At 51.0% G+C, this 1,147,872-nt stretch overlaps 7 protein-coding genes, 1 long non-coding RNA gene and 5 pseudogenes across 8 annotated transcripts; 7 read left to right on the top strand and 6 right to left on the bottom strand.

The window, feature by feature from the left end:
• The first annotated feature begins 72,763 nt into the window (after positions 1-72,763).
• On the top strand, positions 72,764-73,839 carry LOC131095002 (zinc finger protein 436-like). The gene is made up of 2 exons (XM_058042592.1): positions 72,764-72,826; positions 73,240-73,839. Exons 1-2 carry the CDS (start codon positions 72,764-72,766, stop codon positions 73,837-73,839), a joined length of 663 nt encoding a protein of 220 aa, XP_057898575.1.
• Positions 73,840-103,680: 29,841 nt separating this feature from the next.
• On the bottom strand, positions 103,681-104,613 carry LOC131094964 (olfactory receptor 14C36-like). The gene has a single exon (XM_058042566.1). The coding sequence runs from the start codon at positions 104,611-104,613 to the stop codon at positions 103,681-103,683; it is 933 nt and encodes a 310-aa protein (XP_057898549.1).
• A 184,782-nt stretch (positions 104,614-289,395) lies between these two features.
• On the top strand, positions 289,396-294,090 carry LOC131095001 (olfactory receptor 14C36-like). Its single transcript, XM_058042591.1, has 2 exons — positions 289,396-290,310; positions 294,061-294,090. The coding sequence occupies exons 1-2, from the start codon at positions 289,396-289,398 to the stop codon at positions 294,088-294,090; spliced, it is 945 nt and encodes a 314-aa protein (XP_057898574.1).
• Positions 294,091-299,835: 5,745 nt separating this feature from the next.
• Positions 299,836-329,033, top strand: LOC131095000 (synaptonemal complex protein 1-like; annotated as a pseudogene).
• A 6,763-nt stretch (positions 329,034-335,796) lies between these two features.
• Positions 335,797-926,119, bottom strand: LOC131094972 (zinc finger protein 850-like; annotated as a pseudogene).
• Positions 463,866-1,030,173, top strand: LOC131094962 (zinc finger protein 850-like; annotated as a pseudogene).
• Positions 483,134-483,448, top strand: LOC131094974 (uncharacterized). The gene is made up of 3 exons (XR_009115824.1): positions 483,134-483,181; positions 483,222-483,298; positions 483,379-483,448. It is a non-coding gene; the product is annotated as an uncharacterized LOC131094974 (long non-coding RNA).
• Positions 955,099-957,775, bottom strand: LOC131095020 (histone H3-like centromeric protein A). Its single transcript, XM_058042611.1, has 4 exons — positions 957,700-957,775; positions 957,116-957,207; positions 955,856-955,933; positions 955,099-955,236 (listed from the first exon to the last, which is right to left on the bottom strand). Exons 1-4 carry the CDS (start codon positions 957,773-957,775, stop codon positions 955,099-955,101), a joined length of 384 nt encoding a protein of 127 aa, XP_057898594.1.
• LOC131094963 (zinc finger protein 436-like) lies at positions 966,110-974,433 on the bottom strand (annotated as a pseudogene).
• On the top strand, positions 974,682-984,256 carry SNRPA (small nuclear ribonucleoprotein polypeptide A). The gene is made up of 7 exons (XM_058042569.1): positions 974,682-974,760; positions 975,611-975,691; positions 975,851-976,023; positions 978,100-978,282; positions 980,825-980,995; positions 981,728-981,816; positions 983,854-984,256. The coding sequence occupies exons 2-7, from the start codon at positions 975,619-975,621 to the stop codon at positions 984,011-984,013; spliced, it is 849 nt and encodes a 282-aa protein (XP_057898552.1). The 5' UTR covers positions 974,682-974,760; positions 975,611-975,618; the 3' UTR covers positions 984,014-984,256.
• Positions 1,030,174-1,043,334: 13,161 nt separating the features above from the next.
• LOC131094998 (zinc finger protein 239-like) lies at positions 1,043,335-1,044,448 on the top strand (annotated as a pseudogene).
• Positions 1,044,449-1,058,258: 13,810 nt separating this feature from the next.
• On the bottom strand, positions 1,058,259-1,085,241 carry LOC131094997 (A.superbus venom factor 1-like). Its single transcript, XM_058042590.1, has 40 exons — positions 1,084,808-1,085,241; positions 1,083,964-1,084,156; positions 1,082,887-1,083,046; positions 1,081,873-1,081,943; positions 1,081,696-1,081,790; positions 1,081,530-1,081,612; positions 1,081,329-1,081,419; positions 1,080,936-1,081,038; positions 1,080,452-1,080,572; positions 1,079,977-1,080,092; positions 1,079,373-1,079,519; positions 1,077,424-1,077,636; positions 1,076,895-1,077,089; positions 1,075,703-1,075,861; positions 1,075,101-1,075,230; positions 1,074,669-1,074,740; positions 1,073,906-1,074,106; positions 1,073,000-1,073,165; positions 1,072,318-1,072,403; positions 1,071,757-1,071,896; positions 1,071,463-1,071,675; positions 1,070,707-1,070,773; positions 1,070,204-1,070,290; positions 1,069,916-1,070,119; positions 1,068,769-1,068,844; positions 1,068,530-1,068,689; positions 1,067,708-1,067,803; positions 1,067,469-1,067,619; positions 1,066,165-1,066,328; positions 1,065,606-1,065,764; positions 1,064,716-1,064,866; positions 1,064,549-1,064,600; positions 1,063,456-1,063,543; positions 1,063,000-1,063,086; positions 1,062,074-1,062,179; positions 1,061,254-1,061,343; positions 1,060,346-1,060,432; positions 1,059,822-1,059,905; positions 1,059,426-1,059,561; positions 1,058,259-1,058,556 (listed from the first exon to the last, which is right to left on the bottom strand). The coding sequence occupies exons 1-40, from the start codon at positions 1,085,239-1,085,241 to the stop codon at positions 1,058,415-1,058,417; spliced, it is 5,376 nt and encodes a 1,791-aa protein (XP_057898573.1). The 3' UTR covers positions 1,058,259-1,058,414.
• Positions 1,085,242-1,087,744: 2,503 nt separating this feature from the next.
• LOC131094996 (zinc finger protein 774-like) lies at positions 1,087,745-1,088,805 on the bottom strand. The gene is made up of 4 exons (XM_058042589.1): positions 1,088,587-1,088,805; positions 1,088,400-1,088,536; positions 1,088,139-1,088,351; positions 1,087,745-1,087,967 (listed from the first exon to the last, which is right to left on the bottom strand). Exons 1-4 carry the CDS (start codon positions 1,088,803-1,088,805, stop codon positions 1,087,745-1,087,747), a joined length of 792 nt encoding a protein of 263 aa, XP_057898572.1.
• Positions 1,088,806-1,147,872: the final 59,067 nt, after the last annotated feature.

Raw genomic sequence — 1,147,872 nt, 5'->3', positions numbered from 1 at the left:
ACCGCAGTTGCTGCCTTTGGCCCAGCAGCGCGGATCAGACTGGCCCAGGCACAATCTAACTGGTAATATTGGGAGCCTTTTTTCCAATACAAGTCCATCACGAGAAGTCATCTGGTGTCCATAAAAACCTCAACAAATCAAGAGTGAATCAAAAAAAGCCACCAGGAGTGTCCCATTTCCAGTCTCCGGGGTTTTGGTGGTCCCCCATCTCAGGGCTGCTGGGGATCCCATGGGCACTCGGGATTCCCCCTCTCCAGGGTCCTGCTTAGGGATGCTGGGGAGTTTTGGGGTCCCCCTCTTCAGCCTCACCCCAGTCCAGTCACTTGGAGCTCTCCCCTATTCCCACCACCCTGTCCTGGTTTAGGGCAAATTTGGGAGAAAATCTCCAAAAGACTTTCCTCTAGAAAGCAGATTCATGCGGCCCCTCCCCCAACCGGATTGAGAAAATATTTCCATGGAGAAAAGTGGAAAAAAATGTTTATTTTACAGGCAAAGCATTCACCAGCACAAAAATTGAACAATATTAAAAAATAAAACCTCTTGCCGCTACAAAAGAGATGACAATCTCAGAAAGTCCCTCTGTGGGCTGTAGCTCCACTCACTCAGTCTGTTATCAGTCTCTTATCAGTCTGTTATCAGTCCCTCCAGCACTGGAACTGCCTCATCCCAGGCACAGCCAGGTGGGCCACAGGTGGGAGCTGCCAGTGGTGTTCTGGATGTTCAGTCCAGAGCAGGTTTAAACAGCTCCAAAGAAAAAGAAAAACCACAGTTGGGGGAACTTCTCTGCCTCAGTGATCTAAAACTAACTAAAAGCAAAGGAGAGCTCTGTCCTGCTGTCTGTCTGTCTGCAGACAACTGATACATTAGGTTTTAAATTTTTCTGTTCTGTTTTGGTGTGCAGCTTTTAGCTTTATATTAAGTGTTACTGGGATCTTTTGACAAGGTGATGAAGACAAAACATTCCTGTTCTAGCTGGAGACTCAAGGACAATCTCTTCAAACTTCAGGCCCAAAGCATAAGCAACGTGAAAAGAAGATAGCAGACAAGCAAGGAAGGAAGATGTAACCTCATCATTTGAAACTATTAATTGAGCAGTTAACTTCTATATACAAATGGACTAAAACTTGTTTAAATGTGAGATCTCATGACCAAGCCCTCTTCTGCTCCCATCTTGGAGCCATCCAGGCAGAGCCACAGCTGTGGCTCCTGTGATGCCAGGGTGTGAAGGCATTTCAATAAAAATCAACTTTATTCCTCTTAACTCCATGTGGTCTCTGTTCCATCTCCTTAAGGCACCACAACAGTCCGGAAGCCAGAATGTGGAGGAGTGAGTGCAGTGTATGAAAACAAACTGCTGGTTCTTCCTCCTCCCCTTCGCTCTCAGAACCAGCCTTAAAGGTGCAGAACTCATTTCTGGGCTAAACGGACCATTGGGGGTACGAGCATCATGAAGTCACTCCAGGATATGCCCCTGTCAGGGTCAGGAGGTCCCGTCCCCGCCTCATCTCCGGGCTGCCCAGGGTCCCCCAGCTCCGGTATCGCACCTTCCCCTCTCCCCGCCCCGGGGGTCCCCTGTTCCACAGCCCCGGCTCTCACGAGGATCTCCAAAACCAATGTCCCGCCCCGTTGGTACCGGGCCATCCCCACGTGGCCCCCCCGGGACCCCCCGAGGGGCGATCGCGGCTCCTCTTCCCCCGAAAAAGCTCCTCTTAGGGAGCCTGGAGATATCTGGGGCTCGAGTCCGGGATCTGCCGGCTCCGAACACTCTCCAAAAAATCCTCCCAGAGACCCCTGGCTGGAGCCGGGGCGAGCTCGGCCTCCGCCCTCACCTGCGGCTCGGGGCTGGGGGTGATGCTCCCAGGGCAGGGGGTGCTGCAGTGTCATGGTTTGGGCCTGGCACAGAGCCAGTGCCCCCATGAGAATACCTCCTCCCTGGTGTCTGCTGTGAGATGTGACCAGGAATAAGCAAAGCAGGCTCCAGCTTAAACATAAAGAAAACTTTATTACCTAAACTACAAGAAAAGAAGAAAAAACCTATAAGAGAAAAAAAATGGAAAACCTTACAAAAAAGCACTTTCCTCCTCCCCACCACCAAGATTTCCCAATCCAATACATTCCCCCAAAATCACCAACTGCCCAGTCTGGCACCACCCTTTTGGATATTCAAACTTCAGTCCATGAAGAGGAGAGGAGTCTTTCTTGCACCATAGGCTTCCCCTGGAAACACGCTGAAACTCATGTGCTTCCCTGTCACTCAACATCGCCCGGAACGTCCTTTTGCTGCTTGTGACATCTTCCTTCCATGCTCAGTGCTCTCACCACTGGCATGGACCAGAGCTGTTTTTAGCGTTGTCTTTTAAGGATGCCTTGTCTCACTCCAAAAAGGCACAGTCTCTGCTTTGGGACATCTCTCCCCCCCATTTTTATCCAACCCCCTGGGGCCGAGGTGTCCCTCCTGGCTCTGAGGCACTGCCTCCCCATAAGTGCAGCCTCTGTGTCGCAGGAATAAAACTGGTTCAGTCTATGGCTACACAAGAAAAGTCCAGCCAAAAGGCCACTCCAATCATCTCTCCCCACTCAGCCAAGCTTCTTCACATCCTTCGGGCCAGGTCCTTGTCTCATCTCATCTCTTATCTCCCTTCTTATTCAGCTCTGAGGAGGATCAGCATTTTTGCAGGGTCCCAATCATGAAAGAAAGGGGTTAAAAATTTCAGTCTCTGTCTGTCCCAGAGCTCCGGCACTCCCACACTTGCTGCTGCTCCGGCTGGCTGGGCACCTCCTCCCTCACTGCATTCCCCCCCTTTCTCCTCCTGGGCCAGCTGCTCTCACATTCGTTGTCGCCGGCTCTCCCTCTCTCTCTCCGGGGGGGGATGGCTGCCTGATGTCTCTTGGGGCTCCTCCACCCTTCCATCCTCTAGGGCCTCCTCACTCCCATCTCTGTCCAGGCCCAGGCCTACCACATGGCTGCCCCTCCCCCACCCAGCAGCAGCGGCTGGACGGGGGAAGGGAGATCCGACCTCCGTCCCTCGAAGTCCCAAGAGAGCCTCCCAGGGCCGAAGCTCTGCTTTTAACCCCTGTGCGTTCTCGGAGGTGTGTCCAGATTCCACTGGCCACATCAGGTGCCAATATCAAAGTCCGAGCACCCATTGGTTTGACCACAGCATCCCAGAATTCCCACTTATTCTTGGTCAAACCACCACATGCAGGCTCAGCGTGCGGGCGCTGTGAGCGCTGCGATTCTCCCGCTCCTGCTCCTCTTCTCTCTCCTCTTCCTCCCGCATATCCTCCACTCCCAGCCCGGACCCCCCTTTCCCACCGCTCTGCCCCGCGGCCCCGCAGCACCGGCTGCTGGGTGGGGGAGTCCCCGATTGGCCCCAGGGCTGGGCAGGGGGCTCAGGGACACCCCCGGGCCAGATCCGTCCCCCCGGCCCGAGCCCCAAATTCCGCTCCGGCGCCGGGCTCTGCGGGCCCCTCTGGCAACCGGTGAGTCATCGTTGGGAAAAGCTCTGGTTGGCTGGAAACTGGTTAGCGAGTCCTCTGATTGGCTGGAATTGTGAAAGGCGCTGCGCCCTGCGGGTGACCCTGGAAGCTGCAGAGTCCCGGCCAGAGCCTTTTCCTATTTCTTTCTCTCTGAGAACATTTCTGATTTCTTTCTCTCCCTCACTCCTTTCCATTTCTTGTTTAGTACAATCCAAGTTCGAGCAGATCCCATGAGCACTGGACAAAATAAACTTGGCTGAAATAAAACCTAACTCTGCATAAATCACTTTTAAGAATATTTGGACTTCCCACAAGGAACTTCTTATGAAAGTGCAAACAAATCCCAAACATGAATAAAGTAACAATCCAAGCAATTCTGTGGCTATTCCAAGTTTCATTGGTTCCTGCACAACTCCAGCTCAGCTGCTGGCAGGTTCTGATTAAAGAAAAGTGGAAATTTAGCCCAATACAGATTATTAAAAGGAAGGGAAAGCTCTGTGCAGCTGTCACAAAGGTGACAGGGATGAAGAGAAAAATGATTCTCACATTTGGCAAAGAACCAAAGCCTGGGAATTCAGAAGTTACATAGGAATTTTGCTACTTCAGCTGGGCTTCCTGTGGGACTTTCAGCATTCTTGTGTTCCTCATTGTGGGGAGAATGAACCTTGTCAGTCTTGCTGGTAACATTTGCTCCCTTTCCTCCAGTGATTTTAACAAACTTTTCAAGGAAGGAAAATAAAATATTTTCTTTTTCACTGGCCACCCACAACAGCCATTTTCTTCATCTGTTCTCCCATAAGTTGCTCAGAGGAAGCTGCATCCAAGTTTCCAAGTGTTCCTCCAGAGAGAACCACAACCTCCTCCTTGGAGGGAACCATGCTGTTGTCAAAGGCACTTGGGGTCAGACAACAGTGCCCTGAACTCACTGTGCCAAAATAATGTTGCAATCTGGTTAAGAAAATCGTAAGAGAGATTCCTATGCCCCAATTAAGGTGCTAACAAGACCAAATCCAAAGTGGATTTTATTGAATAGTAAATGTGAGGTAGAGAGAGAGAAGAAAAGAAAGAGAAAAGGGGGAGAGCAAGCAAGTGACAGGGACAGAGACCTCCCCTGAAGCAGGCCAAGTCTGACGTCCCCTGTGTGTGTGGCCTTTCCAGGGTAGGGGTTTTACACCTGAGCCAGTTTGGGTAAGGGGGGTGGTTTTCACCCCCTGAGCAGGGATTACCGCACTGTTTCAGGTTGCCATGCAAGATGTAACCAAATGCATGTTTCAATCCCCATCTTCATCAACTGCTATAAACAGGGGAGACAGTGTTCTTTATCTCTTCCATGACTCAGCCCTGATAATGCCCTCCAGGGGAGATATCTTCTGTGAATGAGCCATTGAGTGTCACTGCAGGACTGATAAAATTCCATCATCCCATTGTGGGATGCTGCGCCCAGGGGGAGGATCCAAGCATTCCTACCTGGATATAAGCTGAGCCTTGCTACACCAGAAACACCTTGCCTACTGGATTCCCACAGGACAAGAGCTCCATAACCACCACTGGACCTCCAGAGGAAGACCAGACCCTTCTGCAGGATCACTGCTTTGACAGAATCACGTTCATCACTTCAACAGGACTGCAGCCACCATTTATTGGGCTGCTGCCACCACCCTGACCAACAGGGTTTCAAGTTGTATCCTGACTCTGTCAGTTTAAGGTAGTGTTTCTGTATTATTGACTTGACCTTAATTTTCCTCTTAAAATGTAATTCTTTTTTAGACCCTTCCCCAGGTTTGCCTTCAAACCAGTATAAAACTCAGTGTGCTCATCCCTTGTTTTTCTCCCAAAACAGGATTTCCTATTCCCAAACCTTGATCAGATGCAAGAGGAGGCTGCGAGGAAAAGGAACATGCCCTGGGACACCCAGGCAGGTGAGAAGGAAGTCAGTGCCCCTTTCCCCCTCTCTCCTGCTCCATCTCCCAGCCCAACATGGCCCCTGGCTGCAGGACAGCCCTGCTGTCAACCCCATCCTGGCAGGGATGCTCTGAGGAAATCTCCTTCCCCTTCCCTGTGGCACAGAGGCAAATCCCATCCTCTCCTTGTCCTTTCTTCCCCAGGGAAGGAGCTGAGGATGGAGACCAGGGAGGAAAAACCTCCATGGAAGAACCTCGTGGAAGAGGCTCTTTTGAGTGACTCCACTGTGTAGAATTCCACTGGGGGGGAAAATCCCCAGAGATCCTGCAGGAGCAGGGGCTGCAAACCCAGCCCAGGGTCCTCTGAGGAGGAAAGACCCACCCAGAGCCAGGAAGGTGGACAGAGCTTCAGCCACAGCTCAGAGCTGGTGGTCCATGAGCAGCTTCATCATGGGGAGAAACCCCAGAAGTGCTTGGAGTGTGGGAAGAGCTTCAGGCAGAGCAGCACCCTGATCAGCCACCAGATGATCCACACCGGGGAATGGGCCTATGAGTATGGGGAATGTGGGAAGGGCTTCAGCTGCAGATCTGCCCTCATCAGGCACCAACGCATCCACACTGGGGAGAGGCCCTACGAGTGTCCCCAGTGTGGGAAGAGCTTCACCCAGAGCTCTCACTTGACCAAACACCAATGGAGGCACCAGTAAGGGAAGCCCTGCAAATGCTCCGACTGCAGGAGGAGCTCCGACTGCTCCAACTCCATGCCCCACAGAATGATCCATGTTGGTCAGATCCCTAGTGACCCACATTCCCTGTGATCCATGTGGGGAGGACACCTGGCTGGTTATCCTTTTGGTTTGGCCCTAATTTTCTTCTGATTTGTCTTTATTGCTTAAAAAGACCTGAAATAGGATTAAAGGAAAGTTATTTATTACAGATGTTTCAAGTCCCACCTTATAACATGTATTTCAGATGGAATTTATGGTTTAAAGACATTTTCTGGGGGATTAGTGGGTTGTTGGAGGATTTCAGGAAGTGTTCTCCATCTCTTTGTACTCCAAAAGTCTTAATGGATTGATCTGTCACCTCCAAATGTCTCAATCCCACTGAAAACAACTCAATCTTACCTCAAAAGGGCTCAATCCCACCTCAAATTGGCTTGTTCCCACCTTATAAAAAACTCAGTCCAATGCCAAATTTACTCAGTTCCACAGCCTCCAGGGTGAGATGGGATTGGAAGGGGATTGGGAGAAGTGGGATCCAAATTTGAGGCTTGGGGATTGGGGATTGTCTGGCGCTGGGTGGGTGGATGTATTTTGATAGTAAATAAAACTTTCAGAATATTGATTTCTGTCCCATTCATTTTCTGTCAGTTGCAGTTTGTTTTTCAGAGTGCCACCTTCGCAGCTGATTGTGTTTGTGTCCTCCTTTCTCTCCTGCCTCTCTTTCCCTGTGCTGTTTCTCTCTCAGTGTTTCCCATTACCAGGGCAGCTCCCACCAAAGATCCTACCCTGATTTAATTCCCCATCCATGAGCTACAACAAACGTGGGTGAAGTTATGAAGTCTGGAAGTGAAATGTCACTGTAGGATCTTGCTCCACTTGGCTTTTGGCTCCTTCTTAAAAGCTTTGCCTCCCAGCGCAGGAACATCTTTTCCTGGCTGGGAACTGGAATTCCAGCCCCTGGGAGTGTGTGCCATGGATCCCAGAGGGGCACTCCTGAGGCTCCCAGAGTGCTGCTCCTGCTGTGCCTCCCAAGGAGCTGTGCAGGGCCAGGGGACAAGGTCCAGCAGCTCTGTTGGTTCTGCAGTTCCACAAGGGCCCCTGGGTCCATGAGTTTCCATACTGCCAACAGTGGTTCCTTGGTTCCCATGATGCCCTGCTGTGTCACCATGGATATTTGGTGCCATGAAGTTCTTCAGTGTCACAATGGCCTCCCTCACTTCATGAGCTTCCACAGTGTCAAAATGGACTCCTTGGATGGGCAGTGTCACCATGGACCATTGGCTCCATGCAGCCCCGCTGTGTCACCATGGACTCCTTGGTTCCAGGAGGTTCAGGAGGTGTCTCCATGGTCTCCTTGGATCCACACTGTCACAATGGACCACAGTATCCATGTGGCCCTGCTGTGTCACCATGGCCCCTTGGTTCCATAGGACCCCAGGGTCACAACTGAATCCTTGCTTCCACGTCACCCCCTCAGTGCCAAAATGGCCCCTTCATTCCATGAGGAACAACAAAAGTTTTGTAGGAACATTGAGCAAATCCTGCTTAACACATGTGGGAACATCTGTGCATTCAAGAGAGAAGTTTAAGGTGAGGACGGCACCAGCAGCTTCCATCTGCAACAGAGATTCAGGGAAAGGACAGGGACAGAGAATTCAGCTGCAAGACTCAGAGAATTCTGCTTCCAGAGATCATTTCTGCTCACACTGTCCCTTGGAGAAATGTGACACCATTCCAGGCAGCCTGGACTGAGCAGGTGGCTCCTGAGTGGGGTTTGTTGTTCAGGAAATCTGCTCAGGCTTTTCCATTTTTTCTGGTTTGAAAGCAAAACCAGTGAGCGACTCCAAGTCAGAATTACAATTTATTAGGAAAAGAAAAAAAACCCAAAATGCATTCAATAATACAAAAGAAAAAACATTGACAAAGTCAGAATACAACTTGACACCCTGTTGGTCAGGGTGTTGTTAGCAGTCCAGTTGGAATGGTGGCTGCAGTCCTCCTGGAGTGGCAGATGTGGTTCTCTTGGAACAGTGATCCTGTAGAAGGGTGTAGTCTTCCTCTGAAAATCCAGTGGAAAAGGCAGCTGTTGCTCTGGGAAATCCAGTGGAAAGGCAGCTTGTTTTGTCCCAAGCCCCAGATAATATCCAGGTGGGGATGCTTGTCTCCTTCCCCCTGGGCATAGCATCTCACAATGGGCTGATAGCATTCTATGAGTCATAAGGTGGGTCCATTGAACAGAAATGGCTCCAGGAGGGAGTTATCTCTTAGTCATGGGGAAAGGCATTGATGGGCCTATTAACAGGAGATAAGGAATAAAACAATGCCCCTCCTGCTTTCAACAGCTCTTGAGGATGGAAATAGAATATATCTTTATATTGTAACCTAGGACCTCTATCACTGATAGAAGAGTGGGATGAAATAACTTCATATTTGGTGTCATTTTGTGCTCTGCTGGGAGTTTCCCAAGGGCTGGTAGTGCTGTTGGCTTCAGGAACAGTTTGGGCAATGACTGTGGGACTGAGGGCTGGGTGAAAAATGAGAACGGCTGTTATTCTCCATGAACAGGTCCCCATGCCCTGCCACAGCAAATGTCCAACAGCAGCTCCATCAGCTACTTCCTCCTGCTGGCTGTCTTTTGCTACATGTCCAGTTTTCCCACAGTTATAACAGTTTCCACTGCTTTTATTACATTTTCTATTGTGGAGAAGCACATTTGCTGCAACCAGCGCTTCCATTGCACCCTGGCCGGTGGCCTTGGCTAGGCTGGAGTCATGATCTGAGACCGCTTGGTGGGTGCAAACATCAACCATCTGAGCGATGGTCAACTCAGGGTCAAGGGGGAGGCTGTGCAGAACCTTTCTGCAGTCAATACTGGCATTATAGAAAGCTAATTTGCTAATAAGGTAATCCTGGACCTTTTGATTGTCGACCTGTTTTTCCAGCACTTTCATAAGGTGATCGACAAACTTGATATAGCTCTTGTCCAGGCATTGGCGAATGTCAGTGAAGTCAGTGTGGGGTGTAGAAACATCAGGTGTTTGGAGGAGGGTGGACCATGCAGCACCTTTGAGATCTTCCAGTATTGACCGGGGGAGGACTTCAGCCTGATACTGCAGTCTAGTATACTCTCCTTTCCTGGTAATGCGGTCCATTGTGAGGTGTTGTCGCCCTTCTTCCTCAACATAATCTTTTGGCAACTCATTAACTTTATTTATACAAACTCCTTTCCACAAAATAAATTTGTCAGGTGACAATATAATTTTCATACACTGTTTTAAATTTTATGGTACCATCGTGTGGGCAGTTAATGGCATGTCCAGCAAATGGTTAAAATAGGGAGAATCCCTCCCATAATCCTTTGCAGTCTTTACTAAATCCTTCATTTCCCTATGGGAATACATTCCCATTGAGGTTTTGGCCCATGTTTATACTGCACAGGTGCCACCTGAATCTTGGATACCACCTCCCAGTCCCCCTCCTTTGCAACTTTTCTTCGCATCCTCTGCCAAGAATCCTTGGGCTCATCCTCACTCTTGGATAAGCTATCGCTCTCTTCCTCTGTAGAGGAAGCAGATCTGCTGGCAGAGGCGTAGGGCTTTTGGCCAACTGGCAACACCTTGTGTTGAAGGCCTTTGGTAGCCGAAATGGCTTCCTTCCAGTTGGCCCCATGTCCAGTTCTGGGGGCGGAATTTGACGTCAAGGTGGGACCCATCACAGGGGAGGTACTCAGAGAAAAGGCAGGAAAGGGGGATGAGGGCAGGAGGGAATCTGAAATGGACATCTCCCTAACAGGAGTATTGCCATCTTGTGATTTATTGGAAGAGGGATTAGGTCTAGGGGATGAAGGAATGTTGTCAAGGGTGTATCTCAGGGCAGCACGGCCACTACCACCCTGAGGAGAGGACAGAAAAGGAGGGAAGATGGCAGGCGGCAGATGGCTTGTGTGCGCCAAAGGGCAGGCTCCATCTCCCATCCTGTTCTCAGGGAACGTGGGTTCAGAAATATGGGGGGTGGGTTGAATAAACCAGGATAATGGGTTTGAACCATGAACTCCTTAAATGATCCTATAAATTGAATGAAACAACAGATAAAATTTCCCATCTTTTAACATCGCTTGTGTTTGTAAAATATAAACTTTTCCCCAACAACATCCCAAAATGATAACTGAAAGATAGGATCAACAGAGATATCAGGAAACTCCTTAAACAACCAGTGAACAAAACATTTTAAACTCTCCTCAGAAAATGAACTCCCCTCTAAGTTTAAAACTCTCCAAAATTTAACAAAAACATCCTTTTCGGCTTGGGACTGATTGTTTCTCATAGCTGCCCCCAATGGAAGAGGGATTTCCCACTCACAGGAGCAGAAAATCAAAAGCCTGAACCCCTGGGAGCTCTCTGCCCCTCAATCACTCACTCAGTCTCACAGGCAGAATCTTCAGCCAAAGTGGGGCTTGTGGGGCTGTCAGTCAAGTTGGTCACACAGATGTTGAAGGGATTGTTAACTTCTTCTTCAATGAGATTTGATAAAACTGAAGTCTCACTTCAGTGTTGTGGCTGACCTGTAGGGGAACAGCTTCCAGTGACGTCTGGCTGGCAGGATCACCGCTGGAGACGCTCACAGGGAACTCAACAAAGCAGGTCCCTATTCGGGTGCCATGTGTAGCACCATGGCTCTACTGAGGCCCTTGGAGGTCCAGCACTCATGAGCCCAAAACTCACTGCTACCTTAGAAAGCCGACAGAATAGTCAGGATGGATCTTTGTATTTTCTCCAGAAAACTGGGTTTATTGGTACAGGAACAGGCTACACAGCTGAACAGGCTCCAGGGATGAAGACAGGGTGTAGGCTGAGGGAACAGGGCCTTATATGGGGTAGTGAGGGTGGAGCTGAGGGTCAGGGTCCAATGGATATGGGGGAAAATGGTGCAGAGGATGGGTCACAGGTCAGATCAGCCAACAGGGAAACAAGGGTCAAGGAATGTCGCAAACTAGGGCAAATGGAGGGACAGAGAGAGAAGAACATTCTAGGACTAAACAAACGTGAGCAATAGGAGCTGAACTAGGGTAATTAGGCCAATGGGCCAATGGGGTAACATAACGTGACATAAATCAGCATGTGCCTGAAAAGATCAAGAAGAAAGCATCTCACCCTAACCTGAAAGCATAGTCCTCTTACCTGGAACCAGTCCTCCATGTCTGGGGGATTGAGACTCTTATGGTAGGCCTCTGGGCCTCCACACACCCTCACAGCTGGCCCAGGGCAGGTCTGGAGTGATCTTGGTGGCACGTGGGCTTGGCACACATGTGAGGAGGGTGTCTGTATTCAATGGAGAACTCAGGAGTTTTAGATTACAAAAATAAAAAAAGAAAACCCCTCTTTGCCTGAGTGCAGCCAGTTCTCCAAGCTAAGCCGGCCTCAAGTGACAAAGGAGGGACAGGATGGGGTTGGCGAATGTGGAGTAAGGTGGTCCACACAGGGTCAGACCTCAAGGCACAGCTTCTCTGATCAGGCCAGACTGCTTGAGGAGAGTCCCTGAGTCACTATCAGTCACTGAATGCTGTGATCACCTCTGCTCTAAAGAGAACAACATATCTATAAAAGAAGAATGTGGATTTATTCGAAGCTCTTTTAAATATTTCTCCATAACTATACAAGAAGAAATTCCTAGTGATTTACACAACAGAAGGTGGAAATCAAGGCAGAGCCATGGTTTATCAGGACTTGCTTGATCATAATGAGCCTCGTGGTGAATTTGGAGCTGAACCCTGGAACCTCAGAGCCTGAGAGGAGAATGCACAAACCTTTCCAGGAGTCAAAGTCAGAGGAAAAACTCAAAGTGTCTCAAAGCATGAATGGGTCCCACTGAGGTACATCCCAACACAGGCTCTTCATGGACTCCTTGGAGAATTGGAGGCCAGGATGGCACAAAAACTTCTCAGAGACTCAGTGTGGAAAGGAAAATCCAAAGTACCTTAAAAACCTTGAGTATCTCAAGGTATTAATGAGCTCCACTGAATGTCAGTACAAAGCTTTCAAGGGTCGTTAAAGCAGATAATTTGAGCCATGATTGCACAAACCTCTCACTGAGTCTGTATCAAAAGGGAAATGCCAAGTACCTTAAAATACCTGAAGTACCCTGAAGCATTAATGAGCCCCACTGAGTGTTGTTACTGACAAAGCCTCTCCAGGGACTAATTACAGCAGATAATTGGAGGCCATGATTGCACAAACCTCTCAGAGACTCCAAGGCAAAAGCCAAACCCAAAGTCCTTTGAAAAACCTGCAGTACCTGCAGGGAGCATTAAGGAGCTCCCAGGGGCATTCCTGAGCAAGGCTCCCCAGGGACTCCTTCCAGCAGATCCTTGAGGCCACTGGGATGTGGGCTAGGGGGGGATGCTGAGGGCAGGACAAGGGGCTGACAGTGCCCAGCCTGGCTGGGGCTGTGCCAGGGGGGCTCCGTGCCTCAGGACAAGATGTCTCCTCACAGCCCTTGGTGGCACGGACTCTGCTGTGGCCCAGGGCACCAAGACTTTGCTTCTCTTTGTCCCCATGTGTCATCACTGCCTCCAGTTCTCTGCTCTGCCTGGGGCCTGGGGACACTTTCTCAGTTGTGTCCGTCAGTGGGACCCATTAAAAGTCCAAGAAACTTTGGATTCTGACTTGGAGTTCTGGAGAGGTTTCCTCAGCTCCCTCTCAGGGACTGATATTCAGGGCCTCAGCAAAAAGCCCCAGAGGCTCATTAATGTCCTTGTGCTGTGTCTGTGCTGCTGGGCTGGGCTGGGCTCCTGGCACAGAAACAGCTCCTGGTAACCAAGAAGAGCTTCAAAAGCACATTTCTCTTGATGAGCAACTCTTCTTCCAGCCCAGCAGGTCTGGGGCACTGCCTGCAGCCACTCCAGGCACAGCACAGAGGAACAGAGAGCTTCAGTCAGTCAGGGCTGGGAAGGGGCTGAGAAGTGCCTGGGGCAGAATCACTGCCAGCTCTTGGCACAGGAACCTCTGGTTGCAGGACAATGCAGCTGCAGGTCCTGGAGCCATCTCCTAATGTTGGAACATCCCAATGCCTACAGACTCTGTGAGTACAACTCTGGGTGTTTCTGGTGCAGGGGAGGTGAAATGCTCATGAAGCTCTGACATGCTTAGGGGTTCTAATAAGTCATAGAATATTTCCAAGACAAGCTTTTTAATAAAAGTGAGGAAATTTACAAAGAGTTCAAGTATTCAGTTTCCTACTATTGGAGAATGTCAGGGAGGGAGGGTTAAATATTAAAGATAGTATGAATTGCTAATCATTATGTTCTTCAAGTCCCTGAGATATCCGAACTGTTGGTTTTAGCGATCAATAGATTCACAGGAGATCCATAAAGTGCTTTCAGCCACTCTGCCCAGGGAGAGCACCAGCATCACCTTTGCTGGACCCATCAGGCTCAGTCTGAGCTCTCCTTTCTCCAAGCTGCAAACAGAACCTGCCCCCAGCCAGTGCCCTGCAAGCAGGCAGGGTTCTGTCAGGCCAAGGAGAGTGCACAGAGATTTGGGGTCTGTGAGTGCTGGCAGGGAGAGATCAGGCACAGGGAAACACCTGCAGGAGGGAAATCTGCAGGAAGCAGAGAGAAGATCAGGCAAGGAGAGAAAATAAAACCCAGCAATGCTGTGGCAGGGAGAGTTTAGAGATGTGCACAGGATCCCCTCCAGTGCAGCCCATCCCTCTGAACAAGTCCCCTCCCTCCTGTGCCCCCAGCCAAGCCTCTGCTCTCAGGGCCAGGGCTCCAAGGCGTGCAGCCCCTCCTGTGCAGGCAGAGCTGCAGCAGAGCCGTGGGGCAGCTCTGCAGCCCCGGGCCCAGTTCCCTCTGCAGAGCACAGGGCTGGGAGCAGCTGCCCGGCACTGGGGGCTCTGGCAGGGGGCACAGCTGGCTCAGGGTGATGCTGTCCCCAGTGCCCAGCTCTGGGAAATGCTGTCAGTGCAGCCAGGGAAGGAGCTGCATCTCCCTTCGTCCAATGCCATCATAAGGACACTTGGTGGTCTCCCTAAGATTTCAGTCCAAGCTGGAGCTCCAATCCAGGGTGCAAACCTGTCCCAGAGCATCTCTGAGTTGTATAATTGATGGGGAAATCAGAGGTGTTCTGACAATGAAAATGCTGCTATTGGGTTGGTGAAATGAGCAATGTGAGTCCTTGGCTACAAATGTGGAGCTGGGCTGTGGTGGATCCATCTGCTCTCAGCAGTACCCAGGGGTTTTTAAGAGAAATGTGGGAGTGTGAAAACCCTACATTTGAGAAAACTGAAAGTTCACAGAAACTCCAAACCAAATGAAGGGACAGACCATCTCCCCTAACTCTCCACTCATCATCTTGCCTTATGGAACTCACTCTCATCTACTGGAGGGCAGAAATAATGCTGACGGTTTCAGATATCCAAGAATACGAGGAGAGACATGGGGGGAGCTTATAAAGAAAACTTCATAACTCTTTAACACAAAACCATGTCCATGTATGTTACAGAGGATGGTATATGGGAAATGGCTTTGATTTTGGATACAAATATTTCCTCTAACATTTCACTTTCCTTTTCTCCATGAACAGGTCCCCACGTGCAGCCCCAGCAAATGTCCAACAGCAGCTCCATCAGCCACTTCCTCCTGCTGGCATTGGCAGACACGTGGCAGCTGCAGCTCCTGCACTTCTGCCTCTTGCTGGGCATCTCCCTGGCTGCCCTCCTGGGCAACGGCCTCATCATCAGCGCCGTAGCCTGCAGCCACCACCTGCACATGCCCATGTTCTTCTTCCTGCTCAACCTGGCCCTCAGCGACCTGGGCTCCATCTGCACCACTGTCCCCAAAGCCATGCACAACTCCCTCTGGGACACCATGACCATCTCCTACACAGGATGTGCTGCTCAGCTCTTTCTTTTTGTTTTCTTCATCTCAGCAGAATTTTTCCTGCTGACCATCATGTGCTACGACCGCTATGCGTCAATCTGCAAACCCCTGCACTAAGGAACCCTCCTGGGCAGCAGAGCTTGCGCCCACATGGCAGCATCTGCCTGGGCCAGTGGCTTTCTCTATTCACTGCTACACACATCCAGTACCTTTTCATTGCCCCTGTGCCATGGCAATGCCCTAGGCCAGTTCTGTGAAATCCCCCAGATCCTCAAGCTCTCACACTCCAAATCCTACCACAGGGAACTTGAGCTCATTGCAGTTAGTGTCTGTTTGGTGTTTGGTTCTTTTGTGTTCATTGTTTTCTCCTATGTGCAGATCTTCAGGGTTGTGCTGAGGGTCCCCTCTGAGCAGGGACGGCACAAAGCCTTTTCCACATGCCTCCCTCACCTGGCTGTGGTCTCCCCGTTCATCAGCACTGCAGTGTTTGCCAACCTGAATCCTCCTTCCATGTCCTCCCCATCCCTGGATCTGGCAGTGTCAGTGCTGTACTCGGTGATTACTCCAGCCCTGAACCCCCTCATCTACAGCCTGAAGAACAAGGAGCTCAAGGCTGCAGTGAGGAGACTGATGACTGGATGCTTTCAGGAACATTAAACTACTGCGCAATTTCTGCAAAACCCTTGTAATAAAACTAGTTTTTGATACTTCTTGTTGGTTTCATTTTGGAGATTATTTTCCTTTGTTTTAGTTTTTTCATATTGTCCAAAAAGAAATGTCATTCCTTTTGCCATTTCTCATTTTGTTTCTCTCCACTTCCCTGTGGCCACAGACTGTGTCAAAGGGGGGCTGCACACTTGGTGGCTTTAAAGGAACTAAAGGATCTCCCAGCAGAGTTTTCTGCAGAGATGCCCTTTTGTTGCCTTCTCTGGAGCTGCAGCAGCAATGTCTGTGTACAGAGCTGGGGGCAGATCAGTGGTGGCACAGCAGCTCTGCTCCTGCTGGCCACACCATTCCTGAGCCAGGCCAGGAGCCATTGGCCTTCTTGTCCACCTGGGCACACTGCTGGCTCATGTCCAGCCTGCTGTCCATCAGTCCCTGCAGGTCCCTTTCTGCCTGGCTGCTGTCCAGCCACTCTGTCCCCAGTCTGTAGTGCTGCAGGGGTTGCTGTGGCCAAAGTGCAGGACCCAGCACTTGGATTTGTTAAACCTCACCTTGTTGGATTTGGGCCCTGAATGCAGCCTGTCCAGGGCCCTGTGCAGGGCCCCCCTACCCTCCAGCAGATCCACACTCACATCCAGCTTGGTGTCATCTGCCAAGATGTCCTTGGTTCCATGGAGTCCCTCAGTGTCACAATGGCCTCTTGGTTACACCAGGCCCTGCACTCCCACACTGGTCTCCTTTGTTCCATGGGTCCCCCAAATGTGACAATGGTCTCCTTGGTTCCATGGGGCTTCACAGTGTCACAGTGTCCTTGTTGGTGCTGCTTTTTCACAGTGGCCTCTTGGTTCCATGGGGCCCCAGACTGTCACAATGGCCCCATGGTCACATGAGGTCCTACACTGTCACCATGGCCTCTGTGGTTCCACAAGTCCGCTCAGTATCACAATGGACTCCTTGTTTCCACAAGGCCACACAGTGTCACAACATTCTTCCAGATCCCTTGAGGCCTCATAATGTCACAGTGGTCCTTTGGTTACACAGGATCCTGCAGTGTCACAATGTCCCCTTGGTTCCATGACATCCCGCAGTGTCAGAACGGCCCCTCGGTTCCACTGGGCCCCGGAGTCTCCCAGTTGTCTCTTTGGTTTTGCAGTGTCAAAATGATGAAACCCCTTGGTTACACAAGGCCCTGCAGTGTCACAATGGCCTCTGTAGGACCACAAGGACCCAGAGTGTCACGGTGCACTCCCTGGGTCCATTTGGCCCCAGAGCACCACAGTGGACCCCTGGTTCTGTGGGGCTGCATGGTGTCACCATGGTCCTCTTAGTTCCATGCGGCCCTGCAGTGTCACAATGGCCCCAGAGTGTCCCAATCATCACAGAATGACAGAATCAAATAGGCTGGAAAAGACCTTTGGGATCATCGAGTCTAACCAATGCCCTAATACTGCCTTGTAACACAGACCATGCCACTAAGTGACACTGGAGAGGGACAGTGACTCTGCCACCTCCCCCCAGTCCAGCCCATTCCAATGCCCACTCACCCTTTCTCTGAAGAACTTCTTCCTATTGTCCAGCCTAAACCTCCCCTGGTGCCACTTAAAGCTGTGTCTTCTTGTCCTGCCCTCCAGCAGATCCACACTCACACCCAGATTGGTGCCATCTGCAATTTGTGCATGGTGGACTCAATCCCCTCACCCAGATGATCAGTGAAGATATTAAACAGGACTGGGCCCAACACAGATCCCTGGGGGACACCACCAGTGCCTGGACACCAGGTGGGTGCAGCACCATCCCCACCGCACTCTGGGCCCAGCCTCCAGCCAGCTCTTAAATCTCCCAGTGAGGAGGGCACCTGCCCAAGCCATGGGCTGCAGCTTTTCCAGGCAAAGCTGTCAGAGAGTGTCAAAGGCTTTGCTGAATTCCAGGCACACAACATCCACAGCCTTTCCTGCATCCACAGGTGGGTCACCTGGTCATAAAGGGAGACCAGGTTGGTCAGGCAGGACCTGCCACCCCTAAATCTACGCTAGCTGGCTCTGATCCCTCGGCCATCCTGTGGGTGCCCTGTGATGGTACTCAGGGTGATCTGTTCCATAACCTTGCTGGGCACCCAGGTCAGGCTGACAGGCCTGGAGTTCCCCAGATCCTCCTTCCAGCCCTTCTTGGGGATGGGCTCACACTGGCACCTCCAGTCTTCTGGGACCTCCTTGCTGAGCCAGGACTGATGGTAAATGATGGAGCGCAGCCTGGGGAGCTCATCCACCAGCTCCCTCATCTCCCTGGGATGGATCCCATCCGTTCCCATATACCTGTGAGCATCTGAGTGGCTAAGCAGGTCACCAACTGATTCCTCCTGAATTACAGAGGGGGCTGTTTGCGCCCTGTGCCCATCTACCAGCTCAGGAGAATACTTGTCCTAAGGACAACCTGTCTTAATATTGAAAATTGAGACAAACTAGGTGTTAAGCAGTTCAGCCATTTCCTTATCTTTACTTACTATCTTCTCCACTGCATCCAATAAAGAGTAGAGGTTCTCCTTCACCCTCCTTTTGCTAAAAAAAAATTATACAAACTTTTTTTTTCTTTAAAGGATGGGTCAGGTTAAGTTTTGATTGAGCTTTCACCACTCTAATTTTCTTACTGATAACCTAAAGACATCCTTGAACACTTCCTGCCGTGCCAGTCCTTTTTGCCCCTGAGTTCCCACAAAAGCTCCATGGGCAGCCAGGCCAGTAATTTTCTTCACTAGCTCATCTTTTGCCATACTGGGACAGGCTGCTCCTTCCCGCTTAAGATTACTTTCTAGAAATGTGTCCATCCTTCCTGGATCCCTTTGTTTTTAAGGGCTGTTTCACTTTAAAAAATCAGGACCTGATTTGGTATTCCCCAAATCAGCATCCTAAATAGGCTGAAGTCTGCCCTTCCTAATTCCAGTGCAGAAGTTTTGTTGCTGCCCCTCCTTCTTTCACAGAACATTGAAAACTTGATTATTTCATGGTCACTGTGCCCCAGGCAGCCTCCGAGCCCCACATTGCCACCAGCCCTTCTCTGTTTGTGAACAGCAGCAGACAGAGCTTTCCTTGGCAGTGGGAGTGTTACCAAAAATTCATTAAAATAGAAAACTCCTTAACACCAATGCAGCATTAAAAAGCAGCATTCTTTATTCAGCTGGATGCATGGGGGATAGCTTCTTCCAAAGCTGTATGTACTGAGTACAGGAAAGTTTCTGTTTATATTCTGTATTTTGCACACATATTCATTGATTGTCCTGGACTAAACACACATATGATAATCATTTCCCCAAAATCATCCTCTCCCCTTTACCCATGCATTCTTCTGTCCTGGGGGTTTCTCTGGTGGTCCCTGGTGCTCATTGACCCCAATGTTCCAGTGGGCCTGGCTGAGCTGGCAGGACACTCAGGATGGTGAACTTCCAGTTCCCTTCCCACACAATGGGCATTGTGTGGTTTCCACAGGCCTGGGGTTGTGGAGAACAAGCTACAGGTGTCAGCTCACCTGGTGGAGACAATTTCTCATCTGCTAACATGAGGTCAAAGAATGGGCTGTGACATCACAGAGTGGGTTATGTGAGGTCATCAAAAAGCCATTATAGACTGCCTCTGTGACATCACAGGGCAGGTATCTGACATTCCAGAGCAGACTGACATAACAGAGTTGGTTGTGACATCCCAGAGGGGCTGTGTGACGTCCCAGCAGAGCTGTGTCAGGTCACTGGGTTGGTCACTCTGCCCCAGCTCCCCCTCAGAGTTTCTCCCAACAAGTCCAGTGCTGTTCATGCCCACTGGCGTCCCTGTCCCCCGGGATCTCCCCAGCCCACCTGAAGCCACAGCCTCCACCAAAGGATGTTCAACAGGATGCACCCCAGAGCCTGACATGGGGACAAGGGGCCAGGGCTGTGTGACCAGGACATCAAGGACAGGGATTATCCAGGTCACTGTGGCCTGGTTTGGGTTCCCCAGGGCAGGAAAGATGTCTGGCAGATGGAGCAGGGTCTGGGAAGGGCCTCCAAGGTGGGGCTGGAGCCCATGGGCTGTGAGCAGAGGCTGAAGGAGCTGGGCTTGTCCAGCCTGGAGCAGGGAAGGCTGAGGGGCTCCTCATGCCAGCGTGGCAGTGCCAGCCAGGAGGGGATGGAGAACACAGAGCCAGGCTCTTCACAGGGGGGCTGGGGGGAGACAAGAGCCAATGGGTGGAAGGGGAAAGAGGGGAGATCAGCCGGGACAGGAGGAGATGAAATGAGTCAGGCTGATTTCAGCATTTCCTCACCACCAAGAGCAGCCTGACCTCCCTTCTCCATCCATCACTGACAGATTTGCAAATCAGGAATTGTTGTGAGCACTTTTGCTGCCACACCAGGACAAGTATGATGATACAAGAACTTAATTGTGTTTATATCTATCACAGAACCATGTTTCTCTGAAATTAATTTTAGTATGGAAATCACTTGTGGATGTCCGACTCATTAGATGCCGCTGGGACTTTGCACATAGCTCAGGGAAGAGTGTGATTGTTAATAAATTGTGTCCTGTTCAACTATGGTCTGTGGGCCATGAAGAGAAACTTCCTGTGCCTCTGAGTCTCACCAGTTTCTGACCCCCAAAGGACACAAAACTGATGAGTTGCTCCTCCCTCCATGGCCAGAGCAGACCTCCCGTGTCCCAGAGAGTCCCTGGAAATGCAGGGATGAAGGAAACAGGACAGGCTGTGGGGATCAGGGGCAGGGCACAGCCAGGGATTTGGGATGGTTGTGAGCCCAGGGTAGGACCATGCCCTTGGCCTTGGTGAACCTCATCCATTGTCCTGGATCCATGGCTCCAGCCCATCCAGATCCCTCTGCAGAGCTTCCTGCCCTCCAGCACAGCCACACTGCCACCCAGCTTGGGCTTACCTGGGAACTGACTGAGAGTGCCCTTGGTGGCCTCGTCCAGATCAGCAATAAAGAGATTGAACTGACCTGGCCCCAGTCCTGAGCCCTGGGGACACCTCTGGATGTGACTCCATTTATCAGCTGCTCTGAGTGCCAGGGGATGGATGAGGGAACTGGTGGGGAGAGGGTAGGAACAAAGTCTGATTGATTGTCAGCCAAGAAAGGTCTTGATTTTCATATTTATTCAGGCTGCAGTAGAAGGTTCAGAGGATCAACATCAATTTTACATTGCTTGCATCAATCTATAAACCAAAAAAGCAAACAGGACAAACCAATTGTTTATTCATTTTTTAATGTAGTATATTCACTTTCATTAAACATCAGAAATCTGTCTAATTAACCACAGAAGAATTTAAAACTTAGAATTATTCCCAGGGGCTTTTCTTGTTTGGGTATTTTTGCACTAATGTTTATGAGCTTTTCTCACTGAATTCCTGAATTGAATGAAGAGATCCAGAAAGAAGAAACCTCTGGAGTAAGTAAATTCATCAGCAACCTCCAAGTGGTGGAGGATCCATCCCCATCAGAGCAGCAATGAACAGAAATGGGCACAGCTTGGTGGCAGCTTTGGCATAGGCCCTGGGCCTGGAGCAGGAGCAGCTCTTGAGGGCCCCAAGGCTGAGGCTCTTGTGCTGCCCTGGGCAGATGGGATGGCAGCAGGGGCTGCAGAGCTTTCAGCACCTCAGCCCAAGGGGAGCAGGGAAGCCAGGGAGTCTCCTTTGGCCTTGGCCAAGCACCTTCTCCCATGGCTGGGGCTGAGTCCTGTGGCAGCTGCAGCTGCTGCTGTGCCCTTGCAAGGGGCTGAGGCCATGGGGTCAGAGCCCAGAGCAGCCTGGCCTGAGCAGAGCTGTGGGGCTAGAGCCAGCTGGGCTGGGGAGAGGTCCTTGGTGCTGCCCAGAGCTCAGGGCAACTGGCAGAGCTTGCAGAGAGCTGGGCTGGACTCAGAGAGCCTGGCCCAGAAACCATCAGTGTCCATCTCAGCCTGGCTGAGCATGCAGGGGCAGGACTCAGGCCAGGCCTTTTGGGGCAGGGCCAGCGCCTGTGCAAGGCATTGCAAAGAGGCAAGCGGCCCAGAGAGGAGGCCTCTCTGTGCCCTGTGTGGCATGGACAGAGCAGGGAGGGGGTCCACACATTTGTCAGAACCAGTCCCTGTCCCCAGCCCTTGGCAGCCCTGGCTGCTGAGCCCAGCTTTGTCCTGGGCTGAGTCTGGCTGTGGCCCAGCTTCATCCTCCTGCGGGACTCAGGGCCTGTTCCCGGCAATGGCCAGCCTTGGTCGGCCTCTTTGCTCACCCAGAGGCTGCCAGAGCCCGGGGCAGGGCTGTCTGTGCAGCCCCACAGGTGCCACTTGCTCTGCAGGAGCTGGCAGAGGCTGCCCAGCAGGGAGGCCATGGGGCACAGAGCCCCAAGGCTGCTGTGGGCACCACGGCACAGGGGCCGTTCCCAGCTGCAATGCTTCTGGCCTGGGCTGGGCCTGCACAGGGGCTGGGCCACCATGGCTGGGCCAGCACAGGGCCACAAAGGGGCCACGCAGCCGCTTCCAGGGCTGACAGCAAGGCCAGGCACACACAAGACATTGCTGAGCATGGCTTGCGCTGGCCAGACCTGACTGTGCTGAAGGCAGAGCTCTGCTGCCCTTGGGGGCTGCAGCAACAGTCCAGAGCCCAAAGAGACTCCATGGCTGTGCTGGAGAACAAGGCTGCAGGAGGGAAATGCCGGGATGCTGTGGGATGAGGAGGGCATTGAATTCCAGCACACAGCTCAGCTCTCTGATGATCCTGGCACCATGCTGGGCCCTGTTTCAGACTGGAGCTGGGCCGATGTTGATGGGACAGAAGCCCTGCGGGGCTGTCAGGGACCTGCAGCTCTCAAGGTGCTCTGGTCTCCCTCAGGTGCTCTCGGAGGGATCCAATCCCAGCTGAGCACCTCAGGGCACAAGTGGTACTGCCAATTCATGGGCACACAGCTGATATCTGCCTGGAAAGAGGCACAGGTTTCAATACCTGTTAGATTCATACTATACAAGAAAATCTTTATTTTCTGTGTCATTTGAGTACTCTTAAGGAATGGCAACATTTTCCCACCAGAAACGGGGATTTTCTGGAAGCGTACTGATGGCAGGAGAAGAAGATCTTCCCATCTACTTGTGTCACCAATAATCAGTCTATTATTTAATCTCTCTCTTTTCCATCAAGTGCTTCCATCTCTCCTGATGAAATGGCCATGTCTAAGGACATCACTTCACTAGACCAGCTGGATATTTGTTCTTCCCTTTGGTCCCAGATTTCCTCCACCAGATGCTCTCTGGTCATTCAAGTGCCTCTCAACTGACTGCTTTCATGCTTTGAGCTTCAGGGAGTTGCGCAATCTTTCTGAAGTTTAAATAAATATCACATAAGGCGACATCTTGATCGTCTTAATATCTACCACAGAATTACCTTTTTTTATATGTATGTCTAAAACTGTTCCTGCATAGGAATCCTTTGGGGATGGTGGACATGTCAGATGCCACTGGGACATCACAGAGAGCTGAGGAAAGAGCTGTGATGGTTATTAAACTGCTCAAATGTTCAACTTGTGTTTGTTGACAAGAAACCTTTCTGTGCCTCATATTGTCACCAGGCCCTGAGCCCAAAGGACACAAACCTGATGAGTTGTGGTTCCCACTGCAGGGGCATTTGGACCTTGGCTCTGCACAGGAGAGCTCTTCATCCTCTTTCTGTCTTTTCCTCCCTCTGGGCATGGAGGGAGCTCCTGACTTCAGCATGTGACTCGTGTGTGCAAAGAGCAAATCTGGGCAGAATTGGGGCAGGGAGGGTTCGGGCAGAACTTGGGATCTGTGCTGGGCACAGAATGTGTTTTCCATTGCTCTGAGATTGTCTTCTGTGGAAAGTGGATTTAATACCCAGCAGATGAATTACTTTTGCATTTGATGGAGCTCTGCCTTCCCTTGGCTTTGTTGGCTGACAAGAAATGAACATCCCTCTGTGTCTCGGGCAGCTCCTTCTCCAAGGAAAGCAGGTGGGAGTTGGAGCCAAGGAGCTGAAAGCTGCAGGTGCAGCCTGGGCTGGAGGGAGCTCAGATTTGCACAAGGCTGCTCTGAGTGCCAGGGCTTGGATGGGGGAAATGGTGGGGTGAGGGTAGGGACAGAGTCTGATTGATTGTCAGCCATGAAGGGTCTTGATTTTCATATTTATTCAAACTGCATGAGGAAATACTTGGATTCAGTGTCAATTGGAGACTACACATATTTTTTTATGAACAGGAAAAAAACCTAAGCAGGACTTTAAAAAAGTTTCCTCATTATCTTTGTAAATAGAATATATTCCGTTTGAACACACTACTGAAATGGGTCATATTACCACAGATGATTTGAAAACTGAAATCAAATTATTCCCAGAGGCTTGACTTGTTCAGGTGTTCTGAATGTTAATGAGCCCTGGGACACTGAATTCCTGCACTGAAGAGCTGAAGGCTGAACAAGCCTCTGGAGCAGGAAAATTCAGCAGCAGCCTCCAAGTTGCTGAGAATGTCAGCAGCCTCCACTGAGGCCATCCATGCCCAGAGACCGTGGGGGAATGGGCAGACAAGGAGAGCGTATCTGGGGCTGGGGCAGCACAACCCAGAGGCACCAGCGGCTAACAGTGGAATGTGGCTGGGAAAGCCCAGCCTGGGCTGTGCCAAGCAGGACACAAAAGCCCCGACTCTCATTCCCCAAAGAACTCTCTCAGTGAGACATTTGAAAGGAATTGCAATTGTTTGTGTCCTCTGAGTTGGATGTACTGGAGAAAAACTGACAAGAGATGCTCAGGAGCTCAAAACAACCAAACAGTCTTTACTGAGAACTTTAGAAAATCAGAGAATCTTTGGCAAATGGTTTAAAATGACAGTCAGTCAACAAAACACACTTCTCAAAGCATTAACTTGGCCCATTCAACTTCACAAACTTTATGCCAATTCTATTTTATGTTAATCAAAATTTGCAAGGAGAAAGAAATAGAAGAAGTAGACAGAGAAAAAGACAAATAAGATACAGAGAAGCACCCACACCTGCATTCCAGTGCTGTTCAGATGGAAATTCCAGGAGGAGGAAGGGTCGAGATGTGTGCTTGCCTTGTGGTCAGCCTTTAATACCCCTTGGTCTCTCTGGGCCCTTCCCCCAGCTGGGACTTGGGCTCATTTGGTCCCTCAGGAGCTGGGCTGGGGGCTGCAGAGGTGGCTGTGGAGCATTGCCTGTGCTGTGCCAGGGACTGGCAGAAACTGCTGGGCTGGGATAGAGGCTCTGGGGGGATTGGGGTTCCAGGGCAGGGCAGGGCTGGACCTGCCCCTTCTTCCCCCACACAAAATATTTTGAGCCAACAATCTCCTCCAGTTTTTCACAATAAGGCAATGTTGGAGGTGGAACCCAAATTTGGCCATGGGCACCTGGCTGAGAAGGACAGTTCTTTTCCATAGGAAGGAAACCACAAAGCCTTTGCCAGGGTTGTGGGGACAGGTGAGACGTGACCCTTGTGAAACCACTGCCAGCCAGACTTGTCTTGGCAATATTCCTATGGGAACAATCCCTGGATGCAAGGGAATTTGGTGGTGAAATCACAATTCTGGCCATGGGCACCTGGAGGAGAAGGACAGTTCTTTTCCATAGGAAGGAAAGCACAGAGCCCCAGTGTTTCATTAGCAGATGAGAAGCGACCCTCAACATGCCAAGGTCAGTTGGACCAGTCAGGAAGTCTGAGGAAAGTGAAGGGAGACTTACACGTCTGATCAATGATCATCGGTCTCAGATTTATTGATCCAGCTTACATACTTTTATAGTAGTGTTAACTAAGCTCATATTGCAAAAACCGAGCTCATCATTGGTTACAGATTACATGCCAACCCCTCCTTTGTTGCCAATACCTGTGGTTTCTTGTTGAGGGTAATACTTGTTTTCCTCATCCTGCTGTTGACTTGTTATTGACCATCCTCAAGGACTCCATGTTTTCCACCATGTTTTTCTCATCACTTAACCAAGGACACAGTGTTTATTGTTTTTCTCATAAGGAAAAAGGCTGAGAACTTACTACTTACAGCTGCTTTTTACTGCGTAACCAGCTGTATATTATCATGGCCTTTTTCTATAAGCCATGTCTGAACAAAACTCTCCAAGCAGTCCATGAGAGACCAAATCAGTCAGACATGCTCTGTGTCCCCTTGGTTTTAAGAGGCCCCATAATGTCACAATGGTGCCTTGATTCCATGGGGTCCAGCAGTGTCATAATGGACCCTTGGTTCAGTGGAGTCGCACAATGTCAAAGTGGCCCCCAGGTTCTAAAAGGCTCCAAGTGTCACAATGGTCCCAATGATTCCATGAGGTCCTGCAGTGTCACAACGGTCTCCGTGCTTCCCCAAGCTCCACAATGTCACCTGACTCCTCTGTTCCATGAGCCCTGCAATGTCACAATGGACCTTTGGACCCTGGGGGTTTGTGGTGTCACAATGGTCTCCTTTGACTCCACAGTGTTAAAATGGACCACTGATGACAGGAGGTCCCACACTCAACCCTTTGCCTGCTGGGGAGATGCCAAAGGATCCATGGGGAGCATTTCCTGCCCTCAGGGGAATTTCTCACAGGTGCCTTGCAGTGACTCTTTGTGTCTGTGTGCACACAGGAGTGCCTGTGCTGGGGAGATGTGGTAGAAATGCTGCTCTCTCAGGGGCTGGAGTGCCTTGGATAGCTGAATCAGTCAGGCCTGTAAGTGAAGTTAAATCACAAAGTCTAAGTTAAATGTTTCTAAGAGTTGTTCTTTTGTGGAGTTGTTACTTTTAATATAAGCTATTAAGTAAGTTAAATACTGTTAGGTGTTATTCTTCTGTCAGATTAGTAAGTCATGGGTTATAGGTTAACCAAATACTGTTAAGTGCTGTTCTTTTAAGGTGTCTGTTAAGGTTAAGGTATTACGTTCAGTCCTGTAAAGTTTGAGCTCTGTTAAGCTTTTAGGCCGTATTCCTTTTACCCTTGCCCTCACTGTCCTTGTGTCACATACACACACAGGGACAGTTCTCAGTTCATTTCTGGTATGATTGCCTGGATTTTGTTTGGTTTTGTTGTTGCTTTGTTTCCTTGGTGTGCCTGAAGTGTCCAGTCAGGAGCAGAGTGACTCTTGCCAAGGAACTTTGTGCTGCTGTCCCTTAATATTAAATCTGGTTTTTGCTGATCCCTTGCTGGGCATTTTTTCAGCGCTCTCAAGGCCTCGTTTATAACAGGGTGAAGGAGCCCTGGCCCAGGCTCTGGCCCTGGGGGACACGGGGACGCTGCCAGGGGATCCCTGTCCCCCTGTGCCACCCCCAGGGCCCCGGCCCCCCATCCCCGTGTCAGGCTCTGGGGTCGATCTCGTGGAACATCCTCTGGGGGAGACTGCGGGGCCGGGGGCACGGGGGACCTGGGGGGACAGGGGACCCTGCTGGGCACGAGCAGGGTTGGACTGCTCTGGGGGGAGCTGTGAGGGGGGCTGGGGCAGAGTGACCTCCCCAGTGACCTCACACAGCCCCTGTGATGTCACACAGCCCCTGTGATGTCACACAGACCCCTGTGGTATTACACAGCTGCTCTGTGATGTCACAGAAGACTCTGATATCAAAGTGTCACACTGCGATGTCACAGCTTGTTCTGTGATGTCACAGGTTGCTCTATGATGTTACACAGCCACGTGGTGATGTCACAATGTGCTGGTTTGACCAGGAAGAAGTGGGAGAGTTATTCCTAGCTCGATGGGCCCATGATGCTTCAGGCCATCAGGGCATGGATGCCACCTATAAGTGGGCACTCTGGAGCTGCTTCCCTTTTGGAACTTCCTCTCTGAGTCCACTCCCTCATGTCAAAGAGCACCTCTCTATGATGGCAAGATCTGCTCAATCGGCTCATACTATGATGTCACAGAAAGCTGTGTGATGTCACAGTCCCCTCTGTGATGTCACAAAACCCTCTATGTGATGTCATACTGACACTCTGCAATGTCACAGAACACATTTTGACCTCATATCCTGCTCTATGATGTCACACAGTCATGCCATGATCTCACAGCCTGTTCTGTGATGTCACAGAATCCCCTCTATGATCCAGTAGCTGCTCAGTGACCTTACACAACAAACTCTGTGATGTCACAGCCCAATCTGTGACCTCACACAGCCCACTCTGTGCTGTCAACAGCCCCTTGCTGACATCCCAGCTGCTCTGTGCCTCTATGACACAGCCACAGAGGTGCTGCTGTGACACAGCCCCCTCGGGGCCATCCCACAGCCCCTGCCAGTGCTGAGCCCCTGTGAGCTCGTTCTGTGCCCTGCTGGTGTCCCTGAGGGGCCCTGGCAGTGCCCCAGCCCTGCTGGGCTGTGCACAGGAGCTGCTCCTGGCCAGAGCTGTCTCTCTGCAGCGCTGCCCTTGCCAGGAGCTGCCTCTGGGCCAGGAGCCTGGCCCAGCTCAGCAGCACAGACACAGCACAGGGACTTTAATGACCCTCTGTGGCTTTGGTGCTCTTTGTGTCTGCCATGGCAAAGTGCTGCCCATGTTGGCTCTGGCAGGGCTGTCTTGCAGCTGCTGCCCATCCCTGTGTCCTGTGCAGCCCAGGCTGTCCCACAGTGTCCCTGCCCTGCGCCTCTGTCCCTGCAGGCTGTCGGCATCGCCCGGCTGCCCCACCTGGCTGGGCCCTTCCTTTGCTGACAGCTCTGCCTCCTGCCTGCCTCTCCCTGCCCACACAAAGCCTGGGGCTGATACCAAAAGGGTTCATTCCATTTTTACCCTGCCTGTGAACTTTCAGCACAGGAACAAGGCATGCAGGGGCTGCTTTCCCAGCAAATCTGGTTGAAAGAGAAGAAGAATACATCTGGCTCAAGGGTGCAGGGATAGAGAAAAGAAGGAGTGAATCTGGGAACTTGGGATGGGTTTTATGGAAATGGGTAAATTTTAATATACACATAGTGACTGTATATAAGTGATACACTGGTAGAATCACATTTCCATGCAAGGAGTTATCACCCACTGGACCTCAGGCGTGAATAAATGCTGCTCTCTTGAACACCAAATTAGTGTTAAGGAGTCATATTCTGATATTGTGGACATTTGGTGAGAGCAGAGGCTCACAGAACCAAGGATCCAGTTGTGACACTTGGAACCTCATGGAACAAAAGGTCCATTGTGATGCAGTGGAAACCCATGGAACCAAAAGTCCATTGTATCAGAGCAAGGCCTCATGGAACCCAGGAGACCATTGCTGACAGTAGGGAAGTTCATGGAGCCATGTCATTGTGAGAGTTTGGGGCTGCATGGAACCAATGGTCCATTGTGCCACTGCAGAACCTTCTGGAATCAGAGTGGTCATGTTATGCCATAGACCCTCATGAAACAAAGGATGCATGATGACACTGCAGTGCTCAGAGCATAGTTTACAGTGTGAAAGCTAATGGAACCAAGGGTCCATTGTGGCTCTGTAGGGTTTCACAGAACCAAGGAGACCATTTTGACACTGCAGGTCCTCATGGAACCCCCTGACACTGACACAGCAGGGCCACATGTAGCCAAGGGGCCATTGAGACACTGAGAAACCTCATTGAACCAAAGTTTATTGTGATGCAGTGGAATCTCATGGAACCAGTGGGACTATGGTGACACTGTGGTGCTCCATGGAACCAAGAGGCCATTCTGATTCTGCTTTGCCTCATGGAACCAAGGGGTCACTATGACACTGCAGAGCCTCATTGAACTTAGGCAGCCTTGTGACACTGTGGCCCCCCTTGGAACCAAGGGTCCGTTGAGATATTGCAATGCCTCATGGAAACACAGAGACCATTATGAGCCTTTGGAACCCATTGTAGGCAAGGGACCATTGTAGCATTGCAGGGCCTCATGGAATCAAGGGGACCACAGTGACACTATGGGGATCCATGGAACAAAGGGGCCATCCTGACACCATGGAACAAGAAGACCATTGGTGTGCTACGGGGCATCATGGAACTATTGTGAGGATGCCATTGTGACACATGGGGCCTCGTGGAACCAAGGGACCATTGGGGCAATGCAGGGCCTCATGGAACCAAGGGCACAATAGTGACAGTGTGAGGCTCCAAGGGACCAAGGGGGCATTCTTAAAGTGCAGAACCAAGGAGGCCGTTGTGACACTCTGGGGCATCATGGAGTTGAGGGTCCATTATGACACAGAACTGCCTTGTGAAACCATGGAGGCCATTTTCACACTCTGAGGTCTTGTGAAGCCAAAGGGCCTTTGTGGCACTTTGCATCCCCAGGGAATCAAGGAGTCCATTGTGACACTATGAGGCCCTGTTGGGCCAAAGGGCAATTGTGGCACAGTGTGGCACCATGGAACCAAGGAGACAATTGTGACACTACAGGGCCCCATGGAACCAAGGATTCATGGAACAATGTGAGACTCATGGAACCAAAGTTTCATTGTAACATTGCAGGGCCTTATGGAATACTGGAGACCATTGTGACACTTGAAGGCCTCATTGAACTAAGGGGCTCTGCAGGACTTTTTGGAACAAAGGAGACCGTTTTGACGCTGCAGAGCCTCATTGAACCAAGGTTCCATTGTGATACTGCAGTAGCAAGGAGACCACTGTGGCACAGTGAGGCCTTATGGAAGCAAGGGGGGAACAATTTTTATGTTATGAGACCCAATGGAAGCAAGGTGAAAGTGTGTGACACAGCTGGGCCTCCTGCAGCCAAGGGGCCATTGGGATCCTGAGGACCCCAAAAGAACCAAGGGGCCTATGTGACACTCTGCAGTACCAAGGAGCACTGCGACACTGCAAGGCCTCATGGAAGCAAGGGGCCATTGTGACACTGTGGAGCCCCATGGAAACAAGGGGCCAGTGTGACACTGCAGAGCCTCAGGGATCTAAGGGAACAGGTAACAGCTCTCATTGGCTTGGCGTGACTGGCTCAACTGGCCTCAGCGTGTTGAGGGTCTCTGTTCTCATGTGCCCCTGAAACACTGGGGCTCTGGGCTTTCCCTTCTGTGGAAAAGAACCATCTCTCCTGCCCAGGCACCCATAGCCAAAATTGGTACTTCTCCAAAATTCCCTATATGCAAGGGTGTCCTAGGTTGACTATATGATGCTTTTAACCCCAATCGTCTTGTTCTGTTTATGCTGAAAAATAAGTTTTGCACCTTTAAGACTTGTTCCAGAGAGTGAAGGGGGGAGAGAAGAAGCGTGCAGTTTGTTATCAGATACTGCACTCCTCCTCCACATTCCTGCTCCTGGACTGTGTTGTCTGTGGATGGACAGAGAGCAGGACAGAGCTCTCCTTTGCTTTTATTTAGTTTTAGCTAGCTGAGGCAAAGAGGTTCCCTGGACTGTGGTTTTTTTTCCTTTTCCTTTGGACCTGTTTAAACCTGCTCTGAACTGAACACCCAGAAAAGCCCCGACAGCTCCCACCTGTGGCCCACTGGACTGGGCCTGGGCCGCAGCATCTTCACCACCAGAGGGACTGATAAGAGACTGAGTGAGCTGAACTGCAACCCGGAGAGAGGACTTTCTCAGTTTTACATCTCTTTTTGCAGCAGCAAGGGGTTTTATTGTTTAATATTGTTTAGGTTTTATTGTTTAATAAACAGGTTTTTTCCGCTTTTCTCCAAGGAGATATTTTCTCCTGGACCAGTTGGGAGGAGGGGCCGATTGAATCTGCCTTCCTAGAGGAGCCCCTTTGGGGGTTCTGTCCCAAATTTTCCCTGAACCAGGACAAATACATCTATTGGTGCCCAATGTGGGGCCCGAGAAAGTGGAATAAAAGCTTTGTTGATTGCATGTTGGTTGTGCTTGCTCTGTAATGATTTAAAGCAGTCAGTACCCATGTTACTTGAATTCGTAATGTCTCTTGGGGTGGAGGCCTTCATGTGGTTCTGGTCTCTAGACTTTTTGAGGTTTCAATACCTTTTGGGTCACTAGGATTATTGTACCTAACACGTAATTTCTACACTAGAGGGGCACAGATTGGAATAGCTGTGTGCTGGCTTTGGTGGTAATGATTTATAGGGCGTTTACAAAGATACTGGAGTCCGTTTACGATATGTATGGTTTATTATTTCTTTGTCCTACCCTGCATCCCAGTTCCAGTAGTATGTTTTGGGAATTTATTAGCAATTGCACCCAATTTGTTAGAGGAGGAGCAGGGAATGAGACTTTCCAGCCTTTCCCTTCCTTCTTCTCCTTTGAATCCATTATGTCACTTTGAGAATGTTCAGTTTCCCCTGAATGTTAAAGAGATGATCTTTCTGATATTTAATTGGGTAAGCTTCCTCTATATGGTCTGCACCTTCTCTAGAATGAGGGCTGAGATGTCCAGAGGAGATGGTGAGACCCCTGACCCAGAAGCAGATGCAGGCATGGAAAATCCTAAAAATCCTGAGTGGTGTGGAGAATGGCAAAATATAGGCCAAACCCTGAAGGAATTTTCTGATTCTGTAGACTGGGATTTCCATGTGAACAAATTCAGAACCCAGCTGAGGTGGGGAAATACCTTGGAAAGAAATGCCGTGATGACTCTAAAGAGAAAAGGCTCGTTGCAATGAGCTGGGCCCTGGCGTATGTTTATCACACTATGTTGGATACTGTCGGGCAGCAGACAGAGGCAGGGGGGCAGGGAGATAAATCAGCTATCCCAGTCACTCAAGCGGCAGCCAACACCCCAGGCTCGAAGCCAGCAGCCAAACCAGATAGTGAGCCTAAGCCACTGGCAGTTGCTGCAGGAAAGAAGCACATGAGCAAAACCAATCGGCCAGTGACTGGAAATGATGATTTGGAAGAAAGACCCTCAACACCAACTACTGAGACAAAAGCCAAAGTTAACAGAGCTGACACAGCATCAGAAGCCACTATTGAGTCCTTTTCCCTGAAGGACCTTTGTGGCCTAAGGAAGGATTACATTAATGAATCCATAATTAGTTGGCTGGTCCGTCTCTGGGATGCTGCAGGCGAGGCTACAGTTCTGGATGGCACTGAAGCCAGGCAGTTGGGATCCCTGTCACAGGATCCTGTCATCGACCAAGAAATGATGAGCGGGGCTAACCCTCACAGCTTCTGGGCACGGGTCCTGGAAAGTGTAGCACAAAGATATCTGTGTGCAGATGATCTCTATATACAGCAAACACAGTGGAAGACCATAGAGCAAGGAATCCAACACCTGAGAGAAATGGCAGTGGCAGAGATTGTCTTCTCAGATGAAGTAACTAGGAACCCAGACTTGGTACCATGCACGCCTGTGATGTGGCAAAAACTTGTACGACTTGAGCCACAAGAATTTGCTTCTGCCTTAACCCTAATGAAGCGGGATGAGAGGAATGAGACCGTGCTGGATATGGCAAGGAAGCTCTGAGCATATGCAGATGCTGTGCATGGCCCAGCACATGCCAGAATTGCAGCGGTAGAAACATGTCTGCAGAAATTAGAAGACAAGATAGAGGAGAATCATAAGAAGCTTAGAGAGGAGATTAAAGAAGACCTTCTCCAAGTCTCAGCAGTACAGATCAGAGGTTCTGGTATCCAAGGCAGATGTTTCCCAGATGGAGAGAGAAGGTACGCCCCACGAGCTGAGCTGTGGTTCTACCTGCAATATTGTGGAGAAAACATGAGGAGGTGGGATGGAAAACCTACTGCTGCTCTGGCACGATGGGTATGTGAATTGAAGGAAGAGAGGGCTGAGACAGGGAATTCCACCAAAAGGAAAGCAGCTCCAGTTGCCCATAGCCGAACTGCCAGGTATGATGATGATGATGATGACATGTCCGACCCCCTTGAAGGAATATCTAAGACATATGCCCAGGGAAAGAAGGATAACCAGGCTTAGAGGGGCCCTGCCTCAAGCCAGGTAGAGGCTAGGGAAAATCGTGTTTTCTGGTCTGTGTGGATTTGTTGGCCTGGCACATTGGAACCACAAGAGTACAAAGCTTTGGTTGATACTGGTGCAAAATATACATTTATCCCATTGAGGTATGTGGGGACAGAGTCTGTTTCTATTGCTGGTGTGACAGGAGATCACAGGATTTCACTTTGCTGGAAGCTGATGTGAGTCTGACTGGACATGAGTGGAAGAAGCATCCTATCGTGACTGGCCCAGAGGCCCCATGTATTTTGGGCATAGACTACCTTTGAAGTGGCTATTTCAAAGACCCAAAGGACTCAGGTGGGCATTTGGGATAGCAGCTGTAGTGACAGAGGGCATCCAGCAGTTGAACACCTTGCCTGGGCTGTCTGAGAATCCACCTGCAGTAGGATGCCTGACAGGAGAAGAGCAACGAGTGCCAATACCCACTTCCATAGTGCATTGATGACAGTAGAGAACCACTCGAGATGCTGTGATCCCCATCCATAGGATGATCCGAGAGCTTGAGAGCCAAGGGGTGGACAGCAAGACCCACTCACCCTTCAACAGCCCCATCTGGCCTGTGTGAAAATCTGAAGGAGAATGGAGATTGACTGTGGAGTATCATGCATTGAATGAAGTGACTCCACCACTGAGCGCCACCATGTCAAACATATTAGAGCTCCAGTACAAGCTTGAGTCCAAGGCAGCAAAGTGGTATGCCATTATAGACATTGTCAATGCATTTTTCTCTATTCCTCTGGCAGCAGAGTGCAGGCCTCAGTTTGCTTTCACCTGGAGAGGGTGCAGTACACCTGGAACCGACTGCCCCAGGGGTGGAAGCACAGGCCCACCATTTGCCATGGACTGATCCAGACTGCACTGGAAAAAGGTGAGGCTCCAGAACATCTGCAGTATATTGATGACGTCATGTTGTGGGGGAACACAGCTGCGGAAGTGTTTGAGAAAGGAAAGAAAATCATCCAAATCCTTCTGGGAGCTGGTTTCGCCAATAAAAAGAGCAAAATAAAGGGACCAGCTCGTGAGATTTATTTCCTAGGAGTGGAGTGGCAAGATGGATGGTGTCAGAATCCTACAGATGTCATCAACAAGATCACAGCAATGTCTCCACCCACCAATAAGAGACACAAGCTTTCCTAGGTGCCATAGGTTTTTGGAGGATGCATATTCCTGAGTACAGTCAGATCATGAGCCCTCTTTACCTGGTCACCTGCAAAAAGAACAACTTCCAGTGGGGCCCTGAGCAGCAACAAGCCTTTGCACAGATCAAGCAGATGATTGCCCATGCAGTAGCCCTTGGCCAGGTCAGGATGGGACCAGATGCTCTACTCTGCAGCTGGGAACCATGGCTTGTCCTGGAGCCTTTGGCAGAAGGTGCCTGAGGAGACTCGAGGCCAACCACTGGGATTTTGGAGTCGAAGCTACAGAGGGTCCGAAGCCAACTACACTCCAACAGAGAAGGAAATCTTGGCTGCCTATGAAGGAGTCCAGGCTGCCTCGGAGGTAATAGGCACTGAAGCACAACTACTCCTGGCACCCTGACTACCAGTGCTGGGGTTGATGTTCAAAGGCAAGGCTCCTTCCACCCACCATGCCACCAGTGCTACATGGAGCAAATGCATTACTCTTATCACTCAGCACGCCCGTATAGGTAAACTGCATTGTCCTGGGATTTTGGAGGTAATTACAAATTGGCCTGAAGGTGAGAATTCTGGTGTCACAGATGAAGAGGAACAAGAACCAGTGACACGTGCTGAAGAGGCTCCTCCCTATAACCAACTGCCACCAGAGGAAACACGCTACGCTCTTTTCACTGATGGTTCCTGTCGCATCGTAAGGATGAACCGGAAGTGGAAAGCAGCCGTATGGAGCCCCACATGACAGGTTGCACAAGTTACCAAAGGGGAAGGTGGATCAAGTCAACTTGCTGAACTCAAAGCCATTCAACTGGCCCTGGACATTGCAGAAAGAGCAAAGTGGCCAAAGCTCTACCTTTAAACTGATTCATGGATGGTAGCCAGTGCTCTGTGGGGATGGCTGGAGAGGTGGAAAGTTAGCCAACTGGCAGCATAGAGGAAAAGAAATCTGGGCTGCTGATGAGTGGAAAGACATTGCTACCAGGGTAGGGAGGCTTCCTGTGAAAGTCCACCATGTAGATGCCCATGTCCCCAAGAGTAGAGCTAATGAGGAGCACCAAAACAATGAGAAGGTAGACCAGGCTGCAAAGATAGGGGTGTCCAAGATAGACCTAGATTGGGAACATAAGGGAGAGCTATTCCTAGCTCGATGGGCTCATGATGGCCTCAGGCCATCAGGGCAGAGATGCCACCTATAAGTGGGCACAAGATCGAGGGGTGGATTTAACCATGGACAGTATTTCTCAGGTTATCCATGACTGTGAGACGTGTGCTGCCATCAAGCAGGCCAAGTGAGTGAACCCTATTGTATGGTGGACAGTGGTCCAAGTACAAGTATGGGAGGGGAGGCCTGGAAGATTGACTCCGTCACACTGCCCCAGACACGCCAGGGCAAGCGCTACGTGCTGACCATGGTGGAAGCCACCACTGGGTGGTTGGAAACCTACCCTGTGTCTCATGCTACAGCCCAGAACACCATCCTGGGCATTTGGAGGTCCTTTGGAGGTCCTTTGGAGGTCCTTTGGAGGTCCTTTCTAGGCATGGTACCCCTGAGAGGATTGAGTCAGACAATGGGACTCATTTCAAGAAGAGCCTTATCAGCACGTGGGCTAGGGAACATGGCATTGAATGGGTGTACCATATCCCCGACCATGCACCAGATGCAGGAAAAGTGGAGAGGTATAATGGACTACTAAAAACCCAGTGGAAAGCTTCGGTGGGGGATCTTTCAAAATTTGGGAGCAGCATTTAGCAAAGGCCACCTGGTTAGTTAACACCCGAGGTTCCACCAACTGAGCAGGTCTTGCCAAGTCTGAGTCCCTGAATGTAATAGATGGAGATAAAGTCCCAGTGGTACATATCAGAGGCTTGTTAGGGAAGACTGTGTGGATCAATTCTGCCTCGAGTACAGACAAACCCATTCGTGGCGTTGTCTTTGTTCAGGGACCAGGTTGCATGTGGTGGATAATGCAAAGAGATGGAACAACAGGATGTGTACCTCAGGGAGATCTGATTGTGGGGTAAGAATGATATGCAATATCACTGTTCATTGGATGGTACTGCCATTGTCTGTACATTAAACCATACAGACATGAGATAGAAGGAAATGTGCAGGTGTCGAAAGTATGAGCAAGTGAAAGATGGTGTTTTGAGTGAGTAAAGTGAAAGGGGAGAATCCTGCAGCTCTATAGTATGGGGCCTGGATTCAGTGGTCTGGTGTGGGGATGCGATGAGGGCATGACGGGTATTGCTTGTCATTTTTGGGGGGAACAGATGGAAGTTTTTACGTGAATAAAAGGCATGATGTGCAGTAGTATGTTGACGATATGGGGATATGGGGTGGAATGTCCTAGGGTGACATTATGATACTTTTATCCCCATTTCTGTGTTTTGTTTATGCTGGATATTATGTTCTGTGCCTTTATGACTGGCTCTGAAGAGTGAAAGTTTTGTTTTGCTATCAGCCTGCTCCCCCACAGCTGGTGGGAGACAGAGACAGGGCAGTACATAGTGCTGCTTTTGCTTTTTGCTTGACTTTTTGCTTTGCTCTTGCTCATGCTCCTGCTTTGCTCTTGGTTTTTGCTTCTACTCATTAGTTAGTCTAGCTAAACAGTCTGAATTTTTCTCTAGACCGTTTTTCCTTTCCCTTTTTTGGAACTAGTCAAACCTGCTCCAGACTGGGACCTGGGAAACAGCAGGAGTTTGCGCCTTGTAGCCTGCAGCAGCTGCCCCAGTGCCGGAGGGACGGATAACAGAGCGACCACCCCCAAGACAGACTTTCTGAATTTGTCATCTTTTTCAGAGTGATGTCATCTGCTATTGTTCATTTTGTGTGCTGGGGGATGCTATGCCTGTTAAATAAACAGGTTCTTTCCACTTCCCTCCGAGGAACCCTTCCCGAACCGGTTGCGGGGAGGGCCCATGTGGGTTTGCTTTCCGGAGGGGCCCTACTTTGAGATTCTCTACCAAATTTGCCCTAAACCAGGACAGGCCTGCATTCTACTGCCAAAGGAAAGGACAAAAATGCATTGGCAATGTCTATAATGGCATACCACTTTGCTGCCTTGGACTCAAGCTTGTACTGGAGCTCTAATATGTTTGACATGGTGGCGCTCAGTGGTGGAGTCACTTCATTCAATGCATGATACTCCACAGTCAATCTCCATTCTCCTTCAGATTTTCACACAGGCCAGATGGGGCTGTTGAAGGGTGAGTGGGTCTTGCTGTCCACCCCTTGGCTCTCAAGCTCTCGGATCATCCTATGGATGGGGATCACAGCATCTCGAGTGGTTCTCTACTGTCATCAATGCACTATGGAAGTGGGTATTGGCACTCGTTGCTCTTCTCCTGTCAGGCATCCTACTGCAGGTGGATTCTCAGACAGCCCAGGCAAGGTGTTCAACTGCTGGATGCCCTCTGTCACTACAGCTGCTATCCCAAATGCCCACCTGAGTCCTTTGGGTCTTTGAAATAGCCACTTCAAAGGTAGTCTATGCCCAAAATACATGGGGCCTCTGGGCCAGTCACGATAGGATGCTTCTTCCACTCATGTCCAGTCAGACTCACATCAGCTTCCAGCAAAGTGAAATCCTGTGATCTCCTGTCACACCAGCAATAGAAACAGACTCTGTCCCCACATACCTCAATGGGATAAATGTATATTTTGCACCAGTATCAACCAAAGCTTTGTACTCTTGTGGTTCCAATGTGCCAGGCCAACAAATCCACACAGACCAGAAAACACGATTTTCCCTAGCCTCTACCTGGCTTGAGGCAGGGCCCCTCTAAGCCTGGTTATCCTTCTTTCCCTGGGCATATGTCTTAGATATTCCTTCAAGGGGGTCAGACATGTCATCATCATCATCATCATACCTGGCAGTTCGGCTATGGGCAACTGGAGCTGCTTTCCTTTTGGTGGAATTCCCTGTCTCAGCCCTCTCTTCCTTCAATTCACACACCCATCGTGCCAGAGCAGCAGTAGGTTTTCCATCCCACCTCCTCATGTTTTCTCCACAATATTGCAGGTAGAACCACAGCTCAGCTCGTGGGGTGTACCTTCTCTCTCCATCTGGGAAACATCTGCCTTGGATACCAGAACCTCTGATCTGTACTGCTGAGATTTGGAGAAGGTCTTCTTTAATCTCATCTCTGAGCTTCTTATGATTCTCCTCTATCATGTCCTCTAATTTCTGCAGACGTGTTTCTACTGCTGCGATCCTGGCATGTGTTGGGCCATGCACAGCATCTGCATATGCTCAGAGCTTCCTTGCCATGTCAAGCACAGTCTCATCCCTCTCATCCCGCTTCATTATGGCTTAGGAAGATGCATATTCGTGTGGTCCAAATCACACAAGTTTTCGCCATATCACAGGCGTGCATGGTACTAAGTCTGGGTTCCTAGTTGTTACTTCATCTGAGAAGACAATCTCTGCCACTGCCATTTCTCTCAGGTGTTGGATTCCTTGCTCTGTGGTCTTCCACTGTGTTTGCTGCATATAAAGATCATCTGCACACAGGTATCTTTGTGCTACACTTTCCAGGACCCGTGCCCAGAGGCTATGAGGGTTAGCCTCCCTCATAATTTCTTGGTCGATGACAGGATCATGTGACAGAGATGCCAAATGCCTTGCTTCAGTGCCATACAGAATTGTAGCCTCTCCTTACAGCATCCCAAAGACAGACTAACCAACTAATCATGGATTCATCAAGTCGTTGAGTGTAATCCTTCCTTAGGCCACAAAGGTCCTTCAAGGAAAAGGACTCAACAGTGGCTTCTGACCTTGCACCTCTTGCTTTTGATTTTATGTCAGGATTTTATATCTGATTTTATGTCAGGAAGCATTTAGGGTCCTTCACCTGCATCATCATCATTCATTTTCAATTGGTCTTGTCTGTGCACTTTCTGCTTCTCGTGCTGGTAGCAACAGCCATTGGTTGATGCTTATTGTCTGGTTTAGCTGCTGGCTTAGGCTCACTATAGGGTTTAGATGCTGGCTTAGGCTCACTATCTTGTTTGGCTGCTGGTTTCAAGCCTGGGCTGTTGGCTGCAGCCTGAGTGACTGGGATAGCTGCTGATTTATCTCCCTGCCCCCCTGCCTCTGTCTGCTGCCCTACAGTACCTAGCAGTGTGCGATAAGCATACGCCAGGGTCTAGCTCACTGCAATGATCTTTTTCTCCTTAGGGTCATCATGGTACTTCTCTTTCAGGTATTTCCCCACCTCAGCTAGGTTCTGAATTTGTTCATGGGGAAAGTCCCAGACTATAGGGTCAGAAAATTCCTTCAGGATTTGGCCCATATTTTCCCATTTCCCACACCACTCAGGATTTTCCATGCCTGGGTCTACTTCTGGGTCAGGGGTCTCATCAGCCCATCTAGAAATCTCAGCCCTCATTCTAGTGAAGCAGCAGACTGTATAGAGGAATGTTACCAGACTGAATACCAGAAAGATGGTCTCTTTAATATTCCGGGGAAACGGAACATTCTCCAACAGGGAGGTAACAGATTCAGAGGAGAAGAAGGAAAGCAAAGGCTGAAAAGTCTCATCCCCTGCTCCTCCTCTAACAAACTGCATGCCTAACCATAGCCATGAACCATTCATACCTGGAACAGACCCCAGCATGTTTATAACTTCTTACAATTTATTATCACCAAGCCCAGCAGGATGGCTATTCTGGTCACGGCCCCTCTGCTGTACAAACTACATATTAGGGACAGTACTAGAGCTATTTCTGGATAAGAAAATGAACCTAGGGACCATAGAGGTAATAATATCTCAAAGAAACCTAGGGACCAGAAATGCATGCAAGCCTTCACCGCAAGAGACATTATGAGTTCAAAAGCCATGGTTATCAACTGTTTTATAACAATACAGAGTAATGGAAACCAAAATGCCTTCAAAGCAGTGCTTTTTCCACTCTCTACTTGGGCCCCACATTGGGCACCAAATTTTGTCCTGGTTTAGGGCAAATTTGGGAGAAAATCTCCAAACGGGGGCCTCTCCAGAAAGCAAACTCACATGGACACTCCCCCCAGCCAGTTTGGGAAAGATTCCTTAGAGAGAAGTGGAAAGAACCTGTTTATTTAACAGGCACAGCATCCCTCAGCACACAAAATGAACAATAACGGAAGACACCACTCTTTCACCACTCTGAAAAAGATGACAAATTCAGAAAGTCTCTCTTGGGGGTGGTCGCTCTGTTATCAGTCCCTCCGGCACTGGGAGTCCAGAGCAGGTTCGGGATGGTCGAAAAAAGGAAAGCAGGAACAGTCCAGGAAGAAATTTGGACTGTTTAGCTAAACTAGCTAATGAGCAGAAGCAAAAGCAAGCAGAAGCAAAGCAGAAGCAAGAGAGGGAGAGAGCAAAGTGAAAAGCAAAAGCAGTAAAAGCAAATGCCGCAGTCTCTGTCCTGCCAGGCTGATAAGAAAACCCAAACAAAACTTTCACTCTTCAGAGCCAGTCTTAAAGGCACAGAACATAATATCTAGCATTAACAGAACACGTGAATGAGGATACAAGCATCATAATGTCACCCTAGGACAAGGCCTCAGTTTGCTTTCACATGGAGGGGAGTGCAGTACCCCTGGATCCAACTGCCCCGGGGGTAGAAGCACAGTCCTGCCATCTGCCACGGACTGATCCAGACTACACTAGAAAAGAGTGAGGCTCCAGAACACCTGCAGTACATCGATGACATCATTGTGTGAGGGAACACAGTTGCGGAAGTGTTTGAGAAAGGAGAGAAAATCATCCAAATCCTCCTGGGAGATGGTTTCGCCATTAAAAAGAGCAAAATAAAGGGACCAGCTCATGGGATTCAGTTCCTAGGAGTGAAGTGGCAAGATGGATGGCATCAGATTCCTAGAGATGTGAACTCTGCAACCTTTTAAAAAAATGGGCAACTTTTCTACTCATAAGAGTATAACATCACAGAGAGTGTTTTGTGACATCACTGAGAGAGTTGTGCTATCACACAGCTTCTGTGACATCACAGAGTAAAGTGTGAGGCCACAGAGGAGATCCTGCCATTAGGAGGGTGGCTCTGTGACATCAGAGACTGGGTTGTGACATCACTGGCTGGCTGTGTGACATCATAGAGCAGATTCTGACATCACATAGTGGACTTCTGATATCACAGAGTCTTTTGTGACATCACAGTGCAACTGCATGTCATTCCAGGCTGACATCCCAGAGTTGGCTCTGTGACATCACAAGGGTGCTGTGTGACATTGCAAAAAAGCTGTGTGGCATCACTGGGGCCTCTGTGAAATCACAGGATGCTGTGTGAGATCACGGGGGCTGTGTGAGGTCACTGGAGAGGTCACTCTGCCTCGGCCCCCCTCACAGCTCCCCCCAGAGCAGTGCAACCCTGTTCATGCACAGCATCCCCTGTCCCCCCGGGGTCCCCCTGCCCCCGGCCCCGCAGCCTCCCCCAGAGGATGTTTCACGAGATTGACCCCAGAGCCTGACACGGGGATGGGGGGCCGGGGCCCTGGGGGTGGCACAGGGGGACAGGGACCCCCCGGCAGCGTCCCTGTGTCCACCAGGGCCAGAGCCTGGGCCAGGGCTCCTTCACCCTGTTATGAACAAGGCCTTGAGAGCGCTGAAAAAATGCCCAGCAAGGGATCAGCAAAAACCAGATTTAATATTAAGGGACAGCAGCACAAAGTTCCTTGGCAAGAGTCACTCTGCTCCCGGCTGGACACTTCAGGCACACCAAGGAAACAAAGCAACAACAAAACCAAACAAAATCCAGGCAATCAAATCAGAAATTAACCCAGAACTGTCCCTGTGTGTGTGTGTGTGTGTGACACAAGGACAGTGAGAGCAAGGATAAAAGGAATACAGCCTAATAGGTTAACAGAGCTCAACCTTACCAGGACTTAACCTTAACAGATACCTTTATTTTCACAATTTAGCCAAATACAACAGCTAACAGTATTTAACCTAACTTATAACCTATGACTTTGCAATTCAACAGAGAATTAACATTTAAGAGTATTTAACTCAGCTTAAAACTTATATTAAATACAACAACTTAGCAAAAGAACAACTCTTAGAAGCATCTAACTTCACTTAGACTTTGTGAGTTAACCTTACCAACAGGCAATGTTTCATCCTGCCCACACTTGGCATCACCAGCTTTCTTTGGTAGTGTGAGAACAGGGATGTTGTGCCACAGAGGGAACAAAAACAGTTCCCAGGGCTGCTCCTACAGAAAGCAGGTGCTGGTTGGGCAGCAGCAGTGCCTGGGCAGACAGTGTTTGTGATGAGCTGCAGAGGAGCTGAGCCCAGGGGCTGTTGGCCAAGGGCAAGCCCCAAGGACCATTTCTCAGCTGGCAGGGCGGCCTGAGAAAGGGAGGGGGGAATGCAGCAGCACAGGGCCATGGAACCAGGGGACCATTGTGACACTGAGGGGCCTCACGGAATCATGGAGAGCACTGTGACATTGCTGGGCCTCATGGAACCAATGGGACCGTACTGACACTGTGTGGCTCCATGGAATGCAGGGATCATTGTGACACTGAGAGACCCCATCAAGCCAAGGGTCCATTGTGACACTGTGGGGCCTCCTGAAACCGTGGAGACCATTGGTCTCACAACGGTAAAAAAGGTCCCTTGTGATGTTGCAAGGCCTCATGGAACAATGAGGAGACCATTAGGACACTTCACAGCCTCGTGGAACCAAGCAGACCATTGTGGCAATATAGGGCACCATTGAATCAAGAACACCGTTGTGACACTGTGGGGCACAATGGAACCAAGGGGCCATTGTGACACTGCAGGGACTCATGGAATAATGGAGACCATTGTGACACTATGATTGGCCATGGAATAAGCAAAGCATTGTGACACTGTGAAGCCGCATGGAACCAGTGAGACTACTGTGACCTTGGGGTTCCCCCCAGAACCAAGAGGACCATTGTGATACTGTGGGGCCTCATGAAACCAAGAGGCCTTTGTGACACTGCAGGGCTGCATGGAACCAAAGGTCCATTGCGACATTGCAGGGCCTTGTGTCATCAGAGGTCCATTGTGACACTGGGCAAACAAAGAAGACCATTGTGACACTGCAGGGATGCATGGAACTAAAGGTGTAGGGTGACACAGAGGGGTCTTCTGTCATCAGTGGTAAATTGTGGCACTGTGGATCCAAAGGAGACCATTGTGATACTGCAAGGCCTCATGGAATAAGTGGGACCACTGTGAAACTGCAGAGCCTTCTGGAACCTAGGGGCCAATTTGACACTCTGGGACCCCATCAAACCAAGGGTCCATTGTGACACTGCTGGACCCCCTGGAAACAACTCACTACCAATGTGGCACTGTGGGGCCTCGTGGATCCCAGGGGCCATTGTGACACTGTGGGGCCCCGCAAAATCAAGGGAACACAGAACAGATCTGGCTGGTTTGGCCTCCCAGGGGCCCCTACACTGGTCCAGCTGACATTGGCATGTTGAAGGTCTCTTCCTTTCTTCTGCTGAAACACTGGGGCTCCCTGTTTTCTGTCCTACGGAAAAGAACTCACCTTCTCCAGATACCCATGGCCAGAATTGGAATTTCACCTCCAAATTTCCTTATATCCAGGGATTGTTCCCATAGGAATATTGCCAGGACAAGTCTGGCTGGCAGTGGTTTACCAAGGGTCACTTCTCCTCTGTACCCAAAACATTGGAGAAGGCTCCGTACATTCTTTCCTATGGCAAAGAACTGTCCTGCTTCTACAGGTGCCCATGGCTGAGATTGAGATTCCACCTCCAAAATTCCCTAAATCCAAAGAATGCTCCCAGACAAAATCTGCAATTCCTGACAAGTCTAGATGGCCTTGGCCTACTGAGGCTGTCACCTGCCTTCCAAACAGTGGGAATCTGTGCTTTCCTTCCTATGGAAAAGTACTGTCCTTCTCAGCCTGGTGCCCATGGCCACAATTGGGATTTCACCTCTGACATTGCCTGTTGTGACTGATTGGAGGAGATTATTGCTTCAAAACATTTCATGTGTGGGGGAGGAAGGGGCAGGTCCAGCCTTGCCCTGCCCTGGAAACCCAGCCCTGCCCTGCCCTGGAACCCCAATCCCCCCAGACCTCTATCCCAGCCCAGCAGTGTCTGCCAGTCTCTGGCACAGCACAGGCAATGCTCCACAGCCACCTCTGCAGCCCCAGCCCAGCTCCTGAGGGACCAAATGAGCCCAAGTCCCAGCTGGGGGAAGGGCCCAGGGAGACCAAGGGGAATTGAAGGCTGATCACAAGGCAAGCACACATCTTGACCCTACCTCCTCTTGGAATTTCCTTCTGAGCAGCACTGGAATCCAGGAGTTGGTAGTTGTGAACAGGCTTGAAGTTTATGAAGTTGAATTTGCCATGTTAATGCTTTCAGAACTGCTTTGTGTTGATTGAATGTCATATTAAACCTTTTGCCAAAGTATTTCTGATTTTCTAAACTTTCCAGTAAAGGCTCTTTTGTTGTTTTGAGCTCCTGAGAATCTCTTATTGCTGTTTCTCCAGGGAGTCCAACTCAGAGTACACAAACAATTGTAATTCCTTTTAAATGTCTCCTTAAGAGAATTGTTTGGAGGATGGCAGTCAGGGCTTGTCTGTCCTGCTTGGCACAGCCCAGGCAGGGCTTTCCCAGCCACATTCCACACTCCATTTCCCAGCTGGAGCTGCTGGTGCCTCAAAGTTGTGCTGCCCCAGCCTCAGGGACGCTCTCCTTGTCTGCCCATTCCCCCACGGTCGCTGGGCAGGTATGGCCTCAGTGGGGGCTGCTGACATCCTCAGCACCTTGGAGACTGCTGCTGATTTTTCCTGCTCCAGAGGCTTGTTCAGCCTTCAGCTCTTCAGTGCAGGAATTCAGTGTCCCAGGGCTCATTAACATTCAGAACACCTTAACAAGCTAAGCTTCTGGGAATAATTTGATTTCAGTTTCCAAATCTTTTGTGGTTAAGTAGATCTCAGTAGTGTATTCAAAGTGAATGCATGATATTTAAAAAGACAGTGAGAATAGATATTTTAGGTCTTGTTTAGTTTTGTTTTCCTGCTCATAAATTGATATGTGCAGTCTCCAATTGACGCTGAATCCAAGTACCTCCTCATGCAGTTTGAATAAATATGAAAAATCAAAACCCTTCATGGCTGACAATCACTCAGACTCTGTCCCTACCCCCACCCCACCATTTGCCCCATCCAAGCCCTGGCACTCAGAACAACCTCCTGCAAATCTGAGCTCCCTCCAGCCCAGGCTGCACCTGCAGCTTTCAGCTCCGTGGCTCCAACTCCCACCTGCTTTCCTTGGAGAATGAGCTGCCTGAGACACAGAGGGGTGTTCATTTATTGTCAGCCAGCAAAGCCAGGGGAAGGCAGAGCTCCATGAAATGCAAAAGTCATTCCTCTGCTGGATATTAAATCCACTTTCCACAGCAGACAGTCTCAGAATAATGGAAAACACTTTCTGTGCCCAGCACAGATCCCAAGGTCTCCCCAAACCCTCCCTGCCCCAGTTCTGTCCAGATTTGCTTTTTGCACACACAAGTCACACACTGAAGTCAGGAGCTCCCTCCATGGGCAGAGGGAGGAAAAGAGAGAAAGGGGATGAAGAGCTCTCCTGTGCAGAGCCAAGGTCCAAGTGCAGCCCCTGCAGTGGGAACCACAATTCATCAGGTTTGTGTCCCTTGGGCTCAGGGCCTGGTGACAATATGAGGCACAGAAAGGTTTCTTGCCAAAAAACAGAAGTTGAACATGATACAGTTTAATAACCATCACAGCTTTTCCCTCAGCTCTCTGGGATGTCCCAACAGCATCTGACATGTCCCCGATCCCCCAGAGAATTTCTGTACAGGAACAGTTTTAGACAACGACATGGGTATGGGTAATTCTGTGATAGATATAAACAGAAGTAAGATGTTTTCTAATGTGATATTTATTTTGACTTCAGAAAGATTGGGCAACTCCCTCAAGCTCAAAGCATGAAATCAGTTGGTTGAGAGGCACTTGAATGACCAGAGAGTATCTGGCGAAGGAACTCTGGGAGGAGAAGGACATAGATAGGATCCAGCTGGTATAGTGAAGAGATGCCCTTAGACATGGGCATTTAACGAGAAGAATTGAAAACACCTGAAGGAAGAGGGATAGGAAATAATTAACAGAATATTGGTGACACCAGTCAAAGGCAAGATCACTATTTTTTCTCCTCCTATCAGGGCACCTCCAGGAAATTCCCGTTCCTAGTAGGAAAACTTGCCATTTCTTAAAAGTACTCAAATGACTTAGATAATAAAGATTTGCTTGTACGTTATGAAACTAACATGTATTAAAACCTGTGCCCTTTCTAGGCAGTGATCAGCTGTGTTCCCGTGAAAAGGCAGTGCCACTTGTGCCCTGAGGTGCCCAGCTGGGATTGGATCTCTCCCAGAGCACCCGAGGGAGAACAGAGCACATTGCAAGCCCCACAGGGCTCCTGTCCCATCAACATCTGCTCTGCTCCATTCTCAAACAGGGCCCAGCATGGTGGTGGGATCATCAGAGAGCTGAGCTGTGTGCTGAAATTCAATGCCCTCCCCATCCCGCAGCAGCCCTGCATTTCCCTGCTGCAGCCTTTGTCTCCAGCACAGCCATGGAGGCTCTTTGGGCTCTGGACTGTTCCGGAAGCCTCCAAGGGCAGCTGAGCTCTGCCTTTGGCACAGTCAGGCCTGGCCAGAGCAGGCCATGCTCAGCAATTACTTGTGTGTGCCTGGCCTTGCTGTCAGCCCCGGCAGCGGCTGCGTGGCCCCTTTGTGACCCTGTGCTGGCCCAGCCATGGTGGCCCAGCCCCTGTGCAAGACCAGCCCAGGCCAGGAGCATTGCGGCTGGGAACGGCCCCTGTGCCGTGGTGCCCACAGCAGCCTTGGGGCTCTGTGCCCCATGGCCTCCCTGCTGGGCAGCCTCTGCCAGCTCCTGCAGAGCCCCTGGCACCTGTGGGGCTGCACAGACAGCCCTGCCCCGGGCTCTGCAGGCCCCTGGGCCAGCAGAGAGGCCAGCCAGCGCTGGCCATGGCCGGGATCAGGGCCTGAGCCCCGCAGGAGGATGGAGCTGGGTCACAGCCAAACTCAGCCCAGGCCAAAACTGGGCTCAGCAGCCAGGGCTGCCAAGGGCTGGGCACAGAGGCTGGCGCAGACAAATGTCCTGGGCCCCCTCCCTGCTCTGTCGGTACCACCAAGGGCACAGAGCAGCCTCCTCTCTGGGCCACTTGCCTGTTTGCAATGCCTTGCACAGGCGCTGGCCCTGCCCCACAAGGCCTGGCCTGAGTCCTGCCCCTGCACGCTCAGCCAGGCTGAGATGGACACTGATGGTTTCTAGGCCAGGTTCTCTGAGCCCAGCCCAGCTCCCTGCAAGCTCTGCCAGCTGCCCTGAGCTCTGGGCAGCACCAAAGGCCTCTCCCCAGCCCAGCCCAGCCCAGCTCTGGCCCCACAGTTCTGCTCAGGCCAGGCTGCTCTGGGCACTGGTCCCACAGCCTCAGCCCCTGGCAAGGGCACAGCAGCAGCTGCAGCTGCCACAGGACTCAGCCCCAGCCATGGGGGAAGGTGCTTGGCTAAGGCCAAAGGAGGCTCCCTGGCTGCCCTGCTCCCCTCGGGCTGAGGTGCTGAGAGCTCTGCAGCCCCTGCTGCCATCCCATCTGCCCAGGGCAGCACAAGAGCCCCGGCCTTGGGGCCCTCAAGAGCTGCTCCCGTTCCAGGCCCAAGGCCCATGCCAAAGCTGGGGCAGCCACAAAGCTGTTCCCATTTCTGTTCATTGCTGCTCTGATGGAGATGGATCCTCAGCCACTTGGGGATTGCTGGTGAATTTTCCTACTCCAGAGACCTCTCCTTTCTAGAGCTCCTCAGTTCAGGAATTTAGTGAGAAAAGCTCAAAAATATTTGTTCAAAGCACTCAAACATGAAAAGCCCCTGGGAATAATTGCAGTTTTAAATTCTTCTATGGTTAATGAGATGATTTCAATAAGTGTATTCAAAGTGAATATAGTGTATTGAAAACAATGCAGAAAGACCGGTTTTGTCCTGGTTTCTTTTCCTGTTTGTAGATTGGTATCAGCAATGTCCCATTGATATTGACCCCCAGCACCTTCTAATGCAGTCTGAAGAGATATGAAGATGAACAACCTTCAATGGCTCACAATCAATCTGACTTTTTCCCCACTCCCTCCTCACCATTTCCCTCATCCAACCCCTGGCATTCCTATGGATCAGGAATGGTGGGGCCAGCAGGAGCAGGGCAGTGATTCTTCCCCTGTTCTGGGCACTGGTTGGGCAGCACCTTGAGTGCTGCATCCAGTTCCGTGCCCCGCAATTCAGGAAGGACACGGAGGGGTGGGAGCATGTCTCTTTTCTCAGGGTGCAGTTACAGGATTAGAGGATAAAGCCTTATGATGCACCAGGGAACCTTTAGATTGGACATTTGAAATATTCTTCACAGAAAGGGTAATTGGGCATTGGAATGGGCTGCCCAGAAAGGTGAGTCACCATCCCTGGAAGTGTGTAAGGGAAGACTGGATGTGGCACTGAGTGTAGGAATGTGCCCCTTGTTGACAAAGCGACCACATTATCCTTTGTCTCCTTAAAAAGGAAAAAAGCCCAGAAGTTTCTCTCCTCAATTTGGTAAAAAGACACCTCATAGGAGCTTCAGGGCTTCACCTTAAAACTCAAGCCACCCAATTAGAGAGAAGCCAAAAGATTCCACCAAAGTAATTCACTAGAAAAAGAGAACAAAACAAATCCCCACTTTTGTTGGGTGGTTTTAGGAGAAGCAAGAACCTCTTGCACCTAGCTCAGGTTTTCTCTGCAATAGCTTTGTAATTTTGCCTTTTATTAAAACATTTCTATTTCCAACACTACGTCAGAAGCCATCCGACTAATTTATTGACATTTGAGGTAGCTGGGCTATCTCAAGTGTGATAGGTTCTCTGAGAACTCATACAACCTAGCTCAAAAAGAAACCATATAAACTGAATGCCATGGTCTGTGTGACAAGGTGGTGTTGGGTCCCAGGTTGGACTTGATGCTCTTCAAGGTCCTTTCCAGCCTGGTTGATTCTTTGATGATTTTGACACTGCAGGGCCTTGGGGGACAGAGGGCCATTGTGACACTGCGGGGCCCGAGGGGCTTTGTGACACCAAGGGGTCCCATGGAACCAAAGGGGCTTTGTGACACCAAGGGGTCCCATGGAACCAAAGGGACATTGTGACACTGAGAGACCTCATAGACTCATGGAGAGCATTGGGACACTCGGGGCATCATGGAACAGTGCGACACCAAGTTGGCTGGGAAGGTGGATCTGCAGGAGGGTAGGAGGGCTCTGCACAGGGCCCTGGAAAGGATGGATGCAGGGTCCAAATCCAACAAGGTGAGGTTTAAAAAGTCCCAGTGCTGGGTCCTGCACTTTGGCCACAACAACCCCTGCAGCATTACAGGCTGGGGACAGAGTGGCTGGAGAGCAGCAAGGCAGAAAGGGACCTGCAAGGACTGATGGACAGCAGGCTGGGCATGAGGCAGCAGCGTGCCCAGGTGGCCAGGGAGGCCAATGGCTCCTGCCCTGGCTCAGGAATGGTGTGGCCAGCAGGAGCAGGACAGGGATTGTTCCCCTATGCTGGGATCTGGTTCGGCAGCACCTCAAGTGCTGTGTCCAGTTCTGGGCCCCCCAATTTAGGAAGGACATGGAGGGGCTGGACCATGTCCCAAGAAAAGCAACAAGGACAGGGAGCGGTCAGGAACACAAGTCCTGTGAGTAGTGGCTGAGGGAGCTGGGGCTGTTTATCCTGGAGAAGAGGACCTTAGGGCAGACCAGGCAGTGTCAGGTCAGAGGTTGGACTTGGTGATCTACAGGTTCTTTTGCAACCCTGCTGATTCTGGGATTCTCTTAAACCACCCTTGGAGCAGTTGCAGGAGGAGACCTGGGCCTCCTCTTCAGCAGCTCCAGCAGCCCAGGTCCCTCAACTTCTCCTCACAGCCCCAAAGCCCATCCTGTCAGTCCTGCAGAGCCTCTGCAGCTCCTCCTCACTGCCCAGAACAGGGAGCCCCAGAGCCAGACACAGTAGCCCAGATGTGCCCCTGGCCTAGGGTGCCTGTGGCAAGGGAGCAGCACGAGGCACTGCAGGAGCCTGCAGACAATTCCTTCAGCACTTGTAGGAATTGTCCTGCTCCCCATGGGATGTTCCCATGGTGCCAAGTCAGGAACTGCAATGGGGAGTGGGGCCAGAGAGGAAAGGGCAAACAGGGATGGGCTGTTTGCAGGGGAGGGAACAGGGGTGGGCAATGGGAAGACATTTGTATCAGGAAGAGGAAAGAAAGCAAAGGTGAAGCCAAGGAAATGCTCAGGGCAGTTTTGGGGTGGCTGCCAGGCAGCCCTGGCTCTGACCAACAGTGTCTGCAGTGAGACAGGAAACTCGCAGCTGATGGGAACAAACTTTCTGGCTGACTGCAGAGGCCAGGACAAAGCTGAGTGGTTTCCCTGCTGTCCCCCAGCCCTTGCTGGCCCCAGGGGCTGATGGCATTTGTGCTCCCTCAGGTTCATGTCCCCACAGCAACAGCATGGGGGTGCTCCCCCTGCTGTGTGCAATGCAAACTGGGGCTGCGGAGCCAGTGCTGCCGTGTCTGTGCCTGCAAGGATGGGGCACCTGTATGAGCTGGGGGAGAGGCCAGGGCTGCAGAGGGGGGATGTTGTTGGCAGCTCCATCAGGACGCTCTGGGACACTGCCCTGGGCTGTGCAGCACACTGGGGATGGATCAGCCCCTGCTCTGCTGCTCCTTCCTGTCTGCCCCAGGGCCCTTGCAGAGCCCCAGCCATGCTGCCCACAGCCAGCCTGGGGCTGCTCATGGGGGTTTACTGTGCTGAGCATTGGCCTGGGTGTGTTCTTGAGAGAACCTGGACAGGGAGCCTGCAGCCCCCAGGCCCTGGCCTGAGGCGTCAGCACTGCCCCAGCAGTGCCCATGGGCTGTCCCTGCTGCCGCCCCGGCACTGCCACCCCCAGGACTGTGCCCGGCCCCGAGAGCACTCAGGTCCTACAGCAACACCAGGGCCAGCAGGGCAGCGGGGCAGGGCCATGGCAGCAGCACTGGCAACACCAAATGCTGCTGCTGCTGGGCACAGCTGCTGGGGCAGACCTGATCTGCCCCCAGCTCTGCACACAGACGTTGCTGCTGCAGCTCCAGAGAAGGCAACAAAACGGCATCTCTGCAGAAAACTTTGCTGGGACATCCTTTGCTTCCTTTAAAGCCACAGAGAGTGCAGCCCCTCACTGACAAAGTCTGTGGCCACAGGGAACGTGGAGAGATTCAAAATCAGAAGTGGCACAAACAATGACATTTATATGAGGACAAGATTAAAAAAATAAAACTAAGGAAAAAAACTAACCAAACCAACAAGAAATTTTAAATATTAATTTTATTACAAGTGATTTGTCGAAATTGGCCAGCAGTTAAATATTCCTGAAACCATCCAGTCATGAGTGTCCTCACTGCAGCCTTGAGTTCCTGGTTCCTCAGGCTGTAGATGAGGGGGTTCAGGGCAGGAGGCACCACTGAGTACAGAACTGACAGGGCCAGATCCAGGAATGGGGAGGACATGGAGGAGGGCTTAAGGTGGGAAAATGTGCCAGTGCTGAGGAACAGGGAGATAATGCCCAGGTGAGGGAGGCAGGTGGAAAAGGCTTTGTGCCGTCCCTGCTCAGAGGGGACCCTCAGCACAGCCCTGAAGATCTGTACATAGGAGAAAACAATGAACACAAAACAACCAAATGATAAAGAGGAGCTAACAGCAATGAGCCCCAGTACCCTGAGGTTGGAGTGTGAGCAGGCAAGCCTGAGGATGTGAGGGATTTCACAGAAGAACTGGCCCAGTGCATTGCCATGGCACAGGGGCAGGGAAAATGTATTGGCCGTGAGCATGACAGCATTGAGAAAGGCACTGGCCCAGGCAGCTGCTGCCATGTGGGCACAAGCTCTGCTACCCAGGAGGGTCCCGTAGTGCAGGGGTTTGCAGATGGACACGTAGCGGTCGTAGCACATGACAGTCAGGAGATAAAATTCTGCTGAGATGAAGAACAGAAAGAAAAAGAGCTGAGCAGCACATCCTGTGTAGGAGATGGTCGTGGTGTCCCAGAGGGAGTTGTGCATGGCTTTGGGGACAGTGGTGCAGATCATGCCCAGGTCGCTGAGGGCCAGGTTGAGCAGGAAGAAGAACATGGGCGTGTGCAGGTGGTGGCTGCAGGCTACGGCGCTGATGATGAGGCCGTTGCCCAGGAGGGCAGCCAGGGAGATGCCCAGCAAGAGGCAGAAGTGCAGGAGCTGCAGCTGCCGCGTGTCTGCCAATGCCAGCAGGAGGAAGTGGCTGATGGAGCAGCTATTGGACATTTGCTGTGTCTTGGCATGGGGATCTGTAAACAATGAAATCATGGAATAGCTGGGTTTGGAGACGACTTTAAATATCCCAGAACAGCTTGGGGGCACCTTCCCCCCACTGCCTCCCCAGGGCTCTGCTGCCTGGAGCAGTCCCTGCCAGCAGCTTTTTCCCTGTGCCCAGGGCTGGGCCCTGCCAGTGCTGCCAGAGCCCAGCCCAGCCCTGGGGGCTCAGCTCTGCCCTGCAAATCCCTCCCAGCTCAGGCACTGCCTAGGGGATGCTCTGGCTCTGCAGGCTCTGATGGAAACTTCAGAGCAACCCTGAAAAGGCTGGAAAAGTGACACAGATGCTGCCTGTAAAGGGCCCTGTGCTGATTGCTGTCACTGCCTGCTTTATTCAAATCTGTGAGAAATTTTTTGTTTTTTAGTTTTTCAACCTGAACGGCAAGATGAATATCTATGTGCAATTTCCCATCCAGGCAACTCAGAGCATTAAAAAACAAAGGCAAGATTTTCCCTTTAATGCAGTCCCTGCCTTGCTGTGCTCCCTGTATAATCTACTTGGAAATGTTCAGCAGTTAAATGCCATCCGAGAAGCAGTCCTGAGCAATGCAGCATCCTCACCACACAAGGAGAACACTTCCAAGCCTTACCAGCTGTCTCCTCCCATCCAGATCTTGTCCCCCAGCACTGGGAGCAGCTGCCAGGGCTGGCTGAGAGCTGTCCCTGGCAGGCAGCAGAGTCCCTGCCCCAGAACAGCTGCAGGACCCTGCTCTGCAGGACAGCCCTGGGCACCCCTGGCTGCTCTGCACAAGAGACAAACAGAGAAAGTACTCACAGGGTCTGTAGGCAATGGGATGTTCCAGCTTTAGGAGATGGCTCCAGGAGCTGCAGCTGCATTGTCCTGCAGCCAGAGGTTCCTGTGCCAAGGGCTGTCAGTGATTCTGCCCCAGGCACTTCTCAGCACCTTCCCAGCCCTGACTGATTGAAACTATCTGTGCCTCTGTGCCACTGTGCTGTGCCCAGGGCGGCTGCAGGCAGTGCCCCAGCCCTGCTGGGCTGGCAGAAGTGCTGCTCATCAAGAGAAATGTGCTTTTGAAGGTCTTCTTGGTTACCAGGAGCTGCCTTGGTGCCAGGAGCCCAGCCCAGCTCAGCAGCACAGACACAGCACAAGGATTTTAATGAGCCTCTGGGGCTTTTTGCTGAGGCCCTGAATATCAGTCCCTGAGAGGGAGCTGAGGAAACGTCACCAGAACTCCAAGTCAGAATCCAACTCCAAAGTTTCTTGGACTTTTAATGGGTCCCAGTGAGGGACACAACTGAGAAAGTGTCCCCAGGCCCCAGATAGAGCAGAGAACTGGAGGCAGTGATGACACGTGGAGACAAAGAGAAGCCAAGTCTTGGTGCCCTGGGCCACAGCAATAGGGTCTGTGCCACCAAGGGCTGGGAGGAGACACCTTGTCCTGAGGCACGGAGGCCTCCTGGCACAGCCCCAGCCAGGCTGGGCACTGTCAGCCCCTTGTCCTGCCCTCAGCATCCCCCCCTAGCCCACATCCCAGTGGCCTCAAGGATCTGCTGGAAGAAGTCCCTGGGGAGCCTTGCTCAGGAATGCCCCTGGGGCCTCCTTAATGCTCACAGAGTTTTTCAAAGGACTTTGGGTTTTGCTTTTTCCTTGGAGTCTCTAGGAGGTTTATTGCAATCATGGCCTCCAGTTATCTGCTGTAATTAGTCCCTGGAGAGTCTTTGTCAGTAACAATAGTCAGTGCGCTCATTAATGCTTTAAGGTACTTCAGTTATTTTAAAGTATTTGGTGTTTCACTTTTCATACAAACTCTATGACAAGTTTGTGCAATCATGGCCCAAATTTTCAGCTTTAATGAGTCCCTTGAGAGCTCTGAACTGACACTCAGTTGGGCTCATCAATGATTTGAGATACCCAAGGTTTTTAAGGTACTTTGGAATTGCCTTTCCACATTGAGTCTCTGAGAGCATTTAGTGCCATCCTCTGCCTTGATTTCCCTCTGCTCTCATGCAGTTCATCAGGAAGTTCTCTGCAGTGGTTTTGGATCACCAATGTGAGATTTCTTAGCCAATGCATTAGTGTGGTGGGGTAAGTGTGGGCTAATTACCTGTGCACTCACTAGAATATTCTTACTGATTTTCTGAGATCAAATTAGGAGAAAGGCAAAGTGGGCTCAAAACTTTAAAATGGTATAAAGAAAAGATTATTAATAGTATCTCAATGAAAGAGAAATAAGAATCAGAACAAAACTCTTAGAATACTTCTCCTCTCCCTTCAAACTTTTCTTTGTTGCTGACAATGTAATTAGACAAAACCTAAAAGTTTAAGTCAGTTTACCACTTCTGTAAGAGCCTTTCTTCAGTTCTCCTTGGGAGAGGAGTCTCTCTTTCATTCTATGGAGACTTCTTCATAAGAAAATAATTCTCTCATTGCTCTCAGATTCAGTGAATAGCAGCTGCCCAGCAAATCTGCAGTTGTGAAGTCCCTCTCATTTTTTCCACAACTTTTCCCACAGCTGTGTTCATGGGCCATGTCTGCTTATGGGGTATTATTTTAAAGATGAGCTGTTTAAGAGCAAAGGTCCTCTTCACCTATTTCTGAAATCATCTTCATCTCTGAATACAGAGAACTTCTTCTCTTCATGAGGGCACAGGGTCTCAACACTCTTCTCTCTTTCTCTGTTCAAACTTCTCATACGATCACAGCTACTTCAACATGTGCTTACTTTAGCGTGGAGGCCTGTCACGTTAAGGGCTCCCAGCTGGGTAATAATAGACATTGACTCAATGATTCACAGAAGGCTGATCTATAATCTTTATTAAGAAACCCATACTTTTATACCCTAGTTTGCTACAAGTTGACCTAATTGATCCTCCAATCCAAATACCATCAAAATTGGCTAATTAAGAACCCACCCTTTGGTAAACAAATCTCTGCAACACATTGAACTTGTTTAAATACCAGGTGCAGCAAGTCAAGCTGAGAATCTTTTCTTTTTTCTGATCTTCTCCAAAGGCTTTTCCAAAACAATGCCTGGGAAAGTTTTGTTTCTCTCTGTGGCCAGAGAGCTGCTGCCATAGAAGCTGAACAAGTCATTTCCTCATATATTTCAATGCCTTATAGAGAAAAATAGAGTCTGATGTATCAATTACATCCTTCTCCATAGCTTTACAAGAGGATTTCAGCCCCAAGATCAGGACATCTCCTCATCCCTCCCATCAGGGACTCGACTTCCTCTTCACTGACCTTGGTGTGTTCATGTTGCTCCTCTATGTGTCTGCACTTTGTCCTTTTCTCTCACTCGAGGGAGGATGGAAGCACTGAAAGAGTTCGTATCTCACCCGGGGCCTGCAGATGGTTCCGTGACCCCGGCTGGGCTCGGTGCTTGTGGCCGGAGCTGTTTTACAATGGAGGTCTCTGCAGTGGCTGCGCTGGGGCTGTGTCAGGATGGGCCGCGCTGGGGGGAGGGCCAGGATCTCAGCAGCAAGGCCAGAACACAGCAGCAGCAGCACGGCCGGGGCCGATGGCTTCTCTTCCCCCTGCCAGGGGCTTGCAGGCAAGCCCCTGCGGTTTTTTCATCTTCAAAATGTGTTTCCCCAGAGGCATGTAAATTTTCCTTAGTGGTTTAGCAGACTGTCAATTCTGCAAGCTATTACTGATTGGTTTTTTGTCAGTCACGGAGGACATTCCTAGCATCTTCTCTTAGAACATCACTTCTGTGATGCAAAACCGCCACAAGAGCACAGAGCTCCTTTGTCCATATGTAGTGGTCATGTGCCCGAGGCCTCCAAATCCCTCCTTAGGAGGTCTCTGGGCCCTCTCCAAGGTGTTTTCAAATGAAAACATTCAGCTTTTACTCTAAGAAAATCACCGGAGGACAGGGCCAGCCCGACCTCTCTGTCCTGGCTACTTTTGTCTGGGAGCAATCCTTGGAAATACAGAATTTGGAGGCCAAATTCTAATTTTGGACATGGTCCCTGGACAAGAATGCCAGTTCTTTTCCATAGGAATGAAGGAAGAGAGCCCCAGTGTTTCAGGGACAGATGAGAGGTGACCACCAGAGGCCAAGGCCAGCCAGAGCTGGCAGATTTTGTTCTGAGAGATACCCTTGCATATAGGAAATTTTTAGGGAGAGTACAAATTTTGGCAATGCATATCTGAAAAGAGGAATGGTTCTTTTCCATAGCAAGGAAAGCACAGAGCCCCAGTGTTCCAGGAGCTGATGAGAGGCAGCCTTTGACATCCCAACATCAGTTTGACCTGTCAGGCGGCCCCTGGGAGGCCAAACCAGCCAGACCTGTTCCTTGTTCCCTGGGTTCCATGGGGCCCCACAGTGTCCCAATGGTCCCTTGCTTCCACAAGGCCCTGAGGTGTCATAATGCCTCCTTGGTGACACCAGGCCCTGAAGGGTCACAATGGTCTCCATGGTTCCATCAGGCCCCACAGAGTCATAATGGTCTCTGGGTTCCATGAAGCCCCACTGTGTCATCATGGCCTCTTGGTTCCATGGGCTCCAGTGGTGCCACAATGATCCCCTTGGTTCCAACAGGTCCCCACAGTGTCCCGATGATCTCCATGGGAAGGAAAGAACCCAGCCCCAGTGTTGTAGGGGCAGCCACCAGAGGCCAAGGCCAGTCAGACTTGATTGTACTGGCAGATTTTGCCTGGGAGCAACCCTTGGAATTTTAGAGGTCCAGTTTCAGACATGGACACCTAGAGAAGAAGGATCGTTCTTTTGATAGGAAGGAAAGCACAGAACACCAGTGTTTGAGGGGCAGATGAAAGGCGGCCATCAGAGGCCTAGGCCAACCAGAGCTCTCTGTCCTGGTAGCTTTTGTCTGAAAGCAACCCTTGGATATAGGGAGTTTGGGAGGTGGAATCCCATTTTTGGTCATTTCTGCAGAGATAAGAACGACTGTTCATGGCCATAGGAAGGAAAACACTATGCCCCAGTGTTTGGAAAGCAGGTGAGAGGCAGCTCCCGAGAGACCAGGGGCAGCCAGACCTGTCTGTCCTGGCAGTTTTAACTTGGGAGCAATTCTTGGATGTACAGAGTTTTGGAGGTAGAATGGCAGATTTGGCCATGGGCACCTGGTCAAGATGGATGGCTTTTTCCTATAGGAAAGAAAAGTGAAAAGTCCAAGTGTTTTGGAAGAAGATGAGGGGTGGCCAACCTTAGGCCAAGGGCAGCCAGACCTGTCTCTCTTGGCACCTTTCATCTAGGGGCTCTCCTTGGACATTGGGCATTTTGGAGGTGGAACATAAATTTTGGCCATGAGCACCTGAACAGGAAAAAGAGTTCTTTATATTGGGAAGGATAGCACAGAGCCCCAGTGTTTCAGAGGCAGATGAGTGCCAGCCCTCAGGAAGCCAAGGCCAGCCAGACTTGTCAGTACTGGCAGCTTTTGTCGGGAAGCTGTCCTTGGATATAGGGAATTCCAGAGGCAGATTCCCAATTTTGGCCATGGGCACCTGGTCGAGATGGATGTTTTTTTCCCCTAAGCAAGAAAAGCACATGGTCCCTGGATTTCAAAGGCAGATGAGAGGTGGCCCCTGGGTGGCCAAGGCAGCCAGACCTGTCTCTTCTGGCAGATTTTATCTGAGAACAATCTGTGCATATAATGAAATTTAGAGGAGGAATACCAATTTTGGCCATGGTCCCCTGGAGGAGAAGGACAGTTCTCTCCCATAGGAAGGAAAGCCAAGAGCCCCAGTGCTTCAGGGGCTGATGAGAAGCAGCCCTCTACATGCCAAGGTCAGCCAGACCTATCAAGTGATCGCCAGGAGGCCCAGCCAGCCAGACCTGTTCCATGTTCCCTTGGTTCCATAGGACTCCTCAGTGTCACAAAGGTCTTCTGGGTTCCATGAGGCCCTGGAGTGTCACAAAGTTCCCTTGCTTCTGCAGTGTCACAATGGCCCTGTGCCACCATGAGGCCTTGCAATGTCACAATGGCTTTGTGGTTCCACAAAGCCCTGATGTGTCACCATGGCCCCTTGGCTCCATGCGCCCTCGCTGTGTCACAGTGGCTCCTCCGTGACACTCCAGGCTGCACAAGGTCACCATGGACCCTTGGTTCCTTGGGGCCCCCTCCTTGGTTCCACGAGGCACCACAGTGTAACCATGGCCCCTTGGTTCCAAGAGGTTCCATAGTGTCACCACGGAGGAGACAAGGACAAGGACAACGAGGAGGAGGACGAGGAGGAGGGGGAAGAGGAGGTGGATGAGGACGAGGAGAAGGAAGATGAAGAGAGGGAGGAGGAGGAAGAGGAGGAGGAGGAGGAGAAAGAGGAGGAGAAAGAGGATGAGGAGGACGGTGAGGACGAGGATGATGAGGACAAGGTGGAGGACAAGTAGGACGAGGAGGATGAGGAGGAGGAGGAGGAGCAGCAGCACGAGGAGGAGGACAAGAGGGAGGACAACGAGGAGGAGGACGAGGAGTAGAAGGAGGATGAGGATGAGGAGGAAGAGGCAGATGAGGACGAGTACGAGGATGAGGAGAAGGAAGAGGAGGATGAGGAGGAAGAGGACGAGGACGACAAGGACGAGGAGGAGGAGGTGGAGGTGGAGGTCGAGGATGAGGATGAGGACGAGGACGAGGAAGACAAGGAGGATGAGGAGGATGTTGGAATCCATAAAGTTAGAGAGTTTTTAGGAAATCGTTAAAAAAGTATAGGCCTCTGACTGAAGTTTTGTTAGCATTGCAAATGCAGCAGAAAAGTTTCCCAAGCAGTAGAGCATACGTGACAAATAACAATAAGCCTCTGTAGAATCAGCTTAAAGATAGCAACAAAGTTATTTAATGTATATCTTTAGAAGGTTAGCATGAATAGAGCTCTGTTCTTTGTCTCTTATGAACCAGTCTTTGTTTTAACTACCATTATGTATGTTTTATAAGATTAGATAGAATGCTTATCAATATGTGTTGTTTTATGTATGATTAGCTAAAATCTAAACTGAGACAGTTTATGTCATTCTGTAATACCCCACCTTCCCAAACATTCCCTGTAGATCAGCGAGCTGTTAACATCCTGTCTCCATTGTCTAACAATGTCTTGAAACTGATGTGCTGAAAATAAAAAAAAAGCTCTTCACTAGTCTAGTTTGTCCAGTGTTGTCCATATCTGGACATTCTGCCGCGACAAGTGAGTTCCTTTTTTAAAACATAAGTTCCTGACACAATTGGACATATATTTTCCCATATATTCCTAACCCCCACATTATTGGTGCCCCATGTGAGGAGCCCCGTTCGAGGACGTAGATTAGAAGAAAAAAGAAAAATCGTGGATATACCGGCCGCTGGAGACCCAAGTGTTAATCAGGAGGACGGTATCATCTCTCCCGCTGAAGCCAAGGAATTTGTGACTTTTCTCGGGAGAGGCTTGGGTAACGAGAAAACGAAAATGGGAACAAATTTATCAAAAGTTGGATGTTACAAGAGAATGTATCAAAAGACAATGTTACAAGAGAAAGATCGTTCTGAAATCTTCAAAACTGAACTTAAAAACATACTTATCTGGGTTAAAGCGAATACTCAAGATTTAAATTTACAGTCTGCTTTTACTTTTCATTTTTGGCATCAGATAAACTGGAGAATCTATAATTTAATCTCTCTCAAAAAAAGATGAAAGCTTAAGAGCACTTATACCGACTTCTAGAGCTCTGATGGAGTGTTTTGAACAGATACCAATAAGGTCAACTCTGACTCACAAAGCAAAGTTTCTAGCTCTGACTCTTTAAATCCAAGTAAAATAGAGTCTGCGTTGGAGAATGTAACAAATGTGGCTTCAGACTCTAGAAACAGTGCTTTGACTTCTGCTGAAAAAAATCTTTCTCCTCTCCCTCCGAGAAAAAATGAAACTTTTTCAGACATTTTGCATTGTTCTGGAAGTGTAAAAATATGTGAATCTTGTAAGGGGGAAGGGACAAAATGTGTAGAAAAGGGAAATGAAAAAGAGACTGTGCTTCCTAAAATTGTTTGTGCAGAGACACTGAAAACTGAATTAGATTCTACTATGCCTGAGGTGGGGGCTGAAAGAGTCGCTTCCACTCCGGAAATTTTGGTTCCGGGTTCAATTCAAACGTGTTGAATGCATGGAGATTCTGTGTTGAATGCATGGAGATTCTGGGAATTCCTTTTTAGTAAAGCAAAACCCTGGTTTTTTTGGTGTTTCCATAGATTCAGAGAAAGAAAAATTAGCTTTAATCCAAAGGGTAGAGTCCTTTGAAAGGATAGATAACTCTCAAAAATCCTCTGGAAAAACACAAGTTGAGTTTTTAAAATTTCATGACTCTATTCCTTGCATTTTAAAACAAAACCATGTAAGCTTAAATTCTGAGTTTGAAGATAGCAGCTCTCCAGCTGAGTTTTTCTTGGCAGGGAGACAATGTGAAACTTGTGGTAATCTTTCTAAAGTAACAAAATCAAGGTTAAAGGCCAATGTTAGCATTGTTCCTAAATCAGGAGAACACGCCTCTGTCCCACCCCTTTAGACAAGACTCCGGAGGAGGCGTGTTGTTTGTTAGAGCCCACCCCTGCCTTTCATGGCAAAGTTCCAAGGGGGGTGCATAGTTTAGAAGTCTCTGGCAAAAAACTAGACATTAGAAAAGTTCCCAGACGTGGCCAAAGTCCCAGACCTAGCCAAAGTCCCGGGCCTGGCAACATTCCCAGACAAGAGTACAGTGTCCCTGCCAAGAATTTAGATTTGGGCAGAGTGCCTGAAAGGTTTAGATTTAGTGATTTTTCAGAATCAGAAAAAGTGTTAGTTGGAAGTAACATACAAACTATCATTGATCAAAGTGACAATTTTGATTTTCCATTAAAGTTACCAGATTAGTCATACATTAATCAGAAACTAGAAAAATATTCGAATTTAAAGAAACAATATCTTGCTTTACCAGTAAATTATAGAAGAAATGATAGAAATCCCAAATATGAAAGACTCTCTCATCATGATATAAAAGAATTAGGACCAGCTTTGAAAGAAAGTGGATTTTCTTCTCCCTATTTTAATAGTGTGTTGAAAAATACTTTTAACTCTTATGATTTAGTTCCTGCTGATTGCAAGAATGTGGCCTCTCTGATCTTAACCAATTCACAGTACCTACTATGAGAATTGCAATAGAAAAAACTATTTAACAAGTTAGTTGAAGGATATGCAAATACTGATTATGCCAATCTAGATTTTACTCAATTAGCTGGTGATTCACCTTACAATAAGCCTAAAAATCAAACAGCGGAACTGCCTCAGCCTGTTTTAGCGGACATTAAAGATGCTGCTAAAAAAGCCTTGCTTTCACTTGAGCCTGCTGGCTCACATTTAAGTTCTTATCCACTGATCAAACAAGGTGAAACTGAATCTTATGGTTCTTTTTTAGATAGATTAACTCAAGCAGTCGAAAGACAATGCCCAGATGAACAAGCCCGCTCTTATATCATTCAAAATCTTGCTTATGTAAATGCTAATGATGAATGTAGAAAAATTATTTTAGCTTTGCCTGATCAGCCTCCAACAATTACACAGATGCTAACAGCTTGCAGTAGACTTATGAGTTCACAAAATGCTGCAAATTCACAAGTCAATGCTTTAGAAAAAACACTAGAACACAATTTGACACAACGAATAGATAAAATTGAAAAACTTTTAAAAAAACAAGAGAAACATTGAGAAAACTCTATTAATGCTGTACAATTAGACCCTAATAAAAAGCCTGTCTGCTTTGCTTGTAGTAAACTAGAGCACCTTAAAAAGGATTGTCTTAAAACAGCAAATCAAATTTCTATTTACCCTCGATGCCGAAAAAGAAAGCATCTTGCTAAATACTGTCACTCACTATTTGACATCAATAGCAACCCTCTGTCATTAAACTTCAAAAATAGCGCGTTCCACCGCGCTCAGACACAAATTGTGGTACCCACTAGCAATCAAGTCTCAGACCAAATAATGATTACACGTCAGCCATTTGTCTCTCAACCAACCCACCCTCAAATGATCCCAACTCAACAATTCCAAACACAAGAGTTAAATTGAGTTCCTCAAAACTAATTCATCTTTTAAATAATTTATGCTAGGTGAATATTCCCACTGAGCTAGTCATGTCACAAAAAGATTGTCATATGTAAGGATTCCAATCAAAGTGACTTTTTACCTGTCATAAGATGTGATTGTCATGATGTATGTGATCTGCTAATGTCTTGTTGTACAAGTTTTGTCCTCAGTTCACAGAATTTTCCAAGATTCAAAATTCTACTACTACATAGATGATTTGCTCATCTCAACTTCAACTCAGACAGAAATGCAGCAAACCTGTGCTAGTGTTGAGACTGAAATCCAAAAGGCTAGACTTAACATTTCTACAACTAAACTTCAAAGATGCAACAAAAATTCAAGGCTGAGACATCAACTCTTCAAAGAAGACCATCAACTCTTCAAAGAAGACAACCTCATCACTAGACTCTGACCATAGTTCGAGATTTTCAGCTTTTCCCTCAAACTTTTAATTTAATTTAATGAATAGAAAGTTCAATTTTAAAAGATTTTAGCAATGAAACTTTACATCGTTAGCTTTCATGTCTTTTTACAACTTTGCAATATATAACTAATCCATATTTTGTTTCTCACATTAAAGTATTCATGTTTCCGTAGACACGTTCTCTAGTGCAGTTTTTGCTTACCTTCACACAGGTAAAACCAGCAGTCATACCTGTCATCATTTCCTGCAAGCTTTTGCTTCATTGAGTGTACCCCAAAAAGTAAAAACTGACAACGGTCCCACATACATATCTCAAAAATTGACCACATTTTTAAATGAATAGAGTGTTCAGCACATTTTTAGTATTCCCCACTCTCCCACAAGCCAAACAATCATTGAAAAGACATATCAAACCCTAAAACGCATATTAGATCAACAGAGAGGGGCGAATGGAGATCACCCCACAGATGAGACTGAACAAGGCTCTGTATGTTTTTAATTTTCTAAACAGTTCAAGTACAGAACCTGATCCACCAATTTTTAGGCACTTTTCAAATAACACACAGGCAAAACTGAAAGAACATCCTCCTGTTCTAATTAGAAACCCTGACTCTGGACAGATAGAAGGTCCGTTTCAATTAATAACGTGGGGCAAAGAGTATGTTTCTGTCTCCACAGGTGCTAAAATTATGTGAGTTCCTGCCAAAAACGTCAAACCATATCGCATCTCAGAACCTATTGACAAGCCCAGAACTGAGGAAGCAAGTACGCAGACGTGAGCCGAATCGAAGGATCCCGGGTCTCGCCTGACGCTCCTTGTGCGTGACGTTCTTTGTGCATCGGTGGAACATATGAACTCTGATTTTGTGTCAATGTTATTTATGAGTATGCTAATTGAATGCTGAATGTTTGTTTAACAGAGTTAATTTTCAGCAAAAGTTTAAGTTGTTGCTTTTGTGTAGAAAGAATTCTGCCAAAACTTAGTTCATGAAAGACATGGGGCAAGTTCAAATGGTACACTTGTTTTGCTTGATTTTAGTTGTTTTTTGTCGTGCAGATTTGCCTGTAGAACAACCGAAAACGAATCTGGCCAAAGCTGCCAGATCAGATACTATATGTTTGTCTAATTCAGAACCAGAAAAGCCTTTCTCAACCTGTTCAGTTAGAGTACCAGTGAGAGAGTTGCCTTTGGTCAAAAAACAATCCAATAGTAAGCCAAGCAGAATTGACACTAGAAACAATCCCTCATTGAATTAGAATGTTTAGTCCAAGAAACTTCTCAGAGCAGCATCTGAACCTCAAGAATTGGAAATTCTTGGTTCTTTGACCATAGATTTTTGTTTTACTTTCATGACTCGTGCCTGGCGAAAAAGTGATCCCCCAAAGTTCAGTGCTACTCCTCATTATTTTGCATATAAAAATTTGAGTTTTTAGTGTAATGTTTCAAATAGTTGAGATGTGTTTCCTGAGACAGATCAATATCCACAGCAATTGCCGAAAGGGTATTAGTTCATTTGCAGAGACAGAGCTTGGCAAGGCATTCCAGCTCACCTTGAAAGTAGCCCTTTTAGCATTAGTATGCTCACCATAATTGCCCCCACTGCCAAAGCAGTGATGAAAAAAAACCAAAAGAGAATGAGAACTGTCCCTCATTATGAAGAGAACTGTCAGAGTGATTTTATGCCTTAGAATGCCACCAGAAGAGTTTCAGCAGGTATAGTTTTACCCCAATTAGCTTCAGCAGTAGCATTGAGACAATTAAATCGAGTTAGATGCTAGATGAGCAAACAAGCTAATGTCACATCCTCTGCAATCAGTGATATGTTGACCGAGGCTGATAATACTAGACATGCTACTCTTCAAAATAGAGCAGCCATTAATTTTCTTTTACTAGCACAAAGGCATAGTTGTGAAAAATTTGAAAGATTGTATTGTATGAATTTGTCTAATCATTCTGAATCCATTCACAAAAGCATTCAAAAATTGAAAGATCTGACAGCCCAAATTAAAGAAGATAGAAATTCCTAGCTAGATTATTTGTTTCAAAAATAGAGCTTTGCACCTTAGCTAAAGCAACTTTGCAAGATATGTCTTTATGTATTAAGTGTTCTAATACTGATATTGATAGTGATATCTTGTATACTTTGTTGTGTTCAGCGAATGATGAACAAAACAGTCCGAGAAGTTTTTGTCATATAAGTAAGAGAGTTAAGAAATAGAAGTACTGAGAGTGTTCGAAGTCTCACGAAAGCACTAGATGAAGGTATAGACATGAATGAAAGTTTTGAATTAAGAACTTAGAATCGACCAGAGTTTTTCGAACAATGACTTGTGACTATTGCCAAATGTGATTCATATCTCTTTCAAAGATTGAGCCTTCACAGCATTAAGTTGCTGTGCTGTAATATAGCAATGCCTCAATTTAGTGCAGGTAAGTCTCCAACAGATAATAAGCAGAAATTTTACAATAGAGCTATGAAACACAAGTAGTAAGCAACAAGAAAATGAAAGCTTCTGAGTCAAACAGAGAGGGGGAATTGTTGGAATCCATAAAGTTAGAGAGTTTTTAGGAAATCGTTAAAAAAGTATAGGCTTCTGACTGAAGTTTTGTTAGCATTGCAAATACAGCAGAAAAGTTTCCCAAGCAGTAGAGCATACATAACAAATAACAATAAGCCTCTGTAGAATTAGCTTAAAGATAGCAACAAAGTTATTTAATTTATATCTTTAGAAGGTTAGCATGAATAGAGTTCTTTGTCTCTTATGAACCAGTCTTTGTTTTAACTACCATTACGTATGTTTTATAAGATTAGATAGAATGCTTATCAATATGTGTTGTTTTATGTATGATTAGCTAAAATCTAAACTGAGACAGTTTATGTCATTCTGTAATACCCCACCTTCCCAAACATTCCCTGTAGATCAGCGAGCTGTTAACATCCTGTCTCCATTGTCTAACAATGTCTTGAAACTGATGTGCTGAAAATAAAAAAAAAAAGCTCTTCACTAGTCTAGTTTGTCCAGTGTTGTCCATATCTGGACATTCTGCCGCGACAAGTGAGTTCCTTTTTTAAAACATAAGTTCCTGACACAATTGGACATATATTTTCCCATATATTCCTAACCCCCGCAGAAGAGGAAGAAGACGAGGAGGAGGAGCAGGAGGAGGAGGACGAGGAGTAGCAGGAGGAGGATGAGGAAGAGGACAAGGAGGAGGACACAAAGGTGGACAAAGAGGAGAGAAGGAAAAGGAGGATGAAGAGGAGGAAAAGGATGAGGACGAGGATGAGGAGAAGGAGGAGGAGGACAAGGAGCAGGACAAGGAAAATGAAGAGGAAGAGTAGGAGGAAAAGCAGGAGGAGGAGGAGGAGCACGAGTAGGACAAGGAGGTGAAGAACAAGGAAGAGGAGGATGAGGAGGAGGAGGACCAGAAGGAGGAGAAAGAGGTGGAGGATGAGGAGGATGAGGACAGGGATTAAAAGGAGGATGAGGAGGAGGAGGATGAGGGGGAGGAGGTGGAGAAGGAGAAGGAGGAGGATGAGGACAAGTAGGAGGACAAGGAGGAGGATGAGGAGGAGGAGGACAAGGATGCGGAGGAGGAGGAAAAGAAAGGAAGATGCGGAGGAGGAGGAGGATGAGGAGGAGGAGAAAGAGATGGAGGATGAGGATGAAAAGGAGGATGAGGAGAAGGAGGACGAGGTGGAGGAGGTGGAGAAGGAGGAGGAGGAGGAGGATGAGGACGAGTAGGAGGACAAGGAGGAGGACAAGGATGAGGACGAGGAGGAGAAGAAAGAGGTGGAGGTCAAGGAGGATGAGGACAAGGATGAAAAGGAGGAGGACGAGGACAAGGAGGAGGAGGATGAGGTCATGGACGAGGAGGATGAGGAGAAGGACGAGAAGGAGGAGGAGCAGGAGGAGGCAGATGAGGAGGAGGACCATGAGGACAAGTATGAGGACTAGGATGAGGAGAAGGAAAAGGATGAGGAGGAGGAGGAAAAGTATGAGGAGGAGGAGGAGGAAGAGTAGGAGAATGAGGATGAGGATGAGGAGGAGGATTATGAGGATGACGAGGATGAGGAGGAGGAGGGAAGAGGAGGACGAGGACAAGGAAGGGGAGGAGTAGGAGAGGAGGAGGAAGAACAAGAGGAGAAAGAAATGGAGGAGAAGGAGGACGAGGAGGAGGAGGATAAGGAGGACTAGGAGGAGGAGGAGCAGAAAGACGAGGAAGAGGAAGAGGACAAGGAGGAGGAGGAGGAAGAGGAGGACAATGATGATGTGGAGGAGGACAAGGAGAAGGAGGAGAAAGATGTGGAGGAGGAGGTAGAGGAGGATAAGGCAGACTAGGAAGAGATCAAGGACGAGGAGGAGGAAGAGGAGAGGAGGAGGAGAGGGACGAAGATGAGGAGCTAGAGGAGGACACGGACGAGGAGGAGGAGGAGGTGGACGTGGGGAGGAGGTTAAGGACGAGGAGAAGGAAGAGGAGCTAGAGGAGAAGGAGGAGGACAAGGATATTGACGTGGAGGAGGAGGATGATGACGAGGAAGGGGACAAAAAGGAGGAGGAGCAAGAGGAGGAAGAGAGGAAAGAGGACGAGGATGATGTCGAGCAGGAGGACGAGGAAGAGGAGGAGGAGGACATGTAGGAGGAAGATAAGGAGAACGAGGAGGGGAAGAATGATGGGGAGGAGGAGGAGGATGCAAGGAGGAGGAGGTCAAGGATGCAGATGAGGAGGAGGCAGTGGACGAGGAGGAGGATGAGGATGTGAACTAGCAGGAGGAGAACGAGGACAATGGTTAGGACAAGGATTAGGAGAAGGACCAGGAGTAGGAGAAAGTAGATGAGTAGTGGGACAACGAAGAGGAGCAGGAAGATTTGGCGATGAGGACGAGCATGAGGAGGATGAGGACAATGAGAAGGAGGAGGACAACAAGGAGGAGGTGAAGGATGAGGAGGAGGATGGGGAAGAAGAGGAGAAGGACAAGGAGGAGGACGAGGATGAGGAAGACGACGAGGACCATGAGGAGCACAAGGTTGACAAGGAGCAGGATGATGAAGAGGAGCAGGAGGATGAGGAGGAGGAGGACGATGATGGGGAGGATGAGGAGGAGGAGCAGGAGCAGGAGCAGGAGTGGGACAATTCCAGTGCTCGCAGCGCCCGCACGCCGAGCCTGCAGCACCCCCTGCCCCGGGAGCATCGCCCCCAGCCCCGAGCCGCAGGTGAGGGCGGAGGCCGAGCTCGCCCCGGCTCCAGCCAGGGGTCTCCGGGAGAATTTTTGGAGAGTGTTCGGAGCCGGCAGATCCCGGACTCAACCCCCGGATATCTCCGGGCTCCCTAAGAGGAGCTTGTTCGGGGGAGAGGAGCCGCGATCGCATCTCAGGAGGGTCCCGGGGGGTCCACGTGGGGATGGCCCGGTACCGACGGGGCGCGACATTGGTTTTGGGGATCCCCATGAGAGCCGGGGCTGTGGAACGGGGGACCCCCGGGGCGGGGAGAGGGGAAGGGGCGATACCGGAGCTGGGGGACCCCCGGCAGCCCGGAGATGAGGCGGGGACGGGACCCCCTGACCCTGACAGGGGTGTCCTGGGGTGACTTCATGATGCTCGTACCCCATCGGTCTGTTTAGCCCAGAAATGAGTTCTGCACCTTTAAGGCTGGTTCTGAGAGCGAAGGGGAGGAGGAAGAAACAGCAGTTTGTTTTCAGATACTGCATTCACTCCTCCACATTATGGCTCCTCGACTGTTGTGATGCCTTAAGGAGCTGAACAGAGGCCAGACAGAGCTAAGAGGAATAAAGTGAATTTTTACTAAAATGCCTTTATAGGCCCCACTCTGTCATTACCAGAGCCACAGCTGAATAGCTCCAAGATGGGAGCAAAAGAAGGCTTGGTCATGAGATCTCACATTTTTATAAGTTTTAGCCTATTTACATATAGAAGTTAACTGCCCAATTAATAGCTCCAAATTATGAAGTTTAATCCTCCTTTCTTGCTTGGCCACCCTCCTCTTTTCACGTTGTTTATGCTTTGAGCCTGAAGTTTGAAGAGATTGTCTTTGAGTCTCCAGCTAGAACAGGATTGTTTTGTCTTCAACACTCTGTGAAAAGATCCCAGTAACACTTAATATAAAGGTAAAAGCTGCACACCTAAACAAAACAGAAAACCTTAAATCCTAAGGTATCAGTTGTCTGCGGATGGACAGACAGCAGGGCAGAGCTCTCCTTTGCTTTCAGTTAGTTTTTAGATCTCTGAGGCAGAGAAGTTCCCTGGACTGTGATTTTTCTTTTTTCTTTGGAGCTGTTTAAACCTGCTCTGGACTGAACACCCAGAACACCACCGGCACCTCGCACCTGTGGCCCACCAGGCTGAGCCTGGGTCAGGCATTTCTAGTGCCAGAGGGACTGATAAGAGACTGATAAGAGACTGAGTGAGCCGAGCTACAGCCCAAAGAGGGACTTTCTGAGTTAATAATTTCTTTTGGAGTGGCAAGAGGTTTTATTGTTTAATATTGTCCATTTTTTTTTTGTGCTGGTGAATGCTTTACCTGTTAAATAAACAAGTTTTTTCCACTTTTCTCTAAGGAAATATTTTCCTCAACCAGCTAGGGAATCTGCTTTGAATCTTCTTTCTAGAGGAAACCCCTTTGGAGGTTTTTTCCAAAATTTGCCCTTACATAGGACAGGGTAGTGGAGAGAAGAAGGAACCCCAAGCGGCTGGACTGGGAGGAGGCTGGAGAGCGGGACTGTGGGACCCCAAAACCCCCCAGAATCTCTAAGTAGGACCCTCGAGTGGGGAGATGCCCAGGACCAATGGGATCCCCAGTGACCCTGAGATGGGGGACCACCAGCACCCCAGAGGGATGAGACTGGAAAGAGGGAACTCCTGGTGGCTTTGTTTTGTTTACTCTTGATTTTTGGAGGTTTTTATGGACATCAGGTGACTTCTGGAGATGGACTTGGGTGGGAGAAATCCCCAACCAAAGGCATTCAAAGCTTGTTTTTCCCCAAACCAGGATTTTCCCCAAACCATCACACAGTGACATCCCCCCTGTTCCACTCTGGGTGAGCTCAGTCCCAAACCTGACCTAATCCTGATCTCAATCTCGCTCCACGTTTAGACACACACAGTTCTGTATTTAATCCCATCCCATTCCCAGACTCATCTAGCCCCAGACCCAATCCCAACCGAAGCCCTAAAGCCAATCTCATATCTACCCTTAACCCCAATCCCAGCTCTAATCCAAGTCTCAGCCCCAACTCCAACCCAGCCCCAATTCCAGTCCCTTCCTAAATCCTCAGCCCTAAACCAAATCCCAGGTTCAGCCCTTCTGGGGCTTTGGGGGTGTCTCTGTCCCTCTGACCCTGAAGATGTTTGGGTGGGGTCACACCAGGGCTGAGAGGGATGGGGAGACCCCCCGAGAATCCCCCAGGGGAAGGGACAGAGAGCCCCAAGCATTCCCTGGGCTGAGAGGGACAGAGACTGCCCCGAGCAACCCCTGGCACAGGGGTGAGAGGATAGAGACCCCCCCAGGCATTCTCTGGGGTGAGAATGATGGAAACCCCCTGGGGAATGGCCTGGGGTGACAGGGACAGGGACAACCCCCCCAAGCCCCTCCCAAGCATCCCCCAGAGTCAGAGGCACAGAGACCCCTAAAGCACCTCCTGGGCACTGGAAAAAAAACAAACTTGGCAGAAATCAAACTTAACTGTGCATAAATCATTTTGATGAAGATTTGAATTTTCCACAAGTCACATGTGATGAAAACGCAAACAAATCCCAAATAATAATAAACCAACCACAGAAGTAATTTTGTGGCAATTCAAAGTTTCATTGGTTTCCGCACAGCTCCAGCTCAACTGCTGGCAGTTTCTAGTAAAAGAAAAGTGGAAATTCAGCCTAATACAGATTTTTAAAAGGAAGGAAAAGCTCTCTGTAGCTGTCACAAAGGTGACAGGGATGAAGAGAAAAATTATGCTCACATTTGACAAAAAACCCAAGCCTGGGAATTCAGGAGTTATTTGGGAATTTAGCTACTTCAGCTGGGCTTCCTGTGGGACTTTTAACAGACTTGTGTTACTCACCTTGGGATAAATCAACCTTGTCAGTCTCGCTGGTATTTTTCTTCCCTTTCCTCCAGTGATTTTGCCAAACTTTTCAAGCAAGGACACTAAAATATTTTCTTTACACTGGCCACCCACAACAGCCATTTTCCTCATCACTGCTCCCATAAGTTCCCCAGGAGGAAGGAGGGACTGTGTCCAAGTTTCCAAGAGTTCTTCCAGAAAGAACCACAACCTCCTCAGAGAAGGGAACCATGCTGTTGTCAAAGGCACTTGGAGTCAGAGAACAGTGCCCTGAACTCACTGTGCAAAAATAATGCTGCAATCTGGTTAAGAAAATTGTTAGAGAGATGCCTCTGCCTCAATTAATGTGCTAATGAAACCAAATCCAAAGTGGATTTTATTGAACACTAAATGTGAGGTAGAGAGAGAGATGGAAAGAAAGGGAAAAGGGGGGAGAGCAAGGGAGTGTCAGGGACAGAGACCTCCCCTGGGGCAGGGCCAAGTGTGACATTGTCCCCTGTGTGTGTGGCCTTTCCAGGGTGGGGGTTTTACACCTTAGCCAGTTTGGGTAAGGGGGGTGGTGTTCACCCCCTGAGCAGGGATTACCCCACTGTTTCAGGTTGCAATGCAAGATGTAACCAAATGCATGTTTTCAATCCCCATGTTCATCAACTGCTATAAGCAGGTGGGGCAGTGTTATTTATATCTTCCATGACTCAGCCCTTTTAACACCCTCCAGGTGAGATATCTTCTGCTAATTGGCCATTGAGTGTCCCTGCAGGACTGATAAAATCCCATTATCCCATTGTGGGATGCTCCGCCCAGGGGGAGGATCCAAGCATTCCTACCTGGATATAAGCTGATCCTTGCAACACCAGGAGCAGCTTGCCTACTGGATTCCCAGAGGACAAGAGCTCCATAACCACAACTGGACCTTCAGAGGAAGACCAGACCCTTCTACAGGATCACTTCTTGGACAGAATCACCTTCATCACTCTAACAGGACTGCAGCCACCATTTAATGGGGCTGCTGCCACCACCCTGACACACAGGGTTTCAGGTTATATCCTGACTCTGTCAGTTTAAGGCAGTGTTTCTGTATCATTGCCTTGATCTTCATTTGGTTATTTAATTGCAATTCTGGTTTAGATGTTCCCCAGGTTTGCCATCAAACCAGTACAAAACTCAGTGTGCTCATCCCTTGTTATTCTCCCAAAACAGGATTTCCTATCCCCAAACCATTGCCAGATGGAAAAGGAGGCTGTGAGGAGCAAGAAGGATCCCCAGGACACCCGGGCAGGTGAGAAGGAAGTCAGTGCCCCTTTTCCCTCTCTCCTGCTCCATCTCCCAGCCCAACATGGCCCTCAGCTGCAGGACAACCCTGCTGCCAACCCCATCCTGCTGGGGATGCACTGGAACTATCTCCTTCCCCTTCCCTCTGGCACGGAGGCAAATCCCATCCTCTCCTTGTCTTTCCTCCTCCAGACAAGAAGCTGAGGATTGGGACCAGAGAGGACAAATCCCCACAGCAGAACCTCGTGAAAGAGGCTGTTATGAGTGACTCCAGGGCACAGGAATCCAACGGGGAGGAAACTCCCCAGAGATTGCACAGGAAGAGGGGCTCCAAACCCAGCCCAGGGTGCTCTGAGGAGGAAAGACTCAGCCTGAGCCAGGAAGGTGGACAGAGCTTCAGCCAGAGCTCAGAGCTGGTGGTCCATGAGCAGCTTCATGATGGGGAGAAGCGCTACAAGCGCTTGGAGTGTGGGAAGAGCTTCAAGCAGAGCAACCACCTGATCTGCCACCAGATGATCCACACCAGGGAATGGCATTACATGTGTGAGGAATGTGGGAAAGGGTTCAGCTGCAGCTCCCACCTCATCACCCACCAATGCATCACCACTGGGGAGAGGCCCCACGAGTGTCCCCAGTGTCAGAAGAGGTTTTGGACCAGCTCCAGTCTCCTCCAGAACCAGCAGATTCACAGAGAGGAGAGGCCTTTCCACTGCCCTGAGTGTGGGAAGGACTTCAAGAACAACTCCCACCTCATCAGGCACCGGCGCACCCACACTGAGGAGAGGCCCTACAAGTGCCCAACCTGTGGGAAGAGGTTTCAGAGCAGCTCCAGTCTCCTCCAGCACCAGCGGATTCACAGAGAGAAGAGGCCCTTCCGCTGCCCTGAGTGTGGGAAGGGCTTCAAGCAAAACTCCCACCTCATCACCCACCAACGCATCCACACTGGGGAGGGGCCCTACAAGTGTCCTCAGTGTGGGAAGAGCTTCACCCAGAGCTCAAACATGACAAAACACCAACGGAGGCACCACTAAGGGAAGCCCTGCAAGTGCCCCAGCTGCAGGACGAGCTTTGTGAACTGCTCCAGCTTCATCCCCAATGGAGGTCTAACGTTGGGAAGAGCGGTGGTGATCCATGTTTGCTATGATCCATGCTGGGAAGACAACTGCCCCAATACCTTCCCCTGTCAATGACATGTTGTAGAACTGACGAACATGAGGGTCTGGCCATGGCCCTGTCATTGCATTCACTCTCACCTCAGGTCATTGCCAGGGGCAGGAAAGGGACTCTCTCTCTCCCTGAGAAGAAGGGTGTCCTTTCTAGGCAGGGGAAATATGTTGCTGGGAAGAGCCAGGCAGTTGTGTTTTAGTTTTCCCTGTAAACAGTTTTATTTATACACTCTGTTATCAATATTGTTTCTGTTCCATTTGTTCCTTATCTCGTTGCTGGTCCCAATAAATTGTTCTTATCCCAGCCTGGGATCTTTGCCTTTTGTGCTTTCCAGAGGAGGCGGGAGGGCAGCGAGGGCAGCACAGTTTTAGCGAGAGCAGGAAATGGGGAATCCCATTCCTGAATGCTGGCCCATGGAAACCGAGCATCCCAGCTGGTGCCAGCCCTGGTGGCCATGGCAACAGCCTTGGGAGCGGGTCCCTGGCTGGGGCTGTGGGAACCTCTTCCCCCTGGTGCCCAGGGACAGGAGTGGAGGGAACGGCTGCAGCTGAGTTGGGGCAGGCTCAGGTTGGATGTCAGGAAAAGGTTTTTGCCCAGAGGCTGGTGGGGCCCTGCCCAGGCTCCCCAGGGAAGGGTCCCAGCTCCAGGGCTCTCAGAGCTGCAGCAGCGTTTGGACAGCGCTGCCAGGCCCAGGCTGGCATTGTTGGGGTGTCCTGGGCAGGGCCAGCAGTTGGACTGGAGGATCCTGATGGGTCCCTCCCAGCTCAGCCAATTCTGTGGTTCTGGGATCCCATGAGCCTGGGGATGGGGCTGCCAATGGTTGCCATGGCAACGGGCTGTGGCTGCAGGCCTGAGCTGGTGTCCATGGCAACCACCCGTGGCATGGGGTATCCATGGAGCTTCCATGGAAACTGACCATAGCAACAGGGGGTTTGTGATGGTTGCCATGGAAACTGACCATAGCAACAGGGGCCTGGTGATGGTTGCCTGCTAAGGATCAGATTTTTCACAGGCCCTCAGAGGGATTCCATGGGGACTTTCCAGGAGTCTCCAGGCTGTTCCAGAGCTGGAATGTCACAGGCACGGACAGGGGCTCCATGGAGACCTCCCTGGGCTTTCTGAGGATGGTAAAGAGCCCTGTGGTCAGAGGCAGTCTCAGTCATTCCATGGTGACATCCCAGAGGACCTTGTGCTGCAAAGGCACCGATCTGTCACAGGAATTCATGGGGGCTCATCGGTGACATCCCAGGAGTCCCCAGGCTGCCAAAGAGCCAGGATGTCCCAGACACTCACAGGGGTTCCTGTCATGGGCACAGTGGGAGCTTCAGGCAAAAGCTTTATTTCTTTATTGGAGAAACTCCTCCTGATACATGAGGTGCAGATATTACACGAAACAGCCACCATGGATCCTCAAACTTGTGCAGGGCCCCTAGACTTCTAAAATTCCTTCTAAGAGAGGAGACTGGGAGTTGCTGGATCCAATCCCAGCCCCAGTCTTTGTCAAAGGTTTAAATGATTGGACATTGGAATTGAAAATAAACGCTATTTGTCCCACAGGATTAATCACAGAATACCCGACAAATTTCTATAAATACAGCTCTGATTTTTTCTGATCATGATTAGACAGAATGGTTCATTTACACCACAGAGTAAATGAAAAAATGAGTTATTGCTGCAGTCTTAGGTGGTCTGGATACAATCTTCCCCGAGAGTGTCTTGTGCCAATGGGTAGGAACCATGAGAGTACCAGCACACAGACACAAACACAGACACACACACAGACACAAACACAGACACACACACAGACACACAGATACATAGACACACACACACACACACACACACACGCACATACACACACACAGAAACACTGAAAGTGTCCAGAGGCCAAAGAGAAAGGATTCTCCAGGGTATAAATGGAGGGAAAGAGGGTGCAATGGAGAGCACCAGGGATCCAATGGTCTGAGGGCTCAGGGGTGGTACACTGGTAAGGGACCAGTAGGGAATGCCAGGGTAGATGGACAGGGTTACACACCAATGGGAAGGGAGAACTCACCAGAACATGAACATATAAGTGTAAAAGGGGTAGAGAAGGCCAATGGAGAGGACAGAACTGGGACAAATTACATAGTGCTGCAGAACACCATGGGGAAGTCTCTTTTCTCACCCTAAGCTGTGAGGAATGCCCAGAGCCTGTGGTGTGTCTTTCCAGGGCATTGCTACTGCTTTTTCCCTGGTAGGCTCAGAGGTTTGCACAGTTGTGCAGTGTCATAATGATCTCCTTGGTTCTGCAGCCCTGCTGTGGCTGCTGTGTAACAATGGACCTCTGATACCATGAGGCTCCATAGTGTCACCAGGGTCCCTTTGGTTCCACAAGGCCCTGCTGGGACATGATGGACCCTTGGTTCCATGAGATGCCTGGCTTCCCAAAGCCCCTCACAGACCCCTATGGCCTCTCAGAGTTCCCCATGGCCCACCATGGCCTCTCAAGGCCCTTCATGGTGCTTCATGACTGATGGCCCCTCAAAGCCCCTCATGGCCCCTCACAGCCCCTCTCAGCCTCAGGCCAGGGGCTCCACCCAAGGCAGTAGAACAGGTTGGGCCCTACTTGTTCTGCTTTCATTTCAGTCCCTTCACAGCCACGAGTGCAGAAAGGCTGAAATGGAGCCTTTCCCCAGCGTTTCCCTCGGGGTTAAGTGTGGACTGAAGCTCTGTGCTGGCTCTGGCCCCAGCGCCACCATCCCTGCAGCCGCCAGGCCTTTGCTGTCCCCCCATGTCCGTTCCCTGTCCCCGAGTCCCGCCCGGCTCTGGCAGCAGCAGCAGCCGCAGCGCAGGGGGCGCCGGCCCGGCCCAGCCGGGGCTCCCGGCCAGGAGCAGCAGCAGCGCCGGCCCCTTCCCGCCTGCTCCTGCCTCGGCTCCCAAGGGCTTTTTCCAGCTCAGTTCTGGAGCAGAGCAACCAGCACCCACACACAGCCCTGACTGCTCAGGGCCCGCCTGTGCTGCCCTGAGCCAGCCCTCAGAAGAAGAAAGCATCGAGTTCCAGAGCTGTTTACAGCACAGTTTTACTCACCCTGAAGTGACAGGAGGAGGCTGCTGGTGCCTTTGCCTTGGGAATTGCAGATCATGGCTGCTCTTGGCCCTCTTCTGCTTGCCACCTGAATTTTATCCGTAAAAATGCAAGTGCCTCTTTCAGTTGGTGCTACCCACGGTGCTTTTGTGATAGTGAAGTCAGTATTTTTGTCACAGGCATAAAGATCAGCAGATACTGGAATGCTCACCAGCCCCTGAACACTAAGATGAGAGGAATTATAGCCACGCAGGCCACATTTGCAGTGCTCAAACACAGCCCTGTTGCTGGCGTTGTTGAAATAGAATAAGCTGACCGAGGCTGTCACAGAATTTGCCTCCGCAATGTGGAATTAAATAAAAAAATCCACCAGAAGAAACAGAAACCAGAACTTCTCAACTCGCTTCATTGCTCCTTCCCAGCAGCAGGAAACGCAGATGCCCAGAGGTGTTTTGCACTGCTGCTGCCCCCAGTTTGAGCCCAGGCTCTGCCCAGTCCCAGCAGGAACCTGAGCCCAGGCCAGGCAGCTCAGCGCACACGGGGCCAGGCCCAGAGCCCCGGGCACGGCCGCCCATTGCGGGGCAGCGGTGCAGACGGAATGTCCTGCAGCCCAAACCTCCTGCTCCTGCCACACAGCGCCAGCCTTCTCCCCCTCCTCCTCCTCTCCCAGCACGGCACAAATTCTAGCTCGGAGGCGGCTTCCCCAGAGAGGGCTCTGCCTCCTGTTCCAGCCTGAGTGTCCCTGCAGAGGAACAGGGCATCTTTCAGGCACTTCCACAAGCTCAGGCTTTTCACTTCATAGGGAATCTGGAATGCAAATGGCCTTGCTAAGAAAGCCAAAAGATGAGGGAATGGATTAGTAATTATTAGAAAAATTCACCCTTCTTCTAGGCAAGGTTCACCAAGTCATTCCCTGCATTTCTCCTTTTCAGATTCTTTCAGTCAGCTACTCTAGGAGGTCCAGCTTGTTCTGGTGCTTATCATGAACTGATTGTGCTCTTGATTTGTGCACCAAGCACGAGATGTGGAATCATCCACACTGAATTCAGAAACAAACTTCCTCTCTCAGAGCATTTTCACATTCTAGATAATTTTCAAGATGTCCAGTGACAGGTTGGAATGATTATCACACAACCCTCCACTTGTGGCTGCAGGCTCTGGAGATTCTTTCACTGCCTTCAGCCAGGCTTGTATTCCCTAACAAGTCCTGGTACCACCTCCTGATTTCTTAGCCTGGAACAGTCACAATGAAAACCTCACCAATGGCACAACTCCCCAGTCCACCAGGAAAGAAAGGACAAGCTGTCAAATTCTCCAAACCTTTGTCCTGCTTTGCTGCAAGAGTCCTGCTGCATGCAAATTGTGGAAAGCCAAGAGAAGCTGCAGTTGGTGGCACAACTTGTGACAGGAGCTCGACCTCATTCTCCAGGAAATGTTTTTGAAAAGAGCAGACAGGATTACAGAGAAGATTTCTGGAAAACTGAACTAGCTTTCCAGAAGTAAAATGAAAATGGAAAGAAATCATCTGAAATGTTTTCCTCAGTTTATTTCTACGCTCCCCTTTTCCATCTTGCATAACTTCTCCATGCCATGAGTTCTAAATGGATCTCACCTGTAAGATCAATGACTTAGCGAGTTTTAGACATACTAAAATACCATGACCTGCACAGTTTGCCTTCCCCTGTTTTGGTTGGAAAGCAACGCTGGAGCCATCAGTGCAGTGCTTGGGTCGGGCACGAATCCTGCAGGCAGGGAATGTGACCCGGCAGTGTGTGACCCTCAGCAGGGACAATGCTCAGCAACCCTGCAGGCAGGGAATGTGCCCCGGCAGTGTGTGACCCTCAGCAGGGACAATGCTCAGCAACCCTGCAGGCAGGGAATGTGCCCCGGCAGTGTGTGACCCTCAGCAGGGACAATGCTCAGCAATCCTGCAGGCAGGGAATGTGCCCCGGCAGTGTGTGACCCTCAGCAGGGACAATGCTCAGCAATCCTGCAGGCAGGGAATGTGCCCCAGCAGTGTGTGACCCTCAGCAGGGACAATGCTCAGCAGCGTTGCTGTGCTCGGTCTCCATGGAACCATGCCAGGAGCAGCTGCTGAGCTGAGAAGCCATTGCAGCCCCTACCCTGCTTCAGAGCCCCTTGGCAGGGTGGGTTCCTGCCCTGGCTCTGTGTGCCAGGAGCCGGCAGTGCTGGGTGAGGGGAGCCCAGGGAGGGCACAGAAACGCTGGGTGAGAAATGCTGGGGCACAGCGAGATGGGCGAGTGCAGCTGGCCAGGGCAGAGGAGCAGCACGCACAGGGGGCACAGCCTACAGGACAGATGGCCAAGGGGAGAAAACAACAAACTTCTCAGGAGGGTGGAGAACAAACTTTTAGTTGCAAACTTCAGAGAATGACGTACTTGGGAAATCTGAAACAACGTGTAATTAAAGTATATCACTTCATTCAGCTAAGAAAATTGAGCAAACTCTAACCTGTCCAACTTCAAGTTATCCAGATTTTGAGCAGAGGAAGTCAGGAGAAGAGAGAGAGGGAGAGAGAGATCCACAGTCAGTCTTGGATCTCCGCTGCTGTGAGCTCCGGGGCCATGGGATGTGTCAGTGTCACACCGATGTCACAGCCTGACCTGCTCTGGTCCCTCTCTCAAGTGGGGTTTTCAGGGTGCCAGGGGCTTGGCAGCCACTTTGGGGCTGCACCAGAGGCTGCAGTGGCTGGGGTGGGGCAGTGACCACCCCACCTATGCAGAACTCTCCCTGCCCCCAAACACACACTGGAGATGTCTGGGGTCATTCAGCATTTCTCTGCTTTCCAGCACTGAGGCAATGGACTCTGGCTACAGCTCTGAGCTCGTGCCCAAGGCAACCACCCCTGGCAATGGGGCTCCATGGAGCTGCTCTCAGGAAACCCCCAAGAGCTGGGGAGTACCCCAAAACTGCCTCAGAAATGTGAGATACCTCCAAAACTCTTCAGTAACGTGGAGCATTCAAAAACTCACTCAGTAAAGGGCTTCCCCTCCCTTCATTGTCCCCAAACTTTGGCTGCCTCATTCCAGACCCCAACCCACCTCCCCAGTCCGAACCACAACACATTCCACCACTCCTGGACATCAAGACCCCCTTCCCAAGCTATATTTTGCTCATTTCACACCTCCCTAACCACATCCCACCTATCCTGCATCACCCAGTGCCCATCTCACCCCTCCTGATTTGAAGCCCACTTTGCTCAATCCCCTTCCAACCCATTGCACACCAAGGGTCTGTGGAATCAAGGAATTTTGGGGTGGGATTGAGTAGTTTTCAGTGGCATTGAGCAGTTTTGAGCTGACAGATCAATCCCTCTCATCTTTTGGAGTGCCAAGAAATAAAGACAACTAAACCAAATACCCACAAAACTCCCCCATATCCTCCCAGATATCTCCCAGAATCCAAGATTCCCCTAAAACTCAAGTAAAATGTGAGGCTTTAGATGCCTTTGATGAATTTGTTGATTTTTACCCCGATTTTCTGTGTTTTGAAGGGAGAGAGATAAATCAACAGATGATGAGAGGCAAAAAAAAAGGAACACAAACCACTTCCGACTGTGTATCAAAGGGAATGTGAGTCACCAGGGCTCCGACCAATGTTGCTCCTCTGATGGGGATGGTGAGACAGAGTAAAGATCCATTCTGAATTAGGTGAAGTGTCTAAGAAAGGTGAAAAGTCTGTGAGGCCAAAGCTGAAGGAAAAACTCGCATGCCGAGACAGCAAGGAGACAGAGAAAGAAAAACAGAAAAGACCACAAGGTCGATTTGCCCCCGACTTAGAAATTCCTTTGATAAAGAAGAACTGGTGCTAAATGTCACGCGGAATGAATATGTATGAACTTATTGTGAAACTGTATGCATATGCATTTGGAAGGGGGATAAAAGAAGACCTGAGGTCTTCAGAGGCACGCATGCCTTGTTGGGGGACTTGCGTCCGGCGCGCGTCGTAAATAAACATACCAGGCTTTACAACTTTTATAAAGTTGTGAGGTTTCTTCTTTTCTCTGCAAAACATTATGGCGAGCCAGCCAGGGACTTCTCTGTCTCCGCAGGGGCAGGGGGGATAGACGGACCTCCAAGGCGCGCTCTAGGATTTTTTCCTGGTGGGGCTCCGCTCGTCTCAACTTGCCACCTGCGAGGACAGACAAGGACCTGCTGGCCTGCGGAGGAAGATACGGTATGTACGGAGGGGCCCCCGGGGGAGGGAAAGGAGAGGAAGGGAGTAAACCACCCAGAGACGTCTGGGTTCAGCTGATAGAGCAGCTGTATTAGAGATGGGGTTCATCGTTCTGATAGAGCAGACCGCTAGTGGCTCTGGGGGTGAGCCGGGTGAACCCATGTATGTGTGTTGGGAGTTCATAGTTCTGATAGAGCAGAACCGCTAGAGGCTCTAGGGGTGAGCCGGGTGAACCCGTGTATGTGTGTTGGGGGTTCATAGATCTGATAGAGCAGAACTGTTGAGCCCGTGTGTGCTTTGTTTGTGTGTATGTGATGTCCGGACACTGTGTTGCTGTATGGTTAATGTGTGCATTGTGTGGTCGGTGCACTGTGTTTCTAATCGTGCAAGTGTATAAGTGTATGGTGTATAAAAGAGAATACATCTACAGTGCGGGGGAGTCAGTACTACCCGTGTTTGAAGCAGCCGAGTGAGGCCTGAGGCACCGGCTGCAGCAGGCTGCGGGGGCAAAGACAAAAGTGCCCCGCAGAGAAGCGAGTAGAAGAATGTCAGTGATGGTATTTATCGTGTTTAAATGTAGTGATTTGTGTAGATCTAGTACCCGTGAGTATGAGTATGAGCTCAGAGAGTTCCTTTGCCTTAGATGTTTAATTTTGATTGTTTCCAAGAAAATTGATGTGAGTAAATGCTGAATTATAGTATGATATGTTGTGTTGAGAAAAGCGAGCACTTTGAGAGATATGCCCTTTCCCAGTAGTTTTGTGTAGTGATTTTCTTCCGCTGCATTGTAGTAATTTGATTCTCAGATTGTATAGTAGTGTTTGTAGAGATTTTAAGATTTTGTTGCAACAAGAGTAGCATTTTACATAGGAGAACTATAGTACGGTAATTTATGCTTAATTACAATAGAGTTAAAAGAATTCCAAGAATTCCCCCCCTCACAGCAATTCAAGCCTTGGCTCTAGTGAATTTGAGATAAAGGGGGGGTGCGGGTGCAAGTGTTTGTGTCTGTGGGCATATCAGAGTTTCAGCTGTGACTAGCACAGCCTTTTTGCAAAGCAGTAAAACAAGTGTAAGTAGACACAGTGCTTAATTAGATTGTGCAAGAAGAGAACTAGAAAAGACTAATATTTTGTTTGATCAGAATATAGTGTCTATATCACGTTTTTGATTAGCATGCTGTGTGAGGTGACAGTGGCTATCCCCTGAGCACAGAGACAGCTCTGGCTGCCCCGTCTCCCCAGGGAACGCGGGAATGGCCGGTGAGCAAAAGCTGGATGTGCAGTTATTATTGCAGTGCAGTGTTTATGAGAAACACTAGTTTTGCTGTTCTAATAGGTGTTAATGCACATGTAAATTAGAAGTTTCTAGTCAAGCAGATTCAGAACCTAAAGTCTTAGAACTTGTGTGTAGGAACCACATCTGATACCTGCCACCTGGAGCTGTGTGTATAAGAAGAAAGTTGAGAAACTACTGTAAAAGTCTGTAAAAAAGTTTGAGTAGAAGCGAGATAGAGCAAAGAGAAATAAATAATGAGAACTGACCAGAGCAAAGAAGTTCCTAAATTAGCCCCTTTTAAGAAGGGCTCACTGAGAGAAGGCTGCCAGTAAGAGCAGCTCAGAAAATAAAAAGATTTATAATACTTCATTGCTGTTAGTACTGTTTTAAAATAAGAAAATAAATGAGATAGAGTTTTGTATGCTGAAATGTCTTTGTGTTTTAAGAAATCACCCAGATTTCTTGAAAAAAGAAAATAAGGCAAAGAGAAAGCAAATCAAACATGTTGTTCAGCATGTAGCATAAGATAGCAACGTATGAAATCAGGCAAAGATTATCATGCTGAAATGCAAAGCAATCACAGTTCACAAAATGAGTACATATGATTTGCTAAAGGCTCCTCCCAAAGTAAAAGAAGAGTAAAGATGACTTCCCCAAAAGAGAAGAATTTTTGTTGACACAAAGGCCATATATTCAGTTTAAAAAAAAACTTTAGTACCTGTGGAGAATGTTTACGTTGCAGTGTGAAGAACAACTGAACAACTGGCCAGTCTGAGAAGGCATCCTTGTACAAACCTTTAAAGTAATATGTGTACTATGTGTACCTAAAAGCTTTTGTACAATTCGCTCAATTTGCTAAACATTCTCAAATGAGAAGGGTTACTCTGGAGGCAAATGATATAAAGATGGTAGGCTTAACATTAACAGACACTGAAATTAAGAAAGACATTAGTAAAGAGATATTTGAATAAGTAAACAAGTGTTTTCAAGAGTATGGGCCTCTGCTGTACCAAAGAGAGTGAAAGATGCTCCCCCATGAGCATCAAGTTTAAAGAAAGAACACAACTAGTGAGAACTGAGTAGTACTCCCAAAAAAAAAAAAAAACAAAAAAAAGAAGGAATCAGCCCAATAACTGATAGTACTAGATTAAAAGCTGTCAATAAGATAACACAGAATTTATACCCTGTAGAAGCAAATCCATATACCTTACTGACTTGTTTAACACCTGAGCTAACCTGGTTCACTGTTTTAGGCCTAAGAGATGCCTTCTTTTGCCTCCCTATCCACGAAGCCAGCCAAGAAATTTTTGCATTCAAACTCAAGCTCACATAGTCCATGTGCCTGAAAGCTTCAAGATTCCCCACTCCGATTAGAGAACAGCTTGCAAAGACCCAGAGTCCCAAGAAGAAAAGAAGCTGTTGCAGTACGTAGATGATCTTCTAGTAGCCACTCAAATGAAAGAAGCGAGAGAAACCTGAGCAGTTCAGCTACCTGAAAAAGCATATTAAAGCACACTAGAGAGTGAGCTTAAAATTAGAAGAAAGAAATGAGCTAGCAGATAGAGAAGCAAAGAAAGCAGCAAAGAGTGAAGTACAGATTTTCCTCGAAGGTAAGCCATAATACAATAATACTAACCAAAACAGACGTACAACTGCAAGGGGTGGGCTACCATTGAAAGAGAGCTAGTAATCCCTTCCCATTTTCGTGGTTACTAGTGAAGGAAGGGCACTAGAAAACACACTAGGGCCTAACTACTTAAAAGTCTTCTATAGAGTGTGGCTCCTTTCTCAAAATGACCAAAGCTGCGAGTGATACAGAGTGCATTACACAAATCTGATTGAAACAATCGTTGTGTCATTGTCAAGAATTTATATGCCACTATCACTCAGGTAAGCCGACAATGTGATCCTTGCCTCCAGACTAACCCCAAAATACGCCCCCGGCCAAAACTCAGTCAGACTGGGAGAAGCCATGAGCCTGTACAGCAGTGGCAAATTAACTTTTCAGAACTCCCAAAGAAAGGAGAGTATCAGTATTTACTAGTATTGATAGATACATTTTCAGGGTGGCCAGAAACGTTCCCCACCAGAACTGTCAAAGCTCAAGAAGTGACCAGATTATTTTTATAAGGAATAATACCACGCTTCAAAGTTCCAGCCATGATATCCTCAGATAAAGAATCACATTTCATTTCCAAAATAGTGCAACAGATTAGTAGCCATCTAGGCACAGATTAAAAACTTCACACCCCATACCACCCCCAATCAAGCAACCAGATGGAGAGAATGAATCATTTGATTAAGCAGCAAATCATAAAACTGAAGCAAGAAGTTAATCTACCCTAGCCCAAGCTCTTCCACTAGCACTATTGCCAATTCAAACTAAACCTTGAGCTAAAGGAATGCTGAGTCCTTTTGGAATGCCTTATAGAAGACCATATAAAATACAAAGAGAATGTCCAGAATGTCCACCTACATGGTGGCATTAAGCAAACAGCTCAGAGTAATTGAGAAACATGTGTCTAGAACTCAGAGCAAGGAGTTAGATAGCCTAGAGATGATGTATATGTTAAGTCTCTTACAGAGAAAACTTCGGAACCACAGTGAGACAGACCACTGCGAGTACTTCTCACCACCTTCACTGCAATCAAAATCAAGGAGCAGAATGCCTGGATCCATCACACTCAAGTGAAGAAGGCCCAGAAACCCCTTAAAGAGTGACACCAAGAAACAATGAACTGAGATTAAAACTTACTCAGACAAAATGAGTATATTGCAGTCGAGAGTAGCTCATATTTTAGTTTGTAGAATTGTATTGTGTGTAATCATAACTGAAGTTTCAGAACTTAAGAGTACCTCTGTTCAAAGTAATGCTAAATGGCCTTAGTCCCTGGCATTTAATCAGTATACTAGATCCATAAGAAAACCTTCTAAGATAAAAGATTTAAACATATCTACTGTAGTAATCCATGAGAATCAAGTATGTGAAGAGCAAGAATAGCAAGAACAAGAACTGTAGACTGTTCAAAGAATCAGAAGAGAAAAAATCAAAGTAAAGTGCCAGGTCATCAATAAAGTAGCTTATGAGAGACCAGATGTAATTAGTGTCTGAACCTCCCTTGGTGTATATGAACACCAAGAAGTCTGTGATAACCTAAGTGAATCAGACTGTTAGTGTAATTTCACCTTGATACAGCCTGTAGAAGTGACCTGCCTTTGAGCTCGTGTTGCTATCAGACTTTCATTTGAATTCAAAGTGGACACTGCACTTTTTACTGCAGCAGGGCCTTATACACCCCATATTAGTTCAGACTCTACCCAAAGTTGAACCTAACATAGTAAAGAATGTGACTGAAGAACAACTATTATTCAATCCAGAATGGTCTCTCAAATGTGTGGAGTTGATAATGCAAATTAACATCTCAAAAATCCAACCAGCCTGCTCCTCCTTCCTAAAAATATCCGTCGAGAGCTGGACAACATGGTTACAAAAACAGGCATATCTCAGGAGCAGAACAAGAAAGTAAGGAGCCAGCTTTCCTGGTGCCTAAAGCCAGGAACACCAAGAAATCAGTTGCCTTATGTCATTTTCCAAGCTGGTTGGCTGAACACCCAGGCAATGGCTGGTAAAGGGTGCTGAACTGCAGGTGGTGAATTAACCCAGGCAAGGAAGGTGATTTTCTTTATTTATAGCCATCCCTTTTCCTACTGAGATTTGGACCAGTGATTGTCCCAGTCTGAGGCAGTTGGATTCTGCTTAAAAGAGGTAGAGAGAGACCCCCACTCAGAGCTCAGCAGCAGGCTGTAGGATTTTGAGCATCACTTTTGTGCTTAGTGTTTCAAGTAGCAGAAACCTGATCCCAGTTTCTTCTGAGGCACTGCAATGAATTTAGGCTCTTCTCTCAGATTTCCCCTTCATTATTTACTTGAGGCTTGGACCTGCCCTGAACACAGTCCACAGCTTGATCTTAGCTAGGGGCAAGGTGGGTGAAGTTTTGTAGACCAGGAGAGACATTCCTGCTTGCCACACATCTGGGAAATCAGGTGCTTTGGAGGGGGAAGGAGATTCCCTGAGGTCTCTACATTTCAGAACAAACATCTGCCTCAAATATGACCTAAACCTCTGTCAGATACACTTGTGAAGTGTGTCTGAATTTGCAGTGTGAGCCCCTCTGGCAGGGAGGGATGGTCATGGACAGAAAGCAGTTCCTGTTCCCCATAACAAACATCTAACTGGCATATTAGGGACAAGATTAGGAGTTTTAAATGGAATTGATTCAGAAATACTGGTGAATAAACTGGCCACTGCAGCAGGTAGCCTAACAAAATTGAAGCAGCCTTTATAGTAATCTCTATTGGCATTAGGAACTAGCCAGTGACAGATTTCAAAAGTACTGCCAAAGTAAGGAAGTATGAAAAGGCCGGGGACCAAGACCACAAGTTGATAGTAGAAGAATTTAGTATAGTTCAAGATAATGTGTCTTTAGCTTTCAGTTGTATACAAGCACAGTATGGATACAAGCAACAGCATCTCTGATCATATGGGAAAGGGGTGAAGGTAATTTTCCAGCTGAATTTCAAGAAATTGTGGGGGATAATGCAATTGATATTGAAAGGAAGTTTCAAACCTGGCGGACTATGGTGAATTTCACCTATGATCCTGTTTCTAATGTGGCAACTGCCTTTGTGCTTACCATACATAATGCCACTGTTTATGTTATCCGTTCCATCATTGCCCAAGGATTAAACCATGAAAAAACAATACTCTATCCTTCAGAACATAGAGTGTGGGCACGAAAGATGAATGGGAAGCGGCAGACAGTAAACTTAGAATCCTGCATTACTAGAGAACAGATGGGATTCATTTGTGAAAGCAATACTATTAATGCTCAGGATGTGTGTTTGGACACTGAACAGAGTATTTGTCACTTTGAAATTCATCCAGTCTCTGACCAGAAAACTGTGCTCGTATATACTGGAAAAGGGTGTATGCTTGAGAACTGCTTGTGCTGCTGTACAAATTGATAGCAATGATGTTATTCTGTCTAGTAGAAACCATTCTAATTTCTGTATTTGTAATTTTGTTAAGATTATTGGGTGTGATTTTTCGTATTTGTACCAGTAACATCCCACCAGCTGATTTAAGCCAATTATACAATGTATCACAGACTACCACCTACCCCTAGTGGGATGAACCTTACATTGGTAAAACAATTAATTAAACACCAAGACCTATTGGAAGACTTGAAAGGAATTCAAGGAAGTGGAAAGAAAACCTTAATTACTGTCCAACATGATACAAAGGAGATAACCAGAGTTCTACAAAGAATAAAACAAAATATGGATCATCACTGGTGGGATGTGATCTTTGGGTGGTCACCAACTGCGAATGGAATCTTTAATAAGTTGTGCCACCCCATTGTAGTTTTACTAATATTATTTGGGATAAGTTTAGGATTATCTATTACATTGTTAATTTGGAACTGTAGAATGCTACAACGAATAGCTGTACTAACCTCTTTGTCAAATGTACATGGTGAAGCGTTAAAAGACACTTATTCTCGTGGAGGTTTTCCTTAAGTAAAAGAATTTACTTATTTCCTAGGAAAGGGGGGAATGAGACAGAGTAAAGATCCATTCTGAATTAGGTGAAGTGTCTAAGTAAGGTGAAAAGTCTGTGAGGTCAAAGCTGAAGGAGAAACTCACATGCCGAGACAGCAAGGAGACAGAGAAAGAAAAACAGAAAAGACCACAAGGTCGATTTGCCCCCGACTTAGAAATTCCTTTGATAAAGAAGATCTGATGCTAAATGTCACGCAGAATGAATATGTATGAACTTATTGTGCAACTGTGTGCATATGCATTTGGAAGGGGGATAAAAGAAGACCCGAAGTCTTCAGAGGTGCGCATGCCTTGTTGGGGGCTTGCGTCCAGCGCACGTCGTAATAAAGGCATACCGGGCTTTACAACTTTTACAAAGTTGTGAGGTTTCTTCTTTTCTCTGCAAAACAGGACCCATACCAGAGAACGGCCATACGAGTGTGGCGAATGTGGGAAGAGCTTCAGCCACCGTTACAGTATGATCTGCCACCAAAAGATCCATACAGGTGAGAGGCCCTAGAGTGTGATCAATGCAGGAAGAAGTTTCTGACCAGCTCACATCTCCGGCACTATCAGAGACACACAGAGGAGTGGCCCTTCCAGTGCCCCGACTGCGGGAAGGGATTCAAGTACAACTCCCACCTCATCACCCACTGGCACATCCATACTGGGGAGAGGCCCTACGAGTGTTCCCCGTGTGGGAAGAGCTTCTTCAGGAGCTCTAAATTGACCCAACACCAACGGAGGCACCAATATGGGAAGACCTGCGAGTGTCTCGAGTGTGGGAAGAGCTTTGTGTGCTGCTCCAGCTCCATCCCACACTGGAGGAGGCACTTTGGGCACAGACATGGTCACTCACGTTCCTTGTGATCCAAGTTGAGATCACATCTGGCGGCTTCTACTTTTGGTTTGGCCTGATTTTTTTTCACTTCTCCATGTTTTTCCACTCTAGAAGCCAAGAGGGATCAATCTGTCGCTTCCAAACCTCTCAAATCTGACTGAAAATAACTGAATTTTAACCCAAAAGGCTTTTGGGTTAAATTTTTGCTTGTTCCCTCCTCAAATTGCTTGTTCCCTCCTCAAAAAAACTCAGTCCCAGTCCAAACTCACTCCATTCCACAGCCAGCACAGTGAGTTGGGGTTGGAAGATGATTGGTAGAAGTGGGATCCCAATTTGGAGCAATGGGATGGGGATGGTGTGGGGCTGGCTGGGTGGGATGGATTTGATAGCAAATAAAACTTTCAGAGGTACTGATTTCTGTCCCATTCAGTTTTGGTGAGTTCTGTTTGCAGAGTGCTGCCTTCTCAACGGGTTGAATTCCTAGAAAAGTCCCATTTTTTAAATCATCTAGCCTCTAACAATTCAAAAACCAATATCCAAATAAAACCATGCACACCCAATAAATCTTTTAAAAATAATTTTAATTGTTTTAGAGTGCTTAAGGATGTTATTAAAGTTTAGTTTTTTTGGTTCAAATGTCTGAGAAATTATAGTGGTGTTTGGTTTTGTGTTTAGTATATTTGTAATATGAATTGTTTTACTAAGGTGTGTTAGATTGCCTGTTAGTTTTTTTAGATATTTTTTATCTCAAGTATATTAGTCATCAAGTTAAAACTTTGGAAAGTTATTTGTTGGTCTAAAATTTATTTATATTTATTGGTAATGTTATAGTAATAGCTATTGTTTTTATGGCTTGAATTATTATGGGAGTATTGTAAGTAAGAGTTGAAACTGCTGTATTTCATTTTCATTATAATTATTTCATTTTGATTATTATTTATTTATTTATAATTTCATTCTAATTTTTTAAGATGTGAGGAAGGAAATTCAAGGGCTAGAACATTTTTTTCTGGTTGAGGACTGGAATTCCAGACCCTGGGAGTGTGTGCAGGACCACACAGACTGGGATCCACTGGACTAGGATCAAATATGGGCTCGGATCACTTCGACTGGGATCACATGGATGGGGGTCACGTGGACTGGGATCCTCTGGATGAGAACCCTCCAGACCAGAATAGCCTGCAATGGCATCAAATACGGACTGGGACTGTATGGACTGGGACCACATAGACTGGGATCACCTGGACTGAGATTAGATGGACTGGGATCCTAGGGAGTGGGACCATATGGACTGGGACCACACAGACTGGGATCACCTAAACTGGGATCCTATGGACTGGGTCCATTTGTTCAAGTAACTTTGTTCTATAGTTTTTATTTCTGTTGTTAATTAAGCTTAGTGGAATAGCTGCTTGTGTTAAACTGCCTCCTTAGATGGGATAACATCCAATGCACACAGGATGTGGACGCCTGTACAGATCTGCCAACTCTCAGCACTCCCTGTCTGAAGGCAGAATGGACCAAGGCCCAAAAACTGGAGGTGATAAAGAGAAGGAGCCAAAACCACAGCCAAGAAACACACACGCTCTGAAAAGGCAGACCCAAGGAGGGGCATGTAAAATCGTTCCTGGAATATGTAAAATAGTTTATGGATATGCATGAGGGTCTATGAATATGCAACAGGCTGATGTAAGGGGAAGGGTATTTCAGGGGTATCCCCGAAAGTAACAGGGTGCTCCTGGCTGAGTGCCAAGATGCACCCGGCCGTAATAACCTTTGCTCCATGGTCCTGGTCTCCCATTGTCCTTTATTAAACTTTGTACATTTTCACAGGAGAGTGAATGTGTTTTTCACCAATGGAATCTCAAGGAAGCAAAGGTGAGTTGTTAGGCCAAGGCTCTGCTTTGACCAGGTGGGGCCTCATGGGACACAAGTGCCACTGGGGCATTGCCAGGTCTGGTAGGAACAAGGCTCCATTATTGCACAGTGAGGACTCGGGGCGCCCAGGAGAACGGCATGACAATGAAATCTTGGGGAACCAAGTGTCACCTGCAAACACAACGGGGTCTCATGGAAGCCAGGGACCACTTGGATATTGCCAGGGCAATATCCAAGTCCATTGTGACACAGCACAGCCTCATGGAACTCCTGTAATCTCATGGAGCCAAGGCTCTGCTGTGGCAAAGTCAGGCCCACAGGACACAAGTGCCACTGGGACACAGGACATTGCCAGCTCTTGTGGAACCCAGCGTCTGCTGTGACACAGCAGAACCTCATAGAAACATGGGAACCACTGTGACATAATGGAATCTCATGGAAGTAAGTGTCAGTTGGGAACGCAGCATGGCCTCACAGAACCCAGGGGCAACAGGGACCATGCTGTGGCTCGTGGGAGCAAGGGGTCATTGTGACACAGCGGGGCCTCCTGGAACCCAGGAGAACATTGTGGGCCTATGGGTCCTCATAGAGGCACGGCCACATTGTGACAAAGGGCAGTGTCACAATGGTCTCCTGGGTTCCACGAGTCCTCGCTGTGTTTGGAATGGACACTTGGTTCCACATGATTCCATGGCCTCCCTCTGCTCTCCTGTGATTTGAGGCTGTGCTGTGTCACAATGGACACTTACTTCCGCCAAGGCTGGAGATGTCCCAGTGGCACTGGTCTTCCATGAGGCCACGCTTTGTCACAATGGGGCCTTGGTTCCATGGATTCCATTGTCCCACAATGATCACCTCAATGCCATGAGGCCTGCCTTTGTCACAGTGGAACCTTGCTTGCACAAGCCTTGGCAATGTCCCAGTGGCACACAGGGGTTCCATGAGACCCTGCTGTGTCACAATAGGCCCTTGGTTCCATCAGGTTCCATTGTGTCACAGTGCTCTCCTAGGTCCCATGTGACCTTGGTCTGCCACAGTGATGTCTTGTTCCTACCAGGCCTGACAATGTCCCAGTGGCACCTGTGTCCCATGAGGCCTCACTTGATAAAAGCAAAGCCTTGCTCCCATGAGATTCCACTGTGTCACAATGTTCTGCTTAGTTTCATGAGAACCTGATGTGTTGACAATTGATCCTTGGATCCCAGAGATTCCATTTCATCATGGCGGTGTCCTTGGTTCCATGAGGCCCAGCTTTGTCACAGCTGGTTCCATGGGATTCCATTGTATCACAGCGGCGTCCTTGGTTCCATGAGGCCCTGCTGGGTCACAGTGGAGCCTTTGTGCCATTCATTTCCATGGTGCCACAATGGTCTCCAGCATTCCATGAGGTCACACTGTAAAACACTGGACCCTTGGATCCATGAGTTTCCATTCCATCACAATGGTGTCCTGCATTCAATAAGGCCTTGCTGTGTCACTAAGGAGCCATTGTTCCCTGTGTTCCCATTGGGACACAATGGTCTCCAGTGCTCCATGAGGCCGAGCCGTAAAACTCTGGGCACTTTGTTCCATGAGATTCCACCACAGTGTCACCATGGTCTCCTGGGTCCTGTAACAATTCACGCTTGGTTCCACGAGATTCCATGCTGTCACCCTGTCGAGGTCCACCCGAGTGAACGGGTGATGAGGTGATTTTTTTGGTGCAAAAATAACCAACAAGGTAGAGGGGGTTTGCAGTAACAAATCAACAAAATACAATTTTATTGAAATAACCACAGCTGATATGCGTTGGTGAGGGAATCTGGGGAAGAAAAGGATAAGAAAAGGGAAGAGAGAGGAAAGTAGGACAGGGTGGAGTATAGCTACCAAAAGGTGACACCATCCTTTGGGGTCCAGCCGTCGAAGCTCACTGGTACACGTCTGGGGAGATCTCAAAAGCACGGTCGGAACTGCGCCCCAAAATATACTGTTTTTTGTTGAGGGAAGGATGGCCAAAATAAGGTCTCCAAGGAGGGAAAAGAATAGGGAAGGAAGGGAGGGAATGTACACTGTATTGTTTTCATGGCCCAGTGCTCGCAGGTGCGTTTATTCTGGGCAGTTTTTCCCCCTTCGTGCACACCTTCCCCGAGCTGGGGCGGGTGTTCAGTCCCAGTCTCTGGAAGGAGATGCCAGGAAATGCCAGGGGGGTTTAATGCACAAGGATTTCTTGTCTTGGTTCCTTGATGAAAAGGCTCACATCTCTGTTTGTCTGTCATGGTGGTGGAAGGCAGGCAAGAGGGGTCTTCTCTTGGAGGGGGGAACCACCCCAGAGCTCAGACCAGCCAGGTCAGGAGGTAGGGAGAAAGTCCAGATCCATTGTTCAGAAAGGGCAGCATGCCCCCTTCGAGTTCAGCATGGCATGTTCTGGAAACAACACCTGTGAACGCACTGAATAAGCATAAGACTTTCCCTCCCAACTGGCTCAACAGTTTTTAACATTTCGGTGGTCTTTCTCTTCATGACAATTGTGAGGCAAAAATGAAAGATTTTCAGACAGACTCTCACACACCCACACAATCTCCTTTAGCCTTCAGTTATATTTTAAAAGTCACAATTACAACACTTTATTAGCATGCTCACATTTGCATAAAGCTGTGTCACAGTTTTACAACCCTGTGTGGCTTCACTGCCTGCATCAGTTCCTCCTGTGGTGATCGTCAGTCTTCTGGTGGCCTGCCCCGCAGAGCCCTGGCGGCACCTCAGCTGGCCAGCCAGGAGCGCAGGCCCACAGGCAGCAGCGCTGCCCCGAGCAAACGGCCCGGGTGCCTCAAGCAGGCGCTGCGGGCACTGAGGACATTGCTCTGCTGTCCCTGCCTGGCGCAGCAGCTGCAGGAGCAGTGCCCATGGCCCTGCCCAGCCCGGGCCAGCCGATGATGGCTGCTCCCTGTGCGGGGCCCCAGGGAGCCACACGGGTGGCCTCGGTCTGGACATGGCCCCGCAGCCTCAGCTGCCCCGGCCAGCCTGGAGCATCTCCCCAGCACCCACAGTCACTTCTGGGCCAGCCCTAAACAGCACGCGTGGGACACGATTGCTGCCAGAGTGCTCCGCAGGGAATCCCAGAGTCATCGAGGTGACACTCTGACACTCACCCAGTGCCACCGGCACCCTGGCAGCACCATCATCACTGCAAAACCACATCCCCAAGGGCCACATCCACACAACTCCTCAATGCCTCAGAGACGGTGAGAAGTTGCCTCCCTGGGCAACTTCTTCCCATGCCTCATTCCTCTGCCAGAGAAAAATTCCTTCTGATAGTGAATCTTAACCTCCCCTGGTGTCATCAATAGCCATTTCCTCTCATCTTGAAAGGAAAGGACTCCGTGCTGGTTCTTTGGGATTATATCCCTGAAGAATGGGCACAGGTGGAAGCTGTTGCTACATGGATGTGACTGCAGGACTTTGACTCATACCATTCCTCCAAAACAAATTAAAGTTGAGTTTAAGAAATAGTAGTAGTAAAAAAAAAATTAAAAACTTACACAAAAGGTATTTAAAAAAATAATTTAAAAAAGAATAGGAATAAGAAGATGAAGAAGAAGAAATAGTAGTAGTAAATTGAGTAAGAATAATAAGAATGAGAATAGGAGGAAGAAGATGAAGAGGAAGATGAAAAACTAGTCATTGATATAAGAAAATTTAAAAAATAACAATGACATGGTATGTAATCATAATGAGTGAATAAGAGTAATTAGAAGGAGAATAAGAAGATTATTTTAAAAGAGGAAAGAATAGTAGTAGCAATTAAGAAGCGAAAGGGGAAGAAGAAGAAGAGAAAGAGGAAGAGAAAGAAGAAGAAATAATAAGAAGAATATTAAAGCTAAATGCACATCTACACATCTTATAGAGTCCCAGAATGCAGGAAAGGACCTTAAAATGTATCTACTTCCAACTGATCATCTTCTGAGCTCTCTCTCTCCAAGACCTCTTTCCTACTTCAATCTCCCTAGCTCCCATTTCTTGTTCAGTATAATCCATGAACAAAACAATCTGGTTTTGTTCTCCTATGGTCTCATTTGTGCCTTTACTGGGGCAGAGGCACCTCTCCCTTATTACCGCGCCTGAGTGGGTCGCAGCTGGTGATAGACGGTGAATCTTGTATCTTGATCAGAAGGCTTGATTTATTAAGATATATATAATACATTATGATTATACTAATAGAATATAGAGGGAGGTTTGCAGAGCTGCTAGCTAAGCTAAGAATAGAAAGAAAGAATCTAAAACAAAGTTGTAGCCAAGGACTCAGTCCCCTGGCTTGCACTGGTGATTGGCCCTTAATTATAAACATAGGAAATGAACCAATCAAGGTGTCCCTGTTGCATTCCACGGCAGCTGATAATAATTGTTTACCTTCTCTTTGGAGGCCTCTGGCCTCCCGAAGACGCAGAAATCCGAAAGAAAGGATTTCTGTGGAGAAATGTCTGCGACACTCCCTCATGGCAACTTAAGCCTGGATGGAACCATGGGCAGGTTCCTTCCAGCCACAAGCATTCCAGCATTCTGTCAGGGACTCCCTGCCCTTCTTCCCTCTGCTTCCAGCTGCAGAATGTGCAGCAAAGCCACCTTTGCTGTCTGCTCGGGGAGCCCAGCCAGCTGCTGCAGCCTGACCCTGCCCTGCACAGCTCCCCTGGCAGGCACGGCAGGAGCAGTGCCCTGGCAGCCTCAGCAATCGCCCTCTGACATCTCTGGCACACACTGCCATTTCCTTGCTGGCTGCAATTCCAGCTGCCAGCAAGGAAAAGATGCTCCTGCCCTTCAAGGCCAAATTCTGAAGGGGCCAAGACACAAGCGGAGCAAGATCTTACAAAGACATTTCACTACCAGCCTCCATAACTTCATCCAGGGCTGTCTGAGCACCTGGATGGGGAAGGAAAAAAAAAATAAAATCAGGGGAGGGTCTTGGGCTGGGAGCTGCCACAGGTAAAGAGAGACCCTGGAAGGGAAAAGGAGCAGACAAAGGAAGGCAGGAGAGAAACAGGACACAAATGGCAACCAGCTGAGAAGGTGGCACTCTGAAAACCAAACCTGATCTTATGAAATAGGAATGGGACAGAAAGGAAGAATTCTGAAACTTTATTTACTCAGCTTCTCTGAGCAACCTGTGAAGCCAGGACTTCACCACCCTGACAGGGCAGAAGCATTTTCTAGATCAAACCTGAATTTGATCCCTTTTACTCTGAGCCCAGTGAATCACAATGAATTCATTTGTGGTCATTATCATCAAGGGCCCAAGCTCTTTGTTCTAGCACATCCAGCAAGCACCTGGCAGGACAGCATGGGAACCCAACTCACAGCTGAGGGACTCAGAACATCTAAACACTAGCAGGGCACATTGCTCATTTTTGCTACAATAGACAGTACAGAAAAGGATAGATAATGACAGCCTCCTCATCGCCCCAATCCCTTCTCCCTTTTAAACTTTCTCTGAAATAACCAAAACAGCTCTTAAAATTCCTTTATCTTTGTCAATCCCAGATCTTTTGGGAGCAGACTCAGGAAGAGAGCACAACATTAATCTCTTGTTATTCAGACATGGCTTGTTGTTCTTCTTTCCCTACTAAATGACAGCAGTAGATCTTGAAAATAACCAGGTATCCTGAGGAATCTTTCCTGCAGCAAGTTATTTTCCTATCATGGTGCATCTGTAATTGTATTACTTATTAAAAGACCACTATAAATACAGTACAGCACCTTGCAATTACTCCCCCTTCTATTTGTAAACCTCAAAGTCTTCCAGGTCTTAACAACAGGAAAAACTCTGTGTCACCCTTTGGGGATATGAACATCTTTAGGGTTTGGACACATGCCAGGATAGCCACTGTAAGAGCTGGATGGACTGGAAAACCAACTGATGTAACAGTATTTTATGGTGAGAAGTAAATCCTGCTGCTGCTGCTGCATCCTCAGGAATTTCTTCTCATTTGAGAAACATCAAGAAAGGCCAAGAGTGTTGAAACACACAGAGCCAGGGTGAGGCATCAGGGTATTTCTTGTAGCAGCTTCTCCCTGTCAAGAACCCCCTGCCCGGCTCAACTTGAGAGAAATTTTCCGACAGTATCCAACCATCAGCTTCTTTTTGGGTGGGATAAGGAACAGCCATCAGCCCACGCCAGCACTGGAAATATTTCAATGCACCGGAGCAGCAGTGCCTGCAGGGGAGAGACTATTTGGCTCTGGGCACTCTGTGGGACTTTCTGCTGCAAGGCCATTCCCCTCTGGATGTCCCAAGGTGGAGTTTGGAGGCCTTGGGCACATGAGCACTGTACACGGACAAAGGAGCTCTGTGCTCAGTGGTGTGGAGACTGAGGACAGTGGAGCAGAGCCATGAGAGTGTTTAAAGGGAGATTTCAGGGATGGTGGATCCTTTTGACATAGTGGAAAACAGCCAGAGAGAGAAAGACTTAATGCCAAGGGCAGCTGGGAAGGCCCAGACTGGCACCAGGAGAAAGGAATTTCCCTGGCAGGGCAGGGCTGTGGTGCAGCATGTCCCCAGCAGGAGCCTGGAGCAGCCCAAGGCTTTGTGTGGGCAGGCAGAGGCAGGCAGGAGGCAGAGCTGTCAGCAAAGGAAGGGCCCAGCCAGGTGGGGCAGCCGGGGGATGCCGACAGCCTGCAGGGACAGAGGCGCAGGGCAGGGACACCGGGGCACAGCCTGGGCTGCACAGGGAACAGGGATGGGCAGCAGCTGCCAGACAGCCCTGCCAGAGCCAACATGGGCAGCACTTTGGCCATGACTGCTGGGCCTGGGCCTGAGGCCACGAGGGGACAAGTGACCCTTGCAGGGCTGGGGCCTCATTGCCTCCTTGTCCCTGCTCAGCAGCCTGGCAGGGGCCACCCCATGCTCCTGCCCTTGGCATTGCCCATGCCCACATGCCAGTGCCCATCCCGGGAAGAGCCCTGAGCAAGGAGGGAGGGACAGGATATGCCTGGCCAGGGGCTGGGGCTCAGGCCTTGTCCCTTTGCATTCCTGAAACACATCCAGCTTTGCTCAGCATCAGAGACACCTTGGCCTTGTTTGTCCCCAGCTGCCATCACTGCTTCCAGTGTTCTGCTCGGATTGGAACGTGGGGACATTTTGTTAGTTGTGTCCCTGAAAGGGATCTCTTCAAAGTAGAAGAAACTTCAGTGTTTCAATGTACCTGAGTTCTTGAGGGGTTTGTGAGATCACAGAGCTTGCTGTGATGTCACAGAGTAGGGTGTGAGGCCATAGAGCAGACTCTGCCAGCATAGACTGTGGCTCTGTGGCATCAGAGAGTGGGTTGTGACATCACAAGGTGGCTGTGTAACATCATAGAGCAGGCTGTGACATCACAGAATAGAGAGTGACATCACATGGTGACTTTGTGACATCACAGTCTTCTGTGACATTGCAGCACTGCTGTATGACATCACCGGGTGACATCATAGAGTTGGCTCTGTGACATCACAGGGGCTTTGTGTCATCTCTGGAGGCTTTGTGACATTACGGGGGCTGTGTGAGGTCACTGAGCTGGCAGTGTGACATCACAGGGGCATTGTCACATCACAGGGGCTGTGTGAGGTCACTGGGGAGGTCACTCTGCCCCGGCCCCCCAGAGCAGTCCAACCCTGCTCGTGCCCAGCAGGGTCCCCTGTCCCCCCAGGTCCCCCCGCCCCCGGCCCCGCAGCCTCCCCCAGAGGATGTTCCACGAGATCGACCTCAGAGCCTGACACGGGGACAGGGGCCGGGGCCCTGGGGGTGGCACAGGGGGACAGGGACCTCCTGGCAGTGTCCCCGTGTCCCCCAGGGCCAGAGCCTGGGCCAGGGCTCCTTCACCCTGTTATGAACGAGGCCTTGAAGGCACTGAAAAAAAACCTCCAGCAAGGGATCAGCAAAAACCAGATTTAATATTAAGGGACAGCAGCACAAAGTTCCTTGGCAAGAATCACTCTGCTCCTGATTGGACACTTCAGGCACACCAAGGAAACAAAGCAACAACAAAACCAAACCAAATCCAGGCAATCAAATCAGAAATGAGACAGGAACTGGGGCTTTCCTTCCTCTGTAAAAAAACTACCCTTCTCCTCCAGGTGCCCATAACACCAAAATTGGGATCTCACCTCCAAAGTGCCTATTGTGACTGGAGGAGGTTGTTGGCTGGAAATATTTCATGTGAGGGGGAAGGAAGGGGCAGGTCTAGCCTTACCCTGTCCTGGAACCCCAGCCCTGCCCTGCCCTGGAACCCCAATCCCTCCAGAGACTCTATCCCAGCCCAGCAGTGGCTGCCAGTCCCTGGCACAGCACAGGCAATGCTCCACAGCCACCTCTGCAGCCCCCAGCCCAGCTTCTGAGGGACCAAATGAGCCCAAGTCCCATGTGGGGGAAGAGCTCAGGAAGACCAAGGGGCATTTAAGACAGACTGGAGGGCAAGTACACATCTTGACCCGACATCACCTTGGAATTTCCATCTCAGCACTGCTCGAATCCAGGAGCTGGTAGTTCTGTGTGTTTGTTTGTGTGTGTGCTTCTCTGTATCTTTTTTCTCTGTCTCTCTTTCTGTGTCTACTTCTTCTATATATGTTCTCTTGCAAATTTTGAGTAACTTAAAATTGAACAGGCATAGAGTTTCTGAAGTTGAATGGGCCAAGTTAAAGCTTTGCTAAGTGTTTTTTGTTGATTGAATGTCATAGAAAACTTTTTTTCAAAGTTTCTCTGCTTTTCTAAAGTTGACAGTAAAGGTTGTTTTGCACTTTTGAACTTTTTAGAGTCTCTTGTTGGTATTTCTCCAGCACATAAAACTGAGAGTACAGAAACAATTGAGTTTCCTTTTAAATATCTCATTGAGAGAGTTGTTTTTTAGTGAATGGGAGTAGGGCTTGTCTGTCCTGCTTGGCACAGGCCAAGCAAGGCTTTCCCATTCCACATTCCATTTCCCAGCTGGAGCCCCTGGTGCCTCTGCGTTGTGCTGCCCCAGCCCCAGGGACGCTCTCCTTGTCTGCCCATTCCCCCACGGTCTCTGGGCAGGGATGGCCTCAGTGGAGGCTGCTGACATCCTCAGCACCTTGGAGGCTGCTGCTGAATTTTCCTGCTCCAGAGGCTTGTTCAGCCTTCAGCTCTTCAGTGCAGGAATTTAGTGTCCCAGGGCTCACTGACATTCAGAACACCTGAACAAGCCAAGCCTCTGGGGATAATTTGATTTCAGTTTCCAAATAATTTGTAGTTAAGTAGATCTCAGTAGTGTATTCCAACTGAATACATGATATTTAAAAACACAGTGAGAAAAGATTTTTAGGTCCTGTTTAGTTTTGTTTTCCTGTTAATTCATTGATATGTGCCATCTCCAGTTGACACGGAATCCAAGTACCTCCTCATGCAGTTTGAATAGATATAAAAATCAAGACCCTTCATGGCTGACAATCAATCAGACTCTGTCCCTACACCCACCCCACCATTTCACCTATCCAAGCCCTGGCACTCAGAGCAGCCTTGTGCAAATCTGAGCTCCCTCCAGCCCAGGCTGCACCTGCAGCTTTCAGCTCCTTGGCTCCAACTCCCACCTGCTTTCCTTGGAGAAGGAGCTGCCCAAGAAACATAGGGATGTCCATTTATTGTCAGCCAGAAAAGCCAGGGAAGACACAGCTCCATCAAAGGCCAAAGTCGTTGCTCTGCTGGACATTAAATCCACTTTCCACAGCAGGCAGCCTCAGAGCAATGGAAAACACCTTCTGTGCCCAGCACAGATCCCAAGGTCCCCCCAAACCCTCCCTGCCCCAATTCTGCCCAGATTTTCTCTTTGCACACACGTGTCACAGGCTGAAGTCAGGAGCTCCCTCCATGGCCAGAGGGAAGAAAAGAGAGAAAGGGGATGAAGAGCTCTCCCGAGCAGAGCCAAGGTCCAAGTGCCCCTGCAGTGGGAACCAAACTCATCAGGTTTGTGTCCTTTGGGCTCAGGGCCTGGTGACACTCAGAGGCACAGAAAGGTTTCTTGCCAACAAACACAAGTTGAACATTTGAACAGTATAATAACCATCACAGCTCTTCCCTCGGCTCTCCGTGATGTCCCAGCCACATCAGACATGTCCACTATCCCCAGGGATTTCTGTAGCGGAACAGTTTTAGACAGAGACATAAGGATGTGATAGATATAAACACAATTAAGAAGATATTTATTATATAATTATTTGAACTTCAGAAATATTGGGCAGCTGCCTGCAGCTCAAAGCATGAAACCAGTCAGTTTGAGAGGCACTTGAAAGACCACAAAGCATCTGGCGAAGGAAGTCTGGGAGGAATGGGAAGAACATAGATTCAGATGCTCTAAATGAAGAGATGTCCTTAGACATGGCCATTTAACCAGGAGGGCTGGAAACATGTGATGGAAAAAATGTGATTAAATATTAGACTGAATATTGGTGACACAAGTAGATGGGAAGATCAGTATTACTTCTCCTGCCATTAGTAGAACAAACCAGAATATCCAGAGAATTCTTGTTCCTGATGGGATAACTTTGCCATTTCTTGAAAGTACTCAAATGACCCCGATAATAAAGATTTGCTGGTATATAATGAAATTAACAGGTGTTAAAACCTGTGCCCCTTTCCAGGCAGGCATCAGCTGTGTGCCCATGAATAGGCAGTGCCACTTGTGCCCTGAGGGGCCCAGCTGGGATTGGATCTCTCAGAAAGCACCTGGAGCAGAGCAGAGCACCTTGCAAGCTGCAGGTCCCTGACAGCCCCACAGGGCTCCTGTCCCATCAACATCTGCTCTGCTCCAGTCTGAAACAGGGCCCAGCATGGTGACGGGATCATCAGAGAGCTGAGGTGTGTGCTGGAATTCAATGCCCTCCCCATCCCACAGCAGCCCTGCATTTCCCTCCTGCAGCCTTGGTCTCCAGCACAGCCATGGAGGCTCTTTGGGATCTGGACTGTTCCTGCAGCCCCCAAGGGCAGCTGAGCTCTGCCTTTGGCACAGTCAGGCCTGGCCAGCGCAAGCCATGCTCAGCAATTGCTTGTGTGTGCCTGGCCTTGCTGTCAGCCCCGGCAGTGGCTGCGTGGCCCCTTTGTGGCCCTGTGCTGACCCAGCCATGGTGGCCCAGCCCCTGTGCAGGCCCAGCCCAGGCCAGGAGCATTGCGGCTGGGAACGGCCCCTGTGCCGTGGTGCCCACAGCAGCCTTGGGGCTCTGTGCCCCATGGCCTCCCTGCTGGGCAGCCTCTGCCAGCTCCTGCAGAGCCCGTGGCACCTGTGGGGCTGCACAGACAGCCCTGCCCCGGGCTCTGCCAGCCTCTGGGCCAGCAGAGAGGCAGCCAGGGCTGGCCATGGCCGGGAACAAGCCCTGAGCCCCACAGGAGGATGGAGCTGTGCCACAGCCAAACTCAGTCCAGGCCAAAGCTGGGCTCAGCAGCCAGGGCTGCCGAGGGCTGGGCACAGAGGCTTGTAGGATGATCCTGCTGCCCAAGGGACATTCCCATGGTGCCAAGTCAGGAACTGTAATGGGGAGTGGGTCCAGAGAGGAAAGTGCAAACAGGGATGGGCTGTTTGCAGGGCAGAGAACAAGGCTGCGTAATAGGAAGAAATTTGTAGCAGGAAGAGTAAACAAAGCAAAGGTGAAGCAAAGGAAATGCTCAGGGCAGTTTGGGGGTGGCTGCCAGGCAGCTCTTTCTCTGAGCAACACCGTCTGCAGTGGGACAGGAAACTCTCATCTGATGGGAACAAACTTTCTGGCTGACTGCAGAGGCCAGGACAAAGCTGAGTGGTTTCCCTGGTGTCCCCCAGCCCTTGCTGGCCCCAGGGGCTGATGGCATTTGTGCTCCCTCATATTCATGTCCCCATAGCAACAGCCTGGGGCTGCTCACAGGGCTTTTCCATGTTGAGCATTGGCCTGAGCGTGTTCTTGAGAGAGTCTGGGCAAGGAGCCTGGAGCCCCCAAATCCCTGGCCTGAGCCGTCAGCACTGCCCCAGCAGTGCCCATGGCCTGTCCCTGCTGCAGCCCCGGCACTGCCACCCCCAGGACTGTGCCCGGCCCCGAGAGCACTCAGGCCCTGCAGCAACACCAGGGCCACCAGGGTAGTGGGGCAGGGCCACGGCAGCAGCACTGGCAACACCAAATGCTGCTGCTGCTTCTTGGCACAGCTACTGGGCCAGCACTGATCTGCCCCCAGCTCTGCACACAGACATTGCTGCTGCAGCTCCAGAGACGGCAACAAAAGGGCTTCTCTGCACAAAACTCTGCTGGGAGATCCTTTAGTTCCTTTAAAGCCATCAAGAGTGCAGCCCCTCATTGAAATAGTTTGTGGCTGCAGGGTAGGTGGAGAGAAGCAAAATGAGAAATTGTACAAACAATGACATTTCTTTGTGGACAAAACAGAGGGGCTTTACAGCTAGCTTGCAAGCAAAGCTGAGTTAATAGAAGAAATAACAGTTAGTGATTTTAGAGTGTATTCATAGCAAGGAAGAAAACAAGGCAGTCACCATGGGAACAGATTAGTAAAGATTTATGAAAATTTTTGTAAGCTAGACTATGTGCATAAGTAGATGTTTATATGTACCCTATTAAATTTCTGTGAAATTTTGCCAATTGTATTGAAAGTAATAGCTTTGCATCAATGATTAAAAAAAGTTATTGTGATGTAATTCATGACTTAAGATCACTCTTTTTAAAAAATATATTAACTACAGAACATGCAAAATAAAAACCTTTTCTTCTTTGACCCTAATCACGTGTGTGTAGGTCACGTCCAACCAAAGAGTATCAGACAATATTATTAAATTAAATCAAAGAACTTTCAAAATGTAATAAGAAGTATCAAAGATGATGTTTATTACAAGTGATTTGCAGAAACTGGCCAGCAGTTTAATGTTCCTGAAAGCATCCAGTCATCAGTCTCCATACTGCAGCCTTGAGCTCCTGGTTCCTCAGGCTGTAGATGAGGGGGTTCAGGGCTGGAGGCACCACCGAGTACAGAACTGACACGGCCAGATCCAGGGATGGGGAGGACATGGAGGGGGGCTTCAGGTGAGCAAAGAGAATAGTGCTGAGGAACATGGAGATCACAGCCAGGTGAGGGAGGCAGGTGGAAAAGGCTTTGTGCCGTCCCTGCTCAGAGGGGATCCTCAGCACGGCCCTGAAGATCTGCACATAAGAGAAAACAATGAATATGAAACAACCCAAACCTAAACAGGAACTACCAACAATGACCCCCAGTTTCCTGAGTTTGGACTGTGAGCAGGAGAGCTTGAGGATCTGTGGGATTTCACAGAAGAACTGGCCCAGGGCATTACCATGGCACAGGGGCAGGGAAAATGTATTGGCTGTGTGCAGCAGAGCATTGAGAAAGGCACTGGCCCAGGCAGCTGCTGCCATGTGGGCACAAGCTCTGCTGCCCAGGAGGGCCCCGTAGTGCAGGGGTTTGCAGATGGACATGTAGCGGTCGTAGCACATGATGGTCAGGAGAGCAAGCTCTGTTCCAAGGAAGAAGGTAATCAGAAAAACCTGTGCAGCACATCCTTTGTAGGAGACGTTCCTGGTGTCCCAGAGGGAATTGTGCATGGCTTTGGGGACAGTGGTGCAGATGGAGCCCAGGTCGCTGAGGGCCAGGTTGAGCAGGAAGAAGAACATGGGCGTGTGCAGGTGGTGGCTGCAGGCCACGGCACTGATGATGAGGCCATTGCCCAGGAGGGCAGCCAGGGAGATGCCCAGCAAGAGGCAGAAGTGCAGGAGCTGCAGCTGCCGCGTGTCTGCCAATGCCAGCAGGAGGAAATGCCTGATGGAGCTGCTGTTGGACATTTGCTGTTGCTGAACATGGGATCCTGTTCATGGAGAAAAGGACAGTGAAGTGTGAGAGGACATACCTGTAACCAAAATCAAAGCCATTTCTCATACACCCTTCCCTGGAACACACACACAGCTTTTGGTATTCAGGTGTTCTGTGGCTTTCTTTTAAAGCTCCCCCGGTGTCTTTCCTGCTATTCTTAAGTATCAGAAAACCTCAGCTTTTCTCCAGCCCTCTGGAAGAGCAGAGTGAGTTCCGTGAGGCAAGATTAAGAGTAGAGACTGAGGAGAAATGGTCTCTCATTTCATTTTGTTTGGAGTTTCTCTGGCTTTCTGTTTTCTCACATGGAGGATTTGAACACTCCCTTGTTGCTCTAAAAAACCCCCAGATGCTGGTGAGAGCAGATGGATCCACCGCAGTCCAGCTCCACACTTGTAGCCAAGGGCTCACGTTGCTCATTTCACCAACACAGCAGCATTTTCAGTGTCAGAACACTTCTGCCTTTCCCCATCAATCTTACAACTCAGAGATGCTCTAGGGCAGGTTTTCCCCCTGGATTGAATCTCCCAGCTTGGACTGAAATCTCAGGGAGACTCCCAAGTGTCCTTATGATAGCATTGGATGGAGGGAGATGCAGCTCCTTCCCTGGCTGCACTGACAGCATTGCCCAGAGCTGGGCACTGGGGACAGCGTCACCCTGAGCCAGCTGTGCCCCCTGCCAGAGCCCCCAGTGCCGGGCAGCTGCTCCCAGCTCTGTGCTCTGCAGAGGGAACTGGGCCCAGGGTTGCAGAGCTGCCCCACGGCTCTGCTGCAGCTCTGCCTGCACAGGAGGGGCTGCACGCCTCGGAGCCCATGCCCTGAGGGCAGAGGCTTGGCTGGGGGCACGGGAGGAAGAGGGCTTGTTCAGAGGGAGGGGCTGCACTGGAGAGGATCTTGTGGATATCTCTCAACTCTCCCGGCCACAGCATTTCTGGGTTTTCTATTCTCTCATTGCCCGATCTTCTCTCTGCTTCCTGCAGATTTTCCTCTTGCAGGTGTTTCCCTCTGCCTGATCTCTCCCTGCCAGCACTCACAGAGCCCAAATCTCTGTGCACTCTCCTTGGCCTGACAGAACCCTGCCTGTCTGCAGGGCACTGGCTGGGGGCAGGTTCTGTTTGCAGCTTGGAGAAAGGAGAGCTCAGACTGAGCCTGATGGGCCCAGCAAAGGTGATGCTGGTGCTGTCCATGGGCAGAGGGGCTGGAAGGAAATTAGAGATCTCCTACTGATCACTAAAAGGTACAGTTTACATTGTCTCAGGCACTTGTCAAAATTAATAATAAATAATTCATAATCAAACTTCAATATTTACCTCCCCCTCCCTGCCATGGTCCAGTAGTAGGAAACTGAATACAAAGTCTTAGGAATTTACCTCATTTTTTACAAAGTCCTTGTCCTGGAAATATTCTATGACTGATCAGAAACCCTCAGCATATCAGAGCTTCAAGAGCATTTCACCTACCCCACACCAGAAACATTCAGTTGTACTCACAGAGTCTGTAGGCATTGGGATGTCCCAGCTTTAGGAGATGGCTCCAGGAGCTGCAGCTGCATTGTCCTGCAGCCAGAAGTTCCTGTGCCAAGGGCTGGCAGTGATTCTGCCCCAGGCACTTCTCAGCACCTTCCCAGCCCTGACTGACTGAAGCTCTCTGTGCCTCTGTGCTGTGCCCAGGGTGGCTGCAGGCAGTGCCCCAGCCCTGCTGGGCTGGCAAAAGAGCTGCTCATCAAGAGAAATGTGCTTTTGAAGCTCTTCTTGGTTATCAGGAGCTGCCTCTGTGCCACCCTGAGCTCAGCAGCACAGACACAGCACAAGGACGTTAACGAGCCTCTGGGGCTTTGTGCTCAGGCCCTGAACATCAGTCCCTGAGAGGGAGCTGAAGAAACCTCTCCAGAACTCCAAGTCAGAATCCAACTCCAAAGTTTCTTGGACTTTTAATGGGTCCCACTGAGGAACACGACTGAGAAAATGTCCCCAGGCCCCAGGCAGAGCAGAGAACTGGAGGCAGTGATGGCAGGTGGCGACAAAGAGAAGCCAAGTCTTGGTGCCCTGGGGCACAGCAGCAGGGTCTGTGCCACCACGGGCTGGGAGGAGACACCTTGTCCTGAGGCCCTGGGGCCTCCTGGCACAGCCCCAGCCAGGCTGGGCACTGTCAGCCCCTTGTCCTGCCCTCAGCATCCTCCCCTAGCCCACATGCCAGTGGCCTCAAGGATGTGCTGGAAGAAGTCCCTGGGGAGCCTTGCTCAGGAATGGCCCTGAGGGCTCCCTAATGTTCCCAGGGACTGCAGGTTTTTCAAAGGACTTTGGGTTTGGCTTTTTTCTTAGAGTCTGTGAGAGGTTTGTGCAATCATGGTCTCCAATTATCTGCTTTAATTAGTCCCTGGAGAGCCTTTGTCAGTAATAAACTCAGTGGGGCTCATTACTACTTCAAGGTACTTCAGTTATTTGAATGTACTTGGTGTTTCCCTTTTGATACACACTCTGTGAGAAGTTTGTGCAACCATGGCCCCAATTCTCTGCTTTAATGAGTCCCTTGAGAGCTTTGTACTGACACTCAGTGGGGCTCATTAATGCTTTGAGATACTCAAGGTTTTTAAGGTACTTTATGGGTTTAAGAATACTTTTACGTACTTTTAAGGATTTTCCTTCCCACACTGAGTCTCTGAGAGGATTTTGTGCCATCCTGGCCTCCAGTTCTCTCGTCCAAGGAGTCCATGAAAAGCCTGTGTTGGGTATCTTCCCCCTTTCTGTTTTACAACAAAGATGGAACTGAAAGAATTTTTTAAGACTTTCTAAAACCATTCAAACAAACATGGGACAATTAACAATACAATAGCAACAACCACTAAGAGAATTAATAGTCTTTTTGTCGTCATCCCAACTGTTTTAGTAAACATCCTCCAACCCTTTAGTCCTCAGGATTGGAAGAGTTTATTGAACCAGTCTTTGTTTTCCACTTGAAGCTTCTTGAACTGTTCCTTCAGAATTTGAATGCTCTTGTGGATTGACTCGCTGTGGCTGGAGAGGTTCATACAACACATGCCCTCAGAATCTACACGGCCATGCCCATGTGCCCAGAATAAAAATTTTATTGCTGTTCTGCAAGGTGGTCTGTCTGGTGGTCTCTATGTCTGAGAGCAGGCCACTCAATGTGAGGGAGTAGCATTGGTTTGCATACTTAACAGGCACCCAGGATGGTCAATTTGTCCTAAAGCTTTAGATGCAGCCACCCAAGGTAGCTCAAATTGGGGTTGCTACCATCCGATACCTGGATTAAAGCTTTCAAAGCCATCTCTTTGATATCATCCCATACTTCTCTGAGGGTACCTGCTGCTTGATCATCTGGTGGGCTGTGTTGTCCTTCTCCAGCTAGATGGTTGATTGTCAATTCCACCCTTGCCTCATTATTAGCATAGTTTGCTATTAATTGATTTAGTAAACACTTCCATCCCCCTTCCCACAGGGTGTATTCTGTAGGTGACAACAACATGGTCATAATATATTTTAAATCATAGGGGGTTAAGACATGTGCTGTAAACATGGCCCTCATTAGGCCATTAAAACAAGGTAAATCCCTCCTATGGTCTTTATCCGCCCTACACAGATCCTTGATTTCCTCATAAACCAATGGCTGATACCTGGGATTCTGCCCCCTTCTTTCATAACATACAGGGGCAATGAGGAGTGTTCAGACTATTTGCCAGTCTCCTTCCTTAACTGCTTCCTTCTGGATCCTTTCCTAGGGATCTTCTGGGGTTGAGGGGCAAGGTGGCTCTGGGGAATCCAAACTGTCTTCTGGGGACGAAGAATAACTTGGAGCAGAAACATTTGGATTAGAAATACTGTGACAGCAGGGCAGAGTATGTTGTATCATGGGGTTATATCATTGCCAGAGGGGGAGGCAAAGGGCACTGCCATTTTGTCAGGTGCTGGGAGGAAGGGCCTTGATTTAGGATGGCAGACTTCCAGGGTGGAGATCTGGAGGCATGGCCCAGGGTGAAGGTGGAATGACTGACAGTGAGGCATGACCCGCAGTTTTGGAGGGGGAGTCTGGAGGTTCATTAGGGGCAGAAGAGAAGGTTTTGGTAGCAGGAAGTGGAGGAGCCAAGATGGAGGGAGGATGGTCAGGCTCAGGAGCCTTTGGAGAAATTTTAATGATCCGCCTCAGGATTGATTTTAACTTGTTCTTTGAAGATATTTGGTCATGATCAGTGAGAATTAACCTAAAGTATCGATATACACACCTTTCTACTTTGGACATCTGGCTGCCCATTTTTCTCTTTCTTTGCTTTAGGTAGAACAGCCACTGGAACACCCCAAATCAATTATGGGACATCAGTGCATATTGTAAAAAGGCAGTGACAAAATGGGCAATAATTTTCCTGCGTTTCCCTAAACCCACCTGCAATCCTATGCAGGTGAAATTGTTGTTGTGTCTTGTGGATCCTGGCCGAGGTCCCTCGAAGCAATAATGAATCTGCCAGCCTGGCACAATCCAAAACCCCGGGGAGCACTGGCCTATCCATCAGCCAACCCCAGCTGATGTGACTGAATGTCAAGGTCCCTGTCTGGGCGCCAAAAGTCACAATGAGGCTGGTGGTGACAAACCTTTCTGGTTCCCCAGCTTCAGGGCAAGGGTGGTGAAAATGAAAAGGAGCAGATGCTGGGGAAGATGAAACAAGAAAGCCTTAAAGATATGATTGCCTGGCAAAAGATTTTGAAAATAAGGAAACTATAAGTCAGACTGAAATGAAAGCAAGCTTTGCGATACCAAGCCTTAGCTACTGAACAACTGGAAAACAAGGGTATGGCTGAAGGTAATACTCTTTTGATGAAACAATTCCCTCTGCTTGCAGATAGGTCCAAGAGTCAGAGCCGACCCTACTAGCTTGACAAAGGAGGTCAAAAGAAGGGGTCCAAAGAGTAGTTTTTAGGGTTTAAAATGTAACACAGTATGGTAATGTAATGATTCTTATAGGCTGTATATAAATGCTATAAGATTTGTATCTTGTATTATATTGGTTAGAGAAAATTAGAATATGCAGCACAGAAAAAGATTTATTGTATTGTAACAGGAACTCCCCTCCTCTTTCGCACATCCATTTTGGGTTCCTCTTTTGAGCTCCTCTTTTGGGCCTCCTCCAAGCTGTGGCTGGCAGCTCCAAACAAGGTCCCTGCACCTAAAACCCTTTGCAATAAACCACAAGTTCCAAGACCTGGCTTCAGAGATCTCTCATCTCCGTCTGTCCCAACTTTCCTACTGCCCAATGCTACAACAAGCAGGATCAATGGAGTTGCCCAAAAAGAACTTTAGTAAATGGCGGGAAAAACAATTAACATGGAGAAGTTGAGCACAGTACAAGGGGTGGGATTCAAAGACCTGAGATAAAGGCAAAGCAACAATATATACATTTGAGGGTAGAACACTCTAGAACAATAACCATACAGGACAAACAAGTAACCAATAGGGGAGGAGAACTTGGACAACTTAGCATAACAACACTAAAGGCTTATGGGGGAACTCTCAAGCTCACCCTAAGTTAAACAAATGATTCCTAGGGCTTGAAACTCACATCCAGTTTATCCGGGGTAAAATCTGGTTGACTCTGAGGTACAGCTGGGCCAACTCCCACACTGCTGCTTTGCTCTAGTCCCTTGGGACCATGTGGCCCAACAGGGCCACAATGATGTCCTTGGTTCAAGGAGGCTCTACAGTGTCACAATGATCCCTTGGATCCATGGTGCTCTGCAGTGTCACAATGGCCCCTTCATTTCATAAGGCTCCCAAGTGTTAATCGGTCTCCATAGGAAGGAAACCATAGAGACCCATGTACAGGAGCTGATGAACAGCAAACACCAGAGGCCAAGGCAAGCCTGACCTGTCTGTCCTGGCAGGTTTGCTTGGCGCAACCCTTGGATATTTGAAATTATGAATGCAGAGTCCCAATTTAAAACATTTGTGCCTGGAAAAGAGGGATGGGTTGGTTTTTTTTCGTAAAAAAGCACAGAGACCTTTCCAGTGTTTGGAAAATAGGTGAGTGCTGTCCCTCAGGAGTCAAAGACCAGCCAGACTTCTCTGTCCTGGAACTTTTGTCTGGGAGTAATCCTTTCACTGACTAAACTTTTGAGGTGGAATAGTAATTTTGGCCATGGATGCCTGGAAAAAAATGGACAGTTCTTTTCCATAAACAGAAGAGCCCAGAGCCCCAGTGTTTCAGGGGCAGATGGGAGTGGCGTTCCACATTCCAAGGTCAGCCATACCTGTCAGGTGACCCCTGGGAGGCCAAGGCAGCCACACCTATTTAATGTTCCCTTGGTTCCACAGGGTTCTGCAGTGTCAAATTGGCTCCTTGCTTCCATGAGGCCTTGCAGTGCCACAGTGGTTCTATTGCTTCCATGATGCCCTCAGGTGTCATAATGGCCCCTTGTTTCTATTGGGGCCCAATAGTGCAATAATGATTCCCTTGGTTCCACAAGTACCCATAGTGTCTCAGTGGCCCCTTCCTTCCATGAGGACCTGCAGGGTAGCAATGGTCTCCATGATTCCACTGGGCCTTGCAATGCCACAATGCTCTCCATGAAACCATGGTGCCCTGCAGGATCACAACAGCCCTTTGGCTCCACGAGGCCCTGAAATGCAGCAAGGGCCTCTTGGTTCCATGAAGCCCCACAGCTTCACACTGGCCCCTTGGGACCATGCGGCCCCACAGAGCCACAAAGATGTCCTTGGTTCCATGAGGCCCCACAGTGTCACAGTGGCCCCTTGAAACCATGGTACTCTGCAGGGTAACAATGTTCCCCTTGGTTCCACAAGTTCCTACAGAGTAACAGGCTCCTCAAGGGTCTGCAGTGTCACCATGGCCCCTTGTTTCCACAATGCTCCACAGTGTCATAATGGTCTCCATATGAAGGAAACAAGTGAGCCCCAGTGGTGCAGGGGCAGTCACCAGAGAGGCAGTCACTAGAGTCCAAGTCTGGCCAGACTTGACTGTATGGGCAGCTTTCATCCGGGAGTAACCCTTGGATATAGGAATTTTTAGACACGGAATCCCAATTTTGGCCAAGGATGCCTAGATAAGAAAGACAGTTCTTTCCCATAGGAATAAAAGCACAGAGCCCCAGTGCTTCACGGTCAGATGGGAAATGGCCCTTGGCATGTCAAATTCAGTGGCACCTGTCAGACAATCCCCAGGAGGCCAAACCAGGCAGACCTGTTCCATGTTCCCTTGATTTCATGGAACCCCACATTGTCACAATGGTCTCGATTCCATGAGGTCTGGCAATGTCACAATGGCTTCTTGGTTTCATGAGTCCCAACAGAGTCATAGGAGTCCCTTGTCTCCATTCTGCCCCATTGTGTCACAAGGGCTCCTTTTTTATATGGACACAACAGTTCTATCGCTGACCCTTGAATCCATAGGGCCCCTGAGTTGCACAATGGTCTCCTTGATTCCATGATTCCTGGATTCCATTGTCTCACCATCGTTTCCTTGGATCTCCATTGTCTCAACTGACCCGTGGTTCCATGAGGTTCCAAAGTGTCACCGTGGTTGCTGTCAGAGGCTGGATGAGATTGATGTCCTGATGCTCGGAATGCCCGTGTGGGGCCAGAGCTGGGTCACACCTTGGTTTGTGGTGGAACAGAGCCCCGCCCCCAGCCCTGGCCTGGCAGAGCTGTCAATCACACAGCAGAGGATGGTGTTTACCCAGCTCTGACTGGCTGAGCTGTTAATCAATCAATCAATCAATCACACTTAGGCAGCTGATGCCTACCCTGACTCTGATTGGACAAGCAGCTAGCAGTCCCACCCCAGGGGTGGGCCCATGAAGGCCCAGGGGGTTAAAAGCCGGAGCATGAGCCCAGCCCAGGGTCTGGATCCTGCCTTCTCCTGGGATTCCTCTGTTGGTGATGGTGGAACCCAAGCAGTTCGCACCTATGTGCGTCTCTTTCTATGGATCTTCTGTCTTTCTGTTGTTCTCTTCCTTCTCCCTCTAATCCTACTTACCTGGAACATTTTTGGGTAACTTCACATGTTAAGGGTTAAAGGATTTTATATTAAATGTGTGGGAATCTGAGGCACAGAACCTAAGCCTTGGAATTCAGTAGTTTTCAGGAATTTAGCTACTTGAGCTGGGCTTCTTGTGGGACTTTTAGCAGCCTTGTGTTCCTCACTGTTGGGTGAATAAACCTTGTCAGTCTTGCTGGTATCATTTGCTCCCTTTCCTCCAATGATTTTAACAAACTTTTCAAGGAATAACAACAAAATATTTTCTTTACACTGGCCACCCACAACAGCCATTTTCCTCATCAGTTCTCCCATAAGTTGCTCAGAGGAAGCTGTGTCCAAGTTTCCAAGAATTCTTCCAGAGAGAACCACAATCTGCTCAGAGGAGGAAACCATTCTGTTGTCAAAGGCACTTGGGGTCAGAGAACAGTTTAAGGCAGGGTTTCTGTATCATTGCCTTGATCTAAATTTTCTTATTAAATTGTAATTCTAGCTTAGACTCTCCCACAGATTTGCCTCGAAACCAGTACAAAACTCAATGTACTCATCCCTTGTTTTCCTCCCAAAACAGGATTTCCCATCCCTAAACTTTCGCCAGATGGAGGAGGAGGCTGCGAGGAAGAGGAAGGAGCCCTGGGTTACCAGGCAAGTGAGGAGGAATTCAGTGCCCCTTTCCCCCTCTCTCCTGCTCCATCTCCCAACCCAGCACAGCCCCAGGCTGCAGGACAACCCCCTGCCAACGCCATCCTGCTGGGGATGCACTGGGGGGAATCTCCTTCCCCTTCCCCCTGGCATAGAGGCAAATCCCATCCTTTTCTTGTCCTTCCTGCCCCAGACAAGGAGTTGAAGATGGAGACCAGGAAGGACAAATCTCCTCAGCAGAATCTCGTGGAAGAGGCTGTTTTGACTGGCTCCACAGCACAGGAATCCAATGGGGAGGAAAATCCCGAGATCCCAAAGGAAGAGGGGCTGCAAACCCAGCCCAGTGTGCTCTGAGGAGGAAATACCCACCCTGTGCCAGGAAGGTGGACAGAGCTTCAGCCACAGCTCAGAGCTGGTGGTCCATGGGCAGCTTCATGATTGGGAGAAGGCCCGCAGGTGCTTGGAGTGTTAGAAGAGCTTCATGCAGAGCAACACCCTGAATCAGCACCAGATGATCTGTGCTAGGAAATGGACCTATGAGTGTGGGGAGTGTGGGAAGGGCTTCAGCTGCAACTCTGCCCATGTCATCCACCAATGCATCCACTGGGGAGAGGCCCTAGCAGTGTCCCCAGTGTAGGAAGAGGTTTCAGAGCAGCTCCAATCTCCTCCAGCATCAGCAGATTCACACTGAGGAAAGGCCCTTTCGCTGCCCTGATTGCAGGAAGGGCTTCAAGCACAACTCCAACCTCATCACACACCAGCGCATCCACACTGGGGAGAGGCCCTACGAGTGTCCCCAGTGTGGGAAGAGCTTCACCCAGAGCTCTCACTGGACCAAACACCAATGAAGGCAATGATAAGGGAAGCCCTGCAAATGCCATGCTTCATGCACCACTCCAGCTTCATCCTTCTTGGAAGGATCCACATTGGTCAGAGCCCTGGTGACCCATATTCCCAGTGATCTGCGCTGAGAGGACACCTGGCTGGTTTTCCTTTTGGTTTGGTCCCAAGTTCCCCTTGATTCATTTTTATCACTTAAAAACACATGAAATAAGACTAAAAAGAAAGTAATTGATCAAGGATTTCACAGCTATTTCAGGTGGAATTTATGGTTTGGGGACATGTTCTGTAGGATTTGTGGGTTCTTGGGGGATTTCAGGAAGTGTTCTCCATATCTTTGCGCTCTAAAAGTCAAGATGGATTGATTTGTCACCTCAAACTGACTCAGTCCCACCAAAAACAATTCAATCTTACCCCAAAAGAGCTCAACTCCACCTCAAATTGTCTTATTCTCACCTAAAAAAACCTCAGTCCCATGTCAAAATTATTAAATTCCACAGCCTCCAGGGTGTGATGGGGTTGGAAGGAGACTGGGAGAAGTGGGATCCAAATTCTTGGGTGTTGGACCAGGATTATGTAGGGCTGGGTGTGTGGGATCTATTTTGATAGTAAATAAAATTTCCAGAATTATTTATTTCTGCCTCAATCATTTTCCATCACTTCCAGTTTATTTTTCAGCCTGCCACCTTCTCAAATTATTGTGTTTGTGTCCTCCTTTCTTTGCTGCCTTTCTTTGCCTACTCTGTTTTTCTCTGAGTGTCACTGTAAGATCTTGCTCCACTTGACTTTTGGCTCCTTCTTGAGAGTTTTGCCTTCAAGGGCAGGAACATCTTTTCCTGGCTGGGAACTGGAATTCCAGCCCCTGGGAGTGTGTGCCATGGATCCCAGAGGGGCATTCCTGAGGCTCCCAGGGCGCTGCTCCTGCTGTGCCTACCAAGGAGCTGTGCAGGGCCAGGGGACAAGGTCCAGCAGTTTTGTTGCTTCTGCAATGCCACAACAGCCCCTGGTTCCATGAGTTTCCCTGCTGCCAGCAGCGGTTCCTTGGTTCCCATGATGCCCTGCTGTGTCACCATGGATATTTGGTGCCATGAAGTTCTTCAGTGTCACAATGGCCTCCCTTACTCCATGAGCTTCCACAGTATCAGAATGGCCTCCTTGGAAGGGCAGTGTCACCATGGACCATTGGCTCCATGCAGCCCTGCTGGGTCACCATGGACGCCTTGGTTCCATGAGGTCCTGAGGGTGTCTCCATGGTCTCCTTGGATCCACAGTGTCACAATGGACCACTGGATCCACCTGGCCCTGCTGTGTCACCATGGCCCCTTGGTTCCATGGGACCCCAGGGTCAAAATTGACTCCTTGCTTCCACGACATCCCCTCAGGGCCAAAATGGCCCCTTCATTCCATGAGGAACACAAAAGTTTTGTAGAAACATTGAGAAAATCCTGCTCAACACAGCTGGGAACATCTGTTTGCATTCAAGAGAGAGGTTAAAGGTGAGGATGGCACCAGCAGCTTCCATCTGCAACAGAGATCCAGGGAAAGGACAGGGACAGAGAATTCAGCTGGGAGACTCAGAGAATTCTGCTTCCAGAGATCATTTCTGCTCACACTGTCCCTTGTAGAAAGGTGACACCATTCCACACAGCCTGGATTGAGCAGGTGGTTCCTGAGTGGGGTTTGCTGTTCAGGAAACCTGCTCAGGCTTTTCCATTCTTTCCTTCCCAACAGGAAAACTTCTCCTGGGCCTGTGTGCAGGCAGAGCCCTGAGGAGAGCAGGTGGGACATGGTCCAGTGGGCTGGACATGGAGCTGCAGAGCTCAGGGGACGAGGTTCTGCTGCAGGGCACAGGGATGTCAGTGCCAGGTGGGCCATGTCAGACATGGTGAGGCTGGGGGTGAGGAGCAGCTTGTCCAAACAGGGTCAGCCCTCAAGGGGCTCATTCTTCTCTGTGCCCAGACCTCCTAGGGAGACATTCAGCATTAGGATCACCTGGGGAATGCTTCTATCAGCTCTTCTCTGAACTGAAAAAGTAAAAATATACTCTATTAAAGAAGAAAAGTCATGAGATGCACTTAAAATCCTTCTCTTGAAAAGAATTCCAAACTGACTCCAGGGAGCTGTACAAGCCCCGAAGACCTGAAAACCATTGAACCCAGAGAAAGAGCCCTGAAGTGCTTTCTGTATTTTAATCAAACCTGAGGAAGGTGAAGGGAGACGAGCACATCCTATTGATGATCTTTGTCTCAAATTTATTGATGCAGCTTACATACTTTTATAGTATTGTTAATTAAGCTCATACATATTGCAAAAGCTGAGCTCATCATTGGTTACAGATTACATGTCATCCCCTCCTTTGTTACTAATACCTGTGGCTTTCTTGTTGAGACTAATACTTGTTTTTATCCTGCTGCTGACTACATTCAAGGACTCAATGTTTTTCACCACGTTTTTCCTAATCATTTGATCAAGGACACAGTGTTTTTGTTTTTCTCGTAATCAGAAGGCTGAGAACTTACTGCTTACAGCTGCTTTTTACTGCTTAACCAGCTGTATATGATCATGGCCTTTTTCTATAAGCCATGTCTGAACAAAACTCTCCAACAAAACCCATGGTGGATTTGGGGCTGAGTCCAGGACCCTCAGGCACTGAGAGAAGGCTGAAGAAGCTTCTCAAGAAGTGAGAAGCAAAACTCCAAGTCCCTTGGAGCATCACTGGGCCCCACTGAGGGCAGGGAGTGCCAAAGACTCCCCAGGGACTGCTGAGAGCAGATCCTTGAGGCCAGGATTGCAGGGGAGCCAAAGGCTCTGAGCAGGGAACTGCAATGCTGAGCAAGGCCTGGGCTGGTTGGGGGAAGCAGAAAGGCCAAGCCCTGAGCCCAGCCTGGGACAGCAGGGCCTGTCCCTCACGAGTGGCTCGGGGCTGTTTGTGGGGCACTGGGATGTGAGGGGCAGCAAGGACAAATGTCATAAACTTGTGTGACACTCCAGATCCTTATGGAACCAAGGGGCCAGTGGGACACTGTGGGGCCTCATGGAAACAAGAGGCCATTGTTAGCCTGCAGGACTGTAACACCCAAGAACATTGAAATGCTGGGGGTAACCAAAGCTTCCTTGACTTGAATTTGGTGCACAGGAGAAACACCAACCAGACATTCTCCACATTGACAGATGCAAAGAATATTCTTGCTAAGAAGGGACTTAAAATGATCATCAAGTCCAGCTCTTAAGTGAATGGCCCACACAGCGATTGAACTCAAAGCCCTGGTGATATCAGCACCATGCTCTAACCAACTGTGCTAAGACATCAAAATTACACCAAATTTTACTGGCAAAATGCAGACAGTCAAGGAACTTTTGCAAAGGGTTTAATACAAATACAAAGGGTTTAATAAAAATAACATCCACTTCAACATGAAACTCTTATTGTACCATTAACTTAGCCATTTAACCAAAAAACCTTCAACCTTTAAGAGGTTACCCAAAAATGTTCCAGGTAAGTCGGATTAGAAGGAGAAGAAATAGAGAATAACAGAAAGACAGTGTTGTCACATTATGTCACAATACAAGCTGGTTTGTACTGCACAATTAATTCATCTATAAATAAGAAACCCAGCCAGCTCCATTAAACCAACCCCTGCGTTGACTGACGGGTCAGTCAACCTCAACTAATTACAGAACCTCAACTAATTACATTGCATCCTAAGCTGCAGACGTGTCACTGGTCCAGGAGCTGGGCAGTGTAAAAGATCAGACCAATGGGATATCCAGACTGGGTTTTCCATACCTCTCTTTATAAAGAGGAGGTGGAGGAATAAATGCTCTCTGTTCCACATGGACATTGAGTGAGTGGTTGTCTTTGTTGCCAACCCACTCTGCTCCACAATCACAAGACAGTCTATAGAAAGACATGCACATACATACCAACTTCTCATGGCACCATGGGTCAGCTGTGAGAATGCAGGTCCAAGGACACCATGGTGACACTATGGAACTTCAAGGAACCATGGCTCAATTGTGACAATGCAGGTCTAGGAACACCACGGTGACACTTACAGAAACTCATGGAGCCAACGGGGCCATGGTGACACTGTGGAGCCCCATGGGACTGAGGAATCCATTGTGACTGATAGGCAAGATGTCTTTACAGACAATTTGATGGGTGAATGTAGGGGTGTTAACATCCTTGAATTGGGTCTTAATGTTTCTACTAACTTCAAGCAACAGGTTTATTACAGAGCCCAGATGGCCTGGCTTCTGAAACAGGCGAGTGGGTCTGCATGAGCTTGAGTTAATGAACTTTGGGTTAAAATGATGGATTCAAGAGGGGAATATGGGGTTGGGGATTCAGGAGGGCTGTACCTTCTTTGTACCTCAACCAATAGGGAATACAAGAGGGCAACATGCAGCCAGGAGCTTAGGATAAAAAGAGGCTACACCTTCTGAAATCTCGAAAGAGAAAACCCCGTGGGCATGTGCCCTGGTGAATTCTCTCCCTTTATTCCATTAAAGTTGAAGGACTCCTCCCTCTCCTTTATGGACACTGGCTTTTCATAGTGTGATTTTCCGTACATGACACTCTGGAACATCACAGAACCAAGGAGCCATTGTGACACATCAAGGCCCTGTTGGAACAGAAAAAGCATTGCTGACAGTACAGAACTCATGGAATCAAGGGGCCATTGGAACAATGCAGATCCAAGGACACCATGGTGACACTATGGAACCTTATGGAATCAGAGAGACCATTGTGACACTCTGGTACCTCACAGAATAAGGGGGACCATTACGAAATTCAGGACCCCTGTGGAACCAAGGGCCAAGGATGAAGCTGTGGGGCCCATGGAACCAAGGAGTCATTGTGACACAGCGGGGCCGCATGGAGCCGAGGGGCCATGGTGACATTGGAAGGCCTCAGGGAAGCATGGGGCTATTGTGACACTACAGAAGAAAGGAGAACACTGTGACACTCCAGGGCCTCATGGAACCAAGGAGACCATTGTGGCACTGTGGGGCCCCATGGAACCAAGGCAACAGGGAACAGGTGTGGCTGGTTTGGTCACCCAGAGGCTGCTGGACAGGTCTGGCTGACTTTGGCATGTCAAGGCTGCTTCTCATCTGCCCCTGAAGCACTGAGGCTCTGGGCTTTCCTTCCTGTGGGAGAGAACTATCCTTCCTCTCCAGGAGCTCATAGCCAGAACTGGGATTCCTTCCCCAAATTTTCTTATATGCAAAGATTGTTCCCAGATGAAATCTGCCAGGAGAGACACATCTGGCTGCCTTGGCCAACCAGGGGCCACTTCTCATCTGCCTTTGAAACACTGGGATCATGTGGTTTTTTTTTCTTATGGGACAAAACCATCCATCTCGACCAGGTGCCCATGGCCAAAATTGAGAATCTGCCTCCAGAATTCCCTATATCCAAGGATAGCTCCAAGACAAAAGCTGCCAGGACTGACAAATCTGGCTGGACTTGGCTTCCTGAGGGCTGGCAATCAACTGCCTCTGAAACACTGGGGCTCTGTGCTTTCCTTCCTAATGAAAAGAACTCTTCTTCCTGTCCAGGCACCCACAGCCAAATATGAGATTCCACCTCCAAAACGCCCTATGTCCAAGGAGAGTCCCTAGATGAAAGGTGCCAGGACAGACAGGTCTGGCTGTGTTGGCCTAAGGGTGGCCACCTCTCATCTTCTTCAAAAACACTTAGACTTGGCATTTTTCTTTCCTATTGGTAAAAACCATCCATCCTGACCCGGTGCCCACAGCCAAACCTGGAATTCTACCTCCAAAACTCCGTACATCCAAGGATTGCTCCCAAATGAAAGCCAGACAGGTCTAGCTGCCCTTGCCACTTGGGAACTGTCACTCACCTGCCTCGAAACACTGTGGTTCAATGCTTTCCTTCCTATGGAAAAGAACCATCCTTCTTCTCAAGGAGTCCAAGGTCAAAACTGAGATTTCTCCTCTGAAATTCCAAATATCCAAGGACTCCTCCATGACAAAAGCTGCCATGACAATCAGATCTGGCTGGCTTGGAAGCCAGGACAGGAGCCACCTGTCTCCTCTTCTGCCTTTGAAACACTTGGGTTCCATGCTTTTCTTCCTATGAAAAAGAACTGTCATTCTTATCTACAAAGAAATGGCCAAAATTGGGATTCCACCTCCCAAATTCCCTATATCCAAGGGTTGCTTTCACACAAAAGCAACTAGAACAGAGAGGTCTGGCTGACCTAGGCCTCTGATGGCCACCTTTCGTCTGCCCCTCAAATACTGGTGTTCCCTGCTTTCCTTCCTATGTAAAAGAACCGTCCTTCTCCTCCAGGTGTCCATGTCTGAAATAGGGATTCCACCTCCAAAATTCTGTACATCCAAGGGTTGCTCCCAGGTAAATCGGTCCGTACCATCAAGTCTGGCTGCTCTTGGCCTGTGGTGACTGCCCCTGCAACACTGGAGTGGGTTCTTTCCTTCCCATTGTCCTGGGGTGAGGTTATGATGCTTGTATCCCCATTCAGATGTTCTGTGCCTTTAAGACTGTCTCTGAAGAATGAAAGTTTTGTTTGGGTTTCTCTTGTCAGGGACACAGAGACGGCCAGTACATAGGGCTGTTTTCGCCTTTTGCTTTTGGCTTTCTGCTTTGCTCTCTCTCTCTCTCTGCTCTTACTTCTGCTTGCTTTTGCTTCTGCTTATTAGCTAGTTCTAGCTTAACAGTCCAAATTCCTTCCTGGACTGTTTCTCCTCTCCTTTTTCTTCGACCATCTTGAACCTGCTCTGGACTGGGACCTGGGAACACCGAGGGTTTGCACCGTTTGGCCTGCAGCAGCTGCCCCAGCACCAGAGGGCCTAGCAGAGCAACCACCCCCGAAAGACACTTTCTGATTTTGTCACCTTTTTCAGAGCGGTGTCATCCGGTATTGTTCATTTTGTGTGCTGGGGGTGCTGTGCCTGTTAAATAAACAGGTTCTTTCCACTTCTCTCTGAGGAATTCTTCCCGAACCAGTTGGGGGGAGGGGCCGTGTGGGTTTGCTTTCTGGAGGGGCCCTCCTTTGGAGATTCTCTATCAAATTTGCCCTAAACCAGGACACTGGGTTTATCATAGGGGAAGCTGAAGAGGTAGAAGGAGGAATTTGAGCAGGTGGTAATGAGATGGCAGCCAGGGGAAGAACTGGACCTTCCATTTGAGGTACTTGAGGAAGAGGATTATAAGGTGGAGGGGCAGAAGGAGGCCAATAATCCACGGGGTCCCATCTTTTATTAATTCCATCATCCCCTCCTTCCTTCCCCTTTTTCTTCTTCTGTACCTTACAAATTCACACCCCTTCATCCCCAAAAGCGCTCTTTAACCAGCAAGCTACGTACAATAATTGCTCAGGATCGGTATCTTCTCAAGCTGTCAGATAATGACTCAGTTGTTGACACATCCACTTGTCCCTTGTCCCACACCAAGGCCATCCTCCTTGCACCTCAAATTCTGGCCAGACTTCTACACTGTAGTGGATCATCTTCACTTTACCTAATTCCTCTGTGGCCTCTATAGAATCCCATTTCTCTAACAGTTCTCCTAAGGGACTATTGGGAGGTATATTCCTCAGTCTCTTGCCGGTCTTTTTACTATTACACCCTCCCATTTTTCAGGTCTGAACAGTAAAAAAAATCCCAAAGGTGCCTCTGCTGACAGGTAATCTGAAGAAAAATTTATTTGCCTGATGCTCAGGACCTTTATACTGAAACAACTGCCCGATCTCTTCATTGCCTAACTTTCCTAAGGTCAGGTCTTCTATTTACCAGGACTTGAAAACACGAAACCCCAGCATAAGAAGCCGGTTCGTTCCTGTGTCAGGAAAAACAACTGCCTGATTTTAAGTTTGCCTAACCTGCCAATTTTTAGGCTTCACCGTATCAGGACTTAAAAACAAACCGCAGCCTCCTTTGCTAGGATTTGTGCCTGACCCCTTTGTCAGGATTTACTTTGCCTGCAGGGCTTGTGAGCTTGCCCGAATCCTTCTCAGGACTTGCAATCTGCCTGACTTCCCTCTGTCAGGACTTTTGGGGTGCATGCCACTCATACAACTATTCCCTCCGCACACCTGGGGGAGGGGGCCCTCTTTCCCCCTTAGGAGACGACTGATGCACACTAATTCCACACGCTTCCCCCTGTTCCTGGCCAGCTTCCTCATGGAAGTCAGGAAACGCGGTACTGAGGGGCCACTCTCGCTCCAAAGGTCTGGCTGCTGGCCTTTGTCTCACTCACACACACACTCGCTCATGTCTCACTCCCGCCACCAGATTTCTCACCAGTCCTGTGCTCCGGTGCTCCTCTGCGTCGCTGGTCCTGATCCGATCTCTCTGGTCCTGATAACCAGCTGTTCTGAAGGTCCAAGATGGCCAGTCCTGGTGTCCTCTTCTGGCATGGCTATCCCGAACGAGCGCCCCAGCTGAAACAAACAGGGCAGGAGACTTTTTCTCCTTTTAATGCCTTTATTAAAAGTGATCAGCTCAGGATTGGGCAGCTCGCCGGGTCTGCAGTCTCTGTTGTCTCTCCCAGGGCGAGGAGGAGGAGGAGGAGGAGGATATGCGCAGCTTTGTACACTAGGGCCAGAGCTGGGGATCCAATCCTCATGGGAACCTTTAGGGCATGGTGACCCCTGGTCTTCAACTCCGCAGCCTCACCCCCCTTCCCGGTCCTGGTGTCAGGACGACTCCAGCGCTCTGGATGAGAGGGACTATGAAGGTGTTCAGCATCTCTGCAGGCTCAGCACTCTGTTCCTCACGTTTAGACATCACTCCAATTTCTCAACTCTATACTGGCTCGTTGTTTTGGGGTTGTTTTCAGTGATTTTGGAATAGTAGCTTCCCATGGCATGCTGATCCCAAAGTTAGTTTGCATGCACCCCCTCCCATGACTCAGTCCCTTCTGTTCACCATCTGGGGAAGAGAGCCATTAAGTTGGCCCCAGCCACGGCTTTTACTGATACAAAAACAACTATTAACCACAATGACCCGTAATTACCATAACAAACAAGCAGCACCCCAGCAGCAACAGTGGTCTGATTAGTTTTTGTAGCCTTTTTTCTCACAAAACAAATTGGAAGATTTTTGTTTCTAACAAATGAATTAATGTTGGGAATTGTGTTACTTAGAAACAATGACTAATAAATTTTTTGCTTGCTAAAAAGGTATGGATTTTAAATACAAATATTAAAATTTCATAATACAAATATAGAATAATACTATTATAAATAAGAAAAACAATTATAATTTTCTTATTTCCGTAAATTTTCTTTTTAAGGGGAAATGCATAATTATTTTTAGGTTTTGGGATGTCAGTCTGTAAGAGATGGTCCAAAGATCCCTCATCTGCCTCACAGCTGCCGTCAAGGACGGAGATTGAAGCCCTCCCCAAGGACTGAGAATGAGACCCTTCAAATTCTAACCCGGGGTGCTGGCCTGACTGGAGCGGAATGTTTGCCATGGGAAGCGGGATGTTTCCCATAGGAACCAGTCCTTAAACAACGGGCCCCACTCACTGCTGGCACCAATTTGTGCTGTTCAGAACTGGACTGTCAGTACCTGTTCCAAATGGATTTATTCTCCACTGTTCCCTCCATGTGCCGTCCTGCTCCCCTCCTGGCGGTAGATTATAAAAGAGCCCTGAGTTAACCAAAGACTTTGAGACTCTCCCCGACGTGACCAGACAGATCTATTGGCCGGACCACGAGGATTTCATCTCTCTGTTGGCAGCTATTCCCCCCCTCCTTTTCTCTGTCTCTCTATCCTTTATCTCCTTTCTAATCCTTGTGTTGCATCTGCTGTGGGCACTCAATAAAAGGTGCATTTGTTTTGGTTAATACTGAAAGTCCCCTGCGGTGTGTCTTTGCAGCCTGAGATCAGTGAAATGAACCATCGTGACGCTCCTTGTCCCAGGGGATGGTGGCATGGTCTGATGGGGTTGCTGCCCACAGCGTGTGAACGTGATCTTCTTGGTGGCAATTGCACTGCTTCATCTGCTCTTGCTTTCTGGTCTCCCTATCCCAGAATTACCTATGGCACCTGCTTTTCTTATATTGTGGTTCTCTGTAGTTCCTTCTATAGTCAGCCCTTGTTAAGTTCACTCTTGGAATAGGGGATTATCACCTCCCCATCATATTGAGTGCATTTGAATGCACTTGAATGCGTTTTGCCTGCATTCAAAATATTGTCCTTGTTTTTGATTTACTGTGGAATCTCTGTTTGTATTTTCTACCTCTGTCGAGGCTGGGATTGAAGGTACTTGAGATGATATTTGGTGTTCAGATTCAGGTGGTTTTTTTTCTTCTTATCAGTGACACAGCCTCACAACCCTGAGTTCTGCAGCCTTTCATCTATAGCACAAAATGGCTCACTGTCTCTTGTTACAAGGCCTGGATGGTACCAAGGAGACCATGGTGATACTGGGGATGCAAGGAGACCGTGGTGATACTGGGGATCCAAGGAGACCATGGTGACACCATGGACACTCATGGAGCCATTGGCGTTGTGGCACAGCAGGGCTTCATGGAACCACGGAGTCAACTGTGACTCTACCAAACCTTATGGAACCAAGGGCCCATTGTGACACTGAAGAACTTCAGGGAACCAAGAGTCTCTTGTGACACAGGGGAAGGTGCTCATGAAACCATGGAGACCATTTTGAAACTTCAAGGCCTGATGGAACCAAAGGGTCATTCTGGCACTTCTGAGCCTTAAAACCAAAGAGACCACAGTGACACAGTGGGACTCTGTGGAACCAGGGGGCCATGGTGACATTGTGGAGTGTCATTGAACCAACTGTCCATGGTGACACTGCAGGGCCTGATGGAATCATGGACACCATTATGACACTACAGGGCGTCATGGAAGCAAGGGGCCAATGTCACACTCTGGGGCCTCTTGGGATCCAAGAGCAGTTGTGACACCATGGAAATTATGGCAACTGTGGCACCATGAAACCAAGGATGTGATCCTGCAGGATCCCATGGAACTAAGGATTCATGGAACAGTGCAGGACACATGGAACCGAGGGGCCATTGTGAAGCTGTAGAACCAAAAGAGCCCATTGTGACACTGTGGGCCCCCATGGATCTAAAGGTCCATTTTGACATTGCAGGCCCTCATGGAATCCTGGAGACCACGGTGAAACTTTGGGGCCTTGTTGAATTAAGTGGCCCTGCAGGGCCAGATGGAACCATAGAGCCAAGGGTCCATTGTGACCCTGTGGTACCAAGGTGTTGTGGGTTGACCCAGGCCAAATGCCAGGCATCCATGTGGGCTGCTCACTCACTCCCCTCTGCAGCTGGACAAAGAGAATTTAATAAAGGGTTCATGGGTTGAGATAAGGACTGGGCGAGATCACTCATCAAATACTGTCCTGGGAGAAACAGGCTTAGCTTAGAGATGTGAAATTCATTTATTACTAACAAAGTCAGAGCAGGAAAAGGGGAAATAAAATAAGCTCCTCACCTCCCTCCTTCCAGCTCTACCTCCTACCCCAGCAGTGCAGGGAGACAAGGAATGGGGGTTATGGTCAGTTCATCACCCATGGCTTCTGGCCCTGCTCAGGGAGAGGAGCGGTTCCCCTGCTGCACCGTGGGTCCCTCCCAAGGGAGACAGTTCTGCAGGAGCTTCTCCAAGGTGAGTCCATTTCAGGGGCAACAGCCCTCTGCCAACTGCTGCAGTGCGAGTCCATGCCAGGGACAACAGTCCTTCCCAAACTGCTGCAGCATGGGTCACTCTTCCAGGGGGTGCATTCCTCCAGGGACAGGCTGCTCCAGCCTGGGAGCAGGGCCCCTCTCTCCATGGCTCTCCTGCAGGGTGCCTGGGTCTCCAGGGCCTGGAGCACCTCCTGCCCCTCCTTCTGCACCGACCTGGATGTCTGCAGAGTTGTTCTTCTCACATGTTCTCCCTCTGCTCTCCTCTGGCTGGAGTTAAAACTGCGCCACAATCTCCATTTTGATTTCTTTTTCAATCTGTTATCACAGAGGCATTGCCACCATTTGTAACTGGCCCAGCCTTTGCCAGCAGCAGGTCCATCTTTGAAGCCACCAGGAATTGGCTGTGCCAGACACGGTGGAAGCTTCCAGCAGCTTCTCACAGGAGCCGTCCCTGTGCCCCCTGTGAAATACAAAGCTGTGTTTCATGTCAGGTACATACTGGCAACATGGTATTTGTGATTGTAATATGGGTGGAAACCGACCATGGGGTGAAATAAACATGGCCAGGAGACTTCTTCTCCTGTGTAATGCCTTTATTAAAAAGTGATCAGCTCAGGATTGGGCGGCTCGACGGTCTGCAGCGTCCGTCGTCTCTCCCAAGGCGACTCAGAGGAGGAGGATATGCGCAGCTTTGTCCACCAGGGGCAGAGCTGGGGATCAGATCCTCTTGGGAGCCTTCAGGGCTTGATCCCGTAAGATGTTGCCTCGGTCCGGGTCTCCAGACCCCCCAGTCCTGGCTCGGGGGATCTCGAGGACAGGGTGAGGAACGATGAAGATTTCCCGCATCTCTGCAGGCTCAGCACTTGGTTCCTCACGTCCAAACATCACTCCAGTCTCTCAACTCTTAGGTGGCTCGTTGTTTTTGGGGTTTCTCCATGAGTTTGGAGATGGGGGTCCCACAAAGCATTCTGGTCTTGCGAGTCACTTTGCATCACCCCCCCCCCACCTTCTCAGGTGTCTTCCCTATTCTGAGAAAGGTAAAACTTAGCTTCGGGCAAGGTCCCCACCCAGGAGAAGGGCCATTACCTCGCCCCAGCCAGGGCTTTTACTAATACAAAAACAACCATTAACGACAACGACCCGTGATTACAATAACAAAACACACAGAACTTGGGCAGGGCCAGTGGTCTGGCTGCCTTTTTGAAACTTTTTGTCATAAAAAAATATTAACCGAGTTTTTGTTCATAACAGTGAGCACTTGTGGCCAGCTGCTGTCCCCCTGGCGGGGGCTTGGGCTGCCTCCTGCCCTGGCACCTTGCGGGCTGCAGCCTCCTCCAGCCTGTGCCACTGGGATGCTCCTGTGCCCTGGACTGTGGGGCCATCTATGCATCTCTGCTGCTCTCCAGGCCTCCCGGGAAACGCTGCATTCCTCAGCCATATTCCTGAAGAGGAGGCATATCGAACAAATGCTACACGAGGATCAGAGCTTTGGCGAGTGCCTGGTAAGAGCAGCCGAGAACCCCCAGCCTCAGCATGGCCAAGGTCCCTGAGGGCGGTGCTCAGCGTGCGGGGCTTGCAGCTGTGCCTGCTGCTGCAGCCAGAGGCCGGGCGGGCTCTTCTCCAGGCTCCTGTGGGCCAGAGCCAGGTGCCCATGGAACCCCGGCACGGCCTGGCTGCGGGGCGGCACCGCGGCTCCCTGGGCAGCAGCCGGCCCTCTGGCCCCTGCCCCCGGGAGCCCTTGGCCAGCGGCTGCTGGCCGCGCCTCAGGGCTGTGCAGGCAGGGGAGGCCGGGGCTGGGCGCAGGCAGCGCCCGGCCCAGGGGCTGAGTCCGCGCCAACCCTTCCCTCCTGCCGCTCTCTGCAGCTGGCAGAGGACAGGAGCCGAGCGGCCGAGCACCTGCGCCAAGCCCTGCCCTACCTGCAGAGCCCACAGGAGCCCCTGCGAGAGGCGGCCGTCAGGTTCATGGGTGAGTCCCGAGCACGGGCTCCCTCCCCGACCCGCCGCAGCTCGGCCCGGGCCCTGCCTGCTGTCCCGGCAGCACCAGCCGGACCCGGCGCCGTGGAGCCCCGCCCAGCCTGGGCATCGCTGCTTCCGCCCTCTGGCAGCCATGCCCTGGGCCGGCAGCGTGCGGCAAGGGCCGGGCTGAGCCCTGCCGGGCCAGCAGCCCGTGTGGCCACAGCGCCAGCAGCGCCGGTGGCAGGGAGCTGTGCCGCTGGCGCCATGACAGGCTCTGTGTTCACAGGCATGGCGGGGCGGCACCTGAGGGGGCAGCAGCAAGAGCTCCAGCTGATCTGCAGTGGTGAGTGAGTGAGGGCAGCGGGCTGACCGCGGGGGCTGGCGGGGGCAGCTGCAAGCCCTGCCCCGGCTGCGGAGGGCTCTGCTCCCGTGAGATTTCAGAGCCACATGTGCCATTCGTGGCCAGCACCTTCAGACTGATCCCCTTGCTCCCTGCTCCCTGCGGGCCATGGCAAGAGATGGCCGGGATGGCCCTGGCAGGGGGCTCTCCTCGTCTTTCTGCACATGTGGGATCTGACCTTGCCTCTGTTCCTCTCTCTTGCAGCCCTTGAAGAAATGGCATATGACAGCAGTCCTGCCATCAGAGATGCTGCAGTTGAATTTTGTTTAGTTCTCCGGGCTGTACAGAGAGCTCCCTACTCCCCATGGCGCAGGCTGCGAGATCGATTCCGCAGTGCATGGAGGAAATGGCCTCGTCTGTGCGGCACTGCCTTGCTGTTCTGCTGGAGCTCCCCAGAGAGGTGATCTGCAAGACTGTCTGCTGGGGCCATTTGAGCCAGCAGAAATTTTCTTTTTCTTCTTCAAGATTTTTGTATTTTTATTTTTGTTGGTTTTGACTATGTCAATATAGAATATCTTTCAATACACAGAGTCCCAGGATCTTTCTTTTCCTGCACCGGGTCTAGAAGGCATAGGGGAAGAGGGGGAAAAGGGTGCTTGTGCACAGCCAGCGGCCCAGGCGTGCAGTGTCGCAGGGAAAATGGCCAGACGCCCCTTGGCCTTTGGTGGTTCTGCTGAAGCCTTTGTGCTGCCCACAGAGCAGCTGGGCAGGGGCCAGAGCTGCAGGGATCCCTGCCAGAGCGGTGCCTGGAGATGGCCACAAGCCCTGTGCCAGGCGGGAAGGGCCATTGTGTCCTCCTGCCCGGGTGCTGCTGGCTGCTTTGCTGAGAGCTCCCAGGTGCCTCTGGATGGGGCTCCTCTGGAGCTGCTGTGGGGCTGCGGCGCTGCTGCCTGCAAGCTTGGCCAGGCTGGGGGAGACCCTGAGGGGCTGAGGCACTGCTAAGCCTTGAGCAATTGGCTGTCAGAGGCCATAGGCAGCCCCCTGGAATCAGGCGTGGAACCCTGGTCCTGGCCTTTCAGGGCTGTGAGGCCAGCTGTTGTGGGGCTGGGCGTGTGCCTTCCCTGTGCTCCAGACTGCAGCCTCCCACCCCTCAGCCTTAGGCATTGAGCTCCACTGCCTGATTGCCAAGTCTTGTTCCTGATGCTGTGGGGGAGGCTGAGCTCTGTGGCTTTAGGCCCCATTGAGCCAGAAGAGCAGCAGCTTTGAGCCCACAGGGGCCACAGAAAGGCCCTCTTGGACCACGAGCGTTCCTGTCCTTGCCAGGCCAGGGACACGTGAGAGTGCAGCGGGCACCTTCAGAGTGCCACGCTGGCTTTGCACTGGGCCACCTCCCTGTGCTGTGCACGGCTGGCTCTTTGCTTTGCCGCTCTCGGCCTTGTGTCGTCGTACTCCTCTGGCTGCCTGCAGCCAGGGGCAGCCCTATCAGGAGGCTGAAAGGCCCCGTCTCCAACATCTCAAGGGGGAAATGGAGCTCTCCCGGCCCTCAGCCCACGCTGTAAGCAGAGCAGAGTCTTTTCCCCAGCCCCGATGGCTTTCTGCCTGCTTCTGGCCCCTGGCCACCATGACCCACTGCACTCGCTCTGAGTCACCTACAGCATGCCTGGTGCCTCTTGATTTGCTGACCCTGGGATGTGAGGCTCACTGAGGGAAAGGTGGCTGTCCCAATGCTGAGGGCACACGTGGCTCACTGAGCAGACTTGAGGCTTCCCCAGCAGCTTGCAGGTGCCTTAGGTGTCATGTTACAGTGCTTGTGCTCCTGCCTCCTCCCGTCCCTCTTCTCACCCTCACCCAACCTGCACCCTCTGACCTACCTTCAATAAATCCTGTTGCATCAGACACGGTGTCAAGAGCCCTCCTTCGGCTGCTGGTCGAGCGCACATTACAACCTCTGGGCATGAGAGCAAGGTGGGCTGGGGGAGCTGCTCTCTCAGACCAAGAGGGAACGGCTCTCCACAGCACCTGCCCATGGACCTTCCCCTCACCAAATAAAATCATCTCCAAGTTTAGCTAGTGAGCTAGTAAGGTAGAACTCATTCATTGCCTGGAAATCTGGCACTAGTCTCTAAGTTCCATTAGGTTTCTTTTTTGCTAACCTGTTGACGGAAGGGAACCAGGACATCAATTTGATCATCACAGGCTCGATTTTATTGATCAGTTTGGCGGGTTAAATACAGTTCATAATGAGCTTCATACATATTGCAAAAGTTGAGCTCAGGATTCGTCAGTTACATATCAGCACCTACGCCTACTTCTACATTCCTATGGTTCTACTTTTGATACTTTCTACATATTCTTAGGATATATTCAGGACTAATCTCTACTCCCTATCCTCATGTTGCAGCAAGGTCACTGCTGTCTCTTCCTTTCAGCTTGCTGACTGCTGACTTTTCTCCTTCAGCTTAACCAGTGGCATTATGTCAGTATGGCCTTTCTCAGCTAACCAATTATTAATAATGCTCTCCACATTTCCCCCGTTTTCTTCTTGTGCAAGGAGATTAGTTTGCCATGTTTTTGCTGTTGTACGGCTGACCATGTTTTGAATACAGTTAAAGATACAAGGCAAAATAAGCAAAAACAGTAAAATTACACCCAGCAGTCCTATAGCATAGATCACAAGGTTCCTCAGCCACGGTCCAAGTCCTAAGCCTTTAAGCCATTCGTCAATTCCTAAACCGTCTTCTTCTTTAAGTTTGTGAAGTCCCTGTTGTAATTCTTTTATCTTAGTGTGAATGGACACCGAATGATCAGACAGATTCATGCAACACATTCTCTCAAACTCTTCACATCCATGCCCTTGTGCTAAGAGCAAAAAATCTATAGCAGCTCTATTCTGCAAAACAGCATGGTTAACACTTTGCACATCTGCAGTTAGCATGTCTAGAATTTGTGATGTCTTGTTCAGCTCATCCCTTGCCCAGCATCCTAATTGTTTTGCTAAATTCATGGCTTTATTGGCAGATCCTCCTGGCAACATAGTTGAAACCACCACCTGTTTGAATGTGCCCCAAAACTGTGGATCTCCTATCTTGCTGCAGTCTAAGTCATGTATGCTACGTTTTCTCCTGTTTGAATTTTGACTCAGCTGCATTAGCAAGGACACATTAGGATGAAACAATGACAATTTTCCCAAAAAACAGGGTCCACCCTGTGGTTTAGCTGGTATACCATTCCATGCCCTGTCTCCACAAATCAAGAATATTCCTGTGGGTAATTTCATTGGTGCTGTGATATTTGTGCTGTTACATTGACTGTAATGCTGTGGAGAGAATTCACTCACATTCAGGGATGAATCTAGGGTGGCCCATGTTTCTTTAGGTTGGTTCAAATTCTGAGCACCCGAAAGTTTGAAGCTAAACCATCCACCAGCTGTAGTGTTAGATATGCTGGCATTTGTACTTCCAAAAAGATCCAGTTCCTCAGGAGGAGAATGCAAAGAGGTGTTAAGTGATTGGATTAGTAAACATTGACGATAGCCATCACTCTGACCTGCAGTATACCCTTGTTGCACCGGCAATGTGATGTTTGACATGTTAGACATACATAAGGTTTGATTGTTTATCAAACTGCAAAATTCTCCAGGAGACCACACCGGAAGTCCCACCAGGCATGTTCGAAATGGGTTAGTGACTCCTCCAAGACTAAGACAAAGTGATGATTGGTTAGTTTGATTAGCAAGTGTCACCCATAAATTTTCCCTTGGTTGACTAAAGTGTGTTACTCCTACTGCTTCACTTGCTACAGCATTGAGTAGTATAACAAAAACAAACCTCATTTTTCTTTCTGCTTGCTTTGCTTCTCCTTTTCTTCCTTCTGCTTGCCTTGTTTTTCTTTTCTTCGCTGTCTTTTCCCTGGTTTGCTAGATTGTCTATTGTAAGGCTGAGTCAATTTTTGAATATACTGATCTAGTTCTAAATCAGCATCTTTACTCACAGGTATAGCATGAGGTAAGTTTGAAGGCAAATCAGCTTTACAGCGAGCTGCTATGATGCGTGAGGCTTTAGTAATTTCAAATATTCTAAGGTTTTCCTGCAACTTCCACCTAAGATATGCTATAACCACTTGTTCAGCACTCTCAAAAAGCTGTAATCCTGTCCGTCCTGGCAGGCCAGTACTTTGTTCAAGAGCTCTAACCCAGATATGATTTTGAATCCACTTTCCAAAACAAGATGTACACCATAAATATCCCAATGACCTCTGTGAATACCAATAAACCTGATTACAATCTGCACAATGCAAAGCTACCCATGCATAGCATTTATCTTTATCCTTTTTGCAAACATAACAAGGAAGCGAATGTAAGTAAGGACCAGTATAAAATTCTGGTTCTTCAATCCAAAGCAACCAATTCAATGGTGGTGATCGCAAAGCCTCTTCAGCTTTTTTACTATATGAGGCTAACAGCTCAAGGTCTTTCTTTAACACAAGGCGTATCTTATTTCGTAATCGTAGTTCTTGTTCGTTATTCTACTCAACAACTATATCCTCCTGAGGGTCCCACAACTGTAAAAGTGTTCTAATCATAGAAAATTAATTAGCAATCACTGATATCCCTATTCAAATGAGACCGTTCCCTTTTTTGCTTTCTTTTTCTTGTCTGTCTTCAATCTTGCTGCTCCTAATTTTACTGGTCCTGCCACTTGCAAACTCAATTTTTGCAACTTGTCAATGCAGCAATCTAATGCTCTATCAGGATCCCCTTGGAAGGGTCCTACAACTGAATGCTGTGTTAAAGGTACTAATTTCCTACACCTTATAGAAACTATACGTGATTTACTTTGAACCTTAATTCTATTTACAATACATTGTATTTCCCATCGATAATAAGCAAGAACCTTCTGTTCAGGAGACTCATAAAGATTTAAAGCTATATATGCGTTTTGCCCCGTTTGTCTCCTTAATTCATCTTGCCAGCTTTTACCCCACGTGTGCTCGTGTTCACAAGTATGACACCACAAATCCCGTAATAATGATTGTTCTATCCAAAAAGTTCTTTTACAACCTCCACAACGTAGAGCTATCCAGGCAGCACAATGTGAATTGTGACAGTCAAGGCAATGTAGTTTCGCTGGATCTGTTAAATGAAAAGTTGATAATGAGTCAATGAAACCAATCAACTCCTGGGTAGTGACGTGTCAGTGCTCTGTCCACCGCTTCCGAGTACCCCTTCAATTGAAACAGTAGTGGTTGTAGGACTAGAAGCAGTTTCTTCCCCAGTTGCTCCTTGTCCTCCTCCGTAAGGCGATCCACCAGAGGCTGCATCAATAACAGGTTTAGTCCACTTAGCAGGCACCCACAAAGGCCCTGTAGGTGAGGAAACACAAAGATACCCCCGACCCCAATATAATACTTTTGCAGGTTTTTCCCATAATCCTGTACTTGGGTTCTTATACTTAACCCAGACCTCTGTTTCCTTAGTATTTTCCTGACCTGACCTCGGATGATGTTTCATTGCAGGGGGGGTATCATCTTCCCCAAAAATGCATAAATGATTAATCACATACAAAACCTTAGCCAAACATGCTTGTGGATCTGTCAAATCTTGATGTTTTTCAATATACTGCTTAAGGGTACCGTTTGCTCTTTCCCGTGAAGCTTTCCTTAACTGTATCAGTAACTCATACAATCGTTTATTATTCACTTCCTTAATTGCTGCTTCCTCTATTCGTTTGACTACTCCTGCAACATACATAGAGTCTGTGACCACATTTAAAGGCTCCTGTAAGTTGGACACCGCTCATACTACTGCTAACAATTCCAAAGTTTGTAAGCTATCTGCAGGGTCTGCTGTGAGGAGTTGATGCTTCCATTGTCCTTTTTCTTGCCAGGTAACAGCAGCACGCCTTGATTTCTTTCCTGCATCTGTAAAAACTGTAATAGCTCCTTCTATGGGGTTTTCTTCTCTTAAAGGTCGAGTAATCCAGTTCCATTCTGTCATCCATTGCAAAACTCTAGGCACTAATTTACTAGTCTCTACTTTAGCAGGTGACATCAATAATGCTTCTTGTAAATTCTTTGAATTTATCAAGTACCAGTCCAAGGTTTCTTTTTCCATAGGCAATCTAATAGTAGCAGGTTCTCTACCATCCACTTCAAGAATTCTGAGACGCCCCTTTTTGATTAATGCAGCCAATTGTTCAATTTTTGAAGATATTGTTTTCTTATGCTGTAGTGGTGGTGATAACTATTCCAACACCCGTATCTCCCCCGTTTTCTTTTGCAACTGAGAGAGAGCACCAAGCAAGTGGCAAGGGCTATTCCAAATAGTAAGGTCAATGGGGTGGTCGAGTTGTCGACGAGACACATACCCTTGCTGTACACAGTTACTAATTTGCTGCAAGGCAAGATGATGCTCCTTTGTCAGGTGTACAGGAGTAGTAGGGTCCACACCTTTTAACAAAGGCCGTAGGGCTTCTAATAAGTGATTTGGTATTCCCACAATAGGCTTCAGCCACTGTAAGTCTCCCAGCAACTTCTGTGCATCATGTAGTGTTTTAATGTCCAATTGTAATTCCAATTTTTGTGGTATCACTATTTGATCCATCAAAGTCCATCCCAAATATTTCCAGGGCTTTGTAGTCTGAATTTTCTCTGCAGCAATAACAAGTGAATATGCAGCAAGAGTATTTTTAATGGTGTTAATCTGTAAAGAGGAGAATGGCTGTTGCTGTGCAAACAAAATATCGTCCATGTAATGATATATTATAGTTGCTGGCCATTTACGACGTAGTGGCTGTAATGCTGCATCAACATAAAGCTGACATAAAGTGGGAGAGTTGCGCATGCCCTGCGGAAGAGATGTCCATTCAAATCTTTTATCTGGTTCCTCACGATTTATTGCTGGTAAAGTAAAAGCAAATCTCTTCATGTCATCAGGATGCAGGCCAATAGTGAAAAAACAATCCTTTAGGTCAATAATTAAAAGTGGCCAGTGTTCTGGAATCATAGCTGGATTTGGAAGACCAGGCTGTAAGGCCCCCATAGGTTCCATTTGGTCATTTACAGCCCTCAAATCATGTATCAAACGATATTTCCCTGATTTCTTTTTGATTACAAAAATAGGTGTATTCCAAGGGCTTGTGGACAGTCGTAGGTGCCCTTTTGTATATTGTTCCTGTACCAATTCATGGGCATGCATAAGACTCTCCCCTTTTAATGGCCATTGCTTAACCATCACCGGTCCAAGCAATGGCAATTACCGCAAAGGGTGCTGATTAGTTAACACCACTCCCAATTGTGTTAAAATGTCCCTTCCAATTAAACAGGAAACTGTAGGAGGCAGTTGAACAATTGAAAACACAGCAGATATTTGTTGATTCTCAATGCACACAGACAAAGACGGCGACCTGCTTGCCAATGTAAATCCTCCCACTCCTGTGAGCATGTTTGATGAAGGAAATAGAGGCCAATGTTGTGGCCAGCCTTCTGGAGAAATGATGCTAGTATCTGCTCCTGTATCCAATAATCCATAAAGGGTTATGCTTTGATGCCCATAGGTAATTTCAACCTTTTGTTTTGGTCTATTTTGTAAATCCACAGTTAAAAGTGTAACACCAGTAGAGCCAAAACCTTTTTCATCCCGTGCTTGCCCAGTAAATGATTGTATTCCTGATGTCATTTGTGACAGTGGTACCAATTGTGCAATGCGTTGTCCTTTTGTAATTTTAATCGGAGGATAAAGGGTGTAAGCCATAATTTGTATTTCCCCTGTAAATTCCGCATCGATAACACCAGGCAAAACAAATAATCCCAACATAGTTATAGAGGAACGTCCCAGCAATAATGCTCCACATGTTTGTCCATTCAGTATAAGAGGACCCTTTATTCCAGTGGGTATCCTCTCAGGCCGGTTCGTCATTAGTGTGACGTCTACTGCTGCTGATAAGTCCAAACCGAGGCTCCCTGCTGTTGCGGGTTGCAGACAGGAGGTAGCAGCGATGTCACGGCAGCAGCTGGTGTCTCCGATGTCACGGCAGTAACTCGTGTCTGTCCCTCATTGCCGCATCGGTAACACTTGATGAATGGTCTCGAGCCTCTTTACGTGACTGCCAGTGAGCCGCTTTGGAGAGGAGCAAGAGCAGCTAACACCTGATTTTGAGTAGACTATGCTTTTGCAACCCTAATCCTAATTCCTTTAAGGCTTCTGCTATAAATGTCTGTGAAGCTGTTGGCATTAATGCCATTCACTCTAATCCTTCCTCAAAAGTCCAGTTTGCCCCTAAAGTAGCTAACACTCTTTGGGTTGCTGGATTGCTATTTTGCAAAGCACACCTGCTTCAATAGCGCCCTGCAACACCAGCTCGATCTATAGCAGTAGCTGTTCTATCGATAAAATTTCCAAATGATTCTTCCCTTCCTTGCTTAATACCCATATAAGCCGGTAACCCTCCTGGCTCTTTAACCATGTCTATTGCAGCACGCACTAACCACATAGACTCTGTAAGTTTATCTTCTCCCGATATCATCTGTGCCTCTGTACGTAAAAATGCCTCTAAGCCCATCAGCTCCTTTACTGTTACTCCATGTAATGGGTCATGTGCATTAAACAATAACTGCTGATGATGAGTAAATATCAACCGAACTATTCCTCTTAAATCATTAGGACATAAAACCTGAGTATTAAAAAGATAATCTAACATTTGCTTAACAGGTTCACTTTTTACTCCAAACTGACTAACTGTAGAACGTAGCTGAGTTAACAGCTTCCAATCTAAGGGAGTATATTCTGCTATATTATGCGTAAGGTTCCCCTGTGCATCATACTGTGGTGTGTATGTAACTGGACATGCAAGACTAGAAGCTATTTCCACCGCCTCGCCATCCCCCATTTGCATTACTTCTTTCGCCAAAGCAGCCCAAGCTTCCCTCCTCTGTTTAGCCATCTCCCCCCATGGATCACGGTGTGCCCCTGGGATGGGATCTGGCTCTTTAAGGGTGCTATGCTGCTGGCGCTTCGGTGCAGACACCGAGTTTTCGCGCGGGGGGGGCAGTGAAGCAGAGGCTGGCTCGTGCGGGGGAAGCGGGAGCCCCCCCTCCCCCGCTGGACCTGACAGTGAAACCGGAGCCGGCTCGAGCGGAGCCAGCCTGCGGGGGGCAATCAGCCCCCCCGCTGGAGCCGGCTCGGGCGGGGGAGGTGACCCCCCCACCGAAGCTGTAACCGGAGCCGGCTCACTCGGGGGAAGCGGCGGAGGCAAGGCTGGCGGCGGAGGCGAAGCTGGCTTGCTCCCACCCCCACCATCCGACCCGCCTGAAGCTGGTGGCGGAGGCAAAGCTGGCTTGCTCCTACCCCCCCCATCCGACTCGCCCTCCCCCTCTGACAGGAAAGGTGCAGACGGTTCTACTGCGCCTATAAAGAAATCCTCCACACCACTTTGCTGGGGACTCTTAGGCATAAGTACCTTAGTTACAGAAGGTGCCAGGGGATCATCTTCACGACCATACCCTATATTCCTCTTATGAGCTTCTGTTGCCCTTTCTGCTGCCTTTCTCTCAGAGACCTGCTGAAGTAACGTGTTATACACCACCCGCCATAACTTCCCGAATTTCTTTGCTGACTTATCATCGTCTAGTACTGTATCCCACAATATTTCCCCAAACTTTCTCCACTCTGGTAACTCATGAACTGTATGAGGATTAGAAAAGATACCCTTAGCATGGCCATAAGCTAATAACCCTGGTAACTCCTTTTTTAAATCTATCCCTTTTATCCCACGCCGCTCTAAATAGGCGGTAAATAAATCATATGCCGCTTGCCTATCCATACCTATTAATCAGCGCGCGCTGTTGCAGCTCTCCAGGCTCCGGCGGACACGTATTGGCTTAAGTCACAGTTGTGAACCTTAAGGGTGCTTCAAATTCCGGCACCGTCCCGGCTGCTGGGACCCAAACCCAACTTCCGGACCGTGGCGTAATCCCTTTTTCTTTTAATCCGAGAAAAAGGGCAGAGATTCGGTTATGCCCGCATTCTCCAACATTTGTCGACGGAAGGGAACCAGGACATCATTTTGATCATCACAGGCTCAATTTTATTGATCAGTACGGCGGGTTAAATACAGTTCATAATGAGCTTCATACATATTGCAAAAGTTGAGCTCAGGATTGGTCAGCTTGCATATCAGCACCTACGCCTACTTCTACATTCCTATGGTTCTACTTTTGATACTTTCTACATATTCTCAGGATATATTCAGGACTAATCTCAACTCCCTATCCTCATGTTGCAGCAAGGTCGCTGCTGACTCTTCCTTTTAGCTTGCTGACTGCTGACTTTCCTCCTTCAGCTTAACCAGTGGCATTATATCAGTGTGGCCTTTCTCAGCTAACCAATTATTAATAATGCTCTCCACACTGAAGTCTGCAAGGCGCCCGGGCAGGAGGCAGCCCAGACCCCTCCCAGGGGGACTGCAGCTGGCCACAAGTCCTCACCTCAGCAACAATCTGATTCTCATCATGGCAGTGGAAGTAGAATGGGACCAGGCTCTGGCACACCTGGGACTTGAGGGCCTTTCTTCCATCTTTGGTTAACAAGTCCATCATCTCTTGGAAGACACACATGCAGCTCAGCTGCACCTGGATATCATCCTGTATGAAAGGAAAGGCAAAAGACCTGAGCATCAGCTGCTTCAGGCCCCCCAGGGCACAGGCGTGCATCTGCACAGGGCACCAAGTGTCAGGGCAGCAGCCAGTGGCCGTGGCTGTGGGCACAGAGCCTTACATGGTCAAAGAGTGGCAGGAGCGTCTCAGCCAGCTGCAGAGCGATGGGGGTGGCTATGGGGCCACCATTATCCAGGAACAAATATCTGAGTAGAAGGATGGTCATCCTGATCGCATTGCTTTCATTTTCCTGCAGGAGCTCCACAAGACTTTCAGTCAGGCTCCACATTTTTTCAGCCTGTGTGGAACACAAGTTTGTGAAAGGCCACCCTGCTGCCGCAGGGCCCAGAGGCCAAAGGCCTGTCCCGAAGCACTGGGGCAGCTGAAGCGGGAGGCAGGAGAGCTGGGAGCAGCTGCCCCAGCGGCCGAAGCCCAGGCAAGGCCAGGCGACTGCGTTGCCCAGCCCCATGCTGCCTGTGCAGCTTCAGCCACTGCCCCCTTCTCACCATGGAGGGATTCTTGCCCAGCACTACGAGGCCTCTGAGTGCCAAGTGATGCCTCTCCCTGTCCTTGCTCTGTAGGTTCTGTGCCATGATCTCCAGAATGCTGTCACTGCATTCCCTCAAGTCCAGGCACTCGAAGACCTGAAAGGCACAGGGCAGTGACAGGGGAGCCGGCCAGCAGGAGCCCGGAGCCGCACGGGGCCGGGCCCAGGCAGTAGCACAGGGCACGGGCACTGTCCTGGCAGCTGTGGCTGCGAGAGGCCAGAGAGCTGGGAGGCAGCTCAGCCAGGCAGCGCTGGCCTTGAGGCTCACCTCCACAAGGAATGCCAGGGCAGGGAAATCCCAGTACGGCATCTCTTCACCGAGCATAGCAAGCAGGTAGAATGCAATCCCGGAACAAAAGTGTATGGATGAATGGCAAATTAATCTGACAAAAGGAAAAAGGCAACAAGACCCGAGCCAGTTGGGCAAATCTCTGCCAGGATTGACTCACAGAGTTCTCATCTTTCCCCACCACCCTTCCAGCAAGGGGACCTGGGCCATTTGGGAGTTGGTTGCTCATGGGCAGCCTCTTCTCCCAGCCTTTTCCAGTCTGCTTGGCTGTCCCTCAGTGACAAGGCCCTCTGCCCTATGACCACGGGGACTGTGTGGGTCACACTGGGCACAGAGCACAAATGTCTGAGGCAGTGGGTATAAGGGGGTCACACCTGGCCAGCAGAGCCACAGCATAGTGGCGGGTGTCAACAGAGAGCAGCATGTCCCAGCCACACCTGCGTTCCATTGTCACCACCACATCGTTGTACTGCTTTTGGCAAAGCAGGGACTTCAGGGTGCGCACTGTAAACCTGTGAGCACAGTAAAGCCTAGGTCACACTGGCAGCACTGGCTCCTTCGCAGGCCACGTGGCAGCAACAGGAGGAGTGGGATGGAGCACCTCTTGGGGCTGGTGGCAAGGCCGGGCTCTTCCTGGCATCCATTCCAGAAGGTATCGACCTCCTCTGTCATCTCTTCTGTGATTAGGAACACTTGGAAGAGGAGATGCAGAAATAGGCGGGGGAAATACACCTTCAATATACATGGGACAGGGGGCTCCTGGAGGATCTTCCACATCACCATGGTTGCCTGCAAAGGACAAAGCCCCCGAGACAGCGCTCAGTGCCACGGTGTCCGTGTGGCAGGGCCCAAGCGTGGCAGGGAGAGGCCCGGAGAGAACATGGCAGGGAGAGCAAGGGGCCTGGTGGGCCTGAAGCTGCCCCTGGGCCAGGTTTCAGGCCAGCGCCTGAGGCAGGGAGGTGCAGTGGGGGAAGGAGGATGGAGAGCTGCTGGAGAGGGAGCCTTGGGGCCAGCAAAGGCCAGTTGCAGAAACTCACAGCCGGGGCAAAGACACCCGTTTCGTCCCCATTGGAGGTGCAGGTGCTGTGCTCTGGCCAGCTCCCCAGCACATCCAGGAGGATCAGCTGTGCCAGCTCTGCAGTCCTGGCTGAGCCCATGATGGTCTTCCACATGGCCATGGCAGCTCTGCAGGGTCAGAGCTCTGTCTCAGGGGCGTCTCAGACACAGCCCCAGAGGGAGCTGAGCTGGCTGCCACTTCTGCCTCTGCCCACTGGTCCTGGCCAGCAGCACCCAGGCAGCCCAGCCCTGTGGGGACAGAGCCCTGAGGGGCAGGGAGGGAGCATGGCAGCAGGCTCAGGGGCTGACATGCCAGGGCCTGTCCCTCACGGCTGCCTCGGGGCTGTTTGTGGGGCAGTGGGATGTGAGGGGCAGCGAGGACAAATGTCATAAACCTGTGTGACACTGCAGATCCTCATGGAACCAAGGGGCCAGTGTGGCGCAGCAAGGGTGCATGGAGCCCAGGGAACCAAGGGGCCATGGTGACACATCAGGGCTTTGTGGAACCATGAAGCCATTGTGACATTGCAAGGCGCCATGGAAGCACGGGGCCATTGTGACACTGCAGAAGCAAGGGGAACATTGTGACACTGCAGGGCCTAATGGAACCAAGGAGACCATTGTGACACTGTGGGGTCCCATGAAACCAAGGGAACATGGAACAGGTCTGGCTGGCTGGGCCTCCTGGCGATCACCTGATAGGTCTGGCTGACCTTGGCATGTCGAGGGCTGCTTCTCATCAGCCCCTGAAGCACTTGGGCTCTTGGCTTTCCTTCCTATGAGAGAGGACTGTCCTTCTCCAGGGGACCATGGCCAAAATTGGTATTCCTCCTCTCAATTTCCTTATATGCACAGATTGTTCTTAGATGAAATCTGCCACAAGAGACAGATCTGCCTGCCTTGGCCACCCAGGGGCCACCTCTCATCTGCCTTTGAAACCCAGCAACCATGTGCTTTTCTTGCTTAGGGGAAAAAACATCCATCTCGACCAGGCGCCCATGGCCAAAATTGGGAAACTGCCTCTGGAATTCCCTACATACAAGGATAGCTCCCAGACAAAAGCTGCCAGGACTGACAAGTCTGGCTGGCCTTGGCTTCCTGAGGGCTGGCCCTCATCTGCTTCTGAAACACTGGGGCTCTGTGCTTTCCTTCCCAATAAAAAGAACTCTTCTTCCTGTCCAGGTGCTCATGGCCAAAATTTATGTTGCACCTCCAAAATGCCCAATGTCCAAGGATAGCCCCTAGATGAAAGGTGCCAAGAGAGACAGGTCTGGCTGCCCTTGGCCTGAGGTTGGCCACCTCTCATCTTCTTCCAAAACACTTGGACTTTTCACTTTTCTTTCCTATAGGAAAAAAACATCCATCTTGACCAGGTGCCTATGGCCAAATCTGCCATTCTACCTCCAAAACCCTGTACATCCAAGAATTGCTCCCAAGTTAAAAAGGTCTGGCTGCCCCTGGCCTCTTGGGAGCTGCCTCTCACCTGCTTTCCAAACACTGGGGCATAGTGTTTTCCTTCCTATGGCAATGAACAGTCCTTCTTATCTGTGCAGAAATTACCAAAACTGGGATTCCACCTCCCAAACTCCCTATATCCAAGGGTTGCTTTCAGACAACAGCTACCAGGACAGAGAGCTCTGGCTGGCCTAGGCCTCTGATGGCCAGCTTTCATCTGCCCCTCAAACACTGGTGTTCTGTGCTTTCCTTCCTGTCAAAAGAACGATCTTCTTCTATAGGTGTCCATGTCTGAAACTGGACCTCTAAAATTCTGTATATCCAAGGGTTGCTCCCAGGCAAAATCTGCCAGTACTGTCAAGTCTGGCTGGCCTTGGCCTCTGGTGGCTGCCCCTGCAACACTGGGACTGGGTTCTTTCCTTCCCATGGAGATCCCTGGGACACTGTGGGGACCTCATAGAACCAAGGGGATCATTGTGGCACCACTGGAGCCCATGGAACCAAGGGGATCATTGTGGCACCACTGGAGCCCATGGAACCAAGGGGCCATGGTGACACAGAGGGGCTTCATGGAACCCAGAGACCATTATGACTCTGTGGGGCCTGATGGAACCATAGAGACCATTGTGACCCTTCAGGGCCTGGCGTCATTAAGGAGGCATTATGACACCTCAGGGCCTCCTGGAAGCAAGGGACCATTGGAACACTGTGGGGCCCCATGGAACCGAGGGAACACGGACTAGGTCTGGCGGACTTGGCCTCCCAGGGGCCGCCTGACAGGTCTGGCTGATGTTGGGATGTCAAGGGCTGCCTCTCATCAGCTCCTGGAACACTGGGGCTCCGTGCTTTCCTTGCTATGGAAAAGAACCATTCCTCTTTTCAGATATGCATTGCCAAAATTGGTACTCTCCCTAAAAATTTCCAATATGCAAGGGTATCTCTCAGAACAAAATCTGCCAGCTCTGGCTGGCCTTGGCCTCTGGTGGTCACCTCTCATTTGCCCCTGAAACACTGGGGCTCTGTTCCTTCGTTCCTATGGAAAAGAACCGACCTTCTTGTCCAGGGACCACAGTCAAAATTAGAATTTGGCCTCCCAAATTCTGTATATCCAAGGATTGCTCCCAGACAAAAGTAGCCAGGACAGAGAGGTCGGGCTGGCCCTGTCCTCTGGTGATTTTCTTTATTAAAAGCTGAATGTTTTCATTTAAAAACACCTTGGAGAGGGCCCAGAGACCTCCTAAGGAGGGGTTTGGAGGCCTCAGGCACAGAAGCACTACATATGGACAAAGGAGCTCTGTGCTCTTGTGGTAGTTTTGCATCACAGAAGTGATGTTCTAAGAGAAGATGCTAGGAATGTCCTCCGTGTCTGACAAAAAAACCAATCAGTAATTAGCTTGGAGAATTGACAATCTGCTAAACTAATAAAGAAACTGTACATGCCTCTGTGGAAACACATGTTAAAGATGAAAAAACCGCTGGGGTTCAGCCACAAGCCCTGGGCAGGGGGAGGAGAAGCCATCGGCCCCGGCCGTGCTGTTGCTGTGTTCTGGCCTGGCCACTGAGATCCTGACCCTCCCCCCAGCGCAGCCCATCCTGACACAGCCCCAGCGCAGCCGCTGCAGAAATCCCCATCGTAAAACAGCTCCGGCCGCAAGCACCAAGCCGGGGTCACGGAATCATCTGCAGGCCCCGGGTGAGATATGAACTCTTTCAGTGCTTTCATCCTCCCTCCAGTGAGAGAAAAGGACAAAGTGCCGACACATAGAGGAGCAAAATGAAGACACCAAGGTCAGTGAAGAGGAAGTCGAGTCCCTGATGGGAGGGATAAGGAGATGTCCTGATCTTGGCGCTGAAATCCTCTTGTAAAACTATGGAGAAGTAAGTAATTGATACATCAGACTCTCTTTTTCCCTATAAGGCATTGAAAAGTATGAGGAAATTACTTGTTCAGCAAAGACTTCTATTGCAGCAGCTCTCTGGCCACAGAGAGAAACACAACTTTCCCAGGCATTGTTTTGGAAAAGCCTTTGGAGAAGATCAGACAAAAGAAAAAATTCTTAGCTTGACTTGCTGCACCTGATATTTTAAACAAGTTGAATGTGTTACGGAGATTTGTTTACCAAAGGGTGGGTTCTTAATTAGCCAATGGTGTCGGTGTTTGGATTGGAGGATCAATTAGGTCAACTTGTAGCGAACTAGGGTATAAAAGTATGGGTTTGTTAATAAAGATTATTTATCAGCCTTCTGTGAATCATTGAGTCAATGTCTATTATTACCCAGCTGGGAGCCCTTAACGTGATACGGGCCTCCATGATAAAGTCAGCAAATGTTGAAATAGCTGTGATCGCATGAGAAGTCTGAACAGAGAAAGAGAGAAGAGTGTTGAGACCCTGTGCCCTCATGAAGAGAAGAAGTTCTCTGTATTCAGAGATGAAGATGATTTCAGAAATAGGTGAAGAGGACCTTTGCTCTTAAACAGCTCATCTTTAAAATAATACCCCATAAGCAGACATGGCCCATGAACACAGCTGTGGGAAAAGTTGTGGAAAAAATGAGAGGAACTTCACAATTGCAGATTTGATTGGCAGCTGCTATTCACTGAAATTGAGAGCAATGAGAGAATTATTTTCTTATGAAGAAATCTCCACAGAATGAAAGAGAGACTCCTCTCCCCAAGAGAACTGAAGAAAGGCTCTTATACAAGTGGTAAACTGACTTAAACTTTTAGGATTTGTCTCATTACATTGTCAGTAACAAAGAAAAGGTTGTAGGGAGAGGAGAAGTATTCTAAGAGTTTGGTTCTGATTCTTATTTCTCTTTCTTTGAGATACTATTAATAATCTTTTCTTTATACCCTTTAAAAGTTTTGAGCCCACTTTGCCTTCCTCCTAATTTGATTTCACAGCAGAAAATCAGTAAGAATATTCTAGTGAGTGCACAGGTAATTAGCCAACACTTAACCCACCACACTAATTGATGCATTGGCTAAGAAATCTCATATTGGTGATCCAAAACCACTACAGAGAACTTCCTGATGAACTGCATGAGAACAGAGGGAAATCAAGGCAGAGCCATGGTTTTTCAGGACTTGCTTGATCCTAATGAGCCCTGTGGTGCATTTGGAGCTGAGCCCTGGAAGTTCAGGGCCTGAGAAGAGATTGCACAAACCTTTCCAGGAGTCAAAGTCAGAGGAAACATCCAAAGTGTCTCAAAGCATGAATGTGTCCCACTGAGGTCCATCCCCAACACAGGCTCCTCATGGGCTCCTTGGAGAAAAGAATTGGAGGCCAGGATGGCATTAAATGCTCTCAGAGACTCAGTGTGGAAAGGAAATTCCAAAGTACCTTAAAAACCTTGAGTATCTCAAATCATTGATGAGCCCCACTGAGTGTCAGTACACAGCTCTCAAGGGACTCATTAAAGCAGAAAATTGGGGCCATGATTGCACAAAATTTTCAGAGTTTGTATGAAAATTGAAACACCAAATACTTTAAAATAACTGAAATACCTTGAAGCATTAATGCGTCCCACTGAGTGTTGTTATTGACAAAGCCTTTCCAGGGACTAATTACAGCAGATAACTGGAGGCTATGTTTGCAATAAACGTCCCAGAGACTCCAAGACAAAAGCAAAACCCAAAGTCCTTTGAAAAACCTGCAGTCTCTGGAAGCATTAAGGGGCCCCCAGGGCCATTGCTGAGCAAGGCTCCCCAGGGACTCCTTCCAGCAGATCCTTGAGGCCACTGGGATGTGGGCTAGGGGGGGATGCGGAGGGCAGGACAAGGGGCTGACAGTGCCCAGCCTGGCTGGGGCTGTGCCAGGAGGCCCCAGGGCCTCAGGACAAGGTGTCTCCTCACAGCCCTTGGTGGCACAGACCCTGCTGTGGCCCAGGGCACCAAGACTTGGCTTCTCTTTGTCCCCACCTGTCATCACTGCCTGCAGTTCTGTGCTCTGCCTGGGGCCTGGGGACATTTTCTCAGTCGTATCCCTCAATGGGACCCATTAAAAGTCCAAGAAACTTTGCAGTTGGATTCTGACTTGGAGTTCTGGAGAGGTTTCTTCAGCTCCCTCTCAGGGACTGATGTTCAGAGCCTCAGCACAAAGCCCCAGAGGCTCATTAAAGTCCTGGTGCTGTGTTTGTGCTGCTGAGCTGGCCTGGGCTTCTGGCACAGAGGCAGCTCCTGGTAAGCAAGAAGAGCTTCAAAAGCACATTTCTCTTCATGAGCAGCTCTTCTGCCAGCCCAGCAGGGCTGGGGCACTGCCTGCAGCCACCCTGGGCACAGAGGCACAGAGGCACAGAGAGCTTCAATCAGTCAGGGCTGGGAAGGGGCTGAGAAGTGCCTGGGGCAGAATCACTGCCAGCCCTTGGCACAGGAACCTCTGACTGCAGGACAATGCAGCTGCAGCTCCTGGAGCCATCTCCTAAAGCTGGAACATCCCAATGCCTACAGACCCTGTGAGTACATTCTCTGATTGTTTCTTGTGCAGAGCAGCCAGGGGTGCCCAGGGCTGTCATGCAGAGCAGGGTCCTGCAGCCCAGGGCGCTGTGCTGGGGCAGGGACTCTACTGCCTGCAAGGGACAGCTCTCAGCCAGCCCAGGCAGCTGCTCCCAGCACTGGGGGACAAGATCTGTGGGGGAAGAGGCAGCTGGTAAGGCTTGGAAGTGTTCTCATGGTGTGGGGCGAATGCTGCATTGTTCAGGACTGCTTCTCAGATGTCATTTAACTGCAGAACATTGCCAAGTAGATTATACAGGGAGCACAGCAAAGCAGGGACTGCATTAAAGGGAATATCTTGCCTTTGTTATTTAATGCTCGGGGTTGCCTGGATGGAAAATTGCACATAGATATTCATCTTGCCGTTCAGGTTGAAAAACTAAAAAAAAAAAAAAATTCTCACAGATTTGAATAAAGCAGACAGTGACAGAAATCAGCACAGAGTCCTTTACAGGCAGTATCAGTGTCACTTCTCCAGCCTTCTTAGGGTTGCTCTGAAGTTTCCATCAGAGCCTGCAGAGCCAGAGCTGCCCCTGGGCAGTGCCAGAGCTGGGAGTGTCTGCGGGGCAGAGCTGAGCCCCCAGGGCTGGGCTGGGCTCTGGCAGCACTGGCAGGGACCAGCCCTGGGCACAGGGAAGCAGCTGCTGGCATGGACAGCTCCAGACAGCCGAGCCCTGGGCAGGCAGTAGGGGGAAAGTGCCCCCAGGCTATGCTGGGATATTTAAAGTCGTCCCCAAACCCAGCTATTCCATGATTACTTTTTTTACAGAAGCCCATGCTAAGGCAGAAGAAATGTCCAACAGCAGCTCCATCAGTCACTTCCTCCTGCGGGCATTGGCAGACACACGGCAGCTGCAGCTCCTGCACTTCTGCCTCTTGCTGGGCATCTCCCTGGCTGCCCTCCTGGGCAACGGCCTCATCATCAGCGCCGTAGCCTGCGGCCACCACCTGCACACGCCCATGTTCTTCTTCCTGCTCAACCTGGCCCTCAGCGACGTGGGCTCTATCTGCACCACTGTCCCCAAAGCCATGCACAATTCCCTCTGGGATACCAGGAACATCTCCTACACTGGATGTGCTGCTCAGCTTTTTTTCTTTCTCTTTTTCATCTCAGCAGAATTTTATCTGCTGACAGTCATGTGCTACGACCGCTACGTGTCCATCTGCAAACCCCTGCACTACGGGACCCTCCTGGGCAGCAGAGCTTGTGCCCACATGGCAGCAGCTGCCTGGGCCAGTACCTTTCTCAATGCTCTCATGCTCACGGCCAATACATTTTCCCTGCCCTTGTGCCATGGCAATGCCCTGGGCCAGTTCTTCTGTGAAATTCCTCAGATCCTCAAGCTCTCCTGCTCACACTCCAAACTCAGGGTACTGGGGCACATGACTGTCAGTTCCCTTTTAGCATTAGCCTGTTTTGTGTTCATTGTTTTCTCCTATGTACAGATCTTCAGGGCTGTACTCAGGATCCCCTCTGAGCAGGGACAGCACAAAGCCTTTTCCACCTGCCTCCCTCACCTCGCCGTGGTCTCACTGTTCCTCAGCACTGGCACATTTTCTCACCTTAAGCCCCCTTCCTTCTCCTCCCCATCCCTGGATATGGCCCTGTCAGTTCTGTACTCAGTGGTGCCTCCAGCCCTGAATCCCCTCATCTACAGCCTGAGGAACCAGGAGCTCAAGGCTGCAGTGAGGACACTGATGACTGGATGGCTTCATAAATATTAAACTGCTAGCCAATTTCGGCAAATTACTTGTAATAAAATTAATATTTAAAACTTCTTGTGGGTTTGGTTAGTTTTTTTCCTTTGTTTTGTTTTTTTTTTATCTTGTCCACATAGAAATGTTAATGTTTGTCCCGTTTTTCACTTTGCTTCTCTCCATCTTCCCTGTGACTGTGTCAATGAGGGGCTGCACTCTTGGTGCCTTTAAAGGAACCAAATGATGTCCCAGCAGAGTTTTCTGCAGAGATGCCCTTTTGTTGCCTTCTCTGGAGCTGCAGCAGCAATGTCTGTGTGCAGAGCTGGGGGCAGATCAGTGCTGGCCCAGCAGCAGCAGCACTTGGTGTTGCCAGTGCTGCTGCCATGGCCCTGCCCCGCTGCCCTGGTGGCCCTGGTGTTGCTGCAGGGCCTGAGTGCTCTTGGGGCCGGGTACAGCCCTGGGGGTGGCGGTGCCGGGGCTGCAGCAGGGACAGGCCATGGGCACTGCTGGGGCAGCACTGACGCCTCAGGCCAGAGCCTGGGGGCTCCAGGCTCCTTGCCCAGGCTCTCTCAAGAACACGCCCAGGCCAATGCTCAGCACAGAAAAGCCCCATGAGCAGCCCCAGGCTGGCCATGGGCAGGCTGGGGGCAAACAGCATGGCTGGGGCTCTGCAAGGGCCCTGGGGGAGATGGGAAGGAGCAGCAGAGCAGGGGCTGATCCATCCCCAGTGCGCTGCACAGCCCAGGGCAGCGTCCCAGAGCATCCTCATGGAGCTGCCAACAACATCCCCCCTCTGCAGCCCTGGCCTCTCCCCCAGCTCACACAGGTGCCCCATCCTTGCAGGCAAAGACACGGCAGCACTGGCTCAGCAGCCCCTGTTTGCATTGCACACAGCAGGGGGAGCACCCCCATGCTGTTGGTGTGGGGACATGAACCTGAGGGAGCACAAATGCCATCAGCCCCAGGGGCCAGCAAGGGCTGGGGGACACCAGGGAAACCACTCAGCTTTGTCCTGGCCTCTGCAGTCAGCCTGAAAGTTTGTTCCCTTGAGCTGGGAGTTTCCTGTCCCACTGCAGACGCTGTTGGTCAGAGCCAGGGCTGCCTGGCAGCCACCCCCAAACTGCCCTGAGCATTTCCTTGGCTCCACCTTTGCTTTCTTTACTCTTCCTTATACAAATTTCTTCCTGTTTCCCACCCCTGTTCCCACCCCTGCAAACAGCCCATCCCTGTTTACTCTTTCCTCTGTGGCCCCACTCCCCATTGCAGTTCCTGACTTGGCCCCATGGGAACATCCCTTGGGGAGCAGGATCATCCTACAGGTGCTGCAGGAATTGTCTGCAGGCTCCTGCAGTGCCTGGTGCTGCTCCCTTGCCAGAGACACCCCAGGCCAGGGGGGCACATCTGGGCTGCTGTGTCTGGCTCTGGGGCTCCCTGTTCTGGGCAGTGAGGAGGAGCTGCAGAGGCTCTGCAGGACTGACAGGATGGGCTTTGGGGCTGGCAGGAGAAGCTGAGGGACCTGGGCTGCTGGAGCTTCTGAAGCAGAGTTCCAGGGCTCATCCTGCAACTGCTCCAAGTGTGGTTTCAGAGAATCACAGAATCAACAGGGTTGGAAAACACCTTGGAAATCACCGAGTCCAACCTGTACCCTGACACTGCCTGGTCTGCCCTGAGCCTCCTCTTCTCCAGGAGAAACAACCCCAGCTCCCTCAGCTGCTCCTCACAGCTCTTGTGTTCCTCACCCCTCCCCATCCTTGTTGCCCTTCTTTGGACATGCTCCAGCCCCTCCATGCACTTCCTAAATTGGTGGGCCCAGAACTGGACACAGCACTCGAGGTCATGCCGAACCAGGGCCCACCACAGGGGAAGAATCCCTGCCCTGCTCCTGCTGGCCACACCATTCCTGATGCAGGCCAGGAGCCATTGGCCTTCTTGGCCACCTGGGCACGCTGCTGGCTCCTGTCCAGCCTGCTGTCTATCATTCACTGCAGGTCCCTTTCTGCCTGGCTGCTGTCCAGCAACTCTTTCCCCACCGTGTAGTGCCGCAGGGGTTGTTGTGGGCAAAGTGCAGGACCAAGCACTTGTTCTTGTTCAACCTCACCTTGTTGGATTTGGGCCCTGGATCCAGCTTGTCCAGGGCCCTGTGCAGAGCCCTCCTACCATCTAGCAGATCAACACTCTCAGACAACTTGGTGTCACCAAGCTTCCATAAGGCCCCAGAGTGTCACAATGGTCTCCATGATTCCATGAGGCCTCCCAGTTTCACATTGTCCCTTTGGTGCCATGGGACCCTTTGGTATCACAAAGTCCCTTGGATCCTTGGGCCCTGCAGGGTCACAATGGATCCTTGGTTCCATGAGGTCTGGTAGAGCAGCAATGCTCTCCTTGGTTCCACCATGTCACAATGGCTTCTTGGTCCCAAGGGCCACCACGGTGTCCAACATGTTTCCTTCATTCCGGGAGCCCCTGAGGAGCAGCACTAGCCCCTTGGTTCCATGGGGCCCTGCCGTGTCACGATGGCCCCATCATGACACCAGACCCTGCTCTGTCACAATACTGTGCATGGTTCCACAAGGCTCTGCAGTGTCACAGTGGCCTCTGTGGTTGCACCAGGACCCAGACTGTCACCATGGAGCTCTTTGCTTCCATTCAGCCCCACAGTGTCACAATGGCCCCGTGGCTCTGTGTTGCCGTGTCCTACACACTGTCATCATGGTCCTCTTAGTGCCACCAGGTCCCTCTGTGTCACAATGGCCCCTGGCTTCCCCAGGCCCTGCACTGTCACAATCATCAGAGAATCCACCAGGTTGGCAAAGGCCTTGGAGAGCATCAAGTCCAACCTGGGATCCAACACCACCTTGTCACCCAGACCATGGCACTCAGTGCCGCATCCAGTCTTTCCTTAAACACTTCCAGGGACGGTGACTCACCCACCGCCCTGGGCAGCCCATTCCAATGCCCCATCATCCTTTCTGTCAAGAGTATTTCCTAATGTCCAGCCTAAACATCCTGAAGTGCAGCATAAGGCTGTGTCCTCTTGTCCTGTCACTGTTCTCTGGGAAAAGAGCCTGACCCCCACCTGGCTGCACCCTCCTGTCAGGGTGTTGTAGAGAGTGATGAGGTCTCCCCTGAGCCTCCTCTTCTCCAGGATAAACAACCCCAGCTCCCTCAGCAGCTCTTCCGGGACTCATGCTCCAGACCCCTCATCAGCCTTGTTGCCCTTCTTTGGACACGCCCCAGCCCCTCCATGTCCTTCCGAAATTGAGGGGCCCAGAACTGTAAACAGCACTTGAGCTGCTGCCCAACCAGTCCTGAGCACAGGGGAAAAATCACTGCCCTGCTCCTGCTGGCCACACCATTCCTGATCCATAGGAGTGCCAGGGGTTGGGTGAGGGAAAGGGGGGGAGGGGATGGGGAAAAAGTGTTCTTGATTGTCAGCCATGGAGGGTTTTGATTTTCATATCTGTTCAGACTGCATCAGAAGATGCTGGAGGTAAATAGAGATTGGACATTCATGATATCAGTCTATAAAAAGGAAAAGACAACAAGACAAAACTGTTCCCTCTGCATTTTTTTTTTCCATTGCAATATATTCACTTTGAATACATTTCCTGAATGTGTCTGAATAATCACAGAAGAATTGAAAATTTAAATTATTCTCAGGGGCTTCTCTTGTTCAAGTGTTTTGAACAAATGTTTATGAGCTTTTCTCACTGAATTCCTGAACTGAAGACCTCAAGAAAGATGTGGCCTCTGGAGTAGGAAAATTGATCAGCAACATCCAAGTGGCTGAGGATCCATCCCCATTAGAGCAGCAATGAACAGAAATGGGCACAGCTTTGTGGCTGCCCCAGCTTTGGGATGGGCCCTGGGCCTGGAGCAGGAGCAGCTCTTGAGGGCCCCAAGGCCGGGGCTCTTGTGCTGCCCTGGGCAGATGGGATGGCAGCAGGGGCTGCAGAGCTCTCAGCACCTCAGCCCGAGGGGAGCAGGGCAGCCAGGGAGCCTCCTTTGGCCTTGACCAAGCACCTTCCCCCATGGCTGGGGCTGAGTCCTGTGGCAGCTGCAGCTGCTGCTGTGCCCTTGCCAGGGGCTGAGGTCGTGGGGCAGTGCCCAGAGCAGCCTGGCCTGAGCAGAGCTGTGGGGCCAGAGACGGCTGGGCTGGGCTGGGCTGGGCTGGGCTGGGCTGGGCTGGGGAGAGGCCCTTGGTGCTGCCCAGAGCTCAGGGCAGCTGGCAGAGCTTGCAGGGAGCTGGGCTGCGCTCAGAGAGCCTGGCCCAGCAACCATCAGTGTCCATCTCAGCCTGGCTGAGCGTGCAGAGACCAAGAAGAGCAGCCCAGAGTCCACAAGTTCTCTGTGTGGGAGCTGAGCTTGTGGACCCCTGAGCCCTGCCAAGTGCTGGGGCTGCATCTCCATCTCCAGAGATGTGATAGATGGGAGCAGGGACAAATAATTCCTGCTGGATTTTTTCTTGTGTTTGCTTATACAGGTTCCCTGGAGTCATATGTAGATGAGCTGTTTTGTTTCAGGTAACTCGGGTAAAATGATAAGAATAATATTTTAACCTGAAAACAATACTTCACACATAATACACAATAAGAAAGAAAAGCCTCATAATCAGAAGAGCATCTGAGTTTTTAAGAGCGTGAGACTCATTGATGTCCCAGCAGTCAAACCTGTTCATATACTTTCCTCAGGGTTTCCTTGAGATGAGACGTAACCACCAGAGGCCAAGGCCAGCCAGTGCTCTCTGTCCTGGCAGCTTTTGTCTGGGAGAACCCTTGCATACAGGGAATTTTCGAGAGGAGTATCAATTTTGACTGTGGGCACCTGGAAGGACAAATCGTTATTTTCCATAGGAAGGAAAGCACTGGGCTCCAGTTCTCCAGGGGCTGATGAGAGGCAGCCCTCAACATTCCAAGATCAGCTGGACCTCTCAAGTGAGCCCTGGGTAGCCAAGCCAGCCAGAACTGTTCCATGTTCCCTTGGTTTCATTGTGCTCTGCTGTATCACAATGTTCTCCTTGTTTCTGCAGTGTCACAATGGCCCCGTGCTTCCATGAGGCCCTGCAGGGTCACAGAAGCCCTTTGGTTTTGTGTGACCCCACAGTGTCACCACACTCTCCATGATTCCATGGGGCCTTGCAATGCCACAATGCTCTCCATGGATCCACGGTGCCCTGCAGGATCACAGCGGCCCTTTGGCACCACGGGGCCCTGAAATGCAGCAATGGCCTGTTGGCTCCACAGATCCCTGCTGCTTCACACTGGCCCCTTGGGACCATGCAGCCCAACAGAACCACAGTGATGTCCTTGGTTCCACGAGGCCCCACAGTGTCACAATGGTCCCTTGGATCCATGAGGCCCTGAAGTGTCATCATGGTTCCACAGGAAGGAAAGCAGGAAGGAAAGTATGGAGCCCCAGTCTTCCAGGAACTGATAAACAGCAGCCAGTAGAGGCTGAGACCAGCCAGATCTCTCTGTCCTGGCAGGTTTCATCTGGGAGCAACAGAATAAATATCTTGTATCTCATATATAAATATTTTGTATCCCAGATATACGGGATTTTGGGGGAAGAATCCCAATTTCAGCCCATGAGCACCTGGATGAGAAGGCCAGTTCTTTCCCTCAGGAAGGAAAGGACAGAGCCCCAGTGTTTCCAGGGCAGACTGGAGGTGACCACCAGAGGCTAAATTGAGCCAGGCCTGTCTGTCCTTGCAGCTTTTGTCTGGGACAAACCCTTGCATGTAGGGAATTTGGGAGAAATACCAATAAGTACCAATTTTGACCAGAGCTGTGAACAGAGGCTGAGGGAGCTGGGCTGGTCCAGCCTGGAGCAAGGAAGGCTGAGGGGCTCCCCATCCCAGCCTGGCAGTGCCAGCCAGGAAGGGATGGAGAACACAGAGCCAGGCTCTTCACTGGGGGGCTTGGTGGGAGACAAAAGCCAATGGATGGAAGAGGAAAGAGGGGAGATCAGCCAGGACAGGAGGAGATGAAATAAGTCAGGCTGATTTCAGCATTTCCTCAACACCAAAAGCAGCCTCACCTCCCTTCTCCATCCACCACTGACAGCTTTGCAAATCAGGAATTGTTCAAGCTGTTCTGTCCTCACTCCAGGACAAGAATCCTGATACAAGAACGTAATTGTGTTTATATCTATCACAGAACCACGTTTGTGTGAAATAAATTTTAGTATGGAAATCATTTGTGGAGGGTGGACTCATTAGACACTGCTGGGACATTGCACATGGCTCAGGGAAGAGTTTGTAATTGTGTGATTGTTATTTTAATTGTGTGATTGTTATTAAATTATATCCTGTTCAACTTTGGTCTGTTGGCTAGGTCCAGTGTGGGCTGGAGGCAACTCAGATTTGCACAAGGCTGCTCTGAGTGCCAGGGCTTGGATGGGAGAAATGGTGGGGTGGGGGTAGGGACAGAGTCTGAATGATTGTCAGCCATGAAGGGTCTTGATTTTCATATCCATTCAAAGGGCATGAGGAGGACCTTGGATTCAGTGTCAAATGGAAATTGCACATATCAATGAATTACTGGTGGAAAAAAAATTACAGGACCTAAAAAATATTTTCTCGCTGTCTTTTTAATCTCAGGGTATTCACATTGAATAGGCTTCTGAAATCTGACTAATCAACCACAAAAGATTTGAGCACTTAAATGAAATTATTCCCAGGAGCTTGGCTTGTTAAGGTGTTCTGAATGTCAATGAGCCCTGGGACACTGAATTCCTGCACTGAAGAGCTGAAGGCTGAACAAGCCTCTGGAGCAGGAAAAATCAGCAGCAGTCTCCAAGGTGCTGAGGATGTCAGCAGCCCCCACTGAGGCCATCCCTGCCCAGAGACCATGGGGGAATGGGCAGACAAGGAGAGCGTCCCTGGGGCTGGGGCAGCACAACTCAGAGGCACCAGCGGCTCCAGCTGGGAAATTGAGTGTGGAATGTGGCTGGGAAAGCCCTGCCTGGGCTGTGCCAAGCAGGACACACAAGCCCTGACTGCCATTCCCCAAAAAACTCCCTCAATTAGACATTTAAAAGGGATTACAATTATTGTGTACTCTGAGTTGGATGTACCGGAGAAATACCAACAAGAGATTCTTAGGAGGTCAAAACAACTAAACAGTCTTTATTGCAAACTTTAGAAAAGCAGAAAAACTTTGGTAAAAGGTTTAATACAGCATTCAATCAACAGAAAACCCTTCTCAAAGCATTACCTTGGCCCATTCAGCTTCACAAACTACAAGCCTGTTCAGCGTAATGTTAATCAAAATTTGCAAGAACAGGGAATTAGAAAGAGACAAAGACATAAAAGGTACAGAGGAGCACACAGAGAGCTACCAACTCCTGGATTCCAGCACTGTTGAAATGGAAATTCCAAGAGGAGGTAGGGTCAGCATGTGTGCTTGCCTTGTGGTCAGCCTTCAATACCCCTTGGTCTTCCTGGGCCCTTCCCCAAGGTGGGCCTTGGGCTCATTTGGTCCCTCAGGAGCTGGGCTGGGGCTGCAGAGGTGGCTGTGGAGCATTGCCTGTGCTGTGCCAGGGACTGGCAGACACTGCTGGGCTGGGAGGGAGGCTCTGGGCACATTGGGGTTCCAGGGCAGGGCAGGGCTGGGGTTCTAGGGCAGGGCAAAGCTGGACCTGCCCCTTCCTCCCCCACACATGAAATGTTTTGACCCAACAATTTCCTGCAGTTTTTCACAATAGGCAGTGTTGGAGTTGGAACCCAAATTTGGCCATGGGCACCTGGCCGAGAAGGACAGTTCCTTTCCACAGGAAGGAAAGCACAGAGCCTTCCCCAGGGTTTTGGGGACAGGTGAGAGGTGACCCTTGTGAAACCACTGCCAGACAGATTTGTCCTGGCAATATTGCTGTGGGAAAAATCCCTGGATATAAGGAAATTTGGTGGTGAAATCCCAGTTCTGGCCATGGGTGCCTGGAGGAAAAGGAGAATTCTTTCCCATAGGAAGGAAAGCACAGAGCCCCGGTGTTTCTATAGCAGATGCGAAGAGACCCTCAACATGCCAAGGTCAGCTGCACCAGTCAGGTGGCCCACGGGAGGCCAAATCAGCCAGAGCTGTTCTGTGTTCCTTTGGTTTTAAGGGGCCCGGAGGTGTCACAAGAGTGCCTTGGTTCCGTGGGGTCCCACAGTGTCACAATGGCCCCAGTTTCCTGAAGGTCCCACAGGGTCACAATGGTCCCAACTATTCCATGAGGCCTTGCAGTGTCACAATGGTCTTTGTGGTTCCACAGGCCCCATAATGTCACGTCACTCCTCTGTTCCGTGAGCCCTGCAATGTCAAAATGGACCTTTGGGCCCTGGGGGTTTGTGGTGTCACAATGGTCTCCTTTGGCTCCACAGTGCCACAACGGACCATTGATGACAGAAGACCTCACAATTTCACAATGGCTCTGACACTGGCCGGGGCTCTATGTACAAATCACAAACAGGATGGGGCTCCTGTGGACCATGCCTTGAGCTGTTTTATTTTTCAGCATCAGTCTCATTACACGATTGTGACAATGGGAAAATGCCAGCAGCTCACATCCCAGGCAGGAGACCAAGACATTAATGTTGCAACTTACTTTATAAGTTATTTGACCCATCACACAAAGCAAAATCATATTGACAGTAGTTCTATCCAATCACTATAAGCACACGTACCTTTGGTTAAAACAATACTTGCTTGTTTTGAATACAATACCTACGTGTAAGCCTTAAAACACAACGTACAGAGCTCTATTATTAAGCTTCAACCTTCCTAGATAAACTTTTCTGCAGCTTAGAGAGTTATTCTAGACAAGCGTTAATACACAGATCATTGTTCTATTTGTCCTTGCTTTTCTACAGTTTAAATAATTTTTCTGCTGACCTATCTCATGGCTGCTGCTTAGCTCTAATCACAGTTCTACTGTATAGGAGCCCTGCCTTTTGCAGCTTTCCCAAAAGCCTCTAATTTTGTGGATTCCCACATGGCCCCTTGGTTCCATGCAGCCCAGCAGTGTCACAAAGGCCTCTTGGTTTCTTGAGGCCCCACAGTGTCACAATGGTCTCCATAGTTCTATGGCATCCCACAGTGTCACAATGCTTTGCTTATTCCATGGAGCCTCGTAGTGTCACAATGGTCTCCACTGTTCCATGAGGCCCCACAGTGTCACACTGGTCCCTTGGTGTCACAGGGCCCCATAGAGTCACAATGGTGCCTTGGTCTCACAAGACCCCACAGTGTCACAATGGTCCCTTGGTCTCACAGAGCTCCACCGTGTCACAATGGTCCCTTGGTCTCACAGAGCCCCATAGTGTCACAATGGTCCCTTGGTTCCATGAGCCCTGTGCTGCTGCCTTCCCCCCTCCCCTTCTCAGGCCACCCTGCCAGCTGAGAAATGCTCCCTGGGCCTCGGCCTTGGCCAATAGCCCTTGGGCTCAGCTCCTCTGCAGCTCATCACAAACACTGTCTGCTCCAGGCACTGCTGCTACCCAACCAGCTCCTGGTTCCTTTAGGAGCAGCCCTGGGAACTGTTTTTGTTCCCTCAGTGGCACAACATCCCTGTTCTCACACTGCCAAAGAAAGCTGTTGGTGCCAAGTGCGGCCAGGATGAACCATTGCTGGGACTGAAGCCCCTCTCTTGGGGCCCTGCAAACAGCGCTCCAAAAGGAGCCCTTGGAGCTCTCCTGGGCCAGCGACTCCCTCTGAGTGGGGCCTCTCCCAGCCGGGAACTCTCCCGTTTGCTGCACTCGGGGATCCTGAACAACGACGGAGCCTGGGCTGATCCCCCCACTCCTCCAGGCTCAACCCTTTGCCCTTTGCTGGGGAGATGCCAAAGGATCCACAGTGAACATTCCCTGCCCTCAGGGGAATTTTTCACAGGTGCCTTGCACTGACTCTTTGTGTCTGTGTGCACACAGGAGTGCCTGTGCTGGGGAAATGTGGCAGAAATGCTGCTCTCTGAGGGGCTGGAGTGCCCTGGATAGCAGAGTCAGTCAGATATCCAGGTATCAGTAAGTGAAATTAAGTCATGAGGTCTAAGCAAAGTTAAATGCTGCTAAGAGTTGTTCTTTTGCTAAGTTTTTAAGTTTAATTTATTAGCTAAGTTTTGTTAAGTGTTATTCCTCTGTTAAATTTCTAAGTCATAGGTTTTAAGTTAGGTTAAATACTGTTAAGTGCTGTTATTTTGCTAAATTGTGACATTTAAGGTACACATATGGTCTAAGTTAAGTCTTTTTATGTTTGACCTCTGCTAACCTTTTGGGTTGTATTCCTTTTATCCTTGCCCTTACTGGCCTTTTGGCACACACACACACACACACACACACACACACACACACACGGACAGTTTTCGGTACATTTCTGGTTTGATTGCCTGGATTTTGTTTGATTTTGTTGTTGCTTTGTTTCCTTCGTGTGCCTGAAGTGTCCAGTCAGGAGCAGAGGGACTCTTGCCAAGGAACTTAGTGCTACTGTCCCTTAATATTAAATCTGGTCTTTGCAGATCCCTTGCCGGGGATCTTTTCAGTGCTCTCAAGTCCTCGTTCATAACAGGGTGAAGGAGCCCTGGCCCAGGCTCTGGCCCTGGGGGACACAGGGACACTGCTGGGGGGTCCCTGTCCCCCTGCCCTGGCCCCCCGTCCCCATGTCAGGCTCTGGGGTCGATCTCATGGAACATCCTCTGGGGGAGGCTGCAGCGCTGGGGGCAGGGCAACCCTGGGGGACAGGGGACCCCGCTGTGCATGAGCAGGGTTGGACTGCTCTGGGGGGAACTGTGAGGGGGGGTGGGGCAGAGTGACCTCCCCAGTGACCTCACACAGCCCCTGTGATGTCATACAGCTCCTGAGATGTCACACAGCCCCTGAGATGTCACACAGCCACCTGTGATGTCACACAGCCACCTTTAATGTCATATAGCCACTTCTGATGTCACACAGCTCCTGTGATGTCACACTGCCCCTGTGATGCCACACAGCCCCTGTGATGTCACAGGCTACCTGTGATGTCACAATGCCTCCTATGATGTCACACAACAACTCTGTTATGTCACACAGCCTCCATATGATGTCATTCAGCTGCTGTGTGATGTCACAGAGCAGCTTTGTGATGTCAGTCACCTTGTGATGCCACAGTCATGTCTGTGATGTGACAGCCTTCTGTGACATCACACAGCTGTTCTGTGATATCATACTCTATGTCACAATCCACATTGTGATGTCACAGAGCCGCCTTCTATGATGTCACAGCTAGCTCTGTGATGTCACACCTCCCTCAGTGCTGTCACACAGCCTCTTTCTGACATCCCAGCTGCTCTCTAGCTCTACGACACAGCCACAGAGGTGCTGCTGTGACACAATCCCCTCGGGGCCATCCCACAGCCCCTGCCAGTGCTGAGCCCCTGTGAGCTCTGTCTGTGCCCTGCTGGTGTCCCTGAGGGGCCCTGGCAGTGCCCCAGCCCTGCTGGGCTGTGCACAGGAGCTGCTCCTGGCCAGAGCTGTCTCTCTGCAGCGCTGCCCTTGCCAGGAGCTGCCTCTGGATTAGGAGCCCGTCCCAGCTGAGCAGCACAGACACAGCACAGGGACTTAATGACCCTCTGGGGCTTTGGTGCTCTTTTGGTCTTTGACAGAGACAGTCCCTCACAGTGTGCTCAAAAAACTTCTCAAGAGCTCAAAGTCAGATTGAAATACTGAAGTTTCTTGTACTGAAGTTTCTGGTACTTTAAAGAGATCCCTGTGAGGGACAGGACTGAGAAAGTGTCCCCAGGTTCCAGGGAGATCAGAACACTGCAGGCAGTGATGGCAGCTGGGGACAAACAAGGCAAAGGTGTCTATGGTGCTGAGCACACCTGGATGTGTTTCAGGAATGCAAAGGGCCAAGGCCTGAGCCCCAGACCCTGGCCAGGCAGATCCTGTCCCTCCCTCCTTGCTCAGGGCTCTTCCCGGGATGGGCACTGGCATGTGGGGATGTGCAATGCCAAGGGCAGGAGCATGGGGCAGCCCCTGCCAGGCTGCTGAGCAGGGACAAGGAGGCAATGAGGCCCCAGGCCTGCAAGGGTCACTTGTCCCCTCATGGCCTCAGGCCCAGGGCCAGCAGCCATGGCCAAAGTGCTGCCCAAGGTGGCTCTGGCAGGGCTGTCTTGCAGCTGCTGCCCATCCCTGTGCCCTGTGCAGCCCAGATTGTCCCACGGTGTCCCTGCCCTGCACCTCTGTCCCTGCAGGCTGTCGGCATCCCCCGGCTGCTCCACCTGGCTGGGCCCTTCCTTTGCTGACAGCTCTGCCTCCTGCCTGCCTCTGCCTGCCCACACAAAGCCTTGGGCTGCTCCAGGCTCCTGCTGGGGACGTGCTGCACCTCTGTCCCTGCCCTAGCAGAGGAATTCCTTTCTCTTTGGGTCCTGTCTGGAGCTCCCTATCTGCCCTTTGCATTAATTCTTTCTTTCTCTGACTGTTCTCTATTATGCCAAAAGGATCCACCATCTCTAAAACCACCCTTCAATCCTTCCCAGGTCTCCTTCGCTGTCCTCAATCTCCACTCCACTCAGCACAGTGGTCTTGTATTCCTGTATTGTGCTTACGTGCTTGAGGCCTCCAAACCCCACCTTGGGAGATCTCTGGGCCCTCTCCAAGGTGTTGGCAAATGAAAACATTCTGCTCATAGTCTGAGAAAAGCACCTCAGGATAAGATCAGTCAGACCTGTGTGTCCTGGCTGCTTTTGCAGTGGAGCAATCCTTGGATAGATAGAATTTTTTAGGCTGAATTCCAATTTTACCCATGTATTACAGCGCCTGAGTGGGTCGCTGGTGGTGAGAGAGAGACGGTGAATCTTGTTTCTAGATCAGAAGGCTGGATTTATTGATATATAATATATAATACTTTATGACTATACTAATAGAATAAAGAGAGAGGTTGCAGAGCTGCTAGCTAGAGCTAAGAATAGATAGAAAGAATCTATAACAAAGTTGTGGCCAAGGACTCAGTCCCTAGCTTGCACTTTGTGATTAGCCCTTAATTATAAACAAGAAGCATGAGCCAATCAAGGTGCCCCTGTTACATTCCACAGCAGCTGATAATAATTGTTTACCTTCTCTTCTGAGGCCTCTGCACTCCAGAAGACGCAGAAATCTGAAAGAAAGGATTTCTGTGAAGAACTGTCTGCGACACCCATGGGCACTTTGATGTGAACAACGATTCTCTTCCGTTGGAAAGAAAGAAGAGGCCCAATGTTTCAGATGAGCAGCAGCCACCAAGTGCCAAGGCAAGCCAGACCTTTTTGGAATTGCAGCTTGTGCCTGAGAGAAAGCCTTGGATACACAGTATTTGGGAGATAGAATACCAATTTTGGCCTCTGGTCCCTTGATCAAAAAGGCCATTTCTTTTCCATCTGAAGGAAAGCAGAGAGCCCCAGGATTTGATCATAGATGAGAAGCAGCCCCTGGGAGGCCAAGCCAGCCAGACTCGTCTCTCCTGGCAGCTTTTGGCTGGGAGTTATCCGTGGATAAAAGAAATTTAGAGGCCAAATCTCAAATTTGGCCAAGGCCCCTGTACGAGAAGACTGTTCTATTTCCATCACAAGGAAGGCAGAGAGCCCCAGTGTTTCAGGGGTAGATGACAGGTGGCCATCAGAGTCCACAACACCAGCCAGAGCTGGCAGCTTTAGTCTGGGAGAAACCCTGCATATAGTGAGCATTTTAGGAGGAGTAGCAATTTTGGCCATGGAGGAAGAAGAAAATTCTTTTCCTCTTTTCCATAGGAAGGAAAGCACAGAGCCCCAGTGTTTGAAGGCAAGTGAGACCCAGCTCTCAGGAAGACAAGACCATCCAGACTCGTTGGCAATGGCAGCTTTTGTCTGGCAGCAATCCCTGGATATTGGGAATTTTGGAGAGGGAATCCCATTTTGGCCATGGATGCTTGAATGAGACGGGCCGTTCTTTTCCATTTGAAGGAAAGCCCAGAGGCCCAGTATTTCAGGGGTATAGGAGAAGAGACCCTCAACAAGCCAAGAGCAGTAGGACCAGTCAGGCCAGGCCAACCAGAGCTATTACCTGTTCCCTTGGATCCATGGGGCCCCACAGTTTCACATTGGCCCCTTGTTTCCATGGGGCCCTGCAGGGTCACAATGCTGGTATCATATTGGATCCTTGGTTCCATGAGGCCCAGGTGTGTCACTCTGGCCTCTTGTTTCCAAGGGGCCCACAGTGTCACAATGGTCCCTTGCTTCCATGAGGCCTTGCAGTGTCACAGGGGTCTCCTTGGTACCACAGTGTCACAACAGACCCTTGATTCCATGGGGACTCACAATGTCAGAAGGGTCTCCTTGGTTCCATGAGGCCCTGCAGAGCCCCTTGATTCAACAAGGCCTCAAAGTGTCATAATGTCCTCCAGGATTCCATGAGGCTTTGCAATGTCACCATGAACCTTTGGTTCCATGGGGTCCCACCCCATGAATTTTTAGTTCCATGGGGCCCTGAACTGTCACAATGGACTCCTTGGTTCCATGGTGCCACACAGAGTAACAACTGCCTCTTGGCCTGCCAAGACTCCAGAGTGTCCCAACAGTTCCTTGTTTCCATGAGACCTTCTAGTGTCACAGTGGCCCCTTGGTTCAGTGAGGCCTTTGGAGTCACTATTGTCTCCATTATTCCATAATGCTTTGCAGTGTCACAAAAGGCCATTGGTTTCACTGAGCCCCACAGTGTCACAAGGGTCCCCTTGGCTCCACAAGGCTCCCAAGTGCCACAATGGCCCTTTGGTTTCACAAGGCCTCAAAGTGTAAAAATGGCCTCTATGGTTCCATGAGACCCTGCTGTGTCACAATGGACCTTTGGTTCCATGAGGCCCCAGAGTGTCACAATGGTACCCTTGGTTCCACTGGGCCCTCCATCCCATGGAGACCCACAGTGTCCACTGTAGTCCCCCTGCTTCCATGAGGCCCTGCCATGCTGTAATGGCTCCTTGGTTCCAGTGGGTCCCAAAGTGTCAGAACTGTCTCCATTGTTCCATGAGGTCCCACAAAGTCACTGTGCTCCCCTTGGTTGCACAGGACCCCAGAGTGTGAAAATGGATTTGTGGTTGCATGGGATTCCTCAGTCCCAATGGTCTCCTTGGATCCACAGTGTCACAGTGACCCCTTAGCTCCATGCGGCCTTGCTGTGTCACAATGGCTCATGGTTCCATGAGGCCACACAGTTTAACAACGGACCCTTGGTTCCATGAGGCCTTGCTGTGTCACAATGAACTCCTGGATCCATGAATGTTCATAATGCCAACAGTCTCCTTGGTTCTGCAGTGTCACCATGGACCCTTTGTTCCATGAGTTTCCGCAGTAGAGCATGGTCACCTTGGCTTCATGAGGTTCTGCAGTGTCACAATGGACCCATGGTTCCACCAGGCCTTGCTGTGTCACAATGGCCCCTTGGTTCCAAGAGGTTTCTCAGGGTCACAATGATCTCCTTGGATCCACAGTATCACAATGGGCCATTGGTTCAATGTAGCCCCAATGTGTCAAAATGGATTTTGGTTCCAGGGAGTTCCACTCTGTCACAATGGACCCTTTGCTCCATGAGTTTGCACAGTGTCACAGCTGGCTGCTTGGTTCTGTGAGGCCCCACCATCACCAAATCTCCAAAATATCAGCATCATTCTCCTTAACACTAATTTGCTATTTAAGAGGGTATCATTTATTCAGGCCTGAGTTCTAGGGAGGGATAACTCCTAACCTTATGTGGACACGTAATTCTACCAGCGTCACTAAATGTGTATTACAATTCACCGATTACCCTGAAACCCACCCCAAGTTTCCAGTTTCAGACCTTCTGTTTTCTATGACTGCATTCTTGAGCCAGATGTCTTCTTCTCCTCCAACCATCCTTGCTGAGAAAGCAGGCCCTGCATGCCTTGTTTCTGTGCTGAAAGTTCATAGGCACAGTAAAAATTGGATTAACCCTTTTGAATTAAGCTTTTGGTATTGAATTGAATTAAACGTTTTGGTATCAAGGCCAAGGTTTTGTGTGGACAGGCAGAGGCAGGCAGGAGGCAGAGCTGTCAGCAAAGGAAGAGCCCAGCCAAGTGGGGCAGCCGGGGGATGCCAACAGCCTGCAGGGACAGAGGTGCAGGGCAGGGACACCGTGGGACAGTCTGGGCTGCACAGGGAACAGGGATGGGCAGCAGCTGCAAGACAGCCCTGCCAGAGCCACCTTGGGCAGCACTTTGACCATGGTTGCTGGCCCTTGGCCTGAGGCCACGAGGGGACAAGTGACCCTTGCAGGGCTGGGGCCTCATTGCCTCCTTGTCCCTGCTCAGCAGCCTGGCAGGGGCTGCCCCATGCTCCTGCCCTTGGCATTGCACATCCCCACATGCCAGTGCCCATCCCGGGAAGAGCCCTGAGCAAGGAGGGAGGGACAGGATCTGCCTGGCCAGGGTCTGGGGCTCAGGCCTTGGCCCTTTGCATTCCTGAAACACATCCAGGTGTGCTCAGCACCAGAGACACCTTTGCCTTGTTTGTCCCCAGCTGCCATCACTGCCTGCAGTGTTCTGCTCTCCCTGGAACCTGGGGACACTTTCTGAGTTGTGTTCCTCAGTGAGACCCATTAAAACTTCAAGAAACGTCAGTTTCAATTTAATTTTGAGTTCTTGTGTAGTTTTTTGAACACCCTCTTAGGAACTGAGTCTGAGGTAAACAGTACCAAAGTCCCAAGAGGCTCATTAAAGTCCTTGTGCTGAGTCTGTGCTGCTGAGCTTTAAAGGAACAGCACTTCCCAGGACCAGCTCCTTTCCCAGCCCAGCAGGGCTGAGGGCTCTGCCTGCAGGCACTGAGGGGACAGGAGCCAGGCAGAGACAGGCTGAAGGCAATCAGGATTGGGAAGACATTGAGCTGAGAGACTTCACTTGGGGAAAGATCTTCACAGCCCTGTACATGGTGAGTGTGTGGGTGCAGGGCAATGTCCCTTGTGCTCCTGGAGGGATCTCCTGAAGCCAGCACACCCCACAGCCTGGGGGATGTGTCAGGAGGACTCTCCCAGTTTCTCTGTGGCACAGGAGCAGGAGGAGGAGGAGGAGGAGGAGGACGAGGAGGAGGAGGACGAGGACGAGGACGAGGACGAAGACGAGGACGAGGAGAGGGAGGAGGAGGATGTGCTGCAGAGTGGGGCTGCCCTGGGCACCGTCAGAGGGACAGGGCAGGATGGCTCCTGCTGCCAGGGACGGCTGCAGGGGGTGAAGCTGGGGCTGCAGCCAGGGCTGCCCAGGGTTGTCCTGCAGAGCAGCTCCTGCAGCCCTCAGGGCTCCAAGCCCAGGGCATGTGCCACCTGCCAGGGGCAGCTCTCAGCCTGCCTGGCAGCTCCCCATAGACGCTGCAGGGGAGAAGTTGGAGGTGGAAGGAGCCACCCCCATCAGGGCAGATTCCTCCTGCTCTGGAGATGGTGCTGCATGTCCAGGGCTGCTCTCAGCTTTCTCCTGAAATGAAGGGAAAGGGGCTGTCAGCTTTGTCTGTGTCACAGACTCCTCCACTGTCACCCTGGGCATCAGCAGATGTGCCTCAGATCTCCCTCAGAAAGTGCTTCCTCACTCTCCTCTCCCTACAAACAGCAGCAGCAGCACCTTGGTTGCAGCATCTCTGTTTGTCTTCCCTGCCCTTAAGGCCCTGCTGCCAGGGAGATGCCCCTGGGCAGTGCCCTGTGCTGGAAGGGGTCTGTAGGGCAGAGCTGAGCCCCCAGGGCTGGGCTGGGCTCTGGCAGCACTGGCAGGGACAAGGCTTGGATAGAGAGAAACAGCTCCCAGTAGGCACAACTCCAGGCAGCAGAGAGCCAGACCAACCCTTGGTTTCCCATCCTGTTAAGCTGCATAGGGAAAGAGAGAAGGGTTTGGATAAAATAATTTTTAAACTGGAGAATTCCAAAAGTCCACTGTATTTTTCAAGAAAGATTTAAGTGTGATCGTGCTGAAATAGAGAGAGGTAAAATGAACAAAGGGCACCTGTGTGGGACCAGCAGGTCTGACTGCACTGGGGCACAGGGAGCCTGTTTTCCCTCTGGGCTCCCCAGTGTTCAGCCTGAGAGCAATGCTGAAGATAAAGCAGTAACTCAGAAGGAGCAGAAATCCAAAATCAAAAATAAAGAAATTAAGCAAATTTCCTTCAAAGCAAGATAAATATTTTGAGGGGATTCCTAATAAAAGAGCATAGGATGGACTCAAGGGAATCTGTCCAAGGTTGTCAATGTCTTCTTTCGACAGTTCACTATGCCCAGAGTGAAGAAATGTCCAACAGCAGCTCCATCAGTCACTTCCTCCTGCTGGCATTGGCAGACGCGCGGCAGCTGCAGCTCCTGCACTTCTGCCTCTTGCTGGGCATCTCCCTGGCTGCCCTCCTGGGCAACGGCCTCATCATCAGCGCTGTAGCCTGCAGCCACCAGCTGTACACGCCCATGTTCCTCTTCCTGCTCAACCTGGCCCTCAGCGACGTGGGCTCCATCTGCACCACTGTCCCCAAAGCCATGCACAATTCCCTCTGGGATACCAGGAACATCTCCTACACAGGATGTGCTGCTCAGCTCTTTTTCTTTCTCTTCTTCATCTCAGCAGAATTTTATCTGCTGACAGTCATGTGCTACGACCGCTATGTGTCCATCTGCAAACCCCTGCACTACGGGACCCTCCTGGGCAGCAGAGCTTGTGCCCACATGGCAGCAGCTGCCTGGGCCAGTACCTTTCTCAATGCTCTCATGCTCACGGCCAATACATTTTCCCTGCCCCTGTGCCATGGCAATGCCCTGGGCCAGTTCTTCTGTGAAATTCCTCAGATCCTCAAGCTCTCCTGCACACACTCCAAACTCAAGGTACTGGGGCACATGACTGTCAGTTCCCTTTTAGCATTAGCCTGTTTTGTGTTCATTGTTTTCTCCTATGTACAGATCTTCAGGGCTGTACTCAGGATCCCCTCTGAGCAGGGACGGCACAAAGCCTTTTCCACCTGCCTCCCTCACCTCGCCGTGGTCTCACTGTTCCTCAGCACTGGCACATTTCTCACCTTAAGCCCTCCTCCATCTCCTCCCCATCCCTGGATATGGCCCTGTCAGTTCTGTACTCAGTGGTGCCTCCAGCCCTGAATCCCCTCATCTACAGACTGCGGAACCAGGAGCTCAAGGCTGCAGTGAGGACACTGATGACTGGATGCTTTCAGGAACATTAAACTGCTGATTAATTTCTGCAAATAACTTTTAATAAAAGTCATCTTTAAAAGTTCTTTTGAGTTTGGTTGTGTTTGTTTATTTTTACTTTTTTTATACCAACCACAAAAAATTTTATTTCTTCTGACATATCTCATTTTGTTTCTCTCCACCTTCTCTGTGACCACAGACTGTGTCAATGAGAGGCTGTGCTCTCAGTGGATTTAAATGAACTAAAGGAACTCCCAGCAGAATTTTCTGCAGAGATGCCCTTTTGTTGCCTTCTCTGGACCTCCAGCAGCAATGTCTGTGTGCAGAGCTGGGGGCAGATCAGTGCTGGCCCAGCAGCAGCAGCACTTGGTGTTGCCAGTGCTGCTGCCGTGGCCCTGCCCCACTGCCCTGGTGGTCCTGGTGTTGCTGCAGGGCCTGAGTGCTCTCGGGGCCGGGCACAGCCCTGGGGGTGGCAGTGCTGGGGCTGCAGCAGGGACAGGCCATGGGCACTGCTGGGGCAGTCAGACGCCTCAGGCCAGGGCCTGGGGGCTCCAGGCTCCTTGCCCAGGCTCTCTCAAGAACACGCCCAGGCCAATGCTCAGCACAGAAAAGCCCTGTGAGCAGCCCCAGGCTGGCTGTGGGCAGGCTGGGGGCAAACAGCATGGCTGGGGCTCTGCAAGGGCCCTGGGGGAGATGGGAAGGAGCAGCAGAGCAGGGGCTGATCCATCCCCAGTGTGCTGCACAGCCCAGGGCAGCGTCCCAGAGCATCCTCATGGAGCTGCCAACAACATCCCCCCTCTGCATCTCTGGCCTCTCCCCCAGCTCACACAGGTGCCCCATCCTTGCAGGCACAGACACGGCAGCACTGGCTCAGGAGCCCCTGTTGGCATTGCACACAGCAGGCGGGAGCACCCCCATGCTGCTGCTGTGGGGACATGAACCTGAGGGAGCACAAATGCCATCAGCCCCAGGGGCCAGTAAGGGCTGGGGTATGCCAAGGAAACCAGTCAGCTTTGTCCTGGCCTCTGCAGTCAGCCTGAAAGTTGGTTCCCTTGAGCTGGGATTTTCCTGTCCCACTGCAGATGCCGTTGCTCAGAGCCAGGGCTGCGTGGCAGCCACCTCCAAACTGCCCTCAGCATTTCCTTGGCTCCACCTTTGCTTTCTTTACTCTTCCTGATACAAATTCCTTCCCATTGCCCATCCCTGTTCCCTCCCCTGCAAACAGCCCATCCCTGTTTACCCTTTCCTCTCTGGCCCCACACCCCATTGCAGTTCCTGACTTGGCACCATGGGAACGTCCCTTAGGCAGCAGGATCATCCTACTGATGAGGTGCTGCAGGAATTGTCTGCAGGCTACTGCAGTGCCTGGTGCTGCTCCCTTGCCAGAGGCACCCCAGGCCAGGGGGCACATCTGAGCTGCTGTGTCTGGCTCTGGGACTCCCTGTTCTGGGCAGTGAGGAGGAGCTGCAGAGGCTCTGCAGGACTGACAGGACGGGCTTTGGGGCTGGCAGGAGAAGCTGAGGGACCTGGGCTGCTGGAGCTTCTGAAGAGGAGGCCCAGGGCTCATCCTGCAACTGCTCCAAGTGTGGTTTCAGAGAATCAGCAGGGTTGGAAAAGACCTTGGAGATCATCAAGTCCAACCTGTGCCCTGACACTGCCTGGTCTGCCCTGAGCCTCCTCTTCTCCAGGAGAAACAACCCCAGCTCCCTCAGCCGCTCCTCACAGGACTTGTGCTCCAGACACCTCACCAGCCTTGTTGCCCTTCTCGGGACATGCTCCAGCCCCTCCATGTCCTTCCTAAATTGGGGCGCCCAGAACTGGACACAGCACTCGAGGTGCTCCCCAAGCAGTGCTGAGTACAGGGGAAGAATCACTGCCCTGCTCCTGCTGGCCACACCATTCCTGATCCATAGGAGTGCCAGTGGTTTTATGTGGGAAATGGTGGGGAGAGGGTGATGACAATGTATTATTGATTGTCAGCCATGAAGGGTCTTGGTTTTCACATCTGCTCAGAATGCATTAGAAGGTGTTGGGGGCTAATATCAAGTGCCATTGCTGATATCAATCTATAAAGAGGAATAGAAAACAGGAAAAGGCAGTTCACTTTGCATTGTTTTCAATACACTATATTCGCTTTGAATGAACTTTTCAAGTCTGTTGAATTAACGACAGAAAAATTGAAAATTTAAATTATTCCCAGGGGCTTGTCTTGTTCAGATGTTTAGAAAAAATATTTTATGCTTTTCTCACTGAATTCCTGAACTGAAGAGCTCAAGAAAGAAGAGGCCCCTTGAATAGGAAAATTCATCAGCAACATCCAAGTGGCTGAGGATCCATCCCCATCAGAGCAGCAATGAGCAGAAATGGGCACAGCTTTGTGGCTGCCCCAGCTTTGGGATGGGCCCTGGGCCTGGAGCAGGAGCAGCTCTTGAGGGCCCCAAGGCCGCGGCTCTTGTGCTGCCCTGGGCAGATGGGATGGCAGCAGGGGCTGCAGAGCTCTCAACATCTCAGCCCAAGGGGAGCAGGGCAGTCAGGGAGTCTCCTTTGGCCTTGACCAAGCAGCTTCCCCCATGGCTGGGGCTAAGTCCTGTGGCAGCTGCAGCTGCTGCTGTGCCCTTGCCAGGGGCTGGGGCCGTGGGGCAGTGCCCAGAGCAGCCTGGTCAGAGCAGAGCTGTGGGGTCAGAGGCGGCTGGGCTGGTCTGGGGAGAGGCCCTTGGTGCTGCCCAGAGCTCAGGGCAGCTGGCAGAGCTTGCAGGGAGCTGGGCTGGGCTCAGAGAGCCCGGCCCAGCAACCATCAGTGTCCATCTCAGCCTGGCTGAGCGTGCAGGGGCAGGACTCAGGCCAGGTCTTGTGGGGCAGGGCCAGTGCCTGTGGAAGGCACTGAAAACAGGCAAGTGCCCCAGAGAGGAGGCTGCTCTGTGACCTTGGTGGCATGGACAGAGCAGGGAGGACATTTGTCAGTGCCAGCCTCTGTGCCCAGCCCTTGGCAGCCCTGGCAGCTGAGCTCAGCTTTGGCCTGGGCTGAGTTTGGCTGTGGCCCAGCTCCATCCTCCTGCGGGGCTCAGGGCCTGTTCCTGGCCATGGCCAGCCCTGGCTGCCTCTCTGCTGGCCCAGAGGCTGGCATAGCCCGGGGCAGGACTGTCTGTGCAGCCCCACAGGTGCCAGGGGCTCTGCAGGAGCTGGCAGAGGCTGCCCAGCAGGGAGGCCATGGGGCACAGAGCCCCAAGACTGCTGTGGGCACCACGGCACAGGCGCCGTTCCCAGCCGCAATGCTCCTGGCCTGGGCTGGGCCTGCACAGGGCCTGGGCCACCATGGCTGGGCCAGCACAGGGCCACAAAGGGGCCACGCAGCCACTGCCGGGGCTGACAGCAAGGCCAGGCTCACACAAGCAATTGCTGAGCATGGCCTGCGCTGGCCAGGCCTGACTGTGCCAAAGGCACAGCTCAGCTGCCCTTGGGGGCTGCAGCAACAGTCCAGAGCCCAAAGAGCCTCCATGGCTGTGCTGGAGACCAAGGCTGCAGGAGGGAAATGCAGGGCTGCTGCGGGATGGGGAGGGCATTGAATTCCAGCACACACCTCAGGTCTCTGATGATCCCAGCACCATGCTGGGCCCTGTTTCAGACTGGAGCAGAGCAGATGTTGATGGGACAGGAGCCCTGCGGGGCTCTCAGGGCCTTGAAGCTTCAAGGTGCTCTGCTCTCCCTCAAGTGCTCTCTGAGAGTTCCAATCCCAGATGGGCACATTAGGGCACAAGTGGCACTGCCTGTTCATGGGCACACAACTGATGCCTGCCTGAAAAGGGACACAGGTGTTAATCCCTATTTATTTTATAATATGGAAGCACATTTTTATTATCTGGGTCATTTGAGTACTTTTAAGACATGACAAAATTTTTCCACCAGGAACAGCAACTTCCTCGATGTTTACTGATGGCAGGAAAAGAAATGTTGATCTTCCCTTCTACTTGCATCACCAATATTCTGTTTATCATCTCCCTTTGCCTTCAGATGTTTTCAGCTCTCCTGTTTAAATGGACATATCTGAGTATATATCTTCACTAGACCAGCTGGATCTTTGTCTTTCCCACTGCTCCCAGGTTTCTTCCTCCAGGTGCTCTCTGGTCATTCAAGTGCCTTTCAACTGAGAGGAACTTGGCTCTGTACAGGAGAGCTCTTCATCCCCTTTCTCTCTTTTCCTCCATCTGGGAATGTAGAGGGCCCCTGACTTCAGCCTATGACTCGTGTGTGCAAAGAGCAAATTTGGACAGAATCGGGGCAGGGAGGGTTTGGGAGGGACCTTTGGATCTGTGCTGGGCACAGAAGGTGTTTTCCATTGCTCTGAGACTGTCTGCTGTGGAAAGTGGATTTCATATCCAGCAGAGGAATGACTTTGGCATTTGATGGAGCTGTGCCTTCCCTTGGCTTTGTTGGCTGCCAAGAAATTAACAGCCCTCTGTGTCTCAGGCAGCTTCTTCTCCAAGGAAAGCAGGTGGGAGTTGGAGCCAAGGAGCTGAAAGCTGCAGGTGCAGCCTGGGCTGGAGGGAGCTCAGATTTGCACAAGGCTGCTCTGAGTGCCAGGGCTTGGATGAGGGAAATGGTGGGGTGGGGTAGGGACAGATTCTGATTGATTGTCATCCATGAAGGGTCTTGATTTTCAACTCTATTCAAACTGCATGAGGAGGTACTTGGATTCAGTGTCAACTGGAAATTGCACATATTAATTTATGAACAGGGGAAAAATTAAAATAGACTTAAAATATCTTTTCTCACTGTCTTTTTAAATAGAATCTAATCAGTTGGAATACACTTTTGAAATCTGCCTGAGTAACCACAAATTATTTGAACACCTAAATTATCCCCAGAGGCTTGGCTTGTTAAGGTGTTCTGAATGTCAATGGGCCCTGGGACACTGAATTCCTGCACTGAAGAGCTGAAGGCTAAATAAGCCTCTGGAGCAGGAAAATTCAGCAGCAGCCTCCAAGGTGCTGAGGATGTCAGCAGCCCCCACTGAGGCCATCCCTGCCCAGAGACCGTGGGGGAATGGGCAGACAAGGAGAACGTCCCTGGGGCTGGGGCAGCACAACTCAGAGGCACCAGCAGCTCCAGCTGGGAAATGGAGTGTGGAATGTGGCTGGGAAAGCCCTGCCTGGGCTGTGCCAAGCAGGACACACAAGCCCTGACTGATATCCTCCAAAAAACTCTCTCAAGGAGACATTTAAAAGGAATTACAATTATTTGTGTACTCTGAGTTGGATGTACTGGAGAAATACCACCAAGAGATTCTCAGGAGCTCAAAACAATCAAACAGTCATTTTTGGCATCTTTAGAAAGTCAGAGAAACTTCGGCAAAATGTTTAATATGACATTGTAGGGGTTTTGTTTTTTTAATTTAGGATTTTTCTAATTTTGACATTTTTTAATTAATATATTTATGAGTGTGGATTTTAGTGTCAGTTAATAATTTATGAATTTATTTTGTTGAGAGATAGGATTAGGAGAACAGTAAAGTAGGTCTAAAATTTTAAAAGGGTATAAAGAAAATTTTATTAAAAGTAATTAAAAGAAAAAAAGTGGTAAGTATTAAACATTTTAGAGTCCTTTTTTTTCTTTACAATTTTTCTTTTTACTGACAATGTAAAGAAACAAAACTTAAAATTTCTAGTTAGTTTGCTATTTCTAGAATAGTCTTTTTTCAGCTTGTTAAGGTTATGGAGATTTTTTTACAAGAGGAAAAAATAGATTTTTTTTGTTGTTCTAATTTTTGTCATGGATAACAGCTGTCTGGGTAACTTTGTTATTGTGTAGTTGTTTTTATTGCTACAAGCTTTTTTACAGCTTGTTGATCGGCCATGTAAACTTATGGGGTATTGTTTAGAGATGAGTTCTTCAAAGGTAGAAGTTTTTATTATTTCCTTATTAAATTATTTTTATCTCTGGGAATAGCGATCTTCTCTTGGGGGTACTGGATTACTTTTTTTTTCTGCCGGAACTTTTTATGAAATCACAGTTATTTTATCATTTGTTCATTTTAATATGAATGTTTTTGTTTGATAGTATTTGGAATAATTTTTTTAAGTTTTATGTGTTACAAAGAAAAGGAGTTTTTTTTATTATAGTCTATAAGAGGATTTTAGTTTTAAGATTAAGGTATTTTTTCTTCTTTTTTATTGGGTATTTAATTTGTTCTTTGCTGACTTTGATGGTTTTATGGTTTCTTTTAAATGTCTGTATTTTGTTTTTTTCTTTTACTTGAGAGAGGATTGAAGTTTTGAAAGGGTTTACACCTGATCTGCTGGTAACTTGCAGTGGAAGTTGTGGTTGGATTGTATTAGGACTGGTTTTCTGGCTGCTTTTTGTGGTTTTTTATCTTTAAGTTTTTAGTTGTAGGGTTATTTTGTATGGGTTGTATGTTGTAGGGGTTTTGGTGTTAGTTGTGTTGGGGGGAGGGGACTTGATGGTAAGATTTTAATGTTGTGTGACTGGCTTTGTTCTGGTTGGGGTTTTGTAGTCTCTTTTCTTTCCTGTTTCATAGTTGTTGGGGTTTGGTTTGCTTAGAATGGGGCCGATGGGTGAGGGGGGCAGCCTGGGGAGAGGGGAAGGGGCTGAGCCCACAGCAGGGTTGCTTGGTTTGGTCTGGTTTGATTTGGTTTGGTTTGGTTGAGATGGGGGCCAGGGCCAGAGCCTGCTACTTCTTTGTTGACTGGAAAAGAAAGAGGAAGTTCCTGGGTTTTTTAGTCTTTAACATTCGTGTTTCACAGAGGGGTGTTCAGTATCTCAGTTGTTTAACAGATTGTCAGTTACACAAAAAAGTTTTGTATTACTTTTTAAAATTCTTCTCATGTCAAACTATGACAGACATTCAATAAACAACAAACACTTCTCAGAGCATTGACTTGGCCCATTCGACTTGACAAACTCTAAGCCTGTTAAATGTAATGTTAAACAAAATTTGCAGGAGCACAGAAACAGAAGACGAATACACAGAAAGAGACAAAAACATAAAAGATACAGAGAAGCACACACACAGCTTCCAACTCCGGGATTCTGGCAGTGTTCAGACAGAAATTCCAAGAGAAGGTAGGTTCAAGATGTGCGCTTGCCTTGTGGTCAGCCTTCAATACCTGGGTCTTCCTGGGCCCTTCCCCCAGGTGGGCCTTGGGCTCATTTGGTCCCTCAGGAGCTGGGCTGGGGGCTGCAGAGGTGACTGTGGAGCATTGCCTGTGCTGTGCCAGGGACTGGCAGACACTGTTGGGCTGGGATAGAGGCTCTGGGGGGATTGGGGTTCCAGGGCAGGGCAGGGCTGGGGTTCCAGGGCAGGGCAAGGCTGGACCTGCCCCTTCCTCCCCCCACACATGAAATGTTTCAAGCCAACAATCTCCTCCAGTCTATCACAACAGGCAGTGTTGGAGGTGGAAATCCCAATTCTGGCCATGGGCACCTGGATGAGAAGGAAAATTCTTTTCCATAGGAAGGAAAGCACAGAGCCCCGGTGTTTGGAGAGCCTCACTGGGCCAAGGCCAGCCAGACTTGTCAGTAATGGTAGATTTTTTCTGGGAGCAGTCTTTGAATATAGGGAATTTTGGAGGTGAAAACCCAGTCTCAGCCATGGGCACCTGAAAAAGCAGGACAGTTCTTTCCCATGGGAAGGAAAGTACAAAGCCTTCCCTAGTGTTTTAGGGATGGATGGGAGGTGAACTGCATGAAGACATTGCCATCCAGACTTGTCCTGGTAATATTCCTATGGGAACAATCCCTGGATATAAGGAAATTTGGAGGTGAAATCCCAGTTCCTGCCATGGGTGCCTGAAGGAAAAGGAGAGTTCTTTTCCATTGGGAAGGAAAGGACAGAGCCCCATCGTTTGAATAGCACATTAGAGGAGACCCTCAATATGCCAAGGTCAGCTGTCAGGCAGCCCCTGGGAGGCCAAACTAGCCAGACTTGTTTCATGTTCCCTTCATTTTGTAGGGCCCCATAGTGTCACAATGGTGCCTTGGATCCATGAGGCCTCACAGTGCCATAATGGTCATTTGTTTCCATGGGGTCCCACAATGTCACAATGGCCCCCAGGTTCCAGAAGGCCCCAAGTGTCACAATGGTCCCAATGATTCCATGAAGCCTTGCAGTGTCACAATGGTCTCCGTGGTTCCCCAGGCCCCACAATGTCACATAACTCCTTTGTTCTCTGAGGCCCGCAATGTCACAATGGACCTTTGAACCCTGGGGGTTTGCAGTATCCCAATGGTCTCCTTTGGCTCCACAGTATCACAATGAACCATTGATGACTGGAGGCCCCTCTGTGTCACCCTGGAGCTTTGGTTCCATGCAGCCCTGCAGTGTCACAAAGGCCTCTTCGTTTCATGAGGCCCCACAGTATCACAATGGTCCATTTGGTTCTGTGGGGCCTCACAGTGTCACAATGGCCTCCGTGATTCCATGGGTCCCCTCATTATCACAATGGCCCTTTGGTTCCATGAGTCTGTGAAGTCTTAATGGTGTTTCCATGGTTCCATGAGACCTTGCGATGTCACAAGGGATCTTTGGCTCCATGGGGTCTCGCAGTGTCACAATGGCCGCTTGGTTCCATGACACCCCAAAGTATCATAATGGTCTCCACAGTTCCAGGAGGCCCCACAGTGTCTCACATTGACCCTTGGTTTCATGGGGCCTCTCATTGCCACAATGGTCACTACATTCCATAGAGTCACACAGCGTCAGTACACCCCCCTTGAGGCCCTGCAATGTCACAGTGCTCTCCATGATTCCATGAGGCCCCACATTGTCACAATGGTTCCTTGGTCTCACAGGGCCCCAAAGTGTCACAATGGTCCCTTGGTTCCATGAGCCCTGTGCTGCTGCATTCTCCCCTCCCCAGGCCGCCCTGCCAGCTGAGAAATGCTCCTTGGGCCTCGGCCTTGGCCAACAGCCCTTGGGCTCAGCTCCTCTGCAGCTCATCACAAACACTGTCTGTTCCAGGCACTGCTGCTATCCAACCAGCTCCTGGTTCCTGTAGGAGCAGCCCTGGGGACTGTTTTTATTCCCTCAGTGGCACAACATCCCTGTTCTCACACTGCCAAAGAAAGCTGCTGATGCCAAGTGCGGCCAGGATGAACCATTGCTGGGACTGAAGCCCCTCTCTTGGGGCCCTGCAAACAGCGCTCCAAAAGGAGCCCTTGGAGCTCTCCTGGGCCAGCTACTCCCTCTGAGTGGGGCCTCTCCCAGCTGGGAACTCTCCCGTTTGCTGCACTCAGGATCCTGAACAACGACGGAGCCTGGGCCGATCCCCCCACTCCTCCAGGCTCAACCCTTTGCCTGCTGGGGAGATGCCAAAGGATCCACAGGGATCATTGCCTGCCCTCAGGGGAATTTTTCACAGGTGCCTTGCACCGACACTTTGTGTCTGTGTGCACACAGGAGTGCCTGTGCTGGGGAAATGTGGCAGAAATGCTGCTTTCTGAGGGGTTTGAGTGCCTTGGATAGCTGAGTTAGATATCCACATATCAGTAAGTAAGGTTAAGTCACGAGGTCTAAGCAAAGTTAAATGCTGCTAAGAGTTGTTCTTTTGCTAAGTTGTTATGTTTAATATAAGTTATAAGCTAAGTTGAATATTGCTAAGTATTATTCTTCTGTTAAATTGGTAAAGTCATAGGTTTTAAATTAGGTTAAAACCTGTTTAGTGCTGGTTTTTTGCTGAATTGTGAAGTTTACAGTATCAGTTAAGGTTAAGGTGTAAGTTATTTCCTCTTAAGTTTGAGCTCTATTAAGCTTTAGGCCATATTCCTTTTATCCTTGCCCTCACTATCCTTGTGTCATACACACACACACAGGGAAAGTTCTCTGTTCACTTCTGGTTTGATTGCCTGGATTTGGTTTTGTTTTGTTGTTGCTTTGTTTCCTTTGTGTGCCTGAAGAGTCCAGTCAGGAGCAGAGTGATTCTTGCCAAGGAACTTTGTGCTGCTGTCCCTTAATATTAAATCTGGTTTTTGCTGATCCCTTGCTGGGGATTTTTTCAGCGCTCTCAAGGCCTTGTTGGTACCAGGGTGAAGGAGCCCTGGCCCAGGCTCTGGCCCTGGGGGACCCGGGGACGCTGCCGGGGGTTCCCTGTCCCCCTGTGCCACCCCCAGGGCCCCGGCTCCCCATCCCCATGTCAGGCTCTGGGGTCGATCTCGTGGAACATCCTCTGGGGGAGGCTGCGGGGCCAGGGGAGGGGGGACCCGGGAGGACAGGGGACCCTGCTGTGCACGAGCAGCGTTGGACTGCTCTGGGGGGAGCTGTGAGGGGGGCTGGGGCAGAGTGACCTCCCCAGTGCCCTCACACAGCCCCCGTGATGTCACACAGCCTTTGTGATGGCACACAGCCACCTGTTATGTCATACAGCCATATCTGTGAACTCAACCCCTGGGATGTCACAGCCCCCTGTGTTGTCATACAGGGGGCATACATACACACATTCTCCGTGATGTCACACAGCCTTCCTGTGATGTCACACAGCCTCCCGTGATGTCATACAATCTCCTGTGATGTCACACAGCCCCCCTGAGATGTCACCCAATGATGTGATACAGCTGCTCTGTGATGCCACAGAGGACACTGTGATGTCACAAAGTCACCATGTTATGTCACTGTCTTTCTGTGATGTCACAGTCTTTTCTGTGATTTCATGGCCTGCTCTATGATGTTACACAGCCACCCAGTGATGTCACAACCCACTATCTGATGCCACAAAGCTACCCTCCATGATGGCAGAGTCTGCTCTATGGCCTTACATCGTACTCTGTGACATTACATTCAGCTCTGTGATGTCACAACCCTGTCAGTGATTTCACAGTATTGGAGAGTTTTGTTCAGACATGGCTTGAAGGAAAAAAGGCCATGATCATATGCAGCTGGTTAAGCAGTAAAAAGCAGCTGTAAGCAGTAAGTTCGCAGCCTTCTGATTACCAGAAAAACAAAAACACTGCATCCTTGATCAAATGGTGAGAAAAACATTGTGAAAAACACAGAGTCCTTGAATGTAGTCAGCAGCACGATAAAAAACAAGTATTAGTCTCAACAAGAAAGCCACAGGTATTAGCAACAAAGGAGGGGTTGACATGTAATCTGTAACCAATGATGAGCTCGGTTTTTGCAATATGTGTGAGCTTAATTAACACTACTATAAAAGTATGTAAACTGGATCAATAAATCGGAGATCGATCATCATCGCTAGGATGTGCAACTCTCCCTTCACTTTCCTCAAATGGTGACTTCGATTGTGATACGGCGACAGACCATGGAGGAGTGAAGAACCGGGTCGGGTTCTGAAGCAGCCGGAACGGCAGATAAGCGTGGAGAAAAAAGGAGAAAAAAGAAGCTGAGACGCACCGTGCCTTGGGTGGTCGTACAGGCGAGCCTGGCCAATATGTGCTGCCGTGACCTTGATGAGCTGCAACAGCGCTGACGATTTAGGTATGGAGAGGCAAGCAGCATATGATTTATTTACTGCCTTTTTACAAAAACGGCAGGTTAGGGGAATCGATTTGCAAAAGGATTTACCAGGGCTTTTGGCTTATGGCTATGCTAAGGGAGTTTTTATTAACCCCCATACTGTTCACGAGTTAACGGAGTGGCGTAAATTCGGTGATTTATTGTGGGAGGCTACTTTAGAAGACAATAAAACTGCCAAGAAGTTAGGTAAATTATGGAGGGTGGTTCACAATGAGGTGTTAAAGCATCAGGCTAAGAAAAAAGCAGCCGAGCAAGCAACAGCTGCACATGGCTGTAAGAAAAATTATGATCAGGAAACGGGTATTCCCTGCGCCCCTGTAGTAAGGATGGTTTTCTTGCCTGCTTCGCCATTCTCTGTCTCGTTCTCAGCTGTTTTTGATGGCCTGGAAAGGCTCGGGATGGCCGTGGGACAGCCCGCGCCCAAAGGACGAAAGGAGTCTTCAGGTTTTTTCACAGTCTTCGGTGTTTATTAATTTTTATCTACAATATTTTCTCTTGGCCTGACAGAGGTCCACACAGCAGGTCAGCCATGAGCACACTGAGTGCCCTCGGGGCAGTCACTTATCTTTATACCCAAGACTACGTATAAGATATTTACCTATTTTCCCCAATACCTTTCACCCTTATGGACAAGTGCACTTTTAGTAAGAGCCAATCCCAAAGTGCCACCACCACCACAGAAGATGGACGACTAGAAGAAGAAGAAGGACAGGACACGCCCTAATTCCTCCATCTTGTCCCTCTAGACCCGCCCTGTACTGAAATTCTGAAACCTGTGTTTCACACTATAATTAACCTATCCCTTCACCATTTATCCCCGTGTGATCCTCCCATCCTCATACAGGTGTCGTCTCATGTGCAGGATCAAAGTCCAGCCACCAGACACTTCTGGCAAGATTCCAGGACCTCCGAGCCCCCCAAGGGTTGTCTCAGTGACTCTGCACATCAGGACTGCTGTGTTGAGATCCCACAGTCCTCCTCTGCTTCAGCAGGACTGGATATAGAGCGCGCCTCTGAGGCTTCCACACCCCCTGAAGAACAGGAGCAGTGGCCAAGACCACCCGATAATCTCCCGAAAATCAATGAGCCGATCCCGGGGGCAGAAAATGACCTAGTGGAGGCTATTGCGATGGAGAAACGGGAGGCGTGGGCTGCGCTTGCAAGAGAAGCCATGGAAAAGGGGGATGAGGAAGTTATCAGCGCTGCTTCCCAGCTGGCTTGTCCTGTTGTATTCAATCTGCAGCAGGGAGGGGGCATGCAGGCTACCATTACAGCCCTTGATTGGAAATTGCTGTCTCAGCTGAGGTCTACTGTTAATCAATTTGGAGTGAAAAGTGAGCCAGCCAAACAAATGTTAGACTATATTTTTGATACCAGTCTTCTCTTGGTAAATGATTGTCGGGGAATAGCTAAATTGATATTTACTCAACATCAGCAGTTGTTATTCAATGCTCATTGGCAAGAGCTTGTAAATGAATGCATAGCGGTACAGCGACAGCAGGGAGATCCTCTCCATGGTACAACTGTGAACGAGCTTATGGGCTTGGGACCATTTCTTCGTACCGAAGCACAAGCTTTGCTGGGCAAGATAAGTGCCGGGAAGCGATGAGATTGGTCAGGCTTGCTATAGAGAGGGTAAAAGAGCCAGGAGGGGTACCTGTGTATATGGGAATTAGGCAAGGGCCAGGAGAATCATTCGGGTCATTTATTGATAAGGCTTCTGCCTCAATCGAAAGGGCTGGAGTACCAGAATATCTTAGGGGGGCATTACTCAAGGAGTGCGCTCTCTAAAACTGTAATTCCACTACTAGAAGCGTGCTTAATACTCTGGGTGCCAATTGGACTATAGAGGAGGCATTAGAGAGAATGGCTTTAATGCCAACAGGAGCACAAGCCTTTGTGGTAGATGCACTCAAACAATTAGGGCTAGGCTTACAAGAACAAGCAAAGACCTCTCAAAATCAGGCGTTAGCTGCTCTTGCACCACTTCAAGCATCGACAGCACTACCTCCAAAGGCTAGTTGGTGCCAAAAATGCCGATTGGACATCCACAATACGGGCGCTTGCAGGCGGGGACCGGGAGGCACGAAACGCATTGACCGCGCACCGACACAAGTCGTCGCTGCAGCATCAGCACCCTCTCCTGTCTCCAACCCACCACCACAGAGAGCCTTGGCTTGGAACCAGCAGCCGCCGTAGGAGTTACGCTGATGACCCCACACCCATGGAAAATTCCGACAGGGATTCACGGACCTATTGTTATACAGGGTCACACTGGGTGCTCTGCTGTTCGGAAGATCATTTGCATTGGGACTATTTGTTTTGCCTGGCGTCTTTGATGTGGACTATATGGTTATGGTGCATACCCCTTTCCCACCACTCCAAATTAACAAAGGACTGAGAATTTCTCAGCTGGTGCCACTTGAGCCAAATGACTAAGGGATTACAGTCTATAAAAGGACAAGAGAGGGGAGAAAATAGTTTTGAATCCACCGGAGGACTTACCTTACTGACTTTGAACCTTTCTGAGAGACCCAGGAAAAAGGTGGAAGTGGAATTTCAAGGACAGAAAGGATCATTTTCAGGCTTGTTGGACACTGGAGCAGATTCCAGCATTATTAGCCCTAGCTGTTCGTCTCCTCTCCGGGTTCGCATGAATGGAAAACAGCTAACAGCTTTCTTTTTCAGTAGTCCAATTACCACCTACCTTGCAATGCCTTATAGGGCAGGACATTATGGCTCAGTTGGGGGTGGTTTTAACCCTTTGGGGTAAAAGCCATTGCTTGGACCGTGGCTGGGGAACCTTGTGACATTTGCTATAGGGATACTAGTTATGCTTTTAATGCTTTTGCTTATTTTGCCTTGTATTTTTAATTGTATTCAAGATATGGTCAGTAGAATGATAGAATAAACCTGGCAGACTAACCTCCTTGCGCATAAAGAAAAACGGGGAATATGTTGGAGAGTTTTGTTCAGACATGGCTTATAGAAAGGCCATGAGCACATACAGCTGGTTAAAAAGTAAAAGGCAGCTGTAAGCAGCAAGTTCTCAGGCTTTTTCCTTAACAACAATAAACACTGTGTCCTTGGCTAAGTGATGAGATAAACATGGTGGAAAACATGGAGGCCTTGAGAATGGTCAATAACAAGTCAACAGCAGGATGAGAAAAACAAGTATTAGCCTCAACAAGGAACCGCAGGTATTGACAACAAAGGAGGGGTTGGTGTGTAATCTGTAACCAATGATGAGCTCGGGTTATGCAATATGTATGAGCTTAATTAACACTACTATAAAAGTGTGTAAGCTGGATCAATAAATCGGAGTTCAATGCTCATCAATCGGATGTGTGCTCGTCTCCCTTCACTTTCCTCAGCTCTGTACTGGGAGGGACTGGGACAGAGCGGCTTTGTACTGGGATATACTGGGAGGGACTGGGGGGAGTCACTGGGATGTACTGGGATTAACTGGGACAAACTGGGACCGACTGGGATGTACTGGGAGCACTGGGATCAACTGGGAGCACTGGCATGAACTGGGATGCACTGGAATGGACAGGGTTTGAACTGGGAGCACTGGGATTGAACTGGGATGCACTGGGATGGACAGGGATTGAACTGGGAGCACTGGGATTGAACTGGGATGCTCTGGTTTGTGCTGGGATGCACTGGTTTGAACTGGGATGCACTGGGATGGACAGGGATTGAACTGGGAGCACTGGGATGCACTGGTTTGTACTGGGATGCACTGGTTTGAACTGGGATGCACTGGGAGCACTGGGGCGCCCCCTGCTGGTGTCCCCTGACGTTGATGGGGCGGGGCCACCCTGGAGACACCTCAGGGACACCTTGGGGCACTTTGGGGACACCTTGGGGACACTTTGGGGTGACCCTGGGGCCACCCTGGGGACACCTCAGGAACTCCTGGGGTCATTTCAGGGACACCTCGGGGACACCCTGAGAGCACCCTGGTGACATCTGGGAGTGACCCTGGGGACACCTTGGGGACATCATGGCGGCCATCGTGGGATCACTTTGGTACCCCCCTGGGAACACTTTGAGGACATCCTGGGGACACCCTGAGAGCAGCTTGGGGACACTCTGGGCATATCTTGGGGACATTTTGGGGACACTCTTGGGACACCTTGGGGACATCCTGGGGTGACCCTGGGGACATCCCTGAGACACCTCGGGGACACTTTGGGGACATCCTGGGGACACTTTGGGGACATTCTGGGGTCACTTTGGGGAGACTTGAGGGACACCTTGGGGACATTTTGAGGACACCCTGAGAGCACTTTGGGGACATTTTAGGAACCCCCAGCTCAGGAACACCTTGGGGACACCCTGGGGTCATTTCAGGGACACTTTAGGGACATCCTGGGGACACCCAGAGAGCACTTTGGGGACACTTTGGAGCCACTTCAGGGACACTTTGGGGTGACCCTGGGGACATGCCTGAGACACCTTGGGGACACGTCAGGAACTCCCTGGGGTCATTTCAGGGACACTTTGGGGACATTGTGGGGACATTCTGGGAAACCCAGACCCTGGGGTCACTTTGGGAGCTGTCGTGGGGACACCAAGGGGACACATCAGGAGGCCCCTGGGGACACTTTGGGGACACCCTAAGGCCACCTTGGGGACACTTTTGGGGACACTTCAGAGCCACCAGTCTGGGGACACTTTGGGGACACCTCAGGATGCCCCGTGGGGACCCCTGGGGGACACCTTGGGGACACTTCAGGGTCACCATCATGGGGACACCCTGAGAGCACTTTGGGGACACACTGGGGACACCTTGGGGACACTTGGGGGACATTTGAGGGAGATATGGGAGTGATGCTGGGGACACTTTGGGGGGACATCTCGAAGCCACCCCGGGGACACCTTGGGACATCTCAGGGTCACTTCAGGGACACTTTGAGGACACCTGAAGAACTCTTGGGGACACTTTGGGGACATCGCAGTGGCCATCGCAGGGACACCTTGGGGACACCTGAAAGACACTGTGGGAACACCCTGAGAGCACTTTGGGGACATCTTGGGGACATTTTGGGGACCTCAATGGAGCATCATGGAGACACCTTGGGGATACCTCAGGACCTCCCTGGGGACCCTTTGTGGCCATTTGTGGCCATTTGGGGCCATTTTGGGGCGATTTTTGGGCCATTTGGGACATTCTGGGGCCATTTGGGGATATTTTGGGTCCCCCCAATGACCACAGACACAGGCCACGCCCCTTTCCCCACACCATTTTATTCCCAACCAATCAGAATCTCCAGAGTGCTTCAGATGGGCGCAGCCTCCTCTGCTCACTCCTCCCCCTTCCCAATGGTGGGCGGGGCCTCCTCGGGGGTGGGCGTGGCCTTCATGGCATGGGCGGAGGCTCTCCAGCGCTGCAGCCAATGGGAGAAGGGGGCGCAGCCAGGGGGCGTGGCCAGGACCCACTGAGCAGGTTCGGCCCACCTGGGGGGAGGGGCAGGGTTAGGAAAAGGGGGTGAGGCTTAGGGTGGGAGGAGCCACGCCTCCATTCCAGACCTCTCTCCCTCCAGGCCCCGCCCCCTCCCTCACCATTGGCTGACGAGCTCCTTGAGACGGGGCCAGTCCCTGATTCACTGCACACAGCCTTCTCTGACCAATCGCAGCTGAGGCAGCAGCTCCGCCACGTCCACGGTGAGGGGGGGTGGGGCCAGCGGCTCTGGCTCTGCCCCCAGGGCAGGTCCCGCCCCCCGGCACAGGCGCAGCGCCCCCTGGCGGAGCTGCTGACGCAAGATGGCCGCCAGGGACAGCAGTGAGCCCTGACGGACACAAGGGGGCGGGGGCAGGCTTAGCCACGCCCCCCAAACCCCGCAGGACATGCCCACAATTGGCAGCACTTCCCCCACTTTTTCAGCCCCATTAAAGCCCCACCCCAAATCCCTCCCACTCTCTCCACGCCCCTCCCCCACTCTTTAAGCTCCTCCCCTTTCCCTCCATCCCCTCCCCCACATTTCAAGCTCCTCCCCCAATCCTGCTCCCAAGCCCCTCCCCCTAAATTTAAGTCTTTCCCCCATATTTTGGCTCCTCCCCCATTCCCCTCCCCCAACCCTTGGCTCTCTAAACCCCTCCCTCCTCGAGGCCCCTCCCCCACTCAAGCCCCTCCCCCTACCCTTTCAGCCTCTCTCCATCTTTAAGCCCCTCCCCCTTTGTAGATGCTATCTGGCCCTCCCTCTTTGAGCCCCTCCCCATTCTTAAATCTCCTCCCTCCCCCTCAAGCCCCTCCCCCTCTTTAAGTCCCACCCCTCAAGCCTTTGCCCCACCCTTTAGGCCCCTCCCACTTTAAGACCCTCCCCCACTTTATCCAATCCCCTGGTTTAAGCCCCTCCCCCATTTTAGCCCTCTGGGTTAGGCCCCTCCTCCTGGTATAGGCCTCTCCCCCATTTTAGCCCCTCCCATCCCTCTTTAAGCCCTGCCCCACCCCCTTAGCCCCTCCCCCACCTGTGCCACGCCCATCTCCCGTGCCAGCCCCCGCAGAGGGGGCGTGGCCTGTGCTGGGGGGCGGGGCTCCTCTCCCAGTGCTCCCAGTGCCAGCTGCCGGTGCCGCAGCCACGCCCCCTCCAGAGGGGGAGGGGCCGAGCCCGGCCCCGCCTGCACCACGCCCACAACCTGCGGCCAATCAGAGACATTGGGAACTGGGATGGACTGGTAGGGACTGGGGGAACTGGGTTATACTGGGAGGGCACTGCAGGGAATTGGGAGATACTGGTTTATACTGGGAGGGACTGGGAGGGAAGTGGGTTATACTGGGAGGGCACTGGGATCAAACTGGGAGTTACTGGGATCTCAGCTGGAGTCAAACTGGGAGCACTGGGAGGAAGTGGGAGTTACTGGGAGCACTGGGATCAGAGCTGGAGTCAAACTGGGATGAACTGGGAGCGACTGGGAGGGGAATGGTTTGTACTGGGAGGCACTGGGGGATACTGGGTTATACTGGGAGGGGACTGGGATGGAACTGGGGGGAACTGGGAAGGACTGGGAGGGAACTGGGAGGGAAGTGCAGGATACTGGGATGGACTGGGTTATACTGGGATATACTGGGATGGAAGTGGGAGGGTGCTGGGAGGGACTGGGTTATACTGGGAGGGACTGGGATCAAACTGGGAGTTACTAGGAGCACAGTTGGAGACAAACTGGGAGCACTGGGAGGAACTGGGGCATACTGGGACAGACTGGGAGGGAACTGGGATATACTGGGATCTCAACTGGATTCACACTGGGAGTATTGGGATGAACTGGGATTGAACTGGGATGGACTGGGAGGGAACTGGGAGTTACTGGGAGTTACTGCGAGGGACTGGGAGGGAAATGAAGGATACTGGGATATACTGGGAGGGAACTGGGATCGTACTGGGAGTTACTGGGAACACTGGGATCAGAGCTGGACTCAAACTGGGAGCACTGGGATGGACCGGGATGGAACTGGGGGACACTGGTTTATACTGGGAGGGACTGGGATGGACTGGGAGGAAACTGGGACATACTGGGATGGACTGGGGAGGAACTGGGGGATACTGGGATGGACTGGGGTTACTGTGAACACTGGGAGGGGACTGGGATCAAACTGGGAGTTACTGGGATCTCAGCTGGAGTCAAACTGGGATGGACTGGGAGGAACTGGGAGGGACTGGGAGCACTGGGATCAGAGCTGGAGTCAAACTGGGATGAACTGGGACAGACTGGGAGGGGACTGGGTTATACTGGGAGGGACTGGGAGCATTGAGATCACAGCTAGTGTCAAACTGGGATGAACTGGGAGGGACAGGGAAGGAACTGGGATAAACTGGGATGGACTGGAGGATACTGGGATATACTGGGAGGGGACTGGGGGGCTTAGTGGTCTATACTGGTTTATACTGGTTTATACTGGTCCATACTGGTTTATACTGGTGCGGGGCCCACCTGTTCCTGCAGGGGCACTGAGGGGTCACTGGGGGGGTCCCTGGCGGGGTTTAACCAGTTTATACTGGTCCATACTGGTCCATACTGGTTTGCTCCCCACCTGCTCCCGCAGCGCTCCCAGCGCCGCTCGGCGCCCCCTGGTGGCGGCGCTCAGGAACCGCAGGCGCTGCTGCAAACGGAGCTGGGGAGGGAAACGGCAAAAATCAACAGAATTCACCCCAAATTCACCCAAAATAACCCAAAAATCAACAAAATTAACCCAAAATTCCCCCGAAACCATCCAAGTGTACCCAAAAATCAACAGAATTCACCCAAAAATTCACCCAAAACTCACCCAAAATGAACCTAAAATACACCAAAATGAAACCAAAATGAACCCAAAATTAATCCAAAATCACCTAAATTACCCAAAAATCATCAGAATTCACCCAAAATTCATCCAAAATTCCCTGAAACCATCCAAATTAACACAAAAATCAACAAAATTCACCCAAAATTAACAGAAAATGCACAAAAATTCACCCCAAAATCCCCCTGAAATCATCCAAATTAAAAAAAAATCTCCCTGAAATCACCAAAATTAACCCAAAAATCACCAAAATTCACCCCAAATTCACCAAAATTAACCCTGAAATCCCCCCAAATTAACCCCAAATTAACCCAAAAATCACCAAAATTTACCCAAAATACCCCCGAAATCATCCAGATTAACACAAAATCACCAAACATCACCCCAAAATCAGCCAAATTAACCCCAAAATCCACCCAAAATTACTGAATTAACCCAAAAATCACCGAGATTAACACAAAAATTCCCCAAAATCACCGAAATTAACCCAGAATCACCCAAATATCCCCCTGAAATCACCTAAATTTACCTCAAAATCACCAAAATTCATCCAAAAATCCCCCCAAAACCACCCAAATTAACCTAAAATCAACCAGTTTACCCAAAAATCTCCGCAGATCACCCAAATTAACTCCAGAATAACCAATATTAACTCAAAAAATCCCAAGATCACCCAAATTAACCCAAAATTAACCCAAAATACACTAAAATTAACCCAAAAATCCCACAAATCACCCCACAATCACCCAAATTAACCCCAAATCACCAAAATTTACCTAAAAGTACCCAAAATTAACCCACAATTAGCTCACAATTTACCCCAAGTCACGAAAATTAACCCAAAAATCTCCCTGAAATCACCCAAATTGACCCCAAGTCAGCCAAAATTAACTCTGAAATCCCCCCAAATTCACCCAAAAATCACCAAAATACAGCAAAATTAACCCTGAAATCCCCCCTAATTAACTCAAAATTAAACCAAAAAGCACCAAAATTAACCCAAAAATCACCCAAATTAACCCCAAATACACCAAAGTTCATCCCAAAATCCCCCCAAATCCCCCCACAATCACGCAAATTAACCTCAAATCACCAAAATTTCCCTAAAAATCCCCAAAATTAACCCAAAATTAACCCAAGAATCCACCAAAATTAACCCAAACTCACCAAAATTAACCCAAAAAACGTGGTCAACCAAAATACCCCAAAAATCTCTCCCTAATCACCCAAAATACCCCAAAATCACCAAAATTACCCAAAGTTCCCCATTTCCCCCAAAATTCCCCTTTTCCCCCTAAATTACAAAAAAAAAAAAGCCCCAAACCCCAAATCCCCAATCCCAAACCCGAATTCCCAAAATCCCAAATCCCCCAAAACCCCCAAAATCCCCAAATTTCCCCCAATTCCCAAAGCCCCAAAATCCCCCAACCCCCCAAAACCCCAAAAACCCCCAAATCCACCAAATCCCCCAAAATGCCCAAACCCCAAAAACCCCAAATCCCAAAAATCCCAAAAACCCCCAAACTCCCCCAAAATCCCCAAGCCCCAAACATTCCAAAATCCCCAAAACCCCAAAATCCCTCAAAGCCCCCCAAAATCTCCAAAATTTCCCATTTTACCCCCTCAAAAACCCCAAATCCCAAAACCCCAAAAAACTTCAAAACTTCAAAAACCTCAAAATTCCCCAAATCCCCCAAAGTGCTCCAAACTCCCAAATCTCCCACTCCCAAAAAAAACCCAAATCCCCAATACCCCAATTTCAGCCCAAAATTCCCCATTTTACCCCCAAAAATCCCAAAGTCCCCAAAACCCCAAAATGTCCCCAAATCCCCCCAAAACCCCAAATCCTCCAAGTCCCCCGAAATCCCCAAATCCCCCCAAAAACCTCCAAATCCCCCAAAATTCTCCCCCCAAATCTCCCAAAAACCCCAAACCTCCAAAATCCCCAAATCCACAAAACCCCAAAACCCCCAAAATTCCCCCAGATCCCTCCCAAAATCACAAACCCCAAAATCTCCAAAACCCCCAAATCTTAAATCCCCAAAAACCCCAAAATCCCCAAAACTCCCCCAAAACCCCAAAATGTCCCAAACCCCCCCAAAATTCCAAATCCCAAATCCCCAAAATCCCAAACCCTCAAATCCCCAAACCTCCCAAATCCCAAAATCCCCTCAAATACTTCCCCAAAACTCCCAATTTCCCCATTTTATGCCCCAAAAACCCCAAATCGCAATCATCCCAAAATCTAAAATCCCAAAATCCCCAAAAAACCCCCCAAAATCCCAAACCCCAAAATCCCCAAACCCCAAATCCTAAATCCCCAAAACCTCAAACTCCCCCAAATCCCAAATCCCCCGAACTCTAAACCCCCAAAACCCCCAAATCCAAAACCCCAAAAAACCCCAACCCCCAAAATCCCCAAAAATGCTCCCAAAACCCCAAAATCCCCAAATTTCCCATTTTATCCCCCCAAAACCCCAAATCCCCAAACCCCTCCCCCAAAAAAACCCCAAAATCCCGAATCCAAAATGTCCAAAATCTCGAATCCTCAAAATCCCAAATCCCAAAACCCCAAAATCCCCCAAACCCCAAAACTCCCCAAAAAACTCCAAGGCCCGGAACCGCCAAAAAACCCCCCAAAACCTCAAACCCCAAATCTCCCAAAATCCCAAATCCCCCCAATCCCCCCACTCCAAATCTCCAACCCCCAAAATCCCAAACACCCAAAATTGCCCCAATCCCCCAAAATTTCCCATTTTATCCCCCCAAAACCCCAAATCCCAAAAAAACAACAAAAAAACCCCTCCAAAACACCCCAAAAATCTCCAATCCTAAACTCCAAAATTGCCCATTTTACCCCCAAAAATCCCATAAACCCCCAAAACCCCAAAAACTCCAAAGCCGAAATCCAAAAAAAACCCAAAAATCCCCACATTCTCAAATCCCAAACCCCCAAAATTTCCCCATTTTACCCTCCAAAAGCCCATAAACCCCCTCAAAATCCCCAAAAACCTCAAATCCCAAACCCCCGAACTCCCCATTTTATCCCCCCAAAAACCCCAAAATTCCCCCCAAAATTCCCGCACTCACCACTCGGCCCCTCCCCCTCCACAGCTGCTGCTGGAGCTGCTCCAGGGCCGAGTTTGGGCTCAAATCCGGGGATTTTGGGGCCAGATTTGGGCATTTAGGATCCAAATTTTGGGGTTTTGGGGACAGATCAAAATTTTGGGGTTTTAGAGCCGATTTTGGAGCTGATTTTGAGGCCAAATCTGAAGATTTCGGGTCCAAATTTTGGGATTTTGGGGCTGAATTTTGTGGATTTTGAGGTTTTGGGGCCGAATTTTGGGGTTCCTGGGGTGGATTTTGGAGCTCCTGCTGCAGCTGGGTCAGCGCCTGGCCCAGGGAGGCCCGGTAGGCCAAGAGCCCCTCCCGGAGCAGGAACTGCCTGGGGAGGAAATTGGGGTGAGAAATGGGGAAATTGGGAAAATGGGGAGAAATAGGGGGGGGGGAAATGGGGATTTTGGGGAAAATAGGGGAGGGGAAATGGGGGGAAAATGGGAATAAAAATTGGGATTTTGGGGTCAAATTTGGTGATTTTGGAGCCAATTTTGGAGCCAATTTGGGGGATTTCAGAACAGGTTTTGAGGCTGAATTTGGGAGTTTTGGGGCAGAATTTGGAGATTTAGAGCCAAATTTTGGAGTTTTGGGGATGAACTTTGTGATTTTGGGACCCAATTTGAGGCCGATTTGGGAAATTTTGGGGCTGATTTGGGGCTGAATTTTAGGATTTTAGAGCTGAGTTTGGGGCCAAATGTTGGGGATTTTTGAGGCCAAATTTGGGGATTTTGGGGCCGATTTTGGGGAATTTAGGGCTGAATTTGAGGATTTTGGGGCTGAGTTTGGGCATTTTAGAGCAAATTTTCAGGATTTTATGGACAATTATGGGGCCAAATTTGGGAATTTTGGGGCGAAATTGGAGTGGAATTTTGGTGGTTTCAGGCAAAATTTTGGGGTTTTTTTCTGGGGGTTTGGAGCCAAACTTGGGGATTTGGGGGCTAAATTTAGAGACATATTTTGGGATTTTAGAACAGATTTTGGGGATTTTGGGACCGATTGTGGGGATTTTAGAGCTAATTTTGGGGCTAGATTTTGGGATTTTGGGCTGGAACATTGGAGATTTTGGGGTGGAATATTGTGAGTTTTACCGATTTTGGGGCTGATTTTAGGGCAAACCTGGAGAATTTGGGGCCAAATTTTGGCGATTTTGGGACCGGATTTTGGGGCCAAATTTGGGGATTTGAAAGCCAATTTTGGGGTGAAATTTGGGGCCAAACTTGGGGATTTTGGGGCTGAATTCAGGGACTTTAGAGCCGATTCTGGGACTGATTTTGGGGCCAAACTTTGGGGATTTTGGGACCGAATTTTGGGGTGATTTTGGGCGATTTTGGGGCCCAGGGAGCCCCAGAAGGCCGAGAGCCCCACCCAGAGCAGAAACAGCCTTGGGGGGGGGGGGCGCAGGGAAATTTGGGATGAGAAATGGGGAAAATGAGAAAATGGGGAGAAAATGGGGAAAAATGGGGGGGGGGAATGGGGATTTTGGGAGGAAAATAGGTAGAAAAATGGGAATAAAAATGGGAATTTGGAGGAAAAAATGGGAATAGAAATGGGGATTTTGGGGGATAAAATTCGGGAAACAGGAGAAGAAAAATGGAGATTTTGAGGTGAAAAATGGGGATTTTGGGGAAAAGGCAATAAAAATTGGGAATTTTGGGTACATTAGAACAAATTTTGGATAATTTTGGGTATTTTAGGACCAATTTCAGGGAGTTTGGGGTGGATTTGGGATTTTTTTTGGTACATTTTGGGCTGGATTTCAGACATTTGGGGATAATTTGAAGTATTTTAGGATGGGTTTGGGATATTTTAGGATATTTTAGGGATATTTCAGGGGATTTTGATCTCACCTGGTGATTCCATCGTTGCCCATCCCCCGCTCCAGGTGTGTCCCAGGGGATTTTTGGGAGCATTTGGGATTTTTGGGGTATTTTGGGCCAGATTTCAGGGATTTGGGGATATTTGAGGGTAATTTAGAATATTTTAGGATAATTGAGGATATTTTAGGGATAATTCAGGACATTTTGGTGTTACCTGATGACTTCATTGTTGCCCATCCCCTGCTCCAGGTGCATCCCCAGCTGCCCCCTCAGGTGGGACAGGAGTGACAGGAGGGGGGGCAGCGCCTCCCACACCTCCCCCACGGCCCCCCAGAGCTCCTGGGGACCCCAAAAGCACATCAGGGACCCCAAAATGGCCTGGGGACCCCAAAATCCCAAAAATCCACCCCAAAAATGAGGTCAAAAACCCCAAGTCCACCCCAAAAACGAACCTGGGATCCTGAAAATGGACTCGGAAACCCCAAAACGCCAAAACCCCCCCAAAACACCAAACTACCCCAAAACCAGCTAAGGAACCCCAAAAATGGACTCGGGGAGCCCAAAAATCCCAAAATCTGCCACAAAACCCCCCAATACCCCAAAATTCACCCCAAAAATCCCAAATCCACCCCAAAAACACCTCAGGGACACAAAAAAAGGATTCAGGGACCCCAAAATCCCCAAATCCTGACCCCAAAATTGCCAAAATCCCCCCAAAAATCCCAAATCCCAAGCCTAAAAATTCCCAAAATCCCTCAAGTCCCCAAAAAATTCCCCAAAATGCAAATTTCTGACCCAAGAAATCCCCAAAGCCCCCAAATCTCCCACCCCAAATCCCCCAAATTCAAAATCTTGACCCCAAAAGGCCCAAATCCCCCAAATCTGAAATTTTGACCCCAAGAAGCCCCAAAATACCCAATTTTGACCCCAACCCTGTTCCCCTCCCCCCTCACCTGCAGGAGGCTCTTCAGGGTGGGCAGGGCCTCGGCTGAGGGGGCGGGGCCAGCCAGGAGATCTCTGTGATTGACAGGTGTGAGGCCACGTCCCCAACGGCACCAGAAATCCCCTCAGGGACCCCAAAACATCCTAAAAACCCCCCAAATTCCCTCCCACCCCATTAGGCCCCACCCACCCACTTAGGCCACACCCATTCATTTTGGCTACACCCACTCCTTTAAGCACCACCCATTCCTTTGGCCACACCCACCCCATTAAGCCCCACCCACGCCTTTAAGCCCCACCCATTGCTTTTAGCCACACCCACCCATTTAGGCCAAACTGATCCCTTTAATCCCCACCCATTTTAGCCCCACCCAATCCCTTTCAGCCCAACACACCCCTTTAGGCCACACCCACCCCCTTAAGGCCTGCCCATCCCTTTAAGCCACACCCACTGTTTAAGCCCCACCCACTGTTTAAGCCCCACCCATCCCTTTAAGCCCCATCCACATCTTTAAGCCACACCCACCCCATTAAGCCCCTCCCACCTTTTAAAGCCCCCATCCACCTCTTTAGGACCCACCCATTCCTTAAAGCCCGACCCACCACCCTAAGCTCCACCCATTCTTTTATGCCTCACCTACTCCTTAAAGCCACACCTATTCCCTTTAAGCCCCACCCACCTCTTTAAGCCCCACCCACCCTTCAGGCCCCACCCACCCATCCCTTTAAGCCCCACCCACCTTTAAGCTCCACCCACTTATGCCACACCCCCCCGTTTTAAGCCCACTCCATCCATTTAAGCTCCACTCACAATTTAAGCCCCACCCACTCAGTGGAGCCCCACCCACACCGTTAAGCCCCGCACACTAAATCCACATAATCCCTTTGAGCCCCATCTGCCCCTTTAAGCCCCACCCACCTTTTGAGCCCCCCTCACATATTAAAGCCCCACCCATCTCTTTAAGCCACACCCACCCCTTTAAGCCCCTCCCATTCTTTTGGCCACTTGCTGCCCTTTAAGCCGCACCCACTCCTTCAGGCCTCACCCACCTTGTGCTCTGATTGGCCAGGACCTCCAGCGCCCAAAGCACCGCCTCTGGGCTGTGGCCAATCAGTACAGCCTGTAGGGGGCGCCATGTGTCAGAGCAGAGGGCGTGGCCTGAGCAGAGCCACGCCCCCTCCCCCAGCCAGCCACGCCCTCCTCAGCCTGTTCCGACCAATCCGGAGCCTCCTGAGCCTTCCCGGGGTGATTGGCGGCTCTGGGATTCATTAATTAATTGATTAATTGAGGGGTTAATCAGGGGTTAAGGATGAAGGGGTGTGGCTTACCTATGTTGGCGTGGCCTATGGAGCTCCGCCTCCCTGGTCTTGCACAGGGCCTTGATTGACACCTGCAGAGGGGGAGGGGTTGGGGGAATTTGGGGAGTTTTGGGGGGTCCTGGGCTGATTTTGGGGTCCTTGAATGGTCTCCAGGCCCCGCCCACCATGTCAGGCCCCGCCCACTCACCAGCACTTCCGGTTCCGCCCCCGCGGCCAAGATGGCCGACAGCTTCGCCCGGGATTGGCCCGGCCTGAGGAGACCCAAAATTCTTTTAAAATACCCAAAATCTCCAAAAACTGCCCGAAAATCCCCCAAATTTACCCATAATCCACTCAGGGACCCCAAAAATGCCATCAAGAACCCCAAAGTCTCCTCAAAATCAACCAAAATCCCTCCAAATCCCCTTAGGTACACAAAATCCCCCCAAAATCCCTCAAGTCCCCCCAAAATCCCTCAGGGACCCCAAAATCTCCCCAAATTCCAAAAAAATCCCCTCAGAAACCCCAAAATCCACTCAGGAACCCCAAAAATCCCCCCAGAAAGCAAAAATTTCCTCACAATCCCCCAAAATCCCCTCAGAGACCCAAAAATCTCATCAAAATTTCCTCATAATCATCCAAAATCTGAAAATTCCCACCGGGGACCCCAAAATCCCCTCAGGAACCCCAAAATTCCCCAATAACCCCTTAGGGACCCCAAAATTCCCTTAAAATGCCCCAAAAATCCATCAGGGACCCCAAAATCTCCTCAAGTTCCCTCAAAAATCCCATCAGGAACCCAAAATCGCCCAAAAATCCCCACAAAAATCCCCCCAAGTTCCCCAAAAATCCCCTCAGAAACAATAAAATTCCCTTAAAATGCTCCCAAATGCCCCCAAGAACTCCAAAATCCCCTCAAAATCTCCCAAAATCTCCTCAAATTCCCCCCAAATTCCCCGCAGGAACCCCAAAATTAACTCAGAGACCTCAAAATTCACTTAGGCATCACAAAATCTCCTCAAAATCCCCTCAAATTCCCCAAAATCCCCCAAACTCCTCTCAAATTCCCAAATTTTCACCAAAGTCCCCTCAGAAACCCAAAATCACCTAAAATTCCCCCAAAATCCTCCATGGACCCCAAAATTCCCTTAAAATCCCCCAAAATCCACTCAAGGACCCCAGTATTTCCCTTATAATCCCCAAAATCCCTCAGGAACTCCAAAATCTCATTAAATTCTCCCAAAATCCCCGAAAAATCCCCTCAGAAACCCCAAAATTCCCTTAAAATGCCCCAAATTCCCTCAGGGATCCCAGAATCTCCTCAAAATTCCCTTAAAATGCCCCAAACCCTGAAAATTCCCACCAGAGTCCCCAAAATTTCCTCGAGTTCCATTAAAATCTCCTCAGATTCCCTCAAAATCTGATCAAAGTGTCCCAAATCCCCTCCAAATCCCCCCAAAATCCCCTCAGGAACCCAAATTTTCTCAAAATTTTCTCTAAATCCCTGAAGGAACCCCAAAATGTCCTCAAAATCTCCCCAAAATCCCTCAAAATTCCCCAAAATCCCCTCAAATTCCCCAAAATACCAAAAATCCCTTTAATTTCCCCTCAGAGACCCAAAATTTCCTCAAATTCCCCCAAAATACCCTCAAAATCCCCAATAATCTCATCAAATTGCCCCAAAATCCCTTCACAGACCACAAGATTCCCCCAAAAATCCCCTCAGAGACCCAAAATCTCCTCAATTTCCCCCCAAGAACCCAAAATTCCCTTAAAATGCCCCAAATTCCCTCATGGACCCCAAAATCTCTTCAAAATTCCCTGAAAATGCCCCAAAATCTGAAAATTTCCACCAGAGACCCCAAAATTTCTTCGAGTTCCATTGAAATCCTCTTAAAATCCCCCCAAATTTATCAAATTTGCCCCCAAATCTCCTCAAAATGGCCCAAGTCCCCTGAAAATTCTCTCAGGAACCCAAAATCTCCCCAAAACCTCCCCAAAATATCCTCAAATACCCCCAAAATCTCCTCAAAATTCCCTCAGCGACCCCAAAGTTCCCTTAAAATGCCCCAAAAATCCCCTCAGGAACTCCAAAATTCTCTCAAAATCTCCCAAAATCTCCTCAAATTCCCCCCAAAAGTCCCCTCAGGCACCACAAAACCTCCTCAGAATTCCCTTAAAATCCCCCAAAATCTCAAAATTCCCCTCAGGGACCCCAAAATTTACTCAGAGGCCTCAAAATCCCTCAGGGATGCCAAAATCTCCTCAAAATCCCCCAAAACCTTCTCAAAACCCCCCAAATTCACTCAAAATCCCATCAAATTCCCCAAAATCCCCCCAAAATCCCCTCAGGAACCCAAAATCTCCTTAAATTCCCCAAAACCCCCTCAGAAAGCCCCAAATCCCTCAGGAACCCCAAAATCTTCTCAAAACCCATCAAAATCCCCTCAGAAACCCCCAAATCCGCTCAAAATCCCCCAAAATTCCCTCAGAAACCTCAAAATCCCTCAGGGACCTCAAAGATCCCTCAAAATCACCACAAAATGCCCCAAAATCTCCTCTGAATTCCATCAGAAATCCCAAAAATTCTTTGAAATCTGCCAAAATCCCTCAGGGACACAAAAATCTCCTCTAAACACTTAAAAATCACCTCAAACTCCTTCCAAATCCCCTCAAGGACCCCAAAATATTTCCAAAACCACTTTAAAATCCCCAAAAACCTCCTCAGAGACCTCATAACTCCCTTAAAACGCCCCAAAAATCCCTCAGGGAACATAAAATCTCCCCAAGATCCCAAAATCCCCTCAGAAATCCCCCAAAATCCCTCAGGGACCCCACAAATCCATCAAAATCCCCACAAAATACACCAAAGACTCCTCTAAATTACATTAGGGACCCCAAAAATCCCTTAAAAACTGCTAAAATCCCTCAGGGACCCCAAATTCCCTTAAAATGCCCCCAAATCCCTCAAGACCCCCAAAATATCTTAAAATCCCCCCAAATCCTTCAAAATCCCCCAAAACACCTCAAAATCTCAAAAAATCCCCTCAGGAACCCAAACTCACCTCAAAATCCCCCCAAATCCCCTCAGGAACCTAAAATTCTTCAAAAATACTCTCATGGACCCCAAAACCTCCTCAAAACCCCTCAAAATTTCCCCAAATTCCATTAGGAACACAAAATCCCCTCAAAATCACCTCAGGAACCCCCCAAATCCCCTCAAAATCTCCAAAAATCTCAAGTTCCCCCAAAATCTCCTCAGATTCCCCAGAATTCCCCAAAAATGCCCTCATGAATCCAAAATCTCCTCAGAACCTCATTAAATTCTCCCAAAATCCCCACAAATTCCCTCAAATCCCCAAAAAATCCCCTCAGGAACCAAAAATCTCCTGAAATTCCCCCAAAATCTTCTCAAAATCCCCTCAGGGACCCTGAATTTCCCTTAAAATGCCCCAGATTCTCTCAGGGATACCAAAATCCCATCAAAATCCCCCAAAAATTCCCCCACAGACCCCAAAATCACCTCAGACTTCCCACAAACTCCTTTGAACTCCCCCAAAATCCCCTCAGAAATCCCAAAATCACCTCAAAATCCACTCAGGGACCCTGAAATCTCCCCATAATCCTTCAAAATTCCCTTCAAATCAGGCAAAACCCTGAAATTCCCTTCAGGGCGCCTAAAATCAACCCAGGAACACCAAAAATCACTCAGAGACCACAAAATCTCCTCAGAATCCCTCAAAATCACCTCAAAACCCTCTCAGGGACCCCAAAATGTCCTCAAGATCTTAAAATTAACTCAAAATCCCCTCAGGGCCCCAAAATCCATCAAAATCCTCCAAATTACCTCAAAATCCACCCAAAATCTTCTCAAAATCCCATGAAATTTCATCAAAATCTCATCAGGGCCCCAAAAATCCCCTCAAAATCCTTCAAATTGTCTCAAAATCCCCTCAGGAACCACAAATCCTCAAAAAACGCTTCAGGGACCCCAAATTCTCCTCAAAATGCCCCAAAATCTCCTCACAACCCCCGAGAGACACAAAAAAATCTCTTGAAAACCCTTCAAAATCCTCCCACATCCCAGAGAATCCTCCCAAATCCCCTCAAAAATCACCCAAAATTCCCTGAAGGGCCCCAAAATTCAGTCAGGGACCAAAAAATCTAAAAATCCCCGAAATTCTCCCAGTGCCCATATAAGGAAACACTGCAAGGCCCTGCCCCTTCCACCCTGCCCCCTTCAGGCCCCACCCCTTTTACCTTTTATGGATTGCCCTCAGAGCCCCCTCGTGGCCGTCCCACAGCCCAGCCGGGCCCGGCACCGCCCCCAGCAGCCGAAGCTCCGCCCCTCGCAGAAGCTCTGCCCACCACCGGCTCTGCCTCCTCCAGCGAGGCCTCTGGGGGGGGAAATGGGGACCCCAAAAGTTTGGGGTGAGAACCCCCGAATTTGGGGTTTGGGGGGTCTGGGACCCCAAAATTGAGGGTGGAGACCCCGAAATTGGGGTAAGAATCCCAAATCTGGGGTTTAGGAGGGTCCTGGGACCCAAAAAATTGGTGAATAGGACCCCAAAATTGGGGTTTGGGGGGTTCAGGGACACCAAACTTGGGGTTTAGGGGGGGTCTGGAACCCTAAAAATGGGGAAAGGACCCCAAAATTTGGGGATAGGGACCCCAAAATTGGAGTTTGGGGGGGTCTGGTCTGGGACCCTAAAATTGGGGAAGGGGACCCCAAAATTGGGATTTAGGGGGATCAGGGACCCCAAAATTGATGAAGGGGACCCCAAAATTGGGGTCTAGGAGGACATGGAACCCCAAAATTGGGATTTGAGTTCATCAGGTGTCGACGGAAGGAGACCAGGACATCAATTAGATCATCACAGGTCTGATTTTATTGATCGATACAGCAGGTTAAATACAGTTCATAATGAGCTTCATACATATTGCAAAAGTTGAGCTCAGGATTGGGTAGTTACATATCAGCAACTACGCCTACTTCTATATTCTTACGGTTCTACTTTTGATACTTTCTACATATTCTCAGGGAGAATCTCTCTTCCCTATCCTCATGTTGCGGCAAGGGCATTCTGTCCTTGCCTGTCATTGGTCACCGACTGCTGACTTCTCTTTTCAGCTTACTGACTGCAGACTTCCCTCTATCAGCTTGACCAGCGGCATTATGTCAGTATGGCCTTTCTCAGCTAACCAATTATTACTAAAACTCTCCACATTTCCCCCGTTTTCTTCTTGAGCAAGAAGACTACATTTCCCCTGTTTTCTTCTTGAGCAAGAAGACTAGTCTGCCAGGTTTTTGCTATTGTACGGCTGACCATGTTTTGAATACAATTAAAGACACAAGGCAAAATAAGCAAAAACATTAAAATTACACCCAGTAGCCCTATAGCATATGTCACAAGGTTTCTCAGCCATGGTCCAAGTCCTAAGCCTTTAAGCCATTCGTCAATTCCTAAACCTTCTTCTTCATTGAGATGGTGAAGTCCCTGTTGCAGTTCTTTTATCTTAGTGTGCATGGACACCGAATGATCAGACAGATTCATGCAACACATTCCCTCAAACTCTTCACATCCATGCCCTTGTGCTAAGAGCAAAAAATCTACAGCAGCTCTATTCTGCAAAACAGCATGGTTAACACTGCACATCTGCGGTTAGCGTGTCTAGAATTTGTGATGTCTTGTTCAGCTCATCCCTTGCCCAGCATCCTAATTGTTTTGCTAAATTCATGTCTTTATTGGCAGATCCTCCTGGCAAGATAGTTGAAACCACCACTTGTTTGAATGTGCCCCAAAACCGTGGATCTCCTATCTGGCTGCAGTCTAAGTCATGTATGCGACGTTTTTTCCTGTTTGAATTTTGACTCAGCTGCAGTAGCAAGGACCCATTAGGGTGAAACAGTGACAATTTTCCCAAAAAACAGGGTCCACCCTGTGGTTTAGCTGGTATACCATTCCACGCCCTGTCTCCACAAATCAAAAATATTCCTGTGGGTAATTTCATTGGTGCTGTGATATTTGTGCCGTTACATTGACTGTAATGCTGTGGAGAGAATTCACTCACATTCAGGGATGAATCTAGGGTGGCCCATGTTTCTTTAGTTGGTTTAAATTCTGAGCACCCGAAAGTTTGAAGCTAAACCATCCGCCAGCTATAGTATTAGATATACTGGCATTTGTACTTCCAAAAAGATCCAATTCTTCAGGAGGAGAATGCAAAGAGGTGTTAAGTGATTGGATTAGTAAGCATTGACGATAGCCATCACTCTGACCTGCAGTATACCCTTGTTGCACCGGCAATGTGATGTTTGACATGTTAGACATACATAAGGTTTGATTGTTTATCAAACTACAAAATTCTCCAGGAGACCACACCGGAAGTCCCACCAGGCATGTTCGAAATGGGTTAGTGACTCCTCCAAGACTAAGACAAAGTGATGATTGGTTAGTTTGATTAGCAAGTGTCACCCATAAATTTTCCCTTGGTTGACTAAAGTGTGTTATTCCTACTGCTTCACTTGCTACAGCATTGAGCAGTATAACAAGAACAAAACTCATTTTTCTTTCTGCTTGCTTTGCTTCTCTTTTGCTTCCTTCTGCTTGCTTTGTTTTTCCTTTCTTCGCTGTCTTTTCCCTGGTTTGCTAGATTGTCTATTGTAAGGCTGAGTCAATTTTTGATAATTCTAAATCAGCATCCTTACTCACAGGTATAGCATGAGATAAGTTTGAAGGCAAATCAGCTTTACAGCGAGCTGCTATGATGCGTGAGGCTTTATTAATTTCAAATATTCTAAGGTTTTCCTGCAACTTCCACCTAAGATATGCTATAACCACTTGTACTGCACTCTCAAAAAGCTGTAATCCTGTCCGTCCTGGCAGGCCAGTACTTTGTTCAAGAGCTCTAACCCAGAAAAAATTTCGAATCCACCTTCCAGAACAAGATGTACACCATAAATATCCCAATGACCTCTGTGAATACCAATAAACCTGATTGCAATCTGCACAATGCAAAGCTACCCATGCATAGCACTTATCTTTATCCTTTTTGCAAACATAACAAGGAAGCGAATGTAAGTAAGGACCAGTATAAAAGTCTGGTTCTTCAATCCAAAGCAACCAATTCAATGGTGGTGATCGCAAAGCCTCTTCAGCTTTTTTACTATATGAGGCTAACAGCTCAAGGTCTTTCTTTAACACAAGGTGTATCTTATTTCGTAATCCTAGTTCTTGTTCATTATCCTCCTCAACAACTATATCCTCCTGAGGGTCCCACAACTGTAAAATTGTTCTAATCATAGAAAATTAATTAGCAATCACTGATATCCTTATTCAAATGAGACCGTTCCCTTTTTGCCTTCCTTTTCTTATCTGTCTTCAACCTTGCTGCTCCTAATTTTACTGGTCCTGCCACTTGCAAACTCAATTTTTGCAACTTGTCAATGCAGCAATCTAATGCTCTATCAGGATCCCCTTCGAAGGGTCCTACAATTGAATGCTGTGTTAAAGGCACTAATTTCCTACACCTTATAGAAACTATACATGATTTACTTTGAACCTTAATTCTATTCACATTGTACTTCCCATCGATAATAAGCAAGAATTTTCTGTTCAGGAGACTCATAAAGACTTAAAGCTATATATGCGTTTTGCCCCGTTTGTCTCCTTAATTCATCTTGCCAGCTTTTGCCCCACATGTGCTCATGTTCACAAGTGTGCCACCACAAGTCCCACAATAATGATTGTTCTATCCAAAAAGTTCTTTCACAACCCCCACAACATAGAGCTATCCAGGCAGCACAATGTGGATTGTGACAGTCAAGGCAATGTAGTTTTGCTGGATTTGTTAAGTGAAAAGTTGATAATGAGTCAATGAAACCAATCAACTCCTGGGCCGTCCGATAGTGACGTGTCAGTGCTCTGTCCACCGCTTCCGAGTACCCCTTCAATTGTAACAGTAGTGGTTGTAGGACTAGAAGCAGTTTCTTCCCCAGTCGCTCCCTGTCCTCCTCCGTAAGGCAATCCACCAGAGACTGCATCAAAAACAGGTTTAGTCCACTTAGCAGGCATCTACAAAGGCCCTGTAGGTGAGGAAACACAAAGATACCCCCGACCCCAATATAATACTTTTGCAGGTTTTTCCCATAATCCTGTACTTGGGTTCTTATACTTAACCCAGACCTCTGTTTCCTTAGTATTTTCCTGACCTGACCTCGGATGATGTTTAATTGCAGGAGGGGTATCGTCTTCCCCAAAAATGCATAAATGGTTAATCACATAAAAAACCTTAGCCAAACATGCTTGTGGATCTCTCAAATCTTGATGTTTTTTCAATATACTGCTTATGGATACCGTTTGCTCTTTCCCGTAAAGCTTTCCTTAACTGTATCAATAACTCATACAATCGTTTATTATTCACTTCCTTAATTGCTGCTTCCTTTATTCGTCTGACTACTCCTGCAACATACATAGAGTCTGTGACTACATTTAAAGGTTCATGTAAGTTGGACACTGCCCATATTTCTGCTAACAATTCCAGGGTTTATAAGCTATCCCTGTGTGTATTGTTCCTTTACCAATTCATGGGCATGCATAAGACTCTCCCCTTTTAATGGCCATTGCTTAACCACCACCGGTGTATCCGTTTTCCAGGTGAGTGGAATGGGGAAAGTCCAAGCAATGGCAATTACCCCAAAGGATGCTGATTAGTTAACACCACTCCCAATTATGTTAAAATGTCCCTTCCAATTAAGCAGGAAACTGTAGGAGGCAGTTGAACAACTGAAAACACAGCAGGTATTTGTTGATTCTCAATGCACACAGACAAAGACGGCGACCTGCTTGCCAATGTAAATCCTCCCACTCCTGTCAGCATGTTTGATGATGGAAATAGAGGCCAATGTTGTGGCCACGCTTCTGGAGAAATGATGCTGGTATCTGCTCCTGTATCCAATAATCCATAAAGGGTTATGCTTTGATGCCCATAAGTAATTTCAACTTTTTGCTTTGGTCTATTTTGTAAATCCACAGTCAAAAGTGTAACACCAGTAGAACCAAAACCTTTTTCATTCCATGTTTGCCCAGTAAATGATTGTATTCCCGATGTCATTTGTGATAGTGGTACCAATTGTGCAATGCGTTGTCCTTTTGTAATTTTAATCGGAGGATAAAGGGTGTAAATCATTATTTGTATTTCCCCTGTATAATCCGCATCAATAACACCAGTCAAAACAAATAATCCCAACATAGTTGTAGAAGAACGTCCCAGCAATAATGCTCCACATGCTTGTCCATTTAATATAAGAGGACCCTTTACTCCAGTTGGTATCCTCTCAGGCCGATTCATCATTAGTGTGACGTCTACTGCTGCTGATAAGTCCAAGCCGAAGCTCCGTGTTGTTGCGGGTTGCAGACAGGAGGTAGTAACGATGTTACGGCAGCAGCTGGTGTCTCCGATGTCACGGCGGCAACTTGTGTCTGTCCCTCATTGCCGCATCGTTAACACTTGATGAATGGCATCGAAACTCCTTGCGTGACTGCCAGTGAGCCGCTTCGGAGAGGAGCAAGAGCAGCTAACACCTGATTCTGAGTAGACTCTGCTTGCTTTTGTAACCCTAATCCTAACTCCTTTAAGGCTTCTGCTATAAATGCCTGTTAAGCTGTTGGCATTAATGCCATTCGCTCTAATGCTTCCTCAATAGTCCAATTTGCCCCTAAAGTAGCTAACACTCTTTGGGTTGCTGGATTGCTATTTTGCAAGGCACACTGCTTCAATAGCACTCCCTTCATGTAGTCTGCAACACCAGCCCGATCTATGGCAGTAGCTGCTCTATCAATAAAATTTCCAAATGATTCTTCCCTTCCTTGCTTAATACCCATATAAGCTGGTAACCCTCCTGGCTCTTTAACCATGTCTATTGCAGCACGCACTAACCACATAGACTCTCTAAGTTTATCTGCTCCCGATATCATCTGTGCCTCTGTACGTAAAAATGCCCCTAAGCCCGTCAGCTCCTCTACTATTACTCCATGTAATTGGTCATGTGCATTAAACAATAACTGCTGATGCTGAGTAAATATCAACCGAACTATTCCTCTTAAATCATTAGGACATAAAACCTGAGTATTAAAAAGATAATCTAGCATTTGCCTAACAGGTTCACTTTTTACTCTAAACTGACTAACCGTAGAACGTAGCTGAGTTAACAGCTTCCAATCTAAGGGAGTATATTCTGCTATATTATGCGTAAGGTTCCCCTGTCCATCATACTGTGGTGTGTATGTGACTGGACATGCAAGACTAGAAGCTATTTCCACCGCCTCACCATCCCCCATTTGCATTACTTCTTTCGCCAAAGCAGCCCAAGCTTCCCTCCTCTGTTTAGCCATCTCCCCCCATGGATCACGGTGTGCCCCTGGGATGGGATCTGACTCTTTAAGGGTGCTATGCTGCTGGCGCTTCGGTGCAGACACCGAGTTTTCGTGCGAGGGGGCAGTGAAGCAGGGGCTGGCTCGCGCGGAGGAAGTGGCCCCCCCGCTGGAGCTGACAGTGAAACCGGAGCCGGCTCGAGCAGAGCCGGCTCGCGCGGGGGAAGCCGCTCCCCCGCTGAAGCCGTAACTGGAGCCGGCTCACTCAGGGGAAGCGGCGGAGGCAAAGCTGGCGGCGGAGACGAAGCTGGCTTGCTCCCACCCCCACCATCCGACACGCCTGAAGCTGATGGCGGAGGCAAAGCTGGTTTACTCTTATCCCCACCATCCGACTCGCCCTCCCCCTCTGACAGGACAGGTGCAGACGGTTCCACTGTGCCTATAGGAAAATCCTTCACACCACTTTGCTGGGGACCCTTAGGCATAAGTACCTTAGTTACAGAAGGTGCCAGGGGATCATCATCACGACCATAGCCTATATTCCTCTTATGAGCTTCTGTCGCCCTTTCTGCTGCCTTTCTCTAAGAGACCTGCTGAAGTAATGTGTTATACACCACCCACCATAACTTTCCTAATTTCTTTGCTGACTTATCATCGTCTAACACTGTATCCCACAGTATTTCCCCAAACTTCTTCCACTCTGCAAGCTCATGAACTGTATGAGGGTTAGAAAAGATACCCTTAGCATGGCCATGGGCTAATAACCCTGGTAACTCCTTTTTTAAATCTATCCCTTTTATCCCTCGCCGCTCTAAATACGTAGCGAATTAATCATATGCCGCTTGCCTATCCATACCTATTAATCAGCGCGCGCTGTTGCAGCTCTCCATGCTCCGGCGGACACGTATTGGCTTGAGTCACCGTTGTGATCCTCAAGGGTGCTTCAAATTCCAGCACCGTCCTGGCTGCAAGGACCCAAACCCAACTTCCTCGACCGTGGCATAATCCCCTTTTTCTTTTAATCCGGGAAAAAAGGGCAGAGATTCGGTTTTGCCCGCATTCTCCACCACTTGTCGACGGAAGGGAACCAGGACATCAATTTGATCATCACAGGCTCAATTTTATTGATCACTAAGGCGGGTTAAATACAGTTCATAATGAGCTTCATACATATTGCAAAAGTTGAGCTCAGGATTGGTCAGTTACATATCAGCACCTACGCCTACTTCTACATTCCTATGGTTCTACTTTTGATACTTTCTACATATTCTCAGGATATATTCAGGACTAATCTCTACTGCCTATCCTCATGTTGCAGCAAGGTCACTGCTGAACTTTCCTTTCAGCTTGCTGACTGCTGACTTTCTTCCTTCAGCTTAACCAGCGGCATTATGTCAGTATGGCCTTTCTCAGCTAACCAATTATGAATAAATCTCTCCACAAATTGCTTTTTAAAATTCCTCTCATGTCAAACTACAACAGACATTCAATCAACAAAAAACACTTCTCAAAGCATTCACTTGGCCCATTCGACTTGACAAACTCTAAGCCTGTTCAATTTAATGTTAAAAAAAATTTGCAGGAGCACAGAAACAGAAGACACAGAAAGACAGAAAGACAAAAAATATAGAGAGGCACACAGAGAGCTACCAGCTCCAAGATTTAAGTGGTGTTCAGATGGAAATTCCAAGAAGTCGTAGGGTCAAGGTGTGAGCTTGCCTTGTGGTCAGCCTTCAATACCCCTTGGTCTTCCTGAGCCCTTCCTCCAGGTGTGACTTGGTTTCATTTGGTCCCTTAGGACCTGGGATGGGGGCTGCAGAGGTTGCTGTGGAGCATTGCCTGTGCTGTGCCAGGGACGACAGCCTGCAGGGACAGAGGTGCAGGGCAGGGACACCATAAGACAGCCTGGGCTGCACAGGGCACAGGGATGGGCAGCAGCTGCAAGACAGCCCTGCCAGAGCCAACTTGGGCACTACTTTGGCCATGGCTGCTGGACCTGGGCCTGAGGCCACAAGGGGACAAGTGACCCTTGCAGGGCTGGGGCCTCATTGCCTCCTTTTCCCTGCTCAGCAGCCTGGCAGGGGCCGCCCCATGCTCCTGCCCTTGCCATTGCACATCCCCACATGCCAGTGCCCATCCTGGCAAGAGCCCTGAGCAAGGAGTAGGGGACAGGATCTGCCTGGCCAGGGGCTGGGGCTCAGGCCTTGGCCTTTTTGCATACCTGAAACACATCCATGTTTGCTCAGCACCAGAGACACCTTTGCCTTGTTTGTCCCCAGCTGTCATCACTGCCTCCAGTGTTCTGCTCTAACTGGACCCTGGGGACAAGTTATCCGTGGTGTCCCTGACAGGAATCTCTTCAAAGTGCAAGAAACTTCAGCATTTCAATGTAACTGAGTTCTTGAGTGTTTTGTGACATCACTGAGTGAGTTGAGACATCAGAGAGCTGGCTGTGACATCACAGAGTAGGATATGTGGCAATAGAGCCGACTCTGTCATCAGAAAGTGTGAATCTGTGGCATCAAAGATTGGTTTGTGACATCACTGGGTGGCTGTGTAACATCATAGAGCAGACTGTGATGTCACAGAACAGACTGTGACATCACAGAAAAGACAGTGACATGTCGCAGACATTTTTTCACAGAAATCCTTTCTTTCAGATTTCTGCGTCTTCTGGAAAGCAGAGGCCTCAGAAGATAATGTAAACAATTGTTATCAGCTGCTGTGGAATTCAATAGGATGCACCTGATTGGCTCCTGCTCCTATGTTTATAATTAAAGGCCAATCACAAAGTGCAAGCTAGGGACAGAGTCCCTGGACACAACTTTGTTATGAGATTCTTTCTTTCTATTCTTAGCCTAGCTAGCAGCATCTGCAACTTCTCTCTTTATTCTATGTAGTATAGTCATAATGTATTATATATGATATATCAATAAATCCAGCCTTCTGATCAAGAAACAAGATTCACCGTCTCTCTCTCACCCTCAGCGACCCACTAAGGACGCTGTAATAGTGACATCACATGGTGACTTTGTGACATCACAGTGTCTTGTGTGACATCACAGAGATGGCTGTATCACATCACAGGGTGATGTATCAGATGACTGTGTGACATCACAGGAAGGCTGTGTGACATCACAGGATGTTGTATGACATGACAGAGGGTGTGTGACATCAGAGATGGCTGTGTGACATCACAGGGGCTGTGTGAGGTCACTGGGGAGGTCATTCTGCCCTGGCCCCCTCACAGCTCCCCCAGAGCAGTCCAACCCTGCTCATGCACAGTGGGGTCCCCTTTCCCCCGGGTCCCCCCGCCCCCGGCCCCGCAGCCTCCCCCAGAGGATGTTCCATGAGATCGACCCCAGAGCCTGACACAGAGACTGGGGGCTGGAGCCCTAGGGGTGGCACAGGGGAACAGGAACCCCCCGGCAGCGTCCCCATGTCCCCCAGGGCCAGAGCCTGGGCCAGGGCTCCTTCACCCTGTTACAAACGAGGGCTTGAGAGTGCTGAAAAAATCCCCGGCAAGGGATCAGCAAAAACCTGATTTAATATTAAGGGACAGCAGCACAAAATTCCTTGGCAAGAATCATCTGCTCCTGACTGGACACTTCAGGCACACCAAGGAAACGAGGGAACAAGAAAACCAAACCAAATCCAGGCAATCAAACCAGAAATGAACTGAGAACTGTCCCTGTGTGTGTGTGACACAAGGACAGTGAGGGCAAGGATAAAAGAAATAAAGAGATAAAAGCTGAACAGAGCTCAAACTTAACAGGACTTAACTGATACCTTAAATTCACAATTTAGTCAAAACCAGCAGCTAACAGTATGTAATCTAACTTATAACCTATGACTTAGCAATTTAACAGAGGAATAACCCTTAACAGTATTTAACTTAGCCTAATAACTTACATTAAAATAACAACTTAGCAAAATAACAACTCTCAAAAGCATTTAACTTAGCTCATACCTCATTACTGAACATTTCTCACAGGCCTGACTGACTCAGCTATCCAAGGCACTCAAGCCCTCAGAGAGCAGCATTTCTGACACTTTTCCACAGCACAGGCACTCCTCTGTGCACACAGACACAAAGAGGCAGTGCAAGGCACCTGGGAGTAATTCCCCTGAGGGCAGGAAATGCTCACTGTGGATCCTTTGGCATTCCTCCAACAGGTGAAGGGTTGAGCCTGGAGGAGTGGGGGGATCGGCCCAGGCTCTGTCGTTGTTCGGGATCCCTGAGTGCAGCAAACGGGAGAGTGCCCGGCTGGGAGAGGCCCCACTCAGAGGGAGTCGCTGGCCCAGGAGAGCTCCAAGGGCTCCTTTTGGAGCGCTGTTTGCAGGGCCCCAAGAGAGAGGCTTCAGTCCCAGCAATGGTTCATCCTGGCCGCACTTGTCATCAACAGCTTTCTTTGGCAGTGTGAGAACAGGGATGTTGTGCCACTGAGGGAACAAAAACAGTTCCCAGGGCTGTTCCTACAGGAACCAGGAGCTGGTTGGGCAGCAGCAGTGGCTGGAGCAGACAGTGTTTTTGATGAGCTGCAGAGGAGCTGAGCCCAGGGGCTGTTGGCCAAGGCCAAGGACCAAGGAGCATTTCTCATCTGGCAGGGCAGCCTGAGAAGGGGAGGGGGGAATGCAGCAGCACAGGGCCCATGGAACCAAGGGACCATTGTGACACTGTGGGGCCCTGTGAGACCAAGGGACCATTGTGACACTGTGGGGCCTCATGGAATCATGGAGAGCACTGTGACATTGCTAGGACTCATGGAACCAAGGGGACCGTATTGACACTGTGTGGCTTTATGGAATGTAGGGATCATTGTGTCACCGAGAGGCCCTATCAAACCAAGGATCCATTGTGACACTGCAAGCCTCATGGAACAGTGGGAGCCATTGTGACACTGTGGGGCACCATGGCACCGATGAGTCCATTGTGATACTGAGGGGACTCATGGGATCATGGAGACCATTGTGACGCTATGAGGTACCAAGGAATAAGCAAAGCATTGTGACTCTGTGAGGCCTTATGGAACCAGAGAGACCATTGTGACCATGGGGATACTTACAGAACCAAGAGGACCATTGTGATACTCTGGGGCCTCATGAAAATAAGAGGCCTTTGTGACGTAGCAGGGCTGCATGGAACCAAAGGTCCATTGTAACATTGCAGGGCTCGTGGAACAGAGGAATTACTTGACATTGTGGGACTAGGGAGCCGTGGAGACTATTGTGACACTTCAGGGCCTTATGAAATGTAGGGGCCACTGTGACACTGCTGGACCCCATACAACCAAGGGGTTTTTAATCAAGGTACCATTGTGACACTGTTGGACCCCATGGAATCAAGGCACCGTTGTTAGGCCCCATAAAAGCAAGGGAACATAGATCAGGTCTGGCTGGTTTGGCCTCCTATTGACTGCCTGACTGGTCCAATTCACCTTGGCATCTTCGGAGTCTCTTCTTATCAGCTGCTGAAACACTGGGGCTCCATGCTTTCCTTGCTATGGAAAAGAACTGTCCTTCTTAGCCAGGTACCCATGGCCAGAATTGGGATTTCCACCTCCAACACTGCCTGTTGTGAAACTCTGAAGAAGATCGTTGGCTTGAAACATTTTGTGTGTGGGGAAGGTAGGGTCAGGTCCAACTTTGCCCTGCCCTGGAACCCCAGCACTGCCCTGCCCTGGAACCCCAATTCCCCCAGAGCCTCTATCCCAGCCCAGCAGTGGCTGCCAGTCCCTGGCACAGCACAGGCAATGCTCCTCAGCCACCTCTGCAGCCCCCAGCCCAGCTCCTGAGGGACCAAATGAGCCCAAGTCTCACCTGGGGGAAGGGCCCAGGAAGACCAAGGGGTACTTAAGGCTGACCAGAGGGCAAGTACACATCCTGAGCCTACCTGCCCTTGGAATTTCCATCTGAGCACTGCTGGAATCCAGGAGTTGGTAGTTATGTGTGTTTGTTTGTGTGTGTGCTTCTCTGTATCTTTTTTGTCTGTCTTTCTGTGTCTACTTCTATATATGTCCTCTTGCAAATTTTGAGTAACTTAAAACTGAACAGGCTTAGAGCTTGTGAAGTTGAATAGCACAAGGTAATGCTTTGAGCTGTGTTTTTTGTTGATTGAATGTCATATTAAACCTTTTGCCAAAGTTTCTCTGATTTTCTAAATTTGACAGTAAAGGTTGTTTTGCTCTTTTGAACTTTTTAGAGTCTCTTGTTCTAATTTCTCCAGCACACAAAACTGAGAGGATGCAAACAATTGAGTTTCCTTTAAAATGTCTCCTTGAGAGAGTTGTTTGGGGGATGGCAATCAGGGCTTGTCTGTCCTGCTTGGCACAGCCCAGGCACGGCTTTCCCAGCCACATTCCACACTCCATTTCCCAGCTGGAGCCGCTGCTGCCTCTTGAGTTATGCTGCCCCAGCCCCAGGGACGCTCTCCTTGTCTGCCCATTCCCCCATGGTCTCTGGGCAGGGATGGCCTCAGTGGGGGCTGCTGACATCCTCAGCACCTTGGAGGCTGCTGCTGAATTTTCCTGCTCCAGAGGCTTATTCAGCCTTCAGCTCTTCAGTGCAGAAATTCAGTGTCCCAGGGTTCATTAACATTCAGAACACCTTAACAAGCCAAGACTCTGGGGATAATTTGATTTTAATTTTCAAATCATTTGAGGTTAGGTAGATCTCAGTAGTGTATTCAAAGTGAGTACATGACATTTAAAAAGACAGCGAGAAGAGATGTTTTAGATCCTATTTAGTTTTTTTTCCTGTTAATTTATGGATATGTGCAGTCTCCAATTGACACTGAATCCAAGTACCTCCTCATGCAGTTTGAATAGATCTGAGAATTGAGACCCTCCATGGCTGACAATCATTCAGACTCTGCCCTTACCCCCACCCCACCATTTCCCCCATCCAAGGCCTGGCGCTCAGAACAGCCTTGTGCAAATCTGAGCTCCCTCCAGCCCAGACTGCACCTGCAGCTTTCAGCTCCTTGGCTCCAACTCCCACCTGCTTTCCTTGGGGAAGGAGCTGCCCGAGACATAGAGGGATGTTCATTTCTTGTCAGCCAACAATGCCAAGGGAAGGCACTGCTCCATCAAATGCAAAAGTCATTCCTCTGCTGGATATTAAATCCATTTTCCACAGCAGACAGCCTCAGAGCATTGGAAAACACCTTTTATGCCCAGCACAGATCCCAAGGTCCCCCCAAACCCTCCCTGCCCAGATTTGCTCTTTGCACACACAAGTCACACACTGAAGTCCGGAGCTCCCTCCATGCCCAGAGGGAGGAAAAGCGAGAAAGGGGATGAAGAGCTCTCCTGTGCAGAGCCAAGGTCCAAGTGCAGCCCCTGCAGTGGGAACAACAACTCATCAGGTTTGTGTCCTTTAGGCTCAGGGCCTGGTGACACTCAGAGGTACAGAAAGGTTTCTTGCCAACAAACACAAGTTGAACATTTGAGCAGTTTAAGAACCATCAAAGCTCCTCTCTCAGCTCTCTGGAATATCCCAGCAGCATCTGACATGTCCACCATCCCCAAAGGATTCCTGTAGAGGAACAGTTTTAGACATTGATATAAGAAAAGGTAATTTGGTGATAGATATAAAGACAATTAAGATTTCACTGTATGTGATATTTATTTAAACTTCAGAAAGTTTGGGCGACTCCCTGAAGCTCAAAGCATGAAACAAGTAAGTTGAGAGGCGCTTGAATGACTGGAAAGCATCTGGTGGAGAAAATCTGGGACCAATGGAAAAACAAATATCCAGATGATCTAGTGAAGAGATGTCTTTAGACATGGCAATTTAACCAGGAGAGATGGAAGTACTTGATGGAAAAGAGAGAGATTAAATAATAGACTGATTATTGGTGACACAAGTAGATGGGAAGATCAGTATTTCTTCTCCTGCCATCAGTACACTTCCAGGAAATCCCCATTTCTGGTGGGAAAACATTGCCATTCCTTAAGAGTACTCAAATGACCGAGATAATAAAAATTTGCTTGTATAGTATGAAACTAACAGGTATTAAAACCTGTGCCCCTTTCCTGGCAGATATCAGCTGTGTGCCCATGAACAGGCAGTGCCACTTGTGCCCGGAGGTGCCCAGCTGGGATTGGATCTCTCTGAGAGCACCTGAGGGAGAGCAGGGCACCTTGCAAGCTGCAGGTCCCTGAAAACCCCGCAGGGCTCCTGTCCCATAAACATCTGCTCTGCTCCAGTCTGAAACACGGCCAAGCATGGTGCTGGGATCATCAGGGAGCTGAGGTGTGTGCTGGAATTCAATGCCCTCCCCATCCCACAGCAGCCATGCATTTCCCTCCCGCAGCCTTGGTCTCCAGCACAGCCATGGAAGCTCTTTGGGCTCTGGACTGTTCCTGCAGCCCCCAAGGGCAGCTGAGCTGTGCCTTTGGCACAGTCAGGCCTGGCCAGCGCAGGCCATGCTCAGCAATTGCTTGTGTGTGCCTGGCTTTGCTGTCAGCCCCGGCAGCAGCTGCATGGCCCCTTTGTGGCCCTGTGCAGGTCCAGCCCAGGCCAGGAGCATTGCGGCTGGGAACGGCCCCCGTGCTGCGGTGCCCACGGCAGTCTTGGGGCTCTGTGCCCCATGGCCTCCCTGCTGGGCAGCCTCTGTCAACTCCTGCAGAGCCTGTGGCACCTGTGGGGCTGTACAGACAGCCCTGCGCCGGCCTCTGAGCCAGCAGAGAGGCCAGCCAGGGCTGGCCATGGCTGGGAACAGGCCCTGAGCTCCGCAGGAGGATGGAGCTGGGCCACAGCCAAACTCAGCCCAGGCCAAAGTTGGGCTCAACCGCCAGGGCTGCCATTGCATGGGGACAGAGGCTGGTGCTGACAAACGTCCTGGGCCCCCTCCCTGCTCTGTCCGTGCCATGCAGGGCACAGAGTAGCCTCCTCTCTGGGCCACTTGCCTGTTTGCAATGCCTTGCACAGGTGCTGGCCCTGCCCCACAAGGCCTGGCCTGAGTCGTGCCCCTGCACGCCTAGCCAGGCTGAGATGGAAACTGATGGTTTCTGGGCCAGGCTCTCTGAGCCCAACCCAGCTCCCTGCAAGCTCTGCCAGCTGCCCTGAGCTCTGGGCAGCACCAAGGGCCTCTCCCCAGCCCAGCCCAGCCGCCTCTGGCCCCACAGCTCTGCTCAGGCCAGGCTGCTCTGGGCACTGGTCCCAAAGCCTCAGCCCCTGGCAAGGGCACAGCAGCAGCTGCAGCTGCCACAGGACTTAGCCCCTGCCATGGGGGAAGGTGCTTGGCCAAGGCCAAAGGAGGCTCCCTGGCTGCCCTGCTCCCCTCGGGCTGAGGTGCTGAGAGCTCTGCAGCCCCTGCTGCCATCCCACCTGCCCAGGGCAGCACAAGAGCCGCGGCCTTGGGGCCCTCAAGAGCTGCTCCTGCTCCAGGCCCAGGGCCCATCCCAGAGCTGGGGCAGCCACCAAGCTGTGCCCATTTCTGTTCATTGCTGCTCTGATGGGGATGGATCCTCAGCCAATTGGAGGTTGCTGATGAATTTTACTATTCCAGAGCCCTCTTCTTTCTTGAACTCTTCAGTTCAGGAATTCAGTGAGAAAAGCTCATAAACATATGCTCAAAACACTGGAACAGGGAAAAATCTAAGTTTTCAATATTTCTGTTGTTAATTCACAAGCGTATTAAAAGTGAAATTGCAATATTGAAAAAAAAAGCAGAGAGAACTGTTTTGTCCTGTTTTCTTTTAATATTTATGGATTGATATCAGCAATGTCCAGTTGATATTAACCCTCAGAACCTTCTAATGCATCCTGAACATTTATGAAAATCAAGACCCTTCATGGCTGATGATCAGACTTTTTCCCCACCTCCTCCCCACCATTTCTCTCATCCCACCCCCGGAACTCCTATGGATCAGGAATGGTGTTGCCAGCAGGAGAAGGGCAGTGATTCTTCCCCTGTGCTCAGCACTGGTTGGGCAGCATCTCAAGTGTTGTGTCCAGTTCTGGACCTCTCAATTTAGGAAGGACCTGGAGGGGCTACAGCGTGTCCAGAGAAGGGCAGCAAGGCTGGGCAGGGGTCTGTGTCACAGACATGTTTTATGAAAAATCCTTTCCTTAGGATTTTTTCCTTCTGAGAAGCTGAGAGGCCTCAGGATCAAAATGTAAACAATGATTATCTGCTGCTTTGGAATGCAACAGGTGGATCTGTATGGGTCTCATGTGGTTGTTTCTAATTAATGGCCAATCACAGGCCAGCTGTCTCAGACTCTCAGTCTGAGACACAAGCTTTTGTTATTCATCCTTCTTGCTTGCTAGCCTTCCGATGAAATTCTTTCTTCTATTGTTTTAGTATAGTTTTAATATATAATTTACTTTTGGTATAATATATATCATAAAATAATAAATCAAGCCTTCTGAAACATGGAGTCAGATCCTCATCTCCTCCCTCTTCCTGGGACCCCTGTGAACACCACCACAGGTCTGGAGCACAAGTCCTGTGAGGAGCGGCTGAGGGAGCTGGGGTTGTTTATCCTGGAGAAGAGGAAGCTCAGGGGTAACCTCATCACTCTCTACAACTCCCTGACAGGAGGCTGCAGCCAGGTGGGGGTCAGGCTCATTTCCCAGGGAACAGTGACAGGATATGAGGACACAACTTGCAGCTGCACTAGGGGACATTTAGGCAGGACATTAGGGAATATTCCTCACACAAAGGGTGATTGAGAAATGGAATGGGCTGCCCAGGGAGGTGCGTGAGTCACCATCCCTGGAAGTGTTAAAGGAAAGACTGGATGTGGCACTGAGTGCCATTGTCTGGGTGACAAGGTGGTGTTGAGTCCCAGGTTGGACCTGATGCTCTACAAGGTCTTTTCCAGCCTGGTTGATTCTCTGATGATTGCAACACTGCAAGGCCCTGGGGAAGCAAGGGGCCATTGTGACACTGCAGGCCCTGGTGGCACTAAGAGGACCATGGTGACACTGTGTACGACATGGCAGAAAATAGCCAAGGGGCCATTGTGACACTGTGGGGCTGAATGGAAGCAAAGAGCTCCATGGTGACAGTCTGGGTCCTAGTGCAACCACAGAGGCCACTGTGACACTGCAGGGCCTTGTGGAACCAAGGAGACCCTCGGGGGAGCCTGGGGACAATGAAATCAAGGGGCCATTGCTGCATTGCAAGGACTCTGGGAACTGAGGGAACAATTGTGACACTGGGGTGCCCCATGGAACCAAGAGTCCCTGATGACACTGCAGGATCTTGTGTCCCTAGGGCTCCATTGTGACACTGCAACACCAAGGAATTCATTGTGGCACTCTGAGGCCTCACGGAGCCACAGAGGCCACTGTGACCCTGCTGGGCTTTGTGGAACCACGCAGAGCATTGTGACAGAGAAGGACCTGGTATCATGATGGAACCATTGTGACACTGCAGGGCCCCATGGAATCAAGGGGCCAGTGCTGCTCCTCAGGGACTCCTGGAATGAAGGACAAATGATTGAGACCTTGGTGGCCCTTGTAAACAAGAGGCCATTGTGACCCTGTGGAACTAAGGAGAGCATTGCTGCACTGCCAGACCTCAGGGAACCAAGGATGCATTGTGACACTGCAGGGCCTTGGGGGACCAAGGGCCACTGTGACACTGCAGGGCCCTAGGATCCCAGGGATTCTGTGACACCCAGGGGTCCCATTGAATAAAAGGGACATTGTGACTCTGGGAGGCCTCATGGACTCATGGAGACCATTGGGACACTCTGGAGCCTCATGGAACCATGGTGACACTGAGTTGGCTGGGAATGTGGATCTGCTGGATGGTAGGAGGACTCTGCACAGGGTCCTGAACAGGTTGGATCCAGGCACCAAATCCAACAAGGTGAGGTTGCAAAACTCCAAGTGTCGGGTCCTGCATTTCGGCAAGAACAACCCCTGCAGCTCTAAAGGTTGGGCACAGACTGGCTGGAAAGCAGTCAGACAGAAAGGGACCTGCAGGGTCTGATGGACAGCAGGCTGGACATGAGCCAGCAGTGTGCCCAGGTGGCCAAGAAGGCCAATGGCTCCTGGCTTGGATCAGGAATGGTGTGGCCAGCAGGAGCAGGGCAGGAATTCTTCCCCAGTGCTCAGCACTGGTTGAGCAGCACCTCGAGTGTTGTGTCCAGTTCTGGGGCCCCAATTTAGGAAGGATATTGAGGGGCTGGATCATGTCCAGAGAAGGGCAACAAGCCTGAGGAAGGGTCTGGAACACAAGTCCTTTAAGGAGCGACTCAGGGAGCTGGGGTTGTTTACCCTGAAGAAGAGGAGGATCAGGGGACACAAGGCAGTGTGAGGGCACAGGTTGGACTTGATGATCTCCAATGTCTTTTCCAACCTTGCTGATTCTGGGATTCTCTGAAACCACCCTTGGAGCATTTGCATGATGAGCCCTGGGCCTCCTCTTCAGAAGCTCCAGCAGCCCAGGTCCCTCACCTTCTCTTGCCAGCCCCAAAGCCCATCCGGTCAGTCCTGCAGCTCCTCCTCATTGCCCAGAACAGGGAGCCCCAGAGCCAGACACAGCAGCCCAGATGTGCCCCCGTGGCCTGGGGTGACTCTGGCAAGGGAGCAGCACCAGGCACTGTAGGAGCCTGCAGAAAATTCCTGCAGCACTTGTAGGATGATCCTGCTCCCTAAGGGACGTTCCCGTGGGGACAAGTCAGGAACTGCAATGGGGAGTGGGGCCAGAGAGGAAAGGGCAAACAGGGATGGGCTGTTTGCAGGGGAGGGAACAGGGGTGGGCAAGAAGAAAGAAATTTGAAGCAGGAAGAGTAAAGAAAGCAAAGGTAAAGCCAAGGAAATGCTCAGGGCAGATTGGGGTTGGCTGCCAGGCAGCCCTGGCTCTGAGCAACAGCATCTGCAGTGGGACAGGAAACTCCCAGCTGAAGGGAACAAACTTTCTGCCTGGATGCAAAGGCCAGGCCGTAGCTGAGTGGTTTCCCGGGTGTCCCCCAGCCCTTGCTGGCCCCAGGGGCTGATGGCATTTGTGCTCCCTCAGGTTCATGTCCCCACAGCAACAGCATGGGCGTGCTCCCCCTGCTCTGTGCAATGCCAACAGGGGCTGCTGAGCCAGTGCTGCCGTGTCTATGCCTGCAAGGATGGGGCACCTGTGTGAGCTGGGGGAGAGGCCAGGGCTGCAGAGCGGGGATGTTGTTGGCAGCTCCATCAGGACGCTCTGGGACGCTGTCCTGGCCTGTGCAGCGCACTGGGGATGGATCAGTCCCTGCTCTGCTGCTCCTTCCCATCTGCCCCAGGGCCCTTGCAGAGCCCCAGCCATGCTGTTTGCCTCCAGACTGCCCACAGCCAGCCTGGGGCTGCTCACAGGGCTTTTCTGTGCTGAGCATTGGCCTGGCCGTGTTCTTGAGAGAGCCTTTGCAAGGAGCCTGGAGCCCCCAGGCCCTGGTTTGAGGCATCAGTGCTGCCCCAGCAGTGCCCATGGCCTGTCGCTGCTGCAGCCCCGGCACTGCCACCCCCAGGGCTGTGCCCTGCCCCGAGAGCACTCAGGCCCTACAGCAACACCAGGGCCACCAGGGCAGTGGGGCAGGGCCATGGCAGCAGCACTGGCAACACCAAGTGCTGCTGCTGCTGGGCACAGCTGCTGGGCCAGCACTGATCTGCCACCAGCTCTGCACACAGACATTGCTGCTGCAGCTCCAGAGAAGGCAACAAAAGGGGGATCCCTGGTGAAAACTCTTCTGGGAGATCTTTTACTTCAATTGAAGCCACTGAGAGTACAGCTCCTTGTTGACACAGTCTGGGGCCACAGGGAATGTGGTAAGAAACAAAATGAGAAATGGCAAAACCAGTAGCATTTCTTTTGGACAGTATTTAAAAAAAACTAAAAATGAATGAGAAGGTTAAACTAACCACTGTACACCAAAAGAAAAATCAAAGATGACTTTTATTACAAGTGATTTGCAGAAATTGGCCAGCAGTTTAATTTTTCTGATACCGTCCAGTCACCAATCTCCACACTGCAGCCTTGAGCTCCTGGTTCCTCAGGCTGTAGATGAGGGGGTTCAGGGCTGGAGGCACCACTGAGTACAGAACGGACACTGCCAGATCCAGGAATGGGGAGGAGATGGAGGGGGGCTTAAGATAGGAAAATATTCCAGTGCTGAGGAACAGAGAGACCACAGCCAGGTGAGGGAGGCAGGTGGAAAAGGCTTTGTGCCGTCCCTGCTCAGAGGGGATCCTCAGCACAGCCCTGAAGATCTGCACATAGGAGAAAACAATGAACAGAAAAAAACTAAAATTTAAACACGCACTAATAGCAATTAGGCCTAGTTCCCTGAGGTAGGATTTGGAGCAGGAGAGCTTGAGGATCTGGGGGATTTCACAGAAGAACTGGCCCAGGGCATTGCCATGGCACAGGGGCAGGGAAAATGTATTGGCCGTGTGAATCAGTGAAAAGAGAAAGGCAGTGGCCCAGGCAGCTGCTGCCATGTGGGCACAAGCTCTGCTGCCCAGGAGGGTCCCGTAGTGCAGGGGTTTGCAGATGGACACGAAGCGGTCGTAGCACATGATGATCAGGAGAAAATACTCTGCTGAGATGAAGAACAGAGAGAAAAAGAGCTGTGCAGCACATCCTGAGCAGGAGATGTTCCTGGTGTCCCGGAGGGAATTGTGCATGGCTTTGGGAACAGTGGTGCAGATGGAGCCCAGGTCGCTGAGGGCCAGGTTGAGCAGGAAGAAGAACATGGGCGTGTGCAGGTGGTGGCCGCAGGCTACGGTGCTGATGATGAGGCCGTTGCCCAGGAGGGCAGCCAGGGAGATGCCCAGCAAGAGGCAGAAGTGCAGGAGCTGCAGCTGCCGTGTGTCTGCCAGTGCCAGCAGGAGGAAGTGCCTGACGGAGCTGCTGTTGGACATTTGCTGGGGTTGGCAATGGCGAACTCTAAGAAAAGCAAACATGGAATAGTTGGGTTTGGAGAGGACTTTAAGTATCCCAGCACAGCCTGGGGGCACTTTCTCCCCACTGCCTGCCGGGGCTCCGCTGCCTGGAGCTGTCCCTGCCAGCAGCTGCTTCCCTGTACCCAGGGCTGGGCCCTGCCAGTGCTGCCAGAGCCTGGCCCAGCCCTGGGGGCTCAGCTCTGCCCTGCAGAGCCCTCCCAGCTCAGACACTGCCCAGGGGCAGTTCTGGGTCTGCAGGCTTTGATGGCAGAGTCAGAGCAACCCTGAGGAGGTTGGAAAAGCAACACTGATGCTGCCTCCAGGGGGCACCGTGCTAATTTCTCTAACTGCCTGGTTTCGTAAGATTTCAGAAAAAAAATAATTCTCACTCTGAACTGAGAGATAATTATTGATGTGCAATTTCCATCCTGACAACTCAGAGCAGTAGACTACAAAAGCAGCATTTCCCCTTTTATGCAGCCCCTGCCTTGCTGTGCTCCCTGTATAATCTACCCGGAAATGTTCTGGAGTTAAATGCCATGCTGGGAGCAGTCCTGAACAATGCAGCATCTTCACCACATAAGGAGAACACTTCCAAGCCTTAAAAGCTGTCCCCTCCCACCCAGACTTTGTCCCCCAGTGCTGGGAGCAGCTGCCAGGGCTGGCTGAGAGCTGTCCCTGACAGGCAGCAGAGTCCCTGCCCCAGCGCAGCGCCCTGAGCTGCAGAATCCTGCTCTGCACGATAGCCCTGGGCTCCCCTTGCTGCTCTGCACAAGAGACAATCACAGAATGTACTCACAGGGTCTGTAGGCATTGGGATGTTCCAGCTTTAGGAAATCACTGCAGGAGCTGCAGCTGCATTGTCCTGCAGCCAGAGGTTCCTGTGCCAAGGGCTGGCAGTGATTCTGCCCCAGGCACTTCTCAGCACCTTCCCAGCCCTGACTGACTGAAGCTCTCTGTGCCTCTGTGCTGCGCCTGAGGTGGCTGCAGGCAGGTCCCCAGCCCTGCTGGGCTGGCAGAAGAGCTGCTCATCAAGAGAAATGTGCTTTTGAAGCTCTTCTTGGTTACCAGGAGCTGCCTCTGTGCCAGGTGCCCAGCCCAACTCAGCAGCACAGACACAACACAAGGACTTTAATGAGCCTCTGGGGCTTTCTGCTCAGGCCCTGAACATCAGTCCCTGAGAGGGAGCTGAAGAAACCTCTCCAGAACTCCAAGCCAAAATAACACTCCAAAGTTTCTTGGACTTTTAAGGGGTCCCAGAGAGGGACATGACTTAGTAAGTGTCCCCAGGCCCCAGACAGAGCAGAGAACTGGAGACAGTGCTTGACAGGTGGGGGCAAAGAGAAGCCAAGTCTTGGTGCCCTGGGCCACAGCAGGGTCTGTGCCACCAAGGGCTGGGAGGAGACACCTTGTCCTGGGGCCCTGGGGCCTCCTGGCACAGCCCCAGCCAGGCTGGGCACTGTCAAGCCCTTGTCCTGCCCTCAGCATCCCCCCTTAGCCCACCTCCCAGTGGCCTCAAGGATTTGCTGGAAGGAGTCCCTGGGGAGCCTTGCGCAGCAATGGCCCTGGGGGTCTATAACGCTCCCTGCAGGGACTGTAGGTTTTTCAAAGGACTTCGGGTTTGGCTTTTGCCTTGGAGTCTCTGGGACGTTTTGTGCAATCATGACCTCCAATTATCTGCTGTAATTAGTCCCTGGAGAGGCTTTGTCAGTAACAACACTCAGTGTGGCTCATTAATGCTTCAAGGTACTTCAGTTATTTTAAGGTACTTGGTGTTTCCTTTTTGATACAGACTCTGTGAGAGGTTTGTGCAATCATGGCCCCAATTATCTGCTTCAATGAGTCCCTTGAGAACTTTGTACTGGCACTCAGTGGGGCTCATTAATGTTTTGAGATACTCAAGGTTTTTAAGATACTTTTTGGATTTAAGAATACTTTAAGGTACTTTTAAGGATTTTCCCTCCTACACTGAGTCTCTGAGAGGTTTTTGTGCCACCCTGGCCTCCAATTTTCTCCTCCAAGGAGTCCATGAGGATCCTGTGTTTGGTATCTTTCTCTGTTCTGCTTTACAACAAAGATGGAACTGAAAGAATTTTGTAAGGCTTTCTAAAAGCATCCAAACAAACATGGGAGAAATAACAATACAACAATCACTAAGAGAACAAATAGTCCTATTTTAGCTCGACATCATCCATCCCTTCAATTCCTTGGATTGGAAGAGTTTATTGAACCACTCTTTGTTTTCCACTTGAAGCTTCTTGAACCCTTCCTTCAGTACCTGAATGCTCCTGTGGATTGACTCGCTGTGGCTGGAGAAGTTCATGTAACACATCCTGCAGAGTCTACACAGCCTTGCCTATGTGCCCAGAGTAAAAACTCCATCACTCTTCTGCAATGTGACATGTCTGATGGTCTCTATGTCTAAGAGGAGGTCACTCAATGTGAGGGAGGTAGCATTGGTTTGCTTACTTAACAGGCACCCAGGATGGTCTAATTGTCCTAAAGCTTTAGCTGCAGCCACCCAAGGTAGTCCAAACTGGGGATGCTACCATCCGGCACCTGGATTAAAGCTTTCAAAGCCATCTCTTTGATATCATCCAATATTTCTCTGCGGATACCTGCTGCTTGATCATCTGGTAGGCTGTGTTGTCCTTCTCCAGCTAGATGGTTGATTGTGGATTCTGCCTGTGCCTCATTATTAGCATAGTCTGCTATTAGTTGATTTAGTAAACACTTCTAATCCCCTTCCACAGAGTGTGTTCTGTAAGTGACAGAAACTTGGTTGTAATATATTTTAAATCATATGAGGTTAAGACATGTGCTGTAAACATGGCCCTCATTAGGCCATTAAAACAAGTTAAGTCCTTCCTATGGTCTTTAGCTGCCCTACACAGATCCTTGATTTCCTTGTAAACCAATGGCTGATACCTGGGATTCTGCCCCCTTCTTTCATAACATATGGGCACAATAACGAGTTTTGTGACTATTTGCCAGTCTCCTTCCTTAACTGCTTCTTTCCAGATCCCTTCCTAGGGATCTTCTGGGGTTGAGGGGAGAGGTGGCTCTGGGGAATCCAAACTGTCTTCTGGGGAGGAAAAATAACTTGGAACAGAAACAGTTCGATTAGAAATAGTGTGACAGTTGGGCTTAGTATCTTTGATCATGGGGTTATATTGTTGCTGGAGGGTGAGGTGCCATTTTTTCAGGTGTTGGGGAGGAAGGCCTTGATTTAGGATGGTGGTCTTCCAGAGTGGAGTTCTGGAGGTATGACCCAGGATGGAGGTGAAATGATTGACAATGGGGCCTGACCCACAGTCATAGGGGTGGAGTCTGGAGGTTTGTTCAGGGCGGAAGAGAAGGTTGTGGTTGCAGGAAGTGGAGGAGCCAAGATGGAGGGAGGATAGTTGGGCTCCTGAGCCACATTCGGGCTCCTTCCATCTTGAGTGTCCCGGGTGTGATGCTCCAAGGGCACACAGCCATTGCCATCTTGGACCATGGTGGAAGGTCTGAGAAAGGCAGGTTTGAGGGGAGGTCCTGAGTTAGGAGTGACCAATGGATTGAGTTTTCAACACACTGTTTGCTGGCGAAGGGTCTCAAGGATGGTGTGGAAGATGGGTAGGATGCTGGGTGAAGTGGGGCCCCTTTTGATCATAAGGTTGTACAATTTAACTCCCACTGAGTCCCAAAATTCAGTGGTATGGATTTCAGCAGCAGAGGCGTCTGGAAAATTTTTAATGATCCACCTCATGATTGATTTTAATTCGTTCTTTGAAAATATTATGTCATGATCAGTGAGAATTAAAGCATCCATATATGCTCCTTTCTACTTTGGACATCTGGCTGCCTATTTTTCTCCTTCTCTACCTTATGGGGAAGAGTCACCAGCACACCCCAAATCAATTATGGGACATGGGTGCATATTGTAAGAACACAGTGGCAAAATGGGCACTAAATGTCTTGCATTTCCCCAAACCCACCTGCAATCCCATGCCGGTGAAACCATCATTGTCCCTGCCGATCCTGGGGAAGGTCCCTTGAAACAACGATGAATCCACCGGGCTCAGCACATTCCAAAATCCCATGGAGCACTGGCCTATCCATCAGCTAACCCCAGCTGATGTGACTGACACAGGGAGCCCTGAATGTCATGGTCCCTGTTCGGGCGCCAAAGGTCACAATGCAGGTGGCTGCAATAAACCTCTCTGGTTCCCTGACTTCAGGGTGAGGGTGGCAAAAATGAAAAGGAGCAGGATCAATGGAGATTTTAAAAGGGACTGTAATAACAGGGTGAAAAACAATAAACATGGAGAAGTCGAGAACAGTATGAGGGGCAGGATCCAAAGACCCGAGACATAGGGGAAGCAACATGTACACTTGGGGGTAGAACACTCTAGAACAATAGCCATAGAGGGGAAACAAGTAACCAATAGAGGAAGAGAACTTGGACAACTTAGCATAACAACATTAAAGGCTTATGGGGGAATTCTCAAGCTTACCCTAACTTAAACAAATTATTTCAAGGGCTTGAAACTCATGCCCAAATCTTTTGGGGTAAAATCTGGCTGACTCTGAGTTACAGCCAGGCTAACTCCCACACCGCTGCTTTGCACTGGCCCCTTGGGAATCATGTGGCCCAACAGAGCCAGAATGATGTCCTTGGTTCCACGAGGCTCTACAGTGTCACAATGGTCCCTTGGATCCATGGTGCTCTGCAATGTCACAATTGCCCCTTCATTTCACAAGGCTCCCAATCTCACTTTGGTATCCATAGTAAGGAAACCACGGAGCCCCCATGTTTCAGAGGCTGATGAACGGCAGCCACCAGAGGCCAAGGCAAGCCTGACATATCTGTCCTGGCAGGTTTACTTGGAGCAACCCTTGGATATTTGAAATTATGAATGCAGAGTCCTAACTTCAGACATCTGTGTCTGGAGAAGGATGATTTCTTCCATACAAAGAACAGCACAGAGCCTTTTCCAGTGTTTGGAAAACAGGTGAGTCCTGGAACTCATGAGTCAAAGACCAGCCAGACCTGTCTGCCCTGGCAGCTTTTGTCTGGCAGCAATTCTTGGATACACAGAAATTTGGAAGTGGAATCCTAATTTTGGCCATTGATACCTGGAAAAGATGGACAGTTCTTTTCCACACAAGGGAAAACCCAGAGCCCCAATGTTTCAGGGGCAGGTGGGAGTGGTCTTCCATCTTCCACATTCCAAAGTCAGCCAGACCTGTCAGGTGATCCCTGGGAGGCCAAGGCAGCCACACCTATTTCATGTTCCCTTGGTTCCACAGGGAACACATAGCTGCTTTCAGTGTCACAGTAGCTCCTTGCTCCCATGAGGCCTTGCAATTTCACTATGGTTGTCTTGCTTCCATGATGTCCCGTGGTGTCATAATGGCCCCTTGATTACACAAGTTCTTAAGGATCTTAATGGTCTCCATGGTTCCACAAGGCCCCACAGTGTCCTAACAATCTCTTGGTTCCATGAAGTCTCACTGTGTCCCTTGGTTCTATTGGGGCCCAGTAGTGCAACAATGATTCCCTTGGTTCCACAAGTTCCCATAGTGTCACAATGGCCCCGTCCTTCCATGAGCCCCTGCAGGGTCACAATGGTCTCCATGATTCCACGGGGCCTTGCAATGTCACAATGTTCTCCATGGATCCACAGTGCCTTGCAGGATCACAATGGCCCTTTGGCTCCACAAGGCCCTGAAATGCAGCAATGGCCTCTTGGTTCCACAAAGCCCCGCTACTTCATACTGGCCCCTTAGGACCATGCAGCCCAACAGAGCCACAAAGATGTTCTTGGTTCCACAAGAACAGAAAGATGTTCTTTGTTCCACGAGGCCGCACAGTGTCACAGTTGCTCCTTGGATCCATGGTACCTGCAGTGTCACAATGTTCTCCTTGGTTCCACAAGTTCCTACAGTGTAACAGGTTCCACAAGGGCCTGCAGTGTCACCATGGCCCATTGGTTCCACAATCCTGCACAGTGTCAAAATGGTCTCCGTAGGAAGGAAACAAGTGAGCCCCAGTGGTGCAGGGGCAGATGAAAGGCAGTCACCAGAGGCCAAGTCCAGCCAGACTTGACGGTATGGGCAGATTTTGTCTGGGACTAACCCTTGTGTAATGGGTTAATGTCTCAAGTTTGTTCATCAAGTTGCTAAAGTCTATGAAGAGAAGGAAGCCAAGAATAGAAAACCCACAAAATAAATATAATGGGTTAAGATGTTGCAAAATGAATGTCATAAGGCTTAAACCACAATATGTCACAAGCTAATATGTTGAAAGGCTGGATATGCAATATGTAACTATAAGCAGCTACATGGCTATATATGGTAAAGGCTATTGCAGAGTCCTCAAAACCTTGAAGAAGAGGCCGGAACCTTCCTCCAAACGACCACCAGAAGGCAGAAAAAGACCCCCTAGCAACTATTGGCGCAGATGCAGAGTACACCGGAAGAATTGCATCTCCAGGAAAAAGACATATAAAAAGCCTGTGAACTGTCGGGCGGGGTCTGGGCCGTTGGCGGAGTGGTGACTCCCTGGCCACACCCAGTGCTCCTGGGTGGGTGCAAGTCCTTGGCTTCACCCAGCACTGTAATTTGCCTATTATCAGCTTACTCTGCTAATTCAATAAATTCTCTACTGATTGAACTTAACGAGTGGTGGCTCATTTCCACTACCAACTTATAACAGAGACTTTCACATAATCTTGAGTACTTACCTGCAAGAAATGTATCATTCTAAGAAATTTTCCCAACTGACATGAATAGAGTTTTGTAGGATATTTTAGGGGAAGCCCTCCAAGCCAGGGACTGGGTACTGGCCAAGCCCTGGGCCCTCCTGCTCAGGAAACATTCCATGAGTTCTGCGAGTTTATGTGCTAAAAATATCATCAAGTCACTTTGGCTTACCCATTTGGGTCGATGAAAGCTGGACCCACTTTTGTAGCAAATTCAAAGACCTCACCTATGGGTGGATGCACCACGTAGGATTTTCCCAAGTGCTTCGAAGAATTCTCCAGGTCCTCACTGTGAAATTGAGCTCTCCAGCAACTGCGGACTCTGGATGATGGTAAAGTATTTAGGCAATTCGGGATGTGTCTTTCTCAATCCCTATCCTTTCTCTCCTGTAATAATGATTAGGTGCATTACCTTGCTTCTTTTTGCTTGTTGCTAAAGCCAAGCACGTAGTTGTACTGAATGTATAATTTTACTTTTGTGTTGCCTTAACACTCACAGTAAAATAAGACCATTCTTCCCATTGGTTTCTGTGCTCTTTAAATCACCCCCGCCAGCTGGCAGAACAGGTATCAGAACTTGATAAAAGCCAGGCTCTGCTGTGATCTAGCTGGGCGCATGGAATGGAGAGGGCCACTGTCAGTCCATGGAACCCATGGGAGCAAGGCTCAGATGTGGAAAAGATGTGCCCCATGGAACCCCAGAGACCTCGATGGAGCCAGGGCTGCAGTGTGTCACAGAGGGAGGGACCTCATGGCAGCAGGAGAGCATTGTGAGGCTGTGGAACAATGTGGCACCAAGGTTCCACTGGGACTTGACAGAACCCCATGGATGTGAACGGCCCCAAACAGGGCCAGGAGACACTTTCTAGACAAAGCCCAGGGAGGGGGATTTGCCATTGTGACCCTGTGTGGCACCATGGAACCAAACAGAGCACTGTGACACTGCAGGGCTCTGTGGAACTGAGAACTTGTGTGACAGCGAGGAGCCCAATGGAACCAAGGGGCCATTCCATCCTTCAGGGCTTCACAGAACCAAGTTGCCATTGTGATACTGCAGAACCAAAAGAGACCACTGTGACACTGAGGGGCTTCATGGAACCAATGAGACTATTCTGACACTCCAAGTCCCCATGGAACCAAGGGGCCATTGTGACACCACAGGGCCTCATAGAACCAAGGCAACCACTGTGACACTGCAAGGCCTCATGGAAGCAAGGGGCCATTGTGTCACTGTGGGTCCCCAAGAAAGCAAGGGGCCAGTGTGACACATCCAGGCCTGGTGGAACCAAGGGGCCATTGTGATCCTGGGGAACCCAATAGAACCAAGGTGATGAGAGCACAGACACTAATAGCGCAGAAAGCATACAGGCCTGGCTGATAGAAAAAGGGCACGGTTATCTGCAACGCATAAGTGCATAACCAGGCCTGAAGCCAGCAGACAGTCCATGAAATGCCCTTGGCCTGGTGATAAAGAGAAGTTGGTCAATTACACAATGCCTCCAGGCCTGCTAGCAGACTATCAGTAAACCGCAACGCAGAACTATTGCAGAAGTAAGCAGAAGCATGAACAGCTGGCGTGCACCAATCATAGCATTAGTAAAACCGTATGAACAGATATTTGTAACCAATAAAATGTAAGCTAAAGCCACATGGACAACTAACAATAGTATAAAAGAATGTATAAAGCAGTAATAAATCGAACAAGATGCATACCACATATTGAGTCGCTTCTTGATTCCAGACTCCTGCTAACCCCTTATCTCTACACCCTGCTCCATCCCACAGGAGGCTGCTGGTCTGTGCCAGTGTCCCCTGTGTGCTGCAGAGCTCTGGGGACCATCAGAGCAGCAGCTCCACGATACAGAACATCAAGGCTTCCCCACATACAAGTGCACAGCTGCAGCGTCTCCTGGTACATCACAACAAGGTAGGTGTGATGATGGTGGGGACTTAAAATGGTGATGGCATTGCTGACTATCCAGGGGGAATCTGTGCCTTCAGTCCCCAGGGAGACCTGGGTTGGGAGGATTATTGGGGGGTGCTGGATTGGGCACTGTATTGCAGCCAGTTGCCCTCTCCTCCTCAGCCCAGTGTGACCCTGCTGCACAGTGATGGACACATCTCCAGGGGCCTTAATGACCAGCATCGCACGGTGATCAGGACACAGGATGCGTCAGGTATGGCCCTGTCAGGGCAAGGGAGTCAGTGAGGACAGGGGGCTGATTATCTGCAGGGTGCTAGCTGGGGGATGACTAGGGCTTTGTGTACAGAGATGGGTAATGTGGCATGGGTATTTTGCGTATGGGGTAAGAAGGAAGGGGCAGAATGGAGCAGGAGGACTGGCACATGGGGCAACTGAGCTTGGAGCTGGAGTAACGTGGGAGAATGGCCATGCCCAGTGTGGGACAAGACCTGGTGCCATGCCCAGTGTGGGACAAGAGTCCTGGTGCGCTGGGGCCAGCATCTGTGGCAGCTCACCCTTGTCCTTCCCCGCCCAGGCCCTGCCGCCTTAGGACAGCACTGGCCAGGCACAGCTCCTCGACAGGTCTCATGGGCCCCAGGGCTCGAGCAGTCTCTCCAGCCCTGCCAGACATCAACAGCCCCCAGCCAGCTGGAAAGGACTCAGCGCCCAATGCTCGACCTGGGACATCATGTCCGAAGCGAGAAACATCTGTGACAACTGTCATCAGGAGCTTGACTATTTACTTGTATATAGTTGTTAAGTTAGTTGTATATAGTTATTAGGTTAATAAAAACTGTTAAAATTATAGGCAGAGCCTTGTCTCACAGCCTGTCTCTCCCCGGGCTCCCTGGTGCTCCTTCAGCTCCTTCCTCCCTGCTGTGGCTCTGCCCCCGGGCTGAGCAGATCGAGCCCTGGGCCAGGCCCTGAGGCCACTGCTGCTCCCGCGGCACCTGCGGGGCAGCCCTGAGGCTCCGGGCCGGCTGTGGGAGCAGGAGCCGCACTGCAGAACCCACGGCCCTCACGGGCTGCGAAGGCACGGGCGAATGGCCATGGGGCCTGGCTGGCAATGCAGCGCTGTTGCTCTCAGCTGCCGCCTCCAATCCTTACAGGCAGCCCTGACGCCGGCTCAGGAGCCGCTCGGAGCCGTGTCAGAGGGCTGGCCCCGACCCGCGGCCCCCAAGGGCACTTGTCCCTTCATCTCTGCACTGCCACATTCCGAGCTCATTTGTCAGCTCCCTCGTTCCCTTCCTTTCTGTGGGGCAGCGTTAGGGGCCGGCCCAGCGGCTTTTCTCCCACACAGCCAGCAGCCCTTTGCCCACAGCTCCCCTGGCGGGAGCCAGAGCTGCTTTCCAGCCGGACAGCCCCGCTGTGTCCCGCAGCCCGGGCCGGCTCCTGCCTGCTGCTGGCGAGGCCTGGCGGCTGGGCCCGGCCATCCCGGGCCAGAGCAACTCCCTGGCCGGGGGAACACAGTCGGACATTGGGGGACACACAGCAACAGAAAGGGGACACATGGTGGGCACCGTTTCCCTGTGTCCCCATTGCCGCAGAGCAGTGCCGTGTGCGGTGCTGGCACAGATCCGGGAACAAAGGAATGTGTGCTGTCACCGGAGAAAGGACACTGCAGGGATGCTGCTCACCACTGAGGGTGCTCGGGGGTGGGGGGGCTCTCTGACCTTCTCAAACCTGGGGAGGCTGGGGGCGTCTCTGTCCCTCTCAGCTCTGATGTGACCCCACCCAAACATCATCGGGCTCAGAGGGACAGAGACACCCGCGAACCCCCAGAAGGGCTGAACTCGGGATTTGATTTGGGGCTGAGGATTTAGGAAGGGGCTGGAATTGGGGCTGAGGTTGGAGTTGGGCCTGAGATTTGGATTAGAGCTGGAATTGGAGTTAAGGCTAGACATGGGATTGGCTTTAGGGCTGGAGTTGGGATTGTGTCTGGGTATAGACAAGTCTGGGACTTGGATGTGATTAAATACAGAACTGTGAGTATGTCTAAACATGGAGTGAGATTGAGACCAGGATCAGGGTCAGGTTTGGGACTGAGCTCACCCAGAGCAGGCCGGGGGGTTGTCACTGCAGGATGTCCCTGGCATCATCCCAGCCCTCCTCAGGCACCTCCAAACATGAGGGGCAGCTTGGTGCTCCATGATCCAGGTGCTCCCACGCTGCCCCTCAATACCAGGCAAGCATTCCCTGAGAGCAGCCCTGACTGTGACCCTTGGGGCTCTGGGATCAGCCCTCATATCCACGTGGGAGAAGCTGCAGACAGGATGAGAGATTCCCTCCCCCATTTTTCCTGTGGAAGGGTGAAGCCCAGCTGCCCTTTTCTTCTGGTGCCTCCTCCTCTCCTCAGCTGAGGATGTCAAACTTCCCAGGAGCAGGAAAATCCCCATTCCCTGTTTGCTTGTGGCTGCAGCCTGGAACATCCACCCAGAATGAAGAACTTTCTGACAGCCTGTGGAGCGTTTTGTCAAAGAGTGGCTTGAGGAGAGAGGACACAGCCGAATTAATTTGGTAAAGATGTCCTAACTAGGGCAGAGGCCTTTTTGCAGGCAGGGTGTCTGTTGAGAAAGTAGCAGACTAAAGAATGGAAAAGTACAAGACCGTGGCTAATTCCAAATCTTGCACCTGCAAAGATAACGTGTCCTTGGGCCTAGCGGAGTATGATAAAGAAATAGACAGCGAGACGTGAGAAGTAGAGAACGTAGGCCCAAAGGAATGAGGATGAGTTAATGGTATAGTTTAACCAATAGATTGCTTGGCTTACAGAATATTCATAAGCTTATTATTTGCTGTATAAGTGTTTGAAGCTTTCTTCAATAATCTGGTCCTGTGATGAACCATCTGGTGTCCTGGTCTCCTTCCCACGACACATGGTGACCTCGAACACTGACCCCTCGTCTCGCACTAAAAGAAAAAGGGGAAGGACGTGCCACAGTCGAGGAAGTTGGAGCTGAGTCCTGTTTGCAGCCGGGACGGTGCCGGAATTTTGAAGCACCCTTGGGGTTCACATCGGTGACTCAAGCCATTTACGTGCTGCCGGAGCCTGGAAAGCTGCAAGAGCGCTCATGAATAGGTATGGATAGGCAAGCAGCATATGAATTATTTGCCGCGTATTTAGAAAGGTGAGGGGTAAAGGGGATAGATTTAAAAAAGGAGCTGCCAGGGTTGCTAGCCTACGGTTATGCTAGGGGGGTTTTCCTTAATCCACATACAGTTCATGAACTTGCTGAATGGAGAAAGTTTGGGGATATACTGTGGGAGGAGGTGTTAGAAGATGATAACACAGCACAGAAATTGGGCAAGCTATGGCAGGTGGTACACAACGCACTGCTTCAACATGTTTCTGAGCGTAAGGCGGCAGAAAGGGCGACAGAGACTCATAAGAAGAATATAGGGTATGTTTGTGAGGACGATCCTCTCGCGCCTTCGGTAAACAAGGTGTTCATACCGATGGGTTCACAACAGTCTGGGATGGAGGATCCTGCACAGGCACGGGGGGGTCATCTGCACCTCCTCTGTCGGAGGAGGATGAGCTGGATGATGGAGGAGAGCGCGGACAAAGCCCGCCACCCCTCCGCAGAGAGAGTGACCTAAGCCCGCTGCCCCCCCACAGGGAACGCGGGCTAAGCCTGCCGCCCCCCTGGAGGAAATGCAAGCTGAGCCTGCCACCTCCCCACAGAGAGTGCGAGCCGAGCCTGCCACCTCCCCCACCCAATCGGCCTGCACAGAGGCGCCAACAGCGCAATACTCTCAGAGAGTCAGTTCCTATCCCAGGGGCACTCAGTGACCTATGGGGGGAGATGGCTAAACAAAGGAGAGAGGCTTGGGCTGCTCTGGCAAAAGAGGCAATGCAAATGGGAGATGATGAGGCAATGGAGGCCGCTTCTGCTCTTGCCTGTCCAGTTACATACACGCCATAGTATGATGCTCAGGGGAACCACACACAGAATCTGGCGGAGTACACTCCTTTTAGACTGGAAGTTGTTATCTCAATTGTGGTCCACGGTTAGTTAGTTCGGGGTGAAAAGCGAACCTGTTAGGCAGATGCTGGATTATCTCTTTAATATGCAAATTTTGTGCCCAAATGATTTGAGGGGAATAGTGCGGCTAATATTTACTCAGCATCAGCAATTGTTGTTTAATGCACATTGACAAGCTTTGGTTAATGAGTCGGTTGCGACACAGCGAGCTCAAGGGGACCCGTTGCATGGAGTGACGGTGGATGAGCTCATGGGCTTAGGGGCATACTTGCGCACGGAGGCACAGTTGATATCAGGAGCAGATAAGTTTAGAGAAGCCATGCGGTTGGTACGTGAGGCCATAGAAAGGGTTAAAGAGCCAGGAAGGCTGCCGGCGTACATGGGCATAAAACAAGGTAGAGAGGAATCATTTGGGAGTTCTATTGACAAAGCAGCTGCAGCTATAGACCGGGTTGGATTTGCAGAGTACATGAAGGAGGCGCTATTGAAGCAGTGTGCCTTATAGAATAGCAATCCGGCCACGCAAAGGGTGCTAGCCACTCTGGGAGAAAATTGGACCATTGAGGAAGCGCTCGAGCGAATGGCATTACAGCCAGCAGCCTCACAAGCATTCTTAGTGGATGCAATAAAGGAGTAGGGCTGCAAAAACAAGCCCACTCAAAATCAGGTGTTAGCCACTCTTGCTCCTCTCTGAAACGGCTCAATGGCAGACACGCAGGGAGGCTCGAGAACATACCCCAAATGTTACCGATGCAGCAATGGGGGACACACGCGCCCAGAATGTAGAGCAGCCGGCGTGTGGTGCCAAAGCTGCCAATCCAACTCCCACAACACTACGGCTTGCCGGCGCTGATCGGGAAACGGTCGGCGAACCACGTTCAGTGGCAGCGCCCAGACACAAGTTGCCGCTGTGACATCAGCGCCACCTCCTGTCTGCAGCCAGCAACAGCGGGGAGCCTCGGCTTGGACATAGCAGCCGCAGTAGACGTCACTTTAATGACGAACTGGCCTGAAAGGATACCAACTGGAGTAAACGGTCCTCTCATGCTACAAGGACAAAAATGTGGAGCATTATTATTAGGACGTTCCTCGACATCCATGCTGGGACTATTTGTATTGCCTGGGGTCATAGATGCGGACTATACCGGAGAAATACAAATCATTACACACCTTATCCCCCAGTTAAAATAACAAAAGGTCAACGCGTTGCACAATTGGTACTGCTACCGCAGATGACATCGGGTATTCCATCCCTTACTGGACAGAAGCATGATGGAAAGGGTTTTGGCTCTACCGGTGTTACACTCCTGACTGTAGATCTACAAGAGAGGCAAAAACAAAGAGTTGAGATTACCCATGGATATCAGAGCATAACCCTTTATGGATTATTGGATACGGGAGCAGACAACAGCATTATATCGCCAGAAGCATGGCCACAGCATTGGCCCCTGCTCCCATCAATTAATATGCTCACAGGAGTAGGAGGACTTACTTTGGCAAGCAAAACACCGCCTCTGTCGGTGCACATTGATGGGCAACAAGTGTCCATTGTGTTCTCAGTCATTCAGTTGCCCCCTACAGTCTCTTGCCTGATAGGCAGGGATGTTTTAACACAGTTGGGGGTGGTGTTGACCAATCACCACCCTTTGGGGTAATTGCCATTGCTGGGACTTTCCCCATTCCACTCACCTGGAAAACAGATACACCGGTGATGGTTAAGCAATGGCCCTTGAAAGGGAAGTCTTATGCATGCCCATGAATTGGTGAAGGAACAATACGAGCAAGGACATTTACGACTCTCAACGAGTCCGTGGAACACGCCCATTTTTGTGATCAAGAAGAAGTCAGGGAAATACCGCCTGGTACACGATCTGCGAGCTGTGAATGACCAGATGGAACTGATGGGGGCCTTGCAGCCTGGTCTTCCGAATCCAGCCATGATCCCACAAGATTGGCCACTTCTAATCATTGATTTAAAGGATTGTTTTTTCACTATTGGGCTGCATCCCAATGATACGAAGAGGTTTGCCTTTACCCTACCAGCAATAAATCGTGGGGAACCAGACAAAAGGTTTGAATGGACGACATTGCCGCAGGGGATGTGGAACTCCCCCACATTGTGCCAGCTTTATGTTGACGCTGCATTACAGCCATTACGTCAGCAGTGGCCAGCTACCATAATATATCATTACATGGATGACATCTTGTTTGTGCAGCAACAGCCATTTTCCCCTTTACAGGTTGACAGCATCAGAGACACTCTTGCAGCATCTTCACTTGTTATTGCCACAGAGAAAATTCAGACCACGAAACCATGTAAGTATTTGGGATGGATTCTAATGGACCAAACAGTGGTACACCAAAAATTAGAACTGCGCTTGGACATTAAGACTTTACATGATGCTCAAAAGTTGCTAGGAGACTTACAGTGGCTTAAACCCATTGTGGGAATACCAAATCGCTTGTTGGAAACCCTGCGACCCTTGTTAAAGGGCACTGACCCCACTACCCCTGTGTGCCTCATGAAGGAACACCATCTTGCCTTGTAGCAAATCAGTAATTGTGTACAACAAGGATATGTGTCTCGTCGACAACTAGATTGCCCTATTGACCTCACCGTTTGGAATAGCCCTTGTCACCTGCTTGGCCCTGTCTCCCAATACGAGAACAAAACGGGGGAGATACGGATATTGGAATGGCTGTCACCACCATTACAACATAAAAGAACAATATTTTCAAAAATTGAAAAATTGGCTGCGTTGATTAAAAAAGGCCATCTCAGAATTAGAAGTGGACGGTTGAGAACCTGCCACCATTAGGTTATCCATGGAAAAAGAGATGCTGGACTGGTACCTGGTTAATTCAATGGACTTACAGGAAGCATTATCGACATCATCTGCAAAGGTAGAGATGAGCAAGTTAGTGCCCAGGGTCCTGCAATGGATGGCAGAATGGGACTGGATCACTCGGCTGCTGAGAAGAGAGCGCCCCATAGAAGGAGCCACCACAGACTTCACAGACGCAGGGAAGAAATTGAGACGTGCTGCTGTCACTTGGCAAGAACAAGGACAATGGAAGCATCAACTTCTTACAGCAGACCCTGCAGACAGCCTACAAACCTTAGGATTGTTAGCAGTAGTATGGGCAATGTCTAACCTGCATGAGCCCTTGAATGTGGTCACAGACTCCATGTATGTCGCTGGAGTAGCCAGATGTATAGAAGGAGCAGCAATTAAGGAAGTGAATAACAAACAGCTGTATGAGTTACTGGTTCAATTAAGGAAAGCTCTCCAGGATAGAAGTGCAGTGTATTCTGTAATCCATATGAGGAGTCATAAGTGGTCTGAAGGTCTGGGGGAAGGGAATGAGCATGCAGAGAAGTTGGTTACCTTACCCATTGATAACTCTTGTCCTGTTGATAAGCATACATTGGCAAGAGAAGCCCATAGTAGATATCATCAAAATGCAAAAGGGTTGGCGAGGAACTTTGATTTGGACTTATCAGAAGCTAAAGCCATTGTCTGGGCATGTCCAATATGCAGTTATCATAATGGGGGAATAGGTCTGGGCTGCGGAGTTAATCCTCGAGGTTTAGAAATGAATGAGAAATGGTAAATGGATGTCACGCATGTAGCTAGGTTTGGCAGGCTTAAGTATGTGCATGTTACGATAGATACATATAGCCATTATATATGGGCTACAGCTCAGGGAGGAGAGAAAGCGATACATGTGATCAGGCATTTATTGAGTTGCTTTGCTGTTATGGGAGTCCCACGAGGTATCAAAACGGATAATGGTCTGGCTTACACAAGTGCTAGAGTCCGAAAGTTTTTGGACCAATGGTCTGTCAAGCATGTGACAGGTATTCCGCATTCCCCCACAGGACAGGCGATAGTAGAAAGAGCAAATGGTACCCTCAAACAATATATTGACAAACACCAGGATTTAAAGGATCCACAAGCATGCCTGGCTAAGGTTTTGTATGTGATCAATCATTTATGTATTTTTGGGGAGGACGATGCCCCCCCTGCAGTTAAACATCACCCGAGATCAGGTCAGGAAACTATTAAGGAAACAGAGGTCTGGGTGTAGAACCCAAGCACAGGGATATGGGAAAAACTCTCAAAAGTGCTATATTGGGGTCGGGGATATCTTTGTGTTTCCTCACCAACAGGGCCTTTGTGGGTGTCTGCCAAGTGTACTAAACCTGTCTTTAATGCAGCATCTGGTGAACAACCTTAAGGAGGGGGGCAAGGAGTGCCTGAAGAAGAAGCTGCTGCTGATTTTACAACCCTTATTGCTGCAGCTGAAGGGACACTCGAAAGCAGTGGACAGAGCAGTGACACGCTGCTACAGGACGGCCAGGGAGCTGATTGACAACGTTGAAGCACTATCGACCTTCCACATAAAAGGACCAGCAAGGGAGCGCTGCCTTGAGTGTCACAGCCCCTGTTGTGCTGCGTGGGTAGCTCTGTATTGTGGGGGTTGTGGTAAAACCTTTTGTTAGAACAGTCCAGGATCTGGGGTTTATGGTGTAACACCTGCAAGCATGACTACGCATGGGGGGAAGACTGGCAAAGGGAACTAAGGAGACAGATGGGACTAGGTACGGCTCTAGCTTTAAATCTTTATGAGTCTCCCGAGCAGAAAATCTTGGCCTATTACCAGTGGGAGGTACAGTGTATTGTGAAAAGAGTTAAAGCTCAAAGTAAGTCATACATAGCTTCTGCTAGGTGTAGAAAATTGGTGCCTTTAACACAGCATTCGGTTGTAGGACCCATCAGAGGAGATCCCGATCAGGCATTGGACTCCTGCATCGAGGCCCTACAGAGATGGAGATTGCAAGAGTTAGGATCGATGAGGTTAAAGACAGATAAGAAAAGGAAAGCAAGAAAGAAAACAGAAAAATGAGGCTTATTTTTGTTATACTGCTCAGTCCTGTGACGGATGGGGCAGTAGGAGTAACACGCTTTAATCAGCCAAGAGATAACATATGGATAACGCTTGCTAATCAAACTAACCAATCATCACTTTGTCTTAGCCTTGGAGGAGTTACTAACCCATTTTGAACATGCTTGGTGGGGCTTCCAGTGTGGTCTCCTTGGGAATTTTGTAGTCTGATTGATAACCAAACTCTATGCATGCAGAATATGACAAACATTAGGTTACCCACACAACAAGGGTACACTACAAGTCAAAGTGACGGTTACTGCCAGTGCTTAATAATCTTATCACTTAATACTACTTTGTACTCTCCTCCAGAGGAGTTGGATATCTTCGGAAGTGCAAACGCCAGTATGACTAACACCTCAAACGGTGGATGGTTCAGTTTCGATCCCTTAGATCCCCAGAATTTAAATCAGCATAGAGGAGCATGGGCTACCCTAGATTCATCCCTGAATTTGGGTACAGTGTCTCAGCAGCTTTATAGCCAATGTAACGGCACTAACATCACGGCACTGATGAAATTACCCACAGGGTTATTTTGAATTTGTGGAGACAGAGCTTGGAATGGTATATCAGCCAGGCCACAGGGTGGACCTTGCTATTTGGGAAAATTGTCATTGTTTCACCCCAATGTGTCTTTATTAATGCAATTGAGTCAAAATTCAAGCAGGAAGAGACGCAGCCTGCATGACTTAGACTGCAGCCAGATAGGAGACCCACAGTTTTGGAGTGAGTTAAAGCAAGAGATAGTTTCAACTATCTTGCCAGGAGGAGCTGCAAATAAAGCTATGAACTTAGCAAAGCAATTGGGATGCTGGGCCAAGGATGAGCTAAACAAGACGTCACAAATTTTAGATATGCTAACCGCAGATGTGCAAAGTGTTAATCATGCTGTTTTGCAAAATAGAGCCACTATAGATTTTTTGCTTTTAGCACAAGGTCATGGATCTGAAGAGTTTGAGGGAATGTGTTGCATGAATTTGTCCAATCACTCTGTATCTATTCATGCAAAGATAAAAGAATTATAGCAGGGACTTCACAATCTTAAAGAAGAAGAGGGTTTAGGAATTGACAAATGGCTTAAAAACTTAGGACTTGGACTGTGGCTGAGAAACTTTGTGACATATGCTATAGAGATACTGGGTGTGATTTTGATGCTTTTGCTTATTTTGCCTTGTATCTTAAATTGTATTCAAAACATGGTCAGCCAAATGATAGAAAGAACCTGGCAGACTAGCCTCCTTGTCCAAGAACAAAACGGGGGAAGTGTGGAGAGTTTTGTCAAAGAGTGGTTTGAGGAGAGGCGACACAGCCGAATCAATTTGGTAAAGATGTCCTAACTAGGGCAGAGGCCCTTTTTGCAGGCAGGGTGTCTGTTGGGAATTTAGCCGACTAGAGAATGGAAAAGTACAAGGCCGTGGCTAATTCCAAGTCCTGCACCTGCAAGATAGCGTGTCCTTGGGCCTAGCTGAGTATGATAACGAGTGGACAGAGAGATGTAAGAAATAGACAACGTAGGCCCAAAGGAATGAGGAAGAGTTGATGGTATAGTTTACCCAATAGATCGCTTGGCTTACAGAATATTCATAAGCTTATTACTTGCTGTATAAGTGTCTGATGCTTTCTTCAATAAAGGGGACCTGTTGATGACCATCTGGTGTCCTGGTCTCCCTCCTTCGACATCTTGCCAAGTGTTTTGGGAACAGATGAGAGGTGACCCTCATGAAACCACTGCCATCCAGACTTGTCCTGCCAATATTCCTATGGGAACAATCCCTGGATATAAGGAAATTTGGAGGTGAAACTCCAATTCTGGCCATACGTGCCTGGAGCAGAATGTCAGATCTTTTCCATAGGAAGAAAAGCATGAAGCACCACTGTTTCAATAGTGGATGAGACCCTCAACATGCCAAGGTCAGCCTGACCTCTTGGGAGGTCAAACCAGCCAGACCTGTACTGTATTCCTTTGTTTTTATGGGGCCCTGAAGTGTCACAATGGTGCCTTGGTTCTGCGGGGCTCCACACTGCCACAATGGCTCCTTGATTACAAGAAGACCTGAAATGTCACAATGGACCCCTTGTTCGATGGGATCCCACAGTGTCACAGTGGCTCCCAGGTTTCACAATGGTGCCACTGATTCCATGAGGCCTTGCAGTGTCACAATGGTCTCCATGGTTCCCCAGGCTCCACAATGTCACAGGACTCCTCTGTTCCATGAGCCCTGCAATGTCACAATGGACCTTTAGACCCTGGAGGTTTGCAGTGTCACAATGGTCTCATTTTGGCTCCACAGTCTCACGATGGTCCGTTGATAACAGGAGGACCTGCAATGTCACAATAGACGTTTGGCTCCATGCAGCCGTGTAGTGTCACAAAGGCCTCTTGGTTTCACCAGGCCCCATAGTATGAAAATAGTCCTCTTGGTTCTGTGGTGACCCCCAGGGTCACAATGGTCTCACTGGTTCCATGAGGCCTCACAGTGTCACAATGCTTTGCTTATTCCATGGATCCTTATAGTGTCACAATGATCTCCATGATTCCATGAGTCCCCTCAGTGTAACAATGATCTTCTTGGCTCCATGGTGCCCCACAGTGTCACGAGGGCCCCTTGGTTCCATGAGGCTGTGAAGTGTCACAATGGCCTCTCCATGATTACATAAGGACTTGCAATGTCACAATGGACCTTTGGCTCCATGGGGTCTTGCTGTATCACAACGATCCCTACATTCCATGGAGCCACACAGAGTCAGCACGATCCCCTTGGTTCCATGAAGCCCAGCAATGTCACAATGCTCTCCATGATTCCATGAGGCCCCACAGTGTCACAATGGTCCCTTGGTGTCACAGGGCTCCACAGTGTCAAGGTAGTCCCATGGTCTCACAGGGCCCCACAGTATAACAATGGTCCCTTGGTGTCACAGGGCCCCACAGTGTCACAATGGTCTCTTGGTTCCATGACCCTGTGCTGCTGAATTCCCCCCTCCCCTTCTCAGGCTGCCCTGCCAGCTGAGAAATGCTCCTTGGGCCTCGGCCTTGGCCAACAGCCCCTGGGCTCAGCTCCTCTGCAGCTCATCACAAACACTGTCTGTTCCAGGCACTGCTGCTGCGCACCCAGCTCCTGGTTTCTGTAGGAGCAGCCCTGGGAACTGTTTTTGTTCCCTCAGTGGCACAACATCCCTGTTCTCACACTGGCAAAGAAAGCTGTTGATGCCAAGTGCAGCCAGGATGAACCATTGCTGGGACTGAAGCCTCTCTCTTGGGGCCCTGCACACAGCGCTCCAAAAGGAGCCCTTGGAGCTCTCCTGGGCCAGCGACTCCCTCTGAGTGGGGCCTCTCCCAGCCGGGCACTCTCCCGTTTGCTGCACTTGGGGATCCCAAACAATGATGGAGCCTGGGCTGATTCCCCCATTCCTCCAGGCTCCTCCAGGCTCAACCCTTTGGCCTTTGCTGGGGAGATGCCAAAGGATCCACAGTGAGCATTGCCTGCCCTCAGGAGGATTTCTTACAGGTGTCTAGCACTGATTTTTGTATCTGTGTGTACATGGGAGTGCCTGTACTAGGGAAATGTGGCAGAAATGCTGCTCTCTGAGGGCTTGTAGTGCCTTGGATAGATGAGTCAGTCAGGCCTGTAAGTAAGGTTACATCATGACAAATAAGTTATGAGGTTTTTTTTTTTTGCAAAGTTTACTATGTTGTAAGCTAAGTTGAATATTGTTTAATGTTATTCCACTAATAAATCTCTAAGTCATTGGTTGTAAGTGAGGTTAAATTCTGTTAAGTGCTGTTCTTTTCCTAAATTGTGAAGTTGAAGATATCAGTTAAGGTTAAGGTATCAGTGAAGTCCTGTTAAGTTTGACCTTTGTCAAGCTTTTATTTCTTTATTCATTTTATCCTTGCCCTCACTGTCCTTGTGTCTCACACACACTGGTACAGTTCTTGGTTCATTTCTGGTTTGATTGCCTGGATTTTGTTTGGTTTTGTCATTGCTTTGTTTCCTTGGTGTGCCTGAAGTGTCCAGTGAGGAGAAGAGTGACTCTTGCCAAGGAACTTTGTGCTGCTGTCCCTTAATATTCAGTCTGGTTTTTGCTGCTCCCTTGCTGGTGATTTCTTCAGGGCTCTCAAGGCCTCATTCATAACAGGGTGAAGGAGCCCTGGCCCAAGCTCTGGCCCTGGGGGACACGGGGACGCTGCCGGAGGGTCCCTGTCCCCCCTGCACCACCCCCAGGGCCCCGAACCCCGTCCCCGTGTCAGGCTCTGGGGTCAATCTCGTGGAACATCCTCTGGGGGAGGCTGCGGGGCTGGGGGAGGGGGGACCCGGGGGGACAGGGGAACCCGCTGTGCACGAGCAGGGTTGGACTGCTCTGGGGGGAGCTGTGAGGGGACCGGGGCAGAGTGACCTCCCCAGGGACCTCACACAGTGCCCCTGTGATGTCACACAGCCCCTGTGATGTCACACAGCCCCTGTGATGTCACAGCCCCTATGATGCCACACAGCTCTTTTGCAATGTCACACAGCCACCAGTGATGTCACAGCCCACTCCGGGTTGTCACACAGCCCCTGTGATCTCACACAGCTAACTATGAGATGCCACCCTATGATGTGCTACATCTGCTTTGTGATGTCACAGAAGTCTCTGTGATGTCACAACCTGCTCTATGATGTTACACAGCCACCCAGTGATGTCACAACCCACTCTCTGATGTCACAGAGCCACCCTCGATGATGGCAGAGACTGCTCTATTGCCTCACACTATGATGTCACAGACAGCTTTGTGATGTCACAAACCCCTCAGTGATGCCACGAGACCTTTTCTGTGCTGTCATACTGGCACTCTTTAATGTCACAGCACATACTTTGAACCTCACGGTCAGCTCTATGATGTCATCCAGCCATGCCATGGTGCCACAGCCTGCTCTGTGATGTCACAAAATCTCCTCTATGATGCTGTAGCTGCTCAGTGACTTCCACAACAAACTCTCAGATGTCATAGACCAATCTGTTGACTTCAAAATTGCTTCCTAGAGCACTATATTCTAATACTTGATAAAGATCCTGAACTGTGGAGTAAATAGCTCAGGTTAAAATCTTTCTGTCCGATCATGATCAGAATCAATCAGAGCTGTATTTATACAAATATATCTGGTATTCCATCATTAATCCTGTGGGACAAATTGGGGTAAAGTTCAATTCCACCTCTCCAATCCTTTACACATTAACCTTTGACAAATTCTTGGGCTGGGATTGGATCCAGCTGTTCCCAGTCTCCTCTCTTAGAAGGAATTTTAGTAGTCTAGGAGCCCTGCAAGGGTTTGAGGATCCATGGTGGCTGTTGGGTGTACTTTCTGCACCTCATGTATCAGGAGGAGTTTCTCCAAAAAAGAAATAAAGCTTTTTGCTGAAGCTCCCACTGTGCCCATGACAGGAACCCCTGTGAGTGTCTGGGACATCCCGGCTCTTTGGCAGCCTGGGGACTCCTGGGATGTCACCGTGGAGCCACTGTGAGTGCCTGTGACAGATCGGTGCCTTTGCCGCCTAAGGTGACCTGGGATGTCACCATGGAATGGCTGTGACTGCATCTGACCACAGGGCTCTTTACCATCCTCAGAAGGCCCTGGAAGGTGTCCATGGAGCCCCTGTCTCTGCCTGTGACATTCCAGCTCTGGAACAGCCTGGAGACTCTTGGAATGTCCCCACGGAACCCCTCTGAGGGCCTGTGACAAATCTGATCCTTAGCAGGTAACCATCACCAGGTCCCTGTTGCTATGGTCAGTTTCCATGGCAACCATCACAAACCCCCTGATGCTATGGTCAGTTTCCATGGTAACCATCACCAGCCCCCTGTTACTATGCTCAGTCCCTTGGCAGCTCCATGGAGACCCCATGCCGGAGTGGTTGCCATGGACACCAGCTCAGGCCACAGCCAGAGCCCGTTGCCATGGCAACCATTGGCAGCCCCCATCCCCAGGCTCATGGGATCCCAGAACCACAGAATTGGCTGAGCTGGGAGGGACCCATCAGGATCCTCCAGTCCTACTGCTGGCCCTGCACAGGACACCCCAAAAATGCCAGCCTGGGCCTGGCAGCGCTGTCCAAACGCTGCTGCAGCTCAGAGAGCCCTGGACCTGAGACCCTTCCCTGGGGAGCCTGGGTAGGGCCCCAGCAGCCTCTGGGCAAAAACCTTTTCCTGACATCCAACCTGAGCCTGCCCTGACTCAGCTGCAGCCGTTCCCTCCACTGCTGTCCCTGGGCACCAGAGGGAAGAGGTTCCCACAGCCCCAGCCAGGGACCCGCTCCCAAGGCTGTTGCCATGGCCACCAGGGCTGGGACCAGCTGGGATTCTCGGTTTCCACGGGCGGGGGTTCAGGAATGGGATTCCTCAATTTCCTGCCCCTGCTAAAACCGTGCTGCCTTCGCTGCCCTCCCGCCTCCCGTGGAAAGCACAAAAGGCAAAGATCCTGGGCTGGGATAAGAACAATTTATTGGGAACAACAATGAGATAAGGAACAAACAGAAAAAGAAATTATATTGATAACAGAAGGGATAAATGAAACAGTTTACTGGGAAAACTAATACATCAACAACAGGCTCTTCCTGGCCACAATTTCCCCTGTCTGGAAAGGACACCCTTCTCCTCAGGGAGAGAGAGGGAGTCCCTTTCCTGCCCCTGGCCATGTTCTCAGGTGCGAGTGAATGTAATGACATGGCCATGGCCAGACCCTCATGTTCTTCCGTCCCACATCATGTCTTTGGCAAGGGCAGGAAAAGGGACAGGTGTTTTTCCAGCATAGACCACAGGGAAACTGGATCACCAGGGTTCTTCCCAATGTGGGCCCTCTAATGGGGGATGAAGCTGGAGTGGTGCATGAAGCTGTTCCTGCATTTTTGGCATTTGCAGGGATTCGCTTACTGGTGGGTCCGTTGGTGTCTGGTCAAATGGGAGCTACTGGTGAAGCTTTTCTCACACTGGGGACACTTGTAGGGCCTCTCCCCTGTGTGGATGCGTCGGTGGGTAATGAGGGTGGAGTTGTGCTTGAAACCCTTCCCACAGTCGGGGCAGTGGAAGGGCCTCTCCTCAGTGTGAATCCGCTGGTGCTGGAGGAGATTGGAGCTGCTCGGAAACCTCTTCTGACACTGGGGACACTCGTAGGGCCTCTCTCCAGTGTGGTTGGTGGGTCACAAGGTTGGATCTGTAGCTGAAGCCCTTCCCACACTCCCCACACTCGTAAGGCCACTCCCCAGTGTGGATCATCTGGTGGCTGATCAGGTTGGAGCTCCTAAAGAACCTAAAGTTCTTCCCACACTGTAAGCACTTGTGGGGCTTCTCCCCATCATGAAGCTTTTTATGGACCACCAGCTCTGAACTCTGGCTGAAGCTCTGTCCACCTTCCTGGCTCAGGGTGGCTCTTTCTTCTTCAGAGCACCCTGGGCTGGGTTTGGAGCCCCTCCTCATGGGGGATGTCTGAGGTTTTTCTTCCCTGTTGGATTCCTGTGTGCTAGAATCACTCAAAACAGTCTCTTTCACGAGGTTCTGCCATGCAGATTTTTCTTCCCTGGTCTCCATCCTCAGTTTCTTCCCTGGGGAAGGAAGGACAAGGAGAGGATGGGATTTGCCTCCATGCCAGAGGGAAGGGGAAGGAGATCCCTCCAGTACATCCCTGGCAGGACAGGGCTGACAGCAGATTTGTCCTGCAGCCGGGGCCTGTGCTGGGCTGGGAGATGGAGCAGGAGAGAGGGGGAAATAGGAACTGACTTCCTCCTCACCTATCTGGGTGTCCCGGGGCTCCTTCGTCTTCCTCACAGCCTCCTTCTCCATCCAATCAAGGTTTGGGAATGGGAAATCCTGTTCTGGGAAGAAAACAAAGGGTGCGCACATTTTCTTTTGTACTGGTTTGAAGGCAAACCTTTGGAGCGTCTTAAGGAGAATTACAATTTAAAAGAAAACTAAGATCAAGGCAATGATACAGAAACACTGCCTTAAACTGACAGAGTCAGGATATAACCTGACACCCTGTTGGTCAGAGTGGTGGCAGCTGTCCCAGTAAATGGTGACTGCAGTCCTGTTGGAGAGATGAAGGTGATTCTGTTGAAGCAGTCATCGTGCAGAAGGGTCTGGTCTTCCTTTGGAGGTCCAGTGGTGGTTATGGAGCTCTTGTCCTCTGGCAATCCAGTAGGCAAGCTGCTCCTGGTGTGGCAAGTCTCAGCTTATATCCAGGTAGGAATGCTTGGATCCTCCCCCTGGGCGGAGCATCCCACAATGGGAGGATGGAATTTTATCAGTCCTGCAGTGACACTCAATGACCCATTCACAGAAGATATCTCCCCTGAAGGGTGTTATCAGGGCTGAGTCATGGAAGAGATAAAGAACACTGCCCCACCTGTTTATAGCAGTTGCTGAAGGTGGGGATTGAAAACATGCATTTGGTTACATCTTGCATGGCAACCTGAAACAGTGGGGTAATCCCTGCTCAGGGGGTGAACACCACCCCCCTTACCCAAACTGGCTCAGCTGTAAAACCCCCACCCTGGGAAGGGCACACACAGAGGACAATGTCACACTTACCCTGCCCCAGGGGAGCCCTCTTTTTCCTGTCATTCCCTTCCTGTCCCCCTTTTTCTATCCCATTTACTGTTCAATAAAATTCATTTTGGGTTTGGTCTCATTATCACCTTAATTGGGGCAGAGGAATCTAACACTTTTCTTAACCAGACTCACCAGACCGTGAAATTATTTTGGCACAGTGAGTTTAGGCACTGTTCTCTGACCCCAAGTGCCTTTGACAACACCATGGTTCCCTCCTCTGAGGAGGTTGTGGTTCTCTCTGGAGGAACTCTTTGAAACTGGGCTGCAGCTTCCTCTGAGTGACTTATGGGAGAACTGATGAGGTAAATCGCCTTTGTGGGCCTGGAGTGTAAAGAAAATATTTTGTTGTCCTTCTATTACAGCGACCTGATGAAGGTCTTCAGGGTGAGAGAAGTGGACCAGAGTCTTGGTTCATGATCAGAAGGCTGGATTTATTGATATATGATATATAATACATTATAACTATACTAAAAGGAATTAAGAGAAAAGTTGCAGAGGCTTGCTAAGCTAAGAATAGAAAGAAGAGAATGAATAACAAAGTTCTGTGTCCAGCAGAAAGCAAGGACCAACTCTCCCGTGAGTGGTCAGCAAATCCAAACACTCACAGAAGACCAATCACAGATGCTCCTCTTACATTCCACATCAGCAGATAATTATTGTTTGCATTTTTCTTCTGGGGCCTCAGCTTCCCAGAAAGGACAAATCCTAAAAGAGAGGATTTTATGAAAAAATGTCTGCGACATCCTTCCTTGAAATGTTTTTTCAAATCACTGGAGGAAAGGTAGCAAATGATACCAGCGAGACTGACAAGGTTCATTCACCCCATGGTGAGGAACACAAGGCTGCTAAAAGTCCTACAAGAAGCTCAGCTCAAGTAGCTAAATTCCCAAATAAGTCCTGAATTCCCAGGCTTGAGTGCTTTGCGAAATGTGAGAATCATTTTTCTCTTCATCCCTGTCACCTTTGTGACAGCTACAAAGAGTTTCCTTTCCTTTTAATGATATCTGTCTTGGGCTGAATTCACACTTTTATCAGAATATGCTCGCAGCTGAGATGGAGCTGTGCAGGAACCAGTGGAACTTGGAATTGCCACAAAATTGCTTGTACTGTCAGTTTATTAATGTTTGGGATTCGTTTGCATTTTCATCACATCTGACTTGTGGGAAAATCAAATATTCATCAAAGTGATTTATGCAGAGTCAAGTTTGATTTCTGCGAAATTATTTTGTCCAGCGCCCAGGGGATGCTCGAGGGGTCTCTGTGCCTCTCGCCCTGAGGGATGCTTGGCAGGGGTTTGGGGGGCTTGTCCCTGTCCCTGTCACCCCAGGGCATTCCCCCAGGAGTGTCCCTGTCCCTGTCACTTCAGGCCATTCCCCAGGGGGTCTCCGTTGTTCTCACCCAGGGAATGCCTGGGGGGTCTCCCTCCCTCTCACCCCTGTGCCAGGGGGTACTCAGGGCAGTCTCTGTCCCTCTCAGCCCAGGGGATGCTCGGGGGTCTCTGTCCCCTCACTCTGGGGGGTGCTCGGGGGTCTCCATCCCTCTGGCCTCAGGCAATGCCTGTGCAGGGCTGGAGACCAGGGGCTCTGTGTCCCTCTCACCGCTGAGGGTGCTCGGGCCTGGGGGGGCTCTCCGACCTTCTCACACCTGGGGAGGCCGGGGGGGTCTCTGTCCCTCTCAGCCCTGCTGTGACCCCCACCCAAACATCATCGGGGTCAGAGGGACAGAGACACCTCAAAGCCCCAGAAGGGCTGAACCTGGGATTTGGTTTAGGGCTGAGGATTTAGGAAGGGGCTGGAATTGGGGCTGGGATTGGAGTTGGGACTGAGATTTGGATTAGAGCTGGGATTGGGGTTAAGGCTAGATATGGAATTGGATTTAGGGCTGGGGTTGGGATTGGGTCTGGGGCTAGAGAGACTGGCACTGGGATGAAATTAAATACAGAACTATGAGTGTGTCTAAACAGGGAGTGAGACTGAGACCAGGGTCAGGGTCAGGTTTGGGACTGAGCTCACCCAGAGTGGAACAGGGAGAATGTTACGGTGGGAAGGTTTAGGGAAAATCCTGGTTTGGGGAAAAACAAGCTGTGAATGCCTTGCGTTGGGGATTCCTCCCACCCATGTCCTTTTCTAGAAGTCACCTGATGTCCAAAAATCAAGAGTGAATCACAAAACCTACCAGGAGTTTCCCATTTCCAGTCTCATCCCTCTTGGGTTATGGTTGGTCCCCCATCTCAGGGCTGGTGGGGATTCCATCGGTGCTTGGGATCCCCCCTCTCCAGGGTCCTGCTTTTGGATTTTGGGAGGTTCTGGGGTCCCAAGGTCCCCCTCTCCAGCCTCCTCTCAATCCAGCCACTTGGGGTTCCCCTTTCTTTCCACCACCCTGTCCTTGTTTAGGGCAAAATCGGTTGAAACCCTCCAAAAGGAGTTTCCTCTAGAATGCCGATTCAGCAGCCCCACCCTCAGCCAGTCCGGGAAAATATTTCCGGGGAGAAAAGTGGAAAAAAACTTTATTCTACAGGCAAAGCATTCACCAGCACAAAAATTGAACAATATTAAGCAATAAAACCTCCTGCTGCTCCAAAATAGATGACAAACTCCGAAAGTCCCTCCTTGGGTTGTAGCTCCGTGCACTCAGTGTCTTATCAGTCTCTTATCAGTCTCTTTTCAGTCCCTCCAGCACTGGAAATGCTGGCCCAGGCTCAGCCAGGTGGGCCACAGGTGCGAGCTGCTGGTGGTGTTCTGGCTGGAACAGATTTAAACAGCTCCAAAGAAAAAGAAAAACCACAGTCCAGGGAACTTCTCTGCCTCAGCGAGCTAAAAACTAACTAAAAGCAAAGGAGAGCTCTGTCCTGCTCTCTGTCCATCCAGCAGCTGGAATGTGGAGGAGTGAGTGCAGTGTATGAAAACAAACTGCAGCTTCTTCCTCCTCCCCTTAGCTCTCAGAACCAGCCTTAAAGGTGCAGAACTCATTTCTGGGCTAAACAGACCAATGGGGTACGAGCATCATGACGTCACCCCAGGACACCCCTGTCAGGGTCAGGGGGTCCCGTCCCCGCCTCATCTCCGGGCTGCCGGGGGTCCCCCAGCTCCGGTATCGCCCCTTCCCCTCTCCCCGCCCCGGGGGTCCCCCGTTCCACAGCCCCGGCTCTCACGGGGATCCCCAAAACCAATGTCCCGCCCCGTCGGCACCGGGCCATCCCCACGTGGACCCCCCCGGGACCCTCCCGAGGGGCGATCGCGGCTCCTCTCCCCCCGAAAAAGCTCCTCTTAGGGAGCCCGGAGATGTCCGGGGCTCGAGTCCGGGATCTGCCGGCTCCGAACACTCTCCAAAAAATCCTCCCGGAGACCCCTGGCTGGAGCCGGGGCGAGCTCGGCCTCCGCCCTCCCCTGCGGCTCGGGGCTGGGGGCGATGCTCCCGGGGCAGGGGGTGCTGCAGGCTCGGCGTGCGGGCGCTGCGAGCGCCGCGATTCTCCCACTCCTGCTCCTCCTCTCCCTCCTCTTCCTCCCGCATTTCCTCCGCTCCCAGCCCGGACCCCCCTTTCCCACCGCTCTGCCCCGCGGCCCCGCAGCACCGGCTGCTGGGTGGGGGAGCCCCCGATCGGCCCCAGGGCTGGGCAGGGGCTCGGGGACCCCCCCGGGGCGGATCCGTCCCCCGGCCCGAGCCCCAAATTCCGCTCCAGGGCCGCGGGGTTCTGTGGGCCCGCCTGGCAACCGGTGAGTCATCGGAGAGAAAAGCTCTGGTTATCTGGAAATTGTTTACTGCGTCCTCTGATTGGCTGGAATTGTAAAAGGCCCTACGCCCTGCGGGTGTTGCTGGGAGCTGCGGAGTCCGGGCGGGAGCCTTTTCCTGTTTCTTTCTGTTCTCTGAGACCTCTTTCCTTTTTCTTTCTCTCTTTGAGACCTCTTCCCGCTTTCTTTCTCTCCCTTTCTCCTCCCCATTTCTTGTTCCGTTCAGTCCACGCTCAATAATAGTCGGTTGCTTTCCCACGCTCTCATTCGCTCCTTCACTGCGGCAGAGGCGTCTCTCCCTCGCGGGGTCGTAATCCATGGACAGGGTCCCTTCCCACCCCAGTCCCTGGAAAATGTCCATCAAAGCCACCTTTGCTATGTGCTCTGGGAGCCCACAGAGCTGCTGGAGCTTCTCCCCTAGGGAGGCACGGCAGGAGCAGCACCCTGGGAGCCTCGGGAATGCCCCTCTGGGATCCTCGGCACACGCTGCCAGGGTCTGGAATTCCAGTGCTCAGCTATGAAAAGATGTTCCTGCCCTTGAGGGCAAAGCTGTCAAGAAGGAGCCAAAAGCCAAGTGGAACAAGATCTTACAGTGGCATTTCACTGCGAGCCTTCATAACTTCCCCCATGGTTGTTGTAGCTCCTGAATTGGGAATTAAATCTGGGCACGGTCATTGGTGTGAGCTGCCCTGGGTCAAGGGAGACACTGAGAGAGAAACAGAGCAGGGAAAGAGAGGCAGGAGAGAAAAGAGGGCACAAACACAGTCAGCTGAGAAGGTGGCACTCTGAAAACAGACCAGAACTGACTGAAAAGGAATATAACAGAAAGGAATAATTTTGCGCCTTTTTTTTACTATCAAAATACAATTTCTTCCCCTTCTCACAAACCTCTTGCCAGTGTCATTCACCAGGGCTGTCAGAAAGTCCTTCATTCTGGGTGGATGTTCCAGGCTGCAGCCACAAGGAAAGAGGGAATGGGAATTTTCCTGCTCCTGGGGAGTTTGACATCCTCAGCTGAGGAGAGGAGGAGACACCAGAAGAAAAGGGCAGCTGGACTTCACCCTTCCACAGGAAAAACGGGGCGGGAAAATCTCCCATCTTGTCTGCTGCTGCTCCACAGAGATGTGAGGACTGATCCCAGAGCCCCAGTGGTCACAGTCAGGGCTGCCCTCAGGGAATGCTTGCCTGGTATTGAGGGGCAGCATGGGAGCACCTGGATCTTGGGGCACCCAGCTGGCCCCCATGTTTGGAGGTGCCTGAGGAGGGCTGGGTTGATGCCAGGGACATCCTACAGTGACATCCCCCCGTCCTGCCCTGGGGTAGCTCAGTCCCAAACCTGACCCTAATCCTGGTCTCAATCTCACTCCATGTTTAGACACACTCACAGTTCTGTATTTAATCTCATCCCAGTGCCAGACTTGTCTAGCCCTAGACCCAATCCCAACCCCAGCCCTAAAGCCAATCCCATGTCCAGCCTTAACCCCAATCCCAGCTCTAATCCGAATCTCAGCCCCAACTCCAAGCCCAGCCCCAATTCCAGCCCCTTCCTAAATCCTCAGCCCCAAATCAAATCCCGGGTTCAGCCCTTCTGGGGCTTTGGGGGTGTCTCTGTCCTTCTGACCCCGATGATGTTTGGGTGGGGTCACAGCAGGGCTGAGAGGGACAGAGACCCCCCGGCCTCCCCAGGTGTGAGAAGGTCGGAGAGCCCCCCCAGGCCCGAGCACCCTCAGCGGTGAGAGGGACACAGAGCCCCTGGTCTCCAGCCCTGCACAGGCATTGCCTGAGGCCAGAGGGATGGAGACCCCCCAGGCATCCCACAGAGGGAGGGGACAGAGACCCCCGAGCATCCCCTGGGCTGAGAGGGACAGAGACTGCCCCAGACATCCCCTGGCACAGGGTATGAGAGGGAGGGAGAACCCCCAAGCATTCCCTGGGTGAAAATGATGGAGACCCCCTGGGGAATGCCCTGGGGTGACAGGGACAGGAAAAACACCCCCAAACCCCTCCCAAGCATCCCCCAGTGTGAGAGGCACAGAGACCCCTTGAGCATCCCCTGGGCACTGGACAAAATAAACTTGGCAGAAATCAAACTTGACTCTGCATAAATCACTTTGATGAATATATCCTCTTCCCACAAGTAACTTGTGATGAAAGCGCAAACAAATCCCAAACATGAATAAACTGACAATCCAAGCAGTGATGTGGCAATTCCAATATTCATTGCTTCCTGCACAGCTCCAGCTCAGCTGCTGTCAGGTTCCGATAAAAGGAAAGTGGAAATTTGGCCCAAAACAGGTTATTAAAAGGAATGGAAAGCTCTGTGTAGCAGTCACAAAGGTGACAGGGATCAAGAGAAAAATAATTTTCACATTTGGTAAAGCCCCCAAGCCTGGGAATTCAGGACTTATTTGGAAATTTAGCTCCTTGAGCTGGGCTTCTTGTGGGACTTTCAGCTGCCTTGCGTTCCTCACCATGGGGTGAATGAACCTTGTCAGTCTCGCTGGTAACATATGGTCCATTTCCTCCAGTGATTTTAACAACTTTATAAGGAAAGACAGCAAATTATTTTCTTTACACTGGCCACCCATAAAAGCCATTTCCCTCATCATTTCTCCCATAAAGAAATAAAACTTTTATAAGTTCCATAAGGTCCCCAGGATGAAGGAGGCACTGTGTCCAAGTTTCCAAGAGTTCTTCCAGAAAGAACCACAACCTCCTCAATGGAGGGAACCATGCTGTTGTCAAAGGCACTTGGGGTCAGAGAACAGTGCCCTGAACTCACTGTGTCAAAATAATATGGCAATACGGTTAAGAAAATTGTTAGAGATATGCCTCTGCCCCAATTAAGGTGCTAACAAGACCAAATCCAAAATGGATTTTACTGAAGAGTAAATGTGAGGTAGAGAGAGAGTTGGAAAGAAAGAGAAAAGAGGAGAGGGCAATGGAATGACAAGGGACAGAGACCTCCCCTGGAGCAGGGCAAGTACGACATTATCCCCTGTGTGTGTGGCCCTCCAAGGGTGGGGGTTTTACACCTGAGCCAGGTTGGGTAAGGGGGGTGGTGTTCACCCCCTGAGCAGGGATTACCCCACTGTTTCAGGTTGCCATGCAAGGTGTAACCAAATGCATGTTTTCAATCACCATCTTCATCAACTGCTATAAACAGGCGGTTAGTGTTCTTTATCTCTTCCATGACTCAGCCCTGATAATGCCCTCCAGGGCATTATCATTAGCATCTTCTGCTAATGGGCCATTGAGTGTCACTGCAGGACTGATAAAATTCCATCATCCCATTGTGGGATGCTCCACCTGTTGCCATCTGATGCAAGGCAAGGCAACCTGGTTCTGAGGAAACGGCACTGCTACCCAAACTCTCCAGGGTTGATCGGGCCAAGAACACGCAGACACCAACGAGGTGGACGGTGAAAAAGGCCTTTATTGCCCCGTCTCGTGGGATTTTGTAATCTGGGAGGTTTTTCTCTACATCAGGGGGTCTTACCTTACTGTAATTGGTTAATAAGGAGTGGAAAGTTACTAGTGTTAGGGGGGTCTATATTCTTGGGTGATCCCTTATCACTATGCGTTAGGGGGAGAGGAATCCTGCTGCTTTCCGTGACATCGCGAGATTTTCCGAACGCCTGTCCCTATCTACCACATCTCCCCCCCCCCCTTTTTCACAAATGAACGAGGTAGTCATATACATAGGTACTGAGATGAGGCATGAGGTTGTTGGCAAAGAAAGGGGTTTGGTAAACCTGGGTAAGATTTTTGCCAGGCAAGCTTAGAAAATCTTGTGACTGGCAGTGTTCCCAGGTCGAATTCACAGCAGTTGTTCCCGGCCTATGAACAGGATGTTGGCCCGTTCTAGGCAGGTCTGAATGAATGAGACTAGCTTGTTCAGCAGGCAAGATCCAAAGGTGACAGCTAAAAGTAGCATTGCCAATGGACCTATTAGGGTAGAAATAAGGGTGGTTAGCCATGGTGATCAATTGAACCAGGACTCGAAGCAACCCTGTTGGACATTCCTTTCTTTCTGTCTCTGAGCCAGTCTGTTTCGGAGTTCTGCCATGGAGTCTCTCACGACTCCCATGTGGTCTGCATAGAAGCAGCACTCCTCCTTCAAGGTGGCACACAGGCCCCCTTGCTGCATGAACAGGAGGTCTAGTCCTCGCCTGTTCTGCAAGACCACTTCTGAGAGTGAGGAGACTGACTTCTCTAGAAAGGAGATGGATTTCTCGATCCTCTGCAGGTCCTCGTCAATCGTTGCCTGCAGCTGTGACAGTCCTTGGTGCTGTGTCGCTAAGGCTGAGACTCCTGTGGCCGTTCCGGCTGCTCCTAGGTCCAGCAGCATTGCGATAGTCATACCTGTTGCTATTTCTCTTTTGTGGAGCCGGCTGTGTTCCTCAAAAAGGTGATACACTTCTTCATCTCCGTGGTACAGGACCCTAGGAACAATCAGAACTTGGACACAAAAGTCGTTAGAGTCATCGAATTTGGCAAGGAACACACACGGACTCACTCCAGATTGCTGGCAAACCCACATCCCAGATGCCGATGGGACTACCCACTTATTGTTTTTCCTGTTGGGTTTGACCACTTTGGTGCAGACGTTGCCTTTCCGCCTAGCTAGGGTTGCATTGCCAAAGCATCTTCCCTGGCCTGTGATTCCTTTGCGGGGGGTGTCCCATCTACATTGGTTGGGTGAATCTGCTGTGGAGTAACTGAAGGGAGTGTTTAAAGCGACTCCTTCGTAAAAGGGAGGTTCGACATCATAACAAAGCCAGCAGGATTCGGTTAGGTTAGGGTTAGATTCGTTCAGGGATTGGAAGGATTGGGTCTGACTCGGCTGAGCGGCCTATCTGAAAGGCTTCCGCATGGCCGGTTGGGATATCAGCGACCCTTGCGGGCAAGGCTTTGGGGTGGGTCGCGTTTCTCCCTTTTGGCACGCTTTTAATCACTTTGTTGGGTCCGACCACTCGGGGTGCCGACGGTTGGAGCCTAATAATTTGCACATTCACCCTCTCTTTTGACCCTTGAAGGACTACTGTCCACGTTCTGCCTATTGCCCAACTGGGGTGATGCGGCTGCAAAACTGTCATGTTGTAGTTAGTGCATGTCCGAATTTTTGGGACTTTATGGCAATTTTGATGGAAGGTTCCATGAAAGAAGAGTGGTGTTTTTCAACCGATGGGTGCCCAGTTGAACTGTAAGAATTTGTCAGGCTCTTGTGGCTCCCACCCAGGCCCTGACAGTCTGGCATCTGTGACGATGGTTTCGCAGCCCCAGTGCCCACAATGTCCCCACCTGGGTGACTGCAGTAGCTTTTCTCAGGGTTTGAAGCTGGGCACCAGTAGGATAGGTACATGTGTGTGGCATGTGGGGAATGGGGGTCTACCTTTGGTTGTCCTGGAAACAGGTCAGTGATGCAGAGCACGAAGGATGGGGCGTTTGGTGTGGTGATTTCTTTGAGCACTTTGTCACTACTAAGGTGTTGCATGACCCACCTGAATGGCTGATGGGGGTAGTGATCTGGGCTGGCCTGCCCTCTGGCAACAAGCCCCAACAGCAAAATCACACAGAAACACTGTTGATGCTTGGGTCCCACCCGTGCGGGTCTCTCAGGCGCTGCCTGGCGGCTTGGTGGTCTGTCGTTTTCCTCTGGAATGGGGATGTACGTGTCACGAGGACGTCCCACGAGGATGTCCTGTAAACAGAAACTCGCAACTCTCATCGATCTCATTCTGCTCATTGTGAAGGTCAGGCTTGATTGACTTAAGTGGACACCACCTGATTTTGCTGTCCTTTTTGACAGCTGCGTACCCCCTCCCCGTGAGCATCAGCCTCCAGCCCCATTCCCATTCGCCTAGCTCGTTTCTAATTACAACCTGCGGGCTCTCTTCTAGTGCTCGGGTGGCCCAGTGTTTTTGAACGGGACTGTTTGTTTCATCTCCCCTAGGGAATTGATTCAATGCCAGCAGAGCAGTTGCCAGTATACGTGCCTGATCTCCTGGGGGAATGGCATTGGCAAAGCCCTCTGCTTTCACCAACACTTCTATCTTGGTTTTCAGGGTCTGATTTGCTCTCTCGACTATGGCCTGCCCGGTACTGTTATACGGGATACCTTGCACTAATGTGATGCCTCATTTTGAAGCGAACTCTTGCACTGGTTTAGAAGTGAAATTGGAACCGTTGTCAGTTTTGATCTGTTTGGGGATACCAAGCCAGGCCATGGCTGTCAGCCAGTGCTGAATTGTGGCCTTGGAGTTTGTTCTGGGGTGCTGTGTGGCTATGATCGTTCCGCTATAAGTGTCTCTTGTCACTGTAAGCCATGCTCGGGGCTTCAGCAGTTGACACCAAGTGAAGTCCGACTGCCAGATTTCTGAGGGCTTGAGACCTCTCGGGTTGACCCCACAGGTCCATAGGGGTGACTTCTGGCAATGGGGGCAGGTGGCTACCAAGTTTCGCGTCCGCTGTCGGGATTCCACATCTCTTTGCCAGTGCTTTGGCTCCGATGTGGAGCGACTCATGCAGTTGATGGGCTTCCTCTGACGTCCATACTGCGTCCATACTTCCTCTGACGTCCATACATGCTGCGGCGTCCGCTTTGTCGTTGCCGATCTGGAAGTAACCTTTGACTGGGTTGTGGCTGTTGATGTGAATGACCGACACGGTGCCCCGTCGCGAGGAGAGTGCTTCTTCCAGCATTAGGGCTGCTGCTGATGTTGACACTCCTGGTCCTGCCATGGCTAGGCAAAGCCTTGCCACAAATATAGAGTCCGTTACTATGTTGAGGTGTTCTTCTTGGAAGAGTCCGCATGCCAAGACAACTGCTGTTGCCTCCAGCTGTTGCACTGACAGTGTGGGGTCACATGCTTTGACGCAATACCATTGCTCTCCTGCCTGCCACACTGCTGCTGCGGTTGAAGTCGTGGAGGAAGTGTCTGTGAAGACTGTTGGTCCTGGCTGCGGTCAATCCATGACCTTTGGCAGTATGTCCATGTCGACTACGGTCAGCAACTGAGTCCAGGGTGGTCTGGAGGAGTAGGAGATTTCTCCTCCGAAGCCGGTGAGAGCAAGGGCCAGGTATTCTGATATTGTGGCTGACTCCGAGGTCAGTTGCTTGCGGAAAGGGAGGTGGATGCTTGTCGGCTCTGTTCCTAGGTGTCTCAAGGCGAGTTTCCTGCCTTTCATGATGAGGTTAGCAATGCATTCGATTCCCGGGGAAAACGCACGAGCAGGTCTTCCAAGCACCACCCATTGAATCGGTCGGGCCTTTTCAGAAAGTCCTTGGGCCAGTGCTCCCACTCCCCCCTTCAGTGTAAAGTGGACGTATAGGTCCAGTGGCATGGCTGGGTTCCACCTGGCAAGTATGCCAGGGGACATCTGGCTTTCGATGAAGTCGAGGGAGCTCGTTGCCTGTGGTGTCAGCTCCTTGGGTTCCCAGGGGTGCTTTCCTTTCAGGAGGTCATATAAAGGGTCCATGACCTCGGGAGGAACTAGGATGATGTTGTGAAGCCACTGTAGTGATCCCACCAGGCGTTGCACGTCGTGGAGTGTTTTGATGTCTCGACAGACCTTCGCCTTGGGGGGTGTCACGTAGGAGCTTGTGATCTCTACTCCCAGGAAGGTCACGCAGGGTCCTCTCTTGATCTTTGCGCTCGCGATCTCGAAGCCGTTGGCCTGGAGGGTGTCCGTGATTGTGGACACCAGGTGATCTACTTGGCTTGTCGATGGTGCAGCGACTAAGATGTCGTCCATGTATTGAATGATGGTCGCGGGGGGATAGGAGTGTTGGACTGGCATCAGTGCTTTGTCCATGGTGATTTGGCATATGACAGGGCTGTCAACAAGACCTTGTGGAAGTACCCTCCATTGGAAGTGGAGGTTGGGCCGCTCACCGTTTCGAAACGCCATGGAAAAGGCAAACCGTTCTCTGTCCTCAGGGTGCAGGGGTATCGAAAAGAAACAGTCCTTGATGTCCAGCACTGTGATCGGCTGCCCTTTGGGGATGGCTGAGTTCGCGGGAAGCAGTGTCTGGACTGGAGCCATGGGTCGGATCGTCTTGTTCACTTCTCTCAGGTAGTGGATGAGGTGATAGCCTTCTCCAGACCTTTTGGGGATCACAAATACAGGGGTGTTCCACAGGCTGACGGAAGGTTCTAGGTGACCCTTTTGCAGTTCACTGTCAACCAGTTCCAGCAAGGCTGCCATTCGAGGCTCTGTCAGGGGCCACTGCTTGACCCATACGGGGTCTGGTGATTTCCAAGTCAATTTGATTGGCAGCGGCAGGTGTACGGCAGTGGCCCTCAGGATAAATTTGTAATCCGGAATCCTAGCAAGGAAAGAACATCCCTTCCCAACAAGGGTGGAGAATTTTGCAAAATGTAGGGGTAGATTGCTACTGTCTGTTCTGGTCCCTTTTTTGTGTGAAGTGTTAAAGCCACCAACTGGGTGCTTTTCCATACCCGGGACTGCCCTCCCACTCCGTTCACTGGAGGGACTTCTTTGAATTGCCAATGCCCGGGCCAATGCGCTTGGGGAATAATCATGCAGTCTGATCCCGTGTCTGCCCAGAACTGAAACCCTATGACGCGGGGATGCTGACTGCCGTAAAGGCGGCATGTCCCCCACACCATCAGGGGCTCCTTCCCTATTCTCATGGCCAGGGCCACCCACGGATCCCGCACTGGGGCGTCCCCTGCTGGTCCTGTGACACCAGCGTGGCTTGTGGCGGTGGGGGGTGCGAAAGCATTACTGGTGGTGTTGTGCAATTCTGCCATTGCGTTGTAGGTGGGGATGTAAAATTGACTGCTCCCTGTGGGGGCATGGGGTACGAGGGTCCCCTGCCCCACTGGGGGTTGCTTGTAGCTGGGCCACTGCACATGCCAGGTGGGAGGGGGCTGAACACGGCCCGGCTGCCCCCTCCCTTTTCCATTTCCCTGAAGCCTGGATCTGCATTCCTTAGCTAAATGTCCCTTCTTCCCACATGCCCAGCACGGTCCCCTAAATCCCCCTTGGCGTGGTGGAGCAGCTGCTGATAGGCGCCTTGGCTGGGGGCAGTTTACTGCCAAGTGGCCTGCCTGGCCACACTTAAGGCACACCATCACACTGGTTATTGCAGTGTGAACTGCTGCTTGGATGGGAGCAAGCTGTTCCTCCTTTGCAACATGTCTGATCATGTCAGCTATGCTAGCCCCAGGTGGCAGTGATCTTAGAATGTCCTTGGTGGCTGAGTTGCATTGCTGGCATAGGCAGTCTGCCAGCACGGGATTCTTAGCCTCTGAGGGTAATGAGGAGGAATCTAATGCTGCCTGAAGCCTGTCCACAAACTGAGTGAAGCTCTCACTTTCACTCTGTCTTATGGTGGACCACGGGGCAGGTTTAGCCACTACTTTGGAAGCAGAACGAATGGCCTCTCGGGCAGCCCGGGTGGTTGTCATAACTTCATGGGCCCTTAATCCCTCAGCCTGGGCCTGGGGGGTGATCATAGTGGGGTCTTTACCCATCAATCTCTGTATACTGGAGCCGTGCAGTGGATGGTCAGGTCTCATTATCTGGGCTAGCTCCTTTGTGCATTGATCCTCCCACTCGTGTTTAAAAACAATCCTTCCTGCCCCATCAAAAATCATTCTGCACGTCTGCTTGATATCAAAGGGAAGCATGTCATCCCCCCCAAAAACGCCATCAGTAAGTGTGGTAACCGTTAATTCCCTTGTCTGCAATTGCTTTAATAATTGTCTGTACCTCTTTTGGATTCACTGGAGAATAGGTCCTTCTTTGGTTTTCGCCTGCCCCCCCCCCCCCCCCCCACGGACTGGGAACACTAGATTGGCTGAAGGGGTGTACTCGGCGCAGGCTATCTTTATTTTTCGCCAGTCTGTAAGTGGGGTTGGGTCTTTCTCTGATGACCCCTTCACCCACGCGGGAGTGCTGTGATTAATAACCTTACGCGCCGTTGCTCTCTCCCTGTTAAAGCTAGAATCCGAATTGGAGCTCCCCGATTCCCTCTTGGACTCAGAGGTTGAATCCGAGTCCGAGCCGGAAGTCGACTGGTCGAGCATTTCCGGGTTGCTCTGCCTTTTTCTCGGGCTCTGACCCCGCCCCCTCCTGCGGGGGGCGGACCGTTCCCTCCCCCTGGGGTCTCCCCGCCCCCTGCTGGGGGAGGTCCTTGCCTTACACGGGCTTAATTTGAATAGAGGGCTCTGATTGGTCTTACACTCCACCGCGGGTACCGCCCCCCCCCCACCCCGCTCACCCGCGCATGCAATGTTAAGCAGGCTGACTGTATTTCCGCTCTTTTCCCCCTCTTCTCTTCCACTCTGACTACGCGGTTCGTCGCCATTTTCGAACCCATAGGGTGGCGGAGAGATTTTATCGATCCGGGCGGTTTCTGACCATCCCGCTGCTTCCCGCGCCTCGTCTGCCAGCCCCCCCCAAAAACACTGCGCCAGTTGCTCTGCCTCCTGCGTCGGGTCGGCAGTCGGCGGGGGGGGAAAGGTTAGAGGAGCCGCAGTTTTGTCAAGAGGCTCCGAAGGGGAGCTGGGATCTGGCGGGCTCCGCAGGGGGGTTGGGGGGTCTCCCGGGGGTTCTGGGGGTTTTGGGCTCGGGCTCGGGAGGAGGTGGGACGCACCTAACCCCCGCATATTCCCGTCTTCAATCTGATCACTTTCTGGGGTGGTCTGTGTCGCTGCTCCCACCCCCAACTGCGGAATGGCTATTAAACAACTTCTCGCAGCTTTCCAGGTTTCTTGCTCTTGTTGAGCTTTTTGCAGAGCCTGGATGACTCTGCCCCATGATTTTAGGGCTTTCCCCGAGCCTGAGGACATGGTATCCTCGGCCAGAGTTTTCGTACAATTATCCCACACCCCCGGATGTAGGATATCTACAGGGCTTTCTATAGCCCCAAGCTTAATCAATCTCGGCAATGCGAGGGTTAAATCTCTAACTTTCCATTGTATACCCCAGTGTATATTCATTTCTGTTACAACCTTCACAAGCGATTCCATGATCCAAGCTGGTCCGGAGGCGTCCCTCCCGCTGTGGTCAGACCTGCAGCCACAGCCGCCGACCTCTCTCCAGGCGAATACCCGTTCCCCGGGTGCTGATCGGCTCCCGGAGTTTCAGCACCAGTTGTTGCCTTCTGATGCAAGGCAAGGCGACCTGGTTCTGAGGAAACAGCACGGCGACCCAAACTCTCCAGGGTCGCTCGGGCCAAGAACACACGCAGACACCAACGTGGTGGATGGTCCAAAGGCCTTTATTGCCCCGTCTCGCGGGGTTTTATAATCTGGGAGGTTTTTCTCTATGTCAGGGGGTCTTACCTTACTGTAATTGGTTAATAAGGAGTGGAAAGTTACTAGTGTTAGGGGGGTCTACATTCTTGGGTGATCCCTTATCACTATGCGTTAGGGGGAGAGGAATCCTGCTGCTTTCCGTGACATCGCAAGATTTTCCGAACGCCTCTCCCTATCTACCACATCCACCCAGGGGGAAGATCCAAGCATTCCTACCTGGATATAACCTGATTCTTGCAACACCAGGAGCAGCTTGCCTACTGGATTCCCAGAGGACAAGAGCTCCATAACCACCACTGGACCTTCAGAGGAAGACCAGACCCTTCTACAGCATCACTGCTCTCACAGATTCACGCTTATCTCTCCAACAGGACTGCAACCACCATTTAAAAGGACTGCAGCCAGCACCCTGACCAACATAGTGTCAGGTTATATACTGACTCAGTCAGTTTAAGGCAGTCTTTCTGTATCATTGCCATTATCTTCATTTTCCTCCTAAATTGTTATTCTGGCTTAGACTCTCCGCCAGGTTTGCCTTCAAACCAGTACAAAAAAAAAGTGCTCATCTGTTGTTTTCCACCAAAAACAGGATTTCCCATTCCCAAAACCTTGCCAGATGGAAGTGGAGGCTGCAAGGAAAAGGAACATTTCCCGGGACACCCAGGCAGGTAAGGAGGAAGTCAGTGCCCCTTTCCCCCTCTCTCCTGCTCCATCTCCCAGCTCAGCACTGCCCCTGGTTTCAGGACAAACCCAGTGCCAACTCTGTCCTGCTGGGGATGCACTGGGGGGATCTCCTTCCCCTTCCCTATGGCATGGAGGCAAATCCCATCCTCTCCTTGTCCTTCCTCCCGCAGACAAGGAGCTGGAGATGGAGACCAGGGAGGAAAAATCCCCACGGCGGAACCTCATAGAAGAGGCTGTTTTGAGCAGCTCCATGGCACAGGAATCTAACAGGAAGGAAAAGCCCACAGGAGGAGAGGCTGCAAACCCAGCCCAGGGTGCTCTGAGGAGAAAAGACCACCCTGAGTGAGGAAGGTGGACAGAGCTTGAGCCAGAGCTTCGAGCTGGTGGCCCATGAGCAGCTTCATGATGGGGAGAAGCCCCACAAATGCTTGGAGTGTGGGAAGATCTTCAGGCAGGGCAATACCCTGATCAGCCACAAGATGATCCACACTGGGAAAATGGGCTTGTGAGTGTGGAGAGTGTGAGAAGGGCTTCAGCTGCAGCTCTGCCTTTGTCAACCACCAGCGGATTCACACCAAAGAGTAGCCCTTCTGCTGACCTGACTGTGGGAAGGGCTTCAACTGCAACTCCAAGCTCATCATTCACCAGCGCATCCACACTTGGGAGAGACCCTACCAGTGTCCCACGTGTCAGAAGAGGTTTCACACCAGCTCCAATCTCCTCCTGCATGAGCGGATTCACACAGATGAGAGACCCTTCTGCTGCCCTGATTGTGGGAAGGACTTCAACCACAAATCCACCCTTGTCATCCACCGGCGCATCCACACTGGGGAGAGGCCCTACGAGTGTCCCTGGTGTGGGAAGAGCTTCTCAGACCGCTCATTCTTTAACCGACACCAACGGAGGCACTGGTAAGGGAAGCCTTACGAGAGCCCTGACTGCAGGTGGAGCTTCATGAACTGCTCCATCTCCATCCCCATTGGAGGACGCACAATGGTCAGTGCCCTGGTGACCCACATTCCTTGTGATACACAGTGGGAAGTGATTTGTTTTCCTTTTTCTTTGCCTCTTATTTTCTTTTGATTTATCTCCCTCCCTTCAAAACAAAAATAATGAGGATAAAAATTGACCCAATTTATCAAAAGCATCTAAAGCCTCACATTTTACTTGTGTTTTGAGGGAAACTTGGATTATTGGAGATATCTGGGAGGATATGGGGGGTTTTGGGGGTATTTGGTTTGGTTTTCTTTATTCTTGGCACTCCGAAAGATGAGAGGGATTGTTCTGTCAGCTCAAAACCACTCAATGCTACTGAAAACTACTCAATCCCACCACAAAATTCCTCAATTCAACAGCCCCTTGGGGTGAAATGGGGTTGGAAGGGGATTGGGTGAAGTGTAATGCAAATCAGGAGGGGTGAGATGGGCATTGGGTGGGGCAGGATGGGTGGGATGGGGTTTGGGAGGGGTGAAATGGGGAAATACAGCTTGGGAAGCAGTCTTGATGTCCAGGAGTGGTGGGATGTGTTGGGGTTTTGACTGGGGAGGTGGGTTGGGGTCTGCAATGAGGCAGCCAAAGTTTCGGGAAAATGAAGGGAAGGGAAGCCCATTACTGAGTGACTTTTTGGATATTCCATGTTTATGAAGAGTTGCTGGGGTATCTCATATTTCTGAGGTAGTGTTGGGGCACTCCCCAGCTCTTGGGGGTTTCCTGAGAGCAGCTCAATGGAGCCCCATTTCCAGGGGTGGTTGCCATGGGCACGAGCTCAGGGATGTAGCCAGAGTCCGTAGCCTCAGTGCTGAAGAGCAGAGAAATGATGAATGGCCCCAGACATCTCCAGTGTGTGTTTGCAGACCTGTGAGCTTACTGAGGAGAGGTCAACAGCAATCCCCTGGAGAGATGCACCTTAGTCTCCGGGTGTTCCTCAGAGCTCAGGGTGAGGAAAGAAGCTTCACCCATGGTGCCTTGCAGCACTATATTAATTTGTCTCAATTCTTTCCTCCCTATTGAAGCGTTGGCCTTTCCCACCCCTTTTACCCTTATATGTTCATGTTCTGATGAGTTCTCCCTTCCCTGTAATTCCATTGGTTTATGTCTCTGGCTATCCACCCTGGCATTTCCTATTGGTCCCTTCCCTGTGTACCACCCATGAGCCCTCAGACCATTGGATCCCTGATGCTCTTCTGCACTCTCTTTTTTCCTCATTTATAACCTAGACCCTCCTTTGGCTTTGTCTTTGGTCCTGGACTTCTTCAGCGTTGCCTGAAATAAAGCACATTGGAACTCCATTCCTGGAACCTCCCGTGTCTTCACTGCCGACCTGCTCCATGTGTGTGTCTGTGCGTGTGTGCGTGCGTGCGTGTGTGTGTGTGCGTACTGGGGCTCTCGTGTCTTCTGCCTGTTGGTGCAAGATGCTCTCAGGGAAGTTGCATATACCACCACCGTAGACCCCAACAGTGGCACCTGAACAGGGACCTTCGTCTGGTACCCCTGGAGAGCATCTTCAGCATAGCTACAATCTAAGTCGCCTTTGGGTCAGCCACTAGCCTAAGACAACCTCTGAATTTTATCTGGGCATGCTGAGGGGAGAGACCTGGAACCCTCCCAAAGTCGTGGGCTGGAGGATTGCTTTCCTTGACACACCCCCACGAGATCCTTTGTTGATGCACTGCTGGGTGAGTATGTTTCAGTCAGAGTCACCCTTTTTTTTTTGTTTTCTCATTTTAACTTGTGGGTGGAAAGACTGCAGAATGGGCACAAAACTCGTTCCACAACGGGAGATTTATATCCAAGTTACATTAGCCCTAGTTGCTCAGGAAATTCATTTTTCAAATGAGAATTTGAAAGCTTTTGTTCATTTTCTTTTCAAATATTTTATGTTACAAGGGAATCAGTTTAATCACTTGAGATTTGGGGTACGGTTGGGATCAAGTTATTTGTTTTATAACTGGAGGGAAATTTTAAAGTAGAGAAGTTTTATTGTCTTTTTAATTCCGTTTATGGCAAAAAGTTTTATCTTCTTTTTTGTTCTATTTATGATTCAGTTTACAAATCAGGGGAAAATTTGGGAAAAGTTTTGGGTCCCCACTTCAAAACCCCTTCCCTTCATCCTCTCCCCAAGCCCCTAAACCCTCTTCCCTGCCTGAGAAGCAATCAGCAGGTGGATGTCGCTATTCAGCACAGGCTTGCTGCTGTCTCCCTGAAACCTCCCAATCTCCTCTCTCCCCTTACCACGACAGCACTGGCCATGCTGCTCTGGATCTTCCCCTCAACCTTCTTCCTATGCCCACATACCCTCTTTCATCTCCCCCAGTGGCCATTACCCCACAAAATGGCACTGGCAATGTGGCAGCCCTGCCATTTTGTCCCCTCCTGATCCAAGTTTTCCCACCCTCACACCCCAAAATGGCCACTTGCCTGCCTCTCCTCTGCCCTTTCCTGCTCCTCCATCATTGTGCTCCTCTCCTGTGACACATTCCCCTCCACCCATCACATCAATTGTCGCTCCTGCATCAGGAGCCCCCCTTTCCATCAGTAACACCCTTCCCAACGCGAGCTCTGCCTTTCCCCTCGTGGTCTCCACCTCCTCCACCCCAGGCTCCACCCCTGGCAGCCATGACACTTCTGGCTCCCACATGACCGGATGTGGAAGTGGACATGATAGTGACTGGAAGGCAGCCATCTTGGCTCCCAGCAGCCCACGACCCAGGGCCGCACTGGTTATCCAGAAGCACCACTCCTCTACCAGCAGGCCCTCTTCCTCAGTGGAAGACAGTGATCCCTCAAACTCTAGCACCGAGCCTGAGGATCACTGGGCAGGGGTGTGGGAACAAGCTGCTAGGGAAGGTGATTGGTAGGTGACAGGGAGATTGCAGACCCTTGAGGCCCCTGTCCAATCCAAAAGAGGAAGGAACCCAAAGCAGGAATCCATGCCTGATACAAAGTGTTGCAAGGCATGCAGGGACTGAGAGAGGGGGTCCCTGTCCTAAAAGAATAACGAGTCGTGCCAAAAGCTGTGATGACAAGCACAAATGGCATGAAAAAAAAGAACAAAAGACACAGTGGATAGACACAAACCAATAACCTGAAAAAGAAAACAGCTCTACACTGCCTGAACAATACAACTTCCTATTGGTCTTGCATTCCACAAAAAAGACGTTGTTTAATTATTCCTACCCATTCAATTATTTCGTTGTATCCTAATCTTATGTACTATTTCCTTTTTGAGTTATTACTCTAGTACTATTATGACTTATAGCTATTGCTATGTTAGTTATGTTCCCTTATTTTGTAAGGTGTTTGCAGAAATCCATAGGGAAAGCCTTTTAACTTAGAAAAAAATGGAGGGTTGTGGAAGCCTGTGAGCCTAATGGGGAGAGGGCAACACCAATGCCCTGAAGAGATGCACCTTAGGCTCTGGGCATTCCCCACAGCTCAGAGTGAGAAAAGAAACTTCCCCCATGGTGCTCTGCAGCACTGTGGTAATTTGTTCCAGTTCTGTCCTCCCCATTGGCCCGTTGGCCTTTCCTGCCTCTATTACCCTCATATGTTCATGTTCTAGAGAGTTCTCCCTTCCCTGTCTTCCCTTTAGTTTATGTCCCTGCCCATCCACCCTGGCATTTCCCTCTAAGTCCCTTTCCCTGTATAGCACCCCTAAACCCTTAGATCCCTGATGGTCTCCTCCACCCCCTCTTTTCCTGTATTTATACCCTAAAACCTCTTTTGTCTTTGTCTTTAACCCCAAGACCCCTGGAGTGTTAGACCTTAAAAAACCCTCCTTAGAACTCCATGCCTGCACCTTCCCATGTCTTCACTGGTGAGTTGCTGCGCGTGTGTGTGTCGGAGTGTGTGTGTGTGTGTGTGTGTATGTGGGTGGGTGTGTATGTGTATGTGTGTGCGGGTGCTCTTGCACCTCCGACCCATTAGCACAAAACACTCTCAGGGAAAGTTACTTCCATCATCACAGACCACAGCTGTGCCCCTTGGGACCGAGAGGCCATTGTGACGCTGTGGAACCAAGGAGAGCATTGCTGCACTGCCAGACCTCATGGAACAAAGGATCCATTGTGACACTGCAGGGCCAAAGGATCCAAGGGACATTGTGAAACCAAGGAGGTCCCATGGAACCAAAGGGACATTGTGACACTGGGAAGCCTCATGGTTTCACGGAGACCATTGGGACACTCTGGGGCCTCATGGACCTGTGGTGACACCAAGTTGTCTGGGAGTGTTGATCTGCTGGAGGGTAGGAGGGCTCTGCACAGGGCCCTGGACAGGCTGGATCCAGGACCCAAATCCAACAAGGAGAGGTTTAAAAAGTCCAAGAGGGCTCTGCACAGGGCACTGGACAGGCTAGATCCAGGGCCCAAATCCAACAAGGTGAGGTTTAACAAGTCCAAATCTGTGTCCTGCACTTTGGCCACAACAACCCCTGGAGCCCTACAGGCTGGGGACAGAGTGTCTGGACAGCAGCCAGGCAGAAAGGGACCTGGGGCACTGATGGACAGCAGGCTGGACATGAGGCAGCAGTGTTCCCAGGTGGGCAAGAAGGCAAATGGCTCCAGGCCTGGATCAGGAATGGTGTGGCCAGCAGGAGCAGGGCAGGCATTCTTCCCCTGTGCTCAGCACTGGTTGGGCAGCACCCCAGGTGTTGTGTCCAGTCCTGGGCCCCTAATTTAGGAAAGACGTGGAGGGGCTGGAGCGTGTCCAGAGAAGGGCAACAAGGCCAATGAAGGGGTCTGGAACACAAGTCCTGCAAGGAGTGGCTGCGGTTGTTTATCCTGGAGAAGAGGGGGCTCAGGGGAGACAAGGTGGTGTCAGGGCACACCTTGGAATTGATGATCTCCAAGGTCTTTTCCAACCTTGCTGATTCTTGGATTCTTTGGAACCCTTGGAGCAATTGCAGGATGAGCCCTGGGCCTCCTCCTCAGAAGCTCCAGCAGCCCAGGTCCCTCAGCTTCTCCTGCCAGCCCCAAAGCCCATCCTGTCAGTCCTGCAGAGCCTCTGCAGCTCCTCCTCACTGCCCAGAACAGGGAGCCCCAGAGCCAGACACAGCAGCCCAGATGTGCCCCCCTGGCCTGGGGTGCCTCTGGCAAGGGAGCAGCACCAGGCACTGCAGGAGCCTGCAGACAATTCCTGCAGCACTTACAGGATGATCCTGCTGCCCAAGGGACGTTCCCATGGTGCCAAGCCGGGAACTGCAATGGAGAGTGTGGCCAGAGAGGAAAGGGCAAACAGGGATGGGCTGTTTGCAGGGGAGGGGACAGGGCTGGGCAGTAGGAAGAAATTTGTAGCAGGAAGAGTAAAGAAAGCAAAGTTGAAGGAAAGGAAATGCTCAGGGCAGTCTGGGGGTGGCTGCCAGGCAGCCCAGGCCCTGAGCAACAGCATCTGCAATGGGACAGGAATCTCCCATCTGATGGGAACAAACTTTCTGGCTGACTGCAGAGGCCAGGACAAAGCTGAGTGGTTTCCCTGGTGTGCCTCAGCCCTTGCTGGCCCCAGGGGCTGATGGCATTTGTGCTCCCTAAGGTTCATGTCCCCACACCAACAGCATGGGGGTGCTCCCCTGCTCTGTGCAATGCAAACAGGGGCTGCTGAGCCAGTGCTGCCGTGTCTGTGCCTGCAAGGATGGGGCACCTGTGTGAGCTGGGGGAGAGGCCAGGGCTGCAGAAGGGGGATGTTGTTGGCATCTCCATGAGGATGCTCTGGGACACTGCCCTGGGCTGTCCAGAGCACTGGGGATGGATCAGCCCCTGCTCTGCTGCTCCTTCCCATCTGCCCCAGGGCCCTTGCAGAGCCCCAGCCATGCTGTTTGCCCCCAGCCTGCCCACAGCCAGCCTGGATCTGCTCACGGGGTTTTTCTGTGCTGAGCATTGGCCTGGGCATGTTCTTGAGAGAGCCTGGGCAAGGAGCCTGGAGCCCCCAGGCCCTGGCCTGAGGCGTCAGCGCTGCCCCTGCAGTGCCCATAGCCTGTCCCTGCTGCAGCCCCAGCACTGCCACCCCCAGGGCTGTGCCCGGCCCCAAGAGCACTCAGGCCCTACAGCAACACCAGGGCCACCAGGGCAGCAGGGCAGGGCCATGGCAGCAGCACTGGCAACACCAAGTGCTGCTGCTGCTGGGCACAGCTGCTGAGCCAGCACTGATCTGCCCTAGCTCTGCACACAGACATTGCTGCTGCAGCTCCAGAGAAGACAAGAAAAGGGGGCTCTCTGCAGAGAACTTTACTGGGACATCCTTTAGTTCCTTTAAAGCCATCAAGATTGCAGCCACTCTTTGACACAATCTGTGGCCAAACAGAAGATGGAGATAAACAAAATAAGAAATGGCACAAACAATGACATTTCTTTGTGGACAACATGAAATAACTAAAGCAAAGAAAAAGAACTTCCAAAATGAAACCAAAGAGAAATGTCAAAGATTACTTTTATTACAAATGATTGATTTTAACTGGCCAGCTGTTTAATGTTTCTGATACCATCCAATCATCAGTCTCCTCACTGCAGCCTTGAGCTTCTGGTTCCCCAGGTTGTAGATGAGGGTATTCAGGGCTGGAGGCACCACCGAGTACAGAACTGACAGGGCCAGATCCAGGGATGGGGACAAGATGGAGGGGGGCTTCAGGTAGGCAAGCGAAGTGGTGCTTACAAAGAGGGAGACGACAGCCAGGTGAGGGAGGCAAGTGGAAAAGGCTTTGTGCCGTCCCTGCTGAGAGGGGATCCTCAGCACAGCCCTGAAGATCTGAACATAGGAGAAACCAATGAACACAGAACAACCAAACACCACAAAGCAGTAACACCAAGAAGCCCCAGTTCCCTGAGGTGGGATGTGGAGCAGGAGAGCTTGAGGATCTGTGGGATTTCACAGAAGAACTGGCCCAGGGCATTGCCATGGCACATAGGCAGGGAAAATGTATTGGCTGTTTACAGCACTGAATAGAGAAGATCACTGGCCCAGGCAGCTGCTGCCATGTGGGCACAAGCTCTGCTGCCCAGCAGGGTCCCGTAGTGCAGGGGTTTGCAGATGGACATGTAGCGGTCGTAGCACATGATGGTCAGGAGGGAAAGTTCTGCTCCCATGAAGAAGATAAGCAGAAATACTTGGGCAGCACATCCTGTGTAGGAGATGGTCCTAGTGTCCAGAGGGAATTGTGCATGGCTTTGGGGACAGTGGTGCAGATGTATCCCAGGTAAGAGAGGGCCAGGTTGAGCAGGAAGAAGAACATGGGCATGTGCAGGTGGTGGCCGCAGGCTACGGCGCTGATGATGAGGCCATTGCCCAGGAGGGCAGCCACGGAGATGCCCAGCAAGAGGCAGAAGTGTAGGAGGTGCAGCTGCCACGTGTCTGCCAATGCCAGCAGGAGGAAGTGCCTGATGGAGCTGCTGTTGGACATTTGTGCTGCCTTGGCATGGGGATCTGTAAAAAAATCAATCATAGAATAGTTGGGTTTGGAGAGGACTTTAAATATCCCAGCACAGCCTGGGGGCACTTTCCCCTCACTGCCTTCCCAGTTCTCTGCTGCCTGGAGCTGTCCCTGCCAGCAGCTGCTTCCCTGTGCCCAGGTCTGGGCCCTGCCAGTGCTGCCAGAGCCCAGCCCAGCCCTGGGGGTTTAGCTCTGCCCTGCAGAGCCCTCCCAGCTCAGGCACTGCCCAGGGACAGCTCTGGCTCTGCAGGCTCTGATGGCAAAGTGAGAGCAACCCGGAGGAGGCGGAAAAAGCGACACTGATGCTGCCTCTAAGGGACCTTGTTCTGATATCTGTCTTTGCTGGCTTTATTCATATCTGAGAGAATTTTTTTTTCCACCTGAACTGAGAGATTAATATCTGTGTGCAGTTTCCAATTCAGGCAAGCCAGAGCTGTAGGTGAAAAAAGTAGAAATTTCCCTTGTCTCCAGCCCCTGACTCGCTGTGCTCCCTGTATAATCTACTTGGAAATGTTCTGCAGTTAAATGCCATGCTGGGAGCAGTCCTGAACAATGCGGTATTCTCCCCACACCATGAGAACACTTCCAATCCTTACCAGCTGTCTCCTCCCACCCAAACCTTGTCCCCCAGTGCTGGGAGCAGCTGCCAGGGCTGGCTGACAGCTGTCCCTGGCAGGCAGCAGAGTCCCTGCCCCAGCACAGCGCCCTGGGCTGCAGGACCCTGCTCTGCAGGGCAGCCCTGGGCTCCCCTGGCTCTCGGTTTCCCGGCTGTTTAGGTGACCTGGAAAGGCCCGGGGTGGCCTTGGACAGCCCGCGCTTCAAAGGAGGAGAAGAGGCTTCAGATCTTTTCTCGGTCTCGGTGTTTATTAATTGTTTATCTAAAAGATTTTCTCTCGGCCTGATAGAGGTCTGCACAGCAGCCAGCCATGAGCACACTGAGAGCCCCCAGGGTAGTCACTTATCTTTATACTCGAAATTACGTATACAATATTTATCATTTTTCCCCAATACCTTTTACCCTTATTAACCAGTTCACTTTTAGTAATAACCAATCCCAAAGTGCCAACATCACCACAGAAGATGGAGGCCAAGAAGAAGAAGAAGAAGAAGAACAGGACACGCCCCAATTCCTCCATCTTACTTCTTTAGACCCCCCTGTACAGAAATCTTAAACCCTGTGTTTCACACTCTAATTAACTTATCCCTTCACCATTTACCCCAGTGAAATCCTCCCATCCTCATACAGGTGTCGTCTCCTGTGTAGGATCAAAGTCCAGCTACCAGACACTTCTGGCAACATTCCAGGACTCCTGAGCCCCCCAAGGGTGGTCTCGGTCACTCTGCACATCAGTCCTGAGGTGCTGAGATCCTACACCTGGCTGCTGTGTACAAGAGACAATCGGAGAATGTACTCACAGGGTTTGTAGGCATTGGGATTTTCCAGGTTTAGGAGATCGCTCCGGGAGCTGCAGTTGCACTGTCCTACAGCCAGAGGTTCCTGTGCCAAGGGCTGGCAGTAATACTGCCCCAGGCACTTCTCAGCACCTTCCCAGCCCTGACTGATTGAAGCTCTCTGTGCCTCTGTGCTGTGCCCAGGGTGGCTGCAGGCAGTGCCCCAGCCCTGCTGGGCTGGCAGAAGAGCTGCTCATCAAGAGAAACGTGCTTTTGAAGCTCTGCTTGGTTACCAGGAGCTGCCTCTGTGCCAGGAGCCCAGCCCAGCCCAGAAGGACAGACACAGCACAAGGACTTTAATTGAGCCTCTGGGGCTTTGTGCTCAGGCCCTGAACATCAGTCCCTGAGAGGGAGCTGAAGAAACCTCTCCAGAACTCCAAGTCAGAATCCAACTCCAAAGTTTCTTGGACTTTTAATGCGTCCCAGATAGGGACACAACTGAGAAAGTGTCCCCAGGCCCCAGGCAGAGCAGAGAACTGAAGGCAGTGATGACAGGTGAGGACAAAGAGAAGTCAAGTCTTGGTGCCCTGGGCCACAGCAGGGTCTGTGCCACCAAGGGCTGTCAGGAGGCACCTTGTCCTGAGGCCCTGGGGCCTCCTGGCACAGCCCCAGCCAGGACGGGCGCCGTCAGCCCCTTGTCCTGCCCTCAGCATCCCCCCGTAGCCCACATCCCAGTGGCCTCAAGGATCTGCTGGAAGGAGTCCCTGGGGAGCCTTGCTCAGGCATGGGGCTCCTTAATGCTCCCTGCAGGGACTGCAGGTTTTTCAAAGGACTTTGGGTTTGGCTTTTGCCTTGGAGTCTCTGAGAGGTTTTCTGCAATTATGGCATCCAATTATCTGCTGTAATTAGTCCCTGGAGAGACTTTGTCAGCAACAACACTCAGTGGGGTCATTAATACTTCAGGGTACTTCAGTTATTTCAGGGTTATTTGTTGTTTCCCTTTTGATACAGACTCTCTGAGAGGTTTATGCAATCATGGTTCCAATTATCTGCTTTAACGAGTCCCTTGAGAGCTTTGTACTGACCCTCAGTGGTGCCCATTAATGCCTTGAGATACTCAAGGTTTTTAAGGTACTTTATGGATTTAAGAATACTTTTAAGGATTTTCCTTCCCATACTGAGTCTCTGAGAGGTTTTTTTGCTATACAGGCCTCCAATTCTCTCATCCAAGGAGTCTGTGAGGATCCTGTGTTGGGTATGTTCCCCGTTTCTGTTTTAAAACAAAAATGGAACTGAAAGAATTTTGTAAGATTTTCTAGAAGGATCCAAACAAACATGGGACAAGTTACAATATAATAACAACTAAGATGATTAATAGCCCTCTTTTAGCTGGATATCATCCAGCCCTTTAGTCCCTTGGATTGGAAGTCTTTGTTTTCCACTTGAAGATTCTTGAACCTTTCATTCACTACCTGAATACTCTTTTGGATTGTCTCGCTGTGGCTGGAGAGGTTCATGCAATACATGACCTCAGAATCTACACAGCCATGCCCATGTGGCCATAGTAAAATCTCTATCGCTGTTCTGCAAGGTGGTCTGTCTGGTGGTCTCTATGTCTGAGAGTAGGCCACTCAATGCGAGGAAAGTAGCATTGGTTTACTTACTTAAGAGACACCCAAGATGGTCTAATTGTCCTAAAGCTTTAGCTGCAGCTACCCAAGGTAGTCCAAAGTGGGGGTGCTACCATCCGATACCTGGATTAAAGCTTCCAAAGCCATCTCTTTGATATCATCCCATACTTCTCAGGGATACCTGCTGCTTGATCATCTGGTAGGCTCTGTTGTCCTTCTCCAGCTAGATGGTTGATTGTCAATTTCGCCCTTACCTCATTATTAGCATAGTCTGCTATTAATTGATATTGTAAACACTTCCATCCCCCTTCGCACCTAAAGAGGGTGTATTCTCTAGGTGACAACAATATGGTCATAATATATTTTAAATCATAGGGAGTTAAGATGTGCTGTAAACATGACCCTCATTAGGCCATTAAAACAAGGTAAGTCCTTCCTGTGGTCTTTAGCTGCTCTACATAAATCCTTAATTTCCCTGTGAACCAATGGCTGATACCTGTGATTTTTCCCCCTTCTTTCATAACATACCAGGGTAATGAGGGGTTTTGAAAGTATTTGCCAGTCTCCTTCCTTATGTGGAGGCATGGCCCAAAGTGGAGAGGATGATTGACAGTTGGGGCATGACCCACAGTTTTTGGGGTCGAGTCTGGAGGTTTGTTCAGTTCAGGAGAGAAGGTTGTGGTAGCAGGAAGTGGAGGAGCCAAGACCGAAGGAGGATGCTCAGGCTCCTAAGCCACGTTCAGGCTCCTTCTATCTTGACTCTCCAGGGCATGATGCTCTACGACAGCCTGGCCATCGCCATCTTGGACCATCGTGGAAGGTCTGAGAAAGGGAGGTTTGAAGGGGGGTCCCCAGTTAGAAGTGACCAACAGATAGAGTTTTCAACACACTGCTTGCTGGTGAAGGGTCTCAAGAATGGTATGGAAAATGGGAAGCATGTGGGGTGCAGTGGGGTCCCTTTTGATCAAATGGCTGTACAGTTTAACTCCCACTGAGTCTCAAAATTCAGTGGTATGGATTTCGTCAGCAGAGGCATCTGGAAAATTTTTAATGATACACCTCATGATTGATTTTAATTCATTCTTTGAAAATAATATGTCATGATCAGTGAGAATGAAAGCATCCATATACACTCCTTTCTACATTAGACATCCGGCTGCCCATTTTTCTCTGTCTCTGCCTTATGGGGAAGAGCCACTGGAACATCCCAAATTAATAATGGGACTTTGGTCCATAATGTAAAAACATAGTGGCAAAATGGGCAATAAATGTCTTGCATTTCCCCAAACCCACCTGCAATCCTATGCAGGTGAAACCGTCGTTGTTGGTGCAGATCCTGGGCAAGGTCCCTTGAAGCAACGATGAATCCACCGGGCCCTGCACAATCCAAAATCCTAGGGAGCGCTGGCCTATCCATCAGCTAACCCCAGTTGATGTGACTGACACAGGGAGCCCTGAATGTCAGGGTTACTTTTCGGGTGCCAAATGTCACAATGAGGGTGGGTGCCTCTCTGGTTCCCTGACTTCAGGGTGAGGGTGGTAAAAATGAAAAGGAGTGGTTTCGATAGAGTTGCCCAAAAAGAACTTTAATAACAGGGTGAAAAACAATAAACATGGAGAAGTCGAGCACAGTACGAGGGGCAGGATCTTAATACCTGAGACAATGGGGAAGCAACAACATAGACATTGGGACTAGAAAACTAGAACAAAAACCATATAGAAGAAACAAGTAACCAATAAACAAATAGGGGAATAGAACTTGGACAACTTAGCATAACAACACTAAAGACTTATGGGGGAACACTCAAGCTCACCCTAAATTAAACTAATGATTCTTAGATAGAACATCACTCCCAGTTCTTCTGGGGTAAAATATGACTCACTCTGCGTTACAGCCAGGCTAACTCATACATTGCTGATTTGCACTGGCCCCTTGGGACCATGCGGCACAGCAGAGACACAATGATGTCCTTGGTTCCATGAAGCTCTACAGTGTCACAATTGTCCCTTGGATCCATGGTGCTCTGCAGTGTCACAATGGCCCCTCCATTTCACAAGGCTCCCAGATGTCACATTGGTCTCCATAGGAAGGGAACCATGGAGCCGCCATGTTTCAGGAGCTGATGAATGGTGGCCACCTATAGGTGGCCATTGAATCTTAGTATGTATTGTATAGGTGGCTTTTGAGCCATAGTAAAATATATGTATTGCATAAGTGGCCTTGCCCCGATCCTAGTTGTTCTAAATGGGCTTCAGCTGTGATGTCCTTAATTGGGTGGCAGCTGTGGCTAATGAAGATAACTGGGATAAAAGGGGGTGGGTTGGACAGTCAGGGAGAGCTTTGGGGGAGCTCTGATGAAGAAGCTGGAACAACACTGCTGTGAAGAGCTTCTTGTGAGAAAACCACCCAGAAGGTGTGGGACTCTAGAAACATGATAATAATGCCACCAGAGGTCAAGCCAAGCCTGACCTGTCTGTCCTGGCAGGTTTGCCAGGAGTAACCCTTGGATATCCAAATTTATGAATGTGGAATCCTAATTTCAGACATAGTGCCTGGAGAAGTGTCGGTTTCTCGGCTGTTTTAATGACCTGGAAAGGCCCGGGGTGGCCTTGGGCAGCCCGCGCTCCAAAGGACGAGAAGAGGCTTCAGGTTTTTTCTCGGTCTTCAGTGTTTATTAGTTGTTTATCTAAAAGATTTTCTCTCGGCCCGACAGAGGTCTGCACAGCAAGCCAGCCATGAGCACACTGAGCGCCCCCGGGACGGTCACTTATCTTTATACTCAAAACTACGTATACAATATTTACCTATTTCCCCCAATACCTTTCACCCTTATTGACCAGTACACCTTTAGTAATAACCAATCCCAAAGTGCCAACATCACCACAGAAGATGGAGGCCAAGAAGAAGAAGAAGAAGAAGGACAGGACATGCCCCAATTCCTCCATCTTACTTCTTTAGACCCCCCTGTACAGAAATCTTAAACCCTGTGTTTCACACTCTAATTAACTTATCCCTTCACCATTTACCCCAGTGAAATCCTCCCATCCTCATACAGGTGTCGTCTCCTGTGTAGGATCAAAGTCCAGCCACCAGACACTTCTGGCAACATTCCAGGACCTCCGAGCCCCCCAAGGGTGGTCTCGGTCACTCTGCACATCAGTCCTGAGGTGCTGAGATCCCACAGAGAAGGATTTTTTTTTTCCATAGAAAGAAAAGCACACAGCCCTTCCCAGTGTTTGGAAAACAGGTGAGTTCTGGCACTCAAGATTTAAAGACCAGCCAGACCTGTCTGTCCTGGCAGCTTTTGTATGGTAGCAATCCCTGGATACACAGAAATTTGGAGGTGGAATCCAAATTTTGGCCATGGATGCCTATAAAAAATGGACAGTTATTTTCTATGCAAAGGAAAGCCCAGAGTACCAGTGTTTCAGGGACAGATGCGAGTGGCCTTCCACATTCCAAAGTCAGCCAGACCTGTTAGGTGACCCCTGGGAGACCAAGGCAGCGACATCTATTTCATGTTCCCTTGGTTCCACAGGGCCCTGCAGTGTCACAATGGCTCCTTGCTTCCATGAAGCCTTTCAGTGCCACAATGATTCCCTTGCTTCCATGATGCCCTCAGGTGTCATAATGGCCCCATGATAACACAAGTTCTTAAGGATCTTAATGGTCTCCAGGGTTCCACAAGGCCCCACAATGTCATAATGGTCTGTTGGTTCCATAAAGTCCCGCTGTGTCATCATGGTCCCTTGGTTCCATTGGGGCCAGTAGTTCAACAGTTCCCTTGGTTCGACAAGTTCCCATAGTGTCACAATGGCCCCTTCCTTCCACAAGGCCCTGCAGGGCCACAATGTTCCTTTGGTTCCATGGGGCCCCACAGTGTCACAGTGGTCTCCAGGATTCCATGAGGCCTTGCAATGCCACAATGCTCTCCATGGATCCACGGTGCCCTGCAGGATCACAACAGCCCTTTGGCACCATGAGGCTCTGAAATGCAGCAATGGTCTCTTGGTTTCACGAAGTCCTGCTGCTTCACACTGACCTCTTGGGACAGTGCGGCTCAACTGGGCCACATGGTCTTGGTTCCAAGAGAACAGAAAGATGTCCTTGGATCCATGAGGCCCCGAAGTGTCACAGTGGCCCCTTGGATCCATGATACCCTGCAGAGTCACAATGTTCCCCTTGGTCCACAAGTTCCTACAGTGTAACAGGTTCCACAAGGGCCTGCAGTGCTACCATGGTGATTGGTTCCACAATGCCCCGCAGTGTCACAATGGTCTCCATAGGAAGGAAACAAGTGAAACAAGTGAGCCGCAGTGGTGCAGGGGCAGATGAGAGGCAGTCACCAGAGGCCAAGTCTAGCCAGACTTGACTATATGGGCAGATTTTGTCTGGGAGTAACCCTTGGATATAGAGAATTTTAGATGCAGAATCCAAATTTTGGCCATGGGTGCCTTGCCAAGAAAGACAGTTCTTTCCCATAGGAAGGAAGGAAAGCCCGGAGCCCCAGTGCTTTACAACCAGATGGGAAGTGGCCCTTGACATGTCAGATTCAGTGGGACCTGACAGCCCCCAGGAGTCCAAACTAGGCAGACCTGTTCCATGTTCCATTGATTTCATGGGTCCCCACATTGACACAGTGTTCCCTGATTCCATGAGATCTTGCAATGTCACAATGGCTTCTTGGTTTCATGAGCCCCAACAGAGTCACAAGGGTCCTTTGTCTTCATGCGGCCCCTCCATGTCACAATGGCTCCTTTTTTATATGGGCCCCACTGTTTAATCATTGACCCTTGCTTCTATAGGGCCCCTGAGTTGCACAATGGTCTCCTTGATTCCATATGAGCTTCCATACTCACACCCTAGTCTCCTTGGACCTCCATTGTCATGACTGACACTTGATTCCATCAGTTTCTGTAGTGTCACCGTGGTCCCTGTCAGAGGCTGGATGAGATCAATGTCCCGAGACACCTTGGGATGCTCGGAATGCCCTTGTGGGGCCGGGGCCAGGTCCAGGTCAGGCCTTGGTTTGTGGTGGAACAGAGCCCCTGGCCTGGCAGAGCTGTGAATCACACAGCAGGGGCTATCCTGTCCCACCTCTGATTGGCCCAGCTCTCAATCAATCACACACTAGCAGCTGGTGCCTACCCTGGCTCTCATTGGACAAGGAACTGGCAGTTCCACCCCAGGGGTGGGCCCATGAAAGCCCAGGGTGTTAAAAGCCGGAGCACGAGGCCAGCCCAGGGTCTGGGTCCTGCCTTCCCCTGGGGTTCCTTTGTTATTGAGGCTGGAACCTGTGCAGTTGTTACCTATGTGCGTGTCTTTCTATAGATCTTCTGGCTTTCTGTTGTTCTCTATTTCTTCTCCTTCTAATCCTATTTACCTGGAACATTTTTGGGTAACTTAACATCTTAAGGGTAAAGGTTTTTAGATTAATGGTCTAAGTTAATGAAGTTAATGCTTTGATAAGAGTTTTTTGTTGAAGTGGATGTTGTATTAAATGCTTTGCCCAAGTTCCCTGATTGTCTATCTTTTGCAAGTAAAATTTGGTGTAATTTTGACCTCTTAGCTCAGGTGGTCAGAGCATGGTGCTGGTATCACTCAGGCTGTGGGTTCAATCCCTGTGCGGGCCATTCACTTAAGAGATGGACTTGATGATGCTTGTGGGTCCCTTGCTACCAAGAATATTCTTTAACATCTGTCTGTGTTGAGAATATCTGGTTGATGTTTCTCCAGTGCACCAAACTCAAGGAAAGGAAGCTTTGGTTACCCCCAGCATTTCAGTGTTCTGGGGTGTTCCAGTCCTGCAGGCTCACAATTGCCTCTTGTTTTCATGAGGCCCCACAGTATCCCACTGGCTCCTTGGTTTCATGAGGATCTGCAGTGTCACACAGGTTTATGGCATTTGTCCTTGCTGCTTCACATCCCACTGCCCCACAAACAGCCCCAAGCCACCCGTGAGGGACAGGCCCTGCTGTCCCAGTCTGGGCTCAGGGCTTGGCCTTTCTGCTTCCCCCAACCAGCCCAGGCCTTGCTCAGCATTGCAGTTCCCTGCTCAGAGCCTTTGCCTGCCTGCAATCCTGCTCTTAAGGATCTGCTCTCAGCAGTCCCTGGGGAGCCTTTGTCACTCCCTGCCCTCAGTGGGGCCCAGTGATGCTCCAAGGGACTTGGAGATTTGCTTCTGACTCCTTAAGCCACTTCTTCAGCCTTCTCTCAATGCCTGAGGGTGCTGGACTCAGCCCCAAATCCGCTGTGGGAATCAATAAAATAGAGAAAGCCCTCGGGGGCTCTTTCCCTTCCTTCAGTGGTTTTCAAGTCTCCAGGGCTTGTGCAGCTGATTGGAGTCAGTTTGTTGTTCTGTTAAGGAGGAAGATTTCAAAATACACCTCATGACATTTTTTTTTTTTAACAAGTGAGTATTTTTTTTATTTTCCAGATCAAAGAAGAGCTCATAAAAGCATTTCCCATGTGATCTTGATGCTGAATATCTCCTTAGGAGGTCTGTGCACAGAGAAGAATGAGCCCCTTGAGGGCTAACCCTGTTTGGACAAACTGCTCCTCACCCCAAACCTCACCATGTCTGACATGGCCCACCTGGCACGGACATCCCTGTGCCCTGCAGCAGAACCTTGTCCCCTGAGCTCTGCAGCTCCATGTCCCAGCCCCTTGTACCATGTCCCACCTGCTCTCCTCAGGGCTCTGCCTGCACACAGGCCCAGGAGAAGTTTTCCTGTTGGGAAGGAAAGAATAGAAAAGCCTGTGCAGGTTTCTTGAATGAACCCAACTCAAAAACCACCTGCTCAGCCCAAGCTGCCCTGAATGGGAAAGCCTTTCTCCAAGGAATAGCAGAAATGATCTCTGGAATCTCTGTGAGCAGAAATGATCTCTGGAAGCAGAATTCTCTGAGTCTTGCAGCTGTATTCTCTGTCCTTGCCCTTTCCCTGGATCTCTTTTGCAGATGGAAACTGCTGGTGCCATCCTCACCTTTAACCTCTCTCTTGAATGCAAACAGATCTTCCCAGGTGTGTTCAGCAGGATTTACTCAATGTTTGTACAAAACTTTTGTGTTCCTCATGAACAAAGGGGCCATTTTTGCACTAAGGGGGTGATGTGGAAACAAGGAGCCAATTGTGACCCTGGGGTGACATGGAACCAAGGGGCCATGGTGACACAGCAGGGCCACGTGGATCCAGTGACACTGTGGATCCAAGGAGTCCATGGAGACACCTCCAGAACCTCATGGAACCAAGGAGTCCATGGTGACCCAGTGGGGCTGCATGGAGCCAATGGTCCATGGTGACACTGCCCATCGAAGGAGTTCATTGTGACATTGCAGAAGCTCATGGAGCAAGGGAGGCCATTGTGACACTGAAGAACTTCATGGCACCAAATATCCATGGTGACACAGCAGGGCATCATGGGAACCAAGGAACTGCTGTTGGCAGTAGGGAAACTCATGGACCCAGGGGCTGTTGTGGCACTGCAGAGCCAGCAGAGCTGCTGGACCTTGTCCCCTGGCCCTGCACAGGTCCTTGGGAGGCACGGCAGGAGCAGCACTCTGGAAGCCTCAGGAATGCCCTTCTGGGATCCATGGCACACACTCCCAGCGGCTGGGATTCCAGTTCCCAGACAGGAAAAGATGTTCCTGTCTCTGAAGGCAAAGCTCCTAAGAAGGAGCCAAAAGCCAAGTGGAGCAAGATCTTAGAGTGACATTTCACTGCCAGCCTTCATAACTTCACCCATGGTTGTTGTAGCTCCTGGATTGGGAATTAAATCAGGGCAAGGTCTTTGGTGGGAGCTGCCCTGGGTCAAGGGACACACTGAGAGAGAAGCAGATCAGGCAAAGAAAGGCAGGAGAGAAGAAAGGAGGACACAAACCCAATCAGCTTAGAAGGTGGCACTCTGAAAAACAGAACTGGAACTGATGGAAAATGAATGGGACAGAAACCAATAGTTCTGAAAGTTTTAGTTACTATCAAAATACATCCCACACACGCAGCCCCCCACAATCCCAATCCCACACCATCAAATTTGGATCCCACTTCTCCCAGTCTGTATCCAATCCCATCTCACCCTGGAGGCTGTGAAATTGAGTAATTTGAGCATGGAACTGAGTTTTTTTGAGGTCAGAACAAGGCAATTTGTAATGGGATTGAGCCCCTTGGGGGTAAGATTGAGGTGTTTTCAGTGGGACTGAGTCATTTTGAGGTGACAGATCAATCCATCTGTAGTTATGTAGTGCAAAGATATGGAGAACACTTCCTGAAGTCCCCCAAGACCCCACAAATCTTCCAGAATATGTCTCAAAAACCATAAATTCCTGCTCAAGTAACTGTGAACTGATGGAACTTTCAAGATCTTTGATATATCTCTTTGTTTTTAGTCCTTTTTTTAGGTGTTTTTAAGTGATAAGGAAAAATCAAGAGGAAACTGGGGCAAAACCTAAAGGATAACCAGCCTTGTGTCCTCCCAGCAGAGATCACTGAATGTAGGTCACCAGGGCTCTGCCCAACGTGGATCCTCCTATGGGGGATGGAGCTGGAGCAGGGCACAGAGCTCTTCCTGCAATTGGGGCCTTTGCAGGGCTTCCCTTACTGGTGATTCCATTGGTGTCTGGTCAAGTGAGAGCTCATGGACAAACTCTTTCCACACTGGGGACACTCGTAGGGCCTCTCCCAAGTGTGGATGTGCCGGTGGATGGTGAGGTGAGACTTGTGCTAGAAGCCCTTCCCACAGCTGGGGCATTGAAAGGGCCTCTCATCGGTGTGAATCTGCTGGTAGAGGAGGAGATTGGAGCTGGTCTGAAACCTCTTCTGACACTTGGGGTGCTCATAGGGCCTCTCCCCAGTGTGGATGTGTTGGTGGGTCACAAGGTTGGATCTGCAGCTGAAGCCCTTCCCACATTCCCCACACTTGTAGGGCCATTCACCAGTGTGGATCATCTGGTGGCTGATCAGGTATAAGCTCTTCCTGAAGCTCTTCCCACACTCCAAGCACTTGTAGGGCTTCTCTTCCACAAGGTTCTGCCATGGAGATTTGTCCTCCCTGGTTTCCAACCTCAGGTCCTTGTCTGGGGGAGGAAGGACAAGGAGAGGATGGGATTTCCCTCCATGCCAGAGGGAAGGGGAAGAAGATCCCCCCAGTGCATCCCCAGAAGGACGGGGTTGGCAGCAGTGTTGTCCTACAGCCAGAGGCCATGCTGGGCTGGGAGATGGAGAGGAGAGAGGGGGAAAGGGGCACTGACTTCCTCCTCACCTACCTGAGTTTCCCAGGGCATTGTGTCAGTTTGAAAAGACAGGCGTCCACTAAAGAAGGCACGAGCCTCCCTTGAAATGGAAACTGGAAAAACCTTCTCCTCCAAATTATTATAATTTTGAAATTAAGGTGCTCTCAGGAAAAGATATGAGAATTGGAATAACAGTTCTTAACTACGAAAATTAAAAATAAAAAATTAAAAGTGCAATAGTACAAAAAAACCCGCTGGCAGGGTCAAAATATTACCTGACACCCTGTGGGTCAGGGTGTTGGTAGAAGTACCATAAAGTGTGGCTGCAGTACTCCTTGATTGAAAGATGTGCTTTTGTTTGAGCAATGATTTTCTGGAAGGGTGTAGTCTTCCTCTGAAGGTCCAGTGGTGGTGTAGATGGGCCTGATCTTCCTCTGGGAATCCAGCGGAGAAGAAAGCTGCTCCTCTGGGAATCCAGTAGGAAAAGAGTCACTGTGGTGTTCGAAATCTCAGATTATATCCAGGAGGAATGCTTGGCTCCTCACTGTAGGTGGAGCTTCTCGCAGTGGGATAATGTAATTTTATCAGTCATGCAATGAGACTCAATGGCCCATTAACAGAAGATATTGCCCTGGTGGGAGGATTAGTTGTTGAAGAGACAATGTAAACTGCCCAATTAACAGATGACAACTGCTCCACAGATAGGAATAGAATACACACACCCAATTCCAACCTAAGGCAGTGGCTCAAGGGTTGGTGTCATGGACAGAATTTTGCATTCTTTGATCACGAGGCAACTTTTATAGCGCCTGGCCTGCTGGAACCAGATGGGCTCCATCTCTCAGTTAAGGATGGAAGCTTTTTAGCTCATGAACTGGCAGAACTTGAGAGAACTTTAAACTAGGTTTGAAGGGGGAAGGGGATGCAGCTGGGCTGTCTGGAAGCAGGCCCAATAGTGGTAAGCCTGAGTTAGGAGTGAAATCAGCCCAGCTGGGGTGGATGTATACCAGTGTATGCAGCATGGGTAACAAACAAGAAGAGCTGGGAAGCCATGGTCCAACAGCAGAGCTGTGATGTAATTGCCATCAGGGAAATGTGGTGGGATGACTCACATGGATGGAGCACTGCACTGGATGGCTACAAGCTCTTCAGGAGAGACAGGAAAGGGAGAAGAGGTGGAAGGGTGGCCCTTTATATCAGAGAGGCTTTGGACACCACAGGTATTGAAACTAACGATGATGAAGCTGAATACCTATGGGTGACAATTAGAGGGAAGGCCAACAAGGCTGACATCCTACTGGGAGTCTGTTATTGTCCACCCAATCAGGAAGAAGAGCTGGACAACTCATTCTATAAACAGCTAGAGAATGTTTCTGGATCATCAGCCCTTGTTCTTGTAGGCAATTTCAACCTGCTAGACATCTGCTGGGAGCTCAATACAGCTGAAAAAAGGCAGTCCAGGAAATTTTTAGAGGGTTTGGAGAACAAGGTTTTTGTCACAGCTGATGGGTAAGCCCAGCAGGGGAGGGACTGTGTTAGATCTGTTGTTTGCAAGCAGAGATGGTCTGGAGGGAGATGTGATGGTTGGAGGTCGCTTGGGGAACAGTGATAATGAAATTATAGAGTTCCCAAAATTTGTTAAAATCAGGATGAACATCAATAAGACTTTTACATTGGACTTCCATAGGGCAGACTTTGGTCTATTCAGGACACTTATTCAGAGAGTTCCTTGGGAAGCGGCCCTTAAAAACAAAGGAGTTCAGGAAGGGTGGGCATGCTTCAAAACAGAGAGCTTGAGGGCACAGGAACAGACTCTCCCTGTGTGCCAAAAGACGAGTCGATGAGGTAAATGCCCAGCCTGGATGGGTAAGAAGATTTTGGAGGAACTTAAGAATAAAAAGAGGAGGTATCCTCTTTGGAAGGAGGGTCAGGTCCCGCAGGTAGTGTTTAAGGGGGCCACTAGAGCATGTAGAAAAAAAACAAAACTAGAGAGCTCAGTACTTGAAATTGCTACTTTTATAAATGTTTTAAGTTGAAAGATGTAGCTGGTGTAGCATTGTGTGTTTTATATGGGTTTATTGTAAAGTTGGTTATTTTTATAAGTTTAAATTTTGGTTTGACCCTTGGTTCCCCCCACGTTCTCCCTCCTCATGGTTTGTTCCTTCCACCAGTTACCTGTCAATCATTATACCAACCCCCTTTCCTTTCTAGAAATTTCTATGTCAATCTTCCTGTACCTAATGTATGATTTGTCCGCTGAGCCTTTTCCCTCCCTTGGGCCCTTCCTACTGGTTCTGTGTGTCCCTTGTTCCATCCCTGGGCTTTGTTCATTGGTCCCTCGTGTCCCCGTCTGTTACACCTTTGCCCTTTATAAGTGCCTCCCTAATGGTTTTTACTTGACACCATCACTGGCCCCGCCTGGGTCAAAGAAAGCACCTTGGCTTCCACACACATGTCCACTCCTTCCTTCCTTTGCCTCAGCACTTCGCAAGTCCTGCTCTCGTCTGCATCACCACACAGCAGATGGAGCCACTACTCAGGGGTTCTCGCCGAGAACCTGGGAGTGGCAGAATTCGCAGTCTCCACCGGTTACTCCAGGAGTGGCTAGCCGGACCTGTCAGCTCCAGTGGCCGAGGAAGTGAGACTGCAGCTGGGGTTGTATTCTATTCCTATCTCTTAGAGGTGGGGCAGTTATGTTGTCTTAATTGGGCAGTTTTCTTTATCTCTTCTACAAACCAATCCTCCCTCTGGGGAGGTATCTTCTGTTAATGGGCCATGAGTGTCACTGCATGACTGATCAAAATTTACATCATCCCATTGTGAGATGCTCCACCCAGAGGGAGGAGCCAAGCATTCCTACCTGAATATAATCTGAGATTTTGGGACACCAGTACAATCTTTCCAATGGATTCCCAGAGAAACTGCGTTTTCCGCAGCAGATTCCCAGAGAAGCAGTTTTCTTCTCCACTGGATTCCCAGAGAAAAATCAGGCCCATCTACACCAACACTGGACCTTCAGAGGAAAACTACACCCTTTTACAGGATCCCTGCTCCAACAGAACCACATCTGTCAGTGCAGGAGCAGTGCAGCCACCATTCAATGGGACCGCTACCAACACCCTGACCAGCAGGAATTCTGACTCTGTCAGTAGGTTGGGGTTTTTTTGTTTGTTTGTACTATTACATTTGTATTTTTAGTTTTCCTAGTAAAGAACTGTTATTCCTATTACAATTTTTTTGACTAAGAGCCTCTTAATTTAAAAATTATTGTAATTATGAGGTGGGCGGGTTTACATTTTCCATTTCAAGGGAGGCTCCTGACTTCCGTAGTGAACACCTGTCTTTTCAAACCAAGATATTAACCTTTAGGGTTATGGAAAAAACTGAAAATATATACCCCACACTCAGTTAGAAGTATCCTAAGCCAAAAGGCTGAAAATAGCTCACTGATTTCTGTATGTTAAATTATGAAGTGATCCTAACACATAATGATTTAGAGCTAATAGTGAGTAACAAACTCAACTCTGCCCAGTTTTTGTATGGAGAACCAAGTGAGGAACTAATACATAATTGCCTAGAGGTTATAAACTATCAAACTAGAGTAAGAGAGGACCTAACAGATCAACCACTCCAAGGAGGGAAATGATTGTGCATCAATGGATCTGCACCGGTAATAAAGGGGCACAGGGTATCAGGGTACACTATAGTGCATGAAGGGTTGGTAGCCATTTAAAAGAGAAAGTTACCTTCCAACTGGTGAGCCCAAGCGTGTGAGCTATATGCCCTAAAGGGAACTCTGGAAATATTAGCACAGAAAAGATACAGACTGAAAATACGCTTTTGGCATTGTGCATATCTTTGGAAAATTTTGGGAAGAGAGGGGGCTATTAAATTCAAAGGGAAAGGGACTGATTAAAGTGTTAGAAACCTGACAATTACCAGGGAAGTAGCAGTGGTATATGTTAAAGGACATAAAAAGAGGGCAACTCAGGACACGTGAGGGAACAATTTAGCTGATTTAGAAGCTTAAAATGCAACTGAATCAGACATAGAAAAACTAATATTAGTATTAACCCCCATGAGAAAAATGCAAAAAATCCCTATATTCAGTGGGACAAAAAAGGAAGAACTCCTTAAAATAGGAGCCAAGAAAGATAACAAAGGGAAGTGGAGATGAGCAGATGGGAGGCAAAAGTTGAATAAACCCCCTTGCCAAGAAAATGCTAGAAGGCATACATGGAACAGCACACTGGGGTACACAAGTGCTAAGTGATCAATTTCTAAGGGATTGGAGTTGCATAGAAATTCTCAGAATAGCTAAGCAGATAACTGAATGGTGTGTGATATGTCAACAAGTGAATAAGAAAATCATGAGGAAAACACCCAGGGGAGGGTGAGAACTAGCCTTAAGGCCCTTCCAAAACATCCAAGTAGACTTTACTGAGCTTCCCCAGGTACAACAGTGGAAGTTTTTTCCAGTGATAGTAGATCACGTGACTCATTGGGTAAAGGTGGTACCCAGTGTGAAAGCCAATGCCAATGTTGTGAGTAAAACACTTCTGGAATCAATTATTGCCCAATATGGGTCGGTAAACAGGATTGATTCAGACCAGGGAACTCAATTCACATCAAAGATATGAAAATCAAGACCCTTAAGTTGTATTTTGATAAGGTCTTAAAAAGCCATTTAAATTTTTGAAAGTGAAAATGATTTCTCACATGGGGTTAGGGAATGTGAGGAAAGGTTGTCCACACTGGGTCAGCTCCAGAGTACAACTTCTCTGACCTGGCCAGACCTCCTTAGGAGTGGCCCTACATCAATATCAAGCACAGAATGCTGCAATCACCTCTTATCTACAGAGAACAGTAATAAAATACACTCTTTGAAATAGGATTATATATTTCTTAGAAGTTCATTGAAATATTTCTCCATAACTGTAAAAGGAAAACTTCCTGATGAAGAGGACAAGACCAGAGGGAAATCAAGGCAGAGCCGTGGTTTGTCAGGACTTGCTTGATCCTAATGAGCCCCATGGTGCATTTGGAGCTGAGCCCTGGAACCTCCAGGCCTGAGAGGAGATTGCACAAATCTTTCCAGGAGTCAAAGTCAGAAGAAAACCTCAAAGTGTCTCAAAGCATGAATGGGTCTCACTGAGGTCCATCCCAGCACAGAATCCTCATGGACTCTGAGGAAGGGAGAATTGGAGGCGAGGATAGCAGAAAAATACTTCTCAGAGATTCAGTGTAGAAAGGAAAATTCAAAGTACCTTAAAAACCTTGAGTATCTCAAAGCATTAATGAGCCCCACTGACTGTCAGTACAAAGCTCTCAAGAGGCTCGTTAAAGCAGATGATTGGGGCCATTATTGCACAAACCTCTCACAAAGTCTGAATCAAAAGAGAAACACCAAGTACCCTAAAATAACTGAAGTACCTTGAAGTATTAATGAGTCCCAATGAATGCTGCAACAGAAGGAGAATCTCCAGAGACTAATTAAAGTAGATAATTGGAAGCCATGATTGTAAAAACCCCTCAGAGGCTCTAAGGCAAAAGCCAAACCCGAAGTCCTTTGAAAAACCTGCAGTCCCTGCAGGGAGCATTCAGGAGCCCCAGGGCCATTGCTGAGCAAGGCTCCCCAGGGACTCCTTCCAGCAGATCCTTGAGGCCACTGGGATGTGGGCTAGGGGGGGATGCTGAGGGCAGGACAAGGGGCTGACAGTGCCAAGCCTGGCTGGGGCTGTGCCAGGAGGCCCCAGGGCCTCAGGACAAGGTGTCTCCTGACAGCCCTTGGTGGCACAGACCCTGCTGTGGCCCAGGGCACCAAGACTTGACTTCTCTTTTGTCCCCACCTGTCATCACTGCCTTCAGTTCTCTGCTCTGCCTGGGGTCTGGGGACACTTTCTAAGTCATGTCCCTCAGTGGGATCCATTAAAAGTTCAAGAAACTTTGGAGTTGGATTCTGACTTGGAGTTCTGGAGAGGTTTTTTCATCTCCCTCTCAGGGACTGATGTTCAGGGCCTGAGCACAAAGCCCCAGAGGCTCAATTAAAGTCCTTGTGCTGTGTCTGTCCTTCTGGGCTGGGCTGGGCTCCTGGCACAGAGGCAGCTCCTGGTAACCAAGCAGAGCTTCAAAAGCACGTTTCTCTTGATGAGCAGCTCCTCTGCCAGCCCAGCAGGGCTGGGGCACTGCCTGCAGCCACCCTGGGCACAGCACAGAGGCACAGAGAGCTTCAATCAGTCAGGGCTGGGAAGGTGCTGAGAAGTGCCTGGGGCACAATCACTACCACCCCTTGGCACAGGAACCTCTGGATGTAGGACAGTGCAGCTGCAGCTCCTGCAGTGATCTCCGCAAGCTGGAACATCCCAATGCCTACAGACCCTGTGAGTACTTTCTCTGATTGTCTCTTATGCAGAGCAGCCAGGGGTGCCCAGGGCTGTCCTGCAGAGCAGGGTCCTGCAGCCCAAGGCGCTGTGCTGGGGCAGGGACTCTGCTGCCTGCCAGGGACAGCTCTCAGCCAGCCCTGGCTGCTGCTCCCAGCACAGGGGAACAAGGTTTGGGTGGGAGGAGACAGCTGGTAAGGATTGGAAGTGTTCTCCTTGTGTGGTGAGGATGCTGCATTGTTCAGGACTGCTTCCAGCATGACATTTAACTGCAGAACATTTCCAAGTACATTATACAGGGAGCACAGCGAGTCAAGGGCTGCATACAAGGGAAAATCCTACTTTTTTTAATGTACTACCCAGGCTTGCCTGGATGGGCAATTTTCTATAGATATTCGTCTCTGGTTCAGGTTTAGAAAAATAAATAAATGCCCTCTCAGATCTTAACAAACCAGGCAGTGACAGAAATCAGCACAGGGTCTCTACGAGGCAGCCTCAGTGTTGTTTTCCCAGCCTCCTCAGGGTTGCTCTGACGTTGCCATCTGATCTCGCAGAGCCAGAGCTGCCCCTGGGCAGTGCCTGAGCTGGGAGGGCTCTGCAGGGCAGAGCTGAGCCCCCAGGGCTGGGCTGGGCTCTGGCAGCACTGGCAGGGCCCAGACCTGGGCACAGGGAAGCAGCTGCTGGCAGGGACAGCTCCAGGCAGCAGAGCACTGGGAAGGCAGTGGGGGGAAAGTGCCCCCAGGCTGTGCTGGGATATTTCAAGACCTCTCCAAACCCAGCTATTCCATGATTACTTTTTTTACAGATCCCCATGCCAAGGCACCACAGCAAATGTTCCAACAGCAGTTCCATCAGCCACTTCCTCCTGCTGCCGTTGGCAGACACACGGCAGCTGCAGCTCCTGCACTTCTGCCTCTTGCTGGGCATCTCCCTGGCTGCCCTCCTGGGCAACGGCCTCATCATCAGCGCCGTAGCCTGCGGCCACCACCTGCACACGCCCATGTTCTTCTTCCTGCTCAACCTGGCCCTCACTGACCTGGGCTCCATCTGCACCACTGTCCCCAAAGCCATGCACAATTCCCTCTGGGACACCAGGAACATCTCCTACACAGGATGTGCTACTCAGGTATTCTTCTTTCTCTTCTTTATGTCAGCAGAATATTCTCTCCTGACCCTCATGTGCTACGACCGCTACGTGTCCATCTGCAAACCCCTGCACTACGGGACCCTGCTGGGCAGCAGAGCTTGTGCCCACATGGCAGCAGCTGCCTGGACCAGTGCCTTTCTAAATGCTCTGCTGCACACAGCCAACACATTTTCCCTGCCCCTGTGCCAGGGCAATGCCCTGGGCCAGTTCTTCTGTGAAATTCCCCCGATTCTCAAACTCTCCTGTTTAAATTCCCACCGCAGGGAACTTGGAATTCTTGCTGTCAGTATGTGTTTAGTATTTGGTTGTTTTGTATTCATTGTTTTCTCCTATGTGCAGATCTTCAGGGCTGTGCTGGGGATCCACTCTGAGCAGGGACGGCACAAAGCCTTTTCCACCTGCCTCCCTCACCTGGCCGTACTCTCACTGTTGGTCATTACTGGCATATTTTCCTACTTGAAGCCCCCCTCCATGTCCTCCCCATCCTTGGATCTGGCCCTTTCACTTCTGTACTCAGTGGTGCCTCCAACCCTGAACCCCCTTATCTACAGCCTGAGGAACCAGGAGCTTAAGGTTGCAGTGAGGACACTGATGACTGGATGGTTTCGGAAACATTAAACTGCTGGCCAATTTCTGCAAATCATTTATAATAAAAGTCATATTTGATACTTCCTGTTTCTTTGTTTGTGGATTTTTTTTCTTTTGTTTTACTTCTTTCATATTGTCCACAGATAAATGTCATTGTTTGTGCCATTTCTCATTTTGTTTCTCTCCATCTTCCCTGTGGCCACAGACTGTGTCAATGAGGGGCTGTGCTCTCGGTGGCTTTTAAAGGAACTAAACGATCTCCCAGCAAGGTTTTCTGCAGAGATGCCCTTTTGCTGCCTTCTCTGGAGCTGCAGCAGCAATGTCTGTGTGTAGAGCTGGGGGCAGATCAGTGCTGGCCAAGCAGCTGTGCCCAGCAGCAGCAGCACTTGGTGTTGCCAGTGCTGCTGCCGTGGCCCTGCCCAGCTGCCCTGGTGGCCCTGGTGTTGCTGTAGGGCCTGAGTGCTCTCGGGGCCGGGCACAGCCCTGGGGGTGGCAGTGCCGGGGCTGCAGCAGGGACAGGCCAAGAAATATAAATAATTTGTAATATAAGTAATCTGTAATATAAATAATCTTTGATAGCTCTTTTGGATTTGTTCTTTTTTTCCCTGGGTTTTAGTTTTTATTATTGTCCACAAAGTAAAAGCATTGTTTGTGCCATTTCTCATTTTGTTTCTCTACATCTTCCCTGTGCCCACAGACTGTGTCAATGAGGGGCTGTGCTCTTGGTGTCTTTAAAGGAGCTAAAGGATCTCCCAGCAAAGTTTTCTGCAGTGATCCTCTTTTGTGTTCTTTTCTGGAGCTGAAGTAGCAATGTCTGTGTGCAGATCAGTGCTGAGTACATCAGCTTTGGTCCTGCTGGCCACACCATTCCTGATCCAGGCCAAGAGCCATTGGCCTTCTTGGCCACCTGGGCACACTGCTGCCTCATGTCCAGGCTGCTGTCCATCAGTCCCTTCAGGTCCCTTTCTGCCTGGCTGCTGTCCAGACACTCTGTCCCCAGCCAGAAGCACTGCAGGGGTTGTTGTGGCCAAAGTGCAGGACCCAGCACTTGGACTTGTCAAACCTCACCTCCTTGGATTCATCCCCAGGATTCAGGTTGTCCACGGCCCTCTGCAGAGCCCTCCTACCCTCCAGCAGATCAACACTCACACCCATTGTGGTGTCATCTGCAAAGATATCCTTGGTTCCAAGGGGGCCCTCAGTGTCACAATGGCCTCTTGGTTACACCAGGCCCTGCACTGTCACACTGGTCTCCTTCATTCCATCGGCCCCAAAATGTGACAATGGACTCCTTGGTTCCATGGGGCTTCACAGTGTCACAATGTTCTCGTGGGTGCTGCAGTTTCAAAGTGGCCCCTTGGTTCCATGAGGCCCCAGAGTGTCACAATGGCCCCATGGTCAAACGAGGTCCCACACTGTCACAATGGTCCCTGTGTTTCCACAAGTCCCCTCAGTTTCACACTGGACTCCTTGTTTCCCCAAGGCCACACAGTGTCACAACATTGTTTCAGATTCCTTGAGGCCCCATGGTGTCACAGTGGCCTCTTGGTTCCACAGGATCCTGCAGTGTCACAATGTTCCCTTGGTTCCGCGAGGCCTCACAGTGTCAGAACGCCCCCTTGGATCCACTGGGCCCTGGAGTCTCGCAATGGTCTCCTTGGTTTTGCAGTGGCAAAATGGTGAAACCCCTTGGTTACACAAGGTCCTGCAGTGTCAAATGTCCCCTTGGTTCCATGAGGCCCTGCAGTGTCACAATGGCCCCAGAGTGTCCCAATCATCAGAGAATGACAGAATCAAATAGGTTGGAAAAGACCTTTGGGATCATCAAGCCCAACCAATGCCCTAATACTGCCTCGTCACACAGACCATGCCACTAAGTGCCACTGGAGAGGGACAGTGACTCTGCCACCTCCCCCCTGGCCAGCCCATTCCAGTTCCCACTCACACTTTCTGTGAAGAACTTCCTCCCATTGTCCAGCCTGAACCTCCCCTGATGCAGCTTAAGGCTGTGTCTTCTTGACCTGCAGATCAGATCCACACTCACACCCAGCTTGGTGCCATCTGCAATTTGTGAATGCTGGACTTGATCCCCTCAGCCAGATCATCAGAGAAGATATTAAACAGGACTGGGCCCAACACAGATCCCTGGGGGACAGCACCAGTGGCTGGACACCAGCTGGGTGCAGCACCATCCCCACCCTCTCTGGGCCCAGCCTCCAGCCAGCTCTTAAATCTCCCAGCGAGGAGGGAACCTGCCCAAGCTGTGGGTTGCAGCTTTTCTAGGGAATGCTGTCAGAGACAGAGTCAAAGGCTTTGCTGAATTCCAGGTACACAACGTCCACAGCATTTCCTGCATCCACAGGTGGGTCATCTGGTCATAAAAGGAGACCAGGTTGGTCAGGCAGGACCTGCCACCCCTATATCCACACTGGCTGGCTCTGACCCCTCGGCCATCCTGTGGGTGCCCTGGGATTGCACTCAGGGTTATCTGTTCCATAACCTTTCCTGGCACCCAGGTCAGGCTGGCAGGCCTGGAGTTCCCCAGTGCCTCCCTCCAGCCCTTCTTGGGGATGGGCTCACACTGGCACCTCCAGTCCTCTGGGACCTCCCTGCAGAGCCAGCACTGATGGTAAATGATGGAGAGCAGCCTGGGGAACATCCACAGCTCCCTCATCCCCCTAGGATGGATCCCATCTGATCCTATACAACTGTGAGTATCTGAGTGGCTCAGCAGGTCACCAACTGCTTCCCCCTGGATTACAGGGGCTGTTCTGCTCCCTGTGCCCATCTACCAGCTCAGGAGAACACTTGTCCTGAGGTAAACCTATCCTAATATTGAAAATTGAGACAAACAAGGTGTTAAGTAGCTCAGCCTTCTCCTTATCTTCAGTTACTATATTCTCCACTGCATCCAATAAAGAGTAGAGGTTCTTCTTCTCCATTCTTTTGCTATAATTTTTAAATAAAAACTCTTTTTTTTTCTTCACAGAAGCCACTAGATTGAATTCTAATGGAGCTTTAACCTCTAATTGAATTCTAATGGAGCTTTAACCTCTCTAATCTTCTTTCTGTATAACCTAACAACATCCTGAAACACTTCTGAGCTGCTGGTCCTTTTTCTCCCTGAGTTCCCACAAAGGCTCCATGCCCTGCCAGGCCAGTAATTTTCCTCACCTGCTCATCTTTTGCCATACTGGGACAGGCTGCTCCTTCCCTCTTAAGGTTACTTTCTTGAAATGTGTCCATCCTTCCTGGATCCCTTTGTTTTTAGGGATGTTTCCCTTAAAAAAATCAGTACCTGATTTAGTACTGCCCAAATCTGCCTCCTAAACAGGCCAAAGTCTGCCCTTCCTAATTCCAGTGTAGAAGTTTTGTTGCTGCCCCTCCTTCTTTCACAGAACATTGAAAATTAATTATTTCATGGACACTGTGCCCCAGGCAGCCTCTGAGCCCCACACCTGCCACCAGTCCTTCTCTCTCCCTCATCTTAAAAAGAAGTGTTTCTTCCTGGTTCTTCACAAAGAGGAACAAAACACTTTGTTGCAGCAGACTGAAGGGAGGAAGAGGTTTCTTTCCCCCTGAGCTGCACAATAGGAGACAATTTTGTTGCCAAGAGGCAACAAAGCCCAGCCAATTTCCAGTTCTTTTAATGTAAGGGAAAAGCTCTGAGGATCACAGCTGTGGGAGATACAAAGTGGCAGGAGAAGGAGATCTGCTGGGGGGTTTTGGGGTGGGGGACAGATTAAAGAAATACTCAAGCAAAACCTGTGAGAGGTCAAGACTCCATCCCTCAGAGGAGAAACTCGATTTGACCCAAATGCCATTCAAATCCAACCAACATTGAGGCATTTCCCCAAGCTCTGCTGAGCCATCAGGTACAACCCAAATCACTCTGTGGGACCAGGGCAGCAGATCCCAGGCATGGGACAGGGATGCTCCCCTGGGAAGTCACCTCCATTGCCCATGGGACTCACAAAATGTGCTTCTAAAGACCCCAACATCCAAAAAACTCCACATTAAAAGCCTTTAATTTGGGGTTTCACTTCTCCGCCTGTCTGCTGTCACTAGGCAGCTGCTCCACTTCAACACCCTTCTGATGAGTATAAATTTTCTCCTGATTCCCAGCCTAAACAGGAAGTTATTTCCATTTATTCTTCGGCAAGTACTGGGAGCTTGTACCTACTTTGCTCTTTCTCTCCTGGTGTGCACATAAAATGCCAAAGCCAAGAGCATTTCCTTGTTTAAATCATGTAATTTGTCCTTATTATTTCTTTCCCATAAAATTGCATGGATTTGGTGCTGGCTCAACACTCAGAATATTGACAGCACAAAGTCCAGTTCTTACACTGACCTCTCCAAGTTTTGGACCAAGCCTGCAAAGAAAGAAATTCAGCAAAGAAATTCCAAACAGAGGCCCTAATAGAGATAATAAAATGCCACCTGTGTTTGCTGCAGGGAAGAATAGTGCTGCTTATTAAATCATTACAAACAATTAAAGCAGCAGAGGGGAGGAAGACAGTGCTATCGTTTCCATCTCCCCAGCCCTCTGCCACTGGCAGGAATGTCATAAAGCACAAATCTCCCAGCAGAAATTCCTCAGCAACTGATCTGCTGCTCGTGGAACACAGCAGGCACACACCCTGGTTTTCCTGACCAGAAAAGGAGAATTTGCCTCGATGTTTTTCCCTCGATGTTTTGTGATGTCAAATCCCCCTCCCTGCCCTGAAGTGACATGTGTCTGTAGGGTGACAGCCCTCTGGAGAGGCACAGAAAGCTTTGTGTCAGTGTAAGGGATCCCCACAAGGACAGATCCCTAATTCAGGCTCCATCTCTGTTTACATGTAGTTCCTAGCAGAAAATTCATTGCATTTCCCCAGAACAGGTAATTTCAAGCACAGAGCTGTTCTGCCTGTTCAAAGCAGCGTGCCAGGGATTGCTTTGGAGACCAGCATCAGGAAACACAGCAACACCTAACAGCCAAGACCATCCAAACCCACTTGTCAGCTCACCCCTGCATATCCTGGACTCACTTGAATGCCCAGGAGAGTCTGAAGAGCCAACTGTTTTCTAAGAAATGGTTGTGCAATCAAAAGGTAAATGACAGGGACAACCAGCCCCACACAGGTGCCCCAGGCAGGAGAAAGAGCAGGAGGGATCCATCCCTTACTGACAGAGGTGCAGCTCAAGTGATGCTCTCTCACTGTTTGGGTTGTTTTTGTTACTTTTACATTAAAAACACATCCTCTCAGGAGACAGTCTCATTTAAATCTTCTACCTCTTTAGCTTTGTACAATCAGCTCATTACATTGAAAGATTTTACCTAATTTCTTCTCCAGGAAAGAAGTAATTGATCTTTTATTTGTGGCCCTTTACATTGGCATGTTGACAACAAAAATCCACTGCTCATCACATCAAAAGTTGATCCAATAGTGCCAATTACTCCAGTAATAGAGATCTTTAGAGGGATGGGTGGAAAGGAACAGGATCAAAATGGATGGGTCTTCTCAGAGGAAGAAGCAGAATCTGGGAAGACAGCACAGCTTTAAATTAGGATATCTGCTGTGCATGGCAAGACAAAAGACAGCCCATTCCTCAACCTGGCTCTGGATGTGATTCAACCCACTCGTCCCCAGCTCTGGAGGTGTGGTGGAGTCTGATCCTCACTCCCCTGGCAAATGACAGAGCTGAGCTGATCTCAGCCTGGAATCCCTGAGGGTTGACAGCAAGGACTCCTACCAGATGTAACTCGTGTTTGCAACAAGCACAGCATCCACTGGCAGGGAAAGATTTGCTCTTCATCCTTCCCACTCTCCAGGTATTTCTCTAGGAAAATCCACTCTCTAGTGGGGACAAACCAGTAGATATGGAAGGTTCTGTGTGCCCCAAAAAGCCACCAGCCTGTTCACCCCACAGCTCTGCCACTCACAGCCACCAGCTCTGCACAGAGCAGGCAGCAAACTGGTGACTACTGGCACTGCCTGTGGTCTGAACTGGGAAATGTGGATCACCATCAAGCTGCAAGTGTTTTCTAGTGGGAAGTATTTTACCCAGTTCCATACAGATTCTGGTTCTGGGTCAGTCCCACAGCAACTTTGGGGAGTGTTTAGGTCAACAGGATCTCCCCAGGCTGCAGCTGGAGCTTGGGGCCTCCTTCCAAATTACAGCACAGTAAAAAAGATATACTAAGGTCACAATGAAAAATCCTCTGCTGAGCCTCCTTTAATGTCTCTCAACTCCTAATTCTGATTGTAAAATGCTATTTAGGAAGATCAGACTGATCAAAATCAGGACACCTTTGTGGATTTTTGTAAAAATGTGTTTTGAAGCTTTAAGATGAAGGATTTTCACTGAAGTCATTATTCCTCTTACAAGTTTTTCAGCGTCCTGTTGTTTTGACTTTCCACTCTTATCTCCTGCCAACTTTTACCTGCCCAGAGCCAATTGTTTTGCTGACAGCTGCCATGCCCATGTGCCATTTTCTGAGCATCACCTGCATGAAGCCTCAGGAGCTCACTAAGGAAAACTCACTCCTTCATATTCTTCGCAGAGCCAGGAAAGATCTTGCTTGGAAGATCTCTTGCCCAATAGAAAAAAAGAGTTTTTTATTCAAACCTACTCTATGTGCCATCACTGATGTATTTTTGACTCAAAGAAATCTGTTTATTTTCTGTTCTTAAATCAGGAGTGAGCAGCTCCATGAGCAGCACCACAGCAGAGGAAACACAAACAGGCTGTTACTCAAACACCATCTCTGAAGGGATTGTGCTCTGCTTTTCAGATGAGATTAAGAGCTCAATTATAGTAGAGAAAAAGGCTATCATTAAATCACACATAGAACATCATAAGGACAAATTACAAAGCTCTTCAGAAGCAAATCTGTGTCAGACTGCTGGGTAAGGAGGCCCTTTAGGTGAGGCCTTCAGAGGTTTCTCCTGCCCTTCTGAAGAAATGAGTCCTGCACACCTCATCTCACCATGTTTTTGAGGAAAGCTCACAACCAGATTCCTATGGGGCATCCAGTGTGCAAATCTCATGGACAGAAATATCCACTGGCCTCTGGATTTGCAGATGTGAACCTGGAGGTGAGGGACTGGATGCTTTTCCCTCCCCAGAAACCCAAGGCACTGCATGGCAGAGCTCGAAGTGGCCAGCAAAGGGTTACCCAGAATCCTGCACCTGGGAAAGGGGAAGTTCAGGTTCAGTCACAGAGTCATCATCACTTGATTTTGTTCCCTTGTTATTTTGCTCTCCTGGAATGTATTATGGTTAATTAAAGGCAGTTAGCTAATTGGATGGTAAGCAGGTGCTGGTTAAAAAAAACCAAACCACTGTTCCCCTTTGAAATGCCAGACAGGAGATTAATTGAAATTCCCTTTGAAAAGATATCCCCAAACCTCCAAATCTGTTGATGAAAACAGTCAAGGAAAAGTCAAGGAGAAAAGAACAAACAATGTTTTTCAGTAGGTTTCACAACTCAGGCAACTGCAACCCCCATCAAGCATTAGGATCGAGGATTGTCATTGCCACACCAGGGAACCCTTTCAAAGTCTCAAATTCTTCCACTGAACAGCAGTGCCAGAATGCCCCAAAGCTGAATAACAATCCCATGTAGGCATAATATTTCCACCAAGACCAGGATGAGATGAGTAGGAGAGGATGACTGGGGCTCTTAAAAAGCCAGACCTCAGAGCTGAGACAGGATTTAATCCTGATATCTCTCTGTTTATCCAGAAAAGGATCAAGACATGTGAGGGAGCTCAGAAAGCCAGAGTGCTCAAAAAAGCAGCATGTACACAGAAGGAAGAAGAGAAATGATACAGCTGGATACTTCCTAATGCTCTTCTTTGGACCGACCTGGTGCAGTGAGTCACAGAAAACTTGCTCTAAACATGGGTGGCAGAACTGAAAATGCTCACTGGTAAGTGTGGAGAAATGGCTACATGACAGAGGTCACGTAGACATTCGCTCGTTAGCTGACCAGGAGCTGGGAAAGTACCGAACACAGCTAGTTTGAGTTTTTGCACCTGCAAGATAGCGTGTCCTTGGGCCTAGCTGGGTATGATAACAAGTGGACAGAGAGATGTGGGAAATAGAGAATTTAGGCCCAAAGGAATGAGGAAGAGTTGATAGTATAGTTTAACCAATAGATCACTTGGCTTACAGAATATTCATAAGCTTATTATTTGCTGTATAAGTGTTTGATGCTCTTTTCAATAAACGGAACTTGCTTATCACTCATATTGAGTGTCCAAGTCTCCCCTCACCAACAAATGGCTCATCCCCGACAAAGGCCTCATTCTGCAACAAATGGTGCCCAAAGAGCGACCCTATGGACCCTACAGACTCTACAGACCCTACAGATCCTACGGACTTTACAGAAGATTTGGGCCTGCGAGCCACGGTCAGTGCAGTATTTGGGAGTCAGTCCCGATGCAGCCCAGGAGGCACAAAAAGCAGGCCCTGCCTTAGGCGACCCTACGAGGAGTCTTGGAAAAAGGCGAAAGGGTGGGCTTCGGTGCCCTGGCGACCTCACAGGAGAGTCCAGCTGACTGAATGCCTGGCAACCTCACAGGAGAGTCCAGCTGATTGAATGCCATCGACGTTTTGCAAAGGGCTGCAGCAGTGCTGACTATCAGGTTAGAAGGTAATGGAAAGGCAAGAGGCTAATCACCTTTTTAGATGCTTTCTAGAGAAACGAGGATTACAGGGTATAGATTTGCTTTTTAGAAAAGCGGGGACTATAGACTGTCGACTTGGGAAGAGAATTCCCAAGAGATTGTTGCATATAGACTTGCAAAAACGTGCGTTGTGGTGCTGGCGCTGCAAGTATATGCACAGTGGGTCAGCGACCCTGCTGTGATGGCAGCAGCAGCCACGGCTCGGGGCGCCTGCGGGGCTGCGCCACTCCGAACTCGGCATGGGCTCTGCACCATGGGGAGCAGCCGCGGCTGGCGGCTCGCCTGAGATGCTGCGCTGCAGCGGCGGTAGCGGCGGCTGCCACGGAGGGAGCGGAGCCGCCGTGGGGGGAGCGACCCATGCAGCCACGGGTGCAGCACTGGGTGCAGCGCACACAGTGATTCAGGCTGTCGGCGAGTCTCGCAAAACAAGAAGCCCAGCGTGGGGGGTTCACCCGCTCCGACACAAGCGGCGCAGGACCAGAGCACTTTTCCAGTGCGAGCGCTTCTCCCTCTGCCCCGCAGCCGGCGGGAGCCTTAGTTTCGACTTGGCAACCTAAACAAACTGTACCTTAACAGACTCCAAGTATAGCTGCGCGGCTCAGCCGGTGCTGCCATGGACAGTGTCTCCAGCACGCAAAACTCGGTGCGGCCGGCCGGCACTCGGCGAGCAACAATACAAACAGCCACGGGGCCCGAGCAAGGCAGGCGGTGCTGTGCCCGCGGTGCGGTGCGCACCGGCCAGGCTGGGTGCGCGGAACTCAACGGCGGGCGGGCAGCCCATGGCAGGGCCTGCCGTGCCCTGCTGGCAGCCTGAAGCAGCGGCGGCGACGGCGCAAAGATGGCGCAGCACGGTGGGGGGGCCCCGCCACGGGGCCGCAACTCGCGCCGCCGAAATGCTGCGCTGCGTCCAGCAGCAGCTCCGTTAACCCACCGCACCACAGCGACATGAGCAGCAGCGGCTCGATCCCAGGGCCTTCCAAGCACGACTACTTTCCCACCTCCGCCCCGCGGCCGGCAAAAGCTTCAGTTTTAGACCTAATAGCTGAAATAAATGTGACTCATGTCAACAAAAGAAAAGATCCCTACTGCAATTAAGAGACCAGTGATGATAAACAAGCAACATCAAGGAGCATTGCTATCAAGACGTTCCTCACCTGAGTTAAAAAGACTTTTTGTTCTTCCTGGCAGAGACTGTGAAAGAGAAATCAGCGTGGTGAATGCATTGAGCCAAATTTTGGCCGATTTGGGATAGCATCCATTATGCTGCCTTAAAATCACCTGTATTAACATAGACTTTAAACATCAGAAGCCCAGGTAACTCAGTCGGTGGAACATCAAATTCTGAAATTTTATTTTGAAAGATTTAAAAATGTTGAAGATGTGTTAAAACGATTGTATAAGTAAGATGCAATAAGTGTGCTTTTTGTGTTCTTTAAGCCTTGCTTGGATATGGTAGATGTAAAAGCAAGCACTGAATTCAAAAGAATTTTTCCACAGGTATACCTTGAACAAACTCCTTATGTTTAGGCGCATTCAAGTGTAAAAATGCTGAAGCGAACACACGAAGAAAGTTGTTTTAGCTTAGTATTTTAAAGTTAGGCCTGTAAGTAAGTTATAGTGAATTCTATATTCTATTCTGTTTCTATAGTAAATTCTATCTGTTGCTAACTAGTTTAAGTTAAATTATCTAGTAAGTGTCATTAAATGTTAAATACTGTTAAGGTTAAATGTTTTTAAGTTTCATTTCTGTTAAGTTTAAGTGTTATTAAGTTTAAGTGAATTTAGATTCTGTTACATTTAAATTATATTGGGTTTAAGTTATGTAGAATTTAAAGTTGGTTGAGTTCTGTTAAGGTTAAGTTCTGTTAAATTTAAGTGATTTTACATGTAAGTTCTGTTGATTTGAAAATCTGTTAAGTTCTGTTAAGGTTTAAGTTTTGTTAAGGTTAAGGTCTGTTAAACTTAAGTTCTGCTAAGTTAAAGTTCTGTTGAGTTTAATTTCTGTTAAGTTTAAGTAAAGATAAGTTTAAGTGATGTTAAGTTCTGTTAAGTTTAAATATTTTAAGTATTTTAAGTCTAAGTTCTATTAAGTTTAAGTGATGTTAGATAGATTTATGCCAGGCATTTTTTTTATGACTTGTGTGTAAGGTGTTGTCGTGAACATCAAATAAAATCTAGTTAAAAGGTACAATCAGAAGCATTTGTGAGTAAAGCCATTCCTGTTGTAAGTATATCTGCTGTTTGAGAATGGAAAGCAAACTTACCAGACAATCAACGCAGATGAAACCTGCGCACATGTTGCTCCTTTAGCTTATTTTGTAAGTTGCATTATCACACCTGAGTTTTGTTTGAGCTTTGTGGCAGCATAGAATGCTTTTTGCATCTGTTGTATAGCATATACTATAAATAGTGATAGCCTTTTCAGTTTGTCTCCCTGGCTTAGATCCCTTGTAAAAAAGAAACCTTGCTAGTTGAGTATACTGATTGTAATGTAATAGTTGTTGGAATTGCCTATTCTTGTGTTGCAGAGTGTGAAGCAGTTAGCCCATAGAACTTTGCTTGTTCCAAAAGAAAATGGGGGAAATGTTGGGAATTTAGTTGACTAGAGACTGGTAAAGTACAAGGCTGTGGCTAATTCCAAGTCCTGCACCTGCAAGATAGCCTGTCCTTGGGCCTAGCTGAGTATGCTAACAAGTGGACAGAGAGATGTGGGAAATAGAGAATGTAGGCCCAAAGGAATGAGGAAGAGTTGATGGTATAGTTTAACCAATAGATCGCTTGGCTTACAGAATATTCATAAGCTTATTGCTTGCTTTATAAGTGTCTGATGCTCTCTTCAATAAATGGAACTTGCTGATGACTCATATTGAGTGTCAGATTTTTCCCTTACTGACAAATGGCTCATCCCCGACAAAGGCCTCATTCTGCAACACCCATGTCCCCCAGGGCCAGAGCCTGGGCCAGGGCTCCTTCACCCTGCTACCAACAAGGCCTTGAGAGTGCTGAAAAAATCCCCGGCAAAGGATCAGCCAAAACCAGATTTAATATTAAGGGACAGCAGCACAAAATTCCTTGGCAAGAGTTACTCTGCTCCTGAGTGGGCACTTCAGGCACACCAGGGAAATAAAGCAACAACAAAACCACACCAAATCCAGGTAATCAAACCAGAAATTAACTGAGGACTGCTCCTGGGCTTGTGTGTGACACAAGGACAATGAGGACAAGGATAAAAGAATAAAGAGATAAAAGCTTAACAGAGCTCAAATCTAACAGGATTGAATTTATACCTTAACCTTAACTGATACCTTCAACTTCACAATTTAGCGAAACAACAGCTCTTAACCATATTTAATCTAACTTAAAACCTGTCGTGGGTTGACAGCCTTTATCCCAATACCGTGTGTTGTGTCTGGCAGCTGTGCCTTTTCTCTCTTCCCCCCTCCCCCAGCCGTCTTGCTGCGGCGGGGCGGGGAAGAGAGGGGGGGAATGTTTGACCAGGGCTTTTTTGCTTTTGGCTTTTTGCTGCTTGGCTTGGCTAGCCGCTTTGCTTGCTTGCTTTCTGCTTTTTGCGCTGTTTTTTTTTCTTTTCTTTTGTTCCCTCTTTCTTACCCTCCCCTGAAGATACTGGACCGACTCCGGACCTGACCTGAGACGTCCAGGACACCTGGAGCTTGCAAGAGAAGCCTGGCGCCCTCACCACACAGTCTGTTTCTTTCCTTTTCTTGTGTTGGGGAGTGTTCTTTTGTTACTTGTAAATAAATAGGTTTTGTTTTCCACTTTGCTCCTCCAAGAAATTCCTTCCCGAACCCGGTGTTGCGGGAGGGGTGGTTGGAGGCTTGTTTTGTTTGGGGGGCTCCCTTTTGGAGATTTCCCCTAATTTGTCCTAAACCAGGACAAAACCTATGACTTTGCAATTTAACAGAGGAGTAACACTCAACAATGTTCAATTTAACTTGTACCTTATAATAAATGTAACAACTTAGCAAAAGAACAACTCTTAGCAGAATTTAACTTAGCTTAGACCTTGGTATTTAACCTTACCTAAAGGCCTGACTGACTCAGCTATCCAAGGCACTCAAGCCCCTCAGACAGCAGCATTTCTGCCACATTTCCCCAGCACAGGCACTCCTGTGTGCACACAGACACAAAGAGTCAGTGCAAGGCACCTGTGAGCAATTTCCCTGAGGGCAGGAAATGCTCCCTGTGGATGCTCTGGCATCTCTGCAGTGGGTGAAGGGCTGAGCCTGGAGGAGTGGGGGGATTGGCCCAGGCTCTGTGGTTGTTGAGGATCCCCGAATGCAGCAAACGGGAGAGTTCCCAGCTGGGAGAGGCCCCACTCAGAGGGAGTCGCTGGCCCAGGAGAGCTCCAAGGGCTCCTTTTGGAGCGCTGTTTGCAGGGCCCCAAGAGAGGGGCTTCAGTCCCAGCAATGGTTCATCCTGGCTGCACTTGGCATCAACAGCTTTCTTTGGCAGTGTGAGAACAGGGATGTTGTGCTACTCAGGGAACAGAAACAGTTCCCAGGGCTGCTCCTAAAGGAACCAGGAGCTGGTTGGGCAGCAGCAGTGCCTGGAGCAGACAGTGTTTGTGATGAGCTGCAGAGGAGCTGAGCCCAGGGGCTGTTGGCCAAGGCTGAGGCCCAAGGAGCATTTCTCAGCTGGCAGGGCGGCCTGAGAACAGCAGGGGGGAATGCAGCAGCACAGGGCCCATGGAACCAAGGGACCATTGTGACACTGTGGAGCCCTGTGAGACCAAGGGACCATTGTGACACTGTGGGGCCCTGTGAGACCAAGGGACCATTGTGACACTGTGGGGCCGTGTGAGACCAAGGGACCAGTGTGACACTGTGGGGCCTCATGGAATCATGGAGAGCACTGTGACATTGCTGGGCCTCATGGAGCCAAGGGGAGTGTACTGATGCTGTGTGGCTCCATGGAATGCAGGGATCATTGTGACACTGTGAGGCCCCATCAAACTAAGGGTCCATTGTGACATTACAAGGCCTCATGGAACCATGGAGACCGTTATGACCCTTTGGGATGTCATGGAACCAAGGGGTAATTGTGACACTGCGAGACTCCATGGAGCCAAAGGTTCATTGTGATACTGCAAGGCCTCATGGAACCATGCAAAGACAATTAAGACACTTTACAGCCTTATGGAACCAAAGGGCCATTGTGACACTGAGGGACACCATGGAATCAAAGAGACCCTTGTGTCACTCAGGGGACTCATGGAAACATACAGACCATTGTGACACTATGAGGCCCCATGGAATATGCAAAGCATTGTGACACTGTGAAGCCTCATGGAACCAGTGAGACCATTGTGACCATTGTGGGGCCTTGTGAAACCAAGAGGCCTTTGTGAGACTGCAGGGCTGCGTGGAACCAAAGGTCCATTGTGACACTGCAGGGCCTTATGTCATCAGTGGTCCATTGTGACACTGGGCAACCAAAGGAGACCATTGTGACGCTGGAGGGCTCCATGGAACCAAACCTCCAGGGTGACACAGAGTGGCCTCCTGTCATCAAAGGTCCATTGTTACACTGTGGAGCCAGAGGAGACCATTGTGACACTGCAGACACACAGGGTCCAAGGGTCCATTGTGACATTGCAGACCTCATGGAACAGAGGAGCCAGGTGACATTGTGGGGCCTGGGGAGCCACTGAGGCCATTGTGACCCTGCAAGGGCTCATGGAATCCTTGGCACCATTTTGACACTGTGGGGCCTTATGACCTAGGGGCCACTGTGACATTGTGGGACCCCATCAAACCTAGGGGCCAGTGTGACACTGCACGTCTTCTTGTAATCAAGGGGCCATTGTGACATTGCTGGAACCCATGGAATCAAGTCACCATTACAACACTGAGGGGCCCCATGGATCCAAGGCACCATTGTGACACTAGGGAGCCCCATGAAACCAAGGGCACACAGAACAGGTCTGGCTGGTTTGGCCTCCCATGGACTGCCTGACTGGTCCAAGTGACCTTTGCATGTTGAGGGTCACTTCTTATGTGCTGCTGAAACACTGGGGCTCTGTGCTTTCCTTCCCAATGGAAAAGAACTGTCCTTCTGCTCCAGGCACCCATGGCCAGAATTGGGATTTCACCTCCAAATTTCCTCATATCCAGGGATTCTTCCCATGGGAATATTGCCAGGAGAAATCTGGCTGGCAATGGTTTCAGGAGAGTCACCTCCCATCTGTTCCCAAAACAGTGGGGAAGGCTCCATGCTTTCCTCCCTATGAGAAAGAATTGTCCTACTTCTCCAGGCATGCATGGCTCAGATTGGACTTCCACCTCCAGAATTCCCTATATCCAAAGACTGCTCCCAGAAAAAATCTGCCATTCCTGAAAAGTCTGGCTGGCCTTGCCTAGTGAGACTCTCACCTGCCTTCCAAACACTGAGGCTCTGTGCTTTCCTTGCTATGGAAAAGAACTGTCCTTCTCAGCCAGGCGCCATGGCCACAATTGGGATTTCACTTCCAGCATTCCCTGTTGCGACAGACTGGAGGAGATTGTTGCCTCAAAATATTTTGTGTGTTGCGGAGGAAGGGGCAGGTCCAGCCTTGTCCTGCCCTGTGACCTACACCCTGCCCTGCCCTGTGACCCCAATCCCCCCTGAGCCTCTATCCCAGCCCAGCAGTGTCTGCCAGTCCCTGGCACAGAACAGGCAATGCTCCACCGCCACCTCTGCAGCCCCAGCCCAGCTCCTGAGGGACCAAATGAGCCCAAGTCCCAACTGGGGGAAGGGCCCAGGGAGACCAAGGGGTATTGAAGGCTGACCACAAGGCAAGCACACATCTTGACCCTACCTCCTCTTGGAATTTCTATCTGAACACTGCTGGAATCCAGGAGTTGGTAGCTCTGTGTGTGCTTCTCTATATCTTTTCAGCCAAAAAAGCCAAGGGAAGGCACAGCTCCATCAAATGCAAAAGTCATTCCTCTGCTGGATATTAAATCTACTTTCCACAGCAGACAGCCTCAGAGCAATGGAAAACACCTTCTGTGCCCAGCACAGATCCCAATGTCCCCCCAAACCTCCCTGCCCCAATTCTGCCCAGATTTGCTCTTTGCACACACGAGTCACACGCTGAAGTCAGGAGTTCCCTCCATGCCCAGAGGGAGGAAAAGAGAGAAAGGAGATGAAGAGCTCTCCTGTGCAGAGCCCAGGTCCAAGTGCTCTGGGATGTCCCAGCAGCATCTGACATGTCCACCATCCCCCACAGATTTCCGTACAGTAACAGTTTCAGACAAAGACAAAAGAAAAGATAATTCTGTGAGATATAAACACAATTAAGATGTTGACTAATATGATATTTATTTGAGCTTCAGAAAGATTGGGCAATTCTCTGAAGCTCAAAGCATGAAACCAGTCAGCTGAAGGGCACTTGAATGACCAGAAATCATTGGGAGGAGTGTTGAGGGTTTTTTGCAGGACAATGGACATATGCAATATATGCACAATCCAGCCTTCATAGAAACTGAGTAAGGTCACCATGCCCTTGAAGGACACAAAAGAAGAAGAACACGCTCAGCAGCAGATGGTTCAGGATGCAAAGGCAGACAAGAAAATCGCAGCGAGATGCATGAAGAAGAAAGACTAACTAAAATGAACTGAAATATCAAAATGCATGCGTAGAAAGGCTTTAACCAATCTTGTATTAGCTTGAGGTGTGAACAGTAGAGAACAGTATAAATATGGCTTGCTTTTTGTAATAAATTGGCTTCACTTGATCATATTTATCATTGTGTGATGTCCCGTTAATGATAATCCGCAACTAGGGACCAGAAATGCATGCAAGCCTCCACCCCAAGAGACATTATGAATTCAGAAAACATGGCCATTAACTGCTTGATACCAACACAGAGTAATGGCAACCAAAATGCTGTCAGACCAGGGTTTTTTCCACTCTCTCTCAAGCCCCATGCGTTGGGCACCAAATTTTGTCCTGGTTTAAGGCAAATTTGGGAGAAAATCTCCAAAGGGGCCCCTCCAGAAAGCAAACCCACACGGCCTCTCCCCCCAGCCAGTTCGGGAAGGATTCCTCGGAGAGAAGTGGAAAGAACATGTTTATTTAAGAAGTAAAACACCCCCCAGCACACAAAATGATCAATACCAGGTGACAACACTCTTTCACCACTCTGAAAAAGATGACAAGTTCAGAAAGTCTCTCTTGGGAATGGTCACTCTGTTATCAGTCCCTCCGGTGCTGGGGCAGCTGCTGCAGCCACAAGGTGCAAACTCTCGGTGTTCCCAGGGCCCAGTCTGGAGCAGTTTGAGTGGTTCCAAAAAAGGGGAAGGAAAAACATTCCAGGAAAAAGTCGGACTGCTTAGCTAAACTAACTAATGAACAGAAGCAAAAGCAAGAGCAAAGCTGGAGCAAAGCAGAAGCAAGAGCAAAAACAAAGCAAAAGTCAAGCAAAAAGCAAAAGCAGCACCGTGTACTGCCCTGTCTCTGTGTCCTGCCAGCCCTGGGGGAGTGGCTGATAACAAAACCAAAACAAAACTTCGCTCTTCAGAGCCAGTCTTGAAGGCACAGAACATAATATCCAGCATAAAGAGAACACATGAATGGGGATACAAGCATCATAACGTCACCCTAGGACAGCACAGTTATTCCAAACTGCCCCCCAGCAGCCCCTCCTCACCAATGCCGTCTGCTGGGGCTGTGCCAGCTTCAGGAGATGCCTCCAGGGCCTGCATGACCTTTGTGAAAAATGCATATTGTATGACTGGCTTTTCACAAATATTAAAATGAATATTATATGTGCTGTGTTAGAAAGTTGTGTTGTACCAATTTTCTTAAGTAGTGTGTTAAATCTAGTTTTAGGTTATACCATAATGTTAAAATAGAAACTATGCTATGTAAGATACTTTTATAATTAGAGTATTAATAATTTGGACAATATGGATTGGGACAATAGGAGATAATAGAAACAAAGAGTTACAGACGTCTGGGTAACTTCTTCTGGGCAGCATAAGCCTGAAAAAGGACACACTTTACAGAGGATTAACCCTTAAAAACAATAGCCTGTTTTAGATGTCCTGTGGCGGCAATCTCGCTGCAAGTCCTTTCTTTAAAAAAAGTATCTCTAGTTTCGATGTTAACATTATGTTAGACCCTAAAACTAGATTTAACACACTACTTAAGAAAATTATTACAGCACAACTTTCTGACACAACACATATAATATTCATTTTAATATTTGCGAAAAGCCAATCATAAAACACGCATTTTTCCCACAGCAGGAGCGGGCTCCCCCAATTATTCCCTGTGCAGGCGGGACCCCCCCTTCCCCTCAGAGCTCTCCCGCGCTGAGGGGCCGCTGCCGCTTCCCGCCCTTCACGCCCGCCCTCAGCGGCCGCCGGGCGCTGGGGCCGCCCCGCCCGCTCTTTTATCGGAGCCACGGAGAAGGAAAACCACTTTCAATTGTTCATGCCGCCGCGCCTGAGTGCTGGGCAGGTGTCTGCGGGCAGATCCCAGGTGAGCGCTCGGCCGCGGGGCCGCTGAGGGCGGCCCATACCACACCCTTCCCCCCGGCCGCCCCCTCGGGCTGTGCTGCTCTGGAGGCCGCGGCTGAGGAGGGGACGGGGGGAAAGCGCAGGGGCCCTTCCCCGGGGACACGGGGACAGTGCTGGGCCCGGGGAGTGCCCCGGCAGAGCCCCGGGCTGGAGCACACACACACCTGCCCCTTGTCCCGAGCTGGAACACACACACACCTGCCCCTTGCCCCGGCACAGCCCCGGGCTGGAGCACACACACACCTGCCCCTTGCATGGGCACAGCCCCGAGCTGGAGCACACACACACCTGTCCCCTTGTCCCGAGCTGGAGCAGACACACACCTGCCCCTGCATGGGTTGGGACGGCTCCTGCACTGGACTAATTTCTCTGCGTGTGCCTAGAGTGGCACAGACATCTTCGGTTTGAATTTTAAAGACTTTTGTTGTTGTTTTCCATCAAAACTGAAGGGAATAATCTTCTGGAGCATCCGCTCTGTGCTGTAAGTCCACATTTGCTGTGGGTAATTCAGCCCAGAGAGCGAGCAGGGCTCTATCGCTGGCCGGGGTCTCTTATCAAATCACCAACGGGACGGGACTGCTGAGGAACTGCCTTGAGCTGTTTTATTTTCCAGCATCAGTCTTATTACATGGTTGTGACAATGGGAAGATGCCAGCAGCTCACATCCCAGGCAGCCGACCAAGAACTTAATGGTACAACTTACTTGAAAAGTTTTTTGACCAATCACACAAAGCAAAAGCACACTGACAGTAGTTCTATCCAACCACTATAAGCACACGTACCTTTGGTTAAAATAATGCTTGCTTATTTTGAATACAATACCTGCTTGTAAGCCTTAAAACACAATGCACAGAGCTCCATTATTAAGCTTAAAACTTCCTAATACCTTGCTAGATGAACTTTTCCGTAACTTAGGGAGTTGTTCTAGCCAAGCATTAATACACAGACCATTGTTCTATTTGTCATTACTTTTCTACTTTTTACATAATTTTTCTGCTGACCTGTCTCATGGCTGCTGCTTGGCTCTAATCACAGTTCTGCTCTCTCTGAGGCCTGCCTTTTGCAGCTTTCCCAAACCCTCTGATTTTATGGATTCCCACAGGCCCCACTCAGATGCTCACACTGGCGTTGGTGTCTTGGTCTCACCGGATCAGGTGTGCAGTGAAAATGTTCTGTCCCCACGCTGAGTTATGGGAATTCAACAAGTTATTTTTTCATGTCAAAGCTCCTAATGAAATATTTTGAGATGAGGGATGAGATATTCTGACAGCAGATGAGTTAGCTGTTTACACGATGAACTTCTGTGACTTAAAAACCTTGTAAAAGGGTATTTTCATGCTGAAACATAATCAGATATGGTTTAGAAGTGCCCTTGGAAGTAAAGCAAAGAAATATCAACTACTGGTCTCCAAAAAAGTAATTTGTCTCCTTGAGTCCTTTGCCATGCAGCAGTGCCCAAACAGGCAGGAGCTGCTGAGTTCCCTGCATTGAAAGCTCCCCTTTGGCCACAGTCTGTAAATCAAACTGCAGGACACCAACAGTTTGATCAACCATAGGGAAGTAAGAAGTGAGTTCCAAAGCCATTACCAATCCCTTGGGCTTTGAAAATTGTAGGCAGCTGTTTTATTAATGACAAATTCTATTTTCACATCATCTGTAGGGATTTTTTTCCCCAGGATTTTATAATTCCTCTTTACAAATCTACCCATAAGAAACTAAGAAACTAAAAATTCTTAAATTTGTGCAGGGTTTTAACAGGCGCTCAGATGATGACTTTAAGTTGCCATTCAATGTGTCGAGCCATGGCGAAATCACTGATTCAGGTACGATTGGAATATTTGCCATGCACCTTCTTTAATTGTCAAGTTTTAATTTTCATGGGTAGTCCCACAGTTTCATATCTGTAACTGTTAAATACAGTTTCACTGTTACTTTTTTTAGAAATACAGTGATCAAAATCTCTTCATGTTTCAGATACAATTTCACAGGAAGTGAAATTTTGCTCTGAAGTAGATGAAGAGATCAGCTAAGTATCAGCTCTGCACATCTAATTCCTTGGGGTCTTTTGAATTTGTTCCCAAACAGCGCCTAAAGCATTATTCAGTAGATATTTGAGGGCTAAAGGAAGTAGTCAGAAGGGAATAATGTTTTCTGTCTCCTGTTTAAAGCTGAATCACCTAGAGGAGATACTTGTGATTTAGTGAACATGCCTGGAAATTAATCTTTAAAAATTAAGGTGATTGCAATATTGTTGTTGTTTTTTTCTTTGTTTGAAGTGTCTGCAAAGTCTATGAGCTTTAATTAGAGTAAGATTTAAACACTTAAGTATCCTTGTGGAACTGGTTCTGAACATTCTGTTGAAGGGCAGAAGGGTTGAAGTCAGAGTATTCTTTGGAAAACTGAAGTGGATTATCACAATTGCCTTTATTCTGGCTTTATTTTATCTGTAGAACAATGAATTCAGTGGTTTCCTCAAACACTGGATTCTTTTCACAGTGTATTTACCAGCAGATCTCTGCTGTAGCACAACTCAGTACAGCTCATTTTTTTTGCAATAGCTTCTGTACTTTGCAGCTACAAAACACTGTTTGCTACCACAAAATAAAACACATTTCTTGTGCTCTCTGTGCTGTTTTTCATATCCCTGACAACTTTTTAGACTTTTTTAATCCTAAGATATTAAAGTACCATCAGGACTGTAACAAAACTGTGATGCAGCCAGAACAAGGATGGTGTTTGGGGCTGTTGTAAGTGAACCAGAGGGCCCTTGGGGCTCGTGTGTTGCTCTCCCTGCTTCAACCACTGGCCCAGCCCTGCTTGTAGGGAACTTTCAAGGTGTTCTAAGGGCACAGGGGTGGTGGTTTTCCTTCCTGCTCCGTGTGTGAGCAGAGAACTGCTGGGACACTTGGATATTTATAAATCCCTGGGTCCAGATGGGATCCATGCCAGGGTGATGAGGGAGCTGGCAGATGAGCTTGCCAAGCCTCTCTCCATCATTTATCAGGAGTTGTGGCTCACTGTGAGATTCCAAATGATTGGACACTGGCTAGTGTGACACCCATGTACAGAAAAGGTAGGAAGGAGGATCCTGGTAATTCCAGGCCAATCAGCCTGGCCTCAGTAGCAGGTGAGATAATGGAGCAGTTCATACTGAGTGCTATCACACAGCACTCCCAGCATGGCCAGGCTATCAGACCCAGCCAGGGCTTTACCAAGGGTGGGTCATGTCTGACCAACCTGGGCTCCTTCTGTGAACAGATGACTGCCTGGTGCATGCAGGAAAGGCTGTGGGTCTTGTGTATCTGGGCTCCAGCAAGGCCTTTGGCACTGTCTCCCACAGCACACTCCTGGAGAAGCTGCAGCCATGGCTGGGACAGGAGCACTCTGTGCTGGGCTCAGAACTGGCTGGATGGGCCCAGAGAGTGGTGGTGAATGGTGCTGCATCCAGCTGGCAGCCAGGCACCAGTGCTGTCCCTCAGGGCTGTACTGGGATCAGTTCTGTTTAATATTTTTATAGATGACATGGATGAGGGCATTGAGTCCTTCATCAGTAAATTTGCAGAGGACACTAAGAAGGGAGCTTGTGTTGATCTCTTGGAAGGAAGGAGGGCTCTGCAGAGAGACTTAGAGACTTAGTTGGATGGATGGGCAGAGTCCAGCAGCATGAAGTTTAATCAGTCCAAGTGCTGAGTTCCACATTTTGGCCACAGAAGTCTCCTACAACATTCCAAGCTGGGAACAGTGTTTCTGGATAGTGCTCAGGCAGAAAGGGCCCTGGGGGTGCTGGGGACAGCCGGTTGAACATGAGCCAGCAGTGTGCCCTGCTCCTGGCCAATGGCTCCTGGCCTGGATCAGGAATGGTGTGGCCAGCAGGAGCAGGGAGCTCATTCTGCCCCTGTATGGGCACTGCTGAGGCTGCACCTTGAGTGCTGTGTCCAGCTCTGGGCCCTCAGCTTAGGAAGGACATTGAGATGCTGGAGCACATCCAGAGGAGGGCAACAAGGCTGGGGAGGGGTTTGGAACACAAGCCCTGTGAGGAACGTTTGAAGGAGCTGGGGCTGTTTAGCCTGGAGGAGAGGAGGCTCAGGGGTGACCTTATTGCTCTCTCAGCTTCCTGCAGGGAGGTTGGAGCCAGGTGGGGTTGGTCTCTTCCACCGGGCAGCACTGACAGAACCAGAGGACACAGTCTCAAGAGACAGCAGGGAAGGGATAGGTTATTAGGGAATTAGGATAGGATATTAGGGAAAAAATTTTCACCAAAGGAATAATGAAGCACTGGAATGCTCTTCCTAGGGAGGTGGTAGAATCACCATCTCTGGATGTGTTTAAAAAAGCCTGGACATGGCACTTGGTGCTGTAGTTGAGGTGTCATGGCATAGGTTGGACTCGATGATCTGAGAGGTCTCTTCCAACCTCATTATTCTGTGATTCTGTGTGTGTTCATGGCAATATCACAGGTACTCCTGGGCAAAGTCTCTGAAGCTGCTTTTACTTAACTCAGCAGTGTCTGTCAGAAGGAGAGGACAGAAATGTGTGAAGAACCTGCTAGAAGGAATTTTGGCTTCACTGATAATTCTGGCAAAACTTTTATTGATTTTGGTGGACTGCAGTTATCCGTGTCTTTAAGCCCATCTATTTGGTGATGTCTGAAGGGGGTTTGGGATATTTCATTGTATTTGTTTCTCCTGTGTGCTCTGTAATGCCTTTTGATACATACACAGAGGATGCACAAAGATTTAAACTTGGGCTCCTGATCATATCTAAGCTTATATCACCATCTGTAGAAAAATATTACTCTTGTGATGTTTCTAAGAGATAAATACATTATCTACAACAGTTTTAATTACATATTATATCCTATTAATTAGGTAGTATTTGAGATTAAATTGTGGAACTTGTTTTAATAGAATCCAGAAACAATGAATGAATTGTTCTCAAAACTCTACAAAGAGGCTGAGAAGATCAAGCAGTGGAAACTGACTGTGGAAAGTGAACTAAACCAGAAAGAAAGAAAACTCCAAGAGAATAGAAAGATTATTGAAGCACAGAATAAAGCCATTCAAGTACTGCAGGCCAGTATTGTATAGTGTACATTGAATAGATGAAGTTCAGTGCTTCCTGATTCAGTATGACACTATTATTGATACAATTAAATATTAAAGACTGTTGCAGTTTGGTTTGTGCCTTGAGAAAATGATTATTTTGAGAAGTTGCAAGCACCTGTCCTGTGTGAGGGTGTGTATGAAGAATATACCTGTAAGTGTCTCCGTTGCTGGTAAATTATTGTTCATTAATTATTACATCTTTCATGCAAAAGATGACTCAGCATGTAATACCAGATAAAACAGATTTCTGTCTACTGATGCCCCAAATTACTTTTTCATGAGGGATTTGAGAAGTCAAAGTGCATTTCTAATATATTTTTCAATAACAATGTCTTTTTGTTCCCTATGAAATCAGTTTGAAAATGAAAAACTCCATTTGAAACTGGAAGATGAGATATGTGAAAATAAAGATCTCTTGAAAGAGTAAGTAATAGAACCAAGGATATATTTTTTGTGGTGGAAATAATCAGTTTCCATGTGGACAGTTTTTATGTAGCTGTTAAATTTTGAAGGTCATTTCCATTGTTACTCCTTAGGTACACAAAGCACTGTGCACTCCTGTGCAAACATGATATTTTTCCCTCCCTTAGAGCTGCTGCTTCAAGGCATCTGTGTAATCTGCTCAAGGAAACCTGTACTCACTTCACAGAGAAGACCAGCAAATGTAAATGCTTTTTTAGTTTTTATTTATCAGAGTAAATGTGCTTCTAGCTTGCTCTAAATTCACAAACAGAAGCAAGAAGAAGAAATTTCTTGTGCTATTCAGAAAAGTTCTCCAGTTGAGATCGACTGGATGTGGCTCTCAGAATGAGAAGTGAATTTTAAGTGGCTCACAAAATTGGAAGTGAAGCCCCAGGTCTAACAGACTTCTGGTTTGTAATGCTGAATGCAGAGGGCTTTTGAAGGCAGTGAAATTGCTTGCTGCAAGGTTGCCAGCCTGGGAGCTCTTTGGGTGCCCAAACAGTGCTCCAGGTTTGAGGCAGTGCCCACAGCCCCAACTGGCACTGGAGCCACTGCAGGGCAGGGCAGGGCTCCCCAAGGCTGCCCAGCCCATTGAAGCTTTGCAGTCCCAGCCACACTCTGGGAATATATTCAGTCATGAGAAGTGACACTTCATGCCTGTTTTAGGCAGTAGAATCTACTCTGAATTCCCAGCACTCTGGAACAAATTTTCAAAGCTGACATTTCCTGTTTTCAGCCATCACACATTTATGGGGAAAAAAGGTCTGAACCCCAAGGTGTAATGAGTAACTGGAATTCTTCTCATGAAACTGAACAAGCCAAGATAGTTGGATAACTTATTGAAGTTTAAATTCTTGAGGTTTTAAAATATGTTCTTGATTGGAAATCCTACTTTATATGCAACTTAGAATTGGTATTATAATCATTAGAATTTTACTAACTTGATCGTGGATACCTAAGAAGTGTCTATTTCTTTTTAGCCTTAATTCTAGAAACACTTGTATATAGATTTACTGTTCTTTTTGATAGCTGTGTCTTTTACTGTTCTCTTTTTAATTGTTTTCTTAGGAAAAAATAGTATCAATTACAAAAGTGAAAGGAAAGAAGGAAAATATGGATGTGGAGTGTTGCAATTTTATAATGACAGCTCTGTGGTTATAGGTATCTGCTGATAGGAAGAAATTCAGTGCTAAACCCTAGATTACAGTTTATAAAGACTAACAGTTTTGATACATTATTATTAAATGGCATTAATACTATAATAATTAATATGGTCACATAAACTGATCCAGAATTACACTTTTCACAGAAAAAATATCTTAGGAAGGAAATTTAAAAGTTGAGCTTGCTTAATGTTTCATTGAAATACACATTTTCCCTAGATTCTGTAACTTTTGGCAGCATGTTTCATAATGACTTATTTAATAAGAATGGAGTTGATAATTCCTTTTTAAATTTATTATGCTGATTAAGTATAATGACCTGGACAGCTGGCATTCTTGTTCAAAAGAAAAACTTTCTCATATGTTCTTGCTTTGATAGATGAACAGGAAAAGGAAGCACCAATATGATTGTATGAGGAACTTCACAGCAACGTAGAAGTAAGTGAGCAAGCTTGATGAAAGGAGTTATGTGAGCTGAGCTGAGTTCCATGTTTATGTTGGGATACTGTTTGTATCCATCATGTGTGGGTATCATGTCATGTGTGATGCAGGAAGTTGGGTTTTCAATCCCTTTTCAAGAATTATTTTTGTGTTATATCAAACACATTCAATGGAGAAGGTGCAGCAGTGTGTGGGATGTAGATCCTGTGATCTGGGTGATGTGTGCTTAGTGCTGGGTCACTGCCACAGCTTCTGGCTTCTTTCTGGGCTCTGTTTCACCTCCCTGCTGGTTCCTCAGAATGGCTGAGGTGGGCAGCAGCCCCTGGAGAAGTTCCAGGGTTTCCAGTATTGAACTTCAAATATTAAATTTTGTTTTTAGAGAATGACAGTGGCATTTGAAGAGCTTCGTGTGCAAGCAGAGGACGAGAGATTGGAAATGAGTTTCAAATGTGAGAATTCTGTTTATTGCGTTTATGCAGCTGGCTCAGTTTTGTACTTCATAGCTTGTGTTACACATGCAGTGTCAGGGCAGAGAAATGTGAAGTGCTGGAATGGTGAAGCAAGATGTGAAGTGCTGGAATGGTGAGCAGCTCACACTGAGACACTGGGACCCTTCTTTTATTCATGCTGCCTTTGGTCACTGCCTGGCCCCTTCTGTTGCTGTTCCACTGGGCCAAAGTTGGAACTTTATTTCTCAAACAGTCACCCAAAATTGAAGTTTTGTCTGTGAAGTACAGTCTAGAGATCAATACTTACTTCCCATAGTTTGTTTATTTAAATGATAATGCACTAGTGTGTAGCTACAGAAACTTTAGCTAAATGCTCTCTCTCTCTATGTATAGCCTGGTATGTTCCTGTTTCATTCTCACATGCTCTTTTCTGTTTGTATTTTGATTATAAAATCAAACATTGCCTCAGCAATTACTCTTGGGAAACAAATGGTACAGCTGTACAATTCCAGGCAATCTTAAACTGGAAGTTGTATTGAACTTGGAGTATATTTCAGCTAGAATGTTAACTATGGATGTTACTGTATCTCAAAAGTAAAAGAAGAAGCAGAAAAAGTTGACAAGTTTGAAAAAGAATGCAAACTGGAAGTCAGTCAAAAGGAAAAGCAGGTTTGCTCATTTTACCATCTAATATGTAGAGCTTTATTTGTGACTAAAGGGACAATGCAAGAGCCAAGAAGTGTTTCTGGGTATTAGAAAATAAGACGAAATAACATCTGGAGCTGCATTTAACTCAAATTCTGCTAAGTTTAGTGATGTTTAGTCTACTGGAATTGATGGTTTGATTTTGAATTGGAGAACTTTTTTGTTTAGAGTAATGTGACTTGATCAATATTTGGCTAAGATTATATCTAGACAAATATTATCTATCTGTCTGTATGTCTGTCTGTCTTTCTGTCTATCTATCTATCTATCTATCTATCTATCTATCTATCTATCTATCTATCTATCTCTCTAATCTAACTTGAATGACAGCAAAATGTCTGCTTATCATACCTGGGTACAAATGAAAATCAATATCTGTCCCTTTTCCAGACATCATGATGATATTTCTTTCATTTTTCTTGATTTCAGCTCTTACCATACAGAGAGATGAAAAAGATGATGTCATAAAAGACATCAAGGCTCAGCTGCAGACGTCACAAAATAAGATTGCTGACTTAATGGAAGCAAAATGTAAGAGTTCTGCCTGCTGTGTTTAAATGTAATTGTTTCTAGAATTTAAATGTCACTGTTTATGATTGTTTATTTATTAGATGTAATTGTTTATAGAAGCATAGGAAACAGGGCCAGGATAGTCTTATTCTGTTGCTGGTTGGCAGCAGAGTTTTGGGGCCTTGAAGGCCTTATTTTTGTTTGGAGCAGGAGCTGCTTATGTGGGAGCAGGACTGGCAGGGCAGTTTTTAGGGGGAGTCAAGCAGTGAGAGCTTTTGAAAATTGCAATATGTTGCTTCAGTTTTGCAAATTTAGAGTCAGGCAGATGTCACTGGGGAAACTTACTTTTCAGAACTTGATTTTCAATATTTTTAAGCAATCTATATTCAAATTTTATATATTATTTTGTAGTATATGATGTCAGTACCACTGTGCTTTGTTAAATTCTTTAAATGTATGTAATTTTCCATTTTTGGCAGCATTTTTTAGTAAATATCCTATTTTTAAAAATATAAACATCTTTTTTTGTTTAGTACGCAATGAAGAAATGTTAAAGGAGTCCCAGGTCAGTAAAGAACATTTGAGGGCAGAGCTGGAAGAGGCTAAAATTTCATTGCAAAAGGCAGAGGTCCCCCTTGCTTATAGTTTTACAGTAGGAATAGACTGGATGAGTATTTGCATAAATAATTATGGATACTTTAGACATGAAACAGCTGTAGCTGTTTGTTGCAAAACATGTTTAGAAATGATATCATGTCTTGAAGGTTACTCAAAAGAACTTGGAAACTGAATTCCAGACTACAGTGAAAACATTAATTCAGGTCACTGGAGAAAAGGAAGAGCAGGAGGAAGAATGTGAAAAAATGAAGGCTTTGCTTGCAGCCCTGACAGAGGAGTTTGAGACTTCTGTTGCCAGTTTGAAAAGCTTGCTGAAAGAAGAGCAAAATAGGTAAATTAATGAGTTTAAATTCCAAGAGTGATCTTACAGGTTGCAGTCTATGACAAAATCAAGAACAACTGGAAATGAAGCTGAAATTTGGAGGTTTTTCTCACACAGTGGTCTAAATGCAGATAATTTAATGTAATTTTTTTTTGTTTGTGATAGTTGATACTGTCTATAAAGTAAATTTTTGCCCCCTCCAACTTTCATAATTCTCTCTTTAGGAGATACAGATTTCTGTAGGTATATATTTGTTTACTTTTATTTCTGCTGTTCTGAGGTTGTAAAAGTAAAATTTGATATGTGTTGCAGGCGCAGGCAGATATATCATCTGCCTGGTGAAAGGTAGATGTTCTTAAAGTGCTTATGCTAAGACTTTGTCTTCTTGTCCTGTAAGTTTCAAATGCAGTGCTTTGTACCCTACATTTGGGGTTTTTAATTTACCATTTCCTTAGATTAAAGAAATCTGAAGATGATTCAAAGCTGCTTACCTTGGAACTCCAGAATAAATCTGCTGAACTGGGTAAGGCTTGTAGAAAGCCAGAAAATGAGCTGGGCGGTAATAAAAATGTTTTCTGCTGTTGTCTGGAAATGGACTGTCTCTGATAGTTGGGAAATGATTTTACAGTGCCTGTACCTGTCAGGAATGCCTGGATTTATTTTTACTCAGCTGATCACTTTTCTTTGGGGGTCGTTGGTGCTGGCAGCAGCCACAGGGCAGTGCTGTGCACAGCTCCAATAGTCAGACCATTCATGCATGAATTCCTCTGGAGGTAATTCTGGTTTGCAGCTCAGAGCAGCAGCACTGCAGGTGCCATGAGTGACTTCTGCAGCAGAGATAAAACCCTCCCATGGAGGTTTCTGTGACCCTCCCCATGCTGGAAGTGGAATGATGCTGGCAGGGGTTGTCCTTAAATATCATCAATTTGATATCCTGTGGTTTCTAGGGACGTGCTCCTTAGTCCCCAGAGTAAGCGCTCTGCCTTGCTGTTGAGAACTTGTAAAAAATCCCAGAATTGTGACTGTGCACATAGAAACCATGTGGAAGTTAGTAACAACTGGTTTCCTTTCTCAGCATACCCATTTGATACCTTCAGCAGTTCAGATTTTTTTTCTGGAACAATGCAGGTGCATCAATACTTGGAGAATACTCTAGTCTTACAGTCCATGGTTTATTTGAAGCTATAATTGTGGACAACATAATAGGCTCTAAATTTTATTTAAGATAAATATTTAGTTTCTCTTCAGATATAGATTTGCTAATGTCTGAATCATTTTTTCAAGTCTACATTTAGATTAAGTCAAAAATTAGCTTTTCAGTTTCTTAACCTTATCCAGCAAGTTCTGAGAACTGAGTGTTGCAAAAGGGGAAATGTTTTATACTCCCTGCTAAATAGGAAAAATAATTTCTATTCCATTAATTTCCAAAAATTCCATGTGCTGTAGAAGAGATGACTAAAGTAAAATGTGATAAAGAAGCGCAACTTGAAGTGCTGTCAGAAACTCTGGTAAATGTTCATTTTATTAATCTCATGGCATTTGCTCTTCATATGAAATTCCTCTTGCTTTGTAAGTATCTTAAATGTCATAAGTAAACTCCATCTAGTCAACCTTAACATTTCTACTAAACTTTCTTACACACAATTTCAGTGTTTTCTTTGAAGAACTTCAATGCCATAAATAAACTCCATCTAGTCAACCTTAACATTTCTACTAAACTTTCTCACACACAATTTCAGTGCTTTCTTTGAAGAACTTCTTCATTGCCTCTGTTTTTCTTGTCTCCTGTGCTTTTGGTTTTTCTTGTCTTCCATGTTTTGGTTTTCCTTCTCAAGGTTTTTCGTTATTTCCTTCTTTGTTCATGCCCATTCAAAGGCCACTCCCTCTGGATATAAAGTTTTCCCATTTTTTCTTCCTTCCAGGAAGGTGATTAGCTCTGGCCTCTGTGAACCCTGCTGTGCTGTGACACAGGCCCATTTTCTGTCACAGAAGTCTGAGCTATATGAAATACACTCTTAACAAAGGTTTATTTTCATTATGATTTTATATTTACAAGCCTAACAAGAATCCATATCAACTAAAGTTAAGATAGTCTGAAATCAGGTGTGCATTTTACTGTGTCTACTTGTTGTTATAATCTGTGCATTGAGTGTTCTGAACTGAGTTTCACTCATTTTCTAAAATGGGCAGATTGGAGGACTTTTATTGAAGAAGGATCTTGAGGCTACTGTAAAAAATTTGCAGAGAGAGAAAAATGTGGAGAGAAAAATGAAAATGCTCTCCAAATGAGAGAAGTCTGAAGCAGGGGAACAGTAACATGTTTTTAGAAATAGTGAAGTTACACATCATGACTTGGATACAAGTTTATACATAAGAAACAGCACCCAGAGCAGGGTCCCACCCTAATTTTGCAGCCCAGGTAATGAAACTCACAGCAGGGGACAGACATGAACAGCACCGGTGTCACAGTTCACTGTCTCACACCACTTCCAGATCCCAGCAGAGATTGGAAAGATCCAATCTGGATAATCCATGGCATGGATGTTGTTGGGTTCTTCTGAAAGCCTTGTGCTCTGAGTTCATGTCTGATAACTTCCAGCAGTTGGGAGTTTGCACATGGATACTCAAAACTCTTCCTTTGCATTTTGCAGAAAGAATTCCATGAACTGAAAGCACAGCTGACAAGTACAGCTGAGAAGGAACAAGATTATTTAAAGCAGCTTGTGACTCTGAAAACAGATCTTGAACAAGAGGGATATGACCATTTTGAAAATAGAATATTTCATTAGTTTTGGTGTAATATAGAAGTTGCTTTAATCCACAGTGAAATGAACTATGATTGTTTTCTAATGGAAGTTTTGAACCACATATATGCCATTAATTATATACTTACATTTCTAAATTCCACTTTCTCTATTTGTATGTATTCTATGGCATATGTAGTTGTTCCATATCTCTCTGACTTCTTTAACGAGAAAGTTTCTGAATTCATTGTTAATCTTGCTTTGAACTACATCACCTTCACTAGACATTATATTTATATAAAAGTTGACTCTGATTTCCTTTCCTTCTTCTGTCACCTTTTTACATCTCTCTGACTCTGCTGCAAAGCTTATATTTGTAGATAAAGACCTGGACTTCTTTCAGCATGGAATAACACTTGATAATGGGTATATTTAATTTAAAAGGAGATTTCAAAATGCACCTTCTTATTCCTCTTGGCCATTTGTTTTAAATTAGGTTAAAGAATGAACAGCTAACAGTGTATCTCAGTAAGCTTTCACTAGAGAAAGAACAAACAGCACAAGAGAAAAATGCTGTCCTGCAGAACTCCAGAAACTGCAAGAACAACAAGAGACCAGTTGTAAACTTCCAGCTTTCTTGAAAGGACAATACTCAATTTGACGAATTACTCAGTTTTACAAATTAGATGATGAGCTGCAACATGACTTGGGTCTGTAGAGTACCTGAGCTATTTTTTGTGTTTGAATTGGAAAGGAAGTGTATTTACACTTGTGAACAAGGCAGGTCAGTGTGCTTTGGATGTCTTTGAGGTTTTTAAGAAGTCACTTTGAATTTTATTTCTTTGCTGACACATGGGTCTTTATTTAGGATAGTAAGAAAAAAGAAGAAAATACAAAGCAGTTAGTTGAAAACCTAGAAGAGGCAAATAGCCAGCTAAGGCAAGTAAAAACAAATATTAATAATATTTGATATTGTTTAAGGAAGTAGACTCAAATAATTGGTTGTGTTCATATGCTGCTTTCTGGGATATTTTGATTAATGTTTTTCTAGATTACATAGCTAAACAGAAACTATTGAGAATTGCTGTCGGCCAAGTAGAAATTTTCTCAGATTAGAAATACCAATTGCTACAGGAACAATGTTTGCCATCATTTTGTATTACACGGTAGGAGCTGTCTTGTTTTGCATTAGACATCTCAGGTGGGAAGGAAATTCAAATAGAAGCTGAAGGTTATGGATTAAATGTGACAAGGCAAAACTGGATCAGAGTTACTCTCTGTATCCTCCCCAGTTCAACAGACAGGCAGCTCCCATGTTCCACAGCTGCATTGCAATAGTCCAGGTCAGGATGTATCTTCCTTGGGTTCCTGGAACATCTTTTCCTACTTAAAAGAAGTATGGACAGTTCACATATTGACTTACTGGGCATGTTGCTGCATTTAAGGAACATTTTCATTGAGCAGCTTATTAAGTTCCCATCAACATTAGCAGCTCTTTTTAGAAAATAAAATACGGGTTTATTAGTAGTACTGAAAATAAGTTAAAGACAATAAATAAATATTTACTAATGCTTGTTAATTTGGCATTTAGAAATGAACTGGAGTCTTTGAAGGAGAAAATGGCAAAGACAGGTGAAGAGATGAAAAGTACACTGGATGAAAGAGAAGAAAATGTATGTCCTGTGTCATGAAAATATCTTACAGAACCTGGAGGACAGCATTCAATGTAAGATCTTTGTTGGGGTTTTTCCTGCAAAGCTCTGCCTGGGGGATGTGATCTCTGCCAGAGGTTTCTTCTTTCCCAGCTGCTGCCAGCTGTGCCCTTGTGTGTCCACATGCGAGCCCTGGTATTTCAAAAGACAAGCACAGTCACTGGGATGTTCACTCTGTGCTGGAAGTTTAATATTAAAGATTCATTTGTTTGTTTTCAGGCAAACAGAGAACCTGCTTTTCTGTTTTTCATATACCCACTCAGTGATGGATGGGCTCTGGATTAGCTTTTTATATGTAGTGTGAGTTTGAGCTTAAATAGATTCAAACATTTTTACTTTTCTTTCTATTGGTTCAAAGCAACCTGGGTTTTTTAGCAAATTTCAAAATTTCATTGTAAAAGTCAAAGATTTACAATTATCATTTCAGGTTAAGAGTATTGAAAATGAAAGTTCAAGAGAGGAAAAGCCATTGAAGATTCTAGAGAATAATTGGGAAAATTCATTTTTTCATGGATGTTGGGAACTTCATACAAGTGCATTTAATAAATTGTGAAGATACTGGGTGTTATGGTTTTGGCCTGGCAAAGCCAGAGCCCCCATGAGTACACCTTCTCCCCGGTGTCTGCTGTGAGATGTGACCAGGAATAAGCAAAGCAGGCTCCAGCTTAAAACATAAAGAAAAGTTTATTAACTAAACTACACACAAAAGAGGAAAAAAAAAAAAAAAAAAGAAAACACGAGGAAAATGAAAACCTCACAAAAACACTCTCCCCCTCCTCCCCCCTAAATTCCCAATACAATACATCCTCCAAAATCACCAATTCTAGGTCCAACACCACCCTTTAGATTACTCAAACTTCCAGCTCCTCAAGAGGAGAGGGAGTCCTTCCATGTGTCGTGGTGGCCTTTTCCATCCTTGTTCCGGTGCTCTCACCACCAAACAGGGATCAGGACTGCTTCCAGGGTTGTCTTTTTAAGGATGCTTTGTCCAGTTCCAGAAAAGCTCAGTATCCCACCTTTGGGACATCTATCCCCCCCATATTTTATATACCCCCTGGGGCCGAGGGGTCCCCACATTGAATCTTCTTTGGCACTGGGACATTTCTCCCCCTGGACTCAGTCTCTGTATCACACGGAAACGTGGCTCTGTCCATGGCTACACGAAAGAGTCCAGCATAAAATGCCACTCCATCTTCTCCATTCTTTCAACATCTCTCACTCTCTCTCTCTCTGGTCCAGACCTCCATCACTCGCTCATTTCCTTCGTCCTCCTCCACTCTTATCTCTCGTCTAGGAAGGGTTAATGTTCTGTAAGGTTTTCATTGTCCAAAAAGGGTTAAAAACTCCTCCAGGCGGCTGGACTCCTGGCTGCACCCCCCCTCCCATCTCCTCAGCCGGGCTGCCTGCTGCCAGCACATATTTACTGAGTTTCAAGATAACGACACAGGCTGCACTCTCTCTCTCTCTCGCTGTCTGTCTCCAAAGGAGGCAGGGGGGATGGCTGCCCGATGTCTCTTGGGGCTCCTCCACCCTTTCATCCTCCAAGGCCTCCTCACCCCCATCTCTGTCCAGGCCCAGGCCTACCGCATGGCTGCCCCTCCCCCGCCCAGCAGCAGTGGCTGGACAGGGGAGAGCTCCGACCTCCGTCCCTCGAAGTCCCAAGAGAGCCTCCCACGGCCAAAGCTCTGCTTTTAACCCCTGTGTGTTCTCAGAGGTGTGTCCAAAACCCCACCGGCTACACCAGGTGCCAATATCAAAATCCAAGCACCCATTGGTTTGACCACAACATCCCAGAATTCCCACTTCTTCCTGGTCAAACCATCACACTGGGTTTTTTTACTTCTTCTTTCTTAACTCCATAACCACTAAGGAACTGGTTCACTGCTATTAATTAACATCTTGTGGTACTTTATGGCTAAAACTCTGATTATTCTAACATGTCAGCTGGTGTTTCAGTCCCATTGGAACAAACTAGACTGGTGCAAGGGCAGGTTTGAGAACATCTACAGGAATTGCTCACATAGGGAGTCATTTGTAGAACTTACTAATTCATGTCTGAAATATCTCTTTCAGATGAATAATTTAAAGAAACAGATGGAAAATAAAACCAAATGCATTGAAGAGTTGCAGCAGGAGGTGTGTAGAGATTTTAAATGTCACAAATACATAAACACATTATAGTTTGGGTTGCTTTTCAGCAGGTTTGTGTCTGCTGTGATGTCTTTAGATACACCTATGTAATTTAAAAATTCTCCTTTCTTATCCTACCCCGGGCAAACTAGGGAGTCATCTTAGGGATCACTTGATTTGTTAAATGAACCTTAATTTCAAAAAAGCAATTACAAAAATAATATCTTTAATAAACTTCTACTCTTTTTCATTTAGTGCATAGTGTTATTTATGTACTTGTAATGAATATCTCAGTTACCACTAGTAGAAAAGAATTCTGCACTGGCACAAACTGTAGTAACTTCACTGTAAAAATAAATAACTTGTGGTTTTGGTCATGAGCATCTTCACACCTTCTGTCAGCAGCATCTTAGTTTTAATTCCCATTCTGCACCTCATTTGTTATTCCCTGCTGCTGCTGCTCAGGAGGAGCCTTTCTTAAGGCCATGAAGAAATAGTAATTATCACAGAAATTAGCTGAACATTCATTTGTTTGAAGAATTGTTCTGGAACCTGAGCTGCACAACAGCTGAGAGGTATTTGCCCGATGAAAGCTGGAATTTCTTGATGCAGTTAAACCATGACATAATTCTATTAATTTATTAAGGTACTGTGCTTGTTTTGTTTAATTTCAACAGAATAAGGTGCTGAAAAAGAAAATTACTGCAGAAAGCAAGAAAAGCAATACTTATGAAGGGAAGGTAGGTTTAAATAACATCATGTAGAAGATGAGGTGAGTGTTTTTAACTCCCAGTGTAAGTAATGATAATACTTGTTAAATACATTCTGAGCTGGTTTATGGATCTGGGATACAGACTTTGCAGGAATGAGCTCATAGTTTTTAGAAGATGATTCCATTTTTAATCATTGGGCACTGACTATTGGACATTTAAGGGATGGATTCACATTGCAATTAATGATGTTTCCAATCTGTTCCTTTTTTTTTTCTTTTGTTGATAGTGGACTGAACAGGGTTCAGCAACCTCATTGTAACGGAAAAGCATTTAAAAGAAATATATATATAAATATATTGTTCTTTTTAGGCTGTTCTTTAAATGTGTTCTGCAGTGGCAATCCCTCTGATGGGAATATTGTGTCCAGCTTTGGGTATTGCACTTGAAGAAAAGTGGACTTTTTTGAGGATATTCATATGATAAACTTAAAAGGAAAAACTGTAATCAAAATGCACTGCTGGGAGGAAAATGTACCATAAAACCTGTGAAAATCTGATACAGATTTACAAGAGAGGGAATAAAATCTCCATCTGTATTTGGTTTTTTCCAAGGCATTCACAGCATTTAGGGTGACTGCTTAGGGCAGTCTTCCCCACTGTGCTGTTGCCGTTGTTCCTTTGAGTATTTTCTAACTCACTTCAGGCCAAAGTTCAACTCTTTATTAAAAAAAAGCTGAACTTTTAAATAGGAAACACTTTAACCATATACCTGAAAAGTAACAGTGTTTGTGCTCAAAAATAAGAGGTAAGAAAAAATCATCAACATGGTAATTCCTAAACAAATAACAATTCTGCTTTCTCCAAAGGTGAAAAAATTACAGTTAGAGATGGAAAATATGAACAAGCAACATAAGGAAGAAGTTGACATCTATCAAAAAGACATAGAAACAAGAAAAGTAAATGAAAATAAACTTCATGAAGAGGTGACAGGTGTTAATTTTTACTGTAATTTAATTTTTTTTAATTTAAAATGTTTTTATGAAGCTTTATTGGCCAGAGTCCTTGCTCATATTTCAGTCTTATTAACATAAATGGAACTTGTTGTGAATCCCTGTGAGCAAAGCTTTAGTACATTAGGTGCTTAGGTTGAAGTATTTGAATATGTCTTTGAAAATGAGAACTCCATTAAAAATTCTTTCTTTCAAGATATAGTTCAAAGAAATTCCACCCTTGGTATAAGGTCAGCCCAGTTAAATTAGATTATAACTTCTCCCATATTAGTATTTTTCTGCCCACACATTTTTTGATGGCAATGCTAAGAAATGTTAGGTCAGAGTGCTTGAAATGGCCTTTTGGTTTGCAGTGAGCTTGCCTGCCATGGATGTACCTTTGATCTTGCCCATTTTAACAATCTGCAGAAAAGATGAGGGATTGCAAAGGGATCTTGAAAGCAAATAAAGCCCAAGTGGGACTGCAAACTTTGTACCCACAGGGGGAAGAAGAAATTAAGATTTAAAGATTTAAAAGAAATATATTGTTATGTTGATTAATGAAATGCAATTTATTACTGGCAGGTAGAAAAGATGAGGTTGCTTTGTAAGGAAACTGCAATGATACAGAGAGAAACTGATGCCAGATGTCAGCACAAGATAACTGAGATGGTGGCACTGATGGAAAAGCACAAGGTCAGAGATTTTCCTGCTTTCTGTGGTTTGCAATGGGTGATACCATGTCAATACCATGTTTATAACTTGTGACACCACGTTAATGACCTTTCAAAAGCAGAAACAGGCCTGAGTCTGGGAAAAGGAAGATGAACACATGCTGGACTTTGCATCACCTAAAATCAAATTCATTTGAAGATTTTGAAAAGATTCCTATGGGCAGATAAATTCCAGTTGTCTAAACTTCTGGGATTTTTAGATTTTTTTCAATTCCGCTTCCTTTGATACCATCTGAATGCAATATTTTTCAGTATCAGTTTGGCTCTTTCTCAAAGGTTACCTAGTGACTGTCAGCAGCTTAGCCTGACACTTTTTAGTTTACCTTTCTATTCCTCATTTTGCAATATCTTTAGCAGATACATTAATAAAGATGACACAGCTGGTTCTTAGTGCTGAGCACATATTGCTGCACAGAAATAAAACTGTGCCAGTCCACAAAATAATAGTTGAATTGAGCATTTCCTGTTTTACAGTTTCTGCAGACGCATCAATGAATCTTTTCTTTCTGAATCTTAAGGGCCTGGTTTGAAAAAATGATGTTTTAAGACTGGATAACTCTATAATTGTAACATTTACTCACATGTTTTGAGCTTGTTGTTGGTTTGGTTTTTTAAACACAGAATGAATATGATAAAATGGTTGAAGAAAAAGATGCAGAGTTAAAAGTATATAAAATGAAACAGCAAAAGCAGTTCTCATCAGAAAGAGCACTGGTAAGGAGCACTTTGCAATGGTCAATAATTCAGTGAAGGGGCTGATGTCCCTGTGTAGGGGTTTTATACTGGCTAAGTGCCAGGCACACACACAAAAAAACATTCAGTCATTTTTCTCTGCTGTAGTTGAGCAGAGGAGGGGAAAGAAAAATTCAAGGACTGAGTTGAGATAAAGATTAGGAGAAAAACACTTTGAGGGTAAAGCTGGTTCAAACTTTAATAGTATTAAAAAAACATTATTAATAGAATTAAAAGTGAGTGATGAGAATTAAAATAAACCTTTAAAACACCTTTTTTCCCAATCCCTCCCTCTTGCCCATCCACAGCACAGAGAGACAAAAGATGTGATCTTCAGTCAGTTTGTGACTTCTAAAATCTTTTTTCAGTTTGCTTAGAGAGTTTCTTTTCCTGCTGCGCTCTGGGGTCTTTCCCACCAGAGACATTCTCTGGGAACTTTTCCAGTGTGGTTTGAATTTTTACCAGTAGGGGTGCCACCCAACCTGCTGCAACAGATCTTATTCTGGGCACTAAAAACTCCAAATGTTTCTAAAAATAAATTGGGGTAGCAGTGTGTTTGTGTCTGCTCCTCCAGATAGTGTGTCATGTTCTGACTCCCCACTTTGGATAGGAAACTTTTGTTTTAAATATTTAGATTGTGCCCTCTCACCCCTGCTCTCCCAAGGGTTTTACCTTGAACACTTCTGATCAAATACCTGTTTCTGACAGTGCTTCAGTCTTTGTTAAACAAGCTGAAGCAAAGCTTCAAGTATAGGGCTGAAAAGCACATAGAATTATCTTGTGTATCTAATGAGTGTCCCTGTTAATTACTGTCTCACCTGGGACTGTTCTCCTTTTTCTGGGCTGTGCATAGTTAACCCTGTCCTTTATTTAATGGTTTGTAGGAAAATGAGCTGTCATGTTTGAAAAAGGAACTGTCCTCCCTTAAGGAGCAACTGAAAGCAGAAGTGGAAGAAAAGGTGGAGTTTTTTATTCCCTGATCAGTGGGGGTGAGAGGTGTGGCCTGGGCTTGTGCTGTGGGAGGAGTTGGATCAGAAATGAAACTGAACAGAAAAACAGTGACTTTGGAATGCTGGGGTTGTGCTAAATCTGGTCATAGATTTGCGTGAACTTTGTAACAGTCTGTGATTATAGATTATATATAAATTAAAAAACAACAAAACAAAGCTCTCCTTTATTTTTGGTAATTTTAACTAGCTAAAGCAAAAAAGTTCCCTAAACTGTAGGGGTTTTTAGTGACTTTTGAATGCTGAGGTTGTACCAAACCTGTTCATATTTTTATATGAACTTTGTAACAGTCTGTGATTATAGACTGTGCTCTGTAATTGCAGCAAGAAGGTTTTTAACAACTGAATTCAAATAAATATTTTCTTGCTGTCGCATAACTCTTTTGTAAGAGAATCTTGTAAAAGAGCACTCTGGCACTATGATTGCTGAAAGTGAAAAGAAGCACAAGGTAACTTTAACTTTTTAATTGCTTTTAGAATTTTGTAGTATTTATATGTGTACAATCAATTGAAGTGCCATGATAATTTATTTGCATTCAGCAAAAGACATTGGAATGCTTTTGACTTCAAACTTTTTAAATTATAGAAAACACAAACTTATGTTCCTGACTTCTAAACCTTGTTTAGATCTATACAGTGAATCTATTCATGTAAAACATGTAAAAAATAGAAACTCTCCAAATTATATTCCTGAAATAAAAAAGATAAAAATAAAAAATATGTTCTTCCAAACAGGAAGCCCCTTGGGCAGTACAACATTGATATTTTATAACTCCTAACAGTGAATTTTTCTTGTTGCATTTTTCTGCCTGTATTTCTTACTTCTCTGTAGATGATTTTTTTCCCCCCTGGGATAAGAAGGGATTTTAAAGGGTCACACCATTCCATGGAGATATTAGACAGCTGATATTATGGAGATATTAGAAGGGCTCCCAGTGTGTAATTTTTCTTGCTCAGTTGTTGATTTTTTAATGTCTCTAGAATTGTTTTACTTAGTCTTAAAAGTGTCCATTTGTAAAGACACTTTTCCTCTATGGAAGAGAAAAAAGCTGATATAGCTGTAAAAATGGTCAAAGTAGTCCTGACTGCAGAACTCACCCTTCTTCCCTGTCAGGAGTTCACTTGTGGTTTTCACATTGGAACAATGGAATCCAGCACCATTTTGATGTTATCTGTCTAAAAAAGGGCTGCACTGGACCATTCAATGCTTCTCTGTTTACCTTCTAATGAAAAAACTATTTTAAGTAACACCAATCTTGATGTAGCTATCAATCTTTCTCTGGAAGCCTTTTCCTGCAGTTTTGTTTGTTCCTATTTTCTTTGATGTTTGATAGAGTCCAATGGAGTGGCTACAGTTCAGAATAACCTGAATTTCTGCAGATAAGCACAGAGAACTTAAATACAGTGTGCCATGAAACTCAGCTCTTCCATAGCTACCCCGTCATTCTCCTCATATGGCAACAAAAATAGTATAAAAAATGATATTTCCACCCCTCCCCACTTTGTTTGGGTCTTTGCTCCATGTTTGGATGGAAAGATCAGAGTTCCACCATTTCTCTCAGGTGAATTCTTGGACACTCAGTCTGTAAACTGAGTCCTGAGTTTGGCTTTAGATTCCATATTTACCCCATAAAATATAATCTAAAAAGAGAAACATTTTCTTTTCCAGACATGTGTTATAAAGACTCCTCCAGTGGATAAAATGCAGAGTGGAAGAAGCACAAACCTGCCTGCAGGGCAGAGCAGCAGGAAAAAGCAGAAAGTGCTTGTGCAGCTGGACACTGAGTCAGACAGCTCTGAGCACACTGACCTCCTGGTAAGAGCCAGAGAACAAATCATGTGCTGAGCAGCTCTTTGTGCTCACTGCTGGGACTGAGAATGAAATAAAGAGTTTGGCTTCCACATTCCAGCCAATATTTATGTGTATATTTTTAATTTATTGGTTCTTTCTGGAATCGTAGTTGTATGTACATAATTAACATTCTTTTTATTCAACTGTTTTGCATCATAATGACATCTTTTCTTTTTCAAAATTTAATATCCTTAGGCGGAAAGAAAAAGTACTTTTAATATAGTGTGACTAAGTAACTTTTAATTTAACTTTCAACTTTTAATTAATTAGAGCATAGTCTCGGAAGAAGAAATGTTTAAAAATTTGTACAAAGATTATCCACAAGCTTCACAATTACATTCCACAGCACCAAAAAAGGTATGTTAGCCTTTCCTAAGATTAAACCAAGCAGTTAATCAGATTGTTTACAGAAACTAAAGGATGGCTTTATTTTCCTTCCTAGAGCCCAGCTCCATGCAGTGTGAAATCTCCAGGCTCTGCTCTGAAACTCAAAACCATGAGGAGGATGCGCGAGGCGGGCTGGACTGCGCTCTCCAAAACGGACAGGAAGAGGAAAATTAAAGATGCTGTAAAGCTCTTTGCTTAAAATGCAGAAATGCCCAGTGCCCTGGTACTGCTTGCAGGGTTGTTTTTCTCTCAGAGTTGGTGCTTTGTTGTGTTTTTTTGTCATACTCAGTGTTAATACTATGTTCCTTCCTTTACACATATAAACTTTATAGATCCATAACTGCAACCCCTGCAGAGCATCTTCCACCTTTCCTCCCTTGTGCTGCAAAATGTTGGGACACAAATTAGCCAATTTTAAATCTGGAAATAAATAGAACTACATAGAAAGTTGTTTCAAAGCTGTTTCTGGCATTAGAAATTCTGCTTTTAAAGAACTTCTGTTCTTTTAAATTTACTCTGTTTTTCTTAACACATAAATACTTAGTGGCAGAAATGTAGCTGTTAAATGTATGTACTTTTACCTGAAGTCTTTTTGCTTTTTCCTGCACCTGTCTTTTTAGACTGTTTGCTTTTCAGTATGTTAAAATGGTTTTGAAACTTCTAAAATTTCAGTAGAATTACTTGTATTTAAAAAGATTTCAGCTTCACAAGGAGTAAAATATACATGTTATAAGATTGTGCAAACAATGTTAAGATGCCAATAAATTGTTTATCTGAAATATAAAGTGTGGGACTATTTGTTGTTGCTTTAAATTTGTTGTTGCTTTTTTTTTGAACACAGACAGAAATCACCCACCAGCCTTCCTAGAGACCAGCAGAAGTGCAAGGATAGATTAGAACATCTATTTCTGTATTAATCCTTGATTAATCTTGGTTTCACAACAATGAAAAACCCTACTTCAGAGCCTAGACATAACAGGAAAACTACAAGTACATCTTAATATACTGAAAGATCAAAAATCCCAAATGCAGCTGAAGTGGGAAGCAAAACATATTTGCTTTATTCTGTTTGTGTAGTCTTAGGGATAGGCCAGTAGTTTGGGTTCCCTATGTTGAGCTGTTGAGCAGTGATGTAAATGAAATTTGTTAATATATGTAGCTAACAAATATTGTGCAAAGACGTGGAAGAATATGCTGTGCTTTCCCCATGAGCACCTGAAAGTGAAAAATTGAAGTTTGTACTGACCACTTCTAGACTCAAACAGTAACTAATCAATTAGAGCCTTGGTAATTTCAGGGACATGAATCCATGGTATATCACATAATTCTCGTGATCCTGTGAGTGTGTCCTGTGAGGTGCTGTGTCAATCACCTGAAAAAGGACAAAAATATTGCCAGCAACACTGCAGAAAGCCTGCAGGAAATGCAAACAGCAGGGGAGGGTGTAAAATCACATCTGCCCCTTTCTGTGCCTGTTTTCATTAATGGATGAGGGTGCCCTGCTTGTGGCCATGGCAGCAGTGCACGGCTCCATCTCTCCTGTCTCTCTCTCTGGCCTCAGGCCCAGTTCCCTGGAGCACCCATGGGGGAGAATCCAGGGAGTGAGAGAGACAAAGGGCCCAAACTCCTGGGCTCAGGCACAGACAGGTCCATGGGGGAAGGAAAAGCTATGCAAGGAAGCAAAGCCAGGAATTCATTCCCTGCTTCCCACAGGCATGTGGGTGTTCATCCGTGCCCAGGTGAGCAGGGCTCCAGCCCAGGCAATGGTGACCTGGGGACACAAATGCCATAACTGCCAGCATCCCCCCCTTTCTGCTCCTTCCTCCTCTTTCCAGACTGATCCTTCTTCCACACACTCTGGGAATGCCCTGGGCTCGAGTCAGAGTCCCTGTCTCAGCTGTGTCTCTGCCCCTTTCGGCTGCTCCCCCAGCCCCTCGCTGCCAGGGCAGGATGAGGAACAGGAAAGGCCTCGGCTCTGGGCAGGAACATAAACCTCCTGGAACCTTCCCTCTGTTTCCAGGCCAAACACAAGCCCTGCCCCAGAGAAGCCCCTGGGAAGGAAGTTCAGCCTCCCCAGCCCAAAGCAGCACTCAGAGCCCATCCCAGCCCCAGGCACTGCCTTCCCCAGAGCGTCTCCTTTAGGGCAGGGATGGCCCAGCAAGTGCCAGGCCGGTGGTGATTGCAGATCCGGGGAAAACAGGCGGGAGGGGATCCATGCTGGAGTTCCAGTGGTGCTTTATGGGCCAGCACATCCAAGGGCTCCAGACACAGAGAACCACGAACAAAGCAGGGTCCAGGGTTTTATATGGGACAAGGGAGGTGGAGCTTTGGTGCTGCCATGGTATTTTCTGAAAAATCCCTTTGCCAGGAGTTCTCTCCTGAGAAGCTGAGAAGCTTCGGAGGAAAAGAAAAACAATAATTATCTGCTGCTGTGGAATGCAACAGGTGCATCTTTGATTGGTCCATGTTGGTTGTTTCTAATTAATGGCCAATCACAGTCAGCTGGCTCGGACTCTCTGAGAGTCACAAGCTTTTGTTATTCTTTTCTATTCCTTGCTGGCCTTCTGATGAAATCCTCTCTTCTATTCTTTGAGTATAGTTTTAATATATCATTTTCTTTTAATATATTATAAAGCAATAAATCAGCCTTCTGAAACATGGAGTCAAGATTCTCATCTTCTCCCTTGTCCGGGGGCCCCTGCAAACACCACCACACTTTGGCTCTGAGGCCAATGGGCAGAGGGAATAAGGGCGGTGCAAAGGCGGCACAAAAGGGCAACAACCAACTGGGATTCAGGGGAGGAGCTGCAGGGAACGGGAACCAATGGGAAAGAGGGAGTGGGGAACATTCTGGAACTGGGGAGGAGAACAAGGATGATGTAACTTGGGTCACCAACATATAATGGACATGATGCCAGCAGGACGCACCAGGGGACAATGTCACCACACCTGTGGGGATGCTGCCACCAGGACACCAGCATGGCCCCTGTGGATGAAACTGACCCTTGCCCTGTCCCCAGAGGCAGTTGGGGTCCCCTGAGCGCGGTGGCCCTGGGACACCCTGGTGGCTGTCACTCACTCCTGGGCCACTTGTCACCAGCTGAACAAGCTCCCATCCTGCCCTGCTGGGGGGTGACATTCGGCTGGGACACCACAATGGTAGCAGGGGGGACGTGGTGGCAGGAACTGCATCAGGCAGCGCCATGGCTGAGATGAAGGTGCTGGTGGCACTGTGGTGGCACTGTGGTGGCACTGATGCTGTCCCAGTTCATGTCCCCATCCATGTTCATGTCCTCCCATCCATGGCTGTGTTCCCCCATGTCCCTGTCCATGGCCATTCCCAACTCAGGTCCCCACCCAGGGCTGTGTCCCCACACGTGCCCATCCAAGCCTTAGTTCAATGTCTTGATTTTTACCCCTATTTCAGGGCTTTCAAAGGGATGAACAGAAACCTTTGTGTTTGAAGGCCAAAACAAAAGGATTTCTGTGCCCCTGCCAGAAGAGCATCCATATGCTTGGGTGGGTGGGAAGAACCTTTTTTGGAGGGGTTTCTACCCCACTGTCTCCAAAATCATGGGTTTTGCCCAAATCCGACCTGATTTGGTTGTGGAAGATGCCTGTGGGTGAGGAAGGGGCTAGCAGCGGGCCTGTTAGCTAAAAGAGCGAGAGGTAAGAAGAAGAAGAAGCTGATAAGGAGCTTTCTCCAAGGCCGTAACCAAGGAGATCGAGAGAAGGAAGATAAGAGCATTCTGCAGCTGGATGAAGCATTTTTAGAAAGTTAGGTGGAGTCAGAGTAACTTTTCACCAATGGGATGGTATTGAATTATTGTGGTAGAATAGCTAAGATAGAAGAAGGGTAAACAACTGGAAAGTGTATAAAAGATCAGCCATTTTCACCAATAAACTGTTGCCAAGTGTTGCCAACTGAGACTGCTTGTGGTCTCTGCTTTATGTCGTGACCGCCTCGACTGCGACAAGTGGGGCAGAGAGAATTAAAATGATGGATTTATGTTGGAGAAGACCTGCAAGGCCATCCAGTGTTACTTGATGCCACCAAAACACGCAAAAAGTGAGATTTTTCTGGGGTCAGAAGTCAACAAATCTGCTCGATGTCACTATAGGACACAACACAAGCGCACATACCACTGTTGTCAAGGTGAAAAAAGGAAAGTTTTTATTTTCTGACTCCAACATTTATAGTTTTCCAAAAGTGACAGCGGATCAGAGGGTGAAATTCCCACCTCTCCAATGACTCTGGACAAACCAACAGTCCATCAAATTTCTCCTCCTCCAGAAAAGAATGCAAAACAATAAGTTGTTTACAGGAAGTGTGTGAGAAAGTTTGCTACAAGAATGTAAACATCAGAAGGCTTAGAAAATCTTAAAAAATCAGGGCGACAGCTCTCCACAATGGATTTCTGATGCTGGTCTGTGGATGTGCCCAGGTGCTCATGGGGAGCCAGGAGCCAGCCAGGTCTCTTCCTAACACAGATCACTGGCACCAGAGGTCACCAGGGCTCTGCCCACTGGGGTCACTGGGGATCATCCAGTGCTGATCCTCCAATGAGGGATGGAGCTGCGGAGCTGGAGCAGCACATAAAGCTCTTCCTGCCCTGGGGGCACTCCCACAGCTTCCCTCAGTGCTGGCTGCGTTGGTGCTGCGTCAAGGCTGACCTCTAGGAGAAGCTCTTCCCACACTGGGGACACTCGTAGGGCCTCTCCCCGCTGTGGATGTGCTGGTGGGCAGTCAGGTGGGAGCTCGTCCTGAAGCTCTTCCCACACTCCCCACACCTGTAGGGCCGTTCCCCCATGTGGCTCCGCTGGTGGGCAGTCACTTCATAGCTGGTCTTGAAGCTCTTCCCACACTGGGGACACTCATAGGGCCTCTCGTCAGTGTGGATCAGTCTGTGTCTGATGAGGGTGGAGTTCGCCCTGAAGCCCTTCCTACAGTTGGGGCAGCGGAAGGGCCTCTCATCGGTGTGAATCCGCTGGTGCTGGAGGAGATTGGAGGTGGTCTTAAACCTCTTCCTGCATTTATCACACTCGTACGGCCTCTCCCCTGTGTGAATCTTCTGGTGGAGGATCAGGCTGGAGTTGTAGGCAAAGCTCTTCCCACACTCCCCACGCTCATAGGGTCGTTCCTTCGTGTGGCTGCTCTGGTGGATAATCAGGCTGGACCTCAAACTGAAGCTCTTCCCACACCTGGGACACTCGTAGGGCCTCTCCCTGGAGTGGATGAGCTGGTGCCTGAGGAGGCTGTGCTTGTGCCTGAATCCCGTCCCGCAGTGGGGGCAGTGGAAGGGCCTCTCCTCGGTGTGAGTGCACTGGTGCAGGAGGAGGCTGGAGCTGCTCTGAAAGCTCTTGCTGCATTTGTCACACTCATAGGGCTTTTCCCCTGTGGAAAATCAGGCTGGATCTGGCTCTGAAGCTCTTCCCACACTCAGGACATCCGTAGGGCCGCTCCCCCGGGTGGACATGCTGGTGGCGGATCAGGCTGGAGTTGTGACTGAAGCTCTTCCCACACTGCTCACACTCATAGGGCCGTTCCCCAGTGTGGATTCTATAATGGTAGGTCAGGTGGCATCTCTTGCTGAAGCTCTTCCCACATTCTGAGCACTTGTGGGGCTTCTCCCTATCCTGAAGCTGCTCAGGGACCCCCAGCTTCAAGCTCCAGCCGCCTCCCTGGCACAGGGTGGGTCTTTCCTCCTTGGATCCCCGTGATCCACGTTTGCAGCCCCTCCTTGTGTGGGATTTCCAGGACTTTTCCTCCCCATTGGATTCCTGTCCTGTGGAGCCGCTCAAAACGGCCTCTGCCAAGAGGCTCTGCCGTGGGGATTTGTCCGCCCTGCTCTCCATCCTCAGCTCCTTCCCTGGGGGAGGAAGACAAGGAGAGGATGGGATTTGCCTCCATGCCAGAGGGAAGGGGAGGAGATCCCCCCAGTGCATCCCTGGCTGGACAGCATCAGCAGTGGGGCTGTGCTGCAGCCGGGGGTCATGCTGGGCTGGGAGATGGAGCAGGAGAGAGGGGAAAAGGGGCACTGACTTCCTCCTCACCTGCCGGGGGGTCCTGGGGCATCTTTCTCATCCTCGCAGCCTCCTCCTCCACCTGGCGAAGGTTTGGGAATAGGAAGTCCTGGTTTGGGGAGCAAAACAAGTGCTGAGCGTGTTGGGTTTGATGGTCCCGGTGCCCAAGGGCAGCTGGAGAAGCCAGCGCCCCTTTCAGCCTCGGGGGGCCCAGACCCCGCTCATCTCCAGCCTCCCGCACTCCTCCCGGCTGCCGGGGGTCCCTCTGCACCGGGATCGCCCCCTCTCCGGGGCTCTCCCCGCTCCGGGGCTCCCGCGTTCCCCCCGGCTCTCCCGGGGATCCCCAGAGCCGGGATCGCCCCCTCCCTGCCGGTACCGGGCCAGCGCCCCGCGGGACCCCCCGAGATCCCTGCAGGGCCATTTCCGGCTCGGCTTTGGGCTCCTGCACGATCCAAACATCCCCGCCCCGCCAAAAAACCCTCCCGGAGACCCCCCCGCCATGGGCTTGGGGCGACCCCCCCCCCGCTCACCTGCGGGCTCTGGAGTGCGGAACCGGGGCAGCCGCGGCCCGAGCGGGGGAACCGCGTGGGGTTGGTGCTGCGGCTGCTCCTCCGCTGCTCCTCTTCCTCTGCTTCCCGCTCCTCTCTTTCCCTTTCCCTTTCCTTTTCCTTTCCCTTTCCTTTTCCTCCTCCTCTGTCCCTCCTCTCCCTCCCGCTCCTGCTGCTGCTCCGCTCCCAGCCCGGCCTGGGCAGTGCCGGCACCCAAAAGCAGCCGCTCTCTGCCCTGGGGGGTTCCACAGCGGCCCCGACCCGCGGGGCTCGGAGCGATACTGGGAGCACTGGGAGCGATGGTGAGAGCAGCGGGCAGGAACTGGGAGCGCTCTCCCTGCCAGTCTCGCTCTTACTGGGAGCACTGGGAGCTATGGTGAGAGCAGCGGGCAGGAACTGGGAGCGCTCTCCCTGCCGGTGCCGCTCTTACTGGGAGCACTGGGAGGGAACTGGGAGCAAAAAGCGCCCGGAGGCGGCTCCAGCCGGCGGTGGGCTGGGGCGGGGTAAGGGGCGTGGTTATGCTAATCTGGGAGCGATCGCGAGCTGGGATTGGTGGGCGAGAGAAGCGCGGGGTTTGCACGGTCACGTGAGGGCCGGTGGGGGGGCCTGAGCGATGGTGGCGGCGTCCGGTGAGAGGGGACAGGGAGCGAGAATGGGAATGGGGAATGGGGAATGGGGAATGGGGAATGGGGACAGGGAATGGGAATGGGAATGGGAATGGAGAATGGGGACAGGGAATGGGAACGGGGACAGCGAATGGGAATGGGGACCGGGAATGGGAATGGGGAATGGGGACAGTGACCGGGAACAGGGAGAGGGAATGGGTTCAGGGACCGAGAACGGGACTGGGAATGGGGACACGGCCGGGGACCTGGAATGCACTGGAAATACGGTACGGGGACCAGGAATACAGGACAGGGAGAGGAATGGGGTCCAGACTGGGATGAGACCAGGACGTGAACGAGATAGGGGGGACATGGGAACGGGCCGGGTGAATGGGAGTGACAGCAGGAATGGGGCAGCCGCTCCAGGGGACACCAGGAAGCGGGACAGGGGCACACGGGGGCGGTTCCAGGGCAGGGGGGTCCTTGATCAGCTGCCCCAGAACCTCCACCGGGGTCTCCCAGTGCAGCCGGAGCTGCTCAGCCTGGGGTGCTCAAAGCCCTGAGCAACCCCCAAGCCCTTCCCAGGTGTCGCCCTGGTTTTCTAGGATTTTCTAAGCCTTCTGATGTTGACATTCTTGTAGTGAACTTTCCCACACACTTTCTGTAAACAACTCATTGTTTTTCATTCCTTTATGGAGGAGGAGAGATTTGATGGACTGTTAGTTTGACCTGTGGCATTGCAGATGTGTCACTGTCACCTTCCAATCCACTGTCACCCTTGTGAAACTATAAATAGTGGAGTCAGAGAATAAAACTTCCCTTTTCTCCTTTCACCTGAAAACGGTGGTGTGCTTGTGTCCTTTCGTGTCGGTCGGCGACATCTGGTGACCACTGACGTGTATTGCAGCCTAGGCTGAGACACGAACAGCGTGTTGCGGTGAGACTTTCCCCCTCCTCCTTTTGGTGCTTTGCCTGCTGTTCTTGGGGCAGTGGAAACCTCTGTGGTTTTCCAGGATGATTCCCTCATTTTGGATCTCTGGAGGGAGGTCCTGCAGTTGAAACAGGTGTCTGTTTCCTGGGATGGTTTTGAGCGATTGATTCTGTGGGCCTAAGAGCGAGGGCCTAAGAGGGCGGGCAGCCGCAGCAGGGGAATGTGCAGACTAGCAGGAAGCGGGAGAAGAAGGTGCAGAAGGTTAAATTCCCCATGTTCTTGTGCGGTCAGTGTGGTAGGCCGAATCACATGTCTAACGTTTGTAAGGCGACTGTTCATGCTAATGGCCAGGCATTACCGGGTTCAGGAAATGTGAGGCGGAGCACGCAGCAGGGACGTGCCCAGACACAAGCTTCTCTCCAGACACCGGAGCCGATGGAGGTCTCCTTTGCCGGCTTGCAGCCAGCATCCGCGGATCAGCAGGCGTGGATGTCTGCACCGCAGCAAGAGTTGTCTTAGACTCCTCTGAGATACGCAAGGTTCCCCTGGATGCCTTTGGTCCCTTGGGTGGGGGCATGAGTGCTCTCCTTATGGGGAGGTCCAGTGCCACCCTCTAGGGCATCATTGTGCACCTGCGGCTCATTGATGCAGATTTTACAGGGCAGATTTGTGCCATGGTTTCCACACCCACTCCCCCTGTCACAATTCCAAAAGGGACACGGCTTGCTCAACTTGTGCCTTTTAAGTCTTCTGTTTGCAGGACAGCTGACCAGTCAGGTGGAGCTGGTGGTTTTGAATCCACTGGGCCGCCTCAGGTTCACTGGACTGCTGTCCTGACCAAGGACCGTCCCGAGATGCTGTGTACCCTGTCTGTTCCTGGTGCAACACCATCGGAAATCCACCTCCACGGGCTTCTCGACAGCGGTGCTGACATCACTGTCCTCTCCCTTGCCTCCTGGCCCTCGGAGTAGCCCCTGGATCCAGTGGGGACGTCTGTCACGGGCCTGGGAGGGACGGCGCAATGTTACGTGGCCCACCAGTCTGTGCTGGTCATGAACCCAGAGGGACAGATGGCCTGGGTTAGGCCTCATGTTACTTCTACTCCTGCCAACCTCTGGGAGAGGGATGTTCTGTCTGCCTGGGGGGTGCGTATTGGGACGGATTTTTGATGGGGGCCACTGCAGTGAAGGGCGCAGAGTGTCCTACGCCTCCTATATGGTGGCTGGTGGACAAAACTGTTTGGGAGAAGCAGTGGCCTCTCCCTGATGATAAATTAGTCGCCCTTCGGAATTTGGTGCAGGAACAGTTGGACCAGGGTCATCTGGAGCCTTCCAACAGTCCTTGGAACACTCCTGTCTTCTGTATCAAAAAGAAATCTGGGAAATGGAGGTTGTTGCAAGACCTTCTAAAGGTCAATGCTGTGATGGAAAGCATGGGACCATTGCAGGCGGGCATGCCATCGCCTACCATGCTTCCTGCAGGCTGGCCGGTCCTCATTGTGGATCTGAAGGATTGGTTTTTTTCGATTCCTTTGCATCCCGATGACAGACCGAAATTTGCCTTCTCGCTGCCAGCGATTAACGAGGCTGAGCCCGCACAGAGATATCAATGGAGGACATTGCCTTAGGGCATGTGTAATTCTCCTGCCATATGCCAGTGGTATGTGGCCCGTGCCTTGTCTGGAGTTCGCAAGCAGTTTCCTGATGCGCGTCTGTATCATTATGTGGACGACATTTTGGTGGCCGCATCCACCCAGGATGAGCTGCTGAGGATTCAGCCTCGGTTGCTCGATGCTTTGCATGCTCATGGACTGCAGGTGGCTCCAGAAAACGTTCAACAAAAACCACCTTGGAAGTACTTGGGGGTCAAAATTCTGGAACGGACAATCTGTCACCAGGAGGTGCAATTTGTGCATTCTGTGAAGACACTGAATGATGCTCAAAAATTGATAGGTGTCATCACTTGGTTACGTCCGTATTTGGGATTAACCAACGCACAGCTGTCTCCTCTGTATGATTTGTTGAAAGGAGACTCTGATCTAAAGTCGCCTCGCACACTGACCCCTGAGGTGTGTAAGGCGTTGGAGGTGGTTCAGCAAGCTGTTTCGGCTTGTCAGGTTTATCGCATTGATCCCTCCGTTGATGTCACTGTGTTCATCATCACTCCAGATTCGCATCCCACAGGTATCATTGGTCAATGGAGTGACAAATGGTCTGATTCCTTGCACGTTCTGGAATGGGTCTTCCTGCCCCATCAGCCGCAGAAGACGGCAACTACATTGTTTGAGCTAATTACTCGCTTGATAATCAAATGCCGACAACGGTGTTTGGAATTGATGGGTGCGGATCCTGCAAAGATCATACTCCCCGTGCAATGGGAGGATTTTGACTGGAGCTTTGCAAACAGTGTCCCTGCAGAGTGCTCTGGAAAATTTTTCAGGGCAGATCACTTATCATCTGCCCAGCCATAGGCTGTTGCATATGGCGAAATCCACACAAATTTCTTTGCGGCCCAAGAATAGTCAGGAACCCGTGCAAGGACCCACCATCTTCACTGACGGTTCAGGGAGAACAGGAAAGGCCATTGTTACCTGGAGGGATGGATCTGAGTGGCAGGTTCTGGAAGGCCATGAGAATGGGTCAGCCCAATTGGTTGAACTGAACGCTGCTGTCATGGCATTTGAAAAATTTTCCCAGGAACCTTTAAATCTGGTCACGGATTCCGCCTATGTGGCTGATATCGCACAGCGGTTGGGTCATTCGGTTTTGAAGGAGGTCAGTAATCCTGCCTTGTTTCATTTACTGAAGACCTTGTGGTGTGCCATTCAGGCCCGAGTTCATCCATTCTATGTTCTGCATGTGAGGAGTCACACCGATTTGCCAGGTTTTATAGTGGAAGGTAACGCGAGGGCTGACAAGTTGGCTAACACAGCGTGGGTAGCGCCTCGGCCTGATACACTCGCACAGGCCAAGGCATCGCATAGGTTTTTCCACCAAAATGCACATACCCTGCAGAAGCAGTTTCAGCTGACGCCAGCTGAGGCTCGTGACATTGTTGAGTCATGTGATGACTGCCATGCACTTGCTCCGCCTCTACTAGCAGGGGTAAACCCAAGAGGCCTTAGGGCCTTGGAGCTTTGGCAGACCGATGTCACCCAGGTTGCCAAGTTTGGCCGGCTCAAGTATGTGCATGTCACTGTTGACACGTTCTCCTCTGCGATGTGGGCTTCTGCTCACATTGGGAAGAAGGCCCATGATGTCCTTGCCCAGTGGAGGCAGGCCTTTTCCGTTCTGGGCATACCTTCTGCTGTGAAAACCGACACTGGTCCTGCTTATGCATCGCAAAAGGTGCAGCAGTTCCTGCAGTTGTGGGTGTCTCACACAAGTTTGGTATCCTTCTTTCTCCGACTGGTCAAGCTATTGTTGAACGTGCTCACGGTACTTTGAAGCGGGTTCTTCAAAAACAAAAAAGGGGAATGCAGGGTGAAACCCTGCACAGTCAGTTGGCAAAAGCTTTGTGCACAATCATCTCACTGTGCCGCAGAACTCAAATAACCCTGTCATTTTGAATCACCATCTCTCGTTGCAGGCTGCGGACGAGGCACATCAGCCTCAAGCAAAGGTTTGGGTGCAGAATTTAGTCATCAAACAGGGAGAAGATCCCTATGACCTTATTGCTTCGGGGCACAGGTATGCTTGTGTATCCACAGATACTGGGGTACGCTGGGTAGCTTTGAAGTGTCTTTGTCCTGACCTGCAACAGCAGACAAAGAATCCAGCCAATGGGCAAAATGGAAACCATGACCAACATGAAAGGCATCAAGTGGGTGAATCATTGAGTGATGACTCAGATGCAGGTGATGAGAGTGAATACTCTGATGATTCCTCTGCAAATGGACACAGAACATTGTTCATGCCTTCTCTTTTACATTGTTCATTTTCTTTTCTCTTTTTCTTTTTTTTTTTTAATGGAAATGGGTGAGATGTCGTCCTGATTTTTTAAGATTTTCTAAGCCTTCTGATGTTCACATTCTTGTAATGAACTTTCTCACACACTTTCTGTAAATAACTCATGGTTTTGCATTCTTTTATGGAGGAGAAATTTGATGGACTGTTGGTTTGTCCAGTGTCATTGGAGAGGTGGCACTGTCACCCTCCAATCCACTGTCACTTTTGCAAAACTATAAATGTTGGAGTCAGAAATTAAACTTCCCTTTTTTCTTCACTTTGTGTGCAGCGGTGTCCTGTAGTGATAGGAGACAGGTGACTAGACACTCCATGTTCATGCAGCAACAGCCAGCTTGAGATCCTACTTTCTTATATAAATAAAAAGGCCCATGAGGTTAATCCTCATTGGCAAAGCCAGTTACTACTCAGCTAACCAGCCAATAGCAGCCTGAGTCCCCAATGGCCTGGGCCTGCTCCTAATGGTCAAATTACATAAGTAAGGTAATTATATAATAAATCACTTATTTCAGTTATAAAGTTGGAATTATTTATACTGTGAGGCCTATAGACCATCTGTAGACCACCACAGAAGAATAGCTCATGAATATGTGATCAATGTGTGTGATAAAACCTCTGCTCACCTGACGCTTGGGGCACTCGAATGGAGGAAGGATCCTCCAAGTGATCAATGCTACTATAAAGAATGGCTGCTTTCTAATACTCAAATTGTGTAGAAAGTTGCTATTTGGGTGATTTCAGTATCAGTTCCTCAAGGCCCCACAGTTTCACAGTGGCCCTTTGATTCTCAAGTGTCACAATTGCCTCAGTCCCACAAGACCCCAAAATGTCCAAACAGTCTCCTTAATTCCATGGGGCCCTGAAGTGCTACAATGGCCCCTCGGCTCCATGAGGCCCTGCAATGTCACCCTGGGGCAGGAGGCCAGGAGGGATTCGTTCCCCAAATGCTGCAGCTCCCTGGGCCAGCTGGCACCAACACCTTCTCCCAGGCCAGAACTGCTGGGCACTGCCAGGGCCAGGCCACACTGCAGCTCCCTGCAAACCATGGCAGGGGCTTCCAGGCCAAAACCTGAGTCACAGACAGTTTGTCACTCTTCCTGTCTGTATATGTCCCATTGTGGGGTCCCCTTTCCTGCAATCACTGCAGCACTGGGACCATCCTGGAGCTCTAAACGAGAGAAATGGCCAGTGCTGCACCTCTGCACTGACTCGGGGATGGTGGGAAATGCTCTGTGGGGTGGCTGGAAGGATGGAAAAAGGACAATTGGCTGTGCAGAGGGAAACCTAGCTGGGCTGCTGGAGTGGGGCAAGACATTGCTGTCTGGAGGAGAAGTTGGCTGTGAAAGTCCCTCCTGTGGATGCTCATGTGCCCAAGAGTCGGGCACTGAAGAGCATCACAACAATGGACAGGAGAACGGGACTGCCAGGATTTAAGTGTCTGAGGGTCTGGACTGGCCACACAAGGGTGAGTTATTTCTGGACACCTCAGATCATCAGGGAAGAGATGCAACCTCCAGATGGGCTCATGAGCGAGGGGTGGATTTAACCCTGGACACCATCTCCAGGTTATCCCTGACTGTGAAATGTGGGCTGAGATCAAGCACGACCAGGCAGGTAAAGCCCCTGTGGTATGGGGGACAATGGTGGGAATATGAATGTGGGGAGGCACATGGTCTTGCTAGTGGGAGTAGGAAATGGGAGAGCACCATTCCTAAACCACAACAGCCCTGTCAGAACCGGCCCTGTCCCTGCACTACCCCAGCTGTGCCGCCCCACAGCTGCTGGATCAGGAAGGGCAGAGCCATGGGGGAGGGAAATGCACAGGGACTCCTCCTGGGAGCAACCTTCCATCCTGCTACTCAGACCCCAAAGCAGAAATGCCCATCCAAAGCATGGAGGTCACCATTAGAGTCTCTGCCATTGTCCCACTTTGTGAATCTTTCACACTGAGATGTTGGTCCTTCCTTTCAGTTTCTTTACTTTTTAGCCTTTTAATGGTTCCTCCATAAAAAAGGCAATTCTTGTCCATGATATGGACAAGAGAATGAGAATTTGGCCAGATTAAAATGCTGGCACGGTGTGCATAGGTACTTGCAGCCCTGTGCAGAAGCAGATGGGATATAAGAATCAAAGAATTGTAAAATGCTTTGAGTTAGAAGAGACCTAAAAAGCCTCTGGTAAAACTCCCCTTCCATGACCCAGGAACACCTTCACTCATTCAGGTTGTACAAAGCCCCTGACCTAAACATTTCCAGGGGTGGGATTTCTATTTAAAGGGCAACCAGTGCCAGTGTTCTGCCACCATCATCATAAAATATTTTATCCCTACAGAAAATCTAAATGTGCCCTCAGTTAGTTTAAAGGTACAGTATATTAATCTGTATTATATTCCCCAAAAAGACTTTTAGGCAAAAAGGTACACAGCCATTCTTGGATGTAAATCACATCTCCAAGGTCGAGCATATTTGAGAGGGCCCAGAGATCTCCCAGGATGTGCTTTGGAGGCCCCAAACATGATCACTTTATGGCAGCTGGAAATTGTGGGTTCAACTGTGTGGAGATTGAGGAAAGATTGAAAACAGCCAGTGATGACTACAAAGGTAGATTCAAATATATTGGACCTCTTCTTCATAGTGGAAATGAGCCTGAGATAAAAATAATGTCAACAAATGCAGCTGTGAAGACCCAGAATGGAAACCAAGAGAGATGAATTTCCCTCCCAGGGCAGGGCTGTGGCACAACACATCTGCCAGAACGATTTTGGGTCAGCCCAAGGCTCTGTGTGGGCAGGCAGAGGCAGGCAGGAGGCAGAGCTGTCAGCAAAGGAAGGGCCCAGCCAGGTGGGGCAGCCGGGGGATGCCGACAGCCTGCAGGGACGGAGGCGCAGGGCAGGGACACCGTGGGACAGCCTGGGCTGCACAGGGCACAGGGATGGGCAGCAGCTGCAAGACAGCCCTGCCAGAGCCAACTTGGGCAGCACTTTGGCCATGGCTGCTGGGCCTGGGCCTGAGGCCACGAGGGGACAAGTGACCCTTGCAGGGCTGGGGCCTCATTGCCTCCTTGTCCCTGCTCAGCAGCCTGGCAGGGGCCGCCCCATGCTCCTGCCCTTGGCAATGCACATCCCCACATGCCAGTGCCCATCCTGGCAAAGAGCCCTGAGCAAGGAGGGAGGGACAGGATCTGCCTGGCCAGGGGCTGGGGCTCAGGCCTTGGCCCTTGGCATTCATTAAACACATCTAGGTGGGCTCAGCACCAGAGACACCTTTGCCTTGTTTGTCCCCAGCTGTCCTCACTGCCTCCAGTGTTCTGCTCTAACTGGAACCTGGAGACACTTTCCCAGTCGTGTCTCTCAGTGGGACGCATTAAAACTTCAAGAAACTTTGGAATTTCACTTGAATTTTTAGTTGTTGAGAAGTTTTTTGAACACTCTCTCAGGGACTGAGTCTGATGTAAAGAACACCAAAGCCCCAAGAGGCTCATTAAAATCCTTGTGCTGTGCCTGTGCTGCTGAGCTTTAAAGGAACAGCTCTTCCCAGGACCAGCTTCTCTCCCAGCCCAGCAGGGCTGAGGGCTCTGCCTGCAGGCACTGAGGGGACAGGAGCCAGGCAGAGTCAGGCTGAAGGCAATCAGGATTGGGAAGACATTGAGCTGAGACTTTACTTGGAGGAAGATCTCCACAGCCCTGTGCATGGTGAGTGTGTGGGTGCAGGGCAATGTCCCCTGTGCTCCTGGAGGGATCTCCTGAAGGCAGCACACCCCACAGCCTGGGGGATGTGTCAGGAGGACTCTCCCAGTTTCTCTGTGGCACAGGAGCAGGAGGAGGATATGCTGCAGAGCGGGGCTGCCCTGGGCACCACCAGAGGGACAGGGCAGGATGGCTCCTGCTGCCAGGGATGGCTGCAGGGGGTGAAGCTGGGGCTGCAGCCAGGGCTGCCCAGGGCTGTCCTGCAGAGCAGCTCCTGCAGCCCTCAGGGCTCTTGGCTAGCCCAGGACATGTGCCACCTGCCAGGGGCAGCTCTCAGCCTGCCTGGCAGCTCCCCATGGACACTGCAGGGGAGAAGTTGGAGGTGGAAGGAGCCACCCCCATCAGGGCAGATTCCTCCTGCTGTGGTGATGGTGCTGCATGGCCAGGGCTGCTCTCAGCTTTCTCCTAAAGGGAAGGTAAAGGGGCTGTCAGCTTTGGCTGTGTTACTGAGACTCCTGCACTGTCACCCTGGGCATCAGCAGATGTGCCTCAGATCTCCCTCAGAAAGTGCCTTCTCAGCCTCCTCTCCCTACAGACAGCAGCAGCAGCCCCTTGGCTTGCAGCATCTCTGTCTGTCTGGCCTGCCCTTAAGGCCCTGCTGCCAGGGAGATGCCCCTGGGCAGTCCCTGTGCTGGGAGGGGTCTGCAGGGTCGAGCTGAGCCCCCAGGGCTGGGCTGGACTCTGGCATCACTGGCAGGGATAAGGCTTGGATATGGAGAAACTGCTCCCAGTAGGCACAACTTCAGGAAGCAGAGAGCCAGACCAGCCCTTGGTATCCCTTCCATTGAGATGGACAAGGAAAGAGAGAAGGATTTGGAGAAAATTATTTTTAAACTGGAGAATTCAAAAGTTAAACTTTTTGTTCAATCAAGTTATAAGTGCAATCACCGTGAAATAGTGTGAGGTAAAATGAGCAAAGCGCACCTGTGTGGGACGAGTGGGTCTGATTGTGCTGGGGCACAGGGAGCCCTGTTTTCCCTCTGGGCTCCCCGGTGCTCTGGCACAGAGCGATGCGCAAGACAAGGCAGCAGCACAAACCTGGGCTCAGAGATAAAAAGTTTCAGCAAATTCCCCAAAAAAGGAAGTATATTTGAGGGAATTTGTAATAAAAAAGGATAAGTATAAACAATTAATTCTTTCCCAGCTTATCAGTGTCTTCTTTCAACAGCCCACGATGCCAAAATGAACAAATGTCCAACAGCAGCTCCATCAGGCACTTCCTCCTGCTGGCATTGGCAGACACACGGCAGCTGCAGCTCCTGCACTTCTGCCTCTTGCTGGGCATCTCCCTGGCTGCCCTCCTGGGCAACAGCCTCATCATCAGCGCCATAGCCTGCGGCCACCACCTGCACACGCCCATGTTCTTCTTCCTGCTTAACCTGGCCTTCAGCGACCTGGGCTCCATCTGCACCACTGTCCCCAAAGCCATGCACAATTCCCTCTGGGACACCCGAAACATCTCCTACACAGGATGTGCTGCACAGCTCTTTCTGTTTGTATTTTTCATTTCTGCAGAATTTTCCCTCCGGACCATCATGTGCTATGACTGCTATGTATCCATCTGCAAACCCCTGCACTATGGGACCCTCCTGGGCAGCAGAGCTTGTGCCCACATGGCAGCAGCTTCCTGGGCCAGTGCCTTTCTCCATGCTCTCAAGCACACAGCCAATACATTTTCCGTGCCCCTGTGCCATGGCAATGCCCTGGGCCAGTTCTTCTGTGAAACCCCCCAGATCCTCAAGCTCTCCTGCTCCAAATCCTACCTCAGGGAACTTGGGCTCATTGTAGTTAGTGCTTTTCTGTTATTTGGTTGTTTTGTGTTCATGGTTTTCTCCTATGTGCAGATCTTCAGGGCTGTGCTGAGGATCCCCTCTGAGCAGGGAAAGCCTTTTCCACCTGCCTCCCTCACCTGGCTGTGGTCTCTCTGTTCCTCAGCACTGATATATTTGCACACTTGAAGCCCCCCTCCATCTCCTCCCCATCCCTGTATCTGGCCGTGTCCGTTCTGTACTCAGTGGTGCCTCCAGCCCTGAACCCCCTCATCTACAGCCTGAGGAACCAGGAGCTCAAGCATGGCATAAGAAAAATGATGACTGGATGCTTTTCAGAAGGAATAAAGTACCCCTTTTGTATAGCATAAGATTTAGAGTGTAACTCATTACAGACTCAGTCTACCTTTTCATGTATTGGTAGTGTGGTGGGTAAATAGTTTTGTTTTTCTTGTGATTATCTTGATCACAACATAATCTTATTGTTCATTCCTCTTCTATTTAAGTGTTTTCCTCTTGAATTTGACTCAGAGATTTTTTAAAATTGGGAATTGTGCTTTGGTTTTTTTAACAAAATAAAGGACCCTGCTTCAAATGCTTTCTCTACTACCCTTCCACTGAGACTTTTGTAAAAGCTGTGATGCTTTGCAGCACACCAGCACAGACAGGGAGATCACACCAGCATGTGATCTTTTCAGAGCTCCTCTCAACTCCTCCACACTCCCCTTTGGAGCCCTTGTTGTGCTCTGAGGTCTGAGAGCTCTGGAAGCAGGGACCGCAATGACAGCTTTTTTGAGAGAGCTGACCTCCATTCCAGCACTGCCATCAGCAAATGGATCTCCTCAGCCCAGTGCCTGAGGGCTTCTGCCACAGTCTGTCTCAAGAACATGCCAAGGGATGGATTCTAAAGAGGCTCATTGTTCTCCCAGGGCTCAGTGGGATCAGATCAGGGTCCCTGTTTCACTTACAAGGGACTCAGGTCTGGGTCAGGTTTTCCTTGTGGGTGGCCAGTGCCCATCAGATGGTGAATGGTCTGTGCTGAACCTTCCTGGGGCTCTGCAGCTTGTGCCAGGGCCGATGGCTGGGGAAGGTTTTCTCTACCTCCTCCTTTTACTTTGCAGTGCCTCAGTTTTCTGGGGCATCCTCATGATTTTCAGTGTCACCAGTGCCCAGATCAGTTGTGTCTCCTGAGATATTCTGACAGAGCATTTTTAAAACACAGTCCTCCCTCCTGCTGAATCCTCTCATCTACAGTCTGTGGAGCAGAAAGGATGGGCTTAGAGAGGCACTGAGAAAAGTGCTCAGGGCAGCTCTGAGTGGGGGAATAACACACCAGAGTCACCCATAAAAACTGACCCTCATGACAGGGACAGCAGGACAGGGCTGTGTCCTGGGCACTCCACTGGAACAGCTTTTTGGTATCAGGGCTGTTGAGACGGCTGGGCAGTGTCACTGTGGGACCTCTCTCAAACCCCTTGGAAAGGCCAGAGCCATCCCAGAGAGTCCTGGGCACTTGGGAAGGACAGACGTGAAACCAGTCTGCAAACAGGGCAGGGAGGGGGACAGGGAGAGTCACAGCTCAGCAGGGAAGGGGATGTGGCAAATCCTCCTTCAGCCATACCAGGCACTGGCAGGACAAGGCAGGGACTGCAGAACCCACGTGGGAGGGAAAAGAAGGGGATGTTGTGTGCCCAGACTTCAGCCAGGCCTGGGACAGGATCTGATGTGGTCTCCTCAGAGCCAGACTGGAGAGAGCTGGGCTGAAGGAGTGGAACATGGGCTGGGTGGGAATTTGGCTGAACATTGAGGGTCAAATGTCATCTATGGTACAGAGTCCTCTTGGTAGCCACACGCTGGTGACATCCCTCAGTGACCAGCCCTTGGCCACCACTGTGGAATATTTCTATTGTCTCTAAAATGGCATGAAATGTACTTTCAATTCCTTTGTGGATGCTGCCAAATTGCAGGGAGTCTGTGACTGAACTCATCGAGTTAATGGTGACTGCAAAATGTAATTGGGCAAGATGATTGAGTTGGGTAAATTTGTCTTGCCATCAGGTGGCAAGCAAGCTACAAGAAAGAGAAGAAAAAACTTATACAACAGAAGAAAGGCAGTTCAATAGGGAAAAACCCAAACCCAACCAAAAAATACAAACCCCAAACCCAAAGCATGATCCACCCACAACAACACAAAAACAACACAAACAAACTAACCACAAAAAGAAAAGGTCAAAAAAAGAAGAAAAGCAAATTCACAAGAAATCTCCTATCAGCAGAAGATATTTAACCACCTTGTGGCAGGAGGGGATCCTGTATGTGTAGGTGCTGTTTTGAAAGAAAAATATCTTAAATAAGAAATTAATCCCATACCCTACTTGCCCCTCTCCTTCTCTCAGTTGATTGCTGATCATGGTGTGACATGGAATGGAACATCCCTTGGGTCAGTCCAGCCCAGCTGTCCCATCCCTGTTCCCCAGGAACACTTGCCCACCCCAGGTCCATAGGTTGGGGGGTTGCAGATGCCTCATGCGGGGTGAGCACTGAGACAAGGACAGGAGAACAGAACAACATTTACTCTTCTCAAGGACAGTAGAACAGAACAGTACAGCCTTGGAGAAAGTGATTGAGGATGTACCTCTGGCAAACAGAAGTCACACAAAATGCAAGCAGGATGCCAGCTCAGCTCTGCAAGGCTGACAAAGCAGAAGTTATGCAAAACAATAATATTGCCATACTCAAAAGTGTGGGGGTCAAGGAACAGCCACCTAAAAGGACACTGGATGTTGAAGAAAAAACCCAAAGATAAGGGGTGAAGCTATGTCAAATAAACTCAAAGGAAGTGGGGACAGCTAATGGATACATAATCAACGTGTGTGATAAAAACTCTGTTCATTTGATGCTCAGTGCACTCCAATGGAGGAAGGATGGCCCAAGTGACGACCATGCTATAATAAAGAATACCTGCTTTCAAATACTCAAAAGTGTTCAGAAGTTTCTGTCCAGTGGGTTTCAGTATCAGTGGTGTCCTTGACTCCCTTATGCCCCACAGTTTCACAATGGCCCCTTGGTTCCATGAGGCCCTGCTCTATAACAATGGACCCTTGGTTCCATTGGGTTCTGTACTGTCAAAATGGCCTCCTTGGTTCTGCACTGCCACAATGTTCTTCTTGGTTCCACGAGGTCTTGGTGTGTCACAACAGCCCCTTGGTTCCATCAACTGCCAGAGTGTCACCCTGGTCTCTTGGATCTGCAGTGTCACAATAGACAATTGGTCACAAGCAGCCCTGCTGTGACACCATGATAATTTGGTTCCATGGGGACCTAGAGTGTCACAGTGGTTTCTTGGATCCACGAGGTTCCACAGCATCACCATGGTCTACTTGGATCCGTAGTATCTCCATGGACCATTGGTTCCATGTGACCCTGATGTGTCATAGTGGCTCCTTGATTCCATGAAGCCCCACTGCATAACAATGGAGTATTGGTCCCGTGAGGTTCTGTACTGTCAGCAATGGTCTCCTTGGTTCTGGACTGTAACAATGGACCCTTGGTTCCATGAGGTTCCATGATGTCACAATGGTCTCCTTGGTTCTGTGCTGTGAAAACGGCTGCTTGGTTCCATAAGGCTCCTCAGTGTCCCAGTAGTCTCCTTGGTTCCATGAGGCTCTGCAGTGTCACAATGTTCCATTGTTTCCAGGAGCTTCTGTCCAATCAACCATGTCCTTTGTTCCTATGAGGCCACACAGTGCCACACTGTCCCCTTCATTCCATGAAGTTCCACAGTCTAACATGTTTGCCTTGATTCCAAGAGGTTCCCCAGTGTCACAACGGCCCCTTGGTTCCATGAGGTTCCACAGCATCACCATGGTCTCCTTGGATCCACAGTATCTCCATGGACCATTGGTTCCATGTGGCCCTGCTGTGTCGCACTGGTTCCCTGGTTCCATGAAGCCCCACTGCATAACAATGGAATCTTGTTCCTGTGAGGTTCTCTACTGTCACCATGGTCTCCTTGGTTCTGGACTGTAACAATGGACCCTTGGTTCCACAAGGTTCCATGATGTCACAATGGTCTCCTTGGTTCCATGAGGCCTTGTTTTGTCACAATGGACCCGTGGCTCCATGAGCTTCCATGGTGTCACCATGGTCTCCTCAGATCCTCATTGTCACAATGGACAATGGGCTCCATGTCCCTGCTGTGTCACAATAAACCCTCAGTGCCATGAGGTTCTGTGGTGTCACAATGGTCTGCCTGGTTCAACGAGACCCTGGAGTGTCACAATGGCTGCTTGGTTCCAAGACCTTCCACAGCATCAACAATGGTCTCCTTGTTTCTGCAGTGTCATAATGGACCTTGGTTCCATGAACTCCCTAAATGTCACTGGTCTCCTGGGTTCCATGTGGCCCTGCTGTGTCAAGACAGCCCCTTGGTTCCATGAGTTTCTGTACTGTCAGCAATGGTTCCTTTGTTCCAATGAGGCCCTGCAATGTCACAATGGACCTTTGGTTCAACAAGTCCCACATTGTTCCAAGAATCCTTAGTTCCATGGGGCCCGGTAGTGTCACAATGGTCCCTTGGTTCCATGGTGCCACACAGTGCCACAATTGCCCTTTGGCCCAACAGGGCCTCGTAGTGTCACAACGGACTCCTTGGTTCCATGGGGACACAAAGTGCCACAATGGCCCTATGGTTTCTCAAGGCCTCAAAGTGTAGAAATGGCCTCCATGGTTCCATGAGGCCCTTCTGTGTCAAAATGGACTTTGGTTCTATGATGCCCCAGAGTGTCATAGTGGTCTCCTTTGTTCTGCACTTTAAGAATCCTCCTTTTGGTCTCCTGGAGCTCCACAGTGTCACTACTGTGCCCTTGGTTCAATGAGGCTTTGCTGTGTCACAATGGCCTCCATGGTTCTATGGTGTCCTGCAGCAGAGCAATGGTCTCCTTTGTTCCATAGTGTCAGAATGGCCCCTTTGTACCATGGAGCCCCACAGTGTCACTGTGGTCCCCTTGATTCCATGAGGCCCTGCAGTGTCACAATGGCCCCTTGGTTCCAATGGGTTACAAAGGGCCATAATGTTCTCCATGGTTCCATGAGGCCCTGCAATCTTCCAATGGACCTGCAGTGTCACAAGGCTGCCTTAGTTCCACCAGGCCCTGCAGTGTCATGGTGTCCCCTTGGCTCCATGAGGCAAAGCAGAATCAGAATGGCCCCTTGGTTCCATGGAGCACCACAGTGTCACCACGATCCTGTTGGTTCCACAGGGCCCCTCAGTGTAACAATGGACCTTTGGTTCCATGAGGTTCCTCAGTGTCTCAGTGGCCCCTTGGCTCCATGTGGCCCTGCTGTGTAACAGTGTCAGGTGGTTCCATGAGGCCCCACAGTGTCCAAATGGTCTCCTTGGCTCTTGGAAGCCCCACAGAGCCACAATGAACCCTTGGTTCCAGGAGGCCTTGCTGTGTCACAATGGACTTCTGGTTCCAGGAGCTTTCACACTGTCAACAATTGTCTGAGCACTGCAGTGTCACCATGGATCCTTTGTTCCATGAGGTTCCATAGCATAACATGATCCCCTTGATTCCAGAATGTTCTGCAGTGTCACATGGACCATTGGTTCCATGCAGCCCCACACTGTCACAATGACCCCATGGGTCCAGGAGCTTGCACAGTGTCAGCAATAGTCTCCTTAGTTCCAGGAGGCCTTGCTCTGATACAATGGACTTTTGGTTTCATGGAGTTCCACTGCACCACAATGGACCCTTTGTTCTATGGGGTTCCACAGTGTCACAGCCGAGTCCTTGGTTCTGTGAGCCTCTGCTGTCACCAAATGTCCAAAATATCAGAATAAGGCTCCTTAACAATAATTTGTCTTTTCAGAGGGTATCAATTATTGAGGCCTAAGGTCCAACATGGGATGACTCCTAAGGTTATGAGGACATGTAATTCTACCAGTGTGTTGCTCATATACAGTCACTAAATGTGAATTACAATTTACCCATTTTCATAAAACCCACCACAAGTTCGTTCCCAGATTCAGTCCTTGTTTTCTTTATCCCTGCACCCCTGAGCCAGATGTCTTCTTCTTCTCTTCCAACCATCCTTGCTGGGAAAGCAGCCCCTGCATGCCTTGCTCCTGTGCTGAAAGTTCATAGGCAGGGTAAACATGGAATGAACCCTTTTGGTATCAGCCCCAGGCTCTGTGTGGGCAGGCAGAGGCAGGCAGGAGGCAGAGCTGTCAGCAAAGGAAGGGCCCAGCCAGGTGGGGCAGCCGGGGGATGCCGACAGCCTGCAGGGACAGAGGCGCAGGGCAGGGACACCGTGGGACAGCCTGGGCTGCACAGGGCACAGGGATGGGCAGCAGCTGCAAGACAGCCCTGCCAGAGCCAACTTGGGCAGCACTTTGGCCATGGCTGCTGGCCCTGGGCCTGAGGCAGGAGCAGGAGGCAAGTGACCCTTGCAGGCCTGGGGCCTCATTGCCTCCTTGTCCCTGCTCAGCAGCCTGGCAGAGGCTGCCCCATGCTCCTGCCCTTGCCATTGCACATCCCCACATGCCAGTGCCCATTCCGGGAAGAGCCCTGAGCAAGGAGGGAGGGACAGGATCTGCCTGGCCAGGGGCTGGGGCTCAAGTTTCTGGTTAACTCAGAGGTCTTTTATAATCTACCGCCGGGAGGGGAGCAGGATGGCACAGAGGGCACAGTGGAGAATAAATCCATTGAGAACAGGTACAGACAGTCCAGTTCTGAACAGCACAAACCGGTGCCAGAAGTGAGTAGGGCCTGCTGTTTCAGGACTGGTTCCTATAGGAAACCTCCTGCTTCCTATGGCAGACATCCCGCTCCAGTCAGGCCAGCACCCCTGGGTTAGAATTTTAAAGGGTGTCATCTCAGTCCTTGGGGAGGGCTTCAATCTCTGTCCTTGACAGCAGTTAAGATGCAGATGAGGGATCTTTGGACCGTCTTTTACAGAATGACAATCCAAAGCATAAAATCTTCATGCATTTTCCTGTAAAAAAAAGTAATGAAATAATAAATTATAATTACTTTTTAATTTATTTATTATAGTGTTATTCTATATTTGTATTACTGAATTTTATATTTATCTTTGAAAATCCGTACATTTTTAGCAAGCAAAAGATTTATTGGTCATTGGTTCTACGTAACGCAATTCCCTTCATTAATTCATTGACCAGTGTTGGCTATTGATTTCTCCTTCTTTATGCTAATTAGTCCTATTTAAAATCCTTTTGTCATCTTTTTAATAATTTTCACAGACAGGGTAAAAGGAGACACTTAGGGATCCCTGGATACATTTCTGGGGCACATTCAGGGCAGTTTTGTGCCTGGGGAGGGAATTCAGACAGAACTTGAGGGTCTGGAGGACACTTGGGGGAGCCGGGTGGGCACTTGCAGGGGCACTCAGGGATTCTGGGAGACAGTTCGGGGTCCGGGGCAGCACTTGCAGATCTGGGGGGGCCCTTGGAGGTCAGGGAGGGGAATTTGGGGCCCTTCGGGGTGCGGTCAGGTCCTTGGGGGACTTGAACGGGGCTCTCTGGGCACGGGGGGTGATGGGAGTTGTAAGCGCGGGTATCATATGGTTTAAGAGAGCCGCGGAGCATCACGGGAGTTCAAGGCGCAGCTGCAATGGGTCTCAGTGGGGCGCGGGGCATGACGGGAGATGAAGTCCAGGCTGGAATAGTGCTGGACGTGCACTGCGGAGCATGATTGGAGTTGTAGCTCTGGAAGTGGCTCGAACATGATGTTTAGGGGTCCGGGAAGGCTTTTGGGGGACACTTCTGCGTCCGAGTCGCAACTTGAGGTCCTCGGAGGAACTTAAACAGTTCAAGAGCACTTGGTGGGAGCTCAGGGAGCTCCAACTGGGCTCTTTAGGGCGCAGGGCACGGCAGGAGTTTCAGGCGCGGGACTGTGTTCTGAGGGGCTCTGAGGCCGCGGGATGAATTCCCAGAAGTGGCTGTTCCAGGCATCTGTGGGGTTGGGAGCACTCACAGGGTCGGGGGACGCTTTTGGGGGTCCCGAATGGGCACTGAGGGGGCACTGAGAGATCCTGGAGGGTCTGGGGGACACTAATGGGACAGATGGGGGTGATCCTGGGGTTCTGTGGAAAGCCGGGCATGACGGGAGTTCTAATTCTGGCTCTAATTGGGCTCAGTCGGGCCGTGGGGCATGATGGGAGTTGTAGGCAAAAAAATAAAAAAAATAAAAGCCACCCATCTAGGCACCACCCCCACAGCCGGGTCCCTGGTGCTGATTGGTTGCAATAGGTGATGGGCGGGAGCATCAGCAAATGGGATGCAATGGAGGCGGGAACAGCCCATTCAACCTCCTCCAGTCCCTCCCAGTACAGACCAGTTCATCCTCGGTACAGACCAGTACTACCCCAGTGCCCCTCCAATCCCTCCCAGTACAGCCCAATCCCTCTCAATACACCTGAGTTTATTCCCACTCCCTTTAAGTGCACCTCAGTTTCATCCAGAGGATGCCCCAGTGTCCCCAGTCTTCCCCGCAATGCCCCCAGTGTCCCCAGTTTGCTCCAGTATCACTCCCAGTATGTCCCAGTGTACCCCCGCAGTCCATCCCAGTCCCCCCACATTCCCCCTCAGCATTCCTCGTGTTCCCAGGTTGTCCCAGTCCTCCCCAGTGTCACTTCCAGTACATCCCAGTGTCTCCCACAGCATTCCCAGTGTCTCCAGTATGTCCCAGTCCTCCCCAGCATTTCCAAGGACAGTTTCATTTCTCACGGTGGCCGTGGCAGCCAAACCCAGCAGTGGGGTCAGTGCAGTGCCCATGGCCACAGCCCCTTGCAGTGCCCAGTGCAGCTTGGGCTGATGATCCACCCTCACAGCTGGCCCAGGGCAGCTCTGCAGTGCCTTTGGTGGCACCTGGGGCTGGCACACACCTGAGCAGTGTGTCTGTTTGCAGTGGGGAAACTCAGGAGATTCAGATTACTTAAAAAAAACCCAAAAAGGTAGAACCCCTCTGAGGCTGGGTGCAGCCAGCTCTGCAAGCACAGCAGGGCCCAGGGCAGTGAGGACAGACAGGATGGGGCTGGGCAATGTGGAGCAAGGCTGTCCACACTGGGTTAGAGCTCAAGGCACAGCTTTTGTGAGCAGGCCAGAGCTGCTGAGGAGAGACCCTGGGTCAGTATCAATCACAGAATGCTGCATTCACCTCTGTTCTAAAGAGAAATAAAATAAAATAAAATAAAATAAAATAAAATAAAATAAAATAAAATAAAATAAAATAAAATAAAATAAAATAAAATAAAATAAAATAAAATAAAATACATCCTTTAAAATTGGAATGTGTATTTCTGACAAGGTCCTTGAAATCTTTCTCCATAACTGGACTAGGAAAACTTTAATGACCCTCTCAGGGCTTTTGTGTTGTTTACATCAAACTCAGTCCCTGAGAGCATCTTCAAAAAACTTCTCAAGAACTCAAAGTTAAATTGAAAAACTGAAATTTCTTGAAGTTTTAATGGGTCCCACTGAGAAACACAACAGAGAAAGTGTCCCCAGGCTCCAGGTAGAGCAGAACACTGGTGGCAGTGATGACAGCTGCGGACAAACAAGGCAAAGGTGTCTCTGGTGCTGAGCAAAGCTGGATGTGTTTCAGGAATGCAAAGGGCCAAGGCCTGAGCCCCAGCCCCTGGCCAGGCAGATCCTGTCCCTCCCTCCTTGCTCAGGGCTCTTCCCGGGATGGGCACTGGCATGTGGGGATGTGCAATGGCAAGGGCAGGAGCATGGGGCGGCCCCTGCCAGGCTGCTGAGCAGGGACAAGGAGGCAATGAGGCCCCAGCCCTGCAAGGGTCACTTGTCTCCTGCTCCTGCCTCAGGCCCAGGCCCAGCAGCCATGGCCAAAGTGCTGCCCAAGTTGGCTCTGGCAGGGCCAACTGGCAGAATTACATGTCCATATGAGGTTGAGAGTTCTGCCTCCTAGACCTCAGGCCTGAATAAATGATTCTCTCTGAAATAGCAAATTAGTATTCAGGACACTTATTCTGATATTTCAGAGGTTTGTTGACAGTGGGGCCTCACAGAAACAAGGAGTCAGCTGTGACACTGTGCAAACTCATGGAACAAAGCGTCCATTGTGACACAGCAGAACCTCATGGAACCAAAATCCATTTTGGCACATTGGGGCCACATTGAACCAATGGTCCATTGTGATAGTGCGGATCCAACAAGACCATTATGACCCTGAGAAAACTCTTGGAACCAAGGGGCCATTGTGACACAGCATGGACTGGTGGATCCATGGGTCCCTTGTGACACTGCAGAACCTCACGGAACAAAGGTGACTGTGTTCTACTGAGGAACATCATGGAACAAAGGGTCCATGGTGACACTGCAGAACCAAGGAGACTGCTGCTGGCAGTGTGAGAGCTCATGGAACTACACATCCCTTGTGACACAGCAAGGCCTGATGGAACCAAGGGTCCCATGTTAAACTTTGTGGCTTCATGGAACCATGAGCCATTGTGACACAGCCTGGCAACATAGAGCCAAGGGGCCACTGTGACACTACGGATCCAAGGAGATCATTGGGACTGAGGAACCTCATGGAACCAAGAGTCCATTGTCCCACTGTGGGGACCTGTGGAACCAAGGGGAGCACAGTGACCTTGTGAGGCCTCATGGAACAATGGAGACTGTTCTGACACTTTGGGACCCACTGAAACCAAGGGGCTATTATAGCATGGCAGGGCCTGGTAGAATCAAGGGGACTGCAGTGAACACATGGTCTCCATGGGATGAAGGGTCCATTCTGACACTGTGGAACCAAGGATACCATTGTGACACTCTGGGCATCTTGGAACCAAAGGTGCATTGTGACACAGCAGGGCCTCATGGAACCATGGAGGCCATTTTTACACTTGAAGGCCTTGTGGAACCAAAGGGCCATTGTGGCACTTCAGGGCCTTGTGGAGCCGAGGGGACCATTGTGACACTGTGAAGCTGCATTAAACCAATGGTCTGTGGTGACTCTGCAAGGCCTTATGGGATCATGGAGACCACAGTGACACTACAGGCCCCATTGTACCAAGGAACCATTGTGACACTGTGGAGTCTTGGCAGGCCAAGGGGCAGGTGTCACACTGTGTGGCACCATGGAACCAAGGAGGCCATTGTGACACTGCAGGGCCCCATGGAACTAAGGATCCATGGAACGGTGGAGGACCCCATGGAACCAAAGGTCCATTGTGACATTGCGGGGCCTCATGGAATCCTGGAGGCCATGATGACACTTGGAGGCCTCGTTGAATCAAGGGGCTCTGCAGGGCCATATGGAACGAAGGAGACCCTTCTGACATTGTGAGTCCCCATGGAACCAAGAGTCCATTGTGACACTGTGGCACCAGGCAAACCCCTGTGACACTGCAAGGCCTCATGGAAGCAAGGGACCATTGTGACAATCTGGAGCCCCATGGAAACCAGAGGCCAGTGTGACACATCTGGGCCTCATGGAACCAAGGATCCAATATGACACCACCACTGTGACACTGCAGGGCCCCATGGAAACAAGGGAACAGGGAACAGGTCTGGTTGGCTTGGCCTGACTGGTCCAACTGCCCTTGGCATGTCGAGGGTCTCTTCCCATGTACCCCTGAAACCCTGGGGCTCTGGGCTTTCCTTCAAATGGAAAAGAACTACTCTTCTCATTGAAGCATCCATGACCAAAACATGATTCCTTCTCCAAAATTTCCAGTGTCCAGGGCGATTGAGGTGGGTTTATCCTTTGCTCTAAGCCATAAAAACCACTTATAACTAACATACCCTTTGCCTCCTTGGTTAGCCAGTAAGACTGGTTCAAAAATTCTTTTCTTCCATATCAAAACTTGCTTTCATTTCTATTCCTTCTTCAGATTCTACATTTAAAGTTCTTTCTGCTAAACATACACACGTGTGAGACTTTCTTGTCAAACTTTCATCCTTCCCAACACTTGGTGATGAATTTTGCTTTTCCAGAGGTCTCTTCTTTCTTGATCTCTTCAGTTCAGGAATTCAGCAAGAAAAGCTGATTAACATTTGTTCAAAACATCCAAGCAAGACAAGCTCATTGGAATAATTCAAATCTTCAGTTCTTCTGTGGTAACACAGATTTCAGAAGTGTTTTCAAAGTGAACCTACTATATTGAAAACAATGAATAGAGAATTGTTTTGTCCTGTTTAGTTTCCTTTCCTGTTTATAGATTGGTATCAGCAGTCCTAAGTTGGTATTGATCCCCAGCACCTCCTCATGCAGTCTGAAGAGATATGAAAATCAAGACCCTTCATGGCTGACAATCAATCACACTTTGTCCCTACCCCCTCCCCACCATTTCCCCCATCCAACCCCTGGCACTCAGAGCAGCTGAGGAATGGAGCCACATCCAGGGGTGTCCCCAGGGCTCAGGATTGGGGCCAGGTCAGTGAAATCTCTTTATTGATGATGTGGATGATATCACCAGCTGGGGGCTATGTACAAATCACAAATGGGACGGGACTGCTGTGGAACATGCCTTGAGCTGTTTTATGTTTCAGCATCAGTCTCATTACGTGGGTATGACAATAGGAAGATGCCAGCAGCTCACATCCTAAGCAGCAGATGAAGAACTTAATGTTATAACTTACTTTATAAGTTTTTTGACCAATCACACAAAGCAAAAGCATATTGACAGTAGTTCTATCCAACCACTGTAAGCACAAGTACTTTTGGTTAAAACAATGCTTGCCTATTTCGAATACAATACCTGCTTGTGAGCCTTAAAACACAATAATGCACAGAGCTCCATTATTAAGCTTCAAACTTCCTAATATCTTGCTAAATAAACTTTTCTGTATCTTAGGGAGTTATTCTAGACAAGCATTAATACACAGACCATTGTTCTATTTGCCCTTACTTTTCTACTTTTTAAATAATTCTTCTGCTGACCTATCTCATGGCTACTGCTTAGCTCTAACCACAGTTCTGCTGTCTCTGAGGCCTGCCTTTTGCAGCTTCCCCAAAACCCTCTGATTTTGTGGAGTCCCACACTGAACACAAGTTGAGCTATTTTAAACCAAATGTTCACTGATGTAGATCGTATTAGATATGGCACACTGCAAAATAGAGCTGCTATAGATTTTTTGCTGTTAGCACATGGACACAGGTGTGAGAATTTTGAAGGAATGTGTTTCATGAACCTCCTCTTTCCATTCACAAGAAACTCAAACAACTACAAGAAACATGAAGAAATTGACTCTAAATGATTTGGGCTTGGATGAATGGTTTGAGGAATGGGTAATAAATGGATGATTGAAAGATATCTTAAAGGGAGCTTTGTTATTACTAGTAGTTATTATTATATTGCTTTGTGCTATTCCACGCATAGTGAAATTGGTGACAGAAAATTGGCAGAAAATACATTGAGAAGGATTTGGCTGGTGCAAGATGAAGAAAGGGGAATTATAGCAATGGATCTAAACGACTTGGGCCACACTGTGCACCAGCCATACCACTTGTAGTTATTCTTATCAGAGCCCTCTGGAATTCATCAACGTTACTAAAACATAAAATGTGCTAAATGAAGAAAGAAAAGGCTGAGAAACAGAATACCAAGACCACAAGAACTAGATAACAGAATGCTGTGAACTGCCTGGACTGTAACCAATCACAAACTCTGAGAAGTGAGTGCAGGATACATGGACAACGCAGAGGCACCAATGAAGAAGAGTGTGATTGGTGTATGCAGTAGGGTTAGAATGAATGAATAAGTATATTCATACACATGTATATATATATATATAAATGTATAAATAAGTACATAATGGAAACAATAAATAGCTTCTGCTTAATCATATTGGTTAGTCATATGGGAGTCCTGTTTCCCCACAATGGGTGCCTGGGAAGGAGGGATGGTTCCTTTCCATAAGAAGGAAAGCACTGAGGCAGGAGCAGGAGACAAGTGACCCTTGCAGGCCTTGTCCCTGCTTAGCAGCCTGGCAGGGGCCGCCCCCTGCTCCTGCCCTTGCCATTGCACATCCCCACATGCCAGTGCGCATCCTGGCAAGAGCCCTGAGCAAGGAGGGAGGGACAGGATCTGCCTGGCCAGGGGCTGGGGCTCAGGCCTTGGCCCTTTGCATTCCTGAAACACCAGGAATGCATCCAGCTTTGCTCAGCACCAGAGACACCTTTGCCTTGTTTGTCTGCAGCTGTCATCACTGCCACCAGTGTTCTGCTCTAACTGGAACCTGGGGACACTTTCTCAGTTGTATCCCTCACTGGGACCAGTTAAAATTTGAAGAAACTTCAGAGTTCCAATTTAAGTTTGAGTTCTTGAGAAGTTTTTTGAACAATTTCTCAGGGACTGAGTTTGATGTAAACAACACCAAAGCCCTGAGAGGCTCATTAAAGTCCTTTTTCTCTATCTGTGCTGCTGAGCTTTAAAGGAACAGCTCTTCCCAGGGCCAGCTCCTCTCCCAGCCCAGCAGGGCTGAGGGCTCTGCCTGCAGGCACTGAGGGGACAGAAGCCAGGCAGAGACAGGCTGAAGGCAATCAGGATTGGGAAGACATTGAGCTGAGACTTCACTTGGGGAAAAATCTTCACAGCCCTGGGCATGGTGAGTGTGTGGATACAGGGCAATGCCCCCTGTGCTCCTGGAGGGATCTCCTGAAGCCAGCACATCCCACAGCCTGGGGGATGTGTCAGGAGGACTCTCCCATTTTCTCTGTGGCACAGGAGCAGGAGGAGGATATGCTGCAGAGTGAGACTGCCCTGGGCACTGTCAGAGGGACAGGGCAGGATGGCTCCTGCTGCCAGGGACGGCTGCAGGTGGTGAAGCTGGGGCTGCAGCCAGGGCTGCTCAGAGCTCCAGCCCATGCCTAGCTCATTTCTGAGGGGACTTTTTATGAACTCATTCAGGGCAGGAGTTTCCTGCTTGGGTCTCTACTTTCCTGAATCTGTGCTCCCACTTTTCCCTGGCTCAGCTTGGTGGCAATGGAAACTCAGCTGGGCAGGGCAGAGCAGGGGCTGAGAATCTTAAACCATCACCCTGAGGATTCCTGGGCATCTCAGCAAGTGTCTGCACCTGCCCAGCCCCCAGATCCACACAGCATCAGCTTTCCATGGTGCCCAGGCTGGGGGAGCTGTTCTTTAATCCCTGCAGGGCCCAGCAGCTGCAGGGCAGGGCTGGCCCAGGGGCGGGGCTGGGCTCTGGCTGCTCTGGCAGGGAAGGAGCCCGGGGCCACAGGAGCAGCTGGGGCTGGGACAGCTCCAGCAGCAGAGCCGTGGGCAGGGATGGAGGGAGGCAGTGCTGAGGGCAGCCCTGCTGCAGGGCAGATGTGGCACCTGCCGGGCCTGCCCTGCAGGGCACACACTGCCCTGAGCAGCACAGCTCTTGTGTCCCCTCGCAGCCAGCACAGCCCTCAGCCCGGGGGCTCGGGGCCCTCAGTCCCTCCTGGGCCAGCAGAGCAGCCCCAGAGATGAAGGGCATCTCTGCAGCCATGTGCCCATTCCCTGCTGACCAAGGCCTGAGGGCTTCTGTCCTGCCCTGCTGCTGCCTGGCAGGGGCTGGGCAGGGCTGGCCAGGGAAAGGCTTTTCCTAAGGCCCGGCTCTCTCTCTCTCCTTGCCTTGCCCAGGTGCTGCTGGCATTGCTGAGGGGCTCTCTGCAATGGCAGTTCCAGCTGCAGGGCCAGGCCCAGCCCTTGGGCTCCTCCTGTGCAGGCTGAGCACAGCAATGGGGTGCCCCAGCTCCCTGTGCCCGGGCAGCTCTGGGCAGGGCAACCTGGGAGGCTGGCAATGAGCCCACTCTCCTGACTCTGGGAAAGGCAGGAGCCACTTTGTGCACCAGGGATCCCTCTGCTCTCAGCAGTGTCTGTGGGCTGTCCAGGGTAACAATGGAGTGGATTTCAGAAAGGTGCAAGTCCAGGGCAGCTGGAACAGGAGAGAGGGACAGAACAGCTCCCCTCAGTCTGCCCTAAGCCTCAGACAACCCTCCTTCCTCTCTGGAGTCTCTGTTCTTCCAAAGTGAAGCAGAATATCTCATTCTGCCTTCTGTTACTCCCATCCCTTCATGCAGGCATCTCCTCTGCCTTAGCTGAACATTCTTTATCCAAGGCTGAACACCAGGACTGACCCCTGCCCTCACTGTTCCTGTGCACTGACTGGGGGTTCAGGACTGACCCCCAGTTATCCTTCAAGACAAGGTCCAGCTCCTCACACAACATTGGCCAGCAGCAATCAGGGATCCAGAAAAAAAGGTGAAGCAAGGTCTCCTAGACATAGACAAGGGGTAGGTGTTTAGTGAGAGGAAAGTGTCTGTGAGAAAAGGCTTTGATTTTTCTGTGAGAAATATCCCCACCGTTTCCCTGTTTTCCTCCTTCTGTAGGTTGAAGTGTGCACGCACAGCAAATGTCCAACAGCAGCTCCATCAGGCACTTCCTCCTGCTGGCATTGGCAGACACACGGCAGCTGCAGCTCCTGCACTTCTGCCTCTTGCTGGGCATCTTCCTGGCTGCCCTCCTGGGCAACGGCCTCATCATCAGTGCCGTAGCCTGCAGCCACCACCTGCACACGCCCATGTTCTTCTTCCTGCTCAACCTGGCCCTCACTGACCTTGGCTCCATCTGCACCGCTGTGCCCAAAGCCATGCACAATTCCCTCTGGGACACCCGAAACATCTCCTACACAGGATGTGCTGCTCAGCTCTTTATGGTTTTGTTTTTCATTTCTACAGAATTTTCTCTCCTGATCATCATGTGCTACGACCGCTACATGTCCATCTGCAAACCCCTGCACTATGGGACCCTCCTGGGCAGCAGAGCTTGTGCCCACATGGCAGCAGCTGCCTGGGCCACTGCCTTTCTCCATGCTCTCAAGCACACAGCCAATACATTTTCCCTGCCCCTGTGCCATGGCAATGCCCTGGGCCAGTTCTTCTGTGAGGTGCCCCAGATCCTCAAGCTCTCCTGCTCACACTCCAACTTCAGAAAAATTTGGATTTCATTGCTTGGTGTCTGTTTAGGTTTTAGTTGTTTTGTGTTCATTGTTTACTCCTATGTGCAGATCTTCAGGGCCGTGCTGAGGATCCCCTCTGAGCAGGGACGGCACAAAGCCTTTTCCACCTGCCTCCCTCACCTGGTCGTGGTCTCTCTGTTTCTCAGCACTGGCATTTTTACCTACTTGAAGCCCCCCTCCATCTCCTCCCCATCCCTGGATCTGGCCCTTTCAGTTCTCTATTCAATGGTGCCTCCAGCCCTGAACCCCCTCATCTACAGCCTGAGGAACCAGGAGCTCAAGGCTGCAGTGTGGAGACTGATGAATGGAAAATTTAGAAGACATTAAACTGGTTGCCAATTTGTGCGTATGTCTTGTAATAAAAGTCATATTTGGCACATTTGTTGGATTGGTTATTTTCCCGTCTATTTTAATTTTTTAATGTTCTCCCTAAACCAAGGCCATTGTTTCTGCCATTTCTAGTTTTTTTTCTCTCCAACTTCACTGTGGCCCCAGACTGTGTCAACGGGACCTGTGTTCTCAGTGGCTTCAAATGAAATAAGGGATCTCTCAGCAAAATTTTCAAGGGAGATTGCCCTTTTGTTGCCTTCTCTGGAGCTGCAGCAGCAATGCCTGTGTGCAGAGATGGGGCAGATCAGTGCTGGCCCAGCAGCTGTGCCCAGCAGCAGCAGCACTTGGTGTTGCCAGTGCTGCTGCTGTGGCCGTGCCCCACTGCCCTGGTGGCCCTGGTGTTGCTGTAGGGCCTGAGTGCTCTCGGGGCCGGGCACAGCCCTGGGGGTGGCAGTGCCGGGGCTGCAGCAGGGACAGGCCATGGGCACTGCTGGGGCAGCACTGACGCCTCAGCCCAGGGCCTGGGGGCTCCAGGCTCCTTGTCCAGGCTCTCTCAAGTACACAGCCAGGCCAATGCTCAACACACAAAACCCCCATGAGCAGCCCCAGGCTGGCCGTGGGCAGGCTGGGGGCAAACAGCATGACTGGGGCTCTGCAAGGGCCCTGGGGCAGACAGAAAGGAGCAGCAGAGCAGGGGCTGATCCATCCCCAGTGCGCTGCACAGCCCAGGGCAGCGTCCCAGAGCGTCCTCATGGAGCTGCCAACAACATCCCCTCTCTGCAGCCCTGGCCTCTCCCCCAGCTCACACAGGTGCCCCATCCTTGCAGGCACAGACACGACAGCACTGGCTCAGCAGCCCCTGTTTGCATTGCACACAGCAGGGGGAGCACCCCATGTTGTTGCTGTGGGGATATGAACCTGAGGCAGCACAAATGCCATCAGCCCCTGGGGCCAGCAAGGGCTGGGGGACACCAGGGAAGCCACTCATTTTTGTCCTGGCCTTGCAGTCAGCCAGAAAGTTTGTTCCCATCAGCTGGGAGTTTCCTGTCCCACTGCAGACGCTGTTGTTCAGAGCCAGGGCTGCCTGGCAACCACCCCCAAACTGCCCTGAGCATTTCCTTGGCTCCACCTTTGCTTTCTTTACTTTTTCTTTGCACAAATTTATTCATTTTGCCCTATTACAGCCACCTGATGAAGGTCTTCAGGGTGAGAGAAGTGGACGAGAATCTTGGTTCATGATCAGAAGGCTGGATTCATTGATATATGATATATAATACATTATTACTATATTAAAAAGAATAAAGAGAGAAGTTGCAGAGGCTTGCTAAGCTAAGAATGGCATGGAGAAGAAAGAATAACAAAGTTCTGTGTCCAGCAGAAAGCAAGGACAAACTCTCCTGTGAGTGGTCAGCAAATCCAAACACTCACAAAAGCCCAATCACCGCTGCACCTGTTGCATTCCAAACCAGCCGATAACAATTGTTTACATTCTTCTTCTGGGGCCCTAGCTTCCCAGAAGATAAACAAATCCCAAAGAAAGGATTTCCATGAAAAAATGTCTGCAACATCTCACCTTTCTAAATTGTATAAATTAAAAAGAAAAATGCTGATGTGAAATGAACAGGAAATTTCTTCACCTGTAAAATATACAATACTAACAAATCACTAAAACAATCCTACAATCTAAGAAAATGCAAAAAACAATGCAAAGAAAATTCAAGTCCAAGAAGCTGAGTTTCAGGAACAGTCCATGAGCTGAAGTTTTTTCTTTTGGACAAATCTGAGAGTAGATTTTGGTCTTGAAACAGACTTGCTGCAAAAGTCCCGTCAATAGTTATCAAAAACCATTGACAGTCAAAACACAATTTCACACAATTTCAAACAATTTGAACAATTTTTAGAATGTCCTATTCTGGCCCTTCAATGCTTCAGTGCTTCAGAGCTGCTGCACACTATTTTCAACCTTTTTTATTTAATTTTAAGGGTTTTTTTAATTTTTTTTTTTTAATTGAAAAGGAAAAGAGCAGCAGCTGAGCAGAGCAGTGCCAGAGAAGGAAAGCCCTGGGGGCCCTGGCCCATGATGGACCAGGAACCCCAAAACTGGCCCACAAAGGGGGGCCAGGACTGGTAGGAGAAATCACAACTCCCAGAAACATAAGGAGGCCAAGTGATGGCCCTAGCCCAGAAACTTCCTGAACCCAACAGATCACGCCAAACCCATGAAACAGGCTCTGCATTCCCACAGTATACAATGGCAGCACGGGTGGTGACACGCTTCCTTTTCCCAAAACCACTGAGGCATTCCAGCAGCAGGGAAATAAAAGCCTTCCCCAGAAATGCCATCTGGGGTCTGGAGATGTTTCTTTCCCACAGCAAACCAGCTATGGTGTCTCCTCCATCTGTGCCCTCTCCCCTGCAATGCAAATGCATCGGGTTTGTCTCTCATCTGCCCCATGGCTTCACCCCCACCCCCTCTGGGCTGGGGACCAAAGGCAGAGCTTTCAGGACCCACCTGCCCCCCGCCACTAGGGTGCAAGAGAGGCGGCAGAGATGGCAGCCTCCATGGGACAATCCCCGAAAAAACACCCCCCAACCCACCGAGAATGCTGATCTTGAAAGCAGGCAGACACACTGCCCCTGCCCCCAGCTGTCGCGCACCCCCTGCTCCATGGAAGGAGAGACCGGCCACCGGGGCCGCTGCTACAGAGGCAACCTGTCCGGGATGGTCCGAGCTCAAACAAACAGCCGTTTCCAGGGCAGTCTCTGACGCCGACACAGAGGACAGAGTCTCCGACAGCGGCAGAACTGCTGGGCCAGCCCCGGGACAATGTGAAACACTTGGGGAGGGAATCACACTGGGTGTAGTAGCGGCCGCGGGCTGCTCCGAGGGTCCCACGGTTTTGGCGCTGTCTCCAGCACCATCCTGAACAGGGACCGTCTTGGCTTGAGGCAGTGAGGAGGCCAGTGGAAACGGCGTGGGGGCCGGAGGGGCTGGAGAGAACTCCTCCTCCGCTGAGCCAGAAGCTGGAGACGTGTCGTCGTCACCTAGCAACTCAGCAGGCACAGGAAGCGCTGTTTCTGCATTCTCAGACGCAGGCGGGGAAGCTGGTAAGGCCATGGGCGGGACTGCCTGGAGAGGTGGAGACGGGATCGCCCGGAGTGGCGGCCGTGCCGGCGGGGCGGGTCTTGGAGGCGGACGCGGGGTGACAGGGGCGGGGGGGCCTCAGGGACCGGTGCCACCCCCATCTCTGAGCGGGGGAGGGTCCGAGAGGCCGGCTGTGGCAGGCCTGTCCACTCCCATCCCCCCTGCGAGGGAGAAGGGGGGGAAAGAGAAGGTTCCATCTGCGCACGCTCCGGAAAAAGAGTAAAAAAAACTTCTTCGCACGGCGAAGTTCCACCCCTCCGCCGCGAAGCAGGGGGGGCTGGGAAGCAGAATCTCATCCCCCACTGGGTCTTCTCCCGCTGAATTTGGGGAGAACGGAACCTGCCCATAGCAGTTGGAAATCCATGGAAAAACAGCTGCTCTCCATTTCAAAACTGGGAAGAGCTTTCTAAATGCTGGGTAGACAGGAGGGAAGTTGCACTCCTGACCCCAAACTAATCGGAAAATGGAGTCCATGCACCCCCACACGAAAACATCCAAGGCGTATAGCACATCAGTAAAGAACCGAAAAAGCTTTGCCCATCAAAAGAATTTAAAGAGATCTGGTTTTGACAAAAAAAAAAAAAAAAAAAAAAAAAAAAAAATCCATCTTCTCTACATCATTTTTGCTAGAGGGCAATAATTTTCTTCTCTGAAGGAGAAAAACGAACTGCTTTCTCCAAGGGGTGTGTCCCCCATATAAACAGCAACAATTTCTCAGGGCTGAACCCTCAGGGATAGAAAAGCCTACAGTACCTTTTGAAAGAGTCCAGCTTGCTCTGGCCAGCTCCATGGGTCTGCTGCTCTTGTCTACCATCTTTCCTGAAGGTTTTCCAGAAGAAGGTTCTCTTTGTGGTCAGCCTTGGCTGTGAACTCTGTCCAAATCAGGATCTTCAGTTCTTCAGCTCCTGGCTTGAATCCACTTCTGTGGTCACTTCAAAGCCACCATCAAATCCTACAAATACAGGATTTAACCCAGTGCAGCAATTTGCTCCTCTGATCTTATAAAATTAATTTTTGTTCTGACACGAGGGGTCACCAAATATTACAGCGACCTGATGAAGGTCTTCAGGGTGAGAGAAGTGGACGAGAATCTTGTTTCTTGATCAGAAGGCTGGATTTATTGATATATGATATATAATACATTTTTACTATACTAAAAGGAATAAAGAGAGAAGTTGCAGAGGCTTGCTAAGCTAAGAATAGCATAGAGAAGAAAGAATAACAAAGTTCTGTGTCCGGCAGAAAGCAAGGACAAACTCTCCTGTGAGTGGTCAGCAAATCCAAACACTCACAGAAGACCAAACACCGCTGCACCTGTTGCATTCCACATCAGCCAATAACAATTGTTTACATTCTTCTTCTGGGGCCCTAGCTTCCCAGAAGATGAACAAATCTCAAAGAAAGGATTTCTATGAAAAAATGTCTGCGACATTGCCCACCCCTGTTCCCTCCCTTGTACACAGCCCATCCCTATTTGTCCTTTCCTCTCTGGCCCCACTCCCCATTGCAGTTCCTGACTTGGCACCATGGGAACGTCCCTTGGGCAGCAGGATCATCCTGCAAGTTCTGCAGGAATTGTATGCAGGCTCCTGCAGTGCCTCCTGCTGCTCCCTTTCCAGAGGCACCCCAGGTCAGGGGGGCACATCTGGGCTGCTGTGTCTGGCTCTGGGGCTCCCTGTTCTGGGCAGTGAGGAGGAGCTGCAGAGGCTCTGCAGGACTGACAGGATGGGCTTTGGGGCTGGCAGGAGAAGCTGAGGGACCTGGGCTGCTAAAGCTCCTGAACAGGAGGCCCAGGGCTCCTCCTGCAACTGCTCCAAGTATTCTTTCAGAGAATCCCAGAATCAGCAAGGGTGGAACAGGCCATGGAGATCATCAAGTCCAGCCTGTGCCCTGACACCGCCTTGTCTCCCCTGAGCCTCCTCCAGGATAAACAACCTGAGCTCCCTCAGCCACTCCTCACAGGACTTGCGCTGCAAACCCCTCCCCAGCCTTGTTCCTCTTCTCTGGACATGCTCCAGCCCCTCCATGTCCTTCCTAAATTGGGGGCCCCAGCAAAGAGCACTTGAGGTGCTGCCCAAGCAGTGCTGAGCACAGGGGAAGAATCCCTGCCCTGCTCCTGCTGGCCACACCATTCCTCATCCAGGCCAGGAGCCATTGGCCTGCTTGGCCACCTGGGCACACTGCTGGCTCATGCCCAGCCTGCTGTCCATCACTCCCTGCAGGTCCCTTTCTGCCTGGCTGCTGTCCAGCCCCTCTGTCCCCAGCCTATAGAGCTGCAGGGGTTGTTGTGGCCAACATGCAGGGCCTGGCACTTGGACTTGTTAAAGCTCAGCTTGTTGGATTTGGGCCCTGGATCCAGCCTGTCCAGGGCCCTGTGCAGAGCCCCCCTACCCTCCAGCAGATCCACACTCACACCCAGCTTGGTGTCATCTGCAAATTTGCTGATGCTGGAATCAGTCCACTCATGCAGATCATCAATGCAGATATTGAAATCCACGCTGGCTGGCTCTGATCCCTCGGCCATCCTGTGGGTGCCCTGTGATGGCACTCAAGGTGATCTGTTCCATAACCTTGCCGGGCACACAGGTCAGGCTGACAGGCCTGGAGTTCCCCAGATCCTCCTTCCAGCCCTTCTTGGAATGGGCTCAAATTGGCACCTCCAGTGCTCTGGGACCTCCCTGCTGAGCCAGCACTGATGGTGAATGATGGAGAGCAACCTGGGGAGCTCATCCACAGCTCCCTCATCCCCCTAGGATAGATCCCATCAAATCCCATTCACCTGTGAGCATCTGAGTGGCTCAGCAGGTCACCAACTGCTTTCTCCTGGATTACAGGGGCTGTTCTGCTCCCTGTGCCCATTTACCAGCTCAGGAGAACACTTGTCCTGAGGAGAGCCTGTCCTAATATTGAAAACTGAGAGAAAGAAGATGTTAAGTAGCTCTGCCTTCTCCTTATCTTTAGTTACTATATTCCCCACTGCATCCAATAAAGAGTAGAGGTTCTCCTTATCCCATGTTTTGCTATTAATTTAATTGTGGAAACATTGTCTTTTTTTTTTTTCACAGAAGTGGTCAGGTTAAACTCTACTTGAGCTTTCACCTCTCAACTTTTTTTCTGCACGGCTTTACGACATCTTTAAACATTTCCTAAGCTGCTTGACCTTCTGTCCGAAGTTGATGCACCTCTTGTTACCCTTGAGTTCCCACAAAATCTCCATGCCCAGCCAGGCCAGTCATTTTCCTCACTAGCTCATCTTTTGCCACACTGGGACAGGCTGCTCCTTCCCCCTTACAATTTCTTTAGTGAAATGTGTCCATCCTTCCTGGACCCCTTTGTTTTTAAGGGATGTTTCCTTAAAATAAATCAGTGCCTGATTCATTACTCCCCAAATCTGCATCCTAAATAGGCCAAAGTCTGCCCTTCCTAATTCCAGTGTAGAAGTTTTGTTACTGCCCCTCCTTCTTTCACAGAACATTTAAAGCTTGATTATTTCATGGTCACTGTGCCCCAGGCAGCCTCTGAGCCCCACATCTGCTACCAGCCCTTCTCTGTTTGTGAACAGCAGCAGACAGAGCTTTCCTTGGCAGTGGGAGTGTTACCAAAAATTCAGTAAAATAGAAAACTCCCTAACACCAATGCAGCATTAAAAAGCAACATTATTTATTCAGGGGGATGCACAGGGGACAGCTCCTCCCAAAGCCCTGCAGGCTGAGTAAAGGAAAGTTTCTGTTTATATTCTGTATTTTGCATACATATTCATTAATTGTCCCAGATTAAATATACATCTGATAATAATTTTCCCCAAAATAATTAATGTATTTCCCCTCCCATGTTCTCCTGGGTGTCTCTCTGGTGGGGCTTGGTGGTCGTGGACCCCGATGTTCCCGTGGGCCTGGCTGAGCTGGCAGGACACTGAGGCTGCTGAACTTCCAGTTCCCCTTCTCACACAATGGGCATTGTGTGGTTTCCACAGGCCTGGGGTTGTGGAGAACAGGCTCCAGGTGTGAGCTCAGCTCCAGTTGTCAAGTGATCATCTGGTAACATGAGGTCACAGAGTGGGCTGTGACATCACAGAGCAGACTGTGACATCCCAGAGGGGCTGTGTGACATTAGAGAATGGTCTGTGACATCAAAGAGAAGGTTGCAACATCACAGGGCAGAGGTCTGACATCACAGTGCATACAATGACATCACAGACTCTGGTATGACATCAGGGAGCAGCTCTGTGACATCAGAGAGGGGTCTGTGACATCACAGAGCAGGCTGTGACATCACAGAGGGGCTGTGTGACATCCCAGAGGGGCTGTGTGACATCCCAGCAGGGCTGTGTCAGGTTACTGCATTGGTCACTCTGCCCCATCTCCCCCTCACAGTTTCTCCCAACAAGTCCAATGCTGTTCATGCCCAGCAGGGTCCCTGTCCCCCGGGATCCCCCCGGCCCACCTGGAGCCACAGCCTCCACCTAAGGATGTTCCACAGGATCCACCCCAGAGCCTGACATGGGGACAAGGGACCAGGGCTCTGTGACCAGGAAATCAAGGACGGGGATTATTCAGGTCACTGTGGCCTGGGTTGGGTTCCCCATGGCAGGAAAGATGTCTGGCAGCTGGAGCAGGGTCTGGGAAAGGCCTCCAAGGTGGGGCTGGAGCCCTTGGGCTGTGAGCAGAGGCTGAGGGAGCTGGGCTTGTCCAGCCTGGAGCAGGGAAGGCTGAGGGGCTCCTCATCCCAGCCTGGCAGTGCCAGCGAGGAGGGGATGGAGAACACAGAGCCAGGCTCTTCACTGGGGGCTGGGGGGAGACAAAAGCCAATGGGTGGGAGGGGAGAGAGGGGAGATCAGCCAGGGCATTAGGAGATAAAATGAGTCAGGCTGCTTTCAGAATTTCCTCAACACCAAGTGCAGCCTGACTGCCTTCTCCATCCACCACTGAAAGCTTTGCAAATCAGGAGTTGTTGGAGCCATTTTCCCCACACTCCAGAAGGAGCATCCTGATACAAGAACTTAATTGTGTTTATACCTATCACAAAACGCCGTTTGTCTGAAATTAATTTTTGTATGGAAATCACTTGTGGATATTGAACATCAGATGCTGCTGGGACATTGCACATAGCTCAGGGAAGAGCGTGATTGTTATTAAATTGTGTCCTGCTAAACCATGGTCTGTTGGCCATGAAGTGAAACTTTCTGTGTCTCTGATTGTCACCAGTTCCTGACCCTCAAAGGACACAAACTTGATGAGTTGTGGTTCCCACTCAAATGGTGGAACTTGCACCTCCCTCCATATTCAGAGCAGAGCTCCCTTGTCCCAGAAAGTCCCTGGCAATGCAGGGATGAAGGAAATAGGACAGGCTGTGGGGATCGGGGCAGGGCACAGCCAGGGATCTGGAGCCTGGTTGTGAGCCCAGGGCAGGGCTTGTCCCTTGGCCTTGGTGAATCTCATCCAATTGTCCCGGGCCCATGGATGGCTCCAGCCTGTCCAGATCCCTCTGCAGAGCTTCCTGCCCTCCAGCACAGCCACACTCCCACCCATCTTGGGCTCACCTGGGAACTGACTGAGGGTGCCCTCGATGGCCTCATCCAGATCATCCATAAAGAGTTTTAACTGACCGGGCCCCAATACTGAGTCCTGGAGACACCCCTGGATGTGACTCCATTCCTCAGCTGCTCTGAGTGCCAGGGGTTGGATGAGGGAAATGGTGGGGAGGAGGTAGAGACAAAATGTGATTGATTGTCAGCCATGAAGGGTCTTGATTTTCATATCTGTTCAGACTGCATGAGGAGGTGCTGGGGGTCAATATCAATTGGACATTGCTGATATCAATCTATGAACAGAAAAAGAAAAGAGGAAAAAAAAATTCTCTCTGCATTTTTTTAAATACAGTATATTCACTTTATATAAGCTTCTGAAATCTGTCTAATTAGCCCAAGAACACTTGAAGACTTAGATTATTCCCAAGGGCTTTTCTTGTTCAGGTCTGTTTGGAAAAAATGTTTTCTAGCCTTTTACATTGAATTTCTGAACAGAAGAGCTCTAGAAAAAAGTGGCCTCTGGAGAAATAAAATTCATCAGCAACCCCCAAGTGGCTGAGGATTCATCCCCATCAGAGCAGCAATGAACAGAAATGGGCACAGCTTTGTGGCTGCCCCAGCTCTGCGATGGGCCCTGGGCCTGGAGCAGGAGCAGCTCTTGAGGGCCCCAAGGCTCTTGTGCTGCCCTGGGCAGATGGGATGGCAGCAGGGGCTGCAGAGCTCTCAGCACCTCAGCCCGAGGGGAGCAGTGCAGCCAGGGAGCCTCCTTTGGCCTTGGCCCAGCACCTTCCCCCATGGCTGCGGCTGAGTCCTGTGGCAGCTGCAGCTGCTGCTGTGCCCTTGCCAGGGGCTGAGGCCGTGGGGCAGTGCCCAGAGCAGCCTGGCCTGAGCAGAGCTGTGGGGCCAGAGCTGGCTGGGCTGGGCTGGGGAGAGGCCCTTGGTGCAGCCCAGAGCTCAGGGCAGCTGGCAGAGCTTGCAGGGAGCTGGGCTGGGCTCAGAGAGCCTGGCCCAGAAACCATCAGTGTCCATCTCAGCCTGGCTGAGCGTGCAGGGGCAGGACTCAGGCCAGGCCTTGTGGGGCAGGGCCAGAGCCTGTGCAAGGCATTGCAAACAGGCAAGTGGCCCAGAGAGGAGGCTGCTCTGCACCCTTGGTGGCATGGACAGAGCAGGGAGGGGGCCCAGGACATTTGTCAGCGCCAGCCTCTGTGCCGAGCCCTTGGCAGCCCTGGCTGCTGAGCCCAGCTTTGGCCTGGGCTGAGTTTGGCTGTGGCCCAACTCCATCCTCCTGCGGGGCTCAGGGCCTGTTCCCAGCCATGGCCAGCCCTGGCTGCCTCTCTGCTGGCCCAAAGGCCGGCAGAGCCCAGGGCAGGGCTGTCTGTGCAGCCCCACAGGTTCCACGGGCTCTGCAGGAGCTGGCAGAGGCTGCCCAGCAGGGAGGCCATGGGGCACAGAGCCCCAAGGCTGCCGTGGGCACCACGGCACAGGGGCCGTTCCCAGCCGCAATGCTCCTGGCCTGGGCTGGGCCTGCACAGGGGCTGGGCCACCATGGCTGGGCAAGCACAGGGCCACAAAGAGGCCACGAAGCCGCTGCCGGGGCTGACAGCAAGGCCAGGCTCACACAAGCAATTGCTGAGCATAGCCTGTGCTGGCCAGGCCTGTCTGTGCCTAAGGCAGAGCTCAGCTGCCCTTGGGGGCTGCAGGAACACTCCAGAGCCCAAAGAGCCTCCATGGCTGTGCTGGAGTCCAAGGCTGCGGGAGGGAAATGCAGGGCTGCTGTGGGATGGGGAGGGCATTGAATTCCAGCACACACCTCAGCTCTCTGATGATCCCAGCATCATGCTGGGCCCTGTTTCAGACTGGAGCAGAGCAGATGTTGATGGGACAGGAGCCCTGTGGGCCTGTCAGGGACCTGCAAATGGCAAGGTGCTCTGCTCTCCCTCAGGTGCTCTTGGAGAGATCCAATCCCAGCTGGGAACCTCAGGGCACAAGTGGCACTGCCTGTTCATGGGCACACAACTGACGTTTGCCTGGAAAATGGCACAGGTTTTAATACCTGTTAGTTTCATAATATAGAAGCAAATCTTTATTATCTGCGTCATTTGAGTACTCTTAAGGAGTGGCAACATTTTCCCACCAGAAACGGGGATTTCCTGAAAGCGTACTGATGGCAGGAGAAGAAATACTGATCTTCCTATCTACTTGTGTCACCAATAATCAGTGTATTATTTAATCTCTCTTTTTTCCATCAAGTGCTTCCATCTCTCCTGGTTAAATGGCCATGTCTAAGGACATCTCTTCACTAGATCAGCTGGATATTTGTTCTTCCCATTGGTCCCAGATTTCCTCCACCAGATGCTCTCTGGTTATTCAAGTGCCTCTCAACTGACTGGTTTCATTCTTTGAGCTTCAGGGAGTTGCCCAAACTTCCTGAAGTTTAAATAAATATCACATAAGGCGACATCTTAATTGTCTTTATATCTATCACAGAATTACCTTTTCTTATATCTATGTGTAAAACTGTTCCTGCATAGGAATCCTTTGGAGATGGTTGACATGTCAAATGCTGCTGGGACATTCCAGAGAGCTGAGGGAAGAGCTCTGATGGTTATTAAACTGTTCAAATGTTCAACTTGTGTTTGTTGGCAAGAAACCTTTCTGTGCCTCTGAGTGTCACCAGTCCCTGAGTCCAAAGGACACAAACCTGAGGAGTTGTGGTTCCCACTGCAGGGGCTGCACTTGGACCTTGGCTGTGAACAGGAGAGCTCTTCATCCCCTTTCTCTCTTTTCCTCCCTCTGGGCATGGAGGGAGCTCCTGACTTCAACCTGTGACTCGTGTGTGCAAAGAGCAAATCTGGGCAAAACCGGGGCAGGGAGGGTTTGTGGGGACCTTGGGATCAGTGCTGGGCACAGAAGATGTTTTCCATTGCTCTGAGACTGCTGTGGAAAATGGATTTAATATCCATCAGAGGAATGACATTTGCATTTGATAGAGTCGTGCCTTCCCCTGGGTTTGTTGGCTGACAAGAAGTGAACATCCCTCTGTGTCTCGGGCAGCTCCTTCTCCAAGGAAAGCAGGTGGGAGTTGGAGCCAAGGAGCTGAAAGCTGCAGGTGCAGCCTGGGCTGGAGGGAGCTCAGATTTGCACAAGGCTGCTCTGAGTGCCAGGGCTTGGATGGGGGAAATGTTGGAGTGGGGGTAGGGACAGAGTCTGATTGATTGTCAGCCATGAAGGGTCTTGATTTTCATATTTATTCAAACTGCACGAGGAGGTACTTGGATTCAATGTCAATTTGAGACTACACATATTGATTTATGAACAGGAAAAAAACCTAAGCAGGACCTAAAAAAACTTTTCTCATTATCTTTTTATATAGAATATATTCCGTTTGAACACAGTACTAAATGTGTCAAATTAACCACAGATTATTTGAAAACTGAAATCAAATTATTCCCAGAGGCTTGGATTGTTCAGGTGTTCTGAATGTAAATGAGCCCGGGGACACTGAATTCCTGCACTGAAGAGCTGAAGGCTGAACAAGCCTCTGGAGCAGGAAAATTCAGCAGCAGCCTCCAAGGTGCTGAGGATGTCAGCAGCCCCCACTGAGGCCATCCCTGCCCAGAGACCGTGGGGGAATGGGCAGACAAGGAGAGCCTCCCTGGGGCTGGGGCAGCACAACTCAGAGGCAGCAGCGGCTCCAGCTGGGAAATGGAGTGTGGAATGTGGCTGGGAAAGCCCTGCCAGGGCTGTGCCAAGAGGGACACACAAGCCCTGACTGCCATCCCCCAAACAACTCTCCCAAGGAGACATTTAAAAGGAATTGTAATTCTTTCCATGCTCTGAGTTGGACTCACTGGAGAAATACCAACAAAAGATTCTCAGGAGCTTAAAACAACAAAACAGCTTTTACTGGTAACTTTAAAAAGTCAGAGAAACTTTGGCAAAAGGTTTAATATGAAATTCAATCAACACAAAACACTTCTCAAAGCATTAACTTGGCCCCTTCACCTTCACAAACTCTAAGCCTGTTCAATTTGAAGTTACTCCAAATTGGCAAGAAGAAGGAATTAGAAGAAGAAAAAGAAAACACAGAAGGAGAGAAAGAAATAAAAGAAAATACAGAGGAGCACACACACAGCTACCAACTCCTGTTGATTCCAGAACTGTGCAGATGGAAATTCCAAGAGGAGGTATGGTCAAGATGTGTGCTTGCCTTGTGGTCAGCCCTCAGTTCCATTTGGTCACCCTGGGCCCTTCCCCCAGGTGGGCCTTGGGGTCATTTGGTCCCTCAGGAGCTGGGCTGGGGGCTGCAGAGGTGGCTGTGGAGCATTGCCTGTGCTGTGCCAGAGACTGGCAGACACTGCTGGGCTGGGATGGAGGCTCTGGGGTTGTTAGCGTTCAAAAACACATAATCATGGGGTATTATATGTGGTGCTTTTTATTAAGAGCTCTGGGAATCGGGGTATATTCAACACAAATCTGATTCTGACCATACATCCAAAATGATCATGTTTTATACTCAATTGTTACATAATTTTCATGTTAATTAATAAACTTATATTGTTCTATTGTATACATAAATTTAGCCCCTCTCTGAATTTCCAACATAGTTTCTCATTATTCTTCTTATGGTTATATAATAATTATATTTAATTACTAAATAATCACCACATCTAACAATTATATAATTTATCATTCTGCTTACGCAGGTGCAGTTGATCTGGGAAAGCACAAAGCCTAACATTTTAGATTCTATCTTTAACTTTTTCCAGGTCTCCACTATCAGGGGGTTTGGGGTTCCAGGGCAGGGCAGTGCTAGAGTTCCAGGGCAAGGCTGGACCTGCCCCTTCCTCCCCCACACATGAAATGTTTTGAGCCAACAATCTCCTCCAGTCTGTCACAACAAACAATTTTGGAGGTGGAACACAATTGTGTCCATGGGCACCTGGATGAGAAGGACAGTTGTTTTCCATAGGAAGGAATGGACAGAGCCACAGTGTTTGGAAGGCAGGTGAGAGCCTCACTGGGCCAAGGCCAGCCAGACTTGTCAGGAATGGCAGATTTTGTCTGGGAATAGTCTTTGGATATAGGGCATTTTGGAGGTGTAAACCCAGTCTTGGCCAGGGGCACCTGGACCAATTGAGAGTGACTGAGTCTACACTGGGGGCAACTGGGATTGACTGGGACCATGCTGGGGGAGACTGGGATCAGAGTGGATTCATACTGGGATAATACTTGGAGTAACTGGGTCTGTGCTAGAGGCCACTGAGAGGAACTGGGGTCAGATTGGGAGCAACGGGAACCAAGCTGGGAGCAATTGGGATCATCATGGCATCAGAGTAGGATCACACTGGGAGTGACTGGGTGGGTCTTAGAGGCAACTGGGTGTGATTGGGATCACACTGGGAGAAAATGGGACCATGCTGGGGACAAATGGGATCATACTGAGAGCAACTGGAATCACACTGAGAGCAACTGGAATCACACTGAGGGTGACTGGGACCCGTCTGGAATCATACTGGAAGTGACTGGGAGCAGGCTGAGGGCAACTGGGACCATGTTGGGGCAATTGGGATATACAGGAAGTGACTGGAATTGTGCTGGAGGTGACTGGGAGTGACTATGGGCAACTGGAATCATGCTGGAAGCTACTGGGAGCAACTGGAGCGAGTGGAAGCACACTGGGAGTGACTGGAATCATACTGGGAGTGACTGGAATCATACTGGGTGATTTGAAGTGACAGAACCATACTGAGGGCAAGTGGCACCGTACTGAGAGTGATGGGGTTCATACTGGAATCATAGTGGCAAGGACTGGAGCCATACTGGGAGTGCCTGGAACTATAGTAGAGGTGAATGGGAACACTTGGGATCATACCAGGATCACACCTGGGAGTGACCAGGATGACACTGGGATCATACTGAGTGTAACTGGAAGAGACTGGGAGCATCCTGGGGGTGACTGGGAGCCACAGGGCCCGTGCTGGCAGTGACCTGGGGGGAACTGGGGGAACTGGCCCAGCTGGGGCTCAGGGTTGTTCTCTCCCAGGGCTGCCTTGGGTCCTGCTGCTGTCCCTGGCCCCACAGAGCTGAGGGACAGGGGACAGCTGAGGGACAGGAGACAGGGGCAGGGACATGGAGAGGTAGAAGGGAGTGCCAGGGGGTCCTTGAGCCCAGGAAATGGGAGTCCAGGGTTTCCCAAAAAGGGGGGACCAGGGTGGGGACACTTGGGATGTTCGGGAAGGGAGAGTTCAGGGGGTCTCTGGTTTTGCACAAAGCTGGGGCTGGGGGCTGGGAAAGGCAGGAGTGGGGATCCAAGGTGCTCCAGGGCATCCTAGGGTGACGCCCACGGCAAGTCTGGAGGCTGGGAGCCATGGGATGGCCGGGAAAAGGGGAGCATGGGGTCCTGATGTCCAGAAATGGGGGATTCAGCCAGGTCCCTGTGCAGGATGAGGGGAGCAGGGGGGTCCCAGTGCCGGGGGTCCCACTCCCCCCTGGCCCCCCAGGAGCGCCCCCAGCCCCAGCACTGGAGCCATCGCGCTGCTCCTCCTCACTCCCAGGATGATCCCAGGATGATCCCAGTAGAACTCAGTCACCCAGGAGCTGCTCCCAGGATGATCCCAGTGGCACCCTGTCATTCCCTATTATGATGCAATTTGCCCCCAGCACAGTTACAGTTGCTCCTACTGTGATCCAGTCTGTTCCCAGTTCTCCCAGCTGCCCCTAGTATAGTCCCAGTAACTCCCAGTATGATCCCACTATGATCCCAGTCTCTCCCAGCAGGGCCCCAGTGACTCACATTTGCCCTCAGTTGCCCCCAGCTGCCCCCAGCATGGTCCCAGTTCCCCCAGCACATTCCCAGTTGCTCCCAGTGGTCCCAGTCACCATCTGCATGGTCTCAGCACTCCCAGTATATCCCAGTTGCCCTGAACATTCTCCTAGACATTGCCAGGCACTCCCAGTTACCTCAGCATGGTTCAGCTGCCCCCAATTTCATCCCAGTCACTGCCAGGACATCCCAGTTGTCACCAGCATGCATCCTGTCATTCCCAGTTGCTCCCAGTTCCTCCCAGTGTGTGCACAGGCAGCTCCCAGCATGGGCCTGGTAGCTCCCAGTAACCCCAGTCAGGGTCCATTGACGCCCACTATAATCCCAGTGTGATCTCAGTCACTCTCAGTATGATCCCAGTGACCCCCACTGTGATCTCAGTTGTTCCCTGTCAATGCCAGCAGGACCCCAGTAGTGTCCAGTATGATCCTCATGACTCCCAGTCTCTCCCAGTATATCCCAGTCATTCCCAGCATGTTCCCAGTCACTCCCAGTTCCTTCCAGTTGCTTTCAGCATGATTCCAGTTGCTCACAGCCCCTCCCAGTCAATCCCTGTATGACTCCAGTCACCCTCAGTGTGATCCCAGTCTCAGCCAGCATGGACCCATCTGCTCCCACTGTGATCCCAGTATGATCCCAGCTGCTGCCAGAATAGCCCCAGTTGTTCTCAGTTCCTCCCAGTATGATCCCAGTTGTCCCTAGAATAGTCCCAGTCCCTCTCAGCATAGTCCGACTCACTCCCACTTGCCCCCAGCATGGGCCCAGCTGCTCCCAGTGTGGTCCCAATTCCTCCCAGCATGTTCCCAGTCACTCCCAGTCAACCCTCAGTTGCTTCCAGCCTGATGCCAGTTGCTCACAGTGACTCCCAGTCACCCTCAGTGCAGTCCCAGTTGCTCCAAGAATGACCCAGTATGATCCCAGTCAATCCCAGCATGGGCCCAGCTGCTCCCACTGTGATCCCAGTAGGAACCCAGTTGTCCCCAGGATGGTTCCAGTTGCTCCGTGTTGCTCCCAGTGTGATCCCATTTGTTCCCAGTATAGTCCCACACACTCCCCATATGATCCCAGTCATCCCCAGTATGGTTACACACACTCCCAGTATATCCCAGTTGCCTTCAGCATGTCCATGGTATTTCCCATACTTCCCAGTGATCCCAGGAATCTACTTGTTATCCCAGTATCATCTCAGTCATGCCCAGCATATCCCAGTTGCCTCCAGCCTGCATCCAGTCATTACCAGTTCCTCCAGTTTGCTTGCAGCATCATCCCAGTTTCTCTCAGTTGCTCCCAGTAGTCCAAACTGTGATCCCAGTTGCTCCCTTTCAACACCAATAGGAGCCTAGGAAGCTCCAGCATGATCCTTGTCACATGCCAGCACTTCCAGTATGGTCCCAGTATAATCCCAGTAACTTCCAATCACTCCCAGTATGGTCCCAGTTGCCTCCAGCTAGATCAGCCCAGTCAGTCCCAGTATGATACCATTTGCTCCCAGTCAGGCCCAGTATGGGGGATGATGTGCAGGGTGTGTTCCTAGTTGGTCTCAGATACTCCCAGTGTTAGTCCAGTCACTCCCAGTATGATCCAGAGATGACCCCAGTGTGCTCCCAGTCACTGCCAGTATGAACCAGTTGTGCCCCACATGGTTCCAGTTGTTCCCTTTACCCCTCACTTGTGTTCCAGTCACTCCCAGTATCTCCCAGTGTGCCCCAGTTCCCACCAGCATGTTCCCAGTCACTCCAGTTCCTTCCAGTATGATCCCATTTGCTCTCAACCACTCCCAGTCATCCTCAGTGTAGTGGCACTCACTGCCAGTATAATCCCAGCCACCTCCAGCATGATAACAGTTCAACCCAGTATAAGCCCAGTGGCTTCCAATTACCCCAACATATACCCAGTCACTCCCAGTTCCTCCCAGTTGCTCCTTGCATGATCCCAGTTGCTCAGAGCTGCTCCTAGTCACCCTCAGAATGATCCCAGTCACTCCCAGTATACCCCATCTGTCCCCAATATGGTCTCAATTGCCCCTGCAGGCTCCTACTCCATCCCAGTGTGATCCCAGTATGATCCCAGTCTCCCTCACTGTGATCCCAGTCTGCCCTGGCATGGGCCCAGCTGCTCCCAGTATGATCCCCGTAGCATCCCAGTACAATCCCAGTCATTGGAGATGTTGATCTTTGACATCCCTGAAGGTCACTTTTGGTCCTGAAACAGACTTGCAGAATCCTGAAACAAAGAACGGCTGAAGAAAAATCACTAATAACTATTAAAAGAAATCCCTTGATATTTATCAAACAATATTGAGAAAATTTCTGGAATGCCTTGGCACTGTCCTTAATTGAATCACTTGGGCTGAGTCTGACTTGTGGCTTTCCAGTACTTTGAGCTGGTAGCTCTGTCCACCTTCCACAGAACGGTGCCCCGGGTCCAGGTAGTGGGATCACAGCCCCCAAACCCGGCGGTGGGCAGGCCAAACAGCCCAGACCTGGCCTGCAGGGCGGGGTCTTTGTTCTCACAGCCCACCCCCACCGTGCTGCCAGTGCCTCGTCAGCAGGAGTGACCAAACGCTTTGTCCCTCTCCCCCAGAACCACCAGTGCACGCTGGTGGCTAAGAAGGAGAAGCTTTCCCAGGGATCTCCATCCCGGATCTGCGGGTCTTCTTCCCCAGAAAAAGTGAGCGATGCTCGCTCTCCAACACCCCCCCCCAACCCCGCGATTCAAATTCCAGTGTTCCTGTTTTCTGTTCCTCAACATCACCCCCATCCCCTCCGGGATTGTGGCCAGAGGCAGCACCTCTGGGAGCCACATCCCCCACGCTGCTGGCGCACGTGAGGGGAGTCAGGCACCCCTAATCCCAGCAAAAAAGCCCCAGACCAAACGTGAATCAGCCTGTGAAAAATGTTCTGTCCCAGAAAAACACTTGAGTTTGAAAGTTTTCAGCTGGGAGGCACCGGCTGTCAGCAAATGAGCCGCGCCTCCCCTGAGGGACAGGCCAGCGTCCCCTTCTTCTCTCCCAGCTCCCACCACAGGGGGGTTATACATGAGAAGCTTGACTGGGCCAATATTCAAGCAGCAATCAAGTCATTAATTAATATGGTAAAGCATGAGCAATACAGCGCTGGGTACAGTGGGGGAAGTTTTCCCTCCAACTGCACACCAATAGTTGAGGCTTACAGGTATTTATAGGGGTACTCATCAGCTTTCTCAGCAGTTTCTATTCCCAATTTTTATGTCACAATTCTATACCTATTGTGATTTAGTTTTTCTCAGGATGTATCCCAGAAAGGAGTATCCACAGATGGTGGTGATTCGGTTTCTGAAAGAAGGAAGAAATCTCCCAGATGGTGTGGTCCAGAATCCAGATATGGGTCCAACTTTTGATTGCAGAGACTATAAAACTCCTAACAGTGATGTCCAGCTTCCCTTGGTTGAAACTATTAATCCTTGAGTTTATGTTCATCTTCCTTTCTCAAGCTGCTTTTCACTGTTTTGTTAAGGTGTGAGATAAGCATGTTTCCTTTTATATATTCTAAAGCTATAGTTTCAAAGATCCTTACTACAAGCAATATTCTAAAATTACACTTCAACAGGTTATTATCACAAAACTCTTCAAGGCTTAACTATAAGCAGAAAGTTCCTGTCAAAAAGCAATATCCTTAAAGCTTTGATTCAAATGCTCCTAAATAAACACAAGACATAAAGGTTAATTACAAACAAAAGATAGGTTCAAAGGCCTTCTTCCATGCTTTACTTTCCTCAGTAATTATTAGAATTTGTCTTTATACCTGTCCCATGGTCAGTTTCCACACAAATTACAATCACAAATACCACGTTGCCTGTATGTACCTGACACGAAACACAGCTTTGTACTTCACAGGGGGGCACAGGGATGGCTCCTGTGAGAAGCTGCTGGAAGCTTCCACCGTGTCTGGCACAGCCAATTCCTGGTGGCTTCAAGGATGGACTGGCTGCTGGCAAAGGCTGGGCAGTTACAAATGGTGGCAATGCCTCTGCGATAACAGATTGAAAAAGAAATCAAAATAGAGATTGTGGCGCAGTTTTAACTCCAGTCAGAGGAGAGCAGAGGGAGAACATGTGAGAAGAACAACTCTGCAGACATCAAGGTCAGTGCAGAAGGAGGGGCAGGAGGTGCTCCAGGCACTGGAGACCCAGGCACCCTGCAGGAGAGCCATGGAGAGAGGGGCCCTGCTCCCAGGCTGGAGCAGCCTGTCCCTGGAGGAATGCATCCCCTGGAAGAGTGACCCATGCTGCAGCAGTTTGGGAAGGACTGTTGTCCCTGGCATGGACTCACACTGCAGCAGTTTGCAGAGGGCTGCTGCTCCTGAAATGGACTCACATGGGAGAAGCTCCTGCAGAACTGTCTCCCTTGGGAGGGACCCACGGTGCAGCAGGGGAACCACTCCTCTCCCTGAGCAGGGGCAGAAGGCATGGGTGATGAAGAGACCATAACCCCCATTCCCTGTCTCCCTGCACTGCTGGGGTAGGAGGCAGAGCTGGAAGGAGGGAGGAAAGGAACTTATTTTATTTCCCCTTTTCCTGCTCTGACTTTATTAGTAATAAATTAATTTCACATCTCTAAGCTAAGCCTGTTTTTCCCAGGACAGTATTTGATGAGTGATCTCACCCAGTCCTTATCTCAACCCATGAACCCTTTATTAAATTTTCTTTGTCCAGCTGCAGAGGGGAGTGAGTGAGCAGCCCACATGGATGCCTGGCATTTGGCCTGGGTCAGTCCATGACACCTTGGTACCACAGGGTCTCATTGGTTCCATCAGGCCCTGCAGGGCCACTTAATTCAACAAGGTCCCAAAGTTTCCCAGTGGTCTCCAGGGTTCCATGAGGGCCTGCAATGTCAAAATGGACCTTTGGATCCATGGGGGCCACAGTGTCACAACGGGCTCTTTTGGTCCTACAGCTTCACAATGGCCCCTGGGTTCCATGTGTCCTGCACTGTTCCATGAATCCTTAGTTCCATGGGGTCCTGTTGTGTCACAATGGTCTCCTTGGTTTCATGGGGCCACAGTTGCCATTATATCCATGGTATCACAACAGCCCTTGGATCCCAAGAGGCCCCAGAGTGTGACAATGGCCCCTTGCTTCCACGACACCCTGCAGTGTCACAATGGTGTCCATGATTCCATCAGGCCCTGCAGTGTCACCATGGACAGGTGGTTGAATGACACTCCACACTGTCACCATGGCCCCTTGGTTCCACAGAGCCCCACTGTGTCACTGTGGTCCCTTTGCTTCCAAGGCTCAGAAGTGCCAGAATGACCCTTTGGTTCCACCACGCCTTGAAGTTTCAAAACGGTTTCTGTGGTTTCATGAGCACCTTCCACTGTGTCACAAGAGACTCTTGGTTCCCTGAAGTTCTTCAGTGTCACAATGGGCCCTTGGTTCCATGAGGTTTGGTAGAGTCACAATTGACTCCTTGGTTCCATGAAGCCCTGCTGTGTCACAATGCCCATGGTTCCATGAGTGTCCATGGTGTCACCATGGTCTCCTTGGATCCCCAGTATCACCATGGTCTTCTTGGATCTCCAGTATCACCATGGTCTCCTTGGTACCATTCAGGTCTTGTAACAAGAGATAGGGAGCCATTTTGTGCCTTAGATGAAAGGACGCAGAACTCATGCTTGTGAGGCTGTTTCACTGGTAAGAAACAGAAACCACCTGAATCTGAATGCGAAATATCAAGTACCTTCAATCCCAACCTCGACAGAAGTTGAAAATTCAAACAGAGATTCCACAGTAAATAAAAAACAATGCAGGCAAAATGGATTCAAGTGCATTTGAATGCACTCGATATGATGGGGAGGTGATGATCCCCTATTCCAAGAGTGAACTTAGGAAGGACTGGCTATTGAAGGAACTACAGAGAACCACAATATAAGAAAAGCAGGTGCCATAGGTGATTCTGGGATAGGGAGACCAGAAAGCAAGAGCAGATGAGGCAGTGCAGTTGCCACCAAGAAGATCACGTTCACACGCTGTGGGCAGCAACCCCATCAGGCCGTGTCACCATCCCCTGGTGCAAGAGGGGTCACGATGGTTCGTTTCACTGATCTCAGGGTGCAAAGACACACAGCAGGGCACTTTCATTATTAACCAAAACAAATGCACCTTTTAGTGAGTGCCCACAGCAGATGCAACACAAGGATTAGAAAGGAGATAAAGGATAGAGAGACAGAGAAAAGGAGGGGGGAATAGCTACCAACAGAGAGATGAAATCTTCGTGGTCCGGCCAATAGATCCATCTGGTCACGTCGGGGACAGTCTCAAAGTCTTTGGTTAACTCAGGGCTCTTTTATAATCCACCGCCAAGAGGGGAGCAGGACGGCACATGGAGGGAAGAGTGGAGAATAAATCCATTGGGAGCAGGTACAGACAGTCCAGTTCTGAACAGCACAAACCGGTGCCAGCAGTGAGCGGGGCCCGTTGTTTCAGGGCTGCTTCCTATGGGAAACATCCCGCTTCCTATGGCAGACATCCCGCTCCAGTCAGGCCAGCACCCCTGGGTTAGAATTTGAAGGGTCTCAGTCTCAGTCCTTTGGGAGGGCTTCAATCTCCGTCCTTGACGGCGGTTGTGAGGCAGATGAGGGATCTTTGGACCGTCTCTTATAGACTGACATCTCAAAACATAAAAATAATTATGCATTTCCCCTTAAAACTAAAATTTACTGAATTAATAAAATTATATTTTTTTCCTATTTATAATAGTATTATTCTATATTTGTAATACCAAACTTTAATATTTATATTATAAAGTTGTTATGTTTGCCCAATTATCCCATCATAAAAAAACCACAAACAATATTAAAAGTAGTAGCAATTTTAATTGAAAAGTTAAAATAAAAGAATATAAAATTGGATACAATATAATTTGGCTAAAATAAGGGATAATTTGGTTCCAATAATAGTGCATAAGCAAAAGATAACCGTGGGGTACTGAGTGCAGGGTTCTGGGACCCTTGCCACCTCACGTACAAGCTTGCCAAGTGAAAATCACCCCTTATATGCCATGCGTCAATACCATCTCCTCCTATTTTCGGTTCATCATATCTTTATTTCTGCCTTCATTATCACCTTTACCACGCATATGCCACCACTCAGTTTGGTGGTCGCCCAAGTCTTGGGGGGTCGTCACTGATGAAGGCCCTGTAGTCTTCTTCGTTGTCCTTTAATTTACGTTTGGGTTACACATGCACATCAAGCCAGTACAATGTAAGCCAAGACTAACGTATCACTGCATCTGCATATCAAGGCAGTAAATCCCTTATAATTAGCATTTTCTGGGACCCAACCAGGTTTTGCTCATTTTTAGCAACTGCATCTTCAGCTTCTTTCCTGTGGTCCTTGAGAACATCTGCTGGGAAGGGGGGGTTGGAGTCCCTCCTCTCCCTCTCTTCTTTGGCATGACAACTTTTGACTATTTTATTATTCCCAAATATTAATTACTGTATCAATATTGATTGCTGTTTCAATTTTTATCAGCACAAATCATACCTATTTATCACAAATCCCCCATTTCTTTTTGATCATTGTGATTTGTGCTGTATTTAAAAAGCTGTGCCCTGATATCCTTTATATTCTTTGGAGTTTTGATTTTCTTGTTGTCTCTTTTCAGCTTCAAATATTTCCAGCATCTCTATTACTGCCTCTAGTCTTTCACACTCTCTTTCAAGTTTAGTTAGCATTTCCTGGTCTATTTAAATTTTTTTAGGTTCTTGTTCTTTAACAGGGGTCAAATTAGCTTTTAATACCATTATAGATCTTGGTTTTCCTTTTTCTGCTGATTCTGAATCTAGAGACATTATTGTAATCTGCATCTCCTGAATCACTGAGTGAATTAGCCTAATAAAACACCAAATCATACAAGGCAGAAACAGTAGTCCCAGAATTGAGCATAACAACATGAATTCTGACTTTTTCCTCCAAACACTTCCAAAGAGGTTACCCCACCAATCTGCTTTCAAGACTGAATTCCACTTTTGTACCGGGCACATGAGCCACCCTTTTAATTTCCTCTGCAAGTTCTGTGATAGCTTCCCCATAATCATCAATTTCTACACAGCACTCAAATTCATTAAATCTCCCACAAATTCCTCCTTCTTTTGCCAACAGATAGTCTAGAGCAATCCTGTTTTGGTACACAAACGCCCGCATTTGTGTATATTGCCTGGCCAACATTTTAAAAGCACCAGAGGTGTGATTTGACACCACCTCCACTACTGCTTGGAGCCTTATTAATCTATTCAACAGGTGAACTGGGGTTCTATATCCCCATGACCCATCCTGAGCCCATCTTGCTGGGTTATAATATGCTATAATTTGTTCTGCAGGCCACTCGTCCTCCCCCCATTTTTGGTTCCCTACTGCTGTTGGAAAGTTGAGACTCAAATCTCTTTTATTCCACTGCAGGGTTTCATACAGCGCAGTTCCTAACACATTGCTCCTAGACCTTGGTAGAACAAAGAAGGAGGGTTGTATTATTCCCAAGGTACAGGTTCCACCCCATTTTTGAGGTAACTCACTGTATGCTCGTTGCCCACAAATCCAATATATCCCATCTGGGGCTTTCCATTTCTTATCAGTTTTCTCCAGTTGTTCCCAATAAGACCTCAGGCCTTTGATGGATTGGTAGGGGTTACTTTCAGGACTTCTGTACCAGCATAAATTAATCAGTTCATCCCATTCACAATTTATTTCTTTTATTCAAATTTTTGAACGATTATCCATATTAACCACCAATGTGGATTTACAAGGAGTATGCCCTACTACTTTATTACATTTCCTTCCTTCTCGAGTTATACAAATGATTCCAATTACTTGATGGCTTAAAATCCATCCTTCAGGTCTCTTCAATGTTCCAGCAATTTGGGTGTGGTTCCACTGTAAAGATTGCTCTGGAGCTAAGCTCTCACCTTTCCACGGCCATCTTTCAGCCATTTTTAGACCTCCACAAATCCAACATTTTGATAATCCCAATTCTGTAACAATCAATCTTGCATCAATCCCACAGATTCTTATTTGAGGCTGGCAAATCCCAATCTTCGTAGTACTGTTTTAGTTGTTTATACAATTCAGCCAATTCCGTGGACTCTTTTCTCCTGTTCTTTCCTCTATTCCCCTTTGATTCTTTTTCTTCTTTTATTTTCTCTTTCAATTTTTCTTTTAGTGCCCGGTTTCCCATGCCTATACTTGGTTCTTTTCTATTATCATCTCTTTCAAAACAAAAGAATCTTTCATATTGAGGGCAAATTTGATCACCATGGGGATAAGGAGCTCGTCCATTATATCACAAATTTTTCCCTACCCAATACATCTTTCCTTCCTTAATAAAAACATCTATAAAGCTGCTGTGATTGTAGCAGGCAGAACTGTCGTATGGGTGTGTCACAAACACAGATTCCATCTTGTCCTTAATCCACACAGGGTGATTGCAATAGTCACAAATATTGAATCTGAATCTGCTGGGACTTAGTTTTTGCCTTGTTTGTTTCTCATCGCCAAAACTCTGTCCATTGTGGCCTTCTGGCTTTGGCCAACTGCCCAGGGTACCAGAATGATCATAGCGAAAATAATCCTCAGGAAGTCTACCTTTTTACCATTCTCAAGGCCCCTTGGGTTGCAACCAAGGGCCGAGATGCCAGTCTTCTTGGTAGCAAAGGTAATATCGCAGGATCTAGTCACTGGTGCTTTTAGTTTCCTTGGTACTCATAGCCCCACAGAGTTTGCTTGTCTCCTTTTAAATGCCATTTCCCAGTTCTGGCTGGTTAAGAAGAAATAATTAAAAAGAACAGGGAAAAGATTAGGCCGGAATACCATAAACCTGTATTTTCCAAAATTTCAGGGATGTGCCAACCACAATAAGATTTTTCTAATTATTACCTGTTTCAAGGGCAGGGAGTGCATTAAGTCGCCGCCTCCAATAGGCACACTCACAGCGCCAATATGCCCCTGGAATGTGCCTATGATGTGGTGTAGAGACTTCTTCTCCACAACAACTATCAATTATGAGTCACTGGTCTATAATATTATGAGTTGCTTGTTCTCTTATTTGTGCTATAGCCAATATAGCAAGAACCAATTAATCTAAGTTCTCTGTTAATCCAATTGCTGCTGGAAGAGTCCCGTCTCTTAGTCTCAAAGGTATCCCAAAAAAAATCACTAGCAATGTGTTCTACAGTTAGCTGGCTAAATACATAACCATAGCAAAACAAGCAAATCAATTGTCTCTCCTTCTCTTCCGTCTTAGTTACTCTCCACCATGAGTTAAAGCAAAGTGTGCAAACAATACATATCCACGGATGACATCTTAAACCATGTTTACCGCACTCCCAACATTTTACTTGTCTCTGAGCTCTTTTAACAACAGGTGTTATCAATCTCAGTTTCTGAAATTGCAATTCTGTAATCAATTCTAATAATGTTGCTGGTGGGTGACCCTGGAGGAGATCTTTGATCTTTTAGGCTGTTCCCACCAATTCAGAAAGTCTTTTATTCTTTTTCACCGGCGTTCTTCTGCCTCTGAACTCAAGGGAATTGCGGTCAGCAGCCACTCCAGGATGCCTAGTTCATTCTTAATAAATTGGGGTTGATATAAATTAACTTAAATCTCACCATATTATCACATTCTTGGAATTACGTGTTCCAACAATATTTTAGCTACCGTTTGAACTGTAGCCCGAGCTGCTGGAAATGCTTCAACCCACTGACTTAATTGATCTATTATAACTAACAAATATTTCCACCAACCCACTTTAAGCAATTCTATAAAATCAACCTGGATCTTCTCAAATAGCCTGTAGGCTGTTTTGCATCCTCCAGAGGGAGGGCTCCTCAGCTTCTTCTTATTTACCTTTTAACAGGTGAGACACCCCTGGGTAATTTGCTTTCTAATTTCAAATATCCTCATACACCCATAAAATTTAAAAAAGTGATCACAAAAGGATCTTGCTCCCCAGTGTGTCCGTCTACGCAAGTTATCTAAGATCTAATGTGCCACTGGTTTTGGCATCATAATCCTGCCATCAGGAAAAACCCACTTTCCCTTCTTAAGTGTTGCTACTAATTTCCTTATAGCTGCCAGTTCTGCTAGCGGAAGGGAAAGTGTCTCCTGCTGAATTTCTATTTCTGGTAAGGTCATGATTTCAGTATCCCTTTTTTCTTAAGGTCCCTCTTTTTGCTTCTTCATCAGCCAAATTATTTCTTTCTAACTAATATTTTCTTTGGGCCCTTGAAAGCTTCAAGTATCTGAATTATCAATCCCCCATGTACTAACCCTTTCCCTTGAGTGTTTATAAGTCCCCTTTCCTTCCAAATTTTTCTAAAAGTATGTACTACACTAAAAGCATATTTGGAGTCTGTATAAATAGTCTCCTCTCACCCTTTTAATATTAATAAAGCACAGAGTAATACATAAAATTCACAGGCTTGTGCTGACCAGGAGGGACTAAGGGGAGCAGACTCCTTTACCCTAAACTTTTTCCTACTTCACCTGAATGCCAACCCATGTCATTAATTTCTAGATTATCTTCTTCAGTTAAAGAATAAATTTTAAGTTTTCCTTCTCAGGGTTTTATCTGTAAATTTAAGGCTATTATTAGATCTCTGCCTAACAAATTATTCTCGGCCTCTGGTATCAACAATAAATCATTTACTCCAAATTTGTCATCTGTTTCAATTTGCACTCCCTTCATTACAGGAACAGGGAAAGCCTCTCCCGTAATTCCGATTACTGAAACTCGCTCATGACTTATCTCACATCCCTGGGGTAATTTTGTCACTGTCGACTGAGAAATTCCTGTATCCACTAAAAATATAACTTCTTTGCTCTGAGGACCTATTTTTAGCTTTATTATCAAGGGCTCTTCTGGTTGTATTTTGGTCTCCTTCATTAAACAGAACTCCTGACCTCTCTGATTCTCCTGAGTTTTCTCATCTTGCTGTTTCTTTCTGCAATGTTTTTGCAGGTGCCCCTTTTTATGACAATAAAAACAGGTAGGTCCTGCACCCTTAAAGCAGGACAAGAATTTTTAAAGTCTTTTCTTGTGGCGGGAAAAATGTACAGGTCCTGTGTTCCTAAAAATAGATCCTGACATCTGCTGTTTGTTTTTCCCTGCAGATTTTTCTGTATTTAAAGCTGCCTGCATTTCTTGAACTGCTGCCACCAAAATTCTGGCTTCTGTTTTTAGCTTTTTCTCATTTCTCTTTACAAACACCCTTTGTGCTTCTCTCAGTAACTCTTGAAGTCCCCTGTTCTGCCAATCTTCTAATTTTTCCAGCTTCTTCTGGATGTCACAACAAGATCTGGTCACAAACTGAATTTTTAACAGAACCTGCCCTACTGCAGTATCAGTATCTATACCTGAATAGAATTGCAAGTCTCTTTTTAATCTTTCTAACCATTCTGCTGGGGATTCATCTTTTTTCTGATGCTCACTCAAAGCTTTTCCTATATTATGTCCCTTAGGCACTGTCCTCCGAATTTCTTGATTTTCTTCCCTTCGGGATTCTCATTCATCCCAAAACCGTATTATCATCCCCAGTGGTCTGTCCTGAGGAATGCTCCCCCCTCTGAGAACCCCCCTCACGGTTCTCAGATCCCTCAAACCTCTGCGAATTTTCCTACAATCTGCAGCCCCTGGGTCAAGGAACTTACTTTCTCCCTGACCCATTTCTGGCAGCAGCAAACTAAGAAATCCCCGGTACCAGGAGAGCCTTAGTTTCCCACACTCACTTCGTGGCTCAACTTCCTCACTTACTACTCTGTCACACTGCCTTTTCAATCTACCTATTCCACTCCTATCTCTCCCTCTGCAATCTACTTTTTCCACTCCTATCTCTCCCTCTTTCTCAATCTATTAGCCCCATCCTCTCACCATCTAATCACATACTAAATTGCCTGCTACCAACCCCTCCAAGGAAATTGAACCTATTCATTCACTCTCTTTCTCAGTCTCCCTACTGAGTCAATCCCTCCTGCTCAAGGACCCTCCCACAGGTGCCTGGACCAGGGATCCCCTCCTTCCCCCTGGGTCAAACCCTCCCGGGGTCCCCACTCATTCACTTTTCACTTCCCTCCTTTCCCGGCAATCGTCCTCTCGGAGGGCACGAAAACGCGGTACAGGGAGGTCCTGCTCACTTCGGGGGTCTGGCACTGCCCTGCCCCCGTCTCAGACACTCCACACACACTCACACATGCATACAGCTGCCCCCCCGACCCAAAACCCCATGATACTCACAGCCTCCTTTTCTCATGAGGATCTTCGTGCACAAAGCAGTTTTCTATGGATAGTCTCTCTCCTATAAGCCGGCACTCTGATGGGAGCCTCTCTTGTGTGCTCTTAAAAACTAATTTGCTTATGCATTATTGTAATAAAACCTCTCTTTTCCCAAGGGAGAGTGGTCTAGCCTTGGGACCACTTAAAAGTCTGGTGGGGAGCTCCTTCCCAAAAACTATCCCCCTCCCCGGAGTTGAGAGAGTCACGGATGTTGGCACCAAAATTGTTATGTTTGCCCAATTATCCTATCATAAAAAACCACAAACAATATTAAAATTAGTAACAATTTTAATTGAATAGTTAAAATAAAAAATATATAAAATTGGATACAATATAATTTGATTAAAATAAGGGATAATTTGGTTCCAATAATAGTGCATAAGCAAAAGATAACCACAGGGTACAGAGGGCAGGGTTCTGGGACCCTTGCAACATCATGTACAAGCTTGTCAAGTGAAAATCACCCTTTATATGCCATGTGTCAATACCATCTCCTCCCATTTTCGGTTCGTCGTATCTCTATCTCCGCCTTCATTACCACTTTTACCACACATGCGCCACCACTCGGTTTGGTGGTCACACAAGTCTTTGGGGGTCGTCACTGATGAAGGCTCTGTAGTCTTCTTCTGTGTCCTTTTATTCATGTTTGGGTTATGCATGCGCACCAAGCCAGTACAATGTAAGCCAAGACTAACGTATCACTGCATCTACATATCAAGGCAATAAATCCCTTATAAGTAGCATTTTCTGGGACCCAACCAGGTTTTTGCTCATTTTTAGCAACTGTATCTTCAGCTTCTTTCCTGTGGTCCTTGACAACATCTGCTGGGAAAGAGGGGGGGTTGGAGTCCCTCCTCTCCCTCTCTTCTTTGGCATGACAACTTTTGACTATTTTATTATTCCCAAATATTAATTACTGTATCAATATTGATTGCTGTTTCAATTTTTATCAGCACGAATCATACCTATTTATCATATATGTAAATTGCAGTTTAATGAACTTTACTTGAATTCAGTTTTGACTTCTGAAGAATTAAAAATCCGAATGACAATGACACAGCCTCACCTTCCCTTAGTGATATGTGAAAGGCCAGAACAAGAAGAGGGAATCTGGTGCCTGCTGAAATCAACATGTACTGAGAAATTATTGTTATTGTTGAAAGAACAGTTTAAATTTCAGGAGGGTCTCTTGCTTTGGTGAGCCCTCATCCCTCTGTGATACACCTCACCTCAATGTAAATTTCAGGTGGTTTGGGGTTTTCTTTTTCTTTCTCCAAAACACGAAAAGATCAAAATTCTTGGTAAAAACAGGACTTCTACTTTCAGTCAAAGGTAAAGAGAAGCTCTGCAGAGCTTCTTCCTAGATACGGATAAAATACCCTGGTGATCTTATCACACCCTGTTCTCAAACTTTTGGGACCAGCTTCTACCCTGGAACACCATGACTTCCTTGTAATCTGAAAGAGGGAACAAATCAAACCTCAAGAGCTGGTCCTACCTTTAAAACCAGTGTTCCTCCCACCAGAAACTGCTTTTCCTGTTGTGATAGATGAGTCATGTGATGATTGACTCTCACAATTAATAGAAAAATATCATGTATATAAGTTAAGAAAAGTTTTATAGATTTATAGTTATGCTGCACCCCATCCCGTGGTTATCAAGGGACAGCTGGGAGGGGTGGCTTGTCACTATGACTCCCAGATGTCCCCAAGGGGTTGAGACATCTGGGAGGGCTGGCTTGTCACTATGGCCACACTTGACCCCCAATCAGGATTTAAGGAAGAGATCTCCACCACTGGACAGCAAAGAGGGGGTTGATGGACAAAACTTTGGGAGGGGTTAAAGGGTTAAAAAGGGAAAGTCTCCAGTATGAGGGGGCTGAGCACATGGCGAGGAAAATCTTTTGCTCCTGCTGCTGTAACTTTTTTTCTTTATTCAGTCTTCTGTTGTATTTTTGATGAGGTTTAATAAACCTTCCTAAACTATGAAGAGTAGCTATATCTCACACTGTGGTCTGCAACCCTCACTCTTTATTACAATAAAATGCCTCTTTTTATTAGGTTTACATCAGTTCCATATGAGCTTTTATGAGCTTTTATGCCTTTTTATCTATATATGTTTAATACCACTTTCTGCTTATTGTAACATTCCAGGAATCCCTTTTGACTCTTCTCTCCATATTCCTGCAGAAGGTCAGGTCACTGTGGATTTTACACCAATAAAAATCCAGGTTGTTCAGATCCTAGGTGTGACAGGCAGGCACAATTTCCCTGCTGACACAGGGATTGAAGACAAACCCCTCTGTTGTCACTGAGAACAAAACAAAGGAGGAAGTTTCTGCCCATTGGAAAGTCCCCGTTTGCCCTGAAGGACTCTGCTTCTTCTTGCTCAGCAGCAGCTCAGCAGCCGGACGCCAAGGACAAGAGAGGGAGGGGTGATTGATTTGTGTGACAATTTAACAGCCCTTGCAAACAAGAGATGAGTCTGTCAGTAACATCTCTGCAGAGGCAAGTCCTTGCTGAGGATGCAGAGCTGAGTCACTTGTGTTTAGGTTGCATTGAGTTAGTGGCACGGTGGGTTTTCATGCTGCAGGTGTGGCCCCTGTGACAGCAGCCTGTTCATCCTTCAGGGGGTTTGCACCCACAGGCACAGTGCTGCTCCTGCCAGCACACCACAGTTTGTCCTCATGCCAAAAAGTCTGGGCAGAACTTCTTAAAGGAACATTTTCCTTTTGCTCTCAAACCAAAGATTTAGATGTAATGGTATAATAGAAACAAATCTTTTCCCCTGTTGTCTGTTGGGACAGGAGGAAAATCCTGTCACATCCAGATAGCAAGGCACTGATTTCACATCTGCTCTGGAAATGACTTGCAGGAGCAAGTAAATAAAATTCTCTGCTAGAACAGTGAAGTCCTGCCACTCTAAATCAGTGTGGTGCCTGAAGGGTTTTGTAGCAGGGTTGCACCTAAGTTGATGCTCAAGAAGTTTATGAGGTCCAACACAGACGTAAGGTTTGCACAGCAGGGTTTAGGCTAACAGCTAAGGGAGCATAAATTAAATGGTCTTTCCAACCCAGAAGGCTGATGAGAATTGTTGGTATTTGTGCTCTCCTTCCTTGTTTAAAGGATAGCAACATATTTGATGAGATTTTGGAATTGCAGCTAAAAGTCATGGCCAGATTAAGTCACCTAAGTGGTTGTTGTGCATTTCTAATTGTGGAGGTCAATATCAATGTAGCTGCTTCTGGTAATACAAAAAGCTCTTTCAAGACACTTCTTAAGAGAAATGCCTTTTTTCTTTTCACTCTTAACTGCAAAGCACCTCCAGGATGAACAGCAAACAGGTTATCTAAATTGTCCTTCCACAATAACAGAAAACTTCCCCTTTAATCAGCCTGAATTGCACAATTCTCATCTGTATGAAGGAATTTCATTTAGTCTCTGCTGTGAAGAAGTGATTTCTATGCAACAGGGTTGATAAAGGGAGGACCCAAATTAACAAGAGTGGTATTTGTTAATGCTGCCATTACTCATCACACACTTTAAACAAACCACACCACCCAGCCCAAAGCTAATATGGCTCTGTGTTAAACATTTCTGAGGGATTACACATCCTTGTGTGAAGATGGAATTAGGATTTAAAGCCAGTATTTTTGCATATACAAGCATTGTGCAAGAACATTGCATCTTCAAAATGGAAACCAAATATCACCTGTACAGGGTAAATGTTGCAATAACATGAATAGACTTCTTCCATCAGGTTCACAGGCAGCTTAACCAATTCTGTGCTTGCAGATAATCTGTTCCAGCATCTTTTGGGGCCTTGAACCAGGAAAGTCACACTGAAATACTTTGGGACCATGAAAATTTCTTCAGATCCAAACCAGTCTCCAGGTGACACAAGTGACTGCAGACATCTCCACCAACCCAGCGGAGGCCAGGTTTGCTGTGTTCTCTTTGTCATTGTGGGTTTGTAATTCAGAATCACAGAGGGGCTTGAGTTGGAAGGGGCCTTAAAGACCCTCTAGATCCAACCCCTGCCATGGGCAGAGACACCTTCCACTAGACCAGGTGGCTCAGAGCCCCTGCGAGGTTTGGCAAATACCCAAGGACACCTTTTCTCTGTTTTGCAAGGTCAGATTTCCATGCTCACTTTCACAGATGGCTCCAGTCTCACACAGAGCATTGCTGATTGGTCACTCTTATCTCCACAGCCCAGCAGAGATCCTGTTTTGGATGGCTCTCACTGCTCCTAAGGCCCAGGGATCAGTCACTGCCTCTCCTCCTTCTGCTTTCCCTTCCAGGATCAGAGATTTCCTGCTGCTTCCTCCACGTCTGAGAAAACTGGAGGAGATGAGGGGCTGAGGATGTGGCTTCTGACAGAGAGTTGATAACGCTCAGCTAAGTATTTTATTCTCCTGCCACTAAGCAATCAGGCTGCTGCTGAAATTCCTCCTGCTTGGAAAGGGCTGGTGTGAGCAGCAGGAATTGTTGCTGGCTGGAATTTTCCAAGAGCTGGACAAAAGAAGCATTTTGTGGAAGGGCACCAGCTGCTCTTGGTCAGCAGCACAAGGTGTGAGGTCCCCTTTGAAGGCCATCCCTGCTCAAGGACAGCCTGGCCTTCTCCAGTGCCCAGAGCACCTTCCAGGCTTTCGGGCTGGCCTCGTCCCTCACCCTGGAGAAGCAGGTTGCTGTTGGAACTCTCATATCCACAGTTTCTGGCTGGATTGCCGTGTCTTACCACAGACAGCCCTGGACACACCAGTACAGGCTCCATCTGCAATAAAAGGGGACTTTGTTCCAGCTTTTCCCTTGGACCAGCGTGCAGCAAGCCCACCTGGGCCTCATTCAGGTCTTTGTGGGCTGGTAGTCAGCTTCTGCTGGGAATTTAAAGCTTTTGCCCTACTTCCCACAGCAAACAGTGGAGCGAACCCAGCTGCACCACCCCCTGAATTTCACTCTAAAAACCACAATTTTCATTTTCCTCTATTCAAGCCTTGAAGAAAACAAACTTTTCTTGAGTGAGCTGGAGGCACAGTGTCCTCCAAGATCATTCTTGAATAGGACAATATTGCAGGGGAAGACTGGCAAACCCAGAGTTTACTGGGGCTTAGGAAGCTTTGCTAAACCTTCCCACGTGCAGTGCTCTTGCACCCTCCTGAGCTCCTGGAGCCCTCACTCAGCTCAGGCACAGTTTGGACAGAAGGGGATGGTTCCGTCTGTCACATGTGGGGACAGGAGGAGGGAAGACTTTGCAAACACGGCTACGAGGGCAGGGCTGTTTTCATTGATGGTGCCAAGGTAGTACATCATCTTTGATTAAATGTGAGGTGCTGAAGGGCAAAAATTCTCAGTGGTAAGGAGAGAGTGTCTCCACTCACACAGCAAGGTAAGTGAAGGAGAAAGAGCAATCTGTATTTTATGGGAGGTGTTCAGTTTTTCACAAAACCTTTTTGCAGAAGACGTGCCTAGGCAGGGGTGATTCAGAACATTTTATCAGCCTCACAGAGCATCCCCACATCTGCTTTGCCACATTTTCTCTCTTTTTTTCATTGTGAATGATTTCTCCTGCCAGGATTGCTCCTGCTTGGAGTTCTACTCTCAGTGGAGCCCCGGAGTTTTCTCAGCTGCCTCTGCAGCGAGTTCTGAGCCAACGCGGGGCCCTGCTGCCAGCCCAAATCTGCGCTTCCCCTGCCCAGCCTGAGTGCAGGTGGGGCATGTGCTGGGCATGGCCGGAGATTTGCATGGCCAAAATCCTCCAGCATTTACACCTGCTCATGGCTTTGGGTAGTACAAATGTCAGAACACACATCACAGCTAACAAATGGCATTTCCTGCAGATTGCTACAGCCACGCTGCTGATCCACAAATACACGAGAATCAATTTCAGTTGAAAAATGTCATTTATTACAAAGTGCTACACCCACACTGACAATACAGAACTATACTATACAAATCTCAATTTAGGTTAAAAACTGGAATTTATTAGATTATTACAACCTGTGTATGTAATAATATACAAATACCAACCTCAGTTAATTTCTTGTCAACCTCTACAAAAACTCACTATACACAAAGATCAATTAGGCGTTTAACAACCTAATTTATTACATATTACTACAAGGATTAAGCCCATCTAGGAATACAAAAATACATCCATAGATATGAAAATAGAATTACATACATAAACAGATAAATATACCTATACAAATAGACTTATATACCTATACAAATACCAATATTCCTATTTTAAAAGCCATATAACAAAAATCATATCAAAGGAGATACCTACACCACTGTACCCATAAGAAATAGATATTAACACAGATATAACAATATCCATGTATACAGAGATAAACTGATACACATATATGTAATTTCAAACATATATATATATATATATAAATAGAATGCATTCATAACAAAATAAATATACATAAATACAAGAATATACACATGGAAATAAATCCATATAAATAGCAACCCACATACAGAAATACAGATGTAATAATCCCTGTCTATGTTCAAGTCCATGTATCTGTAAAGAACACTAAAAGCAGAGGGATCCCAGCTGCCCCATCTTCAAAGCCTCTCGCTTGGTCTCCTCCTCCCGTGCAGAGCAGCTCTCCTGGACAGGGACAGGGACAGCAGATGGGACATCTGGGAAGCAAAGGGAACACTGAGTGAGTATGGGGACGTTTCACTTGGCAGCAGCTGCACTTCCATCAGGGCAGAGGAAATGTCAGAGCCTCCCCAGGGGGTCAGAAAGAGAAAGCAGCCGGGCGGGCCGGGCTGTGGTGAGCGCAGCCGCGGCGGGACTGTCCCGCAGCCCGGCAGAGCCGGCACAGCTCCCGGGCCCTGCTGGCACAGCTGCCTTGCCCAAGGACAGCCCCTGTGCCAGCCGGGGCAGCTGCGCTGAGCAGCCCCAGCACGGGCAGGGCCCGCTCCTGCCCTGCCGGTCAGTGCCCACGGCCACAGCCCACGGCAGCCTCAGCCCCACCTGCCTCCCCGGGCCTGTGGCCTCAGCCGGGCTCTCTCCAGGCTGGCAGCAGCAGGTCCCCGTTCAATTCTCTCGCTGCTGGCCTTCAGCTCCTCCCTGCTGGCTCCCGTCAGTCTCCAGCTGTCCTCAAGGTCTTCATGGCAGCTGTGGCAAAAGTGGAGGCTCTGGAATTGCTTCCAAGGCCTGGCAGAGCTGCAGTCCCGGAGCCCTCTGTGCTCCCTGCTGGCCCCCACCATCCCCTCATCCCCGCCATGCTCTCGGTGAAGCCCCAGCCGCCTTCAGTTTCTTCAGCCCCTCACAGTCCTCTCACACCCCTCAGTCCCTTCTGAGCCATCCCGTCCCCTGAGACCCACCACCCTGCCAGCCTGCGCCACTTCCCTGTCACCTCAGTGCCACCAAGGTCCTCGGCTGCCCCACAGCCCTCAGCCCCAGCAGCAGCTCAGGGTCACTGTCCCTTCAGCGCCACGGCCCCCTCAGCCCCCTCAGTCTCACCGTCCTTCAGCAGCTCCTCAGGGACAGTGCCTGGGGCCAGCGGCAGCTCCCACCGCTCCAGGGACAGCCGGGGCTGGAAGTGCTGCTCCACCCGGCCCGGCCGCCAGCTCGGACCCAGCACAGGGACAGGGGACACAGGGGGCACCGGGGGAAAAGCAAGAGGTGAAAAAGGCAGCTGAGGAGGGAAAGAGCTACAAATGCAGCCTAGGCCTACACAAACAGCAATCCTTCCATCTGTCTCTCCATCTAAACATTCTTCTTACTATATAACTATACACATTCATAAATGTAACTTCATATATATATATAAATATTTTACTCTACACATAGAAAAATCTAACTCTGAAAATCTACAAATGTAAATATATTATAAAATATAATTATATCATATCTATACCTATATACATATCCACATTTAACAACACAGATCTATCAATAAATGTCTATATAAATAGAACACTATCATCTATAAATGGAACTATAACCACTAATAAATAACCATAGAAATCTATAAACATATCTACAAGCAGAGGAGTTCTACCTGCCTGATGGTCACAGGCTCTCCTCTGTCTCTTCCTGCCATGCAGGGCAGCCCTCCTGAAGATGTTGGTCAGATGGCATCTGGGAAGCAAAGGGAACGCTCAGTCAATATTGGCCCTTGTGCACCTTTCCTTTGAGCAGCAATTGTCCTTCTACCAGGGGCTGTCAAAGATGGCCTGACAGGCAGACTCTCACTTGGCACTTTGAAGCAATGTGCCCTTAAAAGAACAGGGACCATTCCAAGGGTTCAAAAGTGTGCTTCAAAACATTGAAGTATCTCAATGAAGTCTCAGCCCCTGCAGTGCAAAGGGCACCCAGGAGAGCTTGAAACACAGACAGTCCCAGCTGCCACAAGGAAGCCCAGCCTTGTTCTTTCTCTGAGCTGACAGAGAGACCTCAGTCCTCACTGAAATGGCTGAAGCTGAAGGTGCTGGAAGCTGAGTCCTGAACCAGCTCCATTACCTGCCATCTACAAACTGCCCTCTGCAGGGAGCAGCAGCTGCTCCAACTCAACCATCAGCTCTGGCAGCAAGGGCTGGGAGGGACAGAGCTCCCTACAAGGCCTGCAGGCTGCACCAGCTGGGCTAAGGAATGGATCCACAGTGCTCCTTCTCACCTCTTAGGCCTCCCTAATCAGGGGTCATTCAAGCTTTTCCTTCTCATACTGGAGTGACAGTGATTTTTCAATTGGCTGGCCTCTGATGTTGTGCTCCTTGTTTTTCTTGTGGGCCAGGACCAATACCAGCAGACTGGTACTACATTTAGTCAGTGATTTGGACTTCTACCCTGACTTTTTGCTCTTTTTTTCCCCTGCTCCTTCAAGTGTCGCTCAGCCTGGCCTTCCCTGGCACCCTGCAGTAAATTTATCCACCAACTTCATCACAAAACTGGGACACACGGCTTGGTGACACAACTCGCACAAGGTCAGGTTTATTCCCTGCTCTCTGCCCCAGCAGAGGACTCCGTGTCAGAGCCTCTGGAGAAGCCTGGAGGGCAGGGCTCAGGGAGGTTGTGCCAGCACAGGATTTGAACTCAAGGCACCAGGAAGCACCAACCCTGCTCAGAGCAGCCATCTCACAGCTCTCTAAACCAGTGTGGGCTCTGTCCTTACCAGGCTCCTCGGGCTCCTGGGAACTGTTCCTGCAGCTCTCGGTGCCAGATGAAGCTTCCTCTGCTGCAGCTCTGTTCACAGGCTCCCCTCCTGAAGAATCAGGGGCAACACCAACATTGCCCTGAACAGAAAAACAGAAAGAAAGGAACCCAAAGATCACTCACTATTTTGCTGGAATCATATCAGGGATACAATAACTGTCCTTCTCCAATCCCAAAGGACATGGAGACCAGAGGAGGGAACACTGCCCACATGACAAGCCTTTTAAACTCAGGATTCAGGGGGCCAAGGTGATGCCTGGAGGACACACATGGGGAAGTAGTAGAAGGCTCCAGGAAGCAGCAGCTGCAGCCCAGCCCTTGCTTTGCCTTGGCCTTCCCACCCAAAAGAGGCACAGCCCACATCTGCTGCAGCTGCAACAGAGGCACCTCTGGCATGCCCCTCCCTGCACGGGACATTTGGCCTTCAGTTCCACTTCTCCAAACACTCTTCTCCTCTTTCCCAGCAAGTAAAACCTCTTCTTCATTTCTTTTTCATCCCCTCTTTTAGAAATCCAAGAAGAATTCAATACCAAGAATAATTCAATAGCTAAATAATAATGAAGTAATTTCAATTAAAGAAGCCTTTGCTTCTCAACCGTGTAACAACATTCAAAAGCTCTCAGTCCAGCCCTTTTATCCCAATCCAATGGAATTACCTGCACAGAGGGAGATCTTTCAGACAGGGACCTCCTGATCTCCCGAATCATTTTCTCTACGGCAAGGCCCAGATCTGCTGGTGGCCATTCCTTCTCCCCAGGTTCGTTCTGTGCTGAGCTGGAGGCCGCCCATGCTGCACAGGCTGCACTGCCGGATGGAGTGCTGGGCCCTGAAGTGCCTGGGGTGGCTGCAAGAATCCAAACACATTGGTCAGGCTCCACAACGTGGCTGTGGGACACAGAGCTCTAGTGCTGCTGTGGACCAAACATCACGGGAAGCACACAGCAAAACCAGGCAGAGAATCTTTTGGCCTCCTAGGTGCCCCTTCCTAGTAGGCTTGACAACTTCTGGCCGAGAATGACAGAGCCTTGTGGCAAAATAATTCAAACGGTCACTTTTCAGGACCTTTTGGAAAAACAAGGTTATAACTCTTTTCTTACCTCTTGCGTCGTAGGCTGGGGGCTGCTGCTCCCTGTGGAGCTGCTGGAAGCTGCAGGGCTGCATGGCGAGCACCTCCCGCTCGGCCGGAGGCAGCTGCTCCCCGTAGAGCTCCTGCGAGCGGCTGCGGGGCCCCTCCCGCCCGAGCGGCAGCGGCCGCTCCCCGTGGAGCCCGAGCAAGTGGCAGGGCGGGATGCCGAGCACCGCCCGCTCGGCGGGCGGCGGCCGCTCCCCGTAGAGCTCCTGGAAGCGGCTCGGCCCCTCCCGCCGGGCCGGCAGCGGCCGCTCCCTGTGCAGCAGGTGGAAGCTGCAGGGCGGGCGCCGGGCGAGCAGCGGCCGCTCCACGGGGTGCTGCTGGAGGCGGCCGGGCCGGGGGCTGCGCAGCTCCCGCCCGTCCGGCAGCGCCCGCTCCCTGTGCAGCAGGAGGAAGCCGCTGGGCGGGCGCCCGGCCGGCAGCGGCGGCCGCTCCCTGGGCAGCGGCGTGAAGCGACCGCGCCCGTGCCGCCCGTCCGGCAGCGGCCGCGCTCCGGGGAGCTGCTGGGAGCCGCGGGGCGGGCGCCTGCGGCCATCCCGGCCCGCCGCCGGCCGCTGCCTGTTGGCCGCGCTCCGGCGCTTGATGCGGAGCAGGAGGTCGGGGCGGTCGCGGCGAAAGCAGGGGTTGCTGTAGTGGAGCCAGGCCCCGGCATCGCCCGGCGCAGCCGAGCCGAGCCAGCCCGGCACCTTGCGGAAGCCGTAGCGGTAGAGCTGCCGCACGAAGCTGCGGAACTGCGTGGCCCTGAAGGTGTGCGGGACCGGGGCCGGCCCATGGCCACGGCCCCTGTGGGCGCGGCCCGAGCTGAGCAGCTCTCGCTCCAAGAGGGAGCGGTCGATGAGCAGCCCCTGGGCGCGGCTGTCCCAGCGCACGGAGCGGACGCGGGGGCTGTTCACCAGGCGCCAGAGCTTGGCGGGGAAGGTGCGGGCGCTGAGCCCGGCGGGCAGCGGCAGCTCCGCCATGGCATCGATCGCCGACTGTGGCCACAACGCCCGCAGCGCAACGGCCGCGGCTGCGCCGGCGGCGCGCGGCCTGAGGGGAGCACTGCGCTCGGGCCCGCGGGGACGCGCGCGGCAGAGCCGGGGCTGCGGGCACAGCGCGGGCGGGGCGGCTCCGGGGCTGGCCGGGCTCGGCTCGGCTCGGCTCGGCTCGGCTCGGCTCGGCTCTGCACGGCACGGCACGGCACGCCACAGCACAGCAGGTTATCCCCACTCTGCATCCCGTGCCTGGGTCACCATCGGGGACAGAGAGGAAGGACATTGCTCTGTTTTGGCTGGGAAAAGGATGAAAAGGGGTGATTAGAAAACATTCATGTGGTCTCCTTTTCCACAGACTAGCTGGTTTTATTTCACTATGTCTGCCTGTCTTTGGCAGAGTTGGCACATTTCTCGTGATTCGGAGTCAGCTACAGGAGCAGGAATGGGAAGCAATTTTGTTAGCATTGATATCAAAGCCAAAGTGCTGCCCCATGGATGGATGTTGCTTTCTTCAAGGCATTTTTGGCCTAGAGCTGTAGCAAACTCACACTGGTGTCTTCCCAAGCAGCGTTGCCTTTGTATTTCCACAGGAATCACCTCTTCCTTTTTTTCCCCCCATTTGGGGAGAGCTCCAATGCAAATGCCTCCTGCAGCCAACACTTGTCACTGTAGACTGACAAAGGAGATCTGGCAGTGGGGAGAGACTCCCTAGAGCTGCTGTGGAGAGCTGAAGGGGGAAGCTTTGTCCCTTAGTCTTGAAGTCTTGTTGGGGAGCTGCTCGTGCTCTGGGGGACGGACACCAGTGGTGTTTATCCAAGCCTTGCAAGTTCATTCCTGTAAAGAAAGAAAGTATACGGACGCCAGATAGAGAAACAAGGTGTATGGGAGAGAGACGGGGGAAAGGAGAGGGGTTATAGAGAAAGGAGCCCTCCGCAGGCAGAGATCAATCTTCATGGAGGTAATGATCAATGCTCAGTTTATTGCAAATCTCAGGGTACATTTATATGCAATGCAGGGTTCAGCAACGGGAGAATACTTATAAGTGGTTACAAAGTGCTACGTGTAGGACAAAGAGCCAACATATCTTTAGTCAGGTACACAGATTGGCAAAAGTGTCAGCAGAACATTCTGCCCCATATCTTCTCTTCACATCCCTAGAACATCTTGCTTCACATCTCTTTTCCTGGGGTACATCTTGGCAAACTTCTTTATATTGTTTGCCCAAGGGCAGCATGCTTCTGGTCTAAGGCAACCTATGCAGGGTTGTGCACCTTGCTTCTATCCAGTGTCTGCTCAAAATGCTCTACATTCCTGAGCTTCCTGACACACCACAGAGACTTTGGGGTTGGTGTATTGGCAAACAAATTTCAGTCTGGGAACTTTTTGAAGTTCCCCGTTCTTTTTATTTTTTTTCCTTTCCTCCAGAAATACTGTCATAATCTAATGCTTCCAGAGAATCTTTTCCTACTTTTTGGGAAATTCCTTTTGCTGTCCTCCCAGACCAGGCCAATTCCCAGGGCTCCTTCCCAAAGTGAAGTACAGCCCATGGCCTCCACTCTCCAGCTGGAACAGAAGGAAGCACAGAGTTTGATGTTGTGGGAGAGGAGCTTCTCTTTCCTGCCTGCTTTCCCTTTGGGACAGGTTGGTGTGTGCTCATTTGATAAAGGCAGGTTTAAACTCTGAAGCAGTAGTGTTTCAAACTGCTCCCTTCTCCAGCTCTTCTGTGGGTATCCTTGGACAAAAGGCCTTTTGGTGGGAGCTCTCTGTGGCAGGTTAAGGAAGGAGGTTGATACTTCAGGGTTGTGACTGCTGAAAGCAGCTGGTTTCTGGAGGTGTCCAGAACTGGGAGTGGCTCCTTTTCTCACCTGCCTGCAGAAAAGGAAGTAGCAAAGTGGGAATTTCATTTGTGGAAATGGCCATTAGGAGTGTTTGCCAAGAGATGGGCTGGCAGAGAGGCAGGTCTCATGCTAAACTGGCTGTGTGTTTGTTTTGATGGTGGAGAGGGTCAGAGATGCAGACACAGACACCAGCTGAAGGAACAGTGTAATTTACTGTAATGCAAAAGTGCAAAAAAGAGTCAGGAAAGGATAAGCTAAGCAATGCACATCAGCATTATTACAAAAGGGTGCCTCTGGTGATTAAGGAAGATCCATCACCAGGTACCCCAATGGTTTCCCCTTCATCCAGAGCTGCACATCAGCTGGGGGAAGCTGTCCCAGCCCAGCCCTGCAGAGCCACGGCCGGGAACCGGGAAATCCTGCGGTGCCTCCACCTTTGGCGGCCACGAGGCTCCCGAGAGCGCTGTGAGAGTAGCCCGGCTCCGACAGTGCTGGACGAGCAATGTGCCAGAGCTTCTGCTGGGGGCACAGCTGGTGTCATTCTCCTCTTGCTTTTCTCCCCGAGCCTGCGCAGGGCTCAAGGAGGAACCAAGGCCAGGTGTGGCCTTGTCCATTTTCCTCCTGCAGAAAGGTGGAGACGTGTTTCACCAGTGAATGGATGCAACAATCCTTTTGATAATAACACTTGGTCAAGGAGCAGATACATGGAACATTGTGTTGGGAAGGTCACCTAGAGGGCAGCTTTGGCTCAGGTCTTGTTGTTGAGGCTTCAGTCAGAGTCTGTTGTTCAGGCCCTTCAGTATTTTGTGGTGCAAATCACACCTGTGCAGAGCTGGAAACAAACAAGTCTGTCCTTAGCACATTTGAGACAGGGAACAGGATCAGCCCTGCAAGGCCAGGCTGGGGCCCAGAGCAGAAGGCCAGCACCCTGCTTTTGCCCCCAGGCAGCCCTGCAGAGCAAGCAGCCCCTCCTGCCCAGGGGCTGAGGTGCCCGAAGCTGCCTCCCCGCTGTGCAGCTCTGCAGAGCCCGCGGGGCGCAGGGTCCTGGGCAGCCAGGGCAGCCCGGCTGCCTTGGAGCACAAGGAGTGGCCCAGAGAGAAGCTGCTGCCCTTTGCTTTGGAACTGTTCCTCAGGGTTTTGTCATTAATCCACAGTGTCTGATGTGTTTTCCTTTCCTCTCCCAAGTTTAACACAGCTTTTTGAGAAAACTGACTGATGTAGCTGCTGGTGGTGGTGCTTTTCTCTGCAGGTGAGGGCAGGTGATTTGGACCAAGGACGGAGTCCATTGGTAACACCCCAGCTTTGCCAAGTCAAGAAAACCATTCACAATTGGGCTACCAGTGCTGAGCAGTTTTCGTAGGTTTTGGAAAGCTACCACCTTAAGAAACCCAAGAGATTTTCCTCCAGGAGGATACCAGCAGTAGCATGATGCCAATGTTTTCCACCCCTTTTCTGTGTCTTTTAAGAGTTCCACAGTGGACAGCAGGAATGAAATAACCTGTGATAATGTGATTTGAGAGCTCTGTGTTGTTCATTGCCACATGAGTGTTCATGACAAGCTGGACACCCCACTTGTGGCTCTGTTGAGTTAAATTCATCCCAATTCTGTGCAAACAGCAGCCCCGAGATGCTGAGAAGAGCAAGCACAGTGGGTGGGTGTGCATGCACGCACCCAGGGGCTGACTGCTGTGTGGGCAGATGGTTTTGCACTGTTGTAAATCTTCACTCTCCCAAGCTGAAAGACTATTTCAAACATATATGTTAAATGAAAATCTATATTAAAAAAAAATTGTCCAAAAATACATGTGCATTAAATTTCATGCATATTATATTGTATATATTTTGACTAATATAATATAATATAACATAATTGATAATATATAATAATATAATATAATAACATATTATAAATATTATAATATATTGAATATATGAGATCATTTTTGAAGCCATTGCTTGTGGGGAATATTAGATGATCTCCTAGTGTTTGTACATTTTTGCTTTCTGCTACTGCTGATCCTAGCAGCAACTCCCTGTCAGTTTTTCCAGGTCACTTCACACAAAGGGATTCCATCATTTCAGTGCCTGTGAGAGCTTGGCACTGAAATGCCAAGTTGATTCCCAGCTCTCCAGCCTCCTTCTGGATTTTGGGGCATCTCAGCACTTGTGTCCATGGCCCTTCCTTCATCCCCAGCCTGCAGCAGTCACAGTCGCTGCTGCCTCCCCCTTGCTGCAGCTCATTTGCCAAAGCTGGATCAGGATCCCTGCTGGCTTCTGGTCTCTGGGATGAGCTTCAGGGGGACACTTGGAGCACTTTCCTAATGAGCTGCCCGTGGGATGAGGGATTTGTCCTCCCTGGGTGGCTCCTGCTTGGATTCTGTGCTCATGGAGCCCCGGAGTTTGCTCAGCAGTCTCTGCAGCGAGTTCTGAGCCAACGTGGGGCTCTGCTGCCAGCCCAAATCTGCGCTTCCCCTGCCCAGCCCGAGTGCAGGTGGGGCATGTGCTGGGCATGGCCGGAGATTTGCGTGGCCAAAATCCGCCAGCATTTACATCTACTCATGGCTTTGGGTAGCACAAATCTACACTTACTTCAGTTGAAACATTGCATTTCTTGCAGATAGTTACACCCACACTACTAATGTACAAATACACAAACATTAACTTATGTTTAAAAATGAAATTTATTTTAAATTGCAACACCTGTGCTACCAATATAGAAACACAGAAATATCAATTTATGATTAAAATCTAATTTATTCTGAGAATTGTGCCATGTAAATATATACAGATATCTGTTGTATTCATATTGTTGTATAATTATATTTCCTGAGTCTCATACCTTCTTGGTGGTTTTCTCACAGCAGATCTTCACAGCAGTGGTGTTGTTGCTTCTCGGTCAGGGCTCCTCTCCAAGGCTCTCCCTGACCACCCCGCCCCGTGGGACAATGGACTCTTGGTTCCATGAGGTTCCTCAGTCCCAATGGTCTCCTTGAATCCGCAGTGCCACAGTGGCCCCTTGGCTCCATGTGGCCCTGCTGTGTCACAATGGCTCATGGTTCCATGAGGCCACACAGTTTAACAATGGACCCATGGATCCATCAGGCCGTCCTGTGTCACAATGGAGTTGTGGTTCCATGAGCTCTCACACTGCCAGCAGCAGTCTCCTTGGTTCTGCAGTGTCACCATGGACCCTTTGTTCCATGAGGTTCCGCAGTAGAACACGGTCACCTTGGTTCCGTGAGGTTCTGCAGTGTCACAATGGACCTGTGGTTCCACCAGGCCCTGCTGTGTCACAATGGCCCCTTGGTTCCAAGAGGTTTCTCAGGGTCACAATGGTCTCCTTGGATCCACAGTGTCACAATGGACCATTGGTTCAATGTGGCCCCAATGTGCCAAACTGGATTTTGGTTCCATGGGGTTCTGCTGCGTCACAAAGGACCCTTTGTTCCATGAGTTTGCTCAGTGTCACAGCTGACTCCTTGGTTCTCTGAGGCCCTGCTGTCACCAAATCTCTGAAATATCAGAATAAGGCTACCAAACACTAAATTGCTATTTCAGAGAGAATCATTTATTCAGGCTTAAGGTTCAACATGGGATAACTCCTAACCTTATGTGGACATGGAATTCTACCAGTGTGTTGCTTATATACAGTCCCTAAATGTGAATTACAACTTACCCATTTCCATAAAACCCACCCCAAGTTCCCAGATTCAGTCCTTCTTTTCTCAATCCCTGCACCCTTGAGCCAGATGTCTTCTTCTTCTCTTCCAACCATCCTTGCTGGGAAAGCAGCCCCTGCATGCCTTGTTCCTGTGCTGAAAGTTCACAGGCCGGCTAAAAATGGAATGAACCCTTTTGGTATCAGCCCCAGGCTTTGTGTGGGCAGGCAGAGGCAGGCAGGAGGCAGAGCTGTCAGCAAAGGAAGGGCCCAGCCAGGTGGGGCAGCCGGGGGATGCTGACAGCCTGCAGGGACAGAGGCGCAGGGCAGGGACACCGTGGGACAGCCTGGGCTGCACAGGGCACAGGGATGGGCAGCAGCTGCAAGACAGCCCTGTCAGAGCCACCTTGGGCAGCACTTTGGCCATGGCTGCTGGGCCTGGGCCTGAGGCAGGAGCAGGGGACAAGTGACCCTTGCAGGGCTGGGCCCTCATTGCCTCCTTGTCCCTGCTCAGCAGCCTGGCAGGGGCCGCCCCATGCTCCTGCCCTTGCCATTGCCCATCCCCACATGCCAGTGCCCATCCCGGGAAGAGCCCTGAGCAAGGAGGGAGGGACAGGATCTGCCTGGCCAGGGGCTGGGGCTCAGGCCTTGGCCCTTTGCTGTTGGAAGCGAAGGGAGACGACCCATCTTTGTTGATCAGCATAGACTCCAATTTATTGATCAAATCAGTCACTTTTTATAACAGTTTTAATTAACTTCATGCATATTGCAAAATTCGAGCTCACGATAGGCTACAGAGAAAACTCTAACCCCTCCTTTTGTTTACAATACCTGTGGCTTGTTTATTGAAACCAAGACCAGTGTTCTCACCGTGATATGAAAAGTTCTCAAAACCTTCATATCTGTTCCCAGAGCAGCTATCAGTTCCCAGAGCAGCCACGGACAGAATGTGTACCTGTTATGAGAAGACTATCTGAGAATCTTGTTGTTTATAAAAAATGTTCTTGAGAACCTAATTATTTACAGAATCAAGCCTGGGAACTGCTGCTTTACAGCTGCCTTTTACTTTTCCATCAGCTGTATACCTTCATGGCCTTTTTCGTTAAGCCATGTTTGAACCAGGCTCTCCACACTTTGCATTCCTCAAACACATCCAGGTTTGCTCAGCACCGAGACACCTTTGCCATGCTTGTCCCCAGCTGGCATCACTGCCTCCAACGTTCTGCTCTGCCTGGAACCTGGGGACAATTTCTCAGTCGTGTCCCTCTGTGGGACCCATTAAACCTTCAAGAAAATTTAGAGTTTAAATTTAACTTTGAGTTCTTGAGAAGTGTTTTGAAGACACTCACAAGGACTGAGTCTGATGTAAACAACAGCAAAGCCCTGAGAGGGTCATTAAAGTTTTCCTAGTCCAGTTATGGAGAAAGATTTCAAAGAGCAGTAATAAAATATACATTCCTATTTTAAAGGGTGTCTTTGATTAAATTTCTCTTTAGAGCAGAGGTGATTGCAGCATCCTGTGATTGATATTGACCCAGGGTCTCTCCTCAGCAGCTCTGGCCTGCTCACAGAAGCTGTGCCTGGAGCTCTGACCCAGTGTGGACAACCTTGCTCCACATTGCCCAGCCCCATCCTGTCTGTGCTCACTGCCCTGGGCCCTGCTGTGCTTGCAGAGCTGGCTGCACTCAGCCTCAGAGGGGTTTTCCCTTTTTGTACTTTTTGCAGCCATCTCAAACTGCTGAGTTTCCCCACTGCAAACAGACACACTGCTCAGGTGTGTGCCAGCCCCAGGTGCCCCAAAGGCACTTCAGAGCTGCCCTGGGCCAGCTGTGAGGGTGGATCATCAGCCCAAGCTGCACTGGGCCCTGCAAGGGGCTGTGGCCATGGGCACTGCACTGACACCACTGCTGGGTTTGGCTGCCATGGCCACTGAGAGAAATGAAACTGTCCTTGGAAACACTGGGGAGGACTGGGACATACTGGGGAAACTGGGGGATATTGGGACAAACTGGGGACACTGGGAATGCTGTGGGAGACACTGGGACATACTGGGAGTGACACTGGGGAGGACTGGGACATACTGGGGAACACTGGGAACGTTGTGGGAGAGACTGGGACATACTGGGAGTGACACTGGGGGATATTGGGACTACCTGCGAACACGGGGAGTGCTGAAGGGGAATCTCTGTGTACTGGGAATGGACTCTGGGGGTGCACTGAGACAGACTGGGACATACCAGGACATACTGGGAGTAATACTGGGGGATACTGGGTCAAACTGGAGACACTGGGGCCATTGCAGGGAGGACTGGGGACACTGGGGCATCGTGTCGATGACACTGGGGGGAACTGGGAGGGACTGGTAATCAACTCAGGTGTATTGGGAGGGACTGGGATGTACTGGGAGGGACTGGAGAGGTTGAATGGGCTGTTCCCGCCTCCACCGCATCCCATTTGCTGAGACTCCCGCCCATCATCGCCCGAATCCAGTATCCCATTTGCTGAGACTCCCGCCCATCATCGCCCGAATCCAATCAGCGCCACAGAACGCAGACTCGGGGACGGCGCCCACGGTAGCCACAACTCCCGTCATGCCCCGCGGCCCGATTGAGCCCCATTGGAGTTGGGACTGCAACTCCCGTCATGCCCCGCACTCCACAGAACCCCAGGATCCGCCCCCCCTTTGTCCCTTAAGTATCCCCCAGACCCTCCAGGATCTCTCAGCGCCCATTCGGGACATCCCAAAAGCGTCCCCGGACCCCCTGAGTTTTCCCAACCCCACAGATGCCCGGTACAGCCACTTTCTCCTCTCCTCTCCTCTCCTCTCCTCTCCTCTCCTCTCCTCTCCTCTCCTCTCCTCTCCTCTCCTCTCCCCTCCTCTCCCCTCCTCTCCCCTCCTCTCCCCTCCCCTCCCCTCCCCTCCCCTCCTCTCCCAGAGCCCCTAAGAACACCGTCCGGCGCCAAAAACTCCTGCCGTGCGCTGCGTCCTAAAGAGCCCGGTTAGAGCTCCCCAAGATCCCCGCAAGTGCTCCCGAACCGTTTGCGTTCCCCCGAGGACCTCAAGTCGTGGCTCGGACGCAGAAGTTTCCCCGAAGAGCCTTCCTGCGCCTGCAAACGCCGCGTTCGAGCCACTTTCGGGACTACGGCTCCCATCATGCTCCACGGCGCATGTCCAGTGCTGTTGGAGCCGGGACTTCATCTCCCGTCATGCACAGCGCCTTCACTGAGAGCCATTGCAGCTGCGCCTTGAACTCCCGTGATGCTCGGCGGCCATGATAAACTGCAATACACCCGCGCCTTCAACTCCCATCACGCCCCGCGCTCCACAGAGCCCCGCCAGAGCCCCCCAAGGGCCCGCCCGGACCCTTAAGGGCCCCAGATTCACCTCCCTGACCTCCAAGGGCGCCCCTGTACCCCTAAGTGCTGCCCCGGACCCCGAACTGTCCCTCGGAATCCTGAGTGCCCCTCCAAGGGCCGACCCGGCTCCCCAAGTCTCCTCCAGACCCTCAAGTTCTCTCTGAATTCCCTCCCCAGACACAAAACTGCCCCAAATGTGCCCCAGAAAGTTCTGCACAGACCCCAAATGGCCCTTTTTACTGTGTCTGTGAAAATGATAAAAAAAAAATCACAGAAGGATTTTAAATGGTACTAATTAGCATAAAGAAGAAGAAATCAATAGCCACAGTGCTCAATGAATTAATGAAGGGAATTATGTTACTCTAGAACCAATGACCAATAATTTTTTTGCTTGCTAAAAAGGTATGGACTTTAAAATATAAATATTACAATTTGGTAATACAAATAAAGAATAATACTATTATAAATAGGAAAAATAATTTAAATTTTATGAATTCAGTAAATTTTCTTTTTAAGGGGAAAGGCATAATTATTTTTATGTGTTGGGATGTCAGTCTGTAAGAGATGGTCCAAAGATCCCTCATCTGCCTCACAGCTGCCGTCAAGGACGGAGATTGAAGCCCTCCCCAAGGACTAAGACTGAGACCCTTCAAATTCTAACCCAGGGGTGCTGGCCTGACTGGAGCGGGATGTCTGCCATGGGAAGCGGGATGTTTCCCATAGGAACCAGTCCTGAAACCACGGGCCCCGCTCACTGCTGGCACCGGTTTGTGCTGTTCAGAACTGGACTGTCTGTACCTGTTCCCAATGGATTTATTCTCCACTGTTCCCTCCATGTGCCGTCCTCCTCCCCTCTTGGCGGTGGATTATAAAAGAGCCCTGAGTTAACCAAAGACTTTGAGACTCTCTCCGATGTGACCAGACGGATCTATTGGCCCGACCACGAAGATTTCATCTCTCTGTTGGCAGCTATTCCCCCCTTCCTTTTCTCTGTCTCTCTATCCTTCATCTCCTTTCTAATCCTTGTGTTGCATCTGCTGTGGGCACTCCATAAAAGGTGCATTTGTTTTGGCTAATACTGAAAGTGCCCTGCTGTGTGTCTTTGCACCCTGAGATCAGTGAAACGAACCATCGTAACCCCTCTTATACCAGGGGATGGTGGCACGGCCTGATGGGGTTGCTGCCCACAGCGTGTGAACGTGATCTTCTTGGTGGCGACTGCACTGCTTCATCTGCTCTTGCTTTCTGGTCTCCCTATCCCAGAATTACCTTTGCCACCTGCGTTTCTTATATTGTGGTTCTCTGTAGTTCCTTCAATAGTCAGCCCTTCCTAGGGTTCACTCTTGGAATAGGGGATTATCACCTCCCCATCATATCGAGTGCATTTGAATGCACTTGAATGCATTTGGCTGCATTCCAAATATGGTCCCTGTTTTTGATTTACTGGGGAATCCCTGTTTGTATTTTCTACCTCTGTCGAGGCTGGTATTGAAGGTACTTGAGATGATATTTCGTGTTCAGATTCAGGTGGTTTTTGTTTCTAATCAGGGACACAGCCTCACAACCATGAGTGCTGCAGCCTTTCATCTAAGGCACAAAATGGCTCCCTACGTCTTGTTACAAGGCCTGGATGGTGCCAAGGAGACCATGATGATACTGGGGATACAAGGAGACCATGGTGATACTGGGGATCCAAGGAGACGATGGTGACACCATGGACACTCATGGAACCATGGGCATTGTGACACAGCAGGGCTTCATGGAACCAAGGAGTCAATTGTGACACTGAAGAACTTCAGGGAACCAAGAGTCTCTTGTGACACAGTGGAAGGTGCTCATGAAACCCTGGACACCATTTTGAAACTTCAAGGCCTGATGGAACCAAAGGGTCATTGTGGCACTTCTGAGCCTTGAAAGCAAAGAGACCACAGTGACACAGTGGGGCTCTGTGGAACCAGGGGGCCATGGTGACAGTGTGGAGTGTCACTGAACCAACTGTCCATGGTGACACTGCAGGGCCTGATGGAATCATGGACACCATTGGGACACTACAGGGTGTCATGGAAGCAAAGGACCATTGTCACACTCTGGGGCCTCTTGGGATCCAAGGGCTGTTGTGATACCATGGAAATTATGGCAACTGTGGCACCATGAAACCAAGGAGACCATTGTGACACAACAGGACCCCATGGAACTAAGGATTCATGGAACAGTGCAGGACACATGGAACCGAGGGGCCATTGTGAAGCTGTAGGACCAAAAGAGCCCATTGTGACACTGTGTCCCCCAAGGATCCAAAGGTCCATTTTGACATTGCAGGCCCTCATGGAATCCTGGAGACCACTGGGAAACTTTGGGCCCTTGTTGAATTAAGTGGCCCTGCAGGGCCTGGTGGAACCAAAGAGACTCCATAGAGCCAAGGGTCCATTGAGACCCTGTGGTACCAAGGTGTCATGGACTGACCCAGGCCAAATGCCAGGCATCCATGTGGGCTGCTCACTCACTCCCCTCTGCAGCTGGACAAAGAAAATTTAATAAAGGGTTCGTGGGTTGAGATAAGGACTGGGCGAGATCACTCATCAAATACTGTCCTGGGAAAACAGGCTTAGCTTAAAGATATGAAAATCATTTATTACTAACAAGGTCAGAGCAGCAAAAGGGGAAATAAAATAAGCCCCTCACCTCCCTCCTTCCAGCTCTGCCTCCCACCTCAGCAGTGCAGGGAGACAGGGAATGGGGGTTATGGTCAGTTCATCACCCATGGCCTCTGCCCCTGCTCAGGGAAAGGAGTGGTTCCCCTGCTGCACCGTGGGTCCCTCCCAAGGGAGACAGTTGTGCAGGAGCTTCTCCCATGTGAGTCCATTTCAGGGGCAGCAGCCCTCTGCAAACTGCTGCAGTGTGAGTCCATGCCAGGGACAACAGTCCTTCCCAAACTGCTGCAGCATGGGTCACTCTTCCAGGGGGTGCATTCCTCCAGGGACAGGCTGCTCCAGCCTGGGAGCAGGGCCCCTCTCTCCATGGCTCTCCTGCAGGGTGCCTGGGTCTCCAGGGCCTGGAGCACCTCCTGCCCCTCCTTCTGCACTGACCTTTATGTCTGCAGAGTTGTTCTTCTCCATGGAGACCCCATGCCAGGGGTGGTTGTCATGGACACCAGCTCAGGCCTGCAGCCACAGCCCGTTGCCATGGCAACCATTGGCAGCCCCATCCCCAGGCTCACAGGATCCCAGAACCACAGAATTGGCTGAGCTGGGAGGGACCCATCAGGATCCTCCAGTCCAACTGCTGGCCCTGCACAGGACACCCCAACAATGCCAGCCTGGGCCTGGCAGCGCTGTCCAAACGCTGCTGGAGCTCAGAGAGCCCTGGAGCTGGGACCCTTCCCTGGGGAGCCTGGGCAGGGCCCCAGCAGCCTCTGAGCAAAAACATTTTCCTGACATCCAACCGGAGCCTGCCCTGACTCAGCTGCAGCCGTTCCCTCCACTCCTGTCCCTGGGCACCAGAGGGAAGAGGTTCCCACAGCCCCAGCCAGGGACCCGCTCCAAGGCTGTTGCCATGGCCATCAGGGCTGGGACCAGCTGGGATGCTTGGTGTCAACGGGCCGGGGTTCAGGAATGGGATTCCGCAATTTCCTGCCTCCACTAAAACCGCTCTGCCTTCACTGCCCTCCCGTCTCCCATGGAAAGCAAAAAAGGCAAAGATTCTGGGCTGGCATAAGAACAATTTAGTGGAAACACCAACGAGATAAGGAACAAACAGGAACAAAAACAATATTGATAACAGAAGGGATAAATAAAACTGTTTACAGGGAAAACTAAACATAACTCACTGGGTATTCCTGGCCACAATTTCCCAAGCCTGGAAATTTCACCCTTCTCCTCAGGGAGAGAGAGAGTCCCTTTCCTGCCCCTGGCAATGGCCTGAGGTGGGAGTAAATGTAATGACAGGGCCATAGCCAGACCCTCATGTTCTTCCATCCCACATCATACATTGGCAGGGGCAAGAAAAGGTACAGGTGTCTTCCCAGCATGGATCACAGGGAACATGGATCACCAGGGCTCTTCCCAACGTGGGTTCTCCCATGGGGGATAAAGCTGGAGCTGGGCATGAAAGTCTTCCTGCAGTTGGGGCATGGGCAGGGTTTCTTTTACTGGTGACTCCGTTCGTGTCTGGTCAAGTGAGAGCTGCTGGAGAAGCTCTTCCCACATTGGGGACACTCATAGGGCCTCTCCCCAGTGTGGATGCGCCGGTGGGTGATCAGGGTGGAGTTGTGCTTGAAGCCCTTCCCGCAGTCAGGGCAGCGGAAGGGTTTCTCATCTGTGTGAATCCATTGGTGCTGGAGGAGATGAGAACTGGTGTGAAACTTCTTCTGACACTCAGGGCACTTGTAGGGCTTCTCCCCAGTGTGGGTCATTTGGTGGATGATCAGTTGAGGCCTCCTACTAAAGGTCATCCCACATTCCCCACACTTGTATGGTCTTTCCCCAGTGTGGATCCTCTGGTGGCAGCTCAAGAGAGACTTCTACCTGAAGCTCTTCCCACATTCCCCACATTCATAGGGCTGTTCCCTGGTGTGGGTCTTCTGGTGGGAGATCAGGTTAGAGTTCTGGCTAAAGCTCATCCCACATTCCTTACTCTCGTTAGGCCTCTCCCCAGTGTGAATCTGCTGGTGCTAGAGGAGACTGGACTTGGTCTGAAACCTCTTCTGACACTGGGGACACTCGTAGGGCCTCTCCCCAATGTGGATGCGTTGGTGGGTGATGAGGGCGGAGCTGCAGCTGAAGCCCTTCACACACTCCCCACACTTGTAGGGCCATTGCCCAGTGTGGGTCATCTGGTGGCTGATCAGGGTGCTGCTGTGCCTGAAGCTCTTCCCACACTCTGAGCACTTGTGGGGATTCTCCCGATCATGAAGCTGCTCATGGACCACCAGCTCTGAGCTGTGGCTGAAGCTCTGTCCACCTTCCTGGCTCAGGGTGGGTCTTTCCTCCTCAGAGCACACTGGGCTGGGTTTGCAGCCCCTACTCCTGTGGAATCTCTGACGCATTTCCTCCCAGTTGCAATTCTGCACCGTGGCCCTGCTCAAAACGGCCTCTTCCACAAGGTTCTGCCGTGGGGATGTGTCCTTCTTGGTCTCCATCCTCAGCTCCTTCTCTGGGGGAGGAAGGACAAGGAGAGGATGGGATTTGCCTCCGTGCCAGAGGGAAGGGGAAGGAGATCCCCTCAGTGCATCCCTGGAAGGACGGCGTTGGCACCAGGGTTGTCCTGCGCCAGGGGCCGTGCTGGGCTGGGAGATGGAGCAGGAGAGAGGGGGAAAGGGGCACTCACTTCCTCCTCACCTGCCTGGGTGTCCTGGGGCATCTTCCTCTTCCTTGCAGTCTCTCCCTCCATCTGGCTAAATTTTAGGAATGGGAAATTCTGTTTTGGGAGGAAAACAAGAAATGAGCACACTAAATTTTGTACCGGATTGAAGGCAAACCAGGGGGAGAGTCTAAGTCAGAATTCCAATTCAAAAACAAAATTAGGATCAAGGCAATGATACAGAAACACTGCCTTAAACTGACAGAGTCAGAATATAACCTGACAGCCTGTTGGTCAGGGTGCTGGCTGCAGTCCCATTAAATGGTGGCTGCAGTTCTGTTGGAGTGATGAACATGATTCTGTCCAAGAAGTGATGCTGTAGAAGGGTCTGGTCTTCCTCTGAAGGTCCAGTGGTGGTTCTGGAGCTCTTGTCCTCTGGGAACCCAGTAGGCAAGCTGCTGCAAGCCTCAGCTTATATCCAGGTAGGAATTCTTGGATCCTCCCCCTGGGTGGAGCATCCCACAATGGGATGATGGAATTTTATCAGTCCTGCAGTGACACTCAATGGCCCATTCACAGATGATATCTCCCCTGGAGGGCATTATCAGGTGTGAGTCATGGAAGAGATAAAGAACACTGCCCCACCTGCTTATAGCAGTTGATGAACATGGGGATTGAAAACATGCATTTGGTTACATCTTGCATTGCAACCTGAAACAGCGGGGTAATCCTGCTCAGGGAGTGAACACCACCCCTCTTACCCAAACTGGCTCAGGTGTAAAACCCCCACCCCAGGAAGGCCACAAACACATGGGACAATGTCACACACTTGCCCTGCCCCAGGTGAGGTCTCTGTCCCTGTCACTCTCTTTCAAAGGCTGGAGGCTTTGCCAAATGTTTGAATAATTTTTCTCTTTGTCCCTGTCACCTTTGTGACAGCTACACAGAGCTTCCCCTTCCTTTTCATAATCCGTATTGGGCCTAATTTCAACGTTTCTTTCATCAGAATATGCCAGCAGCTGAGCTGGAGCTGTGCAGGACCAATGGAATTTGGATTTGCCACAAAATAGCTTCTATTGTAATTTTATAAAATTTTGGGATTTGTTTGCATTTCCATCACAAGTGACTTGTGGGAAAAGCAAATTCAAGGCATTTTATCTAGGATTAATTTTGATTTCTGACAAGAAACAACATTACTTTGTCCAGTGCCCAGGGTTGATCGAGGAGCCTCTGTGCCTCTCACTCTGGGGTGTGCTTCAGGAGGTTTTACCCTGTCCCAGACCATTCCCTAGGGGTTTTGTCCCAGTCCCTATCACCCCAGGCCATTCCCCAGGGGGTCTCCATCATTCTCACCCCAGGAAATGCCTGGGGTGTCTCCCTCCCTCTCACCCCTGTGCCAGGGGATGTCTGGGGCAGTCTCTGTCCCTCTCAGCCCAGAGGATGCTCGGGGGTCTCTGTCCCCTCACCCTGGGGGATGCTCGGGGGGTCTCCATCCCTCTGGCCTCAGGCAATGCCTGTGCAGGGCTGGGGACCAGGGGCTCTGTGTCCCTCTCTCCGCTGAGGATGCTCGGGGGTGGGGGGGCTCTCCGACCTTCTCACACCTGGGCAGGCCGGGGGGGTCTCTGTCCCTCTCAGCCCTGCTGTGACCCCACCCAAACATCATCGGGGTCGGAGGGACAGAGAGACCCCCAAAGCCCCAGAAGGGCTGAACTTGTGGATGGAAAAAGCCCAGCTGCCCTTTTCTTCTGGTGCCTCCTCCTCTCCTCAGCTGAGGATGTCAAACTCCCCAGGAGCAGGAAAATTCCCATTCCCTGTTTCCTTGTAGCTGCAGCCTGGAACATCCACTCAGAGTGAAGAATTTTCTGATAGCTCTGCTGAATGACAATGGCAAGAGGTTTGTGAGAATGGGAAGAAATTGTGTTTTGATAGTAAATGAATTGTGCAAAATTATTTTGTTCTGACATATTCCTTTTCAGTCAGTTCTGGTTTGTTTTCAGAGCGCCACCTTCTCAGCTGATTGTGTTTGTGCCTTCCTTTCTCTCCTACCTTTCTTTGCCTGCTCTGTTTCTCTCTCAGCATCTCCCTTGACCCAGGGCAGCTCCCACCAAAGACCCTGCCCTGATTTAATTCCCAATCCAGGACCAACAACAACCATGGGTGAAGATATGAAGGCTGGCAGTGAAACATCACTGTAGGATCTTGCTCCACTTGGCTTTTGGCTCCTTCTTGAGAGCTTTTCCTTCCAGGGCAGGAACATCTTTTCCTGGCAGGGAACTGGAATTCCAGCCCCTGGGAGTGTGTGCCATGGATCCCAGAGGGGCATTCCCGAGCCTTCCAGGACACAGGGAATGGGGATTTTCCTGCTTCTGGTGAGTTTGACATCCTTGCCAAAAGGAGAGGAGGAGGCACCAGAAGAAAAGGGCAGCTGGGCTTCATCTTTCCACTTGAATTAGGTGGGGGGGAAATCTCTCCTCCTGTCTGTAGCTGCTCCCACAGGGATGTGACAGCTGATATCAGAGCCCCAAGGGTCAAAGTCAGGGCTGCCCTCAGGGAATGCTCACCTCATATTGAGGTGGGAGAGTGGGAGCACCTGGATCTTGGAGCACCCAGCTGCCCCCCCTGTGTGGAGGTGCCTGAGGAGGGCTGGGACAATGCCAGGGACATCCCGCAGTGACATCCCCCCTGTCCCACTCTGGGTGAGCTCAGTCCCAAACCTGACCCTGATCCTGGTCTCAATCTCCCTCCATGTTTAGACACACTCACAGTTCTGTATTTATTCTCATCCCAGTGCCAAACTTGTTTAGCCCCTGACTCAATCACAACCCCAGCCCTAAAGCCAATCCCATGTCTAGCCTTAACCCCAATCCCAGCTCTAATCCAATTCTCAGCCTCAACTCCAAGCCAAGCCCCAATTCCAGCCCCTTCCTAAATCCTCAGCCCCAAACCAAATCCCAGGTTCTGCCATTCTGGGGGTTTGGGGGTGTCTCCGTCCCTCTGACCCTGATGATGTTTGGGTGGGGTCACAGCAGGGCTGAGAGGGACAGAGAACCCCCCAGCCTCCCCAGGTGTGAGAAGGTCAGAGAGCCCCCCACCCCCGAGCATCCTCAGCTGTGAGAGGGACACAGAGCCCCTGGTGCCCAGCCCTGCACAGGCATTGCCTGAGGCCAGAGGGACGGAGACCCCCTGAGCATCCCCCAGGGTGAGGGGACAGAGACCTCTGAGCATCCCCTGGGCTGAGAGGGACAGAGATGGCCCCGAGCATCCCCTGGCACAGGGTGAGAGGGAGGGAGACCCCCCAGGCATTTCCTGGGGTGAGAATGATGGAGACCCCCTGGGGAATGGCCTGGGGTGACAGAGACAAGGACACTCCCAGGGCATGGGCTAGGGTGACAGGGACAGGGACAATCGCAAAAAATTCCTCCTGAGCGTCCCCCAGGGCAAGAGGCACAGAGACCCCTTGAGCATCCCCAGGGCACTGGACAAAATAAACTAGGCATAAATCAAACTTAATCCTACATAAAATACTTTGATGAATATTTGATTTTCCCGAGAGTCACATGTGATGGAAATGCAAACAAATCCCAAACAGGAATAAACTGACAATAGAAGAAATTCTCTGGCAATTCCAGGTTTCATTGGTTCCTGCACAGCTCCAGCTCAGCTGCTGGCAGGTTCCAATAAAAGAAAAGTGGAAATTAGGCCCAATACAGATTAATAAAAGGAAGGGGAAACTCTGTGTAGTTGTCACAAAGGTGACAGGGATGAAGAGAATAATGATGCTCACATTTGGCAAAGAACCCAAGCCTGTGAATTCCAGAGTTATTTGGGAATTAGCTACTTGAATTGCACTTTCTGTTGGACTTTAAGGAGCCTTGTGTTCCTCACCATGGGGTGAATGAACCTTGTCAGTCTCGCTGGTAACATTTGCTCCCTTTTCTCCAGTGATTTTAACAAACTTTTCAAGGAAGGACAACAAAATATTTTCTTTTTCACTGGCCACCTCTAACAGCCATTTTCCTCATCAGTTCTCCCATAAGGTGCTCAGAGGAAGCTGTGTCCAAGTTTCCAAGAGTTCCTCCAGAGAGAACCATAACCTCCTCAGAGGAGGGAACCATGCTGTTGTCAAAGGCACTTGGGGTCAGACAACAGTGCTCTGAACCCACTATGGCAAAATAATGTCACAATCTGCTTAAGAAACTTGTTGGAGAGATTCCTCTGCCCCAATTAAGATACTAACAAGACCAAATCCAAGGTGGATTTTATTGAACAGTAAATGTGAGGTAGAGAGAGAGTTAGAAAGAAAGAGAAAACGGGGGAGAGTAAGGGAGTTACAAGGGACAGAGGCCTCACCTGGAGCAGGGCCAACTGTGACATTGTCCCCTGTGTGTGTGGCCTTCCCGGGGTGGGGGTTTTACACCTAAGCCAGTTTGGGTAAGGGGGGTGGTGTTCACTCCCTGAGCAGGGATTACCCCACTGTTTCAGGTTGCAATGCAAGATGTAACCAAATGCATGTTTTCAATCCCCATGTTCATCAACTGCTATAAGCAGGTGGGGCAGTGTTCTTTATCTCTTCCATGACTCACCCCTGATAACGCCCTCCAGGGGAGATATCATCTGTGAATGGGCCATTGAGTGTCACTGCAGGACTGATAAAATTCGATCATCCCATTGTGGGATGCTCCGCCCAGGGGGAGGATCCAAGAATTCCTACCTGGATATAAGCTGAGGCTGGCAACACCAGCAGCACCTTGTCTACTGGATTCCCAGAGGACAAGAGCTCCAGAACCACCACTGGACCTTCAGAGGAAGACCAGATTCTTCTACAGCATCACTTCTTGGACAGAATCACGTTCATCACTCCAACACGACTGCAGCCACCACCCTGACCAACAGGCTGTCAGGTTATATCCCGACTCTGTCAGTTTAAGGCAGTGTTTCTGTATCATTGCCTTGATCCTAATTTTGTTTTTGAACTGGAATTCTGACTTAGACTCTCCCCCTGGTTTGCCTTCAATTCACTACAAAATTTAGTGTGCTCATTTCTTGTTTTCCTCCCAAAACAGAATTTCCCATTCCTAAAACTTAGCCAGATGGAGGGAGAGACTGCAAGGAAGAGGAAGATGCCCCAGGACACCCAGGCAGGTGAGGAGGAAGTGAGTGCCCCTTTCCCCCTCTCTCCTGCTCCATCTCCCAGCCCAGCACGGCCCCTGGCTGCAGGACAACCCTGGTGCCAATGCCGTCCTTCCAGGGATGTGCTGTGGGGATCTCCTTCCATTTCCCTCTGGCATGGGGGCAAATCCCATCCTCTCCTTGTCCTTCCTCCCCCAGAGAAGGAGCTGAGGATGGAGACCAGGGAGGACAAATCCCCACGGCAGAACCTGGAGGAGGAGGTCGTTTTGAGCAGCTCCGTGGCCCAGGAATTCAATGAGGAGGATAATCCCCGGAGATTCCACAGGAAGAGGGGCTCAAAACCCAGCCCAGTGTGCGCTGAGCAGGAAAGACCCACCCTGAGCCAGGAAGGTGGACAAAGCTTCAGCCAGAGCACAGAGCTGGTGGTTCGTGAACAGCTTCATGATGGGGAGAATCCCCACAAGTGCTCAGAGTGTGGGAAGAGCTTCAAGCAGAGCAGCACCCTGATCAGCCACCAGATGGTCCACACCAGGGAATGGGCCTACGAGTGTGGGGAATGTGGGAAGGGCTTCAGTTACAGGTCCACCCTTGTGACCCACCAACGCATCCACACTGGGGAGAGGCCCTACGAGTGTCCCGAGTGCCAGAAGAGCTTTCGGACCAGCTCCGATCTCCTCAGGCACCAGCTCATTCACACTGGGGAGAGGCCTTTCTTCTGCCCTGAGTGTGGGAAGGGCTTCAAGCGCAAGTCCCACCTCATCATCCACCTGCGCATCCACACTGGGGAGAGGCCCTACGAGTGCCCCACGTGTGGGAAGAGGTTTCAGACCAGCTCAAATCTCCGTCTCCATGAGCAGATTCACACAGAGGGGAGGCCCTTCCGCTGCCCTGACTGTGGGAAGGGATTCAAGCATAAGTTCACCCTCATCAGGCACCAGCGCATCCACACAGGGAAGAGGCCCTTCGAGTGTCCCCAGTGTGGGAAGAGTTTCACCCAGAGCTCTGACTTGACCAGTCACCAATGGAAGCACCGGTAAGGGACGTTCTGTCAGTGCCCCAACAGCAGAAGAGCTTCATGCCCAGCTCCAGCTTCATCCCTCATTGGAGGACCCATATTGGAAAGAGCCCTTGGTGATCCATGTTCCCTGTGATCCATGCTAGGAAGACACCTGTCCCTTTTCCTGCCCCTGCCAATGACATGATGTGGGATGAAAGAACATGAGGGTCTGGCTATGGCCCTGTCATTACATTCACTCCTACCTCAGGTCATTGCCAGGGGCAGGAAAGAGACTCTTTCTCACCCCAGGGAGAAGGGTGTCCTTTGCAGACAGGAGGAAATACATTGCCGTGAAGAGCCAATTGTTGATGTTTTAGTTTTCTCTGCAAATAGTTTTACTTATTGCTTCTGTTATCAATATTGTTTTTGTTCCTGTTTGTTCCTTATCTCATTGCTGTTCCCAATAAATGGTTCTTATCCCAGCTTAGGATCTTTGCCTTTTGTGCTTTCCATGGGAAGTGGAAGGGCAGCGAGGGCAGCGCGGTTTAAGAAGAGCAAGAAATTGCGGAATCCCATTCCTGAACCCCGGCCCATGGAAACCGAGCATCCCAGCTGGTCCCAGCCCTGATGGCCATGGCAACAGCCTTGGGAGCGGGTCCCTGGCTGGGGCTGTGGGAACCTCTTCCCTCTGGTGCCCAGGGACAGCAGTGGAGGGAACGGCTGCAGCTGAGTCGGGGCAGGATCCGGTTGGATGTCAGGAAAAGGTTTTTGCCCAGAGGCTGCTGGGGCCCTGCCCAGGCTCCCCAGGGAAGGGTCCCAGCTCCAGGGCTCTCTGAGCTCCAGCAGCGTTTGGACAGCGCTGCCAGGCCCAGGCTGGCATTGTTGGGGTGTCCTGTGCAGGGCCAGCAGTTGGACTGGAGGATCCTGATGGGTCCCTCCCAGCTCAGCCAATTCTGTGGTTCTGGGATCCCATGAGCCTGGGGATGGGGCTGCCAATGGTTGCCATGGCAATGGGCTGTGGCTGCAGGCCTGAGCTGGTGTCCATGGCAACCACCCCTGGCATGGGGTCTCCATGGAGCTGCCAAGGGACTGAGCATAGCAACAGGGGGCTGGTGATGGTTGCCCTGGAAACTGACCATAGCAACAGGAGGCTGGTGATGGTTACCATGGAAACTGACCATAGCAGCAGGGTGTTCCATGGGGACTTTCCAAGAGTCTCCAGGCTGTTCCAGAGCTGGAATGTCACAGGCACAGACAGGGGCTCCATGGAGACCTCCCAGGACTTTCTGGGGATGTTAAAGAGCCCTGTGGTCAGAGGCAGCCAAAGCCATTCCATGGTAACATCCCAGGGGACCTTGGGCTGCAAAGGCACCGATCTGTCACGGGCACTCACTGGGGCTCCACGGTGACATCCCAGGAGTCCCCAGGCTGCCAAAGAGCCAGGGTATCCCAGACACTCACAGGGGTTCCTGTCATGGGCACAGTGGGAACTTCAGGCAAAGTTTAATATTAGAGAAGCTCCTGTTGGGTCATGAAGTGCAGAAAGGATCCCCCGTAGCCCCCACAGATCCCCACATATCACCACTTAGTCAGAGATGACACAGACTCACATCAGAAGGCTAAGGGCTAAAACCTACCCATTTATTCATACATCGACTTTTACATCTTCAGGTGGACCTCATTGGTCATTTTATCAACACATTTCACATGAATGGCTAATTAAGACAACACCCTTCAGTAAACAACTTTATGGAAAAAAGCCTACTTATTTCAAACATTGTCAGGGCACCAGGTATTGATGGTTGTTTTATGTTGGGCCTTTCTGGGGGCTCTCTCGATGTGGGAAATCCTGCTGTAGCAGTTCTCTGCCAGGTAAAAGGAAGTGCATGGGACTTTTTCAGTCTTCAGCTTCTTGTTTATTGTTATCTTATCTAAAGTTTTGCATTGCTGTCCACGGGAGGCTCAGAATGCTGGAACAAACACCTCAAAATGGCTCTAAAATGTACGGTTTCAAGGTCTTTTAAAGTTGTCTCATCCAATCAACTCTTAAAACGTGTATTATTTCTACTTATCTACACATAAGTCATCCCTTGACTGTCCACATAACATCTGCACTGTGCTTTCCTTGACCAATCACCCTGTGCCACCAACACTGCAGAAAATTGAGTAGATGAAGATGACAGGGACTACACCCCAATTCCTCCATCTTGCTGCCTTTCTACACCATACTAAAAACCCCAAAACCTAAATTTCTCACCCAAGGAACATAGCATAATACCCTCTAAACTATGTCACACTTCGGAAAATTCTAATAGTTCTCAAATTCCTGGAAGTCCTCTCCATGGGTGAAGGTGAAAGGCAGTGTTTCTCTGGGGGTCAGGACCCCTCAGAGCAGACAGAAATATTCCCTATGCCTTGGATTCCCACACATTTAATCTAAAATCTATTAATCCTTAACATGTGAAGTTAACCAAAAATTTTCCAGGTAAGTAGGATTTGACGGAGAAGAACTAGAGAAGAACAGAAAGACAGAAGATCCATAAAAAGACACACACATAGGTACCAACAGCTCAGGTTCCAGCATCACTTACAGAGAAACCCAAGGAGAAAGCAGGATCCAGACGCTGGGCCTCGTGCTCTGGCTTTAAATCCCCTGGGCCTTCATGGGCCCACCCCTGGGGTGGGACTGCCAGTTGCTTGTCCAATCAGAGCCAGGGTAGCCCCTGCTGCTAGTGTGTGATTGATTGACAGCTGGGCCAATCAGAGCTGGGTTAACATCACCCCCTGCTGTGTGATTGACAGCTCTGCCAGGCCAGGTCTGGGGGCAGGGCTCTGTCCCACCACAAACCAAGGCCTGACCCAGCCCTGGCCCCACACGGGCATTCCGAGCATCCCAAGGTGTCTCGGGATATTGATCTCATCCACCCTCTGACAGCGACCATGGTGACACTACAGAACCTCATGGAACCATGGGTTAGTTGTGACAATGGAGATCCAAGGAAACGATGGTGAGACTGTGGAATCCAGGCATCAGGGAATCAAGGAGACCATTGTGCAGCTCAGGGGGCCTATGGAAGCAAGGATCAATGATCGAACTGTGGTTTGATTGTGATTGATTTAAAATAGAAACAAGGAGCCATTGTTTCACAGCGGGGCTGCATGGGGCCAATGGACCCTTGTGACTCTGTTGGGGCTCATGAAACCAAGAAGCCATTGTGACGTTGCCAGACCTCATGGAATCAAGGAGACCATTGTGACAGTGTTAGGACCCATTAAGTCAATGGAACATGGAACAGGTCTGCCTGGCTTGGACTCATGGGTGCTGTCTGACAGGTCCCACTGAATTTGACATGTCAAGGGCCACTTCCCATCTGACCATGAAGCACTGGGGCTCTGTGGTTTTATTCCTATGGGAAAGAACTGTCTTTCTTGTCTAGGCACCCATGGCCAAAATTGAGATTGTGCATCTAAAATTCTCTATATGCAAGGGTTACTCCCAGACAAAATCTGCCCATACTGTCAAGTCTGGCTAGACTTGGCCTCTGGTGACTGCCTCCCATCTGCCCCTGCACCACTGCTCACTTGTTTCCTTCCTATGGAGACCATTGTGACACTGCGGAGCATTGTGGAACCAATGGGCCATGGTGACACTGCAGGCCCTTGTGGAATCTGTTACACTGTAAGAACTTGTGGAACCAAGGGGAACATGTTGACCCTGCAGGGTACCATGGATCCAAGGGGCCACTGTGACACTGTGCGGCCTTGTGGAACCAAGGATATCTTTGTGGCTCTGTTGAGCCGCATGGTCCCAAGGGGCCAGTGTGAAGCAGCAGAGCTTTGTGGAACCAAGAGGCCATTGCTACATTTCAGGGCATTGTGGAGCCAAAGCGCCATTGTGATCCTGCAGGGCTCTGTGGATCCATGGAGATTATTGTGGCGTTGAAAGACTCCATGGAATCATGGAGAGCATTGTGACCCTGCAGGGCCTCATGGAAGGAAAGGGCCATTGTGACACTTTGGGAACTTGTGGAGCCAAGGAAATCATTGTTGTACTACTGGGCCCCAATGGAACCAAGGGGCCATTGGACACAGTGAGGCTTCATGGAACCCAAAGACCATTAGGACAATGTGGGGCCTTGTGGAGCCATAAAGAGAATTAAGATCCTTAAGGACTTGTGTAATCAAGGGGCCATTATGACACCTGAGGGCATCATGGAAGCAAGAGACCAATTTTGGCACTGCAAGGCCTCATGGAAGCAAGGAGCCATTGTGACACTGCAGAGCCCTGTGGAACCAAGGGAACATGAAATAGGTGTGTCTGCCTTGGCCTCCCAGGGGTCACCTGACAGGTCTGGCTGACCTGGGAATGTGGAAGGCTGCTCCCATCTGCCCCTGAAACACTGGGGCTCTGGACTTTTCTTTTTATGTAAAAGAACTGTCCATTTTTTCCAGGCATCCATGGCCAAAATTAGGATTCCACCTCCAAATTTTTGTGCATTAAAGGATTGCTCCCAGACAAAATTTACCAGGACAGACAAGTCGGGCTGGTCTTTGACTCCTGAGGGATAGCATTCACTTATATTCCAAACACTGGAAAGGGCTCTGCGCTTTTCTTTTTATGGAAAAAACTCCCATCCCTCTTCTCCAGGCACAAATGTCTGAAACTGTGACTCCGCATTCATAATTTCAAATATCCATGAGCTGCTCCAAGCAAACCTGCCAGGACAGACATGTCAGGCTTGCCTTGGCCTCTGGTGGTTGCCATTCATCAGCTTCTGAAACATGGGGCTAAGTGGTTTCCTTCCTATGGAGACCAATGTGACATTTGGGAGCCTTGTGAAACCTTCATTTGGCCATTGTGACACTACAGAGCACCATGGATCCAAGGGACTATTGTGACACTGTGGAGCCTTGTGGAACCATTGCACATCATTGTGGTTCTGTTGGGCCCAAAGGACCAGAGCAAAGCAGCGGTGTGGAAGTAAGCCCAGCTGTAACTCAGAGTCAGATGGATTTTACCCCAAAAGAATTGGGCATGAGTTTCAAGCCTTGGGAATCATTCATTTAACTTAGGGTAAGTTTGAGAGTTCCCCCATAAGCCTTTAGTGTTGTTATGCTAAGTAGTCCAAGTTCTTCTCCTCCAGTGGTAACTTGTTTCCCCTACAGGGTTATTCTTCTAGAGTGTTCTACCCTCAAGTGTATATATTGTTGCTTTGCCTTTTTCTCAGGTCTTTGAATCCCATCCCTCGTCCTGTGCTTGACTTCTCCATGTTTGTTGTTTTTCACCCTGTTACTAAAGTTCTTTTTGGGCAACTCAATTGATCCTGCTTGTTGTAGCATTGGTGGGTAGGACGGTTGGGATGGATGGAGGTGAGAGATCTCTGAGGCCAGGTCTTTCAACTTGTGCTTTATTGCAAAGGGTGTGGGTGCAGGGGCCTTGTTTGGAGCTGCCAGCCACAGCTCGGAGCAGGCCCGAAAGAGGAGCTTGAAAGAGGCGCCCAAAATGGATGCCCAAAAGAGGAGGGGAGTTCCCGTTACAATACAATAAATCTTCTGTGCTGCATATTCTAATTTTCAGTAACTAATGTAGTACAAGATACAAATCTTATAGCATCTACATACAGCCTATAAGAATCATTACATTACCATACTGTGTTACATTTTAAACCCTAAAAACTACTCTTTGGACCCCTTCTGCCAAGCTAGTAGGGTCTGCTCTGACCCTTGGACCTGTCTGCAAGCAGAGGGAGTTGTTTCATCAAAAGGGGATTACCTTCAGCCATCCATACCATTGTTTTCCAGTTGTTCAGTAACTAAGGCTTGGTATCTCAAAGCTTGCTTTCATTTCAATCTGACAGTTTCCATATTTTCAAAATCTTTTGCCAGGCAATCATATTTATAAGGCTTTTCTGTTTCATCTTCCCCAGCATCTGCTCCTTTTCATTTTCACCACGCTTGCCCTGAAGTTGAGGAACCAGAAAGTTTTGTCACAGCCACCCTCATTGCGACATTTGGCACCCCAACAGGGACCCTGACATTCAGTCATGTCAACTGGGGTTAGCTGATGGACAGGCCAGTGCTCCCCAGGATTTTGGATTGTGCCAGGCTGGCAGATTCATCATTTCTTTGAGGGACCTTGGCCAGGATCCACAAGGGAAAATGACAGTTTCACCTGCATAGGATTGCAGGTGGGTTTGGGGACACATAGGACAATTATTGCCCATTTTGTCACTGTCTTTTTACAATATACACCGACATCCCATAACTGATTTAGGGTGTTCCAGTGGCTGTTCTACGTAAGGCAGAGAAAGAGAAAAATGGGCAGCCAGATATCCAAAGTAGAAAGGTGTGTATATCGATGCTTTAAGTTAATTTTCAGAGATCATGACCAAATATCTTCAAAGAACAAGTTAAAATCAATCCTAAGGCAGATCATTAAAAATTCTCCAGATGCCCCTGAGCCTGACCATCCTCTCTCCATCTTGGCTCCTCCACCTCCTGCTTTCTCTTCTGCCCTGAATGAACCTCCAGACTCCACCCCCACAACTGTGGGTCATGCCTCACTGTCAGTCATTCCACCTTCACCCTGGGCCATGCCTCCAGAACTCCACCCCAGAAGTCCGCCATCCTAAATCAAGGCCCTTCCTCCCAACACCTGACAAAATGGCAGTGCCCTTTGCCTCCCCCTCTGGCGACAATATAACCCCATGATCAAAGATACTAAACCGAACAGTCACAGTGTTTCTAATCCAAATGTTTCTGCTCCAAGTTGCTCTTCATCCCCAGAAGACAGTTTGGATTCCCCAGAGCCACCTCACCCCTCAGCCCCAGAAGATCCCCAGGAAAGGATCCGGAAAGAAGCAGTTAAGGAAGGAGACAGGCAAACAGTCTCAACAACTCCTCGTTGCCCTCGTATGTTATGAAAGAAGGGGGCAGAATCCCAGGTATCAGCCATTGGCTTGCAAGGAAATCAAGGATCTGTGTAGGGCAGCTAAAGACCATAGGAGGGACTTACCTTGTTTTAATGGCCTAATGAGGGCCATGTTTACAGCACATATGTTAACCCCCTATGATTTAAAATATAATATGACCATGTTGTTGTCACCTACAGAACACACCCTGTGGAAAGGGGGATGGAAGTGTTTACTAAATCAATTGATAGCAGACTATGCTAATAATGAGGCAAGGGCAGAATTGACAATCAACCGTCTAGCTGGAGAAGGACAATACAGCCTACCAGATGAACAAACAGCAGGTATCCTCAGAGAAGTATTGGATGATATCAAAGAGATGTCTTTGAAAGCTTTAATCCAGGTATCGGATGATAGCACCCCCAGTTTGGATTACCTTGGGTGGATGCAGCTAAAGCTTTAGGACATTTGGACCATCCTGGGTGCCTGTTAAGTCAGCAAACCAGTGCTATGTCCCTCACATTGAGTGGCCTGCTCTCAGATATAGAGACCATCAGACATGCCACCTTGCAGAACAACGATAGAGTTTTTACTCTGGGCACATGAGCATGGCTGCGTAGACTCTGAGGGATGTATTGTATGAACCCCTCCAGCCACAGTGAGTCAATCCACAAGAGCATTCAGGTACTGAAGGAAGGGTTCAAGAATCTTCAAGTGGAAAACAAAGACTGGGTCAATAAACTCTTCCAATCCAAGGTACTAAAGAGTTGGATGATATCTAGCTAAAACAGGGCTATTAATTATCTTAGTTGTTGTTGTATTGTTAATTGTCCCATGTTTGTTTGGATCCTTCTAGAAAATCTTACAAAATTCTTTCAGTTCCATCTTTGTTGTAAAACAGAAAGGAGGAAGATACTCAACACAGGATCATCATGCACTCCCGGGAGGAGAGAATTGGAGGCCAGGATAGCACAAAAACCTCTCAGAGACTCAGTATGGGAAGGAAACACCTTAAAAGTACCTAAAAGTAGTCTTAAATCCATAAAGTACCTTTAAAAACTTGAGTATCTCAAGGCATTAATGGGCCCAACTGAGTGTCAGTACAAAACTCTCAAGGGACTCATTAAAGCAGATAACTGGGGCTGTGATTGCACAAACCTCTTACAGAGTCCATCAAAAGGGAAACACCAAGTAGCTTAAAATAACTGAAGTACCTTGAAGCAGTAATGAACCCCACTGAGTGTTGTTATTGACAAAGCCTCTCCAGGGACTAATTAAAGCAGATAATTGGAGGCCATGATTACAAAAACTCTCAGAAATTCAAGGCAAAAGCCAAAGTCCTTTGAAAAACCTGCAGTCCCTGCAGGGAGCATGAAGGAGCACCCAGGGCCATTTCTGCCCAAGGCTTCCCAGGGACTCCTTCCAGCAGATCCTTCAGGCCACTGGGATGTGGGCTGGAGGGGGGGTGCTCAGGGCAGGAGAAGGGGGTGACAGTGCCCAGCCTGGCTGGGGCTGTGCCAGGAGACCCCAGGGCCTCAGGACAAGGAGTCTCCTCACAGCTCTTGGTGGCACAGACCCTGCTGTGCCCCAGGGCACCAAGACTTGGCTTCTCTTTGTCCCCACCTGTCATCCCTGCCTGCAGTTCTCTGCTCTGCCTGGGGCCTGGGGACACTTTCTCAGTCGTGTCCCTCAGTGGGACCCATTAAAAGTCCACTCCATTAAAAGTTTGGAGTGTGATTCTGACTTGGCGTTCTGGAGAGGTTTCTTCAGCTCCTTCTCAGGGACTGATGTTCAGGGCCTGAGCACAAAGCTCCAGAGGCTCATTAAGGTCCTTGTGCTGTGTCTGTGCTGCTGAGTTGGGCTGGGCTCCTGGCACAGAGGCAGCTCCTGGTAACCAAGAAGAGCTTCAAAAGCACATTTCTCTTGATGAGCAGCTCTTCTGCCAGCCCAGCAGGGCTGGGGCACTGCCTGCAGCCAGCCTGGGCACAGCACAGAGGCACAGAGAGCTTCAATCAGTCAGGGTTGGGAAGGTGCTGAGAAGTGCCTGGGGCAGAATCACTACCAGCCCTTGGCACAGGAACCTCTGGCTGCAGGACAATGCAGTTGCAGCTCCTGGAGTGGTCTCCTAAAGCTGGAACATCCCAATGCCTACAGACCCTGTGAGTACATTCTCTGATTGTCTCTTGTGCAGAGCAGCCAGGGGTGCCCAGGCCTGTCCTGCAGAGCAGGGTCCTGCAGCCCAGGGCGCTGTGCTGGGGCAGGGACTCTGCTGCCTGCCAGGGACAGCTCTCAGCCAGTCCTGGCAGCTGCTCCCGGCACTGGGGGACAAGATCTGGGTGGGGGGAGACAGCTGCTAATGCTTGGAAGTGTTCTCCTTGTGTGGTGGGGATGCTGCATTGTTCAGGGCTGCTTCTAGGGTAACATTTAACAGTAGAACATTTCCAAGTAGGTTATACATGGAGCATAGTGAGACAGGGGCTGCATAAAAAGAGAAAATCCTGCTTTTTTGCTCTACTGCTCTAGTTTGCCAAAATTGGATTTTGTCCACAGATATTAATCTCTCAGTTAATGTTGAGGGGAAAAAAAAATCTCTCAGATCTCAATAAACCAGGCAGTGAGAGAAATCAGCACAGGGCCTATCACAGGCAGCAACAGTGTCACTTTTCCAGACTCCTCAGGGTTGGTCTGATGGTGCCATCAAAGCCTGCAGAGCCAGAGTGGCCCCTGGGAAGTGCCAGAGCTGGGAGGGGTCTGCAGGGCAGAGCTGAGCCCCCAGGGCTGGGCTTGGCTTTGGCAGCATTGGCAGGGCCCAGCCCTTGGCATAGGGAAGCAGCTGCTGGCAGGGACAGTTCCAGGCAGCAGAGCCCTGGGCAGGCAATGGGGGGAAAGTGCCCCTCAGTCTGTGCTGAGATATTAAAAGTCATTTCAAAACACAACTATTGCATGATTACTTTTTTTACAGATCTCAATGCCAAGATATTCCAAATGTCCAACAGCAGCTCCATCAGGCACTTCCTCCTGCTGGCATTGGCAGACACGCGGCAGCTGCAGCTCCTGCACTTCTGCCTCTTGCTGGGCATCTCCCTGGCTGCCCTCCTGGGCAACGGTCTCATCATCAGCACTGTAGCCTGCGGCCACCACCTGCACACGCCCATGTTCTTCTTCCTGCTCAACCTGGCCCTCAGCGACCTGGGCTCCATCTGCACCACTGTCCCCAAAGCCATGCACAATTCCCTCTGGGACACCAGGGACATCTCCTACATAGGATGTGCTGCTCAGCTCTTTTTCTTTATGTTCTCCATCACAACAGATCTTTCCCTACTGACCATCATGAGCTACGACCGCTACATGTCCATCTGCAAACCCCTGCACTACGGGACCCTCCTGGGCAGCAGAGCTTGTGCCCACATGGCAGCAGCTGCCTGGGCCAGTGGCTTTCTCAATGCACTGCTGCAAACAGCCAATATATTTTCCCTGCCCCTGTGCCATGGCAATGTCCTGGGCCAGTTCTTCTGTGAAATCCCACAGATCCTCAAGCTCTCCTGCTCCAAATCCCAGCTCAGAGAACTTGGGCTCATCGTTGTTATTTTCTGTTTAGGTTTTGGCTGTTTTGTATTCATTGTTTTCCCCTATGTGCAGATCTTCAGGGCTGTGCTGAGGATCCCCTCTGAGCAGGGATGGCACAAAGCCTTTTCCACCTGCCTCCCTCACCTGGCCGTGGTCTCTCTCTTTGTCAGCACTGCCATATTTGCCTACCTGAAGCCTCCCTCCATGTCCTCCCCATCCCTGGATTTGGCCCTGGATTTTGTCAGTTCTGCATTCAGTCGTGCCTCCAGCCCTGAACCCCCTCATCTACAGCCTGAGGAACCAGGAGCTCAAGACATCTCTCAGGGCTCTGATGTCTGGATCCTTTTCAGCTACCACACACTTCCAGCTTCCTTCTGTCATTGGGCCCTGGTGCACATCATGACAGGCCAAGTTTCTCCTTATTTATATTTCTTCAAATTCTGATGCTGTTGTCTTCAAAGCACAGATGGTATTCATTACCTCCAATTTCAAATTATCCCTCTTTTTGTGACTCAGAAACTTCATGTAAATCAGGATTCTCACATTGTATTTATTTGAAATAAATGAACTTTCAACAATGTTTGTGTTCTTCTACTATCGCCATTAGAGCAGCAATGAACAGAAATTGGCACAGCTTTGTTGCTGCCCCAGCTTTGGCATGGGCCTGGGGCCTGGAGCAGGAGCAGCTCTTGAGGGCCCCAAGGTCAGGGCTCTTGTATTGCCCTGGGCAGATGGGATGGCAGCAGGGGCTGCAGAGCTCTCAGCACCTCAGCCCGAGGGGAGCAGGGCAGCCAGGGAGCCTCCTTTGGCCTTGGCCAAGCACCTTCCCCCATGGCTGGGGCTGAGTCCTGTGGCAGCTGCAGCTGCTGCTGTGCCCTTGCCAGGGGCTGATGCCGTGGGGCAGTGCCCAGAGCAGCCTGGTCTGAGCAGAGCTGTGGGGCCACATGGGATGGGCTGGGCTGGGGAGAGGCCCTTGGTGCTGCCCAGAGCTCAGGGCAGCTGGCAGAGCTTGCAGGGAGCTGGGCTGGGCTCAGAGAGCCTGGCCCAGAAACCATCAGTGTCCATCTCAGCCTGGCTGAGCGTGCAGGGGCAGGACTCAGGCCAGGCCTTGTGGGGCAGGGCCAGCGCCTGTGCAAGGCATTGCAAACAGGCAAGTGTCCCACAGAGGAGGCTGCTCTGTGCCCTTGATGGCAGGGGTGGAGGAGGGAGGGGGTCCAGAACATTTGTCAGCACCAGCCTCAGTGCCCAGCCCTTGGCAGCCCTGGCTGCTGAGCTCAGCTTTGGCCTGGGCTGAGTTTGGCTGTGGCCCAGCTTCATCCTCCTGCAAGGCTCAGGGCCTGTTCTCGGCCATGGCCAGCCCTGGCTGCCTCTCTGCTGGCCCAGAGGCCGGCAGAGCCCGAGGCAGGGCTGTCTGTGCAGCCCCACAGGTGCCAGGGGCTCTGCAGGAGCTGGCAGAGGCTGCCCAGCAGGGAGGCCATGGGGCACAGAGCCCCAAGGCTGCCGTGGGCACCACGGCACAATGCTCCCGGCCTGGACTGAGCCTGCACAGGGGCTGGGCCACCATGGCTGGGCCACCACAGGCCCAGCCGCTGCCGGGGCTGACAGCAAGGCCAGGCACACACAAGCAATTGCTGAGCATGGCCTGCACTGGCCAGGCCTGTCTGTGCCAAAGGCAGAGCTCAGCTGCCCTTGGGGGCTGCAGGAACAGTCCAGAGCCCAAAGAGCCTCCATGGCTGTGCTGGAGACCAAGGCTGCAGGAGGGAAATGCAGGGCTGCTGCAGGATGGGGAGGGCATTGAATTCCAGCACACACCTCAGCTCTCTGATAATCCCAGCACCATGCTGGGCCCTGTTTCAGACTGGAGCAGAGCAGATGTTGAGGGCACAGGAGTCCTGCAGGGCTGTCAGGGACCTGCAGCTTGCAAGGTGCTCTGCTCTCCCTCAGGTGCTTTAGGAGAGATGCAATCCTAGCTGGGCACCTCAGGGCACAAGTGGCACTGCCTGTTCATGGGCACACAACTGATGTCTGCCTGGAAAGGGGCACAGGTGTTAATACGTGTTTGTTTTTTTGTCTATAAGCAAATCTTAATTATCTGGGTCTTTTGAGTCCTTCTTAGAATTGGCAAAGTATTCCTGCCAAGAGAAGGAATTTCCTGGATTTCCTGGATTCTTCTACTGATGGCAGGAGAAGGAATACTGATCTTCCCCTCTACTCTTGTCACCAACATTCAGTCTAATATGTCATGACCCTCTTCCTTTACGTGTTTCCAGCTCTCCTGTTTAAATGGCCATGTTTAAGGACATGTCTTCATTTAGAGCAGCTGATCTATGTCCTTCCCTTCTGTCCCAGTTTTCTTCCTGCAGCTGTTTTCTGACCATTCCAATGAGTCTCCCTTGACTGGCTTAATGCTTTGACCTTAAGGGAGTTGCCTACTCTTTCAGAAGTTTAAATAACTCCTTAGTCAGCATCTTAGTTGTAGTTTTATCTATTCTATCACCTCTTATTACGTCTTTGTCTAAAGTCATTCCTTTATGGCTATCCCTTTTGGATGATGGACATGTCAGATATTGCTGAGATGTCACAAGTACCTGAGGGAAGTGTTTTGATGTTTATTCAATTTTATCATGGTCACAATTTTTATGTTGGCCATGAAGATAAACCTTTCTGTGTCTCTGAGTCTCAGCAGTTCCTGGTCCCTCAAAGGACAGAAACCTGATGAGTTGTGGTTTCCACTCTGGGGGCTGCACTTGGACCTCCCTCCATCCCTAGAGCAGAGCTCCCTTGTCCCACAAAGTCCCTGGCAATGCAGGGATGAAGGAAACCAGACAGGCTGTGAGGATCAGGGGGATGGTGGACTCAGGGAGAAGAATGACTTTTGCATTTGATGGAGCTGTGCCTCCCCTTGGGTTTGTTGGATGACAATGAATGAACATCCCTCTGCGTCTCAGGCAGCTCCTTCTCCAAGGAAAGCAGGTGGGAGCTGGAGCCAAGGAGCTGAAAGCTGCAGGTGCAGCCTAGGCTGGAGGGAGCTCAGATTTGCACAAGGCTGCTCTGAGTGCCAGGGCTTGGATGGGGGGAATGGTGGGGTGGGAGTAGGGACAGAGTCTGATTGATTGTCAGCCATGAAGGGTCTTGATTTTCATATCTCCTCAAATTCATGAGGAGATACTTGGATTCAGTGTCAATTGGAGATTGCACATAGCAATAAAAAACCCAGGAAAACAAAACTAAATAGGACCTAAAAAAATCTTCTCGCTGACATTTTAAATATCATGCATTTACTTTGAATATGCTACTGAGATCTACCTAACCACGAAAGATTTGAAAATTAAAATCCAATTATTCCCAGAGGCTTGGCTAGTTAAAGTGTTCTGAATGTTAATGAGCACTGAATTGCTGCACTGAAGAGCTAAAGGCTGAACAAGCCTCTGGAGCAGTGAAATTCAGCAGCAGCCTCCAAGTTGCTGAGGATGTCAGCAGCCCCCACTGAGGCCATCCCTGCCCAGAGACCGTGGGGGAACGGGCAGACAAGGAGAGCGTCCCTGAGGCTGGGGCAGCACAACGCAGAGGCACCAGCAGCTCCAGCTGGGAAATGTGAGATGTGGCTGGGAAAGCTGTTGCCTTCTATATCAAGGCAGGCGACCTGGTTCTGAGGTACAGCTCGACAGCCCACTCTCCAGGGCCGTTCGGGCCAATGACATACGCAGGCACCAATGTGGTGGACGGTCAAATGGCGTTTATTACTTCTTCTCATGGGGTCTTATAGTCTTAGAGGTCTCTACGTCAAAAAGGGGTTTGTCTTTCTTATCTATGGTTAGTAGGGAATGGAAAAGTACTGGGTAAGGAATGGAAAGTTGCTGACTTTAGTGGGGCAACATTCCTATTGTTAGTGGGGCCACATTCCTATGTTAGTTTCTTATCTATGAGTAACAGAGGGTCTTATCTACGGGAAACAGAGGGTCCTGCCTTTCCATGACATTGCGACAATCTTCCGCAGCGCCTCTTCCCTAGCTACCACATCAAGCCCTGCCTGGGCTGGGCCAAGCAGGTCAGACAAGCCCTGACTGCCATCCCCCAAACAACTCTCTCAAGGAGACATTTTAAAGGAATTACAATTGTTCTATACTTTGGTTTTATGTACTAGAGAAATACCAACAAGAGATTCTCAGGAGCTCAAAACAACCTAACAGCCTTGACTGGCAAATTTAGAAAATCAGAGAAACTTTGGCAAAAGGATTAATATGACATTCAGTCAATAAAAAACACTTCTCAAAGCATTGACTTGGCCCATTCAACTTCACAAACTCTAAACCCGTTCAATTTTAAGTTAATCAAAATTTGCAAGAGGACATATATAGAACAACTAGACACAGAAAGAGAGAAAAATAAGATTTAGAGAAGTGCACACACAGCTACCAGCTCCTGGATTCCAGTGGTGTTCAGATGGAAATTTCAAGAGGAGGTAGTGCCAAGATGTATGCTTGCCTTTTGGTCAGCTCTCAATACCCCTGGATCTCCCTGGGCCCTTCCCCCAGGTGGGACTTGGGGTCATTTGGTCCCTCAGGAGCTGGGCTGGGGGCTGCAGAGGTGACTGTGGAGCATTGCCTGTGCTGTGCCAGGGACTGGCAGACACTGCTGGGCTGGGATGGAGGCTCTGGGGGGATTGGGGTTCCAGGGCAGTGCTGGGTTTACAGGGCAGGGCAAGGATGGACCTGCTTCTTCCTCCCCCCCCCCCCAAAATATTTCCAGCCAACAATCTCCTCCAGTCTCTCACAACAGGGAATGCTGGAGGTGGAAATAGCAATTCAGGTCATGTGCACTTGGCTGAGAAGGGCAACTCTTTTCTATAGGAAAGAAAGCACACAGCCCCAGTATTTGGAAGGCAGGTGAGAGCCTCACTAGGGCAAGGCCAGCCAGACTTGTCAGGAATGGCAGATTCTATCTGGGAGCAGTCTTTGGATTTAAGGAAATTTGGAGGTGGAATTCCAATCTCAGCCATGGGCACCTGGAGAAGCTGGACAGCTCTTTTCCATGGGAAGGAAAGCACAAAGGCTTTCCACAATGTCACATGACTCCTCTATTCCATGAGCCCTGCAATGTCACAATGGACCTTTGGACCCTGGAGTTTGCAGCGTCACAATGGTCTCATTAGGCTCCACAGTGTCACAATGGACCATTGATGACAGGAGGTCCCTCTGTGTCACCTTGGAGCTTTGGTTCCACACAGCCCTGCAGTGTCACAATGAACCCTTGGTTCAATGGGGTTCCACAATATCACCATGGCCCCTAAGGTTCCATGCATCCCTGCAGCATCACAATGGTCTCCTTTGGTTGCCCAGTGTCACAATGGACCACTGATGACACGAGGCCCAGCAATGTCACAGTGCTCTCCATGATTCCATGAGGCTCCACAGTGTCACAGTGGTCCCTTGGTCTCACAGAGCCCCACAGTGTCACAATGGTCCCTTGGTTCCATGGCCCTGTGCTGCTGCATTCCCCTCTCCTCTTCTCAGGCTGCCTTGCCAGCTGAGAAATGCTCCTTGGGGCTTGGCCTTGGCCAACAGCCCCTGGGCTCAGCTCCTCTGCAGCTCATCACAAACACTGTCTGCTCCAGGCACTGCTGATGCCCAACCAGCTCCTGGTTTCTGTAGGAGCAGCCCTGGGAACTGTTTTTGTTCCATCAGTGGCACAACATCCCTGTTCTCACACTACCAAAGAAAGCTGTTGATGCCGAGTGTGGCCAGGATGAACCATTGCTGGGACTGAAGCGCCTCTCTTGGGGCCCTGCAAACAGCGCTCCAAAAGGAGCCCTTGGAGCTCTCCTGGGCCAGCGACTCCCTCTGAGTGGGGCCTCTCCCAGCCGGGAACTCTCCCGTTTGTTGCACTCGGGGATCCTGAACAACGACGGAGCCTGGGCCGATCCCCCCACTCCTCCAGGCTCAACCCTTCACCCACTGGGGAGATGCCAAAGGATCCACAGGGAGCATTTCCTGCCCTCAGGGGAATTTCTCACAGGTGCCTTGCACTGACTCTTCGTGTCTGTGTGCACGCAGGAATGCCTGTGCTGGGGAAATGTGGCAGAAATGCTGCTTTCTGAGGGGTTTGAGTGCCTTGGATAGCTGAGCCAGTCAGGCCTGTAAGTTAGGTTAAGTCACAAGGTTTAAGCTAAGTTAAATGCTGCTAAGAGTTCTTCTTTTGCTAAGTTGTTATGTTTAATATAAGTTAAGTTAAATATTGTTAAGTGTTATTCCTGTGTTAAATTGCTAAGTCATAGGTTATAAGTTAGGTTACATACTGTTAAGCTCTGTTCTTTTCTAAGTTGTGAAGTTGAAGGTATCCGTTAAGGTTAAGGTATCGGTTAAGTCCTGTTAAGTTTGAGCTCTATTAACCTTTTTGGCCGTATTCCTTTTATCCTTGCCCTCACTGTCCTTGTGTCACACACACACACACACAGGGACAGTTCTGGATTCATTTCTGGTTTGGTTGCCTGGATTCTGTTTGGTTTTGTTGTTGCTTTGTTTCCTTGCTGTGCCTGAAGTGTCCACTCAGGAGCAAAGTGACTCTTGCCAATGAACTTTGTGGTGCTATCCCTTAATATTAAATCTGGTTTTTGCTGCTCCCTTGCTGGGGATTTTTCAGTGCTCTCAAGGCCTCGTTGGTAGCAGGGTGAAAGAGCCCTGGCCCAGGCTCTGGCCCTGCGGGACACAGGGACACTGCCGGGGGGTCCCTGTTCCCCTGTGCCATCCCCACGGCCCCGTCCCCCCGTCCCGGTGTCAGGCTCTGGGGTCGATCTCGTGGAACATCCTCTGGGGGAGGCTGCGGGGCCGGGGGCAGGGGGACCGGGGGGGACAGGGGACCCTGCTGTGCACGAGCAAGGTTGGACTGCTCTGAGGGGAGCTGTGAGGGGGGCTGGGGCAGAGTGACATCCCCAGCAACCTCACACTGCCCCTGTGATATCACACAGCCCCTGTGATGTCACACAGTCCCTGTGATGTCACACAGACAGCTGTGATGTCACACAGCCAGCTGTGACGTCACACAGCCATCTCTGTGATGTCACCCAGCCCCTGTGACATCACACAGCCATCTGTGATTTCACACAGCCCCTCTGATATAACACAGGCGTCTGTGATGTCACACAGCCCCTGTGACGTCACAGCACATGCTGGGATGTCACGAATCCCCCTTGTGATGTCACAGAGCCAATGCTGGCATATCACTCTGTGATGTCATACAGCTGCCTCCTGGGATGTCTCAGAAGACACTGGGATGTCACAAACTCACCCAGTGATGTCACTGCATGTTCTCTGATGTCACAGACTGTTCTGTGATGTTACTCAGACACCCAGTGATACCACAACCCACTCTCTGATGCCACAACGCCACCCTCCATGATGGCAGAGTCTGCTCTATGTCGTCACATCCTACCCTATCATGTCCACGCCACCTCTGTGATGTCACAATCCCCTCAGTGATGTCACACAATCCTCTCTGTGATGTCATTCTGCCACTCTGTAATGTCACCGCACACGTTTTGACCTCACAGCCTGCTATATGATGTCATACAGCCATGCCATGATGTCACAGCCTGCTCTGTGATGTCACACAGTCCCCTCTATGATGGTGTAGCTGCTCAATGACCTCACACAACAAGCTCTGTGATGTCATAGCCCAATCTGTGACCTCACACAGCCCACTCTGTGCTGTCACACAGCCCCTTGCTGACATCCCAGCTGCTCTGTGCCTCTACGACACAGCCTCAGAGGTGCTGCTGTGACACAGCCCCCTCTGGGCCATCCCACAGCCCCTGTCAGTGCTAAGCCCCTGTGAGCTCTGTCTCTGCCCTGCTGGTGTCTCTGCTGGGCTGTGCACAGGAGCTGCTCCTGGCCAGAGCTGTCTCTCTGCAGCGCTGCCCTTGCCAGGAGCTGCCTCTGGGCACGGAGTCCGGCCCAGCTCAGCAGCACAGACACAGCACAGGGACTTTAATGAGCCTCTGGGGCTTTGGTGCTCTTTGCATCAGACCCAGTCCCTCAGAGTGTACTCAAAGAACTTCTCAAGAGCTCAAAGTGAGATTGAAACACTGAAGTTTCTTGTACTTTAAAGAGATCCCTGTGAGGGACAGGACTGAGAAAGTGTCCCTGGGTTCCAGGGAGAGCAGAACACTGGAGGTAGTGATGGCAGCTGGGGACAAACAAGGCAAAGGTGTTTCTAGTGCTTAGCACACCTGGATGTGTTTGAGGAATGCAAAGGGCCAAGGCCTGAGCCCCAGCCCCTGGCCAGGCAGATCCTGTCCCTCCCTCCTTGCTCAGGGCTCTTCCCGGGATGGGCACTGGCAGTGGGGATGTGCAATGGCAAGGGCAGGAGCATGGGGCGGCCCCTGCCAGGCTGCTGAGCAGGGACAAGGAGGCAATGAGGCCCCAGCCCTGCAAGGGTCACTTGTCCCCTCGTGGCCTCAGGCCCAGGCCCAGCAGCCATGGCCAAAGTGCTGCCCAAGTTGGCTCTGGCAGAGCTGTCTCTCAGCTGCTGCCCATCCCTGTGCCCTGTGCAGCCCAGGCTGTCCCACGGTGTCCCTGCCCTGTTCCTCTGTCTCTGCAGGCTGTCGGCATCCCCTGGCTGCCCCACCTGGCTGGGCCCTTCCTTTGCTGACAGCTCTGCCTCCTGCCTGCCTCTGCCTGCCCACACAAAGCCTTAGGCTGCTCCAGGCTTCTGCTGGGGACTTGCTGCACCACAGCCCTGCCCTGCCATGGAAATTCCTTTCTCCTGGTGCCAGTCTGAGCCTCCCAAGCTGCACTTGGCATTAATTCTTTCTCTCTCTGGCTGTTTTCCACTATGTCAAAAGAATCCACCATCACTGAAATCGCTCTTTAAACACTCTCCTGGCTCTGCTCCACTGTCCTCAGCCTCCAACCCACTGAGCACAGAGCTCCTTTGTCCATATACAGAGCTCATGTGCCCGAGGTCTCCAAACCCCTCCTTGGGACACCTCTGGGCCCTCTCCAAGGTGTTTCCAAATGAAAACATTCAGCTCATAGTCTAAGAAAAGCACCAGAGGACAGGGCCAGCCCGACCTGTCTGTCCTGGCTCCTTTTGTCTGGGACCAATCCTTGGATATACAGAATTTGGGAGGCCAAATTCTAATTTTGACCATGGTCCATGGACAAGAAGGCTGGTTCTTTTCCACAGGATAGAAGGAGCAGAGCCCCAGTGTTTCCAGGACAGATGAGAGGTGACCATCAGAGGCCAAGGCCAGCCAGAGCTGGCAGGTTTTATTTTGTGAGATATCCTTGCAAATAGGAATTTTTTAGGGAGAGTACCAATTTTGGCAATAGGCATCTGAAAAGGGGGACAGTTCTTTTCCATAGCAAGGAAAGCATGGAGCCCCAGTGCTCCAGGAGCTGATGAGAGGCAGCCCTTGACATCCCAAGATCAGCCACAGCTGTCAGGTGGCCTCTGGGAGGCCAAGCAAGCCAGAGCTGTTCCATGTTCCCTGGGTTCAATGGGGACCCACAGTGTCCCAATGGTCCCTTGCTTACAGGTGGCCCTGAGGTGCCATACTGCCCCCTTGGTGACACGAGACCCTGAAGGGTCACAATGGTCTCCAAGGTTCCATCAGGCCCCACAGAGCCATAATGGCCTCTGGGTCCATGAAGCCCCGCTGTGTCACCAAGGCCCCTTGGTTCCCTGGGCTCCAGTGGTGCCACAATGATCCCCTTGGTTCCAAGGGCTCCAGTGGTGCCACAATGATCCCCTTGGTTCCATGGGCTCCAGTGGTGCCACAATGATCCCCTTGGTTCCATGAGGTCCCCACAGTCTCCCAGGGATCTCCATGGGAAGGAAAGAACCCAGCCCCAGTGTTGCAGGGGCAGCCACCAGAGGCCAAGGCCAGCCAGACTTGACGGTACAGGCAGATTTTGCCTGGGAGCAACCCTTGGATATTAAGAACTTTAGAGGTGGAATCTCAATTTCAGCCATTTCTGCATGGATAAGAAGGACGGTTCTTTTCCATAGGAAGGAAAGCACTGAGCCCCAGTGTTTGGACAGCAGGGGAGAGGCACCCTCAGGAGCCCAAGGGCAGCCAGACCTCTCTGTCCTGGCAGCTTTCACTTGGGAGCAATCCTTGGATGTACTGAGCTTTGGAGGTGGAATCCCAATTTTGGCCATGGTCAAGATGGGTGGTTTTTTTCCCCATAGGAAAGTAAAGCATAAAGTCCAAGTGTTTTGGAAGCAGATGAGAGGTGGCCACCCTCAGGCCAAGCCAGCCATACCTGTCTTTCCTGGCACCTTTAGTTTAGGGGCTCTCCTTGGACATTGGGCATTTTGGAGGTGGAATCTCAGTTTTGGCTGTGGGTGCCTGGACAGGAAGAAGAGTTCTTTTTATTAGGAAGGAAAGCACAGAGTCCCAGTGTTTCAGAGGCAGATGAGGGCCAGCCCTCAGGAAGTCAAGGCCAGCCAGACTTGTCAGTCCTGGCAGCTTTTGTCTGGGAGTTATCCTTGGATATAAGGAATTCCAGAGGCAGTTGCCCAATTTTGGCCATGAGTGCCTGGTCGAGATGGATGGTTTTTTCCTATAGGAAAGAAAAGCATATGGTCCCAGGGTTTCAAAGGCAGATGAGAGGTGGCCCCAGGTAGCCAAGGCAGCCAGATCTCTCTCCTGGCAGATTTCATCTGGGAACAATCTGTGCATGTAAGGGAATTTGGAGAAGGAATCCCAGTTTTGGCCACAGGGCCCTGGAGAAGGACCAGGAAAGTTCTCTCCCATAGGAAGGAGAGCCCAGAGCCCCAGTGCTTCAGGGGCAGGTGAGGAGCAGCCCTCGACATGCCAAGGTCAGCCAGACCTGTCCAGCAGCCCCCGGGAGGCCAAACCAGCCACATCTGCTCCCTGTCTCGTTGGTTCCATGGGGCCCCCACAGTGTCCCAAGGGTCTCCTTGATTCCAGGAGTCCCTGCAGTGTCACAGTGTTCTCCTTTCTTCTGCAGTGTCACAATGGCCTCTTGGCTTCCCTGAGCCCTTCACTGTCCCCATGGCCCCTCGGCTCCCTGTGGCCCCGCTGTGTCACAACGGCTCCTTGGTTCCATGGGCCCCACAGCTTCATCCTTGGCCCTTGGTTCCATAGGGGGCCTGAGTTTCACAATGGTCCCCCTGATTCCGTGAGGTACCAGAGTGTCACAATTGTCTCTTTGCTCCCATGAGGTTCCATAGTGCCACCATGGTGTCCTTGGATCTGCATGGTCACAATGGCCCCTTGGTTCCATGAGTTTCTGTTCTGTCAGCAATGGTTCCTTTGCTCCAGAGGGGCCTTGATGTGTCACAAGGGTTCCATGGTTGCGGTTTGTGTCTCATCCACACTGAAACCCCAGCAGTTGGTAGCCATGTGCATTTCTTTCTATAGAGCTTCTGTCCTCCTGTCTTTCTCCTTATAATGCTCTTGATATGGAACATTTTTTGGTACCTCAACAACTGAAGTGGTTAAACGTTTCCAGGTGCAACGGGCTGAGTTAAGGAAGTTACTGCTATGGTGTTTTATGTTGAATTAGATGTTTTATTAAATCTTTTTCGAAAGTTTCTTGATTTTCTGTACTTTGCCAGTAAAATTTTGTGTCATTTTGACCTCTTGAGAATATATGGTTGGTGTTTCTCCTGTGCACCAAACTCCAGTAAAGGAACCTTTGGTTATTGTGAGAAACGACTGCTGACTTTGAAAATTTTAAAAGGTTTATTTAACCTTAACATAAATGACAAGAAAAGGACTAAATAAGGAAGAACAGGCCTGGGAGCTTCCATCATGCCTGCCTACCACGTGCCTGGCTCATCCTCAAGATGGACACTCCACCTTTTATACCCCAAGTATTGAATCAGCCAACCCTGGCTCCTCCCACAGTCTGTCAGTCAACTCTTCTTTGCTGTTTATTGGTGGAGTCTGCTTTCTTGCAGCTTGATTGGAGGGTCAGGTCGTGTCATGCCACGCCCCCTCCCCGAGGAACAAGCTTTTGTACTCACCTACTTTCCACCTGTCCTGGATGGCTCAGGCTGTCTGATGGTAACAATAGGGGGAAAGGGGACTGTGAGGAGAACAGAGGACATCTAAGCAACAGCCTGCAATAACGTAATCACACATCAATAAAGCTTCTCTTAATACTGACAGAGTATTCATCCCTTAATTGCAAGAGCCAATCATCTCATTAGCCATCTGTAAGACAAAGGGACTAAAATCACTGTTAAAAGGCTTGGTTCAACCTAAAATTACCCAAAGAGGCCTAAAATCCAACCATACAGGCCTAAAATCATCCAAAGTGATCTAAAATCCACCTTAAAACTGCCCAGTTTATCCTAAAACCACTCAAACAGACCCAAACCCCACCCAAATGGGTTTATATCATCCAAAGGGATCTAAAATCCACCCTCAACCCTCCAGATTTGGCATAAAATCAGCCAAAGGGGCATAAGATTCACCCCAAAAGGCTTGAAATCACTGTAAGGGATCTGAAACCCACCCTAAACCTGCCCAGTTTGGCCTAAAATCACCCAATTGGACCTAAATTCTCCAGGACCAAGACCAAACACAGCAGCAGAACCGGCACCAGCAGCAAGACTGAGACCAACACAGGAACTGGGATTGGCAGCGCTACAGGACCGGCACCGGGACTAGGACTGAGACCCAGACCAGAACCAGCACCAGAACTGGCACTGGGACAAAGCCTGACACTGGGACCTGCAACAGGAGCGCTTTGGAACTGGGACTGGCACTGGCAGCGCTCCAGGACTGGGATCAGGAACAAGACTGGAACCCAGCACCTGCACCGGGACTGCTCTGGGACCAGGACCAGGACCGAGACCGGGAGGCCACCAGGACTGAGACCGAGACCGTCACTGGAACCAGCACTGAGACCGGCAGCGCTCTGGGACCAGGACCGAGACTGAGATTGGCAGTGGGAGCACTCCAGGACCAAGACTGGCACCAGCAGCAGCACTGGGTCCAGAACTGCTCTGAGACCGAGACAGAGACCGGGACCGGCACCACTGTGCGATTGAGATTGACACGAGAACCAGAATCAGCACTGGGAGTGCTCCGGGACTGAGACAGAGACCGAGGCTGGCACCAGGACCAGGATCAGCGCCAGGATGACTCTGAGATTGGCAAAAGGATTGGAAATGGGATTAGAAATGGGATTGGAATTGGGATCCCTCCTGAAACTCTGCATTTGTTCCAGGGAGCTTTGGCTGCACCCCCAGGCAGGGCGGGACCCCCTTGGTTTACATCGATCTGGTGCAGCATCCTGGTCCGTATGATCGAATTTGTATGATCCCAGTCTCTGCTCCTAATCCCTATGGTCCCAGCCTGTGAAATCCTGGTCCACGTGATCCCAGTCTGTATGGTCCTGCACAGCACACACTCCAAGGACCTGGAATTCCATTTCCCAGTCAGGAAAAGATATTCCTGCCCTTGAAGGCAAAGCTCTTATGAAGGGGCCAAAAGCCAAGTGGAGCAAGATCCTACAGTGACATTTCACTGCCAGCCTTCAGAACTTCACCCATGGCTGTTGTAGCTCTTGCACTGGGAACTGAATCAGGGCAGGGTCTTTGGTGGCAGCTGCCCTGGCTCAAGGGAGGCACTGAGAGAGAAAAAGAGCAGGCAAAGGGAGGCAGGAGAGAAAGGAGGACACAAAAACAATCAGCTTAGAAGGTGGCACTCTGCCAATAGAACTGCAACTGACTAAAAATGAAAGGGACAGAAATCAGTAACTCTGAAAGTTTTATTTGCTATCAAATACATCCCAACCAACCAGCCCCACACAATCCCCATCCCATTGCTCCAAATTGGGATCTCACTTCTCCCAATCTCCTTCCCACCCCATCTCACCATGCCATCGGTGGAATCAAGTGAGTTTGGCATGGGATTGAGTTTATTTTAAGGTGGGAACAAGCTATTTTGATGTGGGATTGAGCCCATATGAATTAAAATTCAGTTGTTTAACACTACTACAAAAGTGTGTAAGCTGGATCAATAAATTGGAGTTCGATTTATTGATCCAGCTTACACACTTTTATAGTAGTGTTAATTAAGTTCATACATATTGCAAAACCCGTGCTCATTATTGGCTACAGATTACACACCAACCCCTCCCTTTGTTGTCAAGATCTGTGGTTTCTTGTTGAGACTAACATTTGTTTTTCTCATCCTGTTGTTGACTTGTTATTGACTGTTCTCAAGGCCTCTGTGTTTTCCATCATGTTTTTTCTCATCACTTTACTCAAGGACATGGTGTTTATTGTTTAAGGAAAAAGCCTGAGAACTTGCTGCTTACAGCTGCCTTTTACTTTTTAACCAGCTGTATATTTTCATGGCCCCTCTATAAGCCATGTCTGAACAAAATTCTGCAACAGTTGTTTACAGAGGGATTCAGTTGTTTTGAGGTGACCCTCTTGGCTTTTGGAGCGCAAAGAGATGGAAAACACTGCCCAAAATCCCCCCAGAGAACCCACAAATCCTCCAGAATATTGTCCCTAAACCATCAATTCTCCCTTAAAAACCTCTGAAATTGTGGAACTTTAGACATCTTTGATCAATTTCTGTCATTTAATAGCAGCCTGTTTTGGCTGTTTTTAAGGGATGAAGATGAAGCAAAAGAAAATTGAGGCCAAACCAAAAGGAGAGAAGCAGCCAGGTGTGTTCCCAGCATGGATCACAAGGAACGTAAGTGACCAGGGCGGTGGCCAAAGTGCCTCCTCCAGTGCGGGATGGAGCAAAAGCAGCGCACGAAGCTCTCGCACTCGGGGCACTCGCAGGGCTTCCCTTAGTGGTGACTCCGTTGGTGTTGGGGCAAGTGAGAGTTCTGTGAGAAGCTCTTCCCACACTGGGGACACCCGTAGGGCCTCTCCCCTGTGTGACTCTGATAGTGTCGGAGGAGATGGGAGCTGGCCTGAAACCCCTTCCCACACTTGGAACACTCGTAGGGCCTCTCCCCGGTGTGTATCCTCTGGTGCTGGATCAGCTCAGAGCTCCACCTGAAGCTCTTCCCGCACTCCACGCACGAGTGGGGCTTCTCTCCATCATGGAGCACCAGCTCCGAGCTCTGGCTCCATCTCCGGCCGCCTTCCCAGCCCAGGCTGGCTCTTTCCCCCTCAGATCCCCACCAGCTGCATTTGCAGCCCCTCCTCGTGCGGCATCTCCGGGGCTTGTCCTCCCCGTTGGCATCCTGCGCCATGGAGCCGCTCAAAACGGCCTCTGCCACCAGGTTCTGCTGCAGGCGTTTGTCCTCCCTGCTCTCCATGCTCAGCTCCTGCTCTGGGCGGGGAAGGATAAGGACAGGATGGGATTTGCCTCCGTGCCACAGGCAAGGGCAAGGAGATTCCCCCAGGGCTATGCTGCAGCCGGGGGCCGTGCTGGGCTGGGAGATGGAGAAGCACAGAGAGGGAAAGGTGCACTGACTTCCTCCTCACCTGCCTCAGTGTCCGTGGGCATCTTCCTGTTCCTCACAACCTGCCAAGGGTTGGCAATGGGAAATCCTGGTTTGGGGAAAACAAGGGATGAGCACAGTGAGTTTGAAGGTCCCTCTGCACCAGTCCATCTCTACAAGTCACTGGCCATCTGGGCTCCAGAAAACTTCCCAAACACCAAGATTCAGCCCTGAAAAAGTCTCCCAGGTCCCTCACCTCTGGTGTTACAGTGTTCCCCCCTTTCCCAGCTGCTGGGATCACACTTGGATTGGGGGTCCCCCTTCTCCTCGGTGCCCACCCTGCCCAGGCTGCTGGGAGACCCAGCGATCCCAAAAGTTCCCTCTTTTCCCCACTTTGGGATGCCGGGGCTGTTTGGGCTTCCGGGCTCCCTTCTCCCCTAATTCTCTGCTCTGGGCTGCAGCGGCTCCAAGGAGTCCCCCCTGCCCCTCTCCAGGCTCTTGAGGCTCCCGCCAATGGCAGCGTTCCCCCCTCTCTGGGCTCCCCACTTTGGGCTCCTGGGGCACACAGGGCTCTGCTCCTCCAGGCTGCCTCTGCCGGCACCGCCACCGGCACCCCCCGATGTACCCCCGAGGGGCCTTTTCCGCTCAGCCTTGGACTGCTTCATTCTCCAAACATCCCCCCAAAATCCCCACCCAGGGACCCCCCGGGATGTCTGGGCCTTGCTCCCCCTCCCTGCTCACCGGCGCAACGGGGGATGGTGATGATCCCACAGGTGGGGGCTGCGAATTCAGGCAGGGCTGCAGCGCGGTTCCATCTGCTCAGCCTTGATCCGCCTTTGTCCCTCCTCTTCCTCCCGCTCCTCCTGTTCCATCCCCTCTCCTCCTCCTTCTCCCTCACCGCACCTCCTTCTCCCCTTCCATCCCTCCTCCCCCTCCTCTTTCCCCACCTCCTTCTCCTCCTTTGTCCCTCCCTTTCCCTCCCTCCTCCTCCTCCTTCCTGACCCTCCCTCCTTCTCCTCCTTCTTCCCTCCCATTTTACCCCTCCTCCTCCTCCTCCTGCTCCTCCCTAACCCCACCTACTCCTCTTTTTTCCATCCTTTCTCCATCTCCGTTATCCCTCCTCTTCCATGCCATGCCTGTATTTCCAGTCCCGGTCCATGCAATCCCAGTTTGGTGGGATCCCAGTCCATAGAATCTCAGACCAGTTTATCCCAGTGTGTATGGCCCGGATCCATAGGGTCCCAGTCTGTGCAGTCCCAGTCTATAGGATCCCATTTCACAGGGTTCCAGTTTATACAGTCCCAATCCCTATTTGGTCCCATTCCAGTTTATCACAGTCCAGTTTATCCTTTTCTGTAGGATCCCAGTGCAGGCTATCCCAGTCCAGTTTATCCCAGTCCATAGGATCCCAGTTCCATATAATCCCAGTCCATAGGATCCGTCTGGGCTATCCCATTCCAGTTTGTCCCAGTGCATAGGATTCCAGTCTCTCAGGCATCCGCTGAGTAGGGAACTGGGATAACTGGGGGGCACAGGATAGCAGGGTGGGGGGGAACTGGGAAAACGGGGGAAACTGGGATAAAAGGAAAAATGGGATGAGGGGGAACTGGGATAATGTGGGGGACTGGGATAATGGGGGGAACTGGGAGAGTGGGATAATGGGGAACTGGGATAATGGGAATTCCGGGATAACAGAAATTCCAGGATAATGGGAATTCTGGGATCAAGGGGAAATTTGGGATAACAGGAATTCCAGTCTAACAGAAATTCCAGATCAATGGGAAATTTGGGATAACAAGAATTTTGGGATAATGGGGAAATTTGGGATAATGGGAAATTTGGGATAATGAGAATTTTGGGATAACAGAAATTCCAGAATTATGGGAATTTTTGGATAATGAGGAAATTCGGGATAGTACATATGATCCCAGTCCCTATTTGATCCCAGTCCCTATTTGATCCCAGTCCCTATTTGATCCCAATCCATTTGATCCCAATCCATATCTGATGCCAGTCTTCTATTGCTCAGGATACATTCCAAAAGTCTGGAATTCCAGCTCCCAGAAAGGAAAAGATGTTCCCGCCCTTGAAGGGAAATGGAACAAAATCCTACAGAGACATTTCCCTGCCAGCCTTCAGGACTTCAGCTCCTGGGACTGGGAATTAAAATAATATTTGGGAAATAAAATAATAAATAATATGGGGAGGGTCTTTGGTGGCAGAGGGATCAATTAAAACAGGGCAGAGGTCAATTAAATCAGGGATGGAGTCAATTGAATCAGGGCAGAATCCTTGGTGGTCACTGGGGCAATAAATCAAAGGAGGGTATTTGGTGGTCCCTGAGGCAATTAAATATAGGGAGGGTCTCTGGGGGTGCCTGGGTCAATTAAATCAGGGGAGGATCTGTGGTGGTCCCTGGGTCAAGGGAGACACTGAGAGAGAAACAGAGCAGGCAAAGAGAGGCAGGAGAGAATAGGAGACACAAACACAATGAGCTGAGAAGGCGGCACTCTGCAAACAGAACTGCAACGGACTGAACATGAACAGGAGAGAAATCAGTAAGTCTGAGAATTTTGTTTGCTATCAAATGCATCCTACACACCCAGCTCCACACAATCCTCATCCTACCACTCTAACTGAGATCCCACTTCTCCCAATCTCCTCCCAGCCCCATCTTACTTAGGTGGCTGAGGAATCAAGTGAGTTTGGTACGGCACTGAGTTTATTTGAGGTGGGATTGAGCCCTTTTGGGTAAGATTGAGTTGTTTTCACTGGGGTTTCAGTGGTTTTTAGGTGACAGATCCATCTCTCTTGACTTTTGGAGTGCAAAGAGATAGAGAAGCTAGAAACATTAGGGCCAAAACAAAAGTAAAAGCTGCCAGGTGTGTTGCCAACATGGATCACAGGGAATGTGAGTGACCAGAGCTGTGCCCAAAGTGCCTCCTCCAGTGGGGGATGGAGCTGGAGCAGCGCACGAAGCTCTGCCCGCACTCAGGGCACTCGCAGGGCTTCCCTTACCGGTGCCTCCGTTGGTGTCGGGTCAAGTCAGAGCTGCTGGAGAAGCTCTTCCCACACTGGGGACACTCGTAGGGCCTCTTCCCAGTGTGGATGCGCCGGTGCTTGACGAGGGTGGAGTTGTGCTTGAATCCCTTCCCGCACTCGGGGCAGAGGAAGGGCCTCTCCTCTGAGTGAATCCGATAGTGTTGGAGGAGATGGGAGCTGGTCTGAAACCTCTTCCTGCATTTATCACACTCGTAGGGCCTCTCCCCAGTGTGGATGCGCCTGTGCCTGACGAGGGTGGAGTTCCACCTGAATCCCTTCCCACAGTCGGGGCATTGGAAGGGCCTCTCCTCTGTGTGACTCTGATAGTGCCGGACGAGATGGGAGCTGGTCTGAAACCCCTTCCCACACTTGGAACACTCGTAGGGCCTCTCCCCAGTGTGGGTCCTCTGGTGCAAGATGAGGTGGGAGCGCTGGCTGAAGCTCTGTCCACACTCCCCACACTCGAAGGGCCGTTCTCCAGTGTGGATCCTCTGGTGCTTGATCAGGCTGGAGCTCCCACAGAAGCTCTTCCCACACTCCCCACACTCATAGGGCTTCTCCCCAGTGTGGATTCTCTGGTGCTTGATCAGGTTGGAGCTCAGGCTGAAGCTCTTCCCACACTCCCCACACTCATAGGGCTTCTCCCCAGTGTGGATCCTCTGGTGCAGGATCAGGTCGCAGTTCCACCTGAAGTTCTTTCCACACTCCACGCACGTATGGGGCTTCTTCCCATCATGGAGCTGCTCATGGAGCACCAGCTCCGAGCTCTGGCTCCATCTCTGGCCGCCTTCCCAGCCCAGGCTGGCTCTTTCCCCCTCAGATCCCCGCCAGCTGCGTTTGCAGCCCCTCCTCGTGCGGCATCTCCGGGGCTTGTCCTCCCCGTTGGCTTCCTGCGCCGTGGAGCCGCTCAAAACGGCCTCTGCCACCAGGTTCTGCCACGGGCATTTGTCCTCCCTGCTCTCCATGCTCAGCTCCTGCTCTGGGGGAGGAAGGACAAGGACAGGATGGGATTTGCCTCCATGCCACAGGCAAGGGCAAGGAGATTCCCCCAGGGCTGAGCTGCAGCCGGGGCCTTGCTGGGCTGGGAGATGGAGATGCACAGAAGGGAAAGGGCACTGACTTCCTCCTCACCTGCCTCAGTGTCCCGGGGCATCTTCCTCTTCCTCGCAGCATCCCAGGGGTTGGCAATGGGAAATCCTGGTTTGGGGAAAACAAGGGATGAGCACGTTTGTAGGAGCATTGAGGGGTAGGATGGTCGGGATGGACGGAGACGAGAGATCTCTGAAGCCAGGTCATGGAACTTGCGGTTTATTGCAAAGGCCCTGGGTGCAGGGCCCTGCTTGGAGCTGCCAGCCACAGCTCAGAGCAGGCCCGAGAGAAGAGAGGGGTAGAGAGGATGAGAGGGTGAGAGAGTAAGAGGGGAAGAGCGTAAGAGAGTAAGCTTCCCATTACAATACAATAAATCTTCTTCTCTGTTGAATATTCTATTTCTCACTAACCAATCTAGTACAAGATACAAATCCTAGAGCATTTACATACAGCCTGTAAGAATCATTACATCATGACACTGTGTTACATTTTAAACCCCAAAAACACCGCTTTGGACCCCTTCTGCTGAGCTAGTAGGGTCTGCCCAGACCCTTGGGTCTGTCTGCACGCAGATGGAATTGTTTCAGCAAAAGGGGATTACCTTTAGTCAGGCCACACAATTGTTTTCCAGTTGTTCACTAAGGTATCTCAAAGCTTGCTTCCATCTCAATCTTGCTTAGAGTTTCAATATTCTCAAATTCTTTTGCCAGACAATCATATTTATGAGGCTTCCCTGTTTCATCTTCCTCAACACATGTTCAGTTTGAATGTCCCTCTGCCTGAGTCCGTCTCTACAAGTCACTGGCCACGTGGGCTCCATAAAAACCTCCCAAACACCAAGATTCAGCCTAGGAAAAGCCTCCCAGGAGTTCCCTGTCCCTGGTCCCTCCCCTCTGGTGTTCGGGGGTTCCCCCCTGTCCCAGCTGCTGGGGTCACACTTGGATTGGGGGTCCCCCTTCTCCTCAGTGCCCGCCCTGCCCAGGCTGCTGGCAGTCCCAGCAATGCCAAAAGCTCCCCCCTCTTGGCTCTCCCCATTTCGGGATGCCGGGGCTGTTTGGGCTTCCGGGCTCCCTTCTCCCCTCATTCTCTGCTCGGGGCTGCAGCGGCTCCAAGGAGCCCCCCTGCCCCTCTCCAGGCTCTTGAGGCTCCCGCCCATGGCGGCGCTCCCCCCTCTCTGGGCTCCCCACTTTGGGCTCCTGGGGCACACAGGGCTCTGCTCCTCCAGGCTGCCTCTGCCGGCACCGCCACCGGCACCCCCCGATGTTCCCCCCAGGGGCCTTTTCCGCTCAGCCTTGGACTGCTTCATTCTCCAAACATCCCCCCAAAAACCCAACCCAGGGACCCCCTGGGATGTCTGGGCTGGGCTCCCCCTCCCTGCTCACCGGCGCAACGGGGGGGGGGCAATGATCCCACGGGTGTGGGCTGCGAATTCAGGCAGGGCTGCAGCGCGGTTCCTTCTGTTCAGCCTTGATCAGCCTTGATCAGCCTTTGTCCCGCCTCTTCCTCCCGCTCCTCCTCCGTCTTATCCCCACCTCCTTCTCCTCCTCCATCCCTCCTCCCGCTCCTCCTCCCCTGTAACCCCGCCTCCTTCCCTCCTCTTTCTCCTCCCGCTTCTCCTCTTCCATCCCTCCTCGAGCTCCTCTGTGTTATACCCACCTCCTTCTCCTCTTCCATCCTGCCCCTTCCATTCCTTCTCCTCCTCCTCCTCCTCCCTTACCCCTCATCCCTGCCCTTCCCTCCCTCCTCCTCCTCCCCCAGCAGCAGCCACACCCTCGGTGCCCATTCCCGTAGCCCTCGCAGCCCGCGGCAGGAGCGGGGATGGAGCCGGGACAGGTCGGGATGGGCAGCGCGGGGCTCTCGGCTGCTCCCAGCCGCTGCGGGCGGGGGAGCCCGGCCCGGGCCAAAGGAGAGGCAAACTGGGCAAACTGGGGGCTGCACATCCAAACTGGGCCTTGCTGGGGACCCTGCCTGGCCACTGCCAGCCCTTGGGGCTCCTCTCGGCACATCCGCCAGGGGGGAACGCACACAGGGCTGGGGGATCCCAGCAGTGGCAGCACTGACAGCACTGGGCTGGACTGGGATCGTACTGGGAGTGACTGGGACTGTACTGGATTTGTACTGGGATCATACTGGGATCGTACTGGGAGTGACTGGGACTGTATTTGCTATGTACTGACATCATGCTGGGATCATAGTGCCATGTCAGGCCAGACTGTGATCGCACTGATGGAGACTGGGATCATAATGGGATCATACTGGGAGTGAGTAGGAGCCTGCAGGGAGCAATTGTGACCCTGTTAGGGAGAAATGGGATAAACTGGGAGTGACAGGGATGGTGCTGAGTGTGACTGGGAATAGCTGTGAGTAACTGGGAACATGCTAGGAGTGACTGGGTGCATGCTGGTGGTGATTGGAAACTGCTGGACTTCAACTGGGATGAACTGGGATCATGCTGGAGGTGACTGGGATAATACTGGCAGTGAGTGCCACTACACTGAGGCTGACTGGGAGTGCTTGTGAGCAAATGGGATCATACTGGAAGGAACTGGAAAGATGCTGGAGGAAACTGGGGTACACTGGGAGATACTGGGAGTGACTGGAACAAAAGTGAGGGTGAAAGAGAGCAACTGGAACCATGTGGAGCACAACTGGTTCACACTGGCAGTGACTGGGAGCACACTGGGCTCATCTTTGGATCATACTGGCAGGGACTGGACTAATACTGGGAGTGTCTGAGAGCGACTGGGAACACACCCTGCACATCATCCCCCATACTGGGCCTGACTGGGAGCAACTGGGAGCATGCTGGGAGCAAATGGCATCATACTGGGACTGACTGGGCTGATCTAGGAAGCAACTGGGAACCATGCTGGAGGCAGCTGGGGCCATACTGGGAGAGACTGGAAGCATCTGGGATTATACTGGGGCCACACTAGGAGGGCTGGCATGTGACTGGGATCAAACTGGAGCTTACTGGGATCATATTGAGGTTGAAAGGGAGTGACTGGGATCACACTTTGGGCTACTGGGAGCAAGTGAGGGAAACTGGGATGATGCTGCAAGCAAACTGGAGGAACTGGGAAGGACTGGATGCATGCTGGAGGCAACTGGGATATACTGGGCATGACTGGGGGATCATACTGGGAGAACTGACACCTTACTGGGACCACTGGCAGTGCCTGGAAATGACTACAGACATGCTGGGGACAACTGGGATATACTGGGAGTGTCTGTCACCATACTGGGGGGACTGGAACCACACTGGGAACAGCTGGGACCATGCTGGGGAGAACGGGGCCCACACTGGGGGCAACTGGGAGTGAGTGGGTATAGTAGGAGTCCTAGTAAAATCTATGTATTGTATAAGTGGCCGTGCCCTGATCCTAATTGTAAATGGGCTGCAGCTGTGATGTCCTTAATTGGGTGGCTGCTGTGGCTAATGAAGATAACTGGGATAAAAGGGAGTGGGGTGGCCGTGCAGGGAGAGTTTTGGAGGAGCCCTGACCAAGAAGCAGGAGTGACACTGCTGTGAAGAGCTGTGTGTGAGAAGAGCACCCTGAAGGTACGGGACTCTAGAAATATAACAACAGCAATACAAGATAGGACAGCCGAGAGCTGTGGCAGCCTGAGAGCTGGGACTCCAGAAATATAACAACAACAACTGGGACCATGCTAGGAGGGACTGGGATCATCTGGGGAGTAACTGGGACCAGAGCAGGGACAACTGGGTTTAACTGGGACCATACTGAGAGTGTCTGTAAGCATACTGGGGGGACTGGAACCACACTGGGAACAGCTGGGCCCATGCTGGGAGCAACTGGGATCACAGTGGGGGCACTGGCATCAGCGTGGGAGTGACTGGGAGCAACTGGGATTAGACTGCAAGTGACTGGGATCATACTGGGAGTAGACTGCAATCATACTGGGATTACACTGGGAGTAAATGGAACCTGACTGGGGGTTACTGGGAGCTACTGGGATGGGCTGGAAGGTTCTGGAACCATGCTGAGAGCACTGAGACTATAACTGGGGCAACTGGGATCATACTGGGAGCAACTGGGGCCACCCTTTGAGCAACAGATGGAAACTGGGATTGTGCTAGAGGAAACTGGGAGCAACTGGGAAAGACTGGGATCATTCTGAGGAAACTAAAACCCACTGGGAGTGTCTCTAACCATACTGGGGGCACTGGAACCACACTGGGAACAGCTGGGATCATGCTGGGAGCAACTGGGACGATGCTGGGGGAAACTGAATCTACCCTGGAGGCAACTGGGCACCACTGGGACCCTGCTGGGAGGGACTGGGACTGTTATTGGGGCAACTGGGATCATAATGGGAGGAACTGGGAACAACTGGAATTATGCTGGGAGCAACTGGGATCAAACTGGGATCACAGTGAGAGCAGCTGAGTCCATACTGGGTTACACTGGGATCTCATTGAGAGCGACTGGAATCATACTGGGAGTGACTGGGAGTGGCTGGTTTTGTGGATTTTGGGGGGGTTTGGATTTTGGGGGATTTTATTGGCATGTTGAGGGGGAGTTTTTCTGGGGTGTTTGGGGGTTTATTGAATTTTTTGTGGCTTCTTTTGAATTTTGTTTGTTTTACTGAGATTTTGTTGGGATTTTTTGTGATTCTCAATGATTCTGAGGGTTTTATTGGGATTTTTAGTTGATGTTGGGGCATTTTATTGGCATTGTGGAGCCATTTAGTGGGGTTCATTGGGATTTTGGGTTTTTTTGGGATTTTTGGTGGGATTTGATGGGTTTTGTGGGGTTTTTTTGTGTGTTGCCAGAATTTCTTTGGATCTTGGGGGAGATTTTGTGGGACTTTTTATGGTTTTGTGGACATTTTTGGGGGACTTGAGGAGTTTAGTCAGGATTATTGGGATTTCAAAGGATTTTGTGGGCTTTTATTGGGATTCTAGGGTGTTCTAATGAGATTCTGAGAGATTTAATTGGGATTTAGTGGGTTTTATTTGGACTTTGGGAGTTTTAAGGAGATTTTGGTGCCTCTCAGCTCTTCCCCACACCAAGGAATGCCCCAAAAGCCCCCCAAAATTCCATGAAAATCCCACAAAATCCCCAATAATTACAAGAAAACCCTCGAAAACCCCAGAGAATCTCTGAAAATCCCAGTGGAACTCACCAAGATTAAAAAATACTCCAAATAATTTCAATAAGTCCTTTCTCAAGAAACCCCTCACAACCCCAATAAAATCCCCCAAAATACAAAAGCCTGAAAATCACGCAATTCTCGCCCAATTACATCCCAAAACCTCAAATAATTCCTTAGAAACTGACAATAAAATCCCCCAAAGCCCAAAAAAGTCACCCCAAAATCCCCAAAACCCTCGCAAAATCCCCACAAACCCCCCCAGAATCCCCCAGACTCAGTGGGCCCGTCCTGGATCAGGGGTGTGAGAGGCAAAGCTGTGTTTTGTGTCAGGTACAAACAGCTGACGTGTGTACTTGCGAATGGGAAATATGTGGACATCGACAACGGGATAGTTGTGAATTCTAATAATAACTGAGGAAAATAAAGCATGGAAAAAGGCCTTTGAACCTCTCTTTTGTTTGCAATTAACCCTAGTTGATTTAGGAGCATTGGAATTAAGGTGTTAAGGATGTTCCTTTTTGCTTGCATTTCATCCATAAAAAAGCTCTGCAATAATAACCTTCTGAAGTATAATTTTAGAATTTTACTTGTATCCTTGAAACTATAGCTTTGGAATATATATAAAGGAAATATGCTTATCTCACGCCTTTTTGAAGCAGAGAAAAACACCTTGAGAAAGGAAGATGAACATCACCTCAAGGGTTTATGGTTTCAACCAAAGAGAAGCTGGATATCACTGTAATGAGATTTATGGTCTCTGCAATTAAAAGGTGGACACACATCTGGGGAGCTGGACCCCACCAGATGGGATTCGTCTTTCTTCTTTTGGAAACTAGACCATCAACATCTGGAGATACTCCTTTGAGATACAACCTGAGAAATTAAAATCACAATAGTGTATAGAATTGTGATGTAATAATTTGGAATAAAAATTGATGATGAGTAAAAGATTAGAAATAGAAACTACTGAAAAAAGCTGATGACTACCCCTACAAATACCTGTAACCATCAATTATCGGTGTGCAGTTGAAGGGAGAACTTCCCCCACTGTACCCAGCTCTGTATTGCTCATACTTTACCATAATAAATAATAAATCGATTGCTGCTTGAATATTGGCCTAGTCAAGCTTCTTATTAATAACGGGGGGCACCAGCCGGTGGAACAGGAGCCACTTCAGGCGGCCCTCGGAGCATTTTGGGGAGGGGGCACCATGGGAGACCCCCAAAAACCGGGTGGGGGGGGAGAACCCCGCTGTGCCCCCTCCCCCCGAAACCCTCAGACCCCGGTTCAGGGTGGGCCTGGGACCCCCCGGGACCCCTCCAGGAACCCCAAACCGCCCAGAGCCCCCCCAGGGTTGGCCCAGAACCACCCTGGGCACCAAAACCTCCCCAGGACTCTCAGACCCCCCCCCATTTCCCCCCGAAATTCACCCCAGACCCACCTGAGACCCCCCCCGCAAATCCATCAGACTGCCCCAAATCCCCCTCAGACTCCTCAATTCCCCCCAAAACCCTATGAAATCCGCTCAGAGTCCCCCAAATTTCTCCCCGGACCAACCTCGCAACCCCCCAGTTCCTCACACAATCCCCCAAAATCCCCTTAGACCCTCCCACTTCCCCTCAGATCCCCCTAAACCCACCTCAGAACGATCCAGACTCGCTCAAGCCGCGTCCGCCGACACCCCTAGCCAAGAGCGGCGCGTCCCGCCGAGCCGACCAATCACCGCGCTGCGCGGCCCCGAACTAACGAATCACGACGCAGCTCCCCTCAGCAAGGCCCGCCTCCCCGGCGCCGGCCCAGCCAATCAGAGGCGAGACGGAAGCGGCACTCCGTTCCCCACCGCGGCCGGGACCCGCCGGGCTCGGGACAGGAGCGGGAGGGGCCGGAGAGGGGATCGGGGGGGCGGGGGAGGGTCCGGAGGGGCTTTGGGGAGGGGCCCTGGGGCATTGTGGGGGGACCTGGGGGGCGCGGATGGGTCCTAAGAGGGATCACGAAGCGGGGTGGTCGTGGGAGGGTCTGGGAGGGTTTTGGGGTGGGGTCGTAGGAAGGTCTTGGGAGGGTCTGGGGGTGTTGGGATGGTCCTGCGGGAGTTTGGGGCGGGCTCTGGGGGGGTCCTGAGGGTGTCCTGGGAGGGTTTTGGAGGTTTTGGGGAGGGGCTCTGGCAGTGTGATAAACAGGGCCAGGAGAGCAGCTCCTTTCAAAAGGCCTTTATTAAAGACAGCTCTGGGTGCGGAACCCGAGGGGTCGCGCACGGCGCCGCTGCTCCCACAGGACCGCGCTGAGCAGGAGGAGGAGGAGCAGCAGCAGCAGCAGCAGCGCAGCTTTGTCTCTCGGCACAGCCGGGGCTTCCGTCCTCACCAGAGTCCTTAGGAAGGCAACGTTGGCTCGGAGCATAGGGGGATCCTCCAAGCTGAGCACTATTAAAATTATGGGGGCAGGACAGAATCCGGCTCTGCTCAAGGGTGGGTGATTTAGTGCGGTTCTGCTGGGGTAAAGTCATCGTTTATGTGCTGGTTTGTTGTTCGGAGAGGGTTCATGGAGTTCCCACGGCCTCTCATTTAAATTCAGTCTGGGACGGGAAGGGATACAAATCTGGGCTGAGGCGGAAAGGGGCACAAATACAGAGTATGCCGGGGAGAGATACAAATACAGGGAAAAATGGTAACACTGGATAGCGGCAACTAAAGGCAAGTCCTAGAACTGTAACGTTCAATGTTTAACAACAGACCAACACTTCAAATTCAGACCCTATCAACTTCATTAACATCAAATAGCAATTACTGCTCTGAAAAAGAGCTCTTATCCCCAGGGTTTCATTTCTCAAATCTATTGGAGCAAAAATGAGCAATGTGCCCTGCTGGTGTTTAGATGTTCTGAGTCCCTCAGCTGAGTGTTGGGTTCCTGTGCTGTCCTGCCTGGTGCTTGCTGGATGTGCTGGAACAAAGAGCTTGGGCCCTTGATGAAAACGACCACAAATGAGTTCATTGGGATTTACGGGGCTCAGAGTAAAAGGGACGAAGCTCAGGTTTGATCTAGAAAATACTTCCTCCCTGTCAGGATGGTGAAGTCCTGGCTTCACAGATTGCTCAGAGAAGCCAAGTAAATAAAGTTTCAGAATTCTTCATTTCTGTCCCATTCCTATTCCATAAGCCCAGGTTTGGTTTTCAGAGTGCCACCTTGTCAGCTGGTTGCCATTTGTGTCCGGCTTTCTCTCTTGATTTCCTGGGTCTGCTCCTTTTCCCTTCCAGGGCCTCTCTTTACCTGTGGCAGCTCCCAGCCAAAGACCCTCCCCTGATTATTTTTTTTTTTCCCTTCCCCATCCAGGTGCTCAAACACCCTGGATGAAGTTATAGAGGCTGGCAGTGAAATGTCTGTGTAAGATCTTGCTGCATTTGTGTCTTGGCCCCTTCAGAATTTGGCCTTGAAGGGCAGGAGCATCTTTTCCTTGCTGGCAGCTGGAATTGCAGCCCATGGCAGTGCGTGCCAGAGATGTCAGAGGGCAATTGCTGAGGCTGCCGGGGCGCTGCTCCTGCCGTGCCTGCCAGGGGAGCTGTGCAGGGCAGGGTCAGGCTGCAGCAGCTGGCTGGGCTCCCCGAGCAGACAGCAAAGGCGGCTTTGCTGCACATTCTGCAGCTGGGAGCAGAGGGAAGAAGGGCAGGGAGTCCCTGACAGAATGCTGGAATGGGGAGAATGAGGGGGTCTTGAAATAAACAGGGGCCAGGAGACTTCTTCTCCTTTTTAATGCCTTTTTTAAATGTGATCAGCTCAGGATTGGGCGGCTCGACGGTCTGCAGCATCCGTCGTCTCTCCCAAGGCGACTCAGAGCAGGAGGATATGCGCAGTTCTGTCCACCAGGAGCAGAGCTGGGGATCAGATCCTCTTAGGAGCCTTTGGGGCCTCCTGATCCCATCAGATGGTGGTCCCTCCCACTCTGTCAGCTTGGTCTCACCACCGGGGTCAACTCTCTTGGTCAGGGTGAGAGGGTCCGAAGGTGTTCCGCATCTCTGCAGGCTCAGCACTCGGTTCCTCACATCCAGACATCACTCCAGTCTCTCAACTCTTAGGTGGCTCGTTGTTTTTGGGGTTTCTCCCTGAGTTTGGAGATGGGGGTCCCACAAAGCATTCTGGTCTTGCGAGTCACTTTGCATAACCCCCCCCCCACCTTCTCAGGTGTCTTCCCTATTCTGAGAAAGGTAAAACTTAGCTTCGGGCAAGGTCCCCCCCCCAGGAGAAGGGCCATTACCTCGCCCCAGCCAGGGCTTTTACTAATACAAAAACAACCATTAACGACAACGACCCGTGATTACAATAACAAAGGCAGCAGCCCAGCAGTAGTGGTAACTTTTTCTCACAGAAAAAAATATTAACCAAATTTTTGTTCATAACAGGTCTGAGGAGGCTTTGGGGAGCTTGGGGGGAAACTTGAGAGGGTCTGGAGCGTTCTCAGGTGGGTTAAGAGGGATCTGAGGGGAATTTGAAGGGTCTGAGGGGATTTTGGGGGATTTCGAGAGAAACTGGGGCGTTGTGAGTGGATCTGGGGGGCTTGAGGTGGCTCTGGAGAAATGTGGGGGATTCTGAGGGGATTTCATAGGGTTTGGTGGGGATTGAGGGGTCTGAGGGGGATTTGGGGCAGTCTGATGGATTTGCGGGGGGGTCTCAGGTGGGTCTGGGGTAAATTTTCGGAGGAAATGGGGAGGGGGGTCTGAGTCCTGGGGAGGTTTTGGGGGCCCGGGGTGGTTCTGGGCCAACCCTGGGGGAGCTCTGGGCGGTTTGGGGTTCCTGGAGGGGTCCCGGGGGTCCCAGGCCCACCCTGAACCGGGGTCTGGGGGTTTCGGGGGGAGGGGGCACAGCAGGGGTTCCCCCCCCATCCCGGTTTTTGAGGGGTCTCCCATGGTGCCCCCTCCCCAAAAAGCTCCGAGGGCCCCCTGAAGTGGCTCCTGTTCCACCGGCCGGTGCCCCCTGATCCAGGACGGCCCCACTGAGTCTGGGGGGTTTGGGGAGATTTGTGGGAATTTTGGAGTTTTGGAGGGTTTTTGGGAATTTCGAGATGGCTTTTTTGGGCTTTGTGGGATTTTGTTGGGGGTTTGGGGGGAATTTTTGGGGAGAATTATTGGGTTTTCAGATGGTTACGTGATTTTGGGGTTTTTGTTGATTTGAGGGTTTTGGATTTTAAGTGTTTTGTTTGGGTTGCAGGGGAGTTTTTGCGGGGGGGGGATTTATTGAAATTTTTAGCAGTTGTTTTAAATTTTGGTGAGTTCCACTGGGATTTCTGGAGATTCTCTGGGGGTTTTGAGGACTTTCATGTAATTTTGGGGGATTTTTTTGGGTTTTTGTGGAATTTTAGGGGGGCTTTGGAGCATTCCTTGGGTGTGGGGAACAGCTGACAGGCACCAAAATCTCCACAAAACCCACAAAATCCCAATTAAATCTCTCAAAATCCCATTAGAACACCCTAGAATCCCAATAACAGCCCACAAAATCCTTTGAAATCCCAATAACACCAAAAATCCTGATTAAAATCTGCAAATCCCAGAAAAATGTCCCCAAAACCATAATAAGTCCCACAAAATCTCCCCCAAGATCCAAAGAAATCCTGGCAACACACAAAAAACTCCACAAAACCCCCCAAATCCCAAAAAACCCCAAATCCCTTATGAATCCTACTTAATGTTACCACAATTCCAATAAAATGCCCCAAAATCTCCTAAAAATCCCAATAAAACCCCCAGAATTTCTGAGAGTCCCAAAAAATCACAACAAAATCCCAGTAAAACAAACAAAATTTAAAAAAAAGACACAAAAAAAATTTCAATAAACACCAAACTTCCCCGGAAAAACTCCCCCTCAAAATGCCAATAAAATCCCCCAAAATCCAAACCACCCCAAAATCCACAAAACCAGCCACTCCCAGTCAATGCCAGTATGATTCCAGTCGCTCTCAATGCGGTCCCAGTGTAACCCAGTATGGACTCAGCTGCTCTCACTGTGATCCCAGTTGCTCCCAGCATAATTCCAGTTGTTCCCAGTTCCTCCCATTATGATCCCAGTTGCCCCAATAACAGTCCCAGTCTCTCCCGGAAGGGTCCCAGTTGTGTCCAGTTGCCTCCAGGGTAGATTCAGTTTCCCCCAGCATCGTCCCAGTTGCTCCCAGCATGATCCCAGCTGTTCCCAGTGTGGTTCCAGTGCCCCCAGTATGGTTAGAGACACTCCCAGTGGGTTTTAGTTTCCTCAGAATGATCCCAGTCTTTCCCAGTTGCTCCCAGTTTCCTCTAGCATAATCTCAGTTTCCATCTGTACTCAAAGGCTTGTCCCAGTTGCTCCCAGTATGATCCCAGTTGCCCCAGTTATAGTCTCAGTGCTCTCATCATGGTTCCAGAACCTTCCAGCTGATCCCAGTTGCTCCCAGTAACCCCCAGTCAGGTTCCGTTCACACCCAGTATAATCCCAGTATGAGTGTAGCAACTCCCAGTATGATCCCAGTCACCTGCAGTCTAACCTCAGTTGCTCCCACTCACTCCCAGTTTAATGCCAGTGCCCCCAGTGTGATCCCAGTTCTCCCCAGCATGGTCCCAGTTGTTCCCAGTGTGGTTCCAGTCCCCCCAGTATGGTGACAGACACTCCCAGTATATCCCAGTTGCCCCCAGCATGTCTGTAGTCATTTCCAGGCACTGCCAGTGGCCCCAGTAAGGTGTCAGTTCTCCCAGTATGATCCCCCAGTCATGCCCAGTATATCCCAGTTGCCTCCAGCATGCATCCAGTCCTTCCCAGTTCCTCCAGTTTGCTTGCAGCATCGTCCCAGTTTCCCTCCGTTGCTCCCAGTAGCCCAAAGTGTGATCCCAGTTGCTCCCTTTCAACCCCAATATGATCCCAGTAAGCTCCAGTTTGATCCCAGTCACATGCCAGCCCTCCCAGTGTGGTCCCAGTATAATCCCAGTTGCTTCCAGTCTCTCCCAGTATGGTCCCAGCCACCTCCAGCATGGTTCCCAGTTCCTTCCTGGATCAGCCCAGTCATTCCCAGTATGATGCCATTTGCTCCCAGCGTGCTCCCAGTTGCTCCCAGTCAGGCCCAGCATGGGGGATGATGTGCAGGGTGTGTTCCCAGTCGCTCTCAGACACTCCCAGTATTAGTCCAGTCCCTGCCAGTATGATCCAAAGATGAGCCCAGTGTGCTCCCAGTCCCTGCCAGTATGAACCAGTTGTGCTCCACATGGTTCCAGTTGCTCTCTTTCACCCTCACTTTTGTTCCAGTTACTCCCAGTATCCCTCAGCGTAGCCCAGTTCCCTGCAGAATGTTCCCAGTCACTCCCAGTTGGGTTTTTGGGGGGATGTTTGGAGAATGAAGCAGTCCAAGGCTGAGTGGAAAAGGCCCCTCGGGGGGACATCGGGGGGTGCCGGTGGCGGTGCCGGCAGAGGCAGCCTGGAGGAGCAGAGCCCTGTGTGCCCCAGGAGCCCAAAGTGGGGAGCCCAGAGAGGGGGGAGCGCCGCCATTGGCGGGAGCCTCAAGAGCCTGGAGAGGGGCAGGGGGAACTCCTTGGAGCCGCTGCAGCCCCGAGCAGAGAATGAGGGGAGAAGGGAGCCCGGGAGCCCAAACAGCCCCGGCATCCCGAAATGGGGAGAGCCAAGAGGGGGGAGCTTTTGGCATTGCTGGGACTGCCAGCAGCCTGGACAGGGCGGGCACCGAGGAGAAGGGGGACCCCCAATCCAAGCGTGACCCCAGCAGCTGGGACAGGGGGGAACACTGTAACACCAGAGGGGAGGGACCAGGGACAGGGAACTCCCGGGAGGCTTTTCCAGGGCTGAATCTTTTGGTATTTGGGAGGTTTTTATGGAGCCCACGTGGCCAGTGACTTATAGAGACGGACTCGGGCAGAGGGACCTTCAAACTCACCGTGCTCATCCCTTGTTTTCCCCAAACCAGGATTTCCCATTGCCAACCCCTGGGATGCTGTGAGGAAGAGGAAGATGCCCTGGGACACTGAGGCAGGTGAGGAGGAAATCAGTGCCCCTTTCCCCTCTGTGCTGCTCCATCTCCCAGCCCAGCACAGCCCCGGCTGCAGCTCAGCCCTGGGGAATCTCCTTGCCCTTGCCTGTGGCATGGAGGCAAATCCCATCCTGTCCTTCCTCCCCCAGAGCAGGAGCTGAGCATGGAGAGCAGGGAGGACAAATGCCCGTGGCAGAACCTGGTGGCAGAGGCCGTTTTGAGCGGCTCCACGGCGCAGGAAGCCAACGGGGAGGAAAAGCCCCAGAGATGCCACACGAGGAGGAGCTGCAAATGCAGCTGGCGGGGATCTGAGGGGGAAAGAGCCAGCCTGGGCCGGGAAGGTGGTGGGAGATGGAGCCAGAGCTCGGAGCTGGTACTCCATGAGCAGCTCCATGATGGGGAGAAGCCTCACACGTGCATGGAGTGTGGGAAGAGCTTCAGGCGGAACTGCAACCTGATTGTGCACCAGATGATCCACACTGGGGAGAAGCTCTATGAGTGTGGGGAGTGTGGGAAGAGCTTCAGCCAGAGCTCCAGCCTGATCAAGCGCCAGAGGATCCACACTGGAGAACGGCCCTTCGAGTGTGGGGAGTGTGGGAAGAGCTTCAGCCTGAGCTCCAACCTGATCAAGCACCAGAGAACCCACACTGGGGAGAGGCCCTACGAGTGTGGGGAGTGTGGGAAGAGCTTCTCACAGAGCTCCCACCTGTCCTCCCACAAGAGGACCTACACTGGGGAGAGGCCCTATGAGTGTTCCAAGTGTGGGAAGGGGTTTCAGATCAGCTCCCGTCTCATCAGGCACTATCAGAGTCACACAGAGGAGAGGCCCTTCCAATGCCCCGAGTGCGGGAAGGGATTCAGGCAGAACGCCCACCTCATCAGGCACCGGTGCATCCACATTGGGGAGAGGCCCTACGAGTGTCCCCAGTGTGGGAAGAGCTTCTCCAGCAGCTCTCACTTGACCCGACACCAACAGAGGCACTGGTAAGGGAAGCCCTGTGAGTGCCCTGAGTGCGGGCAGAGCTTCGTGCGCTGCTCCAGCTCCATTCCCCACTGGAGGAGGCACTTTGGGCACAGCCCTGGTCACTCACATTCCCTGTGATCCATGTTGGCAACACACCTGGCTGCTTCTCCTTTTGCTTTCGCATTAAGTTTTTTATCTTCTCCGCCTCTCTGCAGTCTAAAAGCCGAGAGGGATGGATCTGTCACCTCAAATCCCAGTGAAAACAGCTCAGTCTTAGACTCAGAGAACTCAGGCCCACATCAAAAGGGCTTTTTCGCACCTCAAAAAAGCTCTACCTCTTCACAAACCTACTCAATTCCACAGCCACCAGGGTGAGATGGGGTTTGGAGGTGATTTGGAGTAGTAGGATCTCAATTAGATTGGTGGGATGGAGATTCTGTGGGTCAGGGTTTGTGGGATGTATTTGATAGCAAATAAAACTCTCAGACTTATTGATTTCTTTCCCGTTCATTTTCAGTCCATTGCAGTTCTGTTTGCAGAATGCCTCCTTCTCAGGTCATTGTGTTTGTGTCCTCCTTTCTCTCCTGCCTCTCTTTGCCTGCTCTGTTTCTCTCTCAGTGTCTCCCTTAACCCAGAAACCACCAGAGACCCTCCTTTGATTTAATTGCCCCAGTAACCACCAAAGACCGTCCCTTGATTTAATTGACCCCTGCCCTGTTTTAATTGACCCCTCTGTCACCCTGTTTTTTTAAGTTTTTCTAAGCCTTCTGATGTTGACATTCTTGTAGCGAACTTTCTCACACACTTTCTGTAAATAACTCATTCTTTTGCATTCCTTAATAGAGGAGGAGAAATTGACGGACTGTTGGATTGACCAGAGTCATTGGAGAGGTGTCACTGTCACCTTCCAGTCCGCTGTCACTCTTGGAAAACTATAAATGTTGGAGTCAGAAAATAAACTTCCCTTTTCCTTCACCCTGAGAACAGCGGTGTGCGCTTCTGTTCTTCTGTGTCCTCTAGTGACATCGGGTGACTGCCAGAGTGTAGGCTGAGACACAGAGTCCGGATTGCTGGTGAGGTTGTGTTGTCCCCCCTCTTTGGTGCTTTGCCTGCTGTTCTGGTGGTGATGGCAACCTCTGCGAGTTTCAAGGAGGATTCCCTCATTTTGGATCTCTGGAGGGGGGTCCTGGAGTGGAAACAGGTTTCTGTTTCCTGGGATGATTTTGAGAGATTGTTTCTGTGGGCCTGAGAGCAAGGGCTCTTTTCGGACTCTGCAGAGCCATTCTCCGAGGAGGAGTGGTCTCTCGTGGGGGTCCGCCTCATGCAGGCCCTCTTTGATGATTGCACCGCAGACGTGGGATCGCTGCTGGTGCAGTGGAAAAAGTGTGAGGAGCTTTGGCAGGGGTCTGGCTCTTGTATCCCTCGGAGTTCCCAGTGGAGCCCTTCTGTCTCGGACATGGGCGAGGGGGTGTTTGAGTTTCTGTGCGATGTGGAGCTCTCTCCCCACCCTGGGACAGTGTGCTGGGGGACAAATCCAACTGGGGGATGGCGATGGCTCCCCTGGGGTGGATTTGGCTGTGCCAGGCTCCCTTGTGCCACTCTGCAGTGATGCGGCTCCACGGGCTGCACCTCTCTGGGCACCCCGCTCCTCCTCTGTGTTGGGGACAGGGGCTCCTTGCTGGTCTCATCCTGTCACAGACATCTTTTCATTAAAATCCTTTCGTTAGGATTTTTCCTGCTGAAGCTGAGAAGTTTCAGCACCAAAGTGTAAACGATGGTTATCTGCTGCTGTGGAATGCAACAGGTGGATCCTTGATTGGTCTCCTGTGGGTGTTTGGATGTACTGACCACTCACGGCAGAGCTGCTCTCGCTCTCTGCCGGGACACAGATCTTTGTTATTCATTCTTTTCAATTTTATTCTTAGCCTAGCCTTCTGATAAACCTTTTCCTTTCTATTTCTTTTTAGTATAGTTATAATGTAGTATATATATATATAATAAAATAATAAATCAAGCCTTCTGATCATGGAGTCAACATTCTCGTCTCTCTCTCATCCTGAAAGCCCCTGTGACCATGGTCACGTCGTCCCAGCCCACACCGGGTTTGTAATAGAGGTGTTTACCTTTAGCGCGAATGCTGACACGGCCAGCGGGAGGCCGGTGGGCTCCCGGGGCTGTGGCGCTTCCTCGTCGAATTTGTGGACACTTCCCTCGTGCCAGGTGACCGTGTGTCTGAGGAACCCCGTGCGTTTCTGGCGAGAAGCCAAAACCAAGACCAATGAGATGAATGAGCCTGCCTGTTCATGGTATCTGCCGGGTTGCAGAGTGGGCTCCTCTGGCTCTGCCGTGTGGAGAGTTTTGTCAAAGAGTGGCTTGAGGAGAGAGGACACAGCCGAATTGATTTGATAGAGATGTCCTAACTAGGGCAGAGGCCTTTTTGCAGGCAGGGTGTCTGTTGAGAAAGCAGCAGGCTAAAGAATGGAAAAGTACAAGACAGTGGTTAATTCCAAATCTTGCACCTGCAAAGATAACGTGTCCTTGGGCCTAGCTGAGTATGATAAAGAAATGGACAGCATAGTGTGTCCTCTATGGACACACCTCTTCTCATAGGTGTGAGAAGTAGAGAACGTAGGCCCAAAGGAATGAGGAAGAGTTGATGGTATAGTTTAACCAATAGATTGCTTGGCTTACAGAATATTCATAAGCTTATTATTTGCTGTATAAATATTTGATACTTTCTTTAATAAACTGGACCTGTGATGAACCATCTGGTGTCCTGGTCTCCTTCCTTCGACACTGCCGGTGCTGCAGGGGGTGCAGGGGCGAGTGGTGTTGACCTGGCTCCCATCGATCATCTCCTCTTGTCCCTGTGGGGCCCAAGGACCGGGACACAGCAGGTGCGGTGGCTTTGCCAGGGGGTTCCCAGGCTTTCCCTGTGCTCAGGGGTGTCACTCACAACACCCATGAACCCCTTTCGTATAAGCTGGAGAGAGAAGTCTGTGATGTGGTTGCTCAGCATTGCTATGAATAAGAAGCTTGACTAGGCCAATATTCAAGCAGCAATAAATTTATTATTTATTATGATAAAGTATGAGCAATACAGGGCTGGGTACAGTGGGGGAAGTTTTCCCTCCAACTGCACACCAATAATTGAGGGTTACAGGTATTTATAGGGGTACTTATCAGCTTTTTTCAGTAGTTTCTATTTCCAATCTTTTACTCATCAGCAATTTTTATTCCAAATTATTACATCACAATTCTATACACTATTGTGATTTTAATTTCTCAGGATGTATCTGAAAGGAGTATCCCCAGATGGTGACGGTCCAGTTTCTGAAGGAAGAAAGACGAATCCCATCTGGTGGGGTCCAGCTCCCCAGATGTGTGTCCACCTTTTAATTGCAGAGACTATAAATCTCATAACAGTGATGTCCAGCTTCTCTTTGGTTGAAACTATAAACCCTTGAGGTGATGTTCATCTTCCTTTCTCAAGCTGTTTTCCTCTGCTTCAAAAAGGCGTGAGATAAGCATATTTCCTTTATATATATTCCAAAGCTATAGGTTCAAGGATACAAGTAAAATTCTAAAATTATACTTCAGAAGGTTATTATTGCAGAGCTTTTTATGGATTAAATGCAAGCAAAAAGCAGCATCCCTAACACCTTAATTCCAATGCTCCTAAATCAACTAGGATTAATTGCAAACAAAAGATAGGTTCAAAGGCCTTTTTCCATGCTTTATTTTCCTCAGTTATTATTAGAATTCGCAACTATCCCATTGTCGGTGTCCACACATTTCGCGTTCACGAGTACACACGTCGCCTGTTTGTACCTGACACGAAATACGGCTTTGCATCTCACAGCATGGTTTGGGGTCTGCTGAGGTTATGCAGAATCTCCGGAGGGTTGCTACGGACGTGCTGGCGCCTCATGACCTCCATCATGAGGCACATTCTCTTTTTGACCCTGTGCAATTTGGTGTTTTTGAGACCAAGTGGGCTCGTTTGGCAGCCCACGCAGTGGTGCAGAATGCTGTGCTGGCGCGGCAGGACCCCAGGTGTGGGGTTGTCGCTGACATGCTGTTGGGCACGGGGCTTTATGAAAATGCTCAGGGGCAGGCTGGCTTCGATCCTCTTGTGCTTGACCCTGCTGGGAATGGCAGCGATTGTTCAGACCCTGGAAATGGCTGCTCCGAGGCAGCCGTTTGCAGCCATCGTCCAGGGGGATGTTGAGCCTGTTGGGAATTTAGCTGACTAGAGACAGGAAAAGTACAAAGCCGTGTCTAATTCCAAGTTCTGCACCTGTAAGATAGCGTGTCCCTGGGCCTAGCTGTAGTATGATTACAAATAGTGATAGAGACATGAGAAAAGAGAGATGTAACCCCTAAGGAATGGGGAAGAGCTGATGTTGTGGTATGGCCAATGGACGGTGCAAATTACAGAATATTCATGAGCTTATTATTTGCTGTATAAGTGTTTGATGCTTTCTTCAATAAACGGGACCTGTGATGAACCAGCTGGTGTCCTGGTCCCCTTCTCTCGACAGAGCCTTTCATGGCATTTGCGGCAAGGCTGACTGCGTCTGTGGAGAGGCAGGTGCCTGATCCTGTGGCAAGGAGGGTTGTGATTGCAAACCTTGCGATGTGTAATTGCAATGATGCGTGCAGGAGGGTCATAGTGGCTCTGCCTGGTGTTCCTACTGTCTCCCAGATTGCGGAGGCCTGTGCGGACATCACCCCCCAGGTCAGGAGTTGGCTGCCGTGGCTGCCGCTGTGCAGCCGGTCTGGGTGGCACTGCAGGGCAGGTGGCCACAGCAGGGGACTGCGCCAGCTGGCAAGAAGCAGGGGAAGAAGGCACAGAAGTTCAGATTCCCCATGTTCTTGTGCGGTCGGTGTGGTAGGCCGAATCACATGTCCAACATTTGTAAGGCGACTGTCCATGTTAATGGCCAGGCGTTACCGGGCTCGGGAAACGTGAAGCGGAGCGCGCAGCAGGGACGTGCCCAGACACAAGCTTCCCTCCAGACCCCGGAGCCGATGGAGGTCTCATTTGCCGGCTTGCAGCCAGCACCCGCGGATCAGCAGGTGTGGATTCTGCACCGCAGCAACAGTTGTCTTAGAATCTTGTAAAATACACAAGGTTCCCCTGGATGCCTTTGATCCCTTGGACGGGGGCATGAGTGCTCTCCTGGTAGGGAGGTCCAGTGCCACCCTTCAGGGCATCATTGTGCACCTGGGGTTCATTGATGCAGATTTCACAGGGCAGCCCCTCCTGTCACGATCCTGAAAGGGACACGGCTTGCTCAACTTGTGCTTTTTAAGTCCTCTGTTCACAGGACAGCTGACCAGTTGCGTGGAGCTGGTGACTTTGGATCCACTGGGCCGCCTCAAGTTTGCTGGACTGCTGTCCTGACCAAGGACCGTCCCGAGATGCTGTGTACCCTGTCCGTTCCTGGTGTGACACTGTCGGAAATCCACCCCCACGGGCTTCTCGACAGCGGTGCTGGCGTCACGGTTCTCTCCCTTGCTGCCTGGCTCCCAGAGTGGTCCCTGGATCCAGTGGGGACGTCTGTCGCGGGCCTGGGAGGGATGGCGCAATGCTGCGTGAGCCAGTGGCCCATGCTGGTCACGAACCCGGCGGGACAGACAGCCTGGGTCAGGCCTGATGTCACTTCTACTCCTGCCAACCTCTGGGGGAGGGATGTTCTGTCTGTCTGGAGGGAGCGCATCGGGACGGATTTTTGATGGGGGTCACTGCGATGAAGGGCGCAGAGTGTCCTACGCCTCCTATTCGGTGGCTGGTGGGCAAACCTGTCTGGAGAAGCAGTGGCCCCTCCCTCAAGATAAACTGGACGCCCTTCGGAACCTGGTGCAGGAGTAGTTGGACCAGGGTGGAGCCGGCAGGGGGGCTTTGTACAAACCATGAACCAGACAGAGCTGCTGTAGAACGTGCCCCGAGCTGCTTTACTTTTCAGCATCAGTCTCGTTACATGATTATGACAATGGGAAGATGCCAGCAGCTCACATTCCAGGCAGCAGACCAGGAACTTAATGTTACAACTTACTTTATAAATTTCTTGACCAATCACACAAAGCAAAAGCACATTGACAGTAGTTCTATCCAATCCCCATAAGCACAGGTACCTTTGGTTAAAACAACACTTTCTTATTTTGAATACAATACCTGCTTGTAAGCCTTAAAACACAATGCACAGAGCTCCATTATTAAGCTTTAACCTTCCCAATATCTTGCTAGATAAACTTTCTGTAGCTTACAGAGCTATTCAGACAAGTGTTAATACACAGACCATTGTTCTATTTGCCCTTGCTTTTCTACAGTTTAAATAATTCTTTTGCTGACCTATCTCATGGCTGCTGCATAGCTCTGCTCACAGTTCTGCTCTCTCTGAGGCCTGCATCTTGCAGCTTTCCCAAAATCCTTTAATTTTGTGGATTCTCACACAAGGTCATCTGGAGCCTTCTACCAGTCTCCGGAACACTCCTGTCTTCTGCATCAAAAAGAAATCTGGGAAGTGGAGGTTGTTGCGAGACCTCCGAACAGTTAATGCCGGAATGGAAAGCATGGGAACATTGCAGGCGGGCATGCCATCGCCTACCATGCTTCCCGCAGACTGGCCGGTCCTCATTGTGGATCTGAAGGATTGTTTCTTTATGATTCCTTTGCATCCCAAAGACAGACCGAAGTTTGCCTTCTCGGTGCCAGTGATTAACGAGGCTGAGCCTGTGCAGAGATATCAACGGAGGGCGTTGCCCCAGGGCATGCAGAATTCTCCTGCCTTTTCTGGAGTTCACAAGCAGTTTCCTGATGCACGTCTGTATCATTATATGGATGAAATTTTGGTGGCGGTATCCTCTGAGGATGAGCTGCTGAGGATTCAGCCTCGGTTGCTCGATGCTTTGCATGCTCATGGACTGCAGGTGGCTCCAGAAAAGGTTCAACAACAACCACCTTGGAAGAACTTGGGGGTCAAAACTCTGGAATGGATGATCCGTCACCAGGAGGTGCAATTTGTGCATTCTGTGAAGACACTGAATGATGCTCAGAAATTGGTGGGTGTCATCACTTGGTTACGTCCGTACTTGGGACTAAGCGACGCACAGCTGTCTCCTCTGTATGATTTGTTGAAAGGAGACTCTGATCTTGATAGCAGGGCCCTGGGAAAAGTTAAAGATAGAATCTAAAATGTTGGGCTTTGACTTTTCCCAGATCAACTGCACCTGCGTAAGCAGAATGATAAATTATATAATTGTTAGATGTGATGATTGTTTAGTGATTAAATATAATTATTATATAACCATAAGAAGAATAATGAGAAACTATGTTGGAAGTTCAGAGGGGGGCCAAGCTTACTGAAATCTATGTATACAATAGAACAATATAAGTTTAATTATTTGCATGAAAGTTATATAACGATAGAGTATAAAAACATGATCATCTCGGATGTATGGTCAGGATCAGATTTGGGTAATACCCCGATTCCCAGAGCTCTTTAGTAAAAAGCACTGCATATAATCGCTCTGTGATTATGTGTTTTTGAATGCTAACAATCTAAAGTCGCCTCCCACACTGACCCCTGAGGCGAGTAAGGCGTTGGAGGTGGCTCAGCAAGCTGTTTTGGCTTGTCAGGTTTATCGCATTGATCCCTCCGTTGATGTCACTGTGTTCATCACCACTCCAGATTCACATCCCACGGACATCATTGGCCAATGGAGTGACAAATGGTCTGATTCCTTGCACGTTTTGGAATGGGTTTTCCTGCCCCATCAGCCACAGAAGACGGCAATTGCATTGTTTGAGCTGATTGCTCGCTTGATAATCAAATGCCAGAAACGGTGTTTGGAATTGATGGGTGCGGATCCTGCAAAGATCATACTCCCGGTGCAACGGGGGATTTTGACTGGAGCTTTGCAAACAGTGTGTCCCTGCAGAGTGCTCTGGAAACCTTTTCAGGGCAGATCACTTATCATCTGCCCTGCCATAGGCTACTGCAATGGCAAAATTCACACAAATCTCTTTGCGGCCCAAAAATAGCCAGGAACCCGTGCAAGGACCCACCGTGTTCACTGACGGTTCAGGGAGAACAGGAAAGGCCATTGTTACCTGGAGGGACGGATCTGGGTGGCAGGTTCTGGAAGGCCATGAGGATGGGTCAGCCCAATCAGTTAAACTGAGGGCTGCTGTCATGGCATTTGAGAAATTTTCCCAGGAACCTTTCAACTTGGTCACGGATTCCGCCTATGTGGCTGATATCGCACAGCAGTTGGGTCATTCGGTTTTGAAGGAGGTCAGCAATCACAGAATCACACACAGAATTTCTAGGTTGGAAGAGACCTTTAAGGTCATCAAGTACAACCCATGTTCTAATACCTCAACTAGATCATGGCACCAAGTGCCACATCCTGTCTTCCCTTAAACACATTGAGGGATGGTGACTCCACCACCTTCCTGGGTGGATGATTCCAGTATTTGACCACTCTTTCTGTGAAAAACTTCCTCCTTAATTCTAGCCTCTATCTCCCTTGGCGCAACTTGAGACTGTCCTCTTGTTGTTGCCTGTAGTAAGAGACCGACCCCCAGCTCACCACAGCCGCCCTTCAGGAAGTTGAAGATCCTGCCTTGTTTCATTTACTGAAGACCTTGTGGTGTGCCATCCAGGCCCGGGTTCATCCATTCTGTGTTCTGCATGTGAGGAGTCGCACCGATTTGCCAGGTTTTATAGTGGAAGGTAACGTGAGGGCTGACAAGTTGGCTAACCCAGCGTGGGTAGCGCCTCAGCCTGATACACTCGCACAGGCCGAGGCATCGCGTGGGTTTTTCCACCAGAACACACGTACCCGGCAGAAGCAGTTTCAGCTGACGCCAGCTGAGGCTCGTGACATTGTTGAGTCGTGTGATGACTGCCACATACTTGCTCCGCCTCTACCAGCAGGGGTAAACCCCAGAGGCCTTAGGGCCTTGGAGCTTTGGCAGACCGATGTCACGCAGGTTGCCAAGTTTGGCTGGCTCGAGTATGTGCATGTCACTGTGGACACGTTCTCCTCTGCGATGTGGGCTTCTGTTCACACGGGGGAGAAGGCCCATGATGTCCTCGCCCGCTGGAGGCAGGCCTTTGCCGTTCTGGGCACACCTTCTACAGTAGGAGTCCTAGTAAAATCTATGTATTGTACAAGTGGCCTTGCCCCGATCCTGGTTGTTCTAAATGGGCCGCAGCTGTGATGTCCTTAATTGGGCGGCAGCTGTGGCCAATGAAGATAACTGGGATAAAAGGGGGTGGGTCGGCCCGTCAGGGAGAGCCTTGGAGGAGCACTGACCAAGAAGCAGGAACAACACTGCTGTGAAGAGCTGCTTGTGAGAAAACCACTGAGAAGGTATGGGACTCTAGAAATATGAAAACAACAATACAAATACAACGATTGGTGACCCCGACGTGATAGAAGATAGGACAGCTGAGAGCTGTGGCAGCCTGAGAGCTGGGACTCTAGAAATGTGATAATCACAAGTGGTGACCCCAACGTGATGTAAGATGGGACAGATGAGAGCTGTGGCAGCCTGAGAGCTGGGACTCTAGAAATAAGATAACAACCATATGAATACAACAATTGGTGACCCCGATGTGATAGAAGATATGACAGCCGAGGGGTGTGGCAGCCTGAGAGCTGGGACTCTAGAAATTTGATAGTGACAAGTGGTGACCCCGACGTGATGTAAGATGGGACAGCCGAGAGCTGTGGCAGCCTGAAAGCTGGGACTCTCAGGGATTTGTGAGCAAACCACCCCAAACCATCCCAAAATCCCCAAATTTTGTTGTCAAATCACCCCCAAGCCACTCTAGAAATGTGATAACAACACCTTCTGCTGCGAAAACCAACAATGGTCCTGCCTGCGCATCGCAGAAGGTGCGGCAGTTGCTGCAGCTGTGGGGTGTCTCGCACAAGTTTGGTGTCCCTCGTTCTCCGACTGTTAGCGTTCAGAAACACATAATCACGGAGCGATTATATGCGGTGCTTTTTATTAAGAGCTCTGGGAATCAGGGTATATTCAACCCAAATGTGACTCCCACCATACATCCGAAATGATCATGGTTTATACTCTATCGTTACATAACTTTCATGTTAATTACTAAACTTATATTGTTCTATTGTATACATAAATTTAGCCCCTCTCTGAATTTCCAACATAGTTTCTCACTATTCTACTTATGGTTGTATAATAATTACATTTAATTACTAAACAATCATCACATCTAACAATTATATAATTTATCATTCTGCTTGCGCAGGTGCAGTTGATCTGGGAAAACACAAAGCCTAACATTTTAGATTCTATCTTTAACTTTTTTCAGGGCTCCACTATCACAACTGGTCGAACTCTTGTAGAACGCGCTCGTGGTGCTCGGGAGCGGCTTCTTCAAAAACCAAAACGGGGAATGCACGGTGAAACCCCGCACGGCCGGTGGGCAAAGGTTTTGTGCACAGTCAGCCATCTCACTGTGCCGCAGAATAATAAAATAAAAATCATAATATATTCTTTTTGATAAAAATCATCAAAAAATCAATTTTTTTTTTAGTTTTTGAATTTGTATTTATTACTCTTATATTTATATTTATATTTATATTTGTATTTGTATTTGTAGTTATATTTATATTTATATTTATATTTAGATTTAGATTTAGATTTAGATTTAGATTTATATTCTTGTATTTGTATTAATTATATTGTTATTATAATTATAATTATAATTATTATTTTTAATATATATTTGTGTTATTATGTTTTGAAATTTTTATATTATTTTTTCATAATAATAACTCTCAAATCATCCTGTGATGCTGAATCACCATCTCTCGTTCCAGGCTGCGGACGAGGCACAAAGTTTCTTTTTCATATTGTTAATTTTCTCTTTTTTTTCTTTTTTAAATGGAAAAGAATGAGATGTCTCCCTGGTTTTTAAGATTTTCTGAGCCTTCTGACGTTGACATTCTTGTGGTGAACTTTCTCACACAATTTCTGTCAATAACTCATTGTTTTGCCTTCCTTTATGGAGGAGGAGAAATTGATGGACTGTTGGTTTGTCCAGGGTCATTGGAGAGGTGGCACTGCCATCTTCCGGTCCGCTGTCACTCTTGGAAAACTATAAATTATAAATGTGGGAGTCAGAAAATAAACTTCACGTTTTGTCACTTTTGGAAAACTATAAATGTTGGAGTCAGAAAATAAACTTCACATTTTTTCACTTTTGGAAAATTATAAATGTTGGAGTCAGAATAAAAACTTCACATTTTTTCACTTTTGGGAAATTATAAACTATAAATGTTGGAGTCAGAAAATAAACTTCACATTTTTTCACTTTTGGAAATCTATAAATGTGGGAGTCAGAAAATAAACTTCACATTTTTTCACTTTTGGAAAATTATAAATTATAAATGTTGGACTCAGAAAATAAACTTCACATTTTTACACTTTTGGAAAGTTATGAACTATAAATGTTGGGGTCAGAAAATAAACTTCACATTTTTTCACTTTTGGAAAACTATAAATGTTGAAGTCACAAAATAAACTTTGTCCATGTGAGACCGGGTGGGCCAGGGTCCCGAGCCGGCCGGGTTGGATTCGTGCAAGAGCCTGAGACACACAGAATTCTTACCCCAAACCAGCCCAAAATCCCCACATTTGGGGTCAAGCCACCCCAAAACCACAAAATTTCGGATCAAACCACCCCAAAATCCCCAAATTTGGGGTCAAATCACCCCAAAATCCCCAAAATTGGGGTCACATCACCCCAGACCCCCCAGATTTGGGACCAAACCACCCCAAACCACCCCAAAATCCCTAAATTTTGTTGTCAAATCACCCCCAAACCTCTCCAGAACCCACAAATTTGGGGTCAAACTACCCCCAAACCCCCCAAATTTGGGATTAAACCACCTTAAAACCTCCAAATTTTGTTGTCAAACAACCCCAAAATCCCCAAATTTGGGATCAAACTACCCCAAGCCACCCCAAAATGCCAAATTTGGGGTAAAAATTTCCCCCAAATCCCTCAAATTTAGGATCAAACCACCCCAAAACCACCCCAAAATCCCCAAATTTGGGGTCAAACCAGCCCAAAATCCCCAAACTTGGGCTGAACCCCAATAAAAACTCCTGGAGCATTTTGGGTTCATCCGAGACCTTTTATTGCTCTGGGGGGGACAGCGAGGGACAGAGAGTGACCAATGAGTGACCACTGAGTGACCACAGAGTGACCACGAGTGACCACTGAGTGACCAGAGTGACCACTGAGTGACCACATGGTGACCACAGAGTGACCACAGGGTGACCACAGGGTGACCAATGAGTGACCACAGAGTGACCACATAGTGACCAGAGTGACCACTGAGTGACCACATAGTGACCACAGAGTGACCACAGGGTGACCACAGGGTGACCAATGAGTGACCACAGAGTGACCACAGAGTGACCAATGAATGACCACAGGGTGACCACAGAGTGACCACAGTGGCCACAGGGTGGTCAGTGGCCAGCAGGAGGTCAGCAGATGGTCAGGGGTCAGCAGATGGTCAGCAGATGGTCAGCAGATGGGCAGCAGAAGGTCCATGGATGGTCAGCAGGAAGTCCATGGATGGTCAGCAGGTGGTCAGCTTGTGGTCAGTGGTCAGTGGATGGTCACCAGGAGGTCAGCTTGTGGTCAGCAGTCCATGGATCGTCAGCAGGAGGTCAGTGGCCAGAGGGTGGTCAGCAGATGGTCAGCAGGGGGTCCATGGGTGGTCAGCAGGAGGTCAGTGTGCGGTCAGCAGATGGTCAGCAGGAGGTCAGCAGATGGCCAGAGGGTGGTCAGCAGATGGTCAGTGGTCAGCAGATGGTCAGCAGGAGGTCCATGGGTGGTCAGCAGAAGGTCAGCAGGAGGTCCATGGACGGTCAGCAGGTGGTCAGCAGATGGCCAGAGGGTGGTCAGCAGTGTCCAGCAGATGTCCAGCAGGTGTCCATGGATGGTCAGTGATGTCCATGGATGTCCATGGGTGGTCAGGAGGAGTGGTTGGATGAGGTGTCCAGCAGATGTCCATGGATGTCCAGCAGGTGGTCAGTGGGTGTCCAGCAGGTGTCCATGGTGGTCAGTGATGTCCACGGGTGGTCAGTAGGTGTGGTTGTTTGGGGTGTCCAGGGGGTGTCCAGGGGATGGTCAGTGGGTGTCCAGCAGATGTCCATGGATGGTCTGTGATGGTCAGTGATGTCCATGGTGGTCAGTAGGCATGGTTGGACACCAACAGGGACTCGCTGCTTGGTAGGTGTGGATGGATGGGGTGTCCAGGGGGTGTCCATGGATGGTCAGCGATGTCCAGCAGGTGTCCATGGATGGTCAGCAGGTGGTCAGTGATGTCCATGGATGGTCAGTGATGTCCAGCAGGTGTCCATGGATGGTCAGTGATGGTCAGTGATGTCCATCTCTCAGTAGGCGGGGTTGGACACGAACAGGGACTCGCTGGCCGCCGCCCCCACAGTGCCACTGGGGGTGTACTTACCCTGGCACACCAGGGAGTTGGCCTGGGGACACAGGGGACAGCAGGGACATCAGGGACAGCTGGGGACATCAGGGACACAGGGGACAGCAGGGACATCAGGGGGGTTGGGGACATTGGGGACATTGGGGACACCAAGGGTGTTTAGGACACTGGGACTGTTGGGGACATTGGGGACATTCAAGATGTTGGGGACACTGGGGGTGTTTATGACATCGGGGACATTGGGGACACCAGGGACAGTAGGGGAAAGAGAGGGACACTGGGGACATCAGGGACACTGGGGACATTCAGGATGTTGGGGACATTGGGGGTGTTTATGACATTGGGGACAATGAGGGACATCGGGGACATCAGAGGGTGTTGGGGACATTGAGGCCATCAGGGGCATTGGGGACATTGGGAACCTTGGGGACACCAGGAGTGTTGGGGACACTGGAGACATCTGGGGACACTGGGGACACTGAAGACATTGGGGACACTCAGGGTGTTTGGGACATTGGGGGTGTTGGGGACATTGGGGACATTGGGGACACTGGGGCGCTGCTGTCCCCAAGGTCCCCAGTGACCTCCTGGGCCACCCTGTCCCTGTCCCTGTGTCCCCACAAGGTGTCACCCCCAAATCTCCTCCTGCCAACCCCACCACTCCCACACCCTGAACCCCTCAATGTCCCCAAGGTGTCCCCAATGTCCCCAAGACCCCAAGTGTCCCCACCTGACCCTCTGAACCCACCTCAGATGTGGCTCCTCTGCTCTCACCTCTCCATGGTTGACCCAGCGCAAGTCCCCTCAATGTCCCCAATGTCCCCAACTCCCTGAGTGTCCCCAAGGTGTCCTCAAGGTGTCCCCAATGTCCTAAAGACCCCAAATGTCCCCACCTCACCCTCTGAACCCATGTTAAATATGGTCACCACCTCTCCCTGAACCCATGTTAGATATGGTCACCACCTCTCCATGGTCAACCCAACTCAAGGAACACCCAACGTCCCCAAGACCCCTCAATGACCCCAATATCTCCAAGGTGTCCTCAAGGTCCCCAGTGCCTTAAAGACCCCAGACATCCCCACCTCACCCTCTGAACCCACCTCAGATGTGGCTCCTCAGCTCCCACCTCTCCATGATCAACCCAACCCAACAAACACCCAACAGCCCCAAATTCCCAACACCCCAATGGTGGCCCCAACGTCCCCAAGGTGTCCCCAACGTCCCCAGGTGCCACCTACCAGGGCTCTCTTTATGTACACCTCCTGGGCTGCCTTGGTGTTGTCCTTCTTGCCGCCCCAGGCTTTGAGGGCCGAGGCCTGCAGGGCACGGCGTACGAGAAGGTCAGTGCCCAGGGACGCGGCAGCGGGCAGCGGTTGATGGCGTTGAGGTTGATGGAGGCCTCTTCTTCACTCTGGCCACCCGACAGGAATGTGATCCCTGTGGGGACATCGAGGGGACACTGTGACATCAGCCTGGGGACACTGGGACAGCCTGGGTACAGCCAGAGAGCTCAGGGACACTGGGGACATTGGGGACAGCAGTTGATGGCGTTGAGGTTGATGGAGGGTCCTCCTCACTCTGGCTGCCTGACAGGAACGTGATCCCTGCGGGGACATCGAGGGGACACTGTGACATCACTGTGACATCACTGTGACTTCACTGTGACACTGTTAGAACAGTCTGGGGACACTGGGATGGCTCAGGGAGACTGGGGAAACTGGGGACATTGGGGACAGCGGTTGATGGCGTTGAGGTTGATGGAGGCTCCTCCTCACTCTGGCCACCCGACAGGAACGTGATCCCTGCTGGGACACCAAAGGGACATGGGAACATCAGCCTGGGGACATTGGGACAGCCAGAGAGCTCAGGGACATTGGGGACATTGGGGACAGTGGCTGATGGCGTTGAGGTTGATGGAGGCTCCTCCTCACTCTGGCCGCCCGACAGGAACGTGATCCCTGCGGGGACATGGGGACAGCACTGTGAAACCAGCCTGGGGACATTGGGACAGTCTGGGGACACTCAGAGAGCTCAGGGAGACTGGGGACATTGGGGACATTGGGGAGAGCGGTTGGTGGCGTTGAGGTTGATGGAGGCTCCTCCTCACTCTGGCCGCCCGACAGGAACGTGATCCCTGGGGGGACATCGAGGGGACACTGTGACATCAGCCTGGGGACAGTGACACAGCTCAGACAAAGCTCAGGGACATTGGGGACATTGGGGACAACGGTTGGTGGCGTTGAGGTTGATGGAGGCCTCTTCTTCACTCTGGCCGCCCAACAGGAATGTGATCCCTGTGGGGACATCGAGGGGATACTGTGACATCACTGTGACATCACTGTGACATCACTGAAACATTGGGATAAAGCAGGAATGGCACAGAAACACCTCAGGGACACTGGGGACACTGGGGACAGCGGTTGATGGCCTTGAGGTTGATGGAGGCTCCTTCTCACTCTGACCCCCCGACAGGAACGTGATCCCTGTGGGGACACTGAGGTGACATTGAGGTGACACTGACCTGGCACGGCGGGTGGCACCGTCCTCCTCAGGGCGGTGACCGTGGCCATTGCACAGTGACAGTGACAATGTCACACTGGTAACACGGAGAGGACACTGAGGTGACAATGACAATGACAATGACACACAGGTGACACACAGGTGACACTGAGGTGACACTGACCTGGCACGGCGGGTGGCACTGTCATGCGCAGGGCAGTGACTGTGGCCATGGCACACAGTGACAGTGACAGTGACACAGTGACAATGACAGTGACAATGACACAGAGGTGACAATGACAATGACAATGACAATGACAATGACAATGACAATGACAATGATCTGGCATGGCGGGTGGCACCGTCCATCTCAGCACAGTGACCGTGGCCATGGCACACAGTGACAGTGACAATAACAATGACAATAACAATGGCACACAATAACAATGTCACAGTGACAGTGACAATGACAATGACACAATGGCAATGACACAATGGCAATGACAATCACAATAACAATGACAATGAGGTGACAATGACACACAGGTGACACAGAGGTGACACTGACCTGGCACGGCGGGTGGCACTGTCCGTCGCAGCGCGGTGACCGTTGCCATGGCACACAGTGACAGTGACAATGACAATAACAGTAACAATAACACAATACCAATGACACAATGACAGTGACAATAACAATAACAATAACAATAACAATGACACAGGTGACACAGAGGTGACACTGACCTGGCACAGCGGGTGGCATGGTCCGTCTCAGCGCGGTGACCGTGGCCATGGCACACAGTGACAGTGACAGTGACAATGACACAATGACAATGACACAATGACATAGAGATGACAATGACAATGACAATGACGCAGGTGACACACAGGTGACACACAGGTGACAATGACACTGACCGGTACAGCGGGTGGCACGGTGCATCGCAGCGCGGTGACCGTTGCCATGGCGATCTCCTCGGGGCTGTACTTGGTGGCACAGGCGTGTCCCGCTGTCACCATGTTGGGCTTCAGCAGCATCCCCTCGAGGTACACGTGGTGGTCACTGAGCGCCTTGTACACGGCTGCCAGCACCTGGGGACATTGGGGACACATGGTGACACACGCTGACACATGGTGACACATGGTGACATCCCTGGTGTCCCCTCGAGGTACACGTGGTGGTCACTGAGCGCCTTGTACACGACTGCCAGCACCTGGGGACATTGGGGACACATGGTGACACACGCTGACACATGGTGACACATGGTGACATCCCTGGTGTCCCCTCGAGGTACACGTGGTGGTCACTGAGCGCCTTGTACATGGCTGCCAGCACCTGGGGACATTGGGGACATTGGGGACATTGGTCACTGAGCGCCTTGTACACGGCTGCCAGCACCTGGAGACATCATTGGGGACATTGGGGACATTGGGGACATTGGGGACATTGGTCACTGAGCGCCTTGTACACGGCTGCAAGGACCTGGGGACATCACTGGGGACATTGGGGACATTGGTCACTGAGGGCATTGTACACCGCTGCCAGCACCTGGGGACATCATTGGGGACACATGGTGACATCATTGGTGTCCCCTCGAGGTACACGTCGTGGTCACTGAGGGCCTTGTACACAGCTGCCAGGACCTGGGGGTGACACTGGGGACATCATTCACTGGGGACAATCCAGGGACATCGGGGACAGCACTGGGGACACAGCAGGTGCCACCAACTCCTGTCCAGGTGTCATCAAACCCCCCAGGTGCCACCATCCCCTGTCCAGGTGCCACCTCCTGCTGTCACCAACCACCACAGGACACCAGGAGGTGACACCGGGACAGCTTGGGGACACCTGGAGGGGACTCAAAGCCACCCAGGTGCCACCAAACCCCCTCAGATGCCACCTCCAGATGCCACCAAACCCTCTGGAGACGCCACCAAACTCCCTCAGATGCCACCTCCCGGTGTCACCCCGCCCCTGGGGACACTTGGGGACACTTGGGGACACTCTGGGGGTGGCACTGACCTTCTCGGTGACGTACTGGCACGTCTTGAGGTCGTGGTCACCGTCAGGGAGGATCTCGGGCTCCATGATGGGGACAATGCCGTTCTGGGGACACCGAGGAGACATTGGGGACATGTGAGACAGGGGGGACACTGGGGACATTGGGGACACTGGGGACATTGGGGACACGATGGGGACAATGCCGTCCTGAGAACAGCAGGGACAGGGGGACATGTCAGACAGGGGGGACACTGGGGACACTGGGGACATTGGGGACACAATGGGGACACTGGGGACACGATGGGGACAATGCCATTCTGGGGACACCGAGGGGACAGGGGGACATGTCAGCAACCAGGGGACATTGAGGATATTGGGGATACAATGGGTGGGGTGGGGACAGCAGGAGGGGAGCCCAGAGCACTGAGGTGCCACCAAAACTGGTCTAGATGCCACCAAACCCTCTCCAGATTCCACCAAACCCCCTCTAGATCCATTAAAACCTCTCTAGATGCCACCAAAACCCATTCCAGGTGCCACCAAACCTGGTCCAGATGCCACCAAACCCCTCTAAATGGACCAAACCCAACCTAGATGCCACCAAACCCTCTCCAATGCCACCAAACCCTCTCCAAGTGCCACCAAACCCTCTCTAGATGCCACCAAACCAAGCTTAGATGCCACTAAATGCTGTCTAGGTGTCGCCAAACCTGGTCTAGATGCCACCAAACCATTTCTAGATGCCACAACACCATCTCTAAGTGTCACCAAACCCTCTCTAGATGCCACCAAACCTTGTCTAGATGCCACCAATCCCCTCTAAATGGACCAAATCCTTCCTAGATGCCACCAAACCCTCTCCAATGCCACCAAATCCTCTCCAGGTGCCATCAAACCCCCTCTAAGTGCCACCAAATCCTGTCTAGATGCCACCAAACCCCCTCTAGATCCATTAAAACCTCTCTAGATGCCACCAAACCCTCTCTAGATGCCACCAAACCCCTTTTAGATGCCACCAAACCCCCTCTAGATCCCTTAAAACCTCTCTAGATGCCACCAAACCCTCTCTAGATGCCACCAAACCCCCTTTAGATGCCACCAAACCCCCTCTAGATCCATTAAAACCTCTCCAGATGTCACCAAACCCCCTCCAGGTGCCACCAAATTTTCTCTAAATGAACCAAACCCTGACTAGATGTCACCAAACCCATTCCAGGTGCCACCAAACCCTCTCTAGATGCCACCAAACCCTCTCCAAGTACCACCAAACCATGCTTAAGTCCCACCAAACCCTCCCCAGATGCCACCAAACCCCCTCTAGATCAATTAAAACTCCTCTAGATGTCACCAAACCCCCTCCAGATGCCACCTCTTGGTGTCACCTGCCCTGCAGCTCCCTCCCTGCACCCTGGGGACCCTTGGGGACCCTTAGGGACCCTTGGGGACAGTGTGTGACCTGCTGGCAGATGCTGGTGTAGCGTGCCAGCACGTTGGCGTTCTCCATGGACCTGAGTCACCTCCTTGTGTCCCCAAACCCAGCCTAGATGGCACTAAACTTTCTCCAGAAGCCACCAAACCTGATCTAGATGCCACCAAACCATCCTTAAGTGCCACCAAACCCCCTCCAAATGCCACAAAACCCTTCCTAGATGCCACCAAACCCCCTCCAGATTCCACCTCTTGGTGTCACCTGCCCTGCAGCTCCCTCCCCGCACCCTGGGGACAGTTGGGGACAGGGTGTGACCTGCTGACAGATGCTGGCGTAGCGCGCCAGCACGTTGGCGTTCTCCATGACGGCGAGGCGCGTGGGCGTGTGCGCCGTGATCTTGAGCACGCAGCGCCACTTGGCAAAGCCAGCGCCGTCCTTCTTGTACTGGGCACAGCGCTCCATGAGGCCATCGAGACCTGGGGACAGACAGGGGACATCATCGGGGACATTGGGGACATTGAGAAAAAATTTGGAAAAAAATCGGAGAAAAAACAGTGAAAAAGCGAGAAAAAACGGTGAAAAAATGAGGAAAATCGGTGGAAAATTGGGAAAAAATGGGATTGGGGACATTGGGGACATTGGGGACACTGGGGACACTGGGGACGTTGGGGACGTTGGGGACATTGGGGACATTGGGGATGTTGGGGACATTGAGAAAAAATTTGGAAAAAAATTGGAAAAAATTTGAGAAAAATTGGTGCAAAAACGAGAAAAAATGGTGAAAAAATGAGGAAAATTGGTGGAAATTTGAGAAAAAATGGTGGAAAATTGGGAAATAAATGGGATTGGGGACATTGGGGACATTGAGGACACTGGGGACATTGGGGACATTGAGAAAAAATTTGGAAAAAATTGGAGAAAATTTGAGAAAAAATGGTGAAAAAAACGAGAAAAATCGGCAGAAATTTGGGAAAAATGGTGGAAATTGGAAAAAAAATGGGATTGGGGACATTGGGGACATTGGGGACATTGGGGACATTGGGGTGAATGGGGACACGGGGGACATTGGGGTCAATGGGGTCAATGAGGACATTGAGATCATGGAGGACCTGGAGAGCATTGGGGACACTGGGGACACTGGGGACATTGGAGGTGTTGGGGGCACTGGGGACATTGGGGACACTGGGGACACTGGGGACATTGGGGACGTTGGGGATATTGAGAAAAAATTTGGAAAAAAAATGGAGATAAATCTGAGAAAAAATGGTGAAAAAAGGAAAATTGGTGGAAAATTGGGAAAAAATGGGATTGGAGACATTGGGGACGTTGGGGGCATTGGGGACATTGGAGGCATTGAGAAGAAATGGGAGAAAATTGGAGAAAAAAAGTGAAAAAGTTGGAAAAAATAGGAAAAAATTGGACGAAAAATGGGGAAAAAACGGTGGAAAACTGGGAATAAATGGATTGGGGACATTGGTATAAAATGGGTGGGGAAAGGGAAAAGTTGGAACTGGGGACATTGGGGACATTGGGGACATTGAGAAAAAATATGAGAAAATTTGGGAAAGAATTGGAGAAAATTTTGGGGAAAAATTGGATGGAAAATGGGGCAAATAGGGCAGAAAATGGGGGAAGAAATGGATTGGGGACATTGGGAAAAATGGGTGGGAAAAGGGGAAAATGGGATTGGGGGAAAATGGTGGAAAATTGAGAGAAATGGGATTGGGGACATTGGGGACGTTGGGGACATTGAGAAAAAAATTGGAAAAAATTTGAGAAAATCTGAGAAAAATCGGTGAAAAAATGAGAAAAAAAAGGTGAAAAAGGGAGGAAAATTGGTGGCAATTTGAGAAAAAATGGTGGAAAATTGGGAAAAAATGGGATTGGGGACATTGGGGACATTGGGGTCAATGGGGACATTGGGGACATTGAGAAGAAATGGGAGAAAATTGGAGAAAAAAAGTGAAAAAGTTGGAAAAAATAGGAAAAAAATTAATGAAAAATGGGGAAAAAAGGTGGAAAATTGGGAAAAAATGGATTGGGGACATTGGTATAAATGGGTGGGAAAAGGGAAAAATTGGAACTGGGGACTTTGGGGACATTGGGGACACTGGGGACATTCTGGGACATTTTGGGACATTGGGGACATTTGGGGACATTGGGGACATTGTTGGGGACATCGTTGGGGACATCATTGGGGACATTGGGGGACATTGGGGACACTGGGGACATTGGGACATTGGGGACACTGGGGACATTGGGGACACTGGGGACACTGGGGACACTGGGGACGTTGGGGGACATTGGGGACATTGGGGGTGTTGGGGACATTGGGGACATTGGGGACATTGGGGACACTGGGGCATTGGGGACGTTGGGGGACATTGGGGGTGTTGGGGACATTGGGGACATTGGGGACACTGGGGACACTGTGGACATTGGGGACATCAGGGACACGGGACCCTGGGGTGGCACGGGCTGGGCTGGGAGGGTGACACAGCAATGGGGACACTGGGGTGGCATTGGGGACACAGCTGTGACACAGCAATGGGGACACTGTGGTGCCATTGGGGACACAGCTGTGACAGGGACGGGGACACAGTGGTAGCATTGGGGACGGGGCTGTGACAGGGATGGGGACACAGCTGTGACAGGGATGGGGATACAGCGGTGACACAGGGATGGGGACACCATGGTGGCACTGGGGACAGAGCTGTGACAGGGACAGGGACATGGTGGTGACACGGGGACGGGGACACGGTGGTGACATGGGGATGGGGACACCATGGTGGCACTGGGGACACCATGGTGGCATTGGGGACACGGCTGTGGCAGGGATAGGGACACTGTGGTGGCATCAGGGACACGACAGTGACACGGGGATGGGGACACAGTGGTGGCATCAGGGATACATTGGGGACACCGGGGTGACAAAGGAACAGGGACACAGTGGTGGCACTGGGGACACAGGTATGACACAGGAATAGGGACACTGTGGTGGCCTTGGGGACACATTGGGGACATTGCTGTGACAGGGACAGGGATACTGTGGTGGCATCAGGGACAGGGCTGTGACAGGGACACAGTGGTGGCACTAAGGACACGGTGGTGACACGGGGATGGGGACACCATGGTGACACAGGGATGGGGACACTGGGGTGACACAGTGGTGGCACTCAGGACACAGCAGTGACAGGGACACAGCGGTGACAGGGACATGGTGGTGGCATTGAGGACACCATGGTGGCCTTGGGGACACAGCAGTGACAGGGATGGGGACAGGGCTGGGACAGGGACAGAACGGTGGCATTGGGGACACAGCTGTGACAGGGATGGGGACACGGTGGTGACAGAGACAAGGACACGATGGTGGCACTGGAGAGACCATGGTGGCCTTGGGGACAGGGCTGTGACAGGGAGAGAACCGTGGCAATGGGGACACAGTGATGGCACTCAGGACAGAGTGGTGACAGGGACACAGCAGTGATGGGGACACAGCGGTGGCATTGGGGACACCATGGTGGCCTTGGGAACACAGCTGTGACAGGGATGAGGACAAGGATGGGACAGGGACACAGCGGTGGCCTTGGGGACAGGGCTGGGACAGGGATGGGGACACAGCAGTGACAGGGACACAGTGGTGGCCTTGGGGACACCATGGTGTCCTTGGGGACAGGGACACCATGATGGCCTTGGGGACAGGACTGTCACAAGGATGGGGACAAAGCGGTGGCACTGGGGACAGGGCTGTGACACAGACAAGGACACCATGGTGGCCCTGGGGACACAGTGGTGGCCTTGGGGACAGGACTGTCACAGGGACAGTGACACAATGGTGGCCTTGGGGACATGGTGGTGGCCTTGGGGACAGGGCTGTGGCACTGGGGACCCGGTGGTGGCCTTGGGGACAGGGTGGTGACAGGGACAGTGACACCATGGTGGCCTTGGGGACAGGGCAGTGGCCTTGGGGACCCGGTGGTGGCCTTGGGGACACCATGGTGGCCTTGGGGACAGGGCGGTGGCCTTGGAGACACCATGGTGGCCTTGGGGACAGGGCTGTCACTCACCCTGGGTCATGGTCTCGCCGTTGGTGCCAGCCAGGGGCACCACGCCCTTGTCCACCTGGGGGACAGTGACAGCATCACAGGGACACCAGGGCCACCGGCACGGCGCCGATGGCCCCGAGTGTCCCTGGTGTCCCCAAACTGTCCCTGATGTCCCCAAGTGTCCCTGGTGTCCCCAGAGCATCCTTGATGTCCCCAAATGTCCCTGATGTCCCCAAACTGTCCCTGATGTCCCCAAGTGTCCCTGATGTCCCCAAATGTCCCCTGATGTCCCCAAACTGTCCCGGATGTCCCCTCAATGTCCCTGGTGTCCCCAAGTGTCCCTGATGTCCCCAAAGTGTCCCTGATGTCCCCAAATGTCCCCACGTCACTCCCTAAACCCACTTCAGATGTGCTGGTCTTATGTGTGATGATGTGTCGGATAAAAATGCTGGACTTTGTTTCAGGAATGTATGGATTGTTGTTACGGCTGTGGACTCAGTTTGTTTGGGGAGAAGAAGGGGAAGGGGCTTTTCAGCCTTTGTCTTCCTTCTTCTCCTCCAAATTGTTGACATCTCTATTAGAAAATACTGAATTTCCCCCGAGTTTAAAAGAAACCATCTTTCTGGCATTTAATTTATTAAGCCTTTTCTATACTGTATGGAGTGTATATAAAATGAAAGCTGAGATTTCTAGAGGGGTTAGAGAGACTCCTGATTCAGGAGTAAAACAAAGCAGGAAAAATCTTGACTGGAGTGGGAAATGGGAGGATATGGGCCAGACTCTAAAGGAATTTTCTGATCCTATAGACTGGGACTTTCCATCTGATCAAATTCAGAACCCAGTCGAGGTGGCAAAGTATTTGAGGGAGAAGTGCCATGGTAATACTAAGGAGGAAAGGGTTACTGCAGTGAGCTGGGCCTTGGCGTTTGTTTACCGTACTCTGCTAGATACTGTGGAGCAGCAGATAGCAGAAAGGGAACAGGGAGATAAGTTAGTTACTATCCCAGTGACCCAGGCTGCAGCTAACATCCCAGGCTCCAGGCTAGCAGCTGAATCAGACAATAGGCCCCAACCCATGGCTGTTGCAGCTAATACAAGAGGTGGAAAGTGTAAAGGCAAGACCGATTGAAAGGTGGAGGATGATGAGGATGATGCGACTGATCGAAAGGTGGAGGATGATGATGATGATGCAGGAGAAGGACCCTCACCAAAATCAGAGGCCACATCAAGGGGCACAGAATCTGGAGCTAATATTGACTCCTTTTCTCTGAAGGACCTCAGACGCCTAAGAAAGGATTACAGACGACAACCTGACGAATCTATAATTAGTTGGTTAGTCCGCCTTTGGGATGCTGCAGGGGAGGTTACGATTTTGGATGGTACTGAAGCGAGGCATTTGGGATCCCTGTCACATGATCCTGTCATCGATCAAGGTATGATGAGGGGGGCTAACCCTCACAGCCTCTGGGAACCGGTCCTAAGAAGCGTAGCAGAACGATACCTGTGTACGGATGATCTCTATATGCAGCAGACACGGTGGAAGACCATAGAACAGGGGATCCAACGCCTGAGAGAGATGGTGGTGGCAGAGCTCATTTTCTCAGATGATACAACAACTAGGAATCCAGACCTGGTACCATGCACACCTGTAATGTGGAGGAAACTTGTGCGACTTGGGCCACCTGAATACGCTTCTGCCCTAGCAATAACGAAGCGGGATGATACATATGAGACTGTGCTCGATATGGCAAAGAAGCTTCGAGCGTATGCAGATGCTGTGCATGGCCCAACTCATGCCAGAATTGCAGCAGTGGAAACCCGACTGCAGAAACTAGAGGACAAAATAGAGGAGAATCATAAGAAACTCCGGGAAGAGATTAAGGAGGACCTTATTCAAATCTCAGCTGTACAAATTAGAGGCCCTGGTGTCCAACACTGGCGCTCCTTTGATGGGGAGAGAAGGTACATCCCACGGGCTGAGTTATGGGTTTTTCTGCGTGAGTCTGGAGAAGACATGAGGAGATGGGATGGAAAACCCACCGCTGCTTTGGCACAACGGGTGCTTGATTTGAAGAAAAGAGGAAGTATCACCAAAAAGATAGCAGCTCCGGTCGCTCGTCGCCGAGATGTTAAGTATGCTGATGACGATGACATGTCCGATCCCCTTGAAGGAACTTCTAAGGCATATGCCCAAGGAAAGAAGGACAATTGGGCTTAGAGGGGCCCTGCCTCCAGCCAGGAAGAGGCACGGGAGAACCGGGTTTTTTGGAAGGTGTGGATCAGATGGCCTGGCACATCAGAGCCACAAGACTATGAAGCATTGGTTGACACTGGATCACAGTGTACCTTAATGCGATCGGAACACGTGGGGACAGAACCTCTTTCCATTGCTGGAGTGACGGGGGGATCACAACAGTTGACTTTGTTGGAAGCTGAGGTGAGCTTGACTGGGAAGGAGTGGCAGGAACATCCGATTGTGACTGGTCCAGAGGCTCCGTGTATTTTGGGCATAGACTTCCTCCGGAATGGCTATTACAAAGATCCTAAGGGATTCAGGTGGGCTTTTGGAATAGCTGCAGTGGAGATAGAGGGTATTCAACAATTGAATACCTTGTCTGGACTATCAGAGAACCCATCTGCAGTAGGACTCTTGAAGGTAGAGGAACAACGAGTGCCAATTGCCACCTCAACAGTGCACTGCAGGCAGTACCGGACGAATCGAGATGCTGTGATCCCCATCCACAAAATGATCCGAGAGCTGGAGAGCCAAGGGGTGGTCAGTAAAACCCACTCACCCTTCAACAGCCCTATCTGGCCTGTGCGAAAATCTGATGGAGAATGGAGACTGACTGTGGACTATTGTGCCTTGAATGAAGTGACTCCAACACTGAGTGCGGCTGTACCGGACATACTGGAACTGCAGTACGAGCTGGAGTCCAAGGCAGCAAAGTGGTACGCGACCATCGATATTGCTAACGCGTTTTTCTCCATCCCTCTGGCAGCAGAATGCAGGCCTCAGTTTGCTTTTACATGGAGGGGAGTGCAGTATACCTGGAACCGACTGCCCCAGGGGTGGAAACACAGCCCCACCATCTGCCATGGACTGATCCAGACTGCACTAGAAAGGGGTGAGGCTCCAGAACATTTACAATATATTGATGATATCATTGTTTGGGGGAGCACGGCAATAGAAGTGTTCGAAAAAGGAGAGAAGATAATTTATATTCTCTTGGAAGCCGGATTTGCCATTAAGAAGAGCAAAGTCAAGGGACCTGCCCGAGAAATTTTTGGGGATGAAGTGGCAAGATGGACAGCGTCAGATTCCTGCTGATGTTATTAACAAAATCACTGCTATGTCCCCACCAACTGATAAGAAGGAAACACAAGCTTTCTTAGGTGCTATAGGTTTCTGGAGGATGCACATCCCTGAGTATAGTCAGATTGTGCGACTCCTTTATCTGGTTACCCACAAGAAGAACAACTTCCATTGGGGCCCTGAGCAGCAGCAAGTTTTCATCCAGATCAAGCAGGAGATTGCTCATGATGTAGCCCTTGGTCCAGTCAGGACAGGACCAGATCTGAAGAACGTGCTCTACCTTGCAGCCGGGAGCCATGGTCTGTCCTGGAGCCTTTGGCAGAAGGTGCCTGGCGAGACCCGAGGCCGACCATTGGCATTTTGGAGTCAGAGCTACAGGGGGTCTGAAGATAACTATACCCCAACAGAAAAGGAAATCTTGGCCGCCTATGAAGGAGTCCAAGCCGCCTCGGAGGTGATTGGTACAGAGGCACAACTCCTTCTGGCACCCCGACTACCGGTGCTGGGAAGGATGTTCAGAGGAAAGGTTCCCTCTACCCACCATGCCACCAGTGCTACTTGGAGTAAGTGGATTGCCCTCATTACGCAGCGCGCTCGAATTGGGAAGTTAAATCGCCCTGGGATCCTGGAAATAATTACAAATTGGCCCTAAGGTGAAAGCTTTAGTGTCGCGGATGAGGAACAAGAGCCAGAGACCCGGGTTGAGGAAGCTCCGCCATACAATCAGTTACCAGCAGAAGAAACGTGTTACGCTCTATTCACCGATGGTTCTTGTCGCGTCATAGGGATGAAACAGAGGTGGAAAGCAGCTGTATGGAGTCCCACTCAACGAGTTGCAGAGGCTACTGAAGGAGAAGGCGAATCCAGTCAATTTGCTGAAATCGAAGCTATTCACCTGGCCCTAGGTATTGCAGAGAGAGAGAAGTGGCCAAGGCTCTATTTGTATACCGATTCTTGGATGGTAGCCAACGCTCTATGGGGATGGCTGAAGAGATGGAAAGAGGCGAACTGGCAGCGAAGAGGAAAACCAATTTGGGCTGTGGAAGAGTAGAAAGATATCGCTACTCGGTTAGAGAAGTTACCTGTGAAGGTTCGCCATGTAGATGCCCATGTCCCCAGAAGTAGAGCTAATGAAGAGCAGCAAAACAACCAGCAAGTACATCAGGCTGCAAAGATAGGGGAGTTGAAGATAGATCTCAACTGGGAGCATAAGGGAGAGTTATTCTTAGCACGATGGGCCCATGATGCCTCAGGCCACCAGGGTAGAGATGCCACCTATAAGTGGGCACGAGACCGAGGGGTGGATCTAACCATGGACAGTATCTCTCAGGTTATTCGTGACTGTGAGACGTGCGGTGCCATTAAGCAGGCCAAGCGGGTGAAGCCCCTCTGGTATGGGGGGCGGTGGTCTAAGTACAAATACGGGGAGGCCTGGCAGATTGATTACATCACACTGCCTCAAACCCGCCAAGGCAAGCGCTATGTACTAACAATGGTAGAAGCCACCACGGGATGGTTGGAAACCTACCCTGTGTCTCATGCCACAGCCCGTAACACTATCTTGGGCCTTGAAAAGCAGGTCCTTTGGAGGCACGGTACTCCCGAGAGAATTGAGTCGGATAATGGGACTCATTTTAAAAACAATCTTATTAATACTTGGGCTAGGGAACATGGCATCGAGTGGATATACCATATCCCTTATCATGCACCAGCTGCAGGGAAAGTGGAAAGGTATAATGGATTGTTAAAAACCACCTTAAAAGCATTGGGTGGGGGGTCTTTAAAAAACTGGGAGCAGCATTTGGCAAAGGCTACCTGGTTAGTTAACACTCGAGGTTCCACCAACCGAGCGGGTCCTGCTCAGTCTGAGCTCCTTAATATAGTAGATGGGGATAAAGGCCCAGTGGTCCATGTCAGAGGTTTGTTGGGAAAGACAGTATGGATCAACCCTGCCTCAAGTACAGACAAACCCATCCATGGGATTGTCTTTGCTCAAGGACCAGGTTATAAATGGTGGATAATGCAGAAAGATGGAACAACACGGTGTGTACCTCAGGGAGACCTGATTGTTGGATTGTCATTGTTTGTTGAATGTGAGACAGAAGGAAACTGTAAGTGTCAAAGGTCTGAGCAAGTAAGATGAGAGGAATGCGTAAGTGTCAAAGGTGTGAGTAAGTGAAATGAAAGTTTTTTATTGCATGTTCACGATATGGGATAAGGGGTGGAGTGTCGTGGGTTGACAGCCTTTATCCCAATATCGTGTGTTGTGTCTGGCAGCTGTGCCTTTTCTCTCTTCCCCCCTCCCCAGCCGTCTTGCTGCAGCGGGGCGGGGAAGAGAGGGGGGGGAGTGTTTGACCAGGGCCTTTTTGCTTTGGGCTTTTTGCTGCTTGGCTTGGCTAGCTGCTTTGCTTGCTTGCTTTCTTCTTTTTGCACTGTTTTTTTTTCTTTTCTTTTGTTCCCTCTTTCTTACCCTCCCCTGAAGATACTGGACCGGCTCCGGACCTGACCTGAGACGTCCAGGACACCTGGAGCTTGCAAGAGAAGCCTGGCGCCCTCACAACACAGTCTGTTTCTTTCCTTTTCTTGTGTTGGGGAGTGTTCTTTTGTTACTTGTAAATAAATAGGTTTTGTTTTCCACTTTGCTCCTCCGAGAAATTCCTTCCCGAACCCGGTGTTGGGAGAGGGGGGGTTGGAGGTTTGTTTTGTTTTGGGGGGCTCCCTTTTGGAGATTTCCCCTAATTTGTCCTAAACCAGGACAACCCAGACACCCCAGAAGGTCAAATGCTGCTAAAAGTCCAATTTGTTACCAAATCTTGGCCTGATATACGGAGAAAACTGGAAAAGATGGAAGATTGGCAAGAGAAGGACAATAATGAGTTATTAAGAGAGGCATTGAAGGTGTATTTAAGGAGGGAGGAAGAAAAAGCAAAGGCCAAGACTAGGATCATGGTTGCTGTAGCTAGAGAAAGTGCAGGGTGGGCGGGTCCACCACCAGGAGGAGGCAAGGATAGGTCAGTACTGTCAGGTACAAGAGGGATGGAGAGACCTCAAGGCCCTTTGAGAGAGCGACATTGCTATTAGTGTGGAGAGCGAGGACACGTCAGGAGGTTTTGTAGAAAGCTCAGTCTCGATGCGGCAATAGCCAGGGAACAAGATAATTTAGGGAAGATCCTTAAAGGTGACGATTAGAGGGTCAGGTGCTTTACACTATAGGGGACCCGATGTAACATCTAGAAGAGCCCTTGGTAAACTTTGAAGTGGGACCCTTAAATGAAGAATTAGAATAGATACAGGAGCAGATAAGTCCTGTCTCAACAAAGTACTAAAAACTATAGTATAGTATAGTATAGTATAGTATAGTATAGTATAGTATAGTATAGTATAGTGAAAAACATCTGAAGTTAGAAAAAACAGCTAGGTAGAAAGGATATCCAATAGCACCAAAACTGGCCAGTAATACTTAACTTGTAATAAGTGATGTGGAAGTAAAAGGTACCTTATTGTTGTCTTGTTGTGTGCGTGAGAGTGAGTCACAAGCAAAGTCAGCCTCAACTTCCCGGGCAGGTGGGAAGGGGGCAGTGGAAGTGTGTGTGTGTGTGACCTGCAAACCAAGATACTCTTCCCTGGGCAGGTGGGGGCTGTGGCTGAAATGTTTTTTTGTGACCTGCAAACCAGACTAGTGCTCCCCAGATGTGTGAGGGAGCCGTAGCTGTAAGAGCGTGAGTGACACGCAGACAGCCTCACAGGTGAATGTGCACCAGAGGCAACCAGAGCCAGGGCCCTTCCAGGAGGCCCAGGGATACAGAGACCTGTGGGCCAACCCCGAGGTGAGGGGAGCCACAGTGATTTTCTAGCAATAATGATCCAGTTTGTGTCTTGAGGGTGTGAAGGAATGTGTGAGGGTGAATATAGACAAAGAATAGAGGTAATGTAGATTGTGCATTACAAGTTTTACCACATCTCCTTAGAGGGAAGTGTACTTCCTCTAGAAGAATGGTGTAAAAAAAAATATTTAAGTGTAAGGGGTTGAAAGAAATATTTAAGCTGTAAGTGAAAGTAAGAAACAGAAGCAAGAGATAAATAGATAACATCTTGGAAAATAGAACAGAAAAACCAGTGAATTAAATACACAGAAAAAATAGGTGAATAAAAATACTTTGGGAGTTAAGTTAGCTGAGAAATACAACTCCTTGCAAAATACAGAGTATGTAGAAGTTGATGAGAGAAACATGCAAGCTATGGAAAAAAGAGAAATTAACCAATAATATTTAACAGAGAAACTGAGTTTTGATAAAATCATTAAATTGCAGACCATTAATGCCTGTGTTTGAAAGCCCATTTCACGTACTCTTCATTACTAACTTGACGGTGCAGACCAAAAGGTAAAGGTTAGACTCACATCACTCTCACCCCCTGGCATTGGACCAGGATTCAACACCAGTTTTTTTTCCCTCTGGCATTCTGGCATTGGACCGGACTGCACCCCATTCTCCCTCTGGCATTGGGCCAGACTCTCAGGTTTTCCCTCTGGCATTGGACCAGAGTCCACATCACTCTCACCCCCTGGCACTGGACAAGATTCATCTGCTTCACAAGTTAATTCACCTGAGTAGACTGTGATTTAAAGTTGACTCTCAGAAGGAAGAGTCAAAAAGACTGAACTGTGTGGGAAAAAAAATTGGTATCAGAGTTGTAATATTGCTTAAAATGTTTTAGACTGTTCTGTGTAAACTATGTTGGTAAAACATTTAAGACTGTAAATAAGTAATTCTGGTTAAGTTCCCCAATTTATTTCTAAAGACTCCAGGTTAATCCTCTACAGAACACTCCCCTGGGGGAAGACAAAATTGGTAGGGAACAGACCAAGAGAGGTTTAACCAGAGAAACGGGTAGAAGGGACTCTAAAGAGCTTGGAAGCTTTTCCTCAGTAAAATTTCCCAAGAGGCAAGGCCGGGTGGGCAGGCTGTGTGAGATGACCCATACCGGACTCTTGGGAAGGGTAGTGCTGATGGCTCTGATTGCTGGTGGTGCTCAGGGGAGCCCAGCTGAGCCGTGCAATGAATGCTACCAACCCCTCTGTGAGGAGGAAGTGAGCTCCTTGTCGAGAGTCCACATCAGTTCTAACCCTGATTGTGTTAACCTCTCCCAATTGGTCCTTTATCAGAAAAATAAGAGAGTGTATTGGATAGCATACAATACTGCCACTTTTAGGCAGCCACTTCTAGGAGAGTGCCCTATAGGGAAAGCCTGGTTGTGCTTTGAATGGGATGCTGCTGAAACAAGCTCAGCAGATCTAGTAAAAACCAAAGAAATAGTGTAAATGGTATGAAAAATTGTTTGTTACAAGTATCTATATGAGTATACTGGAAAAGAGATAAACTCCTTTTGGAACACATTTCAGGGGAGCCTTAAACCCCTAGATTTGATCTCGTCTGGCAGCTGCGCCGCTAGAGTGATAAAACCAATTTTCTTATTACCCAAAGAAACTGGATCAAGTTTGGGAGTTCCTATATATAATGATTTGGGAGAAATTAAACAGAACAGGCAAAGTGGAATAGAAATAGAGAAAATCCAAAATTGTAAAAGCCAAATTCGGATTCCAATATCTATGTTAAACAAAATTATCCGGCTCCAGGCAGTATTAAAAATAAAGAATTCGATTATTAGGAACATTTCAAACGAAATAAAAAGATTAGCATGTGTAAATAATGAAGATCAAACTCCTACACTTGATCCCAGTGAGTGGGAGAACCTGAAGATTTTCAAAAAGGATGTATGGGAAAAGGTAGTTTTTCTCAGTGTGTGTGTATTTGGAAGATTGCTCTTTTTACTATGCTTATTTATCTGTTTTAGTAGAATAGTACTTGCCATGCAGACCAACCTGAAGAAACCAAGGAAAGTAACAAGGTTAAGTAACCATGATTACCAAAGTGCACAAAAGATTTATAGTAGATTCAAAACAAAAAAATTGTGAGTTGATGCGAGCTAAGAATTTAAGCTCGATCAAAGAAAAAAAGGGGGGACTGTTATGAACAAAAATTCGGTTCATGTTTTTTTTATGAGAAAAAGTTTCAAAAAGGCAGCCAGATCACTGGCCCTGCCCAAGTTCTGTGTGTTTTGTTATTGTAATCACGGGTTGTTGAGGCTAATTGCTCCTTTTGTATCAGCAGAGCCTTGCCCGAGGCTAAGTTGTACCTTTCTCATAGTGAAGACACCTGAGAAGGTGGGGGGTTTATGCAAAGTGACTCCAAGACCACAATGCAGCATGGGTCCCCCACTGTACTGAGAAGACCCCCAAAACAACAAGCCAAATAAGAGTTGAGAGACTGGAGTGATGTCTGGATGTGAGGAGCAGAGTGCTGGGCCTGCAAGAGATGCTGGAAACCTTCATCGTTCCTCACCCTGTCCTCGAGATCCCCCGGGCCAGGTCTGGGTGTGGAGCGAGACTCACACCAAACAAACATCTGAAGGGCTCAGCAGGCCCTAAAGGCTCCCATGAGGATGTGATCCCCAGCTCTGCCCCTGGTAGACAGAGCTGTGCATTTCCTCCTCTGAGTCGCCTTGGGAGAGATGACGGGGCGCTGCAGATCTGCTGAGCTACCCAATCCTGAGCTGATCACTTTTAATAAAGGCAAAAAAAAGGAGAAGAAGTCTCCTGGCCCTGTTTATTTCAATAGATGAGTCATGTGATGATTGACTCTCACAATTAATAGAAAAATATCATGTATATAAGTTAAGAAAAGTTTTATAGATTTATAGTTATGCTGCACCCCATCCCGTGGTTATCAAGGGACAGCTGGGAGGGGTGGCTTGTCACCATGGCCACACTTGACCCTCAATCAGGATTTGAGGAAGAGATCTCCACCACTGGACAGCAAAGAGGGGGTTGATGGACAAAACTTTGGGAGGGGTTAAAGGGTTAAAAAGGGAAAGTCTCCAGTGTGGGGGCTGAGCACATGGCGAGGAAAATCTTTTGCTCCTGGTGCTGTAACTTTTTTTCTTTATTCAGTCTTCTGTTGTATTTTTGATGAGGTTTAATAAACCTTCCTAAACTATGAAGAGTAGCTATTTCTCACACTGTGGTCTGCAACCCTCACTCTATTACAATAAAATGCCTCTTTTTATTAGGTTTAAATCAGTTCCATATGAGCTTTTATGCCTTTTTATCTATATATGTTTAATACCATTTTCTGCTTATTGCAACATTCCAGGAATCCCTTTTGACTCTTCTCTCCATATTCCTGCAGAAGGTCAGGTCACTGTGGATTTTACACCAATAAAAATCCAGGTTGTTCAGATCCTAGGTGTGATGGGCAGGCACAATTTCCCTGCTGAGACAAGGATTGAAGACAAACCCCTCTGTTGTCACTGAAAACAAAAGAAAGGAGGAAGTTTCTGCCCATTGTAAAGTCCCCGTTTGCCCTGAAGGACTCTGCCTCTTCTTTCTCAGCAGCAGCTCAGCAGCTGGACGCCAAGGACATGAGAGGGAGGGGTGGTTGATTTGTGTGACAATTTAACAGCCCTTGCAAACAAGAGCTGAGTCTGTCAGTAACATCTCTGCAGAGGCAAGTCCTTGCTGAGGATGCAGAGCTGAGTCACTTGTGTTTAGTTTGCATCGAGTTAGTGGCACGGTGGGTTTTCATGCTGCAGGTGTGGCCCCTGTGACAGCAGCCTGTTCATCCTTCAGGGGGTTTGCACCCACAGGGACAGTGCTGCTCCTGCCAGCACAACAAGGCTTGTCCTCATGCCAAAAAGTCTGTGCAGAACTTCTTAAAGGAACATTTTCCTTTTGCTCTCAAACCAAAGATTTAGATGCAATGGTATAATAGAAACAAATCTTTTCCCCTGTTGTCTGTTGGGACAGGAGGAAAATCCTATCACATCCAGATAGCAAGGCACTGATTTCACATCTGCTCTGGAAATGACTTGCAGGAGCAAGTAAATAAAATTCTCTGCTAGAACAGTGAAGTCCTGCCACTCTAAATCAGTGTGGTGCCTGAAGGGTTTTGTAGCAGGGTTGCACCTAAGTTGATGCTCAAGAAGTTTATAAGGTCCAACACAGACCTAAAGTTTGCACAGCAGAGTTTAGGCTGACAGCTAAGGGAGCATAAATTAAATGGTCTTTCCAACCCAGAAGGCTGATGAGAATTGTTGGTATTTGTGCTCTCCTTCCTTGTTTAAAGGATAGCAACATATTTGATGAGATTTTGGAATTGCAGCTAAAAGTCATGGCCAGATTTAGTCACCTAAGTGGTTGTTGTGCATTTCTAATTGTGGAGGTCAATATCAATGTAGCTGCTTCTGGTAATACAAAAAGCTCTTTCAAGACACTTCTTAAGAGAAATGTCTTTTTTCTTTTAACTGCAAAGCACCTCCAGGATGAACAGCAAACAGGTTATCTAAATTGTCCTTTCACAATAACAGAAAACTTCCCCTTTAATCAGCCTGAATTGCACAAATCTTATCTGTATGAAGGAATTTCATTTACTCTCTGCTGGAAAGAAGTGATTTCTATGCAACAGGGTTGATAAAGGGAAGACCCAAATTAACAAGAGTGGTATTTGTTAACGCTGCCATTACTCGTCACACACTTTAAACAAACCACACCACCCAGCCCAAAGCTAATATGGCTCTGTGTTAAACATTTCTGAGGGATTACACATCCTTGTGTGAAGATGGAATTAGGATTTAAAGCCAGTATTTCTGGATATACAAGCATTGTGCAAGAACATTTCATCTTCAAAATGGAAACCAAATATCACCTGTACAGGGTAAATGCTGCAATAACATGAATACACTTCTCCCATCAGGTTCACAGGCAGCTTAACCAATTCTGTGCTTGCAGATAATCTGTTCTGGCATCTTTTGGGGCCCTGAACCAGGAAAGTCACACTGAAATACTTTGGGACCATGAAAATTTCTTCAGATCCAAACCAGTCTCCAGGTGACACAAGTGACTGCAGACATCTCCAACAACCCAGCGGAGGCCAGGTTTGCTGTGTTCTCTTTGTCATTGTGGGTTTGTAATTCAGACTCACAGAAAGGCTTGAGTTGGAAGGGGCCTTAAAGACCCTCTAGATCCAATCCCCCTGCCATGGGCAGGGACACCTTCCACTAGATCAGGTGGCTCAGAGCCCCTGCGAGGTTTGGCAAATACCCAAAGACACCTTTTCCTCTGTTTTGCAAGGTCAGATTTCCATGCTCACTTTCACAGATGGCTCCAGTCTCACACAGAGCATTGCTGATTGGTCACTCTTATCTCCACAGCCCAGCAGAGATCCTGTTTTGGATGGCTCTCACTGCTCCTAAGGCCCCAGGGATCAGCCACTGCCTCTCCTCCTTCTGCTTTCCCTTCCAGGATCAGAGATTTCCTGCTGCTTCCTCCACATCTGAGACAACTGGAGGAGATGAGGGGCTGAGGATGTGGCTTCTGACAGAGAGTTCATAACGCTCAGCTAAGTATTTTATTCTCCTGCCACTAAGCTTTCAGGCTGCTGCTGAAATTCCTCCTGCTTGGAAAGGGTTGGTGTGAACAGCAGGAATTGTTGCTGGCTGGAATTTTCCAAGAGCTGGACAAAAGCAGCATTTTGTGGAAGGGCACCAGCTGCTCTTGGTCAGCAGCACAAGGTAGGAGGTCCCCTTTGAAGGCCATCCCTGCTCAAGGACAGCCTGGCCTTCTCCAGTGCCCAGAGCACCTTCCAGGCTTTTGGGCTGGCCTCGTCCCTCACCCTGGAGAAGCAGGTTGCTGTTGGAACTCTCATATCCACAGTTTCTGGCTGGATTTCCGTGTCTTACCACAGACAGCCCTGGACACACCAGTACAGATTCCATCTGCAATAAAAGGGGACTTTGTTCCAGCTTTTCCCTTGGACCAGCGTGCAGCAAGCCCACCTGGGCCTCATTCAGGTCTGTGTGGGCTGGTAGTCAGCTTCTGCTGGGAATTTAAAGCTTTTGCCCTACTTCCCACAGCAAATAGTGGAGCGAACCCAGCTGCACCACCCCCCGAATTTCACTCTAAAAACCACAATTTTCATTTTCCTCTATTCAAACCTTGAAGAAAACAAACTTTTCTTGTGTGAGCTGGAGGCACAGTGTCCTCCAAGATCATTCTTGAATAGGACAATATTGCAGGGGAAGACTGGCAAACCCAGAGTTTACTGGTGCTTAGGAAGCTTTGTTAAACCTTCCCACGTGCAGTGCTCATGCACCTCCTGAGCTCCTGGAGCCCTCACTCAGCTCAGGCACAGTTTGGACAGAAGGGGATGGTTCCGTCTGTAACATGTAGGGTCACAGGAGGTGGGAAGACTTTGCAAACACTGCCACGAGGGCAGGGCTGTTTTCATTGATGGTGCCAAGGTAGTACATCATCTTTGATGAAATGTGAGGTGCTGAAGGGCAAAAATTCTCAGTGATGAGGAGAGTGTGTCTCCACTCACACAGCGAGGTAAGTGAAGGAGAAAGAGCAATCTGTATTTTATGGGAGGTGTTCAGTTTTTAACAAAACCTTTTTGCAGAAGACGTGCCTAGGCAGGGGTGATTCAGAGCATTTTATCAGCCTCACAGAGTATCCCCACATCTGCTTTGCCACATTTTCTCTCTTTTTTTCATTGTGAATGATTTCTCCTGCCAGGGTTGCTCCTGCTTGGAGTTCTACTCTCAGTGGAGCCCCGGAGTTTTCTCAGCTGCCTCTGCAGCGAGTTCTGAGCCAACGCGGGGCTCTGCTGCCAGCCCAAATCTGCGCTTCCCCTGCCCAGCCTGAGTGCAGGTGGGGCATGTGCTGGGCATGGCCGGAGATTTGCATGGCCAAAATCCTCCAGCATTTACACCTGCTCATGGCTTTGGGTAGCACAGATCACAGAACACCCATCGCAACTGACAAATGGCATTTCTTGCAGATTGCTACACCAGCACTGCTGATCCACAAATACACAAGAATCAATTTCAGCTGAAAAATGTCATTTATTACAAATTGCTACACTCACGCTGACAATATAGAACTATACAAATCTCAATTTAAGTTAAAACCAGGAATTTATTAGATTATTACAACCAGTCTGTGTAAAAATATACAAATACTAATTCAGTTAACAAAACTAAATTAATTGCCAACCTCTACAACAACTCACTCTACACAAAGATCAATTAGGCATTTAACAACTTAATTTATTACATATAACTAGAAATGAATAAATAGCAACACAACTTTATATATAGGAAAGAGAACTAAACACAGATACAATAACATCCATGTATACTTCAATAGAAATATACACATAGATGTAATTACAAACAAATATGTATATATACACGTACATATATACAGAGGGTACATCCCTAAACACCACACATACAAAAACAGTCCTATACAAATAGCAACCCACAAATGTGCATATCCAAATGATATCTTTAGACATTTCTACATAACAGATATGTCTAGAGATGGATAGACATGTCTATCCAAATGGATAATGCAATTCTAGACATGTCTACACAGAACTCAAAGCAGAGGGATCCCAGCTGCCCCATCTTCAAAGCCTCTCGCTCGGTCTCCTCCTCCCGTGCAGAGCAGCTCTCCTGGACAGGGACAGGGACAGCAGATGGAACATCTGGGAAGCAAAGGGAACACTGAGTGAGTATGGGGATGTTTCCCTTGGCAGCAGCTGCACTTCCATCAGGGCAGAGGAAATGTCAGAGCCTCCCCAGGGGGTAAGAAGGAGAAAGCAGCCGAGCAGGCCAGGCTGTGGTGAGCGCAGCCGCGGCGGGACTGTCCCACAGCCCGGCAGAGCCGGCACAGCTCCCGGGCCCTGCCAGCACAGCTGCCTTGCCCAAGGACAGCCCCTGTGCCAGCCGGGGCAGCTGCGCTGAGCAGCCCCAGCACGGGCAGGGCCCACTCCTGCCCTGCCGGTCAGTGCCCACGGCCACAGCCCACGGCAGCCTCAGCCCCACCTGCCTCCCCGGGCCTGTGGCCTCAGCCGGGCTCTCTCCAGGCTGGCAGCAGCAGGGCCCCGTTCACTTCTCTCGCTGCTGGCCTTCAGCTCCTCCCTGCTGGCTCCTGTCAGTCTCCGGCTGTCCTCAAGGTCTTCATGGCAGCTGTGGCAAAAGCAGAGCCTCTGGAATTGCTTCCAAGGCCTGGCAGAGCTGCAGTCCCGGAGCCCTCTGTGCTCCCTGCTGGCCCCCTCCATCCCCTCATCCCCGCCATGCTCTCAGTGAAGCCCCAGCCCCCTTCAGTTTCTTCAGCCCCTCACAGTCCTCTCACCCCCCTCAGTCCCTTCTGAGCCATCCCGTCCCCTGAGACCCACCACCCTGCCAGCCTGTGCCACTTCCCTGTCACCTCAGTGCCACCAAGGCCCTCGGCTGCCCCACAGCCCTCAGCCCCAGCAGCAGCTCAGGGTCACCGTCCCTTCAGCGCCACAGCCCCCTCAGCCCCCTCAGTCTCACCGTCCTTCAGCAGCTCCTCAGGGACAGTGTCTGGGGCCAGCGGCAGCTCCCACCGCTCCAGGGACAGCCGGGGCTGGAAGTGCTGCTCCACCCGGCCCGGCCGCCAGCTCGGACCCAGCACAGGGACAGGGGACACAGGGGGCACCGGGGGAAAAGCAAGAGGTGAAAAAGGCAGCTGAGGGGGGAAAGAGCTACAAATGCAGCCTAGGCCTACACAAACAGCAATCATTCCATCAATCTCTCCATCTAAACATTCCTCTTACTAAATAACTATACACATTCATAAATGTAACTTCATATATATATATAAATATTTTACTCTACACATAGAAAAATCTAACTCTGAAAATCTACAAATGTAAATATATTATAAAATATAATTATATCATATCTATACCTATATACATATCCACATTTAACTACACAGATCTATCAATAAATATCTATATAAATAGAACACTATCATCTATAAATGGAACTATAACCACTAATAAATAACCATAGAAATCTATAAACATATCTACAAGCAGAGGAGTTCTACCTGCCTGATGGTCACAGGCTCTCCTCTGTCTCTTCCTGCCATGCAGGGCAGCCCTCCTGGAGATGTTGGTCAGATGGCATCTGGGAAGCAAAGGGAACGCTCAGTCAATATTGGCCCTTGTGCACCTTTCCTTTGAGCAGCAATTGTCCTTCTACCAGGGGCTGTCAAAGATGGCCTGAAAGGCAGACGCTCACTTGGCAATTTGAAGCAATGTGCCCTTAAAAGAACAGGGACCATTCCAAGGGTTCAAAAGTGTGCTTCAAAACATTGAAGTATCTCAATGAAGTCTCAGCCCCTGCAGTGCAAAGGGCACCCAGGAGAGCTTGAAACACAGACAGTCCCAGCTGCCACAAGAAAGCCCAGCCTTGTTCTTTCTCTGAGCTGACAGAGAGACCTCAGTCCTCACTGAAATGGCTGAAGCTGAAGGTGCTGGGAGCTGAGTCATGAACCAGCTCCATTACCTGCCATGTACAAACTGCCCTCTGCAGGGAGCAGCAGCTGCTCCAACTCAACCATCAGCTCTGGCAGGAAGGGCTGGGAGGGACAGAGCTCCCTACGAGGTCTGCAGGCTGCACCAGCTGGGCTTAGGAATGGATCCAAAGTGCTCCTTCTCTCCTCTTAGGCCTCCCTAATCAGGGGTCATTCAAGCTTTTCCTTCTGATACTGGAGTTACTGTGATTTTTCAATTACTTGGCCTCTGATGTTGTGCTCCTTGTTTTTCTTGTGGGCCAGGACCAATACCAGCAGACTGGTACTACATTTAGTCAGTGATTTGGACTTCTACCCTGACTTTTTGCTCTTTTTTTTCCCCTGCTCCTTCAAGTGTCGCTCAGCCTGGCCTTCCCTGGCACCCTGCAGTAAATTTATCCACCAACTTCATCACAAAACTGGGACACCCGGCTTGGTGACACAACTCGCACAAGGTCAGGTTTATTCCCTGCTCTCTGCCCCAGCAGAGGACTCCGTGTCAGAGCCTCTGGAGAAGCCTGGAGGGCAGGGCTCAGGGAGGTTGTGCCCGTGCAGGATTTGAAATCAAGGCACCAGGAAGCACCAACCCTGCTCAGGGCAGCCATCTCACAGCTCTCTAAACCAGTGTGGGCTCTGTCCTTACCAGGCTCCTCGGGCTCCTGGGAACTGTTCCTGCAGCTCTCGGTGCCAGATGAAGCTTCCTCTGCTGCAGCTCTGTTCACAGGCTCCCCTCCTGAAGAATCAGGGGCAACACCAACATTGTCCTGAGCAGAAAAACAGAAAGAAAGGAACCCAAAGATCACTCACTATTTTGCTGGAATCATATCAGGGATACAGTAACTGTCCTTCTCCAATCCCAAAGGACATGGAGACCAGAGGAGGGAACACTGCCCACACAGTTCACATGACAAGCCTTTTAAACTCAGGATTCAGGGGGCCAAGGCAAAACTGAAGCTCTCACAAAATGACCTTTGAGACAAAACATGAACACAGAACACCAGAAGACACCAAGTGAGGGGACATGCCCCCACGCTCTGACCCTGCCTTATCCCAGAGCTGTGAGAAATCAGCCAGCACAAAGCCAGGGGCTCTCCTTGCTGCCAGCATGGCTCCCAGCCCTGCCCAGGGCTGTGTGCTGCAAACCCACAGGCAAAGCACACATTTCTGCCTGGCAGTCTCAGCACCCCCAGCCAACCGCTCACACAACCCATCACAAGGTGCTGCTTCACCGAGCCCTCTGCTGCTGCCCCGCGTGTGTCATCCAGGCAAACATTGATGCACCCAGGCTATTTCCAGGATCACATTTGTGATCAGTGGCAAAAATCTGTAAATCGTTAGGGTGGGGAAAAAAACCAACCCAAAAGACAGGAAAATTCAGACAACCAAGTAGTGTTTCTATTCCTATACTCTATACTGAGGAAGCAAACGTCTACAATGAAGCAAATTACCTTTGGACACAAAGATATTCTCCCTATGACCAGTTTCAGAACATTCATCTCTTCTGCCATAGTCCGTCCATCAGAACCCTAAAGATTCTGAAGATGGTTCCAAGCCTGCAATGTTTCCTTTTATTATGGAATAAAATGCTTCTCTAAGCTGCTATGTGTGACTTTACAGAAGACAAAAGTCATGCCACTTGAGAATAAGGCATTGGCAAATCCAAAAAATCCCACTCTCCCCCTTGAGTCATAATCACAAATGTACTGCAGGCAATGGGTCAGCACATCAACAGAAAGACAGACATTCTTTGGCCAACAGTGTAATAATCTGCAAAGGACAGAGAGCTGCAGCTGCAGCACAGCCCCAGCCACGGCTCTGGGAGCGCCCACACGCATGGCAGGGCTCACACAGCAGCAGCAGCTGCAGCCCAGTCCTTGCTTTGCCTTGGCCTTCCCACCCAAAAGAGGCACAGCCCACATCTGCTGCAGCTGCAACAGAGGCATCTCTGGCATGCCCCTCCCTGCACGGGACATTTGGCCTTCAGTGCCACTTCTCCAAACACTCTTCTCCTCTTTCCCAGCAAGTAAAACCTCTTCTTCATTTCTTCTTCATCCCCTCTTTTAGAAATCTTTCTTTACCAAGAATAATTCAATAACTAAATAATAATGAAATAAGTTCAATTCAAGAAGCCTTTGCTTCTTAACCATGTAACAAGGTTCAAAAGTTCTCAGTCCAGCCCCTTTTATCCCAATCCAATGGAATTACCTGAGCAGAGGGAGATCTTTCAGACAGGGACATCCTGATCTCCCGAATCATTTTCTCTACGGCAAGGCCCAGATCTGCTGGTGGCCATTCCTTCTCCCCAAGTGCGTTCTGTGCTGAGCTGGAGGCCGTCCATGCTGCACAGGCTGCACTGCCGGGTGGAGTGCTGGGCCCTGAAGTGCCCGGGGTGGCTGCAAGAATCCAAACACATTGGTCAGGCTCCACAACGTGGCTGTGGGACACAGAGCTCTAGTGCTGCTGTGGACCAAACATCATGGGAAGCACACAGCAAAACCAGGCAGAGAATCTTTTGGCCTCCTAGGTGCCCCTTCCTAGTAGGCTTGACAACTTCTGGCCGAGAATGACAGAGCCTAATACTTCAAACGGTCACTATTCAGGACCTTTTGGAAAAACAAGGTTACAACTCTTTTCTTACCTCGTGCGTCGTAGGCTGGGGGCTGCTGCTCCCTGTGGAGCTGCTGGAAGCTGCAGGGCTGGATGGCGAGCACCTCCCGCTCGGCCGGAGGCAGCTGCTCCCCGCAGAGCTCCTGCGAGCGGCTGCGGGGCCCCTCCCGCCCGAGCGGCAGCGGCCGCTCCCCGTGGAGCCCGAGCAAGTGGCAGGGCGGGATGCCGAGCACCGCCCGCTCGGCGGGCGGCGGCCGCTCCCCGTAGAGCTCCTGGAAGCGGCTCGGCCCCTCCCGCCGGGCCGGCAGCGGCCGCTCCCTGTGCAGCAGGTGGAAGCCGCAGGGCGGGCGCCGGGCGAGCAGCGGCCGCTCCACGGGGTGCTGCTGGAGGCGGCCGGGCCGGGGGCTGCGCAGCTCCCGCCCGTCCGGCAGCGCCCGCTCCCTGTGCAGCAGGAGGAAGCCGCTGGGCGGGCGCCCGGCCGGCAGCGGCGGCCGCTCCCTGGGCAGCGGCGTGAAGCGACCGCGCCCGTGCCGCCCGACCGGCAGCGGCCGCGCCCCGGGGAGCTGCTGGGAGCCGCGGGGCGGGCGCCTGCGGCCATCCCGGCCCGCCGCCGGCCGCTGCCTGTTGGCCGCGCTCCGGCGCTTGATGCGGAGCAGGAGGTCGGGGCGGTCGCGGCGAAAGCAGGGGTTGCTGTAGTGGAGCCAGGCCCCGGCATCGCCCGGCGCAGCCGAGCCGAGCCAGCCCGGCACTTTGTGGAAGCCGTAGCGGTAGAGCTGCCGCACGAAGCTGCGGAACTGCGTGGCCCTGAAGGTGAGCGGCACCGGGGCCGGCCCATGGCCACGGCCCCTGTGGGCGCGGCCCGAGCTGAGCAGCTCCCGCTCCAAGAGGGAGCGGTCGATGAGCAGCCCCTGGGCGCGGCTGTCCCAGCGCACGGAGCGGACGCGGGGGCTGTTCACCAGGCGCCAGAGCTTGGCGGGGAAGGTGCGGGCGCTGAGCCCGGCGGGCAGCGGCAGCTCCGCCATGGCATCGATCGCCGACTGTGGCCTCAACGCCCGCAGCGCAACGGCCGCGGCTGCGCCGGCGGCGCGCGGCCTGAGGGGAGCGCTGCGCTCGGGCCCGCGGGGACGCGCGCGGCAGAGCCGGGGCTGCGGGCACAGCGCGGGCGGGGCGGCTCCGGGGCTGGCCGGGCTCGGCTCCGCTCGGCTCGGCTCGGCTCGGCTCGGCTCGGCTCTGCACGGCACGGCACGGCACAGCACAGCAGGTTATCCTCACTCTGCATCCCGTGCCTGGGTCACCATCGGTGACAGAGAGGAAGGACATTGCTCTGTTTTGGCTGGGAAAAGGATGAAAAGGGGTGATTAGAAAACATTCATTTGGTCTCCTTTTCCACAGACTAGCTGGTTTTATTTCACTATGTCTGCCTGTCTTTGGCAGAGTTGGCACATTTCTCGTTATTCGGAGTCAGCTACAGCAGCAGGAATGGGAAGCAATTTTGTTAGCATTGATATCAAAGCCAAAGTGCTGCCCCATGGATGGATGTTGCTTTCTTCAAGGCATTTTTGGCCTAGAGCTGTAGCAAACTCACACTGGTGTCTTCCCAAGCAGCGTTGCCTTTGTATTTCCACAGGAATCACCTCTTCTCTTTTTCCCCCCCATTTGGGGAGAGCTCCAATGCAAATGCCTCCTGCAGCCAACTGTTGTCACTGTAGATTGACAAAGGAGATCTGGCAGTGGGGAGAGACTCCCTAGAGCTGCTGTGGAGAGCTGAAGGGGGAAGCTTTGTCCCTTAGTCTTGAAGTCTTGTTGGGGAGCTGCTCGTGCTCTGGGGGACGGACACCAGTGGTGTTTATCCAAGCCTTGCAAGTTCATTCCTGTAAAGAAAGAAAGTATACGGACGCCAGATAGAGAAACAAGGTGTATGGGAGAGAGACGGGGAAAAGGAGAGGGGTAATAGAGAAAGGAGCCCTCCGCAGGCAGAGATCAATCTTCATGGAGGTAATGATCGGTGCTCAGTTTATTGCAAATGTCAGGGTACATTTATATGCTAATGCAGGGTTCAGCACCGGGAGAATACTTATAAGTGGTTACAAAGTGCTACGTGTAGGACAAAGAGCCAACATATCTTTAGTCAGGTACACAGATTGGCAAAAGTGTCAGCAGAACATTCTGCCCCATATCTTCTCTTCACATCCCTAGAACATCTTGCTTCACATCTCTTTTCCTGGGGTACATCTTGGCAAACTTCTTTATATTGTTTGCCCAAGGGCAGCATGCTTCTGGTCTAAGGCAACCTATGCAGGGTTGTGCATCTTGCTTCTATCCAGTGTCTGCTCAAAATGCTCTCTACATTCCTGAGCTTCCTGACACACCACAGAGACTTTGGGGTTGGTGTATTGGCAAACAAATTTCAGTCTGGGAACTTTTTGAAGTTCCCAGTTCTTTTTATTTTTTTTCCTTTCCTCCAGAAATACTGTCATAATCTAATGCTTCCAGAGAATTTTTTCCTACTTTTTGGGGAATTCCTTTTGCTGCCCTCCCAGATCAGGCCAATTCCCAGGGCTCCTTCCCAAAGTGAGGTGCAGCCCATGGCCTCCACTCTCCAGCTGGAACAGAAGGAAGCACAGAGTTTGCTGTTGTGGGAGAGGAGCTTCTCTTTCCTGCCTGCTTTCCCTTTGGGACAGGTTGGTGTGTGCTCATTTGATAAAGGCAGGTTTAAACTCTGAAGCAGCTGTGTTTCAAACTGCTCCTTTCTCCAGCTCTTCTGTGGGTATCCTTGGACAAAAGGCCTTTTGGAGGGAGCTCTCTGTGGCAGGTTAAGGAAGGAGGTTGATACTTCAGGGTTGTGAATGCGGAAAGCAGCTGGTTTCTGGAGGTGTCCAGAACTGGGAGTGGCTCCTTTTCTCACCTGCCTGCAGAAAAGGAAGTTGCAAAGTGGGAATTTCATTTGTGGAGATGGCCACCAGGGGTGTTTGCCAAGAGATGGGCTGGCAGAGAGGCAGGTCTCATGCTAAACTGGCTATGTGTTTGTTTTGATGGTGGAGAGGGTCAGAGATGCAGACACAGACACCAGCTGAAGGAACAGTGTAATTTACTGTAATGCAAAAGTGCAAAAAAGAGTCAGGAAAGGATAAGCTAAGCAATGCACCTCAACATTATTACAATAGGGTCCTTCTGGTGATTAAGGAAGGTCCATCACCAGGTACCCCAATGGTTTCCCCTTCATCCAGAGCTGCACATCAGCTGGGGGAAGCTGTCCCAGCCCAGCCCTGCAGAGCCACGGCCGGGAACCGGGAAATCCTGCGGTGCCTCCACCTTTGGTGGCCACGAGGCTCCCGAGAGCGCTGTGAGAGTAGCCCGGCTCCGACAGTGCTGGACGAGCAATGTGCCAGAGCTTCTGCTGGGGCACAGCTGGTGTCATTCTCCTCTTGGTTTTCTCCCCGAGCCTGGCCAGGGCTCAAGGAGGAACCAAGGCCAGGTGTGGCCATGTCCATTTTCCTCATGCAGAAAGGTGAAGACGTGTTTCACCAGTGAATGGATGCAACAATCCTTTTGATAATAACACTTGTTTAAGGAGCAGATACATGGAACATTGGTTTGGGAAGGTGATCTAGAGGGCAGCTTTGGCTCAGGTCCTGTTGTTGAGGCTTCAGTCAGGGTCTGTTGTTCAGGCCCTTCAGTATTTTGTGGTGCAAATCACACCTGTGCAGAGCTGCAAACAAACAAGTCTGTCTTAAGCACATTTGAGACAGGGAACAGGATTAGCCCTGCAAGGCCAGGCTGGGGCCAGGAGCAGAAGGCCAGCACCCTGCTTTTGCCCCCAGGCAGCCCTGCAGAGCAAGCAGCCCCTCCTGCCCAGGGGCTGAGGTGCCCGAAGCTGCCTCCCCGCTGTGCAGCTCTGCAGAGCCCGCGGGGCGCAGGGTCCTGGGCAGCCAGGGCAGCCCGGCTGCCTTGGAGCACAAGGAGTGGCCCAGAGAGAAGCTGCTGCCCTTTGCTTTGGAACTGTTCCTCAGAGTCTTGTCATTAATCCACAGTGTCTGATGTGTTTTCCTTTCCTCTCCCAAGTTTAACACAGCTTTTGGAGAAAACTGACTGATGTAGCTGCTGGTGGTGGTGGTGGTGCTTTTGTCTGCAGGTGAGGGCAGTTGATTTGGACCAAGGACGGAGTCCATTGGTAACACCCCAGCTTTGCCAAGTCAAGAAAACCATTCACAATTGGGCTACCAGTGCTGAGCAGTTTTCCTAGGTTTTGGAAAGCTACGACCTTAAGAAACCCAACAGATTTTCCTCCAGGAGGACACCAGCAGTAGCATGAGGCCAATGTTTTCCACCCCTTTTCTGTGTCTTTTAAGAGTTCCACAGTGCCCAGCAGGAATGAAATAACCTGTGATAATGTGATTTGAGAGCTCTGTGTTGTTCATTGCCACATGAGTGTTCATGACAAGCTGGACACCCCACTCGTGGCTCTGTCGAGTTAAATTCATCCGAATTCTGTGCAAACAGCAGCCCCGAGATGCTGAGAAGAGCAAGCACAGTGGGTGGGTGTGCATGCACGCACCCAGAGGCTGACTGCTGTGTGTGCAGATGGTTTTGCACTGTTGAAAATCTTCACTCTCCCAAGCTGAAAGACTATTTCAAATATATATGTTAAATGAAAATCTATATTAAAAAAAAATTGTCCAAAAATACATGTGCATTAAATTTCATGCATATTATATAGTATATATTTTGACTAATATAATATAATATAATATAATATAATATAATATAATATAATATAATATAATATAATATAATTACTAATATATAATAATATAATATAATAACATATTATAAATATTATAATATATTGAATATATGAGATCATTTTTGAAGCCATTGCTTGTGGGCATATTAGATGATCTCCTAGTGTTTGTACATTTTTGCTTTCTGCTGCTGCTGATCCTAGCAGCAACTCCCTGTCAGTTCTTCCAGGTCACTTCACACAAGGGGATTCCATCATTTCAGTGCCTGTGAGAGCTTGGCAGTGAAATGCCAAGTTGATTCCCAGCTCTCCAGCCTCCCTCTGGATTTTGGGGCATCTCAGCACTTGTGTCCATGGCCCTTCCTTCATCCCCAGCCTGCAGCAGTCACAGTCGCTGCTGCCTCCCTCTTGCTGCAGCTCATTTGCCAAAGTGCTGCCAAAGGCAGCAGGGCTGGATCAGGATCCCTGCTGGCTTCTGGTCTCTGGGATGAGCTTCAGGGGGGCACTTGGAGCACTTTGCTAAAGAGCTGCCCGTGGGATGAGGGATTTGTCCTCCCCGGGTGGCTCCTGCTTGGATTCTGTGCTCATGGAGCCCCGGAGTTTTCTCAGCTGCCTCTGCAGTGAGTTCTGAGCCAACGTGGGGCTCTGCTGCCAGCCCAAATCTGCGCTTCCCCTGCCCAGCCCGAGTGCAGGTGGGGCATGTGCTGGGCATGCCTGGAGATTTGCGTGGCCAAAATCCTCCAGCATTTACATCTGCCCATGGCTTTGGGTAGCACAAATCTACACTTCCGTTGAAACATTGTATTTATTGTAGATAGTTACACCCGCACTACTAATGTACAAATACACAAACATTAACTTAAGTTTAAAAATGAAATTTATTTTTAAATTGCAACAGCTATGCTACCAATATAGAAACACAGAAATATCAATTTATGATTAAAATCTAATTTATTCTGAGAAATGTGCTATGTAAATATATACAGATATCAACTTCAGTGAAAAAAAAATTATTGCAACCCTCTGCAGCAACTCACTGTACACAAATATTGAAGTTACTGAATTGAAGATTAACAATTAAATTCATTACATATTAGTACAGCCATACAGCCCATATACAAATACAGAAACATCAATATCCCTCTCTAAAGAATCCCAGATCCAGAACTAAAGAAATAGAATTTTAGAACTATACAACTCCATACATAATAAATAGAAGTAAATACCTATATAGGCATAACAATATAGAGATGTAAACATGCATTACATATTTCATGACATATAACATGACAATATAATACAAACATAACAGACCTGTCTATAAATACACAAATATCAATGGACGAATAAAACAATCCAGACATCCCCAGCAATAGAAATGCACAGCTACAGAGCTGTACAAGTATGTAAACAGATGAATATACACGCATCAATATAACAATATACACACATAATATTCCTATACAAATATCAGTCAGTGTATGTAAATATCCCTATACTTGTAACTATCCAAATCTAGCTACACATCCATAAACAGCGCTAGATCAGGAGGGATTGCAGCCGCCGATGTTCCCAGGCTCTCGCTCGGCTCCTCCTCCCGAGCAGAGCAGCTCTCCTGGGCAGGGACAGCCGATGGGACATCTGGCAAGCACAGGGAACACTGAGTGAGGGTGGGGACGTTTCCCTTGGCAGCAGCTGCACTTCCATCAGGGAAGAGGAAATGTCAGAGCCTCCCCAGGAGGGTCAGAAGGAAAAGCAGCCGAGCGGGCCAGGCTGTGGGGAGCTGTTCACTTCTTTCTGGCATCCCAGTTGCTCTGAGGGAACTCCCTCATGTCACGTCATTGAACCACCTCTGCACTTACCAAGTCTGTGGCCCCCAAATCAATCAGCATTTATGTCTCCAGCTGCTTGCACCAATGACAGGGAATGTCCTCTAACAGTGCTGGGGCACAAAGTTACCTTGCACAGATCATCTGACAGGGCCTTGTTCTTTCTGTGCTTCCTGTGTTTCTCCTTTCCTTCCACTTGGAATTTTTACAGCATTTCTTTTTCTTTCCCCTTGATCAGTGCTAAAATGGGTGTTTCTCTTCCAAGTTTCAGTTTGTTCAGTGATCCTGTCAAGCCTTTCCTCAGAAGCTTTTATCAGGGAATTGAGTGTTAATTTCAGCAATTTTGTTGATTTTCTGTGAGATTTATGCAAGTGTTCTGTTCATTGGGCACCATTTAGGAAGGTACAAAAGAGAAAAAAGGATGTTCTGTATGTCAGTTCACTAGTGGAATATTCATGCATAGAGAGAGTGTTTAGCTGAATTTTACATCTACTCCTAACCTGAAAGTGCAACAGGTAATTTGGGGAGAAATTAAAGCAAAATTTCTCCTTCTACCAGCCTGTATTCAAATGTAAAGTAAATAGAGGGGGTGAGAATGTCAGTGCTCAGTTCCTGAAGTGCCTTATTAAGGTGTTCTTAAAGTAAGGGAGATAAAATCTGGGTGGGCATTCCTAATTTCCAGACACTCATTGTCAATGTCATTGACTCTGAAAACAGCAGAGATGTGCACATCATACCTGATCAATCCATTTGGGGATGTTTTAGGTTCAGATTCTCTGAGGCTTTAGATTTTTCGGTCTCTACACAATGCTTCCAGGAATCTAAATAGCTTTCAGAAATTAAACTTTTCTTCTTTTTTCCTCAGGCTTTGCACTCATGTGCACCAGAGACCTTCAGTGAATGGATTTCACTTTAATCCATCTCCAAGCTGAATCTCCCAGCTGTGTTCACACTGGTGGTTTGTGTGTCTCTTCTGCACAGTGCAATTTTAAAATCTTCATTCCTTATTATCTCTGCCCTTCTTTTTCTGTTTTAGCTTGCAAATGCATGCAGATGTATCAGAAATGATACACCTAATTTCTGATGCATCAGTTCCTGTCTAGCAATTTCATTTTATCCTGTTCTGATGTCATGCTAGCCTTATATGTTTTATTCTAAGTGGACTCCTGTTTTCTTGCATGTGGAAGTTTTACAATGCAATGCTCTCATTCACCTGCTTTCATGAAACCCTTCATTAACATTAGCACAAGTAACTGTGTGATTCCCTTCTGCTTTGTAGAAGATTTGGGAAATTCAAGTCCTGCTCAGCTACAGAAAAACATACATAGTGCTTGGTAATTCCCCTAAGAGCTTAAGGTAATGGTAAACAACTGCAGCTTATTCATTTCACAGAAATTGTGAGAAAAGACATTGCAAATATTGAGGAGTGTAGTGCAATAATGATGGGCATCCCTCAGTTATCCAGACAGACTGCTGTCACTGGCAAAATTCCCTATTTTCCAAAGGCTTTCATTTGCTTTGTCTGTACTTCGTATGGCTGCAGGTCACATTTCCCTTGATTTAAGGAAGTATCTTGGCAGGTATTCTTGGTGATATATCTTGCTAATTCTGCCCTTGGAGGAATTACTCAGTTCTGCAGTGCTTATTACACGCCCTGTTCTAAAAGACTTATTTGCTATTTTCCCTCTCTCTGTGTTTTCACACTTGTTCAACAAGGTTTTCTTTCTAAGAGTATTAATCACAATATCCCAAAGGATTAAAAAATGCTTAGGTATTTTTTCCCTAAGTATTTACTAAAGTAAAATAATCATTAAAAAAAAACTGTATGCATGCTGGATGTAAAATACAAAGAGAAATAAACTTGAGAGTTCTCCCAAAAACCTTAAGAAAAAACCCCATGTATTCTACAAAACCCAGAGTATTCATCTACAAAATGGGCATGTTCTAGAAGAGAAAATTTGTGCAACAGTTCTGCACATAATTCTATGCTTTCAAGCTTTTTGCCCTTCAAGGGCAGTGCCATTCTCTGAACTGTAATGCTCCGAGCATGTTCTGCTCACCATGGCAGCTTTCTGCTCTGCCCTGGTACAGATCATCCTCCCAGCAAAGGGGGAGTGCAGCCACCACAACTCGCAGCACCTTCCCACACAGCAAGAACCTGAAGGAGAAAGATGGCTTTCACCAGCTGCTGCGGGTTCTAATAGTGCAACCTCTCAGCTGCTGAAAGCCTGAATTTCTGTGTTGCAGTGTGTTAGTTTATTGAGCCAAATGTTCTGTTACATAGTGGTATGTTCAAGTGTTCCCCGAGTTATTACAGTTAGTCTCTCCCCTATGTTATGCTCTCTACCCAAGTGTCCGTCAAGGAATCCCCTCCCTCCTCACCAGATTTTTTCCTGTCTGTCAAGAAAACCCGGCCCCTTTGCCCCATCCCTCAGCCCAAACCCTACCCTTTGTTCCAGAAAGTTCCCTGTCCCTCACCCCAAGATCAAATCCCTATCCCAAAGCTCTCTCTTCCCCTTGTTCTGATTTGTTGTAGCCCTCAAAACCACACCCTGAGAGTCACTTATTGGTTACTATATGGTGTCCACCCCCTGTTTTGAAAGATTTTAAAAATTTGTGCACAGAGGTGCTGGGGGTTCTTTCAACATCTGTTCCCTTTGGGAATTCTCACCTGCAGAGCCTTCCCCCCGCCTCTCCTGAGGAATTTGCTGCACTTTACACCGCAGAAGGGCCTCCTCTGCTTCCTCCACTCGGTCTTCCAGCGGTCTTTCCTGCTGGGCATTTGGTCTAGAGGTTCTGGCTCAGGCAAAACACTAACCTAGCCAGTTCCCCACTCTTGCCATTGTCCCTGGAGCATCACAGAGGTAGCCAGGGCTGCAGAGGGCAGTGACAGTGACCCATGCCCTGGCATGTCACAGCCCCCAGAGCCACACCTGCCAGGCCACAAGCCCCAGCCCTGGTCCCCACTGCCGGCCTCAGGGGCTCCTGGGCATCCTCACCCTGAGTGCAAAGGCAGCCTCAGGAGCCCCCCAGGGCGCTCTGGATCCAGGCTGCAGACACCCTAAAGCCAGCACTGAAAGGGACATGGATGGGGACTGCAGCTGGATCTTCCAGTGCTCACCAGCCCTGACTGCTCTCTAAGTGAACCCAAACCTCATTGGCAGCACCTTGAGCACATTGACCCTGCTCGCCCCTCCTGGAACGTGGTGTTCCCACATCATACACCAGCCCTCTGCAGGGAGTGACCAGCTCCCAGCTGCTCTGCTACCCTGGCCTTACTTTCTCTTTGCCAGCAATGAACTTAACGGATACACTCCTGAGAAACCTAGCACAACATTTGCTTCTCAGGAGCTCTTTGGCAAAAAAACTCCACTAATCCCTAGTTTTTGCACAGAGAAGGTGGTCCTGACAAAGCATAAGGCACAGGCAGGGCTCTGGCATATGAATTCCTGAGCCACATGATTCCACCTATTGTTGTTCCTAGCTACTTTGCTGATATTTTAGAGCCAGTTCTGGACAGGGGCTGCTGCTGACAGGGTAGGAAAATTTGGGGAAAAAGAGGTGCAGGAGACAACAAAAAAAAAACCAAGGGGGAAAACCCTTAGAAATACAGAGCACAACAGAAGTCCTTGGAGATGGTTGAATAGAAAATGCCAGCAGCAGTGAGCAGAGCCCGAGGTTGCTCACTGCCACCCCAGGGGCTCCTCAGTCCCCGGCTGGTTTGTGTCTGATGCAGCCCTGCCTGGAAAGGGCTCCAGGCTCTGGTGTTCCCAGCTTGCTCCAGGCTACATTCTTAGCAGCACTGAAAGAAGAGGTGAAACAAAGAGACATTTTCTGTGCTGCCTGCAAACTCTTCTCCTTCGGTGCCACTGCCAGAGATCATCCCTCTGTCAGCTTGGCACTGTGCCTGCTGCATCCTTGTCCCTGTCCCTTGCATCAGCTCCTGCGCCTCATCAGGACTCACTGTCCCACATCATGAACAGAGAGAGCTGTGTCAGAAGAGCAAGGATGGAATTTTCTTGGCCTTTCTAACAGACATAAGAAGCATGAGTCCAAATAACTTTGTTGTTTGTTCTGCCCTCCTTTTTTATAACTCTTTTCTGCTTTAATGTAAAAGCCTCTTTTCCTGCATGGATGGAATGATCTGGAATTGGCAGTTGCCTCAGGCTGTCAGACACCATGGGAGTTTTCTCTTGTCTCTGATGAGGATTTGGTGAATTTTCCATTGGTCCCTTGGTGGTGTCACAATGGGCTGAGCTCAGCGGCCAACTCTGCTGTCCCCAGGGGATGCATTGGGACGCCAAGCCCCTCAGGGCTGGGATTCGGGGTTGGGTGTGTTATGTTTTGCCCAATTACCCCATCATAAAAAAACCAAACAATATTTAAGGTAGCAGCAATTTTAATTGAATAGTTTAGAAAATATATAAATAAGGGATAGTTTGGTTACAATAATAGCGCATAAGCAAAAGATATTGCGGGGTACGGAGGGCAGAGTTCAATGACCCTTGCCACTTCACATACAAGCTTGCCAAGTGAAAATCACCCCTTATATGCCATATGTCAATACCATCTCCTCCTATTTTCGGTTCGTAACTTTTCTGTCTCTGCCCTCCTTACCACCTTTACCACGCATGCGCCATCACTCGGTTTGGTGGTCGCACAAGTCTTTGGTGGTCGTCACTGATGAAGGCCCTGTAGTCTTCTTCGTTGTCCTTCAATTCACCTTTGGGTTACACATGTGCACCAAGCCAGTATAATGTAAGCCAAAACTAACGTATCACTGCATCTACATATCAAGGCAATAAATCCCTTATAATTAGCATTTTTGGGGACCGAACCAGGTTCTTGGTCATTTTTAGTAACTATATCTTCAGCTTCTTTCCTGTGGTGCTTGATGAACATCTGCTGGGAAGGAAAGGGGGGGGGGGTGGAGCTCCTCCTCTCCCTCTCCTCTTTGGCATTACTATTTTTAACTTATTTTATTATTTCCAGATATTAGTTACTCTACCAATATTGATTACTGTTTCAATTTTTATCAGCATGAATCATACCTATTTACCACAGGTGAGCTTGGAGCGCCTGGAGCCTGGGCCCATGAGGAGCTGCTGCTGGCACGGGCTGTGCTTACCCCGCTGTGCCGAGCAGCCGCGACCGTGGAGACACAGGCGGGAGCTGTGGCCGAGGCCGGCAGGCGGCCCGGGCCAGCTCTCAGCTGCAAGGACGCCGGCAGCCTGTGCCCAGAGGCCGTGGCGGGCGGTTTGCGGGCAGGGCTTTTCCGAGCCGGCCGCAATGTGCTGCCTCCCGTGTGGGCCCGGCTGCGGCAGAGGCAGGCAGGAGTGCGGCGGGGCCGGCAGCGGCGGGAAGAGGCCGCAGAGAGCAGCAGCCCGGCCCGGCCCGCTGCGGAGCGGCAGGGTGTTGCCGGCCAGCCCTCGGCTGTGTTTGTGCGCACAGGGCAGGAGCAGAGGCCGGAGCAGAGGCAGGAGCTGCGGCAGGAGCCGGCCATAGCGGCAGCTCGCTGTGCCCAGGGCAGCAGGCGCAGCTCTCCCCTGCCGGCCACAGCAGCAGCCGCTCGCCTCCGAGGCTCCGGCACTTCCCGGAGATGAGGGGCCCGGCCCCCAGCACGCCCTGGAGCCCCGCAGCCAGAGGAGCCGCCGGCGCCGCAAAGGGCAGCGCAGAGGGCGCAGGGTGAGGAGGAGGACATGAGGCTCGCTCTGGGCCGCGCTGGGGCAGTTCTGCCCTGTCAGCCTTTGCCTTGAGCCCTTTGCTTCTTTTCCATGAGCCCTGATCCCTGTCCTTGGCCAAGGGCCCCCACAGCCCTTTCCAGGGCTGCAGGAAAAGCTGCCTCAGTCACAGAATCACAGAATCACTGGCTTGGAAGACAGACATTTTCAAGATCATCGAGTCCAACCCATGCCCTAACACCTCAACTGAGGCACGGGACCGAGTGCCACATCCAGTCATGTTTTAAAGGCTTGCAGGGATGGTGAGTCCACCAGCTCCCTGCAGGGGTCTGTCCCAGGAAGAACCAGGATAACACTGGGGCCTTCTACCCCTTGGCGCTTGGAGCTCTGGAAGTTTGTCTTTCTGCTTAGGCAAAGGCCATGGAAAAGGACTGGGAAAAGTAGTCACAAATCAAGTAGCCTACAGAGCTCTAAATTGATGTGCAAGGAATACAGAAAAGATAGAAAAGAAAAAAGGCCAAACCCAAATGGCATCAGCAAAGTCTTGTGCATGAACACATAGCTGCAGAGGATCTTCTCAGCCCTATTTCTTTGTATTTCTGGGAACCAGAGAAATCCTGCTTGAGCCTCTGGGGAGATGGGTTTGGGAGGTAAAAGTTAATTTCTTTTTTCTCCTTGGGGCAGCTCCTATTGCTAGCATCAGCTGAGCCTCTCTCCAGCCTGATGCCTGTTCTGGTTGTTGCAGCAAAACAACTGATGGCAGACAGAAGACACTGGCGCTTGCAGAGATGTGACTTTTTCCAGTGCCAGCTGTGAGTGGCAGTCAGAAGAAAAACTCCCGAAAGCACAACTCCATTGGAAGATTGCCTTCCTTTTCATTCCGATGCTCTAGATCCACTTCTGAATTGTCAGTTGTTCGTTAAGGATGGGAAGTTCTCTTTCATTATTTTTTTCATATGGTTTGGAAGTGGAGGAAGCTCTCGTTCATTCACAAACTCCAGACAAAAGTGCCTTTGGAAGATGCCCCTCGTGGCAGTTTTTGCCCAGCCATGGTACTTGTGGATATAAGAAAGCAAGGGCAATGGTATTTGCAGCCAAAACCCAGCGAAGCTTGGCTCAGCCAAAACATCCTGGGGAGACAGAGGCCTCCAGCTGTTCCTAGAAATCAGCAGAGTTCCAGCAAATGGTTGTGTAGCACTAAGTGCAATCTCTTTGCCTGGATCAGAGCCTTGCTCAGCTGAAGAAGCAGAAAGATCAGCAAGGAGCTCCCAAAGGCCCCTCACATCATTTTGATTTTGCTCATCTTGTGTAAGTTCGCAACTAAACGTGCATTTGCATTTGAGCTAATGAGAGAAAAAAAAAAAGTGAAAAGAGGCTTTATGGCATATGGCAGGGCCATGACATTGCACAAGAGGAATCACTGGTGTGCATTTCATTGGACCTCTCTCAATCCTACAAAAGTATTGTAGCCCTGATTTGAAATAGGCTGGTATGAACCAACTTGGAGAGACAGAGACTAAAATGGCTTATGGGTTTTTTTTTTTAAAGTGAGAAAAACTACCCAAAGGGTGTTGTTTTGTGACATTTTAAAATATACTACCTCAAAACTACAAACTGCAATAAATTAAGAATTTAAAAAGGTGTGTTTTGGTATATGAATAATAAAAACTACAAAAAATGTGCAGATATGAATGCATGTTTTCATAAAAATCATGAAATTCTAGACAAAAAAATACATGCCCTGAAATACAATACAAAGGCAGATAGAACTGTACTTGAATGATCTCTTTTTAGATTGCTGGAGTTCTTTCCTTGTGAAGAGGAGCTAGGGTATTGCTGAAGAAAAGTGGCACAAGAAGGACGGGGCAGCGTGCCGTGCTCTGTCCAGAGGCTGCCAGGGGCTGCCCGAAGAGCGCCCTGCTGCAGCCAGAGCCCTCCTGGCCTGGGGCCCGGGAGCAAAGGGCCAGGGCAGGCACCTCTTCCTCATCCTGACCCTGCCACCGCTCCCTGCTGCTGCTGCTGAGGGAAAGAGAAGACTCTCCTAAGGCCCCATGAACGAATGCACTTACACAGCCCTGGGGATGCCAGAGAAGGAAACCATGTGTCATGTAATGCATGTGTGACCAGAGTCACCAAACACCACCTAAACATGGAATTGTTGCACTTCTCTAGGACAGGCAGAAATTTAAAGAATTAACTGGAGACTTCAGGGCACAAGAGGCCAGAGGAGGGAAACAACTCTGAAGGGAAAAACCATCATATCTGGAGGGGAAAACATCTCCGCCTGCTCAGAATCGGTTGAGGGAACATGTCTCTAATCCTCTCCAGAAAGGGATGCTTTAGGTGAGCTTTGCACCTCCAACTGCCTCGGACCAGAGCCAGGAAGATTCAATTATGTAAATGTTACATAGATAGATGGATAGATAGATAGATAGATAGATAGATAGATAGATAGATAGATAGATAGATAGATAGATAGATTTCATTACTGAAATTTCTCTTTACTGTCCTCTCTGTTGCTACAGATATCAGAACTTGGTAGCCAGTGCCACACTCAACTACAATCCTGAGATTGCTCTCCTGTTGCTTCAAAAAAGCACACTTTTGGGGAATGTGGAGCATGTAGGTCCTTACAGAAAGGGATCAGTCCCAGAGCATTGCACTGGGAACTGCACTCTTTGTGCATCTGTGCTCAGGCAAGTTCTTCTCTTGGACTCGACCACACTGGTGGAGCTAAACTGGCTGGAATCAGAAATGCAGCCCAGCCCCTTCCAGCTCCTGTGATCTCTGAGGAGCAGCTGGAATGCAAGGGCATTGACCTCCTGCTGAATTCCCAAACACAACACACACTGATTCCCTGGGCTGCAAAAAGGCATGAGCACTACTAAGCTCAAAGTGATCTGTAAGGCCATACTGGCTGGCCTGGAACCACAACAGCTCCTTCTGTACCAAGGTCCCTGCACAGAATAATGTGTTCTCATGCAAAACTACTGCATTCTCCAGAAGTGATACCTTGGAAATTAAAATTCTAGCAGACGCAGTCCCAGTGCTATAAAAGGGCAGAATATAATGATGAAAAGAACCTTAGCTGGGAGAAAAAGAAAATGAATAAGCCTCTTGTGGCTCTAATACTTGGATGCACTGATGAGATGCTGACGGTCCCTCACAAAGCTCCTGTTGTCCAAGCTGAAGCTTCCTCAGCATCTCACTGGCCTTGTGCTGCACCCCTTGCCCAGATCCCCTGTCCCTCTGTGCCCACGCTGCAGCCCCTCCATGACTTTCTGCTTCCCAGGGCCCACAGCTGCACACAGCACTCCAGCTGTGGCCGCAGCGCTGCCCAGCACAGGGCCACGCTCCCTGCCCTGCTCCTGCTGCCCCACTGCTGCTGGCACAGCCACCGTGCCCTTGGCCTTCTGGGCCCCCTGGCCCCACGCTGCCTCATCTTCAGCTGCTCACGGCCGCCAGCCCTGCGTCCTTTGGGCCCACGCAGCTCCCCAGCCACAAAGGTGCCCATTGCACTTCAGACACTGCAGGCATCATTGCAAGATGACCTTCCTGTTCGGAGCAAAACAAGACAGCAGTCAAGGACTTGCAGCTTCACCCCCACTCACAGTTCCAAGGCACTTGCCAAAGTTGAAGACTTCACCACTAAACGGATCAGCAGAAACTATCCCCTTCTGCTGTTTGCAGCTTCTCAAAAGCCAAAAGGCAATTGGGTCATCAGTGACTCTACAAGTGAAGAACGACTCAAGAAAACTGCAGAACACTTCCACAAGCCAAAAACACCTTTCCAAAAAGGCAAAAGAAACAAACAAAGCCTTTTGACTGCCAGCACTACTATGTGTGCCCTTGGCCATAACACTGCAGAAGCCCCGAGCTGGACCTTCCCTGAACCAAGCAGCCAGAAGCTCAGCCGGAGCCCCCAGCTCTGCACTGCCCCAACAGGACAGGTCAAAGGCCAATTTCTAGCTGTCACTGCCTGCAGGAAATAGCTACGTCCTGCAGAACTCCAGCACTCAGCATCCTCGGCCAGACACAGCAAGTGCTGACTGCTCAGAAACTTGCACCTCTGCCGTGCACTAAAGACAGCTCCCCCCACAACGGGCACTTACTCTCTTGGAATGATGAGCAGGCCGTAGTGCGATCATGGCTGGACAAAGGCGTTGGTCGTCTTTCTAATTTTCCTCCTCTCTGGCTTCTTCTGCAATAGCAGAGAGAACCAGGGGAAAGACAGCTCTTGCTCTAGTCGCTGGTGGCAAGAGAGAATCATGGGGGGACAGGCCCTTACCTAGCACTTATAACCCCATTTCTCCTCACATCCACAGCCATATCTTTGAAGGAGAATTCATGAACATTGTTAACAGTAGCATTCTATGTCACTCCAATCTCTACTTATGTGCAAAAAGAGTCAAATAGTTGATTGAAAAGGAAACAGCATATATAGCAAAAAGCGCAGGAACAAGATGGTGAATCATTATCGCACTGCTCTGCAAGTTTGCAGGCTGTGCTGGAGCACCAGAAAAAACAAGGCTTTTGAAAGTGTGCAAGTGTGCAAAAATGCCTCAAGCACGAGGATGCTCCTGCACTGAGCAAGGCCTAGGGCTGCTCTGACACTCAGACCTTCCATGCACCAAGGCAACCTTCTGATGTCACTACGACGAGGTGGCAACCATACTCCGACAAGACAAAGCAAATGCTCTGTGTTGGTCTGTGAATTCCCAGAAAATAGTCTGGGAAGATCTCCTGCGTCACAAAGCAGCACAAATTCTCCTTGTGGGCCAAATCCTGTTGTTCACGGGATCCAAAAGGAACTCCAAGAGCGACCACAGCTGTGGTCGCAGCGCTGCCCAGCACAGGGCCACGCTCCCTGCCCTGCTCCTGCTGCCCCACTGCTGCTGACTCAGGCCACCATGCCCTTGGCCTTCTTGGCCACCTGGCCACACACTGCCTCATCTTCAGCAGCTCAAGGCCACCATCCCTGGCTCCTTTTGGCCCACGCAGCTCTTCAGGCACAAAGTTGCCTGTTTGATTTCAAATACAGCATCCACCATTTCAAGATGGCCTTCTTGTTCCACAACTGCATCTTCTAAGGTGATGGCATTAAATTTACAGGAATAGAATTCTCAGTCTCTCTGACTAAATTTTACTGGGCTGATTCTACTCTCTAGGATGTTACTCTTAGTTCAGTGTTCCCCTCTGGCTGCTGTCAGCAAGTGACATTTTCTCTGCAAAACTGAATTTGTACTTCTTGAGGTCTCTGAGATGGAAATTAGGAACTCTTCACTTATGCCTATCTTAGCTCTGTTGAAGGCATCAAAATGAATTTTCTTTCGGTCTCCCTAGCCGGCCCTCTACTGCTACTGGCCAAGCTGACAGCTGGCTCTACAATTCTTAAACACCAGGAACATGAAATGTCCCTTTCTCACTCACCTCAGGATTAGCACCGCTGAATACACGCTTGAGGTTACCTGTAGTGGGCAGGGGAAATCAATCAGATGCTGTGAGAAAACTGCCTGGGCTGCTGAATCCCACAGAACAAGTCAACCCAAACAGAGATGATTTCCTGTCCCTCCAGGAGACACATTTCATTCACACAGCCAGCAAGGGGTCAGGACAATATTCTTGGTTGTGCCTACACTTTGGCCTGTTTTGCCAGTAAATGACTACAACCATGATGAAGAAAATGCAGATTGTACTTTAACACTCAAAGCTCCTGTTCTACCAAAGACATAAAACAGCTTCTAAAATCCTCTCTTTCAAGTACTTTTTAAAAAAATTAGTTGCATGCACCAATTGTCATTAACTTGCTGGAAAAAGTTGCCCAGAAAAGTTTCCCCAAAATCCTCCTGAGGTCTGGCAGTTCTTTGTGAAGCAGCACAACAGTAGCTCCAGGGTTCTGGAGCAGATACTCACTGCTTTGGAGTTTGCATTTCATTGCAAAGGGAAGATCACTGTTTTAGCAATCAGTCAAGGGTCAAGGTAGACAGTCAGATCCTTTCAGGAGAAACTGTAGAAAAAAAGAAGCTTCCCCTGAATTCTGGGAACAACTACCTACTATTCTTCCTAATCGCCATACTCATCCTAATCATCGCCAACAGCCTATTCGTCTTGTTCACTGGCTGAGAAGCAGTCGGAATCATATCCTTCCTACTAATGAGCTGATGACACGGCCGAGCAGACGCCAACACCGCTGCCCTCCAAGCCGTACTTTACAACCGAATCGGAGACATCGGACTTATCTTTGCATAGCATGACTAGGTTCCACCACAAACACCTGAGAAATCCAACAACTTTCTACCCCATCCCAAACTCCTACACTACCCCTACTAGGCCTCATCCTAGCCGCAACCAGAAAATCCGCTCAATTCGGCCTCCAGCCATGACTCCCAGCTGCAATAGAAGGGCCAATGCCCCTATCTGCCCTACTCCACTCCAGCACAATAGTAGTTGCTGGAATTTTCCTACTCATCCGAACCCACCCTCTATTCAATAATACCAAACTGCTCTAACCCTGTGCCTCTGCCTAGGAGCTTTATCCACACTATTTGCAGCCACGTGTGCCCTCACCCAAAACAATATTAAAAAAATCATTGTCTTCTCCACTTCAAGCCAACTAGGACTAATAATAGTCACAATCAGACTAAACGTACCCGAACTAGCCTTCTTCCACATCTCAATTCACGCATTCTTCAAAGCCATGCTCTTCCTATGCTCAGGCTCCATCATTCACAGCTTAAATGGAGAACAGGACATCTGAAAAATAGGAGGACTCCAAAAAATATTTCCCACAACCACTTCATGCCATACCATTGGCAACCTCGCCCTAATAGGAACACCATTCCTCGCAGAATTCTACTCAAAGGACCAAATCATTGAAAGCCTAAACACATCCTACTTAAACACCTGAGCCCTACTCCTAATCCTTCTAGCCACATCATTCACCGTGGTACACACAATCCGCATAACCGTACTAGTGCAGACCGGCTTTGTTCGAATTCCACCTTTGACCCCAATAAATGAAAATAACCCCGCAGTAACTTCCCCTATCACTCGCCTTGCGCTGGGAAGCATCCTGGCAGGATTCCTCATCACCTCATTCATCAGCCCCACAAAAACCCCTCCAATAACCATGCCACCCTCTATTAAAATAACCTCCCTAATCGTAACAGCCCTAGGCATTGCTTTAGTTCTTGAAATTTAAAAAATAGACCAAAGACTCATCCTCACAAAACAAGCCCCCTTCTCAATCTTCTCAACATTCCTAGGATACTTTAACCCCCTAACCCACCACCTAAGTATAACCAATTTCCTCAAAGGAGGACAAAACATCGCATCCCACCTAATTGACCTCTCCTGATACAAAATATTAGGTCTAGAGGGGCTAGCCAGCCTACAACTTATAGCAACCAAAACTGCCACCACCCTCCACTCAGGCCTAATCAAAGCTTACTTAGGATCATTCACCTAATCCATTCTCATCATCCTCATATCCACATACAGAAATAACCAATGGTCCTCAACCTTTGCAATAACCACCAAATCCTCAAAATCATCATCAACACCCTAATTGACCTCCCAGCACCATCAAACATCTCAACATGATGAAACTTCGGGTCTCTAGTAGGCGTTTGCTTAATTACTCAAACCGTCACAGGTCTTCTTCGTCCATCTCACCTTCCTCCACGAAACAGGCTCAAACAACCTGCTAGGCATTCCCTCAGACTGTGACAAGATCCCCTTCCACCCATACTACACCATCAAAGACATCCTAGAGTTCATACTAATCCTCTCCCTACTCGCCTCACTAGCCCTATTCTCCCTCAACCTCCTAGGTGACCCAGAAAACTTCACTCCAGCCAACCCGCTAGTCACCCCTCCTCACATCAAACCCGAGTGATCTTTCCTATTTGCTTACACCATCCTCTGATCCATCCCAAACAAACTAGGAGGCGTACTAGCTCTAGCCACCTCAATCCTCATCCTGTTCCTCACCACACTACTACATACATCGAAACTATGATCAATACTCTTCCGCCCCCTATCACAAATCCTATTCTGAACCCTTGTTGCCAACATCCACATCCTAACCTTAGTAGGCAGCCAGCCAGTAGAACACCCCTTCATCATCATCGGCCAACTAGCCTCATTCACATACTTCACAATCATTCTAGTTCTGTTCCCCCTTGCGACTGCCCTAGAAAACAAGCTACTTAAACTTTAATTAACTCTAATAGTTTATAAAAACATTGGTCTTGTAAGCCAAAGATTGAAGACTAAACCCCTTCTTAGAGTTACCCCACCACCCACCTCAGGAAGAAAGGACTCAAACCCTCTGCTCCAACTCCCAAAGCTGGCATTTTTAACTAAACTACTTCCTGACCCTACCGCTAAACAGCTTGAATTGCCCCCCAAGACAACCTCCACACAGGCTCCAACACCACAAACAAAGTCAACAACCCTCACCCCCCAATCAAAAGCAATCCCAGCCCCTCTGAATACAACACAGCCACCCCACTGAAATCCAACCGGACCAACAACAAACCCCCACTATTCACCGTCCCCTCGTCCATCAACAACCCCAACACATCCCCTATAACAAGCCCCACCATCACAACCAACCGCATCCCAAAACCATAACCAAGAACGCCCCAACTACCCGAAGCCTCCGGTTAAGGATCCAATGCCAACGACACTGAATACACAAACACTACCAACATTCCCCCTAAATAAACCATAACAAGTACCAAAGGAATAAAAGGGACCCCCAAACTCACTAGTCAGCCGCACCCCACAACCGCTGCTACAACCAGCCCCAACACCCCATAGTAAGGAGACAGGTTAAGATGCAACTGCCAAACCCCCTAGAACAAAACACGGCCCTAAAAAAAAACCCAGATTCTATCATAAATTCCCACTTGGCCTCTCTCCGAGATTTACAGCCGAGTCGTTACAAAATTTAACTATACAGGAACACCTAAATACGTCCGTCATTCCTTCCCCCTCCCCCCCAGCACATTTTCTTCTTGCTTTCAGGGTATGTATAATAATGCATCACACTCTCTACCCCATCAGACAGCTCATGAAGTGTAGGATAATCCACATTACACGTCAAGCTCTTCCACCAAAAACCAAAACATTATCTCCCAAATGGCTGGTATTCAGCCAGCCTACCTACCAGGCACATTCTTGCTTCAGGTACCATACAAGCCACGTATCTCTACCCAAGGCCAAGTCGCAAGCACCACCCAAAGACCCAGGATCTTACCTAATGTACACAACACCCAACCTAGAGAATGAGGAATATCCCAGTACACCTTTGAATTCCCCTAGTGTACAGTATTCGCTCACCTCCTAGGTAATATTCTCAGCCAACAGCCTTCAAGCATTCTCAAGCAAGAGGACATGGTTATCTATTGATCGTGCTTCTCACGAGAACAGAGCTACTCAACGTCATATGTGCTTTAGGTTATTGCCCTCAAGCGCTTACCTCTCCTATACTTGCTCTTTTGCGCTATTGGTTGTAACTTCAGGATCATAACTTGCTTCATTCCCTCCTCCTTGCCCTTCACAGATACAAGTGGTCGGTTGAATACTCCTCCCTAACTTCATTACCTCAGCATACCGACCTCTTACACTTGTTTTCTTTTAGCATCTCTTCAATAAGCCCCTCAAGTGCAGAGCACGTGTTATCTTCCTCTTGACATGTCCATCACATGGCCGCCGAGCATATGAATCCCCTAACACTCAGAATTTCATAATCTAATGGATAAGGTGGTTGCAAACTTGGCACTGATGCACTTTGACCCCATTCATGAGGGCGCGCTGCCTACCTCTAGACAACAGATAGTGTAATGGTTGCCAGATGTATTAATTATTTTATCATTCACTAGGAATTAACATTTAAATTCCATTTTACGTATCTATTTTTCTATCTAGACTTTATTTTTTTATCAAATAACTAAGCCACATATCCCCACATTGTCCAAACTACTTACCATCAATACACTTTCAATTAACTTTCTTCTATATTCCCTATTGTCAAAAATAATAACCAGCCACCATCATCACTCCTCTAACCACCCCCAAACAAACATAATATTAATTCCAAAGCTAGCCCCTCTCCAAAAACCAAACCAAAACACAAACCATGATGACAAACCATCAACCAACTGTCCACCAAATTTCACGTCCTTGTAGCTTATAGAAAGCATGACACTGAAGATGTCAAGATGGCTGCCACACACACCCAAGGAGAAAAGACTTAGTCCTAACCTTACTGTTAGTTTTTGCTAGGTATATACATGCAAATATCCGCGCTCCTGTGTAGATGCTCTGAACACCTCAATCAGGCAGATAGGAGCGGGCATCAGGCTCACCACAACCGTAGCCCAAGATACCTTGCAATTGCCCCGCCCCCACGGGTAATCAGCAGTAGTTAATATTAGGCAATGAGTGTAAACTTGACTTAGCCATAGCAAATCTAGGGTTGGTAAATCCTGTGCCAGCCACTGCGGTCATACAGGAGACCCAAATTAACTTTATAATGGCGTAAAGAGTGGTCACATGCTATCCAAGTAGCTAAGATTAAAAAGCAACTGAGCTGTCACAAGCCCAAGATGCCAAAAAGGCGTCCCCATCAAAGAAGATCTTAGAACAACAATTAATTGAACTCCGCAAAAGCCAGGGCCCAAACTGGGATTAGATACCCCACTATGCCTGGCCCTGAATCTTGATGCTTACACCTACTAAAGCATCCGCCTGATGCTTTAAGCACCAACGCTTAAAACTCTAAGGACTTGGTGGTGCCCCAAACCCACCTAGAGGAGCCTGTTCTGTAATCAATGATCCACGATATGCCTGACCATTCCTTGCCAAAACAGCCTACATACTGCCGTCGCCAGCCCACCTGCCCTGAAAGCCAACAGTGAGTGCAATAGCCCCACCATGCTAACAAGACAGGTCAAGGTATAGCCTATGGAATGGTAGCAATGGGCTACATTTTCTAAGTTAGAACATAACGGCAAAGGGGTATGAAAAAACCCCTGGAAGGTGGATTTAGCAGTAAAGTGGGACAATCGAGCCGTCTTTAAGCTGGCCCTGGGGCATGTACATGCCGCCCGTCACCCTGCTCGCAGGCGCCCCCCCCCCCCCCCCATAAACTAATAAGCTATTTAGCCAAAGATGAGGTAAGTTGTAACAAGGTCAGTTTACCGGAAGGTGCACTAGGGCTACCAAGATGTAACTTAAGCAAAAGCATTCAGCTTACACCTGAAAAATGTCTGCTAACACTAGATTGTATTGATGCTAAACTCTAGCCCAATCGACATGACCTGGAATAACAAAGTTACTCCCCCACACCCAACTAAAGCATTCACTAGTCCCAGTATAGGCGATAGAAAAGACACCATTGGCGCGATAGAGACCACGTACCGTAAGGGAAAGATGAAATAATAATGAAAACTAAGCTATAAACAGCAAAGATCAACCCTTATACCTTTTGCATCGTGGTCTAGCAAGAAAAATCATGCAAAATGAATTTAAGTTTGCTACCCCGAAACCCAAGCGAGCTACTTACGAGCAGCTGTTATTGAGTGAACCCATCTCTGTGGCAAAAGAGTGGGATGACTTGTCAGTAGAGGTGAAAAGCCAATTGGGTTATAGCTGGTTGCCTGTGAAACAAATCTAAGTTCACTCTTAATTCTTCTCCAAGGAAAACCTACGAACCCAAATGAAGCAAATTAAGGGACATTTAAAGGAGGTACAGCTCCTTTAAAAAAGAATACAATCTCTACGAGCAGATAAATACTGGTTTTTCCAACTGCATCATGGGCCCTCAAGCAGCCATCAACAAAGAGTGTGTTAAAGCTCTACACTACAAAAATATAAGAACCTCATGACTCCCTCCCCATTAACAGGCTAACCTATATTCAAATAGGAGAAATAATGCTAGAATGAGTAACTAGGGTCCTCCCTCTACGACACAAGCTTACATCTGTACATTATGAGCAAACCACCAATATACGACAAATCAAACAAACACAGTATTAAGTATCTTGTTAACCTGACAGAGGAGCGTACATTAAGAAGGATTAAAACCTGTAAAAGGAACTAGGCAAACCTGTCAAGGCCCAACTGTTTACGAAAAGCATAGCCTTCAGCAAACCCAAAACAAGTTTTGAAGGTGATGTCTGCCCGGTGACTCATGTTCAACGGCCGCGGTATCCTAACCATGCAAAGGCAGCAGAATCAATTGTCCTATAAATTGAGACTAGTATGAATGGCTAAACAAGGTCTTAACGTTCTCTTACAGGCAATCAGTGAAATTGATCTCCCTGTACAAAAGCTGGGATAAACCCATAAGACAAGAAGACCCTGTGGAACTTGAAAACCAGCAACCACCTTAAAACACATACTCACCTACTGGGTTCACTGGCACATAAGCTTCTGGTCTGTGTTTTTCGGTTGGGGCAACCTTGGAGCAAAACAAAACCTCCCAAAATTAGACCACACCTCTAGACTAAGAACAACCCTCAACGTGCTTATAGCATCCAGACCCAATACAATTGATCGGTGGACCAAGCTATCCCAGGGATAACAGCGCAATCTCCTCCAAGCGTCAGTATCGACAAGGAGGCTTATGACCTCGATGTTGGATCAGGACATCGTAGTGGTGCAGCCGCTACTAAGGGTTTGTTTGTTCAACGATTAACAGTCCTATGTGATCAGAGTTCTGGAGCAATCCGGGTTGGTTTCTATCTATGATGAACTCTTCCCACTATGAAAGGATAGGAAAAGTGAGGCAAATACCACAAGCAAGACTTTGCCTTAAGTAATGAAAACAACTAAATTACAAAAGGCTATCACACCACACCACGTCCAAGAAAAGGACTAGCTAGCATGGCAGAGCTCGGAAAATGCAAAAGGCTTAAGTCCTTTAACTCAGGGGTTCCAATCCTCTCCCTAGCTTAACCCAAACCACCCTCAATGACCAACTACCCCCTCTTAATTAACCTCATCGTAGCCCTCTCCTATGCCCTCCCAATCTTAATCGCAGTAGCCTTCCTTACACTAGCAGAGAGCAAAATCCTAAGCTACATTACAACAGTAGTCCTAGCCCAACTATTCAGCCTTCCCTGAAGGTCTGCCAGTCTGCATTTTCAAAGAAATGCTTGTCCCAGAAAACTGAGGAAATGACAGACTCTGCTGCCACAGACTCTCCCATGGAGCCATCGGAAGCCTTGCAGGTTCCCTTGTAAATGCTGCCCCTGTGGCTACAGACACCCCCTTTTTAGCTGAACACCTTGACAGGAGCTTTACCAAACCAGAGGTATCCTAATGCTCTTTCTGTTTCAAAATCAGAAACTCAGTCACTAAGAAAGAGCAGGAAGACATACAAAAGCCAGGTTAGGATACACCTTAACCTAAGTAGAGAGGAAACATCTACTTACCTGTGAAATGTGTCACAAAATAGGCACCATAGGTAATGCCATAAGCAGCGAAAAGCAAAGGAGCAATTCGCTCAATCATTTTAACACTGTTCTGCAAGTTTGCAGGCTGTGCTTACACACTGGAAAAAGCAAAGCTCCTGTCAGTGTGCAGCAGCCCACTGACAATTGCCTCAATCAGGAGGATTCTCCTGAACTGAGCAAGTGCTAGGACTGCTCTGACACTCAGGCCTTCCGTGCACCAAGGCAACCTTCTGATGTCACTACGACAAGGTGGCAACCATGCCCTGACATCACAAAGCAAACGCTCCATGTTGGTCTGTGAGTTTATGCCAAGCAATAACCAACCTTCCCTACAGCAAACAGAAAATAGCCTGGGAAGTTCTCCTCTGTCACAAAGCAGCACAAATTCCCCTTGTGGGCCAAACTCTGTCTTTCAAGGGATCCAAGAGGAACTCCAGGAGTGCACAAAGCACCTACAGCCTGTACCCCAGCTGAGCACTCAGATGGCACCCAAGCAAAGGAAACAAGACCAAAAAAATGGCCCAAAGCATTGCTCATCTGAGAAATTACCCTTCCTTTAACTTTTTAAAGGTTTATTAAATCTTAAGAAAAGGCTGTATAAGGAAAGATTGCAGCACTGGGAAGTCTCCATGATTAGCAGCCACATGCTTATCTACAAAAGGGATGCTCTGCTTTTTATACCCTTAGCCCCTCACAATGTTTTGTCAGTGAACTCTTTCTCTGCCATCAAGTGGTGGAGATTACTTTCTTGCATCTTGACTGGAGGTCAGGTGTTGTTACACCCTGCCTGCTGGTCACAAGCCAGCCCTCCCCAAATGCCCTGACTACCAAGGCTATTACAAGGGGGATAAGAAAGAGGACTATGGGAGGACATATTAAAATAACAGCACTTTACATTTGAACATAATATCTATCCACATAATATCTACCTCTTAATTGTGACGGCCAACTATTACATTACTCACCTCTAGTGCACAGAACTAAGAGAGAAGGCACTGTTGGCATAACAGCTGAAATGCTTCCTAACAAATCTCCCCACATATTTGCACCTTTATTGGACATGCCCAGGACTCCTGTGGATGTACATCTCTGCCTTTCTTCCCCTTTGGAAGCAGTCAAACTGGTAACTTGTGGGGAAGCCAAGGGCTTTGTGGGGCCTGCATTGCTTAGCACGCACACAGGCCATCCGTGGCACAGAGCTTTGGTGCCTAAAAAGATCAACCAGAGGAAAACAGCTGGAGGAGGTTTCATTTGGACCTTTCTTAGCCGCTAACAGAAGTTGTCAAAAAGAAAGTGACCAAGCAAGGCCTGATCCCTGCTGCCAGCTCAGGGTTAGAAAGGAGGCATTACTTGATTTCAGTGCTGGGTGCACAGGGAATCACTTCCCTAAGCCCTGCACACCCAGCAATCTCACCTAGTAGTTTGTATCCATGGAACTAAGACATATTCAATACTTTGCTGAAACTTACTGGCTAAACATTACCTCCAATTTTTTGACATATTTCAATCACTTCTCAGAATTTATTGACATCAGAGTAGGAGTGTCCTGTAGCTCCCTGCTGGTCATTGTCACAGGTTCAGGTGACCCATGCACAAAATAACCCAGGACAAAACTGGGCTTGCAAAGCAAATTCATTCTATTAGTTGCAGTAGCATATAATACATACTGACCTCTGGATTCCCAAAAATCCACTGAACAGGAGAAGGAGTTGGAGCGTGGTGCTCGGCAGCAGGGGCAGGTAGGCAGTGCACTTCCAGGACATCCCCTGGATCAAAACGCTGTGCATCTCATCCTTCTCAACCCTTCAGCCCAGAACTAGGCCTTGTATCTCCTGCTTAGGAGTGGAATTTTACAGCAGGAGTTAGAGCAGCAGCTCACACATGCCTGGCGTGTGAGATGAGGCCATGATGGCTCAGGATGACTCCATGACTCCCTGCCACCAAGGGCTGCATTGTGCATTGTTCTCCTTTCAAAGCTTGACTGCTCACCCATTGACCAATCCATTGTTTCTCTTTCAAGGGTCATGGTCCCACCTGCTAAACAAGACACTTTTCTTCATTGTCTTGTCAACCTGCTCAAACATGGATCAAATATGGCAGGGCCTGGGACACGACTCCAGTTCCTGACACAGTCATTTGGGAAATATTCCCATTCCTCAAACTCTCCTTTGGTGGTCAAGAGCCTCCTAAAACACTTTCTTCCTTTTGAATGCATTCCAGCTACCTTCTTAGCAGGACCACTCTCCTTATTCTCAAGGCCAAGATAGCCACTTGCACACAGTAAGCACTGCAGTGGGGGAATACATGGTTCAGCACTCCTGTTAAAGCTAAAGGAATTCAAAAGACTATGCCCTGTTTGTTAGACTAAATGCCTCTCCTTCCTATTCTGAGAATCAAACACCAGTGTTTCATCAATACACCCTGCAGGTGCTCTTGCTGAGTGAAGCCACATTGCTGTGTCAATAAAGCAGCCGGGACTCAGTTTCTTCATGCAGGAAAAGCCAATTCTTTATTCACATAACTCATTTTTATACTGTTTTCACAGACTTGTGTTCAACTCCAACTGGCTGGTAGTTTCCTTGCCACACAATTTATTGCTTAGAAGGTGTATTAGTGTGTACATGTTAAGACTCTCTCTTTTTAAGACTCACTGTTACTCAGGTGATTACATTTTTCTTTCGTGGATGCTCATGGGACAGGTTTCTTGTTTATTACAGATGCAAACAGTTTTCTTAGCACTATAGCTTGTGCTAACTGCACTCATGACTATTCCCATGGGAAGTTAGCTGGCTGCACATAGAAGATGGAACAGGCCAGCTGGGAATTTACCGCAGTGTGGTAAATAGGTATGATTCGTGCTGATAACAATTGAAACAAGAATCAATATTGATACAGTAATTAATATTTGTAAATATTAAAACAGGTAAAATTAGTAATGCCGAAGAAAAAGGGAGAGGAGGGGCACCATGCCCCCCCCCTCCGCCCCGCAGATGTTCAGGAACAGAAGGAAAGCAAGAGATAATGGTTGCTAAAAATTAACAAAGAAGGAACTCTCTGGTTGTGTCCCAGGAAAATGCTAATTATAAGGGATTTATTGCCTTGATACTCTGTCGAAGGAAGGAGACCAGGACAACAGATGGTTCATCACAGGTCCAGTTTATTGAAGAAAGCATCAAACACTTATACAGCAAATAACAAGCTTATGAATATTCTGTAAGCCAAGCAATCTATTGGTTAAACTATACCATCAGCTCTTCCTCATTCCTTTGGGCCTACGTTCTCTACTTCTCACGTCTCGTTGTCCATTTCTTTATCATACTCAGCTAGGCCCAAGGACACCTTATCTTGCAGGTGCAAGATTTGGAATTAGCCACGGTCTTGTACTTTTCCATTCTCTAGTCAACTAAATTCCCAACAGACACCTGCCTGTAAGAAGGCCTCTGCCCTAGTTAGGACATCTTTACCAAATTAATTCGGCTGTGTCCTCTCTCCTCAAGCCACTCTTTGACAAAACTCTCCACAGTACTCCGATGTAGTAATTATGTTAGTTTTGGCTTACATTGTATTGGCTTGGTGTAACCCAAAGGTTAATTAAAGGACACAGAGGAGGACTACAAAATCTTCATCAGAGGACCCCCAAAGACTTGTGCAACCACCAACCAAGTGGTGGCATATGGATGGTAAAGGTGATGATGAGGGCAGAGGTAGAAGTGTGAAGAATCGAAAATGGGAGGAGACAGCATTGACACATGGCATATAAGGACGAATATTCACTTGGCAAGCTTGTATGTGATGTGGCAAGGGTCCCAGAGGCCTGCACTCCATACCCCGCAGTTATCTGTTGCTTATGCGCTATTATTAGAAACAAATTATCCCTTATTTTAATCAAATTCTATTCTATCCAATTTTATATTTTTATATTTTAAATATTCAATTAAAATTGCTACTACTTTTAATATTGTTTGGGGTTTTTTTTATGACGGGATAATTGGGCAAACATAACAATAGGTAGGCCTTATTTTATAAGGCCTTTCTTTTCTAATAACCCTACCTGTGTGCAACACATTATGATTTTTTTTCAGAAATTAATGAAGAAAACGCAAATTGCCTGCGTAAACCCTTCTGCCCCCTTCCAAATCAGTTTACTCCTCAAGCACATGCCTCAGGCACATCCCTGATGTGCCTCTCTCCCAGCAGCTCAGAGCTGCATTGCACAGCGCTTGCTGTGTGCCAGAGAGCACAAAGCAGGCTGGCCTGGTGGGCCTGAATATTTCTGCTAAACACTCTGCATCTCACACCTTTGCTCCGGCTCAGTGCAGAACTGCAGGATTGCAGGCGCTTCCTCTCAGAGCTGCGTGAGGCGCTGGCTCCTGCAGATGGGCCCTGCCAAGCTGTCCCTGCCTCACGCTGGCCTTGCTTCCCCTGGCTCAAGTGCCGGGCCTGAAGGAGCTGCCCTGTGCTCCAGCCTGCCGAGCAGCCCGGCTCCCTGCCCCAGTGCCCAGAGTGCTGCACACACTGCTGGCCTTTGCCAGGAGTTGCAGGGCAGCCAGCAGAAGAGGAGGAATCCTCAGCCAGCCCAGTGGCCCGCGGCTGCCCTTGGCCTTTCTCTGCTCCTGGGCACACTCCAGACAGCCAATGCCTCCAGGCTGGGCTATGCCCAGCATGGCTGCGCTTCCCCTCGGCAGCAGCCAGTTGCCACCTGGGCTCTGAGAGCGGAGGATTCGCCCGCTCCCAGCAAGAGGCACCCAGGGCCCGGCTGCTGCCTCTTGCAGCTCCAAGGGCCTCCTTCCAGCCTGCCTCTGCCGGGGCTCAGGCTGCTCCGGCCTCTACCAGGGCTCTGCTGGGGCTCCAGCCCGGGCAAGGCCGGGCCCACTCTCACCTCACAGGCGCTGACAGCTCTGCACCACAGGAGACCTTTCCGAGCACCCTCTCTGATCTTTCTGCTTTCTCACTTGAGCAAGGCTCTCCTCCAGCCAAAGAGATTATTGCATTTAGGGAGCCCCAATGCTCTCCAGTCACAGCTGAAGGCCTGCATCTGTAAAAGATGTTTGGGCTGCCCCATTCTTCCTGTGCTTTTGCCTTTAAATGCCCTTGCCCTTTCTGCCTAAAATAGAAGTACCAAAGATGGCCAAAAACAGACCAGTGGGCCATATTCCAAAGGCAGTGTAGTCTGGAGAGGATGAATGAAGAACATCCTTCCCCACTTTCACAACATGCCAAAGACATTGTTTCACTTCCCACCTTTAAGAAACAACAGACAATTCAGAAGGAATTCTCGAGTTTATTCGCAGAGTGAGAAGGAAGGGAATCTTCAAGGTGAGTTGTGGTTTCAGAAACTTTATTGATTTTCAATCCTACTCTGCAGTCCTATTAGACAATTGTACTCTAACCCTAACCCTTACCTTAACCCTAATCCTTATCCTTATCCTTATCCTTATCCTTATCCTTATCCTTATCCTTATCCTTATCCTTATCCTCATCCTAATCTTAATCCTTATCCTTATCCTTATCCTTATCCTTATCCTTATCCTTATCCTTATCCTTATCCATATCCTTATCCTTATCCTTATCCTTATCCTTATCCTTATCCTTATCCTTATCCTTATCCTTATCCTTATCCTTATCTTTATCCTTATCCTTATCTTTATCCTTATCCTTAATCTATCCTAATCCTAATCCTAATCCTAATCCTAATCCTAATCCTAATCCTAATCCTAATCCTAATCCTAATCCTAATCCTAATCCCAACCTACAATCCTAATCCTAACCTACAATCCTACTCTAAACTGATCGAGGAATAAATGGTCCTGATGTGATTGTCACATTCTTGTCTCCTTCCTCTTCTTCACTGAAACAATCAGTGGCACCAGGCTGGACGCAGGCTCAGCAAATCTTACAAATGGATGCTGCTCAAAGGGAAAAAAACCAGATCAACAAAAAACAATGAACCATGACTTTCCAAGCTCAGTGCTTCACAGGATTCCTCCTGCTCCTAGAAGGATGCAGGAAGAGGAACAATGGGACTGTCTACACCTCCATCTTTATGTGCAGACTTTGCCATCACAGGCAAACCTGGCCCAGAATCCCACTCATCCATTTATACAGGTGTCTTCATCTTGCTGAGATTTTAGCCCTGCCAGTGCTCTAGAAATGGTGCTTTCTGTCCTTGGAGTTTCTTCTTTTCAGGAAACTCCAAAGCCTCTCATTGGTCCCTCTCTTTGAAAGACAGGCACTGTGCTGATTTCCGCAGGGAGACAGAGCAGTGTCTACCTTTCCATGCCCTGCCCCTCGTGTGCTGGTTGGCACCTTCCTTCCTAGCAGGGCCAGCCCAGTGGCACTGGGCCCTGCAGTTCCCTCTCTGCCACACAACCTGGCAGCAACCCTGGCACAGTTCCCGTCTGCTTGAGCGTGCCAGGCAGCAGATGGGCCTGGGACAAGTCCCTCCCAGCTGTCCCTGTTTGCATGGCAGAAACCTCTGAGGGTGGGCTGGGGGGCACAAACCAGGGCCCCTCAGAGACTCACAGTGAGCCCCCCACAGCCCCTCCTGCCCACAGCCAAATCTCTGACTGCTCAGCTGGGACTGGCTTCCTTGGGTTCCTCCACCACTATTTCATGTCTCTGTACCCTGCATTGCTCTACTTCAATTCTTTTGCCATTACATAAAACTGAACACCCCACCAAATTACAAAAGAAGGTGACAGAAACAGCCAGAGGACCTCTCTGACTCAGGAAATGCAGAGAGAGGTGGGGTTGCTCAGTTTTGTCAAGAACAGGCCCCAGGGAGACTTTATTGCCACTTTCCAAAACTTCAGAGTGGCTTTGAGGAAAGTGGAGGACATCTTTTTTAACAGGGCCAGTTACAATAGAATGCGGGTGAATATTTTTTAACACAAATAGGATCTAATCAGAACTTGTTTACTCGGAGCATGGTGTGACCCTGGCACAGATTGCCCCAAGAGCTTGTAGGTGCCCCATCCCTGCAACCATTCCAGCTCCAGTGGGAAAGGGCTCTGAGAAACTTGATGTCTTTAAAGATGTCCCTGCTCATTGCAGGACACTTGCACCAGAGGACATTTGCAGGGCCCTGCCAGCCCAGCCCAGTCTAGTATTCCTCAGTGTTTTCATTTGAAGAGCACCAAGAGTGGAGGTGAGGAGGAAGGGAGCTCATCTGCTGCCTTGGGCTTGAGTGGAGGAGGAGCCCATCCCTCAGAGCCTGTTTCACCTGCAGCCCCTTCACATTTTACCTGCAGGAGCTCCTTGGCAGACCAGCGCCGCGCCTCGTCTCTCTGCAGGCAGCAGCTCAGGAAGTCACGCAGGCAAGATGAAAATAGGTTGGGCTGCTGCAGCTTTTGTCTTCCTCCTGTGGCTATCAGGAGTTGGGGCTGGGGAAAAAGGAGACACCACGCTCCACCTGCTTCTTTCCCATCTGTCACTGCTCTCCCAGATCCCACTGATTAAGCTCCACTCTGCAGTGGCAGTTTCTGCCCTGGCAGAGACCCAGAGATGACTTTCCTTTACCAACCAAAAAACCCAAACCCCGATGCAGCCACAGCCTCTCCAACATCTCACACATCTCGCCTTGGCAGCTGATTTCATTGACTGACCGAGTTAGTGGGAACTACATCAGCACAAGCACATTTCCTTCCCTGACGATTCATACCAGCTTGAGAGGCTGTTTGGAAGAAGGACTTTGCTATACTAACTCTACTGTATCCAAGGGTTAGTACATGGAAAGTATTTCTGCAGTGCTTCTTGGTCCCTTAAGCACCGCTGCCACAAAACAAACCTAATCAAGCTTTTTGCTTTGTTCTTGAAAAGAATGGGAATTGGAGGGAAAGAAAGGAAATCCACCAGGTATTCCTCAGGTAAGGAAACAAATCTTTGGAATCTCATCTTCAACACAGACACGTTATGATCCATGCACAAATGTACTGGGATGAAAACGCCTGCTTGGACACACAGGAGCCACCTGCAGCTCTGTTTCTCAGCAGTCTGAAAATTTCTGCTTTCCTTACATGGAAAAGAAAAACCTTTCATGGTCAAATCAGAAGGAGAGGTTCCATCCCTACAGTCACCCTCTACTCATTTGGCTACTTGAGTCAATGCATGAATGGTAGGCCCATCCCAGAAAGTGCCAGGAAACAAATGGGATGTTTTGGCAGGCTCTCCACATCACCAGGCTCTGGCATTGTGACAGGCAGAATGTGGCTTGGGCTGGGAGAGAAACACGGTCACTGAGTGTTTCAGCAGCACTGCACAAGAAGCAGAAGAGACTCTGTGGCCTTTATACCCTCATGCCCGGGTTTCAGGCACGTTTCCCAGTGAGAAGAAACTGCACAGGGGGTTAAGTTCCTCTCTAAAAACCAGTGCCTTAGCAACTTTCATGTGTTTGGGCTTCTTTTCTTCATTTCTGGAAATGTAACACCAGTTCTGAGAGGCTTGCCTTGTGGTTTTAGGGGCATCTTCACAGACAAGTGGGAACAACTTGAAACCCAAAGCAAATGTTGCCTGAGAAGAGCTGGGGAGTGTTTGCCTGTGGTGAGGCTTGAGCTGTCTGGCAATCCCCTTCCATGATGTGCAGAAACATCCAGCTGCTCCCCAGAACTCAGTCCCTCTGGGCACGCAGGCCTCTGGAAACACCTGACGATTCCAGCCTTTCTCCTGCTCAAGAGCATCTAACCTAAGCTGAGCTCCAGTTTCTTCAGCAAGGCCAAGGATGCTCACTTCCATGCAGCTGACAGTGTCCATGGAGCTCAGCAGGGCTTTCTGATACTCCTCAGGCCAAGGAATTACAGTGTAGATTGGCAAGACATCAGCTGATCATTATCCAGTGTGGTTCATGTGGAACCAAGCTCTAACACGCTGACAAGTCAGAGGCAGAGAGCTCATTCTGCTTTTGCAAGATGGTATTTAGAAACATAAGACACCAACTTGGAACTATTCAAACCTCAACTTGCAGAATCCATCTCAAATAGACAAAAAGAACAATGGCAAGAGGCCTTGGAGTCTCCATAAAAATGCCCACCACTGTCATGATAACTCTGTGCTCGTGGCACTTAAATAGATGGTGACCAAAGAGACTTTGCTATTATCCTCTTCAACCCAAAGGAGAATTTCAAATCCAGAAATTGCAATGCACTCCCCTTGTGTACAAATAATTTATGTGGCTTTCTGTCCTTTTCCCACATCACCAGAGGTGACAAAGAGGGTTTTATCCTGACTCTCAGCTGAGCTCAGCCACTGGCCATAGTGGGAGCTGGAGCCCTCCCTGTCATTATAACAGTGCAGGCCAGGGATGGCCCTGCTTCTGAGGTAAAGAAACACAGCACTGGTGTCAACTGCCCACGCTGGATCCCAGCTCAGGCACCTGCCTGCAAGCTCATAACTTGTTAAAGTACCCAGAAACAGCCAAGGGTTTGGCAAACAATTCTGCAGTCGGAGAAAAACACATCCTAAACTTATCCAGGCCACTCACACACGTGACTGAAGAATGTACAGATGACTTGAAAACCTGAAAGTTTCAACAGCCACAGGATTTGGAAAAGATGCTACACAATGGAAGAGAAGAGCTGCATTTAAAAAACGAAAAAGCAAGCAGAACTGCTTGGGCATTGCTTTGGTAGTAGGTTTTTTTCTCTTTTCCTTTTTTGTTTACTTTTCTTTTTCCTTTTTTCCTATGTTTTCTATAAAATTGAAACTGGGAAGGTCTAACCTCTATTTCTCAGGATATTTATCACATGTCTACCCTGTCCACTGAAAAATTCTTGTCCTTCAGAAACAGAGTTCCAACATTGTTCAAAAAACAAGTGGGAAATGTCAGGCACGGCTGGAGGCCAAAATGGCAGGTTTCTGACCTGGTTAGGTTTCTGAACTGCCACTTCCCTTTCTGATACAACCAAAGCTACAGCAGATGCTGATGTGTTGCAGGGGCATTTTCAGAAGGGGACCTTGGTGGAAGTGGTGCCAGCAGATGGCAATGGGATTTTGTCCAATGGCACACAGAACATGGGACAGGTGAGAAAGACAGTGGGATCAGTGAGTATTTGCACCTTACCAAGACAGGAGTTGCATTCCAGGAAGGAACTTCTTGTTCCACCATTTCGATGCCCACGATTCCCAAAGACCATATGTCCACTTTGGGGCCACATGGTTGACCTGTCACCACTTCAGGCGCCAGCCACCCAGCAGCGCCGGCCACGGAGCTCCGTCTGCCCTGCTCAGGGGTGAGCTGAGCAAAGAGGCCAAAGTCAGCTGTGGAGAAAAAACAAACCGTGAAAGCCAGCTCCAATTAGGAAAACAAGCAAAAGAATTCCCCACTCTCAGGCTAAGAATGTGCTGTTAAATCTCCTGGAGAACTGTCCACACTCGATTTCCTTGGGGCTTTAGCCAAGGGAGTATGGAACTGGCCACTTCCAAAAAAACCCAGGTTTCTTAATGCTGCTCACAGCAGTGGACTTCATTCCCCTGAAGCTTTAGATTGTAGATCCCTCTGTCTAGAAGGGACACACACAGAGCAAGGCCACTCTTGACTGCTTGTGGTTCCTTAGACCTCTGTGCACGTTGCAACTGTGCCCTCAGCTCGCAGCAGGGGTCCCTGCACTGCCACCAGCACCATTTTTGGGGAGCTGGCAGTCACACAAAGCAGCCCCACACCCACATCCCTGGAACGCTGCACCTGACCAAGAATATACTGACATAGCTTGACAGAAGCGTCAGTTCTGAGAAGGATGTTGCTGCTCTTCACATCTTGGTGGATGATGTGGTTTGAATGAAGAAAATCCAGTCCTTGCAGGCACTGAGTGAGAAAACAGAAAGAGGAGGGCAAAAATGAGTGATGTGATCATCACAAAAGAAAGGAGACAAATAATCTAAAAGATTCCCTCTCCAGGGGAATGGGGAGTAATGGCAGAACAGTAATGGCCACTGAGAAGCAGAACTTGCTGCTCCAACACTTGCAGAGCAGGACCTTTCTGAGGAAAGGCACATCAGCTTTTGAAAGAGCAACAGCACCTGCTGTTGTAGGCTGTCCCCTGCAAACCAGCCAGGATGACTCCTGCTGTAGTGGACGTGCTTTTTCCATGCAGAGGACAAAGGAGGGGTTTGGAAAGGAAAAGTCCCTCCCTTTGGTGTTTAGTGGATCATTTTTGTGTGGGAGGCTGCATGGAAAAGATTTTCTTGCTGGCCTCAGCACAGGCTTGGGAGTATCACACCAGTCACTTTGCGGAAACAAAGAGCATTTTGGCTGCACTTCTATCCTTTTCAGCTGAGGACTCTGGGAAATGAGTATTTTTTTCTTTTCTCGTCATTTCAAATCCTGCCACCAGCACCTTTCCTTTTACAGGCAAGGAATGCAGTGATGACAGACTCCAGGCAAACATTTAGAGAGGCAAGGTGGAGAACAGCAAATACAAATACAAGAGAGAGCTAGAATACAACAGCAGGAGATAAGAGTACTGGCACTGAGTACAGGGAGTGCAGGGGCACTGGCAGGCCTTTCCCTTGAGATGCTTTTACTTGCCCATAGCATACCAGCAACACAGAAACAAAGCTTGGCACAGGAAATCACTCCAGCTCTGAGCCCCTGTTTCCCAGACAATCCTGCCCAAGCCCCTGGAAACACAGATGGGATTGCTGACCTCCCGACTGATGGCTGCCATCTCATCTTCCGACAGGTAGGTCTGGCTGATGACATTGCTCAGAGTGCCTCCATCCATGTACTCCATAACCAGGGACAGTTCCTCACCCACAAGGTAGCTGAAAGAAGGAAACAAGGGCATGGAGATGAATGTACATGGCTAAGTTGCTGTTTGGAAAAGACAGGTTGGTTCTTCTTTTCAGGTCCCTTTGAGACAAAGACAAAAAAAAGGAAGAGACATTCCCTCTTGGCTGTGCATTGTTTGCAGTCTCAAGGAGAAAGGCACAGCTGCAAAAAAGGAGATGTCTTAGATGGGCAGCAAGCAAAATGTGCAGTTTTGTAACAGCCCAGATAAAAAAACCTGTCATGCATAGTGTTTCTGGAAAAAAAGCACCTACTCTTCCTGGCATGCATAGCAATGGAAAACAGTGGCAACAATCCAAGGGAAATCCTTGTTAGTTTACCTGGACGTAAGAAGACACTTGAAAAAAAATCAAGCTCCGAAACAAAGTGGTGGCTGTGAATATAGAGATCATTGATTTAGTAAGACACAACTCATCCGGGTTTTTGAACAATTTTCAAATACCATGTGCCAGCGAAGACTCATGCAGACAAAATGCAATCTCTTCCCATCCACTGGAGATGAAAAGAGCAATAATAATTAGCCAATAATTACAGCTCTATTTTCTGCCAGTGACCAAAGTGGGATTTTACCTTGCATGTTTGCAACATGCAAACAAACATTCATGGGACAAAAGCACAACTCACCTGTCTAAACAGTTGACCAGGTTGGGATTTCTATTCACCTTCATGACCATGAGTTCGTTGACTTTTAATTCCTTCTTCCTCAGTCCTTGAAGCTGTATTTTCTTGATGGCCACCTAAAACGACATTGAAAATCAGTAACTTGAGAGGTTGGTGGCATGAGACCACAAGACACGTGGAGCGAGTGATTTTGCAATGACACAGCTGAGCTGTGCCAAACTGCCTTGTGATTAGGCACTGCAGTAATTAGGAACTGACATTCCAACAGCCCATTTCTCTGCTCCCTAGGGAGCCAGTTACAGGACACGTGGGGACACTGACATTTTGCCTTGACCACTTGGTAACAGCGGTGTCTCAGCTATCACCCACAAATCTCTGACCACACTCTCTGCTGCTTTGTTTGGGACTCAGAAGAAGTAATCCATGCCTTAATAATCTGTGGATACATCTTGTGATATGGGCAAGGCTAATGGCTTTCAGGGACGCCTTGCAGATCTCTCCCTATGTGCAGTTCCCAAGTGCAGCACTGCAGGTGGCTAAGGAACTACCAGTAACTTTCAGATGGATTTGCTGGCAGCCAGAAATGAGAATTCAGAACTCTGAAGCTGTAGCCCCAAAGAGCAGTGAGGTGCTCGCAGGCACCACCTTTGTTTTAGCAGTGGAGAGCGAGTGAGCGTGTCCTTCTCTGAAAGGAACCGCTGCCCTCCGTGCCTTCCTTCCGGCAGCTGAGGAGGACAAAGTCCCAAATGTGTTCTGTGGGCTGGCACCAGTCTGTGCTTCGTGTGCCTTTTCAGCACAGCTCTGCCCAAAGCTCCAGCCACAGCTCACACCAGAGGGGAAAGCCCTCGAGTGCAGCAGAGTCTGCAGGGGCTGTTGACATTTACCTCTCCTCCTGTGGCAGTGTCAAGTGCTTTACAAACATCTCCAAAAGTCCTAGAAACAAAACAGAAGCAGAGAGAGGAGAAGCCATTTAGATCTTGCAGTGAAAGCCAGCCCACATAGGTGATCTGTGCTGTAAATACCGCAGACCTGCAGGACACCGGAAGCATTGAGATGTGTTTGACAATGCCTTCTGAGAACACTTAGAAATTCTGATCAGCACTGAACATCTAAGCCCAGTGCCTGAACACATTTGCAGCATGTCTGACTTCACACTTGATACCTATTCCACCAGCAAAACACCTGATGCACAGTTTTGTAAAATTAACATTGCTTGGACTCACCCACTGCCAATATTTTCCAGTTCAGTGTATTTTAGAATAGGATTTTCCATCTTCACCATTCTCCCTGAGGGAAACAAAATGCAAGATGTTCACTTCAAAGCAGAGATCTCACCTTCTAGGAGATACAAAAGGCAGCCCCACTGTCTGGGGCTCTGAGCCACCCTTTGTGGACAGCTGGCTAACAACAAGAGGAACAGGAACTGGAACAACAAGAAAAGAACAGCAGGCCGACAGCACAAGTGGCTGGCACAGAGACTGATTTCCAGCATCCTTTTAAGTGAGAGACCTCTTGACAGCAGGCACACAGGGAAGCACAGGGAGATACATTCAGAGGAGACTGAGACCAGAAGAGAATACCTACGAAGGCAAGTAAGTTTGTCATCTAGAAACATTTAGGAGAGCTGGAACTAACAGTGCCTTTGTTTTCTTGGGAATAAACACTGTGAGATTTATAAAAGGTTTCCTACTTGCTAAGATTAAGTGCACCAGGACATCTAGAATCAATTCCTCTGAACAGATGCCAAGTTCAGAACAGGAGGAATATTGCCAAGTGTTCCCATCTTTTCCACCTTGCAGCAGTTTGCCAGAAGAATGCCTCTGTGTTTGTAAACCAGAGCAGCTCATGCTAGAACCAATCCCCACAGGGCTTTCAGCATCAGGACCCTCACCCTTTATGAGCAGGCTGAGCTCAAAGACACCCTTGCCCGTGCCCCGCGTGAAGAGCCGCGCCGCTTCTCTTCACCCTGACAGCGTGGATCAGTCGCTCCCATTGCACTCGCCCTCTCGGCACCGCATGTGTCCCCATCTTCCCAACCCGGCACGGCGGGCACGGGCACAGAGGACAGCAGAGCTCCTCAGGTGTCCCTGTGACACAGAGAGCTGCCCAGAGGAGATGCTGACCCTCTTGTGAGTCCAGGCCGTGCGAGGCAGAAGCCGGCCCAGAGAAGGGGCTGCGGCCTCAGGCAGCTCCGCGCTGCAGCAGCCGGGCAGCAGCGGGACCCTCCCAGCTAAGGAAGGCTCCAGCCTCTGCATTCCCACAGCCCTCAGGGGCAGGGCAGCGACCACAACAAGGCTGGCAAGGCCCAAGCATGAGCACTGACAGGCACTGATGGGAAGAAGCCAGAGTCAGCCTTAGCCCCGGACAAGCTGTTGCCCCCATTCAGGACACAACAGGATGGGCTTTGAGATCAGCCACACTGAGGCACAGATCAGTGCCCTTTTTGTCCCAACAGGTGATGGTAGACACAGAATCCACTGGGCTCTCTTCTAAACCCTACCAGATCTTATCTGAGAGCACAGCACTGGCAGCTGTTAAGGGCAAGAAGCAGATTCATTGGGTTGCGCTGCAGAATCACAAAGGGCTTGATGTGTTCTCCTAGAGACTGATCTCAGCAGGGCTTCTGCCAGTGGCTAGGACTCAAGCAGTCACAGCCTTCTGCTGATCCAGGAACAATCCCTGCTTCTGCCTTCGGCAGAGAGGGAAGCTCAGGCAAACTCCAGCCAGTCTAAGCTGCCCTCAGAGGCAGCAGGAACACCCAGAGCTCTCTCTTGCTGCCTCGGAGCAATGCCAGCACTTCTGTGACACTAAACTGATCAGAACCCTTGGTACAGCTATGCTGACTCGTGCACACAACACACTGTCCCTCAGATAAGAAAGATACCAGACGTACTCTGTAGCTCCAGGGAGTCACCCGCCGTCTCCTGTTGCTGAGCAGCAGCTGGGTCAGCACGGGAGGTGAACCAAGGGCTCAGGCTCCACTTCTTCAGCTGGGGAGCAAAGGCTCCTTGGGATGGCACTGCTGCTTCTGCTGCAGCTTCAGTGTCAGAGTCGGTGTAGATCTGAGACAAGAAATGAGTTGATGTCAGGAAGGTGTGGCAGAGATTGCCCTGAAATGCAAGAGAGATTGCCATTTGAAATGCAAGCCCTTAGGAAGCTGCTGTCAGCCACATGCAGAGCTCTTCAACTGGATTGCTTTGGATGTCCCCTTGTGAAACCAAATGGTCAAAACCAAAGGCTGGTTTGACTCGAGTTCATAGCCAGTTTCTTGTTCTAAAGGATGACTGCAGCAACGACCGCTCCACCTCCTCCCAAAGACTCCTTTCCCCCTCCTAGGTCTGCAGATACATTTGCAGCTCCTCATTCTAATGTTCTACCTCCTGCCATGAAATTCTCTTTCTCTGCACCTTCCTCGGGACGAGCTTATCCTGCAGCTTCCCTGGATGGTTCAGTTCCTGGGCCTCATGCCAGCCTCGGGGCTCTTGGTTGCCCGTCATTTGCTGGAACTCTCTGCAGGCTGCCAGGTAGGATGGTGACACTTCCACATCAAGTCAAACAGAACAAAGCAGTCAGAGACTACAGCTTGTCCCCGTCAGCCAGGAGTCATCGACTGGGAAGAAAGTAAAGGACAGGAGCAGATCTGCAAGGGATATAGACAGCTTCTAGCTCGTATTCCAAATCTATGTGAGTGACCATGTTCACCTGCAAAAACACCTCAAGAAACAAGGTCACCTGGAAGAAGCCAGCAGGAGTTCATTCAGATGACTGCTGGCTAAATGGCCAAAGGAGTAATGCCACTGTCCAGAGCATCAGCTGAGATCCAGCAGAGCAGGAAGTGTCCTTGAAAGCAGCTCTGACAGAGGCCTCATCAGGATGGCACTCAGAGGCATCACCCACCCCTGCTGCTCTGCACTGGAAAGGCAAGGAGGGCAGAAACCACCCTTGGGTGACTGCAGTGCTGATTGCTATTTCCCTCACTTGCTTTTCTAGAGCCTTTTGCTCCTGAAGGAGGCGATTAATTTTCTCTTGGATGATTTTAATTTTTTCATCTAGCCTCTTCTTCCTTGCCTTGGTCCTCGCCTCAGTTTCCTGCAGCTGTGCCTGCATCTGTTTGTCAATTTTCTGTAAACAACAACGGAAAGGACTCTCTCTCATGAGTGGAGTGGCTGCCATTCCTTCATTCACCTGTTTTTGATTACCCCTGTGCATAGGGAGATTCTTCTCCTCTTGGATGTCTTCATTCCTCCTCTTCACTGCCATGATGGCACTCTGAGCTTCAGGCAGCTCTGCTTGTGGTTCTGCCTTGATGTTCTGTACACACAAAAGCAGAGCAAGTGACTGAGAGCTGCCATCAGGCTCAGCTTTTCCCTCTTTTAGCCTCAAAATCACATTCATTCAGCCCCTTGTTTCTGCTTCCCTACCCAGCTCTGCTTCCACTGTAACCCTCCTGTGCTGGTGCTGATCTCTGCAGATTCCAAGGCTCTGTCTTTCCAGTGCCTGTAGGACTCCTGGCCTCCTCAGTCCCAGGAGCTCTGGTTTATGCCCCTCTCCCTGCCCTTCCCTCTGTGCCCTGGCCAGTCAGGCTCACCTGGCCATTCCCCTGTGGCTCTTCCACCTTCTGCCTGAGCTGCTCTTCCTGCCCTCGGGCTGGGAACAGCTCTCCCTGAGTCTGGCATGGCATCTCAGATGAGGCAGTGTGCTCCTGCTCTTTCTCTCGAAGCACCTGCACAGAAAGCAGGAGAAGATGGGTTTCAACTTCCCATACGCCCTTTGTGGGCCAAGACTCAAAGGCTGCTGGGCTCACACGTTCCCAAAGCACTGTGCTGCTGCTCTCCCGGGTCGTTCTCTGCCCGAGGGGAGGCACAGATTCCAGAGTGACCCTGGCCCTACAATCAGGGGCCATCTGGGACTGAAGCTCCAGCAGCCTCTCAGGCAGCTGACAGGGAAGGGGTGGCATTTCTCAAGGGTCTGGTGAGGGCCTCCCTCTGCTTCTGGCGTGTCCTGTTTGTCTCTCCTGAAGGGATGCCTTTAGGTGAGCTTTGCATCTTCCACTGCTTTGGAGCAGAGTCAGGAAGATTTAAATAGATACATAGATAGACAGACAGATCTCACTTTTATAATCTCTCTTTACTGTACTGTCGTATTTACATTTTTTGAATGGAGAGAGATATAATTCTCTCTCCTAGGTTTTTTTTAAGGGAAGGTAGTGAGAAACTTAGAGAAGAAGAGAAAACAATTCTAATCTCTACTGGCTGTTCTTGTTTTTTAGTATATGAAGAATGTGTTATAGTGATTGTTTTCTGAAAGTGATTTGTTAGTTGGATTTTAGTGATAGTTGTTTAGATTGATTAGCTAATTAGATAAAAGACTGCCTGGAGACAGTCACGAGTTTTTCTTTAGTAGCTTTTTAGTGAAGTATCTCTTTAGTATAGTTTTAATATAGTACTAGTGTAATATATCATAGCTTAAGAAAGCATTTGTTTAACCTTCTAAATCATAGAGCCAAAGCACATTATTCCCCACGTGGGGGTCACCCGGAATCAATCCTGTCCTTTCTGTCACTACACACATCAGCACTCGGTAGCAGTGCCCCGATCAGCAGCCATCCTGAATTTGCTCTCCTGTTGCTTCAGTAACCCACACTCTTGGGAAATCTGGAGCATGTAGGTCCTTATGGAATGCAATCAGACCCAGAGCACTGCACTGGGAACAGCACTCTTTGTGCATCTGTGCTCGGGCAAGTTCTTCTCTTGGACTCGACCACACTGATGGTGCTAAAGTGGCCTGAGTCAGAAATGCAGCCCAGCCCCTCCCAGCTCCTGTGATCTCTGAGCACCAGCTGGAATGCAAGGGCATTGATTTCCTACTCAGTTCCCAAACACATCACACACTGATTGCCTGGGCTGCCAAAAGACAAGGGAGCCGTTAACTTGAAAAGGATGGGCAAGCCCTACTGGCTGGTCTGGCACCAGAACAGCTCATTTTGCACCAACATGTCTGGCCCAAGCTATGTGTTCTTGTGCAAAAATACTGCATTATCCAGAACTGCCTCCTTGAACACTAAAATTCTAGCAGAATTTCTGCCAGTGCTGTAAAAGGCCAGGAAAGATTGAGAAAAAAGCTCCCTTGCTCCCTGGAGAAGGAGAAATTGCACAAGGCTTCTCCTTCTAGCAAACAAACAAATCAACAAAATATGAAAGTGTTACCTACTCCAGTGTCTAAAGCACTTGGATGCAGTGAGGGGATGTTTGGCAGGGAAACAGCCCTCGTGCTGAGCATTGGCTCTATGGATCCAAGGCAGGGATCTATGGAAGTCTGCCTGAAGGTCCCTCATGAGCCCCCATTGTCCAGGCTAAAGCTCCCTCAGCACCTCCTCCCTGGCCTTGTGCTGCACCCATTGCCCAGCTCCCCTGTCCCTCTGTGCCCACGCTGCAGCCCCTCCATGACTTTCTGCTTCCCAGGGCCCACAGCTGCACACAGCACTCCAGCTGTGGCCGCAGCGCTGCCCAGCACAGGCCACGCTCCCTCCCCTGCTCCTGCTGCCCCACTGCTGCTGGCACAGCCACCGTGCCCTTGGCCTTCTTGGCCCCCTGGCCCCACGCTGCCTCATCTTCAGCTGCTCACGGCCGCCAGCCCTGCGTCCTTTGGGCCCACACAGCTCCCCAGCCACAAAGGTGCCCATTGCACTTCAGATACTGCAGGCATCATTGCAAGGTGTACATCCTGGGTTTAGCATTACAAGACAGCAGTCAAGGACTTGCAGCTTTGCTCCCACTCTAGGCTCCAATGCAGTTTTCAAATGCGGTTTTCAAAGCAGACTACACAATAGAAGGTATCGACAGACACATGCAGTGTCTGGTTTTTGCCTCAGAAGAAGGGTTCAGAACTACTCCCTGTTTCTTTTGCCACACTAGACAAGAATGGTCCCCCACAGCTTCGTGGACAACACAGTCATCTCCTTGCAGCTTATCCAAGACCAAGAAACAGGCAGACTCAGAGCACCTATCTGCTCTGCTACTGGCTGCTCTGCCTGAAGAGGCAAAAGAGCAACCTGGCAACAAAGGCACCAAAATCCCTGACTTCAAGCAGCAACTCTACATCCCCAGTGTGTCTCTGAAATACTCCCAAGTAAACACACCCAAGAAGTTTGTGGAGACAAAGCACCAGAAAGAACTTGTGTGGTCAGATCAACACTTTTTTTGCCTGCAGCTACTTGGCCAGTCTATGCAGGGGTACAGGTCTCTCCACGCCACAGTGTCCCGTGTGTATCCAACAAGGCTGAGCACAGTGTCTTTGACATGCTCCCTGCTCTGGGAACAGGGAGCCTTCGTGCTTCAGGCTGGCCCCTATCAAAATGCCAGGAAGCTGGTGCTAAACATGACAGACCAAAGCCCATTGTCCATCTCTCACAGACTGGGGGCAATCACTGGTTCCTGGCAGGACTCCAGCACTCAGCATCCTCAGCCAGCAACAGCAAGTGCTGGCTGGTCAGAAACTTGCAGCTCTGCCCTGCACTAAAGACAGCAGCACACACAGCTGGCACTTACTGGCTCAGAATGTTCAGGCTGTGGTGTGAGCACAGCTGGAGGCTGGCGCTCATCCACCTCATTTGCCTCCTCTTCGGCCTCCTCTCCATCAGCAGAGGGAGCCAAGGGAGAGACTGCTGTTGGTTCTGTGATCTGTGGACAGACAGCAGTGTGAGGGACACAAAGTTACCTATAATTTATAACCTTATTTCTATTCAGCCCTTTATGCTATTCAGCTCTATTTCTACAACCAGCTCTGCTAAGGACAAATCAGAAACTTTGATAACAATGGGATTCTAAGTCACTGACACTAAATTTAAATGGGCTAATTCAACAGAATTGCTAATAGTTCTGAATTAGACATTTCGCCCTGGCTACTATCAAGAAGCAACATTCTCTCTGCAAAATGAGCTTTTCATTCCTTGAAAGTTCTGAAATGGAAAATTAGGAAATAGCCAGCGATGCCTTTGTTATTGCTGCTGCAGACATGGAAATGGATTTTCTTTCAGCCTGCCCAGCTGGCCCTCTACACTCTACTGCCACAGGCCAAGCTCACAGCTTGCTCTACAATTCTTAAGCACCAGGAACATGAAATGTTCCTTTCTCACTCACCTCAGGATCAGCAACTCTGAATACACGCTTCAGGTGACCTGGAGTGGGCAAGGGAAAATGAACAAGTGCTGTGAGAAAACTGCCTGGGCTGCTGAATCCCACAGAAGAGAAGAAGTCAACCCAAACAGAGAGTATTTTTCTTTATCAACATCCCTCCACATGACATAGTTCCTTCACACAGCCAGCAAGAGATCAGGACAATAATCTTGGTTGTGCCTACACTTTGGCCAGTTTAGCCAGTAAATGAATACAAACATGATCAAGAAAATGCAAATTGTTCTTCAACACTCAATGCTTCTGTTCTGTCCAGCAGATAAAGCAGCTATTGTTCTCTTGTCTTTAAGGTACTTTTTTAAAAAAAGAAGTTGCATGCACTAATTCCCATTAAGTTGCTGAAAACAGTCACCCAGAAAAGCTTGCCCCAAATCCCCCTGAGCTGTGGCAGTTCTGCTGTGAAAGAGCACAGCAGCAGCTCCAGGCCTCAGGAGCAGACACTCACTGCTTTGGCGTTTGCACTTCACTGCAAAGGGAATCACTCTTTTAGCACTCTGTCAAGGGTCAAAATAGACAGTCAAATCCTTTCATTACAAAATTTGGAACAAAGGAAGCTTTCCCTGAGTTCTGGGGAGAACTACAAAGTCCTTAGAAGGCCTTCTGAGAAGGCCTCCCAGGCTGCATTTTGGAAGTTGTCCTGCTTGTCCCAGCAAACTGAGGAAATGACAGACTCTGCTGCCACAGACTCTCCTGTGGAGGGAACGGAGCCCAGCAGGTTCCCTTGCAAATGCTGCCCCTGTGGCTACAGACACCCCTGTTTTAGCTGAACCTCTTGACAGGAGCTTTACCAAACCACTGGCATCCTAATGCTCTTTCAAAATCAGAAACTCAGCCCCCAAGAAAGAGCAGGAAGACATACAAAAGCCAGGTAAGGATACACCCTAACCTAAGTAGAATGGAAAACTCTACTTACATGCAAAGTGTGTAACGTAATACGCGGAAAAAGAAATGCCATAAGCAGCAAAAGCTGCTGTGGCCAGATGGTGAAATATTGTCATTTTTGAAAGTTAGGTAAATAGAAGAAACAAGGCTCTTGTCAGTGGGCAGCTACCCACTGACAAATACCCCAACCAGAAAAGTTCCCCTCAACTGAGCAAGGCCTAGGGCTGCTCTGACACTCAGGCCTTCTCTGCACCAAGGCAACCTTCTGATGTCACGACGACAAGGTGGCAACCATGCCCTGACATCACAAAGCAAACGCTCCATGTTGGTCTGTGAGTTTATGCAAAACAATAACCAACCTTCCCTACAGCAAACACAAAAGAGCCTGAGAAGTTTTTCTGTGTCACAAAGCAGCGCAAAACCCCCTCATGGGCCAAACCTTGTTTGGGATCCAAGAGGAACTCCAGGAACTCCAGGAACTCCAGGAGTGCCCCAAGCACCTACAGCCTGTACCCCAGCTGAGCACTCAGATGGGACCCAAGCAAAGGAAACCAGAACAAGACAATGGCCCACAGCATTGCACATGTGAGAAATGACTCTCACTTTTAAAATTTTAAAGGTTTAGTAAACCTTAACAAAGGACTGAATAAGGAAAAATTGCAGCATTGGGAGTCTCTGTGACTAGCAGCCATGTGCTCATCTACAAAAACGGTGTTCTGCCTTTTATACCCTTAGCTCCTCTAAAAGTTTTGTCAGTCAACTTTTTCTCTGCTATCCATTGGAGGATATTACTTTCTTGCATCCTGACTGGAGGTCAGGTGTTGTTACACCCTGCCTGCTGGTCACAAGCCAGCCCTCCCCAAATGCCCTGACTACCCAGGCTGTTACAAGGGGGACGGGAAAGAGGACTATGGGAGGATATATTACAATACCATCACATATTTGAACATCCACATAACATCTGCTTCATAATTGTCAGAGCTAACCATTGCATTACTCATCCAGAACACACAGAACCAGGAGAGAAGCCACTGTTGGCATCACAGCTGAAATCCTTCCTAACAAATCTCCCCACATATTTGCGCCTTTATTGGACATGCCCAGGGCCCCAGTGCGTGTACATCTCTGCCTCTCTTCCCCTTTGGCAGCAGTCGAACTGGCAGCATCTGCCCGCCAGCAGCAGCTGCTCCCAGCTGGGAACGCCGCTGGCACTGCTGATTTCCAGAGGCTTCTGTGTGCCAGGGGAAGCCAAGGCAGGAGCGGGTTGAACGGTGCTGGCGCTGCTGCTGCTCTGTGCCAGAGAGCCCCGGCTGGGCAGGGCACGGTGCCCACTGCGCTGCGGGCTCCTTCTCCTGCCACAGCTGGGCACACCTGGAAACCAGGCATGACAACCTGTGGGCAAGCCAAGGGGTTTCTGGGGCTGCACTGCTCTGCACACACCCAGCACACCTGCAGCACACAATTTTAACCCTCAAACAGGTAAACCAAAGGGAAACAGCTGGAAAAGATTTCATTTTGGCCATTCTTACCTGCTCAACAGAAGTCTTCAAAATGAATGTTACCAAGCAGGGCCCAATTCCTGCTGCCAGCTCAGGGTTAGAAGAGAGGCAATCCTTGATCTCAGCACTGGGTGTGTGGGGAATCACTTCCCTAATACGTGCACACCCAGCAATCTCACTTACTAGTTTGTTTCCATCGATCTAAGACATATTCAATACTTTGCTGAAACTCACAGGCTAAATATTCCCCTATCACAGACATCTTTTCATTAAAATCCTTTCGTTAGGATTTTTCCTGCTGAAGCTGAGAAGTTGCAGCAACAAAGTGTAAACAATGGCTATCTACTGCTGTGGAATGTAACAGGTGGATGCATGATTGGTCTCCTGTGGATGTTTGGATTTACTGACCACTCATGGCAGAGCTGGGTCTCGCTCTCTGCCAGGAGACAGACCTTTGGTATTCATTCCTTTTATATTCTTAGCTTAGCTAGCCTTCTGACAACTTTTCCTTCTATTTCTTTTAGTATAGCTATAATGTAATATATATCATAAAATAATCAAGCCTTCTGAACATGAGGTCAACATTCTCGCCTCTCTCTTCATCCTGCAACCCTTGTGACCATCATCACATTCCCCCAAATTATCTGATTTACTGATTGATACTTATTGACACTTAAATCACTTCTCCGAATTTACTGACATGAGTATAGAAGTGTCCTGTAGGTCCCTGCCGGTCTTTGACACAGGTTCAGGAGGAGACAGACCCATGCACAAAATAACCCAGGACAAAACTGGGCTTGCAAAGCAAATTCATTTTATTTGTTGCACTAGCAAATAATACATACCAAGCCCTGGATTCCTAAAAAGTTGCTGAGCAGGAGAAGGAGGTGGAGCATGGTGCTCAGCAGCAGGGGCAGGTAGGCAGTGCACTTTCAGGACATCCCCTGGATCAAAACCATGTGCATCTCATTCTTCTCACCCTTCCAGCTCAGAACCAGGCCTGGGATCTCCTGCTCAGGAGTGGAATTTCCCAGTTACAGCATTGGCTCACACATGCCTGGCGTGTGAGATGAGGCCAATGAATCCAGGATTTAAAAGAACTGGAAGAGTTAAAATTTTAGCAAGATTTAGTTAGGGGGAAAGAGTATAGCAAGAAGAGTAGAAATAATAAGGGATAGTTAATTTTTAGCAGATAAGGTAGTTAAGGCTAGGGTAATATATCACTTGCCTGTCTTTACTATGTTTAAAGAAGCAGGATGGGATGCGGATTTCTTTGGGACAAAGAAGAGGACCGTAGCCTGCACCTGGGCCCTGAAACTTCAGCTATAGCCAAGGGGTGTGAAAGCCTGCCAACAGCTCATAAGTAAAGAGATCAAATTGAGGAAGACGTCTTGGCCTTCATCAGAAGGACACCATTCCCCACTTGAAAACCCACTCACCCATGTGATGTGAAAGAATCCGCAAATGTGAAGGAACTTTGGACTCAGTTATAAAACATTTGAATTTAAAGGGGGTAGGTGGGGTTACCTAATGAATATGTATTAGTTGTTTTGGGAATTATATGAATATGTAAGATTTTTTTAGATCAGTAGAGAGACAGTGCTTCTTCACACATGTCTTCAGGAGACAACTCCTCCTGTGCCTGGCTGTAATAATCACACCACCTTCTACCTTTAACTGTGGGGAGTTCTGTTCCACACCTCATTTGCTGACCGCGGCAGGAACGCTTCTCTGCTCCAGCGAGAACATCCGGGCTCTGGACGTCTCTGGACGCTGCCAGGACTTTCCTTTCCTGGAGGCACCTCCGCTCTCGGCTGCTCCTCGTGGGGGACAGACAAGACTGCTGGCACTGTGGAGAAAGGGAATGTTTAACTCTGTATAAAGTAACCCATAAGGCGTATGCAGGGGAAGAGCTGTTCCTAAGTCACACAGAGATGTCCTGTGCACAACGTACGCCTGTACAGTTTGGGTGTGGGTCTGGCTGCTGGCAGAAAGGATTTGCTGTGTCAATAAGGACCTGCTAGCAATTCTGGGGGTGAATTGAGCAAATGCTGTTTTATTGCTGCTATTTTTCCTGTGTGTTGTAATTGTGGCTGTGTTTTCAGTGTGTGAATGTTTGAGGAAGATGATGTGGGTGGATGCTGATGTGGTGTATGGTGTGTGTTGTGTTGAGAAGAGTGAGCTCTCTGTCCCCTCATAAAGAGATATTCCCTTCCCGGTGAGCCTGTGTGTGTGGACTTTCTAGTTGCAGGGATTGGTACTCCCTGTGACACCTGGTGCTTGGGAATACAGGGGGGTTGAGTGGTTTTTCTCCCACACTGTGGTCATTTGGGACTGCACGGTTGTGTTTGGGGAGAATTCGGGATTTTGTTTTCAACAAGTGCAGCAATTTATGCAGAAAACTACAGTGTGGTGATTTATTATGTTGAACTATGGTAGTTCCTTCCTACCGCCCCCCTCTCCGAGCATTTAAAGTCTCCTGCCATGAGGAGGACACTCTCTTTCTTTCCCTGGACATCTTCTTTCCTCTCCTGGACACTCCCTTTCTCTCCTGGAGCTGTTCTCCATTAAAGCTGTGGGACTTTGGTCCTGGGAAGAGAGAGCGCCTCTCGTCTTTTGCTTTTGTCCTTGTCAGTGTCACTGGGTCCACAGCTCGCCAAACTGATCCCCCACAAGATGAAAACTGACAAATGGCCCCAGCACATACACATACACAGCTCAAAAATTGGCGACATTTTTGATGGACTGGGGTGTTCGCCACATTTTTGGTATTCCCTATTCCCACACAGGTCAGGCAATTGTTGAAAGGATGCACCACACTCTAAATCCCATTCTAGATCAGCAAAAGGGGGAGTGGCCCAAGCAACACCTCAGATGAGGCTGAGCAAAGCTTTATATGTCTTTATGTTCTGAATAGCGCATTTGCAGGACCTAACCCTCCAATTTATAGGCACTTTTCAAACAGCACATAGGAAAAATGGAAAGAAAATCCTGCAGTTTTGATCAGAAACCTTGAGTTAGGACAAACTGAAGGACCATTTCCACTAATCACTTGGGGCAAAGGGTATGCTTGTATTTGCAAAGGTGTTGGACCTAAGTGGGTCCCCGTGAAGGATTGTTGATTTTTGGACTGTGAACATGGTTTGTATCATAGAGCTCTTTCAGCAAAAGCATGGTGCCCATTGTGTTCAAAAGAATTCTAAGATACCCAGATTTGTAAAAAATGAAGGTTAGAGGGACAGTTTAGTGCCCTATAGTTGGCCAGTCCCTGAACAAATGCTAAAAGATTTGCTTGAAAACTGAAATAGATGGGGAAACTTTTGCCAAAAAACAGCTGAACAGGAACACGGAGTTTGATCAAAGGATATACTGGCACTTGTTGGTTTTGCTTGCTTGCTTTTGCATGCATACATGCCTGTGGATCAACCAAAAATGAATGTTTGCCTTGCTTTAGCCAAGTCAGCAGGCTCAGACACCATGCGTTTGACCAATTTGAGCCCAGACAAATCCTTTGCAACCCCTCCGGTCGGTGTGCCTGTGCCAGCCAAGGAGTAGCCAATACCCAATCGTGACAAATATTGGTGTGAGGCTGCCAATGAGACCAATCCCATAACAGCTGGCATCACTGGGCCCCTGATCATCTTAAAGCACCTTCTGAACCTCAAGAATTGGAATTCTTGGTTCATTGGTGATGGAATTTTGTGCTGAGTTTCAGTACCAGGGAGATCAACAGTTAAATATTACTCCCCATCATCCTGAGGACAGATACTCCAGTTTGTGGTGCAATTGTACTACCCCAGTGCCCCCTAAGGGTGAAACTGCTGACGATTAGATGACCGAGATGAGTCCTCAAGCCAATTAGCAACAGAATATTGGCTCAGTTGTGGAGATAGAGCCTGGCAGGACATTCCCTCAAAAATTAAATGTGGCCCATGTAGCATCAGACAACTCACTGTGATAGCACCTAGCGTTAAATAAGCCATCAAGAGAAAACACAGCAAAAAGATGTGCCCATTATAAAGAAAACTGTAATAGCAATTTCAGACCCTAGGGCCCTGCAAAATGAGGTACATCGAATTTATTTCTCCATCAACTTGCCTTGGGCGAGGCATTGAAACCATTACACCGATTGTGGTGTTGGCTGAAGAAAGAAGACAGTGCTACTTCCATTGCAATTAGTGACACGATGACTGATGTTAGTTCTGTCAGACATGCAACCTTACAGAACAGAGCAGCAATTGATTTTCTTTTACAGGTACATGGGCATTGCTGTGAGGAATTTGAAGGATTGTGTTGCATGAACCTGTCTGATCACACACTGAATCCATCCACAAAAGCATACAAAAGCTGAAAGATTTGACAGCTCCAGTTAAAGAAGATGGTGGGTCATGGTTAGATGATTTGTTCCAAGGATGGAGCTTTGCACCTTGGCCAACTTTGTAGAATAGGTCTCTATATGTATTGGGGGTTTTGGTAGTGATAGTAGTAGTAATACCTTGCATACTTTGGTGTGTGTAATAAATGATGGACAAAACTATCAAAAAGTTTTTATCATACAAGAGAGAGAGGGAGGAAATGGATTCAAGAACTCACAGAGAGTTCTTGAAATCTCACAGAGATGGTAGGTGAAGGTATAGACATGGAGGAAGGTTTTGAATTAAGACCTTGGAACAGGCTAAACTTTTTTGGACAATGACTTGTAATTGCTGTCAGACATGACTTATGCCCTTTGAACTGACTGGACTTTCACAGCATTAAAATTGCTGTCTTGGAATATAGCAAGGCTTAATGCTAGCAAAAAGGATGGTTTAAGCAAGTAATTAGCAGGTATGCTATAGTAAATGTATGAAATGCAAGGTAGTTAACAAACAACATGGTTACAAAGGTTTCTTTTTAGTTGTAACGAGAGAGGGAATTGTGGGAATCCTTCAAATCAGAGGGTTTTGGGAAAGCTGCAAAAGGCAGGCCTCAGAGACAGCAGAACTGCAATTAGAGCTAAGCAGCAGCCATAAGACTTGTCAGCAGAAAAGTTATATAAGTAGTAGAAAAATAAGGACAAATAGAACAATGGTCTGTGTATTAATGCTTGGCTAGAATGACTCCCTAAGCTTCAAAAAAGTATCTCTAGCAAGATATTAGGAACTTCTAAGCTTAAAAATGGAGCTCTGTCCATTGTGTTTTAAGGCTTACAAGCAGGTATTGTATTCAAAATAAGCAAGCAGTGTTTTAACAAAAAGTACGTGTGCTTATAGTGATTGGATAGAACTACTGTCAATATGCTTTTGCTTTGTGTGATTGGTCAAAAAAAATTTAAAGTAAGTTGTACGATTAAGTTCATTGTCTGCTGCCAGCGATGTGAGCTGCTGGCATCTTCCCATGGTCATAGCCATGTAATGAGACTGATGCTGGAAAACAAGCAGCTCGAGGCGCGTTCCTCAGCAGCCCCGTCCTGTTCGTGATTTGTACACAGACCCCCAGCTGGCAAGAGTATATATGTGTTAAATTGCATCTATGATAAATTAATATGTATTATTTCATTCATTTTTATATCTTTTCATTTCATATAGATTTGTTTTCTTCCTCCAGCTTCGGAGTGTGATGATTTACTGCAGTGCAAAACCTTCAGCCCACTCAGCAGTCAGCCCCCAGGTGCGTGCATGCACACCCACCCACTGTGCCTGCCCTTATCAGCATCTCAGGGCTGCTGTTTGCACACAATTGGGATGAATTTAACCCTACAGAGCCAGGAGTGGGGTGTCCAGCTTGTCATGAACACTCATCTGGCAATGAACAACACAGACCTCCCAAACCACATTATCACAGGTCATTTCAGTCCTGCTGGGCACTGTGGAACTCTTAAAAGACACAGAAAAGGGGTGGAAAACATTGGCATCGTGCTACTGCTGGTGTCCTCCTGGAGGAAAATCTGTTGGGTTTCTTAATGTCGTAGCTTTCCATAAACTAGGAAAACTGCTCAGCACTGGTAGCCCAATTGTGAATGGTTTTATTGACTTGGCAAAGCTGGGGTGTTAACAATGGACTCGGTCCTTGACTCAAATCACCTGCCCTCACCTGCAGACAAAAGCACCACCAGCAGCAGCAGCAGAAGCTATATCAGTCAATTTTCTCAAAAAGCTGTGTTAAATTTGGGAGAGGAAAGGAAAACACATCAGACATTGTGGATTATTGACAAGACTCTGAGGAACAGTTCCAAAGCAAAGGGCAGCAGCTTCTCTCTGGGCCACTCCTTGTGCCCCAAGGCAGCCGGGCTGCCCTGGCTGCCCAGGACCCTGCGCCCCGTGGGCTCTGCAGAGCTGCACAGCGGGGAGGCAGCTTCGGGCACCTCAGCCCCTGGGCAGGAGGGGCTGCTTGCTCTGCAGGGCTGCCTGTGGGCAAAAGCAGGGTGCTGGCCTTCTGCTCTTGGCCCCAGCCTGGCCTTGCAGGGCTAATGCTGTTCCCTGCCTCAAATGTGCTAAAGACAGACTTGTTTGTTTGCAGCTCTGCACAGGTGTAATTTGCACCACAAAATACTGAAGGACTAAGGCCTGAACAACAGACCCTGACTGAAGCCTCAACAACAGGACCTGAGCCAAAGTTGCCCTCTAGATCACCTTCCCAACCAATGTTCCATGTACCTGCTCCTTAACCAAGTGTTATTATCAAAAGGAATGTTGCATCCATTCACTGGTGAAACACATCTTCACCTTTCTGCATGAGGAAAATGGACAAGGCCACACCTGGCCTTGGTTCCTCCTTGAGCCCTGGGCAGGCTCGGGGAGAAAACCAAGAGGAGAATGACACCAGCTGTGCCCCCAGCAGAAGCTCTGGCACATTGCTCGCCCAGCACTGTCGGAGCCGGGCTACTCTCACAGCGCACTCGGGAGCCTCGTGGCCGCCAAAGGTGGAGGCACCGCAGGATTTCCCGGTTCCCGGCCGTGGCTCTGCAGGGCTGGGCTGGGACAGCTTCCCCCAGCTGATGTGCAGCTCTGCATGAAGGGGAAACCATTGGGGTACCTGATGATGGATCTTCCTTAATCACCAGAGGCACCCTTTTGTAATAATGCTGAGGTGCATTGCTTAGCTTATCCTTTCCTGACTCTTTTTTGCACTTTTTGAATTACAGTAAATCACATTATTCCTTCAGCTGGTGTCTGTGTCTGCATCTCTGACCCTCTCCACCATCAAAACAAACACACAGCCAGTTCAGCATGAGACCTGCCTCTCTGCCAGCCCATCTCTTGACAAACACCCCTGGTGGCCATCTCCAGAAATGAAATTCCCTCTTTGTAATTTCCTTTCCTGCAGGCAGGTGAGAAAAGGAGCCACTCCCAGTTCTGGACACCTCCAGAAACCAGCTGCTTTCAGCAGTCACAACCCTGAAATATCAACCTCCTTCCTTAACCGGCCACAGAGAGCTCCCACCAAGAGGCCTTTTGTCCAAGGATACCCACAGAAGAGCTGGAGAAGGGAGCAGTTTGAAACACAGCTGCTTCAGAGTTTAAACCTGCCTTTATCAAATGAGCACACACCAACCTGTCCCAAAGGGAAAGCAGGCAGGAAAGAGAAGCTCCTCTCCCACAACAGCAATCTCTGTGCTTCCTTCTGTTCCAGCTGGAGAGTGGAGGCCATGGGCTGCCCCTCACTTTGAGAAGGAGCCCTGGGAATGGGCCTGGTCTGGGAGGACAGCAAAAGGAATTCCCCAAAAAGTAAGAAAAGGTCCTCTGGAAGCATTAGATTATGACAGTATTTCTGGAGGAAAGCAATAAAAAGAGTAAATGAAGTATTTCAAAGAGTTCCCAGACTGAAATTTGTTTGCCAATACGACAACCTCAAAGTCTCTGTGTTGTGTCAAGAAGCTCAGGAATGTAGAGAGCATTTTGAGCAGACACTGGAGAGAAGCAAGCTGCACAACCCTGCATACGTGCCTTAGAGCAGAAACATGCTGCCCTTGGGCAAACAATATAAAGAAATTTGCCAAGACGTACCCCAGGAAAAGAGATGTGAAGCAAGATATTCTAAGGATGTGAAGAGAAGATATGGGGCCGAATGTTCTGCTGACACTTTTGCCAATCTATGTACGTGACCAAAAATATGTTGGCTCTTTGTCCTATACATAACACTTTGTAACCACTTATATGTATTCTCCTGTTGCTGAATCCTGCATTACCATATAAATGTACTCTGAGATTTGCAATAAACTGATGTTATGTTTGCCCAATTATCCCATCATAAAAAGGCCAAACAATATTGAAAATAATAACAATTTTAATTAAATAGTTTAGAAAATATATAAACAAGGGATAATTTGGTTCAAATAATAGCGCATAAGTAAAAACAACCGCGGGGTACGGAGGGCAGAGTACAATGACCCTTGTCACTTCACGTACAGGCTTGCCAAGTGAAAATCACCCCTTATATGCCATGTGTAAACGCCATCTCCTCCTATTTTCAGTTTGTCACTTTTCTGTCTCCGCCTTCATCACCACCTTTACCACGCATGCGCCACCACTTGGTTTGGTGGTCGCACAAGTCTTTGGGAATCGTCACTGATGAAGCCTCTGTAGTCTTCTTCGTTGTCCTTTAATTCACCTTTGGGTTACACATGCGCACCAAGCCAGTACAATGTAAGCCAAGACTAACGTATCACTGTATCTACATATCAAGGCAATAAATCCCTTATAATTAGTATTTTCTGGGACCCAACCAGGTTCTTGGTCATTTTTAGAAACTGTGTCTTCAGCTTCTTTCCTGTGGTTCTTGATGAACATCTGCTGGGAAGAGGGGGTGGGTGGAGCCCCTCCTTTCCCTCTCTTCTTTTGCATTACAACTTTTAGCTATTAACTATTTTATTATTCTCAATTATTAATTACTGTATCAATATTGATTACTGTTTTAATTTCTATCAGCACGAACTATACCTATTTATCACACTGAGCATCGATCATTACCTCCATGAAGATTGATCTCTGCCTGTGGAGGGCTCCTTTCTCTATTACATCTCTCCTTTTCCCCATCTCTCTCCCGTATACCTTGTTTCTCTATCTGGCATCAGTATACTTTCTTTCTTTACAGGAATGAACTTGCAAGGCTTGGATAAACACCACTGGTGTCCGTCCCCCAGAGCACGAGCAGCTCCCCAACAAGACTTCAAGACTAAGGGACAAAGCTTCCCCCTTCAGCTCTCCACAGCAGCTCTAGGGAGTCTCTCCCCACTGCAAGATCTCCTTTGTCAGTCTACAGTGACAAGAGTTGGCTGCAGGAGGCATTTGCATTGGAGCTCTCCCCAAATGGGGGGAAAAAAAGAAGAGGTGATTCCTGTGGAAATACAAAGGCAACGCTGCTTGGGAAGACACCAGTGTGAGTTTGCTACAGCTCTAGGCCAAAAATCCCTTGAAGAAAGCAACATCCATCCATGGGGCAGCACTTTGGCTTTGATATCAATGCTAACAAAATTGCTTCCCATTCCTGCTGCTGTAGCTGACTCCGAATAACGAGAAATGTGCCAACTCTGCCAAAGACAGGCAGACATAGTGAAATAAAACCAGCTAGTCTGTGGAAAAGGAGACCACATGAATGTTTTCTAATCATCCTTTTCCCAGCCAAAACAGAGCAATGTCCTTCCTCTCTGTCACCGATGGTGACCCAGGCACGGGATGCAGAGTGGGGATAACCTGCTGTGCTGTGCCGTGCCGTGCTGTGCAGAGCCGAGCCGAGCCGAGCCGAGCCCGGCCAGCCCCGGAGCCGCCCCGCCCGCGCTGTGCCCGCAGCCCCGGCTCTGCCGCGCGCGTCCCCGCGGGCCCGAGCGCAGTGCTCCCCTCAGGCCGCGCGCCGCCGGCGCAGCCGCGGCCGTTGCGCTGCGGGCGTTGTGGCCACAGTCGGCGACCGATGCCATGGCGGAGCTGCCGCTGCCCGCCGGGCTCAGCGCCCGCACCTTCCCCGCCAAGCTCTGGCGCCTGGTGAACAGCCCCCGCGTCCGCTCCGTGCGCTGGGACAGCCGCGCCCAGGGGCTGCTCATCGACCGCTCCCTCTTGGAGCGAGAGCTGCTCAGCTCGGGCCGCGCCCACAGGGGCCGTGGCCATGGGCCGGCCCCGGTGCCGCTCACCTTCAGGGCCACGCAGTTCCGCAGCCTCGTGCGGCAGCTCTACCGCTACGGCTTCCACAAAGTGCCGGGCTGGCTCGGCTCGGCTGCGCCGGGCGATGCCGGGGCCTGGCTCCACTACAGCAACCCCTGCTTTCGCCGCGACCGCCCCGACCTCCTGCTCCGCATCAAGCGCCGGAGCGCGGCCAATAGGCAGCGGCCGGCGGCGGGCCGGGATGGCCGCAGGCGCCCGCCCCGCGGCTCCCAGCAGCTCCCCGGAGCGCGGCCACTGCCGGACGGGCGGCACGGGCGCGGTCGCTTCACGCCGCTGCCCAGGGAGCGGCCGCCGCTGCCGGCCGGGCGCCCGCCCAGCGGCTTCCTCCTGCTGCACAGGGAGCGGGCGCTGCCGGACGGGCGGGAGCTGCGCAGCCCCCGGCCCGGCCGCCTCCAGCAGCACCCCGTGGAGCGGCCGCTGCTCGCCCGGCGCCCGCCCTGCAGCTTCCACCTGCTGCACAGGGAGCGGCCGCTGCCGGCCCGGCGGGAGGGGCCGAGCCGCTTCCAGGAGCTCTACGGGGAGCGGCCGCCGCCCGCCGAGCGGGCGGTGCTCGGCATCCCGCCCTGCCACTTGCTCGGGCTCCACGGGGAGCGGCCGCTGCCGCTCGGGCGGGAGGGGCCCCGCAGCCGCTCGCAGGAGCTCTACGGGGAGCAGCTGCCTCCGGCCGAGCGGGAGGTGCTCGCTATGCAGCCCTGCAGCTTCCAGCAGCTCCACAGGGAGCAGCAGCCCCCAGCCTACGACGCACGAGGTAAGAAAAGAGTTGTAGCCTTGTTTTTCCAAAAGGTCCTGAATAGTGACCGTTTGAAGTATTTTCCCACAAGGCTCTGTCATTCTCGGCCAGAAGCTGTCAAGCCTACTAGGAAGGGGCACCTAGGAGGCCAAAAGATTCTCTGCCTGGTTTTGCTGTGTGCTTCCCATGATGTTTCATCCACAGCAGCACGAGAGCTCTGTGTCCCACAGCCACGTTGTGGAGCCTGACCAATGTGTTTGGATTCTTGCAGCCACCCCGGGCACTTCAGGGCCCAGCACTCCACCCGGCAGTGCAGCCTGTGCAGCATGGATGGCCTCCAGCTCAGCACAGAACGCACTTGGGGAGAAGGAATGGCCACCAGCAGATCTAGGCCTTGCTGTAGAGAAAATGATTCGGGAGATCAGGAGGTCCCTGTCTGAAAGATCTCCCTCTGCTCAGGTAATTCCATTGGATTGGGATAAAAGGGGCTGGACTGAGAACTTTTGAACCTTGTTACATGGTTAAGAAGCAAAGGCTTCTTGAATTGAACTTATTTCATTATTATTTAGTTATTGAATTATTCTTGGTAAAGAAAGATTTCTAAAAGAGGGGATGAAGAAGAAATGAAGAAGAGGTTTTACTTGCTGGGAAAGAGGAGAAGAGTGTTTGGAGAAGTGGCACTGAAGGCCAAATGTCCCGTGCAGGGAGGGGCATGCCAGAGATGCCTCTGTTGCAGCTGCAGCAGATGTGGGCTGTGCCTCTTTTGGGTGGGAAGGCCAAGGCAAGGCAAGGGCTGGGCTGCAGCTGCTGCTTCCTGGAGCCTTCTACTACTTCCCCATGTGTGTCCTCCAGGCATCACCTTGGCCCCCTGAATCCTGAGTTTAAAAGGCTTGTCATGTGGGCAGTGTTCCCTCCTCTGTGCTCCATGTCCTTTAGGAGTGGAGAAGGACACTTATTGTATCCCTGATATGATTCCAGCAAAATAGTGAGTGATCTTTGGGTTCCTTTCTTTCTGTTTTTCTGTTCAGGGCAATGTTGGTGTTGCCCCTGATTCTTCAGGAGGGGAGCCTGTGAACAGAGCTGCAGCAGAGGAAGCTTCATCTGGCACCGAGAGCTGCAGGAACAGTTCCCAGGAGCCCGAGGAGCCTGGTAAGGACAGAGCCCCCACTGGTTTAGAGAGCTGTGAGATGGCTGCCCTGAGCAGGGTTGGTGCTTCCTGGTGCCTTGAGTTCAAATCCTGCGCTGGCACAACCTCCCTGAGCCCTGCCCTCCAGGCTTCTCCAGAGGCTCTGACACGGAGTCCTCTGCTGGGGCAGAGAGCAGGGAATAAACCTGACCTTGTGCAAGTTGTGTCACCAAGCCGGGTGTCCCAGTTTTGTGCTGAAGTTGGTGGATAAATTTACTGCAAGGTGCCAGGGGAGGCCAGGCTGAGCGACACTTGAAGGAGCAGGGGAAAAAAAGAGCAAAAAGTCAGGGTAGAAGTCCAAATCACTGACTAAATGTAGTACCAGTCTGCTGGTATTGGTCCTGGCCCACAAGAAAAACAAGGAGCACAACATCAGAGGCCAACCAATTGAAAAATCACGGTAACTCCAGTATGAGAAGGAAAAGCTTGAATGACCCCTGATTAGGGAGGCCTAAGAGGTGAGAAGGAGCACTTTGGATCCATTCCTAAGCCCAGCTGGTGCAGCCTGCAGGCCTTGTAGGGAGCTCTGTCCCTCCCAGCGCTTGCTGCCAGAGCTGATGGTTGAGTTGGAGCAGCTGCTGCTCCCTGCAGAGGGCAGTTTGTACATGGCAGGTAATGGAGCTGGTTCATGACTCAGCTCCCAGCACCTTCAGCTTCAGCCATTTCAGTGAGGACTGAGGTCTCTCTGTCAGCTCAGAGAAAGAACAAGGCTGGGCTTTCTTGTGGCAGCTGGGACTGTCTGTGTTTCAAGCTCTCCTGGGTGCCCTTTGCACTGCAGGGGCTGAGACTTCATTGAGATACTTCAATGTTTTGAAGCACACTTTTGAACCCTTGGAATGGTCCCTGTTCTTTTAAGGGCACATTGCTTCAAAGTGCCAAGTGAGAGTCTGCCTTTCAGGCCATCTTTGACAGCCGCTGGTAGAAGGACAATTGCTGCCCAAAGGAAAGGTGCACAAGGGCCAATATTGACTGAGCGTTCCCTTTGCTTCCCAGATGCCATCTGACCAACATCTTCAGGAGGGCTGCCCTGCATGGCAGGAAGAGACAGAGGAGAGCCTGTGACCATCAGGCAGGTAGAACTCCTCTGCTTGTAGATATGTTTATAGATTTCTATGGTTATTTATTAGTGGTTATAGTTCCATTTATAGATGATAGTGTTCTATTTATATAGACATTTATTGATAGATCTGTGTAGTTAAATGTGGATATGTATATAGGTATAGATATGATATAATTATATTTTATAATATATTTACATTTGTAGATTTTCAGAGTTAGATTTTTCTATGTGTAGAGTAAAATATTTATGTATATATATGAAGTTACATTTATGAATGTGTATAGTTATATAGTAAGAGGAATGTTTGGATGGAGAGACAGATGGAAGGATTGCTGTTTGTGTAGGCCTAGGCTGCATTTGTAGCTCTTTCCCCCCTCAGCTGCCTTTTTCACCTCTTGCTTTTCCCCCGGTGCCCCCTGTGTCCCCTGTCCCTGTGCTGGGTCCGAGCTGGCGGCCGGGCCGGGTGGAGCAGCACTTCCAGCCCCGGCTGTCCCTGGAGCGGTGGGAGCTGCCGCTGGCCCCAGACACTGTCCCTGAGGAGCTGCTGAAGGACGGTGAGACTGAGGGGACTGAGGGGGCTGTGGCGCTGAAGGGACAGTGACCCTGAGCTGCTGCTGGGGCTGAGGGCTGTGGGGCAGCCGAGGGCCATGGTGGCACTGAGGTGGCAGGGAAGTGGCACAGGCTGGCATGGTGGTGGGTCTCAGGGGACGGGATGGCTCAGAAGGGACTGAGGGGGGTGAGAGGAATGTGAGGGGCTGAAGAAACTGAAGGGGGCTGGGGCTTCACCGAGAGCATGGCGGGGATGAGGGGATGGTGGGGGCCAGCAGGGAGCACAGAGGGCTCCGGGACTGCAGCTCTGCCAGGCCTTGGAAGCAATTCCAGAGCCTCCACTTTTGCCACAGCTGCCATGAAGACCTTGAGGACAGCTGGAGACTGACGGGAGCCAGCAGGGAGGAGCTGAAGGCCAGCAGCGAGAGAAGTGAACGGGGACCTGCTGCTGCCAGCCTGGAGAGAGCCCGGCTGAGGCCACAGGCCCGGGGAGGCAGGTGGGGCTGAGGCTGCCGTGGGCTGTGGCCGTGGGCACTGCCCGGCAGGGCAGGAGCGGGCCCTGCCCGTGCTGGGGCTGCTCAGCGCAGCTGCCCCGGCTGGCACAGGGGCTGTCCTAGGGCAAGGCAGCTGTGCCGGCAGGGCCCGGGAGCTGTGCCGGCTCTGCCGGGCTGCCGGGGCTGCGGGACAGTCCCGCCGCGGCTGCGCTCACCACAGCCCGGCCCGCCCGGCTGCTTTCTCTTTCTGACCCCCTGGGGAGGCTCTGACATTTCCTCTGCCCTGATGGAAGTGCAGCTGCTGCCAAGGGAAACGTCCCCATACTCACTCAGTGTTCCCTTTGCTTCCCAGATGTCCCATCTGCTGTCCCTGTCCCTGTCCAGGAGAGCTGCTCTGCACGGGAGGAGGAGACCAAGCGAGAGGCTTTGAAGATGGGGCAGCTGGGATCCCTCTTCTTTTAGTGTTCTTTACAGATACATGGACTTGAACATAGACAGGGATTATTACATCTGTATTTCTGTATGTGGGTTGCTATTTGTATGGATTGCTTTCCATGTGTATATTCTTGTATTTATGTATATTTATTTTGTTATGAATGCATTCTATTTGTATATATACATATATGTTTGAAATTACATATATGTGTATCAGTTTATCTCTGTATACATGGATATTGTTATATCTGTGTTAATTTCTATTTCTTATGGGTACAGTGGTGTAGGTATCTCCTTTGACATGATTTTTGTTATATGGCTTTTAAAATAGGAATATTGGTATTTGTATAGGTATATAAGTCTATTTGTATAGGTATATTTATCTGTTTATGTATGTAATTCTATTTTCATATCTATGGATGTATTTTTGTATTCCTAGATGGGCTTAATCCTTGTAGTAATATGTAATAAATTAAGTTGTTAAACGCCTAATTGATCTTTGTGTATAGTGAGTTTTTGTAGAGGTTGGCAAGAAATTAACTGAGGTTGGTATTTGTATATTATTACATACACAGGTTGTAATAATCGAATAAATTCCAGTTTTTAACCTAAATTGAGATTTGTATAGTATAGTTCTGTATTGTCAGTGTGGGTGTAGCACTTTGTAATAAATAACATTTTTCAACTGAAATTGATTCTCGTGTATTTGTGGATCAGCAGCGTGGCTGTAGCAATCTGCAGGAAATGCCATTTGTTAGCTGTGATGTGTGTTCTGACATTTGTACTACCCAAAGCCATGAGCAGGTGTAAATGCTGGAGGATTTTGGCCATGCCAATCTCCGGCCATGCCCAGCACATGCCCCACCTGCACTCAGGCTGGGCAGGGGAAGCGCAGATTTGGGCTGGCAGCAGAGCCCCGCGTTGGCTCAGAACTCGCTGCAGAGGCAGCTGAGAAAACTCCGGGGCTCCACTGAGAGTAGAACTCCAAGCAGGAGCAACCCTGGCAGGAGAAATCATTCACAATGAAAAAAAGAGAGAAAATGTGGCAAAGCAGATGTGGGGATGCTCTGTGAGGCTGATAAAATGCTCTGAATCACCCCTGCTTAGGTACATCTTCTGCAAAAAGGTTTTGTGAAAAACTGAACACCTCCCATAAAATACAGATTGCTCTTTCCCCTTCACTTACCTCGCTGTGTGAGTGGAGACACACTCTCCTCATCACTAAGAATTTTTGCCCTTCAGCACCTCACATTTAATCAATGATGATGTACTACCTTGGCACCATCAATGAAAACAGCCCTGCCCTTGAGGCAGTGTTTGCAAAGTCTTCCCACCTCCTGTCCCCACGTGTGACAGACAGAACCATCCCCTTCTGTCCAAACTGTGCCTGAGCTGAGTGAGGGCTCCAGGAGCTCAGGAGGGTGCAAGAGCACTGCACGTGGGAAGGTTTTGCAAAGCTTCCTAAGCCCCAGTAAACTCTGGGTTTGCCAGTTTTCCCCTGCAATATTGTCCTATTCAAGAATGATCTTGGAGGACACTGTGCCTCCAGCTCACACAAGAAAAGTTTGTTTTCTTCAAGGATTGAATAGAGGAAAATAAAAATTGTGGTTTTTAGAGTGAAATTCAGGGGGTGGTGCAGCTGGGTTCGCTCCACTATGTGCTGTGCCAAGTAGGGCAAAAGCTTTAAATTCCCAGCAGAAGCTGACTACCAGCCCACAAAGACCTGAATGAGGCCCAGGTGGGCTTGCTGCACGCTGGTCCAAGGGAAAAGCTGGAACAAAGTCCCCTTTTATTGCAGATGGAGTCTGTACTGGTGTGTTCAGGGCTGTCTGTGGTAAGACACGCCAATCCAGCCAGAAACTGTGGATATGAGAGTTCCAACAGCAACCTGCCTCTCCAGGGTGAGGGACGAGGCCAGCCCGAAAGCCTGGAAGGTGCTCTGGGCACTGGAGAAGGCCAGGCTGTCCTTGAGCAGGGATGGCCTTCAAAGGGGACCTCATACCTTGTGCTGCTGACCAAGGGCAGCTGGTGCCCTTCCACAAAATGCTTCTTTTGTCCAGCTCTTGGAAAAGTTCCAGCCAGTAACAATTCCTGATGCTCGCAACAGCCCTTTCCAAGAAGGAGGAATTTCAGCAGCAGCCTGACAGCTTAGTGGCAGGAGAATAAAATACTCAGCTGAGCGTTATCAACTCTCTGTCAGAAGCCACATCTTCAGCCCCTCATCTCCTCCAGTTGTCTCAGATGTGGAGGAAGCAGCAGGAAATCTCTGATCCTGGAAGGGAAAGCAGAAGGAGGAGAGGCAGTGGCTGGTCCCTGGGGCCTTGGGAGCAGTGAGAGCCATCCAAAACAGGATCTCTGCTGGGCTGGAGATAAGAGTGACCAATCAGCAATGCCCTGTGTCAGACTGGAGCCATCTGTGAAAGTGAGCATGGAAATCTGACCTTGCAAAACAGAGGAAAAGGTGTCTTTGGGTATTTGCAAAAGCTTGCAGGGGCTCTGAGCCACCTGGTCTAGTGGAAGGTGTCCCTGCCCATGGCAGGGGGATTGGATCTAGAGGGTCTTTAAGGCCCCTTCCAAATCAAGCTCCTCTGTGAGTCTGAATTACAAACCCACAATGACAAAGAGAACACAGCAAACCTGGCCTCCGCTGGGTTGTTGGAGATGTCTGCAGTCACTTGTGTCACCTGGAGACTGGTTTGGATCTGGAGACATTTTCATGGTCTCACAGTATTTCAGTGTGACTTTCCTGGTTCAGGGCCCCAAAAGATGCCAGAACAGATTATCTGCAAGCACAGAATTGGTTAAGCTGCCTGTGAACCTGATGGGAGAAGTGTATTCATGTTATTGCAGCGTTTACCCTGTACCCTGGTGATATTTGGTTTCCATTTTGATGATGAAATGTTCTTGCACAATGCTTGTATATGCAAAAATACTGGCTTTACATCCTAATTCCATCTTCACACAAGGATGTGTAATCCATCAGATATGTTTAACACAGAGCCATATTACCTTTGGGCTCAGTGGTATGGGTTGTTTAAAGTGTGTGATGAGTAATGGCAGCTCTTACAAATACCCCTCTTGTTAATTTGGGTCTGCCCTTTATCAGCCCTGTTGCATAGAAATCACTTCTTTACAGCAGAGACTAAATGAAATTCCTTCATACAGATGAGAATTGTGCAATTCAGGCTGATTAAAGGGGAAGTTTTCTGTTATTGTGAAAGGACAATCTAGATAACCTCTTTGCTGTACATCCTGGAGGGGCTTTGCAGTTAAGAGTGAAAAGGAAAAAGACATTTCTCTTAAGAAGTGTCTTGAAAGAGCTTTTTGTATTACCAGAAGCAGTTACACTGATATTGACCTCCACAATTAGAAATGCACAACAACCACTTAGGTGACTAAATCTGGCCATGACTTTTAGCTGCAATTCCAAAATCTCATCAAATATGTTGCTATCCTTTAAACAAGGAAGGACAGCACAAATACCAACAATTCTCATCAGCCTTCTGGGTTGGAAAGACCATTTAATTTACGCTCCCTTAGCTGTCAGCCTAAACTCTGCTGCGCAAGCCTTAGGTCTATGTTGGACCTTATAAACTTCTTGAGCATCAACTTAGGTGCAACCCTGCTACAAAACCCTTCAGGCACCACAATGATTTAGAGTGGCAGGACTTCACTGTTCTAGCAGAGAATTTTATTTACTTGCTCCTGCAAGTCATTTCCAGAGCAGACGTGAAATCAGTGCCTTGCTATCTGGATGTGACAGGATTTTCCTCCTGTCCCAACAGACAACAGGGGAAGAGATTTGTTTCTATTATACCATTACATCTAAATCTTTGGTTTGAGAGCAAAAGGAAAATGTTCCTTTAAGGAGTTCTGCCCGGACTTTTTGGCATGAGGACAAGCCTTGTTGTGCTGGCAGGAGCAGCACTGTCCCTGTGGGTGCAAACCCCCTGAAGGATGAACAGGCTGCTGTCACTGGGGCCACACCTGCAGCATGAAAACCCACCGTGCCACTAACTCAATGCAAACTAAACACAAGTGACTCAGCTCTGCATCCTCAGCAAGGACTTGCCTCTGCAGAGATGTTACTGACAGACTCAGCTCTTGTTTGCAAGGGCTGTTAAATTGTCACACAAATCAACCACCCCTCCCTCTCATATCCTTGGCATCCGGCTGCTGAGCTACTGCTGAGAAAGAAGAGGCAGAGTCCTTCAGGGCAAATGGGGACTTTCCAATGGGCAGAAACTTCCTCCTTTCTTTTGTTTTCAGTGACAACGGAGGGGTTTGTCATCAGTCCCTGTGTCAGCAGGGAAATTGTGCCTGCCCATTCCCACCTAGGTGTCGAAGGAAGGAGACCAGGACACCAGATGGTTGATCACAGGTCCAGTTTATTGAAGAAAGCATCAAACACTTATACAACAAATAATAAGCTTATGAATATTCTGTAAGCCAAGCAATCTATTGGTTAAACTATACCATTAACTCTTCCTCATTCCTTAGGGGTTACATCTCTCTTTTCTCATGTCTCTTTCACTATTTGTTATCCTACTACAGCTAGGCCCAAGGACACACTATCTAGCAGGTGCAGAACTTGGAATTAGCCACAGCTTTGTACTTTTCCAGTCTCTAGTCAGCTAAATTTCCCAACACCTAGGATCTGAACAGCCTGGATTTTTATTAGTGTAAAACCCACAGTGACCTGACCTTCTGCAGAAATATGGAGAGAAGAGTCAAAAGGGATTCCTGGAATGTTGCAATAAGCAGATAGTGGTATTAAACATATATAGATAAAAAGGCATAAAAGCTCATAAAAGCATCTGGAACTGATGTAAACCTAATAAACAAAAGCATTTTATTGTAATAAAGAGTGAGGGTTGCAGACCACAGTGTGAGAAATAGCTACACACTTTTCATAGTTTAGGAAGGTTTATTAAACCTTATCAAAAATACAACAGAAGATTGAATGAAGAAAAAAGGTTACAGCACCAGGAGCAAAATATTTTCCTCGCCATGTGCTCAGCCCCCTCACAATGGAGGTTTTCCCTTTTTAACCCTTTAACCCCTCCTGAAGTTCTGTCCATCAACCCCTTCTTGACTGTCCACTGGTGGCGATCTCTTCCTCAAATCCTGACTGGTCGTCAGGTGTGGCCATAGCGACATGCCAGCCCTCCCAGATGTCCCAACCCCAGCTGTCCCTTGATAACCACGTGAGCGGTACAGCACAACTATAAATCTATAAACTTTTCTTAACCTATATACATTGTGAAAAACGCCAATCACTTGTTTTTAAAATTTTAAAAGTTTAATAATAATAAAATGGTTCTAAAAATAGTAATGCAATTAGAATAATTTGGACAAGTTGAATTAGGACAATATGAGACAATAGAGACAAAGAGTTACGGATGTCCGGGTACCTTTTTCTGGACAGCAGGAGCCTGAAAAAGGACCCCCGTTAACGAAGGATTAACCCTTAAAAACAATAACCCATTGCATATTCATACACTTCACACATGATGCATAAATTCCATTCAAATACAGGATTCTGTCTGGTCATCATCAACTTCTTCCTTCTAATCCTTACAGTGCCTTCGAGGCAGGAAAAAGTTCGTTTCTTCTGATAAGAGAGAAATAAATTCTTTTTCTCTGAAAGATTCAGGTGTCCTGTGGCTGCTATCTGGTGCGAGTGCCTCATTCCTTCCTTAAAAAACTCCCACTGACATAGTTCTTATTTTAACAACAAAAGTTACCTTTTAATTACAAGACTACATTTATCATATTATTAAAATGTTAATACAGCACTAGTAATCAATACATCAAAATACATATGGTAAATATCTGCATAGAGCCATATAATATGCGTTTTTCACACACATTATCTTTCTCTATTAATTGTGAGAGTCAATCATCACATGACTCAACTGTCAGAACAGGAAAAGAAGTTTCTGGTGGGAGGGACACTGGTTTTTAAGGTAGGACCTGTTCTAGAGGTTTGATTTGTTCCCTCTTTCAGATTACAAGGAAGTCATGGTGTTCCAGAGTAGAAGCTGGTGCCAAAAGTTTGAGAACAGGATGTGATAAGATCACCAGAGTATTTTATCTGTATCTAGGAAGAAGCCCTGCAGAGCTTCTTTTTGGCTTTTCCTGAAAGTAGAAGTCCTATTTTTACCAAGAATTTTGATCTCTTGGTGTTTTGGAGGAAGGAAAAGAAAACAACAAAGCACCTGAAGTGTGCATTGATGTGAGGTGTATCCCAGAGGGCTGAGGGCTCACCAAGGCAAAAGAGACCCTCCTGTGACCGTGGTGACAGGGGTTTTCAGGTGAAAGGAGAGATGAGAATGTTGAGTCCATGTTCAAAAGGCTTTATTTATTATTTTATGATATATATATATTACATTTTAACTATACTAAAATGGAAAAGAAGGTAAGGTTTCCTCTCATAAGCTAGCTAAACTAAGAATAGAAAAGAATGATAACAAAAGGCAGCTCTCTGGGACTCTGTCCGAGATAGCTCGGTCCTTGATTGGCCATTCATTATAAAGATCCAAGATGGGCCAATCACAGGTGGACCTGTTGCATTCCACAGCAGCAGATAATAATTGTTTACATTTTGTTGCTGAAACTGCAGCTTCTCAGAAGGAAAAATCCTAAGAAAGGATTTTTCATAAAAGATGTCTGCAACATGTCACCTTTTTTTATTTAGGTAATTTAAAAAGAAAAATGCTTGTAATTTTCTCTGCTGGGCTCATGCAGAGAAAAGGACCAACACTTGACAGGTTATCTGTTGCCAATCAAACTTCACTCAAGTGCTCCTGTGGAATGAACAGGGAATTTCTTCACCTGTAGAACATAAAATTCTATCATATCACTAAAACAATTTTACAATATAAGATAAAGCAAAAACAATGCAAAAAAAATTCAAGTTCAAGGAGCTGAGTTTCAGGAAAAGTCCATGGAGTGAAGATATTCCTCTTTGCCATCTCTTGAAGTCCCTTTTGGTCCTGAAACAGGCTTGCTACACAAAAATCCATCAATAGCTATCAAAAGTCCATTGACAGTCATCAAACAAAATGCTTTTGAGCTGCTGCCAGCACTTTCAACCCTTTTCTTTTTTTTTTTTCTTTTTTTTTCTTTTTTTGTCTTTTTGTCTTTGTCTGAAAGAGCAGCAGCAGCAGAGCAGCCAGAGAGGCCTTGGGGGACCCTGGCCCATGTGGACGGACAAGGAACCCCAGATCTGGCCCACAAAGCGGTGGCCCAGGACCAGAAGGGGGAAGCAAAACCCCCAACCCCATCAGGAGGCCGGGAGGTGGTCCTGGCCCAGGGACCCGAGCCCAACAGCCCAGGCCCAGCCCACGAGGCAGGCTCGGCCTTGCCACAGGCCTGCACCCTGCTGCCAGTACAAAGGCTGAATGGGCCAAACGCTTCTTTTCCCCAAAATCACCAAGGCACACCGGCAGTGGGGGAATTTAAGATGCCCCAAAGATCACCATCTCAGGTCTGGGAATGTTTGTTTGTCACAATTATTCTTTTTTTGCTTTTCTGCAGTAATATTGTCATCATCTTCTCCTTCCAGACAATCTTTTCCTACTTTTTGGGGAATTCCTTTTGCTGCCCTCCCAGATCAGCCTAATTTCCAGGGCTCCTTCCCAAAGTGAGGTGCAGCCATTGGCCTCCACTCTCCAGCTGGAACAGAAGGAAGTACAGAGTTTGCTGTTGTGGGAGAGGAGCTTCTCTTTCCTGCCTGCTTTCCCTTTGGGACAGGTTGGTGTGTGCTCATTTGGTAAAGGCAGGTTTAAACTCTGAAGCAGCTGTGTTTCAAACTGCTCCCTTCTCCAGCTCTTCTGTGGGTATCCTTGGACAAAAGGCCTCTTGGTGGGAGCTCTCTGTGGCAGGTTAAGGAAGGAGGTTGATACTTCAGGGTTGTGACTGCTGAAAGCAGCTGGTTTCTGGAGGTGTCCAGAACTGGGAGTGGCTCCTTTTCTCACCTGCCTGCAGAAAAGGAAGTTGCAAAGTGGGAATTTCATTTGTGGAGATGGCCACCAGGGGTGTTTGCCAAGAGATGGGCTGGCAGAGAGGCAGGTCTCATGCTAAACTGGCTGTGTGTTTGTTTTGATGGTGGAGAGGGTCAGAGATGCAGAAGGAATAATGTGATTTACTGTAATGCAAAAGTGCAAAAAATAGTCAGGAAAGGATAAGCTAAGCAATGCACCTCAGCATTATTACAATAGGGTGCCTCTGGTGATTAAGGAAGGTCCATCATCTGGTACCCCAATGGTTTCCCCTTCATCCAGAGCTGCACATCAGCTGGGGGAAGCTGTCCCAGCCCAGCCCTGCAGAGCCACGGCCGGGAACCGGGAAATCCTGCGGTGCCTCCACCTTTGGCGGCCACGAGGCTCCCGAGTGCGCTGTGAGAGTAGCCTGGCTCTGACAGTGCTGGGCGAGCAATGTGCCAGAGCTTCTGCTGGGGGCACAGCTGGTGTCATTCTCCTCTTGGTTTTCTCCCCGAGACTGCCCAGGGCTCAAGGAGGAACCAAGGCCAGGTGTGGCCTTGTCCATTTTCCTCATGCAGAAAGGTGAAGACGTGTTTCACCAGTGAATGGATGCAACAATCCTTTTGATAATAACACTTGGTTAAGGAGCAGATACATAGAACATTGAGTTGGGAAGGTGATCTAGATGGCAGCTTTGGCTCAGGTCCTGTTGTTGAGGCTTCAGTCAGGGTCTGTTGTTCAGGCCTTAGTCCTTCAGTATTTTGTGGTGCAAATCACACCTGTGCAGAGCTGCAAACAAACAAGTCTGTTTTTAGCACATTTGAGACAGGGAACAGCATTAGCCCTGCAAGGCCAGGCTGGGGCCAAGAGCAGAAGGCCAGCACCCTGCTTTTGCCCACAGGCAGCCCTGCAGAGCAAGCAGCCGCTCCTGCCCAGGGGCTGAGGTGCCCGAAGCTGCCTCCCCGCTGTGCAGCTCTGCAGAGCCCGCGGGGCGCAGGGTCCTGGCAGCCAGAGAGAAGCTGCTGCCCTTTGCTTTGGAACTGTTCCTCAGAGTCTTGTCAATAATCCACAGCGTCTGATGTGTTTTCCTTTCCTCTCCCAAATTTAACACAGCTTTTTGAGAAAATTGACTGATATAGCTGAGGCTGGTGGTGGTGCTTTTGTCTGCAGGTGAGGGCAGGTGATTTGGACCAAGGACAGAGTCCATTGTTTACACCCCAGCCTTTGCCAAGTCAAGAAAACCATTCACAATTGGGCTACCACTACTGAGCTGTTTTCGTAGGTTTTGGAAAGCTATGACATTAAGAAACCCAACAGATTTTCCTCCAGGAGGACACCAGCAGTAGCATGATGCCAATGTTTTCCACCCCTTTTCTGTGTCTTTTAAGAGTTCCACAGTGCCCAGCAGGAATGAAATGACCTGTGATAATGTGATTTGAGAGCTCACTGTTGTTCGTTGCCACATGAGTGTTCATGACAAGCTGGACACACCACTCATGGCTCTGTCGAGTTAAATTGATCCCAATTGTGTGCAAACAGCAGCCCCGAGATGCTGAGAAGAGCAAGCACAGTGGGTGGGTGTGCATGCACGCACCCGGAGGCTGACTGCTCTGTGGGCAGATGGTTTTGCACTGTTGTAAAACTACACTCTCCCAAGCTGAAAGTCTATTTCAAATATATATCTTAAATAAAAATATATATCAAAAAATAAAATTGTCCAAAAATACATGTACAATAAATTCCATGCATATTATATATTATATATTTTGAATAATATAATAATAACATAACATAATATAATGTAATATAATATAATATATACATGAGATCATTTTTGAAGCCATTGCTTGTGGGGGATATTAGATGATCTCCTAGTGTTTGTACATTTTTGCTTTCTGCTACTGCTGATCCTAGCAGCAACTCCCTGTCAGTTCTTCCAGGTCACTTCACACAAAGGGATTTCATCTTTTCAGTGCCTGTGAGAGCTTGGCACTGAAATGCCAAGTTGATTCCCAGCTCTCCAGCCTCCCTCTGGATTTTGGGGCATCTCAGCACTTGTGTCCATGGCCCTTCCTTCATCCCCAGCCTGCAGCAGTCACAGTCGCTGCTGCCTCCCTCTTGCTGCAGCTCATTTGCCAAAGTGCTGCCAAAGGCAGCAGAGCTGGCTCAGGATCCCTGCTGGCTTCTGGTCTCTGGGATAAGCTTCAGGGGGACACTTGGAGCCCTTTCCTAAAGAGCTGCCCGTGGGATGAGGGATTTGTCCTCCCCGGGTGGCTCCTACTTGGATTCTGTGCTCATGGAGCCCCGGAGTTTTCTCAGCTGCCTCTGCAGTGAGTTCTGAGCCAACGTGGGGCTCTGCTGCCAGCCCAAATCTGCGCTTCCCCTGCCCAGCCTGAGTGCAGGTGGGGCATGTGCTGGGCATGGCCGGAGATTGGCATGGCCAAAATCCTCCAGCATTTACATCTGCCCATGGCTCTGGGTAGCACAAATCTACAGTTACATCCGTTGAAACATTGCATTTATTGCAGATAGTTACACCCGCACTACTAATGTACAAATACACAAACATTAACTTAAGTTTAAAAATGAAAAATATTTTAAATTGCAACAGGTATGCTACCAATATAGAAACACAGAAATATCAATTTATGATTAAAATCTAATTTATTCTGAGAATTTGTCTATGTAAATATATACAGATATCAACTTCAGTGAAAAAAAATTACTTTATTGCAACCCTCTGCAGCAACTCACTGTACACAAATATTGAAGTTACTGAATTGAAGTTTAACAATTAAATTTATTACATATTACTAAAGCCATACAGCCCATATACAAATACAGAAACATCAATATCCCTCTCTAAAGAATCCCAGATCCAGAACTAAAGAAATAGAATTTTAGATCTATACAACTCCATACATAACAAATAGAAGTAAATACCTATATAGGCATAACAATATAGAGATGTAAACATGCATTGCATATTTCATTACATATAACATGACAATATAATACAAACATAACAGACCTGTCTACAAATACACAAATATCAATGGACCAATAAAACAATCCAGACATCCCCAGCAATAGAAATGCACAGCTACAGAGCTGTAAAAGTATGTAAACAGATGAATATACACGCATCAATATAACAATATACACACATAATATCCCTATACAAATATCAGTCAGTGTATGTAAATATCCCTATACTTGTAACTATCCAAATCTAACTACACATCCATAAACAGCGCTAGATCAGGAGGGATTGCAGCCGCCGATGTTCCCAGGCTCTCGCTCGGCTCCTCCTCCCGCACAGAGCAGCTCTCCTGGGCAGGGACAGCAGATGGGACATCTGGCAAGCAAAGGGGGAACACTGAATGAGGGTGGGGACGTTTCCCTTGGCAGCAGCTGCACTTCCATCAGGGAAGAGGAAATGCCAGAGCCTCCCCAGGAGGGTCAGAAGGAAAAGCAGCCGAGCGGGCCAGGCTGTGGGGAGCTGTTCACTTCTTTCTGGCATCCCAGTTGCTCTGAGGGAACTCCCTCATGTCACGTCATTGAACCACCTCTTCACTTACCAAGACTGTGGCCCCCAAATCAATCAGCATTTATGTCTCCAGCTGCTTGCACCAATGACAGGGAATGTCCTCTAACAGTGCTGGGGCACAAAGTTACCTTGCACGGGTCATCTGACAGGGCCTTGATCTTTCTGTGCTTCCTGTGTTTCTCCTTACCTTCCACTTGGAATTTTTACAGCATTTCTTTTTCTTTCCCCTTGATTAGTGCTGAAATGCGTGTTTCTCTTCCAAGTTTCAGTTTGTTCAGTGATTCTGTCAAGCCTTTTCTTAGAAGCTTTTGAATTGAGTGTTAATTTCAGCAATTTTGTTGATTTTCTGTGAGATTTATGCAAGAGTCCTGTTCATTTGGCACCATTTAGGAAGGTACAAAAGAGAAAAAAGGATGTTCTGTATGTCAGTTCACTAGTGGAATATTCATGCATAGAGAGAGTGTTTAGCTGAATTTTACATCTACTCCTAACCTGAAAGTGCAACAGGTAATTTGGGGAGAAATTAAAGCAAAATTTCTCCTTCTACCAGCCTGTATTCAAATGTAAAGTAAATAGAGCAGGGTGACAATGTCAGTGCTCAGTTCCTGAAGTGCCTTATTATGGTGTTCTTAAAGTAATGGAGATAAAATCTGGGTGGGCATTCCTAATTTCCAGACACTCATTGTCAATTTCATTGACTCTGAAAACAGCAGAGATGTGCACATCATACCTGATCAATCCATTTGGGGATGTTTTAGGTTCAGATTCTCTGAGGCTTTAGATTTTTAGGTCTCTAGACAATGCTTCCAGCAATCTAAATTGCTTTCAGAAATTAAACTTTTCTCCTTTTGTCCTCAGTCTTTGCACTCATGTGCACCAGAGACCTTCAGTGAATGCTCTAATCCATCTCCAAGTTGAATCTCCCAGCTGTGTTCACACTGGTGGTTTGTGTGTCTCTTCTGCACAGTGCAATTTTAAAATCTTCATTCCTTATTATCTCTGCCCTTCTTTTTCTGTTTTAGCTTGCAAATGCATGCAGATGTATCAGAAATGATACACCTAATTTCTGATGCGACAGTTCCTGTCTAGCAATTTCATTTTATCCTGTTCTGATGTCATGCTAGCCTTATATGTTTTATTCTAAGTGGACTCCTGTTTTCTTGCATGTGGAAGTTTTATAACGCAATGCTCTCATTCACCTGCTTTCATGAAACCCTTCATTAACATTAGCACAAGTAACTGTGTGATTCCCTTCTGCTTTGTAGAAGATTTGGGAAACTCAAGTCCTGCTCAGCTACAGAAAAACATAAATGGTGCTTGGTAATTCCCCTAAGAGCTTAAGGTAATGGTAAACAACTGCAGCTTAATCATTTCACAGAAATTGTGAGAAAAGACATTGCAAATATTGAGGAATGTAGTGCAATATTGATGGGCATCCCTCAGTTATCCAGACAGACGGATGTCACTTGCAAAATTCCCTCTTTTCCAAAGGTTTTCATTTGCTTTGGCTGTACTTTGTATGGCTGCAGGTCACATTTCCCTTGATTTAAGGAAGTATCTTGGCAGGTATTCTTGGTGATATATCTTGCTAATTCTGCCCTTGGAGGAATTACTCAGTTCTGCAGTCCTTGTTACACGCCCTGTTCTAAAAGACTTTTATACTGTTTTTCCTCTCTCTGTGTTTTCACACTTGTTCAACAAGGTTTTCTTGCTAAGAATATTAATCACAATATCCCAAGGGAATAAAAATGCTTAAGTATTTTTTCCCTAAGTATTTATTAAAGAAAAATAATAATAATAAAAACCTGTATGCATGCTGAATGTAAAATACAAAGAGAAATAAACTTGAGAGTTCTCTCAAAAACCTTAAGAAAAAAACCCATGTATTCTATAAAACCCAGAGTATTCATCCACAGTATACAAAAATGGGCATGTTTTGAAGAGAAAATTTGTGCAACAGTTCTGCACAGAATTCTATGCTTTCGAGCTTTTTGCCCTTCAGGGCCAGTGCCATTCTCTGAACTGTAATGCTCTGAGCATGTTCTGCTCACCATGGCAGCTTTCTGCTCTGCCCTGGTACAGATCATCCTCCCAGCAAAGGGGGAGTGCAGCCACCACAACTCGCAGCACCTTCCCACACAGCAAGAACCTGAAGGAGAGAGATGGCTTTCACCAGATGCTGCGAGTTCTAATAGTGCCACCTCTCAGCTCCTGAAAGCCTGAATTTCTGTGTTGCAGTGTGTTAGTTTATTGAGTCAAATGTTCTGTTATATAGTGGTATGTTCAAGTGTTCCCTGAGTTATTACAGTTAGTCTCTCCCCTGTGTTATGCTCTCCTACCCAAGTGTCCCTCAAGGAATCCCCTCCCTCCTCACCAGATTTTTTCCTGTCTGTCAATACAACCCGGCCCCTTTGCCCCATCCCTCAGCCCAAACCCTACCCTTTGTTCCAGAAAGTTCCCTGTCTCTCACCCCAAGATCAAATCCCTATCCCAACGCTCTCTCTCTTCCCCTTGTTCTGATTTGTTGTAACCCTCAAAACCACACCCCAAGAGTCGCTTATTGGTTACTATATGGTGTCCACCCCCTGTTTTGAAAGATTTTAAAAACTTGTGCACAGAGGTGCGGGGGGGGGGGGTTCTTTCAACATCTGTTCCCTTTGGGAGTTCTCACCTACAGAGCCTTCCCCCCACCTCTCCTGAGGAATTTGCTGCACTTTACACCGCAGAAGGGCCTTCTCGGCTTCCTTCACTTGGTCCTCCAGGGGTCTCTACTGCTCGGCATTTGGCCTAGAGGTTCTGGCTCAGGCAAAACACTAACCTAGCCAGTTCCCCACTCTTGCCATTGTCCCTGGAGCATCACAGAGCTAGCCAGGGCTGCAGAGGGCAGTGACAGTGACCCATGCCCTGGCATGTCACAGCCCCCAGAGCCACACCTGCCAGGCCACAAGCCCCAGCCCTGGTCCCCACTGCCGGCCTCAGGGGCTCCTGGGCATCCTCACCCTGAGTGCAAAGGCAGCCTCAGGAGCCCCCCAGGGCGCTCTGGATCCAGGCTGCAGACACCCTAAAGCCAGCACTGAAAGGGACATGGATGGGGACTGCAGCTGGATCTTCCAGTGCTCACCAGCCCTGACTACTCTGTAACTGAACCCAAACCTCATTGGCAGCACCTTGAGCACATTGATCCTGCTCGCCCCTCCTGGAACGTGGTGTTCCCACATCCTACACCAGCCCTCTGCAGGGAGTGACCAGCTCCCAGCTGCTCTGCTACCCTGGCCTTACTTTCTGTTTGTCAGCAATGAACTTAACAGATACACTCCTGAGAAACCTAGCACAACATTTGCTTCTCAGGAGCTCTTTGGCAAAAAAAACTCCCTAGTTTTTGCACAGAGAAGGAGGTCCTGACATAAGGCACAGGCACAGGCAGGGCTCTGGCATACAAATTCCTGAGCCACAGGATTCAAACCCATTGTTGTTCCTAGCTACTGTGCTGATATTTTAGAGCCAGTTCTGGACAGGGGCTGCTGCTGACAGGGTAGCAGAATTTGGAGAAAAAAAGGTGCAGGAGAAAACAAACAAAAAAAAAAAACCAAGAGGGAAAACCCTTAGAAATACAGAGCACAACAGAAGTCCTTGGAGATGGTTCAATAGAAAATGCCAGCAGCAGTGAGCAGAGCCCGAGGTTGCTTACTGCCACCCCAGGGGCTCCTCAGTCCCCTGCTGGTTTGTGTCTGATGCAGCCCTGCCTGGAAAGGGCTCCAGGCTCTGGTGTTCCCAGCTTGCTCCAGGCTGCATTCTTAGCAGCACTGAAAGAAGAGGTGAAACAAAGAGCCATTTTCTGTCCTGCCTGCAAACTCTTCTCCTTCAGTGCCACTGCCAGAGATCATCCCTCTGTCAGCTTGGCACTGTGTCTGCTGTATCCTTGTCCCTGTCCCTTGCATCAGCTCCTGCACATGGACACACCCTGACCGCACATCATGAACAGAGAGAGCTGTGTCAGAAGAGCAATGAGTGCATTTTCTTGGCTGTGAGATGCAAAGCTGTGTTTCGTGTCAGATACAAACAGGCGATGTGTGTATTTGTGAATGCAAAATGTGTGGACCTCGACAATGGGAGAGCTGTGAATTCTAATAATAACTGAGGAAAATAAAGCATGGAAAAAGGCCTTTGAACCTATCTTTTGTTTGCAATTAACCCTAGTTGATTTAGGTGTTTTGGAATTAAGGTGTTAAAGATGTTGCTTTTTGCTTGCATTTAATCCATAAAAAGCTCTGCAATAATAACCTTTTGAAGTATAATTTTAGAATATTACTTGTATCCTTGAAACTGTAGCTTTGGAATATATATAAAGGAAATATGCTTATCTCACACCTTATTGAAGCAGAGAAAATCAGCTTGAGAAAGGAAGATGAACATCACCTCAAGGGTTTATGGTTTCGACCAAAGGGAAGCTGGACATCACTGTTATGAGATTTATGGTCTCTGCAATTAAAAAGTGGACCCACATCTGGGGATTCAGACCCCACCAGATGGGATTCGTCTTTCTTCTTTCGGAAACTGGACCATCACCATCTGGGGATACTCCTTTGAGATACATCCTGAGAAATTTAAATCACAGTAGTGTATAGAATTGTGATGTAATAATTTGGAATAAGAATTGCTGCTGAGTATAAGATTGGAAATAGAAACTGCTGAAAAAAACTGATGAGTACCCCTATAAATACCTGTAAACCTCAGTTATCAGTGTGCAGTTGGAGGGAAAACATCTCCCACTGTACCCAGCACTGTATTGCTCACCCTTTAACATATTAAATAATAAATTGATTGCTGCTTGAATATTGGCTGAGTCAAGCTTCTTATTCGTAACAATGACTCGGCCTTGTCTGTCGTGGCTCAGCTGGCTGCACTGCTGGAACTCTGTAGAGGGCTGATCCGGGAAGCTCTCTTTGCTGGGGCAACCTGAGCCAGCAGGGATTTTCCTTTTCTTTAAGATTTTTTTTTTCCTTCCCTTGCATTTTTTATCCTTTGTAGAGATAAATATAGAATGTGTTATAATAGAGATAAATAAGAAAAATGTGTTATAATATACAGACTCTAAGGAGATTTCTTTGCTGCCTAGGGTCTGCCGCAGGGCATAGGGGAGGAGGGGAAAAGGTGCTTGTGCTCAGCCAGGTGCCCAGGCGTGCAGTGTCGCAGGGAAAATGGCCAGAAGCCCCTTGGCCTTTGGTGGTTCTGCTGAAGCCTTTGTGCTGCCCACAGAGCGGCTGGGCAGGGGCCAGAGCTGCAGGGATCCCTGCCAGAGCGGTGCCTGGAGATGGCCACAAGCCCTGTGCCAGGCGGGAAGGGCCATCGTGTGCTCCTGCCTGGGTGCTGCTGGCTGCCTTGCTGAGGGCTCCCAGGTGCCTCTGGATGGGGCTGCTCTGGAGCTGCTGTGGGGCTGCGGCGCTGCTGCCGGGCGGCTTGGCCGGGCTGGGGCAGCCCATGAGGGGCTGGGGCGCTGGCAAGCCCTGGGCAATGGGCTGTCAGAGGCCACAAGCAGCCCCCTGGCAGCCGCCTTGTTCCTACCAGAGTTGACTTGCAAGATGGATCCCGGGCACTCTGGAACTAACACCATCAGTGTTGTTGGAAACTGAAATGCAGGGAAATCTCAGACCTTTGGTCTTGTCAGCAAAGCTTAGAATTAAACACAGGATTTGATGGGAGACATTGGAAAGGGCTTCCAAACTTAGGTGCTAGAAGTGAGAATGCGGATTTCTTGTTTATAGCAGAGACACGGGGAGGAAAGTTGAAGTGGAGGAAAGTTTAGAGCTTTAGAGTTCAAGATCTAGAAAAAATCAAATCAGTTACAATGCTAAACTAGAGGTGTAGGATGCAGTGCTGTAGGTTTGTGTGTCATAGCATGATTGGCTAAGGAGGCTTACACTGTAGCAGGATGTGGGAACCCAGGAAATTCCTCTGGCTGCCCTGCATGACTCGAGACCCTGTCAGAGGGCTCAGAGACTTTGACACAGAGCCCAAGATCCCTGTGCCTTTGATTTAGCCCTTGGAAAAAAAACAATTACCAACCTTGTACGAAGATTGACAAGCCACAAAAGTTTAAGCAGAATGATAGTGAATTTATCACAGAGTGGAAAAATAGATTTTGGGGCGTTTTAGAATGGGGCTTCAGGGGGGAAGATGGAGGAATCTGGGCATGTCCAGCCTTTCTCCTTCTTCTTGGCCTCCATCTTCTGCTGTGATGTTGGCACTTTTAGGCTGGTTTACAGTAGAAGCTCACTGTCTAACGTAGATGATAGGTATTAGAAAGTAACTGCAAATATGGTACACGTAGTTGTTTTTAGTATAAAAAGATAACACCGCCCCGGGGCAGGCAGAGTGCCTTGCTGAGTGGACCTCGGCAGGACAGGAGAAAGAATTTTATAGATAAGATACAATAAACAACCTTGAGACCAAGAAACGAAGAGCTCTGACTCCTTCTTCAACTGCCGGGCTGGGAAAAGAGACTTTCTACCTTATCTGGGGTCATTCTGACCAGCTAGAGACCCCGAGAGCATGAGTCCATAAAACGAAATATTGGAGATTGGGTCCAAAACACAAATATCCTTGTTGGCCGTGTCTTCTTGGCCAAGAAATCCTTCAAAGCTCTTGTAGCTACAAGTCTTGCAGCCCTGTGAGCCATGCGGTGGAGATGTGGGCCAAACTCACCCTTCCTGTCTATGTAGAAGAGAAGAAAAAGCAATGGCATCATCTAAAAAACTCAGAGGTCTGCTCTCTAGCTCGTTCCAAACTCCTTCAACTTCCCCAAAGTGGCATTTAGCTACAAAGAGATGACAGGGACTCTTAGAGCTGGATCTTTGACTCCAGAGCAGCTGCTTTAGAATCTTTCACATAACCCTGTGTAGTTATGTGCCAGAAATGGATCATTTCAAGAAACTTTCCCAACTGACTTGCATGGAGGCTTGTTTGAAGGGTGTTAAAGGAGAAAGACTCCCAGCAGAGGTCTGGGCTTTGGCCTAGGTGTGTCCCCTGCTGATTGTGAAGTGTGCCATCAGCTGCAGGGCTGAAAATAGCATCAGAACACTTGGACTTGCTCTTTTTCGCCCGTAAATGCTGGACCTACTTTTGGGGCAAGTTTGGAGATCTCATCTATGAGTAGATGGACCACCTAGGATATTCCCAGTTGCTGGGAATGGTTCTCCAAGTCCCTGGTGTAAAACAGGGCGGCCCAGCAACTGCGCATCAGCAAGATGATAAACAATTGTCTTGGTCTGAAAGAGAGAGGTGTCTGCTAAGGAAGGCAGAAGCCTTCTCTGAAATGGAAAATGTAAATCCTCTCCCTTCAAATGATTCTCATTTAGAAATTCAAATGCTCTCAGGGAAAGATATGGGGATAGGACTGAGCCCACAGAGCAGGGCAGCCTTCGCTGATGCTCTGAGCCCTTCCTAAAGATCCTGTCCGCTTGCCTTAGACACCTGGGGCCAGTCATTCCTTCCAACCTGGGCCTCTTTGGGTGGGCTGGGGGTGGCCCCATGCAGGCAGCCGTGGGCGCAAGGGCCCTTGGTGACACGATGCAGCACAGTCATTGTGACATGGAACCGGGTGTCCAAGGGACCTCTGTGACACCTGGTGACATAGGAGCTGGCGGTGACAAGAGCACGCCACAGTGCTCAGAGCAGGCGACGGGACAGGACGGGAGAGAGCAGTGCCGTGAGGAGCCCCCGCACAGTGCGCTCGTTCGCGTCCCACCCGGAGCTTTTCTGAGGGGTTGTTCCTGCAGCTGAGCTCGAGGCCAGACCACAGGACTTGCTGACCCGTGGTCTCCCTGAGGCTTCTCTTCTGCAGGTGCCCTTGAGGCCAGATCATAGTCCTTGTCAGTAGTCTCCTGTCCTTGTGGCAGGAGCCCTTGTGACCGAGTGCAGGACTTGCTGTCCTGCAGCCTTCCTGAGGCTTCTTTCTTGAAGGTGCCTTCCAGGCACCACTGCAGGACGTGCTGATTTGGAGCTTTTCCAAGGCATCTCTCCTGCAAATAGCCACAAATCCAGGCAGAGACATGGAGCAGAGACTCCCGGGAGTGCCCGAGCTGGCCTGGGTGGAGGAGGAGGAGGAAGAAGGTCCTGGAGCTGCCCCGGCACAGCAGACTGAAGAGGTGGTGCCCTTCCAGCCACCGCAGGAGGGTGAGTGGCAGAGCTGGGCCACAGGACTGGTGCCTGCTGCCAGCTTGGCCCCACGCCATGCCGTGCCATTGTGTGCGGTGCCATGCTATCCCCTGGGGACATGCCCACGGACAGGACGGAAGAGGGGCCGGGCAGACACCCTGCAGTGGCCGTGCTCCATCCCCTGGCACATCCCGGCGCTCTCTCTGCCTGGGCAGCGCAGGGCTGGGCCGTGCTCTCCGGCCTCTCCCGCAGCCCCTCAGCTCTGGCTGTGCTCGCTCTTTGCCAGATGCAGCCCTGGAGCGCACACAAGAGCAGGAGTCCAGCCGTGGCCGCTTCCGCAGAACAGCGCAGGTACCTGCAGCCACCCCCACCTGGGCTGGGCCTGCTGTCCCTGCTCAGCCCAGCACCGTGTGTGCCGCACTGCATGCAACATCCCCGGCTCCTTGCCCTTCTCCTACAGTTCGTTTGCAACTTCCTCAAGAGAATTGAGGAGCAAGAGACCATTGCCATGGGCGTAGGCCTCAGACCATACTCGCCCATCTTCTACAGCAAGACCAGTGCTGCCCTGCTGTCTATGCTGGTAGAGGAACATTTTTACACTCCAAAGCAAGTAAGCAGCCTGTGGCCAGGCTTTGATCCTCCCAGCAATTGCTTGGCCTCCCAAGCCACGCATGCTGGTTGCTGTGAGCCTTTCAGGCCACATGGCAGTGTGGTGGCAAGGGAAGCACTCCTCTGGGGAAGCTGGGATCATTGCTCCCTCTGGCAGCTTTCCAAGTCTCCCCGTGCCTTCTCCAGGTGCCTGCCATGGTGAGCTACATCCACCAGTGGCTCATGGCCAATGATTCTGCTGAGCACAGGCTGGACAAGACCCTGCTGCATCTCACCGAAGCACAGCCAAATGACGCAGTCATGACGCTCCTGCGTGTGGCTCCGTCCTGTGACAGGTATGGGGCCCACCTGCCCACAGGGCTCAGGCCTCCCCAGCCCATCACCCTGTACAGCCTGCCCCAGGTGTCTGAGCAACAGAGACTTCCAGGGCCCTCTGGCTGCTCCCTTTCCCAGCCCTGCCAGGCCAGCCCCTGAGCCTGCTGCCATGCTCCCTTGCCGCCTCTCAGGGCTCTGTCCCCACAGGCCTGGGCTGTCGGGCTGCTGCTGGCAGGGGGCCAGTGGGCACAGGCAGAAATGGCAGCCAGCTCAGCTGCCCCTGGTGCTGGGTCTGACACCCCCCTGAGACACAACTCTAACCCTGCAGAGCTGCCATGGCCATGTGGAAGACCATCATGGGCTCAGCCAGGACTGTGGAGCTGGCGCAGCTGATCCTCCTGGATGTGCTGGGGAGCTGGCCAGAGTACAGCACCTGCACCTCTGATGGGGACGAAACGGCTGTCTTTGCCCTGGCTGTGAGTTCCTGCAACTGGCCTTTGCTGGCCCCAAGACTGCCTCTCCAGCAGCTCTCCATCCTCCTTCCCCCACTGCATCTCCCTGCCTCAGGCGCTGGCCTGAAACCTGGCCCAGGGGCAGCTTCAGGCCCACCAGGCCCCGTGCTTCCCCTGCCAAGGTCTCTCCGGGCCTCTCCCTGCCACGCTCGGGCCCTGCCACACGGACACCTCGGCACTGAGCGCTGTCTCGGGGGGCTTTGTCCTTTGCAGGCAACTGTGGTGATGTGGAAGATCCTCCAGGAGCCCTGTCTCCCACGGATCTTGAGGCTGTATTTCCCCCGCCTATTTGTGCATCTGCTATTCCAAGTGTTCTTCAGCACTCTGGATATGCCAGAGGCGGTGGACACCTTCTGGAAGGGATGCCAGGAAGAGCACGGCCTTGCCACCAGCCCCAACAGGTGCTCCATGCCACTCCTCCTGTCCCTGCCATGTGGCCTGCCAAGGAGCCAGTGCTGCCAGTGTGACCTGGGCTTTGCTCTGCACACAGGTTTGCAGTGCGCACCCTGAAGTCCCTGCTCTGCCTTCTCCGCTGCGAGGATGTGGTGGTGGCAATGGAGCGCAGGTGTGCCTGGGACACGCTGCTCTCTCTTGACACTCACCACTTTGCCGTGGCTCTGCTGGCCAGGTGAGAGCCCCTTCTCCCCACTGCCTCTGACATTGCTGCTCTGTGCCCAGGTGCCCCACAAAGCGCCTATGCTCATGGGCCAGAGGGCCTTGTCACTGAGGGTCGGCCAAGAACACTGGAAAAGGCTGGCAGAGGAGGGTTCCCCTGAGCAACCAACTCCCAGATGGCCCATGTCCCCTTGCTGGAAGGCTGCTGGGGAAAGATGAGAACTGGATGAGTCACGCCTGGGAGAGGTTTGCCTCACTGGCTCAGGCTCTTGTTTCCTTTTTCCCCTCTTCAGAGAAATTCGCCGCTTAGCCATCCACTTTTGTTCCGCGGTTGCATTCTACCTGCTCGCCCTGCTTGGCCAAGAGATGCCATACTGGGATTTCCCTGCCCTGGCATTCCTTGTGGAGGTGAGCCTCAAGGCCAGCGCTGCCTGGCTGAGCTGCCTGCCAGCTCTCTGGCCTCTCGCAGCCACAGCTGCCAGGACAGTGCCCGTGCCCTGTGCTGCTGCCTGGGCCCGGCCCTGTGCGCTGCTGGGCTCCTGCCGGCCGGCTCCCCTGTCACTGCCCTGTGCCTTTCAGGTCCTCGAGTGCCTGGACTTGAGCGAATGCAGTGACAGCGTTCTGGAGATCCTGGCACAGAACCTGCAGAGCGAGCACATGGCCAGGCGTTACTTGGCACTCCGAGGCCTCGTAGTGCTGGGCAAGAATCCCTTGATGGTGAGAAGGGGGCAGTGGCTGAAGCCGTGCAGGCAGCGTGGGGCTGGGCAACGCAGTCGCTTGGCCTTGCCTGGCCTTCGGCCGCTGGGGCAGCTGCTCCCAGCTCTCCTGCCTCCCGCTTCAGCTGCCCCAGTGCTTCGGGACAGGCCTTTGGCCTCTGGGCCCTGCAGCAGCAGGGCGGCCTTTCACAAAGTGGTGCTCTGCACAGGCCGAAAAAATGCAGAGCCTGACTGAAAGTCTTGTGGAGCTCCTGGAGGAAAATGACAACGACATGATCAGGATGACCATCCTTCTACTCAGATATTTGCTCCTGGATAATGGTGGCCCCATAGCCACCCCCGTGGCCCTGCAGCTGGCTGAGACGCTCCTGCCACTCTTTGACAGCGTAAGACTCTGTGCCCACGGCCACGGCCACTGGCTGCTGCCGGGACACTTGGTGCCCTGTGCAGATGCAGGCCTGTGCCCTGGGGGGTCATGAAGCAGCTGATGCTCAGGTCTTTTGCCCTTTCCTTTCATCCAGGACGATATCCAGCTGCAGCTGAGCTCCATGGCTTTCTTTCAAGAGATGCTGGACCTGTTAACAGAAGAGGCAAGAAAGGCCCTCAAGTCCCACGTGCGCCAGAGCCTGCTCCCTCTCTACTTCCACTGCCATGATGAGAATCAGATTGTTGCTGAGGTGAGCACTTGTGGCCAGCTGCTGTCCCCCTGGCAGGTGCTTGGGCTGCCTCCTGCCCTGGCACCTTGCGGGCTGCAGCCTCCTCCAGCCTGTGCCACTGGGATGCTCCTGTGCCCTGGACTGTGGGGCCATCTGTGCATCTCTGCTGCTCTCCAGGCCTCCCGGGAAACGCTGCATTCCTCAGCCAGATTCCTGAAGAGGAGGCATATCGAACAAATGCTACACGAGGATCAGAGCTTTGGCGAGTGCCTGGTAAGAGCAGCCGAGAACCCCCAGCCTCAGCATGGCCAAGGTCCCTGAGCGCGGTGCTCAGCGTGCGGGGCTTGCAGCTGTGCCTGCTGCTGCAGCCAGAGGCCGGGCGGGCTCTTCTCCAGGCTCCTGTGGGCCAGAGCCAGGTGCCCATGGAACCCCGGCACGGCCTGGCTGCGGGGCGGCACCGCGGCTCCCCGGGCAGCAGCCGGCCCTCTGGCCCCTGCCCCCGGGAGCCCTTGGCCAGCGGCTGCTGGCCGCGCCTCAGGGCTGTGCGGGCAGGGGAGGCCGGGGCTGGGCGCAGGCAGTGCCCGGCCCAGGGGCTGAGCCCGCGCCAACCCTTCCCTCCTGCCGCTCTCTGCAGCTGGCAGAGGACAGGAGCCGAGCGGCCGAGCACCTGCGCCGGGCCCTGCACTACCTGCAGAGCCCACAGGAGCCCCTGCGAGAGGCGGCCGTCAGGTTCATGGGTGAGTCCCGAGCACGGGCTCCCTCCCCGACCCGCCGCAGCTCGGCCCGGGCCCCGCCTGCTGTCCCGGCAGCGCCAGCCGGACCCGGCGCCATGGAGCCCCGCCCAGCCTGGGCATCGCTGCTTCCGCCCTCTGGCAGCCGTGCCCTGGGGCGGCAGCGTGCGGCAAGGGCCGGGCTGAGCCCTGCCGGGCCAGCAGCCCGTGTGGCCACAGCGCCGGCAGCGCCGGTGGCAGGGAGCTGTGCCGCTGGCGCCGTGACAGGCTCTGTGTTCACAGGCATGGCGGGGCGGCACCTGAGGGGGCAGCAGCAAGAGCTCCAGCTGATCTGCAGTGGTGAGTGAGTGAGGGCAGCAGGCTGACCGCGGGGGCTGGCGGGGGCAGCTGCAAGCCCTGCCCCGGCTGCGGAGGGCTCTGCTCCCGTGAGATTTCAGAGCCACGCGTGCCATTCGTGGCCAGCACCTTCAGACTGATCCCCTTGCTCCCTGCTCCCTGCGGGCCATGGCAAGAGATGGCCGGGATGGCCCTGGCAGGGGGCTCTCCTCGTCTTTCTGCACATGTGGGATCTGACCTTGCCTCTGTTCCTCTCTCTTGCAGCCCTTGAAGAAATGGCATATGACAGCAGTCCTGCCATCAGAGATGCTGCAGTTGAATTTTGTTTAGTTCTTCGGGCTGTACAGAGAGCTCCCTACTCCCCATGGCGCAGGCTGCGAGATCGATTCCGCAGTGCATGGAGGAAATGGCCTCGTCTGTGTGGCACTGCCTTGCTGTTCTGCTGGAGCTCCCCGGAGAGGTGATCTGCAAGACTGTCTGCTGGGGCCATTTGAGCCAGCAGAAATTTTCTTTTTCTTCTCCAAGATTTTTGTGTTTTTATTTTTGTTGGTTTTGTGTATGTCAATATAGAATATCTTTCAATACACACAGTCCCAGGATCTTTCTTTTCCTGCACCGGGTCTAGAAGGCATAGGGGAAGAGGGGGAAAAGGGTGCTTGTGCACAGCCAGCGGCCCAGGCGTGCAGTGTCGCAGGGAAAATGGCCAGAAGCCCCTTGGCCTTTGGTGGTTCTGCTGAAGCTTTTGTGCTGCCCACAGAGCGGCTGGGCAGGGGCCAGAGCTGCAGGGATCCCTGCCAGAGCGGTGCCTGGAGATGGCCACAAGCCCTGTGCCAGGCGGGAAGGGCCATCGTGTGCTCCTGCCCGGGTGCTGCTGCCTGCAAGCTTGGCCAGGCTGGGGGAGACCCTGAGGGGCTGAGGCACTGCTAAGCCTTGAGCAATTGGCTGTCAGAGGCCATAGGCAGCCCCCTGGAATCAGGCGTGGAACCCTGGTGCTGGCCTTTCAGGGCTGTGAGGCCAGCTGTTGTGGGGCTGGGCGTGTGCCTTCCCTGTGCTCCAGACTGCAGCCTCCCACCCCTCAGGCATTGAGCTCCACTGCCTGATTGCCAAGTCTTGTTCCTGTTGCTGTGGGGGAGGCCGAGCTCTGTGGCTTTAGGCCCCATTGAGCCAGAAGAGCAGCAGCTTTGAGCCCACAGGGGCCACAGAAAGGCCCTCTTGGACCACGAGCGTTCCTGTCCTTGCCAGGCCAGGGACACATGAGAGTGCAGTGGGCACCTTCAGAGTGCCACGCTGGCTTTGCACTGGGCCACCTCCCTGTGCTGTGCACGGCTGGCTCTTTGCTTTGCCGCTCTCGGCCTTGTGTTGTCGTACTCCTTTGGCTGCCTGCAGCCAGGGGCAGCCCTATCAGGAGGCTGAAAGGCCCCGTCTCCAACATCTCAAGGGGGAAATGGAGCTCTCCCGGCCCTCAGCCCACGCTGTAAGCAGAGCAGAGCCTTTTCCCCAGCCCCGATGGCTTTCTGCCTGCTTCTGGCCCCTGGCCACCATGACCCACTGCACTCGCTCTGAGTCACCTACAGCATGCCTGGTGCCTCTTGATTTGCTGACCCTGGGATGTGAGGCTCACTGAGGGAAAGGTGGCTGTCCCAGTGCTGAGGGCACACGTGGCTCACTGAGCAGACTTGAGGCTTCCCCAGCAGCTTGCAGGTGCCTTAGGTGTCATGTTACAGTGCTTGTGCTCCTGCCTCCTCCTGTCCCTCTTCTCACCCTCACCCAACCTGCACCCTCTGACCTACCTTCAATAAATCCTGTTGCATCAGACACGGTGTCAAGAGCCCTCCCTCGGCTGCCGGTCGAGCGCACATTACAACCTCCGGGCATGAGAGCAAGGTGGGCTGGGGGAGCTGCTCTCTCAGACCAAGAGCGAACGGCTCTCCACAGCACCTGCCCATGGACCTTCCCCGCACCAAATGAAATCATCTCCAAGTTTAGCTAGTGAGCTAGTAAGGTAGAACTCCTTCATTGCCTGGAAATCTGGCACTAGTCTCTAAGTTCCATTAGGTTTCTTTATTGCTAACCTACCAGTATTAAATTTTGACTCCCATTCTTCCAATTGTCCTGATGTCAGGAATTTATTGGTTGTTGGCTCTATTCCTTTCCTAGCTTCTAATCTTCAAGGGTATTGCTTTCTGACTACTGGCCTAACTCTTGTCTGTAGCTCAATTTTCATAGGGTCTGCTCGTTTGGATGTTCCTGGGCTATGAGTATCCCATACTCTTGGATACACCTGATTCAATACTTGCTCTAAATAGTTCTTCTTCTTTGTTGCTCTTGTGTCAATTGTCAGTCCTACTGCTAAAAGTGCTCATTTGTCTTCAGGCACCTTCCATTTAAGTTTTCTTTTTCTAAACAGAACTGTTGCTTCCAAATTTTCAAGCAAATCCCTGCCTAGGACAGATTTGGCTTAGTTGGGTAAATAAAGAAACTGATGTATTCCCAGCTTCTTCTTGATTTTACATTGAAGTGGTTTCAGGAAGAAAACTTCTTCTGGCTGGCCTATAGTGGCTCCTATTGCTTGAGATAGTTTTCACTTTTGGGTATCAGCGCTTGATTCAAGAGTGAAAATGTGTCTCAACAATTTCTTAAAACTTCAACTTCTCCTTTATCATTCTTTAGCTGTATTTTAACCGGTGGCCTGCTAGGGTAAGAATTGCCAGTCTCGGTCATTTCTTATCATCTAGAGTGGCTGCAAGAGTTTTGTGTACTTTGTCTGCTAACTCTGGGCACTGGAGTTATTTCCAGTGTCCTGATTTCTTACAAGATGCACATTGATTTGGCCCCAGCTTGGTCTGTGGCTGCTTTGGACCTCCTCTGCCTCTGATATTGTTGCCCCTGCCTCTGCTTCATCCAGAGGCGTGCCACGTCCTCTCCCTGGTGCCGATCCAGAGCTGCCACCATGGCTGCAGGGAGCTCTTTTCCTTTTTCTCTCTCTTGATTATCATCCACTTTCTATGCTTTTCTCATTCATGCCTTTAAGTCTCTCTTTACAGGCTCTTTCAGCTTCTCAAGTTTCTGCCTGACATCTGGGTTACATTGCCCTGACATCAGGGAAACCCCCTGCTGCTTTGCCATATGCCACCAGGGATCCAGGGCTGTGCCTTTACGTGCAGCTGCTCAGAGCCTGTCCACAAAGTCAGTGGGTGACTCGTGCTGTCCCTGTGTAACGTTATCTCTTACTGACCAAGTTATTGCTTTTGGAAGGGCATTTTTTAATTCCAATGTGACCAGTTCCTGGTATCTGGTTAACATTGCACAGCTGCCTGCATCGTTCGCGTCCCACAAAGGGCTTACAATAGGACACAGCTGGTCCACTGTACCTTGTAAGGCTCCACTAGCAATTTGTGCCTGCACACGTGCTCTGGCTACCTTGATCACCAACTCTTCTGCTGGTTGTGTTAGCTCTGTCAACATGAAATCACTATCACCTCACTCTGGCTCTTGATTCTTGACTATGAACTCCAGTCGTTTTGCTACTTTGCTAGGGTTTTCTCTATCCATTGTAACTTTTTCCCACCAGCTGTTCAGGTCACTAGTAGAAAAGCAGATGTTCACCTCATGGCTCCTCCTGGGGGACTCAAGACTTGCCTTAAGGGGGTGACTAAAGGCAAAGCTTTCTTGGTTTTATTCCTTGGCTTGCTTGTCACTGGGGGTCTCTGAAATTGTCCCCTCACCTGGGGACAATTACTCATCTCATCCTCACTGCCATTTGGCTTTCATTCAGGGGCTGGAGTGGTTGCCTGAGGGGGAGTGTACCTGAGCTGGCCTGGACTAACTGGGCTCTAAGTCTTGGACACATAGAACACAATCTTCCTGGTGCATTGGAGCCAATTTTAAACATCTCTGCCCTATGCTGAATGCTGAACGACATCTCTTTCTTTTCTGCCTCTTATCTGTTTCCAAAGTAAGGACTAAAGGTCCTGTGGGGCCAAATCAAAGCCACATTCTTTCTGACACTCAGGTTTATTCTTCAGGGTGAAAAACATGTCTGCATATATCACAGGACCTCATTTTTCTTCTTGTCCTAAAAATAACATCAACTGTAACAGTGTATGGTAAAGTTCCATTAGGGCGTGACTTCTCACCACTTTCTAATGGATACCAAGCCTACCACTGGGAAGAGTATTTCTTCTGATTACCTTTCCTTCAAAAATTACCCTCTGGGATTCCTCCCAAATCTTTCTCATCTGCTAAATTACATTCTAGTGGATTCTTTTTAATACCATCTTTACTTCTTGTGTTATTCATTCTTCATGCTATCTAAATTTCCAAACTTATCAGGATGTATTAGTACTTCTCTTTTTCTTCTCTTTATCCCCTGTAGACTACACTTAACCCATACGGGCTGTCTCTGAGTCACCCTGCACCAATATACTTTCTCATAGTCCTAAACAAGCCATGAAAACAAAAGGATTCCACGTTCCACACAATCTACAAGGAATTGGGGTATGATCGGACATAAAACTGCGTGAATTCATACTCAGGAGTATATACTCATGTAAACCTAGAGGTCACAACCCTTGACTTTTGATGGAGTGTCTAAAAGCGTAGGTGACTGCTCCATGTTGCTCAAACTCTTCTCAAACTCAGACGGGCTTGGTGCTGTGCCCCTTTCCCTGGGGTATTCCGGTTCGTGTTTATTTCTCAGTGATCGTAGAATGGTTTGTTTTCATGTACCCCGTATTTTCCCCAAGTTGGGTAACCGCTAGGTTATGCCCTCCCTCAAAGCTGTCCCTCATGCCATTCCCCACTCTTTGTTCCAGCTCCTTCCCTGCCTCTCAAGATAATCCAGCTCTTTATTCCTGAACCTTCCCTGTCACTTTTGCCTTGGACCGATCCCTGACTGCACCCCCCCTTTGGAATTCCTCTACTGCTGGAAGCCCCACTGGCCCATGGGACCTCCCCTCTCCCCTCATCTGTCCTAATTAGTGCCAAGCAACTGATGGAATCCCCTCGCTCCTCCCCTGCAGATTCCTTCTTGCTCAATCGTTTGTATCCACCCCCTGAGTTGTACCCCGATAAAATCCCGGGCACAGAAATGCTGGCGGCTCTCGTGCTGAATCCTTCCCTTGGAATAAACCTTTGCCTGTGGAACCTCACCATTGAGGAGCCTCCTCCTTCTCTTTGGCCTGCTCTGTGCTGCAGTTAGTAGATCCTGAACCACTGAGCAGTGGCTCACCAGGGTCAGCGGCGGGCAGAACCCACGCCTTGGCCGTTCCCCACTCCTGGCGCAGCGCCGCAGTTTTCCCAAGAGCCAGCCCGGGCTCCGCTGGGCTGCGTCAATGGGGAACCCGTCCCAGTGCCCGACCGTGCTCTGGGTGAAAAACCTTTTCCTGCTATGGAAATGAAACTTGCCCTGTCCCAGCTGCCTGCCCTTTTCTCCAGTCCTGTCACTGGTCCCAACAGTGACGAGAGCTGCAGCAGCCCCTCTGATTCCCCTCAGGAGGATGTTGAAGACCACAATGACGCCCTTTACCCTCTTCCAGGCTGAACAAAGTGGCCTCAGCTGCATCTAGGCCTTCCCCTCCAGACCACACTCCATCCTTGCAGTCCTCCTTTGCATTCTGGCTAATGGCTTCATAACTTTTTCTCTTGTGCTGCCCAAAACTGCGCCCGTCTGCTTCCAGCGCTTCTCTTGGCTGCTGCTTCAGGGTGTGGCCACCATCATCAGAGACACAGAAGAGCTTCTCCTCCCAGAGTTGTCCTTATCCTCCGCACTTCCAAGTCTCTGCCTTGATGTTCACTGGGGAACTTGCCACTGTGTGGCCGCTCCTTGCTGTGCTCAGCAGGGACACAGTTTTGTTTGGACATGAGCTGCCGGAGCACGACATGCAGCAACTGAGGCTGAGAATAGCAGAGGCTGGGCAGATTCCATTTTTTCCCGAATGTGGGAAAGAGAGTGAGAAAAGCGCAAGGAAATTTCAGACTGTTACTTTGCAATTTAATTGCCCTGGGAAACTCAGCGATGGATGGTGCTCTGGTGCTACTGCAAATGCCTTCCATGAGAAAAATTCATTTCAGGAAGGAGCAACATCATCTGACAGAGACCAAGTGTGTCAGCAGTTGCTCCAGGTGCTTCTTCCATCAGCCCCTGCAGGAAGGAGCACAGCCCCTAATGCACGTGGGCTTTGGCTCCTTCTGGCACAGAAGCCCCCCGGGGGCACAGGTCTCTGGGGCAGGAGTCAGGCACCAGCGCTGCCAGGGCTCGGGAGTGGCAGGTCTGCTTGGCCGGGGACGCTGCCACACCTGCTGATGTCAGCGCTCCCCGGGCCCCAGGCCTCAGAGCAGCATTCGTGCCCGGGCCCGCACGTTCCTTGTGCCTTTAACACCGCCGGGTTTAGGATGGCCACCAGCCGGGACGTGTCCCAAGGAGGCCCTGCCAGCTTCCCTGCAAGGCCCCGTGCCCTTCCCAGCGCGGCTGCGTCGGCAGCCCTGGGGGCTCCTACTGCTGCCCTGGGCCCGCACAGCAGGGCAGCCTTCGCTGATGCTCTGAGCCCTTCCTAAAGATCCTGTCCGCTTGCCTTAGACACCTGGGGCCCGTCATTCCTTCCAACCTGGGCCTCTTTGGGTGGGCTGGGGGTGGCCCCATGCAGGCAGCCGTGGGCGCAAGGGCCCTTGGTGACACGATGCAGCACAGTCATTGTGACATGGAACCGGGTGTCCAAGGGACCTCTGTGACACCTGGTGACACAGGAGCTGGCGGTGACAAGAGCACGCCACAGTGCTCAGAGCAGGCGACGGGACAGGACGGGAGAGAGCAGTGCCGTGAGGAGCCCCCGCACAGTGCGCTCGTTCGCGTCCCACCCGGAGCTTTTCTGAGGGGTTGTTCCTGCAGCTGAGCTCGAGGCCAGACCACAGGACTTGCTGACCCGTGGTCTCCCTGAGGCTTCTCTTCTGCAGGTGCCCTTGAGGCCAGATCATAGTCCTTGTCAGTAGTCTCCTGTCCTTGTGGCAGGAGCCCTTGTGACCGAGTGCAGGACTTGCTGTCCTGCAGCCTTCCTGAGGCTTCTTTCTTGAAGGTGCCTTCCAGGCACCACTGCAGGACGTGCTGATTTGGAGCTTTTCCAAGGCATCTCTCCTGCAAATAGCCACAAATCCAGGCAGAGACATGGAGCAGAGACTCCCGGGAGTGCCCGAGCTGGCCTGGGTGGAGGAGGAGGAAGAAGGCCCTGGAGCTGCCCCGGCACAGCAGACTGAAGAGGTGGTGCCCTTCCAGCCACCGCAGGAGGGTGAGTGGCAGAGCTTGGCCACAGGACTGGTGCCTGCTGCCAGCTTGGCCCCACGCCATGCCGTGCCATTGTGTGCGGTGCCATGCTATCCCCTGGGGACATGCCCACGGACAGGACAGAAGAGGGGCCGGGCAGACACCCCGCAGTGGCCGTGCTCCATCCCCTGGCACATCCCGGCGCTCTCTCTGCCTGGGCAGCGCAGGGCTGGGCCGTGCTCTCCGGCCTCTCCCGCAGCCCCTCAGCTCTGGCTGTGCTCGCTCTTTGCCAGATGCAGCCCTGGAGCGCACACAAGAGCAGGAGTCCAGCCGTGGCCGCTTCCGCAGAACAGCGCAGGTACCTGCAGCCACCCCCACCTGGGCTGGGCCTGCTGTCCCTGCTCAGCCCAGCACCGTGTGTGCCGCACTGCATGCAACATCCCCGGCTCCTTGCCCTTCTCCTACAGTTCGTTTGCAACTTCCTCAAGAGAATTGAGGAGCAAGAGACCATTGCCATGGGCGTAGGCCTCAGACCATACTCGCCCATCTTCTACAGCAAGACCAGTGCTGCCCTGCTGTCTATGCTTGTAGAGGAACATTTTTACACTCCAAAGCAAGTAAGCAGCCTGTGGCCAGGCTTTGATCCTCCCAGCAATTGCTTGGCCTCCCAAGCCACGCATGCTGGTTGCTGTGAGCCTTTCAGGCCACGTGGCAGTGTGGTGGCAAGGGAAGCACTCCTCTGGGGAAGCTGGGATCATTGCTCCCTCTGGCAGCTTTCCAAGTCTCCCCGTGCCTTCTCCAGGTGCCTGCCATGGTGAGCTACATCCACCAGTGGCTCATGGCCAATGATTCTGCTGAGCACAGGCTGGACAAGACCCTGCTGCATCTCACTGAAGCACAGCCAAATGACGCAGTCATGACGCTCCTGCGTGTGGCTCCGTCCTGTGACAGGTATGGGGCCCACCTGCCCACAGGGCTCAGGCCTCCCCAGCCCATCACCCTGTACAGCCTGCCCCAGGTGTCTGAGCAACAGAGACTTCCAGGGCCCTCTGGCTGCTCCCTTTCCCAGCCCTGCCAGGCCAGCCCCTGAGCCTGCTGCCATGCTCACTTGCCGCCTCTCAGGGCTCTGTCCCCACAGGCCTGGGCTGTCGGGCTGCTGCGGGCAGGGGGCCAGTGGGCACAGGCAGAAATGGCAGCCAGCTTAGCTGCCCCTGGTGCTGGGTCTGACACCCCCCTGAGACACAACTCTAACCCTGCAGAGCTGCCATGGCCATGTGGAAGACCATCATGGGCTCAGCCAGGACTGTGGAGCTGGCGCAGCTGATCCTCCTGGATGTGCTGGGGAGCTGGCCAGAGTACAGCACCTGCACCTCTGATGGGGACGAAACGGCTGTCTTTGCCCTGGCTGTGAGTTCCTGCAACTGGCCTTTGCTGGCCCCAAGACTGCCTCTCCAGCAGCTCTCCATCCTCCTTCCCCCACTGCATCTCCCTGCCTCAGGCGCTGGCCTGAAACCTGGCCCAGGGGCAGCTTCAGGCCCACCAGGCCCCGTGCTCCCCCTGCCAAGGTCTCTCCGGGCCTCTCCCTGCCACGCTCGGGCCCTGCCACATGGACACCTCGGCACTGAGCGCTGTCTCGGGGGGCTTTGTCCTTTGCAGGCAACTGTGGTGATGTGGAAGATCCTCCAGGAGCCCTGTCTCCCACGGATCTTGAGGCTGTATTTCCCCCGCCTATTTGTGCATCTGCTATTCCAAGTGTTCTTCAGCACTCTGGATATGCCAGAGGCGGTGGACACCTTCTGGAAGGGATGCCAGGAAGAGCACGGCCTTGCCACCAGCCCCAACAGGTGCTCCATGCCACTCCTCCTGTCCCTGCCATGTGGCCTGCCAAGGAGCCAGTGCTGCCAGTGTGACCTGGGCTTTGCTCTGCACACAGGTTTGCAGTGCGCACCCTGAAGTCCCTGCTCTGCCTTCTCCGCTGCGAGGATGTGGTGGTGGCAATGGAGCGCAGGTGTGCCTGGGACACGCTGCTCTCTCTTGACACTCACCACTTTGCCGTGGCTCTGCTGGCCAGGTGAGAGCCCCTTCTCCCCACTGCCTCTGACATTGCTGCTCTGTGCCCAGGTGCCCCACAAAGCGCCTATGCTCATGGGCCAGAGGGCCTTGTCACTGAGGGTCGGCCAAGAACACTGGAAAAGGCTGGCAGAGGAGGGTTCCCCTGAGCAACCAACTCCCAGATGGCCCATGTCCCCTTGCTGGAAGGCTGCTGGGGAAAGATGAGAACTGGATGAGTCACGCCTGGGAGAGGTTTGCCTCACTGGCTCAGGCTCTTGTTTCCTTTTTCCCCTCTTCAGAGAAATTCGCCGCTTAGCCATCCACTTTTGTTCCGCGGTTGCATTCTACCTGCTCGCCCTGCTCGGCCAAGAGATGCCATACTGGGATTTCCCTCCCTGGCATTCCTTGTGGAGGTGAGCCTCAAGGCCAGCGCTGCCTGGCTGAGCTGCCTGCCAGCTCTCTGGCCTCTCGCAGCCACAGCTGCCAGGACAGTGCCCGTGCCCTGTGCTGCTGCCTGGGCCCGGGCCTGTGCGCTGCTGGGCTCCTGCCGGCCGGCTCCCCTGTCACTGCCCTGTGCCTTTCAGGTCCTCGAGTGCCTGGACTTGAGCGAATGCAGTGACAGCGTTCTGGAGATCCTGGCACAGAACCTGCAGAGCGAGCACATGGCCAGGCGTTACTTGGCACTCCGAGGCCTCGTAGTGCTGGGCAAGAATCCCTTGATGGTGAGAAGGGAGCAGTGGCTGAAGCCGTGCAGGCAGCGTGGGGCTGGGCAACGCAGTCGCTTGGCCTTGCCTGGCCTTCGGCCGCTGGGGCAGCTGCTCCCAGCTCTCCTGCCTCCCGCTTCAGCTGCCCCAGTGCTTCGGGACAGGCCTTTGGCCTCTGGGCCCTGCAGCAGCAGGGCGGCCTTTCACAAAGTGGTGCTCCGCACAGGCCGAAAAAATGCAGAGCCTGACTGAAAGTCTTGTGGAGCTCCTGGAGGAAAATGACAACGACATGATCAGGATGACCATCCTTCTACTCAGATATTTGCTCCTGGATAATGGTGGCCCCATAGCCACCCCCGTGGCCCTGCAGCTGGCTGAGACGCTCCTGCCACTCTTTGACAGCGTAAGACTCTGTGCCCACGGCCACGGCCACTGGCTGCTGCCGGGACACTTGGTGCCCTGTGCAGATGCAGGCCTGTGCCCTGGGGGGTCATGAAGCAGCTGATGCTCAGGTCTTTTGCCCTTTCCTTTCATCCAGGACGATATCCAGCTGCAGCTGAGCTCCATGGCTTTCTTTCAAGAGATGCTGGACCTGTTAACAGAAGAGGCAAGAAAGGCCCTCAAGTCCCACGTGCGCCAGAGCCTGCTCCCTCTCTACTTCCACTGCCATGATGAGAATCAGATTGTTGCTGAGGTGAGCACTTGTGGCCAGCTGCTGTCCCCCTGGCAGGTGCTTGGGCTGCCTCCTGCCCTGGCACCTTGCGGGCTGCAGCCTCCTCCAGCCTGTGCCACTGGGATGCTCCTGTGCCCTGGACTGTGGGGCCATCTGTGCATCTCTGCTGCTCTCCAGGCCTCCCGGGAAACGCTGCATTCCTCAGCCAGATTCCTGAAGAGGAGGCATATCGAACAAATGCTACACGAGGATCAGAGCTTTGGCGAGTGCCTGGTAAGAGCAGCCGAGAAGCCCCAGCCTCAGCATGGCCAAGGTCCCTGAGCGCGGTGCTCAGCGTGCGGGGCTTGCAGCTGTGCCTGCTGCTGCAGCCAGAGGCCGGGCGGGCTCTTCTCCAGGCTCCTGTGGGCCAGAGCCAGGTGCCCATGGAACCCCGGCACGGCCTGGCTGCGGGGCGGCACCGCGGCTCCCCGGGCAGCAGCCGGCCCTCTGGCCCCTGCCCCCGGGAGCCCTTGGCCAGCGGCTGCTGGCCGCGCCTCAGGGCTGTGCGGGCAGGGGAGGCCGGGGCTGGGCGCAGGCAGTGCCCGGCCCAGGGGCTGAGCCCGCGCCAACCCTTCCCTCCTGCCGCTCTCTGCAGCTGGCAGAGGACAGGAGCCGAGCGGCCGAGCACCTGCGCCGGGCCCTGCACTACCTGCAGAGCCCACAGGAGCCCCTGCGAGAGGCGGCCGTCAGGTTCATGGGTGAGTCCCGAGCACGGGCTCCCTCCCCGACCCGCCGCAGCTCGGCCCGGGCCCCGCCTGCTGTCCCGGCAGCGCCAGCCGGACCCGGCGCCGTGGAGCCCCGCCTGGCCTGGGCATCGCTGCTTCCGCCCTCTGGCAGCCGTGCCCTGGGGCGGCAGCGTGCGGCAAGGGCCGGGCTGAGCCCTGCCGGGCCAGCAGCCCGTGTGGCCACAGCGCCGGCAGCGCCGGTGGCAGGGAGCTGTGCCGCTGGCGCCGTGACAGGCTCTGTGTTCACAGGCATGGCGGGGCGGCACCTGAGGGGGCAGCAGCAAGAGCTCCAGCTGATCTGCAGTGGTGAGTGAGTGAGGGCAGCAGGCTGACCGCGGGGGCTGGCGGGGGCAGCTGCAAGCCCTGCCCCGGCTGCGGAGGGCTCTGCTCCCGTGAGATTTCAGAGCCACGTGTGCCATTCGTGGCCAGCACCTTCAGACTGATCCCCTTGCTCCCTGCTCCCTGCGGGCCATGGCAAGAGATGGCCGGGATGGCCCTGGCAGGGGGCTCTCCTCGTCTTTCTGCACATGTGGGATCTGACCTTGCCTCTGTTCCTCTCTCTTGCAGCCCTTGAAGAAATGGCATATGACAGCAGTCCTGCCATCAGAGATGCTGCAGTTGAATTTTGTTTAGTTCTTCGGGCTGTACAGAGAGCTCCCTACTCCCCATGGCACAGGCTGCGAGATCGATTCCGCAGTGCATGGAGGAAATGGCCTCGTCTGTGTGGCACTGCCTTGCTGTTCTGCTGGAGCTCCCCGGAGAGGTGATCTGCAAGACTGTCTGCTGGGGCCATTTGAGCCAGCAGAAATTTTCTTTTTCTTCTCCAAGATTTTTGTGTTTTTATTTTTGTTGGTTTTGTGTATGTCAATATAGAATATCTTTCAATACACACAGTCTCAGGATCTTTCTTTTCCTGCACTGGGTCTAGAAGGCATAGGGGAAGAGGGGGAAAAGGGTGCTTGTGCACAGCCAGCGGCCCAGGCGTGCAGTGTCGCAGGGAAAATGGCCAGAAGCCCCTTGGCCTTTGGTGGTTCTGCTGAAGCTTTTGTGCTGCCCACAGAGCGGCTGGGCAGGGGCCAGAGCTGCAGGGATCCCTGCCAGAGCGGTGCCTGGAGATGGCCACAAGCCCTGTGCCAGGCGGGAAGGGCCATCGTGTGCTCCTGCCCGGGTGCTGCTGCCTGCAAGCTTGGCCAGGCTGGGGGAGACCCTGAGGGGCTGAGGCACTGCTAAGCCTTGAGCAATTGGCTGTCAGAGGCCATAGGCAGCCCCCTGGAATCAGGCGTGGAACCCTGGTGCTGGCCTTTCAGGGCTGTGAGGCCAGCTGTTGTGGGGCTGGGCGTGTGCCTTCCCTGTGCTCCAGACTGCAGCCTCCCACCCCTCAGGCATTGAGCTCCACTGCCTGGTTGCCAAGTCTTGTTCCTGTTGCTGTGGGGGAGGCCGAGCTCTGTGGCTTTAGGCCCCATTGAGCCAGAAGAGCAGCAGCTTTGAGCCCACAGGGGCCACAGAAAGGCCCTCTTGGACCACGAGCGTTCCTGTCCTTGCCAGGCCAGGGACACATGAGAGTGCAGTGGGCACCTTCAGAGTGCCACACTGGCTTTGCACTGGGCCACCTCCCTGTGCTGTGCACGGCTGGCTCTTTGCTTTGCCGCTCTCGGCCTTGTGTTGTCGTACTCCTTTGGCTGCCTGCAGCCAGGGACAGCCCTATCAGGAGGCTGAAAGGCCCCGTCTCCAACATCTCAAGGGGGAAATGGAGCTCTCCCGGCCCTCAGCCCACGCTGTAAGCAGAGCAGAGCCTTTTCCCCAGCCCCGATGGCTTTCTGCCTGCTTCTGGCCCCTGGCCACCATGACCCACTGCACTCGCTCTGAGTCACCTACAGCATGCCTGGTGCCTCTTGATTTGCTGACCCTGGGATGTGAGGCTCACTGAGGGAAAGGTGGCTGTCCCAGTGCTGAGGGCACACGTGGCTCACTGAGCAGACTTGAGGCTTCCCCAGCAGCTTGCAGGTGCCTTAGGTGTCATGTTACAGTGCTTGTGCTCCTGCCTCCTCCTGTCCCTCTTCTCACCCTCACCCAACCTGCACCCTCTGACCTACCTTCAATAAATCCTGTTGCATCAGACACGGTGTCAAGAGCCCTCCCTCGGCTGCCGGTCGAGCGCACATTACAACCTCCGGGCATGAGAGCAAGGTGGGCTGGGGGAGCTGCTCTCTCAGACCAAGAGGGAACGGCTCTCCACAGCACCTGCCCATGGACCTTCCCCGCACCAAATGAAATCATCTCCAAGTTTAGCTAGTGAGCTAGTAAGGTAGAACTCCTTCATTGCCTGGAAATCTGGCACTAGTCTCTAAGTTCCATTAGGTTTCTTTATTGCTAACCTACCAGTATTAAATTTTGACTCCCATTCTTCCAATTGTCCTGATGTCAGGAATTTATTGGTTGTTGGCTCTATTCCTTTCCTAGCTTCTAATCTTCAAGGGTATTGCTTTCTGACTACTGGCCTAACTCCTGTCTGTAGCTCAAGTTTCATAGGGTCTGCTCGTTTGGATGTTCCTGGGCTATGAGTATCCCATACTCTTGGATACACCTGATTCAATACTTGCTCTAAATAGTTCTTCTTTGTTGCTCTTGTGTCAATTGTCAGTCCTACTGCTAAAAGTGCTCATTTGTCTTCAGGTACCTTCCATTTAAGTTTTCTTTTTCTAAACAGAACTGTTGCTTCCAAATTTTCAAGCAAATCCCTGCCTAGGACAGATTTGGCTTAGTTGGGTAAATAAAGAAACTGATGTATTCCCAGCTTCTTCTTGATTTTACATTGAAGTGGTTTCAGGAAGAAAACTTCTGGCTGGCCTATAGTGGCTCCTATTGCTTGAGATAGTTTTCACTTTTGGGTATCAGCGCTTGATTCAAGAGTGAAAATGTGTCTCAACAATTTCTTAAAAATTCAACTTCTTTATCATTCTTTAGCTGTATTTTAACCGGTGGCCTGCTAGGGTAAGAATTGCCAGTCTCGGTCATTTCTTATCATCTAGAGTGGCTGCAAGAGTTTTGTGTACTTTGTCTGCTAACTCTGGGCACTGGAGTTATTTCCAGTGTCCTGATTTCTTACAAGATGCACATTGATTTGGCCCCAGCTTGGTCTGTGGCTGCTTTGGACCTCCTCTGCCTCTGATATTGTTGCCCCTGCCTCTGCTTCATCCAGAGGCGTGCCACGTCCTCTCCCTGGTGCCGATCCAGAGCTGCCACCATGGCTGCAGGGAGCTCTTTTCCTTTTTCTCTCTCTTGATTATCATCCACTTTCTATGCTTTTCTCATTCATGCCTTTAAGTCTCTCTTTACAGGCTCTTTCAGCTTCTCAAGTTTCTGCCTGACATCTGGCTTACATTGCCCTGACATCAGGGAAACCCCCTGCTGCTTTGCCATATGCCACCAGGGATCCAGGGCTGTGCCTTTACGTGCAGCTGCTCAGAGCCTGTCCACAAAGTCAGTGGGTGACTCGTGCTGTCCCTGTGTAACGTTATCTCTTACTGACCAAGTTATTGCTTTTGGAAGGGCATTTTTTAATTCCAATGTGACCGGTTCCTGGTATCTGGTTAACATTGCACAGCTGCCTGCATCGTTCGCGTCCCACAATGGGCTTACAATAGGACACAGCTGGTCCACTGTACCTTGTAAGGCTCCACTAGCAATTTGTGCCTGCACACGTGCTCTGGCTACCTTGATCACCAACTCTTCTGCTGGTTGCGTTAGCTCTGTCAACATGAAATCAGTATCACCTCACTCTGGCTCTTGATTCTTGACTATGAACTCCAGTCGTTTTGCTACTTTGCTAGGGTTTTCTCTATCCATTGTAACTTTTTCCCACCAGCTGTTCAGGTCACTAGTAGAAAAGCAGATGTTCACCTCATGGCTCCTCCTGGGGGACTCAAGACTTGCCTTAAGGGGGTGACTAAAGGCAAAGCTTTCTTGGTTTTATTCCTTGGCTTGCTTGTCACTGGGGGTCTCTGAAATTGTCCCCTCACCTGGGGACAATTACTCATCTCATCCTCACTGCCATTTGGCTTTCATTCAGGGGCTGGAGTGGTTGCCTGAGGGGGAGTGTACCTGAGCTGGCCTGGACTAACTGGGCTCTAAGTCTTGGACACATAGAACACAATCTTCCTGGTGCATTGGAGCCAATTTTAAACATCTCTGCCCTATGCTGAATTCTGAACTACATCTCTTTCTTTTCTGCCTCTTATCTGTTTCCAAAGTTAGGACTAAAGGTCCTGTGGGGCCAAATCAAAGCCACATTCTTTCTGACACTCAGGTTTATTCTTCAGAGTGAAAAACATGTCTGCATATATCACAGGACCTCATTTTTCTTCTTGTCCTAAAAATAACATCAACTGTAACAGTGTATGGTAAAGTTCCATTAGGGCGTGACTTCTCACCACTTTCTAATGGATACCAAGCCTACCACTGGGAAGAGTATTTCTTCCGATTACCTTTCCTTCAAAAATTACCCTCTGGGATTCCTCCCAAATCTTTCTCTTCTGCTAAATTACATTCTAGTGGACTCTTTTTAATACCATCTTTACTTCTTGTGTTATTCATTCTTCATGCTATCTAAATTTCCAAACTTATCAGGATGTATTAGTACTTCTCTTTTTCTTCTCTTTATCCCCTGTAGACTACACTTAACCCATACGGGCTGTCTCTGAGTCACCCTGCACCAATATACTTTCTCATAGTCCTAAACAAGCCATGAAAACAAAAGGATTCCACGTTCCACACAATCTACAAGGAATTGGGGTATGATCGGACATAAAACAAGTTTTGTAAAACACTGCCTGAATTCATACTCAGGAGTATATACTCATGTAAACCTAGAGGTCACAACCCTTGACTTTTGATGGAGTGTCTAAAAGCGTAGGTGACTGCTCCATGTTGCTCAAACTCTTCTCAAACTCAGACGGGCTTGGTGCTGTGCCCCTTTCCCTGGGGTATTCCGCTTCGTGTTTATTTATCAGTGATCGTAGAATGGTTTGTTTTCATGTACCCCGTATTTTCCCCAAGTTGGGTAACCGCTAGGTTATGCCCTCCCTCAAAGCTGTCTCCCTCATGCCATTCCCCACTCTTTGTTCCAGCTCCTTCCCTGCCTCTCAAGATAATCCAGCTCTTTATTCCTGAACCTTCCCTGTCACTTTTGCCTTGGACCGATCCCTGACTGCACCCCCCCTTTGGAATTCCTCTATTGCTGGAAGCCCCACTGGCCCATGGGACCTCCCCTCTCCCCTCATCTGTCCTAATTAGTGCCAAGCAACTGATGGAATCCCCTCGCTCCTCCCCTGCAGATTCCTTCTTGCTCAATCGTTTGTATCCACCCCCTGAGTTGTACCCCGATAAAATCCCGGGCACAGAAATGCTGGCGGCTCTCGTGCTGAATCCTTCCCTTGGAATAAACCTTTGCCTGTGGAACCTCACCATTGAGGAGCCTCCTCCTTCTCTTTGGCCTGCTCTGTGCTGCAGTTAGTAGATCCTGAACCACTGAGCAGTGGCTCACCAGGGTCAGCGGCGGGCAGAACCCACGCCTTGGCCGTTCCCCACTCCTGGCGCAGCGCCGCAGTTTTCCCAAGAGCCAGCCCGGGCTCCGCTGGGCTGCGTCAATGGGGAACCCGTCCCAGTGCCCGACCGTGCTCTGGGTGAAAAACCTTTTCCTGCTATGGAAATGAAACTTGCCCTGTCCCAGCTGCCTGCCCTTTTCTCCAGTCCTGTCACTGGTCCCAACAGTGACGAGAGCTGCAGCAGCCCCTCTGATTCCCCTCAGGAGGATGTTGAAGACCACAATGACGCCCTTTACCCTCTTCCAGGCTGAACAAAGTGGCCTCAGTTGCATCTAGGCCTTCCCCTCCAGACCACACTCCATCCTTGAAGTCCTCCTTTGCATTCTGGCTAATGGCTTCATAACTTTTTCTCTTGTGCTGCCCAAAACTGCGCCCGTCTGCTTCCAGCGCTTCTCTTGGCTGCTGCTTCAGGGTGTGGCCACCATCATCAGAGACACAGAAGAGCTTCTCCTCCCAGAGTTGTCCTTATCCTCCGCACTTCCAAGTCTCTGCCTTGATGTTCACTGGGGAACTTGCCACTGTGTGGCCGCTCCTTGCTGTGCTCAGCAGGGACACAGTTTTGTTTGGACATGAGCTGCCGGAGCACGACATGCAGCAACTGAGGCTGAGAATAGCAGAGGCTGGGCAGATTCCATTTTTTCCCGAATGTGGGAAAGAGAGTGAGAAAAGCGCAAGGAAATTTCAGACTGTTACTTTGCAATTTAATTGCCCTGGGAAACTCAGCGATGGATGGTGCTCTGGTGCTACTGCAAATGCCTTCCATGAGAAAAATTCATTTCAGGAAGGAGCAACATCATCTGACAGAGACCAAGTGTGTCAGCAGTTGCTCCAGGTGCTTCTTCCATCAGCCCCTGCAGGAAGGAGCACAGCCCCTAATGCACGTGGGCTTTGGCTCCTTCTGGCACAGAAGCCCCCCGGGGGCACAGGTCTCTGGGGCAGGAGTCAGGCACCAGCGCTGCCAGGGCTCGGGAGTGGCAGGTCTGCTTGGCCGGGGACGCTGCCACACCTGCTGATGTCAGCGCTCCCTGGGCCCCAGGCCTCAGAGCAGCATTCGTGCCCGGGCCCGCACGTTCCTTGTGCCTTTAACACCGCCGGGTTTAGGATGGCCACCAGCCGGGACGTGTCCCAAGGAGGCCCTGCCAGCTTCCCTGCAAGGCCCCGTGCCCTTCCCAGCGCGGCTGCGTCGGCAGCCCTGGGGGCTCCTACTGCTGCCCTGGGCCCGCACAGCAGGGCAGCCTTCGCTGATGCTCTGAGCCCTTCCTAAAGATCCTGTCCGCTTGCCTTAGACACCTGGGGCCCGTCATTCCTTCCAACCTGGGCCTCTTTGGGTGGGCTGGGGGTGGCCCCATGCAGGCAGCCGTGGGCGCAAGGGCCCTTGGTGACACGATGCAGCACAGTCATTGTGACATGGAACCGGGTGTCCAAGGGACCTCTGTGACACCTGGTGACACAGGAGCTGGCGGTGACAAGAGCACGCCACAGTGCTCAGAGCAGGCGACGGGACAGGACGGGAGAGAGCAGTGCCGTGAGGAGCCCCCGCACAGTGCGCTCGTTCGCGTCCCACCCGGAGCTTTTCTGAGGGGTTGTTCCTGCAGCTGAGCTCGAGGCCAGACCACAGGACTTGCTGACCCGTGGTCTCCCTGAGGCTTCTCTTCTGCAGGTGCCCTTGAGGCCAGATCATAGTCCTTGTCAGTAGTCTCCTGTCCTGGTGGCAGGAGCCCTTGTGACCGAGTGCAGGACTTGCTGTCCTGCAGCCTTCCTGAGGCTTCTTTCTTGAAGGTGCCTTCCAGGCACCACTGCAGGACGTGCTGATTTGGAGCTTTTCCAAGGCATCTCTCCTGCAAATAGCCACAAATCCAGGCAGAGACATGGAGCAGAGACTCCCGGGAGTGCCCGAGCTGGCCTGGGTGGAGGAGGAGGAAGAAGGCCCTGGAGCTGCCCCGGCACAGCAGACTGAAGAGGTGGTGCCCTTCCAGCCACCGCAGGAGGGTGAGTGGCAGAGCTTGGCCACAGGACTGGTGCCTGCTGCCAGCTTGGCCCCACGCCATGCCGTGCCATTGTGTGCGGTGCCATGCTATCCCCTGGGGACATGCCCACGGACAGGACAGAAGAGGGGCCGGGCAGACACCCCGCAGTGGCCGTGCTCCATCCCCTGGCACATCCCGGCGCTCTCTCTGCCTGGGCAGCGCAGGGCTGGGCCGTGCTCTCCGGCCTCTCCCGCAGCCCCTCAGCTCTGGCTGTGCTCCCTCTTTGCCAGATGCAGCCCTGGAGCGCACACAAGAGCAGGAGTCCAGCCGTGGCCGCTTCCGCAGAACAGCGCAGGTACCTGCAGCCACCCCCACCTGGGCTGGGCCTGCTGTCCCTGCTCAGCCCAGCACCGTGTGTGCCGCACTGCATGCAACATCCCCGGCTCCTTGCCCTTCTCCTACAGTTCGTTTGCAACTTCCTCAAGAGAATTGAGGAGCAAGAGACCATTGCCATGGGCGTAGGCCTCAGACCATACTCGCCCATCTTCTACAGCAAGACCAGTGCTGCCCTGCTGTCTATGCTTGTAGAGGAACATTTTTACACTCCAAAGCAAGTAAGCAGCCTGTGGCCAGGCTTTGATCCTCCCAGCAATTGCTTGGCCTCCCAAGCCACGCATGCTGGTTGCTGTGAGCCTTTCAGGCCACGTGGCAGTGTGGTGGCAAGGGAAGCACTCCTCTGGGGAAGCTGGGATCATTGCTCCCTCTGGCAGCTTTCCAAGTCTCCCCGTGCCTTCTCCAGGTGCCTGCCATGGTGAGCTACATCCACCAGTGGCTCATGGCCAATGATTCTGCTGAGCACAGGCTGGACAAGACCCTGCTGCATCTCACCGAAGCACAGCCAAATGACGCAGTCATGACGCTCCTGCGTGTGGCTCCGTCCTGTGACAGGTATGGGGCCCACCTGCCCACAGGGCTCAGGCCTCCCCAGCCCATCACCCTGTACAGCCTGCCCCAGGTGTCTGAGCAACAGAGACTTCCAGGGCCCTCTGGCTGCTCCCTTTCCCAGCCCTGCCAGGCCAGCCCCTGAGCCTGCTGCCATGCTCACTTGCCGCCTCTCAGGGCTCTGTCCCCACAGGCCTGGGCTGTCGGGCTGCTGCTGGCAGGGGGGCAGTGGGCACAGGCAGAAATGGCAGCCAGCTCAGCTGCCCCTGGTGCTGGGTCTGACACCCCCCTGAGACACAACTCTAACCCTGCAGAGCTGCCATGGCCATGTGGAAGACCATCATGGGCTCAGCCAGGACTGTGGAGCTGGCGCAGCTGATCCTCCTGGATGTGCTGGGGAGCTGGCCAGAGTACAGCACCTGCACCTCTGATGGGGACGAAACGGCTGTCTTTGCCCTGGCTGTGAGTTCCTGCAACTGGCCTTTGCTGGCCCCAAGACTGCCTCTCCAGCAGCTCTCCATCCTCCTTCCCCCACTGCATCTCCCTGCCTCAGGCGCTGGCCTGAAACCTGGCCCAGGGGCAGCTTCAGGCCCACCAGGCCCCGTGCTCCCCCTGCCAAGGTCTCTCCGGGCCTCTCCCTGCCACGCTCGGGCCCTGCCACACGGACACCTCGGCACTGAGCGCTGTCTCGGGGGGCTTTGTCCTTTGCAGGCAACTGTGGTGATGTGGAAGATCCTCCAGGAGCCCTGTCTCCCACGGATCTTGAGGCTGTATTTCCCCCGCCTATTTGTGCATCTGCTATTCCAAGTGTTCTTCAGCACTCTGGATATGCCAGAGGCGGTGGACACCTTCTGGAAGGGATGCCAGGAAGAGCACGGCCTTGCCACCAGCCCCAACAGGTGCTCCATGCCACTCCTCCTGTCCCTGCCATGTGGCCTGCCAAGGAGCCAGTGCTGCCAGTGTGACCTGGGCTTTGCTCTGCACACAGGTTTGCAGTGCGCACCCTGAAGTCCCTGCTCTGCCTTCTCCGCTGCGAGGATGTGGTGGTGGCAATGGAGCGCAGGTGTGCCTGGGACACGCTGCTCTCTCTTGACACTCACCACTTTGCCGTGGCTCTGCTGGCCAGGTGAGAGCCCCTTCTCCCCACTGCCTCTGACATTGCTGCTCTGTGCCCAGGTGCCCCACAAAGCGCCTATGCTCATGGGCCAGAGGGCCTTGTCACTGAGGGTCGGCCAAGCACACTGGAAAAGGCTGGCAGAGGAGGGTTCCCCTGAGCAACCAACTCCCAGATGGCCCATGTCCCCTTGCTGGAAGGCTGCTGGGGAAAGATGAGAACTGGATGAGTCACGCCTGGGAGAGGTTTGCCTCACTGGCTCAGGCTCTTGTTTCCTTTTTCCCCTCTTCAGAGAAATTCGCCGCTTAGCCATCCACTTTTGTTCCGCGGTTGCATTCTACCTGCTCGCCCTGCTCGGCCAAGAGATGCCATACTGGGATTTCCCTGCCCTGGCATTCCTTGTGGAGGTGAGCCTCAAGGCCAGCGCTGCCTGGCTGAGCTGCCTGCCAGCTCTCTGGCCTCTCGCAGCCACAGCTGCCAGGACAGTGCCCGTGCCCTGTGCTGCTGCCTGGGCCCGGGCCTGTGCGCTGCTGGGCTCCTGCCGGCCGGCTCCCCTGTCACTGCCCTGTGCCTTTCAGGTCCTCGAGTGCCTGGACTTGAGCGAATGCAGTGACAGCGTTCTGGAGATCCTGGCACAGAACCTGCAGAGCGAGCACATGGCCAGGCGTTACTTGGCACTCCGAGGCCTCGTAGTGCTGGGCAAGAATCCCTTGATGGTGAGAAGGGGGCAGTGGCTGAAGCCGTGCAGGCAGCGTGGGGCTGGGCAACGCAGTCGCTTGGCCTTGCCTGGCCTTCGGCCGCTGGGGCAGCTGCTCCCAGCTCTCCTGCCTCCCGCTTCAGCTGCCCCAGTGCTTCGGGACAGGCCTTTGGCCTCTGGGCCCTGCAGCAGCAGGGCGGCCTTTCACAAAGTGGTGCTCCGCACAGGCCGAAAAAATGCAGAGCCTGACTGAAAGTCTTGTGGAGCTCCTGGAGGAAAATGACAACGACATGATCAGGATGACCATCCTTCTACTCAGATATTTGCTCCTGGATAATGGTGGCCCCATAGCCACCCCCGTGGCCCTGCAGCTGGCTGAGACGCTCCTGCCACTCTTTGACAGCGTAAGACTCTGTGCCCACGGCCACGGCCACTGGCTGCTGCCGGGACACTTGGTGCCCTGTGCAGATGCAGGCCTGTGCCCTGGGGGGTCATGAAGCAGCTGATGCTCAGGTCTTTTGCCCTTTCCTTTCATCCAGGACGATATCCAGCTGCAGCTGAGCTCCATGGCTTTCTTTCAAGAGATGCTGGACCTGTTAACAGAAGAGGCAAGAAAGGCCCTCAAGTCCCACGTGCGCCAGAGCCTGCTCCCTCTCTACTTCCACTGCCATGATGAGAATCAGATTGTTGCTGAGGTGAGCACTTGTGGCCAGCTGCTGTCCCCCTGGCAGGTGCTTGGGCTGCCTCCTGCCCTGGCACCTTGCGGGCTGCAGCCTCCTCCAGCCTGTGCCACTGGGATGCTCCTGTGCCCTGGACTGTGGGGCCATCTGTGCATCTCTGCTGCTCTCCAGGCCTCCCGGGAAACGCTGCATTCCTCAGCCAGATTCCTGAAGAGGAGGCATATCGAACAAATGCTACACGAGGATCAGAGCTTTGGCGAGTGCCTGGTAAGAGCAGCCGAGAAGCCCCAGCCTCAGCATGGCCAAGGTCCCTGAGCGCGGTGCTCAGCGTGCGGGGCTTGCAGCTGTGCCTGCTGCTGCAGCCAGAGGCCGGGCGGGCTCTTCTCCAGGCTCCTGTGGGCCAAAGCCAGGTGCCCATGGAACCCCGGCACGGCCTGGCTGCGGGGCGGCACCGCGGCTCCCCGGGCAGCAGCCGGCCCTCTGGCCCCTGCCCCCGGGAGCCCTTGGCCAGCGGCTGCCGGCCGCGCCTCAGGGCTGTGCGGGCAGGGGAGGCCGGGGCTGGGCGCAGGCAGTGCCCGGCCCAGGGGCTGAGCCCGCGCCAACCCTTCCCTCCTGCCGCTCTCTGCAGCTGGCAGAGGACAGGAGCCGAGCGGCCGAGCACCTGCGCCGGGCCCTGCACTACCTGCAGAGCCCACAGGAGCCCCTGCGAGAGGCGGCCGTCAGGTTCATGGGTGAGTCCCAAGCACGGGCTCCCTCCCCGACCCGCCGCAGCTCGGCCCGGGCCCCGCCTGCTGTCCCGGCAGCGCCAGCCGGACCCGGCGCCATGAAGCCCCGCCCAGCCTGGGCATCGCTGCTTCCGCCCTCTGGCAGCCGTGCCCTGGGGCGGCAGCGTGCGGCAAGGGCCGGGCTGAGCCCTGCCGGGCCAGCAGCCCGTGTGGCCACAGCGCCGGCAGCGCCGGTGGCAGGGAGCTGTGCCGCTGGCGCCGTGACAGGCTCTGTGTTCACAGGCATGGCGGGGCGGCACCTGAGGGGGCAGCAGCAAGAGCTCCAGCTGATCTGCACTGGTGAGTGAGTGAGGGCAGCGGGCTGACCGCGGGGGCTGGCGGAGGCAGCTGCAAGCCCTGCCCCGGCTGCGGAGGGCTCTGCTCCCGTGAGATTTCAGAGCCACGTGTGCCATTCGTGGCCAGCACCTTCAGACTGATCCCCTTGCTCCCTGCTCCCTGCGGGCCATGGCAAGAGATGGCCGGGATGGCCCTGGCAGGGGGCTCTCCTCGTCTTTCTGCACGTGTGGGATCTGACCTTGCCTCTGTTCCTCTCTCTTGCAGCCCTTGAAGAAATGGCATATGACAGCAGTCCTGCCATCAGAGATGCTGCAGTTGAATTTTGTTTAGTTCTTCGGGCTGTACAGAGAGCTCCCTACTCCCCATGGCGCAGGCTGCGAGATCGATTCCGCAGTGCATGGAGGAAATGGCCTCGTCTGTGTGGCACTGCCTTGCTGTTCTGCTGGAGCTCCCCGGAGAGGTGATCTGCAAGACTGTCTGCTGGGGCCATTTGAGCCAGCAGAAATTTTCTTTTTCTTCTCCAAGATTTTTGTGTTTTTATTTTTGTTGGTTTTGTGTATGTCAATATAGAATATCTTTCAATACACACAGTCCCAGGATCTTTCTTTTCCTGCACCGGGTCTAGAAGGCATAGGGGAAGAGGGGGAAAAGGGTGCTTGTGCACAGCCAGCGGCCCAGGCGTGCAGTGTCGCAGGGAAAATGGCCAGAAGCCCCTTGGCCTTTGGTGGTTCTGCTGAAGCTTTTGTGCTGCCCACAGAGCGGCTGGGCAGGGGCCAGAGCTGCAGGGATCCCTGCCAGAGCGGTGCCTGGAGATGGCCACAAGCCCTGTGCCAGGCGGGAAGGGCCATCGTGTGCTCCTGCCCAGGTGCTGCTGCCTGCAAGCTTGGCCAGGCTGGGGGAGACCCTGAGGGGCTGAGGCACTGCTAAGCCTTGAGCAATTGGCTGTCAGAGGCCATAGGCAGCCCCCTGGAATCAGGCGTGGAACCCTGGTGCTGGCCTTTCAGGGCTGTGAGGCCAGCTGTTGTGGGGCTGGGCGTGTGCCTTCCCTGTGCTCCAGACTGCAGCCTCCCACCCCTCAGGCATTGAGCTCCACTGCCTGGTTGCCAAGTCTTGTTCCTGTTGCTGTGGGGGAGGCCGAGCTCTGTGGCTTTAGGCCCCATTGAGCCAGAAGAGCAGCAGCTTTGAGCCCACAGGGGCCACAGAAAGGCCCTCTTGGACCACGAGCGTTCCTGTCCTTGCCAGGCCAGGGACACATGAGAGTGCAGCGGGCACCTTCAGAGTGCCACGCTGGCTTTGCACTGGGCCACCTCCCTGTGCTGTGCACGGCTGGCTCTTTGCTTTGCCGCTCTCGGCCTTGTGTTGTCGTACTCCTTTGGCTGCCTGCAGCCAGGGGCAGCCCTATCAGGAGGCTGAAAGGCCCCGTCTCCAACATCTCAAGGGGGAAATGGAGCTCTCCCGGCCCTCAGCCCACGCTGTAAGCAGAGCAGAGCCTTTTCCCCAGCCCCGATGGCTTTCTGCCTGCTTTGGCCCCTGGCCACCATGACCCACTGCACTCGCTCTGAGTCACCTACAGCATGCCTGGTGCCTCTTGATTTGCTGACCCTGGGATGTGAGGCTCACTGAGGGAAAGGTGGCTGTCCCAGTGCTGAGGGCACACGTGGCTCACTGAGCAGACTTGAGGCTTCCCCAGCAGCTTGCAGGTGCCTTAGGTGTCATGTTACAGTGCTTGTGCTCCTGCCTCCTCCTGTCCCTCTTCTCACCCTCACCCAACCTGCACCCTCTGACCTACCTTCAATAAATCCTGTTGCATCAGACACGGTGTCAAGAGCCCTCCCTCGGCTGCCGGTCGAGCGCACATTACAACCTCCGGGCATGAGAGCAAGGTGGGCTGGGGGAGCTGCTCTCTCAGACCAAGAGGGAACGGCTCTCCACAGCACCTGCCCATGGACCTTCCCCGCACCAAATGAAATCATCTCCAAGTTTAGCTAGTGAGCTAGTAAGGTAGAACTCCTTCATTGCCTGGAAATCTGGCACTAGTCTCTAAGTTCCATTAGGTTTCTTTATTGCTAACCTACCAGTATTAAATTTTGACTCCCATTCTTCCAATTGTCCTGATGTCAGGAATTTATTGGTTGTTGGCTCTATTCCTTTCCTAGCTTCTAATCTTCAAGGGTATTGCTTTCTGACTACTGGCCTAACTCCTGTCTGTAGCTCAAGTTTCATAGGGTCTGCTCGTTTGGATGTTCCTGGGCTATGAGTATCCCATACTCTTGGATACACCTGATTCAATACTTGCTCTAAATAGTTCTTCTTTGTTGCTCTTGTGTCAATTGTCAGTCCTACTGCTAAAAGTGCTCATTTGTCTTCAGGTACCTTCCATTTAAGTTTTCTTTTTCTAAACAGAACTGTTGCTTCCAAATTTTCAAGCAAATCCCTGCCTAGGACAGATTTGGCTTAGTTGGGTAAATAAAGAAACTGATGTATTCCCAGCTTCTTCTTGATTTTACATTGAAGTGGTTTCAGGAAGAAAACTTCTGGCTGGCCTATAGTGGCTCCTATTGCTTGAGATAGTTTTCACTTTTGGGTATCAGCGCTTGATTCAAGAGTGAAAATGTGTCTCAACAATTTCTTAAAAATTCAACTTCTTTATCATTCTTTAGCTGTATTTTAACCGGTGGCCTGCTAGGGTAAGAATTGCCAGTCTCGGTCATTTCTTATCATCTAGAGTGGCTGCAAGAGTTTTGTGTACTTTGTCTGCTAACTCTGGGCACTGGAGTTATTTCCAGTGTCCTGATTTCTTACAAGATGCACATTGATTTGGCCCCAGCTTGGTCTGTGGCTGCTTTGGACCTCCTCTGCCTCTGATATTGTTGCCCCTGCCTCTGCTTCATCCAGAGGCGTGCCACGTCCTCTCCCTGGTGCCGATCCAGAGCTGCCACCATGGCTGCAGGGAGCTCTTTTCCTTTTTCTCTCTCTTGATTATCATCCACTTTCTATGCTTTTCTCATTCATGCCTTTAAGTCTCTCTTTACAGGCTCTTTCAGCTTCTCAAGTTTCTGCCTGACATCTGGCTTACATTGCCCTGACATCAGGGAAACCCACTGCTGCTTTGCCATATGCCACCAGGGATCCAGGGCTGTGCCTTTACGTGCAGCTGCTCAGAGCCTGTCCACAAAGTCAGTGGGTGACTCGTGCTGTCCCTGTGTAACGTTATCTCTTACTGACCAAGTTATTGCTTTTGGAAGGGCATTTTTTAATTCCAATGTGACCGGTTCCTGGTATCTGGTTAACATTGCACAGCTGCCTGCATCGTTCGCGTCCCACAATGGGCTTACAATAGGACACAGCTGGTCCACTGTACCTTGTAAGGCTCCACTAGCAATTTGTGCCTGCACACGTGCTCTGGCTACCTTGATCACCAACTCTTCTGCTGGTTGCGTTAGCTCTGTCAACATGAAATCAGTATCACCTCTCTCTGGCTCTTGATTCTTGACTATGAACTCCAGTCTTTTTGCTACTTTGCTAGGGTTTTCTCTATCCATTGTAACTTTTTCCCACCAGCTGTTCAGGTCACTAGTAGAAAAGCAGATGTTCACCTCATGGCTCCTCCTGGGGGACTCAAGACTTGCCTTAAGGGGGTGACTAAAGGCAAAGCTTTCTTGGTTTTATTCCTTGGCTTGCTTGTCACTGGGGGTCTCTGAAATTGTCCCCTCACCTGGGGACAATTACTCATCTCATCCTCACTGCCATTTGGCTTTCATTCAGGGGCTGGAGTGGTTGCCTGAGGGGGAGTGTACCTGAGCTGGCCTGGACTAACTGGGCTCTAAGTCTTGGACACATAGAACACAATCTTCCTGGTGCATTGGAGCCAATTTTAAACATCTCTGCCCTATGCTGAATTCTGAACTACATCTCTTTCTTTTCTGCCTCTTATCTGTTTCCAAAGTAAGGACTAAAGGTCCTGTGGGGCCAAATCAAAGCCACATTCTTTCTGACACTCAGGTTTATTCTTCAGAGTGAAAAACATGTCTGCATATATCACAGGACCTCATTTTTCTTCTTGTCCTAAAAATAACATCAACTGTAACAGTGTATGGTAAAGTTCCATTAGGGCGTGACTTCTCACCACTTTCTAATGGATACCAAGCCTACCACTGGGAAGAGTATTTCTTCCGATTACCTTTCCTTCAAAAATTACCCTCTGGGATTCCTCCCAAATCTTTCTCTTCTGCTAAATTACATTCTAGTGGACTCTTTTTAATACCATCTTTACTTCTTGTGTTATTCATTCTTCATGCTATCTAAATTTCCAAACTTATCAGGATGTATTAGTACTTCTCTTTTTCTTCTCTTTATCCCCTGTAGACTACACTTAACCCATACGGGCTGTCTCTGAGTCACCCTGCACCAATATACTTTCTCATAGTCCTAAACAAGCCATGAAAACAAAAGGATTCCACGTTCCACACAATCTACAAGGAATTGGGGTATGATCGGACATAAAACGAGTTTTGTAAATCACTGCCTGAATTCATACTCAGGAGTATATACTCATGTAAACCTAGAGGTCACAACCCTTGACTTTTGATGGAGTGTCTAAAAGCGTAGGTGACTGCTCCATGTTGCTCAAACTCTTCTCAAACTCAGACGGGCTTGGTGCTGTGCCCCTTTCCCTGGGGTATTCCGCTTCGTGTTTATTTCTCAGTGATCGTAGAATGGTTTGTTTTCATGTACCCCGTATTTTCCCCAAGTTGGGTAACCGCTAGGTTATGCCCTCCCTCAAAGCTGTCCCTCATGCCATTCCCCACTCTTTGTTCCAGCTCCTTCCCTGCCTCTCAAGATAATCCAGCTCTTTATTCCTGAACCTTCCCTGTCACTTTTGCCTTGGACCGATCCCTGACTGCACCCCCTCTTTGGAATTCCTCTATTGCTGGAAGCCCCACTGGCCCATGGGACCTCCCCTCTCCCCTCATCTGTCCTAATTAGTGCCAAGCAACGGATGGAATCCCCTCGCTCCTCCCCTGCAGATTCCTTCTTGCTCAATCGTTTGTATCCACCCCCTGAGTTGTACCCCGATAAAATCCTGGGCACAGAAATGCTGGTAGCTCTCGTGCTGAATCCTTCCCTTGGAATAAACCTTTGCCTGTGGAACCTCACCATTGAGGAGCCTCCTCCTTCTCTTTGGCCTGCTCTGTGCTGCAGTTAGTAGATCCTGAACCACTGAGCAGTGGCTCACCAGGGTCAGCGGCGGGCAGAACCCACGCCTTGGCCGTTCCCCACTGCTGGCGCAGCGCCGCAGTTTTCCCAAGAGCCAGCCCGGGCTCCGCTGGGCTGCGTCAATGGGGAACCCGTCCCAGTGCCCGACCGTGCTCTGGGTGAAAAACCTTTTCCTGCTATGGAAATGAAACTTGCCCTGTCCCAGCTGCCTGCCCTTTTCTCCAGTCCTGTCACTGGTCCCAACAGTGACGAGAGCTGCAGCAGCCCCTCTGATTCCCCTCAGGAGGATGTTGAAGACCACAATGACGCCCTTTACCCTCTTCCAGGCTGAACAAAGTGGCCTCAGCTGCATCTAGGCCTTCCCCTCCAGACCACACTCCATCCTTGCAGTCCTCCTTTGCATTCTGGCTAATGGCTTCATAACTTTTTCTCTTGTGCTGCCCAAAACTGCGCCCGTCTGCTTCCAGTGCTTCTCTTGGCTGCTGCTTCAGGGTGTGGCCACCATCATCAGAGACACAGAAGAGCTTCTCCTCCCAGAGTTGTCCTTATCCTCCGCACTTCCAAGTCTCTGCCTTGATGTTCACTGGGGAACTTGCCACTTTGTGGCCGCTCCTTGCTGTGCTCAGAAGGGACACAGTTTTGTTTGGACATGAGCTGCCGGAGCACGACATGCAGCAACTGAGGCTGAGAATAGCAGAGGCTGGGCAGATTCCATTTTTTCCAGAATGTGGGAAAGAGAGTGAGAAAAGCGCAAGGAAATTTCAGACTGTTACTTTGCAATTTAATTGCCCTGGGAAACTCAGCGATGGATGGTGCTCTGGTGCTACTGCAAATGCCTTCCATGAGAACAATTCATTTCAGGAAGGAGCAACATCATCTGACAGAGACCAAGTGTGTCAGCAGTTGCTCCAGGTGCTTCTTGCCTCAGCCCCTGCAGGAAGGAGAACAGCCCCTAATGCACGTGGGCTTTGGCTCCTTCTGGCACAGAAGCCCCCCGGGGGCACAGGTCTCTGGGGCAGGAGTCAGGCACCAGCGCTGCCAGGGCTCGGGAGTGGCAAGTCTGCTTGGCCGGGGACGCTGCCACACCTGCTGATGTCAGCGCTCCCCGGGCCCCAGGCCTCAGAGCAGCATTCGTGCCCGGGCCCGCACGTTCCTTGTGCCTTTAACACCGCCGGGTTTAAATCGGCCACCAGCCGGGACGTGTCCCAAGGAGGCCCTGCCAGCTTCCCTGCAAGGCCCCGTGCCCTTCCCAGCGCGGCTGCGTCGGCAGCCCTGGGGGCTCCTACTGCTGCCCTGGGCCCGCAGAGCAGGGCAGCCTTCGCTGATGCTCTGAGCCCTTCCTAAAGATCCTGTCCGCTTGCCTTAGACACCTGGGGCCCGTCATTCCTTCCAACCTGGGCCTCTTTGGGTGGGCTGGGGGTGGCCCCATGCAGGCAGCCGTGGGCGCAAGGGCCCTTGGTGACACGATGCAGCACAGTCATTGTGACATGGAACCGGGTGTCCAAGGGACCTCTGTGACACCTGGTGACATAGGAGCTGGCGGTGACAAGAGCACGCCACAGTGCTCAGAGCAGGCGACGGGACAGGACGGGAGAGAGCAGTGCCGTGAGGAGCCCCCGCACAGTGCGCTCGTTCTCGTCCCACCCGAAGCTTTTCTGAGGGGTTGTTCCTGCAGCTGAGCTCGAGGCCAGACCACAGGACTTGCTGACCCGTGGTCTCCCTGAGGCTTCTCTTCTGCAGGTGCCCTTGAGGCCAGATCATAGTCCTTGTCAGTAGTCTCCTGTCCTGGTGGCAGGAGCCCTTGTGACCGAGTGCAGGACTTGCTGTCCTGCAGCCTTCCTGAGGCTTCTTTCTTGAAGGTGCCTTCCAGGCACCACTGCAGGACGTGCTGATTTGGAGCTTTTCCAAGGCACCTCTCCTGCAAATAGCCACAAATCCAGTCAGAGACATGGAGCAGAGACTCCCGGGAGTGCCCGAGCTGGCCTGGGTGGAGGAGGAGGAAGAAGGCCCTGGAGCTGCCCCAGCACAGCAGACTGAAGAGGTGGTGCCCTTCCAGCCACCGCAGGAGGGTGAGTGGCAGAGCTGGGCCACAGGACTGGTGCCTGCTGCCAGCTTGGCCCCACGCCATGCCGTGCCATTGTGTGCGGTGCCATGCTATCCCCTGGGGACATGCCCACGGCCAGGACAGAAGAGGGGCCGGGCAAACACCCCGCAGTGGCCGTGCTCCATCCCCTGGCACATCCCGGCGCTCTCTCTGCCTGGGCAGCGCAGGGCTGGGCCGTGCTCTCCGGCCTCTCCCGCAGCCCCTCAGCTCTGGCTGTGCTCGCTCTTTGCCAGATGCAGCCCTGGAGCGCACACAAGAGCAGGAGTCCAGCCGTGGCCGCTTCCGCAGAACTGCGCAGGTACCTGCAGCCACCCCCACCTGGGCTGGGCCTGCTGTCCCTGCTCAGCCCAGCACCGTGTGTGCCGCACTGCATGCAACATCCCCGGCTCCTTGCCCTTCTCCTACAGTTCGTTTGCAACTTCCTCAAGAGAATTGAGGAGCAAGAGACCATTGCCATGGGCGTAGGCCTCAGACCATACTCGCCCATCTTCTACAGCAAGACCAGTGCTGCCCTGCTGTCTATGCTTGTAGAGGAACATTTTTACACTCCAAAGCAAGTAAGCAGCCTGTGGCCAGGCTTTGATCCTCCCAGCAATTGCTTGGCCTCCCAAGCCACGCATGCTGGTTGCTGTGAGCCTTTCAGGCCACATGGCAGTGTGGTGGCAAGGGAAGCACTCCTCTGGGGAAGCTGGGATCATTGCTTCCTCTGGCAGCTTTCCAAGTCTCCCCGTGCATTATCCAGGTGCCTGCCATGGTGAGCTACATCCACCAGTGGCTCATGGCCAATGATTCTGCTGAGCACAGGCTGGACAAGACCCTGCTGCATCTCACCGAAGCACAGCCAAATGACGCAGTCATGACGCTCCTGCGTGTGGCTCCGTCCTGTGACAGGTATGGGGCCCACCTGCCCACAGGGCTCAGGCCTCCCCAGCCCATCACCCTGTACAGCCTGCCCCAGGTGTCTGAGCAACAGAGACTTACAGGGCCCTCTGGCTGTTCCCTTTCCCAGCCCTGCCAGGCCAGCCCCTGAGCCTGCTGCCATGCTCCCTTGCCGCCTCTCAGGGCTCTGTCCCCACAGGCCTGGGCTGTCGGGCTGCTGCGGGCAGGGGGCCAGTGGGCACAGGCAGAAATGGCAGCCAGCTCAGCTGCCCCTGGTGCTGGGTCTGACACCTCCCTGAGACACAACTCTAACCCTGCAGAGCTGCCATGGCCATGTGGAAGACCATCATGGGCTCAGCCAGGACTGTGGAGCTGGCGCAGCTGATCCTCCTGGATGTGCTGGGGAGCTGGCCAGAGTACAGCACCTGCACCTCCGATGGGGACGAAACAGCTGTCTTTGCCCTGGCTGTGAGTTCCTGCAACTGGCCTTTGCTGGCCCCAAGACTGCCTCTCTAGCAGCTCTCCATCCTCCTTCCCCCACTGCATCTCCCTGCCTCAGCCGCTGGCCTGAAACCTGGCCCAGGGGCAGCTTCAGGCCCACCAGGCCCCGTGCTCCCCCTGCCAAGGTCTCTCCGGGCCTCTCCCTGCCACGCTCGGGCCCTGCCACACGGACACCTCGGCACTGAGCGCTGTCTCGGGGGGCTTTGTCCTTTGCAGGCAACTGTGGTGATGTGGAAGATCCTCCAGGAGCCCTGTCTCCCACGGATCTTGAGGCTGTATTTCCCCCGCCTATTTGTGCATCTGCTATTCCAAGTGTTCTTCAGCACTCTGGATATGCCAGAGGCGGTGGACACCTTCTGGAAGGCATGCCAGGAAGAGCACGGCCTTGCCACCAGCCCCAACAGGTGCTCCATGCCACTCCTCCTGTCCCTGCCACGTGGCCTGCCAAGGAGCCAGTGCTGCCAGTGTGACCTGGGCTTTGCTCTGCCCACAGGTTTGCAGTGCGCACCCTGAAGTCCCTGCTCTGCCTTCTCCGCTGCGAGGATGTGGTGGTGGCAATGGAGCGCAGGTGTGCCTGGGACACGCTGCTCTCTCTTGACACTCACCACTTTGCCGTGGCTCTGCTGGCCAGGTGAGAGCCCCTTCTCCCCACTGCCTCTGACATTGCTGCTCTGTGCCCAGGTGCCCCACAAAGCGCCTATGCTCATGGGCCAGAGGGCCTTGTCACTGAGGGTCGGCCAAGAACACTGGAAAAGGCTGGCAGAGGAGGGTTCCCCTGAGCAACCAACTCCCAGATGGCCCATGTCCCCTTGCTGGAAGGCTGCTGGGGAAAGATGAGAACTGGATGAGTCACGCCTGGGAGAGGTTTGCCTCACTGGCTCAGGCTCTTGTTTCCTTTTTCCCCTCTTCAGAGAAATTCGCCGCTTAGCCATCCACTTTTGTTCCGCGGTTGCATTCTACCTGCTCGCCCTGCTTGGCCAAGAGATGCCATACTGGGATTTCCCTGCCCTGGCATTCCTTGTGGAGGTGAGCCTCAAGGCCAGCGCTGCCTGGCTGAGCTGCCTGCCAGCTCTCTGGCCTCTCGCAGCCACAGCTGCCAGGACAGTGCCCGTGCCCTGTGCTGCTGCCTGGGCCCGGCCCTGTGCGCTGCTGGGCTCCTGCCGGCCGGCTCCCCTGTCACTGCCCTGTGCCTTTCAGGTCCTCGAGTGCCTGGACTTGAGCGAATGCAGTGACAGCGTTCTGGAGATCCTGGCACAGAACCTGCAGAGCGAGCACATGGCCAGGCGTTACTTGGCACTCCGAGGCCTCGTAGTGCTGGGCAAGAATCCCTTGATGGTGAGAAGGGGGCAGTGGCTGAAGCCGTGCAGGCAGCGTGGGGCTGGGCAACGCAGTCGCTTGGCCTTGCCTGGCCTTCGGCCGCTGGGGCAGCTGCTCCCAGCTCTCCTGCCTCCCGCTTCAGCTGCCCCAGTGCTTCGGGACAGGCCTTTGGCCTCTGGGCCCTGCAGCAGCAGGGCGGCCTTTCACAAAGTGGTGTTCCGCACAGGCCGAAAAAATGCAGAGCCTGACTGAAAGTCTTGTGGAGCTCCTGGAGGAAAATGACAACGACATGATCAGGATGACCATCCTTCTACTCAGATATTTGCTCCTGGATAATGGTGGCCCCATAGCCACCCCCGTGGCCCTGCAGCTGGCTGAGACGCTCCTGCCACTCTTTGACAGCGTAAGACTCTGTGCCCACAGCCACGGCCACTGGCTGCTGCTGGGACACTTGGTGCCCTGTTCAGATGCAGGCCTGTGCCCTGGGGGACCTGAAGCAGCTGATGCTCAGGTCTTTTGCCCTTTCCTTTCATCCAGGACGATATCCAGCTGCAGCTGAGCTCCATGGCTTTCTTTCAAGAGATGCTGGACCTGTTAACAGAAGAGGCAAGAAAGGCCCTCAAGTCCCATGTGCGCCAGAGCCTGCTCCCTCTCTACTTCCACTGCCATGATGAGAATCAGATTGTTGCTGAGGTGAGCACTTGTGGCCAGCTGCTGTCCCCCTGGCGGGGGCTTGGGCTGCCTCCTGCCCTGGCACCTTGCGGGCTGCAGCCTCCTCCAGCCTGTGCCACTGGGATGCTCCTGTGCCCTGGACTGTGGGGCCATCTGTGCGTCTCTGCTGCTCTCCAGGCCTCCCGGGAAACGCTGCATTCCTCAGCCAGATTCCTGAAGAGGAGGCATATCGAACAAATGCTACATGAGGATCAGAGCTTTGGCGAGTGCCTGGTAAGAGCAGCCGAGAACCCCCAGCCTCAGCATGGCCAAGGTCCCTGAGGGCGGTGCTCAGCGTGCGGGGCTTGCAGCTGTGCCTGCTGCTGCAGCCAGAGGCCGGGCGGGCTCTTCTCCAGGCTCCTGTGGGCCAGAGCCAGGTGCCCATGGAACCCCGGCACGGCCTGGCTTTGGGGCGGCACCGCGGCTCCCCGGGCAGCAGCCGGCCCTCTGCCCCCTGCCCCCGGGAGCCCTTGGCCAGCGGCTGCTGGCCGCGCCTCAGGGCTGTGCGGGCAGGGGAGGCCGGGGCTGGGCGCAGGCAGTGCCCGGCCCAGGGGCTGAGCCCGCGCCAACCCTTCCCTCCTGCCGCTCTCTGCAGCTGGCAGAGGACAGGAGCCGAGCGGCCGAGCACCTGCGCCGGGCCCTGCACTACCTGCAGAGCCCACAGGAGCCCCTGCGAGAGGCGGCCGTCAGGTTCATGGGTGAGTCCCGAGCACGGGCTCCCTCCCCGACCCGCCGCAGCTCGGCCCGGGCCCCGCCTGCTGTCCCGGCAGCGCCAGCCGGACCCGGCGCCATGGAGCCCCGCCCAGCCTGGGCATCGCTGCTTCCGCCCTCTGGCAGCCGTGCCCTGGGGCGGCAGCGTGCGGCAAGGGCCGGGCTGAGCCCTGCCGGGCCAGCAGCCCGTGTGGCCACAGCGCCGGCAGCGCCGGTGGCAGGGAGCTGTGCCGCTGGCGCCGTGACAGGCTCTGTGTTCACAGGCATGGCGGGGCGGCACCTGAGGGGGCAGCAGCAAGAGCTCCAGCTGATCTGCAGTGGTGAGTGAGTGAGGGCAGCGGGCTGACCGCGGGGGCTGGCGGGGGCAGCTGCAAGCCCTGCCCCGTCTGCGGAGGGCTCTGCTCCCATGAGATTTCAGAGCCACGTGTGCCATTCGTGGCCAGCACCTTCAGACTGATCCCCTTGCTCCCTGCTCCCTGCGGGCCATGGCAAGAGATGGCCGGGATGGCCCTGGCAGGGGGCTCTCCTCGTCTTTCTGCACATGTGGGATCTGACCTTGCCTCTGTTCCTCTCTCTTGCAGCCCTTGAAGAAATGGCATCTGACAGCAGTCCTGCCATCAGAGATGCTGCAGTTGAATTTTGTTTAGTTCTCCGGGCTGTACAGAGAGCTCCCTACTCCCCATGGCGCAGGCTGCGAGATCGATTCCGCAGTGCATGGAGGAAATGGCCTCGTCTGTGTGGCACTGCCTTGCTGTTCTGCTGGAGCTCCCCGGAGAGGTGATCTGCAAGACTGTCTGCTGGGGCCATTTGAGCCAGCAGAAATTTTCTTTTTCTTCTCCAAGATTTTTGTGTTTTTATTTTTGTTGGTTTTGAGTATGTCAATATAGAATATCTTGCAATACACAGAGTCCCAGGATCTTTCTTTTCCTGCACCGGGTCTAGAAGGCAGAGGGGAAGAGGGGGAAAAGGGTGCTTGTGCACAGCCAGCGGCCCAGGCGTGTAGTGTCGCAGGGAAAATGGCCAGAAGCCCCTTGGCCTTTGGTGGTTCTGCTGAAGCCTTTGTGCTGCCCACAGAGCGGCTGGGCAGGGGCCAGAGCTGCAGGGATCCCTGCCAGAGCGGTGCCTGGAGATGGCCACAAGCCCTGTGCCAGGCGGGAAGGGCCATCGTGTGCTCCTGCCCGGGTGCTGCTGGCTGCTTTGCTGAGAGCTCCCAGGCGCCTCTGGACGGGGCTCCTCTCGAGCTGCTGTGGGGCTGTGGCGCTGCTGCCTGCAAGCTTGGCCAGGCTGGGGGAGACCCTGAGGGGCTGAGGCACTGCTAAGCCTTGAGCAATTGGCTGTCAGAGGCCATAGGCAGCCCCCTGGAATCAGGCGTGGAACCCTGGTGCTGGCCTTTCAGGGCTGTGAGGCCAGCTGTTGTGGGGCTGGGCGTGTGCCTTCCCTGTGCTCCAGACTGCAGCCTCCCACCCCTCAGCCTTAGGCATTGAGCTCCACTGCCTGATTGCCAAGTCTTGTTCCTGTTGCTGTGGGGGACGCCGAGCTCTGTGGCTTTAGGCCCCATTGAGCCAGAAGAGCAGCAGCTTTGAGCCCACAGGGGCCACAGAAAGGCCCTCTTGGACCACGAGCGTTCCTGTCCTTGCCAGGCCAGGGACACATGAGAGTGCAGCGGGCACCTTCAGAGTGCCACGCTGGCTTTGCACTGGGCCACCTCCCTGTGCTGTGCACGGCTGGCTCTTTGCTTTGCCGCTCTCGGCCTTGTGTCGTCGTACTCCTTTGGCTGCCTGCAGCCAGGGGCAGCCCTATCAGGAGGCTGAAAGGCCCCGTCTCCAACATCTCAAGGGGGAAATGGAGCTCTCCCGGCCCTCAGCCCACGCTGTAAGCAGAGCAGAGCCTTTTCCCCAGCCCCGATGGCTTTCTGCCTGCTTCTGGCCCCTGGCCACCATGACCCACTGCACTCGCTCTGAGTCACCTACAGCATGCCTGGTGCCTCTTGATTTGCTGACCCTGGGATGTGAGGCTCACTGAGGGAAAGGTGGCTGTCCCAGTGCTGAGGGCACACGTGGCTCACTGAGCAGACTTGAGGCTTCCCCAGCAGCTTGCAGGTGCCTTAGGTGTCATGTTACAGTGCTTGTGCTCCTGCCTCCTCCTGTCCCTCTTCTCACCCTCACCCAACCTGCACCCTCTGACCTACCTTCAATAAATCCTGTTGCATCAGACACGGTGTCAAGAGCCCTCCCTCGGCTGCCGGTCGAGCGCACATTACAACCTCCGGGCATGAGAGCAAGGTGGGCTGGGGGAGCTGCTCTCTCAGACCAAGAGGGAACGGCTCTCCACAGCACCTGCCCATGGACCTTCCCCGCACCAAATAAAATCATCTCCAAGTTTAGCTAGTGAGCTAGTAAGGTAGAACTCATTCATTGCCTGGAAATCTGGCACTAGTCTCTAAGTTCCATTAGGTTTCTTTATTGCTAACCTACCAGTATTACATTTTGACTCCCATTCTTCCAGTTGTCCTGATGTCAGGAATTTATTGGTTGTTGGCTCTATTCCTTTCCTAGCTTCTAATCTTCAAGGGTATTGCTTTCTGACTACTGGCCTAACTCTTGTCTGTAGCTCAAGTTTCATAGGGTCTGCTCATTTGGATGTTCCCAGGCTATGAGTATCCCATACTCTTGGATACACCTGATTCAATACTTGCTCTAAATAGTTCTTCTTCTTTGTTGCTCTTGTGTCAATTGTCAGTCCTACTGCTAAAAGTGCTCATTTGTCTTCAGGTACTTTCCATTTAAGTTTTCTTTTTCTAAACAGAACTGTTGCTTCCAAATTTTCAAGCAAATCCCTGCCTAGGACAGATTTGGCTTAGTTGGGTAAATAAAGAAACTGATGTATTCCCAGCTTCTTCTTGATTTTACATTGAAGTGGTTTCAGGAAGAAAACTTTTTCTGGCTGGCCTATAGTGGCTCCTATTGCTTGAGATAGTTTTCACTTTTGGGTATCAGCGCTTGATTCAAGAGTGAAAATGTGTCTCAACAATTTCTTAAAAATTCAACTTCTTTATCATTCTTTAGCTGTATTTTAACCGGTGGCCTGCTAGGGTAAGAATTGCCAGTCTTGGTCATTTCTTATCATCTAGAGTGGCTGCAAGAGTTTTGTGTACTTTGTCTGCTAACTCTGGGCACTGGAGTTATTTCCAGTGTCCTGATTTCTTACAAGATGCACATTGATTTGGCCCCAGCTTGGTCTGTGGCTGCTTTGGACCTCCTCTGCCTCTGAAATTGTTGCCTCTGCCTCTGCTTCATCCAGAGGCGTGCCACGTCCTCTCCCTGGTGCCGATCCAGAGCTGCCACCATGGCTGCAGGGAGCTCTTTTCCTTTTTCTCTCTCTTGATTATCATCCACTTTCTATGCTTTTCTCATTCATGCCTTTAAGTCTCTCTTTACAGGCTCTTTCAGCTTCTCAAGTTTCTGCCTGACATCTGGCTTACATTGCCCTGACATCAGGGAAACCCACTGCTGCTTTGCCATATGCCACCAGGGATCCAGGGCTGTGCCTTTACGTGCAGCTGCTCAGAGCCTGTCCACAAAGTCAGTGGGTGACTCGTGCTGTCCCTGTGTAACGTTATCTCTTACTGACCAAGTTATTGCTTTTGGAAGGGCATTTTTTAATTCCAATGTGACCAGTTCCTGGTATCTGGTTAACATTGCACAGCTGCCTGCATCGTTCGCGTCCCACAAAGGGCTTACAATAGGACACAGCTGGTCCACTGTACCTTGTAAGGCTCCACTAGCAATTTGTGCCTGCACACGTGCTCTGGCTACCTTGATCACCAACTCTTCTGCTGGTTGTGTTAGCTCTGTCAACATGAAATCACTATCACCTCACTCTGGCTCTTGATTCTTGACTATGAACTCCAGTCGTTTTGCTACTTTGCTAGGGTTTTCTCTATCCATTGTAACTTTTTCCCACCAGCTGTTCAGGTCACTAGTAGAAAAGCAGATGTTCACCTCATGGCTCCTCCTGGGGGACTCAAGACTTGCCTTAAGGGGGTGACTAAAGGCAAAGCTTTCTTGGTTTTATTCCTTGGCTTGCTTGTCACTGGGGGTCTCTGAAATTGTCCCCTCACCTGGGGACAATTACTCATCTCATCCTCACTGCCATTTGGCTTTCATTCAGGGGCTGGAGTGGTTGCCTGAGGGGGAGTGTAGCTGAGCTGGCCTGGACTAACTGGGCTCTAAGTCTTGGACACATAGAACACAATCTTCCTGGTGCATTGGAGCCAATTTTAAACATCTCTGCCCTATGCTGAATGCTGAACGACATCTCTTTCTTTTCTGCCTCTTATCTGTTTCCAAAGTAAGGACTAAAGGTCCTGTGGGGCCAAATCAAAGCCACATTCTTTCTGACACTCAGGTTTATTCTTCAGGGTGAAAAACATGTCTGCATATATCACAGGACCTCATTTTTCTTCTTGTCCTAAAAATAACATCAACTGTAACAGTGTATGGTAAAGTTCCATTAGGGCGTGACTTCTCACCACTTTCTAATGGATACCAAGCCTACCACTGGGAAGAGTATTTCTTCCGATTACCTTTCCTTCAAAAATTACCCTCTGGGATTCCTCCCAAATCTTTCTCATCTGCTAAATTACATTCTAGTGGATTCTTTTTAATACCATCTTTACTTCTTGTGTTATTCATTCTTCATGCTATCTAAATTTCCAAACTTATCAGGATGTATTAGTACTTCTCTTTTTCTTCTCTTTATCCCCTGTAGACTACACTTAACCCATACGGGCTGTCTCTGAGTCACCCTGCACCAATATACTTTCTCATAGTCCTAAACAAGCCATGAAAACAAAAGGATTCCACGTTCCACACAATCTACAAGGAATTGGGGTATGATCGGACATAAAACTGCGTGAATTCATACTCAGGAGTATATACTCATGTAAACCTAGAGGTCACAACCCTTGACTTTTGATGGAGTGTCTAAAAGCGTAGGTGACTGCTCCATGTTGCTCAAACTCTTCTCAAACTCAGACGGGCTTGGTGCTGTGCCCCTTTCCCTGGGGTATTCCGGTTCGTGTTTATTTCTCAGTGATCGTAGAATGGTTTGTTTTCATGTACCCCGTATTTTCCCCAAGTTGGGTAACCGCTAGGTTATGCCCTCCCTCAAAGCTGTCCCTCATGCCATTCCCCACTCTTTGTTCCAGCTCCTTCCCTGCCTCTCAAGATAATCCAGCTCTTTATTCCTGAACCTTCCCTGTCACTTTTGCCTTGGACCGATCCCTGACTGCACCCCCCCTTTGGAATTCCTCTACTGCTGGAAGCCCCACTGGCCCATGGGACCTCCCCTCTCCCCTCATCTGTCCTAATTAGTGCCAAGCAACTGATGGAATCCCCTCGCTCCTCCCCTGCAGATTCCTTCTTGCTCAATCGTTTGTATCCACCCCCTGAGTTGTACCCCGATAAAATCCCGGGCACAGAAATGCTGGCGGCTCTCGTGCTGAATCCTTCCCTTGGAATAAACCTTTGCCTGTGGAACCTCACCATTGAGGAGCCTCCTCCTTCTCTTTGGCCTGCTCTGTGCTGCAGTTAGTAGATCCTGAACCACTGAGCAGTGGCTCACCAGGGTCAGCGGCGGGCAGAACCCACGCCTTGGCCGTTCCCCACTCCTGGCGCAGCGCCGCAGTTTTCCCAAGAGCCAGCCCGGGCTCCGCTGGGCTGCGTCAATGGGGAACCCGTCCCAGTGCCCGACCGTGCTCTGGGTGAAAAACCTTTTCCTGCTATGGAAATGAAACTTGCCCTGTCCCAGCTGCCTGCCCTTTTCTCCAGTCCTGTCACTGGTCCCAACAGTGACGAGAGCTGCAGCAGCCCCTCTGATTCCCCTCAGGAGGATGTTGAAGACCACAATGACGCCCTTTACCCTCTTCCAGGCTGAACAAAGTGGCCTCAGCTGCATCTAGGCCTTCCCCTCCAGACCACACTCCATCCTTGCAGTCCTCCTTTGCATTCTGGCTAATGGCTTCATAACTTTTTCTCTTGTGCTGCCCAAAACTGCGCCCGTCTGCTTCCAGCGCTTCTCTTGGCTGCTGCTTCAGGGTGTGGCCACCATCATCAGAGACACAGAAGAGCTTCTCCTCCCAGAGTTGTCCTTATCCTCCGCACTTCCAAGTCTCTGCCTTGATGTTCACTGGGGAACTTGCCACTGTGTGGCCGCTCCTTGCTGTGCTCAGCAGGGACACAGTTTTGTTTGGACATGAGCTGCCGGAGCACGACATGCAGCAACTGAGGCTGAGAATAGCAGAGGCTGGGCAGATTCCATTTTTTCCCGAATGTGGGAAAGAGAGTGAGAAAAGCGCAAGGAAATTTCAGACTGTTACTTTGCAATTTAATTGCCCTGGGAAACTCAGCGATGGATGGTGCTCTGGTGCTACTGCAAATGCCTTCCATGAGAAAAATTCATTTCAGGAAGGAGCAACATCATCTGACAGAGACCAAGTGTGTCAGCAGTTGCTCCAGGTGCTTCTTCCATCAGCCCCTGCAGGAAGGAGCACAGCCCCTAATGCACGTGGGCTTTGGCTCCTTCTGGCACAGAAGCCCCCCGGGGGCACAGGTCTCTGGGGCAGGAGTCAGGCACCAGCGCTGCCAGGGCTCGGGAGTGGCAGGTCTGCTTGGCCGGGGACGCTGCCACACCTGCTGATGTCAGCGCTCCCCGGGCCCCAGGCCTCAGAGCAGCATTCGTGCCCGGGCCCGCACGTTCCTTGTGCCTTTAACACCGCCGGGTTTAGGATGGCCACCAGCCGGGACGTGTCCCAAGGAGGCCCTGCCAGCTTCCCTGCAAGGCCCCGTGCCCTTCCCAGCGCGGCTGCGTCGGCAGCCCTGGGGGCTCCTACTGCTGCCCTGGGCCCGCACAGCAGGGCAGCCTTCGCTGATGCTCTGAGCCCTTCCTAAAGATCCTGTCCGCTTGCCTTAGACACCTGGGGCCCGTCATTCCTTCCAACCTGGGCCTCTTTGGGTGGGCTGGGGGTGGCCCCATGCAGGCAGCCGTGGGCGCAAGGGCCCTTGGTGACACGATGCAGCACAGTCATTGTGACATGGAACCGGGTGTCCAAGGGACCTCTGTGACACCTGGTGACACAGGAGCTGGCGGTGACAAGAGCACGCCACAGTGCTCAGAGCAGGCGACGGGACAGGACGGGAGAGAGCAGTGCCGTGAGGAGCCCCCGCACAGTGCGCTCATTCGCGTCCCACCCGGAGCTTTTCTGAGGGGTTGTTCCTGCAGCTGAGCTCGAGGCCAGACCACAGGACTTTCTGACCCGTGGTCTCCCTGAGGCTTCTCTTCTGCAGGTGCCCTTGAGGCCAGATCATAGTCCTTGTCAGTAGTCTCCTGTCCTTGTGGCAGGAGCCCTTGTGACCGAGTGCAGGACTTGCTGTCCTGCAGCCTTCCTGAGGCTTCTTTCTTGAAGGTGCCTTCCAGGCACCACTGCAGGACGTGCTGATTTGGAGCTTTTCCAAGGCATCTCTCCTGCAAATAGCCACAAATCCAGGCAGAGACATGGAGCAGAGACTCCCGGGAGTGCCCGAGCTGGCCTGGGTGGAGGAGGAGGAAGAAGGCCCTGGAGCTGCCCCGGCACAGCAGACTGAAGAGGTGGTGCCCTTCCAGCCACCGCAGGAGGGTGAGTGGCAGAGCTTGGCCACAGGACTGGTGCCTGCTGCCAGCTTGGCCCCACGCCATGCCGTGCCATTGTGTGCGGTGCCATGCTATCCCCTGGGGACATGCCCACGGACAGGACAGAAGAGGGGCCGGGCAGACACCCCGCAGTGGCCGTGCTCCATCCCCTGGCACATCCCGGCGCTCTCTCTGCCTGGGCAGCGCAGGGCTGGGCCGTGCTCTCCGGCCTCTCCCGCAGCCCCTCAGCTCTGGCTGTGCTCGCTCTTTGCCAGATGCAGCCCTGGAGCGCACACAAGAGCAGGAGTCCAGCCGTGGCCGCTTCCGCAGAACAGCGCAGGTACCTGCAGCCACCCCCACCTGGGCTGGGCCTGCTGTCCCTGCTCAGCCCAGCACTGTGTGTGCCGCACTGCATGCAACATCCCCGGCTCCTTGCCCTTCTCCTACAGTTCGTTTGCAACTTCCTCAAGAGAATTGAGGAGCAAGAGACCATTGCCATGGGCGTAGGCCTCAGACCATACTCGCCCATCTTCTACAGCAAGACCAGTGCTGCCCTGCTGTCTATGCTTGTAGAGGAACATTTTTACACTCCAAAGCAAGTAAGCAGCCTGTGGCCAGGCTTTGATCCTCCCAGCAATTGCTTGGCCTCCCAAGCCACGCATGCTGGTTGCTGTGAGCCTTTCAGGCCACGTGGCAGTGTGGTGGCAAGGGAAGCACTCCTCTGGGGAAGCTGGGATCATTGCTCCCTCTGGCAGCTTTCCAAGTCTCCCCGTGCCTTCTCCAGGTGCCTGCCATGGTGAGCTACATCCACCAGTGGCTCATGGCCAATGATTCTGCTGAGCACAGGCTGGACAAGACCCTGCTGCATCTCACTGAAGCACAGCCAAATGACGCAGTCATGACGCTCCTGCGTGTGGCTCCGTCCTGTGACAGGTATGGGGCCCACCTGCCCACAGGGCTCAGGCCTCCCCAGCCCATCACCCTGTACAGCCTGCCCCAGGTGTCTGAGCAACAGAGACTTCCAGGGCCCTCTGGCTGCTCCCTTTCCCAGCCCTGCCAGGCCAGCCCCTGAGCCTGCTGCCATGCTCACTTGCCGCCTCTCAGGGCTCTGTCCCCACAGGCCTGGGCTGTCGGGCTGCTGCGGGCAGGGGGCCAGTGGGCACAGGCAGAAATGGCAGCCAGCTTAGCTGCCCCTGGTGCTGGGTCTGACACCCCCCTGAGACACAACTCTAACCCTGCAGAGCTGCCATGGCCATGTGGAAGACCATCATGGGCTCAGCCAGGACTGTGGAGCTGGCGCAGCTGATCCTCCTGGATGTGCTGGGGAGCTGGCCAGAGTACAGCACCTGCACCTCTGATGGGGACGAAACGGCTGTCTTTGCCCTGGCTGTGAGTTCCTGCAACTGGCCTTTGCTGGCCCCAAGACTGCCTCTCCAGCAGCTCTCCATCCTCCTTCCCCCACTGCATCTCCCTGCCTCAGGCGCTGGCCTGAAACCTGGCCCAGGGGCAGCTTCAGGCCCACCAGGCCCCGTGCTCCCCCTGCCAAGGTCTCTCCGGGCCTCTCCCTGCCACGCTCGGGCCCTGCCACACGGACACCTCGGCACTGAGCGCTGTCTCGGGGGGCTTTGTCCTTTGCAGGCAACTGTGGTGATGTGGAAGATCCTCCAGGAGCCCTGTCTCCCACGGATCTTGAGGCTGTATTTCCCCCGCCTATTTGTGCATCTGCTATTCCAAGTGTTCTTCAGCACTCTGGATATGCCAGAGGCGGTGGACACCTTCTGGAAGGGATGCCAGGAAGAGCACGGCCTTGCCACCAGCCCCAACAGGTGCTCCATGCCACTCCTCCTGTCCCTGCCATGTGGCCTGCCAAGGAGCCAGTGCTGCCAGTGTGACCTGGGCTTTGCTCTGCACACAGGTTTGCAGTGCGCACCCTGAAGTCCCTGCTCTGCCTTCTCCGCTGCGAGGATGTGGTGGTGGCAATGGAGCGCAGGTGTGCCTGGGACACGCTGCTCTCTCTTGACACTCACCACTTTGCCGTGGCTCTGCTGGCCAGGTGAGACCCCCTTCTCCCCACTGCCTCTGACATTGCTGCTCTGTGCCCAGGTGCCCCACAAAGCGCCTATGCTCATGGGCCAGAGGGCCTTGTCACTGAGGGTCGGCCAAGAACACTGGAAAAGGCTGGCAGAGGAGGGTTCCCCTGAGCAACCAACTCCCAGATGGCCCATGTCCCCTTGCTGGAAGGCTGCTGGGGAAAGATGAGAACTGGATGAGTCACGCCTGGGAGAGGTTTGCCTCACTGGCTCAGGCTCTTGTTTCCTTTTTCCCCTCTTCAGAGAAATTCGCCGCTTAGCCATCCACTTTTGTTCCGCGGTTGCATTCTACCTGCTCGCCCTGCTCGGCCAAGAGATGCCATACTGGGATTTCCCTGCCCTGGCATTCCTTGTGGAGGTGAGCCTCAAGGCCAGCGCTGCCTGGCTGAGCTGCCTGCCAGCTCTCTGGCCTCTCGCAGCCACAGCTGCCAGGACAGTGCCCGTGCCCTGTGCTGCTGCCTGGGCCCGGGCCTGTGCGCTGCTGGGCTCCTGCCGGCCGGCTCCCCTGTCACTGCCCTGTGCCTTTCAGGTCCTCGAGTGCCTGGACTTGAGCGAATGCAGTGACAGCGTTCTGGAGATCCTGGCACAGAACCTGCAGAGCGAGCACATGGCCAGGCGTTACTTGGCACTCCGAGGCCTCGTAGTGCTGGGCAAGAATCCCTTGATGGTGAGAAGGGGGCAGTGGCTGAAGCCGTGCAGGCAGCGTGGGGCTGGGCAACGCAGTCGCTTGGCCTTGCCTGGCCTTCGGCCGCTGGGGCAGCTGCTCCCAGCTCTCCTGCCTCCCGCTTCAGCTGCCCCAGTGCTTCGGGACAGGCCTTTGGCCTCTGGGCCCTGCAGCAGCAGGGCGGCCTTTCACAAAGTGGTGTTCCGCACAGGCCGAAAAAATGCAGAGCCTGACTGAAAGTCTTGTGGAGCTCCTGGAGGAAAATGACAACGACATGATCAGGATGACCATCCTTCTACTCAGATATTTGCTCCTGGATAATGGTGGCCCCATAGCCACCCCCGTGGCCCTGCAGCTGGCTGAGACGCTCCTGCCACTCTTTGACAGCGTAAGACTCTGTGCCCACGGCCACGGCCACTGGCTGCTGCCGGGACACTTGGTGCCCTGTGCAGATGCAGGCCTGTGCCCTGGGGGGTCATGAAGCAGCTGATGCTCAGGTCTTTTGCCCTTTCCTTTCATCCAGGACGATATCCAGCTGCAGCTGAGCTCCATGGCTTTCTTTCAAGAGATGCTGGACCTGTTAACAGAAGAGGCAAGAAAGGCCCTCAAGTCCCACGTGCGCCAGAGCCTGCTCCCTCTCTACTTCCACTGCCATGATGAGAATCAGATTGTTGCTGAGGTGAGCACTTGTGGCCAGCTGCTGTCCCCCTGGCAGGTGCTTGGGCTGCCTCCTGCCCTGGCACCTTGCGGGCTGCAGCCTCCTCCAGCCTGTGCCACTGGGATGCTCCTGTGCCCTGGACTGTGGGGCCATCTGTGCATCTCTGCTGCTCTCCAGGCCTCCCGGGAAACGCTGCATTCCTCAGCCAGATTCCTGAAGAGGAGGCATATCGAACAAATGCTACACGAGGATCAGAGCTTTGGCGAGTGCCTGGTAAGAGCAGCCGAGAAGCCCCAGCCTCAGCATGGCCAAGGTCCCTGAGCGCGGTGCTCAGCGTGCGGGGCTTGCAGCTGTGCCTGCTGCTGCAGCCAGAGGCCGGGCGGGCTCTTCTCCAGGCTCCTGTGGGCCAGAGCCAGGTGCCCATGGAACCCCGGCACGGCCTGGCTGCGGGGCGGCACCGCGGCTCCCCGGGCAGCAGCCGGCCCTCTGGCCCCTGCCCCCGGGAGCCCTTGGCCAGCGGCTGCTGGCCGCGCCTCAGGGCTGTGCGGGCAGGGGAGGCCGGGGCTGGGCGCAGGCAGTGCCCGGCCCAGGGGCTGAGCCCGCGCCAACCCTTCCCTCCTGCCGCTCTCTGCAGCTGGCAGAGGACAGGAGCCGAGCGGCCGAGCACCTGCGCCGGGCCCTGCACTACCTGCAGAGCCCACAGGAGCCCCTGCGAGAGGCGGCCGTCAGGTTCATGGGTGAGTCCCGAGCACGGGCTCCCTCCCCGACCCGCCGCAGCTCGGCCCGGGCCCCGCCTGCTGTCCCGGCAGCGCCAGCCGGACCCGGCGCCATGGAGCCCCGCCCAGCCTGGGCATCGCTGCTTCCGCCCTCTGGCAGCCGTGCCCTGGGGCGGCAGCGTGCGGCAAGGGCCGGGCTGAGCCCTGCCGGGCCAGCAGCCCATGTGGCCACAGCGCCGGCAGCGCCGGTGGCAGGGAGCTGTGCCGCTGGCGCCGTGACAGGCTCTGTGTTCACAGGCATGGCGGGGCGGCACCTGAGGGGGCAGCAGCAAGAGCTCCAGCTGATCTGCAGTGGTGAGTGAGTGAGGGCAGCGGGCTGACCGCGGGGGCTGGCGGGGGCAGCTGCAAGCCCTGCCCCGGCTGCGGAGGGCTCTGCTCCCGTGAGATTTCAGAGCCACGTGTGCCATTCGTGGCCAGCACCTTCAGACTGATCCCCTTGCTCCCTGCTCCCTGCGGGCCATGGCAAGAGATGGCCGGGATGGCCCTGGCAGGGGGCTCTCCTCGTCTTTCTGCACATGTGGGATCTGACCTTGCCTCTGTTCCTCTCTCTTGCAGCCCTTGAAGAAATGGCATATGACAGCAGTCCTGCCATCAGAGATGCTGCAGTTGAATTTTGTTTAGTTCTTCGGGCTGTACAGAGAGCTCCCTACTCCCCATGGCGCAGGCTGCGAGATCGATTCCGCAGTGCATGGAGGAAATGGCCTCGTCTGTGTGGCACTGCCTTGCTGTTCTGCTGGAGCTCCCCGGAGAGGTGATCTGCAAGACTGTCTGCTGGGGCCATTTGAGCCAGCAGAAATTTTCTTTTTCTTCTCCAAGATTTTTGTGTTTTTATTTTTGTTGGTTTTGTGTATGTCAATATAGAATATCTTTCAATACACAGAGTCCCAGGATCTTTCTTTTCCTGCACCGGGTCTAGAAGGCATAGGGGAAGAGGGGGAAAAGGGTGCTTGTGCACAGCCAGCGGCCCAGGCGTGCAGTGTCGCAGGGAAAATGGCCAGAAGCCCCTTGGCCTTTGGTGGTTCTGCTGAAGCTTTTGTGCTGCCCACAGAGCGGCTGGGCAGGGGCCAGAGCTGCAGGGATCCCTGCCAGAGCGGTGCCTGGAGATGGCCACAAGCCCTGTGCCAGGCGGGAAGGGCCATCGTGTGCTCCTGCCCGGGTGCTGCTGCCTGCAAGCTTGGCCAGGCTGGGGGAGACCCTGAGGGGCTGAGGCACTGCTAAGCCTTGAGCAATTGGCTGTCAGAGGCCATAGGCAGCCCCCTGGAATCAGGCGTGGAACCCTGGTGCTGGCCTTTCAGGGCTGTGAGGCCAGCTGTTGTGGGGCTGGGCGTGTGCCTTCCCTGTGCTCCAGACTGCAGCCTCCCACCCCTCAGGCATTGAGCTCCACTGCCTGGTTGCCAAGTCTTGTTCCTGTTGCTGTGGGGGAGGCCGAGCTCTGTGGCTTTAGGCCCCATTGAGCCAGAAGAGCAGCAGCTTTGAGCCCACAGGGGCCACAGAAAGGCCCTCTTGGACCACGAGCGTTCCTGTCCTTGCCAGGCCAGGGACACATGAGAGTGCAGCGGGCACCTTCAGAGTGCCACGCTGGCTTTGCACTGGGCCACCTCCCTGTGCTGTGCACGGCTGGCTCTTTGCTTTGCCGCTCTCGGCCTTGTGTTGTCGTACTCCTTTGGCTGCCTGCAGCCAGGGGCAGCCCTATCAGGAGGCTGAAAGGCCCCGTCTCCAACATCTCAAGGGGGAAATGGAGCTCTCCCGGCCCTCAGCCCACGCTGTAAGCAGAGCAGAGCCTTTTCCCCAGCCCCGATGGCTTTCTGCCTGCTTCTGGCCCCTGGCCACCATGACCCACTGCACTCGCTCTGAGTCACCTACAGCATGCCTGGTGCCTCTTGATTTGCTGACCCTGGGATGTGAGGCTCACTGAGGGAAAGGTGGCTGTCCCAGTGCTGAGGGCACACGTGGCTCACTGAGCAGACTTGAGGCTTCCCCAGCAGCTTGCAGGTGCCTTAGGTGTCATGTTACAGTGCTTGTGCTCCTGCCTCCTCCTGTCCCTCTTCTCACCCTCACCCAACCTGCACCCTCTGACCTACCTTCAATAAATCCTGTTGCATCAGACACGGTGTCAAGAGCCCTCCCTCGGCTGCCGGTCGAGCGCACATTACAACCTCCGGGCATGAGAGCAAGGTGGGCTGGGGGAGCTGCTCTCTCAGACCAAGAGGGAACGGCTCTCCACAGCACCTGCCCATGGACCTTCCCCGCACCAAATGAAATCATCTCCAAGTTTAGCTAGTGAGCTAGTAAGGTAGAACTCCTTCATTGCCTGGAAATCTGGCACTAGTCTCTAAGTTCCATTAGGTTTCTTTATTGCTAACCTACCAGTATTAAATTTTGACTCCCATTCTTCCAATTGTCCTGATGTCAGGAATTTATTGGTTGTTGGCTCTATTCCTTTCCTAGCTTCTAATCTTCAAGGGTATTGCTTTCTGACTACTGGCCTAACTCCTGTCTGTAGCTCAAGTTTCATAGGGTCTGCTCGTTTGGATGTTCCTGGGCTATGAGTATCCCATACTCTTGGATACACCTGATTCAATACTTGCTCTAAATAGTTCTTCTTTGTTGCTCTTGTGTCAATTGTCAGTCCTACTGCTAAAAGTGCTCATTTGTCTTCAGGTACCTTCCATTTAAGTTTTCTTTTTCTAAACAGAACTGTTGCTTCCAAATTTTCAAGCAAATCCCTGCCTAGGACAGATTTGGCTTAGTTGGGTAAATAAAGAAACTGATGTATTCCCAGCTTCTTCTTGATTTTACATTGAAGTGGTTTCAGGAAGAAAACTTCTGGCTGGCCTATAGTGGCTCCTATTGCTTGAGATAGTTTTCACTTTTGGGTATCAGCGCTTGATTCAAGAGTGAAAATGTGTCTCAACAATTTCTTAAAAATTCAACTTCTTTATCATTCTTTAGCTGTATTTTAACCGGTGGCCTGCTAGGGTAAGAATTGCCAGTCTCGGTCATTTCTTATCATCTAGAGTGGCTGCAAGAGTTTTGTGTACTTTGTCTGCTAACTCTGGGCACTGGAGTTATTTCCAGTGTCCTGATTTCTTACAAGATGCACATTGATTTGGCCCCAGCTTGGTCTGTGGCTGCTTTGGACCTCCTCTGCCTCTGATATTGTTGCCCCTGCCTCTGCTTCATCCAGAGGCGTGCCACGTCCTCTCCCTGGTGCCGATCCAGAGCTGCCACCATGGCTGCAGGGAGCTCTTTTCCTTTTTCTCTCTCTTGATTATCATCCACTTTCTATGCTTTTCTCATTCATGCCTTTAAGTCTCTCTTTACAGGCTCTTTCAGCTTCTCAAGTTTCTGCCTGACATCTGGCTTACATTGCCCTGACATCAGGGAAACCCCCTGCTGCTTTGCCATATGCCACCAGGGATCCAGGGCTGTGCCTTTACGTGCAGCTGCTCAGAGCCTGTCCACAAAGTCAGTGGGTGACTCGTGCTGTCCCTGTGTAACGTTATCTCTTACTGACCAAGTTATTGCTTTTGGAAGGGCATTTTTTAATTCCAATGTGACCGGTTCCTGGTATCTGGTTAACATTGCACAGCTGCCTGCATCGTTCGCGTCCCACAATGGGCTTACAATAGGACACAGCTGGTCCACTGTACCTTGTAAGGCTCCACTAGCAATTTGTGCCTGCACACGTGCTCTGGCTACCTTGATCACCAACTCTTCTGCTGGTTGCGTTAGCTCTGTCAACATGAAATCACTATCACCTCACTCTGGCTCTTGATTCTTGACTATGAACTCCAGTCTTTTTGCTACTTTGCTAGGGTTTTCTCTATCCATTGTAACTTTTTCCCACCAGCTGTTCAGGTCACTAGTAGAAAAGCAGATGTTCACCTCATGGCTCCTCCTGGGGGACTCAAGACTTGCCTTAAGGGGGTGACTAAAGGCAAAGCTTTCTTGGTTTTATTCCTTGGCTTGCTTGTCACTGGGGGTCTCTGAAATTGTCCCCTCACCTGGGGACAATTACTCATCTCATCCTCACTGCCATTTGGCTTTCATTCAGGGGCTGGAGTGGTTGCCTGAGGGGGAGTGTAGCTGAGCTGGCCTGGACTAACTGGGCTCTAAGTCTTGGACACATAGAACACAATCTTCCTGGTGCATTGGAGCCAATTTTAAACATCTCTGCCCTATGCTGAATTCTGAACTACATCTCTTTCTTTTCTGCCTCTTATCTGTTTCCAAAGTAAGGACTAAAGGTCCTGTGGGGCCAAATCAAAGCCACATTCTTTCTGACACTCAGGTTTATTCTTCAGGGTGAAAAACATGTCTGCATATATCACAGGACCTCATTTTTCTTCTTGTCCTAAAAATAACATCAACTGTAACAGTGTATGGTAAAGTTCCATTAGGGCGTGACTTCTCACCACTTTCTAATGGATACCAAGCCTACCACTGGGAAGAGTATTTCTTCCGATTACCTTTCCTTCAAAAATTACCCTCTGGGATTCCTCCCAAATCTTTCTCTTCTGCTAAATTACATTCTAGTGGACTCTTTTTAATACCATCTTTACTTCTTGTGTTATTCATTCTTCATGCTATCTAAATTTCCAAACTTATCAGGATGTATTAGTACTTCTCTTTTTCTTCTCTTTATCCCCTGTAGACTACACTTAACCCATACGGGCTGTCTCTGAGTCACCCTGCACCAATATACTTTCTCATAGTCCTAAACAAGCCATGAAAACAAAAGGATTCCACGTTCCACACAATCTACAAGGAATTGGGGTATGATCGGACATAAAACGAGTTTTGTAAAACACTGCCTGAATTCATACTCAGGAGTATATACTCATGTAAACCTAGAGGTCACAACCCTTGACTTTTGATGGAGTGTCTAAAAGCGTAGGTGACTGCTCCATGTTGCTCAAACTCTTCTCAAACTCAGACGGGCTTGGTGCTGTGCCCCTTTCCCTGGGGTATTCCGCTTCGTGTTTATTTATCAGTGATCGTAGAATGGTTTGTTTTCATGTACCCCGTATTTTCCCCAAGTTGGGTAACCGCTAGGTTATGCCCTCCCTCAAAGCTGTCCCTCATGCCATTCCCCACTCTTTGTTCCAGCTCCTTCCCTGCCTCTCAAGATAATCCAGCTCTTTATTCCTGAACCTTCCCTGTCACTTTTGCCTTGGACCGATCCCTGACTGCACCCCCCCTTTGGAATTCCTCTATTGCTGGAAGCCCCACTGGCCCATGGGACCTCCCCTCTCCCCTCATCTGTCCTAATTAGTGCCAAGCAACTGATGGAATCCCCTCGCTCCTCCCCTGCAGATTCCTTCTTGCTCAATCGTTTGTATCCACCCCCTGAGTTGTACCCCGATAAAATCCCGGGCACAGAAATGCTGGCGGCTCTCGTGCTGAATCCTTCCCTTGGAATAAACCTTTGCCTGTGGAACCTCACCATTGAGGAGCCTCCTCCTTCTCTTTGGCCTGCTCTGTGCTGCAGTTAGTAGATCCTGAACCACTGAGCAGTGGCTCACCAGGGTCAGCGGCGGGCAGAACCCACGCCTTGGCCGTTCCCCACTCCTGGCGCAGCGCCGCAGTTTTCCCAAGAGCCAGCCCGGGCTCCGCTGGGCTGCGTCAATGGGGAACCCGTCCCAGTGCCCGACCGTGCTCTGGGTGAAAAACCTTTTCCTGCTATGGAAATGAAACTTGCCCTGTCCCAGCTGCCTGCCCTTTTCTCCAGTCCTGTCACTGGTCCCAACAGTGACGAGAGCTGCAGCAGCCCCTCTGATTCCCCTCAGGAGGATGTTGAAGACCACAATGACGCCCTTTACCCTCTTCCAGGCTGAACAAAGTGGCCTCAGCTGCATCTAGGCCTTCCCCTCCAGACCACACTCCATCCTTGCAGTCCTCCTTTGCATTCTGGCTAATGGCTTCATAACTTTTTCTCTTGTGCTGCCCAAAACTGCGCCCGTCTGCTTCCAGCGCTTCTCTTGGCTGCTGCTTCAGGGTGTGGCCACCATCATCAGAGACACAGAAGAGCTTCTCCTCCCAGAGTTGTCCTTATCCTCCGCACTTCCAAGTCTCTGCCTTGATGTTCACTGGGGAACTTGCCACTGTGTGGCCGCTCCTTGCTGTGCTCAGCAGGGACACAGTTTTGTTTGGACATGAGCTGCCGGAGCACGACATGCAGCAACTGAGGCTGAGAATAGCAGAGGCTGGGCAGATTCCATTTTTTCCCGAATGTGGGAAAGAGAGTGAGAAAAGCGCAAGGAAATTTCAGACTGTTACTTTGCAATTTAATTGCCCTGGGAAACTCAGCGATGGATGGTGCTCTGGTGCTACTGCAAATGCCTTCCATGAGAACAATTCATTTCAGGAAGGAGCAACATCATCTGACAGAGACCAAGTGTGTCAGCAGTTGCTCCAGGTGCTTCTTGCCTCAGCCCCTGCAGGAAGGAGCACAGCCCCTAATGCACGTGGGCTTTGGCTCCTTCTGGCACAGAAGCCCCCCGGGGGCACAGGTCTCTGGGGCAGGAGTCAGGCACCAGCGCTGCCAGGGCTCGGGAGTGGCAGGTCTGCTTGGCCGGGGACGCTGCCACACCTGCTGATGTCAGCGCTCCCTGGGCCCCAGGCCTCAGAGCAGCATTCGTGCCCGGGCCCGCACGTTCCTTGTGCCTTTAACACCGCCGGGTTTAGGATGGCCACCAGCCGGGACGTGTCCCAAGGAGGCCCTGCCAGCTTCCCTGCAAGGCCCCGTGCCCTTCCCAGCGCGGCTGCGTCGGCAGCCCTGGGGGCTCCTACTGCTGCCCTGGGCCCGCACAGCAGGGCAGCCTTCGCTGATGCTCTGAGCCCTTCCTAAAGATCCTGTCCGCTTGCCTTAGACACCTGGGGCCCGTCATTCCTTCCAACCTGGGCCTCTTTGGGTGGGCTGGGGGTGGCCCCATGCAGGCAGCCGTGGGCGCAAGGGCCCTTGGTGACACGATGCAGCACAGTCATTGTGACATGGAACCGGGTGTCCAAGGGACCTCTGTGACACCTGGTGACACAGGAGCTGGCGGTGACAAGAGCACGCCACAGTGCTCAGAGCAGGCGACGGGACAGGACGGGAGAGAGCAGTGCCGTGAGGAGCCCCCGCACAGTGCGCTCGTTCGCGTCCCACCCGGAGCTTTTCTGAGGGGTTGTTCCTGCAGCTGAGCTCGAGGCCAGACCACAGGACTTGCTGACCCGTGGTCTCCCTGAGGCTTCTCTTCTGCAGGTGCCCTTGAGGCCAGATCATAGTCCTTGTCAGTAGTCTCCTGTCCTTGTGGCAGGAGCCCTTGTGACCGAGTGCAGGACTTGCTGTCCTGCAGCCTTCCTGAGGCTTCTTTCTTGAAGGTGCCTTCCAGGCACCACTGCAGGACGTGCTGATTTGGAGCTTTTCCAAGGCATCTCTCCTGCAAATAGCCACAAATCCAGGCAGAGACATGGAGCAGAGACTCCCGGGAGTGCCCGAGCTGGCCTGGGTGGAGGAGGAGGAAGAAGGCCCTGGAGCTGCCCCGGCACAGCAGACTGAAGAGGTGGTGCCCTTCCAGCCACCGCAGGAGGGTGAGTGGCAGAGCTTGGCCACAGGACTGGTGCCTGCTGCCAGCTTGGCCCCACGCCATGCCGTGCCATTGTGTGCGGTGCCATGCTATCCCCTGGGGACATGCCCACGGACAGGACAGAAGAGGGGCCGGGCAGACACCCCGCAGTGGCCGTGCTCCATCCCCTGGCACATCCCGGCGCTCTCTCTGCCTGGGCAGCGCAGGGCTGGGCCGTGCTCTCCGGCCTCTCCCGCAGCCCCTCAGCTCTGGCTGTGCTCGCTCTTTGCCAGATGCAGCCCTGGAGCGCACACAAGAGCAGGAGTCCAGCCGTGGCCGCTTCCGCAGAACAGCGCAGGTACCTGCAGCCACCCCCACCTGGGCTGGGCCTGCTGTCCCTGCTCAGCCCAGCACTGTGTGTGCCGCACTGCATGCAACATCCCCGGCTCCTTGCCCTTCTCCTACAGTTCGTTTGCAACTTCCTCAAGAGAATTGAGGAGCAAGAGACCATTGCCATGGGCGTAGGCCTCAGACCATACTCGCCCATCTTCTACAGCAAGACCAGTGCTGCCCTGCTGTCTATGCTTGTAGAGGAACATTTTTACACTCCAAAGCAAGTAAGCAGCCTGTGGCCAGGCTTTGATCCTCCCAGCAATTGCTTGGCCTCCCAAGCCACGCATGCTGGTTGCTGTGAGCCTTTCAGGCCACGTGGCAGTGTGGTGGCAAGGGAAGCACTCCTCTGGGGAAGCTGGGATCATTGCTCCCTCTGGCAGCTTTCCAAGTCTCCCCGTGCCTTCTCCAGGTGCCTGCCATGGTGAGCTACATCCACCAGTGGCTCATGGCCAATGATTCTGCTGAGCACAGGCTGGACAAGACCCTGCTGCATCTCACTGAAGCACAGCCAAATGACGCAGTCATGACGCTCCTGCGTGTGGCTCCGTCCTGTGACAGGTATGGGGCCCACCTGCCCACAGGGCTCAGGCCTCCCCAGCCCATCACCCTGTACAGCCTGCCCCAGGTGTCTGAGCAACAGAGACTTCCAGGGCCCTCTGGCTGCTCCCTTTCCCAGCCCTGCCAGGCCAGCCCCTGAGCCTGCTGCCATGCTCACTTGCCGCCTCTCAGGGCTCTGTCCCCACAGGCCTGGGCTGTCGGGCTGCTGCGGGCAGGGGGCCAGTGGGCACAGGCAGAAATGGCAGCCAGCTTAGCTGCCCCTGGTGCTGGGTCTGACACCCCCCTGAGACACAACTCTAACCCTGCAGAGCTGCCATGGCCATGTGGAAGACCATCATGGGCTCAGCCAGGACTGTGGAGCTGGCGCAGCTGATCCTCCTGGATGTGCTGGGGAGCTGGCCAGAGTACAGCACCTGCACCTCTGATGGGGACGAAACGGCTGTCTTTGCCCTGGCTGTGAGTTCCTGCAACTGGCCTTTGCTGGCCCCAAGACTGCCTCTCCAGCAGCTCTCCATCCTCCTTCCCCCACTGCATCTCCCTGCCTCAGGCGCTGGCCTGAAACCTGGCCCAGGGGCAGCTTCAGGCCCACCAGGCCCCGTGCTCCCCCTGCCAAGGTCTCTCCGGGCCTCTCCCTGCCACGCTCGGGCCCTGCCACACGGACACCTCGGCACTGAGCGCTGTCTCGGGGGGCTTTGTCCTTTGCAGGCAACTGTGGTGATGTGGAAGATCCTCCAGGAGCCCTGTCTCCCACGGATCTTGAGGCTGTATTTCCCCCGCCTATTTGTGCATCTGCTATTCCAAGTGTTCTTCAGCACTCTGGATATGCCAGAGGCGGTGGACACCTTCTGGAAGGGATGCCAGGAAGAGCACGGCCTTGCCACCAGCCCCAACAGGTGCTCCATGCCACTCCTCCTGTCCCTGCCATGTGGCCTGCCAAGGAGCCAGTGCTGCCAGTGTGACCTGGGCTTTGCTCTGCACACAGGTTTGCAGTGCGCACCCTGAAGTCCCTGCTCTGCCTTCTCCGCTGCGAGGATGTGGTGGTGGCAATGGAGCGCAGGTGTGCCTGGGACACGCTGCTCTCTCTTGACACTCACCACTTTGCCGTGGCTCTGCTGGCCAGGTGAGACCCCCTTCTCCCCACTGCCTCTGACATTGCTGCTCTGTGCCCAGGTGCCCCACAAAGCGCCTATGCTCATGGGCCAGAGGGCCTTGTCACTGAGGGTCGGCCAAGAACACTGGAAAAGGCTGGCAGAGGAGGGTTCCCCTGAGCAACCAACTCCCAGATGGCCCATGTCCCCTTGCTGGAAGGCTGCTGGGGAAAGATGAGAACTGGATGAGTCACGCCTGGGAGAGGTTTGCCTCACTGGCTCAGGCTCTTGTTTCCTTTTTCCCCTCTTCAGAGAAATTCGCCGCTTAGCCATCCACTTTTGTTCCGCGGTTGCATTCTACCTGCTCGCCCTGCTCGGCCAAGAGATGCCATACTGGGATTTCCCTGCCCTGGCATTCCTTGTGGAGGTGAGCCTCAAGGCCAGCGCTGCCTGGCTGAGCTGCCTGCCAGCTCTCTGGCCTCTCGCAGCCACAGCTGCCAGGACAGTGCCCGTGCCCTGTGCTGCTGCCTGGGCCCGGGCCTGTGCGCTGCTGGGCTCCTGCCGGCCGGCTCCCCTGTCACTGCCCTGTGCCTTTCAGGTCCTCGAGTGCCTGGACTTGAGCGAATGCAGTGACAGCGTTCTGGAGATCCTGGCACAGAACCTGCAGAGCGAGCACATGGCCAGGCGTTACTTGGCACTCCGAGGCCTCGTAGTGCTGGGCAAGAATCCCTTGATGGTGAGAAGGGGGCAGTGGCTGAAGCCGTGCAGGCAGCGTGGGGCTGGGCAACGCAGTCGCTTGGCCTTGCCTGGCCTTCGGCCGCTGGGGCAGCTGCTCCCAGCTCTCCTGCCTCCCGCTTCAGCTGCCCCAGTGCTTCGGGACAGGCCTTTGGCCTCTGGGCCCTGCAGCAGCAGGGCGGCCTTTCACAAAGTGGTGTTCCGCACAGGCCGAAAAAATGCAGAGCCTGACTGAAAGTCTTGTGGAGCTCCTGGAGGAAAATGACAACGACATGATCAGGATGACCATCCTTCTACTCAGATATTTGCTCCTGGATAATGGTGGCCCCATAGCCACCCCCGTGGCCCTGCAGCTGGCTGAGACGCTCCTGCCACTCTTTGACAGCGTAAGACTCTGTGCCCACGGCCACGGCCACTGGCTGCTGCCGGGACACTTGGTGCCCTGTGCAGATGCAGGCCTGTGCCCTGGGGGGTCATGAAGCAGCTGATGCTCAGGTCTTTTGCCCTTTCCTTTCATCCAGGACGATATCCAGCTGCAGCTGAGCTCCATGGCTTTCTTTCAAGAGATGCTGGACCTGTTAACAGAAGAGGCAAGAAAGGCCCTCAAGTCCCACGTGCGCCAGAGCCTGCTCCCTCTCTACTTCCACTGCCATGATGAGAATCAGATTGTTGCTGAGGTGAGCACTTGTGGCCAGCTGCTGTCCCCCTGGCAGGTGCTTGGGCTGCCTCCTGCCCTGGCACCTTGCGGGCTGCAGCCTCCTCCAGCCTGTGCCACTGGGATGCTCCTGTGCCCTGGACTGTGGGGCCATCTGTGCATCTCTGCTGCTCTCCAGGCCTCCCGGGAAACGCTGCATTCCTCAGCCAGATTCCTGAAGAGGAGGCATATCGAACAAATGCTACACGAGGATCAGAGCTTTGGCGAGTGCCTGGTAAGAGCAGCCGAGAAGCCCCAGCCTCAGCATGGCCAAGGTCCCTGAGCGCGGTGCTCAGCGTGCGGGGCTTGCAGCTGTGCCTGCTGCTGCAGCCAGAGACCGGGCGGGCTCTTCTCCAGGCTCCTGTGGGCCAGAGCCAGGTGCCCATGGAACCCCGGCACGGCCTGGCTGCGGGGCGGCACCGCGGCTCCCCGGGCAGCAGCCGGCCCTCTGGCCCCTGCCCCCGGGAGCCCTTGGCCAGCGGCTGCTGGCCGCGCCTCAGGGCTGTGCGGGCAGGGGAGGCCGGGGCTGGGCGCAGGCAGTGCCCGGCCCAGGGGCTGAGCCCGCGCCAACCCTTCCCTCCTGCCGCTCTCTGCAGCTGGCAGAGGACAGGAGCCGAGCGGCCGAGCACCTGCGCCGGGCCCTGCACTACCTGCAGAGCCCACAGGAGCCCCTGCGAGAGGCGGCCGTCAGGTTCATGGGTGAGTCCCGAGCACGGGCTCCCTCCCCGACCCGCCGCAGCTCGGCCCGGGCCCCGCCTGCTGTCCCGGCAGCGCCAGCCGGACCCGGCGCCATGGAGCCCCGCCCAGCCTGGGCATCGCTGCTTCCGCCCTCTGGCAGCCGTGCCCTGGGGCGGCAGCGTGCGGCAAGGGCCGGGCTGAGCCCTGCCGGGCCAGCAGCCCATGTGGCCACAGCGCCGGCAGCGCCGGTGGCAGGGAGCTGTGCCGCTGGCGCCGTGACAGGCTCTGTGTTCACAGGCATGGCGGGGCGGCACCTGAGGGGGCAGCAGCAAGAGCTCCAGCTGATCTGCAGTGGTGAGTGAGTGAGGGCAGCGGGCTGACCGCGGGGGCTGGCGGGGGCAGCTGCAAGCCCTGCCCCGGCTGCGGAGGGCTCTGCTCCCGTGAGATTTCAGAGCCACGTGTGCCATTCGTGGCCAGCACCTTCAGACTGATCCCCTTGCTCCCTGCTCCCTGCGGGCCATGGCAAGAGATGGCCGGGATGGCCCTGGCAGGGGGCTCTCCTCGTCTTTCTGCACATGTGGGATCTGACCTTGCCTCTGTTCCTCTCTCTTGCAGCCCTTGAAGAAATGGCATATGACAGCAGTCCTGCCATCAGAGATGCTGCAGTTGAATTTTGTTTAGTTCTTCGGGCTGTACAGAGAGCTCCCTACTCCCCATGGCGCAGGCTGCGAGATCGATTCCGCAGTGCATGGAGGAAATGGCCTCGTCTGTGTGGCACTGCCTTGCTGTTCTGCTGGAGCTCCCCGGAGAGGTGATCTGCAAGACTGTCTGCTGGGGCCATTTGAGCCAGCAGAAATTTTCTTTTTCTTCTCCAAGATTTTTGTGTTTTTATTTTTGTTGGTTTTGTGTATGTCAATATAGAATATCTTTCAATACACAGAGTCCCAGGATCTTTCTTTTCCTGCACCGGGTCTAGAAGGCATAGGGGAAGAGGGGGAAAAGGGTGCTTGTGCACAGCCAGCGGCCCAGGCGTGCAGTGTCGCAGGGAAAATGGCCAGAAGCCCCTTGGCCTTTGGTGGTTCTGCTGAAGCTTTTGTGCTGCCCACAGAGCGGCTGGGCAGGGGCCAGAGCTGCAGGGATCCCTGCCAGAGCGGTGCCTGGAGATGGCCACAAGCCCTGTGCCAGGCGGGAAGGGCCATCGTGTGCTCCTGCCCGGGTGCTGCTGCCTGCAAGCTTGGCCAGGCTGGGGGAGACCCTGAGGGGCTGAGGCACTGCTAAGCCTTGAGCAATTGGCTGTCAGAGGCCATAGGCAGCCCCCTGGAATCAGGCGTGGAACCCTGGTGCTGGCCTTTCAGGGCTGTGAGGCCAGCTGTTGTGGGGCTGGGCGTGTGCCTTCCCTGTGCTCCAGACTGCAGCCTCCCACCCCTCAGGCATTGAGCTCCACTGCCTGGTTGCCAAGTCTTGTTCCTGTTGCTGTGGGGGAGGCCGAGCTCTGTGGCTTTAGGCCCCATTGAGCCAGAAGAGCAGCAGCTTTGAGCCCACAGGGGCCACAGAAAGGCCCTCTTGGACCACGAGCGTTCCTGTCCTTGCCAGGCCAGGGACACATGAGAGTGCAGCGGGCACCTTCAGAGTGCCACGCTGGCTTTGCACTGGGCCACCTCCCTGTGCTGTGCACGGCTGGCTCTTTGCTTTGCCGCTCTCGGCCTTGTGTTGTCGTACTCCTTTGGCTGCCTGCAGCCAGGGGCAGCCCTATCAGGAGGCTGAAAGGCCCCGTCTCCAACATCTCAAGGGGGAAATGGAGCTCTCCCGGCCCTCAGCCCACGCTGTAAGCAGAGCAGAGCCTTTTCCCCAGCCCCGATGGCTTTCTGCCTGCTTCTGGCCCCTGGCCACCATGACCCACTGCACTCGCTCTGAGTCACCTACAGCATGCCTGGTGCCTCTTGATTTGCTGACCCTGGGATGTGAGGCTCACTGAGGGAAAGGTGGCTGTCCCAGTGCTGAGGGCACACGTGGCTCACTGAGCAGACTTGAGGCTTCCCCAGCAGCTTGCAGGTGCCTTAGGTGTCATGTTACAGTGCTTGTGCTCCTGCCTCCTCCTGTCCCTCTTCTCACCCTCACCCAACCTGCACCCTCTGACCTACCTTCAATAAATCCTGTTGCATCAGACACGGTGTCAAGAGCCCTCCCTCGGCTGCCGGTCGAGCGCACATTACAACCTCCGGGCATGAGAGCAAGGTGGGCTGGGGGAGCTGCTCTCTCAGACCAAGAGGGAACGGCTCTCCACAGCACCTGCCCATGGACCTTCCCCGCACCAAATGAAATCATCTCCAAGTTTAGCTAGTGAGCTAGTAAGGTAGAACTCCTTCATTGCCTGGAAATCTGGCACTAGTCTCTAAGTTCCATTAGGTTTCTTTATTGCTAACCTACCAGTATTAAATTTTGACTCCCATTCTTCCAATTGTCCTGATGTCAGGAATTTATTGGTTGTTGGCTCTATTCCTTTCCTAGCTTCTAATCTTCAAGGGTATTGCTTTCTGACTACTGGCCTAACTCCTGTCTGTAGCTCAAGTTTCATAGGGTCTGCTCGTTTGGATGTTCCTGGGCTATGAGTATCCCATACTCTTGGATACACCTGATTCAATACTTGCTCTAAATAGTTCTTCTTTGTTGCTCTTGTGTCAATTGTCAGTCCTACTGCTAAAAGTGCTCATTTGTCTTCAGGTACCTTCCATTTAAGTTTTCTTTTTCTAAACAGAACTGTTGCTTCCAAATTTTCAAGCAAATCCCTGCCTAGGACAGATTTGGCTTAGTTGGGTAAATAAAGAAACTGATGTATTCCCAGCTTCTTCTTGATTTTACATTGAAGTGGTTTCAGGAAGAAAACTTCTGGCTGGCCTATAGTGGCTCCTATTGCTTGAGATAGTTTTCACTTTTGGGTATCAGCGCTTGATTCAAGAGTGAAAATGTGTCTCAACAATTTCTTAAAAATTCAACTTCTTTATCATTCTTTAGCTGTATTTTAACCGGTGGCCTGCTAGGGTAAGAATTGCCAGTCTCGGTCATTTCTTATCATCTAGAGTGGCTGCAAGAGTTTTGTGTACTTTGTCTGCTAACTCTGGGCACTGGAGTTATTTCCAGTGTCCTGATTTCTTACAAGATGCACATTGATTTGGCCCCAGCTTGGTCTGTGGCTGCTTTGGACCTCCTCTGCCTCTGATATTGTTGCCCCTGCCTCTGCTTCATCCAGAGGCGTGCCACGTCCTCTCCCTGGTGCCGATCCAGAGCTGCCACCATGGCTGCAGGGAGCTCTTTTCCTTTTTCTCTCTCTTGATTATCATCCACTTTCTATGCTTTTCTCATTCATGCCTTTAAGTCTCTCTTTACAGGCTCTTTCAGCTTCTCAAGTTTCTGCCTGACATCTGGCTTACATTGCCCTGACATCAGGGAAACCCCCTGCTGCTTTGCCATATGCCACCAGGGATCCAGGGCTGTGCCTTTACGTGCAGCTGCTCAGAGCCTGTCCACAAAGTCAGTGGGTGACTCGTGCTGTCCCTGTGTAACGTTATCTCTTACTGACCAAGTTATTGCTTTTGGAAGGGCATTTTTTAATTCCAATGTGACCGGTTCCTGGTATCTGGTTAACATTGCACAGCTGCCTGCATCGTTCGCGTCCCACAATGGGCTTACAATAGGACACAGCTGGTCCACTGTACCTTGTAAGGCTCCACTAGCAATTTGTGCCTGCACACGTGCTCTGGCTACCTTGATCACCAACTCTTCTGCTGGTTGCGTTAGCTCTGTCAACATGAAATCACTATCACCTCACTCTGGCTCTTGATTCTTGACTATGAACTCCAGTCTTTTTGCTACTTTGCTAGGGTTTTCTCTATCCATTGTAACTTTTTCCCACCAGCTGTTCAGGTCACTAGTAGAAAAGCAGATGTTCACCTCATGGCTCCTCCTGGGGGACTCAAGACTTGCCTTAAGGGGGTGACTAAAGGCAAAGCTTTCTTGGTTTTATTCCTTGGCTTGCTTGTCACTGGGGGTCTCTGAAATTGTCCCCTCACCTGGGGACAATTACTCATCTCATCCTCACTGCCATTTGGCTTTCATTCAGGGGCTGGAGTGGTTGCCTGAGGGGGAGTGTAGCTGAGCTGGCCTGGACTAACTGGGCTCTAAGTCTTGGACACATAGAACACAATCTTCCTGGTGCATTGGAGCCAATTTTAAACATCTCTGCCCTATGCTGAATTCTGAACTACATCTCTTTCTTTTCTGCCTCTTATCTGTTTCCAAAGTTAGGACTAAAGGTCCTGTGGGGCCAAATCAAAGCCACATTCTTTCTGACACTCAGGTTTATTCTTCAGGGTGAAAAACATGTCTGCATATATCACAGGACCTCATTTTTCTTCTTGTCCTAAAAATAACATCAACTGTAACAGTGTATGGTAAAGTTCCATTAGGGCGTGACTTCTCACCACTTTCTAATGGATACCAAGCCTACCACTGGGAAGAGTATTTCTTCCGATTACCTTTCCTTCAAAAATTACCCTCTGGGATTCCTCCCAAATCTTTCTCTTCTGCTAAATTACATTCTAGTGGACTCTTTTTAATACCATCTTTACTTCTTGTGTTATTCATTCTTCATGCTATCTAAATTTCCAAACTTATCAGGATGTATTAGTACTTCTCTTTTTCTTCTCTTTATCCCCTGTAGACTACACTTAACCCATACGGGCTGTCTCTGAGTCACCCTGCACCAATATACTTTCTCATAGTCCTAAACAAGCCATGAAAACAAAAGGATTCCACGTTCCACACAATCTACAAGGAATTGGGGTATGATCGGACATAAAACGAGTTTTGTAAAACACTGCCTGAATTCATACTCAGGAGTATATACTCATGTAAACCTAGAGGTCACAACCCTTGACTTTTGATGGAGTGTCTAAAAGCGTAGGTGACTGCTCCATGTTGCTCAAACTCTTCTCAAACTCAGACGGGCTTGGTGCTGTGCCCCTTTCCCTGGGGTATTCCGCTTCGTGTTTATTTATCAGTGATCGTAGAATGGTTTGTTTTCATGTACCCCGTATTTTCCCCAAGTTGGGTAACCGCTAGGTTATGCCCTCCCTCAAAGCTGTCCCTCATGCCATTCCCCACTCTTTGTTCCAGCTCCTTCCCTGCCTCTCAAGATAATCCAGCTCTTTATTCCTGAACCTTCCCTGTCACTTTTGCCTTGGACCGATCCCTGACTGCACCCCCCCTTTGGAATTCCTCTATTGCTGGAAGCCCCACTGGCCCATGGGACCTCCCCTCTCCCCTCATCTGTCCTAATTAGTGCCAAGCAACTGATGGAATCCCCTCGCTCCTCCCCTGCAGATTCCTTCTTGCTCAATCGTTTGTATCCACCCCCTGAGTTGTACCCCGATAAAATCCCGGGCACAGAAATGCTGGCGGCTCTCGTGCTGAATCCTTCCCTTGGAATAAACCTTTGCCTGTGGAACCTCACCATTGAGGAGCCTCCTCCTTCTCTTTGGCCTGCTCTGTGCTGCAGTTAGTAGATCCTGAACCACTGAGCAGTGGCTCACCAGGGTCAGCGGCGGGCAGAACCCACGCCTTGGCCGTTCCCCACTCCTGGCGCAGCGCCGCAGTTTTCCCAAGAGCCAGCCCGGGCTCCGCTGGGCTGCGTCAATGGGGAACCCGTCCCAGTGCCCGACCGTGCTCTGGGTGAAAAACCTTTTCCTGCTATGGAAATGAAACTTGCCCTGTCCCAGCTGCCTGCCCTTTTCTCCAGTCCTGTCACTGGTCCCAACAGTGACGAGAGCTGCAGCAGCCCCTCTGATTCCCCTCAGGAGGATGTTGAAGACCACAATGACGCCCTTTACCCTCTTCCAGGCTGAACAAAGTGGCCTCAGCTGCATCTAGGCCTTCCCCTCCAGACCACACTCCATCCTTGCAGTCCTCCTTTGCATTCTGGCTAATGGCTTCATAACTTTTTCTCTTGTGCTGCCCAAAACTGCGCCCGTCTGCTTCCAGCGCTTCTCTTGGCTGCTGCTTCAGGGTGTGGCCACCATCATCAGAGACACAGAAGAGCTTCTCCTCCCAGAGTTGTCCTTATCCTCCGCACTTCCAAGTCTCTGCCTTGATGTTCACTGGGGAACTTGCCACTGTGTGGCCGCTCCTTGCTGTGCTCAGCAGGGACACAGTTTTGTTTGGACATGAGCTGCCGGAGCACGACATGCAGCAACTGAGGCTGAGAATAGCAGAGGCTGGGCAGATTCCATTTTTTCCCGAATGTGGGAAAGAGAGTGAGAAAAGCGCAAGGAAATTTCAGACTGTTACTTTGCAATTTAATTGCCCTGGGAAACTCAGCGATGGATGGTGCTCTGGTGCTACTGCAAATGCCTTCCATGAGAACAATTCATTTCAGGAAGGAGCAACATCATCTGACAGAGACCAAGTGTGTCAGCAGTTGCTCCAGGTGCTTCTTGCCTCAGCCCCTGCAGGAAGGAGCACAGCCCCTAATGCACGTGGGCTTTGGCTCCTTCTGGCACAGAAGCCCCCCGGGGGCACAGGTCTCTGGGGCAGGAGTCAGGCACCAGCGCTGCCAGGGCTCGGGAGTGGCAGGTCTGCTTGGCCGGGGACGCTGCCACACCTGCTGATGTCAGCGCTCCCTGGGCCCCAGGCCTCAGAGCAGCATTCGTGCCCGGGCCCGCACGTTCCTTGTGCCTTTAACACCGCCGGGTTTAGGATGGCCACCAGCCGGGATGTGTCCCAAGGAGGCCCTGCCAGCTTCCCTGCAAGGCCCCGTGCCCTTCCCAGCGCGGCTGCGTCGGCAGCCCTGGGGGCTCCTACTGCTGCCCTGGGCCCGCACAGCAGGGCAGCCTTCGCTGATGCTCTGAGCCCTTCCTAAAGATCCTGTCCGCTTGCCTTAGACACCTGGGGCCCGTCATTCCTTCCAACCTGGGCCTCTTTGGGTGGGCTGGGGGTGGCCCCATGCAGGCAGCCATGGGCGCAAGGGCCCTTGGTGACACGATGCAGCACAGTCATTGTGACATGGAACCGGGTGTCCAAGGGACCTCTGTGACACCTGGTGACACAGGAGCTGGCGGTGACAAGAGCACGCCACAGTGCTCAGAGCAGGCGACGGGACAGGACGGGAGAGAGCAGTGCCGTGAGGAGCCCCCGCACAGTGCGCTCGTTCGCGTCCCACCCGGAGCTTTTCTGAGGGGTTGTTCCTGCAGCTGAGCTCGAGGCCAGACCACAGGACTTGCTGACCCGTGGTCTCCCTGAGGCTTCTCTTCTGCAGGTGCCCTTGAGGCCAGATCATAGTCCTTGTCAGTAGTCTCCTGTCCTGGTGGCAGGAGCCCTTGTGACCGAGTGCAGGACTTGCTGTCCTGCAGCCTTCCTGAGGCTTCTTTCTTGAAGGTGCCTTCCAGGCACCACTGCAGGACGTGCTGATTTGGAGCTTTTCCAAGGCATCTCTCCTGCAAATAGCCACAAATCCAGGCAGAGACATGGAGCAGAGACTCCCGGGAATGCCCGAGCTGGCCTGGGTGGAGGAGGAGGAAGAAGGCCCTGGAGCTGCCCCGGCACAGCAGACTGAAGAGGTGGTGCCCTTCCAGCCACCGCAGGAGGGTGAGTGGCAGAGCTTGGCCACAGGACTGGTGCCTGCTGCCAGCTTGGCCCCACGCCATGCCGTGCCATTGTGTGCGGTGCCATGCTATCCCCTGGGGACATGCCCACGGACAGGACAGAAGAGGGGCCGGGCAGACACCCCGCAGTGGCCGTGCTCCATCCCCTGGCACATCCCGGCGCTCTCTCTGCCTGGGCAGCGCAGGGCTGGGCCGTGCTCTCCGGCCTCTCCCGCAGCCCCTCAGCTCTGGCTGTGCTCGCTCTTTGCCAGATGCAGCCCTGGAGCGCACACAAGAGCAGGAGTCCAGCCGTGGCCGCTTCCGCAGAACAGCGCAGGTACCTGCAGCCACCCCCACCTGGGCTGGGCCTGCTGTCCCTGCTCAGCCCAGCACCGTGTGTGCCGCACTGCATGCAACATCCCCGGCTCCTTGCCCTTCTCCTACAGTTCGTTTGCAACTTCCTCAAGAGAATTGAGGAGCAAGAGACCATTGCCATGGGCGTAGGCCTCAGACCATACTCGCCCATCTTCTACAGCAAGACCAGTGCTGCCCTGCTGTCTATGCTTGTAGAGGAACATTTTTACACTCCAAAGCAAGTAAGCAGCCTGTGGCCAGGCTTTGATCCTCCCAGCAATTGCTTGGCCTCCCAAGCCACGCATGCTGGTTGCTGTGAGCCTTTCAGGCCACGTGGCAGTGTGGTGGCAAGGGAAGCACTCCTCTGGGGAAGCTGGGATCATTGCTCCCTCTGGCAGCTTTCCAAGTCTCCCCGTGCCTTCTCCAGGTGCCTGCCATGGTGAGCTACATCCACCAGTGGCTCATGGCCAATGATTCTGCTGAGCACAGGCTGGACAAGACCCTGCTGCATCTCACCGAAGCACAGCCAAATGACGCAGTCATGACGCTCCTGCGTGTGGCTCCGTCCTGTGACAGGTATGGGGCCCACCTGCCCACAGGGCTCAGGCCTCCCCAGCCCATCACCCTGTACAGCCTGCCCCAGGTGTCTGAGCAACAGAGACTTCCAGGGCCCTCTGGCTGCTCCCTTTCCCAGCCCTGCCAGGCCAGCCCCTGAGCCTGCTGCCATGCTCACTTGCCGCCTCTCAGGGCTCTGTCCCCACAGGCCTGGGCTGTCGGGCTGCTGCTGGCAGGGGGGCAGTGGGCACAGGCAGAAATGGCAGCCAGCTTAGCTGCCCCTGGTGCTGGGTCTGACACCCCCCTGAGACACAACTCTAACCCTGCAGAGCTGCCATGGCCATGTGGAAGACCATCATGGGCTCAGCCAGGACTGTGGAGCTGGCGCAGCTGATCCTCCTGGATGTGCTGGGGAGCTGGCCAGAGTACAGCACCTGCACCTCTGATGGGGACGAAACGGCTGTCTTTGCCCTGGCTGTGAGTTCCTGCAACTGGCCTTTGCTGGCCCCAAGACTGCCTCTCCAGCAGCTCTCCATCCTCCTTCCCCCACTGCATCTCCCTGCCTCAGGCGCTGGCCTGAAACCTGGCCCAGGGGCAGCTTCAGGCCCACCAGGCCCCGTGCTCCCCCTGCCAAGGTCTCTCCGGGCCTCTCCCTGCCACGCTCGGGCCCTGCCACACGGACACCTCGGCACTGAGCGCTGTCTCGGGGGGCTTTGTCCTTTGCAGGCAACTGTGGTGATGTGGAAGATCCTCCAGGAGCCCTGTCTCCCACGGATCTTGAGGCTGTATTTCCCCCGCCTATTTGTGCATCTGCTATTCCAAGTGTTCTTCAGCACTCTGGATATGCCAGAGGCGGTGGACACCTTCTGGAAGGGATGCCAGGAAGAGCACGGCCTTGCCACCAGCCCCAACAGGTGCTCCATGCCACTCCTCCTGTCCCTGCCATGTGGCCTGCCAAGGAGCCAGTGCTGCCAGTGTGACCTGGGCTTTGCTCTGCACACAGGTTTGCAGTGCGCACCCTGAAGTCCCTGCTCTGCCTTCTCCGCTGCGAGGATGTGGTGGTGGCAATGGAGCGCAGGTGTGCCTGGGACACGCTGCTCTCTCTTGACACTCACCACTTTGCCGTGGCTCTGCTGGCCAGGTGAGACCCCCTTCTCCCCACTGCCTCTGACATTGCTGCTCTGTGCCCAGGTGCCCCACAAAGCGCCTATGCTCATGGGCCAGAGGGCCTTGTCACTGAGGGTCGGCCAAGAACACTGGAAAAGGCTGGCAGAGGAGGGTTCCCCTGAGCAACCAACTCCCAGATGGCCCATGTCCCCTTGCTGGAAGGCTGCTGGGGAAAGATGAGAACTGGATGAGTCACGCCTGGGAGAGGTTTGCCTCACTGGCTCAGGCTCTTGTTTCCTTTTTCCCCTCTTCAGAGAAATTCGCCGCTTAGCCATCCACTTTTGTTCCGCGGTTGCATTCTACCTGCTCGCCCTGCTCGGCCAAGAGATGCCATACTGGGATTTCCCTGCCCTGGCATTCCTTGTGGAGGTGAGCCTCAAGGCCAGCGCTGCCTGGCTGAGCTGCCTGCCAGCTCTCTGGCCTCTCGCAGCCACAGCTGCCAGGACAGTGCCCGTGCCCTGTGCTGCTGCCTGGGCCCGGGCCTGTGCGCTGCTGGGCTCCTGCCGGCCGGCTCCCCTGTCACTGCCCTGTGCCTTTCAGGTCCTCGAGTGCCTGGACTTGAGCGAATGCAGTGACAGCGTTCTGGAGATCCTGGCACAGAACCTGCAGAGCGAGCACATGGCCAGGCGTTACTTGGCACTCCGAGGCCTCGTAGTGCTGGGCAAGAATCCCTTGATGGTGAGAAGGGGGCAGTGGCTGAAGCCGTGCAGGCAGCGTGGGGCTGGGCAACGCAGTCGCTTGGCCTTGCCTGGCCTTCGGCCGCTGGGGCAGCTGCTCCCAGCTCTCCTGCCTCCCGCTTCAGCTGCCCCAGTGCTTCGGGACAGGCCTTTGGCCTCTGGGCCCTGCAGCAGCAGGGCGGCCTTTCACAAAGTGGTGCTCCGCACAGGCCGAAAAAATGCAGAGCCTGACTGAAAGTCTTGTGGAGCTCCTGGAGGAAAATGACAACGACATGATCAGGATGACCATCCTTCTACTCAGATATTTGCTCCTGGATAATGGTGGCCCCATAGCCACCCCCGTGGCCCTGCAGCTGGCTGAGACGCTCCTGCCACTCTTTGACAGCGTAAGACTCTGTGCCCACGGCCACGGCCACTGGCTGCTGCCGGGACACTTGGTGCCCTGTGCAGATGCAGGCCTGTGCCCTGGGGGGTCATGAAGCAGCTGATGCTCAGGTCTTTTGCCCTTTCCTTTCATCCAGGACGATATCCAGCTGCAGCTGAGCTCCATGGCTTTCTTTCAAGAGATGCTGGACCTGTTAACAGAAGAGGCAAGAAAGGCCCTCAAGTCCCACGTGCGCCAGAGCCTGCTCCCTCTCTACTTCCACTGCCATGATGAGAATCAGATTGTTGCTGAGGTGAGCACTTGTGGCCAGCTGCTGTCCCCCTGGCGGGGGCTTGGGCTGCCTCCTGCCCTGGCACCTTGCGGGCTGCAGCCTCCTCCAGCCTGTGCCACTGGGATGCTCCTGTGCCCTGGACTGTGGGGCCATCTGTGCATCTCTGCTGCTCTCCAGGCCTCCCGGGAAACGCTGCATTCCTCAGCCAGATTCCTGAAGAGGAGGCATATCGAACAAATGCTACACGAGGATCAGAGCTTTGGCGAGTGCCTGGTAAGAGCAGCCGAGAAGCCCCAGCCTCAGCATGGCCAAGGTCCCTGAGCGCGGTGCTCAGCGTGCGGGGCTTGCAGCTGTGCCTGCTGCTGCAGCCAGAGGCCGGGCGGGCTCTTCTCCAGGCTCCTGTGGGCCAGAGCCAGGTGCCCATGGAACCCCGGCACGGCCTGGCTGCGGGGCGGCACCGCGGCTCCCCGGGCAGCAGCCGGCCCTCTGGCCCCTGCCCCCGGGAGCCCTTGGCCAGCGGCTGCTGGCCGCGCCTCAGGGCTGTGCGGGCAGGGGAGGCCGGGGCTGGGCGCAGGCAGTGCCCGGCCCAGGGGCTGAGCCCGCGCCAACCCTTCCCTCCTGCCGCTCTCTGCAGCTGGCAGAGGACAGGAGCCGAGCGGCCGAGCACCTGCGCCGGGCCCTGCACTACCTGCAGAGCCCACAGGAGCCCCTGCGAGAGGCGGCCGTCAGGTTCATGGGTGAGTCCCGAGCACGGGCTCCCTCCCCGACCCGCCGCAGCTCGGCCCGGGCCCCGCCTGCTGCCCCGGCAGCGCCAGCCGGACCCGGCGCCATGGAGCCCCGCCCAGCCTGGGCATCGCTGCTTCCGCCCTCTGGCAGCCGTGCCCTGGGGCGGCAGCGTGCGGCAAGGGCCGGGCTGAGCCCTGCCGGGCCAGCAGCCCGTGTGGCCACAGCGCCGGCAGCGCCGGTGGCAGGGAGCTGTGCCGCTGGGGCCGTGACAGGCTCTGTGTTCACAGGCATGGCGGGGCGGCACCTGAGGGGGCAGCAGCAAGAGCTCCAGCTGATCTGCAGTGGTGAGTGAGTGAGGGCAGCGGGCTGACCGCGGGGCCTGGCGGGGGCAGCTGCAAGCCCTGCCCCGGCTGCGGAGGGCTCTGCTCCCGTGAGATTTCAGAGCCACGCGTGCCATTCGTGGCCAGCACCTTCAGACTGATCCCCTTGCTCCTTGCTCCCTGCGGGCCATGGCAAGAGATGGCCGGGATGGCCCTGGCAGGGGGCTCTCCTCGTCTTTCTGCACGTGTGGGATCTGACCTTGCCTCTGTTCCTCTCTCTTGCAGCCCTTGAAGAAATGGCATATGACAGCAGTCCTGCCATCAGAGATGCTGCAGTTGAATTTTGTTTAGTTCTTCGGGCTGTACAGAGAGCTCCCTACTCCCCATGGCGCAGGCTGCGAGATCGATTCCGCAGTGCATGGAGGAAATGGCCTCGTCTGTGTGGCACTGCCTTGCTGTTCTGCTGGAGCTCCCCGGAGAGGTGATCTGCAAGACTGTCTGCTGGGGCCATTTGAGCCAGCAGAAATTTTCTTTTTCTTCTCCAAGATTTTTGTGTTTTTATTTTTGTTGGTTTTGTGTATGTCAATATAGAATATCTTTCAATACACACAGTCCCAGGATCTTTCTTTTCCTGCACCGGGTCTAGAAGGCAGAGGGGAAGAGGGGGAAAAGGGTGCTTGTGCACAGCCAGCGGCCCAGGCGTGCAGTGTCGCAGGGAAAATGGCCAGAAGCCCCTTGGCCTTTGGTGGTTCTGCTGAAGCTTTTGTGCTGCCCACAGAGCGGCTGGGCAGGGGCCAGAGCTGCAGGGATCCCTGCCAGAGCGGTGCCTGGAGATGGCCACAAGCCCTGTGCCAGGCGGGAAGGGCCATCGTGTGCTCCTGCCCAGGTGCTGCTGCCTGCAAGCTTGGCCAGGCTGGGGGAGACCCTGAGGGGCTGAGGCACTGCTAAGCCTTGAGCAATTGGCTGTCAGAGGCCATAGGCAGCCCCCTGGAATCAGGCGTGGAACCCTGGTCCTGGCCTTTCAGGGCTGTGAGGCCAGCTGTTGTGGGGCTGGGCGTGTGCCTTCCCTGTGCTCCAGACTGCAGCCTCCCACCCCTCAGGCATTGAGCTCCACTGCCTGGTTGCCAAGTCTTGTTCCTGTTGCTGTGGGGGAGGCCGAGCTCTGTGGCTTTAGGCCCCATTGAGCCAGAAGAGCAGCAGCTTTGAGCCCACAGGGGCCACAGAAAGGCCCTCTTGGACCACGAGCGTTCCTGTCCTTGCCAGGCCAGGGACACATGAGAGTGCAGCGGGCACCTTCAGAGTGCCACGCTGGCTTTGCACTGGGCCACCTCCCTGTGCTGTGCACGGCTGGCTCTTTGCTTTGCCGCTCTCGGCCTTGTGTTGTCGTACTCCTTTGGCTGCCTGCAGCCAGGGGCAGCCCTATCAGGAGGCTGAAAGGCCCCGTCTCCAACATCTCAAGGGGGAAATGGAGCTCTCCCGGCCCTCAGCCCACGCTGTAAGCAGAGCAGAGCCTTTTCCCCAGCCCCGATGGCTTTCTGCCTGCTTTGGCCCCTGGCCACCATGACCCACTGCACTCGCTCTGAGTCACCTACAGCATGCCTGGTGCCTCTTGATTTGCTGACCCTGGGATGTGAGGCTCACTGAGGGAAAGGTGGCTGTCCCAGTGCTGAGGGCACACGTGGCTCACTGAGCAGACTTGAGGCTTCCCCAGCAGCTTGCAGGTGCCTTAGGTGTCATGTTACAGTGCTTGTGCTCCTGCCTCCTCCTGTCCCTCTTCTCACCCTCACCCAACCTGCACCCTCTGACCTACCTTCAATAAATCCTGTTGCATCAGACACGGTGTCAAGAGCCCTACCTCGGCTGCCGGTCGAGCGCACATTACAACCTCCGGGCATGAGAGCAAGGTGGGCTGGGGGAGCTGCTCTCTCAGACCAAGAGCGAACGGCTCTCCACAGCACCTGCCCATGGACCTTCCCCGCACCAAATGAAATCATCTCCAAGTTTAGCTAGTGAGCTAGTAAGGTAGAACTCCTTCATTGCCTGGAAATCTGGCACTAGTCTCTAAGTTCCATTAGGTTTCTTTATTGCTAACCTACCAGTATTAAATTTTGACTCCCATTCTTCCAATTGTCCTGATGTCAGGAATTTATTGGTTGTTGGCTCTATTCCTTTCCTAGCTTCTAATCTTCAAGGGTATTGCTTTCTGACTACTGGCCTAACTCCTGTCTGTAGCTCAAGTTTCATAGGGTCTGCTCGTTTGGATGTTCCTGGGCTATGAGTATCCCATACTCTTGGATACACCTGATTCAATACTTGCTCTAAATAGTTCTTCTTTGTTGCTCTTGTGTCAATTGTCAGTCCTACTGCTAAAAGTGCTCATTTGTCTTCAGGTACCTTCCATTTAAGTTTTCTTTTTCTAAACAGAACTGTTGCTTCCAAATTTTCAAGCAAATCCCTGCCTAGGACAGATTTGGCTTAGTTGGGTAAATAAAGAAACTGATGTATTCCCAGCTTCTTCTTGATTTTACATTGAAGTGGTTTCAGGAAGAAAACTTCTGGCTGGCCTATAGTGGCTCCTATTGCTTGAGATAGTTTTCACTTTTGGGTATCAGCGCTTGATTCAAGAGTGAAAATGTGTCTCAACAATTTCTTAAAAATTCAACTTCTTTATCATTCTTTAGCTGTATTTTAACCGGTGGCCTGCTAGGGTAAGAATTGCCAGTCTCGGTCATTTCTTATCATCTAGAGTGGCTGCAAGAGTTTTGTGTACTTTGTCTGCTAACTCTGGGCACTGGAGTTATTTCCAGTGTCCTGATTTCTTACAAGATGCACATTGATTTGGCCCCAGCTTGGTCTGTGGCTGCTTTGGACCTCCTCTGCCTCTGATATTGTTGCCCCTGCCTCTGCTTCATCCAGAGGCGTGCCACGTCCTCTCCCTGGTGCCGATCCAGAGCTGCCACCATGGCTGCAGGGAGCTCTTTTCCTTTTTCTCTCTCTTGATTATCATCCACTTTCTATGCTTTTCTCATTCATGCCTTTAAGTCTCTCTTTACAGGCTCTTTCAGCTTCTCAAGTTTCTGCCTGACATCTGGCTTACATTGCCCTGACATCAGGGAAACCCACTGCTGCTTTGCCATATGCCACCAGGGATCCAGGGCTGTGCCTTTACGTGCAGCTGCTCAGAGCCTGTCCACAAAGTCAGTGGGTGACTCGTGCTGTCCCTGTGTAACGTTATCTCTTACTGACCAAGTTATTGCTTTTGGAAGGGCATTTTTTAATTCCAATGTGACCGGTTCCTGGTATCTGGTTAACATTGCACAGCTGCCTGCATCGTTCGCGTCCCACAATGGGCTTACAATAGGACACAGCTGGTCCACTGTACCTTGTAAGGCTCCACTAGCAATTTGTGCCTGCACACGTGCTCTGGCTACCTTGATCACCAACTCTTCTGCTGGTTGCGTTAGCTCTGTCAACATGAAATCAGTATCACCTCACTCTGGCTCTTGATTCTTGACTATGAACTCCAGTCTTTTTGCTACTTTGCTAGGGTTTTCTCTATCCATTGTAACTTTTTCCCACCAGCTGTTCAGGTCACTAGTAGAAAAGCAGATGTTCACCTCATGGCTCCTCCTGGGGGACTCAAGACTTGCCTTAAGGGGGTGACTAAAGGCAAAGCTTTCTTGGTTTTATTCCTTGGCTTGCTTGTCACTGGGGGTCTCTGAAATTGTCCCCTCACCTGGGGACAATTACTCATCTCATCCTCACTGCCATTTGGCTTTCATTCAGGGGCTGGAGTGGTTGCCTGAGGGGGAGTGTACCTGAGCTGGCCTGGACTAACTGGGCTCTAAGTCTTGGACACATAGAACACAATCTTCCTGGTGCATTGGAGCCAATTTTAAACATCTCTGCCCTATGCTGAATTCTGAACTACATCTCTTTCTTTTCTGCCTCTTATCTGTTTCCAAAGTTAGGACTAAAGGTCCTGTGGGGCCAAATCAAAGCCACATTCTTTCTGACACTCAGGTTTATTCTTCAGAGTGAAAAACATGTCTGCATATATCACAGGACCTCATTTTTCTTCTTGTCCTAAAAATAACATCAACTGTAACAGTGTATGGTAAAGTTCCATTAGGGCGTGACTTCTCACCACTTTCTAATGGATACCAAGCCTACCACTGGGAAGAGTATTTCTTCCGATTACCTTTCCTTCAAAAATTACCCTCTGGGATTCCTCCCAAATCTTTCTCTTCTGCTAAATTACATTCTAGTGGACTCTTTTTAATACCATCTTTACTTCTTGTGTTATTCATTCTTCATGCTATCTAAATTTCCAAACTTATCAGGATGTATTAGTACTTCTCTTTTTCTTCTCTTTATCCCCTGTAGACTACACTTAACCCATACGGGCTGTCTCTGAGTCACCCTGCACCAATATACTTTCTCATAGTCCTAAACAAGCCATGAAAACAAAAGGATTCCACGTTCCACACAATCTACAAGGAATTGGGGTATGATCGGACATAAAACTGCGTGAATTCATACTCAGGAGTATATACTCATGTAAACCTAGAGGTCACAACCCTTGACTTTTGATGGAGTGTCTAAAAGCGTAGGTGACTGCTCCATGTTGCTCAAACTCTTCTCAAACTCAGACGGGCTTGGTGCTGTGCCCCTTTCCCTGGGGTATTCCGCTTCGTGTTTATTTCTCAGTGATCGTAGAATGGTTTGTTTTCATGTACCCCGTATTTTCCCCAAGTTGGGTAACCGCTAGGTTATGCCCTCCCTCAAAGCTGTCCCTCATGCCATTCCCCACTCTTTGTTCCAGCTCCTTCCCTGCCTCTCAAGATAATCCAGCTCTTTATTCCTGAACCTTCCCTGTCACTTTTGCCTTGGACCGATCCCTGACTGCACCCCCCCTTTGGAATTCCTCTACTGCTGGAAGCCCCACTGGCCCATGGGACCTCCCCTCTCCCCTCATCTGTCCTAATTAGTGCCAAGCAACTGATGGAATCCCCTCGCTCCTCCCCTGCAGATTCCTTCTTGCTCAATCGTTTGTATCCACCCCCTGAGTTGTACCCCGATAAAATCCCGGGCACAGAAATGCTGGCGGCTCTCGTGCTGAATCCTTCCCTTGGAATAAACCTTTGCCTGTGGAACCTCACCATTGAGGAGCCTCCTCCTTCTCTTTGGCCTGCTCTGTGCTGCAGTTAGTAGATCCTGAACCACTGAGCAGTGGCTCACCAGGGTCAGCGGCGGGCAGAACCCACGCCTTGGCCGTTCCCCACTGCTGGCGCAGCGCCGCAGTTTTCCCAAGAGCCAGCCCGGGCTCCGCTGGGCTGCGTCAATGGGGAACCCGTCCCAGTGCCCGACCGTGCTCTGGGTGAAAAACCTTTTCCTGCTATGGAAATGAAACTTGCCCTGTCCCAGCTGCCTGCCCTTTTCTCCAGTCCTGTCACTGGTCCCAACAGTGACGAGAGCTGCAGCAGCCCCTCTGATTCCCCTCAGGAGGATGTTGAAGACCACAATGACGCCCTTTACCCTCTTCCAGGCTGAACAAAGTGGCCTCAGCTGCATCTAGGCCTTCCCCTCCAGACCACACTCCATCCTTGCAGTCCTCCTTTGCATTCTGGCTAATGGCTTCATAACTTTTTCTCTTGTGCTGCCCAAAACTGCGCCCGTCTGCTTCCAGCGCTTCTCTTGGCTGCTGCTTCAGGGTGTGGCCACCATCATCAGAGACACAGAAGAGCTTCTCCTCCCAGAGTTGTCCTTATCCTCCGCACTTCCAAGTCTCTGCCTTGATGTTCACTGGGGAACTTGCCACTGTGTGGCCGCTCCTTGCTGTGCTCAGCAGGGACACAGTTTTGTTTGGACATGAGCTGCCGGAGCACGACATGCAGCAACTGAGGCTGAGAATAGCAGAGGCTGGGCAGATTCCATTTTTTCCCGAATGTGGGAAAGAGAGTGAGAAAAGCGCAAGGAAATTTCAGACTGTTACTTTGCAATTTAATTGCCCTGGGAAACTCAGCGATGGATGGTGCTCTGGTGCTACTGCAAATGCCTTCCATGAGAAAAATTCATTTCAGGAAGGAGCAACATCATCTGACAGAGACCAAGTGTGTCAGCAGTTGCTCCAGGTGCTTCTTCCATCAGCCCCTGCAGGAAGGAGCACAGCCCCTAATGCACGTGGGCTTTGGCTCCTTCTGGCACAGAAGCCCCCCGGGGGCACAGGTCTCTGGGGCAGGAGTCAGGCACCAGCGCTGCCAGGGCTCGGGAGTGGCAGGTCTGCTTGGCCGGGGACGCTGCCACACCTGCTGATGTCAGCGCTCCCTGGGCCCCAGGCCTCAGAGCAGCATTCGTGCCCGGGCCCGCACGTTCCTTGTGCCTTTAACACCGCCGGGTTTAGGATGGCCACCAGCCGGGACGTGTCCCAAGGAGGCCCTGCCAGCTTCCCTGCAAGGCCCCGTGCCCTTCCCAGCGCGGCTGCGTCGGCAGCCCTGGGGGCTCCTACTGCTGCCCTGGGCCCGCACAGCAGGGCAGCCTTCGCTGATGCTCTGAGCCCTTCCTAAAGATCCTGTCCGCTTGCCTTAGACACCTGGGGCCCGTCATTCCTTCCAACCTGGGCCTCTTTGGGTGGGCTGGGGGTGGCCCCATGCAGGCAGCCGTGGGCGCAAGGGCCCTTGGTGACACGATGCAGCACAGTCATTGTGACATGGAACCGGGTGTCCAAGGGACCTCTGTGACACCTGGTGACACAGGAGCTGGCGGTGACAAGAGCACGCCACAGTGCTCAGAGCAGGCGACGGGACAGGACGGGAGAGAGCAGTGCCGTGAGGAGCCCCCGCACAGTGCGCTCGTTCGCGTCCCACCCGGAGCTTTTCTGAGGGGTTGTTCCTGCAGCTGAGCTCGAGGCCAGACCACAGGACTTTCTGACCCGTGGTCTCCCTGAGGCTTCTCTTCTGCAGGTGCCCTTGAGGCCAGATCATAGTCCTTGTCAGTAGTCTCCTGTCCTTGTGGCAGGAGCCCTTGTGACCGAGTGCAGGACTTGCTGTCCTGCAGCCTTCCTGAGGCTTCTTTCTTGAAGGTGCCTTCCAGGCACCACTGCAGGACGTGCTGATTTGGAGCTTTTCCAAGGCATCTCTCCTGCAAATAGCCACAAATCCAGGCAGAGACATGGAGCAGAGACTCCCGGGAGTGCCCGAGCTGGCCTGGGTGGAGGAGGAGGAAGAAGGCCCTGGAGCTGCCCCGGCACAGCAGACTGAAGAGGTGGTGCCCTTCCAGCCACCGCAGGAGGGTGAGTGGCAGAGCTTGGCCACAGGACTGGTGCCTGCTGCCAGCTTGGCCCCACGCCATGCCGTGCCATTGTGTGCGGTGCCATGCTATCCCCTGGGGACATGCCCACGGACAGGACAGAAGAGGGGCCGGGCAGACACCCCGCAGTGGCCGTGCTCCATCCCCTGGCACATCCCGGCGCTCTCTCTGCCTGGGCAGCGCAGGGCTGGGCCGTGCTCTCCGGCCTCTCCCGCAGCCCCTCAGCTCTGGCTGTGCTCGCTCTTTGCCAGATGCAGCCCTGGAGCGCACACAAGAGCAGGAGTCCAGCCGTGGCCGCTTCCGCAGAACAGCGCAGGTACCTGCAGCCACCCCCACCTGGGCTGGGCCTGCTGTCCCTGCTCAGCCCAGCACTGTGTGTGCCGCACTGCATGCAACATCCCCGGCTCCTTGCCCTTCTCCTACAGTTCGTTTGCAACTTCCTCAAGAGAATTGAGGAGCAAGAGACCATTGCCATGGGCGTAGGCCTCAGACCATACTCGCCCATCTTCTACAGCAAGACCAGTGCTGCCCTGCTGTCTATGCTTGTAGAGGAACATTTTTACACTCCAAAGCAAGTAAGCAGCCTGTGGCCAGGCTTTGATCCTCCCAGCAATTGCTTGGCCTCCCAAGCCACGCATGCTGGTTGCTGTGAGCCTTTCAGGCCACGTGGCAGTGTGGTGGCAAGGGAAGCACTCCTCTGGGGAAGCTGGGATCATTGCTCCCTCTGGCAGCTTTCCAAGTCTCCCCGTGCCTTCTCCAGGTGCCTGCCATGGTGAGCTACATCCACCAGTGGCTCATGGCCAATGATTCTGCTGAGCACAGGCTGGACAAGACCCTGCTGCATCTCACTGAAGCACAGCCAAATGACGCAGTCATGACGCTCCTGCGTGTGGCTCCGTCCTGTGACAGGTATGGGGCCCACCTGCCCACAGGGCTCAGGCCTCCCCAGCCCATCACCCTGTACAGCCTGCCCCAGGTGTCTGAGCAACAGAGACTTCCAGGGCCCTCTGGCTGCTCCCTTTCCCAGCCCTGCCAGGCCAGCCCCTGAGCCTGCTGCCATGCTCACTTGCCGCCTCTCAGGGCTCTGTCCCCACAGGCCTGGGCTGTCGGGCTGCTGCGGGCAGGGGGCCAGTGGGCACAGGCAGAAATGGCAGCCAGCTTAGCTGCCCCTGGTGCTGGGTCTGACACCCCCCTGAGACACAACTCTAACCCTGCAGAGCTGCCATGGCCATGTGGAAGACCATCATGGGCTCAGCCAGGACTGTGGAGCTGGCGCAGCTGATCCTCCTGGATGTGCTGGGGAGCTGGCCAGAGTACAGCACCTGCACCTCTGATGGGGACGAAACGGCTGTCTTTGCCCTGGCTGTGAGTTCCTGCAACTGGCCTTTGCTGGCCCCAAGACTGCCTCTCCAGCAGCTCTCCATCCTCCTTCCCCCACTGCATCTCCCTGCCTCAGGCGCTGGCCTGAAACCTGGCCCAGGGGCAGCTTCAGGCCCACCAGGCCCCGTGCTCCCCCTGCCAAGGTCTCTCCGGGCCTCTCCCTGCCACGCTCGGGCCCTGCCACACGGACACCTCGGCACTGAGCGCTGTCTCGGGGGGCTTTGTCCTTTGCAGGCAACTGTGGTGATGTGGAAGATCCTCCAGGAGCCCTGTCTCCCACGGATCTTGAGGCTGTATTTCCCCCGCCTATTTGTGCATCTGCTATTCCAAGTGTTCTTCAGCACTCTGGATATGCCAGAGGCGGTGGACACCTTCTGGAAGGGATGCCAGGAAGAGCACGGCCTTGCCACCAGCCCCAACAGGTGCTCCATGCCACTCCTCCTGTCCCTGCCATGTGGCCTGCCAAGGAGCCAGTGCTGCCAGTGTGACCTGGGCTTTGCTCTGCACACAGGTTTGCAGTGCGCACCCTGAAGTCCCTGCTCTGCCTTCTCCGCTGCGAGGATGTGGTGGTGGCAATGGAGCGCAGGTGTGCCTGGGACACGCTGCTCTCTCTTGACACTCACCACTTTGCCGTGGCTCTGCTGGCCAGGTGAGACCCCCTTCTCCCCACTGCCTCTGACATTGCTGCTCTGTGCCCAGGTGCCCCACAAAGCGCCTATGCTCATGGGCCAGAGGGCCTTGTCACTGAGGGTCGGCCAAGAACACTGGAAAAGGCTGGCAGAGGAGGGTTCCCCTGAGCAACCAACTCCCAGATGGCCCATGTCCCCTTGCTGGAAGGCTGCTGGGGAAAGATGAGAACTGGATGAGTCACGCCTGGGAGAGGTTTGCCTCACTGGCTCAGGCTCTTGTTTCCTTTTTCCCCTCTTCAGAGAAATTCGCCGCTTAGCCATCCACTTTTGTTCCGCGGTTGCATTCTACCTGCTCGCCCTGCTCGGCCAAGAGATGCCATACTGGGATTTCCCTGCCCTGGCATTCCTTGTGGAGGTGAGCCTCAAGGCCAGCGCTGCCTGGCTGAGCTGCCTGCCAGCTCTCTGGCCTCTCGCAGCCACAGCTGCCAGGACAGTGCCCGTGCCCTGTGCTGCTGCCTGGGCCCGGGCCTGTGCGCTGCTGGGCTCCTGCCGGCCGGCTCCCCTGTCACTGCCCTGTGCCTTTCAGGTCCTCGAGTGCCTGGACTTGAGCGAATGCAGTGACAGCGTTCTGGAGATCCTGGCACAGAACCTGCAGAGCGAGCACATGGCCAGGCGTTACTTGGCACTCCGAGGCCTCGTAGTGCTGGGCAAGAATCCCTTGATGGTGAGAAGGGGGCAGTGGCTGAAGCCGTGCAGGCAGCGTGGGGCTGGGCAACGCAGTCGCTTGGCCTTGCCTGGCCTTCGGCCGCTGGGGCAGCTGCTCCCAGCTCTCCTGCCTCCCGCTTCAGCTGCCCCAGTGCTTCGGGACAGGCCTTTGGCCTCTGGGCCCTGCAGCAGCAGGGCGGCCTTTCACAAAGTGGTGTTCCGCACAGGCCGAAAAAATGCAGAGCCTGACTGAAAGTCTTGTGGAGCTCCTGGAGGAAAATGACAACGACATGATCAGGATGACCATCCTTCTACTCAGATATTTGCTCCTGGATAATGGTGGCCCCATAGCCACCCCCGTGGCCCTGCAGCTGGCTGAGACGCTCCTGCCACTCTTTGACAGCGTAAGACTCTGTGCCCACGGCCACGGCCACTGGCTGCTGCCGGGACACTTGGTGCCCTGTGCAGATGCAGGCCTGTGCCCTGGGGGGTCATGAAGCAGCTGATGCTCAGGTCTTTTGCCCTTTCCTTTCATCCAGGACGATATCCAGCTGCAGCTGAGCTCCATGGCTTTCTTTCAAGAGATGCTGGACCTGTTAACAGAAGAGGCAAGAAAGGCCCTCAAGTCCCACGTGCGCCAGAGCCTGCTCCCTCTCTACTTCCACTGCCATGATGAGAATCAGATTGTTGCTGAGGTGAGCACTTGTGGCCAGCTGCTGTCCCCCTGGCAGGTGCTTGGGCTGCCTCCTGCCCTGGCACCTTGCGGGCTGCAGCCTCCTCCAGCCTGTGCCACTGGGATGCTCCTGTGCCCTGGACTGTGGGGCCATCTGTGCATCTCTGCTGCTCTCCAGGCCTCCCGGGAAACGCTGCATTCCTCAGCCAGATTCCTGAAGAGGAGGCATATCGAACAAATGCTACACGAGGATCAGAGCTTTGGCGAGTGCCTGGTAAGAGCAGCCGAGAAGCCCCAGCCTCAGCATGGCCAAGGTCCCTGAGCGCGGTGCTCAGCGTGCGGGGCTTGCAGCTGTGCCTGCTGCTGCAGCCAGAGACCGGGCGGGCTCTTCTCCAGGCTCCTGTGGGCCAGAGCCAGGTGCCCATGGAACCCCGGCACGGCCTGGCTGCGGGGCGGCACCGCGGCTCCCCGGGCAGCAGCCGGCCCTCTGGCCCCTGCCCCCGGGAGCCCTTGGCCAGCGGCTGCTGGCCGCGCCTCAGGGCTGTGCGGGCAGGGGAGGCCGGGGCTGGGCGCAGGCAGTGCCCGGCCCAGGGGCTGAGCCCGCGCCAACCCTTCCCTCCTGCCGCTCTCTGCAGCTGGCAGAGGACAGGAGCCGAGCGGCCGAGCACCTGCGCCGGGCCCTGCACTACCTGCAGAGCCCACAGGAGCCCCTGCGAGAGGCGGCCGTCAGGTTCATGGGTGAGTCCCGAGCACGGGCTCCCTCCCCGACCCGCCGCAGCTCGGCCCGGGCCCCGCCTGCTGTCCCGGCAGCGCCAGCCGGACCCGGCGCCATGGAGCCCCGCCCAGCCTGGGCATCGCTGCTTCCGCCCTCTGGCAGCCGTGCCCTGGGGCGGCAGCGTGCGGCAAGGGCCGGGCTGAGCCCTGCCGGGCCAGCAGCCCGTGTGGCCACAGCGCCGGCAGCGCCGGTGGCAGGGAGCTGTGCCGCTGGCGCCGTGACAGGCTCTGTGTTCACAGGCATGGCGGGGCGGCACCTGAGGGGGCAGCAGCAAGAGCTCCAGCTGATCTGCAGTGGTGAGTGAGTGAGGGCAGCGGGCTGACCGCGGGGGCTGGCGGGGGCAGCTGCAAGCCCTGCCCCGGCTGCGGAGGGCTCTGCTCCCGTGAGATTTCAGAGCCACGTGTGCCATTCGTGGCCAGCACCTTCAGACTGATCCCCTTGCTCCCTGCTCCCTGCGGGCCATGGCAAGAGATGGCCGGGATGGCCCTGGCAGGGGGCTCTCCTCGTCTTTCTGCACATGTGGGATCTGACCTTGCCTCTGTTCCTCTCTCTTGCAGCCCTTGAAGAAATGGCATATGACAGCAGTCCTGCCATCAGAGATGCTGCAGTTGAATTTTGTTTAGTTCTTCGGGCTGTACAGAGAGCTCCCTACTCCCCATGGCGCAGGCTGCGAGATCGATTCCGCAGTGCATGGAGGAAATGGCCTCGTCTGTGTGGCACTGCCTTGCTGTTCTGCTGGAGCTCCCCGGAGAGGTGATCTGCAAGACTGTCTGCTGGGGCCATTTGAGCCAGCAGAAATTTTCTTTTTCTTCTCCAAGATTTTTGTGTTTTTATTTTTGTTGGTTTTGTGTATGTCAATATAGAATATCTTTCAATACACAGAGTCCCAGGATCTTTCTTTTCCTGCACCGGGTCTAGAAGGCATAGGGGAAGAGGGGGAAAAGGGTGCTTGTGCACAGCCAGCGGCCCAGGCGTGCAGTGTCGCAGGGAAAATGGCCAGAAGCCCCTTGGCCTTTGGTGGTTCTGCTGAAGCTTTTGTGCTGCCCACAGAGCGGCTGGGCAGGGGCCAGAGCTGCAGGGATCCCTGCCAGAGCGGTGCCTGGAGATGGCCACAAGCCCTGTGCCAGGCGGGAAGGGCCATCGTGTGCTCCTGCCCGGGTGCTGCTGCCTGCAAGCTTGGCCAGGCTGGGGGAGACCCTGAGGGGCTGAGGCACTGCTAAGCCTTGAGCAATTGGCTGTCAGAGGCCATAGGCAGCCCCCTGGAATCAGGCGTGGAACCCTGGTGCTGGCCTTTCAGGGCTGTGAGGCCAGCTGTTGTGGGGCTGGGCGTGTGCCTTCCCTGTGCTCCAGACTGCAGCCTCCCACCCCTCAGGCATTGAGCTCCACTGCCTGGTTGCCAAGTCTTGTTCCTGTTGCTGTGGGGGAGGCCGAGCTCTGTGGCTTTAGGCCCCATTGAGCCAGAAGAGCAGCAGCTTTGAGCCCACAGGGGCCACAGAAAGGCCCTCTTGGACCACGAGCGTTCCTGTCCTTGCCAGGCCAGGGACACATGAGAGTGCAGCGGGCACCTTCAGAGTGCCACGCTGGCTTTGCACTGGGCCACCTCCCTGTGCTGTGCACGGCTGGCTCTTTGCTTTGCCGCTCTCGGCCTTGTGTTGTCGTACTCCTTTGGCTGCCTGCAGCCAGGGGCAGCCCTATCAGGAGGCTGAAAGGCCCCGTCTCCAACATCTCAAGGGGGAAATGGAGCTCTCCCGGCCCTCAGCCCACGCTGTAAGCAGAGCAGAGCCTTTTCCCCAGCCCCGATGGCTTTCTGCCTGCTTCTGGCCCCTGGCCACCATGACCCACTGCACTCGCTCTGAGTCACCTACAGCATGCCTGGTGCCTCTTGATTTGCTGACCCTGGGATGTGAGGCTCACTGAGGGAAAGGTGGCTGTCCCAGTGCTGAGGGCACACGTGGCTCACTGAGCAGACTTGAGGCTTCCCCAGCAGCTTGCAGGTGCCTTAGGTGTCATGTTACAGTGCTTGTGCTCCTGCCTCCTCCTGTCCCTCTTCTCACCCTCACCCAACCTGCACCCTCTGACCTACCTTCAATAAATCCTGTTGCATCAGACACGGTGTCAAGAGCCCTCCCTCGGCTGCCGGTCGAGCGCACATTACAACCTCCGGGCATGAGAGCAAGGTGGGCTGGGGGAGCTGCTCTCTCAGACCAAGAGGGAACGGCTCTCCACAGCACCTGCCCATGGACCTTCCCCGCACCAAATGAAATCATCTCCAAGTTTAGCTAGTGAGCTAGTAAGGTAGAACTCCTTCATTGCCTGGAAATCTGGCACTAGTCTCTAAGTTCCATTAGGTTTCTTTATTGCTAACCTACCAGTATTAAATTTTGACTCCCATTCTTCCAATTGTCCTGATGTCAGGAATTTATTGGTTGTTGGCTCTATTCCTTTCCTAGCTTCTAATCTTCAAGGGTATTGCTTTCTGACTACTGGCCTAACTCCTGTCTGTAGCTCAAGTTTCATAGGGTCTGCTCGTTTGGATGTTCCTGGGCTATGAGTATCCCATACTCTTGGATACACCTGATTCAATACTTGCTCTAAATAGTTCTTCTTTGTTGCTCTTGTGTCAATTGTCAGTCCTACTGCTAAAAGTGCTCATTTGTCTTCAGGTACCTTCCATTTAAGTTTTCTTTTTCTAAACAGAACTGTTGCTTCCAAATTTTCAAGCAAATCCCTGCCTAGGACAGATTTGGCTTAGTTGGGTAAATAAAGAAACTGATGTATTCCCAGCTTCTTCTTGATTTTACATTGAAGTGGTTTCAGGAAGAAAACTTCTGGCTGGCCTATAGTGGCTCCTATTGCTTGAGATAGTTTTCACTTTTGGGTATCAGCGCTTGATTCAAGAGTGAAAATGTGTCTCAACAATTTCTTAAAAATTCAACTTCTTTATCATTCTTTAGCTGTATTTTAACCGGTGGCCTGCTAGGGTAAGAATTGCCAGTCTCGGTCATTTCTTATCATCTAGAGTGGCTGCAAGAGTTTTGTGTACTTTGTCTGCTAACTCTGGGCACTGGAGTTATTTCCAGTGTCCTGATTTCTTACAAGATGCACATTGATTTGGCCCCAGCTTGGTCTGTGGCTGCTTTGGACCTCCTCTGCCTCTGATATTGTTGCCCCTGCCTCTGCTTCATCCAGAGGCGTGCCACGTCCTCTCCCTGGTGCCGATCCAGAGCTGCCACCATGGCTGCAGGGAGCTCTTTTCCTTTTTCTCTCTCTTGATTATCATCCACTTTCTATGCTTTTCTCATTCATGCCTTTAAGTCTCTCTTTACAGGCTCTTTCAGCTTCTCAAGTTTCTGCCTGACATCTGGCTTACATTGCCCTGACATCAGGGAAACCCCCTGCTGCTTTGCCATATGCCACCAGGGATCCAGGGCTGTGCCTTTACGTGCAGCTGCTCAGAGCCTGTCCACAAAGTCAGTGGGTGACTCGTGCTGTCCCTGTGTAACGTTATCTCTTACTGACCAAGTTATTGCTTTTGGAAGGGCATTTTTTAATTCCAATGTGACCGGTTCCTGGTATCTGGTTAACATTGCACAGCTGCCTGCATCGTTCGCGTCCCACAATGGGCTTACAATAGGACACAGCTGGTCCACTGTACCTTGTAAGGCTCCACTAGCAATTTGTGCCTGCACACGTGCTCTGGCTACCTTGATCACCAACTCTTCTGCTGGTTGCGTTAGCTCTGTCAACATGAAATCACTATCACCTCACTCTGGCTCTTGATTCTTGACTATGAACTCCAGTCTTTTTGCTACTTTGCTAGGGTTTTCTCTATCCATTGTAACTTTTTCCCACCAGCTGTTCAGGTCACTAGTAGAAAAGCAGATGTTCACCTCATGGCTCCTCCTGGGGGACTCAAGACTTGCCTTAAGGGGGTGACTAAAGGCAAAGCTTTCTTGGTTTTATTCCTTGGCTTGCTTGTCACTGGGGGTCTCTGAAATTGTCCCCTCACCTGGGGACAATTACTCATCTCATCCTCACTGCCATTTGGCTTTCATTCAGGGGCTGGAGTGGTTGCCTGAGGGGGAGTGTAGCTGAGCTGGCCTGGACTAACTGGGCTCTAAGTCTTGGACACATAGAACACAATCTTCCTGGTGCATTGGAGCCAATTTTAAACATCTCTGCCCTATGCTGAATTCTGAACTACATCTCTTTCTTTTCTGCCTCTTATCTGTTTCCAAAGTTAGGACTAAAGGTCCTGTGGGGCCAAATCAAAGCCACATTCTTTCTGACACTCAGGTTTATTCTTCAGGGTGAAAAACATGTCTGCATATATCACAGGACCTCATTTTTCTTCTTGTCCTAAAAATAACATCAACTGTAACAGTGTATGGTAAAGTTCCATTAGGGCGTGACTTCTCACCACTTTCTAATGGATACCAAGCCTACCACTGGGAAGAGTATTTCTTCCGATTACCTTTCCTTCAAAAATTACCCTCTGGGATTCCTCCCAAATCTTTCTCTTCTGCTAAATTACATTCTAGTGGACTCTTTTTAATACCATCTTTACTTCTTGTGTTATTCATTCTTCATGCTATCTAAATTTCCAAACTTATCAGGATGTATTAGTACTTCTCTTTTTCTTCTCTTTATCCCCTGTAGACTACACTTAACCCATACGGGCTGTCTCTGAGTCACCCTGCACCAATATACTTTCTCATAGTCCTAAACAAGCCATGAAAACAAAAGGATTCCACGTTCCACACAATCTACAAGGAATTGGGGTATGATCGGACATAAAACGAGTTTTGTAAAACACTGCCTGAATTCATACTCAGGAGTATATACTCATGTAAACCTAGAGGTCACAACCCTTGACTTTTGATGGAGTGTCTAAAAGCGTAGGTGACTGCTCCATGTTGCTCAAACTCTTCTCAAACTCAGACGGGCTTGGTGCTGTGCCCCTTTCCCTGGGGTATTCCGCTTCGTGTTTATTTATCAGTGATCGTAGAATGGTTTGTTTTCATGTACCCCGTATTTTCCCCAAGTTGGGTAACCGCTAGGTTATGCCCTCCCTCAAAGCTGTCCCTCATGCCATTCCCCACTCTTTGTTCCAGCTCCTTCCCTGCCTCTCAAGATAATCCAGCTCTTTATTCCTGAACCTTCCCTGTCACTTTTGCCTTGGACCGATCCCTGACTGCACCCCCCCTTTGGAATTCCTCTATTGCTGGAAGCCCCACTGGCCCATGGGACCTCCCCTCTCCCCTCATCTGTCCTAATTAGTGCCAAGCAACTGATGGAATCCCCTCGCTCCTCCCCTGCAGATTCCTTCTTGCTCAATCGTTTGTATCCACCCCCTGAGTTGTACCCCGATAAAATCCCGGGCACAGAAATGCTGGCGGCTCTCGTGCTGAATCCTTCCCTTGGAATAAACCTTTGCCTGTGGAACCTCACCATTGAGGAGCCTCCTCCTTCTCTTTGGCCTGCTCTGTGCTGCAGTTAGTAGATCCTGAACCACTGAGCAGTGGCTCACCAGGGTCAGCGGCGGGCAGAACCCACGCCTTGGCCGTTCCCCACTCCTGGCGCAGCGCCGCAGTTTTCCCAAGAGCCAGCCCGGGCTCCGCTGGGCTGCGTCAATGGGGAACCCGTCCCAGTGCCCGACCGTGCTCTGGGTGAAAAACCTTTTCCTGCTATGGAAATGAAACTTGCCCTGTCCCAGCTGCCTGCCCTTTTCTCCAGTCCTGTCACTGGTCCCAACAGTGACGAGAGCTGCAGCAGCCCCTCTGATTCCCCTCAGGAGGATGTTGAAGACCACAATGACGCCCTTTACCCTCTTCCAGGCTGAACAAAGTGGCCTCAGCTGCATCTAGGCCTTCCCCTCCAGACCACACTCCATCCTTGCAGTCCTCCTTTGCATTCTGGCTAATGGCTTCATAACTTTTTCTCTTGTGCTGCCCAAAACTGCGCCCGTCTGCTTCCAGCGCTTCTCTTGGCTGCTGCTTCAGGGTGTGGCCACCATCATCAGAGACACAGAAGAGCTTCTCCTCCCAGAGTTGTCCTTATCCTCCGCACTTCCAAGTCTCTGCCTTGATGTTCACTGGGGAACTTGCCACTGTGTGGCCGCTCCTTGCTGTGCTCAGCAGGGACACAGTTTTGTTTGGACATGAGCTGCCGGAGCACGACATGCAGCAACTGAGGCTGAGAATAGCAGAGGCTGGGCAGATTCCATTTTTTCCCGAATGTGGGAAAGAGAGTGAGAAAAGCGCAAGGAAATTTCAGACTGTTACTTTGCAATTTAATTGCCCTGGGAAACTCAGCGATGGATGGTGCTCTGGTGCTACTGCAAATGCCTTCCATGAGAACAATTCATTTCAGGAAGGAGCAACATCATCTGACAGAGACCAAGTGTGTCAGCAGTTGCTCCAGGTGCTTCTTGCCTCAGCCCCTGCAGGAAGGAGCACAGCCCCTAATGCACGTGGGCTTTGGCTCCTTCTGGCACAGAGCCCCCCGGGGGCACAGGTCTCTGGGGCAGGAGTCAGGCACCAGCGCTGCCAGGGCTCGGGAGTGGCAGGTCTGCTTGGCCGGGGACGCTGCCACACCTGCTGATGTCAGCGCTCCCTGGGCCCCAGGCCTCAGAGCAGCATTCGTGCCCGGGCCCGCACGTTCCTTGTGCCTTTAACACCGCCGGGTTTAGGATGGCCACCAGCCGGGACGTGTCCCAAGGAGGCCCTGCCAGCTTCCCTGCAAGGCCCCGTGCCCTTCCCAGCGCGGCTGCGTCGGCAGCCCTGGGGGCTCCTACTGCTGCCCTGGGCCCGCAGAGCAGGGCAGCCTTCGCTGATGCTCTGAGCCCTTCCTAAAGATCCTGTCCGCTTGCCTTAGACACCTGGGGCCCGTCATTCCTTCCAACCTGGGCCTCTTTGGGTGGGCTGGGGGTGGCCCCATGCAGGCAGCCGTGGGCGCAAGGGCCCTTGGTGACACGATGCAGCACAGTCATTGTGACATGGAACCGGGTGTCCAAGGGACCTCTGTGACACCTGGTGACACAGGAGCTGGCGGTGACAAGAGCACGCCACAGTGCTCAGAGCAGGCGACGGGACAGGACGGGAGAGAGCAGTGCCGTGAGGAGCCCCCGCACAGTGCGCTCGTTCGCGTCCCACCCGGAGCTTTTCTGAGGGGTTGTTCCTGCAGCTGAGCTCGAGGCCAGACCACAGGACTTGCTGACCCGTGGTCTCCCTGAGGCTTCTCTTCTGCAGGTGCCCTTGAGGCCAGATCATAGTCCTTGTCAGTAGTCTCCTGTCCTGGTGGCAGGAGCCCTTGTGACCGAGTGCAGGACTTGCTGTCCTGCAGCCTTCCTGAGGCTTCTTTCTTGAAGGTGCCTTCCAGGCACCACTGCAGGACGTGCTGATTTGGAGCTTTTCCAAGGCATCTCTCCTGCAAATAGCCACAAATCCAGGCAGAGACATGGAGCAGAGACTCCCGGGAATGCCCGAGCTGGCCTGGGTGGAGGAGGAGGAAGAAGGCCCTGGAGCTGCCCCGGCACAGCAGACTGAAGAGGTGGTGCCCTTCCAGCCACCGCAGGAGGGTGAGTGGCAGAGCTTGGCCACAGGACTGGTGCCTGCTGCCAGCTTGGCCCCACGCCATGCCGTGCCATTGTGTGCGGTGCCATGCTATCCCCTGGGGACATGCCCACGGACAGGACAGAAGAGGGGCCGGGCAGACACCCCGCAGTGGCCGTGCTCCATCCCCTGGCACATCCCGGCGCTCTCTCTGCCTGGGCAGCGCAGGGCTGGGCCGTGCTCTCCGGCCTCTCCCGCAGCCCCTCAGCTCTGGCTGTGCTCGCTCTTTGCCAGATGCAGCCCTGGAGCGCACACAAGAGCAGGAGTCCAGCCGTGGCCGCTTCCGCAGAACAGCGCAGGTACCTGCAGCCACCCCCACCTGGGCTGGGCCTGCTGTCCCTGCTCAGCCCAGCACCGTGTGTGCCGCACTGCATGCAACATCCCCGGCTCCTTGCCCTTCTCCTACAGTTCGTTTGCAACTTCCTCAAGAGAATTGAGGAGCAAGAGACCATTGCCATGGGCGTAGGCCTCAGACCATACTCGCCCATCTTCTACAGCAAGACCAGTGCTGCCCTGCTGTCTATGCTTGTAGAGGAACATTTTTACACTCCAAAGCAAGTAAGCAGCCTGTGGCCAGGCTTTGATCCTCCCAGCAATTGCTTGGCCTCCCAAGCCACGCATGCTGGTTGCTGTGAGCCTTTCAGGCCACGTGGCAGTGTGGTGGCAAGGGAAGCACTCCTCTGGGGAAGCTGGGATCATTGCTCCCTCTGGCAGCTTTCCAAGTCTCCCCGTGCCTTCTCCAGGTGCCTGCCATGGTGAGCTACATCCACCAGTGGCTCATGGCCAATGATTCTGCTGAGCACAGGCTGGACAAGACCCTGCTGCATCTCACCGAAGCACAGCCAAATGACGCAGTCATGACGCTCCTGCGTGTGGCTCCGTCCTGTGACAGGTATGGGGCCCACCTGCCCACAGGGCTCAGGCCTCCCCAGCCCATCACCCTGTACAGCCTGCCCCAGGTGTCTGAGCAACAGAGACTTCCAGGGCCCTCTGGCTGCTCCCTTTCCCAGCCCTGCCAGGCCAGCCCCTGAGCCTGCTGCCATGCTCACTTGCCGCCTCTCAGGGCTCTGTCCCCACAGGCCTGGGCTGTCGGGCTGCTGCTGGCAGGGGGGCAGTGGGCACAGGCAGAAATGGCAGCCAGCTTAGCTGCCCCTGGTGCTGGGTCTGACACCCCCCTGAGACACAACTCTAACCCTGCAGAGCTGCCATGGCCATGTGGAAGACCATCATGGGCTCAGCCAGGACTGTGGAGCTGGCGCAGCTGATCCTCCTGGATGTGCTGGGGAGCTGGCCAGAGTACAGCACCTGCACCTCTGATGGGGACGAAACGGCTGTCTTTGCCCTGGCTGTGAGTTCCTGCAACTGGCCTTTGCTGGCCCCAAGACTGCCTCTCCAGCAGCTCTCCATCCTCCTTCCCCCACTGCATCTCCCTGCCTCAGGCGCTGGCCTGAAACCTGGCCCAGGGGCAGCTTCAGGCCCACCAGGCCCCGTGCTCCCCCTGCCAAGGTCTCTCCGGGCCTCTCCCTGCCACGCTCGGGCCCTGCCACACGGACACCTCGGCACTGAGCGCTGTCTCGGGGGGCTTTGTCCTTTGCAGGCAACTGTGGTGATGTGGAAGATCCTCCAGGAGCCCTGTCTCCCACGGATCTTGAGGCTGTATTTCCCCCGCCTATTTGTGCATCTGCTATTCCAAGTGTTCTTCAGCACTCTGGATATGCCAGAGGCGGTGGACACCTTCTGGAAGGGATGCCAGGAAGAGCACGGCCTTGCCACCAGCCCCAACAGGTGCTCCATGCCACTCCTCCTGTCCCTGCCATGTGGCCTGCCAAGGAGCCAGTGCTGCCAGTGTGACCTGGGCTTTGCTCTGCACACAGGTTTGCAGTGCGCACCCTGAAGTCCCTGCTCTGCCTTCTCCGCTGCGAGGATGTGGTGGTGGCAATGGAGCGCAGGTGTGCCTGGGACACGCTGCTCTCTCTTGACACTCACCACTTTGCCGTGGCTCTGCTGGCCAGGTGAGACCCCCTTCTCCCCACTGCCTCTGACATTGCTGCTCTGTGCCCAGGTGCCCCACAAAGCGCCTATGCTCATGGGCCAGAGGGCCTTGTCACTGAGGGTCGGCCAAGAACACTGGAAAAGGCTGGCAGAGGAGGGTTCCCCTGAGCAACCAACTCCCAGATGGCCCATGTCCCCTTGCTGGAAGGCTGCTGGGGAAAGATGAGAACTGGATGAGTCACGCCTGGGAGAGGTTTGCCTCACTGGCTCAGGCTCTTGTTTCCTTTTTCCCCTCTTCAGAGAAATTCGCCGCTTAGCCATCCACTTTTGTTCCGCGGTTGCATTCTACCTGCTCGCCCTGCTCGGCCAAGAGATGCCATACTGGGATTTCCCTGCCCTGGCATTCCTTGTGGAGGTGAGCCTCAAGGCCAGCGCTGCCTGGCTGAGCTGCCTGCCAGCTCTCTGGCCTCTCGCAGCCACAGCTGCCAGGACAGTGCCCGTGCCCTGTGCTGCTGCCTGGGCCCGGGCCTGTGCGCTGCTGGGCTCCTGCCGGCCGGCTCCCCTGTCACTGCCCTGTGCCTTTCAGGTCCTCGAGTGCCTGGACTTGAGCGAATGCAGTGACAGCGTTCTGGAGATCCTGGCACAGAACCTGCAGAGCGAGCACATGGCCAGGCGTTACTTGGCACTCCGAGGCCTCGTAGTGCTGGGCAAGAATCCCTTGATGGTGAGAAGGGGGCAGTGGCTGAAGCCGTGCAGGCAGCGTGGGGCTGGGCAACGCAGTCGCTTGGCCTTGCCTGGCCTTCGGCCGCTGGGGCAGCTGCTCCCAGCTCTCCTGCCTCCCGCTTCAGCTGCCCCAGTGCTTCGGGACAGGCCTTTGGCCTCTGGGCCCTGCAGCAGCAGGGCGGCCTTTCACAAAGTGGTGTTCCGCACAGGCCGAAAAAATGCAGAGCCTGACTGAAAGTCTTGTGGAGCTCCTGGAGGAAAATGACAACGACATGATCAGGATGACCATCCTTCTACTCAGATATTTGCTCCTGGATAATGGTGGCCCCATAGCCACCCCCGTGGCCCTGCAGCTGGCTGAGACGCTCCTGCCACTCTTTGACAGCGTAAGACTCTGTGCCCACGGCCACGGCCACTGGCTGCTGCCGGGACACTTGGTGCCCTGTGCAGATGCAGGCCTGTGCCCTGGGGGGTCATGAAGCAGCTGATGCTCAGGTCTTTTGCCCTTTCCTTTCATCCAGGACGATATCCAGCTGCAGCTGAGCTCCATGGCTTTCTTTCAAGAGATGCTGGACCTGTTAACAGAAGAGGCAAGAAAGGCCCTCAAGTCCCACGTGCGCCAGAGCCTGCTCCCTCTCTACTTCCACTGCCATGATGAGAATCAGATTGTTGCTGAGGTGAGCACTTGTGGCCAGCTGCTGTCCCCCTGGCAGGTGCTTGGGCTGCCTCCTGCCCTGGCACCTTGCGGGCTGCAGCCTCCTCCAGCCTGTGCCACTGGGATGCTCCTGTGCCCTGGACTGTGGGGCCATCTGTGCATCTCTGCTGCTCTCCAGGCCTCCCGGGAAACGCTGCATTCCTCAGCCAGATTCCTGAAGAGGAGGCATATCGAACAAATGCTACACGAGGATCAGAGCTTTGGCGAGTGCCTGGTAAGAGCAGCCGAGAAGCCCCAGCCTCAGCATGGCCAAGGTCCCTGAGCGCGGTGCTCAGCGTGCGGGGCTTGCAGCTGTGCCTGCTGCTGCAGCCAGAGGCCGGGCGGGCTCTTCTCCAGGCTCCTGTGGGCCAGAGCCAGGTGCCCATGGAACCCCGGCACGGCCTGGCTGCGGGGCGGCACCGCGGCTCCCCGGGCAGCAGCCGGCCCTCTGGCCCCTGCCCCCGGGAGCCCTTGGCCAGCGGCTGCTGGCCGCGCCTCAGGGCTGTGCGGGCAGGGGAGGCCGGGGCTGGGCGCAGGCAGTGCCCGGCCCAGGGGCTGAGCCCGCGCCAACCCTTCCCTCCTGCCGCTCTCTGCAGCTGGCAGAGGACAGGAGCCGAGCGGCCGAGCACCTGCGCCGGGCCCTGCACTACCTGCAGAGCCCACAGGAGCCCCTGCGAGAGGCGGCCGTCAGGTTCATGGGTGAGTCCCGAGCACGGGCTCCCTCCCCGACCCGCCGCAGCTCGGCCCGGGCCCCGCCTGCTGTCCCGGCAGCGCCGGCCGGACCCGGCGCCATGGAGCCCCGCCCAGCCTGGGCATCGCTGCTTCCGCCCTCTGGCAGCCGTGCCCTGGGGCGGCAGCGTGCGGCAAGGGCCGGGCTGAGCCCTGCCGGGCCAGCAGCCCGTGTGGCCACAGCGCCGGCAGCGCCGGTGGCAGGGAGCTGTGCCGCTGGCGCCGTGACAGGCTCTGTGTTCACAGGCATGGCGGGGCGGCACCTGAGGGGGCAGCAGCAAGAGCTCCAGCTGATCTGCAGTGGTGAGTGAGTGAGGGCAGCGGGCTGACCGCGGGGCCTGGCGGGGGCAGCTGCAAGCCCTGCCCCGGCTGCGGAGGGCTCTGCTCCCGTGAGATTTCAGAGCCACGCGTGCCATTCGTGGCCAGCACCTTCAGACTGATCCCCTTGCTCCCTGCTCCCTGCGGGCCATGGCAAGAGATGGCCGGGATGGCCCTGGCAGGGGGCTCTCCTCGTCTTTCTGCACGTGTGGGATCTGACCTTGCCTCTGTTCCTCTCTCTTGCAGCCCTTGAAGAAATGGCATATGACAGCAGTCCTGCCATCAGAGATGCTGCAGTTGAATTTTGTTTAGTTCTTCGGGCTGTACAGAGAGCTCCCTACTCCCCATGGCGCAGGCTGCGAGATCGATTCCGCAGTGCATGGAGGAAATGGCCTCGTCTGTGTGGCACTGCCTTGCTGTTCTGCTGGAGCTCCCCGGAGAGGTGATCTGCAAGACTGTCTGCTGGGGCCATTTGAGCCAGCAGAAATTTTCTTTTTCTTCTCCAAGATTTTTGTGTTTTTATTTTTGTTGGTTTTGTGTATGTCAATATAGAATATCTTTCAATACACACAGTCCCAGGATCTTTCTTTTCCTGCACCGGGTCTAGAAGGCAGAGGGGAAGAGGGGGAAAAGGGTGCTTGTGCACAGCCAGCGGCCCAGGCGTGCAGTGTCGCAGGGAAAATGGCCAGAAGCCCCTTGGCCTTTGGTGGTTCTGCTGAAGCTTTTGTGCTGCCCACAGAGCGGCTGGGCAGGGGCCAGAGCTGCAGGGATCCCTGCCAGAGCGGTGCCTGGAGATGGCCACAAGCCCTGTGCCAGGCGGGAAGGGCCATCGTGTGCTCCTGCCCAGGTGCTGCTGCCTGCAAGCTTGGCCAGGCTGGGGGAGACCCTGAGGGGCTGAGGCACTGCTAAGCCTTGAGCAATTGGCTGTCAGAGGCCATAGGCAGCCCCCTGGAATCAGGCGTGGAACCCTGGTCCTGGCCTTTCAGGGCTGTGAGGCCAGCTGTTGTGGGGCTGGGCGTGTGCCTTCCCTGTGCTCCAGACTGCAGCCTCCCACCCCTCAGGCATTGAGCTCCACTGCCTGGTTGCCAAGTCTTGTTCCTGTTGCTGTGGGGGAGGCCGAGCTCTGTGGCTTTAGGCCCCATTGAGCCAGAAGAGCAGCAGCTTTGAGCCCACAGGGGCCACAGAAAGGCCCTCTTGGACCACGAGCGTTCCTGTCCTTGCCAGGCCAGGGACACATGAGAGTGCAGCGGGCACCTTCAGAGTGCCACGCTGGCTTTGCACTGGGCCACCTCCCTGTGCTGTGCACGGCTGGCTCTTTGCTTTGCCGCTCTCGGCCTTGTGTTGTCGTACTCCTTTGGCTGCCTGCAGCCAGGGGCAGCCCTATCAGGAGGCTGAAAGGCCCCGTCTCCAACATCTCAAGGGGGAAATGGAGCTCTCCCGGCCCTCAGCCCACGCTGTAAGCAGAGCAGAGCCTTTTCCCCAGCCCCGATGGCTTTCTGCCTGCTTTGGCCCCTGGCCACCATGACCCACTGCACTCGCTCTGAGTCACCTACAGCATGCCTGGTGCCTCTTGATTTGCTGACCCTGGGATGTGAGGCTCACTGAGGGAAAGGTGGCTGTCCCAGTGCTGAGGGCACACGTGGCTCACTGAGCAGACTTGAGGCTTCCCCAGCAGCTTGCAGGTGCCTTAGGTGTCATGTTACAGTGCTTGTGCTCCTGCCTCCTCCTGTCCCTCTTCTCACCCTCACCCAACCTGCACCCTCTGACCTACCTTCAATAAATCCTGTTGCATCAGACACGGTGTCAAGAGCCCTCCCTCGGCTGCCGGTCGAGCGCACATTACAACCTCCGGGCATGAGAGCAAGGTGGGCTGGGGGAGCTGCTCTCTCAGACCAAGAGCGAACGGCTCTCCACAGCACCTGCCCATGGACCTTCCCCGCACCAAATGAAATCATCTCCAAGTTTAGCTAGTGAGCTAGTAAGGTAGAACTCCTTCATTGCCTGGAAATCTGGCACTAGTCTCTAAGTTCCATTAGGTTTCTTTATTGCTAACCTACCAGTATTAAATTTTGACTCCCATTCTTCCAATTGTCCTGATGTCAGGAATTTATTGGTTGTTGGCTCTATTCCTTTCCTAGCTTCTAATCTTCAAGGGTATTGCTTTCTGACTACTGGCCTAACTCCTGTCTGTAGCTCAAGTTTCATAGGGTCTGCTCGTTTGGATGTTCCTGGGCTATGAGTATCCCATACTCTTGGATACACCTGATTCAATACTTGCTCTAAATAGTTCTTCTTTGTTGCTCTTGTGTCAATTGTCAGTCCTACTGCTAAAAGTGCTCATTTGTCTTCAGGTACCTTCCATTTAAGTTTTCTTTTTCTAAACAGAACTGTTGCTTCCAAATTTTCAAGCAAATCCCTGCCTAGGACAGATTTGGCTTAGTTGGGTAAATAAAGAAACTGATGTATTCCCAGCTTCTTCTTGATTTTACATTGAAGTGGTTTCAGGAAGAAAACTTCTGGCTGGCCTATAGTGGCTCCTATTGCTTGAGATAGTTTTCACTTTTGGGTATCAGCGCTTGATTCAAGAGTGAAAATGTGTCTCAACAATTTCTTAAAAATTCAACTTCTTTATCATTCTTTAGCTGTATTTTAACCGGTGGCCTGCTAGGGTAAGAATTGCCAGTCTCGGTCATTTCTTATCATCTAGAGTGGCTGCAAGAGTTTTGTGTACTTTGTCTGCTAACTCTGGGCACTGGAGTTATTTCCAGTGTCCTGATTTCTTACAAGATGCACATTGATTTGGCCCCAGCTTGGTCTGTGGCTGCTTTGGACCTCCTCTGCCTCTGATATTGTTGCCCCTGCCTCTGCTTCATCCAGAGGCGTGCCACGTCCTCTCCCTGGTGCCGATCCAGAGCTGCCACCATGGCTGCAGGGAGCTCTTTTCCTTTTTCTCTCTCTTGATTATCATCCACTTTCTATGCTTTTCTCATTCATGCCTTTAAGTCTCTCTTTACAGGCTCTTTCAGCTTCTCAAGTTTCTGCCTGACATCTGGCTTACATTGCCCTGACATCAGGGAAACCCACTGCTGCTTTGCCATATGCCACCAGGGATCCAGGGCTGTGCCTTTACGTGCAGCTGCTCAGAGCCTGTCCACAAAGTCAGTGGGTGACTCGTGCTGTCCCTGTGTAACGTTATCTCTTACTGACCAAGTTATTGCTTTTGGAAGGGCATTTTTTAATTCCAATGTGACCGGTTCCTGGTATCTGGTTAACATTGCACAGCTGCCTGCATCGTTCGCGTCCCACAATGGGCTTACAATAGGACACAGCTGGTCCACTGTACCTTGTAAGGCTCCACTAGCAATTTGTGCCTGCACACGTGCTCTGGCTACCTTGATCACCAACTCTTCTGCTGGTTGCGTTAGCTCTGTCAACATGAAATCAGTATCACCTCACTCTGGCTCTTGATTCTTGACTATGAACTCCAGTCTTTTTGCTACTTTGCTAGGGTTTTCTCTATCCATTGTAACTTTTTCCCACCAGCTGTTCAGGTGACTAGTAGAAAAGCAGATGTTCACCTCATGGCTCCTCCTGGGGGACTCAAGACTTGCCTTAAGGGGGTGACTAAAGGCAAAGCTTTCTTGGTTTTATTCCTTGGCTTGCTTGTCACTGGGGGTCTCTGAAATTGTCCCCTCACCTGGGGACAATTACTCATCTCATCCTCACTGCCATTTGGCTTTCATTCAGGGGCTGGAGTGGTTGCCTGAGGGGGAGTGTACCTGAGCTGGCCTGGACTAACTGGGCTCTAAGTCTTGGACACATAGAACACAATCTTCCTGGTGCATTGGAGCCAATTTTAAACATCTCTGCCCTATGCTGAATTCTGAACTACATCTCTTTCTTTTCTGCCTCTTATCTGTTTCCAAAGTTAGGACTAAAGGTCCTGTGGGGCCAAATCAAAGCCACATTCTTTCTGACACTCAGGTTTATTCTTCAGGGTGAAAAACATGTCTGCATATATCACAGGACCTCATTTTTCTTCTTGTCCTAAAAATAACATCAACTGTAACAGTGTATGGTAAAGTTCCATTAGGGCGTGACTTCTCACCACTTTCTAATGGATACCAAGCCTACCACTGGGAAGAGTATTTCTTCCGATTACCTTTCCTTCAAAAATTACCCTCTGGGATTCCTCCCAAATCTTTCTCTTCTGCTAAATTACATTCTAGTGGACTCTTTTTAATACCATCTTTACTTCTTGTGTTATTCATTCTTCATGCTATCTAAATTTCCAAACTTATCAGGATGTATTAGTACTTCTCTTTTTCTTCTCTTTATCCCCTGTAGACTACACTTAACCCATACGGGCTGTCTCTGAGTCACCCTGCACCAATATACTTTCTCATAGTCCTAAACAAGCCATGAAAACAAAAGGATTCCACGTTCCACACAATCTACAAGGAATTGGGGTATGATCGGACATAAAACAAGTTTTGTAAATCACTGCCTGAATTCATACTCAGGAGTATATACTCATGTAAACCTAGAGGTCACAACCCTTGACTTTTGATGGAGTGTCTAAAAGCGTAGGTGACTGCTCCATGTTGCTCAAACTCTTCTCAAACTCAGACGGGCTTGGTGCTGTGCCCCTTTCCCTGGGGTATTCCGCTTCGTGTTTATTTCTCAGTGATCGTAGAATGGTTTGTTTTCATGTACCCCGTATTTTCCCCAAGTTGGGTAACCGCTAGGTTATGCCCTCCCTCAAAGCTGTCCCTCATGCCATTCCCCACTCTTTGTTCCAGCTCCTTCCCTGCCTCTCAAGATAATCCAGCTCTTTATTCCTGAACCTTCCCTGTCACTTTTGCCTTGGACCGATCCCTGACTGCACCCCCCCTTTGGAATTCCTCTATTGCTGGAAGCCCCACTGGCCCATGGGACCTCCCCTCTCCCCTCATCTGTCCTAATTAGTGCCAAGCAACTGATGGAATCCCCTCGCTCCTCCCCTGCAGATTCCTTCTTGCTCAATCGTTTGTATCCACCCCCTGAGTTGTACCCCGATAAAATCCTGGGCACAGAAATGCTGGTAGCTCTCGTGCTGAATCCTTCCCTTGGAATAAACCTTTGCCTGTGGAACCTCACCATTGAGGAGCCTCCTCCTTCTCTTTGGCCTGCTCTGTGCTGCAGTTAGTAGATCCTGAACCACTGAGCAGTGGCTCACCAGGGTCAGCGGCGGGCAGAACCCACGCCTTGGCCGTTCCCCACTCCTGGCGCAGCGCCGCAGTTTTCCCAAGAGCCAGCCCGGGCTCCGCTGGGCTGCGTCAATGGGGAACCCGTCCCAGTGCCCGACCGTGCTCTGGGTGAAAAACCTTTTCCTGCTATGGAAATGAAACTTGCCCTGTCCCAGCTGCCTGCCCTTTTCTCCAGTCCTGTCACTGGTCCCAACAGTGACGAGAGCTGCAGCAGCCCCTCTGATTCCCCTCAGGAGGATGTTGAAGACCACAATGACGCCCTTTACCCTCTTCCAGGCTGAACAAAGTGGCCTCAGCTGCATCTAGGCCTTCCCCTCCAGACCACACTCCATCCTTGCAGTCCTCCTTTGCATTCTGGCTAATGGCTCCATAACTTTTTCTCTTGTGCTGCCCAAAACTGCGCCCGTCTGCTTCCAGCGCTTCTCTTGGCTGCTGCTTCAGGGTGTGGCCACCATCATCAGAGACACAGAAGAGCTTCTCCTCCCAGAGTTGTCCTTATCCTCCGCACTTCCAAGTCTCTGCCTTGATGTTCACTGGGGAACTTGCCACTTTGTGGCCGCTCCTTGCTGTGCTCAGCAGGGACACAGTTTTGTTTGGACATGAGCTGCCGGAGCACGACATGCAGCAACTGAGGCTGAGAATAGCAGAGGCTGGGCAGATTCCATTTTTTCCAGAATGTGGGAAAGAGAGTGAGAAAAGCGCAAGGAAATTTCAGACTGTTACTTTGCAATTTAATTGCCCTGGGAAACTCAGCGATGGATGGTGCTCTGGTGCTACTGCAAATGCCTTCCATGAGAACAATTCATTTCAGGAAGGAGCAACATCATCTGACAGAGACCAAGTGTGTCAGCAGTTGCTCCAGGTGCTTCTTCCATCAGCCCCTGCAGGAAGGAGCACAGCCCCTAATGCACGTGGGCTTTGGCTCCTTCTGGCACAGAAGCCCCCCGGGGGCACAGGTCTCTGGGGCAGGAGTCAGGCACCAGCGCTGCCAGGGCTCGGGAGTGGCAAGTCTGCTTGGCCGGGGACGCTGCCACACCTGCTGATGTCAGCGCTCCCCGGGCCCCAGGCCTCAGAGCAGCATTCGTGCCCGGGCCCGCACGTTCCTCGTGCCTTTAACACCGCCGGGTTTAAATCGGCCACCAGCCGGGACGTGTCCCAAGGAGGCCCTGCCAGCTTCCCTGCAAGGCCCCGTGCCCTTCCCAGCGCGGCTGCGTCGGCAGCCCTGGGGGCTCCTACTGCTGCCCTGGGCCCGCAGAGCAGGGCAGCCTTCGCTGATGCTCTGAGCCCTTCCTAAAGATCCTGTCCGCTTGCCTTAGACACCTGGGGCCCGTCATTCCTTCCAACCTGGGCCTCTTTGGGTGGGCTGGGGGTGGCCCCATGCAGGCAGCCGTGGGCGCAAGGGCCCTTGGTGACACGATGCAGCACAGTCATTGTGACATGGAACCGGGTGTCCAAGGGACCTCTGTGACACCTGGTGACATAGGAGCTGGCGGTGACAAGAGCACGCCACAGTGCTCAGAGCAGGCGACGGGACAGGACGGGAGAGAGCAGTGCCGTGAGGAGCCCCCGCACAGTGCGCTCGTTCTCGTCCCACCCGAAGCTTTTCTGAGGGGTTGTTCCTGCAGCTGAGCTCGAGGCCAGACCACAGGACTTGCTGACCCGTGGTCTCCCTGAGGCTTCTCTTCTGCAGGTGCCCTTGAGGCCAGATCATAGTCCTTGTCAGTAGTCTCCTGTCCTGGTGGCAGGAGCCCTTGTGACCGAGTGCAGGACTTGCTGTCCTGCAGCCTTCCTGAGGCTTCTTTCTTGAAGGTGCCTTCCAGGCACCACTGCAGGACGTGCTGATTTGGAGCTTTTCCAAGGCACCTCTCCTGCAAATAGCCACAAATCCAGGCAGAGACATGGAGCAGAGACTCCCGGGAGTGCCCGAGCTGGCCTGGGTGGAGGAGGAGGAAGAAGGCCCTGGAGCTGCCCCAGCACAGCAGACTGAAGAGGTGGTGCCCTTCCAGCCACCGCAGGAGGGTGAGTGGCAGAGCTGGGCCACAGGACTGGTGCCTGCTGCCAGCTTGGCCCCACGCCATGCCGTGCCATTGTGTGCGGTGCCATGCTATCCCCTGGGGACATGCCCACGGCCAGGACAGAAGAGGGGCCGGGCAAACACCCCGCAGTGGCCGTGCTCCATCCCCTGGCACATCCCGGCGCTCTCTCTGCCTGGGCAGCGCAGGGCTGGGCCGTGCTCTCCGGCCTCTCCCGCAGCCCCTCAGCTCTGGCTGTGCTCGCTCTTTGCCAGATGTAGCCCTGGAGCGCACACAAGAGCAGGAGTCCAGCCGTGGCCGCTTCCGCAGAACAGCGCAGGTACCTGCAGCCACCCCCACCTGGGCTGGGCCTGCTGTCCCTGCTCAGCCCAGCACCGTGTGTGCCGCACTGCATGCAACATCCCCGGCTCCTTGCCCTTCTCCTACAGTTCGTTTGCAACTTCCTCAAGAGAATTGAGGAGCAAGAGACCATTGCCATGGGCGTAGGCCTCAGACCATACTCGCCCATCTTCTACAGCAAGACCAGTGCTGCCCTGCTGTCTATGCTTGTAGAGGAACATTTTTACACTCCAAAGCAAGTAAGCAGCCTGTGGCCAGGCTTTGATCCTCCCAGCAATTGCTTGGCCTCCCAAGCCACGCATGCTGGTTGCTGTGAGCCTTTCAGGCCACATGGCAGTGTGGTGGCAAGGGAAGCACTCCTCTGGGGAAGCTGGGATCATTGCTTCCTCTGGCAGCTTTCCAAGTCTCCCCGTGCATTATCCAGGTGCCTGCCATGGTGAGCTACATCCACCAGTGGCTCATGGCCAATGATTCTGCTGAGCACAGGCTGGACAAGACCCTGCTGCATCTCACCGAAGCACAGCCAAATGACGCAGTCATGACGCTCCTGCGTGTGGCTCCGTCCTGTGACAGGTATGGGGCCCACCTGCCCACAGGGCTCAGGCCTCCCCAGCCCATCACCCTGTACAGCCTGCCCCAGGTGTCTGAGCAACAGAGACTTCCAGGGCCCTCTGGCTGTTCCCTTTCCCAGCCCTGCCAGGCCAGCCCCTGAGCCTGCTGCCATGCTCCCTTGCCGCCTCTCAGGGCTCTGTCCCCACAAGGCCTGGGCTGTCGGGCTGCTGCGGGCAGGGGGCCAGTGGGCACAGGCAGAAATGGCAGCCAGCTCAGCTGCCCCTGGTGCTGGGTCTGACACCTCCCTGAGACACAACTCTAACCCTGCAGAGCTGCCATGGCCATGTGGAAGACCATCATGGGCTCAGCCAGGACTGTGGAGCTGGCGCAGCTGATCCTCCTGGATGTGCTGGGGAGCTGGCCAGAGTACAGCACCTGCACCTCCGATGGGGACGAAACAGCTGTCTTTGCCCTGGCTGTGAGTTCCTGCAACTGGCCTTTGCTGGCCCCAAGACTGCCTCTCTAGCAGCTCTCCATCCTCCTTCCCCCACTGCATCTCCCTGCCTCAGCCGCTGGCCTGAAACCTGGCCCAGGGGCAGCTTCAGGCCCACCAGGCCCCGTGCTCCCCCTGCCAAGGTCTCTCCGGGCCTCTCCCTGCCACGCTCGGGCCCTGCCACACGGACACCTCGGCACTGAGCGCTGTCTCGGGGGGCTTTGTCCTTTGCAGGCAACTGTGGTGATGTGGAAGATCCTCCAGGAGCCCTGTCTCCCACGGATCTTGAGGCTGTATTTCCCCCGCCTATTTGTGCATCTGCTATTCCAAGTGTTCTTCAGCACTCTGGATATGCCAGAGGCGGTGGACACCTTCTGGAAGGCATGCCAGGAAGAGCACGGCCTTGCCACCAGCCCCAACAGGTGCTCCATGCCACTCCTCCTCTCCCTGCCACGTGGCCTGCCAAGGAGCCAGTGCTGCCAGTGTGACCTGGGCTTTGCTCTGCACACAGGTTTGCAGTGCGCACCCTGAAGTCCCTGCTCTGCCTTCTCCGCTGCGAGGATGTGGTGGTGGCAATGGAGCGCAGGTGTGCCTGGGACACGCTGCTCTCTCTTGACACTCACCACTTTGCCGTGGCTCTGCTGGCCAGGTGAGAGCCCCTTCTCCCCACTGCCTCTGACATTGCTGCTCTGTGCCCAGGTGCCCCACAAAGCGCCTATGCTCATGGGCCAGAGGGCCTTGTCACTGAGGGTCGGCCAAGCACACTGGAAAAGGCTGGCAGAGGAGGGTTCCCCTGAGCAACCAACTCCCAGATGGCCCACGTCCCCTTGCTGGAAGGCTGCTGGGGAAAGATGAGAACTGGATGAGTCACGCCTGGGAGAGGTTTGCCTCACTGGCTCAGGCTCTTGTTTCCTTTTTCCCCTCTTCAGAGAAATTCGCCGCTTAGCCATCCACTTTTGTTCCGCGGTTGCATTCTACCTGCTCGCCCTGCTTGGCCAAGAGATGCCATACTGGGATTTCCCTGCCCTGGCATTCCTTGTGGAGGTGAGCCTCAAGGCCAGCGCTGCCTGGCTGAGCTGCCTGCCAGCTCTCTGGCCTCTCGCAGCCACAGCTGCCAGGACAGTGCCCGTGCCCTGTGCTGCTGCCTGGGCCCGGCCCTGTGCGCTGCTGGGCTCCTGCCGGCCGGCTCCCCTGTCACTGCCCTGTGCCTTTCAGGTCCTCGAGTGCCTGGACTTGAGCGAATGCAGTGACAGCGTTCTGGAGATCCTGGCACAGAACCTGCAGAGCGAGCACATGGCCAGGCGTTACTTGGCACTCCGAGGCCTCGTAGTGCTGGGCAAGAATCCCTTGATGGTGAGAAGGGGGCAGTGGCTGAAGCCGTGCAGGCAGCGTGGGGCTGGGCAACGCAGTCGCTTGGCCTTGCCTGGCCTTCGGCCGCTGGGGCAGCTGCTCCCAGCTCTCCTGCCTCCCGCTTCAGCTGCCCCAGTGCTTCGGGACAGGCCTTTGGCCTCTGGGCCCTGCAGCAGCAGGGCGGCCTTTCACAAAGTGGTGTTCCGCACAGGCCGAAAAAATGCAGAGCCTGACTGAAAGTCTTGTGGAGCTCCTGGAGGAAAATGACAACGACATGATCAGGATGACCATCCTTCTACTCAGATATTTGCTCCTGGATAATGGTGGCCCCATAGCCACCCCCGTGGCCCTGCAGCTGGCTGAGACGCTCCTGCCACTCTTTGACAGCGTAAGACTCTGTGCCCACAGCCACGGCCACTGGCTGCTGCTGGGACACTTGGTGCCCTGTTCAGATGCAGGCCTGTGCCCTGGGGGACCTGAAGCAGCTGATGCTCAGGTCTTTTGCCCTTTCCTTTCATCCAGGACGATATCCAGCTGCAGCTGAGCTCCATGGCTTTCTTTCAAGAGATGCTGGACCTGTTAACAGAAGAGGCAAGAAAGGCCCTCAAGTCCCATGTGCGCCAGAGCCTGCTCCCTCTCTACTTCCACTGCCATGATGAGAATCAGATTGTTGCTGAGGTGAGCACTTGTGGCCAGCTGCTGTCCCCCTGGCGGGGGCTTGGGCTGCCTCCTGCCCTGGCACCTTGCGGGCTGCAGCCTCCTCCAGCCTGTGCCACTGGGATGCTCCTGTGCCCTGGACTGTGGGGCCATCTGTGCGTCTCTGCTGCTCTCCAGGCCTCCCGGGAAACGCTGCATTCCTCAGCCAGATTCCTGAAGAGGAGGCATATCGAACAAATGCTACATGAGGATCAGAGCTTTGGCGAGTGCCTGGTAAGAGCAGCCGAGAACCCCCAGCCTCAGCATGGCCAAGGTCCCTGAGGGCGGTGCTCAGCGTGCGGGGCTTGCAGCTGTGCCTGCTGCTGCAGCCAGAGGCCGGGCGGGCTCTTCTCCAGGCTCCTGTGGGCCAGAGCCAGGTGCCCATGGAACCCCGGCACGGCCTGGCTTTGGGGCGGCACCGCGGCTCCCCGGGCAGCAGCCGGCCCTCTGGCCCCTGCCCCCGGGAGCCCTTGGCCAGCGGCTGCCGGCCGCGCCTCAGGGCTGTGCGGGCAGGGGAGGCCGGGGCTGGGCGCAGGCAGTGCCCGGCCCAGGGGCTGAGCCCGCGCCAACCCTTCCCTCCTGCCGCTCTCTGCAGCTGGCAGAGGACAGGAGCAGAGCGGCCGAGCACCTGCGCCGGGCCCTGCACTACCTGCAGAGCCCACAGGAGCCCCTGCGAGAGGCGGCCGTCAGGTTCATGGGTGAGTCCCGAGCACGGGCTCCCTCCCCGACCCGCCGCAGCTCGGCCCGGGCCCCGCCTGCTGCCCCGGCAGCGCCAGCCGGACCCGGCGCCATGGAGCCCCGCCCAGCCTGGGCATCGCTGCTTCCGCCCTCTGGCAGCCGTGCCCTGGGGAAGAAGCGTGCGGCAAGGGCCGGGCTGAGCCCTGCCGGGCCAGCAGCCCGTGTGGCCACAGCGCCGGCAGCGCCGGTGGCAGGGAGCTGTGCCGCTGGCGCCGTGACAGGCTCTGTGTTCACAGGCATGGCGGGGCGGCACCTGAGGGGGCAGCAGCAAGAGCTCCAGCTGATCTGCAGTGGTGAGTGAGTGAGGGCAGCGGGCTGACCGCGGGGGCTGGCGGGGGCAGCTGCAAGCCCTGCCCCGTCTGCGGAGGGCTCTGCTCCCATGAGATTTCAGAGCCACGTGTGCCATTCGTGGCCAGCACCTTCAGACTGATCCCCTTGCTCCCTGCTCCCTGCGGGCCATGGCAAGAGATGGCCGGGATGGCCCTGGCAGGGGGCTCTCCTCGTCTTTCTGCACATGTGGGATCTGACCTTGCCTCTGTTCCTCTCTCTTGCAGCCCTTGAAGAAATGGCATCTGACAGCAGTCCTGCCATCAGAGATGCTGCAGTTGAATTTTGTTTAGTTCTCCGGGCTGTACAGAGAGCTCCCTACTCCCCATGGCGCAGGCTGCGAGATCGATTCCGCAGTGCATGGAGGAAATGGCCTCGTCTGTGCGGCACTGCCTTGCTGTTCTGCTGGAGCTCCCCGGAGAGGTGATCTGCAAGACTGTCTGCTGGGGCCATTTGAGCCAGCAGAAATTTTCTTTTTCTTCTTCAAGATTTTTGTGTTTTTATTTTTGTTGGTTTTGAGTATGTCAATATAGAATATCTTTCAATACACAGAGTCCCAGGATCTTTCTTTTCCTGCACCGGGTCTAGAAGGCAGAGGGGAAGAGGGGGAAAAGGGTGCTTGTGCACAGCCAGCGGCCCAGGCGTGTAGTGTCGCAGGGAAAATGGCCAGAAGCCCCTTGGCCTTTGGTGGTTCTGCTGAAGCATTTGTGCTGCCCACAGAGCGGCTGGGCAGGGGCCAGAGCTGCAGGGATCCCTGCCAGAGCGGTGCCTGGAGATGGCCACAAGCCCTGTGCCAGGCGGGAAGGGCCATCGTGTGCTCCTGCCCGGGTGCTGCTGGCTGCTTTGCTGAGAGCTCCCAGGCGCCTCTGGACGGGGCTCCTCTCGAGCTGCTGTGGGGCTGTGGCGCTGCTGCCTGCAAGCTTGGCCAGGCTGGGGGAGACCCTGAGGGGCTGAGGCACTGCTAAGCCTTGAGCAATTGGCTGTCAGAGGCCATAGGCAGCCCCCTGGAATCAGGCGTGGAACCCTGGTGCTGGCCTTTCAGGGCTGTGAGGCCAGCTGTTGTGGGGCTGGGCGTGTGCCTTCCCTGTGCTCCAGACTGCAGCCTCCCACCCCTCAGCCTTAGGCATTGAGCTCCACTGCCTGGTTGCCAAGTCTTGTTCCTGTTGCTGTGGGGGAGGCCGAGCTCTGTGGCTTTAGGCCCCATTGAGCCAGAAGAGCAGCAGCTTTGAGCCCACAGGGGCCACAGAAAGGCCCTCTTGGACCACGAGCGTTCCTGTCCTTGCCAGGCCAGGGACACATGAGAGTGCAGCGGGCACCTTCAGAGTGCCACGCTGGCTTTGCACTGGGCCACCTCCCTGTGCTGTGCACGGCTGGCTCTTTGCTTTGCCGCTCTCGGCCTTGTGTTGTCGTACTCCTTTGGCTGCCTGCAGCCAGGGGCAGCCCTATCAGGAGGCTGAAAGGCCCCGTCTCCAACATCTCAAGGGGGAAATGGAGCTCTCCCGGCCCTCAGCCCACGCTGTAAGCAGAGCAGAGCCTTTTCCCCAGCCCCGATGGCTTTCTGCCTGCTTCTGGCCCCTGGCCACCATGACCCACTGCACTCGCTCTGAGTCACCTACAGCATGCCTGGTGCCTCTTGATTTGCTGACCCTGGGATGTGAGGCTCACTGAGGGAAAGGTGGCTGTCCCAGTGCTGAGGGCACACGTGGCTCACTGAGCAGACTTGAGGCTTCCCCAGCAGCTTGCAGGTGCCTTAGGTGTCATGTTACAGTGCTTGTGCTCCTGCCTCCTCCTGTCCCTCTTCTCACCCTCACCCAACCTGCACCCTCTGACCTACCTTCAATAAATCCTGTTGCATCAGACACGGTGTCAAGAGCCCTCCCTCGGCTGCCGGTCGAGCGCACATTACAACCTCCGGGCATGAGAGCAAGGTGGGCTGGGGGAGCTGCTCTCTCAGACCAAGAGGGAACGGCTCTCGACAGCACCTGCCCATGGACCTTCCCCGCACCAAATAAAATCATCTCCAAGTTTAGCTAGTGAGCTAGTAAGGTAGAACTCATTCATTGCCTGGAAATCTGGCACTAGTCTCTAAGTTCCATTAGGTTTCTTTATTGCTAACCTACCAGTATTACATTTTGACTCCCATTCTTCCAGTTGTCCTGATGTCAGGAATTTATTGGTTGTTGGCTCTATTCCTTTCCTAGCTTCTAATCTTCAAGGGTATTGCTTTCTGACTACTGGCCTAACTCTTGTCTGTAGCTCAATTTTCATAGGGTCTGCTCATTTGGATGTTCCCGGGCTATGAGTATCCCATACTCTTGGATACACCTGATTCAATACTTGCTCTAAATAGTTCTTCTTCTTTGTTGCTCTTGTGTCAATTGTCAGTCCTACTGCTAAAAGTGCTCATTTGTCTTCAGGTACTTTCCATTTAAGTTTTCTTTTTCTAAACAGAACTGTTGCTTCCAAATTTTCAAGCAAATCCCTGCCTAGGACAGATTTGGCTTAGTTGGGTAAATAAAGAAACTGATGTATTCCCAGCTTCTTCTTGATTTTACATTGAAGTGGTTTCAGGAAGAAAACTTTTTCTGGCTGGCCTATAGTGGCTCCTATTGCTTGAGATAGTTTTCACTTTTGGGTATCAGCGCTTGATTCAAGAGTGAAAATGTGTCTCAACAATTTCTTAAAACTTCAACTTCTTTATCATTCTTTAGCTGTATTTTAACCGGTGGCCTGCTAGGGTAAGAATTGCCAGTCTTGGTCATTTCTTATCATCTAGAGTGGCTGCAAGAGTTTTGTGTACTTTGTCTGCTAACTCTGGGCACTGGAGTTATTTCCAGTGTCCTGATTTCTTACAAGATGCACATTGATTTGGCCCCAGCTTGGTCTGTGGCTGCTTTGGACCTCCTCTGCCTCTGAAATTGTTGCCTCTGCCTCTGCTTCATCCAGAGGCGTGCCACGTCCTCTCCCTGGTGCCGATCCAGAGCTGCCACCATGGCTGCAGGGAGCTCTTTTCCTTTTTCTCTCTCTTGATTATCATCCACTTTCTATGCTTTTCTCATTCATGCCTTTAAGTCTCTCTTTACAGGCTCTTTCAGCTTCTCAAGTTTCTGCCTGACATCTGGCTTACATTGCCCTGACATCAGGGAAACCCACTGCTGCTTTGCCATATGCCACCAGGGATCCAGGGCTGTGCCTTTACGTGCAGCTGCTCAGAGCCTGTCCACAAAGTCAGTGGGTGACTCGTGCTGTCCCTGTGTAACGTTATCTCTTACTGACCAAGTCATTGCTTTTGGAAGGGCATTTTTTAATTCCAATGTGACCAGTTCCTGGTATCTGGTTAACATTGCACAGCTGCCTGCATCGTTCGCGTCCCACAAAGGGCTTACAATAGGACACAGCTGGTCCACTGTACCTTGTAAGGCTCCACTAGCAATTTGTGCCTGCACACGTGCTCTGGCTACCTTGATCACCAACTCTTCTGCTGGTTGTGTTAGCTCTGTCAACATGAAATCACTATCACCTCACTCTGGCTCTTGATTCTTGACTATGAACTCCAGTCGTTTTGCTACTTTGCTAGGGTTTTCTCTATCCATTGTAACTTTTTCCCACCAGCTGTTCAGGTCACTAGTAGAAAAGCAGATGTTCACCTCATGGCTCCTCCTGGGGGACTCAAGACTTGCCTTAAGGGGGTGACTAAAGGCAAAGCTTTCTTGGTTTTATTCCTTGGCTTGCTTGTCACTGGGGGTCTCTGAAATTGTCCCCTCACCTGGGAACAATTACTCATCTCATCCTCACTGCCATTTGGCTTTCATTCAGGGGCCGGAGTGGTTGCCTGAGGGGGAGTGTAGCTGAGCTGGCCTGGACTAACTGGGCTCTAAGTCTTGGACACATAGAACACAATCTTCCTGGTGCATTGGAGCCAATTTTAAACATCTCTGCCCTATGCTGAATGCTGAACGACATCTCTTTCTTTTCTGCCTCTTATCTGTTTCCAAAGTTAGGACTAAAGGTCCTGTGGGGCCAAATCAAAGCCACATTCTTTCTGACACTCAGGTTTATTCTTCAGGGTGAAAAACATGTCTGCATATATCACAGGATCTCATTTTTCTTCTTGTCCTAAAAATAACATCAACTGTAACAGTGTATGGTAAAGTTCCATTAGGGCGTGACTTCTCACCACTTTCTAATGGATACCAAGCCTACCACTGGGAAGAGTATTTCTTCCGATTACCTTTCCTTCAAAAATTACCCTCTGGGATTCCTCCCAAATCTTTCTCATCTGCTAAATTACATTCTAGTGGACTCTTTTTAATACCATCTTTACTTCTTGTGTTATTCATTCTTCATGCTATCTAAATTTCCAAACTTATCAGGATGTATTAGTACTTCTCTTTTTCTTCTCTTTATCCCCTGTAGACTACACTTAACCCATACAGGCTGTCTCTGAGTCACCCTGCACCAATATACTTTCTCATAGTCCTAAACAAGCAATGAAAACAAAAGGATTCCACGTTCCACACAATCTACAAGGAATTGGGGTATGATCGGACATAAAACGAGTTTTGTAAAACACTGCCTGAATTCATACTCAGGAGTATATACTCATGTAAACCTAGAGGTCACAACCCTTGACTTTTGATGGAGTGTCTAAAAGCGTAGGTGACTGCTCCATGTTGCTCAAACTCTTCTCAAACTCAGACGGGCTTGGTGCTGTGCCCCTTTCCCTGGGGTATTCCGCTTCGTGTTTATTTATCAGTGATCGTAGAATGGTTTGTTTTCATGTACCCCGTATTTTCCCCAAGTTGGATAACCGCTAGGTTATGCCCTCCCTCAAAGCTGTCCCTCATGCCATTCCCCACTCTTTGTTCCAGCTCCTTCCCTGCCTCTCAAGATAATCCAGCTCTTTATTCCTGAACCTTCCCTGTCACTTTTGCCTTGGACCGATCCCTGACTGCACCCCCCCTTTGGAATTCCTCTACTGCTGGAAGCCCCACTGGCCCATGGGACCTCCCCTCTCCCCTCATCTGTCCTAATTAGTGCCAAGCAACTGATGGAATCCCCTCGCTCCTCCCCTGCAGATTCCTTCTTGCTCAATCGTTTGTATCCACCCCCTGAGTTGTACCCCGATAAAATCCTGGGCACAGAAATGCTGGTAGCTCTCGTGCTGAATCCTTCCCTTGGAATAAACCTTTGCCTGTGGAACCTCACCATTGAGGAGCCTCCTCCTTCTCTTTGGCCTGCTCTGTGCTGCAGTTAGTAGATCCTGAACCACTGAGCAGTGGCTCACCAGGGTCAGCGGCGGGCAGAACCCACGCCTTGGCCGTTCCCCACTGCTGGCGCAGCGCCGCAGTTTTCCCAAGAGCCAGCCCGGGCTCCGCTGGGCTGCGTCAATGGGGAACCCGTCCCAGTGCCCGACCGTGCTCTGGGTGAAAAACCTTTTCCTGCTATGGAAATGAAACTTGCCCTGTCCCAGCTGCCTGCCCTTTTCTCCAGTCCTGTCACTGGTCCCAACAGTGACGAGAGCTGCAGCAGCCCCTCTGATTCCCCTCAGGAGGATGTTGAAGACCACAATGACGCCCTTTACCCTCTTCCAGGCTGAACAAAGTGGCCTCAGCTGCATCTAGGCCTTCCCCTCCAGACCACACTCCATCCTTGCAGTCCTCCTTTGCATTCTGGCTAATGGCTCCATAACTTTTTCTCTTGTGCTGCCCAAAACTGCGCCCGTCTGCTTCCAGCGCTTCTCTTGGCTGCTGCTTCAGGGTGTGGCCACCATCATCAGAGACACAGAAGAGCTTCTCCTCCCAGAGTTGTCCTTATCCTCCGCACTTCCAAGTCTCTGCCTTGATGTTCACTGGGGAACTTGCCACTTTGTGGCCGCTCCTTGCTGTGCTCAGCAGGGACACAGTTTTGTTTGGACATGAGCTGCCGGAGCACGACATGCAGCAACTGAGGCTGAGAATAGCAGAGGCTGGGCAGATTCCATTTTTTCCAGAATGTGGGAAAGAGAGTGAGAAAAGCGCAAGGAAATTTCAGACTGTTACTTTGCAATTTAATTGCCCTGGGAAACTCAGCGATGGATGGTGCTCTGGTGCTACTGCAAATGCCTTCCATGAGAACAATTCATTTCAGGAAGGAGCAACATCATCTGACAGAGACCAAGTGTGTCAGCAGTTGCTCCAGGTGCTTCTTCCATCAGCCCCTGCAGGAAGGAGCACAGCCCCTAATGCACGTGGGCTTTGGCTCCTTCTGGCACAGAAGCCCCCCGGGGGCACAGGTCTCTGGGGCAGGAGTCAGGCACCAGCGCTGCCAGGGCTCGGGAGTGGCAAGTCTGCTTGGCCGGGGACGCTGCCACACCTGCTGATGTCAGCGCTCCCCGGGCCCCAGGCCTCAGAGCAGCATTCGTGCCCGGGCCCGCACGTTCCTCGTGCCTTTAACACCGCCGGGTTTAAATCGGCCACCAGCCGGGACGTGTCCCAAGGAGGCCCTGCCAGCTTCCCTGCAAGGCCCCGTGCCCTTCCCAGCGCGGCTGCGTCGGCAGCCCTGGGGGCTCCTACTGCTGCCCTGGGCCCGCAGAGCAGGGCAGCCTTCGCTGATGCTCTGAGCCCTTCCTAAAGATCCTGTCCGCTTGCCTTAGACACCTGGGGCCCGTCATTCCTTCCAACCTGGGCCTCTTTGGGTGGGCTGGGGGTGGCCCCATGCAGGCAGCCGTGGGCGCAAGGGCCCTTGGTGACACGATGCAGCACAGTCATTGTGACATGGAACCGGGTGTCCAAGGGACCTCTGTGACACCTGGTGACATAGGAGCTGGCGGTGACAAGAGCACGCCACAGTGCTCAGAGCAGGCGACGGGACAGGACGGGAGAGAGCAGTGCCGTGAGGAGCCCCCGCACAGTGCGCTCGTTCTCGTCCCACCCGAAGCTTTTCTGAGGGGTTGTTCCTGCAGCTGAGCTCGAGGCCAGACCACAGGACTTGCTGACCCGTGGTCTCCCTGAGGCTTCTCTTCTGCAGGTGCCCTTGAGGCCAGATCATAGTCCTTGTCAGTAGTCTCCTGTCCTGGTGGCAGGAGCCCTTGTGACCGAGTGCAGGACTTGCTGTCCTGCAGCCTTCCTGAGGCTTCTTTCTTGAAGGTGCCTTCCAGGCACCACTGCAGGACGTGCTGATTTGGAGCTTTTCCAAGGCACCTCTCCTGCAAATAGCCACAAATCCAGGCAGAGACATGGAGCAGAGACTCCCGGGAGTGCCCGAGCTGGCCTGGGTGGAGGAGGAGGAAGAAGGCCCTGGAGCTGCCCCAGCACAGCAGACTGAAGAGGTGGTGCCCTTCCAGCCACCGCAGGAGGGTGAGTGGCAGAGCTGGGCCACAGGACTGGTGCCTGCTGCCAGCTTGGCCCCACGCCATGCCGTGCCATTGTGTGCGGTGCCATGCTATCCCCTGGGGACATGCCCACGGCCAGGACAGAAGAGGGGCCGGGCAAACACCCCGCAGTGGCCGTGCTCCATCCCCTGGCACATCCCGGCGCTCTCTCTGCCTGGGCAGCGCAGGGCTGGGCCGTGCTCTCCGGCCTCTCCCGCAGCCCCTCAGCTCTGGCTGTGCTCGCTCTTTGCCAGATGTAGCCCTGGAGCGCACACAAGAGCAGGAGTCCAGCCGTGGCCGCTTCCGCAGAACAGCGCAGGTACCTGCAGCCACCCCCACCTGGGCTGGGCCTGCTGTCCCTGCTCAGCCCAGCACCGTGTGTGCCGCACTGCATGCAACATCCCCGGCTCCTTGCCCTTCTCCTACAGTTCGTTTGCAACTTCCTCAAGAGAATTGAGGAGCAAGAGACCATTGCCATGGGCGTAGGCCTCAGACCATACTCGCCCATCTTCTACAGCAAGACCAGTGCTGCCCTGCTGTCTATGCTTGTAGAGGAACATTTTTACACTCCAAAGCAAGTAAGCAGCCTGTGGCCAGGCTTTGATCCTCCCAGCAATTGCTTGGCCTCCCAAGCCACGCATGCTGGTTGCTGTGAGCCTTTCAGGCCACATGGCAGTGTGGTGGCAAGGGAAGCACTCCTCTGGGGAAGCTGGGATCATTGCTTCCTCTGGCAGCTTTCCAAGTCTCCCCGTGCATTATCCAGGTGCCTGCCATGGTGAGCTACATCCACCAGTGGCTCATGGCCAATGATTCTGCTGAGCACAGGCTGGACAAGACCCTGCTGCATCTCACCGAAGCACAGCCAAATGACGCAGTCATGACGCTCCTGCGTGTGGCTCCGTCCTGTGACAGGTATGGGGCCCACCTGCCCACAGGGCTCAGGCCTCCCCAGCCCATCACCCTGTACAGCCTGCCCCAGGTGTCTGAGCAACAGAGACTTCCAGGGCCCTCTGGCTGTTCCCTTTCCCAGCCCTGCCAGGCCAGCCCCTGAGCCTGCTGCCATGCTCCCTTGCCGCCTCTCAGGGCTCTGTCCCCACAAGGCCTGGGCTGTCGGGCTGCTGCGGGCAGGGGGCCAGTGGGCACAGGCAGAAATGGCAGCCAGCTCAGCTGCCCCTGGTGCTGGGTCTGACACCTCCCTGAGACACAACTCTAACCCTGCAGAGCTGCCATGGCCATGTGGAAGACCATCATGGGCTCAGCCAGGACTGTGGAGCTGGCGCAGCTGATCCTCCTGGATGTGCTGGGGAGCTGGCCAGAGTACAGCACCTGCACCTCCGATGGGGACGAAACAGCTGTCTTTGCCCTGGCTGTGAGTTCCTGCAACTGGCCTTTGCTGGCCCCAAGACTGCCTCTCTAGCAGCTCTCCATCCTCCTTCCCCCACTGCATCTCCCTGCCTCAGCCGCTGGCCTGAAACCTGGCCCAGGGGCAGCTTCAGGCCCACCAGGCCCCGTGCTCCCCCTGCCAAGGTCTCTCCGGGCCTCTCCCTGCCACGCTCGGGCCCTGCCACACGGACACCTCGGCACTGAGCGCTGTCTCGGGGGGCTTTGTCCTTTGCAGGCAACTGTGGTGATGTGGAAGATCCTCCAGGAGCCCTGTCTCCCACGGATCTTGAGGCTGTATTTCCCCCGCCTATTTGTGCATCTGCTATTCCAAGTGTTCTTCAGCACTCTGGATATGCCAGAGGCGGTGGACACCTTCTGGAAGGCATGCCAGGAAGAGCACGGCCTTGCCACCAGCCCCAACAGGTGCTCCATGCCACTCCTCCTCTCCCTGCCACGTGGCCTGCCAAAGAGCCAGTGCTGCCAGTGTGACCTGGGCTTTGCTCTGCCCACAGGTTTGCAGTGCGCACCCTGAAGTCCCTGCTCTGCCTTCTCCGCTGCGAGGATGTGGTGGTGGCAATGGAGCGCAGGTGTGCCTGGGACACGCTGCTCTCTCTTGACACTCACCACTTTGCCGTGGCTCTGCTGGCCAGGTGAGAGCCCCTTCTCCCCACTGCCTCTGACATTGCTGCTCTGTGCCCAGGTGCCCCACAAAGCGCCTATGCTCATGGGCCAGAGGGCCTTGTCACTGAGGGTCGGCCAAGCACACTGGAAAAGGCTGGCAGAGGAGGGTTCCCCTGAGCAACCAACTCCCAGATGGCCCACGTCCCCTTGCTGGAAGGCTGCTGGGGAAAGATGAGAACTGGATGAGTCACGCCTGGGAGAGGTTTGCCTCACTGGCTCAGGCTCTTGTTTCCTTTTTCCCCTCTTCAGAGAAATTCGCCGCTTAGCCATCCACTTTTGTTCCGCGGTTGCATTCTACCTGCTCGCCCTGCTTGGCCAAGAGATGCCATACTGGGATTTCCCTGCCCTGGCATTCCTTGTGGAGGTGAGCCTCAAGGCCAGCGCTGCCTGGCTGAGCTGCCTGCCAGCTCTCTGGCCTCTCGCAGCCACAGCTGCCAGGACAGTGCCCGTGCCCTGTGCTGCTGCCTGGGCCCGGCCCTGTGCGCTGCTGGGCTCCTGCCGGCCGGCTCCCCTGTCACTGCCCTGTGCCTTTCAGGTCCTCGAGTGCCTGGACTTGAGCGAATGCAGTGACAGCGTTCTGGAGATCCTGGCACAGAACCTGCAGAGCGAGCACATGGCCAGGCGTTACTTGGCACTCCGAGGCCTCGTAGTGCTGGGCAAGAATCCCTTGATGGTGAGAAGGGGGCAGTGGCTGAAGCCGTGCAGGCAGCGTGGGGCTGGGCAACGCAGTCGCTTGGCCTTGCCTGGCCTTCGGCCGCTGGGGCAGCTGCTCCCAGCTCTCCTGCCTCCCGCTTCAGCTGCCCCAGTGCTTCGGGACAGGCCTTTGGCCTCTGGGCCCTGCAGCAGCAGGGCGGCCTTTCACAAAGTGGTGTTCCGCACAGGCCGAAAAAATGCAGAGCCTGACTGAAAGTCTTGTGGAGCTCCTGGAGGAAAATGACAACGACATGATCAGGATGACCATCCTTCTACTCAGATATTTGCTCCTGGATAATGGTGGCCCCATAGCCACCCCCGTGGCCCTGCAGCTGGCTGAGACGCTCCTGCCACTCTTTGACAGCGTAAGACTCTGTGCCCACAGCCACGGCCACTGGCTGCTGCTGGGACACTTGGTGCCCTGTTCAGATGCAGGCCTGTGCCCTGGGGGACCTGAAGCAGCTGATGCTCAGGTCTTTTGCCCTTTCCTTTCATCCAGGACGATATCCAGCTGCAGCTGAGCTCCATGGCTTTCTTTCAAGAGATGCTGGACCTGTTAACAGAAGAGGCAAGAAAGGCCCTCAAGTCCCATGTGCGCCAGAGCCTGCTCCCTCTCTACTTCCACTGCCATGATGAGAATCAGATTGTTGCTGAGGTGAGCACTTGTGGCCAGCTGCTGTCCCCCTGGCGGGGGCTTGGGCTGCCTCCTGCCCTGGCACCTTGCGGGCTGCAGCCTCCTCCAGCCTGTGCCACTGGGATGCTCCTGTGCCCTGGACTGTGGGGCCATCTGTGCGTCTCTGCTGCTCTCCAGGCCTCCCGGGAAACGCTGCATTCCTCAGCCAGATTCCTGAAGAGGAGGCATATCGAACAAATGCTACATGAGGATCAGAGCTTTGGCGAGTGCCTGGTAAGAGCAGCCGAGAACCCCCAGCCTCAGCATGGCCAAGGTCCCTGAGGGCGGTGCTCAGCGTGCGGGGCTTGCAGCTGTGCCTGCTGCTGCAGCCAGAGGCCGGGCGGGCTCTTCTCCAGGCTCCTGTGGGCCAGAGCCAGGTGCCCATGGAACCCCGGCACGGCCTGGCTTTGGGGCGGCACCGCGGCTCCCCGGGCAGCAGCCGGCCCTCTGGCCCCTGCCCCCGGGAGCCCTTGGCCAGCGGCTGCCGGCCGCGCCTCAGGGCTGTGCGGGCAGGGGAGGCCGGGGCTGGGCGCAGGCAGTGCCCGGCCCAGGGGCTGAGCCCGCGCCAACCCTTCCCTCCTGCCGCTCTCTGCAGCTGGCAGAGGACAGGAGCCGAGCGGCCGAGCACCTGCGCCGGGCCCTGCACTACCTGCAGAGCCCACAGGAGCCCCTGCGAGAGGCGGCCGTCAGGTTCATGGGTGAGTCCCGAGCACGGGCTCCCTCCCCGACCCGCCGCAGCTCGGCCCGGGCCCCGCCTGCTGCCCCGGCAGCGCCAGCCGGACCCGGCGCCATGGAGCCCCGCCCAGCCTGGGCATCGCTGCTTCCGCCCTCTGGCAGCCGTGCCCTGGGGAAGAAGCGTGCGGCAAGGGCCGGGCTGAGCCCTGCCGGGCCAGCAGCCCGTGTGGCCACAGCGCCGGCAGCGCCGGTGGCAGGGAGCTGTGCCGCTGGCGCCGTGACAGGCTCTGTGTTCACAGGCATGGCGGGGCGGCACCTGAGGGGGCAGCAGCAAGAGCTCCAGCTGATCTGCAGTGGTGAGTGAGTGAGGGCAGCGGGCTGACCGCGGGGGCTGGCGGGGGCAGCTGCAAGCCCTGCCCCGTCTGCGGAGGGCTCTGCTCCCATGAGATTTCAGAGCCACGTGTGCCATTCGTGGCCAGCACCTTCAGACTGATCCCCTTGCTCCCTGCTCCCTGCGGGCCATGGCAAGAGATGGCCGGGATGGCCCTGGCAGGGGGCTCTCCTCGTCTTTCTGCACATGTGGGATCTGACCTTGCCTCTGTTCCTCTCTCTTGCAGCCCTTGAAGAAATGGCATCTGACAGCAGTCCTGCCATCAGAGATGCTGCAGTTGAATTTTGTTTAGTTCTCCGGGCTGTACAGAGAGCTCCCTACTCCCCATGGCGCAGGCTGCGAGATCGATTCCGCAGTGCATGGAGGAAATGGCCTCGTCTGTGCGGCACTGCCTTGCTGTTCTGCTGGAGCTCCCCGGAGAGGTGATCTGCAAGACTGTCTGCTGGGGCCATTTGAGCCAGCAGAAATTTTCTTTTTCTTCTTCAAGATTTTTGTGTTTTTATTTTTGTTGGTTTTGAGTATGTCAATATAGAATATCTTTCAATACACAGAGTCCCAGGATCTTTCTTTTCCTGCACCGGGTCTAGAAGGCAGAGGGGAAGAGGGGGAAAAGGGTGCTTGTGCACAGCCAGCGGCCCAGGCGTGTAGTGTCGCAGGGAAAATGGCCAGAAGCCCCTTGGCCTTTGGTGGTTCTGCTGAAGCATTTGTGCTGCCCACAGAGCGGCTGGGCAGGGGCCAGAGCTGCAGGGATCCCTGCCAGAGCGGTGCCTGGAGATGGCCACAAGCCCTGTGCCAGGCGGGAAGGGCCATCGTGTGCTCCTGCCCGGGTGCTGCTGGCTGCTTTGCTGAGAGCTCCCAGGCGCCTCTGGACGGGGCTCCTCTCGAGCTGCTGTGGGGCTGTGGCGCTGCTGCCTGCAAGCTTGGCCAGGCTGGGGGAGACCCTGAGGGGCTGAGGCACTGCTAAGCCTTGAGCAATTGGCTGTCAGAGGCCATAGGCAGCCCCCTGGAATCAGGCGTGGAACCCTGGTGCTGGCCTTTCAGGGCTGTGAGGCCAGCTGTTGTGGGGCTGGGCGTGTGCCTTCCCTGTGCTCCAGACTGCAGCCTCCCACCCCTCAGCCTTAGGCATTGAGCTCCACTGCCTGGTTGCCAAGTCTTGTTCCTGTTGCTGTGGGGGAGGCCGAGCTCTGTGGCTTTAGGCCCCATTGAGCCAGAAGAGCAGCAGCTTTGAGCCCACAGGGGCCACAGAAAGGCCCTCTTGGACCACGAGCGTTCCTGTCCTTGCCAGGCCAGGGACACATGAGAGTGCAGCGGGCACCTTCAGAGTGCCACGCTGGCTTTGCACTGGGCCACCTCCCTGTGCTGTGCACGGCTGGCTCTTTGCTTTGCCGCTCTCGGCCTTGTGTTGTCGTACTCCTTTGGCTGCCTGCAGCCAGGGGCAGCCCTATCAGGAGGCTGAAAGGCCCCGTCTCCAACATCTCAAGGGGGAAATGGAGCTCTCCCGGCCCTCAGCCCACGCTGTAAGCAGAGCAGAGCCTTTTCCCCAGCCCCGATGGCTTTCTGCCTGCTTCTGGCCCCTGGCCACCATGACCCACTGCACTCGCTCTGAGTCACCTACAGCATGCCTGGTGCCTCTTGATTTGCTGACCCTGGGATGTGAGGCTCACTGAGGGAAAGGTGGCTGTCCCAGTGCTGAGGGCACACGTGGCTCACTGAGCAGACTTGAGGCTTCCCCAGCAGCTTGCAGGTGCCTTAGGTGTCATGTTACAGTGCTTGTGCTCCTGCCTCCTCCTGTCCCTCTTCTCACCCTCACCCAACCTGCACCCTCTGACCTACCTTCAATAAATCCTGTTGCATCAGACACGGTGTCAAGAGCCCTCCCTCGGCTGCCGGTCGAGCGCACATTACAACCTCCGGGCATGAGAGCAAGGTGGGCTGGGGGAGCTGCTCTCTCAGACCAAGAGGGAACGGCTCTCGACAGCACCTGCCCATGGACCTTCCCCGCACCAAATAAAATCATCTCCAAGTTTAGCTAGTGAGCTAGTAAGGTAGAACTCATTCATTGCCTGGAAATCTGGCACTAGTCTCTAAGTTCCATTAGGTTTCTTTATTGCTAACCTACCAGTATTACATTTTGACTCCCATTCTTCCAGTTGTCCTGATGTCAGGAATTTATTGGTTGTTGGCTCTATTCCTTTCCTAGCTTCTAATCTTCAAGGGTATTGCTTTCTGACTACTGGCCTAACTCTTGTCTGTAGCTCAATTTTCATAGGGTCTGCTCATTTGGATGTTCCCGGGCTATGAGTATCCCATACTCTTGGATACACCTGATTCAATACTTGCTCTAAATAGTTCTTCTTCTTTGTTGCTCTTGTGTCAATTGTCAGTCCTACTGCTAAAAGTGCTCATTTGTCTTCAGGTACTTTCCATTTAAGTTTTCTTTTTCTAAACAGAACTGTTGCTTCCAAATTTTCAAGCAAATCCCTGCCTAGGACAGATTTGGCTTAGTTGGGTAAATAAAGAAACTGATGTATTCCCAGCTTCTTCTTGATTTTACATTGAAGTGGTTTCAGGAAGAAAACTTTTTCTGGCTGGCCTATAGTGGCTCCTATTGCTTGAGATAGTTTTCACTTTTGGGTATCAGCGCTTGATTCAAGAGTGAAAATGTGTCTCAACAATTTCTTAAAACTTCAACTTCTTTATCATTCTTTAGCTGTATTTTAACCGGTGGCCTGCTAGGGTAAGAATTGCCAGTCTTGGTCATTTCTTATCATCTAGAGTGGCTGCAAGAGTTTTGTGTACTTTGTCTGCTAACTCTGGGCACTGGAGTTATTTCCAGTGTCCTGATTTCTTACAAGATGCACATTGATTTGGCCCCAGCTTGGTCTGTGGCTGCTTTGGACCTCCTCTGCCTCTGAAATTGTTGCCTCTGCCTCTGCTTCATCCAGAGGCGTGCCACGTCCTCTCCCTGGTGCCGATCCAGAGCTGCCACCATGGCTGCAGGGAGCTCTTTTCCTTTTTCTCTCTCTTGATTATCATCCACTTTCTATGCTTTTCTCATTCATGCCTTTAAGTCTCTCTTTACAGGCTCTTTCAGCTTCTCAAGTTTCTGCCTGACATCTGGCTTACATTGCCCTGACATCAGGGAAACCCACTGCTGCTTTGCCATATGCCACCAGGGATCCAGGGCTGTGCCTTTACGTGCAGCTGCTCAGAGCCTGTCCACAAAGTCAGTGGGTGACTCGTGCTGTCCCTGTGTAACGTTATCTCTTACTGACCAAGTCATTGCTTTTGGAAGGGCATTTTTTAATTCCAATGTGACCAGTTCCTGGTATCTGGTTAACATTGCACAGCTGCCTGCATCGTTCGCGTCCCACAAAGGGCTTACAATAGGACACAGCTGGTCCACTGTACCTTGTAAGGCTCCACTAGCAATTTGTGCCTGCACACGTGCTCTGGCTACCTTGATCACCAACTCTTCTGCTGGTTGTGTTAGCTCTGTCAACATGAAATCAGTATCACCTCACTCTGGCTCTTGATTCTTGACTATGAACTCCAGTCGTTTTGCTACTTTGCTAGGGTTTTCTCTATCCATTGTAACTTTTTCCCACCAGCTGTTCAGGTCACTAGTAGAAAAGCAGATGTTCACCTCATGGCTCCTCCTGGGGGACTCAAGACTTGCCTTAAGGGGGTGACTAAAGGCAAAGCTTTCTTGGTTTTATTCCTTGGCTTGCTTGTCACTGGGGGTCTCTGAAATTGTCCCCTCACCTGGGAACAATTACTCATCTCATCCTCACTGCCATTTGGCTTTCATTCAGGGGCCGGAGTGGTTGCCTGAGGGGGAGTGTAGCTGAGCTGGCCTGGACTAACTGGGCTCTAAGTCTTGGACACATAGAACACAATCTTCCTGGTACATTGGAGCCAATTTTAAACATCTCTGCCCTATGCTGAATGCTGAACGACATCTCTTTCTTTTCTGCCTCTTATCTGTTTCCAAAGTTAGGACTAAAGGTCCTGTGGGGCCAAATCAAAGCCACATTCTTTCTGACACTCAGGTTTATTCTTCAGGGTGAAAAACATGTCTGCATATATCACAGGATCTCATTTTTCTTCTTGTCCTAAAAATAACATCAACTGTAACAGTGTATGGTAAAGTTCCATTAGGGCGTGACTTCTCACCACTTTCTAATGGATACCAAGCCTACCACTGGGAAGAGTATTTCTTCCGATTACCTTTCCTTCAAAAATTACCCTCTGGGATTCCTCCCAAATCTTTCTCATCTGCTAAATTACATTCTAGTGGACTCTTTTTAATACCATCTTTACTTCTTGTGTTATTCATTCTTCATGCTATCTAAATTTCCAAACTTATCAGGATGTATTAGTACTTCTCTTTTTCTTCTCTTTATCCCCTGTAGACTACACTTAACCCATACAGGCTGTCTCTGAGTCACCCTGCACCAATATACTTTCTCATAGTCCTAAACAAGCAATGAAAACAAAAGGATTCCACGTTCCACACAATCTACAAGGAATTGGGGTATGATCGGACATAAAACGAGTTTTGTAAAACACTGCCTGAATTCATACTCAGGAGTATATACTCATGTAAACCTAGAGGTCACAACCCTTGACTTTTGATGGAGTGTCTAAAAGCGTAGGTGACTGCTCCATGTTGCTCAAACTCTTCTCAAACTCAGACGGGCTTGGTGCTGTGCCCCTTTCCCTGGGGTATTCCGCTTCGTGTTTATTTATCAGTGATCGTAGAATGGTTTGTTTTCATGTACCCCGTATTTTCCCCAAGTTGGATAACCGCTAGGTTATGCCCTCCCTCAAAGCTGTCCCTCATGCCATTCCCCACTCTTTGTTCCAGCTCCTTCCCTGCCTCTCAAGATAATCCAGCTCTTTATTCCTGAACCTTCCCTGTCACTTTTGCCTTGGACCGATCCCTGACTGCACCCCCCCTTTGGAATTCCTCTACTGCTGGAAGCCCCACTGGCCCATGGGACCTCCCCTCTCCCCTCATCTGTCCTAATTAGTGCCAAGCAACTGATGGAATCCCCTCGCTCCTCCCCTGCAGATTCCTTCTTGCTCAATCGTTTGTATCCACCCCCTGAGTTGTACCCCGATAAAATCCCGTGCAGCACAGAAGTGCTGGCGGCTCTCGTGCTGAATCCTTCCCTTGGAATAAACCTTTGCCTGTGGAACCTCACCATTGAGGAGCCTCCTCCTTCTCTTTGGCCTGCTCTGTGCTGCAGTTAGTAGATCCTGAACCACTAAGCAGTGGCTCACCAGGGTCAGCCGCGGGCAGAACCCACGCCTTGGCCGTTCCCCACTGCTGGCGCAGCGCCGCAGTTTTCCCAAGAGCCAGCCCGGGCTCCGCTGGGCTGCGTCAATGGGGAACCCGTCCCAGTGCCCGACCGTGCTCTGGGTGAAAAACCTTTTCCTGCTATGGAAATGAAACTTGCCCTGTCCCAGCTGCCTGCCCTTTTCTCCAGTCCTGTCACTGGTCCCAACAGTGACGAGAGCTGCAGCAGCCCCTCTGATTCCCCTCAGGAGGATGTTGAAGAGCACAATGACGCCCTTTACCCTCTTCCAGGCTGAACAAAGTGGCCTCAGCTGCATCTAGGCCTTCCCCTCCAGACCACACTCCATCCTTGCAGTCCTCCTTTGCATTCTGGCTAATGGCTTCATAACTTTTTCTCTTGTGCTGCCCAAAACTGCGCCCGTCTGCTTCCAGCGCTTCTCTTGGCTGCTGCTTCAGGGTGTGGCCACCATCATCAGAGACACAGAAGAGCTTCTCCTCCCAGAGTTGTCCTTATCCTCCGCACTTCCAAGTCTCTGCCTTGATGTTCACTGGGGAACTTGCCACTTTGTGGCCACTCCTTGCTGTGCTCAGCAGGGACACAGTTTTGTTTGGACATGAGCTGCCGGAGCACGACATGCAGCAACTGAGGCTGAGAATAGCAGAGGCTGGGCAGATTCCATTTTTTCCCGAATGTGGGAAAGAGAGTGAGAAAAGCGCAAGGAAATTTCAGACTGTTACTTTGCAATTTAATTGCCCTGGGAAACTCAGCGATGGATGGTGCTCTGGTGCTACTGCAAATGCCTTCCATGAGAAAAATTCATTTCAGGAAGGAGCAACATCATCTGACAGAGACCAAGTGTGTCAGCAGTTGCTCCAGGTGCTTCTTCCATCAGCCCCTGCAGGAAGGAGCACAGCCCCTAATGCACGTGGGCTTTGGCTCCTTCTGGCACAGAAGCCCCCCGGGGGCACAGGTCTCTGGGGCAGGAGTCAGGCACCAGCGCTGCCAGGGCTCGGGAGTGGCAGGTCTGCTTGGCCGGGGACGCTGCCACACCTGCTGATGTCAGCGCTCCCCGGGCCCCAGGCCTCAGAGCAGCATTCGTGCCCGGGCCCGCACGTTCCTTGTGCCTTTAACACCGCCGGGTTTAGGATGGCCACCAGCCGGGACGTGTCCCAAGGAGGCTCTGCCAGCTTCCCTGCAAGGCCCCGTGCCCTTCCCAGCGCGGCTGCGTTGGCAGCCCTGGGGGCTCCTACTGCTGCCCTGGGCCCGCACAGCAGGGCAGCCTTCGCTGATGCTCTGAGCCCTTCCTAAAGATCCTGTCCGCTTGCCTTAGACACCTGGGGCCCGTCATTCCTTCCAACCTGGGCCTCTTTGGGTGGGCTGGGGGTGGCCCCATGCAGGCAGCCGTGGGCGCAAGGGCCCTTGGTGACACGATGCAGCACAGTCATTGTGACATGGAACCGGGTGTCCAAGGGACCTCTGTGACACCTGGTGACATAGGAGCTGGCGGTGACAAGAGCACGCCACAGTGCTCAGAGCAGGCGACGGGACAGGACGGGAGAGAGCAGTGCTGTGAGGAGCCCCCGCACAGTGCGCTCGTTCGCGTCCCACCCGGAGCTTTTCTGAGGGGTTGTTCCTGCAGCTGAGCTCGAGGCCAGACCACAGGACTTGCTGACCCGTGGTCTCCCTGAGGCTTCTCTTCTGCAGGTGCCCTTGAGGCCAGATCATAGTCCTTGTCAGTAGTCTCCTGTCCTTGTGGCAGGAGCCCTTGTGACCGAGTGCAGGACTTGCTGTCCTGCAGCCTTCCTGAGGCTTCTTTCTTGAAGGTGCCTTCCAGGCACCACTGCAGGACGTGCTGATTTGGAGCTTTTCCAAGGCATCTCTCCTGCAAATAGCCACAAATCCAGGCAGAGACATGGAGCAGAGACTCCCGGGAGTGCCCGAGCTGGCCTGGGTGGAGGAGGAGGAAGAAGGCCCTGGAGCTGCCCCGGCACAGCAGACTGAAGAGGTGGTGCCCTTCCAGCCACCGCAGGAGGGTGAGTGGCAGAGCTTGGCCACAGGACTGGTGCCTGCTGCCAGCTTGGCCCCATGCCATGCCGTGCCATTGTGTGCGGTGCCATGCTATCCCCTGGGGACATGCCCACGGACAGGACAGAAGAGGGGCCGGGCAGACACCCCACAGTGGCCGTGCTCCATCCCCTGGCACATCCCGGCGCTCTCTCTGCCTGGGCAGCGCAGGGCTGGGCCGTGCTCTCCGGCCTCTCCCGCAGCCCCTCAGCTCTGGCTGTGCTCGCTCTTTGCCAGATGCAGCCCTGGAGCGCACACAAGAGCAGGAGTCCAGCCGTGGCCGCTTCCGCAGAACAGCGCAGGTACCTGCAGCCACCCCCACCTGGGCTGGGCCTGCTGTCCCTGCTCAGCCCAGCACCGTGTGTGCCGCACTGCATGCAACATCCCCGGCTCCTTGCCCTTCTCCTACAGTTCGTTTGCAACTTCCTCAAGAGAATTGAGGAGCAAGAGACCATTGCCATGGGCTTAGGCCTCAGACCATACTCGCCCATCTTCTACAGCAAGACCAGTGCTTCCCTGCTGTCTATGCTTGTAGAGGAACATTTTTACACTCCAAAGCAAGTAAGCAGCCTGTGGCCAGGCTTTGATCCTCCCAGCAATTGCTTGGCCTCCCAAGCCACGCATGCTGGTTGCTGTGAGCCTTTCAGGCCACGTGGCAGTGTGGTGGCAAGGGAAGCACTCCTCTGGGGAAGCTGGGATCATTGCTCCCTCTGGCAGCTTTCCAAGTCTCCCCGTGCCTTCTCCAGGTGCCTGCCATGGTGAGCTACATCCACCAGTGGCTCATGGCCAATGATTCTGCTGAGCACAGGCTGGACAAGACCCTGCTGCATCTCACTGAAGCACAGCCAAATGACGCAGTCATGACGCTCCTGCGTGTGGCTCCGTCCTGTGACAGGTATGGGGCCCACCTGCCCACAGGGCTCAGGCCTCCCCAGCCCATCACCCTGTACAGCCTGCCCCAGGTGTCTGAGCAACAGAGACTTCCAGGGCCCTCTGGCTGCTCCCTTTCCCAGCCCTGCCAGGCCAGCCCCTGAGCCTGCTGCCATGCTCCCTTGCCGCCTCTCAGGGCTCTGTCCCCACAGGCCTGGGCTGTCGGGCTGCTGCGGGCAGGGGGCCAGTGGGCACAGGCAGAAATGGCAGCCAGCTCAGCTGCCCCTGGTGCTGGGTCTGACACCCCCCTGAGACACAACTCTAACCCTGCAGAGCTGCCATGGCCATGTGGAAGACCATCATGGGCTCAGCCAGGACTGTGGAGCTGGCGCAGCTGATCCTCCTGGATGTGCTGGGGAGCTGGCCAGAGTACAGCACCTGCACCTCTGATGGGGACGAAACGGCTGTCTTTGCCCTGGCTGTGAGTTCCTGCAACTGGCCTTTGCTGGCCCCAAGACTGCCTCTCCAGCAGCTCTCCATCCTCCTTCCCTCACTGCATCTCCCTGCCTCAGCCGCTGGCCTGAAACCTGGCCCAGGGGCAGCTTCAGGCCCACCAGGCCCCGTGCTCCCCCTGCCAAGGTCTCTCCGGGCCTCTCCCTGCCACGCTCGGGCCCTGCCACACGGACACCTCGGCACTGAGCGCTGTCTCGGGGGGCTTTGTCCTTTGCAGGCAACTGTGGTGATGTGGAAGATCCTCCAGGAGCCCTGTCTCCCACGGATCTTGAGGCTGTATTTCCCCCGCCTATTTGTGCATCTGCTATTCCAAGTGTTCTTCAGCACTCTGGATATGCCAGAGGCGGTGGACACCTTCTGGAAGGGATGCCAGGAAGAGCACGGCCTTGCCACCAGCCCCAACAGGTGCTCCATGCCACTCCTCCTGTCCCTGCCACGTGGCCTGCCAAGGAGCCAGTGCTGCCAGTGTGACCTGGGCTTTGCTCTGCACACAGGTTTGCAGTGCGCACCCTGAAGTCCCTGCTCTGCCTTCTCCGCTGCGAGGATGTGGTGGTGGCAATGGAGCGCAGGTGTGCCTGGGACACGCTGCTCTCTCTTGACACTCACCACTTTGCCGTGGCTCTGCTGGCCAGGTGAGACCCCCTTCTCCCCACTGCCTCTGACATTGCTGCTCTGTGCCCAGGTGCCCCACAAAGCGCCTATGCTCATGGGCCAGAGGGCCTTGTCACTGAGGGTCGGCCAAGCACACTGGAAAAGGCTGGCAGAGGAGGGTTCCCCTGAGCAACCAACTCCCAGATGGCCCATGTCCCCTTGCTGGAAGGCTGCTGGGGAAAGATGAGAACTGGATGAGTCACGCCTGGGAGAGGTTTGCCTCACTGGCTCAGGCTCTTGTTTCCTTTTTCCCCTCTTCAGAGAAATTCGCCGCTTAGCCATCCACTTTTGTTCCGCGGTTGCATTCTACCTGCTCGCCCTGCTCGGCCAAGAGATGCCATACTGGGATTTCCCTGCCCTGGCATTCCTTGTGGAGGTGAGCCTCAAGGCCAGCGCTGCCTGGCTGAGCTGCCTGCCAGCTCTCTGGCCTCTCGCAGCCACAGCTGCCAGGACAGTGCCCGTGCCCTGTGCTGCTGCCTGGGCCCGGGCCTGTGCGCTGCTGGGCTCCTGCCGGCCGGCTCCCCTGTCACTGCCCTGTGCCTTTCAGGTCCTCGAGTGCCTGGACTTGAGCGAATGCAGTGACAGCGTTCTGGAGATCCTGGCACAGAACCTGCAGAGCGAGCACATGGCCAGGCGTTACTTGGCACTCCGAGGCCTCGTAGTGCTGGGCAAGAATCCCTTGATGGTGAGAAGGGGGCAGTGGCTGAAGCCGTGCAGGCAGCGTGGGGCTGGGCAACGCAGTCGCTTGGCCTTGCCTGGCCTTTGGCTGCTGGGGCAGCTGCTCCCAGCTCTCCTGCCTCCCGCTTCAGCTGCCCCAGTGCTTCGGGACAGGCCTTTGGCCTCTGGGCCCTGCAGCAGCAGGGCGGCCTTTCACAAAGTGGTGTTCCGCACAGGCCGAAAAAATGCAGAGCCTGACTGAAAGTCTTGTGGAGCTCCTGGAGGAAAATGACAACGACATGATCAGGATGACCATCCTTCTACTCAGATATTTGCTCCTGGATAATGGTGGCCCCATAGCCACCTCCGTGGCCCTGCAGCTGGCTGAGACGCTCCTGCCACTCTTTGACAGCGTAAGACTCTGTGCCCACAGCCACGGCCACTGGCTGCTGCTGGGACACTTGGTGCCCTGTGCAGATGCAGGCCTGTGCCCTGGGGGGTCATGAAGCAGCTGATGCTCAGGTCTTTTGCCCTTTCCTTTCATCCAGGACGATATCCAGCTGCAGCTGAGCTCCATGGCTTTCTTTCAAGAGATGCTGGACCTGTTAACAGAAGAGGCAAGAAAGGCCCTCAAGTCCCACGTGCGCCAGAGCCTGCTCCCTCTCTACTTCCACTGCCATGATGAGAATCAGATTGTTGCTGAGGTGAGCACTTGTGGCCAGCTGCTGTCCCCCTGGCAGGGGCTTGGGCTGCCTCCTGCCCTGGCACCTTGCGGGCTGCAGCCTCCTCCAGCCTGTGCCACTGGGATGCTCCTGTGCCCTGGACTGTGGGGCCATCTGTGCATCTCTGCTGCTCTCCAGGCCTCCCGGGAAACGCTGCATTCCTCAGCCAGATTCCTGAAGAGGAGGCATATCGAACAAATGCTACACGAGGATCAGAGCTTTGGCGAGTGCCTGGTAAGAGCAGCCGAGAAGCCACAGCCTCAGCATGGCCAAGGTCCCTGAGGGCGGTGCTCAGCGTGCGGGGCTTGCAGCTGTGCCTGCTGCTGCAGCCAGAGGCCGGGCGGGCTCTTCTCCAGGCTCCTGTGGGCCAGAGCCAGGTGCCCATGGAACCCCGGCACGGCCTGGCTTTGGGGCGGCACCGCGGCTCCCCGGGCAGCAGCCGGCCCTCTGCCCCCTGCCCCCGGGAGCCCTTGGCCAGCGGCTGCCGGCCGCGCCTCAGGGCTGTGCGGGCAGGGGAGGCCGGGGCTGGGCGCAGGCAGTGCCCGGCCCAGGGGCTGAGCCCGCGCCAACCCTTCCCTCCTGCCGCTCTCTGCAGCTGGCAGAGGACAGGAGCCGAGCGGCCGAGCACCTGCGCCGGGCCCTGCACTACCTGCAGAGCCCACAGGAGCCCCTGCGAGAGGCGGCCGTCAGGTTCATGGGTGAGTCCCGAGCACGGGCTCCCTCCCCGACCCGCCGCAGCTCGGCCCGGGCCCCGCCTGCTGCCCCGGCAGCGCCAGCCGGACCCGGCGCCATGGAGCCCCGCCCAGCCTGGGCATCGCTGCTTCCGCCCTATGGCAGCCGTGCCCTGGGGCGGCAGCGTGCGGCAAGGGCCGGGCTGAGCCCTGCCGGGCCAGCAGCCCGTGTGGCAACAGCGCCAGCAGCGCCGGTGGCAGGGAGCTGTGCCGCTGGCGCCGTGACAGGCTCTGTGTTCACAGGCATGGCGGGGCGGCACCTGAGGGGGCAGCAGCAAGAGCTCCAGCTGATCTGCAGTGGTGAGTGAGTGAGGGCAGCGGGCTGACCGCGGGGGCTGGCGGGGGCAGCTGCAAGCCCTGCCCCGGCTGCGGAGGGCTCTGCTCCCATGAGATTTCAGAGCCACGTGTGCCATTCGTGGCCAGCACCTTCAGACTGATCCCCTTGCTCCCTGCTCCCTGCGGGCCATGGCAAGAGATGGCCGGGATGGCCCTGGCAGGGGGCTCTCCTCGTCTTTCTGCACATGTGGGATCTGACCTTGCCTCTGTTCCTCTCTCTTGCAGCCCTTGAAGAAATGGCATATGACAGCAGTCCTGCCATCAGAGATGCTGCAGTTGAATTTTGTTTAGTTCTTCGGGCTGTACAGAGAGCTCCCTACTCCCCATGGCGCAGGCTGCGAGATCGATTCCGCAGTGCATGGAGGAAATGGCCTCGTCTGTGTGGCACTGCCTTGCTGTTCTGCTGGAGCTCCCCGGAGAGGTGATCTGCAAGACTGTCTGCTGGGGCCATTTGAGCCAGCAGAAATTTTCTTTTTCTTCTCCAAGACTTTTGTGTTTTTATTTTTGTTGGTTTTGTGTATGTCAATATAGAATATGTTTCAATACACAGAGTCCCAGGATCTTTCTTTTCCTGCACCGGGTCTAGAAGGCATAGGGGAAGAGGGGGAAAAGGGTGCTTGTGCACAGCCAGCGGCCCAGGCGTGCAGTGTCGCAGGGAAAATGGCCAGAAGCCCCTTGGCCTTTGGTGGTTCTGCTGAAGCTTTTGTGCTGCCCACAGAGCGGCTGGGCAGGGGCCAGAGCTGCAGGGATCCCTGCCAGAGCGGTGCCTGGAGATGGCCACAAGCCCTGTGCCAGGCGGGAAGGGCCATCGTGTCCACTGCCCGGGTGCTGCTGGCTGCTTTGCTGAGAGCTCCCAGGCGCCTCTGGATGGGGCTCCTCTCGAGCTGCTGTAGGGCTGCGGCGCTGCTGCCTGCAAGCTTGGCCAGGCTGGGGGAGACCCTGAGGGGCTGAGGCACTGCTAAGCCTTGAGCAATTGGCTGTCAGAGGCCATAGGCAGCCCCCTGGAATCAGGCGTGGAACCCTGGTCCTGGCCTTTCAGGGCTGTGAGGCCAGCTGTTGTGGGGCTGGGCGTGTGCCTTCCCTGTGCTCCAGACTGCAGCCTCCCACCCCTCAGCCTTAGGCATTGAGCTCCACTGCCTGATTGCCAAGTCTTGTTGCTGTTGCTGTGGGAGAGGCCGAGCTCTGTGGCTTTAGGCCCCATTGAGCCAGAAGAGCAGCACCTTTGAGCCCACAGGGGCCACAGAAAGGCCCTCTTGGACCACGAGCGTTCCTGTCCTTGCCAGGCCAGGGACACATGAGAGTGCAGTGGGCACCTTCAGAGTGCCACGCTGGCTTTGCACTGGGCCACCTCCCTGTGCTGTGCACGGCTGGCTCTTTGCTTTGCCGCTCTCGGCCTTGTGTCGTCGTACTCCTTTGGCTGCCTGCAGCCAGGGGCAGCCCTATCAGGAGGCTGAAAGGCCCCGTCTCCAACATCTCAAGGGGGAAATGGAGCTCTCCCGGCCCTCAGCCCACGCTGTAAGCAGAGCAGAGCCTTTTCCCCAGCCCCGATGGCTTTCTGCCTGCTTCTGGCTCCTGGCCACCATGACCCACTGCACTCGCTCTGAGTCACCTACAGCATGCCTGGTGCCTCTTGATTTGCTGACCCTGGGATGTGAGGCTCACTGAGGGAAAGGTGGCTGTCCCAGTGCTGAGGGCACACGTGGCTCACTGAGCAGACTTGAGGCTTCCCCAGCAGCTTGCAGGTGCCTTAGGTGTCATGTTACAGTGCTTGTGCTCCTGCCTCCTCCTGACCCTCTTCTCACCCTCACCCAACCTGCACCCTCTGACCTACCTTCAATAAATCCTGTTGCATCAGACACGGTGTCAAGAGCCCTCCTTCGGCTGCCGGTCGAGCGCACATTACAACCTCCGGGCATGAGAGCAAGGTGGGCTGGGGGAGCTGCTCTCTCAGACCAAGAGGGAACGGCTCTCGACAGCACCTGCCCATGGACCTTCCCCTCACCAAATAAAATCATCTCCAAGTTTAGCTAGTGAGCTAGTAAGGTAGAACTCCTTCATTGCCTGGAAATCTGGCACTAGTCTCTAAGTTCCATTAGGTTTCTTTATTGCTAACCTACCAGTATTAAATTTTGACTCCCATTCTTCCAATTGTCCTGATGTCAGGAATTTATTGGTTGTTGGCTCTATTCCTTTCCTAGCTTCTAATCTTCAAGGGTATTGCTTTCTGACTACTGGCCTAACTCTTGTCTGTAGCTCAATTTTCATAGGGTCTGCTCGTTTGGATGTTCCTGGGCTATGAGTATCCCATACTCTTGGATACACCTGATTCAATACTTGCTCTAAATAGTTCTTCTTCTTTGTTGCTCTTGTGTCAATTGTCAGTCCTACTGCTAAAAGTGCTCATTTGTCTTCAGGCACCTTCCATTTAAGTTTTCTTTTTCTAAACAGAACTGTTGCTTCCAAATTTTCAAGCAAATCCCTGCCTAGGACAGATTTGGCTTAGTTGGGTAAATAAAGAAACTGATGTATTCCCAGCTTCTTCTTGATTTTACATTGAAGTGGTTTCAGGAAGAAAACTTTTTCTGGCTGGCCTATAGTGGCTCCTATTGCTTGAGATAGTTTTCACTTTTGGGTATCAGCGCTTGATTCAAGAGTGAAAATGTGTCTCAACAATTTCTTAAAACTTCAACTTCTTTATCATTCTTTAGCTGTATTTTAACCGGTGGCCTGCTAGGGTAAGAATTGCCAGTCTCGGTCATTTCTTATCATCTAGAGTGGCTGCAAGAGTTTTGTGTACTTTGTCTGCTAACTCTGGGCACTGGAGTTATTTCCAGTGTCCTGATTTCTTACAAGATGCACATTGATTTGGCCCCAGCTTGGTCTGTGGCTGCTTTAGACCTCCTCTGCCTCTGATATTGTTGCCCCTGCCTCTGCTTCATCCAGAGGCGTGCCACGTCCTCTCCCTGGTGCCGATCCAGAGCTGCCACCATGGCTGCAGGGAGCTCTTTTCCTTTTTCTCTCTCTTGATTATCATCCACTTTCTATGCTTTTCTCATTCATGCCTTTAAGTCTCTCTTTACAGGCTCTTTCAGCTTCTCAAGTTTCTGCCTGACATCTGGCTTACATTGCCCTGACATCAGGGAAACCCACTGCTGCTTTGCCATATGCCACCAGGGATCCAGGGCTGTGCCTTTACGTGCAGCTGCTCAGAGCCTGTCCACAAAGTCAGTGGGTGACTCGTGCTGTCCCTGTGTAACGTTATCTCTTACTGACCAAGTCATTGCTTTTGGAAGGGCATTTTTTAATTCCAATGTGACCAGTTCCTGGTATCTGGTTAACATTGCACAGCTGCCTGCATCGTTCGCGTCCCACAAAGGGCTTACAATAGGACACAGCTGGTCCACTGTACCTTGTAAGGCTCCACTAGCAATTTGTGCCTGCACACGTGCTCTGGCTACCTTGATCACCAACTCTTCTGCTGGTTGTGTTAGCTCTGTCAACATGAAATCAGTATCACCTCACTCTGGCTCTTGATTCTTGACTATGAACTCCAGTCTTTTTGCTACTTTGCTAGGGTTTTCTCTATCCATTGTAACTTTTTCCCACCAGCTGTTCAGGTGACTAGTAGAAAAGCAGATGTTCACCTCATGGCTCCTCCTGGGGGACTCAAGACTTGCCTTAAGGGGGTGACTAAAGGCAAAGCTTTCTTGGTTTTATTCCTTGGCTTGCTTGTCACTGGGGGTCTCTGAAATTGTCCCCTCACCTGGGGACAATTACTCATCTCATCCTCACTGCCATTTGGCTTTCATTCAGGGGCCGGAGTGGTTGCCTGAGGGGGAGTGTACCTGAGCTGGCCTGGACTAACTGGGCTCTAAGTCTTGGACACATAGAACACAATCTTCCTGGTGCATTGGAGCCAATTTTAAACATCTCTGCCCTGTGCTGAATGCTGAACGACATCTCTTTCTTTTCTGCCTCTTATCTGTTTCCAAAGTAAGGACTAAAGGTCCTGTGGGGCCAAATCAAAGCCACATTCTTTCTGACACTCAGGTTTATTCTTCAGGGTGAAAAACATGTCTGCATATATCACAGGACCTCATTTTTCTTCTTGTCCTAAAAATAACATCAACTGTAACAGTGTATGGTAAAGTTCCATTAGGGCGTGACTTCTCACCACTTTCTAATGGATACCAAGCCTACCACTGGGAAGAGTATTTCTTCCGATTACCTTTCCTTCAAAAATTACCCTCTGGGATTCCTCCCAAATCTTTCTCATCTGCTAAATTACATTCTAGTGGATTCTTTGTAATACCATCTTTACTTCTTGTGTTATTCATTCTTCATGCTATCTAAATTTCCAAACTTATCAGGATGTATTAGTACTTCTCTTTTTCTTCTCTTTATCCCCTGTAGACTACACTTAACCCATACGGGCTGTCTCTGAGTCACCCTGCACCAATATACTTTCTCATAGTCCTAAACAAGCCATGAAAACAAAATGATTCCACGTTCCACACAATCTACAAGGAATTGGGGTATGATCGGACATAAAACTGCGTGAATTCATACTCAGGAGTATATACTCATGTAAACCTAGAGGTCACAACCCTTGACTTTTGATGGAGTGTCTAAAAGCGTAGGTGACTGCACCATGTTGCTCAAACTCTTCTCAAACTCAGACGGGCTTGGTGCTGTGCCCCTTTCCCTGGGGTATTCCGCTTCGTGTTTATTTATCAGTGATCGTAGAATGGTTTGTTTTCATGTACCCCGTATTTTCCCCAAGTTGGGTAACCGCTAGGTTATGCCCTCCCTCAAAGCTGTCCCTCATGCCATTCCCCACTCTTTGTTCCAGCTCCTTCCCTGCCTCTCAAGATAATCCAGCTCTTTATTCCTGAACCTTCCCTGTCACTTTTGCCTTGGACCGATCCCTGACTGCACCCCCCCTTTGGAATTCCTCTACTGCTGGAAGCCCCACTGGCCCATGGGACCTCCCCTCTCCCCTCATCTGTCCTAATTAGTGCCAAGCAACGGATGGAATCCCCTCGCTCCTCCCCTGCAGATTCCTTCTTGCTCAATCGTTTGTATCCACCCCCTGAGTTGTACCCCGATAAAATCCCGGGCACAGAAATGCTGGCGGCTCTCGTGCTGAATCCTTCCCTTGGAATAAACCTTTGCCTGTGGAACCTCACCATTGAGGAGCCTCCTCCTTCTCTTTGGCCTGCTCTGTGCTGCAGTTAGTAGATCCTGAACCACTGAGCAGTGGCTCACCAGGGTCAGCCGCGGGCAGAACCCACGCCTTGGCCGTTCCCCACTGCTGGCGCAGCGCCGCAGTTTTCCCAAGAGCCAGCCCGGGCTCCGCTGGGCTGCGTCAATGGGGAACCCGTCCCAGTGCCCGACCGTGCTCTGGGTGAAAAACCTTTTCCTGCTATGGAAATGAAACTTGCCCTGTCCCAGCTGCCTGCCCTTTTCTCCAGTCCTGTCACTGGTCCCAACAGTGACGAGAGCTGCAGCACTCCCTCTGATTCCCCTCAGGAGGATGTTGAAGACCACAATGACGCCCTTTACCCTCTTCCAGGCTGAACAAAGTGGCCTCAGCTGCATCTAGGCCTTCCCCTCCAGACCACACTCCATCCTTGCAGTCCTCCTTTGCATTCTGGCTAATGGCTTCATAACTTTTTCTCTTGTGCTGCCCAAAACTGCGCCCGTCTGCTTCCAGCGCTTCTCTTGGCTGCTGCTTCAGGGTGTGGCCACCATCATCAGAGACACAGAAGAGCTTCTCCTCCCAGAGTTGTCCTTATCCTCCGCACTTCCAAGTCTCTGCCTTGATGTTCACTGGGGAACTTGCCACTTTGTGGCCGCTCCTTGCTGTGCTCAGCAGGGACACAGTTTTGTTTGGACATGAGCTGCCGGAGCACGACATGCAGCAACTGAGGCTGAGAATAGCAGAGGCTGGGCAGATTCCATTTTTTCCCGAATGTGGGAAAGAGAGTGAGAAAAGCGCAAGGAAATTTCAGACTGTTACTTTGCAATTTAATTGCCCTGGGAAACTCAGCGATGGATGGTGCTCTGGTGCTACTGCAAATGCCTTCCATGAGAAAAATTCATTTCAGGAAGGAGCAACATCATCTGACAGAGACCAAGTGTGTCAGCAGTTGCTCCAGGTGCTTCTTCCATCAGCCCCTGCAGGAAGGAGCACAGCCCCTAATGCACGTGGGCTTTGGCTCCTTCTGGCACAGAAGCCCCCCGGGGGCACAGGTCTCTGGGGCAGGAGTCAGGCACCAGCGCTGCCAGGGCTCGGGAGTGGCAGGTCTGCTTGGCCGGGGACGCTGCCACACCTGCTGATGTCAGCGCTCCCCAGGCCCCAGGCCTCAGAGCAGCATTCGTGCCCGGGCCCGCACGTTCCTTGTGCCTTTAACACCGCCGGGTTTAGGATGGCCACCAGCCGGGACGTGTCCCAAGGAGGCCCTGCCAGCTTCCCTGCAAGGCCCCGTGCCCTTCCCAGCGCGGCTGCGTCGGCAGCCCTGGGGGCTCCTACTGCTGCCCTGGGCCCGCAGAGCAGGGCAGCCTTCGCTGATGCTCTGAGCCCTTCCTAAAGATCCTGTCCGCTTGCCTTAGACACCTGGGGCCCGTCATTCCTTCCAACCTGGGCCTCTTTGGGTGGGCTGGGGGTGGCCCCATGCAGGCAGCCGTGGGCGCAAGGGCCCTTGGTGACACGATGCAGCACAGTCATTGTGACATGGAACCGGGTGTCCAAGGGACCTCTGTGACACCTGGTGACATAGGAGCTGGCGGTGACAAGAGCACACCACAGTGCTCAGAGCAGGCGACGGGACAGGACGGGAGAGAGCAGTGCCGTGAGGAGCCCCCGCACAGTGCGCTCATTCGCGTCCCACCCGGAGCTTTTCTGAGGGGTTGTTCCTGCAGCTGAGCTCGAGGCCAGACCACAGGACTTGCTGACCCGTGGTCTCCCTGAGGCTTCTCTTCTGCAGGTGCCCTTGAGGCCAGATCATAGTCCTTGTCAGTAGTCTCCTGTCCTTGTGGCAGGAGCCCTTGTGACCGAGTGCAGGACTTGCTGTCCTGCAGCCTTCCTGAGGCTTCTTTCTTGAAGGTGCCTTCCAGGCACCACTGCAGGACGTGCTGATTTGGAGCTTTTCCAAGGCACCTCTCCTGCAAATAGCCACAAATCCAGGCAGAGACATGGAGCAGAGACTCCCGGGAGTGCCCGAGCTGGCCTGGGTGGAGGAGGAGGAAGAAGGCCCTGGAGCTGCCCCGGCACAGCAGACTGAAGAGGTGGTGCCCTTCCAGCCACCGCAGGAGGGTGAGTGGCAGAGCTTGGCCACAGGACTGGTGCCTGCTGCCAGCTTGGCCCCATGCCATGCCGTGCCATTGTGTGCGGTGCCATGCTATCCCCTGGGGACATGCCCACGGACAGGACAGAAGAGGGGCCGGGCAGACACCCCACAGTGGCCGTGCTCCATCCCCTGGCACATCCCGGCGCTCTCTCTGCCTGGGCAGCGCAGGGCTGGGCCGTGCTCTCCGGCCTCTCCCGCAGCCCCTCAGCTCTGGCTGTGCTCGCTCTTTGCCAGATGCAGCCCTGGAGCGCACACAAGAGCAGGAGTCCAGCCGTGGCCGCTTCCGCAGAACAGCGCAGGTACCTGCAGCCACCCCCACCTGGGCTGGGCCTGCTGTCCCTGCTCAGCCCAGCACCGTGTGTGCCGCACTGCATGCAACATCCCCGGCTCCTTGCCCTTCTCCTACAGTTCGTTTGCAACTTCCTCAAGAGAATTGAGGAGCAAGAGACCATTGCCATGGGCGTAGGCCTCAGACCATACTCACCCATCTTCTACAGCAAGACCAGTGCTGCCCTGCTGTCTATGCTTGTAGAGGAACATTTTTACACTCCAAAGCAAGTAAGCAGCCTGTGGCCAGGCTTTGATCCTCCCAGCAATTGCTTGGCCTCCCAAGCCACGCATGCTGGTTGCTGTGAGCCTTTCAGGCCACGTGGCAGTGTGGTGGCAAGGGAAGCACTCCTCTGGGGAAGCTGGGATCATTGCTCCCTCTGGCAGCTTTCCAAGTCTCCCCGTGCCTTCTCCAGGTGCCTGCCATGGTGAGCTACATCCACCAGTGGCTCATGGCCAATGATTCTGCTGAGCACAGGCTGGACAAGACCCTGCTGCATCTCACCGAAGCACAGCCAAATGACGCAGTCATGACGCTCCTGCGTGTGGCTCCGTCCTGTGACAGGTATGGGGCCCACCTGCCCACAGGGCTCAGGCCTCCCCAGCCCATCACCCTGTACAGCCTGCCCCAGGTGTCTGAGCAACAGAGACTTCCAGGGCCCTCTGGCTGCTCCCTTTCCCAGCCCTGCCAGGCCAGCCCCTGAGCCTGCTGCCATGCTCCCTTGCCGCCTCTCAGGGCTCTGTCCCCACAGGCCTGGGCTGTCGGGCTGCTGCGGGCAGGGGGCCAGTGGGCACAGGCAGAAATGGCAGCCAGCTCAGCTGCCCCTGGTGCTGGGTCTGACACCCCCCTGAGACACAACTCTAACCCTGCAGAGCTGCCATGGCCATGTGGAAGACCATCATGGGCTCAGCCAGGACTGTGGAGCTGGCGCAGCTGATCCTCCTGGATGTGCTGGGGAGCTGGCCAGAGTACAGCACCTGCACCTCCGATGGGGACGAAACGGCTGTCTTTGCCCTGGCTGTGAGTTTCTGCAAATGGCCTTTGCTGGCCACAAGACTGCCTCTCCAGCAGCTCTCCATCCTCCTTCCCCCACTGCATCTCCCTGCCTCAGGCGCTGGCCTGAAACCTGGCCCAGGGGCAGCTTCAGGCCCACCAGGCCCCGTGCTCCCCCTGCCAAGGTCTCTCCGGGCCTCTCCCTGCCACGCTCGGGCCCTGCCACATGGACACCTCGGCACTGAGTGCTGTCTCGGGGGGCTTTGTCCTTTGCAGGCAACTGTGGTGATGTGGAAGATCCTCCAGGAGCCCTGTCTCCCACGGATCTTGAGGCTGTATTTCCCCCGCCTATTTGTGCATCTGCTATTCCAAGTGTTCTTCAGCACTCTGGATATGCCAGAGGCGGTGGACACCTTCTGGAAGGGATGTCAGGAAGAGCACGGCCTTGCCACCAGCCCCAACAGGTGCTCCATGCCACTCCTCCTGTCCCTGCCACGTGGCCTGCCAAGGAGCCAGTGCTGCCAGTGTGACCTGGGCTTTGCTCTGCACACAGGTTTGCAGTGCGCACCCTGAAGTCCCTGCTCTGCCTTCTCCGCTGCGAGGATGTGGTGGTGGCAATGGAGCGCAGGTGTGCCTGGGACACGCTGCTCTCTCTTGACACTCACCACTTTGCCGTGGCTCTGCTGGCCAGGTGAGACCCCCTTCTCCCCACTGCCTCTGACATTGCTGCTCTGTGCCCAGGTGCCCCACAAAGCGCCTATGCTCATGGGCCAGAGGGCCTTGTCACTGAGGGTCGGCCAAGCACACTGGAAAAGGCTGGCAGAGGAGGGTTCCCCTGAGCAACCAACTCCCAGATGGCCCATGTCCCCTTGCTGGAAGGCTGCTGGGGAAAGATGAGAACTGGATGAGTCACGCCTGGGAGAGGTTTGCCTCACTGGCTCAGGCTCTTGTTTCCTTTTTCCCCTCTTCAGAGAAATTTGCCGCTTAGCCATCCACTTTTGTTCCGCGGTTGCATTCTACCTGCTCGCCCTGCTTGGCCAAGAGATGCCATACTGGGATTTCCCTGCCCTGGCATTCCTTGTGGAGGTGAGCCTCAAGGCCAGCGCTGCCTGGCTGAGCTGCCTGCCAGCTCTCTGGCCTCTCGCAGCCACAGCTGCCAGGACAGTGCCCGTGCTCTGTGCTGCTGCCTGGCCCGGGCCTGTGCGCTGCTGGGCTCCTGCCGGCCGGCTCCCCTGTCACTGCCCTGTGCCTTTCAGGTCCTCGAGTGCCTGGACTTGAGCGAATGCAGTGACAGCGTTCTGGAGATCCTGGCACAGAACCTGCAGAGCGAGCACATGGCCAGGCGTTACTTGGCACTCCGAGGCCTCGTAGTGCTGGGCAAGAATCCCTTGATGGTGAGAAGGGGGCAGTGGCTGAAGCCGTGCAGGCAGCGTGGGGCTGGGCAACACAGTCGCTTGGCCTTGCCTGGCCTTCGGCCGCTGGGGCAGCTGCTCCCAGCTCTCCTGCCTCCCGCTTCAGCTGCCCCAGTGCTTCGGGACAGGCCTTTGGCCTTTGGGCCCTGCAGCAGCAGGGCGGCCTTTCACAAAGTGGTGTTCCGCACAGGCCGAAAAAATGCAGAGCCTGACTGAAAGTCTTGTGGAGCTCCTGGAGGAAAATGACAACGACATGATCAGGATGACCATCCTTCTACTCAGATATTTGCTCCTGGATAATGGTGGCCCCATAGCCACCCCCGTGGCCCTGCAGCTGGCTGAGACGCTCCTGCCACTCTTTGACAGCGTAAGACTCTGTGCCCACAGCCACGGCCACTGGCTGCTGCCGGGACACTTGGTACCCTGTTCAGATGCAGGCCTGTGCCCTGGGGGACCTGAAGCAGCTGATGCTCAGGTCTTTTGCCCTTTCCTTTCATCCAGGACGATATGCAGCTGCAGCTGAGCTCCATGGCTTTCTTTCAAGAGATGCTGGACCTGTTAACAGAAGAGGCAAGAAAGGCCCTCAAGTCCCACGTGCGCCAGAGCCTGCTCCCTCTCTACTTCCACTGCCATGATGAGAATCAGATTGTTGCTGAGGTGAGCACTTGTGGCCAGCTGCTGTCCCCCTGGCAGGGGCTTGGGCTGCCTCCTGCCCTGGCACCTTGCGGACTGCAGCCTCCTCCAGCCTGTGCCACTGGGATGCTCCTGTGCCCTGGACTGTGGGGCCATCTGTGCATCTCTGCTGCTCTCCAGGCCTCCCGGGAAACGCTGCATTCCTCAGCCAGATTCCTGAAGAGGAGGCATATCGAACAAATGCTACATGAGGATCAGAGCTTTGGCGAGTGCCTGGTAAGAGCAGCCGAGAACCCCCAGCCTCAGCATGGCCAAGGTCCCTGAGGGCGGTGCTCAGCGTGCGGGGCTTGCAGCTGTGCCTGCTGCTGCAGCCAGAGGCCGGGCGGGCTCTTCTCCAGGCTCCTGTGGGCCAGAGCCAGGTGCCCATGGAACCCCAGCACGGCCTGGCTGCGGGGCGGCACCGCGGCTCCCCGGGCAGCAGCCGGCCCTCTGGCCCCTGCCCCCGGGAGCCCTTGGCCAGCGGCTGCTGGCCGCGCCTCAGGGCTGTGCGGGCAGGGGAGGCCGGGGCTGGGCGCAGGCAGTGCCCGGCCCAGGGGCTGAGCCCGCGCCAACCCTTCCCTCCTGCCGCTCTCTGCAGCTGGCAGAGGACAGGAGCCGAGCGGCCGAGCACCTGCGCCGGGCCCTGCACTACCTGCAGAGCCCATAGGAGCCCCTGCGAGAGGCGGCCGTCAGGTTCATGGGTGAGTCCCGAGCACGGGCTCCCTCCCCGACCCGCCGCAGCTCGGCCCGGGCCCCGCCTGCTGTCCCGGCAGCGCCAACCGGACCCGGCGCCATGGAGCCCCGCCCAGCCTGGGCATCGCTGCTTCCGCCCTCTGGCAGCCGTGCCCTGGGGCAGAAGCGTGCGGCAAGGGCCGGGCTGAGCCCTGCCGGGCCAGCAGCCCGTGTGGCAACAGCGCCAGCAGCGCCGGTGGCAGGGAGCTGTGCCGCTGGTGCCGTGACAGGCTCTGTGTTCACAGGCATGGCGGGGCGGCACCTGAGGGGGCAGCAGCAAGAGCTCCAGCTGATCTGCAGTGGTGAGTGAGTGAGGGCAGCGGGCTGACTGCAGGGGCTGGCGGGGGCAGCTGCAAGCCCTGCCCCGGCTGCGGAGGGCTCTGCTCCCGTGAGATTTCAGAGCCACGCGTGCCATTCGTGGCCAGCACCTTCAGACTGATCCCCTTGCTCCCTGCTCCCTGCGGGCCATGGCAAGAGATGGCCGGGATGGCCCTGGCAGGGGGCTCTCCTCGTCTTTCTGCACATGTGGGATCTGACCTTGCCTCTGTTCCTCTCTCTTGCAGCCCTTGAAGAAATGGCATATGACAGCAGTCCTGCCATCAGAGATGCTGCAGTTGAATTTTGTTTAGTTCTCCGGGCTGTACAGAGAGCTCCCTACTCCCCATGGCGCAGGCTGCGAGATCGATTCTGCAGTGCATGGAGGAAATGGCCTCGTCTGTGTGGCACTGCCTTGCTGTTCTGCTGGAGCTCCCCGGAGAGGTGATCTGCAAGACTGTCTGCTGGGGCCATTTGAGCCAGCAGAAATTCTCTTTTTCTTCTTCAAGATTTTTTTGTTTTTATTTTTGTTGGTTTTGTGTATGTCAATATAGAATATCTTTCAATACACAGAGTCCCAGGATCTTTCTTTTCCTGCACCGGGTCTAGAAGGCAGAGGGGAAGAGGGGGAAAAGGGTGCTTGTGCACAGCCAGTGGCCCAGGCGTGCAGTGTCGCAGGGAAAATGGCCAGAAGCCCCTTGGCCTTTGGTGGTTCTGCTGAAGCCTTTGTGCTGCCCACAGAGCGGCTGGGCAGGGGCCAGAGCTGCAGGGATCCCTGCCAAAGCAGTGCCTGGAGATGGCCACAAGCCCTGTGCCAGGCGGGAAGGGCCATCGTGTCCTCCTGCCCGGGTGCTGCTGGCTGCTTTGCTGAGAGCTCCCAGGCGCCTCTGGATGGGGCTCCTCTGGAGCTGCTGTGGGGCTGCGGCGCTGCTGCCTGCAAGCTTGGCCAGGCTGGGGGAGACCCTGAGGGGCTGAGGCACTGCTAAGCCTTGAGCAATTGGCTGTCAGAGGCCATAGGCAGCCCCCTGGAATCAGGCGTGGAAGCCTGGTCCTGGCCTTTCAGGGCTGTGAGGCCAGCTGTTGTGGGGCTGGGCGTGTGCCTTCCCTGTGCTCCAGACTGCAGCCTCCCACCCCTCAGCCTTAGGCATTGAGCTCCACTGCCTGATTGCCAAGTCTTGTTCCTGTTGCTGTGGGGGAGGCCGAGCTCTGTGGCTTTAGGCCCCATTGAGCCAGAAGAGAAGCAGCTTGGAGCCCACAGGGGCCGAAGAAAGGCCCTCTTGAACCACGAGCGTTCCTGTCCTTGCCAGGCCAGGGACATGTGAGAGTGCAGCGGGCACCTTCAGAGTGCCACGCTGGCTTTGCACTGGGCCACCTCCCTGTGCTGTGCACGGCTGGCTCTTTGCTTTGCCGCTCTCGGCCTTGTGTTGTCGTACTCCTTTGGCTGCCTGCAGCCAGGGGCAGCCCTATCAGGAGGCTGAAAGGCCCCGTCTCCAACATCTCAAGGGGGAAATGGAGCTCTCCCGGCCCTCAGCCCACGCTGTAAGCAGAGCAGAGCCTTTTCCCCAGCCCCGATGGCTTTCTGCCTGCTTCTGGCCCCTGGCCACCATGACCCACTGCACTCGCTCTGAGTCACCTACAGCATGCCTGGTGCCTCTTGATTTGCTGACCCTGGGATGTGAGGCTCACTGAGGGAAAGGTGGCTGTCCCAGTGCTGAGGGCACACGTGGCTCACTGAGCAGACTTGAGGCTTCCCCAGCAGCTTGCAGGTGCCTTAGGTGTCATGTTACAGTGCTTGTGCTCCTGCCTCCTCCTGTCCCTCTTCTCACCCTCACCCAACCTGCACCCTCTGACCTACCTTCAATAAATCCTGTTGCATCAGACACGGTGTCAAGAGCCCTCCCTCGGCTGCCGGTCGAGCGCACATTACAACCTCCGGGCATGAGAGCAAGGTGGGCTGGGGGAGCTGCTCTCTCAGACCAAGAGGGAACGGCTCTCCACAGCACCTGCCCATGGACCTTCCCCGCACCAAATGAAATCATCTCCAAGTTTAGCTAGTGAGCTAGTAAGGTAGAACTCCTTCATTGCCTGGAAATCTGGCACTAGTCTCTAAGTTCCATTAGGTTTCTTTATTGCTAACCTACCAGTATTAAATTTTGACTCCCATTCTTCCAGTTGTCCTGATGTCAGGAATTTATTGGTTGTTGGCTCTATTCCTTTCCTAGCTTCTAATCTTCAAGGGTATTGCTTTCTGACAACTGGCCTAACTCTTGTCTGTAGCTCAATTTTCATAGGGTCTGCTCGTTTGGATGTTCCTGGGCTATGAGTATCCCATACTCTTGGATACACCTGATTCAATACTTGCTCTAAATAGTTCTTCTTGTTTGTTGCTCTTGTGTCAATTGTCAGTCCTACTGCTAAAAGTGCTCATTTGTCTTCAGGTACCTTCCATTTAAGTTTTCTTTTTCTAAACAGAACTGTTGCTTCCAAATTTTCAAGCAAATCCCTGCCTAGGACAGATTTGGCTTAGTTGGGTAAATAAAGAAACTGATGTATTCCCAGCTTCTTCTTGATTTTACATTGAAGTGGTTTCAGGAAGAAAACTTTTTCTGGCTGGCCTATAGTCGCTCCTATTGCTTGAGATAGTTTTCACTTTTGGGTATCAGCGCTTGATTCAAGAGTGAAAATGTGTCTCAACAATTTCTTAAAAATTCAACTTCTTTATCATTCTTTAGCTGTATTTTAACCGGTGGCCTGCTAGGGTAAGAATTGCCAGTCTTGGTCATTTCTTATCATCTAGAGTGGCTGCAAGAGTTTTGTGTACTTTGTCTGCTAACTCTGGGCACTGGAGTTATTTCCAGTGTCCTGATTTCTTACAAGATGCACATTGATTTGGCCCCAGCTTGGTCTGTGGCTGCTTTGGACCTCCTCTGCCTCTGATATTGTTGCCCCTGCCTCTGCTTCATCCAGAGGCGTGCCACGTCCTCTCCCTGGTGCCGATCCAGAGCTGCCACCATGGCTGCAGGGAGCTCTTTTCCTTTTTCTCTCTCTTGATTATCATCCACTTTCTATGCTTTTCTCATTCATGCCTTTAAGTCTCTCTTTACAGGCTCTTTCAGCTTCTCAAGTTTCTGCCTGACATCTGGCTTACATTGCCCTGACATCAGGGAAACCCACTGCTGCTTTGCCATATGCCACCAGGGATCCAGGGCTGTGCCTTTACGTGCAGCTGCTCAGAGCCTGTCCACAAAGTCAGTGGGTGACTCGCGCTGTCCCTGTGTAACGTTATCTCTTACTGACCAAGTTATTGCTTTTGGAAGGGTATTTTTTAATTCCAATGTGACCAGTTCCTGGTATCTGGTTAACATTGCACAGCTGCCTGCATCGTTCGCGTCCCACAATGGGCTTACAATAGGACACAGCTGGTCCACTGTACCTTGTAAGGCTCCACTAGCAATTTGTGCCTGCACACGTGCTCTGGCTACCTTGATCACCAACTCTTCTGCTGGTTGTGTTAGCTCTGTCAACATGAAATCACTATCACCTCACTCTGGCTCTTGATTCTTGACTATGAACTCCAGTCTTTTTGCTACTTTGCTAGGGTTTTCTCTATCCATTGTAACTTTTTCCCACCAGCTGTTCAGGTCACTAGTAGAAAAGCAGATGTTCACCTCATGGCTCCTCCTGGGGGACTCAAGACTTGCCTTAAGGGGGTGACTAAAGGCAAAGCTTTCTTGGTTTTATTCCTTGGCTTGCTTGTCACTGGGGGTCTCTGAAATTGTCCCCTCACCTGGGGACAATTACTCATCTCATCCTCACTGCCATTTGGCTTTCATTCAGGGGCCGGAGTGGTTGCCTGAGGGGGAGTGTAGCTGAGCTGGCCTGGACTAACTGGGCTCTAAGTCTTGGACGCATAGAACACAATCTTCCTGGTGCATTGGAGCCAATTTTAAACATCTCTGCCCTATGCTGAATGCTGAACGACATCTCTTTCTTTTCTGCCTCTTATCTGTTTCCAAAGTTAGGACTAAAGGTCCTGTGGGGCCAAATCAAAGCCACATTCTTTCTGACACTCAGGTTTATTCTTCCGGGTGAAAAACATGTCTGCATATATCACAGGACCTCATTTTTCTTCTTGTCCTAAAAATAACATCAACTGTAACAGTGTATGGTAAAGTTCCATTAGGGCCGTGACTTCTCACCACTTTCTAATGGATACCAAGCCTACCACTGGGAAGAGTATTTCTTCCGATTACCTTTCCTTCAAAAATTACCCTCTGGGATTCCTCCCACATCTTTCTCATCTGCTAAATTACATTCTAGTGGACTCTTTTTAATACCATCTTTACTTCTTGTGTTATTCATTCTTCATGCTATCTAAATTTCCAAACTTATCAGGATGTATTAGTACTTCTCTTTTTCTTCTCTTTATCCCCTGTAGACTACACTTAACCCATACGGGCTGTCTCTGAGTCACCCTGCACCAATATACTTTCTCATAGTCCTAAACAAGCAATGAAAACAAAAGGATTCCACGTTCCACACAATCTACAAGGAATTGGGGTATGATCGGACATAAAACGAGTTTTGTAAAACACTGCCTGAATTCATACTCAGGAGTATATACTCATGTCAACCTAGAGGTCACAATCCTTGACTTTTGATGGGGTGTCTAAAAGCGTAGGTGACTGCTCCATGTTGCTCAAACTCTCCTCAAACTCAGACGGGCTTGGTGCTGTGCCCCTTTCCCTGGGGTATTCCGGTTTGTGTTTATTTATCAGTGATCGTAGAATGGTTTGTTTTCATGTACCCCGTATTTTCCCCAAGTTGGGTAACCGCTAGGTTATGCCCTCCCTCAAAGCTGTCCCTCATGCCATTCCCCACTCTTTGTTCCAGCTCCTTCCCTGCCTCTCAAGATAATCCAGCTCTTTATTCCTGAACCTTCCCTGTCACTTTTGCCTTGGACCGATCCCTGACTGCACCCCCCCTTTGGAATTCCTCTATTGCTGGAAGCCCCACTCGCCCATGGGACCTCCCCTCTCCCCTCATCTGTCCTAATTAGTGCCAAGCAACGGATGGAATCCCCTCGCTCCTCCCCTGCAGATTCCTTCTTGCTCAATCGTTTGTATCCACCCCCTGAGTTGTACCCCGATAAAATCCTGTGCACAGAAGTGCTGGCGGCTCTCGTGCTGAATCCTTCCCTTGGAATAAACCTTTGCCTGTGGAACCTCACCATTGAGGAGCCTCCTCCTTCTCTTTGGCCTGCTCTGTGCTGCAGTTAGTAGATCCTGAACCACTGAGCAGTGGCTCACCAGGGTCAGCCGCGGGCAGAACCCACGCCTTGGCCGTTCCCCACTGCTGGCGCAGCGCCGCAGTTTTCCCAAGAGCCAGCCCGGGCTCCGCTGGGCTGCGTCAATGGGGAACCCGTCCCAGTGCCCGACCGTGCTCTGGGTGAAAAACCTTTTCCTGCTATGGAAATGAAACTTGCCCTGTCCCAGCTGCCTGCCCTTTTCTCCAGTCCTGTCACTGGTCCCAACAGTGACGAGAGCTGCAGCAGCCCCTCTGATTCCCCTCAGGAGGATGTTGAAGACCACAATGACGCCCTTTACCCTCTTCCAGGCTGAACAAAGTGGCCTCAGCTGCATCTAGGCCTTCCCCTCCAGACCACACTCCATCCTTGCAGTCCTCCTTTGCATTCTGGCTAATGGCTTCATAACTTTTTCTGTTGCGCTGCCCAAAACTGCGCCCGTCTGCTTCCAGCGCTTCTCTTGGCTGCTGCTTCAGGGTGTGGCCACCATCATCAGAGACACAGAAGAGCTTCTCCTCCCAGAGTTGTCCTTATCCTCCGCACTTCCAAGTCTCTGCCTTGATGTTCACTGGGGAACTTGCCACTTTGTGGCCGCTCCTTGCTGTGCTCAGAAGGGACACAGTTTTATTTGGACATGAGCTGCCGGAGCACGACATGCAGCAACTGAGGCTGAGAATAGCAGAGGCTGGGCAGATTCCATTTTTTCCCGAATGTGGGAAAGAGAGTGAGAAAAGCGCAAGGAAATTTCAGACTGTTACTTTGCAATTTAATTGCCCTGGGAAACTCAGCAATGGATGGTGCTCTGGTGCTACTGCAAATGCCTTCCATGAGAAAAATTCATTTCAGGAAGGAGCAACATCATCTGACAGAGACCAAGTGTGTCAGCAGTTACTCCAGGTGCTTCTTGCCTCAGCCCCTGCAGGAAGGAGCACAGCCCCTAATGCACGTGGGCTTTGGCTCCTTCTGGCACAGAAGCCCCCCGGGGGCACAGGACTCTGGGGCAGGAGTCAGGCACCAGCGCTGCCAGGGCTCGGGAGTGGCAGGTCTGCTTGGCCGGGGACGCTGCCACACCTGCTGATGTCAGCGCTCCCCGGGCCCCAGGCCTCAGAGCAGCATTCGTGCCCGGGCCCGCACGTTCCTTGTGCCTTTAACACCGCCGGGTTTAGGATGGCCACCAGCCGGGACGTGTCCCAAGGAGGCCCTGCCAGCTTCCCTGAAAGGCCCCGTGCCCTTCCCAGCGCGGCTGCGTCGGCAGCCCTGGGGGCTCCTACTGCTGCCTTGGGCCCGCAGAGCAGGGCAGCCTTCGCTGATGCTCTGAGCCCTTCCTAAAGATCCTGTCCGCTTGCCTTAGACACCTGGGGCCCGTCATTCCTTCCAACCTGGGCCTCTTTGGGTGGGCTGGGGGTGGCCCCATGCAGGCAGCCGTGGGCGCAAGGGCCCTTGGTGACACGATGCAGCACAGTCATTGTGACATGGAACCGGGTGTCCAAGGGAGCTCTGTGACACCTGGTGACATAGGAGCTGGCGGTGACAAGAGCACGCCACAGTGCTCAGAGCAGGCGACGGGACAGGACGGGAGAGAGCAGTGCCGTGAGGAGCCCCCGCACAGTGCGCTCGTTCGCGTCCCACCCGAAGCTTTTCTGAGGGGTTGTTCCTGCAGCTGAGCTCGAGGCCAGACCACAGGACTTGCTGACCCGTGGTCTCCCTGAGGCTTCTCTTCTGCAGGTGCCCTTGAGGCCAGATCATAGTCCTTGTCAGTAGTCTCCTGTCCTTGTGGCAGGAGCCCTTGTGACCGAGTGCAGGACTTGCTGTCCCGCAGCCTTCCTGAGGCTTCTTTCTTGAAGGTGCCTTCCAGGCACCACTGCAGGACGTGCTGATTTGGAGCTTTTCCAAGGCACCTCTCCTGCAAATAGCCACAAATCCAGTCAGAGACATGGAGCAGAGACTCCCAGGAGTGCCCGAGCTGGCCTGGGTGGAGGAGGAGGAAGAAGGCCCTGGAGCTGCCCCGGCACAGCAGACTGAAGAGGTGGTGCCCTTCCAGCCACCGCAGGAGGGTGAGTGGCAGAGCTGGGCCACAGGACTGGTGCCTGCTGCCAGCTTGGCCCCACGCCATGCCGTGCCATTGTGTGCGGTGCCATGCTATCCCCTGGGGACATGCCCACGGACAGGACGGAAGAGGGGCCGGGCAGACACCCCGCAGTGGCCGTGCTCCATCCCCTGGCAAATCCCGGCGCTCTCTCTGCCTGGGCAGCGCAGGGCTGGGCCGTGCTCTCCGGCCTCTCCCGCAGCCCCTCAGCTCTGGCTGTGCTCGCTCTTTGCCAGATGCAGCCCTGGAGCGCACACAAGAGCAGGAGTCCAGCCGTGGCCACTTCCGCAGAACAGCGCAGGTACCTGCAGCCACCCCCACCTGGGCTGGGCCTGCTGTCCCTGCTCAGCCCAGCACCGTGTGTGCCGCACTGCATGCAACATCCCCGGCTCCTTGCCCTTCTCCTACAGTTCGTTTGCAACTTCCTCAAGAGAATTGAGGAGCAAGAGACCATTGCCATGGGCGTAGGCCTCAGACCATACTCGCCCATCTTCTACAGCAAGACCAGTGCTGCCCTGCTGTCTATGCTTGTAGAGGAACATTTTTACACTCCAAAGCAAGTAAGTAGCCTGTGGCCAGGCTTTGATCCTCCCAGCAATTGCTTGGCCTCCCAAGCCACACATGCTGGTTGCTGTGAGCCTTTCAGGCCACATGGCAGTGTGGTGGCAAGGGAAGCACTCCTCTGGGGAAGCTGGGATCATTGCTCCCTCTGGCAGCTTTCCAAGTCTCCCCGTGCCTTCTCCAGGTGCCTGCCATGGTGAGCTACATCCACCAGTGGCTCATGGCCAATGATTCTGCTGAGCACAGGCTGGACAAGACCCTGCTGCATCTCACCGAAGCACAGCCAAATGATGCAGTCATGACGCTCCTGCGTGTGGCTCCGTCCTGTGACAGGTATGGGGCCCACCTGCCCACAGGGCTCAGGCCTCCCCAGCCCATCACCCTGTACAGCCTGCCCCAGGTGTCTGAGCAACAGAGACTTCCAGGGCCCTCTGGCTGCTCCCTTTCCCAGCCCTGCCAGGCCAGCCCCTGAGCCTGCTGCCATGCTCCCTTGCCGCCTCTCAGGGCTTTGTCCCCACAGGCCTGGGCTGTCGGTCCGCTGCTGGCAGGGGGGCAGTGGGCACAGGCAGAAATGGCAGCCAGCTCAGCTGCCCCTGGTGCTGGGTCTGACACCCCCCTGAGACACAACTCTAACCCTGCAGAGCTGCCATGGCCATGTGGAAGACCATCATGGGCTCAGCCAGGACTGTGGAGCTGGCGCAGCTGATCCTCCTGGATGTGCTGTGGAGCTGGCCAGAGTACAGCACCTGCACCTCCGATGGGGACGAAACGGCTGTCTTTGCCCTGGCTGTGAGTTTCTGCAACTGGCCTTTGCTGGCCCCAAGACTGCCTCTCCAGCAGCTCTCCATCCTCCTTCCCCCACTGCATCTCCCTGCCTCAGGCGCTGGCCTGAAACCTGGCCCAGGGGCAGCTTCAGGCCCACCAGGCCCCGTGCTCCCCCTGCCAAGGTCTCTCCCGGCCTCTCCCTGCCACGCTTGGGCCCTGCCACACGGACACCTCGGCACTGAGCGCTGTCTCGGGGGGCTTTGTCCTTTGCAGGCAACTGTGGTGATGTGGAAGATCCTCCATGAGCCCTGTCTCCCACGGATCTTGAGGCTGTATTTCCCCCGCCTATTTGTGCATCTGCTATTCCAAGTGTTCTTCAGCACTCTGGATATGCCAGAGGCGGTGGACACCTTCTGGAAGGGATGCCAGGAAGAGCACGGCCTTGCCACCAGCCCCAACAGGTGCTCCATGCCACTCCTCCTGTCCCTGCCACGTGGCCTGCCAAGGAGCCAGTGCTGCCAGTGTGACCTGGGCTTTGCTCTGCACACAGGTTTGCAGTGCGCACCCTGAAGTCCCTGCTCTGCCTTCTCCGCTGCGAGGATGTGGTGGTGGCAATGGAGCGCAGGTGTGCCTGGGACACGCTGCTCTCTCTTGACACTCACCACTTTGCCGTGGCTCTGCTGGCCAGGTGAGACCCCCTTCTCCCCACTGCCTCTGACATTGCTGCTCTGTGCCCAGGTGCCCCACAAAGCGCCTATGCTCATGGGCCAGAGGGCCTTGTCACTGAGGGTCGGCCAAGCACACTGGAAAAGGCTGGCAGAGGAGGGTTCCCCTGAGCAACCAACTCCCAGATGGCCCACGTCCCCTTGCTGGAAGGCTGCTGGGGAAAGATGAGAACTGGATGAGTCACGCCTGGGAGAGGTTTGCCTCACTGGCTCAGGCTCTTGTTTCCTTTTTCCCCTCTTCAGAGAAATTCGCCGCTTAGCCATCCACTTTTGTTCCGCGGTTGCATTCTACCTGCTCGCCCTGCTCGGCCAAGAGATGCCATACTGGGATTTCCCTGCCCTGGCATTCCTTGTGGAGGTGAGCCTCAAGGCCAGCGCTGCCTGGCTGAGCTGCCTGCCAGCTCTCTGGCCTCTCGCAGCCACAGCTGCCAGGACAGTGCCCGTGCCCTGTGCTGCTGCCTGGGCCCGGGCCTGTGCGCTGCTGGGCTCCTGCCGGCCGGCTCCCCTGTCACTGCCCTGTGCCTTTCAGGTCCTCGAGTGCCTGGACTTGAGCGAATGCAGTGACAGCGTTCTGGAGATCCTGGCACAGAACCTGCAGAGCGAGCACATGGCCAGGCGTTACTTGGCACTCCGAGGCCTCGTAGTGCTGGGCAAGAATCCCTTGATGGTGAGAAGGGGGCAGTGGCTGAAGCCGTGCAGGCAGCGTGGGGCTGGGCAACGCAGTCGCTTGGCCTTGCCTGGCCTTCGGCCGCTGGGGCAGCTGCTCCCAGCTCTCCTGCCTCCCGCTTCAGCTGCCCCAGTGCTTCGGGACAGGCCTTTGGCCTCTGGGCCCTGCAGCAGCAGGGCGGCCTTTCACAAAGTGGTGTTCCGCACAGGCCGAAAAAATGCAGAGCCTGACTGAAAGTCTTGTGGAGCTCCTGGAGGAAAATGACAACGGCATGATCAGGATGACCATCCTTCTACTGATGTGGACTCTGGACAAGGACACTTCCTCCTCATAGAGGGGTTGGTAGCACTCACTGCACGGCTCTGCTGGGCTTCCAGAGCACCACCAGCAATCACCGCCATCATTACTACCCTTCCCAAGTGTCCAGTATGGTTCATCTTGCACAGCCTGTCCACCCGCCCTTGCCTCTTGGGGAATTTTACTGAGGAAAAGCTTCCAAGCACTTTAGAGTCCCTTCTACCTGTTTCTCTGGTTAAACCTCTCTTGGTCTGTTCCCTACCAATTTTGGTTTCCCCCCAGGGGAGCGTCCTGTAGAGGATTAACCTGGAGTCTTTAGAATTAAATTGGGGAACTTAACCAGAATTACTTATTTACAGTCTTAAAACTTTTTACCAACATAGTTTACACAGAACAGTCTTGAAACATTTTAAGCAATGTTATAACTCTTGATACCAATTTTTTCCCACACAGTTTAGTCTTTTTGACTCTTCCTTCCGAGAGTCAACTTTCAATCACAGTATACTCAGGTGAATTAACTTGTGATGTGGATGAATCCTTATCCAGTGCCCGGAGGTGAGTGGTGTGGACTCTGGCCCAATGCCAGAGGGAAAAACTGGGAGTCTAGCCCAATGCCAGAAGGAAAAAGGGGTGGGGTCTGGCCCAATGCCAGAGGGAGAATAGGATGCAGTCCAGTCCAATGCCAGAATGCCAGAGGAAAAAAAAACCTGATGTTGAATCCTGGTTAATGCCAGGGCGTGAGAGTGATGTGCGTCCAACCTTTTCCTTTTTGTCTGCACCGTCGAATTAGTAATGAAGAGTACGTGAAACGGGCTTTCAAACACAGGCATTAATGGTCTGCTATTTAATGATTCTATCAAAACTCAGTTTCTCTGTTTAATGTTATTGGTTAATTTCTCTTTTTCCATAGTTTGCATGTTTCTCTCATCAACTTCTACATACTCTGTATTTTGCAAGGAGTTGTATTTCTCAGCTAACTTAACTGCCAAAGTACTTTTATTCTCCTATATCTCTGTGTATTTAATTCACTGGTTTTCTGTTCTATTTTCAAGATCTTATTTATCTCTTGCTTCTGTTTCTTACTTTCAGTTACAGCTTAAATATTGCTTTTCTTTCAACCCCTTACACTTAAAATTTTTTTTTCTTACACCATTCTTCTACACAATACACTTCCCTCTAAGGAGATGTGGTAAAACTTGTAATGCACAATCTACATTACCTCCATTCTAATTTGTCTATATTCACCCTCACACATTCCTTCACACCCTCAAGACACAAACTGGATCATTATTCCTAGATAATCACTGTGGATCCCCTCACCTTGGGATTGGCCCACAGGTCTCAGTATCTCTGGGCGTCTTGGAAGGGCCCTGACTCTTCTTGCCTCTGGTGCACATTCACCTGTGAGGCTGTCTGCGTGTCACTCACGCTCTTACAGCTACGGCTCCCTCACACACCTGAGGAGCACTAGTCTCGTTTGCAGGTCACACACACTCTTTGGCCACAGCCCCCTTCCCACCTGCCTGGGAAGTTGAGGCTGACTTTGTGACTCACTCTCACACACACACAACAAGACAACAAAAAGGTACCTTTTACTTTCACATCACTTATTACAAGTTAAGTATTACTGGCCAGTTTTGGTGCTATTGGATATCCTTTCTACCTAGCTGTTTTTGTCTAACTTCAGATGTTTTTTCACTATACTATACTATACTATACTATACTATACTATACTATACTATACTATACTATACTATACTTCTTTGTACTTTGTTGAGAGACGACTTATCTGCTCCTCTATCTACTCAAAAATTCCAATTCTTCATTTAGGGGTCCCACTTCAAAGTTTACCAAGGGCTTTTCTAGATGTTGCATCGGGTCCCCTATAGTGTAAAGCACCTGACCCTCTAATCATCACCTTTAAGGATCTTCCCTAAATCATCTTGTTCCCTGGCTATTGCCTCATCGAGACTGAACTTTCTACAAAACCTCCTGACATGTCCTGCCTTTCCACAGTAAGAGCAATGTCATTCTCTCAAAGAGCCTTGAGGTCTCTCCATCCCTCTTGCACCTGACAGTACTGACCTATCCTTGCCTCCTCCTGGTGGTTGACCCGATCACCCTGCACTTTCTCTAGCTACAGCAACATTGACCTTAGACTTGGCCTTTGCTTTTTCTTCCTCCCTCCTTAAATACACCTTCAATGCCTCTCTTAATAACTCATTAATGCCCTTCTCTTGCCAATCTTCCATCTTTTCCAGTTTTCTCCTTATATCAGGCCACGATTTGGTAACAAATTGGACTTTTAGCAGCATTTGACCTTCCGGGCTGTCTGAGTCAATTCTAGAGTACAACTGGAAGTTCCTCCTTAGGCGATTAAGCCAGGCAGCAGGAGCTTCATCTTTCTCCTGTGTACCCTCAAATGCCAATTGGGTATTAGTTCCTTTGGGAACTGACTCTTTGATCCCCCGTATTATCAAAGACCTATATTCCCTCATGGCCTTCCTCCCCTCCTCCTGGTTAGGGTTCCAGCTGGGCTCCGTTAGTGGCTATTTCTGTTCACCTGTTGGCACCTGGGATCCTGGACTGTTATCTTTCTCCCAAATTCTTATGCCAGCTGCCCTTATCATCTGGACCTCTTCTGGGGAAAATAATATACTCAGGATGGAATTCATCTCCCCCCAAGTGTAGATATTTGGACCTAAGAATTGATCCACTTGGTTGGCTATGCCCACTGGGTCCTCAACTAAATGCCCCAACTCTTTCTTGAATCCTCTCACCTCAGAAGCAGTTAGGGGAGCATTCACAAAGCCAACACCTCCCGCTACTCCTCCCATAGGAACCTCTCTGAGGGGAAAGAGTCTCTCCGCCTTGGAGCTCTTGAATCTGGTGCTACAGTATGGCCCATCTTCAGATGCCAAACTACTTTGAGGGATATCTGGGTTACCCTGAATGTTCTGCCCATCAGCAGGTGTATTTGCTGATGGCTGTTTACTGGGCAAGGAGGCATTTGTGCCCCAACTAGGAGGAGGTAAAGGGACAGCAATAGGAGGGGGAGAAGAGCCTGAGTGAATATTAAGTGAAGCTGGAGAAGGGGTGAAGAATGCAGAAGGTGGAGTAGGCACTTATGGTGGTGCAGAAAGAACTGGAGGAGATACTGGGTTTATCATAGCAAAAGCTGAAGAGGTAGAAGGAGGAATTTGAGCAGGTGGTAGTGAGATGGCAGCCGGGGGAGGAACCGGACCTGCCATTTGAGGTGCTTGAAGAAGAGGATTATAAGGTGGAGGGACAGAAGGAGGCAAATAATCCAGGGGGTTCCATCTTTCACTAGTCCTATCATCCCCTCCTTCATTCCCCTCTTTCTTCCTCTGTACCTTACAAATTTGCACCCCTTCATCCTCAACAGCGCTCTTTAACCAGCAAGATACATACAATAATTGCTCAGGATCAGTATCACCTCGAGCTGTCAGATAATTATTTATATTGTTGGCACATCCACTTTCCCTTTGTCCCACACCAAGGCCATCCTCCTTGCACCTCTAATTCCGGCCACACTTCCATACAATAATGGATCATTTTCACTTTATCTAATCCCTCCGTGGCCTCTATAGAATCCCATTTTACTAACAGTTCTCCTAAGGGACTATTGGGATGTATATACCTCAGTTTCTTGCCAGTCTTTTTACTATTACAACCTCCCATTTTTCAGGTCTCAATAAAAAGTCCCAAAGGTGCCTCTACTGACTGGGAATCTCAAAAAAAAACTTGTTTGAGGAGCTTCAGCCTCCTCCACTGAACTTCAAATTTCTGCCTGATGCTCAGGACTTTATACTGAAACAACTGCCCAATCTCTTGATTCCCTAACTTTCCCAACGTCAGGTCTTACATCTATCGGGACTTGAACACACGAAGCCTCGGCCTAAGAAACCGGGTCATGCCTGACACCCTCAGTCAGGAAAAACAACTGCCTGATTTTTAGTTTGCCTAACCCGCCAATTTTTAGGCTTCACTGTATCAGGACTTAAAAGCAAACCAGAGCCTCCTTCGCTGGGGTTTGTGCCTTTGTCAGGACTTACTTTGCCTGCAGGGCTTGTGAACCACCCGAATCCTTCTCGGGACTGACAAATCTTACTCGGATCCTTCTCGAGACTTACAAATGTGCCTGACCTCCCTCTGTCAGGACTTACTTTGGGTGTGTGCCACTCATACAAATTCTCATACACGCCCGAAGGGGGGGGGGGCCCTTTATTCCCCCTTGGGAGACGACTCACTCACACTAATTCCACGTGCTTCCCCCTGTTCCTGGCCAGGTTTCTCGTGAAAAACCGGAAACGCAGTATTAAGGGGTCCACTCTCAGGTCGAGGGTTCGGCTGCTGGCTCGCGTCTCACTCACACACGCATGCGCACGTCTCCCACTCCCGCCACCAGATTTCTCACCAGTCCGGTGCTCTGGTGGTCCTCTGCGTCGCTGCTCCTGAGCCGATCTCTCTGGTCCTGGTAGCCAGCTGTCCTCTGAAGATCCAAGATGGCCAGTCCTGAGTCCTCTTGCGGCGTGGCTATTCCGGACGAGCGCCCCCAGCTGAAATAAACAGGGCCAGGAGACTTCTTCTCCTTTTTAATGCCTTTATTAAAAGTGATCAGCTCAGGATTGGGCGGCTCGATGGGTCTGCAGCGTCCCTCGTCTCTCCCAGGGCGACTCAGAGGAGGAGGATATGCACAGCTCTGTCCACTAGGGGCAGAGCTGGGGGATCCGGTCCTTGTGGGAGCCTTTAGGGCGTGGTAATCCCCGCCAGATGTTCCTACTACGGTCCGGGTCTTGCTTCCTGCCAGACCTGGCCCAGGAGCTCTCGAAGACAGGGTGAGGAACAATGAAGCTTTCCAGCATCTCTGCAGGCCTAGCACTCCGCTCCTCACATCCAGACATCACTCCAGTCTCTCAACTTTTATTTGGCTCGTTGTTTTTGGGGTCTTCTCAGTACAGCGGGGGACCCACACAGCATTCTGGTCCTGGAGTCACTTTGCATAACCCCCCCTCCAGGTCTCTTCTCCTCACTGTTCGGGAAGGTCTCCACCTGTTACTGTCTCAGGAGAAGGGCCATTAACTCGCCCCAGCCAGGGCTTTTACTAATACAAAAACAACCATTAATGACAATGACCCGTAATTACCATAACACAGGCAGCAGCCCAGCAGGAGTGGTAACTTTTTTCTCACAAAAAATATATTAACTGAATTTTTCTTCATAACACATCTCTTGGCAGTTACAGCCTTGGAGGATTTGCCAACACCTGCCCAAGTCTGCCAGGCTAATTCCTAAGGAAATTTTTCTTCACTAACCATTTGAATCTAAATCAAAGTGAAGAGTCTAACAGACACATTGGGCAGTATTTGGACCCACCACAGGACTCGCTTTTGTGTTAGGAAGCTTCCCTATGTGTCAAAATATTTAAATGAAGAAGGTTCCTGTGCAATGAGTAGCAAAAGTGGCTTCAATTTGGTCTTTTGCTCTTTGAATTTTGTGTCTTCAAAGATTTCCTTCCACAATACTCAGCTGGTTAGATTACTGTGCATGTTTCCATCAAAGACACAAGTGTCACCCCAAGAGCATGCACCACCATAGCCAAAATAAAGCTTTCCCCATTATTAACTCATCACTCAAAAGTGCATAAACTGCAGAAACATTCTGAAATACAGCTGGTAACTGTTGTGTTTATTAAGGAACTGGTTTGGAAGTGGAGTTTGGTTTTTTTTAATAACAAACATGATACTTCCCCTTCCAAATAAAAAGAAGAGTAACAGAAAGAAAAACTCAGCAAAATACAAGAAGGGACAGAGGGACAACCCTAGAGTGTTCTAACTTAGTGAGTTCACAGATCTCCAAAGCCAGTGTCAAAAAGTCATCACACTCATGAGGGCAGGACCAATTTATCCAGTGAATTCTCATAACCTCTGCTTACAGATCCTGCACAAAGCTCGAGTGGATGCATCGCCAGTCCAACAAACAGAGACAGAGCAAGCACATGCGAGTGGATTCAGTCTCCTCAAGTCTCGCATTTCATTATTCAAAGGTAATTAGATAATTTTCTCATAAAAAGCAGTTTAAAGCCCAACAGTGCAATCAAGTTCCAGAGCTCCCTGTGATGCAGCAATGCTGGGCAGTGGGTCTGGACTGTGTAGAGCACACACCATGGTGTGCTTTTCCAGCCCAGCTGAGGAGACCTTGTGTTGGAGAATTTTGTTCAGACATGGCTTATAGAAAGGCCATGAGCACATACAGCTGGTTAAAAAGTAAAAGGCAGCTGTAAGCAGCAAGTTCTCAGGTTTTTTCCTTAAACAATAAACACCATGTCCTTGAGTAAAGTGATGAGAAAAACATGGTGGAAAACATGGAGGCCTTGAGAATGTTCAATAACAAGTCAACAACAGGATGAGAAAAACAGGTATTAGCCTCAACAAGGAACCACAGGTATTGGCAACAAAGGAGGGGTTGGTGTGTAATCTGTAACCACTGATGAGCTCGGGTTTTGCAATATGTATGAGCTTAATTAACACTACTATAAAAGTGTGTAAGCTGGATCAATAAATCGGAGTTCGATGCTCATCAATCGGATGTGTGCTCATCTCCCTTCACTTTCCTCAAATGGTGACACCCGATCGTGATACTGCGACACACCACGGAGGAGTGAAGACATGGGTTGGGTCCTGAGAAGCAGCCGGGACGGCAGATAAGCGCGGAGAAAAAAGGAGAAAAAAAAAAGAAGCTGAGACATGCCGTGCCTCGGGTGTTGTATAGACGAGCCCGGCTGATACTGCTGCCGCAACCTTGAAGAGCTGCAACAGCGCTGACGATTTAGGTATGGAAAGGCAAGCAGCATATGATTTATTTACTGCCTTTTTACAAAAACGGCAGGTTAAGGGGATAGATTTGCAAAAGGATTTACCAGGGCTTTTGACTTATGGCTACGATAGAGGAGTTTCTATTAACCCCCATACAGTTCATGAGTTAACAGAGTGGCGTAAATTCGGTGATTTATTGTGGGAGGCTACTTTAGAGGACGATAAAACTGCCAAGAAGTTAGGTGAATTATGGAGAGTGGTTCACAATGAGCTCTTACAACATCAGGCCGAGAAAAAAGCTGCCAAGCAGACAACAGCTGCTCATGGGCATAATAAAGATTACGATCAGGAGAGGGGAACACCATTAGCTCCTGCAGTGAGGACGATTTTCTTACCTGCTTCGCCGCCCTCCTCTGCTTCAACAAGCCAGGCTATACAACACGCTTCTGAGGCTTCCTCATCCCCTGAACAACAGGAGCCATGGCCGAGACCACCCGATAATCTCCCAAAAATCAATGAGCTGATCCCTGGGGCGGAAAACGACCTAGCGGGGACTATTGCAAGGGAGCGGAGATTGGCGTGGGCTGCGCTTGCAAGATAAGCCATGGAAAAGGGGGATGAGGAAGTTATCAGCGCTGCTACCCAGCTGGCTTGTCCTGTTGTATTCCATCCGCAGGAGGGAGGGGGCATGCAGGCTACCATTACAGCCCTTGATTGGAAATTGCTGTCTCAGCTGAGGTCTACTGTTAGTCAATTTGGAGCGAAAAGTGAGCCAGCTAAACAGAAGTTAGACTATATTTTTGATACCAGTCTTCTTTTGGTGAATGATTGTGGTGGTATAGCTAAATTGATCTTTACCCCACATCAGCAATTGTTATTTAATGCTTATTGGCAAGAGCTTGTAAAGGAGTGTGTGGCGGTACAGAGGCAGCCGGGAGACCCTCTCCATGGTATAACTGTGAACGAGCTTATGGGCCTGGGACCTTTTCTTCGCACCGAAGCACAGGCTTTGTTGGAGCAAGAGAGGTGCCAGGAAGCGATGAGATTGGTCAGGCTTGCTATAGAGAGGGTAAAAGAGCCGGGAGGGGTACCCGTGTAAATGGGAATTAAGCAAAGGCCAGAAGAGTCATTTGGGTCATTTATTGATAAGGCTGCTGCCGCAATCAAAAGGGCTGGAGTACCAGAATGTCTTAGGGGGGCATTACTCAAGGAGTGCGCTCTTCAAAATTCTGATTCCACTACTAGAAGCGTGCTTAAAACTCTGGGTGCCAATTGGACTATAGAGGAGGCATTAGAGAGAATGGCTTTGATGCCAACAGGACCACAAGCCTTTGTAGTAGATGCAATCAAACAATTAGGGCTAGGCTTACAAGAACAGGCAAAGTCCTCTCAGAATCAGGTGTTAGCTGCTCTTGCACCACTTCAAGCATCAGCAGCACTGCCTCCAACGCCTAGTTGGTGCCAGAACCGCATTGACCGCGCACCGACACAAGTCGTCGCTGCAGCACCAGCACCCTCTCCTGTCTCCAACCCACCACCACAGGGAGCCTTGGCTTGGAACCGGCAGCCGCCGTAGGAGTTACACTGACGACCCCGCACCCATGGAAAATCCCAACAGGGATTCACGGGCCTATTGTTATACAGGGTCAAGCTGGGTGCTCTGCTGTTCGGAATATCATTTGCGTTGGGATGATTTGTTTTGCCTGGCGTCATTGGGTGGACTATATGGTTATGGTGCATACCCCTTTCCCACCACTCCAAATTAACAAAGGACTGAGAATTGCTCAGCTGGTGCCACTTGAGCCAAATGACTAAGGGATTACAGACTATGAAAGGACAAGAGAGGGGGGAAAATGGTTTTGAATCCACCGGAGGACTTACCTTACTAACTTTGAACCTTTCTGAGAGACCCAAGAAAAAGGTGGAAGTGGAATTTCAAGGACAGAAAGGATCATTTTCAGGCTTGCTCGACACTGGAGCAGATTCCAGCATTATTAGCCCTAGCCGTTCGCCTCCTCTGTGGGTTTGCATGAATGAAAAACAGCTAACAGCTTTCTTACCACCTACCTTGCAATGCCTTATAGGGCAGGACATTATGGCTCAGTTGGGGGTGGTTTTAACCCTTTGGGGTAAAAGCCATTGCTTGGACCATGGCTGGGGAACCTTGTGACATTTGCTATAGGGATACTAGGTGTGCTTTTAATGCTTTTGCTTATTTTGCCTTGTATTTTTAATTGTATTCAAGATATGATTAGTAGAATGATAGAAAAAACCTTGCAGACTAACCTCCTTGCGCAAAAAGAAAAACGGGGAATATGTTGGAGAATTTTGTTCAGACATGGCTCATAGAAAGGCCATGAGCACATACAGCTGGTTAAAAAGTAAAAGGCAGCTGTAAGCAGCAAGTTGTCAGGCTTTTTCCTTAACAACAATAAACATTGTGTCCTTGGCTAAGTGATGAGATAAACATGGTGGAAAACATGGAGGCCTTGAGAATGTTCAATAACAAGTCAACAGCAGGATGAGAAAAACAAGTATTAGCCTCAACAAGGAACCGCAGGTATTGACAACAAAGGAGGGGTTAGTGTGTAATCTGTAAGCACTGATGAGCTCGGGTTTTGCAATATGTATGAGCTTAATTAACACTACTATAAAAGTGTGTAAGCTGGATCAATAAATTGGAGTTCGATGCTCATCAATTGGATGTGTGCTCATCTCCCTTCACTTTCCTCAGCTCTGTACTGGGAGGGACTGGGACAGAGCGGCTTTGTACTGGGATATACTGGGAGGGACTGGGGGGAGTCACTGGGATGGATTGGGATTAACTGGGACAAACTGGGACCAACTGGGATGTACTGGGAGCACTGGGATCAACTGGGAGCACTGGCATGAACTGGGATGCACTGGAATGGACAGGGTTTGAACTGGGAACACTGGGATTGAACTGGGATGCACTGGAATGGACAGGGTTTGAACTGGGAGCACTGGGATTGAACTGGGATGCACTGGGATGGACAGGGTTTGAACTGGGATGCACTGGGATTGAACTGGGATGCACTGGTTTGTACTGGGATGCACTGGTTTGAACTGGGATGCACTGGGATGGACAGGGATTGAACTGGGAGCACTGGGATGCACAGGGTTTGTACTGGTATGCACTGGTTTGAACTGGGATGCACTGGGAGTACCGGGGCGCCCCCTTCTGGTTTCCCCTGATGTGGATGGGGCGGGGCCACCCTGGGGACACCTCAGGGACACCTTGGGGCACTTTGGGGACACCTTGGGGACACTTTGGGGTGACCCTGGGGCCACCTTGGGGACACCTCAGGAACTCCTGGGGTAATTTCAGGGACACCTCGGGGACACCCTGAGAGCACCCTGGTGACATCTGGGAGTGACCCTGGGGACACCTTGGGGACATCATGGCGGCCATCGTGGGGTCACTTTGGTACCCCCCTGGGAACACTTTGGGGACATCCTGGGGACACCCTGAGAGCAGCTTGGGGACACTCTGGGCATATCTTGGGGACATTTTGGGGACACTCTTGGGACACCTTGGGGACACCTTGGGGTGACCCTGGGGACATCCCTGAGACACCTCGGGGACACTTTGGGGACATCCTGGGGACACTTTGGGGACATTGTGGGGTTACTTTAGGGAGACTTGAGGGACACCTTGGGGACATGTTGAGGACACCCTGAGAGCACTTTGGGGACATTTTAGGAACCCCCAGCTCAGGAACACCTTGGGTACACTTTGGGGACACCCTGGGGTCATTTCAGGGACACTTTAGGGACATCCTGGGGACACCCAGAGAGCACTTTGGGGACACTTTGGAGTCACTTCAGCGACACTTTTGGGTGACCCTGGGGACATCCCTGAGACACCTTGGGGACACGTCAGGAACTCCCTGGGGTCATTTCAGGGACACTTTGGGGACATTGTGGGGACATTCTGGGAACCCCAGACCCTGGGGTCACTTTGGGAGCTGTCATGGGGACACCAAGGGGACACATCAGGAGGCCCCTGGGGACACTTTGGGGACACCCTAAGGCCACCTTGGGGACACTTTAGGGGACACTTCAGAGCCACCACTCTGGGGACACTTTGGGGACACCTTGAGGAGACCTTGGGGACGTTCTGAGAACCCCAGGGGGACACTGTCAGAACCTCCCTGGGGACACTTTGGGGACACCTCAGGATGCCCCGTGGGGACCCCTGGGGGACAACTTGGGGACACTTCAGGGTCACCATCATGGGGACACCCTGAGAGCACTTTGGGGACACCCTGGGGACACCTTGGGGACACTTTGGGGACATTTGAGGGAGATACGGGAGTGACGCTGGGGACACTTTGGGGACATCTCAGGGGCCATCGCAGGGGCACTTTAGGACCCGCAGGGGACACCTTGGTGACACTTTGGGACACCTGAGGGACACCTTGGGGAAAGTTTAGGGGGACATCTTGGGCTCACCTTGAGGACACTTTGGGGGGACATCTCGAAGCCACCCCGGGGACACCTTGGGACATCTCAGGGTCACTTCAGGGGCACTTTGAGGACACCTGAAGAACTCTTGGGGACACTTTGGGGACATCTCAGGGGCCATCGCAGGGACACCTTGGGGACACCTGAAGGACACGGTGGGGACACCCTGAGAGCACTTTGGAGAAATCTTGGGGATATTTTGGGGACCTCAATCGAGCATCATGGAGACACCTTGGGGATACCTCAGGACCCCCCTGGGGACCCTTTGTGGCCATTGAGACTTTTGGGGCCATTTGGGAACACTTTGGGGACATTTGGGGCCATTTTGGGGCAATTTTTGGGCCATTTGGGACATTCTGCGGCCATTTGGGGCCATTTGGGGACATTTTGGGTCCCCCCAATGAGCACAGACTCAGGCCACGCCCCTTTCCCCACACCATTTTATTCCCAACCAATCAGAACTTCCAGAGTGCTTCAAATGGGCGGAGTCTCCTCTGCTCACCCTTCCAAACGGTGGGCGGGGCCTCCTCGGGGGTGGGTGGGGCCTCCTCGGGGGTGGGCATTGCCTGCAGGGCGTGGGCGGTGGCTCTCCAGCGCTGCAGCCAATGGGAGAAGGGGGCGCAGACAGGGGGCATGGCTAGGACCCACTGAGCCGGCTGGGCCCACCTGGGGAGAGGGGCGGGGTAAGGAAAAGGGGGCGGGGCTTGGGGTGGGAAGAGCCACGCCCCCATTCCAGGCCTCTTCCCCTCCAGGCCACGCCCCCTCCCTCACCATTGGCTGACGAGCTCCTGCAGGCGGGGCCAGTCCCTGATTCACTGCTCGCAGCCTTCTCCGACCAATCGCAGCCGGGGCAGCCGCTCGGCCATGTCCACAGTGAGGGGCGGCGGGGCCAGCAGTGCTGGCTCCGCCCCCAGGGCAGGCCCCGCCCCCTGGCGCACGCACAGCGCCCCCTGCCGGAGCTGCTGATGCAAGATGGCCGCTTGGGACACCAGTGAGCCCTGACGGACACAAGGGGGTGGGGGTGGGCTTAGCCATGGCCCCCAAGCCCCGCAGGACACGCCCACAATTGGCGGCACCCTCCCCCACCTTTTCAGCCCCATTTAAGCCCCACTCCAAATCCCTCCCACTCTCTCCACGCCCCTCCCCCACCCTTTAGGCTCCTCCCCTTTCCCTCCAGCCCCTTCCCCACATTTCAAGCTCCTCCCCCAATCCTGCTCCCAAGCCCCTCTTCCTAAATTTAAGTCCCTCCCCATCTTTTGGCTCCTCCCCCATTCCCCTACCCCATCCCTTAGCTCTCTAAACCCCTCCCTCCTTGAGACCCCTCCCCCACTCAAGCCCCTCCCCCACTCCTTCAGCCCCTCCCCTCCCCATCTTTAGGCCCCTCCCTCTCTTTAGATGCCATCTGTTTTAGACCCTCCCCCTTTGAGCCCCTCCCCATTCTTAAATCTCCTCCCTCCCCCTCAAGCCCCTCCCCCTCTTTAAGTCCCACCCCTCAAGCCTTTGCCCCACCCTTTAGGCCCCTCCCACTTTAAGACCCTCCCCCACTTTATCCAATCCCCTGGTTTAAGCCTCTCCCCCATTTAAGCCCTCTGGGTTAGGCCCCTCCCCCTGGTATAGGCCCCTCCCTAATTTTAGCCCCTCCCATCCCTCTTTAAGCCCTGCCCCTCCCCCTTAGCACCCCTCCCCCACCTGTGCCACGCCCATCTCCTGTGCCAGCCCCCACAGAGGGGGCGTGGCCTGTGCCAGGGGGCGGGGCTCCTCTCCCAGTGCTTCCAGTGCTCCCAGTGCCAGCTGCCAGCGCCGCAGCCACGCCCCCTCCAGAGGGGGAGGGGCCGAGCCCGACCCCGCCCACACCACGCCCACAACCTGCGGCCAACCAGAGACATCAGGAACTGGGATCAAACTGGGAGGGACTGGTAGGGACAGGGAGGGAACTGGTTTATACTGGGAGGGGACTGGAGGGAATTGCGAGATACAGGTTTATACTGGGAGGGATTCGGAGGGAACTGGGTTATACTGGGAGGGCACTGGAGGGAATTGGGAGATACTGGTTTATACTGGGAGGGATTGGGAGGGAACTGGTTTATACTGGGAGGGTACTGGGATCAACTGGGAGTTACTGGGATCTCAGCTGGAGTCAAACTGGGAGCACTGGGAGGAACTGGGATGCACTGGGAGCACTGGGATCAGAGCTGGAGTCAAACTGGGATGAACTGGGAGCGACTGGGAGGGGACTGGGTTGTACTGGGAGGGACTGGGGGATACTGGGTTATACTGGAAGGGGACTGGGATGGAACTGGGGGCAACTGGGAAGGACTGGGAGGGAACTGGGAGGGAAGTGCAGGATACTGGGATGGACTGGGTTATACTGGGATATACTGGGATGGAACTGGGAGGGTGCTGGGAGGGACTGGGTTATACTGGGAGGGACTTGGATCAAACTGGGAGTTACTAGGAGCACAGTTGGAGACAAACTGGGAGCACTGGGAGGAACTGGGGCATACTGGGACAGACTGGGAGGGAACTGGGATATACTGGGATCTCAACTGGATTCAAACTGGGAGCATTGGGATGAACTGGGATTGAACTGGGATGGACTGGGAGGGAACTGGGAGTTACTGGGAGTTACTGGGAGGGACTGGGAGGGAAATGAGGGATACTGGGATATATTGGGAGGGAACTGGGATCGTACTGGGAGTTACTGGGAGCACTGGGATCAGAGCTGGACTCAAACTGGGAGCACTGGGATGGACTGGGATGGAACTGGGGGATACTGGGATGGACTGGGGTTACTGTGAACACTGGGAGGGGACTGGGATCAAACTGGGAGTTACTGGGATCTCAGCTGGAGTCAAACTGGGATGGACTGGGAGGAACTGGGAGGGACTGGGAGCACTGGGATCAGAGCTGGAGTCAAACTGGGATGAACTGGGACAGACTGGGAGGGGACTGGGTTATACTGGGAGGGACTGGGAGCATTGAGATCACAGCTAGTGTCAAACTGGGATGAACTGGGAGGGACAGGGAAGGAACTGGGATAAACTGGGATGGACTGGAGGATACTGGGATATACTGGGAGGGGACTGGGGGGCTTAGTGGTCTATACTGGTCCATACTGGTCCATACTGGTCCATACTGGTTTATACTGGTGCGGGGCCCACCTGTTCCTGCAGGGGCACTGAGGGGTCACTGGGGGGGTCCCTGGCGGGGTTTAACCAGTTTATACCGGTCCATACTGGTCCATACTGGTCCATACTGGTTTGCTCCCCACCTGCTCCTGCAGCGCTCCCAGCGCCGCTCGGCGCCCCCTGGTGGCGGCGCTCAGGAACCGCAGGCGCTGCTGCAAACGGAGCTGGGGAGGGAAACGGCAAAAATCAACAGAATTCACCCCAAATTCACCCAAAATAACCCAAAAATCAACAAAATGAACCCAAAATTCCCCCGAAACCATCCAAATGTACCCAAAAATCAACAGAATTCACCCCAAATTCACCCAAAATAACCCAAAAATCAACAAAATGAACCCAAAATCCCCCCGAAACCATCAAAATGTACCCAAAAATCAACAGAATTCACCCAAAAATAAACCCAAAAATTCACCCAAAATGAACCTATAATACACCAAAATGAAACAAAAATTAACCCAAAATTAATCCAAAATCACCTAAATTACCCAAAAATCATCAGAATTCACCCAAAATTCATCCAAAATCCCCCCAAACCATCCAAATTAACACAAAAATCAACAAAATTCACCCAAAATTAACAGAAAATGCACAAAAATTCACCCCAAAATCCCCCCAAAATCCCCCAAATTAACAAAAAAAAAATTTCCCTGAAATCACCCAAATTAACCCAAAAATCACCAAAATTCGCCCAAAATTCACCAAAATTAACCCTGAAATCCCCCAAATTAACCCAAAAATCACCAAAATTTACCCAAAAATACCCTCGAAATCATCCAGATTAACACAAAAAATCACCAAACATCACCCCAAAATCAGCCAAATTAACCGAAACATTCCCCAAAATCACCGAATTTAACCCAGAATCACCGAAATATCCCCCTGAAATCACCTAAATTTACCTCAAAATCACCAAAATTAACGAAAAAATTCCCCCAAAACCACCCAAATTAACCTAAAATCAACAAAATTAACCCCAAAATCTCCCCAGATCACCCAAATTAACCCCAGAATAACCAAAATTAACTCAAAAAACCCCGAGATCACCCAAATTAACCCAAAATTAACCCAAAATACACTAAAATTAACCCAAAAATCCCACAGATCACCCCACAATCACCCAAATTAACCCCAAATCACCAAAATTTACCTAAAAATACCCCAAATTAACCCACAATTAGCTCACAATTTACCCCAAGTCACGAAAATTAACCCAAAAATCTCCCTGAAATCACCCAAATTGACCCCAAATCAGCCAAAATTAACTCTGAAATCCCCCCAAATTCACCCAAAAATCACCAAAATTCACCCAAAATGCAGCAAAATTAACCCTGAAATCCTCCCAATTAACGCAAAATTAACCCCAAAATAACCCAAATTAACCCAAAAATCACCCAAATTAACCCCAAATACACCAAAGTGCACCCCAAAATCCCCCTAAATCCCCCCACAATCACGCAAATTAATCTCAAATCACCAAAATTTACCTAAAAATCCCCAAATTAACCCAAAATTAACCCAAGAATCCACCAAAATTAACCCAAAATCACCAAAATTAACCCAAAAAAGGCGGTCCACCAAAATACCCCAAAAATCTCTCCCAAATCACCCAAAATACCCCATAATCACCAAAATTACCCAAAGTTCCCCATTTCCCCCAAAATTCCCCTTTTCCCCCTAAATTACAAAAACAAGCCCAAATCACCCCCAAATCCCAAACCCGAATTCCCAAAATCCCAAATCCCCCAAAACCCCCCACACCCCACCAACCCCCAAAATCCCCAAATTTCCCCCAATTCCCAAAGCCCCAAAATCCCCCAAATCCACCAAATCCCCCAAAATGCCCAAACCCCAAAAACCCCAAATCCCAAAAATCCCAAACTCCCCCCCAAGCCCCAAACATTCCAAAAACCCCAAAGTCCCTCAAAACCCCCCAAAATCTCCAAAATTTCCCATTTTACCGCCTCAAAAACCCCAAATAACAAAACCCCAAAAAAACCCCAAAACTTCAAAAACCTCAAAATTCCCCAAATCCCCCAAAGTGCCCCAAACTCCCAAATCCCCCAATCCCAAAAAAAACCCAAATCCCAAATCCCCCAATTTCAGCCCAAAATTCCCCATTTTACCCCCAAAAATCCCAAAGTCCCCAAAACCCCAAAATGTCCCAAAGTCCCCCCAAAACCCCAAATCCTCCAAGTCCCCCAAAATCCCCAAATCCCCCCAAAAACCTCCAAATCCCCCAAAATTCTCCCCCCAAATCTCCCAAAAACCCAAATCCCAAATACCCCAAAATCCCAAATCCCCAAGACCCCCAAAATTCCCCCAGATCCCTCCCAAAATCACCAAATCTTAAATCCCTAAAATCTCCAAATCCCACAAATCTTAAAACCCCAAAATCTCCAAAACCCCCAAATCTTAAATCCCTAAAATTCCCAAAAACCCCAAAAGCCCCAAAAGCCTCCAAACCCCCCAAATTCCCCCAAATCTTAAACCTTTAAAAACGCCAAAAAATAAATCCGAAAACCCCAAAAAATCCCCAAAACTCCCCAAAAACCCAAAATGTCCCAAATCCCCAAAATCAAAAACCCCCAAATCCCCAAACCTCCCAAATTCCAAAATTCCCTCAAATACTTCCCCAAAACCCCAAAATTCCCCATTTTATGCCCCAAAAACCCCAAATCCCAAACATCCCAAAATCTCAAATCCCAAAATCCCCAAAAAACCCCCCAAAATCCCAAACCCCAAAATCCCCAAACCCCAAATCCTAAATCCCCAAAACCCCAAAATCCCCCAAACCCCAAAACTCCCCAAAAAACTCCAAGGCCAAGAACTGCCAGAAAAAAACCCCAAAACCCCAAACCCCAAATCCCCCAAAATCCCCCAAATTCCCAAACCCCAAATGCCCCAAAATCCCAAATCCCCCCAATCCCCCCACTCCAAATCTCCAACCCCCAAAATCCCAAACACCCAAAATTGCCCCAAATCCCCCAAAAGTTCCCATTTTATCCCCCAAAAACCCCAAATCCCCAAAAAACAAAACAAAAAAAACCCCAAAACACCCCAAAAATCTCCAAACCCAAAAAACCTCAAATCCCAAACCCCCAAACTCCCCATTTTATCCCCCTAAAAACCCCAAAAAACCCAAAAAACCCCAAAATTCCCTCCAAAATTCCCGCACTCACCACTCGGCCCCTCCCCCCCCACAGCTGCTGCCGGAGCTGCTCCAGGGCCGAGTTTGGGCTCAAATCCGGGGATTTTGGGGCCAGATTTGGGCATTCAGGATCCAAATTTTGGGGTTTTGGGTCTAAATTTGGGGATTTAGGATCCAAATTTTGGGGTTTTAGAGCCGATTTTGGAGCTGATTTTGAGGCCAAATCTGAAGATTTCAGGTCCAAATTTTGGGATTTTGGGGCTGAATTTTCTGGATTTGGAGGTTTTGGTGCTGAATTTTGGTGATTTTAGGGTTCCTGGGGTGGATTTTGGGGATTTTGGAGCTCCTGCTGGAGCTGGATCAGCGCCCGGCCCAGGGAGGCCCGGAAGGCTGAGAGCCCCTCCCGGAGCAGGAACTGCCTGGGGAGGAAATTGGGGTGAGAAATGGGGAAATTGGGAAAATGGGGAGAAATGGGGATTGGGAGGAGAAACTGCGGATTTTGGGGAAAATAGGGGGAGAAATGGGGAGAAAATGGGAATAAAAATTGGGAGTTTGGGGTCAAATTTGGTGATTTTGGAGCCAATTTTGGGGATTTCAGAACAGGTGTTGGGGCTGAACTTGGGAATTTTTGGGGCAGAATTTGGAGATTTAGAGCCAAATTTTGGAGTTTTGGGGCTGAACTTTGTGATTTTGGGACCCAATTTGGGGCCAATTTTGGAAATCTTGGGGCTGATTTGGGGCTGAATTTTTGAATTTTAGAGCTGAGTTTGGGGCCAAATGTTGGGGATTTTTGAGACCAAATTTGGGGATTTTGGGGCTGATTTTGGGGAATTTGGGGCGGAATTTGAGGATTTTGGGGCTGAGTTTGGGCATTTTAGAGTAAATTTTCGGGATTTTATGGACAATTATGGAGTCAAATTTGGGAATTTTTAGGGCGAATTTGGAGCAGAATTTTGGTGGTTTCAGGCAAAAATTTTGGGTTTTTTTTTCTGGGGATTTGGAGCCAAACTTGGGGATTTGGGGGCTAAATTTGGAGCCATATTTTGGGGATTTTGGGGCCGATTGTGGGGATTTTAGAGCCAATTTTGGGGCTGGTTTGGGGGCTGGATTTTGGGATTTCGGGGTGGAATATTGGGAGTTTTGTACCGATTCTGGGGCTGAGTTTAGGGCAAATCTGGAGGATTTGGGGCCAAATATTGGGGCCAAACTTGAGACCAAATCTGGGAATGTTGGGGCTGATCTTAGGGCTGAATTTTGGGATTTTAGACCCAAATTTTGGGGCTGATTTTAGGGCTAAACCCAGAGGATTTTTGGCCAAATTTTGGAGATTTTGGACCGGATTTTTGGGCCAAATTTGGGGATTTGAGAGCCAATTTTGGGGTCAAATTTGGGGCCAAACTTGGGGATTTTGGGGCTGAATTAAGGGACTTTAGAACCGATTTTGGGACTGATTTTGGGGCCAAATTTTGGGGATTTTGGGGTGATTTTGGGCGATTTTGGGGCCCAGGGAGCCCCAGAAGGCCACCCAGAGCATTAACAGCCTTGGAGGGGGGAGTGTAGGGAAATCTGGGGTGAGAAATGGGGAAATTGAGAAAATGGGGAAAAAATGGGGAAAAATAGGGCGGGAAATGGGGATTTGGGGAGGAAAATAGGTAGAAAAATGGGAATAAAAATGGGAATTTGAAGGAAAAAATGGGAAAAGAAATGGGGATTTTGGGGGATAAAATTCGGGAAACAGAAGAAGAAAAATGGAGATTTTGAGGTGAAAAATGGGGATTTGGGGGGAAAGGCAATAAAAATTGGGAATTTTGGATACATTAGGACAAATTCGGGATAACTTTGGGTATTTTAGCACCAATTCCAGGGAGTTTGGAGTGGATTTGGGAATTTTTTTGGTACATTTTGGGCTGGATTTCAGACACTTGGGGATAATTTCAAGTATTTTAGGATGGGTTTGGGATATTTTAGGGATATTTCAGAGGATTTTGGTCTCACCTGGTGACTCCATCGTTGCCCATCCCCCGCTCCAGGTGTGTCCCAGGGGATTTTTGGGACCATTTGGGATTTTTGGGGTATTTTGAGCCGGATTTCAGGGATTTTGGGATATTTGAGGGTAATTTAGAATATTTTAGGATAATTGAGGATATTTTAGGGATAATTCAGGACATTTTGATGTTACCTGATGACTTCATTGTTGCCCATCCCCTGCTCCAGGTGCGTCCCCAGCTGCACCCTCAGGTGGGACAGGTAGGACAGGAGGGGGGGCAGTGCCCCCCACACCTCCCCCACGGCCCCCCAGCACTCCTGGAGACCCCAAAAGCACATCAGGGACCCCAAAATGGCCTGGGGACCCCAAAGTCCCAAAATCCACACCAAAAATGAGCTCAGAAACCCCCAAAAGCCCCAAGTCCACCCCAAAAACGAACCTGGGATCCTGAAAATGGACTCGGAAACCCCAAAACCCCAAAACCCCCCCAAAACACCAAACTACCCCAAAACCAGCTAAGGAACCCCAAAAATGGACTCGAGGAGCCCAAAAATCCCCCAATACCTCAAAATCCACCCCCAAAATCCCAAATCCACCCCAAAAACACCTCAGGGACACAAAAAATGGATTCAGGGACCCCAAAAACCCCAAATCCACCCCAAAACCCCAAATCCAGACCCCAAAATTGCCAAAATTCCCCCAAAATTCCAAATCCCAACCCTAAAAATTCCCAAAATCCCTCAAGTCCCCAAAAAATTCCCCAAAATTCAAATTTCTGACCCAAGAAATCCCCAAATCCCCCCCAAAATCAAAATCTTGACCCCAAAAAGCCCCAAATCCCCCATTTGAAATTACGACCCCTAAAAAGGCCCAAAATTTGAAATTTTGACCTTAAGAAGCCCCAAAATACCCAATTTTGACCCCAACCCCATTCCCCTCCCCCCTCACCTGCAGGAGGCTCTTCAGGGTGGGCGGGTCCTCGGCTGAGGGGGTGGGGCCAGCCAGGAGATCTCTGTGATTGACAGGTGTGAGGCCACGCCCCCAACGGCACCAGAAATCCCCTCAGGGACCCCAAAATGTCCTAAAATCCCCAAAAATTCCCACCCACCCCATTAAGCCCCCCCCCCACCCACTTAGGCCACACCCATTCCTTTTGGCCACATCCACTCCTTTAAGCCCCACCCATTCGTTTGGCCACACCCACTCCATTAATCCCCACTCACCCCTTTAAGCCCCACCCATTGCTTTTGGCCACACCCAATCATTTAGGGCACACTGATCCCTTTAAGCCCCACCCACTCCTTTAAGCCCCACCCATTTTAGCCCCACCCAATCCCTTTCAGCCCAACACAACCCTTTAGGCCACACCCACCCCCTTAAGCCCTGCCCATCCCTTTAATCCCCACCCACTGTTTAAGCCCCACCCACCCTCTGTTTAAGGCCTGCCTGCCCCTTTAACCCCCACCCATCCCTTTAAGCCCCACCCACTTCTTTAACCTCCACTCACCCACTTAGGCCCCACCCACCCTTTTAAGCTCCACTCATCCCTTTAAGCCCCACACACCCCGCCCCCTTAGGCCACACCCATCTCTTAAGGCCACACCCACCCACTTAGGCCACACCCCTCTGTTTAAGCTTCACCCAACATTTAGCCCATCCAATCCCTTCAACACCCACTCACATTTTAAAGCCCCACCCACCCACTTAAGCTCCACCCACCCCTTTGAGCTCCGCTCATCCCCTTAAGCTTCACACACCCCCTTTAATCCCCTCCCTTCCTTTAGGCCCCACCCACCTATTAAAGCCCCACACACCATTTGAAGACCCCCCCAATCCTTTAATCCCCACCCACCACTAATCGCCACCCACCCTTTAAGCCCCACCCCACTTTAAGCTCCACCCACCCCTCTTTAAGCCCCACCCACATCTTCAAGCCACACCCATACCCTTTAAACCATACCCTCCCCTTAAACCCTGCCCATCCTTTTTAAGCCACACCCACCTCTCTAAGCCCCACCTACATCCTAAAGGTCCACCCACCCCTTTAATCCCCACCTTCCTATTAAGCCCCACCCACCCATCAAGCCCTGCCCACCCTTTTAAGCCCCACCTAGCCCTTTAAGCCCCACCCACCCATTTAGGTCACACCCCTCTAATCCCCACTCAACATTTAGCCCACCTAATCTCTTTAAGCCCCACCCACCCACTTAAGCTCCACCCACATCTGTAAGCTCTACACATGCCCTTAAGCTCCACCCTCCCCTTTTATGCCCCACCCTTCCTTTATGCCCCACCCACCTTTTAAAGCCCCACCCACCATTTTAAGCCACACCCATTCATTTTGGCCCCAGCCACCCCTTTAAGCCCCACCCACCTTTTAAATCCCCCTCCACCTCTTTAGGACCCACCCATTCCTTTAAGCCCCACCTATCACCCTTTAAGCCACACCCATTCTTTTAAGCCTCACCAACTCCTTAAAGCCACACCTATTCCCTTTGAGCCACACCCACCGCTTAAAGCCCCACCCATCCTTTAGGCCCCACCCACCCATCCCTTTAAGCTCCACCCACTTATGGCAAACCCACCCACTACTTTAAGCCCACCCCATCCCTTTAAGCTCCACTCACAATTTAAGCCACACCCACTCATTGAAGCCCCGCCCACCATTAAATCCAGCTAATCCCTTTGAGCCCCACCCACCCTTTTAAGCCCCCCCCACCCTCTTAGGCCGCACCCACACTTTAAGCCCCACCCATCTCTTTAAGGCACACCCACCCCTTTAAGTCCCTCTCATTCTTTTGGCCACTTCCTCCCCTTTAAGCCCCACCCACTTCTTCAGGCCCCACCCACCTTGTACTCTGATTGGCCAGGATCTCCAGCGCCCAAAGCACCGCCTCTGGGCTATGGCCAATCAGTACAGCCTGTAGGGGGCGCCATGTGTCAGAGCAGGGGGCATGGCCTGAGCAGAGCCACGCCCCCTCCCCCAGCCAGCCACGCTCACCTCAGCCTGTTCTGACCAATCTGGAGCCTCCTGAGCCTTCCCGGGGTGATTGGCGGCTCTGGGGTTCATTAATTAATTGATTAATTGAGGGTTAATTAGGGGTTAAGGATGAAGGGGTGTGGCTTACCTGTGTGGGCGTGACCTCTGGAGCTCCGCCTCCCTGGCCTTGCACAGGGCCTTGATTGACGCCTGCGGAGGGGGAGGGGTTGGGGGAATTTGGGGATTTTTGGGGGGTTCCTGGGCTGATTTTGGGGTCCCTGAATGGTCTCCAGGCCCTGCCCACCATGTCAGGCCCCGCTCACTCACCAGCACTTCCGACTCCGCCCCCACGGCCAAGATGGCTGACAACTCCTCCTGGAATTGGCCCGGCCTGAGGGGACCCAAAACTCTTTTAAAATACCCAAAATCTTCTAAAAACGCCCCCAAATCCCCCAAATTTACCCATAATCCACTCAGGAACCCCAAAAATCCCATCAAGAACCCCAAAGTCTCCTCAAAATCAACGAAAAATCCCTCAAAATTTCTTCAAAATCCCTCCAAATCCCCTTAGGAACACAAAATCCCCCCAAAATCCCTCAATTCCCCAAAAATCCCTCAGGGACCTCAAAATCTCCCCAAATTAAAAAAAAATCGCCTCAGAAACCCCAAAATCCACTCAGGAACCCCAAAAATCCCCCCAGAAAGCAAAAATTGCCTCACAATCCCCCCAAATCCCCTCTGAGACCCAAAAATCTCACCAAAATTTCCTCATAATCCTCCAAAATCTGAAAATTCCCACCGGGGACCCCAAAATCCCCTCAGGAACCCCAAAATTCCCCAATAACCCCTTAGGGACCTCAAAATTCCCTTAAAATGCTCCAAAAATCTATCAGGGACCCCAAAATCTCCTCAAGTTTGCTCAAAAATCCCATCAGGAACCCAAAATCGCCTAAAAATCCCCCCAAAAATTCCCCCAAGTTCCCCAAAAATCCCCTCAGAAACACTAAAATTCCCTTAAAATGCTCCCAAATGCCCTTAGGAACTCCAAAATCCCCTCAAAATCTCCCAAAATCTCCTCGAATTCCCCTCAGGAACCCCCAAATTAACTCAGAGACCTCAAAATTCACTCAGGCATCACAAAATCTCCTCAAAATCCCCTCAAATTCCCCCAAATCCCCCAAACTCCCCTCAAATTCCCAAATTTTCCCAAAAGTCCCCTCAGAAACCCAAAATCACCTAAAATTCCCCCAAAATCCCCTCATGGACCCGAAAACCTCCTCAAAACCCCTCAAAATTTCCCCAAATCCCATTAGGAACACAAAATCCCCTCAAAATCACCTCAGGGACCCCCCAAATCCCCTCAAAATCTCCAAAAATCTCAAGTTCCCCCAAAATCTCCTCAGATGCCCCAGAATTCCCCAAAAATGCCCTCAGGAATCCAAAATCTCCTCAAACTTCCCCAAAATCCCCTCAAATTCCCCTCAGAGATCCCAAAATTTCCTTAAAATGCCCCAGATTCCCTCATGGTCCCCAAAGTCTCCTCAAAATTCCCTTCAAATGCCCCAAAATCTCAAAATTCCTACCAGGGACTAAATTCTCCTCAAAATCCCCCAAAATCTCCTCAGGAGCTCCACAATTGCCTCAAAATCCCTCAAAATTTTCTTAAAATCTCTCAAAATTCTCCCCAGGGACCCCAAAAACTCTTCAGATTCCCCCCAAATTCCCTTAAAATCCCCCAAAATTCCCTTTAAAATCCCCCAAAATCTCAGGGACCCCAAAATCCCCTTAAATTCCCAAAAATCCCCTCAGGAACCCAAAGTCTCCTCAAATTCCCCAAAATCTCCCTGAAATCCACTCAGTCTCCAATATTTCCCTTAAAGTCCCCCAAATCCCTCAGGAATTCCAAAATCTCCTCAAAACCTCATTAAATTCTCCCAAAATCCCCACAAATTCCCCCAAATCCCCCAAAAATCCCCTCAGGAACCAAAAATCTCCTGAAATTCCCCCAAATTCTTCTCAAAATCCCCTCAGGGACCCCGAATTTCCCTTAAAAAGCCCCAGATTCTCTCAGGGATCCCAAAATCCCATCAAAATCCCACAAAAATTCCCCCACAGACCCCAAAATCACCTCAGACTTCCCCCAACACCCTTCAAACTCCCCCAAAATCCCCTCAGAAATCCCAAAATCACCTCAAAATCCACTCAGGGACCCTGAAATCTCCCCATAATCCCTCAAAATTCCCTTCAAATCAGGCAAAAATTCCCTTCAGGGCCCCTAAAATCAACCCAGGAACACCAAAAATCACTCAGAGACCACAAAATCTTCTCAGAATTCCTCAAAATCACCTCAAAACCCTCTCAGGCACCCCAAAATGTCCTCAAGATCTTAAAATTAACTCAAAATCCCCTCAGGGCCCCAAAATCCATCAAAATCCTCCAGATTTCCTCAAAACCCACCCAAAATCTTCTCAAAATCCCACAAAATTTCATCAAAAAATTTCATCCCATCAGGGCCCCAAAAATGCCCTCAAAATCCTTCAAATTGTCTCAAAATCCCCTCAGGAACCCAAAATCCTCAAAAAACCCTTCAGGGACCCCAAGTTCTCCCCAAATGCCAGAAAATCTCCTCACAACCCCCGAGAGACACAAAAAAATCTCTTGAAAACCCTTCAAAATCCTCCCAAGTCCAAGAGAATCCTCCAAAATCCCCTCAAAAATCACCAAAAATCCCCTGAAGGGCCCCAAAATTCAGTCAGGGACCGAAAAATCTAAAAATCCCCCAAATTCCCCCATTGCCCATATAAGGAAATTCCCCCATTGCCCATTTAAGGAAACATTGCAAGGCCCTGCCCCTTCCACCCTGCCCCCTTCAGGCCCCGCCCCTTTTACCTTTTATGGATTGCCCTCAGCGCCCCCTCGTGGCCGTCCCAAAGCCCAGCTGGGCCAGACTCCACCCCCAGCAGCCAAAGCTCCGCCCCCAGCAGCCAAAGCTCTGTCCCTCACTGAAGCTCCACACACCGCCGGCTACATTGTTCCCTGAGGCCCCACAATGTCACTGTACTCCCCTTGGTTCCACAGGGCCCCACAGTGGGACAATGGACTCTTGGTTCCATGAGGTTCCTCAGTCCCAATGGTCTCCTTGGATCCGCAGTGTCACAGTGGCCCCATGGCTCCATGTAGCCACGCTGTGTCACAATGGCTCATGGTTCCATGAGGCCACACAGTTTAACAAGGGACCCATGGATCCATCAGGCTGTCCTGTGTCACAATGGACTTGTGGTTCCATGAGCTCTCACACTGCCAGCAGCAGTCTCCTTGGTTCTGCAGTGTCACCATGGAGCCTTTGTTCCATGAGGTTTCGCCATTGAACACGGTCACCTTGGTTCCGTGAGGTTCTGCAGTGTCACAATGGACCCATGGTTCCACCAGGCCCTGCTGTGTCACAATGGCCCCTTGGTTCCAAGAGGTTTCTCAGGGTCACAATGGTCTCCTTGGATCCACAGGGTCACAATGGACCATTGGTTCAATGTGGCCCCAATGTGCCAAAATGGATTTTGGTTCCATGGGGTTCTGCTGTGTCACAAAGGACCCTTTGTTCCATGAGTTTGCTCAGTGTCACAGCTGACTCCTTGGTTCTCTGAGGCCCTGCTGTCACCAAATCTCTGAAATATCAGAATAAGGCTACCAAACACTAATTTGCTATTTCAGAGAGAATCATTTATTCAGGCTTAAGGTTCAACATGGGATAACTCCTAACCTTATGTGGACATGGAATTCTACCAGTGTGTTGCTTATATACAGTCCCTAAATGTGAATTACAATTTACCCATTTCCATAAAATCCACCCCAAGTTCCCAGATTCAGTCCTTGTTTTCTCAATCCCTGCACCCTTGAGCCAGATGTCTTCTTCTTCTCTTCCAACCATCCTTGCTGGGAAAGCAGCCCCTGCATGCCTTGTTCCTGTGCTGAAAGTTCACAGGCAGGCTAAAAATGGAATGAACCCTTTTGGTATCAGCCCCAGGCTTTGTGTGGGCAGGCAGAGGCAGGCAGGAGGCAGAGCTGTCAGCAAAGGAAGGGCCCAGCCAGGTGGGGCAGCCGGGGGATGCTGACAGCCTGCAGGGACAGAGGCGCAGGGCAGGGACACCGTGGGACAGCCTGGGCTGCACAGGGCACAGGGATGAGCAGCAGCTGCAAGACAGCCCTGCCAGAGCCAACTTGGGCAGCACTTTGGCCATGGCTGCTGGGCCTGGGCCTGAGGCAGGAGCAGGAGACAAGTGACCCTTGCAGGGCTGGGGCCTCATTGCCTCCTTGTCCCTGCTCAGCAGCCTGGCAGGGGCCGGCCCATGCTCCTGCCCTTGGCACTGCACATCCCCACATGCCAGTGCCCATCCCGGGAAGAGCCCTGAGCAAGGAGGGAGGGACAGGATCAGCCTGGCCAGGGGCTGGGGCTCAGGCCTTGGCCCTTTGCTGTTGGAAGCGAAGGGAGACGACCCATCTTTGTTGATCAGCATCGACTCCAATTTATTGATCAAATCAGTCACCTTTTATAACAGTTTTAATTAACTTCATGCATATTGCAAAATTCGAGCTCACGATAGGCTACAGAGAAAACTCTAACCCCTCCTTTTGTTTACAATACCTGTGGCTTGTTTATTGAAACCAAGACCAGTGTTCTCACCGTGATATGAAAAGTTCTCAAAACCTTCATATCTGTTCCCAGAGCAGCTATCAGTTCCCAGAGCAGCCACAGACAGAATGTTTTCCTGTTATGAGAAGACTGTCTGAGAATCTTGTTGTTTATAAAAAATGTGCTTGAGAACCTAATTATTTACAGAATCAAGCCTGGGAACTGCTGCTTTACAGCTGCCTTTTACTTTTCCATCAGCTGTATACCTTCATGGCCTTTTTCGTTAAGCCATGTTTGAACCAGGCTCTCCACACTTTGCATTCCTCAAACACATCCAGGTTTGCTCAGCACTGAGACACCTTTGCCTTGCTTGTCCCCAGCTGGCATCACTGCCTCCAACGTTCTGCTCTGCCTGGAACCTGGGGACAATTTCTCAGTCGTGTCCCTCTGTGGGACCCATTAAACCTTCAAGAAAATTTGGAGTTTAAATTTAACTTTGAGTTCTTGAGAAGTGTTTTGAAGACACTCACAAGGACTGAGTCTGATGTAAACAACAGCAAAGCCCTGAGAGGGTCGTTAAAGTTTTCCTAGTCCAGTCATGGAGAAAGATTTCAAAGAGCAGTAATAAAATATACATTCCTATTTTAAAGGGTGTCTTTTATTAAATTTCTCTTTAGAGCAGAGGTGATTGCAGCATCCTGTGATTGATATTGACCCAGGGTCTCTCCTCAGCAGCTCTGGCCTGCTCACAGAAGCTGTGCCTGGAGCTCTGACCCAGTGTGGACAACCTTGCTCCACATTTCCCAGCCCCATCCTGTCTGTCCTCACTGCCCTGGGCCCTGCTGTGCTTGCAGAGCTGGCTGCACCCAGCCTAAGAGGGGTTTTCCCTTTTTGTACTTTTTGCAGCGATCTCAAACTGCTGAGTTTCCCCAGTGCAAACAGACACACTGCTCAGGTGTGTGCCAGCCCCAGGTGCCACCAAAGGCACTGCTGAACTGCCCTGGGCCAGCTGTGAGGGTGGATCATCAGCCCAAGCTGCACTGGGCTCCTGCAAGGGGCTGTGGCCATGGGCACTGCACTGACCCCACTGCTGGGTTTGGCTGCCACAGCCACTGAGAGAAATGAAACTGTCCTTGGAAACACTGGGGAGGACTGGGACATACTGGGGAAACTGGGGGATATTGGGACAAACTGGGGACACTGGGAATGCTGTGGGAGACACTGGGACATACTGGGAGTGACACTGGGGAGGACTGGGACATACTGGGGAACACTGGGAACGTTGTGGGAGAGACTGGGACATACTGGGAGTGACACTGGGGGATATTGGGACAACCTGCGAACACGGGGAGTGCTGAAGGGGAATCTCTGTGTACTGGGAATGGACTCTGGGGGTGCACTGAGACAGACTGGGACATACCAGGACATACTGGGAGTAATACTGGGGGATACTGGGTCAAACTGGAGACACTGGGGCCATTGCAGGGAGGACTGGGGACACTGGGGCATCGTGTCGATGACACTGGAGGGAACTGGGAGGGACTGGTAATCAACTCAGGTGTATTGGGAGGGACTGGGATGTACTGGGAGGGACTGGAGAGGTTGAATGGGCTGTTCCCGCCTCCACCACATCCCATTTGCTGAGACTCCCGCCCATCATCGCCCAAATCCAGTATCCCATTTGCTGAGACTCCCGCCCATCATCGCCCGAATCCAATCAGCGCCACAGAACGCAGACTCGGGGACGGCGCCCACGGTAGCCACAACTCCCGTCATGCCCCGCGGCCCGATTGAGCCCCATTGGAGTTGGGACTGCAACTCCCGTCATGCCCCGCACTCCACAGAACCCCAGGATCCGCCCCCCCTTTGTCCCTTAAGTATCCCCCAGACCCTCCAGGATCGCTCAGCGCCCATTCGGGACATCCCAAAAGCGTCCCCGGACCCCACAGGTTTTCCCAACCCCACATGAAATAAACAGGGCCAGGAGACTTCTTCTCCTGTGTAATGCCTTTATTAAAAAGTGATCAGCTCAGGATTGGGCGGCTCGACGGGTCTGCAGCGTCCGTCGTGTCTCCCAGGGCGACTCAGAGGAGGAGGATATGCACAGCTCTGTCCACCAGGGGCAGAGCTGGGGATCAGATCCTCTTGGGAGCCTTTTTGGGTCTCCTGATCCCATAAGATGGTGTCAGATGTTGGTTTCTCCCACTCAGTCGGCCTGGTCTCAGCTCCGGGGTCAACTCCCATGGTCAGGGCGAGAGGGTCCGAAGGTGTTCCGCATCTCTGCAGGCTCAGCACTCGGTTCCTCACGTCCAGACATCACTCTAGTCTCTCAACTCTTAGGTGGCTCGTTGTTTTTGGGGTTTCTCCATGAGTTTGGAGATGGGGGTCCCACAAAGCATTCTGGTCTTGCGAGTCACTTTGCATAACCCCCCCCACCTTCTCAGGTGTCTTCACTATTCTGGGAAAGGTACAACTTAGCTTCGGGCAAGGTCCCCACCCAGGAGAAGGGCCATTACCTCGCCCCAGCCAGGGCTTTTACTAATACAAAAACAACCATTAACGACAACGACCCGTGATTACAATAACAAAACACACAGAACTTGGGCAGAGCCAGTGGTCTGGCTGCCTTTTTGAAACTTTTTCTCATAAAAAAATATTAACCGAGTTTTTGTTCATAACACCACAGATGCCCAGTACAGCCACTTCCTCTCCTCTCCTCTCCTCTCCTCTCCTCTCCTCTCCTCTCCTCTCCTCTCCTCTCCTCTCCTCTCCTCTCCTCTCCTCTCCTCTCCTCTCCTCTCCTCTCCTCTCCTCTCCCTCCCCTCCCCTCCCCTCCCCTCCCCTCCCCTCCCCTCCCCTCCCCTCCCCTCCCCTCCCCTCCCCTCCCCTCCCCTCCCCTCCCCTCCCCTCCCCTCCCCTCCCCTCCCCTCCTCTCCTCTCCTCTCCTCTCCTCTCCTCTCCTCTCCTCTCCTCTCCTCTCCTCTCCTCTCCCCTCCTCTCCCCTCCCCTCCCCTCCCCTCCTCTCCCCTCCTCTCCCCTCCCCTCCCCTCCCCTCCCCTCCTCTCCCAGAGCCCCTAAGAACACCGTCCGGCGCCTAAAACTCCTGCCGTGCGCTGCGTCCTAAAGAGCCCGGTTAGAGCTCCCCAAGATCCCCGCAAGTGCTCCCGAACCGTTTGCGTTCCCCCGAGGACCTCAAGTCGTGGCTCGGACGCAGAAGTTTCCCCGAAGAGCCTTCCTGCGCCTGCAAACGCCGCGTTCGAGCCACTTTCGGGACTACGGCTCCCATCATGCTCCGCGGCGCATGTCCAGTGCTGTTGGAGCCGGGACTTCATCTCCCGTCATGCATAGCGTCTTCACTGAGAGCCATTGCAGCTGCGCCTTGAACTCCCGTGATGCTCGGCGGCCATGATAAACTGCAATACACCCGCGCCTTGAACTCCCATCACGCCCCGCGCCCCACAGAGCCCCGCCAGAGCCCCCCAAGGGCCCGCCCGGACCCTTAAGGGCCCCAGATTCCCCTCCCTGACCTCCAAGGGCGCCCCTGGACCCCTAAGTGCTGCCCTGGACCCCGAATTGTCCCTCGGAATCCTGAGTGCCCCTCCAAGTGCCGACCCGGCTCCCCCAAGTGTCCTCCAGACCCTCAAGTTCTCTCTGAATTCCCTCCCCAGACACAAAACTGCCCCAAATGTGCCCCAGAAAGTTCTGCACAGACCCCAAATGGCCCTTTTTACTGTGTCTGTGAAAATGATAAAAAAAAATCACAGAAGGATTTTAAATGGTACTAATTCGCATAAAGAAGGAGAAATCAATAGCCACACTGCTCAATTAATTAATGAAGGGAATTATGTTACTCTAGAACCAATGACCAATAATTTTTTTGCTTGCTAAAAAGGTATGGACTTTAAAATATAAATATTACAATTTGGTAATACAAATAAAGAATAATACTATTATAAATAGGAAAAATAATTTTAATTTTATGAATTCAGTAAATTTTCTTTTTAAGGGGAAAGGCATAATTATTTTTATATGTTGGGATGTCAGTCTGTAAGAGATGGTCCAAAGATCCCTCATCTGCCTCACAGCTGCCGTCAAGGACGGAGATTGAAGCCCTCCCCAAGGACTGAGACTGAGACCCTTCAAATTCTAACCCAGGGGTGCTGGCCTGACTGGAGCGGGATGTCTGCCATGGGAAGCGGGATGTTTCCCATAGGAACCAGTCCTGAAACCACGGGCCCCACTCACTGCTGGCACCGGTTTGTGCTGTTCAGAACTGGACTGTCTGTACCTGTTCCCAATGGATTTATTCTCCAATGTTCCCTCCATGTGCCGTCCTGCTCCCCTCTTGGCGGTGGATTATAAAAGAGCCCTGAGTTAACCAAAGACTTTGAGACTCTCTCCGATGTGACCAGACGGATCTATTGGCCCGACCACGAGGATTTCATCTCTCTGTTGGCAGCTATTCCCCCCTTCCTTTTCTCTGTCTCTCTATCCTTCATCTCCTTTCTAATCCTTGTGTTGCATCTGCTGTGGGCACTCCATAAAAGGTGCATTTGTTTTGGCTAATACTGAAAGTGCCCTGCTGTGTGTCTTTGCACCCTGAGATCAGTGAAACGAACCATCGTAACCCCTCTTATACCAGGGGATGGTGGCACGGCCTGATGGGGTTGCTGCCCACAGCGTGTGAACGTGATCTTCTTGGTGGCGACTGCACTGCTTCATCTGCTCTTGCTTTCTGGTCTCCCTATCCCAGAATTACCTTTGCCACCTGCGTTTCTTATATTGTGGTTCTCTGTAGTTCCTTCAATAGTCAGCCCTTCCTAGGGTTCACTCTTGGAATAGGGGATTATCACCTCCCCATCATATCGAGTGCATTTGAATGCACTTGAATGCATTTGGCTGCATTCCAAATATGGTCCCTGTTTTTGATTTACTGGGGAATCCCTGTTTGTATTTTCTACCTCTGTCGAGGCTGGTATTGAAGGTACTTGAGATGATATTTCGTGTTCAGATTCAGGTGGTTTTTGTTTCTAATCAGGGACACAGCCTCACAACCATGAGTGCTGCAGCCTTTCATCTAAGGCACAAAATGGCTCCCTACGTCTTGTTACAAGGCCTGGATGGTGCCAAGGAGACCATGATGATACTGGGGATACAAGGAGACCATGGTGATACTGGGGATCCAAGGAGACGATGGTGACACCATGGACACTCATGGAACCATGGGCATTGTGACACAGCAGGGCTTCATGGAACCAAGGAGTCAATTGTGACTCTACCAAACCTCATGGAACCAAGGGCCCATCGTGACACTGAAGAACTTCAGGGAACCAAGAGTCTCTTGTGACACAGGGGGTACTCATGAAACCCTGGACACCATTTTGAAACTTCAAGGCCTGATGGAACCAAAGGGTCATTGTGGCACTTCTGAGCCTTGAAAGCAAAGAGACCACAGTGACACAGTGGGGCTCTGTGGAATGAAGGGGCCACGGTGACAGTGTGGAGTGTCACTGAACCAACTGTCCACGGTGACACTGCAGGGCCTGATGGAATCATGGACACCATTGGGACACTACCGGGCGTCATGGAAGCAAGGGACCATTGTCACACTCTGGGGCCTCTTGGGATCCAAGGGCTGTTGTGATACCATGGAAATTATGGCAACTGTGGCACCATGAAACCAAGGAGACCATTGTGACCCTAGAGGACCCCATGGAACTAAGGATTCATGGAACAGTGCAGGACACATGGAACCGAGGGGCCATTGTGAAGCTGTAGGACCAAAAGAGCCCATTGTGACACTGTGGCCCCCAAGGATCCAAAGGTCCATTTTGACATTGCAGGCCCTCATGGAATCCTGGAGACCACTGGGAAACTTTGGGCCCTTGTTGAATTAAGTGGCCCTGCAGGGCCTGGTGGAACCAAAGAGACTCCATAGAGCCAAGGGTCCATTGAGACCCTGTGGTACCAAGGTGTCGTGGACTGACCCAGGCCAAATGCCAGGCATCCATGTGGGCTGCTCACTCACTCCCCTCTGCAGCTGGACAAAGAAAATTTAATAAAGGGTTCGTGGGTTGAGATAAGGACTGGGCGAGATCACTCATCAAATACTGTCCTGGGAAAACAGGCTTAGCTTAAAGATATGAAAATCATTTATTACTAACAAGGTCAGAGCAGCAAAAGGGGAAATAAAATAAGCCCCTCACCTCCCTCCTTCCAGCTCTGCCTCCCACCTCAGCAGTGCAGGGAGACAGGGAATGGGGGTTATGGTCAGTTCATCACCCATGGCCTCTGCCCCTGCTCAGGGAAAGGAGTGGTTCCCCTGCTGCACCGTGGGTCCCTCCCAAGGGAGACAGTTCTGCAGGAGCTTCTCCCATGTGAGTCCATTTCAGGGGCAGCAGCCCTCTGCAAACTGCTGCAGTGTGAGTCCATGCCAGGGACAACAGTCCTTCCCAAACTGCTGCAGCATGGGTCACTCTTCCAGGGGATGCATTCCTCCAGGGACAGGCTGCTCCAGCCTGGGAGCAGGGCCCCTCTCTCCATGGCTCTCCTACAGGGTGCCTGGGTCTCCAGTGCCTGGAGCACCTCCTGCCCCTCCTTCTGCACTGACCTTTATGTCTGCAGAGTTGTTCTTCTCCATGGAGACCCCATGCCAGGGGTGGTTGCCATGGACACCAGCTCAGGCCTGCAGCCACAGCCCGTTGCCATGGCAACCATTGGCAGCCCCATCCCCAGGCTCATGGGATCCCAGAACCACAGAATTGGCTGAGCTGGGAGGGACCCATCAGGATCCTCCAGTCCAACTGCTGGCCCTGCACAGGACACCCCAACAATGCCAGCCTGGGCCTGGCAGCACTGTCCAAACGCTGCTGGAGCTCAGAGAGCCCTGGAGCTGGGACCCTTCCCTGGGGAGCCTGGGCAGGGCCCCAGCAGCCTCTGAGCAAAAACCTTTTCCTGACATCCAACCTGAGCCTGCCCCAACTCAGCTGCAGCCGATCCCTCCACTTCTGTCCCTGGGCACCAGAGGGAAGAGGTTCCCACAGCCCCAGCCAGGGACCCGCTCCCAAGGCTGTTGCCATGGCCATCAGGGCTGGGACCAGCTGGGATGCTTGGTGTCAACGGGCCGGGGTTCAGGAATGGGATTCCGCAATTTCCTGCCCCCACTAAAACCGCCCTGCCTTCGCTGCCCTCCCGTCTCCCATGGAAAGCAAAAAAGGCAAAGATTCTGGGCTGGCATAAGAACAATTTAGTGGAAACACCAACGAGATAAGGAACAAACAGGAACAAAAACAATATTGATAACAGAAGGGATAAATAAAACTGTTTACAGGGAAAACTAAACATAACTCACTGGGTATTCCTGGCCACAATTTCCCAAGCCTGGAAATTTCACCCTTCTCCTCAGGGAGAGAGAGAGTCCCTTTCCTGCCCCTGGCAATGGCCTGAGGTGGGAGTAAATGTAATGACAGGGCCATAGCCAGACCCTCATGTTCTTCCATCCCACATCATACATTGGCAGGGGCAAGAAAAGGTACAGGTGTCTTCCCAGCATGGATCACAGGGAACATGGATCACCAGGGCTCTTCCCAACGTGGGTTCTCCCATGGGGGATAAAGCTGGAGCTGGGCATGAAAGTCTTCCTGCAGTTGGGGCATGGGCAGGGTTTCTTTTACTGGTGACTCCGTTCGTGTCTGGTCAAGTGAGAGCTGCTGGAGAAGCTCTTCCCACATTGGGGACACTCATAGGGCCTCTCCCCAGTGTGGATGCGCCGGTGGGTGATGAGGGTGGAGTTGTGCTTGAAGCCCTTCCCGCAGTCAGGGCAGTGGAAGGGTACCTCATCTGTGTGAATCCATTGGTGCTGGAGGAGATGAGAACTGGTGTGAAACTTCTTCTGACACTCAGGGCACTTGTAGGGCTTCTCCCCATGTGGTCATTTGGTGGATGATCAGTTGAGGCCTCCTACTAAAGGTCATCCCACATTCCCCACACTTGTATGGTCTTTCCCCAGTGTGGATCCTCTGGTGGCAGCTCAAGAGAGACTTCTACCTGAAGCTCTTCCCACATTCCCCACATTCATAGGGCCGTTCCCTGGTGTGGGTCTTCTGGTGGGAGATCAGGTTAGAGTTCTGGCTAAAGCTCATCCCACATTCCTTACTCTCGTTAGGCCTCTCCCCAGTGTGAATCTGCTGGTGCTAGAGGAGACTGGACTTGGGCTGAAACCTCTTCTGACACTGGGGACACTCGTAGGGCCTCTCCCCAATGTGGATGCGTTGGTGGGTGATGAGGGCGGAGCTGCAGCTGAAGCCCTTCACACACTCCCCACACTTGTAGGGCCATTGCCCAGTGTGGGTCATCTGGTGGCTGATCAGGGTGCTGCTGTGCCTGAAGCTCTTCCCACACTCTGAACACTTGTGGGGATTCTCCCGATCATGAAGCTGCTCATGGACCACCAGCTCTGAGCTCTGGCTGAAGCTCTGTCCACCTTCATGCCTCAGGGTGGGTCTTTCCTCCTCAGAGCACACTGGGCTGGGTTTGCAGCCCCTACTCCTGTGGAATCTCTGACGCATTTCCTCCCAGTTGCAATTCTGCACCGTGGCCCTGCTCAAAACGGCCTCTTCCACAAGGTTCTGCCGTGGGGATGTGTCCTTCTTGGTCTCCATCCTCAGCTCCTTCTCTGGGGGAGGAAGGACAAGGAGAGGATGGGATTTGCCTCCGTGCCAGAGGGAAGGTGCCAGAGTGCATCCCTGGAAGGACGGCGTTGGCAGCAGGGTTGTCCTGCGCCAGGGGCCGTGCTGGGCTGGGAGATGGAGCAGGAGAGAGGGGGAAAGGGGCACTCACTTCCTCCTCACCTGCCTGGGTGTCCTGGGGCATCTTCCTCTTCCTTGCAGTCTCTCCCTCCATCTGGCTAAATTTTAGGAATGGGAAATTCTGTTTTGGGAGGAAAACAAGAAATGAGCACACTAAATTTTGTACCGGATTGAAGGCAAACCAGGGGGAGAGTCTAAGTCAGAATGCCAATTCAAAAACAAAATTAGGATCAAGGCAATGATACAGAAACACTGCCTTAAACTGACAGAGTCAGGATATAACCTGACACCCTGTTGGTCAGGGTGCTGGCTGCAGTCCCATTAAATGGTGGCTGCAGTCGTGTTGGAGTGATGAACGTGATTCTGTCCAAGAAGTGATGCTGTAGAAGAATCTGGTCTTCCTCTGAAGGTCCAGTGGTGGTTCTGGAGCTCTTGTCCTCTGGGAACCCAGTAGGCAAGCTGCTGCAAGCCTCAGCTTATATCCAGGTAGGAATTCTTGGATCCTCCCCCTGGGTGGAGCATCCCACAATGGGATGATGGAATTTTATCAGTCCTGCAGTGACACTCAATGGCCCATTCACAGAAGATATCTCCCCTGGAGGGCATTATCAGGTGTGAGTCATGGAAGAGATAAAGAACACTGCCCCACCTGCTTATAGCAGTTGATGAACATGGGGATTGAAAACATGCATTTGGTTACATCTTGCATTGCAACCTGAAACAGCGGGGTAATCCTGCTCAGGGAGTGAACACCACCACTCTTACCCAAACTGGCTCAGGTGTAAAACCCCCATCCCAGGAAGGCCACAAACACATGGGACAATGTCACACACTTGCCCTGCCCCAGGTGAGGTCTCTGTCCCTGTCACTCTCTTTCAAAGGCTGGAGGCTTTGCCAAATGTTAGAATATTTTTTCTCTTTGTCCCTGTCACCTTTGTGACAGCTACACAGAGCTTCCCCTTCCTTTTCATAATCCGTATTGGGCCTAATTTCAACGTTTCTTTCATCAGAATATGCCAGCAGCTGAGCTGGAGCTGTGCAGGACCAATGGAATTTGGATTTGCCACAAAATAGCTTCTATTGTAATTTTATAAAATTTTGGGATTTGTTTGCATTTCCATGACAAGTGACTTGTGGGAAAAGCAAATTCAAGGCATTTTATCTAGGATTAATTTTGATTTCTGACAAGAAACAACATTACTTTGTCCAGTGCCCAGGGTTGATCGAGGAGCCTCTGTGCCTCTCACTCTGGGGTGTGCTTCGGGAGGTTTTACCCTGTCCCAGACCATTCCCTAGGGGTTTTGTCCCAGTCCCTATCACCCCAGGCCATTCCCCAGGGGGTCTCCTTCATTCTCACCCCAGGAAATGCCTGGGGGGTCTCCCTCCCTCTCACCCCTGTGCCAGGGGGTGCTCGGGGCAGTCTCTGTCCCTCTCAGCCCAGGGGATGCTCAGGGGTCTCTGTCCCCTCACCCTGGGGAATGCTCGGGGGGTCTCCATCCCTCTGGCCTCAGGCAATGCCTGTGCAGGGCTGGGCACCAGGGGCTCTGTGTCCCTCTCTCCGCTGAGGGTGCTCAGGGCTGGGGGGACTCTCTGTCCTTCTCACACCTGGGGAGGCCGGGGGGGTCTCTGTCCCTCTCAGCCCTGCTGTGACCCCACCCAAACATCATCGGGGTCAGAGGGACAGAGAGACCCCCAAAGCCCCAGAAGGGCTGAACTTGTGGATGGAAAAAGCCCAGCTGCCCTTTTCTTCTGGTGCCTCCTCCTCTCCTCAGCTGAGGATGTCAAACTCCCCAGGAGCAGGAAAATTCCCATTCCCTGTTTCCTTGTAGCTGCAGCCTGGAACATCCACTCAGAGTGAAGAATTTTCTGATAGCTCTGCTGAATGACAATGGCAAGAGGTTTGTGAGAATGGGAAGAAATTGTGTTTTGATAGTAAATGAATTGTGCAAAATTATTTTGTTCTGACATATTCCTTTTCAGTCAGTTCTGGTTTGTTTTCAGAGTGCCACCTTCTCAGCTGATTGTGTTTGTGCCTTCCTTTCTCTCCTACCTTTCTTTGCCTGCTCTGTTTCTCTCTCAGCATCTCCCTTGACCCAGGGCAGCTCCCACCAAAGACCCTGCCCTGATTTAATTCCCAATCCAGGACCGACAACAACCATGGGTGAAGATATGAAGGCTGGCAGTGAAACATCACTGTAGGATCTTGCTCCACTTGGCTTTTGGCTCCTTCTTGAGAGCTTTTCCTTCCAGGGCAGGAACATCTTTTCCTGGCAGGGAACTGGAATTCCAGCCCCTGGGAGTGTGTGCCATGGATCCCAGAGGGGCATTCCCGAGCCTTCCAGGACACAGGGAATGGGGATTTTCCTGCTTCTGGTGAGTTTGACATCCTTGCCAAAAGGAGAGGAGGAGGCACCAGAAGAAAAGGGCAGCTGGGCTTCATCTTTCCACTTGAATTAGGTGGGGGGGAAATCTCTCCTCCTGTCTGTAGCTGCTCCCACAGGGATGTGACAGCTGATATCAGAGCCCCGAGGGTCAAAGTCAGGACTGCCCTCAGGGAATGATCACCTCATATTGAAGTGGGAGAGTGGGAGCACCTGGATCTTGGAGCACCCAGCTGCCCCCCCTGTGTGGAGGTGCCTGAGGAGGGCTGGGACAATGCCAGGGACATCCCGCAGTGACATCCCCCCTGTCCCACGCTGGGTGAGCTCAGTCCCAAACCTGACCCTGATCCTGGTCTCAATCTCACTCCATGTTTAGACACACTCACAGTTCTGTATTTATTCTCATCCCAGTGCCAAACTTGTTTAGCCCCTGACTCAATCACAACCCCAGCCCTAAAGCCAATCCCATGTCTAGCCTTAACCCCAATCCCAGCTCTAATCCAAATCTCAGCCTCAACTCCAAGCCAAGCCCCAATTCCAGCCCCTTCCTAAATCCTCAGCACCTAACCAAATCCCAGGTTCTGCATTCTGGGGGTTTGGGGGTGTCTCCGTCCCTCCGACCCCGATGATGTTTGGGTGGGGTCACAGCAGGGCTGAGAGGGACAGAGACCCCCCGGCCTCCCCAGGTGTGAGAAGGTCAGAGAGCCCCCCCAGCCCCGAGCACCCTCAGTGGAGAGAGGGACACAGAGCCCCTGGTCCCCAGCCCTGCACAGGCATTGCCTGAGGCCAGAGGGATGGAGACGCCCCGAGCATTCCCCAGGGTGAGGGGACAGAGACCCCTGAGCATCCCTGGGCTGAGAGGGACAGAGACTGCCCCGAGCACCCCCTGGCACAGGGTGAGAGGGAGGGAGACCCCCCAGGCATTTCCTGGGGTGAGAATGATGGAGACCCCCTGGGGAATGGCCTGGGGTGACAGGGACAAGGACACTCCCAGGGCATGGGCTAGGGTGACAGGGACAGGGACAATTGCAAAAAATTCCTCCTGAGCGTCCCCCAGGGCAAGAGGCACAGAGACCCCTTGAGCATCCCCAGGGCACTGGACAAAATAAACTAGGCATAAATCAAACTTAATCCTACATAAAATACTTTGATGAATATTTGATTTTCCCGAGAGTCACATGTGATGGAAATGCAAACAAATCCCAAACAGGAATAAACTGACAATAGAAGAAATTCTCTGGCAATTCCAGGTTTCATTGGTTCCTGCACAGCTCCAGCTCAGCTGCTGGCATGTTCCAATAAAAGAAAAGTGGAAATTAGGCCCAATACAGATTAATAAAAGGAAGGGGAAACTCTGTGTAGTTGTCACGAAGGTGACAGGGATGAAGAGAATAATGATTCTCACATTTGGCAAAGAACCCAAGCCTGTGAATTCCAGAGTTATTTGGGAATTAGCTACTTGAATTGCGCTTTTTGTTGGACTTTAAGGAGCCTTGTGTTCCTCACCATGGGGTGAATGAACCTTGTCAGTCTCGCTGGTAACATTTGCTCCCTTTTCTCCAGTGATTTTAACAAACTTTTCAAGGAAGGACAACAAAATATTTTCTTTTTCACTGGCCACCTCTAACAGCCATTTTCCTCATCAGTTCTCCCATAAGGTGCTCAGAGGAAGCTGTGTCCAAGTTTCCAAGAGTTCCTCCAGAGAGAACCATAACCTCCTCAGAGGAGGGAACCATGCTGTTGTCAAAGGCACTTGGGGTCAGACAACAGTGCTCTGAACCCACTATGGCAAAATAATGTCACAATCTGCTTAAGAAACTTGTTGGAGAGATTCCTCTGCCCCAATTAAGATACTAACAAGACCAAATCCAAGGTGGATTTTATTGAACAGTAAATGTGAGGTAGAGAGAGAGTTAGAAAGAAAGAGAAAAGGGGGGAGAGTAAGGGAGTTACAAGGGACAGAGGCCTCACCTGGAGCAGGGCCAACTGTGACATTGTCCCCTGTGTGTGTGGCCTTCCCAGGGTGGGGGTTTTACACCTGAGCCAGTTTGGGTAAGGGGGGTGGTGTTCACTCCCTGAGCAGGGATTACCCCACTGTTTCAGGTTGCAATGCAAGATGTAACCAAATGCATGTTTTCAATCCCCATGTTCATCAACTGCTATAAGCAGGTGGGGCAGTGTTCTTTATCTCTTCCATGACTCAGCCCTGATAACGCCCTCCAGGGGAGATATCATCTGTGAATGGGCCATTGAGTGTCACTGCAGGACTGATAAAATTCGATCATCCCATTGTGGGATGCTCCGCCCAGGGGGAGGATCCAAGAATTCCTACCTGGATATAAGCTGAGGCTGGCAACACCAGCAGCACCTTGCCTACTGGATTCCCAGAGGACAAGAGCTCCAGAACCACCAGTGGACCTTCAGAGGAAGACCAGATTCTTCTACAGCATCACTTCTTGGACAGAATCACGTTCATCACTCCAACACGACTGCAGCCACCACCCTGACCAACAGGCTGTCAGGTTATATCCCGACTCTGTCAGTTTAAGGCAGTGTTTCTGTATCATTGCCTTGATCCTAATTTTGTTTTTGAATTGGAATTCTGACTTAGACTCTCCCCCTGGTTTGCCTTCAATTCGCTACAAAATTTAGTGTGCTCATTTCTTGTTTTCCTCCCAAAACAGAATTTCCCATTCCTAAAACTTAGCCAGATGGAGGGAGAGACTGCAAGGAAGAGGAAGATGCCCCAGGACACCCAGGCAGGTGAGGAGGAAGTGAGTGCCCCTTTCCCCCTCTCTCCTGCTCCATCTCCCAGCCCAGCACGGCCCCTGGCTGCAGGACAACCCTGGTGCCAATGCCGTCCTTCCAGGGATGTGCTGTGGGGATCTCCTTCCATTTCCCTCTGGCATGGGGGCAAATCCCATCCTCTCCTTGTCCTTCCTCCCCCAGAGAAGGAGCTGAGGATGGAGACCAGGGAGGACAAATCCCCACGGCAGAACCTGGAGGAGGAGGTCGTTTTGAGCAGCTCCATGGCCCAGGAATTCAATGAGGAGGATAATCCCCGGAGATTCCACAGGAAGAGGGGCTCAAAACCCAGCCCAATGTGCGCTGAGCAGGAAAGACCCACCCTGAGCCAGGAAGGTGGACAAAGCTTCAGCCAGAGCACAGAGCTGGTGGTTCGTGAACAGCTTCATGATGGGGAGAATCCCCACAAGTGTTCAGAGTGTGGGAAGAGCTTCAAGCAGAGCAGCACCCTGATCAGCCACCAGATGGTCCACACCAGGGAATGGGCCTACGAGTGTGGGGAATGTGGGAAGGGCTTCAGTTACAGGTCCACCCTTGTGACCCACCAACGCATCCACACCGGGGAGAGGCCCTACGAGTGTCCCAAGTGCCAGAAGAGCTTTCGGACCAGCTCCAATTTCCTCAGGCACCAGCTCATTCACACTGGGGAGAGGCCTTTCTTCTGCCCTGAGTGTGGGAAGGGCTTCAAGCGCAAGTCCCACCTCATCATCCACCAGCGCATCCACACTGGGGAGAGGCCCTACGAGTGCCCCACGTGTGGGAAGAGGTTTCAGACCAGCTCAAATCTCCGTCTCCATGAGCAGATTCACACAGAGGGGAGGCCCTTCCGCTGCCCTGACTGTGGGAAGGGATTCAAGCATAAGATCACCCTCATCAGGCACCAGCGCATCCACACAGGGAAGAGGCCCTTCGAGTGTCCCCAGTGTGGGAAGAGTTTCACCCAGAGCTCTGACTTGACCAGTCACCAATGGAAGCACCGGTAAGGGACGTTCTGTCAGTGCCCCAACAGCAGAAGAGCTTCATGCCCAGCTCCAGCTTCATCCCTCATTGGAGGACCCATATTGGAAAGAGCCCTGGTGATCCATGTTCCCTGTGATCCATGCTAGGAAGACACCTGTCCCTTTTCCTGCCCCTGCCAATGACATGATGTGGGATGAAAGAACATGAGGGTCTGGCTATGGCCCTGTCATTACATTCACTCCTACCTCAGGTCATTGCCAGGGGCAGGAAAGAGACTCTTTCTCACCCCAGGGAGAAGGGTGTCCTTTGCAGACAGGAGGAAATACATTGCCGTGAAGAGCCAATTGTTGATGTTTTAGTTTTCTCTGCAAATAGTTTTACTTATTGCTTCTGTTATCAATATTGTTTTTGTTCCTGTTTGTTCCTTATCTCATTGCTGTTCCCAATAAATGGTTCTTATCCCAGGTTAGGATCTTTGCCTTTTGTGCTTTCCATGGGAAGTGGAAGGGCAGCGAGGGCAGCGCGGTTTAAGAAGAGCAAGAAATTGCGGAATCCCATTCCTGAACCCCGGCCCATGGAAACCGAGCATCCCAGCTGGTCCCAGCCCTGGTGGCCATGGCAACAGCCTTGGAGCGGGTCCCTGGCTGGGGCTGTGGGAACCTCTTCCCTCTGGTGCCCAGGGACAGCAGTGGAGGGAACGGCTGCAGCTGAGTCGGGGCAGGATCCGGTTGGATGTCAGGAAAAGGTTTTTGCCCAGAGGCTGCTGGGGCCCTGCCCAGGCTCCCCAGGGAAGGGTCCCAGCTCCAGGGCTCTCTGAGCTCCAGCAGCGTTTGGACAGCGCTGCCAGGCCCAGGCTGGCATTGTTGGGGTGTCCTGTGCAGGGCCAGCAGTTGGACTGGAGGATCCTGATGGGTCCCTCCCAGCTCAGCCAATTCTGTGGTTCTGGGATCCCATGAGCCTGGGGATGGGGCTGCCAATGGTTGCCATGGCAATGGGCTGTGGCTGCAGGCCTGAGCTGGTGTCCATGGCAACCACCCCTGGCATGGGGTCTCCATGGAGCTGCCAAGGGACTGAGCATAGCAACAGGGGTCTGGTGATGGTTGCCCTGGAAACTGACCATAGCAACAGGAGGCTGGTGATGGTTACCATGGAAACTGACCATAGCAGCAGGGTGTTCCATGGGGACTTTCCAAGAGTCTCCAGGCTGTTCCAGAGCTGGAATGTCACAGGCACGGACAGGGGCTCCATGGAGACCTCCCTGGGCTTTCTGAGGATGGTAAAGAGCCCTGTGGTCAGAGGCAGTCAAAGCCATTCCATGGTAACATCCCAGGGGACCTTGGGCTGCAAAGGCACCGATCTGTCACGGGCACTCATGGCAGCTCCACAGTGACATCCCAGGAGTCCCCAGGCTGCCAAAGAGCCAGGGTATCCCAGACACTCACAGGGGTTCCTGTCATGGGCACAGTGGGAACTTCAGGCAAAGTTTAATATTAGAGAAGCTCCTGTTGGGTCATGAAGTGCAGAAAGGATCCCCCGTAGCCCCCACAGATCCCCACATATCACCACTTAGTCAGAGATGACACAGACTCACATCAGAAGGCTAAGGGCTAAAACCTACCCATTTATTCATACATCGACTTTTACATCTTCAGGTGGACCTCATTGGTCATTTTATCAACACATTTCACATGAATGGCTAATTAAGACAACACCCTTCAGTAAACAACTTTATGGAAAAAAGCCTACTTATTTCAAACATTGTCAGGGCACCAGGTATTGATGGTTGTTTTATGTTGGGCCTTTCTGGGGGCTCTCTCGATGTGGGAAATCCTGCTGTAGCAGTTCTCTGCCAGGTAAAAGGAAGTGCATGGGACTTTTTCAGTCTTCAGCTTCTTGTTTATTGTTATCTTATCTAAAGTTTTGCATTGCTGTCCACGGGAGGCTCAGAATGATGGAACAAACACCTCAAAATGGCTCTAAAATGTACGGTTTCAAGGTCTTTTAAAGTTGTCTCATCCAATCAACTCTTAAAACGTGTATTATTTCTACTTATCTACACATAAGTCATCCCTTGACTGTCCACATAACATCTGCACTGTGCTTTCCTTGACCAATCACCCTGTGCCACCAACACTGCAGAAAATTGAGTAGATGAAGATGACAGGGACTACACCCCAATTCCTCCATCTTGCTGCCTTTCTACACCATACTAAAAACCCCAAAACCTAAATTTCTCACCCAAGGAACATAGCATAATACCCTCTAAACTATGTCACACTTCGGAAAATTCTAATAGTTCTCAAATTCCTGGAAGTCCTCTCCATGGGTGAAGGTGAAAGGCAGTGTTTCTCTGGGGGTCAGGACCCCTCAGAGCAGACAGAAATATTCCCTATGCCTTGGATTCCCACACATTTAATCTAAAATCTATTAATCCTTAACATGTGAAGTTACCCAAAAATTTTCCAGGTAAGTAGGATTTGACGGAGAAGAACTAGAGAAGAACAGAAAGACAGAAGATCCATAAAAAGACACACACATAGGTACCAACAGCTCAGGTTCCAGCATCACTAACAGAGGAACCCAAGGAGAAAGCAGGATCCAGACGCTGGGCCTCGTGCTCTGGCTTTAAATCCCCTGGGCCTTCATGGGCCCGCCCCTGGGGTGGGACTGCCAGTTGCTTGTCCAATCAGAGCCAGGGTAGCCCCTGCTGCTAGTGTGTGATTGATTGACAGCTGGGCCAATCAGAGCTGGGTTAACATCACCCCCTGCTGTGTGATTGACAGCTCTGCCAGGCCAGGTCTGGGGGCAGGGCTCTGTCCCACCACAAACCAAGGCCTGACCCAGCCCTGGCCCCACACGGGCATTCCGAGCATCCCAAGGTGTCTCGGGATATTGATCTCATCCACCCTCTGACAGCGACCATGGTGACACTACAGAACCTCATGGAACCATGGGTTAGTTGTGACAATGGAGATCCAAGGAAACGATGGTGAGACTGTGGAATCCATGCATCAGGGAATCAAGGAGACCATTGTGCAGCTCAGGGGGCCTATGGAAGCAAGGATCAATGATCGAACTGTGGTTTGATTGTGATTGATTTAAAATAGAAACAAGGAGCCATTGTTTCACAGCGGGGCTGCATGGGGCCAATGGACCCTTGTGACTCTGTTGGGGCTCATGAAACCAAGAAGCCATTGTGACGTTGCCAGACCTCATGGAATCAAGGAGACCATTGTGACAGTGTTAGGACCCATTAAGTCAATGGAACATGGAACAGGTCTGCCTGGTTTGGACTCATGGGTGCTGTCTGACAGGTCCCACTGAATTTGACATGTCAAGGGCCACTTCCCATCTGACCATGAAGCACTGGGGCTCTGTGGTTTTATTCCTATGGGAAAGAACTGTCTTTCTTGTCTAGGCACCCATGGCCAAAATTGAGATTGTGCATCTAAAATTCTCTATATGCAAGGGTTACTCCCAGACAAAATCTGCCCATACTGTCAAGTCTGGCTAGACTTGGCCTCTGGTGACTGCCTCCCATCTGCCCCTGCACCACTGCTCACTTGTTTCCTTCCTATGGAGACCATTGTGACACTGCGGAGCATTGTGGAACCAATGGGCCATGGTGACACTGCAGGCCCTTGTGGAATCTGTTACACTGTAAGAACTTGTGGAACCAAGGGGAACATTGTGACACTGCAGGTACCATGGATCCAAGGGGCCACTGTGACACTGTGCGGCCTTGTGGAACCAAGGATATCTTTGTGGCTCTGTTGAGCCGCATGGTCCCAAGGGGCCAGTGTGAAGCAGCAGAGCTTTGTGGAACCAAGAGGCCATTGCTACATTTCAGGGCATTGTGGAGCCAAAGCGCCATTGTGATCCTGCAGGGCTCTGTGGATCCATGGAGATTATTGTGGCATTGAAAGACTCCATGGAATCATGGAGAGCATTGTGACCCTGCAGGGCCTCATGGAAGGAAAGGGCCATTGTGACACTTTGGGAACTTGTGGAGCCAAGGAAATCATTGTTGCACTACTGGGCCCCAATGGAACCAAGGGGCCATTGGACACAGTGAGGCTTCATGGAACCCGAAGACCATTAGGACAATGTGGGGCCTTGTGGAGCCATAAAGAGAATTAAGATCCTTAAGGACTTGTGTAATCAAGGGGCCATTATGACACCTGAGGGCATCATGGAAGCAAGAGACCAATTTTGGCACTGCAAGGCCTCATGGAAGCAAGGAGCCATTGTGACACTGCAGGGCCCTGTGGAACCAAGGGAACATGAAATAGGTGTGTCTGCCTTGGCCTCCCAGGGGTCACCTGACAGGTCTGGCTGACCTGGGAATGTGGAAGGCTGCTCCCATCTGCCCCTGAAACACTGGGGCTCTGGACTTTTCTTTTTATGTAAAAGAACTGTCCATTTTTTCCAGGCATCCATGACCAAAATTAGGATTCCACCTCCAAATTTTTGTGCATTAAAGGATTGCTCCCAGACAAAATTTACCAGGACAGACAAATCGGGCTGGTCTTTGACTCCTGAGGGATAGCATTCACTTATATTCCAAACACTGGAAAGGGCTCTGCGCTTTTCTTTTTATGGAAAAAACTCCCATCCCTCTTCTCCAGGCACAAATGTCTGAAACTGTGACTCCGCATTCATAATTTCAAATATCCATGAGCTGCTCCAAGCAAACCTGCCAGAACAGACATGTCAGGCTTGTCTTGGCCTCTGGTGGTTGCCATTCATCAGCTTCTGAAACATGGGGCTAAGTGGTTTCCTTCCTATGGAGACCAATGTGACATTTGGGAGCCTTGTGAAACCTTCATTTGGCCATTGTGACACTACAGAGCACCATGGATCCAAGGGACTATTGTGACACTGTGGAGCCTTGTGGAACCATTGCACATCATTGTGGCTCTGTTGGGCCCAAAGGACCAGAGCAAAGCAGCGGTGTGGAAGTAAGCCCAGCTGTAACTCAGAGTCAGATGGATTTTACCCCAAAAGAATTGGGCATGAGTTTCAAGCCTTGGGAATAATTCATTTAACTTAGGGTAAGTTTGAGAGTTCCCCCATAAGCCTTTAGTGTTGTTATGCTAAGTAGTCCAAGTTCTTCTCCTCCAGTGGTAACTTGTTTCCCCTACAGGGTTATTCTTCTAGAGTGTTCTACCCTCAAGTGTATATATTGTTGCTTTGCCTTTTTCTCAGGTCTTTGAATCCCATCCCTCGTCCTGTGCTTGACTTCTCCATGTTTGTTGTTTTTCACCCTGTTACTAAAGTTCTTTTTGGGCAACTCAATTGATCCTGCTTGTTGTAGCATTGGTGGGTAGGACGGTTGGGATGGATGGAGGTGAGAGATCTCTGAGGCCAGGTCTTTCAACTTGTGCTTTATTGCAAAGGGTGTGGGTGCAGGGGCCTTGTTTGGAGCTGCCAGCCACAGCTCGGAGCAGGCCCGAAAGAGGAGCTTGAAAGAGGCGCCCAAAATGGATGCCCAAAAGAGGAGGGGAGTTCCCGTTACAATACAATAAATCTTCTGTGCTGCATATTCTAATTTTCAGTAACTAATGTAGTACAAGATACAAATCTTATAGCATCTACATACAGCCTATAAGAATCATTACATTACCATACTGTGTTACATTTTAAACCCTAAAAACTACTCTTTGGACCCCTTCTGCCAAGCTAGTAGGGTCTGCTCTGACCCTTGGACCTGTCTGCAAGCAGAGGGAGTTGTTTCATCAAAAGGGGATTACCTTCAGCCATCCATACCATTGTTTTCCAGTTGTTCAGTAACTAAGGCTTGGTATCTCAAAGCTTGCTTTCATTTCAATCTGACAGTTTCCATATTTTCAAAATCTTTAGCCAGGCAATCATATTTATAAGGCTTTTCTGTTTCATCTTCCCCAGCATCTGCTCCTTTTCATTTTCACCACGCTTGCCCTGAAGTTGAGGAACCAGAAAGTTTTGTCACAGCCACCCTCATTGCGACATTTGGCACCCGAACAGGGACCCTGACATTCAGTCATGTCAACTGGGGTTAGCTGATGGACAGGCCAGTGCTCCCCAGGATTTTGGATTGTGCCAGGCTGGCAGATTCATCATTTCTTTGAGGGACCTTGGCCAGGATCCACAAGGGAAAATGACAGTTTCACCTGCATAGGATTGCAGGTGGGTTTGGGGACACATAGGACAATTATTGCCCATTTTGTCACTGTCTTTTTACAATATACACCGACATCCCGTAACTGATTTAGGGTGTTCCAGTGGCTGTTCTACGTAAGGCAGAGAAAGAGAAAAATGGGCAGCCAGATATCCAAAGTAGAAAGGTGTGTATATCGATGCTTTAAGTTAATTTTCAGAGATCATGACCAAATATCTTCAAAGAACAAGTTAAAATCAATCCTAAGGCAGATCATTAAAAATTCTCCAGATGCCCCTGAGCCTGACCATCCTCTCTCCATCTTGGCTCCTCCACTTCCTGCTTTCTCTTCTGCCCTGAATGAACCTCCAGACTCCACCCCCACAACTGTGGGTCATGCCTCACTGTCAGTCATTCCACCTTCACCCTGGGCCATGCCTCCAGAACTCCACCCCAGAAGTCCGCCATCCTAAATCAAGGCCCTTCCTCCCAACACCTGACAAAATGGCAGTGCCCTTTGCCTCCCCCTCTGGCGACAATATAACCCCATGATCAAAGATACTAAACCGAACAGTCACAGTGTTTCTAATCCAAATGTTTCTGCTCCAAGTTGCTCTTCATCCCCAGAAGACAGTTTGGATTCCCCAGAGCCACCTCACCCCTCAGCCCCAGAAGATCCCCAGGAAAGGATCCGGAAAGAAGCAGTTAAGGAAGGAGACTGGCAAACAGTCTCAACAACTCCTCGTTGCCCTCGTATGTTATGAAAGAAGGGGGCAGAATCCCAGGTATCAGCCATTGGCTTGCAAGGAAATCAAGGATCTGTGTAGGGCAGCTAAAGACCATAGGAGGGACTTACCTTGTTTTAATGGCCTAATGAGGGCCATGTTTACAGCACATATGTTAACCCCCTATGATTTAAAATATAATATGACCATGTTGTTGTCACCTACAGAACACACCCTGTGGAAAGGGGGATGGAAGTGTTTACTTAATCAATTGATAGCAGACTATGCTAATAATGAGGCAAGGGCAGAATTGACAATCAACCGTCTAGCTGGAGAAGGACAATACAGCCTACCAGATGATCAAACAGCAGGTATCCTCAGAGAAGTATTGGATGATATCAAAGAGATGTCTTTGAAAGCTTTAATCCAGGTATCGAATGATAGCACCCCCAGTTTGGATTACCTTGGGTGGATGCAGCTAAAGCTTTAGGACATTTGGACCATCCTGGGTGCCTGTTAAGTAAGCAAACCAGTGCTATGTCCCTCACATTGAGTGGCCTGCTCTCAGATATAGAGACCATCAGACATGCCACCTTGCAGAACAACGATAGAGTTTTTACTCTGGGCACATGAGCATGACTGCGTAGACTCTGAGGGATGTATTGTATGAACCCCTCCAGCCACAGTGAGTCAATCCACAAGAGCATTCAGGTACTGAAGGAAGGGTTCAAGAATCTTCAAGTGGAAAACAAAGACTGGGTCAATAAACTCTTCCAATCCAAGGTACTAAAGAGTTGGATGATATCTAGCTAAAACAGGGCTATTAATTATCTTAGTTGTTGTTGTATTGTTAATTGTCCCATGTTTGTTTGGATCCTTCTAGAAAATCTTACAAAATTCTTTCAGTGCCATCTTTGTTGTAAAACAGAAAGGAGGAAGATACTCAACACAGGATCATCATGCACTCCCGGGAGGAGAGAATTGGAGGCCAGGATAGCACAAAAACCTCTCAGAGACTCAGTATGGGAAGGAAACACCTTAAAAGTACCTAAAAGTAGTCTTAAATCCATAAAGTACCTTTAAAAACTTGAGTGTCTCAAGGCATTAATGGGCCCAACTGAGTGTCAGTACAAAACTCTCAAGGGACTCATTAAAGCAGATAACTGGGGCTGTGATTGCACAAACCTCTTACAGAGTCCATCAAAAGGGAAACACCAAGTAGCTTAAAATAACTGAAGTACCTTGAAGCAGTAATGAACCCCACTGAGTGTTGTTATTGACAAAGCCTCTCCAGGGACTAATTAAAGCAGATAATTGGAGGCCATGATTACAAAAACTCTCAGAATTTCAAGGCAAAAGCCAAAGTCCTTTGAAAAACCTGCAGTCCCTGCAGGGAGCATGAAGGAGCACCCAGGGCCATTTCTGCCCAAGGCTTCCCAGGGACTCCTTCCAGCAGATCCTTCAGGCCACTGGGATGTGGGCTGGAGGGGGGGTGCTCAGGGCAGGAGAAGGGGGTGACAGTGCCCAGCCTGGCTGGGGCTGTGCCAGGAGACCCCAGGGCCTCAGGACAAGGAGTCTCCTCACAGCTCTTGGTGGCACAGACCCTGCTGTGCCCGAGGGCACCAAGACTTGGCTTCTCTTTGTCCCCACCTGTCATCCCTGCCTGCAGTTCTCTGCTCTGCCTGGGGCCTGGGGACACTTTCTCAGTCGTGTCCCTCAGTGGGACCCATTAAAAGTCCAAGAAACTTTGGAGTGTGATTCTGACTTGGAGTTCTGGAGAGGTTTCTTCAGCTCCTTCTCAGGGACTGATGTTCAGGGCCTGAGCACAAAGCTCCAGAGGCTCATTAAGGTCCTTGTGCTGTGTCTGTGCTGCTGAGTTGGGCTGGGCTCCTGGCACAGAGGCAGCTCCTGGTAACCAAGAAGAGCTTCAAAAGCACAATTGTCTTGATGAGCAGCTCTTCTGCCAGCCCAGCAGGGCTGGGGCACTGCCTGCAGCCAGCCTGGGCACAGCACAGAGGCACAGAGAGCTTCAATCAGTCAGGGTTGGGAAGGTGCTGAGAAGTGCCTGGGGCAGAATCACTACCAGCCCTTGGCACAGGAACCTCTGGCTGCAGGACAATGCAGCTGCAGCTCCTGGAGTGGTCTCCTAAAGCTGGAACATCCCAATGCCTACAGACCCTGTGAGTACATTCTCTGATTGTCTCTTGTGCAGAGCAGCCAGGGGTGCCCAGGCCTGTCCTGCAGAGCAGGGTCTTGCAGCCCAGGGCGCTGTGCTGGGGCAGGGACTCTGCTGCCTGCCAGGGACAGCTCTCAGCCAGCCCTGGCAGCTGCTCCCAGCACTGAGGGACAAGATCTGGATGGGAGGAGACAGCTGCTAATGCTTGGAAGTGTTCTCCTTGTGTGGTGGGGATGCTGCATTGTTCAGGGCTGCTTCTAGGGTAACATTTAACAGTAGAACATTTCCAAGTAGGTTATACATGGAGCATAGTGAGACAGGGGCTGCATAAAAAGAGAAAATCCCGCTTTTTTGCTCTACTGCTCTAGTTTGCCAAAATTGGATTTTGTCCACAGATATTAATCTCTCAGTTAATGTTGAGGGAAAAAAAAATCTCTCAGATCTCAATAAACCAGGCAGTGAGAGAAATCAGCACAGGGCCTATCACAGGCAGCAACAGTGTCACTTTTCCAGACTCCTCAGGGTTGGTCTGATGGTGCCATCAAAGCCTGCAGAGCCAGAGTGGCCCCTGGGAAGTGCCAGAGCTGGGAGGGGTCTGCAGGGCAGAGCTGAGCCCCCAGGGCTGGGCTTGGCTTTGGCAGCATTGGCAGGGCCCAGCCCTTGGCATAGGGAAGCAGCTGCTGGCAGGGACAGTTCCAGGTAGCAGAGCCCTGGGCAGGCAATGGGGGGAAAGTGCCCCTCAGTCTGTGCTGAGATATTAAAAGTCATTTCAAAACACAACTATTGCATGATTACTTTTTTTACAGATCTCAATGCCAAGATATTCCAAATGTCCAACAGCAGCTCCATCAGGCACTTCCTCCTGCTGGCATTGGCAGACACGCGGCAGCTGCAGCTCCTGCACTTCTGCCTCTTGCTGGGCATCTCCCTGGCTGCCCTCCTGGGCAACGGCCTCATCATCAGCGCCATAGCCTGCGGCCACCACCTGCACACGCCCATGTTCTTCTTCCTGCTCAACCTGGCCCTCAGCGACCTGGGCTCCATCTGCACCACTGTCCCCAAAGCCATGCACAATTCCCTCTGGGACACCAGGGACATCTCCTACATAGGATGTGCTGCTCAGCTCTTTTTCTTTATGTTCTCCATCACAACAGATCTTTCCCTACTGACCATCATGAGCTACGACCGCTACATGTCCATCTGCAAACCCCTGCACTACGGGACCCTCCTGGGCAGCAGAGCTTGTGCCCACATGGCAGCAGCTGCCTGGGCCAGTGGCTTTCTCAATGCACTGCTGCAAACGGCCAATACATTTTCCCTGCCCCTGCGCCATGGCAATGTCCTGGGCCAGTTCTTCTGTGAAATCCCACAGATCCTCAAGCTCTCCTGCTCCAAATCCCAGCTCAGAGAACTTGGGCTCATCGTTGTTATTTTCTGTTTAGGTTTTGGCTGTTTTGTATTCATTGTTTTCCCCTATGTGCAGATCTTCAGGGCTGTGCTGAGGATCCCCTCTGAGCAGGGATGGCACAAAGCCTTTTCCACCTGCCTCCCTCACCTGGCCGTGGTCTCTCTCTTTGTCAGCACTGCCATATTTGCCTACCTGAAGCCTCCCTCCATGTCCTCCCCATCCCTGGATTTGGCCCTGGATTTTGTCAGTTCTGCATTCAGTCGTGCCTCCAGCCCTGAACCCCCTCATCTACAGCCTGAGGAACCAGGAGCTCAAGACATCTCTCAGGGCTCTGATGTCTGGATCCTTTTCAGCTACCACACACTTCCAGCTTCCTTCTGTCATTGGGCCCTGGTGCATATCATGACAGGCCAAGTTTCTCCTTATTTATATTTCTTCAAATTCTGATGCTGTTGTCTTCAAAGCACAGATGGTATTCATTACCTCCAATTTCAAATTATCCCTCTTTTTGTGACTCAGAAACTTCATGTAAATCAGGATTCTCACATTGTATTTATTTGAAATAAATGAACTTTCAACAATGCTTGTGTTCTTCTACTATCGCCATTAGAGCAGCAATGAACAGAAATTGGCACAGCTTTGTTGCTGCCCCAGCTTTGGCATGGGCCTGGGGCCTGGAGCAGGAGCAGCTCTTGAGGGCCCCAAGGTCAGGGCTCTTGTATTGCCCTGGGCAGATGGGATGGCAGCAGGGGCTGCAGAGCTCTCAGCACCTCAGCCCGAGGGGAGCAGGGCAGCCAGGGAGCCTCCTTTGGCCTTGGCCAAGCACCTTCCCCCATGGCTGGGGCTGAGTCCTGTGGCAGCTGCAGCTGCTGCTGTGCCCTTGCCAGGGGCTGAGGCCGTGGGGCAGTGCCCAGAGCAGCCTGGTCTGAGCAGAGCTGTGGGGCCACATGGGATGGGCTGGGCTGGGGAGAGGCCCTTGGTGCTGCCCAGAGCTCAGGGCAGCTGGCAGAGCTTGCAGGGAGCTGGGCTGGGCTCAGAGAGCCTGGCCCAGAAACCATCAGTGTCCATCTCAGCCTGGCTGAGCGTGCAGGGGCAGGACTCAGGCCAGGCCTTGTGGGGCAGGGCCAGCGCCTGTGCAAGGCATTGCAAACAGGCAAGTGTCCCACAGAGGAGGCTGCTCTGTGCCCTTGATGGCAGGGGTGGAGGAGGGAGGGGGTCCAGAGTCCAGAACATTTGTCAGCACCAGCCTCTGTGCCCAGCCCTTGGCAGCCCTGGCTGCTGAGCTCAGCTTTGGCCTGGGCTGAGTTTGGCTGTGGCCCAGCTTCATCCTCCTGCAAGGCTCAGGGCCTGTTCTCGGCCATGGCCAGCCCTGGCTGCCTCTCTGCTGGCCCAGAGGCCGGCAGAGCCCGAGGCAGGGCTGTCTGTGCAGCCCCACAGGTGCCAGGGGCTCTGCAGGAGCTGGCAGAGGCTGCCCAGCAGGGAGGCCATGGGGCACAGAGCCCCAAGGCTGCCGTGGGCACCACGGCACAATGCTCCTGGCCTGGACTGAGCCTGCACAGGGGCTGGGCCACCATGGCTGGGCCAGCACAGGCCCAGCCGCTGCCGGGGCTGACAGCAAGGCCAGGCACACACAAGCAATTGCTGAGCATGGCCTGCACTGGCCAGGCCTGTCTGTGCCAAAGGCAGAGCTCAGCTGCCCTTGGGGGCTGCAGGAACAGTCCAGAGCCCAAAGAGCCTCCATGGCTGTGCTGGAGACCAAGGCTGCAGGAGGGAAATGCAGGGCTGCTGCAGGATGGGGAGGGCATTGAATTCCAGCACACACCTCAGCTCTCTGATAATCCCAGCACCATGCTGGGCCCTGTTTCAGACTGGAGCAGAGCAGATGTTGAGGGCACAGGAGTCCTGCAGGGCTGTCAGGGACCTGCAGCTTGCAAGGTGCTCTGCTCTCCCTCAGGTGCTTTAGGAGAGATGCAATCCTAGCTGGGCACCTCAGGGCACAAGTGGCACTGCCTGTTCATGGGCACACAACTGATGTCTGCCTGGAAAGGGGCACAGGTGTTAATACGTGTTTGTTTTTTTGTCTATAAGCAAATCTTAATTATCTGGGTCTTTTGAGTACTTCTTAGAATTGGCAAAGTATTCCTGCCAAGAGAAGGAATTTCCTGGATTTCCTGGATTCTTCTACTGATGGCAGGAGAAGGAATACTGATCTTCCCCTCTACTCTTGTCACCAACATTCAGTCTAATATGTCATGACCCTCTTCCTTTACGTGTTTCCAGCTCTCCTGTTTAAATGGCCATGTTTAAGGACATGTCTTCATTTAGAGCAGCTGATCTATGTCCTTCCCTTCTGTCCCAGTTTTCTTCCTGCAGCTGTTTTCCAACCATTCCAATGAGTCTCCCTTGACTGGCTTAATGCTTTGACCTTAAGGGAGTTGCCTACTCTTTCAGAAGTTTAAATAACTCCTTAGTCAGCATCTTAGTTGTAGTTTTATCTATTCTATCACCTCTTATTACGTCTTTGTCTAAAGTCATTCCTTTATGGCTATCCCTTTTGGATGATGGACATGTCAGATATTGCTGAGATGTCACAAGTACCTGAGGGAAGTGTTTTGATGTTTATTCAATTTTATCATGGTCACAATTTTTATGTTTGCCATGAAGATAAACCTTTCTGTGTCTCTGAGTCTCAGCAGTTCCTGGTCCCTCAAAGGACAGAAACCTGATGAGTTGTGGTTTCCACTCTGGGGGCTGCACTTGGACCTCCCTCCATCCCTAGAGCAGAGCTCCCTTGTCCCACAAAGTCCCTGGCAATGCAGGGATGAAGGAAACCAGACAGGCTGTGAGGATCAGGGGGATGGTGGACTCAGGGAGAAGAATGACTTTTGCATTTGATGGAGCTGTGCCTCCCCTTGGGTTTGTTGGATGACAATGAATCAACATCCCTCTGCGTCTCAGGCAGCTCCTTCTCCAAGGAAAGCAGGTGGGAGCTGGAGCCAAGGAGCTGAAAGCTGCCGGTGCAGCCTAGGCTGGAGGGAGCTCAGATTTGAACAAGGCTGCTCTGAGTGCCAGGTCTTGGATGGGGGAAATGGTGGGGTGGGGGTAGGGACAGAGTCTGAATGATTGTCAGCCAAGAAGGGTCTTGATTTTCATATCTATTCAAACTGCATGAGGACGTTCTTCAATTCAGTGTCAATTGGAAACTGCAGATATGAATTTATTAGAATAAAAAATCTTTACAGGACCTAAAAAAATATTTTCTCACTGTCATTTTAAATAATATTTATTACCTTTGAATACACTACTCAAATCTATTTTACTAACCACACAACATTTGAAAACTCAAATCAAATTATTCCTAGAGGCTTGGCTTGTTAAGATGTTCTGGACCTTAATGAGCCCTGGGGCACTGAATTCCTGCACTGAAGAGCTGAAGGCTGAACAAGCCTCTGGAGCAGGAAAATTCAGCAGCAGCCTTCAAGGTGCTGAGGATGTCAGCAGCCCCCACTGAGGCCATCCCTGCCCAGAGATCATGGGGGAATGGGCAGACAAGGAGAGTTTCCCTGGGGCTGGGGCAGCACAACTCAGAGGCACCAGCAGCTCCAGCTGGGAAATGGAGTGTGGAATGTGGCTGGGAAAGCCCTGCCTGGGCTGTGCCAAGCAGGACACACAAACCCTGACTCCCATTCCCCAAACAACTCTCTCAAGGAGACATTTAAAAGGAATTACAGATGTTTGTGTTCTCTGAATTGGACACACTGGAGAAATACCATCAAGAAAATCTCAGGAGCTCAAAACAACAAAACAGACTTTACTGGCAACTTTAGAAAATTAGAGGAACTTGGCAATTAGTTTAATATAGCATTCAATCAATCAAAAACACATTTTGCATTAACTTGGCCCATTCAACTTCACAAAGTCTAAGCCTGTTTAATGTAATGTTAATCAAAATTTGCAAGAGGAGGGAATTAGAAGAAGACACAGAAAGAAAGAAACAAAAAAAAAAATTAGAGAAGCACACACACACAGCTACTGAACCCTGGAGTCCAGCTGTGTTCTAATGGAAATTGCAAGAGGCAGTAGGGTCAAGATGTGTGCTTGCCTTGTGGTCAGCCTTCAATACCCCTTGGTCTTCCTGGGCCCTTCCCCCAGGTGGGACTTGGGCTCATTTGGTCCCTCAGGAGCTGGGCTGGGGCTGCAGAGGTGGCTGTGGAGCATTGCCTGTGCTGTGCCAGGGACTGGCAGACACTGCTGGGCTGGGATAGAGGCTCTGGGGGGATTGGGGTTCCAGGGCAGGGCAGTGCTGGGGTCACAGGGCAGGGCAAGGCTGGACCTGCCCCTTCCTCTCCCACACACAAAATGTTTCCAGTCAACAATCTCCTCCAGTCTGTCACAATAGGGAAGGTTGGAGATGAAGTCCCAGTTCTTGTCATGGGCACCTGGAAAAGAACAACAGTTCTTTTCCATAGGAGGGAAAGCATGGAGCCCCAGTGTTTCAGGAGCAGATGAGAAGAGACCCTCAACATGCCAAGGTAAGCTGGACCAGTCAGGCAGTCCATGGGAGGCCAAACCAGCCAGGCCTGTTCTGTGTTCCCTTGGTTTTATGGGGACCCACAGTGTCGCAATGGACCCTTGGTTCAGTGGGGTCCCAGAGTGTCTAAATAGCTCCTATGTTCCAGAGGGCCCCAAAGTGTCACAGTGGTCTCAAATGATTCCATGAGGCCTTGCAGTGTCACAGTGGTCTCCATGGTTCCACCGGCCCCACAATGTCATGTGACTCCTCTGTTCTCTCCTCATTCCCCTGCAATGTCACAATGGACCTTTGGACCCTGGGGGTTTGCAGTGTCACAATGGTCTCCTTTGGCTCCATAGTGTCACAATGAACCATTGATGACATCAGGCTCTGCTATGTCACAACGGCCCTTTGGTTCCATGCAGCCCTGCAGTGTCACAAATGCCTCTTGGTTTTGTGAGGCCCCACAGTATCACAATGGTCCTCTTGTTTCTGTGTGGACCCAAATGTTCACAATGGTCTCCTTTCGTTCCATGAGGCCTCACAGTATCACAATCCCTTGCTTATTCCATGGGGCTTCATAGTGTCACAATGGTCTCCATGATCCCATGAGTGTAGTAATGGTCTCTGTGGTGCCATGGTGCCCCTCAGGGTTACAATGGCCCCTTGGATCCATGAAGCTGTAAGGTCTCTTAATGGTGTCTCATTGTTCCATGAGGCCTTGCAATGTCACAAGTGACCTTTGGCTCCATGGAGTCTTGCAGTGTCACAATGGCCCCTTGGTTCCATCACACCCCAAAGTGTCACAATGGTCTTCACAGTTCCATGCGGTCCCACGGTGTCACAATGGACCCTTGGTTTGATGGGGTCTTTCAGTATCACAGTGATCCCTACATTCCATGGAGACACGCAGTGTCAGTACGGCCCCTTGGTTTCATTAGACCCAGCAATGTCACAGTGCTCTCCATGATTCCATGAGGCCCCACAGTGTCACAATGGCCCCTTGCTCTCACAGGGCCCCACAGTGTCACAATGGTCCCTTGGTTCCATGGACCCTGTGCTGCTGCATTCCCCTTTCCCCTTCTCAGGCCACCCTGCCAGCTGAGAAATGCTCCTTGGGGCTTGGCCTTGGCCAACAGCCCCTGGGCTCAGCTCCTCTGCAGCTCATCACAAACACTGTCTGCTCCAGACACTGCTGCTGCCCAACCAGCTCCTGGTTTCTGTAGGAGCAGCCCTGGGAACTGTTTTGTTCCCTCAGTGGCACAACATTCCTGTTCTCACACTGCCAAAGAAAGCTGTTGATGCCAAGTGCGGCCAGGATGAACCATTGCTGGGACTGAAGCCCCTCTCTTGGGGCCCTGCAAACAGCGCTCCAAAAGGAGCCCTTGGAGCTCTCCTGGGCCAGCGACTCCCTCTGAGTGGGGCCTCTCCCAGCCGGGAACTCTCCCGTTTGCTGCACTGAGGGATCCCCAAAAACAATGGAGTCTGGGCCGATGCCCCCATTCCTCCAGGCTCAACCCTTCACCTGCTGGGGAGATGCCAAAGAATCCACAGTGAGCATTTCCTGCCCTCACGGGAATTGCTCACAGGTGCCTTGCACTGACTCTTTGTGTCTGTTTGCACACAGGAGTGCCTGTGCTGGGGAAATGTGACAGAAATGCTGCTCTCTGAGGGGTTGGAGTGCCTTGGACAGCTGAGTCAGTCAGATATCCAGATATCTGTAAGTAAGGTTAAGTCATGAGGTCTAAGCTAAGTTCAATTCTCCTAAGAGTTGTTATTTTGCAAAATTGTAACGTTTAATTTAAGTTATTAGCTAAGTTAAATATTGTTAAGTGTTATTCTTCTGTTAAATTGCTAAGTCATAGCTTATAAGTAAAGTTAAATACTGTTAAGTGGTCTTGTTTTGCTAAACTTTGATGTTTAAGGTATCGGTTACATTTAAGGTGTAAGTCAAGTCCTGTTAAGTGTGAGGCCTATTAAGCTTTAGGCTGTATTCCTTTTATCCTTGCCCTCACTGTGCTTGTGTCATACACACACACAGGGACAGTTCTCAGCTCATTTCTGGTTTGATTGCTCAAGTTTATTTTGGTTTTGTTGTTGCTTTGTTTCCGTGCTGTGCCTGAAGTGTCCAGTCGGGAGCAGAGTGACTCTTGCCAAGGAACTTTGTGCTGCTGTCCCTTAGTATTAAATCTGGTTTTTGCTGATCCCTTGCTGGGGATTTTTTTAGCGCTCTCAAGGCCTCGTTCGTAACAGGGTGAAAGAGCCCTGGCCCAGGCTCTGGCCCTGGGGGACACGGGGATGCTGCCGGGGGGTCCCTGTCCCCCTGTGCCACCCCCAGGGCCCCGGCTCCCCGTCCCCGTGTCAGGCTCTGGGGTCAATCTCGTGGAACATCCTCTGGGGGAGGCTGTGGGGCCGGGGGCAGGGGGACCCGGGGGGACAGGGGACCCTGCTGTGCATGAGCAGGGTTGGACTGCTCTGGGGGGAACTGTGAGGGGGGCTGGGGCAGAGTGACCTCCCCAGTGCCCTCACACAGTCTCTGTGATGTCATGCAGCATCCTGTGATGTCACAGAGCCCCCAGTGATGACACACAGCTTTTTTGCAATGTCACACAGACACCTGTGATGTCACAGCCCATTCTAGCACGTCACACAGCACCTTTGTGATGTCACAGAGCCAACTCTGGGATGTCAGCCTGGAATGTTACGCAGTTGCACTGTGATGTCACAAAAGACTCTGTGATGTCAGAAAGCCACAATGTCATGTCAGAATCTGTTCTGTCATGTCACAGCCTGCTCTATGATGTTACACAGCCGGCCAGAGATGTTACAATCTATTCTCTCATGCCACAGAGCCACCCTCTATTATGGCAGGATCTCCTCTATGGCCTCACACCCTCTTCTATGACGTCTCAGAAGTTGTGTGATAGAAGAACTCCCTCAGTGATGTCACAAAACCCTCTCTGCGATGTCACTCTGTTATGAGTAGAAAAGTTGCCCATTTTATTAAAACGTTGCAGAGTTCCCAGGTTGGGCCAGTTGCTGCCAGGGTGGAGTTCTAACTGTTTGTTGTTGTAATCACCTGTTGTTAAAAGTTTTTCGTTAACTCCCTGTTGTTGATGGTTGGTAATTCCCCTTTTTGTCGAGTGGCACCCTGTTTCTTCATGGAGGATGGCACCCGGGACGGTGAAGAGGAGGGGACAACCAAGTTGTCATGCAAATGACATTGGGGTTGGCATGCAAATGAGAAAGCCCCTCACCAAACCTAGCCAAAAACCCCTAAAAAAAACAAACCAACATGGAATTGACAGATCAAAGTGATGTCTAGATGGGAAGAACAGAATGCAGTGTTCCCTAAGACCCTTTTTACCCCTCAACCTAACCTAAAAACATGTTGGCTGGAAAGAGGACCTCAAATGTCAAACCAAAATACTGGGAATCTCCTGGTGCTCGGGTGAGAAAGGAGCCCTCAGCTCTGCATGCAGACCAGTGGACAAACTGGACTCTTTCTCCTCCTCTGTGCCAGTCCTGGGGACAGCGGCAGTGTGAGACCAATCAGATCACCCCACCTGAGCTGATTTTTATTAAAGACATTAAAAAGGAGAAAGATCTTGTTATAGGTTGGTTGCGGTGAGGAATCAATCACTGACTAGTATGTTCAAATAGGATGTAATTTATTAATTGTTAAAGCCAAATAACGCGTAATTTATTAATTCCTAGAGCAAGCGATAATAGGCAAAGTCAGCACCCCGGGCGCTCTGGGCGACAGGGGAGTCCCCGCTCCACCAACTGCCGCACTCTTGTGATATTTCGTGGGGTTTTTATACAGTCCGGCTTCCAGGTTGGCGTGTCTTTCAGGGTAGTACTCTGCGTATTCTTCTCCTGTTGCTAGGTGGTCATAGTTCATCTCCCGATGGTCTGAAGGTGAAGACCGGTAGTTTTTCCTTATTTGGTATGGTTTTTCTGATTGCTGGAACTTTAAGCTTAATCTACTGAGTTCCTGGAATTTTAAGTTTACTGAGCGGAGAAGCTAATACTGTGCTATCAATCATAGCAGGCCCACCACCCATGTTAACAGTTCACTAAGCAGATAAACAAATGTTTGTGAAACCCATTGTCTTTGGTTTCACCTTCCTTATCTTTTTAAGTCTGGAAATTTACTAGGCAAACAATTGGATGTGGTGCAACAGTGTTACTGTAATACCTTTGTCAGCTTTTGATGAACAAACTTAAAGTTTTAACCTATTACAGATCTCGTGCCCAATTTATTTTGTTTATATTAAAAAAACAATACATTTTTAGGAATGAAAAAAATTATTGGTCTTTGGTTCTAAGTAATACAATTCCCTTCATTCATTCGTTAATCTCCATTGGCTATTTATTCATTCCTCTTTATGGTAACTAGTAATATTTGAACCTTTTTGTCATCTTTTTTATCATCTTTTTCTCAGAAAGGGTCAAGAGATGCACTTAGGGGTCCCTGGTGACATTTCTGGGGCACACTTGGGGAAGTTTTGGGTCTGGGGAGGGAATTCAGAGAGAACTTGAGGGTCTGGATGACACTTGGGAGACCGGGGTGGGCACTTGGAGGGGCACTCAGAGATTCCGAGGGACAGTTCGGAGTCCGGGGCAGCACTTGGGGAGCTCTAACGGGGCTCTCTGGGGGGCGGGCGGTGATGGGAGTTGTAGGTGCGGGTCTAATACAGTTTAACGGGGCCGCGGAGCATCACGGGAGTTCCAGGTGCAGCTGCAATGGCTCTCGATGGAGGTGGGGGGCATGACGGGAGAAGAACTCCCAGCTGGAACAGTGCTGGACATGCGCCGTGGAGCATGATGTGAGCCGTAGTCCCGGAAGTGGCTCGACGCAGCGCTTGAGGGTCCCGGAAAGGCTCTTGGGGGACACTTCTGCGTCTGAGCTGCAACTTGAGGTCCTCGGGGGAACGTAAACGGTTCAGGAGAAGTAGCGGGGAGATCGTGGAGCTCTAACCTGGCTCTTTAGGGTGCAGGGCACAGCAGCAGTATTAGGCGCAGGACTGTGTTCAGAGGGGCTCTGGGGCCGCGGGGGAGGAGATGAGATGAATTCCCAGAAGTGGCTGTACCGGTCATCTGTGGGGTTGGGAGCACTCAGGGGGTCCGGGGACGCTTTTGGGGGTCCCAAATGGGGGCTAAGGGGGCACTGAGGGATCCTGGAGGGTCTGGGGGACACTTAAGGGAAAAAGGGGAGGCGGATCCCGGGGTTCTGTGGAGCGCAGGGCATGACGGGCGTGGTAGTGTCGGCTCCAATGGGGCTCAATCAGGCCGCGGGGCATGACGGGAGTTGTAAGGACAATGAAAATATGTCGCTCACCCTAGGGACCGCCCCCGAGGCCTTGAACCCGGCGCTGATTGACTCCGGGTGGTGATGGGCGGGAGTCTCAGAAAATGGGATGCGGCAGAGGCGGGAACAGCCCATTCAACCTCTCCAGTCCCTCCCAGTACAGCCCAGTTTATCCCCAGTACAGCCCAGTTCATCCCAAGTAGAAGCCAGTACAACCCCAGGTCCCCTCCAGACCCTCCCAGTACAGCCCAGTCCTTCCCAATACAGCTGAGTTTATTCCCAGTCCCTCCAAGGTCCCCGCAATGTCATCCAAAGGATGCCCCAGTGTCTCCCAGTTCCCAGTCTCCCCAGTTTGCACCAGCCCTCCCCAGTGTCACTCCCAGTATGTCCCAGTGTCTCCCACAGCGTTCCCAGTGTTCCCCAGTATGTCCCAGTCCTCCCCAGGGTTTCCAAGGACAGTTTCATTTCTCTCGGTGGCCGTGGCAGCCAAACCCAGCAGTGGGGTCAGTGCCGTGCCCATGGCCACAGCCCCTTGCAGTGCCCAGTGCAGCTTGGGCTGATGATCCACCCTCACAGCTGGCCCAGGGCAGCTCTGCAGTGCCTTTGGTGGCACCTGGGGCTGGCACACACCTGAGCACTGTGTCTGTTTGCACTGGGGAAACTCAGCAGTTTGAGATTGCTGCAAAAATCCCCAAAAGTGAAAACCCCTCTCAGGCTGGGTGCAGCCAGCTCTGCAAGCACAGCAGGGCCCAGGGCAGTGAGGACAGACAGGATGGGGCTGAGCAATGTGGAGCAAGGTTGTCCACACTGGGTCAGAGCTCCAGGCACAGCTTCTGTGAGCAGGCCAGAGCTGCTGAGGAGAGACCCTGGATCAATATCAATCACAGAATGCTGCAACCACCTCTACTCTAACGAGAAATGTAATAAAAGACACCCTTTAAAATAGGAATGTATATTTTATTACTGCTCTTTGAAATCTTTCTCCATAACTGGACTAGGAGATCTTTAATGACTCTCTCAGGGCTTTGCTGTTGTTTACATCAGACTCAGTCCTTGAGAGTGTCTTAAAAAACTTCCCAAGAACACAAAGTTAAATTTAGACTCCAAATTTTCTTGGACTTTTAATGGCTCCCACTGAGGGACACGACTGCCTGCCTCTGCCTGCCCACACAAAGGCTCCTGCTGGGGGACATGCTGCACCACAGCCCTGCTCTGGCAGGGAAATTCCTTTCTGTTTGGGTCCTGTCTGGCTCTCCCTATCTGCCCCTTGCATTAATTCTTTCTTTCTCTGGCTGTTCTCTATTGCGCCAAAAGGATCCACCATCTCTGAAACCTCCCTTCAGTCCTTCCCAGGGATCCTCTGCTGTCCTCAGTCTCCACTCCACTGAGCACAGAGCTGCTTTGTGCCTGTACATGAATTTGCTGTTTCAGAGGGTGTCATTTACTCAGGCCAGAGCTCTAGTGAGGGATAACTCCCAACCTCACATGGACATTTAATTTTACCAGCGTGTTGCTTATATACAGTCACTAAATGTGAATTACAATTTACTCATTTCCATAAAACCCACCCCAAGTTCCCAGATTCAGTCCTTGTTTTCTCTATCCCTGCACCCTTGAGCCAGATGTTTTCTTCTTCTCTTCCAACCATTCCTGTTGGGAAAGCAGCCCCTGCATGCCTTGTTCCTGTGCTGAGAGTTCCCAGGCACAGTAAAAATGGAATGAACCCTTTTGGTGTCAGCCCAAGGCTCTGTGTGGGCAGGCAGAGGCAGGCAGGAGGCAGAGCTGTCAGCAAAGGAAGGGCCCAGCCAGGTGGGGCAGCCGGGGGATGCCGACAGCCTGCAGGGACAGAGGCGCAGGGCAGGGACACCGTGGGACAGCCTGGGCTGCACAGGGCACAGGGATGGGCAGCAGCTGCAAGACAGCCCTGCCAGAGCCACCTTGGGCAGCACTTTGTCCATGGCTGCTGGGCCTGGGCCTGAGGCAGGAGCAGGAGACAAGTGACCCTTGCAGGGCTGGGGCCTCATTGCCTCCTTGTCCCTGCTCAGCAGCCTGGCAGGGGCCGCCCCATGCTCCTGCCCTTGCCATTGCACATCCCCACATGCCAGTGCCCATCCCGGGAAGAGCCCTGAGCAAGGAGTGTGGTAGCTAGGGAAGAGGCGCTGCGGAAGATTTCGCGATGTCACGGAAAGCCAGGACCCTCGGTTCCCCATAGATAAGACCCTCAGGTACTCATAGATAAGAAATTAACTTAGGAATGTGGTCCCACTAACAATAGGAATGTTGCCCCACTGAAGCCAGTAACTTTCCATCCCTTACCCAGTACTTTTCCATTCCCTACTAACCATAGGTAAGAAGGACAAACCCCTTTTTGACGTAGAGACCCCTAAGACTATAAGACCCCAAGAGAAGAAGTAATAAACGCCTTTTGACCGTCCACCACATTGGTGTCTGCGTATGTCATTGGCCCAAACGGCCCTAGAGAGAGGGCTGTCGAGCTGTACCTCAGAACCAGTTTGCCTGCCTTGATCTAGAAGGCAACAAAGGAGGGAGGGACAGGATCTGCCTGGCCAGGGGCTGGGGCTCAGGCCTTGGCCCTTTGCATTCCTCAAACACATCCAGCTTTGCTCAGCACCAGAGACACCTTGGCCTTGTTTGTCCCCAGCTGTCATCACTGCCTCCAGTGTTCTGCTCTCCCTGGAACCTGGGGACACTTTCCCAGTCATGTCCCTCCGTGGGACCCATTAAAACTCCAAGAAAATTTGGAGTCTAAATTTAACTTTGAGTTCTTGAGAAGTTTTTTTCAAGCCACTCTCAAGGACTGAGTCTGATGTAAACAACAGCAAAGCCCTGAGAGGGTCATTATTGTTTTCCTAGTCCAGTTATGGAGAAAGATTTCAAAGAGCAGTAATAAAATACACATTCCCATTTTAAAGGATGTCTTTTATTACATTTCTCTTTAGAGCAGAGGTGATTGCAGCATTCTGTGATTGATATTGACCCAGGATCTCTCCTCAGCAGCTCTGGCCTGCTCACAGAAGCTGTGCCTGGAGCTCTGACCCAGTGTGGACAACCTTGCTCCACATTTCCCAGCCCCATCCTGTCTGTCCTCACTGCCCTGGGCCCTGCTGTGCTTGCAGAGCTGGCTGCACCCAGCCTGAGAGGGGTTTTCACTTTTGGGGATTTTTGCAGCAATCTCAAACTGCTGAGTTTCCCCAGTGCAAACAGACACAGTGCTCAGGTGTGTGCCAGCCCCAGGTGCCACCAAAGGCACTGCAGAGCTGCCCTGGGCCAGCTGTGAGGGTGGATCATCAGCCCAAGCTGCACTGGGCTCCTGCAAGGGGCTGTGGCCATGGGCACTGCACTGACCCCACTGCTGGGTTTGGCTGCCATGGCCACCGAGAGAAATGAAACTGTCCTTGGAAACCCTGGGGAGGACTGGGACATACTGGGGAAACTGGGAACACTGTGGGAGACACTGGGACATACTGGGAGTGACACTGGGGCAAATTGGGACATACTGGAGACACTGGAGCCATTGTGGAGAAGACTGGGGACACTGGGGCATCCTGTGGATGACACTGGAGGGAACTGGAAGGGACTGGGAATAAACTCGGGGTTATTTGGAGGGACAGAGCAATACTGGGAGTGACTGGAGGGGCACTGGGGTTGTATTGGCCTTTAATTGGGATGAACTGGGCTGTACTGGGGTTGTACTGGTCTGTACTCGGGATGAACTGGGCTGTAATGGGAGGGACTGGACAGGTTGAATGGGCTCTTCCCGCCTTTGCCACATCCCATTTGCCAAGACTCCCGCCCGTCATCACTCGAAGCCAATCAGCGCCAGAGATCTGAGACTTGGGGACGGTGCCTACGGTAGCCACAACTCCCGTCATGCCCCGCGGCCCGATTGAGCCCCATTGGAGTCGGGACTACAACCCCCGTCATGCCCCGCGCTCCACAGAACCCCGGGATCCGCCCCCCTTTGTCCCTTAAGTGTCCCCCAGACCCTCCAGGATCCCTCTCTGCCCCCTCAGCGCCCATTCGGAACCCCCTAAAAGCGTCCCCGGATCCCCTGAGTTCTCCCAACCTCACAGATGCCGGGTACAGCCACTTCTGGGAATTCATCTCATCTCCTCCCCCGCGGCCCCAGAGCTCCTCAGAACACAGTCCTGCGCCTAAAACTCCTGCCTTGCCCCGCGCCCTAAAGAGCCTTGTTAGAGGTCCTCGAACTCCCCGCAAGTTCTCTCGAACCGCTTACGTTCCCCCGAGGATCTCAAGTCGCGGCTCGGACGCAGGAGCCTCCCCCGAGAGCCTTCCCGGACTCCCAAACAAAGCGTTGGAGCCACTTCCGGGACTACGTCTCCCATCATGCTCTGCGGCGCATGTCCAGCGCTGTTCCAGACGGGACTTCATCTCCCGTCGCGCCCTGCGCCCGACTGAGAGCCACTGCAGCTTCGCCTCAAACTCCCGTGATGCTCCGCGGACCTGTTTAACCGTATTAGACCGTCGCCTTCAACTCCCGTAAACCTTCGCGCCCCAGAGATCCCAGTCAGAGCATCCCAAGGGCCCGCCCGGACTCCGAAGGGCGCCAAATTCCACTCCCTGACCTCCAAGGGCCACCCTGGACACCCGGGTGCTGTCCCGGACCCCGAACTGGAATCCATGAGTGCCCCTCCAAGTGCCCACCCGGCTCTTGCAAGGTTCCCCCAGACCATCAAGTTCTCTCTGAATTCCCTCTCCAGACCCAGAACTGCCCCAAATGTGCCCCAGAAATGTCTCCATGGACCCCAAAGTGGCCTTTTTTTACCCTGTCTGTGAAAATGATAAAAAAGATGACAAAAGGATTTAAAATGGGACTAATAAGCATAAAGGAGAAATCAAGAGCCACACTGGACAGTGAATTAATGAAGGGAATCGTGTTACTTAGAACCAATGAACAATAAATTTTTTGCTTGCTAAAATGGTATGAGTTTCTTAATATAAACATTCAAATTTGGTAATACAAATATAGAATAATAATACTTTAAATAAGAAAAATAATTTTAATAATTCAGGTAATCTTCTTTTAAAGGGGAGATGAATAATTATTTTTATGTTTTGCGATGTCAGTCTGTAAGAGACGGTCCAAAGATCCCTCATCTGCCTCACAGCTGCCGTCAAGGACGGAGATTAAAGCCCTCCCCAAGGACTGAGACTGAGTCCCTTCAAATTCTAACCCGGGGCGCTGGCCTGACTGGAGCGGGATGTCTGCCATGGGAAGCAGGAGGTTTCCCATAGGAACCAGTCCTGAAACAACGGGCCCCGCTCACTGCTGGCACTGGTTTGTGCTGTTCAGAACTGGACTGTCTGTGCCTCTTCCCAATGGATTTATTCTCCACTGTTCCATAAGTACATTGTCTTTTGCATTAGTTTGAAGGCAAACCTGGGGAAGAGTCTAAGCCAGAATTACAATTTAATAAGAAAATTAAGATCAAGGCAATGATACAGAAACATTGCCTTAAATGGACAGAGTCAGGATATAACCTGACACCCTGTTGGGCAGGTTGGTGGCTGCAGTCCCGTTAAATGGTGGCTGCAGTCCTGCTGGAGAGATGAACGTGATTCTGTCAGAGCAGTGATCCTGTAGAAAGGTCTGGTCTTCCTCTGAAGTTCCAGTGGGGGTTATGGAGCTCTAGTCCTCTGGGAATCCAGTAGGCAAGGTGCTCCTGATGTTAAAAGCCTCAGCTTATATCCAGGTAGGAATGCTTGGATCCTCTCCCTGGGCGGAGCATCCCACAATGGGATGATGGAATTTTATCAGTCCTGCAGTGACACTCAATGGGCCATTCACAGAAGATATCTCCCCTGGAGGGTGTTATCAGGGGTGAGTCATGGAAGAGATAAAGAACACTGCCCCACCTGTTTATAGCAGTTTATCAATATGGGGATTGAAAATGTGCATTTGGTTACATCTTGCATTGCAACCTGAAACAGTGGGGTAATGTCTGCTCAGGGGGTGAACACCACCCCCCTTACCCAAACTGGCTCAGGTGTAAAACCCCCACCCTGGGAAGGCCACACACACACAGGGGACAATGTCACACTTCCCCTGCTCCAGGGGAGGTCTCTGTCCCTGTAACTCCCTTGCTTTACTCCTCTTTTTCTTTTCATCTTTCTCTCTACCTCACATTTACTATTCAATAAAATCCACTTTGGGTTTGGTCTCATTAGCACCTTAATTGGTGCAGAGGCATCTCTCTAACAATCTCTTTAACCAGATTGCAACATTATTTTGGCACAGTGAGTTTAGGCACTGTTTCTTACCCCAGGTGCCCTTGAGAACAGCATGGTTCCTTCCTCTGAGGAGGTTGTGGTTCTTTCTGGAGGAACTCTTGGAAATTTGGACACAGTCCCTCCTTCTTCCTGGGGAACTTACAGGAGAACAGATGAGGAAAATGGCTGTTGTGGGTGTCCAGTGTAAAAAAAATATTTTGATGTCCTTCCTTGAAAAGTTTGTTAAAATCACTGGAGGAAAGGAGCAAATGTTACCAGCGAGACGGACAAGGTTCATTCACCCCACGGTGAGGAGCACAAGGCTGCCAAAAGTCCTAAAGTAAGTCCAGCTCAAGTAGCTAAATTCGCAAATATGTCCCAAATTCACAGGCTTGTGGGCTTTGCCAAATATGAGAATCATTTTTCTCTTCATCCCTGTCACCTTTGTGACTGCTACACCGAGCTTCCCTTCCTTTTAAGAATCTCTATTGGGCCAAATTTCCTCTTTTCTTTTATTGGAACCTGCCAGCAGCTCAGCTGGAGTTGTGCAGGAACCAATGAAACTTGGAATTGCCATAGAATTGCTTGGATTGTCAGTTTATTCATGTTAGGGATTTTTTTGAGCTTCCATCACAAGTTACTTGTGGGAAGAGCAAATATTCTTCAAGGTGATTTATGCAGAGTCAAGTTTGATTTCGACCAAGTGTATTTTGTCCAGTGCTCATGGGATACTCAAGGGGTCTCTGTGCCTCTCACACTGGGGGATGCTTGAGAGGAGCTTGGGAGGGTTTTCCTGTCCCTGTCACCCCAGGCCATTCCCGGGGTTGTCCCTGTCCCTGTCATCGCAGGCCATTCCCCAGGGGGTCTCCATCATTCTCACCCCAGGGAATGCCTGGGGGTCTCCCTCCCTCTCATCCCTGTGCCAGGGGGTGTCTGGGGCAGTCTCTGTCCCTCTCAGCCCAGAGGATGCTCGGGGGTCTCTGTCCCCTCACCCTGGGGGATGCTCGGAGGGTCTCCATCCCTCTGGCCTCAGGCAATGCCTGTGCAGGGCTGGGGACCAGGGGCTCTGTGTCCCTCTCTCCACTGAGGGTGCTCGGGGCTGGGGGGGCTCTCTGACCTTCTCACACCTGGGGAGGCCGGGGGGTCTCTGTCCCTCTCAGCCCTGCTGTGACCCCACCCAAACATCATCGGGGTCAGAGGGACAGAGACACCCCCAAAGCCCCAGAAGGGCTGAACCTGAGATTTGATTTGGGGCTGAGGATTTTGGAAGGGGCTGGTATTGGGGCTGGGGTCGGTGTTGGGGCTGAGATTTGGATTAGAGCTGGGATTGGGATTAAGGCTGCACATGGGGTTGGCTTTAGGGCTGGGGTCGGGATTTTCTCTGGGGCTAAAGAAGTCTGTGACTGGGTTGAGATTAAATACAGAACTGTGAGTGTGTCTCAACATGGAGTGAGATTGAGACCAGGATCAGGGTCAGGTTTGAGACTGAGCTCACCCAGGGTAGGACAGGGGGGATGTCACTGCAGGATGTCCCTGGCATCATCCCAACCCTCCTCAGGCACGTCCAAACATGGGGGGCAGCTGTGTGCCCCAACATCCAGGTGCTCCCACACTGCCCCTCTATATCAGGCAAGCATTCCCTGAGGGCAGCCCAGACTGTGACCCTTGAGGCCATAGGATCAGCCCTCACATCCCTGTGGGAGCAGCTGCAGACAGGATGGGAGATTTCCGCCCTCCCTAATTCCTGCAGAACAGTGAAGCCCAGCTGCCCTTTTCCTCTGGTGCATCCTCCTCTCCTCAGCTGAGGATGTCAAACTCACCAGGAGCAGGAAAATCCCCATTCCCTGTTTCCTTGTGGTTGCAGCCTGGAACATCCACTCAGAGTGAAGAACTATCTGACAGCCCTGCTGAAAGACATCAGGAGGAGGTTTGTGACAAAGGGATGAAAATGTGTTTTGATAGGAAGTCGTTACAAAGTTATTTCTTTCTGTCCCATTCATTTTCAGTCAGTTGCAGTTCCATTTGCAGAGTGCCACCTTCTCAGCTGATTGTGTTTGTGGCCTCATTTCTCTCCTGCCTTTCTTTGCATGCTCTGTTTCTCTCTCAGTGTCTCCCTTGAGCCAGGGCAGCTACCCCCAAAGACCCTCTCCTGATTTAATTCCCAATCCAGGAGCTACAACAACCATGGGTGAAGTTATGATGGCTGGCAGTGAAATGTCACTGTAAGATCTTGCTCCATTTGGATTTTGGCTCCTTCTTAAGAGCTTTGCCTTCAAAGGCAGGAACATCTTTTCCTGGCTGGGAACTGGAATTCCAGCCCCTGGCAATGTGTGCCATGGATCCCAGAGGGCATTCCCGGGGTTCCCAGGGTGCTGCTCCTGCCATGCCTCCCAAGGAGCTGTGCAGGGCCAGGGGACCAGGTCCAGCAGCTCTGTTGGTTCTGCAGTTCCACAAGAGCCCCTGGTTCCATGAGTTTCCCTACTGCCAACAGCAGTTCCTTGGTTCCCATGCTGCCCTGCTGTGTCACCATGGATATTTGGTGCCATGAAGTTCTTCAGTGTCACAATGGCCTCCCTGGCTCCATGAGGTTCCACAGTGTCACAATGGCCTCATTGCATGGACAGTGTCACCATGGGCCATTGGCTCCATGCAGCCCTGCTGGGTCACCATGGACTCCTTGGTTCCATGAGGTTCTGGGGGTGTCTCCATGGTCCCTTAGATGCACAGTGTCACAATGGACCTCTGGACCCATGTGGCCCTGCTGTGTCACTATGGCACCTTGCTTCCATGGCACCCCAGGGTCACAATTGACTCCTTGCTTCCATGTCACCCCCTCAGTGCCAAAATGGACCATTCATTCCATGAGGAACACAAAAGTTTTGTAGAAACATTGAGCAAATCCTGCTGAACACACCTGGGAACATCTGTTTGCATTCAAGAGAGAGGTTAAAGGTGAGGTTGGCGCCAGCAGCTTCCATCTGCAACAGAGATACAGGGAAAGGACAGGGACAGAGAATTCAGCTGGAAGACTCAGAGAATTCTGCTTCCAGAGATCATTTCTGCTCACACTGTCCCTTGGAGAAAGGTGACATCATTCCAGGCAGCCTGGACTGAGCAGGTGGGTCCTGACTGGTGTTTATTGTTTAGGAAACCTGCTCAGGCTTTTCCATTCCTTCCTTCCCAACAGGAAAACTTCTCCTGGGCCTGGCCTGTGTGCAGGCAGAGCTCTGAGGAGAGCAGGTGGGACATGGTGCAATGGGCTGGGACATGGAGCTGCGGAGCTCAGGGGACAAGGTTCTGCTGCAGGGCACAGGGATGTCAGTTCGAGGAGAACAATGTCAGACATGGTGAGGCTGGAGGTGAGGAGCAGCTCAGCAAACAGGCTCAGCCCTCAAGGGGCTCATTCTTCTCTGTGCCCAGACCTCCTAAGAAGACATTCAGCATCAAGATCACCTGGGGAAGGCTTCTATCAGCTACTCTCTGAACTGGGAAATAAAAAAATACTCACTTGATTAAAGAAAGCAAGTCATGAGGTGCATTTTGAAATCTTCCTCCTTAAAGGAACTCCAAACTGACTCCAATCATCTGTACAATCCTTGGAGACTTGAAGATTTGAATTTGGGGCTGGGTCCAGGACCCTCAGGCACTGCGAGCAGGCTGAAGAAGCTGTTCAAGGAGTCAGAAGCAAAACTCCAAGTCCCTTGGAGCATGGCTGGGTCCCAGTGAGGTCAGGGAGTGCCAAAGGCTCCCCAGGGACTGCTGAGAGCAGATCCTCGAGGCCAGGATTGCAGGGAGCCAAGGGCTCTGAGCAGGGAACTGCAATGCTGAGCAAGGCCTGAGCTGGCTGAGGGAAGCAGAAAGACCAAGCCCTGAGCCCAGCCTGGGACAGCAGGGCCTGTCCCTCACGGGTGGCTCGGGGCTGTTTGTGGGGCAGTGGGATGTGAGGGGCAGCAAGGACAAATGTCATAAACATGTGTGACACTGCAGATCCTCATGGAACCAAGGGGCCAGTGGGACACTGTGGGAAGTTGTGGAACCAAGGAGATCATTGTGGAACTGTTGGGGCCCATGGAAGCAAGGGGCCTGTGTGACACTGTGGAGCCTCATGAAAACAAGAGGCCATTGTGAGCTTCCAGCCTGCACCCCAGAACACTGAAATGCTGGGGGTAATCCTTGACTTGAGTTTGGTGCACAGGAGAAACACCAACCAGATATTGTCAACATGGGCAGATGCAAAGAATATTCTTGGTAGGAAGGGACCCACAAGGATCATCAAGTCCAGCTCTTAAGTGAATGGCCCACGCAGAGATTGAACCTACAACCTCAGTGATACCAGCACCATGCTTTAACCAACTGGGCTCAGAGGTCAAAATGACACAAAATTTTGCTGGCTAAATAGGGACGATCCAGAAAATTTGGCAAAGGTTTTAATACAGCATCTACTTCAACATAAACATCTCATCATAGCATTACCTTGAAAAACTTAGCCCATTAAACCTTAAAACCTTTAATTCTGAAGATGTTATTTTACTCAAAAATGTTCCAGGTAAGTAGGATTAGAAGAAGCAATAAAGAACACCAGCAAGACAAAGATCTATAGAAAGACACATAGGTACCAACAGTGCCTGTTGTGTGATTGACAGCTCAGTCAATAAGACCTGCGTTAGCACTGCCCCTGCTGTGTGATTGACAGCTCTGTCATAATCAGGTGAAGATGATTTCAGAGATAGAAGAAGAGAACTTTTGCTCTTAAACAGCTTATCTTTAAACTAATACCCTGTTAGTGGACATGGCCCATAAACACAACTGTGGGAAAAGCTGTGAAGAAGTTGGAGGGACTTCACAATTACAGATTTTTCTGGGTGACTGCTATTAGTGGAAATAAAAAGCCACAAGAGAACTGTTTTCTTATAGGGAAGTATCCATAACATTAACAAGAGGAACTTCTCTCCTTAAGTGAACTGAAAAAAGGCTATTCTAGAGGTGGTAAAGTGACTGAATAATTTGGGGTTGGTCTCTTTGTATTCTCAGTAAGAAAGAGAAGGTTGTATGGAGGGGCGAAGTGTTCTGAAAGTTTTGTTCGGATTCTTACTTCTCTTTCTTTAATTACTACTTATAAGCTCTAATTTGTACCCTTTTAAAGCTTTGAGCCTGCATTTCCTTTCTCCTAATCCTATCTCGCAGCAGGAAATGAGTAAGGATATTTAGTGTGTGCACTGGTAATTAGCCAACACCGAACTGAAGCTGATTTTGAGAAATCTGAAAATGGTGAACCAAAACCACTACAGAAACATTTCTGATGAACTCCACAAGAGCAGAGGGAAATCAAGGCAGAACCATGGCTTGTCAGGACTTGCTTGATCCTAATGAGGCCTGTGGTGCATTTAGAGCTGAGGCCTGGAACCCCAGGGCCTGAGAGGAGACTGCACAAAACTTTCCAGGAGTCAAAGTCAGAGGAAACTCCCAAAGTGTCTCCAGGCATAAATGGGTCCCATTGAGGTCCATCCCCAACACAGGCTACTCCTGGACTCCTTGGAGGAAAGAATTGGAGGCCAGGATGTCACTAAAAGCTCTCAGAGACTCAGTGTGGAAAGGGAAATCCAAAGTACCTTAAAAACCTTGAGTATCTCAAAGTATGAATGAGCCCCACTGAGTGTCAGTACAGAGCTCTCAAGGGACTCATTAAAGTAGATAACTGGGGCCATGGTTGCACAAACTTCTCATAGAGTTTGTATGAAAAGTGAAACACCAAGTACCTTAAAATAACTGAAGTACCTTGAAGCATTAATGAGCCCACTGAGTATTGTTACTGACAAAGGCTCTCAAGGGACTCATTAAAGCAGATAATTGGAGGCCATGTTTGCAATAAACCTCTCAGAGACTCCAAGGAAAAAGCCAAACCCAAAGTCCTTTCAAAAACTCTGTGAGCATGAAGGAGCCCCTAGGGCCATTCCTGAGCAAGGCTCGCCAGGGACTCCTTCCTGCAGATCCTTGAGGCCACTGGGATGTGGGCTAGGGGGGGGATGCTGAGGGCAGGACAAGGGGCTGACAGTGCCCAGCCTGGCTGGGGCTGTTCCAGGAGGCCCCAGGGCCTCAGTACAAGGTGTCTCCTCACAGCCCTTGGTGGCACAGACCCTGCTGTGCCCCAGGGCACAAAGACTTGGCTTCTCTTTGTCCCCACCTGTTATCACTGCCTCCAGCTCTCTGCTCTGCCTGGGGCCTGGGGACACGTTCTCAGTTGTGTCCCTCAGTGGGACCCATTAAAAGCCCAAGAAACTTTGGAGTTGGATTCTGCCCTGGAGTTCTGGAGAGGTTTCTTCAGCTCCCTCTCAGGGACTGATGTTCAGGGTCTGAGCACAAAGCCCCAGAGGCTCATTAATGTCCTTGTGCTGTGTCTGTGCTGCTGAGCTGGGCTGGGCTCCTGGCACAGAGGCAGCTCCTGGTAACCACGAAGAGCTTCAAAAGCACATTTCTCTTGATGAGCAGCACTTCGGCCAGCCCAGCAGGGCTGGGGCACTGCCTGCAGCGACCCCGGGCACAGCACAGAGACACAGAGAGCTTCAGTCAGTCAGGGCTGGGAAGGTGCTGAGAAGTGCCTGGGGCAGAATCACTGCCAGCCCTTGGAACAGGAACCTCTGGCTGCAGGACAATGCAGCTGTAGCTCCTGGAGTGATCTCCTAAAGCTGGAAAATCCCAATTCTTACAGACCCTGTGAGTACATTCTCTGATTGTCTCTTGTGCAGAGCAACCAGGAGTGCCCAGGGCTGTCCTGCAGAGCAAGGTCCTGCAGCCCAGGGCACTGTGCTGGGGCAGGGACTCTGCTGCCTGCCAGGGACAGCTCTCAGCCAGCCCTGGCAGCTGCTCCCAGTGCTGGAGACAAGATCTGGTGGGAGGAGACAGCTGGTCAGGATTGGAAGTGTTCTCCTTGTGTGGTGAGGATGCTGCATTGTTCAGGACTGCTCCCAGCATGGCATTTAACTGCAGAACATTTCCAAGTAGATTATACAGGGTGCATAGTGTGTCAGGGGCTCCATAAAAGGGGATATCCCGCTTTTTTAACCCACTGCTCTGTGTTGGAAATTGCACATAGATATTCATCTTTCATTTCAGGTTGAGAAAAATTAAAAAATTCTTTCAGATCTGAAAAAACCAGGCAGCAACAGCAATCACCACAGGATCCCTTAGAGGCAGTATCAGTGTCATTTTTCCAGCCTCCTCAGGGTTGATCTGACATTGCCATCAGAGCCTGCAGAGCCAGAGCTGCCCCTGGACACCGCAAGAGCTGGGAGGGGTCTGCAGGGCAGAGCTGAGCCCCCAGGGCTGGGCTGGGTTCTGGCAGCACTGACAGGGCCCAGCCCTGGGCACAGAGAATCAGCTGCTGGCAGGGACAGCTCCAGGCAGCAGAGCCCTGGGCAAGCGGTGGGGGGAAAGTGCCCCCAGGCTGTGCTGGGATACTTGAAGTCCTCTCCAAGCCCGGATATCCCATTATTTCTTTTTTTACAGATCCCCATGTAAAGACAGCACAAATGTCCAACAGCAGCTCCATCAGGCACTTCCTCCTGCTGGCATTGGCAGACACACGGCAGCTGCAGCTCCTGCACTTCTGCCTCTTGCTGGGCATCTCCCTGGCTGCCCTCCTGGGCAACGGCCTCATCATCAGCGCCGTAGCCTGCAGCCACCACCTGCACACACCCATGTTCTTCTTCCTGCTCAACCTGGCCCTCAGTGACCTGGGCTCCATCTGCACCACTGTCCCCAAAGCCATGCACAATTCCCTCTGGGACACCAGCACCATCTCCTACTCAGGATGTGCTGCACAGGTCTTTCTGATTTTCTTTTTCATTTCAGCAGAGCTTTCCCTTCTCACAGTCATGTGCTACGACCGCTACGTGTCCATCTGCAAACCCCTGCACTACGGGACCCTCCTGGGCAGCAGAGCTTGTGCCCACATGGCAGCAGCTGCCTGGGCCAGTGCCTTTCTCAATGCTCTCATGCACACAGCCAATACATTTTCCCTGCCCCTGTGCCATGGCAATGCCCTGGGCCAGTTCTTCTGTGAAGCCCCACAGATCCTCAAACTCTCCTGCTCACACTCCACCTTCAGAAAAATTTGGATTTCATTGGTTGCTGTCTGTTTAGCTTCTGGCTGCTTTGTGTTCATTGTTTTCTCCTATGTGAAGATCTTCAGGGCTGTGCTGAGGATCCCCTCTGAGCAGGGACGGCACAAAGCCTTTTCCACCTGCCTCCCTCACCTGGCAGTGGTCTCCCTGTTCCTCAGCACTGGCCTTTTAGCTTACCTGAAGCCGCCCTCCATCTCCTCCCCATCCCTTGATCTGGCCCTGTCAGTTCTGTACTCGGTGCTGCCTCCAGCCCTGAACCCCCTCATCTACAGCCTGAGGAACCAGGAGCTCAAGGCTGCAGTGTGGAGACTGATGACTGGATGCTTTCAGGACCATTAAACTGCTGGCCAGTTTCTGGAAATCACTTGAATTAAAAGTTATCTTATTTTTGTTTTGATTGTGGATTTTTTTCCTTTATATTAGTTTTCTCATATTGTCCACAAAATAATGTCATTGTCTGTGCCATTTCTCATTTTGTTTCTCTCCACCTTCCCTGTGGATATCGACTGTGTCAGTGAGGGGCTGCGCTCTCAGTGGCTTCAAATGAACTGAAGGATCTCCCAGGAAAGTTTTCTGCAGGGATCCCCCTTTTGTTCCCCTCTCTGGAGCTGCAGCAGCAATGTCTGTGTGCAGAGCTGGGGGCAGATCAGTGCTGGCACAGCAGCTGTTCCCAGCAGCAGCAGTTCTTGGTGTTGCCAGTGCTGCTGCTGTGGCCCTGCCCCACTGCCCTGCTGGCCCTGGTGTTGCTGCAGGGCCTGAGTGCTCTCGGGGCTGGGCACAGTCCTGGGGTGGCAGTGCCGGGGCTGCAGCAGGGACAGGCCATGGGCACTGCTGGGGCAGCACTGACGCCTCAGGCCAGGGCCTGGGGGCTCCAGGCTCCTTGCCCAGGCTCTCTCAAGAACACACCCAGGCCAATGCTCAGCAAAGAAAACCCCCGTGAGCAGCCCTAAGCTGGCTGTGGGCAGACTGGGAGCAAACAGCATGGCTGGGGCTCTGAAAGGGCCCTGGGGCAGATGGGAAGGAGCAGCAGAGCAGGGGCTGATCCATCCCCAGTGTGCTGGACAGCCCATGGCAGCATCCCAGAGCATCCTCATGGAGCTGCCAACAACATCCCCCCTCTGCAGCCCTGGCCTCTCCCCCAGCTCACACAGGTGCCCCATCCTTGCAGCACAGACACGGCAGCAGTGGCTCAGCAGCCCCTGTTTGCATTGCACAGAGCATGGGGAGCACCCCCATGCTGTTGCTGTGGGGACATGAACCTGAGGGAGCACAAATGCCATCAGCCCCTGGGGCCAGCAAGGGCTGGGGGACACCAGGGACACCACTCAGCTTTGTCCTGGCCTCTGCAGTCAGCCAGAAAATTTGTTCCCTTCAGCTGAGACTTTCCTGTCCCACTGCACATGCTGTTGCTCAGAGCCAGAGCTGCCTGGCAGCCACCCCGAAATTGCTCTGAGCATTTCCTTGCCTTCACCTTTGCTTTCTTTAATCTTCCTGTTAAAAATTTTTTCCCATTTCCCACCCCTGTTCCCTCCCCTGCAAACAGCCCATCCCTGTTTGCCCTTTCCTCTCTGGCCCCACTCCCCATTGCAGTTCCTGACTTGGCACCATGGGAACGTCCCTTGGGCAGCAGGATCATCCTAGAGGTGCTGCAGGAATTGTCTGCAGGCTCCTGCAGTGCCTGGTGCTGCTCCCTTGCCAGCGGCACCCCAGGCCAGGGGGGCACATCTGGGCTGCTGTGTCTGGCTCTGGGGCTCCCTGTTCTGGGCAGTGAGGAGGAGCTGCAGAGGCTCTGCAGGACTGACAGGATGGGCTTTGGGGCTGGGAGGAGAAGCTGAGGGACCTGGGCTGCTGGAGCTTCTGAAGAGGAGGCCCAGGGCTCATCCTGCAACTGCTCCAAGGGTGGCTTCAGAGAATCCCAGAATCAGCAAGGTTGGAAATGACTTTGGAGATCATCAAGTCCAACCTGTGCCCTGACATCGCCTTGTCTCTCCTGAACCTCCTCTTCTCCAGGATAAACAACCCCAGCTCCCTCAGACACTCCTCACAGGACTTGTGCTCCAGACCCCTCCCCAGCCTTGTTTCCCTTTTCTAGACATACTCCAACCCCTGCATGTCCTTCTAAATTTGGGGTCCCAGAACTGGACACAGATCTCGAGGTGCTGCCCGAGCATTGATGAGCACAGGGGAAGAATCCCTGCCCTGCTCCTGCTGGCCACACCATTCCTGAGCCAGGCCAGGAGCCATTCTTCTGTCCTGGGGGTCTCTCTGGTGGTCCCTGGTGGTCGTGGACCCCAATGTTCCAGTGGGCCTGGCTGAGCTGGCAGGGCACTGAGGCTGGTGAACTTCCAGTTCCCCTTCTCACACAATGGGCATTGTGTGGTTTCCATAGGCATGGGGTTGTGGGGAACAAGCTCCAGGTGTCAGCTCACCTGGTGGAGACAATTGATCATCTGGTAACATGAGTTCACAGAGTGGGCTATGACATCACAGAGTGCATTATATGAGGCCATTGAGAAGCTATGACATCATAGGCCATAACTGTGACATCACAGGCAGAGTTCTGACATCACAGAGCAGACTATGACATCACAGATGGTGCTGTGACATCAGAGAGCAGCTATGTTACATTAGAGAATGGGATGTGACGTCACAGAGCAGGCTGTGACATCCCAGAGGGGCTGTGTGACATGCCAGCAGGGCTGTGTCAGGTCACTGGGTTGGTCACTCTGCCCCAGCTCCCCCTCACAGTTTCTCCCAACAACTCCAATGCTGTTCATGCCCAGCAGGGTCCCTGTCCCCCGGGATCCCCCCGGCCCACCTGGAGCCACAGCCTCCACCTAAGGATGTTCCACAGGATCCACCCCAGAGCCTGACAGGGGACAAGGGGCCAGGGTTGTGTGACCAGGATATCAAGGACGGGGATTATCCAGGTCACTGTGGCCTGGGTTGGGTTCCCCAGGGCAGGAAAGATGTCTGGCAGCTGGAGCAGGGTCTGGGAAAGGCCTCCAAGGTGGGGCTGGAGCCCTTGGGCTTTGAGCAGAGGCTGAGGGAGCTGGGCCTGTCCAGCCTGGAGCAGGGAAGGCTGAGGGGCTCCTCATCCCAGCCTGGCAGTGCCAGCCAGGAGGGAATGGAGAACACAGAGCCAGGCTCTTCACAGGGGGCCTGGTGGGAGACAAAAGCCAATGGGTGGAAGGGGAAAGAGGGGAGATCAGGCAGGTCAGGAGGAGATGGAATGAGTAAGGCTGGTTTCAGCATTTCCTCAACACCAAGAGCAGCCTGACCTCCCTTCTCCATCCACCACTGACAGCTTTGCAAATTAGGAATTGTTGGAACTGTTTTGCCTCAGTCCAGGATGAGCATCCTGATACAAGAACTTAATTGTATTTATATCTATCACAGAACCACATTTGTCTAAAATTACTTTTAGTATGGAAATCAATTGTGGATGGTGGACTCATCGGGTGCTGCTGGGATGTAGCACATATCTCAAGCAAGAGGGTGATTGTTATTAAATTGTGTCCCTTCCAACTATGGTCTGTTGGCCATGAAGAGAAACTTTCTGTGCCTCTGAGTCTCACCAGTTCCTGACCCCCTAAGGACACAAACCTGATGAGTTGTGGTTCCCACTCCAGTCGCTGTACTTGGACCTCCCTCCATCCCCAGAGCAGAGCTCCCTTGTCCCAGAAATTCCTGGCAATGCAGGGATGAAGGAAACAGGACAGGCTGTGGGGATCAAGGGAAGGGCACAGCCAGGAAGTAGAATGACTTTTGCATTTAATGGAGCTGTGCCTTCCCTTGGCTTGGTTGGCTGACAACAAATGAGCATCCCTCTATGTCTCGGGCAGCTCCTTCTCCAAGGAAAGCAGGTGGGAGTTGGAGCCAAGGAGCTGAAAGCTGCAGGTGCAGCCTGGGCTGGAGGGAGCTCAGATTTGCACAAGGCTGCTCTGAGTGCCAGGGCTTGGATGGGGGAAATGGTGGGGTGGGTGTAGGGACAGAGTCTGATTGATTGTCAGTCATGGAGTGTCTTGATTTTCATATTTATTCAAACTGCAGGAGGAGGTACCTGGATTCAGTGTCAATTGGAGATTGCACATATTGATTTATGAACAGGAAAAAATCCTAAACAGGACTTAAAAAATCTTTTCTCACTGTCTTTTTAAATATCATGTATTTACTTTGAACACTCAACTAACATCTGTCAAATTAACCATAAAATATTTGGATGCTTAAATCAAATTATTCCCTGAGGCTTGGCTTATTCAGGTGTTCTGAATCTTAATGAGCCCTGGGCCACTGAATTCCTGAACTGAGGAGCTGAAGGTTGAACAAGTGATTTGTAAAATTAAATCAAATTATTCCGGGAGGCTTGGCTTTTAAGGTGTTCTGAATGTTAATGAGTCCTGGGACACTGAATTCCTGCACTGAAGAGCTGAAGGCTGAACAAGCCTCTGCAGCAGGAAAATTCAGCAGCAGCCTTCAAGGTGCTGAGGATGTCAGCAGCCCCCACTGAGGCCATCCCTGCCCAGAGACCGTGGGGGAATGGGCAGGCAAGGAGAGCGTCCCTGGGGCTGGGGCAGCACAACTCAGAGGCACCAGCAGCTCCAGCTGGGAAATGGAGTGTGGAATGTGGCTGGGAAAGCCCTGCCTGGGCTGTGCCAAGCAGAACTGACTCCCATCCCCCAAACAATTCTCTCAAACAAGAAGACATTTAAAAGGAATTACAATTGTTTGCGTACTCTGAGTTGGACTCCCTGGAGAAATACCAAGAAGGGATTCTCAGGAGTTCAAATGAACAAAACAGGCTTTACTGGGATCTTTAAAAAATCAGAGAAACTTTGGCAAACAGTTTATTATGACATAGTAGTGGTTTTGGTTTGTTAATTTAGGTTTTTCCTAATCTTGAAATTTCTTAATTAATGTATTGATGAGTGTGGTGGTTTTTAGTGTCAGTTAATTATTTATGTATTTATTTTGTTGTGAGATAGGATTACGGGAAAGGTAAAGAAAGCCTAACATTTATAAAGGGTATAAAGAAAATTTTATTTAAAGTAAATTGAAAAATAAAAAAGTAGTAAGAATTAAAATTAACCCTTTTTGAACACTTTCTTTTTCTTTATAACTGTTTATTTTTACTGACAATGTAAAGAAAGTAAATTTAAAATTTCTAGTTAGTTTACTGTTTCTAGAATAGTCTTGTCTTAGTTTACATAGGGAAAGAAGTTTTTCTTGTTAAGCTTACGGATTTTTTTTACAAGAGGAAAAAATAGGTTTTTTGTGGTTCTTAATTTTGTCATAGATAACAGTTCCTGGGAAACTTTGTTATTGTGAAGATGTTTTTATTGCTACAAGCTTTTTTACAGCTTGCTGATGGGCTATGTCAACTTATGGGGTATTGTTTTAAAGATGAGTTGTTTAAAGGTAAAAGTTTTTATTGTTTAAAGGTAAAAGTTTTTATTATTTACTTTTAAAATTATTTTTATCTCTGGGAATAGAGATCTTCTCTTAGGGATACTGGATTACTTTTTTTTTCCTGTTTAATCTTCTTATGAAATTATGCTTCTTTTAGCATTTGTTTATTTTAATATGGAAGTTTTTGTTTTATAATATTTTGTGTGGTAAATAGGTATGATTCATGGTGACAAAATTGAAAAAGTAATAGATATTGATACAGTAATTATTATCTGGAAATAATAAACCAGTTAAAAGGTGTAATGCCAAGAAAGGAAGGGAGAGGAGGGGTTCCACCCCACCGTTTCTCGCAGGTGTTCAAGGACAGGTAAAAGCAAGAGATAACAGTTACTAACAATTAACAAAAAAAGGGAAAATCTGGTTGGGTCCCAGGAAAATTCCAGTTATAAGAGGTTTATTGCTTTGATGCTTAAATATAATATTATGTTAGTCTTGACTAAAATTATACTAGCTTGGTGCACATGTGTAACCCAAGGGTGAGTTGAAGGATATTGAAGAAGACCAGAGGCCTTCATCAAAAACAACCCCCAAAGACTTGTGCGACCACCAGGACAAGTGGTGGGGCAAGCACAGTAAAGGTGGTGATGAGGGCAGAGGTAGAAGTGTGATGAATCAAAAACAGGAGGAGATGGCATTAACACATGACATATAAGGGGGGAATCTTCACTTGGCAAGCTTGTACGTGAGGTGGCAAGGGTCCCAGAACCCTGCACTCCGTACCCCGTGGTTAACTTTTTCTTATGCTCTATTATTGGAACCAAATTATCCCTTATTTTTAATCAAATTATATTGTTATTATTTCAAGTGTATCTGATTTTATCTATTTTCTAAACTATTCAATTAAAATTGCTGCTACCTCAAATATTGTTTGATTTTTTTTAAATGATGGGATAATTGGGCAAACCTAACATTTTGAATATTTAATTTTTTTATAGTTTTATGTGTTATAAAGAAAACGAGTTTTTTTCTTTGTAGTTTCTAAGAGGATTTTAGTTGTAAGATAAAGGGCTTTTTTCTTCTCTTTTCATTTGGGATTTAATTTCTTCTTTACTGATTTTGATGGTTTCCTTTTGTTTTTTATATGCTTATATTTAGTTTTTTCTTTTACTTAAGGGAGGATTGAAGTACTGAAAGGATTAATACCTGACCCACGGGTAACTTGTTGTGGAAATTGTGGTTGGGTTGTGTTAGGATTGGTTTTATGATTGATTTCTGTGTTTTTTGTGTTTGATTTTAGTTGTAGGGTTATGTTGTGTGGGTTGTAGGTTGTAAGGGTTTTTAGTTTGAGTTGTGTTGCGGGGGAGGGGACTTGACAGTATGATTTTAATAGATGTGGCTAGCTTTGTTCTGGTTGAGGTTTTGTAGTCCTTTTGTTTTCCTGTTTGGGAGTTGTTGGGGTTTAGTTTGGTTAGAATGGGGCCGATGGGGAGGGGGTGGGCAGGGGAGGGAGGAAGGGGCTCAGACCACGGTAGGGTTGCTTGGTTTGGTTTAGTTTGGTTTGGTTTGGTTTGGTTTGGTTTGGTTTGGTTTGGTTTGGTTTTGTTTGGTTTGGTTTGGTTTGGTTTGGCTTGGTTGAGATGGGGGCCAGGGCAGCTGCTTCTTTGTTGACTGGAAAAGAAAGAGGAGTTCCTGGGTTTTTCCTCTTTAACATTTGTGTTTCACAGAGGCGTGTTCAGTATCTTAGTGGTTTAACAAATTGTCAGTTACACAAAGTGTTTTGCATTGCTTTTTAAAATTCTTCTCATGTCAAACTATGACAGACATTCAATCAACAAAAAACACTTCTCAAAGCACTGACTTGGCCCATTCAACTTTACAAAAACTAAGCCTGTTCCATTTCATGTTAATCAAAATTTACATGAGCACAGATACAGAAGCAGACCCCAAAAGAGAAAAAGACAAAAAAGATACAGAGACGTGCACACACAGAGCTACCAACTCCTGCATTTCAGCACTCTTCAGATGGAAATTCCAAGAGGAAGAAGGGTCAAGATGTGTGCTTGTCTTGTGGTCAGCCTTCAATACCCCTTGGTCTTCCTGGGCCCTTGCCCAAGGTGGGGCTTGGGCTCATTTGGTCCCTCAGGAGCTGGGCTGGGGGCTGCAGAGGTGGCTGTGGAGCATTGCCTGTGCTGTGCCAGGGACTGGCAGACACTGCTGGGCTGGGAGAGAGGCTCTGGGGGTATGGGGTTCCAGGGCAGGGCAGGGCTGGGGTTCCAGGGCAGGGCAAGGCTGGACCTGCCCCTTCCTCCCCCACACAAAATGTTTTGAGCCAACAGTCTCCTCCAGTCTCTCACAGTAAGGCAATATTGGAGGTGAAATCCCACTTCAGGCCATGGGCACCGTGGATGAGAAGAACAGTTCTTTTCCACAGGAAGAAAAGCACAGACCACAGTGTTTGGAAGGCAGGTGAGAGCCTCACGAGACCAAGGCCAGTCAGACTTGTCAGGAATGGTAGATTTTGTCTGGCAGCAGTCTTTGGATATAGGGAATTTTGGAGGTGGAACACCAATCTCAGCCATGGGCACCTGGAGAATCAGGAGAGTTTTTTCCCATAGGAAGAAGAGAACGGAGCCTTCCCCAGGGTTTTGGGGACAGATGGGAAGTGACCCTCATGCAACCACTGCCAGCCAGACTTGTCCTGGCAATATTGCTATGTGAACAATCTCTGGATATAAGGAAATTTGGAGGTGAAATCCAAGTTCTGTCCATGGATGCCTGGTGGAGGAGGAAAGATCTTTTCTACAGGAAGGAAAGCCCAGAGCTCCATTGTTTGAATAGCAGATGAGAACAGACGCTCAGCATGCCAAGGTCAGCTATCAGGCAGCCCCTGGGAGGCCAAACTAGCCAGACCTGTTCCATGTTCCCTTGGTTCCATGAGGCCTTGCAGTGTCACAATGGTCTCTGTGATTCCACAGGACCCACAGTGTCACGTGACTCCTCTCTTCCATGAGGCCTGCCATGTCACAATGGACCTTTAGACCCTGGGGGTTTGCAGTGTCACAGTGGTCTCCTTTGGCTCCCAATGTCACAATGATCCACTGATGTCACAAGGCCTTGCTATGTCTCAATGGACCTTTGGTTCCATGCAGCTCTGAAGTGTCACAAAGGCCTCTTGGTTTCACGAGGCCCCACAGTATCACAATGGTCCTCTTGGTTCTGTGGGGACCTCCAGGGTCATATTGGCCTCATTGGTTCCATGGAACCTCACAGTGTCACAATGCTTTTCTTATTCCATGGGGCCTCACAGTGTAACAATGGTCCCTTGGTCTCACAGAGTCCCACAGCATCACAATGGTCCCTTGGTCTCACAGGGCCCCACAGTGTCACAATGGTCCCTTGGTTCCATGGGCTCTGTGCTACTGCATTCCCCCCTGCCTTTCTCAGGCCGCCCTGCCAGCTGAGAAATGCTCCTTGGGCCTCGGCCTTGGCCAACAGCCCCTGGGCTCAGCTCCTCTGCAGCTCATCACAAACACTGTCTGCTCCAGGCACTGCTGCTGCCCAACCAGCACCTGTTTTCTGTAGGAGCAGCCCTGGGAATTGATTTTGTTCCCTCAGTGGCACAACATCTCTGTTCTCACACTGCCAAAGAAAGCTGTTGATGCCAAGTGCAGCCAGGATGAGCCATTGCTGGGACTGAAGCCCCTCTCTTGGGGCCCTGCAAACAGCGCTCCAAAAGGAGCCCTTGGAGCTCTCCTGGGCCAGCGACTCCCTCTGAGTGGGGCCTCTCCCAGCCGGGAACTTTCGGAGCCTGGGCCGATCCCCCCACTCCTCCAGGCTCAACCCTTCACCCGCTGGGGAGATGCCAAAGGATCCACAGGGAGCATTGCCTGCCCTCAGGGGAATTTCTCACAGGTGCCTTGCCCTGACTCTTTGTGTCTGTGTGCACACAGGAGTGCCTGTGCTGGGGAAATGCTGCTCTCTAAGGGGCTTGAGTGGCTTGGATAGCTAAGTCAGTCAGGCCTGTAAGGAAGGTTGAGTCACAAGCCATAGGTTAAATGCTGCTAAGAGTTGTTTTGCTTAGTTGTTAAGTTTAATATAAGTTTATAAGTTAAGTTGAATATGGTTAAGTATTATTGTACTGTTAAATCATTCAGTCATAGATTATAAGTAAGGTTAAATACTGCCAAGTGCTGTTCTTTTGCTAAATTCTGAAGTCTAAGGTATCAGTCAAGGCCTGTAAAGTTTGAAATCTGTTTAGCTTTTAGGCTGTATTCTTTTTATCCTTGACATCATTGCCCTTTTGTCACACACACGCACGCACACACACACACGCGAAGGGACAGTTCTTGGTTCATTTCTGGTTTGATTGCCTGGATTTTGTTTGGTTTTGTCATTGCTTTGTTTCCTTGGTGTGCCTGAAGTGTCCAGTCAGGAGTAGAGTAACTCTTGCCAAGGAACTTTGTGCTGCTGTCCCTTAATATTAAATCTGGTTTTTGCTGCTCCCTTGCTGGGGATTTTTTCAGCGCTCTCAAGCCCTTGTTCATACTAGGGTGAAGGAACCCTGGCACAGGCTCTGGCCCTGGCTCAAGGCTCTGGCCCTGGGGGACACGGGTATGCTGCCGGAGGGTCCCTGTCCCCCTGTGCCACCTCCAGGGCCCCAGACCCCCGGCCCCGTGTCAGGCTCTGGGGTTGATCTCGTGGAACATCCTCTGGGGGAGGCTGCGGGGCCGGGGGACCCGGGGGGACAGGGGACCCTGCTGTGCACGAGCAGGGTTGGACTGCTCTGGGGGGAGCTGTGAGGGGGGCCGGGGCAGAGTGACCTCCCCGGGATGAAGCAAAGTGAAAATTTTCCAGGATAGAAATCCATTTTAATTTAGGTGAAATGTACATTTTTGAGTTGAGTCTATGGTTAGAAATCGTAGTTATTTAGCCAGACTGAAAGGCCTAAGCTCAGTGAAGTTACTTCAGCGAAGGACAGAGAAAAAGGGGAGGAGACAGAAGATGATAGAGAGAGACAGGGATTGCTGTAAGGGCAAGTCAGCCTGACCTTGGAATTCTTTCTGATAAAAAGGAACTAGTGGTAAAAGTCGCACGAAACCCATAAAAATGAATATGTATGAACCCATTGTGAAACTGTATGCATATGTATTTGAGAGGGGGATAAAAGGAGATCCTAAGTTCTCAGAGGTATGCGTGCCTTTTGAGGAGAGTTTTCTCCGCATGTGTCTGGCACCATAAATAAACATACCGAGCTTTACTACTTTTATAAAGGTGTGAGGTTTCTTCTTTTCTCCGCAAAACAGGGGACCTCACACTGCCACTGTGATGGCACACTGCCCCTGTGATGTCACACTGCCCCTGTGATGTCACACTGCCCCCTGTGAGGTCACACAGCCCATGTGATGTCACACAGCCATCTCTGTGATGTCACACTGCCCCTGTGATGTCACAGAACCAACTTTATGTCACCTTGTGATGTCATACAGCAGTGCTGTGACATCACACAAGAGTGATGCCACAAAGTCACACTGTGATGTCACCATCTGTTCTGTCATGTCACAGCCTGCTCTATGATGTTACACAGCCACCAGGTGATGTCACAACCCACTCTCTGATGCAACAGAGACACCCTCTATGATGGCAGACTCTACTCTATGGCCTCACACCCTACTCTGGGATGTCACAGCCATCTCTGGGAGGTCACAGCCACCACTGTGATGTCACCACCCACTCAGTGATGTCACAAAATCCCTAAGAACTCAGTTCTATTGAAACACTGAAGTTCCTTGTACTTTGAAGAGATCCCTTTCAGGGACATGACTGAGGAAGTGTCCCCAGGCCCCAGGCAGAGCAGAGAGCTGGAGGCACTGATGGCAGCTGCGGACAAAGAGAAGCCAGTTCTTGGTGCCCTGGGGCACAGCAGGGTCTGTGCCACCAAGGGCTGGGAGGAGACACCTTGTACTGAGGCACTGGGGCCTCCTGGCACAGCCCCAGCCAGGCTGGGCACTGTCAGCCCCTTGTCCTGCCCTCAGCATCCCCCTCCCAGCCCACATCCCAGTGGCCTCAAGGATCTGCTGGAAGGAGTCCCTGGGGAGCCTTGCTCAGGAATGGCCCTGGGGGCTCCTTAAAGCTCACAGAGTTTTTGAAAGGACTTTGGGTTTGGCTTTTGCCTTGGAGTCTCTGAGAGGTTTCTGCAATCATGGCCTCCAATTATCTGCTTTAATGAGTCCCTGGAAAGGCTTTGTCAGTAAAAAAACCTCAGTGGGGCTCATTAATGCCTCAAGGTACTTCAGTTTTTTTAAGGTACTTGGTGTTTCCCTTTTGATACAGACTCTGGGAGAGGTTTGTGCAATCATGGCCCCAATTATCTGTTTTCATTAGTCCCTGGAGGAGAGCTTTGTACTGATGCTCAGTGGGGCTCATTAATGCCTTGAGATACTCAAGGTTCTTAAGATACTTCGGATTTTCCTTTCCACACTGATTGTCTGAAAGGTTTTAGTGCCATCCTGGCCTCCAATTCTCTCCTCCAAGGAGTCCATGAGGAACCTGTGTTGGAGAGGGACCTCAGTGGGAGCCATGAATGCCTGGAGACACTTTGGGTGTTTCCTCTGACTGTGACTCCTGGCAAGGTTTGTGCAATCTCCTCCCAGGCCCTGGGGTTCAAGGGCTCAGCTCCAAATGCACCACGGGGCTCATTAGGATCAGGCAAGTACTGACAAATCATGGCTCTGCCTTGATTTCCCTCTGCTCTCATGCAGTTCATCAGAAATATTTCTGTAGTGGTTTTGGTTCACGAATTTGAGATTTCTTGGCCAAAGCATCAATTAGTGTGGTGTGGTTGGGTACTTACGAGTGCAATCACTAGAATACATTTTCTCATTTCCTGCTGTGAGATAGGATTAAGAGAAAGGCAAAGTAGGCTCAAAGCTTTAAAATGGTATAAAGAAAAGTTTGTCAATAGTAACTAAGAGTAATAGGAATTCAGAACACTTCTCCTCTCCCTACACCCTTTTCTTTCTTACTGACAATGAAAAGAGACAAAAACTAAAATTTTCAGTCAGTTTACCACCTCTAGAATAGTCTTTCCTCAGTTCACTTAGGGAGAGGAGTCTCACTTTCATGCTATGGAGACTTCTGTATAAGAAAACAGTTCTCTTGTGGTTCTCAATTCCCATGAAGAGCAGCTGCCCTGAAAATCTGCAGTTGTGAATCCCTTCCATTTTTTCCACAGTTTTTCCAAAAGCTGTGTTTATGGGTCATGTGAACTCATGGGGTATTAGTTTAAAGATGAGCTGTTTAAGAGCAAAGGTTCATTTCATCTATTTCTGAAATAATTTTCATCCCTTAAAATAGAGATCTCCTGTGAGGGCACAGGGTCTCATCACTTGTTATGAACAAACATTTGGTTAATATTTTTTTGTGAGAAAAAGTTACAAAGAGGCAGCCAGATCACTGGCCCTGCCCAAGTTCTGCGTGTTTTGTTATTGTAATCACGGGTCGTTGTGGCTAATTGCTCCTTTTGTATTAGCAGAGCCTTGCCCGAGGCTAAGTTTTACCTTTCTCAGAATAGTGAAGACACCTGAGAAGGTGGGGGGGTTATGCAAAGTGACTCCCAAGACCAGAATGCTTTGTGGGACCCCCGACTCCAAACTCATGGAGAAACCCCAAAAACAACGAGCCACCTAAGAGTTGAGAGACTGGAGTGATGTCTGGATGTGAGAAGCGGAGTGCTGGGCCTGCAAGAGATGCTGGAAACCTTCATCGTTCCTCACCCTGTCTTGGAGATCCCCCGGGCCAGGTCTGGGAGGGGAGCGAGACTCGCGCCGAACTAACATCTGACGGGGACATCATGCCCTAAAGGCTCCCACGAGGACTGGATTCCTCCAGCTCTGCCCCTTGTGGACAGAGCTGTGCATATCCTGTTTTGCGGAGAAAAGAAGAAACCTCACAACTTTATAAAAGTTGTAAAGCCCGCGCGCCGGACGCAAGTCCCCCAACAAGGCATGCATGCCTCTGAAGACCTCGAGTCTTCTTTTATCTCCCTTCCAAATGCATATGCATACAGTTTCACAATAAGTTCATACATATTCATTCCGTGTGACATTTAGCACCAGTTCTTCTTTATCAAAGGAATTTCTAAGTGGGGGCAAATCGACCTTGTGGTCTTTTCTGTTTTTCTTTCTCTGTCTCCTTGCTGTCTCGGCATGCGAGTTTTTCCTTCAGCTTTGGCCTCACAGACTTTTCACCTTTCTTAGACACTTCACCTAATTCAGAATGGATCTTTACTCTGTCTCACCCTACCAGACCCTCCCAGTTTGATCCTAGTTCCTGACGTCTCTGATTGGCCGCAGGTTGTGGGCGTGGTGCGGGCGTGGTCCAGAGCAGGTCGAGATGGTCACAGGAACAGGAGAGGAGAAACAGTCCAGGAATGGATGTGGACTGTTTAGCTAGAACTAGCTAATAAGCAGAAGCAAAAGCGAGAGCAGAAAAGCAAGCAAGCAAAGCAGCAAGCTAAAAGCAAGAAGTGAGAAACAGCCCTATGTACTGCCCGTCTCTGTGTCCCTGATAAGAGAAACCCGAACAAAACTTCCACTCTTCAGAGCCGGTCTTAAAGGCATAGAATTGATGAATGGGGATACAAGCATCATAACGTCACCCCAGGACACCCAGTATATCCCAGTTCCCTCCCAGTCCATCCCAGTATATCTCAGTATATCCCAGTTCCCTCCCAGTCCATCCCAGTCCCTCCCAGTATAAACCAGTGTCCCCCAGTTCCATCCCAGTCCATCCCAGTTCTCCCAGTTTGAGTCCAGCTCTGATCCCAGTGCTCCCAGTACGATCCCAGTTCCCTCCCACTATATCCCAGTATCCCTCATTTCCCTCCCAGTCCCTCCCAGTGCTCCCAGTAACTCCCAGTTCCCTCTCTGTCCATCCCAGTTCAATCCCAGTTCATCCCAATGCTCCCAGTTTGAATCCAGTTGAGATCCCAGTCCCTCCCAGTCTGTCCTAGTATCCCCCAGTCCCTCCCAGTGCTCCCAGTTTGATTCCAACTGTGCTCCCAGTAACCCCCAGTTTGATCCCAGTCCCTCCCAGTATAACCCAGTCCCTCCCAGCACCCTCCCACTTCCATCCCAGTATATCCCAGTATAACCCAGTCCATCCCAGTATCCTGCACTTCCCTCCCAGTTCCCTCCCAGTCCTTCCCAGTTCCCCCCAGTTCTATTCCAGTCCCCTCCCAGTATAACCCAGTATCCCCCAGTCCCTCCCAGTACAACCCAGTCCCCTCCCAGTCGCTCCCAGTTCATCCCAGTTTGACTCCAGCTCTGATCCCAGTGCTCCCAGTAATTCCCACTTCCTCCCAGTGCTCCCAGTTTGACTCCAGCTGAGATCCCAGTATCTCCCAATTCCCTTCAGTGCCCTCCCAGTATAACCCAGTTCCCCGAGTCCCTACCAGGCCCTACCAGTCCATCCCAGTTCCTGACGTCTCTGATTGGCCGCAGGTTGTGGGCGTGGCGCAGGCGGGGCTGGGATCGGCCCCTCCCCTTCTGGAGGGGGCGTGGCTGCGGCACCGGCAGCTGGCACTGGGAGCACTGGGAGAGAAGCCCCGCCCCCCCGGAACAGGCCACGCCCCCTCTGCGGGGGCTGGCACGGGAGATGGGCGTGGCACAGGTGGGGGAGGGGCTAAGGGGGTGGGGCAGGGCTTAAAGAGGGATGGGAGGGGCTTAAATGAGGGAGGGGCCTGTACCAGGGGGAGGGGCCTATACCAGGGGGAGGGGCCTAACCCAGAGGGCTTATATGGGGGAGGGGCTTAAACCAGGGGATTGGATAAAGTGGGGGAGGGTCTCAAAGTGGGAGGGGCCTAAAGGGTGGGGCAAAGGCTTTAGGGGTGGGACTTAAGGAGGGGGAGGGGCTTGAGGGGGAGGGAGAAGATTTAAGAATGGGGAGGGGTTCAAAGGGGGAGGGCCTAATACAGATGGCATCTACACAGGGGGAGGGGCTTAAAGATTGAGAGAGGCTGAAAGGGTGGGGGAGGGGCTTGAGTGGGGGAGGGGCCTCGAGGAGGGAGGGGTTTAGAGAGCTAAGGGGTGGGGGAGGGGAATGGGGGAGGAGCCAAAATATGGGGAGGGACTTAAATTTAGGGGGAGGGGCTTGCGAGCAGGATTTGGGAGGAGCTTGAAATGTGGGGGAGGGGCTGGAGGGAAAGGGGAGGGGCTTAAAGAGTGGGGGAGGGGCTTGGAGAGAGTTGGACGGATTTAGGGTGGGGCTTAAATGGGGCTGAAAAAGTCGGGGAAGTGCCGCCATTTGTGGGCGTGTCCTGCAGGGTTTGGGGGGCGTGGCTAAGCTCGCCCCCACCCCCTTGTGTCCGTCAGGGCTCACTGCTGTCCCAGGCAGGCATCTTGCATCAGCAGCTCTGCCAGGGGGCGCTGCGCCTGCACCGGGGGCCGGAACTTGCCCTGGGGGCGGAGCCAGAGCCGCTGGCCCCGCCCCCACCTCACCGTGGACGTGGCGGAGCTGCTGCCTCGGCTGGGATTGGTCAGAGAAGGCTGTGAGCAGTGAATCAGGGACTGGCCCCGCCTCCAGGATCTGGTCTGCCAATGGTGAGGGAGGGGGTGGGGCCTGGAGGGAGAGAGGTCTGGAATGGGGGCGTGGCTCCTCCCACCCTAAGCCCCACCCCCTTTTCCTAACCCTGCCCCTCTCCCCAGGTGGGCCCAACCGGCTCAGTGGGTCCTGGCCACGCCCCCTGGCTGCACCCCCTTCTCCCATTGGCTGCAGCACTGTAGAGCCGCCGCCATGCCCTGCAGGCCACGCCCACCCCCGAGGAGGCCCCACCCACCGTTGGGAAGGGGGAGGAGTGAGCAGAGGAGGCTGCACCCATCTGAAGCACTCTGGAGATTCTGATTGGTTGGGAATAAAATGGTGTGGGGAGAGGGGCGTGGCCTGAGTCTGTGCTCATTGGGGGCACCCCAAAATGTCCCCAAATGGCCCCAGAATGTCCCAAATGGCCCAAAAATCACCCCAAACTAGCCCCAAATATCCCCAAAGTATCCCCAAATGGCCCCAAAATGTCCCCAAATGTCCACAAAATGTCCCCAAATGGCCACAAAGGGTCCCCGGAGGAGTCCTGAGGTATCCCCAAGGTGTCTCCATGATGCTCCATTGAGGTCCCCAAAATGTCCCCAAGATGTCCCCAAAGTGCTCTCAGGGTGTCCCCACAGTGTCCTTCAGGTGTCCCCAAGGTGTCCCTGCGATGGCCCCTGAGATGTCCCCAAAGTGTCCCCAGCGTCACTCCCATATCTCCCTCAAATGTCCCCCAAGTGTCCCCAAGGTGTCCCCAGGGTGCCCCCAAAGTGCTCTCAGGGTGTCCCCATGATGGTGACCCTGAAGTGTCCCCAAGTTGTCCCCCAGGGGTCCCCACGGGGCATCCTGAGGTGTCCCCAAAGTGTCCCCAGCGGGTTTCTGACAGTGTCCCCCTGGGGTTCTCAGAACGTCCCCAAGGTCTCCTCAAGGTGTCCCCAAAGTGTCCCCAGAGTGGTGGCTCTGAAGTGTCCCCTAAAGTGTCCCCAAGGTGGCCTTAGGGTGTCCCCAAAGTGTCCCCAGGGGCCTCCTGAAGTGTCCCCTTGGTGTCCCCACGACAGCTCCCAAAGTGACCCCAGGGTCTGGGTTTCCCAGAATGTCCCCACAATGTCCCCAAAGTGTCCCTGAAATGACCCCAGGGGATTCCTGAGGTGTCCCCAAGGTGTCTCAGGCATGTCCCCAGGGTCACCCCAAAGTGTCCCTGAAGTGGCTCCAAAGTGTCCCCAAATTGCTCTCTGGGTGTCCCCAGGATGTCCCTAAAGTGTCCCTGAAATGACCCCAGGGTGTCCCCAAAGTGTCCCCAAGGTGTTCCTGAGCTGGGGGTTCCTAAAATGTCCCCAAAGTGCTCTCAGGGTGTCCTCAAAATGTCCCCAAGGTGTCCCTCAAGTCTCCCCAAAGTGACCCCAGAATGTCCCCAAAGTGTCCCCAGGATGTCCCCAAAGTGTCCCCGAGGTGTCTCAGGGATGTCCCCAGGGTTAACCCAGGATGTCCCCAAGGTGTCCCAAGAGTGTCCCCAAAATGTCCCCAAGATATGCCCAGAGTGTCCCCAAGCTGCTCTCAGGGTGTCCCCAGGATGTCCCCAAAGTGTTCCCAGGGGGGTACCAAAGTGACCCCACGATGGCCGCCATGATGTCCCCAAGGTGTCCCCAGGGTCACTCCCAGATGTCACCAGGGTGCTCTCAGGGTGTCCCCAAGGTATCCCTGAAATGACCCCAGGAGTTCCTGAGGTGTCCCAAGGTGGCCCCAGGGTCACCCCAAAGTGTCCCCAAGGTGTCCCCAAAGTGCCCCAAGGTGTCCCTGAGGTGTCCCCAGGGTGGCCCCGCCCCATCCACGTCAGGGGACACCAGCAGGGGGCGCCCCAGTGCTCCCAGTGCATCCCAGTTCAAACCAGTGCATCCCAGTACAAACCAGTGCATCCCAGTGCTCCCAGTTCAATCCCTGTCCATCCCAGTGCATCCCAGTTCAAATCAGTGCATCCCAGTACAAACCAGTGCATCCCAGTTCAATCCCAGTGCATCCCAGTTCAATCCCAGTGCATCCCAGTTCAAACCCTGTCCATCCCAGTGCATCCCAGTTCAATCCCAGTGCTCCCAGTTCAAACCCTGTCCATTCCAGTGCATCCCAGTTCATGCCAGTGCTCCCAGTTGATCCCAGTGCTCCCAGTACATCCCAGTTGGTCCCAGTTTGTCCCAGTTAATCCCAGTCCATCCCAGTGACTCCCCTCAGTCCCTCCCAGTATATCCCAGTACAAAGCCGCTCTGTCCCAGTCCCTCCCAGTACAGAGCTGAGGAAAGTGAAGGGAGACGAGCACACATCCGATTGATGAGCATCGATCTCCGATTTATTGATCCAGCTTACACACTTTTATAGTAGTGTTAATTAAGCTAATACATATTGCAGAACCCGAGCTCATCAGTGCTTACAGATTACACACTAACCCCTCCTTTGTTGTCAATACCTGTGGTTCCTTGTTGAGGCTAATACTTGTTTTTCTCATCCTGCTGTTGACTGTTATTGACCATTCTCAAGGCCTCCATGTTTTCCACCATGTTCATCTCATCACTTAGCCAAGGACACAGTGTTTATTGCTGTTAAGGAAAAAGCCTGAGAACTTGCTGCTTACAGCTGCCTTTTACTTTTTAACCAGCTGTATGTGCTCATGGCCTTTCTATAAGCCATGTCTGAACAAAATCCTCCAACATATTCCCCGTTTTTCTTTTTGCGCAAGGAGGTTAGTCTGCAAGGTTTTTTCTATCATTCTACTAATCATATCTTGAATACAATTAAAAATACAAGGCAAAATAAGCAAAAGCATTAAAAGCATACCTAGTATCCCTATAGCAAATGTCACAAGGTTCCCCAGCCACGGTCCAAGCAATGACTTTTACCCCAAAGGGTTAAAACCACCCCCAACTGAGCCATAATGTCCTGCCCTATAAGCCATTGCACGGTAGGTGGTAATTGGACTACTGAAAAAGAAAGCTGTTAGCTGTTTTCCATTCATGCAAACCCTAAGAGGAGGCGAACGGCTAGGGCTAATAATGCTGGAATCTGCTTTAGTGTCGAGCAAGCCTGAAAATGATCCTTTCTGTCCTTGAAATTCCACTTCCACCCTTTTCTTGGGTCTCTCAGAAAGGTTCAGAGTCAGTAAGGTAAGTCCTCCGGTGGATTCAAAACCATTTTCCCCCCTCTCTTGTCCTTTCATAGTCTGTAATCCCTTAGTCATTTGGCTCAAGTGGCACCAGCTGAGCAATTCTCAGTCCTTTGTTAATTTGGAGTGGTGGGAAAGGGGTATGCACCATAACCATATAGTCCACCCAATGACGCCAGGCAAAACAAATAATCCCAACGCGGATGATCTTCCGAACAGCAGAGCACCCAGTGTGACCCTGTATAACAATAGGCCCGTGAATCCCTGTTGGGATTTTCCAAGGGTACGGGGTCGTCAGTGTAACTCCTACGGCGGCTGCTGGTTCCAAGCAAAGGCTCCCTGTGATGGTGGGTTGGAGACAGGAGAGGGTGCTGGTGCTGCAGCGACGACTTGTGTCGGTGCGCGGTCACTGCGGTTCTGGCACCAACTAGGCATTGGAGGCAGTGCTGCTGACGCTTGAAGTGGTGCAAGAGCAGCTAACACCTGATTCTGAGAGGACTTTGCCTGTTCTTGTAAGCCTAGCCCTAATTGTTTGATTGCATCTACTACAAAGGCTTGTGGTCCTGTTGGCATCAAAGCCATTCTCTCTAATGCCTCCTCTATAGTCCAATTGGCACCCAGAGTTTTAAGCACGCTTCTAGTAGTGGAATCACAATTTTGAAGAGCGCACTCCTTGAGTAATGCCCCCCTAAGACATTCTGGTACTCCAGCCCTTTTGATTGCGGCAGCAGCCTTATCAATAAATGACCCAAATGACTCTTCTGGCCTTTGCTTAATTCCCATTTACACGGGTACCCCTCCCGGCTCTTTTACCCTCTCTATAGCAAGCCTGACCAATCTCATCGCTTCCTGGCACCTCTCTTGCTCCAACAAAGCCTGTGCTTCGGTGCGAAGAAAAGGTCCCAGGCCCATAAGCTCGTTCACAGTTATACCATGGAGAGGGTCTCCCGGCTGCCTCTGTACCGCCACACACTCGTTTACAAGCTCTTGCCAATTAGCATTAAATAACAATTGCTGATGTGGGGTAAAGATCAATTTAGCTATACCACCACAATCATTCACCAAAAGAAGACTGGTATCAAAAATATAGTCTAACTTCTGTTTAGCTGGCTCACTTTTCGCTCCAAATTGACTAACAGTAGACCTCAGCTGAGACAGCAATTTCCAATCAAGGGCTGTAATGGTAGCCTGCATGCCCCCTCCCTCCTGCGGATGGAATACAACAGGACAAGCCAGCTGGGTAGCAGCGCTGATAACTTCCTCATCCCCCTTTTCCATGGCTTCTCTTGCAAGCGCAGCCCACGCCAATCTCCGCTCCCTCGCAATAGTCCCCGCTAGGTCGTTTTCCGCCCCAGGGATCAGCTCATTGATTTTTGGGAGATTATCGGGTGGTCTCGGCCATGGCTCCTGTTGTTCAGGGGATGCGGAAGCCTCAGAAGCGTGTTGTATAGCCTGGCTTGTTGAAGCAGAGGAGGGCGGCGAAGCAGGTAAGAAAATCGTCCTCACTGCAGGAGCTAATGGTGTTCCCCTCTCCTGATCGTAATCTTTATTATGCCCATGAGCAGCTATTGCCTGCTTGGCAGCTTTTTTCTCGGCCTGATGTTGTAAGAGCTCATTGTGAACCACCCTCCATAATTCACCTAACTTCTTGGCAGTTTTATCGTCCTCTAAAGTAGCCTCCCACAATAAATCACCGAATTTACGCCACTCTGTTAACTCATGAACTGTATGGGGGTTAATAGAAACTCCTCTATCGTAGCCATAAGTCAAAAGCCCTGGTAAATCCTTTTGCAAATCTATCCCCTTAACCTGCCGTTTTTGTAAAAAGGCAGTAAATAAATCATATGCTGCTTGCCTTTCCATACCTAAATCGTCAGCGCTGTTGCAGCTCTTCAAGGTTGCGGCAGCAGTATCAGCCGGGCTCGTCTATACAACACCCGAGGCACGGCATGTCTCAGCTTCTTTTTTTTTTCTCCTTTTTTCTCCGCGCTTATCTGCCGTCCCGGCTGCTTCTCAGGACCCAACCCATGTCTTCACTCCTCCGTGGTGTGTTGCAGTATCACGATCGGGTGTCACCATTTGAGGAAAGTGAAGGGAGATGAGCACACATCCGATTGATGAGCATCGAACTCCGATTTATTGATCCAGCTTACACACTTTTATAGTAGTGTTAATTAAGCTCATACATATTGCAAAACCCAAGCTCATCAGTGGTTACAGATTACACACCAACCCCTCCTTTGTTGCCAATACCTGTGGTTCCTTGTTGAGGCTAATACTTGTTTTTCTCATCCTGTTGTTGACTTGTTATTGAACATTCTCAAGGCCTCCATGTTTTCCACCATGTTTTTCTCATCACTTTACTCAAGGACATGGTGTTTATTGTTTAAGGAAAAAACCTGAGAACTTGCTGCTTACAGCTGCCTTTTACTTTTTAACCAGCTGTATGTGCTCATGGCCTTTCTATAAGCCATGTCTGAACAAAATTCTCCAACACAAGGTCTCCTCAGCTGGGCTGGAAAAGCACACCATGGTGTGTGCTCTACACAGTCCAGACCCACTGCTCAGCATTGCTGCATCACAGGGAGCTCTGGAACTTGATTGCACTGCTGGGCTTTAAACTGCTTTTTATGAGAAAATTATCTAATTACCCCTGAATAATGAAATGTGAGACTTGAGGAGACTGAATCCACTCGCATGTGCTTGCTCTGTCTCTGTTTGTTGGACTGGCGATGCATCCACTCGAGCTTTGTGCAGGATCTGTAAGCAGAGGTTATGAGAATTCACTGGATAAATTGGTCCTGCCCTCATGAGTGTGATGACTTTTTGACACTGGCTTTGGAGATCTGTGAACTCACTAAGTTAGAACACTCTAGGGTTGTCCCTCTGTCCCTTCTTGTATTTTGCTGAGTTTTTCTTTCTGTTACTCTTCTTTTTATTTGGAAGGGGAAGTATCATGTTTGTTATTAAAAAAAAAACAAACTCCACTTCCAAACCAGTTCCTTAATAAACACAACAGTTACCAGATGTATTTCAGAATGTTTCTGCAGTTTATGCACTTTTGAGTGATGAGTTAATAATGGGGAAAGCTTTATTTTGGCTATGGTGGTGCATGCTCTTGGGGTGACACTTGTGTCTTTGATGGAAACATGCACAGTAATCTAACCAGCTGAGTATTGTGGAAGGAAATCTTTGAAGACACAAAATTCAAAGAGCAAAAGACCAAATTGAAGCCACTTTGGCTACTCATTGCACAGGAACCTTCTTCATTTAAATATTTTGACACATAGGGAAGCTTCCTAACACAAAAGCGAGTCCTGTGGTGGGTCCAAATACTGCCCAATGTGTCTGTTAGACTCTTCACTTTGATTTAGATTGAAATGGTTAGTGAAGAAAAATTTCCTTAGGAATTAGCCTGGCAGACTTGGGCAGGTGTTGACAAATCCTCCAAGGCTGTAACTACCAAGAGATGTGTTATGAACAAAAATTCAGTTAATATATTTTTTGTGAGAAAAAAGTTACCACTCCTGCTGGGCTGCTGCCTGTGTTATGGTAATTACGGGTCATTGTCATTAATGGTTGTTTTTGTATTAGTAAAAGCCCTGGCTGGGGCGAGTTAATGGCCCTTCTCCTGAGACAGTAACGGGTGGAGACCTTCCCGAACAGTGAGGAGAAGAGACCTGGAGGGGGGGTTATGCAAAGTGACTCCAGGACCAGAATGCTGTGTGGGTCCCCCGCTGTACTGAGAAGACCCCAAAAACAACAAGCCAAATAAAAGTTGAGAGACTGGAGTGATGTCTGGATGTGAGGAGCGGAGTGCTAGGCCTGCAGAGATGCTGGAAAGCTTCATTGTTCCTCACCCTGTCTTCGAGAGCTCCTGGGCCAGGTCTGGCAGGAAGCAAGACCCGGACCGTAGTAGGAACATCTGGCGGGGATTACCATGCCCTAAAGGCTCCCACAAGGACTGGATCCCCCAGCTCTGCCCCTAGTGGACAGAGCTGTGCATATCCTCCTCCTCTGAGTCGCCCTGGGAGAGACGAGGGACGCTGCAGACCCGTCGAGCCGCCCAATCCTGAGCTGATCACTTTTAATAAAGGCATTAAAAAGGAGAAGAAGTCTCCTGGCCCTGTTTATTTCAGCTGGGGGCGCTCGTCCGGAATAGCCACGCCGCAAGAGGACTCAGGACTGGCCATCTTGGATCTTCAGAGGACAGCTGGCTACCAGGACCAGAGAGATCGGCTCAGGAGCAGCGACGCAGAGGAGCACCGGAGCACCGGACTGGTGAGAAATCCAGTGGCGGGAGTGGGAGATGTGCGCATGTGTGTGTGAGTGAGACGCGGGCCGGCAGCCGGACCCTTGACCTGAGAGTGGACCCCTTAATACTGCGTTTCCGGTTTTTCAGGAGAAACCTGGCCAGGAACAGGGGGAAGCACGTGGAATTAGTGTGAGTGAGTCGTCTCCCAAGGGGGAATAAAGGGCCCCCCACCTTCGGGCGTGCGAAGGGAATTTGTATGAGTGGCACGCACTCAAAGTAAGTCCTGACAGAGGGAGGTCAGGCACATTTGTAAGTCTCGAGAAGGATCCGAGTAAGATTTGTCAGTCCCGAGAAGGATTCGGGTGGTTCACAAGCCCTGCAGGCAAAGTAAGTCCTGACAAAGGAGTCAGGCACAAACCCCAGCGAAGGAGGTTCTGGTTTGCTTCTAAGTCCTGATACGGTGAAGCCTAAAAATTGGCAGGTTAGGCAAACTAAAAATCAGGCAGTTGTTTTTCCTGACTGAGGGAGTCAGACACGACCCGGTTTCTTAGGCTGAGGCTTCGTGTGTTCAAGTCCCGATAGATGTAAGACCTGACGTTGGGAAAGTTAGGGAATCAAGAGATTGGGCAGTTGTTTCAGTATAAAGTCCTGAGCATCAGGCAGAAATTTGAAGTTCAGTAGAGGAGGCTGAAGCTCCTCAAACAAGGTGTTTTTTTGAGATTCCCAGTCAGTAGAGGCACCTTTGGGACTTTTTATTGAGACCTGAAAAATGGGAGGTTGTAATAGTCAAAAGACTGGCAAGAAACTGAGGTATATACATCCCAATAGTCCCTTAGGAGAACTGTTAGTAAAATGGGATTCTATAGAGGCCACAGAGGGATTAGATAAAGTGAAAATGATCCATTATTGTATGGAAGTGTGGCCAGAATTAGAGGTGCAAGGAGGATGGCCTTGGTGTGGGACAAAGGGTAAGTGCATGTGCCAACAATTAAATAATTATCTGACAGCTCGAGGCGATACTGATCCTGAGCAATTATTGTATGTATCTTGCTGGTTAAAGAGCACTGTTGAGGATGAAGCGGTGCAAACTTGTAAGGTACAGAGGAAGAAAGAGGGGAATGAAGGAGGGGATGATAGGACTAGTAAAAGATGGGACCCCCTGGATTATTTGCCTCCTTCTGTCCCTCCACCTTATAATCCTCTTCTTGAAGCACCTCAAATGGCAGGTCCGGTTCCTCCCCCAGCTGCCATCTCACTACCACCTACTCAAATTCCTCCTTCTACCTCTTCAGCTTTCACTATGATAAACCCAGTATCTCCTCCAGTTCTTTCTGCACCACCATAAGTGCCTACTCCACCTGCTGCATTCTCCACCCCTTCTCCAGCTTCACTTAATATTCACTCAGGCTCTTCTCCCCCTCCTATTGCTGTCCCTTTACCTCCTCCTAGTTGGGGCACAAATGCCTCCTTGCCCAGTAAACAGCCATCAGCAAATACACCTGCTGATGGGCAGAAAGTTCAGGGTAACCCAGATATCCCTCAAAGTAGTTTGGCATCTGAAGATGGGCCGTACTGTAGCACCAGATCCAAGAGCTCCAAGGCGGAGAGACTCTTTCCCCTTAGAGAGGTTCCTATGGGAGGAGTAGCGGGAGGTGTTGGCTTTGTGAATGTTCCCCTAAAAGCTTCTGAGGTGAGAGGATTCAAGAAAGAGTTGGGGCATTTAGTTGAGGACCCAGTGGGCATAGCCAAACAAGTGGATCAATTTCTAGGTCCAAATATCTACACTTGGGGGGAGATGAATTCCATCCTGAGTATATTATTTTCCCCAGAAGAGGTCCAGATGATAAGGGCAGCTGGCATAAGATTTTGGGAGAAAGATAACAGTCCAGGATCCCAGGTGCCAACAGGTGAACAGAAATTGCCACTAACGGATCCCAGCTGGAACCCTAACCAGGAGGAGGGGAGGAAGGCCATGATGGAATATAGATCTTTGATAATACGGGGGATCAAAGAGTCAGTTCCCAAAGGATCTAATACCCAATTGGCATTTGAGGGAACACAGGAGAAAGATAAAGCTCCTGCTGCCTGGCTTAATCGCCTAAGGCGGAACTTTCAGTTGTACTCTAGAATAGACCCAGACACCCCAGAAGGTCAAATGCTGCTAAAAGTCCAATTTGTTACCAAATCTTGGCCTGATATACGGAGAAAACTGGAAAAGATGGAAGATTGGCAAGAGAAGGACATTAATGAGTTATTAAGAGAGGCATTGAAGGTGTATTTAAGGAGGGAGGAAGAAAAAGCAAAGGCCAAGGCTAGGATCATGGGTGCTGTAGCTAGAGAAAGTGCAGGGTGGGCGGGTCCACCACCAGGAGGAGGCAAGGATAGGTCAGTACTGTCAGATGCAAGAGGGATGGAGAGACCTCAAGGCCCTTTGAGAGAGCGACATTGCTATTAGTGTGGAGAGCGAGGACACGTCAGGAGGTTTTGTAGAAAGCTCAGACTCGATGCGGCAATAGCCAGGGAACAAGATAATTTAGGGAAGATCCTTAAAGGTGATGATTAGAGGGTCAGGTGCTTTACACTATAGGGGACCCGATGTAACATCTAGAAGAGCCCTTGGTAAACTTTTAAGTGGGACCCTTAAATGAAGAATTAGAATAGATACAGGAGCAGATAAGTCCTGTCTCAACAAAGTACTAAAAAGTATAGTATAGTATAGTATAGTATAGTATAGTATAGTATAGTATAGTATAGTATAGTATAGTATAGTGAAAAACATCTGAAGTTAGAAAAAACAGCTAGGTAGAAAGGATATCCAATAGCACCAAAACTGGCCAGTAAAACTTAACTTGTAATAAGTGATTTGGAAGGAAGCAAAAGGTACCTTTTTGTTGTCTTGTTGTGTGTGTGTGAGAGTGAGTCACAAGCAAAGTCAGCCTCAACTTCCCGGGCAGGTGGGAAGGGGGCAGTGGAAGTGTGTGTGTGTGTGACCTGCAAACCAAGATACTGTTCCCTGGGCAGGTGGGGGCTGTGGCTGAAATGCGTTTTTGTGACCTGCAAACCAGACTAGTGCTCCCCAGGTGTGTGAGGGAGCCGTAGCTGTAAGAGCGTGAGTGACACGCAGAGAGCCTCAGAGGCAAGAAGAGCCAGGGCCCTTCCAGGAGGCCCAGAGATGCTGAGACCTGTGGGCCAACCCCAAGGTGAGGGGAGCCACAGTGATTTTCTAGCAATAATGATCCAGTTTGTGTCTTGAGGGTGTGAAGGAATGTGTGAGAATGAATATAGACAAAGAATAGAGGTAATGTAGATTGTGCAGTACAAGTTTTACCACATCTCCTTAGAGGGAAGTTTACTGTGTAGAAGAATGGTGTAAAAAATAATATTTAAGTGTAAGGGGTTGAAAGAAATATTTAAGCTGTAAGTGAAAGTAAGAAACAGAAGCAAGAGATAAATAGATAACATCTTGAAAAATAGAACAGAAAAACAGTGAATTAAATACACAGAAAAAATAGGTGAATAAAAATACTTTGGGAGTGAAGTTAGCTGAGAAATACAACTCCTTGCAAAATACAGAGTATGTAGAAGTTGATGAGAGAAACATGCAAGCTATGGAAAAAAGAGAAATTAACCAATAACATTTAACAGAGAAACTGAGTTTTGATAAAATCATTAAATAGCAGACCATTAAAGCCTGTGTTTGAAAGCCCGTTTCTGGTACTCTTCATTACTAACTCGACGGTGCAGACCAAAAGGTAAAGGTTGGACTCACATCACTCTCAGCCCCTGGCATTGGACCAGGATTCAACACCAGTTTTTTTTCCCTCTGGTATTCTGGCATTGGACCGGACTGCACCCCATTCTTCCTCTGGCATTGAACCGGACTCTACCCCTTTCTCCTTCTGGCATTGGGCCAGAGTCCCAGTTTTTCACTCTGGCATTGGACCAGAGTCCACATCACTCTCACCCCCCGGCGCTGGACAAGATTCATCTGCTTCACAAGTTAATTCACCTGAGTAAACTGTGGTTTAAAGTTGACTCTCAGAAGGAAGAGTCAAAAAGACTGAACTGTGAGGGAAAAAAAAATTTGTATCAGAGTTCTAATATTGCTTAAAATGTTTTAGACTGTTCTGTGTAAACTATGTTGGTAAAAAGTTTAAGACTGTAAATAAGTAATTCTGGTTAAGTTCCCCAATTTATTTCTAAAGACTCCAGGTTAATCCTCTACAGGACGCTCCCCTGGGAGGGGAAACCAAAATTGGCAGGGAACAGACCAAGAGAGGTTTAACCAGAGAAATGGGTAGAAGGGACTCTAAAGACCTTGGAAGCTTTTCCTCAGTAAAATTCCCCAAGAGGCAAGGCCGGGTGGGCAGGCTGTGCAAGATGACCCATGCCGGACTCTTGGGAAGGGTAGTGCTGATGGCTCTGATTGCTGGTGGTGCTCAGGGGAGCCCAGGAGAGCCGCGCAGTGAGTGCTACCAACCCCTCTATGAGGAGGAAGTGAGCTCCTTGTCGAGAGTCCACATCAGTTCTAACCCTGATTGTGTTAACCTCTCCCAATTAGTCCTTTATCAGAAAAATAAGAGAGTGTATTGGATAGCATACAATACTGCCACTTTTAGGCAGCCACTTCTAGGAGAGTGCCCTATAGGGGAAGCCTGGTTGTGCTTTGAATGGGATGCTGCTGAAACAAGCTCAGCAGATCTAGTAAAAAGCAAAGAAATGGTGAAAATGGTAAGAAAAATTGTTTGTTACAAGTATCTATATGAGTATACTGGAAAAGAGATAAACTCCTTTTGGAACACATTTCAGGGGAGCCTTAAACCCCTAGATTTGATCTTGTCTGGCAGCTGCGCCGCTAGAGTGATAAAACCAATTTTCTTATTACTCAAAGAAACTGGATCAAGTTTGAGAGTTCCTATATATAATGATTTGGGAGAAATTAAACAGAACAGGCAAAGTGGAATAGAAATAGAGAAAATCAAAAATTGTAAAAGCCAAATTCAGATTCCAATATCTATGTTAACCAAAATTATCCGGCTCCAGGCAGTATTAAAAATAAAGAATTCAATTATTAGGAACACTTCAAATGAAATAAAAAGATTAGCATGTGTAAATAATCAAGATCAAACTCCTACACTTGATCCCAGTGAGTGGGAGAACCTGAAGATTTTCAAAAAGGATGTATGGGAAAAGGTAGTTTTTCTCAGTGTGTGTGTATTTGGAAGATTGCTCTTTTTACTATGCTTATTTATCTGTTTTAGTAGAATAGTACTTGCCCTGCAGACCAACCTGAAGAAACCAAGGAAAGTAACAAGGTTAAGTAACCATGATTACCAAAGTGCACAAGAGATTTATAGTAGATTCAAAACAAAAAAATTGTGAGTTGATGCGAGCTAAGAATTTAAGCTCGATCAAAGAACAAAAGGGGGGACTGTTATGAACAAAAATTCGGTTAATGTTTTTTTTATGAGAAAAAGTTTCAAAAAGGCAGCCAGATCACTGGCCCTGCCCAAGTTCGGTGTGTTTTGTTATTGTAATCACGGGTCCTTGAGGCTAATCGCTCCTTTTGTATCAGCAGAGCCTTGCCCGAGGCTAAGTTGTACCTTTCTCATAGTGAAGACACCTGAGAAGGTGGAGGGGTTTATGCAAAGTGACTCCAAGACCACAATGCAGCATGGGTCCCCCACTGTACTGAGAAGACCCCAAAAACAACAAGCCAAATAAGAGTTGAGAGACTGGAGTGATGTCTGGATGTGAGGAGCGGAGTGCTGGGCCTGAAAGAGATGCTGGAAACCTTCATCGTTCCTCACCCTGTCTTCGAGATCCCCCGGGCCAGGTCTGGGTGTGGAGCGAGACTCACACCAAACGAACATCTGAAGGGCTCAGCAGGCCCTAAAGGCTCCCATGAGGTTCTGATCCCCAGCTCTGCCCCTGGTAGACAGAGCTGTGCATTTCCTCCTCTGAGTTGCTCTGGGAGAGACGACGGGACGCTGCAGACCTGCCGAGCCGCCCAATCCTGAGCTGATCACTTTTAATAAAGGCAATAAAAAGGAGAAGAAGTCTCCTGGCCCTGTGTATTTCAATAGATGAGTCATGTGATGATTGACTCTCACAATTAATAGAAAAATATGTATATAAGTTAAGAAAAGTTTTATAGATTTATAGTTATGTTGCACCCCATCCTGTGGTTATCAAGGGACATCTGGGAGGGCTGGCTTGTCACTATGGCCACACTTGACCCTCAATCAGGATTTGAGGAAGAGATCTCCACCACTGGACAGCAAAGAGGGGGTTGATGGACAAAACTTTGGGAGGGGTTAAAGGGTTAAAAAGGGAAAGTCTCCAGTGTGGGGGCTGAGCACATGGCGAGGAAAATCTTTTGCTCCTGGTGCTGTAACTTTTTTTCTTTATTCAGTCTTCTGTTGTATTTTTGATGAGGTTTAATAAACCTTCCTAAAATATGAAGAGTAGCTATATCTCACACTGTGGTCTGCAACCCTCACTCTTTATTACAATAAAATGCCTCTTTTTATTAGGTTTAAATCAGTTCCATATGAGCTTTTATGCCTTTTTATCTATATATGTTTAATACCACTTTCTGCTTATTGCAGCATTCCAGGAATCCCTTTTGACTCTTCTGCAGAAGGTCAGGTCACTGTGGATTTTACACCAATAAAAATCTAGGTTGTTCAGATCCTAGGTGTGATGGGCAGGCACAATTTCCCTGCTGACACAGGGACTGAAGACAAACCCCTCCATTGTCACTGAAAACAAAACAAAGGAGGAAGTTTCTGCCCATTGGAAAGTCCCTGTTTGCCCTGAAGGACTCTGCCTCTTCTTTCTCAGCAGCAGCTCAGCAGCCAGACGCCAAGGACAAGAGAGGGAGGGGTGGTTGATTTGTGTGACAATTTAACAGCCCTTGAAAACAAGAGCTGAGTCTGTCAGTAACATCTCTGCAGAGGCAAGTCCTTGCTGAGGATGCAGAGCTGAGTCACTTGTGTTTAGTTTGCATCGAGTTAGTGGCACGGTGGGTTTTCATGCTGCAGGTGTGGCCCCTGTGACAGCAGCCTGTTCATCCTTCAGGGGGTTTGCACCCACAGGGACAGTGCTGCTCCTGCCAGCACACCACAGCTTGTCCTCATGCCAAAAAGTCTGGGCAGAACTTCTTAAAGGAACATTTTCCTTTTGCTCTCAAACCAAAGATTTAGATGCAATGGTATAATAGAAACAAATCTTTTCCCCTGTTGTCTGTTGGGACAGGAGGAAAATCCTGTCACATCCAGATAGCAAGGCACTGATTTCACATCTGCTCTGGAAATGACTTGCAGGAGCAAGTAAATAAAATTCTCTGCTAGAACAGTGAAGTCCTGCCACTCTAAATCAGTGTGGTGCCTGAAGGGTTTTGTAGCAGGGTTGCACCTAAGTTGATGCTCAAGAAGTTTATGAGGTCCAACACAGACCTAAAGTTTGCACAGCAGAGTTTAGGCTGACAGCTAAGGGAGCATAAATTAAATGGTCTTTCCAACCCAGAAGGCTGATGAGAATTGTTGGTATTTGTGCTCTCCTTCCTTGTTTAAAGGATAGCAACATATTTGATGAGATTTTGGAATTGCAGCTAAAAGTCATGGCCAGATTTAGTCACCTAAGTGGTTGTTGTGCATTTCTAATTGTGGAGGTCAATATCAATGTAGCTGCTTCTGGTAATACAAAAAGCTCTTTCAAGACACTTCTTAAGAGAAATGTCTTTTTTCTTTTCACTCTTAACTGCAAAGCACCTCCAGGATGAACAGCAAACAGGTTATCTAAATTGTCCTTTCACAATAACAGAAAACTTCCCCTTTAATCAGCCTGAATTGCACAATTCTCATCTGTATGAAGGAATTTAATTTATTCTCTGCTGTAAAGAAGTGATTTCTATGCAACAGGGTTGATAAAGGGAAGACCCAAATTAACAAGAGTGGTATTTGTTAACGCTGCCATTACTCATCACACACTTTAAACAAACCACACCACCCAGCCCAAAGCTAATATGGCTCTGTGTTAAACATTTCTGAGGGATTACACATCCTTGTGTGAAGATGGAATTAGGATTTAAAGCCAGTATTTCTGCATATACAAGCATTGTGCAAGAACATTTCATCTTCAAAATGGAAACCAAATATCACCTGTACAGGGTAAACGCCGCAATAACATGAATACACTTCTTCCATCAGGTTCACAGGCAGCTTAACCAATTCTGTGCTTGCAGATAATCTGTTCTGGCATCTTTTGGGGCCCTGAACCAGGAAAGTCACACTGAAATACTTTGGGACCATGAAAATTTCTTCAGATCCAAACCAGTCTCCAGGTGACACAAGTGACTGCAGACATCTCCAACAACCCAGCGGAGGCCAGGTTTGCTGTGTTCTCTTTGTCATTGTGGGTTTGTAATTCAGACTCACAGAAAGGCTTGACTTGGAAGGGGCCTTAAAGACCCTCTAGATCCAATCCCCCTGCCATGGGCAGGGACACCTTCCACTAGACCAGGTGGCTCAGAGCCCCTGCGAGGTTTGGCAAATACCCAAAGACACCTTTTCCTCTGTTTTGCAAGGTCAGATTCCCATGCTCACTTTCACAGATGGCTCCAGTCTCACACAGAGCATTGCTGATTGGGGTCACTCTTATCTCCACAGCCCAGCAGAGATCCTGTTTTGGATGGCTCTCACTGCTCCTAAGGCCCCAGGGATCAGCCACTGCCTCTCCTCCTTCTGCTTTCCCTTCCAGGATCAGAGATTTCCTGCTGCTTCCTCTACATCTGAGACAACTGGAGGAGATGAGGGGCTGAGGATGTGGCTTCTGACAGAGAGTTGATAACGCTCAGCTGAGTATTTTATTCTCCTGCCACTAAGCTGTCAGGCTGCTGCTGAAATTCCTCCTGCTTGGAAAAGGGTTGGTGTGAGCATCAGGAATTGTTGCTGGCTGGAATTTTCCAAGAGCTGGACAAAAGAAGCATTTTGTGGAAGGGCACCAGCTGCTCTTGGTCAGCAGCACAAGGTGTGAGGTCTCCTTTGAAGGCCATCCCTGCTCAAGGACAGCCTGGCCTTCTCCAGTGCCCAGAGCACCTTCCAGGCTTTCAGGCTGGCCTCATCCCTCACCCTGGAGAAGCAGGTTGCTGTTGGAACTCTCATATCCACAGTTTCTGGCTGGATTGCCATGTCTTACCACAGACAGCCCTGGAGACACCAGTACAGATTCCATCTGCAATAAAAGGGGACTTTGTTCCAGCTTTTCCCTTGGACCAGCGTGCAGCAAGCCCACCTGGGCCTCATTCAGGTCTTTGTGGGCTGGTAGTCAGCCTCTGCTGGGAATTTAAAGCTTTTGCCCTACTTTCCACAGCAAATAGTGGAGCGAACCCAGCTGCACCACCCCCCGAATTTCACTCTAAAAACCACAATTTTTATTTTCCTCTATTCAAACCTTGAAGAAAACAAACTTTTCTTGTGTGAGCTGGAGGCACAGTGTCCTCCAAGACCATTCTTGAATAGGACAATATTGCAGGGGAAAATTGGCAAAGCCAGAGTTTACTGGTGCTTAGGAAGCTTTGCTAAACCTTCCCACGTGCAGTGCTCTTGCACCTCCTGAGCTCCTGGAGCCCTCACTCAGCTCAGGCACAGTTTGGACAGAAGGGGATGGTTCCGTCTGTCACATGTGGGGTCACAGGAGGTGGGAAGACTTTGCAAACACTGCCACGAGGGTAGGGCTGTTTTCATTGATGGTGCCAAGTGGTAGTACATCATCTTTGATTAAATGTAAGGTGCTGAAGGGCAAAAATTCTCAGTGATGAGGAGAGTGTGTCTCCACTCACACAGCGAGGTAAGTGAAGGGGAAAGAGCAGTCTGTATTTTATGGGAGGTGTTCAGTTTTTAACAAAACCTTTTTACAGAAGACGTGCCTAGGCAGGGGTGATTCAGAGCATTTTATCAGCCTCACAGAGTATCCCCACATCTGCTTTGCCACATTTTCTCTCTTTTTTTCATTGTGAATGATTTCTCCTGCCAGGGTTGCTCCTGCTTGGAGTTCTACTCTCAGTGGAGCCCCGGAGTTTTCTCAGCTGCCTCTGCAGCGAGTTCTGAGCCAACGCGGGGCTCTGCTGCCAGCCCAAATCTGCCCTTCCCCTGCCCAGCCTGAGTGCAGGTGGGGCATGTGCTGGGCATGGCCGGAGATTTGCATGGCCAAAATCCTCCAGCATTTACACCTGCTCATGGCTTTGGGTAGCACAGATCACAGAACACCCATCATAGCTGACAAATGGCATTTCTTGCAGATTGCTACACCAGCACTGCTGATCCACAAATACACAAGAATCAATTTCAGCTGAAAAATGTCATTTATTACAAATTGCTACACTCACGCTGACAATATAGAACTATACAAATCTCAATTTAAGTTAAAACCAGGAATTTATTAGATTATTACAACCAGTCTGTGTAAAAATATACAAATACTAATTCAGTTAACAAAACTAAATTTATTGCCAACCTCTACAACAATTCACTATACACAAAGATTAATTAGGCATTTAACAACTTAATTTATTACATATAACTACAAATGAATAAATAGCAACACAACTTTATATATAGGAAAGAGAACTAAACACAGATACAATAACATCCATGTATACTTCGATAGAAATATACACATAGATGTAATTACAAACAAATATGTATATATACACGTACATATATACAGAGGGTACATCCCTAAACACCGCACATACAAAAATAGTCCTATACAAATAGCAACCCACAAATGTGCATATCCAAATGATATCTTTAGACATTTCTACATAACAGATATGTCTAGAGATGGATAGACATGTCTATCCAAATGGATAATGCAATTCTAGACATGTCTAAACAGAACTCAAAGCAGAGGGATCCCAGCTGCCCCATCTTCAAAGCCTCTCGCTCAGTCTCCTCCTCCCGTGCAGAGCAGCTCTCCTGGACAGGGACAGGGACAGCAGATGGGACATCTGGGAAGCAAAGGGAACACTGAGTGAGTATGGGGACGTTTCCCTTGGCAGCAGCTGCACTTCCATCAGGGCAGAGGAAATGTCAGAGCCTCCCCAGGGGGTCAGAAGGAGAAAGCAGCCGGGCGGGCCGGGCTGTGGTGAGCGCAGCCGCGGCGGGACTGTCCCGCAGCCCCGGCAGCCCGGCAGAGCCAGCACAGCTCCCGGGCCCTGCCGGCACAGCTGCCTTGCCCAAGGACAGCCCCTGTGCCAGCCGGGGCAGCTGCGCTGAGCAGCCCCAGCACGGGCAGGGCCCGCTCCTGCCCCGCCGGGCAGTGCCCACGGCCACAGCCCACGGCAGCCTCAGCCCCACCTGCCTCCCCGGGCCCGTGGCCTCAGCCGGGCTCTCTCCAGGCTGGCAGCAGCAGGTCCCCGTTCACTTCTCTCGCTGCTGGCCTTCAGCTCCTCCCTGCTGGCTCCCGTCAGTCTCCAGCTGTCCTCAAGGTCTTCATGGCAGCTGTGGCAAAAGCAGAGCCTCTGGAATTGCTTCCAAGGCCTGGCAGAGCTCCAGTCCTGGAGCCCTCTGTGCTCCCTGCTGGCCCCCTCCATCCCCTCATCCCCGCCATGCTCTCGGTGAAGCCCCAGCCCCCTTCAGTTTCTTCAGCCCCTCACATTCCTCTCACCCCCCTCAGTCCCTTCTGAGCCATCCCGTCCCCTGAGACCCACCACCCTGCCAGCCTGTGCCACTTCCCTGTCACCTCAGCACCACCAAGGCCCTCGGCTGCCCCACAGCCCTCAGCCCCAGCAGCAGCTTAGGGTCACTGTCCCTTCAGCGCCACGGCCCCCTCAGCCCCCTCAGTCTCACCATCCTTCAGCAGCTCCTCAGGGACAGTGCCTGGGGCCAGCGGCAGCTCCCACCGCTCCAGGGACAGCCGGGGCTGGAAGTGCTGCTCCACCCGGCCCGGCCGCCAGCTCGGACCCAGCACAGGGACAGGGGACACAGGGGGCACCGGAGGAAAAGCAAGAGGTGAAAAAGGCAGCTGAGGGGGGAAAGAGGTACAAATGCAGCCTAGGCCTACACAAACAGCAATCCTTCCATCAATCTCTCCATCTAAACATTCCTCTTACTATATAACTATGCACATTCATAAATGTAACTTCATATATATATATAAGTATTTTACTCTACACATAGAAAAATCTAACTCTGAAAATCTACAAATGTAAATATATTATAAAATATAATTATATCATATCTATACCTATATACATATCCACATTTAACTACACAGATCTATCAATATATGTCTATATAAATAGAACACTATCATCTATAAATGGAACTATAACCACTAATAAATAACCATAGAAATCTATAAACATATCTACAAGCAGAGGAGTTCTACCTGCCTGATGGTCACAGGGTCTCCCCTGTCTCTTCCTGCCATGCAGGGCAGCCCTCCTGGAGATGTTGGTCAGATGGCATCTGGGAAGCAAAGGGAACGCTCAGTCAATATTGGCCCTTGTGCACCTTTCCCTTGGGCAGTAATTGTCCTTCTACCAGGGGCTGTCAAAGATGACCTGAAATGCAGACGCTCACTTGGCACTTTGAAGCAATGTGCCCTTAAAAGAACAGGGACCATTCCAAGGGTTCAAAAGTGTGCTTCAAAGTATTGAATTATCTTGATAAACTCCCAGCCCCCACAGTGCAAAGGGCACCCAGGAGAGCTTGAAACACAGACAGTCCCAGCTGCCACAAAGGAAGCCCAGCCTTGTTCTTTCTCTGAGCTGACAGAGACACCTCAGTCCTCACTGAAATGGCTGAAGCTGAAGGTGCTGGGAGCTGAGTCATGAACCAGCTCCATTACCTGCCATGTACAAACTGCCCTCTGCAGTGAGCAGCAGCTGCTCCAACTCGACCATCAGCTCTGGCAGCACGGGCTGGGAGGGACAGAGCTCCCTACAAGGCCTGCAGGCTGCACCAGCTGGGCTAAGGAATGGATCCACAGTGCTCCTTCTCACCTCTTAGGCCTCCCTAATCAGGGGTCATTCAAGCTTTTCCTTCTGATACTGGAGTTACCGTGATTTTTCAATTGGTTGGCCTCTGATGTTGTGCTCCTTGTTTTTCTTGTGGGCCAGGACCAATACCAGCAGACTGGTACTACATTTAGTCAGTGATTTGGACTTCTACCCTGACTTTTTGCTCTTTTTTTACCCTGCTCCTTCAAGTGTCGCTCAGCCTAGCCTTCCCTGGCACCCTGCAGTAAATTTATCCACCAACTTCAGCACAAAATTGGGACACACAGCTTGGTGACACAACTCGCACAAGGTCAGGTTTATTCCCTGCTCTCTGCCCCAGCAGAGGACTCCGTGTCAGAGCCTCTGGAGAAGCGTGGAGGGCAGGGCTCAGGGAGGTTGTGCCAGCGCAGGATTTGAACTCAAGGCACCAGGAAGCACCAACCCTGCTCAGAGCAGCCATCTCACAGCTCTCTAAACCAGTGTGGGCTCTGTCCTTACCAGGCTCCTCGGGCTCCTGGGAACTGTTCCTGCAGCTCTCGGTGCCAGATGAAGCTTCCTCTGCTGCAGCTCTGTTCACAGGCTCCCCTCCTGAAGAATCAGGGGCAACACCAACATTGTCCTGAGCAGAAAAACAGAAAGAAAGGAACCCAAAGATCACTCACTATTTTGCTGGAATCATATCAGGGATACAGTAACTGTCCTTCTCCAATCCCAAAGGACATGGAGACCAGAGGAGGGAACACTGCCCACACAGTTCACATGACAAGCCTTTTAAACTCAGGATTCAGGGGGCCAAGGCGAAACTGAAGCTCTCACAAAATGACCTTTGAGACAAAACATGAACACAGAAAACCAGAAGACACCAAGTGAGGGGACGTGCCCCCACGCTCTGACCCTGCCTTATCCCAGAGCTGTGAGAAATCAGCCAGCACAAAGCCAGGGGCTCTCCTTGCTGCCAGCACGGCTCCCAGCCCTGCCCAGGGCTGTGTGCTGCAAACCCACAGGCAAAGCACACATTTCTGCCTGGCAGTCTCAGCACCCCGAGCCAAGCGCTCACACAACCCATCACAAGGTGCTGCTTCTCCGAGCCCTCTGCTGCTGCCCCGCGTGTGTCATCCAGGCAAACATTGATGCACCCAGGCTATTTCCAGGATCACATTTGTGATCAGTGGCAAAAATCGGTAAATCGTTAGGGTGGGGAAAAAATGTCATCGCTTGTGTTCCAGTATTGCACTCCACCTCCTCTGGCTGCTCAGCACACAGGAGCCACACTGGGATCTGCCCGCCCTGGCATTCCTTGTGGAGGTGAGCCGGGTGTCCAGCGCTGCCTGGCTGAGCAGCCTCCCAGCTCTCTGCCCTCTCGTGGCAGCAGCCGCCTGGGACGGTGCCCGCACCCTCTGCTGCTGCTGCTGCTGCTGCGTCCTGGGCCCAGCCCTGTGCGGCTGCGGGCTCCTGCCGGCCGGCTCCCCCGTCACTGGCCTGTGCCTTTCAGGTCCTCGTGTGCCTGGATTCTAATGAATGTGGCGACAGTGTTGTGAAGGTCTCTTCAAGGTACCTGCAGAGCGAGTGCAGGGAGAGGCGTCGCCTGGCACTCAGGGCCCTTCTCGAGCTCATTGATGATCCCTCAATGGTGAGAAGGGGGCAGTGGCTGAAGCTGCGCTGGGAACGCAGTCACTTGGCCTGACCTGGGCTTTGGGCACTGGGGCAGCTGCTCCCAGCTCTCCTGCCTCCTGCTTCAGCTGCCCCAGTGCTTCAGGACAGTCCTTTGGCCTCTGGGCCCTGTGGCAGTAGGGTGGGACTTCACAGACTTGTGTTCCGCACAGGCCGAAAGAATGTGGAGCTTGACCAAAAGCCTCATGCACCTACTGGGCGACAATGATGCAGAGATAGCTGGGATGACACTCATCACACTCAGCTTTATACTCCTGCACAAACACATTCTGCTGTCAACCCCCATTGCCATGCAGCTGGCTGAGGCACTCCTGCCACTCTTTGACCACGTAAGGCTCCGTGCCCCCAGCTACGGCCACTGGCTGCTGCCTGGAAACTGTGTGCCCTGTGCATTTCCAGCCCTGTGCCCAGGGCGCCCTGGAGGAGCCAATGCTGAAGTGTTTTTTCTTGTTTTTTTCATCTAGGATAATAGCCAGGTACAGCTGCTCTCCATAAAACTCTTCCGAGACATGATGGAGTATTTGGAAGAGAGAGAAAAACCTTTGGAAAGCCCTGTGCAACAGAGCCTGCTTCCACTCTTCTTCCACTGCAATGATGAGAATCAGCATGTGGCAGAGGTGAGGACTCCTGGGCTGCTGCTGTCCGCCTGGCAGGGGGCTCGGCTGCCTCCTGCCCTGCGCCTGCTGGACCGCAGCCTCCTCCAGGCCATGGCAGGGGGAGGCGGGTCCCGTGCCCTGGGCTGCGGGGCCATCTCCGCGTCTCTGCTGCTCTCCAGGCTTCTCGGGAAACGCTGCTTTATGCGGTCAAGTTCATGAAGAGGAGCGATCTCAAAAAGCTGCTGAAGGAGCAGAAACTGTGGAAGTTCAGCAAGTGCCTGGTAAGGACGGCCCGGAATCCCCAACTCAGCCACGAGAAGGCCCCTGAGGGCGATGCTCAGTGTGCGAGCCGGGCAGCTGTGCCCCTGCGCGCTGCTGCAGCCAGAGGCCACGCGGGCTCTTCTCCAGGCTCCCGTGGGCCCGAGCCGGGTGCCCATGGAGCCCCGGCCCGGCGGGGCTGCGGGGCAGGGGCGGCACCGCGGCTCCCCGGGCAGCAGCCGGCCCCTTCCCCCTCCCTTCAGGAGCCCGGCGCCAGCGGCTGCTGGCCGCGCCTCGGGGCTGTGCGGGCAGGGGAGGCCGGGACTGGCCGCAGGCAGCGCCCGGCCCAGGGGCTGAGCCCGCGCCAACCCTTCCCTCCTGCCGCTCTCTGCAGCTGGCAGAGGACAGGAGCAGAGCGGCCGAGCACCTGCGCCGGGCCCTGCGCTACCTGGAGAGCCCACAGGAGCCCCTGCGAGAGGCGGCCATCAGGTTCATGGGTGAGTTACGAGCCCGGGCTCCCTCCCCAGCCCGCCGCAGCTCGGCCCCAGCCCCGCCTGCTGCCCCGGCAGCGGCAGCCGGGCCCGGCGCCGTGGAGCCCCGCCTGGCCTGGGCATTGCTGCTGCCGCCCTCTGACAGCCGTGCCCTGGGGCGACAGCGCGCTGCATGGGCTGAGCTGAGCGCTGCCGGGCCAGCAGCCCGTGTGGCCACAGCGCCGGCAGCGCTGCTGGCAGGGAGCTGTGCCGCTGGGGCCGTGACAAACTCTGTGTTCACAGGCATGGCCGGGCGGCACCTGAGGGGGCAGCAGCAAGAGCTGCAGCGGATCTGCACTGGTGAGTGAGGGCAGCGGGCTGACAGCGGGGGCTGCCGGGGGGAGCTGCAAGCCCTGCCCCGGCTGCGGAGGGCTCTGCTCCCGTGGGCAGAGCACACGGAGATTTCAGGGCCACGTGGGCCATTCGTGGCCAGCAGCTTCGGGCTGATCCCCTTGCTCCCTTTGCTCCCTCCTGGCCGTGGCAAGAGCCGGCTTGGGATGGCACTTGCAGGGGGCTCTTCCTCGGCTCCCTGCAGCTCCAGCTTCTGACCGTGCCTCTGTTCCTCTCTCTCGCAGCCCTGGAAGACAAAACGAATGACGTCAGCCTCGCCGTCGGAAGCCTGGCAATTCAAACGCTGTGCCTCCTCAGGTCAGGAGAGCGGGCTCCCATCTCCAGGTTCCAGTGGCTCCAAAATCACCTGCGCAGGGCGTGGAAGACATGGCCCCGTCTGTCACAGCTCGGCTGCCTGCCCTGCCAGAGCTCTGTGGAGAGGTGATCCCAGAAGCTCTTTTTGTTGGGGCCACCTGAATCAGGTTTTATTTTGTTTTTCTTCAAGAATTTTCTTTTCATTGTTTTTTTTTTTTTTCTTTTACCATGTAAATATAGACTATGTTAACATACACAGACTCCCAGCATTTTTCTTTTGCTGCCCAGGGTCCGTAGGGCATAGGGGAGGAGGGGGAAATGGGTGCTTGCGCTCAGCCAGCTGCCCAGGCGTGCAGTGGGCCAGGTGAAATGGCCAGAAGCCCCTTGGCCTTTGGTGGTTCTGCTGAAGCTTTTGTGCTGCCCAGAGAGCGGCTGGGCAGGGGCCGGAGCTGCGGGGATCCCTGCCAGAGCAGTGCCTGGAGATGGTCACAAGCCCTGTGCCAGGCAGGAAGCGCCAGCCGTGTCCTCCTGCCCGTGTGCTGCTGGCTGCCTTGCTGAGGGCTCCCAGGTGCCTCTGGATGGGGCTGCTCTGGAGCTGCTGTGGGGCTGCGGCGCTGCTGCCGGGCAGCTTGGCCGGGCTGGGGCAGCCCCTGAGGGGCTGGGGCGCTGGCAAGCCCCGGGCAATGGGCTGTCAGAGGCCACAAGCAGCCGCCTTGTTCCTGCCAGAGTTGACTTGCAAGACGCATCCTTGGCACTCTGCAACTAACAGCATCAGTGTTGTTGGAAACCCAAATGCAGAGAAATCTCAGACCTTTGGTCTTGTCAGCAAAGCTTAGAATTAAACACAGGATTTGATCTGAGACCTAGGAAAGGGCTCCAAAACTTAGGTGCTAGAAGCGAGAATGCGGATTTCTAGTCTATAGCAGCAACACGGGGAGAAAAGTTGAAGTGGAGGAAAGTTTAGAGTTTTCGAGTTCAAGATCTAGGAAGAAATCAAAGTAGTTCCAATGCTAAACAAGAAGATTAGGATGCAGTGCTGTAGGTTTGTGTGTCATAGCATGATTGGCTAAGGAAGCTTACACTGTTAGCATGATGTGGGGACCCAGGAAATTCCTCTGGCTGCCCTGCAGGACTCGAGAGCCTGTCAGAGGGCTCAGAGACCTTGGCACAGAGCCCAAGACCCCCGTGCCTTTGATTTAGCACTTGGAAAAAACAATCACCAACCTTGTATGAAGAATGACCAGCCACAAAAAATGAAGTAGAATGATAGTGAATTTATCCCAGAGTGGAACAATAGATTTTGAGGGTTTTTAGAATGGGGCTTCAGGGGGCAAGATGGAGGAATCTGGGCATGTCCAGCCTTTCTCCTTCTTCTTCTTGGCCTCCATCTTCTGGTTGATGTTGGCACTTTGAGATTGGTCTAGAGTAGAAGCTCACTGTCTAACATAGATGATAGGGATTGGAAAGTAATTGTAAATATTGTACAGGTAGTTTTTAGTATAAAAAGATAACACCACCCCAGGGGAGGCAGAGTTCCTTAGACTGTCTTGCTGAGCAGACCTCGGCAGGACAGGAGAAAGAATTTTATAGATAAGATACAATAAACAACCTTGAGACTGAGAAATTAAGAGCTCTGACTCCTTCTTCAACCACCGGGCTGGGACAAGAGACTTTTTAACTTATCTCAGGGTCACTCTGACCAGCTAGAGACCCCAAGAGCATGAGTCCGTAAGATGAAATCTTGAAGACTGGGTCCAAAACATAAATACCCTTGTTGGCCATGTCTTCTTGGCCAAGAAATCCTTCAAAGCTCTTGTAACTACAAGTCTTGCGGCCCTGTGAGCCATGCGGTGGAGATGTGAGCCCAACTCAACCTTCCTGCCTATGTAGAAGAGAAAAAAAAGCAATGGCATCATCTAAAAAACTCAGAGGTCCACTCTCTAGCTCGTTCCAAACCCCTTCCAATCCCCCAAAGTGTGATTTAGCTACAAATAGATGACAAGGACTCTTAGGGCTGCCTCTTTGACTCCAGAGCGGCTGCTTTAGAATCTTTCACATAACCCTGTGTAGTTAGGTGCCAGAAATGGATCATTTGAAGAAACTTTCCCAGCTGACTTGCATGGAGGCTTGTTTGAAGGGTGTTTGAATGGAAAGCCTCCCAGCAGAGGTCTGGGCTTTGGCCTAGCTGTGTCCCCTGCTGATTGTGAAGTGTGTCATCAGCTGAAGTGCTATCTGGGCTAAAAATATCATCCAGTCATTTGGACTTGCACTTTTTGGCCTATAAAAGCTGGACCCACTTTTGGGGCAAATTTGGAGACCTCATCTATGGGTGGATGGACCACCTAGGATTTTCCCAGTTGTTGGGAATGGTTCTCCAGGTCCCTGGAGTAAAACGGGGCTGCCCAGCAACTGCGCATCTGCAAGATGACAAACAATTGTCTTGGTTTGAAGAGAGAGGTGTCTGCTAAGGAAGGCAGAAGTCTTCTCTGAAATGTTAAATGTAAATCCCCTGCCTTCAAATGATTCTCATTTAGAAATTCAAATGCTCTCAGGGAAAGATATGGGGATAGGCCTGAGCCCGCAGAGCAGGGCGGCCTTTGCTTATGGTCTGAGCCCTTCCTAAAGATCCTGTCAGGCTGTCTTAGACACCTGGGGCCAGGGATTCCTTCCAAGCTGGGCCACTTTGGCTGGCCCGGGGCCAGCCCCAGGGCAGGAGGCAGTGTGTGCAAGGCCCCTGGCTGGCACGCTGCAGCACGGTCACCGTGCCATGGAACGGAACCCGGTCACCAAGGTCCCTTTGTGACACGTGGGAAATAGAAGCTTGCCCGGGTGCTGGGAACAGGCAACGGGGCACAACGGGACAGAGCAGTGCTGTGAGGAGCCCCCACACAGCGCACTCATTCCCGTCTGACCAGGAGCTTTTCTGCAGCCTTGTTCCTACAGCTGAGCTCGAGGCCAGAGCACAGAGCTCGGTGACCCGTGGCCTTCCGAGGCTTCTCTTCTGCAGCTGCCCTCAAGGGCAGAGCGTGGGACTTGGTGCCCCAGAGCTTTCCCAAGGCGTCTCTCCTGCAAGTAGCTCCTGTCACAGACATGGAGCAGAGACCCCCGAGAGTGCCCAAGATGGCCTGGGTGGAGGAGGAGGAGGAAGAAGAAGGACCTGGAGCAGCCCCAGCACAGGAGACTGAAGAGGTGGTGCCCTTCCATCCACCGCAGGAGGGTGAGTGGCAGAGCTGGGTTGCAGGGCTCGGGCCTGCAGCCAACTTGGCCCCATGCCATGCCATGCCATGCCATCCCCTGGGGAAATGCCCACGGACAGGTGGGAAGAGGGGCCGGGCAGACACCCCACAGCTCCCTCGCTCCATCCCCCTAGGGTATCCCCGGGCTCTGCCTGCCTGGGGAGCACAGGGCTGGGCTGTGTTCTCCGGCCTCTCCCGCAGCCCCTCAGCTCTGGCTGCACTCCCTCTTTGCCAGATGAAGCTGTGGAGCGCACACAAGAGCAGGAATCCAGCCATGGCCGCTTCCACAAAACAGCGCAGGTACCTGCAGCCACCTCCACCTGGGCTGGCCCTGCTGTCCCTGCTCAGCCCAGCACCGTGTGTGCAGCACGCCATGCAACATCCCCGGCTTCTTGCCCTTCTCCTACAGCTCGTTTGCAACTTCATCCGGAGCATTCGGCAGGAGACCCGCACCATGGGCACTGGGCTCAGAGCTCACTGCGAGCTCCTCAAGCATGAGACCAGTGCCGCCCTGCTGGATTTGCTCCTGGAGAAGGGTGTTGCCAGGCCAGAACAAGTAAGCAGCCTGGGGCCAGGCTTCAATTCCCCCATGAGTCACGTGGCTTCCCCAGCCATGCCTGCTGGTCCCTCAGAGCCTTTGAGGCCATGGCAGTGCACTTCTCTGGGGAGCCTGGGGACATTGCTCTCTCTGGCAGCTTTCCAAGTCTCCCCGTGCCTCCTGCAGGTGCCTGCCTTGGTGAGGTACATTCACCGATGGCTCCTGGCCAACGATTCTGCCGAGCACAGGCTGGACAAGGCCCTGCTGAAACTCACCAAAGCACACCCGGCTGACGCAGTTGTGACGCTCCTGCGTGTGGCCCCGTCCTGTGACAGGTATGGGGCCCACCTGCCCAGAGGGCTCAGGCCTCCCAAGCCCATCACCCTGTACTGCCTGGCCCAGCTGTCTGAGCAACAGAGAGTTCCAGAACCCTCTGGCTGCTGCCTTTCCCAGCCCTGGCATGTCAGCCCCTGAGCCTGCTGCCATGCTGCCTTGCTGCCCCTCAGGGCCTGTCCTCACAGAGCTGGGCTGCTTGGCTGCTGCCAGCAAGGGCCACTGGGCAGAGGCAGAGCCGGCGGTCAGCCCGGGCCCCTAGGGATGCCCAGGCCACGATGCTGTGTCTGAGACCCCCCATGAGACAGAGCTCTAACCCTGCAGAGCTGCCATCTCCATGTGGAAGACCATCATGTGCTCGTCCAGGACTGCCGAGCCAGTGCAGCTGATCCTCCTGGATGTGCTGGGGAGCTGGCCAGAGTACAGCACGTGCACCTCGGATGGGGACAAAACGGCTGTCTTTGCCCTGGCTGTGAGTTTCCGCAACTGGCCTTTGCTGGCCCCAAGGCCGCCTCTCCAGCAGCTCTCCATCCTCCTTCCCCCACTGCATCTGCCTGCCTCAGGCGCTGGCCGGAAACCTGGCCCAGGGGACGCTTCAGGCCCACCAGGCCCCGCGCTCCCCCTGCCTCTCTCCGGGCCTCTCCCTGCCACGCTCGGGCCCTGCCACACGGACACCTCGGCACTGAGCGCTGTCTCGGGGGCCTTTGTCCTTTGCAGGCAACCGTGGTGATGTGGAAGATCCTCCAGGAGTCCTCTGTCCCACGTGTAGTGAGGCCATATTTCCCCCGCCTTTTTGTTCATCTGCTCTTCCAAGTGTTCTCCAGCACAGAAGAGATGCCACAGGAGGTCCAAACCTTCTGGAAGGATTGCCTGGAAGAGCACGGTCTTGCCACCAGCCCCAACAGGTGCTCCATCCCACTCCTCCTGTCCTTGACACGTGGCCTGCAAAGGAGCCAGTGCTGCCAGTGTGACCCGGGCTTTGCTGTGCACACAGGTTTGCAGTGCAGACTCTGAAGTCCCTGCTCTGCCAAAAGCACTACAAGGATGTGGTGGTATCAGTGGAACGCAAGCGTGGCTGGGACACGCTGCTCTGTGCTGACACCCGCCACTATGCTGTGGGTCTGCTGGCCAGGTGAGACTCTCTTTCTCCCCATTGATCCTGCCATTTGTGCTCTGTGCCCGAGCTGTCCCACACATTCCCCAAGGCCCTGGGACACACTGAGGGACGGCTAACGACACACTGAGGGACGGCCAAGCAGACTGGAAAAGGCTGGGAAGGGAGAGAGCACAGGAGGAGACACCTCCTAAAGGGCCCACGTCCCCTTGCAGGGTGGTGGTAAAAGACCACCAGGCTCTGTAAGCCTGTCCTTGGAGAGATTTGCTCAGCTTCCTGGTCCCTTTTTTGCCCTCCTAGGGAGATGCGCCATGCTTGTCATCGCTTGTGTTCCAGTATTGCACTCCACCTCCTCTGGCTGCTCAGCACACAGGAGCCACACTGGGATCTGCCTGCCCTGGCATTCCTTGTGGAGGTGAGCCGGGTGTCCAGCGCTGCCTGGCTGAGCAGCCTCCCAGCTCTCTGCCCTCTCGTGGCAGCAGCCGCCTGGGACGGTGCCCGCACCCTCTGCTGCTGCTGCTGCTGCTGGGTCCTGGGCCCAGCCCTGTGCGGCTGCGGGCTCCTGCTGGCCGGCTCCCCCGTCACTGGCCTGTGCCTTTCAGGTCCTCGTGTGCCTGGATTCTAATGAATGTGGCGACAGTGTTGTGAAGGTCTCTTCAAGGTACCTGCAGAGCGAGTGCAGGGAGAGGCGTCGCCTGGCACTCAGGGCCCTTCTCGAGCTCATTGATGATCCCTCAATGGTGAGAAGGGGGCAGTGGCTGAAGCTGCGCTGGGAACGCAGTCACTTGGCCTGACCTGGGCTTTGGGCACTGGGGCAGCTGCTCCCAGCTCTCCTGCCTCCTGCTTCAGCTGCCCCAGTGCTTCAGGACAGTCCTTTGGCCTCTGGGCCCTGTGGCAGTAGGGTGGGACTTCACAGACTTGTGTTCCGCACAGGCCGAAAGAATGTGGAGCTTGACCAAAAGCCTCATGCACCTACTGGGCGACAATGATGCAGAGATAGCTGGGATGACACTCATCACACTCAGCTTTATACTCCTGCACAAACACATTCTGCTGTCAACCCCCATTGCCATGCAGCTGGCTGAGGCACTCCTGCCACTCTTTGACCACGTAAGGCTCCGTGCCCCCAGCTACGGCCACTGGCTGCTGCCTGGAAACTGTGTGCCCTGTGCATTTCCAGCCCTGTGCCCAGGGCGCCCTGGAGGAGCCAATGCTGAAGTGTTTTTTCTTGTTTTTTTCATCTAGGATAATAGCCAGGTACAGCTGCTCTCCATAAAACTCTTCCGAGACATGATGGAGTATTTGGAAGAGAGAGAAAAACCTTTGGAAAGCCCTGTGCAACAGAGCCTGCTTCCACTCTTCTTCCACTGCAATGATGAGAATCAGCATGTGGCAGAGGTGAGGACTCCTGGGCTGCTGCTGTCCGCCTGGCAGGGGGCTCGGCTGCCTCCTGCCCTGCGCCTGCTGGACCGCAGCCTCCTCCAGGCCATGGCAGGGGGAGGCGGGTCCCGTGCCCTGGGCTGCGGGGCCATCTCCGCGTCTCTGCTGCTCTCCAGGCTTCTCGGGAAACGCTGCTTTATGCGGTCAAGTTCATGAAGAGGAGCGATCTCAAAAAGCTGCTGAAGGAGCAGAAACTGTGGAAGTTCAGCAAGTGCCTGGTAAGGACGGCCCGGAATCCCCAACTCAGCCAGGAGAAGGCCCCTGAGGGCGGTGCTCAGTGTGCGGGCCGGGCAGCTGTGCCCCTGTGCGCTGCTGCAGCCAGAGGCGGCGCGGGCTCTTCTCCAGGCTCCCGTGGGCCCGAGCCGGGTGCCCATGGAGCCCCGGCCCGGCGGGGCTGCGGGGCAGGGGCGGCACCGCGGCTCCCCGGGCAGCAGCCGGCCCCCTCCCCCTCCCCTCGGGAGCCCGGCGCCAGCGGCTGCTGGCCGCGCCTCGGGGCTGTGCGGGCAGGGGAGGCCGGGACTGGCCGCAGGCAGCGCCCGGCCCAGGGGCTGAGCCCGCGCCAACCCTTCCCTCCTGCCGCTCTCTGCAGCTGGCAGAGGACAGGAGCAGAGCGGCCGAGCACCTGCGCCGGGCCCTGCGCTACCTGGAGAGCCCACAGGAGCCCCTGCGAGAGGCGGCCATCAGGTTCATGGGTGAGTTACGAGCCCGGGCTCCCTCCCCAGCCCGCCGCAGCTCGGCCCCAGCCCCGCCTGCTGCCCCGGCAGCGGCAGCCGGGCCCGGCGCCGTGGAGCCCCGCCTGGCCTGGGCATTGCTGCTGCCGCCCTCTGACAGCCGTGCCCTGGGGCGACAGCGCGCTGCATGGGCTGAGCTGAGCGCTGCCGGGCCAGCAGCCCGTGTGGCCACAGCGCCGGCAGCGCTGCTGGCAGGGAGCTGTGCCGCTGGGGCCGTGACAAACTCTGTGTTCACAGGCATGGCCGGGCGGCACCTGAGGGGGCAGCAGCAAGAGCTGCAGCGGATCTGCACTGGTGAGTGAGGGCAGCGGGCTGACAGCGGGGGCTGCCGGGGGGAGCTGCAAGCCCTGCCCCGGCTGCGGAGGGCTCTGCTCCCGTGGGCAGAGCACACGGAGATTTCAGGGCCACGTGGGCCATTCGTGGCCAGCAGCTTCGGGCTGATCCCCTTGCTCCCTTTGCTCCCTCCTGGCCGTGGCAAGAGCCGGCTTGGGATGGCACTTGCAGGGGGCTCTTCCTCGGCTCCCTGCAGCTCCAGCTTCTGACCGTGCCTCTGTTCCTCTCTCTCGCAGCCCTGGAAGACAAAACGAATGACGTCAGCCTCGCCGTCGGAAGCCTGGCAATTCAAACGCTGTGCCTCCTCAGGTCAGGAGAGCGGGCTCCCATCTCCAGGTTCCAGTGGCTCCAAAATCACCTGCGCAGGGCGTGGAAGACATGGCCCCGTCTGTCACAGCTCGGCTGCCTGCCCTGCCAGAGCTCTGTGGAGAGGTGATCCCAGAAGCTCTTTTTGTTGGGGCCACCTGAATCAGGTTTTATTTTGTTTTTCTTCAAGAATTTTCTTTTCATTGTTTTTTTTTTTTTTCTTTTACCATGTAAATATAGACTATGTTAACATACACAGACTCCCAGCATTTTTCTTTTGCTGCCCAGGGTCCGTAGGGCATAGGGGAGGAGGGGGAAATGGGTGCTTGCGCTCAGCCAGCTGCCCAGGCGTGCAGTGGGCCAGGTGAAATGGCCAGAAGCCCCTTGGCCTTTGGTGGTTCTGCTGAAGCTTTTGTGCTGCCCAGAGAGCGGCTGGGCAGGGGCCGGAGCTGCGGGGATCCCTGCCAGAGCAGTGCCTGGAGATGGTCACAAGCCCTGTGCCAGGCAGGAAGCGCCAGCCGTGTCCTCCTGCCCGTGTGCTGCTGGCTGCCTTGCTGAGGGCTCCCAGGTGCCTCTGGATGGGGCTGCTCTGGAGCTGCTGTGGGGCTGCGGCGCTGCTGCCGGGCAGCTTGGCCGGGCTGGGGCAGCCCCTGAGGGGCTGGGGCGCTGGCAAGCCCCGGGCAATGGGCTGTCAGAGGCCACAAGCAGCCGCCTTGTTCCTGCCAGAGTTGACTTGCAAGACGCATCCTTGGCACTCTGCAACTAACAGCATCAGTGTTGTTGGAAACCCAAATGCAGAGAAATCTCAGACCTTTGGTCTTGTCAGCAAAGCTTAGAATTAAACACAGGATTTGATCTGAGACCTAGGAAAGGGCTCCAAAACTTAGGTGCTAGAAGCGAGAATGCGGATTTCTAGTCTATAGCAGCAACACGGGGAGAAAAGTTGAAGTGGAGGAAAGTTTAGAGTTTTCGAGTTCAAGATCTAGGAAGAAATCAAAGTAGTTCCAATGCTAAACAAGAAGATTAGGATGCAGTGCTGTAGGTTTGTGTGTCATAGCATGATTGGCTAAGGAAGCTTACACTGTTAGCATGATGTGGGGACCCAGGAAATTCCTCTGGCTGCCCTGCAGGACTCGAGAGCCTGTCAGAGGGCTCAGAGACCTTGGCACAGAGCCCAAGACCCCCGTGCCTTTGATTTAGCACTTGGAAAAAACAATCACCAACCTTGTATGAAGAATGACCAGCCACAAAAAATGAAGTAGAATGATAGTGAATTTATCCCAGAGTGGAACAATAGATTTTGAGGGTTTTTAGAATGGGGCTTCAGGGGGCAAGATGGAGGAATCTGGGCATGTCCAGCCTTTCTCCTTCTTCTTCTTGGCCTCCATCTTCTGGTTGATGTTGGCACTTTGAGATTGGTCTAGAGTAGAAGCTCACTGTCTAACATAGATGATAGGGATTGGAAAGTAATTGTAAATATTGTACAGGTAGTTTTTAGTATAAAAAGATAACACCACCCCAGGGGAGGCAGAGTTCCTTAGACTGTCTTGCTGAGCAGACCTCGGCAGGACAGGAGAAAGAATTTTATAGATAAGATACAATAAACAACCTTGAGACTGAGAAATTAAGAGCTCTGACTCCTTCTTCAACCACCGGGCTGGGACAAGAGACTTTTTAACTTATCTCAGGGTCACTCTGACCAGCTAGAGACCCCGAGAGCATGAGTCCGTAAGATGAAATCTTGAAGACTGGGTCCAAAACATAAATACCCTTGTTGGCCATGTCTTCTTGGCCAAGAAATCCTTCAAAGCTCTTGTAACTACAAGTCTTGCGGCCCTGTGAGCCATGCGGTGGAGATGTGAGCCCAACTCAACCTTCCTGCCTATGTAGAAGAGAAAAAAAAGCAATGGCATCATCTAAAAAACTCAGAGGTCCACTCTCTAGCTCGTTCCAAACCCCTTCCAATCCCCCAAAGTGTGATTTAGCTACAAATAGATGACAAGGACTCTTAGGGCTGCCTCTTTGACTCCAGAGCGGCTGCTTTAGAATCTTTCACATAACCCTGTGTAGTTAGGTGCCAGAAATGGATCATTTGAAGAAACTTTCCCAGCTGACTTGCATGGAGGCTTGTTTGAAGGGTGTTTGAATGGAAAGCCTCCCAGCAGAGGTCTGGGCTTTGGCCTAGCTGTGTCCCCTGCTGATTGTGAAGTGTGTCATCAGCTGAAGTGCTATCTGGGCTAAAAATATCATCCAGTCATTTGGACTTGCACTTTTTGGCCTATAAAAGCTGGACCCACTTTTGGGGCAAATTTGGAGACCTCATCTATGGGTGGATGGACCACCTAGGATTTTCCCAGTTGTTGGGAATGGTTCTCCAGGTCCCTGGAGTAAAACGGGGCTGCCCAGCAACTGCGCATCTGCAAGATGACAAACAATTGTCTTGGTTTGAAGAGAGAGGTGTCTGCTAAGGAAGGCAGAAGTCTTCTCTGAAATGTTAAATGTAAATCCCCTGCCTTCAAATGATTCTCATTTAGAAATTCAAATGCTCTCAGGGAAAGATATGGGGATAGGCCTGAGCCCGCAGAGCAGGGCGGCCTTTGCTTATGGTCTGAGCCCTTCCTAAAGATCCTGTCAGGCTGTCTTAGACACCTGGGGCCAGGGATTCCTTCCAAGCTGGGCCACTTTGGCTGGCCCGGGGCCAGCCCCAGGGCAGGAGGCAGTGTGTGCAAGGCCCCTGGCTGGCACGCTGCAGCACGGTCACCGTGCCATGGAACGGAACCCGGTCACCAAGGTCCCTTTGTGACACGTGGGAAATAGAAGCTTGCCCGGGTGCTGGGAACAGGCAACGGGGCACAACGGGACAGAGCAGTGCTGTGAGGAGCCCCCACACAGCGCACTCATTCCCGTCTGACCAGGAGCTTTTCTGCAGCCTTGTTCCTACAGCTGAGCTCGAGGCCAGAGCACAGAGCTCGGTGACCCGTGGCCTTCCGAGGCTTCTCTTCTGCAGCTGCCCTCAAGGGCAGAGCGTGGGACTTGGTGCCCCAGAGCTTTCCCAAGGCGTCTCTCCTGCAAGTAGCTCCTGTCACAGACATGGAGCAGAGACCCCCGAGAGTGCCCAAGATGGCCTGGGTGGAGGAGGAGGAGGAAGAAGAAGGACCTGGAGCAGCCCCAGCACAGGAGACTGAAGAGGTGGTGCCCTTCCATCCACCGCAGGAGGGTGAGTGGCAGAGCTGGGTTGCAGGGCTCGGGCCTGCAGCCAACTTGGCCCCATGCCATGCCATGCCATGCCATCCCCTGGGGAAATGCCCACGGACAGGTGGGAAGAGGGGCCGGGCAGACACCCCACAGCTCCCTCGCTCCATCCCCCTAGGGTATCCCCGGGCTCTGCCTGCCTGGGGAGCACAGGGCTGGGCTGTGTTCTCCGGCCTCTCCCGCAGCCCCTCAGCTCTGGCTGCGCTCCCTCTTTGCCAGATGAAGCTGTGGAGCGCACACAAGAGCAGGAATCCAGCCGTGGCCGCTTCCACAGAACAGCGCAGGTACCTGCAGCCACCTCCACCTGGGCTGGGCCTGCTGTCCCTGCTCAGCCCAGCACCGTGTGTGCAGCACGCCATGCAACATCCCCGGCTTCTTGCCCTTCTCCTACAGCTCGTTTGCAACTTCATCCGGAGCATTCGGCAGGAGACCCGCACCATGGGCACTGGGCTCAGAGCTCACTGCGAGCTCCTCAAGCATGAGACCAGTGCCGCCCTGCTGGATTTGCTCCTGGAGAAGGGTGTTGCCAGGCCAGAACAAGTAAGCAGCCTGGGGCCAGGCTTCAATTCCCCCATGAGTCACGTGGCTTCCCCAGCCATGCCTGCTGGTCCCTCAGAGCCTTTGAGGCCATGGCAGTGCACTTCTCTGGGGAGCCTGGGGACATTGCTCTCTCTGGCAGCTTTCCAAGTCTCCCCGTGCCTCCTGCAGGTGCCTGCCTTGGTGAGGTACATTCACCGATGGCTCCTGGCCAACGATTCTGCCGAGCACAGGCTGGACAAGGCCCTGCTGAAACTCACCAAAGCACACCCGGCTGACGCAGTTGTGACGCTCCTGCGTGTGGCCCCGTCCTGTGACAGGTATGGGGCCCACCTGCCCAGAGGGCTCAGGCCTCCCAAGCCCATCACCCTGTACTGCCTGGCCCAGCTGTCTGAGCAACAGAGAGTTCCAGAACCCTCTGGCTGCTGCCTTTCCCAGCCCTGGCATGTCAGCCCCTGAGCCTGCTGCCATGCTGCCTTGCTGCCCCTCAGGGCCTGTCCTCACAGAGCTGGGCTGCTTGGCTGCTGCCAGCAAGGGCCACTGGGCAGAGGCAGAGCCGGCGGTCAGCCCGGGCCCCTAGGGATGCCCAGGCCACGATGCTGTGTCTGAGACCCCCCATGAGACAGAGCTCTAACCCTGCAGAGCTGCCATCTCCATGTGGAAGACCATCATGTGCTCGTCCAGGACTGCCGAGCCAGTGCAGCTGATCCTCCTGGATGTGCTGGGGAGCTGGCCAGAGTACAGCACGTGCACCTCGGATGGGGACAAAACGGCTGTCTTTGCCCTGGCTGTGAGTTTCCGCAACTGGCCTTTGCTGGCCCCAAGGCCGCCTCTCCAGCAGCTCTCCATCCTCCTTCCCCCACTGCATCTGCCTGCCTCAGGCGCTGGCCGGAAACCTGGCCCAGGGGCAGCTTCAGGCCCACCAGGCCCCGCGCTCCCCCTGCCTCTCTCCGGGCCTCTCCCTGCCACGCTCGGGCCCTGCCACACGGACACCTCGGCACTGAGCGCTGTCTCGGGGGCCTTTGTCCTTTGCAGGCAACCGTGGTGATGTGGAAGATCCTCCAGGAGTCCTCTGTCCCACGTGTAGTGAGGCCATATTTCCCCCGCCTTTTTGTTCATCTGCTCTTCCAAGTGTTCTCCAGCACAGAAGAGATGCCACAGGAGGTCCAAACCTTCTGGAAGGATTGCCTGGAAGAGCACGGTCTTGCCACCAGCCCCAACAGGTGCTCCATCCCACTCCTCCTGTCCTTGACACGTGGCCTGCAAAGGAGCCAGTGCTGCCAGTGTGACCCGGGCTTTGCTGTGCACACAGGTTTGCAGTGCAGACTCTGAAGTCCCTGCTCTGCCAAAAGCACTACAAGGATGTGGTGGTATCAGTGGAACGCAAGCGTGGCTGGGACACGCTGCTCTGTGCTGACACCCGCCACTATGCTGTGGGTCTGCTGGCCAGGTGAGACTCTCTTTCTCCCCATTGATCCTGCCATTTGTGCTCTGTGCCCGAGCTGTCCCACACATTCCCCAAGGCCCTGGGACACACTGAGGGACGGCTAACGACACACTGAGGGACGGCCAAGCAGACTGGAAAAGGCTGGGAAGGGAGAGAGCACAGGAGGAGACACCTCCTAAAGGGCCCACGTCCCCTTGCAGGGTGGTGGTAAAAGACCACCAGGCTCTGTAAGCCTGTCCTTGGAGAGATTTGCTCAGCTTCCTGGTCCCTTTTTTGCCCTCCTAGGGAGATGCGCCATGCTTGTCATCGCTTGTGTTCCAGTATTGCACTCCACCTCCTCTGGCTGCTCAGCACACAGGAGCCACACTGGGATCTGCCTGCCCTGGCATTCCTTGTGGAGGTGAGCCGGGTGTCCAGCGCTGCCTGGCTGAGCAGCCTCCCAGCTCTCTGCCCTCTCGTGGCAGCAGCCGCCTGGGACGGTGCCCGCACCCTCTGCTGCTGCTGCTGCTGCTGGGTCCTGGGCCCAGCCCTGTGCGGCTGCGGGCTCCTGCTGGCCGGCTCCCCCGTCACTGGCCTGTGCCTTTCAGGTCCTCGTGTGCCTGGATTCTAATGAATGTGGCGACAGTGTTGTGAAGGTCTCTTCAAGGTACCTGCAGAGCGAGTGCAGGGAGAGGCGTCGCCTGGCACTCAGGGCCCTTCTCGAGCTCATTGATGATCCCTCAATGGTGAGAAGGGGGCAGTGGCTGAAGCTGCGCTGGGAACGCAGTCACTTGGCCTGACCTGGGCTTTGGGCACTGGGGCAGCTGCTCCCAGCTCTCCTGCCTCCTGCTTCAGCTGCCCCAGTGCTTCAGGACAGTCCTTTGGCCTCTGGGCCCTGTGGCAGTAGGGTGGGACTTCACAGACTTGTGTTCCGCACAGGCCGAAAGAATGTGGAGCTTGACCAAAAGCCTCATGCACCTACTGGGCGACAATGATGCAGAGATAGCTGGGATGACACTCATCACACTCAGCTTTATACTCCTGCACAAACACATTCTGCTGTCAACCCCCATTGCCATGCAGCTGGCTGAGGCACTCCTGCCACTCTTTGACCACGTAAGGCTCCGTGCCCCCAGCTACGGCCACTGGCTGCTGCCTGGAAACTGTGTGCCCTGTGCATTTCCAGCCCTGTGCCCAGGGCGCCCTGGAGGAGCCAATGCTGAAGTGTTTTTTCTTGTTTTTTTCATCTAGGATAATAGCCAGGTACAGCTGCTCTCCATAAAACTCTTCCGAGACATGATGGAGTATTTGGAAGAGAGAGAAAAACCTTTGGAAAGCCCTGTGCAACAGAGCCTGCTTCCACTCTTCTTCCACTGCAATGATGAGAATCAGCATGTGGCAGAGGTGAGGACTCCTGGGCTGCTGCTGTCCGCCTGGCAGGGGGCTCGGCTGCCTCCTGCCCTGCGCCTGCTGGACCGCAGCCTCCTCCAGGCCATGGCAGGGGGAGGCGGGTCCCGTGCCCTGGGCTGCGGGGCCATCTCCGCGTCTCTGCTGCTCTCCAGGCTTCTCGGGAAACGCTGCTTTATGCGGTCAAGTTCATGAAGAGGAGCGATCTCAAAAAGCTGCTGAAGGAGCAGAAACTGTGGAAGTTCAGCAAGTGCCTGGTAAGGACGGCCCGGAATCCCCAACTCAGCCAGGAGAAGGCCCCTGAGGGCGGTGCTCAGTGTGCGGGCCGGGCAGCTGTGCCCCTGTGCGCTGCTGCAGCCAGAGGCGGCGCGGGCTCTTCTCCAGGCTCCCGTGGGCCCGAGCCGGGTGCCCATGGAGCCCCGGCCCGGCGGGGCTGCGGGGCAGGGGCGGCACCGCGGCTCCCCGGGCAGCAGCCGGCCCCCTCCCCCTCCCCTCGGGAGCCCGGCGCCAGCGGCTGCTGGCCGCGCCTCGGGGCTGTGCGGGCAGGGGAGGCCGGGACTGGCCGCAGGCAGCGCCCGGCCCAGGGGCTGAGCCCGCGCCAACCCTTCCCTCCTGCCGCTCTCTGCAGCTGGCAGAGGACAGGAGCAGAGCGGCCGAGCACCTGCGCCGGGCCCTGCGCTACCTGGAGAGCCCACAGGAGCCCCTGCGAGAGGCGGCCATCAGGTTCATGGGTGAGTTACGAGCCCGGGCTCCCTCCCCAGCCCGCCGCAGCTCGGCCCCAGCCCCGCCTGCTGCCCCGGCAGCGGCAGCCGGGCCCGGCGCCGTGGAGCCCCGCCTGGCCTGGGCATTGCTGCTGCCGCCCTCTGACAGCCGTGCCCTGGGGCGACAGCGCGCTGCATGGGCTGAGCTGAGCGCTGCCGGGCCAGCAGCCCGTGTGGCCACAGCGCCGGCAGCGCTGCTGGCAGGGAGCTGTGCCGCTGGGGCCGTGACAAACTCTGTGTTCACAGGCATGGCCGGGCGGCACCTGAGGGGGCAGCAGCAAGAGCTGCAGCGGATCTGCACTGGTGAGTGAGGGCAGCGGGCTGACAGCGGGGGCTGCCGGGGGGAGCTGCAAGCCCTGCCCCGGCTGCGGAGGGCTCTGCTCCCGTGGGCAGAGCACACGGAGATTTCAGGGCCACGTGGGCCATTCGTGGCCAGCAGCTTCGGGCTGATCCCCTTGCTCCCTTTGCTCCCTCCTGGCCGTGGCAAGAGCCGGCTTGGGATGGCACTTGCAGGGGGCTCTTCCTCGGCTCCCTGCAGCTCCAGCTTCTGACCGTGCCTCTGTTCCTCTCTCTCGCAGCCCTGGAAGACAAAACGAATGACGTCAGCCTCGCCGTCGGAAGCCTGGCAATTCAAACGCTGTGCCTCCTCAGGTCAGGAGAGCGGGCTCCCATCTCCAGGTTCCAGTGGCTCCAAAATCACCTGCGCAGGGCGTGGAAGACATGGCCCCGTCTGTCACAGCTCGGCTGCCTGCCCTGCCAGAGCTCTGTGGAGAGGTGATCCCAGAAGCTCTTTTTGTTGGGGCCACCTGAATCAGGTTTTATTTTGTTTTTCTTCAAGAATTTTCTTTTCATTGTTTTTTTTTTTTTTCTTTTACCATGTAAATATAGACTATGTTAACATACACAGACTCCCAGCATTTTTCTTTTGCTGCCCAGGGTCCGTAGGGCATAGGGGAGGAGGGGGAAATGGGTGCTTGCGCTCAGCCAGCTGCCCAGGCGTGCAGTGGGCCAGGTGAAATGGCCAGAAGCCCCTTGGCCTTTGGTGGTTCTGCTGAAGCTTTTGTGCTGCCCAGAGAGCGGCTGGGCAGGGGCCGGAGCTGCGGGGATCCCTGCCAGAGCAGTGCCTGGAGATGGTCACAAGCCCTGTGCCAGGCAGGAAGCGCCAGCCGTGTCCTCCTGCCCGTGTGCTGCTGGCTGCCTTGCTGAGGGCTCCCAGGTGCCTCTGGATGGGGCTGCTCTGGAGCTGCTGTGGGGCTGCGGCGCTGCTGCCGGGCAGCTTGGCCGGGCTGGGGCAGCCCCTGAGGGGCTGGGGCGCTGGCAAGCCCCGGGCAATGGGCTGTCAGAGGCCACAAGCAGCCGCCTTGTTCCTGCCAGAGTTGACTTGCAAGACGCATCCTTGGCACTCTGCAACTAACAGCATCAGTGTTGTTGGAAACCCAAATGCAGAGAAATCTCAGACCTTTGGTCTTGTCAGCAAAGCTTAGAATTAAACACAGGATTTGATCTGAGACCTAGGAAAGGGCTCCAAAACTTAGGTGCTAGAAGCGAGAATGCGGATTTCTAGTCTATAGCAGCAACACGGGGAGAAAAGTTGAAGTGGAGGAAAGTTTAGAGTTTTCGAGTTCAAGATCTAGGAAGAAATCAAAGTAGTTCCAATGCTAAACAAGAAGATTAGGATGCAGTGCTGTAGGTTTGTGTGTCATAGCATGATTGGCTAAGGAAGCTTACACTGTTAGCATGATGTGGGGACCCAGGAAATTCCTCTGGCTGCCCTGCAGGACTCGAGAGCCTGTCAGAGGGCTCAGAGACCTTGGCACAGAGCCCAAGACCCCCGTGCCTTTGATTTAGCACTTGGAAAAAACAATCACCAACCTTGTATGAAGAATGACCAGCCACAAAAAATGAAGTAGAATGATAGTGAATTTATCCCAGAGTGGAACAATAGATTTTGAGGGTTTTTAGAATGGGGCTTCAGGGGGCAAGATGGAGGAATCTGGGCATGTCCAGCCTTTCTCCTTCTTCTTCTTGGCCTCCATCTTCTGGTTGATGTTGGCACTTTGAGATTGGTCTAGAGTAGAAGCTCACTGTCTAACATAGATGATAGGGATTGGAAAGTAATTGTAAATATTGTACAGGTAGTTTTTAGTATAAAAAGATAACACCACCCCAGGGGAGGCAGAGTTCCTTAGACTGTCTTGCTGAGCAGACCTCGGCAGGACAGGAGAAAGAATTTTATAGATAAGATACAATAAACAACCTTGAGACTGAGAAATTAAGAGCTCTGACTCCTTCTTCAACCACCGGGCTGGGACAAGAGACTTTTTAACTTATCTCAGGGTCACTCTGACCAGCTAGAGACCCCGAGAGCATGAGTCCGTAAGATGAAATCTTGAAGACTGGGTCCAAAACATAAATACCCTTGTTGGCCATGTCTTCTTGGCCAAGAAATCCTTCAAAGCTCTTGTAACTACAAGTCTTGCGGCCCTGTGAGCCATGCGGTGGAGATGTGAGCCCAACTCAACCTTCCTGCCTATGTAGAAGAGAAAAAAAAGCAATGGCATCATCTAAAAAACTCAGAGGTCCACTCTCTAGCTCGTTCCAAACCCCTTCCAATCCCCCAAAGTGTGATTTAGCTACAAATAGATGACAAGGACTCTTAGGGCTGCCTCTTTGACTCCAGAGCGGCTGCTTTAGAATCTTTCACATAACCCTGTGTAGTTAGGTGCCAGAAATGGATCATTTGAAGAAACTTTCCCAGCTGACTTGCATGGAGGCTTGTTTGAAGGGTGTTTGAATGGAAAGCCTCCCAGCAGAGGTCTGGGCTTTGGCCTAGCTGTGTCCCCTGCTGATTGTGAAGTGTGTCATCAGCTGAAGTGCTATCTGGGCTAAAAATATCATCCAGTCATTTGGACTTGCACTTTTTGGCCTATAAAAGCTGGACCCACTTTTGGGGCAAATTTGGAGACCTCATCTATGGGTGGATGGACCACCTAGGATTTTCCCAGTTGTTGGGAATGGTTCTCCAGGTCCCTGGAGTAAAACGGGGCTGCCCAGCAACTGCGCATCTGCAAGATGACAAACAATTGTCTTGGTTTGAAGAGAGAGGTGTCTGCTAAGGAAGGCAGAAGTCTTCTCTGAAATGTTAAATGTAAATCCCCTGCCTTCAAATGATTCTCATTTAGAAATTCAAATGCTCTCAGGGAAAGATATGGGGATAGGCCTGAGCCCGCAGAGCAGGGCGGCCTTTGCTTATGGTCTGAGCCCTTCCTAAAGATCCTGTCAGGCTGTCTTAGACACCTGGGGCCAGGGATTCCTTCCAAGCTGGGCCACTTTGGCTGGCCCGGGGCCAGCCCCAGGGCAGGAGGCAGTGTGTGCAAGGCCCCTGGCTGGCACGCTGCAGCACGGTCACCGTGCCATGGAACGGAACCCGGTCACCAAGGTCCCTTTGTGACACGTGGGAAATAGAAGCTTGCCCGGGTGCTGGGAACAGGCAACGGGGCACAACGGGACAGAGCAGTGCTGTGAGGAGCCCCCACACAGCGCACTCATTCCCGTCTGACCAGGAGCTTTTCTGCAGCCTTGTTCCTACAGCTGAGCTCGAGGCCAGAGCACAGAGCTCGGTGACCCGTGGCCTTCCGAGGCTTCTCTTCTGCAGCTGCCCTCAAGGGCAGAGCGTGGGACTTGGTGCCCCAGAGCTTTCCCAAGGCGTCTCTCCTGCAAGTAGCTCCTGTCACAGACATGGAGCAGAGACCCCCGAGAGTGCCCAAGATGGCCTGGGTGGAGGAGGAGGAGGAAGAAGAAGGACCTGGAGCAGCCCCAGCACAGGAGACTGAAGAGGTGGTGCCCTTCCATCCACCGCAGGAGGGTGAGTGGCAGAGCTGGGTTGCAGGGCTCGGGCCTGCAGCCAACTTGGCCCCATGCCATGCCATGCCATGCCATCCCCTGGGGAAATGCCCACGGACAGGTGGGAAGAGGGGCCGGGCAGACACCCCACAGCTCCCTCGCTCCATCCCCCTAGGGTATCCCCGGGCTCTGCCTGCCTGGGGAGCACAGGGCTGGGCTGTGTTCTCCGGCCTCTCCCGCAGCCCCTCAGCTCTGGCTGCGCTCCCTCTTTGCCAGATGAAGCTGTGGAGCGCACACAAGAGCAGGAATCCAGCCGTGGCCGCTTCCACAGAACAGCGCAGGTACCTGCAGCCACCTCCACCTGGGCTGGGCCTGCTGTCCCTGCTCAGCCCAGCACCGTGTGTGCAGCACGCCATGCAACATCCCCGGCTTCTTGCCCTTCTCCTACAGCTCGTTTGCAACTTCATCCGGAGCATTCGGCAGGAGACCCGCACCATGGGCACTGGGCTCAGAGCTCACTGCGAGCTCCTCAAGCATGAGACCAGTGCCGCCCTGCTGGATTTGCTCCTGGAGAAGGGTGTTGCCAGGCCAGAACAAGTAAGCAGCCTGGGGCCAGGCTTCAATTCCCCCATGAGTCACGTGGCTTCCCCAGCCATGCCTGCTGGTCCCTCAGAGCCTTTGAGGCCATGGCAGTGCACTTCTCTGGGGAGCCTGGGGACATTGCTCTCTCTGGCAGCTTTCCAAGTCTCCCCGTGCCTCCTGCAGGTGCCTGCCTTGGTGAGGTACATTCACCGATGGCTCCTGGCCAACGATTCTGCCGAGCACAGGCTGGACAAGGCCCTGCTGAAACTCACCAAAGCACACCCGGCTGACGCAGTTGTGACGCTCCTGCGTGTGGCCCCGTCCTGTGACAGGTATGGGGCCCACCTGCCCAGAGGGCTCAGGCCTCCCAAGCCCATCACCCTGTACTGCCTGGCCCAGCTGTCTGAGCAACAGAGAGTTCCAGAACCCTCTGGCTGCTGCCTTTCCCAGCCCTGGCATGTCAGCCCCTGAGCCTGCTGCCATGCTGCCTTGCTGCCCCTCAGGGCCTGTCCTCACAGAGCTGGGCTGCTTGGCTGCTGCCAGCAAGGGCCACTGGGCAGAGGCAGAGCCGGCGGTCAGCCCGGGCCCCTAGGGATGCCCAGGCCACGATGCTGTGTCTGAGACCCCCCATGAGACAGAGCTCTAACCCTGCAGAGCTGCCATCTCCATGTGGAAGACCATCATGTGCTCGTCCAGGACTGCCGAGCCAGTGCAGCTGATCCTCCTGGATGTGCTGGGGAGCTGGCCAGAGTACAGCACGTGCACCTCGGATGGGGACAAAACGGCTGTCTTTGCCCTGGCTGTGAGTTTCCGCAACTGGCCTTTGCTGGCCCCAAGGCCGCCTCTCCAGCAGCTCTCCATCCTCCTTCCCCCACTGCATCTGCCTGCCTCAGGCGCTGGCCGGAAACCTGGCCCAGGGGCAGCTTCAGGCCCACCAGGCCCCGCGCTCCCCCTGCCTCTCTCCGGGCCTCTCCCTGCCACGCTCGGGCCCTGCCACACGGACACCTCGGCACTGAGCGCTGTCTCGGGGGCCTTTGTCCTTTGCAGGCAACCGTGGTGATGTGGAAGATCCTCCAGGAGTCCTCTGTCCCACGTGTAGTGAGGCCATATTTCCCCCGCCTTTTTGTTCATCTGCTCTTCCAAGTGTTCTCCAGCACAGAAGAGATGCCACAGGAGGTCCAAACCTTCTGGAAGGATTGCCTGGAAGAGCACGGTCTTGCCACCAGCCCCAACAGGTGCTCCATCCCACTCCTCCTGTCCTTGACACGTGGCCTGCAAAGGAGCCAGTGCTGCCAGTGTGACCCGGGCTTTGCTGTGCACACAGGTTTGCAGTGCAGACTCTGAAGTCCCTGCTCTGCCAAAAGCACTACAAGGATGTGGTGGTATCAGTGGAACGCAAGCGTGGCTGGGACACGCTGCTCTGTGCTGACACCCGCCACTATGCTGTGGGTCTGCTGGCCAGGTGAGACTCTCTTTCTCCCCATTGATCCTGCCATTTGTGCTCTGTGCCCGAGCTGTCCCACACATTCCCCAAGGCCCTGGGACACACTGAGGGACGGCTAACGACACACTGAGGGACGGCCAAGCAGACTGGAAAAGGCTGGGAAGGGAGAGAGCACAGGAGGAGACACCTCCTAAAGGGCCCACGTCCCCTTGCAGGGTGGTGGTAAAAGACCACCAGGCTCTGTAAGCCTGTCCTTGGAGAGATTTGCTCAGCTTCCTGGTCCCTTTTTTGCCCTCCTAGGGAGATGCGCCATGCTTGTCATCGCTTGTGTTCCAGTATTGCACTCCACCTCCTCTGGCTGCTCAGCACACAGGAGCCACACTGGGATCTGCCTGCCCTGGCATTCCTTGTGGAGGTGAGCCGGGTGTCCAGCGCTGCCTGGCTGAGCAGCCTCCCAGCTCTCTGCCCTCTCGTGGCAGCAGCCGCCTGGGACGGTGCCCGCACCCTCTGCTGCTGCTGCTGCTGCTGGGTCCTGGGCCCAGCCCTGTGCGGCTGCGGGCTCCTGCTGGCCGGCTCCCCCGTCACTGGCCTGTGCCTTTCAGGTCCTCGTGTGCCTGGATTCTAATGAATGTGGCGACAGTGTTGTGAAGGTCTCTTCAAGGTACCTGCAGAGCGAGTGCAGGGAGAGGCGTCGCCTGGCACTCAGGGCCCTTCTCGAGCTCATTGATGATCCCTCAATGGTGAGAAGGGGGCAGTGGCTGAAGCTGCGCTGGGAACGCAGTCACTTGGCCTGACCTGGGCTTTGGGCACTGGGGCAGCTGCTCCCAGCTCTCCTGCCTCCTGCTTCAGCTGCCCCAGTGCTTCAGGACAGTCCTTTGGCCTCTGGGCCCTGTGGCAGTAGGGTGGGACTTCACAGACTTGTGTTCCGCACAGGCCGAAAGAATGTGGAGCTTGACCAAAAGCCTCATGCACCTACTGGGCGACAATGATGCAGAGATAGCTGGGATGACACTCATCACACTCAGCTTTATACTCCTGCACAAACACATTCTGCTGTCAACCCCCATTGCCATGCAGCTGGCTGAGGCACTCCTGCCACTCTTTGACCACGTAAGGCTCCGTGCCCCCAGCTACGGCCACTGGCTGCTGCCTGGAAACTGTGTGCCCTGTGCATTTCCAGCCCTGTGCCCAGGGCGCCCTGGAGGAGCCAATGCTGAAGTGTTTTTTCTTGTTTTTTTCATCTAGGATAATAGCCAGGTACAGCTGCTCTCCATAAAACTCTTCCGAGACATGATGGAGTATTTGGAAGAGAGAGAAAAACCTTTGGAAAGCCCTGTGCAACAGAGCCTGCTTCCACTCTTCTTCCACTGCAATGATGAGAATCAGCATGTGGCAGAGGTGAGGACTCCTGGGCTGCTGCTGTCCGCCTGGCAGGGGGCTCGGCTGCCTCCTGCCCTGCGCCTGCTGGACCGCAGCCTCCTCCAGGCCATGGCAGGGGGAGGCGGGTCCCGTGCCCTGGGCTGCGGGGCCATCTCCGCGTCTCTGCTGCTCTCCAGGCTTCTCGGGAAACGCTGCTTTATGCGGTCAAGTTCATGAAGAGGAGCGATCTCAAAAAGCTGCTGAAGGAGCAGAAACTGTGGAAGTTCAGCAAGTGCCTGGTAAGGACGGCCCGGAATCCCCAACTCAGCCAGGAGAAGGCCCCTGAGGGCGGTGCTCAGTGTGCGGGCCGGGCAGCTGTGCCCCTGTGCGCTGCTGCAGCCAGAGGCGGCGCGGGCTCTTCTCCAGGCTCCCGTGGGCCCGAGCCGGGTGCCCATGGAGCCCCGGCCCGGCGGGGCTGCGGGGCAGGGGCGGCACCGCGGCTCCCCGGGCAGCAGCCGGCCCCCTCCCCCTCCCCTCGGGAGCCCGGCGCCAGCGGCTGCTGGCCGCGCCTCGGGGCTGTGCGGGCAGGGGAGGCCGGGACTGGCCGCAGGCAGCGCCCGGCCCAGGGGCTGAGCCCGCGCCAACCCTTCCCTCCTGCCGCTCTCTGCAGCTGGCAGAGGACAGGAGCAGAGCGGCCGAGCACCTGCGCCGGGCCCTGCGCTACCTGGAGAGCCCACAGGAGCCCCTGCGAGAGGCGGCCATCAGGTTCATGGGTGAGTTACGAGCCCGGGCTCCCTCCCCAGCCCGCCGCAGCTCGGCCCCAGCCCCGCCTGCTGCCCCGGCAGCGGCAGCCGGGCCCGGCGCCGTGGAGCCCCGCCTGGCCTGGGCATTGCTGCTGCCGCCCTCTGACAGCCGTGCCCTGGGGCGACAGCGCGCTGCATGGGCTGAGCTGAGCGCTGCCGGGCCAGCAGCCCGTGTGGCCACAGCGCCGGCAGCGCTGCTGGCAGGGAGCTGTGCCGCTGGGGCCGTGACAAACTCTGTGTTCACAGGCATGGCCGGGCGGCACCTGAGGGGGCAGCAGCAAGAGCTGCAGCGGATCTGCACTGGTGAGTGAGGGCAGCGGGCTGACAGCGGGGGCTGCCGGGGGGAGCTGCAAGCCCTGCCCCGGCTGCGGAGGGCTCTGCTCCCGTGGGCAGAGCACACGGAGATTTCAGGGCCACGTGGGCCATTCGTGGCCAGCAGCTTCGGGCTGATCCCCTTGCTCCCTTTGCTCCCTCCTGGCCGTGGCAAGAGCCGGCTTGGGATGGCACTTGCAGGGGGCTCTTCCTCGGCTCCCTGCAGCTCCAGCTTCTGACCGTGCCTCTGTTCCTCTCTCTCGCAGCCCTGGAAGACAAAACGAATGACGTCAGCCTCGCCGTCGGAAGCCTGGCAATTCAAACGCTGTGCCTCCTCAGGTCAGGAGAGCGGGCTCCCATCTCCAGGTTCCAGTGGCTCCAAAATCACCTGCGCAGGGCGTGGAAGACATGGCCCCGTCTGTCACAGCTCGGCTGCCTGCCCTGCCAGAGCTCTGTGGAGAGGTGATCCCAGAAGCTCTTTTTGTTGGGGCCACCTGAATCAGGTTTTATTTTGTTTTTCTTCAAGAATTTTCTTTTCATTGTTTTTTTTTTTTTTCTTTTACCATGTAAATATAGACTATGTTAACATACACAGACTCCCAGCATTTTTCTTTTGCTGCCCAGGGTCCGTAGGGCATAGGGGAGGAGGGGGAAATGGGTGCTTGCGCTCAGCCAGCTGCCCAGGCGTGCAGTGGGCCAGGTGAAATGGCCAGAAGCCCCTTGGCCTTTGGTGGTTCTGCTGAAGCTTTTGTGCTGCCCAGAGAGCGGCTGGGCAGGGGCCGGAGCTGCGGGGATCCCTGCCAGAGCAGTGCCTGGAGATGGTCACAAGCCCTGTGCCAGGCAGGAAGCGCCAGCCGTGTCCTCCTGCCCGTGTGCTGCTGGCTGCCTTGCTGAGGGCTCCCAGGTGCCTCTGGATGGGGCTGCTCTGGAGCTGCTGTGGGGCTGCGGCGCTGCTGCCGGGCAGCTTGGCCGGGCTGGGGCAGCCCCTGAGGGGCTGGGGCGCTGGCAAGCCCCGGGCAATGGGCTGTCAGAGGCCACAAGCAGCCGCCTTGTTCCTGCCAGAGTTGACTTGCAAGACGCATCCTTGGCACTCTGCAACTAACAGCATCAGTGTTGTTGGAAACCCAAATGCAGAGAAATCTCAGACCTTTGGTCTTGTCAGCAAAGCTTAGAATTAAACACAGGATTTGATCTGAGACCTAGGAAAGGGCTCCAAAACTTAGGTGCTAGAAGCGAGAATGCGGATTTCTAGTCTATAGCAGCAACACGGGGAGAAAAGTTGAAGTGGAGGAAAGTTTAGAGTTTTCGAGTTCAAGATCTAGGAAGAAATCAAAGTAGTTCCAATGCTAAACAAGAAGATTAGGATGCAGTGCTGTAGGTTTGTGTGTCATAGCATGATTGGCTAAGGAAGCTTACACTGTTAGCATGATGTGGGGACCCAGGAAATTCCTCTGGCTGCCCTGCAGGACTCGAGAGCCTGTCAGAGGGCTCAGAGACCTTGGCACAGAGCCCAAGACCCCCGTGCCTTTGATTTAGCACTTGGAAAAAACAATCACCAACCTTGTATGAAGAATGACCAGCCACAAAAAATGAAGTAGAATGATAGTGAATTTATCCCAGAGTGGAACAATAGATTTTGAGGGTTTTTAGAATGGGGCTTCAGGGGGCAAGATGGAGGAATCTGGGCATGTCCAGCCTTTCTCCTTCTTCTTCTTGGCCTCCATCTTCTGGTTGATGTTGGCACTTTGAGATTGGTCTAGAGTAGAAGCTCACTGTCTAACATAGATGATAGGGATTGGAAAGTAATTGTAAATATTGTACAGGTAGTTTTTAGTATAAAAAGATAACACCACCCCAGGGGAGGCAGAGTTCCTTGGACTGTCTTGCTGAGCAGACCTCGGCAGGACAGGAGAAAGAATTTTATAGATAAGATACAATAAACAACCTTGAGACTGAGAAATTAAGAGCTCTGACTCCTTCTTCAACCACCGGGCTGGGACAAGAGACTTTTTAACTTATCTCAGGGTCACTCTGACCAGCTAGAGACCCCAAGAGCATGAGTCCGTAAGATGAAATCTTGAAGACTGGGTCCAAAACATAAATACCCTTGTTGGCCATGTCTTCTTGGCCAAGAAATCCTTCAAAGCTCTTGTAACTACAAGTCTTGCGGCCCTGTGAGCCATGCGGTGGAGATGTGAGCCCAACTCAACCTTCCTGCCTATGTAGAAGAGAAAAAAAAGCAATGGCATCATCTAAAAAACTCAGAGGTCCACTCTCTAGCTCGTTCCAAACCCCTTCCAATCCCCCAAAGTGTGATTTAGCTACAAATAGATGACAAGGACTCTTAGGGCTGCCTCTTTGACTCCAGAGCGGCTGCTTTAGAATCTTTCACATAACCCTGTGTAGTTAGGTGCCAGAAATGGATCATTTGAAGAAACTTTCCCAGCTGACTTGCATGGAGGCTTGTTTGAAGGGTGTTTGAATGGAAAGCCTCCCAGCAGAGGTCTGGGCTTTGGCCTAGCTGTGTCCCCTGCTGATTGTGAAGTGTGTCATCAGCTGAAGTGCTATCTGGGCTAAAAATATCATCCAGTCATTTGGACTTGCACTTTTTGGCCTATAAAAGCTGGACCCACTTTTGGGGCAAATTTGGAGACCTCATCTATGGGTGGATGGACCACCTAGGATTTTCCCAGTTGTTGGGAATGGTTCTCCAGGTCCCTGGAGTAAAACGGGGCTGCCCAGCAACTGCGCATCTGCAAGATGACAAACAATTGTCTTGGTTTGAAGAGAGAGGTGTCTGCTAAGGAAGGCAGAAGTCTTCTCTGAAATGTTAAATGTAAATCCCCTGCCTTCAAATGATTCTCATTTAGAAATTCAAATGCTCTCAGGGAAAGATATGGGGATAGGCCTGAGCCCGCAGAGCAGGGCGGCCTTTGCTTATGGTCTGAGCCCTTCCTAAAGATCCTGTCAGGCTGTCTTAGACACCTGGGGCCAGGGATTCCTTCCAAGCTGGGCCACTTTGGCTGGCCCGGGGCCAGCCCCAGGGCAGGAGGCAGTGTGTGCAAGGCCCCTGGCTGGCACGCTGCAGCACGGTCACCGTGCCATGGAACGGAACCCGGTCACCAAGGTCCCTTTGTGACACGTGGGAAATAGAAGCTTGCCCGGGTGCTGGGAACAGGCAACGGGGCACAACGGGACAGAGCAGTGCTGTGAGGAGCCCCCACACAGCGCACTCATTCCCGTCTGACCAGGAGCTTTTCTGCAGCCTTGTTCCTGCAGCTGAGCTCGAGGCCAGAGCACAGAGCTCGGTGACCCGTGGCCTTCCGAGGCTTCTCTTCTGCAGCTGCCCTCAAGGGCAGAGCGTGGGACTTGGTGCCCCGGAGCTTTCCCAAGGCGTCTCTCCTGCAAGTAGCTCCTGTCACAGACATGGAGCAGAGACCCCCGAGAGTGCCCAAGATGGCCTGGGTGGAGGAGGAGGAGGAAGAAGAAGGACCTGGAGCAGCCCCAGCACAGGAGACTGAAGAGGTGGTGCCCTTCCATCCACCGCAGGAGGGTGAGTGGCAGAGCTGGGTTGCAGGGCTCGGGCCTGCAGCCAACTTGGCCCCATGCCATGCCATGCCATGCCATCCCCTGGGGAAATGCCCACGGACAGGTGGGAAGAGGGGCCGGGCAGACACCCCACAGCTCCCTCGCTCCATCCCCCTAGGGTATCCCCGGGCTCTGCCTGCCTGGGGAGCGCAGGGCTGGGCTGTGTTCTCCGGCCTCTCCCGCAGCCCCTCAGCTCTGGCTGCACTCCCTCTTTGCCAGATGAAGCTGTGGAGCGCACACAAGAGCAGGAATCCAGCCATGGCCGCTTCCACAAAACAGCGCAGGTACCTGCAGCCACCTCCACCTGGGCTGGGCCTGCTGTCCCTGCTCAGCCCAGCACCGTGTGTGCAGCACGCCATGCAACATCCCCGGCTTCTTGCCCTTCTCCTACAGCTCGTTTGCAACTTCATCTGGAGCATTCGGCCGGAAGAGACCCGCACCATGGGCACTGGGCTCAGAGCTCACTGCGAGCTCCTCAAGCATGAGACCAGTGCCGCCCTGCTGGATTTGCTCCTGGAGAAGGGTGTTGCCAGGCCAGAACAAGTAAGCAGCCTGGGGCCAGGCTTCAATTCCCCCATGAGTCACGTGGCTTCCCCAGCCATGCCTGCTGGTCCCTCAGAGCCTTTGAGGCCATGGCCGGGCACTTCTCTGGGGAGCCTGGGGACATTGCTCTCTCTGGCAGCTTTCCAAGTCTCCCCGTGCCTCCTGCAGGTGCCTGCCTTGGTGAGGTACATTCACCGATGGCTCCTGGCCAACGATTCTGCCGAGCACAGGCTGGACAAGGCCCTGCTGAAACTCACCAAAGCACACCCGGCTGACGCAGTCGTGACGCTCCTGCGTGTGGCCCCGTCCTGTGACAGGTATGGGGCCCACCTGCCCAGAGGGCTCAGGCCTCCCAAGCCCATCACCCTGTACCGCCTGGCCCAGCTGTCTGAGCAACAGAGAGTTCCAGAACCCTCTGGCTGCTGCCTTTCCCAGCCCTGGCATGTCAGCCCCTGAGCCTGCTGCCATGCTGCCATGCTGCCCCTCAGGGCCTGTCCTCACAGAGCTGGGCTGCTTGGCTGCTGCCAGCAAGGGCCACTGGGCAGAGGCAGAGCCGGCGGTCAGCCCGGGCCCCTAGGGATGCCCAGGCCACGATGCTGTGTCTGAGACCCCCCATGAGACAGAGCTCTAACCCTGCAGAGCTGCCATCTCCATGTGGAAGACCATCATGTGCTCGTCCAGGACTGCCGAGCCAGTGCAGCTGATCCTCCTGGATGTGCTGGGGAGCTGGCCAGAGTACAGCACGTGCACCTCGGATGGGGACAAAACGGCTGTCTTTGCCCTGGCTGTGAGTTTCCGCAACTGGCCTTTGCTGGCCCCAAGGCCGCCTCTCCAGCAGCTCTCCATCCTCCTTCCCCCACTGCATCTGCCTGCCTCAGGCGCTGGCCGGAAACCTGGCCCAGGGGCAGCTTCAGGCCCACCAGGCCCCGCGCTCCCCCTGCCTCTCTCCGGGCCTCTCCCTGCCACGCTCGGGCCATGCCACACGGACACCTCGGCACTGAGCACTGTCTCGGGGGGCTTTGTCCTTTGCAGGCGACCGTGGTGATGTGGAAGATCCTCCAGGAGTCCTCTGTCCCACGTGTAGTGAGGCCATATTTCCCCCGCCTTTTTGTTCATCTGCTCTTCCAAGTGTTCTCCAGCACAGAAGAGATGCCACAGGAGGTCCAAACCTTCTGGAAGGATTGCCTGGAAGAGCACGGTCTTGCCACCAGCCCCAACAGGTGCTCCATCCCACTCCTCCTGTCCCTGACACGTGGCCTGCAAAGGAGCCAGTGCTGCCAGTGTGACCTGGGCTTTGCTGTGCACATAGGTTTGCAGTACAGACCCTGAAGTCCCTGCTCTGCCAAAAGCACTACAAGGATGTGGTGTTGTCAGTGGAAGGCAAGCGTGGCTGGGACACGCTGCTCTGTGCTGACACCCGCCACTATGCCGTGGGTCTGCTGGCCAGGTGAGACTCTCTTTCTCCCCATTGATCCTGCCATTTGTGCTCTGTGCCCGAGCTGTCCCACACATTCCCTGAGGCCCTGGGACACACTGAGGGACGGCCAAGCAGACTGGAAAAGGCTGGGAGGGGAGAGAGCACAGGAGGAGACACCTCCTAAAGGGCCCACGTCCCCATGTAGAATGGTGGTAAAAGACCACCAGGCTCTGTAAGCCTGTCCTTGGAGAGATTTGCTCAGCTTCCTGGTCCCTTTTTTGCCCTCCTAGGGAGATGCGCCATGCTTGTCATCGCTTGTGTTCCAGTATTGCACTCCACCTCCTCTGGCTGCTCAGCACACAGGAGCCACACTGGGATCTGCCCGCCCTGGCATTCCTTGTGGAGGTGAGCCGGGTGTCCAGCGCTGCCTGGCTGAGCAGCCTCCCAGCTCTCTGCCCTCTCGTGGCAGCAGCCGCCTGGGACGGTGCCCGCACCCTCTGCTGCTGCTGCTGCTGCTGCGTCCTGGGCCCAGCCCTGTGCGGCTGCGGGCTCCTGCCGGCCGGCTCCCCCGTCACTGGCCTGTGCCTTTCAGGTCCTCGTGTGCCTGGATTCTAATGAATGTGGCGACAGTGTTGTGAAGGTCTCTTCAAGGTACCTGCAGAGCGAGTGCAGGGAGAGGCGTCGCCTGGCACTCAGGGCCCTTCTCGAGCTCATTGATGATCCCTCAATGGTGAGAAGGGGGCAGTGGCTGAAGCTGCGCTGGGAACGCAGTCACTTGGCCTGACCTGCGCTTTGGGCACTGGGGCAGCTGCTCCCAGCTCCTTGCCTCCTGCTTCAGCTGCCCCAGTGCTTCAGGACAGTCCTTTGGCCTCTGGGCCCTGTGGCAGTAGGGTGGGACTTCACAGACTTGTGTTCCGCACAGGCCGAAAGAATGTGGAGCTTGACCAAAAGCCTCATGCACCTACTGGGCGACAATGATGCAGAGATAGCTGGGATGACACTCATCACACTCAGCTTTATACTCCTGCACAAACACATTCTGATGTCAACCCCAATTGCTGTGCAGCTGGCTGAGGCACTCCTGCCACTCTTTGACCACGTAAGGCTCTGTGCCCCCAGCTACAGCCACTGGCTGCTGCCTGGAAACTGTGTGCCCTGTGCATTTCCAGCCCTGTGCCCAGGGCGCCCTGGAGGAGCCAATGCTGAGGTGTTTTTTCTTCTTTTTTTCATCTAGGATAATAGCCAGGTACAGCTGCTCTCCATAAAACTCTTCCGAGACATGATGGAGTATTTGGAAGAGAGAGAAAAACCTTTGGAAAGCCCTGTGCAACAGAGCCTGCTTCCACTCTTCTTCCACTGCAATGATGAGAATCAGCATGTGGCAGAGGTGAGGACTCCTGGGCTGCTGCTGTCCGCCTGGCAGGGGGCTCGGCTGCCTCCTGCCCTGCGCCTGCTGGACCGCAGCCTCCTCCAGGCCATGGCAGGGGGAGGCGGGTCCCGTGCCCTGGGCTGCGGGGCCATCTCCGCGTCTCTGCTGCTCTCCAGGCTTCTCGGGAAACGCTACTTTATGCGGTCAAGTTCATGAAGAGGAGCGATCTCAAAAAGCTGCTGAAGGAGCAGAAACTGTGGAAGTTCAGCAAGTGCCTGGTAAGGACGGCCTGGAATCCCCAACTCAGCCACGAGAAGGCCCCTGAGGGCGGTGCTCAGTGTGCGGGCCGGGCAGCTGTGCCCCTGCGCGCTGCTGCAGCCAGAGGCCGCGCGGGCTCTTCTCCAGGCTCCCGCCAGGGGCCCGAGCCGGGTGCCCATGGAGCCCCGGCCCGGCGGTGCTGCGGGGCAGGGGCGGCACCGCGGCTCCCCGGGCAGCAGCCGGCCCTCTCCCCCTCCCCTCGGGAGCCCGGCGCCAGCGGCTGCTGGCCGCGCCTCGGGGCTGTGCGGGCAGGGGAGGCCGGGGCGGGGCGCAGGCAGCGCCCGGCCCAGGGGCTGAGCCCGCGCCAACCCTTCCCTCCTGCCGCTCTCTGCAGCTGGCAGAGGACAGGAGCAGAGCGGCCGAGCACCTGCGCCGGGCCCTGCGCTACCTGGAGAGCCCACAGGAGCCCCTGCGAGAGGCGGCCATCAGGTTCCTGGGTGAGTTACGAGCCCGGGCTCCCTCCCCAGCCCGCCGCAGCTCGGGCCCAGCCCCGCCTGCTGCCCCGGCAGCGGCAGCCGGGCCCGGCGCCGTGGAGCCCCGCCTGGCCTGGGCATTGCTGCTGCCGCCCTCTGACAGCCGTGCCCTGGGGCGACAGCGCGCTGCATGGGCTGAGCTGAGCGCTGCCGGGCCAGCAGCCCGTGTGGCCACAGCGCCGGCAGCGCCGCTGGCAGGGAGCTGTGCCGCTGGGGCCGTGACAGACTCTGTGTTCACAGGCATGGCCGGGCGGCACCTGAGGGGGCAGCAGCAAGAGCTGCAGCGGATCTGCACTGGTGAGTGAGGGCAGCGGGCTGACAGCGGGGGCTGCCGGGGGGAGCTGCAAGCCCTGCCCCGGCTGCGGAGGGCTCTGCTCCCGTGGGCAGAGCACACGGAGATTTCAGGGCTACGCGGGCCATTTGTGGCCAGCAGCTTCGGGCTGATCCCCTTGCTCCCTTCTCCCTCCTGGCCATGGCAATAGCCGGCTTGGGATGGCACTTGCAGGGGGCTCTTCCTCGGCTCCCTGCAGCTCCAGCTTCTGACCGTGCCTCTGTTCCTCTCTCTCGCAGCTCTGGAAGACAAAACGAATGACGTCAGCCTCGCCGTCGGAAGCCTGGCAATTCAAACGCTGTGCATCCTCAGGTCAGGAGAGCGGGCTCCCATCTCCAGGTTCCAGTGGCTCCAAAATCACCTGCGCAGGGCGTGGAAGACACGGCCCCGTCTATCATGGCTCGGCTGCCTGCCCTGCCAGAGCTCTGCGGAGAGCTGATCGCAGAAGCTCTTTTTGTTGGGGCCACCTGAGTCAGGTGGAATTTTGTTTTTCTTCAAGAATTTTCTTTTCATTTTTTTTTTTCTTTTACCATGTAAATATAGACTATGTTAACATACACAGACTCCCAGGATCTTTCTTTTGCTGCCCAGGGTCCGTAGGGCATAGGGGAGGAGGGGGAAAAGGATGCTCGCACTCAGCCAGCTGCCCAGGCGTGCAGTGGGCCAGGGGAAATGGCCAGAAGCCCCTTGGCCTTTGGTGATTCTGCTGAAGCCTTTGTGCTGCCCACAGAGCGGCTGGGCAGGGGCCGGAGCTGCGGGGATCCCTGCCAGAGAGGTGCCGGGAGATGGTCACAAGCCCTGTGCCAGGCAGGAAGCGCCAGCCGTGTCCTCCTGCCCGTGTGCTGCTGGCTGCCTTGCTGAGGGCTCCCAGGTGCCTCTGGATGGGGCTGCTCTGGAGCTGCTGTGGGGCTGCGGCGCTGCTGCCGGGCGGCTTGGCCGGGCTGGGGCAGCCCCTGAGGGGCTGGGGCGCTGGCAAGCCCCGGGCAATGGGCTGTCAGAGGCCACAAGCAGCCGCCTTGTTCCTGCCAGAGTTGACTTGCAAGACGCATCCTGGGCACTCTGCAACTAACAGCATCAGTGTTGTTGGAAACCCAAATGCAGAGAAATCTCAGACCTTTGGTCTTGTCAGCAAAGCTTAGTATTAAACACAGGATTTGATCTGAGACTTTGGAAAGGGCTTCTAAACTAAGATGCTGGAAGCTAGAATGCGGATTTCTAGTCTATAGCAGCGACACGGGGAGGAAAGTTGAAGTGGAGGAAAGTTTAGAGTTTTCGAGTTCAAGATCTAGGAAGAAATCAAAGTAGTTACAATGCTAAACAAGAAGATTAGGATGCAGTGCTGTAGGTTGGTGTGTCATAGCATGATTGGCTAAGGAAGCTTACACTGTTAGCTTGATGGGGGAACCCAGGAAATTCCTCTGGCTGCCCTGCAGGACTCGAGAGCCTGTCAGAGGGCTCAGAGACCTTGGCACAGAGCCCAGGACCCCCGTGCCTTTGATTTAGCACTTGGAATAAACAATCACCAACCTTGTATGAAGAATGACCAGCCACAAAAAATGAAGTAGAAGGATAGTGAATTTATCCCAGAGTGGAAAACTAGATTTTGAGGGTTTTTAGAATGGGGCTTCAGGGGGCAAGATGGAGGAATCTGGGCATGTCCAGCCTTTCTCCTTCTTCTTGGCCTCCCTCTTCTGCTGTGATGTTGGCATTTGAGATTGGTCTAGAGCAGAAGCTCATTGTCTACAATAGATGATAGGGATTGGAAAGTAATTGTAAATATTGTACAGGTAGTTTTTAGTATAAAAAGATAACACCACCCCAGGGGAGGCAGAGTGCCTTAGACTGTCTTGCTGAGCAGACCTCGGCAGGACAGGAGAAAGAATTTTATCAATAAGATGCAATAAACAACCTTGAGACTGACAAATGAAGAGCTCTGACTCCTTCTTCGACCACCGGGCTGGGAAAAGAGACTTTTTAACTTATCTCAGGGTCACTCTGACCAGCTAGAGACCCCGAGAGCATGAGTCCGTAAGATGAAATCTTGAAGATTGGGTCCAAAACATAAAAATCCTTGTTGTCCGTGTCTTCTTGGCCAAGAAATCCTTCAAAGCTCTTGTAACTACAAGTCTTGCGGCCCTGTGAGCCATGCGGTGGAGATGTGAGCCCAACTCACCCTTCCTGCCTATGTAGAAGAGAAGAAAAAGCAATGGCATCATCTAAAAAACTCAGTGGTCTGCTCTCTAGCTCGTTCCAAATTCCTTCAACTCCCCCAAAGTGGGATTTAGCTACAAATAGATGACAAGGACTCTTAGGGCTGGCTCTTTGACTCCAGAGCAGCTGCTTTAGAATCTTTCCCATAACCCTGTGTAGTTAGGAGCCAGAAATGTATAATTTGAAGAAACTTTCCCAACTGACTTGCATGGAGGCTTGTTTGAAGGGTGTTTGAATGGAAAGCCTCCCAGCAGAGGTCTGGGCTTTGGCCTAGCTGTGTCCCCGGCTGATTGTGAAGTGTGCCGTCAGCTGAAGGGCTATCCTGGCTAAAAAATATCACCCAGTCAATTGGACTTGCTCTTTTTGGCCTATAAAAGCTGGATCCACTTTCCGGGCAAATTTGGAGACCTCATGTATGGGTGGATGGACCACCTGAGATTTTACCAGTTGTCACAGACACATTTTTGTTAAAATCTTTTCTGTAGGATTTTTCGTCTTCTGAGGAGCTGAGGCCTCTGAAACAGAATGTAAAGAATGGTTATCTGCTGTTGTGGAATGCAACAGGTGGATTCGTGATTGGTCTCTTGTAGATGTTTGCATTTATTGACCAGTCACGGCAGAATTGGCTCTCGTTCTCTGTCTGAGGTCGCTGCCTTTGTCATTAATTCTTTTTTATTCATTTAGGTAGCTTCTGAGGAAACCTTTCCTTCTATTTCTTTTTAGTATAGTTATAATGTAATGTATATATAATAAAATAATAAATCCAGCCTTCTGAACATGGAGTCAACATTCTCATCTCTCCCTTCATCTGAAAAGTCCCGTGACCACTGTCACAGATGGTGACCCTCAAGTGAATGAGGAAGAAATTTATCACTTGGTGAGACCACCAGAGAAGCATTGCTACTTCTGGGTAAACCCCGGGTATGTGGTATTAATGGTCACCTCACAAGTCACCACAGAAGTGGATTCTAGGCAGGAGCTGACGAACTGAAGATCCTGATTTGGACAGAGTTCACAGCAAGGCTGATCACAGAGAGAACCTTTTGCAAAGCCTCCGGGAAGGTGTTTGGAAAGCCTAGAAGGACCAAGCAGCTGGCTAGAGCATGCTGGACACTGTCACAAGGTACTGTTAGCTTTTCCTTTCCTGAAGATGCTGCCATTCGCAGATTGTGGCTGCACATGTGGGGGACCTCTCCCAGAGAGGCAGATGTTCATTTCTCCCCCTCAGAGGAGAAACTTATTGCCCTCTGGCAAAAATGGGGTGAATTCCCCTGTTGGAGAGACATTTGTATGAGTTTTTTTCGATGGGCAAAGTTCTTTGGGTTTTTATGAATGTGCTCTATGCCCTTGATATGCTTGAATGGGAATGCATGGAATCCATTTTCCAAGCCGTTTTGAACCATGGATTCGGGTACCCCTGCATTTATTTAGTGTTCAGGGCACTCTTCCTGGTTTTGAAACAGAGAGCGGCTGCCTTTCCCTGGATTGCTGACTGCAGGAGGCAAGCCCTATTCCCCCAAATTCCCGCGGGAGAAGTTCCTTTTGGGGGAGACGATCTGCTGCTTCCCAGCCCCCCTGGCTCGCAGCAGAGGGGTGAAGTCTTGCCTGAAGCCGAAGAAGTTTTTCCCCTGCATTTTTGGAGAATGCTCAGATGGAGCCACTTTTTCTCTCCTCCGTTGCTCTCAGAGGGGTTTTGAGTGGGCTGAGCTGCCCCTGGAAGCCGTGCAGGCATCGCCCCGGCCAGCCTCTTGGATCTCGCATCGCTCAGACCTGGGGGCGGCATCGGTCCCGAGATCCCATCTCCCGAGTTTGTGGGGCTTCCCCAACCCTCCCCGTGGGTGCGGGCGCTTCCCCACATGGCCTCTCCCTTCCCTCCATCAGAGCCTGTGGGCGCGGCGGCCCGCCTGTGTCTGTGAGCTCAGACACACTGCTTTCCACTGCTTCCCACAGCTGTGCCGGTGTTTCTAGGCAACAGCGCTCAGGCACCGCTTCCAGCGCTTCCCGCGGCTGCGCCTGTGTTGCTAGGCGACGCACTCAGTGACAATGGCAGTTGCTGCCAGCGTGTGTCCGAGGCTGCGCTGCCTGCAGATGCACCAAGAGCTGACCCCATGTGGGTCCCCATAGCCCTGCTCGCGGTGGCCCTGCCTTTGCCCGCAGCGCCAATGCCGGAGGTTGCAGTTGAGACCAGAGACCTGGCGCCGCTGCCCTCATCCCCCCCTGCAGCCTGCTGCAACTGCACTCTCTCTGGCCTCGCCGCCCCCACCAGACGCCCCGGCAGTTCTGCCGCCTTCGGGAACTCCATCCTCCATGTCTGCGTCAGAGGCTGCCCTGGAACCGGCGGCATATCCGAGCTCAGACCGTCCCAGGCCGATGGCTCAACAGCTGAGTGCGAGTGCAGCCCGGCTGCCTTCTTTCTAGCTCAGCATTCTTGGTGGGTTGGGGGGTGTTTGGTCGGTTGTTTCCCCTTGGGGGGTGCGAATCTCCCTGCTGTCCTGCGCGCCCCAGTGGCGAGGGGAAGGTGGGTCCTGAAAGTTCTGCCTTTGGTTTCCAGCCAGATGGGGTGGGGGTGGTACTGGGAGGCAGATGGGGGGAACACCTTTTGCATTTGCATTGCAGAGGCAAGGGAATGGCGAAAAACCATCATCTCTTGTTTTCTGTGGGGAACAAACATTCCCACACCCGAGATGGAGATTCTCGGGACAGCTTCTGTCCCCCCACTGCCAGCATGCATCGGTGATTTTGGGGGAAGGAAGCGTTTGGTCACTTGCTCTGCCATTGCACTGGCACTGTGGTGCCAGGCTGTGACAACACAGAGCCCCCCTCGCAGGCCAGGCCTGGCTGTTTGGCTCGGTTCCCCAGCCCAGGGCCACTGCCTGGCCGGCTGTTGGGTTTGGGGGCTTTGCTTCCCCCATCAGGACCTGGACCACTGTTCTGTGGGGCAGCTCTGGGATTCCTGATCCTTCCACGGTGGCCAGGGCCCACTCAGGGCCTCTCAGGCTCCCCTCTCTGCTGCTGCTGTTTCCAGAAAAAAAAAAAAAAAAGAGTTGAAAGAGCTAGTAGCAGCTCATAAGCATTGTAGAGCAAAAAATTACAAGTGGTTCCATAAAGGGGTGTGGCCAAGACATTAAAGAAATTTTCTCAAAATTGTTTGATAACTGTCAATGGATTTTTGATAATTATTGATGATTATTCTTCAGCAATTTGTTGTTTCAGGATTCTGCAAGCCTGTTTCAGGACCAAAAGGGACTTTCAGAAATGTCAAAGAAGAACATCTTCAGTCCATGGACTTTCTCCTGAAACTCAGCTGTTTGGAGTTGAAGCAATGAATTTCTTTGCATTGTTTTTGCATTTTCTTATATTGTAAGATTGTTTTAGTGATATAGTAGAATTTTCTGTTCTCCAAGTGAAGAATTTCCCTGATCATTCCACATCAGCACTTGATTGAGGTTTTTCATTGGCAACAGATAACCCTTCAAGTGTTTTTTCTTTCCTCTGCATGGGTATGGCAGACGAAATTACAAACACTTTCCTTTTTAATTTAACTAAAACAAAAAGGGTGATATGTCACAGACATCTTTTATGAACAATCCTTTCCTTAGGATTTTTCCTCCTGAGAAGATGAGAGGCCTCAGGAACAAAATGTAAACAATGGTTATCTGCTGCTGTGGAATGCAACAGGTGGATCTTTGATTGGCCCATGTTGGTTGTTTCTAATTAATGGCCAATCACAGTGAGCTGGCTCGGACAGAGAGTTCAAGCCACAAGCCTTGGTTATCATTCTTTGCTATTCTATTCTTAGCTAGCCTTCTGATGAAATCCTTTCTTTTATTCTTTTAGTATAGTTTTAATATAATATATATAATAAAATAATAAATCGAGCCTTCTGAAACATGGAGTCAGATCCTTGTCTATTCCCTCATCCTAAGACCCCTGTGAACACGGTCACGGTGACAGGCTGCCAGGGAGACAGGGTGACCGGAGCTCTGCCACCCCCACATCCCGGGCACAGGTGAACTGGGGGCATTTCTGTGGCACCCCTGCCACGCTTCCCCTCCCCCCTGCCAACCCCCCCTTTGTCACTCCCTCAGCCTGGGGGGGGGCTTGGTGGCACCACAGGACCCCTCTCTGTGCCATCCCTGAGGTGGCACCTGTGCTTTTTGTCACCGCCACCCGCCAATTTGTCACCAGTGCCCCAAAACAGAGAGTGGCCCACATCCTACGGTGGGGGGCAAGTGACAACAACATTTTTGGTGTCTCCCTAACCACTTCCATGCCCCCAAGGATGCCACTGCCCCCCCCCCCCACCTCCTCCTCCCTCACCTGTGTCCCAGGAGGTGATGCCGCTGCTCCCACTGGGGACGTGCCAGTGACACTGAGGGGACACCGTGGGTCACCGCTCAAAGGGAGTGCAGGGTCACAGTGGCTCCTGGAGTTACAGCTGAGTGACACCAATGCTGTGGCGACAATTTGGGGGGTGGGTGCTCTTTCTGGGGTCTCCAGGGTGGGTCCCAAAGTCCCCTCCTGTCACCACAAAGTCACCTCCCCAGGCCTTGCCTCAGTTTCCCTCTCACTCTGCAGGGACCATGTGGAGCTGATGTTATAGCATTGGGTTTATTTTGGGGGATTTTGGGTTGGGGGCTACTGGGATGGGCTGGTGGGACAGTGGGATGGGCCAGGCTGTGGCCAGGCTGGTGGTCATCTGGCCTGGGGACAGGCCAGGCTGGAGGGCTGCAGGGCCAGGCACTATCCAGATCAGAATCCAGCTGGGATCCACGGCTCTGGTGTGCATCTGCACCAGTGTCCATCCAGAGTGGGATCCATGGCTCTGGTGTCCATCTGGACCAGGGTCCATCCAGAGTGGGATCCACGGTCTGGTGTCCATCTGGACCAGTGACCATCCAGAGTGGGATCCATGGTCTCATGTCCATCTGGACCAGGGTCCAACCTCTCCTGCTCCCATCCATCCCATACTCTCTGGCCAGGGCCACTCCTCACTGCAGATTGGACAAGACCCTCAGTCAGTGCCAAGATGACCCCAAACCCCGTCCCAGCAATCCCACCAGGCCACCCACTCCAAGCCCCAGTACCACTGGTGTGCCCTGGAAGCCAGGCCAGCTCTGGAACTCCTGGAAAAGGAGATCCACAGTCCTGGGCTGGGGACTCAAGGGCATCCAGGATAGCGAGCACTGAGTCCATGTGGCATGGGGGGACAGTTAGGAACACAGCTTTGGACATGCCTGGGTGGATGGGGGTGGGGGGTGAAGGGGGTTTAGGAGTGGGGAGGGGTTGCAGGGTGAGATGCACCCAAAAATTTGCCAAAGTCAAAGGGGAGGATGCCCAAAATTGGGAGGAAGGATGAAAAAGAGGGAAAGTATCCAAAATAGGGGGGAACAGATGCTAAATAGGGGGGAAGTGACCCAAAACAGTGAAAGGACCCAAATGACAGAGAAAGGATCCAAAATAGGGAGGAAAAGACACAAAATAGGGAGAAGGGACGCAAAAGAGGGGAAAAGGATCCAAAACAGAGGGAAACATATCAAAGTGGGGGGAAAGGACCCAAAATCAGAGGACAAAGGGTGTCACGGGCACGAAGCTCTTCCTGCACTTGGGGCACTCACAGGGCTGCCCTTAGTGGTGGCTCTGTTGGTGTCTGGTCAAGGCAGACCTCTCTGAGAAGCTCTTCCCACACTCAGAACACTCTTAGGGCCTCTCCCCGGTGTGGATGCGCCGGTGAGTGACGAGATTGCAGTTGCGGGTGAAGCCCTTCCCGCAGTCACGGCAGCGGAAGGGCCTCTCATCTGTGTGAAGCTGCTGGTGCAGAATGAGACTGGAGCTGATTGGAAACGTCTTCTTGCATTTATCACACTCGAAGGGCCTCTCCCCAGTGTGGATCCTCTGGTGGCCAACCAGGTGGGACTTTGACATGAAGCTCTTCCCGCACTCCCCACACTCGAAGGGCCTCTCCCCGGTGTGGCTCCGCTGGTGGACAATCAGTTCAGACCTCGACCTCAAGCTCTTCCCACATTGCCCACACTTACACTCCCCACACTTGTATGGCCGTTCCAGCCCTGTGTGGATTCGCATGTGCCGGGTCAGGTGGCAGCTCTTGTGGAAGCTCTGCCCACACTCCTCACACTCATAGGGACGTTCCCCAGTGTGGCTTCTCTGGTGGATGGTCAGTTCAGAGCTCGTCCTGAAGCCCTTCCCACACTCTGCACACTCGTAGGGCCGTTCCCCCGTGTGGGTCCTCAGGTGGGCAGTCAGGGTGGAGTGCTGGGCAAAGCTCTTTCCACACTCAGGACACTCGTAGGGCCTCTCCCCGCTGTGGATGCGCAGGTGGGTGATGAGGACAAACTTGTCCTTGAAGCCCTTTGCACAATGGGGGCAGCAAAAGGGCCTCTCATCTGTGTGACTCCGCTGATGCCTGACGAGACAGGAACTCGTCTGAAACCTCTTCCTGCATTTATCACACTCGTAGGGCTGTTCCCCGGTGTGGTTTCTCTGGTGGATGGTCAGTTCAGAGTTCATCCTGAAGCTCTTCCCACACTCCCCACATATGTAGGGCCCTTCCCCAACGTGGATTCTCATGTGGCGGATCAGCTTGGATCTGAACTTGAAGCTCTTCCCACATTCTGAACACTTGTGGGGATTCTCCTGTTGCCTTTTGGATCAAGGCAGGCGACCTGGTTCTGAGGTACAGCTCGACAGCCCTCTCTCTAGGGCCGTTCGGGCCAATGACATACGCAGACACCAATGTGGTGGACGGTCAAAGGCCTTTATTACTTCTTCTCATGGGGTCTTATAGTCTTAGGGGTCTCTACGTCAAAAAGGGGTTTGTCCTTCTTACCTATGGTTAGTAGGGAATGGAAAAGTACTGGGTAAGGGATGGAAAGTTACTGGCTTCAGTGGGGCAACATTCCTATTGTTAGTGGGACCACATTCCTATGTTAATTTCTTATCTATGAGTACCTGAGGGTCTTATCTATGGGGAACCGAAGGTCCTAGCTTCCCGTGACATCGCGAAATCTTCCGCAGCGCCTCTTCCCTAGCTACCACATCTCCCCCTCCCTTTTCACAAATGAATGAGGTAGTCGTGTACATAGATACTGAGGTATAAAGTTGTGACTTGACAAGGGAAAGGGACTTTGGGAAACCTGAGTAAGCTTTTGCCAGACAAGTTTTGAAAATCTTGTGACTGGCAGTGTTCTTTGGTTGAATTCCCTGGTTGGATTCACAGCAGTTGTCGTCGCCCTATGAACAGGATGTTGGTCCGTTCCAGGCGACTCTGAACGAATGAGACCAGCTTGTTCAGCAGGCATGGTCCGAAGGTGACTGTTAGAAACAGCATCGCCAATGGACCTATCAGGGCAGAAATCAAAGTGGTTAGCCATGGTGATTGATTGAACCAGGACTCGTACCAGCTCTGTTGGGCCTCCCTGTCTTTCTGCCTCTGGGCCAGTCTGTTCCGGAGTTCTGCCATGGAGTCTCTCACGACTCCCGTGTGGTCTGCATAGAAACCCTTTCAAGGCGGCACACAGGCTCCCTTGCTGCATGAACAGGAGGTCCAGGCCTCGCCTGTTCTGCAAGACCACTTCTGAGAGTGAGGAGACTGACTTTTCTAGATAGGAGATGGATTTCTCAATCCTCTGCAGGTCTTCGTCAATCGTTGCCTGCAGTTGTGACAGTCCTTGGTGCTGTGTCGCTAGGGCTGAGACACCCGTGGCCGTTTCTGCTGCTCCCAGGCCGAGCAGCATTGCGATAGTTATACCTGTCATTATTTCTCTTTTGTGGATCCGGCTGGGTCCCTCAAGAAGATGGTACATCTCTTCGTCTGAGTGGTACAAGACCCTAGGAACAATCAGAACTTGGACACAGAAGTCGTTAGAGTCATTGAATTTGGGAAGGAACACACAAGGACTCACTCCGGATCGCTGGCAAACCCACATCCCCGATGCGGATGGGACTGCCCACTTATTGTTTTTCCTGTTCAGCCTGCCAATTTTGGTGCAGATGTTACCTCCCCGCTTAGCTAGGGTTGAATTGCCAAAGCATCTGCCCTGGCCTGTGACTTGACTCAGGGTGATTCCTTTGCGAGGGGTGTCCCATCTGCACTGGTGAGGGGCGTCGGCTGTGGAATAACTGAAGGGAGTGTCTAAAGCGACTCCTTCGTAAAAGGGAGGTTTGACGTCGTAACAAAGTCAGCAGGATTCGGTTAGGTTAGGGTTGGATTCGTTCAGGGATACAAAGGTAGCCTCTAACATACAAAGGATTGGGTCTGCATCTGACTCGGTTAAGCGACTCATCTGAAAGGTTTCCGCTTGACCGGTCGGGACATTGCTGACCCCTGTGGGTAAGGTTTTGGGGTAGGTTATGTTTCTCCCTTTCGGCACGCTTTTAATCACTTTGTTGGGTCCGACTGCTCGGGGTGCTGACGGCTGGAGCCTGATAATTTGCACGTTCACCCTCTCTTTTGACCCTTGAAGAACCACTGTCCATGTTCTGCCTGTGGCCCAGCTAGGGTGGTCTGGCTGCAAGACCGTCATGTTGTAATCAGTGCATGCCCGAAAGTTAGAGATTTTAATTTGGTTTCGATGGGGGTTTTCGCGAAAGAAGAAGGGTATTTTGCAGCCGATGGGTGCCCAGGTGAACTGTAAGAATTTGTCTGGCTCTTGTGGATCCCACCCAGGCCCCGACGGTCTGGCATCTGTAACTATGGTTTCGCAGCCCCAGTGCCCACAATATCCCCACCCTGGGTGATTGCAGTAGCTTTTCCCAGGGTTTGAAGCTGGGCACCAGTAGGATAGGTACGAGTGTTTGGCGTGTAGGGAATAGGGGTTTGCCCTTGGCTGTCCTGGAAACAGGTCGGTGATGCGGAGCACGAAGGATGGAGTGTTCGGTGTGGTGATTTCTCTGAGTGCTTTGCCACTACCAAGGTGTCGCATGACCCACCTGAATGGCCGATGGGGGTAGTGGTCTGGGCTGGCTTGCCCTCTGGCGACAAGCCCCAACAGCAAAATCACACAGAAACACCCTTGGTGCTTGGGTCTCACCCGTGCGGGTCTCTCGGGTGCTGCCTGACGGCTTGGTGGTCGGTAACTTTCGTCTGGAACCGGGATGTACGCGTCACGAGGACGTCCCACGAGCAGGTCCTGTAAACAAAGACTCGCAATTCTCGTCAGTCTCATTCTGCTCGCTATGAAGGTCCGGTTTAATTGACTTAAGTGGACACCACCTGATTTTGCCGTCCTTTTTGACAGCTGCGTACCCTCGCCCCGTGAGCATCAGCCTCCAACCCCGTTCCCACTCGCCTAGCTCGTTTCTGATTACCACCTGTGGGCCCTCTTCTAGCGCTCGAGTGGCCCAGTGTTTTTGGACGGGACTGTGTGTTTCGTCTCCCCTAGGGAATTGATTCAGTGCCAGCAAAGCGGTTGCCAGCATACGTGCCTGATCTCCTGGGGGAATGGCATTGGCAAAGCCCTCTGCTTTTGCCAATACTTCTATCTTGGTTTTCAGGGTCTGGTTTGCTCTCTCAACTATGGCCTGCCGGTACTGTTGTGTGGGATGCCTTGCACTAACGTGATGCCCCATTTTGCAACGAATTCCTGTACTTGTTTAGAGATGAAATTGGAGCCATTGTCCGTTTTGATCTGCTTGGGGATACCAAGCCAAGCCATGGCTGTCAGCCAGTGCTGAATTGTGTTTTTGGAGTTGGTTTTGGGGTGCTGTGTAGCTATGATCGTCCCGCTATAAGTGTCTACTGTCACTGCAAGCCATGCTCGGGGCTTCAGCAGTTGACATAAGGTGAAGTCCGACTGCCAGATTTCTGAGGGCTTGAGACCTCTCGGGTTGACCCCGTAGGTCCAAAGGGGTGACTTCTGGCAATGAGGGCAGGTGGCTACCACATGTTTCGCGTCTGCCGTCGGGATTCCGCATCTCTTCGCCAGTGCTTTGACTCCGATGTGGAGCGACTCGTGCAGTTGACGAGCTCTTTGCAGGGTCCAAACGCCTTTCGCTGCGGCGTCCGCTTTATCGTTGCCGGTCTGGAAGTAGCCTTTGAATGGGTCATGGCTGTTGATGTGGATGACTGACACGGTGCCCTGTTGCGAGGAAAGTGCTTCTTCCAGCATTAGGGCTGCTGCTGATGTCGATACTCCTGGTCCTGCCATGGACAGGCAGAGCCTTGCCACGAATATAGAGTCCGTTACGATGTTGAGGTGTTCGTCTTGGAAGAGTCCGCACGCCAAAACCACTGCTGCTGCCTCCAGCTGTTGCACCGACAGTGTGGGGTCACACGCTTTGACGCAGTGCCATTGCTCTCCTGCCTGCCACACTGCTGCTGCAGTTGAAGTCGTGGAGGAAGCGTCTGTGAAGACCGTTGGTCCTGGCTGCGGTCTGTCCTTGACCTTCGGTGGCACGTCCATGTCGACTACGGTCAGCAGCTTCGTCCAGGGTGGCTTGGAGGAGTAGGAGATTTCTCCTCCGAAGCCGGAGAGAGCAAGGGCCAGGTACTCTGATATTGTGGCTGACTCCAAGGTCGGCTGCTTGCGAAACGGAAGGTGGATGCTTGTCGGCTCTGTCCCTAGGTGTTTCAAGGCGAGTCTCCTGCCTTTCATGATGAGACTGGCGATGCATTCGATTCCTGGGGAAAATGCACGAGCGGGTCTTCCGAGGACCACCCATTGGATTGGTCGGGCCTTTTCAGAAGGCCCTTTGGCCAGTGCTCCCACTCCCCCCTTCGGTGTAAAGTGGACGTACAGGTCCAGTGGCATGGCTGGGTTCCACCTGGCAAGTGTGCCAGTGGACATCTGGTTTTCGATGAAGTCGAGGGAGCTCGTTGCTTGTGGTGTCAGCTCCTTGGGATCCCAGGGGTTCTTCCCTTTCAGGAGTTCGTACAGAGGGTCCATGACCTCGGGAGGAATCAGGACAACGTTGCGAAGCCACTGCAGCGATCCCACCAGGCGTTGCACGTCGTGGAGCGTCTTGATGTCTCGGTTGACCTTCATCTCGGGGGGTGTCACGTAGGAGCTTGTGATTCCTACTCCCAGGAAGGTCACGCAGGGTCCTCTCTTGATCTTTGCGCTCGCGATCTCGAAGCCGTTGGCCTGAAGGGTCTCTGTGATTGTGGTCACCAGGTCATCTACTTGCCTTGTTGATGGTGCTGCAACCAGGATGTCGTCCATGTACTGGATGATGGTTGCGGTGGGATTGGAGTGTCGGACCGGCGTCAGTGCTTTGTCCACGGTGATCTGGCATATGGTCGGGCTGTCGACTAGGCCTTGTGGAAGCACTCTCCATTGGAAGCGAAGGTTGGGCCGCTCGCCGTTCCGAAACGCCACGGAAAAGGCAAATCGTTCTCTGTCCTCAGGGTGCAGGGGTATTGAAAAGAAGCAGTCCTTGATGTCCAGTACTGCGCACGGCTGCCCTTCGGGGATGGCTGAGTTTGTGGGTAGCAGCGTCTGGACCAGACCCAGGGGTCGGATTGTCTTGTTCACCTCTCTCAGGTCGTGGACGAGACGATAGCCTTGTCCGGACCTCTTGGGGATCACGAATACAGGGGTGTTCCATGGGCTGGTGGAGGGTTCTATGTGACCCTTTTGCAGTTCGCGGTCGACCAGTTCCAGCAAGGCTGCCATTCGAGGCTCTGTCAGGGGCCACTGCTCAACCCATACAGGGTCTGATGATTTCCAAGTCAATTTGATTGGCAGCAGGGGGTCTATGGCAGTGGCCTTCAGGATAGGTTTGTAATCCGAAATCCGAGCATGGAAAGGACGTCCCGTTTCCCCGGGGCCGGGATGCTTGGAGTGAGGGTGCTGCCAGGGAAAGCTGTGCCGGCTGGGGACAGCTCGCTGAGTTGCTGCCCTTCCCCGGAAGCCTGGGCTAACGCGGTCGTCCTGCCATTCCTGCTTAAATACAGTCCGCCCCGCCCCATCAAAAAGCATGCGGCTTATTTGCATAATATCAAAAGTGAGCAGATCGTTATTGCTAGAAAGGTCATCCTCGAGAGTGGCTACTACAGCTGAGTTGATCCCTATTTCTGAAATCGCTTTGGCTTCTTTTGGGTTAACTGGGGTATATGCCCTTTGTTGGTTCCCCCGCGCTCCGGCAACCCCCCCCGGGAAAGCGTACATGGAGGCTGCCGGTGCCCGGTCCCCACAGGCTGCTTTCATTTTTCCCCAATCGCTGAGTTTGTGTTGCGATTGTTTCTCGATATTGTTTAAAGCTTTATTCGGTTTCGCTCGAAACCGCATTAATTTTGCTCTCTCGGTTTCCGAGTCCCAGCCGGGCTCGGTCGGCTCTTCCGAGCTGTCTGAGCAGCTGTTACTTGACTCTGAGCCGGAAGCTGACTGCTGGTACACTTCCGGCGCTCCGTGCCGTTTTGTGCGGCTTCGACCTCGCTCCTCCCTTCGGGGGTGGTGCTGCTCCCTCCCCCTGGGGTCCCCCCGCCTCCTGCCGGGGGAGGTCCTTACCCTACAAGGACCTAATTTGAATAGAGCGCTCTGGTTGTTCTTACGCTCCTCCGCGGGGGCCGCCCCGTCTCCCCGCTCGCCCGCGCATGCGTTGTTAAGCAGGCTGACTCCGTTTCCGCCCCCCGCCTCCTCCCTTCCGCCCTCGCCATGTGGTTCGGCGCCATTTTTAAACGCACATGGCGGGGACGAGTTTTTACCGATCCCGGCGGGGTCCGACAATCCGGCCTTGTTCTGCGCCTCCTCCGCGAGTCCCTGCCAGAAGCATCGCGCGCGCTGCTCTGCTTCTTGCGCCGGACCGGCGGCCGGCGGGGAAGAGACGGATAGAGAAACCGCGGCTTTTTCGGACGGTTCCGCGGGGGGGCTAGGACCCGGCGGGCTCCGCGGGAAGGTCGGGGGCTCCCCTGGGGGTTCCGGGGGGTCTCCTGGGGGCTCTGGGGGGTCTGGGCTCGGGCTCGGGAAGGGGTGGAACGCGCCCGGCCCCCGCGTATTCCCGCCTTCAATCTGATCGCTCTTAGAGGCGGTTTGCGTCGCGACCCCCACCCCCGGCTTTGGTGTAGCTAATAAACGTATACGCGCGGCTTCCCGCGTCTCCTGTTCTTCTAACGTCTTGCGTGGGGCCTCTTCTACTTTCCCCCACGCTTTGAGGTTTTTACCACTGCCTGCGGACTTTGAGTCCTCTGCTGAGGCGGCAGTGCACTTCTCCCGCGCTTCCCAATATAATATATTTACCGGACGTTCGATCGTCCCCAGCTCTAGGAGCCTTGCAATAGCAAGAGTAGAGTTCCTGAGCTCACCTTTAATTCCCCATTGCTCATGAGCCTGACTTACGACCTTCGCTGTGGATTCCATGGTCCAAGCTGGTCCGGGAGGCGTCCCCCCCCGCTGCGATCAGTCCTGCTGTCGCAGCCGCCGTCCTCGTTCCAGGAGTGTTCCCCGTTCCCCGGGCGCAAGCCGCTGTCCCGGGTTTCGGGCACCAAATGTTGCCTTTTGGATCAAGGCAGGCGACCTGGTTCTGAGGTACAGCTCGACAGCCCTCTCTCTAGGGCCGTTCGGGCCAATGACATACGCAGACACCAATGTGGTGGACGGTCAAAGGCCTTTATTACTTCTTCTCATGGGGTCTTATAGTCTTAGGGGTCTCTACGTCAAAAAGGGGTTTGTCCTTCTTACCTATGGTTAGTAGGGAATGGAAAAGTACTGGGTAAGGGATGGAAAGTTACTGGCTTCAGTGGGGCAACATTCCTATTGTTAGTGGGACCACATTCCTATGTTAATTTCTTATCTATGAGTACCTGAGGGTCTTATCTATGGGGAACCGAAGGTCCTAGCTTCCCGTGACATCGCGAAATCTTCCGCAGCGCCTCTTCCCTAGCTACCACATTCTCCTCATCCTGGAGCTGCTCATGGACCCCCAGCTCTGAGCTCCGGCCACCTCCCCGGCCCAGGATGGGTCTTTCCTCTTTGGATCCCCATGATCTGCGTTTGCAGCCCCTCCTCAGGAGGGATCTCCGGGGCTTTTCCTCCCCGTTGGGTTCCTGTGCTGTGGAGCCGCTCAAAACAGCCTCTTCCACGAGGTTCTGCTGTGGGGATTTGTCCTCCCTGCTCTCCATCCTCAGCTCCTGCTCTGGGGAAGGAAGGACAAGGAGAGAATGGGATTTGCCTCCATGCCACAGGGAAGGACAAGGAGATCCTCCCAGTGCGTCCCAAGCAGGACAGCTTTGGCAGCAGGGTTGTCCTGCAGCCGGGGGCTGTGCTGGGCTGGGAGATGGAGCAGGAGAGAGGGGGAAAGGGGCACTGACTTCCTCCTCACCTGCCTGGGGCTCCTGGGACATCTTCCTCGCGGCCTCCTCCTCCTCCTGCATCAGGCCAAGGTTTGGGAATGGGAAATCCTGGTGTGGAGGTGTAATATGTAATGTAAAGTAATGCATGTGTAGGGGCAAAATGTATAAAAATAAAATTGTAAAATAAATTAAACATCACAGGAGCCTCTGACCATGGACAACCTAGAGACAGATTACCTCACTGAAGTTGTGAAACTCCTGGTGGCAGCAGGAAAAGAATGCCTCCTTATCAAATAAAAGAACGTGGCTGGTGCAGAGATGAGCTTCCCCTGGAACCACCCGGGAACACCCCAGGACCATCAGTACTTCATAAGTATCATCAATAAAGATAACCAAAGTCGTCAAATGTGGGAATCCATAAAAATCAGAAGGTTTTAGGAAGGTGGTTAAATACAGGCCTCAGACAGCAGATTTGTGAACAGTGCTAAGGCAGCAGAAAAGTTTTCTAAGCTGTAGGGAAGATATGGGAAATAGAACAATAAGAGCTGTGTAGATGGGCCTTCTAAGTTGCAACAAGTTTATTTAGTGTATATTTTAGAAGGTTAATTATGAATAGAGCTCTGTGCTTTGTCTCTTATAAACGAGCCATTCTGATGGAGAATAGGCCGCTATTGTTTTAACCAGAATTACGTGTGCTTCAGATTATTGGATAGAACTACTGTCAATATGCTTTTGCTCTATGTGATTGGCTGAGACTGAGATTGAGACTGTCTTATGGTATGTTGTAACACTAAGTTTCTTTGGCTTTCTGCCTGCTGGACCAGCAAGCTGTAGCATCTTTCCTCTCCATTGTCATAACAATTTAATGAGATTGATGCTGGAAAAATAAAAGCTCAAGACACTGTTTCCAGTAGCCCCGTCCTGTTCACGTCTGTATATAAACTGTCAGCGTAACAGTCAAAAAAATACATCTGAATACATGAGTTCTCCTGACATGATCAGCACCCGCCACTGCCCAAGAAATAGAAATTGTCCAGCCCTGCACAGTAAAAAGAAACTTCATACTTATGTGGGGTGACAAGAAATCGGGACACCTCTGACTCGGGCAGAAAAAACTGTAAAAAACAGCCCCATCGGAGACGGCATTTGTGAACAGAGGGAGATCCGATGCGACAGAGGTTGGGTCCAGGTTCACCCAGAGCCGACCCCGGGGCTTGACGCTCTCTTTGACTGTGGCTTTTAGAGGACCGTATTTCTGGTCGCAAAAATAAAATCTTTCCCATTTATAAATTTGGCTTTCTCGTTGATCATTTATAACAGGGGGAAAACAAGGTTGAGTATGTTGGGTTTGATGGTCCCGCTGCCCAAGTGTAGCTGGAGAAGTCAGCGCCCCTTTCAGCCTCAGGGGGCCCAGAGCCCGCTCATCCCCAGCCTCCCGCACCCCTCCAGGCAGCCGGTTTGTCCCCCGGCTCCGGGATCGTCCCTCTGCGCTCTCCCTGCTCCGGGCTGTGGTAAATAGGTGTGATTCGTGCCGACAAAATAGAAACAGTAATCAATATTGATACAGTAATTAATATTTCGAAATAATAATAAAACAGTTAAAAGTTGTAATGCCAAGAAAGAAAGGGAGAGGAGGGGTTCCACATCCCCCCCCTTCCCTGCAGATGTTCAAGGACAGGAAAAAGCAAGAGATAACAGTTACTAAAAATTAACAGAAAGAAGGGAAAATCTGATTGGGTCTCAGGAAAAAGTCAGCTATAAGAGATTTATTGCTTTGATACTTAAATGTAATAAAATGTTACTTTTGGCTTACATCGTATGGCTTGGGGCACATGTGTAACCCAGGGGTGAGTTGAAGGACATCGAAGAAGAGGAGAGGTCTTCATCAAAAACTACCCCCAAAGACTTGTGCGACCACCAAAATGAGTGGTGGAGCATGCACGGTAAAGGTGATGAGGGCGGAGGTAGAAGCATGATGAATCGAAAATGGGAAGAGATGGCATTGACACATGGCATATAAGGGGGGAATCTTCACTTGGCAAGCTCGTATGTGAGGTGGCAAGGGTCCAGAACCCTGCACTCCGTACCCTGCATAGTATGCGCTAATATTGCAACCAAATATGCGCTATTATTGGAACCAAATTATCCCTTCTTTCAATCAAATGACATTGTCAATATTTCAAGTGTATCCAATTTTATATATTTTCTAAACTATTCAATTAAAATTGCTCCTACCTCTAATACTCCCCCCGGCTCTCCCGGGTATCCCCAAACCCGACTTTCCCTTCTCCCTGCCGGTCCAGGGCGATCGCAAAGTGGGACCCCACCCAAGATCCCTGCAGGGGCATTTCCGGCTCGGGTATGGGGTCCTGCAAGACCCAAACATCCCCTGCCCCACAAAAAAAAATCCTTCTGGAGCGCCCCCATCCCGCCCCACCCCGCCCCGCCGATGGATTTGGGGCTCCCCCTCCCCGCTCACCTGCAGGTTCCGGAGGGGCGATGCAGCCGGAGCCGGGGGAGCTGCGGCCGGAGCGTGCGGGCGGGGGAGTCCCGTGGTGTTGGGGATGCTCATATTCCTTCTCTTGTTCCGGTCTCCCTCCTCTTCCTCCCGCTCCTCCTCCGTCCCAGCCCGGCCCGGGCAGTGCCGACACCCAGAAGCAGCTGCGCTCTGCCCTGGGCGGGTTCCGAAACAACCGCCCCAGGCGCGGCACTGGGAGCGATCCTGAGAGCTGCGGGAAGGAATTGGGAGCGCTTTCCCTGCCAGTGCCGCTCTTACTGGGAGCACTGGGAGGGAACTGGAAGCAAACAGCGCCCGGAGGCGGCTGCAGCCGGCGGTGGGCGGAACCACGATAGAAGGCGTGGTTATGCAAATACAGGAGCGATCGCGCGCTGGGATTGGTAGGCGGGAGCAGCGCGGGGTTTGCTCGGTTATGTGAGGGCCGGGAGGGGCCGGAGCGATGGCGGCGGCGTCCGGTGAGAGGGGACCGGCAGCGGGAATGGGGACAGGGAGCGGGAACGGGACCGGGGAATGGAGATAGGGACCGGGAATGGGGACAGGGAGCGGGGATGGGGACCAGGAGCGGGAATGGGGACCGGGAATGGAAATGGGAACAGGGAGCGTGAATGGGACTGGAAATGCGCACAGGGAGCGGGAATGGGGACAGGGACCGGGACCGGGGAAGGGGATAGGGACCAGGAATGGGACCAGAGATGGAGACAGAGTCCACAAACGGAGACAAGGACCAAGGGGGAGAATATGGGAACGGGAGGGGGAACATGGAAACAGTAACCGCAGGGAGAATATGGGCTGGGGATTGGTGCTCCAAAGTGTCCCTGTGAATCCCAGCAGGGGCTGTGAGCTCTGCAGCTGGGCCTCCCCTGCGCTGCTGCGGCCCAGGGCCCAAAGGCGGGAGCTGCAGCCTCGCTCCTGTCTCAAGAACAGGAGCCTCCTCCAGGCCCATGGCCCCTGCATGGCCCCAGCGTGAGGGAGGGCTCTGAGGCACAGCGGCTGCTGGCACGAGGGGCTGCTCCGGCCACCTGGGGGCCTCTGAGAAATGCCCAAAGCCTTGTGCTCTCTGCAGCTGGCCAAGGACAGCAGCAGGGCTGAACGGTTCGTGTGGCACAGCCAGCCCGAGCTGTGCAGCCCTCAGGAATGGGACTGGGACAGGACCGGGATTGGGAACAGGGACTGGAAATGGGACCGGGAACGGCGACAGGGACCAGGAACACAGGAGAGAGACCAGGAAGAGGATCATAATTCAGAATATGGGAACAGGACAGGGAATATGGAAACAGCAAACAGAGAATATGAGATGGGAATTAGGAAGATGGGATCAGGATGGGAAATAAGAATATGAGAACAGGACTGGGAATGGGAATATGGGAACGGGATAGGGAACATAGAAATAAAAAATGCAGGAAATAGCAGTGGGACTGGAAATATGGGAACAGAAACAGGACAGGAAATATAGGACTGGGAATATGGGAACAGCAACCAGACAGAGAATATAGGACAGGGACTGGGAATGAGACAGGGAGTGGGATCCGGGACAGGACCAACAGTGGGGTGACACGGTGTTGTGGGTTCAGCGTTGGCTAAATGCTCATGTACTCTCTAGAATTATTTACTTATTTCTTGTTGGGAGACAGAATTAGAAGAAAGGTAAAGTAGGTTTTAATGAAAACTTTAACAGGGTATAATGAAAACTTTAGTAACAGGACTAAAAGAAAAACTAGTAAGAACGAGCATAAAACTTTTAGAAAACTTCTCCTCCTCTCCCCACAACATTTTATCTTTCTCACTGACAATGTCCAGAGACAAATTTGGTATTCTCAGTCAGTTTACTTCTCCTAAAACAATCTTTCATCAGTTTTCTTAGGGAGAGGAGTCTTTCTTGCCTTGGCTATGGAGATTTCTCTACAAGAAACAGTGTTCTTGTGGCTTCAATCTACATGAATAGCAGCCTCTTGGGAATTTGCATTCGTGAAGTCCTTCTCATCTTTCACAGCCTTCCCACAGCTGTGTTTTTGGGCTATGTTAACTTACTAGGGAGCTAATTTTAAGGCTGAACTGTTAAAAAACAAAGGTTCTTTTTCTGTATCTCTGAAATCATCTTCATCTCTTAGACCAGAGGTTTTCTTCTTCTTTCCTGGGAGCAAAGGGGCTTCATTACTTTTGTCTCTCTCTGTTCAAGCTTCTCATCAGGACTGCAGCTGCTTCAACAGCTGTTCACTTTAGCATTGGTGCCTCTGTTCATGATGGCCCTTGAAACCCTATATCCTTCTAAAGCATTTTAATGAGTTACAGGGAAAAAGAATCTGATGTACCGATTGCATTCTTCTCTATAGCCTTACAGGAGGATTTCAGCCTAAGACTAAAGCATTTCTTCATTTTTTCTCTATCTGGGACTTGAATCCTTTTTTACTGACTTTGGTGTCTTTATGTTGTCTTCTATATGTCCATCTATCTTTTTCTCTCACTTGAGAGAGGATTGAAGGTCTGTAAGTTTCATTTGTGCAGTGAAGGAGTTGATGTTACCCAGGCATTGCACCATTCTTGCTGTTGGTTCTGTGATTCCTGCCAGGCAGTGGTTGGAGCAGTCGCAGTGCATTATTTCAGGCTGCCCTGAGGGGGCTGTGTCAGGGTCTCAGGAGGGCCTGGGCTGGAACAGCAGCATGCCAGGGGCCGATGGCTTCCCCTCCCTCTGCTCGGCAGTTTCTGGTGAAATTCAGCTGAGACGTGGGCCAGCCTGCAGGGGAGGCTGGGATCAGGGGAGCCAGGCTGGAACACAGCAGTAGCACACCAGGGACCGATGGCTTTCACTCCCCTGCCAGGTGGGTGAGGATGAAGTTCAACAGTGGCAGAATCTTCACCAAGCTGCCAAAAATCCAGCAGCGGAGCCAGCACAGCCCAGCAACTGCAGGTGGGGCTCAGCAATGGCCCGCTGTGTGAATGTCACAGAAGGGAATCTAGCTTTAATTGGCTTATAAACATGCCTGTTCTCAAAGCTAGGCAGCAAATAGTTTTGCTAGGCAAAGAGAAGCTCTCATCAGCTCTTTTCAGAAAAGACAATTTCTATGGGTGACTTCTTTCTTCCTCACTAAATGTCAATCATAGCAAACAAGTGGGAACCAGTGTAGGGCAAGGGAAGTCACAGCAGGGAGAGGGGGATCCAGAACAGGGGACACCAGGAACCAGGACAGGGGGACATGGGGACAGTTCAAGGGCAGGGGGTCCTTGATCAGCTGCCTTGGACCTCCACCAGGGTCTCCCAGCGCAGCCATAGCCACCAGCCCTGGGGTGCCCAAAGCCCTGAACAACCCCCTAATCCCTCCCAAGAACGCTCAACTCCCTTGAAACCAGCATCCCTCACATCCCCAGAAGATCCCCCCAATATCTCCAACCTTGTCTTAGTTCAACGTCTTTCTTTTTACCCTGGTTTTGTGTGTTTGGAAAGGACAAAGAGAAATGAAAAGAAAATTCAGGCCACAGGGAGCCAGGATCATGTGGAGCCCCCCAGGCAGGTGTCCTCCCAAAATGGATCACCGGCGCCACGGATCACCAGGGCTCTGCCCACCATGGCTCACTGGGGATCATCCAGCACGGATCCTCCCTTGGGGGATGGAGCTGGAGCAGCGCAGGAAGCTCTTCCTGCACTCAGGGCACTCACGGGGCTGCCCTTAGTGCTGGCTCCGTTGGTGTCTGGTCAACTGAGAGCTGTGGGAGAAGCTCTTCCCACACTGCCCACACTTGTAGGGTCTCTCCCCAGTGTGGATGCACCGGTGGCTGATGAGAGCAGAGTTGTGCTTGAAGCCCTTCCCGCAGTCAGGGCAGTGGAAAGGTTTCTTGTCTGAGTGAATGTGCTGGTGCACGACGAGAAGGGAGCTGGTCTGAAACCTCTTCTTGCATTTATCACACTCGTAGGGCCTCTCCCCAGTGTGGATCCTCTGGTGCACGATCAGGCTGGAGCTCACACTGAAGCTCTTCCCACACTCAGAACACTCATAGGGCCTCTCCCCAGTGTGGATGCGCCGGTGGGTGACGAGATCGCAGTTGTGGGTGAAGCCCTTCCCGCAGTCACGGCATTGGAAGGGCCTCTCATCTGTGTGAATCCAATAGTGCTGGAGGAGAGAGGAGCTGCTCTGAAATCTCTTCTTGCATTTATCACACTCGTAGGGCCATTCCCCTCTGTGGATTTTCATGTGGCAGATCAGGTAGGATCTCTTGCTGAAGCTCTTCCGACATTCTGGGCACTTCTGGGGCTTCTCCCCATTCTGAAGCTGCTCATGGACCCCCAGCTCTGAGCTCTGGCTGCCTCCCTGGACCAGGGTGGGTCTTTCCTCCTCGGATCCCCGTGATCTGCGTTTGCAGCCCCTCCTCAGGAGGGATCTCCGGGGCTTTTCCTCCCCATTGGATTCCTGTGCTGTGGAGCTGCTCAAAACAGCCTCTTCCACGAGGTTCTGCTGTGGGGATTTGTCCCTCCTGCTCTCCATCCTCAGCTCCTTCTCTGGGGGAGGAAGGACAAGGCGAGGATGGGATTTGCCTCCATGCCACAGGGAAGGACAAGGAGATCCTCCCAGTGCGTCCCAAGCAGGACAGCTTTAGCAGCAGGGTTGTCCTGCAGCCGGGGGCCGTGCTGGGCTGGGAGATGCAGGAGGAGAGAGGGGGAAAGGGGCACTGACTTCCTCCTCACCTGCCTGGGGCTCCTGGGCCATCTTCCTCTTGCTCACGGCCTCCTCCTTTTTCATCCTGCCAAGGTTTGGGAATAACGAATCCTGGTTTGGGGGAAAACAAGGCTTACTGAATTGGCTTTGACGGTCCCGCTGCCTAAGTGCAGCTGGAGAAGTCAGCGCCCCTTTCAGCCTCGGGGAGACCGGAGCTCGCTCATCCCCAGCCTCCCGCACCCCTCCAGGCAGCCGGTTTGTCCCCCGGCTCCGGGATCGTCCCTGTGCGCTCTCCCCGCTCCGGGGCTCGCGCGTTCCCCCCGGCTCTCCCGCGTATCCCCAAAATCCGTGATTGCCGCTGTGCCCGCCGGTACCGGGCGATGGCCACGTGGGATCCCCCCCAAGATCCCTGAAAGGGCATTTCCGGCCCAGCTTTGGGGCCCTGCAATATCCCAGACATTCCCTGCCTCGCAAAAAAACCATCCCCGAGACCCCTCCGATGGGATGGATTTGGGGCGAGCTCCCCCATCCCGCTCACCTGCCTGTTCCGGCGGAGAGGGCGATGCTGGTGGATCCGGGGGAGCGGCGGGCTGAGCGGGGAAACCGCGGGGTGTTGGTGCTGCTCTTCCTCCTCCTCCTCCTCTGTCCCTCCCCTTCCTCCTACTCCTCCTCCGGTCCCAGCCCGGCCCGGGCAATGCAGACCCCCAAAAGCAGCCGCGCTCTGCCCTGGGCGGGTTTCACAGCGGGCCCGTCCCGCGCGGCACTGGGAGCGATCCTGGGAGCACCGAGAGCGATCCTGAGAGCAGCGGGAAGGAATTGGGACCGCTTTCCCTGCCAGTCCTGCTCTTACTGGGAGCACTGGGAGGGAACTGGGAGCAAACAGCGCCCGGAGGCGGCTGCAGCCGGCGGTGGGCGGGGCCAAACCGCAGGGTGCGGTTATGGAAATACGGGAGCGATCGCGCGCTGGGATTGGTGGGCGGGAGCAGCGCGGGGTTTGCTCGGTTGTGTGAGGGCCGGGGGAGCCGGGGCGATGGCGGCGGCGTCCGGTGTGAGGGGACCCGGGAGTGGGAATGGGGCTGGGAAATGAGAATGAGAATGGGGACAGGGAGCGGGGATGGGGACAGGGAATGGAGATAGGGACCGGGAATGGCGACAGGCACCGGGGATGGGGATGGGAATGGGGACAGGGAGCGGGGATGGGTACAGGGACTGTGAATAAGACCTGGGATGGGAATATGGGAACGGGACAGGGAACATGGAAAGAGCAACCACAGAGAGAATATGGGCTGGGGGTTGGTGCTCCAAAGTGTCCCTGTGAATCCCAGCAGGGGCCGTGAGCTCTGCAGCTGGGCCTCCCCTGCGCTGCTGCGGCCCAGGGCCCAAAGGCGGGAGCTGCAGCCTCGCTCCTGTCTCGAGAACAGGAGCCTCCTCCAGGCCCATGGCCCCTGCATGGCCCCAGCGTGAGGGAGGGCTCTGAGGCACAGCGGCTGCTGGCACGAGGGGCTGCTCCGGCCAGCTGGGGGCCTCTGAGAAATGCCCAAAGCCTTGTGCTCTCTGCAGCTGGCCAAGGACAGCAGCCGGGCGGGACAGCAGACGGGGGGACATGGGGACAGTCCTGGGCCAGGGGCTCCTTGATCAGCTGCCCCAGAACTTCCACCAGGGTCTCCCAGTGCAGCTGGAACTGCTCGGCCTGGGGTGCCCAAAGGCCCGAGCAACCCCCAAGTCCCTCCCAGGAAACCTCAGCTCCCTCTAATCCAGCATCCTCCACATCATCCCCTGAAAGATTCCCCCATGTCCAAATCCTTGCCTTAGTTCAACATCTTTATTTTTACCCAGTTTTTGGGTTTTTTGAAAGGACAAAGAGAAATTAAAAGACAATCAAGGGTACAGGGAGCGAGGATGAATTGGAGCCCCCAGGCAGGTGTCTTCCCAAAATGGATCACCAGCACCAAGGATCACCGGGCCTCTGCCCACCTCGGGTCACTGGGGATCATCCAGCGTGGACTGTCCCATGGGGGATGGAGCTGGAGCAGTGCACGGAGCTCTTCCCGCACTCAGGACACTCACAGGGCTGCCCTTAGTGGTGCCTCCATTGGTGTTGGGTCAAGGCTGAGCTCTGGCAGAAGCTCTTCCCACACTTGGGACACTCATGGGCCTGTGACATCACAAGGAGCGGAGATGGATGTCAGGCACCCACCAAAGCTGCTCTCAATCCCTTCCAGAGATGGAGAAAAGAGAGAAAATAGAATGAAGTCTTCATGGATTGAGTTAAGGACTGGGACAGATCACTCAACAAATGCCATCATGGGCAAAACAGTTCAAAATTAGAGACATTAATTGAATTTATTACTATCAATCAGAGCAGGATAGTGAGAAGTAAAATAAAGCTTTAAAAACACCTTCTGCCCCTCCCTCCCTCCCTCCCAGCTCTGCCTCCTCCCCCAGTGGGTGCAGGCAGACAGGCATTGGGGATTCTGCTCAGTTCATTCCTGTTGTTTCTCCTGCTGCTCAAGGAGAGGAGTCGTTCCCCTGCTGCACCATGGGGTCCCTCCTGGAGACACTTCTCCATGAACTTCTCCAAGGTGAGTTCATCTCAGGGACAGCAGCTCTTCACAAACTGCTGCAGCGTGCCTCACTCTCCCATGGGCTCACATGGAAGGACCCTGCTCCAGCATGGGCTCCTCTCTCCATGGGTTTGCAGGCCCCTGCCTGGTCCCTGCTCCAGCACAGGCTTCTCATGGGTTCACAGCCCCTGCTCAGGCACCCCCTGCTCCAGCAAGGGCTCCTCCAGGTGCTGCAGGTGCATCTCTGCTCTCCGTGCCCTCCATGGGCTGCAGGGGCCCAGCTGCCTCCCCAGGGAATCTCAGGGCAATCAGCTCCAGCCCCTGGAGCAGCTCCTGCCCCTTTTCCTGCCCTGCCCTGGGGTGTGCAGAGTTGTTCCTCTCTCACATGTTCTCACCCTGGTCACAGCTACAACTACATGATAACCTATTTTCATAAATCTCTTATCCCAAAGGTGTTACCACCATTTCTAACGGGCCCAACCTTGGCCAGCAGCTGGTCTGTCCTGGAGCTGCCTCGAATTTCCTCTGTGGGACATGGAGGAGCAGCTGCTTGCATCATCCTCTCACAGAAGGTGCTCCTAGAGCCACCTCTTACCAAAACCTGGCCATGCAATCCTAGTATAAGTATGGTCGGGTTTTATTACCATTATTCATTCTTATTATTGCTATTTTGGCTACTTTTGCTCTTAATATTACAGTTACTACTTGTATTTTTTAATCTTTTTGACTCTATATTAAGAGTGTCTTTAGTAGAACTTGAAACAAGAGCTCTTAATTGCAAGTAGAAGTTATCCTTTTTTCAGCCTCTTGCCCTGCCCTGTTCTGTGTCATTGCTGTGTGTGAAGCTGCTGCTGCCAGGGCTCCCCATTTCCCTGGTTTGGGAAATTCGATGGCATTGTTCACATGTCAGAAAGAGAGGGCTCATTCCAATCAAATGCATTGCCTGAACTCTTCTAGGCCCAGCTGTTGGAACCTTGTTTTGTAATGTTGTTGACTTTCCCAGTATCTGTTAATATTTGTGATTTTATGACAAAATGTTCTTGGATGTGATTTTGCAAGATTCTGTAGTCAGCTTTCAGTTTGCTCTGGGATTTCTTAATGGTGTGTCAGAACTGAATGCAGCATTTTGGGTGGTGTGAAAAACAAGTTCACTCTCCTGTGAAAATTTAAAAAGTGTAATAAAGGACAATAGGAGACAGGGACCATAGAGCAAAGGGTATTCTGGCCGGGTGCACCTTGGCACTCAGGCAAGACCACCCTGTTACCTTTGGGGATACCCCTTAAATACCTTTTCCATTACATCAGCCTGTTGCATATTCATAGATCCTTATGCATAGTAAACTTTTCCCCCAAACTAGTTTACATGTTCCAAGAGTTATTTAGCATGGCTCCTCCTTGGGTTCACCTTTTTACAGCATGCAGATTCCTTGGTTGTAGATTTAGTCCTTTTGTATCACCTCCAGTTTTTGGGTCTTGGTCCACACTGTCTTCATATGGTGAGTGCTGATATTTGACATACCTGTAGCAGGTGTCCTCATCCTATGTTCATTGGATGTTATCCCATCCAAGCAGGCATTTTAACACAAGCATGGCTATTTCACTTCTATGTCTAAGCTTAATTAACAATAGAAAGAAAAACCATATAACAAAGTTAGTTTAACATTACACATACAAAATCCGTTTTTTATTGGCAAAAGCCATTATTATAATATGCATCTCTAACAGGTGGAAAGCCTTCACTCAGAGCTAGCATTGTCTCAGCAGCAGCTGGTTTTGCACTTGTAAGCACAGATAACAAAGATTCCATGAGCTGAATGTTCCGCCTCGTTGCGGAACCTCCAGTGGTGGCTGGAGCCAGCTGCCCTGGGAGATGCAGGTGGTGCCGGGGCGGACAGTGGCCAGAGCCCATGGCAGGGGCTGGCCATGGACACTGACCCTGGGCTGAGCTGGGGCTCGAGGCCCTGCGGCGCCGGGCGCTTGGGGCCCGCTCATGCTGGGATCCTGCAGGAGCCGGGAGCAGCGAGAGAGCCCGGGCCAAACATCAGCACCCGTGAATCATGATTTAAAAATTTAGGATTTTACGTGAGAGTTAGAACCAGTTCATATTGAAATTAGATAAACCAATGATAGGTTAATGATTATTAGATGCTTAAGCTAAAGCTAATTGTTATATTATGAGCTCATTTGTTGAAGGAAGTGGAGCAAGTGAACCATTATAGGAGCATATTGAAACCAGTAGAACAATGCCCAGCACTTGGACTCTGTGTCAATCCATCAGGAAGCAGGGGGCCTTGGATCGTGCCAGAGGGTCACAGAGACCTGACCAAGACCTTCCTGTCTTCTTCCCTGGGACCACTGACCCAATTCAGGACCACCAACCCAATTCAAGAGAAGAAATGTGCACTCATGAAGGACTAATGACCTCATTTTAGTACAAAGTGTTATAAATGACAAGCTTGACTAGGTCAATATTCAAGCAACAATCAATTTATTAATAATTATGGTAAAGTATGAGGAATACAGCGCTGGGTACAGTGGGGGAAGTTTTCCCTCCAACTGCACACTGATAGTTGAGGCTTACAGGTATTTATAGGGGTACTCATAAGCTTTCTTAGCAGTTTCTATTCCCAGTTTTTACTCATCAGCAGTTTCTATTTCCAATTTTTACTTATCGGCAGTTTCTACTTCCAATTTTTATGTCACAATTCTATACACTGTTGTGATTTAGTTTTTCTCAGGATGTATCCTAGAAAGGAGTATCCCCAGATAATGGTGGTCCGGCTTCTGAAAGAAGAAAAAAATATCCCATCTGATGGAGTTCCAGTTTCCAGATGTGTGTCCACCTTTTAATTGCAAGGACTATAAATCTCATAACAGTGATGTGCAGCTTCCCTTGGTCTACACTAATAATCATTGAGTTGATGTTCATCTTCCTTTCTCAAGCTGCTTTTCACTGTTTTGTTAAGGCGTGAGATAAGCATGTTTCCTTTTTATATATTCTAAAGCTATAGTTTCAAAGATCCTTACTATAAGCAATATTCTAAAATTGTATAATTTATATTTATATAAAATGTATATAAAATTATATAAAATAATATGTCCTGGTTTAGGGCAAATTTGTTAAAGAATCTGCAAAGGAGGCCCCCTCCAGAAAGCAAACCCACACGGCCCCTCCCCCCAAATGGTTCGGGAAGAATTCCTCGGAGAGAAGTGGAAAGAACCTGTTTATTTCAGGCACAGCACCCCCCAGCACACAAAATGAACAATACCCGATGACACCGCTCTGAGAAAGATGGCAAAATCAGAAAGTCTCTTTCGGGGGTGGTTGCTCTGTTCTCAGTCCCTCTGGCGCTGGGGCAGCTGCTGCAGCCAAACGGTGCAAACCCTCGGTGTTCCCAGGTCCCAGTCCGGAGCAGGTTCGAGATGGTCACAGAAACAGGGGAGGAGAAACAGTCCAGGAAGGAATTTGGACTGTTTAGCTAGAGCTAGCTAATGAGCAGAGGCCAAAGCAGAGCAGAAGCGAGAGCAGAAAGAGAGCAAGCAAAGCAGCAACCTGTGAAGGTCCGCCCGAAATAAACGGGTGACAAATGATTTTTGGGTGCAAAAATAACCAACAAGAGGCACAGGGGTTTTGCAGTAACAAATCAACAAGGTGCAATTTATTGGTTATAACCACAGCTAAATATGCGTTTGGTTAAGGGATCCGGGGAAGAGAAGGGTAAGACAAGGAAAAAGGGAGGAAAGGAGGTCAGGGAATGGGGTATAGCTGCCAAAACTTGATGTCTTTGGGGTCCCGCCACTGAAACTCGCTGGTTACGTCTTGGGGAGATCTCAAAGGACAGTCGGGCCGAACCCCAATATATGTACTGTTCTTGGTTGGGGAAAGGTAGCTGAAATTAGGTTTCCATGGAGGGGAGAAGTCCATTGTTTTCATGGCCGAATGCTCACAGGTATGTTAGGGTTTTCCCCCTCCCTGAGTTGGGAGGGAGTACAGTCCAGGGGGGTGCCATGGGGGTGCCATGGGGGTGTCAATAGGGTGCCAGAGGGGTTCTTGGTTCCTTGACGAGGGGATTCGCATCTCTGTTGGTCTGTCACGGTGGTTGAAGACAGACAAGAGGGGTCTTCTCATGGAGCGGAGGGGAACAACCCCAGAGCTCAGTCCAGCCAGCTCAGGAGTTTGGAAGAAAGTCCAGTTCAATTGTCCAGAAAAAGGCAGCATGCCCCCTTCGAGTACAGCATGGCGTGTTCTGCAAACATCACTAGATAAGCAGGAGACTTTCTTTCCCAACCAGCTCAGCAGCTTTAACCCTTCGGTAGTCTTTTTCTCATGACAATTGTGAGGCAAAACATGAAGGATTTTCGGATGGACTTCTACAAAAAGCAAAAAGCGAAAGCAAGAAGTGAAAAACAGCCCTATGTACTGCCTGTCTCTGTGTCCCTGATAAGAGAAACCCAAACAAAACTTTCACTCTTCAGAGCCGGTCTTAAAGGCACAGAACAGATGAATGGGGATACAAGCATCATAACGTCACCCCAGGACATTCCACCCCTTATCACCATATCATCAACATACTACAACACATCATGCATTATTCATACAAAATTTCCATCTGTTCCCCCAAAATTTACAAGCAATACCCATCATGCCTTCATCACATCCCCACACTGGACCACTGAATCCAGGCCCTATATTACAGATCTGCAGGATTCCCCCCTTTTACTTTACTCACTTAAAGCTCTATCTATCACTTGCTCAGACCTTCGACACTTACACATTTCCTTCTATCTCATGTCTGTATGGTTTAATGTACAGACAATGGCAGTAACATCCAATGAGCAGCGATATTGCACATCATTCTCACCCCACAATCAGATCTCCCTGAGGTACACATCATGCTGTTCCATCTCTTTGCATTATCCACCATGTGCAACCTGGTCCCTGAGCAAAGACAACCCCACAAATGGGTTTGTCTGTACTCGAGGCAGAATAGATCCACACAATCTTCCCTAACAAACCTCTGATATGTACCACTGAGACTTTGTCTCCTTCTATTACATTCAGGGACTCAGACTGGGCAGGACCTGCTCGGTTGGTGGAACCTCGGGTGTTAACTAACCAGGTGGCCTTTGCTAAATGCTGCTCCCAATTTTTGAAAGATCCCCCACCCAAAGCTTTCAACTGGGTTTTTAGTAGTCCATTGTACCTCTCCACTTTTCCTGCAGCTGGTGCATGGTAGGGGATATGGTACACCCACTCAATGCCATGTTCCCTAGCCCAGGTGTTGATAAGGCTGTTCTTGAAATGAGTCCCATTGTCTGACTCGATCCTCTCAGGGGTACCATGTCTCCACAGGACTTGCTTTTCAAGGCCCAGGATGGTGTTCTGGGCTGTAGCATGAGGCACAGGGTGGGTTTCCAACCATCCAGTGGTGGCTTCCACCATGGTCAGCACGTAGCATTTGCCCTGGCGTGTCTGGGGCAGTGTGATGTAGTCAATCTGCCAGGCCTCCCCATACTTGTACTTGGACCACTGCCCACCATACCACAGGGGCTTCACTTGCTTGGCCTGCTTGATGGCAGCACACGTCTCACAGTCATGGATAACCTGAGAAATACTGTCCATGGTTAGATCCATCCCTCGGTCTCGTGCCCACTTATAGGTGGCATCCCTGCCCTGATGGCCTGAGGCATCATGGGCCCATCGAGCTAGGAATAACTCTCCCTTATGTTCCCAATCTAGGTCTATCTTGGACACCCCTATCTTTGCAGCTTGGTCTACCTGCTCATTGTTTTGGTGCTCCTCATTGGCCCGACTCTTGGGTACATGGGCATCTACATGGTGGACTTTCACAGGTAGCCTCCCTACCCTGGTAGCAATGTCTTTCCACTCATCAGCAGCCCAAACTGGTTTCCCTCTATGTTGCCAGTTAGCCTTTTTCCACCTCTCCAGCCAACCTCACAGAGCATTGGCTGCCATCCATGAATCAGTGTAGAGGTAGAGCTTTGGCCACTTCTCTTTCTCAGCAATGTCTAGGGCCAGTTGAACAGCTTTGAGTTCAGCAAGTTGGCTTGATCCACCTTCTCCTTTGGTAGCTTGTGCAACCTGTCGTGTGGGGCTCCATACGGCTGCTTTCCACTTCCGGTTCATCCCTACGATGCGACAGGAACCGTCAGTGAAAAGAGTGTAGCGTGTGTCCTCTGGTGGCAGTTGGTTACAGGGAGGAGCCTCTTCAGCACGTGTCACTGGTTCTTGTTCCTCTTCATCTGTGACACCAAAATTCTCACCTTCGGGCCAATTTGTAATGACCTTCAAAATCCCAGGGCGATTCAGTTTACCTATACGGGTGCACTGAGTGATGAGAGCAATCCACTTGCTCCATGTAGCACTGGTGAGTGAGTGGAAGAAACCTTGCCTTTGAACATCCACACCAGCAGTGGTAGTCGAGGTGCCAGGAGGAGTTGTGCTCCAGTGCCTATTACCTCCAAGGCAGCCTGGACTCCTTCATAGGCAGCCAAGATTTCCTTCTCTGTTGGAGTGTAGTTGGCTGCAGACCCTCTGTAGCTTCGACTCCAAAATCCCAGTGGTCGACCCCAAGTCTCCTCAGGCACCTTCTGCCAAAGGCTCCAGGACAAGCCATTGTATCCAGCTGCAGAGTAGAGCATGTTCTTTACCTCTGGTCCTGTCCTGACCGGGCCAAGGGCTACTGCATGAGCAATCTCCTGCTTGATCTGTGCAAAGGCTTGTTGCTGCTCAGGGCCCCACTGGAAATTGTTCTTCTTGCGGGTGACCAGGTTAAGAGGGCTCACGATCTGACTGTACTCAGGAATATGCATCCTCCAAAAACCTATGGCACCCAAGAAAGCTTGTGTCTCTTTCTTATTGGTGGGTGGAGACATTGCTGTGATCTTGTTGATGACATCTGTAGGAATCTGACGCCGTCTATCTTGCCACTTCACTCCTAGGAATTGAATCTCACGAGCTGGTCCCTTGACTTTGCTCTTTTTAATGGCGAAACCAGTTCCCAGGAGGATCTGGATGATTTCCTTCCCTTTCTTCAAACACTTCCGCAGCTGTGTTCCCTCACACAATGATGTCATGCATGTACTGCAGATGTTCTGGAGCCTCACCCCTTTCTAGTGCAGTCTGGATCAGTCCATGGCAGATGGTGGGGCTTTGCTTCCACCCCTGGGGCAGTCGGTTCCAGGTGTACTGCACTCCCCTCCATGTGAAGGCAAACTGAGGCCTGCATTCTGCTGCCAGAGGAATGGAGAAAAATGCATCGGCAATGTCTATAGTGGCGTACCACTTTGCTGCCTTGGACTCAAGCTCATACTGGAGCTCTAATATGTCTGGCACAGCAGCACTCAGTGGTGGAGTCACTTCATTCAATGCACGGTAGTCCACAGTCAGTCTCCATTCTCCTTCAGATTTTCACAGGCCAAATGGGGCTGTTGAAGGGTGAGTGGGTCTTGCTGACCACCCCTTGGCTCTCCAGCTCTCGGATCGTCTTATGCATGGGGATCACAGCATCTCGAGTGGTCCTATACTGTCGTCGATGCACTATGGAAGTGGCAATTGGCACTCGTTGCTCTTCTCCCGTCAGGCATCTTACTGCAGATGGATTCTCAGACAACCCAGGCAAGGTGTTCAATTGCTGGATGCCCTCTGTCTCTACAGCAGCTATTCCAAATGCCCATCTGAGTCCTTTTGGGTCATTGAAGTACCCACTTCGAAGGTAGTCTATGCCCAAAATACGTGGGGCCTCTGGGCCAGTCACAATAGAATGCTTCTTCCACTCATTTCCCGTTAGGCTCACATCAGCTTCCACCAAAGTGAAATCCTGGGATCCCCCTGTCACACCAGCAATAGAAACAGACTCTGTCCCCACATGTCTTGATGGGATTAATGTGCATTGCGCACCAGTGTCAACCAAAGCTTTGTACTCTTGTGGTTCCGATGTGCCAGGCCAACGAATCCACACAGACCAGAAAACACGATTTTCCCTGGCCTCTACCTGGCTAGAGGCAGGGTCCCTCTAAGCCTGGTTATCCTTCTTTCCCTGGGCATATTTTTTGAATGTTCGTTTGAGGGGATCAGACATGTCATCATCATCATACCTGGCTGTTCGGCTACGGGCAACTGGAGCTGCTTTGCTCCTGGTGGCTTCCTTCAGTTCATGCACCTGTCGTCCAGAACAGCAGTAGGTTTCCTGTCCCACCTTCTCATGTTCTCCCCACAATCACGCAGGTAAAACCACAGCTCAGCTCATGGGGTGTACCTTGTCTCACCATCTGGGAAACGTCTGCCTTGGATACCAGAACCTTGGATCTGTACTGCTGAAATTTGGAGAAGGTCTTCTTTAATCTCCTCTCTAAGCTTCTTATGGTTCTCCTCTATCTTATCCTCTAAATTCTGAGGACGTGTTCCTACCACTGCAATTCTGGCATGTGTTGGGCCCTGCACAGCATCTGCATATGCTCGGAGCTTCCTTGCCATGTCAAGCACAGTCTCATCCCTCTCATCCCTCTTCATTATGGCTAAGGCAGAAGCATATTCATGTGGCCCAAGTTGTACAAGTTTTCGCCACATCACAGACGTGCATGGCACTAAGTCTGGGTTCCTAGATGTTACATCATCTAAGAAGATAATCTCTGCCACTGCCATTTCTCTCAGGCATTGGATCCCTTGCTCTATGGTCTTCCACTGAGTTTGTTGCATATAGAGATCATCTGCACACAGGTATCTTTGTGCAACACTGTCCAAGACCCGTGCCCAGAGGCTGTGTGGATTAGCCTCCCTCATCATTTCTTGGTCGATGACAGGATCCTGTGACAGGGATCCCAAATGCTTCGCTTCAGTGCCATCCAGAATTGCAGCCTCGCCTGCAGCATCCCAGAGACGGACCAGCCAACTAATTATGGATTCATTGGGTCGTCGTGTGTAATCCTTCCGTAAGCCACGAAGGTCCTTCAGGGAATAAGACTCAATATTTGCTTCTGATCTTGCACCTGCTGCTTTGACTCCTGATTTTATGTGAGGAGGCATTGAGGTTCCTTCTCCTTCATCATCATCATCATCATCATTATCCACTGGTTGATTGGTCTTGTCCGTGCATTTCCCACTTCTAGTGCTGGTAGCAACAGCCATGGGTTTAGCTGCTGGCTTAGGTTCACTATCTGGTTTGGCTGCTGGCTTTGAGCCTAGAGTGTTAGCTGCAGCCTGAGTCACTGGGATAGTTGCTGATTTATCTCCCTGCCCCCTGCCTCTGTCTGCTGCCCGACAGTATCTAGCAGTGTGCGATAAGCATAGGCCAGGGCCCAGCTCACTGTAATGACCTTCCTCTCCTTAGGCTCATCCTGGTACTTCTCTTTCAGATATTTGCCCACCTCAAGCTGGGTTCTGAATTTGTTCATGGGGAAAATCCCAGACTATAGGGTCAGAGAATTCCTTCAGGATTTGGCCCATATCCTCCCATTTTCCACACCACTTAGGATTTTCCACACCGGGGTTTACTCCTGAGTCAGGGGTCTCATCAGCCCGTCTAGAAATCTCAGCCCTCATTCTAGAGAAGCAGCAGGCTGTATAGAGGAAGGTTACCAGACTGAATACCAGAAAGATGGTTTCTTTAACATTGAGGGGAAACTGAACATCCTTCACTAGTGATGCAACTGATTCATAGGAGAAGGAAAGCAGAGGCTGAAAAACCTCATTCTCTCCTGCTCCTCCTGCCACAAACTGGATGCATAACCACAGCCATGAACCATTCATACCTGGAGCAGACCCTAGCATGTTTATAAACTACTTGCACATCATTGCCACCAAGCCCAGCAGGATAGCTATTCTGGTCACTACCCCTCTGATGTAAAAACTACATATTAGGGACAATACTAAAGCTATTTCTGGATAAGAAAATAAACCTAGGGACCAGAGAGGTATTAAAATCTCAAAAAACTCTAGGGACCAGAAATGTATGCAAACCTTCACCCCAATAGACATTATGAATCCAAAAAGCATGGCTATTAGCTGATTTAAATGAACACAGAGTAATAGCAACAAAAATGCAGTCAAAACAGGGTTTTTCCACTCTCTCGAGCCCCCAGGATGGGCGCCAGTATTTTGTGCTGGTTTAGGGCAAATTTTTTAAAGAATCTGCAAAGGAGGGTCCCTTCAGAAAAGCAAACGCACACCACCCCCCCCCCAACTGGTTTGGGAAGAATTCCTTGGAGAGAGGGAGAGAGGTGGAAAGAACCTGTTTATTTGACAGACACAGCACCTCCAGCACACAAAATGAACAATACCCGATGACACCGCTCTGAGAAAGATGGCAAAATCAGAAAGTCTCTTTCGGAGGTGGTTGCTCTGTTCTCAGTCCCTCTGGCACTGGGGCAGCTGCTGCAGCCAAACGGTGCAAACCCTCGGTGTTCCCAGGTCCCAGTCTGGAGCAGGTTCGAGATGGTCACGGAAACAGGAGAGGAGAAACAGTCCAGGAAGGAATTTGGACTGTTTAGCTAGAGCTAGCTAATAAGCAGAGGCCAAAGCAAGAGCAGAAAGAGAGCAAGCAAAGCAGCAAGCCGAAAGCAAGAAGTGAAAAACAGCCCTATGTACTGCCTGTCTCTGTGTCCCTGATAAGAGAAACCTGAACAAAACTTTCACTCTTCAGAGCCGGTCTTAAAGGCACAGAACAGATGAATGGGGATACAAGCATCATAACGTCACCCCAGGACAAAAGGTTATTATTGCAAAACTCTTTTGGGCTTAGCTACAAGCAGAAAGTTCCTGTCAAAAAGCAACATCCTTAAAGCTTTAATTCAAATGCTCCTAAATCAGCTTAAGACTTATAATGATTAATAGTGATCAAAGGATAGGTTCAAAGGCCTTCTTCCATGCTTTACTTCCTCAGTTATTTATTAGAATTCGTCTTTATAACTGTCCCATGGTCGGTTTCCACAGATATCACAATCACAAATACACACGTTGCCTGTATGTACCTGACACAAAACACAGCTTTGTATTTCACAAAAGCGGGCATGGGAGGTGCTGGTGTGAGATGCAAAGCTGTGTTTCGTGTCAGGTACAAACAGGCGACGTGCGTACTTGTGAATGCGAAATATGTGGACACCGAGAATGGGACAGTTGGAAATTCTAATAATAACTGAGGAAAATAAAGCATGGAAAAAGGCCTTTGAACTTATCTTTTGTTTGCAATTAACCCTGGTTAATTTAGGAGCATTGGAATTAAGGTGTTAAGGATGTTGCTTTTTGCTTGCATTTAATCCATAAAAAGCTCTGCAATAATAACCTTTTGAAGTATAATTTTAGAATATTACTTGTATCCTCGAAACTATAGCTTTGGAATATATATAAAGGAAATATGCTTATCTCACGCCTTATTGAAGCAGAGAAAAACACCTTGAGAAAGGAAGATGAACATCACCTCAAGGGTTTATGGTTTCGACCAAAGGGGAGCTGCACATCACTGTTATGAGATTTATAGTCTCTGCAATTAAAAGGTGGACACACATCTGGGGACCTGGACTCCACCAGATGGGATTCATCTTTCTTCTTTCGGAAACTGGACCGTCACCATCTGGGGATACTCCTTTTGAGATACATCCTGAGAAAAATTAAATCACAATAGTGTATAGAATTGTGACATAAGCATTTGGAATAGAAATTGCTGATGAGTAAAAATTGGGAATAGAAACTGCTGAGAAAGCTTGTGAGTACCCCTATAAATACCTGTAAGCCTCAGCTATCAGTGTGCAGTTGGAGGGAAAACTTCCCCCACTGTACCCAGCGCTGTATTCCTCATACTTTACCATATTAAATAATAAATTGATTGCTGCTTGAATATTAGCCTAGTCATGCTTCTTATTCATAACATCCTTTCTTTAGGATTTTTCTTCCTGAGAAGCTGAGAGGACTCAGGAACAAAATGTAAACATTCATTGTCTGCTGCTGTGGAATGCAGCAGATAGATTTTTTATTTGCCCATGTTGGTTGTTTCTGATTAATGGCCAATCACAGCCCAGCTGGCTCACACAGAGAGTCTGAGACACAAATCTTTGTTATCATTCTTTCTTTTTCTATTCTTAGCTAGCCTTCTGAGAAAATCCTTTAATCATTTCTTCTATTCTTTTAGTATACTTTTAATGTAATATATATCATAAAATAATAAATCAAGCCTTCTGAAATATAGAGTCAAATTCTTGTCCCTTCCTCAACCTGAGACCCCTATGAACACCGTCACAAAGTTGTCACTCAAAGGCTGGGGGCTACTCAGGGTCATGAGGCACCTTTGTGGGGCTGGGGGGCATTTGTGGGTCAGAGGGGTCACCGATGGGCCAGGTGGTGATTTGTGGGCTGGGATGGTCACTTGTAGGGTGGGGGGGGGGGGGGGCAGTTGGGCAGTTGTGGGTCAGCAGCCACTTGAGGGGCTGAGGGGGCATTTGTGGGTTGGGGAGACACTTCTTGCTCAGGAAGTCCCTAGTGAGACTGCCACCTCCCATGACATGCAGCCCCCCCAGGCCCTCTTGGGGACCTCCTCCTCTGGATGCTGTGATGCCACCGCTGGGCTGTAAAGGGAAGCCTCTCGTAAGACATCCCCACCCCCAAATTTCAGAGGTCTGCTACCCAAGCTCCCAGTTTCTGGGATCGCCCAGTTCTCCTCCACCTCCCTGGGAGCCAAGCCAACCACAAACACCCTCCTTCCCAGGTAGCATGCCTTTTCTCAGCATCTTTGAAACCACAGGAATAAAAACCAACAAGCTTTGTCAGACCCTCAGGACCCCACTGCCAAATGTGTACTGAAAGCTGTGAGGAGGCAAATCCCCACTGAAAGGGATCTGTAGGATGCATAGGGTCCAGTGCTTGGTGCGCTGTCACTTCAAAAATCAGTAATTGCAATGTTTCTTCCTGAGAAGAAGTCAAATCACATTTTGTTCTTTTTCTCAGCAAGTCATAAAAGGGAACAAAAAGGTCATTCTGGTTACTAAGAAGTTTATCTGGTCTTTCTATAGGAGACAGAGCTACTATGGTTTTCTGAAGGAGAATTGCTGTAGGCTTAAGTGTTCCTGGAAGCCCTTGAGTTAAAGAGGTCATAATTTCAGGCTTTACAGGTGATTTCATTGGTGACTCAAAACCAGGAATTAATTTCTTTTCATGGATCAATTGCAGGCATTTGTGGCTTTGTGAATGTTTTCCTGGAGTTGGTCAAGGGTACCAATCAAAGGGTCTCTCCTTTCTAAGGGGTTAAGGCCCCCCTGCCCAATGAGCTGTGTGCTGATTTGGGGACCATGGGATGCGTCTGTCTGCTGTTGTTAAGAACACCCCATGTCCCCAGCACCCACCGACTTCTTGTTCTGACAAAAGAATCTGATCTCCCCCAGTGAGAGCCACTTGACAAATGTGTTCTGTTTCAGATTTTTGAGGGAGAAGCCCGTACTGCTTTGCAAGTTTTGTTAATTCAGTAGCAGTGTACGGAATTTCTTTAGTGGTTATGTGCGGGTCAAGATCTTCATTATAGATATGGTTGCATTCTATTTGAGAGCAATTTTGATTAATGTGAGGAGTTTCTTTCTCCTCCGTTTCCTTTGAGGAATCTCCATTATGTGAATTTTTAACATGTTCCTCTCTCAGGGCAGCCTGTAACAAGTTATTTACATTTCTTTCTTCATCTAATTGTTTTTGCAAAACTTCAACTAGGTTTTGGAGGGAGTCTATGATAGCATTTTCCTCACTTTTCCGCTTAAAGCGAGTTTCTATGGCTGCTGTGAGGCAGGCTCCCAAAACTGAGCAGAGGATTGTTTTATTATTTGTGCCCAGTTTGAATTTTGATTCGTGTTGCAGAGAACATATTCTATCAATAACATTTTCCAAATTAAACCAATTGTTCTCTGCCCAAGTTTCTCCACCAGGTGATGGTTTTGCATTGTGTTTAGCAAGCAATGAGTAAAAGTCAGCTTTTGCTTTAGCACTGAAGTTTTTAGTCATTTTGTGAGGGGACCAAAACTACACCAGGGAGTTAATTGTAAACTCAAGTTACACAAATACACAGCCTTACCAGTGTCCGCTTGCTTCCCTGGGGAGTTGAAGAGACAGAATCTGCTGGGAGGCTCTGTGTGGTTACATCAAGTTTGTCTCTTCCTTCCCAGACAGTGTATACACATGCACACACGCACACACACGATTCCTTTGTGAGGGCACCAGGACCTACATCAGGGGGAAAGTCACTCAGCCTTTGCTGCGCCGCCCCTCACTCCCCTGTGTAGGTGAAGGGACAAAATCTGTCTAGGAGGCTCTGTGTGGCTGCTTCAAGTTTGTCCCTTCCTTCCTACACAGTCCAGATACACACAAATACAACAGTAACAGTTATCCCCGTTTTGCACCGAAAAATCTTTTGTGCCAATTCCGGAGCCTGAGCGCTCAGTTGAGCATGAGATTTGCCTTTTAGGCGTGTGCAGTTTGCGAGAGATTCGAATCACACCCTTTTGGAGTAGACTCTCCCTCCCCTGTTACAGACTACACAGAACCTGCAAATCTCTTTGGCTACCAGAATCCTGTCCATGACGCCAATTATGTCGCGATCCGTTCCAGTGAACGGGTGATGCGATGATTTTAAGGTGCAAAAAGAACCAACAAAGGCACAGGGGATTTACAGTAACAGAATCAACAAATGCAGTTTTATTAAAATAACCACAACAGAAATGCGTTGGTAAGGGGGAACTGGGGAAAAAAGGAGAAGATAAGGAAAAGGAGGAGAAGAGGGGAGATGGATATAACTACCGAAACGTGATGCTGCTTTTGTCCTTCGAAGGTCCAGCCATCGAAAGCTCACCAGGCCATGTCCGGGGAGATCTCAAAATCTCTAGCTAACTCAGAGGTTTTTATTATTGAAAATTGTGAGGGGTGGGGAAACAGATACAATAGGGAATAGATGTAGCAGGTAGTCTATGTTCTCAGCAGTAAATGAGAGCCATTGTTTTCTTGGTCCAGTGGTCACAACCTGCAGGCAAACATCTCGCTTTGGTCAGCTTGCTTCCCCCACACACCTCCCCCGGGCTGGGGGTTTCAGTCCCAGTCCTTGGAAGGAGCAGAGGGGCATTTTCACATAGCAGTTTCATGTCTCAGTCCTTGATGGAGATGCTTCTTACATCTCAGTCTGTCTGTCACGGTGGTTGTAAAACAGGTGAGGGTCTTTTGTGGGAGCCCACCTGAAACTCAGGAGAAGTCCAGCCAGGCCGAGAGGTGGGACAGCTTCCAAGGCTATTGTTGCAAACGGGGCATGGTGCCCCCTTCTTAGAATACAGCAAACACTCCTGTGAAAACAACTAACACTGTGCTTTCAGGTCTCAGGGCCTTTGGCATGAGACTTTCTCCTTCAGAGCCAGAGATCCTAGACAGTGGGGTCTTCTCTTCAGTGGTCCCCCAATGACAATCGTGAGGCAGATGAGGGATATTTCGGACAGACTCTCACACCACCCAAGCTGATTTTTAATAAAGGCGTTAAAAAGGAGAAAGATCTCCTGCGTTATTTATTTCAGAAGGGATTTGGGGGAAATGTATGGGGAGTGCAGGAAATCGGGAGTGGTTAGGGGCGCACTGGGTATCTATAGGGCATCTAGAAGAGGTCTGTGGAATTTTTGGGGGAGACTCTAGGAGTGCTGAGGAAAATCTGTGAAAGGATTTGGGGGTCCAGGTAGGGCTTTGGGAGATCTTTGACGGTCCGGGGGTCTGTGGGATGTTTTGGGGGGCCCAGGACGGCGTTGGGAGGTCTATGGGGACCAGCAAGTCTATAGGGGTGCCTGGGGCTTCGTTGGGCATTTCGGAGCAGGGAGCCCCCAAACCCGTGGGAGTGGAGCTCACCTGTCTTCTTCACCTTCACACGACTGACGTGGCGCCGGGGGGTTCTCGTGGCTCTCCGCCCCTGATGGCGCTGGGGGGGAAGGGGGGGCTCAGAAGCTCCCCCTGAGCCCCCAAAAATCCCTCGTGGCCCCCCCTCGCCTCTCACTTGCCTCTGGTTGCGCGCCAGTTTACTCACTTCCTGGACTACAACTCCCAAAAGACCGCGGTGCCCCGTAGGACACCGATAGAGCCGGGACTGCGGTTCCCGTCATGCCCCGCGGCCCGCGAGAGGCCCGTCAGGGCCGGGACTGTCCCCTAAGCACCGTCCCAGCTGCTCCCCGAGTGCTCCCCTGAACTGTGAGTGCGCCCCGGGGCCCCGTAAGTACCCCCAGTTTCCCTCTCCTGACTCCCAAGTGCCCCTCAGGGTCCCGAAGTTCCACCGACCCCTACTTGCCGCCAAATGATGCCTGTGTGTCCCCTCGGACCCCCAAGTGCTCTGCACCTGCCTCCCCGCCCCCTAAGCGCCCCTCCAGACCCTTTAATGATCCCCCAGCTGGCCTCCAAGCGCCCCTCGAATGTCTCCTGGGAATTGGCTTGATGACAACAATGTAGAGAAAGACCCTGACTCTATCGCAGTATCAGCAACACTTCAGCCTTTAATTAAAATTTGAATCAAAACTGCAATTGCCGATGTTTAGGATGAAAAGGCCTCCGCACTTTTTCGTGCCACTCCCGTGGTCCATCTTGGAGCCAGGGAAATTGCGGGAAAAGCATTCCTGCATGTTGCATGCATCAAAATTTCATGGGAATCAGGAACAGAGTCTGTGTAGTGAACTTCCCTGACAGGTGGAGAAAATCCTGTCAGATGAAGAGCAGGTTGAGAGGGCTTTGGGGACGTGGAGTATACAAAATCCCAGAGACCCCCCTCCATCCCCTACAGACTCTCCAGTAGATCCCAAACATGCTCAGAATCCCCTCAAAATGCTCCATAGCTCCCCCTCCCCCCCCAAACACCCTATAAACCCTCAGGACCCTCCCAAACCTGCCTCTAAAACCTCCTGAGGCTCTCTAAAATAACCCATAGATGTGCCCAAACCCTTGGCACTCCCCCACACCCCCAAAAGGGGCTACCCCAGGTGGACTGCCTCAGCTACTTTTTGGGCTGATATGTATGTAGGTATAAATCTAATAGAGAGATAAAATATAATACAGAAAGGGGCCTCCAGGAGAGCTGGGGAGGGTCTTTGTCAGGGGACAGGATGGAGGGTGAGGGTTTTCACCTGCCAGAGGGCAGGGTTAGATGGGATATTGGGATGAAATTCCTCCCTGTGAGGATGGTGAGACCCTGGCACTGGTTGTCCAGAGAAGCTGCAGCTGCTCCATCCCTGGAAGTGTCCAAGGCCAGGTTGGACAGGGCTTGGAGCAACCTGGGATAGTGGAAGATCTCCCTGCCCATGGCAGGGGGTGGATGGAGATGACCTTTGAAGTCCCTTCCAACCCAAACCAGCCTGGGTATCTAAAAGTGGGGGAGGTTTGAGGTAGGAAACCTTGGCTGACCCCAGGTGCCCTCCCAGGCTGCTCCATCACTCACACTTCAGGAAGAAACAGCAAGAGAAAACCTGATGAAAAAGCTCCTGGGAGAGATGGGTTGGGGGGGTGTGAGTCTCTCAGGAACTGCTCCAGCCCTTTCCAGTCCCTCAGGTGGAGGCACTTGGGGCATGATTCCTACCCAATAGGCATCCCAATGGGGGAGAAGACAGGTTCAACCTCTTGATCTAGCCTGTCCTGATCCCTCTGCAGAGCCTTGCTGCCCTCCAGCAGATCCACAGTCCCACACAAGCTGGTGTTTGTGAAATTAGTTTGACTTCCACTTGATCCCCTCATCCAGATCATCAATAAAGATGTTGAACAGGACTGGACCCAGCACTGACTCCTGGGGTCACCCACAAGGAATTGGGTGTTATGGATAGAGTGGGAGCTTCAGACAAGCCCTGTCTTAGGCTAATATTTTTGGATACAGCTTGAATTAGGTGGCCTGCACCTAAACCACTCTGGCTCACAAGTTCTAAGAGTGGCAGATCAGGTCTGTTATGAAATTAGTTATTTCTTGAATAGACTGGAGATAATAGACAAAAGGTCTTGAACAGATTTACTTACTACACGGTATAAAACAGAAGAACTACTAGTAGATTACATAAAACCGTGCACAACATTAAGGTTCCTATATCAAAGCTAGGAAAGAAATAACATAGATTAGGAGTCAATGTAACTTACCAACAAACTGTCAAGAGTGTGCACAGAGACTTTTCACTCAACCCTCAAGAGAGGAACCACAAAACCAGCATCCCAACTTTGAGGGAAAAGTCCCACTCATTTCCAGGGAATGTGCAGGAACTTCTACTTTGTGAAAGTTTAGTGTAGCTTTAATAGATTGTGAAGTAAAATGTCTGTCAGAAATTCCAGCTTATCTTTCCACAATCTTGCTTCCACAGCAAGATGTTTATTTTCAGCCAGAAGTACTGCTTCCATGGCACCCAAATAACCACGAGACAAGCGGTCTTTAGTGATTTATTTCACCAATCAGCAAGCTCTTGTGGCAGGGAACACGTCCTGCTACACTAACCCCAGCTGGATTTAGTTCCATTCCCCACCACTCTCTGGGCTTGGGCATCAGCCAGTTTCTCATGCAGCAAACAGTTGCCCTGTCCAATCCATGAGCAGCCAGCTCTTCCAGTGCCAAAGGCTTTACTGCTCTCTATAAATATCCATCCACGGCCCTTCCCTCATCTCCTGAGTGGGTCATTCTGTCACTGCCTGCAGCCCCTTGGCCTGGGCGGGAACAGCCTGCAGCACTGGGCAGCTGTGGCATTCCAGGGGCTTCCACGGCTTTGCCGGCTTTCCCTGGCCTGCAGCCGCTGCTGGAGGTGAGCGTGGCCGCACTGCAGGCGGTGCAGGTGACCCTGGGCGTGCTGGAGCTGCTGCCAATGCGCTGCGCTGCCTGAGCCCACACCCGCGTCAGCTGCCGCCTTTCTGCTCCCTGCATGGCCTCTGAGAGCTGAAGCTGCAGGCGCAGCAGCCACAGGGGATGCGCGTGGTTCCACAACGCTTCTTCCAGGGCCTCAGTGCCTTGAGCTCGCTCTGCCTGTCTCAGAACTCGCTCTCAGCCATCCCTGCCGATGCCTTCGATGACCTGGCACCTGTGGGAGTGTTGTTGGCTGTGACTGACTCTGTGCGAGGTAGTGTGCATGGTGGTGTGCCTGTTGGTAACTCCAAAACAGAAATTTTTAACTTTTAAGAAAAAGATGATTACTTCAGGGAAACATTCTTTTCTTTCCCTCCCAATCTCGCTCCCTCTGGTATTACAAAGGAACTCTGGGGAAAGGGATTAGTGGGATTAATGGAGGGAGGCCGTGGAAGGGGGGAAAAGGAGGTAGGAATTTGTGGGAACATAAAAAAGGGGTAGTAGGACAATGGAAAGGAAAAGTGGAAAGTGGGAGAGGGGCAGGAAGGCCACAGGAATTGGGGAAGGGTATTAGAAGTGAGACTTATCTGATTGGAAGGTTCAGTCATTATGCTTTACCATGGGAAGGAAAGGATATAGCCCCAGTGGTTTAGGTGGAAGTTACAGGCTGCCCTAGGGAGGTAAAGATCAGCAAAAGCTTTCTGATCTGGCAGCTTTTGTATGAGAGTCATCTTTGAGCATATATAATATCAGAGGTGGTATCCACATTTGAATGATGGGCTTCTGGATGAGAATGAGAGTTCTCTTCTGTAGGAAGGAAAGCATGTAGCCCCAGTGTTTGCGGTGCTGATGAGAGGCTGCACAGAGGAGGTAAAGGCCAGCCAAGACCTCTCTACCTCTCTATCATGGCACCTTTTTGGAGGGAGCAATCCTTGGACATAATATTGGAATTGTTATCTAATTTGGGTAATGGGTAAAATCCCTGGTCATATTCAATTAAGTGCACTTACAACTGAAAAGCATGTGTGATGTAGAAGGCATGTACTAAGTTACCATACTTACTAGCTTAAATAAAATAAGTGACTCTACCCTGTGGGTTGAACTTGTTAATATGTGAACCAAATTTGCTTCCTGTTGGCAGTGATTGCTCCTGCAATAAGGATAAGCTGTCCTTTGATGGTTAACTTGATCCTCAGTGGGGGTGTGCTGGCATCATTACTGATATCATTCCTGGATAGAAAAAACAGTATTAGTCTCAGCAGCATTAGCCTGAACAGGTTACCCCTTTATTACTGCACCTGAGTGGGTCGCAGCTGGTGAGAGAGAGACGGTGAATCTTGTTTCTTGAATCAGAAGGCTTGATTTATTTATATATTATATATAATACATTATTACTATGCTAATAGAATATAGAGAGAGGTTTGCAGAGCAGCTAGGCTAGGCTAGGAATCGATAGAAAGAAGAATCCACAACAAAGTTGTGTCCAAGGACTGAGTCCCTGGCTTACACTTTGTGATTGGCCCTTAATTATAAACAAAGAAAATGAGCCAATCAAGGTGCGTCCCATTACATTCCACAGCAGCTGATAATAATTGTATACCTTGTCTTCCGAGGCCTCTGGCCTCCAGAAGACACAGAAATCCGAAAGAAAGCATTTCTGTGAAGAAATGTCTGCGACATCTCACCTTTCTAAATTGTATAAAATAAAAGAAAACTGCTGATGTGGAATGAACAGGAAATTTCTTCACCTATAAAATATAGAATACTCACAAATCACTAAAACAATCCTACAATATAAGAAAAATGCAAAATACAATGTAAAGAGAATTTGAGTCCATGCAGCTGAGTTTCAGGAGCAGTCCATCAGCTGAAGTTGTTTCTTTTGGACATCTGAGAGTCCTTTTTGTCCTGAAACAGCATAACACAATTTTAAAGAATTTAAAACAATTTAAAACAATTTGAACAATTTTTAGAATGTCCTTTTCTGGCCCTTCAGTGCTTCAGCGCTTCAGAGCTGCTGCCTGCTAGTTTCAATCTTTTTTATTTAATTTTAATTTTTTTTTTTTTTTGATCGAAAACAAAAGAGCAGCAGCCAAGCAGAGCAGTGCCAGAGAAGGAAAAGGCCCTGGGGGCCCTGGCCCATGCTGGACCAGGAACCCCAAAAACTGGCTCACAAAGGGGGACCAGGTCCAGTAGGAGAAACCAGAACCCCCAGAAACATAAGGAGGCCAAGTGATGGCCCTGGCCCAGGAACCTCCTGAGCCCAACGGCCCAGGCCAAACTCATAAGGAAGGCTCTGCATTTCCACAGGCCTGAACCCAGCTGCCAGCACAATGGCAGCACGGGTAGTGAGACGCTTCCTTTCCCCTAAACCACTGAGGCATGCCAGCAGTGAGGAAATAGAAGCTGCCCCGAGAATCTTCATCTCGGGTCTGGGAATGTTTGTTTCCCACAGCAACACGGCACCATCCCCACCGAGCTGGGGACCAAAGGCAGAACTTTCGGGAGCCCCCTCCCCCTCGCCGCTAGGGCACAAGAGAGGCGGCAGAGATGGCAGCCTCCATGGGACAGCAACCGAAACACCACCCCCCAAACCGCAGAGAACGCCGATCCTAAAACCCGGCAGCTGGACTGCCGCAAAAGTCAGCTGGCGGGCAGCCCCCGCTCCACTGAAGAAGAGACCAGCCTCCGGGGCCACTTCCTGGGGCAGGCCCGGGGCTGGCGGGCCGGCCATGGGGGGCGCCGGGCCGGGGTGGGGGCCCGCGGGGCTGTGGGTGATGCTGGGGCTGGCCTGGAACGCGGCAGTGACTCTGGCCGCGGAGGAGCCGGCCGAGGAGGGAATCATGCTGATTGTAAGATCAGCCGCGGGCTGCTCCGAGGGTCTCGCGGGTTCAGCGCCGTTTTCTGCCGCTGACTCTGGGACTGTCTCAGCTTGAGGCGGCGGGGACGCGCGGGAACACGCCGCCGCCGCATCCCCCGGCCCTGAAAGCGGCGGCAGGCACGGCACGGGGCCGGCGCTGTCCCCCGCCGCTGACTCCGGGGTCCGCTGCGGAGGCGCAGTCGCAGTCTCCGTCGCAGCGCAAACAGGCAGCAGCGGAGCCGGGAGAAGCGGCGGAGCATCGCTGTTGCTTAGCAACAGGTCAATCGCCGGAAGTGCTGTCTCTTCTGCCTTCCCTGACACAGGCTCTGGCGGGGGCGGGGAGGCCAGTGAAACCGCGGGCGGGACCGCCTGGAGAGGCGGAGACGGGATCTCCTGGAGTGACGGCTCTGGCAGGGGCGTGGAGGAAGCCTCAGAGACCGGTGCCGCCCCCATGTCTGAAGGCGGAGTCTGAGAGGCCGGCTGTGGCTTGAGCGGGCACTCCCATCCCCCCGGAGAGAGAGAAGGGGGGGAAGGAGAACACTCCATCTGAGCATGCTCCGGAGCAAGAGTAAAAAAAACTTCTTCGGGCCGCGAAGTTTCAGCCCCCCCGCCGCGAAGCAGGGGGGTGGGAAGCAGAATGTCCTCCCCCACCACGTCTTCTGCCAAAGGCGGTGGAAACGGAGCCTGGCCATAACAGTTAGAGATCCATTGGAATAAAGCTGCTCTGCGCTTCAGGACTGGGAAAAGCTTTATAAATGCTGGGTAGATGGAAGGCAGGACATGTCCCTGGCTCCAGACGAACTGGAAAATGGAGTCCATGCACTCCCAGACAAAAACATCTAAAGCATACAGGACATCAGTAAAAAACCCAAAAAGCTTTGCCCATCTAAAGTATTTATAGAGATCTGTTTCTGACAAAAAGAAACCGTCTTCCCTACACCAGTATTTCCAGAGGGCAATGACCTTCTCCTCTGAAGGAGAGAACTGAACCTCTTCCGGTAAGGCATGTGTCTGCCATACGAACAGCCACAGACTATGAAGGGCTGAATCCTCAGGGATGGAAAATTGAACAGTACCTTTTGAAAGAGTCCAGCTTGCTCTGGCCAGCTCCACAGGTCTGCTGCTCTTTTCCATCATCTTTCCTGATGGTTTTCCAGAAGATTCTGCTGTGGTCAGCCTTGGCTGTGAACTCTGTCCAAATCAGGATCTTCAGTTCTTCAGCTCCTGGCTTGAATCCACTTTTGTGGTCACTTCAAAGCAACCATCAAATGCTACACATACAGGATTTTTACCCAGTGCAGCAATTTTGCTCCTCTGGTCTTATCAAATTAATTTTTGCTCTGACACGTCGGGTCACCAGATATTACTGCGCCTGAGTGGGTCACAGCTGGTGAGAGAGAGACGATGAATCTTGTTTCTTGAATCAGAAGGTTTGATTTATTTATATATTATATATAATACATTATTAATATGCTAATAGAATATAGAGAGAGGTTTGCAGAGCAGCTAGGCTAGGCTAGGAATCGATAGAAAGAAGAATCCACAACAAAGTTGTGTCCAAGGACTGAGTCCCTGGCTTACACTTTGTGATTGGCCCTTAATTATAAACAAAGAAAATGAGCCAATCAAGGTGCATCCCATTACATTCCACAGCAGCTGATAATAATTGTTTACCTTGTCTTCCGAGGCCTCTGGCCTCCAGAAGACACAGAAATCCGAAAGAAAGCATTTCTGTGAAGAAATGTCTGCGACACCCCTTAGTGGCTCAAGTTGTTTAATCACTTGGACTAATGACAAAATTCCTTTTTCCCACTCAGAATCTCTCTGTTCCATCTCTTTAAATGGGGTTGAGTTGAATAGTAAATATTTCTTTGGTCTTTTGTGGTGTTAGGCCTTGACATTCTTCAGGAGGAATCTCAACTTCTACTTTATGAAGTGCTTGTCCACTGCTGTTGCTGCTTCCCGTGTTTTCAGGGGGGTCTCCTGCAATTTGAGTTGTCCTCCATGGGTAGTGTGCTCTCCTAATTTCAACTATCAGTTCTGCAAAGTTTAGTACAGCAGTGATTGTAGGTGTGTTCAACTGCCTGTAATAAATCATAAGCCACAACTGTCTGTTCAGCTCTTTCATGAGCCAGACCCTAAGACTGGCTCAGTTGGTCTGAGCATGGTGCTGAACCACAGTTGCTGGTTCAATCTGTGTATGGCCCATTCACTTAACAGCTGGACTTGATGATCTTTGTGGGTCCCTTTCAACTCAGAATATTCTGTGATCTGTGACATAATGGCAATGCCAACAGCAAACGTTGGCTAAACACTGGCATGTTCTATGTGGCTGGAGTGTTAAAATGATCACTGGCCACTGTCTCTGACAGGAGAGATAGGAGTGTGACTGAGTGATAGTACCTTTTTTCTTTTAATCTGTCAGCACCCCATCAATGCCCAAGCACACGGGTGCTTATATTGTGGCCGTTAGGTTTGCAGTAATTGGATATTTCAACTCTTAGTGGGGCCACATTGGCCAGAACTTCAGAAATTCCACTTCTCCCTGCAGCAAAAATCCAGCACGGGGACACACTAGCAGTCTTTGGATCAGGGAGTGCAGGTGCCATGTGGAGTCAGCACAGTCTCTGGATTCCTTTTAGGGTTTGGGCTAATGTTCAAACATTAACATTGACTCACTGCCATCAGGCAGACAACAGATTTAAATGCTCAGAACATCAAAACCCTAAATATTGTCATTGTGATCTTTGATTGCAAAGCAAGTAGCCAATATCCACTTCTCATCCAGAACCCATAAATTAACCATAAGCAGCTTGACAGATAACATTTTCTCCATTTACTAAAGTGATTTTAACTCTTAGTGTCTGGGTCATACACCCAGCGTCTTGGCATCCTGCTTCATTAGTACTGAATGCTGTACTCCTGTATCTACTAGAAATGTAATTAATCATTGACAATAACCAACTGGAATCTAGATATGTGGGTCATTAGTATGTATTGATAGGGCTCCACTTGTTGCATTTCAGTCTCACTTGGCTTGTGCCTGGAATGCTTTTGCAAATCAGCCACCTGAATGGACTCTTGCACAATACAGGGTGAATTGGTAGCTTGCTTAAGCATCACCTTTGCTGTTTCTTTCAGTTTTCATCTTTTCTCCTTTTCTTCCTGGAACTGTTCCTGCAACTGTTCATTTCTCAGTAACAGGGATAAATAAGGTTTCCTCTCTCAGTTCTTGTTTCTTTCTTCTATAATTTTCCCTATTCAAATTCTAAAATAATTGTCTTTCCTTACACTCTGCTGAAGCAAGTAGGGTCCTAAGATGGTCTTTCTCAGTCATAAGTTGATCCACTTGGATTCTCAGCTTTTCTCCTGTCTCCATCTCAGAGGCCAGTGGTAACTTTGATACCTCATTTTCTGTGTAAGTCTTACTTTTGGGGAGCTTCCTTAAATGTTTGCAGTTGCCAGCCCCCAGCTCACTGAGGATGCCAAAAGTTGTTTCTAAGACTCCAATTAACAACATTAGCCTGTGAGGCCATAGTAATGGTAGGTCTCCCAGGAGTTCCAACTCCCACATCAACATTTTTATCCTGCTTGTGGCAAAAGAGTGCAACTTTCCTTTTCCCCAGGTACTAAATTCTCCAGAACAGCAGTGGATAATTTATCACTTCCCAAGAAATTCCTTTCTGCAAGCCTTTCACTCAAACTGCATTCCATTATGCACTGGCACCCTCCTGCTCCCTTTTGGGCAGTCTGCTTCCTTGGTGCAATTCCAATCTCCTGATTTGGATGTTCTGTTTACTATTTGTTAAGTGACACCCATCCTTCTGCCATAGCTAATTAGCCCTGAAGATCTCTTTCACCACAAGGACTTTTCCCTAGTTTTCCTCTCTGTGGGGTTAACTTGTTTCAAGTGATCCTGAAATTCTGCCACAGTGTTTTATCATGTCCAGCAAAACTCTAACCATGGCAGCCACATACTTGGTTAATCAGTGATGTAGGTGAGGGCTGTCCTGGAACATCTGTCATTCATCAGTTGCAAAAACACTGCCTTCTGTACACCCTCTGTCCCATGATCAATGATTGGGGTCTCAATCCTAAGCAAATCACTCCTCTCTAATGGATGCAATCTCCTGCTCAATAGGCGGCACTCTGAGTTAAAGACCACAGTTTTCTCTGGTCACTCACCATTGAAAATACTTCTGGCCTCCAGAAGCCTTGGGCCTCCACCTCAGACAAATGATTTAATCACCCTCTGCCAGAGGCACTCTCCAAACATATCCAGTTTCTGATTACTATGTAAGTCTGCTGTACTTTTCCTGGAACTTTGCTCTCTTGGCTGCTGTGTACCACACTGTTTTAGTAACAGTGTGCAGACCCTGACTATCATAGAAGGTTTCATCTTTAATTTGGGGTTGTAATGTGATTTCCTCATTATCAAATGTACTGCTGCTTATAGGGACATTAGAGATGTCAAAGCAATTTTCTGTCCTGCCCACAATTTGCACTGTGAACTTTGAAAGTTCAGTAACAAAAATATTCCCCACCAGACTGTCTGGGGAAAAAAGAGGGTTGAGGAGACCCCAAAACTGGAGGTATTTCAAACCAGGTGGGTTGGGGTTGGGCTGGGATTTTAGGGGGGATATTTGGGGTCCCTGAGGTTTGGGGGGCTGAGAGGGTACCCCAAGGATTGCAGAGATGGGCAGTTTTAAGGGGATTTGGGTAGGTTTTGGGTTCTGAGGCTCGGGGGCAGTCTCCAAGGCATGAGGAAGGGGGAGTTGGAGTCCCAGGGCAGGGTTGGGGTTGGGCGGGTCCGTTCTGGGGTCCCTCCCGTGCCCTCAGGCGCGGGCACAGGCGCTGCCGGTGCAGCGCCCCCGCAGGTCCCGCCCCTCCCCGCTCAGCAGCGCCCTGAGTGGCACCAGCGGGAACAGCAGCCGGGGACGGCCCAGAACCCCATAGCCCCGCCCCCCAAGTGTGGCCCTCCCCAAGCCCCGCCCCATAGCGGGGACCCCGTTGAAGCCCCACCCCCAGAGCTCCGCCCGTGGACGGGAGACCTCCAGAGACCCCCCCCGCGGGGTTACTAAGCCCCGCCCCCCGGAGGCAACCCTACCACGTTCAAGCCACCTCTAAGCACCGCCCCCAAAGCCCTGACCTCCTCTCAAAAAGCGAATCCCTTAAGCACCACCCCCTAGCCGACCCTCCCACCACCTCTATACGTGGAAACCCTTAGGCCTCAAGACCTTCCTGGCCCCCATCCCAAGTGCCCTTACCTAGAATACTCAGAGCCCCTCTCCCTGTGGCTTCTCCTCCCCTCCAGAGTTCCCCCGTGTGATGCCTCAACTCCAAATCCCCTCCAAGCTCCCCAGCATCAGCACCTAGGGGTCACAAACATTTATTGGGGTACAGCAGGACTGGGAGGGTCTCCACTAGGGTGGAGGTCCTGGGTAGGTTTCCCTGGGACTGGCATGCTGGTGATGGGGGTTCCAGGGGGATCGTGGGTAGGGGTCCTCAATAATCTGAGAGGTGCTGGACTAAGGAAGGGGACCTTCACCCAGGGGTTGTTGGGGATCCTGAGGTGGGGGAGTCTATGGGGTGGGTCCACGTGGGGGGCCTTGGGGGACCCCATGGTGGGGGGGGAGGGTCTCAGCCTGATGGTCCCATAGGAGGTCCCAGTAAGATTATGGGTGTGAGATTATCAGGGGTCCTCATTCAGATGCCCCCCAGCTCGGGTCCCAGCAGGTGCGGGACCAGGTGCAGATCCTTGGGAACAGGGTGACTCGGTGGGTGTGCAGCGAGAACAGGTATGCTTCTTCCAACAGCCTTGTCATGAAGGCCTCTGCTGCCTGTGAACCAAAACCTGAGGGCAGGTCCCCAAAGCTCCCCAGCATGCTCCAACCCCCACACCTTCCCCCAGAGTCACTCCCCCCCAAACACACACCCGGGGGGGCAGGGTCCCTCCAAACCCACCCATGGGTGACCAAAGCACCTTGTGCCTGTAAATGTCTTAGGGGGAGGATCAATACCCAGTGACCCATCCTCAATCCCCGACAGACCCCGGGAGTAAGGGACCCCCTCCCCCCCCCCCAGCACCCAGAGACCCTCTCAACATCCATGGAGCCCTGTCCCAGAACCCATAGACCCTCCCCCCAGCCAATGGAGACCCTCCTAGACTCTTCCTCAGCTCCCATCACATTCACCCAGCAAACCTCTCAGCCTTATCCAAGCATCCAAAGAGACCTTCCTGGACCTCCTCAGCTCCCAGAGATACCCCCAGCACCCACAGGCCCCCCCTGCAGCACCCACATACCCCCAACCCCCATGGAAACCTTCTCAGTACCCATGAGATCCCCCTCAGCCCCTTCCCCACGCCCCTAAGTCCCTGGATACCCCTGCAGGACCCATAGGACCCCTCCAGCCCCTCTGTGACCTCCCTCCACCATGCCTGGGCCCCGCGAGCCGCACCTCCTGCAGCGCCAGCAGGGCCATGCTCTGCCAGCGGCAATCAACGTCGCGGGTGATGGGCAGGCAGAGCTCCCGCACCTGCGGCACAGAGGGCACAGCGAGGGGGGTACATGGGGGCAGCAGGGTCACAGGGAGTGCGGGGACATCGGGACAACATGGAGGGGATATGGGGGCATTGGGGACATCCCGGGCTGGGGACACCACCATGGCGATACCCTGGAGACATGGAGACACTGCCCTGGGGACATCCCAGGGACCTGGGGACACCCTTGCTGTCACCCTGGAGACACTTTGGGGACACCCCAGGGAGAGGGACACTGGGGACAGGAACACCTGGGAATACACTGGGGAGTGAGGACATGGGAACATCATGATGGGGACACCCTGGGATCTCCCAGGTGGGAGGAAGGGGGGAAGCACCACTCTGGGAACATCTTGGGAACACCCTCAGCCATGGGAACATGGGGACACCCCGATGGGACAGGGGGACAGTGCCAGCACAGCAGGAGGGGCACAGGGAACTCTCAATGCATGCAGCCTCTGAAGGTGGCAGGACACAAGGATGTCTGGCACCACAGAATGACATTGGAGGATATGCAAGGATGTTGGGGGAGGACAGGCCCACTATGTCACGAGGATGGGGAGGACAAGGACATGGGGAGGGCTGGGACAGGGTTGAGGGGGAGGCCTGGGGAAAAGGGATGGTCTTGAAGAGTCCCAGGGGGTGATCTGGGGTTCTGAGGGGTAACTTGGTGGGTCCGTAGGGGGTTGGAAAATTGCAGTGGAGTTTTGGGATGGGGTCCACAAGGGAGGTTGGAGGGTTCCAGGTTGGATTTCAGGCGTCCCAGGGTGGATTTGGGGTTGGATTTTAAGGGGTCCTAGGGATTGCTTGAAGGGTTGCAGTGGGTATTTGGGAGAGTCCAATGGGGAGCTGAAGGGTCCCAGGGTGGATTTGAAGGCACTGGGGGAAGTTGCAGGGTCAAGAGGGTTGATCTGGGGTGTCCTGAGACAGATTTGGGGATCCCAGGAGAGGGGATCCAGAGTGGTTTGGAAGATCCCAGACAATGCTGGAGGTTCTGGGGTGAAAATGGGGGGGGGGGGGTCCTGGAGGGGTTTGGGGGTCCCACAGTAGATTTTGTGCGTATCTGAGATGATCTGTGTGGTCCCAGGGGAGTTTGGGAGTCCATGGGGGGTGGTGGGGAGGTTCTGGGGGGGGAAATCAGGATGTCTGGGGATTTTAAGGATGTGGGGAGTTCTCACCAGGCGGGCAAAGGGGCCGAAGCGCAGCAGCACGCGGGTGCTGCTCTGGTACTTGCGGATCTCCTGCAATGCCCGCCGCCCTGGGTGGCACCCTGTGGGGGCATCGGATAGGGGTCTGTGGGGGCTTTAGGGGATCTATTTAGCCTGGGGGGCACAAATGGGGAGCTCTGAAGGAACGTGGGGGGTATAGATCTATAGCGTCTGTCAGAACACAGGGGGCTATAAGGGGTCTATGGGGGCTATAGGGGCCTGGGGACAGGGTGAGGCTGTGGGGGTTATAAGGGATCTGTAAGGTCTGGGGCGACATTGTGGGTATAAAGGATCTATAGAGAGCTAAAGTGATGTCTGATATAGGGGAGTTATAGGGACAGGGAGTATAGGGGTAGAGGGGCTATAGGGGAGAGGGAGTGTGGGGTGACTGTAGGTGATGGAAGCATATAGGGGTATACAGGGTGCAGACTAGGGGCGGAGGAAAACAACAGAGGGAGTCCATAGGAATGTTCTAGAGGGGGGCCTGAAAGGGGGCTCGATGTAGGAGTTCCATAAGGGGTGTCTATAAGGGAAGTCCCCCGCCCCTCACTCACTGCGTGCCAGCGGCGGGGACGATGGGGGGGCTGGGGAACGCCCGCGCCGTCGGGGGGTGGGTTTGGGGCGGGGCATGGTGTGGCCGAGTCCACCGCAGGGTCAGGGCGAGTTCAGAAGGGGACCCAGCGGCTGGGGAAGGGAGAGTCAGGGTGAGCTCAGCTGTGCGAGGCCCCCACGCGCTGCCGCTATCCGCCGCGCCGTTCAAATCTCCCGCCGCACCGCTCGTGACGTCACTTCCCTCCGCGCGCCTATCGGGGCGCGCGACCGCCCGGTGCCGCGCCGGACTCCGCCCGCCGAGGGCTCATTAGCATAAGTCTGCATGGCCCCACCCCCAGGTACCCCGCGCCTCGGTGCTGCCGGGGTAGTCTCAGTTACCGTCCCCGTGCTGTGCCAGTACGGGCTCTGTAATTGTCCTGGTGTGATCCCAGTCACTCTCATGTGGTTCCCGTTGCTCTCAGTCATCTGCATGGTTCCATTTACGCCCAGAGTGACTCCAGTATGATTCCAGTCCCCTGCAGTATGATTTTAGTGCTTTCCAGTCACTCCCAGTGTGAGTCCTGTATGATCACAACGACTCTCACTATGATCCCTGCCACATCCCCAACGGTCCCAATCAATTCCTGTCACGACTACAATAATCCCACCATGATCCCAATCACTCCCAGTATGATACCAGTTGCCCCCAGTGTGGTTCCAGACACTCCCAGTATGAACCCAGTGTGGTTCCAGTTGTCCCCTCGTGTAGGATCCTAGTTGCCCCAGTTATGGTCCCAGTACCCCCAACATGGTTCCAGCATCTTCCCTTTGCTCCCAGTGTTTCTTCAGTTGTCTCCCAACATAGTCCCAGTAGCTCCCTGTGATACCTAGTACCCAGTAGGGGTCAGTCAAGGATTACAACTGTCCATGAAATCCATTGGGAGAAGTAGATTGGGGCGTTAGTGAACCCATGGTGGCCCAGGTGGACTTTGGGGTCTCTTGAGGGCATTGCCTCGCAGACCTCCCAGCTAACCCCCAGTTTTCCCAGCAGGCAGCCACACTCCTTATTTGACCCCGTCAAGCCTCCCAGTTGCCCCTAGGTGTCCACCCAGGCCAGATGTTGAATAGGACCGGCCCCAACACTGAGTCCTGGGGAACCCAGCAGTGCCCAGCCCCAGCTGGCTGTGGCCGCATTCCCACTCCTCCTTGGCCTGGCCACCAGCCAGGCATTCCCAGCGAGAGGCACCTGTCCCAGCTGCGAGATGCAGGTGCTCCAGGAGAGGCAGGGAGATGGAGGCAGTGCCAAAGGCTTTGCTGAGCTGCAGGCAGACAGACCCACACATGTCCAACACCCACTGGGGTCACCTGGGTGCAGCAGGACATCAGATGAGTCAGGCAGTACCTGTTTTTCCCAAGCCCTGGCTGTTCCCAATGTCCTGGTTTTCCTGTCCGTGCCATGGGTGCTGAAGTCCCAGTTGGTGCCATGTTGCCAATGGGACCCCGTTGTGCTGGCCATCAGTACCTGCTGTTCTTCAACTACCTCAGCAGTCCCACAGCAGAAGGGTCCTCTGAAAGACCAAGCAAGGGATTCAGCTGTCTTAATTTCTTCTGTTTCCACAGCAGCTTTCCCAAAGCTCAGTGGTGTCCTTTTGGATCCTTGAAATACCTCTCCTGAGGTGATTTGTGCCAAGGATACACGCAGCCTCTAGGCCAGCAACAATGGCATTTTTCTGCCACTCATGCTCAGTCAGGAGCTCTTCAGCTTCCAATGTAGTCCCTGTTGGGATCCCCCTGTCATCCCAGAAACAGAGGTGGATTCTGCCCCTGCATGATGGCATCAGGGTGCATTGTGCAGCCATGTCAGCTAAAGCCTTGTGCTCCTGTGGCTCTGCTGTGCCAGGCCATGGATCCACACAGTCCAACTGACCCCACTGTCCTTATTCCACACCTGGCTGGAGCCAGGGCCCCTCTAGCTCTGATCATGGTACTTGTTGCTTGCTCCTTGTAAATATGACCTGGAGGTCCCTTCCAGAGGGTCAGAAGTAACATCAGCCCTTCAATTCCACCTGAAGACTTGCCCAGTGGAAACTGAGTGACATTTTTCCTTGAAGAGTTTTCTGTGGTGGTTAATTTTTCTTCTCAACTCACATACCTGTGCTGCCAAGGCAGAGGTGGGTTTTCCCTCCAACTTCCATATGTCTTCACCATGGCCAGGCAAGTAAAACCACAGGTTACCTTGTGGTGTGCCCCTCTCTCTTGAGCAGGGGGCACCTGCCCCCTATAGAGTCCAATCTGTGCTAGTGGAGCATAGGGCACTTCTTTCAGTTGCTGGAGGTCTTTTCCACAGACAAGATGCAAGCCCATAGGGTGAAAAAGATACTTTCTTCATATTGTGAGAGTTTAGTAACCAAATTATCAACTCTTTGTTCTCCTTTCCATGACATCACTGCCAATGAGTTGGTATATGGTGATGGCACCTCAGTAGGAACTTCCATCACGTGGTTTGTGTACACTGAACCTCATGTGGATCTACAGGGAACTGTAGGTCTGGACACAATCCTGTGTCATGTGCCCCGGATGATCCTGCCTGAGCAGGAAGGTTGAACCAGATGATCCGCTGGCCCCTTCCAACCAAACTGATTTTGTGATTCTGTGAAAGCAGGAGCAACTCGCAAGTGATGATGGCATACAGACAATTGGGGGAAAGAAAGTTCTAGTTACAGGGAGGAATGATGGTACAGGGAGCAGGACAAAGGGATACAGAAAGGAGATATGGCACAGGGATGAATGATGGCACAGTGTTACCGTATTTTAGCTGGTTTGTGATAGACAAACCAACCGTCCCCTGGTTTGACTGACAGGGGCCTTGCCCAGTCACATCTCTCCCAAGGCTGCAGGCGTTTCCTTGGCCAGGACCTGAAGGGGAGTAGAGTTCTGAACTATGGAAGCATCCAGATGGGATTTTTCAAATGCCCTATATAAGCAAGGGCTTGGGAAATAAAGCTCTCTGTTGCCACATGAACATTGGGGTTGTTACAGATTGAATTTATTTTATTGATTCCTTGTTAAGTGGTTTGTTCTGTTGTACCTCCATGTTCTCCCCAAGTGGTTTACCCCTGGGTTTTATCCTCCCTCAAAGCTGTCCCTCATGCCATTCCCCACCCCTTGTTCCAGCTCTTTCCCTGCCTGTCAAATCCAGCCCTTGATTCCTGAACATCCCCTGCCACTTAAACCTCAGGCCAATCCCCGTCCTGCAACACCCCTTTGGAATTCCCCTACTCCTGGAGGCCCCACTGGCCCATGTGACCCATCCTCTCCACCCTCCTACCCCAGCTGGCCTGGGGCACTCCATGTAATCCCCTCACTCATCCCCTGAGGATTCCGTATTGGTTAGCTGTTTGTATCTCCCCCTGACTTGTGTCTGTACAAAACCCCTTGCGCAATGGAGCTAGGGGCTCTTTGTCCTGCTCCCTTCATCTGGAATAAACTGTTCCTTGTGGAAACTCAAGATGGAGAGCCTCCTCCTTTCTCTTCTGCCTGCTCCCTGTCGTGGCTTGTGTCTGGCACCTTAGAGCAAGTGGCTATAAAGGTTCTGCCTCTGGTAAATCCCCATACCGAGGCAGTTCCCCTCTCCTGGCATGGCACTGGAGCTCTAAGAGCCAGCCCAAGTTCTGGCAGTCACTTCAGGGGTGAGTGGTCTTTGTGTCCTGCCAATTTCCCCCCCACCACCACCGAACACTCACAGCACGGGGAGCAGGACAGAGCAACTGGAGATAAACCAGGAGGAAGGCAGAGAGAAGGTTCCCCACTGGACTCCATAAAATTACATCATAGAACCGATCTAATTGCCTTCCATTGCGGGGTGTAGAGGTTTAAGGACATCACACCATGACCAACATGATGCAGTGAAGGCAAATTTATTATCCCTAAAAAGACTCTATTTATAATAAATTTCTACTGTCCACGTGTCTCTAGCTAATACATGATTGGTTAATCCTAGCTGTTCATGTGTCTAAATTAAAATGCTGATTGGATCATCTAATTTTTCACACATCTTGCTGTGGTCGTCTGGCCCACCCATGACTCACATTTTTCTTACTTTCCCAGGCTTGCTGACAAACTTGCTGAGTGCTGATGATTCTTCTTCTTGTATCTCTTTCAAGGATATACTGACCCTATTTCTGAATATGTCCATTATTCATTGTTTGTGAACGTGTTCATTGTCCACAATTACAAGCAGGCTGGATTGTGCATCAGCTGAATATGGCCATTGTCTTGCCAAAACTCATCAATCAACAAAAAACTCTCAACAGTTCCCTGTTTTTTGGGGTTTTTTTTGCCACAAGCCAGACTGATTTAAAAACGCGGTCAATTACTTTTTGCATACAGAGTAGTAAGCAAGGCACTATAAGCAGAATTGAAAAAAAGAATACAAAGTAACATAATACCAAAGAGTACCAAGTCCTTGAGCCAGCCCGTTATTCCCCAGGATTTTAGTCACTCATCAAAAGAATTCTCAACAGCTGTCAGCTTTTTCATATTCTCCTTAAGCAATGACAGTTTCTTGTCAACAGATTCAGAGTGGTCAGAGAGATTCATGCAACACATCCCTTCAAAATCTTCACACCCATCTCCTTGTGCTAGTAACAAAACATCTATAGTAGCCCTATCCTGTAACACAGCATGGCGTATGCTACCTACATCAGTGGGTAAGCTCTTTCAGTATTGCAGATGTAACGTTAATTTGTTTGTCTGGCCAACAAGCCAATTGTTTGAATTGTATAAGGGCCTGTGATGAAGCTATATGGTTATAGTTTCAGAATGTTCCACCCCCAAGTGTACATGTTGCTGCTTCCCCTTTGTTTTGGGTCTCTGGATGCTGCCCCTCACACTGTGCTCAGCTACTTCACATTTGCTGTTTTTCACCCTTTATTAAAGTTCTTTCCAGGCAACTCCATTGAACCTACTCCTTTTCATTTTCGCCACCCTCGCCCTGAAGTTAGGGAATCAAAGAGGTTTGCTGCAGCCATCCTCACCATGACAGTGATGGATCTTAATCACTGCAGGTAATATTTGGTAGTGATGGTTGGGTGCATTGCTGAGCTTCTCCTTCTGTGATTCTTTGCTGCTTTGAACTACAGTAAATTACACTGATTCCTTCAGTTCATGTTTGTTTCTTTGGTGCTGACCCTGCCCACTCATGAAACAAAACTGGCACAGTCTGGCCAGATCAAAACAAAATGTCACTTCTTAAATGTAAATTTAAGGAATCAGTCCCATCTGAAATTCACAGATGGGAAGCCCTTCCCTAGAGTTTGCTGACTCTGGAGTGGACTGAGGTCAGAACAATGAGGCAGTCACTTTAAAGAAGCTGAACCACTGGATGTATTAAAATGCATCCAAAAATTGCATATGGAGAAAGGAAAACAATTTGTGAGTGGGTAAAGATGAGGATGAATTTTGTTAACAGCACATTGGAAACAGCACCAATAGAAGGACCGGTTGCTGTCGCTCTCACATGGAGCGACAGCAGAAGTTTTTAATCTTGAGCTTATATTAATTTGTTCAAGTGAGAGAATATTAATATAATAACTATATACATATATGTAATAAAAGATAACATTTTAATATATATTTATAAATATTTATCTATGTTTCTATCTATATCTTTATCTATATATAAAATAATAATGTGAAATAATGCTGACAATTCTGATTTACCACCTGTGACTTCTCAAGGATCTAGCACTAAATATCCTACAGAAAAGCGTTCTCCAGGACCTGAATGTCAGTGGTAAACTTTGTAAGATTGTATACAACAAATAAAGGAGGAACGGATGAAATTGGCTATTTTTATGGGGTTTGCTGATACTGTGATGTGGAATGCTTTGTCTGTTACTGTGAAAAATACAGTGATTAAGACTGCTAGGTTTTTCATACACCAGACTATCCACAATCTGCTAGATTGATTGAATGGGTAAAAGGGTTATTCAAAGAGCAGTTGAAAAAAGGAGATGGGAACCTGCCCCCGTGGAGAACCCATCTCACAGATGTGCTTTATAGCTTTAACAAGGGTACAAGGGGCCCCCTGGGAAATGGAAACCCCCTGGATGTGCATGGCTGCACTCAATTTGCAAATACAACTATAACTATGAACAGTGACACTTTAACTTCCTGAGAAATTATTCTGGTCTGATGGCCCCTGACAGGGCCCTCCTAGAGGCTGCAGCGCTGGACCTTCATGCATTATAATTAATTAGGATAAATCAAAAGCAAATGAGAATTATCAATACTGACATAGGAATTCCAATTCCTCTAGGACACTTTAGTTTGATAACTGCTCACTGGAGCTTGGCTTTGAAAAGTGTTCCTGTCATGGGAGGAGTTGATGCAGATTATCAAGGAGGAATTAAAGTAATGAATGTAATTAAAGTCACTAAACAATAATGAATAAAGTGTGATTATTTAACCCCATGACAGGGTAGCACAGTTATTGATATTGCAGTTTTAAAAACAATTGTGAAAAAAGGAGATGCACCTCCAAATATCACTGTTGTTGGAGATAAAGGGTTTGAATCCATCAGTTCTAATAATGGAGCCAAAGCGTGGGTCCAGAGGCCAAAAGGCCCTCGTAATCCAGCTGAAGGAACAGCTGTGGGGAAAGACAACACTGTTTGAATCCTGAAACCAAAATCACCAAGAAAAGGGGGCTAAAATCACCCACACGGGCTTAAGATCCACCCATATAGGTTTAAAATCATCCAACGGGACGTAAAATCCCCACTAAAATGCTTGAAATCACTCAGATCTAAAACCCACCCTAAACTTGCCCAGCTTGGCCTAAAATCACCCAAACAGGCCTAAAGTTTCAGGGACTGGGACCAAGACTGGGACCAGAACTGATACCAGAACCAAGACCAGCACCGCTCTGGGACAGGCACCATTACTGGGACTGAAACTGAAACCAGCACCAGAACTGGCACTGGGACAAAGACTGAGACTAAGACTGACACTGGGACTTGCTACCGGGAGTGCTCTGGGACCAGGACCAGGACTGGAACTGAGACTAGCACTGGCACCAGGACCTCTCTGGGACCGGGACCAGGATGGAGACTCTCTGGAGCACTGCGGGACTGAGACCAAGACTGGCATTGGAATCAGCACCGAGACTGGCAGCGCTCTGGGACTGGGACTGAGGCTGGCACAGGGAGCACTCCAGGACCAAGACTGGCACAGGTACCAGCATTAGAACCAGGACAATTCAGAGACCGAGTCTGAGATGAGGACTGAAACCAGAAGTGGCACCAGCACCGAGACTGGCACTGCTCTCGGACTCAAACTGAGACCAGGACCAGCACAGCTGGTTGACATTGAGATCAACACCAGGATGAGAATCAGCACTGGGAATGCTCCAGGAGCGCCCTGAGACTGAGACTGGACTGGGACTGAGACTGACACTGGGAGTGCTCCTGGACAGAGACTGAGATCAAAACTGGGAACGGGATTGGCACCGGGATTGATCCAGGACTTCCGTGTTCACTCTGGAGAGTTTTGGCTATGCCCCCATGCAGGACTGGGAGGGATCCCTAGGCGGGGTGGGACTGCCTCAGTTCACATTGTTCTGGTGCAGCCATCCCAGTCCATATGATCCCAGTCCACATGATCCCAGTCTGTATGGTCCTGCATGGCACACACTCCAAAAGTCTGGAATTCCAGTTCCCCCTGAGGAAAAGGTGTTCCTGCCCTTGAAGGCAGAGCGCTTAAGAAGGGGCTGAAAGCCAAGTCTACTTGCAAGATCTTACAGTGACATTTCACTGCCAGCCTTCAAAACTTCACCGATTGTTGCTGTAGCTCCTGCATTGGGAATTAAATCAGAGCAGGGTGGCAGCTGCCCTGACTCGAGGGAGATACTGAGAGAGAAACAGAGCAGGCAAAGAGAGGCAGGAGAGAAAGGAGGACACAAAAAAATCAGCTGTGAAGGTGGCACTCCGGAAACAGAACTGCAACTGACTGAAAATGAATGGGACAGAAATCACTAACTCTGAAAGTGTTATTTACTATCAAATATATCCCACTTGCCCAGCCCCACACAATCCTAATCCACCGCTCCAAATTTGGATCCCACTTCTCCCAATCTCCTTCCAACCCCTTCTCACCATGGTGGCTTTGGAATCAAGTGAGTTTGGCACACAATTGAGATTTTTGAGGAGGGAACAAGGCATTTTGAGTTGGGTTTGAGCCCTTTTGGGGTACAACTGTATGGTTTTCAGTGGGGCTGAGTTGCTATGAGGAGACAGATTGATCCCTCTTGGTTTCTGCAGGGCAAAGAGATGGAGAACACTGCCCAAAAGCCTCCCAGGACCCATAAATCCTCAAGATCATGTCCCCAAATCATAAATTCCCTCTAAAACTGTGAAATGATGGGACTTTAGATAACTTTGATCAGTTTCTTTCTATTCAAGCCTGTTTTGCCTGTTTTTAAGGGATGAAGATGAATCAGAAGAAAATGAAGGCCAAAACAAAAGGATAACCAGCTAGGTGCCTTCCCAACATGGATCAAAGGGAATGTGGGTCACCAGGGCTCTCCCCAACAAGGGTCCTCCAGTAGGGAATGGAGTTGGAGCAGCATACAAAGGTCTTCCTGAAATCGGGGCACTCACAGGGCTTTCCTTACTGGTGGCTCTGTTGGTGCTTGGTCAAGGCTGAGCTCTGTGAGAAGCTCTTCCCACACTGTGGACACTCATAGGGCCTCTTCCCAGTGTGGATGCACCGATGGCTGATCAGGGAGGAACTGTGCTTGTAGCCTTTCCCGCAGTCAGGGCAGCGGAAGGCCCTCTCCTTTGTGTGAATCTGTTGGTGGTTGATGAGGGTGGAGTTGTACATTAATCCCTTCCCACAGTTGCGACAGTGGAAGGGCCTCTCCTCTGTGTGAGTCTGACGGTGTACGAGAAGATGTGAGCTGATCCAAAACCCCTTCCCACATTCTGAACACTTGTAGGGCCTCTCCCCAGTGTGGATGACCTGGTGCTGGACCAGGTTGGCACGCTGGCTGAAGCCCTTCCCACATTCTCCACATTTGTAGGGCCTCTTCCCAGTGTGAATGTTCTGGTGCTGGATCAGGTTGGTACTCTGTCTGAAGGTCTTCTCACATTCCCCACACTCATAGGGCTGCTCCCCAGTGTGGGTCCTCTGGTGGCGGATCAGGTGTGAGCTCTGGCTGAAGCTCATCCCACATTCCTCACACTCATGGGGCCTCTCCCCGGTGTGGATGCGCCGGTGCATGACAAGATGTGCATTTTGCCTGAAGCCCTTCCCACAGTCGGGGCAGCGGAAGGGCCTCTCCTCTGTGTGCGTGCGCTAGTGCACAAGGAGACTAGAGCTGAGCTGGAACCTCTTCCTGCACTGATCACACTCATAGGGCCTCTCCCCAGTGAGTCCCACCTGGTGACGGATGAGGGAGCAGCTCCGGCTGAAGCTCTTCCCACATTCCCCACACTCACAGGGTTGTTCTCCAGTGTGGATAATCTGGTGGCGGATGAAGCTGGAGCTGACTCTGAAGCTCTTCCCACATACCCCACACTCATATGGCCGTTCCCCAGTGTGGATCCTCTGGTGCTGAATCAGGCTGGAGCTCCGGCTGAAGCTCTTCCCACACTCCAAGCACTTGTGGGGCTTCCCGCCATCATGAAGCTGCTCATGGACCACCAAGTCCAAACTCTGGCTCGATCCCTGGCCGCCTTCCTGGCCCAGGTTGGGTCTTTCCTCCTCAGATCCCCGTGATCTGCGTTTGCAGCCCCTCCTCAGGAGGGATCTCCGGGGCTGTTCTTTCCCCTTTGATTCTTGTGCTGTGGAGCTGCTCAAAACAGCCTCTTCCACGAGGTTCTGCTGTGGGGATTTGTCCTCTCTGGTCCCCATCCTCAGCTCCTGCTCTGGGGGAGGAAGGACAAGGAGAGGATGGGATTTCCCTCTGTGCCACAGGGAAGGACAAGGAGATCCCCCCAGTGCATCCCCAGCAGGACAGCTTTGGCAGCAGGGTTGTCCTGCAGCCGGGGGCTGTGCTGGGCTGGGAGATGGAGCAGGAGAGAGGGGGAAAGGGGCACTGACTTCCTCCTCACCTGCCTGGGTGTTCCGTGGCATCTTCCTTGTCCTTGCACCCTCCTTCTCCATCCAGCCAAGGGCTGGGAATGGGAAATCCTGGTTTGGGGAAAAACAAGGGATAAGCATGTTGAGTTTGAAGGTCCTTCTGCCCAAGTCCATCTCTGGAAGTCACTGGGCATCGGGGGTCCACAGAATCCTCCAGAACACCAAGATTCAACTCTGAAAAAACCTCACAGAAGTTCCCCATCTCTGGTCTCTCCCCTTTGGTCTTAGGGGATTCCTCCCTGTCCCAGCTGCTTGGGGTCGTGCTCATATTGTGGGTCTCCCTTCTCCTCGGTTCCCATCCTCCTCAGGCTGCTGTGAATCCCAGGAATACAAAAGGTTCTCCTCTCCTCAGTCTCCCCATTTAGGAATGCTGGGGGTTTTCTGGGGTCCCAGGGTGCCTTCTCCCCTTATTTCTCTGCTTTGGGGTGCAAGAGCTCCAAGGAGTTCCCCCTGCCCCTCTCCAGGCTGTTGAAGGTCCTGTGAATCACAGCACCCCCCCTTCTCTGAGCTCCCCACTTTGGGCTCCTGGGGAACACAGAGCTCTGCTCCTCCAGGCTGCCTCTGCCGGCAGCTGCCACCAGAACCCCTCAATGTCCCCAAAAGGGGCCTTTTCCACTCAGCTGTACAGTTCTTCATTCTCCCAACATGCTCCCCAAAAAACCCAACCCACAGAGCCCCCAGAATATCTGGGCCAAAGTCCCCTTTCCCTGTCACCTGCAGGATGGGGGGGTGATGATCCCACAGGTGCAGGGCTGCAAATTCAGGGAGTGCTCGACCTCGTGGTTCCTTCTCCTTTCCTTGATCCTCCTCTTCCTCACACTCCTCCTCTTCCATCCCTCCTCCTCCTCCTCCCTAAGCCCACCTCCTTCTCCTACTTCCAACCCTCCTCCCCCAGCAGCAGCCACACCCTCGCAGCCTGCGGCAGGAGCGGGGATGAAGCCAGAACAGGTCAGGATGGGCAGCGCGGGGCTCTCAGCTGCTCCCACCCACTGGGGCCGGGGGGAACCTGGCCCGGGCCAAAGGAGAGGCAAACTGGGCCTTGCTGGGGGCTGCACATCCACACTGGGGCTTGCTGGGGACCCTGCCTGGCCACTGCCAGCCCTTGGGGCTCCTCTTGGGACATCCAGGAGTGGGGGGATGCAGAGAGGGCTGGGGGATGCCAGGAGTGGCATTACTGGGAGGAACTATGCTATACTGGGGTAACTGGAAACTTACTGGGGCAACTGGGAATGAGTGGGAATTACTACAAGCATGCTGAGAGCAACTGGGGTATACTAGGAGTGTCTGTAACCATACTGAGCTGACTGGAACCACACTGGGAACAATGGGGAGCATGTTGAGGAGAACTGGGATGACAATGTGGGCAACTGGGAGGGAATGCGGGTGACTGGGTCTGCACTGGTGGCAACTGGGCATGACTGGGACCATGTTGGGAGGGATTGGGATCATCCACAGCATGACTAGGACTATACTAGGGACAACTGGGTGCAACTGGCTTCACACTGGGAGGAACAGGGAGAAACCGGAACCATGCTGGGGGCAACTGGGATCCTACAGGGATCACAGTGGAAGCAGCTGGGCCCATGCTGGGACAGACTAGGATCATACTTGCAGCAACTGGGACTGCACTAATGGTGACTGGGAGTAGCTGTGATCAAATGGGCTGGAAGCAACTCTGGGCATCTGGGAGTGCTGGGAACATGCTGGGACCAACTGGGTTATACTGGGAGAGACTGAAACGATAGTGGGAGTAAATGGGAGCAATTGGAATCATGCTGAGTGATAATGGCAAGAGGTATGCCTATGTCAAGGTCACACTGGGATCATACTGGGAGTAAGTACAATAGTACTGAGAGTATGTAAGAGTGACTGGGATCCTACTGGAATCAGACTGGGGGTGACTGGAAAGGTGCTTGCCATGACTGGAACCATACTGGAGGTGACTGGGAGCAACTAGGACCACACTAGGAGTTATAGAGAGTCACTCTGGGCATGACTGGAATAATACTGGGAGGATCTAGAAGACACTGGATGCAACTGGGATCATACTAGGAATGACTGGAACCATACTGGCAGTGACTATGGGCACTACTGGGACCACCCTGGGAGCTACTGGGATTACAATGGGTGTGAATGGAACCTGACTGGGGGTTACTGAGAGCTACTGGGCCCATGTCGGGAGGAAATTGTGGACACATTGGGAGCAACTGGGATCAACTGGACTGTACTGGAACCATGCTGAGGGGACTGAGCTCACAACTGGGATCATACTGGAAGCAACTAGGACTATACTTTGGGCAACAAACAAAAACTGGGATCATGCTGGAGGCAACTGGGAATAACTGGAAAAGACCGGGATAATTCTCAGGTAACTAGAGCCTCACTGGGGCAACTTGTAGCGTCTCTAACCATACTAGGGATAACTGGAACAACACTGGGAACAGCAGAGACCATGCTGGGGATGACTGGGACTACTCTACAGAAACTGCAAGTGATTGAATCTACACTGGGGGACACTGGATGTGACAGGGACCATGCTGAGAAGGACTAGGACTATTCTAGGGGCAACTGGGATCATTCTTGTAGGAACTAGGAACAACTGGAACTATACTGGGGGCAACTGGGATCATACTGAGGGTGACTGGAATCATACTGGGATTGACTAGGAGTGGCTGTGGGCAACTGGAATCATGCTGAAAGTTACTGGGAGCATGCTGGGGGTGACTGGGAAACACTGGGAGAGATAGGGATTTACTGGGATCATACTGGAGGCTACTGGGGTCACTCTGGCATTGACAGGGAGCAACTGGGATCACACTGGGGGCAACTGACATCAGACTGGGAGTGACTGGAATTATACTGGGATTAGAGTGCGTGTCATTGGACCCTGATTGGGGGTTATTGGGAGCTACCAGACCCATGCTGGGAGCCAACTGGGGACATAATTAGAAGAACTGGGAGCAAGTGGGATAAAAACAGGGGCAAGTAAAGCAGGAGGTTCACTGAGGTAACTAGAAGTGCCTGGCAATAACTACGAGAAAGTTCAGGGTACCTGGGATATACTGGAAGTGTCTGACACCATAGAAGTAGTGCCTGGGACCAAAATGGGAGTGGCTGAGAATGCTCTAGAGGACCTGGGATCATGCTGGGGGCAAGTGTGAGTGACTGGGGCCATGCTGGGAGAGACAGGGACCATATTGGAATGACTAGGACTATGCTAGGGGCAACTGGGAGAACTGGGAACACACGAGATGAAATTGGGAGCAAGTGAGATCTTGCTAGGAGCAAATTGTATCATCATAGGGAATGACTGGGAGTGACTGGGCTCATAGTGGGAATGTTGCGGAAACTGGAAACGGGGGGAGCAATGAGTGGTGCTCCTCATAGTGGGAGCAGCCACTTCCAACACCAGGAACCCCAAACCCCATTCCCAGCTATCCCACCTGCTGGGGTCCTGGCAATCCCAGGGGTTTCCCCCTCTCAGGGTCCCCGCTTTGCCCTTCTGGGGCTCTCCTGGGGCTCCCCAGAACCGGTGTCCCCCCGCCGGTGCCGCTGCTCCCGCGCGCTCCCCACGAGGCCCCGGCAGAGCTCGGAGGGCCAGCTGGGAAGCCCAACACCCCCCGCCAGGGCTCTGCCACTACCCACACCGGGACCCCCCAAAACACCTCCCGGGGACCCCCGATGTCCCCCCGAGGGCCATCCACGGCTCGGCTTTGGAGCCCTGCCAGCTGCAAACATCCCCCCAAAAAACCCCAAAGCCAGCTCCCCCTGCCCAGGCACCTGCAGGATGGGGAACAATGGTCCCGGGGCTGCAGCGAGTTCAGGAACTGCCAGGGCCATGAGATTCCCCCGTTGTCTCTTCCTCTGTTGCTTCCTGCTGCCACTCCACCTCTTCCTCCCTCCCTCTCCCCCATTCCCAAACCCCAAACTGTGAGGCAAAAGGGGTGCGGTAGAGGGGACACGCGCTCCTATAAGGACCCAGTTTGGCCTAAAATCAGCCAAATGGGATTCAAGTTATCCAACGGGGTCTAAAATCCAACCAAATGGGCCTAAAATTGCCCAAAGTAGTTTGCACAAAATGGCCCAAAATCACCCTGAATTTCCAAAATGGGCTTAAAATCCACCCTGAAAGTATCTGGTTTTGCCTAAAATTACCCAAATGTGTATAAATTCACCTAAAATCCACCTGTTTTTTACTAAAATCACCCACATGGACCTAAATTCACCCAAACATGCCTGAAACCAACACAAGAGGACCTAAAATCACCTTAAAAAGACTTGATTTGACCTAAAATTAACTAAAGAAGCCAAAAATCTAACTAAATGGGCCCAAAATCACCAAAACAAGGAACCTAAAATCACCCACCCAGGATTAAAATTCACCCAGTATGGGCATAAAATCAGCCAAAGGGTCCCAAAATCCACACTAAAACTGCCCAGTTTATCCTAAAATCATCCAAACAGGCCTAAACTCTTTACAAACGGGCCTAAAATCATCCCGAGGGACCTAAAATCCACTCTAAAACCCACAAGATTTAGCCTAAAAGTCATTCAAAGAGGCCTAAAATCCACACTACAAGGCTTGAAATCACTCCAAAGGATCTGCAACCCACCCTAAACCTGTCCAGTTTGGCCTAAAATCACCCAAACAGGCTGAGATTGGGGCCGAGACTGGGATTGGCACCAGGATTGGCTGCACCCCTGGATGGGACTGAGTTGAGACTGGCAGGGGCCATGGCTCTCAGGAGGGCTTCTGGGGACACTGGCCTCTTCTGAGCTTCGGGGAATTTTGTTGGGAGTTTAAGGGAAATTATTGGGTTTTTTGAAGATAATTACAGGGTTTTCAGTGAGTTGAGGAACTTCGAGGGGTTTGGATTTGGGGGGATTTTATTGGCGCTTTGCGGGGTTGTTTTCTAGGGGGGGTTTGGGAGCTTATTGAGATTTTTTTGGGTTTTGGTAAATTTTAGTGGGGTTTACTATGATTTTGTTGGAGTCTAGAGTTTTTAATGGTTTTATTATATTTAGGGAGGTTGAGGGCATTTTATTAGAATTTGGGGGGCATTTAGTGGGATTCTTTGAGGGTTTGGGTTCATTTGGGATTTTTTTGGTTTTTGGAGAGATTTTGGTGGGTTTTTGTGGGGCTTTTTGGGTGTTGCCAGGATTTCTTTGGATCTTGGGGGAATTTTGTGGGACCTTTTGTGGGTTTGGAGATATTTTTAGGGGATTTTTGGGGTTTAATTGGAGTTTTGAGAGGTTTGTTGGGATTTCAAGAGATTGTGTGGGCTTTTACTGAAATTCTAGGGTGTTCTAAGGGGATTTCGTGAGATTTAATTGGGATTTTATGGGTTTTATTGGAACTTTTGGGGGTTTTAAGAGTGTTTTGGTGCCTCTAAGCCCTTCCCCACACCCAGGGGCAACCATAAAGCCCCCCAACCCTGAAGCCCCCCCAAATTCCCACTAAAAACAAAATCCTCTAAAAATCCCAATAAATTCTTCAAAAAACCCAGAGAATACCTCAAAATCTCAGTAAAACCCACCAAAATTCAAAAAAACTTCCCAAAATTTCTATAAACCCCCCAAAACCCCAATATAATCCCCCAAAATCCAAAACCTCCCAAACCCACAAAACCCCCCAAAACCCAGTAATTCTCTCCAAAAACCCACTAATTCCTCCTAAACTCCCGACAAAATCCCCCAAAGCCCAAAAAAGCCCCCCCCAAATGCCCAAAAATCCCCACAAAATCCCCCAGACTCATGGGGGATGTCTTGGATCAAGGGGGCACTGGCTGGAGGAACAGGAGCCACTTCAGGGGGCCCTTGAAGCTTTTTGGGGAGGGGAAACGATGGGAGACCTGCATAAAAACGGGGATTGGGAACCCCTGTTGTGCCCCCTCTGCCCAAAACACCCAGACCCCGGTCCAGGGTGGGCCTGGGACCCCCAAATCTCCCCCAGGATTTCCCAAATCACCCCTCCAGGAACCCCAAAGCCTTCCAGAGCCCCCCAAGGTTGGCCCAGGACCACCCTGGACCCCTAACCCCTCCCCAGGTCCCCCATACCCCCAGAAACCCCTGAGACCCCCAGGAACCCCCTGAGAGCCCCCAGACCCCAATCAGGCCCAGCCCAGGATGTCCCCGGAGACCCCGCCCCACCCAGAGCCTTCCCAAGACCCCCCGTCCCCCCAAAAGCCTTCCCTCCGAGCCCTCGCCAATCCTCCTCAGGGATGATCCGCAGATCCCCCAGACCCCTCCCCAAAACCAAGCCAGGACCCCGCAGGGCCCCCAAAACCCCTCACACAACACCCCAGGACCTCCCAGACCCTCCCAAGACCTTCCTACGACCCCTCCCCAAAACCCCCCAAGACCCTCCCACGACCCCCCCCCCTCCCCAGAGCCTCCCTGACACCTCCAGGACCCCTCAGGATCCCCCTCCCCACACCAAATACCCCTCCCCAGGACCCGAACCCCCCCAAGAACCTCCCACAATTCCCTCTTAGAACCCCCAGCCCCCCCCACATCTCCCATCCCCCACCTATCCCGGCCGCCTCAGCAGCTCCAGGATCGCTCGGTCCTCTCCCAGCGCCTCCCGGAGCACCCGCCCGAGCGCGGGACGGCGGAGGAGGAGGAGGAGGAGGAGGAGGAGGAGGAGGAGGAGGAGGAGGAGGAGGAGGAGGAGGAGGAGGAGGGAGCGCCCGCTTCAAGCCCGACCCCGGGGTCAGAGGGCTCCACTTCCGGCTCGCCTCTAATTGGCTGGAGCAGCGCGGGGGAGGCGGGCGTTGTGAGTCGAGCCGCACGATGAGTGGTTGGTTTGGGGAGGATCGCGCCGCTATTGGTTGGAAGGGGCCCGCGCCGCTATTGGTTGGAAGGGGCCCGCGCACGCGGCGGGCGCGGTGGCGGCAGTGGCAGTCGGTCGTGAGGGGAGAACGGCTGAGGAGGGAGCTGAGGTGGGGTATGAGCGGAATGGAGTGGTCTTAGATGGCTTTGGGGGGAAATAGGTGGGGGTTGAGGCGGCTCTGAGGGGAAGTGGGAGGTGTGAGGTTGCTGCGGGACGGATTTGGGGGAAATTGGGCGGGTCTGAGGGATTTTTGCGGGGTCTGAGGGATAATTAGTGGCATGTCAGGTTGGTCCGGGGGGGAAACTGCAGGCAAAAGACGGGTATCTGAGGTGGGTTGGGAATGCGTTTGGGGGCAGTTGGGGTTGTTTGAGGGGCTTTTGTGGGGTGTGAGGTGGATTTGGGGCGAACGTGAAGGGAATTGAGGCGGTTTGAAGGGGATTTGAGAGGAGTTAGGGGCATTTGAGGTGGGTGTAGGTGAATTGAGTGGTCCGAGGCTGTTGGGGGGCGCTTTGGATGGTTTGAGGAGTTTTTGTGGGGTCTGAGGTAGAACTGGGGGGAAATGGAGGGGGAGGGGGGGCTCTGAGGTGAGTCTGGGCAGGAATGGGGAGATCTGAGGTTGGTTAGGGGGATCTGAGGTGAGTCTGAGGAGAAATGGGCGATTTTGGAGGGGTGGTTAAGGGAAAATAGGGGGATCTGAGGTCGGTTTGCGGGGAGTGAGGGAGTCTGAGGGGCCTTTGGGGAGTCTGAGGGGCTTGGGGAGGAGCTTGAGAGGGTCTGGAGGGTTCTCAGGTGGGTTTAGAGGGGTTCTGAGGGGGATTCGGAGCATCTAAGGGGTTCTGAGGTGACTCTGGGGGGAATTTGCGGGGTATCTCAGGTGGGTCTGGGGGCACCTAAAGGGGGTGTCAGGGGGTGAAGGGGTCCCAGATGCCCCCTAAAGCCCTCCTGTCCCCACAGAGGAGTCCTGGCCATGGCAGTGCAGGACCCCCGGCCCAACCACACCATCTACATCAACAACCTGAACGAGAAGATCAAGAAGGATGGTGAGGAGGGGCTGGGGGGGGTCTCTGAATGTCACCAGGGGCTCAGGCTGTGCCTTGTGCATCCCCACTGTCACCGTGATGTCCCCATGTGTGTCACCGTGATTTCCCCATTGCCAGTGTGCTGTCCCCATTGTCACCGTGCTGTCACTCTGTCCCCAGAGCTGAAGAAGTCCCTCTACGCCATTTTCTCGCAGTTTGGGCAGATTTTGGACATTTTGGTGTCTCGCAGTCTCCGCATGCGGGGCCAGGCCTTTGTCATCTTCAAGGAGATGAGCAGCGCCACCAACGCCCTGCGCTCCATGCAGGGCTTCCCCTTCTACGACAAACCCATGGTGAGACAGAGACTGGGGGAGAATTCTGGCATTTTGGGAAAAAAATGGAATTCTAGGGAAAAAAACACCAAAATGTGACCACAAATATCCCTAAAATCTATCTTATAATCCTTCTGAATTCACCCTGAGCACCCCAAAACTTCCTCCTCTATGATACACCCATGGTGAAACAGAAATTCTGTGGAAAAACACTGGGATTTTGGGAAAAATTCCTGGTATTTTAGGAAAAAGACTAAATTTCTGGGAAAAAAACGCAAAATCCTGCTGGAAATCTACCAAAATCCCCTGGGAACACTCTCAAATCAAACTAGGAATCAAAGCTTCCCCTTCTATGACAAGCCCACAGTGGGACAGAAACTTGATGAAAAAAATCTGACATTCTAGGGAAAAACTGGAATTCTGGGGGAAAAAATGCCAGAATCTGGCCTCATGTATTCCCAAAATCCAACCTGTAATCCTCCAAATTCACCCTGACCACCATAAGGCTTCCCCTTCTATGACAAGTGCATGGTGATAGCCAAACCTGAGGGAAAATTTTGACATTTTGTGAAAAAATCCTGGAATTCTGAGGAAAATCCTGAATTCCTGGGGGAAAAAAACCCCAAAATGCAGCATCAGATATCCCCAAAATTCAACCAGACCACCCCAAAGCTTCCAATTTTATGGCAAGTTTCTGGTGAGAGACAATTCTGGGGAGAAATGCTCAAATTATGGGAAAAATCCGCAGATTTTGGGGGAAAAAACCAGAATTCTTGGGGGGAAAAAATTGAAAATTAAATCCAGCCTCAAATATCCCCAAAATCCCACAAAAAAAAAAAAAAAAACCAAAAAAAAAACCAAACAAAAACCAAATCCCACTAGGAATGCACCTAAAATCAAGCCAGGACCTGCCCCAAAGCTTCCTCTGCTACGGCCAAACCCAGTGAGAACCAAATCATGGGAGAAACCCCAAAATTACTGGAAACCCCCTGAAATCCAGCCAGGAATTCCCAACGCTTTCACTTCTATGGCAAACCTGTGGTGAAACTGCAAATTCAACCTGGAAGCCCCAAAAATCTGTTGGAAACCCCCAAATCCCTCTTGGAGGTCCTCCAAAATCTCTAAATTCCTCAGAAACTCCCAAATCCCTCCTAAATCTTTCTGAATTCTCTCAAAATCTCTCAGAAATTCCTAGATCCCTGCTAGGACTCCTGAAATACTCCCAGATTCCTCTTGGAGCTCCCCAAACGCCATCTGAAAATCCCAAAATACTTTCTGGAACCTTCCCAAATCCCTCACAACCCCTGAAAATCCCTTGGAAAACCCCAACCCCCCACGAAACCTCTTCAAATTCTTCCAAATTCCCTCTTGAAATTCCCTAAAACCCCTCAGAACCCCCCAAAATCCCTCAGAAACTCCCTGAATCCCTCCTTGAATCTCTCCCAAATCCCTCAGAACCCTTGAAAATCCCTCAGAAAACCCCAAAATCCCCCTTGGAAATCCCAAAATCCCTGTTGGCACCTCCCAAATTCCTCTGAATTCTCCCAAAATTCCTTCTTGAACTTCCCAAAATTCCTCAAAAATGTTCCTAATTGCTCTTGGAACCCCCCCGTACCCTGGAACCCGTACCCGTCTGGAACCTCCCCAAATGCCACAGAATTCCTGAAAATCCCGTGGAAAACCCCAAAATCCCTCTTGGAAGTCACCCAAATCCCCTCTAAATTCCCCCAAATTCCTCTGAAATTTGCAAAACTCTTTCTAGAACTTCCCAGAGTTCCTTGAAAAACCCAAAATCTTTCTTGGAACTCCCCCAAATACTTGAGAAAGTCTCAAATCCCTCAGAAAGCCCCAATTCCTCCCCAGATCCCCCCAAAATCCTCGGGAACACCCCCAAAACCCCCTGGACTGATCCCAAATCTTCTGGAACCACCCCAAAATCCCATGGAACAACCCCAAATCCTCTTTGGAACCTCCAGAAATCCCTTGGAAAGCCCCAAATCTGAGCACCCCTGGGAAAACCCCAAAATCCCTCCCAGAGATGCCCCGAATGCTCTGAAATCCCCCAAATGCCCCAATCCTGGGAATGTGCCGTCCCAGCGGATCCAGTACGCCAAGACGGACTCGGACATCATCGCCAAGATGAAGGGAACGTTCGTGGAGCGGGAGCGGGATCGGGACCGGGAGCGCAAACGGGACAAGCGCAAAGCCAAGGGGGGAGAGGCCCCTGGCCCCAAAAAGAGTGGGGCTGGAGCGCAGGGGGCAACGCAGGGGGCAGTGCCCGTGAGTGCCAGGGGATTGCTTGATTGGACTGGGATCGTTCGTGGGATTTGGGGTCATTCGTGGGATTTGGGGTCATTCGTGGGATTTGGGTTGTTTGTGGGATTTGGGGTCATTCATGGGATTTGGGGTCATTCATGGGATTTGGGGTCATTCGTGGGATTTGGGGTCATTCGTGGGATTGGGGTCATTCGTGGGATTTGGGATCATTCGTGGGATTGGGGTTATTAGTGGGATTATTCGTGGGATTGGGGTTATTAGTGGGATTTGGGGTTATTTCGTGGGATTTGGGTTGTTCGTGGGATTTGGGGTCATTCATGGGATTTGGGGTCATTCGTGAGATTTGGGGTCATTCGTGAGATTTGGGTTTATTCGTGGGATTTGGGGTCATTCGTGGGTTTTGGGTTGTTCGTGGGATTTGGGGTCATTCGTGGGTTTTGGGTTGTTCATGGGATTTGGGGTCATTCGTGGGATTTGGGTTGTTTGTGGGATTTGGGGTCATTCGTGGGATTTGGGGTTGTTTGTGGGATTTGGGATCATTCGTGGGATTGGGGTTATTAGTGGGATTATTCGTGGGATTGGGGTTATTTCGTGGCATTTGGGGTTATTTCGTGGCATTTGGGTCGTTTGTGGGATTTGGGGTTATTCATGGGATTTGGGTTGTTCGTGGGATTTGGGGTCATTCGTGGGATTTGGGGTCATTCGTGAGATTTGGGTTGTTCATGGGATTTGGGGTCATTCGTGGGATTGGGGTCATTCGTGGGGTTGGGGTTATTAGTGGGATTATTAGTGGGATTGGGGTTATTAGTGGGATTTGAGGTTATTTCGTGGGATTTGGGGTTATTTCGTGGGATTTGGGTTGTTCGTGGGATTTGGGGTCATTCGTAAGATTTGGGTTTATTTGTGGGATTTGGGGTCATTCGTGGGATTTGGGGTTGTTTGTGGGATTTGGGGTCATTCGTGGGATTTGGGGTTGTTTGTGGGATTTGGGGTCGTTCGTGGGATTTGGGGTCGTTCGTGGGATTTGGGTTGTTCATGGGATTTGGGATCATTCGTGGGATTGGGGTTATTAGTGGGATTTGGGGTTATTTAATGGGATTTGGGGTTATTAGTGGGATTTGGGGTTAATTCGTGGGATTGGGGTTGTTCGTGGGATTTGGGGTCATTCATGGGATTTATGGGATTGTTTTGTGGGATTTGGAATCATTTATGGGATTGGGCTCATTTGTGGGATTTTGAGATAAGAATCAGGGCACAGGGGGAGGTGCCAGTGGGTGCCAGGAGATTTATAGGATCTTTTATGGGATTTGGGGTAATTTGTGGATTTTGTGATTGTTGCACAAGGGTCAGTGCCCATGTGTCCCAGGGTATTTATGGGATTGTTTTATGGGCTTTGGGGTCATTCATGGGATTTGGGGTTATCTATGGAATTATGAGATCAGAATCAGGGCACAGGGGGTGGTGCCCAGTGGGTGCTAGGAGATTTACAGGATCATTTATGGGATTTGGGGTCATTTATAGGATTTGAGATTGGGAACAGGGCACAGAAGGCAGTGCTCGTGAGTGCCAGGGGAATTTGGGATGGCTTTGGGGGATTTTGGGATTGTTTTATGTGATTTGGGATTGTTCCCAGGGCATTTGGGATCACTATAGGGGGTTTGGGGTTGTTTAATGAGACTTTGGGATCATTTTGGGGGTGGTTCTGGGGGATTTGGGATCATTCCATTGGATTTTGGGGTGGATTTATGGGATTTGGGATTAGGGCACAGGGGACAGTGCCTGTGAGTGCCAGGAATTTGGGATCGGTTTAGGGGATTTTGGGATCAGTCCTGGGGGATTTGGAGATGTTTGGGTGGGCATTAGGGATCATTCCTGGGGATTTGGAATCAGTTGATGGGAATTTGGCATCATTTTATGGGATTTTGAGGATTGTTCTTAGGAGATTTGGGATTGTTTAATAGGGTTTTGGGATGGTTCCAGGGGATTTTGGAATCATTGCAGGGGGTTTGGGGAAAGGTTCAGGGAGATTTTGGGATTGTTCCAGAGAATTTTGGGGGATTTGTGGGGATTTGGGATCATTCCAGGGGATTTGGGGGATGATTCTGAGGGATTATGGGTAATTTAGGATCATTCTGGGGGATTCTGGGATCATTCCAGGGGATTTGGGATTGTTCCTGGGCATTCTGGGAGGACATGGGGGGATTTGGATGGGATTTGGGGGGGATTTGAGTTATTTGGGTTCTTTGTGTGCCTTTGGGGTTATTTAGGGTAATTTTGGGGTTATTTGGGGTAATTTTGAAGTTGTTTGGTGTCATTTTGGGGTTTTTCAGGGTAAGTTTGGGATAATTTGGGGTAATTTTTCATAGTTTTGGGAAAATTGTCGGTTTTGGGGGCCTGCGTGTCTGTAGGGTAATTCAGGGATAATTCCGTGTGGGTTTGGCATAATTCTACATTGATTTGAGATTCTCACTGTACTTTTGGCATAGCTTTGGGATTCTGTCTGTGCCTTTGGGATGATTTGGGGTGTGTTGGGGTCTCTCCTCAGGGGATGCCGCCACTGGCGCAGCCGCCCCGGATGCTGCCGCACCTGGGGGGACAACCGCCCTACATCCCCCCCCCGGGCATGATTCCAGCCCCAGGAATGGCCCCAAATCCCGGAATTCCCCCGGGAATGGCCCCACAGCCTGGAATGGCGCCGATCCCTACCCCACAGCCTGTGAGTGACCCCAGAACCTGAGTAATTTAGAGGACTTGTGGGATTTTTGTGATGGAATTTGGTGGGATTTTGAGGGAATTTTTGGTGGGGATTTTTTGGGTAGATTTCCTGAGATTTTTGGTAGGATTGAGGGAACTTGGGGGCATTTTTTGGTGGATTTGTGAGGGTTTTGGTGGGATTTTGATGTGGATTTTTTGAATGGATTTGCAGTGGATTTTGTGGCTTTTGGGGCAATCTTTGTGCAATATTTCAAGGGGATATTTTGGACGATTTTGAGGGATTTTTTGGGTGTATTTTGTTTAATTTGGGGATTTTGGGTGGGATTTTTGTGCAGAATTTTCTGCATGGATTCTGTGAGATTTTCATGGGGATTTAGTGGTACTTTTTGAAGATTTTTACTGTGAGATTTAGGGGGATTTTTGGGGTGATTTTTGTGGGCTTCGGTGCATTTTTTGTAAGGATTTTTGGCATGAACTTTGTGGTCTTTTGGGTGGAATTTTGGTGAATTTTTGGTCAGATTTGGAGAGACTTTTTGGGGGATTATTTAGAGAGATTTTTGGGGGGTTTTGGTGGGATATTGTGCAGATTTTTATGGGGGTTTTTCCAGGATTTTGGTGGATTTTTGGGCAGATTTTTTTTTAGTGTGTACACAGTGTGACTTTAGGTAGATTTTGGGCCTGATTTGGGGCAGATTTGGTGCTGATTCTGGGGTTTTTCTCTCATTCCCCACAGCTGTCGGAAAACCCCCCGAACCACATCCTGTTCCTGACCAACCTCCCTGAGGAGACCAACGAGCTGATGCTCTCCATGCTCTTCAACCAGTGAGAACTTGGGCAATTCCAGGAATTCTGGGCAGGGACTGGGGGATTGGGGTATTCTGGGGCTTCAAGAGGGTGGAGAGAGGCAAGGAGGCCTTTGGGCTGGATTTTTTTTTTTTTTTTTGGCAAATATCAGGATTTGGGGGGAGAAGTTCTGGATTTTTTGAGTAGGAATTTCTGGGGTTTTGGAGGAATGTTTCCAGATTTTTTTGAGGAATGTTTTTTGTTTTTTTAGGGGAGTTGGATTTTTGGGTTTATTTAGGAATGGCTCTGGAGTTTTTGGGGGAAGTTCCACAATTTTTGGGAATGCTTCAGGATTTTTTTTTTTGAGAAACTTTCTGGACTGGGGGGACAGGTTTATCAGTTTTGGGGGGAACATTTCTGTTTTTTCTTAAGAAAGTTTCTAGATTCTGAGGAATGTTTCCAGATTTTTGGGGGAACATTTGTGGATTTTGGGAGGAAGTTCCTTGATTTTGGGGAATATTTCAGGATTTTCTGCAGGGAAAGCTTCTGGCTTTTTGCGGGGACAGTTACGGATTTTTTGCGGAAAGATCCTCAATTTTAGAGTTTATTGGGGTTTTTGGGGGGATGTTTCTGGACTTTTTGAGGACCATTTCTCAGTTTTTGGGGGAAGTGTTTCTAGATGTTTTGGGGGACACTCCTGGATTTTTTTGGGGAACATCTCTGGATTTTTGGCAATCTTTCTGGATTTTTACAGGGAGGTTTTGGTGGGGGGGAATGTTTCTGGACTTTTAGAGAGGTTGGATTTTGGAGGTTTTGAACAATTTTGGGAGGGTTTTTGTGGGATCTTGGAGGTATGTTTCTGGATGTGGTGGAATTTTTCGGGATCTTGTGGGATATTTCTGGATTTTGGGGGGTATTGGGTTTTTGGAGTTTTGGGGATTTTGAGAATGTTTAAGTGGGATTTAGAGTTGGATTTTTGATTGATGGGATGTTGGATTTTTGGAAATGTTTTGGAATCTTTGGGTTTGTTGGATTTTTGGGGAGTTGAACATTGAAAGATTTTCAGAGCATTTCCCTGGAATTTTGGAGAAATCCTGCAGGACTTTTGGGGTTCCTGGGGATATTTTGGGGTTTTGAGGGACGTTCTGAGATTCGCAAGCCATTTTGAGAGCCTTTCAGTTGGATTTTGGGGGTAATTTCGCAATACTGGGGGTTTTCCCAAACTCCGGCTCTCCCCCTTGGATTTCTTAGGGATTTCCCCAAATTCTCAGCTCCTCCTGACCCCAACCCCCCATCCCAAATTCCCAGGCATTGGGAATCCAGGAGCTCCCTCGGGGGCATTTGGTGGCATTCCTGGAATTTGAGATTTTTTTGGGTATTTTGAGAAGAGTCATGTGGGGAATGCGTTGGATTTTTGGGGGAATGTTTCTGGAATTTTTGGAGGGAGATGTTCCCAGACGTTAGGGAATGTTTATGGAGTTGGATTTCTGGGGTTTTGGGGAGCATTGCTGGATATTTTTGGGGATGTTTCTGGATATTTGGTGCAGTTGGATTTCTGGATCTTTTGAGGGGGAAAAGTCTGGAATTTGAGGGGAAATTCTGGATATTAGGGGAACATTTCTGGACTTTTATGGGGAGTTGGATTTCTGGAACTTTTTTTGAAGCGTTTCTGGATTTTGGGGGGATGTAGCCAGATCTTTTTGGGAATGTTTCCAAGTTTTTTGGGGGGAATGCTTCTGGATTTTGGGGGAAAATTTTTAGGTTCTCGGGTTTTTTGGGGAATATTTCTGAGTTTTTGAGAGAAGTTTCTGGATTTTTTGGGGAACATGGCTGGATATTTGGGAATGCTGCTGGATTTCTAAGAGACGCTGTTTCAGGGGTTTTGGGGGGGGATGCTTCTGGATATTTGGGGTGTGCATTTCTGGATTTTGTTGGGGAACATTTCTGAATTTTTGGGGAACCATTTCTGGAATATTTTTGGGGAACATAGTCAGTTTTTTTGGGGAACGGTCCCAGGTTTCTGGGAGAACGGTCGCAGGTTTTTTCAGGCTCTCCTGACCCCACTCCCCATCCCAGGTTCCCAGGGTTCAAGGAGGTGCGCCTGGTGCCCGGGCGCCACGACATCGCCTTCGTGGAGTTCGACACCGAGGTGCAGGCGGGCGCTGCCCGTGAGGCCCTGCAGGGCTTCAAGATCACCCAGAGCAACGCCATGAAGATCTCTTTCGCCAAAAAGTGACCCAAAACACCCCAAACCCCACCAAAATACCCCTAACCCCCCCCCAAAAAAGGGCCTGAAATACCCCAAGATCCAAAAAAGCGCCTCAAAACCGCCCCTAAATACCCAAAACCTGCCCCAAAACACCCCGAAATTCCATAGAAACACCTTAAAATCCTTCCAAGCCACCCCAAAATCCCATAGAAACACCCTAAAATCCCTCAAAACCACCCCAGAACACCCTAAATCCCATAAAACTGCTCCCAAATCCCAGAAAACTGCCCCAGAAAAAGTCCTGGCCCTGATCCAAACCCCACACACACCCCCACTCCCCCAGGTAAGTTCAGCTCCGCCCAAATCTTCATTTTTTAAACCCAAATCCTCCTTTTTCCCACCTCAAATTAATTTTTTTCCAGCCCAAATCCTTTGTGAGTCCCCAAATCCCTTTTCCTATCCCAAAATCTCCCTTTTCCACCTCAATTCCCCACCCCAAATCCTGTTTTTTTCACCTCAAATCATTTGTGCATCCCAAATCTCCTTTATCTACCCCAGATAACCCTTTTCCACCCCAAATCCTTCCCTGCCCACCTGAAATCCCCTTTTCCCACACAAAATCTCCTTTTTTAACTCCAAATCCTCTTTTCCCACCCCAAGTGCTTCCCAGCCCACCCTAGATCCTCTTTTTCCACCAAAAATCTTTCCCCACCCTAAATGCCTCAATTCCCACCTCAATCTCCCTTTTCCCCTCTCCACCCTAAATCCCCCTTCCCCCACCCAAAATTCCTTTTTTACCCCAAAATCTCCTTTTTTCATCTTAAATCCTTCTTTTTCCACCCCAAAATCCTTTCCCATCCCAATATTTCCTTTTCCCACCCAAATCTCCTTTTTTCCATCCCAAATCCGTCTTTGTGCATCCCAAATCCTCCTCTCACACCAAAATCTCTTTTATCCATCTTAAATGCTCTTCTTTCCTCCCTACATCTTCTCACCCCAAGTCCTTCTTCTTTCACCCCAAATGCCCTTCTTCCACCCCGGATCCCCACCCCAAATTCACTTTCTCCACCCCCCAGGGGCTTTTGGGGTTCCCAAGGAGTTTTTGGGGTTTTTCCCAGCATTGTACCCAGGGTCTCTCTGCAGACATTGCACCTGGAGCTGCCCCCACCCCAGATAAGCCCAAATCCCCTTTTCCCACTCCCCCACATGTTTCTGGGGTTCCCAAGGGGGTTTTGGGCTCTTTCCCAGCATTGTACCCAGAGTCTCTCTGCAGACATTGCACCTGGAGCCTTCCAAAATAAACCCCACTATGCCCCCCAGGGCTGGAGTGGTTTTAGGGGGATGTTGGGGGGGGGGGGGCGGGGGGCGTGACCCCCGAGACTTTGGGGACTGGGGGGATTTGATCCTGAAATTTGGGGGTTGGGGTGTTTGACACCCCAGGGTTTGGGGGTATTTGACCAGGATTTGGGATTTTGGGGGGCTTTGACCCTAGGATTTGGGGATTAGGGGATTGGACCCCAGATTTTGGGGATGAGGGTTGGATACCCCACATATTTCAAACCCCAGAAGTTGGGGATTGGGGGTTTTAAGCCCAAATTTTGGAGATTGAGGGTGTTTGGCACCTTAGGGTTTGGAGATATTTGACCCCAAACTTTGGGCATTGGAGATGGTGGACACCCCAGATGTTTTAAACCCCAGGATTTGGGGCTATATGGATTCAACCCAAACACTTGGGAATTGGGGAGTGTTTGACACCCTGGGATTTGGGGGTTTGATTCTAAAATTTAGGTTTCAGGGTGGAGGGGGGAGGTTGACATCCCAGAATTTGGGTTTAGGGATGTTTGACCTCCCCTGCCAGTGTTGGAACCCCCAGGATCTGGGGTCAGGGGCTTGACCCCAGGATTTGGCATGTTTGACCCCAAGATTTGGGGTGTTTGACCCCCTCAGGTTTGTGGTCGGGGTTGAGATCGGAGCCATTCCCTGGAAACAGCGGCGGGATCAGGAAGGGGAGACACCTCAACCCAATAATGGTCCCTGACCCCGGGGAGAGACCTCGTCCCAATCCCGGAATGGACCCATCCCCACAATCCCGGACCCCTCCCCATTCCTAGACCCTGTCCCTCTTATGGATCCCTTCCCCACTCCTAGACCCCTCCCCAGTTCCAGATCATTGGGTTAACTAATCTCGGAGTGCAAAACACAACATGGAAAGGGGATTGCAGTATCAATCAAAACCAAATGCACCTTTATAGAATGACCACAGCAAATGCGTGAAAGGAATTAGGGAGAGGAATAGAATAGAAAAGAGGGGGAGAAAGAGAGAGGGAGTATATCTACCAAATGTGGAGAGACGAAGTCCTTGTAGTCCAGCTGATGGAGTTTGCCTAGTCATGTTGGCAAGATCTCAAAGTCCCGGTTAACTCAAGGTTCTATTATAGTCCATTGCTGAGGGGGGAAACAGATCTTGAAATGGCTGAGGGGGAAGAGATACAATCAAGAAGTCTATTGAAATCGCTGAGGGGGGTAAAAGGTATTGAAGACAGGTACAGACAGTCATGTTCTCAGCAGGATAAGTCAGTATCAGCAGTGAGTGGGACCCACTGTTTCAGGACTGCTTTCTATGGGAAACCAATCTATGTCCAGTGAACACATCTGTAGGCAACACTTAGCAGGCCTCCTGCTTCAGTCAGGCCAGCACCCCTGCATCAGAATTATGGGGGTCTGAGTCCTTGGCAGGGGGCTTCAATCTCTGTCCCTCATGGTGGTAGTGGATCAGATGAAGGATTTTCCATGGTGGTTCTACCAAAGTTGCCCCAGCAAGTTCATCTGGCCAAGAGGTGGGAAAATTCCTGGCCTATTGTCACGAAGCAGGTGCAGTCATATAGGGCGTGTTGCCCCTTGGCAGGCCCTGCTAGAAGCAGTCACTGTAGACACAGCTGTGAACAATCACTTGGCAGGCCAGAATTCTGCTCAGGGGCCTCAGGATTTTTGGTGTTCATCCACGTCAAGCAGGCTAGAATTCCGATCAGGATCCTCAGGGTCCTGATATCTGTCCTGGGGATGGATGGTCGTGAGGTAAATGAGGGGAACTTGAGATCATCTCTCATACCAGCCGGTGACTCAGGACAGTCTTCCATAAGTCTTCATCAACAGGGTTCCATAGCATAGTTGCAAAGTCTTCAGGGCTTGTTGAGCGTTGGTAGTATATCCTGGAAAACAGACAGAATGTAGGGAGAGAGGGAAAAGAAGGAAAAGAAAAGATAGAAAAAGGGGAAAGGGGAAACAATGAACAAATATAATTAATATTAATTAAAACAATATTATTTTCAAACAATTTCTTCAAACGATCCAAACAAATCACAAATAATCAAAGGCATTAAAGCAATAAACAAATACAGTAAGTATTAATTTAAAATAATTTTTTCAAAACAAATCACCAAAAATCAAAAGTAATTTTCACAAAATCACAAAAGAAAATTGAGGATTATTTCAAAACACATACTCTAATTTATAATCACCTTGTGTCAACAGTTTTGGGGATGTCCACAGTGAAGAGGACATCAGCCAAATTGTGTGCATTAATTATAAACTTCAATTTTGTTAACCATTTCATCATTCTCCAATTCATAATGAATAAGATTGCTGATAAAATAAAACCAATCAGAACTAGAATCTAAAGCATAATGATGGGATGATACATATTGTTCAGAACACTTGTGGCAGTAGGTGACCATGGAAAAGAGTGTCCCACCACCTGTGTTCAGCCTCTTTTCTTACTTTCTCTATGACACGGTGTATTTCTTTCACTTTGTGATGAACAGTTACCAGGGCTTTCTGTGCATTCTTCTTGATCTTCTCTAATATTTTTATTAAGTCCTGGTGAAGCAACAATTGCTTTACCAAAGTAATGTTCATCCCAATGGGAGTAGGTAATAATTTGTGAATTGGTGTTTATTTGGATTGTAAAAGGTGAAGAGAGGTAACTGGAGCTTCATAAGAAGAATCTCATCTTGCAATTTTGGTAAAGTTACAAGCACAAAAGTTTGAATTATTTTTAGTATCCACTACTAAATTTTCTATAAATACAATATCACAAGCAGTTCTAAAGCATGCACACCCATTGCCTGTGTGTTTAAGGACTGTTTCAGAAGTCTTGTTAGGATGAATTTCAAAATGACATTTTTCTCTGTGTCCAAACAAATGTCTTGATCTATAATTGCATTGCTTTCACAGATGAACACTTGTTGTTCTTGGACAATACAAGGTTCCAAATTACCAGTTTGCCATTTTTTACCAATTTGACTGGCCCATTATCTATGTTCAGAAGGATAGAGAATAGCTCCATCATGATTCAGCCCTAATGCATTGATAGGAAATCTCAAATGCACTGAGGCATTGCATATAGTTAACACAAAAGCTATGGCCCTGTTTGTAATGAGGTCATAAGTAAAATTCACCAAGTTCCACCAGGACTGGAATTCTCTTTCAATATCAATGGCACTGTCCCAAATTATTTTCTGAATTTTAGTAGGAAAATTCCTTCTTCACCTTCTCTTATCATTGAGGCAGCAACTGACTGCATCCACAATTGTGCCTGGATACAGCTGAGAACCAAAGAAAGGTTGTTGTGTGTAGCACTGAGCGCATCAATTACCAATTTGTGATCGTTTACCTTCTTCCAATTTGGTAATATGTTTGATAACAACCAGTGCAGTCATCCTTATTGGCTTTGGAAACGCAGCAGTGGTTGTTATAATTTAGTCAAATCCCTATTTGTGGCAGCCAATTTATTCATTAGTACTTCTGAATCAATGCTATTTAGAGTTCTCAAACCTGTTCCTGCAACACCAGTTATGTCTCTTAGCATCCATTTTTTAAAAGAGGTCCCTTTTCACAGCCAGGTCGTCCAAACCTCAAAGGAAGTCTGCAATAAAGGCAAACAGGCCGGCTGAATTTCTGAGACATTGTTTTGCATCAGCAATTTGACTTGTTTAAGAGACCATGCCGGATTGAATATTTGTTGTTGTCCAGTTTTCCTGATTATATATGGTCCAATTTCAAAAATTCTCAGACTAAGCATAATCGGTGGTTGGGAGGGAGTGGTGGTAGTAGAAGGTTGGGTCATAGCATTTATTATAAACTTAAGAGAAAGGCCTTTAGTACTTTTAGACCAGAGACAAACTACTTCTGTGGTTTGTGTTAATGTAAAATTGTGCCAACAGTCTTCTACGCTGGGTGCATACAAACCTGTTCACACTTATTTGTCTGATCTGTCAAAACACTGATTGAGATTGCTTTGCTATAAGTAGTTCTGCAAATAATTCAGCTAATTTCTTCTCCCAGTGCCCCTTGAAGCTGCCAGGATTTTTGTTTTTCCCATTCCTACAAAGTGAACAAAAGCCTGGGACCAAGGCCATTCGGTAACACACTGACTAAGGGGACTCTCAGTCCCTTCTACCAATTGGGGTATAACTATTGTACTTAATGTGGGCTTCGTAGTCTCAGTCCCTTCTGCCCACTGGCATGTAACTGCTGTACTCAATGTGAGCTTTGTGCTCTCAGTCCCTTCTACCCATTGGCATGTAACTACGGTACTCAGTGTGGACTTCATGCTCTCAGTCCCTTCTATCCACTGAGATGTAGATACAGTACTCAGTGTGGGTTTTGTTATAGCATCTATCCTAAATTTATGGACTAAACCTTTTCAACCTAACGGGTCGGTCAAGTTATTTTGCAGGTGGCATTTCACATAAGTCAGTTTAGCTAAAGTAAAATCATGACAGCAATCAACTGGTTCATTTTTACAATCCTTTGTACTTGCAACATTGTTTGTTTTGGGACCTAGAGTGTAATGCCCAACATACAGCACAGAGTAAGGGGAATTTGTTTGGCACACTCCCACTTGTTTGTATGACACAGTCTCACTAAAGGGATATCCAGATCATTTTTCCCACCTGCTTCCATAAAATTTCCGACAACTGTAATGGAGGTGGCTTTCTCATGGAGAGATCTTTCCACTTTTCTGCATGCTACCACAATCATTTCACCAATTGTTCCAGTTAGGATTCTAGTCCAGTCATTCTGACCCCATCCCTGCTCACTTGGATGATATACCTCGGAGTCATGCAGCACTACAGGCTCTAGGTTTGGGTGGCCACCCTTGGGATACGCTCCTAGAACATTAGTGTGATGGAGGATAGCTTCAGATCATCACCATTCAGCAGGATTCTGTCCATGGAATTGTGGTAGGATGCAGAAAGCAGGATTCTGTCCATGGAATTGTGGTAGGATGCAGAAAAGTATCACCAGTGTTATCATGGTTCAGATGATTCTCATGTCCCTTGGGGTTCTTCTGTAAAAGTAAAAACAACAGAAATCCTTCCACTGAGGGGCAGAAAATACTTAAAATGATAGGATTATCCAGCATGTATTTATCCGATGCTCTTTCCCTAGAGCATCAGAGGCTGCCCATGCATATTTATTCAGAGGGGTTTTCAGCACTAGTGGTACTTCCCCTACAGTAGGGAGGTCCACCAGAACAGGTTGTCCAGGGTAATGTGCTGATTTTTTGAATTGTCAGGTCCCCGTTGTGAGGGAATGATGCTTGGAGCTGTTGGGCAAAAGGCAGTGATTTTGGGACATGCATTCACACACCCCCCCCACCCCCCCCCCAATCTACTGTTCACTCCTTTAGCAGCTTCCCATAACTGAATTTCCCAATTTCCCTCCTGTGGATTCAGAAGTCGTTTCAAAGGACCAATGGTCCTTTCCATTAGCTTGAGGGTAGTAAGGGGTGTGGAAAGTCCACTTAATTCCTTCACCTTTTGCCCAGTGCTGTACACCTCTAGCAGTGAAGTGGGACCTGTTGTCAGATTAAATTTCCTGTGGCTTTGGGAAAGTTCCAAACTACCCCTCCAAAGCTTTAACTGTATTATCACCTGTAGCCCTTTTAAAAGCATCAGCTTGAACGAACCCAGATACAATTTCTACTCCTACCAGCACGAAGTGTTTACCTCCTGACTTCTTAAAGGGACCAATATAGTCTACCTGCCATGCGTCCCAAAAGCCTTTACCCTTTCTTAAATGCAGAGGGTCATCTTCTAAAGGATGTTTTACACATTTCCCTGGTAACCAGCCAACCACGAGCATGAGCTTCTTTGTACAAATCTTTCGCACCCATGTGCTTTTTACGTGCAGCCATTCTAATAGTTGATCCCAGTCCTCAGTAATTCCTTATCTAGGGGACTGAGTCTTGCTAGTTCATCAGCTCTATTATTCCACTCTCCTGATGGATTTCCATCTGTTTGGTGAGAAGCTACCCAACCAACAGCAAAATTCCATTGACTTGCAAAATCTAAAATTTCTTGCCACTTTTCCTTTTGCCACACTGGAATTCCTAACTTCCCAATCATTTTGCTGCCAGAAGGGAAGCCACTTGGTACAACCTTTGTACACTGCATAAGAGTTGGTGTAAATGCAGACAAGAGAAATGTTCTGTGCCTCATGTCGGAAAACACTCCAAACAGCTATGAGTTCCCCAGCCCGAGGGCTGCCTTCCCCTTCGGTAATGATTCTTTCACCAGATGAAATGTGTAAGGCAGCTGCTCTATATCTCCATACCTTCCCTTCCTGTTTTGCAGAGGCATCTGTGAACCAAGAACTTGCTGCTAGTTCGGGGAGAAAGGAAGGGCAGCTTTCATTACAGAGGCAGGTTTATCTTAGTTTCTAGCCAGGCTCTCAGTGCCTTGGATTGCTAGATTTTTAGCAGCATCTTCTGTTATTGAGACGGTATTACAGTAGGCTTCCATCTGAGCATACGATTTTATAACTGAAGCCCTTTGGGCTACCCCATCAGGTGGGGGAGGTCCCATTAGTGGCAATTTTGATAACTTTGAAAGGGTCTCTTAAAACAATAGGCCGTTGTCGTGCAATTTTTTCCACTTCTAGGAGAGCTAAGCTAACCACAAACAACCCCTTTCCCCAGGTAGTGTATCTTTTCTCAGCATCTTTGAAACCACAGGAACAAAAACCAAGAGGCCCTGTCAGACCCTCGGGACCCCACTGGCAAATGTGTACTGATAGCCCTGAGGAGGCAAATCCCCATTCCACTTGAAAGGGGTCTGTGGGATGGATAGAGCCTAGTGCTTGGTGAGCTGTTGCCTCAAAAATCAGTAATTGCAATGCTTCTTCCTGAGAAGGAGTCCAATCCAGTGTCATCCTTTTCCTCAGCAAGTCATAAAGCAGCCTAGCAATTATTGAGAAATCTGGGATGTGTTTTCTCCAGAACACTAATAGTCCTAGAGCTTGCTGGAAGTCTTTCCTCCATTCAGACATTTGAATCTGATCTAAAGAGGTTAGGATATCAGTGGAATACATGTCATACTTCCTTTCCACCAAATTCCCAAAAACTTCACTTCCTGAGAAGGCTTCTGAATTTTCTCTGGGGGCATCTGCAAATCAATACTTTCTAAGTAAGAGATTATTTTCTGGTGATGTTCCCTTACTACCTCTATTTCAACCCCCCTCTCCCTGCCCCGCCCTCGCCCCAGAATGTTATCAATGATTATCAGCTACAGGATCAGGTTTGGGTATATTTTCTAATTCCCGGGCTAAAGCATGGTGGGCTAAAGTGGGGGAGTGTTTGTAGCCTTGGGGAAGCCTAGTGAAAGTGCATTGCTGTCCTTTCCCATGTGAAGGCAAAATGGTCCATATCTTCTGGCTGTATAGGTATCATAAAGAAGATGTCTTTGACATCCATAGTTGCCATTGCCGTGATTGAGTGAGCCTTTTCTTGAATTGATGTTATTAATTCAGCTAAGTTTGGGACCGCTGCTGTAAGAGTGTCTGTGTTGGCATTAAGCCTGCGAAAATCTATTGTTAGTCTCCACTTTCCATTGGCTTTTCAGACTGGCCATACCGGTGAATTAAAAGGAGAATGTGTGTGAATTATTACCCCTTGGTTTCTCAAGTCCTGTAGAACTGCTTTGATACCTTCTCTGGCACCAGAAGGTAGAAGGTGTTGTTTTACATTAGTTGTTTTATTATAGGGTAGAGAGGGTGCAGTTTGAAGCAGCCTAATGTTAAGTGGCGGTGTGCCAAAAGACCACAGAAATCCCTCAGAGTCTTCCCACTGCCTCCCAGCAAGGACATCCATTCCTAATCAATTATTTGCAATGTTCCCAATTACCATTTTGACTAGTTGATGCTCATCTCCAGGGAGTGTCAGTTTGACTAAGACAACATTCATAGATTCTATAGTTCCCAGAGCATTAGGTGTGGAGAGTTTTGTTAACAGTTGGTTAGCTGAGAAAGGCCATGTTGACATAATGCCGCTGGTTAAGCTTGAAAGGGAAGTCAGCAGTCAGTGACCAATGACAGGCAAGGACATGATGCCCTTGCCGCAACATGAGGATAGGGAAGAGAGATTCTTGCTGGAAATAGGCAGAAAGTATCAAAAGAATAACTACAAAAATGCAGAAGTAGGCGTAGTTGCTGATATGTAACTAACCAATCCTGAGCTCAACTTTTGCAATATGTATGAAGCTTATTATGAACTGTATTTAACCCACCGTATCGATCAATAAATCGGACCTGTGATGAACCAATTGGTGTCCGGGTCTCCTTCTATCGACAATTAGGAACACAGCATTGTCTCTTAGTTGGAACAATTTCACACCTCTGGGTATCCTTTTTTGTTAGTGGAGAGATTTGATCCCCAGTGTCAATCAAAAAGGTTACTAGTACTCTTTTGGGGACCATGATAGCTGTGATTAATTTATCTCCTGATTTATTTTTAGTGAACATTCTTAAATAAATTCAAGCTCTGCCCCTTTGCCCACCTGTAAGCAGCAGAGAGATTCTTTTTCCCGAAAACTCTTGGTTTTGGTTCACTGCCTGTGTTCTGTGGGAGAGGCTGCGAGAGGGTTAGTTTTGGTTCCTGAGAAAGGAGGGGTGCACTGGGTTGAGTCGATGAATTAGGTGCTAATTATTTATTATTTTCTGCAATTTATCAAGGGGCAAACCATCCATCACCTCTTTGGGGACCCCCTTTATAATTCCCAACAACCACCAATGGTGGCGGTTAGAGATCTGTTTTCCCTTCTCTATATTTTCACTGTGAGGAGCCCCAATAAACCAAACACCTTTTGTTTTTTCTGATTTCTCCTCTGGGGTTTTTATAGGTCCATTAATTAATTGTCTACAATAACTAATCAGATCTACTGCAATTTCACCCCATGTCCAAACTTTACGGCTACTGACAGGTGAATCAGATTGAGAAGCTGAAGGCTGTGAGGGGGAAGAGTATGGAGTGAAGCCAGGCTCAGTAGATCCACTTTGGTCAGTGGAGTTCCTGAGGAATCTATCTAGTTTTTCTACAGGATTCAAAGCCATTATGGTTTTGTGTAGAGTCATTGCTGTAGGTTTAAGTATTTCTGGAAGCCCATAAATTCAAGGGGTCATTAGTTCTGGCTTCACAGGTAATTGCATTGGGGATTCAAAACCAGGATGTAATTTCTTTTCATGAATCATTTGCAGGCCGCTTTGTTGACACTTTCAAAGAGCTGGTCGGGGTGCCAACAATTGCCGGGGGGGTCACCTCTTTCCAAAGGATTCATTTTCCCGGCCCAGAAAGACGCGCCCTGTGTCAGGGACCATCCGTCACGCTTATCTCCTTATCTCCTGTTGTTAAGAAGACTCCATGCCCCCAGTAACCACTGGCCTCCTGTTCAGCTAGTTCAGTTTGATCTCCACCACTGAGGGACCACAGATCGGAAGACATATTCTGTCTCCAATTCTTGTGGGAGGCGCCTGAATTCTTTTTTCAGCTTAGCTAATTAGGTAGCACTGAATGGTATTTGTTTAGTTGTGATATGTGGGTCAACATCCTCATCATTAATATAGTTATATTCTGTTCGAACCAAGGGTCTCAAGCGAGGACAGCAGTACTCCCCACAATTTTTTTACCCCCTCAAATTCCTTATGGGGATAGATTTTTTTAATCTGAGGAGTTTCCTTTGCCTCTGTCGAGGAATCAGTATTATGTGAATTCTTAACATATTCCTCTCTAAGGGCAGCTCACAACATATAGATCTCGTTTCTATCTTCATTTAATTGTTTTTGCAAAATTTCAACTAGGTTTTGAGGGGAATCTATTATTGCCCTTTTCTCACTTCTTTACTTAAAACGGGTCTCTATGGCTGCTGTGAGACAAGCTCCCAAAACTGAGCAGAGGATGGTCTTATTTTTATCCCAGTTTAAATTTTGTTTTGTGTTGTAAAGAACATATTCTGTCAATAACATTTTCTAAATTAAACCAGTTGTTCTCTGCCAAAACTTCCCAGTTTGGCATTGTATTTAGCGAACAGAGCACAAAACTCAGCTTTAACTTTTGCACTGAAGTTTTCACTCATTTTGTGAAGAGACCAGAACCATGACAAGGAGATACAGACTTAAGTTACAAAATCACACAGCCTTTGCTGTATTCCCCTTTGCTTCCCTGGGTGGGTGAAGGGACAAAGCTGCCTGAGAGGCCCTGTTTAGTTACTCCAAAGGCATCCCCTCCTTCCCAGACAGTCCAGATACACACACTAAAACGGTTCTTTTGTGAAGGGACCAAAAACCACAACAGGGAGGTACAAACTAAGTTACACAACTACACAACTCTTGCTGTGTTTCCCCTCACTTCCCTGGGTGGGTGTAGGGATGAATCTGTCTGAGAGGCCCTGCTGAGTTACTCCAAAGGTGTCCCTTCCTTCCCAGACAGTCAAGAAACACACAAACACTAAAACAGTTTCCCCTTTTTGCACTTAGAGATCTTTTGTGAAATTCTGAAGACAGAGCCCTCAGTTAAGTATTGGGATGTTTTTCACCTAGGTGTGTGCAGTTTGCGGGAAATTCTAGTAACGCCCCTTGCTATCCAGATATGTTCAATTCTTTAGGGAATGAGGGGCTGGGTGCGGCTGGTGTAGAACTTTTTACCTGTATCATCAGCCCATGCCTGGTGCTTCTTCAGTCTAACCTGGTTTTAGCTAATTTTGAGGTTTGCAAGTTCTGTTAAACTTGTTATCTCACTCTTGATAGCATTTGTTGTGTCACTTGCTCTGCTATCTTGCTTTCTCTTCTGTCTCGCTTTATGTGCACATCTCATTCCAGTGCTGCTTGTGGTGAAACTTTCCTTGCACACCACTAAGGATTCCCCCACACCCCAGTGTCCCAGCAGCTCCATGCCCAGCCAGGAGGAGCAGCAGGTTTGAAAGGGCATCCCCCCAGATTTCACCCACACTAATGATACAGTTGGACACTTGGGAAGCTGCCTTAGGCTTTATTGTCCACCACCATCCCAGGAGGGAGCAGAAAATTGTCCCCCCTCCTGCAGACGCTGATTCTGGGGACTCACAATGCTTCCTTGCTTCCATGAGGTTCTGTCAAGTCCCAGTGAAACCTTGGTGCCATATTGTTCCAGAGCCTCACACTGCTCTCCTGGCTTCCACAACGTTCCTCTCTGACCCACTGCAGCCTTGGCTGCATGAGGGTCTCTTGGCTTCTGTGAGGGTCTCCTGGCTTTCATGATGCTCCACTATGTCCCAAGGGGCATCCGTGGCTTGGCTTTGGAGTCCTGCAAGATCCAAAGATTTCCCCTCGAAAAACACCAGCCCAGGGACCCCCAGGGTATTTGGACTGAGCTGCCCTTCTCCAGGCATCTGCTTGGAACCCAAGTGACTGTTGTGACTCCATGGAATGTCATGAAACAAACTGTCCCTTGTAAGACTGTGGGGTGCCACTGTGAACATTGCCACTGTCCATGGAACCAAGTGTCCATGGTGACACATTAGGCCAGGCCTAATGGAACACAGGAGGCCACTGTGACCCAATGGAAACTCATGGAACCAAGGCTCCATTGTGAAACAGAGGGGCCTCATGGCACCAAGGAGACCATTGTGAGGCAATGAAATGTCCTGGAACAAGGAGTAAATTGTCAACACAACAGGGCCTGATGGAGCCCAGGTGCTGATGGGGCATTTCCAAGTGTTCATAGTGACAGAGCCTGGTCTAATGGAACACAGGACAACATTGTTACCTAATGGAATCTCATGGAACCAAGTGTGCACTGTTTTACAGTGCAACCTCATAGCAGTGAGACCATTGTGTTGCAATGGAATATCCTGAAACCAAGGCTCTGTTGTGACAAACCTGGGTTCTATTAAACCAAGGACACCACTGTGATGGAATGGAATCTCAAGGAACCAAGGGTCAACTGTCAACACATCAGGTTCTCAAGAAACCAAGTAAAATACTGTGACACTGTGGAATCTCATGGAACCACGTCTGAATTGTTATAAACAGGGGCCTCATGGGACCCAGAGAACCATAGCAACACCATGGAATCTCATGGAAGCAAGTGTCCACAGTTTCACGGTGCAGCCTCACAGAGCGCTGGACACCATTGTGTTGCAATGGGAACACATGGAACAAAGGCTCCAAAATGACACAACAGGGCCTCATGGAATGCAAGAGATCATCCTGATGGGATAGAAACCCATGGAACCAAGGGTCCACTGTTTTACAACGTGGCCTCATGGAGTACTGGAGACCATTGTGACACCATGGAAATGAATAGCAGAAAGGCTCCACTGTGACCCAGCAGGGCCTCATGGAATCCAAGGAGACCGCTGTGATACAATGGAATCTCTAAGCTCCAAGGATCAATTGTCAACCCATGAGGTTCTCATGAAAGCAAGCAGAACATTGTGACAGAGTGGAATCTCATGGAAGCAAGGCTCTACTTTGATCAAGTGGGGCCTCGTGGGACACAGGTGCCACTGGACATTGTCAGGCCTAGTAGGAACAAGACACCACTGTGGCAGACCAAGGCCTCATGGGACCTGGGAGAGCACTGTGACACAATGGAACCTGATGGAACCAAGGGCCCATTGTGACACAGCAGGGTCTCATGGAACCCCTGTGCCACTGGGACATTGCCAAGGCTCGTGCAAGCAAGGTTCCACTGTGACAAAGGAAGACCTCATGGTAGCCAGGAGATCACTGTGATGCAATGGATTCTCATCAATCCAAGGCTCCATTGTGACAAAGCACGGCCTTATGGAAACCTGGTGCCATTGAGACATCCCCAGCCTTGGTGGAAGCAAGCGTCCATTGTGACACAGCACAGCCTCAAATCACAGGAGAGCAGAGGGATGCCATGGAATCTTGGGGAACCAAGTGTCAATTCTAAACATAACGAGGACTCATGGAACCCAGGAGACTATGGTGATGCTGCACTTTGCCACAATGGGGCCATGTTTCTGTGAGAATCCATGGACCCACAGTGTTCTCCTGGGTTCCAAGAGGCCACGCTGTGTCACAATGGCCCCTTACTTCCACAAGCCACGACATGGTCCCAGTTGCCCCTGGGTTCAATGAGGCCATGCTGCGTTCACAACTGACACTTGTTTCCATGAGATTCCATTGCATCACAGTGGTCCCCATGTTTCCATGAGGCTGTGCTCTCTCACAATGGACACTGGGTTCCACAAGAGCTGGCAATGTCCTGGTGGCACCTGTGTCCTATGGGCCCCACTTTGTCAAAGTAGAACCTTGGTTCCATGAGATTCCAGGCTGTCCCAGTGCTCTGCTGAGTTTGATGAGGCTGTGCTGTGTCACAATGGACACTGAGTTCCACCTGCCCTGGCAATATCCAACTGGCACCTGGCTTCCACGACGCCCTGTTGTGTTTGCAGTTGACACTTGGTTCACCAAGACGTCATTGTGTCACACTGCTGTCCTGGGAGCCGTGAGGCCTTGCTGTGCAATAATGGAGCCTTATTCCTACTAGACCTAGCAATGTCCCAGTGGCACCTGTGTCCCATGAGGCCCCACTCGGTCAAAGCAGAGCCTTGGGTTAACAACTGACCCTTGTTTCCTTGAGATTCCATTGTACCACAGCCATCTCCTTAGTTCCATGAGGCCCAGTTGTGCTGCAATGGTCTCCAGCATTCCATGAGGCCCTGCTGTGTCACTATGGAGCCTTTGTTCCATGTGTTCCCATTGTGACATGATGGTCTCCAGTACTCTATGAGGCTGTGCCTTGAAACTCTGGACTCTTGTTTTCATAAGATTCCATGTTATCACTGCCAGGAAAATCCACAAACGCCAGAGGTTTATGTCCAAAAATGAGACAGAGGAGTCCTCCAACTTTATGTGAATAAAGGGAGAGAGTTCACTGGGGCACACAACTGAAGGGTTTTCTCTCTCAAGGTTTCCGAGGGTGCAGCTTCTTTTTATCCTAAACCCCTGGCTGCATGCTGTCCTCTTCCTTTTCCCATTGGCCAAGGTACTAGGAAGGCACAGCCTTCTCAACCTGCCTACCCCATATTCCTTCTTGAACCTGGCATTACCCCTCAAAGTTCAGGCTTGTGCAGACCCTTGTCTGTTTCAGGAGTCAAGTTGTCTTCACCCAGCAACAAACTTGCTGCCCAAAGGCAGTAGAAATATTACCACCCATTTCAAAGATATTAACACCCATCCCTTTACCCATCAAATTATTTGTAAAGACATTAGCTCACATATTTCCTCTCAAATTGATGTATCTTGTGCTGGTGACAGTCTTTTAAATCCAGCCTTCTGCTTGACTTCTCTGTTGTTGTAGTTCCATGGGCAGAGGTTGTTGTGTTTTACACCTTCCCATGGGCAGGCTGGTGTTCAGCCATCTCCAGGACAGCAGGGCCCCACCCCACATCACTGTGACCTAGGAAGACAAAATCCATCACTCCAAATGTCCCTCCTGTTTCCTTCTTCCCAGGCATTTGGTTTGCTGCTGGTTGCTGCAGGAAAAAGGAGATGACTGTGACACTTTGGGGCACATGGAAACAAGGAAACTCCTATGACACTCTGGAGTCCCATGGAACCAATATCCATTGTGATACATAGAAGGTCAGAGAACCAAAGAAAGTCCTGTGACACTGTGGGGACCATGGAACCAAAAGGCTGACACGTGGAAATAGAGATTCCGCAACCAGCAGGTTAGTGAAGTAGATATGTTTCTTTATTCAGCACTGGACACATGGGGAATCACTTCTTCAAAGCTGGGTGTGTCCAGCAGAGCAGATGCTCTGTATTATATACACTTAAACCCATACATATTTATCATTGCCTATCCATAACCTCTCCCTGCCTGCTCTCACTTTGTATGTCAATCAGCTTTTATTGTTCTGTGCTTGTACACTTTTAGCACTCTTCACATCTGCAATTCTCCAAGGCTTCTTGTCATGGTCCAAATCACAAATCCACTTTTTACCAATTTTTCAAGCACTGGTTCAGTCTTCAACAATAGGCGAGATCCCTTAAAGTACAGAAAGTCCCCTTAAGGTATAGGAAAGAGGACCATCTGCTCTTGATTACACAGCAATATAGGAAAAGGACTGACTTTTCTTGATTACACTGTGAACTATAGTCTGTTTAACCCTTGATTACACAGCCAACTATAGTCTGTTTAAGCCTACATCAATCCTCCTTTTCAAAACTATAGGCAAATTCTTTTGCCTTCTAGGTGATACCACAATATTTTTTATTGTGTTGTCATGTGCTTCAAGAATTGCAATCGTTACATTTATAGATTTCATTATCCTAACAATCCAAATAAGCATAAACAATAATACAAATAGACTTATGCAAACTAAAACTAAAAGCACTATTATAGAATGACACAACATATTTAAGATCCCAGTGGCGGTAGGGGACTGTCACTTGTATTAGGGATGGCTGAATAAAGCGACACAGACTCCAATGTTGTCAAAAGCCAAATGCCCAGTTTATTAGCCATCACATTCTTTTATAGACTGTTCTGACAAAGCTGGACCTGATTGGTCCTCAATAAACACTCCTCACATCATTGGCTAATTAGGAATAACACCCTTCTTGTTAACATCATACAAGTAAATAATAAATTCAAAACACCAGCTGCAAAGATAAAATATTGTTTTAATTCTTTCTCTGAGCTGTCTCAAAAATCCCCAGAGCAATGCCTGGGAAAGTTTATCTGATTCTCTCTGACCAGACTGTCAGCATCCACAGGGGACCATCCAAAAAGTACTTCCCACCAATGGTGTGTCATGTCATCCCTTACTTGTCTTAAAACTTTCCCTATCTCCTCAACATCATGGTGGATTGTGATTAAAGTTTTCTTTCCAGTCTCCTTTACTTCTTTCAGAATGTTCCCTAGGTCTTCATGTCTTAATAATTGTTTTACCAGAGTAAGGTTCATGTAGGTAATATCTCCTGAACCATAGTAAAATTAGTTTTTGCATGCCCACCTATTTTGACAAAATTGCAGATACAAAGGTTAGAGTGGTTATAGATCATAGAATCATCTATCAGTATGGTGGGGCATGCTGTTCTTAGATATGCACAGCCTTGGCCTGTATACACAAGCATAGTTGTTTGGTTAACTGGATGAACCTCAAAATGACAGATGCTCTGTTCAGTATCTAGGCAAATGTCTTGTTCATCTATGGTGTTGCTTTCACAAATGAAACCTAGTTGTTCCCTTGCAAGACAAGACTCTATATTTACAGTTCGCCACTTTCCTTTAGTCTTTCGTGCCCAAGTTCTATGTTCTGAAGGATATAACAAGGTTTTGTCACGGTTCAATCCTAAGGCAATGATGGGGTGGATCATGTGTATTGAGGCATTATGAATGGTCAACATGAAATCAGTCACTATGCTAGTGACAGGCTCATAAGTGAAATTTACTAAAGCCCACCAGGGCTCCACCAATCTCTCTTTCTACCTCAGCAGTATTGTCCCAAACAATCCTTCAGATCTCAGTGGGGAAGGTGCCCTCCCCTCCCGCTTGTATAATTGAGGCAGCGATTGATTGCATCCATAGTTGTGCCTATATACAGCTGAAAACATTTAAATGACATATTGTCTTGGAATGTATTTAGTGCAGTTATTGTTAACTCATAATGCCACAGTTCCTCCATATTTTCCCACCCTGGTAATACTTTCAATAATTTCCATTGGCTAGTGCCTTATGCTAGCAAGGAAGACTGAGAGGTTTTTATAAATTAACTAGATTGCCGCCTGCTATAGCTAATCTGTTCATTAATCCTTCTAAATCCATCATATTTAAAAACCCCAGTCCTGTTCCCAGCACCTCTGTAAGGTTTTTCTTCCTTCAAGTTGTAGGTATAAGTTTCTGTAGCCAATTGGTCCATTCCATGAAGGAAGTCTTAAGAAATGGAGCACATTTTGACCAGATGTTAGGAGCACTCACCTGCATTGCCATTTCGACTCGCTTCAGGGACCATTCTGGGTTAATCAATAGCTTTTGAATTCCCGGGCGGAATTGGGCCCTATTTTGGTAATCAGAGGTTGGAGCTCCTTTTCATATTGGGGCTTTTAATTTTTTGTTATGTTTTCATCAAGATCCTTGACTTTATTGAAATAAATTTGTGTTATTGTATAGAAATTGTATACCCCAGTGTTCTTTGCTTTCAATAAGAATTCGGAAACTGTACAGTTAATTAAGCTTTTATTGCCAACCTCTGTTGAACCTATGGGCCCATATTTTGTTGCATCATATAATACTTTCCCTAAGAAGTTTGTAGCATTCCCAGTAACAATCATACCTGTAGACTCATAGAAGCCTCCCAACAACTTTTAAATAGTGGTGATGCCATTGAAGGTGCACATTGGTATGACATTTTTTCGTTTTTGCATATTCACACATCCTTTGATTAAGATTAGGATCGTGTAAAGAGTAGCTTTCCGGGATGTACTTGTGTGACCTTCCAGGAAGACTGTGAAGCCTTTTTGATTCTTGTGTGATGTATCCATGATGCTTGTTCCTTGATCTTGACTGCTGTGAAGGATGTGAGGAGCCATTGGAATGGTCTCTCCCACTGTGGTTCCAGAGTTTTTTTGTGAGAGTCTTTACATACACACAATCTCCAAGCTGGATGTTATGCACAGGCCCATCCAAACCCCTGCTTCAAGTCCCAACCACATTTCTCAGTTTCTCAGTTTTGTTGAGTTGTTTGCCTAATGCCACTATGTATGAGGTCATAATTTCATCCCTAGCTTATGTGGACATCCCTTTTTGTATTCCATAAGGTCTCCCATACAAGATTTCAAAAGGGCTCAGTCCTTCTTTTCCCCTTGGCCTAGTCTGTAGGCAAAAAAGTGTTAGAGAAAGAGACTGAGGCCAGGTCAAGTTTGTTTCTTGTCCTAATTTCACAATCTGCTGTTTGATTAAGTGGTTCATCATTTCTACCTGTCCACTTGACTAGGATGATATGGGGTATGAAGCTGCCAATCGATACCCAAATGGTAGCTGATTTGCTGCAGTATTTTTGAGGTAAAATGTGGTCCTCTTAATCCTCTTTGTCCTCTTAGGTCCTCTATGTCCCCTTAGACATAGTTGCTGGGACTCCAAAGAGCAGTATGATTTCCTCTATTAGTATTCTTGTTACCTTCCAAGCCTTGGCTGTTCTGGTAGGGAATGCCTCTGGCCAGTCTGAAAAGGTATCAGTTAGGATCAGTAAATATATATAACCCCCCTTTTCCTGGGAGTTCCATAAAATCATTCTGCCACTGATGCCCAGGTCCTTTGCCTTTCCCAGTTTGGCCTAATTTTGGTTTGGGGGTGTCGACGGAAGGGAACCAGGACATCAGTTTGATCATCACAGGCTCAATTTTATTGATCAGTACGGCGGGTTAAATACAGTTAATAATGAGCTTCATACATATTGCAAAGTTGAGCTCAGGATTGGTCAGTTACATATCAGCACCTACACCTACTTCTACATTCCTATGGTTCTACTTTTGATATTTTCTACATATTCTTAGGATATATTCAGGACTAATCTCTACTCCCTATCCTCATGTTGCAGCAAGGTCACTGCTGACTTTTCCTTTCAGCTTGCTGACTGCTGACTTTTCTCCTTCAGCTTAACCAGCGGCATTATGTCAGTATGGCCTTTCTCAGCTAACCAATTATTAATAATACTCTCCACATTTCCCCCATTTTCTTCTTGCGCAAGGAGATTAGTTTGCCATGTTTTTGCTATTGTACGGCTGACCATGTTTTGAATACAGTTAAAGATACAAGGCAAAATAAGCAAAAACAGTAAAATTACACCCAGCAGTCCTATAGCATAGATCACAAGGTTCCTCAGCCACGGTCCAAGTCCTAAGCCTTTAAGCCATTCGTCAATTCCTAAATCGTCTTCTTCCTTAAGTTTGTGAAGTCCCTGTTGCAGTTCTTTTATCTTAGTGTGAATAGACACTGAATGATCAGACAGATTCATGCAACACATTCCCTCGAACTCTTCACATCCATGCCCTTGTGCTAAGAGCAAAAAATCTACAGCAGCTCTATTTTGCAAAACAGCATGGTTAACACTTTGCACATCTGCAGTTAGCATGTCTAGAATTTGTGATGTCTTGTTCAGCTCATCCCTTGCCCAGCATCCTAATTGTTTTGCTAAATTCATGGCTTTATTGGCAGATCCTCCTGGCAAGATAGTTGAAACCACCACCTGTTTGAATGTGCCCCAAAACCGTGGATCTCCTATCTTGCTGCAGTCTAAGTCATGTATGCTACATTTTCTCCTGTTTGAATTTTGACTCAGCTGCATTAGCAAGGACACATTAGGATGAAACAATGACAATTTTCCCAAAAAACAGGGTCCACCCTGTGGTTTAGCTGGTATACCATTCCATGCCCTGTCTCTACAAATCAAAAATATTCCTGCGGGTAGTTTCATTGGTGCTGTGATATTTGTGCCGTTACATTGACTGTAATGCTGTGGAGAGAATTCACTCACATTCAGGGATGAATCTAGGGTGGCCCATGTTTCTTTAGGTTGGTTTAAATTCTGAGCACCCAAAAGTTTGAAGCTAAACCATCCACCAGCTGTAGTGTTAGATATGCTGGCATTTGTACTTCCAAAAAGATCCAATTCTTCAGGAGGAGAATGCAAAGAGGTGTTAAGTGATTGGATTAGTAAGCATTGACGATAGCCATCAGTCTGACCTGCAGTATACTCTTGTTGCACCGGCAATGTGATGTTTGACATGTTAGACATACATAAGGTTTGATTGTTTATCAAACTGCAAAATTCTCCAGGAGACCACACCGGAAGTCCCACCAGGCATGTTCGAAATGGGTTAGTGACTCCTCCAAGACTAAGACAAAGTGATGATTGGTTAGTTTGATTAGCAAGTGTCACCCATAAACTTTCCCTTGGTTGACTAAAGTGTGTTACTCCTACTGCTTCACTTGTTACAGCATTGAGCAGTATAACAAAAACAAACTTCATTTTTCTTTCTGCTTGCTTTGCTTCTCCTTTTCTTCCTTCTGCTTGCGTTGTTTTTCTTTTCTCCGCTGTCTTTTCCCTGATTTGCTAGATTGTCTATTGTAAGGCTGAGTCAATTTTTGAATATACTGATCTAATTCTAAATCAGCATCCTTGCTCACAGGTATAGCATGAGGTAAGTTTGAAGGCAAATCAGCTTTACAGCAAGCTGCTATGATGCGTGAGGCTTTAGTAATTTCAAATATTCTAAGGTTTTCCTGCAACTTCCACCTAAGATATGCTATAACCACTTGTTCTGCACTCTCAAAAAGCTGTAATCCTGTCCGTCCTGGCAGGCCAGTACTTTGTTCAAGAGCTCTAACCCAGAAATAATTTCGAATCCACTTTCCAGAACAAGGTGCACACCATAAATAATCTACTGATCTCTGTGAATACCAATAAACCTGATTACAATCTGCACAATGCAAAGCTACCCATGCATAGCACTTATCATTATCCCTTTTACAAACATAACAAGGAAGTGAATATAAGTAAGGACCAGTATAAAAGTCCGGCTCTTCAATCCAAAGCAACCAATTCAATGGTGGTGATCGCAAAGCCTCTTCAGCCTTTTTACTATATGAGGCTAACAGCTCAAGGTCTTTCTTTAACACAAGGCGTATCTTATTTCGTAATCGTAGTTCTTGTTCGTTATCCTCCTCAACAACTATATCCTCCTGAGGGTCCCACAACTGTAGAAGTGTTCTAATCATAGAAAATTAATTAGCAATCACTGATATCCTTATTCAAATGAGACTGTTCCCTTTTTTGCCTTCTTTTTCTTATCTGTCTTCAATCTTGCTGCTCCTGATTTTACTGGTCCTGCCACTTGCAAACTTAATTTTTGCAACTTATCAATGCAGCAATCTAAAGCTCTATCAGGATCCCCTTGGAAGGGTCCTACAACTGAATGCTGTGTTAAAGGCACTAATTTCCTACACCTTATAGAAACTATACGTGATTTACTTTGAACCTTAATTCTATTTACAATACATTGTATTTCCCATCAATAATAAGCAAGAACTTTGTGTTCAGGAGACTCATAAAGATTTAAAGCTATATACACGTTCTGCCCTGTTTGTCTCCTTAATTCATCTTGCCCGCATTCTCCACCATTTGTCGACGGAAGGGAACCAGGACATCAGTTTGATCATCACAGGCTCAATTTTATTGATCAGTACGGCGGGTTAAATACAGTTAATAATGAGCTTCATACATATTGCAAAAGTTGAGCTCAGGATTGGTCAGTTACATATCAGCACCTACGCCTACTTCTACATTCCTATGGTTCTACTTTTGATACTTTCTACATATTCTTAGTATATATTCAGGACTAATCTCTACTCCCTATCCTCATGTTGCAGCAAGGTCACTGCTGACTTTTCCTTTCAGCTTGCTGACTGCTGACTTTTCTCCTTCAGCTTAACCAGCGGCATTATGTCAGTATGGCCTTTCTCAGCTAACCAATCATTAATAATACTCTCCACATGGGGTATTATATTTTTGGGATTAGTCTGGAGGCAAAGATCGCATTGCAGAGTCACCTGTTTCACAGTGGCATGTAATTCCTAGCAATAATTCCTTTAAGTAGAAACTGGTGTAGGGCATCTGCCCCCAGTACCTTTTCTTGTACTCTTCCCTAACCAAAGGCCATATTAAATAGGAGGGAATGATCTGTTGTCCTTGTGGGGTGACAGCCTACCCTTCTTTATTAAATGACCCATCTAGGTCAGAAATGAGGCTTTGATATGCTTTGGTATATTTTGGCTCACCTTCTAAGGAGATTCGCCTATCAAGGCTCCTGCTTTTACCTTTTTCTTGGCTGCCTGTTTTGTCCACCAGCTAATTTCCTTTTTCCAATTCCTAACTTACTTTTTGGAGTGCTTTGATGTCCATGATTGCCCCTTTCTCAGGGAGTTGGACTGCCTCCAACAGTTTCAGGATCTCTTCTACACATTTAATGTTTTTGCCCTGTGAATTTAATAGTCCTCTTTCCTTCCAGATTGCTCCGAGTGCACATACGACTCAAAGCTATATTTTGAGTCTGTATAGATATTCACAGTTTTGCCTTGGGCCAGTTCCAAGGCTTGAGTTAGAGCAATTACCTCTGCCTTTTGTGCAGAGGTATTGATGGGCAAAGGTCCTGACTGTATTATTTCTCGGCTGGTGGTGATGGCATATCTAGTGTATCTTTTACTGCTTAGGGCATAACTGCTTCCATCTGTGAACCAGTTTTCCATGTTCTCCACAGGACTATGTTTCAGATCTGGACAGCTTAAATATGTCACTTTGGTGGTTTCCAGACAGTCACGATGTGCTGGTTCCTCTGTATTTCTGCTGAGGAAAGAGGCTGGATTAACAATATTATTTACCACAATTTACACATTGTCTTGTTCTATCATTGTAGCCTGATATTTCAAAAGTCTTTGTTGGGAAAACCACTGCCCACCTTTCATTTCTAGTACTGCAGATACTGTATGAGACACTAGCATGGTCATTGTCTGGCCCAAGATAAATTTTTGGGCCTTCTGGATGTTTAGTGCCAGGGCTGCGACTGCTCACAAACATCCAGGCCAACCTTTTGCACTTGTGTCCAGCTGTTAGGAAAAGTAAGCCACTGATCGGTGATACTGACCCAGATCCTGTGCCAATATTCCTAGGGCAATCCCCTGCTTCTGATGGGAAAAGAGAAAAAATGGTTTACTCACATCTGGAGTCCCAAGGCTGGAGCTGACATCAGAGCCTTTTTCAGTGACTCAAAGGCTTGTGTAGCTCCCTTGTTCCATTGAAGGTTCTTTCATTCAGTGGTTGTCAGTACATACAGGGGTTTAATCAGCAGTCCATAGTTGTAGATCCACAGCCACCACCACCCCAAAAAGGTTTGTAATTCTTTCACTCTTTGTGGCCTTGGCATTTGGCATATTGACTCTTTTTGGGCTCATCTTAGAGTTCTTTGTCCAGTACTAATCTCATGTCCTAGATAAATTACCTCCTGCTGCATTACTCGGGCCTTCTTCTTAGATAACCAGTACCAAGAAGTTCAGCAGACTCACCATCCAGGTCAGGCTAGCGTCCTTTTTTTTGGTGGCAATCAGGATATCATCTACATATTGGAACAGCTTCCCTTCTTCTGATGGGGCCTCCCAGGACTCGAGATCTTTTGCTTATTGATTGCTGAATATAGTGGGGCTGTTATTGAATCCTTGGGGCAATACAGTCCAAGTAAGCTGGGTTTTACACCCACTTTTGGGGTTTTCCCATTCTAATGCAAATATATTTTGGCTGGCTTTATGGAGAGGGAGGCAAAAGAAGGCATCCTTCAGGTCTAAAATAGTAAACCAGGTTAGTTCAGATGTCAATACAGTCAACAAGGCATATGGGTTTGCCACCACTGGATAGTGGTCCTCAGTTATTTTATTTACAGCTCATAAGTCCTGCACCACTCAATACAATCCGTCAGGTTTATGGGCAGGTAATATGGGAGTAAAAAAATCAGACTCGCACTCCTTTACAATCCTAGTTGTAAAAATTTTTCTATCACTGGCCAAATTCCTTCCTGGTCTTCCCTTTTCAGGGGGTACTGTTTGATTCTTACTAGCTGCCATCCCTCTTTAAGTTTGACTTTGGTGGGCAGAGCATTCTTTGCTCTCTGGGCCACATCAGTGGCCCATACCCTGGGATATACCTGGTCTGTGGTTTCTTCGCTGGTTTTGTTCTCTGTAGAAACACTAGCTAGGGATAAGCTCATTATTTGTATATAGTGCTGGTCATTTACCTCTGGAGTAATCTTTCCTTTTTCAAATTTAATTACTGCCTCAAATTGCTCTAATAAATCTCTTCCAAAAAACTCCCTTCAGAGAGTTAGGCATATACAGAAATTTTTTTTCCTATTGTTTTTCCAGTTTGTATCTCAGAGGTTCACAAAAGTACACCTTTTCACTTTGACGAGTTGCACCTTTTACCAAGATATATACCAGGGGCATCAAATCTTGGTTCAAAACCAGATACATTGCCCCTGTGTTGACCAAAAATTCCACTTTCTTTTGTTTTTCCCTAGCTTCATTACAATCAGTGGATCCACTAGGGTGGATTCCCCAGGTCCCCGTCAGTCTTCTTCTACAGGGGCCACTATCTTCCTTTTCTGGTTATTCTGTACTATCTCCTTATCCTTGGATTTTTCTGGACATTCATTTTTACAGTGGTCAAACCTTTTGCATAACACATATTGGTGCTTGCCTAGTCAGGGCAGTCCCCATTTCCTTTTTCCCTCCTCCCTGGTGACCACCACCACCCTTCCATGTCCCCACTTGTACTTTTCTTCCCTGTTACTAAAAACTCTCCATGCTTCATCCGCCAACACTTACTTATATATTCCTGCTTTCTGTAGGATGCAGCTTTTGCAGCTTGCACCTAATATCTCCTCTAGACTTGCCCAGAAACAAAGAAACGAGTTATTGTGTTCCTACCTCTGACCCAGGATCCAGCAGTGTGTTATGGTGCATCATGTCCTTCAGGTGATCCAGGAATTCAGATGGTGATTCAGAGGAACCTTGTTTGATTATGTATCATGTGGACCAATTTATGGTTTTATGAATGGCCCTTTACATTCCTTTTGAGATTCACCCCTGGTATGCCTGTAATTTTTCTGTGTGCAGACCTGTTCACAGCCCATTTTGGGTCTTGGAAGGGGAAGTATTCTATAATGTCTTCCCCCTTGGTTTTATAATAATCATCAGCCAAATCCCTGTAGTTTTTAGAATTAATTTCTCTTCTGTTTCAGTCATATATTCTAACAATAACTGTGTCATTCCAATCAGGATTGTGTTGCTTTACTATAAACTGGAAGTGTTTGGATGCACTTAGTGGGTCTTTCTGATAATCTTTAGCAACTTTTTCCATGCCTCTAAATTGGTGATAGAAAAAGGTGCCTTAATCAGCAGTGTCCCTCCCTCAGGCACTACTGCCTCCCAGAGAGGTGCCTGCACCACCTCTGGAGCTGATTTTTTCTGGTGTGGGAAGACACAGGACTATATGAGGGAGTGAGGGTTCTGTCTGAGTCTGCATCTGTTCCTGTGATAGTGGAGGAGGCTTAAACAAATCAGTTAGGTCCTGTTCTGGTGCCTGGTGAATTTTATCTCTTCTAGAATACTGTTGGCCAATTTTGCATGCTGAGCAACATCGCTTCAATTTACCTTTAAGGTCTTTGTGTTTTTCCTTCTCAAGGGCAAGTACAAGAGAATCTTGTGGTGGCACAGTCTCTCTGCCACTGTGGGTGGTTTCAGAAGGTAAAAAACATACCTGCATTTGATGCTTCATCCCATTTTCCCTCTCTCCTTAAGAACAGAATTAACTGCAAAGTAATGTTATAGTCTATAGTTCTGTTAAGGGGCTATTCAGCCTCATTCTCTAATCTATACAACAGCCACCACTGGTTGCAATATTTAATAAGAGTCCTTTTATTTTCTGTCTTTCCTGAGCCAACTATATGTTTCCAGTGCACTAATATGCAGCCTAAAGGGGTTTTTCACTGGACCTCTTTACTCTGGCCTTTCCCCATTCCTTCTGTTCCCTTTAGGGCTTCTTGCCCTAAAGATGTTCCATGGAACATCTTTGTACACTTTCTTATAGTCTTATCCCAGTTATTTTCCTAGCTATCCTATTTCTGGCCATCAAAACAGCCTGTCACATACACAGATACACATTCACTAGTTTCAAAGCTAGCTTAATATATTCTTGGTTACAACTTGGATCCATAGTTTGCCAATGTTTTAAGTATACAAACTGTTTGCAGTACTGGATGTACCATAAAAAACATTTTAAGCACTTTGTCCATCACTGACCATGCCCCTTGCAGGGTCACAGAACTGCAGATCAGAACTCCCTCTTGCTTTGCAGTGATGCTGCATCTCAAACACACACACACACACACACACACACACACATACAAAAAACCCAAAACAACATGGAATGTTTTAAGTACTTAACATAAAATACCCAGGCATTTACAAATTTAACATCCAATTATTATTCCACTTAATACCCCTCCAGCATCTGTAAGTATAATCCAAGTAATCATTTAAAAGGGTCTGCTTATCCTTTTCCTGCTTCAATCATTAGCAGGTCCATCCCGGCTCCTAATGCTGGGATGCAGCAGTAACCCTGGATTTGCTTGATCTGCACTCAAGATTGCTAGCTCTATCAGTCAGCAAATCCCAGGGCACCCTCCTCCGAAAATTCAGGGCACCCTCCTCCTAAACAGGGACTATGCTGTACACCAGATGTCTCTGAGTGGTTTACCAGCAGCCCCTGGCCAGTTCACCAGCATCCCCTACAACTTACTGGCCCTGCCTTTTTCAAACATGCTCTTTGCAACCACAGGAGGTTCTTCCCTGCTCCTGCAGTGAGCAGCAGGGGAAGGAGTTACTCCAAGAAAAGGGCTCGGGGTGTGCCTAGGACATCATCCTCCAGTCAGTCCTGCAGACGAGCAGAGACTCCTGACTGGCTCACCAACTGGCATGTAGAAATAAGGACTCCACAACCAGCAGATTAGTGAAGTAGAAGTTTGTTTGTTCAGTGCTGGACACACAGGGAATCACTTCATCAAAGCCGTGTGTGTCCAGCAGAGCAGATGCTCTGTATTAAATACTCTTAAGCTCATACAAATTCGTCATCGCCTATACATATCCATAACCTATCCCCGCCTACTCTCACTTCATATGTTAATCATTTTTTATTGTTCTGCGCCTGCACACTCTTAGCACTGTGTCCTGGATTGCCAAGCAAATTGTATTCTATTTGCCATCTGTATGGCACATGTGTTCTGTTAAGTGGGCAGTTTTCCTTATCTCTTCCACAACCAGAGAGACATCTGCTGATGATAGGCTATTGAATGTCATTGCATGACTGATAAGAACTACAGCATCCCATTGTGAGATGCACTGCCTGGAGGGAGGAGCCAAGCATTCCTAGTTGGATATAATCTGGAGTTTCTGGAACACCAGCACAGCTTTCTCCACTGGATCTTCAGAGGAAGACTACACCCTTCTACAGGATCCCTGCTCCAACAGAACCACACCTGACACTCCAGGGGGACTGCAGCCACAATTCCAATGGGACTGCTGCCAACACCCTGACCAACAGGGTGTCAGGTTGTGTTCTGACTCTATCAGTATCATTTTGGTCTGCTGCATTGTTTATCTTTTTATTTTCTTCCCTAATAAAGAACTGTTATTCCTGCTCCCATATATTTGCCTGACAGCCCCTTAATTTCAAATTTATAACAATTTGGTGGGAGGGGGTTTACATTTTTCCATTTCAGGGGAGGCTCCTGCCTCCTTAGCAGACACCTGTCTTTCCAAACTAAGACGCATTGCTTTCTGGGGGTCTTCTGGGCAGTGGTCATGGGATGAAGTAGGCAGTCTTCCTAGTATGCCCTTTGAATGAACCTGGTCTTTGTGCAGACTCTCTTCACATTTGGCCATTCTCCAAGGCTTCTGGCCATGGTCTGAAACACAGATCCAGTTTCTAGCATTTTTTTGAGCACTTCTTTAGTCTTAAACAATAAACTATATTCCCTTAGGGTATAGAGGATCCCCTTAAAGTATAGGAAAGAGGACCATCTGCTCTTGATTATACAGCAGTACAGGAAAAGGACCATCTTTTTTTGATTACACTGTAAACTACAGTTTGTTTAACCCTTGATTACATAGCCGATTATAATCTGTTTAAGCCTGTATCAGGGCTAAAGTGACATCGTGCAGCCCCATGCAACTGAGGGTTCATTGTGACACAGCATGGCCTCATGGAACCAAAGAATTCAAAGGAATAAAACATTTCTTGCAGAGCTCTGCCTTGGGGAAAGGGAATGTCCTTGGTGGCAGCTTGGGCTTGGCACATACTTGAGGGTGTCTTTCCTCATTTTTCAATGAGGAAACTCAGGAATTTTTGATTGCTTCAAAAAAACAAATCCCTAATTTGCCTGAGTGCAGCCAGTTCTCCAAGCAAAACAGGTCCCAGGCGCGTGAGGAGAGACAGGATGGGGTTGGGAATGTTGAGCAAGGTTGTCCACACTGGGTCAGGCCTCAATGCACAGCTTCTCTGACCAGGCCTGATTGCCTGAGGAAAGTCCCTGGGTCAATAGCCGTCACTGAATGCTGCAATCAACTCTTCTCTAAAGAGAAACTTAATAAAATACAATCTTTAAAATAGGAACTTGTATTTTTTAGAAGCACTTTGAAGTATTTCTCCATTACTGCAGTAGGAAAACCTTCTTAATGAATGGCACCAGATCAGAGGGAAATCAAGGCAGAGCCATGCTTTGTCAGGATTGCCTTGATCCTAATGAACCCTGTGGTGCATTTAGTGCTGAGCCCTGGAATCTCAGAGCCTAAGAGGAGATTGCACAAACCTTTGGAGTCAGTCAGAAAAAAATCCCAAAGTGCCTTGAGGCATTAATGGGTCCCACTGAGGTCCATCCCCAACACAGGCTCCTCATGGACTCCTTGGAGGAGAGAATTGGAGACCAGGATTGCACAAAAACCTCTCAGAGACTCAGTGTGGAAAAGAAAGTACAAAGCACCTTAAACACCTTGCATATCTCAAAGTATTAATGAGCCCCACTGACTGTCAATACAAAGCTCTCAAGGGACTAATTAACGCAAATAACTGGGGTCAAGATTGCACAAACTTCTCACCGAGTCTGTACTGATGCCTCAAGAGGCTACCTTGAACAGAGGTGAGACAGTGTTAGATTGTTTTGTCTACACTGTGAAGAGAACTTGCTAACACTCTATCTGAAGTTCAGAGTTATATACTAATGCAGTACTGAATCTGGAAAGTGTGAAAGCTGAAACTTTAGGCATCAGTATCAAAAGGGAAACACCAAGTACTTTGAAAAAATGGAAGTACCTTGAAGCATTAATAAGCCCACTGAGTGTTGTTACTGACAAAGAATCCTAAGGGACTCATTACATCAGGTAATTGGAGGCCATGATTGCACAAGCCTCTCAGAAATCCAATGCAAAAGCACAACCCAAAGTCCTTTGAAGAACGTGCACTCCCTGGAAGCCCCCACAGGGCCATTGCTGAGCAAGGCTCCCCAGGGACTCCTTCCAGCAGATCCTTGAGGCCACTGGGATGTGGGCTAGGGGGAGATGCTGAGGGCAGGACAAGGGGCTGAGAGTGCCCAGCCTGGCTGGGGCTGTGCCAGGAGGCCCCAGTGCCTCAGGACAAGGTGTCTCCTCACAGTCCTTGGTGGCACAGACCCTGCTGTGCCCCAGGGCAGCAAGACTTGGCTTCTCTTTGTCCCCACCTGTCATCACTGCCTCCAGTTCTCTGCTCTGCCTGGGGCCTGGGGACACTTTCTCAGTTGTGTCCCTCAGTGGGACCCACTAAAGGTACCAGGAACTTTGGAGTTTGGTTCTGACTGTGGATTTTTTAGAGGTTTCTTTATCTCCCTCTCAGGGACTGATGTTCAGGGCCTAAGCACAAAGCCCCAGAGGCTCATTAAAGTCCTGGTGCTGTGTCTGTGCTGCTGAGCTGGGTTGGGCTGCACCAGCAGGGCACAGACAGAGCTCACAGAGGCTCAGCACTGGCAGGGGCTGTGGGATATCCCAGAGGGGGCTGTGCCACAGTGGCACCTCTGCGACTGTGTCATAGAGGCACAGAGCAGCTGTGATGTCAGAAAGGGGCTGTGTGACAGCACAGGGTGGGTTGGGTGAGGTCACAGATGGGGCTATGACATCACAGAGTCTGTAATGTGAGGTCATCAAGCAGCTACAGCATCATAGAGGGCACTATGTGACTTCACTGAGCAGGCTCTGATGGCTCAATTGTATGATATCATAGAGCAGGTTATGATGTCACATGGTGGTGATATGACTTCATAGAGTGGGCTGCAAGGTGACAGAGGAGACATCCTAGAGTGGGCTGTGACATCACAGGACAGGTTGTGTGACCTCACAGTGTCGACTGTAACATGTCTTAGGTTGCAATGCAAGATGTGACCAAAAGTATGTTATCTATCACTGGGAGGTAGTGTCACAATCCATCTTTATGAACCAGTTTCATGATGGTTCGTGGATTGATCTCAGGGTGCAAAAGAACCGACACGGTACAAGGGGTTGGCAGTGATAATCAAAACAAATGCACCTTTATTGAATGACTACAGCAAAATGTGGTAGAGGGATTAAGGGAGAGAAAAGATAGAGGGAAAGGAAAGAGAGAGAGAGGTGGGGGGGGGGGATATAGCTACCAAATGTAGAGACGAAGTTCTTTGGTCCAGTCCAGTTGAGGATCTGCCTGTTACGTTGGGGAGATCTCAAAATCTCTAGCTAACTCAGAGGTTTTTATTATGATAATTCTATTGAAAATTGGGGGCGGGGGGGGGGATACAATAAGGAATAGATGTAACAGGTAATCTATGTTCTCAACAGTAAGCAAGAGTCATTGTCTTCTTGGTCCAGTGGTCACACCTGCTGCAGGCAAACATCTCCCTTTGGGCTGGGGGTTTCAGTCCCAGTGCTTGGAAGGAGGAAAGGGGCCTTTTCACATAGGAGTTTCATGTCTCAGTCCTTGATGGAGAGGCTTCTGACATCTCAAGTCTGTGTGTCACGGTGGTTGTAAAACAGGTGAGGGTCCTCTGTGGGAGACCACCCAAAACTGAGGAGAATTCCAGCCAGTCCGAGAGGTGGGACAGCTTCCAAGGCTATTGTTGCAAAAAGGACACAGAGCCCCCTTCATTGGGCTCAGTGTAGCATACAGCAAACAATACCTGTGAAGACAGTAACTTAGCACTGTGCTCTCCAGGTCTCAGGGCCTTTGGCATGTGACTTTCTCCTTCAGAGCCAGAGATTCCAGACAGGGGTGGTCTTCTCTTCAGTGGTCCCCAAATGACAATCATGAGGCAGATGAGGGAAAATTCGGACAGACTCTCACAGGTAAGGGGTGTTCTTTATCTTTTCCATGTCTCATCCCTCATAACTCTGAGGGCATATCTTCTGTTAATGGCCAGGATGTTAAAACCAGATGGGGCAGTTTTCTTTACCTCTTCCACGACCAATCCTCCCTCTGGGGAGATACTTTCTGTTAATGGGCCATTGAGCCTCACTGCATGACTGATAAAACTGCATCATCGTATTGTGAGATGTTCCACCCATGGGTAGGGGCCAAGCATTCCTAACTGGATATAATGTTAGATGTGGAAAACCACAGCCAGCCTTTTCCCACTGGATCTTCAGAGGAAGGCCAGGAAGACCAGACTACTCCACCACTAGACTTTCAGAGGAAAACTACACCCTTCTGCAGGATCACTGCCTCAACAGAACCACATCTGTCCCTCCAGGAGGACTGCAGCCACCATTTAATTGGACTGCGACCAACACCCTGGCCAACAGGGTCTCAGGTCATATTCTGACTCTGTCAGTGGGTTTTTTTGTATTACTACACTTGCATTTTAAATTTCCTTTTCTTCCTATTCCCATATCTTTGCCTGAGAGCTTCTTAATTTCAAAATTATAATAATTCGGAGGGAAGGGGTTTACATTTTCCATTTCAGGGAGGCTCCTACCTTCCTTACATCTGTCTTTTCAAACCAAGACAGATTCTGGTGCCCAATATGGGGCCTGAGGGCACAGATAGAAAAAATGTTGAGTAACCTCATTTTTTGTGTGTTGGATATAGAAATCTTGTTAGGTGGCACCAAGTGGTCCAGCTTACTCTGTTTTGGGTGGCATGTGGTCATGGCTATATTTCTCCCATTTGCAGGCCCTTATCTAAACATGAATCCTATAACTAAGGCTACTGTGGCTTTATGGGTTAATAAGGTGAAGAATTAATGGATTTTTATCTTCCTCTCAAAGGAGGGCACATGGATTCAGAGCTATCATACACTAATTGTATGGCTTTGGGGTTACTTTAATAATGATACTTACTGTGAAGAAATGACACCAGGGGAAATTTTCTCCCAACCCTTCACCCAGCTCTTTGGGTCTGCCCCACCAGTTTTCAAAGAGTTCAAATCTTCTCTAAATGCTAATGATATCATACAGGGGCTGGTGTTGCTGATATGCCTGTTCTATTAAGCATTAAGAGATAAGGGAAGATTGACTTGGATAAGCACCCTGATACCGACCCCAGAAACTAGGGATGATGCCCCAGAGCCTTACCCTGCCCCACAGCCCACCCCAGAAATTAATCACCCAGATTGGGTGGAGTTTCTGGTAAAGGAGATGGGCCAGATGCTGAAGGAGCACATTTCCCCAGCTGGTGAGAAACCCTCCCCTTGCCTCAAAGAGGGAGAGCCTGATAGTGCAGCCACTGAAGCCACAGATGTTACAACCATCCAGGTTCCAGCTGTACCACAAGGGCAGCCCCAGACAGCAGCAGTCACTCCTGTGGAAATGAGGAAGTCTAACATGAAATCAGAGCACCCAGATAATGGTAAGATAAGAAAGGAGAGCCCCCACAACTTGCAGGGGAGCAGGTTGAGATCATCTCCGAGTCCCTGACATATGAAAGTCTCCATAATCTGCACAAAGACATTGTACAATGGGAACGTGAGGCTTACAGAACCTGGTTACTGGTCTGGAACCTTACGGGTATAGGTGTGCAACTGGATGGTGGTGAGGCAAAGAATTTGGGACCCCTGACACAGGACTCAGGTGTGAATCAGGTTTTCGTAAGCCAGGGTCCCTTTCCCTCAGGGAGCAGCTTTTAATGAGTGTCAGAGAGAGGTTTGTCCACAGACAAATGCAGGAGCACCATGATAGAATGTACTGGAAGACCCTTGAGGAAGGGATCCAAGAGCTGAGAGAAGCGGCAGTATTGGAGGTACTCTTTGGGAGGGATGGACAGCATGATAATGACCAGGACAAGGTCAGGTGCACAGGCAAATGCTGTGGAGTCTGGCAAATCTGGGGCCATCCCAATACATCACCTTCATTGCAACAATTAATGCCGATACCAACCGAGAGACAGTGGGTTCTGTAGCCAACAAGCTTAGAAACTGTGAGTGTGATCAATGACCCCATGCAGGATCATGTCTCTGCTGTGGTTAAGAGTCTCCAAGAGGACATAAGGGAGATGAGGGAGGAGGTGAGGAGGAACAGTTCCCACATTGCACCAGTACGAGTCACAGGCCCCAGAGTCAGAGCCCAACGTTCCCCAGAGAGAGAGGGTACACCCTGCAGGCTGAGCTGTGGCTTTTTCTGCGTGACCATGGGGAAGACATGGGAATGGTGGGATGGAAAACCCACTTCTGTCCTGGCAGCATGGGTGCACCAGCTCAAGGAAGTAAACATTAAGCAAGTGATGTTCCACCGAAGTGAAAGCCTTCATTGACCAAGCTGCCAGGTATGATCTGTCATATCTCCTTGAAGGAACCTCTAGTATGTATGCCCAGGAAAGAAGTAAAAACCAGGCCTAGAGAGGCCCTGCCTCTAGCCAATAAGAGGCACAGGAAAACTGGGTCTTTTGGATGGTGTGGATTGATAACCTGGCACATCAGAGCCACAGAAATATGGCTCTGAAGTGTTAGTTGATACTGATGCACACCGTACCCTGATACTATCAGGACATGTGGGGGCAGAACCCGTTTCCACTGCCAGGGTGATGGGGAGATCACAGCAATTGACTCTGATGGAAGTTGAGGTGAGCCTGACTGGGAAGGAGTGGCAGAAATTCCTAATGTGAGTGGCCCAGAGGCCCCGTGTATTCTGGGCATAGACTTCCTCCGGAATGGCTTTACAAAGACCCAAAGGGACTCAGGTGGGCTTTTGGAATAGCTGCTGTAGAGACAGAGAACATGAAGCAGTTGAACACCTTGCCTGGACTATGAAAAGACCCATCTGCAGTAGGACTCCTGAAGGTGGAAGAGTAATGAGTGCCGACTGCCACCTTTGACGGTGCACCGCTGGTAGTATCAAATGAATCAAGATGCTGTGATCCCCAACCACAGAATGATCTGTGAGCTTGAGAGCCAAGGTGTGGTCAGTAAGGCCCACTCACCCTTCAACAGCCCCATCTGGCCTGTGTGCAATTCTGACAGAGAATGGAGATTGACTGCGGACTCTCCTGCCTTAAATAAAGCGACTCCACCGCTGAGCGCTGCTGGGCCGGACATGCTGGAACTCCAGTATGAGCTGGAGTCCAAGGCAGCAGAGTGGTACGCCACTGTTAGCATTGCTAATGCATTTCTCTCCATTCCTCCGGCTGCAGAATGCAGGCCTCAGTTTGCTTTCACCTGGAGTGGCATGCAGTGCACCTGGAAATGCCTGCTGCAGGGGTGGAAACACAGCCCCATCATCTGCCATGGACTGATCCAGGCTGCACTGGAAAAGGGTGAAGCTCCAGAACACCTGCAGTACATGGATGGCATCATTGTGTGGGGGAACACAGCAATGGAAGTATTTCAGAAAGGAGAAAAAATCATCCAGAATCTACTGGAGGCCAGGTTTGCCATCAAGAAGAGCAAAGTCAAGGGACCTGCCTGAGAGATCCAGTTCCTGGGAGTGAAGTGGAAAGATGGACGGCGTCAGATTTCCACTCAGATCATCAGGAAGATCACCGTGATGTCTCCACCAACCAGCAAGAGGGAAACACCCGCTTTCCTAGGCACCATAGGCTTTTGGAGAATGCACATTCCTGAGTACAGTCAGATCGTGAGCCCTCTATACCTGGTCACTCGCAAGAAGTACGATTTCCACTGGGGCCCAAAGCAGCAACAAGCTTTTACCCAGATTAAGCAGGAGATCGCTCATGTGGTACCCCTTGGCCCATTTAGGACTGGAGCAGATGTAAGGAATGTTCTTTGCTCTGCAGCTTGTCCTGGTGCCTTTGGCAGAAGGTGCCTGGGGAGACTCGAGGCCGACCACTGGGATTCTGGAGCTGAAGTTACAGAGGGTCCACAGCCATCTACACTCCCACAGAGAAGGAAATCTTGGCTGTCTATGAAGGAGTCCAGGCTGCCTCAGAGGTGACTGGCACAGAAGCACAACTCCTCCTGGCACCCTGACTACCAGTGCTGGGGTGGATGTTTAAAGGAAAGGTTCCCACCACCCACCCCGCCACTGACGCTATATGGAGGAAATGGATTGCTCTTATCACACAGTGCACCCGTATAGGAAACCTGAATCATCCTGGGATTTCGGGGATAATTACAAACTGGCTGGAATGTGAAAACTTTGGTCTCGCTGATGAAGAGGAGCAGGAACAAGTTACAAGGGCTGAAGAAGCTCCACGATACAACCAACCACCACCAGAGGAAACACAATACGCTCTTTTCACTGACGGTTCCTCTCACATCATAGGGATGAATTGGATTTGGAAAGCAGCCGTATGAAGCCCCACATGACAGGCTGCACAAGCTACCGAAGGAGAAGGTGGATCAAGTCAGCTTGCTGAACTCAAGGCCGTTCAGTTGCCCCAGGACATTGCTAAGAGAGAGAAATGGCCAAAGCTCTACCTCTACACTGATTCATGGATGGTAGCCAATGCTCTGTGAGGTTGGCTGGAAAGGTGGAAAAAGGCTAACTGGCAGCGTAGAGGAAAACCAATTTGGGCTGCTGATGAGTGGAAAGACATTGCTACCAGGGTAGGGAGGCTACCTGTGAAAGTCCACCATGTAGATGCCCATGCTCCCAAGAGTAGAGCTAATGAGGAACACTGGAACAATGAGCAGGTAGACCAGGCTGCAAAGATAGGGGTGTCCAAGATAGACTTAAATTGGGAACACAAGGGAGAGTTATTCCTAGCTGGATGGGCCCATGATGCCTCAGGCCATCAGGGCAGAGATGCCATCTGTAAGTGGGCACGAGACCGAGGGGTGGATTTAACCATGGACAGTATTTCTCAGGTTATCCACGACTGCGAGATGTGTACTGTCATCAAGCAGGCCAAGCCCCTATGGTGTTGGGAAAGATGAAAGTTTGGCAAGAAAGTTTCACAGATATGTATGCTTAGCAGAAAGATTTTTAAATGTAGAGTCTGATGAAGGAATGGAGATGGAAGCAAGTTTTGATATAGAAGAAAAGAATTGCTAAAACAGTCTTACTGGATAACTAAGATGGCAAAGGGTATGTTAGTGAGAAGGGGGTTTTTATGACTTAGAGCAAAGGATAAACCCACCTCAAACAAGCAGACGTTTTTACCAAGCAGAAAGATAGCACAGGCAAACAAGCCTGCTGATGTTGCAAGTAGAAAAAAGGTCTCCAGATTTTCCACTGCAAGAAAACTGAAAAACAACTTCTAGCTTAAACTGTAATGTACTAACTTTTAGTGATTGGAAAATACTAACATGAATATGGTAATTATAGCAGTAATGATAGGCTATAGATAATAGTTAAGGTATAGGTTGGTTCTACTGTATTAAGATGCTCAGCAAAGAAAAGTATATAATGCAATGCAACCAAAACCAAATGGTCTCCAGGCCTGCCTGTAGCAGGAGCTGACAGCTGCAGGCACAGGCTCTGTCGCCCACAACCCTGGACTGCTGTAACATCTTAGAATAAACTGCATTTTGAAGACCCACCTGGAGTCCCACATCCCTCATTTCGGCTCTTACACCTGAGGACCCTGATTGGAATTTTGACCTGATTGAGGTGGATGCACGCCAAGCCCTTGAGCAGAGTTCTGGCCTGCCAAGTGATTGTTTGCATGGGTATTTGCCACCACGGTGCACTGTTTTTAACAGGGCCTGGTTAAGGGGGCGATGGACCTGTGTGCTTGCACCTGCTTTGCGACAACAGCCCAGGAATTTTCCCACCTCTTAGCCCAATGAACTTGCTGGAGCAACTTTGGTGGTCCTCCCCATGGAAAATCCTTTGTCTGTTTCACTACCACCATGATGAACAGAGATTGAAGCCCCTCTGCCAAGGACTGAGACTGAGACCCCTATAATTCTGACACAGTGTGCTGACCAGATAGAAGTGAGCAAAAACGTAGTGGCCAAGGGCCTTGCTGGAGACAGACAGGTACTGTGGGGACAGGGACATGGGGCTGGAGGTGGCCCTGTGGTACCTCAGTGTCCCCACATCCCCTCCATCGCCCTGAGAATCTTCATGTCCCCAAACCACCACTGTGTCTGCAACCCCTCCCAGTGTCCCCATGGCACCTCCTTGAGGGAATATGCAGGGTGCTCCAGGAGGTCCTGATGTCCCCAGCCTCTCCTGGTGTCCTCAACCCTGCCTGGTATCCCTGTGCCACCTTCTAAAGGGGGTAGACCACATGCTCCAGGAGGTCCCCTTGTCCTCAAGCCCCACAATGCCCCCAACTCCCCCGATGTCCCCAACCCCTCCCAGTATCCCCATGCCACCTTCTTGAGGACAAAGGCCAGGTGCTTCAGGAGGTTCCTGCAGGTGATGGCCTGGGTGTCATTGGCGCCGTCTTTGTAGCCCAACAGGTGCTTGAAGGCCAGCACCAGCTGGTTGCTGAGCCTGAACAGGATCAGCTTGGGTACAAAGGCCACCACCTCTGTCACCACATGTCCTGTTATGGTGACAATGGTGAGTTTGGTCCCAAAACAGTGACACCCCATGCTTGGGAACAAAGTCCTCCATGGTCAGGCCCTGTCCCACCCTGGCAACACCATCATGTTTCACCCAAAAGCAGTGTCACTCTATGGTTTGGGACAAAGGCCACCACTGCCATCAGCTCCTTTCTCACCACGGTGATGCTGCCATGCTTTGTCCCAGGACACCCCAGCATCCCTTTCAAAGTGTCCCCCTGTCTCCGTGCTCCCTCCCTGGTATCCCAGTCCCCCGTGCTACTGTCCCCAGTGTCCCCACCTGCCATCCCCACTGTCCCAGCTCGCTGTCTACTGGGACCAAAGGCGCCTCAGATGTGCTGTACCTGGGGCCGCAGCTCAGCAGCCACTTGGTCTCTGGGGACACCCGCCGATGTCACCTCAGTCTGGTGTCCCCGCTGCTCGGTGTCACCCCCTGGTCCATGTCCCCGCTGTTCGGCGTCATCCCGTGTCCTGGGATCACCCCTGTCCCGGTGTCCCCCTACTCGGTGTCACTCCCCGGTCTGTGTCCCCCTCGGTCCGGTGCCACTCCTCTCTTCCGGTGTCCCCACTGCCCAGTCCACAGTGTCCCCTGCCTCCGTTAAACCCCCGGTCAGGACTCCCTGTCCCCGGGGTCACCCTCGTCCCCGTGTCCCCCCACCCTGTTCTGGTGTCTCCTCCGCTCGCCGTCCCCTCTGCCCACAGGGCAGGGGCACAGCGTCCCCTGGAGCCGTTAACTTCCCCGGACCGGGCCTCGGTGTCCCCCCACCCGAGTGTCGCTTCTGTTCCCGGCCGCTCCTCGCCCAGGTGTCACCCCGCTTCCGCCCGCCTTCCAGCACTCCCATTGCCCGTGTCCCTCTTGCCCGGTTCCCATCCCTGTCCCGTTCCCGGTCCCATTCCCGTATTTCCAGTCCCATTCCCGGTTCCAGGCACCCGGTCCCTGTTCCCATTCCCAGTCGCAATTCCGGTCCCGGCTCCTGTCCGCATTGCCAATCCCAGTCCCGTATTCCCTGCGGCATTCCCGCTACCTGTCCCCTCTCACCGCACGCCGCCGCCATCGCTCCGGCCCTCATGTGACCGAGGAAACCCCACGGTGCTCCCGTCCACCAATCCCAGCGCGCGATCTCTCCTGTATTTGCGTAACCACGCCCTTCGGTTTGGCCCCGCCCACCGCCGGCTGCAGCCGCCTCCAGGCGCTGTTTGCTTCCAGTTCCCTCCCAGTGCTCCCAATAAAAGCGGGACTGGCAGGGAAAGCGCTCCCAATTCCTTCCCGCGGCTCTCAGGGTCGCTCTCACTGCCGCGCGGGGCGGGGCCGCTATGGGAACCCCACCCTAGGGCAGAGCACGGCGCCTTTTGGGTGCCGGCACTACCCGGGCCGGGCTGGGAGCGGAGGAGGAGCGGGAGGAAGAGGCGGGACAGAGAAAGAGGAAAAGGAAGAAGACGAGCAGGAACTGGAGAAAGAGACGGGCAAGGAAGAGCAGCAGCGTCAGCAACACCACGCGGTTTCCCCGCTCAGGCCGCAGCTCCCCCGGCTCCTGCTGCATCGCCCTCCTCGCCTCCAGAACCCGCAGGTGAGTGGGGAGCGGGAGCTCGCCCCAAATCCATCGGGGGGGGGGGTCTCTGGGAGAGTTTTTTTTTGTGGGGAAGGGATCTTAGGATCTTCCAGGACCCAAAAGCTGAGTCACAAATAACCCTTGGGGAAGTCCCGCGTGCCCTGTCCCTGCGGGCAGAGAGGCGATCTCGGGTTTGGGGATCCCAGGGAAAGCCGGGGGGAACGCGGGAGCCCCGGAGGGGGGAGAGCACAAAGGGGCGATTACACAGCTGGGATACCCCGGCAGCCTGGAGGGTTGAAGGAAGCGAGAGATGAGCGGGCTCCGGGCCCCCCGAGGCTGAAAGGGGCGCTGACTTCTGCAGCTGCACTTGGGCAGCGGGACCATCAAAGCCAACACACTCAGCCCTTGTTTTCACGCCCAAAGCAGGATTTCCCGTTCCTAAACCTTGGCCGTATGGAGGAAGAGGAGGCTGCGAGGAAGAGGAAGATGGCCTGGGAGCCCCAGGCAGGTGAGGAGGAAGTCAGGGCCCTTTCCCCCTCTGTCCTGCTCCATCTCCCAGCCCAGCACGGCCCCCGGCTGCAGGACAACCCTGTTGCCAAAGTTGTCCTGCTTGGGACGCACTGGGGGGGGAATCTCCTTGCCCTTCCGTGTGGCATGGAGGCAAATCCCATCCTCGCCTTGTCCTTCCTCTCCCCAGGCACTGAGCTGAGGGCGGAGACCAGGGAGGATGAGTCACCACAGCAGAATCTCGTGGATGAGGCCATTTTGAGCAGCTCCACAGCACAGGAATCTAACGGGGAAGAAAAGTCCTGGAGATCCCTCACGAGGAGGGGCTGCAAACGCAGATCACGGGGATCTGAGGAGGAAAGACCCACCCTGGGCCGGGAAGGTGGCCAGAGCTCAGAGCTGGGGGTCCCCGAGCAGCTTCAGGATGGGAAGAAGTCCTACAGGTGTGGGGAATGTGGGAAGAGCTTCAGCCGAAGCTCAGCCCTGATCCGCCACCAAAGGATCCACACTGGAGAAAGGCCCCATGAGTGTGGGCAGTGTGGGAAGAGCTGCAGAGATAACTTTGACCTGATCAACCACCAGAGGAGCCACACGGGGGAACGGCCGTATGAGTGTGGGGAATGTGGGAAGAGCTTTCAGAGAAGCTCCACTCTTCTGAAGCATCAGCGGACACACACAAATGAGAGGCCCTATGAGTGTCCCAAATGTGGGAAGAGGTTTCAGACAAGCTCCCATCTGCTCACACACGAGCGGATTCACACAGATGAGAGGCCCTTCCGCTGCCCCGACTGCATGAAGGGCTTCAAATATAACCCCGACCTCATCAAGCACCGGCGCATCCACACCGGGGAGAGGCCCTACGAGTGTCCCGAGTGTGGGAAAAGATTCACCCAGAAATCGAACCTGATTGTCCACAAGAGGATCCACACCGGCGAGAGGCCCTATGAGTGTGGGCTGTGTGGGAAGAGATTCAGCCAGAGCTCTGAACTGATGCTTCACCAGAGGATCCACACTGGGGAACGGCCTTACGAGTGTCCCGACTGTGGGAAGACCTACAGCCGGAGTGATCACCTGATGATCCACCAGAGGAGCCACACTGGGGAGCGGCCCTACGAGTGTGGGGAGTGTGGGAAGAGGTTTCAAAGCAGCTCAGATGTCCTCGTACATCAGCGCATTCATACAGATGAGAGGCCCTTCCGCTGCCCTGACTGCGGGAAGGGCTTCAAGCACAACTCCACCCTGGTCACCCACCAGCGCATCCACACTGGGGAGAGGCCCTACAAATGTCCCCAGTGTGGGAAGACCTTCAGCCAGAGGTCAGCCTTGACCCAACACGAATGGAGGCACCACTCGGAAAGCCCTGTGAGTGCCCCAAGTGTGCCCCAAGCGTGCACTGCTACAGTTCCCCAAGTGTGCACTGCTGCAGTTCCCCAGGTGTGCACTGTTACAGTTCCATACCCCGTGGCAGTGTTTGTGCTGCATGCTGTCCAGTGGGCAGAGCCCCAGTGATCTGTGGTGCTGGTAAGCTGTGTTGGGAAGACACCTGGCTGGGGGCTCTACCTCTTAATGGCTCCATGTAGCCTTGATTATCTTTTAATTTCTCTCTGTCCTTTCAAAACACCCCAAACCAGGATAAAAATAAAAACATTGAACTAAGACAAGGATGAGGACATGTGGGGATCTTCCAGGGGATGTGGGGGCTGCTATGTTCCAGGGAGTTGAGGGTTCCTGGGTGGGAACTTGGGGGCTGCTCTGGGCTTTGGGCACCCCAGGCTGAGTGACTCTGGCTGCAATGGGAGAGCATGGCAGAGTTTCTTGGGTAGCTGATCAAGGACCCCCTGCCCTGGAACTGTCCCCATGACTCCCTGTCCTGGTTCCCCATGTCACCTGTCCACGATCCGCCTCTCCCTGCTGTCACTCCCCTTGCTCCCCACCCGTTCCCATGCCACTGCACTTCTTGTCCCGTCCAGCTCCCATCCCAGTCTGGATCCCGTTCCCAGTCTCATTCCCCGTCCCGGTCCACTATTTGTCTGGTTGCCGTTCCCATATTCCCAGGCCCATATTCCGGGTCCCACTACCGATTGTGCGTCCGTTCCCATATTTCCCTTTCTATGTTCCCAGTCCCATTCCTGTATTCCCGTTTGCGATCCTGGTCTCATCTTCCTAATCCCCATCTCATATTCTCTCTCCAGTTGCGGTTTCCATATTCCCTGTTCTGGTCCCATATTCCCATTCCCGCTCCCTGTCGCCATTCCCGCTCCCTGTCCCCTCTCACCGCACGCCGCCGCCATCGCTCCGGCCCTCACGTGACCGAGGAAACGCCGCGCTGCTCCCGTCCACCAATCCCAGCGCGCGATCTCTCCTGTATTTGCGTAACCACGCCCTTCGGTTTGGCCCCGCCCACCGCCGCCTGGAGCCGCCTCCAGGCGCTGTTTGCTTCCAGTTCCCTCCCACTGCTCCCAATAAAAGCGGGACTGGCAGGGAAAGCGCTCCCAATTCCTTCCCGCGGCTCTCAGGGTCGCTCCCACTGTTCCCAGTATCACTCCAGTGGGCCGGGGCCCCTTTAGGAACCCCCCTAGGGCAGAGCGCGGCTGCATTTGGATGTTGGCCACTGCCCGAGCCGGGCTGGGAGCGGAGGAGGAGCGGGAGGAAGAGGAGGGACAGAGGAGGAGGAGGAAGAGCAGGAACAGGAGGAATACGAGATGCAGCAGCAGAACCAAGCCATTCCCCTGCCCGCCCGTTCAGGCCGCTGCTTCCCCTGTCCCGCCGGCATCGCCCCCCTCCGGAACCCACAGGTGAGCGGGCTGGGGGTGGTCTCTGGGAGGGCTTTTTTGCGAGGCCGGGGATGTTTGGATCTTGCTGGACGCCAAAGCAGAGCCACAAATGCCCCTGGAGGGATCTTGGGGGTCCCGCTTGGCGATCACCCGGTACCGACGGGCACAGCGGCAATCACGGATTTGGGGATCCCAGGGAGAGCCGGGGGGAACGCGGGAGCCCCGGAGTGGGGAGAGTGCAGAGGGGTGATCCCGGAGCCGGGGGACAAACCGGCTGCCTGGAGGGGTGCGGGAGGCTGGGGATGAGCGGGCTCTGGGCCCCCCGAGGCCGAAACGGGCGCTGACTTCTCCAGCTGCACTTGGGCAGCGGGACCATCAAAGCAACTTCAGTAAGCCTTGTTTTCCCCCAAACCAGGATTTCCCATTCCCAAGCCTTGGTCCAATGCAGAAGAAGGAGTAGGCTGCAAGGAAGAGGAAGATGTCCCGGGAGCCCCAGGCAGGTGAGGAGGAAGTCAGTGCCCCTTTCCCCCTCTGTCCTGCTCCATCTCCCAGCCCAGCACGGCCCCCGGCTGCAGGACAACCCTTCTGCCAAAGCTGTCCTGCTTGGGACGCACTGGGGGGGATCTCCTTGCCCTTCCGTGTGGCACGGAGGCAAATCCCATCCTCTCCTTGTCCTTCCTCCCCCAGACCAGGAGCTGAGGCTGGAGACCAGGGAGGACAAATCCCCACAGCAGAACCCCATGGAAGAGGCTGTTTTGAGCAGCTCCACAGCACAGGAACCCAACGGGGGGGAAAAGTCCTGGGGAACCCGTACGAGGAGGGGTTGTAAACGTAGATCACGGGGATCGGCAGAGGAAAGACCCACCCTGGTCCGGGGAGGCAGCCAGAGCTCGGAGCTGGGGGTCCATGAGCAGGTTCAGGATGGGGAGAAGCCCCACAAGTGCTCAGAATGCGGGAAGAGCTTCAGCAAGAGATCCTACCTGATCCGCCATTGGAGAATCCACACTGGGGAACGGCCATACGAGTGTGGGGAGTGTGGAAAAAGCTTCTTCGAGCACTGCCTGCTGATTGTCCACCAGAGGAGCCACACGGGGGAGAAGCCTTACAAGTGTGATAAATGCAGGAAGAGATTTCAGATCAGCTCCACTCTCGTCAGGCATCAGAGGATTCACACAGATGAGAGGCCCTTTCTCTGCCCCGACTGTGGGAAAGGATTTAACCGTAATTGCACCCTCATCAAGCACCGGCGCATCCACACCAGGGAGAGGCCCTACAAGTGTCCTGAGTGTGGGGAGAGCTTCTCCCAGAGCTCTCGCTTGACCAAACACCAACGGAGCCAGCACTAAGGGCAGCCCTGCAAGTGCCCTGAGGGCAGGAAGACCTTCCTGTGCTGCTCCAGCTCCATCCCTCACTGTAGGATCCGTGCTGGATGATCCCCAGTAAGCCATTGTGGGCAGAGCCCTGGTGATCTGTGGCGCCGGTGATCTGTGTTGGGAAGACACCTGCCTGCGGGGCTCCACATCCTCCTGGCTCCCCATGGGCACCTGCACACATCCACAGCCCAACATCAGAAATCCATTGTGGAGAGTAGATCGGTCAACTTCTGACTGCAGAAAAATCTCACGTTTTTCATCATCTCAGTGGCATTGAGCAATACTGGATAGCCTTGCAGGTCTTCTCCTACATAAATCCAGTGTTTTAGTTCTCCATGGCCCATGGCTGTCTTTCACAGCCAAATGAGGACAGACTGGGGCAAACCCCCTGATTTTGGAGACAGTGGGATGGAAACCCCTCCAAAAAATGTTCTTTCCACCCACCCAAGCACATGGATGCTCTGCTGGCTGGGACATGTAAATAATTTTTTTTTTGGCCTTGATTTTCTTTTCCTTTCTGTTCATCCCTTTGAAACTCTTGAAACTGGGGTAAAAATAAAGACATTGAACTAAACATGGATGGGGGCATGGGATGACAATGACATGGGTGGGGACAAGGGGGGACATGGAAATAGGTGGGGACATGGGTGACCCAGACATAGGTGGGGACATGGGAGGACACAGACATGGGGGTGATGCCCTAAGTTTTAGCTTTCATATTTTTCGGATTCTATATTGCCTTGTGTGTAACTCTGAACTTTGTATGGATTGTTAGTAAGTTCTCTTCACGGGGTAGTTAGACAAAACCATCCTTTTCCAGCTTGAGAATCCAAGGACATCTGTTATGGCCTCAGACCCAAAAAGCATAAACAGTGAGTTGAAGGGAGAAGACAAGGAGGATAGGACTTCATAACCTGAAGTTATAATTGGACAACTAACCCCAGTATGTAAATAGTTATTTACCAAACCATTATTTATGAAAGTGTGAAAAACTTATAAAAGTGTGAAAACTTGTGACTGGTCCATGTTGTGTCCATCTTGGGCAGAGCCCCGGCCAGGCTCTTGTACTGCCCAAGGTATATCCTTTAAAGGCCTTTTAATAAACACCTGCTTTATTCCTTTAACTCTGTCTAGCCTCTGTTCCAGGTCAGCCTCTCATAGGCATCAGTTCTGGCACCCCATGAAGGGACAGAAGGCATCAGGAAAAGCCCCTGGACCAGAGGAAGACCTAGCTGCTCCCCCCCACTCTTGCCAGCACTCCCAGGGTGCCCCAGCTGCAGTAGTGAAGGTATCAGAGCCTGAGAATCCTTGGGCCTGGCACGGAGGCATGTGAGTAACTCAACAAAGGAGGTATTCTGTTTTAGCACCTGTGTTAGCTGTTAGGAGATCTCTTGTAGTTTTGTTTAGTGTGGAAGGACCCTAGGGGGTCCAGGTGGAGTTGCTTTATGTTCAGTCTCTGTCTCACCCACTAGAGTGAGAGAGGAGACTCTCTGGAAAAGTGAGCCTTTAGCACTACAGTGGGAAGTATTGGCCTGAGGCCTGGGCAGGTGCCATAGGTTAGCTCCTGCACTATGGTTCCAAAGGTTGTGAGCTCTAATCCTGCATCTTACTTGTTCTTGCTTGCTCTTTCTCTCTACCTCTTGCTGGTTCTTTTGATCTCTGCAGACTTTCCTACTCACTAATGTTAAGATGGGGTTTGTATTCTCCTGTGATTGTAATAGTAATATATCGAGAAGTAGTCCTCTGGGGTTAATATTGAAAAACTGGCACAAACTAACAGATCATTGCTTTTTAAACCCAGACTTATCAGGCTCTCAGAAAAGATGTGTCCAACATATGAACTAGACAACGAGATGTGGCCTGAATTTGGTAGTTCCGGTAAGAAATTAATATCAAGTTTAATATCCCACATATGGGAGGACAAATATTTTGACAAGTTAGAATATGCTAGGCTTTTTATGGTATTAGCATGTCAGCAAAGCCCATCAGCAAACAAAAAGGAACAGCATATATTGGTTTTAAATAAAAAAAGATGGGAAAAGTAAAAAGGAGCAGTTGATATTGAGCAGTGGATGTAAAAATAAGGAGAAGGTGGAGTTAGACCTCATCACCCCTGATCTGAGGGTGGGGCCCGGAGCCCCTCCACCCCCGCCTGTGCTGTCGATGCTGTGAAAAATGCCAATCACTTGTTTTTAAAATTTTAAAAGTTTAATAGTAATAAAATGGTTATAAAAAATAGTAATACAATTAGAGTAATAATAATTTGGACAACTTGAATTAGGACAATATAAGACAATTAATATAAAAAGTTACGGACGTCCGGGTACCTTTTTCTGGGCAGCATGAGCCCGAAAAAGGACACAGATTAACAGAGGATTAACCCTTAAAAGCAATAGCCTGTTGCATATTCATACACTTTATACATGATGCATAAATTCTGTTCAAACACAGGATTCTGTCTGGTCATTGTCAACTTCTTCCTTCTAATCCTAACAGCGCCTTCGAGGCAGGAAGAAGTTAATTTCTTCTGATAAGAGGGCAATAGATTCTTTTTCTGTGAAAGATTTAGGTGTCCTGTGGCTGCTATCTCGCTGCAAGTCCCTTCTTTAAAAAAAGTATCCTACATAGCATAGTTTGTATTTTAACATTTTTTGTAACCTAAAACTATATTTAACACAGTATTTAAGAGAATTAATACAGCATTACTTTTTAACACAACACATATAATATTAATTTTAATATTTGCGAAAAGCTAATCATAAAATACATGCATTTTTCACAGGTGCCACCCCCGGCGGTGGCTCCACCGTCCAAGCATGTTGGGGGCAGAATGGGGGGAGCATGCCCCCGGCTGCTCCTGGGCAGTGAAGGAGCAGCAGGGAGGGCTCTGGCAGCCATCGCTGCAGCTATGGCCGTCCGCTGCAGCTGAGCCCCCCTCCCATCCCCACTTGTCCTGGGGGGCGGGTTCGGGGGGCAGAGCCTTCTGCCGAGAGTGGCCCGCCCGTGGGGGTCTGGTGCTTCTTCTGCTCACAGGCCCATGAGTTTCCGCAGCAACCCCAAACACTGCGGAGCCGCTTCTGGAGATGGCATCTTCAAAGTGAGTAGGCACACAGCCTGGCTTCCACCACAGTGTAAGTCATGCTTAGTGCTGTCTAGAACTGGGATTGGTTGAAGCAGATGTACTACTCCAGCAGAGTCAACAGAGTCAGACAGCTCTTGCTCAAGTAACTCCAAGGAGGAGGAGAAGAATGAGATTACTGCTGCCCCGAGCAAGCAAAGGAGGGGAAAGATAGATAAACAGGCCATACCACACCCCCATAGCGAAGTGTACTAGGTCAAAAAAAAGGTAAAGAACTGGTTTTGCAAGCCCCATTGCGGCAGGCAGTTGGCAACCAGGGGCCAATATGTGTAAAGGTTCCATACTCCCTTACTGAGTTGGAGTAGTGGAAAACTACTGTGAAGAAATATAAAGAGAATTCAGATTAAGGTGGCAAAATTAGTAGAAAGGGCAATTAACTCAAAACCCTGACTGGGCTGATTTGAACTCTACGAACTCAGACGCATTACTTGATCCCACTGAGAGACAAATGGTCAATGAAACAATTACATCAGTAGAGGCTAGCATAGCAAATGGGTTGCTTCAAGGCACCATTACACAGATATTTCCCCTAGAAAATCCAGGTAGGGATCTAAATACCAGAACATATGGCAAAGTTAAAACAATATCAAAGTCTCATGGTATATGGGTTAAAACATGGTGTCCCTAAAGCGATAAATTGGTCAAAGACTTACAAAGTAAGGCAAAATTATGATGAATCACCCACTGATTTTTTAAACAGATTGAGAGAAACTGCCATCAAATATGCAGATGTAGATCCTGAATCAGCTGATGGCAAAGCACATCTAGTTCTCTTATTTACAGCTCAAGCTACAAATGATATAAGAAGAAAGCTGCAAAAGATACAAGGGAGTTTGAGACAAAGATAAATTGGTAGAGGTGGCCTGGAAGGTATTTTGAGACAGGGGCCCAACTGAAAGAGTTAAATCCCAACCTAGTAAGAAGGGAACTCAGGAAAATTCATCCAAGAAAACATCCTCTGCAGAGAAAGATCAGTTTGTTTATTGTAAAAAATGGGGACATTGGAAGAATGAAAGTCCAATGAATGAAAGAAACAGCATTGAAAGTCCCCAGTTCCCCAGCTCCCAGTAGGACAGAGCTCTAGTAGGTCAAGTTCCAAGTGATGTGGACCGAAGGCCGCCCCTCAGTGGAGCCTTCAGTTATAGCTGAACTGTGGAAAGATGACATTGAATTTTTAGTAGATACTGAAGTAGCTGATATGTTAAATACCTTAGAAGGGAAGGCAAGTCACGATACTGCACATGTTGTTGGGGCAGCTGGGTTAAGTGAAACATGGTTTTTCTTCCAACCTTTAAAATTTAAACTGGGAAAGCACTGGGTAACTATCAATTCCTCTATATGCCGAACTCCCCTAAACCATTGCTGGGGAGGGATTTACTAGAAAAATTGGAAGCAGAAATTAAATTTTAAAAAGGAAAAGGGGGTAAGAGTTGTAATTCCTGAATCTAAATTTATCCAAGTTGCTGCACTTTTTATACATGAAAAATGTAGTGAAATTCCCATTGAAGTTGAGAATGTGGTAAGTCCATTAGTGTGGGCCAGTGATATCCCAGGAAGATCTAAACAAGCAGAACCAGGGAGTATTGCATTCAGACCAGGAGCCACACCAGTAAGGCAAAAACAATACCCTTGAAATTGAAAAACCATAAGGGATTATTATCTGTAATTGAAAAACCCCCCCAACATGGGTTACTAGTGCAATGTGGGTCCAAATACAACACCCCCGTCTTAGCTGTTAAAAAAGCAGATGGCAAAAGTTATCAATTAGTACAAGATTTGGGAGCAATTAACAAAATTACACAGGACATATTGTCACCTGGGAGGGGGGGGTCACACGGCCCTATGCTGGGTGTCACCAGAGGCATCCTGGTAGCAGTGTTCTCACAGGTGTGGCGACATTGTCCTCTGATGCGTGTCCTGGTGGCATTGTGTCCCCATCCCCTGCTGTGGCTCCCTGTCACCTCTGTTGTCCCTGTCCTGCCCCATGTGACCCTTTCCCCCTGTGCGTCCTGTCCCTATCTCCCCTGTGTGTACCTGTCCCCTTCTCTGTGTCCCAGTCCCTTCCACGATGTTCCTGCCTCCTGTCCTCTGCGGGGCTCAAGTCCCAGAGGTCCCAAGGCTGTGTCCTACAGGGTGTCACCGTGTGCCTCAGGATGTTCCCATGGCTGCTTCTGGCGCTGAGCGTCTGCACCAGCCCCACCATAGGTGGAGACATGACAAGACACCCTGTGACCCCCATCCCACAATGTTCCACAACACCCCTTCTCCTCTGATTTTGGGTCCATCCCCATCCATTTAGTGTCCATTCCCTCTGTTTTGGGTCCCACATCAAATCACCCCAAAGTCCCCCAAAATTCCTCACCCACGATTGTCCACCCCCTGGACCCCCCACAGGCACCTGGCCACAGAGCTGTCTCTGGTGCACCACAAAATCCCTGAAAATCACCCCAAAAGCCATTGAGATCCCCTAAAATGTTCACCCATTATGTCCGCGTGCCCCACCCCGGGCTCCTGCCCCAGGCACTCGGCCACAGAGCTGTCACTGGTGATACCAAGCCGCAGGATCCGCAGGGTGTCCCAGACAGGGCCCCCAGCCACCGCCTCCAGCGGCCTCTGCCGCAACAGGTGGCCAGGACTGCAACACCAGAAATGGTCAGAGACCCAAAAATTAGTCAGGGATCCCAAAAACCCATCAAGGATTCCAAAATCCTGCGTTAGGGACAATACCAGGGTGTCCGCCCCCTCCCCTCCCAGTATTTCCCATGTGCCCTCCCACCTTGGGGACATTTGGGGGACACTCCCTTCACCCTCCCGGAGTGTCCTCCCTTTCCCTCCCACGTTGGGGACAATTCTGGTCCCCCCTTCCCTTTGGTGGTGTCTGCCCCTTTACTCCTGTGTTGGGGACATTTGGGGACAACCCCCCTCACCCTCCCATGTTCTGCACATCCCAGGATATCCCTTAACGAGTTGGGGACAATCCCAGGACATCCCGCCTGACCCTCCTCGACTTGGAGACATTTGGGAATACCCGCTTTACCCAGGTATCTCTTCTGGGGGTCCCAGGTGAGCTGCATGGCCACGGCCAGGCTGACGCCCAAGGAGCAGCTGGTGACAAGGACAGTGTGGGCTGGAGGGGTGGCCATGGTGTCACCTCCCCACCCCTGGCAAAGGCTCTTAACAGGATCAGCGCTCATGTGGCACTGGAACTGGGGTCAGGACAGGAGGGAACAAACGGAGGTCACACCCTGAGATCCCCCCAACAGGGGGGCACAAAGGGGGAATCCTCCCATAGCTGCCTCCAGGGGTGGCAGAGATTTGGGGACATTCCTGCAGACAAGGCAAAGTGTGGGGTTGGCCTTCCCCGTGGGAGTTTTGCAGGCACCCCCAACATGGACAAGATGAGAATCTGACTCCTTGTTTCAGAAGGTTTGATTTATTATTTTATGGTATATATTATATTAAAACTATACTAAAAGAATAGAAGAAATAATTTCATCAGAAGGCTAGCTAAGAATAGAAAAAGAATGATAACAAAGGCTTGTGACTCACTGAGACAGTCCAGACAGCTGGACTGTGATTGGCCATTAATTAGAAACAACCACATGAGACCAATCAAAGACCACACCCCAGGGCAGAGCATGGCTGCTTTTGCATGCTGGCACTAGCCTGGGCAGGGCTGGGAGCAGGGAAGGAGCAGGAAGAAGAGGAAGGAAAGAGGAAGAAGAGAGGAGGAGGAAAGGGAAATGGAAAAAATGACTGAGAGGATCAGGAGGAAGAGGTGGAGTGGGAGGAAGAGCAGCAGCAGAAACATACCATTCCCCCACCTGCCTGCTCAGGCCATAGCTCCCCCGGCTCTAGCAGCATGGCCCCACCACCCTGTCCGAGAACCCGCAGGTGAGCGAGGAGAGGGACCTCGCTCAAATCCACTGGGGGATCTTGGGGAGTTTTTTTTTTTGTGGGGCCAGAGATGTTTGGATATTGCAGAACTCCAAAGCTGAGATGGAAATATCCCCAAAAGGACTTTGGCGGATGCCATGTGGTGATCGCTTGGTACCAGCAGGCAGAGGGGTGATATTGGGTTGGGGATCCTCAGGAGAACCAGGGTGGAACATGGGAGCCCTGAAGTAGGGACAGCAAGAGGAGTGATCCCAGAGCTGGTGGACCTCCGGCAGCCGGAGGAATAGGGGAGGCTGGAGATGAGTGGGCTCCAAGTCCCCTGAAGCTGAAAGGGGCACTTGTAAGAATCCGTGTATCTCGGGCTGCTGTATGAGTCCATTCTGGCTAGCTCTGGACCCTGGCCCACACAGTCTTCTCTGCGTGGAGATGAGTGTCCTGTTTATTGCTTTGGGAAGAGACACTTCAGGATTTGGAGACCTCCCAAGTGGAAAAGAGGGTGTAATATTCTTGCAGGGGACCTTTATACCTGAGGGATGGGGGCGGGGGAAGAGGACCACAGCCAATGGGATACCATTGAGGAGGGGTGAGGGGAGGGGTAACCAGGGGCCAAACCACCAGGGAGTATAGCAGAGGGGTGCATGAGGGAAGGGAGAAGAGAAATAACAATCTACGTGACATAACATACTCAGTACAAATTTCCAAATTTCCAAATCGCCCAGTGCAAAACAGCAACTAAATAAACTATTTAGTTCAATACAACACCTCCCCCTTTTCTCTTAACAAAAATAAAAGGAAATGCATCGGACTATTTCTGCTGCAGATTATGAATTTGTCCACCACTCATGATTCGCGGGCCTGTCAATTTGCTTTAGGTCCACAAACTCTGTGCGGTTGACTTCTGCGGTACTGCAGACCAAACCGTTGATAGCCTTTAAAAGTATGCGACGTAGAATCCCAAACGCTAACATGACTAGAAAAAGAGCAACAAAAAACAACAAAATTGTCCTAATTATAGAGGTCCACCACCCCAAGAGTCCCCAGTCCTTGAACCTCCTGCTGAACCAGTCCTCAGATTCCTGCTTGACTCGTCCGATCAGGCTTTTCACTTCTCAGAGAGCTGTGTGGATGTTGGGTGCCTTTGATGCTAGGTTCAGGCAGCACAGTCCTTCAAATTCCTGGCACTCGTGTCCATGCTGCAGCAGGAGGAAATCTATGGCTGCACGATTTTGGAGTATGGCCTGCCTGGTAACCTCCTTGTCCTCTAGGAGGGAGCTGATGGCCGTGGATGTCAAGTTTGCCTGTTTGACTACCCAGCACTCTAGGTGTCCCAATTCACACAGAGCCTTGGCTGCTGCAACCCATGGAAGGAACAGGGATACGGCAACTCTTTTTGACTTGGCCCAATGGAGGATGTCTGCATCACAATTTGGGTCCAAATTGTCAACGCTTCTCTTGTGAATTTTGCTGGCCGAATTGTTCTTTTGAGTCCATTTGCCAATCATGGTTTGGTTGCGTGTCAACAGGGACAACCGCCCAATGGTACATGGCCCTCCTAAAAGCCGAGAGGGGATTCCTGCCCATGCCAAATCCCCACAAATTCATAGTATTTTGGTGTGAAGGGTGTCTTTTGTTGCTGGCTTTGGGGGCAGTCTTGGGCAGTGTCCTGGTTTTTTGCATCTGAAGCAAATGACATGTTGAAGTTGCTCTGGTGACATCTGTTGCCTCCTCGCTCCTGGAGGAACAGCTGCCACAGTCTCTGGGTTTGTCGGCCTTGACCACACCTCCCGTGCAGCAAACAGTTCCGCCTTCCTAGCACAGGTTTCCATCATCTCTGCCAGTGTAGGCAGGGGGTTGAGAGGCAGTCCCAGGAGCACCCTGCTGCAGACTTCATTAGCATTCCTCTGCGCCATCTCTTTCACTATCTCCGCTTGTGTCTTGAGGTCCTGTACTTGTCTCTCAATCTGTGCATGGAGCCAGTTGCAAGAAACTGCAAGAAACTTTCTGAAGGAGACTGTTTAATGTCAAGGAAACTACCACTAGCTTCAGCAGTTGGTAGCTGGTTAAAAGCCTTATCCACAGCCTTTGAAATCTTATCTAGAATGAATTTTGACAACACCCAAGCTTGGTCCTCAGGCTTAGCCCACTCCCCCTCACCGCACTGTTGCCTTCTGATATAAGGCAAGGCGACCTGGTTCTGAGGAACAGCACAGTGACCCAAACTCTCCAGGGTCGCTCGGGCCAAGGAGCACGCAGACACCAATGTGGTGGACGATCCAAAGGCCTTTATTATCTCATCTCGTGGGGTTTTATAATCTAGGGGGTCTTCTACATCAGACGGGGTCTGTCTTTACTATCTATGGTTAGTAAGGAGTGGAAAGTTACTGGGTAGGGAATGGAAAGTTACTGGCACTCAGTTTAGGGAGGCTACGTTCCTATGATAATTTCTTATCTAAGGGGAACGGGTTCCTGCCTTCCCGTTACATTGTGAGATCTTCCGATCGCCTGTCCCTATCTACCACATCTCCCCCACCTTTTACACAAATGAATGAGGTAGTCTTACACATAGGTACTGAAATGACGTATAAGGTTGTAGTTCAACAAGGGAAAGGGATTTGGTAAACCTGAGTAAGTTTTTGTCAGACAAGTTTAGAACTTGTGACTGGCAGTGTTCCCTGGTTGAATTCACAGCAATTGTTGCCGGCCTATGAACAGGATGTTGGTCCATTTTAGGCGGGCCTGAACGAATGAGACTAGCTTGTTCAGCAGGCATGGTCCGAAGGTAACTGCCAAAAGCAGCAATGCCAATGGACCTATTAGGGTAGAAATCAGAGTGGTTAGCCATGGTGATTGATTGAACCAGGACTTGAACCAAGCCTGTTGGGCTTCCCTGTCCTTCTGCCTCTGAGCCAGTCAGCTTCGGAGTTCCATCATGGAGTCTCTTACAACTCCTGTGTGGTCTGCATAGAAGCAGCACTCCTCTTTCAAGGTGGCACACAGGCCTCCTTGCTGCATGAACAGGAGGTCCAGACCTCGCCTGTTCTGCAGGACCACCTCCGAAAGTGAGGAGACTGACTTCTCTAGAAAGGAGATGGATTTCTCGAACCTTGCAAGTCCTCATTGATTGTCATTTGCAGCTGGGACAGTCCTTGGTGTTGGGTCGCCAAGGCTGAGACACCCGTTGCCGTTCCTGCTGCTCCTAGACCAAGCAGCATTTCAATAGTTACACCTGTTATTATTTCTCTTTTGTGGAGCCGGCTGGGTCCCTCAAAAAGGTGGTACACTTCTTCGTCTGAGTGGTACAGGACCCTAGGAACAATCAGAACTTGGACACACAAGTTGTTCGAGTCATCGGATTTGGCAAGGAACACACAGGGACTCACTCCGGATCGCTGGCAAACCCACATCCCAGATGCAGATGGGACTACCCACTTATTATTTTTCCCGTTGCGTTTGACAACTTCGGTGCAGACGTTGCCTTTCCGCCTAGCTAGGGTTGCATTGCCAAAGCATCTGCCCTGGCCTGTGACTTGACTCAGGGTGATTCCTTTGCGGGGGGTGTCCCATCTACATTGGTTGGGTGCATCTGCTGTGGAGTAACTGAAGGGAGTGTTTAGAGCGACTCCTTCGTAAAAGGGAGGTTCGACATCGTAACAAAGCCAGCAGGATTCGGTTAGGTTAGGGTTAGATTCGTTCAGGGATAGGAAGGTAGCTTCTAACATACAAAGGATTGGGACTGAGTCCGACCTGGCTAAATGGCTTATCTGAAAGGCTTCCGCATGACTGGTCGGGATATCAGCGACCCTTGTGGGCAAGGCTTTGGGGTGGGTCGCGTTTCTCCCTTTCGGCACGCTTTTAATCGCTTTGTTGGGTCCGACCACTTGGGGTGCCGACGGTTGGAGCCTAATAATTCGCACATTCACTCTCTCTTTTGACCCTTGAAGGACTACTGTCCACGTTCTGCCTATTGCCCAGCTAGGGTGATCTGGCTGCAAAACTGTCATGTTGTAGCCTGTACATTTCCGAAATTCGGGGATTTTATGGCAGTTTCGATAAAAGTTTCTGTGGAGGGAGAGGGGTGTTTTGCAACCGCTGGGTGCCCGGGTGAACTGTAAGAATTTGTCGGGCTCTTGTGGATCCCACCCAGGCCCCGACGGTCTGGCATCTGTGACAATGGTTTCGCAGCCCCAGTGCCCACAATATCCCCACCCTGGGTGATTGCAGTAGCTTTTCCCAGGGTTTGAAGCTGGGCACCAGTAGGATAGGTACATGTGTGTGGAGGGTGGGGAATGGGAGTCTACCTTTGGTTGTCCTGGAAACAGGTCGGTGATGTGGAGCACGAAGGATGGGGTGTTTGGTGTGGTGATTTCTCTGAGCACCTTGTCACTACTAAGGTGTTGCATGACCCACCTGAATGGCTGATGGGGGTAGTGATCTGGGCTGGCTTGCCCTCTGGCAACAAGCCCCAACAGCAAAATCACACAGAAACACCATTGATGTTTGGGTCCCGCCCTACTTCCCACATGCCCAGCACGGTCCCCTAAATCCCTCTTGGCATGGTGGAGCATCTGCTGATAGGCACCTTGGCTGGGGGCAGTTTACTGCCAAGTGGCCTGCCTGGCCACACTTAGGGCATGCCATCACACTGGACTGTGTGGGCTGCAGTGTGAACTGCTGCTTGCATGGGAGCAAGGTGTTCCTCCTTTGCAAAGTGTCTGATCATGTCTGCTGTATTAGACCCAGGTGGCAGTGATCTTAAAATGTCCTTGGTGGCTGAGTTGCATTGCTGGCGTAGGCAGTCTGCCAGCACGGGACCCTTAGCCTCTGAGGGTAATGAAGAGGAATCTAATGCTGCCTGAAGCCTGTCCACAAACTGAGTGAAGCTCTCACTTTCGCTCTATCTTATGGTGGACCACGGGGCAGGGTTAGCCACTACTTTGGAAGCAAAATGAATGGCCTCTTGGGCAGCCTGGGTGGTTGTCATAACTTCATGGGCCCTTAATCCCTCAGCCTGGGCCTGGGGGGTGATCATAGTGGGGTCTCTGCCCACCAATCTCTGTATACTGGAGCCGTGTAGTGGATGGTCAGGTCCTGTTATCTGGGCTAGCTCCTTTGTGCATTGATTCTCCCACTCTTGTTTGAAAACAATCATTCCTGCCCCATCAAAAATCATTCTGCACGTCTGTTTGATGTCAAAGGGAAGCATGTCATCCCCCCCAAAAACGCCATCAATAAGTGTGGTAACCATGGCAGAATTAATCCCCTTGTCTGCAATCGCTTTAATAATTGCCTGTACCTCTTTCAGATTCACTGGAGAATAGGTCCTTCTTTGGTTTTCGCCCCCCCCCACGCGGACTGGGAACACTAGCTTGGCTGAAGGGGTGTACTCGGCGCAGGCTATCTTTATTTTTTGCCAGTCTGTAAGTGAGGTTCGGTCTTTCTCTGCTGACCCCTTCACCCATGCGGGAGCGCTGCGACTAGAGACCTTATATGATGCTGCTCTCCCTCTGTTAAGGCTAGAATCGGAATCGGAGCTCCCCGACTCCCTCTCAGACTCGTCCTGGCTAGAGTCTGAGTCAGAGTCAGATGTGGAATGACCGAGAACTTCTGGGCTGTTCTGCCTTTTTATCGGGCTCCAACCCCGCCCCCTCCTGCGGGGGGCGGACTGTTCCCTCCCCCTGGGGTCTCCCCGCCTCCTGCTGGGGGAGGTCCTTGCCTTATACGGGCTTAATTTGAATAGAGCGCTCTGATTGGTCTCACCCTCCACTGCGGGGACCACCCCCCTTCCCCCCAGCTCTCCCGCGCATGCGATGTTAAGCGGGCTGACTCCATTTCCGCCCATGTCCCCTCTTCTCTTCCGCCTTGACCATGCGGCCGGCCGCCATCTTCGAGCCCATACGGCGGTGGAGAGATTTTATCGATCCGGGCGTTTTCTGACTGTCCCACCGCTTCCTGCGCCTCCTCCGCCAGTCCCCCCCAAAAACACTGCACCCGTTGCTCTGCCTCCTGCGCTGGGTTGGCAATCGGCGGAGGGGGGTCGAGTAGAGGAGCCACGGTTTTGTCGAGAGGCTCCGAGGGGGGGCTGGGATCTGGTGGGCTCCGCGGGGGGTTGGGGGGTCTCCCGGGGGTTTTGGGCTCGGGCCCGAGGGGAGGTGGGACGCGCCTAGCCCCCGCACATCCCCGTCTTCAATCTGATCACTTTCCGGGGTGGTCTGTGTCGTAGCTCTCACCCCCAACTGCGGAGCAGCTATTAAACAGCTTCTTGTAGCTTTCCAGGTTTCTTGCTCTTGTCAAACTTTTTGCAGAGCCCGGATGACTCTGCCCCACGATTTTAGGGCTTTCCCCGAGCCTGAACACATGGTATCCTCGGCCAGGGTTTTCGTACAATTATCCCACACCTCCGGGTGTAAAATATCCATGAGGCTTTCTATAGCCCCCAGCTTAATCAATCTCGGCAATGCGAGAGTCATATCTTCAAGCTTACATTTGATTCCCCATTGTGCACGCATTTCACTTACTACCTTTGCAATTGCTTCCATGATTCGAGGGCGTCCCCTCCGCTGCACAAGGACAGCTGTGCAGCCGCCGTCCTCTCTCCAGGTGAATCCCTGTTCCCCGGGCACTGGTTCGTTCCCGGGTTTCCGGCACCAGTTGTTGCCTTCTGATGCAAGGCAAGGCGACCTGGTTCTGAGGAAACGGCACGGTGACCCAAAATCTCCAGGGTCACTCGGGCCAAAGACACACGCAGATAACAATATGGTGGACAGTCTAAAGGCCTTTATTGTCCCATCTCATCGGGTTTTATACTCGAGAAGGTTTTTTCTCTACGTCAGGAGGTCTTACCTTACTGTAATTGGTTAGTAAGGAGTCGAAAGTTACTAATGTTAGGGGGGACTACATTCTTGGGTGATCCCTTATCACTAGGCATTAGGGGTAGAGGAATCCTGCTGCTTTCTGTGACATCGCGAGGTGTTCCGAGCGCCTGACCCTATCTACTACAAATTCCTAATTCCATATCTTTCCCTGAGAGCCCCTTAATTTCAAAATTATAGTAATTTGGAGGGAGGGGGTTTACATTTTCAATTTTAAGGGAGTCTCTGCCTTCCTTAGCAGACACTTTTCTTTTCAAATCAAGACAGGAAGTGGGACCATGAAACCAAACACGCTCATTCCTTGTTTTCCCCCAAACCAGGATTTCCCATTCCCAAACCTTGGCCTGAGGGAGGAGAAGGAGGAGGCTGCAAGGAAGAAGATGCCCAGGGAGCCCCAGACAGGTGAGGAAGAAGTCAGTGCCCCTTTCCCCCTCTCTCCTGCTCCATCTCCCAGCCCAGCACGGCCCCCGGCTGCAGGACAACCCTGCTGCCAAAGCTGTCCTGCTTGGGATGCACTGGGGGGGGATCTCCTTGCCCTTCCGTGTGGCACGGAGGCAAATCCCATCCTCTCCTTGTCCTTCCTCTCCCCAGGCACTGAGCTGAGGGCGGAGACCAGGGATGATGAGTCACCACAGCAGAATCTCGTGGATGAGGCCATTTTGAGCAGCTCCACAGCACAGGAATCTAACGGGGAAGAAAAGTCCCGGAGATCCCTCACGAGGAGGGGCTGCAAACGCAGATCACGGGGATCTGAGGAGGAAAGACCCACCCTGGGCTGGGAAGGTGGCCAGAGCTCAGAGCTGGGGGTCCATGAGCAGCTTCAGGATGGGGAGAGTCCACACCAGTGCTCAAAGTGTGGGAAGAGCTTCAGGTGGAGATCGGAACTGATCCGCCACAGGAGAATCCACACAGGGGAATGGCCATACAAGTGTGGAGAGTGTGGAAAGAGCTTTAGGATGAGCTCTGAACAGACCAGACACCATAGGAATCACACAGGGGAACAGCCCTACAAGTGTGCCATGTGTGGGAAGAGCTTCTGCGACTGTGCCAACCTGATCAAACACCTGAGGAGCCACATGGGTGAACGGCCCTACATGTGTGAGGAGTGTGGGAAGAGCTTCAGCCAGAACTCCCACCTGATTGTCCACATGAGGAGCCACAATGGGGAGAGAAACCAGAAGTGCAGGGAGTGTGAGAAGAGCTTCGGCCACAGCCTCAGCCTGATTGCCCACCTAAGAAACCACAGCAGGGAGAGGCCCTACAAGTGTGAGCAATGCAAGAAGAGGTTTCTGAGCCGTCCTCCACCACCAGCTCATTCACACAGAGGAGAGACTCTTCCACTGCCCTGACTGTGGGAAGGGCTTCAACCACAACTCCAACATCATCAGGCATCTTCACATCCACAGCAGTGAGAGGCCCTATAAGTGTCCCGAGTGTGGGAAGAGCTTCTCACAGAGTGGTAACTTGACTAGACACCAAAGGAGCCACCACTAAGGGAAGCCCTGTGTTGAAGATTGCAATGCAAGATGTTTCCCATTACCATCTGTATGGCAGATTACCTTTGTGAAGTTGACGGTTTACCTTATCTCTCTTTTTGAGTGACCACATTCACACCTCCCTGGGGAGGGGACATCTGCTGATAACAGACTATTGAATGTCACTGCATGACTGATAAGAACTATAACATCCCATTGTGAGATGCTCTGCCCAGAGGCAGGAGCCAAGCATTGCTACCCAGGCATAATCCAGAAGTTTTTTAAACACCAGCAGGGCTTTCTCCATGGGATTCCCCAGAGGAAGAGCAGCTGCCTCTTCTTACACTGGATCTTCAGAAGAAGAATACATCCTTCTCTACAGATCCCCCTTGCTCCAACAGGACCACACCTGATACTTCAGGAGGACTGCAGCCACAGTTCCAATTGGACTGCCACCCACAGGGTGTCAGGTTGGGTTCTGACTCTGTCAGTGTTGTTCTCGTGTACATTGTTTATTTTATCCATTTTTTTTCCTTTTCCCTATTAAATAACTGTTATTTTCTGCTCCCATATTTTTTCATGAGAGCCCCTTAATTTAAAATTTATAGCAATTTGGAGGGGTGGGGAGGGTTTACATTCTCCATTTCAGGGGAGGCTCCTGCCTTCATTAGCAGACTCCTGTCTTTCCAAACCAAGACACCCTGTGAGTGCCCTGAGTGTTGGAAAAGGTTTGTGCACTGCTCCAGCTTTATTCCCCACAGTAGGACCCACCCTGGATGTTCCCCAGTGAGCGCCAGTGGGCAGAGTCCTGGTGATCCGTGGTGCCGGTGATCTGTGTTGGGAAGGCACCTGCCTGGGGGGCTCCACATCCTCCTGGCTCTCCCTGGTCACCTGAACTCATCCACAGCCCAAGATCAGAAATCTCTTGTGGAGAGCCAATTTGTCAACTTCTGACCCCAGAAAAATCTGCCTTTTTGCATCTTCTGGTGTCATCAAGCAATGCTGGATAGCCTTGGAGTTCCTCCTACATAAATCCATCGTTTTGATTCCCTCTGCTCCACGGGCATCTTCCACAGCCAAATGGGGATGGACTGGGGCAAACCCCATGATTTTGGAGACAGTGGGGTGGAAACCCTTCTAAAATGTTCTTCCCACCCACCCAAGCACATGAATACTCTGCTGGCAAAGACACATAAATTATTTTGTTTTATCCTTGAAACGAGAAGGTTTCTGTTCATCTCTGTGAAAGCCCTGTAACTGGAGTTAAAAAAAAGGCATTGAACTAAGATGTCTGGATGCATGTGGGGGACAATGACATGTGTAAGGCCATGGAGGGATATGGACATGAGAGGTCACGGACATGGGCGGGAACATGGGAATCATGAATGGGGACATGAACTGGGACAGCATCAGTGCCACCACCTGTGCCACCACAGTACCAGCAGCACCTTCGTCTTGGTCATGTCCCTGATGCACTTCCTGTCACCACTTCCCCACTGTCACCACTGCGGTGTCCCAGCTGAATATCACCACCCACCAGGGCAGGATGGGGCTCAGAAGCCAATGGCAGCCACCAGTGTGTCCCAGGGCCACTGCACTCAGGAGGCCCCAGTCACCCCTGGGGACAGACTGGGGACAGGGTAAGGCTCAGTGTTGCTATGAATATGAAGAAGGCCAAACTGTCTCCAGAGAAAGAGGTTCTCATTTATTAAAATAGCTGCAAGGAACGGAGTACCCAGGATAAGTCCAGGCACCCACACAGCGAGCCAAAACCAGAACAGTGCGCTAACCCCAAATGCACTGGGTTCTCCCCAAAAAGAAAAGTATCCAAAAAGAAGAACCCTGACCCAACTGAACTCCCCACATTTATAGCCCCTTTTGAGTCCAGGATTGGTCCATTTTGGATCCGCATGACAATTGGTCATTTCCAGGCTTCTCATTGGTCTTTAGCGCTGTTCATTCTGGACCAAATGTTTCTGCAGGTCTTTGAATGATTGGTCACAGCTTCCATCCAATCCATCTTTGACCTCGCCTTGCCCTGACAGAGCACTGTTCCACCAAATCCTGGACCCTTCTCCTAGCACTTTCTAATAGGCCTCCCTCTTTTGACATAGTACAATTAATATAACATAATTAATACAATATAATTGAACTATACCCTTATTTAACTTAACTTTTACCTATAACAGTGTCATGTGCGGGAGTCACGTGGCCCTCTGCTGGGTGTCACCAGAGGCGCCCTGGTGGCAGTGTCCCCACAGTTGTGATGACATTGTCCCCTGATGTGTGTCCTGGTGGCATCACATCCCCTCCCCTCCATTTGTCCCATTGACAGGGACCGTGGCTCCCTGTCACCCCTCTGTGCTTCCCGGGCCTGGCCTGTGTGTCCATGTCACCCCTCTGTGAGTCCATGTCCCCATCTCCCCCATTTTGTCCCTGATATTGGAGACAGGCACACGACAGAACACACCAAGGCTCCTGCAACAACAGCCAACTGTTATTGAGTGCTTTTCTGATATAGTTTTGAATGTGTCCATGGTTTGTCATAATTGCCTGAACTAGAGTCCACCCAGTCAACTGGCCAACAGCTAGCTGTGTCTGCAATGGCCAGGACCTGCTCCCCAACAGTCCAATTATATGGTTGAGGTACTTACATAATTAGTTATATAATTAGTTCTATTTTATTTATAAGATTAGGATTATTTATAACTTTGAGGTCTTCAAGCCAGCTGTTAGCCACAGCAGTTGCCACTTTTTGTTTTTAAATACAAAAGCATTATCTGTCATCCTCTCCAGGGCTTTGCAGACATGATGATAACAAGTTCTGGCCTGGATGGTATGCCTCAAAGTTTTTAGTAGATCAAAAAACTGTGCATGGTCAATTTCTTTTAACAGGGCGAGCCCTGTGAGGGGCTTGCCCAAGGCATTGTGGTAGTACAACACCATATTAGGTCTTTGATCTCTGTCTTAGGTTGAAAGTTTTAGCTGGGGGTTGCATCCCATTTGCCATCTATTGTCTTCTGTTAATTTGGCAGCTTTCTTTATCTCTTCCACAAACCACACTGTCCTCTGCGAAGATATCTTCTGTTAATAGGCCATCAAGTCTCACTGATAAAATTACATCACCCCATTGTGAGATGCTCTGCCCAGAGGGAGGGGCCAAGTTACAGAGGGTCCAAAGCCAAGTTCTCTCCCACAGAGAAGGAAATCTTGGCTGCCTATGAAGGAGTCTCCTCAGAGACTCCTCTGCCCCCTCAGAGGAGACTGGCCCAGAAGCACAACTGTTCCTGGTACCCCAAGGACCTGTGCTGTAGTGGATGTTTAAAGGAAAGGTTCCCAGTGCCCACCATGCCTCTGATGCTACATGGAACAAATGGATTGCCCTCATCACACAGCACATCCATGTTAGAAACCCAAATTGCCCTGGAATTTTGGAAATAATTACAAACTGGCCAGAAGGTGAAAACTTTGGTCTCATTGATGAAGACGAACAGGAATAAGTGACAACGACTGAAGAAGCTCCACCATACAACCAACAACCTCATGTTTCCTACTACTGAGGAAACACAATAAGCTCTTTTGGCTGATGGTTTGTGTCACATTGTAGGGATGAACTGAAAGTGGAAAGCAGCTGTATGGAGCCCCACATGATCAGGTTGCAAAAGCTACCAAAGGAGAAGGTGGATCAAGTCAACTTGCTGAACTCAAAGCTGTTTAGCTGGCCCTGTACATTGCTAAGAGAGAGAAATGGCCAAAGCTCCACCTTTATACTAATTAATGGATGGTAGCCAATGCTCTCTGGGGTTGGCTGGAAAGGTGGAAAAAGGCCAACAGGCAGCGTAGAGGAAAACCAATTTGGGCAGTTGAAGAGTGGTTGGTTAGAGAAGCTGCCTGTGAAAGTCCACCATGTAGATGCCCATGTCCCCAAGAGTCGGGCTACTGAGGAACACCGAAACAATGAGCAGGTAGACCAGGCAGCAAAAATAGAGGTGTCAAATATAGACTTAGATTGGCAAAACAAGGGAGAGTTATTCCTAGCTCAATGGGCACATGATGCCTCAGGCCATCAGGGCAGAGATGCCACCTATAAGTGGGCGCGAGACCGAGGGGTGGATCTAACCATGGACAGTATTTCTCATGTTACCCATGACTGTGAGATGTGCTGAGATCAAGCAGGCCAAGTCAGTGGAGCCCTTGTGGTATGGCAGGCAGTGGTCCATATATAAATGTGGGGAGGCCTGGCAGTTGACTACATCACACTGCCCCAGACACGCCAAGGCAAGCACTACGTGCTGATCATGGTGGAAGCCACCACTGGATGGTTGGAGACCTACCCTGTGCCTCATGCTACTGCCTGGAACACCATCCTGGGTCTGGAAAAGCAAGTCCTGTGGAGAAATGGCACCCCTGAGAGGACTGAGTCAGACAATGGGACCCATTTCAAGAAGAGCCTTATCTACACCTGGGACAAGGAACATGGTATTGAATGGATAGATCATATCCCCTACCATGCACCAGCTGCCGGGAAATTTGAACGATGCAATGGGCTACTTAAAACAACCCTGAAGGCACTCGGGGTGGAGGGGACTTTTAGAAATTGGGAAATGAACCTAGCAAAAGCCACCTGGATGGTCAACACCAGAGGGTCCATGAATTGAGCTGGTCCTGCCCAGTCTGAACCCCTGCACACAGTGGATGGAGAAAAAGTCCCTGTTGTACACATGAAAGGTATCTGAGGAAAGACTGTTTCGATTACTCCCACCTCAGGCAAGGACATACCCATCCGTGGAATTTTTTTTGTTCAAGGACCTGGTTACACTTGGTGGGTAATGCAGAAAGATGGAGAAAGCCATTGTGTACCACAGGGAAACCTAGTCTTAGGTGAGAACGGTGTGTAAGGTTTCTTTGTGATGCAGATGGAAAAAGAAAAAGGGGTGGATAATGTTGGAGATTGCAATGCAAGTTGCTTACAATTACTATCTGTATGGAAGATTACCTCTGTCATGTAGGCAGTTTGCTTTATTTCTCTCTTTTTGAGTGACCACATTCACACCTCCCTTGGGAGGGGACATCTGCTGATAACAGACTATTGAATGTCACTGCATGACTGATAAGAACTATAGCATCCTATTGTGAGATGCTCCGCCCAGAGGCAGAAGCCAAGCATTGCTACCCAGGCATAATCCAGAAGTTTTTCAAACACCAGCATGGCTTTCTCTACGGGATTCTCCAGAGGAACAGCAGCTGTCTCTTCTTACACTGGATCTTCAGAGGAAGAATACATCCTTCTCTACAGATGCCCCTTGCTCCAACAGAACCACACCTGACACTTCAGGAGGACTGCAGACACATTTCCAATTGGACTGCCACCCATAGGGTGTCAGGTTGGGTTCTGACTCTGTCAGTGTTGTTCTAGTTTGCTTCATTGTTTATTTTATCCTTTTATTTTTTTTTCCTTTTCCCTATTAAATAACTGTTATTTTCTGCTCCCATATTTTTGCGTGAGAGCCCCTTAATTTCAAATTTAGTATCTCAAGTCCTCAAATCTTTTAAGTACAATGTTTACACAAAGAACCAAAGTTGACTTACAACCTAACTCATCATAGAAGAACAATTTACATTACAAGCACACCAAATACCAGCACAAATATCACTGTAATCTCTTACATGTTTTAGCCCAGTGATTAAGATCTAGTAGCTCCTGCAAGTTCCCTCACAAAGATTAGAGGCACTACTCTGTGTTTACAAAGTACATCCATAATGAACAAGTCCTAAACGAAAGGCAGCAGCAGCGCATCCTTTTGTTGTTCAGAATCCTCTCACCGTCTAGAAAAGAAACGTCCTGTCCCAATAGAGAAGAAAACTAGAAGTACGCCTGTGATAAAAACCATGTCAAAACTAAACTAGAAAACTAATCATCCTATATAAATTGATCAATAACCTTTAAAAAAAAATCCTTAAAAGATTAATAAAAGAACAATTATAGCAAAGTCACATCAGCCCCACAAATAGTCTCTAAAATTCAGCAATATTCATCGCCTATAAAAAGACATTAGACTCCTAGAATTTACTTCATGTCCTGAAAAAGATCAATAAAGTGATTAAAGACATAAGACCTCTTCAACCTAAACTCCCTTCTTTATCAAGAATCCCAAAACACCAGCCTCTCATTATCATTAATTTAAAAGACTGTTTTTTCCACATCCCACTTCATCCTAATAATACTCCAAAATGTACCTTTTCAGTTCCCATCATCAATCAAAGAGAACCCATACAGAGATATCACTAAAAATCATTGACCCAAAGAATGAGGAATTCACCTATCATTTATCAATATTTTGTCACACAAATTTGTCTCCAGTCCAACAAAAATATCCAAGATCCATGATTTTACACTACATAGGTAATTTGCTCATCACAGCTCCATCACAAACAAAAATAAAACAAACTGGTGCTCGTGTTGTTACTAAAATCCAAACTACTAACCTTCAAATTTCTATAACCAAAATTCAAAAAGTTTCACCCTAAAAGTATCTAAAACAAAAGATAACTGAAAAACCAATTACACCACAAATGATACAGCTCCAAACCAGTGTCAACAACCTACAAAATTTACAACTTCTAAGAAAAATTAATTGAGTAAAACCTATTTTAAAAATTACCAACGATGAGCTAAATCCACTTTTCAATTTATTAAGAAGAAACTGCAACATCAACTCTCCTAAAACTCTAACATCTAACGCTCGTACAGCCCTTAACAAAGTCATAAAAGCTCTCCAAAGACAACAAACTCATCACTATATTCCAAAAAAGCCTTCAGTTTTTACAATTCTAAGAGAAAAAATACATCTTCATAGTCTCATTTTTCAGTAAAACTCTTCTAAGAAAAATCCTTTGTTGATAATAGGTTTTTCTTCCCTACAAGTTTCCAAAGACTATTTTTACAGTTTTAAAGATGATTTCCCAAATTATAATTAAAGCCAAAACAAACAGTTTATTAAGTTTAACAAGTCAAAAATTTCCAGTTATCTATTTACCGTTTTAAAAATATTATCTTAATTAAACACTACAAAATTCTAATGATTTGTAATATACATTGTTGAACTTGCCACGTGTTTGTTCTATTCATTACCCAACTCACAAATTATTACAAACAAAACAAAATTAATCTTTAGAGAGAAACCTATGTTAAGTAAAGAATCTTTAAATACAAGAACTCTCTTCACTAATAAATCTAGCAAAAGTCACAAATCTGTCATCACTTGGTTAAACCAAAGAACTAATGCTTAAGAGTCAGATATTCAAATATAGTCAGATATTCAAATAGTAAAAAGATCTCCTCAAATTGTTGAACTTACTAGTTTTCAGCTCTTTTCACAACCTTTTAATTTAATCACAAATTCTACTTATGTTGCTCATGTGGTTAAAAGATTAAAAAGATCAATTAAAAAATGTTAGTAATAACAGTTTATATCATTAGCTTTCATACCTTTATGTAACTTTATAATATAGAATTAATCTATATTTTGTTTCTCACATTAAGACTCATTCTTTGCTTCCTACATCTTTAGTAGGAAAACTGTGAGAGCAAACAAACTAACAATAGTTATTTCAGACACTTTACCAAACATTTTTAAACAAGCAAAACTAAGTCATGCCTTTTTCCCCCAAAATGCACAAGCACTTGTATGAATGTTTCAAATTTCCAAAAGTCAAGCTAAAGCTATTGTCAGTACTTACCCGTCAACTTATACAGCCTCCTGTTTCTACAAGAGCCATCAACCCTCAAAGCTTACAAAACCTGCAGTTGTGGCAAACAAATACCACAAAATACCATTCTTTCAATAAATTTTAAGATATTAATGTTTCAGTAAACACATTCTCTAATAAAATTTTTACTTCTCTTTACACAGGCGAAACAAGTAATCATACCTATCACCATTTTTTACAAATTTTTGCATCATTAAGTTTAGCCCAAAAAGTAACAACCAACAATAGTCCCACATATATATCTCAAAAATTACCCATATTTTAAAAAAATAGGGTGTTCATCACATCTTTAGTATTCCTTGCTCTCCCACAAGTCAAACAATTATTTAAAAAAATCAAATATTAAAACACATTCTTAATCAAGAGAAGAGGGGAGTAAAGGTCACACCACAAATAAAGTTAAACAAAGATTTATATGTTTTTAATTTTTAAAGAACTCTGTTGTAAAACCCAATCAACCAATTTTTAAACATTTTTCAAATAACGCACCAGCAAAACTCAAAAATAAAAATTTTATTTTTGTTTTAATTAAACACCCTGTTTTAATTAAAACCCTAAAACCAAACAAATTAAAAGTCCTTTCCAATTAATTACTTAAAGCAAAAGGTATACTTCTGTCTATGCAAGTACAAAAATTGAGTTCCAACCAAAACCATCAAACCATATCACACCCCAAAACATGTTAACAAGTCCAAAACCATGAAAACAAGTACACAAATGTGAACCAAACCAAAAGATCACAAGCCACGCCTAATGTTCCTTATTCATCAGTAAAACCTACAAATGCTAATTTTATGCTATTTAAAAATGTGTCAATTATTAGTTCCATAGAGCTACTTTTTGGCAAAAGCATCATTTTTATTTTGTTATGTTAAAAATATTAGACTTTTGTCAGAACTCAGTACATCCCTCTGGGTGTCCAGAGTTGCTGGGCCCCCTGCCGGGGGTCTCGGAGACCCTGGCACGCAGCCCAGAACACCTGTGGGTTTGATTATGAGCCATGGAGCAAATTACCAGCTCTGTATGACGACCTGAAAGTCACAGAAGTTTAAATAATGTAATAATAAAATTATCACCGGGTGAAAAGGTAGATTTTGAGATTTTTAGAATAGGGGTTTTGGGGACAAGATGGAGGGACTTGGGCATGTTTAGTCCTTCTTCTTCTTCTTCTCTGCCTCCATCTTCTGCTGTGATGCTGGCACTTTGGGATTGGTTTAGAATTAGAAGTGCACTGTCTAATATAGGTGATAGGTATTGGAAAGTAATTGTAAATATGTTATACATAGTTTGTAATATAAAAATACAACACTGCTCCAAGGGTGGTCAGAATGCCACTGGCTGCCCTGCTGAGCAGACCTCGGCTGGGCAGCAGAAAATTTTTGTAGATAAGATATAATAAACAATGTTGAGACTGAAAACTGAAGAAGTCCGGCTCGTTTGTTGAACGTGTGGGTCGAAACAGAGACTTTTCACAAATATCAGGGCTGCAATTAGAGAGACTTTCAAAAGTAAAATTTAATTTAAAGTCAAAACCAAAGTTTTAAAATTACTATATATAGAAAAATTTTTTGCCAAAAATTAACTCACATAAAACCCCACCAAAATTAAATAATATACTAGTGTTAGTTAGTTTTAATTGCTTCTTATAATACAAACAGTTTCATACCTTAAAATACTACAAAAAGTTTCAACAAGTTTATTTTTACCCCCAACTAATTTCAACAATAACATTAAAACAATTAAATCAAGTTGGCTAAGCAAACAAACTAATACCACATCCACTACAAACAGTGATATGTTAACAAATGTTAATAGTGTTAAACATATTACCCTTCAAAATAAAGCAACATTTAGGTTTTTTTTTACTAACACATAAACACAGTTGTAAAGGATTTAAAAGACTGCATTGTATATACCTATCTAGTAATTTTAAATCCATCCAAAAAAACATACAAAAGCTAAAAGATTTAACAACTCAAATTAAAAAAAATAGTAAGTCATAACTGGATAATTCATTCCAAAAAATAGAAATTTGCACCTTAACTAAACAAACTTTATAAAATAAGTCTATATGTGTTAAGTATTTTAATAGTCATATTAGTAGTAACACCTTACATACCACAGTGTGCAACAAATAATAAACAAAACGATCAAAAGAGTTTTTATCATACAAAAGAAAAAAAATTTCAGAGTGTTCTCAAAATCTTACAAAAATAGCAAAAGTATAAACATAGAAAAAAGTTTTAAATTAAAACCTTCAGACCAACAAAACTTTTTCAAACAATAACTTATAATTGGTTTCAAACATAACTTATACCCTTTAACTAAACTTTCACAAGATTAAAACTTCTATATTATAATATAACAATACTTAATGCAAAATAAAATACTTTACGTAAGTAATAAACAAATATATTATAGTAAAACTACAAAACACAAAGTAGTTTATACACAACACAATTATAAAAGTTTCTTTTAAAGTAAACCGAAAAAGAGAATTGTAAAAATCCATAAAATAAAATAATTTTTAAAAGGCTACAAAAAACAAATCATAAAAAAAACCCTATAATCAAAGATAAACAGTAACCATAAGATTAATCAACAAAAAAAATTATGCAAAAAATAGACAAATAAAGACAAATAAAACAATAGTCTCTATATTAACACTTAACTCCCTAAGCTACAAAAAAATCTAACAAAATATTAAGAAGTTCTAAGCTTAATAATAAAGCTCTATACATTGTATTTTAAAACTTACAAGGGAGTATGTATTCAAAATAAACAAACCTTTTTTTTGCCAAAAATATGTACACCTATAGTAGGTAGAACTACTGTCAATATACTTTTACTTTGTGTAATTAGTCAAAAAACTTTTAAAGTAAATTGTAACATTAAGTTCTTAGTCTGCTACCTAAGATGTAAACTAATAGCATCTTCCCATTATCATGAACATATAATAAAACTAATACTAAAAAATAAGACAACTCCAAACATGTTCCTAACAATCCCTTCCCATTCACAATTTATACATAACCCCCAACTAACAATAGGTGGAAGCCACCACTGGACAGCTGAAGACTCACCCTGTGCTTCACACCACTGCCTGGAACACCATCCTGGGCCTGGAAAAGCAAATCCTGTGGAGACATGGCACCCCTGAGAGAATTGACTCGGCCATTTCAAAAACGGCCTGACAAACACCTGGGGCAGACAAATGGTATTGAATGGATAGATCATATCCCTTATCATGCACCAGCTGCTGGGAAAGTTGAACGGTGCAATGGACTACTTAAGACTTCCCTGAAGACTTTCCCTACTTGGCAGAGGAATTTTTAGAAACTGGGAAAGGAACTTAGCAAAAGTCACCTGGATGATCAACACCTGAGGGTTCATCAATTGAGCTGGTCCTGCCCAGTCTGAACCCCTGCACACAGTGGATGGAGATTAAGTCCCTGTGGTACACATGAAAGATATTTTAGGAAAGACTGTTTGGATTCATCCCACCTCAGGCAAGGACAAACTCATCTGTGGGATTGTTTATGCTCTACTGGTTACACTTGGTGGGTAATGCACAAAGATGGAGAAGCCCATTATGTACCACAGGAAAATCTAGTTTTAAGTGAGAGCTGTGTGTAAGATTTCATTGTGATGCAGATGGAAATAGAATAAAGGGTGGAAAATGTCTTAGGTTGGAAATGGGTGTGTGTATTCTATTCCTGTCAGTTAGAGGTGAGGCAGTTATTGCCTGTTAATTGGGCAGTTTTCTTTATTTCTTCCACAACTAATCCTCCCTCCATGGAGATATCTTCTGTTAATGGACCATTGAATCTCACTGCATGACTGATAAAAATGACATCATTCCATTGTGAGAAGCTCTGCCCAGAGGGAGGAAACAAGCATTCCTACCTGGATAAAATCAGAGATTTGGAAGTCCACAGCCAACCTTTCCCACTGGATTCCCAGAGGAGCAGCTTTTTTCTCTAATGGATTCTTAAAGGAAGACCAGCCCCATCTACAACACCACTGGATCTTCAGAGGAAAAGTACAGCCTTCAACAGGATCATTGCTCAACAGAACCACATCTGTCAGTCCAGGAGGACTGCAGCCACCATTTAATCAGACTGCTGACAACACCCTGACCAACAAGGTGCCAGGTTGGATTCTGACTCGGTCAGTGTTTTTTTTCTGTTTGCACTATTGCATTTGTATTTTTAATTTTCCTAGGAAAGAACTTTTTATTCTTTTTCCCATATCTTTCCCTGAGAGCCTCTTAATGTCAAAATCATAATAATTCAGAGGAAAGGAGTTTACATTTTCCATTTCCCATTAGCAGATTCCTATCTTTTCAAGCCAAGACATGGATTCATCCAGGGCAGTGTGGAGCTTTCCTGTTCTGAGGAGGCTGTAATCTGACACTAAGGCTCCTCCCATGGACACCTGATAAAACCCCCACCGTGGGTCTACTTTGTTCTTTTTTCTCTCTGCTCTCGGCTCTCTGGGGCTCTGCTCAGGCTCCCAGGCCTCCGCCTCCTGCCCCCACTACCACAGCACGGGATGGGGGGGGAAATAAAATGGACTCCTGTGCTAAACAACGAAGGAGTTTGTCTTGTCTGTTTCTCCTGCTGTCAGCTGTGGCCTCCCTGGACACAATCTCATCATTTAGCTGCACGCTGCTACAGGGCAGCACAAAGGGGAATTTCTGTAGAAGCTGCAGAACCTCTGCCAGAAGCGGAATTCCCAATGTTTTACCCACTGTCCGAAAGCAACACCCAAACTCGGCTCTTCCCACCTAACCCCGGGTTTTCCCATCTAAACCCTTCTCTTCCCACCTAAACCTGTCTCTTCCCACCTAAACCCATCTCTTCCCGTCTAAATCCAACTTTTCCTACCTAAACCCGACTTTTCCCACCTAAACCCAGCTTTTCCCATCACCAGCTCTGGGAAATTGCACATGCCAAGGACCCAGAATACCAGACACGGCACCAAAGCAGAGACACAAAACTTCCTGCAGAGTCCATGCTCAAAATCCTGCAGCTGCTTTGGCTGTTCCCAGCCTGGAGAACACCCTGAGATCGCCTGGAGCACAGAGATGGAGGACAAGGACACCACAAGCCCCTCAGTGTTGCGTTGTGATTTCAGGGTTTATCTCAGAACCTCGGGTCCCTCCCCTGATAATTCCCGGCCAGGTGTGTCAGTCACCTCTCCTTCCCCCTCTCTTGCCCCCTCCTAGCACTGTCTGTCAATCCTGGAATTCCAGCAGGGCGTCGAGTGATTGGCAGATCCAAAGGATGCCCTCTACCCCTGGGCATTGGGCCTTCCAGGTATCCTTTGTCCCTTGAGACTTCCCCTCTTGTACCTGGTTAGTGGGATCCCTACCCCTTCCCTGCCCTTCTCCCTGGGGTTAAAATGAACAGCAACCACGGGGTCAGGGAGTTCTGTTGGAGCTGTTGCTGGATAGTGGGCCAGAATAAAGCTCTGGATCCAAACCCTCCATCAGAACCGGCTCCTTTCCTTCACCATCACCTTAAAGCTTCTCTAGCAGAAGTAAACTGAGGAGCAGACCCTGTTATGGTGGGAAGTTCCATCCCAGCACCACCCGAGCTCCTGCATGCCTGGACTTGTCTCCACATGCCCAGCTGCAGCACCTAGCCGGCCAAAAGTGTCTGTGGGGTGAAACACCACACACCCAGCCAGCCAAAAGTGTCTCTGGGGTGAAAGAGCCAAAAGTGTCTCTGGGGTGACCCCTGTGATGTCCTTATGTCCTCTGTGGTGTCCCCATGTCCTTTATGACGTCCCCATGTCCTTTATGATATCCCCATGTTCCCTACCATGTCCCCATGACCTCTGTGGTGTCCCCATGTCCCTTATGATGTCCCCATGACCCCTGTGGTGTCCACATGACCTCTATGATGTCCCCATGTCCTCTATGGTGTCCCCATGTCCCTTACCATATCCCCATGACCCCTCTGAAGTCCCCATATCCCCTCTCATGTCCCCATGTCCTCTCTGATGTCCCCACTGCCCCCCACATGTCCCCCCTTCAAGGACACCAAAGCCAATTGCTGAGAAATTACTTTTTTAACCAAAAACCCAAAAAACCATGAGGGGACAAAAAACAACAGGAGTAGAGCAGTGATACCCCAGCACTGGGTGCCACCGGCGGGTTGATGATACCCCAGGGTGGTGGCACTCCAGGGTGGTGGCATCTCGGGGACTCAGCTGGGACAGCCGAAGAACGTCATGGACTCGGAGAACTCGACAAAGTCCTGGCAGCGTTGCTGGAGCAACGCGTCCTGGCATGCAGCCTCCGAGGGCCACTCCTCCAGCCAGGTGTCCTTCCCGATCAGGTATCTGTACCTGGGGACACAGGGGACAGCTGGGGACACGGGGAGAGACAGGGGGACATGGGGACAGTGGGGACAGTGGGGATATAGGGGTGGCCTCCGAGGGCCACTCCTCCAGCCAGGTGTCCTTCCTGATCAGGTACCTGTACCTGGGGACACGGGATCAGCTGGGGATGTGGGGACAGACAGGAGGACATGGGGACAGTGGGGACAATGGGGATAATGGGGACATGGGAGAAATGGGGATTTATGGGTAATGGAGATATAGAGACAATGGGTACAATAGGGACAATGGGGACAGTGGAGATAATGGGGGCAATGGGGACACATGGGGATATAGGGGGCAATGGGGAGACAGGAGACAGCTGGGGACATGGGGACAGCCAGGGGGACATGGGGATATATGGGGATATAGGGGACAATTGAGACAATGGGGATATAGAGACAGTGGAGACAATGGGGACATGGGGACAGTGGGGACATAGGGGACAGTGGGGACAGTGGGGATATAGAGGTGGTCTCCGAGGGCCACTCCTCCAGCCAGGTGTCCTTCCTGATCAGGTACTTGTACCTGGGGACACAGGGGACAGCTGGGGACATGGGACAGCTGGGGACACGGGGACAGCTGGGGACACAGGGACAGCCAGGGGGACATGGGGACAGCTGTAGGGATAGACATGGGGACAGTGGGAACAGTGGGGACAATGAGGACAGTGGGTAGAATGGGGACAGTGGGGACAATGGGGCAATAGGGACATCCGGAATTCAGGGGACAATGGGGACAATAGGGAAAATGGGGATTTAGAGGCAATAGGGCCAATGGGGCCAGTATGGCCAATGGGGACCCAGGGGACCCAGGGGACAGTGGGGAACATATCCTACTGTCTGCCGCTGGCCCAGAGGTCGCTGGCCTGTCCCCAGACCAGGTAGTCCTCTCCTCTCTGCAGCCTCAGGGTCTCCCTGCACTGCTGGTGGCTCACAAAGGTCCTGTTGCTGCCGGCCGGGTCCTCGTCTGTGCCTGTCACAGTGTTACCATGTCACCGTGTCACCTTGGCACCGTGTCACCATGGTACCATGGCACCATGGCACCGTGTCACCATGGCATTGTGTCACCGTGGCCTTGGCCACTCTATGGTGGCCTTGTGTCCCCCTGAGGTGACCATGTCACCTTGTTGAGGTGACCTTGTCCTCCTTCCATGTGCACCCATGACGGCTATGTCCCCCCATGATGGCCTTGTCCCCCCTGTGGTGGCCTTGTCCCCCCCGAGGTGGCCGTACCCATCTTGATGACCGACAGGACCTCCATGATGTAATTGTCGTAGGTTGGGGTCTCCTCCTGTGCCACCACCCTCACCTTGTACACTGCCAGGGGACACATTGGGGACAATGGGGACAGTCACCCCTGCCAGGGTGGCCCTTCTGTGTCCCCTGTTCCCACCGTATCCCTCCCTGCCCCCACCAAGTCCCCAATGTCCCTAACGCCACCTGCCATGACCCCATATCACCCCATGTCCCCATTGTCCCCAATGGCCTCAATGTCTCCAATGCCCCAACGTCCCCATTGTCCCCAAGGTCCCCAATGTTCCCGTTGCCCCCCAATATCCACATTGTCCCCAACATCTCTGATGTCCCCAATGCTCCCAATGTCCCCGATGTCCCTGATGTCCCCAATTCCTCCAATTCCCCAATGTCTCCAATTCCCCAGTGTCCCAGATGTTGCCATTGTCCCCAATGTCCCCAATGTCCCAAATGCCCTCAATGTCCCCGATGCCCCCAATGTCCCCAGTGTCCCCATTTCCCACCGAAGTCCACCCCAGGCTCGCAGGCGCGCTCGATGCGTTGGTTGACAGTGATGTCCCCAGGCTCCTCCTGATGCTTGAAGCAGCTCTCTGTGGGGACATTGTGGGGACATCACGAGGACATCATGGGGACATCATGGGGATATCGCAGGGACATTGTGGGGACATCACGGGGACATCATGGAGACATCATGAGGGTATCACAGGGACATCATGGGAACATCATGGGGACATCACGGGAACATCACTGGGACATCACAGGGACACAGCCATGACAAGGTCAACCCTGGCAGGGACATGTCCCCATCAGAGTCATGACATATGACATCTCATCAATGATGTGTCCCAGCCAGGGTCATGATGTGTCCCACCACAGCAGAAACGTGTCCCCATCATGGCCGTGATGTGTCCCATCATGGCCAGGGTATATCCCCACCATGGTGACATGTGACATCTCATTATTGATGTGTCCCACCATGACCATGACATGTCCTTACCATGCCCATGACATGTCCCACCATGTCCATGTCACATCAACGTGTCCCACCATGACATGTCCCCATCATGGTGACATGTGACATCTCATCATTAATGTGTCCCACCATGACCATGACATGTCCTTACCATGCCCATGACGTGTCCCCATCAGGGCCATGAAGTGTCCCATCACATCAATGTGTCCCACCATGACCAGGACATGTCTCCACCATGGCCATAACACGTTCCCATCATGGTGACATGTGATATCTCATCATTGATGTGTCCCACCATGTGCATGATGTGTCCCACCCTGGCCATAAAGTGTCTCATCACATCAACATGTCCCACCATGGCCAGGACATGTCCCCATCATGGTCATGACATGTCCCACCCTGTCCCTATGTCCCTGTGTCCACGTGTCCCCGTGTCACCTTCAGCGCAGCGACAAACGTCCCCCTGGCAGATCTTGTTCAGTTTCCCTCCCTCCTTGTCCGGGTGGTAGAACCGGGTGCAGCGATCGTCTGCAGGGACACGGGGACATCAGGGGACAGCTGGGGACAGCTGGGGACAACAGGGGATGTAGAGACAGCTGGGGATGTTAGGGGACACGGGAACATCAGGGGACAGTGGGGGACAGCAGGGACAGCAGGGGACAGCAGGGGACAGTGGGGACAGCAGGAGAGACAGCAGGGGACATCAGCCAGGGAGACACAAGGAGATCGGGACACAGGTGACAGAGGTAACCCAGGTGACCTGGGTGGCACTAGGGACAGGGACAGGGACAGGGATGGGGTGAGGACGGGGAGGGGACAGGGCACAGAGGAGTGGGACAGGGGACAGGGGTCAGGGACAGGGACAAGGATGGAGACAGGGACAAGGATAGGGGACAGGGATGGGGACAGAGGGGACAGTGACAGTGACAGTGACAGGGAGGGGACAGTGACAGTGACAGTGAGAGAAGTGACAGAGGGGACAGTGACAGTGACAGGGACAATGACAGAGGGGACAATGACAATGACAGTGACAATGACAGTGACACACTGATGCTGTAGTAGCTGTAGACAGTGACACAGTGACAATGACAATGACAGTGACAGTGACACAGTGACAGTGACAATGACAATGACAGTGACACAGTGACACAGTGACACAGTGACACAGTGACACAGTGACAGTGACAATGACAATGACACAGTGAGAGTGAGAGTGAGAGTGACAGTGACAATGACAATGACAATGACAATGACACACCAATGCTGTAGTAGCTGTAGACGCTGACAACTGCCGGCTGGATCAGCCCCACCTGGAACCTCTGGTGGGCCTTGAAGGCGAAACACTCCTGGGCCCTGTGTGACACCTGGGGACAGCACGGGGACAGAGACAGGGACAAGGGACAGGGGACAGCAGGGGGACAGGGACAGGGACAGGGGACAGCAGGGGGACAGGGACAGGGACAAGGGACAGGGATCAGCACGGGGACAGCACAAGGACAGCACAGGGACAGGGGACAGCACGGGAACAGGGACAGGGATGAGCACAGGGAACAGCACAGAGACAGCACGGGAACAGGGACATGGGACAGCATGAGGACAAGGACAACATGGGGACAGGGACAGCACGGGAACAGGGACAGCATGGGGGGACAGGGGACAGGGATGGGGACAGGGAACAGGGACAGGGGACATGGGGGTGGCACTCAGGCTGTGAGTCACCTCCACAACACACTCGGTCCTGTCCCCTGCCATGTCCCCATGCTGTCCCCACCCATCCCTGTCCTTGTCACCACCTTGAGACTGTTGCTGTCACCATCCTTGTCCCCAGCTGTGTCCCTGTCACAGCCCTGTCCCCTTCCTGTCCCTGCCCATGTCCCCAACTCCATCCTGATCCCTGTCCCCATTCCTGTCCTCTCACATTCCTGTCCCATCTTGTCCCCGTGTCCCTCCTGTCCCCAGTGTCCCCTGTGTCCCCACCTTCATCATCACGACTGTCACCCTCCTGTCCCTGCTCATGTCCCCAATCCACCTTGGTCCCTGTCCCATCCTGTCCCCACCTCTGTCCCACCTTCTCCCTGTCCCTGTCCCTGTCCCCGTACCATCCTGCCTTTGTCCCATCTTGTCTCTGTCATCACCCCAGTCCTGTCCCCACCCCTGTGGCCCCAGTGTCCCCAGTGTCCCCACCTTGTCCAGGTAAATGACGACATTGCTCCGCTCTTTGTCCTGGTCCAGCTCAAACTTGGAGATGTACCTGTCCACACCCTCGGACAGCTGGGGACAGCGGGGACACAGTGACATTGGGGACATTGGGGACAGAGTGACACTGATGACAGCGGAGACAGAGTGACACTGAGGGCAGTGGGGACAGTGTGACACCAGGAACAATGGGGACAGAGTGACATCAGGGACAGAGTGACATCGGGCATGGAGGACAACGGGGACAGCGTGACACTTGGGACAGTGTGACATTGAGTGTCCCCATGTCGTGTGTCGTCGTCTCCCCCCCCCCCCCCCACCCCAGTGCCCCAATGTCCCCTGCTGTCCCCTGCTGTCCCCATGTCCCCCTGTTGTCCCCATGTCCCCGCAGTGTCCCCATGTCCCCCTGGTGTCCCCACAGTGTTCTCATGTCCCCACACTGACCCTCCTGAGGTCCTGCACATCCGGTGTGAATCCCGTGAGCATGGACACGTCCAGGATGGACATGGTGGCATCCACGGTGTCCAGGTACCTGTGGGGACACAGATGAGGCCACCCCGCCTGTCCCCACACCTGCAGTGTCCCCAGCGTCCCCTCCCTGATGTCCCCAACACCCCCATGGGACAAGGTGAGTGCTTTTTGTCCCCAGTGTCCCCCATCCTTGTCCCTAGTGTCCCCAATGTCCCCAGTGTCCCTTCATCCCCCTCCCCATCCTGTCCTCACTGTCCCCAATGTCCCCATCCTTTCCCTGATATTCCTGCCCCCAATGTCCCCTCTATCTCCCCAATGTTCCCATGTTGTACTCAATATCTCCCTCCTCTCTCTGGTGTCCCTGTCCCCAACACCCCCTTTCTGTCTCTGTTGTCCCCAGTGTCTCCAATGTCCCCAATGTCCCCAGTGTCCCCAATGTCCCCATCCTTTCCCTGCTGTCCCTGTCCCCAATGTCCCCATTTTCCTCCCTGTCCCTAATATCCCCATTTTACTCCTTGTCACCAATGTCCCCAATGTCCCCATTTTCCTCCTTGTTCCCAATGTCCCTCCCGCTCCTTCTCCCTGTCTCTGATGTCCCCAGTGTCCCCACTGTCCCCAATGTCCCTGCTGTCCCCATCCTTTCCCCAGTGTCCCTGTCCCCAACACCTCCTCTCTGTCTCAGTTATCCCCAGTGTCCCAAATGTCCCCAGTGTGCCCAATGTCCCCTGTGTCCCTCCATCCCATTCCCCATCCTGTCCCCAATGTCCCCAACGTTCCCATCCTTTCCCTGCTGTTCCTGTCCCCAGTGTCCCCATTTTCCTGGATGTCTCCACTGTTCCCCTGTCCCTGATGTCCCCAATGTCCCCATTTTCTTCCTTGTCCCCAATGTCCCTCCCTCCCCTTCTCCCTGTCCCCACTGTCCCCAATGTCCCTGCTGTCCCCACCCTGACCCCAATGTCTCCATTTTCCTCCCTGTCCCCTATGTTATGTCCCTTCTTCCCCTTCTCCTCTGTGACCCCACTGTCTCCAATGTCCCCAGTGTCCCCAACATCCCCAATGTCCCCACCTGGTGCAGATGTTGATCTTGACTGTCCTGATGATGTCCTCCTCTTCCCTGCCTGGGTGGGGACACAGAGGTGACATTGAAGGTGACACGAGGTACTCACAGAGGGAACATGGGGAGGGGATGGTGGTGAAATTGCGAGGACAGGGAGGGGACAGTTGGGGACCCACCCTTGTTGACCTCCTGCACATCCACAGTCAGGTTGAACTTGTCACACTTGTCCTCCCTCTCAGGGACCTTGGCGTGGTACACAGTCACCACTGTCATTGTCCCCTTGCCCATGCCCTCCACCTTGACCATGAAGTCCTCGTTGTGCTTTGTCTGAGGGGACAGTGGGGACACTGGGGACACCGGGGACATTGGGGACGTGGTACATGGTCACCACTGTCATTGTCCCCTTGCCCACACCCTCCGCCCTTGGTCTGAGGGGACATTGGGAAGGGACAGAGGATGTCCCCAGGAGGGACAGGGGACATGGGGAAGGGACAGGGGATGCCCCCAGGAGGGACAGGGGACATTGGGAGGGGACAGGTGACATGGGGAAGGGGACAGGGGACATTGGGAAGGAACAATTCATGTCCCCAGGAGGGACAGGGGATATTGGGAAGCTACAGGTGACATTGGGAAGGGGACAGGGGACGTTAGGAAGGGACAGGAGATGTCCCCAGGAGGGACAAGCAGAGGTGCAGGGGCGTGTGGGGACATGGACAGGACAGGCAGGACACAGAAGGGGTGGCAGCGCTGCAGAGATAGAAGGGACAGGGACATTGAAGGACACGGAGGGGACGCGGAGATCAGGAGGACAGAGAGGTGACAAGGACATTGCAGGTCACAGCAGGGGAGGGGACAAGGCCAGCCTGGGGCATTCTAAGCCTGGAGAGGATACAGAGGTGACAGGAGGGAACATGGAAGGGACAAGGACAATGGTGGCCATAGTCATGGGATGGGATTATCCCATGAGGAGACCCAGAGATGACAGTGTCAGGTGACAATGCCAGGGACAGGTGACAGGGACAGGTGACAGGTGCCAGTGACAAGGACAGATGACAAGGACAGGTACCTCGGCGGAGCGCGCCACCAGCGCGTTGCGGTTCTCGATGCGGTATTTGACGGGGCTGGCGCGGCGCGGCAGCAGCACCGACACATCCAGCTCCAGCTGCTCCTGGGCCTGCGCAGCCACCTGGTACTGGGCCAGTGCTTGGAACACGAGGATGGTGGCCTGAGGGGACACTGGTGTCACTAGGGCTTGGGGACACTGGGTGGAGATCCCACAAGGGCTCCGGGGTGGCCTGAGGGGACACTGGGGTAACCAGGATTTGGGGACCCTGATGGAGAACCCACAAGTTCTCCTGTGTGGCCTGAGGGGACATCAGGGTCACCATGGCTTGGGGACACTGGTGGAGAACCCACAAGATCTTCTGAGTAACCTTGAGGGGACACCCGTGTCACCAGAGCTTGGAGACATCACCTGGAGCACGCCCAAACTCTTCTGAGTGACCTTTGGCTCCTGTGCCACCCTAGATGTCCCCAAAATGACAACGCCAATCCCTGTCAACCCCAGCGCCACCAGGTGTCCCAGGGATGTCCCCGCGCATGGCCGGGGCTGTCCCATGTCCCACCTGGGTGGAGCCGTAGGTCTCTCCATAGTAGTTCTGCTGGGCCAGCCACCGGACCACTGGCCCAGCCAGCTCGGACTTCTTCATCTGCACCAGGGCCAGCAGTGCATAGGACGTGCCCTCGATGTTGTAGGTGCGGGCGTTGCGCTCCTCCCAGCTGGCCCCACCTGTGGGGACATCAGAGACACCTTCAGCCACCAGGGACCCCCATGGCCACCTCAGCCCGGCCACAAATTACAGCCCCGGGTGAGGCATTATCTCAGGAGGGTCCTAAACCACTTCTGGAGAACCTCAGGAGGACCCAAACCTACCTCCTCTGATCCCAGTTTCATCCCTTTTAACCCCAAGGTGAGGTTGGAGACCCTCAGGAGAACCCAAAACCAGATTTGGAGAGCCTTGTGAGAACCCAGAACCGCCTCCTCTTACCCCAGTTTCATCCCTTTTAACCCCAAGGTGAGGTGTCACCTTCGAAAACCTTAGGAGAACACAAAACCAACTTTGGAGAACCTTGTGACGACCCAAAACCACCTCTCCTGACGCTAAATTCCAACCCTTTCCACACCAAGGGGAGATGTCACCTTTGATGAACCTCATGATGATCCCAAACCATCTCCTTTCAGCTCAAATTGCATCTCCCAGGTGAAACTACCTCCCCTCACCCCAATTTCCACCCCAAGTTTGGTGTCATCTTTGGAGAACCTCCTGAAGACACAAAACCAGTTTTCCTGATGCCAATTTTGACCCCTTTGGATAACCTCATGAGAACCCAAACCCACCTCCTTTCATCCCAATTTGACCCCTCTCGAAATATCACCTTTGGAGAACCTCCTGAAGACCTAAACCCACCTCCTTTCACCTCGCTTTGACCTCTCTTGGGGTGTCTCCTTTGGAGAACATCCAAACCCACCTCCTTTCACCTCTATTTTGACCATTCTTGAGGCATTACCTTTGAAGAACCTCCTGAAGACCCAAACCCACCTCCTTTCACCCCAACTTTGACCCCTCTTGAGGCATCACCTTTGGAGAACCTCATGAGAACCCAAACCCACCTCCTTTCACCTCAATTTTGACCAATTTCCACCCCAGGTTTGGTGTCATCTTTGGAGAACCTCCTGAAGATCCAAAACCAATTTTCCTGGTGCCAATTTTGACCTGCTAAGGCATCACCTTTGAAGAACCTCCTGAAGACCCAAACCCACCTCCTTTCACCCCGGTTTTACCCCTCTTGAGATGCCACCTTTGGAGAACCTCATGAGAACCCAAATTCACCTCCTTTCACCCCAATTTTGACCCCGTTGAGATGTCACCTTTGGAGAACCTCATGAGGATCCTCTCACTCTTGAGCTTCCCGGCCAGGGCCAGCGCGTAGGACGCCAGGGCCACTGTGTAGGGCCGGGCCAGCCCCTCGTAGTGCCGCGCCAGGAACCCGGTGGCCTTGTTGATGCTGTCATCTAAGCTCTGGGAACCAAGGATGGAGAATTTGGCATCTCAGGTGGCTTTCATAATGGTCTGGAACCTCAGGAATGTCACCTGTGGGGTCACTCACATTGATGTGGTCCTTGCAGATGCCCCGTGCCTCCTCCAGGGCGATGAGGACGAAGGCGGTGAGGGACACCTCGGGCTCAGCACCTTGGTAGCCTCCCTGTGGGATGAAAAAGAGGGAAAAAATCTCAGGATCAGGGTTTTCCAAACATTTGGTGGTCCACCAGCAGCTCATTCCAAAGATCTGTCCTTGACCGATCTGAGAGACAGCCAAGGGACATTCAAATGTCACCCGAGGGACATCCAAACAGTATCTGACCTTCATGTGAGGAACACCCAAGGGATACTCAAGGGACATTCAAAGAATATTTGACCTTCATCTGACCTTTAGGTGAGGAACACCCAAGGCACAATCAAGGGACATCCAATGGACACTCAAATGTCACACAAGGGACACCCAAAGAATATCTGACCTTCACCTGACCTTTTTATGAGGAACATCCAAGGGACACTCAAGGGACACTCAAGGGACACCCAAGTGACACCAAATGGGCATCCAGACTTTACCCAAGGGACACCCAAGGAACACCCAAGGAATGTTTGACCTTCCCCTCACCTTCATCCCAGGAAGGTCCAAGGAACACCCAAAAACCATCTAAGGAACACTTGACCTCCAGGCAAGGAACACCCAAAACCCACCCAAACTTCAACCAAGGAACACTCAAAGAATTCCTGAGGTTCACCTGACATACACCCAAGGAACATCCAAGGAACATCCAAAGTTCACCAGACCTTCACCCAAAACCCGCACAAAACCTCCCATCCTCCACCCGAGATGCCCCAAGCTTCGGCCACCAGCACTGACATGGTTGAGGTGTCCCCTTACCATCATCCCCTTATGGATGACAGGCGCGTCCTCCTGAAAGACCCCGTCTGGCTTCTGCTTGTTGAGGATGAGCCACTTGATGGGGCCGCAGATCTCACCGTGCTCGATGTCTGTCAGCTTCCTGGCCATGGCGAACACCTTCACCACGTAGGCGGTCAACCTGGAGATGGGGACATCTGAGGGTCACACCTGTCCCTGTCACCTGGGCTGGGTGGTGGTGGCGGCAGCAGGTCCCTCACCAGGTGCTGGAGGGGCGATCGAGGAAGGCGGCGTAGGAACTGTCGGGCTTGCGGAAGGCCAACTGCTGGGTGTAACCTGTGAGGAGATGGCTGTTGGTCAACGTGAGGGGTGGCCTGGGTGGGCTTCAGGCCACCAATGTCTTCCAAACGTTGGTCAACATGAGGGGTGGCCTCAGGCCACCGATGTTCTCCAACCACTGGTCAATGCAAGGGGTGGCAGTCGGTGGCTCCAGGCCACCAATGTCCTCCAACTGTTGGTCAACATGAGGGGTGGCCTCAGGCCATCAATGTTCTCCAACCGTTGGTCAACATGAGGGGTGGCTTGGGTGGGCTTCAGGCCACCAATGTCCTCCAACCACTGGCCAACACAAAGAGCACCCACCCAAGCTGAGGAACCCTCAGGACACCAACGCGCTCTGGAGCTCCTCCCAGTGCACCAGTAACTCTGGAAACCCCAAACTGGCATCACCCAACCCAGGTCACCTCCAGAGGAGCAACCTTCTGTACCACCTCAGATGACAGGAACCTTCTGTGACCCGAGAGCAGACACCAAGGGACATTCCTACCCCTTTTGAGGACATTTCCACCATTTTTGAGGCTGTTCACACCATTTTGGGGACCCTCCCACCACTTTTGGTGCTGTTCCCACCATTTTGGATCCGTTCCACCCTTCTGAGGATATTCCCACCATTTTGAGGACATTCCCACTATTTTAAGGACATTCTCACCACTTTCGGTGCCATTCCCACCCTTCTGAGGATATTCCCACCACTTTTGAGGCCATTTCCACCATTTTGAGGGCATTTCACCATTTTGAGGCCATTCCCACCACATTTGAGGACAGTCTCATCCCTAGCAGTTCCCACTATTTTGAGGACATTCCCACTATTTTGAGGACATTCCACCATTTTGAGGAGGTTTCCACCATTTTGAGGACATTCCCACCATTTTGGTGACATTCCCACCATTTTAAGGACATTCCCACCACTTTCGGTGCCATTCCCGCTATTCTGAGGACATTCTCGCTACTTTTGGTGCTGTTCCCTCCACTTTGGGGACACTCCCACCACTTTTGGGGCTGTTCCCACCATTTTGGTGCCGTTCCCACCATTTTAAGGCAATCCCTCCATTCTGGGGCCGTTCCCACCTTTCTTGATCAGCTCAATGGCGCCAGCCCGGCGATCAATGCCGAAGGTCTCCCACTGCATGGTGTTGTCCAGGTAGTGGACAGCGATGACCGTGGGCGTCATGAAGATCATGTTCTGCTCCCCACAGCCCTTTGGTGTCACAATCAGGTGCTGCAGCTTGGCCCCATCAATGGCCTTCTCCACAATGATGGACACGGGGTTGCCTGGGCCAGGAGAGGATGTGTCACGCTCAAGATGTCCCACCCCTCAACCAGGTTGTCCCCATGTGTCATCTCCACGGTGCTCACCCTGGATGCTGACTTTGGTCTCTGACTCGGTGTTGGGGACAATGTCCGAGAGGTCGGCGGCCTTCACCTGCTCCTCCTGAACCCCGTCTGTGGGGTGGAGTGGATGTGGTGACCCCAAATCCTCTCCTGAGGTGGCCCAGCCCCACCCTACATCAGGGTGTCACTTGTCCCTTGAGATGTCCCAGTTCCATGGTGGGATGTCCCTTGTCCTCCAAGTTGTCCCAGACCTGAGCTTGGAGGTACCTCCTTGACCCCTCCAGATGTCCTAGACCCACAGTGGAACCTCCCTGGTCTCCAAAAGATGCCCCAAACCCACATGGGACCTTCCTGGTCCCCAAAGATGTCCCAAAGCCACCATGGGACCACCATGGTCCCCAAAGATGTCCCAAAGCCACTGTGGGACCTCCCTGGTCCCCAAAGATGTCCCAAAGCCACCGTGAGACCTCCTTGATCCCCAGAATGCCCCAAAGCCACCATGGGACCTCCCCAGAGATGTCACTCACTGACTCCCTTGTCCTGCGGGTCCAGCTCCACGATCTTCACTGTCTTCTCCAGCCGCCTCCCCTCGGGCTGTCCAGGGCACAGTCCGGCAGTGAGGGTGGGCTTGGGTCTGGGGTCCTCCCCGTCCCAACCCCTCTGGACCACTGGGAGAAGCCTCTCAGTATAAATCAGTACCCCCACTGACACATGGGGACCAGCCCAGGAGGCCACACCGGGTCACACAGGTCACTGAGATCCTGGAGACCCCAAGGTCACTCTTGTGTCTTGGTCAACTTCATTGTGTGGCCACCATGGTCAGCCTGAGCTTGGTGACCCTATTGAGATCATCAATGAAGATATTGATTGAAAATATCAAATCAATGACGGCATCAAGTCCCATGGTCATCCTGGCCTTGGTGACACCACCCAGATCATCAATGAAGATTTTGATTAGAAACATTAAATCCCATGGTCAGCCTGATCCCATCCAGGTGATTAATGAAGATATTGATTAAAAATTCCAAATCAATTATGCAATCAAACCAAATTGGCCACACACATTGACCCCTAGGTGCCACCACGGCTGACTGGACGTGCCACCATCCACCACCCCCCTCTGCTGTGATGGACCTGGCCCACCCATGGTGGTCACCCAACTACTGAAGGAGAACATCATGGATGCTGCCATGCTGGGATGCCACCATTGATGCCACCATGCTGGGAACATCTCAAGAATGCAGATGCCACCACCACCACCACGGCCACTGGTGGCCACTCACCACCACTCGGAGCTTCTTCTTGACCCCGTCACCCACAAATCGGTCACGGACGGATGCCTTGACCTCGATGTCCAGCTGGCCGAGCTTGAGGGGGACGATGACAAAGGGCACGGCGCGCGAGGACTGTGCCTTCATCCGCAGCACCTGCTGGAAGCGCCGCTTGGCCGTGGAGGGGCTGCACAGGTCGGGGTTGTGGACCAGCTCCACACGCACCTGGACGTTGACAAAGGAGGTCACCCCTGAGGTCTGGAGAGGGTGATGTTTGGTGTCCCCAGAAAGATGTCCCCAACTGACCGTGATGTCATGCAGCCAGTAGTTGTAGAGGATGGCGCGGATCTCCACCTGCTCGTTCCTCACCACTGAGTAGGGCAGGCGGAGGTCGATGAAGAACTGCTTCATCACTGTGATCTCGTAGGGGGTGGCCACGCACAGACCTGGGGTTGGGGACACGTGAGGGTTTGGGGTTGAGGACTCCTCGTGTCCCCAAGGCAGCCCCAAGGTTTTCAGAGATCCCTGGAAGTCCAGGGAGTCCTCAAAAGGTTTGGGAGATCCATCAAGACCCACAGAGCCCTCACAAGATTTAGGAGATCCATCAAGATCCACAGAGTCCTCCCAAGGTTTAGGAGATCCCTTGAATCCCAAAGTTTAGGAGATCTCTCAAGTTCCATGGAGATCCCTCAAATCCTAAGGATGGCCACCAGACTTTGAGGCATCTCCCCTCAGATTTTGGAGATCCCTCAAATCCTGGTGAAACCCCCAAGCTTAGAGGACCCTTCAGGTCTCAGGGACCCCCCCACAAGGTTTGGGGATGTTCTGCTGGCCCCAGGAACTCTCTTGTCCTCCATGACCCCGTACCTTTGGTGGGGGAGAGGCTGACGGCCAGGACCTCCCAGGTGGTGATGGAGTCCTGCAGGAACACGGGCACTGTCTTGCCCGAGACCCTGGAGAGGACAGGAGTGACCAAGGGGGTCATGGCCCACCCCAGGCCAGGCTCAGGGGGTGTCACCATGGGATTTTCCTGGTCCCTAGAGAAGTCCCAGCCCCACAGTGGAACTTTCCTGGTCTCCAAAGATGTCCCAAACCCACAGCAGGACCTCCCTGTTCCCCAAAGATGTCCCAGCCCCACAGCTGGACTTTCCTTGTCGCCAAAGATGTCCCAAACCCTCAGTGGAACATTCCTGGTTTCAAAGATGTCCCAAACCCACAGTGGGACCTTCCTGGTCCCCAAAGATGTCCCAAACCCACAGCTGGACTTTTCTTGTCCCCAGAGATGTCCCAAACTCACAGTGGGACCTCCCTGGTCCCCAGAGATGTCCCCGCCCCACAGACCCCCAGGCAGGACCAGGAGCTTGGAGATGACCCCTGAGTGGACCAAGAACCCCTGAGGCTGGACTGGGAGTTTAGCAGTGACCTTTGTCTGGCTTTGGGGTGACCATAACTGGTCTCCAGAGATGTCCAAGCTGGATGGGGACAGGATGACTGTGCCCAGGCTGGGCTGTGGAGTGGGAGAGTGGTGGGACAGGAGGTCCAAGCTCACCCCAGCTCGTTGGGTGGCTCCGTCAGCTGCTCCACCTGCCACAGCCAGCTCTCGGGGAAGAGGGTCCGTGAGACGATTTCATCGTCCTCCAAGAAGGGATCCTCGTCCTCATGGCCTGGGGGTGGTGGCATTGGACCTCTTGAACATGGCCTCAGGGCTGAGACCCCTGAGTGGAGCCAGTATCACCCCAACACCACCCCAGTGCCACCCAGTACCACCCCAGTGCCACCCTTTGTCTTGCCTAAGGTCACCCAACTGCCACCCAAGCATTGCCTGATGGGTTGTCCAAGGATCGCATAAGGAATGCCTGAGGGCCACTTGACTTTCATCCAAGGGATGCCCCAAACCCACCCAAGACCCTCCCAACCTTCACCCAAGTTCCACCTGAGGAGCACCCAAGGAATGTCTGAGGTTCACCTGACCTTCCACCAGGGAAAGTCCAAGGAACACCCAAAGAACATCCAAAGAACACCCAAGGAACACCCAAGGAACATCAAAGGAACACCCAAGGAACACCCAAGGAACACCCAAGGTTCATCTGACCTTCCACCAGGGAAAGTCCAAGGAACACCCAAAGAATATCCAAGGAACACCCAAGGAACACCCAAGGAACACCCAAGGAACATCCAAGGAACACCCAAGTTTTGCCTGATCTTCACCAAGGAATACCCAAGGAACACCCAAAGAACATCTATGGTTCGCCTGACCTTCACCAAAGAACACCCAAGATTCACCTTACCTTCACCAAAGAACATCCAACCTTCACCCAAGCTCTGCTCAAGCTCACCTTCACCTGAGATCCACCAAGGAACACCCAAAACCTACCTAAGACACTCCACCAAAGCTCCACCCGAGATTCCTCCAACCTCCCTGACCTTCTCCCACCCTCCGTGACCCAACACTTGCTTCTGGCCAGGCCGGTGCTGGGTGAGAGGTTCTGCTGGTCCCTCTTGGCCTTGATGTATCTGCAGCAGTCGAGGAAGGCGCGGACGCAGGACTCGCCCTCCAGGATGTACTCGCTCCTCTGCTCGCAGCCGTGTCCCATCGGGTTGTCCTTCATCCCGTCCTCACAGCACCTCCTCTCCAGCTTGTCCAAGTACTCGGCCACTGGTGGACACCAGGACAGGGCTGGGACAGGCCCTAGTGGCTCTTGGGAATGGGGACCTCAGGGGTGTGGGGCATTCTGATGGCTCTGGAATGGGGACCTTGGGGTGCGGGACATTCTGGTGGCTCTTTGGGACATGGGACACTGGTTGCCCTCAGGGACATGGGACACTGATGTTGACTGGGATATGGGACACTCCGGTGGCCTTCAGGGACATGGAACACTGGTGGCCCTCAGGGATGTGGGACACTGGTGGCTCTAAGGGACGTGGGGCACTCTGGTGGCCCTCAGGGACATGGGACACTGGTGGCTCTCAGGGACATGGGACACTGGTATTGACTGGGACATGGGACACTTTGGTGGCCTTCAGGGACATGGGACACTCTGGTGGCCCTCAGGGACATAGGACGCTCTGGTGGCCCTCAGGGACATGGGACGCTCCTCTGGTGGCATTTAGGACATGGGACACTGGTGTGCCTCAGGGTCTGGGACACTTTGGCAGCCTCAGGGACAAGGGACACAGTGGTGACCCCTGGGGACAAGGGACACGCCAGTGCCACCTACCCTTGGTGCCCTTGTACTCGGCGAGTGCCAGCGAGCGCCGCTTGCGTTTGGCAGGCTGGGGACACAGGACCTCTGGGGACAGAGGGGACACTGGTCAGGACCTCAAGGTGTCCCAGGTGTCACATCCCAAAGTTTAGGGTCACCTCCACCATCCCTGAGATGTCACCTCTCCCATCCTCAAGGGGTCATCTTTCCCATTCTCAAGGTGTCACCTCCCCGGTCCCTGAGGTGCCGCATCCTTGAAGCGTCACTTCCACCATCCCCAAGGTGCCACCTCCTCCACCATCCCTGTCACCTCCCCCATTCCCAAGGTGCCACCTCCACCATCCCTGAGAGGTCACCTGCTCCATCCCCAAGGTGCCACCTCTGTAAGATACCACCTCCATGAGGTGTCACCCCCTGTCCCCAAGATGCCACCACAGTTGTCCCCACCTGACCGCTGGGGCGTGGTGACCTTGACGCTGGTGGTCAGGCTCAGGCCAGCGTCCGCGAAGACACCGATGTTGTCCCGGCCACTGCCCACCGTGCAGCCGATGTCACTTTTCTCCACCGTGTCCCAAACCTGTGCCCACAGGGGACGGCTGTGATGGCCACTGCCACCACCCAGAGGTGACAGGACAGCTGTGACAGCCAGTGCCACCACCCAGAGGTGACAGGACAGCTGTGATGGCCACCACCACCACCCAGAGGTGACAGGACAGCTGTGATGGCTACTGCCACCATCCAAGGACAATGGGGATGGGGACAGGGACAGCAGTGATGGCCACTGCCACCACCCACAGGTGACAGGACAGCTGTGACAGCCACTGCCATCACCCAGGGATGATGGGGACAGCTGTGATGGCCAGTGCCACCACCCAGAGGTGACAGGACAGCCATGATGGCCACTGCCACCACCCAGGGATGATGGGGGCTGTTGTGATGGCCACCATCCAGGGACAGCAGGGACAAGGACAACCATGACAGCCACCACCCAAGGATGCTGGGGATGGCCATGGCCATCCCTTGGGGACATCGAGGACAGTGCCACCCACCTTGGTCTGGGTGAACTTGTTCTTGTTGAGGACGTAGACCGCCTTGTCCACGGCCACCAGCCCCACGTGGGCCTTGTGGTCGCCCTCGATGCGCAGCCTCATCCCTGTCCCCGGCTCTTGGACACGGTTGTCACCTTCCGTTGCCCCTTTCACCATCAGCTGCCACAGACACAGGAGGTGACGTCCCCAAGATGTCCCCAAAAGCCACTTTTGTTCTCCCCCACCACGGCAGACATCAAATTTGGACCTCCAGGAGCAGTTGGTGGCCATGGGCTGGGCCATCACTGGGCCACCAGGGCTACCAGGGCCACCTGGGTCACCCAGGAGATGTCCAAGCTCCTCATGGAGTGTCCAAAACCACAGAAGTGACTCCAAACTCCCACCAGGGACCACTCAGGTCCCTCAATGTCCCCTCAAGTTCTTCCAAAGGTTCCCAAGGATCTCGAGGTCCCCCAAACCCTTCCAAATGTTTCACAGATCCCTCAAGAACCCTCAAGGACCCCCAGGTCCCACAAGGTCCCCACCATCCCTTTCAAAAGCCCCCCAAACCCCTCAAGGGTCCCTCAAGACTCCCCCAAACACTTTCAAAGGTCCCCCAAGCCCTTCAGGTGCCCCCCAAGTCCCTCAAGGGCTCCCCAAGCTTATCCAAATGTCTTCCAGGTCCCTCAAGGCCACCCAAGTCCCTCAAGGACCTCTCAGGTCCCTCAAGGATCTCCCAACCCCCTCAAGGACCTCCCAAGTCCCTCAAGGGTGCCCCAAGCCCCTCAAAAGCCCTCTCAAGAACACTCAAGTCCCTCAAGGACCTTCCAAACCCCTCGAGGCCACCCAGGTACCTCAAGGATCTCCCAGGTCCTTCAAGGCCACCCAAGTCCCTCATGGATGTCCCAGGTCCTTCAAGGGCCCCCCAAGCACATCCAAGGCCTCCCAAACCCCTCATGGATCTCCCACCTCCCTCAAGGGCCACCCAAGCCCCTCAAGGACCTCCCAAACACCTCAAGAGCCCCACAAACCCCTCAAGGATATCCAAACCCGTCAAGGACCTCCAGAACCTCTCAAGGACTCCCCCAAACACCTCCAAGGCCTCCCAGACCCCTCAAGGGCCACCTCAAGGTCAGCTCCAGCCACCACCAAGGCCCATCCAATGCCTCCAAGACCCCCTTTGACACCCCTGGGACCACTAGGGGACACTCACGGAGCCCATGCAAGTGTCCTTGACGTCCACCCAGACGGAGTCGGCCACGATCTCGCCGGGCATGACGTAGTAGTAGGCCACAATGCGGAAGGACGGGATAAGCTCGGCCGTCACTGGCAGGGTCATGGTCACCAAGCTCTGCCCGGCCTCGTGCCGCTGCCGGCCGGCTCGGAGGATGCGTCCCTTGGTCATGATCTGCCAGGAACCCAAGCTTGGTGACCATCTGGACATCCTTCAATGTCCCCTCAAGTTCTTAAATGTTCCCAAGGATCTCAAGGTCTCCCAAACCCTTCCAAAGGTCCCCCAGATCCCTCAAGGGTCCCTCAAGGCCACCCAAACCTTTCCAAAGGTCCCCCAGATCGCTCAAGGGTCCCTCAAGAGTCCTCCAGACCCTTTCAAAGGTCCCCCAAGGCCTTCAGGTGCCCCCCAAGTCCCTCAAGGGCCCCCCAAGCTTATCTAAATATTCTCCAGGTCCCTGGACATCCAGGTGGTCAAGGTGGGGGCACCACTGATCAACCATGGTACCCACCAGGTAGGTGAAGAACGGGACGGAGTTGCGGACGTTGTTGTTGCTGGTCTTGAGGTGGAAGTTGACAGCCAGGTTGTCCCCGGGCTGGAGTTCGGTGGCGGACACCGCCAGGTGCAGGAAGTTGCCTGAGCCGGCCTGGCTGCGATAGGCCTGGGCCGTCATCTGCCGCGAGGCCTGGCGCTCTGGGGGCAGCCCTGCCTGCGCCGTCCGCACCTGGCACAGGGGACATGGTGGCACTCGGTCAGCGGGGAGGGACACAGGCCTGGCTGGGGGCAGTGTGGAGGGCTCGGCCACCAGAGAGGTTCTGTAAAGGTCTTGGCCACCATAGAGGTCTTGGCCATCATGGAGGGCTTGGCCACCATAGAGGTTCCATAGAGGTCTTGGCCATCATGGAGAGCTTGGCCATCATAGAGGTTCCATAGAGGTCTTGGCCACCATAAAGGTCTTGCCATCATGGAGGACTTGGTCACTATAGAGGGCTCAGCTACCATAAAGGTCTTGGCAACCATGGAGGTCTTGGCCACTATGGTGGTCTTGGCCATCATGGAGGGCTTGGCCACCATAGAGGTTCCATAGAGGTCTTGACCATTATGGAGGGATTGGCCACCATAAAGATCTCGGCCATCATGGAGGGCTTGGCCACCATTGAGGTTCCATAGAGGTCTTGGCCACCACAGAGGTCTTGGCCATCGTGGAGGTGTGTTGGTTATCATGGAGATTTTGGCCATCATAGAGGCCTTGGCCACCACAGAGATCTTGGCCATCATGGAGGGCTCAGCCACCATAGAGGTTCCATAGAGGTCTTGGCCATCATGGCAGTCTTGGCCACCATAAAGGTCTTGGCCAACATGGAAGGCTTGGCCACCATAGAGGTTCCATAGAGGTCTTGGCCACCATGGAAGGTCTTGGCCATCATGGAGAGCTTGGCCATCATGGAGGGCTCAGCCACCATAGAGGTTCCATAGAAGTCTTGGCTATCATGGAAGTGTAATGGTTATCATGGAGATTTTGGCCATCATGGTGGTCTTGGCCACCATAGAGGTCTTGGCCATCATGGAGGTGTGTTGCTCATCATGGAGGCCTTGGCCACCATGGAAGTCTTGCCCACCCTGGAGATTTTGCTCTCCATGGAGGTCTTGGCCACCACAAAGGGCTTGGCCACCTTGGAGATCCTGGCTACCATGAAGGTCTTGGTCACCACAGAGGTCCTGGCCATCATGGAGGTCTTGGCCACACAAAGGTCTTGTCTGTCATGGTCTCCCTGCCTCTCCCTGGTGCCCTGGTCCTTGGTGACCATCTCCACGCTCAAACTGACCATTTGCTACCTTGGATGATTTGGCCACTCCACCACCGTGGTCCCCCTGACCTTGGCCCTTGGCCACCCTCAATGTCTTGGCCACTTTGGTCTCCCTGGCTTTGGCCATCCCAGTTCCTAGTCACTGGTCATTCTGGCCACATGCCACCATGGACAACTGACCACTGTGGACACCTCCACCAGTCTCTTTGACACCTGGTCCTTGATGACTGTCATGTCTTGGTCAACTCAAGTGAGTTGGCCACCATGGTCAGCCTGACCTGGGCTATCCTTCTCCTTGGCCAGTGGAGGCCGGGATAGCTCCGGTCCTTGATCACTGTGGATATCTTGACCACCATCGTCACCTCAACCCCCCGGTCCTTGGTCACTCTGGACATCTTGACCACCACAGTCCAGTGGATGGATGGTCCACTGACCATCATGGATGTTCAGTCCTTCTGTCCTGGATGATCCTGTGACCATCATGGATGTCCAGTCCTGCTGTCCTGACCTTTGCTCATGACCACCATGGGTCACTTCAGCCACCTCAACCCCCCTGTCCTTGGTCACTCCGGCCATTTCAGCCACCTCAAGCCCTGGTCACCTCCCCAGCCCTGGGCCACCCCGGTGAGGTGACAGTGGTGTCCCCACTCACGGTGATGGGGACGCTGTCCTTGGTGGCTGGCATGTTGAGGACCAGCCTGGCCGTGCCATCACCCCGGGTGGACACCTGGTCCTGGAAGCCATTGGCCTGGACGGTGACATGTGGTGCCGGGGACCCATCGGGATTGGTGACATAAACCTGGAGGGGACACCGGGGGGTGGTGACATAAACCTGGAGGGGACACTGGGGGACGTGGGGACATTATGGGAGGACATGGAGTGGGACACTGGGAATGGGTGGTGGCACTAGGAATGGGTGGTCGCACTGGGAAGGGGACACGGGGAAGGGGTGGTGGCACTGGAAAGGGAAACTGGGAAGGCGTGGTGGCACTTGGGAGGGGACTCTGATACTGGGAAGGGGTGGTGGCACCGGGAAGGGGTGGTGGCACTGCAAAGGGACACTGGCACCAGGAAGTGCCACCCCAGTGACACGGGGACAACTCACGGTCCCCAGCCCCCCCCCCAGGTGACACAGGAACATCACTCAGGGACCAACTCCTCCTCCACCCCCAGTTGTGCCCTGTCCCCACCCCAGGATACCCTGTGGGTCCCGTGCCACCACCCTGGGCCACCGCTTTCTCCAAGATGTCACCAACCATGAGGTCAAAGGGCATCCCTGGCTTGAAGTACTTGGGGGTACGGATGAAGTGGATGCTGTAGGGGGACGTCACGATCTTGATGTCACCAAGCTGGGCCTCCACCATGTCACTGCCTGTGGGGACACCGTGGTGGCCGTGTCACCTCTGGTCCCTGTCCCCACCTCAGGTGCTCCCCATCCTCGCTGTCCCTGTCTCTTCTATGTCTCCCTGCCACCACTCTGGACGTCCTCCATGTCACTGCCTGTGGGGACACCATGGTGGCCATGTCACCTGGGGTCCCTGTCCCCCACCCCAGGTGTCCCCCCATCTCCTCATCCTACCCTGTCTCCTGCATCCTCTCCATCTGTTTCAGAGTCCCCTTGTGTCCCCCCATGTCCCCTTGTATGCCCCCGTGTTCCCTGCTGTTCCTGGCCCCCTGTGTCCCCCCGTGTCCCCCAATGTCCCCCATGTCCCCCCCTGTCCCCACACAGACCTGACTCGGTGATGACGGTGACAGTGACATAGAGGGAGTGTCCCACCAGCTCCTGGGGGTTAGGGAAGCGCTCGCGCAGGTGAGCCATGGACAGCAGGGCGTCAGCATCACCGTCCTGCACCTGGGGACACATTGGGGACACATTGGGGACATAGGGACAGGGTTAGGGACAGCAGGGTGTCAGCATCACCGTCCTGCACCCGGGGACACACTGGGGACACACTGGGGACACATTGGGGACAAACTGGGGACATGGGGTCAGGGTTAGGGACAGCAGGGGGACAGCAGAGGGACCGCAGAGGGATAGCAGGGCATTGGCGTCACCAGCCTGGACCTGGGGACATATTGGGGACATGGGGACATGGTTGGGGACAGGGGTAGGACAGGGTTGGGGACAGGGACAGTGCCAGGCTCACCGGGTCAAGGTTGGGGACAGTGCCAGGGTTGGGGACAGTGTTGGGGACAGGGACAGTGCCAGGCTTACCGGGATGCGCCGCAGGGACTGGGGGATGCTCTTCCTCTCGTTGTCCACCATGACCCCGAAGAGGACAAAGGCCATCCCCTCCACGCGCTTCCCGTACAGGTACCTGGGGACAGCCACCGTGCCATCGTGTCACTGTACCATCCTGTCACCTTGTCACTGTGCCACCGTGTCACCATGTCATCATGTCCCCTGCACATCCCTATTACAGCCATTCCTGTCCCCACAGGTACCCTGCCACCACCATTGTCCCCCTGTGTCACCCTGTGTCCCCCTCCACCATGTCCCCATGCCATCCCCAGGGCCATCAGCCAAGCCCAGCTGTCCCCTGTCTGCCACACAGCTGTGACCCCAGAGGGACACTTTTGTCCCCAAAAAGGGACATTTTGGTGTCACCTGGCCAGGATGGACACCCTGAAATCCTCCTGGCTGTCGATGTACAGGAACTTCTTCTCAGGAATCAGGGACACCTCGAAGCTCGGCAGCACTGTGGGGTGACAGTGGTGACATTGGTGACATCAGTGACATCAGTGACACTGCCACCCCTTGGTGACAGCCCCCGATGTTCTCAAGCCCACCCCTCACCCCTTTACCCACCGTATTCCTTGACCTCGAATTGCGCGCTGAAATCCTGCTCCGGAGAATCCTCGAATTTGGCCGAAATCGTCCACATGCCCAAGCTGGGGGAGGTGACGGGGAGGTGACAGGGAGGTGACAACCCAGGAGTTGTCCCCAGGCCACCACGGGGGATGATGACACCCACCTGACAACCTCGGGCAGGTTGTGGGTGAGGGACAGGATCCCGTTTTTGGTCGGAGATGACACAAGGACTTGTTTGATGATGATGTTGTCGGGTGTCTGAGGGGACACGTGGGTGGCACCGTGTCACCCGTGTGTCACCCACCCATGTCACCCACCTGTGTCACCCCAGGACACTCACCTTGACCTCCACAATGACCGTCTTGGCCACCGGCTGCATGAGGTGGCTCACAGTGAAGAGGCGGCAGAGCACTGGGAGGGGACACAGGGTACACGTGAGGGGACACAGGGGCCAAGGTGAGGGGACACAGGGGACAAGGTGAGGGGACAACGTGAGAAAACACTTGGGGACAGCCAGCACTGGCAGGAGACACAGGGGACTTGGAGGGGACACAAGGGACAAGGTGAGAGGGGACAAAGTGAGAGGGGACAAGGACAGGGTGAGAGGACACAAGGGAACAAGGGGAGGGGACATGTGGGGACATCCAGCACTGAGAGGGGACAGAGGGGACAAGGTGAGCAGGGACAGGGCAGGGACACTGGGTCCCAATGGGGACATCACAGGGAGGTCCCAAATGGGTGACACTGACACCCCAAGGTGCCACCATCGCCCTGAGGTGTCACAGAAGGGTGACACAGCACCCCCAGGTGCCACCAAGTCCCCAAGATGCCATGAAGAGAGGACCCAGCACCCCGAGGTGTCCCCAGTGCTCCAAGGTGTCACCGGGAGGCGCCACCATCACCCTGAGGTGTTCCCAACCCCCCACGGTGTCCCCAGCCCTCAAAGTGTCCCCACAGCTGTGATGTCCCCACAGTGTCCCCATCCCCTCGGTGTCCCCACAGTGTCGCCATCCCCACAGTGTCCCCAGGTGTCCTTGGGTGTCCCCAGGTGTCCTCACTCATTCATTGGTGGCCCAGGCAGTGTCCCCAGCCCTCTGAGGTGTCCCCACACCTGTGATGAACCCACAGTGTCCCCATCCCCGCAGTGTCCCCAGCTGTCCCTGCAGTGTCCCCAGCTGTCCCCCGGTTTCCCCAGGGTTGCTCACCGGTGCTGCTGGGGGTGTCCCCCTGCCTGTGATGTCCCCACAGTGTCCCCATTCCCTCGCTGTCCCCATCCCCTCCAATGTCCCCAGCTCTCCCTGTGGTGTCCCCAGCTCTCCCCAGCTGTCCCTGCAGTGTCCCCAGGGTGTCCCACCGGTGCTGCCCGGGGTGTAGATGGGTTTGTCGGTCTGCACGAAGATGTGGCCGCTCTGCAGGGCCACCAGCAGCACCTTCTCCAGTGTCACCGTGGCCACCTGCGCTGTCACCGCCACAAACTGCTTCCCTGGCACCTGCGGCAGCGCCTTGGCTGGCACCTGGGGACAGTGCGGACATTGGGTACATTGGAGACATCCATGGGGACAGGGGACATCCAGAGGGGCAGGGGACATTGAGGACATTAGGGACGGGGGACATTGGGGACATTGGGGACAGGGGACATCGGGGACAGTGGGGACAGTGGGGAGAGGGGACACTGGGGACATTTGGGATATCCAGTGGGACAGGGACATTGGGGACATTGAGAACATCCATGAGGACAGGGGACACTGGGGACATTGGGGACACTGGAGACATTGGGGACATTGAGGATGCTGGGGACATTGGGGACACTGGAGACATTGGGGACATCCAGAAAGACAGGGACATTGGGGACATCCACGGGGACTGGAGATACTGGGGACACTGGAGACATTGTGGACACTGGGGACATTGGGGACAGGGTGACATTGGGGACACTGGGGACATCCACAGGGACATCTGTGGGACAGGAGACATTGGGGACATTGGGGACAGGGGACATTGGGGACAGGGGACATTGGGGACACTGGGGACATTGGGGACAGGGGGCACTGGGGACACTGGGGCATCCACAGGGACACTGGGGACATCTGTGGGGACACCAGGAGTGACCACCCCTCTGTCCCCAGCAGTGATCACTGCACCTCCTGGCAATTCCCCACCCCCGCTCAGGGGTCAGTTCCCGTTTCCCGTCCCAGGCAGTGACCATGGGGACAGTGACCTGTGCTGATCAATGCGGGGGGGAGTGGCACTTACCAGGAGTGACAGCAACTAGAGGGGGTGACACTGTCCGGGGGAAGGTGACAGTGACCAGGGGGGTGGTGGCAGTGACCAGAGGGGTTGACACCGTACCTTGATGGTGGCAGTGACTGGGGGGTGGTGACAGTGATCAAAGGGAGGTGACAGTGACCAGGGTGACAAGGTGACTCCGTACCTTGATGGTGGCCATGGCCATCATGCCCTGCTCCGGGCTCAGGGCCACATTGGTCCGGAACAGGACCTGGCGCTTCTGGGGGAAGTCCTGGACCAGCAGCAGGGCCTGGGTGGCTGTGGTCACCCCAGGGGCCTCCAGGAGCACCTGCTCGTCCGTCTCCAGCCGCAGCATGGCCGGGGTCACCATGGTCACCCTGGGGACAGCAATGACTGGGGTCACCATGGTCATGCTGGGGACAGCAATGGGCTGGCACAGGGCTCTGGGGGGGCACAGGGCACAGAAACCCCAAAATCTATCCCAAAAACACCTTGGGGACCTCAGAGCACCCAGAAACCCCTAAATCTGTCCCCCAAAACACCTTGGGAACCTCAGAAACCCCCAATCTGTCCTGAAATTACCTTAGGGACCCCATAAACCTTTGGTGACCTCAGAGCACCCAGAAACCCCAAAATCTGTCCCGATATCAACTTGGGGACCTCACAGCACCCAGAAACCCCAAAATCTGTCCCAAAATCACCTTGGGGAACTCAAGAGTACCCAGAAACCCCAAAATCTGTCCCCATAGCACCCATGGGTGGGGGGGTCCCAAAAAAGGGGATTCCATGGGGGTCCCATTGTTTGGAGGTCTCACGGACATGTGGGTGGGGGCCCGATAGGTGGGGAGGTCCCATGACTGGGGGGGGGGGGATCCCACGAATGAGAGGGGGGTCCCATGGTTTGGGGGGTCCCATGGATAGTGAGGTGGGGGTCCCAGGGGTGGGGGTGGGGGGGGTCCCATGGATGGGGTTGGGTGGGAGTCCCATGGTTGGGGCTGGGTTTGGGATGGAGGTCCCCAATATCTCACAGCTGAGCGCGGGCGGGGGTCCCAAGCAGCACCAGGAATCCGAGGAGGAGGAAGAGAAGAGGATGAGGAGGGGGAGGGGGCAGCGCCGGAGCCCCCATGGCTGCAGGGAGGGGACAGGGACAGCGACGGCGACAGCGACACGGGGGGAGTCCCTTTATGGGGGTGGCCCCGGCGGGGGTTAATGGGTAACCCGAGCCCCGCCTCCACCCATGGGGACGGGTCAGGATGGGGGTGGGGGTGGCGCTCCGGCCACCTTTGGTCGCCTGCGGCCACCTGGGTGAGGAGGGGGTGACACCGCCGGGACCCTGGTGACAAAGTGGGGGTGGCGCTGGTCGGGAGAGGGGTCCCGCAGCCTCGGGTGGGGGAGGGGCGGGGCGGTCGTTCATCATTTCGGGGAAGGAGCTGGCGCGGGGCCAGCGCGGGGCTTGCGACATCGCGGGGACATCGCAGGGACACCCGAGGGGGGGGGCGCGACACCGCGGTGGGGGAACAGCGGGGACAGCGGGGCACAGTAAAGGGCTGGGGGGTGGGGAGGATCCTTCTCCTTGAACCCCTGACCCCCCCCCCCCCCCCAATAGGTCATGGAGAGCTGGGTCACCCTGGTGACACCTGGAAGGTCCTGGGTCACCTTCTGGAGCTTTGGTGGGACCTGGAGACTTGGGGCCCACCTGGACACCTGGACACCTGGGTGACCCCTGAAAGGACCTGGGTGACCTCCAGGACCCCTAGTAGGACCTGGACACCGGAACCTGGACACCTGAGTGACCCCTGAAAGGTCCTGGGTCATCTCCTGGACCTTTGGTAGGATCTGGACACTTGGGGTCCATCTGGACCTGGAAACCTGGGTCCATCCTGAGACCTCTGAAAGGTCTTGGGTGACCTCCAGGACCCCTGGTAAGACCTGGACAACTGGGTCACCTCCTGGACCTGGGCACCTGGGTCCATCCTGAGACCCCTGAGAGGTCTTGGACACCCTCCTGGATGCCCTGGTCCACCATGTCCGGCTCACCTGGACCCTCCTGGGGCACCATGTCTGGCTCATCTGGACCCCTCCTGTGACCTTGTCCCCTCTCCAAGCCCCAGGAGCCCAGATCCCTCCCCGTGTCCCGCATCCCCCCGTTGTCCTCATGTGGTGACCATCCCCCTGGTGGCAGCTCCTGCCCGGTGCCGCCGCTGTGACACAAAGTCACCCTGGAGCCACCACCCGGGCCCAGCTTCTGTTGTCCCCTGTGTCACCTCCGGGGGGGGAAGGGACCTCCTGAGCCGTAGGAGGTGGCCCAGGAGCGGTTGGAGGTGCTGAGGTTTGTCCAGAGGTAATCCAGAGGTCATGCAGGGGTCATCCAGGGGTCATCCAGAGGTCATCCAGGGTTTCCTCACTGGACGCGGTCCTGCTAAGGACACACAAGGCAGGGCCTCAGCTGGTGCTGCTCTGGACAGGGGAGTGACACCAGGATCTCATCTCCACCAGGATCTCATCTCTACCAGGGTCTCATCTCCACCAGGATCTCATCTCTACCAGGATCCCATCTCCATCAGCTCCTGGCCAGAAGCTGATGGTTGGACCTTCTTCCATTGACTCCTCTGCAGAAGTTTATCTTACCAGGACCCACCTCCAGTGAAATTCATCCTGCCAGGACCCACCTCCACCAGTTCCTTCATAGAATTTTATCCTGCCAGGACCCACCTCCACAGCAGTTCATCCCACCATGACCCACCACCACTGAAATTCATCCCACCAGGACCCACCTCCACCACCTCCTCCACAGAAGTTCATCCAACCAGGACCCACCTCCATTGGAACTCCATTGGAGTTCTTCCATTGAAGTTTATCCCACCAGGACGCACCTCCCCAGCAGTCCCTCCCACCAGTTCCTGCCCAGGCGTCCCCATTGTGTCCCCATGGAGGTGTGGTGGCAGTGTGCCCACTGGCTGGTGACCACATGCGTCCTGCCCATTGGACACCGGGCCAGCAGCCCCGGGGGACAGGTGTGGGACCTGGCGCAGGCACTGGGTGACGGGGCCCTGCTGTTCCACCTGATTAATGCGCTGCTGCCCCGCGCCATGCCACCGTGGGACATCTGTCCCCGGCCACAGATGTCAGAGGTGAGAGCCCCAATGGGGACAATGGGGATGGGGACAATGACGATGACAACATCCTCCTGCCCCGTGCCGTGCCACCACGGGACATCTGTCCCCGGCCACAGATGTCACAGGTGAGAGTCCCAATGGGGACAATGGGGATGGGGACATTGACTTGGTTTGGTTTCTGCTTTAGTGTGAGTGTGAAACAGGAATCCAGCTATGGAGGGGGGTGTTCCCAATGCCAGTAAGGAACCTCCAATTAGGCATTCTTGCCAGAAGGCTGTGGGAGACCCCATAAATATGTGTGTAAACTGAATTTTTTGTTAATATCCTTTCATATAACAGCCATCAAGTGGATGAAGGAGTCCAAGTGGACTTGTACTTTCCCTGAATCTGGAAGCTGTGTGAAACTTCACTTGCCCTTGACTCCCTGGAGGTCTCTTCCTCATACCCCTAGACTTATACAGAAGAATCAACCCACTTGGGTACCTTTTCCACCTCACAGGATCCAAAATCAGGGGTTTGCCCCAGTCTGTCCCCATTTAGTTGTGGAAGATGCCTGTGGGCCAGACAGAATTAAAAGGATGGATTTATGTTGGAGACGACCTCCAAGGCCATCCAGTATTGCTTGATGAAACCAGAAGATGCAAAAAGGGAGATTTTTCTGAGGTCAGAGGTCAACAAATCAGCTCTCCACAAGGGATTTCTGATGTTGGGCTGATGTTGGATCTGTGCAGGTGCCCATGGGGAGCCAGGAGGATGTGGAGTGTGGAGCCCCCCAGCCAGGTGTCTTCCCAACATGGATCACCGGTACCATGGATCACCGTGGCTCTGCCCACTGGGGGTCACTGGGGATCATCCAGTGTGGATCCCATGGGGGATGGAGCTGGAGGAGCGCATGAAACTCTCCCTGGATGCGGGGCACTTGCAGGGCTTCCCTTTGTGCTGGCTCTGTTGGTGTCTGCTCAAGATGAAGCTCTGTGAGAAGCTCTTCCCACACTCTGGACACTCATAGGGCCTCTCCCTGGAGTGGGTGCGCTGGTGGATCACGAGGGTGGAGTTGTCCCTGAAGCCCTCCCTGCAGTCAGGGCAGCAAAAGGGTCACTCCTCCGTGTGAATGTGCTGGTGCCTGACAAGATGAGAGATGGTCTGAAACCTCTTCCTGCACTTATCACACTCGTAGGGCTTCTCCCCAGTGTGGCTCCTCAGGTGGTAGATCAGGTGGGAGAGCTGGCAGCTCTTCCCACACTCCTCACACTCGTAAGACCTCTCGCCAGTGTGGATCCTCTTGTGGACAATCAGGTTCGACTTCTGGGTGAATCTCTTCCCACACTTGGGAGACTCACAGGGCTTCTCCTGGGTGTGCATGTGCTGGTGGCTGACAAGATAGGAGTTGTACTTGAAGCCTTTCCCACAGTCAGGGCAGTAGAAGGGCCTTTCCTCTGTGTGAGTGCACTGGTGCCTGAGGGGATCAGAGCTGGTCTGAAACCCCTTTCTGCATTTATCACACTTGTAGGGCCTCTCCCCGGTGTGGCTCCTCAGGAGGACAGTCAAGTTGGATCTCCGGCTGAAGCTCTTCCCATGCTCCTCGCATATGTAGGGCCTCTCCCCCGTGTGGATTCTCATGTGGCGGATCAGGTTGGATCTCTGGCTGAAGCTCTTCCCACATTTGAAGCTCTTGTGGGGCTTTTCCTTACCTGTTGCTGCTCATCGACCCTCAGCTCTGAGCTCCGGCCGTCTCCTCGGCCCAGGGTGGGTCTTTCCTCCTCAGATCCCCATGATCTGCGTTTGCAGCCCCTCCTCGTGAGGGATCTCCAGGGCTTTTCTTCCCTGTTGGATTCCTGTGCTGTGACGCTGCTCAAAACAGCCTCTTCCACAAGGTTCTGCTGTGGGGATTTGTCCTCCCTGGTCTCCATGCTTAGCTCCTGGTCTGGGGGAGGAAGGACAAGGAGAGGATGGGATTTGCCTCCGTGCCACAGGGAAGGACAAGGAGATCCCCCCAGTGCGTCCCCAGCAGGACAGCTTTGGCAGCAGGGTTGTCCTGCAGCCGGGGACCGTGCTGGGCTGGGAGATGGAGGAGGACAGAGGGGGAAAGGGGCACTGACTTCCTCCTCACCTGCCTGGGCCTTCTAGGCCATCTTCCTCTTCCTCATGACCTCCTCCTCTTGCATCGGTCCAAGGTTTGGAAATGGGAAATCCCAGTTTGGTGGAAACAAGGGTTGAGCAGGTTGGATTTGATGGTCCCGCTGCCTGTCTTGGTTTGAAAAGACAGGTGTCTGCTAAGGAAGGCGGGAGCCTCCCTCAAAATTGAAAATGTGAACCCCTCCCTCTAAATTACTATAATTTTGAAATTAAGGGGCTCTCAGGGAAAGATATGGAAATAGGAATAACAGTTCTTTGCTAGGAAAAATAAAATAAAAAATGCAGCAGTACCAAAAAAATCACTGTCAGAGTCTGAATCCAATCTGACACCCTGTTAGTCAGGGTGTTTGTTGCATACCAAATAAATGGTGGCTGCAGTCCTCCTGGAGGAACAGATGTAGTTCTGTTGAGGCAGTGATCCTGCAGAAGGGTGCAGTTTTCCTCCAAAGGTCCAGTGGTGGTGCAGATGGGCCTGGTCTTCCTCTGGGAATCCAGTAGGAGAAGGCTACTTCGGTGTTCAAGATCTCAGACTATATCCAGTTAGGAATGCTTGGCTCCTAGCTCTTGGCGGAGCTTCTCACAATGGGATGATGTAATTTTATCAGTCATGCAGTAACACTCAATGGCCCGTTAATTGAAAATATTCCCCTGGACAGAGGTTATGGGAGAGATAAAGAAAACTGCCCCACTTGGTTTTAACAGCTGGTCCACTAACAGAGGATATTCCCCCCGGAGTTATGAGGGATGGGTCATGGAAGAGATAAAGAGCACTGCTCCCCCTGGTTTCAACAGAAGGTGATAGAATGCATACTGCTGGTTACATCTTGCATTGCAACCTAAGACAAGGAGGGGCACAGACCAGGGGATGACACCGAGCAAGGGGGACATGGGCACAGGGGTGCTGCTGGGACGGGGGAGACACTGGGACCTGGGGTGACACTGGGCTGGAGGGCACACGGACCAGAGGGTGATCCTGAGCAGGGAGCACATCGGATCAAAGTGACATCGCTGGGTGTCCCCAGAGACTGGGTGGCTGCTGAAGTGAGGCTTTTTTTTTCTTCCTTTCCCTCCTTTTTCTCTTTTATCTCCCTCTTTTTCCTCTTCTTTTCCCCCTTGTTTTCTTTTTCTACATTTTTCCTTTTCCCTCGCTTTTTTCCTCCTTTCCCCCCTTTATCCCTCTTTACCCCCATTTTTCCCCCATTTCTCCCTCTTTCCCCCACTTTTCTTCCTTTTGTCCTCCTTTTCCCCCTTTTGTTCCCCAGCTCAGTTGGTTTTCTTTTTCCCCACATTTTTTCTCTCAATTCCTCATTTCTTTTCCCCTCCCATTCCTCCTGCTCCTTGGTTCCTCTGGATTTCCATCAGATTCATGGTGCATGGAGCTGCTTTGCCTTGGGTTTTTCCCTATTTTTGGGGAGGAATTTTGGGGCCAAATTCCATCTTTATTTTGACAGCAAATTTTAAAAATCTCTCTGCCCTTTGGTGGGTTTTGATGACTTTTTTCCCCTCATTTTTTCTCTGTTTTTAATTGATTGTTTAAATAATATTTTAATTTCTTGCTCCCAGGGTTGTTCTGCTATTTTCCTGCTTTTTTTACCACCTCTTTTTCCAAGAGGAAGAGGCAGAAAAGAGGGAATAAAGGATGGAAAATGGGAGAAAAGGGTGGAAAAGAGGGTGGAAAACAGAAAAAGAAGGCAGGGATTGAGAAGCTGTGATGATCCAGAGGGAATGCATTTTTTGAGATAAACCTGAAGATTTGTGATAATCCCAGGAATGGGCATGGATCATGTTGGAGATTGGGAATGGGCACAGGGAGACCAGGAATGAGCGTGGAATCTGTTGGAGATTGGGAATGGGCATGGAACCTGTTGTAGAACAGGAATGGGCACAGATCCCATTGGAGATTTGGAATGGGCACAGATCCTGGTCTTGGAACTAGAGGAGGAATTTTAGGAAGTGAGGGGGAGGTCCCGCTGGCTCTGGACAGCACTGTGAAAAGGCCCTGCAGGGATTACTTAGGAATTTAACTGGGAATTTCAGCCACCTTGTAAGGGGGGGATACAAGGGGCTGGAGCAATGGTGGCAGTATCCGGTGAGAGGGCACGGGGATCAGGAACTGAACCAGGAATGGGGACAGGGAGCAGGAATGGGGACAGGGACAGGGAATCGGACCGGGAATGGGGACAGGGAATCTGTACAGGGATGGGAAACAGTACCAGGAATGGGGACAGAGGCTGGGAATGGCCCTGGGAATGGGGACAGGGGCCGGAAACTGGGAGAGGGAGTGGGTATGCAGGATTGGGACTGGGAATGGGACTGGAAATATGTCATAAGGAGTGAAAATCCATAACCTGGAATGGAAATATGGGACAGAGACAGTGAATGGGACAGGGAATGGGGAGAGGAACTGGAAACGGGACTGGGAAAAGGGACAGGGACTGGAAATGGGCACAAGGACCAAGAATGGGGACAGGCACCAAGAATGGGAAGGGGACGGAGGAGAGGAACAGGGAATGGGGACAGGGACTGACATTGGGATTGGGAAAGGGATTGGGAATGGAGACAGGGACCGGGAACTGGGACAGGAACCAGGATTGGAAACGTGAATGAGGACAGGGACTAGGAACAGGACAAGGAATGGAGGCTGGGACTAAGAATACAGGACAGGAACAGGAAATGGCACTGGGAATGGGGGCAGAGATTGGGAATGGGACCAGGAATATGGACAGGGACTGGGACCAGGAATAGGGACAGGGACTGGTACCAGGAATGGGATTGGGGATGGGAACAGGGACCCACAATGGGGATAAGGACTGGGAATGCAGGACAGGAAGAGGTTACAGGACTGGGAATGGGGACAGGGACTGGTAATATGGGACCTGGATTGGAAATGGGACTAGAAAAGCAAGATAGGGACTAGGAATGAGATCAGTAATGGGGACAGGGACTGGGAATGGGACTATGGGAATATGGGACTATCCTGGGCTGTAAGATGTTTTTATTCTATTTCCCATATGTCAGAGGTGGGGCAGTTATCTTCTGTTAATTGGGCAGTTTACTTTATCTCTTGAAAGAGATAACAACCCATCCTCCCTCCAGGGAGATGTCTTCTGTTAATGGGCCATTGAGCCTGACTGATAAAATTGCATCACCCCATTGTGAGATGCTCCACCCAGGGGGAGGAGTCAAGCGTTCCTACCTAAATAGAATCTGAAATTTGGAACACCAGAGTTGTCTTTTCCCATTGGATTCCCAGAATAGCAGCCTTTTTTTACACTGGATTCCCAGAGGAAGACCAGGCCCATCAACAGTATCACCAGACCGTCAGGGGAAAACTACTCTTCTACAGGATCACTGCTTCAACAGGACCCCATCTGTCCCTCCAGGAGGACTGCAGCCACCGTTTAATCAGACTGCTTACCAACACCCTGAGCAACAGGGTGTCAGGTCATATTCTGACTCTGTCAGTGGTTTGGGGTTTTTTTGTACTATTACATTTATATTTTTAATTTTCCTAGTAAAGAACTGTTATTCATATTTCCATAACTTTGCCTGAGAACCCCTTAATTTCAAAATCATACTAAGTTGGAGGGAGGGGGTTTACATTTTCCATTTAAAAAGGCTCCTGCCTTCCTTAGCAGACACCGTCTTTTCAAACCAAGACAGATTTTGGTGCACACCATGGGGCCCAAGTGCACTTAAAGTAAAAGGGGGAAAAAGGAGTAACAGTTCTTGAGTAACCTAATTTTTGTGTGCTGATACAGAAACCTCGTTAAGTGTCACTGTGTGGTCCAGCTTACCCTGGCTTGGGTGGCATGTGGTTGTGGCTAGATTTCTCCCATTTGCAGGCTCTTGTCTAAAAATGAATCCCACAAGTAAGGCTTCTGTGGCTGTTATCTGATTTGCTTTATGGGTTAATAAGGTGAGGAATTAATGGATTTTTAACTTCCTCTAGAAAGCAGGCACACAGATTCAAGCTACCACACCCTAACTGTATGGTTTTGGGCTTACTTTAATATTGGTACCTACTGTAAAGAAATGACACTGGGGTAAAGTTTTTTCCAACCCTTCAACCAGCTCTTTGGATCTGCCCCACCTGTTTTCAAAGAGTTCAAATCTTCTTTAAATGCTAATGATACCATATAGTTGTTAGTGTTGCTGATATGCCTGTTCTATTAAGCATTCAGAGATAAGGGAAGATTAACCTGGATAACTACCCTGACATCTACCTCAGAAAGTAGGGATGCTGCCCAAGAAACAGCCCTAGCCCCACAGCCCATGTCAAAAATGAACCACACAGATGGAGTGGGGTTCTGGTGAAGGAGATACACAAGATGAGCCAGATGCTGAAGGAGCACATTTCCCCAGCTGGTGAGAAACCCCCCCCCCCCCCCCGCCTCAGAGAGAGAGAGTCTGATGGTGCAGCAGTGGAACCCACAGATGTTACAACCATCCAGGTTCCAGCTGAACTGCAAAGGCAGTCACAGCCAGCAGCAGCCACCCCTGTAGAAACAAGGAAGTCAGAGATGAAATCAGAGTACCCAGATAAAGGAGCCCTCACAAACCACAGGGAAGCCAACAGTTGAGACCATGACTGAATCCCTGACATATGAAAGTTTCTATAATCTACACAAAAACATAGTATGATGTGAGGCTTATACAACCTGGTTACTGGTCTGAGACCTTATCGGTACAGGTGTGCAACTGGATGGTGGGAGGCAAGGAATTTGGGATCCTTGACACTGGACTCAGGTGTGAATCAAGTATTCGTAGTGTTGCCCGATTGATAAATGACACAAAACTCGGATAAGTTTTGTGGGTGCTTTATTAAGGGCCCGGGGAGCTTGGGGGACTCACGTCCCAAAGTCCGAGCCCCCAAATTCACGTATGGATGCTTCCCTCTTATACATGCGATTCACAACAAAGTCTCCAAGAAACAGTTTCCCATTCCCCTTGCCTAGTCACAGACCCCTTATGATACATTCCTTGGTTCACAAACAAGATCATTAATCCTCTGCTTATCTTATTCTAAGAGCATTGTATGCTGCCTCCAGACAGGTTAGCATTCTTACTTTCCTGCACTAGTTTAATTATTTATTAAATCCCTAAGACTACCTGCTAGGTTACACACAAAACTCAACACACTTTTCAACGGCTACAAAACTACTTTTTAACAAACCAGTTCACACACAACTCACTATAATTAAATATTTTGCTAAATTTCATTTCTTTTCCAACATTTCCCCCCTTTTGAGCATCCTTCAGTCCTGCTGCAAGGATGCTCAATCAACAGTAACATCTTCATAACGAGGTGGGGAGTGTTCTTCATTCTGCCGCCCGTGGGTCATCGCCTTCAGCAACCAGAGAGATCGCCTCTTTTCCTTTTCGATCACACCTAAGAGGCATCTATATACAATCCCTATAGTCACTAAAAATACTAAAAACATTAGTACATACTGTATAGCAGACGTAATCCAGCCAGCCAGGTGAAGCCCCAAAGAATCAAATACTGCTCCTATCCAATTATGCTGTGCTTCCTTTTCAATTTCCTTGGTTTTTGTTTCCACTTCTGCCAGTTGAGAAATATCTTTCTCAACTTCAAGTGTAACATTTGGAATGTGTACACAGCAATGATCTATTCTCCTACTCAGGTAACTGTGGGATCTCAGCACCTCAGGACTGAGGTGCAGAGTGGCCGAGACCACCCTTGGGGGGCTCGGGAGTCCTGGAATGTTGCCAGAAGTGTCTGGTGGCAGGACTTTGATCCTACACAGGAGACGACACCTGTATGAGGATAGGAGGAATTCACTGGGTGAATGGTGAAGGGATAAGCTAATTAGAGTGTAAAACACAGGGTTTAGGATTTCTGTACAGGGGGGTCTAAAGAAGTAAGATGGAGGAATTGGGGCGTGTCCTGTTCTTCTTCTTCTTCTTCTTGGCCTCCATCTTCTGTGGTGATGGTGGCACTTTGGGATTGGTTATTACTAGAAGTGCACCGGTTAATAAGGGTAGAAGGTATTGGGGAAAAATTATAAATATTGTATACGTAACTTCGGGTATAAAGATAAGTGACCGCCCCAGGGGCTTGCAGTGTGCTCATGGCTGGCTTGCTGTGCAGACCTCTGTTGGGCCGAAAGAAAATCTTTTAGATAAACAATTAATAAACACTGAGACCGAGAAAAGATCAGAAGTCTCTTCTCGTCCTTTGAAGCGCCGGGCTGTCCAAGGCCACCCTGGGCCTTTCCAGGCCACCTAAACAGCCGAGAAACCGACAGGTAACCACAAACTCCGTGTTCCTTTAACAGTAGCAAATCCAATGCCATTCTGTTTTGTAGGGTCATTCTTGATGTAGCTTGCATTTGCAAATTTAGATCTTTAAATCCCTTCTTAGTAGCTGCTGCCAACCTTTCTGTCTGTCCTAACAAATTGTTGAGCATTTCCCTGTTTCGATATGTCGCTACCGGAGGGAATAATGACTCTAATATCCATCCAAATTGTACTCCTGAACCAGGCTCATGCCACTGCTCCTCTAGGGATTCTTCCCTCTTTCTGAATCCTTTCCTTTGGATCAATCTATTCTGTTTCCAGTATGGACACAATGTGGGAACCCCTAGGGTGATTTGTGTTACTGATCCATCTAGAGGTAAATGTGTGGTCCACTGTCCGTGTCCCAACACCCAGACTAAATTTCCAGGGCTATGCACAGTAGTATATCTGCAATCTATAGGTCCATCCATGGACTCTCTGCTAACCGTGTGATCATACCCCCAACACTCGCATCCCCACTTTAATGCCATTTTCACCGGTACCAATCCGATTCGGTCTTCCGGTGTATCACATGTAAAAACCTCAGTACAATTCCAATCCTCCTTCTGCGGTCTGAACTCTCGGGAAGATGTAGACGTGATAAGGGCCCTATAATGTGACTGATTCTTTACTCCTGACCATTGGATGCACCATTGTACTTCCCCAAGGTAATTATAGTGTTCCAAAACACTAGGTCCCCATAATGTCTTCCAACTATTCCAGGTGTCAAAATTCTGTGTGACATTCTGACAACTCATCTCATTTCGCTGGGATTTCGTTCTTATTCGTACTGTATTGCATGGCTCATCTATTGGGGTTGCAATTAAACACCTCCTGGTATTTTGAATCCAACCATAATGATTGGATTTCTTTTCACATTCCTCTCTAGTCATAGCCCGAATGGTCATACACAAATCCTTCCATACATCTACTGGTTTGGGAACTGACTGGCAGGACCATGAAACATTCTTGAATGTTTCAGGCATTTTGGTTACTGGTATTATTCCCCAGGGAATTGATTCACCTGCAGCCTGTGGTAATGGCAGGCAAGCTGTTATTTTAGTCACATTCTGCATGATCCCAAAATCTCTGATTAATCCTACCACTAAGTTTTCCTGCTCAGTATTTCGTTCTATTGTATCATTAACCTCCTTCTACTATGTCTACTCCTTCTACCATGTCTCTGTAAGGATAACATCATTCTGTCATGCCTCCACCATGCATTTCCTATTCTAGGATTAGTGACACTCGACCACCCACAACCTTTGCCTTCCTTCTCCCACCAACTGGTCCCGTCCTCTATTCTGTCCCAGGTCAGTTCCCTATTTTGCTTCCACCATTTGACCCAAAGGTTCCTTTGATATCTTGATCTTACTAGGAAGGAACAATTTATTCTGAGAGGTGGCCCATCCCACATGTCCACTGCCATTGATACTGGATTAACCTTTATGTTTTCAGCACGATTCCCTGTCCATGGCAAAACCCTCATACTCACTCTTTTGTCATCAAAACTATCCCGTATTTTGACCAAACATGTATATTCTCCCGTATCGTTTGTGGTTACCTTGGTAAGATTCAGTACCGTGTTTCCTTGTTGTTTATCCTGATCCCAACTGACTCCTATCTTGCCTCGGCTTCTTTCAGCCCCCCATTGCCATATTGCAATAACTTCACCGTCCTCAACTTTCTGGCTGTCAAAGATAACACAAGGTAATTGAACATCCATCCCTTCCATGACTGTAACCTTTGTTTCTTCAACCTGTACTAGAGTAGACCCTTGAACGGGTAATTCTCATGATCACTAGCAGTAATATAATTAAGAAGGCGGCTTTGCGCGGAAGATCATCCGGGTTGGAGACACTATCTGGGTTTCCCATTGGAACGGTGCCTTCTTTACCCTGGTGTAATGGATCCAAGCATCCATCCCCTGGACCTTCACCGCCGTGTAGGTCGCCATCATCACCTGGTGGGGTCCGCTCCATGATTCCCGTAGCGGATCCATGATCCACTTCTTGACGTACACCTGGTCCCCAGGCTGGATGTCGTGGACAGAATTCTCCAGCGTGAGCGGTCTATTCCACTGTAACGTATTTCTTAAAGAATTCAAGATCTTATTAAGTTATATAACATACTCTGCAATCGCCTGGTCCCCACTCACATGTACCTCCCCTTTTAATACAGTTGCATGATATGGTTTGCCATATAATATCTCATATGGACTTACACCTACCTTTTCCCTTGGTTTAATTTGAATCCTGAGTAGGGCCAAAGGCAAAGCTTGAGGCCAATGCAGTTTAGCTTCCTGGCAAATCTTTTTGATTTGTCCTTTCAGGGTTTGATTCATCCTTTCCACCTGCCCACTAGACTGAGGTCTCCAGGGGGTATGCAAATTCCAGGTTATATCTAACATTCGTGCTAATTCCTGCACTACCCCAGCTATAAAATGCGGACCCCTATCTGATGACAATCCTAAAGGTACTCCAAATCTTGGTATTATTTCTTTTAACAAGGTTTTTACCACCTCCTTAGCCTGATTAGTTCTACATGGAAAAGCTTCTGGCCACCCTGAGAATGTACATACGTACACTAACAAGTATCTGTATCCCTGTGCCCTAGGCAGTTCAGAAAAATCAACTTGCCAGTAATCTCCTGGTTGTGGCCCGACTTGCAACTTTCCCATTTGTATTTGTCTCCTAACTACTGGATTATTTTTCAAACATACCGGGCACATTGCATTAACTCTTTTTGCCATTGTTAACATCTGATTAGAGATTATCTCATTCTTCAAAAATTTTACCAATACTTCTGCCCCCCAATGACATTTATTATGTTCTGATTCCAAAATAAATTTCATTATGCGGGTAGGTACCACTATTTGTCCCATTAGTGTAACGTACCACCCAAGTTGATTCTTCTGTGCCCCTAGCAAGTTTATTAGTTTTCCATCTTCTGTTGAATATTTGGGCTCCTGATCCAGGTATGGGGTAGCCGGATTTGTACTTACCGGTACCAATGCCATTTGAGTCCATACTTCCCGTGCCACTTGCCGTGCTGTAAAATCAGCAAATCGATTTCCTCTGTAAACGTCTCCTTCCGCAGTCTGATGTCCTCTAACATGCATTACTGCAACTGCTTTGGGACTGTGTACCGCATCCAGTAGCTGTAGCACTTCTTCCCGGTGCTTGATGTTGGTTCCCTGTGAATTCAAAAGCCCCCTTTCCTTCCATAACGCCCCATGTACATGAACCACACCAAAGGCATATTTAGAATCTGTCCAGATGTTAACCCTTTTATCCTTGCTCAAATACAGGGCTCTGGTGAGTCCAATCACCTCTGCCTTCTGGGCCGAAGTTCCAGGTAACAAAGCCTTTGCCTCTATTACCCGATCCAATGTTACCACTGCATACCCGGCATAGCGAGTCCCATTCTCGACAAAACTGGATCCATCAGTGTATAGTTCCCATTCAGGTTCTTCCAATGGTTCATCCTTTAGGTCGGGTCTGCTGGCATATACTTGTTCAATTACCTCTACGCAATCGTGCACCAGTCCCCCAGCCTCCTGGTCACTGCGTAAAAACTCTGCTGGATTAACATGATTAGTAGTCCTTATTTCAATATCATCCTGTTCTCTCAGGATAGCCTGGTATTGCAACATTCGACTGGATGATAGCCAGTGACCCCCCTTTTGCTCCAAAACGGCCATGACCATATGGGGAACAAACACTTTCATTTTTGCCCCCAAAGTCAATTTCCGGGCCTCTTGAATAAGAATTATTGTTGCCGCCACGGCTCGTAAACACGAGGGCCACCCGGAACTTACCGAATCCAGTTGTTTAGAGAAGTATCCCACTGGCCTCTTCCAGGATCCCACCTTCTGGGTGAGGACCCCCAATGCCAGTTTTTGCCTCTCATTCACGTACAACTGGAATTCCTTGGTCAGGTCAGGGAGTCCTAGGGCTGGGGTCTCCTTTAGTGCCTTCTTCAATTCCTGGAAGGCCTTCTTTTGCTGTGTCATCCACTCCAACCGATGCTGCTTCAAGGCCTCATACAGTGGCTTGGCTAGGAGACCGAAATTCATGATCCACAGTCGACACCATCCCACCATTCCTAGAAAAGATCTCAATTCCTGATGGTTACGAGGCAAAGGAATAGCACATATTGCCTCTATTCGGTTTACTCCCAAACGTCTCTGCCCTTGTGTGATCTCACAACCGAGGTAAATAACGCTATTTTTGACCAATTGAGCTTTTTCCTTAGAAACCCGATACCCTGCTTGGCCAAGCATGTTGAGTAATTTAATTGTTAATTCCACACACATTTCCCTTTCCTTAGTAGCCAGAAAAATGTCGTCCACGTACTGCAGGACTACATACAAGGATGGGGATATTGTTACCTGGGTTATCTTCCATTCCTCCAGCTCCTTGGCCAGTTGGTTTCCAAAAATAGTAGGGAAGCATTTAAATCCCTGTGGGAGTCTCGTCCACGTAAGCTGCTTCTTTCTCCCAAAATCAGGACTCTCCCACTCGAAGGCAAAATATTTCCTACTCTCTACTGCCAGTGGGATGCAGAAGAAGGCATCTTTAAGGTCAATCACTGAGAACCATTTAAACTTCTCCGATACAGATGTTAACAAGGTATAAGGATTAGCAACAACTGGATGTATGTCTTTCACTATTTCATTAATAGCCCTTAAGTCCTGTACCAAACGGTACTTACCATTAGGTTTCTTTACTGGAAAAATTGGAGTATTATACTCTGATTCACCTTCCTGTAATATTCCTTGAGCCAAAAATTGTTTAATTAACGGGGCTACTCCCCTCCTTGCCTCAAGCTTCAAGGGGTATTGCTTTATCCTCACTGGTCGGGCCCCTTCCTTTAGTTCCACCTTTACTGGCTGCGCAGCTTTAGATTTTCCGGGGACTCCTGACTCCCATACCCAGGGTACTATAGCCTGCTCAATTTCTTCTGGAATAGGAGAGGCATCCACTTCCTTGATCACAAAAATGCCTGCTATTTGTTCCTCAGGTATTTCCAATTTCACCCTTCCCCCTTCAAATATTATTTTCACATTAAGTCGGGACAACAGGTCTCTGCCAAGAAGGGGTGTGGGGCAGTTTGGCATATACAAAAATTGGTGATCTAATTCCTTCCCCCCAAACCTAAGATTTAAAGGTTGTAAAAATGGTTGTTCCTCTAGCTTCCCTGTTGCCCCCACCACCTGTACCGTTGTGTCACTCAAAGGTCCCAATCGTCTATTGAGTACAGAATAAGTAGCTCCAGTGTCTACCATAAATTCTTGATCCTTTCCATCTATCTCTAAAACTACCCTTAAATCCTTTTCTAGTCAGCTTTGATTCTGATAGTTTCCCAAAACTAGTGCTTGAGCGACCTCTGCTGGTCCTCCCGTGAATCCTCCCACAGGAGCATTCCCCATTGGACCTGTCCTTAATCCCATGTTTCCCATGCCCATACCTCCTCTAACCGGGCATTCATTTTTCCAGTGTCCCAATTGTCGGCAAAACGCACACTGGTTTGGATCCAACCTCCCCATGTTAGGTGCAAACCCAAATCCTCCCCGACCTCTTGGCAACCCCCTCTGTCCGCGCTTAGCTCCTCCCCGACCTCGACCCCTAATGGGTCTTCCTCCTGCCCCTGTCTGTTGCATTACAGCCAGAATACTAGCTTGTTGTCTTTTTGCAGTTTCTTTTTCCCTGTTGTTGTAAACCTTCCATGCTACCTCCAGCATTTTATCCAAACTCCTAGTATCCTCTCCTTCCAGCTTTTGTAACTTTTTCCTAATATCCTCTTGTGATTGCCCCATAAACAACAATGCCAACTGAAGTTTTCCTGATTGATCCTCTACATCTAAATAAGTAAACTTCCGAGCCACGTCTTTTAATCGTTCTAAAAAGGCAGACGGAGACTCATTCTTGTCCTGCTTGACTGAATACAACTTAGACCAGTTCACAGTCTTAGGTATTCCTGTCCTAATTCCTTCCACCAACAATTCCTGATATCGTTTTACAGCCCTTATTCCTCCCGTAGAGTTTGGGTCCCACTTAGGTTCCTCACTTGGTACCAATTCATCAACTGTCTCATTTAGTTGTCTCAACCGAATTTCCTCACGAGCCTTTTCTCTAGTGGCTCTAATAATCATTTCCTTTTCCATGGAATCCATTATAGTATCTAATAATACCTGTAAATCATTCCAGTCCGGATTCTGAGTCTTTATTACCATTTTAACCACCCTTGCCACCCTTTCAGGATCCTCCCGATAACTCCCCGCTGATTGCTTCCATATTACCAAATCCCCGGGGGAGAAAGGCACCTTTATAAGTATCCTTTCTCCCTGTGGTCCCACAGCTTCCCTTAACGACGCAATTAACTGTGGCCCCTTCTGCCCCTTCCTTCCCTTGCGAGTCCGCCCTGCTAACGGAGTTCTTTTAACACTCTCATTCTTTTCACCATCACCACCATCACTATCACTCTCACTAGATCCCATTTTTATAGCTATATCCGCAGGGGGAGCAGGGGGCACATTAGGAGCAACCAGAACCCTCGGAGGTGCTATACAATAAGACAAATCTTCCTCGACTGAAGGATACAAATTACGCTCCTTTCTTTCTTTACATCCCACACACTCCCTTTCATCATTCACTTCTAAAACCAAGATACCACATTCCTTTTGCCATTCCTCTTTCCGATATAAAACAAAAAACAAATCCAAATATGGTATTTCATCCCATTTCTCATTTCTCCTTAAAAATTGCATCAAAGATTCCATTATCCCCAATTCCAGTGTACCATTCACCAGCCATCCCGCTTCCCCAATTTCATATTCAGGCCACCAATGATTACAATAATCTATCATTTTGATTTTATCCAATTCTTGATAATACCCCTCACTTTTCCACTGTTTCAATATACAACCTAATGGTGTATTTCCAGGTATTTTACCATTGGCTTGCACTAAGGTTTTAAAAGTTTTAAAAGACATCATATTACAACCTTTAATTCCACTATTAATCCAAATAAACCAATATACCTTAAACCAATATACCTTCTCACCGTCCTTCCCTAAAACATACAGGAGGCGAGTTCCGGTCCTGCGTCCTTAGACGTCTTATGGCCGGAGCCTAGGCTTTTTACCAACCACCAAATCCAAATCCAATTATCACCTTTTTCCAATATAAAGCACCTTCGGGCTTACCTTGGCAGCTGTCCAACAGGCAGGGGGTTTCGGGCACGACCGATTACTCCCCAAGAACTGCTCGGTGCCGGCTTGGAGTGGATCGGGACGTGAACCGCCCCAGCAGCCTTTGGAGTCCTGCCGCGATCGCCAGAAAACTGTTGCCCGATTGATAAATGACACAAAACTCGGATAAGTTTTGTGGGTGCTTTATTAAGGGCCCGGGGAGTTTGGGGGACTCACGTCCCAAAGTCCGAGCCCCCAAATTCACGTATGGATGCTTCCCTCTTATACATGCGATTCACAACAAAGTCTCCAAGAAACAGTTTCCCGTTCCCCTTGCCTAGTCACAGACCCCTTGTGATACATTCCTTGGTTCACAAACAAGATCATTAATCCTCTGCTTATCTTATTCTAAGAGCATTGTATGCTGCCTCCAGACAGGTTAGCATTCTTACTTTCCTGTACTAGTTTAATTATTTATTAAATCCCTAAGACTACCTGCTAGGTTACACACAAAACTCAACACACTTTTCAATGGCTACAAAACTACTTTTTAACAAACCAGTTCACACACAACTCACTATAATTAAATATTTTGCTAAATTTCATTTCTTTTCCAACAGTAGGGGAGCCAGGGTCCCTTTCCCTCTGGGAGCAGCTTTTAATGAGTGTCAGAGAGATGTTTGTCCACAGAGAGAAAATGCAGGAGCACCATCATAGAATGCACTGGAAGACCTTTGAAGAAGGGATCCAACAGCTGAGAGAAGTGGCAGTATTGGAGGTACTCTTTGGGAGAGATGGACAGCATGATAATGACCCTGACAAGGCCAGGTGCACAGGGCAATGTTGTAGAGTCTGGCAAATCTGGGGCCACCACATTCATTGCAATGATTAATGTCAATACCAACTGAGAGACAGTGGGTTCTGTTGCCAACAAGCTTAGGAATTGTGAAAGTATGATCAATGGCCCAGTGCAGGCTCATGTCTCTGTCATGGTCCAAGAACTCAAAGAGGAGATGAGGCAGATGAGGGAGGAGGTGAGGAAGAACAGTTCCCATACAGCACCAGTGCGAATCACAGAGTCAGAGCTAAACATCCCCCAGCTAGAGAGAGGATTCACACCACAGGCTGACCTATGTTTTTTTCTGTGTGACCATGGGGAAGACATGGGGAGGTGGGATGGGAAACCCACTTCTGTCCGGGCAGCACGGGTGCATCAACTCAAGGAGGGAAACACTACCAAGGGAACTCCACTAAAGTGAAGGTAGCCTCAACCTTCCATAACCGAGCTGCTGAGTATTAATGTGGCCCTTGCTGGGCTTTGAGGTGTCCTCAGTGAGCTGCAATGGGGTCCGCATAGCGCAGTCCTGCCCGGCACAAGCCTGTCCACCTGTCTGAGTTCCCAAGCAGTTCTTAGCTGCAGGCAACCTTAGCAAGCTTAAGTGATATCAGCTCTTTTAGTGACTATCAGCTCATTGTGATTTCAGCTCTTAGCTTGCTAGGTGCTGCAGGCAGGAAGATGCAGGGAGAGAGAGGAGAAAGCTCTATGAGTTTCCACAGCGATGTCTTTATTGAATCTTCTGCGAAGGTCTCAGGGACAGCTCTTCTGCCAAGCTGGGCAAAAGTAGCTCTTTATATAGGGTACAGGGGTTTTGGAAAATGTCCACTAGTAAGGGACACAGTAAAGGAAAGTGACCTATAGTCTTACAGAGAGATAAGCAAGGGGTCCGAAGGCAGAAGAGGGGAGATTCTAAGATCCAGTCATCATGACTTGGCATTTCCTGTCTTAGGCTTCTGAACACCAGGGAGCCCTTGTAGGCTCTGGGTCGGCTACAGAGTATGATCTGTCAGATCCCCTTGAAAGAACCTCTAGTATGTATGCCCAGGAAAGAAATGATAACCAGGGCTAGAGGGGCCCTGCCTCTATCCAGGAAGAGGCATGGGAAATACGGGTCTTTTGGACAGTATGGATCTGATGGCCTGGCACATCAGAGCCACAGAAATATGACACCTTAGTTGATACTGGTGCTCAGCGTACCCTGATACCATGGGGACAGAACCTGTTTCCATTGACCCTGTGGGAAGCTGAAGGGACCCTGACTGGGAAGGAGTGGAAAAAACACCCTATTGTGACTGGCCCTGAGGCCCTGTGTATTCTGGGCATAGATTTCCTCCAGAACGGCTATTACAAAGACCCAAAGAGACTCACATGGGCCTTTGGAATAGCTGCAGAAAACATCAAGCAGCTGAACACTTTGACTGGACTATCAGAAAGACCATCTGCAGTAGGACTCCTGAAGGTGGAAAAGCAATGAGTGCCAATTGCCACCTCGACAGTGCACCGCCAGCAGTATCAAACGAATCAAGATGCCGTGATCCCCATCCGCAAAATGATCTGTGAGCTGGAGAGTCAAGGGGTGGTCAGCAAGACTGACTCACCCTTCAACAGCCCCATCTGGCCTGTGTGCAATTCTGACAGAGAATGGAGATTGACTGTGGACTGTCGTGCCTTGAATGAAGAGACTCCACCACTGAGCACTCCTGGGCCGGACATGCTGGAACTCCAGTACGAGCTGGAGTCCAAGGCAATAGAGTGGTATGCCACTGCTGACATTGCTAACACGTTTCTCTTCATTCCTCTGGCAGCAGAATGCAGGCCTCAGTTTGCTTTCACCAGGAGGGGCTTGCAGTACACCTGGAACCGACTGCCCCAGGTGTGGAAACACAGCCCCACTATCTGCCATGGACTGATCCAGGCTGCACTGGAAAAGGGTGAAGCTCCAGAACACCTGCAGTACATGGATGACATCATTGTGTGAGGGAACACAGCAATGGAAGTATTTGAGAAAGGAGAGAGGATCATCAGGATTCTGCTAGAAGCCGGCTTCGCTATCAAGAAGAGTAAAGTCAAGGGACCTGCCCGAGAGATCCAGTTCCTGGGAGTAAAGGGGCAAGATGGATGGTGTCAGATTCCCACTGAGGTCATCAACAAAATCACCGTGATGTCTACACCAACCAGAAAGAAGGAAACACCAGCTTTCCTGGGTGCCATAGATTTTTGGAGGACGCACATTCCTGAATACAGTCAGGATTGTGAGCCCTCTTTACCCGGTCACCCCCAAGAAGAATGATTTCTACTGAGGCCCTGAACAGCAACAAGCCTTTGCCCAGATCAAGCAGGAGATTGCTCGTGGAGTTGTCCTTGTCCCAGTCAGGACAGGAGCAGAGGTGAAGCACATGCTCTACTCTGCAGCTGGATACAATGGCTTGTCCTGGAGCCTTTGGCAGAAGGTGCCTGGGGAGACTCGGCGCCGACCACTGGGATTCTGGAGTTGAAGCTACAGAGGCTCTGAAGCCAACTCCACTCCCTGAGAGAAGGAAATCTTGGCTGCCTATGAAGGAGTCCAGGCTGCCTCAGAGGTAATAGGCACGGAAGCACAACTCCTCCTGGCACCCCGACAACCGGTGCTGGGGTGGATGTTTAAAGGAAAGGTTCCCACTACTCACCATGCCACTGAGGCCACATGGAGCAAAGGGATTGCCCTCATCACACAGTGCACCCATATTGGAAACCTGAATCGCCCTGGGATTTTAGAGATAATTACAAACTGGCTGGAAGGCGAGAACTTTGGTCTCGCTGATGAAAAGAAACCAGAACCAGTGACACGTGCTGAAGAAGCTTCTCCATATAACCAATACCACCAGAGGAAACACAATACACTCTTTTCACTAACGATTCCTGTCACATCATAGGGATGAATTGGATTTGGAAAGCAGCCGTATGAAGCCTCACATTACAGGTTGCACAAACTACCAAAGGAGAAGGTGGATCAAGTCAACTTGCTGAACTCAAAGCTGTTCAGCTGGCCCTGGGCATTGCAGAATGAGAGAATGGCCAAAGCTCTACCGCTACATTTATTAATGGATGGTAGCCAATGCTCTGTGGAGCTGGCTGGAACGGTGGAAAAAGGCCAACTGGCAGCATAGAGGAAAACCAATCTGGGCTTCTGATGAATGGAAAGGTTTGCTGCTCGGTTAGAGAAACTACCTGTGAAAGTCCGCCATGTAGATGCCCATGTCCCCAAGAGTTGGGCTTATGAGGAACCACTGGAACAATGAGCAGGTAGACCAGGCAGCAAAAATAGAGGTGTCAAAGATAGACTTAGATTGGAAACACAAGGGGGAGTTGTTCCTAGCTCAATGGGCTATGATGCCTCAGGCCATCAGGGCAGAGATGCCACCTCTAAGTGGGCGCGAGACCGAGGGGTGGATCTAACCATGGACAGTATTTCTCAGGTTATCCATGACTGTGAGACGTGTTCTGCCATCAAGCAGGCCAAGCGAGTGAAGCCCCTCTGGTACGGTGGGTGTTGGTCCAAGAACAAGTATGGGGAGGCCTGACAGATTGACTACATCACACTGCCCCAGACATGCGAGGGCAAGCACTACGTGCTGACCATGGTGGAAGCCACCACTGGATGGTTGGAGACCTACCCAGTGCCTCATGCTACTGCCTGGAACACCATCCTGGGCCTTGAAAAACAAATCCTGTGGAGACATGGCACCCCTGAGAGGACTGAGTCAGACAACGGGACCCATTTTAAGAATGGCCTTATCAACACCTGGACCAGGGAACATGGTATTGAATGGATATATCATATCCCCCTATCATGTACCAGCTGCTGGAAAAGTTGAACAGTGCAATGGACTACTTAAAACTACCCTAAAGGCCCTCATGGGGGAGGACTTGTAGAAATTGGGAAATGAACCTAGCAAAAGTCACCTGGATGGTCAACACCAGAGGGTCCATAAATAGAGCCAGTCCTGCCCAGTCTGAACCACTGCACACAGTGGACGGAGATAAACTCTCTGTTGTAAACATGAAAGGTATTTTAGGAAAGACTGTTTGGATTACTCCCACCTCAGGCAAAGGCACACCTATCCATGGAATTGTTTTAGCTGAAGGACCTGATTATACTTGGTGCGTAATGCAGAAAGATGGATATTGGAAAAAGGCTCCCAATATTACCAGTTAGATTGTGCCTGGGCCAGTCTGACCCTTGCTGCTGGGCCAAAGGCAGCAACTGCGGTGTATCACCCCAGAGATACCTTGGCTTGCCGGAGATTGCAGCTGGGCACTGAACAAGTTCAGGCTTGTTAGGAACCCCGTTTACCTCAGGAGGAATGGCTTCAGGCGATGGTGAAGAGAAAAAGGAGATGGTTTCTGCTGGAGGGTTTAATGTCCAGAGGTTTATTCCATGATTACAGAGGTCTGAACATGAGCAACTGCTCCAACAGAATCTCGACCGCATGGTCTCATTCACCTTTTAAGCTCAGGGACAGGGGGAGGGGAGGTACAGGTGAGCCACCAACCAGGTGAGAGGGGCAGGGTCTCAGGGGAAGATGACACCCAGATAGGCCAATGACCTCTGGGCATAGGGGCATCCTTTGAACTTGACCAACCACACGACGCCTTGCTGGAATGTTAAGCCTGATTGACAGGACTCACTCAGCATGGGGGCAAGGGGGAAGGGAGAGAGGTATAGGCACACCTGGGGAAGTGACCTGGAAGTCTAAAATGGGACATTACAGCACACCACAACAGATGGAGAAAGCCATTGTGTACCACAGGGAAACCTAGTCTTAAGTGAGAACTGTATAAGGTTTCTTTGTGATGCGGATGGAAAAAGAAAAAGGGGTGGATAATGTTGAAGATTGCAATGCAAGTTGCTTACAATTTCCATCAGGATGGAAGATTACCTTTGCCAAATGAACAGTGTGCTTTATCTCTCTCTTTGAGTGACCCCATTCACACCTCCCTCAGGAGGGGACATCTGCTGATAACAGACTATTGAATGTCACTGCATGACTGATAAGAACTATAACATACCATTGTGAGATGCTCTGCCCAGAGGCAGGAGCCAAGCATTGCTACCTAGATATAATCCAGAAGTTTTTCCAACACCAGCATGGCTTTCTCCACGGGATTCCCCAGAGGAACAGCAGCTGCCTCTTCCCCTGGATCTTCAGAGGAAGAATATGTCCTTCTTTACAGATCCCCCTTGCTTCAACAGAACCACACTTGACACTTCAGGAGGACTGCAGCCACAGTTCCAATTGGACTGCCACCCACAGGGTGTCAGGTTGGGTTCTGACTCTGTCAGTGTTGTTCTAGTGTACTGCATTGTTTATTTTTTATCTTTCCCCTATTAAAGAACTGTTATTTCCTGCTCCCATATTTTTGCCTGAGAGCCCCTTAATTTAAAATTTATAGCAATTTGGAGGGATGGGGAGGGTTGACATTCTCTCTTTCAGGGGAGGCTTCTGCCTTCCTTAACAGTCTCCTGTCTTTCCAAAACAAGACATACACACTGCCTTTTCAAGTGCCTGAGCTCCTGCCCATGCTCACGGCAGCAAAACCAGGCTGTTCCCAGCCAGGGAGTGGAGCCCTGTTCCCACAGGAGGCTCTCCTCAGCCCCTGGCCCCAGCCCCTGTGCATGCAGCACTTTTGCCTGCCTGCCCAGAATGCTCTTGGCACAGCAGAGCACAAGCTGGCTGGCTCTGGGCTCAGCACAGCCCAAACACAGGTCTCTGAAGGAAGACACAGCGGCTGTTTTGCAGCCATGCCCCATAGAGATGCCTCTGCCTCTGGTCTCACTTGGTTGGGTTTCTGACTGGATCTGAGGCAGGGGCTGCCAGATTTCTGGCTTGTGGGGAGAGCAGAGCCGCTGGAAGCGCGCCCAGCGTGCAGGCACTGCCTGACAGCGCTGCGGCCACTGGGACAGTTGTGTCCCTGAGTCCCAGCAACTCTGCTGCTGCTGCTGCTTCATTTGCTTTTAGGCACACCCAAAGCTCACTGCTAGTCCACAATGGTCTCTGCTCCTGCCCTCTTCCTGTCCCTGTGTAGGGATGGAGCATTGCTGTGCTTTCAGGAAGCTCTTGGCGGAAACTTGCGGCATTGCAAGCTCCTTTGCCCTTGCTGGATGCTAGCACTGGAATCCCTCACGGCTGGCTTCAGAGCACACTCAGGTTGGCTCTTCTAAAACCCAGGGTCCTTTTCCCCTTCAGCGTGCTCAGCATGCCCTTTAACGCCACACTGCTTTGCAACTGGAGCAGCGGGACAGGGACCTTTGCAGCCTGAGCTGCCCTTGTTCCTCTCTGTCCGTGCACAGAACACAGCGGGGAGGAGAAGGGCAGCATGGCCCTGCATGTCCCTTGGCTCAGGTTTTGCACCGCTTCAGCTCCACGGAGATGCAGGTCAAGTGAAAAAGCCAAACAGTTTATTAAGGAAAAGTGAAGTGAAGGGGTGAGCTGGGAGGTGGAAAAGGGGATGGGCAGGGCCTGAGGGTGGCAGGGAAGGAGCTGCCAACAGGGAGAGAGCTGGCAGGAGCTGCTGGAGCTTGGCACAGGCTCAGGTGTGAGCAGCCAGAGCCGTGCCTGCAGCTACAGCTGGTCCCTTCTGCTCTGCAGGTGGTCCCATCATCGATGGGAACTGGAAATCTCTGAAGGAGGCCAGTACAGGTAATCCAGGAGACAAAGGAAGTTCTGCAGATCTTCTTTTGAATTTCATTGGGATCCATAGGCTCATGCAAGATGGGCTCTCGTCTCCCCTGAGGGCTTGAAGAGCTGGAAGAGAGAGGAACCAAACCATGGTCAGAGGCCAGATTGAGGGAATGCAAGGAAAGCCTCCTGCCAGGGCCATCTTGCCATGACCAGGAGGGAGTGGGAGAAAAAGGCCAGAGAGCTGGGAGGCAGCTCAGCCAGGCAGCACTGGCCATCAGGCTCACCTCCACCAAGAAGGCCAGGGCAGGCAGATGCCAGCGGGGCTGCTTCCCGACCAGCAGGCTGAGCAGGTGCGAGGCGATGTGGGGATACAAGGGGCTCAAGCCACAGCGCATCTCCCTGGCAAGGGAAACAGGCATCAAGGCCCTGAGCCGGGCGGGCAAACCTCTCCCAGCAGTGACTCACAGAGGTGCCATCTTTGCCCAGCACTTGGCAAGGGGACATGGGCCCCTTGGGAGGTGGCTGCTGCTGGGCATCCTCCTCTCCCAGCCCTTTGCAGTCTGCTCGGCCCTCCCTCGCTGACAAGGCCCTCTTGCTTACAAGCCCGGGGACTGTGTGGGGCACTGCGGGCACCTTTGAGCTGCAGGGTGGGGAAAGCATGGAGAGCTTCTGAGAAGGCGACCTGGAGGGCCAGCATAGGCCAGTTCCAGAAACTCACAGCCAGGACAAGGACGGCCTCATTGACCCCACTGAAATAAACAGGGCCAGGAGACTTCTTCCCCTGTGTAATGCCTTTATTAAAAAGTGATCAGCTCAGGATTGGGCGGCTCGACGGGTCTGCAGCGTCCGTCGTCTCCCAGGGCGACTCAGAGGAGGAGGATATGCGCAGCTCTGTCCACCAGGGGCAGAGCTGGGGATCAGATTCTCTTGGGAGCCTTCAGGGCTTGATCCCATAAGATGTCCCCGTCAGATGTTGCCCCTCCCACTCAGTCGGCCTGGTCTCACCGCCGGGGTCACCTCCCATGGTCAAGGGCGAGAAGGTCCGAAGGTGTTCCACGTCTCTGCAGGCTCAGCACTCGGTTCCTCACGTCCAGACATCACTCCAGTCTCTCAACTCTTAGGTGGCTCGTTGTTTTTGGGGTTTCTCCATGAGTTTGGAGATGGGGGTCCCACAAAGCATTCTGGTCTTGCGAGTCACTTTGCATAACCCCCCCCACCTTCTCAGGTGTCTTCCCTATTCTGAGAAAGGTAAAACTTAGCTTCGGGCAAGGTCCCCACCCAGGAGAAGGGCCATTACCTCGTCCCAGCCAGGGCTTTTACTAATACAAAAACAACCATTAACGACAACGACCCGTGATTACAATAACAAAACACACAGAACTTGGGCAGGGCCAGTGGTCTGGCTGCCTTTTTGAAACTTTTTCTCATAAAAAAATATTAACCGAGTTTTTGTTCATAACAGTCCCCCCTCTTTTTCTTTGATCGAGCTTAAACTCTAAGCTCGCATCAACTCCCGATTTTTGTTTTGAATCTACTATAAATCTCTTGTGCACTTTGGTAATCATGGTTACTTAACCTTGTTACTTTCCTTGGTTTCTTCAGGTTTGTCTTCATGGCAAACACTATTTTACTGAAACAGATAAATAAGCATAGTAAAAATAGCAATCCTCCAAGTATACACACAGCGAGAAAAACTACCTTTTCCCACACATCCTTTTTGAAAATCTCCAGGTTCTCCCACCCACTGAGATCAAGTGTAGGAGTTTGACCTTCATTATTTACACATGCTAACCTTTTTATTTCGTTTGAAATGTTCCTAATAATTGAATTCTTAATTTTTAATACTGCCTGGAGCCGGATAACTTTGTTTAACATAGATATTGGGATCCGAATTTGGCTTTTACAATTTTGGATTTTCTCAATTTCTATTTCACTGTGCCTGTTCTGTTTAATTTCTCCCAAATCATTATATATAGGAACTCCCAAACTTGATCCAGTTTCTTTGGGTAATAAGAAAATTGGTTTTATCACTCTAGCGGTGCAGCTGCCAGACAAGATCAAATCTAGGGGTTTAAGGCTCCCCTGAAATGTGTTCCTAAAGGGGTTTATCTCTTTTCCAGTACACTCATATAAATACTTGTAACAAACAATTTTTCTTACCATTTTCACAATTTCTTTGCTTTTTACTAGATCTGCTGAGCTTGTTTCAGCAGCATCCCATTCAAAGCACAACCAGGCTTCCCCTATAGGGCACTCTCCTAGGAGTGGCTGCCTAAAAGTGGCAGTATTGTATACTATCCAATACACTCTCTTATTTTTTTTTGATAAAAGACCAATTGGGAGAGGTTAACACAATCAGGGTTAGAACTGATGTGGACTCTCGACAAGGAGCTCACTTCCTCCTCACAGAGGGGTTGGTAGCATTCATTGCACAGCTCAGCTGGGCTCCCCTGAGCACCACCAGCAATCAGAGCCATCAGTACTACCCTTCCCAAGAGTCCGGTATGGGTCATCTCACACAGCCTGCCCACCCGGCCTTGCCTCTTGGGGAACTTTACTGAGGAAAAGCTTCCAAGCTCTTTAGAGTCCCTTCTACCCGTTTCTCTGGTTAAACCTCTCTTGGTCTGTTCCCTACCAATTTTGGTTTCCCCTCCCAGAGGAGTGTTCTGTAGAGGATTAACCTGGAGTCTTTAGAAATAAATTGGGGAACTTAACTAGAATTACTTATTTACAGTCTTAAACTTTTTACCAACATAATTTACACAGAACAGTCTTAAAACATTTTAAGCAATATTAGAACTCTTAACAATTTTTTTTCCCACACAGTTCAGTCTTTTTGACTCTTCCTTCTGAGAGTCAACTTTAAATCCTTTGGTCCTTTTACCACAGTGTACTCAGGTGATTTAGCTTGTGAAGCAGATGAATCTCGTCCAGCGCCGGGGGGTGAGAGTGGTGTAGACTCTGGCCCAATGCCAGAGGGGGAAGCTGATGTTGGATCCAGTCCCGTACCTGGGGGTGAGACTGGCCCTTTTATTCTTGTGATATGAGTCCAACCTTTTTCTTTGGTCCGCACAGCTGAATTTGTGATCAGGAGCACCTGGAAGGGGCCTTCAAATTTAGGCATTAATGTTCCCGTAGTCCATGATTTTATCAAAACCCAATCTCCTGGACTAATGTTGTGAACTTTTGTGTCGAGAGGGGAAGTTTGAGGAAGGTATCCTTTCTTTCTAAGTCCCTCCAGAGTTCTTCCAATTATTTCTAAATACTTTCTGGTAGCTTCTTCCCCTTCCAGATAGTCTCCTGTGCTATAAGGTGTTAACAAGAATGGCAGCCCAAACATCATTTCATAAGGTGAAATTCTTATGTCAGCCCGAGGTCTTGTTCTGATGCGCAATAGCGCTAGGGGCAAACACTTCAGCCAATTCATCTTTGTTTCTTCAATCAATTTAGTTAATACATTTTTGAGAGTTTTGTTCATTCGCTCCACCCTCCCAGAACTCTGGGGGTGCCACGGAGTATGCAACCTCCATTTCATTCCTAAAGCCTCAATTATATTATGTAATGTTTGGGACACAAAATGTGGACCTCGGTCTGAGTCTATGGTGTTCACAATACCATATCTGGGGATAATATTCTCGAGGATTGCTTTTGCCACGACTTGAGCTGTTTCCCTCCTGGTCGGGAAGGCTTCTACCCAGTGTGTGAGATGATCAACTATAACCAGTAAATATCTGTATCCTTGCACTGGGGGCATTTCAGTGAAATCTATCTGTATGCTTTGGAAGGGTCTCAAGGCTAATTCCCTTCCTCCAGGTGCTACTTTTCTCATAACTTTCTGGTTCACTTTTTGATAAATGATACACCCTCTGGTAACAGCTTTAGCCAGGCTATATACCCCGATGCATAGGTTATTTCTTAGGAAATGATCATAGTCCTTGGACTCCCCAGTGAGTTAATTTATGTAGTTCTGTTAGCACTGTCCGAGCCAGTGCTTTATTCAAAAACACCCGTCCATCTGAGGTTAACCACTCTCCCTGTTGTCCTTGATGTAACTTTAAATCTTTTATTGCTTCTAATTCTTCTTTACTAAATATAGGTTCCTCCCCTTTTTCAGGTGTCGTTTTTGTCTTCAAAATTTTTACTGGGTCCCCTGGTTCTAGAGCTGCTTCTTTGGCTATCTGATCAGCCAGTCGGTTTCCTTTAACTTCTAAACTGTCTCCTCTTTGGTGCCCCTTTATATGGACCACTGCTATTTCTATAGGTTTTTGTAGGGCCTCTAGTACTGATCGGACTAGGTTCTCATGGGCTAAGCTCTTTCCCTTTGAACTTAAATACCCACGTTCCTCCCATATTTTCCCAAATGTATGAACTGTCCCATATGCATATTGGGAGTCTGTATAAATGGTTCCCCGGTCCCCCTCCAGTAAGTCCAGTCCCCTTTTCAGGGCATATATTTCACAACTTTGGGCTGACCAGCTTGGGGATAGTTTCCCTTTTTCTGCAATTTGTAATGTTTCTCCATCTATAATGGCATAACCTGAAGCTCTTTTTCCATTTACTACCCTCGAAGAGCCATCTATGAATAAGCTTCTTCCAGTTGCTAGAGGCTGATCTTCCAAATCTTCTCTTACTTTTGTTTGGAGATAAACCAATTCTAGACAATCATGTTCTAAATTCTCTATAGGCTCTCCCATTAGGAATTGTCCTGGATTGAGGGCATTTGATGTGATAAATTCTAAGTCTTCTGTATTCATTAGTATTATCTCATATTTTAATATTCTAGCATCGGTTAACCACTGCGGAGCTCTCTGTCTCAGTACTGCCTTAAGATCATGAGGAGTATGCACTTTAATTTTTCCCTGTAAGGTCAATTTTTGAGTCTCTTCTATCAGGATTGCAGTTGCTGCTACTGCCTGTATACAAACTGGCCAGCCTCTAGCCACTGGATCTAACAATTTGGATATGTAAGCCAAGGGTTTCTTGCACCCTCCCCACTCTTGAGTTAATACTCCATAGGCTATACCTCCTTCTGCACTCACAAACAGATCAAAGCCCTTCCTGAGGTCTGGTAAGCTTAGGACCGGGACAGAAGACAATTTGTTTTTTAAGTTTTCCAATTGTTGATCATCTTCAGCTGTCCAAATTAGGGGTTCTGGGTCTACTAGTTTATTATACAGAAATTTCACACTCTGTGTGTATTGATCCAACCATAACTTACAATACCCGAACAAGCCCAGGAGTTTTCTCACATCTCTTTTCGTTTTTGGGGCCGGGAGAGCTAAAATACCTGAAATTCTGTCAGGGCTTAGTTTCTTATACCCTCCCCCTATTATGTGCCCCAAGTATGTTACTTCTGATTGCACAAATTGTAGTTTCCCTTGGGAAACTTTTAGTCCTTTCTCCCCCAGAAAATTCAAAAGTTTAATACTAGTTTGTCTGACCTGATCTTTTTCCTTTCCTGATACCATCAGGTCATCAACATACTGCAAGATCTGCACTTCTTGTTCAGGGACAAATTGTTCCAACAAACTCTCTAAAGCTTGTCCAAAGAGATTGGGGGATTCAGTGAACCCCTGTGGTAATCGGGTCCACCTTAGCTGTTGTCTCCTTTTTGTACTCGGGTCCTCCCATTCAAAGGCAAACCAATCCCTACATTCTGCTGCCAGAGGACATGCCCAGAAAGCATCCTTCAAATCTATGACAGTGAACCAAGCATGTTCTCTTGGAATTCTGCTTAGGAGACTATATGGGTTGGGCACAACTGGATGTCTGGCAATGGTTCTTTTGTTGACTTCCCTCAAATCTTGTACCAGCCTATATTTCCCTTCAGCCTTTTTAACTGCCAGTATAGGGGTATTATGTGGTGACATGCAGGGTTCTAAAATTCCCTCCTGCAACAGTTGCTCGATAACTATAGCAAGCCCCTTCTTTCCTTCTAGGGAAATCGGATACTGTTTAACCCATATGGGTGAGGTATCATCCTGCATTTTTATTGTTATCGGTGGAATGTCTAATAAACCTCTCTTTCCCCCCTCAGTCCATACCTCAGGGTTTATTTCTGCAACATCTCCTTGAGACAGCTTCATCACTTGTACTACCATCCTCCCTTCCCTTGGAACAATCCCAACCCCCAAATGGACTTGCAGATCCCTTCCTAACAAACTTTTTTCTAAGTTAGGCAGATAAAGAAAATTAGCTTTATATTGCCTTGAGTTTCCAATTATTTTCACTTCTTCAATCACCGATGCTCTAAATGGTCTCCCCTCTGCACCCAATACTTCACAAAATTGTCTCCCAATTTCCATACCTTGTGGTATTTTGTTGAGACAGGACTTATCTGCCCCTGTATCAACCAAAAATTCAAATTCCTCATTTAGGGGTCCCACTTCAAAGTTTACCAAGGGCTCTTCTAGATGTTTCATCGGGTCCCCTATAGTAAAAAGCCCTTGACACCCCTAGTCCTCCCCCTTAAGAATCCTTCCTAAATTGTCCTATTCCTTGGCTATTGCCTCATCGAGACTGAGCTTTCTACAAAACCTCCTGATGTGTCCTGCCTCCCCACAGTAATAACACTGTCGTCCTCTCAAAGTGACTTCTTGAGGTCTCTCAACCCTTCGTGCACCGGTCAGTACTGGCCTACCTCTGCCTCCTCCTGGTGGTGGACCCGCCCACCCTGCACTTTCTCTAGCTACAGCAACCATGATCTTAGCCTTTACTTTTTCTTCCTCCCTCCTTAAATACACCTTCAGTGCCTCTTTTAATAACTCATTAATGTCCTTCTCTTGCCAATCTTCCATCTTTTCCAGTTTTCTCCGTGTATCAGTCCAAGATTTGGTAACAAATTGGACTTTTAGTAGCATTTGACCTTCCGGGGTGTCTGGGTCTATTCTGGAGTACAACTGAAAGTTCCACCTTAGGCGATTAAGCCAGGCAGCAGGAGCTTCATCTTTCTCCTGTGCACCCTCAAATGCCAATTGGGTATTAGTTCCTTTGGGAACTGACTCTTTGATCCCCCGTATTATCAAAGACCTATATTCCCTCATGGCCTTCCTACCCTCCTCCTGATTAGGGTTCCAGTTAGGCTCCGTTAGTGGCAATTTCTGTTCACCTGATGGCACCTGGGGTCCTGGACTGTTATCTTTCTCCCAAATTTTTATGCCAGCCGCCCTTATCATCTGGACCTCTTCTGGGGAAAATAATATACTCAGGATGGAATTCATTTCCCCCCAAGTGTAGATATTTGGACCTAGAAATTGATCCACTTGTTTGGCTATGCCCACTGGGTCCTCAACTAAATGCCCCAACTCTTTCTTGAATCCCCTCACCTCAGAAGCAGTTAGGGGAGCATTCACAAAGCCAACACCTCCCGCCACTCCTCCCATAGGAACCTCTCTGAGGGGAAAGAGTCTCTCTGCCTTGAAGGTCTTGGATCTGGTGCTACAGTATGGCCCATCTTCAGATGCCAAACTACTTTGAGGGTTCTCTGGGTTACCCTGAACTTTCTGCCCATCAGCAGGTGTATTTGCTGATAGCTGTCTACTGGGCGAGGAGGCATTTGTGTCCCAGGTAGAAGGAGGTTAAGGGACAGCAGTAGGAGGGGGAGAGGGACCTGAGTAGATATTAATCGGAGCTGGAGAAAGGGTGGAGAATGCAGCAGGTGGACTAGGCACTTGTGGTGGTGCAGAAGGAACTGGAGGAGATACTGGGTTCATCATAGCAGAAGCTGAAGAGGTAGAAGGAGGAGTTTGAGCAGGTGGTAATGAGATGGCAGCCGGGGGAGGAACCGGACCTGCCATTTGAGGTGCTTGAAGAAGAGGATTATAAGGTGGAGGGGCAGAAGGAGGCAAATAATCCAGGGGGTCCCATCTTTTACTAGTTCTATCATCCCCTCCTTCATTCCCCTCTTTCTTCCTCTGTACCTTACAAATTCGCACCCCTTCATCCCCAACAGCACTCTTTAACCAGCAAGCCACACACAATAATTGCTCAGGATCAGTATCCCCTCGAGCTGTCAGATAATTATTTAATTGTTGGCACATCCACTTATCCTTTGTCCCACACCAAGGCCATCCTCCTTGCAACTCTAATTCTGGCCACGCTTCCATACAATAATGGATCATTTTCACTTTATCTAATCCCTTCGTGGCCTCTATAGAATCCCATTTTACTAACAGTTCTCCTAAGGGACTACAAGGAGGTATATCCCTCAGTCTCTTGCCAGTCTTTTTACTACTACAACATCCCATTTTTCAAGTCTCAATAAAAAAAATCCCGAAGGTGCCTCTACTGACCGGGAATTTCAAAAAAAACCTTCCTTGAGGAGCTCCAGCCTCCTCCACTGAACTTCAAATTTACTGCCTGATGCTCAGGACTTTATACTGAAACAACTGCCCAATCTCTTGATTGCCCAACTTCCCAGCGTCAGGTCTTACATCTATCGGGACTTAAACACACGAAGCCACGGCCAAGAATCCGGGTCGTGCCTGACACCCTCAGTCAGGAGAAACAACTGCCTGATTTTTAGTTTGCCTAACCTGCCAATTTTTAGGCTTCACCGTATCAGGACTTAAAAGCAAACCGCAGCCTCCTTCGCTGGGGTTTGTGCCTGACTCCTTTGTCAGGACTTACTTTGCCTGCAGGGCTTGTGAACCACCCGAATCCTTCTCGGGACTGACAAATCTTACTCAAATCCTTCTCGAGACTTACAAAAGTGCCTGACCTCCCTTTGTCAGGACTTTGGGGTGTGTGCCACTCATACACAGTAATTCACTCCGCACGCCCGGAGTGGGGGGGCCCTTTATTCCCCCTTGGGAGACGACTTCGCTCACGCTAATTCCACTCGCGTCCCCCTGTTCCTGGCCGCTTTTCTCACGAAAAGACGGAACCGCAGTACTGAGGGGTCCACTCTCGCTTCGAAGGTCCGGCTGCCGGCCCTCGTCTCACTCACACACACATGCGCACGTCTCCCAGTCCCGCCACTGAGTTTCTCACCAGTCCGGTGCTCCGGTGCTCCTCTGCGTCGCTGTCCTGAGCTGGTCCCTCTGGTCCTGGCAGCCAGTTGTCCTCTGAAGATCCAAGATGGCCAGTCCTGAGTCCTCTTGCGGCGTGGCTATCCCGGACGAGCGCCCCCAGCTGAAATAAACAGGGCCAGGAGACTTCTTCCCCTGTGTAATGCCTTTATTAAAAAGTGATCAGCTCAGGATTGGGCGGCTCGACGGGTCTGCAGCGTCCGTCGTCTCCCAGGGCGACTCAGAGGAGGAGGATATGCGCAGCTCTGTCCACCAGGGGCAGAGCTGGGGATCAGATCCTCTTGGGAGCCTTCAGGGCTTGATCCCATAAGATGTCCCCGTCAGATGTTGCCCCTCCCACTCAGTCGGCCTGGTCTCACCGCCAGGGTCACCTCCCATGGTCAGGGCGAGAAGGTCCGAAGGTGTTCCGCGTCTCTGCAGGCTCAGCACTCGGTTCCTCACGTCCAGACATCACTCCAGTCTCTCAACTCTTAGGTGGCTCGTTGTTTTTGGGGTTTCTCCATGAGTTTGGAGATGGGGGTCCCACAAAGCATTCTGGTCTTGCGAGTCACTTTGCATAACCCCCCCCACCTTCTCAGGTGTCTTCCCTATTCTGAGAAAGGTAAAACTTAGCTTCGGGCAAGGTCCCCACCCAGGAGAAGGGCCATTACCTCGTCCCAGCCAGGGCTTTTACTAATACAAAAACAACCACTAACGACAACGACCCGTGATTACAATAACAAAACACACAGAACTTGGGCAGGGCCAGTGGTCTGGCTGCCTTTTTGAAACTTTTTCTCATAAAAAAATATTAACCGAGTTTTTGTTCATAACACCCGTTGCAGAGGGAACCGCCGTACAGTGGCTGCTCTTCTATGGCAGAGAGCAGCGCTGGAAGCACCCCCTCCACGGCTACTTCTGAGGTGCCCATGGCTCTCCACAGCGCGGCGGCTCTGTGGGAGCAGAGCTGTGCGTCAGTACTGAGCCCTGTGCAGCTGCGTGGGGCCGGGAGGGAGCATGGAAGCAGGCTCAGGAAACAGAGGGGTCTGAGGGTGCCGGTGCTCTCCGCCTGTCTGGCAGAGCCCGCTGGACAGGCTGTACAGGGCGAGGGGCCTACGGGCTGGTGAGCACTGAGCTCTGGAGACAGTTGTGCCCCGTACCCATCACAGGTTGGGGCACAGCGCAGGAGGCTCATCATCATGTGGCCAGGGTGTTCTTCAGTCAGGCTGACAATGGCCATTTGCAGCCCGGCGTACACAGACTCACAGGACGTGAGTCTCCACAGCATGTCACTCACCGCGGATTGCACCTGGAGGAAGCAGCATGGGGAAGGCTTGGAGTTGCTCCAAGGGAGTTACTTGCCCAGCTTCCCCCAAGAAGTGCTTGCCTTCCCAGCCCAATGTGATAGGGCTGAGGGGGCCCGGCGGATGGCTTGAGGGGCCACGTGATCCTGGCAGGCCTTCAGGCCTGGCCCCAGGCTGCTGCGCAGAATAAAAACCCTTCTGGAAAAACTCCAGAGTGGGTCCAGCACTCACAGTCAGTGTGGACATGGCCTCAGTCTCTGGGATGCCCTGAGTGATGGTGTTGGTGGTGGCCATGCCCTCTGTGAGGGCCATGTCAGTCTCCTCCCACCCTCTGTCGGTTTCCCAGTCTGAGCTTGCAGTCAGCTGAGAGGACGCTGTGCTGGCAGCAGCCTCTGCCCACAGCTCGCTGGGCCTGGAGTCGGGCTGGGCCATGCCCTTGGGTGCGGGGCTGCCGGTCTTTGTGCACCGAGGGCGCAGGAACCTCCGCAGTGTCTGCAGCAGAAGGAAGGGTGGGAAGAGAAAGACATTCCATGGTCTTCTCCAAGTGTGGGGTCTGGCCGAGCAGTGCCAGCAGGCCCGGCCCGGGTGGGGATGGCCACAGGTACCTGTGCTGCTCTGTGGAAGTGACCACGGGTGGGCTCCTGCTCTTGAGTCGGGTCCTTGGCTGCATCCGCCAAAGAGCGAGCGCAGCCAGAGTTGAGGGGCTGTGGGAGAGGCCAGAGAACACAGCCCAGCCCTGTGCTACCCAGGCAGGGACAGCCCCCTGGGTGTCCAGGGGATGGGGCTTGGCCATTGGGGGGGCAGCCCTGGCCCCTGTCTCATCCCGTCCATGGGCATGTCCGCAGAGATGGGATGGGATGGGATGGGATGGGATAGGATGGGATGGGGCCAGTTTGGCCACAGGCACCAGCCCTGGGGCCCAGCTCTGCCAACTCACCATCCTGCAGCCACTGCAACTGCTCCGGCTCTGCAGGCTGCTGCGCTGGGGAGGCTGCAGGGCCTTTCCTTTTCTTCTCCTGAAGCACCTTGAAGAGCCTGAACATTCTGCCTGCCATCCCACTTTCTGATCTCCAGGACAACTTTGAGCCAGATGCCTTGGCAAAGATCTGAATCAGTGAGCGCCCTGCCAGTGCCTGCGACAGAGAAGCCTCAGGAAGGCTACAGGACAGCACGTGCTGCACTCTGGTCTTGAGGCCTCCAGCCACAATAACAGGAGACTGCTGGTGAACAGTGGAGGTCTCTGAGTCCTATGGCCTGGCCACGAGGGCACTGGCCAGAGGGATGGCAGATGCCTGGGAAAAGCTCAGATTCAGGAAGTCCCGCAGTCTGGCCGCAAGGCCAGCCGCAGGAGTAATGCCTTGGAAAAACTGTGGGTCAGCGACGAAAGAGCCGGCTGTGTGGGGTTCCTCACAGCACAGCTCTGGCACGTCCTGTCCTGTCATGTGCACCAAGCACTGTGGCGTTGCCTCGTCACTGCCAGCACCTGTCACAGACATCTTTTCATAAAAATCCTTTCTTTAGGATTTTTCCTCTTTCTGAGAAGCTGTGGCCTCAGCAACAAAATGTAAACAATGGTTATCTGCTGCTGTGGAATGCAACAGGTGGATCCGTGATTGGTCTTAAGTGAATGTTTAGATTTACTGACCACTCACGGCAAAGCTAAGTCTCACTCTGTACTGAGACACAGACCTTTGTTTATTCATTCCTTTTCTATAATTAGCTTAGCTAGCTTCTGAGAACTTTCCTTCTATTCTTTGTAGTATAGTCATAATGTAATATATATATCATAAAATAATAAATCAAGCCTTCTGAACATGAGGTCAAGATTCTCACCTCTCTCTTCACCCTGAAGACCCTGTAACAAGCACCCATGTCACCACGTGTCACAAAGGGTCCTGTTCCATTCCATTCCATGCTAACTGTGCTGCACCATATCAGCAAGGGCCCTTGGACACACTGCCAAGTGCTCTGGGGCCACCCCCACCCAACCCCAAATGCCTCTGATTGGAAGAAATCCATTGCCCCAAGTGTCTAAGGCAGCCCGGGACACTAAGCCCAGCCAAGTGCTCAGGGAAGGACTCTCCACGGTGGCAGGCCAGCACAGCCCAGCTCAGTGCTGGCTCTAGAGCAGAGCAGCTCCAGCAAGCACGGGGCAAACGCATCTTGCCAAGAGTTCAAGCACACCAGATAGGGGAGGTGGCATGAATGTGTGCATCAAGGCCTTTGAATTCACAGCTCCCCAAGAGAGCTTTGGGGTACTCGGCTGGACAAACAGGATCTGGCTCAGACCTGTGCTCAGAGGTGGGGAACAAACCTTGCCGCACGTGCTTGGCTTGGTCTCTGCAGGCCCAGGCAGATGCCAAAGCTGCTCTTCACATCCTTCCCCTGCCCCTCTGCCAAGTGCAAGGGGCCTCAAGGACTGAAGGAAACACATGGAGTCAAATGGAGATACTTGCACCTGGGGGTCTCACTGGGGGCTCCAGGGGAAGCAGTTTCCTTGGGAATCAAGCCCCTCTCTTGCAAGGGCACTTTCCCAAATGTGTACATTTTCTGGGCAACACCAAATCACCCTTAAGTGCTTGGTGCAGAGGTTCATGGACATCACACCATAACCAATATGATCCAGTGAAGCCAAATTTATTATTTCTAAATAAATTCTATTTATAATAAATCTCTACAGTCCACATGTCTCTACCTAATACATGGTTGGTTAATCCTAGCTGTTGACATGTCTAAAATAGAATGCTGATTGGATCATCTAATTTTTCATGCATCTTGCTGTGGTTGTCTGGCCCACCCATGGCTCAATTTCCCAGGCTTGATGACAAACTTGCTGAGTGCTGATGATTCTTCTTCTCGTATCTTTTTCAAGGACATACCGAGCCCATTTCTGAATATGTCCATAATTCATTCTTTGTGAACATGTTCATTGTCTATTATTACAAGCAGGCTGGATTGTGCATCAGCTGAACATGGCCATTGTCTTGCTAAAACTCCTCAACCTGCAAAATATCTTCAACAGTTCCCCACTTTTGTTTTTGCACAAGCCTGACTGATTTAAAAGCATGGTCAATTACTTTTTTCACACAGCAAAAAGTATTATAAGGCACCATAAACAGAGTTGAAAAAAGAATCTAAAGCCAATTGTTGGAGAGTTTTGTTCAGACATGGCTTGAAGGAAAAAAGACTATGATCATATACAGCTGGTTAAGCAGTAAAAAGCAGCTGTAAGCAGTAAGTTCTCAGCCTTCTGATTACGAGAAAAACAAAAACACTGCGTCCTTGATCAAATGATGAGAAAAACATGGTGAAAAACATGGAGTCCTTGAATGTAGTCAGCAGCACGATAAAAAACAAGTATTACTCTCAACAAGAAAGCCACAGGTATTAGCAACAAAGGAGGGGTTGACATGTAATCTGTAACCAATGATGAGCTCGGTTTTTGCAATATGTATGAGCTTAATTAACACTACTATAAAAGTATGTAAGCTGGATCAAGGAATCGGAGATCGATGATCATCGCTAGGATGTGCAAGTCTCCCTTCACTTTCTTCAGCCAATAATACGTAAAATTTTTTTATTAATTACATAGCCAAGAATACCTCATGCCAAAGCATACTAAGTCCTTGAGCCAGCCTGTTATTCCCCAGGATTTTAGTCACTCATCAAAAGAATCCTAAACAGCTGTCAGCTTTTTCATATTCTCTTTAAGCAATGACAGTTTCTTGTCAACAGATTCAGAGTGGTCAGAGAGATTCATGCAACACATCCCTTCAAAATCTTCACACCCATCTCCTTGTGCTAGCAACAAAAAATCTATAGTAGCCCTATCCTGTAACACAGCATGGCGTATGCTACCTACATCAGTGGGTAAGCTCATTCAGTATTGCAGATGTAATGTTAATTTGTTTGTCTGGCCAACAAGCCAATCATTTGAATTGTATAAGGGCCTGTGATGAAGCTATTCCTGGTGTAAAAAGTGATGCCAGTATAACCAAAGGCATATTCTACAATTCTACATTATCCTTACAGTCTGAGCCTAATAGATGCACACTACGTTTTGGATGTTGGAATTTGTGCCTGGTGTCAAGCATCTCTTGAATGCTAGGGGCAAACAGTGTCAATTTCCCAAAAGAGCACGGTCCTCCTCTTGCTTTCTGAGGAATCGCAGGCTAAGCTTTATCTCCACAAACGAGGAAAACTCCAGGAGATGACATCCTTGCAGGTTTTGGTTTTAGGGATACAGACCATGTCCAATTGGCACAGTATGCCATGGTATTGTAATACCAGGAAGAAACAGGAGATATCCAAGTGCTATCATCTCTAGGTTTTCCTGATTTCTCCCTAATCAGCTCTTTACCCTTGTGGTACTCAAAGAACAAACAATAATTTCCTGGCACTGATCCCAAAATATCCAATTCCTGTGGTCACTGACTTGTAGTCTTTAAACCTTGAGTGATTGTAAATGCCTGAACTCCTAAAGGTATCTAGGGATTTTTTGTTTTTCACACCACTTTTCTGTTATCATCCCATTTTTATTAGTACACTGTTGAAAGTGAAGGGAGCCAACCCATCTTTGTTGATCAACATCGACTCCGATTTATTGATTAAATCAACCACTTTATATAACAGTGTTAATTAACTTCATGCATATTGCAAAATCTGAGCTCACGATAGGTTACAGAGAAAACTCTAACCCCTCCTTTTGTTTACAATACCCGTGGTTGTTTATTGAAACCAAAATTAGTGTTCTCACTGTGATATGAAAAGTTCTCAAAACCTTCATATCTGTTCCCAGAGCAGCCAAGCACTGTTATGAGAAGACTGTCTGAGAACCTAGTTATTTACAAAATCAAGCCTGGAAACTGCTGCTTTACAGCTACCCCCTACTTTCCCATCAGCTGTATACCCTTATGGCCTCTTTCCTCAAGCCATGCCTGAACCAGACTCTCCACACTTCCCCCGTTTTTGGTTTTTTTTTTGTTTGTTTTGGTTTTTTTTTTGCTTTTGGTTTTTTTTTTTTTTTTTGTTTTTTTTGGTTTTTTTTTCTTTGTTTTTTTTTTTTTTCTTTTTGAGAAAGGAGGCCAGCCCGCCAAGCCTTCTCCACCACCCCACCAACCAAACTCTGGACAAAATCACAAAGACAAGGTAAAATAAGTACACGCATTCAAAAGCACACCCAGTATCTCTATAAGGTTCCCCAGCCACAGTCTGAGCAATGGCTTTTATCCCAAAGGGTTAAAACCACCCCCAGCTGAGCCATAATGTCCGGCCTTATCAGGCATTGCACAATAGGTGGTAATTGGACTAAGAAAAGAAGGCTGTTAGCTGTTTTCATTCATGTGAACCTGGAGAGGAGCCGAATGGCAAGCCTGAAAATGATCCTTTCTGTCCTTGAGATTTTCACATCCACCCTTTTCTTGGGTTTCCCAGAAAAGTTCAAAATCAGTTTTACAGTCTGTAGTCCTTTAGTCATTTGGCTCAAATGGCATCAGCTGGGCGATTCTCAGTCCTTTGTTGATTTGGAGTGGTGGGAAAGTAGTATGCACTTAAAATATTTAAACTTAATAGACTTATTTGTAAATAATGAAAAATCACTTAAATCTAATAAAACTGTAACAAAATCAACTGACTTTAAATTCTACACAACTTAAACCAAATATAATTCAAACTTAACAGAATCTAACTTAACTTAAACCTAATATAATTTAATCTTAACAGTATTTAATATTTAATGGCACTTAATAGATAATTTAACTTTAACTACTTAACAACAAATAAAACTTACTATAGACATAAAATATAGCATTTACTATAACTTACTTAACAGGCCTGATTCTAAAATATTAAGCTAAAATAACTTTCTTCACATGTTTGCTATAGCATTTCTATACCAAAAAGCACACTCACAACATCGCACTCATACAATCAGTCCAACACATCTTAACATTTTTAAATTTTTCAAAATATAATTTTAGAGTCTGATGTTCCACCGACTGAGTTATCCAGGCTTCTGATGTTAAAGTCGATATTAATGCAGGTGATTTCAAGACAGCATAACCAATGCTGAGCCAAAATCGACCGAGATTTGACTCCCGCATTCATTTACGCTGATTTCTGTTTCACAGTCTGCTGGGAAGAACAAAAGTCCCCCTGACTTAGGTGGAAAACGTCCTGATTGCCTTTGGTGTCGTTTGTTTATTATCACTGGTTTCCAATTTGCAGCAGGGATTTTTTCTTTTGTTGACAGGAATCACATTTATTATGCTGTTAGGTCTCACACTAAAGCTTTTGCCGGCTGCGGAGCGACGGGAGAAGCGCTCCCGCTGTAAAAGCGCTCTGGTCCGGCGGCGCTTGTGTCGGAGCGGGCGAAAAATCCCCCCCCGCACTGGGCTTTTTGTTTCGCAAGATTCGCCGGCGGGCTGGATCCCAGCATGCGCTGCAGACACCGCTAGTCGGGTCGCTCCCGCCACGGTGCCGCGGCTCCCGCGGCGGTGGCTCCACTCCCCTCCAGGGGCGGCGTGGCTCGGCTCCCGCGCTACAGCGCAGCATTTCAGGCGGTCGCTCGCCGCGGCTTCTCCCCATGGCGGAGCGCCCATGCTGAGTTCGGAGTAGCACAGCACCGCAAGCGCCACGAGCTGCGGCCGCTGTCTTGCACTCACAGACATAGTATAACAGTGCACCGCACATCACCCGCCATGGCTTGCTTAGCTTCTTGGCAGTTTTATCACCATCTAAAGTAGCCTCCCATAATAAATCACTGAATTCACGCCATTCCGTTAACTCGTAAACCATATGGGGGATAAGGAAAGCCCCTCTAGCATAGCCGTAAGTCCAAAGTCCTGTTAAATCCTTTTGCCAATCTACCCCCTTAATTTGCCTTTTTTTGTAAAAAGACAGTCAATAGTTCATATGCTGCTTGCCTTTCCATACCTAATTAATCAGCACTGAATGCAGCCTCTTCAAGGTCCGAGCAGCACGTCTCAGTCGGGCTCGTCTTTATGGTCACCCAAGGCACGACGCAACTCAGCTTCTTTTTTATCCCTTTTATCGTGTTTCTGCCATCCCGCTGCTTAGGACCTGACCCGTTTTCTTCGCTTCTTCGTGGTGCATTGCCATATCACGTCCGGGTGTCACCATTATGTTGAAAGTGAAGGGAGTCAACCCATCTTTGTTGATCAGCATCGACTCCTATTTATTGATTAAATCAACCACTTTATATAACAGTGTTAATTAACTTCATGCATATTGCAAAATCTGAGCTCACGATAGGTTACAGAGAAAACTCTAACCCCTCCTTTTGTTTACAATACCCGTGGTTGTTTATTGAAACCAAAATTAGTGTTCTCACTGTGATATGAAAAGTTCTCAAAACCTTCATATCTGTTCCCAGAGCAGCCAAGCACTGTTATGAGAAGACTGTCTGAGAACCTAGTTATTTACAAAATCAAGCCTGGAAACTGCTGCTTCACAGCTACCCCCTACTTTCCCATCAGCTGTATACCCTCATGGCCTCTTTCCTCAAGCCATGCCTGAACCAGGCTCTCCACAGTACACCAGTTTGACCAGGCCTTACTTAAGTTGCCATAAATTTGAGCTCTGGTCCAATGTCCAAATTCTTCCATTGAGTCTAAGGGAATTTCAATTAAACAGGTGCCAAATGGATCCAAAGGTGGAGCTAGTGATAAGCAGAAAGATTCTTGCCTTGTTCTGTTAGCCTATGTAACTCACATGTTAGCTCACTGCTCTGTATTGTATACTCCCTGCATTTCCTTAATCACTCCACTAAGCAACATTAATATTTGCCAGACTGGTGCCACTGTTGCCCTTGTCGTCCATCACGCTTGCGCTTTGCCCAAATTGCTTTAGCTTCTTCTCACTCCAAATCTCTCAAGTGATGGATTTGTGGTATTGCTATTCTTACTCTCCATTGAGTAGCTATTATCTTGCTCTCTAGTACAATTTGGTTTACTACAGCAATTAAAGCAAGGTTAAACTGCAACCACAGTAACAATCTTTGCTTATATAGTTCTATCAAAGATACATCTTGGAGAAAACTCTGATATCTTCAGTTATGCCTTAAAAATTTAGCTAATGCCATTCTTGAGATAATAGTGTTAAGTGTGTAAGAGCAGGTTTTGCATATTAGGTTAATAGGCTTAAATTTTTGCTTTTCCCCTCGGACCATTGCTAAATTATATTCTTGATGAACTTGTTGCCAAGTTTTTTAGTTACACTTTATACAATGAACCTTAAGCCATGGCTTACATGTACAACCATGCAGATATCAAGCATTTTCTATATGATTTATAACTTGTGATGGAAATGAAGGTAAAAGAAGTCTGTCTACATCTAACCCACGTGTCTTAAGCTTATGTGGAGTTGCTTGTACTTCCTCAGCATAGTCCAGCAAATTTGGTGGATATTCTAACCATCGTTCAATAGTCAGCTGTCGAAGAATTGGATTCAGGGTCATCTGGAATCGGTGCTTTTGCCGACTCTCCGCCTCTGGGCACAACATGGGTTGACGATGGTGGTTTCAGATAGGGCTTCACCCACGTGGCTGGAATCCAACGAATGCCTTTATCTGTAAGTAAGCACATAGAACCTCTTCCTCATAATTTGACTGTAGCTGATCCTTTCCACACCCCTGTTTCTGGACTTTTGAACATGACCTGAATGCCGTCAGGCAATTCCTCCCTTGGATTATGTGTGAGGGCATGATGCACAAGAATAGGTGGATCTTCCCTATCTCCTGTTGTTCTAAGGTAATTAAACAAAAAAATAGCTTTAGGTGTTTTTTCCTCAGGGCATAACCCTGGAGTTCCCCCTTTTTGTTTTTGCAGCATGCCCTTGAACATCTGATGGGCACACTCAATAATTGCCTGACCACTAGGATTGTGAGGAATACCGGTGTCATGTCAAATACCCCATAAATTACAGAAATGTTTGAATCTTAAGGAACAGGAAGCAGGACTATTGTCAGTCTTAATTGCTAAGGGGATACCTAATATGGCAAAGCAATTGTACAAATTTTCTCAACATGATGTCTCACCTGTTAAGGGAGTAGCCTATAAAACACAAGCATAGGTATCAATGGAAACATATACAGATTTTTTCTGACCAAATTCTGCTACATGAGTTACATCCATTTGCCATAATTGCAAGGGTTGAGTACCCCTAGGGTTAACACCAGTGCCTAAACCAGTGCCATCTCATTGTCAGGTCAGGACAGGATGGCACAATACTAGAAGCATCAGTAAGGGGAATAGCAAATTGTTTACCTAACATTTTTGCAGATTGATGAAGAAATGCATGGGAAGTTTTGGCTTGCTGAAATTTATCAGAGTTTGGCATTGGCCAGACAGTGGCTACTAACCCATCAGCTTGAGCGCTACCTTCAGACAGACCAGGGAGAGCTTGATGACTACGAACATGAGTAATAAAGTATTGCAGCCGTTGTTGATTTAGGTTTTTAAGCAATCAGCTTAAAAGGGAATACAAATGCTTATTAGTCACCTCCTTCGGTACTGCTCTTTCAAGGCGTTGGACAGAGCCAACTACATAAAGTGAATCAGAACAATGATAATGGCCTCATTATTCCAATTTTCAAAAGCCCAAATGACAGCTTTCAATTCTATTGTCTGCAATGTATCTTTTACCTCTCCCAAATTGACATGCTGTGCTGGTTTAGGACAAATTTGGTAGAGAATTTCCAAAGGAGGGCCCCTCCAGAAGGCAAACCCACATGGCCCCAACCCTCAGCCAGTTTGGGAAGAATTCCTTGGAGAGAAGTGGAAAGAACCTGTTTATTTGACAGGCAGAACAACCTCCAGCACACAAAAACGAACAATACCAGATGACACCACTCTGAAAAAGATGACTAATTCAGAGAGTCTCTCTCGGCAGGGTGGTCGCTCTCTTCTCAGTCCCTCTGGAACTGGGGCAGCTGCTGCAGCCACAAGGTGCAAACTCTCGGTGTTCCCAGGTCCCAGTCCGGAGTAGGTTCGAGATGGTCAAAAAAAGGAAAGGAGAAACAGTCCAGGAAGCAATTTGGACTGTTTAGCTAAACTAGCTAATGAGCAGAAGCAAAAGCAAGCAGAAGCAAAGCAGAAGCAAGTAAGAGAGAGAGCAAAGCAAAAAGCAAAAGCAGCAAAAGCAAAAGCCACAGTCTCTGTGTCCCGCTAGGTTGACAAGAAAACCCAAACAAAACTTCCTCTCTTCAGAGCCAGTCTTAAAGGTACAGAACATAACATCCAACATTAACAGAACACATGAATGGGGATACAAGCATCATAACGTCACCGTAGGACATTCCACCCCTTATCCTCATATCATCAACATACTACCACACATCATGCATTTATTCACACAAAATTTCCCTCTGTTCCCCCAAAATTTACAAGCAATACCCATCATGCCCTCATCACATCCTCACACTCGACCACTGAAACCGGGCCCTATACTACAAAGCTGCAGGATTCCCCCTTCCACCTTACTCACTCAAAGCTCCATCTATCTCTTGTTCAGACCTTTGAGACTTGCACATTTCCTTCTCCAGTTTCCACTTGCCCAGACCTTCAACACTTACACATTTCCTTCTATCTCATGTCTCTATGATTTAATGTACAGACAATGGCAGTAACATCCAATGAACAGTGATATTGCATATCATTCTCACCCCACAATCAGATCTCCCTGAGGTACACATCATGCTGTTCCATCTCTTTGCATTATCCACCATGTGCAACCTGGTCCTTGAGCAAAGACAACCCTACAAAGGCAGAATAGATCCACACAGTCTTCCCTAACAAACCTCTGACATGTACCACTGGGACTTTGTCTCCTTCTATTACATTATGGGACTCAGACTGGCAGGACCTGCTCGGTTGATGGAACCTCGCGTGTTAACTAACCAGGTAGCCTTTGCTAAATGCTGCTCCCAATTTTTGAATCCCCCAACTACAGCTTTTAGCTGGGTTTTTAGTAGTCCGTTATACCTCTCCACTTTTCCTGCAGCTGGTGTATGATAGGGGATATGGTACACCCACTAAATGCCATGTTCCCTAGCCCAGGTGTTAATAAGGCTGTTCTTGAAATGGGTCCCATTGTCTGACTCAATTCTCTCAGGGGTACCATGTCTCCAAAGGACCTGCTTTTCAAGGCCCAGGATGGTGTTCCGTAGCGTGAGGCACAGGGTGGGTTTCCAACCATCCAGTGGTGGCTTCCACAATGGTTAGCACGTAGCACTTGCCCTCGCGTGTCTGGCACAGTGTGATGCAGTCAATCTGCCAGGCCTCCCCATACTTGTACTTGGACCACTGCCCATCATACCAGAGGGGCTTCACTCGCTTGGCCTGCTTGATGGCAGCACACATCTCACAGTCATGGACAACCTGAGAAATACTGTCCAGGGTTAAATCCATCCCTCGGTCTCGTGCCCACTTATAGGTGGCATCTCTGCCTTGATGACCTGAGGCATCATGGGCCCATCGAGCAAGGAATAACTCTCTCTTGTGTTCCCAATCTAAGGCTATCTTTGACACCTCTATTTTTGCAGCCTGGTCTACCTGCTCATTGTTTTGGTGCTCCTCATTAGCTCTACTCTTGGGGACATGGGCATCTATATGGCAGACTTTCACAGGTAGTTTCTCTACCCTGGTAGCAATGTCTTTCCACTCTTCAGCAGCCAAAATTGGTTTTACTCTATACTGTCAGTTGGCCTTTTTCCACCTTTCCAGCCAGCCCCACAGACCATTGACTACCATCCATGAATCTGTATAAAGGTAGAGCTTTGGCAGCTTCTGTCATACACTAATGTCCAGGGCCAGTTGAACAGCTTTGAGTTCAGCAACTTGGCTTGATCCACCTTCTCCTTCAGTGGCCTCTGCCACCTGTCCAGTAGGGCTCCATACGGCTGCTTTCCACTTTTGTTTCATTCTCACAATGCGGCAAGAACCATCAGTAAAAAGAGCATATCGTGGATCTTCTGCTGGCAGTTGGTTGTATGGTGAAGTTTCTTCAGCCCATATCACTTCTTGTTCCCCTTCATCAGCGAGACGAAAGTTTTCACCCTCTGGCCAGTTTGTAATATTTCCAGAATCCCAGGGCCATTCAGTCTTCCAATACGGGCACGCTGTGTGATAACAGGAATCCATTTGCTCCATGTAGCACTGGTGGCACTGGTGGGTAGAGGGAACTTTTGCTTTGAACATCCACCCCAGTACTGGTAGTCGAGGTGCCAGGAGGAGTTGTGCTTCAGTGCCTATTACCTCTGAGGCAGCCTGGACTCCTTCATAGGCAGCCAAGATTTCGTTCCCTTTGGGAGTGGAGTTGGCTTCAGAGCCTCTGTAGCTTCAACTCCAGAATCCCAGTGGTCGGCGCCGAGTCTCCCCAGGCACCTTCTGCCAAAGGCTCCGGGACAAGCCATTGTATCCAGCTGCAGAGTAGAGCATGTTCTTCACCTCTGCTCCTGCCCTGACTATATAAGCGATCTGCTTGATCTGGGCAAAGGCTTGTTGCTGTTCAGGGCCCCAGTGGAAATCATTCTTTTTTGCAGATGACCAGGTAGAAAGGGCTCACAATCTGGCTGTTCTTGGGAATGTGGATTCTCCAAAATCTGTGGCAGCTAGGAAAGCTGGTTTTTCTCACTTGCTGGTTGGTGTAGACATCACGGTGATCTTGTTAATGACCTTAGTGGGAATCTGATGACGTCCATCTTGCCCCTTTACTTCCAGCCCCTGGATCTCCCGGGCAGGTCCCTTGACTTTGTTCTTGATGGCAAAGACGGCTTCTAGCGGAATCCTGATGATCCTCTCTCCTTTCTCAAATACTTCCATTGCTGTGTTCCCTTATACAATGATGTCATCCATGTACTGCATGTGTTCTGCAGCTTCACCCTTTTCCAGTGCAGCCTGGATCAGTCCATGGCAGATGATGGGGCTGTGTTTCCACACCTGGGGCAGTCGGTTCCAGGTGTACTGCACACCTCTCCAGGTGAAAGCAAACTGAGGCCTGCATTCTGCTGCCAGAGGAATGGAGAGAAATGCATTAGCAATGTCAACAGTGGCGTACCTCTCTGCTGCCTTGGACTCCAGCTCGTACTGGAGTTACAGCATGTCCGGCCCAGGAGTGCTCAGTGGTGGAGTCGCTTCATTCAAGGCATGACAGTCGACAGTCAATCTCCATTCTCTGTCAGAATTGCGCACAGGCCAAATGGTGCTGTTGAAGGGTGAGTGGATTTTGTTGACCAGTCCTTGACTCTCCAGCTCACGGATCATTTTGTGCATGGGGATCACGGCATCCCAATTTGTTCGATACTGCCGATGGTGCACCGTCGAGGTGGCAATCGGCACTCGTTGCTCTTCCACCTTCAGGAGTCCTACTGCAGATGGGTTTTCTGATAGTCAGGCAAGATGTTCAACTGCCTAATGTTCTCTCTCTCTACAGCAGCTATTCCAGAAGCCCACCTGAGTCCATTTGGGTCTTTCTAATTGCCCTTCCAGCGGAACTCTATGCCCAGAATACACAGGGCCACTGGGTTTGTAACAATAGGAATTTCTGCAACTCCTTCCCAGTCAGGCTCACCTTGGCTTCCAACAGGATCACCTGCTACAATCTCCCCATCACCCCAGCAATGAAAACAGGTTCTGCACCCACATGTCCTGGAGGGATTAGAGTACACTGTGCACCGGTATGGACAAACGCCTTGCATATCTACGGCTCTGGTGTGCCAGGGATCCACACATCCCAAAAGACACAATTTTCCCTGGCCTCTACATGCTAGAGGCAGGGCCTCTCTAGTCCTGGCTACTGTTCCCTCCCTGGGCGTATATTCTGGATGTTTCTTCAAGGGGATCTGACATATCATCCTCCCTTCTGCTATCCCTGGCAGCTCGGTCATGGGGAGCAGGGGCTGCATGCATTTGGGTGGAAATCCCTCTCTTAGTAGTTTCCTCCTTTAGCTTGCATACCCATGCTGCTAGGACAGAGATGAGTTTTCTCTTCCACCCTCTCATGCCTTGCCCATGTTCATACAGGAAGAACCACAGGTCCACTCGTAGGGATGTACTCCCTCTCCATAGCTGGGGGATGTTGGGCTCTGACACTGAGGCCTCTGGTTTGCACTGGTGCCAAATGGAAACTGTCCTTGCTCATCTCCTTCCTCATCTTCACTCTGAATTTTTCCTGTTCATCCTTGAGACTCGACCACAGCAGAGACATGAGTGTGCATCAGGACACGTGTGGAGAGTCTGGTTCTAGCATGGCTTAAAGAAAGAGGCCATGAAGGTATACAGCAGAGGGAAAAGTAAAAGGTAGTTGTAAAGCATTTCCCAGACTTGATTCTATAAACAATTAGGCTCTCTCAAGCACCACTTTATAAACAATAAGATTCTCAGACAGTTTTCCCACAACAGGCAAACATTCTGTCCTTGGGATCTCTGAGAACACTGATCCTGTTTTCAATAGACAAACCACAGGTATTGTAAACAAAAGGAGGGGTTAGAGTTTTCTCTGTTAACCTATTGTGAGCTTGGATATTGCAATATGCATGAAGTTAATTAACACTGTTATATAAAGTGGCTGATTTAATCAATAAATCGGAGTCGATGCTGATCAATTAGGATGGGTCGACTTCCTTCGCTTTCAACAGCCATGGATGATGGTCTCATCATTCCTGAGTTTGCTTGCTACAGAACTCACTGTCTCTTGGTTGTCCACAAAATGCACTTCTCCCAAGAAGCTGGAGTATACACATGGCCCCTGCTGTGCACGGCTCCACCACATTTGCACTGTGCACCTGACCTTGTCAGGGTCATTATTTTGTCCATCCCTTGCAAAAAGTATCTCCAATACTGTCATTTGTCTCTGAGGTCAGAATTTTTCCTTTATTTTTTCTTGGGCAGCGCCAAGCCCTCTGCCTCCTCCAGAGCCCGGCCCCAGTGGCTGCTCGCTGCCTCACAGGGCTGTGTGGCCAGGGGAGGCAGTGCTGGCCAGAGGGAGAGCCCGGCCCAGGGGCTGAGCCTGCACCAACTGCACCCTCCTGGCACTCTCCAGCCGGCAGGGGACAGAAGCAGAGCAGCCAAGCACCTGTGCGCCGGGCCCTGCTGTGCCAGGAGAGCCCACAGGAGTCCCTGCGAGAGGCAACCATCAGGTTCATTGGTGACTCACGAGCCCAGGCTCTATGTCTGCCCCACCCCACCCTTCCCCACCCTAGCCAACCTCTTTCTGCCCAGCCCTGCCCAACCCTAATGTGCTCTGCCCTGTTCTGCCCCACCCAGCCCAGCTTTGTCCTACATTGCTGTGCTCTACCTTACACTGCTCCACCCACCATGGCCCTGCCCCACCCTGCCCTAGCCCACCTCACACTGCTGTAGCCTGGCCCTACCTCACCATGCTCCATCCTATACTGCTCCACCCAACAAAGCCCCACCCCACCACACCCTGCCCCGCCCTGCCACTCCCAACCCCACCCTGCCACACACCCTGCCCCGCCCCACCCCTCCCTGCTGTAGCTGGGCCCTATCACTGCTTGGGGGTCTCTGTACAAATCACCAATGGGACGGGACGGCTGGGGAATTCGTCTCGAGCTGTTTTATCTTCCAGCATCAGTCTCATTACATGGTTATGGCAATGGGAAGATGCCAGCAGCTCACATCCCTGGCAGCAGACAAAGAACTGCATGTTACAACTTACTTTAAAAGTTTTTGATCAATCACACAAAGCAAAAGCATATTGACAGTACTTCTATCCAACAACTGTAAGCACACATACCTCTAGTCAAACAATACTCGATTATTTTGAATATAATACCTTCTTGTAAGCATTAAAATACAATCCACAGTACTCCATTATTAAGCTTAGAACTTCCTAATATCTTGGTAGATATACTTTTCTGTAGCTTAGGGAAGTATTCTAGCCAAGCATTAATACCCAGATCATTGTTCTATTAATCCTTACTTTTCTACTTCTTATAAAAAAATTCTGCTGACAAATTTAAGGCTACTGCTTAACTGTGAACTTCTGCTCTCTCTGAGGTCTGCCTTTTGTAGCATTCCTAAAACCCTCGGAGTTTAAGGATTTCCACAGACCCCAGCCCCGCCTGCTGCCCCGGCAGCACCAGCCGGGCCCGGCGCTGTGGAGCCCTGCCTGGACCGGGCATTGCTGCTGCCGCCTTCTGGCAGCTGTGCCCTTGGGCGGCAGCATGCGGCAAGGGCCCAGGCTGAGCCCTGCTGGGCCGGCAGCCCGTGTGGCAACAGTGCCGGCAGCGCCGCTAGCAGGGAACTGTGCCACTGTGACAGGCTCTGTGTTCACAGGCATGGCCGGGCGGCACCTGACGGGGCAGCAGCAAGAGCTGCAGCTGATCTGCACTGGTGAGTGAGGGCAGCGGGCTGACAGCAGGGGCTGCCGGGGGGAGCTGCAAGCCCTGCCCTGGCTGCGGAGGGCTCTGCTCCCATGGGCAGAGCACACGGAGATTTCAGGGCCACGTGGGCCATTCGTGGCCAGCTTCGGGCTGATCCCCTTGCTCCCTTCTCCCTCCTGGCCATGGCAAGAGCCGGCTGGGATGGCCCTTGCAGAGGGCTCTCCTCGGCGCCCCGCAGCTCCAGCTTCTGACCGTGCCTCTGTTCCTCTCTCTCGCAGCCCTGGAAGACAAAACGAATGACGTCAGCCTCGCCCTCGCAAGCCTGGCAATTCAAACAATGTGCATCCTCAGGTCAGGAGAGCAGGCTCCCATCTCCAGGTTCCAGTGCCTCCAAAATTACCTGCGCAGGGCGTGGAAGACACAGCCTCGTCTGTCATGGCTCGGCTGCCTGCACTGCCAGAGCTCTGAGGAGAGCTGATCCCAGAAGCTCTTTTTACTGGGGCCACCTGAGTCAGGTGGAATTTTCTTTTTCTTCAAGAATTTTATTTTCATTGTTTTGTTTTCTTTTACCATGTAAATATACACAGACTCCCAGGATCTTTCTTCTGCTGTCCAGGAGTCTGCAGGGCATAGGGGAGGAGGGGGAAAAGGATGCTCGCACTCAGCCAGCTGCCCAGGCGTGCAGTGGGCCAGGTGAAATGGCCAGAAGCCCCTTGGCCTTTGGTGGTTCTGCTGAAGCCTTTGTGCTGCCCACAGAGTGGCTGGGCAAGGGCTGGATCTGCGGGGATCCCTGCCAGAGCGGTGCCTGGAGATGGTCACAAGCGCTGTGCCAGGCAGGAAGCGCCAGACATGTCCTCCTGCCCATGTGCTGCTGGCTGCCTTGCTGAGGGCTCCCAGGTGTCTCTGCATGGGACTGCTCTGGAGCTGCTGTGGGGCTGCGGCACTGCTGCCGGGCAGCTTGGCCGGGCTGGGGCAGCCCCTGAGGGGCTGGGGCAGTGGCAACGCCTGAACAATGGGCTCTCAGAGGCCACAAGCAGCCCCCTGGCAGCCGCCTTGTTCCGGCTGCTCTGCCGCTTCCTCAGTGGGCGGTTGGAGGGACTCCCTGGAATAAGGTGGGGAAGCCTGGTCCCGGCCTTTCAGGGCTATGAGGCCATTAGTTGTGGGGCTGAGTGTGTGCCCTCCCCGTGGTCCAGACTGGAGTCCCTGGCCCCTCAGCCTTAGGCATTGAGCTCCACTGCCTGCTTGCTGAGCCTTGTTCCTATTGCTGTGGGGGAGGCCGAGCTCTGTGTCTTTAGGCCCCATTGAGCCAGAAGAGCAGCAGCTTTAAGCCCAGAGAGGCCATGGAATGGCCCTGGGGACAAAGGGCTTTCCTGGACTTCCCAGGTCAAGGACACATGAGAGAGTGGCTGGTACCTTCAGGGTGCCACGTTGGCTTTGCAATGGGCCACCCCCCTGTGTGCAGGGCCAGCTCTTTGCTTTGCTGTCCTTGGCCTTTTGTCGTTGTTCTCCTTTGGCTGCCTGCAGCGAGGGGCAGCCCTGTAACGAGGGTGAAAGGCCCTGTCTCCAACATCTCAAGGTGGAAATGGAGCTCTCGTGGCCCTCAGTCCACGCTGTAAGCAGAACAGAGCCTTTTCCCCAGCCCTGATGGCTTTCTGCCTGCTGCTGGCCCCTGGCCACCATGACCCACTGCACTCTCTCTGAGTCACCTACAGTATGGCTGGTGCCTCTTGATTTGCTGATGAGATGTGAGGGTCACTAAGGAAAAGGTGGGTGTCCCAATGCTGAGGGCACACACGGGGTCACTGAGCTGACTTGACACTTCCCCAGCAGGTTGCAGGTGCCTTCTGTGTCACTGAAGTGAAGGCAGATGCCCCGTGTGTCGCTGAGGTGTCATGACGGTCTCTGAATGGCGTGCAGATGCTCTGCATGCCACTGAGTGTCCCTGAGGGGAGGCGGGTGTCTGTCGTGTCCCTCAGGGTAGGTCGGTGTCACTGAGGGAACAGGAGCGTCACTTAAAGGGGGACACGGGCACGCCGCGCGTGGCTGAGCGCACATGCTGCTGGCTGAAGGGACGCCAGGGCGGCTGAGGGGACGTGGGCTCGCCCTGAGGGACACGGCAGGGCCGGGCCGGTCCCCGCTGCGCCGCCGCCGCCCGCTCCCCTCAGCTACAGGGAGCGTTTCCCGCCCAGGCGCGGGCGGCCCCGCCCCTCCGCTCCCCTCAGCCGCGGGCGGGAACTCGAACCCGCTGGGGTCGCCCCGCGGCGCCGGGCGCCGGGCGGCCTTCCAGAAGCCCTGGCGGAGCTGCCCTGGGGCTGCCTTTCGCTCATACACACTGAGGAGCATGGGGCAGTGTTGGCTCAGCACCAGGGAGTGTTTCACTTTGCCAGGGGTAAAGCTGCACTAGCTTACAGAGAGAGAAGTTCATAGCACTTCAATGCTGGAATTACCTGGTGTCCCCTGTAGGGCACAGAATGAGCATTTGGGCTTTCAAGTTGAGATAATCACTGGACTGTGAGAATAATGAAATCAGCGCTGATCTGTCGAATACATGTAGTAGATATTTTTAGCAGGAAAATTTGAGGTGATCTCTAAGGAAAAAATTACTTTTGAGTAAAAATCTCAGTAATTTCTAGAGGGCACATCGAGATAATTTTGTGACAAAACCTGAGGTAAATGTTAGGGCAAAGACAGAACATTTCAGGGTCAAATCTCAGGTTCTCTGACTTCCCACTACCTCATCCCATGCCCCAGCAGGGGAGCTTTGCCTTCCCTGTCCCCAGCCAGCCCAGCCTGGGCACCTCAGGGGTGCCCCCACCCTCCTGCTGAGGCCCGGCCTCGAGGGCTTCTGCCGCAGGCCTGGGAGATGCTCTGGGGAAGCGCCAGAGCAGCCGGGTGCCAGGGACAAGGCGGCTGCCTGGGGGCTGCTTGTGCCCTCTGACAGCCAATTCTTCAGGGCTTCCCAGCACCCTGGCTCCTCAGGAGCCTCCTGTTGTTCTGCCAATTGACAGAGACTATTTAAAGGACACATCACTGAAAATAATATTCTTATTTTACTGTGAGTATGAAGGAACCACAATGTAAGATGATACATTCAATGAAACTGTGTGTTGCAGACATCTTTTCACTAAAAATCCTTTCTTAGGATTTTTTCCCTTCTGAGGAGCTGAGGCCTCAGAAACAAAATGTAAACAATGGTTATCTGCTGCTGTGGAATGCAACAGGTGGATACGTGATTGGTCTCCTGCGGATGTTTGGATTTGGTGACCAGTCACGGCAGAACTGGCTCTCGCTCTCCGTCCGAGCCAGCTGCCTGTGTTATCATTCTTTTCTATCCTATTCTTAGCTAGCCTTCTGAGGAAACCTTTCCTTCCATATCTTTTTAGTATATTTATAATGTAATATATATATATATATATATCTCATAAAATAATAAATCAAGCCTTCTGAACATGGAGTCAGCATTCTCGTCTTTTCCCTCATCCAAGAACCATTGTGACCACTGTCACAACTGTGCGCTTGGTTTTAGTGACAAGCAAAAACAAGCAAGGTAGTGCACCTAAATCAGTACTATAATGTTATAAATGAAAAGCTTGACTAGGTGAATATTCATGCAGCAATCAATTTATTAATTAATGTGGTAAAGTATGAGCAATACAGCGCTGGGTACAGTGGAGGAAGTTTTCCCTCCAACTGCACACTGATAGTTGTGGCTTACGGGTATTTATAGGGGTAACTCATAAGCTTTCTCAGCAGTTTCTATTCCCAATTTTTACTCATCAGCAGTTTCCCTTCCCAATTTTTACATCACAATTCTATACACTATCCTGATTTAGTTTTCCTCAGGATGTATCCCAGAAAAGGATTATCCCAGGTGGTGGGGGGTCCAACTTCTGAACGAAGAAAGAAGTCTCCCTGCTGGTGGGGTCTAGATTCCAGACATGGCTTTACCTTTTGATTGCAAGGACTATAAATCTCATAACAGTGATGTGCAGCTTCCCTTGGTCAAAACTATTAGTCCTTGCATTGATGTTCATCTTCCTTTCTCAAGTTGCTTTTCACTGTTTTGTCAAGGTGTAAAATAAACATGTTTCCTTTTTAAATATTCTAAAGCTATAGTTTCACAGTACAAGCAATACACCAGAATTATACTTTGAAAGATTATTATTTCAAAATTCTTTAAGGCTTAGCTACAAGCAGAAAGTTCCTGCCAAAAAGGAGCATCCTCAAAGCTTTAATTCAAATGCTCCTAAATCAACTTAAGACTTATAAAAGTTAATTGTGAACAAAATATAGGTTCAAAGACCTTCTTCCATGCTTTACTTTCCTCAGTTATTATTAGAATTCATCTTTACAAGTGTCCCATGGTTGGTTTCCACACATATCACAATCACAAATACACATGTTGTCTGTATGTACATGACAGGAAACACAGCTTTCTATTTCACAAAAGGAGAGAAAGGAGAGCGAATTAGGAAGATGCATCACCAATTACCTATATTGTTTATCATCTTGCAGATCTGCACTTGCTGGGCAGCCCCGTTTTACACCAAGGACCTGGGGAACCATTCCCAGAAACTGGGAAAATCCGAGGTCGTCCATCCACTCAGAGATGAGGTCTCCTAATTTGCCCCAAAAGTAAATCCAGCTTTTATAGGCCAAAAAGAGCAAGTCCAAGTGACTTGATTATATTTTTGGCCCAGAAAGCCCTGCAGCTGATGGCACACTTCACAATCAGCAGCGGACACAGCCAGGCCAAAGCCCAGACCTCTGCTGGGAGGGTTTCCCCTCAAATACCCTTCAAACAAGCCTCCATGCAAGTCAGTTGGGAAAGTTTCTTCAAATGATCCGTTGCTGGCACCTAACTACACAGGCTTATGTGAAAGATTCTAAAGCAGCTGCTCTGGAGTCAAAGAGCCAGCCCTAAGAGTCCTTGTCATCTATTTGTAGCTAAATCCCACTTTGGGGGAGTTGAAGGAGTTTGGAATGAGTTAGAGAGTGGACCTCTGAATTTTTTAGATGATGCCATTTCTCTTTCTTAGCTTCTGCATAGACAGGAAGGACGTGTTTGGCTCACATCTTCACTGCAAGGCTCAGAAGGTCTCAAGATTTCAAGTTACAAGACTTTTTGAGGATTTATTGGACAATAAAACATGGCCAACAAGGATATATATGTTTCTGCCCCAATCCTTCAGTATTTCATCTCATGGACTCATGCTACAGTGAAAGCTTTCATAGCCAATCATGTTCTGACACACAAACCTACAGCACTGGAGTCTAAACTTCATTTTTGCTGTTGCAAATACTTTTATTTTTTCTATACCTTAAACACTAAAATGCTAAACTTTCCTCCAGTAAGCTTAAGGTGTCTCTGTTTTATACTATAAATCCGCATTCTCTCTTCTTAGCATCTAAGTTTGGAAGCCCTTTCCAAGGCCTCAAAACAAATCCTGTGTTTAATTCTAAGCCTTGGCTAACAGGCCCAAAGGTCTGAGATTTCCCTGCATTTGGGTTTCCAACAACACTGATGCTGTTAGTTGCAGAGTGCCCAGGATGCGTCTTGCAGGTCAACTCTAGCAGGAACAAGGCGGCTGCCGGGGGGCTGCTTGTGGCCTCTGACAGCCCATTGCCCGGGGCTTGCCAGCGCCCCAGCCCCTCAGGGGCTGCCCCAGCCAGGCCAAGCTGCCCGGCAGCAGCGCCGCAGCCCCACAGCAGCTCCAGAGCAGCCCCATGCAGAGACACCTGGGAGCCTTCAGCAAGGCAGCCAGCAGCACACGGGCAGGACACGGCTGGCGCTTCCTGCCTGGCACAGGGCTTGTGGCCATCTCCAGGCACCACTCTGGCAGGGATCCCCGCAGCTCCAGCCCCTGCCCAGCTGCTCTGTGGGCAGCACAAAGGCTTCAGCAGAACCACCAAAGGTCAAGGGGCTTCTGGCCATTTCCCCTTGCCCGCTGTACGCCTGGGCAGCTGGCTGACCACAGGCACCCTTTTCCCCCTCCTCCCCTATGCCCTGCGGACCATGAGCAACAAAAGAAAGATGCTGGGAGTCTGTGTATTATATCACAATCTATATTTACATGGTAAACGAAAACCAAAAAATGAAAAGAACATTCTTGAAGAAAAAGAAAATTCCACCTGACTCAGGTGGCCCCAGCAAAAAGAGCTTCTGGGATCAGCTCTCCTCAGAGCTCTGGCAGGGTAGGCAGCCAAGCCATGACAGACGAGGCCGTGTCTACCACGCCCTGCGCAGGTGATTTTGGAGCCACTGGAACCTGGAGATGGGAGCCCGCTCTCCTGACCTGAGGATGCACATTGTTTGAATTGTCAGGCTCCCGACGGCGAGGCTGATGTCATTCATTTTGTCTTCAAGACCTGCAAGAGAGAGGAACAGAGGCACGGTCAGAAGCTGGAGCTGCGGGGCGCCAAGGAGAGCCCCCTGCAAGGGCCATCCCAGCCGGCTCTTGCCATGGCCAGGAGGGAGCAGGGAGCAAGGGGATCAGCCCGAAGCTGCTGGCTACGAATGGCCTGCATGGCCCTGAAATCTCCGTGTGCTCTGCCCACAGGAGCAGAGCCCTCCACAGCCAGGGCAGGGCTTGCAGCTGCCCCCAGCAGCCCCTTCTGTCAGCCCGCTGCCCTCACTCACCAGCACAGATCAGCTGCAGCTCTTGCTGCTGCCCCCTCAGGTGCCGCCCGGCCATGCCTGTGAACACAGAGTCTGTCATGGCCCCAGTGGCATAGTTCCCTGCCAGCGGCGCTGCCGGCGCTGTGGCCACACGGGCTGCTGGCCCGGCAGCGCTCAGCTCAGCCCATGCAGCGCGCTGTCGCCCCAGGGCATGGCTGTCAGAGGGCGGCAGCAGCAATGCCCAGGCCAGGTGGGGCTCCACGGTGCCAGGCCCGGCTAGCGCTGTCGGGGCAGCAGGCGGGGCTGGTGCCTGTGAGAATCCTTAAAATCTGAGGGGCTTTGGAATTCTAAAAAAGGCAGGCCTCAGAGAGAGCAGAAGTTCACAGTTAAGCAGTAGCCTTAAATTTGTCAGCAGAATTTTTTTATAAGAAGTAGAAAAGTAAGGATTAATAGAACAATGATCTGGGTATTAATGCTTGGCTAGAATACTTCCCTAAGCTACAGAAAAGTATATCTACCAAGATATTAGGAAGTTCTAAGCTTAATAATGGAGTACTGTGGATTGTATTTTAATGCTTACAAGAAGGTATTATATTCAAAATAATCGAGTATTGTTTGACTAGAGGTATGTGTGCTTACAGTTGTTGGATAGAAGTACTGTCAATATGCTTTTGCTTTGTGTGATTGGTCAAAAACTTTTAAAGTAAGTTGTAACATGCAGTTCTTTGTCTGCTGCCAGGGATGTGAGCTGCTGGCATCTTCCCATTGCCATAACCATGTAATGAGACTGATGCTGGAAGATAAAACAGCTCGAGACGAATTCCCCAGCCGTCCCGTCCCATTGGTGATTTGTACAGAGACCCCCAAGCAGTGATAGGGCCCAGCTACAGCAGGGAGGGGTGGGGCGGGGCAGGGTGTGTGGCAGGGTGGGGTTGGGAGTGGCAGGGCGGGGCAGGGTGTGGCGGGGTGGGGCTCTGTTGGGTGGAGCAGTATAGGATGGAGCATGGTGAGGTAGGGCCAGGCTACAGCAGTGTGAGGTGGGCTAGGGCAGGGTGGGGCAGGGCCATGGTGGGTGGAGCAGTGTAAGGTAGAGCACAGCAATGTAGGACAAAGCTGAGTTGGGTGGGGCAGAACAGGGCAGAGCACATTAGGGTTGGGCAGGGCTGGGCAGAAAGAGGTTGGCTAGGGTGGGGAAGGGTGGAGTGGGGCAGGCATAGAGCCTGGGCTCGTGAGTCACCAATGAACCTGATGGTTGCCTCTCGCAGGGACTCCTGTGGGCTCTCCTGGCACAGCAGGGCCCGGCGCACAGGTGCTTGGCTGCTCTGCTTCTGTCCCCTGCCGGCTGGAGAGTGCCAGGAGGGTGCAGTTGGTGCAGGCTCAGCCCCTGGGCCGGGCTCTCCCTCTGGCCAGCACTGCCTCCCCTGGCCACACAGCCCTGTGAGGCAGCGAGCAGCCACTGGGGCCGGGCTCTGGAGGAGGCAGAGGGCTTGGCGCTGCCCAAGAAAAAATAAAGGAAAAATTCTGACCTCAGAGACAAATGGCAGTATTGGAGATACTTTTTGCAAGGGATGGACAAAATAATGACCCTGACAAGGTCAGGTGCACAGTGCAAATGTGGTGGAGCCGTGCACAGCAGGGGCCATGTGTATACTCCAGCTTCATGGGAGAAGTGCATTTTGTGGATAACCAAGAGACTGTGAGTTCTGTAGCAAGCAAACTCAGGAATGATGAGACCATCATCCATGGCCTGATGCACACTCATGTCTCTGCTGTGGTCGAGTCTCAAGGATGAACAGGAAAAATTCAGAGTGAAGATGAGGAAGGAGATGAGCAAGGACAGTTTCCATTTGGCACCAGTGCAAACCAGAGGCCTCAGTGTCAGAGCCCAACATCCCCCAGCTAGGGAGAGGGAGTACATCCCTACGAGTGGACCTGTGGTTCTTCCTGTATGAACATGGGCAAGGCATGAGAGGGTGGAAGAGAAAACTCATCTCTGTCCTAGCAGCATGGGTATGCAAGCTAAAGGAGGAAACTACTAAGAGAGGGATTTCCACCCAAATGCATGCAGCCCCTGCTCCCCATGACCGAGCTGCCAGGGATAGCAGAAGGGAGGATGATATGTCAGATCCCCTTGAAGAAACATCCAGAATATACGCCCAGGGAGGGAACAGTAGCCAGGACTAGAGAGGCCCTGCCTCTAGCATGTAGAGGCCAGGGAAAATTGTGTCTTTTGGGATGTGTGGATCCCTGGCACACCAGAGCCGTAGATATGCAAGGCGTTTGTCCATACCGGTGCACAGTGTACTCTAATCCCTCCAGGACATGTGGGTGCAGAACCTGTTTTCATTGCTGGGGTGATGGGGAGATTGTAGCAGGTGATCCTGTTGGAAGCCAAGGTGAGCCTGACTGGGAAGGAGTTGCAGAAATTCCTATTGTTACGAACCCAGAGGCCCCGTGTATTCTGGGCATAGAGTTCCGCTGGAAGGGCAATTAGAAAGACCCAAATGGACTCAGGTGGGCTTCTGGAATAGCTGCTGTAGAGAGAGAGAACATTAAGCAGTTGAACATCTTGCCTGACTATCAGAAAACCCATCTGCAGTAGGACTCCTGAAGGTGGAAGAGCAACGAGTGCCGATTGCCACCTCGATGATGCACAATCGGCAGTATTGAACAAAACGAGACGCCGTGATCCCCATGCACAAAATGATCCGTGAGCTGGAGAGTCAAGGACTGGTCAACAAAACCCACTCACCCTTCAACAGCCCCATCTGGCCTGTGCACAATTCTGACAGAGAATGGAGATTGACTGTCGACTGTCGTGCCTTGAATGAAGCGACTCCACCACTGAGTGCTGCTGGGCCGGACATGCTGTAACTCCAGTACGAGCTGGAGTCCAAGGCAGCAGAGTGGTACACCACTGTTGACATTGCTAATGCATTTCTCTCCATTCCTCTGGCAGCAGAATGCAGGCCTCCATTTGTTTTTACCTGGAGAGGTGTGCAGTACACCTGGAACCGACTGCCCCAGGGGTGGAAGAGCAGCCCCGCCGTCTGCCGTGGACTGATCCAGGCTGCACTGGAAAAGGGTGAGGCTCCAGAACACCTGCAATATATTGATGACATCATTGTGTGAGGGAACACAGCAATGGAAATATTTGAGAAAGGAGAGAGGATCATCAGGATTCCCCTGGAAGCTGAATATCGCCATCAAGAATAAGGCCAAGGGACCTGCCTGAGAGATCCAGGGCCTGGAAGTAAAGGGGCAAGATGGATGGCGTCATATTCCCACTGCGGTCATCAGCAAGATTATTGCGATGTCTCCACCAACCAGCAAGAGGGAAACACCTGCTTTCCTAGGTGTCACAGATTTTGGAGAATCCACATTCCCAAGCATAGCCAGATTGTGAGCCCTTTCTACCTGGTCATCTGCAAAAAAAATGATTTCCACTGGGGCTCTGAACAGCAACAAGCCTTTGCCCAGATCGAGCAGGAGATTGCTCATGCAGTAGCCCTTGGCCCAGTCAGGACAGGAGCAGAGGTGAAGAATGGTGCTCTACTCTGCAGCTGCGTACAATGGCTTGTCCTGGTGCCTTTGGCAGAAGGTGCCTGGGGAGACTCGGCGCCGACCACTGGGATTTTGGAGTCGAAGTTACAGAGGGTCTGAAGCCAGCTCCACTCCCAAAGGGAAGGAAATCTTGGCTGCCTATGAAGGAGTCCAGGCTGCCTCAGAGGTAATAGGCACTGGAGCACAGCTCCTCCTGGCACCTCGACTACCAGTGCTGGGGTGGAATTCAAAGGCAAGGTTCCTTCCACCCACCAGTGCCACCAGTGCTACATGGAGCAAGGTGATTGCTCTTATCACTCAGAGCGCCTGTATAGGTAAACTGAATTGCCCTGGGATTTTAGAGATAATTACAAATTGGCCTGAAGGTGAGAATTGTGGTGTCAAAGAACAAAAATCCGTGACACGGGCTGAAGAGGCTTCTCCTTATAACCAACTGCCACCAGAGGAAACATGCTACGCTCTTTTCGCTAACGATTCCTGTCGCATCGTAGGGATGAACCAGAAGTGGAAAGCAGCCATATGGAGCCCCACATGACAGGTTGCACAAGCTACTGAAGGAGAAGGTAGATCAAGCCAAGTTGCAGAACTCAAAGCTGTTCAGCTGGCCCTGGACATTGCAAAATGAGAGAATGGCCAAAGCTCTACCTCTACATTTATTCATGGATGGTAGCCAATGCTCTGTGGGGCTGGCTGGAACAGTGGAAAGAGGCTAACTGGCAGCGTAGAGGAAAACCAATTTGGGCTGCTGAAGAGTGGAAAGACATTGCTACCAGGGTAGGGAGGCTACCTGTGAAAGTCCGCCATGTAGATGCCCATGTCCCCAAGAGCAGAACCAATGAGGAGCACCAAAACAATGAGCAGGTAGACCGAGCTGCAAAGATAGGGGTGTCCAAGATAGACCTAGATTGGGAACACAAGGGAGAGTTATTCCTTGCTCGATGGGCCATGATGCCTCAGGCCATCAGGGAAGAGGTGCCACCTCTAA

The sequence above is a fragment of the Melospiza georgiana genome, chromosome 32, assembly GCF_028018845.1.
Source record: "Melospiza georgiana isolate bMelGeo1 chromosome 32, bMelGeo1.pri, whole genome shotgun sequence".
In the NCBI taxonomy this organism is placed as follows: Eukaryota; Metazoa; Chordata; class Aves; order Passeriformes; family Passerellidae; genus Melospiza; species Melospiza georgiana.
This window is presented reverse-complemented; position numbering and strand designations above follow the sequence as displayed.

Coding starts and splice junctions, on each gene's coding strand:
- LOC131094996 (XM_058042589.1), bottom strand. CDS start 1,088,805: ATGGAGACCAGGGAGGACAAATCCCCACAGCAGAACCTTGTGGAAGAG. Junction 1,088,537..1,088,586: donor GGGTCGATGAGCAGCAACAG/GTAAGGAAAAGC, acceptor AGCTTCAGCCAG/AGATCCAACCTGATCCGCCA. Junction 1,087,968..1,088,138: donor AGGTCTTACGAGTGTGAGGA/GTGTGGGAAGAG, acceptor CCCTGACTGCAG/GGAGGGCTTCAGGGACAACT.
- SNRPA (XM_058042569.1), top strand. CDS start 975,619: ATGGCAGTGCAGGACCCCCGGCCCAACCACACCATCTACATCAACAAC. Junction 975,692..975,850: donor CGAGAAGATCAAGAAGGATG/GTGAGGAGGGGC, acceptor CTCTGTCCCCAG/AGCTGAAGAAGTCCCTCTAC. Junction 980,996..981,727: donor CGATCCCTACCCCACAGCCT/GTGAGTGACCCC, acceptor CATTCCCCACAG/CTGTCGGAAAACCCCCCGAA.
- LOC131095001 (XM_058042591.1), top strand. CDS start 289,396: ATGCCAAGGCACCACAGCAAATGTTCCAACAGCAGTTCCATCAGCCAC. Junction 290,311..294,060: donor ACCAGGAGCTTAAGGTTGCA/GTGAGGACACTG, acceptor GGTGGGGGACAG/ATTAAAGAAATACTCAAGCA.
- LOC131095002 (XM_058042592.1), top strand. CDS start 72,764: ATGGAAAAGGAGGCTGTGAGGAGCAAGAAGGATCCCCAGGACACCCGG. Junction 72,827..73,239: donor CCCGGGCAGGTGAGAAGGAA/GTCAGTGCCCCT, acceptor GTCCATGAGCAG/CTTCATGATGGGGAGAAGCG.
- LOC131094997 (XM_058042590.1), bottom strand. CDS start 1,085,241: ATGTCGCAAGCCCCGCGCTGGCCCCGCGCCAGCTCCTTCCCCGAAATG. Junction 1,075,231..1,075,702: donor ACAAGTTCACCCAGACCAAG/GTGGGTGGCACT, acceptor CTGTGGGCACAG/GTTTGGGACACGGTGGAGAA. Junction 1,074,741..1,075,100: donor CACCACGCCCCAGCGGTCAG/GTGGGGACAACT, acceptor CTCTGTCCCCAG/AGGTCCTGTGTCCCCAGCCT.
- LOC131094964 (XM_058042566.1), bottom strand. CDS start 104,613: ATGTCCAACAGCAGCTCCATCAGGCATTTCCTCCTGCTGGCATTGGCA.
- LOC131095020 (XM_058042611.1), bottom strand. CDS start 957,775: ATGCCCCGCCCCAAACCCACCCCCCGACGGCGCGGGCGTTCCCCAGCC. Junction 955,934..957,115: donor TCGGCCCCTTTGCCCGCCTG/GTGAGAACTCCC, acceptor TCTGTGCCGCAG/GTGCGGGAGCTCTGCCTGCC. Junction 955,237..955,855: donor CCCTGCTGGCGCTGCAGGAG/GTGCGGCTCGCG, acceptor TTTGGTTCACAG/GCAGCAGAGGCCTTCATGAC.